The 1,153,433-nt window shown below is 41.9% G+C and overlaps 4 protein-coding genes across 15 annotated transcripts; 1 reads left to right on the plus strand and 3 right to left on the minus strand.

Moving 5' to 3' along the window:
• Positions 1 to 98,953: 98,953 nt before the first annotated feature.
• Positions 98,954 to 639,842, minus strand: FSTL4 (follistatin like 4). 10 transcript variants are annotated; one of them, XM_042850015.2, is made up of 17 exons: positions 639,810 to 639,842; positions 573,737 to 573,784; positions 563,637 to 563,772; positions 534,788 to 534,821; positions 434,120 to 434,368; positions 323,117 to 323,307; positions 313,839 to 313,959; positions 184,459 to 184,625; positions 146,854 to 146,974; positions 130,221 to 130,382; positions 129,133 to 129,267; positions 127,449 to 127,475; positions 122,265 to 122,383; positions 112,206 to 112,355; positions 111,462 to 111,569; positions 108,689 to 108,798; positions 98,954 to 102,399 (listed from the first exon to the last, which is right to left on the minus strand). In XM_042850015.2, exons 3-17 carry the CDS (start codon positions 563,760 to 563,762, stop codon positions 101,697 to 101,699), a joined length of 2,523 nt encoding a protein of 840 aa, XP_042705949.2. In that variant the 5' UTR covers positions 563,763 to 563,772; positions 573,737 to 573,784; positions 639,810 to 639,842; the 3' UTR covers positions 98,954 to 101,696. The 10 variants fall into 10 exon arrangements, with proteins under 10 accessions (XP_042705949.2, XP_065412012.1, XP_065412008.1 ...); XM_065555940.1 differs by lacking the exon at positions 639,810 to 639,842 and adding an exon at positions 589,664 to 589,752; XM_065555936.1 differs by lacking the exons at positions 573,737 to 573,784; positions 639,810 to 639,842 and adding an exon at positions 589,664 to 589,722.
• Positions 639,843 to 690,725: 50,883 nt separating this feature from the next.
• LOC135973190 (uncharacterized) lies at positions 690,726 to 693,450 on the plus strand. The gene is made up of 2 exons (XM_065554999.1): positions 690,726 to 691,703; positions 692,698 to 693,450. The coding sequence occupies exons 1-2, from the start codon at positions 691,127 to 691,129 to the stop codon at positions 693,171 to 693,173; spliced, it is 1,053 nt and encodes a 350-aa protein (XP_065411071.1). The 5' UTR covers positions 690,726 to 691,126; the 3' UTR covers positions 693,174 to 693,450.
• A 301,554-nt stretch (positions 693,451 to 995,004) lies between these two features.
• Positions 995,005 to 1,012,523, minus strand: C8H5orf15 (chromosome 8 C5orf15 homolog). The gene is made up of 3 exons (XM_005297882.5): positions 1,012,163 to 1,012,523; positions 998,913 to 999,481; positions 995,005 to 997,406 (listed from the first exon to the last, which is right to left on the minus strand). The coding sequence occupies exons 1-3, from the start codon at positions 1,012,284 to 1,012,286 to the stop codon at positions 997,275 to 997,277; spliced, it is 825 nt and encodes a 274-aa protein (XP_005297939.2). The 5' UTR covers positions 1,012,287 to 1,012,523; the 3' UTR covers positions 995,005 to 997,274.
• Positions 1,012,524 to 1,015,159: 2,636 nt separating this feature from the next.
• On the minus strand, positions 1,015,160 to 1,041,321 carry VDAC1 (voltage dependent anion channel 1). Of its 3 annotated transcripts, none has more exons than XM_005297879.5 (9): positions 1,040,957 to 1,041,321; positions 1,032,157 to 1,032,226; positions 1,031,154 to 1,031,203; positions 1,027,237 to 1,027,389; positions 1,027,089 to 1,027,141; positions 1,020,960 to 1,021,187; positions 1,017,888 to 1,018,038; positions 1,017,250 to 1,017,307; positions 1,015,160 to 1,016,095 (listed from the first exon to the last, which is right to left on the minus strand). In XM_005297879.5, the coding sequence occupies exons 2-9, from the start codon at positions 1,032,221 to 1,032,223 to the stop codon at positions 1,016,004 to 1,016,006; spliced, it is 852 nt and encodes a 283-aa protein (XP_005297936.1). In that variant the 5' UTR covers positions 1,032,224 to 1,032,226; positions 1,040,957 to 1,041,321; the 3' UTR covers positions 1,015,160 to 1,016,003. The 3 variants fall into 3 exon arrangements, with proteins under 3 accessions (XP_005297936.1, XP_005297937.1, XP_065411072.1); XM_005297880.5 differs by having other exon boundaries at positions 1,040,888 to 1,040,992; XM_065555000.1 differs by lacking the exon at positions 1,040,957 to 1,041,321 and adding an exon at positions 1,035,971 to 1,035,975 and having other exon boundaries at positions 1,032,157 to 1,032,227.
• Between the last annotated feature and the right edge of the window lie 112,112 nt (positions 1,041,322 to 1,153,433).

Here is a 1,153,433-nt window from a genome sequence, read left to right on the forward strand (position 1 = left end):
CTCTGGGCTCTTTAAGTTTGATTACCCTGTAAAGTTATTTTCCATTCTAATTTTACAGAGATGATTTTTACCTTTTTCTTTAATTAAAAGCCTTCTTTTTAAGAACCTGATTGATTTTCCCTGTTTTTTAGATCCAAGGGGGTTGGATCTTGATCCACCAGGAGTTGGTGGGAGAAAGGAGGGGGGATGGTTAATTTCTCCTTGTTTTAAAATCCAAGGGGTTTGGATCTGTATTCACCAGGGAATTGGTGAAGAGTCTCTCAAGGCTACCCAGGGAAGGGAATTAACACATTGGGAGTGGTGGCAGCGGACCAGATCTAAGCTGGTAGTTAAGCTTAGAAGTTTTCATGCAGGACCCCACATCTGTACCCTAAAGTTCAGAGTGGGGAAGCAGCCTTGACAGTATACGTAACAAAAGGTGGTCATAATGAAACATTTTGCGTGTGTGATGTGACATTTCTTTGGCCTGTCCAGGATGGAGCTGATCATTCCTTTTTCCCATCGTTTTCTTCTGTTTCCAGCATGAGGGCTGCCCTCCTGCATCCCGATTGCCTGGTTACTAGGTGACTAATCTATCCTCTTGAATAATGATGAAATGGTGCAATGGCATAAGAGAAAATATATCCTTTGAAATATTCCCCTGAGTACATGCATTCAGGGGATTGTGTTTAATGTATGTACTATTAAAAAACCTTTATTTTTCACTTCTCCTTTTTTACCAGGGATGCAAAAGTTTGAGAAACTCTGCTTTTGAGCACAAAATGCCTTGTAACTGAATGACCAGCTAGAAAACTACCATTTAATTAGTCATGAACCTGTTATATGTATTCATTTAACAATTGCTGCTTAGGGGTTTGAGAACACAAATCGCCTTAATAAATCCAGGGAACACTTCATTTATGTTTCACCTTTGGCCGGTGGTCTAGTAAATTATATCCTCAAATTATACCCCAGAATGTCTCCAAATTATTAATGACTTTTACTTTCCAAGAGTGTGGTTCTTGTGAAAACATCTCTTCACTTCGACTGTTAGGAGGAAAAAATGAGAGCGCCAATAATGCTGACAATAGAAGCAGCCACATAAAGGTTAGAGGGACAGTGAGAGGCTGTCAGAAATAATGTATGATGTTATTAATATGAAAACTTTGAGATCAAAATAGGGCTCACCCTTCCTGATCATTGGGTTAGAAGGAGGAAGTGAGGGAGCAGTGATTCTGACTTCCAGAAGAACATCATTTGCTAAGTAATAGCCAAGTAATTCATCTTTTTTTTGCCTCTGTTTTCACGAACAAGGTCAGCTCCCAGACTGCTGCACTGGGCAGTACAGCATGGGGAGAAGGTGACCAACCCTCTGTGGAGAAAGAAGTGGTTCAGGACTATTTAGAAAAACTGGACGTGCACAAGTCCATGGGGCCGGATGCGCTGCATCCGAGGGTGCTAAAGGAGTTGGCGGGTGAGATTGCAGAGCCATTAGCCATTATTTTTGAAAACTCATGGCGATCGGGGGAGGTCCCAGATGACTGGAAAAAGGCTAATGTAGTGCCCATCTTTAAAAAAGGGAAGAAGGAGGATCCGGGGAACTACAGGCCAGTCAGCCTCACCTCAGTCCCTGGAAAAATCATGGAGCAGGTCCTCAAGGAATCAATTATGAAACATTTAGAGGAGAGGAAAGTGATCAGGAACAGCCAGCATGGATTCACCAAGGGGAAGTCGTGCCTGACTAACCTAATTGCCTTCTATGATGAGATAACTGGCTCTGTGGATGAGGGGAAAGCAGTGGATGTGTTATTCCTTGACTTTAGCAAAGCTTTTGATACGGTCTCCCACAGTATTCTTGCCGCCAAGTTAAAGACGTATGGGCTGGATGAATGGACTGTAAGGTGGATAGAAAGCTGGCTAGATCGTCGGGCTCAACGGGTAGTGATCAATGGCTCCATGTCTAGTTGGCAGCCGGTTTCAAGCGGAGTGCCCCAAGGGTCGGTCCTGGGGCCGGTTTTGTTTAATATCTTTATTAATGATCTGGAGGATGGTGTGGACTGCACTCTCAGCAAGTTTGCAGATGACACTAAACTAGGAGGCGTGGTAGATACACTAGAGGGTAGGGATCGGATACAGAGGGACCTAGACAAATTAGAAGATTGGGCCAAAAAAAACCTGATGAGGTTCAACAAGGACAAGTGCAGAGTCCTGCACTTAGGACGGAAGAATCCCATGCACTGCTACAGACTAGGGACCGAATGGCTAGGTAGCAGTTCTGCAGAAAAGGTCCTAGGGGTCACAGTGGACGAGAAGCTGGATATGAGTCAACAGTGTGCTCTTGTTGCCAAGAAGGCTATTGGCATTTTGGGCTGTATAAGTAGGGGCATTGCCAGCAGATCGAGGGACGTGATCGTTCCCCTTTATTCGACATTGGTGAGGCCTCATCTGGAATACTGTGTCCAGTTTTGGGCCCCACACTACAAGAAGGATGTGGAAAAATTGGAAAGAGTCCAGCGGAGGGCAACAAAAATGATTAGGGGTCTGGAGCACATGACTTATGAGGAGAGGCTGAGGGAACTGGGATTGTTTAGTCTCCAGAAGAGAAGAATGAGGGGGGATTTGATAGCAGCCTTCAACTACCTGAAGGGGGGTTCCAAAGAGGATGGAGCTCGGCTGTTCTCAGTGGTGGCAGACGACAGAACAAGGAGCAATGGTCTCAAGTTGCAGTGGGGGAGGTCCAGGTTGGATATCAGGAAAAACTATTTCACTAGGAGGGTGGTGAAACACTGGAATGCGTTACCTAGGGAGGTGGTGGAGTCTCCTTCCTTGGAGGTTTTTAAGGCCCGGCTTGACAAAGCCCTGGCTGGGATGATTTAGTTGGGAATTGGTCCTGCTTTGAGCAGGGGGTTGGACTAGATGACCTCTTGAGGTCCCTTCCAACTCTGATATTCTATGATTCTATGATTCTATGATCTTCCAGAGAGCAGAGGGGAGCGGAGAATGGAAGACAGCAATACCAATATCCCAATAAAACGTAGCATTTATATAGTATATCGTATGCATAGGTCTCCAACAGCTTTACAAAGGTCTGTGGTGGTGTATCCCCATTTTACAGACTGGAAAATGGAGGTACAGAACTGGTAAATGGCTGCCAAAGACTATGTGGTAAGACAATGACAAAACTGGGAATAGAATCTAGATTTTGACTCCCAGTCAGGTGTCCTATTCACTGAGCCACTCTGCCTCTGAATGCTCCAAAGAACTCAGATAGCCACACAGTATGGATTTAATTAATTATAAATTCATCATGTTTTCATGTTCACAATATTCTACTTACATATTTATTTAAATATTTGACTTGTCTGTTTCAGCTGTATGATCCCAACCAAGTAGCTGAACCACACAGGAGCTGTGAAGTGTAATTTCCAGCTCAAATGTGTAAATCTGTTTGGAAAACAGGCAGCTCATAGAAATTTTCATAGAACAAACATTCAATGCCTTTAGAATGTGTTGCTTTTAAATCAAGGGAAAGCTGTTTGACAGTTGTAGCTATTCTTATAGTTTGTGAATTATCCACACAGGAAAGCTGTAGTTTCCATGTCTTCATTCTAAATAATTTACCAGGTTGGTATATGGGTTGCTCAAAAAGTTTCACCAATAGATATTCTTTTAAGTATCAAATGGACATATTGGCTACATGCCATGCTTCTGTTCCCTAATTGGATGCGCATAGCTCTTAGAAACAGATTTCTGCTGCAAATATTGTTAATTATAAATGTCTCTTCATTAATATTCTGCAATTATTGCAATTATTGCTTAAACTTTGTTTTTTTCCATGCTCATTTCTGCCAGGAAACTTGTTTGCTAGAATATTCCCAGAAAATAAAGACTAAAGGGGTGTGAATACAGTGAAAGTGAAATAGTTTAAAACATGTGGTGGATTCTCAGTCTCTTCATTGATGGTTCCAAAGTCCTGGTCAGAAATCTGGGAGTTGAGGATACTCAGCACTTTGCAGGATTAGGCTCTAGTCTGGTATTGGGTACTGTGTGGGGAACTGCTGCTTTAAAAAGCAACATTTGTTCTCTTGTGGAACGCTGTATCGCCCAGGCTGGCCTCCTATATTTGAGAGCTGGGTCCCAACATTACCGCAGTCAGTGTGTTTCCCTGAGTTCAAGGACTGTTTCTGGATAGCATCACTAGGGCTAAGGAGGTGGACCTGTGATCCTGCCCATCCTGCGTACTGGCCGGGAGAGGGGAGAACATGCTGCAGCCCATGTTGGGATATAGGGATAGCTAAGCTCTCTTGCATTCCTGGGAGGCCTAGAAGGCATGTTGCACAGTGCCTGCTGGCTGCCTGCTCTGGTGGTGCACTTCTGTCCTCTCCCAAATTGTGGACTAAATGCCATCTGGTCCTAGGACTTCAGAATGAATAAAGGGGGTGAATCACAAGCCATTGTGCTAATCCTGTAATTTTTAGGCTGTTCCATTTTGGATCTGTAATGATTAATCAGTTTCAAGGAAAGTTAAGAAAGGTTCCTGGGTTTTTGTGTGTTACTGTGGGAGTGCATAAAAAGCACTTATGTAAAAATGTATTTGGTGTAACGTATGTACTGGCTTGTTCAGACTTTTTTAAAGCAAGGTATAACTGCACCACTGTAAAGGAAAATAAGGCAGTGCAAATGTAAATCTTTCTCCTTGATTTTTGTCTTAAGTGTAATCATAGGTTCCTTTGACTGGCCAGATTTTATTCCTGTAATCTTACTCTCACTGCCATGGCAACATTTGTGGTGAGCACTGAGTTTATTCACTTCCATTACTGATAGGTGGGAAGGTTTTTGACAACGTTTCTGACAGGAAAAACACTTAATACTACAATACAGACTCATCACATGGTCATTGTAGCTCTTCTGTATTCTCTGCTCTGCTCATCTGTTTGAATAGTTGCCTCCCCTCTCTGTAGGATTCCCATTCCCTTTCTTTTCAGCTACATCTAAATTATTAGTTACATGCTGTTTTTATGATTATGGAGCTACAAAATCTGCTAGGAATTATGCTTCCAGAAATGAGATGGAGTTTCTTATCCTGAGGAGTCTAGGGAATAATTATTTTAATATTTGGAGTTTTATGCAGATAATATATCAACATCAAATGTGTACATGCATGTACCACTTTCTTCCCCACCCTCTTCATTATCAGGGAGAATTCACTTTCTCTCTTGGGTATTTTCCAAGCTTAGTAATTGATTAACTTTCTTTCTCAGCACCATGCAATAGTTCTTCGTCAGCTCAACTCATGTCTGAAATGCACAAAATGAGCTGAAGGATTTTCTGTGACTTGTGGCTAGGATGTCCTTTTAATCAATGGAAATCTATTAGTATTTAGTTCCAAGAAGCCCCCACTCCTCCATAACTGTGAACCTTTTTTGGACAAGGAGGAAAAATAATGGTCCATAGGTTCATATGGTATACGCTGCACAAGTAAACATTATTCATTGTTTTATGGCTCTTGTTCAAAATGTTATTGCTTCTTTTCTTTAGAGACATCCAAACCTCCTAACATATGAATTGAACTTCCAAGTACCTTTGCTTTGAGCACTTTGTGTCAATAAAGTATGTTTGACAGTGATGTACTTAAAAAGTAAGGATGAAATGTCAATGTAGTGAGGCAGAGTGGCCTCCCTCCCCACTGGAGAGTGAGGGAGCACTTCAATCTCCTTGGTGGGCAGAGCTGAACCTGCCCTGCCCCCTCACTGAAAGTACCAGGACGGGGCAGGAAGGTTCAAAGAAAGGCTCTGCAGCTCAGTTGGGTTGGAGCCAGCAGAGGAGACAGACGCCTCTGCCCTGCTGTGGCACCTGGGAGCTGAATCTGTGCTCTGCCACACCCCGCTCCTGGAGGAGTCAGACCCTGACGAGGAGTTGCTGGGACCAGGGCCGGCTCCAGGCACCAGCCGAGCAAGCTGGAGCTTGGGGCAGCAGATTGAACAAGGCGGCATTCCGCCTAATCCTAGGGCGGCCCGGCCGCTTTTTTTTTTGTTCCGCTCCGGCTGCCCTGTAGGGAGCGGCGGCGCGGAGGACGGGAGCGCCCTGCAGCAAGCCCGGCAGGGCAGTCCTCGTCCTTCCCTCCCCGCTGACCGGAGCGGAGCCCTCCTGGCAGGCGGCGCGCGGTGGGAGGGGCCGCATGGCAGCACCCCGCTGTAGCCCTGACCGCCCCCCTTCTCTCTCTCTTCCCAGCCCGCCCCCCCCCTACCCCCCCGCTAGCCGGTCCCCCTGCACCCGCTCTCCGGCACACAGATCACTGGGGTTTTTGGGGGTTTTTTTTGCTTTGCCATTCTGGCCGCCCCGTTTTATTTTATTTTTTTTTCTTTCTTGGGGCGGCCAAAAAGCCAGAGCCGGCCCTGGCTGGGACTACCGTTAGCTTTATACCTAGAATAGCTCAAGGACCAGTGACACCAGAGGTACCAAACCCCGGGGAGGTAGGAAGCAGCCCAGGGGCTGCCGATGACTGTCTGGCTACAGGGCTGACTGCTTCTTGGTCAGTGCATTGGGCTGGATCCCCACCGACCCAGTGGCAGACAACTCTGCCACTGTTAGGGCTCTAGGCTGGGACACAGTGCAGTTGGGTGGGCCCGTGTCCCCCGGCCAGCCCAACCCCGAGGTGGCCGACTCCCCACTTTAGGCCAGGAGGCCTGTGCTCCTTGACCACCCCTTCCAGCATCCTATAGTGCCTGTTGGGTGATCAATCCTTTTGGAGCCTCTAGACTGTGTGGGTGCTCATCCCAATCTGAACCCCAAAACTGTGTATGTTTGCTGGCTGCCTTTGCTTACCAGCTGAGGCTAAAGCCTGCTCCCTGCTCTGCCCCGCCCAAAGGGCTAGCTATTGACTGGGTTTGTTTGCTGGCTGCCTTAGGCCCGGAGGCTTAGGCTACAGCCTGTTATCAGCCCGGCCCTGCTAGGGCCCCAACCTGTTAATTGGTGTCAGCCCCAGCTGAGAGGCTGGGGGCTAAAGACTACATCGGGTGCTGCCCTGCCCACGGGTAGGGACAGAATCCCCAGACTACTGTGGTGTGTTTGCCTCTGTTAGACAGGCCCAGACCCATACACTGGCTATGGCTCAGCCCCGCTGGCGCGGTCTGAGCCCAAAGACTACTGTCCCAGACAACGAGGCAGAGTGGCCTCCCTCCCCACTGGACAGCGAGGGACCACTACAGTCAAATTCAGAAATAACCATATCCCTCATCAAAGGCTCTTAAGCAAAGGAAGCTGTCATGGGATAAGAGGAAAGGTTCTCTCATGGATTGGTAAATGGTTAAAAAATAGGAAAAGAAGGGTCGGACTACATGGTCAGATTTCAGAATGGAGAGAGATAAATAGTGGTGTCCCCGAGGGGTCTGTAGTGGGACCAGTTCAATTCAACATATTCATAAATGATTTGGAAAAAGGGGTAAACAGTGAGGTGGCAAAATTTGCAGATGATACAAACTACTCAAGATAGTTAAGTCACAAGCAGACTGCGAAGAGTTACAAAGGGATCTTGCAAAACTGGGTGTGTGGGCAACAAAATGGCAGATGAAATTCAATGTTGATAAATGCAAAGCAATGCACATTGGAAAACATAATCCCAACTATACATATAAAATGATGGGGTCTAAATTAGCTGTTACCACTCAAGAAAGAGATCTTGGAGTCATTGTGGATAGTTCTCTGAAATCATCCACTCAATGTGCAGTGGCAGTTAAAAAAACGAATAGAATGTTAGGAATCATTAAGAAAGGGATAGATAAGATGACAGAAAATATCATATTGCCTCTATATAAATCCATGGTATGCACACATCTTGAATACTGCGTGCAGATGTGGTTGCCCCATCTCAAAAAAGATATATTGGAATTGTAAAAGGTTCAGAAAAGGGCAAAAAAAATGATAGGGGTAGGAACGGCTGCCATATGAGGAGAGATTAGTAAGACTGGGACTTTTCAGCTTGGAAAAGAGATGGCTAAGGGGTGATATGATTGAGGTCTATAAAATCATGACTGGTTTGGAGAAAGTAAATAAGGAAGTGTTATTTACTCCTTCTCATAACATAAGAACTAGGGGTCACCAAATGAAATTAATAGGCAGTAGGTTTAAAACAAACAAAAGGAATTATTTTTTTCACACAACGCACAGTCAACCTGTGGAACTCCCTGCCAGAGGATGTTGTGAAGGCCAAGACTATAACAGGGTTCAAAAAAGAACTAGATAAATTCATGGAGGATAGGTTCATCAATGGCTATTAGCCAGGATGGGCACAAATTGTGTCCCTAGCCTCTGTTTGCCAGAAGCTGAGAATGGGTAACAGGGAATAGAGCACTTGATGATTACCTGTTCTGTTCATTCCCTCTGGGGCACCTGGCATTGGCCACCATTGGAAGACAGGATACTGGGCTAGATGGACCTTTGGTCTGACCCAGTATGGCCATTCTTATGTCCCTGTCCATGGCTTATACAGAGTACAAGAGAGAATTCTGCCATGTAACCAAAATACCTAGCATCCTCTACAATGTGAGAATGTAATGACTAAAATGTGAAGAGAAACGGAAGATTACATTAAATTTTCTTAAGGGAAATCTACTTGGTGCATTTTTGAAGTGTTGTTTGTTTACTGTGACATTATAACATCAAAATGCTACCACCTACTGATACACTAATGGAAAATAGACAAGCTGCCTTGTGTGGTGCAAATATTCATTGTGTGGTAATTCTAAAAAAAACAAAAACAAAAACAAACAAACAACAGAAACTCTTCTAATAGCAGAAATGCCAGTGTACTTTCAGCTTGCCTTATAATTTAAGATTAAAGGAAGACTCCTAAGGAAATTCATTTATTAATGTCTTTATCCTTGAGGACCACAGTTTGAGGTCCTTGGGTTTGACTTGAAATTGAGAACTAACCTAATTTGGTGATTAGTTTCGTACTGAAATCAACTATTGTTGTTTTTGTATTGTGGGAGCTTTTAGGGGTGGAGCCCCAGTCAGAGATCAAACTCCTCAGGGCTAGGCTTTGTACACACACAAGAAAAAGGTGTGTCCTGCCCCCAAAAGCTTATCATCTATCAGGGGGTAGCCGTGTTAGTCTGTATCTACAAAAACAACAAGGAGTCTGGTGGCACCTTAAAGACTAACAGATTTATTTGGGCATAAGCTTTCGTGAGTAAAAACCTCACTTCTTCGGATGCATCCGAAGAAGTGAGGTTTTTACTCACGAAAGCTTATGCCCAAATAAATCTGTTAGTCTTTAAGGTGCCACCAGACTCCTTGTTGTTCTTATCATCTAAGTAACTGCATCCTTTCATTTTGCCTCATGTCACTCCCATACTGTAGATACGTGTGTCTTAGTGTTTTTTACCTTACACTCAGTCCTTTAGTCAATCAGCCTTTACTGAAATGTGACACAACAAGCTATAAAAGTCTCTATTCCTTTGGTATATTCTAACAATACTTTCATCTGGTGCTTCTATTCTATAGTGCTTTGATGGACTCTGGTGTACCAGTATGTTTATTAACTGAGTGTTTAGCACTCTGGTTTATCTTCATTATTGTATTGCTAAAGGTCTCTGGACTTATGATAATTATATTGCAATTCATTTAGGCTCCTAACCACAAAAGTACTTAGGTGCCTAATGCCCTGGCTCCACTGTGATCCACAAAACACCTGTGAGTGCTGTAGGTGCCTAAACTTACTTGATGCCTATGTTTTCAGGGTAAAAGTTCCCTTGGCCCCTAAGTTTCTGCCTCGGTGCATGTGCACTGCTGCTTCATGCTAGGTGTCTGGATGCCTATATCCTGCTTAAGCCCTAGAGCGATCCACAAACTTAAGTGCTTTGTGGATCTGGGCTTAAAGCCAGGAAATTATCATGGGCAAGATGATAACTTCACTGATTTGGGGGAAGTCCAGAATAACTCCATTGCCGACAATGCAGTTACGACAGATTTACGCCAGATGTTATATTTCAATTCAATTGGGGCCTCATCCAACCACAGCTTTGTTGGCTAGATTGCCAGCCATCTACCTTAAGCTAACTAAGGCTCTGATCCTGCAAAGATTTATGAAGCTGACTTCAGTGGGACTGTTCACAGTGCATAAATTTGGGCACCGACTTAAATTTTTGCAGGATCGAGGCCAATGACTTTCCAAGTGTGTTCTGCTGCATACCTGTATTCTTTCAGGGGCATACACAGCAAATGTGGGCCTCTATTTCAGATATTCTGGTTGCTAATAAGTGAATTAAAAATGTTCAGAGCTTAATTATTGGTAAAATGATAAAAAGAGACCCAATTCTTCACATTGCACAATGTAAACAAGGGTTTTTTCTTTTCTTTTTGAGTTTTTGTCAAAGGCCTGGTTAATGTCACTGCAGTTAGAAATCATCTTTTAGGCTCAATCCTTCCTGAAAGGTGTGTGTTTCTGTGTACTCTGGCCATTCATAACTGTGCTTCTTCATGCTGTGCCACTTCCATAAGATTCCATACTCAGCTATGTTCTCTCACTGAACAGCTGTGAGCGGGAGTCTGGTTCATTGTAAAATTAATTGGGAGCATGTATTATCAGGTTGGATCGATTCACTGCTGTTAGCACATTACCGCCTTTGGAAAAGGAATAAGACTGCATTTGAAAAGAGCGGAGAAGAGATGGGAGCCCAATTTTATAATAGTACAAAGTAAGCAAACAATGGTGCAATCATTCTGACTAAATCAATGAAGCAGGATGTTGTACCAGGAGGTGGGAGCACAGTACATAGAGCTGGAGGATCTGCTGCTAAAGGGATGTAAGGGGTGTATTAAAGCCCTGGGGTTTAGTTCTGCCTCAGGGTTGCAGTGGTGACTACGGAGTGACTCTGCAACAGCTCCATGGTTGGGGACTGGGCGTAGGGGAGATAATTCCTTGCCCTAGTGCTCAACCCAGCTATTCAGAGTGGGCCCCGGGAAGTCAACTTTGCTTGAGGGCACAACAGTTTAATTAGAATTAGTTTAAGAAATGCAACTAAGGCATGTACAGTCACATCCCCGAGCATAATTCTCATTTTGCATGTATATTTTTTAAAATCTCAGTCCCTATAGAATGCTTTAGGCTTGGAATGCTGTTGCATATGCTAAGTGCACCAGACCCGAAGAAAAAATAATGAGGAGTCCTTGTGGCACCTTAGAGACTAAAAATGTTAGTCTCTAAGGTGCCACAAGAACGCCTCGTTATTTTTGCTGATACAGACTAACACGGCTACCACTCTGAAACCTGAGACCTGAAGAAGAGCTCTATGGAAGCTTGAAAGCATGTCTCTCTCACCAACAGAAGTTGGTTCAATGAAAGATATTGCCTCACCCACCTTGTAACTTAGTTTACAGTTAGTTTCACAATAAGTAGTCTTCTTTCTTATGGCAAGAGAGCGGATTAGCAACATTCAAATAACCAAGTCTAGGTTAGTGAGCCAGTGAATAGTGTCAGATGTGTCATAGCGGAAAGCTGAGATGCCACTGGCAAATGATCAAAGCAGGCACTGATTTACAATGTGGTCCATAGTTTGTGACTGGTGCTCACGGTCACATTGTGCATTGTCTGCCATCTTCTGGAGGTATAAAAGAAGCCAGCATCTGCCATGCAATGTTCTCAAATGGTCCAGTGTGGACTATTGTTTCCTGAGTAATTTGAAGCCTGGACGTTCTTCTGTGGGGTTGGCATTCAAGTATTTGTGTGAGACATTAGCATTATCCCAGTATTCTTTCCATTGTGCCTCAGGATTGAATGCGAGCGTTAGCCTGATTCCAGAAAGGCTTGTGAGATTTCAGGCACGTCTTTGGAAAGTTCTGTAGGTGCTCATGAATTGTTAAAGTTTAAGTTGGCCCTAGTTCAATTCTGCTAATGAGCTGTATGAATGCGCAGGGCCGGCTCCAGGGTTTTGACCGCCCCAAGCAGCCAAAAAAAAAAAAAAAAAAGCCACGATCGCAATTGCGGCGGCAATTCGGCGGGCCGTCCTTTGCTCCCAGCGGGAGTGAAGGACCGTCCGCCGAATTGCCGCCGAAAACCTGGACGTGCCGCCCCTCTCCGGAGCGGCCGCCCCAAGCACCTGCTTGCCAGGCTGGTGCCTGGAGCCGGCCCTGTGAATGTGTCTCTGGATTTGGGGTGGTTGTTCGTAAGCCATGGTGGGAAACCACTGAATGGGTGTTGATATTAATGTTCCAGGTATGATTCTCCTTGCAGCAGCAAATTGCATAGCTACAGATTCACTGAGGCAAGGTGGCAATTTTCATGTGGTGCTCCTGTTACATGTTATTGATTAACACAATAAATAATCAAAAGTCTACCAGACATTGATTTGTCAATGTGAAATTTGTTAAGAGTCCTAGTCTGAGACAGTGTGGACAAACCATAGGACCAACTCTGTGTGTATATCAACTTAATGTGGAAGATTTGTCACATGTTAAGTGTGACTGTCTTTCAAGAGTTTTCAAGGTGAACAACCTTGACATTGCTGCTCTGGTTTTATACAAAATTTATGGCTATGAATGTGTTGTCATCATGCATGACACAATGCACACCAGGCACAGTCTTACAGATATCTCAGTCCTGGAGGAATCCAGGACCATGGGAGTCTCTTCACAATAAATGAGACCAGGCAAAACTGGTGCCTAATGGATCAACCCTCTGTAGATGATCTGCACTGAATACACAGGTGCTCATATAATTTGGCATGCCTTCAAAGTGTCCATAAATTGCAGTGTGCAGCTGTAGTAGGTACACAATAACTTAGTAAGAGCTCTGAAACCACATTGGGTTATGCTATGTTTGTACTTAGGGCCAAATCTTGGTCCTATTCAATCAATGACAAAAGGGCTGCCCCGAGAGGGAGGGAAGGGGGTAAGTGGGGCAATTTGCCCCAGGGCCCAGGCCCCGCAGGGGCCCCGTGAGCCCTGGTCCGGCGGCCGTCCAGGTCTTCGGTGGCATTTCGGCGGCGGGGGGCCCTTCAGTGCTGCCAAAGACGCAGAGCGACTGAAGGGCCCCCCGCCGCCGAAATGCCGCTGAAGACCCGGACCGCTGCCGGGTGAGTACAGGCGCCGCAGCTCCCCCACTTTGCCCCAGGCCCCACTGGGCGGCCCTGAATAACAAAAACATCCACATGAAGTACAATTGGACCAGGATTTAGCCTTTATTGTGTGCGTGTGTGTGCATGTGTGTGTGTGTGTCTGTGTGAGAGAGAGAGCAAGAGAGCTGTGTGCAAAGAGATCCTCATGAACCTAAGGATCTGCCCACATAGATTTCTTTGCAGGATCAGGCCATAGTTTTGATACATCTATGAGAAGCTTAAGGATCATCTGCTCATCATTACTTACTTTATTTTGTCTAAACTGAATTCTATCACCAATTGGCCAAATGTAAAATTGTTGCAGGTTTGCAGAGGAGGTAAGTATTATTTCTGACATACATACAAATTCAGACTAAGCTCCAGGAAGTGAGAGGAGGAGAGAAAAAAGCAAAACCCTAGCAGGAATGGTACGGCTTACCAATGAAGCAATCAATTTATCAGGAGCAAATGCAAACCCATTGTGACTCATGTTTATAGTGGTGAGAAGAACAAAGTCCCAAAGCTGCTCCTTCCAAAACCATGTCTGCTTAATTCAGTTACTTTATAACTTTAGATTATATAGATTTTTTTCTGTCATTGGTGTTTGTTTAGGGGAGTGCAGAGAAACTGAGCAGTGCCGTGTGTGAAGAGACTGACGCTCCTAACTGATGGAATACATTTAGGAAGGAGGAAGACAAATAGACAAAAACAGTCTAGGCTAAAGAGAGGGCAGGAAATAGAGAAAAATCAGTGTGATTAGAATAAGTAACAAAGAGGTACCTCTGAGAACAGCATTTCAAGATGATGGGTAAGCACAGGCACAAAGAAATAGTAAAGTTTGAGGAGAATAGAATACAACTATCTCTGGAGGAGCATTACAGCTGCTTTCCAAACATCTTGCCCAGCATAGTCTGTGAACTGGGCCCAGTACCTCCAGGTCCTCCCACTGTGGCAGTGCAGCTCTGCATTATCCCTTTATCAGGGGAGAGGGCTCTATTAGATATCTGGTATATAAGTCCCATATCACAGAATCATAGAGAAAAGATCTGTTAGCTTATTTTGTCCATTGCTTTGCCAGCCACTGTGTTGTGGACCAGGATTTAGGTGGTCAGACCTAGAGATCAGGGCAGTGGTACTCAGGCCTAGTGGTTGGAGCTGGGAAGTCAGCGTTGGAGACCGAGTCAGGTGTCAAGTCAAGGGTCAGAGTCAGTCAGTCAGCCAGCGGTAGGGAGCAGGAACCGGGAACGAGGCAGTGCTCAGGAGCGAAATGAGAAGTCAGGGTCTGATGTAGCATTCAGACAAGGATTCACCTAGCTGCTCAGATAACTTTCTGTGCCTCTTTCTGGTTTAAATAGAGTGTCTGAGCCAATCAGAGAGGCTAGACATCTCTTCCAATCAGGAACTTTGTGGGCAGCGCCTGTGGTGAGTTTGGGTCCACCAGCCAACCCACCCTGCTGGTACCAGTGAGCTGTCAAGTAGTGGTTGTGGTCTGAGGACTGCCTAGGGACCAGGGTTTGATGTGATCCCTCACATGCTGTGGGATTCTCTCTCAGTGGTTAAGTGTGGTTTTTCCACAGTTTAACAGCGAAAACTTCCTGACAGTATAATCTGGCATTCAGCCTGAATTTTTGCTTTTAACAATTTCATCCCTTTAAAGCTAATACCATCTCATACCACCTTAAATTATTTTCCTCTGTGGTGTTTAAACCCTTCAGATGCTAGAAGGGGTTATTGTGTCTCCTACTCCCCTGTGTCCTATAATTGTCATTCAGCCAAGCTCTACATATTTCAACCTATTAAAAATGTTCTCCCTGTGTTCTAAGTTTGGAACTATATTGGTCAAATGAGTCAGACACATAAAGAAGAAGTTTTTAAAAGACAGGTTGATCTTCAGGGTCTTTCCAAGACTGGAGAATATGAACAAAGCATCTAAGTTTTCAGTGGGCAAACTGTGTTAGGACAGCCATCTGCACTTGACCCTTGGAGCACCACTAACAGCTTTTTCTTTTCTTTTCTTTTCTTTTCTTTTCTTTTCTTTTCTTTCTTTTCTTTTCTTTCAACACTAGAACTTTATATGATATTGCAACACATCTAGTCACCTACACTGTGATAAAAGACCACAGCTGGCCCAGGTCAGCTGACTCGAGTTCATGGGATTCAGGCTGCCGGGGTAAAAAATTGCAGAGTACACACTGGGTTTCAGATATAGAGGTTTTTAGAGTCCGGCTACAGCCCAAGTCTATTTCCACTGTACGTTTTAGCCCCGCAGCCTGAGCCCTGCGAGCCTAAGTCAACTGATACGGGCTCTGAGACGTGGGGCTGCTGTTTTTTTAATCACAGTGTAGACATACCCCAAGTGACCAGTACCACAACTCTGCGCTTCACACTTCTGCTGACAGTAGCTAACAGTGAGATAATAGCTGAGTGACTTTCAGCTTCCATTATTCTGCATAGGTTTTAGGGCCACAGAAAACAACAGAGGTGTCTCCTACAGAAATGCCCAGCCTTCTTAGCTATCCACAATAATAGCCAAATAAATCTGGAACAAAGTTTGGATACAATGGCCTGCAATCTTTTTGGTTTATGTGGCTTGATGTATGTGATGTGTGTTGTACCAGTTCTGTGTTAGGTCACCATATTTTTTTTCTTGGAGAAACAGATGCCAATGTGCTGCACTCTTTCCACAAATAAATAAATGTAATTCAGCAACATCCACCTCAGGCTTTGCAGATTAAGCATTACTGCTTGCTTTAAAACAGACAGGCAAACATGGTGCAATGTGTTTTTAATTCTCTTTGGTGTTAAGATTGCATTTTTCTGTAGCAAGTGGATCAGGTTGAAATACATGTAATGTTATGTCTAAACTTAAACTCTGAAGGTACAATATGGCCATCTGCTCTCCCCATCCCTCTTCAGATACTGCTGTCACAGTCTACAAAACAGTCTTCTGTTTCCCCACTTTAAAAAAAAAATTAAAAAAAAATCACTTTATTTAAGACTCAAGTCCAATATGAATATGGACTCCATTCATCGTTGGGTCACTGGGTTAAATGAATCTTAAATTAGAAGCAGTGTTGCGTGGTGGATTGATCACAGGAATGGAAGTCAGGAGAGCAGAGTTGGTTCTTGGCTTTGCCATTGACTGTCTTTGTGACCTTGAGCAAGTCACTTCACCTCTCTGTGCCTCTGTTTTCCCTCCTGCCCTTTGTCTGTCTTGTCTATTTAGGTTAGAAGCTCCTTGGAACAGGGATTGTCTGTCTGTCAAATACATGTTAGTACAGAACCTAGCACAGTGGGGCCATGATCTTGATTGGGGATGATTGGTGCTCCTATAATAACAAACTTTGCAGCCCCTGATGGCAATTTGGTGATGGGAAATGATTTGGTGGCTCAGTCCAACTGTTAGTGAAGAGGTGTCCAGATCCTAAAAACACCAATCACACACACACACACACACACCTGCCAGTAATTTTTGTTGACAGCAAAGACGCCAAAGTCTGAATGGTCACAAAGACTGACCTATCCTCTAGTCCTTGGTGGGGGTGGGGTCCCTCTGGGTCAGGCTTATGGCACGTTGATGGAGAGGTGTGGGGAAGCTTGCATGCTTCATGGAATAAATAGCAGGCCTGTACATCCAGCAGTTTCCCCAGTCATTAAAAAAATCATTTTAGAAATGAATGGCCCAAGTCTCCCATGGCCAAGAAGGCTTCCGCCTCATTCTGGGAAGGTTCGAACAAAGGGCTAAAATAAGTGATCTGTGTCTTTCTCTAATACCTTGCAGTTAAAAACTACATATCCCCCTCGTCTCCCTGTCCATGGGGTAAACAGGCTGATTAAAAGCGTTCTGCCACCCAAAACTTCTTTTTAGGTTTGTTTGTTTGTTTTTTAATGGAGCATTAAGTACCCTTTGGAATCAATCAACAGGTCGTAAAATTTAGCAGATGTTGCACCCAAGTCACTTGAGAGAGATTCACATCAATACTGGAAGGATGCGCTTTCTGGAGTAATGCTATGTTGTGAGTTCATACACTTGATATCTTGCACTGGGGCTTATGAGAGAGGCACCCTTATTTATTTATTTATTTATTTTAATCACTTTTGCTCGGTGTGGCATCTGCACTGTTCTCTTCCCAAATGTAATGTTTCTTCTTGGAGGAACAGAAGCAAATATTTATCTTTTGCAAAAATGTATATGAAGCTTTCTGTCTAAAATAAAACCCCCAAATGCTGATCTTTTAAAAGCCTTCTGTTCTATATACAAATGTTGAGAATATTGTATGATGTTTGAATTTTCTTTGATGTAAAGCTTTTGTGTTAGCAAGTGAATCAGTTTGATAGACATTTTAATACTGTATTTCAAACATAAACTATGAAAGGCAGGAAATTGTTATGTTTTCTCAAATATTCATCTTGCCAGCAGACAACCTCCCCTTCCCCCCCGGGCAGCTAGGTGGTGGTTTTGTGTATGAGAGAGAATATATACTGAACGCAAAAAAAAACGTATTCCGTGCTCTAAACCTAACATATAGGGGAAAAATTTATCCCTCGTGCAACTTCATTGATTCAGATGGAGGAATAGAAAGGATGCATGTGGCCCATAATTCCACATATGGTTAACATACGAAAGTCTGGAGCATATTGACTGAGATTACGTTTTTCTAGTTAATTGTGATCAGACTTGATTGGAGCCTTCAATCTGAGAACAGTGTTGCAAGCATTTAGAAGATTGTGTGAAAACATAGGTATGTGTTGTTCTTACGCACACAAAAATAATGGTTGTGGTGTATTGAAAACTGTGTTAAAATTACAAATTATCACTTTAAGGGGCTTCCTGGTCCTGCTTGCAGGTTAGGGGGCCCTGCAGGGAAGCATGCAATATGGGCCTCAAACAGGCAGCTTGTAAAGAGCCATCCTATAGCAAGATGGGATGAGTTGTGCCTCTCTGCCTTCAGGGAGCAGCCTGCTTCGGCTCTCTTTGTTTTTGGTTCTTGTGTATCAAGGGTTTGGAGTTTCAGAAATAAAGTAGTGTCATGTTGCAACCTTCCAAAAACATTAAAAACATAAAATACTCTAACTTCTCTGTGTGTATGCTGTGAACATAACAATAGTTAAGGAGGAAGTAATGGTTTTCTGCCTTTTTAAATTATTCTTCAAAGCATCCTGGAAGTGGGGAACAAGCAAACAAATATAAGTCAATTACTGCCTTTGTAGCTGACTGTGTTTTATGGTAATGGATGGGAGAGAGGAGGTGTTTTCAATCCAGAGTCAAAGGATCCCATCAGGGAAAACATAACCTTTGAGCATGGTGAGCGAACCTTTAAACATTTTTATCCACTGCATACTAGCCAAAGCATGTACTGTAAAGAGAGTGTTCACCGATGGCAGTTCTGCCAGGTCAGGAATATCCTTTGAGAATAAAAAAGACAAAGTACTGGATTTTTTTTTTCTGATCCTTTCAATAGGTTTGTAAGAATGAACGACCTTACCTTTGTCTCTTTTGGTGTTTATGGTGTTAACGCCCTTTGTATTTTGTGAAGGCTATTATATAAAGGAACTGAATTGTGTGTATCCAAGCAGAGGTGTTCTTCTGGTACTCCAATGTGGACAAGGGCACAGGTCTGCAGCAAGGATTGGGGTAAATCCTCTATATATTTTGGGCCTATGTCACTTCACAGAGCAGCAGCTGCACCCCCATAGTGGGTAAATAAGCCATCTGAATGGGGATCTGTGTTAGATTCTAAATCAATATATAGTGTTGAGGCTGTAGAACATTTTATGATATGAGTAGAGAGGAGGAGAAGTAATCAGAACCTCCTATCCTTTAAATGCTGGGGCGGGGAAAGGGATTGGATTCAAACCTCTGCATCTAAACCCAGTTTGGTTTTGGTTCCAGCTCAGAGCTGTTTTTTGGCTCCCATTAGGATGTGGAAAGTGGAAATCTCCTGAGTTCAGAAGAACAGAATCTGGTATTTTTAATCCTGACCTTTCCCCTGGTTCTGCCTCAAACCTTTATTCCAAACAAAAATCTGACCTAGATCCAGAGCCAAACTTCATTGGCTCAGCCCATCTGTAAATCTAGCAGTGTCCTCTTGTGAGAAGTGTGCAGTGAAGCTATGATGGGGGAGAACTTGAGGAAAACCTGCTTGGCAAGCAAACCTACTTACCTAAATAAAATAAAATGACTACAAATTGATGAAGCATATGCATCTGGGTGATTAATGGAGCCAGTGGGGAAAGTGCTGTTTTCTGTGTTTTTTTGTACTCCCTTCTCCTCTCTTCTTCATCTCTAGTTATATTGCTAATATATCACATCTGGCTCTCATTGCCCCCTGCCCAAAAATGATATTCAGCACAAAATCAAGACTCGCTAATTCATTTTCACTGAGTTGAGAAGTTTCAGTCAGAAGTTGCAGAGAAATCCCGTCCCCATCCCTCTGAACTAAAATAAACGGTTAAATCTGACTTGTGCAAGCCAAGAAGTGGCAGTGTGCTTGGTGGGGTCAGGATAAGAAAGGTCATGAGGAGGGGACTGCCAGGGCATGGAATACCATCCAAAGAACTTGTTGGAAGCTCTGCTGAAGTGGCTGTAAAGGCAGGGTGGCTGCAGAACTTACAACATTCACAGGGGAGAAGGAGGACACACATGATCCTTGTCAGGGATGCTGTGCTAAGAATAATGGAAGGAACGTTCTCCAAGGGACAGGCAGAAAATTAGATGGAGTTGTCTTCCTGGAAGACAAGACAAGACAAGACAAGATACGACTGAGATTGGATCTGAAGTCAGCGGGCAAGGCTCCATTGATGATGGTGCATTATTGGCACTAGTGTCTTTGCTTCGCATGATATCTCACAGATTATAGACAACTTCAGGGACCTTGGAAGAGTGCTGAAGGAGAGGAATGTCTAAGTAATCTTCTTGGAGATCTGTCCTGTTCCGTGAGTGAAGAGATACAGAAGGTGGAAGATTCTGGAAGTGAACCACTGGCTAGGTAAGCGGTGTAAGGTAAAGGGTTTGGTTCTGTGCAACATTTAGTCCACCTTCTATGGGGAGTGGAGCTGTATAATTTGGATAGGCTCCATCTCAGTAGAACAGGAACTGTTCTCAGGCTATCCTAGTCAGGAGGTTGTTAAACTAACAACAAAATGGGGGGGGGGCGGAAGGGGGGGAACAAATGAGTACTCATTTAACACAAAATCAAGACGTTGAGAACAAAATTTAATCAAGGCACCAAGGGAGATGAAGACAAGAAATTCTTTAATTGCCTATATACCAATGCTAAGAGATTGAATTTATGCTAATAAATTAGCCATTTCAGTTCCTCTTGTTTAATTATTCAAACTGGTTGATATAACTGAAAGGAAGATTAGCACAATTGGAATGTTAAAATCACTGGTTATAACCTATTTAGAAAGGCGAGGTGGCACTCTCAAAAATGTCATTACCTATTTTTAGGTTACTGACAGTTCAGAAGTAAAAGTTCTTGAGTGCTTGTGGATCAACTATTCTAACAGATAAAGCACGATATGGGATACCAGTTGGTGTCTGCTATAAAACGCCAAATCACACTAGAGAAGAGGTTGATCGACTCCTTAACTACCTATAATGTATAGGGGGATAAAAGCTCCATTATCATGGGGGACATCAATCTGTGTGACATACTGGAAGTTTCACGCTGTCAGTACTAAAACATGGTAGGAATTTCTAAAAAAAAAGTCTAGATGACAATTTCCTAACTCAAGAAGTGTTGCATCCAGCATGGGAAAATTCTGCATTAGATTTTGTCTCAACAGCACTGATCACAGGATTAAAAATTAGCTTATGTGATCATGACTTGATCATATTTGTTATGTGCAAACATCAGAAAGTCCAAACCAGTTAAATAAATATAATATAATATAAACTAAAACATATAAAATATATACTTGGTGCTTTAAAAGGGCCAGTTTCACAAAGATGAAAACAACTGTCAGACAAATCAGCAGGGCAAAAGCACTTAAACAAAAAATATGAATGATAATTGGGAACTGTCTAAGAACATTTTACTAGATGACCAAAAAGCCACAATTGAGAAAGAAGGCTACGCTGATTAAAAAACAGCCTGGCTTAAAGAAGAAGAGAAGGCAGTTATACTATATTATCAAACATTCAGGGGAGTCATGGCAGGGCCCGGGCCAGCCCTCATGGGGGGCAGGGAGAGACACCAAGCGCCACTCGGCCCCCCAGCTCCAGCTCCAGCTCCGCCCTCAGCCCCAGCTGCAGTTCCGTCCATGGCTTGGCCCCTGCCTCCCAGCCCTGACCACGGTTCAGCTCTGCTCTCGGCTCCAGCTGAGGCACCGCTACCGGCCACAGCACCAGCCGCAGCTCTGGCTCCTGGCTCCGGCCATGGCCCAGGCCTGCCCACAGCTCTGGCTTCCGCCCCACTCCTGGCCTAGGCTCCCACCCACAGCTCCAGGGGAGGTGCAGACAGATTCTATTATAGGTAAAGGATGTGGGGCACGTTTGGGGACTACTGATATAATGTATAGAAATGGGGTGCAGGAGGGAAGTTGATAGGAATAAATATATATAAGACGCTAGGAATTATAAGGGAAGCAGGACACGAGGAGAAATCTATGGCCAGTAGCGTTTATGACAATAAGGAGTTTAAGTATATGGGAACAAAAGGAACCTAAACAATGGTATTGGTTCACTACTAGATGGAAATTATAGAATTATCAATAATAATGCAGAAAAAGGAGAAGTGATCAATAAGGAGAAGTGATCAATAAATGTATCTGTTCTGTATTTGGGGAAAAAGCTAGATGTATTAATCTCATATGATAATGATAAACTATTTTCTATTTCAACAGTAATTGAGGAATTTAAAAGGTAGCTTCTAAAGTTAGACCAAGAGGTCAGATAACTTGCATCCAAGACATTTAAAAGAGCTGGTTGAGGAGCTCTCTGAACCGTTAATGTTGATTTTCAATAAGTCTGGGGAAATTCCAGAGGACTAAAAAAAAAAAGCTAATGTTGTGCCAATATTTACAAAGGGTAGAAGAGGATGATCTGGCATCAATCAGCCTGACATCAGTCCCAGGAATAATAATTGAACAGCTAATATGGAACTTGATTAATAAAGAATGAAAGGAGAGTAATATAATTAATATTGGTCAATATGAATTTATGGACAGTAGATCTTGTCAGACTAATTTAACATCTTTTTTTTTTTTTGAGATAGATTACAAGTTTGGTTGATAAAGGAAATAGTGTTGGTGTAAGAGACTTCTGTAAGGCATTTGACTTGGTAACAAGGAATTTTGCTTAAGAAACTAGAACAATACAAAATCAACATGGCACACGTTAAATGCTTTAAAAACTGGCTAACTGATACGTCTCAATATAATTGTAAATGTGAAATCATCATTGAGCGGGTCCTGCAGAGATCAGTTATTGGCCCTATTCTCTGTAACATTTTTAATGGTGACTTGCAAGAAAACGAAATTATTGATAAAATGTGCAAATGACATAGATTGGGGGAGTGGTAAATAATGGAGAGCTCATGTCACTGATCCAGAGCAATCGGATCTCTTGATAAACTGGGTACTAGTAAACAAAATAATTTAATGAATGGAGATATCCTATCTCCTAGAACTGGAAGGGACCTTGAAATGCCCCCTGCCTTCACTAGCAGGACCAAGAACTGATTTTGCCCCAGATCCCCAAGTGGCCCCCTCAAGGATTGAACTCACAACCCTGGGTTTAGCAGGCCAATGCTCAAACCACTGAGCTATCCCTCCCACCCAGCCAAAAGATTGTTTTAATACGGCAAAATGTAAAGTCATATGTCTAGGAACAAAGAATGTAGACCATAGTTACAGGCTGGGGGATTTTATCCAGGGAAGCAGTGACTTGAAAATAACTTGGGTGTCACAGTGAATAATCAGCTGAAGATGAGCTCCCAGTATGGTGCTGTGGCCAAAAGGGCTCGTGTGATCTTTGTATGTATAAACAGGAATATCGACTAGGAAGATTATATTTAGAGGCAGTTGAAAGTTTTCTACTAGGAAGTTTTCCTTTGGAAAATGCTGATTTGATGAAATGTGAATGTTTTAGTGGAAATGAGGCAGGCAGAAAGGCCGCTGGCGTGCCCGGCTCCTTGGATGTGCCTGCCTGGCTTCCATGTTGTCTGGACTGCCCAACTCTCCATTGGCCCACCAGGTGGGCTCCCTAGGTGGCCAGCTCCCTGGGTTGTCCACTTCCCTGGCAGCCTGGCCAGATTTCCTGGGTGCAGCTTGGCTGCTTGCCAGGCAGGCTGTCCAGCTCCCTGGGGAGCGGGCCCAGAAATGTTAAAATTTTTGTTTCAGTTCTTCAAAATTTAAAGTGAGGTTTTTTTTTGAAAATTATTTTCTGTGGACTATTTCACATTTCCAATTGTTTTGCTCCAGTTTGGAATGAAGATGTTTTCTGCAGGACTGAAATTCTGTTTCCCACACAGCTTTAGTAATATTACCAACATCTTGGGTGCTGGTGCGACAGTTAGTGGAATACTGTGTCCTGTTCTGGTGTCCACAATTCAAAAACAATGTTGAAAAACTGGAGAGCGTTCAGAGAAGAGCCATAAGAATGACTGGATTAATACTAAACACGCCTTATAGCAAGAGACTGAAGGTACAATTCATTTTGCTTATCAAAGAGATGGTTAAGGGATGACGACGACATTTCACATGGTGAGCAGAAATTTGATAGCAGAGAGCACTTCAGTCTAGCACACAATGGATAACAAGATCCAATGGCTGGAAGTTGAAGCTGGACAAATGTAGACTAGAAATTAGGTGGATGCTTTTTTATATGGAGGGTAATTGACAATTTGTACAATTTACTTCTCCATCGCTGGAAATTTCAAAAGGAAGATTAGCTCTTTTTCTAATCTTTTTCTACTGGACATGACCCAGTAATAAATTCAGAGAAGTCCTAAGCCCTCTGTTATGCAGGAGGTCAGACCAGATGATCACAATGGTCCATTGGCCTTAAAATCTATGAATCAGACATATTCCAATAATAGAAGGCTCATGCAATAAGGAGAGACTGCTAGGCCTGTTTTTATTTTGGGTGCAAGGGGCAGTCGCTGAGAGTGAGCTAATACTAGAGAGAAAGTGACAGTGCAGATACAAACACTCTTCTTGAGACATTTAATGCAGGCACATTTGACAATTGGACAAGAGAAATAAGATGGAAGGAATCTGAAGAGTGTGTTCTAATGCTGTTGTATATTTAATTTATTTTAATTATTTAATCCTTTAGGGACAAATTCTGACCTCAGATCCACCAGTAATTGACTTCAGTTGATTACACCATTGGAACTGAGAGCAGATGCAGAGAGTAGACTTGCTCATGCTGAAGAATAGAGTCTTGGAGTGCATTCAGACTCCAGATCCACAATGTTCTGGGTATGATGGATGACGCACAAGCACACGCCGCTCCTGTCTGGATAGGCAGGATATATTTTACCTTTGTATTCTAGTAGTGACAATACTGATGATAGGCAAGAATATCTGCAGTGATGTTTTACCAGTGGTCCAGAAAGTTCCCAAAGCAGTATTTGCATTCCCCAGTCATTTCAGGAAAACATCTGACCATGTACACAGTGGTTCTCAAACTAGGGCCCACGCTTGTTCAGGGAAAGCCCCTGGTGGGCCAGGCCAGTTTGTTTACCTGCCATGTCCGCAGGTTCAGCCGATTGCGGCTCCCACTGGCTGCAGTTCACTGCTCCAGGCCAATGGGGGCTGTAGGAAGGGCGGCCAGCACATCCCTTGGCCTGCGCCGCTTCCCGCCACCCCCATTAGCCTGGAGCAGCGAATTGCGGCCAGTGGGAGCCACGATCGGCCGAACCTGTGGACGTGGCAGGTAAACAAACTGGACTTTCCCTGAACGAGTGGTGGCCCTAGTTTGAGAACCACTGATGTAACAGATACCAGTCCATATATATTTCTATCAACATTGCTGAAGGGAAAGAGAGACATGACCATAATAATCTAATAAGGGTGACTGACAAACTACTTGGCTTGTCTTTCAAGGTGAAATCCTGGCCTTGTTGAAGCCTAGGAAAAAACTCCTATTGACTTCAGCAGGGCCAGGATTTTACTCAAAGTTTGTCAAATGTCAGGACTCCCTTGGCTGTATGATTGCCTACCGCATGAAGCATGGAGTTGGGGAGAAGACATTCTCTTGAGTTGTGCACTGTCCTCAGAACCTGTGGTTGAAGCTTGACCGTTGACAGGTAGGCTGTTGACAGGGGAAGTGTAAACTGATATAATCTTGCACATGTGCATATTGTACCGTATGTACAGTGATGGCACCTGAAATGCCTAGAGTCCCTGCAGCAGACAATGCATTGCAATATAATCCCTTGCAGCATTCTGCAGGTTGTTCAAATCCTAAAAGAGAGACAAGGTGGGTGAGGTAATATCTTTTATTGGACCAACTTCTGTTGGTAAGAGAGACAAGCTTTCAAGCCACACAGAGCTGTTCTTCCCCAGACCTGAAAAAGAAGAGCTCGGTGTGGCCTGGGAGCTTGTCTCTCTCACCAACAGAAGTTGGTCCAATAAAAGATATTACCTCACTCATCTTGTCTCTCTAATATCATGGGACTGACACGGCTACAACTACACTGTATACACATATCTTGTGTGACTAATCACTTTATAGGCTTGTGATAAATAAAGTGGGGGGGGATAGCTCCCTTTGATGGACACCCAGCCAGCCAGTTAGCTGTAAAATTCCTCTTGGTAGCTGTTCTTTACTTGATTTACCTGTAAAGGGTTAAAAAGTCCCCCAGGTAAAGAAAAAAAAAAGTGGGCACCTGACCAAAAGAGCCAACGGGAAGGTAGAACTTTTTAAAATGGGGAAAGAAACTTTCCCTTTTTCTGTTGGGCTCTGGGCTGGAGGGACGCGGAGCAGCAATGCTATAGGTAGGAATGCTGTGTAAGGTATGAAAAAGTATCTTCCATACTTAGAAGAAATTATTTAGATAGGAAATGTTTAGTTAGACACAATCAGGTTTATTTTTATTTTGGCTTGTGGACCTCCTCTGTGCTAACCCCTGATGCTTTTTGTTTGATTGTAACCTTTAAGCTGAACCCCCAAGAAAGCTAGTTTGGGTGCTTAATTTTTGGAGTTGCTCTTTTAAAATCTAGCAAAAGCCTAAGTCCCAGATGTATTTTCTTTTTTTTTCTTTTTTTTTGTTTTAATAAAATTTACCTTTTTTAAAGAACAGGATTGGATTTTTGGTGTCCTAAGAGATTTGTGCATGTTGTTTGATTAGCTGGTAGCACAGCTAATTTCCTTTGTTTTTCTTTCTCAGCTCTCCCCGGGGTGTGTGTGTGTGTGTGTAAAAGGACTTGAGGGGTACCCCACAGGGAGAAATTCCCAAGTGCTCCTTCCTGGGTCCAAGGGTGTTTTTTTTTTTTTTGCATTTGGGTGGTGGCAGCGTTTACCAAGCCTCGGTCCGAGAAAAGCTGTAACCTTAGGAGTTTAATACAAGCCTGGAGTGGCCAGTATTAGTTTTTAGAATCCTTGTGGGGCCCCACCTTCTGCACTAGACGTGCCAGAGTGGGGATTCAGCCCTGACAAGGCTATTCCCTAAAGAATGACAAACGCTGTTGGTGAATGAGCAAATTCCTGTTGGGGCAATATTCCTAGATGTTGGGCCATTGATTACACACCCAGAGCATTTTTTATTGTCTCATAAGCTCTACTTCTGATTTTTATTTCTGGCAACAGATGGCTGTTTGTCAAAGTCAAGAAGTTAATTGTTATAGTGCAGATAATTAGTAACACTATCGGAAAAACAGTAGATTTATGACCTAAACTTTCATTATCTTACTGTGGGAAGTACAAGGTACATCCTTAAATGGTTACAGTTGCAGGAAAAATATTGCATAGAAGCTGCTTGGTTATTCAAGTTGTAAATGGATGGATATTTATCTTTACAGTATGCTATTACTATAAAAAGCAGGACAAGTTAATGGCAAGAGGGCAAGGGTCACAGACAGGTCAAGATCCGGATAAATGGAAAGTTACTTGACTTCCATGTTCCTCAGTCACCTGTGCTAACTGGGTCAAATATGAGGAACTTTACTGAGCCATTACACACATTGAATCTATTTCCCCATGTTAAGTATTCTCACACCACTTGTCAAACTGTCTGTAATGGGCTATCTTGATTATTACTACAAAAGTTTTTTCTCTTAATTAATTAGCCTCTTAGAGTTGGTAGGACAACTCCCACCTTTTCATGCTCTCTGTATGTGTATATATATCTCCTCAATATATGTTCCATTCTATGCATCCAATGAAGTGGGCTGTAGCCCACGAAAGCTTATACTCAAATAAATTTGTTAGTCTCTAAGGTGCCACAAGTACTCCTGTTCTTTTTACTGAAAATGAAGATGTATTCTGGATAAAGAAATCAAAAATGTCAGAGTCCATATCAGAGGTTCCTAGGAAAAGAGAGCATGTATTTTCATGTGTGGTACGTTTCATAATGATTAATGTAAACTAATAACTTCCAGAAAAAATAGGTGGATATCCTGGGTGCTGTACAATACGCAGGAGGAATTACCTTTAAAGATAAGAGTGTGATTCTGTTTCCATGGCAATTCCCTTCTTGGTGTCTCTCCACTGAGACTGCCAACGTGGGGAGCTGGTCTTTGTGATGTGGATTCCTGTTCAACAGGAATTTCTCCAAGTCCATTTCACAGCTGTATGCTAACTGCTTTCCATCGCTGTTAGCCTGGTTGGATTAGAACTGGCAACCAATTGATGACAGGCTATGTATTGCATTATTGATCTCCTGAACCATCCATCCCCCTTCTCCAGTTATTGTAATGTAATAAAATAGGAAATGATATTAGGCTAAATTTTTGTGTCTAGCTTTGTCACAATGTGACTTCCTGAAAAGACAGCCAGATTTTTAAGAAGGTCTTTTAAAGACTTTGCTTCTAAAACAGAATGAGCCAAATTTATCCCTGGTTTAACTCCATTAACTTCCATTGAGTTACTCCACAGATGAATTTGGCTCATTCTCTTAGAAGCAACATTTTAAACAGGTTTCCTTTAAGCTACCAATTTAACTTTGCACTGCTAATCTAGCAATGTGATTACTGGGTCATTAGTAATGTATAGCATAAGCCACTTTTATTTAATATTTATAGATTGTTTTCTACCTCCGTTTGGCTCAAGCTAGGAGTTCACTTATAACTCTGTTTTCACTAATGCTTTGTTGCTGGGGGATTTGTGATGTACATAGTTTACCAATTTGCATTTGTATATAAGCCTTCCTAATGAATTGGACCCTTGAAATGCAGTACTACTTCTGCTTGTAAGACGCAATAGTAGAGAATCTTGAACTATACTTATTTAGTTTGCAATAAGTATCTAATTATTTCCCTTAAGAATATCTGTGAAGTGTCTGAGTGAGTCAAGAATCCCTTTTTGGAGGTGGGGGTGAAGTGTGCACATTTTCTGAACAGTATACCGTTGTTCAGGTTTTCTGCCCTGCATAATTTGAACATAGCGATCCAAATTTTTCCATGATGTAACTTTATACATGCCAGTAGGATTGGAAGATTGTGAATGTGAGAAATGGCAAATTTCTCATTCTTTTCCAAAACAACGGGGTCTTATACTGACTGGAGATTGACTAACAACCATTATTCCCTAAGTGACAAATTCATTATAGAAACAAGTATGAGAAACAGTCAAGGTCACAGATCTAGTCGAATGGCCCCTCTTGGGCACACAGACTACAGGAATGGTACAACCACCTCTCCACTGGTACTTTCTTAGTACAACTACCAACTCCTAAAACTCATATGCTGAGACTTCTAAAGCCACCTACAGGATTTAAACATCCAACGCCCATTACCACTAATGACTTTGAACATCTCAGCCATAGTATGTTTCTATACAGTGTGTGTAGCTATGCTGTACATATATAAAACATGGACATGTGTGTTAAGGGCTGTTATAAAGAGGACTGTGATCAATGTCTGCTGAAAGTAAGATAAGAAGTAATGGGCTTAATCTGCTGCAAGGGAGATTTAGGTTAGCTTTTGGGAAAAACTTTCTAACTATAAGGGTAGTATAAGCACTGGAATAGGCTTCCAAGGGAGGTTGTGGAATCCCCATCATTAGAGGTTTTTAAGAACAGGTTGTACAAACTCCTATCAGAATAGTCTAGCTATAATTGGTCCAAGCTGGACTTGATGACTTTTTGAGGTCCCTTCCAGTTCTGCATTTCTACGATTCTATGACATGCAGTCTTGATAATTACTTATTCCATGAAAAACCAGGATATTTGGAAGCAAAAAAATCTCATGCCCCAAAGTCTGATGTTTTGGTAAAATGTCTTTCAAAAGCAATTCACCTGTTCTTTTGTGAGTGATTTGTCTGGTAATAATTCCTTCTAGAATGGCATTTTATTTTGTGCTAAGGAAGTTCATGAAATCATCCGACATAATAAAGACCTACCAAGAGCAGAAATCACCAGTAAAATTTTCAAATACAGGAGTTTCCTCCTACCAGATATTTCATTTTATTATCAGTGCCTTTATCATGATGACTATCATAGACTATCTTTATAAGGGAGCCTTTATGGGCATTTTTCTGCTATCCCAGTGAAAGTGGGATATAATTGTAGTCTTGGAAATGCTGACTATATTAAAGGCCCTGGTAGATTTTTTTCAAATACAGCTGAAATAGTGAACCTAACAAGATTTTAAAAAGGTATTGGATATATACATAGATATTAAGAATATCCAGAATTGTCATAATTTCTGATGACAAATTTTGGAAGAGATATTAAACCTTGTGCTTCTGGATTTAAGCTAATTTGAACTATTATAGATAAGGATTAGACATATATGGGAGTTCTTATACTGCCCTGTGAAGTGCCTGGTTCTTGCCACTGTCAAAGACAGGACATTGGACCAGATGGACCTTGGGTCTGAGCCAGTCTGGCAATTCATATATCATATATATGGGAGTTCTTATACTGCCCTGTGAAGTGCCTGGTTCTTGCCACTGTCAAAGACAGGACATTGGACCAGATGGACCTTGGGTCTGAGCCAGTCTGGCAATTCATATATCATATATCCAGTATATAAAATATACTCAACCCCAACTGGCAGTAAAGCTGAGTTAGATGCTGAAGAATGGAATAGTGTCATATTTTGCCAAGGAAATATAATAATGGTCCTAGAGATGGTGGGAGAGATGTCCCAGACAGTCCAAAGTTACACCTTCACAATGTGGGGAAAATAAGATTAGTCCAAAACACTACTGGGTCACAGGCGATAAAGTGTTCATAGTGGCAGTCGCACCATATGATGTAGCACCCAGTGCTGTCTAGAAAGAGGGGGTTTGTATAGAGTATATGGAGAAGGAAAGGAAACTGATGACTTTAACTTCAGCTGTCATTAGGTCCAGGGTGTTTCCATGAGGGCTGTGACAGATCCTGAGGGGATGATGTTAAAGCGAGGCGCTGGGCCACCTGGATCACAGAGATTTTTTTATCTTTATTATAAAAGTGTCCTGATACCACATCCCTTGAAACATGTTTCCATTTCACTGATTCCAGCAATAAACATGCCATAGCAGTTATCCCTCTTACAGTGTATTTTTGAGGTTATTGTTTTGGCCTAAATGTATTTCTTTTGATTCTTTTCAGATGGCCTGCCAATCTAATTGAATTTTTTATGTCTATTTCTTTTGCCAATACCATGATGGAAGAACAGTTTTACGACTCCCTCCCATAAGCTTTTTGCTGCAAGTCCTGCACAGATGGTGATACGCGGGCCCCTGATTGTTAAAATTGATCTTTGCTCCTCTCCTTTCTGAAGTGGTCTGACTAATAGCACTGTAAAAATTGTATAAAAATTAAATATCTCCAACATGGTGCTTTCCTGCCTTTTAGGAATACAAAATTGGCTGTGTTGGGGAATACAGTCACTGTGTACACGGGAACTTATTTCCCAACCAGCAAAGAACAAAGCCGAATATTATCTTTGAGAAACTAAATTGTGCAGCAGCCCAGGAGCTAGATACGAAATGATTACACAGAGGACAGAAAAAATTACCTGGACGATGAATAGAGCAAAGCCGAACATACCTTCCTTACTGTGGTGATTGACGGCCGGGGCCCCAGAGTTTGAAGTTTTCTATTTATCTACAGAGCAGATGCAGCATAGGGAATGGTAGTACACGTTTCCACCATACCATCTACCCAAAGTGTCTCAGCAATGACCTGTGTACACCAGGGTCAGATGGTGGTTCAGTATTCATATCTAATCACTGCTTTAGCTCTCTTGTGACACTGCCACCCAGGGTGCCTATTAGTGCCACTAGAGATTTGGATACCTGTTCACTAGGTAAATGGATTGTTCTTATTTTATGTTCATTTTAGCTATGAAAGAGATAGGTATTATTACACAGACCCTGGAGCATTCACTATCATTCTGGGCCAGATTTGAAATGGTAACCTGTAGAGGTAAAAGGCTGTCATCTTTCATCAGTTCCCCAAACCATCCAGTCCTCTTGCTATCTGCGCCTTTGAACATTTGCATTAAGATCCAGATCGCAAATAACTGGTCTCAGAACAGCTTACGAAACAGGAATTTTAAATGTAGATGTGGAATGGAAAATGTGGCATTCTGGAACCTAGCTTATCTGAATGTGCAGTAAACACATCGCATGCTTTAAGCAGCTCCTAGCGCTCAAAAGGCCATGCCACAAAGCAAGTCAGGTGAATTTGTCCTAAATTGAAAATGCAGGCAGCCTTTCTGCCATCTTTCTTTCATAATGTGTTTTAATCAAGTCACACTGTGGAGAATTTGTATTCTTCACAGTTGATCCCAGCCAGGAATCTATAATCTGATTCTGATTTTTTTTTTTATAAATAGAAACAATTTAATGCTTTATACAAAAGTTGTGCTCATTCTGTAACTTGGATTTCATGTGAAATGTGTTTTCTATGCACGTCGACTGGAAGTGCTTAAATGAAAACTGCAGGAATGATTCAATTTGTATTATCATGATCACGCTGCATGTGTGTTAGTCATGATAATTTCTCAACACAAGCAAGCCAATTAATGAAGCATTTTCTCCTACTTTCTCCATAGCATAATCCCATTAGTTAAACATGGCACGCAAATAGAAGCAAGTCATATACACTGAGAAAAACAATTAGTGCAGCAGCCATTTTGATTGAAATAGAATAACCATGAAATAGGAGTCAAGTCCATAGTGATTTCTGACCTTCTGTTCTGACTGACCTGATGTTTATGCCCACAGTTTATTGTGGATGCAATAAATGTGAGTGTAAAAATGGAAGTCACATTGAGCTCCAGCTACCACTGAAGACTGGGCACTGACACAGGTGAAATCCAACGCAAACTGGCTAGGAAGTAAAAAAAAACAATTGTTTGATTCCTGGGGCAATAAATACATCAAAATATCGATGTAAAGATGCAGCTGAAAAATCTATTGGTAACAAACTGTTTATAGCGATCATAACTCGCAAAGGCCTGATCATTTAGTCATTGAAAGGGAATACATAAGCTGTTCAGGGAGGCAAAAGTTTTGATTCACTGGGGAGCATCCTAGCCTGAATCTTCCAACAGAGGGACATCATTTTTAAAATTAATTTCTTCTCTGCACATGCTACAGTGAGAAATAACATTTTCAGCATTACCTACGTACTATGTTCTGAGTGTATTTCCAAACAAGCATATAGGGAGTGATTGGTTTCAATCCCATTGTCATGAAGTTAGTCTCCCAAAGTGCATCCTATTGGTGTGACTGGGTCCTGGACTCACCAGCCTTGGGTCCTCAGTGTGGAGGAAGTTGACAGCATGGGTCCAGCTGTGGGACACTCAGTCCTCTGACTGAGTCCCATTGGAGTCCACCCCATCTGGGGCTTTCAAAGATCCAAAGGGAAAAGAAACACACGTGAACTAACACAAGCCTGTGTGATGTTATTGACATGAACTGTGACCGTATAGATCATTGTTGCAACCAAGGTCCTATAGTTGCACCAAATCGTGTACAAAGGACGTCAAGTAAGGTGTCCATGAAAAGATTGTAATTTGCTGGTTATGATTATGCTGTCTGTATGTGTGTATCATTTTTGTATTTGAAGTTATAAATATTGGCTATGTACTTGTATCTCAATGTGTTTGATTCTAAGTAGCATCAGTGAAGCATTGGTCAGCTTCTTGAGAAAGGATTATTCTGAGTAAGTGTCCAATCAAAAAACACATAAGTGACAATGGACCTTGGGAGACTCCAATCCACATCTGAGGAGCCTTCCTGGGAACGTTCAAGGTAGCATGCGAGCAATGGCTGCCGCCTGCAAACTGAGTCATGCATGGACATGTGACTTGCCCATGTGACTCCAAACTCCATCTTGCTGCTGTGATTTTCCACAGTAAGGACAAAGGGGTTTCCTTCCATATGGCAGAGGATATAAAAGGCCCTGGAAATCCCTCCATTTTATCTTCAATCCTGCTTCTGACCTCTGGAGGAACTGTGCTTAAAACTGAAGCTCTGAACAAAGGACTGAATGACCCATCCAAACTGGGATGTTTGTACTCCAGAGACTTGATTGGTTTAAATCAGCAGTAATCCCATCAAGCCTGAACTAAGAACTTTGCAATTGTAGTATGTATGTACTTGATTCCATTTAACCAATTTTAACTCTCAACTATATTTTTTTCTTTTTATTAATACACCTTTAGATTTTAGATTCTAAAGGATTGGCAACAGCATGATTTGTGGGTAAGATCTGATTTGTATATTGAACTGGGTCTGGGGGTTGGTCCTTTGGGATCGGAAGAACTTTTTTTCTTTTACTGGGGTATTGGTTTTCATAAACATTCATCCCCATAAGGAGTGGTGCTGGTGGTGATACTGGGAAACTGGAGTGTCTGAGGGAATTGCTTGTATGACTTCTGGTTAGCCAGTGGGGTAAAATCGAAGTCTTCTCTGTTTGGCTGGTTTGGTGTGCCTTAGTAGTGAAGAACCCCCAGCCTTGGGCTGTAACTGCCCTGCTCCACGCAATTTGTCCTGAATTGATACTCTCAGTAGTGTCCCTCCACAGGCGGTTTTGTTACAGCCTGCAGCAGGCCTCACTTCCTTCAAACAGCCTCTGTCAGGCTGTGGTCCTGGTCAGCATCCACAGGTGAGTCACCGGTAATAGCCCTGAAGTAACTGTTCTTCATGAGGTCCACCTTCCCCTTGGGAGTGGGGGCTCTGACAGGCAGCTGTCCTTCAAGCAGTTCCTGCTCTGAGTCTCCACTAAGCCCTCGCCAGGAACTACGACCTGAAGATCTATTCTCCTCTCAAGTCTGCCTACAGCTCTGAGCAGGGCTTCTCCTCTTTAGATCCTCACTTCAGGTCTGATGCTCCTTGCAGGGATCTTCAAACACAAAGCAGTACATTAACCCGTGCCTGGCCAATGTGGGGTTTGTACATCCCATCACACGTACATATAAGCATTGTCTTTGACTTTCTTTGACAAGCCAAAACCAGACTTGATTTAACGTGTCTCTGCTTTGGAGTTGGAGTGCAACTGCAGAAAATGAGGTAACCCGTTGTGACATTGTTGCTTGTACATCCAGTCTTTCAGTTTAAGAGGCATTTATCAGGCCTATGGAAACCATAAAGCTCACTGATATATTGCTGCTGAGCTGAAGGTCAGAAATTAAGGCTGAGGGATTAGGCATAGAAAAATTATGGTAAATAAAAGCAGCACTGACAGCAAGGGGAAATGAATCATTTCACAAAGCAGAGATTGCTTAAAACTCTTGCAAAGGACCCAGGGAGCAGAGACATGGAATTACAATGGGACTCATTTTATGCTAATTCAAAATTACAGTTCGAAGCCCTGGCAATTGCTGATAAGAATAAGATTAGCAAGAATCACTTCTACATGAATGCATTCAAAACAGGCGCAGAACAGCGAAAGGATGTAGGACACCAGTTCAAGCAACAGCCTTTTTTCATGTCAGTTACTCTGCTACATGATCTTTGGGCTTAGTGATTTAGTTTCAAACAGGGAACCAGTTTGTCTGGCATTTCACAGGCCTATCAGAATCCTATTCACTGGATAATACACAACCTTTAATATAAGCCAGTGGACAGTTTGGAAATGCATGTTTCAGAGAAATTACTTACGCCTAATTTTACCATCACTATTCCTGGATTTCTTAAGCAAAGGTTTATATGCGAAATATTTTCCTTTCATTCAACTGATAATTCCTGATGTGACTAGCTCATTTCATAGACCTTTGAGACTACATAGTAAATTTAGCAGCGTTAAGGTTATGCTTGGGCAGCAGATTTAAAAAAAATTAATTTCCAATGCCATGCCTGCAAAACGACTTGACTGTGAATGCAACAATTTTGCCTTTTCTGCAAGTTTCATGTTTTTATGGCTCCCAGTGGTTCAATGAATCTGGAGCTTTTGTATTAGTTTTGGAAATTTGATTCCCTGGGGAAAATTGCTAGTTTATCTCTATGTGTGACTTCTAATCCAAAATCCTAACAGAGAAGATAACATCCCAAGATTTTATATAATAGCCCCGCTTATTATATTTTGGGAGGTATTGTACTAAAAAGATTGTGGTAAAGATATAATACTTTTAAAATAATTATTTTGGATACAGTTTCTAATACTGTAGTCTTTTAATCCTGCTCTCTGGTTCCAGTCCACTCAGAACATTAAGGGATTTGATCCTGCCCTATGGATCACAATTTGCATCACTGCATAATTTTGTAAATCAACTACTGGGCTTGCAGACACACAGTACCTTAGGGTATGTCTACACTTGCAGAGTTTTTGCACTGTAAGTTTCACCACTGATAGGGAACCGGTGAACGTAAAGCGCTGGTTTGGTTACTCACTTAATTCCTCAGGTGTCAGAGAGTGTTTACATTAGCAGCACTTCCATCGCTGTTGAGAGCAGTGCTCTAGGGCAGCTATCCCACAGTGCAGCTGTCTCTCGATAGGTCTTGTGGGAAGGGGGGGAGGGGTGAGCGGAAGATATTCTGGGTCCCTGCTCAGTGCCTCGTGATGCATTGCTTCATGTCCCAGCAGCCCCGTTACTTCCTTGTTTCTTTCACGGCATTTTTTTAAGACACCCCTTGCTCACTGGCTGCTTTCCCCACCACAGGTACAAGCAGGAATGGATCCTGCACTGCTGTCCACTACTCTGATAGGTGTCACTTGCACATCGCGCGTGGCAGTGCAGCTGTTCTTAAACTTGCAAAGAGAACTGCAGTCAGAGACGCCGGATGAGCTGCCTGAAATGGAAATAAGCAACATTCGATTGCTTTTGGCATTAACTGAGGAGCTGAGCACTGTGGAATGGCGTTTTTGGGCTAGGGAAACTAGCTCAGAGTGGTGGGATCGTATCGTTATGCATGTCTGGGATGACTACCAGTGGCTTCAAAACTTTCGGATGCAGAAAGCCACCTTCATGGAACTGTGTGCTGAGCTTTCCCCAGACCTGTGTCACAAGGACACCAGACTGAGAGCTGCACTCACAGTAGAGAAGCGTGTGGCAATCTCATTGTGGAAGCTGGCGACTCCAGACAGCTACTGGTTGGTTGCGAACCAGTTTGGATGGGGAGATCGACCATTGGTGCTGTGGTAACTCAAGTGTGCAAGGCCATTAATTGCATCCTACTGTGCAAGACCGTGCCTCTTGGTAGCGTGAGTGACATTTTGGATGGCTTTGCAAAAATGGGCTTCCCTAACTGTGGTGGGGCGATAGATGGAACGCACAGCCCTATTGTTGCCCCGGCCCACTTTGGCACCAAGTACATAAATTGTAAGGGATACTTCTCCATGGTTTTGCAGGTGCTACTGGGTCACCGTGAATGTTTCACTGATATTAACGCTGGATGGTCTGGAAAGGTGCATGACGCACGTATCTTTAAAAACACTGGCCTGTACAGAAAGCTGCAAGCGAGGACTTTCTTTCCAGACCAGCGGATCACCGTTGAGGAAGTGGAAATGCCCATTGTGATTCTCAGAGACCCAGCTTACCCATTGATGCCATGCCATGGCTCATGAAGCCATACACTGGAAACCTAGATGTCAGTAAGGAACGTTTCAACAACAGGCTGAGTAGGTGCAGAATGGCCGTGGAATGTGCATTTGGACGTTTGAAAACGTGCTGGCGATGTTTGTACAGTAGACTGGAAATGAGTGAGGAAACGATTCCCATGGTTATTGCGGCATGCTGTACTTTACATAACATTTGTGAGGGGAAGGGCGAAAGGTTTACTCATACGTGGAGTGTGGAGGCCGAACGCCTGGCTGCTGAGTTTCAGCAACGTGTGGCAGTTAGGATCTGGGATGCTTTGAGGGAAAAGTTTGAAAATGAAAATCATTAAACTTTGCTGCCGTGCTTGGGAAAGGAAGTGTTAACAGCATGTGCTGTGCTACATGGTGGTTCTGTCTGTAATTTCAGTGAAGATGAAGTGCTAGTTGACTTGTAGCTGTGATGCCATGTACAGAAATGTGAACACACAAATAAAGTTTGCTTCTTTTTGAAAAATTTGTGCTTTTATTTTTTAAAAAAGAGAAAACACCACATACACACATATCCATCCTGAGTGATGGTGGGGAACGGGGGCGGGTCCCGTATACCTCACAGCTGTGTATAACTCCAGTTGTCGTTTGACAAGCTGTCTGGGGGTGTGGATTGTTGAGGAATGGAAAAATTTGCAGTGAGCCTCTAAGAATGTGCAGTGCGAGTTAGGGGAGTGCATGGGAAAGAATTCTGCATTTGCTGCAATGGGGGGCAGGCACGAATCAGGTCACTCTGCAGTGTAATGAGAGAATACAATGCATCTGTCTGATGCTCCAGAATGTTGATTAGCCTCTCCGTGGCTTCCCTATGGAAAGCATTATTCTCTTATTGGTCTCGGTTCTCGGCCCTCAACCTGCTTTATTCATTGTCAAAGCAAAACAACTTATCAGAGCTCTGTTCGCCTGCCTCTGCCTCAGTAGACAGTGGCCGCTCACACCGGCTAGACACTTCCAGAGCAGAGAAGGGGTCATAAGTGCAGGCAGCAATGGGCGCCACAGCTTCCTCAGCCCCCTCCTCTTCATCTATGACCTCTTCCTCCTGGCTAGGGCCACTTTCCACTGCCTCCAGACATGCAGAAGTATCCACTGGGCTTTTTGCAAGGGAGGTGGGGTCACCACTTAGGATTGAATCCAACTCACTGTAAAAACGGGTGCAGCACCAGACCGATGGTTTGCCCCCTTCACCTTGTGGTATGCGTTCCTCGGCTCCTTCAGCTTCGCTCTGCACTGCAGTGTGTCCCTGTTATGCCCCTTCTCCTGCAAGCTGCGTGCAATCTGCTTGTAGGTATTGAAATTCCTACGGCTGGAATGCAGCTGGCACTGCATACCATCTTCTCCCGAAACACTGATCAGGTCCAGTAGCTCAGCATTGCTCCAAGCAGGGGATCGTTTGCTATGTGGAGCAGCCATGGTCACCCGGTCAGATGAGCACTCGCAACAGGCAAGGGAGTTTCAAACTTCCCGGGGCTTTACGGGGGGAGGGGCAGAAATCCTTTTACCTGGCATCAGAGCAGTGGTTGTACTGGCCAGAGGGGTCACTTTTAGAACTGTGGGATATCCTCCGGAGGCCAAGAGGTGTTTACGCAGGAAGAACGTGTCTTTACTTTCACATCACTGCAAAAAGAACACCGGAAAGAACTGTACGCCTCTTGTGAAGGTGGTTTTCTTTTTGCGGTGAAACTTCTGAGTTTCACCGCAAAAAGTCATTAACAAGTGTAGACGCTCCCACGGTTTTTACGCAAAAAAGGGACATTTTGCACTTTAAATGGCAAGTGTAGACATGCCCTTATTCTCCCAGATTCATGACAATTTACACAGCATACAAGAAGGCAGGTATGATCCCTGAGCTGAACAGGAGTAGGCTGGACTCTGGGGGAAGAGAGATGGGGGTTCTCCCCTGAATAAGAATTAAAATTCTGGGTAAAGTTGTATTTGTTAATATGAATCCAATACAAAGCTGTGTGCAAAGTGAAAAGGTAACTTAGTTTCCCTGCAAAACTGCCTTTCTGGTCATTCAAAACATAGAAGGGTTGATCGTTCAGGCTTAGGTTGCTTCTCTTCAAAGTTCCCCAGTGACCTGTAAATTGGGGCAGGAATGTGGAGAAGAGCCTTCAGTCCCTCCTCCTTAGCTCTCTTCATCCTGGTAAGCATTTATTTTCTGTTTTGTTTTCCTTGGGGCTCTTTTTGTGGCCAGTCCAATCATGGAGGGAGCATGGACCATGGGGAGCATGGACCACGGCGTCGAAGAGCCACTTCTTTAAAAAAGTCCATAATTAAGTAATTATGGTTGTGGTTAAACATGCTCTGGTAGATAAGATGAAGCAGGATTTAATCTGATACCAGGTGGTGTCAATTCCAGGAAATACAAGGCTGTCTGTGCAATTATTTAATTATTTTAATGGATGGCCTTGGCCTGGGAGACCTTACTAAGGAACCTTAAAGTGGAGAAGTTTGGGGATAATAAACCCTGCAGGATTTGAATGGTGTCACCCTCATTTTGGTTCCAGGCCCTTTACTGAAGCTTTTGTTCTTAATAACGTGGTTTTCGTTATTACGGGGGGAGGGGCAGAAATCGTTTCATAGATTCCCAGGTTCTTCTAGTCTGATCTCCTGTATCACACGGACCATAGAACATCCTTAATATAATTCCTCTGATCTTGATTTAAAAACTGTCATTGAAGGAGAATCAACCATGCTCCTTGGTAAATTGAACAAATGGTTAATTACCCTCACTGTTAAAAAATTATGCCTTATTTCCTCTCTGGGTGCTCCCCCAAGATACAGAATGTCACAACCGTATCAAAAGCTTTGCTACAGTCAAGGTATATCACATCCACTGCTTTCCCCATATCCACAGAGCCAGTTATTTCATCACAGAAGGCAATGAGGTTGGTCAGACATGACTTGCCCTTGGTGAATCCATGTTGACTGTTCCTGATCACCTTCCTCTCTTCCAAGTGGATTCCTTTAGGACCTGCTCCATGATTTTTCTGGGGACTGAGATGAGGCTGTAGTTCCCCGAATTCTCCTTCTTCCATTTTTTAAAAGATGGGCACTATATTTGCCTTTTTCCAATTGTCCATGAGTTTTCAAAGATAATGGCCAATGGCTCTGCAATCACATCAGCCAACTCCCTCAGCACCCTCGGATGCACTGCATCCGGCCGCATGGATTTGTGCATGTCCATCTTTTCTAAATTCAATGAGTGAATTTGCCAGTTTAGAAAATTAGTATTGCAGACTTGATAATCTTTGTTAATTTTTAATCCTTTCTGTTCATTAAGTTTTTTACCCTTAGATTAGCTTCATTTACTTTTTTGACATAAGGTTAAAATCTGTATATATTTTTAATGGGCATAATAATTATGTTCTCATCACAAAACAATGTGGCAATAAGGCGTAACTATTCAGCATGATCATCGCATGTGCAGCTATTAATTAGTGACTGGTTTTGAAAAAATTTCAGTAAATGTGGGAAGCATGTTAATAAGCCATTATGGTATGTGTTTGGGTCAAATAACGATGTTATGTCAAACAGTAGATTTATTGCTCCATTTTAATCATTTCAAAATAATTAAGAAGTGTGTGCAGACATGAACTACAAAACCATATATCTAAATTATGAACTGAATGAAGCATTTCCAGCAAAAATGAGAAGCAAAATACTTTTTTTCATAGTCATATGACAGGAACAAGTGAATTTATGGTTTCTAACACAAATGCCGTTTCATTTTTCATTTGTTTTTCCTCTGTTTGAAAGTTCCTGGTTTGGGGTGGGGGGAGCAAAACAAATCCAAACCACATGGACAAAACTTCAGTGGTCATTTCAAGGTATGGACAAGCTCTATAGGTTGTTGAGCTCCTATGTCTCTCATTTAAAGTCAATGGTCGTTGAAGGTGCTCTGTACCATGTTGGCGTGGGACTTAACTGAGTGTAGTATCCTTTGTGATACATGATGTTATAATATAATATATGGAGATATACCTGTCTCATAGAGCTGGAAGGGACCCTGAAAGGTCATTGAGTCCAGCCCCCTGCCTTCACTAGCAGGACCACATACTGATTTTGCCCCAGATTCCCTAAGTGGCCCCTTCAAGGATTGAACTCACAACCGTGGGTTTAGCAGGCCACTGCTTAAACCACTGAGCTATCCCTCCCCCCGATATCAAACCAAACCTACTGAAGTACCCTACTGCCCGTTTTCGGTTTTATACATGTATGATAGCAAAGGATTACTTGGTAATTACATTACAAGCTCTCTGAGCCACCCAGTCACTTAAAAATGAAATAATTTATTCTTCTGTTCTTATAATTCTGAAAAGGCCAAACTAAATATTATCAAAGAGAGAGGGAAAAATTCACCGCTGTAAATTCTGCTTAAAACATCTGGTGAAATAATGCAATGGCAATATTAGGAATCTGGGGGTGAAAATCTTATTTTTAGAATAAAAAATGTTGGGAGCAATGGGATTATGTGAAAGTTGATAATTTCATGCAGACTTTTGATCATTTCTCCGAAGAGCTGAAATAATTAAAATCCACTTGTAACTTGAATGAGCTGACAAGTATAATCAGTTGCACTTCAATGCATTTCCCATCATCTTGCTCCAGTCAGAATATACGCACATTTAAAAATAACAATGTTTACATAAACCCAGGGAGAAGAGGCTCTGGTAGAAGCAGGGGCTCAAAAAGCTCCTTTGTGGTCATGAGCTGCAACGCTTCACTCCTTCTACTAAAATGGGAGGCCTTTGCACTTCTATCTAGTGCCTTTCATCTGAGAATCAAATGATGCTTTAAAAAAGTGAACATTCCCCCCCATTTTACAAAGGGGAAAACTGAGGCACTGGGATGAAGTGACAGCATCAGTGTTACCAGGGCCGGCTCCAGGCACCAGGCAACCAAGCACGTGCTTGGGGCAGCACCTGGTAAGGGGAGGCCAATCTTGGGGTGGCGGGGGGCAACGCGGCGCGGCGCTCGGCGGGGGGGGGGGGGTTTCCGGCAGCGCGGTGCTCAGTGGGGGGTGTTTGGCAGTGCTCTGCGTGGGGGGGAGGGAGGAGGCTTCAGGAGTTCAGCGCTGCGTGGGGGGGGGCGGGGGTGTTTGGCAGCGGGGTGGGGGGTGTTTGGCAGTGCGGCGGGGAGGCGGGGGCTGTTTGGTGGCACGGCGCTCCGCGGGGGGCGGGGGTGTTCGGCAGTGCGGCGCTCCGCGGGGGGCGAGGGGTGTTCGGCAGCGCGGCGGGGGGTGGGGGCTGTTCAGCGGCGCTCTGCGCGGGGGGTTCAGCGGCACGGCACTCGGTGGAGGGGGAGGGGATGTTACAGCGGGGCGGTGCTTTTTTTTGCTGCTTGGGGCGGCAAAAAAGTTAGAGCCGGCCCTGAGTGTTACACAGCAAGTCAGGACACGTGTATTGTATCATTATTTTTTACTTGTATTGCTGTAGCACAGAGACCCCAGCCCCATTGTGCTAGGCACTGTGCAGCCATATAACAGAGAAAGTCCCTGTCCCAAACAACGTATAATGTAAGCGTAAGCTAACAGGTAGTTTAGAACAAGCAGAAAGAGGAGCACAAGGTACCCCTGAGATGTTGTAGTTCGCTGTTTTAACCATTATACAAAACTGTCTCAATAATATCTCTTGAGAAGCTCTGCTCTTGCTCAAAGAGGTTTGTGTGAGAATCCATGTGAAAACAAATCTTTTGAGATTCACCCACTGCTACTTATATCCGTTAGAGATAATAATTGCAGAAAGTTTCACATTCACTTCAATTCGCACGTTCAGTATTTTCCAGCTGTGTAGCTGAGAGATCTCTAGTTTTGTGCTTGTTAACGGATCAAAAGCCTGATACTCTTCTGTCACTGTTACTTAGTTTAACCTATTGGGGCTCTCCGGCTCTACATTTGAGGCTGAAAACCAGCATGGAGAATTCTTTGCAATCTGTGTTGTTGCAGCACTGAGGAGCTCATGCTGTGAATGCTACTTGGGGAGGAGAAAATAGACGGTATGTTCTATTGAGCTGAAGGAAGGTGTAGACTTTGTGAAGGCTATCTCCTTCAGTAGCAACACTAAACCCCTTTCAGGAAGGTTTGAATGGCAATGCATATCTCTCTTTTGAATGATTTCTTACTTTTCTAAGCTTTCTTTTTTTCCTGCTTACGTTCAGCTATATTTGGATGGTTGACTTCCATTTATTTTTGCACTGCTTACCCTTATCAGGTGCACATAAAAAGATCCATGTACTGCTGGGATACAGCACCCTCCATGATGTTGTCAAGAATGTCACACACTGGAAATCTAAGGCGTTGCCCTCTGAATAAAGCTTTACCATTTTGTAAATGCTTTGACTATTTGAATCCCAGTCAGTGCTCATGAACATTAAGCTTTTCTGGGAGGGTTGCACTTCGGGGGGGTCTCCTGCTCTTCCCCACAGGCTTCACTGCCACTTCTTTGGCTTTGCCCACGATTGCAATATTTGCTATTGCACTGGCAACGGGAAGTCCATCATAGTCAAGAGCCAGTCATTGATATCCATAATGAGAGTTCAGCACAGATCCTCTTGTTGTACTCCTCCAAAATTTGCTGTTCCAGGATGACTGTAACCTGACTGTATAGTGCACAGGAATCTTTAACTGGCTCCTCTTCGCTTTAATAGGGAGCTGACACTTCTGTCTTGAGCAGTACCAAGCATAAGAGTAGTAAGGAAAATTATGTGAAACATAGCTACATAGTGAGATCCTCTTGGTGTTCTCTCCAGGTTTAACTGTGCATATAGTTTACAAACCTCTTAGAAATGGTACAGGAAGAAGGAAAAACACACTGAATTGGAATTCCTAGGGACTAATATGGTTACATTATTAAGAGAAAGTCTAAAGTTCTATCGTTGGGAGAATGAATTCAACATCTCAGTAGTTTGCCAGTCTGAGGCCAGTTTGTGCCAAAAATATTGCAAACACCAAATTGTCAACCACTCAGTCTATAGCACTGAAAAGTGGGCTTTTTTCTTCTGTGGCAGGTACACTTAGATGTAAGGTGACTAGCTCTGTAGGAACCATTCTATTATAGGCTGTTAGGAATCAGAAATGAAACATTATAGGAAGGAAATTGTAACATGGCAGGCATAATGGCTTCTGAAAGCACTTTTATCCTTCCGAAGGCTTGAAGAATCATTTCCAATGGCTAAAGGACTGTTTTACTTAAAAAAAAAAAAAAAAAACACCACCTCCCAAATAATCCTTCAAACTGTTTCCATTTTAGGCAGGTTCAATGATGACTATAATCCCCATCAAGTGCTGACATTAAATATAAATAACAAAAATGAGGAATGAAATGTAAGTTTTGTTAAAAGATTTCTGGGAGGCAGTGGATGCCTGCCCCCTTCTAACATCCGGAATTAGGGTGTGACACAGACAACTTGAAATGCAGCTAGTCCTGATGGAATAAGCAGCTTGTTAAAACAATACCTCTGTTGAGATGAGTGTGTGCCAGTCTCCCTGTGTTATGTATAATGCCTTCTTAAATCCTTTGCAATAAGTCTTTGGGAGAGAATAAAGACATGAAATGGATCAAGTCTCATGTGTCAAATAGAGGCGTGCCATGATTGCTAGACCTTTTCAGGGGATAAATCCGCTGCATCAGTCTATGCTGATGCTACCTACAATGATAATCTTCTTTATAATGACTGAGCCAGGAATGAAACTCTGGCAGAAATGTACTTTTCTATACATGTGAACTAGAGTATGGATTCACAAAGCCATACAGACTGGCTATATGTTCGCTCTCTGTCCGTGCGCTGCCAGAGAACTCGGTGGGTCCTCCTGTCTGTGTACTGTCTCCAGAAGTGTTTGAGATACAAATACGTCCAGTCTAGTAAAATCTTATGAGATAAGGCTCTGGATACCTCAAAAGGGCAAGGGATATTTTATTTGCCAGGATTTTTAGTTGCAATGAATAAATAGTGCCATTTGATGATCCACATTTGAAATTTAGAAAGACGCAGTTCATATTGATAGGGTTAAAATCGGACATAACTTTTCCTTCCATCTTGTATATGATTTTAAAGCTCATTTAACTCGGGATATCAATTTCTCACAGCGAGTTCTTAATCCCCTGGAAATACCCTGTTGACTCATTGTTGCTGGCATAAAGACAGTTGGAAAGCTCAGTAGCTGTTGGTGGAATTGAGGTCAGGAAGGTATCTTCCACATGGAGCTGTTGAATGGCTCCAATGCAGCTACTGTAAATCCACTGTTCCTCCTCTCCGCCTGGGGGATATGCACAGCAGTGGGTTCGTTATTCTTTCCTGCCCTCCTTCCATGTGATAATGTGCAGGCAGATCACTGGAAGGTCAGCTGCTGTGTGCGCGAAGTTAGTGTTGGATTATGAAGACTTCCAAAAATTCTGCTATGGTGTCACTGATATTCAGACATGAATAAGTGGATTTACTTTACTTACTGCTTCAAATATTCCTTTAGATCACAAGTGAAATAGACTCACTGCTCTCCCAGTGGACGTTGGCACAACTCACAAAATGGCAACATCTGGCATACTTAATATTTGCTCAGAATGAAATATCAGAGGCCTTCCAGCAAAGCAGTGGAGGACATTGGCAAAGCTGTGTGTAGATCCAGGACTGTAATAATAGGGATCCAAGACTAAGATGCAAAGCTCGAGCTGTATGGGGAAGAATGCACATTACTTGCCTACATTGTGCCTGATTTCAGTCATTTCTACAAGCCCTGGGTTTTATGATAACCAAATTCTGCCCATTTTTCAAAAAAATACTGAGAATGTGGAAAGAAATTCAAAACCAAGCAACCAACTCTAACTCATCACTGTGTATACTGTAGATAGCACATGCTCTTGTTACGGACTGGCCACAACACCTTGTATATGTGTCCGGGGAAGGGGGTGTTTCAAAATCCTGGTCCCAATTTTGATGTTTGGGCTCCCTTTGGTTTGCCCAATTTTCGAAAATTCCTAATTTCTGCAGCTCTGGTTCATAGCGTTTTTGCTGACTTGACGGCAGTAGTTGTAGCAAACACACTATTTATTATGAGCGAGCAGTTTGTAATTGCTTTATATTTATTTTCAGTTCTCAAATTAAAACCATTTACGGGTTGGAACAGATGTTAAATTCAGGGCTCTTGTCAATTGTTGGTGCTGCACACATGCACAAAAAGATGTTTAAAACCAGAAGCCTGATTGAATTTTAAATACACCACTCACTCTGGTTGGATCCAAAATAACGGAAACTGTAAACATTGCTTGCAAGAAGAAACGAGTGAGTGACGGAGCTGAAGCGAGAACCCTGATTTTTTTAAAACTCAGGATTGTGTTAAAGGGACACTAAATAATGGCTAAACTAACTAATGCTAAATTATAGGAGAAATCCTCCAGCCAAATTTAATTCATGCTTTGCTGTATGTTAGTATTGTGCCAAACACACAGAGGTTAGTGGCTGTTACTTCAAAATGTTAGTAGAAAAGCTTTTAAAGATGGAAGATATATTATTTAAATGTCTGCTTCACATTTTATCCACAAGTTGCAGGAGGTTTCAACTTTTTTTGTGGGGGGATTGATAATTTATTAATTATATCCATTTTAGTTACAGAAGGTGAGTGTGCAAATTGGATACCACTGTTTGTGTTTGTACATTGCTACTTGGGTCGCTCCCAAGCATTGTGTGTTCACGAACCCCTGATTATGGGCCTGATTCAGCAAAGCATTTAAGCACGTGCTTATGCACGCTGCTTAATCAGGATTTAAGTCTCATTGAAGTCAATGGGGTTTAAGCACATGCTGAAAATTAAATATATGCTTAAGTGTTTGTCTTATAGGGCCTAGCACATTCTCATCAGGGAGTTGTGCATGCCCAACTTTAAAAATCTACTGCTGGTAATTTGTGTGTGTTGACTGTGATGAGCTTTCTCTCCTAGAGCAGTGGTTCCCAAACTTGTTCCGCCGCTTGTGCACGGAAAGCCCCTGGCGGGCCGGGCCAGTTTGTTTACCTGCCACGTCTGCATGTTCGGCCGATCGCGGCCCCCAGTGGCCATCATTCGCTGCTCCAGGTCAATGGGAGCTGCTGGAAGCAGCACGGGCCGAGGGACGTATTGGCCACCGCTTCCAGCAGCTCCCATTGGCCTGGAGCAGCGAACCACAGCCAGTGGGAGCAACGATTGGCTGAACCTGCAGACACGGCAGGTACACAAACCGGCCGGATCCACCCGGGGCTTTCCCGGCACAAGCATTGGAACAAGTTTGGGAACCACTGTCCTAGAGCATAACATGAAAACAAAGGTAATAATTGTTTTGATCTCTCAATGCTAGTACCTGTGTTATTGTTACAGGGTTAGCGGCACCTTGTGTCCTTCTAGTAGTCTCTCCGAGTGCAATCCCCCGCACTCCCTCCTTAAGAGTGTTTGGCTTCATTTGTCTCGAAGTGGAATTTTGCAATGCTCCTACTCTGAGACTGGGAGCTGGCTACAATACCCTATGCATCAGCCCTCATTGCCCTGAAAGGCTTGAGTGGGTTGGGTCATCTGCAGTTGTGTGGGAGCCAGTGCCCAGTGATATAGTGACCAAATAGCCTTCTTAAACCTAAGATCATTTTTATTTAGCTGTAGGAACAAAGCATTGGAAAAGAAAGATTTGAAAGCAGTCTGCACGCATGTCTGTCTGACCTAAGCGTCTTGCTGTGCCTGGTGGCAGCCTTGCGAGGCCTGGCTTCTCCAGACATCCCCAGTGGGATCCTGCACCTGGGCATCAGCATTACCAACTCTCACAGTTTAGGCTGGGGCGCGAGCCAGTCTCCCGATGAGGCAAAAAGTCCCAGCCCTCGGCCCAATCCTGCCATGCCAGTGATGGGGGAAACCCCTCTGATAGGCAAGTGGGGTAGGCAGCCAGCCTCTTTGGTCAGAGCAGCAAATCAAAACTTGCTCAGGAGGCAAGCAGAACTCTCCCGCTTCCCTTCAGGAGAGAGGACTTTTGGGATAGGGGAGAGAGAGCAGCTGACACTATTCTCACAGGAAGTGGGCAGAGCAGAAAGAGTCCAACAACTCAGGGTGGCCTTGCACCCCTTCCCCCTCCTGAGAACAATGGGTCAGTGTGCTCCCTGTTCCCCCTCCCCTCTGCCTCCCTGCAACATCCAGCCTAGCACAGGGGAGAGGGGGGTGGAGAACCTGTGGAGATTCCCTTCTTCCCCAGGAAGGGCAGGGGGAGAACAACACCCAGTTGCAGCTTTCTTGCCTTCCCTCACAGCTTAGGACAGGGTGATGAAGAATCCTGGAGCAGTGGGTTGGGAGTCTGGGGGCGGGGGGAGGGGCAGGGGTGGAGGGCACAGAATTAAATAGAATTTGGGGATTTGAGGAGAAGCTGGAAGCTCTACATCATCACGAAGCAGAGAGAGCTCCTGCACTGGGGGCTAAAATCGCCTTACTCTGTAAAGTTGGCAACACTCATTCGCATTCTCTGTGTCTTACTCACACATGCACAGAGAGAGAGAGAGAGAGTCTAGTTCTGGTGTCCACAATTCAAGGATACATTTGAGAGGGTTCAGAGAAGGGCCACAAAAATGATTAACGAATTAGAAAACCTGCCTTATACAAGTAGATTCAAAGAGCTCAATCTGTTTAGCTCAACAGAGAGAAGGTTAAGGGTGACCGATTACAGTCTATACATGGGGACAAATATTTAATAATGGGCTTTTCAGTCTAGCAGTGATCCAATGGCTGGAAGCTGAAGGTAGGCAAATTCAGAATAGAAATAAGGTGTTAATTTTTAACAGTGAGAGTAATTACCCACTGGAATATCTTACCAAGGGTTGTGGTAGATGCTCCATCACTGATAATTTTTAAATTAAGAATGGATGTTTTTCTGAAAGATCTGCTCTAGGAATTATTTTGGGGCCTGTATTATACCAGAAGTCAGACTAGATGATCCCACTGGTTGTTTCTGTGCTTGGAAACTATTCACACATTGGGAGGGGGAGTTCAAAAAAACACACCAAAACACACACTATTATCTTTTGGTTAAACTCTTGACATTGGCAATGCTATGGTCTGGTCTCTGCACCAATGCAGGAGCCTTTGAACCCTGACAGAGTTCTTTGTTCTTCTGCAGGTCTTGGCCATTCCTGGTCAAACTAGTTTAATAGGCTGGCTAGAGACTGGCATTGTCCCTTAATGACTCTTAAAGGCTTTTAATGATTGGTTATCTTGAGCCATCCTTCTCCTTCCTGCCAGTATTACAGACAGCCCCCTACTGAATTTAAATCAATACATTCAGACAGTAACCACCATCCCAATAATCAGGCTGACATACAGTATTCATGAATTATTACAGGGCAGCTCCATATAGGTCACAACCTGATGTGAGAAACCTTTGAAAGAAGCTTGCTCCTTTTTCTGGGATCCCTGTCTTGATGTATTTTGATGTGCTTGTTAGTAAAATACCAGTTATTTCAAGAAAATGGATATTATTAATTACTGAAGGGTGAGTGAAAATTATGAAGGAAGCTTGGTGTACAAGTGGTCAATCCCTTTGCAAGTTATTTGCATTTAAAACCATTAAAACCAAAAAACAATGTCACAGTCCCAGATTGCCAAATTTTATGGCAGGTTAACTCAGCAGCAGGCTGACTGTGGTGAAAAGGTCCATAGGTAAAACTTTCAGAAGCAACTATTTGACTGAGGCTTCTAAGTCTGATTTTTAACAGCCACGTAGAAGGCACGGCAACAGGCTAACTTCAGGGCCACCCAGAGGATTCAAGGGGCCTGGGGCAAAGCAATTTTGGGGACCCCATCCATAAAAAAAAGTTGCAATACTATAGAATACTATATTCTCGTGGGGGCCCCTGTGGCCCCAGGGCAAATTGCCCCACTTGTCCCCCCCATCCCTGGGCGGCCCTGGGAAAAATAAACATTTAAAAACTTTCCGCATCTCAGCATAAACCCAGTTTTGAGAGAACTTCTTTTCAAGTCACCTTTACCAAGTATCACTGGCTCTCAGCATCAGCTAGTGCTAAAAGACACTAAAGCTCATTAAAAGGGTTGGACAAATATTTTCCCTCAAAACTTTTTTTGGATCGAAAACAATGCCAAGTGCCCCAGAGGGTGTAAACCTAACAGGTAATGATCAAGTGATCTCTCTCCTGTCATCCAGCTCCACTCTCTGACAAACAGAGGCTAGGGACACCATTCCTTACCCATCCTGGCTAATAGCCATTAATGGACTTAACCTCCATGAATTTATCTGTTTCCTAGAGACTGGCTCCTTGGGTTCCCTCACAAACTGGAGATAGTTACTGTGGGTTTGTCCTTAGTATAGCTTATGTACATACTCCACGAACTGAGCATTTGAGCTTGTTCCAGAATCTGGGATGAGCCTATGTTGTGAAAACGGAAATGCTCAAAATAGCACATGCATGTGAATGGACACAGGGGGCTAAAATTAAATTAACCCGGGGGTCTCAAACTGGGGATCGGGACCCCTCAGGGGGTCACGAGGTTATTACTGGGGGTCGCGAGCTGTCAGCCTCCACCTCAAACCCTGGTTTGCTTCCAGCATTTATAATAGTGTTAAATATATAAAAAAGTGTTTTTAATTTATGAGGGGTGGGTCGCACTCAGAGGTTTGCTATGTGGAAGGGGTCACCAGTACAAAAGTTTGAGAACCACTGAATTAACCCCTCTGGAGCCTCGGGAAATGCAGGGGAGGGGGGGTCTCCCTTGGTAGGGTTGGGAAGGAGGTAGGTGGTGTATGATATTGCTCTTCTCATGTGATCCCTCCCCCATAGCTGTCTTGACTCTATCACTGTTAATCTAAAGTGGCTAATTTTAAATGAAGCTACCCTCCCTTGACATGAATCTCCCTATGGCACTGAAATTAAATGTAGACTACAATTTGGCATTTGAGACGTGAAAGGGATGGTAGCCCTAAGGGAAAAGATAACAGCTTGGCTCATTGTGTTAAATAGCTGTCTGCAAGCCTCAAACTGCTGAATGAGCTTTAGGGTAGGGAAGGCTGTGCCTCCCCAAACAGCCTAGCCCTGCCCTCTGTCTGACCCCCACCCACTTCCTGTCCCCCAACTACCCCCCTCAGAATCCCCGACCCATCCTGCTCCTTGTCCCCTCACCGCCCCCCTCAACCACCACCCCGGGATCCCACCCCTCACCAACCCCCCCCGTCTCCTGACTGCCCCGACCCCTATCCACTCCCCTGCTGAGTCCTGACAGACCCCCAGAACACCCACAATCTAACCCCCCATTCCCCGTCCCCTGACTGCCCCCCCCCAGCAGCGCTGTCCAGGGCCGCTCCTGGGTTACCACTGCCTCTCCCCTCTCTCGGAGCCTCAGCGCGCCGCGTCCAGGAGCTGCCCTGGCCCTGGCCCCTGGACAGCGCTGCAGCGGCATGGTTCTGGCGGGACTGGCACTCGCAGCCCCGCCCCCTTACCACGCTGCTCTGACTCAGTGGGAGGAGCTGAGGCCCCGCCGGAGCTACGCCGCTGCAGCGCTGTCCGGGGCCACTCCTGACGCGACGCGCTGAGGCGCCGGGGGATGGGAGAAGGCAGAGGTAGGGCTGGGGGCCCCTGTGGGGTCTGGGGCAAATTGTCCCATTTGCCCCCCCCAAGGCGGCCCTGGCTAACTTGCATGAAAAAGTTACGGGACTTAGACACTTAGGCCCATTGACTTTTTCACCCAAGTCAGCCCGCTGAAATGTTATGTGTAAAACACCTCTCCCTCCCCCCCAAGAAAGCCATGACTGTCAAAAACCTACTGCCTTAATGAGGGGTAATGTTTAATTTTTATGTACAGACTCATAACATGTGCATTTATTTGCAGAAGGAGGTAAAAAGCCAGATACAATTAGTGTGAAAAATGCTTTATGTTGACCATCCAACGATATCTTGTGTACTATATGGTCTTGTAGCACCTTATTGGTTTGAGCATGAGTCCAATGGAAAAAGAGTATTTCTAATGGTTATATTAGGGGACAGATACTCTATTTCCACCTCTGCCATGAACTTGCTGTGTGATCCTGGTTGAGTTCCATAACCTCTTGATTTTTTAGTTTCGCCACCTGTGAACTAGATCTGACATTAAGTTCCTATCTTACAGGGGCGTTAAGAGACTTAATTGTTTGTAGAACACTTTCAGGTTTTTGAATGTAAGTTGCTATTTTTTTAATAACCTGAATTTGGTGGATTTATTTTATAAAGTAAATTCAACTTTAAGAAAATGACCCAGATTGAAAATTTGAAATGTAGAGTTTAATGTCAGAGCAATTACAAATATTGAGTTGACATTGCTTTGGATTTTTTTGTTTAAGTTTAAGAGGGAAGGAATTTTTAAAGTAAGGTTGATTTTTTGGGGGCACTTCTTTACCTAACAAATGCCTTTTCTATAAAACCTGAAATGTTATGGCAATTAACGTAGACAAATGCCTTAGGGTAACAAAATTGTGCCGGACACTGTGGTTTGTACTTTGTGATGAAGCATTTTACTACACATGTACTTTTCTCAACTGCCCGATATACTATACAGATTTATACCGCTTGCTGTGTTCTTTTAAACCTGAAAACTCCCATTGAGACAATAGACTTTGATTGTATTGAGGGATCCTTGATAGGCTATTATTATAGTAAGTGCTACATTAAAATTCCCTATTAGTAATAGTATATTAAATAATTTACAAGAACACAACACTTCTTGGGCTCTCGTGGCTTATTATAGTCTTAATGCATGGATTAAAGGTCACTAATACTGCACATTGCGATATTGACATGATTGCTATGATGTAGTGGTTCAGTTCTATCATTGTAATGATGAATGGATGAAGTTTCCTGAAGAGTTATTAACTGGGTAGTGCCAAAGATTTTTTAATTGATTTAACTGATTGATTATTTAGACATTGATAAAATGCACTCCGTGCATAATCTGTGGTCCTCTGCCCAGAAATGAAACAATCCATCTAATTAAGGCGGTGTGTTTATTACAGGGCTTTCATGTCTAAAATCTGGACTTTTGTGGGTTTATTTACATAATGAGTCATGGGCTGGTCTCTTTCATCCAAGTCAGACTGCTGCTGAGTAGGATTCTGCCATAAACTATTCAGTTTTGCTCTAATGGAGTATGGGAGGGTGGCCTGAGGTTCTAAATATAGTTTTATTGCAAATGATAGCATAATTCCCTGCAATTAATGTGACCCAGCCAGTGACAATTTGCATTTTCCCCCCATAATTTGTGACACTTACATTCTTTGTCAGGACAAAGCCATGGCTTTTCTCATTGGAGTCAATTTAAATAGACTCCCTCCTCGGTCTGTTCTCTCTGAGAACCAGGTCTGTCCCAAATCCCCAAATACACACAGCCCCGACCTCTGGGAACAGAGAGAGAGGTAATTTGCACTTTCCTCAGGCTATTCAGAGCCTGAGGTTAAGTATACTACACACTTCTGCTGGCATAGCTTTGTCAGTCAGGGGTATGAAGAGGCGTGATTCCTGACTGACATAGCTATGCCAGCAGAAGTCCCTAGTATAGAGGCAGCTATACTGGCAATCCCAAGTACAATCCCATCCTAGGTACATGCTAGGGCTAGCCCAAGCCACTGCCTGTGCTGTTTCGGCCACACTGCCATTTTTAGTGCACTGGCTTGAACAGAGCTAGTGTGTATGTGTCTATCCGAACTGGGAATTATACCTCCCAGCTGTAGTGTAGACATAGCCTACGTGTTAGTGACTTTCCTTGTAACGCAAGGGGAGTTCGTGCAGCTTCATTCATATCATATTAAATAACTGGTTATGGTCGGGGGGTGGCGGGGTGTTGGATATAGATTCATAGATGTAAAGTCAGACGGCACCACCAGAACATCTAATCTGACCTGCTGCATGACACAAACCATAGAATTTCACCCAGTTACTCTTGATTTCAGCCCATTCATTTGTGTTTGATTAAAGCCTATCTAGTGTTGTGCACGTCAGAGTGATCTGACGTGATCTGTGTCCTTCCTCCACGTATAAGCAGTGACTGTGCCACTTCTGCAATGCTCCTACCACCTTTCCCCTTTCAATGTATTTCTAATATACTTTTCATTCCATGCCAGGCCGCATCAAAACGCTGAAAGACTCAGATACTGCGGGCAAGGCTTGCAATCATATCTAGTCATACAAAGGGTCTACCCCCCCTCTCCAGCAGCAGTCTCTGTGAAACAGGGGGTCTCTGTGAAACAGGGAATACAAACACTACACTAGATGAACCAGGCAAACAATTTTTTGTCACATAGACTTTGAAAAATGGGTGCTTTACCACAGAGCCAGCATTGTTCTCTCGTATAGTATAAAAAAAAGAAAAAAGGCAAAAACAGATGTTTGTTCTGCTTTCTACAGCTGGAAGGAAAAACACACTTGCTACCTATCCATCTTATTATTTACTGGATAATGCAAATCATGGGGAAAAACCCCCACCCCCCAAAGGAGAAGTTAGTGTTTTGAATACCTCAGTTCTCTTCATTTCCCCCCCCCAGCATCTGTGTTACCTAATAAAAAAGCAATAAGATGGACGGATGAGTTTTCATGGTTCTTTTTTCTTCAACAGACCGTGGGGGGCAACATCTGTTTCTTCCAAGCTTTTTTCCCCCGGTACAGGAAATTAAATACAAATTACTATGTTAAAGCGACGTAAGAAACTATCTTAATTAAAAATTAGAAAGTTCAGTCTTAAGGCTTCTCATTTCCAGCATTTAGGGACTGTTGAAAACCCCCTGTAATCATAACTCCAATGCATCTGAAGACTCCACGCATCGAAGATGTGGATTTTTACCCACGAAAGCTTATGCCCAAATGAATCTGTTAGTGTTTGTTTTCCGTATTGGTTTGAAGGTTTCACACTATAAGGTCCATTGCATAAGCATTCACAAAATTCTGGCCATTTAGGGCTGGTTTTATTAAGGAGTTAGTTGAAATGTTAGTAATTCCTGTATTTCTAGTGATATTTCTTGATGCACAGCAAACATACCCTCATGAATATGTTCTGTGCTGTTTTAAGCATAAAAGTCAATTTCCTATATAGAAATTCAGTATCTATCATCAAGACTACCTGTTTATTTCAAACAGTAGATAAATATTTACCTCTTTTCTCCCTGATGTATCTGATTTGCTAGAATTTAAAGTGGTGCCAAATACTGAGGACCAACTCCTCAGCTGCAGCTGAGGAAGGGAGACAACGATGCCTTTCAACTACAAATCCTGGAACATATATGCTTTAAGTTAAACCGGCTGCCAATGGCTCTATAGACCATAACAGCATGCAAGGCTAATTCATTAACATTAAAATGACAGCAAACGTAACGAAAACTTTCACCTAGCCAATTCCAGCTTAATTTCAAATAGAAGCGAACCTTTCAATTTGCCAATATTTCAAACACTAGAAAATCTTCCTTCTACCTAGTCCACCAGCTCTGCAGACTTAAACTAAGAGCAGCTTTACAAGATGAAACACAAGCCCAAATTCTTCTTTGCATTTGCCCTGCGTTGCACTTCAGGGCCAAAGCAGCTCTACAGTCCCTGTAGCCAACGACAGAGGCTTACTCTAGGGGCTGCTACACCACTGCCCTCTGTGTACCCATATCAGGGAACGTGACTAGAGATGGGGCAATATACGAGAGGGCTACTGATGGAGAGACCTTACAGAGATCTCAGAAGTGGTGAAATGTTCTGAAGGTCAAGATTCTACAAATCTCTCATAATTTTTTTGGGATCAGTAGAACCACTTGGAGATGGGTCACTACAAAAACTAATTTCCCCCTACTGTTACTCACACTTTCTTGTCAACTGTTTGAAATGGGCCACTCTGATTACATTGGCCTCATTACCACTACAAAAGTGATTTTTCCTCCCTAGATATTCTTCTGTTGAGACTAGCCCACTCCAACTTTAATTGAATTGTCTTGTTAGCACTGACCCCCCCGCTTAGTAAGGCAACTCTCATCTTTTCATGTACTGTGTATATATACCTGCCTACTGTATTTTCCACTCCATGCATCTGATGAAGTGGGTTTTAGCCCGTGAAAGCTTATGCCCAAATAAATTTGTTAGTCTCTAAGGTGCCACAAGTACTCCGCGTAGTTTTTACTTTGTAATCTCAATCCATGTGTTTTTACAGGAACATTTAAAATGTTAAAACAATGTTTTTCTACCTAAAAGGAAGCATGTGCTAGGCATTAGCAATAGGAGAATCCGGCCAAAGGTTAAACTGGTATAAGTGGGTGCTATTTTAATATATTGTTTCCATTCAAATTCTCCTCCCCTCCCATCTCAATTCTTCTGTTTTATGGTCTCTTTGTGTTTGTTTTTAATTCTGCTTACTCTTCCATTTCTCACCTTACCTTTTTTTGAGGGATTTTTCACTTTCTCTTCTGTGTTTGGCTCTCTCCTTTGTGGAACACAAACCTAAACATTTGAACTAATAGTTAGACAAGTTCAAGTTGAGCTTTCAAATAGGCAGTGTTGAAGTGAGGTCAAAATTAGGGGTAAACAAGTTTGTCCCTTCCCTGTAATCACATCAACCTTTCTTCTACCTAGTCCACCAGCTCTGCAGACATTACAGTGAGCTATGCTGCAAAATGGCAAACATGATATAACAGTTTTCTTTTAAAAAGAAGGAATGTTACGCTAATAAAATAATACCAAAAGGCTCTTATAAGAGGGATAAGGCAAAAATGCCACATTTATTGTAAATACAGAGAGAGAACAAGAAATCAGGATATGCAGTTCAATATTATTTCACTACTATTCCTTATTAATTTACACAAGTTCTGCAGAGTTGTTATAGTTACCACCTTGAGGTTGCTCATGGCAGAGTATTGGCCAGGTAGCCTGCACACGAGGTGGGGGGCAGCCGAGTCCTTGTCAGATGTGCATCCGATGCTCCTGGAGGGTGGTTGCAGAACCAGACTCAAAGTTTTCAGTCTTTAGAGTCTGTTTTTATAGGATTTTATTCCTATGCCAGTCTGTGGGAATTGCTTCTTCCTGCTGTTACTGCATTTGAAGTGTTAATCACTCACTGTTCTCACGTTTGAAATGATAAGTCCCTCATGCAGATGGCACAGCAGTGACGGCTCCATGATGGCTGTCAGGTGTTTATCTTGTTTTTTGATTCTTTCATTCTTGGGATCATTGGGTGGATTCCAGTTTGCCCTCCGGGGGTCATTTGGTTATCTCCACTTTGCGCATTGTTCGGCCAATCGAGACTGAAGTTGTAACTTTTAGGCTGGCACTTCCCTGACCATTCATTCTTTATCTAAATCAAGCATCCATTCACATACATCCTCTATTTTAACATACATTTATCACTATTTTTACTTCACTATCTTTTTTAACTTCTTACAATTCTCAGGATGTTGCAAATCTACTTAACCTTTAACATACATAGCAAACAAGTTAAAAGCTAGGAAGAGTGGAAAGCTGTGTTCTGTTTTGAAGAACAATTACCGTTGTTTTTGGTAAGCCTTATCACTCTTCAAGAACAGACTTTCTGTCTTAGGATGTGTTAACACAATTAGCAGTTTGGCCTTGCATGTTTCTTACAGAGAGGGAGAGACACAGAAATGAAAAAGCAAGAGGCCTGTTCTGTTACCAATATCTTGAAGTTTAAGCTGTGGGGAATTCAATCTTACCCCTTGTCGCTCTTGGCCTCAGCCTTGTTATACACATACACTGTATGGTTCTAATACAGAAATTCCCTGATATGGTCCAACAGGAACAGGTAAGACAAGACAAATGTAATACCTTGCCCAACAATGAAAAGACATGAAATGCTACTTGCAATCTTTACATGGTCATGGAATTTTGTCCTGATTTGCAGCAGTTCTGTATAGAGCTACTCCATTTTTATTTTAAAGTATGAGATACAACTTCTGTTAAATTCCATTTAACAGTTTGCAATCTTGATTCCTGTTCTGTCATATTAAAATAATAAATGTCCTACATATAGAGCATATTGTTAGTCACGGTGATGTTTAGGGCTCTCCACACCTGCTGAACAGAGAAATGCTTTAAAATTATTGCTTTAATAGAAACAAACATATGTAAAAACATACTCACACATGTACATAGCCACACACCACACTTCAGGCCTGATCCAAAAATCATTGAAAAAATAAATGGGGAACCTCCCATTGAGAGTCTTTAAATCAGAGCCTGAATGACTTTTAGTTTAAATTGAAGATGTCTTACTGAAGCAGTCACTTTGCAATGGTTGGTTCATAATTAAAGGGTAATTTTTAACAAAGAGTCCCTATTTATTTTTTGTTTATCTCATTGTGTTCTTTTTGTGGCATGGACCCATAGTGTTTCAATCTCTACACTGGTTAAAAAAAATCAGCACCAATGCATTTAAAAAGGTGTCATCAGGGAACAGAACATTATATTTCTGGATTAGAGGCAAATGGTCTGGAGTTTGTGGAAGCCATGCAGGCTGATAGCGAGCAAGTTATGCAACCAGAAGAAATGGCCCTGATTCAGCAAAGCACTTAAGGCCAGATTTTTAAATGTATTTAGGTGCATAATTGGATTTTCAAAAGCTCCTAGATGCTTACAATTCATTGATTTCAGTGGATGTTAGGTGCCAAGATGCTTTTGAAAATTCAACTAGTGCCTAATTTCCTTTAAAAATCTAGCCCTTAAGCATGTATCTAAGGTCCATTTAAGTCAATGGGACTTAAGTATGTGTTTGGGCTTTCTTAATTATACACCTTGAAGTTAAGCACATACTTAAGTGCTTTGTTAAATTGGAGCCTGAATAAGATAGCATTGTAATTATTTACAGGTTTCAGAGTAGCAGCCGTGTTAGTCTGTGTCCGCAAAAAGAAGAACAGGAGTACTTGTGGCACCTTAGAGACTAACAAATTTATTAGAGCATAAGCTTTCGTGAAGTGGGCTGTAGTCCACGAAAGCTTATGCTCTAATAAATTTGTTAGTCTCTAAGGTGCCACAAGTACTCCTGTTCTAATTATTTACAGAGTACCATAAGTGTGAACAGTGTGTTAGAGACAAACTTGCAATTTTTTTTGCTATTTTGTGACATACACCTCTACCCCGATATAACGCGACCCGATATAACACGAATTTGGATATAGCACGGTAAAGCAGCGCTCCGGGGGGGGGGGGAGGGGGGGAGAGAAGGGGGCACGCTCCGGCGGATCAAAGCAAGTTCGATATAACATGGTTTCACCTATAACACGGTAAGATTTTTTAGCTCCCGAGGACAGCGTTGCATCGGGGTAGAGGTGTATTTTCTTGTCTTACATATGTCTTTCCTGGCACTGAAATGTCATCTATACAAGTGCTGAATATTTTGTTCTGTTTCATTTCATTATAGGAGAAACTAGGGTGACCAAAAGAATTCTAGTCTCTTTTTGGTGATGGTTGTGTGTTCATTAGCATTTCCTTTATTCCACTTCTCATTTCATTTGCCCAGCCTGAAATTAATACTTGATAGTCATGTAAACCATTTTGCAATTGCACTTGTGAACTTCAAAAGTACAGTACCAGGCAATACAACAGATTTCAGTAGTGTTAGTTCAAAAGATATGATTCTATGGATGTTAATAAGGTCACACTTGCAATGGCAATCCACCTGACTGATGCTTTTTTGTGAGTTCTAGAGGGTTTATAAACACGTCTAAATTCAGTTCGAAAAAAGCAATTTTGTCACAATAATCTGATTTCACTCAACCATATGGCCTTATATCACTGGCATCCTTTTTTCCCTGGACAGTTTTTCCCTCTGCTTGCTATAGCAACTGCAGAATGTATTGCAAAGCTTGAAGTCTGCTCCTAGTAGGAGGAAGTGCCTTGGTCAATGATTTTCAGGGCCGGCTCCAGGCACCAGCTTAACAAGCAGGTGCTTGGGGCGGCCAAGGGAGAGGGGCGGCACCTGCGGCAATTCGGGGGCAGCAGGTCCCTCACTCCCTCTAGGAGCGAAGGACCTGCCGCTGAACTGCCGCTGTCAATGGTGGCTTTTTTTTTTTGCTTGGGGCGGCAGAAATGCTGGAGCCGGCCCTGATGATTTTGCACTACGAATAGGCATGGATCTATTGCATGAGTAAAGGACGCAAATATTTAAATAGCCATGACTCTCTGTTAATGTCTGTTTTCCTGAAGGTCATTGGGATAGTGGAGAATGAAGAACACTTCTGCAGTTTTGCTTTGTAACTTTCTCTCAAAAAAGGGACACAACCTGGTGCAATTTGCACTGTGAGTTAATTGGACCAGACATCCAAGTCTTAAGTAAATCATGCACCATAGCATTTGACACACTGTGTTCCTTCAATTAGTATGACTTATGCCATTATCTAGACAAAATGAAAGCTGTACCATGCTAATCAGGATATTAAAGTGACACTACTTAGCAAAAGGATGCATGGTAAACAAGATCCAGATAAAAATCTCAAGTCTGCAGAGTGTATATGGATTCATTTTTTAGCAAGTCTTGAGCATACTTCTGCTACCAGAACTGTAGGGTATATTTCAACTGATATCTGGCTTTTCCATCATATGCAGAGCTCCCACTGCTGCTGACACTGGGAGTTGTGCACACTTAGAACGCACAGAGTATGCAAGTCAAGATCTTCTGCATGGCTTGTGGGAGCAGAATTTTGCCCATATTTGTCTAGCACACCATTTCTGGGATTCCATCCAGGACCTTCAGCCTGTAGTTTTACAAATGGTCTCTGTGCTAGTTGATCTGGCTACAAGTCAGTAGAGTAGGCCAAAACCTGAGCTCAGCTCCATGTGTGCAAACCTATTGTTACAGAAGAAGTACTGATGTGACTGAGAACATAATTCAGCATGCTGATTACTATATATGTTAAAGGGTCAGTATTAAAATAGGTAGGCCTAAGCAGCTCTGATTTGGTTTGTGGACATGTATATGCTCTTATATTGTCTGAGCAAGATTCTTGTACCTTTCAGTATCTTGCAGCCTGTTTGAGATGGAGCAGGAAGGCAGAGGGCAGCCTGACCTGCCTAGGTATGCCTGAATCCACGATAATGAAAGCATCTATCATCCTCCTGAGTGTGAGTGCAGTAAAGTAAGTTCAGCCTTTTCCACAATAACTTTGATTTTGGGAAATAAGCACATTTTAGGGATCAGGAGAATGGCGAGACTAAAAATATCCTCTGTAGCATGTATGTTACATTTTGTCATTGGTAGGCTTAGAACTCTACATACAGAGATGTATAATTAGGATGTGCCCTTTAAAGTGCCATCTTCCCTTAATGTGGAATATGCCCTTAAATAGCCTCCTAGAAAGTCTTTCCAGCACTAAAGAAATTTTTTTCAACCAATTTGCAGAATATAGTAGAATACTCTGTGAACAGAGAGTAGTTTGGCTCCCTGACACTTGTCATTCCCGAATAGCCTAGAAGTTTTTAAAATCAACCGTTCAATCGTGGGAAGAAAGCATTTTCAGGAGGCAAATAATGAATCATTTATAACAGAGCTCCGCTGAGTATAGCACCAAAGTATATTAATCAGCTCTTTGCCCATACTGATATTTATCCTTCACTACTATAACTTTGAAGGTTTCTGTGGTTTGTGTCATACTTTCTTGAGGAGCATAGAGCTTTGGTCTAAGTGTACTAGGTACCTATAAGTAGACCTATAATATATTCATTATTATTATTACAGCCATTTACTGTCTGTCCATCAATGCAGAATGTGGGCAAACTACATATAATTCAGACTTAAGAGCAAATAACATATCCCAGTAGCAAGGGATTTTGATTGTATCTTACCTAGAGCACTGTACGGTTAGTATCTCCCAGTTAGCTATGTTTATTTACAATACCAATCGACTCTCTATCCTTAACATTTTCTTAGCATTATATTATGGAAACCGTAATAGCAACATAGCCACGATGAGTCACAGTTTGTGTGTGTGTGCTGGGAGTTGGTAAATAACTTGCCTGGATAGATTTTACAGCTTGTTGAAATTTGCCAGATCTAAGGTCTCTGAGAGCATTTTTTTCCCCCCTACAACCTTTGAACAAAATTGGTTTGGTTGATTATTATTTTGTTGAGTTCAACTCCTTCCTTCCCAAAGCCACTGTCCTCCCCAGAGGTTAGTGGCCAGAGATGACTTTTTGCATTGCTATAACTAAACTCTGAATTTATGCATTTGAAGTGAACATTTTGCAGATTGGAAGCATACAAGGTAGACTTGTTTTTTTGCATCTGTAGAGAAAAACCTAACAAAACCACTTAGGTGTCTTTGCTAATGTATCCAAAGAAGCGCCTACACAAAGCATCAGGATGATCAGAGACTTTTGTTGTCCCCACCTCCCCCCAACCCCCCAAATTATAGAAAGAAAAAGCCAGGACTGGAAAGAGTTGGTCGCCAAAATACTGTCGCCATGACTAACCTACAATTAACTATACGGCAGAAGCACCAGCAGAGAATACCATTATTAAATCATAGAAATATAGAACTGGAAGGGACCGCGAGAGGTCATCTAGTCCAGTCCCCTGCACTCATGGCAGAACTAAGTATTATCTAGACCATCCCTGACAGGTGTTTGTCCTATCTGCTCTTAAAAATCCCCAATGATGGAGATTCCACAACCTCCCCAGGCTATTTATTTCAGTGCTTAACCACCCTGATAGTTACGAAGTGTTTCCTAATGTCCAACCTAAACCGCCCTTGCTGCAATTTAAGCCCATGGTATCGATCATGATCATGGCTCTGTCCTAGTCTGGCTCTGTTTATTATCAGTGTAGACAGAATTCTGATCATCAAGATGTTCAGTTATTAGTTCTACCTTCTGTGACTTCTTCTCCAAATGGAGCCCTTGGAAACTAACCAACATCGTTCAGAGCTAATTCTAATGGAAAGTTATGGCGACCAGTGACATGGATCATATGTAAAAAGCAACAGAGGGTCCTGTGGTACCTTTGAGACTAACAGAAGTACTGGGAGCATAAGCTTTCGTGGGTAAGAACCTCACTTCTTCAGATGCAAGTGGAGAGTCTGACGTAGTAGATTAGTTTATAGTAAAAATGTGACTCTGGCATAAATATCATCATGATGCCTTCCGTGCTATTCTTTCTGCTCTGAGGGACAATTAGATTTCTGTTACTGTTCACATGCACAGTGGCATTCCTGCATTCATTTTTGTTTTGTTTGTTTTGCTATCAGTTGCTACAAATATGTTCAGCCTGTCAGTGGCAATAATAACACCCATCCTCTGAAAATCAGGCCCCTCTTAGGTATCCCATGTCAAGCACCAAAACAATGAAGGCATCTAAAATCACTACTCACTTTCTGGACCTTAGTGTGTTGGCACCATCTTCTTGGCACTTAACTGTAGCTCTTCCTATTGGCCAGCAGCCAATATGTTTGCTTTTGGATATAATAGGTGGCACACTTTGAGAACCTGCAACCTGTACACCTTTAGGATGGTGCAGCCTGCTTTCCTTCAGTGACCCCAGTCTGCTCCTTATGCCAAGAAGGAGGCACAGTTATGACTGTCTCTTTTCTGTCTTTCCTTGCCTAACCCACTAGAAGTGCATGAAGGGAGCATTCCACCATATTCCTGGGCACAGGAAATGCAGATTACCCTATTCTTTGTATGGGATGTCCCATGGAGAAAACTCTGCTGAATTTGTTGCAGAAGTTGGTAGGTGCATGCTATTTGTAGTACTGGGCCCACTAAGCCCAAGCTACAGAGCGGGAGTGGGGTCACCATCACCCGTGCCAATGCCCGCATGTAGGTTTCGACCTGGGGTGAGGCGGCCACGCCTCCTGGTTAGGCGGGGAGAGGAGGGGAAGAAGGGGCCCCAGCTGCCCTTGATGGTAGGGAAGGTTGTGGCGGCAGTGGTGGGCAGAGGTGCTGTGGGCGTTGGTGATGGGGTGGCAGCCATGACCAGCTGGGCATACTCTCTGGCGGCTGAGGAACGAGCAACCCCCGAGCTGGTGGAAGGGGGAGCTGCGACCGATGGCAGGTTTGCAGCAGTAGAGGCCATTGCTGCAGAGGAAGCCTTCTGGGTGGGGCTCTTGCCCTTTTTCTCTCCTGCCCCTTTCTGTTGACGGTGGGCCGGGTGTGGGCGCTCCATTGCTGGTGATAGGTTTGGCAGTGGAGTCCCTTGCTGTGCCTGCTGCTGATGCCCCATTGGCGGGGCGGGGGTGTGGTACCGCCGGCAGCATTGGTGGTGGCAACTGTAGGGGCAGATGGGGGAAAGCTGGGGTGGGGCAACAATGGTGGCTGGGTCCCTGGGCAGAACAGGACAGGAGAGGCAGGTAACAAACAATAAGGGTGAAGCCCTGGGTGGGGAGGGGAATCAGGTAACAGTCAGTGCAGAGGAGACAGGGGAGGCATGTAAATGTGTGTGGAGGGGGTGCGGAGGGGGGCACCGAGCACTGCAAGGAGAAGGGGGCCATTGAGACTGGAGTTGAGGGTTGCAAACCACACGTGGATGGGAAGTGCCTGGTGGACAAGCAGGGGGACGAGGAGCAGGGCCGGCTCAATGCAAACTGAGCGGAAGTCCAAGGGGGTACATGCACCCAGGCCCTCTTGTGAAAGAGTCTGTGCTGAAACAGTCCCAGAGAAGGTGAGAGGAGGGAGGCAGGCAGTCCAGCAAGCAGATGGTCTTCCGTGGCAGGAAGCGGTGGAGGGGGCGGGTGGATGGAATGGGTGAGGGCCCCACCCAACAACAGCAGCTTTGTTCTCCTGAAGGAACAGGTGTAGCAGCAATGGCAAGCCCCACCCAGAGAGGCACTGGTGTGTAGGAATGAGGGAGGGGATAACTGGCAGAGAGAGAATAATTGGTGGTTGAATGCTGTCCTGGAGAATTCAGTTCTATCCCTGCCTCTGCCATAGCGTTCCAGAGTAATGCTAATTCAGTGACTTACAACCAAACTTTTCACAGTTGGTCACTATATGTGTGGTCATATGTTCTGGCTGCCCAATTTGAGACGCTGAGTCTGATTTGCAGAGGTCCCGAGCACTCTCAGCTGCAACTACGGGAGCAGAGTTTTGAACATATAAAGTGCTATATAGTGGTAAGTATTCTGAAAAATTGGATCCTAGGAGTCTTAAATTACAATTAGTGTATACTTATGACCTTAATCTTTGTGTCTGTTCCCCATCTATAAAATGGGGATAATAACATCCTCTTGAGCTCACAGAGGTGTACTCAGAATAAATCAGTGAATGTTTCTAAAGCACTCAGATACTATAGAAATATATGCCAGAGAAAAATCCATGAGGAAATTAATAATTCAGTTTTTGGAACAGGGATTGAATACTGTGCAGTAAATCAGGTCTGGGGCCACGCATTCAACAACAAGGAGAAAACTAAATATTGAATTCCTGCTCATTAAGCGAGCACTGTCCATTCAGTGCCTGGAAGGAGGCAGAAGTCCTGTACAAAAAATAGCATGTGATCATGTAAGTAAAGACTGTATCATAATGCAAATGAACAAAGGGGTGGGGGGGTATCACATTAAGGTAGCACAGGTAATCTAGATTCTGGCATTCCCTGACTTTCCTAACTTTTCCTGCTTGACTTTGTATCCTTAATATTCTTTTTAATGCACTTTTTGTATGCAATTATATTCACATTATTGTGAGTAGCACTGATCCAACTTTCATGGTCTGTTTTATAGTTTTCATTTAAATGTTCTTATCATTGGACTGGGATGAATACAAGAATAGTAGAGCACAAGTTGGTTCTCATGTTTTCTTATAGACTGCAGAATATAAATCTTGAAAAATGTGCTTTGAATGGGAAAGGATACAACTTAATGATACACTTACTCTAGCTGCTGCCTGGGCATTCAGTGAATTGTAATGCATATTGCAAACTCTCAATTGTGACAGATGTTTCTCTGTGCTTATAAAGTAATTTCATTGCATCAACTGCAGTAAATGCCTGTAAGCAGTTTGGTTCCCTAGTTAAAATTATCTAATTGTTATCTGATTTAATAGAAAGAATCTTGAGTCCTCAAAATTACAGTCTGCCAAAAATTACACATATATATTATAACAATAATATTGCAAGCCAGCATGGTAAAATTATTTTCTGAGCTCTGAATAGCTATAGGATATATAGGAAACTTTTATAGATATCATATATATCTATCCAAAGAAAATTACTTGAATGGGCATACTTCTCTTTCAGCCTTTCAATTCCCATCTTCTCTCAATCAGCATAGTATCACCAGGCAAACCTCTGCGAACAAGAGTTTGAGAACCACTTCCCTCACGCCATTTCCCTTACTTCTTCCACAGTACAGCACAAGGTTAGAAAAGAAGAGAATCTGATTTTATTTGCTAGAAAATCTCTATCACACAGGGGGAGATAGAAAGAACTCTCGTTTCATTGTAATGCTGGTGCATATTTTTTTATCCTGTTACAGTCTCACTCACAGTAACAAATTACATTGCTCTACAGCCAAAATGCTTCTGAAATAAATGTAGTCAAACTTTACTAATTCTGGGTCACTGAGAACGAAAATGATGCTTAAAATTGTTGATTGGCTCTAGTTTTCAAGATATGCTATTGGGTCAGTATATACGACCCTTGACTTGGGAATGGCGGAGGATAAGTGAGTTATAAAGGGAAGGGATCTCAATTTAAACCAGAAATGACTAAAATATATCTTTGACTGGATCTATGAATAAATCTATGACTGGGTTTGGACAGTACTTGCTTTTGAGGCAAAACAATGAATGATGCAATCTGAAGCTGGTATTGTGTGATACATGATATGAATTGCATCATGTTATTCCTAGAAGTCATGGATGATGCAATCATAACGAAGCTTACATCACTCTGCTGAACAAATTGCCCTATATCAGCTCTAGAAATCATATAGTGTTGTGCTTTCTTATTTGTCAGTGTTTGATTTTGCAAAGGGACACATTTCTGTTTAACCAAAGTGAGCAGAGATGCCTCGTACTTGTGTGAACAGTGCAGATAACTTCTGCTATGTTTGTGGTGAAGTGACTTTTGCATCACAAAAGCGCAGTATAACCACTATGGTTAAGAAAGCCTATCACCTTTATTTTGGCTGCAAAATTGGAGATCAGGACAAGAGGTGGGCCCTACACATATGCTGCAACACTTGTGTAACAAATCTTCACCAGTGGTTGAACAGGAAAGGAAATCTATGCCTTTTGCAGTGTCAATGATTTGGAGAGAGCCAACAGATCATACCAGCAATTGTTACTTCTGCATGGTGCCTCCAGTTGGGAAAGGTGTGTCAAAGAAGAAAAAGTGGACTGTGCATTATCCAAACATTCCATCAGCTATACGCCCAGTACCCTACGGAGAAGGACTGCCGGTTCCTGATGCACCAGAATCATTCTCACTTGAGTCAGACGAGGAAGAGGAAGAAGATGAAACTTCTGGTCCTGAACCATCAATGTCACAGGACCCACATTTTCTCCTCCTCCTCTGAACCACACCTCATAACACAAGGTGAACTGAATGACCTTGTCAGGGATTTGGAACTACCCAAGAGTAAGGCAGAGCTGTTGGGCTCCAGACTACAGCAGTGAAATCTCCTGGCAGGTGATGTTAGGGTTTCCATGTTCCGTGACCGTCAAAAGGATCTTGTCCCATTCTTCTTCATGGAAGGTGATCTTGTAGCCTGCAACAACATCGATGCTGTGATGGCAGCCCTCAACATCGTTCACGATCCAGATGAGTGGAGACAGTTCATTGATTCATTGAAGACGAGTCTTAAAGCTGTTTTACTGCATAATGGCAATGTTTTGCCATCAATTCCAGTTGATCATGCAGTCCACATGAAGGAAACCTATGACAACATGAAACAACTTTTGAGGTGCATAAACTATGACCAACATCAGTGGCAGCTTTGTGGCGATTTGAAGGTTGTTGCTCTCTTGCTTGGTCTGCAGACTGGATACACAAAGTACTGCTGTTTTCTCTGCAAATGGGATAGTCGTGCAAGAGATTCCCACTACATCAAGAAAGATTGGCCACTCAGACAGTCATTGGAGCCTGGGAGGAAAAGTGTTCAGCATCCCCCACTTGTTGAATCAAGGAAGATTTTGTTACCACCCTTACACATCAAGCTGGGTCTGATGAAGAACTTTGTCAAGGCCATTGACAAAACACAAGCAGCTTTCAAGTACCGCTGTGGAAAATTTCCAAGGTTAAGTGAAGCTAAGATAAAGGAAGGTGTCTTTGTTGGTCCTCAGATTCGTGAACTTCTTCGAGATGATGCATTTGACCATGCACTGCGTGGCAAGGAAAAGACAGCACGAAAAGCCTTCCAATTAGTGGCAATAAATTTTCTCTGAAACAACAAGGCAGACAACTACAGGTTGTTGGTGGAAAACCTCCTCAACGCATACAAAAGCCTTGGTTGCAACATGTCACTAAAGATACATTTTTTGCACTCTCATCTAGATTTTTTTCCACCGAACTGCGGAGCAGTGAGCGACGAGCACGGCGAGCGATTTCACCAGGACATTGCAACAATGGAGAAACGCTATCAGGGCAAATGGAGCCCATCAATGCTTGCAGACTATTGCTGGACAGTGACAAGAGATGCTCCATTTAATGAATACAAGAGACAAGCCAAGAAGCGCCGAGTAGACACTGAATAGGACTAAACTATGTACATAATAGTTTTTTGCCTTTTGTTTCATAATAAATTTTATTTATATAACTCTTTTGCTGATTTTTAAAGTGTTACATAAACAGGACAGGTGAAATATTATCATGTAAAGCAACCATAAACACATGAAAAGACCTAGGTTTACAATTTATGATTAAAACTCTACTATCTACACAATATACATAGACATAAAATGTAAAAACTTAAATATCTTAGAAACAGTAGCCAATCAGTTGTTTTAATTGTCATATTTGAATTCAGCACATCAAAATACATAATAAATAGTACATTTTATCTCTGAAGCAGACGACTTCTCAAAAATTGTAGACCAGTGTTACTTATGCTAGTGTCATTCATTTCCCCCATAGACCTTTTAACTCCCAAATCAGCATGTAGCAGGTTGCAAATGGTATTTGAAAAGGAAAATCACAGGCATTCTGTGGATGTCATCCAAATAAAGCAGCATGGATTACTGGCAGAAATCAAATTGGAACACATGGAAAGATCCCACTGAAAGTTTCCGTACACAGTCAACATATGGTAGCCTTGCCACAGGAGTCAGGATTTCCCATTTGACAAACTGCAGACCATCATCAAGGGGTTAAATTTAAATTGAGTCTTCTATAAAAACTAATAGTAGGGGAAAGGCAGGAGCAGGAAAGCTGAATTTCTCACAACATTCTAGCAGAGTTGGGCAAGAGACCCTCTATTGCCAGGCACCTTATCCTGGGTTTTGCTACTTAATGGTATAGGGCTGCATATTGTCTTCAGAGAGCCGCTCTGCACTGCAGAAATTATGTGGAAAACAGCCCGGCAGAAATCATTTCAGCCGTGAATGAGTTCCCCTTTGAACTTTTAATTGTGCAGTATTCTAAGCCTCTTCTTTCCACTTCATAGCGATTCTTTGCAATTCTGTGTTTTAGAAGCTGGTTGTGTATGTAGGCTGTATCTCATTGAAATAAATACATGGTATTAATGATATTTTTTAGTGTATTCCACCTTTTAATGGCCAGAAGTCCTCCTCTCCCAGATGGAGTGGTGCCATTTTGCTGGATATAGAGAGGCTACCGCAGACATACATTGTGTGCTCTATTGTCATTGAGTGTGCTTACATTCGTTCTTTCTTATTTTGGTCTCTCTGTGTATAAGTCATTCTGACTGAAAGTATATGGTTGGTTTTGCATAATGGAGAAATATTGTAGTATCTACCTACTGAGATCATGTTAGTGTATTCTAGATCATGTGTTCATGGGAAAAACAGTGCTTTGCCACAGTTTAGTCTAAATAAAATATATGAATAGGTTATTTGTTTTGTGGAAGCCTTGTAGTAGTGTCTTCACAGCATCATCTGCACATAGCTTAGTAAATATGTTTAGGCTTAGTGGTCAGAGTAGGGGGCTAGGAGTCAGGATTTCTGTATTCCCTTGTCCCTTGCTCTGTCACCAACTTGCTTTGTGTCCTTGGCCATGTTCATTATCCCCTGCCTCGGTTTCCCCATCTGAAAACCCATCTGTGTAGAGCACTTTCAGAACTATTATTTAAAAGTGGTATATAAGTATTCAGTATTAGGAGCCAGAGTCAGGATACAATATGATCTCTCATAATCCCAACATGTAAAACATAAATTTTACTTATATAGCATTCACAGGCAAACTAAGTCTACTTTTGTTCCATATGGGATGTGAACATTTGATTAATTACTCAGAAGGAAAAACACCTTTTATCTGTAAGATTTTATGGATTCAAAGTGCTTAGGGAAGATAGGATCCAGAGGTCACATAGGCCTTTCTTGGATAAAGATAAAATAATGGGCAATAACTGATTTTTTTGAGGGGTGGGAGGTGGGGGCTGTCTGTAACCCTGTGTATGTCTGTAGAGGATACTGCACATTGGAACTTTCAGAATATGCCCAATATTGGACTTAACAGCAAACATTTTTTTCAGAAATATAAGGTCAGAAATGTTTAGAAAGATGTATGCTAATTATCTGGCATTCCCTTTGTTAACATGTTTGCAGGCAAAGCATTATAAATAGCATTGATAATATCACCTCACAAGCACCATATCTTGTTTGTTATAACAGAAAATGGCAGGGATGTAAAAATTGGAGGTTTTTATTAACAAGGTTAGTAAAATCTTCCTTTGAGCTTAGATTAAATCACTTTGAAGTGCAAAACTTTTCTTTGCAATATTTTGCTTCAAGACAGTGACTTAGAATGGAATTCCCAAGATGTACATGTGTTAGTTATGAAAACACTTTTATAAGGTCTCTAAGTTTTAGTACAGCATCTTGCTTGCATTTGGCATAGCAAATATAGCTGTGGAAGTTTTATAGGGCTGGGCTTTTTAAAATATCATCTTGTAATTGATAACTGCTTAATGTTTTAGTCATAAATTTACTGAATTCATTTTGAAAAGCTTCTTTTCCCAGACAGCAGAAGAGAATACAATGATAAACTAACCTAGGTCAAAGAGAAAAAATAATTTTAAATGAATCTAAACATCTAATTTATCTGGATTTCTAATGAATTGAAAAGTCTAAGTTGCTAAAGACAACAGTATTGTAAATCCTATTTATCTTTACTAAGATTTCCTTATTTCTTCCAACTCTTTCTTCTGCACTCATACATCAAGTCAATGTAGTGTGACTTGCTCTACCAAAGTGGAACCAAAGGTCAAGGTTTTCAATCTCAGGGTACCCTCGGGGACACCTTTTTGTGTAACACCTGACTGATTCAAAAATGGAATTCTAGTTACCCAATCTATCAAGGCATGGAATAGTCTAATGTTCAATCTTGGTGGGGGGAGGGGAGTTCATAGTGTACAATGGCAGAATAAACACAGCAAATTATGTTACTCCATGGATGATTTTGGCCCACCGTGACTATTTTCATTAGTATCTATTACCTTCTGACACTTTGTAATAACAAATGTATAAAATTGTTTTACAGTTGAATAATACTCACTTGGCTAAGACCTTTCAGAACACATTCATATTTATCGTAATGCATTATATTAACTCCTCTGCCAAATGACAGTGTAATGTAAAACCTCAGTGAATTGTTTTGGTTGACCTTTTTATACTCAGCTGTACTGGTTTTGAGGTCTTCCCAGTTAGAAGTGGTTGACCTTGCAAACAATCTTGGGAAGAATAGGATGTAGTGGTGGGTCTTTGAACAAAGGCCTCATTTATGTTTGTTTGCTGCTGTTTGAATGAAGTACAAGGGCTAAAACACGTGTGAGATTGACTGACTACGAAATGCCAATTAAAGAGGTTGCAAGTGACAAAATGTGCCGGTAAACAGAGGAAATGACAAAGGACACTTACCAATCTATTTGCTGTGTTGGTCTGTGTGACAGGTTTCCAGAATGGAGATACCCATGTAACAGTTCATATCCCTCCCCCTCCCCCACTCCCCGAGCCCCATTTTACTTTGTTGCCATATTTAGGAACCCTTATCTCTTAATCTTTAATAATTTTTTTGGGAAGCAAAGATCCTTTTTTCCTTATTAGTTACATAGAGAGATAAAATGGGTCTTAAACAAGTTTTTCCAACTCTTGAACTCTCTCTAACATGTTTGTGCCATAGTAGGAACTATGAAGTGGACTGCAAAGTGATAGAACAGGGGGCCTTCTTTTTATTAGCCAAACTGTGAATCTGAAGGCCCCAAAATAAACCCTCCAACAGAGATCTGTTATGCTGACTACCCTTACACAGAGCAGTACAGGCCCAGGCCTAAGCAAGACTGAACAACACAGTTCTCTGCCAAACTCGGTCAAGGGTAATGGCCAGAGGAGGGGGGAGGAAAAACAAAGAACTATGCTAAACAAAAACTGCTTTAGTAATATAATAACCGCAAGTTTATGAAATACATTAAGAAATTGCTTTTGCAAAGAGCTGATCACTCTTGCAGTTGCAGCTATCTGCAAACTTTCCAATTCCAGCTATCTGCAAAATTAGCCAATCATAGATCTGCTTTAGGCATCCCATGGTAACCCCCTTAACTCTTAACCATAAAACCCTGGAAAATAACATGTACCTTGCTGAGAAATGTACCCAAAAAATGGTGCAAAGTACCACCCCTGGGGAAAACCACCAAGCGCCCCCATACCCAAATAAAACACCCAATTCTCAGAAAATAATAAGGAAGGTGCCGGGAAGAGGGGACTGACCCCAACCCCAATTTCTTAACTCATGACGTATTGTTTGTACTTTGCTTGCGGTTTAATGAAATAAAAGCCACCTGCGAGCGGTCCTCGGCGTGTCAGTCTTTGGACTGCACCCCAGTGCACTGGTATGTATGTCAAAAAAACTGGCCTCAGGCTTGAGTCTGTAAACTAAAATCAATGCGTGGGTGTCTTTGACCACGACACCATTATCAAAGCTGAGATAATACTGGAGTTTCTCCACCTTCTATCTGGATTGTGTCTGCGTGTAGACATCCAGTTTTACAGTGCCCAGCACATTGGGGCCCAACCTGATTGTGGCTTTTAGGAGCTTCTGTAATATAAATATTTAATACTAATAATAATTAATAGTATTTGTAGTAGTAGTACCAACAAACACTTGTGTGTAAGTACACACGCATGCAAGAAAATCATGGAGTTGCAGCATTGGCCAACTGAAGTTACCTGCTTTAATTGTTATTACCTATAGGATCTCTTTTGGGGACTGGTATTTCAGGGAATAACAGCCACTGGATCACAAATATCTAATCTAGCTGTGGTTCTGGGTACACATTTGTATTTGGCTCAACGATGGTCTAATTTTTCTACAGTAACTTGCCCTGGTTCAAATAGCAGAAGTGACTCAGAACAGAATAGTTCTATTTGCTTTGCCTTTGCACATAGTCTAATGTAATGTACTGCAAGTAGCAGACAGGCAGAGGATGATTATGCTCATATACTGTATAACAACATGGACCCTTCTACTTTGAAAGTAGTTAGGGCATTATGTCAGCTACTAAAAGGCTGTTCGGGTGGATGCAATGCTTGAGCAGAAAATGCTAAGGTATCTGACTCAGGATGAATGCTTCCTCAACTCAAGGGCATTTTGTTGAAGTTCACCAGCTTCAGAAGACTGTAACCCACTGAATGCTAGGAACAAGCCAATGGAAACTATTGGCTTATCCAAACAAGATGATGGGTCTACAGAGTGAATAACCTCACATATTATCACATAGACATAGAGGGTGAAATCCTGGCCCCACTGAAGTCCATTACAGTCGGTCAGGATTCCATTCATGGTGTTATTCACAGCTGTTGCAGATCTCATGGCATGAATGGGCCAGAGAGACTGAACTGCCCTCTGTCCACTAAGCATAGCACGAGGCTACTTTGTGTGGCAGTGAGGGGAATCTAGCCTGGCCACTGCCTGTGCTGGAATGGCCATGCAGATATAAATGATAGGCATATACTGAAATTTAGCTTCCAGTAGATATTTACCCAGTTAATTGGCTTTGGCCCAATAGTAAGGTAAGACACACAGTACACTTCTGCCAATGCAGAAGAGTTCACTCTTCATGGTTGTCAATCCACCATGTTTCATATAAATTAAATGCCGACAAAAACAATTCTAACAGCTCTTGGCATCAGACAAAGCTTGAGATGTTCCACCATTTCCCACAGCAAACTGAAGAATGAATTCTCATCCTATTCCCATAGATCACTCTTATTTCTCTGCACTTTTCTTTTTTTCTATATAAAAGGTACTGGGTTCATTCCCAACATTGGCCAGGAGAAACACTTTTATGGAAAATAAATCTCCCAAGAGTAGGTGTCTGCGGTGATTTTTTTTTTCATCCTCTTTCTGCTAGGAGGAGAGACAAAGGCAAACACTGCATGTATTCATGTTCTTGTTGGGCTACTTCTGACAGACACAGTCATGTTCAATTCTGAAGCATTAAATTTGTCTTAGCACTTGGCTATGAGATTTCTGAGGAAGTGTGGAATGAGTGGTAACCTGAACACATGTTGTAAGAAATTCAGAAAAGCAGAACATCAGAGAAGCTAAATAGAATGTAGCATATTGGAAGCAATGTGCTCTAGTGCATACCTTTCATCCTTGCCTTTTGAATGTGCTTTTAGAACAATGATGTTCCCCTAAGCTGTGTCCTTTTGGTTCAGTAGGCTTCATCGCATGAGAGAGAGCAAGCCAGATATGAAAGGGCAGCAGAAGAAAGGGAGGGGAAATAAATAGCAAACCTGTATCTCTGGTGATAGTTTAAAAAAAATAGAAAGGAAATCTGTATTTGGTGAAAGAGAAAACAGGACGCACTATAAACATTGCAGAATTTAATTATTGCACATGTGCACATTCTGTATGTGAAGTGACTATGATTGTGTCGGCTGCTATGGTAACTGAATGGACAAATGGCTAGTTATACCTTTGGCTAATGATCCTTGTCCTGGTGCACCCCCTTAAATTTTACTCATCCGTCCCCGAAACAAGCTTCATTGGCCCAACAGGTGCTCAGCCTTCCAGACCTGCTCATCAGGGCGAAATCATGAGCCAGATAATGCTTTGCTGCCATAAAAAGAGAGCAAGAGAGAGTTGCCCTTAGGACAGTCCCTGTATCTTCTACCATTGGTTTTCACATATCTCATGTGTCTTAAATAATCCCTGCCCTACTCCCTCCTCCAGTGTGTAATTTCAGCCTAAAACTGATTTATCAGTTTAAGACCCTTGGAAGGACACACCCCATCTGGCCTTCAGACTAAAAAATTATGGCAGCAACATTCAGAACCAGAGAAAACAAAAAACCAAGCGAGTCTGTTAATTGAGTGCTCCCTTCTTCTTAGCAACAGAGGGTCCTGTGGCACCTTTAAGACTAACAGAAGTATTGGGAGCATAAGCATATTGGGAGCATAAGACGTATTGGGAGCATATGCATCTGAAGAAGTGAGGTTCTTACCCACGAAAGCTTATGCTCCCCAATACTTCTGTTAGTCTTAAAGGTGCCACAGGACCCTCTGTTGCTTTTTACAGATTCAGACTAACACGGCTACCCCTCTGATACTTCTTCTTAGCGTATGCGCAATGTGGCTCAGGTGGCACGTGACTAGGATTCATCACCGAATTTGGTCCACTGGTTGGATCAGTTGCTTCCCCAGCTTGGGCCGGGTACTGATGGGGTGTGCGACGTGAATGCTGATACATGCCCCCATTCAGTGCTCCCAAAACAGAAGGAAGGAAACAACTGCTGGTAATGGAATGACAGTGTCCAAGAGGTAACATAACTTTACAGTATCCCTGACAACCAAAACACGGCTGCAGCTTATGCAGGGGTGCAAAGAGATGACAGGCCCAGCCTTGTGTTCATCCTCTTAGCTAAAGAAGGTGCTCTTCACTGGGCTGGGCAATCAATGTCCTCATGCAGAGTTACCAGTGCCGCCCAGTCAGTCCACCTGCTTTGGTAACTTGGGAGTTGTGACTGATTGGATTGGTAACTGGGAACCGCTTCCGTTTCTCCCATGTATCCCTAGGCAAGTGTCCTAATGTAGGAAGAAAGAAAGTTGGAGAGGGTAGTTGCTCATTAGTTTTGCTAGCTCTGGGAGTTTTCTACAGGGTCCCAATAGTGACAGTACACACATGTATGAGACATCCATCTTCTGCCTAAAAAACAACAGGGTTTGTTGTTCAGCTCTCTCATCACAGAATTCTTTTACTTCACAGAATGTTCACAATGAACATCGTTTTAGACCAGAGGAAAGCACAGATGATTAACTAAAAGAACCCACCCAATGAGGCAAGCTAAATCAATTATTTTTTCCACCCTGTGGATCTCCTGGGTAAACAGGTAGGGCCAGTTTTCTCACCAGCGATGCAAAAACTTTTGGATTAATCAGAAAGCCACGTTTGTGAATATTCATTAGAGGACAGACAAGTTTAAAAAAAGCTGTTTAGTTAGAGCTATGTGTAGTAGCAAAGTGAAAGCCCTAAAACTCATCGAACTCATATAATGCTCATAAAACATCTTAAGAAAGCCTTGAGTATTAAACTTTTCTTTTTACCCATTAATTAAAGTGTTGCAATTCTGAACTTTCTATTTATGAGAGCGCTCTACGTGCTACTTCACTCCACTGCCCAGAAGAGGCTGGGCTATCCAGCAGAAGGGACACGGTCATTATCTAAGAGTGAGAGAGCAATTTGCATCACACTTGAGTGGAAATTTACCTGGCTCACTGTAATTAGCTTTAATGGGAATTAAACATGTAAATCCCCATACATAGGAATGAGGATATTAATGATTGGATTATAAATACTTAGAATAATCATCAAAGGGATGGTTCCCACCCTTAGGGTTGCCAACTTTCTAATTACAAAAAAAAAAAAATGAACACCCTTGCCTCTCCTTCTGCCCTGCACCTTCAGTGAGGCCCCACATGCCCTGGCCCTTCTACAAGGCCCCGCCTCTGCTCACTCCATCGCCCCATCCTCGCTTGTTTTTACCGGTCTGGGTCAGGGGGTTGGAGTGCAGGACAGGCTGAGGGCGCCGGCTGGGGGTGCGGGCTCTGGGGATAAGGAATTTGTTGTGCAGCAGGGGGCTCTGGCCGAGGAGTTTGGAGTGTGGGAGGGGACTCAAGGCTGGGGCAGAGAGTTGGGGTGTGTGTATGTGGGCTCTGAGAGGGAGCTTGGGTGTGGGAGGGGGCTCAGGGCTGCAGGCAGCCCCCGGGATGCACTGACATGTCTCTCCGGCTCCTAGATGGAGGGGTGGCCAGGGGGCTCCTACCCACAGGCTCCGCCCCTGCAGTGCCCATTGGTGGCTGGACATGCCTGCTACATCCCGGGAGCCGTGCAGAACACGGCTGGCAACCCATCCCCCACGAAAATGAGATTTCAAAAAATGATCTATTTTTCAAGGTTGCAAAAATCTATGCATTTTGTTGACCTTTTATACTTAGAAAACAGTTGTTTATTCCTATTATTTTTTAGTCCAGTAGCACTCGTGCCGGTGGGCTATAAACATAAAGGACAGTTGCTGTTCTGAAATGTTTACAGTCTACATAGAAAGCCATGTGAGGAAGAAAAGGCAGTAGTACACAAGCAGGGCAACTAGAGTGATGGGTGCCAATCGGCATATCAGTCCCATGAGTGTTGGTTTTGTTTTCAGTTTATTTATCAGCAAATGTCTATAGGAACCAAATGGAATTATCCTTGACATGTAGGTTTCCCCTTCACTGGAGTGTTGTTTGGCTTCTTTTTGCTTGATCCTGCTATCAATGGGAATGTGGTTAAAGAAGCAAAACTTTCCAGGGTGGACAAGGCCTAAGTTTGTGATCAAGCCAGCACTACCAGTCTTGTCCTGTAACTGCTAGTTGTTGCTTCCACTGAACACAAAAGCTCAGCTTAAGATCTCTCAAGAAATTGCAGAAGATCATAGAACATTTTACTCCTGACAGCAAGAATGAACTATAAATCCTCTGAAGATGCCATAGTCACTTTATTGAGTGTGCTGGAAACAAACCAGCTGTACTTAGGGACGGGTGACCTGGGATTTGTTGGCACTGAATTTTCCACACACAGAATTTGTTCGACCTTCCCACTCTTGCTGAGCAGATGTGAAAGTGACCGTAAATCTTGTTGACTCTCATTTCCATGTTGGTCTCAAGGCAGTCGGCGGCAGTTTGAACAATGTATGCTACACAACTAGCATCCATTAACTGTCGTCCTAGTTTCTCCTGCAATGTAGAGAATACATTATTCCCCCCGAGTGAGCATCTCTTCCACTGCTGTATTAGTACAATTGCTGCCTCATGAGCCTAATTTATTAGTCTGGGTGTGCTTTTCAACAATATTTACAGTGTGGTCTGCTCGTGCAGCTGTGGTTTTGCTCGCTGCAGATGATGACTCAGGGTTTGGTAAGATGACTTAAATCAACCTCCCATGGCTTAGTTCTTAATGGTTGGAAGCCTCAAAGTAAACACACATTTAACATATTCTATATCATCCCAGTCCTGATATGCTATGAAAGGCATGAGAGTGTGAGCAGCGCAATCCACCTCTGTGTTTAGGACCAGAAGTTCAGACGTTCCCAGCATTTTTGAATCAGTTTGGACATGCAGGGCATTGGAGGACAGCTCTGAATGTGTTTCACAATACAAGCAAAGTGAAAACACCAGCCACTTTAGCTGATGACAGTGCTTTTCACCGTGGGCCCAAAGCAATGGAAAAGTGTAGCTTCAGAGCTGTATGTGCATGTGTGTTTCCTCTCTCGAGGGTGGGGCTCGGGGAGTGAATGGCAAAAACAGTTTCTTCTCTCACTTTGTGCCTTATCCAAAGCCCATTGACCTCTGCGGCACTGTACCCACAGACACCAGAGGGCTTTGGATCAGTGGGAGGCCGTGAACATTGAGCTGTCTGCTTCTGTTTATAACCTGTCTTTCCTCCCTATTGAGTTCTATTGATAGAGTGGTGTGACGTATTGAAGAACTGAGTCCAAGATGTCCAGTGCATCCCTGCTGTAAGTTCATTGATTTCAGTGTGGTCACATGGGGCTTAATGTGACCTAGCGTGTTTGCTTTAAGTCACAAGTAGCTGTTCAAGGCTGAGGATGGAAACAATGCAATGGCCACGGCAAGATCATATGAAAGACAATGGGTTTACTGGCTTGATGTTCAGTCAAAACATGGAGCATGCATGAACGGAATGTGCTTGGAAACTTTACATACCCTTTCAGCTCTTGAGGTGAAGGGCAGGCTGCATTAGCAGGGCTGTGTGGAGGAGTTTGCAGTCTGGTCTGGGAATAACAGAGGCTTTCTATCTCCAAAGGCTATCCGACTGAATCTTTTCATTAGCATTCAGTTGAATTTATAAAGTATAAAAATACTAATTAAAAGTGGCCAGCTTGGCTATGCCATAAAGGGACCGTGGAAATGCTTCGAAGGCCCCCCTCTGCGGTACTGTTAAGGTCTAGTCCAACGCAGAACCTCTAGCAACATTTGCTGCAGTTAATATTGTTGACAAGCTAGGATGTCTGACACCTCACGTGTCATGTCTTAATTAAGTGGAATTTGTTTCGGCAAATAACGCTTGTCAAAAGTGTGTTTTGCCTTAGGACTACTTTACAGCTGCTATTAGAAAGTAAGATATTCAGCCATCTGTGTCTTGGTGTTGCCCCAGTTTCATGGAAAGACGCACTAATTTTCCCTAGACTAAAACCATAAAGATTTTAAAAAATAACAGTGCAGAAAGGGCAGAGTAAGTTTTAACTATGTGCAAGCAGTACTATGGCACACTGTGCCTGAGAAGCGCATGTATTGCTGAGCTCTAAACCAGATGTTTTTTCAAGAAATGCTCCTTTGAGGCTTGCTTAGGTTTCACTGCCAGACACAAGATGGCCCTGATCCTGTTGTGTAAGAAACTCAGAGGTTATGGATGGTTCTAAGCAGGTCAAACAAAGATGTAAAATTCATTTACACCCTAACCTCTCCTTTGGTGACTTAAAGCACCTCCTACTTCAGCCTTTTGTTCAGAGCGAGCCTGAAGGTGGAGTTTGGCCCTTAAAGTGTGGCAAGAGGAGTGCAAACCCCCAAAGGGTGAGTAGGTAACAGGTTACTTCTGCTCTGGAGAGCATATATATTATATATGGGGTACCTAGTGCCTTCAAAAGTAGAGTTCTCAGTAAAACTGCTTTGTTATTCTATTCATCATGCAATAAGAGTTAATTACCAAGGATGGCTAAGTAGGGCCATGGCCAGGGGAGATGTCCTGTGTTTCATGTGCCTGAGCATATTATTTGTAATTTAAGATGCATTTTGCTGTTAATTATTTCCTGTGCCATTTGCATTCTCGTAAACCACTGACCCCCTTCTTGGTTCTAGATTTCAGGATGGATGGCTTACATCAGTGTTTCTCAAACTGGGGTCGCTGCTTGTGTAGGGAAAGCCCCTGGCGGGCTGGGTTGGTTTGTTTACCTGCTCCGTCCGCAGGTCCGGGCGATTGCGGCTCCCACTGGCTGCGGTTCGCCGCTGCAGGCCAATGGGGGCTGCTGGAGTGGCGGCCAGTAAGTCCATTGGCCCGCGCCGCTTCCAGCAGCTCCCATTGGCCTGGAGCAGCTAACCGTGGTCAGCAGGAGCCATGATCGCCCGGACCTGTGGACGGGGCAGGTAAACAAACTGGCCCGGCCCGCCAGGGGCTTTCCCTACACAAGCAGCGACCCCAGTTTGAGAAACACTGGCTTACATGGACACCTGGTATCCACAGCTTCAAATGCAAGCAGAGTCAGCAATGTCCTTTGTTCTTCCAGGTCAGATATATTTGTCCATATCCTTGAAACTAAACTGATTTACACAAGTTGAGGATCTGGCCTGTTGCTTCAATATAGTGTCTTATGTGTATTTGTCTTTCAGAATATATCTTAAAAGCCAAGGATCTATCTGTTCCACACGGACATTAAAGAGCTTGTGGCTCTTCTGGTTCTTAGCGTAGAGATTTACGCAGAAGGGCATGACCAAAATTTCCCTACGTTCCCATTCTCATTGGATTGCCCACCTGGCTGCAGCATTCCACCCCAGAGGTGGTTGCATCCTAGCTAGGACACAATATAAAATATTATTATTATTATTATTATCTGCAGTGAACTCAAGAATCTTACTGAGGTATAATTAAAAGTGAGACAATAAAACAGGTAGCAAACACAATATTAGCTCTTGAAACCATTTCAGAATCTCGAAATACAAGTATGCAGCATTATAGCGTTGATGCTGAGTAGCAATTCATTAATCAAACTATTGGCCCAATACTGCTCTGTTAGGCCAGTATAAATTTGTAATGACTCAACTGAAGCCAGTGGTGTCACTCCAGGTTTATCTGGGTGGCTCTGGGAGCAGATATGTGTTTTAAAGGCTTCTCCCTACTTCGCCTCAAAAAGAATCTTTTGAGTCTGGTATTAGTTTCCTCTGTTTTCTATTTTAACTTTCCATTACACACATGTCATTTACTCTAGTTAACTATGGGCAGTCACCTCCATCTAACTCCCCCCGTGTGTTTTCCTCCTACAAAGTCTGCCTGCAAATCATTTGTTTTCATGGAATAGTTTTGCCGGGTATTGGAAATTGTGGAGGATAGTCAGCAGGAAGGGTATTCAGCCTTTTATTTTCTAAGCCCCACAGAGTTAGATAAAGTGAGGGAGTGAGAGACTGCCTTTTGCCCATTAGCTATTACCGGAGCTTAGTGGTGACATGGGATTACGAGAAACTTGCTGAAAAGACGACGGATTTCAGTGAAACGTTTGAGAGAACAATATTAAAGTGAGATTTGTAGAAATATACTTGATGAAAAATGATGCTCTCACAGTTAACTGCTTTGATGCAAGGAAATGTACCTGGGGAGGCATCATTCCTCTTCCATTATCCAGTGGGGGCCTCTTTCATTGGCTGCCGTAGGTCTTCCAGAGCAGACCGATTGACATTTCAAATGTCTGCCTCGCTTGGTGAGCTCAGGGCACACTGTACTTGCCATTATGTCTATAGACAAATAGGTTTGGGGAAGTGCTATTGAGTTCTTAATGTGAGTCTGACCCTGGAAAGACTGGAACGCGGAGGGAGCAGAAGTTATGAGACTGAGGAGCAGAGTTTTTGCATTTAGTGGTTGATGCAGCGTTGGGCTGGGAAACATTGTACAGTATGGAGGCACAATGCTGCCTGGTGTTCCTGTAACACCATCGGGGAACGTTAACCAGGTGCAACCCTTCAGCTCAAGGGATCAAGCATGCTCCAAGTGCCACTATGCAATGGGTAAGTGGGAACAAGTAGCATTTCCTCTTTCTCATCTCTGCAGAGCTACACAGAGACCAACCACAAGGGGGCACAAAGTTGCAGATGAGATGCCATTATTTTTTTCCTGCCCCATCTTCCCTTGCCTCAACACCCTTTTCTTATCCTCTCTTTTGCATGAATTATATCCCAATCCCTACTCTAATCCTCTCAGATGCTCCCGCCCCGTACTGTCTTTCTCTTGCGTCCTTCCACCTCTTTTCAGTTCTATTTTTAGACTCGTCTTTCCCCCAGCTTTCACCTTTAAAACCTTTAATCGAGTTTCTGTTGTTTTAAAAAAAGAGGGAAAGGCTGATTTTATGACTAAAGCCGAGGCGTGGGATTCAAGCAGTCTGTGTCCTAGTTCCTCTGACCTGGGCAATTCACCTAGCCTGCATGTGCGTCCAGTTTTCCTACATCCAAAATGAGGATACAGCAGTATTCTCATTTGCAAAATTGCAAACCTCAGGATAATATTTCCATGTGAATTGGAGGAACTTTCTTTTCTCTGATATGTTCCTAGTTTGTGGTACTGATGCGCTACTAAGTATAATTTCATTTTTAGCTCAAATTTTGTGGACTTGGACAATTTTTTTCACCTATTTTTCATGTTCATCTGAAGTTCAGGCATATCCATATTTCCAAGGAACTGTACAATAGGACATTAATGGAAAGGCTAATACAAGTTACACAGTTGGATGAGTGAATGTGAGTTTTATTTAAATTTGCCAATGGTTGGTGTTGCCACCTCGTGCTCTTTTATCATGAAACTTGTGATATTTGGTGGCTGTCTTGAAGCCCTAACTGGTAGAGGGATGTGATTAGGAGCATATCTTTAGTATGTTTGTTTTTTAAAAATAAGCATCTCGGCCTCATGGTTGCAGAGAAAAGCTGGAATATATGACCCAAGTACAGCTTGGAAAGCTCAGAAACCAGGAGGCAAAGAAAAAGAACCCAACTTTTTTTTTTCAAATTCTCATGACTTTTTTGGGGCCTGACCCATGATTTTTGGATGGTGATTCTGCTTCCTTATCGCAGCATACATTTATCAGACATGTTACTCATCTCTAGTTTTCAGTCTTGTCAGATGTCACCTACTGTAAAAGTGAGATGCTTCAACCTGGTGAAGTCTGAACTCAGGGATTTGAGCTTTATCAAATTTTTAAAAGGCCTGGAAAAGTGCTAGGCTGCTGTACCTGAAAATGAATCTGCACTTTGCTTTAGCCTTACAATTAGTATATCTAAGTCCTACACACCGGTAGAGAATCCAGGTTTTAAAATTTATTTCTACATGTTATACCTGAACATCAACTGAACCAGCTTAATAGTTTCCAATTATACATAGTTGTTTTATGTGGTCATAGACACAATCAATAGTTCAGTTCTAGTTGCATATGCATCCAAAGAAGTGGGCAGTAGCCCACGAAAGCTTATGCTCTAATAAATTTGTTAGTCTCTAAGGTGCCACAAGTACTCCTGTTCTTTTTGCGGATACAGACTAACACGGCTGCTACTCTGAAATCAGTTCTAGTTGCTGTTTCCTCCATTTATAGTTAATTTCCTACTTTGCATCCTTTTTAGGGAGTTTCAGAATGGATCATCACATTCCTCCCATTATTCAGGAATTTTTGTTTCAAATATTAATGATGATTATTTATTAAAAAATTGTCAGTGGTTTTAATAGTTGCAGATAACTGTTCTCTATCAGAAACTCCAATAAATGGGAACGAGGGAGTATGTGGGTTTTTTCTGACTCCACTGTTGAGTTCTTAGTTGTGTTTATACAGCTTATCATGGAGACAATTTTTTTATCCAGGCTAAAGATCTGTCTTCTATCAGTGCTTCTGCAATGTCTCCTTGTTTGTTGGCAGTTCAGAAAAAGCATTTATGGGTCACTGGATGTAGTGGCTTTTCTCCCCCAGTGTTTCTTTAAATACCAAAGTCAGGGGCACAAGGCAGGGATGTTTTAGCAGCCAGTTATTTTGGCCTGGCTAATTTAAACTTTTAAATATACCCTTCTACTTTGAAGGGAAGCTGCTTGCTTTTGCCTCCTTGAAATCTGGTAAGGGTGGTGGAGTAGAAAGACCAGGGTCTCTTCTGAGACTCTGCTTCTCAGCTCTCTGACATCCCCAGTAAGGTAACTTCAATGTTTGCCTGCAGTAAGAAATTCACTTACTATTAACACAATACTTTGCACTGTGAGCTTGGGGCCTATCTGCGGGCCTGAAATAATTTTTAACCCGAGGCTCCAATCAGGACCTTTGCTCTGACTGAGATGCATGTTCTCAAACAGAAAGACAGGGAGTAAGTGGACCAACTTTACTATGACAGACTGATGCATCTGCATCACTCACTAAGGATCAGAGTCTACCCTGATTTCTACCCTGCACAGTCCCATCAGCTGCAATAAGATTGCACCGGGCTTGCTGAGTTCTGCAGTGCTAATACACTAGAAATGGCTACCTTGGCTTTCACGCCTGCATGTATTAGGCTTTATACCCGTAAAAGAAATTGACAGGTGTCACTGACAGTTGACAGATACTATGCATGCCTAAGCTCTTTCCTAGGCCTTTCCACTAGACTGTCTCTAAGCCTGTAGTATTTGTCCAATCTAGATTCCCAAATGAGCTTACAAAAGGATCTCTGAAGATATGATGGGCCAAATTCTGCTCTTAGCTTGCAGTGGGAATTGCACTAGAGTAAACACGCTCAGAAATTGGCCTGCTATATCTATGAACCTCATAAATTTACCAGGAATGTCAGTACACTCCCTTCTTTACAGCACAGCCCCCCAGATCTCCCAAGCCAATGAGCCTTTTTGTTACCCTCTCTAGTTATGTTAGCTCAGCTTAATGTAAGAGACCAGATCCCGCAAACCCTAGGGCATGGAAGAATTCCCATTGCAGTCAAGTTCTTTGGCACTGGCACAGCCTCCTAGATTTTTGTAGAGAAGCATGAATATTTATGGCCCTGAATAATAAATGAGCTGTGAAGATCCAATCTAAATAAACGTCGGGGTTATAAAGTTGGTCATTTATGTATTATACATTTAAATACACATTCCCAAACAAATACCAGACTGCTACCCACCCATTCTGCCACCTTTACTCACATGGCCTAGCACCTTATTTATTGCCTCTCATTGACTTCAGTGGGACTGGTGGAGGAATAAGCTACAGTAACTCCTCGCTGAACGTTGTTGTTATGTTCCTGAAAAATGCGACTTTAAGAGAAACGATGTTAAGCGAATCCAATTTCCCCATAAGAATTAATGTAACTGAGGGGGTTAGGTTCCAGGGAATTTTTTTTCACCAGACAAAAGACTATATTATATATACACACACACACACACACACACACACACACACACACACACACACACACACACACACACACACTATAAGTTTTAAACAACCAATTTAATACTGGTACACAGTGATAATGATTGTGACGCCTGGTTGAGGTAGAGGAGTCACAGGGTGGGATATTTCCCAGGGAATGCCTTACTTCTAAATGAACTAGCAATTGACTGAGCCCTCAAGGGTTAACTCACACAACACTCTACAAGGCAGCAGGAAAGGAGGGAGGGCAGAGACCCGCACCCTGTGTGTGAGAGAAAAAATGCACATTTCCCCTTTAAGTAGCTGACCCCAGGCTTATGTACACTGTCTTGTTAATTAAATCAGCTTGCTGAGACCTGAGATGGCAGCTACTGCCTAGAACAGGGGTCGGCCACCTTTCAGAAGTGGTGTGCTGAGTCTTCATTTATTCCCTCAAATTTATGGTTTCGTGTGCCAGTAATACATTTTAACGTTTTTTAGAAGGTCTCTTTCTGTAAGGCTATAATATATAACTAAACTATTATTGTATGTAAAGTAAATAAGGTTTTTAAAATGTCTAAGAAGCTTCATTTAAAATTAAATTAAAAATGCAGAGCCCCCGGACCAGTGGCCAGGACCCGGGCAGTGTGAGTGCCACTGAAAATCAGCTCGTGTGCCGCCTTTGGCACGCATGCCATAGGTTGCCTACCCCTGGCCTAGCAGCTCCCTCCCTCCATCGTGTGTCCCCCTGCTCTATGGAAGATGGGGTAAGCGGGGTGCAGGAGTGGGGGGGGGGAAGGAGGAGACACCCTGACATTAGCCTCTCTTTTCCCCCCTCCCATACAGCAAGCAGGAGTCTCTGGGAGCAGCTCCAAGGCAGAAGGCAGGAGCAGCACATGGCAGTGGGGGGAGGGACAGCTGCTGCACAGGGAACTTAGGGGAGTGGGGAGCTGCCAGTCCACCCTGGTTCCAGCCACCCACCAGCTAACTCCAGCTAATGGGCTGCTCTTCCTGCAAGCAGTGGACAAAACAGACAGCTGCCAAAGGACGTTCACAACTTTAAACAAATGTGTTCTCTAATTGATCAGCAACTTAACATTGAAACAACGTTAACCAGGACGACTTTAAGTGAGGAGTTCTTGTACTATGCCTCTACCCCGATATAACGCGACCCGATATAATACGAATTCGGGTGGGGCGGGGCCGTGCGCTCCAGCGGATCAAAGCAAGTTCGCTATAACGCGGTTTCACCTATAACGTGTAAGATTTTTTGGCTCCCAAGGACAGCGTTATATCGGGGTAGAGGCCTATTACTTAGGACCCTTATTCACGTGTAGGAGACATCGTAGTTAAAAAGAAACTGAGTTCTGATTCAGAGTTTACACCAATGAGATTGCATGGGCTGTGCTGGTGCTGGTAACATGAAATGAAGGTTGGGGGAGGGCGAAAAGTGAAACTCTGTGCTGTTAACTTCTAAATGAACATTTTGTCTTCAACAAAGAAGTTCAAGACAAATACTAAAAATATAAGCACAATATCCTTGGGGGGGAAATTTTCCTTCCTGCATGCTGGTTTACAAAAATTGCTTTGGATTGCTTCTGTGACCTTCCTTCTATTTTTAATGAAGTAGAAAGAGAAACATTGATTAAAATCTTTTATACAATAGTGTGTGTGGGGAACTTTGCTATTTCAAAGAGGAATAGCCGACTTCTGTATTTAAATTAGTGATCTATCAGCAGCTTTGTTGCTGGTCCCCCGCCATTCCCACCCCCCTCGCACTCTCACACAACCAGGCTTAAGGGCACAACAAAAACCAGTTTGATCTCTCTCACTCTGTAAACCTTTCAAATATATATTGCTTTGTCCGTCTTACTAATAGTAAGGCATTCAATCGCAAATAGGGTTTTTTCCTCCATTTGAATTATAGAGGTATATTAGTTCCTTTGATTTAGGCCTGCAACACCGATGATCAAGTATACAAGAGGAACAGAGTGACTCAGGGGATTGGCAATAGGTTATTATTATTCATACTATTTGTATTACAGTGGTGTCTTGAGCAGGGCCGGCTCTAACTTTTTTGCCACCCCAAGCAGCAAAAAAAAGCGCCGCCCCGCCGTAACACCCCCCCCACCGAGTGCCACGCCGCCGAACAACCGCCGCCCCCCGCCGTGCTGCTGAACACCCCCGCCCTGCTGCTGACCCCCCCCCACACGGAGTGCCGTCGAACATCCCCCACCGAGCGGTGCGCCGCCGAACAGCCCCGCCCCCTGCATAGTGCCTCGCCGCCAAAACCCCCACCGAGCGCCATGGAATACCTCCGCCCCCCCCCGCCAAGTGCTGCACTGCTGAAGCTCCCCGCGCGAGCACCGCCAAACACCCCCCACCGAGCGCCGCGCCACCGAACACCCTCCGCCGAGCGCCGCGCCGCCGGAACCCCCCCCGCGCCGCGCTGCCCCCCGCCACCCTAAGATTGGCCGCCCCTTACCAGGTGCCGCCCCAAGCACATGCTTGGTTGCCTGGTGCCTGGAGCCGGCCCTTGTCTTGAGGCGCCAATCAAAATTAGGGTCCATTGTGCCAGGCACTGTACCAACATATAGTGAGAGAGAGAGTCCCTGCCCCAAAGAACTTAGTCTAAATAGACAGGCCAGACAAACGGTGGGAGGAGCAACAGATGCACTGAGAGGGGAAGTGCCTTGCCTGAGGTCACACACAAAGTCATCAGAGAACCAGGAGCAGCGCCTGGGTCTCCCGAGTCCCATATGCCCTTTCCACTGGACCACACGGGCTCCGGTTTTAATTGGGCCCAGGTTGGAAGTGACACTCCATGAAACAGCTGGGTTTGCTGGTGTCTGTCTAGTTTCTAGTGCACCTGGCCACCTCAGCAAACACCACCATGACCACTCTTGGCAGTTGATCAGTCAGGAGTCAATGCAGGCGATGACGTCATGACACAGTTGTTATTATGGTTTATGCTGTTCTAGCTAATGTGCACATTCAGGGTTTGGCTCAAATTATTTGTTGACAGGTACATTTAATAAATTGAAAAACAAATAAGATATTCCAGTATATGAAATGACAATACATTAAATGGGTCTGTCACATATTTTAGGTAGAGTTTTATACAAAATCTTTAGGGCCAAATTGTGACTGGTTCGTGCAGGGGGGATGGTGCAAGGAGCTTCCCCACCAAAGCATCACACACAAGGGGCAGGGAAAATTGCATCTCCTGAGCCCAGGAATGTGCAGTAACTGCTGCCTTCCTGCTTCCCATAGCGGTAGGCATGGAGGCACAGAAAGGAGATGTGGCCGTGAGCAGAAAGGAGATATGGCCCGGCCTCCTTCCTGGCGTGTGGAGTAAGCTGGGTGCGCCGGGGTGGCAGTAGGGAAGCAGGCTGTACCAGCGTAAAGGTGTACAGCTGGCATATTTTCTAAGCCAAACTCCCTTCCCCCCCCAGAGCCCAGTTACGGGGCCCCACTGACACAAATACCACCCCCTGCCCCCTGAGAGCCCCACTGTAGGGCCCCTCCGTGTCCAGATGCCTACCGCATTCCCCACTCCATACCCCAGGGATCTAGAGGGAGAAACAGCCTGATGCTCGGTCCCAGGCTGCGCGCCGCCCTCTCCTTCCCTCAGGGCATGCTGGGAACTCTAGCTCCCTCCCCTTCCCCTCAGCAGTGTCTTCTATGTGCAAGCTGGACTCGGCCGGGTCCACCAGCCCTTAGTAGTGGCTAGAAGTACTGCAGCCCATTTCTGTGCGGGGAAGGAAATTCTGCATGCACAACATTAATTTCCGCCCAATGCTGCATTGTGCAGTGGCACAGAATTCCCCCAGGAGTAATTTGCAAAAGAGGGGGCTAAGGAAATTCAGCATCAACTCCTATTGAAAATCCCAGTCTTAAGCAAAAACTGTTTGTTTGTTTTTTGTTTGTCTTAAATGGCCCCCATTTACTGGCATTGCTGAATGGCTGGAGTGAATGAAGTATCACTGTACACCCTTGATCATAGCTGAAGGCCGCTCAAACTACCGCTATCCAGGGTGTGTTAGTTCTGAAACTAAATACGGCAGATTATAAGGCTGTTGGGCACTTTGTTCACCAGTACTATTTTTTTTTTGTTTGCTTTAAAAAGAGTGAGTGGGAGGCCTTACATACATCCAATGGAAAAGTGTGTATGCCAGGATGGGAATTCCTGAAAAGAAACAGGGATAAAACTGAGCATGTCAAAGTAAGTTTTTACAAGCTTTATTGTAAAAAAAAAAAATCCTCCGCAAAAGAGCTTTTGCGAGTACAATAATTTATAGATAGCTTTTGTGGCTCATGTTCTTATAGACCAAGTGTTAATGCAAATACATTGTGCCATTGTTACTCTATAATACATCAAAGTAAACACAAATTTATTTCAAATGTCACAAACTGTTACTGTGTTGGTACAAATCGCTCTCCACTAAAGTTGATGTATTAAAAATAATGTATATTTATTTTATAAATAAATAAGGGAAAAGGTCACATGTATAGTCATTACAAGCAGGAGGCTTTTTGAGGGAAAAAATGACCATTTTACATTGTTTGTGTGTCACTGCTTAAAATGACAGTCTGCCTTGAGACACACTAGCAATCTTGTTCATCTCTGTATGTGCGGATGGTGGCAGGGTATTCCCTATATAGACCAGAGGTGCTGGGTGTTACAGGACTAACTGGATCACAGAAGTTAAAATGTGAGTTGAATGAGCAAAGGGAGGGAAACCAGCTTAAGAAAAAAAATAAAAAAAAACAGCTAAAGTCCTCTGAGTTGTACAATGGATCCTGTGATCTTTATAGGGTTTTGTCTGTACAATGAATTCACAATCCCTGATTTACAGAGAGAGACTTTTTTCTGGGGTTAAAAGAGAGATTGATTATAAAATCAATGGCGGGACAAAATGAGCCGCCACTGGAAATGCTTTCTTGAGGCAAAGTGAAAAAAATTCAACATTTGAACTATCCAATGAGCCCTAGTGGTGGGTTTAATTTAGGCGACATTATTTTGCTCAAGCTGTGCTGTACCTTCTCTCCAGCTGCCTCACAAGGACACATGGCAGCCTGTCCTTGAGCTCATCTCACACACTCCAAATTAAAGTCATGGACACAAGGAAGTCTTGGCATTACTTTCCATTTTCATAACTGTTTGCTGACGTGGCTGCAGCAGTGGGAATTTCCCAAGAGCTTTGTGATGCTATTTCTAGACTTGTGTTTAATGGAAAACTTAATGGACACTTTGAAATCCAGGATGAAGAATGAACCCAAATGGCAGTAAGATCGAGTGCTTCAAAGACATTGCTTTGGCAAGCAGTCAAATACGGTTCTATTAAAATGCAAATGAGTGTTCAAAATGAACCTATTGCCTTCTGCCCTCTTTGATTTGAACCTTGGCTACCAGAGAAATTCTGACTGAGATTTTTCAAAGCCAACTAATAGATTTAGCCACACAACTCCCATTCATTTCAGTCCCCTACTTGGCTTTGAAAATCTCAACCCAGTGCTCCCTCACATTATATGGAGTCAGAGTCTATTGACCATCAGGTTATTGTGAAGTCCTATCTATTTAATCTTTTGCTGATGATGGTGAATAAGAGGCAGTTGATTCCTAAGAGTGGGTAAACTTCTTGCCTCGGTAGGAGTCTCATTAGTTTATTTGTTATCAATTAGGTATTCTAATTACATGTTTCCATGTGCCCCCCCCCAGACTCTAATGCACACATCTTCAAACTATGAAAGTAAAATAAAAAACCCATGGGAAACAACTCATTGATAATTCTGTTCCTCTACTCCCATGTTATGGTCCTGCCCACCTCCCTTCTGAGGTTGAGTGCTGTTCCCTCTCCTTGTCTTTCTTTGTTGTCAACTTTTCTGTATAGCTTGGGTAGCTCTCCAACTGGAGAGAAGGGAAAGGACTGCCAGGAGGCAATATAGTTTAGCACTGCATCTCTCAAAGCCTTTGCCTCCTTGCTTATCAGTGCCATAATACCAAATAATCTGAATGCCTCATGAGAACAAATTTTGAATTACAGAAATATAATAACCCTCAGATATAGCTTTGTTTATTAATTATTTGGGACACTGTGCATGTAACACAAATTATTCTCTTTCTTTCAAAGAGATAAATGGCCTATATTTTTAAAACAAACTTCTCCCACCTAGTTTTTTTTATTAGATTTTGGAGGACAATGAAGGTGTTTTCAGGCTAGAGTAAATCAGTTTTACTGAGTTACAAGATGGGTTGAAGCACACGTTCTATACGGAAACTGCGTGTAATTAAATAGCATCACTAGTGTGTAATTAAATTGCAGTTATTTCTTTTTGAGTTGTCCCTTCCACAGGAGACTATTTGGCCTTCTAATCCAGCAGTCTATCTTTAATAGTGGTCAATTCCTTGTGCTTTAATAAGATAGAACCACAGTGCTCTGCTGTGTAGCAGCAAACACCTAAGGAAGGTGGGGAAGAAAGAGGGTGAAGTTACACTGAGGTGTTGCAGTGAGATACTGAACTCTCTAGAAATTTTGGGCATGTTTTCTGATGTATGGGCTTGAGCCAAAGACCAGTGAAGTGAAGGATAATCTTTGCATCAACTTCAATAGGCTTTGCGTCTGGTCCTATATTATTATTACGAAAGAATATGTTTTTTCAGTTGCTATTTTCTTTATTATTTAAAAAGTTCTGCTTCTGTGGAGATGGGAAACTCTTGGGACATCTATGGCTGAAAAGCCATCCTGATTCAGCAGTGAAGGCAGCAATCAGATATTAACAAAAAACACATTTAACAAATGGGAACATAGAGGACATAGATAGAAATCCATATACATTAGAAGCTACGAAGTGTAGAAAATTGTTAAGAGAATTGAACGATATCAAGGAAAAATACACTGCTGGAAGGGCTAAGGACAATAAAAAGGAGTTTTTAAACTGCATTAGGAACAAAAGAAATTCTGCTATTGGTATAGGCCCTTAACTCAATGGAAATAGTAACATTGTTAATAATGATGCAAAAAAGGCAGAAGAGTTAACTAAATATTTCTGTTCTGTATTTGGAAAGAAGCAGGATGCTCTACTTACATCACACGAGGATGATTAATTCCTTTGCAGTACAATTATAATCTAGGTGGATGTTAAACAACATCTATGAGGGATAAACATTTCTATATCAGCAAGCCCAGATAACTTGCTCTCAAGAATCCTGACAGTTACCGGAGGAGCTCTCTAGGCCCCTAGTGTTAAATTTTAATAAACCTTAGAATACTGGAAAAATTCAAGAAGGCAGGAAGAGTGCTGATGTTGTGCCAATATTGAAAAAAGGGGAAGCAGGATGACTCCTGTCAGCAATCTTGTGCAAAATAATTGAAAAGCTAATACAGGGTTCAATTAATAAAGAATTAAAGGATAGGAATATAATTAATGCTAGTCAACATGGTTTTATGGGAAATACTTTACTTAGCAAACTTATCTGTTCATTTTTTGAACAGATTACAAGTTTGGTTGATAAAGATAATGCTGTACCTATAATATATTTTGCCTTTTTAAAGACATGTTATGTAGTAGGGCATGACATTCTGATTAAAAAATTAGCACTCGAAAATACCAATAAAGCACATGTTAAATGGATTACGTATTGGCTAACTGACATCTCTAAAAGCAGTTGTCATTGGGAGTCCTCATCTAAAGGAGTTGTTTCTAGGCAGCACCATTGGGATTGGTAGCAGGTCCAATTCTGTTCAATGTTTTCATCAATGATCTGGAAGTAAATATAAAATCACTGCTGATTAAAATTTGCAGCTAATGCAAAGATTAGCAGAGTGGTAAATGATAATGAAGATGGGTATCATACCAAGTGAGCCAGATCATGCTGTAAAATGGTCCCATTAAAACAAAATGTGTTTTAATACAGCCAACTATAAAGTTATGCATCTAGGAACAAGGAATGCAGGCATGCCTACAGAATGGGAGACTGTATCTTGCAAGCAGTGACTCTGAAAAGGATTTAGGGGGTTAGAGTAGACAATGTGATGCTGTGGCAAAGACGGCTAATTTGATTTTTAGATGCATAAATAGGGGCGTAGTGAGTTGGAGCAAGGAGCTTGACATTTACCTCTGTATCTGGCATTGGTGAGACTGATCTTCGAATACTGCGTACAGCACTGTTGTCCACATGTCAAAAAGGATGAATGGGAGGTGGTGCAGAAGAGAGTCACAGAAATGATTCATTTTTCTTTGTCAGAAAAAAATAGTGAGCGGCGACGTAAGTACCTTCACGGGGGAGGAAAATACTGGGTACTAAATCTAGTGGGGAAAGGCATAACAACCACCAAAGGTTAGGCTGATCCAGACACATTCAAATTACTCGCAGGTTATTTTTTTTTTTAAACAGTGAGGGTGATGCCCCATTGGAATAAACTACCAAGGGACTCTTTGCATCTTCAAATCAAAGCATATTCCTTTCTAGATGATATGCTTTAGCCAAACCCAAGTTATTGGGCTTAGTAGCGGAGTAACAGGATGAAATTTAATGGCTGTGCTTCACAGGAGGTCAAGCTAGCTGATCTAATGGTACCTTCTGGTCTTAAACTTATAAATCTTGTAACACCGTGAAAGGTAAAGTTGAGACTTACCCACCATATGGTGAACTGACCAAAAAGTTGCGTCATTAGATTTCAAATGGTGATGGGCAAAAAGTAATCAGTTATCTCGGGGATATGCATGATTGAAACGAAGAAGGTTGTTGAACACTAATGTGAAGAAACTGTCTTTGACGCTATGTAACATAAGCTATAGGCCTGAATCAGTGCCCCACTTCTAAACAGATGTGTGAAAGCTCAAGCTGAACTTTTCCAAACTTCATAGTGTTCAGATCTATGTATAAATTCAAGCTCTGAACGCCAATCTGAACAAGGAGCTGGTGTTTGAGTCCATCTTTACTTAAAATGCACATGGTCTGAAAGTGGTAGATGCCAGAGAAGTAAATTTAAAATAAACCCCTTAGGAGAATCCTGATTGGCTGGGTTGGTGGTTCCTAATAAAAGGCATGAGGTGGAGGGAATATGAGGGTATAAAATGTTAGACCTCTCGCTCTTAAATGCTATGCTCACTTGTCATAAAGATGGCGAGACCATAAAGAATATTATCTGTACATATACAGACACTTTATACCATTTCTTTAAGCTATGTTTTGTTCTTCTGAATAAAACCAATATCTGAAATATGTTAACTGCATGGTCTCAATTCTACTCTTTAGGTACCTTTCAAAGGTACCATAGTGCATTCATTACAAATGATCAGTTACTTTTCATTTGCTTGGACAAACAGGAGAGTATTTGACTTACAGTCCACCCTAGCTCCTCTTGTTTTAAGTTTCAGCGTAGCTAGAAACGGCACAGCTCTAGTATATAGCTGGGTAGCCACTGGGGGTTCAGACAGTGATATGGGCATGAATAGACATTAAGTTCAGACTACAGGGATGGAAGCCTGTGGTAATCCAGAAACATTCATTTGACTTGCTCTTCTGAAAATGCCAGTACTCTAACCTTTGTAAACTTGGAGTAGCTTGTTTGACTAAGTGAGTGCTGTTTTTACTTGTTTGACAAAGTTCCTCCTCTATCGTGGTGGGTCCTGCACTTATTGGTGGATGTTCTTGCCTCAGAGATTCACCATGTGGGTTGGGGAACAGCCCAGAGACCTTCCCCTCTGGAAGAACCCACAGTCCAAGTCAATTGGGAGGTTTGGGGGGAACCTGGGCCCGCCCTCTACTCCAGGTTCCAGCCCAGGGCCCTGTGGACTGCAGCTGTCTATAGTGCCTCCTGTAACAGCTGCATGACAACTACAACTCCCTGGGCTACTTCCCGATGGCCTCCTCCAAACACCTTCCCTATTCTCACCTCAGGCCCTTCCTCCTGGTGTCTGATAACGCTTGTGCTCCTCAGTCCTCCAGCAGCGCTCCCGCTCCGCTCCTTGCACCCAGCTCCTCATACTCACACCACAAACTGAAGTGAGCTCCTTTTTAAAGCCCAGGTGCCCTGATTAGCCTGCCTTAATTGAGTCTAGCAGCTTCTTCTTAATTGACTCCAGGTGTCCTAATTAGCCTGCCTGCCTTAACTGGTTCTAGCAGGTTCCTGATTACTCTAGTGCAGCCCCTTCTCTGGTCACTCAGGGAACAGAAAACTACTCATCCAGTGACCAGTATATTTGCCCTCTACCAGACGCCTGTACCCCACTGGTCTGGGTCTGTCACACTTGCTATAGTCATCTGCTTTCCCAGCCTCTTTTGTGTTTATGGGCTTTATCTGATGATTTCAGGCAAGTGTCAAAGACATACACCTCTACCCCGATACAACACTGTCCTCGGGAGCCAAAAAATCTTACCGCGTTATAAGTAAAACTACGTTATATCGAACTTGCTTTGATCCGCCGGAGTCCGCAGCCCTGCCCCTCCCGGAGTGCTGCTTTACCGCGTTATATCCGAATTTGTGTTATATTGGGTCGCGTTATATCGGGGTAGAGGTGTACACTATGTAATACAAAAAGTTATATGCTGAAGTTAATAATTAAGCTAGCTTCAAGGCCAAGGCAGTGGCAGTCTGTGTGACAGAATTATCTCAGTGAGAGAGATTTTTTTAATAGCATTTTTGAGCTGGTTTGAAAATGGAAAATAAATTTGCAAACTTTTTTTTGCAAGTATTATTTTTTTCTGTTTTCCAGTATTGTCAACCCTAACATTCAAAAATCAAGTGTCAGCCCCTACTTGGTGCCAAATTCTGAGATGGGCTTAAAGATTTAAAAATAAGTTCAAAAAAAGCCATTTTTAGGAATTTATTTGACTTTATGGTGCACTCAGGTCAAGTTTTCAAGATCTTCTCTGCAACTATGAGGGCTAGAAACTTTCATTTAAAACAAAAAGTAAGTTGAGCTTCTCATCTCATCACTGGTTTCAGTTAGCCTGGGCTCTAGTTAAAGGACCAAATGTCCGGGGACTTGTACACAAATCACAAGAGTCATTAACACTGGTGTTTGGAGGAAATTTTGAAAAATTTCCAGCTGGCTTGATTGGGGTTTGCCCTTTCTGGGCAATGCATTTCTGTGAACAGGGTGCAAGTGATGCTTGGATAGGACAGCAGTGTAGCCTTTGATATCTGGCAAAGATACACTGGTATGGTTAAGGAAATAGTTCACACCTGCACTGAATGTAAGGTCCACCTACTTTGAGCAGGTGAAGATGGGATTTTAATATTTCAGACCTCTATCAAAAAATGTATCAGACTAACTGACTTGCACTGATTTCTTTTTATTCACAGGTGCTAGCGAGTAGATGATGGCTGTTACATAGTAAAAAGAACGGCACACACTTTATTTAGAGGGATCATTCATTGGCAAGGCTATGGCCATTCACTTCAATTAGCAACAGTTTTCTAGCGCAGTCCCCAAAGATGTAACACCATCTTGATTTCTTAGGCACAGGCAGGGCTTCAGATAAGTCCCCCTCTTTATTTTGGATTTTGCCTGTTTCCTACAAAATGTAAACGTGTACAAAATTCACCAGTAGGCCAGTTTTAAGCCTCTTCTTCACTAATCCCTGATCTCTCTCTATTTTTCTAAACAAAATCTTGATGTTAAAAAATGTTGTTGCAAACAGTCAAAGTCTCCACTGGCCTTTCCTTTCCCCGTGGTTTTGTTACAGTCCATCGGATAGGAAATAATGTTTAGCTGCAGCATTGTTTACTGGGACTATTTAAGCCAACATTTTTCTTTTTAGGCATTTATATCATGTTTGCTACTGTAATATCTGAGCACCATATCATTCCTTAAAGAAATGCACAGGTTCTTCTTTCCCCAGCTGCAGAGATTTTTTACTGGTTTTGTTTTTGTTCGGTCATGGTTCAGAATGCTAACAGCAGCAGCAAAAATGTCCCTGTACCAAGGGGACTGGGCTAGGCAATGGAGCTGCTGAATGATAATTGTGGCTGACTCAGACAAGTATGACACAGAGGTAGTTGTGTATGTGTGTGCATCCCAGAATAAGTATTTCAAGCAGCAGCATCAGGCTCTAGCGACGTAGGAGCACCAGGGAAAAGACAGAACATTTCTTTACTCCATCAAGCTGCACCCTTGTTGAGTAACCATATAGATGTTACCATGTACATCTTCCCAACCTCCTCCCTACTATCTTGTTAACCCCTTGTAAGATCATGTCTGATATTAGCATGTGAGCTCATTAGGGAACACACATCATGGTCTTTTTACCTGTATTGTGAGGCACCCAGCAGACTTTTGAGCACTGTAAGAAATAATTATAATGATATAAAGAAGGTGAAGAGTTCCAGTGTAGATTTACTGCTCAGTGACCCAAGATTTTCCAACACCCCCACTTCTATTAAAAGGAATTTTCTGACTCAGTTTAGTGAACAGACGTGGAAGCCTCCTGCCGCCACATTTTCATTGTTACCCGTAACAAAGTGCAAGTGCGCACCCACCCTAGATTTGAGCAATGTCCGTGGATATTTAGTTGATTTATGAAGTGCAGAGGTTACAAAAATCTCAGTGATAACAGGCGATTCACAGTTTCTGGTTCTAAATGTTAGTACTCCTGCTCTTTTTTTCTTTTTTTTAGCTTCTACTGTTTCAAAACCAGCAATATGCCCAAGTCTTGGACTGAAGAGCTAGCACTGATAAATAAGAGGCCTTCCATATTTAGAAAATGAAAAAGAAAGGGGAAAAATTACTGATTAGAACAGCAATGATATTTCTTTTGTATTACCATTTAATCTAAGCAGTGAATGATCAGGGAGTAGATTCTTACTGAAATCAGTGACTATTGTCTGTGATCCCAGTGTCCATCAAATAGAACGCCGAAGTGATACATGAGCATATTAAAGTAACTAATTATTTGCTAATCCAATTTAAATTCATTTCAGTTAATCATTGTGATTAGTAATTCATTAGCCAGGAAAAAATGTGAAGTGGTGAAGCAATTGCTACTTACATACCAAAGAAATGAAAAAGAAACTGCAATCAAGGAGATTTAATATGCTTGCAATCAAAGGCAAACACAAGTTAAACCTTTCTGGTACAGAGAAAAGGGTGATCTTTGTGGCATAAGAAAAAAAATCCAGAATAACAAATGTGCAGCACTTTAATGTTAGATTGACCATGATTGGAACTGTTCACAAGTAGCGTGGACAATCTAAATTGTACTTCATTGTCTAAGTCAGTATGATATAACCATTAGGATAATTTAGAAAACACATCACCAAAACTTGGGCTGCGGAAGGAAAAATGGGAGCATCTTTGGAAGGTAAAAGTGGGAGTTTGAGTGACCTCTAGTTCAATATTTTGAGACAAACTGAAAGACGTGAGGGCCATTACACATCCTTCACAGCCTGTATACACCAGTTGTAAGAATATTTACCTGAACAGATATTTACATTTTTTTAAAATATTCTTAAAAAAGTAATATTTGCTTGATCTATGACACAATGAACTTCTCTACAAGAAAACGTACAATAGGCATAATAAAATATTCAAGAAGTCATAAAAGATAACACTAGCGCAGTGGTCTGGCCTACTAAAAGACGTTTAGGATGAGTGCAATGTATGGATACAGCTTTGTTCTAGAAAGGAGTTGTGCATATTTAAAAGTACTTACAAAGTTGATCTCCTCCTTTCCTTACACGTGTATGTTTCCTCACTAGATGAGTAGAGAACCATGAGCACCAGGCATTTCTAAATGAAGGGATGTCCATGTTTTAATGATGGGATAATGTCTTCTAACCTTTATGGCTCTTAAGAGAAAATATGTAGGTTTCATCCTATCGATGTTAAAGGGCAATTTAAAGGATTTCATATCTAATGAATTCATAGGATTCATTGCCTTTTTTCCGTCTGTCCAAACAGATTTATACTAATCATTAGAGAACTAAGATGGTTGTAAAGTACTTGATGTCTACAGTCAGCCTAAAAGCTAATGCTTAAAGCAATGTTATCAGTGTTACTCTGTGTCCTTCCAACTTAAAATCCTTTTTTATGAGGAGGGTGACAAACATTTATGTTAGAAAATAGTTACTGCACCTTTAAGTATCACCGTATATATTCAACAACTGCTTTCGTATAAACTTTGGGCAGTCAAGGTCATGCTAGAGCATAGTTGTACTTTCATGTAATTCAAAAGGCCAACTGCTATGATGTAAAGATGCCGTCCCTAGAAAAGGGAGTTTGCACTAATATCAAGATAACATTTTCAAAGCAGTGTGTGGGATTTAGCTGCTCATTTCTTACTGTTTTTAATAGTACTTGTCTGGCTTGCACCACTTTGAAAAGTTACCCATAACTACACTTGTCCTGATTATTTCATGATGTTGAACACTGAAAGCTACTAAATGGAACTGGAGAAAAGCTTTTTATATGTCTATAAAAGTGCAAATGGATGTTTATTTTTATGGGAAATCAACTTAACTTTCTCACTGCCAGCTGTTGCATTCTGGGGTAATTTATATGGTTTTTACATGAATCTCATTGTTCATAACTAAATGGTAATTGAAGATAAAGAAGTGTAATATAAATGGGAGGAAAAAGGCAACACAAAAATAATCTTTTCCAGACTCTTTGACGAGAGACATGTAAATTAAGACTACAATTATAATGGGTGAATGCTTTGTTAAAAATACGTTACTGAAACTGGTGGAGATGGAGTTGGATATGTAGCCATTGTTTTATGAAGAACCAAGTCACTTCAGTGTTGGTAAATTGCTAATGAGGGAAATGAATAATTTCTAGAAACGTTTCTGCCTACATTGGGAACAAGCCCGGCTATTATGCTATCTGGCAGGCAGGAAATGATTTTTCACACTATGTCCTATCTGACTTGAGTCACACGGTACTGAAGGAAGAGTGCTTTATCTCCTGATAGAATAGATTCTGCATATCTGACTACCAGTGTTTTCTGGTTTTCAAAGTCACCTTCCCATCCCCAATTTTTCCACTAAGAAGTTTCTCAAATACAATCAGACGATGTTCTTTATACACCCTGGAAGAGGTGATACTACTGCATTCCTTTTGGTATTCCAATAGCAAAAGAGAGAAAAGAAAAAAAAGAAAAAAAAAAAGAGAGAACTGACCGTAGATACTTCTGTCATGTTTGGGTCTGAAATTACATCAAAGAATTCTTCTAACACCATCCCTCAAAGGAAACGGATCATTTTCCATTAAATTTCTCACCTAGATGTCTGCATTTTGAAAACTGCTCTCTGTGATTTATTTTTCTTATTACAAAGGTCAGTTTTAAATGTGATTTACTGCTTACGTGTTTAGGCAATGTTAAGGGTAGTATAACCAGGGCCCTACAGTCAGAAGTACAGGTGATTTGAAGTTAGATTGGCTGAAAGAAAACTGATGACTTCAACATAACTTAGAGACTCATCAGTACTGAAACTCAGAAGCTGTTTTGTTCTACAGAATCATCAAGTTATGCAGCTTATTCAATACCTCGGTGGAGAAATGATTCTCTTTCCAGGTATACATTCTTTTCATAAGCCAAGCAGTAAATCATACTTCCAAAAAATATCCCAACACAACCCAATTTCTATTAGCAGAGCATACCTTATACTATAAAACTTGCAAGTAGACCAGTGTTGCACCATGAAGCTTATACAGTTTTTTCCCCCAGTGTAAAAATATACAATGCTACTGCCTATTTGTTGCAGTGTAAGGTCCAATCAGCACTTGTCTGCTGCAGGCTCTACTTTTGTGCCCTTTCATACTTCTCCAACCCAGACCACCGTGTTACCCCTCCTGATACCTGAAACCTCACAGTGTAATGTGTTTTGTCTCCCATTAATAACAAACAGTGAATTCTTAGCTGGTGTAATAAGATACTGTCCAAATAATCCACTGTCTTTCATAATTCTGTTGTAGCTGCTCCAGGGCCAGTCTTTGGACATGATAGGCTCCTTTAAATTCTTCAGTACATTCATTTTCCCCGTTGACAGCTCTACAAAAAGCACATCTGTTTGCAAATGTGACGTAGCATATATATAGTACTGATTGCCTTCAGTGAAAGAGGGTTGAAATGTCAGATCAGATACATGTACATTTGTTTGTAAGTCATAAATCAACTTGATTTCCCCTTGGACGGTTATTGCCTGGACTTTAATCCTGCCACTGTCTTCAGCTGCACTGACCAAATAGCGTCCATCAGGGGAAATATAGGGCGTACCCGATATGTCACTGTTAGGGCCAATCACAGAATCTGTAACACTGTCAATAATGAGCTGGGGAGATGCTATTATTGATGTATTTTTTTTACATTGGACAAAGAAGTAGCCACCCAAATGGGTATAAGCCATGCTCTGTGGTTTGCAGCCATAGTTTCTGAAGCTGATAGTCTTGATGTGGGTCACAGTTTCCAGGTCAATTTTGTGAACTGCAGATTTCGATTTGTTAAAGATGAAACCAAACCTGAAATATAAAACATGACACTGGCATCATCTCTGGAGCTGTGGCAACATGCTTGAGAGAATCCTGAAATCAGCAGAACTCGCAGACTCCAGTTGTTTTCTATTGTGCGTAATAATGTTCACTTTTCTCTATGAAACCACTAACCGCTAATTCTTCTGTTATGTGCTAAAAAAAAAAACCCTTAACATGTCATTCCGATCTAGGGACATGACCCCATAAGCCATTATACATGCAAGAATTCCTGGCTCGCATGAACGGTCCCATCAACACCAGTAATGGACCATGGGAACAGTGTGCAGGATTGGGCACTTTATGTGTTATGCTTGAGTTACAAATTCTTCCGGTGCGATATAATTCAATGTGTATTTCAGATGTTTTATAGCTCCAAATCACAACTCCTTAACTAAAACTTATTTTGGACCTAATCCTAAAGAGGGGAGAGGATGCAAAGAAAACGTCAAGGCATCTTTGTGCCTGTTGATTTTGGGCCAGTCCCTTAGCGTACGTTAGAGCCATCTGAGAGGAGCTCTAATTTACAGGTGCTGCCATGGTCCCAGGGGACCATTATGGCAGCTGGGGCTGCTGCGGTGCACGCAGTCTGTGCCATGCCCTCACACCATCTGCTGGGAGGATGGGTGGCTTAGGAACTTATTGGTGGATCCCCTCAAAACAGCACCACTGCAGTGGAAATTGGGGGTCTTTGTTTTCAGTTTTGAGAGAACAGAAAATAAAATGAATACCAAATAAAATGTTCTATAAAAGCAACAAGCTGCAGTGCATTTGACCTTTGTTGACCAGAGGAAAAGGTCAGCAAGACCCAGGCAATGTTTCTACTTAATTTGAAAGGAAGACAGTAAAAACGGCACCTTTTGCGTTCCCTAGGATGCCGATATTCACTTGCGCGAGTGAAAATTAATTTTACATGGAATATCTTTTCATCCATTCAATACAGAAAGAAGGAAATTAAGTGAGATGTTTGGCTGGTCTTTGAAAGATTATGAAATGTGACAAGAGACTTGTTTTCACACAGTTAAAATATATATTTTGCTTCAATCAGTGGGTTTATTTCTTTAAGCTTAAGCAGCATGTCAGTGAGACACTCAGCAGTGATTTCACTGCTGAAGAATTAGCCAATGTACTGTATGATCCCTTGAAAAATCACTGAGCTTAGCCTTAAATTTTCCCATTATGCTCAGATCCTTTAGAAACGTCACTTAAAACAGCTTCAGGAAAGATTAACATGGCACTAGGTGTGGAGGAAATAGAAGATGACACTAGTGTTTCTCCGGAATGAGCACGCTTGGACTACTCTTAAAAAAAAAAAAGCCTTTCTTTACAGCATTTCTTTCAAGACTCCCTTAATACTTGGCCAAGTGCGTGACTAAGAGAAAACCCAGGCTTTTATCATAAACTTTAATTTGAAAAAGTGGGTCAGACTGTGCATTATGTGCACAGAGCTGCTGAAGAAGTTCTATGCCTGTGTGAGATCTGTGCTCTGAAATCTCAGTGAAAAAACCTGCTCTTAGTATTCTTTTAATGGACAGCCAACGAGTCTGTAGGGCAGCCTGGGAACTAACCCCGCCTCCAAAAGAGATGTTACTCACTCTGGGCACTACCTGTAGTTCTTCAAAGATGTGCTCCTCATAGGGGCTCCACTTCGGGTGCATGTGCACCCCATGTGCCTTTAATTGGAAATTTTTATTATCAATGTCTGTTCAGCCCACACGTGAGGATATCAGCAGCATGTGTGATACCCTCGCACATGCTGCTGATAGCCTCACGCCTTGCACTGAGGCTATATCAGGTTGCATGGGCAAACTGCCCCTCAGTTCCTTTTTCACCACTGAGCCTCAGAAGGAAACTCCAAAGCAGGGGAAGGAAGGTGGGTAATGGAGCAGTATTTCCATAACAAGGAGGGAACTTCAGACTCGTGTCCAGCACAGAGGAAAAAAGTGCATTGTCAGCTGTTGCATCGGCTCTAGAGGCATTGACAAAGGCATATGTACTGAAGACCTTGTAGCAGCTCTTCAGCTCTCACATACTGGACATTTTTAAGTAGAGCCATAGATGTATGTAGATTGTGACCTCATCAAGCAAATGGCGAGAACCCTTCAATAGTGGTATGAAAAGCTCTATAGGCATCCAAATGAACCTTGAGAGAAATAAGTAATAGTCCTGTTTCCTTTAGCTACAGCATATATTCCAGAACAACCAGACATAAGGCAAATTTGCGGGTAGCATTTTGGAATTCACCACAGTGACTAAACGTTCTCCATTTTTGAAGGTAAGAATTTCTGGATCTTTCCTATTTTTTAAATAGTATCTGTTGTAACTCTGCAGAACAGACTGACTCTAACCTTGCACATCATTGAGGAGCCATGCCTTTAGGTGTAGAATGCTCACATTGGGAACGCAGCAGACCACTGGCATCCTGGGAGAGGAGCTGAAGAGGGATTAGAAGATATATCGCTGGACAAAGAGCAAGGGGAAACCATGCCTACCTTGACCATGTTGGGGCTATTAGGATAACTCTTTTGTTCACCACTTTGAGAATCAGAGGCATCGCGGGAACCACATAAAACAGCTTCATCCAAGTGAGGAGGAAGTTGTCCCCCCCCAAGGAATTGAGACCTAACTCCCCCCAATTAACAGAATACACCTCTACCCCGATATAACGCTGTCCTCGGGAGCCAAAAAATCTTACCGCGTTATAGGTGAAACCGCGTTATATCGAACTTGTTTTGATCCACCGGAGTGCGCAGACCCTCCCCCTGGAGCGCTGCTTTACTGCCTTATATCTGAATTCGTGTATCGGGTCATGTTATATCGGGGTAGAGGTGTAGTTGGCATTTTTTGTTCGTAGCGGTGGTGAAGAGATCAACTTCTGAAAATCCCCAAGTCTGAACTACACCAGCAATAACTTGGGAATCCAACTCCCCTTTCTAGTCTTGGGAAAAAACACCTGCTAAGAGTGTTGACTGTGATATTTTGCCTGCCTGGGAAATAGGTTGTTGAAATTCTTATGGTATGTTTTATGCTCCAATTCCATAACCTTCATGCTTAGGTGCAGAGGGAAGGAGATCTCACTTCTTCCTGCCAATTGATATAGAATATGCAAGCAGCATTGTCTGTCATGACTTTGGTAGACCTGTCTGAGGAGAGGCAGAAAATGAAGGGAGAAATTTCTGACCGCTCTGACTCTAACAGGTTGATATGGAGGGCTGTTTCTTGGGGTGACCATCTGGGGGTGGTATCAGAGTGAACATGTATTGTTAGAGCATTGAGGTGCGCCCCCCATTCTGACAGAGATGCATCCGTGGTTATGGTTAATGAACCTTCCACCAGTCCAGGTAGCAATTAACCTATTGAGGAACTGACACTGGTTTGGCAAGAAAGCTGATCTGAGCCACCCCTAGAAACAGCGAAGGCATAATCTTGCATGTTCAGTCACAAAAATGCAAGCTGCTATGTGATCTAGAACTTTGTAGGGTTGCCAACCCTCCCAGTTTGGCCAGGAGTCTCCTGAAATAATCTCAATCTCCCGGAGGATACTGAAGACAATCCGGGAGATTTTAGGCCGCTAAAAGTCTGGCGGCACAGTGGGGCTAAGGCAGGCTCCCTATTTGCTCTGGCTCCGCGCTGTTCCCAGAAACGGCCAGCATGTCCCTGCGGCCACTAGGCAAAGGTGCGGCCAGGGGGTCTCCGTGCGCTGCCCCCGACTCTGCTGCTTCCATCAGTCGGGAACGGGGAACCGTGGCCAATGGGAGCTGTGGGGGCAGTGCCAGGAGGCAGGAGCAGCACACAGAGCTGCCTGGCTGCCCCTGAGCCTAGAGCCACTGCCGGACATGCCGCCACTTCCGAGAGCCATCCAAGGTAAGCACCGCCAGGCCAGAGCCTGCACTCCTCACCCCTTCCTGCACCACAACCTCCTGCCCTGAGCGCCCTCTTGCACCCAAACTCCCTCCCAGAGCCTGCACCCCAACCCCCTCCCATACCCAACTCCCTGCACCCCAACCCCCTGCCCCAGCCCTGAGCCCCCTCCCCTGCCCTAGCTGTGAGCCCCCTCCTGCACCCAAACTCCCTCCCTGAGCCTGCACTCCCTCCTGCACCCCAACCCTCTGTCCTGGGCTCAGCCTGGAGCCCCCTCCCACAGCCAAACTCCCTCCCAGAGCCCACCCCTCCTCCCACACTCCAACCCTTTGCCCCAGCCCTGAGCCCCCTCACAATCCCAAACTCCCTCCCGGAGCCTGCACCCCAATCCCCTGCCCTAGACTCAGCCCGGAGCCCCCACCCACACCCCCTCCTGCACCTCAACTCCCTGCCCCAGCCTGGTGAAAGTGAGTGAGGGTGAGGGAGAGCGAGTGATGGAGGGGGGGCAGGGCCTTGGGGAAGGGGTGGGCCAGGGCAAGGGTGTTTGGGTTTGTGCGATTAGACAGTTGGCAACCCTACCTAGAAGTTGAAGACTGTTTCTGACTGAAGTCTGGGGGCTCCCTTGAATAATTCTAACACAGTATGACAGCGTCATGATGTCCATGGGAAGGAAGGCCCTGGATGCCAAGGATGCAAAGGGGCCTAGAGTTGCCTCGGGACTGATGGGGAGGTCTCCTGACCTGTCTCCAAAGTGAGGCAAAGAGAGCACTCCATCATTAATAGTCACAGCTTGATTTCCTGGTCCTTCCATGGCTTGGATTTGAGGGCTAAACAAGACGTTACACTTAAGTGGGACATGTGACTCTCCCAGGCAACAAACACATGTAAAGTGTCCGTTGCTGACCGGGATAGCCTCTTTACACACAAGGCAACATTTAAACCCCGGTGAACCGGGCATGCCCTATGCAGGGAGGCTTTCCCCAGAGGAAATAACAGTCTTTCAGTAACCACTAACTAACTACTGCTACTTACTAACAAACTACGTAAAAAGAACTCAGCAAGCAGCCGAGGCAAGCCCGATGCGGCTGCACTAAGCGTTGTTTCAGGCCGACGCAGGAACTGAGGGCAGTTCGCTTGCACAGCCTGATATAGCCTCAGGGTGAGACACGCAGGTATCAGCAGCATGTGCTTGGGCCAAATGGACACTGCTAATGAAAATCTCCAATCAAAGGTGCGTGGGGCACATGCACATCTGACATGGACCATCCATAAGGACACTACTTGAAGAACGGCTAGATATTTATCTGAATTAACAGCCAGTGGAACGTGTCAAATTACTGTTTGTTTCAGCGAGCCGAACTATTTACATTGGGTCAAAGCCTGCACATAGGCACACCAATGTCACTGATAGTGTGGCAGTCATCAGTAGAGCCCCAATCCAGCAACTAACTTTAAGTTAAGCACGTGTTTAAGTGCTTTGTTGGACTGGGGTCTAAAAAGCAGAATATGGCACACAACTAGCGTAACTGAGCTATATTGGCTACATAACATGATTAGTAGTTGTGCTATAACATGGTAGCAGTATAGTCAATTACTATGTATTGATTTCAACAGTTAACATGTAGTGGTCACATTAGGCAATAACGCATATTCTTTTGAGTTACGTTTGTTAGCTAAATTGTAATTCCCTTGGAAATAATTGTAATCACAATACACGGCACTCTTTTTTTTTTTTTTTAAATGCATGCACCATTTGTGCAGTCGCTGTTACCGCACACACGTCACATATCTCAGCATGCAAATGGTCAGTTATGTATTCAACAGCCAAACTTTAGAGGAGAATAAATTTTTTACCACTCAGCTCAATATGTGTACCGAGTCCTTCGGGGCTTGTACTGGGATGGTTAGCCCATGCTAAAGCCTGTGCTGTCATGCGTTTGCTAGCTACTGTTACAAACAGTACAAGTAGGCTGACCAGACAGCAAGTGTGAAAAATCAGGACAGGGGGTGGAGGGTAATAGGAGCCTATATAAGAAAAAGCCCCAAATATCAGGACTGTCCCTATAAAATCGGGACATCTGGTCACCCTAAGTACAAGCACACCTTAATCTGCAGTGTAGTCATACCCTCAGCGGCACACTTTGAATCTTAGATGTCTTATAGTATGGCTTTGTGGTTAAAGCATGAGCCTGAACCTCAGGTTTCTATTCCTGGCTCTACACAGACTTGCTGAATAATTTGGGGCAATTTGCTTATCCTGTTCTTCTTACCTCAGTTTCCACATCAGGAAAATGGGGAAAATAATTCTTAACCACATCACACATTCATTAATGTTTGTATAGTACTTTAAGCCAATTAGACAGAAGGTTCCTAGAAGCACAAAGCATGATGACGACGAGTCATTAGGACCATTCCTTACCTAATGTGATTAATAATAAGATTTGTAGGTGGTATGAAAAAATCATCCACATCTTCAAATGGCGTGCGGATGATATGCTGATTTTCCCCTGCACTTGCCTCTGATATTACCTACAATAAATAAACAAAATATTGAGCATAGGGAAAACAAGAAGGAAGAGAGAAGTAAATACAGGTTACATAACTGCGTTACACCAAAAAGATATTTGCCTTGCCTTGAATCCAGGAGATTCAAATTGATTCATACTTTCAAAATAGCGTTTGGAGTAGCTGCCTTGAAAAATAGTGTTAATAAAATGGCATTTGAAGATTGACATTTGTAAGGTAAGTGTACAACTCTCTCTGCTTTCATAAGATGATGTTCATAGCAGTAGACAAAGCAATCATGCACAAGTTGAAATAGTGTGACAACACTAAACCTACAATAATGTATTCCAAACTGTTTAAAGTAAACATTTATTTCATATGTATTAAACTCACTTAAATGCACAATGATAATTCACTGGCTTGAATGATCTAACGCTAACTCACAGCAATTAATTATCACTTTGAAGGAGCAGAAACGTTCACCCATCTAGTGCACCATGTAAAATACATGGAAGAGCAGAGAAAGGCACTCTCTCGAAATGCTGTCCTTCAGAACAAAGCAAACCTTCTGCTGCCATGGAAACTCTGATTTATCATCTCCCTTATAACCCCAGAAAAATGAGGAGGTAGAAATTTTCAATAATTAAAATATTAAATACAGAAATTGTTTACTGGGACTGTTTTGGTTCAAGAAGATTTAGGTCAATTCATTAGAAATTTTTGCTAATGTGACATGCTAACAGGAGTTCTTTTGAATTTATGGCTAAATAATTAATTACAGGATGTGCTACAATCTTAAAAGGTTTAGTTCAAACATTCTGGTCATGCCATTTCGATTTCTTCCAATTAAATTGTTTGAGAAAAATGCCAATTTTTGCAGAGTGCTTTCATGAAGCCAGAAACAGTATTGTACATTTGCTTTCCCATAAACTAGTAACAACAAAACAATAGCAGTCCCTTAATAGACTGCATAGTTTTGTTTGATAAACCCTTGATTTCTGAAGAGGGAGAAAATTAAGGTCAAGCTGTACAGCTGAATTTCTTTCTTTTCTTTTTTTTTATTACAGAGCTGTGGGAAACCATTAACGTTCTTTTTAGGGTGGGGGAGTGGGGTGGAACCTCATCAAATTTGACACTGCAAACTTTTTTTGTGGGGGGGAGAGAGGGAGAGATCAGAAAAACAAAAGGTAGACTGCTGCTGATGTTAATCTAATGCTATCCATGTGTATCTGCACTTCACAAGATAACAGAAAGGACCATCCGAGAACTGTAGCCCTATAACAAGTTTCCAGCTGTGCAGTTGGTGTTGTCGTGTTAATAATCACAAGTCTGTGCCATCTTTCCTTTAATTACAGAAACCTCTCACAGCTGGATGGAAGCTATTAAGTTGGAATGGGTAAAGGGACTCCATTTTGTCTTCCTGTATCTTGTCCAGGAACCTATGCTAGTCATCAGGGAAGTTAGCGGAGATTGCTTCAGAAACTTCTGTTTAGTTGCTGCTGTTCTGTTGCCAGAGGTTACAACAGTGTGGGATTCATGAGTTATTTAGCAGGGCCCAGGTGGTTTGTAAAATATGTATGGCAATACGGCACCTGCTGTATAATACCCTGGCAACTGCTGTAAAGAAGGTGATCATTTATGGGCAAACGTCTGGCCTGAATAGTTTAACTGGGCACTTAGCTGCTGTGCAGGGCAACAAGGAGAAGATCCTCCCACTCTCAAGCGCCAACATAAGGGCTGGAGTAGACTCAAGATATTTGGGTGCCTAACTGCCTCTTCAGGCATCTAATGCCAACATTTGGTGCCACTGACATTTTCAGACCCACTGTCTAGCTGCTATCTAACCCTGTAGGCATCAAAGTATCTGCTGGTGGGCCCACGTCACTGCTTGGAGCCCGCACTCAAAGAGTTCTGAAGGAACTATAAAACTACAGTACAGTGTATTTGTATATATAGTGCCTTTTCCACACAATACCACATAATGCTTTGCATTCTTATCTCGTCCTCCTTTACGGTGGAGATGCATGCATCCTGTGCTGGTGCAGCGCTAAGTGCAGGGCTAACTCTGCACCTCTTCTAGGGCTGGTTTGGCACAGATCAGAGCTGTCTGAGGGCCGTCCAGCCCAGATAAAATGATCCCTATGGCCTGGGATCAAAGGGAATACCCAGGGTGTAGGAATGTCGGTGGCACTGTTGTCCTCCCCAAACTTGCTCCCTGCTCCAAGGGATCCTGCTATATGGGTCATGAGCTGGCTGAGTTGGTTCTGTGCCTGCTGTCGAGACCACCTAGACCAAAGGGGGTCCTTTACAACTGCCTTACAACCACTTTGTGCCAGCGCTGTTTTAAAGGAGGCTCTGAACAGGTAGCAAAAATCACTATGAGCTTTGTTTGTTTGTATTTTTCTCAGTTACCCCAGTCTTCCTGCATGCATTTGTGGCATTTGGCTCTGTCATCAGTCTTAAAAACAAAATGGACGATGGTAACAACACACTCCCACTACTGGTTTACAACATATTCTCTGCTTTATGCCTGACAGTGGCTCAAAAACAGATTAAACTGTAAGAGAAGTGGGGGAGAAATAATGCACAATGACAATGCAAAAATTCAAGACAGACAGTGTTATCAGTAGCCAATGGTGCTGCTAAAAGAAAGAGAGGGTAAAATGTTAACTTTACACAACACTTACCTGCAGTGTTGGATGGGACTTCCGCATGTTCCCCCAGCTAAGGACCCAGACTTGGTCATGTGATTTATCATAATGTAATTTGGCTGGTAGAGGGTCAACATCCACAGACTTCAAAGAAACAAATATTTGTATTCATATTTAGTCAAGTGAAGATGGCTTACAAACATTATTTATGTTAACATTTGTTTACAAAGATAACTGTGAACGTTCCTGTGGAATCCATTATCCACCTGCTACTCCCTCCTCCCCCCACTTTAGGGAGATGGAGGCACAGAGTTGTGTAATTAGCTGAAAAAAAAAATCACACTGTGAGTCAGTGACAGAGCCAGAAATAGAAATTAGGTAGCCCGATTCCAGTCCCCTGATCTGGCTAAGCAGACAACACTCCATCTCACACCACAACTTCCATCTACAGGGGCCAATTTCTGCTAGCGTTACACCTGGGCAATCTGGTTATAACTGAGGTCACAAACTGACCCAGTAAGTGTAGGTGAGAAATACTTTCTAGGTAGCTGCAAACGTGACTGCAGATGTCTTCCTAGGACTATGAGAATCATGCCATCAAGCCGTTTTTTTGAGAATGAGGTTATAGCATGGCAAATGACGCAGTATACCCCAATGAGTGAAAATAGTATATCTGTCCAACACATGAGCTAGGTTACAGGTTCACTGGGTAGGGACCTAATTCTTTAGCATATCAAAGCCTCTTTGCCATCCTGAATAAATAGCTCGCCTGGTAAGTACCTGCATGACTTTCTGTGTCTGGATATCAATGATCATTAGTCTGTTCTGCTTGGGCTGTGTCACATAAATATATTTGTCTCGGACATTGACAGCTGAAGCCCAGAGGCAGGACTGCACAGGTCCACCTTCAACTTTAGGACAGATCTCTTCCTGAAAGAGAAAATAATAGGTTTAATTTGTGCAAGTTAGGGGCCATGCTCTAAGCAGCCTGCACTTTAGCCTGGAATCATAGAACAAAAAAATCTGTGGGGACTATCGTATGCCTAAATTATTTCCCCCCTCCCACTTTTTACCTGGAAAACATGCAATAATTATTGTATTAGGTAGCACACTGTAGTCTGGATCTATCCCAGTGAGATTAAGCAACTGGAGCTCGCTGCAAGCTCCCATTTATATTCAAATAACCACAATGCTGCATAGAACAGAATCTTTTGAAGCATCCCCTGGTACAAGAGGACTTATAGTGCTGTCAACATTTATTAGCAATATAAATCTCATTTTGGGTTTAAAACACAGTGATTTATGTTTTAATGAAATTATTGCACTGCATTGTTCCTATAGCCTTCATTCTCAGTTTTAGGAAATCTTGCTCTCAGGTCCTTGTGCATTTAGAGTAGCAGCAGAAGAGTCCAATAATCTCCTTAACTCCAACCTGGAAACATCTTTATAAAAGTATTATATAGTGTGGGCTCGATCTTGTTGACCTTATTCACATCTGGGTCGTTTGTTGAAGCCTATGGGACTACACATCATTAGAGCCAGCAGGATTTGTCCTTTGCTATATTTTCTGTAATGCTGCTTCTCCTTTTTGGTGATAGCTTTCTCTTCAAAGGCTTTCTTTCCCATCTTGTACATTATGATTGCTGACCGGTAAGTTATTCTAACAGTAATGGTACTTTTCAATTGGTATCTTTCAGGGTGCCTAACAAAGTACAATATTGTTTAGTTGGTGTTCTAAAGCTTGGAGGGCCAAATTCTTGTTGAGTTCTGCGCTACTTTGTGGGTGCACAAAGGCTGGAAATCAGCTAGATCTAGCCTGCTGAGAAGTCCTTTGGTTTGGTGAACAGAGCTTGTGCATCTTGGTCCTGGCATAGAAGTAGGTTGGAGCTGGAGATGGAGTGCATCGGGCCTTGGCTATCCTCAGGTGGCATGTGGTCCTTTGTGCACAGAGCTTTGAGAGTGAACCAGAAGGCAGAGCAAACACCACGATGTATTCTGTTTTTAAAATATCTCACAACTTTTAGGCCACTCTCATGATCTTTGAGTGCTGACTCATGATTTTCATACGTGGCGGCTGGCAATCTTCGGTAGCAAACATGCAGCTTGAGACTCAGGAAGCTACAAATCTCCATGACAAACTCTTCCTTCCCCATTGCTCCCACTTTTGCATCAAATGGAAACTTGGCACAGCAGAAAATCTGGGTCCAAGTGAACTGTCTAAGGTCCCTGTGACGTTGCACCCCATAATGCTTTATGGAAATATCCTTAGAATGTATATATGACATAACTGGAATATGTTTTATGCTACATATGCCATGTAACATATCTCTGTAAAGGTTATGATCTACTAAATATATTCATCCTATTTGTATGCATGTATCCTTTTTGTATTCAAAGTTATGAATATTGGCTGTGTACTTGTTTGATTTTAAGTAACCTTAGTAAGGCATTTGGGCAGCTTCTTTAGAAAGGAATTTGCAAGTAAAGTGCCCAGTCAAGAAACACTTAACGGACAATGGATCTTGGAAGGCTCCAATCCATATAAGAAGTCTACTTGAGGAAGTTCAAGGTAGCATGTGAGCAATGGCTGCTACCTGTAAGTTCTGAGTCATGCATGGTCATGTGACTTGCCCATGTGACTCCAAAACGCCATCTTGTAGCTAGGATTCTAGCTGTCCACCCACAAGAGAAAGTCTATTTAAACCCCTGGGAGACCCCTCCATTTCATCTTCAGCTGGCTCAAGAGATAGCCTCTCCACCCCAAAGGATACCTGAAAGAAACTGGGACAAAGGACAGTAACTACAGAGGGTGTGAGTGACTGCTGGACCTAGACTAGTCTGTAAAAGAGGCTTATTAGAACATCGCTGAGGGTGAGATTTTATCTGTATTCAGCTTCTTACTGTATTAGGCATAGGCTTGCGTGTTTTATTTTATTTTCCTTGGTAATTCACTTTGTTCTGTCTGTTATCACTTGGAACCACTTAAATCCTACTTTTTGTATTTAATACAATCACTTTTTACTTATTAATTAACCCAGAGTATGTATTAATACCTGGGAGGAAGGGGTGGGGGCAAACAGCTGTGCATATCTCGCTATCAGTGTTATAGAGGGCGAACAATTTATGAGTTTACCCTGTATAAGCTTTATACAGGGTAAAACGGATTTACTTGAGGTTTGGACCCTAGTGGGAGTTGGGTATCTGAGTGTTAGAGACAGGAACACTTCTTAAGCTGCTTTCAGTTAAGCCTGCAGTTTGTGGGGTGTGGTTCAGACCTGGGTCTGCGTTTGTAGCTGGCAAGTGTGTCTGGCACAACCAGGCAGGGTTCTGGAGTCCCAAGCTGGCAGAGAAGGCAGGGGCAGGAGTAATCTTGGCACATCAGTTGGCAGCCCCAAAGGGGTTTCTGTGATAATAAAATATAATAATATATGGAGATATACCTATCTTATAGAACTGGAAGGGACCCTGAAAGGTCATCAAGTCCAGCCCCCTGCCTTCACTAGCAGGACCACGAACTGATTTTGCCCCAGATCCCTAAGTGGCCCCCTCAAGGACTGAACTTACAACCCTTGGTTTAGTAGGCCAATGCTCAAACCACTGAGATATCCCTCCCCCAACCCATCACAGTCCCACAGCAAGTCAGTGAGAGAGGTGGAAACAGAACCAAGGTCTCTAGACTCCCAGTGTGGTGTATTCTCCACTGGGCCATGCTATGTATCTTAAACAATAGTCTTCCTTAGCTGACATTAAGTAGAAGTGACTAGCATGTGAGAGGATATAAGAGCAGCACAAATAATAGTTTTAAGAAATGAACTAAAAATAACCTTGGGCCTGAGCCTACAACCATTGAGGCCCACTGCAAAACTTCCTTTAGCTTCAATGAGAGCAGTATAGTACCCTGCATTTGTATTACAGGTAAGGCTGTGAGTCTGTCACAGAGATCACGAAAGTGACGGATTCTGTGACTTTCCGGGACCTCCATGGCTTCTGCAGCCAGCAGGTGTGACTGACCCCAGGGCTGCCCAAACAGCTCAGATGGCCCCGGCGACTGACCCCAGGGCTGCCTGAGCAGCTTGGGTGGCCCTGGGGCCAGCTGCAGTGGCCCCCCTCCCCGCAACAATGGTGGTCCCGGGCTGCCCCCTGCCAGCAGCCGCGGCGGCAGTCCCAGACCGGCCGGGCTGCCCCTCCCCCGCAACAGCGGAAGCAGTGGTCCCGGGCTGCCCCTGACCAGCAGCAGTGGGAACAGTCCCAGGCTGGCAGGCTGCCCCCCACCAGTAGCAGCAGCGGTGGTCCTGGGCCGCCCCGCACCAGCAGCCTCCCCCCCACCACACAAACACCAGCGGGTTCACCAGATCCCCCCTCTAGAGCAGCAGCTGTGCCCCCAGAGCCTCCCAGATCACCCAAGATTTAGTCAGGGGTAGACAGTACAAGTCATGGACAGGTCATGGGGCCTGAATTTTTGTTGATTGCCCGTGACCTGTCCATGACTGACTAAAAATACCCATGACTAAATCTTAGCCTTCATTATGGGTCATCCTAATGGGTGAACTTGCAAAAGTTCACCTGCTAACTAGCCATTAATTCCTTTTGTTTCTTATTGGCTACTTTATTTGAATGCATAGTTGTGGAGCAGATACAGGGCGTGGGGGGGAAATGAATGCATGCAGCTGCGGCTCTTAGGCCTTGTCTCTACATAAAAGTTGTACCACTTTAGCTCTCCCAGCACAGTGAACGTGATATCCCTGCTGTGGAGGCTGTTATGGCTTATTTCTGTACAAGAAGGGGAATGAATAAGCTATAAGCACTTTTCTATTGGTACAACTTCATCCATACTAGGGATTGTATCAATATAGTAAAAGAATCACACCCCTAGCACACATAGTTACACTGGTCCAGTCCAAAATCAGTCTGTAGACCAGGCCTAAGTTTTGAAGATAATGGTAGGGTTACCATACGTCCGGATTTCCCCGGACATGTCCTCCTTTTGTGTGCTAAAAATAGCGTCCGGGGGGAATTTGTAAAGCACTCACAATGTCCGGGATTAGCAGAGAGTGGCTGGGAGGGCTGCAGGGAAGTCCCGGGCTGGACTCAGGAGCAGCTGTAGAGGAGCCGGATCCGCCCTGCATTCTGAGCCAGCAGCTCCCTTGCAGCCCAGTCCAGCAACACTGTGCAGGGCCAGACCGGGTTTTGTTGTGCAGGGCCAGACCGGGTTTTGTTGTGCAGGGCCAGACCGGGTTTTGTTGTGCAGGGCCAGGGACCAGGTTTTGTTGTGCTGGGGAGCTCAGCCACGTGTCCGGCTCGGCTGCACAGAGCCCAACACTCTGTTCTGAGCAGCAGGGTAAGGAGGTCAGGGGGCAGGAAGGTTCTGGAGGGGGAGGTCAAGAAACGGGGGGGGCTTTTTGGGGGGAGTGGAGAAAGTTTTGGGCAGTCAGGGTACAGGTAGGGGGTAGGGTCCTGGGGGGCAGTTGGGGGGGGTCTTAGGAGGGGGCAGTTAGGGGACAAGGAGCGGGGGGGGTAGGGGGCTGGGAGTTCTGGGGGGGAGCTGTCAGGGGGCAGGAGTGGAGAGAGGGATCGGAGCAGTCAGGGGACAGGGAGCAGAGGGGTTTAGATGGGTTGGGAGTTCTGGGGGGGGCTGTCAGGGGGCAGGAGTGCGGAGAGGGATCGGAGCAGTCAGGGGACAGGGAGCAGAGGGGTTTAGCTGGGTTGGGAGTTCTGGGGGGGGCTGTCAGTGGGTGGGGAGTGGTTGGATGGGGCGTGGGAGTCCCAGGGGTCTGTCTGGGGGTGGGGGTGTGGATAAAGGTTGGGGCAGTCAGGGGACAAGAGGCAGGGAGGCTTAGATAGTCCTGGGGGGCAGTTAGGGGCAGGGGTCCCAGGAGGGGGTAGTCAGGGGACAAGGAACGGGGGGAGGGTTGGGAGGTCAGGGGGGGGCGGGAAGTGGGAGGGGCAGGGGCGGGGCTAGGGCGGGGCTCCTCCCGTCCTCTTTTTTGCTCGCTGAAATATGGTAACCCTAGATAATGGACCAGATTGTCTAGTGTGGCTGAGTTCTGCTTTATGCCTCCCACAGATCCTGGAGGCAGCCAGAGTCCAGTCTGGTTTCTGGTGTAAAGACTTGTCTACACAGAGAAAACCCCCACAGCACCTGGTGCACATTAGCTACTCTATACTAACTCCCTGTGCGGACACTTACTATGTGCTAAGAATGCCTTTGTGGGCATCAGCTTAGTGCAATTTGTATTAAACTAACCCCCACGAAGGCACTTTTAGTGCACAGTGGGTGTCCACATGGGGAACTAGTGTGAAGTTCTTAGTGCACTTTAAATTCATACCCTAGCTTACTGTGCACTAACTTCCCGTGTAGACAACTTCTAAGTTGGAGCAGCTCAGAGCACATTTAACTTAAACCTGTCTACAGGCCCAGCAACTTTGTGCTACCATAATGGTATAACTGAGCTGGAGCAGGGACCAGACTAATGCCCTCTGGGTCTAATGCAGCACTCACTTCAAATTTAACACATTCAGCCTTGCCCACACTAAGTCGTCTTTTATGCCAATCAGATAGCAAATGAAGCTGCTTCTGTTGTAAACTCACCAAAGGTTGCCTTCTTTGTACAACCATATCACTGTTTACTTTTTTCTTTGTATTATTTTTAACATTAGCTATGTAGTGTAAATCTAATTTATTTAGAACTATCTGAACCAGGGTCTACTCCTGCGCTCATTGAAGCCAATGGCAAAGGGCCCCAAGACTTCATTGGGAGGCGGATCAGGTCTTTAGCGGTTTCTCTAGAGATCAGACATATAGCACTGCTAAAAGTTCCTTTTAAACCCTCCACTGGTTTTCTTTAAGCGCCCTTCTTTCTTTGTTCTTTTCAAGCTGAATTTCCAGTATCACCTTTCCAATATTTACAGCTCTTCAGAAAAGAAACCCAGAAGTCTGTCTTTGAGTTGTAATGGCTGTAATAAGGTTTAATAATATGTCCACACAGGGTGCTCAAGGGTGAGGATCATAGTGTCGATTTATAAGATGATATATTAAAAGGCTCAAATGAAGGAAAAATATTAATCTGAGAGTATCAGAGGGGTAGCCGTGTTAGTCTGAATCTGTAAAAAGCAACAGCACTTGCATCTGAAGAAGTGAGGTTCTTACCCACGAAAGCTTATGCTCCCAATACTTCTGTTAGTCTTAAAGGTGCCACAGGACCCTCTGTTGCTTATTAATCTGAGAGTTATTTATATTTAAAAGATACTTATTTAACACAATGATGCCCTTTCTTCAATATGGTAAATAAACAAATGACAAATGGAACATTTCTGGCCATATTTCAGTACCTATATTTGAAGATATTTTATAGTTCAATATGATTATACAAGTGATGCCTTATTGTGCAATAGCATGACATGAATACTGAAAAAACTTAATTCAAGGCCTTAAAGGCATGTGATATCTTGCTATAGCACTTGCCGTGATGTGTGATCCAATACTAAAAGTTCACTGCCACTGGGACAGAATTTTCCTTTACCAGTTTTCTTTGAATTCATATAATATTGGATTTAAAAAAATCCCAGTGTTTGTAGAACATTTCAAATAGACAAATAGGGATCCCAAGTTGTCCTTATTTTCAATGGAACGTACACAGAATGTTCAGTAGAGGTGTAAATTTCTCCACATCACTATCCCCCACATGTTGCCACTGTATCTCAATTCTGACTTGGGGAGCCATTGCATGAAAAGCTTACATGCATGTGAATAAGGTAACTATAGTCAAACACTCTGTATTAATAACCCCCATGTCAGGATCAGAATATGCATTGTTTTTATTTTTAAAATCAGCCTTAGAAGCATAGGGATTGCCAGAAGGGATCAGATCTGAAGTGAAGACCAATTGCATATCTACCCTGCAGAAGAAGAGGTTACTCACTTTGTGCAGTAACGGCAGTTCTTAGAGATGTGTCCCCCTCTTGGTGCCCCACTTCAGGTGTGTGTTCCCCTTGATCAGAGATTTTCAGTTTGCTATGTCCGTTGGGCCTGTGCATGTGTCCTATGCATCCTTGTGCCAGATATCGAGGCTATAGGAGTGTGTGTATGAACCTTCCTCACTTCCTTATCCACCCAAACATTCCCTAAGGAACAGTCTGAAGCAGAGGGAAAGGAGGGAAGGTAGTGGAGCACCCATGAATACACATCTCAAAGAACTGCAGTTACTGCACAAAGTGAATAACCTCTTTTTCTTCTTCCAGTAGTGTCCCTATGGGTGCTCCACTTCAGGTGGACTTCTAAGCAGCATCCCTAGATGGAGAAGGGAGCTTCGGAATAGAGTCCAGAACTGAAGATAGTACTGCAGAACCAAGTGCTGCATCAGATCTGACAGCATGGATCAGGACATAATGTTTCAAAAACATAAGTACTGAAGCCCATGGTAGTGGCCCAACATTTTTCGGATATTGGTAGTCTTCAGTAATGCCGTAGATGTTGCCTGCAATCTGGTTGCAGACCAGAGATTCCCCAGACTCTTAATAAACCTACATGATACCAGATGAGGAAATACGGAGAATCTTTCTACTAGAAGATGAAAGGCTGATATTGCAGTCAGAAGGACCTTAACTGTACTAGTTGATAACCCAAATTTCTTTAGAGCCAACAGATAATCCAGGATGACTGAAAGGCAGCAACACCATCACCAATGGAAGAATCTACTTCATTTCTGCAGGTAAGTAGTGCAGGTTGACCTCTTTCTACTGTTCAGTAATACTTGTTGTACTTCCATAGAGCAGGAAGATTCTAACCCCATGAGCCATGACCTGAGGCAGAGAACCACTAGGTTGGGAAGAAACACATGACCTGCATCCTGTGACAGCAGATGAGGATTGGTTCTGAGCTTGAATGACAGCTGGACACACGGGTGAACAGGTAAAGGTACCAAGCTTGTCTTAGCCAGGTCAGCACTATTAGAATAACTCTGGCTCTGTCCTGCCTGATATTGTTTATCACCGTTAATATCAGTAACATTGGAGGAAACACATAGACCAGATAGTTCTTCCAAGATAGAAGAAAGGCATCGCCCAAGGAGTGGCGGCTTAGACCCTCTCTTGAGCAGAAAAGAGGACACTGCCTGTTCCTGGAGGTAGTGAAGCAATCCATCTCTGGAAGTCTTCATTTTAGGAATATGCTGGGGAGAACTTGGGTGTCTAGCTCCCATTTGTAGACCTGCGAGAGATGTCTGCTGAAGACATTGGCTGTGGTGTTCTGAATCCCTCAGAGATAGATCACTGAGATTCGGATCTGATGAGCTATGAACCAGTTCCATAGCTTCATGACTTCAGGGCCAAGAGAGGGAGATCTTCCTGCTCCCTGTTTGCTGATATAGAATGTGCAGGATACGTTGTTCGTCATGACCCTGATTGATTTGCCCCTTATGAGGGTAGGAAATGAAGGCAAGCCCTGACAGCCCTGAATGCCAACAGACTGATGTGGAGACTGCCTTGATTTGTGCAGGTACTGAGGCGATGCATCATTAAAGTCACTGATGGGGCTGGCTGACAGAAAGGAACATCTGCACAGATGTTGAGTTGGTTCTTCCACCAGCCTAAGGAGTTCCTCACTTGTAGAGGAACTGTCACCTATGTGTCCAAGGTGTTTCTGACTGGACAATAAATTGTTCTAAACCACCCCTGGAATTTCCTCATTAGCAGTCTGAGTTTAATCTCCCTGTTTTTCCTTCCCCTGGATTTGAAGGCCAGGCAGAAGTTGCACTTCTGGGAGATGTGGGACTCCTGCAAGGAATGAACACACTTAAGTGTGGCTGTCACTCACAGGTATAGTCTCTTGCAGGAGAGACAAAGTGTGAAACCTGGCAAGCCAGACATGCCCTACCAGGAAAAAATAAGTCTTCCCAAGAAGAAAAGGAGTAAAACAATCCTTTCACTATTTATCTAACTAACTATAAAAACTATCTAACAACTACAGAAATATTACAAAAGCCAAGGCATGCTCCAGGTAGACATGGTAGAGTTCTATCTCAGGCTGAGGTGGCTGAGAAGGAACTGATGGTGGTTCACCTGCGCACCCCTATATAACTTCGGCAATTGGCGTGAGGAGGCATAAGGCGCATGTGTGGGCTGAACAGACACTGCTAACTGAGCATCTCTGAACAAGGGCTGCACAGATGCACGTGGACCTGAAGTGGAGCACCCATAGGGCCTTGAAGAAGAACTGTATTGAACAAGTACTGTGGAAGTACCAACCCTTGCATAGATTTAGGCCCAAAGCTCAGTATTTCCTGGGTGCAGCTGTGACAGGGATTGCAAAACAGCTGGTTGTGGATCCCTGATTCCTGAGCCATATCTCAAGTGGTCATCTGCCAGCTAAGAATACACAGAACACAGTACTATTCCAGTTGCATGCCCTGTCCTGCCACCAACACTCCCTCACCACCTGCACCCGGAGGCTGTAGAATGGGGGAGGGGGCATAAAAGCCATTTACACCAGTATTACATTAGCAAGGGCCACAATGGGGCAGCCCTCAGCTGGGGAGACCTAGTTGCTTTGTGGCCCAGTTCTGATTTGGTAGCATTTTATATCCACTTGGCACAGTTGGAAATGACTACGCAAGGTGTTGGATACTGGCAAGCCAGGCCCAAGACACACTGTGATTCCAAGGCTAAACTTCCTTCACCTTTTGCATGGCCACAAATCCCCGCCTTGCACATCCTCAACTGGACACTTTGTTAATGTAACTTTTCCCTCTTACTGTATAGCCTCTTCACAAAATCTAGGGAGCACAAGCTGACAGATGACTTGGATACGTTATTACAAAAAATCAAAACAAAACAAAAACTTACATAACTTGTAAAAATCTTCTCACTGGGTTTGATATGTCTTCGGATCTCACATTCGTTTGGCTGAATGATTGTGATCCCATCATTGGAAAAGACATAAAACATATTTCCCACACTTAGGCCTTTAAGAAAAAAAAAACAAAGCGAAAGAAGCAGAATTTAAAACAACAAAACCACATTCATAGCATTCACACTTTTTATTTTTGGAAGAACAACAAAAAATCACTTTACATAAAAACTGGTAATTTGGATGCAGTTGGTGCATTCACAAAATCAAACTTCATGTCATAACGAGGGCTTCAAGGTGTGAGGAAGGAGGTACAGACACATTCAAAAACACATTGCTTTGGTGGCGGCAGTAACAAAGATAGGGAAATATCTTGAGGTCTTCCATGATTATATCTGTCTCAGAATTTGAATGTGTGTGACATTCTAACCTTGCCAAATCATGACTTTTTTCTTTTCCCATTTACACTGGAAATAGCTTGCTAACTGTTAGGCAACTGAGAAGGAACTGTCAGTTAAAAACACACAAACAAAATAACCCCTCAAAGTCACACAGTTACAATTAATTTGACCTTTTGCAATTTGCAAATTGTAAAGATGAATAAAAGCATTGCTTATTTCATGAAATACATTTAAAAAAATCCATCCTGTAGTCTAAAACCATCTGCATGAACCAAAAATAGCCACCAAAACAAATACATTTTTGAAATTTTGCAAACTGTAATTCACAAATGTGGAATATTTCAGCATTGCAATAGCAATAGCTATCAAAACTGGGGCATTCCAGGAGCTTTTGAAAAACTGGCTGCTTCTCAGTGAATTTCTGTTGTAAGATTATAATTTCACATTTCTGTTGAGCAGAAATGCCCTACAACATTGATAGTTTGATTCTTCTTCAGCTACATGCAAATGCAGTAAATTATATCTTATAAATGGGTTAGGGAATCTTTTCAAACACTATACTCCGAAAGATCCCAACACTCTTTAAATTTTTATACCACCTGCTAAATAAATTCTTCCGATGGCCTTTGTTATCTCAGATAATGTTGATAGTGTACTTATCTGCCAAACTTCCATGGCACTGGTGATATAGAATTTTGTTTTTAATAAAATTTGCTCCATAGAAAATAAGGTCCTGATCCTGCAAACACTTAGAAACATGATCAACTCCACACTATTGGGACTAGTTCTCCTTAGATTACCATCTATAAATCCTATTAGGAAGACTCACATCTAAAGCGTTACTCCACATGCGTTAAGTGCTTCCAGGATTGGCGCCTGAATCATCATAGGAGATTTTTACAGTAAGAACTACATATGATTGGGACTAACAGTTTTAGCAAATTTCATAAAATATTTGCTGTATTTATTTAAATGACATTTCAGCATGGGAGGGTGTTTCTTAAATCTAAACGATCTTGGTGTCAAATATCTGGCTTCAGAGTACAACTGCATGTAGAGAGACTTTTTAGCTTTGGCTATGTTTGTCGCTGCACTGAGAATCGGATGCTTTAAGATTAGCCTCTGAACCATACCACAGAAATACCCCAGTTAAGGCATCAAGCGGATACAGGAGCTGTGATCCTTAAAGGTGATGCCACAGTGAGGGATCATGCATTCTGAAAAAAGCATAAATATTGAATTTCCACTCAGGATCTACCTAAGGACTAAGTAGATTGGTAGGTGCTAAGGGCTAATTTTCCAGAAGTACATTACCAGGTTATTTTGCCCAGGCATTGTAACCAAAATCCACCCTCACTGCATGCACATAACTCCCTCTTATTTCAATGGGAACTGAGTGTATGTATCGGAGAGCAGAATTTGGCCCTTTGTGCAATGAGTGAATGAATTTGCATATTGTAAAATAAAAGTTTCATTTTAAAAAGTGAAAACAGTCATGCAATAAATTACGACAATTGTGATAGATGCCTGTTATTATCCTCATGCACATTATTCGTGTTATTTTATTTGATGATTTTGTTAAGAATATGAATGCACTTTTCAGCTTTTAGTAGCCCCTAATAGCAAAAACACTGCTTGATAATGCCTTCAGTTCTGTGCAGATTTGGAGTTACTCTTCAAATTTACTTCAGTTACCTGGCAATATTTTAACATGATGGTCCTGAATCTACTTCCACTAAAGTCAGTGTGAATTTTGTGTCTAACTTCAATGGAAGCAGGACCAGGCACTATTTAAAACATTAAGATGTTTGTTGAAGATAACACTCTTTTCAGGGTTTACAGGGTATTAAATTAAAATGCTCTTATGGTCGGCAATTTTCAATCCAGCTTTTTTAACACAAAAGTTACTTTTCACTAGTTAACCCTTGGAGTTTGACTGTCATATCAAAAACATGCACCTCAATCTTGACTGGCTTACACACAGTCATGGTCCAATCGGTATCACTAGGGCAATCCATGTAATGGTTTTCCTCATTCTAATCCAAATCGATTGAAGGATTTAAATAGCTAAAACTGGTAATACAAGGCTTTCATGCTTAAATTTATATACATATATAATTCTGATGATTATTTATTTGCGTGCTCTCCCTGTCCTCCCTTGGCCCAGACATAATGAAAACTATTCCAGCTTTGAAAATAGTGTGACGATTCATTCTGTATCTGAGCCACCCACTCTTCTGTCCACTATTTTCACTGTACAAGATACATGCACATAAAAGCATTAATTATTGCATATACTTTCAATTCTATGTGAAACTGGCCGAGCATGCTATGTGCGTTCATTTCCTGGGTTATAGTTGTGTATATGAAAACTTTTGAAAATATAGCCCTCTTTCAATGATCAACTGCAATTATTTAAACTCTGATTTAAAGCAAAAAAGCTTGCTTCATGCAGCACAACATACAGCAATTAACTCACATCATTAGTTTACTACAATATCTAATTTATTGTAATATGACAACATGAGAATTTGATCACCTTAATGGATTCAGCTGTACTCATCCTTTTGGTTAATAATGTTTATTAAATCACCAGCTTTAATTTTAACAGCAAGGAAAAATAAGTAAAATAAAATGTAAACAAACAAACAAAACAAAAAGCGCTCTCTCATCCAGCCTTTTCTCTTTGCCAAGTTTTCTCATACTAAATTGGCTCCTTTCTCTAGAATGAATTTGCAGATCAAATATTTTACAACTTAATTTCTAATATGTAGGCAAAGATTTATATAATCATATTCTAAACACACAGTTATTTCAGGAACATTGATAATAAATCTACTCTCACTAGCACTGTTTCTCCCTCTAAATGTTCAGAATTTAATTTAATTTAGAAATGTGCAGGTTTGATTCTGGTCAGTTTACAGTAACTACACTATATTTAGTAGAACTATTATTCAACTTTACATATTCCTTTAGTTCCTTTTCTGTCTGCTTATTCCATGTAAAATTTTCTCACCCCACCCCTTGAGGATCTTTAAGGTAGAACATGGGATACACAGTACATAAGCAACCATGCACCATTACATAGGTGACGCTTGACTGATTTAATTCAACAGCAATTTCCGATCTGAGCAAACTATACACTGGAATGGAGCAAATCTAAATGCCCACAGTGCAATTTACATGAAGCTCAGCAGTGGAGAAACAATCTCCATCATTGTGTATTACACAGTAGCTGGTGCTGAGTTGGGAATAGGGAAGAACTGTCTCAGGACAATCTGCTCAAGTCAGTGATCCTGCCACTTGTAATGACCCAAAACCTGCTGCTTTTACACATATGCCATCAGCACTACTGCAGAGAATGGGACAGTGGATACACTCTGGGTGTTCATATGCCAAGATGAAGAACTACAGGTCACTGAAAACTGTCACTTTCCTTATGCCTCTAAAATCCTCAGGGCAAAGCCAAAGCAAAACGAATAGCCCTAAGCCAAGTGATGCAATAAGAGCCTCTCTTTGCATAGTGTAGAGGACCAGGTGTGAAATGGTCCTTGTACTCTCAACTAGTAGGATGGAAATATATGCTTTGCCTGATGGCAGAAGGAAAGGATGCTTGTGCCAGATACATTAAGGAAATTGCTCAAGAACTATTTATTCACTGGTGAAGACTTGATCCATAATGCTAGTAGGTGTGGAAGATGCACAAGTTAAGCCTGCACCCAATCCAACACCAGCTTGTGACTGGACTTTAAAAAAAAACACCCAAAACAGTCATATCTTTTTAGTGGGTGTTTTACAATCCAGGGGCCAATTTTTCCAGTGGCTTGGAGGCACACATGCAAGACCCCAAAAGTGCCCAAATGTCCACATTTGTGCATGCAGTTGGATAATATATGCTTGTACATATGCAAGTGGATAAACTGTAAAATATCCAATTGGAGCACAACTGTTTAGATATTTTTGCATATTCATTTACTGCCATTGCATGTGCAAATCTAGATATCTTAATACCCATTTTTGCACATAATTACAGTATATGCACACACAAAATCAAATCAAATGTTGGCCACAAGTGTCTCCTGATGGAGTTTGAGTCCATTAGCTACTTAGGATGCTTTTTCTCTAATTTAGCCTTCACGTTACAGAAATTTTGACCTTGTGCAGGACACACTATAAATCTGATCGGATTAGAGTTCTTAATTGCCAATTAAAACAAGAAGAAATGAGGCATCCTGTGCCCCACATCTATTTAAAGGATTGGAGGGAGCAATAACTATTGTTTCACCCAACACATATGAACACAAGCAGTGTGTGTGTGGTTTACATAATAAACATTTGTACATACTCTTAAAGAACAGGCAAAGGACAGCATGATCCACATGTTTAAAAATGGAACTTATATTTATATCTACATTTGTTCATTTGCAGTAAATTGAGATCATAGTTGTTCTGGAAATTCTGTTAAGCTCTTGATATTTGCTAAGAATCTGACATTAAATTGCATTAGTGATTGTTTGTGCCAAATCAACAATTTCAAATATATCATGATCATCTATAATTTGATAGAAAAAAAATCTAAGGGAATATGTACAGGATTTACATCACGAAAGTGACATCTATTATGTGAAGGGTGGCTTTTGGACTGCTGGTCTGATATTTAATCTGAAAGCCGTGAGAGCTGATAAAGTTAGTGGCAAGTCAGTGGAGAATGGCCCATTATGGAATTATTGAAGCAGACAAGCACATTATCACTACAACAAAACAACTTTACTGCAGTACCTTCCTCTCGCCACAGTATGTTTGCAACTGCAGCATCAGAAAATTGGGAAAGCCAGAAAATAATCAAGAAAAGAAAAAAACATACAATGTCAAAATTTTCATTGTAGCAGTTAACTGAATTAACACTGTGATTTTAAGTGAATTGCTTAATTTGTAAAAACTTCATAGCATTCATCCAGGCAAAGTATTTAATTTGAATAAAACATCAGGAAAAAAAGACATTTCCAAAGTCAAACTTCTCCTTGTGGGAGAGTCCTGCAGTCCTTGCACTGGTAAAATTCCCATTACAATGAATGAGAGTTTTGCCTGTACCAAGACTGCAGGATCGAGCCTTGAGGTACAGAATATTCTCCTGAATGTAATTGTACAGTACAGACAGCGATTTCCCATACATTTTCATTAAGCAAATATAATATCTTTCTGAAGCCTAGAACAGACAGTTATACCAACTAAATGGTTTCCAGTATTTCCTCTGGAAATGTTACGCAACAATACTATATTTTCATTTAGGATTCAAACAACATCCTTAGGTATATTACTTAAATTTTGGTTTGTAATATTTCAAATTATTTCTCACCATAGTATAATTTCCCTTGCCCGAGGGTTCAAGTGAAAGTGACAGATATTTGCAAGAATACACAATTCTATTTAATGAACCAAGTATTGCCATGACTGTGTGTATCTATTGTTAACATCTAATTCAGAAAGTGGTGTATTTTTGGGAGGTGACCTAAGCAGCAGTATCCTGTTTACACATAGCCCTAAAATATCAACCCACGCATGTACCATCTGCAGAACATTTAGAAGCATCATATGCAGAAGCACTCTGGAAAGTTACTCCAAAGTGGCAACCAATCAACTCTTCAGAAGACAGTGGCTAAGATTTGGATGGCAAAATATTTGTCTTTGTTATAGAAAATAATTTTAATATTTTTAAAACTGTTTTGATTCTTTTCAATGTGATACAGGTACATTAAAAAATTCAAGCAATCTGAACTGATGACATCCCTTAAAGTTAAAATAGTTTCACAGATCACTATTCTAGGCATCCAATATTTGGCTATTTTGAGTATTATTTGTCTTGAAAAAGGAAAAGTCTGTACAAACAGAACAATGAAATTTCATTTTTAAAATCAGGCAGTCATTAGAAGAAATCTCTGGGTTGTATTCTTTTACATCCAAAAATATTAGCAAAGTAGAAAAGCTATCTATGCCCATAACTCAACACAACCCTAACACACAAAAGACCCTCAAGTCTTCTATCATACTTCATGTGATATCTTCTCAAACTAGAGCCCAGTTCTGTAATCACCAGGGCCGGCTCCAGGCACCAGCTGAGCAAGCTGGTGCTTGGGGCGGCGGATTGTTCGAGTCAGCATTCTGCCCGATCCTAGGGCGGCACGGCCGCTTTTTTTGTTCCGCTCTGGCCGTCCTCTTCCTTCCCTCTCTGCCGACCGGAGCGGAGCCCTCGCGGCAAGCGGCAGGAGGCGGCGCAGCAGGAGGGGCCGCGTGGCAGCGCCCCTGCTGTAGCCCTGGCTGCCCTCTTCTCTCTCTCTCTCCCGCCCGCACCATACACAGTGATTAAAACCAAAGAGGGGAAGTGGTAACTTCAGCTAAACCACATAGCATTAGAACCAAAATAAATAGTGGGTTCCTAAAAAGATAAAGGAAAAATTAAGCTTACGAGTCTTTCTGGCTGAATCTTCGATGAAGAGAGAAGATATGTCCTCATCCACTCCCACTTCATTTTTAGCAATGCATGTGTAGGCACCGGTGTCTTCATATCGAACACTACTGATATGAAGTTCACTTCCATTTGCTGCAACAAAGACATCCATAAACTGTTCCTCACTGCTGTAACATAGCTGTTCAAATGCCTTAGCTTCCTAAAGAGGCTTGTTATAGGCTTGCAAAGTTTTTATCTCTGAATATTTTCCATGTTTAAACTGAGATTTTGAGGAATTTGCGTATTGCTAGAGGATGAAAGTGTTTTCTTTTCCTAGTGTCAAATACAGACTTCCCACAAAGAAATAAAGTGAAATTCCACATCCAAACAGAATACAACATCTCACTTATTTGCCTCGAGTAAAAATTTGTAAAATTGCCTTTTTTTGGCACAAAATCATACAAATACTACACAATTTTTTTCATCAAATCAATGAAAACCTGATTTTTCACCATTTTAGTAGAGGATGTTAATGTTTTCTACACAATCCCACCTATTGTGTTGTTCTCCTATAATGCACTATCATTAAAAAAAAACCCTTTTAACTGTGCTAGGTGAGGTCTCGTTTCCTTATATTTGTATTGCAAGTACAATTTACACATGATCCTGCCCTCTGTTAGCTTTTGGAAATGAGGGTCTAAAATTAGCAATGAGAAATAATTTCATTTGCAGATGTTAATCTGAAAAGGGAGACACATGAGTCAGTATTCTCAGTAGATTTTCATCTCGTATAGTCATTGACATCTATACAAAATGAATGTACTATATTGCCTTTCTGATTGTTCCTGATTTAAACCATGAGCAAAACAGTGGAGTATCAGGTACATGGTGTTTTAATGGAATGCTGTTATCATTAATACCAAGCAACATTGTACTTTATGGAAAAATCACTGGAGAAAGAGATAGAAAAAAAGAACAGAGGTCATGGAACATAATTTTCATACTTTTGTGAAAGCAAAAGAAAAACATCTATTTTTAGGTGCAACATAAACCATTTAACTCCTTTTTTTAAACAGTACATAAATTTCCCAGAATTCTGTCCTTACCTAAGAGTGTTAGTTGTTTGGATAATTTTGGCATGATATCAATGCCATTTTTTAGCCAGGTAATTCTGGGATTAGGAATGCCTTCAGCGTGACATTTGAGACTTGCGGATACGCCAGGTTCCTGTGCCTGAGTTTCAGGATATACACGAATCACTGGTGGCACTGTGGAAATAAGAAATTGGTGACTTAAAACTAACTGGTCAATTGTCATCTCTCTTTGTGCTTTGTAATCCACTGACTTCGATCTCTGTTGTATAAAAAGCCTGATCCAAAGGATTGTGAAATAAACAACACTCTCTTTTCCATTGTAAACTAGAGTTAAGGTTACAGTGTAGAAAAATCATTACTGTATTCCGTTGACTGAATCAAAACAAAATGCTCCAAAATTAAATTCAGGAGGTTATCCTTGTATCTGATTTTGTAGTCAAATCACCTTTGATTTTGTTCATTAAGGCCTTAAACCAACTCCGACTGAAGTTATTGGAAAGACTCCCATCAGCTTCAATGGGAGTCGGATTGGGACATAAGGGGATTACTCATGTGCTTAAAGTTAAGCATGTGCTTAAATGCTTTGCTGGCTCAGGGCCTAACGATCTTGCTCTCTAATATAAACTGGAAACATTGCACTGAAATTGGTGGGAGCAGAACTGGATTCTCTGCCTGCACTTATTCAACAAAAGGCACCCAGCTATTCAATATTTTTAATGATTAAAAATGCATAACAATAAAATAGCTTAAATATTTACTACATATGTTTCTGAGCAAGTAGGATATGTATAAATTATTTATTTAGTTGGAAGATATCCAAAAATTGACAGTTTCTTGCAGGAAGCATTTGTGTACTGATTGGCAGAACTACTAATTATATTACAATTTCAAACAAGTTAATTGATTTTCAGTCATGTTGCGATCATTGCTCAATTCTACAAACCTTAATATTACCCATTAACCATTTTTTAAACTATCTACTCTGGTATGTTTAAATATTTTAAAATAATTCATAAGTGTTTTTAAGTTTGTTTTTATTCAGTGTACTATTCTTACTGTTACTATTTAAATACATTTCAATTTAATGCTTGTGAAAGTTGCCAGGGTAACAGAATTACAGAACTGAAGTCTTAAGTCCTCTACTTACAACAAATGAAAGCCATTTAAAATTATATATTTGCTCACCATTACCATACAATTTCCACAGATATCTCCTATTTTTGAATATAAAGAAATACTGTGGTATTTCATACACCACACTGTGTGAAAATTGTTGGCAAATAGTGACTTTTGAATGGAGACAATAGGTGAACCATGGATACCATTCATCTGGATTGTTCAACCAATGTACCTCAGTCCTGACTTAAAGAGGTGATTAATCAAAAACTGCAAAAATAACTGTAAAGATATTAGGTCCATTAAATCTTTGGTCTTTCAACTGAAATTCCCAATTTTAATTGTGATGGACCAGATATTCAAAGGTATTCAGGCATCTATAGATGCAGATAGACACCTACAGGGATTTTTGAAAGCACCTAAGCAGGTTAGGTGCTTAACTACCATTGAAATCAATGGTTGGGGTGTGTGTGTGTGTGTGTGTATGTGTCCATTAGGAACTGGACCAAGACCACTAACTTTTAGGTAGGCCACTGAAAAAAGTCAAAACTTTCATTCTCTGGTAACCTATGTCAGATTCACTCCAGCAGCCTAGAAGTGAAAGGTTCCATATCCCATTACCAACCTGTGGAGATAAGAGTCTTTGTAGTGTTTATGACTTCAGCAATTGTGAGTATAGCTTCAATAGCCTTATCAGAAAGCCACATAACAAGCACCACGAGTCTGTTACACTGCCAAAGGTAACACCCCCAGTTTACAGATCATGTTTTCTTACAGTGGGGAAAAGGAAAAGGTTTTTAAGGCTTGATCTTACACCTAAGATTTAGTTCCTGCAGCATAGCAAAGAACTAAGCCCCCTTCTCGCCAGATTTGAGAGAGTATTTCTTTGGAGGGGATGTGAAATTCTATTTTTACTGGTTATGTTTCAAAGTCTGAAGTAGCACTTGCAGTTGGGGTTGCAGAGAGCTCAGGGAAGAGCAAGAAGGGATGCTCATTTGGAAGAAACAGCATCTTCTCTTACCATTTACTAAAGGACACAGAACATAGGAAAACGCGAGGAGGTGAAAAGAACAGACCAGAAGATTGAAGGATAATAGCAGATGATGGTACAATATAATGTGTCCCAGAACAAGAATTCCCTTTCTCCCCCACATTCTCAGGAGGATAGAAAGTTGTAATGTGAAAAGGGAAATTTCTTCTATAAAGGGAAGAATATATTATCTGCCAACAGGAAACTGCATATACAGTAATTTAGATGAAGCAATCTAAACAGAGTCTGTGTAAAACCGTACAGTGTACAGTACCCATTGCCAGATTCCTGACACTAACACTCCCAAAGGGGTGTAAACTAGGAGATTTGGCAATGTTCAATGGCTGTTCTTAATCACAGAAGTGCACACTGCACCTTTTTCCAGAAAGCAAAAGTACTGGTATACAGGAATGCTGCTTGTATCTTCCCTGAGCATCCAGAATGCATAAGAGCACCATCACTAGGCCATTGCAGCTCTCGTCACAGTGCTCCAAAGAGAAACAAGACCAAGGTTTGTCCCTTAGTACTTTATTATATATAGTACTGCATGCCCTATAACAAACAATACTGTCAATCATAAGGGTTGGGCTATCAGTTTGGTATGGAGAAGAGCAGGATCAAGATTCTCTTACTCATGCTCACTGGTTTTTCTAGTCACATCTTGACAATACAGAGGAGATCAAACACAGACTGCCCCACATTTCATTATACTGAGTTGAATCAACAGAATGTTTGCAATCATCTCTCAAATAAGGGACATAAGATATTGGCGGTCGCTGGCTTGAAAATCAGTAGATGAAAATGTTCCAGTTCTCTGAGTCGGAGAATCTTGGGCATATCAGGTGCAAAGACTTGTGTATTTAACATTTCAAAAACGTGTCAAAATTAATTCATTGCTAATGCTCAGCTGTCGATAGAATTTGTAAGGCAGTAACCAATGAAATGGTCAAATTTCTGTCAGTTTTTCAGTTAGGAAATTTTGGGAATCAGTGAAGTAACAGTTTAAAGACGCACAATTCTGAAGAATGCATAGGCCCCGGGATGCTAAAAGTACCTTAATCTAACAGCTGGTATAGAAAGAAACGTTACCAAATGAACCTTATCTACAGCTTGCGAGGATGCTTGATATCTGTCTGGGGGTAGTTCTAGTAATTAAGTTCAACAACATGCTCCTTAAAGCTTCTTTTTGATGAGCATAACTAGTGAGAGAAGATTCCATTCTCTCTCCCTTGCCTACTGGGTACCTACAATAGGTATTGAGTTAGCATCTCTGGCTAATCTTTTGAATGGAGTCAGACATGACAGCAAGGCTTCAAGTCTGTTTTTATGGATTTGAAAAAGACTGTTCAAGTGACCTGAGGCAATGAAGAAAAAATCCACTGCAGAATTTACAACAAAGGACTGTCTTTAGAGTCTACCTATGCATTAGATATTTAGATTAGTTTTATTTCCTATTCATAAAAAAACACAATGCACCATTAGTGCCCTGTCATCCATGGCAATAAGTAACACAAACCACAAGTACTTTTAACCAGACTGACAAGCTTAGTTTCTGACCCTGCCAAGTCTACTAATCATAGTCTGTCTAGAGATATAAAAACCAGATTGATTAGATTTCATATTTCAAGAGAGCTGTGTGTAGAGGCTACTATAAAAAGCAAGCTTCGTTTTAGTCAATTAACATTAGAAGCGTGCAATTCCTAAACAAATGAATTTATTGGCATTTTGACTTCATCCTGCTCCCATTAAAGTCAATGGCAAATCTCCCATTGGCTTCAGTGCGTGCAAGATCAAGCCATAGGATAGGAAAGATACATATTTTATAATATATTATAAGTTATGATGGGTTTTTTTAGCCCATTTCCTGCTCAAATGGCCTTTTAACTTTTGACTGCTCAAAGGACACTGTTATGATAGGGATCTCCAAGCATGACTGATGATTTAAGATTTTATTTTGGCACGGCAATTGCTGGATTTTTTTTTTTGTTTACTGTGAAGCCTTAAGGTTAGATGAAGGCACTTAACAAAGCTGAGATTTACTGGTATCATCAGTAGGCTGCGAGCTGGAAACTCCTGAGCTCCCACCCCAGTCCTGATATCAATTCCTTCTGTAGCTTTCGACAAACCCTTTAAAGTTCTCTGATTCTATGTATTTCACACGTGGGGACACGATCACCTCACTGAACTTTTATGAAGACCTGGAGTGCAGTGTTTGTTTCATGGAGACACACAAAGGGTAACATTTTCAAAAGAGCCAAAGTGATTTAGGAGCTTAACTCCCATTTTCAAAAGCATTTATTGAGCCTAAGTCCCACTGACAGTCAATGGGATTTGTTTTAATTCCGAAGGGCTAGATTTTCTAAGGTATTTAGCCTCCATGCAGATAATTGCCTACTCGGACTTTCAAAAGCACCTGTTAACTGGCACTCAAGCATTTTGAAAATCCCACTAGGCACCAATCTTCTTTGTCAGGTGCCTAAATGCCTTTGAAAAGCTGCCCTTTAGTAGCCTGAGTTTCACTGAAAGTCAATGGGATTTAAGCTCTTTGTTACCTCACTTCTGAAAACAAGACTTTTGCTCCCAAGTCAGTTAAATGTTGAAAAAGTGAGCAAAGAAACACTGAAATACCTTTAAAAACCTGGGCTTAAGTCACTTTTGAAAATGTGACTTAGACTCCTATGTCATTGAGGTGCACAGGAACATTTTACCCTAAATCTAGTGGTGTTGTCTCAAGCAATCATTCTTTAACACGTTCATAGCACTTTATGAATATTATTTAGTTACCACTCACAAAAGCTGTGTAGATTAGTTACGTGTCATTGTACTGTATTGTACTACATCATTCTGGGATTGATCCAGTTCCCATTTAAGTTAACAACAAAACTCTCACTGATTTCAAGGGTATATGTTCAAGCCCTCTATGAACGGGGTACTAATTAACAAAGCAGAGGTTACTTGGAGCTCCCTATTTCTTCAAGTTGCTTACTTTGACTCAAGGCATTCACGTACTTTATTAGCAGCCTGAGACTAGACTAGATTTACATTGCCAAATGTAGCCACTAGGTATCCTAGGCACTGAATCAATGTACTATGCTAAAACTGGCTTAATTTGAAATTATGGCCTGCTGCACATCTTTCTCAGAATGGTTAATAAGGGAATCACATTACTCTCTCACCTTCAAAATAGAGAGCATCTACTCCTGCTTTCTCCCCACACCTTGCTTCCTCTGCCTCCATTTTAACTTTTATTGCCTTTCTCTTGTCTTATCATAATTCATTATACAGGCAAGTGATTATGTGCAACTGTCTTATGATACCCGGTAAACAACAGACTGCGCTTCTATTGTCCTTGCTACAAATTAGTACTGGCCAGGTAAGCACATTTGTTCTTAGACTTGCAGAGATATCAGCTTAAGACTTTGGAATATGTGGACTATAGTTTGCCATTTCCCTTTGTGAATATATATCTCCCAAATCATACTATGTCTACAGCCAAAGGCAACATAAAAATGCCATTACATTAAACAAAGTTGTAAAGGAACAGGACTCATGCAATAGAAAGATTAGGTAAATAGACTTGTCTGCAAAGGGCCTGATTCTGCCATCCTTACTCATGCCATCTTACATTGTGAGTAGACCCATTCAATTCTGTAGAAGAGCTCACAGGAATAAGGTGCAAGTCACTATGAATAAGGATGACCAAATCAAGCCCCAAAGCAATACATTGCTGCTACAGTATATGCATGCTTTAGTGATTATTTTAATTAATGGATTAATCATTCCTCAGATGTTTTAATTCTTTCAGTTCACAAATGAAAGGGATTTGCAGCCCTCTCTCTTTTCAGTTAAATGCCACATCACAAAACATTGCATTGTTCAAAACATGTCTCCACTTCTGGCAAATTCTCCTAGAGGAGCCTCATAATTGAGCTGAAGATCCAACTACCTATGGAAACTGTATTCAAGGAACACATTATTATGAGTTATGCTGATGTTTTCCAGAGCATAGGAACAAAGGAAAATTATTCTCTACACTCAGCGGTCTCTTGATTTGCAAACTATCAGTTTTTATAGCTGATTACAATTTTACAAGAGTCTTTATCCTCAGCAAATCTTTTTGTTAGAAATGATAAACTGCTTTTTCTCCCACTAAACTCAATGTATGCAGTACAGAATTTTCATGTGATTTCAGCAAATGGAAGAGAAAAAACATTTCCAAGTACTCTTCCTATCAAAGATATATTTGCAAGGACAATGTGGATGGATTTGTTTTCATTTTAGATCCTTGCACTATCTGTCTTTCAACACGTTCATTTCTTCATAAGACCTTAGGAACAAGCTAGTGTATGCATATTTGCTCTCTGCTTTTGCCACTGCTATACAAATCATGAGATTTAAATCTTAGTTTTGGTCTCAGCACACACACACACATCAGATCACATGTTACATATGCCACATAGCCCCTACATATGGTGTTGAGATTTTGTGGCAGGTGCCTTTATCCTTGTGGCATAAAGGAGGTTAGCTGACATAGTTTATCCAAGTCTACATATTCTTCCTTGGGGCTGGTCTACACTGGGGGGATCGACCTAAGATACACAACTTCAGCTACGGGAATAGTGTAGCTGAAGTCAACGTATCTTAGATCAACTTACCTCGCCTCCTCACGATGCGGGATCGATGGCCGTAGCTCCCCTGTCGACTCCGCTTCCACCTCTCGCCCTGGTGGAGTTCCGGAGTTGACTGGGAGAGTGTTCAGGGATCGATTTATCGCGTCTAGATAAATCAATCCCCGATAGATCAATTACTACCCGCCGATCCGGCGGGAAATGAAGACGTACCCTTGTACTAGCTTTCTTAGGCATACACATCAAAACTAGCATCAGACTTTATTTACATTTCTCTGTTAATAAACAATTTGACCATGTCATCCATGATATTTCTAAACATACAATCAAGTCCATATTCTTCTTCTTAGCATATGTGCAATGTGCCTCAGGTAGAATGTGACCAGGATTCATCACCAAATTTGGTCTGCTCGTTGGATCATTAGCTTCCTTGGTCTGGACCGTGTGCCAATGGGGAGTGCGATGTGAATGCTGATCCATGCCCCCCAAGTCATATTAATACTGCATATCTGGAAATGCTAACCCAGGGATCGGCAATCTTTGGTACGCGGCCCATCAGCGAACTCCGCTGGCAGGCCAGGACAGTTTGTTTACCTACAGCGTCCGCAGGTTCGGCCGATGGCAGCTCTCACAGGCCACGGTTCACCGTTCCAGGCCAATGGGGGCTGCAGGAAGTGGCAGCCAGCACATCCCTTGGCCCACGCCACTTCCCGCAGCCCCCATTGGCCTGGAATGGCAAACCGTGGTCAGTGGGAGCTGCGATCGGCCAAACTGCGGACACTGCAGGTAAACAAACGTCCTGGCCCGCCAGCGGATTTCCCTGATGGGCTGCGTGCCAAAGGTTGCCGATCCCTGTGCTAACCATATACCAGGCTTGATGTTCCCTATGAGAGGGGACTCACAATCTAAACTGGAAGTCAGGAAATGTGGGTTTCATTCCTGGCTCTGCCACTAGCTTTCTGTTTGACCCTGGGTAAGTCATTCAAGTTGTTTGTGCCCTGTTTCTGCCTACGTAAAATGGGGACAATGCTTACTACCTCACAGGTATGCATCTTCATTCATTAATGCCTGTGAAGTGCTCTGAGATCCTTGGGAATCACTTACAGAACTGCAAAGTTATGAAACTGTTAGCCTGCACTCAGGGGATGAGGTTAAGAAAAATGCAGATAAACCTTGCACTGAGGTCCCCAAGCCTCTGATTACAAGAAGACAAAGGCCCAAATCCACCGTGATCCTCAAAAGCCCTGTAGGGTGTCTCCTAACCCTGGAGTTGTCTACATTTCTGCTGTTAAAGTTCCTGAGGTACTTAGGGTTTTTGCCTCTGGGTATGTGCACTGCTGCCTTCGTTCTGACGGCTGAGGCCTAAGCCCCAGCAGGATCCTCAAAGTAGGTGATACTAGACATTGCCCTGCCTATCTCACCTGTGGGGCCTCACCCAATAGGTGTTCTCAGAGCATGCATAACTCCAGACAAAATGGGGTGATGATCAGGGCCGGTTCCAGGCACCAGCGAAGGAAGCAGGTGCTTGGGGCAGCCAAAGGAAAGGGGCAGCACGTCTGGGTCTTCGGTGGCAATTTGGCGGCGGGTCCATCTGTCCCGCCGCGTGAATTGCCAGCACAGAATGAAGCGGCGTGGCAGAGCTGCCACTGATCGTGGCTTTATCTCCCCCCCCCCTCCGCTTCGCCGCTTGGGGCAGCAAAAAAGCTGGAGCCACCCTGTGACGACGGTGGTGGTGTGTGTGTGTGTGTGGGGGGGGGGGGATAGAATAGGACTTAATCCAATGGTTAAGGCACTCAACCAGGATGTGGAACTAACTATGGGATATTCTGAAGTGGGCTTCTCTCACTCCTGTTGAAGCTGTTCCATTAATAAACAAACATGCACTGAGCCAGAGAGAGACGGAGACTGACTCATTAGTCCTGTGGCTAGGGCACCCACCAGGAAGGTAGGAAACCCAAACTGAACTCCTTTCTCCTCATCAGGAAGAGGGGGGAATTGAACTGGGGTGCCCGCATCCCAGGTGAGTGGCCTTACCACTGGAATAAAGGTTATAAGGAAGCCCTCCCCCCACTGCCTCTCCCCCTCCCCCCACCGCAACCAGCTAGTTTGTATGGAGTTAAGTATTGCCTCTGCTGCTCTTGCAAGACACAGCTTAGGCACCAGACTCCAGGAGAGGGTTCACTGCTCTGTATCTCAAGAGAAAATAGGCACTTCCCTCCAGCTCAAACTTAGGTACCTAATTCCTTAGGCATGGGGATGGGGTTTAGGAGGACACATCCCTCTCCTCAGCATTTGCTATTGGCTGTCTTAGGTTGCTCCCCATCTGAAGTGCTGGTTTTGGTGGATCCCATTCTTAGACAACTCTCTTTCCCCATGCCTAATCCAGGGTTCGTGGAGTCCACTGAGTGGCTAAGCCGCTAAAATCTGGATGCTGCAATGCTGAGCATTACAGCCCCTAAGTCCCTTTGTGGCTTTGTGCCAAGAACACTAACGTCTTTGAAGTATGGTAGGGTCAACAGTAACAACAAACATGCCTAACCGCATGCTACAAAGCCATAGAACCATTAATATATCTTACGGCTGAAGCTTCCTGTAATGGAAGTATATGCGTGGTGTGACATTAGAGGCAAAACAAAATTAGCTGACCTAATGAAGTAGAAAGCCAATCAAATAATTCAAAGAGAGGCTGGAGGAAACATGTTTTTCTTGCTTTTGCTCATATATATTCGGATAGAAAGGGAAACACTGTTACAATTAGCAGTAATGTGAAACTAAACCTATGTTTATTCTAAGATTCAAATGAGATTCTGGAAAGGATCTTTGTCTTCACACAGTGATATTCTCTCTGGAATGCAGCCACCTTCACTGTGACAAAAAGGGAAGTAGTGTGAACAGTTTATTAATGTGGTTGGATGAAATGAAACCTTTCCACAATGGATTTTCAATAAATGAGATTATCCTATAATACATTTAACCAACAGAGATCGGCCCCAAACTAAACCCTGCATGTGAACAACATTTAACTTTGGGAGATGTTTGGATCTGGCTTAGGATCTGAACTTCATGCCTATCTTTAACCTAATCAATATGGCATCACATGGCAATGTTACATTCCTAAAAGAGACAAAGGCGATTCCTGAAGTTAATCGGAAGATCAGTGTTTCTGGTTGGATGGAGTATATACCGGGGCCAAAGTCATTTCCTTGTATAAAATTAAGTGGAGGAAATGAATGGAGGAAACATGTTTTGAAAACTGGAACTGAGTGTGCTTATCATTGTGTACAGTTGTAACTATGCATTTAGAACTGTTGCATATATGTGCCAAAATGTGATGAGGGAGGTGATAAATCAACACATAATTAAATAGGAAAGCAATGACTGACTAACTGCAAAGAAAAGAAATAATACAAAAACTGGCCTGGCATGTTAATCGTGAAATGATTTAGAGTAGCAGAGCTGAACATAAGTTTGTTCTTTTCTTTGTTGCTTGCTGATATTTCCAAATGAGATCTGAAAGATGACATGCAGGCCTGTCAGATATACTAAATACCCCATGTGCCCTTGAAGAAACAACTTCATCCTCCCTGCTTCCATCCTGCTAACAGTATTACCGGCTGCTGATTCAGGCAGGTACTGAAGAGATTCCCACCTTTCTTTTCATTAGGATCCTTCAGAACCCTCTGCTTTTTCACAAAAATGTGCTGCTTTATCAATAATCCTAATCCAGACTAACAAAGACCAACCACATAGCACTATTACATTATATTTGCTTATTCAAACCCCATCAACCCAGAGCGTAAAGTAGAGGGCATTGCTTTTCCACTTAATTTAGCTTCAGCCAAAATACTGTTTAGGATGGTATCAATAATAGTCTTAGAAAATACCTTAAAAATGGTCATTAAACCTGGGGAGGATGAGGAACGTTTCTTCTTTGTCTACTTATAGTTAAATGTATCTTCACTGCTTAAATAAACCAGATGTGTTGTAAAGCATTCAGTTGCAATATACTGAGGCCAAATACATTGCAATGTTTCCTGTCCCTTTCTACCATGGTTTTCTCAAAAAGAATACACTTCATATTTCTGAGCTATTACCTCTTTGGTATACCGTCTGTAGGGGGTTGGGTTTTGTAATAGGAAAAAGGCCAGTGGCTCATATATTCCCTTAGGGCTGCATTGTGGTCATCAATAGAGTCGGTTGCAAAAATTCCAGATAAATATTTTTCTCATCGGAATTTGCTGATTTGTCAAAAATCAAAATGTTCCATGGGGACAGTTTAATTTTGATTAAGTTCTGATGGAACCCAGGTTGGGTTATGGCAGAAACTGGCCTGTCAGGCAGGTTTTCCTTCCAGCTTGTCTGCCTAAGTCTTTGGCAGCCTGTGGCTCCTTGGAAGCTCACACTTTCAGGCTCTGAGGGTCCCTGGGTCCCATGAGGGACTGCTCCAGACTCAAGGCCTTTCATGGAGAAATTCCAAGATTTGGGATTATTTTCCCAAACTGAGACAAAACCAAATTTCAGAATATTAAACTCTGTGGAATTATCTTTCTCTGCCTAACTCTAGTGCACTAGAGTTGTGGTAGGAGGGTGCAGGGAGCTACCATGAAGAGTTTAAGTCAGTGGTTTTCAAACTTTTTTTCTGGGGACCCAGTTGAAGAAAATTGTTGATGCCCGCAACTCATTGGAGCTGGGGATGAGAGATTTGGGGTGTGGGAGGGGCTCAGGGCTGGGGCAGAGGGTTGGGGTGCGGGGGTGGGGCTGGGAATGAGGGGTTCAGGGTGTGGGAGGGGGCTCTGGGCTGGGGAAGGGGGGTTGCATACAGGAGGGGGGTCAGGGCTCTGGACTAGGGCTGCAGCTCTGGGGTGAGGCTGGGGATAAGGGGCTTGGGGTGCATGGGGGCTCAGGACTGGGGCAGGGGATTGGGGCCTTACCTCTGGTGGCTCCCAGTCAGCGGCGCAGATGGGGTGCAGAGACAGGCTTCCCACCTGTCCTGGCACTGCAGACCACACTGCGCCCCGGAAGCGGCCAGCAGCGGGTCTGGCTCCTAGGCAGAGGTGTGCAAGCGGCTCCGCACAGCTCTCGCCCACAGGCACCGCCCCCCAGCTCCCATTGGCCAGGAACCAGCCAATGGGAGTGTAGAGCTGCTGCTCGGGGTGGGGCAGCGCGTGGAGCCCTGTAGCCCCCCTGCCTAGGAGCCAGACTCAATGCTGGCCACTTCCAGGGCACAGCGCGGTGTCAGAACAGGTAGGGACTACTAGTTTTTACTGGCTGGCCACCAGGGTCCCTGGGTGCTGAGTAAGGCAACTCAGTGCCTTGCATTCTGCAACCCAGTACTGGGTCGCGACCTGAAGTTTTAAAACCACTGGTTTAAGTAGGTACATATAAGACATTACTGTCATGTCTGACTGCTTCTAATATTCCCTCCAAAGGTGTGCAGTCATTCGGGTTGTGAGAGCAATCAAGATTCAAGCCTCCTACCTCCTACCCTCCGTGTTTCACTGCAAGCAGCAGCAGGTGTAGGGCAGTGGGAACCATGTGCTACCCTCTTCTGAAGCACTGCCGTTTCTGAATGCAGTACTCCTAAGCCATTCTGCCTGCAAGTACCCATGCAGGCAGAATGACTCATGGGATCTCAACTCAGCAGCTACAGTTCTGCTCCTGTCCTCTTCTTTGCTTCCCAGGGGAATTTCCAGAATTTCTCCCTAACTATTAAGTATAAAGACAAGAAATTCCTGAGAAGTAATGTGTCTTGGGACACCCACAATGTCTTCTGTTGGTGAAGCAGCATATTTCTGTCATCAGTTTTTGTTCCATTGCCCCAACATCAGTTGCTGGAACAAGTAATCACTCAAGTATAAAAGCAGAGTTTTAGTGATGTGGGAGAGTAGCCAAGCACATTAAGAACTACAACAAAGCAGTTTTGCAAAGCTCAAGAGCTCACATGGGAATACAGGACACTGCGTAAGACAAAGATTTCTACAGACTACAGTATTACTAGATCAAACTTGTGGTGACATGAGTGCACATGACTTTTATATTGGTATTTGGGGAGTGTACTTTACAACATTACAAGGCAAATGAAGAAGAAATGTTGTACTGTGAAGCCCTCCTTTCGATAAGAAAAACTTTGGAGCTAATCTGCAAAACTCTCCCCCCAGCACATTCATCCACAAATACCACACGTCCCTCCCAACAAGTTACATCTGAGAGACAATCTTGAGTATGCCTCTCATTGGAACCACTGACTGAAAAATCCCACTTCCTTTCATTGTCTTTGCACTTAGGTTTTAGTTTCAAAAGCCTTTGGGCCTTGAATTCTAAGTAATGACAAAGTCTACATTGTTGCCTGCCAACTAAACTCCATTCAAAGCTCATAATACATCATATAATGTACAAAAGATTAAGTTGCTAGTCTGCTTTTTCCTCAATTGCCAGTCATCTCACAAGTAACATTTTGAGAAGGGACACCTATTCTCACTGAAACACATACAATCTAGTTATCTTTATTCTAATACATTGCAAGTTACCATACCAAAAGATGAGAAATTATTGTCCATAAACATTAGGATAGATTCCAATCAAACGACCTGCAAGCTTCTTCCATTTGGTCTCCCCTGTGCATTGTATGATCTTGCAACAGAATTAACTGTCATTTGCAGGGGAAGGGAGGAAGAAAATAAAAAGCACCTAAGTCAATTAAACAATCTTTCAGAATGGGAGGAGTCCGGGCCTACATAAACCAGACCCAGCTCATTCTGAGGAGATGAAAGGAAGATGAGGCAACATTCTGGAAGACAGGGAAAAAACAGCTCCAGAAAAAGGCAGGTGAAGATACAAACAATGCTGGGAAAAAAGATAAACAAAGTGGTTGAGATAATATCTTTCACTGGACCAACTTCTGGTGGTAAGAGAAACACGCTTTCAAGCTACACAGAGCTCTTCTTCAGGTTTGGGAAAGGAACTTAAGGTGTCACAGCTAAATACAAGGTGCAACAGATAGTTTAGTATAAGAAGTTAGCACATATTCTAAGGGACCATTCAAGGTGAAGTGGCCTTTAACATCCTTGTAGTCATAGGAAAAAAAGGAGGGTTAGTGGATTACAGATGGTTGTAATAATCCATAAATCCAGTGTCTTTATTAAGACCATGCTCTGCTCCGGCGGCTCGGGGTCCGGAGGCAAGGGGGGCTGCCCGAAGCCGGTAGCGCTGGCGCAGGCAGCTCGGCTTTTAAAGTCTGAGAGGGGAGGAGTGGAGCAGCTCAGCTGGAGCCCGGGAAGGGAAGTGCCTGGCCGGCGGCTCGGGTTCCGGAGGCAGGGGGGGCTGCCCAAAGCTGGTAGCGCTCGGGCAGCTCGGCTCTGTTTAAGAGCCGGGCTGCCCGAGCGCTACCGGCTTCGGGCAGCCCCCATGCCTCCGGACCCTGCGCCGCTGGAGCCCGGGAGGGGAAGTGCCCAGCTGGGGGCGCAGGGTCCAGAGGCAAGGGGGCTGCCCGAAGCCCAAGTGCTACCGGCTTCACGGTTTGCCGGGCAGCCTCCAGACCCTGCGCCCCCGGCTGGGCGCTTCCCCTCCTGGGCTCCAGCTGCGCTGGGGAAGCGCCGGCCGGGGGCGCAGGGTCTGGGGGCTGCCCGGCAAACCGTGAAGCCGGGTAGTGCTGGGTCAGCCCTTTCCCCGTGGCTGGGAGTGGGAGGGAGAAGGAGGCGGAGTTAGGGCGGGAAGGGGCGGAGTTGGGGCGGGGCTAGGGGTGGGGAAATGGGCGGGGCCAGGGCCCATGGAGGGTCTTCTTTTTTTATTCATTAGATATGGTAACCCTAGGACCCACAGATCTTGAAAGGTGTGTTGGGGGGGGCGGTGATCACTGTAGCAGTGGAGATATGTTGCAGAAAAAGGTACTGAGCTTGAGGACAGCTGGATGCAAGCTGGGGCTTGCCTCCCCAGTAATCTGTAGACTTGCCATAGAGGCAAGAGAACTACCCTCCTCCCCAATCCCACTCTCCTATGTTGGTCAGGGTACCTTGGCCCACCAGATGGTAGCTTGGAGACAGACCTCCCTGAACTTATCCACAAAGCCCCTACTCTGATCATACTTACTTAAGTCCCCTGAGATCCTCACTTTAACTATGGCTTTAGTTGACTTGCATAAAAATTCCTATTTATTATTTCATTTTGCCTTAACCTCCATCTACTGATCTGTCTGTATTTTTCTATCCTTAGCCGCTCTCAGGCTATGTCTCTTTTTGAATGTCTGGAAAGTGCATAGCTCATTAAGGATGCTCCTATAAACATAATTTGTTCTGTGACAAAATATTTCCATAAAACTAAAGCCCTTAAAATATCAGACACACAAGTATTCATTCAGGCCGAGTGGTGTAAACACCGCTATATTTTGCAAAGAATTTGATTCTCTGGCCAAATTAATCCATTGGCTGAAGCCAGAGTATATCGGTCCGTGCACTAACAATGATCATTTACGCCAGTGCCAAGAGAATATGAAACATTATCAAATCCAGACAGTAGCAGTAACATCCACTTTGCACATCGGGGAAGTAACATCCACATTTGGAAATGATGGCACTGGGGGAAGGCTCTGGAAAATCAGGCCCAGAGTGTTTAAACAAATTGCTACATTGCTTGAGTGGGGGAGCTAAGGGCCTTTTAAAGGATGTCCATATGTGGCGCCAAAGTCTGAATCTGTTACTCAAGTTGAATATACCTTACTCGCTGTGTAGTCCGAATGAAGTCAGTGAGCCAGATCCACCAGTAACATCCATCAGCCACACAGTTGCCTTAAAGGAACCGCCGAGGATTAGCCAGTAGTGCAGAGCTGACTCTTTCTCTCCTCCTACCTCCAGGTATGGGACAGTTAAGGCCAAGGAGGAATTGGGGCCGAATGCCCTTATTCTGTTTTAAACTACGCTGGGGGCCATTTCAGCCACTAGCCTGGACTGGCTTGGGAAAGCAAAAAGGTGATTCACAAGTGAATATAAGCTCTTCACTGCTGGAGATCTACTCCACAACACTCTGAGAAGTAAGGTGCTATTACACCAGAGTAAGGCTATCAGAATCTGTCTCTATGTGATCACCCAGAACGATGGTTACAGTTGTTCAATAGTTCCTCTTCACTGTGGAATCCAATGAGCCAGATTCTTAGCTGGTGTAAAATGGCCTCAGTGGAACTATGCTGATTTTCACCAGCTGATAGTCTGACCCATACCAAATAAGTGGCCTTAAAAGTATTGTGCTATCATGCTATATTTATTTAAACATTGCAAACTATTTAATACATCATGAATCAGTCTCTGAAATATGCAACAAAGAGTCCTGTGGCACCTGATAGACCAACAGCTGTATTGGAGCATAAGCTTTCGTGGGTGAATACCCACTTCGTCAGACACATGTGGTGGGTATTCACCCACGAAAGCTTATGCTCCAATACATCTGTTAGTCTATAAGGTGCCACAGGACTCTTTGGTGCTTTTTACAGATCCAGACTGACACGGCTACCCCCTTGATCTCTGAAATATGAAATTAGTGATTTGAAGTAATACTCCTACTGATAAAAATAGTCATTTGTCCACACTATGATGTGAAGCACTACAGCTTATTACAAGAAAATACTGTGGTATACTACCAAACATTTTTTTGTTTTATAATGGCTGATATGCCTACTAAAGCCTAATGAACTCTACTAATACTAACTTTATTTTGTTTACCTGCGTAGCACAGTACGATGATGTGAGTGTGCAAACCAATAGTTGTTTTTTTTACAGAGAAAATTCAGCATGCTCCATTTCATAACTTTGTGAGAACAAGATTAATATTCAGCATTGCTTACAGGAATGTTTTCAGTGGATTGTCATATATGCCATTTACTAACCATTCACCTGAAGGATGTGGGTCTGATATAACTCTTCATAGCCGTAGGCATGACAGGTGTAATTGCCCATGTGAATAGTTGTTACCTTGGTGATGTAGAGGGAATCATCTTCTCCAAAATCCTATAGGTAACCAAAGACAAGAAAGAGGTCTTATTTAGCAAACTTATTTTAAACATCACACAAAACTAGGCTATCTTTTTCAGCTTGTTTTGATAGGCTCTCAACTTGGCAACACAGCTTGAATTTTCAGTAGTAAGTTTTTGGAATTCATAAATCAGCATGTGGGAGGAAATGAGTGACAATTTAAGAGTAAGGTGATGCAACTAAAGTAATTCAATTGAGTGTGAACTTTTTGTTCGGTGTTAAAAAGATGCTTGTAAAAAGATGACAATCTCCAGCCATCTATCAGTGATTTATAGTGGAATTATTTTCTGTATCGTTTATTTTTTAAATATTCTCTAATAAAATTTAAATCTGTCTGCTAAGATTATAGAGCAAGCTCTAACTTCTGGGTGAGTTAAAGACTGTTTGGATCTATGCTGATTGCTAACACAGTGCATCTTGACCTAGAGTCTTGATGAGAAAGAACTGAAACTATTTGTCAGTTATCTATAAAACACCTTATGTCAAAAGATTTTAAAAACAACTTAGTTAGGAGTTAAGGAGAAAAAGAGCATTTCTTTCAAAAATGTTTTGATTTTTTAAAATTGGTTATGTGCCTTTTTCCCTAGCTCTCATCTGCAGTAGCTTTACTTATATTTTCTCCATGTGTAAGTTAAAATGAAAGTTATTCCAGAGAATTCTCATGACTTTGTTGCTAGGTTTGGGTATCTGGATATTTTGCCCTTGTGCTCTGCTTATCAAGTTATTGCAAGTGATCCCAAACAGGACTATACTGGGGAATAATATACACAGTAGCTTCTTTTCTCTTTTCATTAGCATTCAGACTTCTGCTGCTCTAAAATGTTTATACTTTTATGCAAAACCCAGAAGGAAACACTTAAAAAACATAGTTAATTAGCCCAAAGAATGATTTTTCCTTAATTAGCTCAAAGCATGAAGCATGCTAAATGAAATCCTTTGCAGACTTTCACTGAAGAAGTACAGTATAATTTCATGCGATGTAATAAGAGGAATACAAAATAAATACAACAGGATGAATAATAAACAGGCATGCAAAATTACTCCACTGGTCAAAACCCAAGAACGTTTGACCAAACTCCAAGTGTGGATGGAGGAAGGAAAGCCGCATATGCAATATGCACTGGGAAAATCCCTACAGGAAGTTTTATTGGTTATGCCATCCTTTTTAAATACACCCTTTCAGAATAAAATGCAATCCATCTGGTTTGTTTGATATGATCTTGAAAACATACACAATTTAGTTATGGGGCCAAATTCTGAGTTACATGCATCAAACCCTCATAAGTGAGAATGGTGGAAATCTGTGTAGGTCAAAATGTGTGTCTTTGTTCAGGACAAGTAGAGAGAGTTTCCATAGGGATGAGACAGATATATCCACTGCTGCCCCCAATCCACATGCCTAGAGATGCTGAGGGACGCTAAGGACGTGCAGTCAGCAGACTTTACCCCTGAGCAAGCTCTTTATCCAGATCTTTCCAGCCACAGTTATTGGGCAGGAGGGCTCTATCATCTCCCACTGCAGGACTGCCAACCCCAAGTGTTTCAAAAATTGAGTCAGGCCCTCCCACCTTCCTCCAATCATGAGACTGGTTTTAAAATAATGAGATTTATGTTGTCTTCTGGTTTATGTGTCTTTTTTTTTTTTTGTCTTCTAGTTTCTGAGTCACTAAGGTTCCCTTGCTTCATGTTATAAAAATTTTTCTCTGCAACCATGAGGGTTAGAAACTGACTTTATTAAAATATGGAAGCTGAGATTCTCATTCAATCTCTTGATTCCAGCAGCTGGGGCTTAAAGAAAAACATTGCTAACTGACTCTTTTTAATCTCTGTCCCTGAACACCAGGCATCAATGAGGGTATACTATCAATCCAGGGCAGACCATGAGTGGGTAGAAAAGGTGGCCCTGGAGCTCTGTTAAGTTTTGAACATGTTACAAGATGGAATAAGGAAGTGCCTGAAGCATGAGTGGAGCTTGCCAGTGGGACTAACATGCCCCTTCGTCCCAGATCATGTGCTTTGATGCCTACAAACTCACAGGTGGCAGAAATAACTGTTGTTTCTGCTAGCATGAACTTAGCACATAAACTACAGTTTTGCCAATGCACCTTTACGAAGTTGTGTGTTCCCTTCAATTTTTTGTCTGCCTATTCAAACATCTACTCAGAATTTGGCCCTAAGGGTGAAATCCAAGCCCCAGTGAAGTCAATGAGAGTTTTGCCATTGACTGTAATGGTGTCAGAATTTCACCCCAAGTTTAAAACGTATAGCCTGATCTATTGGAAATAGCTAATGGAAAGTTAGGGCCTGAACTTGCAAATGCTACTAAGCATAGTGCATTGATCATTCCCACTGAAATCAATCACTCTTCTATCATAAATCTGTATTCAGGGGAAAATGTCCATCTAACAATATAACCTGCAAGATGCAACTCAGCACATTGTATTGCATGCATGGCCGGCTCTGGCTTTTTTGCCACCCTAGATCCTCCATGAATCTATCTAGCTCCATTTTGAACCCTGTTATAGTATTGGCCTCCACAACACCCTCTGGCAAGGAGTTCCAGAGGTTGACAGTGCATTGCAAGGAAAAAATACTTTCTTGTGTTTGTTTTAAACCTTCTACCTATTAATTTCATTTGGTGGCCCCTTGTTCTTGTATTATGAGAAGGAGTAAATAACACTTCCTTATTTACTTTCTTTAAACCACTCATGATTTTATAGATCTCTATTATATCCCCTCTTAGTCGCCTCTTTTCCAAGCTGAAAAGTCCCAGTTTTATTAATCTCTTCTCATACGGAAGCCGTTCTATACTCCTAATCATTTTTGTTGCCTTTTTCTGAACCTTTTCCAATTCCAATATATCTCTTTTGAGATGGGGCGACCACATCTTCATGCAGTATTCAAGGTGTGGGCGTACCAGGGATTTATATAGAGGCAATATGATATTTTCTGTCTTGTTATCTATCCCTTTCTTGATTCCCAATGTTCTGTTCACTTTTTTGAGTGCTGCTACACATTGAGTGGATGATTTCAGAGAACTATCCACAATGACTCCAAGATCTCTTTCTTAAGTGGTAACAGCTAATTTAGACCCCATCACTGTATATGTATAGTTAGGATTATGTTTTCCAATGTGCATTACTTTGCATTTATCAACATTAAATTTCATCTGCCATTTTGTTGCCCAGTCACCCAGTTTTGTGAGATCCTTTTGTAGCTCTTCGCAGTCTGCCTGGGACTTAATTTATCATCTGCAAATTTTGTCACCTCACTGTTTATCCCTTTTTCCAGATCGTTTATAAATATGTTAAATAGGACTGGGCCTAGTACAGATCCCTGGGGGACACCACTATTTACCTCTCTCCATTCTGAAAACTGACCATTATTCCGACCCTTTGTTTCCTATCTTTTAACCAGTTACCAATCCATGAGAGAACCTTCCCTCTTATTCCATGCCTGCTTATTTTGCTTAAGAGCCTTTGGTGAGGGGCCTTGTCAAGGGCTTTTTGAAAATCTAAATACACTATATCCACTGGATCTCCTTTGTCCGCATGCTTGTTGACCCCTCAAAGAATTCTAGTAGATTGGTGGGGCATGATTTCCCTTTACAAAAACCATGTTGACTATTTCCCAACAAATTATGTTCATCTGTGTGTCTGACAATTTTGTTCTTTACAATAGTTTCAACCAACTTGCCCGGTACTGAAGTGAGGCTTACTGGCCTGTAGTTGCCAGGGTCACCTCTGGAGCCCTTTTTAAAAATTGGTGTCACATTAGCTATTCTCCAGTCATTTGGTACAGAAGCTGATTTAAATGATAGGTTACAGATGACAGTTAGTAGTCCTGAAATTTCACATTTGAGTTCCTTCAGAACTCTTGGGTGAATACCATCAGGCCCTGGAGACTTATTACTGTTAAGTTTATCAATTTGTTCAAAAACCTCCTCTAACAATACCTCAATTTGGGACAGTTCCTCAGATCTGTCACCCAAAAAGAATGGCTCAGGTTTGGGAATCTCCCTCACATCCTCAACAGTGAAGACCGATGCAAAGAATTCATTTAGTTTCTCCGCAATGGCCTTATCGTCTTTGAGTGCTCCTTTAGCATCTCAATCGTCCAGTGGCCCCACTGGTTGTTTAGCATGCTTTCTGCTTCTGATGTATTTTAAAAAATTTTTGCTATTACTTTTGGAGTCTTTGGCTAGCTGTTCTTAAAATTCTTTTTTGGTCTTTCTAATTATATTTTCTACACTTCATTTGCCAGAGTTTATGCTCTTTTCTAGTTTCCTCATTAGGATTTATCTTCCACTTTTGAAAGGATGCCTTTTTGACTCTCACTGCTGCTTTTACTTTGTTGTTTAACCACAGTGGCTCTTCTTTGGTTCTCTTACAATGTTTTTTATTTTGGGGTAAACATTTAAGTTGAGCCTCTATTATGGTGTCTTTAAAAAGTTTCCACACAGCTTGCAGGAATTTTACTTTTGGTACTGTACCTTTTAATTTCTGTTACACAAAAATGAGGAGGTTTGTGAAGTTCCCCTTTCTGAAATTAAATGCTACAGTGTTGGGCCGCTGTGGAGTTTTCCCCACCACAGGGATGTTAAATTTAATTATATTATGGTCACTATTACAAAGCGGTCTGGCTATATTCACCTCTTGGACCTGATCCTGTGCTCCACTTAGGACTAAATCAAGAATTGCCTCTCCTCTTGTGAATCTCCAAGAAGCAGTCATTTAAGGTGTCAAGAAACTTTATCTCAGCATCCCTTCCTGAGGTGATATGTACCCAGTCAATATGGGGATAATTTAAATCCCCCATTATTATTATTATTATTATTATTGAGTTTTTTATTTTAATAGCCTCTCATCTCCCTGAGCATTTCAGAGTCACTAACAGCATTCTGGTCAGGTGGTCTGTAATACATCCCTACTGCTATATTCTTATTTTTCAAGCATGGAATTACTATCCATAGAGATTCTATAGTACAATTTAGTTCATTTAAGATTTTTACTTCATTTGATTCTATGCTTTCCTTCACATATAGTGCCACTCCCCACCAGCATGACCTGTTCTGTCCTTCTGATATATTTTGTACCCTGGTATTACTGTATCCCATTGATTATCCTCATTCCACCAGGTTTCTGTGATGCCTATTATATCAATATCGTCATTTAATACTAGGCACTCTAGTTCACCCATTTTATTATTTAGACTTCTAGCATTGGTATATAAGCATTTTAAAAACTTGTCATTTTTTTTGTTGTCCCCTATTGCATGACATAATTGAATGGGACATTTTTTCATTTGACAGTTTCTGATCAGATCCTCCCTGTATTTTATCATTTTCCATCCTCTCCTCCTTATTAGGACATAGGGAATCTCCATTTATAGAGCCTCCCCTAAGGGATGTCCAAATCACATGCTCCTCCGCATCTGTCGGCTTTCCCCCAGCCCTTAGTTTAAAAACTGTACTACGAACTTTTTAATTTTAAGTGCCAGCAATCTGGTTCCATTTTGGTTTAGCTGGAGCCCATCCTTCCTGTATAGGCTCCCCCTTTCCCAAAAGCTTCCCCAGTTCCTAATAAATCTAAACCCCTCTTCCCCACACCATCGTCTCATCCACGCATTGAGACCCTGCAGTTCTGCCTGTCTAACTGGCCCTGCACGTGGAACTGGAAGCATTTCAGAGATGCTACTATGGAGGTCCTGGACTTCAATCTCTTACCTAGCAGCCTAAATTTGGCCTCCAGGACCTCTCTCCTATCCTTCCCCATGTAGTTGGTACCTACATGTACCACAACCACCAGCTCCTCCCCAGCATTACATATGAGCCTATCTAGATGTCTTGAGAGAAGCTCTCCCACCAACATAGTGCTGTCCACACCAGCCCTTACGTTGGTGTAACTTATGTCACTCAGGGGGCTCAGCATAAGTTATACTGATGTACGCTGTAGGGTAGACATAACCTTTGTTAAACAATGTGCTGAGACCTTTTAAGGTAAAGGGCAAACCCAAGACACAGATCTAAAGGACAGAAGTAAATCTATATAAAATAGATTCAAATTCCTCCTCTGAATCTGGCAGAAAGAAGATTTGAATCCACATCTGTTACCTCTCCCCAGTGAGTGCCCAAACCACCAGGCTTATGAGTCATTCTTTCTCTTGTTGGCGCAATGAATATTCATGTATTTATATAAGGTAGACCGGCTTCAACAGAAGCGACTGACAGATAGCTGCCTCAAAATAGACTATAGCCAAGTGGTTTGGGCACTCCCCTGAGAAGGGGGAGATCTGAGTTCAAGTCCTTGCTCCAGAGTGGGAATTCAAACCTATGTCCCCTGAATCACAGGCAAGTATCTTAACCATTGGGGTAAAGGTTATAAGGACATACTGAAATACATACACCAAATATTTTCTGTTTTTTTAGATTGATTTTTTTCGGATGTGCCAGCAACCATTCACTCAGCTCTAGGTGGCAACCATGTTAATAAATAAATAAATAAATAAAAAAATTGCACCAGATAAGCAAACTGCATATTATACAGGATATTTAACATTTTTGAAAGCTAATCCTAGATGCAGCTCAGATGGAGTTTCGGTCAATAAAAGTAAGGTGGCTACTTTTATGGAATGATTTATATGGAGTTATAGAAAAACAAAACAATAAAATCTTTCTTTCAAGTGATGCTTCCTTATAGACATTGCTGAATAACGTTTGAAACGCTTGGTTGGTGCTCTGTAATTGTCTTTTTATGGATGATATATTTTCTCTGATGCATACAAATGTATTAGTACAAGCAAAGATTCTTCCAAAAACAAACAGATGCAAGATTATACTATTATTCCTCTCCTCTAATATATTGTTCCTCTAAAGAAAAGCTTTTTCTTAAAAGCATGGTTTTGACTTTTAAAAGCTATTTACTAATTCTTAATAAAGAAGTTTATCAAATATGATTGAGATAATACCATATTTTAATGTCAAACATAGAGGGGTAATATTTGCAGTGTGTAGGCAGTTATGGATATATAGTAAATCCCCATGACTGAAGATAAGAGCATTATTCAGGATGACCGATATCAAAACCTGGGATTATTACAGTCTCTCCCAATGCTGTATATTGTCTACAGAAAGAATATTGTATTTTTGTAACATTAATCACTGTTTTTTCCTTTTTTGCATCTTATGGTTTTCTCTGTTTTTCCCTATGGACCAGATCAGTTAGTACATCAGGGTTTTACATTTACATATACACATTGTAACAAACTGGGAAATATCTGTACTGTTTATGAATATGATGCATACCTCTGTTTGATGGGTTATTTGCTATAGAGTTAGACCAAAAGGGCTTGTTAAAAGAACAAAGGAAGAAAGATAAAATAATGGCCTCAATAACGAGCATGCCAACAAACACTCTAACCCAATAGCAGGCTTACAGCCATGAAGAGGTGACTCCTGAACCCCAAACCTGGTGACTACAGCATTTTGCCAAGGCTGAGAAGAGAGAGATCAAGGGAAATAAGCCATTGCAGGACCCCAGGCCTAGAAAAGGGAAGGCGTTTGGGTGAACTAAGAAAGGCTGCCCAGGGACTGTCAGTGAGAGTTAGGGTGACCACCTGTCCTGAATTGGGCGGGACAGTCCTGAAATGCAGAGTTCAAGTCCCAGTCCCAAGCTGAATGACTCCAGATTTCCTGTGGCGCCTCTCCACACCTGCCTGAGGCTCTTCCTGTTGTGGGGGGGCTGAGGTGGGTCTTATTCCCCCCCACCCCCGTGCCACAAGGCTCCTCCCCCTGGTTCTCCTCTCCCCCTGGGGCCCCACCCCTAGTTAGGCCAGAAGCCGAAGCTGGGCAGTACTAAGAGCCACTAAGGGAACCTGGGCTGCTATGGGGAGCCCTGGATGGTGTGCCCTGGGGGGGTGGGGACACAGGTCAGGGGCTGCTCTTGGGGGTGGTGGTGGGGGGACCCAACCCCCTGCCTAGGGTAGGTGGAGGATCCAGGGCTCTGCACAGAGGGACAGGTCGCTGGGTGGCTCTTACCACAGCCTGGCTCTGGGAGTGGCCAAGGAGTGGGACCTTAGGGGGAAGAGGAGGAGTAGGGGCAAAGCCTCAGGGGGAGGAGGGGGTTGGGGGCTCCAGGGGAAAGAGAAGCGAGGGGGCAGGGGGTCTTGCATGTGTCCTGCTTTTGCCTTTTGAAAAGGTGGTCTCTTTAGTTGAGAGCACGCAGCTCACAAGGCAACACACAGACCGAGAACATGCTGCGAGCAGGACAGTCTGCTTCTCCCAGCCAGACATGGAGTTTGGCTGACCTGAGGGGAACTTATAGAAGCTGTTAGGAAAGATTAAAGTGTAACTAAGACCCATGTATATAGACCTCTTATTGTTTTTACCCTTTGCTCTGTGTGCTTTGTACCTTTTGGGAGAATGAATAAATAATGCTTTGCTTTGAAAAGACATTTTCTGAGTTGCTTTAATCAGCTCACAGGTCCCCAAAGTGAAAGGGCTTACATGTGCCTAACACAGGTGGGCCTGTTGTGTTAACATGGTTGAGAAATAGAGGAACCTCTTCCCAGAGAGACAGTCTAAGTGTCTGGACTGCATGGTTCCAGCGGCAAGGTACAGGAAGCCAAGCACCTAAGGGGGTCTAAGGTGCCATTTGCCTAGAACTTTGATTGGGTGGGTGGGTGCGTGCATGCATATGCCTATCTCAGAAGAACATTATGTAGGTTGAGAAGTCAAGCACTGAAAGTTAGGTAATGGCAGAATTAAGGTTGCCTTTGTATCTGGTACAATCTAATAATCTCATTACAAAACAACTGTTAAATGTTTTAGTAAAAATCCTTGTTTTTCAGCAGGTTCATGACTGATAAGTTCAAGCAGTGACAGATGGCAAACTGTCTTATTCTACAGCCTGTATCACTTTTTCCCTCTTTGAAATAAAAAACACTGTACTTGCTTGTCAGTATCATTTACATTTTGCAGTTACCCTTCAAAAAAAGGATTGATAATTCACTCTCTGGATACATTCAAACGTTGCAAAAATTAAAAGGAAGTGTTTTAAACTGATCAGAGCCTGGTATTCTATTTAGCAATCTTAAAGTCATTACCATACACAGTCAATTTTAAAACAAAACTACTCTAGACAAATGACACGTCTTTTCTGCATTCCATTTCCCTTCATCTGTACTGATTACCAAGGTACTGGTCTTGATAAACAAAAGTTTTTGCATGTTTATTTATCCTACTCCTCCTTCCCAATACATTCATTGACATCACGATCTGCTAAGGCTCTGAGACACCACACTCAAAGATGTGTAAAATGTTGTTTGTAAATCCAGCTCACATTTTGCCTCAGGTGAAACAATTTCATTCACTATCCAATATGTGATTGTAATGTCACAAGTCCTGTACTGCTACATAAGTGAATGAAGCTGAGAGAAAGGGAATGAGTAGCAAACTTTGACTCATTGGGTTCAATTCCCAGTGTGACCCAGCTTTCTGCTTGTGCCCCTAAGAGCAGGTGGAAGGTTAAAAGGAGGCACTGATGTTTTTCTGGCTTCCAATCCTGGAGGGCAATTTGGCCAGGGCCGGCTCCAGGCACCAGCCCAGCAAGCAGGTGCTTGGGGCGGCCAAGGGGAAGGGGCTGCACATTGGGCTGTTCGGCGGCAATTTGGCAGCGGGTCCCACTCGGAGGGAAGCACCTGGCGCTGAATTCCCGCCGAAGAAGAAAGCGGCATGGTGGAGCTGCCGCCAGAGTGCCGCCGATCGCAATTGCGATCGCGTTTTTTTTTTTTTTTCCCCCGCTGCTTGGGGCGGCAAAAACCCTGGAGCCAGTCCTGAGTTTGGCTCACAGTGCCTATTAGAATAGGCTCATGGCTACTTAACGTGTGTGTACCTCTGCCACTGAGGTGAGAGGACTGGGTGGCATAGAACTAGCTACACCGGGGTAAGCAACCTATGGCACGTGTGCCAAAGTTGGCACACGAACTGATTTTCAGTGGCACTCACACTGCTCAGGCCCTGGCCAGCAGTCCGGGGGGCTCTTCATTTTCATTTAATTTTAAATGAAGCTACTTAAACATGTTAAAAAACCTTATTTACTTTACATACAACAATAGTTTACTTATATATTATAGACTTATAGAAAGAAACCTTCTAAAAACATTAAAATGTTTTACTGGCACTCAAAACCTTAAATTAGAGTGAATAAATGAAGACTCGGCACACCCCTTCTGAAAGGTTGCCGACCCCTGAGCTACACCAACTCTGTGTCACCCAAGAAAGCTTGTACAGTACACAAGGGGCAGTGCCCAGCTGCCCTTCTAGGGCAGGTTTGAGGTCCCTTTGCCCTGCCAGAGTGATGCAAAGGGCAATTAGCATATGTTAAGATCTTGTGTATTTTATAGAATGATTTGTAATTGTTTAAGCAAAAATAAAAGAAGAAATAATGGAAAAACTACAGCTCGGTGCCATGAGTGAAAGCATTCTTTCTGTGCAGGGGGCTAAGGGCCAGCACCAGCTAATTTTTAATTTTCAAAGATAAACTTGTGCAATCCCATGTGTCTAGTTTGCTGAACAAATACTCTGAGTATGGACAAACGGTAAGCAGGTAGAAGCTAACAGCTAATCTGCCTGCACATTCATAATATCATGTGCAAATAAAATATTTGACCATATTTGAAAACCAGACTACAATGTACTAGTGACAACCATTAAACACACTCAATCAGGCAGTGTAGCATTTGGCCCTAAGACAGTGACACATACTTAAGCAGATCTGACATGGCATTCAGCAGAGGGTCGTAGTAGTCTTTTTCACACACACACAAGTGGTAGTCTCTTTCTCTCTCTCTCTCTCTCTCTCTCACACACACACACACATTGTGTGAACAGACCAAAAATGTACATCAAGTACTATTATAATTATTTATTGAACAGTATTAGTGCTCCATGTGCTGAACAAAGCAAACACAAACTCCTGGTTCTTTCACCCAGGTCTCTCATTTTGAGACATATCACTAATTTAATCACAGCTGCCTCAGTTCCACATATTTAATGTCCCCTTGCTTTCATTACTGAAAATTATTTACATTAGAAATAAGCAACAGAGGGTCCTGTGGCACTTCTTCAGATGCATCTGAAGAAGTGAGGTTCTTACCCACGAAAGCTTATGCTCCCAATACTTCTGTTAGTCTTAAAGGTGCCACAGGACCCTCTGTTGCTTTTTACAGATTCAGACTAACACGGCTACCCCTCTGATATTAGAAATAAAGAATCCTACAGCTGTGGTTACTGAGTTATTTACACTAAAGAAATGAATCCTACAGCACTTTTCAGATTATCCTGCATGAATAATAATAGTAATGTACAGCTGGAAGGGAGCTTGAGAAGTCATGAAGTCCAACCTTTGCACTGGGGCACAGCCAAGTAAACCTAGAGTAGAGCATCCCTCACAGGTATTTGTCCAACCTGTTCTTAAAAACCTCCAGAAATGGGGATTCCACAACCTCCCTTGGAAGCCTGTTCCAGGGCTTAATTAGAATTTTTTTCCTAATACCTAATTTAAATCTCCCTGGCTGCAGATTAATCCTCTTGTCCTTCATAATCTTTGTATGGCCTTCATTTGGGATCCTTCTCAAACACTGTGCACCCCTAGATGTGGGCTTTGGCAGGGTGAGAGGGATGCCTTTACCAAACTATTCTGTCACAGCCTTTAGGCCAGGGGTCGGAAAAGTTCGGCACGCGGCTCGCCAGGGTAAGCACCTTGGCGGGCCGGGCCAGTTTTATTTACCTGCAGACGCGGCAGGTTCGGCCGATCGTGGCCCCCACTGGCTGCGGGGGCTGACTGTGCTGACCGCGGCTTCTCGCCGCCCCCATTGGCCCACGACGGCGAACCGCAGCCAGTGGGGGCCGCGATTGGCCAAACCTGCTGCGCCAGCAGGTAAATAAAACTGGCCCGGCCCGCCAGGGTGCTTACCCTGGCGAGCCGTGTGCCGAACGTTGCCGACCCCTGCTTTAGGCATACCATATTATGATCTAACCTCACAGCAGAGAAGAATTTTATGCACATCTTTCTTTAATGGGTTGTTGCTGAAATACTTCATGGGAAAACTGTATTAAAGATGGACTTGAATGCGGTATGGGTGATCACTTGGACATATTTAGTTCTTTCCTCTGTCACTAAGTCTTAGCAAAAGGAACCACTGAGATTCTCCTTTAGAAAAGGGTGAGAATGGATGATGGGCCTCACATTGGGGATATCCACTGTGTAGGCCACTGTCCTGCTCAAACTTCCTGTGTGACAGGGCAGGTGTGATGGGCCATAAGAGAGGGGCCAGAAAGATCCATTGCTACATAGTGCATCATGTGAGACCTCCCTGAGTGGTGAGCACTTTTAGTGGAATATAGGGCTACTTCAGCATTTTGGAATGGCTCTGCAGACTCAAGGGGAGCATCCTTCTGCCTTCCTCCTACATATTTGACCAAGGCCTGGCCTGGAGCTAGCGGTTAGGCTAAGATAACAAGGACGCAGAGGGAACTCCAAGTTACAAATGCAGTTATGGCCGTTAATTCTGAACACTCCCAAGTTTAGTCTTCGCTGGTTTGGCCGATTGTAAAGATTTGTACACCTTCCATCAGGGTTTGAATTTTAAATCAACCCAAACTTCAGAGGAGATCAGTTCTGAGGGTTTGGTTTGGGCCCAACTCTATTTATAATATTTATGTCTGAAAACATCTGGATCATCTAAAAATGCTTCTGCCTGCTGCCTTGCGTACCTAGTGAAAACATGGTGTGCCCCACACACCTCCCATTGTGCTGACCCAGAGTTTGAAATCCTACTTATCCTTGATTTTAACTAGCATCAGCTTCCCACCGCTGATAAACACCTGTCTAAAGGGTGACTGAAGAGGCCCTGTGGATTTCTAATTTGATGATGATAAAGAGCTACCAATGCCAGGAATTACCAGCAGCTGTCAAAGGGCTGATCTCAAGACCTAGCAACACATACAACCTCAGCTAATGATATTCTTGTCATTTTAGTCTATCAGAACTTATATGATATGAAGCATCCTATATAAAAGCAACAACAAAGCATCACCATTTGAGCTGTTAAATGCATTTCATAGACTGGATGGGACATGATCTCCTGTCCACTGTCTCTCTAGAACCGAGTTTTTTCAAACCAAATGATTATAGCATCTCAGGGCTGATTTTATGCCTCGCTATGTAATGTATTTCTCACTAAAGGTAAAGAAACAATGCCAGTATTTATTGATGACCACTACTGTGATTAAAATTTGGTTAATTCTTTTTTTTTTCTTTTGTATTCTGAAAATCTTGCTTGATCCTCGGAGTCCCAGAAATAGCCAACTGATAATGTTTAAAACAAAATGTACCCAGGCATTTAATGAGATTATAATTACAATGCAAACTCTACAACGCCTATCACTTTGAAAATAATTTCTCCACACTAACCAAATGTGTCTCATCTTTTTTACAATAGATTCATGAGTGATTCATATGAAAACTAAATTAGTCATGGACTCTTAAATCACTTTCATTCGCCCTTTTAATAATTCATTTCCAGAGACAAGCTGAGAACTTATGCTTCATTAGAATTATTTGTTCTTGGTTTTAAACATGCTTATTGTGACAGATATGGCAATTTCCTACAATATCTTTGAGAGATCTTACTATATTAGCTTTATGTATCATTGTGAGCCAGGGACTGAATGTAATTCCATGGGGGAGGGTGACCACAGCCCTCCAGGGACTAAGAACAATGAGGGATGATTAGGCAAATTCACTCTGGTTGTAACATCTCCAGAGAGGTCTCACTACATGGAGAGGCTCATAGACAAACACCTGTCAGGGGCAGTGTGATCCAGCAAATGGACAGAACCCTCTGTCCCAGGCCGCTGGGGGGCAATCCTTCCAGAAGTGCTGGAAAGACTGATACCTACCAGAGCCTGAGGTTGGATTTGGCAGGGGTGATCTGATAAGCTTATTAGCATGCATATGGTTTCTTTCCTTATTTTTAATATGTTTTCTCTGTCATGCTTTAACCCTAAGAATAAATATGCTTGCTTAGAAACAGCTGTATGGTCATTCATAACTGCAGGCAATTACATAGTTCATAGCCTTTGAAGAGTAAGCAAAGTGCAGACGCAGGCCTGTTTAGGCAGTCTGGCTTACTGGGAATAGGTGTAGACAGGGGACTGTGCAGCCTTGAAAAACCCCATGCAGGAGGGAGAGACACATGGGTCTCTACCCGAGAGAGGAGCTAGGATGGGTGCCCTTGGTGGATCACGGAGCGGGAATACAGGTGCATTTGCCCTGAACTGTGACACTTATCATTTCAATAATTTAAATGGGGTTAAATTCAGCCTTTAACAAATGCAAAAAAGCTACTGCAAAGGCAGCCTGATGGAGAATTTAGTTTTTCTCTTTCTATTATTGTACTAAAAAGTATTTAGTACAACATAAGAGTCTGCTGGTTGGCCCACAGGACATTTTTTTTCTGTTAGAAACATATGGAAAGGAGGCATTTTCTGGAGCTTCTTTATTATGCTGTAGATAATAACTGACTTCTACATGCTCCCTGAATTTCATACATATTCAAAGTCAATACTATAATAATATCATGGAGCAGACTTCCTGATGAGTTACCTCAGAATGAAGGTGTTACCATATCAATAGTCTTAAGATGTTGTAATGCCCGGTGGCAGAGGGCAGGCGAGGGGGTGTTCCAGAGCAGAAGTCAAGGGTGAGCAAGTGGTCAGGTAGCTGGCAGGTCAATCCGTATCAGAGGCAGTCTGGGGCAATGGTCAGAATTCTCACAGGAGTGAGTAGCCGGAAGATCCAATCCAAGGGGCCCAGTCAGTGGCCGGGGGAGGCGAGGTCGGGCAAGCCGGCAAGTCAGCAGGGTAAGGCGGACTAGGCAGCAACCAGTAGGCACTTATCTGTTGCTTGGAGAGCTTCCTCTTCCTGTTAGGGCCTTTATATAATCCAGACACCCAGTGAGAGTGCTGCCTATCCATCCATCAGGGGCCTGAGGTGTGGCTGCTGTGGGCCTGTAGACCTTTAGCACTAAGGCTGTGTGTCAGGATCAGCAGTTCTGTGCATCTCCGTGACACAGTGACTAAGGATGCCCCCAAAGGACCTGGCAGGACTGGATTCAATGCTGGGGTCCTGACAGATGCCTTTAATAGTTCACTATATCAGGAACTCCAGAAGAAAGCAAATCACCAGTCCCAGATGATGCACTTGGCCAGTTGTGCAATGGTATATCATGGGAGGAGATTTCTTTGTGACTCCAAGCAATAATCATCTTATACTCTGAACCATAAGAATTTACAGTCCTTGACCTTTTTATTCAAGCTACTGTAACTATCTTTGTTCATTTGTGTGTGAAATCATTGGAGTCCAATGATCTCAACAGGTCAGGATTTCAACCTAAGATCGAATCAATTTTTTAATCTTAATATTCTATTTGCCCCAACACCTTGCAGCAGTGAGTTGCCTCAGATAATTTCTTTCTCTCTTTTAATTTTAGGAGATCGCTGTTGTGTTCATGGCTCTGTTTCTCTGGTATGTTGTGAAGCTTTAATACGTAATGTTTTCAGATTAATTCAGATTCTCAGATGGAATGTGCTGTAAAAAACCAAACGTGCATGCATTTTGTATACTTACTTGTTTTTACACACACACACGCACACACACACACACACACACACACACACACACACACACATAGAGTGTGTATCTGATCCATCTATACCGGGATTACATCTGACATTCCAAATATCTCGGAAACTTCAAACACATGCCATCTGTTTTTTAAACAAACTACAGGCGTAATAGTCTCTTCTTCCTCCCCAAATGTGGACTTTTTCTGCCCAAAAATTACATAGATTTGATGTTAAGGACAGGCAATTTCCTGTCATTCAATCCTGCAGGTTTAAAGTCTGATATATTGTGACTCTTCTTGGTGAAAAATGTGAGCATTCCAGATTTAGCAGCAAGTATCGTATAGCCCACTGGAAAGTGGCACTCTTCCTATTTCAATGGCATAAAGCTCTTGGGTGAAATCCTGGCCCTATTAAAGTCAGTGTCAAACTCCAATTAACTTCAATAGGCCCAGATTTTCACCCCTTGTTTCTAGCCCAGATAGGTCATGACATCAGATCCTTCTAGATATTCTATCCCCCTACTTTATCTACCATCTGCCTAGCTAATCTAAGTGTCCACATAGCTCTATGTATTTCTAAAATGCTTATTAGTCATTTATTGTAACCTATATTTTATTACTTTGTTTGTACTGACACACTGAGCTATTTTCTCTGTAATGAATACTGGGATAATTATTTAAAAATGTGTATACAGAAAAGTCTCATGAAGAAGGGAGGGAAGAGCAATCCTAATTCACTACAAAGTTTCTGCTAACACATTCTGCTCCCTGGTTGCACCTTTTGGGAATTACGATCAAATTATTAACGTCTAGATTGTAAAAGGGTTTGGAACAAACAAAGTATTGCTCTTATTTCCTGTAATCAGACAATTCCTAATAATAGTTGTGATGGGAGGACTATGGATGGCAAATGTTCAGGGATAGCAGCAGGAAAAAAGATTTAACGTCTGCCCACTAGTGCATTTGAAAAGAGAAAAATGTAAGTCTCCTGAATAATATAAACAGTTCAGACCTCCTGGAATTGTGATGTTTCAGACTATGCAGAGATAAACCTTCATCAAGTTTACCTTGTCTCAAAGATATATATTTGTTTACCTAATGTAGTCTGGAAAAAGAACATTACTGCTGCACAACATATTCAAACAACGTGACTCACCACCTAAAAGTGCAAAACCCACAGATTCTGTTAGCTGAAATCATTAATTCAAATTGGTATTTGCTCTCCTTGTCTACACTACACATTGTGAACTTTATTCTGACATTTTATACTGACATGTACACACACCTCCCTGCCTCCCCAGCTTTGGAACTGAGGTCTCCCCACTAAGTTGACTCCAAGTTGCTCCTCATGGGGATGGCAGAGTTTGCCTCTTATCCTAAGGAACAAACTTTTTGTTCACCTTCCAGAACCTATAGATTTCAATGGATGTGTCTGAGACACAGTGCCATGCTTGAAGAAACCCTTTGCCTTCCCCCTAGCTCCATGGTCCACTGTCCCCCTATTTTTCTTCCCTTTAAAGGAGGGGTGTGTGTGTGTGGGGGGTCTTCACTGCAGAGAGAGCTTTATTACCTTTTCTGAGTAATCTCAGGACTATAGAGGGGTAGATGCACATCACACCATGGGCCTGGCCCCATGGGCTACTTACTTAGACTGTAGGCTCTTTGAGATAGGGAATATCATTTTGTGTCCCATTTGTACAGCACCTAGCAGAATGGGGCCCTGGTCAATGATTGGGCTTTTCAGGTGCTACCTCAATTCAAATAATAATATTAATTAATAGCTACCCCCATGCAATTACTGGACTCCACAGAGAACTCCAAAGGACAGAGACAGTGAATGTGGCCGATCCCTATGCCTTTCCATGCAGGACACGGGAGATCCATGCCTAAAGGAGACCTTCTGCAAATGGATTCAGGAGACAGGGATTTTCCCCCCGTGACTATATCAGAGCATTCTTGTAAGAAGAATTAGACAGTATTCAGTTACAAGAAGGCTGTTCCAGCCTTTAATATTACTACTTCTATTAAATGCCGATGTGCCTATTGAAAGGTAGGGGAACTGCCTGAACCAGTGATGCAATTTAGGTGCCTTTCATTTAGGCTCAGCTCTCATCATGAGAGCTTCTGGAGCCTCTTCTGGAACAGCTGGGGTTCTAATCCTTTGAAATAATTCCAGCACTGGGTTAAACACCTTCGGGGCTAACCTGTATCTTGTTTTGCATAGACGCATGAAGTGGGGATGAGAATGGAAGGCAAGTTCTCCCCTGCCTTGCAGCACTTCAAAGGGTGAGGCACTTCTTAGCCAGGGAGAACAGAAACCCAAAAGGCGAAAGGGGAGTTAAGACATGTGCCTGTTACCACTCAACAATGACCAGCAGGAGGCGCTGAAGAGGGGAGCTTGACCTGCCCTCTTTCAAAGCAGCAGACACACTCCCAGAGACATTCTAAATCAGGGGTGGGCGAACTATGGCCTGTGGGCCAGATCCGGCCTGTCAGGGCTTTGGATCTGGCCCGCAGGATAGCCACCTCTGTGGCACCGTGGGCCCACGCTGCTCCCGGAAGTGGCCGGCATCATGTCCTTGTGGCCCCTGGGGGAAGATGGGGGGCAGAGGGCTCCAAGCGCTGCCCTCGCCTCCAGGTACTGCCCCCGCTAATGGGAGGTTCAGGGGAGCCCGCACCCCCAACCCCTCCTGTACCCCTGCACCCTCCTGCACCCCAACCCCCTGCTGCACCCCATACCCCTCCTGCACCCCAACCCCCTGCCTGAGCCCCCTCCCACACTCCGCACCCCTCCCTGCACCCCTGCCCTGAGCCCTCTCCTGCACTCTGCACCCCCTCCTCTGCCCCAACCCTTTGCCCTGAGCCCCTTCCTGCACTCCGCATGCCCTCCCACACCCCCCACCCCAACCCCCAGCCCTACATTCATGGCCCTGTATGCAATTTCCCCACCCAGATGTGGCCCTTGGGCCAAAAAGTTTGCCCACCCCTGTTCTAAATAAATAATAAAGCCCCAGATTGTACTGTTCATGGTAAAGACAGAGGATGGTTCAAAACCCCTTATTGATCTAAATTTTCATCATACATGTTGATGTGTTACTGAGAACAAAACAGCCTTACATTCTAAAACTGTGTGCTTCAAAGGACAAAACGAACAGCCAGATGTTTCTCATGTTGGTATTTTTGTGGTTGCACTAACAACCTATTTAATTTTAGCTTCTGAACCAGAACAGAAATATTCCAATGAAGGCACCAAATAGATACAAGATCTGTGAACCTTATTATGATGCCAGGACAAGAGATTATGTATCCTGAAAACATCATAAATATCAATTTTCCATTTAACCTTCACCATCCAGGGCCTAGAAGGACCTAAGTCACTTGCTAGGTATTGTATGACCAATTGCAATTTCTTAATCTTTGACTTTAAAGAAAAAAGCTTCTCTCAAACTGTACAACATCCCATAATTTCCTCACATCACTTGATTACTGTATAATCTAAGATGGCATGAGAGCTTGATCATTTTAATGGCCTGTTCCATCAGCCAGGATGTTCAGAAGGGTTACTCACATGTGACCTTTTTATTAGTTAACAATGGAAACTACATTAAGGACAAACAGGACTATTCCTCCTTCCTACAGCCTGCTCCTATGAGAAGTTTAACTTAATTATCATATGGGCTGTTAACTCTAGAATGGATTTCAAAATCACACATTTAAGATGGATTTTTAAGAGCAGATTTATTATATATATCCTAAGGGGGTCTATGGATGGATCCGGAATCAGCCAAATTAAGGTGGATGTGCATGGGGGACGGATCTTGCAAAATAGAGGGATATGCATGGATGTGGGAGGAGAAAACACATATCTGAAGTACGATTTCCCATCCTTGTCATCAGCAGCTGACTCAAGTGCAGATCTTTAGTTACTCCAGCAACAGAGTGTGAGCAACTAGTTACGTGGGAAGCAGTTCCTATGCACTTGCAACAAGGAATCCAGGTTTTGCCATAAGGAGGCCTGCCCATGCTTACTGCTGGCCAGCAATCACTGCACTCACTCTGGCTCCTTTTAGCCTAATATGTACCAGTACACCAACTTGGGGACAGCGCAGCATGAAGGTAGCCACGTTGTGTGAAGTATTGCTTAGGATTCAGACTGAGTAGGGTATACAACTGTAGTGATGCACAAAACTCCTGTGGGGACTGATGCACGAGTAGTCCCTAAATATGGGTTTTTTTCGGACACATACAAAACCAGAACTTACAAAGTCAATACAAGTTCCTTAAACATTGAACATTTATTCTGCAAAAGGTACCAAGTGTAACTCCAGATAGTTTTCAGGATCTGCCCTCTCAGGACTCAACCTGCAGTCTTAATTCAGACAAAAATCCTACTGACTCCTTGGGATCCATTCAAACTTCCAGTAAAGTCCATGGAAATAATCCCAATGACTGCAGTTGGATTGTGCTCTTGCTTAGAAATCCACAGATGTATGAGATGCTGCAATTAATTTTTTTAACTTTCCTTTAGCCAGTTCACCAAAAAATAGTGACCAATTCATCAAAAAATATGATTGGCTTCTACACTGTTCAGAAGGTGAAATTGAGGGAAAGTCTGAAGCCAGGTAAAATTGGGAATTTGTCCGTGTCAGGACTGAGATCCCCACTTTGAACTTTAGGGTACAAATGTAGGGGCCTGCATAAAAACTTCTAAGCTTAATTACCAGCTTAGCTCTGGTTCGGCTGCCACCATTTTCAATGGATTCCCTCCCTGGGAAACCTTGAAAAACCTTCACCAAATCCCTGGTGAAAACAAATCCAACCCCTTGGATTTAAAACAAGGGGAAATTAACCATTCCCCTCCTTCCTCCCACCAACTCCTGGTGAATCAAGATCCAAAACCCCTTTGGATCTAAAACAAGGAAAAAATCAATCAGGTTCTTAAAAAGAAGGTTTTTAATTAAAGAAAAAGGTAAAAATCATCTCTGTAAAATCAGTATGGAAATCAACCTTACAGGGTAATCAAACTTAAAGAGCTCAGAGGACTCCCCTCTAGTCTCAGGTTCAAAGTACAGCAAACAAAGAGAAACACTCTAGTAAAAGGTACATTTACAAGTTGAGAAAACAAAGGAAAACTAACACGCCTTGCCTGGCTATTTACTTACAAGTTTGAAATAGGAGAGACTTGCTTAGAAAGATGTGGAGAACCTGGATTGATGTCTGGTCCCTCTCATTCCCGGAGAACGAACACACTCCCAAAACAAAGAACACAAACAAAAGCCTTCCCCCCCCCAAGATTTGAAAGTATCTTGTCCCCTTATTGGTCCTTTAGGTCAGATGCCAGCCAGGTACCTGAGCTTCTTAACCCTTTACAGGGAAAAGGATTTTGGAGTCTCTGGCCAGGAGGGATTTATAGTACTGTACACAGGACAGCTATTACCCTTCCCTTTATAGTTATGACACGCCCCCCAAATCACAGATAGTGTTGGATGTTCGGTTCCACACTGGCTGTGATTTCTTCCTGGAGTTCTAGGAGAAAACAGAGTTAATAAGACACATGTACCTTTAGACATACTACTGATTATATAAAAACTAACAATATGTTTCATTCCAAGAACAATTGTTAACCAGTTAACTCTGGGAAACTTTCCCGGGAAAGTGCATCAGACACTTTGTTAGAAGCTCCCGAAATGTGTTGTATTTCAAAATCAAAATCTTGGAGAGCTAAACTCCACCGAAGAAGTTTTTTGTTATTTCCCTTGGCGGTATGAAGCCACTGTAGCGCAGCATGGTCTGTTTGTAGTTGGAAACGCCGTCCCCAAACATATGGGCGTAGCTTTTCCAGCGCGTACACAATGGCGTAGCATTCCTTTTCACTGATTGACCAATGGCTTTCCCTCTCAGACAGTTTCTTACTGAGAAACACGACAGGATGGAATTCTTGATCCGGTCCTTCCTGCATTAAAACTGCTCCCACGCCTCGCTCGGACGCATCTGTGGTTACTAGGAACGGTTTGTCAAAGTCTGGGGCCCTTAGCACAGGGTCAGACATGAGTGTTGCCTTAAGCTGGTTAAAGGCCTTTTGACACTTATCAGTCCACTGAACTGCATTTGGCTGTTTCTTTCTGGTTAGGTCTGTCAGCGGGGCGGCGATTTGGCTGTAGTGGGGTACAAATCGCCTATAATATCCAGCCAACCCTAAGAAGGATTGGACCTGTTTCTTAGACTTTGGAACCGGCCACTTTTGGATAGCATCCACTTTGGCCTGTAGGGGATTTATAGTTCCTTGACCCACCTGGTGCCCCAGGTAAGTCACTCTGTTTTGGCCTATTTGACACTTTTTAGCCTTAACAGTTAGTCCTGCCTGCTGGATGCGCTCGAAAACTTTTTCCAGGTGCTCCATGTGCTCTGCCCATGAATCAGAAAAAATGGCCACATCATCGAGGTAGGCAACTGCAGATTCTCCCAATCCCGCTAGGAGACCATCTACAAGTCTTTGGAAGGTGGCGGGTGCATTTCGCAACCCGAAAGGAAGTACATTGAATTCATACACCCCTGCCTGGGTGACGAAGGCTGACCTTTCCTTAGTGGGTTCATCTAGTGGTACTTGCCAGTACCCCTTGGTTAAGTCCAAAGTAGAGATGAATTGGGCATGTCCCAATTTCTCCAATAGCTCATCTGTGCGTGGCATTGGATAGTTGTCAGGACGAGTTACAGCATTTAGCTTACGGTAGTCCACGCAAAAGCGTATTTCCCCATCTGGTTTGGGAACTAGAACCACTGGAGATGCCCATGCACTCTTAGAGGGGCGGATTATACCCATCTGTAGCATGTCCTGGATCTCCCTTTGTATAGCCGTTTTGGCATGAGGTGACTCCCGGTAGGGTGGGGTTCTAATAGGGTGAGCATTACCTGTGTCAATGGAGTGGTATGCCCGTTCGGTCCATCCTGGAGTGGCTGAGAAAATTGGTGCAAAGCTTGTGCACAGCTCCTTGATCTGCTGTCGCTGCAGACGTCCAAGGGTCGTGGAGAGGTTCACCTCTTCCACGCCACCATCCTTTTTTCCTTCATAGTAGACACCTTCAGGCCACTCCGCATCATCTGTTTCCTGGGCTGTAAACTGGCAAACGTTTAATTCTCTGGAATAAAAGGGCTTAAGAGAATTAACATGGTATACCTTAGGCTTTATGTTGGAGGTGGGGGAGGCTATGAGATAGTTAACAGCTCCTAGGCGCTCCTGGACCGTGAATGGTCCTTCCCACGACGCTTCCATTTTATGGGCCTGGAGCGCCTTTAAGACCATGACTTGGTCTCCTACCTTGAAGGACCGTTCTCTGGAATGTTTATCATACCAGGCCTTTTGCTCTTCCTGAGCATCCTTTAGGTTTTCTTTAGCAAGGGCCAAAGAATGTCGGAGGGTGTTTTGTAGGTTGCTTACAAAGTCTAGAATGTTTGTTCCTGGAGAAGGCGTAAACCCCTCCCATTGCTGCTTCACCAACTGTAATGGCCCCTTAACCTCACGGCCATACACAAGTTCAAATGGTGAAAACCCTAAACTGGGATGTGGTACAGCCCTGTAGGCAAAAAGCAACTGCTGCAACACGAGGTCCCAATCATTGGAGTGTTCATTTACAAATTTACGTATCATGGCCCCCAAAGTTCCATTAAACCTCTCCACCAGGCCATTGGTTTCATGGTGGTAAGGGGTGGCAACCAAGTGATTCACCCCATGAGCTTCCCACAGGTTTTCCATGGTTCCTGCCAGGAAGTTAGTTCCCGAATCTGTAAGGATGTCGGAGGGCCAACCTACCCTGGCAAAAATGTCTGTTAATGCCTGGCACACACTTTTAGCCCTGGTGTTGCTTAAGGGTACTGCTTCCGGCCATCGGGTAGCAAAATCCATGAAAGTCAGTACGTACTGCTTTCCTCTGGGTGTCTTCTTTGGGAAAGGACCCAGAATATCTACAGCTACGCGCTGAAATGGGACCTCAATTATGGGTAGTGGCTGGAGAGGGGCTTTAACCTGGCCTTGGGGCTTTCCCACTCGTTGGCACACCTCACAAGACCGGACATATTTAGCAACGTCCTTGCCCATTCCCTCCCAGTGGAAGGACTTCCCCAACCGGTCTTTGGTTCTGTTCACCCCAGAATGGCCACTGGGATGATCATGGGCTAAGCTCAAGAGCTTTACCCGATACTTAGTGGGAACTACCAACTGTCTTTGAGGATGCCAGTCTTCCTGGTGCCCACCAGAAATAGTCTCCTTGTATAAAAGTCCTTGTTCTACAACAAACCGGGATCGGTTAGAAGAGCTGAGAGGCGGTGGGGTGCTCCGCGCCGCCGCCCAAGCTTTCTGAAGGCTGTCATCTGCTTCCTGCTCGGCCTGGAACTGTTCCCTTGATGCTGGAGACATCAGTTCCTCCTTGGACTGTGGACTGGGGCTTGGTCCCTCTGGAAGCGATGCAGGTGCTGGGGCTGTTTCCATTGACTGTGAACTGCTGTCCGCTGGAGCACTATGTGGTAACTCAGGCTCTGGCTGAGCCTCTTGGGTAGGGTTATCTGCTGCTTCTGCCAATTCAGGCTCGCTGGTGCCCTCTGGCGTTGGAGTTGTAGACGGGTTTGCAAGCGCTGGACTCAGGGCTGGCAATGGTTCTGGTGCTGGTTGCGTTGCCAGTTCCGGTTCTGGGACTGGCTTTGGCTGGGTCTCTGGGATTGGATCCACTACGGCTGTTGCAGTCGTTGGCAGGGGATCCAGTTCCACCACCTTTGTCTGGGTCTCCGGTAACACAGACGGGGCCCTGGTGGACGGCTCAGGAACAGGGATGGGGGTGAAAGCTTGCTTAGCCTGGCTGCAGGTGACTATTCCCACCCTCTTGGCTACCTTCACATGGTTGGCCAAGTCTTCTCCCAGCAGCATGGGAATGGGATAATTGTCATAGACTGCAAAAGTCCACATTCCTGACCAGCCCTTGTACTGGACATGCAACGTGGCTGTAGGTAAGGTTACAGATTGTGACACGAAGGGTTGAATTGTCACTGTAGCCTCTGGGTTGATGAGTTTGGGGTCCACTAGGGATTGGTGGATAGTTGACACTTGAGCCCCAGTGTCCCTCCAAGCGGTAACCTTCTTTCCGCCCACTCTCAAGGTTTCCCTTCGCTCCGAGGGTATGAGAGAGGCATCTGGGTTTGGGGATCTTTGGTGTGATTGGGGTGTAATGAACTGTAATCGGTTGGGGTTCTTGGGGCAGTGAGCCTTTATATGTCCCAGTTCATTACATTTAAAACATCGCCCTGCTAAGGTATCACTGGGACGATGTTGGTTGGTGGATACTGCTGTGGTGGGGTGAGAAGGCGTCTGGTGTTTCCCTTGGGATGTGGGTGGGGCCTTGGGTTGTCCCCGGTGGTAAGGTTTTGTTTCGGCTTGCCCCTTCTGATATTCGCTCCAACTGCTACTAGTTTTTTTCTTTTCTGCCACCTCCACCCATTGGGCTCCAATCTCCCCCGCCTCAGTTACAGTTTTGGGCTTCCTATCTAGGATGTACCTTTCTATTTCCTCAGGAACACCCTCTAAAAACTGCTCCATTTTTACTAGGGAAAGCAGATCTTCCAGAGATTGAACATTTGCTCCTGATACCCAGGCATCACAATTTTTGTCAATGTGGTAGGCATGACGGGTAAATGACACATCGGGTTTCCACTTTAGGGCTCTGAACCGCCGACGGGCATGCTCGGGTGTTAGCCCCATTCTGAGTCTGGCCTTGTTTTTAAAAAGTTCATAACTGTTCATGTGTTCCTTAGGCATTTCAGCCGCCACCTCTGCTAAGGGTCCACTGAGCTGCGGCCTCAGCTCTACCATGTACTGGTCTGTAGCGATGCTGTATCCAAGGCAGGCCCTTTCAAAATTTTCTAAGAAGGCCTCAGTATCATCGCCTGCCTTGTAGATGGGGAATTTTCTGGGATGGGAAGTGGTACCTGGAGGGGGGTTGTTAGCATTGGCTGGTGCATCCTGCTTAGCTTTTGCCACTTCCAGTTCATGCTTCCTTTCTTTTTCTCTCTCCTCCATCTCTTTTTCTTTCAGCTCCATAGTTCTCTTGTGAGCCTCCTCTTTGGCTTTTTCCAGCTCCATCTCTCTTTCATGGGCCTCCTTTTTGGCTTTTTCTTCTCTTTCTTTTAGCTCCATCTCTCTCCTGTGGGCCTCCTCTTTGGCTTTCTCCTCTCTGTCTCTCAGCTCTATCTCTCTCTTGTGGGCCTCCTCTTTGGCTTTTTCTTCTTTGGTAGTCATTTTCCTGTTTTCTTGTGCTGGGTCACCCCCTTTGCAGTTGACAAACTGGGAAGCTCTCAGCTCTGGCTGCTGCAGAGTTAACAGTAACTTTCTAACTAGCTACTCCCGAGGATGTAAAAAGAAAAAAAAACAATTCAGCTTGTAAATACCTTTTACCAGTCATTTGCTAATTGAACCCTTCTCTTAACAAAGGACCTGTAAAAAAAACTTAACACCTCTGCCTTCAGGCAAGGAGAGATAAGATATGCATCTATCTACTTCCAGCTCGGCTTTCCAAGCAGCTAGAAGGAAAAAAAAAATCTCACTGGCTTTTGGGTTTAAAATGATCCCACCGCTATTCACCATGTCAGGACTGAGATCCCCACTTTGAACTTTAGGGTACAAATGTAGGGGCCTGCATAAAAACTTCTAAGCTTAATTACCAGCTTAGCTCTGGTTCGGCTGCCACCATTTTCAATGGATTCCCTCCCTGGGAAACCTTGAAAAACCTTCACCAAATCCCTGGTGAAAACAAATCCAACCCCTTGGATTTAAAACAAGGGGAAATTAACCATTCCCCTCCTTCCTCCCACCAACTCCTGGTGAATCAAGATCCAAAACCCCTTTGGATCTAAAACAAGGAAAAAATCAATCAGGTTCTTAAAAAGAAGGTTTTTAATTAAAGAAAAAGGTAAAAATCATCTCTGTAAAATCAGTATGGAAATCAACCTTACAGGGTAATCAAACTTAAAGAGCTCAGAGGACTCCCCTCTAGTCTCAGGTTCAAAGTACAGCAAACAAAGAGAAACACTCTAGTAAAAGGTACATTTACAAGTTGAGAAAACAAAGGAAAACTAACACGCCTTGCCTGGCTATTTACTTACAAGTTTGAAATAGGAGAGACTTGCTTAGAAAGATGTGGAGAACCTGGATTGATGTCTGGTCCCTCTCATTCCCGGAGAACGAACACACTCCCAAAACAAAGAACACAAACAAAAGCCTTCCCCCCCCCAAGATTTGAAAGTATCTTGTCCCCTAATTGGTCCTTTAGGTCAGATGCCAGCCAGGTACCTGAGCTTCTTAACCCTTTACAGGGAAAAGGATTTTGGAGTCTCTGGCCAGGAGGGATTTATAGTACTGTACACAGGACAGCTATTACCCTTCCCTTTATAGTTATGACAGTCCGACTCAGTAGTTTGCTATTCTGGCAGAGGAAAGAGTTTTCTGTAGTTGGAATGCTGGGAGACCAGGTGCCAACTCTTGCCAAGCACTGACAAATTCATTGCTGAAAACCAGTCTGTTTCACATACGTCAGAGGCGAGGAACTTATGGCCCGTGGGCCGGATCTGGCCCATTGCTTAATTTCATCTGGCAAGTCTTGGCACCCCCCTGTTGGGCTGGAGCCATGAGTGCTGGCTTGCCCTGCTGCGGGCGGGAAGCCCCAAGCCTCCACGCCCGCCATCCCACCATGGGACTGCAGCCGCGAGTGCCACTCACCCTGCCGTGGGGGGAAGCCCCGAGGTTCCCCCCGCCCCCACAGGTGAGTTGAACATTTTATATTTTTCTCTCTCAACCCTCCCCCCCAAATTAAGTTGCTTTTTACTTGTGTGTGGCCCGCAATTGATTTTTTACATGGGTCAATGGCCCGTGATAGAAAAAAGGTTCTCCACCCCTGATGTATGTGTTACTACAATTAAGATGGCTATTATCATAGAATCATAGAATATCGGGGTTGGAAGGGACCTCAGGAGGTCATCTAGTCCAATCCCCTGCTCAAAGCAGGACCAATTCCCAACTAAACCATCCCAGCCAGGGCTTTGTCAAGCCTGACCTTAAAAACCTCTAAGGAAGGAGATTCCACCACCTCCCTAGGTAACCCATTCCAGTGCTTCACCACCCTCCTAGTGAAAAAGTTTTTCCTAATATCCAACCTAAACCTCCCCTACTGCAACTTGAGACCATTACTCCTTGTTCTGTCATCAGGTACCACTGAGAACAGTCTAGATCCATCCTCTTTGGAACCCCCTTTCAGGCAGTTGAAAGCAGCTATCAAATCCCCCCTCACTCTTCTCTTCTACAGACTAAACAATCCCAGTTCCCTCAGCCTCTCCTCATAAGTCATGTGCTCCAGCCCCCTAACCATTTTTGTTGCCCTCCGCTGGACTCTTTCCAATTTTTCCACATCCTTCTTGTAATGTGGGGCCCAAAACTGGACACAGTACTCCAGATGAGGCCTCACCAATGTCGAATAGAGGGGAATGATCACGTCCCTCGATCTGCTGGCAATGCTTATAACAATGTGTTTACTCTTTGTGAAATCCTTGTAAATTAATGCATGTATTAATCTCAACTGTACTACCTTTATCACATGCTATAAAGTCATATTTAAGTTTTTGCTTTATGACTGTAAAAAAATGTTTGCTCTGAAACTGTGAACCCAGTCAGGAGGGATCTTCTTCCAATCATCAAGAAGCCTATCAAAACCAAATAGGCCTTTGTGGGACATAACAATACACAGATGGAGCTACAAAACAGAAGCACAGATCCCCAGGATCAACATGGTCAGCCTAGGGTGACCAGATGTCCCAATTTTATAGGGACAGTCCTGATATTTGGGGCTTTGTCTGATATACGCACCTATTACCCCCATCCCGATTTTTCACACTTGCTGTCTGGTTACCCTAGTTCAGTGGTTCTCAAACTTTTGCAGTGGTGACCCCTTTCACATAGCAAGCCCCTGAGTGCGATCCCTCCTTATAAATTAAAAACACTTTTTTATATATTTAACACCATTATAAATGCTGGAGGCAAAGCGGGGTTTGGGGTGGAGGCTGACAGCTTGTGACCCCCAATGTAATAACCTCGTGACCCCGAGGGGTCCCAACCCCCACTTTGAGAACCACTGCCCTAGTTAGCCCTGAAAGACATTCAGAGCTGATAGAGGACTACAAGTCTGTCACCTTTTAAAACCGTAGATTGCAACTCGTTTATGCATATATGCTTACTGCTTTAACTTTGGAATAACTCTTTAGTTAGCCTATTACAGGATTGGCTACAAGCATTGTCTTTGGTGAGAAATCTAAAGTACAAATTGACCTGGGGTATAGGACTGGTTTTCTTAGGACTGGGAGCAACCTGAGTATTTTGAGATCTTTGGTGTATAACAACCGACTGTCACTAAGTTGAGCTTGCCTGGGTGGCAAGATAGACTGGAACGTCCAAGGAGAGTGTCTGTGACTCCATGGTAAGACTGTTATAGTGCTTCAGAAGTTCACCTTTGTTACTAGGTTGGTAAAATCTAATTATTGAGGTCTCTGCCATGCTTCTTGACAATCTGTCCTGAGGGTTGGCACTCCCAGTTGTGAACCACTCCAGACAGCATGACAGTAGCTAAATGATGGTTTTCAATCTGCAAAAGCTTGCCTTTTTTGTTTTCATCAAGAAGGTAAGAACTAAAATATTTTATTTCATTGTGAAGCAGTGGAAATGTGATTTCTTTTTGCTGGTTTTGCTGGCAGTGTGACTCTGACTATTTTTTAATCCGTTCAGTGCTGTGCTTTGCTCAGAACTGATGTTTCTTTAAATGGGATTATTATTAAACCCTATTCACAGGTGATGAGCATGATCGCCTGTGTTAGTCATATCACATGGCAGCATGTAATCGGAAGTGTCTTGAGTTTCTGAAGCGAAGTACTGTACCGTCTCATGATTGAATCATTAGGTGCAAACACTGACCATCATTTTTAAAACTGGGTGACTAAAATTGGGCATATATTTAAGCACCTAAAATCATGCCACTTATTTATGTGCCAAATTGTAGATTTAGGTGCCTTAGTGTAGGTGAAAATATATGTCTCTGTTCTCAAAATTGTAGTGAAAGGTATGAGAGCTGAAGAAAGTTTGGAGAAAAGATCAGTTGTCTAATAGATGTTACATAAAAATAATATTGTATATAAAAGTCTTTGAGGCTTCTGGGTCTTCTCAACATGAACTGTTTGACCAAGTACCACTGTAGCTATTCTAATATCTGTTTTACGGGGAGGGTGGCTAGAGGCTGTACTGAAGGTCCACAAATTGGATCTCTGAAGAGCTATTTTGCAAGTGACTAACCAGTGAGCTGGCTGCAGCTCAACTCAGACAAGATGGAGGTGATGCTGGTGGAAAAGGGGAAACAAAGAATTGTTCTCTCTTTTGAGAGTGGTGCCTTCCCTTTGTGAAGGGGCTTCTCAGTCTTCTCAATAGCTACTGGATCTCCAGGTACCAGTATTTTTTTCACTTTGCCTGCCCAAGAGATTGAAGACTTTCCTTTCTGATCCAGACTTCATAACAACTACAGTGGTACCTGGCACTCCAGTAGCTAGCAGGAATCCAAAAATTCCCAGACTGATAACCTTCTTGAGGAAGTTTAAACTACTGCAGTACACTCTATATGGGGCTACTGCTGAAGACAACTTAGAAAGTGCACTTATTTGTTACCTCTTATTTGTCTCCTTTCTAAGGTAAACAATCCCAATCTTTTAATCTCTCTTCACATGAGAGTTATTTTCCATTATATTCCTCACTCTGCTCTAAACCTGCTCATACTCTGTAATCTCTGTTCTGAGGTGAAGTGACCAGTACCGCACATAGTACTCAAGATGAGAGAATGCCATCAGTTTATATAATAGCCTTATAATCTCACACCTTTTCAGGGTAAGAAAATCAAAAAGAGTGAAAAGTGTTGAATAAAGCTTTTTTTTTTCTTTTAAGAAAAATTCCAATTAATAAAAATAAAAAAGCATAATGCTAGAGTGAATGTGTAGAATTGCTAGTGGACAGCTCTATAAAAGGGGAAAACTGGAGACACAATGGAGAATTTAGCCCTTCTGTACTTGTCACAAGATAAATGAATTGATACACACAGGCTACAGAAGTAAGCAAATTATATTCTGCATTTTGTTAACTCCTGGGAGCATACTCTTTAAGGGAAATTATTGATTTTTCATCAAACAAGTAGAAAGATGAGCCATAAATTAGCTACTAAGTACTCCTGCTTCCATGCATTTAATTCCCTTGTGTGTCTTCAACAAGGAAGCAATTGACTTTTGGGGTTTGCGTTTGTCTCTAATCAAATCTTTAGACAGCACGTAACTTTCATTCTATCCAGCATCAGCATCAAACCTATATCTTAATAATATGTAATAAAAAAAACCCATATTTTTGGACTAATGACCTAAATGGAGATTTAAATGAAACTGTACAGATTAATGTGAAATGTGTAATGGAAGGCAGAGATGAATTTATGTATTAGCTACTATGAAACTCTTGGCAAGCCAACCATTTCTTGTTTTCTTGGATTCTGCAGTCCAATTGTTATGGTTAAATTGTAAGCCCAATTGTTCACATATCTTTTGTTTCCATATTTCTGGAGGAGGCACTCAGTTATTTTATAAATTTAGATAAATTCCAACATCTCTGGTGAAACATATGAGTTTAAAACCATTCTACGTGCCAGTTCTTTACACAGACCAATATGAAACAGCTCTGCAGATATTATAAATGCAGTGGGATCTATAATTTGATTTATTATATTTTGGACTTAGGAGTGGTTTCCTAATTAAATATATTAGCAAATGCTCCAATTGTTCTTGGAGAGCAAAATGATACACTTTAGAAAGAAAACAATTTAATCATTTAACTCTTTATAATTAGATAACCCGTTATCACTAGCTAAAGCATCTACATCTCAACTAAGGGTCAAATATAAAAAATAAATTTTCTTTGCAAGAAAACTGATGTGGCTTCTTTTACTTCATAGTCACAAAGGCTCTCCTTATGATTAAATATTAGTTTGGTGTTTAAGGCAATCCTAAATATTTTCATGGGGGGAAAAAAACATTTAATTACATGTGTCATTAGGATGGCATTTTATAATAGCGATGTGACTGAATTCATTAACGGAGCTCTTAATAGATCAGACAAGACAAATTATTATTGTGCTACTCATGAAAGCTTCTCCTTAAATAAGCAGCGAAAAGTGATTAATATTTTGTTGCCAATCAAAATGTCTCAAAAATATTATAAAGAAAAAAGGCATATAAATAACAAGGTTTTTTAATCTTCTAGTTTTAGTGTCTATGTAAATTCAGGATTAATCCAGTCTTTTGTTGTCCGTCTTTGTCAATTCCTATTTTAATTTAGATCATATTTCTGTCTTCTCACAGTACATTTATCAAGAGGCTGAACAGAGCAGTAAAATACAGCTAAATCACTTAGTCGTAGAGTATTCCTAGTTCTGTTCCACAGCTTGCTGGAAGGATTCTGATTACCACTCCCGGTCGGGTTTATATCTTGATCTGGTTTCCTGTATAACCATTAGCGTTTAGAGGAGGGAGAGTCTAATTGAAGTATAATATGTGGGTTTTTCTGAGTGCATGAAGATCCAGTAGGTTTGTGTGTGATTGCAACTGTGCCAGAAGCAGGGAGGATTTCCCTGAAGTTAAAAAGGTACAATTAATCTCCTGCTGCACTTCCAATTAGCCAAATTGCTAACCTTATTGTGAAAAGCAGAAATGCAATTGAGTTTCTGCTTGAGGCGTACTAAAAGAAAAAACTGAAGTAATTTAATTAACCGACTTCAAGTATATTAAGAAGCATACTGTCTTTGCTTTCTTTCCCCCAATGCCTTTAAATAGAACATTGAATAATGTGAATTTCAGTACTCACAAGAGACACTGCAAAGCATCACAGTCAACCTTTAAATTATCTAATGTAGCTTATATCCAACTGGAGCAATGGTGCACAAATCTCGGAGTTGACAACCACATTGCAAACCTGAATGGCAAAAATTACTAGCCTTTCCAGTCCCATGTGCTCAGTCACCCAAGAAATGCCTATGCATACATACCAAGATGCAACATCATCATGTCAAATGCAACTTCATGTTGCTTGGGATACAATGTTGTGAGATTGTGACAAAAGGGAATGACCTTGGAAAGTGGTGTCAATGCCAATATACCATGTTTTTGATCCACGGCACTGAGGAGGTAAGGAAGTGATGCTTAATTCTGGAATCACCTGCAGAGACTGGTGCCTCATTTTCAGAACTGAGTAGCACTGACACACTGCTGCTTCATATATTCACATCCCAGTTCCCTACCTGAAGAATGGGTTGAGAAAGACAATTGTATGGACATGAGATTCCCCCACTCTGAGGATGCTGATTTAATGATGTTTAGAGAGGGCGTGAGACATGCAGTCAGTTTCCGTAGATGTTCCCTACACTTAGACCATAGTTACTGAGAGGTATCTAGTGGGTAAATTATGACTTTCTAGTGGCAACCACTGTATTCATCCCTCAAATCTCCTCCTCCTGAGCAATGCATAAAACACACAGCCTCTCCCCACCTGCTAGATGATGTATGTGAACCCACAGAGTCCTTTAGATTATTTTGATAAAGGGCTGGAGGGGAAAGATCGTAATTCCAAAACCTACTGTGTGACATCACTAACAACAAGAAGGAATAATACAGATGCCTGTGGAGTGTAAGTAGTAGTAAAAGTCTTTGGAGATTAGTTACAGGAAAAGATGTCAAGGTGTTTCATGGCTGCAAAAGCTGTTTACTGTAATACCATGTGTTAGATGACAAGATAGTAAACTGTGATGTGAAACATTAAAATGGAAAAACAGATATTGCTTCTCCTCCATGTAAGTCTTTGCAAGTGCCATTTTGATAAACTTTCCAGTGATATCCCCTTAGAAAGAGGCCTAGCCAGCATGAATAACTGAGAGCAGAGACAGGTTTAAAAAGGGAATGATTGGCTGAGGTCAGGTCCAAAGTGAATACTACTCAAAGGAGTGATGAGATTGTGCAGAAATGATTCCATTTACGCATTAGGACATATTTCCTCTTAACATTCAAATACAAGTCTTGTTTCTAATCAACTAACCAATACCAGGCACAGCTGTAAATCATGTAAACCAGAGTCCACTTGTTCCAATGCAAAATTTATGTGATTTTAAAAAGGAATAAAAGTGTACTTGATTTTGAAAGTTTTCTCTTAAAAATTCTAATATAACAAAAAAGTTAGATATGATCTGAAACCTCAAACCAAGCACCTTCTAATTTAAAATAGGGTTACCATATTTCCACAATCAAAAGAGAGGACACTGGAGGAGGGGGAAGCCCCGCCCCCACCCCACCCCACCCCACCCCATCCACTCACTCCCACTTCCCACCCCCTGACTGCCCCCCTCAGAACCCCAACCCCCCCTGCTTCTTGTCCCCTGACTGCCCCCTGCTGAGAACCCCCCACCCTAACTGCCCCCCCAGGACCCTGTCTGTCCCCTGACTGCCCGACCCTTATCCACTCGCATGGGTGGCAGGGTTGTAGAAATTTTGGTGATGCCCAGAGCCCACCCTCCGCACCTGCCTAAGGCTCTGGGAGGAGGGTCGGGTGGGGGGAGGAGGTCTGGGGTGCAGGTCCTGGGCTGGGGATTAGGGTGCAGGAGGGGTGCAGGGTGCAGGCTCTGGGATAGAGTTTGGGTGCTGGGTGCAGGCTCCGGGCTGGGGCAGGGGGTGGGTGTGCAGGAGGGGGCGAGGGGTGCAGGCTCTGGGATGGAGTTTGGGGGTGGGAGGCAGTGCAAAGGGAGGGGGTGCAGGCTTTGGGAGAGAGTTTGAGGGCAGGAGGGGGTGTGTGGGAAGGGGGAGGGGGTTTGGGAGGGAGTTTGGGGATAGGAGGGGATGCAGGGGTGAGGGCTGTGGGTCTGAGGATGAGGGGTTCATGATGCAGGAGGGGGCTCAGGGATGGAGCAGAGGATTAGGGTGTGGGGGGATGAGGGCTCTGGCTGGGGCTGGGGATGAGGGGTTCATGATGCAGGAGGAGGCTCAGGGATGGAGCAGAGGATTAGGGTGCGGGGGGATGAGGGCTCTGGCTGAGGGGTTTGGGGCGTTGGAGAGGCTCGGGGCTAGGGTGGAAGGGCAGGGTAAGGGCAGCCTGTCTTTCCATTAGTGGATGGGGGACGCTAGGACCCGGGGGCAGCAGACAGCAGTTGCTGCTGGCTCTGGCAGTACAAGCAGGCAAAGGAGAAGCAGGCAGGGAGGTGGGGTCCCGCGGGGGGGGGGGTGGCAGGTGGAGGCCGGGAACCCATCCAACCCTCCCCCACTCCCTGACTGCCCCTCCCCCCCGGACTCCCCTTACCATTCTGGCTCCACGTGTAGGCAAAACACGCTGCCCGGTGGGTCGGTTTGTGTGTTACACAGGGCTGCAGACAGAGGGAGGGGAAAGCAGGAGAGGGCTCTGGCTGCTGGAGGCCAATGGGACGGCTCAATTAGCCCAGCTGCCCAATCAGCAGCCGCACTTTGCATGGAAGGGAGGGAGGGAGGCGAGGGAGAAAAAACCCCCAGACATTTTAACCTTGTTACCAATTCCTCTCGGACGGCTATTTAGAGACGCAAAAGCCGGACATGTCCGGGGAAATACGGACGGATGGTAACCCTATTTAAAAGTATGTTGGAATTTAAATTCCTGGACTTTGGTTTTGGTTCCAGGTCACAAAAGGGGCCTCCAGTGTGGATGTGGACAGTATCTCCTAAGAACAGTATCTCCTGATCTCATGGATTTCCCCTATTTTTAGCTGAAATCTTGTAAAAACCTACTTTTGAGTGTGAAGATTCAAAACAGTTAAACCTGAACCCTAGCCCTACTTTAACCTTGAGCTTGACCACCAAATCCTGGCTTAAACCTAATCCAGAGCTGGATACTAAAACAGTCTTCTCAGACCATATCTAGTGAAAATTATAGCCAAAAAAGTCTGTTCCTGGACTCCTGATTAACATGATGCTGACTGACTTGTGATTAGCTAAACTAAACATTTTGGTGAGATATGCAGCCTTCACCACCTACAAATAACAAACCTAGTCTGGACCAGAAAGAGTCTAATTCCAGAAGAATATCTGTACCAAATAGTAAACACATAGTTATTTGTTAACAAAACCACACAATGCATTTTATGTCATGTCACTTTCCTGCTATAATTTTGAAAGCCACAATCCTGCACTTAGTATCTTGGCAAGATTCCATGCAATTGTACTGCCAATGACCCAGAAGTGGTTATTCACATCATACCGTTGAAGGATATTTATAAGAAATCAGGTCAGGTATACTGGCTTCTGGCTAGCTTTGCTACCCTGCCTGTCTTCATTAAAGTTCCTCTACATTCCTATGTTAATATTATAGCAATATGTTGCTGGTTTCAAGTTGCATTTCAATATCATGTTCCAGATGGCAACAAGAATTACACTTGAAAAGGGTAGCATTGGCTTTGATGGAAAGAACAGAATGTTTAGAAAGGTGAACATAGCCAATTTGTGCTTGCAATAAAATAGTTTTTTGGGAAAAAAGATTCCCTGCATCGAGGACACAGGTGCACGCATGCACACACACAAAATTTTCATACAGTGGCAAAGAAAAATGCAATACCAAGGTGCAGTGTTCACTTATATCCCGTACTTTGTAGTTTTCATTTTTTAATGCAGACAGTAAAACAATGGCTTCTCTACATTTCAGCAATCCAGATTCCACAACAATTTAGTGGGATATAATACTGTATATATCAGCTCTTAACCTAAATTAATAAATATTAGACTTAACAAGAGCTGAAAAAAAATATAAATCAACTAATATTGTTCTGTAATTAAAATAAACCTGATTTACTGCGTATTTTAATGCTGAAAGAAAAGAAATAGGCACCATATTTTCTGCACACTATTTCCCATCCTCTCTAAAATGAAATGTTATTAATGATATGAATAAGCTTTTAACATTATTCAAGTCTTTTCTTTAATATAGTCTATAACTCGCCAAGTTAATGTAAAAAAGCACAAAGAAAGAAAGCAGCTAGCCCAAGTATTCATAATTAGGCATCAACATAGGGCAGTAGGATGAGTTAATAGATACACAGGTTCCTTCCTGGATGGGCATTGTCATGCCCTATAGAATGAGCTGAAACTTCAAACTTCCCAACAACCAACCAGTAGCTCATGAAAGGTTTAGCCCTGATCATCCCAAAATATAAGTGGAGAGTGGGAGAAAAGGGGGTAAAATGTATATTATTTTACTGGATGTATAGGAGAGATTTCAGTCAACTACAGACTTGTGGTTTCTCATGATAGATAAATATGTTTCTCCTCACTGGGAATAAGATGGCTGGGAGATTCATGGCTTATGTAGCCAGTTTGCCCATGATTTTTAGGGTTGGCACCCATGGGCCCTCGGTCTCACTGGACTGTCATGAACCATGAGGGATGAAATGTTGGTGGTAGGTGTTATTGTACTACGTTACCCATGCTCCAGCTGTTTACTTTGTCTGACTCAGTTTCCTTTTCCTCCCTAGTCATAGTCCATACTGAAACAAAATATCCATCTTCCAATATTCCATTATAATAAAACAGATCACTTAAAGGTATCATCTTTTAAATGAACAGTCATACGCAATCCACTAGAAAGCAAATTCAAATCACAATTCAAAACTTACGTTGATATCTTCCAAATCTAAGAAGTTCAGTATGATTCCATTGCGTTTCCAGATAATTGGGGGCTTAAGAGTTCCATGGATGGCACAGGTCAATACAGCGCTCAGTCCAACTGTTACTGTGGTAACGCTAATCTTCTGTTCCTCTGGAAGCGTGAGTTGAACCACCTCTGGAAAAAGGAAGGGAAAAAAGGGAGAAATTATCAATACCGAAACGAAGCCATTATTTTCCCATTGATTCTTTGGGAAGATTTCAGCTTTGACAAAGATATACACAGTAAAAAGGATCAGCCTAAGCAACAAACCAAAATAGGATACATTGCAATGAAATCTTCTATTATAACTAGCTCATGCTCTTTGGATGTCAGACAGCTTCCTTGCTAATTTAAGAAGAGCAGTGATATCAGACATGCTCATTTCCGCCACAAAGAAGCAGAATTAAAATTACATATACTGCATCAACAACATATTTTAACTGCATTTTTGAGTAAACCTATCTGGTTTGAATGTTTAAAGTAAAATATGGAGGCTACCAGTAAGAAAAAAATCAACATTTGCCAAATATTACGTGGCATGTGAGGTACCACTTTTTTCCTCTATTAAGAAATTGCAACATCTTTCCTATATTTTAAATTTAAAATTTTAATTAATTTTGATTTGCACCTACATCTAAAATACATGCCTAGTTCAGGCTCTAGGCCTAATATTTCTTTAAAACCAAAGAATGTCATACTGTTTTCCTGGCCAATGGTTATAAAGATGTGTTCGCATCTTTTGCCATATATGGCTGTATGTATAGGTAAGACATTTGATGTCAGAATTACTGCCAATGCAGATAGCAAGCAGCAGGGCAATCAAGCTGCTCTGTCATCAAAACCACAACCTTCACAATTTTATCTTTCCTATGTTTTTTTTCTCCTTGGCCCTATTCACAAGGCTCCTACAAGAAAAACTTGAAGCTATGTCGCATTTGAATGCTCAAAACTGGGCTTTCAAGTTAATAACCCATTAAGATGAATATGGAAAGTTCAACATCACTTTTGGTGCTATATTGCTTCAGTCTCTGGCTGCAGAACAAACAAGACAGCAGTGAATTGATTTAGAGAGCCCCTACATCTATGGAATTCAGACATCTTCTATTCCTGTGGATTTCTATTGCTTAATAGTTGCTGTATAATGCTAACTGACAGGCAGCTGCCATGAGAGAAACAGCAAAACAAGATTTTTATTTTAAGCACAAACAGTGACATTATGGAAATAAAAACTCGCGAAGAAACAGCAGGAGTCTCATCACGATTAAATAACGAGAGTTATCAGAACTGGAATTTGATTCAGATAACAGCACTTCCCCCTTAGTGCTGTCACTTCTCTGGAGACAATTTCAGGAGTATGGAAACATTAAGTACTTTTCTTCATTTTGATAGCGATGGGGATGCTTTAAGTGAGACTGTTAAAATGGGTACACCAGACATATGACATGGGCCTGTCACTAGGCAGTTGAGTGGCCATGAAAAACCAGCAACAATATTACAGCCACGCGTTACTGTGGTTCCAGACAATCTGGAATTTGTAAGGAAGACAATAGCAGGAAAATACCCGCTTCGCCTAGGGCAGATTAGCTTTTGTCAGAAACTCTGAATCACTGGATCATTTGATTGCATGCCCTCTGCTGTCTGAGGGTCTTTCTCCTTTATTCGTATCCACAGAAATTAACTAGCTGGTGTGAGACAAAGATCAAAGGAACTGATACTGCCTAGGCCACACATTTTAGGAAAAACTTACTTTGACCAATGACCAAGTTGGAATATGAAATGCTGGAGTGGGCCAATTTATTTTCCCCCAACCCTTAATTTTAATTGGCAACATAAACATCTATCCCACTTTCCCTTTCCAATTAGCTAAATGGACCCAAGTGCAGAGGGCCAGCACAGGTCATCGAATAGAATTAAATGAAACATAAGTGATGCATATGCCCTCTTCTGGACCTCTGAAGAGAGATGAACTTCATCTAATCTGAACACTCATTTGTTCACACAACCATATTGACTGATGGCCTAGAAAAATACAGGGAAGACATGGTTGTGATTTCCCCTACTTGTGAAAATCTTTATAAGGAAAATCTTTTGCACTGCTTGTATTAAAGATGCAATGTTCTCCTTTACCTTGACTTATGCCATATGCAATGTGCTAAATTAAAAGGAAAACAGCATCTATTGTTGCAACCTATGTATGAACATGAAGACTATTTTCCACATCTTTTAATTTCTTTTGACTTTTTCATTTGCATTGGCTCCTTTTGAGAAATTAACTTGGTGACTTTTCTGGTTTAGTGGGTTTTCTCCCTCTGGTTGTATTGGGAAGACTAAAAGGATTTACTTCATATGCTCCCACTGCTTGTCAATCTATCAAATGATTGTGAACATTTGTGTGCAAAGGCCTTTCATGTGGCTGGCATGTGGCATGAAACAATCATCAGCATCAAAGTAGACAGGCAGCTCAGAAAAGATGACTGCTGCATCCTTCTTATCCATATTCCCCCCAACTAAGTCACAAGGTAATTAGTGCCTAATGTGCTGCAAATTGTGTCCACTACTGGAGGTCTTAGGCTGATTCAGGACTGTAAAAAAATCAATATAACATTCCCTGTGCAGTGTGCAAGAGATCAGACCTTCTCCCACTTCATATTCCTAGGGCTACTTTAGAAAGACCACAAATTGTGGGCTAGAAAAAGTAGCTATAAAAATTACACAGTAACTCCTCACTTTAAGTCATCCCGGTTAACGTTGTTTCGTTGTTACGTTACTGATCAATTAGGGAACATGCTCATTTAAAGTTGTGCAATGCTCCACTCTTACTTGTTTGGCTGCTTGCTTTCTCCACAGCTAGCAGCCTCCTTTTGGCCCCCTCCTCCCTCTAGCGCCTCCCACTCGCCGGCAGACCCCGGGGATCAGTGCCTTCCCCCTCCTCCTCCTCCTCCCCCTCCTGCCCACGGCAATCATCTGGCTTGCGGCGTTTTGGGGGGAGGAGCGAAGACTCGGCGCACAGGCTCCCCCTCCTTGCCCTGCCTCCCTAATACCACAAACCAGCTGATTGCCCTGGGCAGGAGGCGGGGGGCGGGGGGAAGGATGGGGAAGGCTGCGGGCCGAGTCCTCGCTCCTCTCCCCTCCCTCCTGCCCCCTGAACACTGCAAGCCAGCTGATTTGCAGCATTTAGAAGGGGGGGAGGAAGGGGGAGGAGTGAGGACGCAGCGTGGGAAGTAAAGGGGGAGGAGGTGGGGGGGAGAAGAGGCAGGTCAAGGGTGGGGGCTTGGGAGAAGGAGGGGAGTAGGCGGGCTGAGGGTTGAGCCCGCCCACCCCCGCCCCTGGTGCTTGCAGAGTAGGGGAAGCTGCCGCTGCTGCACAAGGTGCTTCTCCTAGCCTACAGCACCTTCAGCCTCCTTGCCTGCCTCATCTCCAGTGCCAGTGGGCTGTGCCTGTGTGGGGTAAGGCAGGGGCACCTCCCAACTATAGTACTGTACTGTATGTACAGTATGTTTGTAAACACACAGAATGTGCACACTATTCCCTCCCCCACCCCCCCCTGCGTAGTATTCAATTGCTTATTTAAAATGTATATAATGCCTTTTGTCTGGCAAAAAATTTTTTCCCTGGAACCTAACCCCCCATTTACATTAATTCTTATGGGGAAATTGGATTCGCTTAACATCGTTTCACTTAAAGTCGCATTTTTCAGGAACATAACTACAACGTTAAGTGAGGAGTTACTGTATTAGGCTGAATTATTATTGTTATTTTCATTATGATAGCACCTAGAGACCTCAACCGGGATCAGGGCCTCATTGTGCTAGGTTCTGTACAGATACATAGTAAGCAAACAATAAATAAGTAGAGCAAAGTAGGTAAGAAAAGAGATACAAGTTCCTGCCCCCAAGCAGGAGAGAGAAAGAGTAAGAGGAGAAACAGAGTTACAGACAGGTGGAGTGACTTGCCCAATGTCACACAGTAGGTCAGTGGCAGAGCTAGGAATAGACCTCCTGAGTGAGTCCCATTTCAGATGAGTTCCCTACCCGCTAGATCACATTGCTTCTAAACTCCTTTTGTCCTTGTTCATGCAAAACTCCAACTGATGTCATCATCTTAGGTGCAATACGTAGCCATAGTTACTAATTATGACACCATATTCTATCATCATTTCCTCACTTTCTGACCTGAGAATGCATACTAGTTACATGTTTTAGTATTGTAGCTGTTTTTGCATAAAATACAGAGTTCCTTTTTATGAATACAGTATTCTGAATGTACTTGACAGGATAACAACGGTTAATTAATATAATATGTAGCATGCAGTACGGCTAATCGGGACCATCTTCCTTTAAAGAGAAATGAAATAGAGGATCATTCACTAGAGAATTGGGTTTTATTTCTTATTACATTTTTTCCTTTATCTCATGCGCTGTTTTTCACACTGCATTAAATTCTACAGAACACTCCTAAAACCTATCAACACCCTCTTCAGCAGGATTTTGTTTGAGTGATTTGCTGCAATAAAAATTAGATTTCTTTGCAAATTATAGCCAAACAGGCTTTAGTTTTGCATGTTAGAAGTGCACTAGTGGAAAACAGATCTACTTTCTAGTAAAGGAGAAAACTGAATAATTGCCATACTTTAGTAAAATAATATCCATGAGGTCACTTTGAGATTACAACACATAATAAGTACAGATCAATTGAAAAACAAAAACACAAATCCATTTTTGTTTTCTCCCCGAGTATGTTACGTTCTAAATACTTTTATATTAAAACAGTTATAATTATTTATCACGCCCTTAGTCATTGCTTTACCAAAGATCTTTGTCATTATCCAAGATAAGCTTATACAACCACGTTTATTCAGATGCAGCCCTACGTTAAATGGACATAATCAACTTAAAACCCACACTTCTCTGTTGATGTATCTGTTTTTAGCTATTGCTGTTACAAGCAACAAATGGAGTAGAGAGAAAAATTGCCATTTGTTTGTTTGTTGATTTTGTATATTTGACAATACTTTGAGTATACTCAGCTTTACTGTATCCCCTGCTTAGGCACTGATCCAGCAAAGCACTTAAGCTGACAATTATCTTTAAGAAAGGGAGGAGTCCCAGTGAGTATTCATGTCCACAGGACTATTCATATGCCTAAAGTTAAGCATGTGCTTAACTTAGCTTTGTTGGAACAGGGCAATAGTGAGTTTCCCATGTTATTTGTGGATCTTTCACACAACTGCCGAGGAGAAGAAAGACTTAAAACGATAGGAACGTATGATTGTAATCCCACACAAAGTAGATGAAGGGTCTGTGTGCCCTCTAAAATTGGTTTCTGTTCTCTCTTAAATCACTGGAATTAGTTAATACAGTGCCAGTAAATCAGTGCAGATTAATTTTGACTTGCCTTTTGTTTTAATTGGGTAATTTGTATTCAAAGCAAGAGTAGGATTGTTGCATATAATCATTTTGAGCTGTGATTTCTATTTGCATGGTTTTCAGTGAAACTCCTGTGCATTCTGGGAAATCTGGGCACTTTCAGCACATAACCAGTATGTTTCACCACTCTTCTTTGCCAGAGATATAATAGGTTTCAGAGTGGTAGCCATGATAGTTATAATAATCTCTCTAAAAGGCTGTAAGAAATAAGGAGAATTGGCACAAAAAGGAGGTAAAAGGCTTTAATAGTTGAGGAGAATAGTTTATGTAGGGTTACCATTCGTCCGGATTCCCCCGGACATGTCCGGCTTTTTAAGCTAAAAATAGCGCCCGGGGGGAATTTGTAAATGTCCGGACTTCCCCCCCATGCAGAGCACGCGCGGCTAACAGTGCTGCCGGCCGGCCGGTGTCACTTACTTGGGGCTCCGACACTCAGCCAGAGAGGGCTCCTCCTCCTCCCTCCCTGCATCGCAGATCGGCTCCGGCAGTTTGGAGCTCCTCCCCCCGCTGCTCCTCCCCTGCCAGCCAGCCTGCCGGGATGAACAGCTCAGGCAGTTCCTGAGCAAGCTCACCAGACATTAGGTGAAGAAAGGCCAACAACAAGGGGGCCAGGGGGCAGGAGAAGGGGCAGGGAGGTTTTGGAGGGGGCAGTCAAGAGACGGGGGGGGGGAGATCGGGAGATCGGGGGGGGGGCTTTCTGGGGGTGTGGATAAGGTTTTGGGCAATCAGGGTACAGGTAGGGGGTAGGGTCCTGGGGGGCAGTTGGGGGGGGGTCTTAGGAAGGGGCAGTTAGGGGATAAGGAACAGGGAGGCTTAGGTAGGGGGTGGGGTTCTGGAGGGCAGTTAGGAGCAGGGGTCCCAGGAGGGGGCAGTCAGGGGACAAGGGGGGGGTTGGGAGTTCTGGGGGGGGGCTGTCAGGGGGCAGGAGTGGGGAGAGGGATCGGAGCTGTCAGAGGATAGGGAGCAGAGGGGTTTAGATGGGTCGGGAGTTCTGGGTGGGGGCTGTCGGGGTGGGGAGTGGTTGGATGAGGCATGGGAGTCCCAGGGGTCTGTCTGGGGGTGGGGGTGTGGATAAGGGTTGGGGCAATCAGGGTACAGGTAGGGGGTAGAGTCCTAGGGAGCCAGTTAGGATGGCGGGAGGGTCTCAGGAGGGGGCAGTCAGGGGACAAGAGGCAGGGAGGCTTAGGTAGGGGGTGGAGTTCTGGGGGGCAGTTAGGGGAAGGGGTCCCAGGAGGGGGCAGGCAGGGGACAAGGAGTGGGGGGAGGATTGGGAGTTCTGAGGGGGGGGAGTGGGAGGGGCAGGGGCGGGGCTAGGGCAGGACAGGGGCGGGGCTAGGGCAGGACAGGGGCGGGGCTCCTCCCGTCCTCTTTTTTGATTGCTGGATTATGGTAACCCTAGTTTATGTCTACTTAAGTCACAGGCATTAAAAAAACAACAACAACAAAACTCAGCACCAATTGCATTGCTGTAAGAAGAACAGATTGAAAATTCAGCCTACATACAAGATAGGATGTTGTGATAGGATGACCTGCCAGTTGACACCCAAAGTCTAGGATCCATTGCGGGCAATACAATGCAGCAAAGATGGGCCGTCATTACTTTTTAGATTTACCTTTAGTACTTAACTAATGAAACCTGAGCTATTGGAGTGGCTCTGGATATTGATGTGGGTTTGGAAATACACTGGGTGTCTTAACAGATCAATACATTAAAAAGGAAGATAATTTTTTTTTCTTTAACGGAGTAAGCCAAAGTATACAGTGTGGGTCCATTTCCAAAATATTCTAGTTAGTAGACAGTGGTATTCTAGATGTTTAGTATTAGAGAAAAATCAACAACTGCTTTAAGTATTGATACATCAGTACAAACATTTTTTTTTAAAATTCCATGAGTGCTTTTTAAAAAAACTACACTTCCCCAATTTTAAAAATCTGAAACCTGTTACATCTATGTATAAATAAGTGACTCAAACAGCAATAGCTTTTCTTTAGCATAATCTCTTCTATAAATTCCCCATGTTAAGTTCTGAAGTGATCCCATTATTTTTCAAAACTATTACAAGACTAGGGATTTTCAACATGCTTGAAGAAAAGGAAATTGAAACCGTTTGAAGAGTGCCTATTTCTATAGCACAGAAATGAACTCTGCCCAGTAAGGGCCAATTCTCAAATGGAGTTAGGCCAGCAGAGAAGTTAGCCCCAAGATTGAGCAATTGTGTGCATGCTATAAAGCATAAATATTAGTACAGGGTGTTTGGTTTACAATGACATTGTAGGAAGGAGAGAGAGAAGAGATGCGTACACTGAGGAAAGAGGGAGGAAATGGGGCATAGTAAGATGGAACAGAGAGTGAGGTTGGCAGCAGCAGAATGAAAAAAAGTGGAGCAAAAAGCATATTGGGGCGAGAAAGTGTGTCCTAAGTTCAAAGTGAAGCAAGCAGAGTCTACTGTTCATTGCCAGTGCCTGGGGGTCATGAACGTGTGCTGCTTCCAGGAAGAAGTTCTTTGCTCCCTGGGGCTGGCTCAGCATCTCTCAGGTTCCTGTTTTCTTCCCAGTTGTTTGTAAATATGGTCCAGACTTTTAAATCTGGTTCCAGGCTGCCCAAAACTGCTTGTTTGCGGGGGTATTCATTTTTCAGAAATGGTATGGAGTGGCTTCTAGAAGTCAACTGTACAGTACTGCCAACTCCAAGCATTGAAAAAACCACGAGTCTGCTCCCCCAAAATCACAAGACTGGTTTAAATATCATGAGATTTTATATAGACAATACATATTAGAGATGTTTTATTTGCCTTCTGGTTTTTGAGCCTTTGGGGGGGGGCAGTTGGATCAGATTTTCAAGCTTTTCTCTACAACAATGGAAATACCATGAGGCTTGTGGTAAAATTGTTAGTGCTTGCAACACTAGAAGGGCAAAATAAATCCCCAAATTACTACAAAATATGCCTTGGAGTGGGAGGACCCACTGTAGCTCAGCAGTTGGTGTCTTTGTGTGCTCACACTCCACTTGTAAGACATAAAAAATTCCTTACAAATACAGATCCCGATCTGACATATTTCTAAAATATGCTATCTTGTTAAGTTATTTATTATTATTAATATCAAGATACCTTTTCACATTTTTTCTCTATCCCTTCTCCTCTCTCCTATTTTATTTCTTAGATTGTTAAACAGGAGTTGTATTGACTTACACATCAAGCTATGCATGCTAATGTGAGCAGGTATTACTTGTTGTGCTGTTTTATCATGGAAATCTTTCCTCTGCTGTCATTTGCAGCCCGCCAAAGGCAATCATAATTTCACAATGAAGACATGTATAATTGAGGTCATTATAGGGAGCAACCTGGAATGAGCATCTATAGAGCAAAACTCATTGATTTAGCATGGTTTAGACATAATTTACATAGTAAATGTGGCTTGCCAGCCCTCCTTTTCTCATGTGACAGTCTATACAGAAGTTGATTCTATATTTCAAAAATACTTTGTATCTTTAATTAGATCTTTTCAGTTTAAACCCTGTAAATAAATTGTTACTGCCTTTCATCATTGTTACATTTGTTCACAGATACCTTTTCAGTGCTTAGAAAAATGAAATAATCCACTTTATTGCTTAAGCTCTGTTTAAAGGACAAACCAATTTTTATCCTATAAGTGTTCTTAATTAAGATAGGACAAGGGAAAACTTAATTCTCACCTGAATGTAGGGATGGATGAACTGTTTTCTATGAGATAAGAATCAAATATAAACCTTCACCCAAAACCTCAGAATGAGTTAGAACAAAAACATGTATTTTGGGATGGTGATGGAACAATTGTTTGTGCAGCCCACAGGTGTATGCCATTGTTACTCCTGTCCTGGGGGAGTTTAACATGTACTTCACGGGACACAAAGTTATGCCTCTATGTACTTCACCAGTACCAGAAAGTCTGTTCACTACCTTAGGGCCTGATACTGCATCCCGGAACTCCATGAACATTTTGCCATTGACTTCAATGGGAGCAGAATCTGGTCTTCTCTGTCTGAACAAGGCTCAGTTTAACAGCTACTGTCAGAAGGGAATACTAACCCAAGAAAACAAGAACATTAGCTGGGGAACGGGCAGGAGATGCTGAAAATTATAGTAAGCCTTTTAACATGATTTTTCATTTTCACGTGACTTCAATGGAATTAGTCTCTGTTTCCACAGAGTTACCCAAGGGAAAAAAATGGCCCTTAGTTACATCTGGGCTGAATTTGGCTCATGGACTTAAAGATGGCAGTGGGATGCCTGACTAGGAAGAGCTGCCTGAGGGTAATTGTAAACATGAGACTGAAGAAGAGGAAAAGGATGAATCTACTGCCTAGAGAGGCATTGGGTGAGATGCTGAGGGAAGATGTGGTTATCTAATTAGACAATGTAGAGGAAGAGGAGAAGATAACCAAGGACAGATTCCTGTGTGTATCTGCATGATGTGCTCTAGAGACAATAACTATAACTGACATAATATCTAGGGTACTTGGAATATATATTTGATTTTGTTCCCTGCCCCAGTGGACAGACCATGTCACTGTGATGAGAAAAACTTTCACACATGATCAGTTTTACCTTAGAAATTATTTGCATGGCTTCATAAAGCTGTAGAACAGACACTTTAACACTATAGATTACAAGGAACATGGCCTTGCTGTCACAGGTTCTGCAGGTTATTGAGGGTCAACAAACCAATCTTATGTAGAGGTGTTTTATCACCTCCTCAGCTGTAGACATGTCCAGAGTCAATGGAGTATCATTCATCAAACAAAAACAAACAAAACATTTCCTGAATAACAGCCTGGAAACACAGAAAAACCAGCCTTGCTATTCTTAATTAATTGGCCTCTCAGAGTTGGTAAGACAACTCCCACCTGTTTATGCTCTCTGTATGTGTGTATATATATCTCCTCAATATATGTTCCATTCTATATGCATCCGAAGAAGTGGGCTGTAGTCCACGAAAGCTTATGCTCTAATAAATTTGTTAGTCTCTAAGGTGCCACAAGTACTCCTGTTCTTCTTTTTGCGGATACAGACTAACACGGCTGCTACTCTGAAACTTGCTATTGAAGATCACCATGGGCCTGTTTTGCTTTCTCTTTCCCCCTCCATCAATATCAGGTAAAGGACGAGCTGAAATCAGGATTCGCCAAAAAGTTGCCTTATGGAAAAACAAGAGTACTGAGCATCCATAATCCCCATTCTGACTGGGGGGGGGGGGGAAGGAACCTCAATAAGCCACTATATCTTCAAAAATAGGTGCCACTAACTGAGAGGATATCTGGCTAGGGAATCTGCACTAAATCAGTGCATCTCTAAGTCAGCCTCTACTAGTGGGGCTCCTATGTTTTCCGCTAGAGGAATCCTTGAGGGGGGAAAGCAGTTCAAACACTACCACCCTCCCCCAGCAAAATTCCCTCTTTGGTTTAGCTGCCCCATCTGGCATTAGGAGTTATTGTTCCCACCCTTCTGGGGCAGCCAGGGAGAATCAAGTCCCTTAGCAACGATCAACCACTGTCTATTTTATTGCAACGATACATTTTCAGAGTTTGATTTCTATGGAAAGAAAATGCAGCAATGCAGTATTCAGATAAGGCTTGTAAGCTGAATTAATATATATAATAAAATGATTTCTATAGCCAAGTGAAAATATACACACCTCAGCTTTATTTTGTAACTGCAATAATTCAAATTATTAATGTAATTTATAAATCCTCAGTACCTTGGGTATGCTACCTCAAGGAGTATTTTATTGTAAATCCTCCATTAAATTAGTAATGCTATTTTCAGAGTCATAAAAAGGCATAACCATATTTCTAGAGGTATGAAAGAATTTAGTACCTTAAACCTTTTCTGTCATTACTCATGAAGTCCACGAGCTATGCCTCTCTACGATAGCTTTCTAATCTTGTACTGAAAATATAAAATGTATCCTGATGTGGCATTCAAAATATGAGTGGGGACATAATCACCATTTTACAGAAGTGATTCTATGTACTGTTATTCTTAGAGAAGACAACTCCTTCTCTCACGCCAATCAAGTTTGGACAATTCCTCACAGTCCAGATGATAATGTATTTTATATTAGACAAAATATGAGAATGGGGAAATTTTAAAAAAATAAACTGAACATTAAAACCCCATTTAACTGTTCTTCAGTAACTGACATAATAGAGGAACCTCACTTGCCCATCCATCGTGATGTGTATTAAAGTCAATTATATGGACAACAACAATAACCAGAGTTATAGCGCTTAGTACAAACAAAGAGTTTTGAAAGGGATAAAATCCTCGTGCTTCAGAGTTTAAATCAAATTCTACCTATGAGGGATACAGATGAGCTTTGATGGGGCAGATTATCCCATAATTGCCTACTATCCGATTTTTGCACCTTCCTCTGAAACAGCTGGTGCTGCCCATTGTCAGAGGCAGGAAACTGGACAAGCTGGACCACAGTCTGAGACAGTATGACAAGCCCTATATTTATTTTCATGTTCCTGATTTTTATGCTTACTGGCAGATTAACAATATTCCAACTAGTGAACATGGATATCTAGAAGAGCAGTGAAAGAGGAAAGTGAAGAAGAATCACAACAAAGGTGATGAGAGGTCCCTCAACACATATTCCCATTAGCTTCAATGTGTGTTAGATTCAGAGATTTTCAGGCCAGAAGGGACCATTCATTTCAAAGGACATTGAGGCACCTAACTCCCTTGGGAGTTAGGCACCTAAATATCTTCGAGGTTCTGGGTTTGAATAACTACTTAGATATTTATACACTTTCTTAATCATATACAAATTCCTTTAAAACCATATTTTACCATTTGAATTTGGACTGAGACACTTTATAACTCTCCAGTTATTCACATAGTATATACATTTGTAGATATCAATTATATTAAAGTTTAACGAAGCAAACATTCTGTACACACATTTTTTTTGAAAGCTAGGTTCCCTTTTCTGTTAAAGGAATAAGCATAACGTATTTTCTATTGTAAAATCCTATCCATCCATGTTACTAATCAGAGGGAAAATATTAAGTGTATGCAGGGAGAGATCATTCATTCATTCTTGAAAGTACATGAATAAATATAAGTTGTTCACTGCTTACTTATCTAATCTCCTAAGGGTGATAAGTGAGGGATTCGTTATGTAAATAGGTGTAAGTAGACTATTTTAGAGAATAGTTTACATAAATATATTTGTTTTTATATTAAATTCCTCTTTACCGCAGATTCGAAGAGTGATGTTGATATGATTAATTTTTGATGAAACGTTCCCATGTTGTGTCAACGGTTCCCTGCATAGACTATAATGTCCTTACATTTTTCTAGTCAATTTATTAATTTAAAAGGTAAAATTGCTAATGGACTAATGGCTTCTCCTAATTACTTCTAACAGTCCTCATGCCATTAAAACACTTGACTCACATTTTTTGCCCATTTTAGTAAAAAAAAAAAAAAGCAGAGACATACTGTAATTTCCAACTCTGTCCTGCTCATAGAATAACATGGAGAAAGTAATTTTAAAGCTATTCTTTGAACCCAAAACCAGGGGATTTATTTCTAAGTTTTGACATTGATGAATGAGTGTTTAGTTGCTCTCCTCCAATTAATGTCAATGACAGTTGCACTCCTAAATCTTTGAATATTATTTTGGTAATGTAGAGGATTAACGTTAATGCTTTCTCTGTGTTCTTAATTCACCATGTTCTACCAGAATATTGTTGTAGGAGTCTGTTATCTGTATATGATGTTATCTACAACTGTGTAAACTGCACGATCTCAAATAAGTCCCTTCAAGAACCAGCAACAGGCCGTATTACTTTAAGCCTGTGGCTGCAATCATAGCAAATATTATTAGACACATAAATGTATCTGTGTTATCTCCTGATACTGGGAGTCTAAATGTAAGTCATTGATTTCGGTATAATCCATGTATTTCAGATACTGTGCTGCACAATAGGAAAGTGTACTAAAAAGAAATATGAAAACCTATTATACAGTTGCTAATTTTAAACCTTAGAATTTTCACTGTAATATTTTTGCTTTGAATTCAATATTTTCATGGTTCTTACAATGACATTAGCCTTGTCTCTGAGTCTAGGACAGTAAACTGAACATGCACAGAAAGTCAGCTGCAAAACTTGCTTATTAGCTTTCCCATAAACTGTTTTCCAACCCATTCTTGCCTTTCCAGTTAAAAGCCGGTACTGTAAAATATACAGCAACAAAATAAAATGAGTAGTTTCAATTGTCCCTGTGCTTCTGTAACTCTAGAATAGCTTAGTTCAAATATATACACTTGAAACATCCACTGGCTTTAAAGCTTCTACTAGTCTTTCAGATATGCCCTATCTTTAAAATGGGAATGGAATTCAATTAGCATGGGCAGTCTTTCAAACTAATGGAACTTTTTAAGGGCAATCACTGTATATATTTGAACTATGTTGTTTTTGAGTTATAGAAGCACCGAAAACATCTGAAACTACTAAACTTTTTTTAAAAACTCCTGTAAGTTACAGTGGCTGAACAGATTTATACCTGATTTGAGGCTGGGGGGGGGGGGGGGGGGAAATAGCTTCTGGTGTAGGACTTGGCATGCCAAGTTCTCCATGGAGTGAATTTTTATGGCTGCTCTGTAAACCCCTAGGGTTTATCGTGGAAACATTGACAGACCATTAACTATAGCAGCACTTGTGGGAATTGCTATAATATGTAAGTAAATTACTTTGAAAATAGAGACAAGTCAGGCCATAGGGTATTGGGGGTTCAGAAAGCTTTCAGAAATAGTTTAAAACTACTCAGATTTCACAAATAGCTCTATCAAAATGCTTCGATCCGATGCCCTCCATTCCAATTTATGTTGTGACTTCTGAAAGGTTGCATCATGCAAGTAAAATAATGCATGTATGCAGAATAAAGAGTACTAATAAATGATCCATGATGTTTCTAAGATTGCTGGAAAAATTCCAGGCATTTACGTTTATATTTACACACTGCTTTCAGCATCTCTCAGCATACAATGTTAGTAAATAACCAATCCGGGATATCATATCTTTTGTGTTTGTAAATGAGCATTACTAATATTATTCCTGGAACTTTCACTGCTGTTTCCAGGGTAAATTGTGAATTTAGCCTTGATGCTTACGCTGGGTTTCGCATCCTTTCTGAGTGTAACCATGCTTAGGATACTTAGTAAATACGTAAAAAGCAACAAAGAGTCCTGTGCAGGGCTGCCCAGACCGGGGGGGGGGGGGGGGGGGGGGAGGGAGGGGGCAAGTGGGGCAATTTGCCCCAGGCCCTGGGCCCTGCAGGGGTCCCCACAAGAGTTTTTCGGGGCCCCTGGAGCGGGGTCCTTCACTTGCTCTGGGGGCTCTGGAAAACTCTTGTGGGGTCCGGGCCCCCAGAGCTAGTTCCGCTCTGGGTCTTCGGTGGCAATTCGGTGGTGGGGGGTCCTTCCGCTCCAGGACCCACCGCTGAAGTGCCCTGAAGACCCACGGCGGGGGGTCCTTCCGCCCCAGGACCCGCCGCCGCCGCCGAAGACCCCAGGCCCCCTGAATCCTCTGGGCAGCCCTGGTCCTGTGGCACTTTATAGACTAACAGATGTATTGGAGCATAAGCTTTTTTGGGTGAATACCCACTTCATCAGACCCACTTTGTCATGCGTCTGTCGAAGTGGGTATTCACCCACGAAAGCTTATGCTCCAATACATTTGTTAGTCTATAAGGTGCCACAGGACTCTCTGTTGCTTTTTACAGATCCAGACTAACACGGCTACCCCTGATACTTAATAAATACTGTGCTTCAGCTCTCTCCATGCCCACGCTGACCAAAGGCAAAGCTTGAGCTCTTTCATCATTCTCCTATATGCTTGAACTTCTACTCAAGTTGTTACCCACATCAGATTCTGCCCTCACTGAAGTCAGTATTTAGTTTCTCTCTAAGGCACTACTCAGTGATTGTCCCCACTAACCGTTTCCAAGGCCCCAGTCTAGGTGATTAAAATAAAAACAGATTTTCTTGGAAAATTACAGGTATGTACAGAAAAAATAGAAAGTAAATGATAACTGAACACAAACACATATAGCTAGATACTTATGAAATGCACCCTGGGCAGGCATAGAGCTTGCATTACAATATATAGAAATATTACCTACAGAAGTGCAACAAAATCTCTCATTTTAAAGGCTCTCAGAGTCTCAGTCTGCCATATGTCTCTAGGAAGCAGCTCTCTCCATGTCCCATGGTGCAGTTCATTTTATAATCTTCCCCTTGGCTGACAAGTGTTTAATCAAAATTAACATATGGTGTTAAGTTATATCCCTGGATCTGGACCAGAATGATACAAATGGTTTGAATTCAGTTTGGATGGCTACATATCTGCCACTGTCATCAAAACAAAAATCATTTGATGTTATCTGAACAAAATGGGTATAGATCTGCATACATTTGCATTAAATTTACATAAATCTGCATAGTGTGGCCTGGGCTCATGCTTTAGAGGAGGGAAGAGAAAGACACACACATAGATGGTAGTTGAAGGATTGGAGTGGCAAAATTGAAAGCACTGAGGTAGAATGAGGCAAGATGGGAGAAGAGATTAGATGTTTTGTAGGTGACTAGAAATAAATTTACTAGAGGGCCATTATAGCCTCTCCACTCTGTCTTGCTTTTGCTCTTTCCATCCCATCCTCTACCTCTCTGTCTCATGCCATTTCCAATCCCCTCCTACCTTTCTCACTCTTTTTCTCCCTCCACCACTTCACTTTCTGTCCTTCCAACATTTCACTCTCTCTCTCCAACCCTCCCCCCAGCATTCATCTCTCTAATTACCTGTTACCTTCACTGAGCACTAAGTTCTCCACCCACCTCCCAGACATGTAGTTTGGGGCAGCAGAACTTCACATTCCCTCCCAGACACTAGTGGGAGCCGCAGCTGATTTAAAGCATAACTGCTATACGTTCCTGTGACTATGGTCCCAGCTCCTGGAATATAGTGATCATGAATCTCAGTTTTCAGTTAAAGAAAAAGTGTCAAGCTAACATTGTTGCAAAGAAAATCTTGAAAATGTGATGTCTGTCTGAGTCTGCAGAGAGCCTGAAACAATAGCTAAGAGAGGTGTGAATTGCTCCATAAATATCAATGAGGTATTAATGCCAATTCTCCACTCTGGGGGGGCCCTGTAAACACCACTTCAGCAGGGGACTGTGTGTGGCAAGAGAAGAGTGTGTGTGGCCTCTGCACACATCCAACTGATACACTTGGTTGTTGGGGTAAGTACCAGGGGCTCCCCTTCCTGCTGCCACCCCATTTCTCCAGGTGGGAAAGGGAGACCCTGTAGTCAGGATTTGGGGGAGAATATGGCGACTTCCCTTTCTCTCTTTAGGAAGAAGGGTCTCCTGCCATTGCTACTTCAAGTGGCGGACAGGAGTGGGCATCTCAATTTTGGATGTCCACTTTTGCTAATGTATTTTCCTGTTTCCAAACATACATGAGTACTTAGATAGTATTTTCCTTAAGCACTCATTAAGTGGTAGTTGAAGGATTGGAGGGGGAGGGATAGCTCAGTGGTTTGAGCATTGGCCTGCTAAACCCAGGGTTGTGAGTGAGTTCAATCCTTGAGGGGGCCACTTAGGGATCTGGGGCAAAAATCAGTACTTGGTCCTGCTAGTGAAGGCAGGGGCTGGACTTGATGACCTTTCAAGGTCCCTTCCAGTTCTAGGAGATAGGATATCTCCATTTATTTATTTATTATAAACATTGCTTTCATAGATTTTATAGGCTTTTGTTTAAATAATAACTCCAACAAAACAGGCCAAAGGCAAGTCTGGGACCTCCCTAGCCAGTTAGACTCCAAGTTACTGCACAGCAACAGTACAGTTTTATTCAGATAACACACATCTTGCATATTTTAAGAACATATTGGTTCATAATATCATAACTTATGCATCAGCTATTTCACACATGATCTTACCATGTTCTAAACCCAACCTGTATCTTAACAAAAACTCAGAAGAAAGCAAAAATACACAGACAAAATAAGAGTAATATTACAAAGAAATATATTACAAAACAAAACAAAATACTGGAGTCAACTGAAACAAACGAAAAAAGAATAGTAATCCCCCCAAAAGCCGCATGATTCATTTTATCAGCACATCTATTGTTGTGACCAGGTTTTCTTGTGGTTAAATCCTTTAAAATTAGAACCCCTGCAGTTAAGAACCTTTTAACAATACCACATAAACCGAACAGATAATTCATCAGAGCTCATATTTGATTCTTGGCAGGCACTGACAGCTTTTTACAAAATTTTGAATCAGCATTTCAAAGACACATGGCTCGGAGTTTCAGTGGGTTTAATCTCCACAGGGAGTTCTAGTACTGACAAGCAAATTCTTGGAAGGGACCAATGGGTAAATGGTAAGTACAGGTTTTATGTAGCTAGTGAGGCAGTTTATCCCACCGGAGTGGAAATCTCTACAGAGAATGTTTCAAAGATCAGGGGAGGGAGGTTAGATGAAAAGAAATCACATTGTAGTCTTTGTGTGATAGATGATTGTTGTGAGTATACCCTCAAAATGGCGGTGTTGTCAACACCCATGATTTATTCATAAATGTCATATGTTTTTTTTTTTTCTTTAAAGCCCTAGCTCCTGGAGTCATGATTACATGAGAATTTCAGCTTTCATTTTAAAGACGTTTTCCAGCCTCCCAGGCTGCAGAAAAAGGCTGACAAGCATGAACCTAAAGGTTGAAAAAACAGAAGGAAAATAAAAAGACCCAAACATGTTTTTTTTAAATCTTATGATTTTTAAGTCAATCTCACTATTTTTGAACAGTTGGCATTTAGAAATACAGAAATGTCTCTAAAGATTACACTGCTAGAAAGTTTTAGTTGAAGCTATACTTACACAGATCGAAAATAAATATTATGGGCCAAATTGTGCATGTGCATTTTGTAAGCGCATGGGATTTGCATGTGCATATCTAAGAGAAAAAAAAACATGGTCTTTTTAAAAGAAGAGTTGTAGTGGAGAAGAGAGAATAAATGATACTTAAAGCCATCTCAAATTTAATTCATATAATAGCTTTTGGACAATGTGCTTATGGCTTTACCATAATTGCAATAGTTGCACTATCCACTGGGAGAAGATTGATTTAAATTGGAGATATGGTTGTGACTCCAACAGCTTTCCTCTGATAACTCTGATTTTCACCATCTTAAACAAAACCACTTCCTTTCCATCTCAATTTATCTTGTGTTGCTTCTAGCCAGAGAATAATTTATAGAGTACGGTAGGTTCTAAATTCTGAGGTTATGAATTTTGCCAAAATCTGGCAGTATTTATAAACTTCTTGTAAGGTCTGGTGGAATTTAGAAGTTCTGCCAACATAAAGCTGCACTAGCGGAGTTTCAAAACTATGTCAAATGACCCATCTGAATTCAAAGAGTTTATAATTTTCATTAGCTGAAGAGGAAAGCTATATACTCTGCTGGTGCAGCTGGCAGGGTTTGTATATTCCATCAGTAGAACCAATCAGGTTCAAGAAGATTACAAAATGCTGCCAGTAAAATGTTGGATCCAAATCTGGTATTTCATTGAATGTTAGAAATTGTCTTTATACCACAAATATACCTAGAACATTAGAAGAAAATGAGTGGGAATAATTTGCAGCAAGTTTTTGCATGCCAATGTTTAAAAAAAAACTCTCTTTAAAAACCTATAAGGGAATTCCCAGACCAAAATATTGCAGTTAAGCTTGTAATAGTGAGTAGACATGAATGTACTAAAATCACTAATTATGAAAAACCAGATATTTTAAAGCCTGGAAATTTGTATGTTTGGCTCTAATTCTGGACCTGTATTAATGTTGATCCTTGACCTGTCTACCTACATCTGCATGACCCCAATCACTATCGAGCCACAACCTTCATAACAAATCCAGATTTACAATATGGAGCACAAAACCACTATGCCTTGAATACAGGAAAGACAAAGAATCAGAGCCACTGATGTTACCACAATATGGAAGTCATATGCTTTTGACTAAATTTCATACTGAAAATACCTAAAACAATCATATAAATGTATAATACACCCATTATATGTGAGACCCATTAGTACATAGAGTTTCCTACACTGCAACTCCCCATTGATAGTAAAAAAAAACCCTGTTAACATCTGATTTCTTATCCCTCTATATATCATCTACTTCATGGGTTATCAGTAGGGTTGCCAACTTTCTAATCGCACAAAACCGAACACCCTTGCCCCTTCCCCGAGTCCCCGCCCCTGGCTCGCTCCATCCCCCCTCCCTCCGTCGCTCGCTCTCCCCCACTCACTCACTTTCACCAGGCTGGAGCAGAGGGTTGAGGTGTGGAAGAGGGCTCTGGGGCAGGGGGATGGAGTGCAGGGGGGTATGCATTCTGTGCTGGGGGGTGTGGGTTTTGGGGTGGGGCCAGAAATGCAGGGTTCAGGGTGCAGGAGGGGGCTCTGGGCTGGGGCAGAGGGTTGGGGTGCATGGGAGGTGCAGGATCCAGCTGGGGGTGTGGGCTCTGGGGTGGGGGTGCAGGAGGGGACTCTGGGCTGGGACAGAAGGTTGCGTGCAGGGGAGGTGTGGGCTTCAGCTGGGGGTGTGAGCTCTGGGGTGGGGCCTGGGATGAAGGGTTTGGGATGCAGGAGGCAGGTCAGGGCTGGGGCAGGGTGTGTGGGAGGGGTTGAAGAGTGCGGGCTTCAGGAGGGAGTTTGCATTTGGGAGGGGACTCCGGGCTGGGGCAGGAGGTTGGGGTGTGGGAGTGGGGTCCCGACGGTGCTTACCGTGGCTCCTGGAAGCGGCCTCCGCATCCCTGCGGCCCCTACGTGGAAGCGCGGCCAGGGGGCTCCGTGTGCTGGCCTTGGGTCTGCAGGCGCCACCTCCACAGCTCCCATTGGTTGCAGTTCCCAGCCAATGGGAGCTGCTTAGCTGGCACTTGGTGGAGGCAGCACGCGGAACCTCCCTGGCTGCCTGCACGCCTAGAGGCCACAGGGACGCAGTGGTTGGTTTCAGGAGCTGCGTGGAGCTAGGGCAGACAGGGAGCTGCTCCACCGACCGGACTTTTAACGGCCCGGTCAGCTGTGTGGACTGGAGCTCCCAGGGTCCCTTTTGACCAGGCATTCCAGTTGAAAACCGGACACCTGGCAACCCTAGTTGTCAGAGATCTACAAAAGTTCAAATCCTTATATAGTCTGCTACTTAGTAATGACCATTACAAGCTTCTGCTACATGAGCTAATGGAGTAAAACCTACAACAGTAACAACAATGAACCCCATTACTTTTACCATTTCTCCTTCACTCATCTCCAGCATTGATTAAAAAGTTGGTTATAGAGAGAAGTTTCTAGGCAGTCACACATCTCTCCTCCACCCCACCAAAAATAACTAAAGCAGGTGGAAACACAGGTACTTTCAGAGCCCTAGCATTATACTGAAAAATGTTACAGTGGGTTTTCTTATGTATTTGTAAGACATAAAGGAATAAGAAACCCCTATGTTAGGTAGATGATAATTCATTCCACATGCAGCCTTAGGAAGGAAGATAAGTCATAAGCCCTGGTGTGTTCACTGGTAAATTCTCAAAGCTGAGGTTGAGTGATTAAGGCACCTAGTTTAGAACTTGGGAATCTTGGGCTCAAGTCCCCTCTCCAGCTAAGACTTTAGGCCAAAACACAACTGCAGTTGCAGCTAGCAAGGGATGTGAAGGGTAACAAGAAGGGTTTCTACAGGTATGTTAGCAACAAGAAAAAGGTCAGGGAAAGTGTGGGACCCTTAATGAATGGGGGAGGCAACCTAGTGGCAGATGATGTGGAAAAAGCTGAAGTACTCAATGCTTTTTTTGCCTTGGTCTTCACAGACAAAGTCAGTTCCCACACTGCTGTCCTGGGCAACACAGTATGGGAAGCAAGTGAGCAGCACTCAGTGGTGAAAGAACAGATTAAGGACTATTTAGAAAAGCTGGACATGCACAAGTCCATGGGTCCAGATCTAATGCATCCGAGGGTGCTGAGGAAATTGGCTGATGTGATTGCAGAGCTTTTGGCCATTACCTTTGAAAACTCGTGGTGATCGGGGAAGGTCCCGGATGATTGGAAAAAAGCAAATATAGTGCCCATCTTTAAAAAAGGGAAGAAGGAGAACCTGGGGAACTACAGACCAGTCAGCCTCACCTCAGTCCCTGGAAAAATCATGGAGCAGATCCTCAAGGAAACCATTTTGAAGCACTTGGAGGAGAGGAAGGTGATCAGGAACAGTCAACATGGATTCACCAAGGGCAAATCATGCCTGAACAACAAGATTGCCTTCTATGGTGAGATAACTGGCTCTGTGGATATGGGGAAAGCGGTGGATGTGATATATCTTGACTTTAGCAAAGCTTTTGATACGGTCTTCCACAGTATTCTTGCCAGCAAGTAAAAAAGTCTGGATTGGATGAATGGATTATAAAGTGGACAGAAAGCTGGCTAGATTGTCGCGCTCAACGGGTAGCGATCAATGGCTAGTTGGCAGCCAGTATCAAGCAGAGTGCCACAGCCCAGAGGTCGGTCTTGGGGCTGGTTTTGTTCAACATCTTAATTAATGATGTGGATGATGGGATTAATTGCACCCTCAGCAAGTTCGCGGATGACACTAAAGTTGGGGGGAGAGGTAGATACGCTGGAGGTTAGGGATAGGGTCCAGAGTGACCTACAAAAATTGGAGGATTGGGCAAAAAGAAATCTGATGAGGTTCAGCAAGGACAAGTGCAGAGTCCTGTACTTAGGAAGGAAGAATCCCATGTACCGCTACAGGCTGGGGACCGACTGGCTAAGCAGCAGTTCTGCAGAAAAGAACCTCGGGATTACAGTGGATGAGAAGCTGGATATGAGTTAGCAGTGTGCCCTTGTTGCCAAGAAGGCTCACAGCATATTGGGCTGCATTAGTAGGAGCATTGCCAGCAGATCGAGGGAAGTGATTATTCCCCTCTGGCACTGGTGAGGCCACATATGGAGTATTGTGTTTTGGGCCCCCCACGACAGAAAGGATGTGGACAAATTGGAGAGAGTCCACGGGGGGCAACAAAAATTATCAGGGGGCTTGGGCAAATGACTTACAAGGAGACGCTGAGGGAACTGAGCTTGTTTAGTCTGCAGAAGAGAAGAGTGAGGGGGGATTTGATAGCAGCCTTCAACTACCTGAAGGGGGGTTCCAAAGAGGATGGAGCTCAGCTGCTCTCAGTGATGGCAGATGACAGAACAAGGAGCAATGGTCTCAAGTCTCAAGGGGGAGGTCTAGGTTGGATATTAGGAAAAACTATTTCACTAGAAGGGTGATGAAGCACTGAAATGGGTCACCTAGGGAGGTGGTGGAATCTCCATCCTTAGAGGTTTTTAAGGCCCGGCTTGACAAAGCCCTGGCTGGGATGATTTAGTTTGTTTTGGTTCTGGTTTGAGCAGGGGGTTGGACTAGATGACCTCCTGAGGTCTCTTCCAACCCTAATCTTCTATGATTCTAAGTCACTTAACCTCAGTTCCCCATCTGTAAAATGGGGATAATAGGACTCCTCTGCCTCACAGGAGTACTGTGGTGATACATACATTTAAAAAGATGGCTCAGATACTAAACTCAGCTAAGGTGATAAGATAGTTCAGGTATCTCAGTAATGGGGGCCATATAAGTACCTAAGGTAGACAGAAACCACGTCACTAAATTTTAGCTTATGCGGATTCCCATTAAAGACCATAAGGTTTTCACAGATAAAACCAAGAGTCACATTGAAATTTAATTATGTAGAAATGCTTTTAAGGGGAGATTCCAGGCAACTGATTTGAGAAACTTGAGCTTCAGGTATTTGAAGAAGATAAAGTTTTAAACAGCACATCCTCAAAAATAATAGGAAAAGCAGATAATCTAGTATATCATATTAAAAGATATGTTAGAAACCAAAATGTGCAACCAGTAAAATACTATTCATTCAGTGATATATGCATACAACCTGACGTAAGTTTCTTGAGATTAATAAAACCTTGTAGCAAAATGATTTACTAAAGCCACCATGGATTTCTTTTATATTACACACACACAAATTACATTAAAAGAACACTATTAAGGTTGCAAAGTCAAAAACTCCAAAGTTAGGAAATGCCAGAATTACAGTTGCCTTTGCAACATTAATTCAGCCCCTTTGTGAGTATGCATTGTGATAGGGTCTTTAATTACATGATCAAATATTCTTTGCACATTAATTTTGCATAGGACCCCTGCCTTATACAATGCACAGAATGGATGATGCACATTTAAGGAGCAGCTATTCAATATTTTTTTTTCTCACTGTTGTTCAATGCATTGCCTCATGTTCTATTCACTGCATGCTATTCAATCCCTACTCTGAAAATAGAATTATCATTTTCCTCATGGGCTTTTCTATGGTGCTTATCTATATAGTTTCTGGGTGCTTTGCGAATATTAATTAATTTATTTTCACAACATCTCTGTGTAGTGAGGGGGTGGTATTATCCTCATTTTACAGAGGGAAACAGAGTTAGAGTGTTTGAAGTCAAAAGTGTCTATTACGCTTGGGCATCAAATCTGAGATGCCTAGGACCTGATTTTTCAGAATACTTAGAATTATATGACACTTTATATGTTCGAATCACAGCTCCCAATGACTTCAATTGCATCTGTAAGTGCTCAGAACCAGGTTCTCAGGTCAGGCACCCAGAGAATGAGGCACACACAATTAGTGAAAAGTTTGGTTTAAGTGACTTGACTAGCATCAGATAAGAACACTGTGGCACAGGCAGAAACCGAATACAATTATTCAAGGTAGCAGGCGTCCTTGCCAATCCCAGTATCTCCAATTGGCTCGCAGTCTCCCTCCTATTCCCACTCCCAATCTTCTCCCACCTTTGGCCTCCAGCCTTCTGTCCCTTGGCTCTTTGTCCCAATACACTCCCCTCAACTCCTGCACGGTCCTTCTCCCCTGTGCATTCGAGTCAGGCAGCTTCCTCCTCCATGTTACGTGGGCACCCGATACATTATGCTCTCATATGATTTGATCAAAAATGAAACATTCAACAAAAGCCATTAAAAATCAACATTTGCCAATTGCTACTTTACAGTTAGTACACATACACTGCACGTTACACATATTTTAAAGCCAGAAGGGACCATCTAGGCAGCCTTCCTCCAGAAGAAAGGCCACGGGACTTCACCCAGTAACTCCTGCATCGAACCCAACAACTTGTGATTGAGCTAGAGCATATCTTTTAGAAAGACATTCAATCTAAACACATCACATCATGGAGAATCTACCATATCCTTGGTAATCTGTTTCAAAGGTTAATCCACACTATTAAAAATTCTATCTGGCACTGTTCCCAATTAGAAACCTCACTGCTAAAAAGGTATCTCCATGTTTAATTTTTCTAGCTTCAACTTCCAGCACCTGCATCTTGTCATCTATTTGTACGTGAGATTAAATAGCTTTGCAGTTTCAGATGTTTCCTCCCTATATAAGTCCTTACAGATAATGATACAGAGATTTCTCCTGTTCTAATTCAAGGAGAAAGTATAGGTCCCTCAGTTACCTCACGGTATGGTAACTGATGACAAATGTTGACATTTAGGGTGATCACTGTACATACATGTATTGTTTACATTTAATGACAGAAAATTAAAACCAACTAAATAAAATGCACATCCGATTAATACAATTACATGCATATTATACATTAAATAATCAGTTATTGCTAAGTCTATGTTTTGGCATGGACATTTTAGTAAATTTCACAGCAGAGGTACGGGAAAAATATATAATGGAAAAGTCACCAAACAATGGGGTATGGAGGGGATGGAGAGTGAGTCCACTCTGCACTCACCTCACAGAGGTGGCTCCTGTCCTGTGGGGCTGGGTCCAGCTCCACACTCCAGCGGTTGCAATCTTGCACGTGGGGTCGCAGCTCCACTCAGGTTTGCCCTGTCTGACCCTCCATAGATGGAGGCAGAAAATCAGATGGACCAAACCTGAGTGGTTTTGTAACCCAATAAACTAGGTCGCAGTGCCCCTCAGTTTCATGGACTTTATTTAAATTCCACGATTTCCATGACAAAATCAGAGCCCTAGTTAATTGCCAATTTAGTCTGGAACATATTTTTAGAGATAATTTTTATATTAATTTACTGAAGCTGGGGACACACTGAGTGGATGGCCAAACAAATGAAAGCTGGTTTAACACTGAATTATTTACCAGTATAGTACCATATGCAAAATGTCACAAAGAATAATAATATTAATCAAATCAAGAGTCTAGCAGCAATTGTTTCATCACATAAATATTTTCATCCAGATGGTTTGTTTTTTTCAAGAAACCATTTTCAATCTTAATGTGGAGAAAAAACAAATAGTAAATACTTGAAGTGTGATTCTTTTCTGAAAGATTAAAGTAAAAATGTCATATTATAAATCAACAGATCAGCCCCTATGAGAATTCTGAACTTTATTTGCTGATAAACAAATTTTGTAAGGCTTTACAGGTTCATTAGCCCTGCAGAGCCACCATAGCAATAGGAAAGTGAGTTGGATTCATTTCCAGGTAATGCATCAACTGAATTATTAACTAAGTTGAGACGGCTACTGTTGGCAATGGGCAGTCTAGAAAGAACTCAGCTTGACATTCAGGTTGCAGACAGAATCTCAGATCCTGGCAGTCAGGGGGCAAAAATCTTTTACTTGTAAACTGGGCTCATTGAGGCCGCGATCCCTGCAACTAATTACACATATGCTTAATTTTATGCATAAAGTTAAACATGTGAACAAATGTTTGCAGGTTTGGAGCCTTGATCTGTAAGTCATTGAAAGAGAATAAATATGGAGGATTAGATCCTGGCCCCATTGAAGTCAATGGAATTTTTAACACTGACTTTAACTGGGCCTGGATTTCACCCTCAGTCTCTTCTGGTCTTACAAAATTAATGACTTGGATAAAGGAGTAGAGAGTATGCTTATAAAATCTGTGGATGACTCCATGCTGGGAGGGCTTGCAAGCACTTTGGAGGACAGGGTTAGAATTCCAGATGACCATGACAAACTGGAGAATTGGTCTGAAATCAGCAAGATGCAATTCAATAAAGATAAGTGCAAAGTACTGCACTTAGGAAGAAAAAAATCAAATGCACAACTACAAAATGGGGGGAAACTGGCTAGGTCGTGGTACTGCTGATAAGGATCTGGAAGTTATTGTGGATCACAAATTGTATATGAGTCAACAATCTGATGCAGTTACAAAAAAGGCTAATATTATTCTGGGGTGTATTAACCTAAGAGATGGGAGGTATTTATCCTGCTGTACTCTGCACTGGTGAGGCCTCAGCTAGAATATTGTGTCCAGTTCCAGGCTCCACATTTCAAGAAAGATATGGACAAATAAGAGAGAGTCCAGAGGAGAGCAATAAAAATGATAAAAGGTTTAAAAAACCTGACCTATGAGAAAAGGTTAAAAAAACTTGGGCATGTGTAGTCTTGAAAAAAGAAGGCTGAGAGGGGGAACTTGGCAGGGCTGGCTCCAGTTTTTTTGCTGCCCCAAGCGGCCAAATAAATAAATACATAAATAAAAAAGAAGGAAAAGCCAATTGAGCTCCCGCCGAAGTGCCACCAAAGAGGAAGAGACGGACTGCAGGACCCACTACCGAATTGCCGCCGAATTCCAAAGTGGAGCGGTAGAGCAGCCGCTGAAGTGCGACCGAAGACCAAGACGTGTGGCCCCAATACCGGACGGAGTGCTGCCCCTTTCTATTGGCCACCCCAGGCACCTGATTCCTTTACTGGTGCCTGGAGCCGGCACAGTCTTCAAATATGTTAAGGGCTATTATAAAGGGGACAATCATCAATTATTTTCCATGTCCACTGAAGGTAGGACAAGAAATAATGGGCTTAATCTGAAGCCAGGGAGATTTAGGTAAGATATTAGGAAAACTTTCTACTATAAGGATAGTTAAGAACTAAATAGGCTTCCAAGGGAGGTTGTGGAATCCCCATCATAGGAGGTTTTTAAGAACTGGTTAGACAAACCTGTCAGGGATGGTCTAGATATCCCTGGTCCTGCCTGAGCACAGGGTTCTGGACAATATGACTTCTCAAGGTCCCTTACTTTTCAGAGAATTACCTTTTAAAAAGTTAACTGCTTCAGAGACTGTGCTTGAAATACAAACTTCAGCGGAAAGAAAGTCCAGAGGTGGGTTATTTTTTTCCAAGAAAATAGTTTTCCTCTGAAATGGGACTCTCTCAAGAAACGGAGAACCAGAGACACAAAAATCTTGATGCCTACAGAAGTAATACATACACCCATATTTTCTCTCTCTCTCTCACACACACACATATCATACTACTTTCTGTGTGCAATTTGCATTCTTTGACATTTTAATTTTTAAATATAACTTTCATATGTCAGTTTTGCTTCAAACTGCAACTCAGGTACTGAAAGTGTATTATATTCAATGTCTCTGCAATGCTAAACCTTTTGTAATTCCATTTCACTTTCCTTTTCTTACCAAACCATTTTCAGATTGACTTTTACAAAGCTATCCAAATTGTCTATAGTTTACATGGTCACATAGATTATGGAAATCTGTTTGAATAAACTTATGAATTCAATGAGAGTATTGTAAAAGAGTTGCATAATGAAGTGAAGAGATAGTCTAGACACAGTATTGATAAAAGGTCTGCACAGAAGACAGAATATTTTTCTCACACTTGCAAGTTTCCCTTTTGAGACACTTTCTTTTGTATCATAGAAGAAAATCAGCAGCTTTATAAATGCTTTTTAAGTTCTACAGAAGATAATTATTCCTTTGGTAGGAATATTTTTTGTTTGTTTGTTTAAGTTATAAAAAAGAAAGCTATACGTACAACGAGAAGACATTCTTTCTTGATACCATGGAATTCTTCAGGATATAACTTCAACAAATTGAGAAGTAATCTATTATTTCACAGTGGTTCTCAACCTTTTCACCATCACACTCACACTTTTATCTTCACATGACAACATTCAAATACATCAGCTACCAATGAAACAGCAGGAAGGATAAACCATTATACAAGCTTTGCCATGATATGCTTCAATGAGATGGGGGAGCTTGCTTCTGGGCACAGAACTTATCCAACTGGGCAAAGATTTACCCACATTGAAACTGGAGACTGATCTGTGAGTCTTCAAAGGGAGGTCCCTGGGGAACATGATGGAGGAAACAGGGGCTCAAGAGGAATGCCTCTTCTTTCAATCTATCCTCTGCCCTCCCCTTGGGTCAATCCTCCCAGCTTGTTTCCCCTTGAACGTCAGCCCCCTTAACCTATTCCTCCATTCTCCCACCTTCCAATCATCTGTCATGCCATTACTTACTGAGAGCCCCTGTCATCCCAATTCCTTCCCTCTCACCTCTCTGCTAACAAGAATCAGAATCTGCTACCACAACCTGCACCTCCTCCTCTTCCTTAGGAATCTGTATGCGGACTGGTCACCAGGAGAGTGAGGTGAGTCAGGGTGGCACTGAGAGGGGAGGAGCAGTGCTTAGTGCTGGTGCCTCAGTGACTCCACTGAAGAGACTTGATGCATTGCAAGGTGCATGAAAGACTAGCTGCATCTGGATAAGAATCTTACCAGAAAAGCATGTTTTTGAGATTGCAAATAAAACAAGCAGAGTTGCAGCCCCACAGTTTCAGAGTCGAGTTTCCATCTGGAAATATAGTTGGAGAATCAATACCTCCCAGATTACAAAATTTATGTTGATTGGCCAGGTATGTTAAACCATTTCATAGATTTATTATCCTGAATTAAAGAATTGGTCTTTGTGAAGAGGACAGTTCACTAGAAGTTTCACTTTCAATTTCCTAAAGACAATACAGTCTTTTTTTAAAGCTTTGTGCTCGCTTTCCCGGAGAAACACATGTAGCGCCAAATTGTGAAAAAAATGTGGAGCATGAGTAAAGAAACCCCCATCCCACCACTCTGGGAGAAGAGCCACAACACAGTAACACTTAGAACTGAAGCGTTCTCCCCTGAAGAGGGGAGGGGAAGGGCAGGGCCGGCGCTTCCACTAGGCGACCCTAGGCGGTCACCTAGGGCGGCAGGATTTGGGGGGCAGCATTTTGCCATCCTCGGCGGAAATTTGGTGGTAGGGGATCCTTCCGCTCCTGGTCTTCGGTGGAAATTCGGAGGCAGGTCCTTCACTCGCTCCGGGACCCGCTGCCGAAGTGCCCCGAAGACACGGAGCGGAAGGACCCCTGCCGCCTAATGCTCAGAGGAGGAGCGCTGCCGCCTAGGGCGGCAAAAACCCTGGCGCCGCGATACGCCCAGGATCAGATGGCAGGTCAGAACTCCACTCCTCCTGACTCCCAGTCCTGTGACCTACCCACAAGACCACATTGCTTTCTGGTTTGTTCTGAGCCACAATACTACTAAGTGGCAACAGAAGGCATTTGTTTGACATAGATACACACACATTCTGAAATGCAGTTGTTGTATCTGTATTTAGTAGCTTTGTTTAAATGATTGCTTCACAACATGCTATAGCTATCAAAAGTAAGATTACCCTTCTGAGAGACACAAATGACAGGCACATTTATATAAAAATTAGTACGCAACAACAAGCCATAATTCTGTACAGAGCATAAGCATTTATGGCTCAATTGCTTCTGACTGCAGCTTGACGACATAATGCTCATGTACTAGGAAAACCCCCACAGATAACTGTATTTGCTCTACATCATCAAACTATATCTACTGAACACAACTTTAGCATAAAAGTTAAAAGCATTTCCATATAAAACTTGCAACCCAACATTCAATATTAATAATATCCATAGTCAGTTTGTAAACGCCAGCATATATTATCTATTGCTTAAACGATAGCTTTGAGAATGAAAAGGCTTTTCAGAAACCTAACATGACACTGATTCACTAAGGCATAATACATAACTGTAGGGCACCCACTGACAAGCTTTCTGCAAGCTTTGATGCATACTCCTTTGTGATTCATAGCCATTCAAAGCAATCTCAAATCCTATATTTTTAATTGGCTCAACTATTCATTATTATTAATTCGTGTAAATAACTAATAGTGATTTATTGAGACATTATTTAAGCAATTCTAACACTGCAGTTGTAGTACTAGAGTTAAGTTTTGCAAAGCTTTTGTTCAGATATTACGTAAAGCTGGGCCTCATTATTATTATTATTATTATTATTATTATAGCATCTAGAGCAGTGTTTCCCAAACTAGGGATGCCACTTGTTTGGGAAAGCCCCTGGCGGGTTGGGCCGGTTTGTTTACCTGCCGTGTCTGCAGGTCTGGCCAATCGCGGCTCCCACTGGCCGCGGTTCTCTGCTCCAGGCCAATGGGAGCTGCTGGAAGTGGTGCGGGCCGAGGGACATACTGGCCACCACTTCCAGCAGCTCCCATTGGCCTGGAGCAGAGAACCACGGCCAGTGGGAGCCGCAATCGGCCGGACCTGCGGACACGGCAGGTAAACAAACCGGCCCGGCCCGCCAGGGGCTTTCCCTAAACTTGCGGCATCCCAAGTTTGGGAAACACTGATCTAGAGGACCCAATCAAGATCAGAACTTCATTATGCTAGGCTCTGTACAAACACACAGTAAGTTACAGTTCCTGCCCTGAAGAGTTGCAATCTACACAGAAAAAACAGACCAAACGGGGGGATGGGAAACAGAGGTATTGTGAAATGACTTGCTGAGCCAGTAGAACAACCCAGGATTCCTGACTCCCACTTAAGTGCCTAGACATGGCCTCCCATCTCCTGAATTTTATTGCAGAAACCAGAAGCAGCATCTGTATGATCTGTGCTGTAAACTTACAGATACAAGGCAGTCACTAGTGCCATTTATACGTAACTGTATGACACTAGCATATTCTTCTAAAGAAGCTTGACTGTGTTTCCCAAGATCTTACATTTTTAAAAAGCCCTGGGAGGATGCACACTTGCTTCTTGGTCTTTTGAGACAAAGCATATTTCTATTTACAAACGCTATCGACAAAGAAGATGTTTTCCCCCCTGATAAAATAAAAAACTCTGAGTACATTTCTCCAAGTCTGTGGGGTACTCATTCACATTGCTATACTGTGGTACATGATACTCACCATATGGTAGGGGCGGCAATTGTGATAATTCCATGCACTGCTTGTTTTTACCATTTCCTTCAAGCTCCATCAGCCGGTAGCCTCCCTGATTTTTGCATACTGGAAATATGGCCTGTCTTTTTGCCATTGATCACTCTTTGAGCTTCTCATTGAAAGACTTTGTATTTGGCCCTTGTGTGGTTGCTCAGGAATGGGAGAGTGGGCAAGCAAGCAGATCCCTTCTACTCCCCGTGCTTCCAGAATGCAGGGATCACTCACTACTGCTCCCTACTACTGTGAGCAGCACGGCCATAACTCCCATCACCAGAGTGCAGCCTGCACACTAGTGGAGCAATCCATTTGCTAGCCTCATGTCTGTAATGAGCAGCACGGGGATTCTATGTCTCTGATGCACAATCTCTCCAGTGCTTCTCCTCAGGTGATGTGCTTCCACTCCGCCCTCTGCATTGAGCTGTGACTTAAAAAACACAGTCTAGCCCTTAAATGATGACTGGCTCTAAGAAAATAGAGAGACTGGCAATTTTATAGCATCATATAACCAAACAACCCCCAAAAACTTATCTGTTTATACTACCTGATTGTACAGATGACCTGCAATTATGGGCTGAATTTTTGAATACGGGTCTACAAAATTGTGCTCATGCTGTCATATGCACCTATGTTATGCACTTATTTTTTCAGTGTACATGCAATTCTTGGCTATCAGACAGCTAGGTAGGCATGGGTGTAAGCAAATAACCAACATGCACATTCATGCTGGGTATCTCTTCACATAACAAATTTATTTAATTATCAACAGAGAGTCCTGTGGCACCTTTAAGACTAACAGATGTATTGGAGCATAAGCTTTCATGGGTGAATGCCCACTTCGTCGGATGCATGCCACAGGACTCTCTGTTGCTTTTTACAGATCCAGACTAACACGGCTACCCCTCTGTTATTTAATTATGTGGCTTTTTCAAAAGTTGGTCTCTGGGTGCACCAAATCTTATAAATAAATCAATAACTAATCATGAATTCTCTTCATTCCAGATGCATATAAGGAGTAACAAAAATAAAAACAAACTCAACAACACACTCCCTTTCACCCATTCCTAATCCATTTCCTTTCAATGCATGGGAAAGTAGTCTGCCTGAAGGTCAACAGATTCCATCTCTGTCTGAGAAAGTGGGAACGTAAGTTGCAAAGGTGAGACTTCTTAGCTGAAAATGACCTTTGTGGGTAAACAAGGAGCTGTCAGCTTAAGAGCTTCCACCTATCTGTCAAAATATCAGGTAGAGAGGACCCAAACCACTTACCTGCATGTAACTGTAGGCTTACAATTGTGTGCATTTATATTTGAAAATCTGGACCCATACAGACAGGAAGAAGTTTACCCACCACTGGGGTGCACCTACAACCTTGGTGAAATACATCAAATGTCCAACAGCATACAACAACCCTACACAACAGAGGAGGAAGTGAAGAATTTAGGTAGATTGAATATGATATAATTACAGAAACTGGAATTTTGCCAGGACACCAAGGTTAACAACATCCCTATTTTGCAAAATAGTGCCATGGAATCTTTAATGACGACAAATGGTCAGGAAGTTGATTTCAATTGTCCTTTGAAAGACGGCACTGTCAGCAACAAAATGCCATCTAACAACTTGCTGGAATTCAATGCTTTTTCAGAGGGTTGTGACTGACTCACCAACTTTGACTGACTCACTAGCTTTCTTCTAGTTTTCTTCTAGAGGTTTCCTATTCAAGAACTGATCTATCTACCCATCACCACAGTATCTGAGCACCTCACAAACATTAGCAAATTTCTCCTCACAACATCCCTGTGAGGCAGGGATGTAATATAATCTCCCTTTCACACATGGGAACTGAGGTACAAAAAAGAAGAAGTCATAAGTGATTTGCCCAAAGTCACACAGGACGTCTGCAGCAGAGCGAGAACTGAATCCAAATCTCCTGAGCCCCAGACTCATGCCTTACAAGACCATTTCTCCAGCTTGACCCTGGTTAGTTTATAATCCTGTTGTGACATGCTTCACCAGGTGATGATGTTACACAGAGTCTTGAAAGTTCTTTTTCTTAATGTGCAAGCAAGTTTTGACTCTTGGGAGGTGCTGTGTTGTTAACTTTGGGTTATACTAGGTTTTGCATAGAGGCAGATTTGGGAAAGAGAAGTTGCTTTGGGAGTAGCCAGAGAGCTTGCTCACTCCCTTCAGGACAAGGACTGAGAGGTCAAATACAGAGCAAACACTTTGTGGAAAGTGTTTACCTATCATTTTTCTGCATGAGTTCATTTCAGAGAGTCGTGATTGTGTCATTTCACCCACATCATTATTATTGGGGTATTTAATGCACTGGATGAAGTGCACCACATGTTGTGACAGGTATGTGTAGAACCTATGTATTGCGGAAGGTGTATTGTGCAGGGTGTTGATTGTTGTAGCAGTAGAGATACATCTGCAGGTTTTCCATTGGTTGTCATGGCAGAGTATGATACCACTTTGAGTTGCTGGTCCTGGTCTATGGGGAGCTTGCTTCTGATGACGAGCTTACGGAGGCTGGGGGGTTGTTTGAAGGCCAGAAGATGGAGTTTGGGAAAGACTCCTTTCAGGAAGTGGTCCCTATCGAGTATGGGTTGGAATTGTTTAATGATATCCCGTAGGGGTCCCAGTGTATGGTGGGTAGGTTACAACTAGGAACGTGTGGTTGGAAGGTGTGGGGCAGTTTCTCTTGGGGTATTTGTGTGGTCCATTGCATGCTGCGATAGGCTTCTCTGGTGGAATGTCCTCATTTGGTGAAGGTGGTTTTAAGTGTGTTGAAGTGTGTACCCCAGTCTCTCTCCTCAGAGCATATTATGTGGTATCTGAGTGCTTGGCTGCAGATAACAAATTTCTTGTGTGTTTGGGGTGGTTACTGAATCCATGAAGGTAAGCATGATGATCCGTGGGTTTATTGTATATAGTAGTCTGTAGGGTTCCATCGCTGAAGCTGATCATGGGGCCCAGGAAGTTGCTGCTGGTGTAGGAGTGTTCTAGAGGTAGTTTGATGGATGGGTGGTGGTGGTTCAAGTTGTGGTGGAAATCTCTGTGGGAGTTTAGGTTATCAGTCCAGAGAATGAAAATATCATCATGTGTCTCAGATATTTTACACCAAAAACTGATACAATGACAAAAACACCATATCACTGATGGGCAAGCACTTTTCACAAAATGATTTCTCCATATTTGACTTCTCAGCCCACTTCCTCAAAGGAAACCTGCATAACACCTTCAAAAGATGAGTGTGGGAGTTTAAATTCAAAACTTTGTCAAACATTAAAAATCATGGACTTACTAAAGACACTGGATTTATGGGTCATTACAACAATCTATTACCTACTAACCCTCCTTTGTCCTATCTCTACAGAGGTGTTAGCTGCCCACTTCACCTTGAATGGTTTTAAACATGTTAATGCCTCCTGCTAAACCATTTGTTCCACCTCATCTATAACTGTGACATTTTGAGATCTTGTCTATACTTAAATTGCTGCAGCCACACAGCTGCGCTGCTGTAGTGCTTCAGTGAAGCCACTACATAAACCGATGGGAGAGTTTCTTCCATTGATGTAGGTAATCCACCTTCCCAAGAGGCGGTAGCTAGGTTGACAGGAGATTTCTTCCATTGACCTAATGCTGTCTACAACAAGGGTTAGGTTTGTTTAACTGCATTGTCCAGGGGGTGTGGATTTTTCACATCCCCGAGCGACGTAGTTATACCAACTTAATTTCCTGGTATAGACCAGGCCTATGTACCTTTCCCAGATCTGAAGAAGAGCTCTGTGTAAGCTTGAAAGCATGTCTCTTTCACCAATAAAAGATATTATCTCACCAACCTCGTGATGAGGTCACAGTTTGAGTTCAAGGCACTTTACCTTTATACTAACATACAAGTGTTGAACTAACAGCTTAACATCACAAGAAATATTATCTAAATACTTCTTGCATCATCATGCTGTTATACTGTAAATCCATCACTAAAGCAGCTATTACTGGAATATTTTGATCCTTTCCTGGCTTTCCCTGGGATCTGAAGCCTCTTCAGATAATAAAATAGGCAGTGCTATCTCACCATACTGTTTCCTTTAGGAATAGAAGCAATGAACCACATCCTCTGTAATACTAACATCTCTCCTGGCTTCTTACATTTCTACTTGAGCAATAAGTAACAATCTCCCGGCCCGTTTCTGAATGAAGAAGCAATATTCTTGTTGTAGAATTCCAACCCACACGGGTGTATTCTGGTAGATGAAGCTGAATATTTCTGACCTATGAAGGCTCCTTGCCAAAGTAGAGACTAAGAGCTACATTGACTCCTGACTGTCTAGATCCATACGAAGTTCCCTTTCAATCTCTTCAACATGTCATCTTCAACCACATTTATCATCAAGCACTGTGCATAGATAGGAAACACAACAGACTTACTCTGGATACATCATTTATTGCCACTTGTTATTGATGACCTTTCATAATTCCTCTTTGCTCTACCACTCATGACTTATGAGGTCATCAATAAATCTAGGAAATGAATGGAGTACCCAGAGTCAGCCTATTGTATATCCTCATGTAGACTGCCTTTTTATTATCAACCTCAAATAATTTATCTTCTGGTATCTTGTTTTTCAGTAGAATAATAGATACAAACACGGGGGCACATAAGAGATAGCTCAAACAGTTTCAGCTCATTTTAGGTTTCATTGAACCAAATTGGTATTCAGAGGTTTGTGGATAAGAGTTTAAAATATATTAGGAAGAAGAAGTTACTCCCTTGTGCAGGACCTGTGGTTCTTTGGGATGTGTGTCCCTATGGGTGCTCCACTTCAGGTGTGCATACGCCCCTCGAGCCCTTGATTGTAGACTTACTATTATCAATGTCCGTTCAGTCTGAGCATGTGCTGTATACAACCTTGTGCCACTCTCTGAGGGCATAAGGGCTGTGCGGGCAAACAGCCCTCAGTTCCTTCTCTATCTGAATTTCCGGCAAAGAATGGTCTGAAGCAGAGGGGAAGAAGGGCTGATAGTACAGCTCACATAGGGACCCTACTCGAAGAAGCAGCAGCAAAAATTATTGGGCCATCGGGTGAAAAGTGAATCAAATGCCCCTTAAGTTCTACTGCTACCAAAATTCTGCAACTCCACTTAGGATCTCACCATTTGCACTGAGGGAACCCTTTGCTCTGTAATAAATGAAACAATAAGATTGCTGGATGTTATGAGCATTCTTGGAAGTAGGTTTGCCCTAGAAATGACAACAAAATATAAAATGTAAATCAGTACAAGTATCCAGAGCAGGTTTTTGAGAGCTACACGCAGAAAGTGCTATTTTATCCTTGGTCCAGAATTGTTATACATAAGGTACAGATAATGACCCTTTAAAAACACCAGGTTGGCAAAATTTCTCTAAAAGTTAAGTCCTTCTTTAAAAAATCATTTTTGTCTTTGACCGATCAGTAAAACAATGGTCTGAAATGCCAGAAGATTTAAATCACATGGTAGAATAATCCTGAAGATAATACTTAAATTTTTCAGTTGTTTTTGTCTCAGAAATCACTGTCTCCCAATATGCTTTAATGACCAGTTTTAAAGGTCATATTAGTCTTTATTTTTCATATTTATTTCTCCCCCGCCAAATTCTTCAGTTCAGCAGGGATTTTTTGCCACCAAGAAAACTGATGTGAAACAATACTCACTAAGGATCCTTCATTTTACAGTTTGTGAAACGATGACAAATATTTGGTCATCATTCTAGCTGTCAGTCAGCCTTTCCATTCCAAATCCCAATTTGGAGCGGTCCTGCTATCTACTGCTATTAGATATGTATGCACAACTTGAAGTCAGGCAGAATTTGGTTCTTTGTTTTTATATTATAAAAATATTTAATTTCATACTCTAAAAATACATTGCAAATCAGGTAAGATATTTTTATGTAAAAACGACAAATTATTTAGTTTTCAAAATCCAGAGGCAGAGTAAATAATGAGGAAAAATGGACCCATTTTCAAGACATTTTGGATTTTATAAGTGATTTGAGTTGCAAAAGGCTGATCAATGTAGACAAATGTAAAATAATTAGTCTCTGAGCAAAGAACCTGTCTGGTGCTAACTACAACAACCATGCAACATACTGATCAGGATTTGATTTGTTTTTGTAGAAGCCTTTGAAACCATCATATCTCAATGCACAGCAACAAGAAAGAAAAGTAAACTGATACTATTACTGACTGAACAGAATGCAAAAGAACAGGTTGACTCTTGCTTCAGCAAAAGGCACTTGGGTAGATCTTCACTGGGAATATTACATCACTGTAGTATAGGAAATCTATTGCCTTGGTGAAGGTGCAGAGTGGGGAAACAAAGAAGACCCAAAGAATAAAGATTTGAAATGATGAGGAAAGTTTAAAGGACATAACTTAATTCTCATAAAGAAGAGGGAAGGTCAACGTTACCTAATAAAAGTTTTCAAAAGCGTAAAAAGGTTGGAGAACTGTGATGATATTGGTATACTGTCACATAAGTAAGGGATAAAAATATCCCAAAGTTATTTAATAATCCAAGGAAACATGGACTGAGCTGGGAGCTCAGGTAGAACAACTTCAAACAAAGAAAAAGAAACCTTTGGAGTATGTTTTTGAGAAATGTAAGTAAAGCAACAACAACAACAACAAAAAAGAGCCAGGAAACACCACCACTTGTTTCTAAGGAGTATGCTAAGAATGAGAGCTGTGTGAATAATGGATTTTTTGTTTCATTGGCAATTTGGAAATATAAATTAAAAAAAAGGTTTTGGATCACACCAAAACCAATTTTTTTAAAAAATTTTCTGCAAATCGGAAAGTTGAAAATAATTTAGTTTAGGGTCATCTGAAACATTTGTTTGGCCCAAAAGTAAATGCTTTGTTTTGATTTTGAGCTTTGAAAAATGTTTTTAAATGTTTTAAAATGTATTTTGAAGGAAATTTCTAAACAAAGTCATTTTGAACTGAAAAATCGAAATGTTCCCGTTTGAAAATGTCAAAAGGGAATGTTTTGACTTTTGGGGAAATTTTTTTTTGTTTGCTTTTGGAACAAACAGTTCAGTGAAATCAATGTGAACTTGCAAAACATTTTGGTGTCATCAAATCTGCATTGTTTGCCAAAAAAATATTTGGCCAAAAAATGTACCCAGTTATAGTAGGATTAGAAACGTGGTCTATACCTAAGATAGATAATTAATGATCAATATGTGTTCTATATTGGCTTCTGTTTGTGAAGATGCCTGAAATTCCCCATAACTTGATGGCACAATTTCTGTTGTTTTTTAATTTTTAAATTTAGAATGGCCATCACTGGAAACCTAATAGGCATATGATGGACTTATGATGATGAATGAACCTGGCTGAAGGGTAGGAAGCTCACAAACTGTAACTTTGACGGGTTTATTCAGCAAAGCTCCCAACTCTGACAAGCATTTTGCAGCAGCTCCACAGTAATTACATTTCTGAAGCTCGTGAGGCCCTGGGTGGTCTGCGGATAAGTATGTTTAAACCATATATTGGAGGGATTTGTGCTGAATGAACAACTAAACCAAATCCATCCTCTCTGAACTGAAACAGCTAGAAAATCAATCCACTAACCCTTTTTGTTATGAAACAATTAATAATGCTTTGTTGCTTATATGGCACATACGAGGATCTGAAAGCATTACACAAACATTTACTAAGACTCCAAACATTTCTGCCCCCATTTTACAGATGGATAAAACTGAGGCCAAACAATTTCTGTTTTGGTTAATAAAAAAGGTTAAATACTGAAATAAATGGTATTGTGAAATTGTGTTTACTTCATTGCACCAAAGCATAGCAATTCAGAGCAAAGAACAGCGTGGACTTGTGTCAATATTGGGAGAGGATCTCCTTACAGGCACAATCACCCTATTTAACCTTACTGTGCTAGGGTTACTGCAGCTTGTATGTTCCCTATCATAGGGATCCTAGAAGAATGGGTTATCTAATATACTATACATGCATCAGCGATGAAAAGAAGTGATGAAAAGACGTTACCACACACTTGGCATCAAGCAAAGATGATTGCCATTTGTAAGCTGGACAAGGACCCCTACAACGTGTTACGTTACTGCCCAAAATTCTTGCTGTCAGTGTGTTTCAAGGTGTTTGAGCATTTGATCCTCCAACGAATCACTCTGGATTTGGATGATGTCTTGCAGGTCGAGCAGGCAAGGTTCAGGAAAGACTGCAGCACCTGTGATCAAGTCCTGGCCTTGACCACCTTTATGAAAATGGTTTTCAACTAAATCTGAAGACTGGAGCTGTCTTCTTGGATTTGACCACCACTTATGACATGGTTTGGCACAGAGACCTTTTGTTCAAACTCTCTCGAGTTGGCTCATATTGGGGGGTTGAAGTAGTAGAACTCTTTCTCCAAAACAGGTGGTTTAGCGTACACATGGGCAACCACTGTATCTCTTGGAAGTATCAGATCAATGGCCTTCTTCAAGGCTCAGTTCTTTCACTGATACTCTTCAATGTGAACACTCGATCCTTCTCAGAATTTGATGAGGTCTTGAATGATATGAAGTTCATGGCAGACTATTGTAATCGATGGTGCCTGCCACTGAGCTTTTCCAAGACGGTTGCTAGTGTATTTCATTTGCATAATGCAAGTGCAAGCCATTAATTAAATGCTTTCTTCAACAGCCAACGTCTGCAGCATGATCCAAACCCAGGTTACCTCAGTGTGACATTAGATAGGTCATTAATGTACTGCAACTACTTGAAGAAGATAGCAGCCAAAGTCAGCACTCGGAACAACCTACTCAGAAAACTGGCTGGTTCAACCTGGGGTTTGAGCACCCAGATGCTTAGAACATCAGCCCTTGCCCTCTGCTATTCAACAGCAGAGTACTGTGCTACTGCCTGGTGTCACTCATCTCACAAAAGGCTGGTCGATGTAGAGATTAACAAAGCTGTGTGTATTGTTCCTGGGACTCCATTGCCATGGCTGCCAATACGTAGTAACATAACACCGCCTCATATTCACTGTGAGACGGCCTCTGTCATGCTGCTGGCCAAGATCCATGAGAACAGCAACCTGCCTTTGTACACAGATCTCTTCAACCACCCGCCAGCTTGTCTGTCTTCTAGACACCCTTTATGGTCATTTATGGCACCACAGGTCATGATGGTGGAATCTGCTTGGCGGACGAAGTGGTCAGCGGTGACCATTGTCAATCACTCTCTCTCCTCACTGACCCAACCATCTGTCCACCAGGTTTTGATCTGCCAAGGTACCTGTGGTCATCATTGAACTGGTTTTGAACAGGACAGGGCAACTGTGTGGCCAATCTCTTTAAATGGGGCTTTTCTAATGATCTGCAGCTGTGGTCAACTTCAGACTTTGGCTAATCTACACTAGCACTTTTATCGGTAAAACTTTTGTCAGTCAGGGGTCTGAAAAAACACCCCCCTCCCCCCCGACTGATAAAAGTTTCACCAACAAAATTGCCAGTGTGGACAATGCTATGTCGGCAGGAGAGCATCTCCTGCCAACAAAGCTACCACCACTCGTTGGGGGTGGTTTAATCATGCCAGCCCTCTCCCATTAGCATAGAGTGGCTATACAGTAGACCTTACAGCAGCATTGCTGCATTTGCACAGCAGAGCCGCTGTAAGGTTCGTAGTGTAGTCAGAGCCTATGTTGCCTATCCTCAAAGAGGGCCCACTGACGTATTTCAATGGCGGTCTAAAGGCTCTCCACCTGGCTGATGATGATGCCATCAAATGGCTGGGCGCACTGCGCATAGGCTGAGAGAATGATGAAAGAAATGCAGAGGCCTCTTGGATCACTGCATGCTTAAATTTGCATTTCTCTCAGGTGTAAAAATGAGGTGTATGACCTTGTAGAGCCTCTAAAAATAGGCCGTTCTGTGCGCAATCATTTCATGTTCCAGATGTGCTCTGTTATAGCCCCCTAACAGGCAAAGCCTTTACTTTGCTGCTATTACTTTCACCTCCTTGTTATGTGAATCAGCAACTTTTGAATCAATGCCTCCTTTCAAGCACTGACAGGAGGACTGGGGTCTAGAAAAGCTGATTTGCAGAGTGTGTAACCTGCAGAGCAGTTTATTGGCAGCAGGGTAGCAGATTTTTACAATCTTTTACAGTTGAATGGGGAAAACTCAATGCCATTAACTGTCATAATCAAGTATAGTTATTTGCTTTGAACATTTTTTAAAATAAGCCTGTCATTGAGACAAATGCCTTGTTATTGGTAGGAATTTCCCAACTGAAGGATTGAAAAACTAAATCATTAGCCACCTCTTAAAGCCTTTTAACCAAGCTTTACCCCATCATGGTAATTGCCATCTTCTGCAGGTGTGTTTTCGTGTGCATTTGGGTTGCTGAGCTGATACCATCCCTCCTGATTCCACAGACCCATATAAATAGGTTTATATTCACATTGTTTCCTACTTGATGTTGATTGAAGCAGTTTTCATCATATACAGGGTTTACAGTTTGGTTCAATGGCTCTCAGTACCCCCACTATGCAAATTGTTCCAGCACCCCTGCTTCTTGTGCCATTCATAAGAACGGCCATACTGGGTCAGACCAATGGTCCATCTAGCCCAGTATCCTGTCTTCCAACAGTGACCAATGCCAAGTGCTTCCATCCCCTGTTGTCCTCTCCCAGTTTCTGGCAGTCAGAGGCTAAGGGCACCCAGGGCATGAGGTTGCATTCATTTTTAGTTATACTTACAGCTAAGGAAGAGCTCAAATTATCTGGGGGAAAATAGGGGTTCCTCCATATAATGTATAGACACATACATTATTGACCACCCTAACATAGCAGGAAATCACTATTTTGTAGAGATTGGTTCAAAGGCATTTTTTTCGTTGATGTCATGCAAAACCCACCACCACTGCATCGTGTTTTGTAATATTTTATTATTATTTACAATATACCAAAAGAGTGATCAGCACTGTCTAAACAAATGGAAGAAGACAACCTCTGAGCTAAGGCGGCTATGGTCTAAATGTGTGTGAAGGGTTGGGCACAGGCCGTGACATAGCTGCATTGATATTCTGTAACTGAAAGCCGTTCTATCCATAAAAAGCCCTGGTGAAGGGAAATAACCATTTATATTAGCCTAAAGAACACAATGTGTTATCCTCTCCTAATGTGGATGATAACTCATACAACACTGTAATCATGGTTTCATAACAAAGTATCGGTGGGTTAATATTTCTCTTGCCTTGGATACCAATAAATATTGCTGAAAGGGATTATTAGTAGGATTATATGTTTGATGGTATCTTTCCTCAGGACATTTAAATATTTTAAAGTTTTCTATTATTAAGTTCTGATTCATGTCCTGTGAGGTCTGATTTCAATCTGAAATTGCTGGTCAAAGTTTTAACAAAGAGTTAGGTCCCTCTGTGCCCCTCGACCATTAATAGCATTTGGAGCAACCAATAATAGACTTGCACTTGAAATGACCTTCGCAGAGTGAGGTCTACTGAAATAACTGGTTTTCCAAGGTTCTTCTTGAAATAAGAGAAATATATCTTCTATAATGTAATTTAAGAACTACTAGGCTGATGGCAGTTTTGATTTTATTGATATTAGTTTAGTGAGTACTGTATATTGTAAAACTGATAGAGTGGGGAATGACTTCACTACATATCAAATTTGATGGAGCTGGTAGCTTACTGCAAACATAAGCATGGGAGCTATCACCTAAAGAAGTACTCTGTATTTCTTTGTGTGGTTTTTTTTAATGTTTCATTTTCAGAATAACCTAAAACAGTGGCCCTGAAAACAATAAAATATGCTTGTGTAATGCTGCCATTTATGTGCAGTTACACTTCATTATCCCTATACTCTAACACGGTGGCTCAGAAAGAAGAACATGAACATTTTCTGAGTGATTTAACAGGATGCTTTAATGATGTATTGAAAACGAACATTGACCCTATGTAATAGGTGCCAAACTGACACTTGAAAGCGCTCCATCCATTTCAGTCAGACAGACTATCTTTCTTAAATCACTGGTGTGTCATTTTTATGATGCAGATCCATCTATTGAAGCTATGGGCCTGTGAAATGTCATAAAAAAAAGACAATAAGAAAAAATAAAATTAAGTTGCAGGTGGCGTGCATTAGCATTTCAAAAACGTTCCATTGTATTACACTATTATTCCCTCTCTGTCAAGGGGCAACAAGATTCAATTCTCACCTTAAAGAGTCTGTGCTGCTGAATGTATTAACTCAGTGTGTGAGGAACACTTGGTGCCAGCTGAAGGGCATTTTACAATAATGGTAAAATATATTTAGGACTAAATTTGATAGGACACTAGGGCTGGCCTCCTCCTCAAATGACAAACCCATGATTGCTTCTTTTCTTCTTTGTTATGTTGTGTAGCTTCCAGGCTTTTGACAAAATTAATGTTTTCAAAGTTTCTACCCGCAGGAAAAGATGGAAATAAAACACACCGAGGCAAGGGAGTTAATTGTAACCCTAAAACGCCAGAGTCTTTCACTGCCCAGTTGGCAAGGTTCACATAAGTATTTATGTGGTGCATACTAAAGCACATTCCATTGTGGAAAAAACACAAAAGTGGCTCCCTTAGCTTATTTCCAACTCCATGGCCACTAAATGGAGGTGAAATTGTAAAGGGTCTTAAATCGCCTGAAATCACCACAAGGCAGAGAAACCTCCTGTGCAGGAGATTGCGGTTTTGGAATACTATTTAAGGGCATATGTGAGACTCTTAGCAGCACTATAATTAAAAATTTAATTATTCATTATGATTTCCTGGAGGGAAGCAGGTCAGCAGCTCAATGGTAAGAATCCTTCAGATGTTCCTATTTGCTATGTGTAATGGAATCATTTGAGAGAAACTAGTCACACCAGTGAGTTTTTAGAGTTAGAGACCCTCAAAATGACTAATAGAAATACATAAATAATTCAACAGACCTGGATATTTATATCTATCTATCTTTGGTACTTATATGGCCCTCATTGCCATAGTATCTGAGTGCCTACTGATCTGTAATGGATTTATCCTCACACCTCTGTGAGGTTAAGTGGGCGGAAGTACTGTTATCCTGCTTGTACAGATGGAGAACTGACACACACAGCAGCTAAGTGACTTACCCAGGTTCACACAGGAAGTCTGTGCCAGAGCAGGGACTTGAACCCAGGTTTCCCAAGTATACTTAAATAAAATTCACTCTTAGAAACTACTCTACGTCAAATACATAGGCTAAAAATTCCAAAGCCACCTCAGGGAATTAGGAGTCCAAATCCTTTAAGTGGCTTTGCAAATCTCAGCCATAATTGTCATGAATGGTGGACTAAAGTTGTTGTTTTTTTTCTTTTGGTCCTACTAAAACCTTCATATTTCTCCACATCATTGTAGATTCTATACATGGCACTGATCTGACAGAAAACAATTTGTAGAAGTATTTTAGATTCTGCACTCCTCTTGTCCTTCCTCTGTCTCCTCCTTCTAGCTCCTGCTCCCAACTCCTCAGGCTCCTATCCCCCACCCTGACATCTCTTGAATCTTACCTTGAATTTCTTATCCCACTTCTTCCACCTCTGAACTCTCTGCATTCAAATCAAGCAACTTCCTCTTCCTCTATACTGCCTGGTTGTCAGCAGGGAAAGCATTGACCATGCAAAAGTGACAATCTCACGCCCTTAATTCTGGTGCTAGGCACCATGGTGGCCCCCAGCTAACGAAAAAAGAGCAATCATAGGGAAAATCCTGCTCAGTCTTTGCATGTTTAATTGCTCAGTGAAAATGGTGCATGTACAATCCAGCCACCTGTAGGAGCTGTGAGGGACTGAAACATGCTCAGTGCAGACAGAATCTCTAGAGAATTTAGCTGTCAAACTCTAACAACCTATTGGGCATAGAGGAAATGAGTTTTTTCAAAGACTCATAGCTTGGCCACATTTGGGTGAATTTTCACAGGGATGACTAAAAGTGATACCAATGTGACTCCCTTGCCAAACTGCAATTCCCTGCTCGAAAGCAAGAGGGCACTAGAGCTTCTCAGTGAAACTGTTGTAAGAACTTTTTTAACCCAGGCAAAACAATGTATTTTTTCCTAATCTTATTTCTGGAAACAGATGAACCATTTTAGCTGAAATTTTCAAAAAAAAAAAAAAAAAGATTCAGGCAAACACTTGGCATGGAAAAGTTCAGGTTGAAATGTTTAAGTCTAGCAGTTATAAGCAACTGACAACAGGGTCTTATAATGAAAAGTGCTGATCAACCTTAGCTACATATGTTGGGCACTATTGCTACATAAATAACAACATAGTACAGAATATTTTTAGAAAGATTGATACACATACACTTACACACTACAGGGAGAGCTTGTAGTGACCCTAGATTTTGGTTGCCTAACAACCTTCCATTACTAAGGTTTCTTGGAACATTTTTTTTTTTGGAGACGCTCTCACACCACCATTATTTGCATCAAGCCTTTGATATCTGGCTGTAGGAATCACCTCAGGCTATGGAACTGCCTTTTCTTTGTCCCGACAAAATTCCATTAAAATTTAGCTCAGATACCGAGTTTTAAAAGTTGCTATTTCCTTTCTCTCACGTGTTCCTCAGGAAAAATGCCGGCAGACTGCCAAAGTCACTAAACATTCTCAGGCTGGGCTCATGTCATTCCCCAAGCAGCAGGAGCACACCTGGCACCGGAGACACCTGGGAGCTGCCTAAGCTCTATAGTGAGGGGGAGGGAGGGAGGAAAGGGAGCCAGGCTGGGATCCCTCCAACCTGAGGAGGGAACCGCGGCCAATGGGAGCTGCGGGGATGGCTCCTGTGCGGGGGGGGAGGGTGGCATGTCGGTGTGCTAAGCTGCCTGGCCTCACCTCTGCCTAGGAACCGGAGGGACATGCCAGCCGCTTCCCAGGAACCACCTGAGGTAAGCGCCATCTGAAGCCCACACCCCTCATCCACAGGCAGAGTCCTCACCTCCTCCCGCACTCCAACCACTGCCCCAGCCCAGTGAAAATGAGTGAGTGAGTGGTGGTGGGGGAGAGCAAGCGACGGAGGGACCGGGTATGGAGTGAACAGGGACGGAGCCTCGGAGAAGGGGCAGGGAAGAGGCGGGGCCTCATGGAGGGTCAGGGCAAGCGTGGGGCAAGGGTGTTTGGTTTTGTGCGATTAGAAAGTTGGCAACCCTAATCCCCACCCTTTCTGGAAAAAACAACCTCTGCCTGCTGCCATTTTACTCCTTTTAACTGGAGTAGTACAGTAGTCTGTGCCTCAGTGCTGAAGGTTCAGGTTTCAAAGCTTGCGGATGTTGGGGGGAGGGGGAGTTGTACAAAATAATCTTTGTTTTTCTTCACCATAAATCTGGCATTTCTTAACTTCTGAGTGCTTGACTTTGCAACCTCAATAACATTATTTGAACAGTTTTTGTGTGTAATATGTATGTAAGTGTGTGCATGTATATATGCATGCACAAACCCCAACACAGATACTTTCCAAGGGCAAATCCACGGGAAATATTTTTCTTTGAAAAATCGTATACTTTTGCCAGTAACTGATTTGGAAGCGATTCACTCCTACAGTAATGAATGTGCAAAATTGCGGTACAAGGTAAAATGTATTGTAACAGTTTATTATTTCATGCAGTTTACATTATGGCTGCATTTTATCACTTGGTTCAAAGGCAGCTGACTTTTCCTTTGGTAGGCATACACCTAAGGGGATTCTGGCTATATTACTTTCCCCTGTGACAGGTAGCAAATGTCTACAGCCAGCAGTTTTGTTCTTGGAATAGGTTTGCATTTCAGTGGGTTCCAGAGTATGCATTGTACAGTGATAAATAAATCCTAACCCAGCTATATCAGTTAGAAATCAGTTAAGGCATATTACATTTTCTAATAGATTGTGGCCGTATGGGCTGGTTTTGTTCAGTTGGGGCTTCTCACTTTGGGGGTTGTATACCTCAGGGGTTCACAAAAGCTGTCAGGTGGCTGCAAGCACCCTGCCTATTCTATACTGCTAAATGGAGGAAGATCTCAGCTAGATCCGTGCTATGTAGAAGAGGGAGAAGGGGCCAGTACAGAAAAGGGTTGAGATCCACTGTACTGTGTTATTTGTAGGGCAGAGCTAGAATTTGCATTTGTTTATGGATATTCTAATCAATGCATAATTAAGCTCTATTAGTTTATGTTTATATTCTGCTCCTACTAAAGTCAGTTGCAAAACTCCTGTTGTAATAAATGGGGAAATGATTTGGCTCCTATTCTAGTCTATGAGGAAACATTTGACTCCTCGGGCCATATTTAATCCTCATTTATACCCATGTGTATAGAGTCAAGTTCAAGGTCTTGTCTTTTTAGTTCAGGTGCTCAATGGCCCGAGGCCAGGATATCTAAAAGAGCTGAAAGATTCAGCAAGATGTCTGCGATCAGCAACCGACTGTGCTTCTCTGGCACAACGGAACTTTCTACCATAAGAGTGAAACTTAGCTGCGTGGGGGACTGAGCTTTCTTAGGGACCAGCCAGAGACCATGAAACCAACTCCCCCAGGAATTAAGGACCATCACAAACCTCACCACCTTTCGCTCCAAGTGCAAGGTGGACTTCTCCAACTTGCCTTCTCTGACATAAGAGAAGCAGCATGTAATTTAAAGAAAACAAAAACAAAGACCCTATCAGAACAAGACATGGCACTGTACATACGATTCTCCCTTCGGGGAGAGGATCAGAAAAAGAACAAACCACAGAGATAGATGCAGTGTTGCTGTAGTCATGTCAGTCCCAGGACATTAGAGAGACAAGGTGGGGGAGGCAATAAATTTTATTGAATCAACTTCTGTTGGTGAGAGAGCAAGCTTTTGAGCTGCTACATAGCGCTCTTCTTCAAGACCTGAAGGACAGCTCTTTGCAGCTCAAAAGCTTGTCTCTCTTACTTACAGAAGTTGGTCCAATAAAAAATATTACCTCCCCCACCTTGTCTTTTACAGTGAGAGATGTCATTCACGCTGCTTAATTTATGACTGAAAGGCATCAGACACTATGGTGATGAGGGCAGTGTAAGAACCTATACAGAATATGTTCACAATAGAAAAAATCCCCCACCCCCTTCCATTCTAGCAGGCAGTATGAAAATATACAAACTCTTTTTAAAAAAAGAAAAATCCAACAAGCCAGCACAATCACAAACCCTAAAATACAGGCATTTTCAAATATTTCCTGATCATTTGGATAGCAAATACTTTACCTGCAATTAATTAATGTAGTGGCATGGGCATGAAATTACATGTGGTATAAAGAGGTGTGGGAAGAGCCTGTTTAGGCAATTCATCAAATCTCTAGGTCAAACAAAAGACATTTATTTCACACTGCCAGAGCATAATATTAGCATACACAATATGTCAGGAACGGCCCTATTCTCAAAGCAGGTATCCTTCTCTTTTTTTCCTAGCCATTACAGAATGTTTAGCAATACAGTTTTAACAAGTATAGTTAGATTGCAGCTAGTATACTGATAGATAATTGGCCAATACTTCATATATAATATTACTATTAATAATTATGTATTTACAGTATTCAAAAGTGCCGGTCATCTGAGGATCTCAAAGCTCTTTACAATCATTAGTCTTCCCAATATTTCTGTGAGGTATAATCTTCAAGTGTTATGCCCCTTTTACAAATGAAAGCATAAAGATATTAAGAGACTTGCTCAAGGTCATAAAGCTAGTTAGTGGCCGAGCTGAAAACAGAACCAAAGAGACCTGAGTCCCGGTCTTGTGACCTGATCACTACATCAGCCTCCCTCCATCCCACTTCCACTTGTAGGATCATTCCAGTGTAGGACATTCAGAGTAAAACTACCCCTCCAAAGAACAGAAAAAAGTAAATCTAATATTTGTACCTCTCTATACTGTTGATCCATTGTGCACCTGTACCAAATGCATAAATAATTGTACTAGAAGATGAATGCAAAAGATGATATACTTTATAATCACATTTACTATAACCTCCAGTATTACTGGTGTTGAAAAGAACTAGTTAACACTATATAGTAGTGAATAGACTTCACTCACATGTAAGGGCAGAGCCTTACGTTAGTGTGCAGTGTTAAACAACAGCTAGTTACTTGCCCATTTACCAAAATCAATTTCAGATTAACCTATATACCATGCATCCCTTTACCTGGTGCTATGTTTAATCATTTAATTTTATTAGAATTTTAAATATATTTGAATCATCTTAAATATTCTTATTATTGCAATATATTGCTGGAATGTTAGATTGCATTTTAATTTTAAAAATATCATCCACAGATAATTTATTCCGTGTTCATTCTACTGTAGTCTTTTTGGCATTTTCACGTAATAATATAACTCATTTGATTACTCCAGGAATGCCTAAATTATAAGAACATAAGAATAGCCATGCTGTGTCAGTCCAATGGTCCGTCTAGCCCAGTATCCTGTCTTCTGACAGTGGCTGGTGTCAGATGCTTCAAAGGGAAAGAACAGAACAGGGCAATTATTGAGTGATCCATCCCCTACTGTTTGGCTCTGGCTTCTGGCAGTTGGAGGTTTAGCATGCGATTGGTTCCCTGAACTTCTTGGCTAATAGCCATTGATGGACCTGTCCTCCATGAACTTATCTAATTCTTTTTTGAACCCAGTTATATTTTGGCCTTCACAACATCCCCTGGCAATGAATTCCACAGGTTCACTGTGCATTGTGTGAAGAAGTATTTCCTTTTGTTTTAAACCTTCTGCCTATTAATTTCATTGGGTGACCCTTGGTTCTTGTGTTATGTAAAGGGTTAAATAACACTTCCTTATTCACTTTTGCCACACCATTCATTATTTTATAGACCTCTATCATATGCAAAGAATTCATTTAGTTTATCCAAAATAGCCTCGTCTTCCTTGAGTGCTTCTTTAGCATCTTGGTCATCCAGTGGTCCCATTGATTGTTCTGATGTACTTTTAAAAAATTGTGGTCAGTTTTTGTGTCTTTTGCTAGTTGTTCTTCAAATTATTTATTGCTTTTATTAAAAGCAATTTAAATCCTATTCATTTTGGCCAGTCACTCATTTGTGAGGCCTTGGACGAGTCAGTTAGGCCAAGATTTTAAAAAGTAGCCAGTGATGTTGGGTTCCCAATTGTAAACACCTTACAGGGGCCTGATTTTCAGAAGGTGGGCACTCCGCACTTTCTGAAAATGAGGCCCCTTAAATGGATCCCAAAAATTCAGGCACCCAAAATTACTAGTCATTTTTTTAAACCTTAGACTTCTCCTCTTTGCGCTCGGTTTCTCTCTCAGTAAAATTACAATAACGTATACAGCAAGTGCCCTTAAAAAGTTCCTTTCATTTGTTTAACATTAGGTAAGGTATGAATAGGTACTCCCTCTATTTAGAACAAGGAAACTACTAGTCCCTCTAATTCCTTACTGTAGTGACCCTTACTATATTTACTTTCCTGTGTTGTTGAGGGGATAATTTGGTGGTAAGGTGTTTTGAAAACATACGGAGGACAGAGTTACACAGATGGTATTTATATAGAGAAATGTGAAAAAAAAATCTCGCTGTGAATAACCAATCAGCTAAACATCACATATGTGCAGGTTTAAAAAAAAAAATCAAAAGTTTTTTTTCCCATTTACGCTTCATCTTTTTCATGGAAACAAAAGTTAATTTTCACAGGTGAGAGACTGACGTTTTAATACATTTGAACCCCCAAAATTCCAGGTCGGATAGAACTTCCAAGATCTGTACACAGAAGGGACCCATCTTTGCACATATCTCTTCATTCCGCATAGAAGAGTGGGGTTTCAGTTACTTATATGGTAGCATCCTTCCTTTGACCGGAGAGAAGGGTGGAGAGAGGAAGGGTAGCCAGGAAATGTGGGGATGTGGTTGTCAGCAGGTGCCCTATCAGCCGGCACTGGATTAAGGCACAGGACTGTAGCCAATACCTAGGGACGCCAGCTCCTGCAGACGCATGGTTACAGCAGAATCTCAGTTTTCATTTTTTTAAAAAGTCAGTTTCTAGCCTTCAGGGGTGCAAAGAAATGTTTGAAAAAGTGAACCCAGGGCAATTGATCCTGTATTGTCTGTCTGTGTCTGCAGAGAGCCTGAAACAATAGCTCTGAGAGGAGTGATTGTCATGAATCTCAGTGAAGTGTTGACTTCAGGACCCTGCTCGGGGACACACTACAAACACCACCCAAAGAGCTCTATGTATGTCAGGAGGAGGAACTTGCAGTGGACCCCTCCTGCATAAACCCAAGCAGATATCCCCCAGTTGCTGGGAGTACTGGGGGATGCCCTGTTGACATACTTGGCTATCCACAGGGAAGAGGGGACTCCTGCCACTGCTCATGGGGAGAGAAGGTGCTCTCTGCTCTTGCCCTGCCTCTTTAGTAGAGGAAGAGGTTCCCCGACAGTGCTGCTTCAAGTAGGGTTCATGGTCATGGTGCAAAGATGGGGCCCACATCATAGTGCACTTAGGGTCCCAGACTCTCTTAAATCCAGCCTTGCGGCAATGTGGCTTCATTGCTGTGCTCTACTGATTCTTCTAAAACATTTCCTACCCATGAGTCACAGGGATGAGGTCAGCAAGGTCAACAGCACATCACTCACACTGCACAAGTGTTCTCCTCTGAAATGTGTCTGTGAAAAGCCTTTTCAGAGCAGAATCACATTGTATAGAGTTCATAGGCAGATGCCTAGTGAACAAAACTCTCATACCTGGCTAGGCACTGAAATACCAGTGAGAATGGGTACAGGAATGGTAGAGAGGTAGAAAAAGACATAGGGGAAGATTTTCAAAGGAACAAATTGGAGTTATTTGCCCAACTCCATTGACTTTCAGTGGGATCTGGGTACTCAACAACAAAATTCTGTGCTGACTTAGAATGAGGTGTGGTGCAATTCAGTGCTAACTTTCGCTTAGCGAATACTGGAAATTCATATATTTTAAAACAAAGAATACCCACATCAGAATACAAGGGGGGGATTTTCAAAGGCACAAGGGCGCTGACTTATATCTTATCCAGAACAAGGAGCAGTGATCTCAAGTTGCAGTGGGGGACATCTAGGTTGGATATTAGGAAAAACTATTTCACTAGGAGGGTGGTGAAGTACTGCAATGGGTTACCTAGAGAGGTGGTGGAATCTCCATCCTTAGAGGTTTTTAAGGCCTGGCTTGACAAAGCCCTGGCTGGGATGATTTAGTTGGGGTTGGTCCTGCTTTGAGCAGGGGGTTGGACTAGATGACCTCCTGAGGTCTCTTCCAACCCTAATATTCTATGATTCTAGGGATAATTGGCACAGCCCAGCTTGTTCCAGAAGGGAGTCTGTAAATTCCCACACATCTCAGCTGAGGAGCAAACTTAGGCCAGGTCTATACTAGAAAATGCTGCTATAGATATCCCAGCAAATCCTGCAGTACACACAGCTTATACTGGCAGAAATGTGCTTTTTCTGGTACAGTTTAATCAAAGCTATATCAGCAATGCAAGAATTATGTCTACACTAGGGCTTTGGCTGGTATAAAAATGTTTTTAAAAAATCACTCCCCCAACTGACATTATTATACCGCTAAAAGTTTCTAGCATAAATCTTGGCTTAGAGTGAAGCTGCAGTGGAATTGATAATAATTACATTCTGCTTTACAAAGCTGTGAAGAAAACATTCAACAAATGCCTGCCATGGAGGATAACATTTTAAATATCAGGCAGTTTTCGGCTACCGCCTGTTTCCTTTAAACCATAGGCAAAGCTGGTCTGATAGTGTTGTGTAAATGACAGATCATTCTGCAGAGGCTGGGTAACTACAGTATCTAGTTGTGAGCATTCTGATTCATGCCATGGTATTAAATCAATAGGGTATTGCTGCTAAACAACTGTTTATTCCACTGTGGTGGTAGAAACATTTGGTATAATTTCTGCTGACAGCAGAAAATTAGTTACATATTTTTTCCATTTTGTAGTTTATGGGTCCACAAAAGGTGGTTGTGTCACTACTGCTATCTAATGAAGGGAATATAGCTAAGAGTCAACCACATGTACAAATGTCTTTTTTTTTATTCTAGGTGTCACATTTTGTTTTAATTTTCTATCCCACTTTACACATTGCAGATAAGTGGGACAGCTGACCAAAGAAATCACAATCAAACTACAAATGCAGTGGCTCGCTTATTGTGTTGGGAGTATATAACTCTAGTGCTATGGGATCTGCATTGTTTGCCTGCTGATTTCCAGGCAGAGATTAAGGCATTGTCTATGACTTATAAGCCGTAAATAGCCGACACTGCCCTACCCTGGGACCACCTCTTTCTCCATCACTATGCTGCCACCTCTGTGGTCTGCAGGGACACTTGAGCTGGACCCCCTGTGAGAGCTCCAGGATTCTGGAACTTGCTCTCCTCCCTTGAGCTGGAATAGCCTGAAATTTGTGACTTTCTTGGAATGCTGCAGAAGACATCCGTTTGAGAGGGGGGATTGCAAGGGCTGAGGGTATGCTTCCCAGAATGCCAAAAAGGCAGAAAGGAGTTTCTGTAGGTGGATAGATGTCTGAATGCTGATTGAATTGATTATTCTAATACTGCTGAGATTTAAATTGCATTGTTAACAGTATGTTAGTTATGGCTCTGGATAGGCGTCATTTTAGTTCCACAAACATCTATGGAAATGTTTAAGGGCCTAATCATTCCTCTTCACCATTTCTACTCAGAACACCAGTTAAGCCCACAGGTACTGGAACTAGGGGTGCTACCGCACCCCCGCCTTGAATCATTAAATCATAGGACTGGAAGGGGCCTTGAAAGGTCATCTAGTCTAGTCCCCTGCACTCATGGCAGGACTAAGTATTATCTAGACCATCCCTGACAGGTGTTTGTCTAACCTGTTCTTAAATATCTCCAATGATGGAGATTCCACAACCTCCCTAGGCAATTTATTCCAGTGCTTAACCACCCTGACAGTTACGAAGTGTTTCCTAATGTCTAACCTACACCTCATTTGCTGCAATTTAATTCTACTGCTTCTTGTCCTATCGTCAGAGGTTAAGAACAATAATTCCCCCCCCCCTCCTTGTAACAATCTTTTATGTACTTGAAAACTATTATGTCCCCTCTCAGTTTTCTCTTCTCCAGAATAAACAAACCCAATTTTTTCAATCTTCCCTCATAGGTCATGTTTTCTAGACCTTTAATAATTTTTGTTGCTCTTCTCCGGACTTTCTCCAATTTGTCCACATCCTTCCTGAAATGTGGCACCCAGAACTGGACACAATATTCCAGTTGAGACCTAATCAGCACAGAGTAGAGTAGAATTACTACTTCTTATGTCTTGTTTACAACTCTCCTGCTAACACGTCCCAGAATGATGTTTGCTTTTTTTGCAACAGTGTTACACGGTTGACTCATATTTAGCTTGTGACCCCTATGACCCCAGATCCCTTTCCTCAGTACTCCTTCCTAGGCAGTCATTTCCCATTTTGTATGTGTGCAACTGATTGTTCCTTCCTAAGAGGAGTACTTTTCATTTGTCCTTATTGAATTTCATCCTATTTACTTCAGACCATTTCTCCAGTTTGTCCAGAACATTTTGAATTTTAATCCTATCCTCCAAAGTATTGCAACCCTTCGCAGCTTGGTATTAGCCGCAAACTTTATAAGTGTACTCTCTATGCCATTATCTAAATCATTGATGAAGATATTGAACAGAACCAGACCCAGGACTGATCCCTGCGGGACCCCCACTCGTTATGCCCTCCAGCATGACTGTGAACCACTGATAACTACTCTCTGGGAACAGTTTTCCAATCAGTTATGTACCCACCATATAGTAGCTCAATCTATGTTGCATTTCCCTAGTTTGTTTATGAGGGCATGTGAGACAGTATCAAAAGCTTTACTAAAGTCACGATATACCACATCTACTGCTTTCCCCCCTATCCATAAGGCTTGTTACCCTGTGAAAGAAAGCTATCAGGTTGGTTTGACATGATTTGTACTTGACAATCCATGCTGACTCTTACTTATCACCTTCTTATCTTCTAGATGCTTGCAAATTGATTGCTTAATTATTTGCTCCATTATCTTTCCGGGTACAGAAGTTAAGCTGAGGGGTCTGTAATTCCCTGGGTTGTCCTTATTTCCCTTTTTAATATTTTGGCACTATATTTACCCTTTTCCAGTCTTCTGGAATCTCTCCCGTCTTCTAGGATTTTTCAAAGATAATCGCTAATGGCTCAGATAGCCCCTCAGTCAGCTCCTTGAGTATTCTAGGATGCATTTTATCAGTCCCTGGTGACTGGAAGACATCTAACTTGTCTAAGTAATTTTTAACTTGTTCTTTCCCTATTTTAACCTCTCATCCTACCTCATTTTCACTGGCATTCACTACGTTAGACGTCCATTTCCACATTTTTGTTATTTCCCCCTCATTGAGTAATGGGCCTACCCTGTCCTTGGTCTTGCTCTTGCTTCTAAAGTATCCATATGAGGTGAGATTAATAAGACTGGGACTTTTCAGCTTGGAAAAGATGCGACTAAGGGGGGAGATGATAGAGGTTTATAAAATCATGAGTGGTATAGAGAAAGTAAATAAGGAAGTGTTATTTACTCCTTCTCATAAATACAGGAACAAGGGGCCACCAAATGAAATTAATAGGTAGCAGGTTTAAAACAAATATAAGAAAGTATTTTTTTATGCAACGCATTGTCAACCTCTGGAACTCTTGCCAGAGGATGCTGTGAAGGCCAATACTATAATGGGGTTCAAAAGGGAGCTAGATAAATTCATGGAAGATAGCCACCACTGGACCTATTAGCCAGTATGGGCAGAATGGTGTCCCTAGCCTCTGTTTGCCGGAAGCTGGGATTGGGTGACAGGCATGGATCACTTTATGATAATCTGTCTGTTAATTCCCTTTGGGGCATCTGCCATTGGCCACTGTCAGAGGACAGAATACTGGGCTTGATGGACCTTTGGTCTGACCCAGTATGGCCGTTCTTATGTTCTCTAGCTAATTCAATCTAGTTTTGTGCCTTGGCCTTTCTAATTTTGACCCTACATACTTGTGTTATTTGTTTATATTCATCCTTTGTAATTTGACCTCGTTTCCACTTTTTGTAGGACTTTTTTTGATTTTTAGATAACTGAAGATCTCCTGGTTAAGCAGGGTGTCTCTTGCCATATTTCCTAGCTTTCCTATGCAGTGGGATAGTTTGCTCTTGTGCCCTTAATAATGTCGCTTTGAAAAATTGCCAACTGTCTTCAATTGTTTTTCCCTGTAGACTTGATTCCCATGGGATCTTACTTACCAACTCCCTGAGTTTGCTAAAGTCTGCCTTCTTGAAATCCATTACCTGTATTTTGCTGTTCTCCCTGCTACCATTCTTTTGAATCATGAACTCTATCATTTCATGATCACTTTCACCCAAGTTGCCTTCCACTTTCAGATTCCTCCCTATTTGTTAAAATCAAATCTAGAACAGCCTCCCCCCCCCCCAAATAGCTTCCTCCACCTTCTGAAATAAAAAATGGTTTCCAATACATTCCAAGAACGTGCTGGATAATCTGTGCCCTGCTGTGTTATTTTCCTAACAGATGTCTGAGTAGTTGAAATCCCCCATCACCACCAAGTCCTGTGCTTTGGATGATTTTGTTAGTTGTTTAAAAAGAGACTCATCCACCACTTCTTCCAGGTTAGGTGGTCTGTAGTAGACCCCTACCAAGACATCACCCCCTTTTTTTTTTACCCCTTTTATCCTTACCCAAAGACTTTCAACAAGTCTCTCTCCTATTTCCACCTCAACCGCAATCCATTATATACAGGGTTTACAGTTTGGCTCAATGGCTCTCAGCTACCCCACTATAAAAATTGTTCCAGTACCCTGGGTTAAGACCACATATTCTATTCTATATAAGGTCTTATCCCATGCTCATCATGACAGTATCTAAGCACCTATGTTTCATTAAGCAAATGACTAACATCAGTCACACGTTTGTTCTCTCATACTCTCCCCTGGGTGACTGAGTGAGAAGTGTGTGTAAGGAATGTTTTGTTTTGGATTTTTTTTTTATTTTAACCACATGCTTAACTGCTGTCTTGAATAGGGATGGATTTAAGCACAGGCTTTAATGCTTTTCTGAATCAGGACCTAAGGCCATTTTCTTTCATTGTGCCCCAAAAACTCCTTTTTAAAAAATAGTTGTTGAAACTTCTGAAACAAACTCCTGAAAGACTCTAACACAACATTTTCCCTCTTTTCTAAAGCTAGAACTTCACACTTCCTCCTATGCAGGGATATTAGCACTGCTGGGGCTTCACCCAATGAAACAAAATGGTTTGGCAGTGAGCCAAACAACTGCACTGAACACCTCTCTATGCATGCATTAAGCCCCAGGGCACGCTTGCAATGCATTAAACCACAAGACACGCATGCAATGAGAAACTGCATCAAGCACAAGATGCACTGGCAATGAGGCACATTCCCTTATTAATATTCTCACTCTTCACAACAACAGAACAGAAAATATTCTAGTGCTTAAATAGCTGTACATAAGTTGTGTGAGGTGTGTGGAAATCAAATAAATGAAGCATGCTGGTTCCAATTAATAAGTGACTGACACAATGCTATGAGCTAAATTTTGGCTAGTCGTTTGTAGATGTGCTGAGGCGGGGACAGGAAGGAGGCAAGAAATGTCTCTTCACCCAGCCCAGTACCTAGGGGAGTGCTTCCTGAGTGTCATGTATCTGCACCCTCTAAGGGGGCTAGAGGTGTGGTAGGGGTGAGGCCACCCTCCTACATCATTCCTAATAGCTGCAAAAAAGACACTAAGGATACTTCACACTGCTCCTTTATGGGCCAGGGTCACTGCCCCCAAACCTCTGATCTATTCTGCCTGCAGTTGCAAGGCACAGGCAGATTGTCTCAAATCACCTCATCTTGCCCTCTACAGCTGCACACTCATAAAAGCAATCCAGAGATACTGATAATGGTAAACACAGAAAGGTTCAGTGTAAAGATGTTTAGAGACAAGGGGTCAAATCTGAAAACGCATGCATGTATTTTGGTGTGAGCCAGCCAGTCAGGTTTGCCAGTACCCTGGAGCAATCATTCTTATCTTGGTTCGCGCACATGCGCCATGTGTGTAAGCAAATCCTAACCTACATGTATGCATCAGTATATTTACATGCCTATTTACATATTTACAGGTAGCCACACATATACTACTCCTAGGGGAATTTCTGTGCCAAAAAATTAAAAATTCTGCGCACAATATTTTAAAGTTCTGCAATTTTATTTGTTAAAAATAACACAATATAATCATGCCAGTTTCAATAAGTTTGGTAATTTATTTCAAAATACCTCTCCGCAGTTATGTCTCTAGCATGACAGACAACAAAAAAGATTCCCCCTGGAGTCAAGTGTTAAAGAAACTCCTATGCCAACCCAGCTCTTGTTTCTCTGTTGTGTCGGGTGTCTCAGTCTGGGTCTGTCACACGTGCCAGCTGGGCACATCTTGGGGGAAAACTCTGCCCCTTCAATCTCTTAGTTGACGCTTTTTAGCCCTGCCCCTGTAGGGTTACCATATTTCAAGTTCCCAAATAGAGGACACTGCCAGGGGGGTGGGGAGGGGGAAGGGAAGCTGGGGGGATACAGTTGGGGGGCTGCTGGATGGTGTATTTGGGAGGTGCTGGAGTGGTGTGTGTGTGCACTGGGAGAAGGTATTTGGGGGGGTGATGGAAGAGGTATTTGGGGGTGCTGGAGGTGTGTGTGTGTGTACTGGGATGTGGTATTTGTGGGGTGCTGGAGGGGGTTACACAGCTCCCCCCCAGCATAGACACCTGCACCTCTTGTCCCCCAGAGCCCAGCCACGGGTAACCCCCTGACCCAAACACCCACCCCCCCTTCCCTATCAGAGCTCAGCCACAGGCTTCCAGGGGGGCGCTATGTATTTTGCCGCTCCAAGCATGGCAGTCAGGCAGCTTTTGGTAGTGCACCTGCGGGCGGTCCGCTGGTCCTGCGGATTCGGCGGCATGCCTGCGGGAGGTCCGCCGGTCCCGCGCCTTTGGCGTACCTGCCGCCAAACTGCGGCCGAAACCGCGGGACCAGCGGACCTCCCGCAGGCATGCCGCCGAAGGCAACCTGACTGCCACCCTCACGGCGATCGGCAGGCCACCCCCCCCAGCTTGCCACCCCAGGGACGCGCTTGGTGCGCTGGTGCCTGGAGCCGCACCTGCAGGCTCCACTCCATACAGCTTCGTTACTGTCCCACCGGGCAGAGACGACCGCTGACAGTGGGGGAGGGGGGAGCACAATTTAAAGGTTCGGCCACCCCCAGAACAGCTCGAGTCATGCCCTCCCCCGGCTAGGCTTCCCCGCTTACTCTCAGTCTCCCCTCTCAGAAAGCAGCGGCCCCTCCCTGCAGCTCCCAGCTGTTGCTCCTGCCTCTCTGCTATGACAGGTGCTGCGCAGGGAGAGGGCCTGGCCACACCATATGACTGAGCAGGGCCGGAAAAACCCAGGAATCACAGCCCACTTGCAACTCCCATGCAGGTGCACTGTGAGCTGCATTCTGCTGGGTCCAGTGACCCCTAGCAGTGGCCAGCAATTCTGGAGCGCCAATTCTGCGAGAAAAAGTGAAAACCTGTGCAGAACATTAATTCCGTGCAAATTCTGCATCGTGTAGTGGTGCAGAATTCACCCAGGAGTATGATATGCATCCTCCATTTTGGAATATGGGCATTTGAAAACTTGGCCCAAACTTTTTAGCTATAGCAATGGCAAAGCACGCCACTTCACCTTCTTCAGTGTGACTGCCTAATGCAATGAGATATTATACTGCCACCAAAAAGCTGTAAACCTTCCATTGACCTGGTGGGGGTGGGAATTTACTTTCTGGTATCATATAAAGGATATATATATATCCTTTACATACAAAACTTCAGGGGGATACTATTTAGTGTAAATAATCTTAAATACTCAGTGCATGTTTTAATGTTTTCTGCACTTTTCTTAAGGTCTGATTGACTGCTCATGTGGCCTTTTTGTGCTCTCTGATCATTATTTCAAAGAAATGATATACTGGAGGAATATTGCCTGGTACCAAAAATGAAGAACAAAAAAAGGCAGACCATTCCCCATCCACCCCTGGATAACATTGATGAATCAAATCAAGTGTATAAAGAAAACTTGGCACTTTGTGCTCAGTATCACCTTCAACATGTGGTCACTGATTCATAGGTCTGTGAGACCCATGCACCCAGTGCAGAAGCTCACCACAATGTGTGAGAATACGATGTACAATTACTTAGATGTCTTTTGCAGCGTGAAACTGTTTGCACAGCTTACATTTCAGGATAAATATTTTAAGTGATGAAACATTCTTCATTATGACAATTTGTGCCAAGATATTTTTTAAAAAGTATTTTAATGAGTTTTCTTTAGCGTGGCTCTTGCAGGTGTCAAGAGAGAGCCACATGGATTTATCATAAAAGCATTATTTCTGTTGGTATTTTTTTAAACAGAAGGTTAACTAGCTCCTTTCAATGTTGCAGTGTCTGAGGGTTGATAGATTTCTTAGCTGCTTTCTAATTAGAGGCAGATAATCATGGTGACAGTGATAAATGTTATTGCACATAGTAAATTTAATATTACAAATACCACAGTCTGATTTTTACTGCATTGTCAGAGCTCTTTGGATCAAACACAAATTAGGACGGCAGGTTTTTAAACATTTCTTTGTAAAAACCTATAAAAAACCACCCAAGGTTATTTCAAGGGATACCAATCTAATTAGCAGGCTGCTGCTTAAGTGTAGCATCTAACTTTCTGGTAATGGATCTCACATATGGTTTAAACTTTCAGTCTGTTCTGGTATCAGTACATGTAAACCGGGAATTCAGCATTATTAATGCAATGCAAGATCTATTGGCTATTACTGTTTTATTATAGTTTATTTTAGTTTGTGTGAATTCAGAGAAATACCAAAAACAGAGGAAATATTGGGCATTCTTTGGTATGTAAATAAATGGTCTCTGTAGTTTTTTTTTCAATTGCACAAACAAACAGGAGGGCTTTATACAGAAATGAATGCATAATTTCATAAATTAAAGAATGGCACTGATACAATGTATTTGCATTTCACTTGCCATACGGAAATGGTTTGGCACAACTCTATAGGCTCCATCACCTAAAAATATTGTAAGACAATTACTTTCCTATATGACCTGATTGCCCCTCACCCTTAAGTGGGTAGACAAAGGAGACGGCACAATATGCTTTTACTCGCCTTGTGTTCACCTCACAAAGGTCAGGGACAATTGAAATCTGTGCTAGCAGAAGCATTGGGACTTCTCTCTCCGTTTACGCCAGATGCAAATTGACCCCTCGTTGATGGGGTAATGCTCCAGCCCTCTAACACCACCAGCCCACAGACCTGACCAACCACACTAGGGAAACAGCTTGCACCATCCTTTGCACAATGCAGACTTCCTGAAGCATAACATCTTCTGGAGCTTCCCTTGGAAGTTGCAGCTCCACACCATTCCTCTGATAAAGGCCATTGTCTGGCCCCCCACAAGCTCACAGGTGGTGCTATATGTTCACTGTTAATAAATCATTCCAATTTCCTTTTCTCTTTACTTTTGTATGGATAAATTACATGGCCATTACCTTAAGCACGGGCCTAGAAATGCAGCACTCCCTACACACAAACCCAAAGACAGCCATGTTCAGGGGCAGGGTGCCAGGCTCACACATTCAGGAGAAGACTGGCTACATGAACAATGAGAAAAAATAAACCAAACTCCCAAGTCTGCAGGAGAAAAGCTGCTGAGGGGCAAGGAGTGTGGGAAGGTTATGGTCTCCTGGTGAGTACATGATTGCAGTATTGGTGGGAGACTAGCTAAATAGGTGAAGCTCCTTTAGCGTGATACCCAGCATCCAGGAGACACTATGGCTGAGAAGAAGCATTTAACATCTCCCTAATTTTGCAGCTGATCCTGCAATGAGCTCCAGATGGACAGACCCCTGCACCAATGTCTACAGATTTCACTAGGGTTCTGTGCAGGTTCCAGGATCCATCAGCATGGAGCAATGAGGCCATAGTTTGCTGTACTTTCTCTATGTTTCCATCTTTCTATATATAACACTCACAACATGCACACAAATATATATTATAAAATATGAACAAAATTTTTTGCTCATTAAACACATGTAATCAGACTTTTCATATTATTATTCTGCCTAAGTTCCTACTTCAAGTTTGGGCAGCTTGTATGATATTAAAACACAAAGCTTCACAGAATTTAGTGATTAATGTCTGCACTTTAGAGGCACAAATGTTCACTTTATTAATATAATTATTAAATTATACCAGTGCTCTGATCAAGGGAACGATTTATCTCTTTACATAGGATATGCTACTAGGTCATGTACTAGTCCACTGAGAAGACAGAGGAAAGTTTGCTCAGGTTTCCCTTAGATTTTACAGATGCTAAACGCAATTTCAATTTCATAGAACTTTGAGCAGTTAATTTCCTGTGTTCATAACTTCCATCTGTGTTAGCAGCAGACCCTTGAAAATGTCTAATGAAGGATTAATAGAAAAACCACATAAAATCTTAATGCTAATTTCCTTCCTCACTGTAGTTATATTATTAATGTCACACTTCTTGGAAAAGATCACACATGCTTCTTTAATGGACAAGCAATAAAATAATTAAATTAAAGGAGCAGATCTGTATGTGGCTCTGATATATTCGGGTGCCCTATTTTTCATAATCTGTTAATTTAAACCGTGATTGTTTCATCCAAATGACAAACACAAACCTCCTGGAGATTAACAATATTTGATAGGTACCACTTTTAAGTTACTAAAGAACTATCACAAACAGATGTTACATGTAACTTGAAATTTAAGGCAAAAATGATACTGCAGCAGCTGTATGTAACATCTACAGAAAATGTGAAGAACATTGCAACGTTGTGTAAATACCATGACTCAGATGACTATACACGTATAGCTTGTGTAAATATACACTGCGTTTCTAACTGGAAATTTCATAATTTACTCCAAGTACAGGACAAATACAATTACTTTCTGAACACCGGCTGTACATTTTCTATTAAATAATATAAAGATAAAACTGTATCTATTTAAAAATGTCAATAGTCAATTATATTAAATATTAAACTGGAAGGTTTTGTTTCCTCAGTAAAGGCACTGAGTATGTGCAGTGTTATTTCTGTCTAAAGATCTGTCTCAGGGGAATAAAAAGAACTCCTCTGGTTCTTTCAAAAATTAATCCTACTGTTGGGCTGAACAAGAAATCAGATGGCTTGAAAAGTATACAGTGCCCCTAGTGGCTGTACACATATGACACCTCCAACTGGTCATCACTGTATAAAATCCATTCATATTGTAAGCAGGGATGGTAGTGCTGCCTATTATTAAGGTTGCCCAACATTTTCAATTATAAGACTCTGTTTTCAGTTGCTTATAACTTTGCCCAATCTTTAATCACTGGGGCTGAAATTTTGCCTATCGGGTATCTGCTTCAGACAGAATTTCGTGGAAAATTTCAGAAAAACAGTTCAGCCATTTCTGAGATTGAGGGTAGGGAAAAATACATTATTTTGCCTATTAAAACAATTCTGATTACCTTTTTCTTTGAAAAACTCTTACTGCCCCCAGGCTTTGAAATAGGTACTTGCAATTGCCAGGGTGGGTGGGGAAGGGGACTGGCCTTTGTACTGGGGATATGACTTTTGCTGTCCCTGTGAAAATCCATCCAATTTTGACCAAGTTATAAGCCTTCAAAAATCTCATCTACCTCTTGTGGTGGTCCACAAAGAGAACGGCATCCTACTACTGCTGTCATTTATTCTGTTAGCTTAAGTGGCAGAGCTGTGTGTGGTGGATCTAAAAGTTCCAATTCTGCTGATAATCCATGTGGGTATCAATATGATGCAACATGATATAATTTCTGGGGTTTTTTTCAGTTTGCTTCTTTAAAAACCCAAGAAATTACACACACACACACACACACACACACACACACACACACACACGTTAAAATAACATTATTTAGGTTGCAAAGTCAAGCACTTGACAGGTAAGAAATGCCAAAATAAAAATTGCTTGTGCAAACTTAATTCTTACATATATGTTATGATAGTCTTTAATTACATGATCATATGCTATTTTTTCCACATAGCCCCTGCCTCATTCAGTGGAGAAGATGGAGCTGCTCTGGGGATGAATCAGTATTGAGGAATAAGGAAGACTCTTATCCGTAGGACCCTTACTTCATTTGTTGCAGAAATTGGAAGGTGTGCTGTATATGAGGCAGAGGACGGTAGGAAGAGAAAAAAAGATGGTCTCATTGTTAAAGCAGTTGACTGTTGTCCTGGAGAACTGGATTCTATCTCTGCTTCTGCCATAGACTTCCTATGTGATGCTACTCAAGTCACATAAACCATACTTTTCACAGGTATTCACTGTTTCTTATTTTCTGGGTTCCTGCCTTGAGATTCTGGAGTCTGATGTACAGAACTGCTGAGCACTCACAGCTATAAGGGAAGTCACCAGGAATAACATCTTAGAAGCAAAGTTTCTATTATTAAACTTAGATTAAATATTCCACTTTTTATCTGAGGAAAATTATCTTAATTCCGCCTTTCTTGCACAGGCATAAACTGCTGGAAAAAGTCAGGCTGCACCTTTAATCGACGGTATTGCACTTGCATAAACAGTTTATTGGAAACTGTTAAAAAAATTGTTTTTGATCTCTGCAGTGAGCTTCCATTTTTAGTCTCTGTGTATATTCTTCTGTTAATTTAATTCATTCGCTTTAGCAAAAAATTTCTTGTAGTGATCCTACCTGTGTTACAGTGATCAAATCCATATTATTATATTGCTTTAAATACTCAGCAGTTATACTGTTCTACAGAGGACCTGAGACTGATTGCAATACACTAGTACAAATCAGGAATAGGTCAAGTGAAGTCAATGGAGATACGTTGGGACTGAAGCCAAATTAAGTTCAGAATCAGGCCCATCATGGTTTATTTTTGGTAGTTTAGTATTTATAACAGTGGCATCTTAACTCCCCCCCCCACACACACACACACTGAATCCCCTTTTATGCCATTAATGGAGGTGACCTTTCTAGTGCATTCATTCGGCAGTCTTATTGGCTTATTCTCTCTAGTACAATAAATACATTTAAAACACTATTTCATGGTTAGTTGTACAGCGTCCCATATGAAATCAATAGCATTTAGAAATGAACTAAGTAATGCAATCTGTAACAATGAACACAATCTGAACTTGCCAAAAAGCACACACAATTATTAGAATTATAGTTTGTATTTAAAGATCTAGCAAATTTCCCAGTTAAATTATGCACATATAAAACATAGCATAAGTATTGTTACACCTTAGGCACAGAACACAGTCAGTGCAAATACAGGCACACAGCTTTTACTTATGAATACAGCTGCAGAGTGATTACGTGGCAAGAAAGCTAATGTAATTAAAAATAATGCAATATAAAGTAGTGTGGAAATTTAATATTTTATGCTGTCTCTTTCCCTTGGTTTACTTGAAATGTGTTTTTTTCCTGGTCCAGGTGACAACAGTATTGCAAATAAACCAGAATACATAACCACAGTGTTTCATTAATGGGGTAATGCAGAAATATTGTTCCTGGACTGTTAATACTGTTGAAACAATCTTTCTATGTTGTTAACATGGGTATTCCATTAAAAATTTCCTGACTGTATTAACAATTTCAGGATTGTCTGTGGGTTCTTTTTGAGGCTAATGTATATGTGCATTTACCATACAAACCCTGGCAAAGTGATTCCCACACACAAGACTCTTCTTCAGAATTTCCTTATAACGTAAAGATTAAATTTTGCTTAGCTTGGTTAAAGAAATAGGGTCAGATAGAGCAGGGCACTGTCGGCCTAGCCTACACTTAAAAGTTTTACCAGTATAATGATATGGGTTTGGAGTGTGATTTTTTTTACTGAAATAGTTATATTGGTATAACCAATAGTGTGGATGCAGTTATACTGGTTATAAGGGTGATTTACACTGGTATAGCTTATTCCTCCTTCCCAAACCAGCATAAACTATCGGGTACCGGATAGAAGTACTTTTATACTCTTGTAACTGCATCCACATGAGGGAGCGGGGTTGCTGCTTTCACTATAAAGGTATAGTCACAGTGGCAAAACTTTCTAGTGCAGACAAGGTCAAAGAGTGAAGACCCAATCATGTAACTTTTACTCTTTTCTTCGGACACTTTCATGTCAATGAGAGTTTTTCTTGAGTGCAAAATTCAGGACTGGGCCCTTGATTTTCCCTATTTTCTCTTTTTGGTCAACAAAATATAAAATAATTTGGGCCATAAATTCCTTGCGGAGATTGTCCTCCATTGACCTTTCAGAGGACTGGGATTTCCTTCCCTCTGGAGAGGCAGCATCCAGACCTGGAGAGTTCCAGGAAATTTATGGGAGACAACAGCTATCATTGGAAGCCCTATACCTCACATAGTGCCTCTGGCCATTGGTGATTCTTCCAACTTTCTGCCACGGTGGCTTCCACACACAGTCCCACACACCCTGACCCCTCCATTTGCTCCCTACCCACGGACTCCGTACCACATAAGGCGCATCAGGGGTACGGGGAAGGGTAGATGCTGACACTGAGGTGTCTGATCCCTATTTCCATGCAGAGGAAGGGTTCTCCATGAATAGAACATGGTGAAAATGAACCATGCCTCTGGGACTAGAAAGAGCACAGCTTTGCAAAAGCCATGGTAATTTGGATGCAGAAACACATTTTTGGATCTTGATTTATCCAAATGAAGGGAAGATATTTTTTGTTTTTCAAATTTTAAACCAATGTTACTGTGTGTAAACCTTGCTGGAGCCCTAGGCATAACTAGCAGTCTGAACCAGGGGCTATGAACCTGTGTAGGTCTGGCCTGGGCAGAAGAGGAAGACACCAGGTATTGGCTAACCAAGTAAGCATATTCCTGACCAGAGAGGATAGTATAAAAAACCCAACAAAGATCTCTCAAGTATCAACATAAATGCATTCCTAAGAGATGGTACAGGAACACGCTGACCCCTCCTAAGGTAAGGATGGATAACAGGGTGTTTTGTTTGAACTAGCAGGTGCAGGGAGAAGGGTGGTAACTAGGAATATCTGGAGTGTAATACATAACTTGTTTGTATCAATGTAAAAAAGGAGAAGTCATAGGAGGGGCAACTTTGTACTTGTAGAGGGACCACATTCTGGAGTGCTAACTGAGAGGCACCATTGTTGCGGGCATACATGTAATAGTGTGCCCGTAGCTCCTATGGGGTGTGAGTACCGTGCTTTGTCGACAATAAACCTGGCTGAGCGCCTTCGACAGTGAACCGAGCTTGTGATCTTTCTTATGAATAATATTGAGGTCTGCTGAATGAACACGCTGCACTGTCTGAGAGTGCAGCTGGCATCACCACTCCGAGAACAGCAACACTGGCAGCAGTAACAATGCGGCAGCATCAGCATCCCACAGCACTAGCAACACTGGACACTACTAGTTAGCAATTTTTAAAGACTAGTGCCAAAGTGCAATGTGCATTAATTACGTAATTATTGGGAGTTATTACAGTAATGCAAGAGTAAGTTACGGTGTGATTACCACACTTTCCAATGAAGCAACTATGCCAGATTTTCAGATTCCACTGAAGTCAATGGTGGTATGTCAGTAGAAAATCTGGCCCAGGATATTGAAATTTTGTCATTAACACTACTAATACCAAGGGCCACTTCTGTGCTGACTTGCACTGCTGCAATCCTATTGATTCCAGTGTAGTTGCTTTGGAGGGGAATGGGCTGATCCTGCTCCCAGTGTAGTCAATGGCTCTCAAAGACAGTGACAGAAGGATCGGGGTCTAAATTAGGCACTAATTTAGATTTACAAATCAAGGATCTCTTAGATAATAACAAATTTAAACCCACTATTTAGTTATGATTCTGTAAAATACTTTGATGAGAGTTTTGCCTGAAAAGGGACATCAGGATTGGGTCCCTTAATTTAGTGACATGACTGAAAGCTCAATGAAATCATCAGAGCTTTCTCACAGTTCCCAGGTCATCATCACAGTTTCCCTTTACTAAATCCCCTCTCTTTAAATGCACAAGAAGGAAGTTTTCTCTTACCAGTTCCCAATACTGCAATGGAGCCAATTCTACCCTCAGATTATTCTTTATTACTCACAGGTATGCACAGTGCTTTACAACCCCTGGGCACTACCTGGGTCCAAGACCATGAATTTATAATCTCATTTGGCTAAATCCAGCACATACATTTAAAGCATCAGTCACAACAGCAGGAGCAGACAGGATCACAGGAAACCATCAATCATACCAGGCAAGCCTAAAATAGTGGGCCATAAAGGGAGATTTGAAGAAGGAGATGGAGAATTCTGAGCATATGTGGGGGTGAAAGAAATTTCAGACAAAGGTGTGCTGCTCCACTGACTCCAAAGTGAACATCCAAGGTTAGGATTCTATTTGTCTGTTAAAATGAGAAGCACAGCATGCAGCTAAGAGCAGAACTTCCCAGGCAGGGACACCAAGGGCAGCATGAATGGCCAAGATAGAACATCATACTAAAAATTAAGGGGAATGATAGGTCTTATTTGAGGTTTATGAAATCCATCTCTACAAAGAGGACTTAAAGATGAAGCAAAAGATGGTTTTGAATTCTTATGGGAAGTCTGAGTTTTATAACAGCAACCGGGTGAAGGAAGGACTGCAGTTTGTAAGGAGGGCTTAGTGAGCCAGAAGGGAGCAGAAGAAGAAATCATTATTTCCATTAATAAAAAGAAAGTTATGTTGAGGATATTTCACAAATAATAGGAGCTCTATGTTATGCTGGGAAAATTGAGATTTGGATCCAGATTCAAAATTTACAAATTCAGATGGGTTGGGGACCCCCAGGTGTTGTTCAGTCCATTAGAGTGATATGAAGTTAGGGGTCTGATGTCCGATTTGGTCCAATCTGGACCATTGTCTAGTTGGTAGAAAACTTCCACAAACTTTTTTTCATACCGAATTTGATATTTATTTCATGATAGTTTTCTAAAATTATAGAAATTTGGTGCATTTGATATCAATGTTACTTGCTAAAAATGTTACGACCTGTTCAGATAAACCAGGTCAGCTTCTTTGTACTTCCCCATACTGAACCTTTGGAGGTTCACCGGTGAATAGGGATAAAACATTTTTTAGGAGTAGCTTATAAAGCAACAGCTTTCTACAAAAGTTTTTTCATGTGTTTTGCAGGGGAAAAACAGACTGCAAGTTGATTAGAAATGAGTGAGCAAAGGTTACAACAACATTATCAATGTATATAAATGCTATTCAATAAAAATCATAGAAAGCGTTTGTTAAAATTCCAAGCTATCCCAGGTCTGTCACTGACCTGCTGTGTGGCCTTGAGCAAATCATCTCATCTCTCTGTGCCTTTAGCCTTGTCTGCTATAAAAACAAGTTAGCGTTTTACCTTGGGATACTGAACGAATGTGAGCTATCCAGAGGTGAAAACACAGTGAAAACAAGGCCTTTTTGTTTTACTTAGGTAAACTAAGGCTAGGTCTACACTACCCGCCTGAATCGGCGGGTAGAAATCGACCTCTCAGGGATCGATTTATCGCGTCCCAACGGGACGCGACAATCGATCCCCGAATCGGCGCTCTTACTCCACCAGCGGAGGTGGGAGTAAGCGCCGCCGACAGAAAGCCGCAGAAGTCGATTTTGCCGCCGTCCTCACAGCGGGGTAAGTCGGCTGCGATACGTCGAATTCAGCTACGCTATTCACGTAGCTGAATTTGCGTATCTTAAATCGACTCCCCCCTGTAGTGTAGATGTACCCTAAGTGACGTTAACCCCAGGCAGTTGTATAATACTGACACCTTGTCTAGTTTACCTAAGCAAAACTGAAGTGTCTTGTCTTCACAGTGTTTTTACCTTAGGATAGCTCATGCACATTAGCTACTCTGGGGTAAAAAAAATGCACTTTTTTTAGCAGCAAAGACAAGGCCTTTCATTTCCCTCTCATCTTGTCTGTTTCATTTACTTGGATAGTAAGATCTTTGGGCAGGGACTGTCTCTCACTATGGTGCTCCTCTGGCATGTGCCTAGTTTTACACATCATTAGCAGTCACAATGATACCAATGGGAAGGTTCAAGGTGTGTAAAGTTAAACACGTGCATAAGCCTTTGCAGGATGTGTCAGTGTCTAGTGCAACGGGACCCCCAATCTCATTTGGAACCTCTGGGCACCACCAAAGCAGAAATAATTAATAATCATAATGGATGCAATCACCTTTTTTGTTAAGTGATATAATTGAATGGGATCATGATCTGTGTCAAAAGCTGTGAATATTTTAGTCAGTATGTGTAAAATTGCTATTGTTTTTTCCCTTATATTAAGAGTTGCTGGAGATTTTCTAGCATTGTTTCTCTTTGACTTGACAATAAGGAGAAAAAAAGCTTATTGTACGACTTATTACACGTGCTGTGTGTGAATATATCTTTATGTATCTATATTATAGTGAATTAATTAAATTGTAAATTAAATAATAAATTACTTGTAGGTTTTCCCATAAGTTTCATACTATAAGAATTACTTGCAGGTCTGAACATGTTCAGAGGTATTTCAAACTCTTTCAGAGTCTATCTGATAAAAACGCAAAAAATAAAATAAAAAAACCATTACCAATCAGCACACCCTAGCTGAATGACAAATGACAATAAACATGCCTTCTGTACTATCACACTACCATTAAAGACTTCACATTTATACCCTAAATATTACTAGCACTTAAAACCTACATTCTCAACATATTAGGGAAAGCTTTTCAATTAAATTGCAGGCTTTCTAGTAATTTTTTGTGTGTGATATTCTCAGATAGGTTTGCCTTGCGTACATGGGATGTAAGCACAAGAAAACAGAGCAAGCTTTAAATTACAGACGTGCATGTCATACCAATGATGAATCAGTGCAAGGCATAAATAGCCACAGAAAAAAAATGCTTAAAGTTGTACTCTGACAAAGTTGAATCATTAAGAGCCAGATTGTTTCCCAAAACCCCTGGGAAGTGATTAGAGAGGCTAGGAAATTTTGTAAGGTTCACCTTGTGGTATTTAATTCAGATTGTTCCCTCACAGGGAAAGACTGGAGAGGGAGTGAATCTTCGAAGGAGGTGGGGGTGCAGTCTCTCAACCTTGTGCAGTCACCATCTGAAGGAAAAGGGGGAAGAGAACCTATAGCTCTGCAGAGAGTTAGGAGCTTTGACTTCCCTCCTGTCTCAGCACCATATGCTGTACACATCTCTGTGGCACTTCAAGCAGCTTTAGCTCAGGTATGAATATCTGGGTGGACATCAACCAGCTTTGAGGGGTGGAATGTTCCTATTCCTACATATGGCGTCGACTCAAACCTTATAGGGTCTTCCATTGTATCAAACCAGATGGGTTGAAAAAGACTGACATCTGCTGTTTTGTTTGAATTTCCAGAAAGTGTATTTGGAAATTGAAACAGAGGACATACATCTGTATGTCTTTGTGCGTTTCTGATAATGCATTAAATTTCACTCCAATGACTTCATCCTTCTTTCACTTGCCATGTAGCTGTTGTGGATTGTTTACAGAGAAATGAGGATAAATGATAAACTCACTTCAGATGAGTAAGAGGTACAGTCACAGAATGTATGGAAAACTTGACTCTGCTATTTTGTGATGACCTTTATCCCTGACTGATACAGAAGCATCATTACAGTTGGGATTGTTCATAAAGTATGGGGGGTTTATTTCAAATGATCCAGTCTCATTTCAGTGATGTACACATGAGTATGTCAATTCCTCTAGGGATGCAGTATGATTTCGATGATAGTATGTTCCCTTAAATAGAGATTCCAAAGAAACAATTTCCATTATTTTCATTTCTGCAGAATTGGTAACGTATGTTTTATTCTTGTGATGTGAATCATTCAGCTGAGTTGGTGCATGTTACTGACTGGAGAATCAGAGAAGAAAAACAAAATATGTATCATCCATCTTATCCATTGCTATGAAGGTACTCTATTTCCATGATCTCAGACACCTATAGTTGGTGAAACAACTCCAATTTTGAAGCAGAAAAATAAAAACAAAATGAAAATAAAATTCTATTTTGAACCACTTATCTGTATTTTAATAAAACAGATTTTTTTTAAATGTTAGCTACAACTCATTGTATGTGTTATTTATGTACCACTATATACAGTACACATTGACTTAAATATGGGGTATCTCGCTTATTGTGGTATTAACTGGGTAAATATTTTGTCTAATTTGACCTTTTCAGTAATGGCTGACACCATCTCAGAGTGCCATATCATTTCTGCAGTCAGGTTTGGTTTTGGGCTCAACTGATGTTAGGTAATTAGAAATATGAAGGCTAGTCTCAGCTTTCCTTTAAAAAAAAACAGAAAACATAAGTCCACTCATTTAAACACTTAACTTTAGGTGCCTAACTTTAGGTTCTCAAGCTTGAAAATTTTGGCCTATTTTTTTCCTTGCAGATATAATCTTGGAAGGGTAAATCAACCATAATGAAGAGGGATGAGAATTTGTCCATGTGATTTTTCCTAAAGACCATGGAGTATTTATAGTCCCCTTTCGAAATGTCCACAAAACCTGGAACCACAACCTTGCAATATTGAGAGGGGGGAAATGCAAGACAAGTTTGCAGCTGTGTGGTGCACTATTACCTGAACTACTGCTGACAGTGCCACCAAAAGCCTCCTCCCATCTGCTCGGAGATAATCTGTCTTGTCTTGTCTTCTGAGTTGATGTGGTCATTGGCCACAGGAAAGGATACCTTGAGAGCTAATGGACTGCATGTGCTCAAAGCTGGAAATCCCTGTGCTCTAATTCCAGTTTTACTCTACATCTCTCTGTGGTTGCAGTCAAGACACTGAACTTCTCTGTCTCAATATCTCTATGTGTAACAAGAAGGCAAGACTTACCTACCTATCTCACAGTATGAGGTTGTGAGGATGTTAATTAGGGACAGACTAACACCCATAACTCCATTTAAAGTAAATGAGAAAAGTGGGTGCTTGACTTCTCTGAAAATCAGATGTTTTGTGACTGGATCATATGACCACAGTGCTGAAATTCACCAGAATTCACATAAAATCACCTAGTTAGTGGGGCTCAGGCTGCCCTGAGATCCCCTGTTATCTGGATAACTGTCCTGTGGAAAACTTTCCTATATGTTGGCAACCAGTCACAGTGCCAGCAGCTGGGTGCCTCTTCCTCATCAGCAGAAAGCTGGTAATGCCATGAAGATCTACTTTCCTCCCTCTTCAGATAAAATGATTCAGGTAAGCAAAGAATCGTCTCAGTGATCTTCACAAAAGTCTGGTGCTACCACTGTATAATGGCTTGAGCACAATGGAAAGAAGAAAATTTGGAGAGGAGACAAAAAATTGTTCTGCAGGTCCATTCGAAGTCGCGCAGGTTCTGCCTTCCTCCCCCAGCCAAGACACTTGTATTGCCTTGAACATTACAGCTTCTGTCAATGCTGACTGACCATACAAGTGACAGGATTATTGGACATGATGCCTGGAAAAAGTAACACTTTTGGAAATGACCTGAACATACAGCAGCTCAGTGTTCTGCTCAGAGTTCCAAAGTAGGCAGGTACCAAGTGAGTACCTTTTTTCACTTCTCCCACTGCAGATTGAGAGCTTTGTCACTGACTTACACGGGCAGTTCCATTAGCAGGATTAAAAAAGTCAGTTATAAATTTTACCCAAATGTTTAGACATGATATCCATGACCTTTATGACAGGTAATTTTGCTTTAAAGGACTTCAAGGAAAGACCTTATAAATCAACTTGCTTTTTCTTTTTAAATGTAAAACTATCAGCTCTAGGTGATCCTGGTTCAGTAAAGGTGACTTAAATTATCTTTCTTTACTATATATTTTAGAACAGGGTAGGAACCACAGGTTGAAAAGTGGATGAGGAATTTTCTGGTACATGAAACTGTCAGTGGAATAGTCAAGGCTTGTGCTTCCACTTGGCCAATTTCTATTAATCATGAAAGGATATCTGAAACAACTAGGCCTGTAATATGCTTCTATCAAGCATTTGTTCCTGTTTGATCCTATACGCATAAATAAAAACAAAGATGTGAATGCATTTTTACAACATTCACATTTTTTATTTTCTCAGTATCCAACAAAGAATTCCAATTTCGCTTTTTAGTCTGTGGAATAAAAAACCTCTGAACACCAAGATTTCACATTTTAAGACTTAACCATGCCCGACTACATGCAGGGACCAATACCTGTAATATTGCTGATGACAATCTCAAGATTTGTACTCCCAGGACCTACATTTGGTCTGCAAATTCAATCAGTTCAGCAGTGTTCTTACATCTACAGCTACAGGCCTGGCTCAAAGTGTAATAGTGCAGTACGTGTTCATATTAAGGTCCCAAATCAGCAAGGTACTTGAGCATGTGCCTAACTTTCAGGATGCAAATAATCCTGTTCACTTTAATGGGATTACTTTCATGCTTAAATCACCTGTTTGAATACCTAGCTGAATGGGGTCTAAATCACACAGTGTAGTGTACTGTAGGCCAGACTGCGTCTGAGCCTCACTCAGGTGTACAGGAGAGGGGCAGGAAGAAGCCTACACCAGGGTCAATCAAAACTGCAGTCCCTTCATCACCCACAAGGAGTGCTAGTCCTGCTCCCTCTGAGCATTCCTGGGGACTTGTATTGCCTCCAAGGGATTGGGGAGGATCAGGGCATACAGATGAGTGAAGCAAATTCTCGCCAGTAGGAAAACCAATGAAAAAAATCATGGGGTTGATTTTTGCAGATGGAGACACCTGACTACATGTGAAGCATCTTGCACAATTCAAAATGGACATTAAACATGGACATTAAGAAGAGAATATTTTCCTACATCTCTATTTGCTTGAGCTCACTATGGAGAATTGTGCTATTTGGTTCAATATCACAATGATTTGCCCTTGTGACAATTGCCTATAGTTATTAAGGACACACACACAGGGAACTGCATAAGTCAGCCTGCTCATATGTTGCAGATCTTATGCTGTTCACTTTTGTGTTAGTGAATTTGCAAAAAGGGACATGTTTGGACAAAAAAATTAATGGAATTAGTAAAACCCTGAAATTCTTCATTAGCTATGGCTTTCTCAAGTGGATTTGGATTTAACTGTGGACAAGTATTATTGTTGGATTTTAATTTACTCCTTTGAGATGTTGACGACTCTGGCTATATGTGATTTAAAAAAGTTTCTCACTCTTAATCTGCTAGAACTGGAAATGTGTGCATGGGATTTTGTCTGTCTTTATTCACTGGAGAATCATAAACCCAGAATTACCTGGTGTTGGTTCTATTTCAAGTTTGATTAGTTATGCACATGGGGCCAGATTTTCAAAGGCATTCAGGTGCCTAAAAATGCAAGCAGATACATACTGGGATTTTTCAAAAGCACCCAAACAGATTAGGCACCTAATTCCCATTGAAATCAATAGGATTTAGGTGCCTAGGCACCTTTGAAAATCCCAATAGGTGCCTATCTGCATTTTTAGGCAATTAAATACCTTTGAAAACCTGGCCCATAATGTCCAAGATTCGCCATTCAATAATGGTCTTTAGGACTAGCAGCCTAAGATCTTGGCGTTTCATCAGCATTGATTGTTCTTCAAAATGTTATGCATATTTAGTAAGATGGACAAAAATGGGTTAAAAAAGCAGGACTGTAATTAGTGCTTATAGCAGGGAGCACAGAGAAAAGAAACCCTATCCATTAAAAAGGAGCCTTCTGAAAAGTAAGGGCAGAAGACCAAGTTTGTCAGTAACAATAAAACTGTGTATTTGTATTCAAAAGAAAAGCATTCATTATGAAAGAACCTTCTTCAACTGCTGGTAATCCTTTTTACTTTTCTTTAAAGGTTGATTTGCATAACAAATGCAGAATGGTGTTTAATTGGAGTTGATGAAGTAACAATTGTGAACTAAGTTGCGAAAAGCTTGTTTTAAATGTTGCACTTTTAACATATGGATTATAACACAAACTGCAGGATTCTATAAACTGCCTTAGGCTTTGCAGAGCTCCATATGCTCGATCAGTAATTATACTAGGCCTAGAATGTTTATCATGCCAAACTCTTGCACTGGAAGAATAATAGAAGCCTTCAGTTAGCATAAAATTGCCAAAAGCAAATTTATACGGATTCCATTTTCACAAGACTGCTGTTGTTGGTGGTGAAGATATCATTCAAGCCACCTGCGCAGAACCATTTTTACAAAGGATTCAGAGCTTCGATATTCACCTTTTGACTTGCCAGGAGTATATTCATGGTATGGTGCAGTGAAATGTTGGAATTGTACTGCATGACCGATGTCAATTAAAAACAAAGCTTGTTGAACCAAAAAGTTTTGCAAATAATGAAGCATACTCAAAATGCAGATGCATTTTCTGTGGTTTGTACTAATAATGTGCAAGTGCTGGGGTGGGGGTAGCTAAATTATGTAAAAGAAGATAATTGGATATTGAACCTTTCTGCCATCCGAACTTTATGGAAAATGTAATACAAATTAGACCATGCAAGAAGCAAAGAGTGCTCAACAACCGGAGAGCCGTCCTCCTCCTCCTCCTCCATGCTCAATCACCACAAAACAGCTTACAGAGTATCAAATATTAAATTCATTGATTACTTTAAGTTCCAGACAGATGTTTAATATTTAAATTAACAGAGACGGACTGGCAGGGAATGGATCAGGTATTACTTGATTGTGATTCAGCTCTATTGCCAAGGCAGGAAGGAGAAAAGAAACTAAGAACTATAAGAAGGGGAGATGCTAAAAGAAGACTAATATAAGAAAAAGGTAACTGCACTGTGGACTTTCTCACTCTAACCAATCAACCTCATAACCCACCAATTAAAAATCAAACTATACCATAGAGAACATGAGGAGGGTTCTTATTTAAGATATGCTAGGTAGCAGTGAGTGATGTCCTGGAATACTGGAGAAGGCCTAACGTGCTGCCCATCTTTAAAAAGGGTGAAAGGGAGGAGCCAGAGAACTATAGACCAGTCAGCCTGACTGCGATACCTGGGAAGCTACAAGAGCAATGTATAAAACATTCTATTTGTGAATACCTGGAGGATGAAGGGGCAGCAGCCAGCATGGATTTATTAAGAACAAATCATGCCAAACCAGGTTGATTTCCTTCTTGAACAGGGTAACTGGTTTGGTGGATGGGGGAAGGCAGCGGACGTAATATACCTTGACTTTAGCAAGGCTTTTGACACAGTCCTGCCTGACATTCTGATAAATAAAAAACGTGGGGCTCAGCAGAACTACTATTAAGTGGATATTTAGTTGTTTAAACAACCACTAACAATGAGTAACTATTAATGGAATGATGTCAGACTGGAAGGGGGTTTCAAATTGGGTTCCACAGCATAGTTCTTGGTCCAGTGTTATTTAACATCTTTATTAACAACCTGCATATAGGTATAGAAAACATACTGATCAAATTTGCAGATGACACAATGCAGGGGGAGGAGTACAAACACTTAGGAGGATATAGCTACAGTTCCAAGGGATCTTGATAAATTGGAAAACTGGGCTATAGGCAATAAAATTTAATTCAAGAAAGATGAATGCAAGGTGCTACGCTTAGGGAAGAAAAATGAAATGAGGAATAACTGACTTGGAATTTGGGAGTAGTGGTGGGTCGCAACCTCAACATACGTCAACAGTGTGATGCTGTTGCAAAAAAAGCAAATGCAATGTTAGGTTGCATTAACAGAGGCGTTGCATGCAAGTCACGGGAGGTACTGCTCTAATCGGTGCTGGTTAGGCCTCGGCTGGAGTATTGTGTCCAATTTTGGTCACCACTGTATAGAAAGGATGTAGAGAAACTGTAAAGGATCCAGAGGTGAGTGACAAAGATGATCAAAGGGATGGAAGGCAAGCCATATGAGCACAGGCCGAAGGAACTGGGTATGTTTAGTTTGGAAAAGAGGAGATTAAGGGGGGCCTGATAGCAGTCTTCAAATACTTGAAAGGCTGCCATAAGAAGATGGAGAAAAGTTGTTCTGTCTTACCACAGAGAACAGTACAAGATGCAATGGACTCAAAGTACAACATAGGAAGATTTTTCCTGAGATTTAATCTAAATTGGCTAACTGTAAGAACAGCAGGACAATGGAGCAGACTGCCTAGGGAGGTTGTGGAAACTCCTTCAATGGATAGCCATCTGTCTTGGATGGGTTAAAAATGACAAATCCTGCATCTTGGCAGGGGGTTAGACTAGATGACTCTTGCAGTCCCTTCTAACCCTATGATTCTATGCCCTAAAAGGATGTTTCACACTGCTGGGGAGTTCTCTATGAAGGCCAAGTTTATACAGTTGCTAACCACAGTTTCAGAAATGGTGTTGAATGTGGTATGTCCTTGGCTTCATTTGCAGTCAAATCACAGTCAGCACTGGTACAGTTGCATCTCTTGGTAACACACCTTGCTGGCAACATACAATTTTGCTAAAGTAGACAAGGCTGAAGAAAATGTTAGCGTGTTTTTTGAAATTCTTCAAGTGCTATAAATGGTTATTTCGATTAGTGAAAACCCAAACCTCATGTAGTAGAAGCAGCATGACAGAAATAACTGCATACATTCGATTCCATCTCAGATTCAATTAATTGCTCAAGCAACATATTCCTGCCTTTCCATAATAATGACAATTCTGTCAATTACCACCTAACGCCAGCATAGTATGTTTTAAAAACAGATCAGTACTTGGTGCATCTTCTTTTTCTGCTACATGAAAAGATGGCTTGCAACATGATATGGAACACAAGATCAATTCAAAACCCCCCTAAGGCATTTCATGGCAAATGAGAATGAGTTACATTGTAATAATTGATACCACATATTTAAATACAGAAATTAAACAGTGAAACCTGTTTTCTGGGTGAATGCTAACTAACATTTTTGCTCTACATAATTTCATTTGACATTCATAGAATAAGTGAAAATGTAATTGGAAAACCTGAAATGAATTTAAGTTAATAAGCACTGGAACAATGTTTTCCCAAAATTTTTGCATCTCTCTTGAGATAAAATAAATGCAAGGGGTTCTATAGCATGTGTGCTGCCCTAGAATGAATTGCCAGTAACAAAAATGTTTTATATTACAGCATGCACAGTAATCAGCAAGGCTAGGATAAAAAGAGGATAACAGCTTGTAATCCATACTTGGCAAGTAGTAAATTCATGCAACCTTTTGTTGCAAGGTCCACAGCTTTAACTTATAAAACAATAACACTACCTGACACCTACAGAGAGTGGTTTTGTGCAGTTATTTAATTTACATTATATATATACACATTACATTATATATATATATACACAAACATTCATTACATTAATACAGATATTGCCCACATTCATCACAGATACTATACTTAAATCTTCTACAAAAATATTGGAACATTCATTTCCCAATGTAGTACATGGTCAGTTAAAAACTTGTAATGATGAAGTAGTAAATTAAGTAACAGCACCAAAAAAACCACAACCCCATTCTGTGTAGCTGACTGCTGCAATTGTTTTATACATTAAATGTTGTGGACCTTGCAACTAAAGTTTGTCTGATACACATAACTATGGACTTGGTGGTTATTGTGATGTGTCTGGCTTTATGGAACCCATGAGTTAATCCAAGCTGGGTATCCAGGAAGTCAGCACTGATTTCCATTCAATTGCCTGGTGCTTGGATGGACAGTACAGTGAATCGACTGCTGACAGTCTGCCTCTGACCCACCTGCATTAAGAAATCTGGCCAGAGGACAGGAGCCCTCTCAGAGGTCTTTGGGAAGGAACTCTTAAACAAAGTACGTTTGAAGATAAAAGACAGTCTCTGACCAGGGCTAGCTCTAACTTTTTTGCCGCCCCAAGCAGCAAAAAAAAGCACCGCCCCGCCGTAACACCCCCCACCCACCGAGTGCCGCGACGCCGAAACCCTCCCCCGCCGAGTGCCACGCCGCCGAACAACCGCCGCCCCCTGCCGCGCTGCCAAACACACCCCGCCCCGCTGCTGAACCCCCCCACGTGGAGTGCCGCCGAACAGCCCCTGCCGCACACCCCTCGCCCCCCACCGAGTGCCGCACTGCCGAACATCCCCTGCCCCCCGCGGAGTGCCGCGCCGCCGAAACCCCCGCCGAGCGCCATGGAACTCCTCCGCCCCCCGCCGAGCGCTGCACTGCTGAAGCCCCCCGCGCGAGCACCGCCAAACACCCCCCGCTGAGCGCCGCGCCACCGAACACCCTCTGCCGAGCGCTGCGCCGCCAGAACCCCCCCGTGCCGCGCTGCTCCCGGCCACCCCAAGATTGGCCGCCCCTTACCAGGTGCCACCCCAAGCACGTGCTTGGTTGCCTGGTGCCTGGAGCTGGCCCTGTCTCTGACCTGAGGGAGCCACCCACTGAGTGGGGAAGTCAGACTAACAGAGATGCAGATGTTGCAGAATGTTTGGGGATGCCCAGGTCAAGTGGGACCTACTTAAACGGGCAAGGAAAGGCTAAGTTTAAGTTAGACGATGTTCATTAAGTCTTTTGGCTTTTTAAGCCTTTTCTCTCTCTCTATCGGTTCTGTTCCTATGGATTAACAAAAAGTACTTGTTTCAAAGAAGCTGTCCTTAGTTATTGCAATTTCATACAGGTCATTAGCTCCCGAAATCTATAGAAGAGACAAACCTAGTTGGGCCAGCTGATGTGATACAGTTGGTAAGCAGGGGATATAAACTGGATCACCAGACTACAGTAAGCGGGGTGAATCACAGAGTTCCAGTCAGAGAAGCGCTGGTGTAGGCCTGTCACTTGGAAATGATTCCCGTGGAGAAACAGAGCAGGGGCAAAGTTGCAGCTCATCCTTGAACCATCATGCCCAATATGTCTAGAAATGGGATTCAATCTATATAGGTGTGATTTCTAATCAAGGCATATGTGTTGTGTCCAAGAGATACAAAATTTATAACAAGAGTCAGTCAATCACAATGTAATCCATTAACAGAGGTATCTATAAAATGATTGCATGTTTGTATTCTGCTAGAGTTGCCCACAACTGAATCTTGCTCAGTGAAGTGGTTTCTCCCTGGTTTGTACTGGCAGAAAAGGTGAAGTCAAACTGACTTCAAACAAAAAAGGCTTTAAATTTTACTACAAAACTGCTTTCTTCAACCTGGGACCCAGCTCTGCAGCCCTAATTCATGTGATTATCCCTTTGTAAACACTGGATATAACTGGAAATTACTAGGGCGGTCAAGCAATTACAAAAATAATCATGATTAATCGCATCATTAAAAAATTAATATGATTAATCGCACTGTTAAACAATAATAGAATACCATTTAAATATTTTTGATGTTTTCTACATTTTCAAAAATATTGACTTCAACAACACAGAATAGTGTACAGTGCTCACTTTATATTTATTTTTTACAAATATTTGCACTATAAAATGCTAAAAATGGTATTTTTTCAATTCCCCCATAACAAGTACTGTAGTGCAATCTCTTTATCATGAAAGTTGAACGTACAAATGTAGAATTATGTACAAAAATAACTGCATTCAAAAACAAAACAATGTAAAATTGTAGAACCTACAAGTCCACTCAGTCCTACTTCTTGTTCAGCCAATTGCTCAGACAAAAAAGTGTGTTCACCTTTGCTGGAGATAATCTGCCCACTTCTTGTTTACAATGTCACCTGAAAGTCAGAACAGGCATTTGCATGGTACTGTGGTAGCCGGCGTCGCAAGATATTTACGTGCCAGACGCGCTAAAGATTCATATGTCCCTTCATGCTTCAACCACCATTTCAGAGGACATGTGTCCATGCTGATGACAGGCTCTGCTCGATAACGATCCAAAGCAGTGCGGACCGACACATGTTCATTTTCATTATCTTAGTGAGATGCCACCAGCAGAAGGTTGATTTTCTTTTTTGGTGGTTCGGGTTCTGCAGTTTCCGCATCAGAGTGTTGCTGTTTTAAGACTTCTGAAAGCATACTCCACACCTCGTCCCTCTCAGATTTTGGAAGGCACTTCAGATTCTTAAACCTGGGGTTGGGTGCTGTAGCTATCTTTAGAAATCTAACATTGGTACCTTCTTTGTGTTTTGTCAAATCTGCAGCAAAAGTGTTCTTTAAATGAACAACATGTGCTGGGTCATCCTCTGAGACTGCTATAACATGAAATATATGGCAGAATGAGGGTAAAAGAGCAGGGGATATACAATTCTCCCCCAAGGAGTTCAATTACAAATTTAGTTGACGCATTATTTTTTAACTAGCACCATCAGCATGGAAGCATGTCCTCTGGAATGGTGGCTGAAGCATGAAGGGACATACAAATGTATAGCATATCTGGCACGTAAATACCTTGCAATGCTGGCTACAAAAGTGCCAGGCAAATGCCTGTTCCCACTTTCTGGTGACATTGTAAATAAGAAGAGGGCATTATGTCCTGTAAATGTAAACAAACTTGTTTGTCTGAGCAATTGGCTGAACAAGAAGTAGCACTGAGTGGACTTGTAGGCTCTAAAGTTTTAAATTGTTTTGTTTTTGAGTGGAGTTGTGTAACAAAAAAAATCTACATTTGTAAGTTGTACTTTCATGACAAAGATTGCACTACAGTACTTGTATGAGGTGAATTGAAAAATACTATTTCTTTTGTTTATAATTTTTACTGTGTAAATATTTATAATAAAAATATATACTTTGATTTCAGTTACAACATGGAATACACTATATATATGAAAATGTAGAAAAATATCCATAATATTTAATAAATTTCAATTGCTGTTCTATTGTTTAATGGTGCGATTCATCACAATTTATTATTTTAATCGCGATTAATTTTTTTGAGTTAATCATGTGAGTTAACTGGGATTGACAGCCCTAAATTATATTTGCAATTGTGGATAGTGGGACTAATTGCATAACTAAGGATGATTCACATGAGTGTGAGTAAGTTGGAAGATGGAGTTTCTTGTTTTGAAATTTGCCTTGAGCTACTAGGTTATGTTGTCTGCTAACCTCTGTTCTTCAACTATAGGGAGTATAGGTATTTTACTTCAAGAGTTTGACCTGAATTTCAGATTTTTGGGAGGGGTCTCAGGCCCTGAGGACTGCCGTCAAAATCTCAGGACTTGCAGCAATGCTGCTGCTTCAGGTGTCTCAGGGCGTCTCTATGCAACTGGAAGGTGCAATTCCCAGCTCAGATTGACATACACATGCTAGCTCTGCTCAAACTAGCTCACTAAAAATAGCAGTGAGGAAGCAGCTCAGGCTGGCCACCTGAGTACAACCCAGTCCAAGATCCTAGGTGCGTACTCAGGCGGCCAGCCCAAGCTGTTGACCGTGTTGACGCAGCCATGCTGCTATTGTTAGAGAACTAGCTCAAGCACAGCTAGTGCACGTATGTCTATCTGAGCTGGGTATTACAGCTCCCAGCTGCTGTGTAGACATCTCTCAGATATCATGGCCACCGACATTACAACCATGAAAGTTATGATGAATGGACTGAAGGGAGAAACTGAGAGTCTAGACCAGGGGTTGGCAACCTTTCAGAAGTGGTGTGCCGAGTCTTCATTTATTCACTCTAATTTAAGGTTTGGCATGCCAGTAATACATTTTAACGTTTTTAGAAGGTCTCTTTCTATAAGTCTACAATATATAGCTAAACTATTGTTGTATGTAAAGTAAATAAGGTTTTTAAAATGCGTAAGAAGCTTCATTTAAAATTAAATTAAAATGCAGAGCCCCCCCCGGACTGGTGGCCAGGACCCGGGCAGTGTGAGTGCCACTGAAAATCAGCTCGTGTGCCGCCTTCGGCACGCATGCCATAGGTTGCCTACCTCTGGTCTAGACAGACTAAAAAGACATCTCCAGGGTTCTTGAATCCCACTATTGTCCAGATTCCCCTACAATAATGAATATTATTTTTCTCATTTCATAAAAATAATATTTGATGTCTGCTTCCCCTTGAAACAGTGCCAGGAGGGGGAGAAAGAAATCAGGCAATTTCTGATTGTAGGCAGGAACAAGGGAGCTTTCTTTACAGTGCCCCTGGTAACTTTGAATTTCTGACTGAGTCCTCAATCACGAGATGCACTTCTTTACTACAGTGCTTTCCACTTGTACAGGTGTGGGATGGAGCAGAGGGTAGCTTAGTAAGCATGTATTTCCTGCCTGCTGGATCTAGAGTCAGTTCTACACCCTGATACTGTGTGATGTTAAGATGCTGAACTGTCAACAGGTATTCAAACTTGCAAATTTCTGAGAGCGAGAATTGTTATTCACCTCTAGGCAAGCACCATTTCTAGCTGAATGCCTGCTGCTAGACATCTGAAAAGGACGAAACTCTATTGTGCTTTACATTCCGTCTCTTCATTGCTTTGTATAGGGCCACTATAAGATTGAAGACATTGCAACACAATTTAACATATTCCAAACAATACAAGAAGCCACATTTAGAAGAAGCAAGGCATGGGTTAGTCTCAAAATACCCTGAACAATATCTACTTCTCAAACTTATTTATCCTGCTTACGATTACATTTCTTTATCTCCAGCACAGCATTGTATTAGATGGTACTACATTACTTTTATGTAAAATATTTACTGCAAACATCACATATTGTTTACTTCAATATTGCCTTTCACTGAACCCCAGCCTTTTGTTAAGTTTTGTAGTGTGTGTTCAAGGCCTTTGAGATCACTCAGCTTTAAAACAGTTTCTATTGATCTAGTCAATAAAAGGAATTAACAGTCCCCTGAAAGTTAGGTAATTTGTTTTAAACCCTAAACACTATACAGTTGTGGTGTTTCATCTAATAGCTTTGTACCGAATTTTCTTCCAGTGTAAATAAGTAGTAACACTTTTGAAGAAAACAGATTCACACCAATATAAAACTGGTGTAAGACAGGAGAAAGAGGAATTGACAGCAGTTGAACCTCATCAAACTGTGTGAAATGTGCTAAAAATGCCTTCTGGAGGGCTGGTGGCAGTGTACCACATTTGAAGTTCACAAATTCAAAAAAGGCACGATTTGTCGCTTGTCGTGAAACATGAATCACTATTTTCTCAACAGATGGAGTGAGAATAATCACACGTTACCTCTCAGGCAAATTCTCATCAATTACCTGGATTTTGAATTTTTAGTTAACATGTAATTGCCAAAGATTGCTCCCCTCCGAGTTGTTGCTACAATGCATTAAAAAAGTCTGGAATTATTGCAGAGTGAAATATCATAAGCAGGTTGTTTTTGAAAGAGAGTGGACATCTGATTCTGGCTTTGTCTTCACTAGGAAAAAAGGTGTAGTTTAACGCTAGTTAATATCTGTTAAAATCTTAGTGGAGAAAAGCAGGTTGTTGTTTTAATATGTGTTAGCTAGTTAGAGGGTTCAACCTTTTTTCCTAGTGTTGGCATGACCTTTATGAAAGGATTTAGGGACACAGTTTGATTTCAATTATGGCAGTGTAAAGCCAGAGAACCCCAGTCAGAATTTATCTACATCTGGTCCTTAATCTCCTACCAAGGCTCCCAGAGAATCACTATATGTATATATATGAGTTTCAATACCCAGGTGGTAACCCAAAGCCAAATCCTGGCCCCTGTTCAGACCCCCATAAAATGTGAGAGCGTAGTATCAGACCCATCAGTATCAAAATAGGTGTGAATTACTCTGATTTTACACTCATTCAAGGACTAATCTATATAAGTGCACTGCACTCAATTCATAGGCAATGCACAAATTACATCATTATTTAGGTTCCTCACGATTTTGGCCCATGGGTTTCTAATTCAAATTCAGAATACATTACGTACTACATCAACACCGAGCATGCTTCCAGCCTGTGGCCTCATTAATAATTAATATTATGGTTTCTATTTTATTTGAGTCAGTCAAATTCAGATAACAATACATGTCAATCTGTTTCTTTATGTTTGACATGTGATGTTCCAGGCTTCGCACCTGATTTTGATCTCTCTTACACCAGTGACTCTATTAATATCAATAGAGTTACACTGGTGTTTGTAAGTCAGATCAGACTCAAACACCTTCTCACTAAAAATTCACTGACCTTTGAGACGAGGATGATTCCGTTGGGTAGGACACAATGTATAAAAAGAGAAGATACAAACCCATATCTTCCTTTTGGCCCTTTAGACTTTGTATGATAGGAATGAGAGATGACCAACTCAGGAGAGCAAACAGTAAAGGTCAAGCTCAGGGCTAATGGACTTATTGGTGTGCAGGCAATTTTGAAAAATAATAATAAAAAAAAGTTCCAGGTCAGATTAAAAATGAAAATTTTTGAAATTTTCAATGCACCAGAAAGTTTAAAAAAATCATTTAGGGTCAATGAAAGTTTCATTTGACCTGAAATGAAACATTTTGTTTCAATTTCAAACATTTTAAAATATTTTGGAATATTTTAAAATAAAATTAAAGGAAATTTTAAAAATGAATTTTTTTCAAACAAAATTTTTTGAAATTTTCATTTGAAAATATCAAAACAAAACATTTCAATTGTTTCTGAATTTTTATAAACAGATAATTTGGCTAAATTGACAAGAATTGGCAAAACATTTGAGTGTCACTGAATCTTCCCTCCCCCCCCCCCCGATCAAATATTTGGTCAAAAAAGTTCACCTAGCTTATTCAAGATACATATACAGATTAAATGAAAAGGCATTTATGTAAAATGTATGATTGTTCTCAGTTTTAAATGAAACACACACTATATAGGTGACATACAAGATTGTGTTGTGCCTTCATGTTTTGTTAATATGACAATTTCTCTAATATGTTAAACATAAAGGAAAACTTCTTCTGCTTTAGGGTTATAATTGGATTTTAAAATATCTGGACTAAATCAATTATGTGATTAAAGCTACAAGTCCCTTCCTGTAGAGAGAAGTGTTCTGGTGAGCATGGCTAACATGTTTAGTGATTCAGTTTCTTCTAGATTCAATAAACAATAACCTAAAGGGTAAAATCCCTGCTGCTGAAAGGTGACAATAGTAATTGTATTTATTAAAGATACAGTAGAAGCAATGTATTCGTATTCATCAGGAGCTAGATGAAATATGCTAACAGGTTTAGAATTTATTATTTTTTGTTGATACCAGGAGTATTATTTTAATTCCTTTTTGTAGTAAGTTGTAAAATGACCCTTCTGTTGATAATAATGTGCTGCTGTGCATAATAGATGTTATTTTGATTGCAGGAGAATGACTTGGATAGGCCAGATTTAAAGCTGACAGACTGAAAAAACAAGGGTTTCTATTTAGATAATCCCATTCAAGTCCGGGGTTTTATTTATTTATTGACTTATTTGTCTAATAATATTTTGATATACTTTAGTATATTAATAGTGATGGAATACTACATCTCCTCCTTTCCCTTAAAATAAAATGAGAACAACCCAGAGCCCTACCCCAAGGAGAACATTCTATAACCTAAAAAAGGAGGAGAGCCGGAAACCCCAGAAAGTCAGCTATTGCCAACCTATTTGAGATGGAAGGTACTCAGATACTCCAGTGTTACACAAAAGTCTTAGATTGCTGGAAAGACTCAGAGCTGGGAGATTTTATAGCAAATTATCTTTTAGACAAATGACATTTTTTTTGTTCACAAATTGTTGGCAAAAAGATCATTGTTTTCTCACATATATTCATTTGTTGAAGTTATCCAGTGAATCATTTTTGGCATATAGATTGTTCACAAGGAGATTATTGTGTCTACTGGATATCTGAAATTAGAAAGGTGCTGGTCAGTTTTGATGGAACACGTAAGTTGATCCCCTCATTGAAAATGGATCAAATCTACTATGACTGACACTGGTATAAATCCAGATCAACTCTAGTAGAGTTACTCTGAATTTACAATGGTATAAATGAGAGCAGATTATAACCAAATATCTTCATACTTTCTTGCACGTGAATTACTCTTCTGTATAACTAATTTGTCTGACCTAAATGGTAAGGAAACAAAAGATAGCTGGGATTTTATTTTTTTTTAAATATGTTGTAAAGCAGGGTGCATTCTTCTGGTTCTGTAAATAATAGGCAACAAGAAGTTTTTTTTAACTATTCTTCTCACCTCTAAGTAGAATGGAAATTTTTTTTAACATCACAGTTCTTGAGCAAGGATTGTTTTCCTGAAGTGATTTAAAAAGAAATAAACATCCTTCTTTTAAAGAAACTAATATAGTTCTTGGAAATTGGCATTTTACTTTTTTACTCAATATTTCTGAACACCTGGAAGTTATTAGGTATAATAATCATCTCTTCTTTGCCTTCAGCCTACATTTCTCCTCGGGGTTCTCATGAAACATTTTTTAATCCAATAAAAGGAAAATCTTATTCAAAAAGTATTGATTCTAGATACCTTTTAATCTTTCTCACTTAGACACTCTTTTGACTGTAGATAGATGGCTGCGCATACAGCTCCAGTGTCTATGCAACCTAACCGCATATTCTAAACTGGACATTGCTAACCATTACCTTTTTATTTTTACAAGAAGAAACACACTTGGCTTAAATGTCACCCTCATAAAGATATGTGTACAGCAATGTGTCATAGAAATGGCAGTATTTCAAAAGAGATAAATATTGACAGTGTGAGTTGTGAATAAGAGCAGAAGTCCATTCTGCCACGTTAGTAAAGATTGTGATGCTGTAAATGACAAAGAGGTCCTGTGTATCAGTGCTTCTGGAAAGCCAAGACATGGCTTTCCTTTAACTAACACCAGTCTTAACTCCATTGGGTTCAGTGGATGAGAGGAGAAGATATAAAACTAAGGTCTTGACTACTTGTAGTTATTAAAGATCCCAGGGCACTTCCACAAGTGTTAGGGCCAAATTCCAGTTTGGGTAATTGTAGTCTACTTTAAAATAATGTCTTATATAATTTAATTGGATACTATGTAATGGGTTATTTATAGCCTTTGGAAGTTCTTACTTCTGGAATAAGAATAGACAGACAGAGTAATCTGACCTTAGCTGTTTATATACTTAGGACCCATCTGAAAGTTTTCCCTTTAAATGTATGTTATTAAAATAATTGATAAGGTGATGGTATTTTTATAGTGATTATCAGTCTTAGGCAATGTTGCCTCTAATTTTTTCCAACCATGTGCGGAATAAATTCTGTTATGTGCACCGACCGAGGTGTGTACGGATGTGCGCCACCAGTAGCAACAAAAAACCTGGATATAATATATATTTTTTAAAAGTTACCATAGGGATAATTACTCCAGCCAGGACAGGTTAGGCATTTTAGAACTCACTACTCAAATAATAAATTTAAGTGTAAGAGAAAAAAATTATGAAATGCATAGACCAGTCAAAACACTAAAATAACACACTTGGAAGGAATAAAATTACAGAGAATATATGTGCATTGCAGGAAATATCAAGAACTAACAACAACAATAATAAAACAAATACGTGTTGGGAGGTGAGTGTGAAAGAGACAGAGTGTATGTGTGTAACCCAGAGACAGTGTGTGTGTGTGTGTGTGTGTGTGTGTGTGAGTGAGAGAGAGACACGGACTGTGAGCTGGCTGCTGGAGAAATCTCAAAAACAATGCACCGTGTCTTTAAGAAAGGCACTCAGTCACTCACCATTCACCACAGAAACTCTGAGTCCTGAGCCAGGCTATGTCCCCTCTCCCCTGCTCTGCGGAGATGGGGTACAGGGGTAGGGGGACATCAGCTTCCTCCTACCCCCACCCCCGCACAGCCAGCAGGAGGGTCCCATTGCAGGATGGAGCAATGCGGGGGGGGCGGGGCACCTGAACACATGCTGCCAGCTGTGCTCTGCTAATCAGCTGGGCAGCATTTGAATCTCTCCTGGGCGGCCACCCAAGCGCACAGCTTACAGGGAACACAGGTTTTAGGGTTTTATATTGCTGCCTGTCACCAGGGTTGGTTCTGGCTTTTTTGCCACCCCAAGCAAAAAAAGCAACTGCGGAGGGGCCGGAGCGGTGAAGCAAAATAAATAAATAAATAAATACACCTGTGGGGTGGCCAGAGCGGCAAAGCACACACACACACACACACACACACACACACACACACACACACCGGCGGGGAGGCCGGAGCAACAAAGCAGGAAGGAAAAAAAAAACCTGCAGGGCAGCCGGAGCCAGGGTGCAGGGGGACTCCCTGTGCTGCAGATGTGCAGCGGAGTGCGCACCCGGTCTAGCGGGGGGGATGGGGAGGGAGCGGGGGGGAGAGAGACAAGGGGGGCGGCCAGGGCTTCAGCGGGGCCCCTCCCACCTCACTGCCTGCCGAGAGGGCTCTGTGCCGCTCCGGTCAGCTGGGAGGGAAGGACACGGGCTGCCCTGCCGAGTTTGCTGCAGGGCGCTCCCCTCCTCCGCGCCGCCGCCCCCTACAGGGCGGCCAAAGTGGCAAACCAAAAAAAAAAAGAAAAAAAAAAGGGCAGCCAGAATGCTGCCCCTTGAAATCTGCCACCCCAAGCACGAGCTTGCTCGGCTGGTGCCTGGAGCCGGCCCTGCCTGTCACTGTAGTATTTGAGCACCTTTGACAATTACAAAATCCCTGGTGGACTTCATAATGAACTTACTAAAATTACAGTATGATTTGACATTTTATTTCAACTCAGACCCTTAAAAAAACACCATCTAATCACCTCTCCCACATTGTAATTTTTATTTGACTTTCTTTTTTTTAAACAATGCAAACACTGGGAAAAAAGCTTACTGTGTCTGAAGTCTGATCTTACATCACCAAAGCCAAAGGGAGTTTTGCCACTGACTTCAATGACAGCAGAATCAAGCCCTTGGGGATCAATCAAATCAGCAATGGGGCATAACCACAAAGGCCAGAAATGGAGGTAGATGGAATCCAAAAGGTTAATGGAGAGAAGTGAGTAAGTATTGACAATGTGACACTGGAAATCAGTTAGCAAAAGGAGGAAAACCCTGAGAGAAGCCACGCTTCATCATCATATTACACAGCTGCAATGGGGGTTTTCCATCTATTGCTAAAGCCGGATGCAGCAGGCCTGCTTCTGCTCTCTCTTATGCCAGTTTTACACTAATGTAGCTCCACTGACTTCAAGTGACACAATTGACTTCAATTATGTTTTTCCTGATTTACACTGTTATAATCACAAGCAAACTCGGGCCCAATGATTTTGTGAACAAAGCACAGGGCAACGGGAGCAACAACAAATAGTAGGAGGCTACGTCTGAGAAAGGTGAAATCAATCCAGGAATGGCCAGGGACGGAGGCCATATGTATTCCTGCCTCCATCCTCAAGGGATTACCATTCCCAATCTCTGTGGGTGGGTGCAAGGACAGCTCCCCAGGACTGCAGGAGAGAGCTAATCTTAATATGGGCACCCTCTGATTGGTGGTTTGTTCTCCCTAAGCTCTCGGACTGAATGTCCTGGGGGGAGCTGGGTGGAAAGAAGGCAAGCTAGGGCCGCAAGAGTAGAGGAGATTGACTGGGGCACGTAGACAGAGAGAGAGAAAGAGGGAAGTATAGGGAATAACAAGACTGTACCACACTTCACAGCTAACATTTTGCTTTTGTGTTGTTTGTCTGACTAGCTTATCTATTGAGATTCCTTCGGGGCAGGAAACTGTCTCCTCCTAAGCCATTTTGCATAGCACCTAGCATAATTTGGGCACCATCACAATGTCAGCATAATACGACTATAAAGGGACCATCCTCTTCTATTCATAGAATGGGTCTGCTTTATTTCCTGATGTGCAAAGTACACCTTTGTGTATATAGTAGCCACCTATGGTACTAACGAACATGCAACGTATGAGTGGCCTTCATCGGAGCAAAATAAATCAGGTGCACTGTATCCATGGCTACATCTAGCTTCATAATGTGCTCATGCAGCAAAAGTCACACAGAGACCATTCCATAAGCCAGCCACTTTCATGGAGCAGTGCAAACACAATGGCACTTAATGGGCAATCATACTTCCAAGAGATCAATAATAGCAACGTAACCCAAAGCAAAGGGTGTCAGAGCTAGTGCAGTGAAGGCAGTGCTATGAAAGAGTTAATTGAGGAGGATAGGGGGAGTAATTTAATCAGATACTGTAGTTTGTGTAATATAAACAATTACCTTTGCTTTCCTTTCCTCTTCTCCACAACCCCAGCTAAGAGAATTTAGACCAATTACAACATCAATTAATTGCACCAGCATGAATATTGCCCTTCCATCTCAATCATATGCCTCAGGTAGCAGTTTGCTCTAAAATCACTGCACCACCCTTGACAAAGTCAACAAGATGTGAACAATACAGCCAAACAGAAAAGTGAAAGGAAGATTCTTAGAGCAGCCGAGATTTTAAAAAGGAGGATTGTGAATATGGAAGTGTAATTATAAAACTAAAACAGTAACAATGAAACAAACTGCTAATTGCACCCAGTGGGGTATATAATGCAACCTGTGGGATTCCCAAACCATTGGGTCTGGGTATTTTTGCCCTGCCTCTTGCGGTTTCTAAATAGCTGCAAATACTATCTAAGTGAACCATGAAAGCTGAATCCATCATAGAGTCAGAGTCCTAGAGTTGAAGGGACCACAAGATCATCCAGTCTGGCCTCTTGTATAACACAGGCCACAACACCCGCCAACGCTCACACGCTAAACCCAGCCACCAAAATTAGACCAAAGCATTACAGCCGACGGTCCTTTGAGAGGCGCAACAACATAAACTTGGTAAATGCCTGTGTAGGCCAACAAGTAGCTTGTTATTTGTTCTTTTAACTTGGCATCTCTTCTAGGATCCGTGATGGATGATCTGGCAAAAGAATCCTGACTAAATCTCTGAACACTGGTTATATTCTTAGTGCCAGCAATGCACTTCCCATACTCTACCTCTGACTCGTTTGTCTTTGCAGCACTCCTTGGAAGGAGAAGGTAATGTTCTCTTCCTGCTAAATACTGCTGGCTCATCTGCTGCTGGCTCAGAAGGGACTCTGTGCAGCATATGAACTATAGAGAAGGGGGTGAGGGTGGGCAGTAGGGTCTGCCTGTGGGGATTGGAGAGGCAGCAGTAGGGACAGGTCTGAAAACTGTTCCATGAATCAGTTCCAAACCTAAATTTTGCCTCCTTAGTTTTAAAGTCTTCACTGACTTCCATTAATCTAGCATAAAATTCCCAGGCTTAACAAACAAGAATGTATTTTGTTTTATTAAGAGACCTATCTATCTTGCTTGATGGGCAGATTCCACAAAGTTCAGTGTGCCCTACTAGATTATTTAAAGGGATACCATCAATTTAATAATCACACAAATAGTCTCATTTTTATCTACTATTGTTATAGGTAATGCCTAAGGCCAATCTAACTCAAAGAGAATAGGGAAAATATTTCCCAATGTATTTTTAGTTTCTTTGTGCATTTGACAAGATTTTGCGTACGGCCAGTTTCATTATTTCACCTGTATAATTCCCCCCACCCTACCCATTTGTGTATGTGTGGCGGGGGTGGGGGAGGGGAAGAATATACTTTTTAAAAAAATTCAAGCAATGGATCATAAAACCACTTGGGGGCAAGAGTCCTACTTGAAACTACTTTTAACTTCATTTAGCTTATTGTTTTAAAGAGAATAATTTCACGTCAATGGCACCTCTTTAACCTGCTCATTTAAACTTCATATCAAACACCACAAACAGCAAATGGGAATAACTAGGACGTAGTCCTGCTACTCAAGAAAGCCAGGACAAAAGTGAACCTCTGCAATTGCCTTCGGGATCCAGGAAAAGTTCATACTTTAAGTCTAAATTTCAGTTCACACTTTAAAGCCTTTTCTACACAAAGCAAAATGGAAACATGTAGTAATTATTGTACTATATAAATGCATTACAAATTAAGGACCCATTCAGTCAAAATTCCCATTGACTTCAAAGGGTGAAAGACTGATTCCTAATTGTAGTATATTAATATTATTGATTCCTATTATGGTAGTGCCCAAAGTCCCCAATTTGGATAGGAGTCCAAGGGTTCTATGCATTACACAAACATATCAAGAGACAGCTTCTGCCCTTAGGAGCCGACAGTCTAAAAAAGCATACGCCATGAAATCGAGAAAGGCTCACTTAATCTGGCGGGAAGAAAGTTTGATTTTGTTTGCTCTGATTATTCTGCTGTAGTTTTTGATGAGAGAGGAAAAGATGGGAAATGGATCTTGAAAACAAAGTATTTACCTTCAATTGCATTTGTATTCAAATGGAGTAAAGATAAATTCCATATTCTGTCCTAATATGCTGCCATTTGCCTGCATATGCAGTATATTGAAGCCTACAGAAAGCTTTTAATCCCTCCAAGAAAAAAGTCAAGATGAAAAATGAGTACTCTAAACAAATCTTCAGCAGTCAATTTGTTAAGCAACCATGCAAGTTCCTTGTGTTTGAAGCAACTGAGCAATACCAACAAGATTTGTGTACTACTGCAAAAGCTGCATGAGAATTAATTATTTTATATTATAGCATATGAATGTAAGGATAGCAAACGAATGAAACAGAATTGTATTTTAGTATTTGGCCAATGAAAAGCAGTTCAGGCTATTGGTTGCTCTAAATGAAGAAAGCATTTAAAGTCTAATCAATCAAAAAGCTTCTCACCTTGCTCACACAACGATTTAACCTCTTCAAAACTGAAGGCTGGGTGATAAGCAAAGCAAGGATGAATGGTTTGAAATGGAGTCCTGAAGTGACATGCATAGGCCTGTTTGCATGAATTATATGCATTGCAAACACTTTGCGCCTGGAATACAAATAAAAGCTCCAACAAGCATAAATAAATCAGGTTTTTTCCTTTCTCATTTTCCACCATTGTACCCAGACAATGTACTCCATTGCGGCAATACAGTCACGCCAGGCCAGACTCTGATCTCAATTTCATCAGTGAAAATCCTGAGTAAGTCCCCTGAAGTCAAGTGTTTACACCATTCTAACTGAGGGCAGAATCCAGTGCTGAATATATGGCTGTAAAACTAAGAAAAATTATTTTTCGAGAGATTTATGGAGCTTACAGTTTGACAAGATTTCCTTTTTAACGTGACTGAATTGCACAATAATGTGTTTAAGGATGCAGAATGCATAGAAGTCTATTTATAAGAAGCCTTTCATAAAAGTGTTTCATAAAAATGCACTTAAATGATCAGTAAATGTTCTGTAATTAACTAGTAATGTTCTGTGAGGTGGTACAAAAAGCAGTTCATGGTATAAACCATTGGGCAGCAATCTCTTTGGCAACTAAATACCGTAAGCTCAATAATTGATTAATATAAACAAATACAAGTAGAAAGAACTAAAGATTTACTAATTCTCCTTGGCTAGATCAACCAGTCCCCCTTGGTTTTCTACAGATAAGTCTTTCTTTCACTACAGCTAGGGTCCTATATCTGTCTCTGTCTCTTTTAAGACTTAGGCCTAGTCTACACTCACAAGTTACGTTGACATAGCTATGGCGCTCCAGGATATGAAAAATCCACACCCATGAGCACTACAGTTAAACTGACCTAACCGCCAGTGCAGATGTGGCTAGAATTTCATTGACCTAGCTACTGCAACAGAAAACACCCTGTCCCCTTCTGTCACTGTGAGAAGCATCTGCACTATGGCACAACAATAGCATAGCTAAAGCACTGCACTGCAGCTGTGCCACTGTAGTGCCCAAAGGGTAGACATGGTCTTAGGGTCTCATTTAGTCCTAACGTAAGTGAGGGCAACCCCCACTGACTTCCATTAGAGTTGTACCTTTATATCAAGGCTATATTTTGTGACTCTCGTTGCTGCTTCCAGGGAGCATACTACACCTCCCGTTTTGATTTGCTTTAAAAGCCCCTCTGTATTTGGCTACTTGAAGTATTCTTCATCTTTCTCTTTTTCACCCATTTCCTGTTCTCTTTCTCCATTTCCAAATCATGTTTCTCTTTTGTGCTTTAATACTTCCATGACTATATTAGTTTCTAATTCTAGTTCCCAACTCCAGACCCTTTCCATCTAGGGCCCTCTTTTTGGGCCAAATAGCTGACTTCAGTGAAGCTACACCAATTTACACCAGCTGACGTTTTGGCCCTCTGCTTCTGTAAAATGTTTTATCTAAGACCAGGTCTACACTAAAAAGTTAGGTCCACCCAATTTCGTCACTCAGGGATTTGAAAAATCCACCCCCCGTGTGACATAGTTAATCCAACCTAACTCCCAACATAGACAGTGCTAGTTACCACCTCTCGAGGATGTGGCTTAATTACAGTGACAGGAAAATCCCTCCCATTGCTGTAGCGAGTATCTACAACTGAAGTGCTACTGAGGTGCAGCTGCAGTGCTTCTAGTGAAGAAATAGCCTTATTTCCAAGCCCAAAAATGATGATCTGAAACCTCAGAAGTGTGAATACCAGATGCACACATGGGAGAACAATAAACCTCTCAAAATACAGATAAAAATGATTAACAGTTAAATATGCTAGCCAGATAGTGGACTAAACTGCCTGGAACAACCTTGCAGTGTTGTTAAAATAAGTGTTAAGTAGCAAATGGCACACAGCTTCTCATATGTGTGGTAACTTGGGTTCCTGTACGTGAGCATTCCTATTCCCAAACTGCCTGCACAAAACCTCTCTGTTATGATTTTCTGTTTCTTGCAAGGTGAAAGGCAAGGGAAAAAAACAACATAGATTTTACAGCAGCAGCTGGGGTTGGTGATATAAAGGAACATTGTCTCTCTTAAAACACTTTTTCCACAAGGGAATCCACCTCTATAATTTCAGATTCATTGATTTAATGACAAAGCCTTGGTGCTTTGACCAAACTGCATTTCTCTTTTCATAGTTTCATACAGTCTGTTGTTTTTCTAGGTGCCATTGAGGCTGGATAATAGTTCCCTTCAAGAGTGTCCCTTTAAGTTTTTGCAATCTGAAAGCTCTGGACATAGTCGGATGAGAACTGGTTAAAGGGGACTGTGCTGAAGAATGAACTGTTGGACTGGAGGGGAGTTACAAATGGAGTTCGTCAAGGATTGGTCTTCAAAACAACGCTAGTCAATATTTTTATTAATGACCTTGGCGCAAAAAGTAGGAGTGTGCTAATGACATTTGCTGAGAACACAAAGTTGGGAGGTATTGTCAATAAAGAGAAGGTTAGGAATATTACACAGGAAAATTTGCATAATCTTGAAGGCTGGAGTAACAGAAATAGGATGAAATTCAGTAGTACAAAGTACTAGGCATGCATGTAGGGTCAAATCATAAGAGTTTCTGCTTTAAACTGAGGGCTTTATCAGTTGGAAGTGGCGGAGCAGAAAGACCTGTGTGTGTTGGTCAATCACAGGATGACAATGACCTACCAATATGATGCGGCTGTGAAAAGGGCAAGTGTGATCCTTGGATGTATCAGGCAAGCATTTCCAGCAGAGGAAGACAAGTGTTAATGCCAATGTTACAAGGCACTGGTAAGACCTCATTTGGAATGCTGCATACAATTTTGCTCCCCCATGTTCAAGAAAGATGAATTCAGACTGGAAAAGGTGGGGAGAAGAGCTTCTAGGATGATCAGGGAAATGTAGATTCTATCTTATGAAAGGACATTGGAAGCACTTGGTTTGTTTAGCCTACTGTAACAAACCCTGAAAGGGGATATGATTGATCTCAATAAATACATCTGGGGGTAAACAGCAGAGGGTGAAGAGTTATTTAAGCTCAAGGACAATGCTGGCTCGAAAACAAATGGGTATAAATTGACTATGAATATTAGCCTGGATATTAGAAGATAGTGTCTAACCATCAGAGGGGTGAGGCTCTGGAACAGCCTCCCAATAAGAATAGTGGTGGGAAACAACTTACTAGTTTTAAGAGAGAACTGGAAACATTTATGAATGGGACTGTCTGATGGGGGATGGGGATTGGCAGCCCTGAGGGTCCCTTCAAGTTTATGTTTTGTGCTTCAAGGCTTCAGACGGTCACCTGAAGGGGTCAGGAAGGGTTTTTTTCCCCTCCTTCCTCTAAAGCTTAAGAGATGGCCACAGCTGAAGATGAGACACTGGAAAGGGCCAGGGCTCTGATTTGGCACCAAGCATTCTCTCTTTCAGGTGCTTACCTGGCTGGGTCTTGCCCACATGCTGAAAGTCTAACGGATCGTTATGTGGAGTATTTCCCACCAGGTCACATTGGCAGTGACCTGAGGATGTTTTCACCTTCCTCTGTAGTGTGGGGGTGCAGGTCACTTGCCAGGATTATGTGGGTCTCTCTCATTTAATCATTTCTCTGTCATCGAAGGGGCCTCGGGTACTGGTGCACCTCGGTTCCTCCTGTTCTCTGTGGCACATAATAATTGTGTCTCCTGTGGGCTGTAACACTTTTGTCTAATTTCGGGGTTTGGGGTGCAGGTGCTGGGTGTTAGTGATTTACAGGAGGTCAGACTAGATGTTCTGGTGGCCCCTTCTGTCCTTATATTTTATGACAAGAAGGGCAGAATGCAGGCTGGGAACATAGGCCTCAATTAACCTCTCCTTTCCCGGTGTTGTTTTTCTCCTCCTTGGCCAGTCATCTCCTGTTTTCTCTCACTACCTTTACATTAGGTCTAGACATAAGAGGAGAATAATTAATTTATTCCAAAATCATCATAAATGCCACTTCATAGTAGGCCATTGGTGGTTAGTCAGCATCTTTGTAATATCTTTAACCCACCAGGAGAGTCCTCAAACCAGATTATGTTATTCATCATAAACCCCACATTCTCCATCACCACGGAAATGTTCTTTTAAGGTATATGTGGGAAATCATTAGTCTGTTTATGGAGATGTTGGGAGGAAAAGGATCTTATCATCTGGAATGTATTTTCAAAAATTGTATGACTTTCCTTTGGCAATTTGCAATTCAATCATCAGAGGGAGGAATTCACATCTCCTATTTCTTACAGATGAGCTTCTTGAGATGAAAACATTAATAGGATAACAATTATTTGCTGGGATAAAATATATTGGATTTGAGATTTATCATCTATATCTATCTTGCACTCAGCTCAGAAAAGCAAATATTTGTACAATGCAATGCTAGTCTGATAACTGAGGGTTCTGATGACCACGGGAGCAGGGCTATTGCCTTTTCCACAGTGAATGCCTTCTATACAGCTCCTCTGTCTCCCCTCCTATCTGCTTTCTAGCTTGCTGGTCTTGCCTGCTCCTCCTTCGTCCATTAGAACCATCACTGCAATGTGCAGATGTTTGAAACTGCAAGTCACAATGGCCTTAGGGTGACCAGACAGCAAGTGTGAAAAATTGGGGGGGGGAGGGGAGAAATAGGTGCCTTTATAAGACAAAGCTCCAAATATCAGGATTGTACCTATAAAATCAGGACACCCTAATGGCCTCTAGAACCCCTCTCAGCCTTCCTAAATTGAGAAGACAGATTCTGAATTTGCCACACTTCAGAAGCAGAGGAAAAAAGTAGATACATCACACAAATAAAGATGCAAACCTCTTTATGCTCAGAATTCACTTCATCTTATTCTCTCCTCGTTAGAAAGAAATGGTGGGTGAGGTAATATTTTTTTTTTTGGACCAACTTCTGTTGGAGGGAGAGACTAGCTTTGGAACTTAGGGAGAAGAGCTCTGTATGTCTCTCTAATATCCTGGGACCATCTCTCCTTTTCAGGCGGCTGCCCTTGTGAAGCTGGACAGCACAAGCAGCTCCTCTGGCCATCAGGCCCTCTTCTTATGTAGAAGTTTTTGGATGGCACCTGACACTTTTGAGTTATCAGCAACCTTCTATATTAATAAAGTATCAATTATTGTGTTTCAATTATCTTATAATTATACTTCAATTTTAATGATCTAATTTACAAAAAGTGTCCTAGCATTGCCTTAGGATTTTTACAAACCACAGAAAACTATATAAATGAAATAATCTGCTGTTTTGCCAACATTAAATAAATAAACAAACAAACCAACCAGCCAGATCACAGGGTTTGTGATGCAGAATGCAACCCTATACGTCAGTGTTTCTCAAACTTCGGTCTGCGAGGGTATGCCAGGGGGTCCACAGGCCCCCTTATCAACTCCTCCCCCTCCCTCATGCATGCCAGGGAACACAGCTGTTCCTCAGCATGCAGGTGGTGCTGGGAAGGAGGGAAAAAAGAGAGCGCTTGGGGAGGGTGTGGAAAGAGGCGGGGAAGAGGAGAGGCTGGGGTGGAGCCAGGGCGCTTCCACTAGGCGACCCTAGGCAGTCGCCTAGGGGGCAGGATTTGGGGGGGGCAGCATTTTGCTGTCCTCGGCGGCAATTCGGCGGCGGGGGTCCTTCTGCTCCGCATCTTCAGGGCGCTTCGGCAGCGCGTCCTTCACTCGCTCCGGGACCCGCCGCCGCCGAAGCGCCCCAAAGACACGGAATGGAAGGACCCCCGCCGCCGAATGCTCTGAGGAGGAGCGCTGCTGCCTAGGGCGGCAAAAACCTTGGCACTGCTCCTCGGTGGAGTGGGGGCAGGGAGAGGTGGGGTGGGGCCTTGGGAGAAAGGGGTGGAGTGGGGGCAGGGCCTGGGGCTGAGTGGAGAGCTTGGGAATCTGTGGCAAAATTTTAAAACAAAATGGGGGCCCTCGGGTTACTAAAGTTTGAGAATTGTTGCTATAAGCCTTACCGGAAAGGCAGATTAGGTCATGGCTAGACGTCACAGTGATGATGGGTTGTACAGGGTTTAAGTCAGGGCAGACTTTGGTCCTCTGCAACTTTGGTTTCTTTCACTCTTTTTATGGCAAAGATGTGTGTACTTCAGTACCTTGCTTTACTGGTCTGGTTGTGCCACTGTTGGATTTATATAACACAAATACCATTCTCCTCAATCTAATGTGTCATGCTGCTCCCAGTTTGGAATCTGCTCTTCAGTATAACAACAGAGTCATCCTGGCATTAAAGTTACTCTAGTTCTTCTGCGTGTTACTCCAGGGTGATCCTTTCACCCTGTAGTTGTTACATTTCAGACAATGATGAATATTGGCTGGTGGCAGTGATTTTACTGCACCCCAGGCTAAAATAACAAGCACATCAGGTGGTGACGAGCAAGCCACAACCGTAAGGTCACCCTTCTGGGGAAAAGTCATCCTGTGATATTCAAAAGTTTCCAGTTGAACTAGAAGAAGATGGGCTTTTTTGGAGAGGAGAAAAAAAAATGAGATGCATGCTATGAAAAAACTTTTGCAGCATTAAGCAACAATTTCAGTGTAATGGAATCTGCACATTGTCAGTGGTAACAATCAACATTTCAGAATCTCTTGGCATAAAGGGAACAACCTGAATCAGGCAGACAAAGTCTTGCCGAATCATGCTGAAAGCTATCAGGTCCCTTCAGGCACCATCGTTGCTACAGCTCTAGAGGGACCTTAATAGCCACACATGCTGACACCGGCTGCAGGAAGTGACTCTTGAAAGAAGGAAGGTAAATAGGGAGTCTCACTCAGCCCTAAGAAGCAGAAAACTGACTAGTGATAAGCAGAGTTTCCAGGAGAAGCAAGAGAAGCTTATTTGCTGCAGGGAGCTACTCTGAGGTCTGTGCACCAAAACAAAACATTTATATTCACAGACACTATGTCTGCTAGCCGTCTGCTGCAAAGCAAAATAAAATAAGGAGGGGGGGGGGAAGTCAGCGGAAATCTAAGAGGAAGAGAATTCTGTTTAACTTTTTCTGGCAAGCTGTTCAGAATTCAGCCAGTTCTTTGTACTTTATCTGGCACTTTAATTTCTAATTGCTGTTTTATTGAAGAGTGGAACCAATTTATTCACATAAAATTTATTAGAAAATTGAAAAGAAAAAGTTGGTCAAATAAACTTTACTAATATGTACATTTCAAATAGACAGAAAAACAGGAGACTGACTGGTTAAAGACTATTGTAAAAGAGATAAAGATAACTCTAAGACCCTGATTTGGGAAAGCATTTAGGAAAGCACATAAGCATACGTTTAACTTTAAGTATGGACTTAAGTGCCTTTGGTTCTGAAGCGCATGTTTAAAGGTTTTCCTAAACAGGGATCTGATTAAGCACAGGCTGAAGTATTTTCTCTAATTGCAGCCTAAGTCACCTATTCAAATTTAGAGCTGGTTGGATGCTGTGACCAACAGTCCTCACCTTCTGATGGCAGTTTGGTGGCACAATGGATTGATATCAGTTCAGTTCCTAGTGGACAGGTGTCAATATCACAACAACCACTACTGCATTTGGAACCCTCATTGGCAATCTTAGCAGTGGAGAAAGACTAAATGGATGTAGCGAATAACCAAGCCATTCATTTTGAGAAGTAGCCCCTGCAGATCAGGGAGGTGGCACAAGGCTCGGGCAATGCAGAGAGGCTAGCACTAGCGTGTAAATAAAGAGAGGACTTCATTTATTGGAAATTTCAGCTAAGCATCATTCATGAGCCCTAAATCTACTTAAAAATATAAAGGATGAATCCTGTTTAAGTAAATACTAAAGGAAAGCTATTAATTTCTTCACCGCATGTAGGGAAGTAAATACAAGCAGCAAAGTGTGAACGGGAGGATGAGAAACAACAAATTTCTCATGGGTAATAAAAGAAAAGATTTCAAGGCATAATTTACAGACAATTTTGAAAATAAAATATATTAATAGGAAAAATCTTAGGAAATATATTTTTGTACACCGTTATTTCAAACATTCCTCAGAAACTCATTTTAATATGTCTGGCTCTTAAGCAAAATCTAACTCATTAAATAAACTTCTTTGGCTGGGGAGAGGGTTTTCAAATCCAATAAAATTTCCTGTCAATCTGATTTAACTAAAAAACAGAAGTTTTAAAAGGTTGTATGATTAAAATGTATTTTTGTTCAAAATCTATGTTTGAAATACCTATTATTTTAAGTTATCCATGGTTCTCTCCCTGGATTTGTAAAAAACTATGGATCAAATTCTGCTCCATTTCACCAGGGTTAATCCAGAGTAACTGGACTTCAGTGGAGCTACTCTCGATTAACACTTGTGTAATCAAGATTAGAATTTCACCCTTGGTCTACATACCATCTGGGGCCAGGTATTTCAATTCCTCCAAATACATCTCCAGTTTCAATAGTACTAGACCTGTTACATATTTAATGGGTAATTGCAGAAGAGCTGATCTGAGCCTGGATAAGGACATTAAGTGACTATCATATGAAATCAATGTCTGTTCCTGAATTTACTGAAGAACAGAAGCAGAGAAAATGGACAGGAACTGTGTTCTCTGTCCATCAGATGATTCAGAAGCCTACATTGATAACCCTCTTTCTTCCTCTTAATCAGACCAAGCTCTGGAGCACATGATTCTCAGCTACAAATCCTATGGGCCATTTCCATGCCCCCTGGTTCTATTTGATATCAGGAACCAATGAACCTTCTTATCAAGTCTAGTAACCCTACTTATTCTTGTGTTACAATCTTATGGTGGTTGTACTTTCCCTTTTTTAGTATTAATGCATTTCTTTCGGCTGGTACTGCTGGAGATGAGACAGGAACAGCAGACATAATTCAGAGTGTCATGCCTGAAAAAGTAGGAGATAGCAAGTCTGTTGAGCTGTGAGAATGGAGAGACTTTGCCTAACAGATTTGAAATGACTGACATTCCATAGTACCCTGGATTTCTTCCTGTTGTTGGTACTTCCTGCAATGCACATATATTCTCTGTAATTTTATTCTTTTAGTTTTTTATCTTGTCTATGCGTTTCATAATTTTATTTCTCTCCTACACTTAAATTTAATTCTTTAAGTAGTGAGTTATAAAAAAAACCTTAATCACATATGTTAAAATTATGTTTTTAGTGAAAAACAATTGACTAAAATAGAATAGATAATGGCAGTAACACAGAGTGTGTCTGTTAGATAAAGTAAGCAGATTTTATTTATCTCTACTAAAGATAATGTACAAAGTATCAAATGTGTGTTTCTAATATCTGTTAAAGCTCCAGAACTGATACCTCAAGGCTTGGGATTGGGAATATATTGCTGTATTATCTCCTGATTTGTTCTAAATTTACATATAAACTTTAAACATAGCTTTAATTGGAGTTTGTACATTTTTTTTCTCTTTAGAATGCTCCTGTCAGCAAATTCCTAAGTTATTATCTGCAAAAACCCTAGAGTTTTCAGGTGCCCAAATAGTCCCTGGAATCATGGTTAAAGTTTCCTCCCACCTCCCAAAAACTGAAATAATGCCCTGGGTGAGCCAGGAGTTGCCAGAGGGCTGCAGGAGGTCCGTGAGCTCTGGCAAAAGGCAGCTCCTGTGTGACAGTGTGAAGCCCACCTTGAGCCTCATGCTAAGCACCAGGCACCACAAGCCACAACAGAAGTGCAGAAGTCAGGTGGCAATCTACTGCTGCTGGCAGTGGCGTTGCCTTCAGAGCTGGGCGCCGAACCAGCACCCGCCAGTAGGGCTGCCAACTTTCTAATCGCACAACACTGAACACCCTAGCCCCACCCCTTCTGAGGCCCCACCCCCTTTCTCGCCTCTTCCCTGAGGCCCCGCCCCCCACTCACTACATTCCCCCTTCCTCAGTGGCTCGCTCTCCCTCCCTCACTTTCACTGGGCTGGGGCAGGGGCTTGGGGTGTGGGAGGGGGTGAGGGCTCCGGCTGGGGGTGTGGGCTTTGCGGTGGGGCCAGAAATGAGAGGTTCAGGGTGTGGGAGGGGGCTCTGGACTGGGGCAGGGATTTGGGGTGCAGGAGGGGGCTCCAGGCTGGGGGGGTGGGGCCAAGGGATTTGGAATGTGGGAGGGGGCTGTGGGTTGATGGGTATGGGGTGCAGGAGGTGCTCCAGGCTGGGGGTGGAGCCGAGGGATTCGGAGTGCAGAACAGTGCTGCGGGTTGAGGGAGAGGATTGGAGTGTAGAAGGGGGTATGGGCTATGGGCTGGGGGTGCAGGCTCTGGGCTGGGGCCAGGGATGAGGGGCATAGGGTTGGGGTATGGGCTTACCTCCGGTGGTTCCCGGTCACCGGCACAGCAGGGGTGCTAATGCAGGCTTCCTGCCTGTCCTGGCACCATGGACCGCGCTGCATCCTGGAAGCGGCCAGCAGCAGGTCCGGCTCCTAGGCGAAGGCAGCTCTGCACTCTGCTCTCGCTTGCTTCCCGGCCAATGGGAGCGCGGAGCTGGTTTTTGGGGTGGGGGCAGCACGCGCAGCCCCGTGGAACCCCTGCCAAGAGCCAGACCTGCTGGCTGCTTCTGGGGCACAGCACAGTGTCAGAATAGGTAGGGACTAGCCTGCTTTAGCCGGGTAGCACCACCGACTAGACTTTTAATGGTAAATATAAACACAGCCTCCCCGGGAAGGCACAAGACACTCTGCCATGCACAGCACTCCCAGCCTAAACCAGGGTGTGGCCCATGCATCCCAGATGAGGCACAATGAGGGGACTCTACCTCTCCCCACAGCGAGTGGTCCCTGGGTGTCTTCCTTCCCTCCCGCAGCGCAGCGCAGCAGCTGCACTCTGGCTCTGCCCATGCAAGTGAATGGGGCGCTGGCCACGTCCCTCCCTTTCTCTCCCTGGCACGGGGCGGAGGCAGTGGAGCAGCTGAGATTGGGAAGGGGCTGGGACAGTCTCAGCAGCCACCCTGCCCAGCCGTGGCTCAAAGCTCCCCCAGGCGGGTTGACTCGGAAGTTCACCCTGCTCCAGCCCCACACGCTGGTTGGCCCACCAGGAGCCTGGCCACACATGCCTTGTATGTATTAACCTTTAACCCACTTTTAACTTTTAGGTGGCCTTAGAACACTGTCATCCCTACGCATGTGCCCATCTGGAAATTCAGCCCTGGTTCTGCCTGGCCCGTGGGCAGAGCATAAGGGTTGGGTAGAATACAGCACTTAGATTGCAAGCTCCAAAAGGCAGGGACCTTTTCAGGACCAGTCTCAGTGCTTCCATAAACAATTCAATAAAACCTTAGACAACAATGACACAGGGCCACATTCTGCCTGGACTTCACATGAGTGCGCAGTGATGGTGGGCAGGTCCCTGCACAGCCTGTGTAAAGGCCAAACAGAGCTGTAGACCCTTTGCTCTGGAGAGTGCAGGGGCTGCCGCCTGCTCCTATCCCATTCCTCTAAGGCAGGGGTAGGCAACCTATGGCACGCGTGCCGAAGGCGGCACGCGAGATGATTTTCAGTGGCACTCCCACTGCCCGGGTCCTGGCCACCGGTCCAGGGGGCTCTGCATTTTAATTTAATTTTAAATGAAGCTTCTTAAATATTTTAAAAACCTTATTTACTTTACATACAACAATAGTTTCGTTATATATTACAGACTTATAGAAAGAGATCTTCTAAAAACGTTAAAATGTGTTACCGGCACGCAAAACCTTAAATTAGAGTGAATAAATGAAGAGTCGGCACACCACTTCTGAAAGGTTGCCGACCCCTGCTCTAAGGGAACTATGGTGCTCCAAAGGGGCCAGAGAGAGGCGGGACAATAGCTCTGACCATCCCACACCATCAGCAAGTAGAGTTGGGCACCAGCGCCAAGGGAGTATGGTGCTCCCCTAAAGGGTGAAATAGTGGGTGGATCACCTTTCTGCATGCAGGATCTGCAGGAGGCTTTTTGCCTCTCTAAGTCAGAATGTCTTCTGGTGCTTCCTGGGATGGGCATGGAACAACTGGGAACTTAATCGGCCAAATGGGAGTACTGGAACTTGTGCTGCTCTTCTACCCGGCGGGTAGGGTTGAAGAGCAGGGAGCTGTGCAGGGGGAATATGGAGGTGGAGAGGTAAGAGTGAGTGAGTGCTTGCAGAACCAATTCCATGGCTGCAATGCCCATTCCTGGCATGGGGGAGCTAGACCTACTTCATTTACTAGGTCTTTCTAGTCTTTATATTTTCCTAACTCTTACACTGGTAATTCTTTTATCCAGTGTTTTAATTGCATACCTTGATTTTCAAACAGCCATTGTGTGTGCTTGCTGGAGATTAATGAACAAAAAATATGGTATTAGTTTCTCTGTAAGAAGACAGTTGTCAAACCTGGGAAAATACAAGATTCATTATATCTAAAATACAAGAACATCCAGATGTAAGTTAAGATGGGCCAGAGAAAGCATTCAGACATTTCCACAGGCATGATACTCCGTGTGCCGCTGCCCAGATACACATTCAACTGGTCATTTTTATGTTCAGTTATTGCAACTGTGCATGCACTGACAGTGTTGCAGGTTGGCTTGCACCCACAAATGAGTACACAATTCTCCAACAAATTGGCTGCATGTATCTAAGATGTTAGCCTTATTACATGCCACAGGACACCAAGCAACAAAGTATTTCAATTGTCCTATAGTTTTATCACATAAGCACTGGCAAATACCTTTCCTTCAGTCTCTGATTTTATTAAGAGTGTCATAGAAATTTCTGTCCGTTCCAGCTGAGGAATAAGGAGAGAAATTTCTATGACAGTTTTGGCGACCACGAAGGGACTTCTCCAGCTCGGAACCACTCTGGGGCTCCTCCCTCAAGAAGGACCAGCACGCACTGAGGTGAGTTTACCTTGGGTTGTATTGTCTTGGGAGTTGGCCCCCGGCGGGGGCGATAAGGAGGACTCAGAGATGGACCACAAGCAACGAGACAGATCGCATTGGAAGAGGCCTCATCAGTAGACAGGTAAATTGTCTCTGTTTTATGTTATGTGTACACGGGGGTCTTAGACCCGACGGTTTCCTTGGAACAGCCTCAGTGAAATTACTGGGACATCCGTCTGGCAGTTAAACACTTTTAGAGTGCCAGCCCAGTATAAAAACAAGTTTCGGATTACAGGAGATTACCCAGGCAGGAAAAGAGGCTGACTGGATAGGCTGGGTGGTCTCCCCAGGACATAAAGGAAACCGTCCTGACTCCAGGGTTTTGTTCTCGGTAACACTGCGAATGGTGGAGAACTGAAGCAGGGAATTTAGGAGTCAGTTAGACCTGACATGGGAAATTGTCAGGCGAAATTCGATGCCGGCACACTTCTGGGATGTGTTCTCAGGAATTGGGGAAGACTCGGAGGTTCACCTCAAAACCTTGAGAACCATCCTGGAAGATTTAAGACCAGAACAAATGAATTATTTGTATTTGTTTTATAGCGCTGCTCCAACTTGCAAAGATAAAGAGTGCACTCTCGTGTTACAACAAACTAAATCTCCTCCTTACCAGCAGTGTAGAGTAGAGGAAGATGATTATAGGTCTGTTCCCCCACCAGTTGCGTCCCCTCAACCCCTTCCCTTTCAGGTAAATCAGGTGGTCCCAGGGACCACCTCTGCACCGGTGTAGGATCTGCCTCTAACCCTATCCTGACCCCGAGCCACATTGTATCCTGATCTGCCAGTGGCCTATAATACCTGAAGCCACGTTTGCAGGTGAAGTCTGCCCAACTCCTCGACCGGCTCATGGGGTTAGTCTCCCGAGTGTGTTCCTGGAGACGTCAATTTCAAATTAATTAAACAAGAAGGACAGGACTCTCCGGTACTCCAATTGCCCTTAAGACAGTACCCTATTCCTACCGGAGAGGGTCAGGTTGTTGACCGCTATGTCCGCATTCCTTTCTCTATCAGTGACCTATTGAATTGGAAGATTACCACCCCAAAGGTCAGGGATGACCCAGAATCTGTACATAGGACATTGAAAGAAAGGAAACAAGTGCTCAGTCGAGCTCAGGCGTCTATAGGTGATTTACCCCCACCGCCACCAGGACGGAATGCCCTGACACCAGAAGATGTAACTGGGGGAGATCCTAACTGAGATTACAACAATGCTAGAGAACAATATAAATTAATTCCATCTAAAATTACAGTCTTTAAAGAGGTTAAGATGGCTGGGCAGAGAACTACTAATTGGAGTAAAGTAACTTCTGTCCATCAAGGCCCAGAGGAACACCCCTCAGACTATTATGAAAGACTGATGAAAGCTACTAGGTTGTTTGGGGGTCTAGATCCTGAAGCAGAGGCAAATATGCCAGTGATAAGAGGATTGTATTGTTTAAAGACCAGGCTGCGAAAGATATAAGGTGGAGATTAAAGGATGTGGAAGGATTTGCAGGGATGCCTCTCTCTCTCAGATAGTGGCTACTGCCACCAGAGTGTTTAATGGGTGAGAAGCCCGATGAAAGGCTGAGAGGGTGAAGGAAGAAAAAAGGGAAATATAAGAATGTTGGTGGCTGTATTAAAAGGAGTAGAGCCTGATGTCGGCAGAGGCTGAGGAAGAAGACTTTTAATTTGTTATTACTGTCATCAAGAAGGGCACATGAAGAGAGATTGTAGACTGAGAGCCCAGGGACAACTTAAACCTCCTCAAGGTGTTAATAAGGGCCAAGGTCCAGCTTGGACACCGCCTAATCAACCCTTCCAGGGGGTAATGCAGAATCGGGGACTTTATGACCGATGGGATGAAGGGGGTTCCATGTTGTTATGTTGCCCAGTGTTTTCCTTATCCCGCAATGATCCCCTAGTTCCTTTGATGATTGGAGGAAAATAGTATGATTGCTTATTAGACACAGGAGCAACCCTTTCCACCCTAACTGATGTGGATCTTCTTAAGAGTGGCAAAATTGAACGTGTTATGGGAATTGAAGGAAATCCTTTTTGTTGTCAGATTTCCAAACCTTTAAGCATACACATAGGGCCCCTGTCTGAGGAACACGCCTTCGTACTTACCCAAGGACCAACCAGTTTATTGGGACACGATTTGCTGTGCAAACTCCGGGCTATTACTCACTGCTCTAACCAAGGCATTCTTTTCAGCCTGCCAAATGACTCTGTCATTCCCTTGATGGCTCTAATGAATCCCGAAACTCCTTCAAATTTAGTAATACTCCCCAGGGAATTGGAAAATGCTGTCCCACCTTGGGTATGGGGAACAAAAAACACTGATGTGGGATTACTAAAGTCAGCTGAGCCAGTTCGGATACGTGTTAGGACAGACATAGACCCCCCTCGCATTCCCCAATACCCTCTCCCATGAGAGGCAATAGAGGGACTGACTCCCTTAATTGAGTCATTTTTAGGGGGTCATCCCAGATATCATGGGGGCGTCTCCCTCAGGGGTATGTGGAATCCCCCGCTATATTTTCAGCTGTCTTGCATAAAGATTTACAAGATGTAATTCTCCCAGGACAGTCCACGTTGCTTTTGTATGTGGATGATCTTTTATTATGCTCAGAAACACAAGAGATTAATGAGCAGGACTTGATAGAGTTTTTATGTGCCTTAGCAATGAAAGACACAAGATGTCACCCTCAAAGATTCAATCTTGCTCACAGGAGGTGAAATATTTAGGGCACATACTAAAACCAGGAAAGAGAAGCCTTGCTCAGGAAAGAATAAGTGCCATTTTAAAAGTACCCCAGCCCAAGACAAAGAGACAGTTAAGGGGGTTCTTCGGCATGACAGGATTCTGTAGGTCCTGGAGTCCTGGGTATAGGGAAATGTCAAAACCACTAGTGCAGATGACCACTAAGGATGAACCTGACCCAGTGAAATGGACTAAAGATGCTACCAAATCCTTTGAGAGCATTAAGACAGCCCTTGCATCGGCACCTGCCTTGGGATTCCCGGATTATAGGAAACCTTTTACCTTATTTGTTTATGAAAGGGCGGGGGTGGCCTCTGTTGTTCTTACGCAAGCGTTAGGATCACAGCAATACTGGATTCTGTTGCAAGAGAAGCAGTAGAATGTTAAAGCCCTAGCTGCTGCAGCTTTGTTAGTTGAGAAAGCTCAAGAGTTAGTACAGGGACATCACCTAGTGGTAAAAGTTCCACATGCTGTTACTCTCCTTCTAAATTAACGAAATACCCAACCTTGCACTAATGAAAGATTGACTAGAGGATCAGTGCATGGTGTAGACCTTGCCTGGACTGAAACTTAAATTCCCTCGAAAGGGAACCCCTAAATAGGGTCCCCAGCGCGGGAGCGACGCTTGTTGGCCAACCGGCAAGGCCAACCCGAAGTAGATGACTACAGGGCAGCCAAGGCCCTAAACGACTGATATCAGAATTTTCGATGGATATAGAAGATTGGACTGTATTATTTGGATTAACGTTTATTGCTCTTTTTTCTTTTATTTGTTGGTATTTTAACCTATTGTGAGAATGTTTCCTGTGTTGATTTTGTTGTTTTTCCCTTCCCTTTCTTATGGGTATAATAATTTCATTAAATTTAGCCATGTGGTGAGGAATAGAATCCCAGAATGGAAAAATGACTCATGCTGGGTGTGCACCTTGGTGCCTCCCGATGCGGAATGAGAACTTTCTTTCCTTCTTATCCCTTTGACGACTGCAAATATTACTCATTCAAAGGTGTATAAAGCAACAGAGGGTCCTGTGGCACCTTTGAGACTAACAGAAGTATTGGGAGCATAAGCTTTCATGGTGAGGTTCTTACCCACTTAAGTGAGGTTCTTACCCACGAAAGCTTATGCTCCCAATACTTCTGTTAGTCTCAAAGGTGCCACAGGACCCTCTGTTGCTTTTTACAGATTCAGACTAAAACAGCTACCCCTCTGATACTCAAAGGTGTATGTTACTCCCCATTGGACAACTCATACCTGGCAACAAGAAGGTATAAGCCCTAACTCCGGGTATTTGTTAACCTTCAAGGTGCAGGGTGAGTGGTGTCTCCTGGGAAATGGGCTAGGTCTGTTTTTAGGGAACAGTACTTGCAAATACTATGTGGGCCCGGGGGGTGATGGAGAGTGGGTCACTCCCCACTTACACCACTGACGACATTAACCACAAGGGTGTCTGCTATGAAAGCTGCACTATGGTATGGGAAAACTCCGATGGAACAATGTCTGTATGCGGGCAAAAATGTAGAGACGGAGACATCTCCTCGAAGCACAGGCCTATTGGGCTTATGGGACATTATACATCCCTGTTACAAAAAGTGTTGGGAGTGACATGGGATACTCTTCCCGGCCCTGTTCCAGCAGGGTTCGGTTCTTACTGGGTGTATGGGAATAAAGCCTATCATACCCTTCCAGTAAACTTCTCAGGTTCTTGTTATCTTGTCTGGTTGTTACCCCCACTCGTATTGTGAAACAATTACATAAAGGCAAGATTAGAAATGTAAGGGACACTAGCAAACCTCAAGCTGAAGAGGATGCAGCCCTTGAACCAATGACATGGACAACATTACCTAATAATCACAGACTTAGAAGAAGGGTATTAAGACTCCAGGGTATTTTATAAATTATGGCTAATGAAACTGCTACCATAATTACAAAACAAGCCACTAAGCTTAAGCAACTTAGACAGTTAGCTTTACAAAATCGTAGGGCTTTAGATATTCTTTTAGCAGCTCAAGGAGGGACTTGTGCCCTTATAGGCCAAGAGTGTTGTGTATTTGTAAATGACACATATAAAGATACCTTTGACAGAGCAGTCCACTTAAGAGACATCGTCCGAGACAGGTCTGATGAAGGTAGCTGAACACATGATTGGTTTGATGGTTTATTTTCCTGGTTCCCTTCCTTAACAGGCTGGTTAAAGGGACTCCTGAAAGGAGGTGTTATGATTTTACTGATGATTGTGGTTTTTGTGTGTGTTTAAACTGTCCATGTGAATAATGTCTAAATGTGGTAAGGCAACTAGCAAATCAAAGGGGATATTTCTCTCTTTACAAGAAAGACGGGTTTTGGCAAAGGCGGGAAACCATGCCAGATGCTGATATTCTGACCCCTACATATTTGCTGTAACACTCCTACTGCTGTGAAAAGTGTGATCATGACCCATATAATGGGCTTATGATCAAAGGGGGGAAATTGATATAAAATTATTCTGCTTAACTGCCAGGGGGCAAATTTGTCATGTACACATGGAAGATATACAGCACAGCTATGTCTTAACTCAGGAAGTTCCTTCAAGAGGAAATGTAGCCAAACTCCAAACCTGGAGACAATGGACCTTTCTGTGCCTGTGTCCTGCAGATAGCTAACTGCTTAGTTTGCAAAATAAGCAAGGAGGAGGGAGCAAGTAGATGGACAATAAGGGGTCATAAGAGGGGCAGCTACATGTAACTTGCTAATTATGTATGGTAATGATGGCAAATTTTGGCCAATCATAAAGCAATAGATTATCATAGTCAACTGCATATAATGCTTTGGTGTACGTGTTTTCTTTGTTCTTGCTGATTTATGAGCTCAAACCCAATTGCAATTGAAATAAACGGATCGCCCCTCCCGGGGCTCCTTGCTTGGCTAGCTGTGTCTGTCTCTCCTTATTCCTCAGCTGGAACGGACAGAAATTTCTATGACAAGAGTATGTGAAAGGGCTGTGCTAATGGAGACAGATTAAATAAATAGAACCATGATAATAATATTAAAGCTGGGCAAGCACTAGGAGTGCTTTGTTTCCACTCAGATTGCTACAGGCTCAGTACATAGCTCCTGAATTTTCATGGCAGAAGTGATTTTCTTTTACCACCAAGCAAAGGGCTTTTTAGATCAATAGCCTTGGGAAGATGAGCAGAATACAAAAGGAAGACATTTGTGCAGCTCAATCTTTAAAATTCTAACTCGCAATTGCCATAAAAAATGAAGCTGTAATGGGATATATTAAAAAAAAAATTCTTTGGTGTAGAGAGAAGCCTAAAGTCAGGTCAAGGGTAACAGAGTAACAAGCCATTTACACACATGCACACCCCCCATACCAAGAGTCTGTGAATAAGACACATGTCCCTAGCACATTTTTCTTTTACTTCTTTGAATATGATGGGGACAGGTGATGTCTGATTGGAAATTTAACAGATTGTCTTTGTTTTAGCCATGATGTAACCTGGGCTGTAAATGAATTTTCACCAGTCACAGGAGCTTAGATGTGGCGCTCCATTTAGGATTCACAGTGGAGTGGGACCAAACACCTAAGGTTTGGGTGGAGGTGGTCACAGGGAAGGAATCTGAGGGGGACCATGTTCTCCCCTCAGCTACAAAGAAGTGGTGGCAATAGCATAACTGAGCTAGGGAATCAGACCTTGGGTCCAGATCAGTGGAGCAAACTTCCAGAAGAGGTCAGATGAATCCGGAGTCTAATCACCCACCTTCTGCCCCTTTGAGAAAGTTTTTCCAGTTAATTGTATTCACAGCCACAGCTCTGCACTCCTCCCTCTGTATAACCCCGTTAAATTAGGGGGCAGGAAAGGCTTGTAGAATCAGATGCTTTCTTGAAACTCTGAAAGTATATTTTTAGGATTGCAGAACTAGTTCAAGTTCTCAATCCTTTGTATTTTGCAATTTAAAGCTTATCTCATCTCACTGGTGATTTCATTCATACACAGACACAGACACACACACACAATTGAAACAAGGATCTATTTTGATGTTTGCGGATGAAGAAGTTTTCACTCTCACCCTCTTTGCTCTTCTTTGCACAATAATTTTATTATTGTTATTCCCCCTGCCCCACTCTCTACTCCATTTCACCCTGTTTCATCATTCCTTCCTCTCCAGGTTTATTTCTCTCTAGAAATCGTTTGGATGTTTTAATGCCAAGAGATGAAAACTGCTTCATACTTGTGCCATGCTTCAAATTGCCATGAAGAAGGAGGCTGTTCCTAATGCTTGTCAGTATTCAGGCGTGTATCTAAGGCCTTTTATAACGAATAATTCAGGTTTGTGTGACAAACTGAATGACAGCTAAAAGATGCTTCTGCTTTTGTGGCTGACACATGGCAAATATGCAATGTTGTAGCCGTGATGGTCTCAGGATATTAGAAAGAGACTGGGTGGGCAGGGTAATATATTTTAGTATATCAGATTTGTGACCTCAGCTTACTAGGCAGATGAAAAATTCTCTTTAAGGATCAAGTTTCTATTACACAAGAACATAAGAATGGCTGTACCGGGTCAGACCAAAGGTCCATCTAGCCCAGTATCCTGTCTGCCGACAGTGGCCAATGCCAGGTGCCCCAGAGGGAGTGGACCAACAGGCAATGATCAAGTGATCTCTCTCCTGCCATCCATTTCCATCCTCTGACAAACAGAGGCTACGGACACCATTCCTTACCCATCCTGGCTAATAGCCATTAATGGACTTAACCACCATGAATTTATCCAGTTCTCTTTTAAACGCTGTTATAGTCCTAGCCTTCACAACCTCCTCAGGTAAGGAGTTCCACAAGTTGACTGCGCGCTGCGTGAAGAAGAACTTCCTTGTATTTGTTTTAAACCTGCTGCCTATTAATTTCATTTGGTGACCCCTAGTTCTTGTATTACGGGAATAAGTAAATAACTTTTCCTTATCCCCTTTCTCCACACCACTCATGATTTTATATACCTCTATCATATCCCCCCTTAGTCTCCTCTTTTCCAAGCTGAAGAGTCCTAGCCTCTTTAATCTCTCCTCATATGGGACCCATTCCAAATTAATTAATGTTGCATGGATATCAGTCCGTTGATTACAGGATGTGAATATGGCTTAAAATCGGAGCTGCTGTGACTATTTGTCAGTGTGCATGAATATAACAAAAATACAGCTGATGTATTTTATACTGCAGCTAGAAATACACAACAGGATTTCAGCATAGCTTCAGAAATGTGGCAGTAAACACTGCAGGAGACATTTCTTTCTACACGTTGCTCATCACTTTCCCTTTGAAGCTGTGAACATTGGGAGTCAAGAGGACACGTTTAAAAATGACATTACAGACACTACACTTTTTGTTTGCTGTGCCTCTCCTTCTCCATGGGAACCATGTAACAGCCCCCTCTCCCTGGGAACTGCTGCCTGTCTGGGGCAGAAAGTGACTCATCGAGGGGAGCAGGTGACTCAAGCCTGGGGTGGCGGTAAGACCCGGCTTGCTCTATCCCTGGAGTAGGGTGACCAGATAACAAGTGTGAAAAATCGGGACAGAGGGTGGGGGGTAATAGGCACCTATGTAAGAAAAAGCACCAAATATTGGGACTTTCCGTATAAAATTGGAACATCTGGTCACCCTACCCTGGAGGAGCCCACAGTTGTGCGACGTGGACTGGGCTCCTCCTTGCCTTCCCTTCCCCTTGTGTAGAGCTTTGTGTCCTGGAGGCTCTGGAGGGGTTTAAAACATGCAGGGCTGTGGCTAGCTGGGTGCCCAGGGCAGGGCAGCAGCAAGGAGAGTACAGGGGGTCCCTAGCACTCAGGGACAGGGAGAGCAACACAACAGGTTGCTGTCGTGGTGGGCCTGTGCCCCTTCTCCAACAGCTGTGGACTCCCTGTGAGCTCTCCCCACCGCTGCCCTGGCCTGGCCACCCAGCCAGCTGCAGCCCCACATCTCCCTGATAGGCTCATTGTGCCTCAGTTTGAAAACCAATGCGTACAGCAAAAGCTGCTCTTGGGGCCAAATCCCGGTGTCATCACAAAGCCTGAGAAGCCATACAGTTTGCCAAGGTGTTCTGGGAGAGAAATCCTCCTCTGCAGGCCAGAGAGTGGAGCAGCTACTGCAGCTTTATTGCTCCAGTCTCCATTGCAGCCATGGGATTGGTTCTGCAGTCACTCACTCACTCTTCCCTCTCCACCTCCATATTCCCCTGCACAGCTCCCTGCTAGTCAACCCTACCCGCCAGGTAGAACAGCAGCACAAGTTCCAGTACAGCTCCTATAAAATTATTAAATGAGATAAAAGGTGCAGAAGAAAGAAAACACATGAAAAGATGGTGGCAAAGAAATAAAGTAGAGAAGGTATTCTCATCAGTACTTAATACACCAAAACCCAAGATGACCCACTTGGGCAAACATTCCTTCTGTCCAAAATGCTTTGGTATGCATGTTGCCATTTTATCCATCTAAGCAGTATATAAAATTGTACACCTCCCATATATTTATTATTTCTAAGAACCCTTAGTGGAAAAGCAGGTTTCTTAAAACAGGCCCCCCTCCACCATTTTTATGCACAGTATCCAAAGATGCTTTTACAGGGTACATTAATCATGTGTCACATTTGTCCTCTCAAAATCCTTAGCAAAAATTTTAGAAAACTCAAACATTTTAGGGTCTGAATTTTAGAAACAGTCTCTGCTTTTGCAGAAAGAAAATTGTGCTAGCAAATAATTGTGCCTATAATTTTGCACTCATGGCTAATGCACAGGGCCGGCTCCAGGCACCAGCCGAGCAAGCTTGTGCTTGGGCGGCAGATTCTATGGGGCGGCATTCCACACAATCCTAGGGCGGCACGGCCGCTTTTTTTGGTTTGTTTTGTTGTTTGTTTTGTTCGCCGATCCAGCCACCCTGTAGGGGGCGGTGGCGCGGAGGAGGGGAGTGCCCTGCTGAGAGCGGGCTGCGCGCTCCATCTGCCCGAGCCAGTGCCAGGTCTGTAGCAAGCCCGGCAGGGCAGCCCGCATCCTTCCCTCCCCGCCGACCGGAGCAGCGCCCTCCGGGCAGGGGGTACAGCGGTTGGGGCCGCGTGGTGACCGCCCCGCTGAAGCCCTGGCCGCCCCCCTTCTTTCTCTCCCCCCACTCTCTCCTCCTCTCCCCCGCTAGCCAGGGCACGTCTGCAGCGCAGGGAGTGCCCCTGCACCCTGGCTCCGGCCGCCCTGCAGGTTTCTTTTTTTTCCCTCTGCTTTGCTGCTCCGACCGCGCCACTGGTGTTTGTTGGTTTTTTTTGCTTAGGGCAGCAAAAAAGCCAGAGCCGGCCCTGCTAATGCAAATTATAACAGACCTCTTGCTATTTGAATATGCAAGTACAAATGTCTATTTAGGGTTAGATCTAGATCCTATCATATGAGCCCACAAGTAACTGTGTTTACATGTAAATTTACTGACGCAATTTTGCATCCATAAGTAACTGAAAATACTATTTGCATGTGCAAAATTTATTCAATGAACTCTGCTGGTATGCATCAAATAATTATTTGGGATATAGCGTTCAGCCAGTTTTATCCGCCAGAGAATCACCCATACACGTTTATAAATATTTAGATATTCCAATCTTGCAAGAGTGTATGAAGACATTTGATTATGTCACCTTTGAAACACTTATTTTACTCCACACTGGAAATTCTTACATCTAAAAACAGAGATAAACAAATCAATGTCCCCTGAAGAGCATTTTAAAATTACCAATGCACTGTACTTTAATGAGTTTTCTTTGCAATTTGTACACAATAGATTTCCAATACCAACTTGTAATTAGTTCATTTTCTCCAATCATTATGTATTAAGTCCATTAACATTTTCCAGCTGGTATCTTTTGAAATGAAAGGTATTTGGAAAAATTATTATGCTCTTGCAGTTGACATATAAATGCATTGGCACGAGTGTGCAACTGATATTGTTGAGTAAGAGAAAACAGTCAAACTGATACAGAGCATCAAAGTTTGTTCTTACATCGAAGTTTCTGGCTTTGACTGCAAATTTTGTCCAAAGTTTTTTGACCCCACGAATCTTTAAAAAATTAAAATAAATAAAATTTACCAAGTCTAAAAACTTCTCGGTGATCCTATACAACAGTTACTTCATGAGATTCCCTGTTCATCCACAGACAAATCATGTTGTCACAATGTATAAGATTTGTATTGATCTAATTTGCGTGTACAAGCTCAGAATGTGAAAGGATTCCCAAATTTTGCCCAAGGAGTCCCAAATTTTGCCATTCCATTGGCAAACGCAGCACTTTACACTGAACATAATTTTGCTTAGGGCATAAAATTCCCTAATTTTGCTTGAGTGCAATAGTTTGCTTTTTTTAAAAGAGAAACGTAATTAGATTTGCAGCAAAAATGCTTTCATATTGCAAAGTGGAAGATTTTTCTCCACTGTGAAAATGCCTTTTCCTTTCACAAAACAGCACAATTATTGAGAATATGCAATGTGTTACAACAAAACCACACGTTCACAGCTTTGCTGAAGCAGTGAGTAGCACGTTACACATTACTGGAACACAGCAAGATATTTTTCATTCCCAACACAAAAAACTTTACAATTTTACATTTAGGATAGTTTCACTAAAATGCAAAAATTTAAACTGTTTGCCAGAATGTGTTGCTGTTATGCCAGCAGGCAAAAGTTCAGTTTTTTAAGGGCAAATTACTTTTCATGTGCATTCAACTCTACCCTACATTCTATGCAGCAAAAGACACCAAAAGCCTAGTGCAAATCCCTTTTACAGGATCTGGGAGGATTTACACACCAAATATTGTATTTAGACTGGAGAAAACCCACAAATCCAAATGCTTGTAGGACTCGTAATGTGCATGGACTGGTAGGAGATGCTCTGGCTACTCCACTGGATGGAGACCCACTGACTAATAGGATGAACACACAAACAGCTCTGGAGGAAATAGGGAGAAAAGGCTTTGTGGGGAGACAGAGCCCTGGGTTGACAACACTGGGGGACAAAGAATACAGATATGTAAAAGACACAGATCACTGGCTAAATGAGGGTACAGCTCCAGAGACAGAGCCCAGGGGCAGCAGGGGAAGAGACACACTGCTGGAAGGGACCCAGAGCTCTGGGGTTTATGGGAAGATAAAAGGTAGGGGCAATGCTGGTTCCCTCCACACACGTGAGAGTGTGTACACTCATTTTTGTGGTGGATGAACAAGTGCCTTCCTGCACCCACTACACAACAATGGAATGCAAAATGTGACTCGCTCGGTGTGAGCATAAGGAGTGCAGGATCAAGCCCACTACAGTATTTCCAATTACTTTCTTACTTTATGCTTCCCAGGGCTTCCAAAAATGTTGCCGCAGTGACTGGAAAATACTCAGCTAGTAAATGGTGTGAACTATCACTGTACATAGATATTATGATGTATGGAAGGGAGATCAAATAAGTGCATTTTCAAAAAGAAAATAGCAGTGAAATCAAAACACTTTTGTGCATCTAGCATTTTGCGAGAATTTCTTAAGTTCAAACTTGTTTGCCGAACTTTTTTTTTATTTTTGGTAAAAAACAGAACGTATAGGACTGTTCTGCTAAATTGCTTTAATTCACTCTTCTGGGAGTTACAGAATAAACAGTATCTTCAAACAACCCAGCTACACATTTGATTGTTTGAGGCAAACGGGGCTCAAAGGTAGTTGCCTCGGTCAATTTGAGGGAAACTTCATTTCTTCCCTGGGTGCCTAGCATCCTCCTCTACTACCGCTTCAATCTGATCTGGGAGGCTGGAATTCCCTTGCTTGCTACAGCATGTTTGAAGTGAAGATACTGCATAGCTCACAGGAGAAACGAGTCAATGTTGGAAAGCTAATGAATTATTTCCCACTTCGTACGGATATCTGCAGCCCCATGGAAGAAGACCACATAGCAAGGAAATAACAGCCTACGGGGCAGACCATGGAACGTAAACTGTAAATATTTTAGGACTACGATGATTTGATCCTGCAGATATAACAGCTACAATATTATGGCTTAAGAGGAGCACACCTAAAGCAAGATGCCTTATCTCAAAATACAGTTGGCCAATGTAATTAAGCAGACTTATCCAATCTTACTAAAGTATAGGGTGACCAGATGAGAGGAAGAAAATATCAGGACACATGGGGGGGGGAGGGGGGGAGTGCTGCCGGCGGAGGGGAAAAAAAAAAAGCCGAGTGCTGCCGGCGGAGCAAAATATCAGGACAAATTGTGTCCTGACTAGGGTGACCAGATGTCCCGATTTTATAGGGACAGTCCCGATTTTTGGGTGTTTTTCTTATATAGGCTCCTATTACCCCCCACCCCTTGTCCCGATTTTTCACATTTGCTGTCTGGTCACCCTAGTCCTGACCAAAGATCGGAACAAACATCTAAATATCGGGACGGTCACCCTACCAAAAAGTATCAAAAACCCCACAACATCCCACTGACCAGCAGCACAGATGGGTATAAACTTCATCTAAAAATGTAATTTAGACTTGCTATTTTTACATTAGAAAGCCATGCGCCTCATGTGTTCAAGGATATATGTATTTAAATAGGGGCATGTGTGCCACAGAGTATATGTATAACTTTTCTTTAGAAATGTGAGTCTCAGAGAGCTGGTAGGAAGAAATCGCACAGGAGAAAAAAAATCTAAGGGAAAAAGGAGTTCAGGAGAGCTGGCAGTTTTCAAAGAGACAGTATTAAAGTCATAACCACAAACTATTCCAGCACAAAGGAAAGATATGAAGACTGGTAAGATGTCAATATGGTTGCATATAGAGAGGAGCTTTCTAATGACCTGAAAGTCAGAAAGGAATCCTACAAGAAGGGGAAACATGGACAAAGTGCTAAGGATGAATAAAAGAAGAATAGCACAAGTGTAGGTCCACTCCTGAGCAGGGAAGAAGAGCTTACCATGGATGACACCAAGAAGGCTGAAGTGTTTAATGCCTATTTTGCTTCATTCTTCACTAAAAAGGTTAAGTGTGACCAGATATTAACCCAATTAAGAATAGTAAGCGGGAAGGAACACAAACCAAAATAGGGAAAGAACGGGTTAAAGAATATTTAGATAAGTTAGCTGTATTCAAGGTGACCGGATCTATTGAACTTCACCCTTGGGTACTTACGAAACTAGCTGAAGCGAATCTCAGAACCATTAGTGATTAGCTTCAAGAACTCATGGAGGACAGGTGAGATCCCAAACGACTGGAGAAGGGCAAACATAGTACCTATCTTTAAAAAGGGGAACCAAAGATGACCCAGGAAATTAGAGACCACTCAGTGTAACTTTAATAGCTGGAAAGATATGGAAATTATTATACAGCAATTTGTAAGCACCTAGAGGATAATACAGTTATAAAGGAATAGACAACATGGATTTGTCAAGAACAAATCATACCAGACCAACAATTTCCTTTGTTGACAAGGTTACTGGCCTAGTGGATAGGCAGGAAGCAGCGGTCTTGATATAAATTGATTTTAGTATGGCTTTTGGTAGACCACATGACATTCTCAAAAGCAAAGTAGGGAAATGTGGTTTAGATTAAATTACTATAAGGCAGGTGCATAATGGGTTGAAAAACCATACTCAGAGTAGTTATCAATGGTTCACTGTCAAATTGGTAGGATGTATCTAGTAGGCTCCTGCAGGGGACCGTGCTGGGTCCGCGATTATTCAATATTTTCATTAACGATTTGGATAATGGGTGCAGACAGGGTTGCCAATTTCAGTTGGATGTATTCCTGGAGGTTTCATCACATGACATTAATCTTTAATTAAAGATTAATCTTTAATTCCTGGAGACTCCAGGACAATCCTGGAGGCTTGGCAACCCTAGTTGGAGAGTACGCTTATAAAATTTGCAGATGACATCAAGCGAGAGGGATCACAAGTACTTTGGAGGACAGGTTTAGAATTCAAAATGACTGATAAAGTGGAGGATTGGTCTGAAATTCAGAAGATGAAATTCAATAGAAACAAGTGCAAAGTACTACAGAAAGAAGAAAAAAAAAATCAAATGCACAACTACAAAATAGGGATTAACTGGCTAGGAAGTCCCTTCCTTCACTTGCCCCAATCAGCATTCTTTTGGGGGTTTGTTCCCTCTTAGTCAAGTTGCACCTCTGTATTTATCTTTTCCACTAGTTAGAGAACATCTAAGTACCTTTGTGACTTATGGAAAGATCTTTCTTACAGAATCTGCCTGGGAAATCAGACCTATGCTCAAAAAATTCTGCTTTAAACTTAGCATTCTTAAGGATTTAACTGGAGGATTCTTGGAAAAGGCTAAAAAAAAAAAAAGTAGAAACCATTCTGCATGCACACACAATATTTTGTTTTCCCCTCTGCCATGCAGTTTTATTTTCTTACCAGGGATATTTAAATAAAAATAGGAGAGGATAGTTTCACTAGTGTAAATCTGGAGCAATTCAGTGACATTACTCTGGATTTACACCGGTTTACTTAACATTAGGAACTGGTCCAGGATCTTCGCTTACAGAAATTAATTTGCCCTTGTTCCTTATTCTCCCATTTAAAGGAGCTACAGCCACTCAAGCTGGGAATATACAAGAAACTCAGGTCCAAATGCATGGTCTGACCACATCTACAGAGACCATGTGGCTACCAGATTTCCCTCCCCTAAGGCTGCAGGCTGCAGCTAAATCATGCTGCCAATGCCTCCCCTTCCCACCCCCAGTTGCTTTTTCTTCACATCTCACAGGGAGTTCCTTAATGCAGCTCTAACCAGCATTACCCTTCACAACTATTTGCCATGGAGTTTAATTTTCTTCCCACAGGTAGCATTCCTACATAGAATGGCTGTTCCCTAGTTTTGCCTTTCCCAGGATTCTGATATAACCAGAGACCCCCAATGACGTGGTGTTATGTGGATGAGCTTCTAATTGGGCTTAAGCATCCCATTTAGGCGTGTACTCCCCTCTCATGCTAATTGTATGGCCCTTTTTTGCTCTTCTACTCCTTTTAAGATCAATACAGTATTGATGCTTCTTATACTGTTAGACAACAGACAAACCTACAGTGCAGGGCCTAAATAAATTCCATTGCTCGAGCGTGTAATTCAAAAGTAGCTAACATTTTCCTTTAACATTTTATTAAGACTTTAATAAGGCTTTAAAGAGGGCTTTACAAACATTATCTATAGAAGCCTCACAACACACCTGGGAAGGAAAGAGGGAAGTATGATTATCTCTGTTTTACAGGCCCGGATGCTTTTAGTGACTTGCCCAAGGCCATACAAGGAGTCTGTGGCAGACCTAAAAGTAGAAGTCTCTCGGCCCATTAAGTCACTCAGTCTCCCTTGTGCATTTTTAATACACATTGGGGATGTGTGAAGAATTAGAGTTTTAGGACTGAATTAGAACCAGAAAGGACAGGAAAAAACCTTTCAAAACTGATTTTCAAAACAAAGCATGGGAATGAGAGAGTGAGAAACATTTAGACAGGAGGGTTCCTATTTGTTCCCCCTTTTTTTCCTGCTCTACTGCCACTAGATTGTATTTTATAATCCCAGCTACTATCATCGGTCTGATCCTGTCTGCAATTTGTTCTTTGTTCATTCTCCTGCAATGATTTGTTCCTCCCAAACTACAGCTGTGCATTTAATGTAGATGTACTTAGAGATATATGTATCTCTCGCTGTAAAGTGTTGTTTATAAGTAAAATGTTTTCTAGAACAACAAGAATAATCAATGCATTGATTGAAAACCAAGTATTTCACTTTTTTTCTTTTGAAGAGTATTCATTCAAAGAATGAATGAATAAGGACTGGGAATGGCTGAGCCATTACAAACATTGACTCTCTCTCCCCTTGTAAGTACTCTCACACTTATTATCAAACTGTCTGTACTGGGCTAGCTTGATTATCACTTCAAAAGTTTTTTTTTTTTCTCTTAATTAATTGGCCTCTCAGAGTTGGTAAGACAACTCCCACCTGTTTATGCTCTCTGTATGTGTGTATATATATCTCCTCAATATATGTTCCATTCTATATGCATCCGAAGAAGTGGGCTGTAGTCCACGAAAGCTTATGCTCTAATAAATTTGTTAGTCTCTAAGGTGCCACAAGTACTCCTGTTCTTTTTATTCATTCAAAGTTTTTTTTCCTAGATCAGAGCATCTCAAAACCTCACTATTCAGGTACTAGAAAAAGTACTATATAGCAGGCTTTCCTAGGGCTCCACTTTGACAATGCCCAATGACAAGTATAGGGCACAGAAGGCAACCTTTGAGAGCCGTAAGTGCTTTGAGATTTGGAAATTATCTTGTCATAATTTCTGACCTGATCTAGTGACATATTCATACTTATCGAGCAACTTCAATCAAAAGCTCTCTTAAGCTGGTGTGACCTACCAGCAATAGTGGAACTGTTTTAGGATAGTCAAAGCAGTCTCCAAAGGGCTGTTTTTTGCTTTCCTATAATCTAATGAAATGCAAAGCCAAGCTGTCAAAAATGAATGTCAGTTTGAAAAATTAATGAGCAATGAGCTATAATTTAACAGGATTTCTATCTCACTGTTAATAATCTCTTATTAACTAAAGCAATATTGACAAGATAAGGCAATTTTGACTGAATACATGTTTTCCTGGTCTTTGTCATATTTGTATTACTAATTGACCTGTCCACATTGATGATATAATCTAGAGCTAGAGTTTTCCAGACAGTTTTGCATCTGCCAGCCTACTACTCTCTCATTAGGGAATGACAAAGGTAAGGCCAGCAATCACATACTTAATTTTAATGACCTCCAGTCTGACATAGTTCCAGAAGATCTACCCAAAAAAAATCACTCCTCTGGGCATGTTCAACATCCTACTCAGCTGAGTAACATGCTTGCCAAATTACTAGACTGTTTCCATGCTTATTAATTTGATGTTTTCTCTGCTCTAATTCTTACAACAGTTAGGCCTATAACTACTTGTTATTCATGTATTGAGTTTTATGCAGCTGTATAGAAAGTAAGAAGCAGACAAACACGTAAAACAACCAAGCTAGCACCTTACCAGTGTTCTTCATATTTCCTGGGATGTGGACATGTTGAAATAATCAAGTTACAACTGAGATTTTTTTTCACTATGTCTCTTGAGCCTGGATGTCTGATAAGGTTCAATAATCAGAGATTGGAAGACACCCACAATTTGCTCTTCTTGCAAGACCCATCAGGAAAACAGTTATACTGCTTGACATGTTATTTATGTATGATCAGGAAGAATTTAAATATTAAGCGTTTTTCTCCCTTGCTAACAGCTATTTAGAGCAATTTACATGAATGCAAACAAACTCAGAGGGATTGTACTCAGTGGATTAATTAAAAGGACAAAGTATCTTTCAGAAGAGCAGAATAAAATGATTCATTTAGAGACAGTGAGATATCCATTTTGCCTATAATCCAAAAGTGAGAGTTAATTCAACACTTGTATGTAAATAGTTTATTTAAAACATCTGTTAAATTAGTACCTATTAGATACTAGTAACTTGAAACCGAACCATTCCACTTCTCAGGAAAGATAAGTTATGCAATTACTTTGGTGCATTCATTTACAACTGATCAGCATATCATAATGTTAAAAATGCTTTCTGGACAGTAATGGGGGGGAGGATTGGAGAGAGAGAAAGCTACCAAGCAAGCATGAGAGAGGCAGACTGACAGCTTTGTAGCTCTTACAGAAAAGCCATGGGAATTTTAAAAATGAACTATGATTTCAAAAGCAGCAAAAGAGTGGCACATTGGAGAGTTCAGCTCTTCAAATCATCAAGGTCATCTTTGTACCTCCCTTGGATTAGATCACTGTACAGGTATATGGTGTGTTGGGACAAATTTAACGTAACAATTTTGAGGAAGGGTAAATTAGATTCAGACTTTATGATGTCATTGAATTCTGATCATTAGATTTCACAGTCTGTTGAACAGCCATCTTTGCAAGCCTATTGCTATCATTCAAAAGTGATTGACTTAACTCACGCGGATCTGAGCAAGAGAGATACCAATGCACTGGGTCAAATCTATGAAAAATATGGAGGATGTTGTACCTTTAAAAGCAGCACTTTGACTTGGATTACTGACATTCTGGCTCATAATGAAATGATTAACACAAAGTTCAGACATGCGAAGATTACAAAACCAAACTATGCACCTAAGACAACTATGTGAAGAGCAAACATTTTTGAAATGCATTCTATAAGAGCATATTACTAAAATACATTTCCCAGGAAAAGTTGTACTTTGACCAGGATTTTTTCTTTACGCACAAAAGCTACAAAGTTTCTACAGATACATAAACCATTCCACTTTCTAATTAAGGATGCTGACAAACCATTAACCTCTCCTAATAAAAGCAGGTTATTTGGGGAAATCCAAAATGGAGAATAAAGTCATAAAATGGGCTAATTTTGATGTTTGGACGGAGAATATTTTTTTCCATAGCAAGTTCTCTTGAAATATCTTAAAGAAAACCAAGAAGCAACACTACAGACATTTTTGAATGCTTATCAATTACTGACTGTTCTCACACTTGTCTGATTTTCATTACCTATTTAAAATTCACTGAACCACAAATCCATTCCAAGCAATATTAGAATTTAGCTTAGGGTTCCTGTGACTTTGAAAACCCATTGATCCAGATATGCTCCCAAGTAACTGCATGTCAAGTCTTTATAGCTGGGTTAATTCACTTTATAGTTTTCTTAATGTACAAGGTTTTATGTTTTATTACATATCTATTATTTTCAGCATGGAGCGATGAATTAAATGCATATGTAGTTTAAAACAGGTCCAAGGTGCCAGCTGGGACTAATTTTAGAGCACTTTAAAAATTATTATCCCAAACCTTTTTTAATTTAAAACTTGAAATGAACATAACAAAAGCCACTCACTTTAGAAAAGATGAAAATCTGTGGAAGCAGCAATTCTAAGGTGATTCCATTTGCCTTATTACTCTAGATGGACAAATAATACTGAAAATTAGCATGCTGTTTCAGGATATGTCAAGTGACTCAGAACCCACTTCTCCCACTCTTACTTATGATGAGCATAAAACTTTATTCCACAAGTAATCATTGGGACCATTCATGGAGCAAGGTACTATGTTTAATGGGAGTAAAGGGGGGCAGTATTGAGATTTTACTTTGCAGTTCTGTAGTTTGTAAAGAGGAATAAGAGGCAGAAGCACTCACTGAAATACTTTTTATCTTACAAATGTTAAATTGACAAGGTCAGAATCCTGTTGGAAATGCCACTAATTTCAGTAGCGTTACCTACAGGCTTAAAGTTGTGCATATACAGATGTATCTTGCTAAAATCAGGCCCATAATATCTACACTTCAGAGGGAGGGCATGAGACTTCATTAATGTTTGTAAAGCCTTTAACATACTCAGATAAACCAACTTTGTAGAAGCACAAAAAGTATTATTTTTGGTAGAAATCAGAATAGTGAGCTTTGAAGTACCAATACATGATTCATAATAGATATTGTTAATTACTCAAAGAAGTATCCATAAAACTTACAAACCCCAGGCAATAATTGGTAACTCAAGAGCTTAAAGTTGCACACTGCTTAGGTACCTTGCTGAATCAGAGCCAGTATGCATGTTGCAAATCGTTAAACAGGTACAGAGATTGTCCCAAGATCACACAGCAATTCATCGTCAAAGAGGGAAATAAAATGTTTTGAATCCAGGCAGAAGATGCAGGGAAAAAAACCTTACTTTTCTCACCCCTAAAATAACAGCTATTCTCACTCTGTGGTAGCCAGGTGTCATGAAAAAAATTCTTGAGAAAATTCAGTGGTAAACACTACAAGCATAGTACCTTGTGGCTTCCTAGAGACGACATACATGTTCTACTTACACTTCCAATAATCCAACAATATCTTTTCAATGCCATTAACAATCAACAAAGCCAACAAAATAATCCATTGCCTGTATCTCTTTATCAAATCCATAAAGTTCAGTTATTTCCTGATAAGCACATCTTACCTTAAGGAAACAACCCCCCCGCAGATGCTGACCCCTTCCTCCTCCTGTATACACATACCATGGAAAGTTCAAAATGAAAATAACTATTTCACACACACATTTCTGGAGACAAAATATTCATGTAACACCTGGACTGTAAGCCACATTTTGTCATTGCAAAGGGGGGGGGGGGGGGGGAAAGCATCATGACTTACGGAATGCAGTATAGAGTTCTTGCAGGGTTAAGTAACCATCATTGTTGTAATCATCAAATCGGAGAAGATCTTCCAGCGTGCAATCCAAGAAATCATCTTCTAGAGCTTCTTTCTCCATTAGCTGTGGGAACAGAAAGTTATACGAATAGTGAGTTGTGACACATTGTAATTTTGAAAGAAAATTTACCATTTCAACAAAGAAAAATGATATGCTCCAAAAACTGAGAATGGCATAAATTTAATATAAAGGGATCCTATCAGACATAGTGCACGTCACAATTAGCAAGGGGTTTAAACTTGACAAGTATTAAAAACCATTATCTTGAAATCAATGCAGGTATTTTTATTTTTCTGTTTTTCATCCTTACAGTCCTATCTGAATTTTTTTGTAGCCATCTTTTGTAATTTATGAGGCAACTGGTTGTGAATTGACTGTTGAGGCATCTAAGATGTCAGCCATTCCTCGGCAGCATGGGTGTAGAACAGGGCTCATCATAATTGTAGCTTTTTTCTTAGCAGTCTAACTCTTGCACCCAGGTATTCCAGCAGGTGAAGTGAGTTAATTTGTTACTGAAGACTCCATGGAATGCAAGATACAAGGGTAATATTTTAGAATAATACCTGCCCTCTGATAAACATGTTTCGAATAGTTGCATCTGTCACAGAAGATGTTATTTCTTTGCTATTTACAGTATATTAGTGTAGGGGGCTAAAGCACAGGTAGCACATTGCTTTGGCCACTTCTAGTTTATTGCTGCATGAATAGAAATAGGGGCTAAATTTTTCTGACGTGCTCAATTCACTTACAAGCTTAAGTCTCATTTTCAAAAGCACCTAGTCATGGGAGATTTTCAAAGTCAGTGGCAGTCAGGCACTAAACTACCCTCTGTTCCTTTGACAATCTCCCCTTATATCACTAAGGGGAAAATTTTCAAAAGTAATTTCTGCATGTTGGACCTTAAGTCCAGTTGACTCTCCTGTGTGCCTAAGGGTATGTCTACACAGGGATAAAAGCCCTGCAGCAGAGCCATGGCTGACCCAGGCCAGGTACATGGGGCTCAGGCTGCAGGAATAAAAGTGGCTGTGTAGACATTTGGGCTTGAGTCTGAGCTCTGGGACTATCCACCCTCGCAGGGTCCCAGAGCTCAGGCTCCAGCGTGAGCCCTGAAGTCCACACAGTGATTTTTCAGCCCTGCAACCTGAGGTCTGAGAGTCCAAGTCAGCTGACCCAGGCCAGCTGATGGGTTTTTTTTGAATCCCTGTATAGATGTACCCCCTGCTCCTAAGTGATTCAGGCACTTTTGAAAATTTTACCAAAGAAACTTATACACTCAACTGCCAATTCTGAGCCCCTTGAAATCAATGGGGACAGAATCAGGCTACAGGAAATAATCATTTGCAACCTGGGGGACTCAGAGGAGGAGGAGAATTTCGACCCCAACACTGCATCTTTATCTCTGTACAGATGCATTAAAGTCATTGTGCCTCTGCAGGGCATCTGCTTGCAGGATCAGGTCCTTGGAAAGATTTTTGTTTGTTAATACATTTGGTTAGTATTTGGGGGGTTAGCCGAAGAAATGAAGCCCACAAATGCTAACTCATGTCAATGTAATATCACCATCTCAGTATATTAATAAAAAGGAATTAAATGTCATAAATTGAACTTATATGATTTATATCACGAAGTAAGGGCTTGAGTAAATTGTCAGCCTTGTTGATTATGATGTCAGAGTTGTTCCTGAGGCTGTGGATGGCGTTGTGTACTGCACAACAACTCTAACATCATAATCAAAAAGGCTGACAACGGAGGTGCTGTCGTCACCATGAATAGGTTGGAATGTGAACAAGAGGCTGCTAGGCAGCTCTCTACCACCACATTCTACAGGCCATTACCCTCTGATCCCACTGAGGGTTACCAAAAGAAACTACACCATTTGCTCAAGAAACTCCCTGAAAAAGCACAGGAACAAATCTGCACAGACACACCCCTAGAACCCTGCCCAGGGGTATTTTATCTGCTACCCAAGATCCATAAACCTGGAAATTCTGGACGCCCCATCTCAGGTATTGGCACCCTGACAGCAGGATTGTCTGGCTATGTAGACTCTCTCCTCAGGCCCTACGCTACCAGCACTCCTAGCTATCTTCGAGACACCACTGACTTCCTGAGGAAACTACAATCCATTAGTGATCTTCCAGCAAATGCCATCCTGGCCACTATGGATGTAGAAGCCCTCTACACCAACATTCCACACAAAGATGGACTACAAGCTATCAGGAACAGTATCCCTGATAATGTCACGGCAAACTTGGTGGCTGAACTTTGTGACTTTGTCCTCACCCACAACTATTTCACATTTGGGGACAATGTATACCTTCAAGTTAGCAGCACTGCTATGGGTACCCACATGGCCCTACAGTATGACAACATTTTTATGGCTGACTTAGAACAACGCTTCCTCATCTCTCGTCCTCTTACGTTCCTACTCTACTTGTGCTACATTGATGACATCTTCATCATCTGGACCCATGGAAAAGAAGCCCTTGAGGAATTCTACCATGATTTCAACAATTTCTATCCCACCATTAACCTCAGCCTGGACCAGTCCACACAAGAGATCCACTTCCTGGACACAACACTGCCAATAAGCGATGGTCACATAAACACCACCTTATACCGGAAAACTACTGACGCTATACTTACCTACATGCCTCCAGCTTTCATCCAGACCACATCACACGATCCATTGTCTACAGCCAAGCTCTAAGATACAACTGTGTTTGCTCCAACCCCTCAGACAGAGAAACACCTACAAGATCTCTATCAAGGATTCTTAAAACTATAATACCCATCTGCTGAAGTGAAGAAACAGGTTGACAAAGCCAGAAGAATACCCAGAAGTCACCTACTCCAGGAAAGGCCCAACAAAGAAAGTAACAGAACGCCACTAGCCGTCACCTTCAGCCCCCAACTAAAACCTCTCCAGTGCATCATCAAGAATCTACAACCTATCCTGAAGGCCGATCCTTCACTCTCACAGATCTTGTGAGACAGGCCAGTCCTCGCTTACAGACACCCCCCCAACCTGAAGCAAAAACTCACCAGCAACCATACACCACACAACAAAAACACGAACCCAGGAACCTATACTTGCAACAAAGCCTGTTGCCAACTCTATCCACATATCTATTCAAGGGACACAAACATAGGACCTAATCACATCAGACACACCATCAGAGGCTCATTCACCTGCACATCTACCAATGTGATATATGCCATCATGGGCCAGCAATGCCCCTCTGTCATGTACATTGGCCAAACTGGACAGTCTCTACGCAAAATAAATGGACACAAATCAGACATCAAGAATGATAACATTCAAAAACCAGTCGGAGAACACTTTAACCTCCCCAGTCACTCAATTACAGACCTAAAAGTCGCAATTCTCCATCAAAAAAACCTTCAAAAACAGACTCCAATGAGAAACTGCAGAATTGGAATTAATTTGCAGACTGGACACCATTAAATTAGGATTGAATAAAGACTGGGAGTGGATGGGTCATTACACAAAGTAAAAACTATTTCCCCATGCTAATTTTTTCCCCTACTGTTACTCACACCTTCTTGTCAACTGTTGGAAATGGGCCATCCTGATTATCATTACAAAAGGGTTTTTTTCTCCTGCTGATAACAGCCCACCTGAATTGATTAGTCTCATTAGAGTTGGTATAGCAACACCCATTTTTTCATGTTCTCTGTGTATATATAGATCTTCCTACTGTATTTTCCACTGCATGCATCCAATGAAGTGGGATTTAGCCCATGAAAGCTTATGCCCAAATAAATTTGTTAGTCTCTAAGGTGCCACAAGTACTCATTATTCTTTTTGCTGATACAGACTAACACGGCTACCACTCTGAAACCTGTTACCTTATGAGAGGAGACTTAAAGAGCTTGGCTTATTTAGCCTAACAAAATGAAGGATGAGGGGAGATATGATTGCTCTCTATAAATACCTCAGAGATAAAAGGTCGGGGAGGGAGAATAGTTATGTAAATTAAGGGACAATGTTGGCACAAAGCCAATAGATAAAACAGGCAATCAATACATTTAGGCAGATCTGTGACTGCTAGTAGCAAATATCCCCAATGGCTGGTGATGGGACGCTAGAAGGGGAGGGCTGTCAGTCACTACAGAGAATTCTGGGTGTAACTGATCACCATATTTGAGGTCAGGAAAGAATATTCACCCAGATCAGATTGGCAGAGACCTTGGGGTTTTTTGCCTTCCTCTGCAGCATGGACACAGATCACTTGCTGGTTTGAACTAGAGTAGATAGCAGATTGTGTGTAACTGGGAGTCTTTAAATCAAAGGTGGGGAACCTCTTGTATCAGGGGACATTGACCCAACAACAGCAAAATCATCAATGGCAGGCCACACACGTTCAACTCACCTGCCTGGCGGGGCACAGAGGCTCAGGGCTTCCCGCCCATGGCAGAGCAAGCCAGTGCTCACCGCTCCAGCCCGACAGGCACCATCTCATCCTGCTGCTGGGGGAAGCCCTGAGTCTCCGCTTCCACTTCCCACCCGGCAGGTGAGTTGAATGTATATTTACACACTATACATTTATTTCTCAACATAGGTTTTACCTCTAACAGCTGTTTCTTTAGAATATATATAAACCCTTTTCGCATTCCATTCTATATATGGACAGAGCTTTAGCAAACACTTAATTTTTATTCTGAATCTTTTAATTAAGGATAATGTAAACGATTGGATCATTCAATTTATAAAAGAGTATAAATAAAACTGTTGAAATGTAGAATATTCAGGGCAGAAAAATCTTTAAGACTTTCTTTTATTTACAATTTTAGTCTTGACCTTATTGTATTAAAGGCAATTTGAAGTAATAATGCTAAAAAAATGACCCTTCACCTAGCAAGTAAAAAAGTTCAATAAAAGTGAGATCAACCATAACTTCAGAGCTAAATCTTTTAAAGATAGAAATGTCCCTGTCTTCTTTTGTATTGAAAATGTATTAACTTTTCATCTGACTGACAAGTTTTTACTAGCTCCTTTGATTTCATGTCAGAAGGAAAAAAAACAAGCCATGTTAGCTGCAATGTATTCAGTAGATTTATGAAAATGACTTTAAAATATATTAGAGTTTTAAATGGCAATAACATTCCAGTTACCACAGTTGTTAATAGCTTTGTACATCCACAACTCTGAAGTTTGTGATATTTCACAGTAATGGGCTCAGAAGGAAACTTCAGTAAGGTCGTTCCACTGACTATGGCTGGAGTCAGATTAGGCCCTAAAAGGAGAAATGTGACCATACTTCTTTTTTTTATTTCCAAGGATCTTTTCTCACTGAACAAGAATTGTTTGATTTGAATTTAAATAAACAAACTGGCAAACTATTCTCTCTCCTCTTAGAGCTAGTTTCTGTCGAGCCCTTACATGAGTGAATGGTGGGAGTGTGATGGAATAAGGAGCCATCCCCCTTGTGGAGTTTATATAAGAGACTTGAACTACAATGCACAGGTAATGCTCCTCAGGGATGCGTAATGCTCCAAAGTGGGAGTGGATGAGAAGAGAGTAGATGGAGGTGGTGGGGGTGGATGACCAGTGGAGCTGGCTGGAGGCTCTAGGAGTTATATGCTGCACTCCTCAAAAAGGGTGCATCCCTGCCACACTGCGGGGCTCTGGGAGGCATTCTGTCTCCACTGCTCCTCATGGGACAGTGCTGCTGCATACTGCCCCCAGAGAAGGGCTATGCCTAAATGCTACAATGTGGCCTATAATAATGACAATCAACTTAACAAACGAGTCTGTTTTTTATAGCAGTGCCTCTCCCTTGCCTCTCCGCCATAGCAGGTGAGATTGTGATTCCCTACTGCCTATTTTTCTTTTTAAATAAATGAAAGGAAATGAGAAGTAACAACTTATGTGCTGGTCGACGGAAAATGCAATCACAGTATCTCCCATGGCACCACATTTATTTTATTTACCTCTTCTGATTTGCAGCAAAGCTCTGGTCTTCGGAGATTTCTGATTTAAAACTCTTACAAATTAAAAGACCCAACTCAGATCAAACACCAATCTACATAGCAAATCAGGCAAATTAGTAGAGATCACAAAGCAGAGAAATTTAAATATATCCCTCCCTAAGAAATCTCTTAAAGTGTCTGGGAAAGAAACTGGCCATGTAGTATACCCTGCAAGTCAGCAATGGCGTGAGAGTTAAAAAATAATTTTAAAAGCATTGTTACAATGCAAGGAGTCCATTTCAGCACCAGACTTCCACTACCAGTACTCTAGATCTTTTCTCCCTTGCTTCATCTGTTGCCGGTCATTTGTAAACAATAGTGAGGGGTGAAGATAATGGGCAAGAGGATGCCTAGGCACCACTGTAACTGATCCGTGAGGACCAAAGATTAATATAAGGCCTGGTCTTTATTGAAAAAGATTTATTGGCATAATTCTGTCAGTTAAGGGTGTGATTTTTTTTAACAGACATAGTTATGCTAGTAAAAGTTTATATGCAATGCAATTATACCAGTGTAACTTATTTCACTTCACTGAAAGAATAAGCTATTCTGGTATAAAGCTGTTTATACCAATATACAGTTTTATCTATGCTGAACTAAAGGTTGGATTGCAGCTTGGATAGGCATACTATGTAAATTATAGCTAGGATGGCTATGTCTAAAATAGCCACAAAGATATAGCAGCACCAGGTTCAGAATGGGCTGTTTTAGCCCACCCGGAACCTTGGATCCATACTCATATTGTCAGCCTGTGCCTAGGGGTTATTTTGGAGCTAGATTAAAGCTAGCACAGTTACGCCAAGCCGAGCTGTGGTCACACTTCCAGTTGCAGTGTGGATGAATACATACTAGGGTTACCATACGTCCGTTTTTTCCCGGACATGTCCGGCTTTTCGGCAATCAAACCCCCGTCCGGGGGGAATTGCCAAAAAGCCGAACATGTCTGGGAAAATGCCGGTCGGGCACTTCCCCTCCCGCGGCTGCTCTGCTCCTGCCCTGACTCTTCCGCTCTGTTTAAGAGCCGAGCTGCCCGAGCGCTATGGGCTTCAGGCAGCCCCCTTGCCTCCGGACCTCAGCCGCCGGCCGGGCACTTCCCCTCCCGGGCTCCGGCGGCGCAGGGTCCGGAGGCATGGGGGCTGCCCGAAGCCAGTAGCGCTCGGACAGCTTGGCTCTTAAACAGAGCCGAAGAGTCAGGGGAGGAGCAGAGCCGCCGCGGCCAGAGGCTCTGCTCCTCCCCTGACTCTTCGGCTCTGTTTAAGAGCCGAGCGCTACGGACTTCGGGCAGCCCCCGTGCCTCCGGACCCAGAAGAGTGAGAACCAGAGATGCTTATCTAGAGCAAAATGATAAAATGCTAACTTTTGCAACTGAAGTGGCTTCCTAAGAGCCATTTGCTTCTAATTATTCTCATGTAAAGCATAATAGAATAGTAAATATATATATATACAGATAATTAATTACAAACATTCTGAGTTTGTTTCCCTAATTTTAAAATTCTCCTGTGGTTTTAATTAGGTGAGCTGAGACAAATGTGTTAAGAGACCTGTGGAACTGCTATTGTTTTCTGAAGCTCGCTCTCCTAAGGGCTTTTTCGAACTCACTTCTGCCCACTGCCTATGGCTATCATTTAACACTATGATGCACTCAAATCCAACTTTACATCAGAGAATTCTTCTTCTTTAACAATTCTTCTGAAGATGCTCACTTTTCATTCAGAATGCAACTATTTTCTCTTGGAACACTTTTCTAACACTGGATCTCCTAAAATCCCAACCCTAGTTTTTTCAACAGGGCAATGCCCTGCTAAGAGTCTATGAACACACAAACAACTTTCCTTTCCTTTTCCTGGGGGTAGCAGCAATGTCCCTGAAATGGGCTGCTCTAAGGATACAAACGCAACTGCTCCAGTGTCTATGACAAGTGACCAATAATCACATCCACACCCCCATGAGTGCAGATTTCTGACTGGGGACTCCCACTAGCATCCTCTGTCTGCCACTCCTGCATCGCAGCAGGACTTGAGACTTGGAGACAAACTGCCTGCCTGCAGTGGGGTTAAGTGGGAGGGGTTTATGCATTGGCCAATCCCACTCTCTCATCCAGGCCAGCCAAATGACTAACTGGTACAGAAATCTGCAGCAAGCAGGGTCCCTGGCTTGGATGCAGCTATTTGACCCATAGCTAGGAGCTAATTTTTCACGTTGAGAAGTTATATTTCTCTGTGTCAAAGGATAGCCATCTTCACCATTTAATCTATGGCTGGGACTATTTATCCATAGCTAAGATATGGTAGGTGAGCGCTAGGGCACATCCATACACTGTGGGCCGACATACTACACCTCTGGGGCCCAGGCTGTTCCGAGATGCTTCACACATTTAGCCTGTGATGGTGTTCCAGTACAGAGTATGTGCTGTAGCTAATGTTGTGTGTTGTGTATTGAGATTGCCTTCCTCTTCTTGCTTCGTACCCAGCAAGCTTTGGCGAAAGAAACAGAGTATATAAATCCTTCTTGCTGATACATTGGGTACCACAGTCAGGACTCTCTCAGAACCTCCATTCTGGCACCTGCTGGAAACTGATTGTACCTTGAGTACACATGGAAATCAGTTCAACGCTCAGTGCTCCATGTTTGGTTAACTTTACCAATTAGATTAATTCAAACAGCACAGCATGTTGGTAATTAAAGATTATTGTTTTTCCAGACTCTGCATCTTCTCTCATTTTATTATGTTCCATAATCAACACTTCAGTAACTGCAAAGGGATGTGGGGGGAACAAAGCTGTTCCAATATTTTAAACTTACTGTAACACTAATACAGTGTTTGGAAGGCGGGGGGAGGGACAAGGTTCATTTTCTAATTTAAATCCATTTTTAAATGCAAATTAAGTCTATATTTGTCAGCTAGCTGGAAGAATTTCAAAGAATGAATGTAAATAGTGAGGGATTTATTTTTGGAAGGGATGGTGAGAGGCCTGGATAAACTGCCATATTTCTCTTTGTAAAGGATCCTAAACTGCTTGACAAAATGCCTCGGTCTCCCAAGGGAGGCGGGGAAAAGACCTTTTATATACTACAGTAGAATTTCCTTCCTTCACCTAATGTTAGACAGACAGTTACACGCAACTATTCTCACAAGAATTTGGCTGTGTTATATTCAATTTACACGTAGAATGAAAAATGCAATCCATTTCATAATTCAATTTTCATTGAGCGATAAACCCACCTGAGCCAGTTCAGAGCTGCTGAGGTGTCCGTCACTGTTTATATCCAAGTACTTAAACATGTCCTCAACTAACAAGCGCTTCTGGGATGTTCTGTCCTCTACAGGGCTGCTCAGCTGGCTGTGGTGATGAGCTTGAAGGTCCAGGAGTATGCTTTTAAGACGGCTGTAGTCTGCCATTGTGCAAGTGTCACCTAAAAGATAAGACTGTATTACTGGACCATGTATTTTTACCTTGATCTGTGTAAAGGACTGAACTTCTAAAGGGAAAAGTAAGGCACAATCAAAGACAGCCTGTCTGTGCAGATGTTCAGATGCTATGCTTTAAGGAGATCCTATAGTCATTCCCTGTTGTAATAGCTAGCATTTTTAATAAATCCAACCTTCAAGGAAGCTCTTAAACATGTTCCCGTACAGATTACAAAGCTCTGGTTAGCAGCTACATTACACCTAATAATCTCCACCCATATTAAATTATATTCCTACTATATATTCCTTAACAACACTTATAAAATAAATACAGACAGCCAATGATAAGGAAAAATAAATTCTAGCAAGTCTGAGTTTTCAAAGCTTAAGTGCCACTCTAGAGCCCTGTACCAGGTGAAAGGTGGCATTGCCCTGACTAAAAACTGTAAGGCTTTTTGACAAATGAGGCATGAAACACACAGTGACACTAAGTATTTTATCTCACTGGCAACGTGCTACAAAAAGAGAGAACTTTACATCCATCACAAGCTGATAAATTGGCCACCAGGAAAATAATAGAGGGTGACAACCTTAAAGACCTAAATGCAGCTGGGGTTCATGGCATTGATTGTATCTATCACCCTGCATGGGACTGAAGCAGAAAGTGCTTGTGCTAACCCCTGAGATACTATCCAGTCCAGGGCCAGATTTTGCTTCCTGTAAAAACAGTGGCCTCAATGCAATTATTCTGGAGTGACATTGGTGTATTTGAGCAAAGAATAAGACTCAATGTTTATGACCTAGAAATTCCTACTGAGACAGCATTGTAAAAGCATGAAAGACAGTTCTCCAACGACTTCCCTCGGTGAGAGCTTGGAGGGCATCTTACTCTGATTTAAGAGGCTTACGCCTGAGGCTCTTACTCAGTTTAATTCTTGACATCAGCTTTTAAAAAACTTTAATTTAAGGCCCATTATTGTCCTTTTTGGGGTCTGTTCTTAGCACAGGCAGGAATTGCTTAGGTAGATCTGGGGCATATCAAGACAATAACCCAAAGAAAATCTTCTTCCATAGAGAAGAGGCTCTTTCAGGGACAGATTTTCCATTCTCTTTGTTGCTGGATTGCATTGTTTGGTTGGTCACTTTGATGGGAGAATAAGACAGGAGGGAATCAGGAGCATTTCCCTCTGTCCCACTCAAACCAAAACTGGATTATTACAAGGTGGGATGTATTTCTTTGACAGCAGACACATCCACTCAGAATATTTTTTGGCACATCTGTGCTCAGAGCCTCTAAAAATACCTTGCATCTGAAGAAGTGAGGTTCTTACCCACGAAAGCTTATGCTCCCAATACTTCTGTTAGTCTTAAAGGTGCCACAGGACCCTCTGTTGCTTTTTACAGATTCAGACTAACACGGCTACCCCTCTGATACTCTAAAAAATACCATGATTCTACTAGATGTAAGGCATACAGACAGGACCTAGCTTCATTGCTTCAGGTGGCATTTTCTAATCAGTGTCCTAGCAAGATCCATGCTGAGACTAATATCAACAAGACACTTCGGATGTCTCTTCCCCTTCTGTCAGCCCCCTACATTTTCTGAAGGCCTCTCTCTCCCCCCCCCCCCCCATGGATATAGACCACTCCAGAGCCTGTCATCAAAATTCCTGCAGTGACCAGAAGGACTGCTGGAGAGCGATACAAAAAATTCCCTCTCCTTTTTGTTATCGCCACAGAGCTCCTGGCCCTTCGTCCTTTTAATCTAGGAACAAGTGATTGAACTTTCATACTCCTTGTTGTGCTAATATTGGGTTGCCAATTTTCTCTTTTGTCTATTTATATTTCTGTACTTTTTCCAACATCATGTCAATTGTTTCCCATTCTGAGTGAGACACCCAGATCTCTGTTTCTTTCTGTCACACGTTTAGTTAGAGAAAAATCAGCTGCCTTACTCATTGTAATCAAACAGTTTTGCTATCCTGATACCTTTTTGGCTTTGTCTACTGCAATCGTATTTCCCCCCCCTCATCTGAGAGTTGTTTTCTCTCCAGTGTTTCAGATGTATACTGTATCATAATGCATGTGCATAAGAGGGCAGAGTTAAGGTTGCATGGGAAATGTAAATGTTGGTGTTACCTAACATATGAGTGCTTTGCATATTCAAATATAATTTCTGTATGTAATTAATTATAACGACTCTTTATTCTTCTATAGTGCCTTTCATTCAGAGATATCAAACTGTTTAAACAAATATTCATTAATGAGCTTCGCAATGTCCTTGCGAGGCAGGGAAGTGTTCCCATTCTTATCTTACCATGGGGGCACACAGAAGTTAAGGGACAGCTGCTACGCACATTGAATTCCATGAGCCCTTTACCATTGACTCTCATGGAGCTCGCAGGCTAAAAATAGTAGCGTAGCTGCAGTAGCATGGGCAATGGCAGGATGTACAACCCCCTGCCTGAGCCCCGTAGGTACGTACGTGGGGCAGCTAACCCATCCTTCTGCTGCCTCTGCTACTGTAGCTATTTTTAGCATGCCAGCTCTATAAGAGTGTGTCTACACGAGCAGGGACTCACCCCCTAAGCTCATCACGGAGATGTAGCCTGACAGTGAGTCAGTGGCAGAACTCTTGAATCCCGTCCCTGTGCTCGAACCGTGCTTCTTTCCAATTTATTAATCTTAACCTTGATAAACTTTCTGGCCTAGACGTAATCACCCTCGACTGACTTGGAATCTGGCAACAGATCATGGAGCCATTACACACCTATTTGCAAAATTAATTTGCTGTGGCACAGTGCCATGAATGCTGCGACTTGAGCCGAAAAGAGAACAGCTCCATATATAAAGAAAAGTTATCATGTGTCAATGCAATCAAATATATCAAATGTGAAAAGAATGGGCACATTGTACCAATGTGCCAGTCTTATAACAGGAGCTTGCTCTGAACATGTTGCCAGATGAAGCAGAGCAGACATTTACAGGGAATGAGTGTTTGAACACAAACACCATGGGGACTGGCATATCTTGCCTTTGGAACACTTTGGAGCTAATTGGATGCTTCATTTGTTGTATAAATACCACTAAGCAATTAAACTCCTGAATAACTGGGTTGCTGGAAGGGATCTGCTGGGCAGAGAGCTCACTTCACAACCTCACCACCTATCAACGCAATGTAATTTTTTACACTTCCGAATGCGTTCTCTATCCCAAGGAAGTCTCAACCTGCTGCCATGGGCTATTAGAGCATGTTTTGAAAGGATGCTTGTGCCTACGCATACCCAGCAACCACCACACATCCACATGGTGCCTCTGCCAATTATTTGGGTGAATTGCTAGGCAGGTATAAAAATCAGAACTGCATGTGTGGCCAAGGTGTGGGTATGCACACATTTCAGTGGCACACACAGCATTAGGATTTTGTAAAGGGCTTTCTATCTGCCACCCACTCCTCCCTCAGAGTCCAAGCAGTTTTAAGTGGCATCCCATCACTATTTTTCCTGTATATACTACAACAGGGGTTCTCAAACTGGGGGTCGGGACCCCTCAGGGGGTCGCAAGGTTATTACATGGGGGGTCACAAGCTGTCACCCACCACCACAAACCCCACTTTGCCTCCAGCATTTATAATGGTATTACATATATTTAAAAGTGTTTTTAATGTATAAGGGGGGTCGCACTCAGAGGCTTGCTGTGTGAAAGGGGTCACCAGTACAAAAGTCTGAGAACCCCTGTACTACAAGGAAGTAGATGGAAACCTGACAACTCATCGCACCGCGCCTCATCCATTGAAAAGCCCATCCTCGACAACATGGTGTTTGCATCCTAAAGTAAGGTGTACTACGGAGATTTGAGCACACACAGGCTTTGAAACTGTGGCCCTTAAATTGCAGCACAAATCAGTCCCAAAACACAAAACAAACCACAGTGGAGACCAAAGATGGACAAAGTCAGCAACAGCCACTAACAGCAACTTCCAGAGTCTTTGCAAATCCTATCATATCCGGCAAAATGCATTTAGCATCATGTTGCTTTTACTTCCACTCCTGCTGCGGCTATGTCCAGCGTGGGGAACTGTCCAGCAAAGGTCTACCCTAACAGTATTATGGTGTCATGCTACTGAATATAAACCAAAGAGAACCAATATTATTGAACATCATAGTTGCATTATCCTTTCCTCCAGTTTAAAAGAGCACAAACTGATCACTAGGATAAGAACAAACACCACCACCACCACCGGCATTTAGAATCACAAGCAGCGGAATGAGTAGCAAACTGCACAATCATTGGGAAAAGGGGGAAATTATAGCCATTTTAACTAAAGGAATTGGGGCAAATTCCTATCCTAACAAAACTGTAGCATCTTTGATATTGACACCTAAGAAACAGAACTGCATTTTTAAGGTCTCGCCCACTTAGCTATTATTATTTCTTCTATAATGAAGAATTTAGTATTACATTTTCATAGTTTATATCACCGTTACAGGGCAAACTAATTTAGACCCCTTGTATTGCCACTTGAGAACACCACTTTGGAGACAGGGGTGAATTAAATTCACCCCTCTCTGGGCATGAATCATGTGGTTCAGCCGCTCTGGAATAGGATCTCTGGCTGGCCAGCGCCCCATTTCCCAAATGTGTGAATGCAACAGGCCCTACTGGGTTTAGCAATTGGGTTGCCAAGGTTCTAATTGCACAAAACCACACACCCTTGCCCTGCCCCCTTCCTTGAGGCCCTGCCCCCGCTCACTCCATCCCTCCTTCTCTTGCTCTACCCCACCCTCACTCACTTTCCTTGGGCTGGGGGTTGGGATGCGGGAGGCGGTGAGATCTCCGGCCAGGGGTGAAGACTCCAGGGTGGGGCCATGAATTTGGGGTTCCGGATGCAGGAAGGGGGCTCTGGGCTGCGGCCAAGGGGTTCAGAGTGTGGGAGGGGGCTCTGGGCTGGGGCAAGGGTGAGAGAGGAGGTGCAGGAGGGGGTTCAGGGCTGGGGCAGGGGGTTGGGGTGCTGGAGGGGATTCCAACTTGGGGCAGGGGGCTCGGGGAGGGGGATCCAGCTGGGGTGGCGCTTATCTCAGGCAGCTCCTGGAAGTGGCCGGTATGTTTGGCTCCTAGGAAGAGGGGCAGGGGACTCTGTGCGCTGCCCATGCCTGCAGGCATTGTCCCCACAGCTCCCATTGGCCACAGTTCCTGGCCAATGGGAGCTGTGGAGCCGGCACTTGAGGTGGGGGCAGCGTGCGGAGCTCCCTGGTCGACCTTGTGCCTAGGGGCCAGACATGCTGGCTGCTTCTGGGAGCCACGCAGAGCCAGGGAACCTGCCTTAGCCCCACTGTGCCACCGACCAGATTTTAGCGACCCTGGGCGTTCCAGTCGAAAACCGGATGCCTAGCAACCCTGTTTGGCAACAGTAAGAGCCCCTTCAGAAGCCTGTGACAATAGAAATTTGTGGTGACACGGACCCTGGCAGCAGCTTCACAATGAAGCATTATTTATTCATTCACCCACAGGAACAAGGCATGCAGAGCGAAGGTGTAGAAGACATACTCATTGTTGTGCCCCTCATGGCTGCCCATGGCAGCCCCCATGTGTCTGTTGCCCCCTTGCTGGCAGCAGCTCAGGCCACCCGGTGCTTTGTCTCTTCCTGTGAGTCAGCCCTCTGACCAGGTCGCTTACAGCCTCACCCCTTCAAGGGTAATAAAAAGTTCAACCAAAAATCTAAAATGTATTGAATTTATACCAGGCCTTCAAGCCTGGTCTCAGCTCAGTAATCCCTGCCCCTTTATTCCCAAGGCTTATACCTCCCTTCTTGGAGGGGTTGGTAAAACCCAGGCCCATCCTCTCCTCTGGGTTCCAGCCCAGAACCACTGTATTAAGCAGCTGAGCTCTGCTTCTTGTGATCCCTCGCTACTCCCTTGGGCTGCTCCTACCTTTGCCTGTTTGCAGGAGTCTTTCGCAGAGCTGTGCTCTCTCATCCTCTCTCCCTGGAGCTCTGTCTTCTCCTGCAGTTTCCTCCCAAGTCTAATGCAGAAGGGTTTCCCTCAGCCTCTCTAGCAGCCAAACCTCTCTGCCTGAGTGGCAGCCTTTTATCTCAGCTTTTGTTAATCAGCCACTTAGGGTGTGCAATTAAATACTGCAATTAAAAACCTGTGGCTAGCCCATGTCAGCTGATGCAGGCTCCCAGAGATAGGGCTGTTTAACTGCAGTGTAGACTCTGGGCTCCTGCCTGAGCTCTGGGATGCTCCCACCTTGTAGGGTCCCACAGCCCAGACTTCAGCCCGAACCCAGAAGTCTACATTGCAGTTAAACAGCCCCCCGGCCCCACAGACTCGAGTCAGCTGGCATGAGCCACCTGCAGGTGACCCCATACAATGTAGACATATCCTGAGTGGCAGCTGGAGAAGTAACTGATCCGTCTGTTGATCCCTTCCTGGCTGCTGAAGTGAGGGGGTCATTCCATTCCATCACAAAATGGTAAAAACAATAACCGTTTATTGCATACTTTCTCTCACCTAACTCAAACATTTCTTGAAGGCTTTGGTACATTTAATCTAGCCCAGTCATGCCCATCTCTGGGTTGGGATAAGCAGACTCTCCTTCTCAAGGCATGCTCTCTGGCTTCTGCCCTGGGCAGTAGGGCTTGGGCTTTGGCTTCCGACTTGCTGGGCCCAGGGCCAATACCAGCCTTGGTGACCCCATTCAAATGGGGTTGCGACCCACTTTGGGATCCTGACCCTCAGTTTGAGACCCCCTGCTCTAATGGTTTATTCTTATTCTTTGATCCTAGGCATAACCTTAGGGAAAGTAAACAGTTCTTAGGCTGGATGGAGCCAGGTGTGGGGCTTCCCCAATAAACAGCTTTTCTATTGTTTCCTCAAGGATTCTTCTCTGTGTCATTGTTTTGCTTTTCCTGCTTGGTTGCTTTAACAGCCCAATTTGGTCTAACTCCACAGCCAGTAACCATCATAAACAGAAACACAGAGGCATGCACCATATGGATGAAAAATGATACAGACATTTCCCAATTCTCCATTACATGTAAAGACACGATAAAGAATGGTTATTAAAGCACATGAGCAATATGAGGCTCCTATCCTCACATACACAGATACAACACCCATTGTAGTCCAGGGCAGTTCACATTAGCCTGTAGGAGTCGCTCCTAAGGAACTGAAGTTAGAACTGGACCCAAGGAGTCCATATTTTAATATTTTATTAAAATTAGAGATCAGTTTGAAGCAAACAACCCCAAATGTTGTGGATTTTCTAAATCCAAACTTCAATCCAGGTCCATTTTGCAAATAGCCCTTATCTTTATAACTGGCCAAATCAAAGCCCTGGATTCAAACTCCTCTGAGCTCAGGATCTCCAAAATCCAGACTCGGATCCACATTTTGCAGTTTGAGCCCATCTCTAATTAAAATGCTATTTCCACTGTTCTCCATGGACCAAACTCCTCCCTGGTGTGACTAAACCGAGTTTCACCAGGCAAGACTTTGCACCCATACACTCAGTGGAGTGCCAAGGAAGGGATGATATAGTGTTGCCTTACTTCCTTCATGTGGCAAATAAATGTCAAGGGCAGCTAGGTTAGCAATGTTAAAGCATCTTTCATTTCCTTACTCTACAAGGGAGTGTCCTTTCGTCTTTTGTCCTTACTCAGGTTGCTAGCAATCTGTATTGGAGGCGGCTGTATATAGGCCTTGCTAGGGACAGCTTCTAAATTTTTATCATTTCTCCCTCCCTCCACCCTGTTGTCAATGACACTTATAATCTTCTTACATTGTGCCTGAAATCCAGTAGCTTTATCTACTAAATTCTCTCTCTTCAGGTTTTTGGTAGTACTATTCGTTTGTGTGTGTTTACTATTCTTTCCGATATTAAAATCATGGCTGTTAAACAAAAAAGAATCACAGAAATATTTATGCCCTCTCACTTATTCCAATTCTTGTCTCCACTTAAGTGCCCTCCAGCAATTTCCTTTTCAACATGAACTCATCATTAGCAGTTTCTCTCATCTCGGAATATTCTCATTGGTAGGTCTTGCTAAAAGCTATCTCATGGCTTGTTAGTAGCTACTGGGGACTTGGATTCCTTTTGTAATTGGAAATCAGTTTAGATATTCGAGACTGACAGGATTTATGTTTTCAATGGCTTCGCTTTCAGGGGTTGGCCTCCGGGCCTTTAAAACATGGGGAAATTCCACTGTTTGTCCAAGCTGGGTTTTGAGGGAGTTGTCTCCACCTGTTGTTTAAGAACTCCAGAAATGCAGAAGGTACTAGAGAGTTTAGGTACTTACATGGCCCCCATTACTGCAGTATGTCAGTCTCACAATCTGTAATGCATTTATCCTCACCACATCCCTGTGAGATAGGGCAGTGCTATTATCTCCATTTTACAGATGAGGAACTGACAGAGAGAGATTAAGTGACTTGCCTAAGGTCACACAGGAAGCATGTGGCTAAGCAGGGAGTTGAACCCAGGTCATCCTTCCTTTCTGATACTCTACATCCTAGCATGTGGTTGTAGCTGGGTAGTTACCCGCTCCTGCCATGAGGGGTTTAAAACAGCCCTGGAGGAGGGCAAGATGGAAGGGCAAGATGCCTGGGCTGATTGGGAGGAAGAAGACTCAGCTGGCCCTATAAAGGCTTGAGCCAGGAGCTCAAGCAGACAGAGTCTCAGAGAGAGAAGGGCCTGCCTGCAGGGGGTGCTCCAGGCTGGAAATTGAGCTAATTCCCTGAGAGACGAGCAGGAGGCGCCGCAGGGGTGAGTCCGCACCCTTACAGTGGTATATGGCACAACTGTATGCAACTCACCCATCTACAACTCTTCTGCAAGCTCTTTGGATTCATGTCTCGCTCTCTCAAGTCAGTGGGGAAATGCAGACCTGGTGCAAGTCCACTGACATCAACAGAGTTGTGTCCACTCGTGCCAGCTTTGAATTTGGCAGAAAAAAATTTCACAAAATATTTTTTTGGCCACAGGTGCTTCTCAACCGTGTTTTGCCATTTTCAATTATTCGGCGCATTTGCAGAACATGTTGGGAGTATGGTGCTGTCGCTGTTTTCTTATTATTTCTCCTCTCTTCACTGTAACTTGGAAGAAGTTATTACTTCAGTAGGCTCTGCCAGTCCTGATTTCATGGCCTGTTTATTGAATCTATTCAGGAGTTGCTCTGAGCTTCATTTAGCTCTGCAAGAACCTTGAGCAAAAAGCCTCATTTTAGTTTGACCTTGTGATGGGGTATATAACCTGCGTACTGGGATAGAAGGGGTTAGGAGCCATGATGGCTCCACCCCACAGCACTTGCAGATCCTGTTTCAGCAGGAGGTGGAGTTTAAAAGAAAGCAGACAACTCAGGAGAGGAGGGAGGGTGGTGGTGAGCAGATAGGATCAGGCAGTGGCCTTATCCGGAGAGCTCATGTAGAGGCAGAGGGAATCTTTGTTGCAAGGAAGAGGGATCCACAAGCAGCAGCTACTCCAGACAAGCTTGTCCTTAAGGATTAAGGAGCCCTTCACTCTGTTTTTTCTTGAATTGTTTATGAGACTGTGACCATGCCCTGGACTGGGAAAGTAAGTGGTAGGATGTGGCCAGGAAGGCAACCTTGGAGCACTCATGGGTGCTTGATATTGCAGCCACTCATAGGGCCCTAGGTCAGAGCCTGATAGAGAGGATGGGCCACGTTCGGAGGCATTACCCTCCCCCGCTCACCTTGAGATAAGAGGGATAAAGATATTGTAAGTGCTGAAGTAAGGGTGCGAGGCCTTTGGGGCTCCTGGGTTGGGCTGGAAACTCATTTTTGGGGGCCACTGGACTTCTGTACTTTGTTGGACTCTGTTACCCTGGAAAGGGGTGGACTTCAGCAGTGACTTGGACAGAGGGCTGAATCCTGTCTACTGCAAGAGAGACCACTACTGCACCACAGCAACCACCAGCAGGGGATGCTGGAGATCGGGGTGACTTGTGCCCCAAGGATCTAACCATTAGGAAGTGCCACTCTACACCCCGCCCATCACAGACCTTAAGTTCTTATCAAGCTTACTCCTGGTAAACATGCTGTCACTGCCGACATCCTGAATGCTGAGGACAGTCAAATCACGAACTACAGTTCAGAAGGAACATTTTCACTCCACCCTCTGCTACGGTGTGCAGCTGGGAAAAATTGACACTTCCGAATTACTTATTTAAGAGCATCAATTATTATTTACCTTAAAAACTGACTCCTTTAAAATATGTGCTTGATTCAAAAAATTCCAAAAGATTTTGGACGACTTGGATTCAGATGTGAACTTTGCCACTTAGGCTATTCTGGTTCAGCCCATTACTGAAATAGTCCTATGTGAGCACCTCTGAAATTTGTGACTCTGTCCTGCTTCTAAATATTACCTAACAGGAGAGCTTTGTGAAGCAATTCATACACTATATATGCATATACTACAACTAAGGACTGACTGCTAAGACTGAAAGCTGTTCGGGGAGAAAAGTCAGTGGAACCAGCTTGATACTCAGACACTCAAAAGGCATATGGATCACTAAATCAACTGACGGTATTAAGAAAAATTATTTAAGCATCAGTAATGGCTATAAATTATCATTGCTTTAAGTCATTTCCCTGAGAGACATTCCGATTAAACATTAAGTAAAGTGTACACTATTAGCTTTAGCATCACAGAAAAGGAGAGGAGGAGAATGTAAATTCGGTCCCGATGGAGCATGCATAAGGGGCTAATTTTTAATATTATTACTGAACACAAGAGAAGAGGACAGGACAAAAGAGAAAGTTGATCAAACCATCTGAGCCCCAAAGGAGCGCTTCAAATGCTTTGCTTTTTTTCAAATACAGGAAGCGGGAATAAGACTGACTGAGTACTTTTCACTTTCTAAATTAATGTTGTGTTTGAAAAGTTACCAGCTTGATAGCCAAACCAGAGCCTGAAATACTCCCATTATCCACTGCAGAGGTACAGCAGTACCTCAAACTTCCCCCACACCTTGTTTTTAATCTGATTAGCTGAAATTTTGAAACAAACAGTCATTTTGAATAGGAAAACTGGAATTTTTCCTTTCAAAAATGTTGAAACAAAACCTTTGAATGGTTTTGAAAAAAATTCAAAACTTTTTTTAGTCAAGAAATTCATTGAAACCCACCCTGTTCATAAACAGTTTCAGTCTCAGTGAACTGACATTTTTCAACAAAAAATTCCTGACCAACTCTAAAGGGGAAGCACCTACAGGCTGCAGGAAGTCTGCTCAGATTAGTTGATGGGGGTATGCCCGCCTTTTATCAAAGAAGCTCATAAAACAGAGGTACTTCTGGCATCCCAAAACACCTCAATTCACAGACAGTGGTGGTGGCCAGAAACACTTTTTTCCAATTGGCCTCTGGCCAGGAGCTTGTGACCTCTTCTCTGAAGCAAATCTTGTCACTGTTATCCAGGTCTTTGTGACCTCCAGTGCAATTCAAGACATGGAGTTTGATGTATAAAACCTTGCTTGGTTTAGGTATTGGCTACCTTAGCAATCATTTCTCTCTCATGAGAACAGATAAGAACAGCTGAGGCATATCTGCTATCAGCCCCTAGGTTTGAACTTTGGCAGACTGGAGGCAAGATATTTTTGGTCAAGACCCCCTCACACCTCTGTGATTTTGCTTCCCTGATGGTTTGTCAAAGAATTCATTGTTCATCTATTTACTCAGGCTTCTGTTTGAACAGGTGGGATACTGAGATGGTGTTGGCCTTGTTCACAATATGTTTCCTTGATATATTTGTACACTAAGCTAGAGACGTAATGATGGGTATGTTATAAATTGTAAGATACATAAAAATAAAATCATAAACATATTTCACAAAGTCTCACAATAGCCACAGTTTATCTACACGGATAGTCACCAATTCAGTTCTGTCCTAAGGCCGTAGTCCTACAAAGACATTTGCATAAATCTACACACAAGTAGCCCCAAAGACTTCAATCATACTAGTTGTACATTCTTAATTCTTTGCAGGATTGGAGCCGAAGATGTGAAGGTGTAGGAGGGTTTAGAAAACCTGACCTCTGGGAACAGTTAAGAAAATGGGGCATGTTTAGTCTTGAGAAAAGAAGACTTGGTAGGAGGGGTTTGATAACAGTCTTCAAATATGGTAAAGGCTGATATAAAGAGGACTATGATCAACTGTTCTCCATGTCTGCTGAAGGTAGGACAAGAAGCAATGGGTTTAATCTGCAGGAAGGGAGATGTAGATTAGATATTAGGAAAAACTTTCTACCTATAAGAGTAGTTAAGCCCTGGAATAGGCTTCCAAGCAAGGTTGTGGAATCCCCATTCTTGGAAGTTTCTAAGAACAGGTTGAACAAACACCTCTCAGGATGGTCTAGGTTTATTTGCCCTGCCTCAGCACAAAGGGTTCGACCTAATGACTTCTCAAGGTCCCTTCCAGCCCTACATTTCCATGACTTTATGGAAGACTCTGCATCTTATTTATGGGGACTGTTTTTCAAGAGACCTGAGTACCCACAACCCCATCTAAAGTAAATGAGATCTACTAGTACTCAGCACTTGTAAATATCTGACCTTTGTAATCTTCCACTATTGTAACTCATTCTCCCATATCCTCTATCCTTTCCATTTGTAAAGTCTAATTTGGCCTTGATGCTACAGTCCCTTATATACGTGACTAACTTCACACACTGATAGTCCCACTGACCTCATGGGACTACTCACCTGTATAAAGTCACTCACGTGCCTGTTTGGAGGACCGGGGAGTTGTACTGTAACCTAATCAGAGCTATTTGTTTATAAGACACCAAGTATACCTATGGCACTGCATTATAGGGGGAGCTGGTAATAACTCCTATCTTTAGACTGACTAATACTTTCCCTTATAAAGGATTCTTGAGTCCTTTTAGACTCATAGATTTTAAGGTCAGAAGGGACCATTGTGATCATCTAGTCTGATCTCCTGCACATTGCAAGCCACAGAACCTCATCCACTCCTGAAATAGACCCCTAACCTCTGCCTGAGTTACTGAAGTCCACAAATCACAGTTTAAAAACTTCAAGTTACAGAGAATTCTCCATTTACACTAGTTTAAACCTGCAAGTGACCTGTACCCCATGCTGCAGAGGAAGGTGAAAACCCCCAGGGTCTTGGCCAAGCTGACCCAGGGAAACATTCCTTCCCGAACCCAAATACGGCGATCTGTTAGATCCTGAGCATGTGGGCAAGACCTGCCAGGCAGATACCTGGGGGGGAAATTTCTGTAGTAACTAGAGCCCTCCCCATCTAGTGTCCCATCTCTAGCAGATGGGGATTTTTGTTACTGGCAGTTGCCGATGAGCTACATGCCATTGTAGGCAGTTCCATCATACCATCCCCTCCATAAACTTATCAAGCTCAGTCTTGAAGCTAGTTAGGTTTTTTGCCCCTACCACTCCCCTTGGAAGGCTGTTCCAGAACGTCACTCCTCTGATAAACTCTCACACCTGCATTTTTTGCAGCAGCCCCTTGTTATTTAGCCGGGGAAGTGCCTTTTCTTTATCCCAAGAAATTCCATTCAGCTTTTGTTGTAAAAAATACTATTTTCCTTCTCTCATGTCCATTTCTCAAGAAAACTTTGTTCGTCCATACACCAGAACAATAACTAAACACACCAATATTCTCCGACTAGACACATGTCACTATCCAAGCAGCAGCAGCAGCTGCAGAGATTGTACTGCGAACACCTGGGAGCAACCAGAGCAGCTGTAGGAGGAGTAGGGTGGAAGGGAGTTGGGGTGGGGTGTCCTCATTCCTAGACCTCCCACTGGGGGAGGTCACCTGGGGCAGGAATCAGGCTGGGCTCCTGTCCCCAAATATTCCCCCTGTGCTTCCCAAACTCTGCACCTGGCCACAGCATCTCTTTCCCCCCTGTCTTTGAGGGCAGCATGTGGAGCTACCGCTTCCTTTGTAAGAGACAGCTTGGCCAGGTTCCCACACAACCAAGTGTATGGCCCCAGAAACCCATCCCCCCAAATGGGGCTGGGGCTCCTTCAACCTTCATTCAGATCCCTTGTGCATTATGATGCTATCTCTAAATATATGATCACGCACTACCTGTTCCCACAGAACTCTGACATTATTCAGCACTCAGCAGGAGGAGGCAGAATAAAGGCTGTCCCATAAATCTGGGATTTTCTTTTTTACTTTGTAACCTAAACACTGTTCTCTTAACATAGTTTTTTTTAAATACACAAATAAATACACTTAATAATAAAACCATAATAAAAGATTCCATGTGCTCCAACTCAGACTGACCATAATCTTTATTAAAAAAAAAAAAAAGTCACCTTCCTCATTTAGGTAAATTTTCTGTAGCATCCATGTCGCTTCTAAATATTGCTGCTCATAAAATGCAGAGGTAATGTCATTTGGTAGTAATTCTTTGTACAATACCTTAAGCTTTCCCCATGGATAGCTTGCATGTTTTTTTCTTCCATGGTACAAGATACCATGGAGGAAGAAATGCCTTTGTTTCCCTTATACTGCTGGAGATCAGTCTGTTTACCTTCTGTGAGCTGTGCATGCTGCTCACAAGGACCCTAAAAGAAATTGCTTATGACTTTCAAATAAATCCCACGCAAGGTGAATCCCCTCCTGTGAACTTTGGATAAAACCTTGGCATATTTGCCAAGTTCAAAGACTGGGATTTCTGGCAAAAGTTTAGATAAACAATCTAAATACCTACTTATACTCCAGGAACATTCTGAAATGACACTTCCACCCCCAATCCCAGCCGTCTCCCTGCAGCCTATGCTGACGTTGCATTCCTTGGGATGAAGCCAAAAGCGAGTCAACACAGTGTAAAATAATCATAACATAGAGAAGTCTTTGATTTCTCTCTTCCTTTCTATGGGAGATCTCTGAAAAAACAAGTCATTTTTATCTGTTTAAAGCACCCACAAAGCCTCTGATGCCTAGCCATCTTTAGAATTAGGAAAACCAAAAAAACAATAAAAAAAACTAAACAGAGTATTAAGCTCTGATTGCAAAAATGCTGCAAATAACACCTGTCACATTTACATGTTCCGTTCACTCAGAGCTATTCTGTTTTTTGCTATGTTTTTGTAGCAGCTGCACAATTCATTCTGTTTATAACTTCTGCATGCTTTGGCAGATAAAATATTGATCAGCCTGCCAAGAAACATAGAGTGTGATTCTATTTTCATGTCAGAACTTGGTAATGAAGTACATTTATCAAGCCAATCCTCTATGTGAAAGGTCAGTGGTGAATGTGGCTAAATTGTGATGACACCTCATTAATCTAGCTTCCACAATAATTGCCCCCTTTTGAAAACGGTAGTCCAGGTTTCTCTGAATTGTAGCAAATTATTACAGTGGGATCCAAAACCAGTCCTCAATTCATTTTTAAGTAAAGGCAGATAACAAGGAAATAACAACTTTGGCGACAAAACATCCCTCAAAGGAATGTTACTAAAATAAAAACAAGGAGGGTAATGAAAGGCTGTCTTTGATGGAAAAATCGAATCTTGCTGCTAAAATATTATTCCGCAAAGGGCATTATAATGTGGCGCTTTTGAGAAATTTCCATGCAGCTTTAAATATGAAGAATGATTTGATTCATAAATTCCAAGGCCAGAAGGGACTGTGACCATCTATTATGACCTCCTGTATAACACAGGCCATAGAACTTCCCGAAAATAATTCCTAGAGCAGATCTTTTAGAAGAACATCCAATCCTGATTCTGAAATTCCCAGTGATGTAGAATCCACCATGACCCCTGATAAATCAGCCCAATGGTTAATTAACCTCACTATTACTTGCAGTCTGAAGTTGTCTAGCTTCTGCTTCCAGACTTGATAATGTTATACTTTCTCTGCTAGACTGAAGAGCCCATTATCAAATATTTGTTCCCCTATAGGTACTTATAGACTGTAATGAAGTCACCCCTTAACCTTCTTGTTAAGATGAACAAATTGAGCTCCTTGAGTCTACCACTATATAGCAAGTTTTCTAATTCTTTAATTGATGGCTAACCCTCTGAACCCTTAGGTGTTCTCTGAATCCTTTTATCAACACCTTTCTTGAATTGTGTACATCAGCTCTGGACACAGTATTCCAGCAGTAGTCACAACAGTGCCAAACACAAAGGTAAATAACTGTTCTATTCTTACGCAAGATTCCCCTGTTTATGCATCCAAAGATCTCATGAGCTCTTTTGGCCACAGCATCACACTGGGAGCTCATGTTCAGGTGATTATCCCATCATAACCCCCCAATCTTTTTCAGAATCACTGCTGTCACAGTTCAGGGCAACTGCACATGTATTTCCCCTCAGGGTCATGCAACAGCATCCACTTTCAGGCTTCCAGCTCTCCAGCTGTTGCCTTTCTGAGTGGAGACCCACGTCTCGCTCCCTTCTGTCTGGGGTATTTCCAGGCTGTATGGTTCCTGCCTTCACTGTGTTTTTCCCAGCACAGACAGGCTACCCAAAGAGACCTGCTTTCTCTTCACAGATGGTTAACAGCGGTAATTGCTACAGCAGGGATCAGCAACCTTTGGCACATGGTCCCCTAGGGTAAGCCCCCTGGCGGGCTGGGCTGGTTTGTTTACCTGCCGCATCCGCAGGTTCGGACGATCACAGTTCCCACTGGCTGCGGTTCACTGCTCCAAGCCAATGGGGGCTGCGGGAAGTGGCGGGGGCTGAGGGTGGTTTCAAAGATACATGCAGTGCCACAGTAACACATACACAATTCCATTTTAATATTCCTAGATGCATTCATTTAGTTGTATTAAAACACTTATTGTTTGCTTGCACCCAGCTAACCAAGTGATCCAGATTGATCTGTATCAGTGACCAGGGCCGGCTCCAGGCACCAGCCGAACAAGCTGGTGCTTGGGGCGGCAGCTTGTAGGAGGCAGCATTCCACCCAATCCTAGGGCGGCACGGCTGCTTTTTTGTTTGTTTGTTGTGCCGCTCCGACTGCCCTGTAGGAGGCAGTGGCGTGGAGGACGGGAGCGCCCTGCAGCAAGCCCGGCAGGGCAGTCCGCGTCCTTCCCTCCCAGACGACTGGAGTGGCGCAGAGCCCTACCGGCAGGCGGCACACACTGGTCGGGGCCGTGTGGTAGCGCCCCCCTGAAGCCCTGGCCGCACCCCTTCTCTCTCTCTCCCCCACGATCCCTCCCCCAACCCCCTGCTAGCCGGGGCACGTCTGCAGCGCAGGGAGTCCCCCTGTACCTGGCTCCGGCCACGCTGCAGTTTTGTTTTTGTTTTTTTTGCTTTGCTGTTCTCGCCGCCCCTGTTTTTTTTTTTTGCTTGGGGTGGTCAAAAAGCCAGAGCCGGCCCTGTCAGTGACCCGTCCTCTTTATTATTTACCACTCTCCTAATCTTTGTGTCACCTGCAAACTTCATCAGTCATGATTTTATGTCTTCTTGCAGGTCATTGATAAAAATGTTAAATAGCATAGGACCAAGAACTGATCTCCGCTGGATCCCACTGGAAACCCAACTGCTCAGTGATGATTCACCTTTACAATTACTGTTGAGACCTATTGGTTAGCCAGTTTTTAATCCATTTAATGTATGCCATGTTAATTTTATATATATTTCTTGTTTTTTAATCAAAATGTCAAGCGGTACCAAGTGAGTTCCAAAATGACCCATGTGCCGCTCCAATGCTTAACTTGAATTTAGTGGGGCTAGTCACAATCTGTGAATTTAAGCATGTGCATAAGTATTTACAGGATCAGTCCCCTAAATTAGTACAGGCTGCTGGATCCATTCTAATTTTTATCCACAGAAATAAGATATCCATTATAGATAGTTGCCAGAAGCAGATGCCATCAAAGTCAATGGCAAAATTTTCAGTCTTGTCAGGATCCCAACTAAGAAAGTGAAAAGGTGCCTGATGATTCAATTAAGAAAAGTACAAAGATGAACAAACTTTTTTTGAACCTCAGAAAACACAGGAGATGGTCTCCTGGAAATATGTGCTAATTTTTATTTTATCCAAATCAATTTACCCATCCCTACTTGTAGTAACAACATATGCATAATTTGGGCCAGGAATCAGCCCTGGCACCTCTAGGCTGGCAGTTCACAGTCCCAGCACCTCGGGACTTGCTGTGTCAGTTATGAAAGTAAAAAAATTGCTTGAGCCCCGGCCCATAATTGCTTAAGCCCCGACACCTCTTTCATTACAAATTAAGCACTGTATGCAACCATTTGAAGCGGCAACTCACACAACTTTACACCCTTCTCCTAACCCGTGCTGCAATCTACCTTTAAGTATTTGCACTTTAGTAGCTAATCCTAATTCAGTCCAGATTCTTTTGTTGCCTGAAGCTGGTGCGCTAGAATTTCATGATTGGGAATCGCATTAGGAGCTGTCTACCTCCAGCTAGCATGGTGAATTACGCATGATTATTTATCCGCATGCTCAGCTGTAAAGCAATTGAGCGTGCTGTATGTGGCACAGCTGCAGTCAGATATTTGCCCTTAACTGCAGTATTGTGCTAGTGAAGCGACTCTGACCTCAGCTATTCCAATGGGTGAAGCATAACAACAATATTTGAAGATTCTACAGAAGGTGAACTCCAGTGGCACTAATTTTCAGGGCAACCCTTCCCCACCACCGAATGTGGTAATAAAGAGTTGTTCGGAGAATGTCATTTCTAACTAAGAAGGCAATGGGGCTGTCATTTCGTTGTCAGTTACTTTAGACTGCATTGGCTGCCTGTCAGGCTGCAGAACCACAGCTCTTATGGTAATTTCCTAGCTTGAGGAGCAAATACGCTGCAGAAGAAAACAACACTAAGAATAGCTTTGTTTTCTTTTCATTTTATAAGCGGGGCACAAAAAGAAGTGGTTTTTGCAAACTAGTCTTTCAATGGATAAAATCAAAGATATTTGAAGAAGGGCCCAATCTCGTCAGTTGTTCTGTTCAGATTTTGTCCAGTATTTTGGCAATTTATGCTGCAATGAGGAAAAAAAATGCATTTTTTCTACAAAGATGGAATTTTGAAATTTTCTATTCTTGTATCCTCACATGTCACTAGCTTTACCTACTAGGCTAATCCGGAGTGAAACACACTTCTGTAAGCAGGCTAAGGTGACATACTGTAGGCTGTTATATTGTTTCTTTTATAAATCATATTAAAATTTGATTATCTGATGGAAAGGAAATGTCATCGACCTGAGGCAGGAAGCATTAACAAAATTCCTAATTACAATTTTACAGAATCTGAATTTAAGAAACATTCTAAATTTCCTTGCCATTTATGGCCAAATTGCCAATGGGCCATCTGAGTGCATAAAAGAAATCAGTATTATTTGCATGCCTATGATTGTAAAAATTTGGCCCCTTAAGCATTAGGCTGTGGAATCTGACTAACCCGCTTACACGAACTCTTTAGACTAAGAATACACTGACCTCAGTTTTTATATTGCCAATGTCTGACTCTACCAGTGTACATGTTAGGGAGAGGAAAATAAGGGATGATTTGGGGGAGTGGGGTCTCATAAATACCTATTCTCCACATACAAATGCCCTACAACTCTCTTTCTACCATCTCCTTTTTTTAAATTATTTACTCTTTTTTACATGGTCAGATGGGTGTATCCTTTCTTCTCCCTCACTGCCTCTGTGTAGTCAGGAGGGAAAGCTAAACAACCCTTAAAGGGGTCAGCAAAAAATAACTTGATCAGCACTCCACTGGGGACATCTAGCAAAGCACCAATATACAGCAGACTCTAGAGTCCTGTGGTAAATTCAGAGGTATCTTACAAAGTGGAGGACCTCTATGAATTCTGAGCCTTCCTCAGCTGTGGGATTTGCAGGTTCTAAACACTGCCTCTGGGGAAACTGGTTTAGAAAAAATAAGAAGTGACCCAAACCTCACTCTAAGCCAGGGGTTGGCAATGTTTGGCACGCGGCTCACCAGGGTAAGCACCCTGGCGGGCCAGGCCAGCTTATTTACCTGCTGACGCGGCAGATTCGGCTGATCGCGGCCCCCACTGGCCGCGGTTCGCCGTCCCGGGCCAATGGGGGCGGCAGGAAGCCGTGGCCAGCACATCCCTCGCCCGCGCCGCTTCTCGCCGCCCCCATTGGCCCGGGACGGCGAACCGCGGCCAGTGGGGGCTGCGATCGGCTGAACCTACCGCGTCAGCAGGTAAATAAACTGGCCTGGCCCACCAGAGTGCTTACCCTGGTGAGCCGCGTGCCGAACGTTGCCAACCCCTGGCCTAAGCAAACCAACCATTCAACACTTCGACTACTTCAGATAAATACTTCCCACACCAGATCAGTGACCAGTTCTGCTTCAGCACAGATACCACGGCTGGTTGTCTACAAAATCAATCAGAGGCTTTGAAAAGTCCTTACTGACATTGATGGACTCTCTTTCGTTCTTGTGTGTTATGCTGCTTTTCTGGATGCAGAGCTATGTATTGTATTCTGGTTATGGCTCAGCCAGAGAAGCGCTGGAGCACATTCAAACCCTCTGAAACCTTGCAATGAACTTTGGGTCAAGAAGATCCAAAAATGTAATGATAAGTATTTACATCATATTCTATAGTTAATTATTGAGGTTGCAGTTTAACTGAACACCTGGCCTTTGCATGCATAAAACGATCAATAGAACAAGCTCCCTCATAGCACTCTGTCCTATTCCTCAAGCACTTGAAAAAGGATACACATTATTACTTTCTTATGGAATTTTAGGACAGTGATAATCCATGCCCCTTCCCACAAAATCAAACAAACAAATTATTGTGAAATAAAGGCTCCAAATCCAAATCCTATAGAGTGATGACAAGAGTTATTGGTTTGGCAGTACGCACACTACAGGGGAGTTAATTGTAAAGCGCACCGTGTAATGCATTAATTGGACAGGATAGACTCTGCTGGCAAGCACTAAAAGCTCCCTAGTGGCCACTAACATAGCACTGATTCAAACAGCATTACAGTAATGTGCACTAGGGAACTCTTAGTGCATGCCAGCAGGGTCTACCCAGGCCAGTTTGTGCGCAACACACTGGTGCACTTTAGAATTCATACCCCTCAAGTGCGCACTGCCAGGCCACGTGGACAAGCCCACAGTTACTGTAAAATACAGGACATTGTTTTACAATAACTATTTTGTAGGCAACTTCACTGCAACATTTCTACAATGTCCAACAACATGGCAAATAACCCAACACACTGCTGCTGAAATCAAATAAAGCCAATGACAATGATCTCTACCATCCATACATAGTGCAAGTTTAAGGTCCTACATTGGACATTTAAGTAGTATTTGGTTAATTTTAAAATGCTCCCATTGCAGTATGTTATCTGGCAGTCTACTATACAAACCATTAATCCCCTCAGAGTCTAAGTACCTATTTTACTCCTGGTTTGAATTTACGTTAGCTGTAACTTTACCAGAGTTACACTTAAGAGGACTGGATGTTTAACATAATGTAAATTCATGAACAGTAGCGATCTTCAGCTGCTACTACTAGAAAAATGCAAGTAACAAATAAATATCAAAACTAACTGGCCATTCTTAAAGATATTTTTCAGTTAATGCGATATCCATATTTTTCAGATAGCCATATTTTTTTTGTAAAGCCGCAGAAGAGTGCACACTGAATAAATCAGGGAAATAGAACAGAATGTATACTATAGAGTGGCTGCCATTAAGCACTGGATATTTACAACTTGAAAGAGTTAAATTTACCTCAGCGGTAGTGGTTTCATTTTATCACCAACAAAAGGAACCCATCCATTGCTCTGGGAGCTTTTAAAATACATTCAAATTCACAATGTTAAAATATAAATTCATTTCAACAAATAAATAGACTCTACCCCTAGCTGTAACATCATAAACTTAAGTTTTCGCTATATCCCTCCATCTGCCTCATCTACAAATGTCCAAGAAAAGAGATGAGCTTTTCAGCTTTCATGGAAAGTTAATGAATCAGGACTTTGGTTTACCAAGGGGAAAAGGGAATTTTAGAATTTATTACGGCGAACGCTCTGTAAGTAGAATTGAGGGTGCAGAGGTGTGGAATGTTTGAAGTAGTCCCAGGGGATATGGGTTTCTGGGCAGCGTGCAGGTGAGAAGATGCATAACAAATGCAATTTATCACACTCCCATCACCACCACATCGGTGTGTCACAGACTTATAGATTTTAAGGCCAGAAAGGACGATGACGATTACGATACCTAGTCTGACCTCCCATATATCACCAAATGATTTCTGCATCAGTCCCATGACTTCTGGTTGAGCTACAGCATATCTTCTAAAATGATATCCAGTTTTGATATCCAGCTGACAGAGAATCCTCCAGATTCCTAGGTAAATTGTTCAAATGGTTAATTACTCTCACCATTAAAAATGTGTGTCTGATTTTGTGTTTTACTTTGTCTAGTTTCAGCTTCCAGCCCTTGCTATGCATTTCTCTATTAGATAAAAGAACCCTCTACTACCAGAAATCTTCTTCCCATGCAGGTTCTTGTAGACCATGATCAAGTCACCTCTTGGCTGTGTCTTGTATAAACTAAATATATTCACTGTATCTCCCACTGTATGGCAGGTTTTCCAGACCTTGAATCATTCTTGTTATTTTTTCAAACCCTTTCACTTTGTCAACCATTCTTTTTTTTTTTAAATATGGATAGGAGAATTGGACACAGTATTCCAGTAATGTTTTCAGGAATGCAATCAAATCTTTCAAGTTCTATGCAACATCCCCCTGCTTACACATCCACGGATTGTTTTAGCTTTCTTAGCCACTGCATCGCACTTTGAGCTCATGTTCAAATAGATTCCACCGTGATCCCCAATTCATTTTCGAGTCACTGCTTTCCAAAATACAGCATCTGTCTATATATTAGAGTTAGTCCAATACTGCTAAAACAAAGTTCATTCAAATTCCATATGGATGTCCGTACAGCTTAATATTCATTACATGCAATTATTCGCAGTTTTTGTTAACACTAATATTTGGGAAATGACTGTTCTCTCTCCATCAGCATTCACACACAAACAAGGGTACTCCTACTAACTACAGTACAAGCTTTTTTATCCAGCATGTTGGGGCATTGGGAGGTGCCGGTAAGTGAAAAATTCTGGTTAACTAACAGGGAGGGAGTTTGGGTGCAGGCTCTGGGAAGGAGTTTGGATGTGGGAGGGGCTCGGGAGGGGTTTCGGGATGCCGGATCTGGGGGACAATCATCTCAGGCAGCTCCCCCCAAGCAGCAACCTGTCTCTGCTGTTCCTAGGTGGGGGCATAGCTAGGCGGCTCTGTGCACTGCCCTCACCCTGCCCCACCCCAAGTGCTGGCTCCGCAGCTCCCATTGGCCGGGAACTGTGGCCAAGGGGAGTTGAGGGGGTGGTGCCTGCAGGCAGAGACAGCGCACAGAGCCGCCTAACCGCACCTCCACCTAGGAACAGCAAAGACAGGTCCCCTGCCCCAAGCCCCCTCCCGCACCCCAACCCTGCACCCCAATCCCCAGCTCCGCACCCCTCATGGTCTTTCCTCTGCCTAGGAGCAGCAGGGACATGTCGCCGCTTCCAGGGAGCCATGCGGAGCCAGGTAGGGAGCGTGCCAGCCCCATGCCAACTGGACTATAAACCGGACTTTCTATGAAGATTAGAAATGCCGGTTTATAGAGCTTTCCAGTTGGTACAGGGCCGGATAACACAGTTTTTACTGTACTTGTTATTCACTATCTGCCTTTTATTAATTATGCTCCTGTTAAAAATCATCTCCGTTATGCAATCAGAGAGATGACCTTATACCATGTGATTTAGATGCCCAATCTCACCCCGTGAATATAGAATACCAGATAGTCAAAGTGAACAGTTCATGAATGATCCTTAGGCTTAGAATTGTTCATCCAAGCTAGTGAGCAAATACTTGTGAATAACAAATACAACAATGGAAATCACGACTGGTTTACAAATGATTCACAAACAGATAAAAGGGCAACATTCACTGCTTAATTTATTCAGAATAACTAATTTGAGCAGCCCTCCTATCTATTCATTCCTCGATCCACATTCGCACAAAAACAAGAGCTTAAATACACATACTCACATACACAATTTTGTGACTGTTATGCACTCTCCAAATGACACCTTCTCTTTAGATAGCATTGTTTCTTGATGTAACAACCATTAAGCTAAATTTGTCATACTGCTTCCTAAGACATAAAGAGCAGGGGGAAGGGGAGAGCAAATGGGCTTTACACAGCTGTTTTTAACAATGACAGGAAAATGAGCTTAAAGAATGTCTAATTACTTAAGATCCCAACCCAAAACAAATTCACAGCATAACGAATTGATTCAATTATTGAGAAACGGTATGGTGAAATAGCTGGGGAAGACTGTGCTTCTTGCAGAGGTTTCTCAACAAAAGAATTGAGCACACTTGCTGCTGTAATGAGCACAGCAGCATTTGCATAGCAACTATTTCCAGGTAATGGTATCACCATGAAAGTCTTTGATCACCATGGATTGGCTATCAGGAGTCCGCGTCAGCCTCCCTGGGAAACCCAGGAGTGGTGTGAATGGACTTCAGAAGGAGCAGAGTTGTTATTATTACTATTTATTATTTATTTATGGTGGTGCATGCTATGGGCACTTTCCCAACACTCCATAAGAACAGCCTCTTAGTGTTTCCTTGTGCTCCCCCATCTGTCTCCACCTGTTTGTCTCTTGTCTTTATATATGTAGATTTGGGGCAGGGAATGTCTTTTTGTTGTGTGTTTGTACCAGGCACAATGTGACTGTGACCTCTAGGCAATATGAAAAATAAATAATAACGAGGCACAAACCATCTAAATACAGACAGGCAAGCAAGCAGAGAGAGATTATGGGAGAGAACACATCATCAATAGGCAAATTATATACATCTGATGTCTTTCTGTAAAGGGGCTAGGCACAATTGCAGTCCGGTGCTCTCCAGGAAGCAAGGACAGCTCTAATCCTTATTAAGTGTTAGATACCCCAAAATCAGCAGACAGGAGGTATGGCAATAAGCCAGACAATACAGCCCACAAAGGCTGTACAGCAAGCTGAATCCTCCTAAGGGGTGGCCAGTGTGTTCTCCCTGAATGACAGCGAGCCCAACAGAGCATGTATTTCTCTGAGGTGCAATGTCTTCCAGACAGACCTCCCCCACCATAGGAAAAGTGACTGTGCACCACTCCAATGTGGGCCTATTGCCTCTAGACAATATGAAAAATAAATAAATCTGCACGGCAAGACTCCTTGTATGTTTTGTACACGGGTGCATTCTTAAAAACTCTTTTGGGCCTCTTGGGAAAACTTTTAAACACACTTTCTAGAATCAAGTACTCTTGAAATATATTTTCTCTACATATTTTCTCATGTTTTTATTACTGGGGCAGCTGCATGGGAACAAAACATTGTTTTTCATGGGGTAAATCCTTCCGACTTCCAGTGGTGGTACTAACGTCCCTGAACGTGGTGGAGTTAGTGGAGTTTTGTTGAATTGGGATTGAACAAGAGAGCGAGTACGGGCAGGTGAATTACATTCTTCATGGAGGATCTTTCCATGGGTGCTTGCTGGTGCACTGACAGTTGCCTCTGCAGCAGAGGAGGGCAGGACACATGGGGGGGCTTGTTAGAGCTCTGAGGAGGAGTACTGCTGTGCTCTATTGATGCAACACTGTTCACAGCTTATTTACTTAGGAATGAGGATGTACCCTTAAGAAAAGAAGGATGGTTTTGTGGTTAAGGCATTGAATTGGAACTCAGGAGACCTGGATGCAGTGCTTGACTCTGTCCCTTAATTTACTTTGTACTTTATTTCCTCATCTGTAAAATGAGGATAATGAGCCTTCCTTTCTCCCATTATTTGCCTGTCTTGTCTATTTACTCTGTGTATGTATAGCACCTGGCACAATAGGGAACTGGCTTCAGTTAATCTCCATGGGCTACCATAACACAAATGATCATAATAAATAAGGAAGCTCAGGAGAGCCTATCTGGTCCTTATATCTGTGATTAGTTGAACTGAGTGGTATAAGATGTGATTGTAAGCAAAAGATTAAGGCTTCAGGTGAAGGGGGAGATAAACAGCAGAAGCAGATGGACTCTAAGGTTACATCTACACTACATCTGGGATCGATGCTCTGAGATCAATCCACCAGCGGTCGATTTAGCGGGTCTAGTGAAGACCCGCTAAATCGACAGCAGATCGCTCTCCAGTCGACCCCTGTACGCTACCCCCAACGAGAAGAGTAAGATAAGTCGACGGGAGGGTTTCTCCCGTCGACCGCCCTGGAATATAGACTCCATGGTAACTTGACCTAAGGTACATCGACTCCAGCTATGTTATTCACATAGGCTACGTCTATACTACGGGGGGGGATCGATTTCAGATACGCAAATTCAGCTACGGGAATAGCGTAGCTGAATTCGACGTATCTGATCCGACTTACCCCGCTGTGAGGACGGCGGCAAATCGACCGCCGCGACTCCCCCATCGATGGTGCTTACTCCTACCTGGGCTGGTGGAGTACACGCGTCGATTCGGGGATCGATTATTGCGTCCCAACGAGACACGATAAATCAATCCCCGAGAGATCGATTTCTACCTGCCGATCCGGGCGGGTAGTGAAGACAAGCCCATAGCTGGAATTGCATAGCGTAGGTCGACTTACCGCGGTAGTGTATACAGAGCCTAAGTTAAAAACCAAATATCCCTTTCTGTTGCAAATGTGCTTAGAAATCAAGGACAAGGAAAGAACAAAAATCAAGAAAAGAACATATATGTAATCAAAATTGTTTCTAAATCAAATGCTTTCTGTTATTTTGAGGGGAGGGAATAGACGGTCTGGGAGCCTGGGACAGAAACACCTAGGAAGTTCTGTGTTTGTCAACCTGTGGATCCATATTTGATCAACAACCTGCGAAATCTTGTGCCTGGCAATGTACATAAATTTAAAAAAAAAGTCTATGACATTCATTTGCTGTATTAAATTAAACCGGATTGCATTCAGTGAGCCAAATTAATCCTTCGCATAACTACATTGACTTCAGTGGCGTACACCAGGGATGAATTGGATCAACTAGCTTGTTTTCTGACAGTACCTTTTTATTGTACCCCACCATTTGCAACTTCAATTCTAAGAGAAAAAATCTCATCACAACCCGCAGTCTAAGTATCCTGTAATTTAAATTAGCAAAACCACACAGACCTTTGTTAGATAAATGCTATGTTTGCTCTGTATGTCTGCTTCAGTTGATGATGCTATACAATCTGCTGTTTGACATTTTACAGTCCTCTATCTTAGTCCTATTATCGAAAGCAAAATTGGCTGGATTCCTTTGAGAGGTATCCATTGCTCACTTTCTTATGGCTGACTGGTACATCTATCATATAGTTCTAGATAGCAAATGTAATATTTGAAAACTTTAATAAATGTTAAAGCCCTCTGGCATTAAGACACATTTTACTGATATTACTGTGCTCTTAAAAATATATTTAACTTTCCTAACAATTCACCAGCTTTCTATTTTTAGAATCAGCTATTCACTATCATTTTGTATTGACTCCTATGAATCATGCTTGTTAATAAAGATGCTTGTCTCTTTGATCTTGTTTGTTTGTTTGTACTATCATAAAACCAGTGAATTCCTATGCAGGGAAAATTTGTCCAGTAATGTTAATAAAGACCTGGATTGCCCCATCCTATGGAAACATCCATGAGAGAGGGGTTGGATGGTGAACTCAGCAAGGATCCACTCATGGAGTTTGAGTTGGATCATTCTGTGGGTGCGTATGGTTAGCTTCCTGCTAGCCCCTCCATATAAACCCTAGTGCTTCTTCCCACAGAACCCAGGGTCTTCTGTGCCAGCTCTAGGACTTCGTGGTCCTCACTCTGGCTTCCTATTGGACTGCCCTGTTAGGAAATCCCTAGCCAGCAGCTACCCCAGACCTCCCTAGTCTGCCCAGCATGGAGGGATTGTGGATGAGTTTACACTGCCCCAGGCAGTATAGACTCTTCTCAGGTTTTCCATGAAGATAAAGGTAATCCCCCAAGCCTATCACCAGTACTACCCATGAAGTGTGGATCCCTAACTCAGCAGGGAGGTCCAGGCTGGGGAAGAGGTTATTAGTTCTGTGGAGGATTCTGATTGCTGACCTCTCCCTCTACATGGGAAGGTTTGTGAGGAGGTTTAATATGGAAGTGCCCTTCCTCACTGGCCAGATGATTTATCCCATAGTCATTTCGGTTTATCCATCATTGCAGCAACAGAGATCTGCATCGTTCTTTCAGATTTAGAATTAGAGATGAGCAAGCGATTTCAGAAAGAAACAACACTTCCCCCTCGCAAGCGGCATCTCCCTGAACCATCACCTGTTTTTACAGCTGAACCTTTTAGAAAGTTCTGAACCAGATGGTTAATTGTTTCACCCCCAATCACTTTTTATTGGGGTGGCCCCTTTCCTGCTGTGCCTGGGTGCAGAACAGAAAACAGGAAAGAGTAGAGTTCCTGGGATATTTCCAGTCAGACTAAAAACAGAAAGCTTCAGAAATCTCACAAGGAAGCCTGCTCTGGAGATATCCTTCCAAATCTTGCAGGCCAAATCTTGTAATAAAACATTCAAGATTTTAGGCACTTCCCGAAACTGCTCCCAGGCAATGAAATTTGTGCTATTCACGCGTTAAGTAATAAGGCACAATAGGATTATTGTAAGTATGATTATTTATTATTTGTCAAGGACATGTATAATGGCCTAATAATGACATGCTGTGGCTGTTGTTCAGGAAGTTGTTATTAGACCTCCAAGACATCTCATTATTAGGGCATAATGTACAGCCTAGAGGGCATTATTGCCATTTTAAAATGTTAACATCTAAAGAAAAAAACCAAGCAAGAGGAGGAAACAGTACTTCTAGGCTGAAGACATTTTAAAAGAGAAATAAGGAACTTTAAATGGGAACTTTTTAATTGGTGCTGAAGGTTACATCTGATAATCTAGTAATATTTTGAAGGGAAAAATTTACAAAACATGAGTGATTCATTCTCTCAAGCTGTATGAATCGGAAACTGCTCATTTTTAATAATCTGACAGTTTGTTAACATTAGGGCCACTTTTTCACACCCTTAATTGTGTTACACAGTATCTTCCTCCAGGAGTGGTGAAATCAAAAAATCAGCAGGGCCCCTTGTGCAGAAAGGTGCTGCTCACGATGAATGAAAGCATCACAATTTGCCTTTAAGTTACTGATGTGCAATGGTTGCCTGAAATAATTAAGGGGTTAAAACTCTGACCCCCACCCTCTGTGGTCAGGATTCAGCCTTGGCAGTAGAACCCCAGCTCTTCCAATTCCCACTCACTAACTTTGCCACTAAACCATGTGGCTTCTTTTCAACATAACACAGGCCCTGGTCTTGCCTAAAAATATGCAACTGCAGGTTTGGAACCTTGAAAACTGCAATGTAACAGGAAGAAAAATACACTTTTTTTTTTACCAGCTATCCCTGAAAACACAAAAGCATTCTCGCTTTTCTCTCAAGGCAACAATGATGCTTGCTTGCTTTTTAAAGATCCAAAATATGAAGGGGAAAAATAATGAATTAGGAGACAGTGATTAAATAAAGGGTTATAAGTACAATATATCTTTTGGACTGAATTCTCAGTGGAAATCTTCCATTCCTTTTTTGGGATGTGCTTCTCTTAAACTGTGTAATGATAGATGATGAATGGGACAGTCATCCAAGCACTACAGGTTCTTTGCTGCTGACAAGGCAAATAACCTTGGAGTGGCTCAGGGTACCAATTCTGAGGTTGATCAGCTTGAGGCCTGTCAAGGTAACAATATCGCAAAATTGAGAAGTCGGCAGTGGGATTTTTCATTATATGCTGCTGTTAAAGTACAAAGCGAAGCTTCTGAATGTAGAACGAAGGGGGGAAATGTTTTTCCTTATCTTTTCAGTGCTAAGAGTGGCAGATATTCTAGGGTAACATGTGAATAAAAATCCAATACCTGGATGTTAATTCATGTGTGCGCCACACTGAACTCTGGTGGTGGAATTAACATAATTCAGGGGCCAGTCTGCAAGTGCAACAAGAGTAGAGGGTGGTGACAGAGGCACTCAGCACCTTACCAGATCAGGCCATAGAAGAGTTTGGTAAGTCTGTTCATATTGTCCCTACTCTTTTGTTGTATGCAAGCTCAGGTTCAGTTAAAAGAAGTTGTTTATGGCTATACATCTTCTGGAGAAAAAAAAAAACTTTTCCCATGAGATTTCCATAACTTTTTGCTGCTGATCTGGCCAGGTATACTGTAAAAAGACTTTCCCGTAGCAAATTGGCACTTATACTTCTTATTTCAGCCAGAACTCTGAAATTCAGAAGTGTGGAAAGTGATAAATGATGAAGGAGGAGGGGAGCACATGGCATAACTATCAAGCAGTAACTCTCCAGTGTTAACAGACTCTTTGACCTGGGGGATGAGTACGGTTTCTTGAAAGCAAGTGGGAAGTGAGATTAAAAAGAAGGAATCCCAGTGGACTCTTCGAAAGTAAGTCAGTCATTTATACAACTTCCCCCATAACATATTTGCCATCTAACCCATCTCCTCCCCAAATGGTACCAAAAACAAACAGGAAGACCTGATTATAGCAATTAATTCAGTCTGGTTAGTTTCAGACACAAGAAAATTTTAAAATCATATTCCCTATTCCATATTCATAATTCTCTTTGTTTCAAGCACATGGAATATAGTCAAGTGTTTAGATACAATACAAGCTACATGCCCCTTTGATGGATCAACAGACATATATTTCCTTATGCTTATGGTATCCACGGTGCTTTTGTGGCTTTAAGAGAATGAATAGCATCTTCAGGATGTGGGAGCAGACAGTGGGAGAAGGCAGATAGTTTGAGGTTAGACAGATAGTTCTCGAGTTAAGATGCTCTGTATATATGTTACCTCTGTATCTAATAAACACTGTTGTTAAGTTACTAGCAATGAATTATTATTAAAACTAGTGGATTACTTGAATATAAAACAATGAAGTATCTATATATAGCCAGGAAGGTTTGATCCTATTCATGATTTACAGGCCAATTTCCTTCACATATAGATCATCAAAACCCAAAGTAGCTGTGTATAAACAGTACACGACATAAATGAAACCCCCAAAGGGGATAAATCTCTGAGGTTTATTGCAGTTGGGAGATTAGAATTCAATATTGCAGAATGAAAAGATGTTAAAATGTGCAGATTTTGTTTTTCTTCATTCAAATGGGAGGTCTGGTGCTGGCAAGTCTGGTGTAACACATTTACTGGCATGGATTATATTTGTTGTTGGCGCATAAGAAAGAAGTGATATATATTTTCAACTCACTCAGAATTCCCCCAAGTCAGAAAGTCCAGAGAGACTCTCTCTTCTGCAACACTTGAGAAATTGTTTATGATTAATCCATAATAAAGTAGATACAAAAAGACTGAATTTCAGTGTTCCATTCATGGGAAGGAATGATGTCATAAGCAACAAAGAGTCCTGTGGCACCTTATAGACTAACAGACGTATTGGAGCATAAGCTTTCGTGACGAGACTAACACGGCTACCCCTCTGAATGATGTCATAGTTAATTCTCAAACTGTCCTCTTTATAGTTGTGAAGCATAAACACACATGGCCAGGGTAATTAATTATGTTGTGCTGCAAGTTAGCTGAGCTTTATGGAAAGTGACTTCTCTGGTATTAGTAACTTGATCTTTGCTCTTATGATGGGTGCATTGAAAAAGTGACCTAATTAAAGCTTTATATAGGAAAAGTCCTTCGAACACAGCAGGTTCTCTAAGATAACAGGGCATGCTGATAACATGTCTGCCTCCATAGCAAAAAGTTATTCTAATTATCTTGTAAATTTAGTAAAACTTGTTACATTTGTAAACAAGAATGAACATTAATCAGACAGCCAGATCAGTGTGTACATGGAGATGTAATATGCATGTTTCTCTTCTTGCTGAAGACAGCGTTGTAACTAGTAAGGATAAAGTACAACAATTGGTTGTAGGAAAAGGAATGGCTGCTGCTGCTGCTATGGAAATCAGTGGCACAAATCCTAACTGAAAGCAAGATCAGGTCCTAAATGTTATAAGGTTTCTCTCAGGTACCTCCTAGTGCCGCAGTTCTCAAACTTTAGCAACCCAAGGACCCCCAGTTTGGGTGCAGGAGGGGGCTCAGGGCTGGGGCAGGGGGGTGGGGTGCGGGAGGGAGTTTGGGTGCAGGAGGGGATGTGGGGTCAGGCTCTGGGAAGGAGTTTGGGTGTGGGCCCTGGGCTGGGGCAGGAGGTTGGGGTGCAGGAGGGGATGAGGGGGCGCTTACCTCAGGTGGCTCCCAAAAGCGACTGGCACATCCCTCTGTCAGCGGCTCCTAGGTGGGGGACCAGGAGGTCTCTGACCACAGGCACCGCCCCCGCAGCTCCCATTGGCCACAGTTCCCGGCCAATGGGAGCTGCAGAGTTGGTGCTCGGGCCAGGGGCAGTGCATGGAGACCCCCTTCCCCCACTCCTGGGCTGCAGGGATGTGCTGGCCGCTTCTGAGAGTGGTGTGGACAGTTGTTCCCCGGCGTGAAGGAGGCGCTGGGAGGGAGGGGAAGGAGTTGACGCAGCGAGTGGGGAGGAGTTGATTAGCACCCACGGACCTCATGGAGTACTCAGGGACCCCTGGGGTCCATGGACCCGAGTTTGAGAAACACTGTCCTAGTGTAGTATAAATCCAAACTACCATTAGAAGAGTGCTGCTCCTGACATTTTCACCAGGAAGTGCTGATGTGCAAAATAATATTACAAAAATAAATTAAACCGTTTAAAGCTCACAAAAAGTAAAAGAAAGAAGAGGTCAATTCAATTGTGGATCCAAATATCAGGTTAGGGCTTATTTTATCTAGATCATATTAGCAAGTAATGGAGTTGATTTGTACATACATTGCCTATGGTTGTTCCTCTTCCCCTAATCTCTGCCTATTGTCTATTTGTAGATTGACAAGAGCGCTGTGTAAATTCAAAAGCTTGTCTCTCTCACCAAGAGAGAGAGAGAGAGAGAGAGAGAGAGAATAAAAGATATTACCTCAACCACCTTGTCTCTTTAATATCCTGGGATCAACACAGCTACAACAGCACTGCATATCTTTAGATTGTGAGCTTGTTCTTGAATGGTTTGAGAGTATGTAGCACACAGTGGGTGCAACAATTCTGCTCTGTCAGTTTAATTATATTTGCCCTTTCAAGCAGTGAAAGATTTCTGAACCATTTTTTCCCCCATGGCACAGCACAACTACAGATCATGGCACTAATTCTGATCGCTCTCTAGTTTCATACTGGTATAACTCCATTGACTTTAATGGAGTTACTCCTGACTCATATCAGAGTAAATAAGATTCGAATCAGGCCCCATATTTCTCAATTCAATGTGTTTTTAAAACTCTATTTTTCCTACAATTAAAAAATAATCAAATGCATTTTCTAAATTTAATTTTTTGAACACGTAAAATCAAATACTGTCATTTCTTCATCACGTGCTGGAATGCTCCTCTCTTTAAGAAGACAGTAGAGAACATCAGACCATCATTATATAGGTTTATCTGTATCCACATAAACAGAATTAAAAAAAAAATTAACTGATCCTTTTGTTTGCTAATTTGGTCCTTGATAAACAGTGAACAGTCATATTAACCCAACTAAGCTTCCAAACTGAAGTTTAGCCAAGCAAATAAAATACACTCTTGATTTTTTTTGTTAATATACCAGCCAAATATCTGAAAACATTTTAAACTGATAATATAACATTTTATGCTTCACATGCTAGGTTTTGTAATATCACAAAACATTTTGAGTTACAGTCAGTCAAGTAGAAAACGTGTATGGCTGTCAGATAAATATATTGAGAGCTATGAAAAAATTCGATCACTATTTAATGGAATGTAACATCCTGTCATCCCAAAGATACCAACCTACACCCATTAGCTTCATTCATGTTTCAGACTTTTAAAGTGACCCATGAAAACAAATAAACATTAGTATACAGAACTTGTGAAGTGACGGCATGCATGAGTCAGATTTACAGTAACAGTGAAACAATACGATGCTCTTTTTAAAAGAAAAACAACTAAGAGCATTTGGATCAGTTTAAATGGATGCAGAATGCCAAAGGCCATTCAAAGGTGAAATATGAAATGCATGGATGGAAACCTTAGAATTACTTTTCTACTATTTGGTTTTATAAAATCATTGTGCCCATCATTTCTACTTCACGTGCAGTATGTTTGTGTAAAATACAGTGCATGCTGACCCACTAACCAAAATATCCAATGCTCAGCATAGACTATTGTCTGTTTTAAAAATCCTTGCCACCGATTGTACATATTTTGCCTACAGTAGCAAAAGAACTAAGACTATAATCTGTAATGAGCAATTTATTTGGCTTATTTTGTCTCCCCCTCTTCCCTCCCCCAGTCAAAAGTTGTCACGGAATTCTCTAGTTTGTTATTCAATATAACTTGCAAATTTTGTAAGTATATAACTCTGGTCTGCAGATCATAAAACAAAAGTTAATTGTTGAAAACAGCTTTTGTATGTGAATACATATTAGTGGACAGCTTTCCCCACTATTTGCTCAGCTATAGTTATCAGGATGTTTCCTTTATTTTGTGAGCTTTATGGCATATCATGTCATGAATTTGTTTTAAGAGATATTCAAAATGATACAAGAATGATGATAAAATGTGCACTCCATTGATTGCTTGTCAAAATACAGATCTCATACTGCCATTCATTAACTCTCACTAGAAACAAATTAAATTTCCTTGTCAAATGGAGTGAGATCTGCAGGTTCTGTCAGGTTAAAAAGTGCCTAGGAATTTATCTTCAGATCTTAGCCTAAAAACAAAAACCACAAATCTGTATCATAAGATGGAAGAAACTGACCGTACAATCAATTTGTTTTTCAAGTTAACTCCCGCAAAAGACACACTAAAATCAATAGTGGATCTTGCAATTTCCTGTATCTCTATATTGGGCTGTACCTAAATCCTGGAGCAAAATATCCTTGAGGTTTGGGATGTCTGAAGCCCAGATCCAGATCTGCATTTTGTGGCTTGGGCCTATCGTTAATATTAGCACTTTTTAACTGCTGCTAAAAGCTTTATCGCACTTCACCACCCTATTACCTGATGCGGTTATAGGTGGTCATGAATATGGCTCATCAATTATTCCCTCCAAATGTGTGTGTATTTTAATAGGGAAGTAAGATACCACTCTCTGTAGTGATCCCTCTGTAAATTTTGCCGCAATAATGAATTGATTGAATGAGGTTATTCTTCCTGTCAAGGCTACTTCCCCACTTTGAACTTTAGGGTACAAATGTGGGGGCCTGCATGAAAACTTCTAAGCTTAACTACCAGCTTAGATCTGGTCCACTGCCACCATCCCAAAGTTAATTCCCTTCCCTGGGTAGCCTTGAGAGACCTTCACCAATTCCCTGGTGAATACAGATCCAAACCCCTTGGATCTTAAAACAAGGAGAAATTAACCATCCCCCCTCCTTCCTCCCACCAACTCCTGGTGGATCAAGATCCAACCCCCTTGGATCTAAAAAACAGGGAAAATCAATCAGGTTCTTAAAAAGAAGGCTTTTAATTAAAGAAAAAGGTAAACATCATCTCTGTAAAATCAGGATGGAAAATAACGTTACAGGGTAATCAAACTTAAAGAACTCAGAGGACCCCCCTCTAGCCTTAGGTTCAAAGTACAGCAAACAGAGATAAACACTCTAGCAAAAGGTACATTTACAAGTTGAGAAAACAAAGATAAACTAACACGCCTTGCCTGGCTGTTTACTTACAAGTTTGAAATATGAGAGACTTGTTCAGAAAGATTTGGAGAACCTGGATTGATGTCTGGTCCCTCTCAGTCCTAAGAGGAACAACTTCACAAACAAAAGCCTCCCCCCCACCCCCCCAAGATTTGAAAGTATCTTGTCCCCTTATTGGTCCTTTGGGTCAGGTGTCAGCCAGGTTACCTGAGCTTCTTAACCCTTTACAGGGAAAATGATTTTGGAGTCTCTGGCCAGGAGGGATTTTATAGTACTGTACACAGGAGAGCTGTTACCCTTCCCTTTATAGTTATGACACTTCCCTTGGGAAACCGTAACAACTAACGCCTCTTAGACTTGCATGCAAAATTCCCCCCCCTCCCCAAATTGTGTTGATGGGGCACTGTACAATAGCTAGTATTTTTTTCTGATGTGATTGCAATGAGAATATCTTGCAGCTACCACTGTCAAAAATGTGAGTATAATATGCAATAAACAGCTGCACTAGATGTGAAGTTGGAAAATCTACTAACCTCCTGTATTGATGAAAGATCACTGTCCCCGTTTGAATCTTTAATGACCAAGCTTGTTTCAAAGACACACAGCTCACCCACAGTGGTTCACGTCAGGGGACCAGATCACAGAATTCCTGTCCAATACTTCTTAGAAGTATTGGTTATGTGAACCATCAGTTCATATTTGGCAACATCAATAAATTTATGAGCCTAAACTTTTCTGGATATGATAGTACATTGTTCACTCCTGATCAGCTCAGCAGTGTGCATGTATGTATCTATGTCTACACATACACGATCATGCTGTATGTTAGCAAATGGCCATGCTAAAGGGGAGATTCTCAGTTGTCCCCCGGCATAGATCGTAAGAGCCACAAGCTCCCTTAAATTATACCCGCCAGTTATTGAGTTCCTGACTGGCTGGAACCAACAACTGGAAGTCTGTTGTGCACAAGAAAAACTGTCGTTGCAAAGCAGACTCCTCAGATCTGAAGAAAATCAGAGTATAAAAAATAAAAAATCTTAGGTATGGTGATACATTACAAGCTTGTGAATATCAGCTTCCTCTAGTATTGTAAGAGGTCAGAGCACAAACGTAATGCTCATTTTCCCTATGACAGAAAGGCACGTAAGGAGGTAGCCAACAGAGTTATCAAAAGATCTTCCATGCCTGTTTTGCAATTATTTTTCAATATATTCCTTTTCCTTGCCGTCCGCATTCTATGGAGCCCTCCAGCTGGCTATGGGCAGGCATCTGTTTCCTTTTTCAGCCCAACTTTATATGTAGCCACATTAACTCTTTTATAGAAAGGTGGTTATATTGTCACCTCTGTAGCTTTAAATCCTATCACAGGGTGATTTATTGCAACACAGAGTCAAGCAATATATCTTCTCTGCAAAACTGCTCACATTTGACATTCATTATATTAGTGTGAAGCAGAAAGCAGTTTCTTTTTATTAAAATATATAATTGAAGCTCCCTCCCCCCAATATATTATTGCTAAAAATCACTGTGTTGGCTTAGATTATGAATTTTTACTACTTTAACTTGAATCAAAAAGCATCTTCTTTGGCTACTTAGTGCACTCAGATATCCATCAGCTGTTAAAAATATCTTGAAAGTCAACAGGAACTGAGTCATATCTGCAACCAATTTGGACACATGATTTTTTAAAAATGTTATTAAACTAAATTAAAATCAGTGTTTTGAAATGATAGTTTAAGTATCTTAACATTTGATAGAAATAATGGAATATATAGGTATCTTTCTTTAGGTTAGATGTATTCATACACCAGTTAGCTACATCTATGCATGCCTACCAAAATTACAGTGATTATAGCTCTTAAACGACTTAATAGAGCTAATGAATAAAAAAAAACAGAACTAAAACTAAATATAAATTTAAGTACTTTGTAGGCTAGACACCCAGATTGTCAAATGGTGACACAGGGGATACATTTGAATACCCATTCAACTTGGGAAATCATCTTTTTTCTCTCTAAAGATTAGCAACCTGGATCTGACATGCTACATACTGTATTTCTGTTAAATCTATAGGATATGGCATTCCTGTTTGGTGCAATTATCTTACCTTTCTAGCCTGTAAAATTAACCCCCGAAGCATGTAGTTTTTAGAGCTGTGCTTGTTATTAGACACTAAGTCTACTTACACAGTACTCAAACTTCATGAGCAAAACTCTCATTGACATTATACTGAGGGTGATATAAGGATTTAGATTTTCTGGGACAGTGCCTGACAGTATTATCATGCTCTTTTCTAAATCTCCAGTGAATGCCAAGTTAAATTCCTCTTCTATGACTTACCTCACATATTGTTTTTCTAGTTTCAATAAACAATATGACATACTCAACTGTAACAAGGACGTGTTGCTCTCCCAAAACACGTCCACTCATGCTTGACTTACAAGTCAAGGAGCATAATGCATTGCCTATGTCATAGGTTCTGAATGACAATGGCATCTATCTTCATGGCCAGTCAAGCCCTTTTTAATCCTTGGGAATAACTCCAAAGTACCCTGATATTTAATTCTTCCTTCTATGTCATTTTCAGAGGTTCTGTATTGTGACAACCCACCCTTAGGTTGAAGGGGGCTGAATAGAACTCACTAATACTGCTCTCACAGTCAACCAGAGAAAGCTACTTGAGGGAAGTTTGCAAAGTGATGGCCTCCCCTTGGAGACAGGTTTCAGAGTGGTAGCTGTGTTAGTCTGTATCAGCAAAAACAATGAGTCCTCGTGGCACCTTGGAGACTAACAAATTTATTTGGGCATAAGCTTTCGTGAGCTAAAACCCACTTCATCAGATGCATGGAGTGGAACATACAGTAGGGAGGTATAAATCTTTTCATATGCTGTGTATTTATACTCCCTACTGTATGTTCCACTCCATGCATCTGCTGAAGTGGGTTTTAGCCACAAAAAAGCTTATGCCCAAATAAATTTGTTAGTCTCTAAGGTGCCACGAAGACTCCTCATTGTTTTTCCCCTTGGAGAGTGAACATACTACATCTTCAGTACCCAAAGACAGTGCTAATATGGAGAGCCTGGAATGAATCTGGGACTCTCCCTAAGGCAGCATCATACCTGCTCAGTGGGCAACACAACTCTAAAACCTAGCACAATTTTTTTTTAAGACAGACAGACATAGGGCCAGATTATAAACCCTGTGCTCACCTGGAGTATTACCTTATTTCTCAAATAGTCCCATTGATTTCAATAAGGCAGTTGAGCAGTAAGGTACTATACTCAAGGTGAATATGGGGTTCATAATCTGTCCCATAGAGACTATTCCTACAGATATTATAATATGACAATAGTATATTACCTCCTTGACCACTGTTTACTTTTGGTCAAACCTCCTCCCCACCCCATCTCAAAAAGAATACATGTAGCAGAAATAACAAAGGTTCTGAGAAGGACAACAACGATGATTAGAAGTTTAGAAAGGTTTCCATAAATCACCAGGGTCTTAAAAATATTAGGACTATTTAGTTTGGAGCTGAGATGAGCAAGAGGGTACATGAAACTGGTATATGAAATAATGAATGGGATTGATAGTGTCAGTTGGACACTCTTACAGTCCCCTTTCCCATAACACTGGGAAAACAAGGACAATGAAATTGAAAGGTGACACGTTTAAAATTGACCAAGGGAAATAATTATGCCTCATGCAGGGGAGAAAAGAAAGTAAGCTGTGGAACTCACTGTTATAAAGTATTATTTAAAAATAGAGCGTGACAGGGATTGTAAAAGAATTAGACATTTACACAGAGTCTAAGTCTATTATTCACAGTTACAGTAGCTACAATAAAATGTATAAGGGAAGTTAACTCTCCTGTTTCAGGATATAAGTCAACCACTAGCTGCTCATATAGACATAGTTTTGCATAATTATTCTTTGGAGTTTTACACCTTGCTTCTGGCACTGGTCACAGCTGGAAACAGAACACTAGGGTAAGATGCATTATTGATTTGGTCCATTATGGCCATTCCTGTGTTCTTATGTAATGTCTTACCAATTGACTGCTAGGGCAGAACATTTTACATCTACCAGAGAACTGCAGAAGGAATTTTATTGAAACAAAGCAAGTTTACAATGATGTAATCCACACATAAGGAAAGAATTAGGATCTCTCTCTAATTCTGCACAATTATTTGGAAATCAATATTCAGTTTATTCAAAGCCATATAATAATCTACAGATGCCATTCCTGAACTCTGTACACGGTATATCCCACAAGGATAAATATCTTGTATATTTATAAGGGTCACCACACCAAGGTAGCTCAGAAGATTAAGAGCAGAAATGGCATCTGAAATAAGCATACAGGCTCAGCTTGGGGAGTTAATGCGCAAATACTGTGGAGCTCAGTGCTTGCTCTCTGGCACTCAGTTGGATAATACTGTGCTCTTATGTTGTTAAATGCTTTACACACAAACCTAGTTGATGTACAACTGAATCAAACTATGAGAATAACAACAGGAGCTATGAGACCAACAACCACCAAGTGGCTAATAGTCCCTCCTTCTAACATCCCACCTCCTAACATCAGGTGTTACATTGCAGCAAAGAACCCTCTTGACAAAATTCAGGAGATACCACACCTGCCACTTTTCAAAGATATATGGGAAGCACCTTGCCAGCGACTCATCAGCAGAAGACAAATCTGAACTAAATTACTGACCATCTCTGCGGTGGATGCTACCACATTATGGCGAATAGAATGGGAACAAGCTGCTCCCTCTCTAGGAAACTCCTTCCTTGTTATTCAGCCTGATGAGAAACTGCCTGGCTTCAAGCGGCCATGCAATCTCTAGTGAAAGCTCAAATGTTTCAGATGCAGGGTGGTGAGGTGTACAGCATATGGTCACATCTAGGGACTCAGGAACAGCCCTCTGTGTAACTATGGTGCAGTTGAGGACACTGCGCAGCTACTGAATGTCTGCTCATCTCATGCTGGTCTATCAGGAGGACTTTCCAGACTCCACACTGCTGATCCGGAGACTAGGAACGGCTAAAATGTGTGATGCCTGCTTAAGCCTTTTTGACATTTTCCCCATTTTTGCCTTACACGTCTCTGTTTTATCTCCCTCCTGTACATTTTATATTTGGTACTTTTTTCCATCTTTGTTGTACCACTTGTGCATTTGCTAATAATAGTAGCATATCCTTGACACCTTCTAGGAAATATATTCACTGTAGCGTTGTAACAGTGTTGAAAGGAAATGTCATCTTTTTTTCCCAGTCAGGAACAAAATATATATGGTGATAGAAATGTGGACTAGACGATGATTCTTCCCACATCTGTTCTTTTAATAAAATAAATCAATATTGATATCAATAATTTACTAAAGTAACTTTTTAAAATAGCTTCCTGTTTCCCTGCCAGAGTTCTCTTTATCCTGAAGAAGCCCTGGGGATCCCTCCGATTTTTTCCCTTTTCCCATGGTTCACAAGAAGCAGCATCACACTTGCTATCAGTCTGATCTAAAAAGGACTAAAAGGGCCTGCTTTTGGAGTGTGTGTGGGTCACTACCGAGCCATACAGGATAGGGTTACCATACATCCGTTTTTTCCCGGACATGTCTGGCTTTTCGGCAATCAAACCCCCGTCCGGGGGGAATTCCCAAAAAGCCGAACGTGTCCGGGAAAATGCCGGCCGGGCACTTCCCCTCCCGCGGCCGGAGGCTCTGCTCTTCCCCTGACACTTCAGCTCTGTTTAAGAGCCGAGCTGCCCGAGCGCTATGGGCTTCAGTCAGCCCCCTTGCCTCCAGACCCCAGCCGCCGGCTGGGCACTTCCCCTCCCGGGCTCCGGCGGCACAGGGTCCGGAGGCATGGGGGCTGCCCGAAGCCGGTAGTGCTTGGGCAGCTCGGCTCTTAAACAGAGCCGAAGAGTCAGGGGAGGAGCAGAGCCTCCAGCCGCGGCGGCTCTGCTCCTCCCCTGACTGTTCGGCTCTGTTGAAGAGCCGAGCACTACGGGCTTTGGGCAGCCCCCATGCCTCCGGACCCGGCGCCGCCGGAGCCCGGGAGGGGAAGTGCCCGGCCGGGGGTGCAGGGTCTGGAGGCATAGGGGCTGCCTGAAGCCCAAGTGCTACCAGCTTCACGGTTTGCTGGGCAGCCTCCAGACCCTGCGCCCCGGGCTGGGCGCTTCCCCTCCCGGGCTCCAACTGCGCTGGGGAAGCACCGGCCGGGGGCGCAGGGTCTGGGGGCTGCCCGGCAAACCGTGAAGCCGGTAGTGCTCGGGCAGCCCTTTTCACGTGGCTGGGAGTGGGAGGGAAGAGGGGGCAGAGTTAGGGCGGGGTTGGGGCGGGGCTGAGGGTGGGAAATGGGCGGGGCCAGGGCCCCGTGGAGGGTCCTCTTTTTTTATTTGTTAAATATGGTAACCCTAATACAGGAGACCTCCCTCCTCTCAGCTGGTGAGCTCATTGCCTCTGCTGAACTAACAGGAATGCTGACAGCCAGGGAAGCAAAGCTCCAGAACTTGGAAAAGTTTATTTTGACTTCTGAGCAATACTCAGAACACAACAAGATAACAAATGGCAATAGCCCCAATATACTGAGAAACAGCAAGGTGCCGAAACTCGGAGATTCAGGCAACTGGAGGGAGTGGGGGGGGTATAAAATGAACTCAACGCAGTTACTCCAATTTACATAAGCTGAACATCTAATCACTTGTGTCTGAATAGTAGTAACTAAGTGTTTCATGCTAGGGACGCATAAACAAGTACTTCTGCTGGCAACATCCTTAATTTGATAATGACTAGTATTACCAAATAAATAATGCACTTGCTAGTACTGCTCTCTTAGATTACTGACCTGTGGAGAAGAAAGGCCTGGAAAATGAAGCCCTGCTTAAGCAGTCTTGGCTTCTGACAGCAGTAGATAATGCACATTAATGGGGCTAATCTAAGATGTCAGCTGACGCTCATATGGGGGATAGAAACATTGAAGCAATCTGTTACTGATCTGTCCCCCTCCCCAAGGGGCAACATTGCTGGAGAAATATTAAGGTAAGTGAAAGTTCTGACAGGTATGGTAGGCCAGAGGGAAAAAAAGGTAACAAAAGAGATTATTGACCAAGATTTGCAACAGAGGGCAAAAAAGCAATAGAAAGTAAGATGTCCCCTGTGAGCTTTTGTCCAACAGCAGCAGGCCAGGAAATATAAAAAGCACTATGACCAACACTAAGTGTTCAGGCACAGGAAGGATATGAATGTTATTTTTATATGGCTGCCATAAAATCATGCACATCATTCCTTGGAAATTTTTTAGTAAATCTACAATAAGGGACATATTTGTAAAACATGGCCTCTGTTTTTGTGTCCACCAGGTGCAAGTAACTGGACCACAGTTATTTGTGTGTGCAGTTAATGTCACTTGTTATTGCACCCAAAGATCAGATACTAAAATGTCAAAGTTGCTTTCATGGCACCCACAATTAGATCTCCAGGCATGAAAGTGGAAGCCTGGCTAAGGCTTATGTATCACACACAATAAACTAAACAATAGGTGTGTGAAATTGGGGAGAGAAGGGGAATATTTAAAGGGAAGTTAAGTTTTCCACTCTTTTTGAAACCACAAAAAAAAGTTACATTTTTTTATTTCCGCTTTGGGTAACGATCCCAGGTTGGTTCTCAGATTTTGGTGATGATAGAGCTCTTAATAGCGTAAAAAATATTCATAGCTGGTGGACAAAATGAGATGTTAAAAATGAACAAGAAAATGCTGAAAGAAAACCTGAAAGGCATTCAGTAAAATCTTAATTAATATGAAGAGCTTAAGGCCTGAAAGAAACTATAAATCCAAGCTGTATAGATCTCTGATTAAGGTTTACCTTGTTATGTTCTGCAGGAGATTGGAAACACTTGTAGTCTGGAAATACATTAGTAAGATGATAACAAGGCTTCGTTACCAAAGATAAAACAGTAAATAATTCAATTTAGCGACCAAATCGGAGGTGCAAAATCCACCCTGAGAGTGACGTGGAAAATGGAAATGAATGCACCTTATTGAGGCGAGAGTTGCAGTTTCAAACTCTGGTGAGCAAAGCTTTAGCCTGTAAGCTTCCCAGCTCAGCAGGCTCACAATCCATTACAGCTTTAAAGTGCCTCTTAGCGAGGCTTGACTGATAAATGCTTAACAAGGGGCATGTCACCTTTCTCTCTGTCCTGGTCCTGTGTTTGTGCAACAAATATTTCCATTTAACCCCGATTGTGGGTCACTCTCGATAGGAGCCCTGCCCTGTAGCAGACAAGCTGAGGAAGAGCAAGGTTAAGAAACAAATTAAACAAAAGCAGGGAAACCTTGCAAATGACTCAAAGGGAATTTGAAGCAGCCTGAACGAAGCTGCTAAACCGGAAGGCAATGGCCAGAACTAGATGGATGCATACTGATCTCGCAGAAAAAAATATGTGGCTAGATCCTCCTCTTTGTGTGTGACAAAGTTCAGAAGGGAAGAACACATCCACATCTCCCGCTGCATCTGACCTGCCACATTGCCTCCTCTGGGCGGTGGGGACATGACCCTTTCTATCACACAGAGACTGAGGCTCTGTGGGGCTGTGTGGGAACAAACAGCAAAATATGCAAAGGCCAGAACCCGTGATGGCCAGACCTGGGCCCTACCCACCCCTCCTTTGTGCACTGAGACATGCTTCAAGTTCATCCAGCCTTCCCCAGTTGCCTTGCCCAGGGTGATGGGAAAAAGCTGTGGAGGGGGTGCTACTGATGAGCTTGTTGGTGGTAAAGCATCATCATTCCCAAGGGACTTCAAAGAAAACATATTCATTTGCATGCTATTCTTCTGATCCTTCCATCTTGCTCTTTGACCACAGCCCCTTAGTCATAAGCCCTTCTGTAATGGCAGGAAAAGGAAGGAGATGTGGGTACATAATTAAAACCCTTTACATTTAAACCCCCCACCTCACCCTATCCCACCCTCCTACAGGGGACTGGGCCGTTACTCTCTCCTCCAATAGCACAAGCTAAAATGGCTCAAGGTTTGAGTGAGAAAAGACTAACACTACATTGATACTATATTGACCAGTGAGTAAGTCAAAAACACCAAGCATTATCCAAAGGTGCATATACACTGCCCTGTGATACTCATGTAACTCTGCCGTGTAGAGAAGAGCAGGAAATGCTGAGAGAGAGTAGAGTCTCTCACTTCAAGGCTGAGTAGGGGTGTGTGTGTGTGTGTGTGTGTGTGTGTGTGTGTGTGTGTGTGTGTGTGTGTGTGTGTGCGCGTCCTACATTAAGCCACATTCTGCCAGGGATGACAGCCCCCTAAGAATATATTTTTATCTGGTAACCCTGTGCATATATCATCCCTATGTCTCAGAAAACTAAGGATTCTGTATCCAAACCAACTACTGCTTTGTGTTTGTCTTATCTGGGGGTGTCACCATTCATGACAACGTATATAGGAAAACATGGGCCGGGGGGGGAAAGGGGGCGCTAAAATCCAGTGTACTTGTGAGAGAGACCAACAAAAAGAAGAAAGCCCCTCAATAGACTGCTTTCAAAGGCTCCTAATGTCAAAATGACCCCTGAAAGTGAGCGCAGAGAAGAGGAGCATTGACCAAGCAAAAAAGGATGAATGCCATGAAAGAAATGTGAGAATCACCAATAATTATATACATCAGATATTGACTTATTCACGAGAGCCCATTGTTTCCTCTCAGGACTAACAAAACAGGCCTTAGGTTTCTTGACTACGACCAGCAGTTTTCCTGAGCTACCCCAGCTTTACTCCTAATGAGCATGACTGAGACAGCAGACTTGGGTCAACCATACATAAGCTTATGGAACTTGCATTGGCATTTGTTAAGTCTGCGCGCACACACACACACATTATATGCAGTGTAGAGATGTGCTGAAGTATGTATTAATGGGCCGACACACAGGGAAGTCATCACATCTTCTGCACGTGAACAGCAGGAGTCAGAGGTGGATGTATACAAGCTTTGATTTGGCCAACTCTGCTATAAATTTAAAACAAGTTACCACCTAAAGGCAACTCATCCTGGCAACAGGAAAAGGGAAGAGGCAACAGCTGCAGTGAGCTGTCGCTGTCCTGACCCTCTTTTTATACTCAAATCCAGACAAGCCTAACTTTCCAAGGCCTTATTAGTGTCCTTCAGTCCATACCAACAGTCCAAGGCCCAATGAACTGCCAGCTTTCTGCAATTATCCAATGCACAGTATATAACCCCATATACACAAAATACAACATATGATGTCAACACTATGCATGCAATCACCAGCCTATAAGAGAGGAGAGTGGGGTTTCTAGCAGCAAGGGTGGAACAGGAAATGGCCGGCTTCTGCCTAGTGTCTCTTTTTATGGGAGTAGCCTGCAAGAAGTGCTGGGATTGGCCAATAGCAACCTCCTCATAGAGGGGCGGCTGCTATTGGCTGTTAGGCACCACTGTCCCACTCCAGGTGTGCGCACCATCTTCCAAGCCCCCTTCCCCTCCCCACTCCACCCCTGAAATTTCAGCACCAGCAAACCTTTGCAGATATTGGAAATTCTTCTCCAATATAGTCCAGTTTCCAGCAGCTGCCATACATATTTGGATTAGAGACTTTGAAGATAGTGAGTTAAAAGGACAGTGGGGGTGTTGTTTGAAAGTCCAAAAGTTTTATAACTTTGTTCTGAGCACACAGCAGGAGACCAAGACCTAAAAGTTTTCGTCTTTAGAATTAGATCCCTTCTGACTTCCTTTAGGCACATATATAGAGGGCAGAGTATCAGTTAAACAGTCAGATCCATTCAATTATTCACCCCTAAAGGCTCCAGATAACTTTTAAACAATTCATAAGTCCTACACCACTGAGTAACACAATAAAAGGAGCATTTAAAAAAAGGAGTTAATGTGATTAATCTCCCCTTATACTCCTGGGATTCTGGAGAGAGGAGAGCATAGTGAGGAGTTGACCTGAAGCAATGCAACAGAATACAAAATGCATGGTATCAAATTAGAAAAAGCTAAAGTTTCCAGCCAGGAAAGATGGCTATTGAGTCTTTCTTCATTTATATATATTTGGGGGGGGGGGGGGGGTTCCTTCTTTCTCTCTAAAAGGCACTGACTTGCAGTATCTCCTCTCTATGCTGGATGTGCCATCCTGTCACCCTGCCACTTCAGCTACAATTAGGGTTGCCAGGTGTCCGTTTTTTGACCACAATGCCCAGTTGAAAAGGAACACTAGTGGCTCCGGGCCGCTAAAAGTCCAGCTGGCAGTGCAGTGGGGCTAAGGCAGGCTCCCTGCCTGCCCTGGCTATGCGCAGCTCCCGGAAGCAGCAGGCAAGTCCGGCTCATCCTCGACCCCACACCAGAGTCTCACCCCCTCCCGCACCCCAACTCCTGCCCCAGCCCAGTGAAAATGAGTGCGTGAGCGAGGGTGGGGGACAGTGATCAACCGAGCGAGGCCTCAGAGAAGGGGTAGGGAAGGGTGGAGCCTTAGGGAAGGGGCAGGGCTGGGGCGGGGCCAGACTGTTTGGTTTTCTGCAATCAGAAAGTTGGCAACCCTAGCTACAATCATAAACCAGACGAGGTCAATGACTAAGGCACATCTTTTCCTGCATGAGCTGTCAGATACTGTTAGCTAAGCTCAGTCCTTAATACCTAGAGTTTTTATCAGTTGTACAGATTGCAGTGCAACTGCAAACCCACCTAACCAAGGCCTACTTTAGCTGAATAAGATTAATTTTGACCCAGCTATTCTAAACACTCATCTCTTCCCATCTCTAGGTGCAAGAGTGTCTGATACTTTTACACATCAAAAACTCACATGATATTGAACAGCAAGAAAAAATGAATTAAAATGGGGTGCACATTTTTTGAAAGACACATCATATGATTCTCCTTTTATCTATCTTTAGTATTCACATTCAATGCACTGTTGGGTGACCAGACAGCAAATATGAAAAATCAGGACAGGAGGTGGAGGGTAATAGGTGCCTAAATAAGACAAAGCCCCAAATATCGGGACTGTCCCTATAAAATCGGGACATCTGGTCACCCTAACGCACTGCAGGACAAATGCCTCTTCAGCAAAACTGTAGATTTTCCAGACCTCAAGAGCATTGAGGGTGTATTACCCGTCTGTCTGAATGCTAGGTTTTATCATTGTCTCCTTTATTAAAAAAAAAACAAAAAAAACAAGATATAAGACACACCGAATCTATATCTTAGGAGCTGTGCCAGACTAAATACATTATATGATTAAGTATCATAACAAACCTAATAGCGCTGGTCAAAAATATGTGAAAGAAAGGTGTTTTTCTCCCCTCTTATTGAAAAATACCTTTTTTTGTGAAAAAAATTGTGCCCATTTTATATTTTAATTATTTTCATATCAAAATGTTATTGACAATATAATCAAAACAGTTAAAGCAATTTATCAAGTTTTATTAAACAAAAAGCTATAGGCATTTTGATAATATTTTCGTTCAAAATTTCAAAAACAAATATTGAAAAGATTTCACAAAAATGTTTAAAAACGGTCCATCTCAAACACTTTGAAATGAAAACAACTTTGAAATTTCCTCCTCCTTTTTTTTTTTCTTTTTGAAAAACAGGTATCAGTTTTCAACAGCTCTATTTACTAACCAGGAATTTCTCAGGTGTTCCCATCCTGCACACCTTGGTCACTAGACACTTAACAATGACAACAGTACAGGTCTCCTGCTTCTAGAGCACAGACGTCTACTTTAGCTAAAGGAGACTGTCCATTAGCTGTTAGCAATATAGGGCCTATGAGGACATTCAGTAGAGGACAATGTTACATATGCACAATAGGCAGATAATCACAAAATCTTATCTAGAGGTGACCAGCTCAAAATTGAAACTTTCACACACATTGTTATTTGTCTTTCTAATACTTTGGCTTTTCAGATAGTATAGTCAATAAAAACAACCTATTGTCATTCTAGTCTTATGATGTCATTCACTATCCACAGATATTAATGGATTTAACTTAAGAACATATTCTCCTCCTTGATTCTACAAACAGCTCTCTCCCTGACAGTAACTTGTTCCACATGCATATCACAGGGACAAAAATATCATTTGTGCCCTTTTCATTTTCATAGCCCTTTATTAAATTAGACCTAGGAGCCAGGGAACAACTTGTTTCATTTTGGAATATGCTGAATAATGCAGTATTTGATCTGACACAGACATAGAATATGCCTTTTAAATAGGACAGCAGGTGAGAAATACTTGTTGATTTTAATCTCTCTCTTGAAACACATAGGAACAGACACATATTACTAAAGGGCTATCAAGACTTATATTGAGTCCCATTAAGAATATAAGTGGCCACTGGATGTCACAATTTCTATATAAAATATAACAGAAAAGACTTTTTTTGGTAGTAAAACAAATAATGATCCTCAATGACATTAGTACTTCAGAAGACATAGGTACAATGCTTTGGAACATTGTCTTCACTATGTTATCTATAGCTAAAAAAATCATAAAATGTATGTTACTGTGTGAATTCCAATAATAAATGTTTATTATGATTGTGTCCTATACCACAATTCATCGAACCAGTGGCGGATTAATAATTTTGCCGCCCCTATGCCGGGAAATAATTGCTGCCCTGGCCCCGCCCCGACTCCGCCCTTTCCCCGCCCCCATTCCAACCCCCTCCCCAAAGTCCCCGCCCCAACTCCGCCCCCTCCCTTCCCCTATTGGATCCCTTCCCCAAATCCCCGCCCCCGTCCGCGCCTCTTCCCCCAGCGCGCGGCATTCCCCCTCCTCCCCCCTCCCTCCCTGCCCCGCAAAACAGCTGTTTCGCGGCGCAAGCGCTGGGAGGGGAGAGAGAAACAGGACGCGGCGGGCACGCTTGCAGAGGAGGCGGAGGTGAGCTGGAGCAGGGGGGTGGGGCGCGGAAGGGAGCTTCCGCCCCTGCAAATTTGCCGCCCTAGGCCTAGGCCATAATATGGCGCTGCATCCAACACTTCCACACCCCCCAAGATGTTCTATCAACTTTTCAAATAGACATTCAAACAAGATATAGACTCATAGCACTGAAACTAAGCCACCTCTTGGGGGGAAATATGGCAGCTGTTTCATGGCACACAGCAACACTACACAACAAATGAAAAATAATAAATATCTGACTGAAGTGACAAGAAATTTCAAATTAGCAGAATGTAATTACCCAGTTGGGATCTAGCAAGAGCTTTCTTAATTTATCCTTTAAAAAAACGTATCAGAGCAAGGGTCATAATGAGGGGAAACAATCCTGGTGTTGTAAGTTCCATTAAGAGAATTTACTGAGATTCAGATAGCTCATATTTATGGAAATTGAAAACTAAGTCCACAAAACCTGCAAAAAATGATGAATGAGCTTAACTTTATACACTAAGAGTTAGTCCCATTGACATCAATGGGATTACCAACGGGATATGCAGAGTACCTTAAGTTAAGCATGTACAGAAATTTTTGCAGGACTGGGATCTAAGGGATGTATTGTACTGTTAATTTTCATGCTTAAATTCAGGAGCCAAATTTCCCCATTAGGATTGCCATGCTGCACTCTCTGGCTTCCATGAAGCCAGATTATATGCATCGACAGACAAAAATTTGGTTGCTACATTTTCATTATTGACATATAGAAACATACTCAAATTTCTATCACATAAAATATACTAAAACATATGCCACTCATCTTCCATATGCAGTGTCACAGTGGGTATGCAATCTGTTGGTCTGAGCATCTGATCTATTTTTACCTCTATTTTGCTCAGACTGAAAAATATTCAGTGCACAAGCCGAACATTGCCGCTTGCATATCTGTCAGGGAAATGTATTTTATGGACAGTTTAAGACATGCCATGAAATGAATTGCTGGTAGAATTTCTCTGAAAGCAATCGTAGATGTAGGGACTATGTGCCATATACACCTACTGATAACTGGTCTTATTTCTCACAAACGGAGGAGAGCTCTGCCACCAGTGGCAATGATTAAGAACAGTTATTGTTTAGGAATCCACTGATTGTCTGCACAGCTTGTTCAGTGCACTGGTTCAACATTGTGGTAAGGCATTTTCACACCAGTGTTTTCTGAGACATCAGAAGGAAAAAATGTTTAAGAGGGCAATCATACATGCTCAAAAGTAGCAATCAGTGGATTCCCAAACAGTGACAGCTCCTAAACATTGCTGTCTGTATCAAAGATTTAGCCATAATATCAAACGAGTACCATAAAATATTTGAAAATCTTAAAAAGAGAGCAAAAAATGTGGCAATTGCCTTATAGCACCAGTATTTTTCTTCTGATCAGAGGATTTTCTATTACTGATCAACCGTTCCAAGAATGTCCATTCCCTCCAATTCTACTCTTGCTTAGGTGACGTGTATCTTGTCAATTGATACTGTGGATTTAACAAAGGCTGTTTTTGGCTAAATCTACACACCAATTGGTGAAACTTAGTTATAAAAACGAAGCAGCTCTACATAACAAAAAATTGTTTGCATCATTGTTTCAGCATGCGGTCTGTCTTTGTATTAACTTCTGGAGCAAAGTAAGGGACTCAGGCATTTTCTACACTTTTTGGCTGAAATGTGCTAGCCTGCATGTTTTCCTTGATATTCCAGTGTAGAGTTTGGTTTGCACAGTCATCAAAAAGAAATCCTTGCCCTCCATGGTTAGGGAAACACTGCTACAATCATACTAGCAGCGGCTGTTTGTAGACCTCATTGCTGTCAGCACAACAGCAGCCATAGTGTGGACAGAACCTTTGTGTTGTTAATGGCTGACTCATTACCTAGAATTCACTCCCAGCTCTTCAAAGGTCAGGGAGCAGCAGCTATTGTACCCTCCGAGCTAGCCCTGGGAGTAACAGAATGGTCAGGGGATCTCCACAGCTGCAGAGCACCAGTACACCCAAACTTCTCTGCAGAGCAGGGCTCCAGGGATTCGAATCTATGGGCACTTCAAATCTTACCCCACTCTGTCTAGCACTTTCTGCATCTCCATCTCCGGAGATGGAAGAAAAATGACTTGATTAAGATTCTCCAGTGCTAGTCGTGATTCTCTGAGGCATACCACATTGTTATATTTGCTGTATTCTCTCTTTACTCCAGTCAATTGCTTGTTTTCTTATTTGTGTACAGTGGGGAAAACATTTGCATGAAAGAGCCTCAGTCAGATTTAAAAGGAGAGGAGAAGGGGAGCGACATGCGAGAGTCCCAGTTAGTGTAATTGCTACTGTTTAAACTGCAACACTGAAAAGAGCAAGGTTTAATATTAGAGATGGTGCAGCACTGAAACCAATCAGCTGACTGCTTTCCACCACCCCGCATGTCTTATTTTAACTGAATTTTGAACATGGTTTTCAACTACACAAGGTTGAACTTTGATTTGCCCAAACCGAACCCACTGAACAATGATTTGCAAAAATAAACAAGATCCCTCCTAGTGTTGGCCATCTCCACTGTACATTATTTCTCTCTATTTCTGTTCGGACATGGATATTTCACTAATCTGTGTTAAAATCTGGTTACAGTCCAGTCAATCATCTTCAGAGTCAGACTGCCCTCCTGCAAGGACTTTATTTTACTAAGCCAGCACAGTCTAGTTGCAAACCTCAGCAGTTACACTGTAATTCCACACAGAGGAAAATTGTTTGGGCAATTGTTTGAGTTCCAGACTTCATCCTGCAGGAGATATTTTACAGTGGCAACGGGTTATCTCAGATAACTGAACAAGAACTGCTGTGCTGTCTGTGATGTATGTACAATGAACTCCTAGAATCCATAAAAGTGACAGACATTAGATGGAATGAACTACTAGGCCTTCTCAAGTTGTTTCTGTGTTATGAATGCATCTTTGGCTACTTCATAAATGGGACTGGTCTGAAAATAAAGATTTATCTGTTAATACAAATGGGTTTTTCACAACCATAGTGGTTAAATGCTACTACCTGGAGAACGTTTACATTTGTGTGTTTAATACACACGTGTATATATATTACACACACATGCATCTGTGTATATAGAGAGATATATACATATACACACAAACATATATATGTATGCGTATGTTCATATTTATTTCTATTCAACAGGCGTGTGCACACACACTTTCACATATATTTATTGCAGCATATATAGTGAAGGGATAAACAAGTAAGGTTTTATCCCACCCTCAAATACGCAAAAGCATTTATCAGAGGGGCAAAAAAATTACCCTAACTTCAATAGGCATTGTATCAGGCCCTAAAGTGTAGACATTATTGCTGCTAAAAATATATGTTTAAATGTACAACAAACATTTGAATCACCGTGATGATTTACTGTTGTTCCTGAGCTCAGACACCCATGCCCGAGTGGGTTAAGAAGTTGTAATTATTTCTCAGGTATCCAAAATAAAAATGTTATTCGTGTATCCTCAGCCCCTGTTCTCCATAGGTTTCAATCCAGCTGTTTAAAATATAGGATTGTAAATGGCATCCATGATTCCTGGAAGGAATCTACTTCATGTTTTGGTGCCATCAGTTCTGGTGTTACCATTGCTGGCACTACATGATGATGCCTAGAAAAAACAGCTTGTGCTGTGAATATATTAAAAGTGTCATGCACCATTAATAAATGGCAATAACACTTTATTTGAGACAGGACAACTTGAGCCTAAGTTGCTTGTCTGTATCAATAAGGAAGAATTGATGAAGATGGTGCCATATGCCAGCTTCCCTTACTGAGAAGTAATTTCACAATCATTAGTCTGTAGTAATGCATGAGCTGCGGAAGCTGATCAACGTTTCTTCCAAAACTTGAAAATTACCTATCAATTTTCACTAGCATGAACCCAATGCTGTAAAATTGGGCTCATGACTTTGACATTGACAGGAGAACACTGTTTCTGTATTGCTTCAGCTTTAGCTGGTGAACAAAAGGGAAAAGCCAAACAGGAACACTGCAGTGCATTGCCAGAAAGAAAAATGAATGTCCATAGCCAATAGCTTGACAAGCTCTAAGGGAGTTGTTCTTCATCTTGACTGTTCCTTACAGGGCCACATTTTCACTCAGTATGCCTCCTTCCCTAACTCACAATTGCATGAGAGAACTTCAAAAACTATGGCCACTTTTACAGCTCAGAAAAGCATCCAGATGTTTGGATGCCGATTTATACCAGTTATGTATGACTAGTTAGAGTGGAGATCTCATGAGACCAGGATATTGTGTGAGATTTCAGGTACTGATAGCTGGAAAAAAAAATCACAAAAGTAGCCTCTCTTGGGATTTTCATTAGGGTTGCCAGGCATCGGGTTTTCTACCAGAATGCCCTGTCAAAAAGGGACCCTGGTTGCTCTGGTCAGCACTGCTGACCAGGCAGTTAAAAGTCTGGTTGGCGGTGCAGCGGGGCTAAGGCAGGCTCCCTACTCTGGCTCTGCGTGGCTTCCAGAAGCACCTGGCATGTCCCTACAGCCCCCAAGTGGAGGGGCAATCAGGGAAGTTCTGTGTGCTGCCCCTGCCCTCCAGCACTGACTCTAGAATCATAGAATATCGGGGTTGGAAGGGACCTCAGGAGATCATCTAGTCCAACCCCCTGCTCAAAGCAGGACCAATCCCCAGATTTTTAGCCTAGTTCCCTAAATGGCCCCTTCAAGAATTGAACTCATAACCCTGGGTTTAGCAGGCCAATGCTCAAACCACTGAACTATCCCTCCCCCTAGGGTGACCAAATGTCCCGATTTTATAGGGGCAGTCCGATATTTGGGGATTTTTCGTATATAGGTGCCTATTACCCCCCACATTCTGTCCCGATTTTTCATACTTGCTATCTGGTCACCCTAGCCGGCTCTGCAGATCCCATTGGATGGGAATCGTGACCAAGGGAGCTGCAGAAGCGGTGCCTGCTGGCCCCTGGGCCTAGAAGCTGGATGTGCCGGCCACTTCTGGGAGCCTGCCTTAGCCCTGCTGTGCCGCCGACCGGGAGCCGCTTGAGATAAGCACCACCCAGCTCGACCCCACACTCCAAATCCCCTCCTTCACCCCAACTCTCTGCCCCAGCCAGGAGCCCCCTCCCACATCCGGAACCCCTCATTTTTGGCCCACCCCGGAGCCCACGCCCCCAGATGGAGCCCACACCCCCTCCCACACGCCAACCTCCTGCCCCAGACCATGGAAGTGAGTGAGGATGGTGGAGAGCGAGCGATGGAGGGAGGGGGGAGTGAGTGAGTGGGGATGGGGCCTCAGAGAAGGGGCAGGGCAGGGGTGTTTGGTTTTGTGGAATTAGAAAGTTGGCAACCCTAATTTTCATGCCTCGTTTTGTGTAAAAACCCTAAAATTTCACTAATATATGAATTCATCTTTAAAATGTAGTTATTGTAAGCAAGCAGGCAAGCAACAGAGAACCCTTTCTTTACCTCTCATCCCATATGTTGCACAAGAAACAAGACATGCTCCCTTGGCTGAGCTTGTCAGCTAGCTCACAAGAACTCCCAACAATCTGCAGCTAAGCTCAAGGTTTTCCTCCATATGTTAGTCATCCTCGCTCATGCTTTTCTTAGAAGCTCTGCAGAGAGGCCAACCTTCTCTGAAATGCAGCTGAACATTCTCTGTTCCTTGCTCAGCACAGACAAACTTTACTGGCAAGGAGCTCTACTTCCTGCTGGGGAATCTCAGCTTTTCCTTAAGTCACAGATTTGATTTCCTACGGGTTGTGAGTCTCCAGTTCCCACAGAGCAGCACTGGTCTCTTGATCGATAGCTTTTTGAAAAGCTTTTTCTCAAATCTCATTTGAACATCTTGGGCTGTTCTTTGTCTTTTCTTAAAGCTTGCCCGAATCTGAAGATACTTTTCTCTTCACAACCTACATTACTTTGGGGTACCTATTCTATTTTACAATTTAGGACTGAGCTATGCCAAACACCTTGTGGCATATTCTCATGTCAATGCCTTTGACATTTGCAAGTGGATTGATGCTCATAGCAGTTACGAGTGTAAATAATGACAGGTTTCAGAGTAGCAGCCGTGTTAGTCTGTATCCGCAAAAAGAAGAACAGGAGTACTTGTGGCACCTTAGAGACTAACAAATAAATAAAGTGTAAATAAAATACGCTGAAATGACACATTAACTCATCAGGAGCAGTTGGAGTAAATCTGAACACTCATTACTCTGCAGTTGAAATTAGTTTTGTATTCCTGCGTCAGAACAAGTCCTGGTTAGTTTTTGCATGAGAGACTCCTCAGTGAAATCCCAGGATGCTGCAAGAACTGGTGATGGTAATTTAGTTGGTTCTCTCCCTTCTGCCTCTCAGATAAGATAGAAAAGATAGGGTCTCACTGCTTCAGATCATTACAAATCCACTGGGACTATCATGCAGGATGTAACCCCGCTGTCTAAGACAAATTCCACTTTGGGTAATAACCACATTTTGCCTACCAAATTCAGCTTGATGTTTCAATTGGATGCACTATTGATCTTTATTCATATGCAAAATGGTTATATAATTTTGTTTTGTGCTCTGAATGTTCCATTCCAGAGGCAGTTGTATTTTAGTAGTAGCTGAAGTAATTTCGGCATACAGTTTCTGAATATTACGGCAGTCTAGAAATTCAGGCATTTTGTAATTGTAAGGTATTAACAACAAGACATTTGTATACGTGCCTATCCATATATGAGCTCTACCGACATCTCATTTATTTCAGATAAACCAGATGTTCATCCTTTTAGTTAGCAAGTGTATAAAAAGATGTTTCAGAATAAACAGAAAAAAAATAATTCGTAAGCATTTCCCCTATGATTGCAGAGATGGTGTCCACTAGAAGCTATCTGCAAAAGGGAATTCTGCTCGTTTTAAGGAGGGTACTGATTATCAACAGAAGTAAGGAATGTTCAGTATATAATAACCCTATTTTGTCAAGTTGTACGATAGCCTAAGGGAGTAATGGTCAATTTTTCAAAAGTTGGCTCCTGATTTGTATCTGGGTGTATATCTGTTGCATGCACAAATCATATAACTGAGTGTAAAAGTACCCATTTGTGCATACAATTATCTGACTTTTGTAGAAAAATACCTGCTTCTTAATACAGTAACTATGCCCACACTTTTGAGGGGGCACAATTTAAACAGTTATTTTCTAATGTTAACCCTGAGATCTTTATCTTGTTTTAATCCTGTCCCTTCTCTCCAAAAAGAAAAAAAGTAAACGAAAAGTAACTACAAAAATAAGAATGTTTCAAGATTTGCAATAATATTAATAAATACATAAAATAATAATAATTTGTATTGTGCTAGTGCCTGGAAGTCCAATTCAGAGATTAAGAACCCTATTGTTCTAGGTGTTGAACAGATAACATGAAGTGTCAATACAGTTCCTTCTCCAAAGAGTTTACAATCCTGTTTATAACAAAAGACAACAGGTGAACAAAACAGACAGACTGGGATGGGTGGGAAGTGAAGGACAAAGTAACAGTGAAATGTGCAAGTTTTGCATGGTAAGTAATAGTCAGAACTCACCACCTGTCTAGCCAATCTGCTAAATTCTTGCCACCTGCTTAGCAATGTCATGCTTTTCTAATTTATACCCGGTATACAGCAGTTTGAAAACTGGTTTATAATCTCTTACATTAAATCCAAGCTGCATACTGTCATACCTTATGCTACTTTATACTAAAGTAGTTTCCAAAAACACGAATGGCAATTATTTTCAAATGTTTCACAGTTTATTCAAGCTGAGAATTGCTTCTTTCCTTATAAAAATTCAGACTCTGGGCTGAGAAAAGTGTTGTTTTCCTTAAAGACACATTTTTTCAGAAGTTTTAAATCTTACTTTTAAGGTGTTTTTAAACATTGTCATGTTAATATGCTTTTGCTTAAATAAATGAGGTTTTCATGTGTTGAGTCTTAAATTTACTGTTATGTTCAGAGTATTTCTTTGTGACAACAGGGAAAGGTATTTATAAATCAAAAGTTATTGATCTTATTAATAACAGACATGGGTTTTTATTGGCTGCAGGGGATTTAATACTATATTGAAATTCTGAGTGTCATTACTTCACCTGAATTCAATCTCTAGGCATTAAATTCTCCTAAATATCCCTGTTTAGTCAAGGATAAAAACCTTGTCTTGCAGTAATAAATAACTGCAGCGTGGCTGTGAAAAGCCCCAAATCACATCTTCTTATTGATCAGTACTGGGCTGCTTTAATTTAATAATTTGTATGCTAATTTACAGAATTCATTGAGATTGGCATTTTCATTACATAAATTCATCAAAATTTTTCATCTGAGGAAAAAAATATTACACTGAATATCTTACAGTAAAGTTCTATTCACTGAAAATTATTAAACAAAAAAATAGAGAAGTGTAGCTATATATATATAATCCTAGAAACATGTAGCCACTGTATGGATAACAGATTAGATTTGAGTCGTAGGTGTAAGTGGTAAAATAGAAGTAGGCTCACACCACAGGGATATAGGACTAATAAGTATGTATCAAAGATACGTGTGCATTAGTTATTAAGATAAGGCTGTAATGCAAGGCCTACAGGCCTACAAGATCATAGCATGGTCATAAAAGGCCTCAGGTCTCAAAGAGATTGGCATGACTAGTTGACAGAGAGATAACCCTGTGCCAGTAAAGTATAAGATTACAGAAAAAGATGTGTTAAGTGCTGATGTTCCGGAAACTCTGCAGGAATAGACTGGAAAATATGCCGCAAAGTGCCAGTTAATACACAAGACCCCAGATAGTACACTTTGGGGGTTTCTGTAATAATTTCAAATTGCTATGGTAACTCATTGATGTAGACATCAATGAGAATAAGGGGAACTAAGGAGGTAGCCTATGAGAAATGGGGCACCCTAAAATTCATGGGAATCCAATTGCAAATAAGGAAAAAGGAGTTGACGCTCTCATGCATAGGAGTGTGAGTATATTACTTGCGGTTACTCATCCTCGTGTGCTCCTAGAGTCTCCAAACCTAAGGATATTTCTAATGGTGGTTCTCACCCTGCTAATACCGATACTGTAGCACAAATCACTGTGGTTTAAGATACCATTGATAATACCAGCCTATCGATATTATAAAAGGCTACAGAAGACATGTAAAACACATCAAGGTCCTACAGAAGTAACTGAAATATAAAATCTTTCTAAATCCACATGTAGCCCCAGGTGCTTTTCTCCCACATCTGAAAAAATCTAGCGCTCCCAGAATGTACTATATTCTAGAGCTTCTTTCCAATTTAGGCAGGATTCAAAGTAGGAAGTCATATGCAATCCAGGAAATCTTCAGACACATTACAGGATGTTGCACAGCCCTATACAAATTAATTTTGCCAACTGCATCTGCAACAATTTGCAAAAGACCGAAGAAGAAGAGAAGATGGCACTGATACAGAACACCAATGAGGTAGGTATTCGGTCTGGTGTAAAGCAGTGCTGGAAATGAGAAGAACATATGTAGCCATTACAACTCAATATCAGGTTCTCAGACTATTAACACTAATTCATGCTAGACTAGTCAGTCTCATTGTCACAGCGGGTGACACTAGGGTCAGTCTCATCGTCACAGTCATAGGACAATAGCAGTCTAGCACTACTAAATATACTTTATCCCATGGGAACCTGCAGGAGCCACCACAATTCCTTTGACAAAGAAACCAGGCTGGGGTATTATTTTCTAACACACACTCTGCCCCAGCTTGCTTCAGATCATACATTTCTCTTCTGCATACAGTGTCATTAAGTTGTGGAATGTGAAATTACCTATTTTGTGAAGCTGGCAGGAAGGAACATGGTAACTGCAATCAAATGCAGCAAGGGATTTTATGAATGGTTTGCTGGAAAACCTCATTCAGGTTCACAAATCAGCTCTGCAATATCCCTAATTCCTGTCTCCACAGATGGGTGATTTATTGATCACCATTTCATGCAGTCTCATTTGTCTAGAATCAGCCACTCAAACTCAGGCTGCAACTGACTCTAGTGCTGCTCTTTCATGTCAGATAACTGTTCAGTTAGGGAGAGTGGGTAACTCATGCGATCCCCTTGTACTCAGAAATAAGTGCCAGTTGTACCTGTTCTCTTGGACTAACCTTTGTCATATTTGCTAACCAAGCAATTTATTTAATTTGTTTTTGCAACTGAAGAGGTGAGGGATTGATTTACCATCTCAACTATGATCAAGTACTCCACCAGGCTATCTAGAAGACTATCTGCTCCTTCCCTCAATTATCATTTGAACAAGAGAGATTGAAAATAGCGCTCATATTTCCTGCATCAGTTTAAATAACTAATGATTGCTGACTTCTGGAGTTGTACCACCTGGTGACAATGGCTAAAGAGACTTATTTGTTAGACTTAATATCTACGGCAGGGGTGGCCAACCTGTGGCTCCGGAGCCACATGCGGTTCTTCAGAAGTTAATATGCGGCTCCTTGCATAGGTGCCGACTCCGGGGCTGGAGCTACAGGCGCCAACTTTCCAATGTGCCAGTGGTGCTCACTGCTCAACCCCTGGCTCTGCCCCAGGTCCTGACCCCACTCCACCCCTTCCCCCAAGACTCCTGCCCCTTCCCCAGAGTCTGCCGTGCCCTCGCTCCTCCCCCTTTTCCCCCAGAGCCTCCTGCATGCTGTGAAACAGCTGAATGTGGCGGGCGGGAGGCATGGGGAGGGAGGCGCTAATCTGCAAGGCTGCCGGCGGGCGGAAGGCACTGGGGGTGGGAGTAGGGGAGCTGATGGGGAGGCTGCTGACATATTACTGTGACTCTTTGGCAATGTACATTGGTAAATTCTGGCTATTTCTCAGGCTCAGGTTGGCCACCCCGATCTACAGCTATGTCTACACTTAACCTGCTACACCACTGTGGCACTTCAGTGTAGCCACTTGCTACAGTGGTGGAACAGATTCTCCCTGTAGTTAATCCACCTCCCCAAGAGGTGGTAGCTAGGTTGACAGAACTCTTCTGTCAACCTAGCACTGTCTACACCAGGGGTTAGGGCAGCTTAACTACATTGCTCAGTGGTGTGGATTTGTCACACTCCTGAGCAATGCAGTTAAGTCAACTAAACTTTTTAGTGGAGACCTGGCCTATGTATTTTAGGGTTTTATACTGCTTTTATACTTGTGTTTTAGGGTTTTATATAGGGTGGCAGCATTGTAAGTGTCATTTTTGTATTGGAAAGACTTTTTTGAAGAGTATACAGTTAACACATTTGCAAAGCCAGGTTTTACAGCAGACTGGTTTGTGACATTTAGAAATAACAATCCGCATTCCTGAATGCCCCACCTTAATGACAGGGAGGAAGAGAGAAACTAATCTAGAGAAAAAGTGTCTAGAGGGGCACTTTTACAGGGTAAAAGGTTTGCGTGTATCTGAGTGTCCACACACGTGTTTGTCTTTGTTTTACCAGTCTCCTGGTCACAGATAATTCTCAGCAGACACTTCAACAATCTGATTTTTAAATAAATATTTTCTTCTTCTTCTTCTTCTTCTAAGCTTCTCATCCTTTCCACACTCTGTCTTAATCATTAATCTCTTGTCAGCCAGTTCTTTCACTCTTGTTATAAGTGACAATATCTTTTCCTAATTGGTTAATTTGGGGAGGAGGAGAAAGGAGATAGATAGGTGAATTGCTGAGTTCTTTCCCCACACATGATGTGACTAGTCTTCTGAGGTTTGCAACCTGCCTTTACACTAAGCTATTCCTTTGATGGAAAACACACAAATAAAGACTGTGTAATCAGACTAGTTAATCAAGCCATAGTAAAGAACTTGGTAGCAGCTAATTAAAATACCCAGTTAATCATAACTTCGTCAGCACCTGCTAAAAGTGAGCCAGTAAAGCACATGCTTTTGAAGGCAATATGGAATGAAAATAAGACAAAAATATGATTTTATCTCTGAGAACCAGTGTTCAGAAATCAAAACAAAATGGTGAAATTGTTTATTTAGCTTCTTCTATTTTCACTGAGTGTGACTTCTAGACTTTCAATTCCATGGATTAGTCAGAGCCCAGAGCCCACACAGAGACAGGTATGGTCTTGTCGTCGCTTACTAATATCTGAGAGCAGTTTTACTCCTCATCACTATCGGTCCGGAGAGTTTCATTTTTATTCTCAAAACTCTTTTTACCCTGAAAATGAAAATGCTTCCTTTGAAGAGGAGGCAGCCTTTGTGCCGCCCATTGCCACAACACGCCTGCAAATCATGAAAGACTCTTGGAAGAGCAGAGCAAAACAGAGCCAATGTAACTGTTATTAAAGCCTTATTCCCTCCTGACACTGGAGGGAAGATGACAGCGCATAATGTTGCCAACCATGACTTGGGTCTGCAGCAAAGCACTCTCAGAGCAACTTTCAAGTATGAGTCAGAGCCTGCATGCAGGGAATATACAGCAGCTTCTGACCCTGGTATGACAAAAGCGGTTTTCTGATTCCCAGAACAAGGGTTATGCATACAGCAAGAGTTATTACCATTAGAGGTTGTGATACAGCCAACCTTATGGTTGTAGGTGAAATAATTAACTGTTACTGCATCAATGTTACAGCTCACCCTCTGCATTAGCATTACTCCAGTGCTAACCTCATCACATTGATCCTTGCCCATGACACCTTATAAGGCTCTGTTTATGTGTTCTGCTATTAAATTACATTGATAGCAGATTAGCAACTGTGCCTTCCATACAAAACTATGAATTCCAAGATTCAGAGAGCTGAATTCTTTTCTCCCTCCAGCACTTCTTACAATCATTGGTGTAATTCAATTGACTTTAATGCAGTTATTCCTGACTCGCACTAGTGGAGGTGAGAGGACAATCAGGCTTAGTATACTATACACATGCTAGAGTTGCCAGGGATCCTGTCAGATCTACTGATCGGACACCCTAAGTCCAGTTACTGCAGGCAGGGGAGACAGGGAGGTGCCAGGTCATCAGCCGCACCATCCCCTACTCAACCGGGGATGCCCCCTATCCATGTTGGGCGATTGCAGCTCCCAGCCACAACTCCACAGGTGAGTTCGACCTTACCCAGGGGAGGGGGAGAGGGAAGAAGGAGGGGGGAAAAGCAGCGAGTGACAGGCTGGAGGGAGGAAAGAGGATAAAATGGGGGCGGGGCCTTGGGGGAAGAGGCGGGGCAGAGGCAAGGCTTCTGGGGGAAGAGGCGGGGCAGAGGTGGGGCCTCAGGGGAAAGAGGCTGGAAATGAGAAGTGCTGGAAATGAGAAGAAGGGGTAGGGGAAGTTCTGGCACTTCCGCTGGAGTGTCTGGTTTTTAAATATTACAAATCTGGCAACCCTATACACATCATGGGGGCCTCACTTGCCTTTAGCAGTTATCTGGAATTAAGTAACTTTTTCTTTAAAAAAATATGCCATGCAGAACCTGCATCCCCTCCTACACTGCTAGCTGTGATGTAGCTTGCTCAGGAGCTTAAGGAGATCACTGTGTAACCCATGCCACCCCCCAAAAAAAGAAAAGTATAAAGGGGTGTGTTTGGGGGAAGCGTCACAAAAAAGTTGCATCTGGCAACAGGCACCAGATGTAGACTGAGCCTGTATCTATGGGGTGGGGTGGGCAGCATAAAAGATGAGAAAATTGGGGTAGCAAGTTGACTGGGGCACTCAGAAGAGGAAGGATATTGGAGTGGGCAGGAAGAAAAAAGAAGCAACTAAGAAGCTGAGTGACTCTTATTACCTTGGCCACTCTGCTACTGTGCTGTGTGTGTGTCTTGCCCATTGATATTGTGAATCTGCAAGCTCTCTGGCGCAGGGAATGGGTCTTAGGTGCTATGACCACAGACAGTAACACACTGTGGATGCTAGCAAGTTATTAATATATAATTTATTACTAATATTAGCAGATTGGAAGGAAGTGAGTAAATTACAAGATTTCAATCTGGCAGCATTAAACTAGCGGGTGTGTTGGGTTTCTTTATATGCTGGTTGCTTTTGTATCTGGGCCCCAAAAGTGTATCTCTTGGACAAAATACTACTTACTCTATCTGCCTCCTGCAATGGGATTTTACATTGTTTGCATCATTCACCACCTGCAGTAGCAATTCCAAAATGTGACCTCTCTTTTTTGGAAAATTTATATTAACATAAACATTTCAAACGGGCCCAGATCAAAATCCCTGTACCCAAAGAACCCTGAAATGTGTGGAAATCTGGATCTGGATCCATGCCTACCCCTAATTAAAACTACGGAAACCATCTCTTTGGCCACGAAGAGACAATCAAGAGCGGGTGAAGGCTTTGTGTAAATTAGTTTTCTTCCCTGTTCGACAAGTCTCCTGATTTTAAAATGGACGTTTCCCTCTCTGATTCTTCCTCTGCTTCTACATGACTTCCAATGGCCACAGGGGATTTTTGTTCAAGTTCATCCAGCTCTGATGAAATGGCATGGACTCCTGTGATCTCCACTCAGCTGTCTGTCGCGGGCTGGTAAAACAGTCTCTTATTGTTTCTTTTTAAAGTCTTGATTGTTTTTCCTTCCAGAGAGAATCCAATTGAGGACAATATCCCCCTCTCAACAAGGTACATTTTAATATTTCTTGAAGGGCATTGAAATATATTTTGATCTCAGTTACACCACTGTAAATTCAGACTTACTCCATTGACTTAAAAGATAGTTTTAGGTTTTTCAGGAATGATTGGTGCATATCACTGAGGCAGGAAAGTATGTCATTAGAACACACCTTTGTGTTTTGTAGTTTACTGGCAGGATGTGAGGAAATAAGTGTTCACAGAACAGTAGGTGAGCGACCTACTACTACTGTTAGCTAAAGGCCATTTTTACTACCCTTACTCATCCCGAGTAACATTTATTCATCTGAAAACTTCCACAATACAATTTGAAGTCAATGGGACAAGTCACAGAAAAAAGAGCTTAAAGATCGCAGAATCCATCCCTATGGTAGTTCCTTTGGCTTACATGATGGAGGACACATGTTTCTGGAGCTTGAGGACCAAGTTTCTAGTCCCAGCTCTCCTTCTGTGTGTGTGATTTATGTACCAATTATGGGTGTGGGTCTGCAGTCCATGAAACTGCTGCAGCGTGACCAGTTAGGGAGGTCTGACACGAGCTGTGGCAAGGGAGGTCAGTATCTGAGATTCATACAGCCAGTGCTGTGGAACTGTAGGGTCAGTTAGGTTCCTCTTGTGTTGTGCCATGGAAGACTATGAAATCCGTGAGAGCTGTACTCATGAGGTTGGAATTTAAACTGGGTTCACTCTCTGTAATGCTGAGCAATGCTTAATCATTGAGTTCATACAGTTGTATAGTCAAAGACTGACAGCTGTTCCGGTACTGATGAAAGTGTATGTGCAATATTAAGCTGTTCCCAAGTGAGTACTCCTAATAATAAGAAAAAATCACTGCACTAGGAAAAGACCAAATTAATGAGGTTTAAGAGTTTAAATTGCCAGACTTTGCTCAGTTCTGAAATTCAAGGCTTTACACAACATTTAAGGACCCAGAAAATCCACTGCTTTAGCCTTTTGTCTGAACAAATTGGGTAATTATTGTGCCTGAGACATCAATTATACAATAATGTGGAAGTCTCTGTATTTGGATCTAGAGTAGCAGCCGTGTTAGTCTGTATCCGCAAAAAGAAGAACAGGAGTACTTGTGGCACCTTAGAGACTAACAAATTTATTAGAACATAAGCTTTCGTGGACTACAGCCCACTTCTTCGGATGCATCCGAAGAAGTGGGCTGTAGTCCACGAAAGCTTATGCTCTAATAAATTTGTTAGTCTCTAAGGTGCCACAAGTACTCCTGTTCTTCTTTTTATTTGGATCTAGACGATCTTCCTCAAAAACGGTAAATGCCGGAAGGGAGATCCTCTTCCTAATAAAGGCCTCATCTTGCAAAGTAAACTGGAGTGGGATTTGGGACCCTTAGCACTTTGCAGGATTGGGCCCCAAACTTGTGCTTAAAAAGGGATGTTTGGAAGGACACATTTTATTGGATGATCAATATATACAAAAACTTAAATCAGAGTCCAAAAGACATGTCAATTTCCCTAGCTATTTTACAATAACTAAATCTATTTTTCCAATAATTTGTTCTGCTCCTCTTATTGATCTATAACACTCAATAGACAATTGTAAAATGACTATTTTCATAGGTTGTTGGTGCCAATTTCGGTGTAATGCTAAAAATACAACTGTCCCTAGGTTGATATACACCTGCTTGTGTCATCTGTTATCCTTGTGACCTCATATCATTGCTATTTATTCAAATTTAGGAAGACTTGTTCATATCAAGACATAAAGGCATGGGAAAGTCGGCTGGTTCTAGCTGTTATATTTGCTAAATTAATAAGTAGGATCTTTACTGATCATAGGTGACATCTACAGTGGAGCTTGCATTTTACTGATCAGATATGTCTCTGCAAGATGCCAACAGAAATATATAGGATGCCAATAAAATGCTAGGTAATTCATTTAATTGCTTAGCGTCTGTGCTTTGTAATAGGTTATTCTGTGTTTTTATTTAAGCTCTGAAAAATACCAATTGGGGGCATTATATCAACGGGAAAAAAATAGGGGTGGGATTTTTACAAAAATTGCAGGGATTACCTAATTCTGCTCTAACTGATGGCAATTGGAGTTTTACTCGGCCAACACTGAACATTTTGAAATCCCACCCTAGAACTCCAAGCTTAATAAAAAAAGCTAACATGCTTCTTGGAAATGTATATTATTATTATTATTATTATTAATATAATTTTTTATCAACTACATTTTTGGAGTTTGATAAGATTTCTCTCTCTCCTCTCCCACCTCCCCAATATATTTCCATGTGCAAAAAAGCCCCATGGTATATTTTTTCCACTTCTTCCCCTAGCTGTGCCTACACCAAGTGTTCTACTGAAGGCAGTTTGGCTCATTTACTCAGTGACAGCAGTTGCACTATCCTGTTGCTGCAGGGAGTATGTAAACTCCCTGGCATTCAGAAGGCACTTGGAGCATGTAGTCTGCCCATCCACAAGTCAGATTTAATAATGCTTTCATATTCACAACTGGAGAAGGGAAACTGGCTGCAGACCAGGAAGGTGGTGTCTCTCACCCTGTTGCTGCTGTCTGAGTTTATTATTTGACTATAAATGTCCTAGATTATAATCATCCTTCCTGCTTATCTGTGATTATGTGTGATGTACAGAACATAAGACTCAGTAATATCTTGTGTACATGGAGGAATACTTATGATGAGCAGCTTGGCATACCTGCTACTGTGGCTAAAGATGCTGTTCTGTATTGTGCATATATTTCTTTATCCAAACCCCTGTTTTGTTTTGTTTTTATTTTGTGTGGTGACAGTTGCATCAACAGTGATTCTGATCTCTGGGTCCTAACAGCCTAAACACCTTTCTACATAGCCCCTTGTCCTCTTGTTGAATGCAGAGCTGGGGGGGGGGGGATATTGCATTTGATTTGCTGCAGTTCTCATGGGTTGAGTTAGGGATCTGCCCAGGTCAGACAATTCACCTCACAGGTGACTGGTGTGACAGATATTGCAACCCTATGTGATATCTTTGGGGACCACTGTATTAAATTTATGAATGATTTATGTATGACTGCATTCCACTGTATGTGGGAGGGAGAGTTACCGGAGCTCCTCCAGGAACAGAAAACCATGGGTGGAGATTAAGGCAAGGCGTCGAAACCATAAACAACCCCAGAGAGATACGTTTGCATACACTGGTTGAAGTTGGGTTTTCCAGAGGTCATGAAATGAAGAAAGGGCTTTTGGAATAAATGGAGGAGTGTAAACAAACTGCTGGTCTTCCTTTGATTCAACAAACTGACAGAATCTTGGTTCCTAGGGGGCCCCCAAACTTTGCTGAAGGATTGGAAAGACTGCCACCTGTGCTGGGGTTGGGGGTGGCCTCTGATAAGTGTTTTGTCAGTGTGCAGGGCCGCCCAGAGGCGGGGGCAAGTGGGGCAATTTGCCCCAGGCCCCGGGACCCACAGGGGCTCTGCGAGCCCTGGCTGAGAATCCCTTGCCTGGGATTTTTACTCACGCGGCAGCGCTCTGGGTCTTCGGCGGCACTTTGGTGGTGGGCTCTTCATTTGCTCCGGGTCTTTGGCGGCACTTCGGCGGCGGGTCCTTCCGTGCTGCTGAAGACCTGGAGCGAGTGAAGGACCCGCCGCCGCACTGCCACCGAAGACTCGGCGCGCCCCCTGGTGAGTACAAGTGCCACAGTGGGTGGCGCCTTTTTTTAATGTCCGCTCCCCTGAAATTGCTTTGCCCCTGGCCCCCTGATTCCTCTGGGCGGCCCTGTCAGGGTGTAGGAATTTTTTTCCCCCTCTGTACTGCTTTTTTTTTTGCCATATGAATAAATGTGCTTACTGAGAAAAAGCTATGTGGTACCTTGTAACTGTTGGCAATACATTGTCCATAGACCTGAGAGAGAATCCAGTACACAGAGGTTGGTCATTAGGTAGTCTGATTTGCTGGGGATATCAAAGTGTATGTCAGGAAGCTTAAAACTCCTGGTCAGAAGAGAGTGAGACAAGGGTCTCTGCCCAGAGAGAGATGATGACTGAAGACCTGACTGAAGTGGACCATGGCAATGTTCCCTCTAATTTTTTCCATCCATGTGCGGAATGAATTTTGTTATGTGCACCAAATTATCAAGGTAGTGTGTGGATGTGCGCCACCAGGAGAAACAAAAAACCTAGATATAATATATATTTTTAAAAAGTCACTATAGGGTGAAATTACTCCAGCAAGGACAGGTTAGGCATTTTAGAACTCACTACCCAAAGAATTAAATTTAAGCATAAGAGAGAAATAAAAATTATGAAATGCATAGACAAGATAAAAAACCAAAATAGCATACTTTGAAAGAATAAAATTACAGAGAATATATGTGCATTGCAGAAGTAACAACAACAACACAAGTATGCGTTGGGAGGTGAGTGTGTGACACAGTGTGTGTGTGTGTGTGTGTGTGTGTGTGTGTGTGTGTGTGTGTGTGTGTGTGTGTGTGTGTGTGAGAGAGAGAGAGAGAGAGAGAGAGAGAGAGAGAGAGAGACAGCCATGCTCTCTTTAAGTAGATTGGCACTCACCAGTCTGAAGCCTGCTTGTTCAGATACAGTAGCAGCCACCAGCAAGCTCTGTCCCACTTTTGAGCCCTGTTGTGTGTCTTCCTCCCCTCCCCCCACTCTGCAGAGATGGGGTACATGGGTAGGGCGATGCAGGGAGAGGGGTACACCTCCCCCCAACTCTGCACAGCAAGCAGAAGGCTTTCGGGGTATTGAAATCTTTCCAGGACAAATTGTCCCAGACAATCCACTGTCCTCTGCCTGGTCTGTGCCAGGTCCCCAGGGCTAGTAGGGGAACTTGCCCTCTACTCCAAGTTCAAGCTCAGGGGCCCTCCATTTAGCAGGCAAGACCTGCATTGCTATCCATTGCTGCTATTTCCCTGAGCCTTCTCCTACTTTTCTGGCTTTCCCTTCTCTGGGTTTGCCAGCCTCCCAACTCCCTCCTCTCAGGGAGTAAACATGAACTACCCTCTGTTGTCCTCAACACACCTCTGTCCTCCCAGGGAGTGACAGCAGCCTGCCTTCCTGTAGCCAACTTCTGTTGCCACGTCCTGGGCTTTATACAGCCCCCTCCCCGTTCCTGCCCAGCTGAGCCACATTTAATCAACTCCTGCTCCCTGGATCCTCCTCCAGGTGCAAACTGGGGAGTTAATTGGCCCACTTAGCCCCTTAAGGTCTTCTGTGGGATGACACCCCATCACAGTGCCCAGCGGGTCAATGGATGAGAGTAAGGGGAGGAAATGTAAGAATATAATATGAAAAAGAGAAAAGGGCAAAACAGGCTGAACAAACATACAAATAAATGAAAACAAATGTCACATTCCATAGCAAACATAGTCTTGGCTAATAATGAAGTTGTATGTTCTCAACAAAAACTAATCTTCCTGCAGTCTTTTGACAGATCAGGCTCTTTATTGCACCAGGTTGTTTTCTAACATTTTAGTATACCATTAATTTTGTGAAATGATATTAATGCGCCAGAACTAAACACGTTCACATTTACTGAGATTTGTTTTCTGAAATGTCAGAGTTCCTTTTGCACATTGCAGGGGAAGATTGCTGGCTAGATGCTCCTTCTTTCCTCTGAACCACTTCTCTCTTTCTGCTAATACCAGAAAGAGCTACCTCAAGGCAGAACTTCTTTCTTTTTTCTCTACATGTAGTTTGGTAGCACCCATAAAGAGAGAGGCACTATCCACCTACATAAAGGAAACCAGAGCACTTGCCCTATGGAGCTTACATTCTTTTCTCTGCTGTATTTTTGGACTAATGCTGAGCAAGAAATAAGTACTGCATACTTGAAGCAGTGGAGGACCCACCACTCTGTTCCGTCACATAGTCTTGTGAATTTGACCTTCCAGGGAGGTCACAAACACATTTCAGAGGGACACAAACAATGTCCCTCTCCTTACAGCTACATGGGAGGAGGTTTTCAAACTTTTTTCTGATGTAACATGAGGCCATGGTATGGAAAAGGTTGAGAACCACTGATCTAGACAGATCGTCATGTACAGGCAACCAGAGAGAAGTTCCACATTTTACTGAGCAATTAGGCTCTTTTAAAAAGTGATGGGGATTGTACAAATGCAATGGAATACTGTGGTACTAGGTGAGAAGTTTGAAAAGCAATAAGGAGTCGTTCTCAGAGGCAGAACTCTCATTGATTTACCGGGATACAGGATTATGCATGGATGCAGAGCCCTCATGACTAGGGAAGAAGGAAGTGTGTAAGCAATTCTATACAGCAGAGAGAAAAGATTAAGCAGCAAAAGTAAACAGATGGCTGGGCTTGAATTTATATCAAACGTTAAACTATAAAGTAAGAAAGAGACAAAAATCAGAAATGAGGGAGAAATTAAAAGTGCCATTATTAAGCAGACTGCAAAGAATAATTTTTAAGACATCTGCACATTAATGTAAAATGCCAAACAACTGCTATAGGGAAATTGGACACAGGTTGAAAGGGGGGCTATTTATCTATATTAAAGGCAAAATCAAAATGAGGATCATGGAAGTTAAAATAGTGTATGTAATCTGAAGAATTTACTATTACAAGATACTACTGAAACGAAGAACTTAGTAGGATTCAAAAAAGGATGAGACACTTAGAGGAAGAGCTTCTGCAATTACTTTAGAAAGGATAAACACTCATAAGCCTTCAGTTTTCAGGATAGAAACAAACCTCTCACTGCCTAGGGTTAAGAAGAAAAATTCCCTGCAGGTATATTATATAATCATCCATTGTGAGCTTTATATCTCCTCTAGTATTCTGCACTGTCAGGATACTGAACCAAATTGATCATTGGCTTAGCTGGGTATAACAATTCTTATGTTCCCATGTCTTCAGATCAAGTAACAAGAGGGTAAAAGCTGACACCTAGCAAGGGACATAAAAGGCAATAAGAAGAGGTGCACAGGAGAAACTTTGACAAATTGGAGACTGGTCTAAATTCAATGTGATGAAATTCAATAAGGACAAGTGCAAAGCACTACACTTAGAAAGGAAAAAAATCAAAAGCAGAACTACAAAACTGGGAATAACTGGCTAGGCAGTAGCACTACAGAAAAGGATCATGGAGTTATAGTAGATCACAAATTGAATATGAGCCAGCAATTGGTTATAGTTGTGAAGAAGGCTGGGCTATCCCTTAGCCATGGGAGATAACTGTCTCACTCTACTTGGCACTGGTGAGGCATCAGCGAGAGCAGCGTGTCCAGTTTTGGGTGCCACACTTTCAGAAAAATGTGGACAAGACTGGAGAGAATCCAGAGGAGAACAACAAAAAGGGTAGTAAACATGACCTGTGAGGAAATGTTAAAAAAAACCTGGGCATGTTTAGTTTTGAGAAAAGAAGACTGAGGGCGAGGACTGATAACAGTCTTCAAATACCAGGCTGATATAAAGAAGACAGTGATCAATTGTTCCCCATGTCCATTGACGGTAGGACAAGATGTAATGGGTTTAGTCTGCAGCAAGGCAGATTATTAGGAAGCACTGGAACGGGCTTCCAAGGGAGGTTGTGGAATCCTCCTCATTGGAGGTTTTTAAGAACAAGTTAGACAAACACCTGTCAGGATAGATCTAGGTGTACTTGATCCAGATGTCCCAATTTTATAGGGACAGTCCTGATTTTGGGGTCATTAACTTATATAAGCACCTATTACCCCTCACTCCCATCCTGATTTTTCACATTTGCTGTCTGGTCACCCTAACTTGATCCTCAGTGCAGGGACCTGTACTACATGACCTCTTATGGTCCCTTCTAGCCCTGCATTTCTATGATTCTATGATTTAAAAATATATATATATTAAAAGCCACTGAGTGAAACAAGACATGAAATTATAATGAAAATGTAGGGGCCAGATCCTCAGCTGGAATAAATCATTGATGCTATACGTAGTTCGGTGTTCACTATCTTCTTGTGACCCCAGTTGTGCCTAACTGGGGAATTTACACCAGCTGAGGCTCTGGCCATTTATAAAATTGTCAAGGACAAGACGGACGACACTTGTGAACAGTCAACAAAGCAAGTCATCATGACGAGGGGGTCTGTTTGCAGTTCCTTTTTTAAATTGGGTTTCTACTGCAGCAGAAACTCTTTTTGAGCTAAGCATTGGTATTTTATGTTCATAAGAGTCTCAAAAGGAAAATTTGTTTGCTACTTCTCCATCTCTCATTTTTATGGAGACTTTTAGATAAGTAAATAAAACAGTACAGATGATATTCCATTACAGATTACATTCACTCATCATGACAGTAAATATATGTAATAAAACAGACTAATAAAGCGTCATTTAATCACTTCTCAATTATTGATCTCCTTCAAGCTTACAGCCTCAAAAGGGGACAGGAAGATATATTAAGTAGCCAAAGATTCTGTTCATCATTCCAGAGCATATGCTCGGATTATGCAACAAGATCAAAAATCAGTTAGCCATATGTCTGTACAGCTTTCCTTCCATGAATAAAGTCTTAGGGTACGTCTATACTTACCGGCTGGTTCGGCGGCAAGCAATCGATCTTCTGGGATCGATTTATCGCGTCTTGTCTAGATGCGATAAATCGATCCCGGAAGTGCTCGCCGTCGACACCGGTAATCCTGCTCTGCGAGAGGAGTAGGCGGAGTCGATGGGGGAGCCTGCCTGCCGCATGTGGACCCGTGGTAAGTACCTTTAAGTTTGAACTAAGGTACTTCGACTTCGGTGAATAACGTAGCTGAAGTTGCGTATCTTAGTTCGAACTGGGGGCTTAGGGTGGACCAGCCCTTAGTCAACTGGAAAACAAATGACTTGCATGAGAAGAAACACACACAAAAACCAACCTCCTTTTGGATCACTGCCATTATATGCTGCCAACTGTTATCACTTTAAACAAGTGACAGACCCCAACTTTACACAGATGCTGCAAAAATCCCACCACACCAGAATGTGGCTCTATTTTAGATTCAACTCCTCAAAAGAAGCCAGTCTCTTTGGCAGTTTGAAAGTTTCCTTTTCAATGGGGGTATTTTATACGCTGCATTGCCTATGTCCAAATCTTCTCTTGCAAATGAAAATGAAGCTTTTAAACTTTAAAATAGCTGAAGGTACTAGCTACATCTGAGGAGTCCAAAAGTGCAGACTGCCACCTGCTCACATTTTTAGAACAATACCAAAGTAACTTGTATTCTGATTTTGATCCACTCATTATGTAAAGTAAAATCTAACTGAAAGTCATTGTGGGACCACAAAAGGTCATCACTTTGTCTTTCCATTCCATGCCAGCAAATCTAAAGCCAAAGTCTCATGGGCTTCAGAGAGGGTATGAATTTTTCATCTTAGCTGCCGTTTACCGCAACTAGTGTGCAGTTCAGCAAGATCCTTTGCCAGTTTGTTGGAGTTTTTTAGCTATTGAAAGTAGGAAAAACATATCTAGAGTGCAGCACATGACATAATAGATAACATCTACTCGCCACTGTTCTCCAGTGACCCTGAGACTGTACTCTGGTAAGCAGATCTAAGCTACAGACACAACTGAGGGCTGATTTTCAAAAAGACTCAGCATCTTAGATGGATTTTTCTATTTGCAGGATATTCAACAATTTTTTTCTGTTCCCAAACAGAACTCCCACCCTCAACTAATTTCTCATGAAATGAAATTCCAAAAAATTTGTTTCAAGTCAATCATAACTTTTTGTTTAGATACAGTCAAAACATTTCATTCCTATTTAGAACTTTTAAAACTTTTTATTTAATATAAAAATCTATGAATTTAATTCTGATAAGAAAAATTGAAACGTTCCATTCCACAAATGTCAAGTGTCATCATTATTGAAACACTTATTTTTTTCAGAACAAAAAAAACATCAAGGCATTTTTTGTTGAAAAACCGTTTTGATGAAAATTTTCCAGCCAGCTATCATACTGACCATTTAAAAATCTGGTCCCAGATGTCTCTTGAAAATAAGTGGCGGCAAATGATAAAGTAAACTATTAACTTGTTTCTGAAAATAAACCTGCAAGGAATGGATCTGCTTAACTTTTTTCCTGATCTCATCTCAAGCAGCTTTGCATAAAGATTTAAAATCATGAACAAACCCACTTCTAAGTCCATTCACACCCTCTGGGGACCAAACCTGCTGGCCCTGTCTTCCCCTCACCCCACTGAGACAGTGTTTGTGGTTTCCAATTTTTGTTCGATTACTTTAGCAGCATGAGAATAGAGGAAGATTAAAGTAAAATGACAGAAAAACCATCTTCTAACTTAGAACTTATTCACAATTTCCTGTCTAATTAATTTCAACTCCATTCTAGTGACATTTCTCACATCTTGAGAGGGCAACAAGCCCATGTACAGCCTTTTGCATGTTGGTGGTGGGGGGAAGGGTCTGATGCTCACTGTTGTATGGAACAAATGGGAAAGTAATGGAAAGCTCATACACTGGTTGGTATGGTGCCGTATCCATGACTTCCATGCTGCCTAAGCATAAACTTCAGATTCCAAGCAGCTAATCAAATTTCACTAAATCTGTCCAGTTTTCTGTGGTGCATCAGAAACCTGCAGATGATCATGCGTTTCGGCAGCCAACCTGCCTGTCATTTTGTTAATACAGTCTACAGACCGTAGCATTTTCAATAAAGAAGCAAAAAACATTGCTCACTGACCTGCCTTTCCAGTGACAGGAAGATGATTTCAGCTAAACTGTGCCACAGAAGAGAAAAAGAATAGCTGTCTTAAATAACTGAGATATTAACATATACAAACACGACCCTCCATAGAGAGGTTTAGAAGAACTAACTGCTCTAACTACAGGATATAAATTGAAAGAACTTGTTGGATCCAGTTTTAGAACATTTTATTTGCTATAAATATCTAGTAAAGCCTGTCAGTTTCTTTAGTTCAAGGCACTTCCTCCCATAAAGTGGGTCAGAATTTGCCTCCATTACAGAACCTTCCCATCATTTACGCTGGTTGTCAAGGGGCCATGCCTGTAACAGCCCCGATAAGAAAACTGGAACAGCAAAATTCCTCATTTTTCCTTCCCTTTGGTGTATTTTCCCTTCCCATGCTTCACATAGAACTTCTGTTATGTAAATACAATGATGTGGCTTCCCTTATAGTCTCTTTCCGTGTCAATACTGACAGGCAGACACAAAGATCCAGAAATATTCCTCTTTTCCACCTTCGTCTTCTGCAAGTACCCTATGCAACAGTTCCCCTTCACTTCCCACTGGCAGGTTCATTAATTACCTTCATTGAGGAATTAAATTAAGTTCCTTGTTTGTTCAACATAAAGTGCTTGGTTCTTCTGTCATACATTTCTATAGCAGTTAGGCTATCTCAATCTAATTCCCAGTGGGCATCTGAACACACAATAAACTCACTGTACAAATGAGCCTAATGGGTCATCTTTTGTCCGTGGAGATCCAGACCTGGACTAGAAATGATACACCAGTCAGGAGTAAAGTGAAGTAGAACTTTGAAGTAACTCACACACAATTGTCTGCGCTGTGTTTTGCTTTAGCTGGAGCTATCAGACCCTCACTTTTAGGAGTTCTAAAATTTACCAAACTTACTGAAAACTTAAAGAAATGATCATTTAGAAAAGAACTGTTTTTCATTCATTTAAGTGACTTCTTTACATTTTGTTGCCAAAACAAAGAAAGATATTTGCTGCAGGGCAAAATTTTCATAAGCAACTGTGACAATCCTGGTCTAGATGGGGCATGAGGGGGATGGGGAGGGAGAACAGAAAGTTTACCCCCCCCCCCCCCCCCCGCCCACAAATAAGCAGTTAAAAAATCAAGAGATTGTACCATAAAATGTATAGAGTAAGGTCTATTGGGAAAGCTTATAATGTTCTAAATTCGATAATCATTATGAGATATGTACACAGGCTATGGTTATGGATTTGTGTATAGATAGAACTGTGCTCATAAACTTTGGCTCCACCTCTCAGCAGGGAGGTGAGCCATCAAATGGAGATGCACCTCCAAAGCCAGGTGCTTATGAAAAACCTGACTCAAGTCATGATCCATTGTACAACCCAAGAAAAGACAAATGATGGGTTAATTAGAGTTAATGAAAAGACACTGAAACAACTGGGAATTTCCCCCACTCTGAATAACTATGAGTCACAATCCAGGAGAGGGAGGAAAAGAAAGAAGAAAAGCCTTTTAAAAAGGAGACTTGAAACTGAAGTTTTCATTCAGAAACTGAGGGACAGCCTCTAAGTGGGAAGCTGTCTGTGAAACCATGGATCCACCCTACAGTTAGGGGTATGCAGGGAAACTATTCAAAGGCAATAGGTAACTTGTATTAGAAAAGGGATGTTTATCTAATATAGAAGTGTAAAGCCCGAGGTTGCATCTTTGTGTGTATTTTCTGTGTGACTTGGGGTACGTTTACACTACCCGTCGGATCGGCAGGTAGTGATTGATCAATCGGGGATTGATTTATCGCGTCTACTGTAGACGCGATAAATCGATCCTCAATTGCTCTGCCGTCGACTCCTGTACTCCACCGCAGCGAAGAGACGGAAGCGGAGTCGATGGGGGAGCGGTGGCAATCGACCCCACGCTGTTAGGACACGAGGTAAGTCGACCTAAGATACGTCGACTTCAGCTACGCTATTCTCGTAGCTGAAGTTGCGTATCTTAGGTCGATCCCCCTCCCAGTGTAGACCAGGCCTTGTATGTGTTTGCTTCTCTTATTATTTCATCTTTGAATCTGTGTTGTCTATTAAACAAATGTTTTGTTTATTATTACACAGATAGGTCCATGGTGTGCAAACTGTGCGGAGTGTGGGCCAAAGTCAGCTGAGAAGTGTGTGTGGGGGGGATTCTCATGTCATGGCAGATTTGGGGGTGGTGGTGGATGTATATCAGTACAGGAAGCCATGGCTTTGGCGCTAATTTTGCTGTGCTGTAATGATCCACATGGCAATGTTAAGTTGCCAGTTGACAAGTGATATGTGGGAGCTATGTGTCCAAACAAGTGAGCAGATAAGTGCCAGTGAAGAGGTCCATAGAATTTGTGTATCAGCTCTGCAGGTTGTCCTAGTCAGTTTCTAGACGAGATTGACACACAACTTTATTTTATCATGACTATTTTTCCAGGTGCTAGTACTATGTGGGCTTCGGTCTAATGTTTTGGGCTGGGATTGTGTCTTATCTACTGATCACAGAAGTCCACATGCAGTTCCACCCTAGTCATTTGATTATTTAGATGGAATGATGACATGACAGTCTTGGTGTGGTTTGCTTTTAGCTGACAATACAAGAAATATTCTTCCATTGTTTAAAGTCCGTGGTTAGGATTTATTCTATGACAGGTAAATCCTGTGCCTGTTTAGTGCAACATTATTAGCATAGACAAATTTCTGAGATGAGGTTCTGGGAAGGTTGCTGGTATAAATGTTGAAAAGGTTCAGTATTGGGACTGGTCCCTGTGGTAGGCCATCACTGAGAGTTTATGACCTTCTGACCTAGTCACCAAGGAAAATGTGAAATCTATGCTCCTAAGAGATGGTTGAAAAAAATAATTAGGCTTCTAAATCCCTTAGGTGCTTTTGTAAAGTTTGGTCAGTCATCTATTTTCCATGGAAATGTGCACTGAAAACTCTTTGCTTTATGTCTAGGCTACTGGTACTACAAACGGGCCCATTCCAAGTAAGTTTCACCATTTAATGCATTTTGTGAGCCTGTGGTACTCTTTAAACTGAAAACTGTACAGGGCAGAGGCTGTCTCTTACATATGTTTAGACAGTGCCCAGCACAATGGGCCCATGAGACACTACCATAATACATAACGATAATAATAATTTCTAAGAAAATATACTTCTGGCAGTTCTTATTTTAGCAAAGCTGCTTTTAGATAACGTTCAGTAGTTGCAATAGTATCCCTACCTCCCTTTATAGGATGTACATGTATTTGAGGTTTTACGCAGTATTTCATGCTTTTCCTCTCTTTTCTTTTATAGTCACCTACAGTACTAGCCCAGGAGTGGGGAGTGACACAACTGAATCCTCCGCTGCAGATCTGCAATGCCCAGTAGGACAGAGTTGATCAAAAAGCACCCTTTTGAAGTACCTCTCCTTGAAGGGATAACTGTACCCTATTGCCTGCACTAGGATCTGAAACTCTCACTGTCTGCCCAGTAACCCACAGAACTGAACCACAGCCACAGGCTTCACACATTCAAATACACTTTTAAAATCTTTCATACAAAGAGGCTGCACTCAATTCCCCGGCACAGGGAGTCCCTTGGTTAACTGGGTGTCCAAGATACCTTGCACTATTTTTAAAATGCTTGCTCTACGCTATTTTTAGAGCATATTTACCATACTAAAGTACCATATCTATTTTCAGAGTGTTTTATGACCATCTGGAAGAAATCATCACTCTATCAAATAAACGAAGGTTTTCTTATGTAAATGTAACTTACTGGTGAGTGCAGTTTACGGGTCACCATCTCTGCCCAGTCCACAGAGGATATGAGTTTGCTGCAATGAAAACTAGAGTGAATTGATTCTTTAGCTCAACCTGTAGCAGTACATGATTTTAGCTCTGGAGGTTCCCAGGTCAATCCCTGGTGTATCGGCCAAGATGGAAACCATAACACTAATCTCTTACTGAACACAATAGACATTCCTCAATTCCTCTCCTCCAGCCTATCAGGACATTTATATAGGAGACAGATTCATTAATTGCAGCTAGATTTAAAAAGCAGAACACTAAGGCCTTGTGAGTTAAATAGTTTCAAACCAGGAAAGAGTTAACTTACAGCCATGAAATTTAGTGTCAGAGAATAAAAAATGGACAGACATAAATAAGGGTTTTCTAGGGAATAGCCCTTAATATGAATCTGGAAGCCAAAAGAAAATACTAGCTATCACACCCTCTTTATTATATGATTCCTTATGATCTATACAGAGCAAAGCAAATAATTTGAATTGTAATGAATAATTTATTTGGTGATTTTTTTTTTCTGCTTACACATTCTCCACAAATGCTGAGTTAGCAGATTTATTGGTTATTCAGAATTAGTCACTAAATTATACACATGAAGCTAACTGGGAAAGAAAATGCCATCCCTACTCAGATTGACCTGTAGTTTGTTCATGAGCAGTTTGGTGTGAGTATAAAATATTCAAAATGTGAGCGGTTTTGACAGGTCACATAGCATGTGTCTTCTCCCAGAAGAACTCAGACTCAGGTTTCCCAGCAAGTATTTGAGACTACAAATCTGAATCTAGTTTTCTGCAAGTATTCGGCAAAATTTTCTTAAAATTGGCTGTTTCAGCAACATTCCTGCCTGTAAACTCATTTACTAAAATATTCATGAATAGCAAACTAAACAGCTGAAGTGCCTTCATATAAAAATAAAATCAAATATCCACTAAAATGTTTTGTTATATTTGTCTCACTCTAGATTTATTAGAAGAATTTACAATAAATGCCTCAAGTTCATATTGCAACTTTCACTTGAGACTCTCAAAACCTGCACAACAGCCTTGCAAAGTGAGGTAGATGAGAGTGCTGTTATACCCATCCTACAGATGAGGAATCTGAGGCAACTGAGGAATGAGACAACTGGCTTTTCAAGGTCACAAAGCAAGTCGGTAGCTGACTGGAATAGAACCCAACCCCCTGTCTATTTGTATCAGTGCAGCCAGATTGTAAAGTCTTTGGGGCATGGACCAACTTTTTGTTTTGTGTTGAAAGAGAACCTAACACTATGGGGTCCTGGTCCACAACTGGAACTCAGAGGCACTAACACAATGCAAATAAATACATACGTACATGCATATATACACACACCAATGCCAATCATCAGTGTAAAGTGCTTTGCAGTGGGGCAATATAGGGCTTGCAATGATCCTGTTAACCATAGCAGGGTTCCATGTTGGTGCATGGGTCTGTCTGTAAAGCGCTCAATGCAGCATCGGGACAATAATCCTTGCTCCTACCACAAGCATATAATGTATTTGACGAGCATGTGTGTTAGAAGTGGGTAATGCTGTTTGTAAGTGAAACTGTTCTCTGAGCTTGGATATATTCTGGATGCAGTGATGTTTATTTCTCTGTGCTTTGCAATACCTTTATCATAGCTCTCTGAAGAAAGATAAATAAATAAAGCTCCGTCGATACCTCTCAATTATTTTTCTATGTAATCATATTTTTTAAAAATAAAATTTCTATCATTATTCCCAAACAACAGCTGCCTTCACTAAATCTGATAAACTAAACCATTTGGGTGGCAGAAGAAATGAAAGGAAGGATAAATAAATACACAAATAAATAAATTTAGCAACTAAGGTCCTGAATACATGATTACAGTTATTATGAAAAATAAGATGGCAAGTTGAATCTTTGTTTAGCTCAGCAGGATGTTTTCAATTAAAATAAGCCCAACTCAAAGGGAAGAGCCTATTTTCAACATTTAGTTTGGATTGGCTGTCATGATAGTCTCTCTACTTGAATGATACATTTTATAGAACTGTAAACTAGTAAATTTGTCATTCTTCTTTGTAAAGAGTATCTTCTGCATCTGAAGAGAACTCCAAGATGAAAGATCATAACAATGATATAGTCCCTTTTTCCTCATTTCCACATTTTTATCATCATGTTTTCCCTTCAGCAAAATTACTAGAAAATCCCGGAACCCATAAATTGTGGATTTTGCAATATTCACATACCTCTCGACATTCTTTTCCCAGTGGCAGAATTGTGGGGGTTTGCCAGTCCTGTTATGTGAGTGAATGTACAGCAGTTACATTGTTTTTCAAAATCCACTTCTCTGAACTCACATCCACCTTTTATCTGCCCCTTCACGTAGTCCCTCCAATTTTGCCCCACTCTCTATTTTGTCCTATAACTCTCCATAGCTGGGTGTCACTCTCTCCCCTTTGTTCTTCTCCTTTTCTCTCTAAAGGAGAAGGGTGGCCTTGTGGCTGAAGCACAGGACTACGAGTCTGAAAACATGGGGTGAAGTCCTGACTCCACTGAAGTCAATTTTTGCCATTAACTCTCATGGGATCAGTACATCACTCCTAGGTTCTGTACCCTACCTGTCACAGAACTCTTGAGACCTCATTAGGTAAGTCACTTAGGGCTAGACTGGGGCTGTAGATCTGCCTAGTAGGAGATGTAAAATGAATTGCCCCAGTGGGAACTCGAGGAGGCATGGTGATTAACTCAGGCACAGTGCTAGTGGGAGCACAGGACACCCAATCTCTGCTACAGGACACAGCATGGGCTTCTATTGCACCAACTCCACCCACTGATGTCTGGAAGGGGAGGAAGGAGCATAGCCCTGCCTCTTCCCCTCCCCCCCCCCTCCGAGAAAGTAGCACTTCCTCCAGCAGTCCTTGCACCAAGGATTGAGAATTCTCGTCTCCCCTCGGGCTTCTCACCCCAGCTCGCAGCTGGGTCCAAAGCCGCCCTGACTTCTTGCCCTGGCTCCCAGCTCCTGCTGTGAAATTGACAAGACAGCTGATGTAAGTAACACAATGTCTACACAGACACTGTGTCACCCTAACTACACAGACATAAGCCTTATGCCTCTCGTGGAGGTGGTTATTATGTGGGTGTAGTAGGGCACTTACATCAGTGGGAGGAAGGCTGTAGTGTAGACACTGACATAATTAGGTTGACATAAGCTGCCTTATGTCGACCTAATTGTGTAGTGTAGACCAGCCCTCGATTTCCAGATCTGTAAAATGAGGATTACTATTTCCCTGCTACTGAGTACTATTGTGAGGCTGACTTCATTAATCTTTATAAATCACTGTGGAAAATATTAGTAAAAGCCATGTGTTCACTCCTACCTGGCAATCTTTCCTTCTTTCTTTCATTTATGATTGATGCTCACTCAATTAGTGTTAACGGAATGTATAGGCATGCTTTACAGCCGAATAGACCACACAGTGAGATGATAACGATAGTTTCCATGTAGATGTGCTAATTCATATAAAGTAGCCAGTCAACCAGTATCCACTGTCTGCAGCTGTGTTACTGTAAATTGCATACTCATCATCTCAATTGACTCCTGATGCCTGGGTCTTCAGATGAGTTCATCCCCTAATTTCAGCTGTGCATTCAGCTGCAATGCATTGTGTTAGAACACTACATTCCTACTGTGATCCTAGATTCCTACTGTGCTATCAGTATGCAACCACCATAATAGCTATACTTTTAACAAACCATTCAATTTTAGATTGAAATTCCCCACACTCCCTCAGCCTTTTAGCAAGAAAAGTGTCTACTAAAAGCGAGTTTTGAATTGCTATCAGGTAGTCCACATCTACCGATCACTCATTAGTTGAATGTGTCAAGTTTTAATGTGCTTCGGTGAAGTTTCATTTTTTAAAGAGGAAATATTCAGGCAGATAACCAAGTACTTAATAGACCTCAAACTAGAATACAGCTTCAAAACAAAATGCAAAAAAGCAACCTAGTAATTGCAAAGGATTTTATCAGCACATCACACTTTAAGGCTCCTGCTGCGTGCTGATTTTAAATAGTATTCCTCTGACTTTTTGACACCTCCTATAGGAATCATTCCTCTGAATGCACACTAGCAAAAAATGTTCGTTAAATCATACAACAGACAGTCAGGAGCTGAAATGAACTCTGATGGAAGTTGTATCTTTTTATTTTTCCTGTAGCCACTTAATTGAATTGGCAGCATTGAGTCTTTTAGTATTCCCCAGTATTTAGAATTTCAATTTACTCCATGGATTTTTACACTGAGCATCCAATAAAAATTAGCATTTGTGCAGAATGGGTTTTAATCAACTATTCTCAAATGTCAGACCTTCTTATCTTTAAAGCATTTCTAAATCTCCTGGCCTCTGAGCCTCCCTCAGTTCTAAAATGTATTCCATGTATTCAGTTTCTCTCCTTCAGTTTCCAGTATCCTTTATCATGGTCTAATCAGATTAATCTTTGATGCTCAGCTCTATCTTTTAATCTTCTCAGTTTTCTTTTTAAAGTGATCTCTCTGTGTCTCCCAGGGTTCATTAAGCTATTAAGATTTTCTACAGCATCCATTTCATAGATCAAGATATTGTTATGTGGAGCGCTACCTGTCAGAGCACTGGTTTAGCACACACAAGGTTATTTGTGCAGGCCTTAATTAAATTAGTAAATATTACCTGAAATCTGTTTGTGGAATTTTACAGTGACCGAAGAAGTAAAACCCCTTGGGTTTCCCAAGGGGTTTGAAGAAATGAGTGCAGGGGTGTGCATACTCATATCTTTCCACAGGCTTCCCATACCAAGGAAAAGCTCATTTCTAGAGAATATCCCTTCCTTTACTGAATATTTGAAAGAATGTTGCTAGTTTTGTCCAACATTTGTCCAACAAAGGTTTAAGGGCAAATGTTCAACTTTCTTGACATTTTTACAGCAATGTGGGAAAGCATTTGATTGGCAAAGCATTTAATGTATTGAATGGATAGGACTATGTTCTCACAATGCATATGTGAAAGTGTCGTTAGTTTCAATGGGAACTAGGTGCACATGACGTGGAAAAAATGTAGCCCATTGGGTGTACATCCTTTACTACAGAACATATTATTAGGAACATAGAAGAAGAGTAAGATAACATCCACTTAACACCTACTGGACTTGAATCAACACAGCTGCAAGACTGGGAATCCCACCTCAGAGGGCTACATAAATTCAAAGTCTACTGAACCTTCTAAATTATGTACTCCTGGTTACTCTCTATTTAATCCAACATGAAAGCTGTCTATATTTGTCACTGAGCAGGTTCCCCATTCCCTCTGCACTACAGGTGTTAGTGCTTTAGGAAATGTAAGAAAAAAGGAGTGCTCTCCTTGTATAGAAGGAAGTTCAAGGAGGATAGGTACATCAGTGGCTATTAGTCAGGATGGGCAGGGATGGTGTCTCCAGCCTCCGTTTGCCAGAAGCTGGGAATGGACGACGATGGACCAATTGATGATTATCCATTCTGTTCATTCCCTCTGGGGCACCTGGCATTGGCCACTGTCAGAAGATAGGATACTGGGATAGATAGACCATTGGTCTCACCCAGTATGGCCGTTCTTATGTAATGAAGTGTACAGATAACAGGGAAGGAAAGGAAACATCAGAATAACATCTGGAATTGTTGGTGCATGAATATTAATAATGTTGGTGCTGAAATGGTTCTATTTCCAGGAGTTACTTTAGGCTTGTTGATATTGCCTCCTTTACCCCTTGCACATCCATTTTCTCTCACCAACACCATTACTATCCCCATATTCTTCTGAAACCTAGTTAATATTTTTTCTTTTTTTTTGTTACCCCTGCTTAAATCTCCAAATAGTGCAGAATTACTGTAGTTTAGTTTTCCCCATTTTCTATTCATGATCATCTGCTTCTGAACAGGACTTTCCACCTGAAGCTTGTTGGCTTATAAATGCACAGAACTACCTGTAATAAACCATATTTGGACTTTGGACCTTGCTGGAGTCCATCAGCAAGGTTTTTAGTTCCCTCTCTTACTAAAATATATTGAATCTTGCCAGTGGTTGTATTTCAAGTGGTGAAGGATTGAGGAGCCAATGGGTCTGTACATATGATATGCTACAGACATTTCAAGTAATATTTGCTTGATGCTATAATATTACCAGGGTTGCGTCGGTCTTGGGACAGATCTTCAGTTGTTAAAAACTGTCATAGCTCCACTAAAGCAATGGAGCTATGACAATTTACATCAGCTGAAGATCTGCCCAAAGATTGGTACCACAGCTGAAATAGCAAAGGGTAAAGGAGAAGTTTTGTCAACCTCATAAAAAGTTCTGGTTCAATCTGATTCATGTTTTGTGCAGAAGTTTGAGTGGTTCTTATTTTATCTGAGCCAGCTTGTCCATCCTTAATACATATATCACATGCCTTGGGATGTATAGTGGAACGAACGTTTTTCATTCTCAAGGTGATTTGAAACAGGGACTTTCCTAGAATTTCCTCCCTTTTGTAGGTTTCAAAGAACTTGGGAAATGACTATTCTGTTTGTGTTTTATTGCTATACAGAATGATAGAACATTAGGTCCTGATTCAGAAAGGTACTGAGGCATGACTTTAAGTGTGTCAGTTATTCCATTAATTTGAACTCACCTGCTTGAAGTCAGGCACATGCTTAAGTACTTTTCTGATTCAGAACCTTAGTTAGGAAAAAGAAAGATATTGGAGGTTGGTGATTTAAAACATTATTTCTCATCTGTTCTCTGGCGCTGAATTCAATTTGGTGTGATACTCCAGATGGCATAGGAAGTATTGGAAAAAGAGGCCCAATGTAGTTTCACATTTATTCTGCCAAGTTTGAAATGGAACTCAGTGAGATAGTCTTACATTATTGAGCTTTGTCAAATATCACTTAATTAGCTCTACTCTGATACTGAAGATTTAACGTAATATAAACTAGCAAACCCTTGGAAATCAGTATTTTAAAATAAATTCAAATATATATATATAGTTTGAGAAAGGTGCTATAGTTGCATTCAACTGCATAGTTATTTGCCTGATCTATTGCAATTGTGGCCAGGCAATTTAGCTTTCAGACATGGAATAAACAAATAATTTAGTATAGCTAATCTTTCCCTTACATTCTACTAAAATTAATTCTCGGCTACTGATGGAAGGTCTCACAATTTGGAAAATGTACCTGCTTGGTGTTTGCTGAACAAATGCAGAAGTAATCTTTCTAAATGGCAAAATGGTCAGCTGCTCAAAACAGTCCATGGGAATTACCTGGTGTGCACTACGCAGAAAACCAGGTTTTGACTACACCTTTAGCCTGAGCTACTAATTTTATTCCCTGACATATTACTGGCAGTCTGTTTTTATTCCCCTGGCATGGAATTTTGTGTTTTCAAAGAGATTTTTTGATCACAGATGTTTGTACACCGATTCAAGCCTTTCCAACTGTAGGCAAGGTCAATTTTGTACTGAAATATAGAGGAGGTCTCTAAGTGATATTGGAGTACAATTAGCTAACATCACAAATTCTAACTTTCAACGTTACATTTACACTTAAAACTCTTGTATGGGCAGGCACAATGGTGAGCCCACTGATATACCAACATCAATTTACATTCATTTACATATTTTATAAACACACACACACACACACAGCAGTTTCATATTTCTGTAAGCTGAAGGTACTTGGGAATTACTGAACGAGAATGATTTTTGTTTCATATAAAAGCTTTTAAAGCTGTGGCCTCAGGTTTTCCAGGTAAAATTTTTCTCCGCAATGAATTGCAAACATCTAAGTGAGGGCTTGATTCTACAACCTGTACTCCTATTGAAGTTAGTCAAGCACAATCAGGTACATTGCTGTGTGGTAGCATTTCTACCCACAATTCATTATGGGTAACGAGAAGGGGTGTTGAGCATTGTTCATACCGAGGAGCTGACCCTGGAAGAAGCTGTGAATGTCACTTTTGGGGTTTGAATCGACAAAGACAAGGCAAAGCAATTCAGGAACGTATCATCTCAGCCATCTTGCCATCAGCAGGGAGAAAGGCCCTGCCCACAAAACACAGTAGGGTCACAACATCACAAATGATATCAGCAAACCAGAAGAGCCAAACTGGATTGATCAGATCAGAGTTTCTTCAATAAGCTACAGGACAGAAGTGGGCAACAAGTTGCCTGAGTTGTCATATTTCGAATCAGTGCAGAGAAGAATGCACTGGAGAAAAAGCAGGTGTCAAATGCTTTCCTGAATACACTAAACACACATCTCCGAGAGGCCTAAACTTAATGGATGACAGGAGGGTGCTGTATGTAGCTATGCCTCTGGAGGGAGATGCCATTCTGTTTTCTATGTACCACTGAGGATTTTGCAGTCAGTTCCAGGCCAGACTGCAAACCAGTTACCATTGTTTGTTAGGCTCAGTTACTGTGTTCTCTCTTCCATGGAGACTTTCCTTCTTTCTTTCTTTGTCCTTGCCCCCCAACCCCACAGCAAAAAAGAACAAAACAAACAAAACAAAAACAAAACATTTTCTAGCTGGAAATCTAAATATTGTGCTCTCTCTGCCACTAAGATAAAAAGCCCATAACATTTATTTACTTTTAACTTTTGATGCTCTTAACGTAAATCAATTCACTCTCTCTTGAATTTCTATCTTGAAATACTGCCTGATGCAATTCCAGACTGAAGCACTTAAAAAGAGAGTGTTCCAATAATGGCACATTACTGCACTGTGTGTATTGCCATTTGAAGTCTTTCAAAGTACTGTAAACACTTCAATTAAGAAGTAATTGAGTTTCTCATCTTTACAAGTGAAAGGTTTTTGTTTTTTTTTTAAATTATTACATTATTTTACATGTTTATGCTATGTTCCTGGTGGTTTGGCTGAAGAATTCTACAGCAGTGATTGTTCTAGCCTGTGGCCCATATAAGGTGACCAGACAGCAAGTGTGAAAAATCGGGACTGGGGTGAGGGGTAATAGGATCCTATATAAGAAAAAGACTCAAAAATTGGGACTGTCCCTATAAAATTGGGACATTTGGTCACCCTAGGCCCATGTTGCTTCTTCAGGTCCCTCCAAAATATACAGCACACACTTAGCATCGAGAGTCAATTATCTCACTCTGTTCATTTTGATGTGATACCTGGAAGTACATTACAGCACTGGAAATGGTCATTTTTCTGGCACTCGATTGTTCGTTTCTTAATTACCACCCCACGGAAGTGTAATAATGTCCAACTCTGTCTCATTGGTAAGTTAGTGTATGATTTTGTTGTAGCTAAGGGATCATTCCTCTAAATCTCTAAAGTTGCCATCAGTGGCAGTTGCAAATATTAAGACAGTATTGGAATAATGTTTAGACCCTTCATTGCTTATCCAATGCATAGTGGGTACTGGAATCCATTTAATGTGGAACCAACACTAGAATTAGCTGCTATTTTATGCTAAATGATAAACCACATAGATAAGAGAAACCTGCTTCTCCATTCTGGCTTGAAATATCTAGCATATCTTGTTCTGCTGCCCAGGCATATTCTGACAGTAGTGAAGGAGTTACAGCAATCTATGTGGGATGGCTGGCACATGACTGTTTGAGAATCATACCTATCCTGCTTACAGCCAAAATGGGTACTCCAGCCCTGAGTTTTTTACTACTCCCTAGTCGGCCCCTATGGGGAGGGCTCATTCTTTAGTTAGGGTCAGAGTGTGGACCCAGGCTTCTCCAGCCTATAGGGCAGTGTTTCTCAAAGTCGGGTCGCCGCTTGTGTAGGGAAAGCCCCTGGCGGGCCGGGCCGATTTGTTTACCTGCCTCATCCGCAGGTCCAGCCAATCGCGGCTCCCACTGGCCGTGATTCGCTGCTCCAGGCCAATGGGAGTTGCTGAAAGCGGCACGGGCTGAGGGACGTACTGGCCGCCACTTCCAGCAACTCCCATTGGCCTGCAGCGGCGAACCACGGCCAGTGGGAGCCGCGATTGGCCAGACCTGCGGACGGGGCAGGTAAACAAACCAGCCCGGCCCACCAGGGGCTTTCCCTACACAAGCAGCAACCCCAGTTTGAGAAACACTGCATAGGGCAAGACACCTTATTACTGCCTCACAGTGGATTTCCTGTCTCAAACTGCCTACTAGGAAAGACACACTTTAAGTATGTGGCATTCTCGCAGCCAGCATGATTTTCTAAAGGGGGATTTGGATTTATCTGCACGTTCAAAACATGAAAATGAAATCTATAAACTCTGTTTTCATATACAAAGCAAAGCATAGCAAAAAATGAACTAGATATAAAGAAGCAATTTATAAAGTTACCTAACAAATAATTAGTCTTTGGAATGATGGAGAGTATCTGGTACCCTGATTCAATCAATCAGCCCACTAGCAAATGCAGTAAAGTTAACATTTAAAAAAAAAAATTTCACACCATAGTTGGGGCCCATTATGTTTTACAGCTTAGTTATTTAAGGTCACTATGTCAGAATGAATATGTTCTTTTTTATTGTAATAATTTCCCTTTATTGCCAGGAATGCTACTATCGCTTTTCTACCTGTATAGAAGAATCTCAATAAGTAGACACACAGAGATATTATAGCTTTGACTTTAAACAATATATCCCTTTGGCCATTTCCTCATCTGCTTTTGGACACTCAGTTCCCATCATCCCTGAGCATGGATATTTGGATGTTGGTAAATCACTCTGGTTTCTTAATCATTCATATGTAAGCAAGCACTGGGTGGGAACATAGGTTTGGGAACTGGAAACAGATACAACTAAAATAAATTACCCATGCCACGATATCTTGAGAATGGGCTCCAAATGTAGTAAAAAACTGAAAGCTGTTAGCAAATTGTGGTATTATTCCCTACTGGAAAATATGAGGGGGAACAGTTACATATCAGTTAGTAAATGTGTGGAATTCTAGTCAAATAACTTTTTTCTTCAGACATCTCTTCTGTGTAATTGAGAGACTCCTCTGACTATTTTCAGAAGACAGAAAGGAATTTATTCTAATAGCACTTCTAAGAGTACTGGACAAATAGGCCAGTTTCACTATGGGAGGTTTTTTGCCTTCTTCTGAAGTATTAGGTAGCATTGTCCCTGCCAAAGGTGGGGCAACAGGCTAGATGAACTGCTGTGATCTGACATGATGTAGGAACGCATGTCATGTGTCAATTTGCATGAGACAATAAAAATCAGGAAAATTGCAATGAACTTGAATGCCACTAAGCTGCTTTCAATGAACATCTGCAATGGGATTAAGACAACTGGTAACAATGAAAGTCCGATGTTGTACTGCTAGTGACATTTATGAATGTGACAGATTTTGGACATGTTTCAAACAATGATTCCTCAGCTTCTGTATATGGGCTCTTTTCATGCTATCTCAGGTGGCTTTCATAAATCTGAATTTCAAATGCAGAGTTTTATAGACTAAAATGTGGTTCCATTGGGGAAATTGAAATTCATATCACTATGACAAGGTTGGCCTTTCACTCTAATTGTGCTCCGAGGGATAGTTGTTCTATGGAAAAGCAGCGCTTGTCAGGAACTGCTGCTTATTGATACTACTGTACCTCTAGATTAACATCAAGTTTTGCATACAATGAATATGATTATTTACTTTGGAATTCATCTTTTGAAAAGCATTTGAATACAAAAGTCAACAGCAGTTCTCCTCCACCACCTCTAATGAACGGAGACAATGACCCAGCAGGTTTTGAAAGCTTGTTATGTTGGTATTGTACCTTTGTCACTGGCAATAAATTTCATGTGAAATGTTCAGCATCATTAATTGATTTATGGGTTTTGGTCATATAAATAATTTAACACTCACTTGGCAACTGTTTTGTTGAAAATTAATAACTTGTTTGTAAGTTATTATTCCATAATAGGAAACAGGTATTACTGTAGATACGGTTTAAATATTGAAGATGAATCTGAATCAGTCCAAATATCTCTGTTTTGGGGGAGATCTGGATCCAGATTCTAATCCTAACATTGTGAATGACCATGGCATAATGGCAAAATCCTTGATCTAAACATACCTCAGCATTAGGAAAATTCAAACCCCAAATCTTGAATTTTGTAGCTAGACCCAACTCTATTGAACACATCATTAGCAATGTATTGTAACAACATTTGAGACATCATTTAGCTTCCTGCGTTCTTGAGGAATTTGAGTTCTAGATTTCCTGATTCCTTTGCCAGAAGTAATGACATCACAATCACAGGCCAATAAGGCTGAAAGAATAATTTTGCTCTAAACCCATTATCACACCTTTGTAATTTTCCTTCTGGTTGGCATTTCTGAAGTTTATTCTCAATCCAGATGTGAACTGTTTTGGAACATTTTAATAAAATTATTTGTGCATTAAGTCATGCCAGAATGAAAAAACAACAGTTTTCTTCAGTGTCCCCTATCTAACGATCTCTAATTACTGTATAAACAATGAATTAAGCCTCACAATTCAAGTACCATTGGTAAATATCATTAACTCCATTTTACACATGGGGAAACTGCAACACAAACAGTGAAAACTGACTTACATAAATTCACACAGGCAAATAGAATTTAGATGGTGGTCACCATTAAAGAGTCAGTATTTACTAACATAGATTATTCTGTAGTTTCTGAGATACTGCAGTGTGACCACAGGATGGTTACACTGAGAATGCCGCACTCAGGGCAGACTGCAAGAAATAGGGCAGAGAATCGCAAAATGCTGGTGGGTTTTTTTATAATTAAATTCACTAAGCCATAACAAAAGAGCTTCTGCAGTACCACATTAGTAACCTAATTCACTATATGTGAGTTTCTTCTAATCCCAAAGGATCAGCCACTTATACCCAGGTCAATATGTATCTCAGGTCTTACCCAAATATCTCTGTCAGCCAGTCCTTAGTAAACAAACTAAAGATTTATTAATAAAAGAAAAGAATAGAGTTAAAATGGTTAATAGAGCATATACATACAAATGATTGCAAAGTCTTTATATCTGTTTTGTAGCAGTGACGGAATAGACTGCTGGCTTGCAAAAATCTGATAGCTTCCAAAAGATTGGAATGTCCTCAGTACATAGTTCAATATACTCCTTTTAGTTATAAATCCACAGTCCAAAGAATTAGAGCAGGAAAGAGGCAAAATGGAGATATCTCAGGTATCTTTTATATCCTCTGCCACGTGCATGGCAATTTACTGTCCCAAACAAAGCCCACAGCACCTGTGTATGGAAAGTTACTGGCCCAAGATGGAGTCTAGGATCACATGAGCATATCACATGTCCTTACATGCTTTACTGACTCACAGGGGAGTGGCCATTGGCTCCTTGTCCTTGTTTTATGAGGCATCCCCTGAGGAAGACCTCAGGATCCCCTCAGGCATCCCCTCAGGGATGAGATTCTTCAATGGCCCATTGTGAGAGCTGAGTGTCCTTAATGGGCCATCAATACATAGCTGTCTAGCCCTGATGTAAATCTGTCTAGGGGGCGTCACCCAGGAATACAACACATGTGTAAGATACAAGTACTTAGCCAATATTCATAAATTCAGGTACAAAGATGATACATGTATATAAACAGGATAATCATACTTAGCAATTCATAACTTTTCTATTGATACCGTATATGACATACATTGTACAACATTTATGGAATTTGTGTGATAGTGGTAACAATAGTGATATAAATGGTCACCTTTCTGATACACAGCATCACATGCAGCCTTCCCTGTACAAAGAATAGGAAATAGCTTTTGACTGTTAGCAGTTGTCATCAAGAACTAACTTTTCAATAATAAACCCTGTATATGCCTTTCCAAAGGATTCGATTTACCGATGATCTGAAAAATGCCAACATTCTAAAGATTGAGTAAGGACTGGGAGCAAAAGATTTTACATTTTTTAAAAGAATTCAGCAGAGGTCCAGACAACAGTTTGCCTATGTCAATGAATGTTCACAACCATCAAAAAGAGCATGTACTCTGGCCTCCAAAAATAAGTAGTATCAACAGTATGCAGAACGTACAGTACCCTAAGAAATCCTCTAGTATAGCCTGGTTTAATGTCAGGCCTGGTCTACACTGGCGAGGGTGGGGGAGCCAAGTCGGTCTAAGTTACGCAACTTCAGCTAAGAAAATAGTGTAGCTGAAGTCGACGTACTTAGATCCACTTACCGCGTCTTCATTGCAGTAGGTCGACTTCTGGCACTCCCCCATCGACTCCACCTACACTTCTCGCTCCAGTGGAGTACTGGAGTCAACGGGAGAGCGCTCCGTGGTCAATTTATCGTGTCTTCACTAGACGCAATAAATCGACCCCCGCTGGATCAATCGCTCCAGAGGTAAATGTAGACATGCTCTTAGTCACAAACATTTCCTTTAGGCAGGAAAGTAACAAGAATTCATTTACACTAGGCAAGAAAATGCCAATGTGGGATATATCCATGCATGTCATACAGGAGTACAGTAGGGTCAGACACTTAAGGGAATTCTTGAAACTGTATATTTCTTTAGAATAATCCAACCACACTTTCCTTTCTCCAGCACTACCAGATGAATACAAGAATGGGCTTTTTTTTTGTCTTGTCTACCTGGTTAGAAATTGTATGCATTGTTGTTGTAGCCATGTCGGTCCCAGGATATTAGAGAAGCAAGGTAGGTGAGGTAATATATTTTATTGGACCAACTTCTGTTGGTGAGAGAGACTTTCGAGCTTACACAGAACTCTTCTTCAGGTCTGGGAAATGTACTCAGTGTCACAGCTAACTACAAAATGGAACAGAACGTTTAGCATAAGTAGTTAATACATATTTCAATGGACCATTCAGTCCCCATCCTCAAAGGAAACCTGCAGAACACTTTCAAAAGACGAGGCGGGGAGCTTAAATTCATAACTTTGCCAGACACTAAAAATCATGGGCTGAATAGAGACAGTGGATTTATGGCTCATTGCAACAATCTACGACTCACTAACACACATTTACACACATTTACACACACACACACACACACACACACACACACACACACACATCACGCAGCTATCTCCCTTACCTTCCCCCGCCATGACTGGAGGGGCGTTAACTGGCTACTTCACCTTGAATGGTCCCTTGAAATATGTGTTAACTACTTACACTAACCAATCTGTTGCACCTTGTATTTAGCTGTTTTCCAGACCTGAAGAAGAGTTCTATGTAAGCTCAAAAGCTTGTCTTCTCACCAACAGAAGTTGGTCCAATAAAATATATTACCTCACCCAACCTTTCTGGTTAGAAATTGGCATGCAAGACCTCAGTTTGCAGTCAGTTGTTATTATCTGATGGTTGTTTGGTGGCTGATATGCAATGAGCGGTCTCAGTCCATTTCCCAAAGGCTGCAATACTTCAAAATCAGCACCACACGTTGGGGGGGGACCCAAAAAACCATACCATAGTAGGATACTAATTGCTCCCGTGACAAACTCTGCAGAGAAATAAGGGACTGATGAGATAGAAAGACTGTACTCTCTATGGCATTGAGGACACGCAGTGCTTTCCAGGACATTCTCTGTGCTTCCCAAGATCGGATCTTTTATGCACTGCTCTTCGTTTCCATTTTCTAATGTATGGGGAAGCCAGAAGTTAATTTTTCTTTGTGTATTGTGGCTAATATTACCCAAATATGAAACTGAAAGACTAGCACCCCATTAGATAACGAGAGAGCAGTACAAATGTTTTTATAGGAACACCAACTGGTAAGTGTAAGCCACATCCTGGCACCTTTTCCCACATCCTTTGCTTTTAATTTCCCACCTCTTTTGCTTTTATTTTCCCACCTCCCTCTGCTTTCATTTCATTTCTCATCTCAAGTGTTAATGCTAGGGATCAAAATAAGCTTCATTCTCACCTCTCAGCTTAAGTGAAAGGAATGCATTTCAGATGTTCCAACGCTGGTGTTTGAGTGGGATGAGTTTATGTTACCCTAAGGAATAATTAACAGCATCATGTAGCTCTGCCCTAAACAATCACTGAGCTGCTGCTCCAGTTTATAAAAGCGGAAGCTATCTCATGCTTTCTCAATCTCCTACCATGTCATAAAAATTTAGAGTGAACTTTTCTTTTCAGATGTAAATGGCTCTTTAAAGCCCTGTTGTGTGTTTCAGTAACTATATAAACAGCAATGATACCCTCCCTTATGCTCATACATAATAGTGAACTGCCAAACTGAGTTTAATGCCTAGTTTGCTCAGAAGCAAGGTTGACAGATTGCATATTTCATAAATCGTGGGCTTACGTGACCCCAGTTCAACCAATCTCCTTTAAATTATAAGAGAGAAAGGACTCAGAATGAAAAATCCTGAGGTTTCCTTCTTTTAACTGTTGGCTCTGCTGCAGAGACATCCCTTAATTATTTTGTACGCTGGCTGATGCACAATGTGATAACACTAGGACCAATTCTGCCAGGTGTTACGCATCTATTGCAAACTTCCACTCCTGTTGTCTTTATGGATACTATGGTCACAGGCCCTCTAAAATCAAGACTGACAAGGATTCACAGATAGATACTTATATAAGATGAGATGAAACAGCTAAAATAGAAAGGAGTCCAAGAGTTAGGTCCACAGACGCGTATCAAGGATCCTGTTCATGAATGACGTACACCCCATTTAAAAGCAAACTTTATGCAACTTCATAGAACAGCTCACATACTATATCAAGTATCAGAGGGTAGCCGTGTTAGTCTGTATCCACAAAAACAACAAGGAGTCCGGTGGCACCTTAAAGACTAACGGATTTATTTGGGCATAAGCTTTTGTGGGTAAAAAAACGAAGAAGTGAAGTTTTTTACCCACAAAAGCTTATGCCCAAATAAATCCGTTAGTCTTTAAGGTGCCACCGGACTCCTTGTTGTTCACATACGGTAATTCACCCACTGCCGCACTCCCCAAACACCACTGCCTTGAGATGGAGTTTTAAAAGCACAAGGAATGCAGGATGGGGACCATTTAGCTAAAATCACTTTTTTTCCCCACCAGTTTCATCCGTGGTGCAATTTTTCATTTTCCATTATAGCTTTACTGACCATATCTGAAATCTATCATCACATACAAGATTAGTCTGTGGCTGGCTGGATGCCAGTTCACTGCAATGTACATTTGGATTTCTTAGTGATGAACAGCATACAGACACCACACTTCTAGCTGGTTCCACTGAAGAGATGTCTTTACAATTAGCCTGAATAGTTTAACTTCCCTGGGTGTCTATGAACATAATTCTCTATTGAAGAGATAGAGATATCCTATCAGCCTGTAAATTATATCAAATATTTGCTTCATTAACAATTATCCTTTTAGGAGGCGGGGGAGGGGGAAAGAGGTTCACTTGGAGTCTTCATTAGCTGTTTTTCCAATGTAATTGGATACTTTTCCTTCTTTTATCCACTGTCCGCCTGTACTGTATCTGATGAAGTCCTTTGATTCCAGTTCCTTTTGCACCAGTGGGGTTGCCATTATAGGATGTAATGTTCCCAGACAAAGGTTTCAGTAGTGGTAATGTGCATTAGACTCTAATCAGATGCTTTTGTTCTTTTATGATTCATCTTTGTTAGTCCAATTTGCATATGCTGTTGCGCTCTGTGGGGACTTCATCTATGTTGTTTCTTTTGATTTTCTTCCCTAGGTTCATATTTTCTATTCTATTGGGGATTGTTACCTACTTTTAACTTTGAACGTGCAGGGCCTGATTCTTATGCAAGTCAAGTAATATCTTACTAGTTAAATAGTCCTACTGATTTCCGTTATAAGGGACTGCCTGACATGAGTAAGGGTATGTCATCACTACCAGCCGGATCGGCGGGCAGCAATTGATCCACTGGGGATCGATTTATCGCGTCTACTCTAGACGTGATAAATCGACCCCCAAGCGCTCTCCCGTTGACTCCTGTACTCCAGCTCCGCGAGAGGCACAGGCAGAGTCGATGGGGGAGCGGCAGCAGTCAACTCACCGTGGTGAAGACACCACAATAAATCAATCTAAGTACCTCGACTTCAGCTACGTTATTCACCTAGCTAAAGTTGCATAACTTATATCTATCCCCCTCTCTCCCCCGTCCCCCTGTGTAGACCTGAGCTAAGAGTGGAAGAATTGAGGAAGTATTTATTATTTAAATACTGAGTATGTTACAGAAGTCAAATAATTATGTTACTTGCAGAAAAAAATTGGCAAGAGATATTTGAGTCTGCATTTTTTTTTTTTTTTTTTGCAATGGAGACAATTTGTCCTCCTCTGTGAACTGATAAAATGATGTGCACTGGGGGTTTATTCAAGGACTTTTAAAAACTGAAAACCATCTGTCTGAGTTATTGTGTTAAATGGGGATGTGAAGGATTAATCTACAAGAGGTGTCAAGGGGCATTCTCCCTAGAAAAACATTATATGTTTATTCCGATTCATCTCTGTTGTTTTTATTGTTAACATTTAAAAATGGATATAAAAACATAAATACGTAAAAGAAAATTCATGAAAATAACTAATTAAATAAAAATATTTAAAGAGCAAAAATATTAGTACTTTAATATGAAAGGACAAGTCTAGAATCCTAATATAACCTTTCCAATAAGGGACGATGGGGAAAGGGGAAGAGAGGGACAGCTATTCTGGACACAGTTTCTCTATTGAAAAGGGAAATATTTTCCTTGTACAAGATGAAATCCTAACTCCCCTGATGTCAGTGGGTGTTTTGCCACTGACTTCAATGCAGCCAGGATTTTATTCAGAGCAATTTAAGGCTATATTACACACCCTTGGTGGCAGCGTGTAGTATGCATATAACTACACACAGCCGTGAAAAGCAGGCTTGTCCATGCTGCAGTGTGTAGCGACATATGTCAGTGAAAGGGGAGAGAGGAGGCAGCGGGGAATGACTGACACCCGCGCCAGAGTCTTTCCTTGCAGCGGGGAAGGGCTCCAACAGCAGGCAGGCAGCAGGACACTACTCCACTAAAAAATACAGTTTAGACAGGGAGGCAAGGCTTGGGAAAGTAGAGCATGCAATCGCATACATACCCTGCCCTTCAGGTTTGGCTTTACTCTACTCACCTGAGCTGTGTCTCAACACTACCACAGCTATTTGTACCTGTGCTAGGGTAGCTATGTGTTCTATATACTGCCATAGGATGAATCAAGTCTTCAGAGAGGAAGACGGACAGCTGCATTTACAGTAAAGAATCTTCTTCATCAACACCTCGAAAAGGTCTATTAACTAATTCTAGAATCGGATACAGGAGGAAATAGCCTCAGCTGAAGCTACACCAATTTACACCAAGTCAGAATACGGTCCAAGAACTATTTCTATTTCTTGGGAACCAACCTCCTGATCACCCCTTAGGACAGGGGTTCTCACGACAAATTTTTGGTGGCCTCAAAGTGCGGCCATCAACTCTTGGTGGTGGCGGCACGGAGAAATTTTTCCTAAAATACTTAATTAAATTTAGGAAAAACAAATAAATATGCACATACCTATGTCCAAATCATTCTAATTTATTGAATCTTTTTGCAGACTCAATAATAAAAATAATGTAGTTGTCTCTATTGTTTACTGAACCTAAACAGAATAGAAACACAAATAAGGTGCTCTGCAGGTTCTTGTCTCTTTTGTTGTTGTTTCTTTTACTTCTTTGGTTGCTTTTTTTAAAAGACTTGCTAGCTAGTAAGTCTGCTGCTGTGAAAAGTGATATTAACAAACATACAAACATACACATAGCAAACTTTCACATCAGCAGACTTACTCAGTCCTGGCAAGCCCAGGGACAAATTAAGCCTTGGATGGGGAGGTTGGTAGGGGTAGTGGGGAAAAACATGACAGGCTGGTGGAGGCAGCATAGAGTCAGGGGTGATGGGGGTGGGAGCCTCGCAGCTGGGGGTTGGAGTCCGGTGGCCAGAGCTTACTGCCTGCCACCCAGGGCTGGAGCCTGACCCCACTGTCCGCAGGAAGGTGGGGAACTCACTAGCTGCCTGCTCCTCCAGCATTTATGTCTCCAGAAGGGGGGGCGGTGTTCAACCCATGCTGGTGGCCCTGTGGGAGGGACCACTTCTTTGCCCCCTGTCCCGCATCACTGCCCAGGAGGCTGTGGCCACAAGAAAAGCCACTGCTGGCTGCATGTGGCCCATTTGAGAAACGCCGCCTTAGGAGTTTCTAGTATGCACCCTGAATAGCTAGAGAGTCAATCCCAAAAAGATGAAGTCAGGAGAGGGTTCCCAGTTGAAGGGTTGGGGAGCAGAAGTTCTTTAGTTTTGCTGGTATTTAAAGAGAAAGCAGGAGAGAGAAGCAGCTGTACAGTGTCCATATATATATATATATATATATATATATATATATATAAAATATTTCTATATTTCAGTATAGTAAAATTACACTTAAAAGATGTATTTGCTATTGACAGAGCTGGTATGTATATATATATATATATATACAGTGACTTTACACTATAGCGTGTCAGATTTAATTTGTACTACTGTATGCATTCAATGCCACTAGCTTGACCAAATTCTTGACCGTTCCATTACATACACACTGTACTATGCTGATTTCCTTATCCATATTTTGATTCCATCCAGTCTATACCACATCTCTAATTTTATTTTTCTGACAGCAATTTCCATATATATATATATATATATATACATACCAGCTCTGTCAATAGCAAATAAATCTTTTAAGTGTAGTTTTACTATACTAAAATATAGAAATACTACTAGTTATTGTAGCTATCTAGTTTTACAATCCTAGAAATCCCTTAGATAGATGTGCTGGATACTGATAAGATCATTATTAAGAAGGCAATCCTACATTGTGAAGATCTAAGCCTCTTTCTAAATGGGATTAATCACATGCTTGCCACTAGTTCTCAATATGTTTTAGCTCCACTGGAGGCATCTGAACAAGTAATATTGTAAATTTAAAGTGGCAAATACTAACTGTCAGCCGGGACAGCTGTCATTGGAACACACATACAGTGATTTTTCCAGCTGGACAGCTACATAGTGTGAAACCAAATAGATTTCCTGGAAGTTTGTAAACCATTAAACAGAGCTAGTTCATATGTATTGAATTCAATCAAATATATGAACATCCTCTCAGAAATGTTTCAGAATGCTGAAGCCCCAAAACAAGCTGCTTCTAAGAGTGCAAGGTACAGAAACCAGCAAATAAGATACAGTCCTAAAAATAACACCATTTGGGACTGAATCAGTCTTATACAACGCCAGCTGAAAGACACATTTGTGTGATTCGTGAACTGCCTGTGTGTGCTTTTTAATCATAGGCTTTGTAGCTCACCTGCACTCAAACACTAAGATTTCTATCAGCCTACAAAGATAATCTTGAGCTTTTCATAATTAGAAAGAAACCTTCATAGTGTTGCAGAATGGAGAGAGATTAAGATCAGAGAGGTTGCAGATGGAAAAGTCCTATTAAGCTATCCAATCCACACTCTCTCTCAATAAAGAATTGTTCATGGTAGAACAGTATATTTTCTAGAACTGTGTCCAGTCCCATTTTAACTCTGAACCTACTGTATTGTTTCTCCAACATCCTTGATTAAATAGATTCTTCCAAAGCACTGAGGCATACTTATGTAAAGGCACGACATCCATTTTCTTTCACCCGCCCAGAGTCCCAGGATAAAGAGCATATATTGGTAAGTAGTCTGTATCATCATTTTGAAAATAGGGAACCCAGAAGCAACTATCTTCTATGCCCATTGAAGAGGCTATATAGAATTCCACACTGATTTTGTGCTAAATCCTGACCTTAGGCTCATGCATATGCTTCTCACTGATTTCATCTAAGCGCAAAATTTGGCAAAAGTTATGAGGATGCAAATTGCTGCCAGACCTTTGCTGCAAAATAAAATTATATACTAATGTAAAGGCACAACATCTATTTAGCTTATTGAAAAAATATTACCGACATTTTGGAGGGGGATGGGAGGATGAGAGAGAGAGAAAACAGGATTGGAATAAGAATATTTGAGTTTGTTCATGAGCCCATACATCTCCAATTTTCCAGTTAAATTGTTGTCAGATAAAATAAAATTAGAGATGTGGTATAGACTGGACGGAATCAAAATATGGATAAGGAAATCAGCATAGTACAGTGCGTATGTAATGGAACGGTCAAGAATTTGGTCAAGCTAGTGGCATTGAATGCATACAATAGTACAAATTAAATCTGACACGCTATAGTGTAAAGTCACTGCAAATCCCAGCAAGAAAAGCTGAGCTTTGTATAAAATGCAGTATAATAGGATGAAGGGGGTATGTCAGAATCTGACAAAAGTATACGCGAAGAATGAAGCAGGGAAAGTCAATGCCGCTCTTCATTCTGTAACATAGGTTCGACTGACAGAGGAGCATTTCAAGACTGTTGATCTTGCAAAAAATAAATAAAAAACCCATGAAAAGGCAACAACATATCTCTAACTGGAAGAAAAATCTTCTAATGTGGGTACATTGCAAGGAAAGTAAATTGTTACCAAGTGTTTGAAGAAAGTCATAAATTAGGGGAGAAAATAGAAAGGAATTACAGCAAGAGGAATAGTGTATGCATAGTATTTGTCACACAAAAATAGTGAGAGACAAATGAGTGAAGACACTAAGTGGGTGTAAAGGAAAAGAAGAAAAGAAAAATGAACCGAAGTGGAAATAAAAGAACTTCTGCTATGGGAAAACAAAGTAAGGATGGCAATTCACTGTGCTAAAAAATTATTTTGCTGTGTTGCCAAAGTGTGTCTGTGCATCTACTTAAATAGAAAAGTCATAGACCAAAAGAGCATTTCAAATAAGTGGAACAGCTGTGATGGTGAATGGGGATATTTTTGATTGTCCATAATTAGTATTTTTTTCTAAAAGGCAAAGGAATTTCATCCTTGTATATTTTATTGCCCAATTACAATCACTAAGCAGTTAGTGTCACAGTTTCAGGGCAACTGCACCTGCATCCCATGGTTCACCAAGGATACCTGCCTTAGACTTCTGGCTTTCAGCCATTACCTTTCTTGGGCAGACACCCTGTCATAACTATAAAGGGAAGGGTAACAGCTCTCCTGTGTACAGTACTATAAAATCCCTCCTGGCCAGAGACTCCAAAATCCTTTTCCCTGTAAAGGGTTAAGAAGATCAGGTAACCTGGCTGACACCTGACCCAAAGGACCAATAAGAGGACAAGATACTTTCAAATCTTGGGGGGAGGGGAAGGCTTTTGTTTGTGCTCTTTGTTTGGGAAGTTGTTCGCTCTTGGGACTGAGAGGGACCAGACATCAATCCAGGTTCTCCAAATCTTTCTGAACAAGTCTCTCATATTTCAAACTTGTAAGTAAACAGCCAGGCAAGGCATGTTAGTTTATCTTTGTTTTCTCAACTTGTAAATGTACCTTTTGCTAGAGTGTTTATCTCTGTTTGCTGTAACTTTGAACCTAAGGCTAGAAGGGGGTCCTCTGAGCTCTTTAAGTTTGATTATCCTGTAAAGTTATTTTTCCATCCTGATTTTACAGAGATGATTTTTACCTTTTTCTTTAATTAAAAGCCTTCTTTTTAAGAACCTGATTGATTTTTCCTTGTGTTTAGATCCAAGGGGGTTGGATCTTGATCCACCAGGAGTTGGTGGGAGGAAGGAGGGGGGATGGTTAATTTCTCCTTGTTTTAAGATCCAAGGGGTTTGGATCTCTATTCACCAGGGAATTGGTAAAGAGTCTCTCAAGGCTACCCAGGGAAGGGAATTAGCTTTGGGATGGTGGCAGCGGACCAGATCTAAGCTGGTAGTTAAGCTTAGAAGTTTTCATGCAGGCCCCCACATTTGTACCCTAAAATTCAGAGTGGGGAAGCAGCCTTGACACACCCATGTTTCACTCACTCCTAACCAGGGATTTTAAGGCTGCGTAGCTCACGCCCTTACACTGTGATATCCCCAGCAAGCCAGACTGCCTAAAAAGCCCAGGGCCTGCACTTTGCTTTCTCTCCAAGGGCTATGAACAGCGTATTGCCCATAGTTATAAGTTACCACACAGCTCCTTCCAAGCAAGCACATTTATTCTATTTGTACAACTGTACTATTAGTTAGAAAAGCATTAGAGTCCCACTGGCCCCTCTGGAGATCAGGAAGGTGAATTGTCATCCAGAGTTTGCGTTCAGATTAAGTCTGTGGGGATCCAACTTCCTGTTGGGGAGCAGAATCGCCCTTCTCCAGTTCTCCATTAGCCTGTGCCTAACTTCCACTTTATTCTTCCAGTATTTCCCTAGAACTCATCTTTGAGCATTCTAGGATCTCATGTAGGTGTCTGTCAAGCTGGATCATCTCTTGGGCGTCAGACTGCTGCTCAATTCCGATATTGCATATAACGTACTCCATGATGCCTTATGGTAAGGTCTTACAAAAACAAAATTTTGATGTATCCTGAACATTTTTACTGATATAATTTACTGGTTGTCCACGCTCTCCACTCATTGAGCAAGTCTGTTTGCCAACCAACCAGATTACTGTCAGATAATTTGGTCCACCTACAGTGGACTGAAACTACTTAAGTACTAACTTAACTGCCATCTGCTGGTGCTATTAAATGTTGTGATACTGGGACTCAGGAGCCAATACTGGGAAAAAGGGAAACAAAATATAAATTCACTAGGATTAATCTTAAATCATCTTCCATGGATTTCCTGACATGAATGCCTCCCGGGATGATTAATTCTTCTCCATGAAGGCTTAGTGGAAAGCCATCAAACCCTTATTCCCTAGAAAGAAGTGGGGTATCCTTTAATTTTTTCACCGGAAAAAAAAAAGGCATAAATATAAGTTATGAGAGAAATCTCTGCCTAGGAAACTAACTGCTTTGCATAAGAAATAAAATGACCCAATGAGAACGGCACAGGCTTTCATAGAGACTGGTAGTAAGAAAAAATGCTGGGATGAAGGCAGAGTTAGCTTAGGACGTTAAATATCCTTTATTTTCCCATTGTCCAGATTCCATCCCAGTTTTGCATTCATCATCCTAGTAACTATAATAGTACAGAATAAACAGCCAATGATGTAATATGAATCAATCAATCTGTCCTTATCCAATGCTATCCCTAAAAGCAGCACATCTGAGCACGTCACAGATCAAGAACAGAAACAAATTTTTTAAAAAGCAAAATAAAAATAAACAAAACGAAGAAACCAACATCGTAGACACTATCTTTGTTATCTTTTAGTAAGTGTAGACCTTGCTCAGACATTGAAATGTGGTTGATCTGTAGTTATGTGTAAAGGCCATCAAGTCTGACATTTAGATAATTGGATAAACTGGCAGACCATAAGGATTCAATCTATAGTGTTATCCAGATACTGCTACTTGGGGATTTTAATCTTAATTGAAGAAGCCAACAGGGAAAAGCACCTTGAAGAAGTCCTCTCGTCAACATAATATTACTCAAATAATTAAAGTATCTACTTATGTTGATTATAGAAAACAAATAGAGAGTCCTTGCAGACTGACTGAGATAAACTTCATCTCTAGTTCAAACAGACCAGTTTGCACTTTCAGGCTCTGTTCTCCAACCACCGAGACGTAGCAGTGCAAACAGCTACATCTATTATTCCAGTATATACATTTATCAGCCTAATAGTTATTATTATTAATATTATTGTGATCGTAGACCGGCGCAATCTATATGAGGGCTGAAGGAGCGATCGATCAAGGTGATCATGCTGAATATTATTGTGCTAGGTGCTGTGGAAACACACATTAAGAGACAGTCCATGCTCCAAAAATCGTACAGGCCAAACAGATAAGACAGATAAAGGGTGGATTAATGGAAGCATTATTATTCCTGGTTTACAGATAGAAAACCAAAGCATAGAGGGATTAGGGGTGTGACTGCATTGCAATCAGAGGTGTGACTGCAGCACATGTAGACATACTCACGCTAGCTGTGATCTAGCTAGTCCAAGGGAAGCCACAGCAGAATGGGCAACAGCACAGCCTATACAAACCCACCCAGGACCCTGAGTATGTATGTACTCGAATGACTAGCCCATGATGCTGCAGCTTCCCTGCTATTAGGTATGTCTGCACAGCAATCACTGGTTTGATTGCTTTTTGTGGAGACATACCACAACTAGTTTTAATCTAGCTAGCCCAGCGGTGAAGCCATGGCAGCATGGGTTTCAATGCAGGCTGTACAAGCCCGCCTGGAACCCTGGGTAATTACCCAGCTAGCCCATGCTGAAGCCTGCACTGTCACAGCTTCACTTACTATTGGTGCTCAAGCTAGCTAGATCAAAGCTTGGGTAAGTCAACAACATGCTGCAGTCACGCCTCCGATTGCTGGGTAGGGATACCCTTGCCAAGGTTACCTGGGAATAGAACCCAGGTCTTCTGCATCTCAGTCCAGTGTTTTAACTATAAGAGTATCCTTCCTCTAATAGACACATGGTAAGTGGCTCTTTATACATTTTGACTGGAGTATTTTATTTCCCAATATCTGCAAAATTAATTTTTTTTTCTTGTCTTGTTTTTTGCCCAGGCGTGGGAGTTTTTTCACATAATTCCTATTTGCTGAAGAGTGACTCTAACCATTGCTCCATTGCTGAAAGTTTGAGGGTTTATTGAAACCGAAACACAAAACTACTCCTTTCTGACATAATTTCATGGTGTATTCAGAAAACCATTCACGCATGACACTGTATCATTAGATATAATGCCGCCATTGCAAGGACACCGATTACTGAAATAAGACCTCATTTTCTTCAACAGTATATACAATTAAGAACGAATACAAAACTGGTTCAACAACATAATTTTAAAAGGGCAGACTATATGCAAGTGTGAAAAAAAAATTCCAACAACTTTCTAATGAGGAGGGAGAGTACAAGGCCTAATTTTCAAAGCTGCTGCGCACTTGCAGCGGCATTGACTTCAACTGAATTTGTCAGGGTTTAGCACTTTGGGAAATAGCTCACTAGCTCACTTGTTGAACCTGCTCTTTTTTAGAAAGTGAAGATCCACTCTGGTACTCAGTCTGGAAAAGACAATATCTCTTATCTTATAACTGGCTATGTTGTATGTGGAACTAGAGCACAGGGAATGGATATTCATCTCAAGGACAAAGTATGTAACTTGTAAATTACTTTGGCTCCCACTAATACGTTATTGAGGGAAAATGCCATAGATCAATTCATTCCAGTACTATATTTAATTAAATAAGGATCAGCATAAACTCCATGAGTAGAAACATTCGATTACTCTTCTAGGGCAAAATGAGATATCAGCATGTTGCCCTGTTTCCTGTATTTCCAAAGATATATCAATAAAAATGAAGCTTTCATAAACTAATGTGTATACGCAAAGTAGTTTGTGAATGGTTTGTTTTCTGCAAAAAAACAGAATCAACAATATTTATAGAAATAGACCTAGGCAGATTCAAAAAGTTTATAAAACAAAGGCATTCCACTGACCCACATATATTTTATTCTTGTATATGTGCCTTAAGACTCTCCCTTTTCATGCTTAGTATTTTTAAACGTTGATTCTGAGGCTAATTAGCATCTAATGACAATGTATCACATTTGAAAGATGGGCGTGGCAGCCATTTCTCCCTCATTAAAGATGGAAGGATGGCCCAGTGATTAGGGCAGGGTACAATTCCCTGCTCTGCCACAGAATTCCTATGTGACCTCAGCAAGTCACTTAGTCTCTCTGTGTCTCAGTTTCTTTCCCTTCTCTAAAACAGGAGTAATAGCACTTCCCTAACTCACAGAAGGATTGTGAGGGCAAAGACATTAAATATTATGAGGCATTCAGATACTATGGTAATGACGGTCATAGAATTGCCAAAAATAGACATATTTCTGCCATTGAATCCAACTTTTTTCAAAAATACCCTTACAAACACTTATCAATAAACAAGGGGTGATGAATAGTTCTGCAGACATTCAAATACTTCTGAATATCAAGTGTCCAGTGATCTAAAGATAAAGGAATTGTTCTCATACTTGACCACTGTGACAGACGCAGACCAGTGAGGTACAGGAGTCTAGTAGAGGGCAAATATACTGGTTACCGGATGAGTAGTTTTCTGTTCCCTGAGTGACCAGAGCAGGGGCTGCACTAGAGTAATCAGGAACCTGCTAGAACCAGTTAAGGCAGGCAGGCTAATTAGGACACATGGAGCCAATTAAGAAGAAGCTGCTAGAATCAATTAAGGCAGGCTAATCAGGGCACCTGGGTTTTAAAAGGAGCTCACTTCAGTTTGTGGTGTGTGTGTGTGTGAGGAGCTGGGAGCAAGAGGTGCAAGGAGCTGAGAGGGTGTGCTGCTGTAGGACTGAGGAGCACAAGTGTTATCAGACACCAGGAGGAAGGTCTCACCACATGGTCCTGTGGTGAGAATAAGGAAGGTGTTTGGAGGAGGCCATGGGGAAGTAGCCCAGGGAGTTGTAGCTGTCATGCAGCTGTTACAGGAGACACTATAGACAGCTGCAGTCCACAGGGCCCTGGGCTGGAACCCAGAGTAGAGGGTGGGCCTGGGTTCCCCCCAAACCTCCCAATTGACCTGGACTGTGGGTTCTTCCAGAGGGGAAGGTCTCTGGGCTGTTCCCCAACCCACATGGTGAATCTCTGAGGCAAGAAAATCCGCCAATAAGCGCAGGACCCACCAAGATAGAGGAGGAACTTTGTCACACCACCTAACTACCACTGGGAAATCTGGAACACCCCACTCATACCTTTCTTCTGGTACCCGGAGCTACATTTGATAAATGTAATTTTCAGATACACTTTATATTCAGTAGTCTGTACGGCATGTCACATTGGATTGGAAATAATCTGTGACCGCTCCCAGTACATTGTGTTATATCACATGGCTTCTGCTACTGCAAGCTCTCTTGATTTGTGACCTTGTGGTACATTACCTAAGAAAATATGCTTTAAAAATCATGGAGCACAGCTCCCTTCAAGATCCGGCCCATTGATAATAACGGACATGTGTTTGGAAGGAATTGGCTGTAGTTATGAACAAAATAGTTGAGTATTTATATTTCCTGTTTGCAACTAGACTTTCATTTAACATCTTTATAATTTAATGATGGTCGTGTTTAAAGGCTGATCAGGGTCAGACCTTATTGTGAGAGCTGTTGTAGAAACAGGGAGCAAAAGAAAGCTGACAGACAGCTTATCATCCAAACTCTTGATCCTACAAATGAATCTGTGTGGGGGTATCCTTTGTGCCTGTGTGAAGTCTCATTCACTTCAATGGGGCTCCACATGGGCAAAATGGGTCCAACAATGCAGAACTGATTGCAGGATGGGGGTCTAATGTATGAAACAGAAATACCCATATTGTTCAGTTATCTGTATCTACAGTATGAGTTATTACAGAGCAGCTAAATCTTTACTTTAAACCCATTCTAATCCTTATGATAATCATGCTGCAATGACCAATATAATAATCTCCCTAAAATTCAGGCATATCAGATAGAAGGTAACAGAGGAATTAACAAAAGAAGAGAGAACTTGGCAAAGACTAGTTGTAGAAAGGGTTTTCTAATGCCATCTGACCTTCATGAATCAGATATATGTAAGCAGCAGTGTGAGTTATACCTCTAAACCGCTCCCTCTTTTCTCAGATTAGTTGCTGACACCAACTCTAAGTCTTTGCTGATGTAAACTGTTATAGATCCATTGACATGAATGGAGTTGTGCCAATTTGCACAAGCAGAGAATTTGGTCCACTTAATTTTCTTTCTCCTTGTACAAGGAATGCTGTTTGGATGACTCATGATGATATTGGGGAGGCTAGATATAATCCCTGATATGGAAGGCAAATTCTAAAAGAGACATTTATAGTTGTGCTCTGACAACAGTTTCCTAGTTGGTAGGTAGCTTTCTGTCTGAAAAGGCAATTCTGTTTCCTACATTCTGGTTCTCACAATGTTTCTGTCTTGAAAATTTCACAGGTTAAGGAGTGGAGAAGTACAGTTTCCAAAAGAGAGAGTGTACAGCAAATTTAAATAAACACAGAAGAGACTACACCATTAAAATTATTTTAGAGCAATGCAAAGCTGATTGGATACACAGACCCAAAGTCAGAGCTGTTGTAAGCAGGTACAAAACCATTAGGACTGGAGTCTGCCTACAAAATCTTATTAGAATTCCTGATTTCTCTCAATTCAATTTCCCCCAATTTTTATGCTATCCCATAATTCTTAATGAGAGTTATACATTCCAGGTAGAGCTGAAATTGTGAGGTACTATAGGTACTCATTATGAACTGTCCCTGTTGTAAATCGAAAGTAACACCTTTCAAGTCAATGGAGTCATGCTGGTATAAAACTAGTGTGAGATAGAATGAGGTCCTTAGTCCACATAATTTGCTTTTGAACTGGTCCAAATGAATTCAGAGGTTAACTTGTATTAGACATGAATCAAAATTTTCAGAAGTGGCCACTTGTTCCAAGTGCCTCAACTTCTGGATGCCCAACTTGAGACACACTGGTCCTGATTTTTAGAAGTCCCGAATACCCGCAGCTTGATGTAATAGACCATTTGAAAGACATTTGCAGCAATTATCCTGCAGAAACTGTTTCTTCACAGTAATTATCTAGAGGTAGGTTCTCTGATCTCTGTCAATTAACCAGTTTCCAAAAACTTCAATGATATCTAAAGGAATGCCAATGAATCTGGCTGAGTGTAAAGAAAAGAAAAACACTTTTTTTCACGAGCACCGCGTGTATTCCCTGCTGCAATGCTCAATACCAAGGTCACTTCTAATTGAACTGGGAAGAAAGAAAAAATAGAAATCACAGAGATGATGAAGGACAATCCTAAGTGGGGGTGGGGGGAGTCCTCTGGAGGACAGTTCCATTTATGTTAACTTTAACTCTTACCACTAATTCTGGTAGAATCCAGATTTTAATTGCTTAAGTGAATTGTTCACGACCTGCATTTTGGCTATGTCAGATTTTTCTGCAGGGGACATACATTTATTCAGCCATGTAGCTGTTCCAAGACTGGCATCACTGCTTCTGCCACTGTCAGAACAGGCAACATTTGTGAATAGTGGTGTGTGCATTATAATTTCTAGGGTGACTTTGTCTGTGGGAGCATCTCACTCCAGGATGCCTTAGCCTTAGGACATACTTCATTTTTTTATTGGGCAAGTGTATTTGAGTTAAATTGACCTGCTAATTATTCCTCCCATCTTGTCAAGTCTTGGTCATGACAGTTTTAGCCTATTATTTCTCATATATACACTCACTATATCCCCCCATCCCTCTCATCTCATCCCAGTATTTCTTCCTCTCATTGCTGGCACAACACCAGTGATCCAAATGGCATAGAAAATAATTAACTGGATGTATAGCCAAATATCATCAATACAATTCTTTCTTGATTGTTGCCGAACCATCCCTCGCACATCCACAAATCCTCTAATTCTCACCTACTGTGCAATCCATTGCCAAAGCCCCAATAACATGGGACCAATACACTGTAAGTTTCCCCATTCAGTTATACGAGAAAATTATGACTTTCTGTTCCTCTCACAGAGCACTTACGACTGCCACAACAACCCTTATGTAACAAAGTGTACTATTTTTAAGGTGTTTGTCTTGTTCAAAGCCTTACAAAACAAATGCCATAGTAAAATGTTATTGCATTGGAAATTATTAAGTTCCTACTGACTACAATGCATACAACGTATACAATGATGTTAATTATTTACCAGTCTGATTTCATTCTGGTATTTCATTCCAATGCTCATGGATTTAACAGCTTCATAAAGTGTTGTGCTGGAATAAATCATCCTTCAAAAATGTATCTCTTAGAAATAATATGTAGCACACAGTCATTTATCATGATTGAGGTAAGATGGACAATGGAAACTCTATAGCTTTATATATATATATAATGATATCCTACCTTTGAAGAAACAGTCTTTGCTGTGGATAATGTAGATTTTCTTCCTCTGCAAGCATGAGGCTCGGTGGAGTTCACAGTGATTTTCATAAAATTTGCCATCAGATCCACATATTGGCATATAACTAGGTTTGCAGTCTTCTAGGCATTTGCATTCAGGCTGATTAGTCTCCTTGTTAACAACACACTTACTGCCCCGGCCACAGTACTTTTTTTCACATGATGCATGTAGGCCATCTTGCCCATAAAGCACTGAAAAAGTAGAAAGTTTAAACATTAACTATATTTGCTTAACGGGATTTAATTGGTCTTTTGTTTTAGTGTATACATTGCAAGCTTAGTGGATATAAGGATTCCAAGGATACATGGGCATCCTATGGACAATATTGCAACTGTGATATGGAGAGTATCTTCATACATAGGCTAGCAGTTCTACAGCCCCCATTCAGCAATGCATTAAAGTGCATGCTTAAGTGGTTTGCTGAATAGTGATGGGCATAAGAATGTGCTTAAACATAAGCATATGCTTTGCTGAACCATGGTCTTCAGTGACTAAATACCTACACTATGTTCATTCTGCAGTTCTGATGTGGTATTTTAAGACTTTGTTGGGATTATATCCTTCCTCCCCAATTTAAACACTGAAAAAAGCAATGTCTATTGACCTGTATAAGCATCAATGACCAAACTAGATGCGGATCTCTTTTTCTGGTAAAACTAACGGTTCTTGAATTCAAAGAAGTCTACTCAGGTGTCTCTCATCTGACAATGGCAGAACCCACAGCGGCTAGCAATGACACAATTAAGACTCTGAGAGCTGATGACAATTGAACAAAGAAAGAAAAAAATGTGTCGGACTGACCCGTAGCAGGGGTCAAAGATTAATCATTTTTGTATAGGGTGGAATTAATCATGTTAATGTACAAGCGTAACTTTGTGGCTGATGCTTTCGTTCACATTGGCTGTACCATATATTGGGGTTCGTTAGTTCTTTAACTTCATTCTTGCATTTTGCATTACTTAGTTATATGCAGGATAGATACCTATTGCTGGACCTCTTATAAACGTATTAAATAGATATCAATAAATAACTCACTCTACAGAAACAAAACAACAGATATTTATTAAGTATTGGTTAATCCATTGCTTTTATTTCATTTTTATATCATAATAAATATCATAATAAACAAATCACTCAGACTCTAACCATACAAACCTCCATTTAGCACCCCATGTACTATGGGCCAGACACACTGATATCCTTACCTAGGTTGGCTAGCAGCTTCCTACATGGGTGACATTTTCAAAAGTGCTCAAGGTTGATCTAACTCTGCTCCCAGTGAAGTCAATGATAAAATTCCCATTGATTCAATGGGAGCAAAGTTAGGCCAATGCAGAGAGCTTTTGAAATTTCTCCCCTGCAAGGAGTCTCATTAGAGTCAATGGAATTACTAATGGAGTTAAGCGCTTCCCAATATGAGTGAGGCCATCAGCATCCGGCCCTATGTAAATATAACAATAAATAATGTCTAGTTTTTAGGTATTAGCACAATATGATGAACTGAACATTACTTGAATTTTCTATTGTTTGATATTATAATCCTAGGAGATTTAATTCTAGACTGCACCTAAAATTTCTGCACTGAACGGCTTACAACAGACCTATTATTACTATAATTTATAGAGGACAGGGTATTTTGAAATAAGCCACTGTACAAAGAATAATAACTAGCATTACACTCAATTATGAGTTTTGGAAAATTAGAAGATCACTGTGCTGCATTAATTGTAATAAGCATAAAGTTGAGAATTACAAAGGGATGTTGCAGAAAGAATAATTAAAACATGAAGGTAATTTGGTCACCAACATTTTACTGCAAGCTTTAATTAATCTCCCTTGTTGCCCATTTATGATTTCCCAATGCTACATGATAGAAAATGCAACAGTGTTAAAAGCAAGACCTCCGGATCCACTGCAAACACCAAGGGGTTAAAAATAGTTGTACAAAATGCAAGTCAAAGTTTCCACATGTAACAAAACCCATTTTTGCTTCTTGTTAAGTTTTTGTTTTTATCACTGTAAATTCGAAAGGAAAAGAATCTGTTATTGGAGGATTAACTATTTGACTCAATAACTCATTAAAATTCCTGCACCTTGGCAGGCTAAGAAATATTGACTTTTTCTTGACCCGTAATAAACTAGAAGGTCAAAAGTGTCTCTGAGCAGTTTAAAAAGTACAGTCCCTCAGAGGGATATCTGAATATCCTCTATTCACTTCACTAATTGTTCAGCATATCTCTTCAAACTATCCACAGCAATACACATATTGTGACCTCTACATGACCTACTGTCAAGGTCATCTATAATTACAGTATCTATTGTACATTTGTCAGAACAAAGGTCTCGATGTTTGAGTGAAGAAACCCTGTTAAGCAACTATAATAATGCAAGTTTGACTCGTTCAACAGAATGTGGCACACTAGGAAATGCATGTCAACATTTGCTGGTGCTGTTTAAGATAAAATATTTATTTTAGATTACATTTTTTGTGTTTTGTTTGTTTGTTTTTTATTCTGGTAAGATAATTGACCTCCCACTCCTTCTGCAAAAATCAGAACTAAATTAGATCAGTTTCTATGCTTTCTTCTTAGACCCCAGATATCCTACAGTGTGACCACCCACACAGAGTCATGGACATTCTTTTGTAGGATGGAAAAGGTTGAGTTCCTGCAAACCCTGGTTGCTCGCTTAAGACTGTAACCTGTCCTGGATTGTGTGGATGTGCTGAGTTGTGGAGGGGATTTTAGTAATCTTAAACTATCCACCCCTAAACACACACACACACACACACCTATCCTTCAGCTAGGCCGGATTTCTAACTAGTACACAAAGCAGAGCTAAGTATCAGAGGGGTAGCCGTGTTAGTCTGGATCTGTAAAAAGCAACAAAGAGTCCTGTGGCATCTTATAGACTAACAGATGTAACAGCTTATGCTCCAATACATCTGTTAGTCTATAAGGTGCCACAGGACTCTTTGTTGCCTTAAAGCAGAGCTAGTTACTTTGCTCTCTGGCATATATTCTGCAGTATGTTGCTAACACTAGCCGGGAGCTGCATGCTGCCCTTCTGGAAGGAAAAGCACACTGTCAACCTTTGGAACTCATTGCGGGGAATGTTGTGAAGGCCAAAACTATAACAGGGTTCAAACAACAATTAGATTATTTCATGGAGGATAGGGCTATCAATGGCTATTAGCCAAGATGGTCAGGGATACAATCCCATGCTCTGATTCTGCCTAGCCTCTGTTTGCCAGAAGCTGGGAGTGGATGACAGGGTATGGATCACTCGATGACTGCCTGTTTTGTTCATTTTCTCTGAAGTATCTGACATTGGCCACTGTCAGAAGACAGGATACTGGATCATTGGTCTGACCCAATAAGGTCATTCTTATGTTTTTATGAGTAGGAGGATCTCAGTCATACAAGAGGAATCCTCACAGAAGTCATCAATTGTGGCACTGGAACAATGGTCCTGGTGGCACAAAACTTGTCCTTGTTTCAGCTGTGATATTTTCTCTCCTGTATTTATTTATAATTGGGACATGAATATTTATTTGCATTATAGTAGAATACAGAGACCCCAATTGGGAGCAGGGAGTGACTATGGTAGGCAGTGTAGAAACATAAGGGAAGACAAGGTCCATGCCCCAAAGACCTTACAATGGAGTGCCAAAGTTTGGTCACAGGGAAAACTTTTACATACAATTTAGTTAAATCCTTGCAAAAAGTGCTGCAAAATGGAAATCCTGAAGCAACCTTCAGTGTAGCAGCGCTTGATACTGTCATGATTTTACTTTGGTTACCTTTGTAAATGGCTGCAAATTAAGTATTTAGTTAATGACTGATGCCACTGGGACATTTCCCCACTTAGGAAATAATGCACCAGAACTTCAACTGTATAAGTCGGCATAGTGCTATTGACGTCAATGATCTGCATTGATTTATACCAGCTAAAGACTAAAGCAAATTTAACATCATGCTAATATTTGTGTGTTTGCCATTCCTAGCGGTTAACTTAACTGAAAGATTATCTAACTGAAGGGTCCACATTGGGAAGCTACTGTAGTGCCCCAGACTGTGTGATGCATCCCAATTCAGACCCTTTAGCACATGGATTTTAAAGATAAAGGCTTAAGATACACTGAGCAGTCCAGAAGCCACATGGAGGATTTTAAAAGACATTCTTAATTAATTAGCAGCTAAGGCATGTAAAAGTGCCCCATTAAACTTCTGACCTTGGTCATCCAGTGTAAAATCTTTCTGAAGTCTCAGAATCACAGAATCATAGGATTGGAAGGGACCTCGAGAGGTCATCTAGTCCAGTCACCTACACTCTTGGCAGGACTAAGTATTATCTAGTTCTAGACCATTCCTCACAGATGTTTGCCTACCACTTCTCTTGCTATCTCTTGTGATGGCTATGTAGAACACACCTCATAATTACCCAAAGAGCATTCAATTGTAAGTAAACATAGAATTTCCATGGCTTCTCAGCTAAGATCTGTGCTGTAGTAGGGCCAGATAATGCTGGAATGGCATACTGGCTCTTTTGCCACATGGAGGACACCATTTTGTTCTCAAAATGGCATTCTTCATACAGCATGACCTCGCATGCAAGGTCACACTACATGTAGGATGACATTTGGTAAAGCGAAATGGTGTCCTCTGCACAGCATGACGTGTGCAAGGTCATGCTGGCAGAGTTATTCCAGTAGTTGCCCCTTCAGGACTACACCATTGGTTAAAACACTGAACTTCCTTGCTTTTGAGACAAGAATGAAAACAGGGATGTAGTTCACTAATTAAACATGAACCTCCCCTCAATATTTTTCTTTCATGTTATGAAAGCTGAATGAATTTCCCACTCCTACAAGGATTATAAAACACAATAATGGAAAAGGTAATCAAGTGAAACTACCAGCTAACTGCTTGCAGTATTTATGAGCCCCACAGCACTGCATGAAAAAGATATAATTCGTTTAATTTATTAGTCATAAAGAAAGTCATTTACCTAGGTTAAAAAATGATCATCTTGTAAAACAAGCCACTTTTCAACACTAATTAAATTTACCAAACATGGCCAGAGCCTAAGTAGTTATATTATATTAAAGTTAGTATGACGAGAAGCGGAACTTCATTTGTCTCCATCAATGACAAGATTCTGTTCCTCAGAATTTTGGCTGGAAACGTCAGAATTTTGGGATTCTGGTTGAAAAACAAAGCCCAGATGTGGTTGGTCAGACAGCTGCAGTTCAGGAACTGTGTCAAGTCCCTTAACAGGGTTTTGTTTATTTCAAAATAAAAATTTAAAGGCAAAATGAAGATGTAATTCCTATCCTCAGACTTATGAGGCTATGCATCCTCTAATCACTGATTAATTCATGAAGTTCGAGGCCCTTTCTGCCTTTTATACATTGCTGAAGATATTACAAAGTACAGTCAACTTTTCATAATTTTCCCATCCCTAAAGCCTATTCCTTACTTTGGCAAAACTCCCAAGGAGTTCAATTCAAAATTAGCTTGAATAAGGAGCAATATAATAAACTGGGCATCATCATCACACCCAGCGTTAAAGTCACAGCAAAAAAATAGATACATTATATCAGGCTTCTGACCAATTGTAATTCTGCAATTCTGCACTTGTAAATTGCAAAAACGTAAATTATCATGTTTGCATAAATAAGAAGATGGCAAATTCTTTGAGATGAACACTGGGCTAATTAATATCCATAGACACACTTTTGGAAATTGTTAACTAGTCCTAATTTACAATGCAGGAAACAAAGCCACAAATCGCACAGCAAGTCGCTGTCAGAATCAAGATTAGATACTTCCTGGTCCTCAGTTTTCTCTTATTTAAAAGAGGAACTATCGTATACTCCTGCTTCATAGGCAGTGATAGGAACTCAGTGATGTTTGCAAAATGTTATATGATTTTAAGGTATTTTTATTGTACCTGCATGAAAATCAAATCCTCAGAACTGCAGAAACTACTACAGTAATTTCTTATGAACCAACCTGGTTTGTCCTTTAGATCTCATGGAATAACAACATTCATTCGGCCACTGCTGAATTATGTGCCTGCATCATTTCTGATTGGAATATATAGACGAGGTGGATCATTTTTTTCTTTTTTTAAGCAAACACACAGAAGCCCAACGCAGCAGAAATGATCTGATAACAATTTAGATGTGGAAGATCCACATACTGAGCTGTGCCTAAGCATGGAAAATTTACACCCAGAAAGAATTCATTTGAGAAAACATAAGCAACCTTAATTGCAGTGGTTTTCTACTACTAGAATATACTAGAGAAAGGAGGGAAAGGAAAAAAATATATAACCTCTACTAAATAAAAAACCTGCAGTAAATCAACTGTTAATGTATTACTTCACTGCAGTTTCAAGTTCAGATTTTTTTGTGCATCTTGGTTGCTACCTGCAATAATCACGTACGATCCAGTCCTGCAAAAATATGATTCCCATCTCTATTAGACATTAATTTTTTGGGAAGAATACAGACTGTAGATACATTTGTTGCTTGGAACTCCCCATACACTTGACTTAACATAATTTATTTCGCTTGTGCTGATAGTAAAACTGCAAATACCACAGCATGGGACCTTCCACCTTCTCTGACTAGCACATATTTAACATATGTTCATAGGATAATCACGCTTTGAAGTAATATAATTTCAGACATATGCAAATAGCACTGGCTCCTATTCAGCTAACAAATATGTGTATCCAGTCTTATCGTTGCAGTAAAACTAGTGTAAAGCGATGGGCAAAAATTCACTAACAATCTGCATAACTCTTTAAGGAAATCTCTTTTTTTGCATTGCATGCCTATTATGAAAATGGAGCAGCAGCAAAAGGAAATTCACCTCAGAAAAAACTACTTGGTGTTGACTGAATCATTACCAACACAACCATTATTTCTGTTGCTAGTCTTTGCTGTTCTGATTTCTTTCTTTCTTTTTTTTTTATCAAGATGGTGACTCATCCTGGAAGAAAAATATAGAAAATGGGACATATGCTTCAAGCTATTTTGCTAATGATGCAACCTGCTAAAGTTTAAGTTTGCTCATGACATTTGGCACTACTGTTCTATTGAAAAGATTAACAGGTTTTATTATAACTACAAGGACTGCCCACTCTTTCAGGTAATAAGGAGGTTTGGAGGTCATGTGCATTATTCACAAGCACTATCTAGGGAGAGAAATACACACTTCTCACTCACTATTCCAAAGAAAAGAAATACAGTAGCCTCAGAGGAAAAAGACAGAAAATTATCATCCACTACATTAATCTAGAGGCCCTATCGGAAAGCGAAGATACTGCATCTAAATGATGACACGGAAATATTGTTCAAAAAGCCATAAAAGATAAAACTATAATTGTTTCAGTTATAATGCACATTCACATACATATAAACAGACACAGACTCTCTCTTTCTATATCTTTATACACTGGCACCTCTCCAGATAGCTACATTTCTTTTGAGTGCCAAAGCCATGGATGGGTAATGCAAGTCATTCCAAAAGAGTGCCAACAGAATTTTATACCAAACTGCACTATTTTACTTTCTGAGGATGCCACATATTAAATTAAAAACCAAACACTTCCAAAATTACCTCACTATTTTAGAGATTTTTTTTTTATTTACACTCTTGTTAATATATCACTGCATATTATACAAGGTACATTAGTTAGAACGATTCCAACTGAAAAAGCCTCGGATGGAGACGAAAATGATTAGGCACAACTTAGAAGTTTCTAAAACTGATCAAAAATAGCTCTTCTATATGTAAGAATGTTGTGGTTTTCAGATCCAATCTTTCAGACTTTCCAGGCCTACAAACAAATACTGTCTCCCAATGGAAAAGTAGGACTTTCTCCACTCCAGTGGTATAAAGCTTATACTTCTAGGTCCTGTCTTTGGACATTAAACCTGCCACCAGTGCAGAAAGAAGCAGTCTCTCTGCTGTGCCCCCATATATAGTGTTTTGCAAAAATGCCAGATTGGAGTGGAAGGAGGAAACATTTCTCTGGCAGATTTTTTACTTAACAGCAGCTGTTTGAAATTGTTCAGTTGTTAATCATGTTTGAATAAGTCCTGGCAGGGATGGAGTGGACTATGACCAGACCCTACACTACTGAAGCTGATGGGAATTTTGCTATTGATTTTTATGGTGCAGAATCAAGCCTCTCGTGGGCAAAATTGAGGGGAGCCAGTTCAAGGTGTCTGCTAAATCTAACTTATCGACTCAAGATACCACCACGTTCTACATGGAGAAGATGACAAAAATCAAGAATAGCAAATAAAGCTGGCAGCCATGAAAGCAATATTTAGCTACACTGTCATAAAGTGGATGCAGCAATATGAATCAGTGAAGGCAACAGCTGCTGATAGAAGAAGAGATGAAACAAGCTTTGGATTGACACAGCTGAAACCTATAAAATAAGGACAAATCAGTAACAGAGGAAAAAGTCCCCATAATCAGTATGCTTCTATGGAAAAAAAGACAATTTTGCATTTGTAACCAAAGGGCAGGATATAATCTGTTCCTATAAAATGTCCAATTTGAACCTGATCAGTCCTTTAAGAGGATTTCCAGAGTATAGCTTTGAAGATACAGATATGAATTCACTGAACCAAGTGCAATTCTCCTCCCCACTCTCCACACATATCAGTGGATTCCAGTTATGGACAACCAGAATAACTGTTAGAGGATGGACTCTTTCCTAACGATGTATAATCCTCAGAATCATATCAAAGAAACTGGTAGTAGCAGGGGAAAGTATAAAATTGCTACAAGAAATGGCAAACCTATCTTGAAAGGTGCACTGAGGGAACTGCTTAATTTGTGTGAGTATTCTAAGTATTTATCCATATAAAATTTCAGTTGTTGGCATTCAGCAACTCTAAAAATTAGGCCAGAGGCACCCAAAGTTAGAGAACACTTATGAAATTGTGGGCTTTAAAACTTTTCTGTGTCAATTTTTGCATCTTAAAATGGGGATTAATACAATTTCCCTACCTGACAGGACTATGAGAAGGATTATAGATGACATTGTGAAAAGGCTTTGAAAATCTCAAGTGCTATACTGTGTTATTATGAGTATAATTTGGACTAAGTTTTGCCTAATTTCAAACCCACTCAAACACTATGGGATCAAACATTTGGTGCTAACACACATTATTGGCATGGTGTTATATTTATGAGAATATGAAACAAGAAACAGAGGGCATGGATACCAACAACTCAAAAGAGCAAATAATGTAAATTATACCTGGAGATAATTGCAGAAGAAAAATGTAAACCTGTGTTTGAAAATCTGGCCAAAACATCCATGTCATTAATGTGTGACAGTCACGCTTTTGGGGCCATTCTCTTCTCTTTAGCGAGAAAAACCTGAAGCAGATTAGTCATCAAGACTTACTGGCTTATTTAGAGGATTATATATCATAGGTACTTAATAGTGAATGTAATTTTATTATATTATTACAGTGCACCAAATACAGTTTAAAGGTTAAATTATGTTTGGCTGCTGTGTCATTGGGATTCATATTGATCCAAGGACAGAATTTGGCCCTGGGTTTGGTGACTGGAAATGTCATGAAGGAGATGACAAAATCCCTTTGAAAAAAATCACAGAAGTAATGAGACACATTACTTTACTCTACAGTTACATCCCCATCATCCATAGAAGGCCTTTTTTTAAAAAACTTAATTTATTCCAAGGTACCCAAATTTAAAGCTTAGTGAACAACTCAATGGGCCAATGCAGGAGTTAATGTGCATATCTTTCTGTTATGTTTAGGTCTTTACTATCATAGTGCTTCAAAATAGTGTGAAGCACACAGAAGCAAAGAAACTCTCCAGTATCTGAACTGGTAGGATCTGGATTACAGTAACTGTGGGAAACAGAACCATTAGAGTTCAATACCCTACACACTTCTGAAAGAAAGATATGAAATCCTCATGGGACTTTGCTCAAGGTTGGTCATGCTGCATTTAATTTCTTCCATCAGCCCTTCTCACTGCCCTGACCTTCAATCTTACTTTCAGGACCATCCTTCCTTTCCTCTTGTTTTCAGTTGTCTTTTGTCCTTTGACCACTGCAATGAGTGCTTGCACTCTATGGGCTATTGTAAAAGATTTGAGCGATCAATAGTTCATGGTCATGTATCCACCTGCTACTCCTTAAGTGAAATTCCTGTGACAGAGTGTATGAAAAGGTTGGAAAGTGATAAAGCAATAATTAGAGAGGACTTGTCTCTTTTCATAGTGATTTCTTCAACTATATTTCCACTGCAAAGAGCAGAAGCGAGTTGGAAAGATTAATTCTGTCTGATTATTTATCTTTACTTGTTGATGCTTTTCTACTAAACTTTAATTTTGATGCCAACATTGGTGGGTTTGGTGTAAATTATCCACATAAAAGTTTCCCTTCCCCTCTTAATATTTTCCAGAACCATATTTGAAGACTTTTTTCAAGTCTTGATTGACCATTGCATTGGTCACACTTTCCACTTCCTCCTATATCTCATAGGCATAGAGTCATAGACTTTAAGGTCAGAAGGAACCATTATGATCGTCTATTTATTTCTCTAAGGAAGCTAACTTTCTTTCTCTATAAATTGCCTTCTTTCTTTATAAATTGCTGTGATTCCATATACCTCCACATATAGCTTTTCTCCCCTTCCCTGGAATAAGACAGAGTTCTCGCTTCACACTTTGTTTCAACAACTGGCTCAATAATACTTGTTTGAAGTGGTAGAAATAGATCTGACTTAGAACACCAGATCTAAGCTTCCGTGGCTTTTGAAGAAGTTCAGATCCAGATCATTTCTCTCTTTCTATTGGTTCCCATTAGAACAGCAAATCCAAATACGCCTGAACTTCGGAAGAGTTTGGATTGAGTCTGTGTTTGAAATCCATGGCTCAGGCCTATTTCTGCTTGGAGAAGGATCAAAGCAATAGCCATCAGTATGTTGCACCACACTGCAGCAAAAGGTGAACCTACCAACAGCCATCACTGTATGATCCCTATGTGTAAACAACTCATTTACTGTGAAAATTATTTTTTCTATTGTATTAGCAGCCATGGTTCAGAAACTACAAAAGCTAAACTCTGATATGAGGAAGGACCTTACAGTCTCGAAATCGCACGGTCTCTGATTTTGGTCATCCACTGCCCAATTTTGTAGTAAACTCATTTATAGGAGAAAAATTACTTTTCTCATTTATTTTATACATATTTCACCCTGACACATGCATAAACCAGATGGCACTGCATATTGGATAGATTGATTTTTCAATTTCCTGATTATTCATTTTCTCACTCAGTACATCAATTTATAAGACTCCACATAGAACCAAAATAGCTCATCAGCGTATTTGTCCCAGAAATGAAAACATATCTGAATTTAATTTATTTTATTATTTTTTGGTTGCAGGATGAGTAGGTAAACAGATATCTTTAATGAATACCCATTTGGCCTCTTATTACATTATTCTCAAATGCTGCTCTTGGGGAAAAAAGATAGATCCTCACTCATCCCGAGCTATGCTATTGCTCTGTGAGGTCTAAATGATGTGATTAATTATAGAGTTATAGACTTCATGATCGTGAATCCTGTGTCAGCATTTCCAATATCAACTCCTTATTTTAGGTTTTGTGGTCTGCAACTGTGTCTTGGCATCAAACGTTTCATTCTTGGAACAATATTTTAAGTGCTCTCGGGGCAGGCCATACAAGTACAAAATGAGTGGCACTGCTAGCTTTCACACAATGCTCTCCCTGGTGAAGAAGGAAAGAGACTGGCATCGTGACCTGGGCATCTCCTTACTAACAAATTACAATAAATACTATAGCTTTCTTCATTTAATTATCCCGTAAAATTCATTAAATTATCCTCTATTCAGTGGGAATAGAGCATGCACGGTAATTTTTGGGAATGAAAAACAACTTAACTGCACAAACAAGAAAGGACAAAGGTTTAAAACCTGAACATTCACATGACTCTCACAAATACATACACATCTCCCTGCTCCTATATTTTTGGGTGGTCTCAAGAGAGAACAAGGATGGCCTCTTTTACAAGAGTCACTCCAAATTAGATTAAATTTCAGGTCGTGTGTCTAGGGAGACTAAACCAATAGTTTTAAATCCCAGCAAATAATTAACAAAACCCATTAAGGAAATGTTCCACTTAGTTTATTATGCATCCTATGAATAGCTAAAGATAGATAATGGTGCTAAAAAGATAGATTAGGCATATACAAAGTTTTATTAAGAGTCTATTTGTGAGCTTCAATATGTTTGGGTGTAAAAGTTGCCAGTTTCAGAAAATAAATGGGAAGAAAATAAATAAATAAAGCTATTTAGCTATAAAGGGTTTGTATTAGTGCAGGTATTTCAGGTGTGTGTGTGGGAGCCTACTGCTCAAAGTATACTGCATGTTTGACTCACTAGTGCATTACTTGATTGAAGAGGCATATTCAGAAATGGGATTAGTATCATTCCTATATCACATCCAAATCAGCATAAACTTCTTGCTGAAAACTGTTGAGGTTGCACAGTCTTTTCAGATTTTTTTCCCCCAAGAAATTTCATTTATGTTTTCTTGCCTAGATGTTGTATAGCCTCATACATTATAAGCAAAAGAGCCTTACCGTATAATAGAAGTGTGAGGCAGGAGCCAAGCAGTTCCATTACAGGGGGAATTACAATCATGTAACTAGGAATGAGGATGTATTACATCTGTGTGGGACATAGAAGGAAGGACATTTTTATAAATCAATCTTGAGCTGTTACTCAAGAAGGAAAATAACTAGTGGCGGTACCTATTCACCAACTCAGTGTTATTTGCCTGCCAGTGTACATTCCCTAACCTCACCCTTAATTAATCATTTTATTCCAGTCAGTAAGATTGCAGTATGCAAATGAATTGAGGGGAAAAGTAGACAGATGACAGAAGGGTGGCGGTCCATATCTACTACTTGACCATCATTTGTGATGTTGAGAGGGCTGCAATGGGGGGATAAAAGAGGAGGAAGAGAGAAACAGAAAGAGAGGAGAAGGAGAAGAGAGAGTTTCTTAGCCACCATGGTAGTACAGACAGACCACTAGCTCTTTCAGACCATTAGCTCTGTCCAAATAGACCACTAGCTCTTTCATTACAATTGTGGGCCTATGACAGAAGAAGTCTATATCTCCTCTACTTTCTTTTCCCTCCAATAATTTGATTTTGTCAACCTTCAAAATTCAGCAGTTAAGAGTCTAACGTAGTTAAATGTTCAACTGTCTCTCTAAAAGGAATCACTGGGCCAAATTTATCACTGATGTAAAGAGGCGCCTCAAAAAGGAGTTCCAATAACTTACGGAGGAACAGGAAAAATGTCTCAGCAGGGACAGCCTACCAAGGGACTGTAGGAGTGAGCCTACGTGCAAAAATATCGGGCTGGGCCACCAACGAAATTTAAATTTAATGGGAGGCCAGGGAGTTCTTACAGCACTGCCTGAGACATAAAATAACATTCCAAATGAGATTGCTGCATCATGACCTCATTGTATACATTATTGTTTGTGTGTGATTGCGACTTGAACATCTGAGGGAGAAGGGCAAGGAAGATGGAGAGTGTGGATTGGGAGCTATTGCTTCACTGATTTACAAATAATAAACTACTGCAATTCATGCTAAATATTTAATTATTTGAAGACCTTCCCCATTTTCTAAGCCCAAAAGGAACCCTTCATAGATCTCTTCTTTTGGGATTAGAGAATTTCCAAAATGAGGAGGCACGAGACCAGGAAACCAGGAATTCCTTTAAAAGCAATAAGGACAAAAGATTTCTTTAATTTTTTATTGCTTTTGATACATATTTTAGAGCCCTTCTGAAATTAGGGAAGTAAAGGAAACCATGTGAGCCCAGTCAGTATATAAAGAGCTCTATCGAGTGAAGAAAATTGAAAACCAATTTCATTTAAAATAACAATAAAAGAGAAACAGGCTGAATTAGAAGAAAACATTTGCAAAGAGAAGGAAAGTCACATAAGTATGTATGTGCAGATATTTAGAACAGTGAAAGGTGTCCTAAGCAAAGATTGGATGCTTAGTAGAAGTGGCTTTTAACTAAAAGGTTGAACAAAATTGTATTGAAAACTGCATAGGGATCTTTTTAAGTCATTGCTAACCAGATGTACAACGGTGCCTCCAAGTTAGACGCACCCCTTTTCAAATTGAACTACCTGATTTTATGGAAACCTATTAAATACATGACACACAGTTAAAAAGTTCATGGAATGAATGTTGTTTTGGACACTCCTAATGTTCTTAAAGGTATGAGATTGGAGCGGCCAGAAGCTTTTATTTCAGTTTTGACCAATATGAGTGAGCATTCAATATACCCTGATTTGAGACCAAAGCGAAACGCTGTCAAGCTGCAATACAATTAACAAGGGCATTTATACTCCTCCCTTTGATTCCTCTCATATCTTTACTGAAGCTCTTTCCAGGGCTAGTGAACTTATAAAGAAACATTATTTTCAGAATAAAACCATCTAGCTCTGTTGCTCATCACGCTGATTTTACAAACTCCCAGAGCTGCATTTTGTATGGTCACCTAACTACAATAGAAAATGGTTTCAGAGTAGCAGCCGTGTTAGTCTGTATCCGCAAAAAGAACAGGAGTACTTGTGGCACCTTAGAGACTAACAAATTTATTAGAGCATAAGCTTTCGTGGACTACAGCCCACTTCTTCAGATGCATACAGAGTGGAATAAATATTGAGGAGATATATATACACACATACAGAGAGCATAAACAGGTGGGAGTTGTCTTACCAACTCTGAGAGGCGAATCAACAAAGGATTGAATAAGGACTGGGAATGGCTGAGCCATTACAAACACTGAATCTATCTCCCCTTGTAAGTATTCTCACACTTCTTATCAAACTGTCTGTACTGGGCTATCTTGATTACCACTTCAAAAGTTATTTTTCTCTTACTTAATTGGCCTCTCAGAGTTGGTAAGACAACTCCCACCTGTTTATGCTCTCTGTATGTGTGTATATATAGCTCCTCAATATCTATTCCATTCTATATGCATCCGAAGAAGTGGGCTGTAGTCCACAAAAGCTTATGCTCTAATAAATTTGTTAGTCTCTAAGGTGCCACAAGTACTCCTTTTCTTTTTACAATAGAAAATGTTACTCCAGCACTATTATATGCCCTATGCATTTCAATGTGGTCCTCTTTGTCACTGTCTAACACATTTGGGGGCTTTTGTTATTTCACAGGGTCCTTTAGACAAACCGTTGACATTTTGACCTTTCTACTGGATGTGTCTCAAAGCTAACAGCCTCTATGCTAATAGTTGCCTTTTACAGCTTCTTCCCTGGGGCATTACAGCTAATCATCTCCTCTTCCTAACGTATTGCACTCTCTCCTCATGAGAGGAAATTATTCTGATTCTCTCATGGAAGATTTCTTTCTTTTTTCAAGGTACTGTCTAGTGGTCCCTAGAGATCTAACAGTTAAGTACAGGACTCCTGCTTCTGAATATCAACTGTTGAGCTCTCTTGATTGCTCTTGTGGATGCGTAGGGACAAAGTTCAAGGCTGGCAGAGAGGCTGAGAACATGGCCATCCTAGTAAAAGAACATCTGGTTGATTCTAGTGAGATTTCTCTGTAAGCTTGAACTGTCCAGTTCTGGGGTTTCTGAAAAATTCTGATAACTTCTCTCCATCATACATTGGCTCACATTTTATCAAGCCTCTGAACTTTCTGGATTTGGCCAGAACCAGAGGTGGAAATGTGGGGACATTGAGAAGCCTTTAAAATATACTACCCTGGCAAAAACAGAATGTGTAACACCACTTAAACAAGCAAAACAGCAGCAATAACTCTCCACCCATGTTTCTTCTCCCCACTCCTCACATACACATACTTCTCAGTGCACAGGGAAATGGAGAGAATTAAAACGACTGCTGTTAGATAACGAGACTTTTTCTTTTTGTTCATAGCAAATATGTATTTGCCTGATGGAACAGTTCCAAGTTGTTAAAAGATAAATGCATTTTTTCAAAACCTCCTGAAAAGTAATTTTTAAAAATGGTGGGGGTAAAAGAACCCTTAAGGTTTAAAAAACATTCCTGTGGTTACATAAAGTGACAAAATGCTGAAACTGAAAGTTAACACTGACACACCATCCTTAGCTCCTGCTGCTTTCCTTTTGTTCCGGTTTTACTCACAGTCATAGGAGCTGGGGATAAAATGACAGCCTAAATTCTGAATGTCACGGCTCTGTCAAGTTTTGTTACACTCTTAATGCTCTTTTAAACCTAGTCTTTGGGGTTTATAATCCTCTTCACGATGTAGAAAATTGAGGGGAGGTTGAGATGGACAGAACTTGCCTACTGTAATAATTCAGCGTGTATTTTATAAAAATCAAGCATAAGTAGACTTCAGTGGTGCTACTCCAACTTACATCAGCTGAGGGTATGGTCCAATTTGTATGAAAATAACATTAGACGGGCAAGAAAATGCTAAGCTAAGGTTACCTCATGACTGTTCCTCTGTCTAGTCCTATATCACTAAGGCTACCTTTATGTCATAGAAGTCATGGAATCCGTGATTTCCAGAAACCTCCTTGACATTTTCTGCTTCAGCCACTGGGGCTGCAGGACTGGAGCTGGCAGCCAGCGGGGCCCTGCAGGTTTCCAGCGACTGGGGACAGCCTCGCAGGGAGGTAGGGGGAGAGAACCTTACAACTCCAAGCCACCACGGTGGCAGGAGAAACCATGGAGCCAGAGAAGCAAAAGTCACAGACAGGTCACGGCTTCCATGAATTTTTGTTTATTGCCCGTGACCTGTCCGTGACTTACTAAAAATAACCATGACAAAATCTTAGCCTTATACATCACTTATCTAATAGTGAACTGTAATACTGTAGTGCAAATGATGGAAAATGAAAGTTCATCCACACACTTATTCCGTGATGGTGAAATACCTAGTTATATGTGTTGTTGGAGTGGATAGATGGAGGACCTCCCTTTTTTTGCATAGCCATCCCTCCCCACTGCCACAAAGTGACAGCTAGAGTAAAGAGGGAATATGGTCTGGAGGTTAAAACACCACACTGGGAGTCATGAGGTGTGGGTTCTACTCCCAGTTCTGCCATTGACTTGCTATGTGACTGTGAACAGAACTCCTTTGTGCCTTAGTTTCTTACTGTAAAATGAAGATATCAATACATGTTTATGCCCCAGTGGGTATTGGGAGACTAAATGCATTAATGTTAGTAAAGCACAGAGATCCTAACTTGCAAGGCAATATAGATAGAGCAATTATATATGTATGCAGCACTCTCCCTTTCAAAATGCTGTATACAACAGAGTAAAAAACCATATGATAAAAACCATAATAAGGCACCACGTCCCTTACAATATAAATATATTAAATCAAATGGGGGGGGGAATACAATTTAAAAAGGGAGCAAAAAGAATTGGGATAAAAGGTTAGGAATAAACAAACATCATCAATCATCGTAAAAACATTTCTGTGGGGGAAAAAAAGCTTTATAGTGATTTTTAAGTGAAGGGACAAATGAAATAAAATGGATTTCAGGACAGGGAATGTTTCACACAAACTGAACGACAGCAACTTTGTACTCACCAGATGAATTGAGACACAAAGGAGAAAAGCCTAAAGAGCACATCATGCATATATAGATACCCATAAGTAGAAGGCTCAAAGAGTAAGTCTCAAAGGGCCAACACCATTACGGGCTTTAAACAACAAAACAAGAGTCACAAATTCTAGTCAACCCCAACATAAGGAATGCTGTGTGAGGATAACATGAGCACAAAAATGCAAACATCTATGTTCTGCATTCTGAACAAGCACCAAGCAACTGAGCAGTCCTACCAAGAGAGTGAGTTACAATAACTGAGCTTCATGCTGCTTTTGCAAGATTGTGATGGTGCAGCCGACGCACATTGCAGAATTGAAAAATAACACTGTTCTACTATGTCCAACCAATGGCATTCCATGGAAAAGGCAGGGTCAAAAGAGGAGTAAAGATTCTTAGAATGCCTCCCTCCCTTTCGCCCCCTCATAAGGAATAAACAAGGAAGAATGAGACATCTAAATGACTTTTACATCCCAACAGTGACAAAAATTGCTAAGCCTTGGTATTATTGCGGGTGCTTTCCCAAGTATTAACACTATTCCTCTTTCCTTTAAGCAGATTATCAGAACTGCTAGTTGGTGTGAAGATCAATGAGGACAGCTTTTAAGATTACAGCTGTTGCTGGGCTGTCAATTTATGCATTTTTCTTACTCTCTCTCTCTCTCACTTGGCAACTTTATTTATTGTGACAAAAAAACATCAGAAGGAACTATGTAGCAACCAGACCAAATTTTCTGTTAATATGCAAACTTTAAAGTTGAACAAAAATTAGCAACAAATGAGCAAAGTGTGGACAGGGTTTTATATTTAAGATTTAAAGCTGGAACTCATCAGATTTCTTATTAACTTGCAGTTCAAACTAATTCCTTTGTGGCGCACAAAAATTGAACAAATCTATTTATTTTAAAATTAAGGGACAATGCAAGTATCTACTCAATTTGTCTTTTCCTGTCAATGCCATTACAGTTCACCACATTGGGTCAGAGCATTCGATTTCCAGGGAACATGGGGGGGAAATAAGTGCCGATGACTCAGATAGTGGCAAATGTAAGAGGGATGAGTGCCCAAGGCTGTGTCTGTACAGATGCCTGAAGCACAAAGTGTGTGTTAGTATTTGTGGTAAACTTCTTTGACCTGCAATATTTGCTAGTCTTTTGTGGTTGTTATTGTTTAAGCCATGGTTTCCCCATGATCAGGATCAAAGACATAATATGGGAGGACAGATACCAGAACATGCTGTAAAAAATGTGCATTAATTTTAAATGATAAAGATGGTTTTCAGCCTCGCTAAAATGAAATGACAGCAGTTACTCCATAGTTAAGGTAGCAATTGAGTTTCCGTTGTCAGCCCAGTTTTGCTGTCTCCATCTCTCTCCTGCCCATCTCCCATCCCCCCAAAATAACTGGTCTTAAAACAGGTGGGTTATATCTAGGGATGAGGTAGAATGTTTGCTGCAAAACTTGAGTGAATGAAAGAAGGGGTTCTGAAAGACAACAACCTAACAACAGAGTTGTTAAACGAAGTTCCCAAATTCTACAGAACTCACTGAGGGGTGGGGATCAGAAAGTAGAAGAGAGATTTATCCAGTTTACTGGACTCTACTAGCTGAGATCTAGTTGACAGGACCAAAAGTTCTTATTGATTAACATGAAATTACAAAAATCATTAACATTTTCCTCAGGTACATCACCAGAGAATGTAGCTCTGGCAATCTAAATACAGGAGACAAAGAATTTCTATAGAGTTAAGATTTTATTTATAAAAAATAAACAAAGGGTAGAATTTTAAAAAATTCTAAAACTCCTGTTGACTTCAATGGGATCAGAGTTATGCCACTCTGAGCACTTTTGAAATTCCCTCCCTGAGGCTAGGTCTACACTACCTGCCTGAATCGGCGGGTAGAAATCGATCGCTCGGGGATCGAATTATCGTGTCTCGTCGGGATGCGACAATCGATCCCCGAATCGACGCTCTTACTCCACCAGCAGAGGTGGGAGTAAGCGTCGTCGACGGGGAGCCGCAGAGGTTGATTTTGCCGCCATCCTCACAGCGGGGTAAGTTGGCTCCGATAGGTCAAATTCAGCTATGCTATTCGCGTAGCTGAATTTGCGTATCTTAAATCGACCCCCTCCCTCCCGTAGTGAAGACCTGCCCTAAGTCTCTAGTCCTTTTCCCTGCAGGAAGAGAGCTCAAAGTGTAACCTTGTCTCTAGGGAGGCTTGTTAATGGGGAAAAAAGGTTAATGAGGGGAGGGGTCCTGCTCTGGCAGACTTCAGGAGATCTACAAGAAGGCCCCTTTACCTCATCCCGCCTAAGCCCCCACTCTTCCATCCAGGCCCTCACAGGTCCATAGGAAGGGAGCCAGGCTACCTTTAAAACACTTTAAAACACATTTACTTGTTGCAAGATTTTTCAGATTAAAAAGCTCAAACTAAGTTGTTGGTTTTTTAAACAGAAGCACTTGCTGTCAGTCAAACCACAAATCAGGATCATATATTGCCCTCCACCCAGGCGGGTGTGGTGTGAGGTGTGTAATCCTCATTGACACCAATGGAGCTGAGTGTGCAGAATGAGGACACTATGTGGATCAGGGAGTGCAATTCGTAGGTGTTCCAGATAGTTGCAGAAATGAAGTGAACTGGTTTATATTAGTTAGCTGCTCTTAGAAACAGTCACAGAGCCGCACAGCAGTCTGTTTTTGAATAAGGAAAAACAGATCAAAACCCAAGTTAAATGTGTGACTAGAAAGAAAAATATCCTCAAACTGGGGAGGCAGGAGCGGGGGTTGGGTGCCACAGCGTAAAAGTTACCGAGAGCTTTGGGTTGAAAGAACCCCGGGTAACAATACAGGTGCTGCTGTCTCTGATGCACTTGGTAACAGAGAAGCAGTTTTGAAGCATGAGGAGTAAAATCGACTAAAATGATGACAGTTAAATATTCCGATCTAAAACAAATACATAGTTGTGAAAGAAACACAAACTTCCAGTCTGCAGGCTTCAGCACAATTCTACTTCATGTGTGTAAGTCACATGACAAGTGCCTAAATGTCTTTGAAGACAGAAAATGAGATATGGCAAAGAAAGCTGCTGATGCTAAACTTGTACTGCATCGTCCAAAGGGAGCGCACCGAAAAGTTCATGCAAGGGACAGACCAGAATGCATTAATTCTCAATTAGATCATAGTATACAACAAAGCACAGGACATTAGCATCAGATTCGTTCACCCAAGGAGTAAGTGGTTCATTTCACTTCAGAGAAGTCTAAACTAATGAAATGTCATGGGGACTAAAAGACTCTACTTTCCTGCCTGCACTGATTTGGAGCTGTATGCTCTGCTACTTGTTCTGACCTGCTCATGCTGGTTTTTTTTCTGAACAGACAGATGTACTGTAGGGGATATTGCTTCACTTGTATTTTCTGCTAAATAACTTTCTAGGGACAACATTCAGTATACAAACGTATAGAACTAGAGACGCACTGTAGGAGATATAATCCATTGGATCACTCTCACTGTTGCCTCCTAACGTTAATCTGTCTCTATCCATTGGCAGAAGGGTCACACTGTTACAACTTACTCCTTGCAGGATTTCACCAGAGCCTAAGTTTGGTGACCTTAAGGGCATGCTGCAAGGTTTGTAAACTCAAGCTTTTGAAAGCTTATTCCCTTGGTTCACATTGGGGATTGATATGAGCAGCATGCATGTGTACGGGACGGGGATTGCCCCTCACTAGACTTTAAAATGAAAGATTACACGTTTTAATGGGGTCTTACTGAGGGGTAGAATTTTCAAAAGTGCCTGAGTGACGTAGGAGCCCCAGTTGCAGTGAAAAATCAATAGACCCGTACTCATAAGTGACTTTGGCACTTTTCAAAATCCCACCTGGGGTCAAATATATGTTTTTAGATACATAAAATTAATCCTCGTATTTCCTACGTAGACCCTGAAATACAGTGGAGACTCCACCTACATTACTTATGGCCTTTGCTAATTAAAACTTCAGAGACACATTGATGGAGAATATATACAACAACAGAAGGAGGATTTTTGTATGATACATTTTAAACAGGTTTCAGAGTAGCAGCCGTGTTAGTCTGTATCTGCAAAAAGAAGAACAGGAGTACTTGTGGCACCTTAGAGACTAACAAATTTATTAGAGCATAAGCTTTCGTGGACTACAGCCCACTTCTTCGGATGCATTTTAAACAGTCTACTGTAAACGAAAAGAGCAGCAAGGATGCAAAGGGAGCTTTCTCTGTGCCCCCTATTTTGTGATAGTAGTGGAGAATATAAACATTGCTGAATAACTGCGCCACTAGAGTTAGTTGAATTATTTATTGTAAATAATATACATTGTGAATTCTGCTCTTTATTCTGTTCATGAATCATTCATGAACCAATCCAGATTTCTACAGCTGTATCGGTTATTCATAAAGTTTCATCTAATAGTATAATAGACAAATTTTAGCCTGTGAGCTGTTCATAAACTGTTCACTTTGACTTTTTTTGAAGTGTGATTTTTCACCTCAGTCACATGGTATTGCAGCTGCTCTTTGATTGCATGACTAAAGCCTTTTAAAAACATAAGAACACTGAATGATGAATAACTCACAGTTGGTACAATTTTTAGATGAATAATCATTTGTGCTAATCTTTGTGAAAATATCAGGCTTCATAAAAATTTTTCACAATTACCTATTAACCTTGACAAATTGGAGAATTGGTCTGAAATCAACAGGATGGAAGTCAATAAAGACAAGTGCAAAGTACTACAATTAGTCCCAGCTACAAGAGATTAGCTCTTTGAAACCTTCTCCATTCAATCTGTCTTGAAGCAGTTCCTCAGAAATTCCCCAGCTAATCAAATCTTTTTCTATAACATCTATCCATCTAGTTTTGGGTCTTCCAACCCTTCTTTTACCCTTCACTTCTAAGTTTAACTCCCTTTCCTATGGATTCCCCAAACTTTTCTATATTTGGTATCATGTTCTCACTTTCCCTAATTCATTTGTTCTGAACGTGATCCATCCTTGTAACTCCAAGCATCCATCTTAACATTTTTATTTCCACCATATTCAAGATCTGCTCCTGTCTCTTCCTCAGTGCCTGGCTTTGGGAGTGATACAAAAATGCAGGCCAAATTACAGTCTTGTAGACCTTCAATTTGATGGGTATTCTCCTATTGCAGTTCACTCCATTTAGTCCATGCTTTTCCTGTTCTGATTATAAGTACATCATTGAGTTCACCATTACCCTGTACTATTGAATCCAGGTACTTAACCTTGTGTACCTGTTGTAGTGGCTGGCCCCTCAGTCTCATTGTCATCCTGCAAGATATCATCAAATCTGCAAACTATGTACTCTCTTTTATCTTTGCTGAGTTTCACGCCATTTCTTTCAAGAATGCACCTCCATCTTTCTAACTCGTCTTCCACTTCTTCGTTGGTCTTCCCCACAAGCAGTACATCATCTTCAAAAAGCATGTAACAGGGTGCCACTCTCTGGATGTTTTCTCTAAGTGCATTGAGCAACAATATGAATTAAAAGGGGACTTTGTTCTGAGCTATAATGTACTCCAGCTCATACTAGAAATGTTTCAGTTTCTCCACATGACCTTCTAGCTGTGGTTACAGCACCCTCATACGTTTCCTGGAGGAGTCTGCAGGTGTCTGTTTCATTCATTCTCATACACTACCAAGTGACTTTTCTCAGAACACGGTCATAAGCCTTCTCAAGATCAATGAATACTATGTGCAGGGTTTTCCTCTTCTATCTATATTGTTACACCAGCAATCTCAATGCAAAGATAGCATCCATTGTTGAATTGTCCGGCATGAATCCACACTGATTCTCACCGATCTTTACTTGTCTTTGTAGTCTTCTATCAATAACTTCCTCTCAAATCTTCATCATGTGGCTATGAGTTTAATGCCACAGCAGTTATCTTGTATGGCTCCTTTTCTTTTAAATATTGATACTAGTGTGCTTTCTCCAGGTATCAAGCATTTTTTCAGGCCTAATGATTAAATTAAGCAGTTGTGTCAATATGTTCATGCCTATTTGCCCCAGGTACTTCCATTCTTCTGCTGGTGTGATATTCAGAAAAACTTCCTAACTGTAAAGGATACAAGGATATTTAAGAACTGGAATAGTCTTCCAAGGAAGATAGTGGAAACCCCATTACTGGAGATCTTTAAGAACAGGTTAGGCAAACACCTGTCAGGAATAGTCTAGGTATACCTGGTCCTGCCTCAGTGCAGAGGCTGGATTACATGACCTCTCAAGATCCCTTCCTGCCCTACGTTTCTATGATTCTATTCCAGTATTCATGGCTCAAAAAAACCAGTAGTCAATTGAATTCATTGCTTTCATATGTGAAAAATATCCAAGAATCATTTAACTTCCTTGCGTTTTATTTTATGATTTTATGAGAAAACTTTCAAATGAGTACCTCTCTCTCAAGTTACAAGGTCCATGGCAGGTCTGCAATGGATAACATTTTGGAAGCAGAGATCAGCTCAAAGAATATTGTTGCAGATTAACACCATCCAAGTATAAAGTACGAGGAGTACTTGTGGCACCTTAGAGACTAACAAATTTATTTGGGCAGACTAACACAGCTACCACTCTGAAACCTATTACCATCCAAGTATAAAACTCGGGTAAAAAAATCTGATCCTTTAATTATCCATTTTTTAAAAATTACATGCTCCATTTCCTAATTAAGAGATCCCATTTTCTTCTAAAGGCTCGTCTACATGGGAAGTTAAGCCGAATTAACTAAAGGTGTTAATTTAAAGTGCATTAATTCTCTTTGTGGGACATTCTCATTCAGAAGCAAAAGTGGCCTTAGTTCACTGTAGCTTCAATTAATGTGCTTTAACTAATGCACTCATAAAACTCGTACCTGTAGTTAATTCAGCTGAATTCTCCTGAAGGTCCCCATGTAGGCATGCCCTAAAAGTCTAATTGCCGTAGTGGCTCATGAATGCAGCTCTATCACTTCCTTTGCAATTATTCTTTCTTGCCAGTCATCTGGAGTTACCTCTAAAACAGAAAAAGTACTGGGTTTGTCCCAGAGACTTCAATGTACCTTCAGTATAGGGACCAAGGGAGTGCAATATACCCAAAGTGTATGCAGAATCACCGGCCCCTAGCACTGAAAAATCATGAGTGCTTGGATTATGAGATTAAAAAATCTTGATTTTTTTTGGCCTAAAGTAATAAATAGGAGGTTCTTTATTTACCTTATGGCTTTTGAGCCTGGAGGGTGCACTATGGTTATATTTTAAAGGTTTTCTCCACAACCACAAGGGTTAGAAACTCTCTTTTATGAAAGCTGAGAGCCTCACATATTTAGAACACCCCATAAAAATATCAACTATCCCAAGACTCATGATAAAATATCAAGTGCACGTGTGTGTGTACACATGCACATGCATACGGTTACATACCACAGATGGAACCATCAAGGGATGCTGTTGGGATCAATGATTCTTACTTGAGTCCTGGGGCAAAAAAAAAAAAAAAAATCTTGTGCAGTGGATGTAGAGGAGCAGCAACCATTGCTCCAGAGCATAATTTTGAATAAAAGTTACAGAGATGGGCAACTTACAGTATGGTTATGAATTCTATCAGAAAATGACACAGCCCATTTAAATGGACAACATGAGGAAGAGGCAAATTTCACCTGTTTCTTGAATCTCATCAAGATGGCTTATTAAAAGAGCAACTGCAGTCAGAACAGTGACTATATATAACTGATACGGTGCAGTTCCACATTGTCTCACTCTTTTCCTTTAGCAAATGCATCCAGTTGGCAAATCAAATGAAGATTTTTCTAACAGGCAGCTTTGCAAACTCAACATGAGAGCTGAAAATGAAGCTGGGTTCTTTCTTCCTGTGCTCATTACCAGTAATAAACATGCTGTAATTTGGTATTAGATAATAATTTTGTTAATACGTACTAAGCAGAATGGAATCCGGATAGTTCCCCACAGCTAATTTGGTTTCAAAAGGAGCTTGATTTGTTAATAAAAAAAAGAAGATATGTGTCAAAAACTCACCGAAATCAAGGCATTGTGGAAGAACTTTTCATTTTTACATAGTCACTTTTATGGCTTTAACTACACTTTAACCTCACCAGCACTTCATAATGATTAGCTCCCAGTTAGCATAGCACCTAGAAGACTGCCAACAGAATTATGCACAGCATCATTCTAGTTTTGTCTTGGATGCTTAGGTTAGATGGAATTATTTTGGGGCAACTCCTGCAGTGGTGATAATTGTTGGGTACAGTATTTTAAAGTATAAATGACAACCTGAAAAACTGAAACATGAAAGGAACATAAGATTTGTCATACTGAATCAGTACCATACAGTACCAAATCCAGTCCTGTCTCCCACTATGGACAATACATGATGTTTTAGAACAAAGTGAAAAATTCACACACACTCTCCCAAAAGTCCCTTGCCAATTGTGGGATTCCTCCCTGAATCCAAACCTATCAGTTTAGTCCCTGATCATGATCTCTTCCTGCATATATTAAATGGTATTCTGGCCCTAACATTGTACAACTCTTTCTAAAAACCACCTATATAGTATTAGAACTTACTGTGTCATCCTGCTGGTATGGAATATGCCATGCAGCTTCAGCATTGAATGTAAATACATATCATTAGTGCTGATTTTTCCTGAACATAGTTAATCTCCTTTGATCTTTGAATTAGCCCTACCACTTTGTTTAAATTCCAGTAATGGCTTCCACTGATTGATTGTGACCAAACCACAGCTAATATTTTGCTGGGTTTAAAAATACTACGACACTGATAGACTAGCAGCAAAGCACTTTCAAATGCTCACAAGGAAAGAAACATATGTGCTTTTCTTCCTTTTGATGCCAGGATGCCTTGAATATTAGTGCAGAGCTCGCTGACTTTGCAGTAGATTGGCAAAATGTGCCTTTTGAGATGGATTAGACACCTCAGCTTCACTTTGTCTATTAATTAATCTCAGCAGACACCCGTTGCTTTGTATATTACAGGCACGAGGGATTATCCCACAATATAATCCCAAATCTTCTAAGTGTAGACAGGCTGATTTATACTACACTACTGTGGTAGTGTTTTGTGTAACAGGGTACAAGTGCATAGTGATAAACATTAGCCTGCTGTGCAAAGGGTGCAGTGGGAGGAGATGGATGATGCTGGTCATATGCACAGTGCAAGAACTTTCCTACTGGTGCTACACTGATGATTATGGGCAGGGAGTAAAGTAGGGGAGGATGAAGGAATGTCCTGCTGATGACACATTACTGCTCTTTTGCAAAGGAACAGTGCACTCTGGGCTAACAAAGTGCTACAGACTGTGGCATACATTTTACCTAGCCGGGGGCCTGACTTTTGCGGCTGTGAAATACGAGCCCTGGTTTTAGTGCTCTCCTGACACTTGGCAGAGATCCAGTCATGCTACCTGGAGGAAGGGGTTCTTTTCCCAGAGTGTAGCAGGGGACAAGACTTGGCCCTGAGTAAACACAGTTATCAGTGGGGATGGGTGAACTGCCAGGGTAAGAACCATCATTCTCTATAAAATCTTTGTCCAAAGTCAAAGTTAATTCAGGGGGTTGTTTACTAAAATCATTTACAAAAGTACCCATCACTGAAATGACACCTGGGAGAAGGGAGAGGAGGAAGGACATCAAAATAATATTATTGTTTAGAGATAATTCACAGGCTCAGTGACTATCTACATCAATGCCCACTACCAGTTTTCAGCCTACAACTCCTGCATATAAGGTAACAACTGGAAACAGGGAGCTAAGTGTGCATGAAAAAAGTTGACCCAAACAGGACAGATTTCCCCCCCTGAGTTTAGAAAACTACCAGTGATTTTTGGCAGCGGTCTTGAGTGCCTCGCATTCTCCACACTAGCTGCTAAACTATTTTCAACAGCAGTTCAGCAGGGCCCATTGTGACAAATATTGTCAGCAATGGGTCTGTTTTCTAGTGTAGAAGAGGCCTGAGAACAAACTCTTGGACAACGGTGTGATGCAGTAGGGAGCGGGGTGGATTGACCTGGGAATGTCATCTAGTTTTACTGGGACTGTCTGCATTGGGGATGGGATAGCAGGGGATGACTTTATTTGAGGGACGCTACCTGAGCCTGTATCCTGAGCCAAGAGGGGGGTGGGGCCAGGTGACACCTTTGCCCGAGAAACTGGACAAAGGGAGAGGAGGAGCCAGGGGGGAGGGGAGTGAGTCAGCTGGAGGGGGTTTTTCAGTTTTGAGCTGGCTGGGAAGAGGCAGGGAACCCCAAGCTCCTTGCCCCCAGAGGGACCCGGCTGAGGGGTCCTGGTTGTACCTACAAGCCCTGCTTGGGACTGTGTTCCTGTCGTCTATTAAACCTTCTGTTTTACTGGCTGGCTGAGAGTCACGGTGAATCGCATGAAGTGAGGGTGCAGGGCCCTGACTCCCCCACACTCTGTGACAAACGGCCCAACCAATGATAAGATTCTGTCCTTTTGGGTTCAGAATGAACCTTGAAAGAGCCCGAAAGGACAACCCAGCTGATATAAATTGTTTTGGAAGGATATAGGATAGGATTTTCAACAGAGCTCCAAGCTGGCCTAGCTGCAGTCAATGAGACTTTTATCATTCAGTGGGAGCAGAGTTAGGCCAATACTAAGTGCTTTTCAAAGTCCTATGCATAGCCTTTTATAAAGTGAAAGAATCTGGCAAGTACCTTAATCCCAGGTTTCCAAATGCTTGGATACACCATTTGTTTTTCTCAGCCATTTGCATCCACATTCAGTCCAGAACCAGAAGTTCATATGAAAGCCTGCCCAATTTGCAGATTTAAAAGAACAAGACAAGGCCCCATCTTGTAAACCCCTCTTCATACAAGGAGTCCTATTGGCTTCAATGGGGTTCCTTGCATTGATAAGGATTACGATATTCCAATGAGAACGTGTCTGCAGAATTGCGCCCAGATGTATGGATAAGCATCAAGTCAGAAGTTTGAGTCTTTAGTCTTCACTCAGTGCTAATGACAGTACTATGGTATAGCATTTATTCTTCTAATAAGAATACTTGTAAGAATACTGCGTAGACTTTCTGTCCTTCATCAGTTAAGACTGAGCCGATCACAACACGTCTTCCAATCTTCTCTGCTAATACTACTCTGCTAATTTAACAGGGCCTAAACTTGCTCCCATTAAAGTCAATGGGAATTTTGCCATTGACGTTAACAACAGAATAGATTCACCTTGTTAACACACCTGACTGTATTGCATTCTATGAATTATAATCCAATAAAGCAAACTCTAAACACATTAGTGTTCTACCAAAAACAACAATAGCCAGGAAAATTAAAATTAAAGAAGATAATCCATTCTTACCTCAGACAAGGGAGCTTTTTTATTAATTGTTTTTGTTGTTGATTTTGGTTTTTTTACAAACCATCCTAAGTTAAACACAAAAGTGTGAGCCTTGAATTTTTATTACCTGGCTATGATTTATTTATGTCAAAATCTCAATGCTAGTTAAACAAAAGGGTTGTTAATGCATTTAACGTACTTGAATGTTAAAAGAACAACATTTTCAAAAGAGAAAAGGAAAAGAAAAATCCCAAATAAACAAAAACCCTGCAGCTTCTCATGAGGTTATAAAATACATAACATTTACCTAAGAGACCAGATAGCTCCATGTTTGTGTTATAGTCCCTCCATTTAATATGTCTCTAAGCAGATCTGTAATGTATTGCACCCACTGAAAAAAAGTTTTATAGTTGAATTATTTCACAGACTTTTGTTTATCTGACAGGTCATAATGGGTTAAATAGACATTCTGATCTCTTATATTTTTATAAGTGGATCTGGACTAGTATATCCCAAATATATTCTACTGGAACATATCTAAATGTGCCTGATGTCTAAAATAGTAATGTATATACATTATTAAGGAAAATTACAATTTGAAAAAAAATTACTTAAAAAAATCATAGTCAATTTAAAAAAAAGTTAATCAGGCCACATTATAAATAAACATTTACAAATATATGCATTTTTAAATGTACCAGGATTAATAAGCATCTAAAACCACATGCTAAATGATCTATCAATTGTGCTATAAACATGCATGGTATTTTCCAGAAAAAAATGCTAAGCCCTTATGTGAAGAAGCTTACTACATAAGGACCTATCAGTTTTACGTAGATCCAATTGTAGGGATCATTGGGACTACTCACATCTGTAAGTCACTGTAACAATACACAATGTTAAGCATGTGCATAAGTCCTTAAAATACCAGGCCTAAACTGCAGATCTTATGACTGGAAGGGACCCTTGCCTCCCCAAGGATATCAGTGATGTCAGTAGAGCGCCGTCTGGGCTCAAGGGTCTGCCCAGGTGGATCTGATTACAGAGTTGGAGCATGAGATGTCCATGCTGCAGAGGTTTATTTACTGCTATGTGTGCATATTTTTAGTTCTTTTTTAAAAAAATATTAAAAGATGGAAGAGTATCCAAAATGAAAGGCAAAGCAGAGCTGTGCAAAATATTTACCTCGAACCTCAAAATCACTTCCCAAATCCAAGATTCATGTATTCAGTGCACGTTTCCCTGCCCATCCTCACAAAAGCTTGCCAAGCAGCGGCTGAGGTTGTTTACACAGCTAGTGAACTTCCCTTATTCCAACCAGTCTCCCTTGCTCCTTAAAACATCCAACTCCTCCTCACTAGAAGCCCCAGTGCACGCCAACCCTAAGACATCTGAGAGAAGAGAAGGGTGGTCGCAGGGGCTAGGATAGGGGGCCCAGATGTTTTTGGGGGTGGTGAAAGAGAATTAATCTCCACCTCACGACATGAACTCTGCACGATTTGCACAGCCCTAATACAAATTCTTGACAGCTTCCCTGAAATCCCATTCTACTAAATTGCGTTCCTTCCTCAAGTGAACTTTTCCATAGTACCTTCTCCCCACCCCCTCACTGCTCTCTTCCTGCATCCAATTATTTCCCGCCTGAAACTCTCTGCTATCTCTACATTATCCCCAACTTTTGCCTGAGATCTCCCAACATCAAGCACTTTGAATGATATCAGCAATGATAGACTTCATCCAATTACCCATTGTGAGCAGTTTGTACTTTACTCCTACAGATCAGCTAATGCATTGAAAAAAGTCAGTAATATTTTATTAAAGTGATAATGCCTGAGGAGCTATTGAAATCAATACACTATGGAGTAGAACTTACCATTTATTTTTAAATTATAACCCTTTATTTCAGTGGCAAGTTTGTAACATTTCAAATAAATCTTTACTATTGAAAAATGTTTGTACTGTAAATATCGGATACAAACATCACAGACTTTTGCACAATACTAATACATGTTATTAACATGAATGGGGATAGCTTTACTAACCCTTGTGCAGAAAATTCAAGCATGATAATAGTATTGAAACGTAATATTTATATATCACTATAAATGTTCTACACGCTTTACAAACATTCGCTAATTAATACATTTTAAAATAGGTACTAATTCAATAAACAGTAACCACAAAGTAGCATAAATATGATATATGTGTTGATTTGTTTTTGCAGAAAGCATATGCCATCTGTATAGTATATTAAAAATGTATTAAATGTGTTTACTGTTACTTTAAGGAAAGGATATATTGAGTAAAATCCTGTCTCCACTGAACTCAGTGGCAGAACTTCCATTGACTTCAATGTAGCTAGGATTTCACTCGTTGCCTTTTGATTGTCCTCACATAATTCCCATTTGTATTGTGAGGAGTCATATGCATACACTGAAGGATCAATTGACACTACTGACTTCAGAACAAAGATTCTTGGTTTCTAATGGCAAATCAGGACTTGGGCTCATACCTGATGTTGCTGACACAGGAGTGCAATACCCACCAGATCTGTTGCTTATTGCAAATGAACCAGAACGCCAACCCTCTTGAGGGCCACCCAACCCTACCTGTGAATGTAGACACACAATGTTCCAGTTTCCTTTACTTATCTCCATATTCACGTAGCATTCTAGATATGCACAGCATATTCTGACATCTAACCTACCTGTCAGCAGTTGTACAATAAGCTATGTTTCAAACCATTGCAAATCATTTTGAAACTACTCTGTAAATGGGCGATCAGTGCTAAGTAACAACCTTGACCAGGGATTGGCAACCTTTGGCATGCGGCCCATCAGGGAACTCCGCTGGCGGGCCAGGATGGTTTGTTTACCTGCAGCATCCACAGGTTCGGCCGATCGCCGCTCCCACTGGCCATGGTTCGCCGTTCCAGGCCAATGGGGGCTGCGGAAAGTGGTGGCCAGCACATCCCTCGGCCCACACCACTTCCCACAGCTCTCATTGGCCTGGAACGGTGAACTGCGGCCAGTGGGAGCTGCGATCGGCCGAACCTGCAGACGCTGCAGGTAAACAAACCGTCCCGGCCCGCCAGTGGATTGGCCAAAGGTTGCCAATCCCTGACCTAGACTCTATCAGGTTACTTCAGGGAAAGCTGAGTTTAGACTTTTGAAAACACGATATCAGTACACAATCAAAGTTATTTATTGCTACACTTCTGTGTGCTAGCCAGCATGGGAGCACATTTAGTTAATTAAGTGCATGACTTTACTTTATAAAAACAGATCTTGACTGGCATTAGTGTTGACTTAAACTTGCAAGGACACTGTACAAAATACCTTCATTAAAAATATGTTGCATTGTTTTTAAGCATAAGGGAATTCTGAAAGCAGTCATTCTGTTTCCTCTATAGAGTGTTGGTCTCTCAGGGAAGAAAACTATTCTGGCTCTCAAAAGTACATCTATGTGAGACACAGAGTTCATGTTTCTGAACCGTGCTGTCCTTTCTAATTCTAGCCTGGAAGTTTTCTGCACAGACCTAGCAGCAAAGTGTTTTTTTCTCCTTCAGAGGAAATAACCACACTAACCAAAAATAACTTGGGAGCTTCAGATGTAAAAGCTGCCTTAATGGTTAGGATACAAGTTATATGGTCATAGCGCAAATTACATTATGCATCCCCTGACTGCACACACTGAGATTATGACTGCTCACTGCACTCAACACACGGATGGTCACAAGGGAACACTAAAAGCAAATTCTGGCCCTGTCTATCATCCATAATTCAAGAGAAATCAGGGTTAAAAAAAGTGCATGAGCAATCGACATAATTTATATGCTGCCATTGGGAGAGTTGGCAGTCTCCCGCATCATAAAGTTTAAATAACGGTAGTTTTAACACCAGATGTACCCACAGCTGTCCTGAATGTAACACCATTAGCTCCATTACTGCATGAAGTAATACTTTTCTTAGTTCAGTATCCCCAGGAAAACATCACACCTGTCAGCCTTACTTCACAAACAGCTGACTTAATGCAAGATTTTACCAGTAACTTTTCAAAACTAATCAGTCAAATACAGACAAAAGGAAGTACTTATAAAGAAAAAAAACCTTGAAAAGATTTATGATACAATGGTTAGAAAGGATGCTACATGTAAAATTAAAGGGGAAAAAGGGAAGGAAAGAGCACTGGGCATCTTTGATAAAAAATATTACAAGATAGTCTTCTATGGATGGCACACAACTTTGGAGAGGATCTCCATTTACATGAGCCCTTTTTGATTTTTGTTCATCTGGACATTGTCTCCTGAGAGGGGCCATTTCCCTGCCCCCACTCCCCCCACCAATTTCTTCAGACATGACATTACTCAAAAGATGGTCAAATGAATTCAAACAGGAAGAATGAAGGTGATCATTGATTTGTTTAATCTAAATTAGCTATAGGAACAATGCTTCAGTTTCAAAGTCTGGCTGAAACCATAGATGGTTAGGTCCACAGATGTTTAGAAGAGCATTTTTTCCCACCCAAAATCTGAGAATTTTAAGCAAAACTTTTAACACTGAAAAAGTAAAACTTGCCATTAAATGGAATTCTTTGGACAGAACTTTTCCAGATGGAAAAGAATTGGAAGTAGAACTACAGGAGGCAACATTTACAAGGGATTGTAAATTAGCCTTTAGTAAAGCATTCTTCACCTTTACTATCCCACTGAATTGACCCTGGAAAAACTATATACACAACCTCAAGGAGGAAAAATGCAGCTGATATGATACATGGATGTGGAATCAAATTTATGCTTATACAGCAAACAGTCACCAAGGCAGGCCTACTTTCTGACATTCTGAAAATGGCTGTTGCTGTTGATCTGAACCCTGGCTTTGGAAAGAACCATGGATCTTGCCATCCTCAAGATGCCAAGCAAATCCTGGAGGTCTTGAGTGCCCTCAACTCCCATTGCAGTTGTTGGGTGTTGATGAGAATTGTCGTCCCCATCAACTGCTCAGCACCTTGCAAACTTGTGCCTCATCTGTTTTGGAAAGAAAGAGTACACCCTCTAGAAAATGGTAGCTATAGATGTCAGGATGCCTTCACATTGTTAATTTGTCAGTTCCACATTTGAACAGGTAATGCTGCATTATTGGATTCTCCCTTCACTCACCCCCTTTGGTTTTTTGCTGTTATTGGGGGGGTGGGGTTTAAACTCCGCTTAATTGGGATGTGCAGCTAAGTTGTATAAAGCATAATGTGCACTGTGAGAATACCACTATGAACTAATGTCAGAAAATTAATCCTTAAATCAAGAAGTCAACATTCTACATTCTATGTACAGAGATACAAAACCTCTATGACATAAGCAAGGCAAGATGTTTCCTTTGACTTATTTTTGAACACTAGGACTGATGAACACATTGCAACAAAGAAAGGATACTTTATTTTCTCTGGTTCAGATAACAAGCGACAGCAGCAAGTAAAACAAACAAACAAACAAACAAACAAACAAACAAACCCAAAAGCTCAGGTATTCTAGGATCATAAGGCAGTTTGTACAATGGGAACTGATAATGAAAAGTAGTCGTTTGCTTCTCTCTTGTGTAACACCGACAGACCCCCAGTCGTCGGCTTGGAGGATGCAGCGTCTAAACAAACTGCTATCTTGGTTGCTCAGGTATACACAGGATATCACTTGTGAATAACATAGACATTAAAAATATGGTTGTGAGGAACCCTTATTTTAACATAACCACACAAACTCTCAGTGTCAAGTGCTTCAGGTAGAATTTACAAGTTATATTTTCCTACAACATCGGGGGCGGGGGGATCAGCAAAGAAGAGGGAATAGAATTTAAGTTCATTTGTGATTTATCTCTCCCCTTCCAATAGCGAGAGAAGAATTTAAATCAGGTCTCTCCATAGTCTGCCTACACACCTGAAGCCATATACACAAAGAGGCGAACATTTTTCCTTTCATGTTTAATGGACACTATCCTCGGCTGTCAAAATCTTTTTTGGCTCTTGGCCTGCAAGAACTGAAAAAGAAGCAAGAGGCAGATGAATTACTGAGTCAACTCATGACTCACTGGAAAGAACACTGGACAAAACAGACTAAGTAAGAAACCTCTGTAAAACCATATTGGGCAGTTTCCAGGCATCTTACCATAAACCAAGTTTTGTTGTGAAAGGGGTCCAGTCTAGCTATTCCTGCATCACTGCAACAGGAAATCCTTGACAGACTGCATGAAGGACACCAAGGCATTACAAAATGCGGGGAGAGTGCTAAACAGTCTGTTTGGTGGCCTGGGCTGAACAAACGGCAACTGAAAGTTGAGAAATTATATATTCATGCTCACATGAGAACCAGTCCATCAGAACAGTTACTACCATCTGCTCTACCAGATAGATCATGGCAGAAAGTCAGGATTGATCTTTTCTGTCTAGATAACACAACCAATATTTTGGTGACTGATTATTTCTCAAGATTAACTGAAGTTGTCAGGCAGCTCAACACAACATCAAGTACAGCTGTGGAGAGGATAAAACCTTTCTTTGTCCATTTCGGGATTCCATAGCAAATCATCTCTGACAGTGATCCTCAAGTTTCCTACAAAACCTTTAAGAGATTTGCAGATAACTATGGTTTCACTCAGGTCATATCCAGTCCACTGATCCTTCAAAATAAATGATGAAGCAGAATGTACAGTAAAGACAATAAAACAACTTCTTTCAAAATCCTCAGAGCCTCATCTTTCCCTGTTGGAATACCAATCAACACTTCTAGCAAATGAATTCAGCTCTGCAGAACTGTTGATGGGAAGGTAGTGGAGGTGCACTATCCAACCATCCCTTCCAGAATAGATCATTGTTGGCTTCCCGAGACCACAGGAGAAGGAAGATCAATATAAAAAGTCATCAGAAAAGGGACTTTGGCAGGTGCCATAGAGTCAAATCCTTGGGAGTACTGAATCCAGGAAGTCACGTTTGGGTGAGAGATTCTCAAGAAAAGTGGACAGTGACAGGACACCTTGATCCTACTTGGTTAGTGTGCCAGCAGGAATCATCCATCAGAACCAGTGTCATCTTGTGTCACCAGGTAGCTCTCCAGTTCACCATGATCACTACCAAGAGACTGAACCTGTGAACAACACCCCATCTGCCCACATAAAACTCCCACCGGTCCTACTGCCCCTCTCTCTGCAAGGACAGATCTAGTAAAATAAAAACACCCTCCTGCATTCCTGGCAGATTACATAAAATCTTGAGAATTCAAGAAAGTCAGAGACTAGTCGCCAAATATCTTAGAAGGGCAGAATAAAACCCTGACACAAGACCAAAGGTTCAGGCAGTCTACCCAGTCCTTCATGGCGCTGTTTATTCATGTTAATATTTTATTCTTGTTGTATGTTGTTGTTTAATATAAAATTTGGATAAAGGTTTTACTACCCTTCCCCTTTCAGAAAGGGATGTGGTGTCAGTTGTGAATGTTTAGAACTACCTCTAGGGGGCATAGAGCAAGGAGGTAAGGGTCTGCGTAAATGGAATAAAGTCAGTCTTGCATTCACTCCAGCCATGGTGTGCTGGGTCTCTGTAATCTCTACACCTGCTGGGGGATTTTTTCACTACTGGCCCAGAGGAAAGAGTCCCACATAGTAAGTCACCAGGAGTCCTTGAAGTACTTTGATTCCCCTTGCATATCTCCCTTCCAAGTATTGACTAGCCTTAACCATACTTAGCTTATTACATCTGACATGATCACAGCTCAAGGTGGCATAGCTGTAGGTATTCCTCTAGCAAGACTTGTTCTATGGATGAGTCATTTAACACAAACCTGTCTCAGTTTCATTTTCAATTTTTTTCTATTTGAGGAGATGTGGGGGCACAGAAAGGAGAATAAGCATTATCTGTCCATTCCAAAAGTTTCACATCCTCTTTCCTACCCCCTTCCTACTTCCCTCTTATGCCTTTAAAATATCACATACAATCCCCCCCTTCACAAATATGGTGTCACGGTTCAGGTGAAAGTTGCACCTGTGATTTCTCTCCAGGGGTACTCTTTCCAAGTGACAACACTTCCTCCAGAGTGGAACCCACAGTTCATCCCACTTTAGACTGGATCACCAAGCTACAAAACTTTCTGTTTTGCTAACTGTAATCTCATAGCTATGGGGCCCTCTCAAGTCAGACTCCTCAGGTGACAGGTCTCACTACCTTGACCTCTCTCTGGGTGGAACCACATACAGGTCTACTGTCTCAGTCCAACTGCTGTCTGCATACAGCCCCCAGACTACTGGGGGAAATAAACAACAAAACCCCCCACCATCTCTCTCTAGAGGCTGTTTAGTGTCCTTTTGATCTTGTCCCCTCAGCTTTGGAAAACCGACTGTGTAATTCTGGCTGGTGTCTGGAAATATCATCTTCCCAGTTAATGTTCTAGCCTTTGTTCCCTGAACACCCTTGTCATTATTTATCCAAAGATGTCTTATCTCTAGCTATTGTTTAGTTTCCTGCTTATTCTTCGTAACAACCCCCTTTTGGGGTAACTCCCTATACTCAGATGGAATAAGATCAAGCAGATAAATCAATGCACATATAATATTCCCCATACTCCACACATGGATGCAACTAGATCATATGAAAGAAATGTGTTTCCCCCCTATCCTTACTGAAACAAAATGTTAAACTAAATGAAGCATGACAAAGGATGGAATATAGCCCTTTGGAAATGTCAAATTCACAGTTTTGTGACCCATAATGTTTAGAGGCAATAAAAAGTCAATCATAAATGCTTAGTGATGACATATGGTGCCTGCAGGATGCTTTATTAACTAAATGAGATGCATTTCTCTTTCTGGTCCATGTAGAGATTTCTTGAAGATTTGAAGTATTTTCTCCTCCCGGTGGGTACATAACTCCAATTAAGGACTTGAGTGCCGCTTCATTGGACGGAGTGCTGCTTCACATACCTGGTACAGAAGACAAGACACGTATGGGGTCCTGCCCTGTGTACCGCATTCACTTTGAACATCAGTATTCCAAAACGAATGCTATAGTAGAATTCAGTAGCAAAGGGGATAATAGCACTAATGATAGCTGGGCATTCGAGTCAAAGGGAGAATGCAATGCCACGTCTCTATTATAATCAGCGTGCCTCTATACTTTACAGTACCCAAAGCTGTGATTCTTCAGATTACACGAAGTCAAACTATCCACTTGTTCAAAAGGACAGCACAATAAAACTATCATTTTTTCTGCTAATGAATAACTTGCAAGATTGAAATAAAGATACACTCTCCAGCAGCTAAGAGGTTCTGCACAAGAAAAAGGTTTATCTGATGTCCTCAAAGAGCTGATACTGGTAAAAGCTTCAATGTTAACAGAGGGACAGAAAGGCTGATTTTGATGTTTTTGCTTTTTGTACTCAAATTATTTTAAAAATTTTCAACATTGGGCTAATTGAAACCAAATTCCCTCTCTCTTCCTCATACACACACACACATCTCCAACGAATTCCTATGCACTTGATACCTAGTGCAACTAGTAAAATTCCAAATGGGCTGATGTCAAGTCTCCCAAAAGTTGGGTGATGTACAGTTACCTAGAAACACAGGAACATTTGAGGGTGATTTTGGACAGCAGTATCCATAAAATGAAGTTCTCTCTCCTTCCAGGGAACCAGGGCTTTGACTGGCCACCAACCATCCAGATACTACAGAACCATAGCAAGAACAGCCTATCTTCTGACTCACTGGCATCCCCTCCAGTATTTCTGGGCACTATTGTAACATTCCCACTCTTTTCTTCAGAAATACATATTTCATTGTATGAGTGGCAGAAATCATATATGGAGTATTTATATCGCACAGAGATGTTGATAACTAAGCATTTTGTAAGAAGCTGGTTATTTATTATATCCCTTGGTCAGCTGTGAATAATGCATTAAGCAGAATTTCATTACAGAAGTATATTTTCCCAGGGTACAAAATAGAGAGAAGCCCCCAGGAGTCTTATTCACCAGGTGAGTAATAATTAAAACATATAATAAAATAGCTTGTAAAATTATTTCCCCACTCAACAAGGAAGAAAAGTAATTGATATTTTGGTCTATTTTTGAGGCAGTTAAGTCATTTAAGAGCAACAACCTTCATTCTAATTTGAATGAAAGAGTTGTAGGCTGATTTGCAAATTTAATGTAACTTATTGGGGCTGTGACATGCTACCATTTTTTTTTGCTTTTTGACTACCCATATACAAAATCAGTTATTTTCTTGAATGCTTATGAATTTGATCCTGGGTGAAACTTTGTCCTTGTTGACAGTAAATATTGCAAAAATCAGTGGCAGAGAAAAATTATTCCTTTTCTCCAGGCATTCCCCCCTTCCCCAAACACACACACATTTTGGAATAAAAATTGATGGGGTTTTGTGGGTTTTGTTTTTAGATGAACTAAATTGCAGACTTCCACCCACAGAAACTGCCTTTCATTTTCCTGTAAAGATTTTGAAATGAAAATGGAATAGATATGCAACAAATATTTCATGTGGACTTAGTAGTATTAGGACTGAGATGAAAAAAAAATCAGCAATATTATTTAAGGCCATGGGCTAGATTGACTAAAGCTGGCACAAGGAAATGTTTATTAAACATTCCATCAGCAGCCGGGATCCTTCTACCCTAGCTATTATTGTATTTCATCGGGGTTTCTGCGGGGGAAGGGCAGCTTTAAGTTGCATCATGCCTCCATAGGAATCAGTGTCCCCTCTAGTGTTCCTGGCCACACTTACCTTCATCAACTGCCTACACTCTCTTTGGACTAGCATTGTGCTGCACCGTAGTGGATGCAAGGATCGTATCACTTTTCACCACCAAATCCTCCTCCTCGTGTCTTCCCATTGCTGGCACCTCCTCCAAGGTCTACACTAAAAGAAACCTACAGAGACCTAGGGGTGCATCGGGGCCAACATATTTTGCAATTAGTAAATGTGTTTTGGTTGCAAGTGTGAGGTGGTGTTAGCATGTTGGTGAGAGAGAGTGAGGTCCATCCACCCTTTGTCAAAAGTTAATGAATACCGAGGAGGCAATCCATCTGACTAGTAAACCTGATTTTTTTTTTTCAAACCGTTTGCTAGCCTAGGCACACTAGTCAAACTCTGAGGAGAAGTGTAACACTGTTAGGACAGCATTAAATGGTAATCATAAAAGTATCATGGGATGTCTGGGAGATGCTGGAGGGTAGCATCAATCATTCCTACTTTCAGTGGCAGAAAGTGTCAGGGACAGTGGCGGAGGCCTTCTGAAAAGTTTTAATTAAGCAAAATATTTGTGAAATAAAGGTGCTACTCAACTTGAGTAAGGGTCTAAGAATCTGGACCTTAATGGCTATTGCACAGTACTGACAAGTAAGAGTACCCTCAAAATACCTTTCCTCTATAATAGCGGTTTTCAAACTTCATTGCACCATGACACCCCCCCCCCTTCTGACAAAATTACTACATGACCCCAGGAGGGGGGCAGGTGGAGACCATGCCCTGCCACCCCAGGTGGAGATGGAGTTCAGACTTCAGCTTCAGCCCCGGATCCCAGCAAGTCTAATGTTGGCCCTGGCGACCCCATTAAAATGGGATCGCAACCCACTTTGGGGTCCTAACCCACAGTTGGAGAACAGCTGCTGTACAAGAATTACTGAAGGTACAATCCTGAGCCCACTGAAATCAAGGAGAATTTTGCTATTAATTACAGAGAGAGCAGAAACAGGCCCTAATGTATTTATTCCCTTCCAGTCTGTCAAGTCATAGATAAACTCACTCCATCTACAAAAGGGAACTTAACTGAGTTGCAATAAATAAAATAAATAAATAAATAAAAATCTGTGTTACTTGTTTTGTTTTTCACCTGTCTGGCTGCACATTAATGCTGTGTCAGACACTATCAGTGTCAGTGTTTGCTGGAACTGTAGCACTTTCTGAATGAAAAAAGAAAAGAAATGAAAGCCACAAGGAAAATGAAAATTATTAATTACCCTGGACATTCTCTAACTGAATTCCCCCCACCCCCAACTCCCCTCGGCTGCTGGCACACAGTGAGCAATGCAGCTGCCTTTATAGTGACACAGATGTGCATTTCTGGTACATTCTGTTCCTGTCCGATCAGATTTGTTATATAGTCTGTTTTTAGTTTTCTTTTTGTCTGGGTAGTGTTTTTTTGGAAGTAGGAATGGGAAGATCATTCACCACATTGAGGGATTACCCCTGTCCCACTGGCCACATTCAGCAGACTTCTTCTTCCTATATAAGATGTTCAAATGTTCCAGACTATTCTCACTTGTAGTCTATTACTCTCTGTCATAGTTGGATATTTTCCCTTACCCTACAGTTGGGAACTCTTGCTTGTTTGTCACCAGTTCCAGAGGTACAGCTGGAAGGAGACAAGCTCTTTAGTCTCCGTTAGCGATAACAGATCTTTTCATGGTATTTTCTTTGGATAAGGGAGAAGAAGTAGACAATGGATCATGCAGTGAGATGAAGCCTGTGACTGACAACTCCGCTCCTCTGGCGCAATGGAACTCTACGATAAGGGTAAAGGCTGTCTGTGAGGAGACACAATGTTCTTGTGGGGACGATCCAAAACTGTGGAATAATTTCCTCTAGGAAACTTCACCACCTTCTGCAAATGCAAGGCGTGTTTCTTTGGCCTTGCCTTCGCTAACAGCTCCCATTGGCCAGGAACGGCGAACCACGGACACCGGGAGCTGCAGACCATCAATGTAAACAAACTGTCTTGCAGCCCGCCAGCGGATTACCCTGACGGGCCACGTGTGGGCCGCTGGTTGCCCACCACTGATCTAAAGAGTCACAACACCTTTAAAGCTGCTAGGACTCAGAAGCTAAGCATCAATATATGTTGGACACACACAACACTTCATTTGCATCTGAAATGTGAGCAAAGAAACTGACAAATTCTAATACAGTGCTACTTACCCCTTACAATTCAGCTTGTGTCAGTCATGCAAATTTAAAAGGTGACCAAAGATGAATAGGCAACAGGATTTATGCTACTCTGAGTACACAATTTATATTTAATCATATCTTCATTATGCTTTGCAATTTATGTGCTAAAGCAAGTCATCAAGATGCAAGAATATTTTCAGGTTTGGATGCCATCATCATCAAACATTGCAGTACTGACAAATCCTAGCAATCAAATATCAGGCATCAGATCCCAAAAAATCATGAGATTGTCCTACAATCATGTTTCTTTTTTTTTTTTTAATAATTCAATTTGGGGTTCTTTTTAATTTCTTCCTAGGATTTGAGGGTTAATGTTAACATTTAGGGTTAATCTTTTCGATCTTCTCTCATCAACCATGAAGATTAGAAACTTACATTTTTTTTAATGAATGCCAAAATTTTCATGACTTCCAGATGGGGCTTTAAGAAGACCCCAAATATCAGAAGAGTTGGCAGTACTGCACTGGGTGATGTATCTCTAAACTCTTCCCTGAAAACCAAGATAGAGCACCAAAATTAAGATATTTCTACTTGCATCGGAAGATTGTTCAAATAAGTAGTATTGGTAGATGATACTCAAATTGCTTCTCTAGACATAGCATGTACCTCCAAAGTTACTCAGTAGATTAATACCATCTACACTAATAAATCTACACTTTTTAACATTACTAAGATTTTTACAGGGAAGATGGAAAGTCTCTATCACTCTTTCTGACACAAAGGTCTGAACTTTATAAAAATCAAGGATACTTCCATCAGACACCTTCTACAGACTTAATACAATCAGTTATATGACTGCCATTGGGCAGAACATGGAAATAAACACGTATTCCCCACTAAAGGATTTTATTAAGAAGTTCAGTGACAGAGGGCACTTAGCAGACATTGAAGATAAAAGATAGATGTGAAATTTAGTTACATTATTTTGTAGTCACAAGAAAAATGGAAGGATAATGGCAGTAAATCAGAAATAAATCAAATTATCTTTACACTTTTTTCCAGAACAAAATCTTAAATAGATTTCATTAGACTTCACAAAGTTGGTACAACCAACTACAGTAAATGCTGAAGATGCCAAGCAGCAGCTAATCTGTGCAACACGCAGGGCCGGCTCTACCATTTTTGCCACCCCAAGCAACAAAAAACAACCGAACTGCCAAAGCGCGAAAAAACCCACAAAAAACATGCTTGGAGTGTACCACCCCAAGAATAGACGGAATGCTGCCCCTTAGCATGTGCCGCCCCAGGCACGTGCTTCCTCTGCTGGTGCCTGGAGCCGGCCCTGGTGATTTTTCTTGCAATGAATTAAAAATATAAAGAAGCAGTTTATTCTAGTAATTAATATAGAGATATACATGGCTTCAAAATCTGCATACTAGAATTGGTAGATGAATTATATCTGCCAATGGACACCAGAAATATCTGTTTGTAGCAAAACATATATTATCCAGAAAATGGACATCTAGAACACTTCAGAATGGTCAAAACCACCTGTAACGGAGAAAATAACATTACATGGGCAACAAAAGAGAGGAAAATATACTATAATTTACATAAAGTAAGTTCTTATACAAGATGTCCTTGCTAAAACCAGCATCATCACATTTATGGCCCAATGTTGCTCTAACTGCTTCCACTGAAGTCACAGGAAGTTTTACCATTCATTTCAATGGGAACAGAATTAAGCCAATGCTGAGAACATACATGTGAAAATCCCACCCTACATTTTGTAGCTAACAGATACAGATCTAATACCCTTGTGCCGGACCATATATTAAAACAAAAAAAAAAAAAGTCAAAACAAGTGAACATATGTTTAACACACAAAATGCAGATTACTCAACAGAATAATGTGGTATTTGGAGATCAAATTCTTACAATCAGACTTTTGGTCCATTTCTTATATTTGACTAGATGGTCCAATTTCTTTCCCTCCGCCCAGCGAGAGTTTTTGTCAGAACAATTTTATCCTGAAATTTATCTGGTTATAAAAAAAAATGAATTATATGGAGGGATTTTTAAAAAAATAGTTTTGGAAACTTTTGATTTAATTTTTTAACAAAAAAACACAGCTAGCTGAGCCTGAAATCATTGTCTTTTCTGATTTTGAATCCTTGCTCCAAGAAGGAAGCAGATTATCAAAAAAGGGGTTGTATATCAGAGGCCTTGCCACTTTGGTTTCCTTTCGCCGGAAAGCCCACATTTTATGTTTGGAATCAAAATGTCAAGGCATTCAAGGGCACTTTAATTTTTTTTCCTGATCCCCAAATTTTAATATTAATGTTTTAAATTTAAAATTAAATGTTTAAAATTAATGTTTAAGATTTAATTTTAATATTAAGTGTTTATCCTCCACCCATAACCTCCCCATTTTATTCTTAATCATTGTGGGAGTGCCTGGAAGAGCAAATTGGTATGATAGGTCTTCAGTTCCCAAATGGCTCATTTAAATATTTTGGGAGATTTTAACGCTTCAATAGGTCCTCCTTCAAACTCATTATTAGGGGAAGAAAATATTAAGATTTTTTAACTTCCCCCTTGAAACTCTAGAGATCAGGTGGTTAGCCATTAAATTAAAGGCTTTAATAGATAAATTTAATCTGATATCTGTAAATGGAAGACATGGGGCGGGTTAGAGAAGGACATTGTACATATATTTCATTAACTCGATGAAATTCCAGGAAACGATGTCCCTCTACCAGGATTTCTCCGTACTTTCAATACTTTCTCGCCCAGATAGTGACCATCAACCTCTCTCTAGAATTATGAATGATGTGCTCTTTTTAGAGACCGTTTTATTACCATGGGTGAGGATGTCTTTATTACCCCTTTTGCAGCAATGTGGTTGTAAAAGACAAAAATGGACCACAGCCATTTGTGACAAATTATCTAGGAGATTGGTGGATTTTGATGTTAGATTTCTCAGAGATGTAATTATTAAATCTGAGAATTCCTCTCAAATTTGTGAATGATATAAGTTGCTGGTAAAGTCCTTACAGCATTTGTCTCTAAACAAATTGATTTTGGTTTTAATTATTCCAAAAAATGCTTTCAAAGATGAGCGCACTCAGATTGATGTGGACTGTGTGAAGGAAAATGTCTGCTGTGGTGTGTACATCTTATAGGGTAAGATGCAATTTTATTTCAGAATTTAGTAGCTGCCAGAAGATATAAAGGTTTATCATAAAAACAAGAATATCTTAGATCCTTGCGGAAGGATTTTGAAGCAGCAGATAGAGATAAAAATTCTTCCATGTTTTGGAAGATGGTGACCTCGGGCTTTGGTGGATATACTCCAGTTGAGGAGCCCCATATTAAGGATGAAGTCTGGATAGCACATTTTGGCCAGATCTTTAACTATTCCCTCCAACCATTTTTTTATATACTTCTCCCATAATTGATGCAATGACAAATCCTCTCTCTGATTTACCACTTTGGCCTTCAGTAACTGACACTGAAGTCCAGTCATTTAATTTAGCCCAACAGGAAAAAAGCTCCAAGGGAAGATATTCTACCCACTGAAGTTTTCCAGGAGACTCTTGATAGGGGGTATCTAGTCTTGGCTTTTATGGTCATTAATCGTACTGGATGGATTTTGTCTGGCTCTAAGTCTAGTATTATAGCTCCTATTTTTTTTTAAAAGGGGGCAGAAAGAATCCTGCATTATACAGACCTACAGTAGAACCTCTGAGTTACGAACACCTCGGGAATGGAGGTTGTGCGTAACTTTGAAATGTTCGTAACCCTGAACAAAATGTTATGGTTGTTCTTTCAAAAGTTTACAACTGAACATTGACTTAATGCAGCTTTAAAACTTTACTATGCAGAAGAAAAATGCTGCTTTTAACCATCTTAATATAAATGAGACAAGCACAGAAAAAGTTTCCTTACCTTGTCAAATCTTTTTTTTAAACGTTCCCTTTTTTTTAGTAGTTTACATTTAACACAGTTCTGTATTTTTTTTTTTAATTATTTTGGTCTCTGCTGCTACCTGATTGCATACTTCCAGATCCAAATGAGGTGTGTGGTTGACAGATCAGTTTGTATCTCTGGTGTTCGTAACTCTGAGGTTCTACTGTATTAGTCTGTTTGATGAGGCAGGGAAAATTAATTCCAGTTTTTCACTATCTAAATTTGAAATATGGGCTTTAGAGGCTAATTTACTACATGAAGAGCAGTCTGGCTTTAGGGCTGATAGGGCCACAATATCAGAAAAATCTCACAGAACCAGTGTACTGCCTGAGAATAACCTCCTGGCTTCCCACTAAACATGACAATTGCTAGTATAGTGTTATAAGTGTGCAGAGCACGTCACAGAGTGTGCTTCCCAGCTCGGGTAGACAGACACATTCTATATCTGCATAAGCTACAGTGCTAAATATAGCAGCAGAACCAGAGGTAGCAGAGACAGTGGCTCTAGCTAGCTGCCTGACTACACAGCCAAGCATTTAGGAGGGTTTATATTCAGCTGCTAGCCTAGCTACATTGCTATTTTTAACTTGCTAGCTTGAGCAGAGCTAGTGTGGGTATGTCTACATCAGCTGGGGATCACACCCCTAGCACCATGTGTAGACATTGTCTTACAGTCCCTTGTTCTTTCTGGGTAAATCCATACTAGAGAATTCGAAGTATGTACAGATTAACTAAGAACAGATAGGTTAACTTGTGCAGCTGAAGGAGATAGGCCAATTATTTGCATTTACCACTTGTAATTTACCACTAGGCTTCAGGTACACTCCTCTGTGGAACCTATGAAGTTCCAACAGAAGCAGTAGCATTAACACCACTTGTAAATTACCAGTGCCTAAGTAATTTGGACAACTGGGAATACATTTAACAATGTTTAAGTTTTAATCAATTCCTTCTCCGGAGCATTGTAGTACAATAGCATTGCAATTAGTTTGCAGACTGACTATCAAAGCCCTACATGTGAGCTAGACTCTTACAGGATTTAAACCAGTCTTTTTTTGTGGGGGATTGTTTACTTCTCAACATTTGGGAGTCTCTCTCAATATGCTGCTTTTCTATCTGAACCTAGTTAAAAATGGTTTGAATACCTTAAGGGGCTTTAATCTATTTTCCCAAATATATTGCTCTTGTTTGAAACATTTAAAAGTTTAACTAATTGTTTTTGCTCCTGGCAAGTCTCAGGTGAAGGTAGCTTTTCTGAGATTGTATAATAGCACACTGAAATAATTGTGTCTCCTTATTATTTACGTGATCGATTTATGGAATAACAAACAAACAACTGGAAATTATAGTCCTGACTAGATCAAGGAGCCTGGCAATAACAAATGACAAAATATACCTGGAGTGGTTTGTGTAGGATCCTGAGATGGAATTACAACCTCACTATGACAGATGCTATTTAAGTTTTTTATATATATATATAACACAAACATGATACCTTTTTTTATCATGCAATCTTTCCCCTACTTCTGAGATCATCATTTCTGGTCTGAAGAATGAGAGCCCCAAATCTGTCTCTAAGGATGAATCTTCCATCTCAGTACCTATAAATACTACAGAAAAAACAATAGCTAATGTAGGAGGGGGGGATAAGATGGACAACTGGAGTCATTCATCCAGGTTAAGTAGGTCAATGGGAGAGATAACTACCCTCCAGGAAGGGAAGAATAGCATAGTGGGAGACACACTCAAGGAAGTTGTGGCCTGATGTTGTCGTGCATCCTCAACCTAGGAGTCAAGAGCTAGCAAAGGCAAAATAACAGAAGGCCCTAGGCTGTAAAATGCTGATTCAGATCATGATTTCTCCAGTTTGGGGACGTTTGTATTCAGAAATTTGGTAGTGGCTCAGCCTTTTACTTTTTCCAAATACTCTAGAAACATTAGCTAAATACTCCTGGGATATGAGGCAGGTATTGCAAATGCTGTCACCATTTTTAGAAGACCTAAGAAGACTTAGAGGAGTTTCCCAAGCAACCAAATACCCAAACTCAGCTAAACATCCAAACCATTTAAGTTTTCCTGTTGCAACTTCTAAAGTATTGTATTGGATTCTGCAATACAAAGATGAAGGGGGAGGAAACATACCTTGTTAAATGATACTTCTATTTTAAACAAGTGTTCTCAATCACTTATTCATATCTCACAAACATCTTACTAAAATAAGTTTAATACACAGTGGATTCATGGCATAGTGATGTATTTGGAACCTGTAGTGTTTGAATATAATAGGAACTATTGTATACAAATTAAGCTCCCATATGCTCCACAGTATTTTCATAGCACAGAATTCATAAGTTTTCTCCCTGGTTAAGCAGACAGCAGGGTATTAATGTTCATAAATGAGTTGAAATTACTTATTTGAGAAAATGGATTATTATACATAATTTTCTATTGATTCTCTAGCACTCAGCTACTTTCTAAAGAGACGTGGTTTTGATTTACACTTCTCACCTATCCAATGACAGAGAACCCCAATGATTGCATCAGTTCGACATTGCTGGGTCCTAAAATGCTGGGTAAATGGTTCAGATTAATTTTTGTTGGCAAAGAGAGGTGCAAATTGCATCCACAAGGCCCACTGCATTTTGTGTTTTTCTTGAAGGTCAGAGAAATCCCTCATGTGGGATAGCAGATGCAGCCACTCTGCCCCAGGAAGTACTCCAGGGAACTTCTATAGAAGCTTTGCCAGCAGAGACTATACACTGAATCAGCCCATTCCCAAAATATGCTGGCTATCTCCCTTCCTCAACCAATGTTCCTACTTTCTGGATGGATCAGGCCTCCTACAAAACCCTCTAAATGTCAGGACTTTTTGCCACAGTTTACGTTAGCAAAAGCTAACAGGTGTAAATCAGGCGTGTCTCTATCATCACAGAGTTCGTGACTGTGTTATAGATGTGAAAACCTCTGGAAAAGCAAAATGTCAATCAATCTTTCCCATTTATTCATATTTACTGTCCATTGGCTAAGACCTCTATTAATAGAGAACATTGGTCTACCTTTTATCTGACTTTATAGTAAAAAAAAAAAGAGCTGCATGCAGACAAAAGCAAAAGACAGTGAGATCCATATTTGTTTTCCCTTAAAGGATCCCAGAGGTTTCCTTTCTGTCTATTTTGGCTTCAATTTGATTCAGCCTCTAATAACCTATTAGCATGAAAGTGACAATCAAGTCAACACAGGCTTAGAAACCTTTTTGTTTAAAGATACAATTTCCTTTCATATTGCTGAGGTACAATTCACAGCAAAGCAGACAAGGATGAAAAAAATCTTTGAAGTGCTCTAGAATGTATCAAAATGTTTGAATGCTTTTCAAAGTGAAGCTTGGATTTTTTTCAGAGCATATTTAATACACTCTCTACCCCCAATTAGACACACCAATGTATTTCTTGAGGCATAACTAAAATTAATAAAACCTTGGCTAGAACTTCTTTACGGTGGGAACTGTGCTTTTTCCGCACTCTCTCTTTGTCCATGCCTTTTGTTTTCCTACACATCTATTCCTATCTTAGGTACCATGGGTGAAATTCTGGCTCCACTGGTCAATGGGCGTTATATCATTGTCTTCAATGGGGCCAGTATGCCAACACAGGTACCTTTCTCTTCCTGGACCTATTTCTGTTCTCCAGCCATCTGTGCCTCACCTCAAGTTATTGACTCAGCATTTCCAGGCCATTGCCATTCCTCATATCACTGCTCGACATCCTTTTCTCCTCTCACCTGGATGCTGTTATCTATCCATGATGGCAGGAGATACTTCCTGTTGTGCTCTGTGAACCACCATAAATTGGAGCTGTGTGAACCTCCTCTTGTGCTAGCATTTCAGTACAATATGGTTAGGAATCCTTATTACTTTGGTGTTGCTACTAATGCTTACCAGAATTATATTCACAAATCCTATTATAAGGTCTGTTCAGTGATATGTTTTGACCTTATGGAATCTGAATGAGTTTAAAAAAAAACAACAACTTTAAAATGTTCCACAAACCTTGAAGGATATGAGTTTTCCTGGTTTGCAAAATGATCAGGTTATAGCGCTGTAACTTACTCATTAACGCTGCAATTCTCAGGAGGCAAATGTTTGACTAATTTCAGAAATAAAGCCATTGTAAACTGTTTCCACACAATTATTTGGGAGCGGCAGCAGCATTTAATGGCATTTTTTCCAATGGACACAGATTCTCTCCCAGTGTGAGCCACTTACGATACATAGGAGACAGGTAGCCCCTGACCTTGAACATTTTTGTAGACTCCAATTCTCTCCGTGAAGCATTTGCTGAAATGTTAATAGGGCTGATTGAATTGCGGCTGTCAGTGCCAGCTTCTGTGAAATAGAGCGTTCTTCAAAATTTTATGTCTACTCCTATGTTTATGTTCAGAAGTCCACCCTTCACTTTCTGGGGGTTCTGATTTTTGTAAAGAATACAGATAGAAGTTTACCCATAGAACTGACCACCGTATTCTCAGATACTGCAGCATCTCTCACATTGAGGGCATTGCTTCAATTACCATTTCATGCTTCAATTACCAAAAATGTTCCTTACTCTCAGGCTTGTATGATTTCAATAGCAAATGACAGTCCAGACAAATATCAATACAGGGACACCAGTGCTATACATTTCTTTCTGAATGTTCAGAATGGAACTTGCTATTGGAGGAGATAGTTGGCTAGCCAACTACAAAAGCAGTTTCTCCTCCCTTGGTGTTCACACCTCAACTGCTAGAAGAGGGCCTCATCCTCCCTGATTGAACTAACCTTGTTATCTCTAGACTGATTCTTGCCTGCATATTTATACCTGCCTCTGGAAATTTCCACTACATGCGTTTGATGAAGTGGGTATTCACCCACGAAAGCTTATGCTCCAATATGTCTGTTAGTCTATAAGGTGCCACAGGACTCTTTGTCGCTTTTTAGAGATAATTTTAGACTCTCAAAAATTATGTTTTTCCTTTGATTGCCATGAAACAAAAAAGCAATTACGTCTTTCATGGATTTAATTAATTCAAGTGGAGTTGACTTGCATATTCAGTGTAGGGGCTTTTCTTTTAATCATATGTATTAATGTAGCCAGCAGGCCACTTTTTAGCTTTCTAGACAATAACATCTGCAACTTGACTGTCTATGATGCTCACACACACACACACACAGTTCATTCTATAAATATCTCAAGTAGATGTTTGAATCTCTGACTTTATTAATGAGCAAGAGAGTGTTCTGCATGTCAGCCTGTCTGTTTATTTAGCAAGCTGACACTGTTTCGGATGGAGAAGGAAAATTCTGTACTTATTGTAATGTGCCTAGAATAAATTATACATTTTCAGGAAATGATACCATTCCCTTTCAGCTGTTAGAATGCATTTTGAATATCATGCACTCGCAACTTTAATAATAATTTCTTCAGTAGTTCTCTTTTTAAAGATTCTATTTAGATCCCAGGGCTCAAGTAAATACACAGTTTATCATTCCTCTTATCAACAGTGACTGAGTTCATCCACTGAGTTGCTTCATCAGTTTCCTTTATGACTTTCATCAGATCAAGTCTAGCTTTTAATTTTTCATGAAGAACAAAATTGCACCTTTTTACATGGATGGATAACTGGGGTAATTTACTTATCTACATTAAAACTGTGTTTACCTAGCAACAAACCACTGATCCTTTCAAGCCTCACATGATAGATGTGAATTAACTTAAAAAAGATGCATTCACTTAAAAAAAAAAAAAAGCCATGGTTGCTTTTCCCTCCCCCACAAACACATTTTCTTAACACAGTATTTGAGATGGGTCTGGCATTTTATATACTGTATGATTTATGAAGCACACTTCTTATTTTCCACAGTGCACATTCATGTGTAGTTGGAGGTCTAAGTGAAGACACTGATCACCACAGCTAGGTGAAACTTTTTTGTTTCATGCAGATTTCATGGTGCAACTGAATACTTTCAGTTACGGTGAACGAATGCAAAAGAGTTCCATGCAGTGTCTCAGATTCATCATAAGCTATTCAGGACAGGTACTAGGTCCTTCCTCTACATCCACACAGTATCAAACACATTTTGGATGCTACTTTCAGTCTTTACATGAAGACTAAATGTCTTTCTAAAAGATATGCTCTAGTTCAACCATAAATTATCAGTCATGACAGCATTCACTTACGAAATTGGAAAGAATAATGCCCTGCATTTGCATTAGGTGAAATTCCATGACATAGGGGTTATGTAGACTAGATTATCATAGTCATCCCATCTCACCTTATAAATGTATTTATTTTAAATTGGAGATTTTCTATGCAGACAATAACAAATATGTGATAGGAGCAGCTATCTTAAGGTATATTGAAAGTAGCCTATTCATATTGTGCAAATCCACACATTACACAGTGCTATTGTTTCAGCTTTTCATAATGCAGAGAGAGAGAGAGAGAGCAGGTGGTTCATTAAGGAACTAAATCTTGGATGCTTGACACCGCATCGGGATTGCAAAAACAACCTTTGGGCAAGTAAGAGAGAGCAAAGTACATCTGGGGAGGGGAAGTGGAGGTCTAGTCATTGTATAATCAGATCAAGGGAACAGAAAGAGAGAGATTGGATAGACAGAAAAAGGAAGGATGGGGCTACTGTGTTAAAAATACTGTGTCACAGCAACAGTACAGATAGCAGGAAGGGCTGGTCATGATTGAAACCCTAGGCACAAACTGAAGGTCGCTTGCCCCTCCTGTTACGTGCTTTGCCATGACTATACTCTATTTTTAGCATGCTAGCTCAATCAGAGCTACCGTGGGTAGGTCTCCTCGACCTAGAATTTACATCTCCAGCTCGAAGTATAGACATACCCTTTACCGAGCCCACTACATCAAGCCTGATGCCAATCTTACAAGGACTGCCTGAAACTGGAGATGGACCCAAGCTGCAAAGTTCTGCTCTGGAACTAAATTAACCCCAAGATTGGAGGGAGCTGTCTAGTGATATTTTAGTTCATTCCTATCTCTATATGATACAGTTGGGCATACTCCTGTGCCTATGCAGGGTCCCATTTAAATCACTGTAGAACAGGGATCTCTTCATGATGAACCAGATGCAGGATAAAGGCCCAAATGTCTGATTTACAGTTTCTTTTCCCATCACAAAGGGCACCTCAAGGAAGCAGTTTTTAATACTCACTATTTTTATACTTAAAAACTGTGTTCTTCACATTGTAATTTTTTTCTATATGGTTTTGTCCTGTAATTTATCACCAGACTTTTCCTAAATTGAAAACTGACACTTACTAACTTGGAATTCATGACCCTGATATTTCCCCAAGAATGATAATTCTTACTATCTATTTTGCACTTACATTTTTATTAGGTTTTTTGATAAAGTGAACATAAAATATCATCCTGTTTCTTATGAACTTAAAGTTATATTTTGAACAATAGAATGAGCAGCAGAAAGAGCAGCTTTATTGGTTAAAAATGAAATTTACAAGATTATTTGGATGATACTATTTATTGCACAGCAAAGTAAGATTGATAACACAAGCTCTGTAGACCTCACAGGTTCTCCCATCATTCATGCACTGGTCTGGCTTTGAAAAGAAATGTCATAGCTGCTTTTGTGTGTATTGAGAGGACAGTGGTGGATTTAAGAGGCAGCATTATCAGTAAATTCCAACTTGTTCTCCCATGCAGGTAAAATAAACAAAGGGAACCAAGGTAGGTAGGTACAGTAAGGGTATGGGAGGGGGGAGGGAAGGGGACGACTGAGACCTAGAATGGGTCATGATGACTTGCCCTGAGAGTCCCAAAACAGGGGCTGGTGGTGAGATAGTTGGCTTATGTGATGGCGGGCATGTTGTATGTGAATGGGTCACAGTGGCAGGGCCGCCCAGAGGATTCAGGGGGCCCAGGGCAAAGCAATTTCGGGGACCCCTTCCATAAAAAAAGTTGCAAAACTATAGAATACTATATTCTCATGGGGGCCCCTTTGGGGCCCAGGGCCTGGGGCAAATTGCCCCACTGGGACCCCTCTGCCCCACCCCCCCGGGCAGCCCTGCACAGTGGTGCATAAGTGGATGTTTGTATTCAAGGTAAGTAAGGAGAGTTAGGGCTGAACTTTATGGATTACTCAAAACATTGTCTGGGCTACTGGGGTTTGCTAGTCACATCCTACCAGGGCCGGCTCCAGGCACCAGCTTAACAAGCCAAGGGAGAGGGGCGGCACCTGCGGCAATTCGGGGGCGGCAGGAATTCTGGGAGGGAAGGACCTGCTGCTGAACTGCCGCCGCAGCTTTTTTTTTTTTTTTTTTTTTTTTTTTGCTTGGGGCGGCAGAAATGCTGGAGCCGGCCCTGCATCCTACAGTCACTTGAGCTGGACAAGCCCCCCAAAATGGGTAAAGAAAGAATTCTTTGCGTCTCTGATAACAATTCATGGAGAAGGGCATAGGGTCTGTATCTTCTCACCTACAGCGGCCAGCATTTCCAAGATACCTAGCTTCTCCTCCTATCCACCTACCTCTTGTATGCCTCCTTTAGTTATGGCAGATCTCTTCCTTCCTCCCAACAAACCTTGTTGGGCTTCCCAGTGTTCTCTTGCCCACACAGCACTTATTTTCAAATCCACCCAGACGACAGGAAATGCTAGTGCACAAATGTAATACTTCATTATTAGCTTTTGCAGTGTTTCCAAATTTACCATCTAGGGTCTGATTATGGGGAGAAAATACGCCGTGCCTTTGAGTTATTGAAGACAGACTGGAGCATCCATTCAGCAAAGTACGTAAGCACACACTTCATTTCCAACACCTGAGTAGTCCCATAGAAGTCAGTAGGACTACTCGTGTGCTTAAAGTTAAGTACGTGCTTTAGTGCTTTGCTGACTCAGGGTCTGTATGATTTTATTAGGGCCTGATCAGGCAGCCTTTATTATGGAAGGAGTCCCATGTATTATACAACAAAAAAGCATGTTTAGATTCTGTAGAGAATCTTAGTTTGAAACACAGTTGCTAGGGAAAGGATGGAACCCTTATTAACCCATCAACTAATCAATTTAAACTATTTTCTCAAGGTGGCCAGAAAACTCAAATTAAATTCCAATTCTGATACCTTTATGTAGCAAACCCTCTCACAGTAAACATGATGGAGACTGTTCTGACACTGCTTTGTGAGGATTTTCTCAAGCAAAACATTACTCCACATTTGTGCAGACCTGACATATCTGAACAGGTTATACCAAGTTCTACAGGGACCTATGATGCAATATATCCCCAATCCTATAGGCCAGGGGTGGCCAACCTGTGGCTCCGGAGCCACATGAGACTATTCAGAAGTTAATAGGTGGCTCCTTGTATAGGCACCGACTCCAGGGCTGGAGCTACAGGGGGCACTCACTGCTCAACCCCTGGCTCTGCCACAAGCCCTGCCCCCACTCCACCCCTTCTCAACCCCTCCCCTGAGCCTGCAGTGCCCTCGCTCCTCCCCCCACCCCCACACAGAGCCTCCTGCATGCCACAAAACAGCTGATCAGGAGGTGAGGGAGGGAGAAGGAGGTGCTGATCGGTGGGACTGCCGGTGGATGGGAGGAAAGGGGGGGAATGATAGGGGGCTGCTGACGTATTACTGTGGCTCTTTGGCAATGTACATTGGTAAATTCTGGCTCCTTCTCAGGCTCAGGTTGGTCATCCCTGCTATAGGGTGTTAAGATCAGGGCCGGCTCCAGGCACCAGCTTGGCAAGCAGGTGCTTGGGGCCGCCACTCCGGAGAGGAGCGGCAGGTCCAACTATTCAGCGGCAATTCAGCGGACGGTCCCTTACTCCCGCTCGGAGCGAAGTACCTTCCACCAAATTGCCACCGCAGATCACGATCGTGGCTTTTTCTATTTTTTTTTGGGGGGGGGGGCTGCTTGGGGTGGCCAAAACCCTGGAGCCGGCCCTGGTTAAGATGAAACCAATAGGGGTTGAAAACTCTTTAGCATGTCTCAGGAAGCACTTAGCCCCTTTCTAGGATCCAGAAATTTTACAATGAAACAGGAGAAGGCATGTGGAATAACATTAGCAGATATGGCTGAATTACAAAGTCCATTTTGACACTTACTAGGAGGAGCAGAAATAGACTAGAAATGGCACGTGGAAAAATTTCACTTATGTTCAGGCTTTTCTCTGCACCACCACCACAAGTGGAGTATTTGACATCTGTGACAATTCAGTCATCAGTCCTTCAAATGCAAATTGTATTTTCAGTTAACAGCGTTGTTTGTAGCAGCTGATTTTATATTTATGGAATGTATTCCTTACTGGAAATGTTTTCATTGCAAGTGAAAAGCGCTGCAATCTTGACTGAAAGCTTAAGCAAATATATTGTGACACTCAGGACATCCTTGAATCAATTTGAAGGCATTCACTGAGGTATTGAATCATATTTCAAAAGGACATAGCTACAGATGCATTTTAGGAACTTAACAATTCTGACTGCCCCAATACATTTTGCTTTCATTGGCAATGTCATGATGTTTACAACATTCCTACTCAGTTTAATTAACTATCTCCCATCGTATTATTCGAATCGCCCTTTATTTAGAGATCAGTACACATCATAAACAGTTGAATGTAGTTATATGATGATGATTAGTTTTGATATAACCTCACTCTGGAATATATTTTACAGCCTCCTGTTTTACAAATGATTGAGCATAACAACTCTAATATTACAAGTCAAATAAACTTAATTTATTTCTGAGTCTTTTTATGAACCCTCATTTTTAAAAATGATCATCAGGCCACTATATAAAAGCAAAACTTAAAAAGTTAAACAATTTTTAAATAAAAAAACAACAACACATAAAACAGGCAATTAAGGCTAGATTATAAAGAAGTCCCACCATACTCTGTGCAATTACTGACACAAATGGGCGCATTATTTGCATGCACCGTGATTGCAACTGTACTTGCCAGTCAGGATACTGTGTGTATAACCACACAGAGCCAGAATGTAGCTGGTCCTTATGTGAATGAAAGAGGGCACATGGAGCAGTTGTGAAGTATCGCTTTATGAGGCCTGCTGTCTGGGTAGCACAGAGGACTGCTCCCTCCCTACCGCCCAGTGACAATCAAAAGGGCAGAAATGGGATGGAGGTATGGTCACGGCCTTGTTTCCCCTTCTGCATTGGCCTATGGAGTTCGAGTGGCATCTGAAAGGGTGGGACAGGTAGGCACAGAAATTAGGAAAGTTACTGCATGTCTAACTTTTGAAAAAAATCTTGCCCAAAAATACGGAGAAGGGCAGGGAGGCAGGATGGGAGCATAATATTAATACAAATAAATCCATGAAATGTCAGTGGAAATAAATCTGGAAAGAATTTATGAACTAATACAATGCCCTGAACTTACCCCAGTTTATTACAACTCAGCTCATCTGATGCTCGCATGGCACTGTGCTATAACATTATTGGAGACTATACTGGAGGGATTATTATATTATTTTTTCTACTTACTGCTAACCTATCTAGCAGCAGTGACTGACAACTAGTGTGTGTGTGTGTGTGTGTCTGTGTCTGTGTATGTGTGTGCACGCGTGCTGTGAAGCCACTATTTTCAGCAATATCTTCATATTGCTTCCATTAGACACTCCCATTAGACAATATGCTCCCACAATAACCTCCCATTAGACACTCACTGCACAAGCAGTGTTAAAGTTATCCATTTAAAATATTCTTGATTTAAGAGCTTAAAAGAAAAAACAATTACAGATGACCCCCTATTGACTTAAAAATTACTCCCCACTACAAATAGAAAATTGTTGTATCACTTCACATTTTGTATGAACTCTTAAATACTCAACTGTTGAATGATTTAAAGTGATTTGGGTTGCAGGTATGCTCCTCACATGAAGATATAAAAATACTGCAATGCTCCAAAGTGTAAAAGAACACTATAAAATACATTTGATTGAAAGATTAATCAGAAATGCTAGGAGGTACCTGTAAAATCTTTCTGTGCTTGGTTTGAGTAATTGGTAATAGGAGGGAGCCTTTCACTGGTGGTTTATTGTCTCCAATCTGGCCCAGGCTGCCAGTAACCAAAAGATGTCACACTCTGACAGCAGTTCAAAGGCTTATGTAAAATTATCTCACTCTGCAGCCTGGTGGAAAAGGATTCACAGCACAGCATAATTGTCATAATTATTCCCTTTGTTGGGAATCTGCACAGAGAAGAGAGGGATTAAGTTGCCTTTGTAGTCCCTCCAGGTGCTAGATCCTGCAAGTTGCTAAGTTCCTGGCCAGACCCTTAATTTTCAGCCCACGAGTAGTCTCACTGAAATCATATGGGGCTACTCATACTAGAAATACGTGCTCAAACTACTCATACCTGCTCAACCATTTCCAGGATTGGGACCCAAGTCTGTAAACTCAGTGGGCCTGATCTAAGGCCTACTGAAGACAGTGGCAGTCTATTGTCTTTGGTCCAGGCCTAAGATGTGGTTCTAGATGCATAAGCAGATCAAACCTCTAAAGCCACTGAGGGGTTCATCCATCACTACCTGCCCTAAGGATAGTGCAAATATTGGTGTTACGCAGCTGGAATCCAAGCTTTCCATTTGTCATATTTAAAGCAGTGACAAAGCAGAAATGAAGGGTCTTTGCATCTCAAGGCCCTGTAGAGAATTTGGATCACTTTCCTAAATTTTCAAAATTGCATTGGTTTATTACTAGTGGAGTTAAACATTTGAGGGAAAAGATTTCAGTGTAAATCAGTTCAACTTGATTTATTAATGAATTCTACCTATAGAGTTTATCCTTGTAAAATAATTAAATTTTACAAATCTACCAAAAGACTCGATTTTGCCTGTATATTGCTTGCAGGGAGATCATTAATATCTTATGACACTAACATCATAGGTCAGATTGAGAACATCCTGTAAATTTTGCAAGCATTACCATATCTATCCAACGATATATACTGAGGTTATCACGTGTAATAGTCTAGGAGGTGTCTTTTATATACTCACAATGCTCAAATTATGTATAGTGGAGTTTTTTTATGTCAATAGTCTATTTCTACATTTGAGGCTGTAGTTTCTGATGAAGAAAGGCAATAAAACCAAACAAAAATCCTATTAAGAAAAAAAAGACTTTACAGAGAATGACATCCTCATTTTTCTGGTCTAACAGGCTTTTGTGGCAGCTCCATCTGCTAGAATCCAGCCAGTGTGTGATCTTCTTGGACTAAACCTTTCCTCACTCAAGCTCACGAGCACCCACTTATGCCACATTTCAAGATTTACAAAGTTTCACTTTCTGACTCGAAATGCCAAGCCCCATCAGTATATAATCGAATCCAGTCTTTCATTACAGCCCCACTTGTAAAGCTGAACCTGAATCTGATGTAGTCCAGGGGCCAGCCCACCAAACAGTTCTCTAGTTGGCGGAGCTCAAGGGAACATTTATACACCCATGATGTTTATAGAACATATGCAGAATGCTTCCCTATACAGACACTAAGGCATTGATATTTCATACCAAATGCCAACATATTAGAAAATGGTCTTTTCCTAAATCTCCTTGGTTTTGCTCCGGCAAGTGTCCCCTTTCTTTACTATAAATGTCCTTTTCCTTACCGAATTCTACAAGACTCAGGGTAAAATTTTCCAAGTTTTCCTGCCTATGTAAGTCAACAAGACTTAGTCTCCTAAGTGCCAAGGTGGGATGGCTCTTAAGTCATTTAGGCACTTTTGAAAATGTTACCTACTGTCTATGTTACTTGGAGAGCACAGTGCCTTACTAAAATGTGATGAGCTGCTGAGGTTATTTTTACTCTTAGAAGCCCAGCATAGCACTTGCAGCCAGGGGAGGGATGGCAAATGTTGATTTAAGCTACCTTTGCACCCTCCCAATCCTAGGCTGCTCTAGGAGTTGGAGAGGACCCTGGCCTAACTTAGGCAGTCCCAGAGCCCTGTATAATTTATGACAGCCTCCTCAGGGCTACTATATGTTCCTCAGCATTGCACAGAACCTTCACAGAACATGGTGCTGGAGCTCTGCCCTGACATGCTTCTCCCCTCCCTACTCTTCCGTCCCAAAGCATGCCCCCCCCGCCATGCCAGGGCTTGTGAGGTGGTTCTTGGGAGACAGCCTTATATCTCTCTTCCATAGTATCTTCACTGTGAGACGCCTCCCCATGAAAGTTACCAGGCTTTTAGGGCCCCTTTACATTGTGTTAAAGGTCCACTGCAGGGGTGGGGATCTCGCCATAGGTCTCTGTGAAACAATCTCATCAAACCTTAAAAACCCTCTTGAATTTCACTGAAAATCTTATTTTAATCCTCAGCAGAGGCTGGTCAGACACGCCCAGGGATAAACCCTCCATTTAACTAAGATCCTTTAGAGAAGGAGGTGCTGTCAGGACAGAGGAGTATGCTTATCCCGGAACAAGTTTACCCTTCTCACTCCTCCACCCATGTGCAAGTCTCCTCTGCTCCAGCCCCAAGAGGTAGAAAGGAAGTGTAAGACTCCAAGAGCTGGTAATATTCTTAAAGCATCCTTTTGAAAAAGCTTTTGTTGTGCGTAATGGACCTGATTCTCCTCTTGTGTATAGCAATGTAAAAATTCACTTCAATGGAGTTCCTCCTAATTTTCACCAGGGTAAGTGAGAGGAAAATCAGACCATGGAGTTTCAAAGGAGGGAAATGGTGTTAAAACAACAGAAGTATAATCTCATTGTGGACAGGAAAGCTCTGTGCAAGTGCCATCTGTCCAAAGAAACAAACAAGAACACAAAACATGTACCTAATGTGATTTAAAAGCATTATGCACAGATCTAATTTAAATATGCTTGGCTGGCCACAGCTTGAGTCATTGCTGGCTTGGTTGTGGTGCTTGTACTCCCTGCTCTGCTAGCCGGGATGGCTGACTTCAGAGCAGACTTATAAGTTATAAATATAGATGACTGGCTTGGGCTGGAAAGAAACCCGGATGAACTTTCTCTCACCATGAACCCAAGCATTCTTCAGATAAGGTTTCCCTACTGCTTCCACGTCTGCCTTTTATTCTCTTGTTCTGCTCCCACTGAAGTCCCAACCGACTTCCTACCCTGAATCCAAGCTCCTACTCAACTCAACCACTGACACATTGCTCCCCTATCATTGGCAGCTCCTACTTACACAGTCCCACTATTGGTTCCCACTGCAAGCTCCCACCCCAGAAAACTCCCAACCCCTCCTTCCCATTTCCATTCTCCTCATTTAATCATATCCTTGCCCTCTAATCCTAATCAGAGTGCCAAGAAGCATGGAGTGAGGCCTAGTATACTGACAGCAGGAGCTATCAAACTGGGGTGACTGAGTGGGAAGGTGGAACCAAAGAAGAAGAGAGGAACAGCCACTGGAGGCCTCTGTGAGGCAGTTAGCTTTCAATAAGCATCCAGGTTATTTCTCCACATCTTTACAGGGTTTGCCCATTTCCCTTATAAAAACACTGTTTTGCTGATAGAGATTAATGATTCCATGGCAGTGGTGTTTTGAGTATCTACAATGAATGCTGGAGCCCTAAAATTAGTCCTGGCCTGCAGGGTAAATTCCACTGAGTAACCCAAGGTTCTTATTAGAAAAGGCACTGACTTCCTGACAGACAGGTGGAATTTTCAACCTCCAGGATGATAAAGGCCTACTTTTCACACATCATACACGCATGCATGGTTTGATTTCCTCACTGTCATACTGGGAGCCTGCCAGAGCCATCAGCTTGCTTCACGCTAGCCAGTCCATGCTCCTCCCTGTGCTGGGAGACTGGCAGGGAATTTCAAAGACTCTTCTATGAAAATGGATCATTAGATATTTATTTACTATTGCATTTCATTCTTAAAATACGTCATTCATGCAAAGCCATTTTATTTTATCAGTGAGTTTTCAAAGTCAGTGTGGTTGTCCCCAAATTATTTATCTGAGTCGGTGCCAGTAAGTACCCTATGCAACAGTTGATGACTGGAAAAGCTGCACCCACTTTCTTAGCTTTTGCAAGGTATTTTAAAGGACAGCACAACATTGAGGAAAATGAAGCAAAACCAAAGGGTTGCAGAATAAATTTTAGATGAACATATTTATATACACATTTGCAAAAATACACCATGGAAAACAGCAAACAGCAAACAGCAGTAACTAATTCCACTAAATCCTCAGAGAAGAGGAAGATTTTTCAAACACAGTAATGGAAAAGCAATTCCCACATGACCTGCCAGATGCAATCATCTTGTTTGAAGATATATAATTCTATACGTTAAATGCATCAGTCCACTTTCAAGATTAGTAATAATGATTTTACATTTTAATAGAGCCTTTCATCCCTGAGAAGTTCTAAAGGGCTTTACAAACTTAAGCAGATACATACCAGGACCACTGCAGCTACCTCTGGGGTGAAACTCAGGAGTTGTTTAACAGCTACATATATTGCAAACTACATATTATGGATTGAATAATGGCTGTCCCATAATGAGTACACTGGAGGGAGGCAGAAAAGAGGGTGCAAGGAACCCTGTTTTCTGTCCCTGCAACAGCTGTCCCCAGTCCTTAAGACATAATGGGCCTGCACATCCTGAGCACAAGGGGGGAATGGTATGTCCCACAAAACAGCACCACTACTTGCTGAGGGATTAAAACTTGGTTCTTCACATTTAGGCTGGAAAGGCCTAGAATCTTAGTAAGATTGACTAGCTGCATGATTTAGACTTTCCATCCACAACAGAGAATGTACTGGGATGAAATTCAGCCCTGTAATGAAGGCCCATGCAAGATTCCACATGAGGGAAAGCATGGGGGAGCCATAGGTGGAAAGGTCTCATACAGGAACTAGATGCCTTGGGAAGTGGTGATGGGGGGAAAAAGTGCCTGTGTTTATGCACAGATTTAGTGGTCTTTACATCCTGCTGGAGACTGTTGCTGTAGCTAGGTTACAGTCTGGACTGTCTGGGGGGTGGGAGGGGGTCACCCTTGCTCTGAGTTGGAGTTGGTGATGGGAATTTTATAACTCTAGGCATTTCATTGGCATAAAGCCTGATATCTCAAAGATAAAGTGAATTTTTCCCTCAGGGCTTAAATGGTGTGGAGGTTTTTGCATGGGCTTTGCATCAGCACTCAGGTAAACTTCATCCAAAATGAGATATATTAGAAATTACACAATCATTTTTAATATTGGCAGATAAAAGAAAATGTGCTGTTTTTAGCAATCAGGAAATCAAGATTCCACTATCCTTTATTGAATGTAAATCCAATACCTTTGGTATGATATTTTGGGACTTGGCAGTGCTATGGATAAGAATGATTCTCCCCAAACAAAATTTGTTTCATTATTTTGAAAAGGGGGAAAAAAGATTGTAATTAGAGGATAAGGATTAGCCAAAAGAAGTAACTTTACAGTCTTTTGGGGCTTGTCTACACTTACCGGGGGAATCAGAGAGCGGTGATCGATACGTCGGCAGTCGATTTAGCAGGTCTAGTAAAGACCCGCTAAATCGACTGCCGATCGCTCTCCTGTACGCCATCGGATCAAGAAGAGTAGGAGTCATCGATGGGAGAGCGTTTCCCATTGATATGCATAGTGTGGACCACGTGGTAAATAGATTTAACCTATGTCGATTTGAGATACACTATTCATGTAACTCAAATTGCATAGCTTAGATTGAATGTCCCCTGTAGTGCAGACAAGGCCTAAGATAAGATCATATTTCAGTGTATGATAAGCTTGTAAAGGTAAATAATCCTCAGGTCTTTGCTCAGTATTTATGGATGGGATCGTAATATTGAATGTTGAGAGGGAAAATATTGCAGTTAGCACATGAACATGTGGACCATTGTGCTTAAACACTTGAGTAAGGAGGACAGAAAGCTCCTTCTGAAACAGACTCTGGCCCCACACACTCATCGCTATCCTATTGCTTACAAAAGTCATATAGGGTCCAACTCTGCCAGCCTTTTGTGGAGTAGCACCTTGTTTGATTTCAATGGGACCACGCACAGTAAGTTGCAACGTTCCAGAGAGAAGGAGGGTAGAATCACATCAATGCTTCCATGAAAGGACAGCTCTAAAAGCTCTGAATCTGATCTTGCTTCCTTTGAAGTAAATCGAAGTTTTGCCATGTACTTCAATGAGAGCAGAATTTGGCCCTCAAACAGGGCTGTTATTGGATCACCCCAGCCAGGAACTTTAAGTAGGAAGGGTTCCTATTTCTGACCCCGTTCTTACAGCTCACTCACCACCATGGTATGCAAGTAGGTTTTTGATGTTAATATATTATCCATCCATGAACACTGACCCAAGTGACTATTGTCTGAGGAATTGTTCTCTTCTGTCTGATCCTCAAATGTAAGTTACAAGCATAACCTTCCTCCTTCGCTCTCAAGTATAGTCCTTGGGCTTTTTCACAAGCAATCCTAGCTGGGAGCAAAGAAAGCTTTTAGGAGAACAGGGCACTTTTAGAGGCTTTTAAATCATAAATAGCAACCAGAAAGTAATGATAAAATAGACAAAGGTTTGCAAATCCCTATTTTGAGTTATAGAATAAAACACTCAAAGATAGAAGATGAGTGAAAGAGGGAGACTTTCCACGGGCTTTAATGGGTTTGGAGTCAGGCCCACCATTATTTAAGGTCAAATTCGTGGAGAAAATCTTTGTGCACACGCTCCATGCTTGGGTGAATTTCACCAGTATTTAAGCTAAAATTGATCATGAACAAAAGGAACCGTAATAAATAATGTGACTGACATATGTATTTCAAACACAAGTAGGGTTTCAGTATAAGTGTTTTGCACCTATTATTTTTTCTGTGATTAAAGATGAACTGAAACCACAAAGCTTGGATCCTGATTCATATACACCTCTACCCCGATATAACGCAACCCGGTATAACATGAATTCGGATGTAATGCGGTAAAGCGGTGCTCCTGGGGCGCGGGGCTGCGCCCTCCGGTGGATTGCAGCAAGTTCGCTATAACGCGGTTTTACCTATAACGCGGTAAGATTTTTTGGCTCCCAAGGACAGCGTTATATTGAGGTAGAGGTGTACTCCAAAGGTCAGGGGCATCTAGATGCAGAGTTTGGATGATCTATGGGTGGTTCGGCCCATTTGCAGATATTTAGATCTGGATTTGGATTTCAGGCACCCCTCCCCCCAAGTTCAGGGGGTTTGGGATCCAATCTATTTATTCAGATCCATTCCTAGTCCTTCTACACCTTTAAGGAACTGCTGAAACAGAATCACATCATATGCTTCATGATTTAACTGCATGTCTACAATACAGTCAGAGGGCTAAATATGGTTCACGGACACTCTCTCCCTGTGACACAGTAGTATAAAGCTGATCAATGACAGGTTGTTAATGCCGGTGAATTCAAACCAGACACTTCTTTGTTTTTAAAATGAAAAATTACTGAAAGACAATGAAGCTTTACGTAAAAATCAGTTTAGTTGTAATACCAATAAATAGTAATAGTTACAATTGAAGAATTAAACGTATCCATAAAAATAGGACATCATTTAACTAATTTGACCATTAAGTTTAGGAATACCAATACCACATTTAAGAGATGGAGCATATGGGAAGACAGGAAATTACAGTGCTTTTCAGTCTGTCACCACACACAAACCAGCAAAGCAAAAAAACTATAAGATCGAACACTAGCTATGGTACAATACTCTAGAAAGAATAAGTTGCTGTTTACACCCAGATAGCAGCTATCAAAACAGCACCAGGGCAGTTTCAAGAGAAGATCTAAGCAAGATATAGGAGAGAAAGGCAAACCAGGAGAAGTTATTTCAGGTAGAATTTTAAGGGCTATAGAAAGGGAAATTGGTTTGTGTGTTGTTCCTAAACAAGTCTGTGCAAACTCTGGAAAAGGTTGCCCCACAGAATGGTATTGTGAAACTCTGGCTCTTAAGATGAGTTAGCATATAAATCAAATGCCCTGAAAACAAGCAGCTTCTTCTATTCTATCTGGGGATACACAAGCAAAAATTATGAAGTTGTATATTTTAAATGGATGCCCGTATACTTTAAATCTTAGGCATTTTTTTAAAAATGCATATCATGTGCAGCTTGTAGGCTCCTGGCACGTTGTCAATTTGGCCCTTTTTGCAAAATTTGGGGACCTTTGCTTTAACTGAATCCACTGATACAGACTCCATCAAGCATTGAACAGCAATATTGTTCTTGCTGTCAGGCTGGCATTTCAGTAAGAGAAAAGGGCAAACTAACACAAACAGCTATTCCATTACACCACATCACAGATGCATGGGTTTGCCTCTAATCTAGGCAAAGAATATCCATTTACAATTGTTGTCCATAAAATCTTTCCAATGTTGCCTTTGCAATATACTGAAATATATAATATGGCCTGAACTTCCCTATATTTAATAAAGGGGATACCTGATGAAATACTGAAGTAACATTATTTAGTTACCTCAGGCAACTGAGAATTTTTTTTAAAGGAAGATCATTGTAAATCTTGCAATCATACATCTAGCTCAGTGCAGAGGGCTGCCTTCCCCAGAGAGAGGTATACAAAGCTATTTTGCAGAGTTGTATACCCACCATAAGTCACAGAGAAAAGTCATATAAAGTTGGTACACACGACTGGAATTCTTTCAAAAAAAATTCAATACAGCTAAAAAGAAAAGTTGTTTTGACTTTGTTTATAGAAGGACTGTGTTGTCAATGTTCATCTTCAGCAATATTTGGCCATGTTCCTTAAATGTGGCCATAGGCATGAGGAAATATTTGACACTAGTGTTATTTCAAATGTTCACCATGACTCTCAGAGAGCAAGACGATCTACAAGACCTGGTACTTCATTCTTAATACTCATTAACATTAAATGGGGCTTGAGGTCACATTTCTCAGGGCAGAGGGGGGAAACTTTGCCTAGCAAGATTGGTCATATAATAACTAATGGTGGATAAGCAGGTTTAATTAAAGTAACAACCAACCTCAACTAAACATTTTAAAGAATAAAGTTCAGGTAACTTCTCCCCACCTCCACCCCCATATACAGGGCCGGCTCTAGGCACCAGCGTTCCAAGCATGTACTTGGGATGGCCCTTTTCAAGGGGCGGCATTCCAGCTCTTTGGAGGCGGCACTTTTCAAAGGGCGGCACTCAAACCTTTTTTGTGCTTCAGTGGCGGCACTCCGGCTTTTTTTTTTTTTTTTTGCTTGGGGCGGCAAAAAACCTGGAACCGGCCCTGCCCATATACAATGGATGTGCTTTAAAAAGTTTATTTTGGTTCTAGAGACATTACCACCTCTATTAATATTCCCCATTTTAGGTATAAGGACTCTCTCTGAAGCTTGCAATATCACAACAACTGGAATGGACTTTTAAAGAGTATTCACTGTATATCGCTCTCATTCTTGCATATTATTTTGTTGCTCTTCTGACCAGGAGGTCAACAGAATGTTGGGTCACTAGTTTGATGATGTTAGTCCCACTTAACAGGGTGGACTGCATGAAGGTCATCATCTTCCACACCAACTTGTGGATAGACAACTAAATCAGACTACATGAACTGTAAAATCAGCACCTCTACTGTGGCTTTCTGTATTAGCAAACATCGAGTGTCCAGCTATCCATCGAGATATACCCACAGCACGAGAACTTAAACACGCAGAAGACTAGACAGAACTTGTCATCTGGCAGGTTATGGATAACATATCCCAACAATGCCTGAAATCACAAAAACCACTATGGACCACATGTGACCACCTCATATCTCTGGATCTGGCCAGGGAATGGCAAAGTGTCTGGACCTCATCTACCATTCCAAACAATCACATTATTACTGACCTGACAAGCCACCCTCCCGGTTTCGACCTGCCATGCAGACTTTGGACCACATTGAACTGCATCTGAACAAACAATGGATGATGTGGCTATTTGATGTACAAGTGGAAAGTCAAAGACCTTCTTTCATGCGACTGCAGTGAGAACATCCAAACCATTGAACACATCATAATGCAGTTCCCCAAATATGGATTCAAAGGTGAAGTGGATGAGATCGATGTCACAGAGAAGTCCTTGAAATGGCTTATGGACCTACAACTGCATCTATAGAATGTTACTATGCAGATGCAATACGTGTGTATGAGAGAGAATTCTCTTGTATAGTTCTGCACTACCTGCTTCCAGAAGTTGACTCTGACATGGAAGGAGACCTAGTGGCTAAGAGTCTGAAATATGTCTAATAATAGACTGTGAAGTCACTTGTCATATACACATTGTATTGTCCTCTCCTCTTCCTTCTTGCATTGCATTTTACATAATGTTTCCAAGTCCATTGAACTTTCAACAAACAATACAGAAGTTCTTGGCTAGATTTATTGTAACTAGTATTAACTACAGATTAACAGGTTCAGACTCTACAGCTGGGATCACAGTAGATCCTCCAGGAATGAGATGTTGTATTTAACAGAGAGAAAAGCTAAGCATAGTAATTCTTTAGGGATATTTAAGGTTATTGTTTTACTAAAAAGCAAGAAGGGAAACAGTGTGGATCTCTTCTTGGCCATCATTTCCATTGGGCCTGAGGGTACCGACAGAAGTTGCAGCAGGATTTACGTGCATTAGTTCACGCTGCTGGCTAGAAATTAGATTAGCTCTTATTTGATTTTTCCCTACCTCCTGGTGTCCATCTCATTCTTCTGTGGATGTTTCAAAGCTCACTGTGGAGTCCTGGAAGTACAGATATTTTAGGAAACAAGCGTATATCACACCGGCTGTGTGATATACTCTTCAAGTCTTCAAATCAAATGTTATGCTCTAGTCAAACACAAGTTATTAGGCTCAACACAGGAGTAACTGGGGTAACTGGATGAAATTTAATGGTCTGTGTTATACTGGAGGTCAGACTAGATGATCTAATGCTCCCTTCTGAGCTTAAAATCTATGAATCAGTGGGAGCTTTGCCTCATTAAGGACTGTAGGAGTTGTTCCATGATAAGGAGCGAGACAGAAATGCTGGTCAGTAGTCTGAAAAGCAGTTTTGTGCATCTTTTGAAAGCACATATTGCTAAACTGAGCTGTGAGTAGGACAACCATTCATCTCAAAGGCATCTGTGAGAGATTAGCATCCATTTATTGTGGCCACTAGGTACAAACAATTCTGCAAGCATTGCTGGCATTGTTCCACTGAAAGTCAATGAACATATGCTGATTCACACCAGCTGAGGATTTGGCCCAAATACGACACGTCAGAACATTGCTTTAAAATGAAGGACGACTGAAGCCCAGTTTTCTGTGCTAAAAGTCCCCAACTAACCAAGCTTTTAACTTATCCTTGTTTAAGCACTCTTTCAGGGGTCAACTACTTCTTGATATTCCTGGCAGGAATGTAATGAAAAATAGTCCACCTTTCCCCTGTTGTTGTACCCCACTGCTTTCCCTTCTGTCCCTGGCTGAATCACAATTCAAATTATTTACTCTTCCAAAATAAACTCAGCATAATGCAGTGGCCACAGCACTAGCTGGGAAGTCTTTTGTTTTTACAACTTTGCCAGCAAATTGCCCAGTCTTTTAGGCAGATAAGTCAGGACACAAAAACCTCTCGGGTATTCCTTTCCAGAGTGCTGTAGCCTCTAGCTGGGGACTGACATCACATATTATCAGTGTTAGAAAGGCTACCAACATCTGCAGTAGCATCTTGATGAAAAGCCTCCATATTTCTTATGAATGTCAAATTGTTTTCCATTCTCAGTGGTCAGACTTGGCCCTGTATGTTCACCTTTAAGAATGTCAGTTGATCTACCTTCTCAGTATTCAGAGTTCTTCATTACTTAGCAACATTCTCTGGTGCCCTGACACTGCACGTAGAATAAGCATTGGAAACAGAACTGCTTAAATAACTATTACCCAGGAAGCATCCAGCGAGTGGCAATTCCTCCAGAAACCAATCTATGCAGCTGGGCTCATCAGTCAGTCCCCCACTTCCATGAATATCAAATTTAACCACAATTAAATACATAAGATGGGTTTTGTTTTTTAATAACCTGCAATTGGCTTTATTCTCAAGACCATCGCACCTTCCACATTTTCTACTTTCCAAATTATGAAAATCTGCTGCATCCTGACCCTTTTACATGCCCTTTCATGTCCTCCCTCCTTAGCATTAGCTAGGAACAAGTTTGGCTCCAATAAATAAATGTGCTCTACATTTCCCCTTCACCCCTGCTCTTCATCTGAATGGATGCAACTCAATCTCCATTTTCCTTTAACCAGAGAATCCAGCGCCATCAGACAGAAACAGCTTTGAAACAATTTTGAAAACTTCCTTTAAAAAATATTCTGTCATGAAGTCCTCCATTATGTTAATTTAGATTTTTCTTGTTTTACTTCTGTCACTTTATCCTCTGATTTGGCCTTCGTTTAAGTGCCAGTCTTTATAACTATTTCACACTGAACTCTGCTGGCTGTCCTGGATACATTAGGAAGTACTAAGTGAAATTAATAAAAGAAGCTATCATTGCATCTAGTAACAAAGGGCTTGTCTACACTGCCAAATTCTGTTGACAAAACTTATGTCGACACCCAAAAGTTGACAAAACAAAAATCGCCAAAGGGTGTTCACACTTGCTCCCTCTGTCAACAGATCATGTCCACATTGGGGACACCATCATCGACAGGGTGAGCAATGCACCATGGGTATGTATCCCATAGTGCCGTGTTGTGGAAAGGAAGAGCTGATCGCTGCGTATCTCGGATTCTCTCCGAGTTCTCCCACAGCCCTCTCAGCTGCCGAGAGCAGCATCATGAGTAGCTCTGTGAGCTCTCCGTGCTGAGGAATGGCAAAGCAGCACCGAAGACTGTTCCCCTCCCCCTGCAGCAGCAGTCTGCCTGCTGCTGTAGGAGCATGACAATGATTTACTCTTTGTTTGTTCCCCAAACGGAGCAGCACACTCACCTGTCAGATACTTCCCAGAGCTTTGAAAGGGGAGGGGTGCATGCCTTCAGGGCTGCAGAGATCAAAACAATGAGCAGAGCAATCAGGGCAGGCATTGTGGGATACTGGCGCAAGCCAGTTCTGTGGACAAAACAATCAGCAGTGCCTGCAATGGCTCTTTGTCGACAATAAAGGGAGGTGAAAAGACAGACTCTCAGAGGGGTGGACGTTTTTTGTCGCCAAAACTGGGCATTTTTCGCGACAAAAGTCCCATTGTAGTGTGTACGCTCTTGCTGTTTTGTCGCCAAAAGGCAGTTTTTGGCAACAAAACTTGGTAGTGTAGACAAGGCCTAATTTCAAACAGAGCTGTGAAATTTTACCATTAAATATTTGATCTCACAGGTTAAATACCGAACACTTAAGGCTCACTGTTATTTATATGAGTATATTCTACGTAGCACTCTTGCTAAAGAAAGCTAGCTATTTTTAAAAATGCATTAAAGCATGAAAGAGAAAAAAGATTAAAAATAATGCTCTAAAGGCCATAAGTAGCTGCATGCCTTCCACCCTCATATTGACCGACCTATAAAATGTTTCAAAAATGTTTAAGTGGTTTAGGAGCCAAAGTACCATTGGCTATCAGACTTCGGCTTCTAAATTACTTTGTGAAATAGGACACAGGCTAAATGATTTTGGTGGCTTTGAAAAATATACCTTATATTTGCAATATTCATACCATATATATGTATTCATTTGAAAAGTTCTAAAGCGGCAAGTAAAAAAACCATAATGTCCTAATCTTGCCACTTAACTGAGAAAAATCTCAGTGCTCTTAATCTTATACTTTTATGATCTAGTGCAAAAAGAGTAGGCGGATTGGTAATTGAAATAACTTGTATCTAGTTATCTCTTGTGAGATACAGGAAATTCCCATTAGTTGAGAATTGTATCATGTGAGAAGAAGTTGGTTCTTGGTTCTAATCCTGAATGTGTCACAATAGGACCTTGGCCAAGACATTTAACCTCTCTCTCAGTCTTCTGATGTGAAAAATGGGGATAATTTGTCTCTACCTCAGTGAATTTAATCTCCCCACACAAACCCCTCATGTTTGTAAAGCACTTTGAGATCCTTAGAAGAAAGGTGCTCTATAAATGTCTTCCACCCTTTTTTTAGTGCCACTTGGTAAGAATGGAACCTCAGCCTTCTCTTCAAGTTTATCTAGATAATGCTCAGCTGAGCTACATATTATTTCAGCTACTTCAAGACATTTTAGAAATGTTCACTAGGTTAAAGTCCACATCTCTTAGTGGATCAGACATTGCCTTTAAAAAACTCCCACCTATCGTTAACATCAATTCCTAGGCAGAGATGCATTTGCAATATTTGCTCAAAGCTCATCTTTACAACAATTTATTTAATCGAGCAGATTCTATTATTAGACCAGCTAACTCCAACCTCTGCTATAATAAAGACTATGGAAGTGTTCAGGAAGATTAATTTTCTCAGCAGAAGGAAACAGACTCATCCTTCAGTCCAGGTGGTATCACCTGCTCCAATCTCCAGGCAGACCAAGTGCCAGGATTTGGGGTCTCTATGGGAACTGCCTGCATGGCAGTGCACACAGGAGGCATTTAAGGGTGGGCCGGGGAAGAGGATCCATCAGTGTGGATTCTCCAGTCCTTCACTCCATGGTGGGCACTTCAGTAGTTTCTACCAAATAGCGCAATATATATAGCTTGTTTAACACATTAATTTTTACATTCAGGAGCATGCCTATTAAGATTGTAAGCAGTTTGGGACGGCGACCATATTTATTCAGTGCCTCGCACAATGGAGCCCTGATCTGGGATTTCCAAAGCCATGCAACTAAATAAGAACAGTTTCAACTGCAGATTTTAAAAACGTTTTGACACATCATTGTTTAAAGGCACTAGTTTTAAAGATTCCTCGCTGAAAGAGTTGAGAAATCCTCCTCAGCCCTTTTTAAAATCGGACTGGCTTGAACCTCTTGGGACATTTTTCTATCCCTGACCTCTGCATTGTCCATTGTGGTGAATGGTGAGGCATGATTTTTTGATTTTTGTTTTGACCCAAACTGCAACAACTGGTAGGGCAAATAAATGATCAGCTGTACACTCTGGTTTTGGTTTAATTTGGTCCACCGTCAAATTATGCTAATACTGAGCATTCAAAAATAGGATGACCATCTTTATCCAGTGGGATTAGACTGAAAGATTAGACCCATTTTGGAATCTATGGAATTTATAAATCCAGGGTGGGATATTGACAACTGCCTAAGGGATCTAGGCACCAAACGCCCGTTGAAAGTCAACTTCCTTCGGCACTTTAAAAAATTCTGTCCCCAGTGACACAATCTGAAATTGAGCGACCAAGGCCTCCCAGTTCTTTAGGGTCCTATGTTACTCACTATTTTAACCAGGGGGTCTCAACTCTCCAGATGAGAGGCATGTTAAATTATTGAGCTTCTTAAAAAGTCACTCAGCAGCATAAACAGCAGCATGGTGGTGAGACAGAGAAAAAGAGGAAATGTGACTTTTTTAAGGTATTTATAATCGACAGGCCATTTTACACTCTGTACAATTAGTCCCAATCCCGAATACAGATGATTTTCCTATGTAGCTATGGAATTCAAACCATACTTGCCACACTTCTCCATTACCTACAGAGCATTGGTTATAGATTGTTCAGGATGAGAAAGACATAGCTGGACATCATCTGTGCATTCTTGATTTCTATACTCAGTATGTTCCTTATTACCCCGTCCCAACGGTCAAAGGGCTTATGTCAGGGGTGGGCAAACTTTTTGGCCTGAGGGCCACATCAGGGAATAGAAATTGTATGGCGGGCCATGAATGCTCACAAAATTGGGGCTGGGGTGCAGAAGTGGGTGAGGGCTCTGGTTGGGGGTGCGGGCTCTCAGGTGGGGCTGGGGATGAGGAGTTTGGGGTGTAGAAGGGTGCTCTGGGCTGGGACTGAAGGGTTCGGAGGGGGTGTAGGTTCCGGCTGGGATGTGGGCTCTGGGGTGGGGCTGGGGATGAGAGGTTTGGGGTCCAGGAGAGTGCTCCATGCTGGGATCGAGGGGTTTGGAGAGCAGGAGGGGCATCAGGGCTGGGGAAGGGATGTGGGGAGAGGCTCAGGGGTGCAGGCTCCGAGCAGCGCTTACGTCAAGCAGCTCCTGGAAGCAGTGCACGTCCCTTCTCCTGCTCCTAGGCGTGGAGTGGCCTGCAACCCTCGGAGCAGCCCCTGACCCAGCTGCCCAGCAGGAGCTCATGGGTCGGCTTAAAACGACTCGCGGGCCGGATCCGGCCTGCAGTTTGCCCACCCCTGGCTTAAGTGATATATCAAAAAGAAAAGCTGAGAGAACGGGGCCCGTCACCTCCCTCTTCTAGTGTTAACATTGTAAAATAGTAAAAGTTTAAAAAAAAATGCTCTGGAAATCTAATTCTGAGTAGAGTTTGAAAGAAGAACTCCCACTCATCCTGATCAAAAGTCTTGGCTGCATGCTTCAAGATTAACTGCAGTTAGGCCCTTCAACTGAGCCGTGTGAAATCACATTCATCACCCCCTAGCATTATCTGGTCCATGAAAACTTAGTAAGAATCAGCTTCATCATAACCAGATCTAGGTAGTTAGCTAGCACTTTGGTCAATATTTTAAAATCAGCATTTACAAAATACCCTACTATTATGAAAAGTTCTAAAATGTCCACATTAAGCCATGACACATACTGTGGTACTGGGGAACTATGAGGCAATTGGGTCCTGGGGTATTCACAGAGGTATAAAAGTTTGACAAGCCATATTGATTTATATAGCTTAAGGGATCAGTTTGATGATTATTTCCCTGAGATATTTCTCATAAGAATCAATTTTGCTTCTGAGATTGGAAGTGCTGGTAGTACCAGAGGAGTAGATGGAGAACTACAGACTGCAACAAGAACTTAAATAGTTGCTTCTACTATGTTAACAGACGTGGATGTTTCCTGTCAGTGTTTTCATCACATTTTATAGCTATTAAATGCTGACTCATTTATTACATTTCTGACATTTAAAAAAACAAGCAAAGCTCAAATAATGGGGCTGCCAACTCCTACCTGTTTCTTTCCTAGCCCAAAATGGATTCATTACCTGTTGACCATGTCCTGTGAATTGTTCCAAATTATCAAAGGGAAGTGCCTTCTTGCATATGGTGTCACAGGATGGTTGTTAACAGCAGAGTTGGATGAGATTCCATTCCTGACTTCCCATTGCTTGAATGATTTCCTCCTTGTTAATGGGATTCCTTGTAACTGTTCTGGGACCCAATTTATTGGGGAGTAGGTCATCTTCATTGGAACACAACCTTATTACAATTGGAAAGGGTTGCAATTTTAAGTCTCAAACCTAGGAGTATAGCACTGATGAGAGGTTGGGCTCAAAATGTTAGGTGATGAAAGGTCAGAAAGCTAAACTGCATGCTGTTTCTGCTTGTGGGAGCTGATGGCTCTTCTTGAAGATTTTTTTTTTCCATCTATACATTATATTTCTTTGTGATTTCGAGGACACAAAATTCCCAAACAGTACTGCTCCCACTGATGCATCTACTTACATCCTCCCTGTAAAAGTTACCTATTCACCATCATTGGTGCTGGAATTAGGGGTGCTGGTGGTGCTGCTGCACCCCCTGGCTTGAAGTGATTTCCATTATATACAGTTTACAGTTTGGTTCAATGGCTCTCAGCACCTCCACTATACAAATTGTTCCAATACCCCTGTTCACCATAAGATTGTATTGCCTAAGGAATTAGTTGATCTGCACACTGAACATACTCTGCTAAAATTAATTTGCACATTTCCTGGATTTGTTATTTAATGGACAAACTGCCTATTATGAAAAGAATTACAATTACAATGAAATCAATTGGTTGGATTCGGGTAAGGGAGGCCATGATGTGGCCAGAGGTTTATACCAGGTTGAAAGATATGTAAATATTATGAAAATACAGTTTAAACAGATAGCACTATCAGAATAACAACACTCATCATACCTTCATCCCAATGGGACATACACCTCTACCTCAATAGAACGCTGTCTTCGGGAGCCAAAAAAATCTTACCGCATTATAGGTGAAACCGTGTTATATCGAACTTGCTTTGATCCGCCGGAGTGCGCAGCCCCGCCCCCCCAGATCACTGCTTTACCGCGTTATATCCGAATTTGTGTTATATCGGGTCGTGTTATATCGGGGTAGAGGTGTATTTATTCCCCACAAGGATATGGCTGGAAAACTGGATATGAAGTATGAAATACTCCCATCAGAATTAATTCCTATAGTTAGGGCAAGAAACAAGTGTAGAATTGTTGCTATAAAGAAAGTTAACTGCTCTTTGAAATATTTATAGAACTGTATGAGCTGGCAGGTCAAGACACAGCCTTACCACATTCATCATGTCTAAGAGTGGAGAGCTAGGATCTGCAATAGTAACCTCATCTGCTGATAAAGAGATTGTTGTCTGAAAATTCTGCTGCTTGGGTCCTAATTTAGAATAGCCTAATTCGCTCAGCATGAGATTGAACGTTGTGTAAAATAATATCTTTGGGCAGATTTTATATATATTATATATATGGATTGAATGTGGTGATCAAGAATAGCCTATACACCTGTAGATTCATGTACAGTGCAAATATATGTAATAAAAATAATATAAAGTGAGCACTGTACACTTTGTATTTTGCGTTGTAATTGAAATCAATATATTTGAAAATGTAGAAAAACGTAATAAATTTCAATTGGGATTCTATTGCTTAACAGTGCGATTAAAACTGCGATTAATCACGATCCATTTTTTAATTGCGATTAATTTTCTTTTTAGTTAATTGCGTGAGTTAACTGTGATTAATCGACAACCCTGGTTTGAAGAAAATGAGCAGTATCCTTGTTGCACAGCCACCCCCACTTCTTTCTATATGGCTGTTTCGCTTTCCTAGCCACAACCAACAGCTCACTTCTTGTTCCTCCTCTTTTTGTGTGTCCCAAGGCAAGCAAATGGCTTCCAGCATTTCTATTCTGCTAGCCCAGAACCTGGGAGCTTCCTGAATCAGAGTACACCCCCTACTCAACCACAATCTCACCATTTGTTTTTTTTTCTGGTTTCAACTGGGAATGCTGGTGTGGGGAACGTGGGGAAAAAACAGTATCTGCCCCCCCCCAATAGTTACAAACATGACATTTAAATGTGTTGTCGTTTGTATTACAACCAATCCAGCATCCCATTGTGATAGGCACTTTAAAAAAACACTTTTCCCTGCCTTGAAAAATATACAATCTTGTGACACTGGCTTCATTTCCTAAAGGCACCCACAAAGCAAAACGCAGCATGAATTATGTCTTCAGTACCACTAGCACTGATGAGATCCATAATCTCTCTCGTATCATCGATAAAGAGGCTATTTTATTCCTTGCAATCTCATTTCATTTTACTCCAAGGCAAAGACACTTCCCACAGCTGTCCCTAACATTTCCACCCAACCTACACTTATTCAGAACTGGTGGCACTGTATCTTCTCTATTTAATTCATGGCTGAGCCACACGGATGTGGTAACATTAGTGAAAAAACAAGAACCCACCCCAAATTCTAAAACTGCTATGTTCTTCTGGAGAGGCATTGGACTGGCACTCAGAGATCTGAATGCAACACCCAGCCCTGCCACAGACTTTTATGGGAACTTAGCTGAGTGGCTTACAGCCAGAGCTGCATCTCTTTTGAAAATCCCCCTGCTGGTGGGTGCTGAGTACTTTTGAAAATCTGGCTCGATAGCAGGGTTTCCCAAATGGTGGCTCCCAGCAAGACTGCCACATCCAGGGCCAGACTACCTTTCACCCTGCAGTGGTGGCTCCTGTTCTGTGGCGGCGATGGGCCCACCTCCTCATTCCAGATGTGATGACCTGGCCCATGGCATTTCAAAGCCACTCAGGAGGGTCAGTTGGGCCAAACCTGAATGGCGCTGCAACCCTGAATGCCAGATTGCGATGCCACTCACTCAAATTTGGCCTGGCCATCCTGCTGTCATGACGGAGGAGCAGCCGCACCAAACCTGAATGGCACTGTGACCCTGTGCAAGCAGGGAGTTGGGCCCAGTCCCACAGGATAGGAGCCACCGCTGAAGGGGGAGGCATCACCTCAGCACTGAGCTGGGATTTGAGTTGTGGTGCAGAAGCAGAGGGTACATGTAGGTGAATTGCAGAAAAGAAAAGAGAAAATGCACACCCATGAAATGGGCTGGGCCTATTGGAAAGAGCGCCATTACAAAAACGGATGCATCCTGTATTACTGGCCAATGCACTACAAAGCATGAGGAGGGTGTCTATGTGCCTGCAACAGACTCTCAGCACACACTTGTCCTCTGGCCGTATATCCCATTGCCTTCAGTGAATGACTGTGCCACAGAAACACAATCTAACCTTTTACGGGCATTGGGCAATGAACAAAAGGCTTCATTAAGCATTTATTTGCACAAAACATTCGACCTTCCTTTACTAAATACATTTTAAAGGAGGTTTACATTTAGAGACAGAGTCTGCAGCTCAACTAAAAAATGACCCCACGAGACTAAGAGCTATAGACACAGGTTGGGGCTCCAACCCTGAAGAGGGGAATTTTAAGGAGATTTATTTAAAAAAAAATTGTGTAAAAATTAAAAGCATAAAACAAGTGCAAAATAAAACCTTTTGCTCATTTCCAAGGAGATAATAAAAAGTGGCTGGATATTGGATACTAAAGGGACTCTCTCTAGAGCTATCCTTCTCCATGGCTCTGATTAAACCTTCAACAAAGGTCAGACAGTACCAAAAAAAAAAAAAAAAAAAAAAAAGGCTCTTGTGTTTTGAACTAGTTACCTGAAAGAAACTGCTTTGAGAATAGTCCCATTGGCCCTAGGGAATACACTGAAAGAACGAACAATAAGGTTTATTAAAGTAAGATCCAAGACCTATTGCTTGAAACACAAAAAAAGTTAAATAAGTAGAAACTCAGAAGAGGAGAGCATGGCATTAGAACATTTAGTCAAGTTTCAGTTCCCTGCATGAAAAGGTAAATTATCAAGTAAATTGCACTGCATTAGCATCCTTTGTTGTGGTTCCATTGTCAAATAAATGAGATAAAATGCATTTCAATTAGCTCATTTCCACCATTAATCATTGTGATATCTGATGCTGAAATAATCCTTTTACCTTTTTTGTTAGGGGAAAAAACCCAAAATTGGATTCTAGGAAGTTACTGAATGGCTACTTGGTAACATTGGGAATGAGGCTCTTACATAAAATTTGTGTGAACGTAATCAAAGCCATTGAATCATTAACAAAATAGCAACATTTACTAACAGGGAAATATGTTTTGAGCTTAAATAAAATGTGTATGCCAAAATGGGTGCTGGGTGACATTTAAGTGTCATACACACACGACACACCACTAGACAAGTCTTGTTACTATTTCATTTGCATGATTTAGATAAGGTTGGAATGGGCAAAGTACTAGAAAATGCCACGTGTAGGAAACAATATTGAATTGGCAAGAAGATGAATGACTCAACAGGTCTTTTCTATCTCTTTCTTTTATGAGTCTTTAAGCCTATTCTAGGAGAGTATGGGCTCAGTTTTCTAGAAATGTAACTACATTGACTTAAATGATCTCCTGATTTACACCAGGGTTAAGAGGAGAATCAGACCCCATAGTTCTATGCTTGCAGTCTACCCTTTGTATAGGGACTGAATTTAAGACTATGGATTAATACCCTGACTGACTACAGTACTTGACTCCCTATTTTCAGAGCGAACTGCAAAACGTGTGTGCGCCCGTGTGTGTATATAAAAGAAAGAAGAACTCTTTCAGCTATTTCAACATTGCTGGTGTCGAATGGGGCACACGATAAACTGACAGACAATGAGATCTCCTGTCTAGCAGGTCTGTCCATGGTCTCATCAAGATTGGCTAAACCATTTGACGATTCCTAAGATACTGGTTTAAAACATTTTTCTACACATCCCTTCTCTTTTTCTCTCATGCATGCACATTAAATAAAAAATAAAACACCCTCTCCCCCCCATAAACTAATAATGTAATTGCTCCTGCATGCATGGAAGGAAGGAAAAAATGAGACAGAAGATTAAGTATTTTTTCTCTTTTTAAAAGACTAAAAAGAGCTTAGGTAGGAATGCTTGAAAGAGAATGGGGATATCTAATCAGGCAGATAGAAGCCATGTATTGCTTAGCTCTAGCAAACAAACAATTACCAATGAATATAGTTCCTGGTACAGTGAATTACACTGCCTGATATTGAAGGAATCAGCATGGACCTATTCTGATGTGATGTGTAGTGAGTTAATGTCAAACAGTGTGAAGAGACATTTCCGTTATGCTCCATGTTCATACCAAACTCTTTGAAGTCCACAAAGGCATGATGGCTTTTCAACATGTCTCCATAATGTCTGGAGGCAGACTTTTGTTAAGAAAATTTGCAGTGGTATTTACATCCAGCCAAGACCAAGACGTACTAGGACTTTATTGAGAATGCCCATTTTAAGGAGGCCTCCAACCTAGATTTTACTTGCCATAAAACAAGAAGACCAATTTAGGCCTGCACCCAGAACACATTTACTGAAGCATTTTGCAGCCCTACGTAGCCACCTCCTCTCCCACCATGATAGCGACTACCCCACTTTTATTGTATTCATTTCCGACAGCATTTTCACCTAGCCCTTAACATGACCTAAGCTATTATGTGCGCCACGAAAATTGTCATGACCAGTTGCATCTAAAGTATCTATAAACTCAGTAAAATCTTTCAGCTCTTTTAACATTGCTGGTGTTGAATGGGGCACACAATAAACTGACAGACAATGAGATCTGCTGTCTAACAGGTCTGTCCATGGTCTCATCAAGTCATCAAGATTGGCTAAACCATTTGACTATTCCTAAGATACTGGTTTAAATTTTTTTTCTACAGCTACAGACTCCAACCATTGAATTTTCATCCTGGAGTGTGTAGGGGACTTGGGCGTCACTTCAAAGGGTACGTCTTCACTACCCACTGAATCAGTGGGTAGCAATCGATCTATCGGGGATCGATTTATCGTGCCTCATCTAGACACGATAAATTGATCCCCGAACGCGCTACCCGTTGACTCCAGAACTCCACCAGGGCGAGAGGCGGAAGTGGAGTCAACGGGGGAGCCGCAGCCATCGATCCCGCGCCGTGAGGACGGGAGGTAAGTCGATCTAAGATATGTCAACTTCAGCTATGCATCTTAGATCAATCCCCCCCCAAGTGTTTTTGAAGACGATCATCTCTTCTGGCAGTGTAATGAAGACAGAACTGATATTTTTAATGTCAGTCTTTCCTCCATATACAATATAACAACATTCAAGTCTTGCACTGAGCATGCTAGGTGCATGCTGTCAATATTCTCTCACACTCAGGGTGCGGCGTTGTCCATCCCATACACACAGTATTGCATCTTCTCTAATTGCAACTCCTATGAATTGCTGTTTTTCTTCATGAACCTTTTTGGCACTGATTCATCTCTCATCTGCACTGATGCCAATACAGAGTTGGACAGGTCGATAAGAACACAGAAACCACATAATGCTGCATCCAATTTTTAGCTTCAGTGACTCTATTCCCAGAGAAGAAAATTTGCCAGTGCTGCCTCTGCTAAAAGGTGACAATGAACCAACAGTGTTTAGTGGGTAATAAGGAAAAGATGAAAACCAAATAAAACCGTAATAATTTAGGGGAGAAATAAATAAGGAAACATGAAAGAATATGGGAAATATAAAAGCATGACCACAGGAAAGTCAAGAGGTATGATAAAAACAAGTATGTAACTTCTAAACAGAATGGAAAAACAAATGCATCATGACAGGAAGAAAATATGTTTTTATTAATAATGCAAATATAAGAAAGCAGACTTTAAAGGACAATTTTTGGGAAAAAAAAAATATATATATACACACACACACATACACTCTACACACCACTATATAAACATCATAAATATACTACAAAGAAAGAAATAAGAACAAAATAATATATGTAAATAATGTAAATGCTGAAAATGAATAAAGTAGTCCAAATAAACTGTAAATTAACCCCCAAAAATTACATACTGCTTAAACGAAACAAAATGTTCAAATATATTAAGTAAGCTTAAAGTAAATATATTCCCATAGGAATCCACCCTTAGGGGTTGACTGGGATGGGAAGCAGGGGACAATGTACAGTATTTCTCACTTTGCAGTTGAAACGAGAAGTTAATTGAAATCTTGTAAGCAGCAGCATTTTGTGAGATTTCCTGTTCAATTGTGCAGACAAAAAAGATTTGAAGACAAATCCAGGTTTCAGGGGACTTCACCTGGGGCTTTGTGTTATTATCTGATGGCCTCAGTGAAATCAGTCAGAGGTCTTCCCATAGGTTTCCATATCACAACAAAGCACTAGAATTGGTAACCTCAGTGGCAATCTCAGTAGAGGGGTCAAGTACTGAATGTGCATAGAGGTTGGACTCCCCTCTAGAGAAGTGTTTTTTTCAGATTATAATATTGACAGAGCAGGGTGAGGAAGCTCACGCTGCCACACCCCACGCTGTGCAGTGAAGGAATTCAGCATCTTGGGCCATCAATCCAGGGTCACTTTTCACAAACACCCATTTCAATGTGGCAAAATTTATTAGCTACTGAGATTTCCCAACCTGAGTCCAATAGTTTTATACTTAATTGGAAGGCGTTGCTGTCTCCAGATCCAATCCTTGGGACACGTTAATGTGTGGCCACATACAACATCCCTTATCCATGGCCCACTTTGCCAGCCAAATAGCTGCAGCAGAGATCAGTGGAAGGAAAGTAAGTTTTTCCTCTTCTAAGCAGAGCAGCAGGCACCTTGTGGGGACAGACAGTGAGTGGTGAGACCCTCCAGCTAGGAGGAAGACAAAGAAAGTGAAGGAACTGGTGCTGCTACCTGACAATTTTCATGACTTCTCTAAATATATGCAACACCTCCTCTCCCTATCCCAGCTGCTTAGCAAAACAATCAGATATAAGAATGCTACTCTGCACTGCATTAATGCGCAAAGGCTCTGGAGTTCTATAGTACTCATCCAACAACCTCTTTAAATATTATAAACAAGTGGAATGGTTTAGGTAAACAACAGTAGGGTTGTGACAAACAAGGAAACACTTATGGAAAGTTATTACGTTTGTATTATTTATCTGAGAGACTTGAACAGCTCCAGAGCAGCCAATGAGATCTACTGACTAAATACATATTTATAAAAGCTTTAGAAACCTGTTTTATTTACTCAGTGGACCAAAATGGCTTATTCAGATCTATTCTGGTCTATTGAGTACAGTAAATGTGTATTTAGGCACATAATAAAAATCCTTATGAAATTTCTTTGAAAAGTAATTACATTTCCATACGTGCAGTACATTTTTCTTTTCCAAATACCAAAAACAACTGGACCATTTTACAGACTCCTAACTTATTATTAATATATATACACACACAAGCGTTAATTACTGAGCTGGGACATTGTTTGCAAACACATAGCCTGGAGTGAACATTTACAAATGAAGCAGAAACCCCCTGAAAAATAAGGGTTTATAACAGAAAATCTGACACAGTCTAAGCTCTGGAACCATAAACACGCTGCTGTACCAGTAATCATGTAACTGTATGACCCCCCAAACCACAGACACCAGTGATTCTTGAGAGCTGTGTTGATGGGATAAGATAACAGAACTGGTGCTGAGTACTGCAGACTGTGGGCTAGATCCTTAGCTGGTGTAAAATCAGTGTGGTTCCATAGACTCCAAAAGATCTATGCCAAAAGAGACAACTGAGGATCTAGCCTTGAGTTTTATTATTTGATCCAAAGCGTAATATATTTCTCTTTTGGACTAGGATGAAGTAGATTAAAATGATACACCAATATGGTGCTTTGTTTCCTGGCTGCTGGGCCTGGGGAGATTTTCCAGAGCCTTGTAGTTTTTTATTTATTTATTTTGTTTAAGATAAAACTTTCTCTTACATGATGAACGGTCCCCTTACCATCTCCAGGCATTGCCAGCTCTTCATCCTGCCACAATTCTTCAAAAGCTCTCCTGAAAAACTTAAATCTGGATGCACAAAATGATGCCATGTCTACACTACAGGCGCTACAGTGCCAAAGCTATGCCATTGTAATCCCGTAGGATAGACACAGACTACAGTGATGGAAGGTTTTTTCCTGTCACCGTAGGAATTCCATCTCCCCAAGTGGCGGTAGCTTGGTCAACAGAACTTATTTAATAGTGACGAGGGAGGCCCTCTTCCTGTCCGGCCCCGCTGGCTGTTTTGTGTGAGCTTGTCTCAGGGGCCCAATCTGGTAGGCATGCCAGAGGCCTATCTTCCCCCTAGTTTGTGAATTGCCCTGGGGCTTTGGCAGGAGACAAGTGTTCAAGCACCTAGAGGGAGACAGCAGGGCTCATGCTCAGAGGCAGAAACACAGAATCATAGAATATCAGGGTTGGAAGGGACCTCAGGAGGTCATCTAGTCCAACCACCTGCTCAAAGCAGGACCAATTCCCAACTAAATCATCCCAGCCAGGGCTTTGTCAAGCCGGGCCTTAAAAACCTCCAAGGAAGGAGATTCCACCACCTCCCTAGGTAACCCATTCCAGTGCTTCACCACCCTCCTAGTGAAATAGTGTTTCCTAAAATCCAACCTAGACCTCCCCCACTGAAACTTGAGACCATTGCTCCTTGTTCTGTCATCTGCCACCACTGAGAACAGCCGAGCTCCATCCTCTTTGGAACCCCCCTTCAGGTAGTTGAAAGCAGCTATCAAATCCCCCCTCATTCTTCTCTTCTGGAGACTAAACATCCCAGTTCCCTCAGCCTCTCCTCATAAGTCATGTGCTCCAGACCCCTAATCATTTTTGTTGCCCTCCGCTGGACTCTTTCCAATTTTTCCACATCCTTCTTGTAGTGTGGGACCCAAAACTGGACACAGTACTCCAGATGAGGCCTCACCAATGTTGAATAAAGGGGAAGGATCATGTTCCTCGATCTGCTGGCAATGCCCCTACTTATACAGCCCAAAATGCCGTTAGCCTTCTTGGCAACAAGAGCACACTGTTGACTCATATCCAGCTTCTCGTCCACTGTGACCCCTAGGTCCTTTTCTGGAGAACTGCTACCTAGCCATTCGGTCCCTAGTCTGTAGCAGTGCATGGGATTCTTCCGTCCTAAGTGCAGGACTCTGCACTTGTCCTTGTTGAACCTCATCTGGTTTTTTTTGGCCCAATCCTCTAATTTGTCTAGGTCCCTCTGTATCTGATCCCTACCCTCCAGTGTATCTACCACGCCTCCCAGTTTAGTGTCATCTGCAAACTTGCTGAGAGTGCAGTCCACACCATCCTCCAGATCATTAATAAAGATATTAAACAAAACCGGTCCCAGGACCGACCCTTGGGGCACTCCGCTTGAAACCAGCTGCCAACTAGACATGGAGCCATTGATCACTACCCGTTGAACCCGATGATCTAGCCAGTTTTCTATCCACCTTACAGTCCATTCATCCAGCCCATACTTCTTTAACTTGGCAGCAAGACTACTGTGGGAGACCGTATCAAAAGCTTTGCTAAAGTCAAGGAATAACACATCCACTGCTTTCCCCTCATCCACAAAGCCAGTTACCTCATCATAAAAGGCAATTAGGTTAGTCAGGCACGACTTCCCCTTGGTGAATCCATGCTGACTGTTCCTGATCACTTTCCTCTCCTCTAAGTGTTTCATAATTGATTCCTTGAGGACCTGCTCCATGATTTTTCTAGGGACTGAGGTGAGGCTGACTGGCCTTTAGTTCCCCAGATCCCCCTTCTTCCCTTTTTTAAAGATGGGCACTACATTAGCCTTTTATTGCAAAAACTTAGGCACCGAGTGAGTTTAGGAGTTCAGCACGAGTTTGGACGGCACAGGCCTTAGGCATCTAACTCCTTTTGTGCATCCAGGCCTTAGTGTAATCAGCACTCCATTCCCAGGTCTGCACATGCAGAATCTCCTATTTTCTAGTAGCCCTAGATAGTACATCCTTCATGACATGACATATAGTAGAGCTGGCATCTTTCAATAAATGCCCTGAAGATGACACTGAAATACAAATTTAAAAAAAGTAGCGTTTACTTTTGATACTTAATGTAGGTCTTCCTCCAAGGAAGTGCTCTATGCACGATAGGAGGTGGGGTATTCTGTGTTAATGCTGACAGTTCCACGACTGTGGCCAGATCCTCTGGTGCATTAGTGAAGGCTTGGGCTAGTATGGTCGAACAAGTTTCCCTAATGTTGGTTTACCCAGCCAGAGGAAGATCTCCCCTGCCTATGGGGCTCTTCTGATGTTATAGACCCACTGTAGTGGTTCCTATGCCACCTCTCCATGGAGAGTAAAGGAAGCATGGCCAGGAGAAAAGTGTGGTCAGGATTTCCCAGTGCTCTGACAATCCCTAAGTGCTCAATTGATCCATTGGGTCCATAAATTAGAGCAGCTTTCAGTGCTTTACAAGTGTTTGCTACATTATCACCACCTTTGCACTCATGCAAGTCACTCCAGATATGTAACCACGGGGGTTCCACTGGGGCACTGTGCAGCCACATCGAACCAAATGCAGGATTGGGGCCAAAAAGCTCACTTTATCCAAGATGATTATTAAACACACAGTAGATAGGAGCAGTATAATTTCTCTATTTTAGTGTTGTTGTATGTGAGTGTCAGTTGCAGCTCAGAAAACATTAACCCAATTGAGCTCCCTCCGGGTTAAAACGTCAATTGAAGACAGAAATGGCATTTTACATTAAAATGAAATTGGTCCTTGGCAACCTACAACGTAAGGCCCTTTTAAAAAAAAAGCAGCAAATAAGTCTACAATTGAAAATATAACCTATGATTGTGTAGCAGAGAGACTGTTGGGGCCGGGCAGGGAGTGGGCGGGTAAAACATGAGTCCGAAAATCTGTGACAGAGCCTATAAACTATCCTAGTTATAGAGTTTTTTGTCGCCTAAGTCTGGGTAATTCATTTTACTAATTTCAGGAGGATGCTGGATAACCTGGTTTGCTGGTGAGTATTTACACACTCTACTCCATGCAGACCATCAGAAATAGCTGTTGTCAGTTTTCATTTAACTCTTAGAATGAGGGTAGGTTCTAGACCGACAGTCAGATATGTTTAGTATACTTCAATAAGGCTGCTCAAATCAATTTGCACCTTGCAGAAGCACCTGCCCACAAAGCAGGTGTTGTACTGGAGATCTCAGTCACCTATGCCAAGGTTTGCATCACAGCAAGACATTTAAGCAGGTTTACATGGTAGAGGAGAGAAAAGGAATTTTTCATATGGATAGCAATGCACCAGCTGGGATAATCAAAAACAGATGCCTTCAAGTCTGGCTCTCTCCTTGCATTTTAACCTGGCTATTGATAACAGAGAAGATACTTGAGCCAACAGCTCTTCACCTGCAAGCAGGTCATTCTATTTTAACTACTTCCTCTTCCTTCAACTCAGGCTGGGAGAGAGCCTGAGTGCCGAGCCTCAGGGCACATTGTAATCCTGTCCTTTTCTACCCAGACCCTGAGAACTGGGCTGAATGGGGAGTGGTTCAAGTTTTGTGGGGAAGGATGGAGGGATTTTTGTGCTGACATTGTGGACAAATGTGTATGTTTTATATAGTGAATTGTTCTTAACCCAGAGCCCTGAAGGGTTTCATTTTATAAATTAAAACAACAACATGAATTGCTCCACTGCTGAGTGTTAGGGTTTCTTTAATACTGTAGTGTCTTGGAGAAGTAAAACCAGGCAGGCACACCAACACAGGTAGAGGGCTAATGTTCTTTATTTGAGAAGCTCCAGCCATCTGATCCTGACAACTTATACACCCGACTGACCTCCAGCAGGTGCTGGAATTCTCAGGCTACTTTCTACAGGTCACTGTCCTACCCCAGTACTGTACAAACCCCTAAAGGGTTAATATGCACTCTTATAACGGTTCCCTATTCTCACAAAAACTGCTGTCACTAGGACAACATAAGAACAGTCATACTGGGTCGGACCAAAGGTCCATCTAGCCCAGTATCCTGTCTTTCAACAGTGGCCAATGCCAGATGCCTCAGAGGGAATGAACAGGTAATCAAGTGATCCATTCCCTGTCGCTCATTCCCAGCTTCTGGCAAACAGAGGCTAGGGACACCATCCCTGCCCATCCTGGCTAATAGCCATTGATGGACCTATCCGCCATGAATTTATCTAATTCTTTTTTGAATCCTGTTATAGTCTTCTCCTTCACAAGATCCTCTGGGAAGGAGTTCCACAGGTTGACTGTGTGTTCTGTGAAGAAATACTTCCATTTGTTTGTTTTAAACCTGCTGCCTATTAATTTCATTTGGCAACCCCTAGTTTTTGTATTCCTTATTTACTTTCTCCACACCAGTCATGATTTTATAGACCTCTATCATATCCCCCCTTAGTCATCTTTTTTCCAAGCTGTAAAGTCCCAGTCTTATTAATCTCTCCTCATATGGAAGCTGTTCCATACCCCTAATCATTTTTGTTGCCCTTTTCTGAACCGTTTACAATTCCAATATGTCTTTTTTGAGATGGGGCGACCACATCTGCATGCAGTATTCAAGATGTGAACGTACCATGGATTTATATAGAGACAATATGATATTTTCAGTCGATTATCTATCCCTTTCATAATGATTCCCAACATTCTGTTCGATTTTTTGACAGCCGCTGCAAATTGAGTGGATGTTTTCAGAGAACTATCAACAATGACTCTGAGATCTTTTTCTTGAGTGGTAACAGCTAATTTAGACCCCATCATTTTATATGTATAGTTGGGATTATGTTTTTCAATGTGCATTACTTTGCATTTATCAACATTGAATTTCATCTGCCATTTTGTTGCCCAATCACCTAGTTTTGTGAGATCCTTTTGTAACTCTTTGCAGTCTGCCTGGGACTTAACTATCTTGAGTAGTTTTGTATCATCTGCAAATTTTGCCACCTCACTGTATACCCCTTTTTCCAGATCACTTATGAATATGTTGACTAGGACTGGTCCCAGTACAGACAACTCTCAAGACCTTCCTCACTGGGCTTCCTCCTCCTCCTAGGATCTCATCAAAAAACAATTTGCCCCCTATTCATTTGAAATATTGTCAAGGACATTTGCTTTTCAAACATTTTAATGGGCGGCTGAGATTTGGAGTCACTTCAAAATCAGACGTCCTGGATTCTTTGTGGCTTCTTGTTCCTTAAAGAAGTTGCTTATTTCCCCTCTTTCACCCCAAGATGTCTGTAAAACAACCCAGAATGGTAGGTAGGATGTATTTTCCTCCGGGGTCTGCATTTTCTCCTTTGTACCATCAATCCAAAGTCCTTCCAGCAGTTACTTCATTTCTTCCTTGTTTATATTTGCCACAAGAACTTCAATTGTATACTGAGCCTCTGAATGTTTTAACACCTTCTCACTCTTCACATCTATAAATCCATCAGTTATTTCACATGCCTTTGGAAGTTCTCTCTCAAGCACTTCCTGGAACTCCCTGCAGTCTTAAATCTGCAATCTTGCAACATCTGCCGACTTCTTGAATTAGGCTTCCAATTTGCTCTTTACGGCACCACTTTGTTTAAAAGAACAATGCATATACTGCAGCAGAACTGCAATTTGTCATTTTGGACTTGCAACTTCAAGTGGAGCCAACAGATTTCTGAGCCTGCGATTCCATTTCTGATATTGCGGAGCAACTGCAGCATCTATGGATAGCAAATGCTGGGAATGTCTGCAGTGCAAATGCCAGGCAGCTTTGTTTGACTGTTAGAAGGTGAAGCTGACAAACCACAAACAGCTCAGACATCAGACTAACCTCCAGCATGTTCAGGTTAGGATGTGGTGACCTAAAAGGGATATATCTTTAAAAACATCACCTGCATTTTGCCAGTCAGCCTCTGGATTTCACTAGGCTGCCCAAAAGAATGTCAGTCCCCATGTAGCTGGAAACGTTTTTATTTTTAGGATCCCTTTCAACTGTAGGTTTTCACCAGAGAAAAAGTGTGATTTCTGAAGCTGCTATTATTGAATATTATGTTCACTTAGCAAGATCCTTCTTGGAGACAAGGCTACTCTCCTCCAGAGACAATGAAAGGAGCTGAAGAGAAAAGAAACACATTTGTTTACATGTTCAATCTGTGTTTCTCATTTTCACTGGGTGACAGGAAGCTTGGTATAGCAGCTAATCGTGCCAGGGAAGAAACCTGTATGATGGGGGTGTTTTTATTCAGCTGCCAGTACAGTTCATTCTGTATTCAAATGGAAACATTCTGCTGCTTTCAGCCACATCCAAACCGAAGAGAAAGTAATTTCCAGCAACTGAAAATCTATACATTAAACTGTAAGAAGCTTTATCACACGACAAGGAACATTTTTTATTTGGCCTCTTCTAATTTGTCCCCAAAATCCAGTGCTTAATTTGTGCCAGGGCTTGGCAGTTCATAGTCCCAGCACCTCTGGGCTTGCTGCATCAGTTATGAATGTAAAAAAATTGCTTGAGCCCCGGCACCTCTTTCATTACAAATTAAGCGCTGTCAAAATCTCTCAGCTCTCTTGCACTGTTGGTGCATATTCCCTGCCCTCTAGGGAGTCAAGGACCGACTGCTAATTAGGCTTGGCTACATGCCCCATTCTAATACTTGGTTTGCTTGTAGCAGCTACCTTGTGTCTTGGGTTTCAAAACCTCCTCGAACAGCATCTAGGGGGTTCATCTAACTCATGACACTAGCAAAGTTACATATCTGAATACTGTATAATGAAGGTTAACAGCCATGGAAAGTTACCCATTCCCTCCACCCCAACCAGACATTTTCCAAACGTGGTAAATTATCAGTTATTTGTGAATTTAGTTCAGGGAACAACCTCTTGGTATTTCTACCAATAAATCCAGCTTTTCTGAAGGAGTTGGATATATTTCATAATTATTTTATTGTAACCACTGGAAATGCTGGAGCAGACTACGAAAGGATTTCGATTTTCAGAGTGTGAAAAATAGTTTGAGAGCCAAACATTACTGTACTACTGGAGTTAGCATTGCTTATATTAGAAAATGGCACGTAAACTATTTGAATTCACTGAAACTGACCACTCTGGTACATTTCTGGCTGGCTCATCCTTGTCCAGAATTCCAAGTCTATGCACATATCAGAAGCAACTAAAGAATGATCTGCCTAAAATCAGCTGTATTGTCTGTTTAATACTGCACCTGACACTGGCTAATGAATTGATTCTTCTTCTATTCCCCCCCAACCCCCAGGCTGTTTTAATTTTAAGCCAAGAAATATGTCAAGTGATAATTAACTCTCACTACAGACAGGTTTGTACAAAAGTAATTAACTTCACCATTTCTTCACATTGGGAAGATCCTGACTCCAGAAAGAGTGTAAGATTGTCTTTGACAGCTGCTAGAAGAGTTGTCTTTACCTTCATTAATTTCCATCCATTCCCCCACACCACCACCTCAAAGCTAATTACTCCATTGCATCATACTTTGCAAGGGTATTGCACATGAAGGAGGAAGTGGAAATACCATTTTGAGTATTATAATTTTACAGCACTGGTCTATTTTTTTTTTAATGTGAGCCTCACTTTTGCTTATTATTGTGACCTCGTCCAATTCCCCTTCTCCTGGCAATCAGATTGCAATTTTGTGACAATATATGCCCTGAAAACATCCAGCGATGATAAAAATTCATATGAAATGATAAAACAGCTGGAGATGTATAGTGATGAGAATTCTTGCTTCAAGCAAAGAGAGAATGATTGTTAAAATTAGTAAAATAAGCAATGTACATGGCAATTTCTCCTCCTTATGACCTTGCAAAAGATAGGCATTTTTGTTTAAAAGTTTTGAAGTTTGGCTACCGTTTAGGTTTTTTAAAAGCCGTTTGCTGCCATGGAATATGGTTTCCAGAGCTGGCCCGAGACAGTGAAACAATCCAAAAAATCCAGCTCTTGGGATAACCTCCAGCCCTTTGGCCATCAAGACTAAGCGCTTGATCCAAAGGCCACTAAAGGCAATAGAATGACTCCCATTGCTTGTAATGGGTCTTGGATCAGGCCCTGGGGATATTTTGTGGCCCTTTGAAATGTGCAGGGAAGGAAGGAATGGCAATTATTTACATTGTTTTTAAATTCTTGAGCCAATTGCGCATCTAGGGCATTAGGAATTGCTATCAAGTGATAGGGAATTAAATGTTATTGAAGTTCTGGGGCCAAGTCACTGCTGGTGCAAACTGGGGCAGCTCCACAGACTTCAATGAAGCAATGCACATTTACACCAGCTGAGGATCTGGTTCATTATGTTATCACAGTGGGGAAATCATTGAAATAAACACTGTACAACTACTGAACAAGATGAGAACAACTCAGTTAAACACTTTTATTTTAAAATCAATGCAATATAAATAATGCAAAACTGCAAACTACCATGGAGCTGTTCATAATGAACCCCTTTTAAGCAGGGTTTTAACATTTTTAATGCAGATCCAGTAGTCAAAATTGTGATTTTTATGGTAGTTTGTTGTTATTAGTCTGTGAATAAGTCTTGACATGCATCTCATTTAGTAGAGTTGTTTGGACAAAAAGTGGAAGAAATCAGTTTGATTATTTCTTGGGTGGATGATTTAAAAAGCATTTTTGACACTAATTTGTTGAATGGATGAATATAAGCAACATTAAAACAAATTAAGAGGATGACTAAATTCTTTGGGCTAGATCCTGAGCTGGTGTGTAAATTGGTGGAGCTCCATTAGCTTCAATGGAGCTTTGACAATTTACATATGCTGAAGATCTGGCCCTTTAGGCTTAATATAATTAACCATACTCTTAGGCATACACACATTTTATAATCATCACACAGTTTCAACATTAAGGCATTTATCCTTCAAGGTGCTGAATGCCTCCACTCCCATGAAGTCCCGGGGAGTGGGTGGGAGGGGGAGGGCATTCAGAACCTCCAGTGGTTATGCAGCATCTCAGGATTGGGCCCTAAGTACTTGTGAAAACCATTAAAGGGTATAATAATAAATCAACTGGTTGAGTGGAAGTTGATCAGGACAAATCTTCAGGCTTTAATATGGCTAAATCATGCCCGGTCTAACCTACTGGAACTCTCTATAGACCTTTACCAAAATAGTAGATACATTAGAACTGGTGGGTGTGATTTATTCATCCGTGCTCATTACATAGTGAGAGCTCATTGACATTTAAAGGTAAAACTGCCCACCCTTAAGTCAAATGCTCCTTCTCTTCATTTGGAAATGGTTCCTTGGAAACAGTCAATAGACATTTTCACAGGTCAGATGAAATGCCTCTTTTCCGGTCTACTTATGTGAGCCCATTTCTGATTCTACCCCACTGTCTACCCAACTTTCTCTGTTACCCTTTTAGTCTGCTGCATCATTTAGTTTGCTCTCTTTCTCTCTGAGCTCAGGATTCCTTCTCCCATTTGCAATGCCTACAGTTCCTCTTTGTATTCTTCCTGAGCTGTTGCTTTCCCTCACCTCACCTCTCTGCCTACTCATTTGTTCTCTTGTCCCAGTTGTTCTCTGGCAATATTTCACTCTTTTACGCAGTACAGCAGATTTCAAAGTCAAATTTATTTTAAAAATGTATTACGTTTCCCTTTACAGACTGTAGTGAGCACAAAGGAACTTGCAAGGAAGCTAACAATTTAAACTTATTAAGGACATTAGTAAGTTTCACTTTGAAGTCTGCTGCTCAGACAGCAAAACAGAATGGATGTGTGGCCTAGGTCAGACATTGATCACACTGCATCTGGCTCAGTGAAGATGTCTATGCAATTCACTTTGAATAGGATGCTGGGATGTATTAAGCAGGGGATAGAGAACAATACAGAAAATGAGAATTATGGGACTCAAAAGTGCATCCTCATTTCAAGTATTGCACACAGTTTTGGTTATACAATCATACAAAGTAGACTAGAAATAGAAAACGTCTGGAGAAGAGCAATTGATAGTTTTTTAAAGGTAAGCGGCAAAGGGCTTCTTTATGAAAGGAAATTTAAATTATTAGGATTATTTATTCTACAAAGGAGAAGAGAGGGTTACATAAAAAAGACTAATAGGGCATAAACTAGTCAGTCTGTTCCAACTTTTCCCTTAAAATGAAATCTAGGGGACATTCAGCAAAAAAAGGCAATATGTCAAATTATGCCCTAATTCACCCCATGTGCCTTTTCTGAAATCCAGCCCTCCAAATTTGGTTCAGTGCCCCATATTCTGATTTCTATTACATGAGTGCAACTCCCATGGAAATCAAAGCGAGTTGCACTCATATAATAGAGAAAATAATAGCTTAATGTGTTTAAAATTGAGAATGTGGAAATATTTATTCAGCATCTAAACAACTTCTAGAATTTCCTTTTTTTCAGTTCACAGATCATTTTTATTCAAAATGTAGTAAAATTCAAATAATGGTTAGACACATGAATAAAAATTAATCTGCAATTACATTAACTAGAATTAAGATGGAAATAAATGTCCACACTTTAGGGTATAAAACAATCAGCAGCTGTGGTCAGGAAGGAATTGCCCCTCCATAGCAATTAGGACCTGATCCAGTGCCCACTACAATCAACGGAAATACATCCATTGACTTCAATGGGCGTTGGAGCCGGGTCTTAATTCCCCTTTGGTGCCAGCCTGGAGAAGTCCTCATATACAGGGAACTCACAGACTGTCCGTTTAACTAGAACTTCTACAGCTACACAAGGAATGCTTTTTTGTATCTACTTTCCTCCACCTACTCTCATGCACTTGTGCAAGGATGGCAGGGCTGCCCAGAGGGGGGCGCAAGTGGGGCAATTTGCCCCAGGCCCTGGGCCCCACAGGGCCCCCCACGAGAATATAGTATTCTATAGTATTGCAACTTTTTTTTATGGACAGGGCCACCAAAATTGTTTTGCCCCGGGCCCCCTGAATCCTCTGGGCAGCCCTGAAGGATGGGCACAATTAACCCTTTGACGTTTGTAGAAAAGTTTTCAGTAAGTCTGGTCAAAATATTTCCATCAGAACTGTTTTTCAACAACCGTCAAAATGGAATACATTTTTAGTCACAAAAATTGTCTGCTTTCCACAGAAAATGTAATTTTTTAGTTAAGAAATGGAACCCCAGAGAGCCAAGAAAAAATTCCACCAAAAACTATTTGGAAATGTCAAAAAGTTTGCTTTGCATTATGGAACTAAATCAAAATTTCATTTCAGTTCAAAATAAACAATGTCCTTCTGAGCAACCACGGTGCCTCCCCAGAGTTGTCATTCACCTTCCCATGCCCCATTTTCCTCTATGGGGTTGGCTCCCCAGATGGACTACATCTCACATGATGCATCATGCTATTTGACTCCCATCACAGAGGCTCAATGGAACAGGAGAACGTGGTGGAATTTTCCAAACATAAATTCAGTTTTCAGCCCAAAATTTTCAGTTTTAATTTTTTTGTCAAAAAGTTGAAATTTTCCACAGGACATTTTTTTTCCCCAGGCAGCTCTAGTTTTGAGATCCTCAGATAAAAGCCATTGTGTCAGTGCAAATGGTCATTATACGACAGACCTAAATCTCAAATTGGATCATCCTATCTCTTAATACAGACGTATAATAAATATTTCTGCCTTGCACAGAAACCATATTCTTTTAACACTCTTCATGTCCTGTTCTAATGCCATTTTTCCTCATTGTTTTACAAACGGCATTACAGGACAAATGGTTTTATTCAGGAACAGCTTAAGGGATTTTTAGGAAAGGAAGACACTGAATAACATATGTGGAAGCACTGAATAAAAATGTCCAAAGAGTTTAGAAAATCCTCTCTCATTTTTCTGTGATCAGATATATATCATCTACCATGCTTGGTAACATTCAATTCTTGACTTCTGTGCTGTTTGTAATTCTACAAACATACTTTGATTACAGATAGGCTGAATTACCCCAGAACTGGAGAATCACTTTACATAGACTGTTTGTATCGCAGGCCGACATTCTAGGCAATTCATATTGACAGATCTTATTCATGGCACTGAGACTGGCTTGGAGAAAATGAATGTGATGCAACAAAACATGCTTGTGACTGGAAATACTTATTGGGCTTGATTCTAGACTGCCATGCTCCTCATGTAACTATTTACACTTGTGTAAAGTGGGCATAAAACACTACCATAGTTATTTAGGAGCATTTTACACCTACTTTGCCCAGTGTAAATGACCACACAAGATGCAAGGCAGTGGTGAATCAGACTTATTGTTATTGGCCATGTCAATTTTACTTAAGAGAACTGTAGATAATATTAACTGATATTCGGGGAGATTTCCAAAGGGGGACCCCCAAAAACACTTAAATAACTTAGGAGCCTAAGGGTAGGTCTATACTTACCTCCGGGTCCGGTGGTAAGCAATCAATCTACTGGGATCGATTTATCGCGTCTTGTCTAGACGCGATAAATCGATCCCGGATCGATCCCAGAAGTGCTCGCCGTCTACGCCGGTACTCCTGCTCGGCAAGAGGAGTATGCGGCATCGACGGGGGAGCCTGCCTGGCACGTCTGGACCCGCGGTAAGTTCGAACTAAGGTACTTCGACTTCAGCTACGTTATTCACATAGCTGAAGTTGCGTATCTTAGTTCGAAGTGGGGGGTTAGTGTGGACCAGGCCTTTGTCCCACACTTTTCTAAGTGATTTGAGCCTAAATCTCAATGATTTTCAATGAGATTACATCTCCTAAATCCCTTTTGAAAATGGGTCCTAAATTACTTAGGGCCAGATTTTTAAAGGTATTCCGGCAGCAAGTATGATTTTTCAAAAGCACCAATGCACCTAACACTCTTTGAAATCAGTGGGAATTAGGGCCTAGATGCTTTTGAAAATACCACTCCATGCCTAAATACCTTTAAAAGTCTGGCCCATAGGCAATTTTGAAAGTTTTGCTCATGGCCTTTATTTTCATAGGCACAGAACTGAATTATTAGATTGTTAGACATCTAGCAGCTAATATCTGCATCCTCAATAAACTATGGGCATAAAACTGTGGTTCGGCTATTTTCAGTAGTAAAACTGCTCCAGAAAAAAAAAGAAAAGAAAAAAGAAAAAACAGAAAATGGTTGAACCTTATACCTTGTTGGCCTGAATTTAAAAAAGAATCACAGTAATTAATATGTGGTTTTATAAGGGGTTAATTTCAAATCACATAACCTCACATTACTTGAGGGGATCTCATATTCAGCATTGACTCAAAACTGTCAGTCAAGAGAACAGACAGCTTTGTTTGGGCCACAGCATACCTTCTTTGGCAGGTTTTTATATCAATATGGATAAATAGCAACAGAACTGGAAATGTGGTTATACTTGATACCCAATGTGTTGTGAGGTAATATGAGTTATATGAATAAACATCTTCAACCGTCTGAAAGAGTTATGTAAAACCTCCATCTGCCTAAGAGATCTCAATGTCAAGTCTGAAATTTTCAAAAGTAATCAGTGTTGGCCTAATTCTGGTCTCACTTAAATCAATGGTAAAACTCTCATTGACTTCAGCAGAAGCAGAGTTAGGCCCATGGTGTGCACTTTTGAAAATTCCTACCTAAGTAATTTCAACCACCTACAATTTATGGGTATCTGACATAACTTGATATCTTGATTTTTTTTTAAAGGAGCGATACACTTTTTAGCAAGTTAACTCTTGAGTGCCAGCTACTGTCAAGGCAGATACATGCACCTCAGCCAATCAGATTTTTCCTTTAACAATGGTCATATAACAAAAATACATAACATCTCCTCTCTACTGTTTCAGTTTGACCTACTTTCTTGGGAACCTACAGAACTCCTTCTTATACAAACCTATTGCAAAGAAAAACAAATGCTCAATATCTGCCCAGATGGCAACATACATTTTAAATTGACCTTTTATTATCCAAGATACAATAAAACCCAGGATGGTTTACAGCCTGCTTCTCAGAATTCTGTATGTCTGGAGCAATAAAGGAAGCTACCAGAATGAAATTAGGGAATTTATTAATCTGTTTAATGAATGACTGTTACCCACTTCACATTATACCAAAACAGATTAGGCAGGTGACTGAGAGATCCAGAAAACATCTGCTAAACAAAATCAAAATTAATGATAAACAGAATGAGTTCTTTGATAGCTGATTTTCCTCCATCTGTCTATAACAATAAAAGAGCTGCTAGAGACAGCTGCCAATTAGTTGCTAATTCAAAAACAGTTTTAGGAAGTGGGATCTGAGCTCAAGTAGCAGTACACTGGCATGACTCTTTTATTTAACATTTATGTACCTTTGAACAAACTTTCTAATTGCTATAGCTGTTATTACCCATTTGGTATTACCCTCTTCCTTCTTTCCTGGAGTCTATAGCCACTGGCTGTATCCCCGCAATTGTGAATGCATGTTAAAAAAATCTAGTGATTATCAGTCAGTACCTCCTGATGGCATTCACCCTTTCCTTTTTAAGCCCTAACGGTCTTTATTCACAAAGCAATCATGTAATTGTCTGTGACATCTTGTTGACGTCTGGAGAGGCAGCTGACAAGAATTTATTTAAACTGGCCACTCACTGCATCCATTGTGGGTCCCCCTCTCACTGCCAGTTCAGGTAAAATGCTGGTTTTAAAAACACCTGTATAGATGGACTTTAGCAATTACAATAAGTAACCTGCTCACAGACCTAATACTCTCCTGTGTGCCATTTAGTATCACACTTTTGCCCAAATCCTGAACCAAAGAGAGAGAAATTGTATTTGTGGCAGTACAGGGAAGTCAGAGCATCACATGTTCCATCTTTACTTCTAACCTTCCTCATCCCAACCTTATAATTTTCTCTTTCCCTCTTATACAATTGGGCCACCTCCCTAGGCGATGTTTGCAAAACATCCTTCTCTTTTACTGTTCCAAAACCCCACTAAACTATCAGGTACCTTTATGTGTTGCTTCCAACTAGTTGGCTCATGGGGAATATTCTAGCATGACGATTTGGGTAAAAAAAACCAAAAAAAAAAAAAACACTATATGCAATATCTTTTTGAGAAATACATTAAAATGGCAACTTACATGAGCAACAAGGATAACAGGATTTTCAATTTCATTTCAGTAAAATATAATGGGATTTATTCATAGAATGTAAAGTACCTTTAATTGAATAGATAAAAAGCATTACAGACAGCTACCTTGTATATACGTGGTACCTTTGTGCCAGCTCATGGGAAGATGGATATTTACTTGTCCTAATTATTCATAAAGATGATGTCCACAACAAGCTGGGGATCAATGCCCACCTCTGTTATTTTCAAGGCTGCCTTAGTGGGAGTATCTCAAACACTGACATTTCCTTCCTGCAATGGAAATTCTCAGAGCACCGACTGCAGTGGATTTGGGCCAAGTAATTCTTTTTTCTCCCTAGCAGATTTCAATGTGTGAGCCTGAATCCCCTAGTCAGCTAGTGTGTTTTTAAGTGACATTAGGAGGAAAGAAAAAAAAAACCCATCTCACACATCCCCAAGACTCTGTCATGCTACTTTGCATTGAATTATTTTTCCATGAAAACATCTGGAGGTGGGTTTTCATTAGCGTTACCATATTTAAAAAATAAAAAAAGAGGACCCTCCACGGGCCCTAGCCCCGCCCCTTTCCCACCCCGGCCCCGCTCCAACTCCACCCTTTCCCCGCCCCTTCCCCAAAGTCCCCGCCCTAACTCCCCCTCCTCCCTCCCAGCCACGCGAAAATGGCTGCCCGAGTGCTACCGGTTTGCCGGGCAGCCTCCAGACCCTGCGGCCCCGGTTGGCGCTTCCCCAGCACAGCTGGAGCCCGGGAGGGGAAGCGCCCAGCCGGGGGCGCAGAGTCTGGAGGCTGCCCGGCAAACCATGAAGCCTGTAGCACTCGGGCTTCGGGCAGCCCCTATGCCTCCGGACCCTGCGCCCCCAGCCGGGCACTTCTCCTCCCCGGCTCCAGCTGCTCTGCTCCTCCCCAGACTCAGACTTCGGCTCTGTTTAAGAGCCAAGCTGCCCGAGCCAGCGCTAGCGGCTTTGGGCAGCCCCTGTGCCTCCGGACCCCAGCCGCCGGCCGGGCACTTCTCCTCCCCGGCTCCAGCTGCTCTGCTCCGGCGGCGCAGGTCCGGAGGCACGGGGGCTGCCCGAAGCCGGTAGCGCTGGCTCGGGCAGCTTGGCTCTTAAACAGAGCCGAAGTCTGAGTCCGGGGAGGAGCAGAGCAGCCGCGGGAGAGGAAGTGCCCGGCCGATATTTTTCCCGGACATGTTCGGCTTTTTGGCAATTCCCCCCAGACGGGGGTTTGATTGCCGAAAAGCCGGACGTGTCCGGGAAAAACCGGACTTATGGTAACCCTAGTTTTCATAAAATCTGAAAGATAAATGTTATGAAGCAAGCTCTTGAAAATTTGCACAACGGTAGCCTCTTTCAAGTTTGTAGGTTCACGTTTGTTTCAACATGTTACCTCAAGATCAATCAACAGTGACAAACAAATTGTGTGTGGGGGGGGGAAACCCTATATTTTTCCTACCTTTTCTTCTTGTGCCTTCAAAGCTTCTGGATTCCTACAAGGAAAAAGAGAATTTTTTTGTTTTGACGTATACAGGAATAATTCATAGGTAGCATAAACACAGACCCACTAAAACATAGACCCTGTCAGAGTAAAGTGCTTATGAGGCTCTAAGCAATAACCAAAAAGCTACAACTTCAAGTACTTAATGGATCAGTAGGTTATCCATCAGAGTCATCATTTTTGATCAATTATAGTGAAAAAGCATAAAACCTTAATTCAAATCAATATTTTTTTCCCTTTGGGGTTACAAGATTGCAGATCAAAGGGATTTTGTTATATTAACTATTTTGGTTTTACTTGTAAAACAGATACCAATCCTGTACAGACTTATGTGCTTAGTTTTGAGGAAGTGAATAGGCCCAGATGAATTGATGGCATTACTCATGTTTATAAGTAAGGATGTGATTAAGTCTTTACAGGATCAGTGCTGTCGACAGCATCCTTGCAAAAACATTCATTACCGCCATTTCTAGTAAAGCTAGCTTTCTTATTTTAATTTGATGTATACACAACAGTCACCAAGAGACCTACCAGACTATATGCCATCTCTTGAATCTCAACCATAAGTAGGTGTGTAACAGACCATCTAATTTAAAGCTGAGCTAATAATTCATGACTACACACAAACATATTTTCATGAAAATTTCCAAATAAAATACCACCTCTGACAACCAATATCTGAGACTGAGGAACTGGGGAAGATGCTGAGAGAAACACAAGCTACATCCTTTATTTACACTGAGTAGGACTTACATGACTTTATTAATAGCCCCACTGACCACAATGGCACTGCCCGCCTGAGTAAGGGTTGCAGAATCAGGCTTATTGATTGTAACCTTAAAACACAAATAAAGCCAACTTGCAGTGAGCCAGGCAGGTCTCTGCATGTTCTAATATGGTGATTTATCACTTAGACTAACAATATTGGTGTTTGAGACAGCAAAGATTAGTATCAGATGTTGACTACCACCAACTTGGAAGCTAAGATCCCAGTCCTTGCTTTGTTGCACCTACTTGGGCAGTAAAATTCTTTTTTGATGATCCACCCTCAGATTTTGAGAGCTAGTTCTCCTCCCTCTTGCATCTGCTGCTGAGCTCTTGGTTGTATAGATGCACTGTACATCTGAGTTCCTTGATCCTCTGACATAGGCTCAAAGTCCTCTGTTTTTACAGATGGTGGCCTCTTTAACCTCATTTCATTCCCTTAGCACCACTGTTTGCATAAGTTTATTTATCTAAGTGTGGAAATAAGCAAAGTTTACTTCTTTTCTTCCTCAGAGTGAAGTAGCCTCTGGCCTCCCTATATAACAAGAGAGTCATGCTTTTATAATGCTTATTCTGTTTTCATATGGACTTTATTGTTTTCATTTTTAAAGTACAGTGATCTACATTTAGACAAAACAAAGTAAAATATAGCACCACATAGCTAATGCCATGTTCACATATACCTACAACCAGATGCAGGCAGAGAACTCCTGCTATATGGTAAGATACCAAGACAGCGCACTCTAAAAGCAAAAAGATGTTGAAACGGAGAGGAAAAACAACCGAAAAACAGGGTATCAGAGTGATGATAGGTGACAGTACCTACGAAGTTAAATCAAGACTTAAGATGTAGTAGACAACATTATTAACTACCTCAAACTAGTTAGCAGGAAAATGTAGTATTGGATCGAGTTATATTATATAATGAAGTGGTACTATATTAGTCACATATTAGGTACATACAACTTTCTACTGTAGATGATAGTGTCTTGTCTTCATCTATCTTAAGGGCCTAAGAGTTCCAAGTTGAGGTGGTTGGAAATTTTCTGACAAAACCAAGTTTTTTTGAAAAATGCTGATTTGTTGAACCAGAAATTTCTTGTGACAGTCAGTCAGGTTTGACAAACTTGCTGAGTCATGGACAGAATTCCCTGACAGATCAACAGCAGGGAGCCTTGCTGTGCAGGCTACTCCAGGTCTGGGGACCCTGGGACATAGGGACCACAGTGCCAGATTAGCTAGCCACTCAGACTGAACCCAAGTCCTGAGTTTCAGCCAGCTCTAGTTCCATATTTGCTTATCAACTTAGTGAGAGAAGGTCCCTTCTAGTCGGCCCAAATTTCTCCATCCTCTGTAGAGAATTAAACCATTGCATTCACAGAACAGGCACGGTGAAACCCAGCTTGACTTGGAAATGGGTGACACAACCAATATGTCCTGCCTACTCTGTGCAAAGCAATTGTTACCATTAACATCTATGGATATGTATAGCCAGGAACAATTCTTGCCAGGTGTCTGGCTGCTGTGTAAACATACCCCAAGTGACAGAGGCTCCTTGGCAAAGGATCATTGGAAACAACTCTCACTTCAGACCTGACAAACTCGTCTTGCAGAATATTTATCTATAAAGAGTAACATTAAGGTATCTACAGAAGGCACATAACTTGTCAAGACTCAATCATTGCAAGAAGCCTGGATAGATAATATATAAGGAATAACATATTAAAGTTGAACATATGCTTTATGGACTTGGAGTAAAAATTAGTCACCAGGGTAATGTGTGTTGGAGATGGCCTATTCAAGCAACAGGAGTTATTACCCCTCCCTAGTCAGCTGCTGATGTAATACAAGGTTCTATTGTCTAGCTTTGCTACACCATGAACTGTCAATGGAAAACCATCAAAGAAACTTGTAAATAATCAAAACCACTTGGAGGTGAAAAGGAACATAATAGCAGGCAGGAGATTGCCTTGGCTATGAACAAAGGCAAAAGGTTGTTTCAGTATAACAGAGTGTAGAGAAAGGAAACCTCTTAAGGAGCTGGGGGGGGGGCGGGGGGGAGCTCATGAATGTTTGGATCTTGGTCCTTGTGAAACCAGTTAGTTCTGCAACAGACTGAACTTGGGGAGGGGGGGGATTACTTTATTATAAAGGAAAGGAGACTATTGATAAGTGTACACTTAACATTTGCATTTTATTATTTTGTTTTGTGTTGTAACAATTTTCCTCCATCACTTCTCTCTTATTTCTAGTTCAATCTTCATTCTTTATTATACAACCCTACTTTTGTTTCATTAAAAGTGCTCACAAATGCTGTGTGGTTTACAGAAGTGGTGGTTTAAGGTAAAACAGATAAATTGGGGTGTGGTGCTGACAGATCAGCTAAGATCAGAGCCCAGAGCTCTGAATACTATGGCTGTCTTGGCCAGGCGGTCACTATGAGGATCATTCTGCCATGATCTTGTTTCAGCTTGAGAATGACTGAGGATCAGAAGCACTGGTGGATGTCCATACAAATAGGTTTTTGTCCCACAGAAACAGGAAAGCATTGGATATTGATCCATGGCTGTGACCTACCCTGGAATAGAAATGGAGACACTTTGAGTTACCAACAGATCCGCTAGTGGAAAAATCTCTATGTGGAACACTGAAGCTAAAATGACTGTGTTGAGGAGGTATTGAGGATGATATTTCATCCTCATGGTAACCAGAGCGTAGAGACCCAAAGATTTCTAAACCACTTGAGTTCTTCTGCATGTGCAAAGCCTCATCTGTTTTAGCTGAGCACAAGGATAGGTTCTCAATTGTGTGTCACACCTCCAAAGGAATCCCCGAGGACTACAACCAGGACGAACAGTGCATAATTACTGCCTATGCCATGGCTGCAGAATCTGTTGTGTCCAAGGAGGCCTGCCGAACTGATTGAGAGAAGAGGCAGGAACAAGGCACTGAAATCTGTTCTTTTGGAACCTTCCGGCAGTTTATTCCCAAATTGAGAGACTGCCTCCCAGTTAGAATAGTCATATCTTGACAACAGTGCATGATGACTGGCAATATGGAGCTGTAAGTTTGCTGCAGAATAAATCTTTCTGCCAAAAAGATGGTGGCATCTTTTTCTTTAGGGTAGCCTTAGCTTAGTTTCCCTCCTTCACAGCAGCCACAACTAGGCGAACTCAGCTAGGATGTAAGTAAAACAGCGCAAACCCCTGGGATGGATCCTGGTATTAACATTCCATTCATTTGGAATGGAGGAAGGGGTTTGCCACAATGCTTTGATGGGATGCATAATGGCATCATTTTTAGGCAGGGCGACCTTTCCTGCCGCAGCAGGATGGAGAATCTCAATCAGCTTTTGGGTATTCTCCTCCACTAGCTCCATCTGAATGCCAAAAGCAGCTTTCATTCTCCAGAGAAGCTCTTGGTACATCTTAAAGTAATCAAGTACCGGGGAGGATGCCTCTGGTATCTGAGCCTCGTCAGCTGATGAGGATGCATTAAGAGGAGGCAAGGAAACAGTGCTCCTAAGGGTGGTCCTGTGGAATCAGGGTAGGGTCAAATCTTGTACTTGACACACCATAGGCTGATCAGTACAGGATCTCGGTACCATCAGAAGAAGGCTCCCTCACAGGGGATCTGGTTGCACAAGATAGCAGCGTGGTTTATCTGGATGCTAGGGGCATCCAATAGGGCAAAATGAAGTGGCTGATATAATACTGAGGCCCAGGCATGTCTGGCCCAAACATCCCAATCCCTGGCGGTACTCTTCTCAAACCTACACAGAATGGGACTGCAAGAAAGCTCTGGACTTTTGGTATCGTGAGACTCAAGAGTCTACCTCGGAGTCCAAATCCTACACCCTAGACTTCAAAGAGCTGACCCCTTATGTTTCCGAGGCCAGGATTGTTCTGAAGTCCCAATAACGGGGGATCTTCTTCAGCTCCTATCTGCAGGCAAGCTTGGGAAGCACTCCAGGAAGGAGTCATCAAAGAGCTTCCCTTGGATGACCAAAGGGGGGTTCCAACATTGGTCCATGGGCAGTCTCCATCAGGATGTAGCAGAGGTGCTCCTTCCTCAGCTTCTTCACCATGGGTCTGGAAGCTGTGAAAAATTTAACATCTGTCTCTAATATGGCCTCACCTAAGCTCTTGAGACAGCACAAATGAGGGTCATTGATAGGCACAGGCTTCCTGCACCTAAGCAAGGTTTGAAACCCTGGTACCATGGCATATGCTCCCCTAGGTGAGGCCCATCTGACTGGGGAAAGAAAAAAAATTAATAACATTTTTTAAACGAAATAAGAAATAAAGACACAAAAAGGAAAAAATATCAAATGTCAAATGATGAAAAATGAGTATCACTAGGAAGCAACCAAATAGTGAAAAGTTTGTTCACAGGGAACACAAACGTTCTGACCACACACAGTAATAAGGAACTGAAGGAGGTGGGGCAGCTCCACCCTTTATTACTGTGGCTTCAGAGCAGGAGCAGCTCAGATGTGGACAGGGCTGTCCCTATACGTATTATGAGGGAAAACTCTCCAGCACCAGTGCACAGGCGTGCACACACACCTACAGTGGAATGGACATATGCAAGCACTCGAAGAAGAACTTCTAGTTTAAATCCTTGGAACTTTGATTAAAGCTGTGACTATCTGAGACTATTGAGACCACTCTAGTTACCAATGCAAACACAGCTCTCTGTTGTTACCTTGTCCTCTGTCCTATGTGTCTATTTTTTCCCCTCTCTCTAGTACTTAGGTAATATATGATAATAAGATCTCTGTGGTAGGGGAAGTCCTTGTGTTATTTGTTTGTATAATGCCTAGTACAATGGGCCCTAATTCCTGATTAAGGTTCTTAGGGATACCATAATAGAAATAACAAAATAATGATGTATCCCTCCTTTGGGGAATATTGTCCATATACATCCAAGGATTAGATTTTTATCAGTAAATGTTGGTAAACAGAGATTTCACTCTATGCACACAAAACAATGAAAAAAATATTTCCCTCTATAAACATCAAAATTTACAGACAGGCAATGTAAGAAAAATACTGCTTGAGATCTTACAGAGGAAAATCCAGTGATTTAGACTTGATTTAGGCTTGTTACAAATGCACTAGGGAATGAATAGTACATTTTTTAAAAAGGTATGATTTGTTGATTTCTAGGTATTTACTTTGTTAATATCACGTCCAAGTATACAATTTGAGTTTTTAACCATTTATAAAGCTTAACTTTTTAAATCTCACTGTATACTGTCATTAAATAATTGTTTCACCCTCCCATAATTTCACAACTGTGAAAATTTAGAGAGAAACCTAAAAAAGTGCTTAAAAATAAACATTGATATTATCTGTCAAAACTATAAAAAACAAAAAACAAATTCTGCCAAGCCTGATTAGCCAACATTCAAGTTAGACAGACTTCAAAAACAACTGAGTATACGAAGGACTTGCAACTATTAAAGCTTCTAATCCCAAATCCTTTTTATTCCCCCACCCCAGGCAAATGTTGCACTGAACCTTATGGGAAATTTGTTCAAACGAAGGCTACAGGATTATAGGTTTGTGTGCAATATATTCATTGGTATGTGACAATTCCTTCAGTGACACCTTCTTCCTCTTCTGGCAGTGACACCCCTTGAAGTATAGGTTCCAACCTGAACAGATGCCATAGAGTTGTAGAATCTTGGCCAGGTTCCTTAAATAATAATCCTCAATGAGGCTAAAGGACTGGTTGGAAAATTCAAGTGCACTGTTAGAAACAGATTATCCTTATTAACTAGAGTGAAGGGAAATGTAAGTCAGACTAAGAGTTGGCCAGGCTCATCTAACTCCAGGCCAAAGTAGAAAAAACAGCTATGTTTGGATATTTCCTTATAATATTAATATATAATTCTCAACAGATACAACCTGTGTGATCTAGAGGGATGTCTAAAATGGCAGCCAGGAATAGGATAAGAGACTTTTTAAGCATTTATTCTGCTTATACAGGGAAGTTCTGAAATACGTAGACTGTTATACTCCCAGAGGCCTCGCAGTGCTTTTCCCAATATTGCTGTTTGAGAGATGAGGCACAAGGTAGAGAGATCTCAGATATAGGAATGTACCATTCAGTTTGTGTACATATAGTATGTGCAAAAATGAAAAGCACTTTTAACTTTACCCTGGAGCCCCGCCTTTTAACAAGTTGTTTGAATTCTTCATAGTTTAAAGGTTTAGTGACTGTAATAGTAATAGAACCATTACGTTGATCAAAATAAAATGAAGACATGAAACATTTAAAAAAGTCAATTCCCTTTCGCCCACTTTTTTTGGTATATCAGTAAAAACAAAAACATAGGCTCTGTGAAATTTACATGGAAGCTCCTTTTCTTCTTGTAACATATTGGCCCTTTAAACTACAACTCTGATTAAACCTAATATTAAACACAAACAAAATGCAGGTGAAAACGTGTGGTGGAAAAGTAATAGGAAAATGTGATATCAGACTTCAATCCAGCATTCCTTGTTAACTACTAGAACAAGAGTGCTTTATGCTTTTAAAAAGCTTGAGTTAAATCATCTCTTTCTATAGAGAAACCTCAACACCAGAAAAACTAAGACAAAATTGAGCCTGGTTAATACTGTGGAAGAGCAGACTCAAGATTTAGAAACCTACATAGAAAACTTTATTAGAGGGAATGTTCAGTGAGGTAGGGCTTGGACAGAGGCCACAGGCTTTTGCCATTGCTGAATGGGGAGAGAGGCTTTGGAAGGTTTTCAGTGTGTGTATTGGTGAAGCCACAGTGGGGCCAGCACTCAAGTTTATCTTATTTGCTTGCTGGATGTGTCCCAGCAAAATGTAAATGGAGACTGTGAAGCTGACAGGCAGGTGCCAGCCCATGTGAAATTCTCAGGACAATTCAGTGGCATGTGAGTATCAACAGAGATGTAGATGGTATTGTTTTCATCTGCCTGTATCCCGTAGTTTGCTATTACATTACTAGTACATTATGTATACCCTGTAATTAAATAACCCTAGATTAAAGGTGTGTTAATGAAAAGTGTACTCTGGTGTTAGAACTTTGTGAAAATTAATGGAATATTACTTGTATTGTTCTCACTTATCTATTGCTATGAAATGGTGGGTATTTGAATTAGGTATATCTCTGTAGTTAAATTACTCATCAAAGAAGATGCTAGCTTCAAAGCAAGGGCCATTGAGTTCACAATGGAAATTCACAGACTCATTCTGCATTCCTTGTGCACAGCCAACAAAGGAAGGCCCATGCGGTTACAGACGCGGTCAGCTAGCTTTCTGTGTGACAGAGATATAAAAGGTGGATTTCAAAGAAAGATCCTTCATCTTTGAACTGCTTGGACACTGACAGGGAACCATTCCAGATGCTAGGCAGAGATCCCCCAAGTTACTCTCGGTGACCCTGAGAGACATTTGGAAAACTAGCAGATTACTACATCTCAGCTATCATTTTGTACTTGCAAACTTTGACTCACGTTTTAATGTATTTTACTTGCTTTAACCTCTCAATAACGAATTTCTTTTTCTTAGCGAACACATCTTTAGTTAGTTTACTAAAGAACTGGCTACCAGTGATGTTTTTGGTGTAAAATCCAGAGTACCAATTGATTTGGGACAAGTGACTGATCCTTTGGGAATTGGGAGTAACCTGAGGTGGTGTAATTTTTGGTTGTAATAACCTTTTATCACAAAGTTCAATTTGTCTGGGTGACAAGATTGGCTGAAGCGTATAGGGGACTGTCTGTGACTGGTATAGTGATCCAGGAATTCACATTTGTTACTGGCTTAGTGAAATCTAATGATAGAACATACCACCAGTTTGGGGTGTCTGTCCTTGTTTTCTAACAGTCTGCCCTGAGATATAACTGAGAATGCCTGAGCCTCTCCAGACAGCATGACAAAGACAAACACACTTCCTTTATAAAGCATATTAACATCTATGGATGAAAAGCCCTATATAAGAGGTAAGTATCATTATATAATAGATTATTAAATCTCATTAGGACAGATCACCAATAAAGCTGGTTTAAATGGTTGAAAGCCTTGTACCTGTTGCTTCCAGAGGTAGAGAATTAGAGCAGACATATTCTAATCTCAGTTACTCTAGAGTAAATCCAGAGAAGGTCCACAAAGTCAGATGTGTCACAAAGATGTAACTGAGATCAGACCTTAGGTGTTCAACCACCTCCTTATTAAAAAAGCACTTCACCTCTCTTTAAAGCATTTATTATTCTTCCTCTTAAGTAAAAGCACAATGAAGTCTGATAATATACTAGTGCAGAACCAAACTACTTTGACAGAAATGACACTAAAGTACTTGAATGCATAGCCTGAGGAAGAATAATTTTCCACAGAAGCTGTAAAGCAGATGGTTACAAATGAGCCTTATTTCATGGGCATCGTTTAATGACTGCAAATTTCTTTAACTAAAAATGTAATTTTATCACAGCATAAATCATATGTTTTGAAGAGGGGAATTCGTTTCAGATTTTTCATTCACTCTACCAAACCTTTACATGAATGTGGCTTGCAAATCATTTTAAATACCATTTATCTAATACAACACAACAGCTTTAGTCATCAAGGTTAACTTTTAGCACCTATTATCTTCTTTTTAATGATAGTTAATTGAACTAACTTAAAATAAAAAAAATGCAGTTCTGTAAATGTCTAATTTAACTGTGTCTTTGAACTGCATAATCATTGTTTATGCTGAAATCAATGTAATATGTATCATTATTCACAAGGCATTTATCTATTGGAGGGCTGCCCTTCTGGAGGACTAACCAATCTTATGACTTGAAAGTAGATGTAGTGTCAGCAAGTGTGAATCACTATTACTACCTGAGATGGAAAAAATATAATGGAAATCAGATATTTCTTCAGATCGCTTTTTCCCCCCCGGCTACAACAACACAGCTTTATTTTGCCTGAGCCACTGTATAACACAGCCTCACTTCAAACACCTGGATGAACATACATACAATTTGACAACATTTTTGCACAAACAACTTTTCTGCTGCTATAAAAAGATCGTCTCCAGCTGCCACGCTAAGAGACAATGGCTGTAACAGTGAACTATGGCTTTTGCCAATAAACTTGAGTGCACCTCTACCTTGATATAACGCTGTCCTCGGGAGCCAAAAAATCTTACCGTGTTATAGGTGAAACTGCGTTATATCGAACTTGCTTTGATCCACCGGAGTGCGCAGCCCCGCCCCCCTGCTTTACTGCGTTATATCCGAATTTCTGTTATATCAGGTCGCGTTATATTAGGGTAGAGGTATATTTTGAAATGGACTATCAGATTTCCTTGAGAGAAAAAACAATTCTAGACAGAATGTATTCCTTTATAGTGACCTAGGCAAATACTCTCCAGAGTGACAGAGAAAATAGCTATATAACATGATGCATATACAGTCTGATGCATGATGGCAATGTGGCATAAAGGTTTTATTGATGCACTTTGGGGATGGATTGAGTAGCAAAACCAAGTGAGAATTATGCTGGTTAACCTAGATGAATGCAAATGAAGCCTTTGTACAACAAAATTATATTAAAAATACATATTTGTAGTGTGCATGTGTGTGCAGTGAAATAATACACACACTGTATATCAATATATCTCCACACACACAATTTGGCCTAACACTACAAGTCGCTGTTCTGTGCAGACCAGGGTGTGCAAATTTCTTTTGCAAGTGGAAGCTGTGTGTATGGATGCAGTATGGTCAAGAATTTGGCACCGACCTCAGTATTGAGCAGAAATAATTTTTAAGACACTGTGCATCAGCTCCCTTACTCAAAAGGGCACAAGATAAAAAGGGGCAAGAGTGAATGTCTCTATGACAGAACCTAACTATGGTCCTCTGTGATGTTATCTGATTAAAATATGACCAAGTACATCATTGTTGCTACCACTGTTATATAATTGCAACAAATCTTGTACAAAGCATGCCAAGTAAGGTGTCTATGGAAAGGTTATGATTTGCTGAATATGATTATGCTATTTGTATGCATGTATCATTTTTGCATCTGAAGTTATGAATATTAACTACGTACCTGTATTTCAAATGTTTGCTCCTGTGGTAACACCAAGGTATTTAGCCTGCACATCTTAAAGGGACTATTCAAGTTAAATGGCTCATCAAGGAACACTTAACTCACTATGGACCATGGGAGACGCCTATCTACACTTAATGGACTTTCCCGTGGTGGCCTCTACTATGACTAAGCGAAGCATGCATGGACATGTGACTTGCCCATGTGACTCCAAACACCATCTTGTTCCCTGTAATTTTCCACAGTGAGAACAATGGGTTTCCCTTCACTTGGCAGAAGCTATAAAAGACCCTGGAAACATCTCCATTTTGCCTCTTTCCTGCTCAAATCTCTGGATTATGAATTTATACTAATGGGAGCATTCTAACCAAGGGACTGAGGACCTTCCACTGATTTGGAAGCAACCAGAGACTTAACAAGCCAGCAGTTTATTCCATCACTGCTATGAGCACGATCCAAGAACTTTGCATTTATTGTATTTATTTTATTCCGTTAACCAATTTTAACTCTCACCTTTTTTCCCTTTCTTTTTATAAATAAATCTTTAATTTTAGATATTAAAAGATAGGCAACAGCGTGATTATTGGGAAAGATCCGAGTTGTATATTGGGTATATGGCTGGTCCTTTGTGATCAAAAGAACCCTTCTATATGATGAAACTGGTTTTAAATATCCACTCATCATTAAGTCTAGTGTTCTTGGTGGTGATACAACAGGGGTTCTCAAACTGGGGGTCAGCCTCCACCCCAAACCTCGCTTCACCTCCAGCATTTATAATAGAGTTAAAAAATATTTAAAGTGTTTTTAATTTATCAAGGGATGGGTCGCATTCAGAGGCTTGCTGTGTGAAACAGGTCACTAGTACAAAAGTTTGAGAACCATGGATACAAGGATTGGAATAACTCAGGAAACTGCTTTTCTGACTTTGTGTTGGCCACTGTGGTGAAACAGAAGTTTACTTTTGTTGTTGGTTTGGTATATCTTATGGGAGAATAACTACGAGTTTTGGGGTCTGTCTGCCCTATTTCTCAGCACTTTATCCTGAATTTGGTATTCTCAGTTGTGACCCATAGAGGCAAGGTGACAATCCTTCATAAACAAATGAGGTTCTCAGCTAAACATTCCCTTCAAACCTTTTTCCTGCAAACAAAGCAACACTCAATAATACAGGATTGGGTTTCTTCATGATCCCTTGTCCTTCACTTAACAACAGTAAAAACAGTGCCTTGTAGGTTTCAGCATGGCTCATATAGACCTGGCCTAGACTCTGGGTGAAAATTCAGTTCATTAGACCACTCTGAATCCCAAGTTGTGCTGTGTTCACTGTGCTAGGTGGATTCAAGCTAGCTGGGGTGTGTGTTGGGGGGGAGGGGGAAAGGGACTATATGGACATACCTAGTTTGTGAAACTAGTGAGATTAGGGTCACTGCAACTGTCCACCATTTGTTACTCATGATGTCCCTAAGTGAATGACAGGTAGTGCTGACCCCCTCCCACAAAAAAAGAATTCAGTCTTTGGTAGACCCATATAAGACTTCAATTATATGTTGAAAGTAAGTCTTTGGTTCTTCAATATTTCTTGCTTTGCTTATATATCCCTGTGGTATATTCCAGTCTCTGTACTGCAATTTCAAAATCTAAATGCATTTTACCAGAAGTAATATAGGAAAACAAGCACAAAGGTAGAATAAATATCAGCCTTTGTGTTAATGTCACATAAAATTAGCCTTGTACATGTCAGGTTAACGTTATTAAACAAGTGTTAATTAGTAATTGACCATTTCAACTTGTTATGGCTGTTAATCTGCGCACAAGTTACACTAAGAGACCAGCAAAAACAAACACACACACATGCACACCTCCCAGCAAAATAAATTAAAAACTAATTAACATTTTGATTTGGAAGGTAATCAGTGGTCTATCATACTGAATAAGTAATCTACCTGCCCTGGATTGTCCTAACTGTTAGCAATTGATGATCTAATTCCAGTGCCTCATGGGAATTCTTTCTTAACATGTCTAAATTTTCCTCTACACCCAGGGAATAACTAAGTGAAATAAACCATTGTATGTGGAACTGCTTACCTACATAAAAAAATGACTTCAGTGTCATCCCGGATAGATCGTTTGGAAACAAAGCTAATTCAACACTCAGTCTACTGGTGAACATAATGGACCCAGGCACATTTAGAGTAGAGATGGGCCCAAATAACAAAGTTAAAATACAACTGCAAATTTTCCAGAAATTCAGTTCTGGGGGTTTGGTTTGGTGTTTTAGAAAGATAAGGTCTAGCACCAAAGCAGGGCACACTCATTAACAGCTTGTAAAGAGTTAATAAATATATATATATTATATATAAAAACAAACTATCTATTATTAATTAATTGTTATATATATTTTACACACACACACACACACACTTACAGAAATGAGCTGTATGTGTATATACATAGAACTGTTCTACATGATTACAAGCAGCCTATTCACCCAGAGTCTATCATAATTGATAATCATTTATTAACCTTTCCTAAGCTATTTATTAAAAAGCACCTTTTATATTAAAGTGCAACTCAAAAATCTATTAATACAATGTTAAAGTTACTCATGCTTAAAAAAAAAATCACAAAAGGTCAAGAAATTGTGTTATCTAAATGGAATCAGACAACTTTTTAAACAAATTTGTATTTGGTTTTTGGCCCTTCTCCTAACTTCTATCTATCTTTCCTTAAACTGTGAGCCCCTCCAGGCTGGGACCAAGTCTTCTTGAATGCCTAGAAAGGGCCTTGAAAGAACAGGCAGGGATTGGTATTGCAGATAATATTTTCTATTTTTTAAATGAATATGAAGCAATTACATTAAGGAATCATTTGCAAAGTAATACATTTCAATTATGACATTTTGCTATGGTAAAGCCACTAAGTCCCCAAACCATGGCAGCAAATGCACCCTTTTAGCAAAGGTAACAGACAGTGGGAACAATGCACTACATAATGCATTGGTTGAGAATTATAGATCAGTGTAACGTACTTCTGTTTTTACAATGATAGGGTCAGAGTTCCCTTCAAAGAGTAAAAAGCAACAGAGGGTCCTGTGGCACCTTTAAGACTAACAGAAGTATTGGGAGCATAAGCTTTTGTGGGTAAGAACCTCACTTCTTCAGATGCAAGTAATGGAAATTTCCAGAGGCAGGTATAAATCAGTATGGATTTAATTTCCATTACTTGCATCTGAAGAAGTGAGGTTCTTACCCACGAAAGCTTATGCTCCCAATACTTCCGTTAGTCTTAAAGGTGCCACAGGACCCTCTGTTGCTTTTTACAGATTCAGACTACCCCTCTGATACTTCAAAGAGTAGTTAATGGATTCAGCTCAAAAGTCAAATAGTGAGCACGAAATCCTGGCCCCAGTGAAGTCAATTGGGGCAGAACTTCACCCTAAGGGTATATTTATGGGGGTGGGGGGAGTTCTTATCTCCGGTGAGCCAAATCAGGTTATAGAAGTGAAGACAATGCATCTTGAGTTTTAACTTAGGTTTAAATTGAGCTGCTAACCCAAATTCAAATTCAAGTTGCATTGTCTTCACTGCTATTTCAACCCGAGTTAAGAATACTGAGTTGTTGGGGTTTTTTTTGTTTATTTGTTTGTCTTTGTGGGGTAGGAGATGTATTTGCACACACAGTGGACATATTCTTAGAATATAAGGTTTGATGCTGAGCACACACAAATATCACTGGTTTCAATGGGAGATGCAGGTTCTCAGAAGCTCTGGAAATAATCAGATCATAGATTTCTCCCATTTGAGACCCAGAAATTGAGGCACCCAAAAATAAATCAGTGGCCATTTGTGAAAATTTGGCTGGATGTATTCGTCCTTTTTCACCTTCCCCCATTTTAAAGTTTATGTTATTTAAATTCAATGTTTAAAGTGAAAACCTGCTTTGATTTGGTCTGGAACCTCAGCAGAGTTCGTTTGTTTGTTTTTTTCCAATTGGATTTTGGTGGATGGCATTTTTATTTTTAGAACTGGCACTGTTTTGATGGAAGCACATTGAAAACAATGTGTCAGAACCACCTGTTGCTATTCAGAAGCATTACACTAATGGACACTTTTCTCAGTGCTATAAAACATTCCTGCTGACAGCAATAATTCTGCTACACAGACAAAAGCAAATAACGCTATTACTCCTATAAGCTTTTGCTCACTGCAACAACCTATTGAAATGTGTACTGTTTTCCGTGACAGTCCTGGGGGACAAGGCAGGTGAGGTAATATCTTTTATTGGACCAATTTCTGTTGGTGAGAGAGACAAGCTTTTAGGCCGCACACCCCTTCTCCTACACAGCTCAGTTTAACTCAACAAGATACAGGGATAAATTCAGCATTAGTGCCATCTCCCATTACTTTGATCCTAAATAGCAGACAATAAGCAGTCATCTTTTCAGTGCATTTTACATCTAGGAAGCTCCTTTAAAAAACGAAGTTTCTAAAAACTGAACAACACAGGTGCCTCTTTCATTGGAGTAGGCTGCTTACTCTAGCTGTTTTGAATTGCAGCTCCCAAAGCCAGTCTCCTGCGTTGTCCCAACCCTGCAATATATAATGGGCCATATTCTCTGCAGGCACCTCTCCATGCCATCCTCTGTTTCCATGGAGCTAAGTTGTATTTCCAAGCTTCTTAAGAGAAAGGACAATAAGATTGGAGGTTGTGTGGGTTCACTAGGATGGGAATGGTGCAAGGATAGGTGTGTACACTGGGCACAGCAGCAATGCTCCATGCTTATGCTAGGAGGAGCTCTCGGAGGCATAACGCCTCCTGGATCTTCTGCAGAGCAGTATGGCTTTGCACTGCCCTATCACAAGCAAGAGGCCTGAAAGGCCTAGTAGAGCCCTGATGTTTCAGTTGATTGCCTACAGCTGGTTGGCTTTGCAACATTTGTGTATCTTTAATTTGTAACTTTGATTTAAAACTTTAGGATTTTTATTGTTTACAGTTACAAACTTACTGCAGAGGCGCCAACTTCATGGATGCTCTGGGGCTGGAGCACCCATGGGGAAAAAAAAATCGTGGGTGCTCAGCACCCACCAGCAGCCACCCACCAATCAGCTGTTTGGCAGGCCCCACCAATCAGCTCCTCCCCCTCCAGTGCCTCCCGCCCACCACTGATCAGCTGTTTAGTGGCGGGCGGAAGGTGCTGGGGGAAGGGGGAAGAGCAGGGGCAGGAAGAGGTCCAGCGAGGGTGGAGCCTTGGGGGAAGGGGCGGAGTAGGAGTGAGGCCTCGGGGCCAAACTGGGGTGGAGCACTCCCAGGGAAAGCTAAAAGTCAGCGCCAGTGGCTTACTGTATTTCATGAAAGATGCTAATGAAACACAAAACATTCCCTCACTATCTTCTGAGCCAGGCTGGGAGGGCAGGGGAGGAAATATTCACTATTGTTTGAGGAAGCTGGGTTTCAGCATAGAAGTTAGGACAAATTTTAAATTGCCCTTTCTGGTATAAACATTCAGAGACGCTTTGATGGTTCAAATCATATAGTGTCATCTGTTCACCATACGGTATCTAATTGAGATAACTGCTGCATCTCTGATTTTACTCACTACTGTTTCTAGAATTCAGATAATAAACCCAGGTATAGCTCAATAAATCTCTACACCATCACAGGAAAGCTCATTGGAAGCTTGCGTTAGGATACATCTGCATTTTTACAGTTCCTTTCTCATCTAAAACTCCTCTTCTTGATGATACAAAAATCTTGATACACTAACGGGAGATTTCCCCATCCCCTTCACACGTTTCCATAAATATGCTATGGACACAGGCTTTACATTTCAGAAATAAATAGGCACCATTTCACCTGCTAAGGTTAAATGGTTTATCAACAGGGATATCAGAAAGTGTACTCCTCCATCACATAACTGTCTGAACTAGGTAAGTGAGGGGAATTTTATTTTCAACATACATTTTAATCTGATTTTAAAACTCTCCTATAAGAATCTACCTGCATTTTCCAACCCAGATGCGATTTTTCACAGCCACTTGACTATGACACTACTGGAACTAAGCAACATTCGATTCCTGCCAATGTCAGTTTGTGCTGCAGCTCAGCATGGGGGCAAGAGCGTCCAAAAGCTAGCTACTTTAGTTAGAGCATTAATATTACAAACGTTCAGGGTCATTAGAATCCAAGCAATCTCTAATGCAGCTGCAGTACAGGCACGTTCCTGTATTCAGTTGGTGGGCCAAGTTGCTATCGACAAAAGCCCCTAGTGGACTGAACATTGCAACATCCTGCGTGGACAGAACACTTAGACATTGCAACAATCTGCATGTGTTATCAAAAATAAACAGAAACAAGGCAACTGCAGTATTACAACTTGATTTTAGATCTACAAGAATACTTGATGTGCACCAACTGAGCATGTATCCCATCGACTTTACTGTTGACTTTGCTCATTTCCATTGACTTCAATGGTTTAGGTTCTGTGCATTGTCAATATAAATTGAGACGTGATAAATAATGGGAAGATGAAACCATTGTCTTGTTTCAAGCAATTGAATATTTGCATTTTCTACCCTTCCACCCATATGAATGCTCTGCAGGCTGTATGAGTATATCAGGCTCTATAGGTGTTTGGTTTTGAGGGAGGAAGGACAGAGTTCATAGCACTTTGATACATAGCTACCTGATCTGCAGACATAGTCTAGACTTGTTGAGCAGAAGTTTGCTTGCCATCTCCAAATAATTAGTACAACATAATTGTTTTAATTATTAGGATTATCTAGAGCGAGCACACGTACAATTTACTGAAGATAACAGTATGAAAAAGCAGGGTCCATAGTAAAAAAAAAAAAAAAATTACACTTGAATTGCTCCACCAGAAACATTAGGCTTAATTATGCCCAATTCATGCTGAATGAGCAGTAAAGCGAGAGAGAGAGAAATCTGGCCCATTTTGTTTAAAATCAAGTTTGATTCTCTCATTCCCTTGCTAAAGGTTTTCATCAAGTTACTTGCAACAACAAAAAAAGAGCATGACATATGCATGACAGAGAATGCATTACTGATATTAATTCTTAATGTAAATGAAAAGCTATTAGGTCTACTGCTGCCTATAAAAATGAATGATATATTATGCCAGTCCTACTTTAAGCTCATGTGCTGAACAATGGAGAAAGCCTTTATCAACAAATCTTCAGAGCTGAAAAACAACAACAAAATCTATGAAGTACCTAGAAAGCTTGTTACCTACAGCTGAGAAAGATCAGATCTCCCCCCCCCCCCCCCCGGCTTTCCGGGGTGAGTGGAAAGCATTCTGAGCTACCTACTGAAGTTTCCTGAACTGAAGTTAAAGATAAGGAAAAAACTGTTTGGATGAGGGAACACAGGTGAATGCATTCAAAAACACTCCAATGTAAATTCAGTTGTGTACTTCTGAGACTCAAAGTCAAGGGAGAAACAAAACATAAAATAGATCCAAGGGATGAAGATGCAAACTTGGAATGAAAAGCACACTCACCATATTGTACATACCTTACGTGCACATGTGCACGCGCACACACACACACACACACACACACACACACACACACACACACACACAGGGTATATTGTGCAAACTCACTTTTTTCATTCAGAACTTAGCTGTTCCTCGGGGTTCTCCTGTAGGATCAATCCCCACATGTCATCTGCTATAAAGAGAGTTTCTCAACCCTTAGAAGTAGAGCTAGCCATAAAACCTGGTTCCTTCTCCTCCACATAGAATTTCAAAACACAAAATTCAAATTCAAATGTTCTGACACAAAGGTGGTGAAAAAAATGAGTAACATTTTAGTATCAAACTGAATTTTCATCTTTGTTTTCCTTGGGGGAGGGGGGAGATGGAGGAAACCAAATCATCTAACTGAAAACTGAAAACCCAAAACAAGGAGGGGGGAAAAGCAAAAGTTCAATTTTCAAATTTTAATTTAAGTCTTGAAACTTCCTATTAAAATAATTAAAAAAAAAAACAATTAAAAGTGACATCTTCCTGCAAAATAATTTTCTTTTTTTTTGGTTGAAAAATGTCAACTAGCTCAACACAGAGCCTTTCCCTTGTGTAATATAAAAAAGGATTTAACTAGCATATTCTAAAACTGTATAAACAAGGTAAGTTGTTGTTTAGAATGGGCTAGCTAGCTATTTGAGTGGAAAACGAAGGAGGAACTTGGTCTTCTCTTTCACCAGCACTATCTACATTAGAGGTTTAGAATGGGTTAGTTAAAACATACCAACACGCTCTTATAAGCAAAAATCCTTTTAACCTAGTCTAGAAATATACTTATTCTCCTTATCTGGCACTAATTAAGACCAGATTAGGCTCTCTTATTCTTGCACCTGACACTGCACCAAACACTATTGAAAAGCACCTAAACATTTCTACTGACCTTATTTTTTCTATATGGTTAACATAAGAACCAAACAATCTGAACCTTCACACAACCCACCAGGTGAACTCAAACTTCACCTTTGTTATTCCAGACAGCTTGCAAGGCTTCCTCTCCCTTGATTTTTTCTTGGCTCTGGGTTTGTAGGTTACAAAAATGCAATATCAGAAATCCCATAAGCAAGCTATTTTCCCCCTCTCACACACAACAGAGGTCTTGATATTTCAGCTCAGTATTAGCTTTAAGTGCACCTCAGGGCCAAAGCAAACCAAACAATCTTCTTGTGGTTATGCCACAAGACCAAGATTCAAAAGACCTGAGTTCCATTCACTTTGGCCTACATTTTCACAAGTGTTCACAGATTCGATGTACTTTCTATTCCTTGGCCTCAAAGTACCTAATAAGTATCAACTGATTTACTCCTCAAATCTTCTGTGATGCAGGAAGCATGCTTCCTAGATAAGGAATCTGAGGCAAAGAGAGATAAATCCTACATTTTTCAAGTGTCCACTAATTTTTGGCACCTCACTTTATGGGTGTCCAACCTGTGGCAAAAGGGTCTTCAATTTTCAAAGGTGCTGAACACTCCCACTGAAGTCAACAAGAGCAGAATCTGGCCCTCCAAACTCTGAGATAGTGGGTCACCCTTCATCCCTTTTGTAAATCTACTGGGCCAGATTATGATCTCAAATTCACCATTATAATTTTATTTAGATTTAAATAATAAAAATGTCTATAACAAAGACTAAGTGGCCTGACTGTTACAATATACTACTACCCCTAGCAGCTTTAAAAAGCAAATATTCAGACAAAAATGGCAACTCAACCGGACCAACTAGGGTTACCATACGTCCGGATTTCCCCGGACATGTCCGGCTTTTTGGTGCTCAAATCCCCATCCGGGGGGAATTTCCAAAGAGCCGGACATGTCCGGGGAAATAGGGAGGCATAAGCCAGGGTCCGCCCAGCATGATCCGCCGGGTCCGCAGCGCAGCCCAGCTGCCCCAGCTACAATGCTCAGGTGGGGCTCGGGCTTCCCTCTTGGGCAGGGACCCCCCCGGCCACTGGGGGACCCTTCCTGGGGCCCCGTTGCCCCGCGCAGCTCGGAACCCGGCGCCGCAGGAGCTGTTTCCCGCGGGTACAGACAGGCCGGGGAATGTGCGTGGCGGCAGGAAGGAAGCTGCGGCCGGGGCTGCAGGGACCCGCGCTGCCAAGCGTCTGAAGCAGGCAGAGGCTGCTGGGTGAGCGGGGGAGCAGGGCAGGCAGGGGCATCGGGGCTGCAGGGGCAGGGCAGGCGGGGGGGTGCAGAGGCTGCAGGGCGAGTGGGGAGCAGGGGTCTCAGAGGCTGCAGGGGCGGGGGTGCAGGGGCAGGGCAGGCGGGGGGCACAGACGCTGCAGGGGCAGGGGGGTGCAGGGGCTGCAGGGGCTGCAGGGCGAGTGGGGAGCAGGGGTCACAGAGGCTGCAGGGCGAGTGGGGAGCAGGGAAGCACTTAGCAACCCCCAACCAAGATCAGAGCGGGAGGGAGGAGGGGAATGCAGGGTGCTCAGAGGAGGGGGCAGAGTTGGGGCAGGAGCTTTGGGGAAGGGGTGGGGCTGGGGCGGAGTTGGGGTGGGGCCGGGGGTGGGGAAGGGGCGGTGTTGGGGCGGGGCCAGGCCCCCGTGGAGTGTCCTCTTTTCTCAGTGTTGAAATATGGTAACCCTAAGCTACACCCACCCAGTGTCATTTTGGGAACATATCCTCACCCCTCTCCAAAAACACTATCAATTAGATAGCTCTTGCAGCATAAGCTTAAGGTCACAAAACTAGAGCTGTTTGAGACCCAGGTGAGGAAGTTGTCATGGGATCCTCATAGAGAACACTCTGTCAGCAGCCCCTTATCTTTTATAAGGAGACTCCAGAGTAACAATAAAATTCTGCGGGTGCTGAAGGTTCTCGGCACCTTGCAAGATCAGACTCTTCATGGAGATGAAAGCAATAAAGGCATCACTTTACACAGGCTGATGTTATATTGGACTACGCTGAATTTCGCATACAATTGCCAGCTTCACATGACCATGCCACACCAGGATGGTGGCAACATACATATACAGTATTGGTCAGGTTAGCTTTGCCAATAGGATCCAGTCTAAATCTTCAGCAAATGGCATTCATTTGGGTTTGTCTTTTTGAATTTGGGCCCTGAAATAAGTGATGACAAGATCATGTGTTAATTGTAATATAAATACAAAACCAACGTTCAAAATGTCTTTGCCACTTTTTTTGCAGACACAATTGAAGTTTACGAATGATAGCAGTAAACAACTAATTGGCAACAAATGCCTCTAATTCATTAAAAGCCGAGCCTTGGAAAGGCTCAATATCCAAAAAAAGTAAGTGTTATTGTTTTATATTTTGAACCAATGCAAGTGAATGGAAGGGACCATCTTGCAGCTAGTGATGATAAATTTAAAGCACTACAATTTTAATATTAAAAACCCTAATGTCTATTATTCTGTTTTGGAGTAGGGTTTGGTTGTTGGTTTTTTGGTTTTTTTTGATTGGCTGGGGTTTTGATATATATAATCTGCCCCAAAATCACAAACACACAGTGGGGGCTACTTATTCAAAGATTTATATTTAAATGAAAATAGTTCTGTTTTTGTCACTCATATGTAGGAAATTAAATGGTTTTCCTTTTTATAGTATAAAAAAATCTTATGCATGTAGGTGAATTTCACCCTTTTTAAGAGAGCCAGCACAGGTCTATGTACCACCTTCAGGTCCTTTTGGGATAATTTCTCCCTTTACTTTTGGCCCTCTACAAAGGGGTGAATTACACTCAGCCATAACAGTGCAATACTCATTGGATTTTGAAACACTGGAAGGATATCACAAAAAGTGAAATAGGCCTCTATGTTGTTTAAAATAGCAAGCTAGGATCTTCATCTGAAAGAGCAGGCACAATGACCTTTCGACCCTATAGGTAATTTGAAATCTCCAACACAAGCAATCAAGACTCCTAGACATGACCGGAGGCAAAAACCATTATGAGTGCAATGTTGGTTCCAGATGGACAATTCACTCTGCCTACTTGTGTCATCGAAGTCTGGTGTGCACATATAACTATTTATGGTTGTGATGAAGACTTATGTGACATTTGTTGCCTTCTGAAATTTTAAGTGACTCAGATGCCATGCAAACAGTAAGTAATAAACAAGGCAAATGATTGGTGCTCTGGTAAGCGGACGCCTGCCAAATGCCAGCAAAGAGAAAATCATGGCATCATTTAAGATGTATGGCAGTTCTGTTTATGAGTATGAAATGTTTTCTTTAATGCCACAGTTTAAATGGCAGAATAGCTATGAATGGCAGTTATATTCTCTAGCTATGTAAATAAATAGGTATCCAGGATACAAGGTGATGCAAATATTGTAAAAGCCATCCACATGAGTGATCAAGGAAGTTGGATTCCTTAGATGATAGATTGCCACCTCCTTTTATTTACAGCTTTAAAAACTTAGTTATTATGTCCACACTCGAATCCCTCATTCACAGTTAGTAGCATCTTACTCCACAGGTAAACTCATGCACTTCAATGAAATCACTGATTGAGTAAGGTACTCCTCAGTATGAGCAACAGTATCCGAATCTAGGAGTATGGGGGAGGGGAAAAAAAATCACTCCAGTCTGCACGAGACTTTTCAGTTCACTTAAATCATTACACATAGCATAAATGGTGTGTAGAGCCTTATGAGTCCTCTGCACCAAGGTAAATTTCACCTGAGGGATTATTCATCATCGCCAACAGCATGTCATTATTTGCTCTCAGTGGCTTTTATTTGAGTAGCTCAAAGTACTTTGCATTTTACAGATGTGGCAAAAGTAAGCCAAAAAGATTAAATGACTTCCCCAAGGTCACACAGCCATTCAGTGGCATAGCCAAGAACAGAACCCAGAAGTCCTGTCAATAAATCTTCTATGCTAATCACTAGACATTATGAGCAATCAATGGCATTTAAATATTTCCTTTATCCATTAAACAAAAAGCCACAAGCAATACCTGTAATGGTACAAGAATATTTTCCATTTTTACATTGACAAAGGATGATAATATTGTCCAGGGCTATTTGCCAGCAATGTACCACAAAACATAATACAACATTTCCATTTGATATGCAGTGATGCATGTTCTTTTGTTTGAGGAACTCCCATTAGCAGATGGAAATTCTGCATGTAGATTCAGAATTAGTATTCTTATTCAGTAAAGAGATGCAGTGATAATCTCGTCAGCACCAAAGATCAAAGGGAAGATGTCTGGCCATTACTTGAAGGAATATGGCAAAAAACTTTTCATACCACACATTAGCAATGTGTATAAAACCTGCCTTTCACTGACATAATTACTTTCACTTAATTCCCCTCTTTGAGCAACATCTACATTTAATGCTAAATAAAACATAGCTCTTCCCTTTTAAAACCCCTACATTGATGGTGGGAATATTGGGTGTTTTTTTGACCCACTGGGAAAACTATAATTTCATCTGAGCTAAATTTACAGGCATAGGTGCTGATCTTGCAGGGACTAACTTACTCATGTGAGTAGTCCCATTGGCTTCCAAACTCCTTCAAAATTTCTGGGCAGGCTTTTACTGGAGTCTTGGGTGCTAAACTCCCCATAAGACTTTCGTTCTGGGTTTGATTTTAAAAATAAGCCTATTTTCTCGTTCCAGTTTGGGTTTGACTAACGTATCAGGAAATAGTTGTTCTTGCAAGATTTCAGCGAAGATGGTAGACAACTCATATTATCCAATCTAGTGATATTTCCATCATTCAAGGTAATGAAACCATAGTGCTAGCCCTGATCAGTCTCATACTCAAGCTCTAGTTTAAGGGCAATCCAAAGCTGAAGGACACCTCCTGAACCCATTACTAGTTCTGATGTCTAATCATCTTTGGATCTGTCTGTAGGGCTGGTTGGAATCTAAAGCAACAGGGGGAAGCCAGCTAAACCTAGGTTTAGCAGCATTTGTGGCATATGGTTCTGGCAACAGGAGCCCGAATGGCTTTTTTGGATAGATAATTTAAGGAGGTGTCTCAACTCTGAACTAGTTTAGAGCAGAAAAATATACTTCCATTTTTCATCTCAATAAAGTTGTGGCCTTTTCTGGCATTCTGAACTAAAGCACATCATCAAGACCTCAGGAGCTAAAGCAGTGTAGAGAATATTGTACCACCAAAGACAACAATTAAATTCCCATTCTTAGATAAGCCAAACTTCAAAGATGTTATACATTGGCTCAGATGTGATCTGCAGCCTCTAAGGAATATTAGAACTTGGAAAGTGGTTGTTATTTTGGGATGCTGAAAAATTTAAGATGAAATCCTGGCCCCATTGAAGTCAATGGCAAAACTCTCTAATTTCTATAGGGTTGAGATTTCACACTTAAGCTTCATAACATCCCAGATTGATTGTGTGTGTTTTTAAGCCTGCAAATGTTTAAATTCCATATGTTATGATTTAATCTTAAATAACTCACCATTTTTGCTGTATGTGAAAACAACCTAAATGTTAAGAGCTCAGTTGTTCAATGTTGATTTTTTAGTAATACCTCCCTATTAACATGACAGAATTTGTCAGCAGCTTCCTTGTGACTAGAGCTGGTAAAAAAAAGTTGACAAATCTTTCTCTCTCAAAAAAGGTCATTTCACCAAAACCTTAATATTTCATGGGAAAACATACCTGTTTTGATTAAAATGTTTCTCAGGTCCAGGATGGAATTCCAGGTCTGAACAAGAGAGACCAGAATAGCTGATAGCCCAATAGTCAGGACATATGCAGCGAATATGGGAAACCCACGTTCTAGCCCCTGCTCTGCCTGATTTGGAGCGGTGATTGAATTGTGCTATTCTAGGGTATCAATGTCTTATGGGGATAGTTATGCAATTTTCTAAAGGTCTTGGTTTTACTCCACGTTGGAACAAAAACAAATTTTGAAACCTCAAAACTGTGTGTAAAATGGAATTGTTTTCCGGACAGCCTTACTGGAGACTGAAACTGAAGACATTATAATTTTCTTAGGTATGTGGATTTCAGACAGTTGCCTTTTTATGTCAATGGGGTAAAAGAGCAGCTATTAGGGATTTTCCCAACTTCTGGGATTCCAGAATCTCATCTAATGTTTAAGTCTTACTTTGTCCACAAAACCCACCCCTGCTAAACTCTTTTAGTGAGTGTTCTAAGAGAGAAACTTCCTCTAAAAGACTCAATGTATTTTCCTCCTGTGTCCTGGCCATGTTGACTCTTTTTGATCGCATGCAGGGAAAAGTGAATTCTCTAAACTCCAACGGAAGTTCATGGGAGTAGAGGGCACCCGGAACCTTGCAAGAGCTTCTAGACACTTTGTAGAATCAGGCTATTAAAGACTGAGCTTCTGAAGAATTGTGGCTCGCTGGATCATGTACCTTGCTGAGCACTCAGCTGGTGCTTAATAAATAATAATAATAATGTGTTTTAAAAATAAGTTATGGTATTAGTTTTAATTCATTATGCAGCCACAGGCACTTAGACCCAATAAATGTGTATGCATATTGTTACTATTCTAATTAAAGTACTACTCAAAGAAGAAATATGATTTCATTTTCTCAAGAAGGTCCTATACTTTTAAGGAAAGGGATTGCTGAGCATCAGGAAAACACACACTGCCATGATAATATAGATTTAGATTTCTTGGACATAAGGGTGAATACATATCACACATGAAGGGCACAGTCTATAGCCGCAAATCTTGCTTGTGCTTTATAAATTCAAAACACAAACACAAGAAGTTCTACTATAGACCAGCAAGAAATAGATTCAGGAATTTGAACATAAATTAAGCAATACATTTTTGATTCAGTAAACTGGCGCCTATGTAGATCAGAGCAAACACTTGTAAAGGTGGGGGACCCTTACTGGGTCCCTTACCCTTGTTTTGATATATTTTGAACTAAACTCTCTACAAAATTAACTTGAGATCATTTGACCTGTGAAATAGCCCTTTTCTTATTCTAAGAAAATTAACTTTAAAATGTAATTTTAGTTAGTTACAGCTTAGGAATTTTGCCATTTATCATTCCATGGTTTGAATGTCTTCTAGTAGAATTACAGCAATTATATATAAGTCAGAAACCATTTGTTTGATAATTAATAAACACATCTTATGAACAAACCACCACCATGACAAAGCAACTGACTGTCACGGGTTCTAAATCCATGAACTATGAGAAACTACAAGGTTTCCATTTCTAGAACAGTAAAGTTGCTGATGTTATAGGACAGGAAATAAAACCGAAGTTAAACAGAAGCAAATATAACCAAGAGAGAATAGGAACTTCCCAAATAGTTTTTGTTGTGATAAACAGTGGCATGAACAAGCTGTACTTTCTGAAAGGGTGAAATGCCTTTATTCTGAAAGAAATTAAAAGAGAATGGCAGGCTATTTCACAATTCCATTGACTGTCTGGAATAGAGTTGCATGTAATTTGTTTTCAAATTCCTATTGGTATTCTCTTCCTCACTGTACAAACAGTATTGCTTGTTGAACAAGCCTTCTGTGCTGCTACTTTTTTATTTAATCTGCATTTATAAATGTTATACCCCTTGAAGCTATTTCAACTACAGCCTTTGTACATAAAAACATTTCAATATTTTAATAATATTCACACTTCTTATAAATCTTTTACAAATCTTTAAACAAATACATCAGGAGCTTAGATCTTTTCACCCTGAGCCAAATCAAGTAATTGGGGTAATAACTTTATGGTTTTAGAGCAAGATCAAATGAATGAATGTCTTTCAAGTATTTTAATATAAAAATATAAAACTATGATACTAAATCATTTGATTAATGAATTTCACTCCTAGGAGTAACATTCTTTTAGAAAGTCAAATTTCTAATAAGCATGTACTTCATGAAGAATGGCACAACGGTTTCTAAATCCAAAAAGCATGCAAGATACAATTAGTTATCTTTAAAAAGAAAGCAAAAGCAATTTGAAACAAAAGACATGAGAGTGGATCTTAAAGAACACGTGCTAAATTCATTTAACATTACAAGCACTAGTATCCTGCATAGGGCTCGAAAGCAGAAAAATAGATGGCATGATGTGGGTGGGGGTGTAGAGGCAGGAGAGCTGAAAGCAGTAACAGATTTTTGTTGCTCTAAAAATCACGGAAAGAGTGCCTGTGAGCACGAGAGACAGAGTGCCAACCTTTGCAGTGTCATCACCAACTCGGTCAGAATTGATTTTTTTGAAGTGATCCAGCAGTGAATAATAAGTGTACTTATAGTATATCTTGAGAAACATATCGTGTAAACCATCTTATTGAGAGATGAACATGCGCACACACAGAGAAAAACCAAACATTCTTAAATATAAAAATGCCTTGCTGGCTGTTCCTTCATAAAAATACTTTAAATGGCTAATATTTGGTACAGAATCTGTGATTTAACAATTAACATGCCTCAAGTATGCCATTAAACAACTGCTTCAAGAGTCTGCCAATTTGAAAAAAAAGTCACTCATTTTGAAAACAAGGCAATTCGTTAGAAAATTCATGATAAATAGGAAGTAAAAATATAATAAAATAAAAAAAGAGTTTCATCATTCTCATTGTACTTTTAAAAAATGTTCAGTAATGTTCTTGTTCTCCCCATAAGTTTGGTCTGGGCCTCATTATTTAAAAATAAGTTTAAAAAATGAGCTTCCTAGATATTTACATGCCTATTATGATGAACAAATTCACATCAAGAACTCTGATAAGGACACAGTTTGAATATTTTTACCTTGAAATACTGATGCAGAATGCTATTCAGAGTTTATAGAGAGTCTCTGTTTAATCATTGCAAAGAAAGCCAACATTTTAACTTCAGCAATGAAAACACAGATTCAGTTACTTGCACAGTTCCCAGAAGCCTAGTGCCTGTCGGTTTAAGAGTGCATTGCAATTATATAATAATGAATGAGAAGTCATGCCTTGTGATCAAATAACACACTCTAAAGTTACTCTGTTGACTGTATGCAGTCTTAGTAATAGTAAGCAATGATGAACTATTATACCTTTAGAAATCCTTTCCATTTTCCCATATTACATCACAAGCCTCAGGTTTGGGGAATATCATGAAATGTGGGAAGGTTCTGAGTGAGGATCTTGGCAAGCCACTTGAAAATAACTGTGGATTAGCATCCCCTTTTGTAAAATGAGAATACCAATTTCTAAGATTTTAGATCCTCAGGTGACTGTCCATATATAGGGTAGGGACAAGGTCTGTGTGTTTGTATAACACTTGGACACTTTGAACACTTCTGTAATATACTAAGAAAAGAAACTACAGGTGGGGAGAAGTGAAGCCTTCTGTTTTATAGAACATATAGCTCACCATTAGTATTGTCATTGTCCCCCTCAGCAAGTATTTATCTTCACCATGTGACCCTCGCTGCTTTTCCCATACCACATTGAAAAAGCTGAAAGCAGCATTAGAGAGAACATGAAATGACAGCTGATTCACAGTACCTTTTGTTGCAATCTCCCTGCATCCGCATAAAGCCTTCTGATCCTGTCCGATTCCATCCACCCACAAGTGACGGACAGGAAGACCTCAAGCAACACCAGAAGTGACCAAAAGCTTCTTGATTTCATTATTTCAAGTCTGTTGAGAACAAGATGACAACTATCAAACCATCATGTGAAAAAAAACTACAGAAACAAAAAACAACCCCTCCCCCCTAATGCAGCTTGGAGATTCAGTAGTTCAGCTGAAATTTCACCTAATTTATGGCAGCTATACATTTAAAAATTACTTGTGGAACTATTTACACTCACACAGCATACATAATGGAATAATGGGTTCCTATGGGTACACGGGCCAAGTTATGTGCATTTTCCCTTGAAAAATGCTCCTTTATTTTAGTTATTTGATGTACAACTGAATGAAGGAGACCTAGAAAAGAAGAGGGTGGTAGAAAAGAGACCCCAAGGAAAGCTGAGGAAGTGGTGGATGAATTGAATAAAAGAAGATGGTCAACAGATGGATCTTAGTGCCACCTTGGACAGACAAAGATGGTGGAGGTTGCATGATGACCCAAACCCCAGTTAATGGGATAAAGAGAAGAGGATGGTTTATCCCTGCCCTTCATGTGTTGCTCATCTTCACAGGCCTTGATTCTACAAGCTGCTCCACATGGGAGGAGCTCTGTGCCTATGCAGAACAGGAGCTGTCCTTGTGTGTACAGGAAGGGCCTATCCCATTACAGCCTCTACAGGAATACATAGTGTGATGTGACACTCCATATTCTTTATAGAAATATGCTTATGATATGAATAGGGCATAACTAAGATATATTGTATACAATATGGCTCATGTAAGATATCATTGGAAAGATTGTGATTTACTGAATGTGATTATCCAATTTGGATGCATGTATCATTTCTGTATCTGGAGTTAGGAATGTTGACTATATAACAATTACAACTGTGGTTACACTTGGAGATGCCCACCAGACAGTAAGCAATCAGCCTTAATGAGCCATTAGGAAAAAGACAATGAGTCTTCAAAGATCTGGATCCCCCATCTTCCAGGAGTTCCTTCCCGTGGACATTGCAAATAAAATTGGTTTCATGGTTGCTTTGACATTGCAAGGTCAGGTGATAATGTTGCCTGATAAAAAGTACCACCTTGGACACCGTTAGTACTTTCCCACTGGAAACAAAGACTTCCCACTTTATGTAAATTCTATTTAAGGCTGGGGAGTAAGGCAAACAGGTCTCTTCTCCATTGCCTTCCTGCCCAAGAAGGAAGACTGCTGAAAGTACCTGAAGATTCAAAGGAACTGAACTGAGGGAAAGGCAAGGGCTAAGTCCAGACGAAGGCAGGAGTCTAGTCTGTAAAGAGAAATAACTGGAACTCTAAGCTACAGAAACTCTGCAACTTGCCTAAAACACTTATAGTGAGAAATTACATTTTGTAACCTATTTCTTGAGTGTATTAAGCCTAGTTTGTGTGTTTTGTTTTATTTGCTCAGTAATCTGCTTTGTTCTGTTTGTTATCCCTTATAATCACTTAAAATCTACCTTTTATAGTTAAGAAAACGTGTTAGTAGTTTATTCCAAAACCCAGTTTGTGCAATTCATATCTGGGGAGTGGGGAGGGTAAGCTGTGCATCTCTCTCTCCACATTGAGGGAGAGGATAAATTTTGATGAGCTTGCACTGTGCAGATCTTTCTATACAACACAAGACAATATTATTTTGGGTTTACTCCCCAAAGGGGGTGTGCACATGAGTTCTGGGTGAATCCTCTCACACAGAGCTGACTTCAGTCTGTGTCTGCAGCTGGGTGTGGCCTTACCTGGGTGTGTGCTATAGAAGGCTTGAGAGACTGGCACAGCTAGGACAAGGTGAGGAAAACCAGCCTGGTGGAATGGGCGGAACCAGTGGGACCCTAGCATATCGGGTGGCATCCTGGACAGGGGGGGTGGGGAGGGGTAAGAGGGGGAGAGTCCAACCCGTCACACATGGAACAACAAAGTTTATAATATAGTGAAGAAAAGGAGGGAATTGTCTTGAGAGCCTTAAAGACTTAGACACCTCTATGTCTTTAAAAATCTGGACCTATTTGCCCAATGCTGCACTGTGTAAGTCCCACTGAAATTCATACAATTTATATAGAATAAAACATATATTAAAAGGAAATTCAAAGGGACTTAGGCTCCGAAGTCAGCTAGGTCTTGCAATGCTGAATGGAGCAATGCCTAAGAACATTTAAAAAAAAAATCTAGGCCTTAGAACAAAAGTCTTGTTGACAGTCCATAGGACATGTGCTCCCATGTCTTAGGTGCTTCTAAAAAATCCCACCAGAGATCTATACTCAGTTCAGTTCTCTAAGGCCTCACGATGGTTGACTGCAAAGGTGTCTACAGAAAATATCCCTATTTGCCTCCTACTGTTTGCTATGCACATCTGACTTCAGCAGATACACATTTCCCATACCATCTGGGGCTGAGATCATAGACTAAGTAGGATTGGGCTGAACAATTCTTGGATGGAGGAGGCGTTAAGAAAAGCCTAGGAAACTGCAGAAAGTGATATTGGAGATACAGGAAGTGGCATTTCCCATCTGTGCAAGAACTGAACCAATTAGTCTGCAGAGGAAGACCCCAGCTCCTGTGTGGACCCCCCAATGTTTTCACTGGGACTCTTCATTGGTATAGGGAGTCAATCTACACAGATCTAGTTGCAGGATCAGGGTCTTAATGTATTTTACATGCATCTGCACTGAGTTAATAAGTTAATAAAGAGTTCTACTTCTTAAAGAGAGCTTATGAGATTATTTACCAAGCTATGGCCCAGATCACTTCGTCCTGTGGCAGTATCCCAGGAAGGAGAGACAACCCTTCCAAGATTTCCTCACAGCAGATCCTCCAAAATCATTCCATCTGGCGGACCGTGAAATGGCAGCAGTTCTGTTTTCACTCCAGGCATGTGCCTTAGAGTTGGCTTTGAAACCCTTCCCACCTCCCAGGCTTCCTCCCAACTCTTGAGCAGCAGCATTTAATTGGCAGTACACTGCCAGGGACTCCAAAAGGTGCCTGCCCCATTAAAGGAGGAATTTCTGTCTGGACAAGGGCGCCAGGCAAAAAGGTAAACAGTCCAGGGTGGCATTACTGTTTGCCTGGTTTTCAGGTTGGGCTTGACAGGGAATGATACATGTTCCACCATCTTCCTGAGTTTGGTTTTGTTCCAATCTTAAATTCAAATAAAAATAAATAAATAAAAGTCTCCTCAAAGCATGAGGAGGTGAAACTGCCAATTATTCCTTGTTTTGCATTAAAAAAAAAAACCCACAACGCTGCAATATTGTGGTTCAGGGGAAAGCTAGACTAGATTCTATAGAAAGATGCAAGCATACTGGTTATGGTAGGACTGAACACCATACATTATCAAGTTACATGGCAGTCACCAAATTAAGCCCAGGAGTAAATAGAAGTGACCGTATTGAAGTCAATAGAGTTACACCAGGGTAAATAGGGCCCTTGAAAGATAGTAAGTCAGTGATACAAAAATGTTGTAAAACAAGTAAAGGACTATAACTGGTCCTGATCTAACATCATGGATTTCAAAGCTTATGCCCATGTACACCAGGGCAGAATTTGGTCTTAGATATTTTGTCTGCCCGCATGTGTACTGTCAATAAAACAAACACCAATTACAGTTGCTCTACACACTCATCAGCGCACTTAAGTCCTCACTATTCCTCAATACTATTCTAAACACCATCAATTGAAAGAGATCAGGGTGAAATCGGAATTTATTAGGCTTTCTAAATTTTAATTAGAAACTCTCAGATGTAATGCTATTAGAGCCATAAATAAATGTGTAATAAACCAAAGCCACTATATCAATAAGCTACAAATATATTATATTCTAAACCACTCTGGTACCGCAGTCCTATTTCTTACGTTTTTATAGAGGCATTTTGTATCATTTGTTGATACAATCACAACAAATAGAACAATTTCATTTTGCAATTCTGGAGATTTCTGACATATCTGCAGTTTGAAGTTATGACTCCAGAGCTCAAACATCAAAGAACTAGCCGTGCCCAGTTAGAATTGGTAACTAACTGCATGGAAACCATGATGTTAAGTTGTTCGGATTAGGTGAGAATAGCTGCATACAACATTAAAACTACCAGCACAACAATTGCCTTCCAATAACACCAATAGAGTTTAATGTGATTTGAACAACTTGTATCTTTCTCAATTCAATTTATAGCAACACTGCCTGGCAATATTTTAATTAGTTTTACTCATAATACTGACATTTATATTAATACACAGTATAGATCTGTGCGTGCTCTGGGTTAGTTCATTCAGATGCCAGAAATACAAATATGGGCCAAGTTCTGTGATCCTTAATTGAGCAAAAATTCCCATTTTATCATAAATCCCAGATGCTAGGAATTTTTGGAGGAGCTCAGCAGCATAGTCTTGCACGGAGTTGCTTCAGTTAAGGGTTGAGATAGTTAAATAAGAGCGGCCCTGCTCCTTGCAGAATCTGGCTCTTAATTCTCAAACACTGCATCTTAAATGGCTGTATAATGCTCAATGAAATTTAAAATTAAATTATGATCATTGAATTCAGTAGGAAGACATCCATTGGTTGCAATGGGCTTTGGATCAGGCCCATCATTGGCGATGTGCCACCAGTTTTTTCTCCTAATTTGGGAGACAAATATATAAAACATAAGCCCACATGGGCAGTCCTTCTCCATGCAAGTCTTTCAGTCTGGACTTGCCTAGGCAAGATGATCTGTATAAAAAGAACAACTACTGAACAAAGTGCTTGGCTGAACGCTAGAAATCTCTTGAGAGCTAAGAAAAATCTGTCACACACCTACTCTTCATAACCTATGTGCAAACAAGGGGAAAACGATTCCAATATATTAGATAATTTATAATTAAACTCTCAGTAAATCTAATTTTGTTTTAAGAATGGATGAATTGGGGGGGGCACATTCATGCTTGATATATCTGCACTAGCTACAGTACAATTACATCTGGGATAAGTTTGGCCTAATAATTTAAGTTGAAGATGCAACATGAAACCTATATAAACATCTCATTTAAGGTTCCTTCCCCCAAACTGAGCAAGATTTTAAAATGTTTACTCCTGGAAAAAGCAACAGAGGGTCCTGTGGCACCTTTAAGACTAACAGAAGTATTGGGAGCATAAGCTTTCGTGGGTAAGAACCTCTTGCATCTGAAGAAGTGAGGTTCTTACCCACGAAAGCTTATGCTCCCAATACTTCTGTTAGTCTTAAAGGTGCCACAGGACCCTCTGTTGCTTTTTACAGATTCAGACTAACACGGCTACCCCTCTGATACTTGATACTCCTGGACAGTAGTTCTTTACCGCATGAGTACTTACAAAGCATAAGGGTGGCAGAAATCTGGCATAATTAAAAGAAAAACCACTCTAAAGAATCCCTTATTTGGATAGTGCCTGGCACAATTGGGCCCCTGAATCATGACAGGGTCCCAGATGTGCTGCTATAATACAAATAAGAACTTAAGAATGACCTTTCTTAATGCAGCTGCTTTCAGGTTTTTAAGCTGAGTCTCATTCTAAAGATATAGAAAGATGAGAACTATTGTAAGATACTAATCTTTTTTCAGCCAAACCTACATTAGAAAGAAAGAGTTGTATCTTAGCTTCCTAAAATTATGACGGTTATTATAAGAGAAAATGTTAGGGCCAAATAATTAGGTGTCATAACTTGGTTCCATTTACAGCAGCTGAGAATCTGGCCCTTAGCTCCTTCGGTATAAGATTCAAGTTTGATTTATTATATAATTAGTGAGTGTTTCTGTGACCTGTAAAATCATTTTGATACCCATCATTTTTGTAAAATGCTACTAAATCTAAGAAAGTAGTCATGAAAAATCATTCTAAGGTAATCTTTCAGCAAACCATAATGACGTTAAAATTACATTTCCAATTAATTATCTACACTATCTCTGATTAATACTTCAATTTTGATGAATGAGATGCCTAAATGGTACCAAGTTCAATATGTAAAATTGTGACACACATCCTAGTTAAGACAGGGAGCATTTGTACAAATTTTAAATAACTGAATACTCTGTTGAGAGCTGTTCCGATTGCTGTCTAAAGCTCATTCTTGCAAGGTACTATATGCTACTGGAGAGATTCTGAAAACCTCAAGTCCTTTTGACATCAACAGGAGTGAAGGACATTCAGGAGTCCCTCAGTATCTTGCAGGACTGGACCTTCCCTTTGCATCTTCAACTGTTGGATCACCTCTGATGTGATCTTTCCACAAGGTTTAGTCCCATGGTTTGTTTTGTGGTTATGCTCAGGAAAGTGTTTTTCCACCATATCACTTCATTACCCCCACATGACTGACTAGATAAGGGTCAATAATCCTGGAAAGCTGTTTGCACAATCCATAAATAAGACTTTTAAAGGGCGAGGTGGGAGAGGAGCCAGATATTTTATTAACTCAGCATTCTTCAATGTCAGTTGCAGGGTAAGTGGTGGTAAATCATGAATGCAAAGATCACAGGTTCAAGGTCATCCTCATCTGGAGAAGTGATGTGCAATTCTACTGTTATTTTGGGTGGGAAAGTGGCCCCTTTTCTGAACACACAGTCCCTCTTCTCTTTGTATGCTGCATTATACAGATGTTGACCTTGGTTAAGGGCAATAGACTATGGCCCAAGGTTTAAGAAAGTTCCTGAGAGTCAACTTTGAGCAGTATTGCTTCTCATTGACCCAGTTGTGTTGATTCAAGATTGGTGACATCTTTTTAGTTGGTTGACCACATTTGATCCCGTCACCATTTTTTTTTAATATCTAAACTTTTAACCAAAAGCCTTCTCACTCTGGTTGGTTCCTCTACCACAGTGGTTCTCAAATTTTTGTACTAGTGACCCCTTTCACATAGCAGCCTCTGAGTGCAACCCACCTTATAACTTAAAAACACTTTTTAAATATATTTAACACCATTAGAAATGCTGGAGGCAAAGTGGGACTTGGAGTGGAGGCTGACAGCTCACGACCTGCCATGTAATAACCTTGTGACCCCAACCCTGAGTTTGAGAACACCTGCTCTACCATTTATCAGTTTAACTATCTATAAAAATTCACTCACTGTCACACAGAGAGAGCTTGAAAGAGCTAAAACTGAGTATGTTTAACTTTAACACGCGCCCAGACTAGCAGGTAGCTACTGTTTTCTCCACCTTAAGGTTTGGGGGAGGGGGAGTTGTGCTTTTCTATTACTCCCATTTACCTTTTCAAATTGTATGCTTTTCAGGGCAGAGACTGGGGTCTTACTCTATGTTTGGAAAACACCTAGCACATTTTGAGTGCTACCGTGAGCTAAATAACCCAGATCTATAGGAAGATAACAGGTTTGTAAATACACACACACACAGGCAAATTACATGCATGCACACACACTCAACCAGCCATTCCCAGTACTAATTACATTTATCTAAAGGGGAAAACTTGATTTGTATGCATATCTCCGCGTTCATCTTCCTGGCTTCTCTGAAGATAATCATTAATATCCCCTTTAGTATGGTAGGGAGCAGTGTCTCTTTCGAGCTATGGGGCAATTTCCCATCTACACTACGCTCTGATGATAGTTTTCTACCCTTAAATTTGTGCTCCGGTTGGAAGGAGCTGAATCCCGTGTAGGAAATGTGGAGTTGGAGTTGGAGGGGAGGGGCGGGGAGAGACCTGGTTGTCACAAATTCTTCGAGTGGGCACGGGTGGATTTTAGTAAATTCCAAGTTTTTTAAAAGAACCATTTTGTTACAATGGTAAAAGGCAGAACAACCACCGAGGCGACACCTAGGGGCCAAATCCCGCGAAAAGACGCAGCTGCAGGGAAAATGTCAGGACCACAGCCCGCGGACAGCTCCTGTCCTCAGAAAAGCCCGAAGGGCGGCTGTGTTTTCTCTTCAACCCACCCGTCCCTAACACCATCAGATCTATTTCGTGAAGATCAAGAGGTGTCGCGGGAGATCTATGGTCGTTCAGCTATTTCGCACATGGATTTTTGCAGGGAACGGAACAAGCTCACACTCCCATTTTCCGTTTCAAAACCCAAACGCAGCCTTCCTGGATTCTTGCTCAGCAAAGGAGAGGTTTTAAAAAAAGAATCCGAGCCCTGGCAAGTGGGTCATATTTCTTTTGCGTTGCAGCCTGAATGAGATGGGAAATACTTCAGAACAACCCAGGACTCCCTCCCGCGAGTCCCCCCTCGCGTGCCACGTTACATTTGGAGACACGACCCTAAAGAATGCTGTGAACTAAACCATCACACAAACACTAAACGCCCCCGCCCCCAGCCTGATCGCATCTAATAACCAAGGAGAAATATTCCCAAACTAGGTAAATAAACACACACACACGTATAAATACACTTTCAGGAGCCCAGAGGAAGATCTCCCTCCGATGTCAGCTTTCTATACAGTTCAGTGCTGTGGAATTCAGCCTGCCTCTGGCTTCCCATAATTAAGCTAACTCCTTGCCTTAAAGTATCGCTGATTATCTCAAAAGCAAGACAGCGTCTGAAACCAAATCCCCTGCCAAAAAGGTAAAAAAAAAAGGGGGGGGGAGGTTGGTGTGGACGGGAAGGAGGAACAAGTGACAAAAAAAACAACCCCAACCACTCTCCAATAATTTCAGGAGTCCATTGCCAAGTAACTCAAGAGAGACCGGATTAGAAGGTACTGAGTTTTGTGTGTGTGTGTGTGTGTGTGTGTGTGTGTGTGTGTGTGTGTGTGTGTGTGTGTGTGTGTGTGTGTGTGTAAATGTATGCAGGAGGCTGGGTTGTTTGTGGGGCGCGGAGGAGGGGGAGAACGTGGACGTGTACGGCCAAGATTTCCTAGCTCCTTGCTCAGCCCCCAGAACGAAAGAGGAAGGGTGCTAGGACAGCTCTCAGAGTTGGAAACGTTATTTGAGAACGCAGTTTTAGAGTGTCTCTAGCCAGCCAGCTGTTCTAACTACTGCGTATAGATGCGTTCAGTGGGGAAACCGACCCAGGCAGCTTTCTCCGAGCCCGACTAGCTTGCGGCGAGAGGATCCCACGATTAATTTTGCCTCGCTCCACAAACGGCAAGGCAACCGGGCTGCCGCCTGGTCCGTCCCCTGCTCCCTGGGGCCCTGACAAAAAGTCTTGCTGCTAACCCCAGGTTTCCATCAGGGTCAGCTGACTAGATGAAGAGGGTGAGCCGAGCGCCCTGAGCCCTAGAGGAGAGCCAGGCAGCGAGGGAGGAAAGAGAGAAGGGGACAGAGCAATTCCGTTTCTCTAGGATATGGTTAGAACCGGCTCTTTTTCGAGCTGGCTATGTTTGACGGCCCCCTTGCATCGGAGGCTCAAACACGGTTCCCTGCTCCTCTCCGATTCGCTGCCTCTGCAGTTACTTGTAAGACAGTCGAACTTGTAAGCACGAGCAGGAGCAAGGGCAGACCCATGGGAAGATGCAGGATAAGCAGCTTTTGCAAAAAATGAACTGTCAGATGCCATAACGGCTGCTCATCCCTCTCTCCCCATAGCTTCTGGGGCTCATTCCCCTAAGCCCTGCGAGCGTACGATGCACATACCAAGAAATGCTCCGCGGAGAACCGGAGAGAGATAGCAAGCCTGGGACTGCACCCCCACCTCCAGAGACTGCCCTGGGCTTCGGGGTCCAGGGTCCGGTGCACGGGGGTTACAGTATTGCACCTCCAAAGCTGCTCCTCCTTCCCCTTACTGCCTCTCCCTCCCGCCCCCCAACCACATCCCTTACGCTGCATTCCGGAGCAGAAATTGCTCCGTGCAACCAAGGCTACCAGCCGCTAAGTTAATGTTGCAAACTCTGCCAGTCATCATTAGGGACCCTGAATTAACACCACAGCGATCAGCAAGCCCCCTGCGAGCCTACATCTGGCTGGACACTGGAAGGAACAGGAAATCCTTTTAAAACCCCACAACACTGATACATTAACCTTCCTGGGGGGCGAGGGTATACTGCTCATGCATCTCCCTCCCCTCCCGCACAGCCCCATGGAATCAGAGGCTTCTAGCATGTCACTTACCTGTAGTATTCCCGTGGCTGAGTGAGCACAGTTTAAAGCCTGTAGCAGCTGGAAGAAGAAGAAGAAAAGGATGTCAGAGTTTTGGTGTGTTTGGGTTTTTTTTTTTAAATCTCCTTATGGGGAGGAAGGATACAGAAGTCTGCAGGAGCGTTTGTGGGGGAGAGGGAAGGAAATCATGAAAGGCTGGAGCCTGAAGGAGGGAAAACCAAGGGGGAGTAAACGAAAGACCGGGGAAAAAAAATCGAAAAAAAAAAAATCACAACACAATCTTGGCGCTGGTGTCAGTCGCAATCCAGGAGCTAGGAGGTGTAAATGCTGAATCCTGCCCTATTTCTGCTGCTTGGACCAGAGCTGCCTGACGTCACCCAATCATTTGCATATTCTACCCAATAGCGGACACCTGTGCGGGCTCAGGAGCGGGGCTGGGAGCCGGGGAGGAGCGAGTCCCGCACGCCGCCAGGCGGGCGCTCCCTCTCCAGGAGAGCCAGGTAGGGCGGGTGGGAGGGGAGGGAGAGGGGTCAGAGAGCCGCAGCCCGAGCCAGACAGAGGATCCGTCAGCAGCACTTTCGGAGCAGAATGCCGAGTGACAATCCGCTTTTATGCAGGGCTGGGTAAAGCTACAGCCAGCCCCACATCCAATGTGACTGAAGGGCAGGACTAGGAACCAGGGGCTTTTTCCTAGCTCCAGTTCACTTTGACCTTGACCCAGGTGCTGCGCCCCATTGTGACTCAGTTTCCCTACCTGTACAATGGGGATGATACCACCCTCCTCGTGGTATAGTCAAGCTTAATTCGTTACTGTTTCTAACCCACATTGGCATTGGCCGATAGCAGGTGCTTTTAATAACCTTCTCCTCTTCACTAGGAGCATTTGTCACTTTGCCTTTCAGTTCCACCGCCTATCAACTGGAAAGTCATAGTATTCAGACAAGCGTATTGACAATCGGCACGATTTTCCATTGCTCTGCATCTTGTGACCATTTACATCGGGCCAAATGCTTGTAAAGGAGCTATTGAACTCGGAATACAGCCTGTCACACCCACTTTGCTCTGGTGTAAACGACTGTGAATCAGGCCGATTGAGATCACAGTAGGTGACTTTTTAATTTTTAGCGTTCATAGCTGAAGAGATCACTCAAGACAATAGCTCCAGGGCGAGCAGAGGTTAGCTCCCAGGCTCGGAGTCACTGCTCTCATACTCAGCTGATCAGTAGGGGACTCTCTGGCCTTTGAGTGGCTCAGCCGGAGTAATGAGGATCGCTGTAAGGGCTTACAATGGCAGACAAGAAGCACGAGTCAAGTAAATGAATACCGAGGGAAGAAATGCATTACAAGACTGAAACTTTTGTCTTCTCTGCAGCCGATGTCCCTTCTGCTGAACTTCAGTTTTCAAATCTCATTTAAGTGATGGGGCAACCCCCCAAGGGATGGAGGTGATGCTAGGTTGTTATTAGGCTCCACATAGTTTAGAATCACACTGACTGTGGCTGCTGTATGTGGAGTCATTATTCCTCTATCCAGAAAGGTGCCAAAGTAGGTCCCCATTGACACTGCTGCAGACGAAAAAAAAACAAAACAAAAACAAAAACCACCCCAACACAAAACAGATTTTAAAATCTCCAGGAGGAGCTAGAATACCAACTTGGAGGGATTATGAAGACCAGCAGCTGCATTGCTTAATGAGGACTGGGACTCCCTGACAGAAAGCAGAAGGAACTGCTCTAATTCCTAAAGAAAAAGAAATAGAAGATGTATTGCAAAAAATCATACCTGCTGAAAAATCCTCTGAGAAATGGGTTACTACTAAAGATGTTTGTGTTTAATTTGGGGAGGACTTTTACACTGACATTATCCTTCGTCAAATTTGAAAAGCAGCTGTAAAATAGGGCACACTATATGTTTTGCAGCAGCAAAAGCTGAGTTTGGGCACAATTATTATTATTGGGATAGGAATGAAAGTTCTGATGCATTTGCATCTCAAGAATGTTCAGACTTGAGCTGGACCATTGCATTTTGACACAAGCATTGAAGTCACATGGCATGTCTTAGGGATCCTTCATTGAATGACACTACTTCATATGCTCAGCAGAGGCAGCAGAAACTATTTTAAACTGTTCCCAAAGGCTTGAGGAGGAAGGGGAAGTGTTATACCTTCAAATGTCACCAGATGGAGAGAGAAGTCAAGTGGCCTATCTCCCTCAAGATAACACCTGATCAGGGTAGGTGGGGAAAGATACTATTACAGGGCTCAGAAGAGGATTGGTTGGTCATGGAGGTTCTGCGGGGCCTGATGTGGAGACCCTATAGAAAATGGACCAGAGATACAAAATCTAGATCAGCTTCAAAGTTCACAGGTGTTCAGGTCTCTATATCGTCTCCAAGCCAGGCTAACCTTTTTTTGTATGCATGTAACTTAATATGAAAATCTTGGTTTCTCAAACCTTGGACTAATTCTTTCCTGAACCTTGGACACATTACCCCACCATTGGATGCATCCAAATAGTCTCTCATTCTCTTCGCCACAACTCTCATTTGATTCAAGAGAAAAACAGTAAATACACAAGTTTTGAGATTGATCAAAATTGTTCTGTCTGAACTGTCTAAAATTGGATTTAACTAAACAAAATTTCACAAAAAGTATCTGCTTTTTATAGAAAATGTTGATGTTGAAAAATTGAATGCCCCCAAAACAATTTTTCAGCTGAAAACAAAAATAGTGTTATTGTGAAAGGTCACCACGATGCCTCATGGGAGTTGTTCGGGCGACTCATGCTCCCATTTTCCTGTATGTGCCAAACTCCTGAGCTATACTTCGTCTCCCTTGATACACTAGAGCAGGGGTTGGCAAACTTTCAGGAGTGGTGTGCCAAGTCTTCATTTATTCACTAATTTAAGGTTTCGCGTGCCAGTAATACATTTTCATGTTTTTAGAAGGTCTCTTTCTATAAGTCTACAATATTTAACTAAACTATTGTTGTATGTAAAGTAAATAAGGTTTTTAAAATGCCTAAAAAGCTTCCTTTAAAATTAAATTAAAATGCAGTTTCCCGGACCAGTGGCCAGGACCTGGGCAGTGTGAGTGCCACTGAAAATCAGCTCGCGTGCCGCCTTTGGTTGCCTACCCCTGCACTAGAGCCATGGAAGTTCCATGGTGGGCCACCTCCTCTCACCAAAAAGGGAAACCCTGGTGCCTCATCAGTGATTTAGTCTGAGCAGGGGGCCAAGCCAATAGAGTAGAATGTGAGCAAGAGGCACCTGAACTATAACTCCCATTATGCACTGCACCAACATTTCACAGTGAAACTACTTCAGTTTCTCACCTAAAACTCAAATCTGGAACACTGGACAGAGCCCTCTGTGGGGTCAGAAGTTGTGAATGATGGAGGGGCTGGTATAGGAATTGAGCAGACCTGGGACAGGAAGTCAGTGCTCACAAGCTGGGGATTGATGGCACCCCTCCACAGAGTTTACTAGGAGACTGGCAACACAGAGGAGATGACCTTTTCACAGAGCCCCTGACCATAGTGAGGTAGCCCCCATTAAACAGCTGTCCTGGGGAGCCGAAGGGGAATTTTGAGACCTGGGGAATGTCATATGGATGACCATGGCTTCTTGCAGCTCCAGCTGTGGGTTTTGGCATGCAATTACTGTTTATTGCATAGGTGGGAACACACTGTCCACTAACACGCAATAGAATGATGAAGGTAAATTCTGTCAGGACTGCTTTCTGCATCCACAGATGTTTCAATGGGATAGGACTGTATTTACATAATAGCAATGTGCCAAGGGGAGCAAGTGCCATGCAGGATATGGATTCCCTTCCATATTAGCAATAGTGAGTGCACCAAGTGCAGCTTTCCAGGGAAAAGCAGAGACGTTAACACAATGCTGCACAATATTCAAGCACCGACTCGAATGTCCTTTTAAACACACACAAATATAAATTGACTCACACCAAATTCACTCATTAACGATTGAAAATAATCAGGACCATACAATTTCCTATCATCTGGAAAGCTACATACCCCAGAAAAAGGCCAATATTTTCAGGCTTAACTCCACATTTAGGCACCTAAATGTGTGGTCATCTTTTCAAAGGCAGTGAGCACCCCCGGTTCCTACTATTTTCATGGCAGACCAGCGTGCTCGGCATCTCTGAACATTTTTCACTAAGTATTTTGTACCTTTCTGTATTTATTTTACCACCTTTTTAAAATAAAATTTTAATAATTTTTTTTTAAATTTTAAACTACTGTCTAGCACGCTTCTCTGTCCCCCAGAAGCCCTCCTCCTCTGATCAGTTAATGAGCTGACATCTTCCCCTGCTTACCTTTACACTATATTGGGAATAGAAAGTTTGTAGTTAAGCTACAGCAACTGGCACTGTGTGACTGAGATGTATTCTAAGATCTCCATTGGATAATGTGGCACTTTTTGAAAGGTGTGATATGTAGTGTCATCTTTGAAGCTCTGATGTGCCACAAGATACTCTTTACTGGTTCACACAGCTTACATGTGCTGGCAACAAAAATGACTTTCAGAGATGGGGTGGGAAAAATAAACCACTGTCACCGTTGGTGATGAAGAATGGATATATTCTTAATATTTAGGAATGGATGAGTTTGAAGCAATTCAATACATCAACTATTTTTAACTGGGAATGAAAGGGGCCCAAAAAATGTTATTAAAGAAGAAAATGGTGATTGCAGAAAGCAGAAAAGAAAAATGGATTATTTTAGGTCAGACACAGGGAATGGGGAATTTCCTGATGCAGAGAAAAAGAAGCAAGGCACTGCAGTTCCTTGTCAGACAAGGACTGGACAGTGATCTGTAACGCTGAACTGAAACCAGCTCATTTGAAATGAGAAAAGTCTTTTCTTCAGGCTCAAAGTGTGTTGGAAACTAAAAAGCCAAATGAAAGTTCTTTGGAAACTCAGAAGACGAAGCAGCGAGGTAGTATAGCTTTATAAAATAAATATGAGTAAATACAGTGAGAGTAAGAAGAGGGAAAGAAAGATTAGTCATGGAGGAAGCCACAGAAGTTCAGGCTTTATCTATATTCACTTAAATCTGAATACATTTGCATGTTTTTAAAAAGAAGGCTCCAAAACCAGTTTCCCCATCTCCCAGGCTTCAGATCCTTGCACTGGAATTTAGGATCACATTTTTAAATATAGCAGGCCTGAATCTCATTTCACTAAGGCCACTTTATATTACACCGGCAGTGCTCCTAAATAAGAAGGGAGGGGGAAGAGATAAAATAATCTTATCTGAAAATTTAGGTTTAAATTATAGCAAGTAATTTCCTTTAGTATCCAAAATCCTACGCCTGAGGTAATTTGAACCCAGGTCTGTTATGGAGCAATTTATTTGCTATACTACCAGGAAGCTGGAAGTGTAACATGACAGAGGGATTTATGATTGTCATTTTTAATGACTAGAACCAAGAGCCTGAATCAATACTGATTAAAAGGAGAAACTCAGAACTACATTCAAACAAAACTAGACATGCATTAAACAAATACAAATGTGACAAGAGACATGATTCAATTATTAGGAGTCTGTCTTTTAATTTCTTATTAAGATGACAGCATCTCTCTTTGCCCACATACATTTAGTTAAGCCTTTTCGCTTTGACAGTGCATAAAATTATCCATGCTAACTCTATATCTCTTACTTGTATGTCAACTTGAAATTTGTCATCTTTTCATTATCCTCTTGGTCACAAACTAATAGGAAGGAACAAGCTTAATAGCAGCTTCAAACCTCTAGGGATTTGTCAGTCTTGTGTACATATGCCAGTACAATTAGCATTTATAGTCACTTAAGCCTGTGGCACACAAGCTCACACACTTAGGGCCAGGTCCTGGGGTGCTGCTGAAATGCACAGAGTACTGGTCAATGGGTGCAAAGGTGGTTTAAAGTTAATGGTTGTACTCTTCTGACCAACTCACTACTCTGAGCAGGGCCAGTTCCCCCAACTTCAATTAGAATGCAACAGTTAGATGTAGCCAAAATACAGTCCAAGACAGAAAGGGCATAAAGACATTCTGGCCACACCCTTCCCCTCCCCGCAGTTATGCTGGCAGCAAGGAGTATGTGTCATATACAAGCCCTTACTAATGTACTCTACACCACTGCTGCTGACACTGGAATGATCCACCCTCAGATGGTTAAAATGGCTTCAGAGCCAGTGGCGTGGCTCAGAGTACCCACCGTGTCCTAGGAAATCTAGCCCAATATTTCATTGCCACAAGTTAGTAAATTATCACACATTTGATGAAGATACTACGCCACTGGATTCCAGTTACTTTGAATGACCTGGTGGTGCTATACTGTCTAACAGCAATTACAATGCTTCATTCTTGCTTTGATAGCTGTAAGCCCCCCCCCCCCCCCCCAAAAAAAAAAAAAGGTAACAGATGTTTTATACCAAAGAAAATACTAAATGTAGAAACACTGGCTTGATTCATTTCACAGCTGTAGTCTTTTTTGATTTGTTCGTAATTTTCTACACTACTGCTTCCAATTTGATACTGTCTGGACCTTGGATGACAATAAGAATGGGATAACAGATGATGAGCTCAAAATACTGAACACAATCATACTCACCCTACATGTACCTACAATCAATATGTCACTTTGAGGAAGAAACCATCAGCCACTGGGAAAAGTTTGGAATATAAAATGTCACAGCACCCAAGATATATTTCTTATGTACTTAGAAGCTGTCAGTACAGGTAGCTTGTTGCTGTGTAGGAGACACAGGATAATGGTTCATAATAAATAGTCTCAAATAGGGGAATTAAAACCAATATGGCATATACCGTACATTTTTCGGCAACTCCCTCCACAACAAACATACACAGAGCCAAGTTCAATGCTACTGTAGTGTGAACAGATGCTATTCTCATTGATTGGACTCGTGTCAATAGGAGTGGCACCTGCTTCACTCAGGTCAGATTTGGCTCTAGATTTATGAACCACCTTCTTCCCCCAGAGGCAGGGGAGAGACTGCCATTGGAATCCGTGGAAATTATGCATATACAGACAGGAACATAATTAGGCCTCTAAGTACTCAGAAAAATAAAATTAACTATGTAGTTTTCTCAACTCAGTTGCTTTCATAATTAAAGCTAAGTCATAGACAAGAATTCAGTGCATACACATAAGCACATCCAAGTCTTTCCCCTTGGTCTCATAAAGGGAAAAATCCAGAAACTTTCACATATTTTAAACCAGATTGTTTATTATATATTACAGTAATTTTCAGGAAGCCTAATCCAGGGTCAGGATTCCATTGTCTGTATCCCAAATGGTTAAAAGTCCCGAGATCAGACAGGATGCAACAGACAAAGGTTTGCAAGTAGGTGAGAACATGTAATACTAAAATAGAGTTTAGTAGAAATAATAGAGGTCTCAACAGGCCACTAGCATAACATATCTCAGTCAGCATGAATTCAAGCTCAAACAATATATGTGAGCAAGGATGAATGTGCTGTGTACTTTTTGTATTGTCCCTACCGTGAGATGGCTGGAGGGAAGCCTGGAAGGATGTGTACATGCATGGAGGTCGCAGCGCTTCAAGAAAAAAAAAATGAAACAAGGTCTAAATGAGACTCTAGAGCAGCAGAAAGGCAAAACCTTACAAAGTAGCAGTGAGGACAGGATAACTTGACTCGCAGAGATCAAGTGATTTAGTGCAGGTCTTCTGCCATTTACAATTTTTAAAAGGTTAAAGGTGCAATTTTTGTAATACCTGAAAATTAAAGGGCCAGCTACTCCTTCTTGGAAATGATAGTTTCTTTCCTGGAAGAGTTATCAGTCCATTACCAGCCAGCTGGAGCCCATCCACACACAAATAATTGGCTATTGATGTACAGTAATGCTGAAAAATTATTATTTTTGTTTATTGCTACAGAAAGTTGTCCTTTCTGTATAGCATTTAAAGTAATTATAAATGGTTATTGAAAAATAAATAAGGAAAGAGACGTTTCTCAGATGGATTAAGATATATTCCTGAAATAGATTTTAAAATCACAAAGATGTGGCAAAAAGTCACTGGCATTGGCTGTATTGTGCACACAGGTCCATAGGAGAGACCTCTTTCACTCTGTTTAGAAGTTAAATTATAACTCCATTATACATAGTCTCCTCTGTATTAAAAGGCCTGGAACATAGATCTTAATATCTTCCAGCAGATATTAAGTGTTAAATTTGAAGGAGATCGCCTCCTCCTCGTCTCTGAATGAATAAGAAGGGAGAAAAAGAGACATTCTTGGCTCCCAATTCTCAGTGTCAGCTACCAGGGAGTACAGAAGAGGAGCTATGCCAATTTTGCTACAACTGCTCTCTACTGGGACTAAAGCTTCTAGCACTCCCAGTGATTGCAGGGATGAAGAAAGGCTCTTCCAACACTCTCAGGAGAGGAAATTTTTTGTCAGTACTCCTCCTTTTCCAGTATATTAAAAAAAGGCAAACCCTAAGCCTTCCTTTTTTTTTCCTTCTCCACTGTAAGAGGTTCGTGTACATATATGAATGTGTAAAATTGGTTAATATGGAGTCCAACTTGCAAAGATAAGGGTTACAAGACTGTACGTGCAAACTTGAATCTTTTAATGCATACATACACTGTTCTTATTTGAACACATGGGAAAGGTCATTATTTTTACTTATTGCCCCTAAGGAAGAAAATAATTCACACTGAAAGTTCACTAGCTGGTCCTTTGTGTTGCCATCACTGCATTCCAGCTCTTGAGTAGACTAGACATTTCCCTGTGCCTCCCCATGCACAATTTTTTTTAAAACGCTCTTGTGCACTCAACCTGCATGCACATCTACACAATGTAGACCCCTGCCTTACAGATTTGTTCACACAAATCCAGAGACTGATCCTGCAAGCTGCTGAGCATTTCCTGCAAGGTACAAAGGGTCTGCAACTTCCATTGGCTTCAGAGAGATGCTACAGTGACTAGCATGCCACAAACACCAAAGACAGATAGATGACACATTGCAGGATCGAGCCCACAATTTGTACGCTTTGTACAAACAATGTGTGTGTGTGCGCGCGCATACACAATCACAGCTGTTCACAAAACGGTCACCAGCTAAACATCACAGATGAGCAATGATGAACAGAACAGAGGACCTTTTGCTTCATAATGCTGCCCGCTACCCAACTGAGCTAAAGAGAGTCTCTGCTATGAATAACGTCAAAGCTGAGGCCTGGTCCACACTAACCCCCCACTTTGGACTAAGGTATGCAAATTCAGCTATGTTAATAATGTAGCTGAATTCGAAGTACCTTAGTCCCAACTTACCGCAGGTCCAGACGTTGCAGGCAGGCTCCCCCGTCAATGCTGCGTACTCCTCTCGCTGAGCTGGAGTACCGGCGTCGACGGCGAGCACTTCCGGGATCGATCCGGGATTGATTTATCGCGTCTAGACAAGACGCGATAAATCGATCCCAGAAGATCGATTGCTTACATCCGGACCAGGAAGTAAGTATAGACGTACCCCAGTTTCCTATGAGCAGCCACTTGACCATACTGCTAAATAAATTCTTAAGCTGGTCTGATTCCAGCCAGCAGAGGGTGATGGGACACAAACACTACTTACAATAGGCAGGAAGAGAGAAAAAGGACAACATTGAAGGAATGGAGTAAGTGGGAAAGAAGTTGATCATGATGTCAGAGCAACTTTATGGAGATTTTTTTAAAGCCCTGGTGTGAAGGGGAATGCTCACAGCCAGTGCCGCTTGGTGGTCAGGTGGACCGGCCTCCCAGGCATTCCACTTCTCACTACTGCTCCACCCTGCCATGTCTGTCCTCTCAGTGACTCAGTCCTCCTGCCAGGTCACATTTGCAAGTCCACCCATTTCAGGGTGTATATATAAAGGATCCAATAATGAGCAAGTCTTCAGGATCAAGTGAGGGGTTCATGGCTTCTCCCTTGGGTCAGAGCCCCTTGGACTGGACCTTGTATCTTCCGGGTCTTCCATCAATCAGGTTCCCTGCCAAGGGACAGGCTTTCATAGTTGTCCCTCTGTAGGGACTGGTAGGGAAGTCCAGGCCCACTCTCTCCACTAGGCTCCAAGCCAGAGCCCAGTGGTAGACAGCTTAGCCCTGCACACTGGAGCGCTATGTGGTTGCCTCCCTGAATCACTTCCTATAAATGCCCTCTCCTCCCACAAGGTTAAGTAAAGAACTGAACATAAAAGTAAAGACTTCAAGACTTATTGTTCCGCAGACAAGTTACATTCAATGGATCAACTCCCAGTCCCACTAAAATCAGTGGTAAAGCTCCCCTTGAATTCAATGCAACCAAATCTTAGCCCAGCAGATTCATCTTAAGCGTTACTTCATTTTCATATCTTAGACACCACATATTGTTTTTACAGACCCTTCACAATGTATGATAACCAGACGACGTAGCAAAATAACATTACTGGTATTTTCCGTTTCCTCCAGCATCATCATTACCATCAAAAGCAGCTTCTTCCTTAATAAACAGTACTGCCCTGCCACAATGATTGGAGTGGTATTGTTGTATAGCTAATCCAGGCAAGAAGGGTCAGGATGATGGCTATCTATCTATATGCCAAGTGCTATATCCTGCCTTCATTCTGTGTATGTTATTCACTGAAGTTAATGGAAGGTTCACATGAAATCTTATTGCAAAACATAGCTTCATATCGTCATATTACATGCAAACATAGAAAGAAAATCTATCACAGTGGATGGAAAAGAATTAGAAGTCATTTAAAATTACAGTACATTAACCTGGATAGATTGACACTTGCTATTCTATACCAGGAAGGAGACAAAGAAAATATTCAAGCTTTGGAGAGTCTTAGAATAAATACTATGATCCTTCTCTAATTAAATCACATAAATACCTTTCACTGCCAGCTGTGACATGTACAGTAGAAACATGAGCATAACCAAGCAAAAGCTAAAAGTTGGTTTTAATCACAAGACTTCTGTGACATTACACCCCATATTCTTCATAGAAATATGGTTATGATATGAATATAGCCTAACTAAGTTATATTTTATACAAGATGGGTCTTGTAAGGTATCATTGGAAAGGTTATGATCTACTGAATGTGATTATCCAATTTGTATGCACGTATCATTTCTGTATCTGAAGTTAGGAATATTGGCTATGTAACAATTACAACTGTGATTATACTTGGAGATGCCCACCAGGCAATAAGTGATCAGCCTTGATGGGTCTTTAGAAAAAGACAATGAGTCTTTAAAGATGTGGATCTCCCATCTTCCTGGAGTTCCTTCCTGTGGACATTGCAAATAAACCTAGTTTCATAGTTGCTTTGATACTGCAAGGTCAGGTGATAAGATCACCTGATACAAAATACCACCTTGGACACTTCTGGTCCTTTTCCTCTGTAGGGGAATGGGGAATCAAAGAAAGGTTCCCCGCCTTGGGTAAATCCTTTAAAGGCTAGGGAGGGGGTTAATCCCAACTTTCCTCCATTGCCTACCCAAGAAGAAAGGCTGCTGAAAGTACCTGAGGGGAAAGGCAGGGACGAGTCCAGACTGAGACAGGGGTCCAGTCTGTAAGAAGAGATAACTGGAAGCTACAGAAACACTGTATCCTGCTTAATTCAACATTTAGGGTGAGAAATTACATTTTGTAACCTGTTTCTTTAGTGAATCAAGCTTAGTTTGCGTGTTTTGTTTTATTTGCTTAGTAATCTGCTTTGTTCTGTTCGATATCCCTTATAATCACTTAAAATCAGTCTTCTGTCATTGTCAAACTTATTACTTGTTTATAACATAACCCAGTTTGTGCAATCCATATCTGGAGGGGATGACAAGAAGCTGTGCATCTCTCTCTTCACCTTGAGGGAGAGGGTGAATTTTTATGAGCTTGCGCTGCGCAGATTTTTCTATAAAGCTCAAGACAATATACCTTTGGGTCTGCACTCCAAAGGAGGTGGGCACCTGAGTGCTGAGGCAAGTCCCTTAAGCTGAGTCTTCCGAGAGCTTATCTCAGTGTCTGCGTCTTTTTGCAGCTAGGTGTGGTCCTGCCTGTGTGTGCGCTAGAGGAGGCTTAAGAGCCTGGCTCAGCAAGGCGGGGTAAAGGGGCCCAGGCTGGCGGAACAGGTGGGCTCAGTGGCATCCCAGTACATCAGGTGGCACTTTAAAGGAGAGGCAACCTGTAACAACTGCTCTTAGCCAATCATGAGCTAGTATTTTCCTCTTGTATGAAATATCATTGAAATCAATGTACCTCCAAGTGACCCAGCATTAAAACATCAGGACTACATCCCACACTACAAACCTTTAGTGACATTAGATCCATACATAACTATTAATACTAGTATTTATGTAATGCTTTTCCCTCAGTAGAGCTCAAAGTACTTCACAAGGGAAGCAAACACCATTATCACATTTGGGGAAACTGAGGCAAGGGGAGATCAAGTAACTTGCCCAAGGTCACCCAGACCCAGTAGGTCAGTGACAGGGCCAGGAATAGAATACAGATCTCCCAAAACCTAAGTCCAGTGGTCTAACCACTAGACAACACTGTCAAAGTCATTTTCTGAGAAGAAGTTAAAGATTATTGGATATTGCATGTAGTATAAATTCAATTACTTGATTGATAATCTAATGACTACTGTACGCTAACACGTTTTTATCATTTAAGATGTGAATTCGGTTTTCATAACATCGCTGGAGATTTAAAATATGCAATATAGACACACAAGTTTTAATGTGGAAACTGAGTTCTGTTTCTCATTCTGGCATTTTTTACTGTCACCTTCAGTTATATCTACAGTTTCCAAGGTCATAATCTCACAGATGTGGTTGCTACTGTTACTGCAGTTCCTTAGGCCACTGTCTTCCCAAGACTTCGACTCTTCTTACAGCTTTCCGGGTCAAACATTCTCACTGTCTATTTTTGCTTAGCCTGAGGTGCACAGATCAGACCCTCTCCTACATTGCTGCTACTACAACAGATTCCTCAAGTCAGCCTCTTCCACAGTTTAACGGTACTTTTTCCTCAGAGCATATTCCCCTTCCATGGATGCATTATGATATTGCCATTAGCTATATGATCACATACTATTTCTCAAATAGAGAGTCATGAGGAAGTCATCTAACTTAGCCGCATACTCATGCACAACATAGGCTTTTAGCTGCCGTTAGTGAGGATGACAACTTAGCTGGCCTAAATATACTAGCAGATGTTCACTTTTGTTTCTATCCCAGGCCTGAACCAAGAATGTAGATATGCAAGTTATATTGTTGCCCTTTCTTATGACACCAATGTCATCCCTCCGCTGAGTGTTAGCAGATGACTGTGGTGTCTCAGGTTGGTTTCTCAGGGGAGGAGAAATCAGTGACAGTGTCTGGGTATATTCAAAGTATAACAGGATATATTTACACCTGAACCGTGGTGATCAAGGGGCAATCCCTTCTCCCAGAAATATCAGCTCAACACCAATGCTCAGTTCCCAGGAAGCAACTCTGTCTCAAGAATTGACTCTAGTCAGAGCCCAACAGAGACAGCAAACTCACCTACCACTTACAAAACTCCCCCTCTCCCCAAGCTACCTCTACACAATACATTGTATACCCCAAACTAGCACCACCACAGCATATCTTCCCAAGAGTCAAAGCTCTCTTGCATGTTAAGAAAAACTACTGGTGAGACTATATGTAGCAGCTCCAGCTGGTGACACCAGCCCTAATATATCTATTGAACCTGTTAGGACCTCAACATTTCGTGTACAATTTAAAGTGAATGTTTGAAGTTGAAAGGAAGGGAGTTCTTATTTTTTCATCTTAACTAGCTTGCTCATTCTCACTAAGCCATCATTAACTCAGCATCACTCAAGTCATTTAATACTTTGCCTCTTTCTTCTACAACAGCAAAAAGAAGGTACACTCTTTTTGGCTTAACCCTTGTATCTTTAAGTGCCTGTGGCACGATAAACATCCCCATTGATAGTACAAAATAACTCACTAGGAGCAGATCAGGGATATACTCCCTAAGGGTAGATTGTACAGCCCTTTCTCTTGCCCATAGTTCCACTGAAGTAAATGGAATTGTGATGTGGGTGCTCACCATTTGTGCGTACGTGTTGTACAACTGGGCCCTGAGTAAGCCATAGCCATGAATTTCATTAACTTTGATGGGTAATTTATTTCTGAGTGTTGCAATGCAGTCCCTTAGGGACTAGCAGCCAATACTAGTAGAGGCAGATTAGCACACTGACATGTCATTTGGTTCAGTGGACAGGAGGAATAGCTATTGCTCTTTTTAGCTCGGATTACTTGGAGTAGAAGGCGGAGAGGTATAGCATGGACTACAGGTGCAGCTGGTGCTGCCTTGGCCTCGCCAGTTTTTTATATATACTTAATGCACCTCATCATCAGTTGTTCCCCTCTACTTTTAAACTGGAGGGACCAGCCCAAGGGGGCTTTTTGGTGGGCTGCCTACCTCCTTTTCTCCCTTTGGCTTGTAATCCTACCACCTGGGTACTCACTCAGAACTTCACAGTTTCAATGTGCTCAGATTCAAGGGTTCGGGTCAAACCCATAGTTAGTTTTCAGACAATATGCTTGTCTGAAAATATAAATAGAGGTGTCCTTATTGGCCTCCCCCATGACTCCTAGTGAGTATGCTGTATACATCAAGCCAATAGCACATAAGTAAGGGGAAGATTTTGTCATGGCTATTTTTAGTAAAAGTCATGGGCAGATCATGCACAATAACCAAAAATTCATGGAAGCCCGTGACCTGTCCATGACTTTTACTAAAGATATCCCTGACAAAATGGGGAGGGAGGAGGGTCCAGCACCTGCAACAGCTGAGAGTTCCGGGATCCCCCGCTGCCTGCCAGGGGGGTCTCCCCCACCCATGGCAGCTGGGCAGCTGTGTGTAGAGGGGTCTCCCCACCACCCGCAGCAGCTGGGAGCTGCGGGGGGAGGAAGGAGGTGCCTGCGGCATCTGGGAGCTGCCCCTGGGTGAAGCAGGAAATGTCACGGAGGTCTCTGGAACGGATTCCGTGACCTCTGTGACATAATCATAGCTTTACACATAAAGCTCCACCCTCTGTGAAGCTACACCCTCCAGATGTATCTTTCTGAATGGGACTTGTCTGGAAATTGTTTGAAAAGGAAATAGCTTCTTTCAAATTTCCTGATTACTAGTAAATGTATAGCCAGAGGCAGCCTTAAGATATTTATGGCCACAAACAAGAGTGGAGGCTACAGCTCCAGTTGGAAGTGGCACTCAGACTCTGAGGTTGGTTCTTCTCTGGTGGGTCTGCTGTCAGGGAGAGGGGGCAGGTGGTCAGATTTTTCTTTACTAGTCCTGCTGCCATTGGCGGTTTGATACAGAAAGCAAATCACCGCCACCCAGGCAGCTAGAGAGAAAACCCATGTCTGCAGCTAGAGAGAAAACCCATGTCCACCAGTGAATTGCACAGCCCATCTAAGATGAAATGCCCTCAACAAGGATAGTTGGGGTTTAGGGCAGCCATGTGTAGCATTTAATTACACTTTTGTATTTGGACTCAAACAAAATCAAGTATAAGGCTAATGGGCAGCTATTTGCTGTGTAGTACTGTAGTTCTTACAAGATCTTGTTGCAGATTATATATTACAGTCCCATAAATTCACTATGAACACTTAACATAAGTGCCTAAATCATTGCCATTTATATATCTCCACAATCTTCTTCATCTCCTAAACTGACTGAAGAATACCAGAGGTACGGGGCGGGAGGAGACACACCCACAAGACAAAGCTCTTCAGGCTATAATTATTACAGATAACCGGCAAAATGAAAACGGCACCTTGCTCCTCGGCAGGTCAAGTCAAGCCAAACAAACAATATTTTTTTTCAAAGCAAGGGTACATATGCACAGAGAAAAGAAGTTAGGCTTACCTGGGCCTACCCATTTGGGCTTGCTTCTGATTCAGGAATAGCCTCCATTTCCCTCCTGAGCCTCTTTCTCCACTCAATTCTCTTTTGAAGGAGCCAGGTACTGCTTTCCCCACAGCTGACCTCACTCCACTCCCTTGCAGTCCCCACAATAAGGACAGACAGCTGTGGCCCTTTTAGTTTGAGATAGGTTAACCCCTTCCTCACTGCCCCAGAGATAAGGAACAGGACTTTCAAAATTGTTATCTAAAATTAGGCTTTGGATGCCACATACCAGCTTTCATTGAATCACTTTGACAATGCAACCGCTTCTTTAGGTACATAAAGATGGAGTTAGGAGACTAATTCAAGCACCCAGTCTTTAAAATTTTAGCCAGGAGTATACACACCAGCATTGTCATTTCTTAAATCATAAGAGCAGCATTCCTCACTGGACTGTTTCTAAAATTTTACATTCTATGAACTTTCTAGATTGCCACAGAGATAGGACAACTACCCCTGACCTAGACAGAAACCACGTACATTGCTGTGTCTGATGGTTCATTTTGAGCTGCTGTTTTTATCACTACCAGTACAGCAATGGTTTCTACAAACCAACAAGAATTGACAAGTAGTTTGTATTTTGAAAAGGTCTGTGGAATTTCCTTCTCAAGCTAAAGGGCTGAACATGCCCTTCCCTGTGAAAATAATACTTATCAACTACTTATGCTTTAAGCACATTTTGACAGACAGTTTAGCTCAGAGTAGTCCAGATTTTCATCTCTGCCTGGTAATTTCTCTTTGTGAAATAGATTTGAGTAAAACTCAAATTTGAGTAAAACTCCTGTTACAGTTCAATGGGAGTTTTGCTTGAGTAAATACTGAATAAGGACATCAAGATTTGGGCAATATTTAGCTGACTCACCTGAAGTAAACTTTTTACTTAATTTGATTTCAAGTAGTGACTTTGTTAGCAAAAGTCTGATGTACCAGGATATATTAGCATAGTTGGGAGTAAGCAGGAAGAGGAGGGGGATCAGACTGACAAATACATTTATGAATAAATGTATTGACTTTACTGTTATCTGTGGGGTTATTATACGTTGTCTAAATACAAACAACCACAGAGTATTCACAAGTGTTAGTACAAATGAGTATTCACAAATTCATACCAGACATATGCTATTCATTATTCTCCTGATTAAAAGTTACAGTCATCCAGAAACAACGCTATGTAACTTGGGTGACCAATCACAGGCCATGATAAACAAATAGCAAATTGTTGCAGTGAAAAAGTTGTGAAAAACTCATAGGCTGAAAATTATTCAACTAATACAGTGAATAGTTATTAATAGCAAATACAATCATACAGGCTGGGGATTGCTCACAAATGATTCACAAACAAACAAAAAAGGTACATTTGCAATTATTATCCACAATTAATAAAGTGACCTGGTATAAACCATGTGTTCTCAACCCCGACATTTTCACAAACAACAAATCTGATCGCACAAGTGAATGTCAAGTTTAGTCACTCCATTATTTTATAGCCATATTACAGAAGAGACTCTTTACTCATGAGTTGCATCTTATCTAACATTATTCAGAGCTTTGCTAGAATATGAAATGACTTCTCTGTATTTTGATAAACAACCTCATTGTTCCTGTTGCAAACGAATCCAATCTTTAAATGAAATTCATTGTCATGTCCTTTTCTGAGCAGGAAAGCTATTCAGATCCCAAAATGGTTTGAACCTCGACCACAGCACTTCTTTGTATATCCGATCCAAACACAATTCATTTCTCTTCGGAAGCTTTGTCAGTGTCTGGGCTCTGAGCTTAGTTTTGAATAAACTGGCGATAACACAGTCGTTACAGCTCTCCAGAAAACGACACTAACTCTGTCAAGTTTTTTTTTTTATTAGGTTGGATAGGTCTTTTATTTTAGCAAGGGCTTTTTATTACCTGGGATAGCTTTGAACCAGTTCTGATGTGGATGAGTGAAGCCCAAAAGATCCAACTTTCTATCTAAAGCTACTCATTTATTTTTAACCACGATCTCTTGATTAGTGATAGTTTTTTGTTTTTACTGACATTGCACAGCACACTACCCAGTAAGTCAGAGCACACAAACATATCCAGGCCTTTCACAATTGCTTCCATGTGGTTGGACACCATGTATTAGCTGTCAGGTAGAAGAGCATTCAGAATTTTGGAATGAAAATAGATACATGTAGGAGTCTTTACTGGCGTCACAATTTTCATGTCCATCACCACTCATAAAAAGCAGCATCTGTAGGTTTTTCCTGGGTTATTTGTAAAGCTATTTTATTTTGCATGATACAACAACTTCATGTGTTAACTAGTAATGGGTAAAGACTCGGTTCAGACAACACCCAGAAGTTTGGGGCCACTGACTAGTGATTTTGAGTCCCTGAATTTTTGAATGTGCAACTTGAGACACCTGAAAGGTCATCTGATTTTTAGAAACAGCTAAGCATCTGCCTCTTTAAATCAAGCTCCTTTCAAATCTCTTCCCCCAAAATGGAGACATCAATAATTACTAATCATTTTTACAAATCTTGGCCTGGTGCTTAGCTAATCTGGTCCTTTTTCAGCAGGAAATATCATGAAAAGGCGATCTTATGAGATTGTAGACACTTCCATCCATCATTTAGGCCATATATACACGAAAAGCAGCCTTGCTTATGGTAATTTAGCATTGCTCCTTTCATCTGTAAGCAATTGGTCCTGATCTCACTAACAACAGTACACATCAGAACGAATACCATTGAAGGGAACAGAGTATGCTTGTGTAAGTGAGATCAGACTCAAACCCTGGAAGTGAAGAGACACGAGAAACTGAAAAGTAATTAATGAAAGCTAACTGAAAATCTTCAAACCTGAAAAATGGTTTATTTCAAGTTCTGGACAAATGTTCAAGGTAATTTGTATTTCATCTAAACCAGTTCAGCCATATCTAGTATTACTGAAGTTAAATAACACTTCTTATTTACATTGCTTGCAAGCAAGTGACATTTTATAAATATGACCTGAGCACTCAAGAAATTCCATCTGATTGCATCATTAGGAATCCCTTACCCAGAAAGAAAAATACAAAAATTTTGGCTATCCAACAAAATATCTGTTTAAGGTAACATGGGGGTTAGCTCAGGTATCAGTGTACTTCTGCAATTCAAACTTAAATGCTTGAACCCAATTCTGCAAGCTGCTCTGTACAGCTGGAGCCCCGCACCTGTAAAGAACTTCAGGTAGAGAGGTCTACCTATGTGCATCAGTGTGTAGAATCAAGGCCTTATATTTTGCTAGTAAGTTTTGTGAAACTGTGCTGTTAAGTAAATCATAAACCAGCAAGACAAAGTCACTTGCCTTGTTAGATGCCTATTATCTGAGTCTCCATTTCCCTTTTGGCATCAAACCATGACCTTGATGAATTATAAGTAGAATTAAATTCTCATGATTCTATGTCCCATTATGCTATCCAATACTTCTTTTGAAATCTGCAAGGAGCTGGTGTTCTGCACCATTACATGAATTCTAATGTTGCGCTGGGATCTGTTGGCATTTTAGTCTCATGTAAATTGGTACATCCAATTCAAAAGCCTTGTGGTTAAAAGGGATCTTTGCAATCACAGGAGCTTTTTCCTCAACTGTGCTTCTTAAAAATCCATTTACAAAACTGCAGTGGCTTTCATATGCTGTGAGTTTTCTAGTCCTTCTAATGCAGAAAATCTGATTTTATATTCAACATAATTTCCCCATTATTTGTCTTTAAAACACTTTGAGCAGTCGCCACATTCTGAAGGTCTGAATGTTATTTTTAGGCATTTATTCTACATCTATCTTCCCTCCTCCATTGTAGCGGTAAATTTCTTCTCTTCTGAACCAATGACTATAATCACTCGTAACAGGGCTGAACAGTGGTATTTAGTCACAGCCCAGCATCTGGAAGGATGCAGAGCTCCGCCGCTCCAGGGGAAGCTCTGCAAGGCATTCTACCTCAAGGAGGCACAGTAGCTCCAAAAGCAACACAGCCACTCTGGTGTAGGGAATGAGGAAGAATAAGCTGCAGCCCTTTAAACAGCAAAGCACATTCCTCCCCACGCAACTGGTAAATTCTGCTGCTGGCTCCCACATGCGAAAGGCTTCGCTGTGGTTCTATCTCCTGCCTCCTTTCCAGCAAATTGCTTCCAGTGTTGTAGCGCTCAAAAGCACAGGGGCTGTGATTGTGGGAAATCCTTATGCAGTATATGGAAGGTGGGGAATACTATCCTAACGCCCTCTAACATCCCTGTATGGCCATGTATTGTTAACCTGTGACTGTAAGATGCCATTCACTTTAGGCTCATATAGTGCCTAGATCAAGGGAGCCCTAATCTGGTTAGCCTCAAGATACTGGAATACAAATGTTAAATAACAACAGATAGACAAGGTGGTTAAAGGTAATAGCTTTTATTGGGACAACTTCAGCTGGTGGGAAGGACAAGCTTTCAAGCTACACAGAGCTCTTCCTCAGGTCTGGAGAAGGTATCCAGAGTGTATGAGCTAAATACAAAGTGGTGCAGGTTTGTTAAGCATAAGGGGTTCGCATGTACTGTAGGAGACCACTTAAAATGAAGTGAAAAATTAATGGTTAGCAGGCAGATGGCTGTGTTATAAGTTGTTGTAAAGAGCCATAAAACCAGTATCTCTGCTACGTCCATGGTTTTTAGGGTCCAGCAGAGTTAGGAATGCAAGTTTCCGGGCACATCTTTAGAAGATTACGCAGGTTTCCTTTGAAGATGAGGACTGAGAGATGAGATATGCAGTGATTGCTTTGTGAAGTATTCATCCATAGGTGATATGCTGAGTGACAGGTTGGGACCCCTGGGATGTCACCTGAGGTGCTGAAGATATCACTGAGTCCACCTTTTCCTGTCAGCCTGGGCCCCCTGGAACCTTGTCTCGCTGAGCCAGGCTCTTAAGCCTCCTCCAGCAAAGCATACGGGCAGGGTCATCCCCAGCTGCAGAAGATACAGACACTGAGATCAGCTCTCGGAGGACTCAGCTTAAAGGACTTACTACAGCACTCAGATATTCACCCCCCCTTGGGGTACAAACCCAAAGTTATATGAAGATCGCCTCCTCCCTCGATGTGGAGGAAGGTATGAACAGCTTCCCACCCCCCTCCCCAGTTAGAAATTACATAAACTGGGTTATATTATAAACAAGATAATTTTATTAACTACAAAAAGGCATATTTTAAGTGGATAGAGAGGCAGCAAACAGAGCAAAGCAGATTACTAAGAAAATTATACAAAACACGCAAACTAAGCTAGATTCATTACAGAAACTAGTTACAAAGAATAATTCCTCACCCTAGATATTGGTTCAGGTAGCGTCCTTCACAGGCCAGAGGTGTCCTTTCTAGCCCGGGTCCAGCAGTTTCCCACCACCCTTTCAGTTAGAGTGCTTTTGTTCCCAGATGTTTTCAAGTATCTCTTTGGGGTGGGGAGCAGAGGTAAAACACGCTGAAGACAATCATTGTTTTCCTCCTCCACCTTATATAGAATTTTCACCTTATATAGAATCCTTTGTCTGATTCCCCACCCCTCGATGGAAAAGTACATCAGACCAAGGAATTGGTTAGTATCAGGTGACCAAATCTCCTGACTCTGTCATCCATGAGTCAGCAGCATTACGGAACGTCCACAGGAAAGCCAAGCCTTTTCACAGTCCATTGTACTAGTTGATGGGCCATTAGCCGTTTCTGACTTTTCCATTGTAGTCCCTGAAGTGTCAGCAGTGGGAGTGACCCAAAGTAGCAAATATGAAATACAGATACACAGGTCAATATTCCTAACTTCAGATACAAAAATGATACATGCATACAAATGGGATAATCACATTCAGTAAATCATAATCTTTCTAATGATACCTTACATGAGCCATCTTGCATAAAGTATATCTCAGTTATAGCATATTCATATTATAAGCATATTTTCATAAAGCATATGGAATGCCACGTCACATGCTGTTTATGCCTTTTATCATTTTTTCCTGTGAGAGTTCATGTGAGAGCACAGGAAGCATCAGGTTTCACCCACATAGTGGTGGTTGTGGCATTTGTTGCCCTGGATGAGGTACACTACATGTTATGATAGGCATGGGTAGGACCCAGGGATCTTGAAACTAATGACATACCTGAGATACCTGCTCTCAAAGGAAATCTACATAACACCTTCAAAAGATGAGTCTGGAAACTTAAAATGATAAATCTGCTGGACACTAAAAACTATGAACTTAACAGAGACACTAGTTTTATGGCTCATTACAACTTATAACACATCCTAATGCCTGCAAGCCTTTAAATGCCCGCCTCATTTTTAGTGGTCTCCTACAGTATGTATGAACTCCTTATGTTTAACAATGTGTCCCACCTTGTATTTAGCTCAGGCACTCTGGCTACCTTCTCTAGACCTAAGGAAGAGCTCCATGTCGCTCAAAAACTTGTCTTTTTCACCAATAGAAGATGTTACCTTGTGAAATGCTGAGACAGATAAAAGATTGCAGATCTTCTGCAAGTAGCCCACAAAAGATGGATAAAGTAAGTGTGGAGGAATGGGTTCCATTGCTGAAAATCAGATTCATATAGTGAAAAGCACCTAACATGACATTATCGGAATTTTTCTGTGAGGTCCTACAGCTCTTCCTAGTCATCTCTAATAACTTTGTCAATACAAGCCTTAACATCTGTATGTTGTTCCTCCATTGCTCCTTTACATGATATTATTATTATTTGTATTCTAGTAGTGCCTAAGGGTATGCCCACATTGCAATTAAAGGTTTCAGAGCCTGAACATCACATATCTATTCAAGTGACATCATCATAGGACCTAATCACATCAGCCATACCATCAGGGGCTCGTTCACCTGCACATCTACCAATGTGATATATGCCATCATGTGCCAGCAATGCCCCTCTGCCATGTACATTGGCCAAACCGGACAGTCTCTACGCAAAAGAATTAATGGACACAAATCTGACATCAGGAATCAAAATACTCAAAAACCAGTGGGAGAACACTTTAACCTGTCTGGTCATTCAGTGACAGACCTGCGGGTGGCTATATTACAACAGAAAAACTTCAAAAACAGACTCCAAAGAGAGACTGCTGAGCTAGAATTGATATGCAAACTAGACACAATCAACTCCGGTTTGAATAAGGACTGGGAATGGCTGAGCCATTACAAACATTGACTCTATCTCCCCTTGTAAGTACTCTCACACTTATTATCAAACTGTCTGTACTGGGCTAGCTTGATTACCACTTCAAAAGTTTTTTTTCTCTTAATTAATTGGCCTCTCAGAGTTGGTAAGACAACTCCCACCTGTTTATGCTCTCTGTATGTGTGTATATATATCTCCTCAATATATGTTCCATTCTATATGCATCCGAAGAAGTGGGCTGTAGTCCACGAAAGCTTATGCTCTAATAAATTTGTTAGTCTCTAAGGTCTGGTCTATACTACCCGCCTGAATCGGCGGGTAGAAATCGACCTCTCGGGGATCGATTTATCGCGTCCCGACGGGACGCGACAATCGATCCCCGAATCGGCGCTCTAACTCCACCAGCGGAGGTGGTAGTAAGCGCCGCCGACAAAAAGCGGCAGAAGTCGATTTTGCTGCCGTCCTCACAACGGGGTAAGTCGGCTGCAATACGTCGAATTCAGCTACGCTATTCACGTAGCTGAATTTGCGTATCTTAAATCGACTCCCCGCTGTAGTGTAGATGTACCCTAAGGTGCCACAAGTATTCCTGTTCTTCTTATTGCAATTAAACACACCCCTGGCTGGCCTGGAGCAGCTGATTTGGGCTCATGGGCTGTAAAACTACAGGGACCCCTTCCCCCTATCACAGGGTTCCAGAGCTCAGACTCCAACCTGAGCCTGAACATCCACACTGCAATTTTACAGCCCAACAAGCCCAAGTCAGCTGACCCAGGCCAGCCATGGGTGTTTAATTGCAGTGTAGACATACCCTAAGAGCCCCAGTCACGGACCAGGGTCTCACCTCGCTGGGTGCTGTGCAAATGCAGAACAAAAAAGGAGATCTCTGTCCCAGCGCTCACAATTTAAGTATAAGACAAGAGACAACCATTGGAGGCAGACTGATGGGGTAGTACAAGGAAACAATGAGACAACATTGGTCAGCATGATAGACAGACTTTCTGTACAGTCAGATATGTCCACATTTTTACAACCAGTCTTTTGGCTATGCTCACAATACAATGATTTGTTTTTAACTGAGACTTAAGATCAGCCACCTAACACTGAATTACAAGAAGTCTGGTAGACACCAAGGTACAAATGAGTGTCTCCCATTTTGGCTAACGTTAGTTATTTTTTCTGAAGGAAGCTAATATTGCACACAAAGCACATGATAAAATGTCTTTAACGGTCCTATTAAAGCTAGCCTAGTTTTAAATCAAAGTCAAACAAAACACTGAATATACTTTAAATCAAGGTCATCCTGATAAGACGGGTCTGAACTATCACAAACTGCTATCATGTCCATTATGCTGGCAGTGAGATCAGTATTCATTTACATGCTCTTTCCACTCTGAAATTCTCTATTTTCCAGTCTGCTGTCTACACCTTCCTTCACAGCTCCACATGTTCATCTTCTTTTCCTTTCCCTTCGATAATAGAATCATAGAAATGTACAACTGAAAGGGACCTTGACTGGTTATCTAGTCCAGCCTCCTGCACTGAGGCAGGACTAAGGATTATTTAAACCATCTCTGACAGTTTGTCTAACCTGTTCTTAAAATCCTCCAACAATGGAGATTCCACCCCTCCCTAGGTAATTTGTTACAGTGCTTAACTAACCTGACAATCAGAGGGGTAGCCGTGTTAGTCTGAATCTGTAAAAAGCAACAGAGGGTCCTGTGGCACCTTTGAGACTAACAGAAGTATTGGGAGCATAAGCTTTTGTGGGTAAGAACCTCACTTCTTCAGATGCAAGACTTGCATCTGAAGAAGTGAGGTTCTTACCCACGAAAGCTTATGCTCCCAATACTTCTGTTAGTCTCAAAGGTGCCACAGGACCCTCTGTTGCTTTTAACCTGACAATGTTTTTTCTAACATCTAACCTACATTTCCCTTGCCACAATTTAAGTCCATTGCTTCATGTCCTGTCCTCAGTAGATAAGAACAACAATTTATCACTGTCCTCTTTATAACAATCTTTTACGTACTTGAAGACTGCTATATCCCCCATCAGTCTTCTCTTCTCCAGACTACACAAACCTAGTTTTTCCAGTCTTTCCTCATAGGTCAACAACTATGCTCTTCTGGAATAATGGAACTTTCTACAATAAGGATAGGATACAGAGCTTTCTCAAGGGCTGGTCCAAGGCTGTGGAATGAACTCCCATAACCTTGCCGTATCTAACATGAACATATAGCTCTCTGTGTGTGTGTGCACGTGCGTACGCTTCCCCCCACCCCCAAAGCAAAGCACTTCACTACACACAATTCTCCCCCTGAGGAGAGGATAAAAAAAATGAGCGTGTAACAGATGATAGTCACATAGCTTAATGCACTTCTGGTAGGAGCTCAGATTCTAGAGTGATGCGTGCGGTATAAGAATCTATTCAAAATAGATTTTTTGGGGATACCCTCCCACTGTGAATTAATTATAACAAACTGAAATATTAATAAAATAATATTCATGGAGTATCTGGTTTGTGGTGTTAAACCTTCCCGTGCATTTCCAGTGTGCAGTCTGATGGACAGTCAATATGAACAGGAATTTTCATAGCAAATTCATACATAGCTACAAAAATGGAATCCTCTCATTCAGGTTAAACAATATGTTTTGTTTCAAACTGATTGAAAAAAAATATCAAGGTTATTCTGTACCTAACAAAAAAATCTTTTATTAATTAGTGCTCTTTCTAGCTCTCAGTTCTTCCCAAAGACTCTTTAAAGGGGGGTTGTCTTTGTTTCTTTTTTCTACAGGAAATTTCTCTGCATTATTAAAGTCCTTTAGTAATCTAAAGCTTTAAAGTTAAAACACATTCTGAAAATCCTTAAAGTTCTTCATTTTACATAAGTGCTGGGAATATAAAGAACATTTGAATTGGACACAAAGTACAGTTTCTTTATAAGCTCAGATGTTCAAAAGATACATTATTCTGCTAACCTTTAAAGTTCAAACTGAAAAGACAAATGTGTTTAATGCTTGAATCAATTCAGAAATTTCCAGGTAATTGAAGTCTAACTAGGAATGTTATTTGATAATATTAAATCCTTTTATATTAATTACTCTGATTTGCAAATCAAACAAAACTCAGATCTTAAAGTGACTGATTTCATATTTAGCCCTTTTAAATTACAGTTATCCCCTCCCTCCCCCCCAATTAGGCTGCTGTGTTTGGCTTTTAGTGATTTTGTTTATTATTTGTACTGGGATTTTTATGTTGCTGCAGCACCCAGCGCTCTTTAATCAAGAGATGAGAAGGGTCACTGTATAAATAAAATAAGCATTCAAAATATTGCTAATTTAACTATTATTTGGGGGAAAAAAGTGTAGATTTAGCGGTCTCTGATTCTGACCCTGCAATCGGATCCTCATAGGCAGACTACTTCCCATACATGGAATCCCATTAACATCAGTGGGAATCCACGTACAGGCTGGGGTCAGCTTAACATGAATCTGATTGCAGGAGTGGTGGTGAAGCATGAGTCACAGTCTAGTACCACATAGCTACAACCTTTATGCACCACTAGCATTTCAAACCATATTCTTGTTCCTCACTCCATGTATCTGCTGCAACATGGGTTACATTTCTCCAGTGTGAAAGATGCGGGTAGAAAGACGCATGATCACAGATGCTGTTCTATAGGACTCACTCCTGCAAGATGCTAAGGGGAGGAGTACTGCTTGAGAGATGCTGAGCATCTTCCCTCCCCCTTGATCATAAAGGGGTAGGGGAGAATCAGCAGTTTGCAGGATCTGGCCCTCAATCGGAAATATCAGTGACCTCAGGATATCCTCATGTGTTAGCATTTAAATTGCAAGTTTTAGAAGTTTCTATTTTCATTATGGACTTTGTTGCCAAGATTATGCAGCTAGACCACATTATACTGTGGAATGATTAATTCTTTTGGGGTCATTTAAAGTTACATCTTGAAGGATGGGGTCTTTAGTACTAGTATCTCCTCTAGAGCTTACTGTTAGGGAGGCAATAAAGGCTAGTGCTGGTAACTGATTTGAAAATAGGCAGGTTCTGATTTTAGGCTCTGGTCATAGGAGGCCTTTTGAAGTTCAATCCAGTTCAAAGCAGAGAAGAGCAGAAAAAATAAATCTTTCACATAGATTATGAAAAATAAAAATGGAACATAATGTCTGTTACGGCCAAAGTTACACTGCAATACTTTCAAAATGGCAGGTGACCTTCTATACTCCTGTGGGGCCAGATTCTGATACCCATACTCGCAGTGAATAGTACACTACTCTGAGATTAAATTAATATTTCCATGGGATTGCTCATAGAATAAGGTCCTATACAACGCGAGTAAAAATTGCAGAATCTGCCCCATGGTCATTAAATATGGGTTATGCCCAGCAAGGGGGCATCTTGGAATCAGTTCTCAGGTTTATCAAAGCTGATTATTATTTAAAATAGAGGCAAAAGCCCTGGGTCGTGGGTGGAGTGGAACATAGATGCAGCTGTGGATGACTTCTGGGTGTGTGATTATTGACGACTGTTGGCATACAATTGCTTCATGAATTCTAACAAACCTCACATAGTTATTTAAAGAGAACAAATGGCCCTAAATGTCAGATCTCTTTTCCTTCCCTTCTATAGCTACATGGAGATATTGCTGAATACTAATTATTCTTTTAAAATATTTTATTTTATTACCTTTCAATAATATAGTCTAAGCTAAAGGTAAAAATAAATACACAATGAATGCCCAGGTTTGACAAATCAATTATGTAAAAATATACTGTATTCGTATGTCCGATACTTTAAAAATGTTTATTCACTGTACATATGGTGTATTACTAATTCAATGGAAAAGAAGAGGAAGAGGAAGAGAAAGAGAAAATAAGAGGCCAGAAAGACAACGAAGATTTACACGCTTATTTAACTTCCCACTTGTGAATAGTTCAGTTGCCAGCGAAAGTTAACCACATGCAGAAGAGTTTGCAGGATCAGGGTTTATGTTACTTATATATTCACAAAATGGGTCCCAAATACAGCATGATATTCAGTCCAGCCATCTAATCTATGCAGGCAGACCCTCACAGGGAAAGGTCTTGTTTACTTGAATGCCATGCGGGTCACTAAATGGACAATTGAGAGAATTGTATATGTAATTAATAGGCATTGTGGACATGACTGCTTCAGATCAGGCTCACACTCGTCTTGAAATTTGTATGGGTTTTTTTTTTGGCAAAAAATCTTCTGCTGTTCGTAGATATAGATATAGATCTTTTAACTGGATTACCAATTACTTAAATATTTTTATTTTAACTATCATACATTTTATAAATATTCCATGCTTTTAAAAAAACATTTTTTCCTCTGATTACATGCATCCTAATTCTGCTTTCACAAAAGTTAATGCCAAAATTCCCCCTGATGTCACGAAGAAGCAGGATTGATCTATTTCTGAAGTAAAAAACAAGCAAGGCAAAAGCTTAATTTCTTATGCCCTAAAATGTGGGCCACCATACTGCTTCCGTGGGGCTGTTACTCTCCCTGCAGCACATGTGGATAAGGAATGGGCAGACAGGGTTGTGGAGCCTTAGCGCCACAAAGCATTGTTAGACCAGGTGAGCCAGCATGCCAAAGGAAGTAATCTGCACCAGGTATAGATCATCTTCCCTTGCTTCTTCCCTTAAAGCAAATAAGGGTATGTTTATACTTACCCGCTGGTTCGGTGGCAAGCAATCGATCTTCTGGGATCTAGAAAGACGCGATAAATCGATCCCGGAAGTGCTCGCCGTCGACGCCGGTAATCCTGCTCCGCGAGAGGAGTAGGCGCAGTCGACGGGGGAGCCTGCCTGCCGCATGTGGACCCGCGGTAAGTACCTTTAAGTTTGAACTAAGATACTTCGACTTCAGCTACGTTATTCATGTAGCTGAAGTTGCGTATCTTACAGGGCCGGCTCTGGCTTTTTTGCCTGGGGTGGCAAAAAAGCCTCCCGCCGCCCCCCCCCGCCCAGCGCAGAAGGGGAGGGCGGTGAGCCCGGCCGCGGGCAGCTCTCCCCAACCGGCTGGAGTGCAGGGGGGAGGGCGGCGAGCCCGCCGCGGCTACACTGGCGGCCGGAGCCCCGGGAGGAGGGCGGAGTGCCCGCCGCGGCTCTGCTCTCCCTAGCAGCCAGAGCACCGGGGGGAGGGTGGAGAGCCCGGCCGGGGCTCTGCTCTCCCCAGCGGCCAGAGCGCCGGGGGAGGGCGGCGACCCTGCTGCGGCTCCACTCTCCCCGGTGGCCGGAGTGCTGCGGGGAGGGCAGCGAGCCCACTGTGGCCCCGCTCTCCCCGGTGGCCGGAGCACCGCACCGCCCCCCTCCAGGTGCCGCCCCAAGCACAAGTGGGCTGGTGCCTGGAGCCGGCCCTAGTATCTTAGTTCAAACTGGGGGCTTAGTGTGGACCAGCCCTAAGTCACCACCTAATTTCTGGTCTGCTCCCTGGGCAGAACAACTATGCTCCTAGCTTGAGGTCTGTGGTAAAGCAAATGATCCTATAAAACCGTCATGTCTTTGACGCTGATCCTGTAAAGGGAACCATGTGGACATAAAAGTCCACTCGTGTAAGATCTCTTTCAAAGAACAATGTACAATGAGCATGCCAGGCTGCCCTTTTAGCTCCATAGAAAAAGTCCTATGTTCAGGCAGCTGAATATTGTGAGCTCATTTATGAAATTAACTGATCAGGCTGTTGTGAGTGTCATATAATCATAGACTCATAGAATATTAGTGTTGGAAGAGACCTCAGGAGGTCATCTAGTCCAATCCCCTGCTCACTGATTGATAAAATGTATAATTTATAAACTCCTGGTTTTGGCATCTTGTCTTTAAAAATATAAACGCCACTGCACAATCAAATACTGCTACTCAGATGCCAACTTACTTCTAGTAGCAGGAGAGAGGCAAAAGGGGGAGCAGGTAGTTATGTGTCTCATTAGCATGGAAATATGCCTAAACCTGTACCTCCTCCAATATAGCCATTCTTCTCCCATGCCCCACTCTTTTTCTTTGTAAGTAAGGGAGCAGAAAGGCCGGGAGATTGAGATTTGCACCACCCAATGCCGAGGACTATGCCCACTGATGAACCTTCCCATACATAACCTCAACTTGCCCCTGCACTGGCACACAACAGCCTTGTGCACCTCTCTGTCTGGCACAATATACAGGTTCTTGCGGGATCAAGACACACACACATACAGGGTATGAATAACTATTTATCACTGACTTTCAGTCCCCTTGCACTAGTACAAATGTATATAATACAGCCAACAGAAAAGGCAAATTAGCAAAACAAATTTTACCAGTGACACTAACTTTTAGGATTTCATAGGATTTTGAATCGTTGCTCTAATAAATTAGTGTGGGCACTGGAAGGTCTAGTATTATGTCTGTGAAGTTTATCTGGCACAAATTATTCCAGTTCTAACGTTTTGTCCTTTTCCTTTTTAGTTCAAGATAGTCACAATCCATTACTTCATCATTAGCCTCAGACCCTAGGGCCTGATCCAAAGCTCATTGATGACAGTGACAGCTTTTAGTTTGGGTTCAGTGGGCTTGGGATCAGGCCCCAAAGCCTGTAATAAGCTGCAGCAAACTAACTTCTTAAACCTGAACTCTGCTTACTTCAAAGAGTTATGGGCAGAGTCAGTATGCCGGGGGTTATGATGGCTCTCAAATCCTGCACTATGCTAAAAACTGCTGCAGGCTTTAAAAGGAAAGCTGCTTTTCACGGGGAAACAGAATTTCATCACCCATTAAGTATACTAAAGGCTTTAAAACATTTCATTTTAAAGACAATATCACCCTGAGGTATACTAAGAACTTTTTCATCAGGTCATCCACCACAAGGATCCTTTAAAAGTCTGTTGAGTTTCTGGGATTTTTAAGGATTTTCCAATTATGCCAAAAAACAATAAAATACCACAACAGACAAGTCTCTTAAAAGGATTAAGATTGCATTTAGAGGCTTGGTGTTTCTGTCTCAGGGACACTGAGCTTTTAAGCATTTCTAGACAGTGCTCTAAACATTTAGAGATGGAGCTATTTACATCAGGATGGTGCTTTTTGTGGTTTGAAAATCTTGGAAGTCCACTTTTCTCTCTAGTAGGCACGACTAATGTACTCTTAAAAACAAAACATCACAAATGTGCACATGAAGCACATAATCCAAGGTGTAAAAATCTGTGAGAGGAGAAATTATGCTAATGAGTATTGGACATCTATGATTATATAAAAAACAGTCCCAGACTGGCTTGTGTTCCACAACAGAAATAGACAGCAACTGGAAGAGGTCTGAAAGGAAATAATAAAGATATTTACTCCATTTCAGAAGACGATTACAAATCCTTGGTGAAAAGGCTATAGCCTGTCCTCACCTGGCACCTACTGGCTATGGTTCGGGCCACCTGCTGTAGATTATCATGGTATTGTATGTGATAGAAATCAGTGCAACAGGAAGAGAGTAAGTTTCCTGGTAAAAACCCATGATGAATCTGCAACCTTTTATCCCAGAAATAATATGGAACTTACCAATAGTGAAGAATGCGTCTCTGAGTTGACTGAACATTAGACATATAGCTCATTGGGCCCCAAGATTCTCCATCCTCATATTATTCCCTGTGCCCAAAAGGCCCCTATTCATCATACTTGTGCTGAAAGCTTGCTACATGCTCTGGTATTCTTGTCCCTCTCCAACAAAGCCTCAAGGCACAATTACCTGACTTCAGGGTTGTTTTTTGTCATGGGGTAAGCCCCTAGCCTTTTCTACCCAAAATCCAGCATCAGGTTTCATCCATTCTCAGCTAAATACTTCTCACAGAGGAGATGGCTCCTCTCTCCAGTGCCAGTCTCACTTATTTGCAGGAGCACCTCTAACTCCAGTTGCAAGGCCAAATACACTCTTCTGTTGGGTCCAGCAGCCAATCTTGCTTTCAAATTTAGCAGCAGTTGTGTTTAAGCCAAGAGCAAACTATGGTAACTTGAAATACCAGAGCAGGCATAGTATCTCCCAGCCTAGCAGGTGAAAGATTGAGGTAGGGGAGAGTTAAACTAATTTTCTTAGATTCACCCTATTTCTTTACCCCCCTATTTTATTATTTTCTTAGATGCACCTATTTCTTTACAAGCTATAGATCAACGACTGATAGAGGTACCTTAAAACCAGCACTTCCTCTATGCATAGCTCACTGAAAAAGGAAATCTTGATGAAATAAAGGCACTCTTTAAAAAAACCTCTTACTCTGACAGTCCATCATACATTTACCACCACGGAACACCAAAAAGTCCTGGTTTCATATCAATCTCCGAAGTGCTTATGATTTATTTCTCAGAATTGCCAGTATGTACCCCTACCAGAAGGAAACAGTGATTCAGCAGGCCTTTGAAGATAAAAAGAAAAAAATATTTTGCGGGGGGGAAAAAACCCAAGTCTGTAACTGTAATTGTTAATGTAATTGCACTTGACCTTCTGCATGTTTCTTTCTGAGGTCGACTGACTATTTTTAGACTGGATTTGATCGGTCTCCATTCAGATTTGAGAGGGGAAAACACACTCTGCAGAATTTAAAACACTGTATTCTAGGCTACCATATAAGATCATACCATATAGACCTTCATTTTCTCCCAGCTCCTCACTGGACCTCCTTTGGTGGCAAGGAGGCTAACTATTATTGTATGCCCACCAACAGTAGTTCGAACAGGGAAGCACACTTTGTGCAACGTGTGATGCATACAGAGCCATTAATAGACAGGACCTGTGAAGCTAAATTCGATTGACACGAACAATCCAGCATTCAAAATGATTTGTCACTGACAGGAAGGCAAATGTAGGGAGGGCAAAGGTGACTAGGGCAAGTTCACCAGCATTACATTTTGTGGTACATAACATCTTAGATACATTCAGTGCTGTGTCTAACAGTGTTTCAGCAGCTTGTAACATCTGTTTGCAGCCCTTCCAAGGCCAAAGGTATTTTAGAAAAGAAAAACAAAGCATAGCCCTCATATATCAGGATGTGAGGGACAGAGGCTATGGAAGCAACGGCATTCTCATGCTGGAATGTTTTTTTCTGAGTAGCTTCACGTGATATGGCCTTTTACCATAAATCCAGTACATCTAACATCCTGCACTGCTACCAAAAAACAAATTCCACTACTGAATGCTTTCGGGAAATGCAGTAAAGTAGTCATGGTCTGATCCACAGAGGTGCTGAGCACCCCCAATTCCCCCTGAAGTTGAAGTTGCAGGTCCAGCATCTTGTGGGACAGCCTGAAACAGGAGGTCTGATTCTCTTCTTGCTTATACGAGTGTAAATCAGGAGTAACTCACTGAAGTCACCAGAGTTACAGCAATGTAAAACTGGTGAGAGCAACAAAGCCAATAGCTCTATGATGTGAGCTGGTCCATGTGCATATGAAAGGCTATTAAGTGAGTATGCGAGGAGATTTGGGTTCAGGCATCACCTTTAGGGGGAGAGAGACAACTCTACATTTCATTTTTACTCTACCTGGGCTCTGCAGTGTCTGTGCTTTCCTAGAGTCTAATTAGGACACAAATTAAAGCCAGCTGAGTAAAGCTCAATCCATATGAGACAGAGGGGATTTTAGAGGGTTAGGAGAAAGATCTTGTGTATTGGGCAGGTTTCTTGAACCCATTATGTGGCTCCTGCAGAAGCCACACTAAATCCCTTCAAATCAAAACAGCAGAATTTCTCCCCACTCTAGAAAACAATCCACAATTCATTAATGAGCTGCTACCGCCTCCTGTAGACCATTTATCTTCATTATTGCATAAAGCCTATAATGAAGAAAAAACATAAAATGCCAACAACAATAGACGTTCTTATTTTTAAAAAAATCCATCCCAAGACCTGCAATATTGCCAACATGAACTGGAACGAGGACAAATTCCTTAACTGTTTAGTGTTGAAAGACAGGGTAAGTAATATTTTGCTAATTGTCTACCTGTTTAGCTAATCTAACATAATCAGCCTCGATTAGGTTTTGATTTCACAGTGCTTGTGTACGCCTTTTGGTTAATTTGTGGACCATACAGAAAAATCCTTTTTATCATATCTTTCCTGCTCCAAGGCTGACAGGTAACAGAGGATAGATAGAAGAAGATTAACTGTACGGGAATTAAAAGGATAATTAAGCTCAGCATTTGGGAAAGGTCTTGTTTTGGGCTTCATTCAAATCTCTAGATTAAAAATGAGTGTAAGCAAGAGGTATCCAGGAGAAATATTCAAATGCAAGGTATTATGCAGATTCTTATTTTACAAAACTGTATAATGCATGACAGATACCCATTTTCTCTTATTAGGAACAAAAGTTTCATTTGTGCTTTAAAGATCTCAGGGCATCAGTTCTTAAGACAATACTTCAGTGTTTTTAAAAGAGCATGTTTAAAATGAGTGTAACAAGAGATAATTGTTTGTACATCTCTCACAACTATCAGAGATGGGTTATTTTGTGCCCAATGACATGTTATGATTGTTTTGGGCAGAATCTGCTTGGAAATATGTGTACTTATGGAGGGAGCAGAGGAAGGCAAGATGTAATTAAGGGTTAAAATGTGATCTCTGGAACCTTAAAAATCCCCCTTTATGAGAATGACTTCTTGCCACATACATCTTATACCACTGAATAACACAGAGTTACAGCAAATTAAATACACTTCCTGCAGTACAGGTAGAATTGTTAAGTTCCAGAACTGTACACGTTTTGCAATAAATGCAAATGGAGGTCTGGATGGCTCAGTGGATTTGTAAAAGGTTGCAGAATTCACAGCCTTCACCTTGAAGTCATCAGTTCAAATTTAGACTGATAGAAATTACATTGTCACTATGTGATACCTCATGTGACAAGAACTGGCAGTCTCACACATTCTAGCGAATGTGTGTCCAGATCCCAGAAATCACATGAACAAAACAGAGAGGCCACAGACTGGTGTTATAGCTCCTTGAGTTGATCACTATAAGGCACATTTTCCAATAATATAATCATTCTCATGGCTTTTCTCTGAACCCTCTCCAAATTATCAACATGCTTCTTGAACTGTGGAACACTAGAACTGGAGACAGTATTCCTGTAGTGGTCGCACTAGTGCCAGATAGAGAGGCAATATAACATCCCTACTCCTACTTGAGATTCCCGTTCACACATGCATCAACCCTTCTGACCACAGCATCGCATTAGGAACCCACGTTCAGCTGATTATGCACCATGACACTCAGCCTGCTTCCCAGGCTAGCATCCCCCATGCTACAGGCATGGCCTGCATTCTTGGATACTAGATGTAGGACATTAGATTTGGCTGTATTAACACACATCATTTGCTTGCACCCAGCTTACAAAGGCATCCAGATTGCTCTGTAACAGTGACTTGTCCTCTTCATTATTTACCACTCCCCGAGTTTTTGTGTCATCCACAAACTATCAGTCATGGTTTTCTTCTGAGTCACTGAAAAAAAAAAGTTCAAAAATATAGGGCCAAGAACTGATCCCTGTGGGACCCCACTAGAAACACAACTGCTTGATGATTCCTTCTTTACAATTACATTTCGAGACCCATAAGTTTGCCAGTTTTTAATCCATTTTATGTGCGCCATGTTGATTTTGTATCATTCTAGTTTCTTAATAAAAATACTGTGCAGTACTAAGTCAAACGCATTACAGAAGTCTAAGAATATTACATCAACAAGATTACCTTTATCAACTAAATTTGTAATCGCATCAAACATAGATATTTAGTTAGTTTGACGGGACCTATTTTCCATATAGCCATGTTGATTGGCATTAAGTATATTACCCCCTTTAATTCTTTATTAAATGAATCCCCTCTCAGACATTCCATTATTTTGATTAGGATCAATGTCAGGTTGGCAGGCCTATAATTACCCAGGTCATCCTGTTTACCCTCTTAAAATATTGGCACAACATCAGCTTTCTTCCAGTCCTCTGGAACTTCCTCAGTGTTCCAAGACTTATTGAAAAACTCTCCCTCCTAGGTCAGGGGACAGATAAGCTGTGGTGAGAAAGAAACCTGAAGTGATCCTATGGGTGCTATACCTGTTTTGCTAATAAGCAGATAACTGGTCTCTAGGGCAGTAAAATTCATCCACATTTTTAAAAAATGCCGGTTAATGTCTAAAATATTTTGTTTTTTCTTGTAAGCTATAAGAAAAAAGTTGTAAAAAGTTTGGACATCAGTGTGGAAAGACACTCATAGAAGGATAAAAAGTATAATGAATCCCAAACTGGAAAGTGAAGTCAAAAGAAAATGGTAGGCAGAGCAACAAGTTAGTGCAGCAGCAGCATCACTAGGTTACAGACCTCAACACAATACTAAGGCTGTAGGGCACAACTGCTTAAGAAATAAAATATCCACCTAGATGTTGTTAGCAACTGGTGTTCTTCAGTTTATAACTAATGTCCTTTTGCCATCCAAACATGGTGAGACATATATACCACAATGGAGTAAGTAGAACAGCAGGATACACCATGTCTCCGTTATAATATAATAGTTGTAGAAATTGGTGCTTCAAAAAGCCCAGTGCAAGTTGGAGACAAACAGAAAAGCATACTAAGTACTTCTTTCAAAGCTGAGTGTTCTATCCATTGGAATCAAGAGGAAAGAATTTCCATCTGAGTTATTGGAACTTTTTGCTTGTTCACAGGGACATGGCCAACTCTGTGCGGAGAACTCAAAGGCACCCACTGAACTGGGAGATAGTAACTGATGGGATCCATTAATGACTTTTCCGATATAAACTTGGACAAAAAGTTTAACATATTGCCTTCTGGTAAAAATCCAAATCTAGACACTTGTTAAAATATCCACTTTATCCAAACAAGATCAGACCACATGTTAAAACATATGGAGCCTGGTTACTCCGTCTCAGCTGCCACTGAAAAAGTCGCATAGAGCCCGTCACTTTGAAATCAATAGGCAATCAACTGTCAGCTACCAAAGTAGATTCTTACAATTGCATAATTTGGTCTGCAGAATGTATCTCCCACTATTTAATTACATTTTATGTTAGGTTTTTAGTGGAACTGGGTGCATAATAAACAAAAAAAAATCTGCAAATATTCATCCAAATTTTGAAATGAATTATTTTTGGCCACATTTGTGCCCTCTTTGTGTTTGGTTTCTCAGAACAATCAAGCAACGGAACTGTATTGACTTAAATGTTTGTAGAAACTGAATTTCAAAGTCACACATATGATAATAATGGGAATCATAAATGTAAATCTGCATGAACAAATATTTAAGTCTGAATTGCTTGTAAGGTTAGGAACCTGAAATGCCATGTGACTTCTCAGACCATTCACAACTAATAATATTCATAGAATAGCATAACAGAAATGAAAACAAAATAATTAATTCAACAATAAATAAGAGGATATCGTGGTCTCTTAGTGGATATTCTAGGAGCAGAAAAGTGGATGATTTCAGAAAATATATTGCAGGTTGCAAATTATTCCCTCAGCTTAATATTTTTTAGTTAAATCTAAAGTTTACCATTGCTTCATATATCTTTAATATACATACTGAATGTGTGAGTAAAGCCAACAAAGTTGTGCTTAAAAACCTGAACTTTCTCTCTGATTGCCCTGTTTGATTGTGGTACATCATACAGTACACCTCTACCTCGATATAATGAGACCCGATATAACATGAATTCGGATACAACGCAGTAAAGCAGCGCTCCGGGGGGGGGGGGGGGGGGGGAGGGCAGGGCTGCACACTCCGGTGGATCAAAGCAAGTTAGATACAACATGGTTTCACATATAACGCAGTAAGATTTTTTTGGCTCCCGAGGACAGCGTTATATCGAGGTAGAGGTGTACAAAAAAAAAAAATGTGTGTGGAGCAAATGAGACTTGATGAACCAAAGTAAAGCAAATCATCATGACACATGATTTATATCATGAAGGGGTGTATAGGTTGATTTTGTGCAAAATTTGGGGAGATAATTCATGTAAAGAAGAAATTGAATATAATTGAGGAATGAATAATTTAACAATAACCTGGGGATCTTTAAATTATTAACCTTTTTACATTTTATTTTTATGGTGCAGGATACCTGCATCTTACTTTTTTGAGAAAATTCCATCTTTTTTCTCAGCTAAATCCTTGTTCCGCTTCCACTGACCCTATGGGTGAAGTTCTTCCCTTCGGTGAGTGAGAATGGCATCCCTTCTAGTCAACGAGAGTTGCCCGCATACATCTGTGATACTTTGGGGGTTAAACCCAGACCAGTAAGAGATTGTGTCAGTGCCTGCCCTGTGACTCGGAGAGCCTTAAATGCTATGCTGCTGTGACTCACAGCCCTGACACCTACAAGCATGCCGGTCATATTCTGGCTTCCACTGTCCTGTTACTTTTTGCAGGGTGACTCCAACATCCTCCCAGGCCTTAATTTCCCCCAAACTGTCTGTAGCGTCCCAGCCCTCTCCTTGAACATTTAAAGAAGTTAAATTTGTTATTCCCTTAAACAAATAGTACCCAGCAGCTTGTTACTTTAACTGGTGTTAGCAAACACTATGTTTTAATCAAAGCACTGAGCTGGTTTATAGTAAAAGTAAGACAAGTTTATTAAATAAAAAGTCATGTGTTTAAGTGATATCAAGTATAAGGAATGAGGATAGAAATGGTTACAAACAAACAAAAAGTAAAATACACTTCTAAGACTAAAACTTAATTTCAGCGAGTTACAATCTTTGCCTAAGCAGGTTTCCCTCCTATGGTCAGTGCCACAGAGAGTACAGCCCCTGTGGTTGAATGATCCAACATTCTGCAATTTCAGGAGCTCTGGCCCCTGCCTGGTACTGAAGTTAGGCTTACCGGCCTGTAATTGCCAAGATCGCCTCTGGATTTGTGGATTTACTGTACATACATCATGCAAGAATAGGAATGATCAGTGAGTTCTTAATTTTCCCAAAAAATATATTATATGCCACCTTTTGGGTGCATTTCATGACAACAGTGTGCCAACTGGTGTCGGGGTGCTCTTAGAGACGCAACATCTAAGGGCAGCATTTATCCTGGATGTAGCAATCACGTTGACTGAATTATGTCCTGTATTTTCATTTAAATCAGACGCATGTATTTTATGCACTAAGATGAGCTGTACAATGAGAGCATAAGGTTAGAATAATGAATGCCTTTAAAGGAAATTATTTTGTTAGGTCAGGAAAAAGTGTTTATTTCCATGGCTACTCAGAAACTGTAAATTACCATAATACAGTCCTTTATTTAGAAAGAAGTTGTTAGGTTTGCAGTCTGCAGTGGAATGTCTCATGAGAAACCAGTAACTTCAAAGAACAGTTTTCAAAATGGAACTAAATCGATGGAACTGCACATGACAGCAACTCAGCATTAGTGAGTCTGGTCCATACAACATCCTTATTCAGACATATTCTTTATATTCCCCACACACACACACAAAAAAAAGCTAGAGAAATATTTGTTAAATTCTAGGACTCCCAGCAGTCCACAAAATCTTCCTGCTCATCATCTCCCTTTTTTGTTTATGTACAAGACCATCATTCATATAAAGAGAATTACTAGACTTCGGACCCCTGCCCCCTCCAGCAGATCTTATTATTGCTTATTAGGTTACTGGAAGCCTCCTGGATTATCAACACGGAGTTTCCAATTAGTAAACCATTATTTATTGGCTGCACATTTCATGGCACCCACTGTATCTCTAACGGAAGGCTCTTCCATCGAGGGCTCGTTGGAGAAAACAAATGTCAAACTGTGATGTTGGAAAGAATGATAGTTGATCTTTGTAATGAATAATGCAGAGTATGAACTCACTTGGGCTACTCTAGATGACGATTAATATGGATTTGGATTTGGATTCCCCCCCATGCCCCAAGGCTAATGCTGATCCAGCCATAGGTATTATGCATTGTATGTAACGCTGAAACGTACTTCCAGGTTTTTTAATTTTCTACACAAGCAAATCATGCTGATGGCTTCTTGGTTTTGATGGTTGTGTTTTTCTAGGATACTTTAAAAAAAAAAAAAAAAAAAAAGCTGAAGTCCTAGGATTATATTTCTGCAGCCCTTAAACGAAGACTCCAAATTCATTAAAACAGACCATGACAACAGCAGCACCACTTCAGAGACTGTAGATATGGTGAGAACAAACTGATTACAGGGTGATTATTACAGACTGTTTTATGCTATCTTCCAAGTAAAAGAAGCTCTCCTCTTGCCCCTTAATTTAGTAAGCAGTAGTCCTACAACATATGGGCTACATCTGTCTGAACATACCAGAGGTGCCTATTTGTTCTCTTCTCCTAGTTAGCAAGTCATTGCTTGTGCTTCCCAGTGCTGTTTGCTAGGGTGTCTGGATTAACCTGAAAGCTATCAGATCTCATAACTGCTGCTTTCCTTTTTCTAAACATAGTCACTAAATAAAAATGTAACCAGTTTTAAACATATCTTAAGGAAATCAAAACACCATCAATGACAAAGTCATTAGAAGTTTGAAGGGTAGTTTGAGCTGTCAGACTTTCACTAGGTTATATATTTTAAAAGCATTCACTTACTCAAAGATAAATTGGATGTATCAATAAGAAAATTATTCTTGCTGGGATTGTATTTTGATGACTAACAAAGAACTAAAGTAAACAGAGTTAGCCCTACTAGCATAGTTACACATGACCTCTGGAGCACTTCCCTGAACAGAGCATTCCACCTTTCCTCAAATAAACCCATACGTGAGTAAAGTTACTCAGAAAATCTTGCAAGTCAAGAGTTAAAGTTAAAAGTTAGACGTTTCAAACTCTTCTTTCCATAGCAGAATGGAGTAGGGGAAAGATGTGTGTTCATCATGAATTTATCAGATAGAAGGGATCTTGGAGATCATTCCAATAAATTCCTGACCATATCTGAAGGTCTCTTCCTAACATAATGGGGCAGGGGATGTCACACACACAATGGATACATTGGTGAAGCCATAGAAGGAACATTACAGGTGTTTAGTTTCTACTCAAAGCTCTGTAGAGTCCTAAATGGAGCCTGCTGCAGAAGATAGCTGCTGGCTGGCTCCATTTCTTTCTAAGTCTGCAGCACTGGATGCCTGGTGTAGGTAGGGAGAGGTGTCCCTAGACTTTAGTAAAGATTATCTCCATGCTCCTACATCTTGTACCTCCTCTTCTATGGATTTAGGACCCTTAGTCCCATGGTTCACATGCCTTTGCTCTCCTCATGGCTTCAAATCACCAGATTGATAGGACTGTAAAGCAGACCGGTCCCATGGCACTTGGTTTCTGTATGGAAATAGATAGTTCATTAATCCGTCACATCTCATATTTATGTTGGTTACAATCACGTGTGAAGGCCACACCAGGGATTTAATTGGGGAACCTCCACAGCCAAAAGCACTTGTCTCTACAGCGTGAGATAAAGAGCCAGGCTCTATAGCTAAAACCTGTAACATCCTCTGTGGCTCAGGCACAGAGGGGTACCCACAACACACTGACCAAAGGGTCATGCACTTTTTTATTTATTATTTGCTGCATACATGAGCATAAATACATTATCCTGGCGGACATGCTTAATCACCTACATTATTTTAAGAAAAATACGATTGTTGTTTCAACATACGAGATTGGTCATGCCCCTTTTTATGTTACTATGATTAGAACTCCTACGAGGAATTCTTCCTTTCATCTCAACCTTGTTGTGTTATAATACTGATCTCCATTTAAAAATCAGATAAATCTTTGGTTCTCCTTTCACTAGATAGGTAACAGTTCCATAAAATTCTAATACTCAGAAAAAACGAGAAAATACTTTTCCCACAGTAGACTGTTGCCCTGGCCAACATCCCATTGAAGCCAATGAGAATTTTGACTGCAAGTGATGGAGCCCATTGGGAACATTTCTGAGATATCCATCTGTTTGGTCTGCAATAGGCTGTGCCAGCAACCCGCTCATCTCAGTATTTAGCTTGAATTTTATAATTTCTCTGTACATACTGCTGAATGGATCCAAATCTCAGGTAATTTTGTGTATCACTCAAAAATACAAAATCCAATCTCAAAGCAGGGACAACCCAAATTAGTCATTTTAAATGCTGAGCATCCTTTGCAAGGAACAAAAGAACCAAAGCAGCCCATGATTAAAATATATTGAAAAGCTGTTATTGAGTGATGCATCTATCTAATGAGTTTGAAAAGGAGACACTATGTAGCTTGACCTATCTAGTGCTCACTTCAGGCATTTAATCTAAATGGCCATTTCAGAGTTGTAAAGAATCCAATGCAGTGCAACAGCCTTTGATGACAAAAAACACAGAGATACAAGGTAATCTTTGCAGTTTAACAATGTAGATAAATATATATATTTATATTTCCCAAAGATCCATGAGGCACAGGTGCTTCGGACAACAAAGGAATAATGCAACGCAGCTTCTCAACAATGCATTTTTATTTCTTACGTTGAGGTATTGATTCATTGCTGGGGCTTATTCTCTACCAACTTATCAAATCCCTTTTTGTAAATGGTCTGTATTCAATAAGGAAACAACACTAAAGTTAGTGGGTAAAAAAGTAAGAGCATTTATGAGACTAGAATTCAAATTGCCTCCTTGTTCCCATTAGTTCTTTCAGAATACGAAATCTGAACACTCTCATGGCTTGTTTCTATTGTCTGTCATCTCCAATGAGGTTTTTTTAAAGCAACCAAGGAAAACACACCTATTACCTTCAAATAATAACTAACTGTTTCAGGGGACTTTAGCTTGTCAATGTCATAATGTCTTGTTTGGTGGACCCACACTTCTCAGTTGTAGCTTGATGGAGGCTGTCACAAGGTGGTGATCACTGCCAACATCTGCACCTCTTCTCACTTGCACATCTGTCAGTGAGTGTCACCATTTGCCATTGATCATGATACAGTCAATCTGGTTCTTATCTCCGCCATTTGGAGAACATTATGTCAGCTTGTGGATTTCACAATGTTCAAATAGGATTCCGCTGATGACTAGGGCATTCATATTACAGAAATCAACAAGCCTCTCTCCATTTTCATTCATGGTGCCACACCCATGTCTTCCCATTGCTCTGTTGTTGTTTGTGTTGTCCTTACCGACCTTGGCATTCAGGTCTCCCATGACGATAGAGAGAGTACCATGCCACAACCTAACTCCACCTGTAGTGTAAGGTAGAATTTCTCCTTTACTTCTTCATCACAGTCATTTGTTGGAGCATAGCACTGAATCAGGGCGATATTATTATGTTTCCCTTTCAGTCTGGCTCTCATAAGTCTGCTGCTGATGGATTTCCATTCAAGCAGGGAATGCTCCACTCCCTTCTTCAAAAGGATGGCAATACCCTCATGGTATTGTCCATCATCCCATCGAGAAAACAGCAAAGTTTCTCCCGAGGCTGTTGTTAATCTTCCTGATCCCGTCTATCTGCTCTCGCTGACACCCAGGATGTATAAGCTGTAGCGTCTCATCTCTGCTGTGACCTAAGCTAATTCCCCGTTTCGTACCTCGTCCAACGCATGTTACCTCTAATTAAATTGTGCACAATTCACAGCAGGGATTTGGAGCTACCCAAGCACTATGTTGGGTTAAGGAGTGATGCAAAGCCCAGTGAAATCAATGGGACCCTTTCAGCTGATTTCAATGGACTTTGGATCGGTTTTTACTAAGTGAACACCCAAATGCAAGTAGAACAGAAGTGACATGCTGAGATCCATTATGCAGATTCATAATTCAGGAGTTTTAGAGAGCCTGGAATACAATACTAGTACCAGTAATACTTCAGTGTTTGGAAACCACTAGCATATGGTATGTGAGACTCTCCAAGAGGGTTCAGCTATTACTACCCACCTACCACAATGAATCTTTGGTTACTAAAAACTAGAATTGCTTGTTTAAATAAAACAACATGTACTATTTATTTAAACCACACAAGTTCAGGCTTATCTCCAAGCAGCTGCTTATAGAAATTTCCTTATTTCATTTCCCATTGCCAACATTTCACGTACCTTCCAGCTCTTTGACATTAACACAGCAACCAAAGATGGTTGTTAAGCAAAGTTTAATGGGGGAAAGGTCCAAAATTATAATATAAAATGTCCTCGTTTGGCATTTTAAAGTAGAAAGTACTCTAGCATCCCTGAAGATTATTATGGGGCTGCAGTCTCCAAATAAGATCAACTAATGGGTTAAATTTATAGCATTCACCATTGTTGTCATGAACATGTTGTCATGATTGTCATGAACAGGAATCAATGCTGTTAATCAATGTTAAAACCTTGGAAACAAGAATTAGGTATTTTAATATCTCCTGCTCCTTGTGAATTATACTCTTATGCTGTCCTATACTGACCTTTTCAATACAATACAATTTGACTAGTTGCATTCCACCTCTCTGCCTGCTTACAGCCTCTGAGAGCCAAGGGTAAAGAGTGAAATGGATCAACCAGTTGAAATACAGGACATTTAAAAGGTATTTCTTATATTTCAGGGAAACTTCCTTTTTGGGATTGGACAAGATTACTCTGCTCAATCCATTCCCTCACGTGAGAAATAAAGAAAGAAGGGAAATATTTTTTCTTTTTCCAACAATAATATTAATTCATATAAAGTCAATGGGAGTTGAAGGTGTCAAACACCACCAAGGATTGAGCATTGCCTGTGGAATTCGGACTTATATTAACATGCCCATTTTTGAAAATAAGGGCCACAGAATTAAATAAATACAGTAACAGAATTATATAGTAATATACAGTCCATAATAGAATTGCAGAATAGGAAAGGGAGAGAGAACATTCTAAGTACGGATAAGGGAGAAAAGTTTGGTTTTCAGTGGCATGTCAGTTTCTAAACATTATATACACATGGGCCAAACTCTCCTTTCATTCACACCACTGTAAATCTGGAGTAATGCCAGCGGGATCTTCCAGATGTACACCCGCCTCAGAGCAGTTGTCGTTGTTTGAATTTTACACACCATCTAAACATGTACACATTCAGGCTGCATATAAATAGAGGAAATTTGCATGGATGACCATTGAGGGGCCTGATAATACAGGGCCTGATCCAAAGCCCATTTAAGACAATGGGAGTCTTTCACAATACATTCCGAACAAAGCTCTAGAGCAAGGATAGGGAACCCTTGGCACGCAGCTCACCAGGGTGAGCCCCCTGGCAGGCCGGAATGGTTTGTTTACCTGCCGCGTCCGCAGGTTCGGCCGATCGCAGCTCCCACCGGCCGCGGTTTGCCGCTCCAGGCCAATGGGGGCTGCGGGAAGCGGCACAGGCCGAGGGATGTGCTGGCCGCCACTTCATGCAGCCCCCATTGGTCTGGAGCGGTGAACCGCAGCCAGTGGGAGCCGCGATCGGCCAAACCTGCGGACGCGGCAGGTAAACAAACCAGCCGGGCCCGCCAGGGTGCTTACCCTGGCAAGCTGCGTGCCAAAGGTTGCCTATCCCTGCTCTAGAGACTTTGGAGGGGCTGGCATCCTGTCCAAGAAGCCCCCCCTCCCCATCACCACTGTAGGAACCACAGCCCTGCACAGACTCTGATGTTCAGAAAACTATGTAGGGCTTCTTTTCTCTCCCCTCCACACTCCCTCAGCCCAGGATCCTGGATAGAGGAGGAGGGATATGGGGGAACGAGAAAAACAGGGGAAGACAAGTATCAATGAACAGACCAGATTGGCTGTAGGGAATGGGCAGATTGGGGAGAAATGACTTAGAACAGCAGGCAAGAATAATGTATATACACTGAAAATTGAATAAGTAAGTTTTGATTTTACAATAAAAAAGGAGTTTGCTAGCTCCTGGAACTCTGGACGGAGCCTCTGGGGAGTCCTACTCTATGGACTACACAACAATGGCTATCAAAGCCTTCTGACATCATTTCCCAGCATGCTTGGAGTCAGGGGTGGGAATACCCTGACTCAGAGACAAAGAGAGTAAAGTTTAAGTTTTTGAGCTTTGAGTGTGGGAGCTGAGAGAGATGCAAAACCGCAGAGGGCGTCTGAATCATTCACCACACCTCAGGGAAGGGGTTACATAAGATTGCCTAGGTAGAGAAATAGTTGGGTGTAGGCTACTCTATTTTAAAAAAGGAATCCATTATGATGTGTGCCAGCCATCATCTTGATCACTTTGCCTATATGTTGCATTCTGTTGTTCTTCCCTTTGTCTTTCTTTAGACTGGAAGATCTTTAGGCACAGGCTGTGTCTTCTTTGAGCCTGTACAGCAACTGGCACAATGGGTCTTTGATCCTGATTGGGATCTTTAAGTAGTACCCTGGTACAAATGATAATAGGAAAAATCAATACTCCATCTTCAGTTGTGGGATTGCTCCTTCAGTTTTTGTCCTGTCCTCCTCAATGCTGATATTTTCCATTCTTTTCTTTTTCTTCATACAAACATTTCCAGTCTGGCATAATTTTCCTAATTGCACATTGAAGGATCACCTGCTTAAGAGGTCCATATTCATTACTATAAAAAACAATACGCTTGCCAAATCATTAAGAAGCAGTCTGGCTAATAATAATGATCAGTATTTGGCTATAAATACATCTCAGTATGCTTAATTCAGTGTCCTACTCAAATACCAAAGATGGAGAATTTAAATTTTAAACACACATTACTTGAACATAGTATTATTGCATTGGTCTTACTACAGTCTTTAAAGGGCAGTAATTTCATGCTAAAGCACGTTGACTTTCTGATAATCTCTTCATGCACAAAAGCAATTCTGAGTATTGTACATTGTTAAATGCTGTAATCTACCTAAACATACAATGAATGACCAAAAATGTAATGGGATTCAGAAGTCCATACCAGAAAAGTGATCGTGATTGGAAAGGCTGTTTAAGTGTGATTAGGCAGTTATGCAATAAGGACTTACAAGAGATATATAGGAAGAGGCACATTCTGTCCACTTCTCTATGGCCAAAACCCAGTAGCAACGTGCTGCAGAATCAGGCTTCACTGGTGCAATCCACATGATGTAATTTGGGAGCGATGATAAGGATTGGTGGGGTAGGAGGTCTGGGGAACAGTGGGATCTCCCACTATAGGAATCCACTGGCTATCATCCCCACACAGCCTGAACTGAGGAGCAGTGAGGGGCTACCGTACCCAATGTAGTTCCAATACTCTCATTAATGCAAGATTGGGCTCCCTATCCTGCTCATCCATTTTTACCATGAACAACATTCCACACACTCATTTTAGAGATGTAGAAACCAGTGTTCACAGTAATTAAGTGATGTGTCCTTGGTTCAGCATCAGAACTAGCATTAAGATCAAGGACTTTTGATTCCCAGTCTTATGACCAATAGTTCAGTGCCTCTCCCTGGGAAAGACTCTTACCCATCTGTACTGTAATCATATTTAAGTTGTAAATGAGGCTCTCAATATCCATAGCTACAGGTAGGTAAATGTTATTACGCAGTTTTGTAAAGAGAGGCCAGTGACCTCAATGATAAGGAAATACAGTAGATATGTGTCATCAATTCAAGGTCTAGATCTGTCTGGGAGAATATAATACTTTACATTTAATTGTGCATTCTATCAAAGCCTCTCAAAGTGTTTTACAAACATCAATTAATTAAAACACAAAATAACCCTGTGACAAGTATTATTATCCCAATTTTACAAACGGGGAAAATGAGTCACGGACAGATTAAGTGTGTGATAATGGGCAACACAAGTATTCACGTCAACTATATTTGCAACCCCTTTGTGTTTATGTCTGGTGTGAATTCAAGTTTGTGATCTTTACTAGCATGAATACATGGGAACTGCAAATTTTAAGTTTGCCTATTCAGCACAAGTCATTTTCAAAAATCCATATATTTTCAGACTGTAGGTTGCATGATTTGGAATTTGCACCATTTTCATTAGTTTCAGAGTCAGCCAATCAGGAAACAGACACAAAACCAAGTGGCCAATACAGATGAAATATTTAAGTTTTAGGATTGAATATTTTGCAATGAACTGCTCACAAGCAAGTCATATAGGAAAAATTAGTTTGCACTGAAGTTAATTCTGAATAACTAATGTTAGGAAGCCTTACAATTTACTTTTGAACATTTTTCAAACAGAAAAAAAAGGCCAAAATTCAGCAAATAACTAATCTGTTATGATTTTTTGCTCTACTCTCAATAAAACCCAGATATCAGTGATCCAGAGCTCACTGAAGTAAATATAAATGCTTCGTCTGATTTGGCCCTCTTTGCTTTAACCACAAAAGTATTTCATCTCCCTGGGCACAGTCCTGCATTCCTTACTTAAGCAATACTCCCATTCACAGCACAGGATGCAGATGGAAAAACATTAGCATTGTATCCTGCCTTTTTGGATAAACTTACATTTATATACAACATTTTTAAAACGCTCTTTTTTTTTTTTTTTTAAATCCTGGACCGTCTCTGAGGACACTCAAGAAGAGGCAAGAGAATTCTTTCAAGATCTGGAAATACATACCTCACAATAGAGAGTGGCTCAGGTGAAAGAAACACGTGCAGTGGCAATATGTAAATGAGCACTCCCAACACGGCTTTGTAGAACTGAAGTGCTGAAGGGAGATCCCATTAAAGAGGGAAAAAATAAAGAGCAGGATCATGAACTCTGTCAGTTCAGTGGGACGGTCCATGTATGACATGGAGGAGCTCAGGGATAAGTGTACTAACCTCTGTGGAACAAAGCAACTGGAATGTGACTATCATGGTAATATAACCTTGTTATAATTGCTCACTGGTGTTGCATAGATTGTTATAGAAGAAATCTGTAGTAATGTGTTCTCACTGTGATTTGAAAGCTTGTAAGTGTTTTGTTCCCTCTAACACTGATATGAGGCTATAACCCACAGCCTAGAAAAACTAAGAAGTTTACAAACCCATCTGAAAGCCCAAATCAATAATACAAGTCAAAAATGAGATTGATCATTGTTGAAGGAGATCCCTTCTTACATGATAAATTTAAATAATTAATGTTAAAAGAGTGATTAGCTCCTCCCAGTCTCATCACACTGAAGTTGATCAATTGATGTAATTAAAGATGCAAATGTAAGGGATATTTTTAGTTAGTCATAGGTACTGCCTCATTGCTAGAAGTCATTTTCTTCCTGCTTTGAAGAAGCTCCTGGCTCCCCTGTGATTTAGAATACCGACAGAAATAAAGGAATTATAGAGGTTTGGCCTTGATATACAAGCCTATTAAAATCCCTGAGGTGAGACACTGAGCTAAAGACTACTCTTCCAAAACAGGCTGCACAGGACCATTAAGCAGTGCAGTAATAGCTTGGAATAGGTTCCTGTAGTACAGGATGAAGCTGTAGTAGGTGTGCTGGAAAGAACTGCTCTATTATAGAAGGTTGAATAAAACATGGGACACGGCAGGCATTTCAAGATGTTGAAGTATTGGCGTTGTGACTGACTATGTATCAATCATTCCTTACCTAAGAGATTAGAACATAATGAAAGTTAGGAAACAACGAAGTCTGAAGGAGTTTGTTTGTCCAAATAGATCCTTTTATGGTTGATGGTCAAACAAGGGAAAGAACCAAATGGATCACTGCAGAGGATCTATCTAGCAACATTCAACGTATAATATTAATATTACTAAAACAACACCCCCTTAATATCTTGTGCAAGCTACCCAATATTGAGTGGGGTACGCACTAGTGCCAGTACGCAGAGCTTTGACTACGCCCCTACAAACACACCAGACAGTAGATCTGAGCCAGCACAGAGGAGGAAATAATCTGTGCCAAGGATAGAAGTGATATGGTTCCTTAACTTCCTTCCCCAAGGCGGCAAGGGAGCATGGCAGAAAACAGAGTTGAGAGTGTGACTCTCCAAGTCCTAATTTGGCTTCTCGTCAAGGCACACCATAATTACAAGCCACAATCTGTTCTAACCCATGATTGAACTGAATCCCTTGAACGTTAATGCACGTGGTAAGTTTTCTTCATATGAGTAGTCCCCCTGAAGAAAACAGGACTACTCAGATAAGTAGAGATAAGCATGTGTGTAAGTTTTTGCAGCATCTACATTTAAAGCAAGTACATCTGGTAACTTGAGAGAAAAGTCAAGGGAATCACATTGTAAGTATTTAACGTTTTGGAATAACTGTATATTATGACCACTCCCAAAGCTAAATCTAGTCAAAATGCTGTGTGATTGATCACCAGAGTCACATGGTATTCTTCCTGTTCCCTCATTCGACAACTGAAACTTTTAAAACAGGAGAGTGATTAATGAGAAATAGTGAACAATGTGCTTCAGATTTGGATTTTCAAATGAATTAAAATTTGGGCTCACATTTATGAAACGTATGAGTTATTGCCCAATAATAACCCACTAACAACAGCAAATCATTCACCATATTTTTGCAGTAGATGATCAACCTTTTCCACCATGTTGGCCCCTTACATATGAGCCCCTTTCGGTATGTTTTTTAGCATATCATAGCCTCTTTTGTCAGGTCTTTTTTTCATTAACAATTACCATATAATAAACTATTTTATTGGTTTTGCTTACCACATGTATTTCTGAAAACAAAAACAATAAATGGCAGTAAAAGACAATAAAATATACAACACTGGTTTTTTATTACAAACAAGCCAATACCGTACACTGCAGCATATTTTGCAGCTCAATGCACCAGACTTACTGTCCAGGTGACTGTTCCCTGCTGTAAATTGCAGGGCTATGGCTCTTTTCCACCACACTCTAAAACTTCTTTCAGCTGATGTGCCCTAAAACAAGTCTAGTCCTTGGCCAAATTTACGGGAAGGATAAAGGTTGGCAGTTTTATGCAGAGGCATTTTTTAACTTTGCTTGCCATGCTGGAAGCACACTCAGACTTTGCACTGGAAAGAAGCAGCTTTAACCACTCCACATAGTCCTTGCAGAAACTACTCTGTGCTTTCTAAAATAAATTAGAGTAGATTAGATTGATCATAATGGATCATATTACGGTAGAAACCTGATCCATTATGTGGACTGTTTGCTAACTTGAAGAATATGAAATAAGAATTCTGCAGTTATCTGGACAATTGTTATTTCAAAGCATTGGAAAGCAAAAAAAAAAAAAAAAAAGAGTCCTAGGTTTGCTCTGAACGGTATTTAGAAGCCAATGAAGTTGCACTGACCTTTAATACTCATTGTCTTTGGTCATTCCCCAGTATTTTACATCCAGAAAGTTACCCATTTGGTTTTGAAATCTGAACACAGCTGTTGGAGTACCCAGAGATAGGGGTTCTAGTGCGGCTGCACTAGATGTACATCCCTCTATACCACCTTTTACACAGGCCAATTTGTTGAAATATGCTTCTTTAAAGGGAGGAAGTGTCCTCTGGTGGTTGGAGGGGTGGCTGAGTCTCTGGATTCTTGGGTTCTGTTACTGATTCAGTGTGTGATTTTTGTCCAGTCACTGATCATTTCTGGACCTCAGATTCCCCATATGTGAAATATGTATAGTAATACTTACCTACACACCAACCAGTGTTGTGAGGCCCCATTCATTAATAATTATAATGTAATTGGAGGCCCTATATGCTACATAACTATAATATGCCAAGTATTGTATTTATTATTTTATACTTCATCTACACACATGGTTATTTCCTGAAATAGTCTTCAGTTCTGTGCACTGCAAATGAAGTGGCAACAGATTGCTGGAATAATTTCACACCCAAGAGAAGACAGGTTCTCTTAATACATCTCTAATCTTTTCAGCAACACTCTGGGCCAAAGAGATATGTCCTATCTATTCTCTGACAAATACATTGTCGTAACAAATTTAAAACAACCCTTCTTGGGTGCCTCCCTACCACAAGATTCAAGCTGAGATGACCAATTTACATGAGTAAAATCAGTATTACAATCTAGGTAAGAGGAACCCCTCTACACATCCTAGCTATGTCACATCAACATTTACATCTCAGCACATTTCAAGCAATGTAGCTGGTTCTAATTATATCTTTTCTTGTTCACTATCTTAAAAATTAGAAGCCATACAATATTTCCTCATAAAGGTAGTAATGTAGCTTCCGGAAAAAATGACAAATTGCATTCCCCTGTGAGCTGACAAAAGCAATTTCTTTCACTGTTGTCTGTGACATACTCTGTGAAGCAAAGAACTAGCTTCAATTTTTCCCTCTGCACCATGCTGAAATTCACTTCCTCCTATATAGCTGCAGTGTATTGTGAACACAAACACTTATCCACAAGTCACAGGATTAAGATCAACAATCCATTTTACACAGGCCATCAAAGGGCCTTCAAGCAATATGACATTATCTCACTGTCTATCTGGCCATTTGCCAGAGTCAGCATAGTGCACTTTTTGGAAGAGACAAGACCAAGTCACAAAGTCCATGTGTGGATCTGAACATCTCCAAAGTCTGGGGTTATGGTTTAGGCCCACCTTTGTTTTCTGAAACTTGGTTATCCAGGGATTAGCTTATTTTTGTTAGTCAATGCCAGGTTTACATCTTGTTCAACTCCCCCCCCCCCCCCCCACTGGATGAGTTTGCTATGCTCATTTATTTAATATATTTAAATTTGTACTCCACAATAAAAAGGGGCACTTATCCAGTGCTCCAGGGGCCCTGGCCATGAATTACTAACATAGAAATAATATGAAGCAGGCAGCAGAACACGTAACTCTCACTCCACCCACAAGAGATCAGCTCCCTCAAACCCCACCCTAACAGCAATCTGCCCAAACAGATGCACTTTACAGAGAGTCCTGAACTGTTCCAGAGCTGAAGGCCCCTCATGTAGACTGCTGTACTGCCAGTCCCCTCTTTTTTTAATTGAGGGGGAGTCCAGCTCGAACACCTCTGCCAATCACAACTATGGCAGTACAGTGCGGGGAGAAATGGGGGTCTCTCAGGTAGGAAGGTTCCAAGACATTTGGGGGGTTTATAGGTCAAAATAAACACCTTAAATTCAATCCAGAAATAATAAGGGAGCCCGTAGAAATCACAGAGCACCAGTGACAGGTGCTGCCACTGAGAAGCACTGCTGAATACCAGCCAATCCTCACAGTGCCACGATTACGCAGCAGGGTATCCTCGCTGCACAGCTCTTTACAAAACTTCAAGTAAAGTACTGAGAGTTCTGTCAATAAGTGGAGAAATTCTCAAGGGCAAAAGTGTCACTGAAGTCAACTTAAATCAAACGAGTGATAACTCCATCGGGAGAAGAGGAGACATCAGTCACCAGTGTGCTTGCTTAATATGCCCTGTTTTGGGATATTGTTTCAGTCAGTCACTCTCTTCATCTGCATAGCAGCCAGGAAGATGAACTCTTAGCAGATTAAAGCTATGGACCATTGAAAACAGTCTCTAACAAGAATATTTAACAAGTATCTTTAAGGCTGATGATTTATCACTTGTGCCCTTTTTATACAGATACCTGGTTAAAAGTATCAGATTAATAGTGCTGGAAATAGGAGACTAAAACTCTACATCCCCAGAACAGGCAGAGCATCAAACTTCAATTATGCAACATCCCACCCAAATATGCCTCACTCAAGTCTAGAGGGGCAACTTTCATCAGTGAAAGGGTCGTTCCTTTTCCACGCTCTTTTGATGATTGGCCTTTTCCCCCCCCCTTCTAATTTTTCATTTGTGCAACAAATAGTACTTAGCTTTTCTATAGCCCTTTTAATCCATATATTTCACAGTATTTTGGCATCACATCCCCATTTTCCAGATGGGGAAACCCAGGCACAGAGCTATGACATGACTTGCCCAAAGTTAGTTGAGTCGTCTGTAGCAGAGCCAGAAATAGAACTTACGTCGCCTGAGCCAGTTCCCTATTCCCTAGACCATACTGCCTCCAAAGGTAAGGACAAAACCAAATAGATAAGAGAAAAAAACATTTTTCTGGCCCTGTAACCTTGCTCCCTTCAAGTCTATTCCGAATGCTGGTGCTAAAAGCATCTCCTTGGCTCGTCACTCTGATCATGTCGAACTCCTCTTTGAGTCCTTCCCTGGCTCCTGCTTCATCTCCACATCAAATACAAGCATACTTCTAGTCTTCACCTTCATGGAGAAAAAAATCCTTCAGAAAATCTCAAAAGCCCCTATTTTATCCTCCTTCAAATCCCTCCTACGACTCGCTTCTTCTGTAGCGCCTACAAAACCCAGACTTGACCATAGCTGGGCAGGTGACAAGATTTGACTGATCCTGTCCTTTCTTTCCTTTTTCTTTCCTTTACCCCTATTAAAAAATGTAATCTGTGTAACTAAAATGGCTAAGTAGATTCATTTGTTCATACAGTGCATTGCACATTCATTATCCCTCTCCTGTTTATCTCTTTAGATCATAAGCCTTGCAGGTCAGGAATTATCTCTTTTTTATGTTTGTACCTGCACATTGGAGTCCCAATCCTGACTCATAATAATTAATATGAAGAATGAATACAATATGAAGAATGAATAATAATAATGAAGAATTGTAGCGGGGCAGTCACTCTGCTCCTGCCAGGAAGGGGGTAAAGGCAGGAGGTAGGCTGGGTAAGGAGGCAGCCCAGCTCTGGCCACACCCAATCAGGCCACAGCTGGCCCTGATATAAGGGCTAAGGATAGAGTTGAGTGAGTCTCACTCCAGCCTTGGAGTGGGAAGGACCTAGCTGCCTGGGAGCACAGGGTACCTGACACAGAGCAGTGCTGCGGAAGGGCAAGAGGAGCTGGGGAGCTCCAGTCTGGCAACTCCCCAGGCTGAGGCCTTGTTAAAGGCCTAAGGAGGCACTGGGGCTGCAGAGGTGCAGCCGGGGATGGGCAGAGGCAGCTGGTCCAACCCTCTTGCTAATGATGAATGGCCATGACAGACTGAAGTTTTCCTTAGAGAAAGGGGACTAGATGACGACTGGCGGTAGCCACTGAGGCAAGGTGGGCATAGGGGGAGGGGGTTTCCCTTGGAAGGGAGACCCAGACTGTGGGGGCTCTGCAGTGGGTAGCACCCCAAGGGAAAAGAGCACCGGGGGTCCGGGAGGGGGTTTCTTTATTTTTTTTCACTGAAGTAGCCCGTAATTTAGGATGATTTGACAGAGTCTTGGAAGTAACTACAATGACTGTTTTTGATAAAAAGCAAGAAATGGGGCTGACATTTAATCTTATTTCATTTCCTAGCATGACAGTATTTGTCGCCTGCACAACTTCAGGTGTGTACCCAAGTGAGGTTAATTTAGTTAAGTTGGTTCTGTTGACTCTAGGAAAGTTTAGGGTCATCGGTTTTAGAGTGTGGGGACCAATCACCAAGTTTTGTGTTTGGCAGCTCAGAGTTTTCAGATTGTTTAGGTCACAAGGTACAAATAAATATCTTTTACATCTTTTTAAAATTCTGCATGAATTTTAATTTAAATGTATAGTTCATTACATTCCTACTTACATGGGATGTAAGTCATTCATGGAGAGGACCCTTTAGAAAGGAAAATTAAAGCAAAAACTCTCATTACACAGTACAGTGAAAATGAAAGTCTTTCTAGTGCTGAATAATGATTTAGAAGCATCTACCACCTTTATTTATCCTGTACCTTTCCTCCTGGATATACCTCTGATTCACTTTCATTCATGAGCTCCTCCAGAAATTTAACAGCTACTGAATTTGACTTGAAGATCAAATAATCATCATAATAAATATTGAGGTATCATCAAAGTACAAGACAGAAAACCACCTAGGGCGACAGTGGCTCTTTTAAAGCCAGAACTGATGTCTCAAGAGCAACACCAGTTTTCCAGACCGGGTGGTTCACTTGTTCCTTTTCGTCCCACCTTTCTGATTTGATTTTATACCTATTACTAGCTGCCTACTGCTTCATAACTACAGCATCTTCCCTCATAGACACCTGTGCAGCCCTGTAAAAGTGAAGTAGAATTAAATCTAATGTCCCTAAGTCTGTACCCAGCAGTAGCTTTGTAAACCCAGAGTAGCTCAATTCATTCAATGGAGTTACACTCACTTCGGCTGAAGAGACCATTTTTACTACCAGCAGAAATACTACTGATTTTTTTATTGATAGATAAGATCTTCATTTTTCCTGTGATATTGTGATTCTCCTCCCCTCCTTGGTCTATTTCTCTCATCCTATACTTCTTTCTCCCCTCTGTCCCCCTCTTCTTCTCCCTTTGTTTTCTCTTTGCTTCACTCCTACTTAACTTTATACTGTGGGGGATCCCAAGGGTGTCTGTACTTGTTCTGAGTTAGGAAAGATCTTCACCCACTATTATAAATCAGCTTAGTGTACATGTCAATTTTGCCTCCCCATTTTCAGATTCACCGCCCTCCTCTGCATTTAACTTTCCCCTTTTCTTTTCTCTATATTTGTGCATCCACGTTTTCTTACTCACACGCACTTTTCTCAGGCGAATAGAAAAGTAACAGAGAGAAGACATGCATCAGATTCTGTATGAGCTTTAAGATGCTAACATTCAGCACATTAATAATACTTGTGAGTGCGCAGTAGGATGGCATCTAAGTCTCTCAGCCTGTCATTTGAGCGTGAAACACCTATGCAGACACCTTTCCCAGTTTAGACAAGCTGGGAGGGAGGATGCCTTCAATTCCATATTTCCATGCAGACCAAAAGCGTCAGATCATTACATATTGCTAATGAACATCTTAACCTTTCTCTTAACACCAAACAGAGGGGAAAGGACATTACCATGCTGGCCACTCCGCACCACATTAACGCTTTAATAATACTTTGTATTATATGAAAGCAAATTTTTCTTTGTCTTGCATTAAATGATAATTGATATTAATGTCGGATTCATATCTCTGAGGAAGTGTCAATGAAAAAGAACAAGAGTGAGACTGGCGATATAATTTACACAGACTGCAATAAGGCTGTTAAAACAGCATGGCTGGTGAAATAATCAATTGGACTAGGAACTGTCCAAGGAACAGAGGCCTGGATGTGATGGTACAAGGTAAAAGATGAGCAAGGAGTTCAAAAACAATTGGGGGGTTGCAGAGATTAATAGAGAGGTAGGGCAGATTTTTCATGCTCACTTGATGGCCTCAGAAAGGTAATATGCATTAAGGTCTGAACATTTGCAGACGATGGACGATGCAGAAAGTGAGAACAAGCAGATTTACTTGATACCACTGAGAGAGGGGAACTAATGGAGGGATTCAGTGAGAAGGGGTGATGTGGTCATATTGCAAGGTGAACGTTGTGCATTTTGTGTGAACTGAATAAGTGGAGCTGTGTATTAGGATATCCAGAGAGGAGGCTTCAGTTATCAGGATGAGAAACAAGGAGGGCCTGGATGACAGTTGTAGTTGCATGGGCAGAGAGAAAAGACCAGATCTAATAAACATGATTATGAAGGAAGAAGCAGCAAGAATTGGACATAGGGAGGATGTGAGGGGGAGGAAACAAGGGGAGCTGAAGGCAGGTTGCAGGTCTGAGTAACTACGTGGTGGGGTCATCAATAGTCACAGAGAAGTCAGTGCTAGGGAGGGGTTAAGAGGAAAGATGGGGAGTTCAATTTTAGCCAGGATAAATGTAATCTGACAGTGCGACATCCTAGATGATGTTTCTAAGAAACAGGCTGAGATGTGAGGTTGAATGGAGGGAGATAGGTTAGGAGTGGCAAGGTAGATTTGCAAGTTGAAATCACAGAGATGGTAGCTGAATCCAGAGGTAGCCCAGATGCATGGGTTTTAGACACCAGGGTGACAGACAAATAAAAATTAAGGACATAATGTAGCCCAGGGGCAGGCAACCTATGGCACACGGCGGCACGCAAGCTGACTTTCAGTGGCACTCCCACTGCCCGGGTCCTGGCTACCGGTCCGGGGGGCTCTGCATTTTAATTTAATTTTAAATGAAGCTTCTTAAACATTTTAAAACCCTTATTTACTTTACATACAACAATAGTTTAGTTATATATTATAGACTTACAGAAAGAGACCTTCTAAAAACATTAAAATGTATTACTGGCACACAAAACCTTAAATTAGAGTGAATAAATGAAGACTCGGCACACCACTTCTGAAAGGTTGCCGACCCCTGATGTAGCCACACAATTGTTAGTACCTTGTAATGGAAGCTGTGCTTTAGTGGTACGAAAGAACTAAGGAGCAAGGTCCTTCTGCCATTTATACAAGGAAGACTGGGATCTGAGGCGGTAGAGACAGACAGAATCTCTGCTCTAAAGAAAAGGTCCCAGTTTATCCCCATTTTTCTAGTAGTTGGATAATGAGTAGCTACCAAAGGAAGAGGATGGTACACTAAAGACACATCCGACTGAATAAGGACCAGAAGAAACTCTGTAGCTTGCAATCAGCAGGTCAGTGACATGATCACCCAAACTCAAAAGGGTCTTACCTATTCTTTCCAGTAGAAGGCGACAGTGCAGACACACTAGGGGAGGATAAACACACACACACACACACACCGAGTGTATTGTTATACTGATAGTGAACCATACTGCCTGTGTGCTTTCCCAAGCTTGTAATGAGACTGGCAGGTCACTGGATCAGCCTGATGCCTAAGGGTTAATGCTCTGCACATGACAAATCTATGCTCAATTCCCAAATCCTGACTCTCACTCCTAGGGCCAGAAGAGGATGGGGTCGCTGTGGAGCCAGTGCCTGCGGAAGCCCTTAGAAGACAATGAGCATGGTAGAATTCAAAAAGTCTTAATGTAAGCTGTCCTAATTTATTAACAAGAGACTGATAATATCTGACAAATGACTGGAGATAAATTGTTAAGCAAAATGCAAATATGCCAGCAGCAGAAATGGAAAATTATAATAAAAGCGTTTATGACTGCAGGAAAATTCAAAGCTAATTTGTCCATTCAACTAAACCTTCAGTGTCATTGTGTTAGCTATGTCAGAATGTTACATCAGTTAACATTCTAATTAGATCATTGTGGAGTGGTGTACATTGTAGATATTAGCTTAGATAGGGTAAAGAAACTGCACAGGTTAGAAGGCTGGTGTCTAGTTCCTGCTGGGCAATGTTGATTTAGACTGTCTCTTCCTTTAATGGACCCATCTTCTCTCCCATGCCCAATGGGAAACTTATATACTATACATCAACTCATCTCTTTGGCACTAAACAGCTAATACAGCTGATGTGGATATGATTTGCTCATTGCACATCTGTGACTCTAGAATTGCATCTGTAATATTCTTACTTTCAGCTATTATAGTTCAGATTTAAAGCCCTGTATCCCTCATGTAGACATGTGCAAAGGATACACAAGGCATGATCAGAAGTTAAATCCTAAAGTCAGTAGAAATAGGTTACAATATTTTAGCTGCTTTCTCCCACAAAGCTCTTCACCGTATCTAATCATTTCATTTTCAAGGTAAGATCAAATTGATATGGGCCTAAGATTTGTGACAGACTTTTTGGAATAATTTGCACTTATGGACAAATCTTAGCCCGTCCTTTGAGGGTGAGGAGAGCCCTCTTTTAACAGAACTAGTGTGTTTCCACTGAGCAAAGAGTGGGGAAAGGATTTGAAAAGGCTTAGGGGAGCAGTGACCAGCAATAGTTCTGCTGAGTCACTTGTTGTCTAATTACCAGAGCATCTAAGCCATCGAGAGAGACTTTAAAGTATAGGAACAGTTAAACTTCATCAGTTACCAATAAAATGTGATCAAATATACAGCACACTACCGTTCATTGTTCAATGCTCAGCACACCTTCAATCAATCCTGTCAGTATAGCTTAGGAACTTCATGTTCATGAGCAAACTCTTAAGCAGACTCACAATTAAGAGAATGGATATTTAGAGACCCATCCTCAGCTTGTGTAAATCAGCACCGTCCGTGGAGCTACCCTAGTTTACACCAGCTGAAGATGTAGCCCGAAATCTCTATTCTCTTAAATGTTATGCTTGTCAAAGTGGATCTCCCCTTTTGTGAGTAGCCCAGACAAAGCATAGCTTTATTAATGACCACCAAGGAACATTATTTAAATATCGATAAAGTCTTATTAATGTTCTTTGAGGCCCAAACTCTCTTAAGATAAAGAGGCTGGAGCAATTATTTCAAGAATTAAGCTTGAACAATTATCAATTGCAATACATACTATTTCTTTTCTCCTCTAAGGGTACGTCTACACTTACCTCCGGGTCCGGCGGCAGGCAATCGATGTTCTGGGATCGATCCCGGAAGTGCTCGCCGCCGACGCCGGTACTCCAGCTCGGCGAGAGGAGTACGCGGCATCGACGGGGGAGCCTCCCTGCCGCGTCTGGACCCGCGGTAAGTTCGGACTAAGGTACTTCGAATTTGCGTACCTTAGTCCGAAGTGGGAGGTTAGTGGGGACCAGGCCTAAGTCAGAATGGCAGTTCCCTCCAGATACAGGTATCTTACCCTCATGGATAGAGACAAGGAACATCACGCCTACCCCAAATAACATGTAGCCTCTTGCTGAGCAGGGAACAGGCAGGAGAGAGTACAAACTAGAGCAACAATATTAAAAAAAAGAGGGCAAAAAATTGTAAATACAGAAAGGAAAAGACAGATGAGAATGGTAAAGAGAAGAGGGAACAGAGGCAGAAAGGGAGAGGAAAGAGATTGGATTGAAAAACAGAATAGTGGCAACTGTGCTGAGACATGGCACAAAGGGGCCAAAGAAGGGAGGTGTCCACCCATCCACCAAGCCATCACAAGAGAGATATCAAAGGCAAGGATTAGGAACCACTGCATTGTACCTTTTATGGCTCTTCACAAGGTTCATGGACACAAATTGTGAATAGAATACTCAGGGCTAATTATTTAGCTTTGATTCAGGTTTGTAGCTAAATATATTTAATTGAGACAGAAGCCTTAGTAATAAATAATGACGCAGAAGGAGTTGAGAAATTAGAAATTCAGCACACATCCTTTCATAAACAGCCTAACTAAAAATAAGTGTCTCTTTCACACACGCACGAGGGTATTTTGTATTCATTTTCATTAGACATATGATGAAAAGTATGATCCATTTTACAGAGAATGAAAGTACCATTCCACCTTGCTCTGTAGAAGTTATTTGGACTGGCTGGGATGAGGAGAGCTGCTTACAGACCATGCTAAAGCATATTATGTTTTCCAATTGGGATACTAAAACACTGTCTTATTATACAGAATTTGCCAATGTTATCTGAGATATCACAATTATTCCTTCGTCTAGGTGACAAGAAACCTTGAGGTATCTCCTATACCACTAGAGCTGGATGAACTATTTCAGAAGATATTATCCATTGCATTTAGCCCGTTTCTATGTTTGTGAATTGTCTGCAGAGAGGTGACAATTTCCACACATTAATTCCTCAGCCATCAAGAGAGACTTTAAAGTATAGGAACAGTTAACTTCATCAGTCAAGATTTGTTGATGAAAGTTTTACATGAACGTATTTCAGTCTATAGGTTGCTCACAAACTCTTTGCTGAGAGCATTGCTTCAAGTCTTTCATATTTACAACTGTAAAGTTAACCTGCATGGATTGGACAGAGAGGTAACATGGTGGGGTTTTGTTCCCCAATTAGATGAGGAGACATTACACCAGCTGAGAATTTCCAGAGCTCAGCAGTACTCCATCTACAACCTAGTTCCAGCCAGGCCCAAATACAGGCCCTTTGCTGGGGGCTCTGTCATTCAGTGTTTCCTCATGCTGGGGGAATTCTTAGATGGCTCAATTTGCCAGCTGTGTGGCTCCTTTGTGTTGCTGTGGTGATCAAGAACTGGCTCAGGATCACTAAGCAGCAGCTACAGCAAGGCTGCCATTTTAGTGAGAAGCTGAAGAGCTGGCCAATAAAAGTAGCGAAGACTCAGACTTTCCCTCTCCACTTAAATGTTCCTCGTTTTCCTCAGTCATTTCAACATATTAAATAATCCCTTCTGCTCATTATAGGGGGTGGGTGGGTGTATGTATAAGTGTGAAAAAATGCCATACAAAATTGCTTTTGCTGTCTTATAAATCGGCTGAGAGAACTGCTAACCTGATGGGCTACAGTAGCTGAGAAGTATGTTGTAAAAGCTTTATATTCAAATGAGGAAACAGTAAAATATTACACAAGCTGTTTGCTTGCAGTTCATGTAAACGAAAGAGAGCTTGAGCTAACCTTTGCAGATGAGAAAACAGAGAATAAATAGATCATCATCCCCTGAAGAAAGTGTTCTGCCAGCTATGGTGGATTTATGAATTCACATTGAGGAACATCTCTATATGGGGCTGAACTGTCTAGTCGTTTTAAAGATAAATATTACAGATGAGTGAATAATTCACTCATACAAATGTCTGGAAAAAAAACTAAATGGAGTGTGAGTACAGGTGATGTGAAATTGTAATGGTTATTCCAAGCCATATTTGCAAATAAATTTTTCTAGTATTCACTCAGCCCTTCTCAGTAGGCACAGAAACCTTTTAAATCACCCAAAATGGGAACAGGTGTGATTCTCCCAATGTTAGCATTCATATTGGAAAAAGTTTGTTAATTTGGTCATCATTATGAATATAGAGCATAGTGCAGCATATGGGAGCTGATACTGATCTTCCTAGAGGTAAATTAATCACTATATTCCCCATAACACCTTCAATGTCAACCCCTTTTTTACAATCACAATGCAATATACATTGGTTTATAATTCAGGCAAAAAAGGGTATCTGTAACAGGGCTGTTACACTGCCAAGAACTCTGCGCATTGTTTCTTCAAAAGGCAAGAAATTTTGCAGTTGACTCAAGTGTTAAAATCCTTTTGTACATAAACAGATTAACTTCATAAAAAAGGGGATTATTCAATTTATCATATAATCCCTTCTGTTCATTATAGCATCGCTGGGTATCTGTGTGTAGAAAAGTGTGCCCATTCATGATTGAACACAGACATAAGAACATAATCAGTTACTAAGATAAATAGGTAAAAGGCCATGAAACTCTTGCATACAAAGAGGAGGCCCAGTTTTAAGGTTCAATATTAAACATTAAAAGTTAACATTTACGTTTTCCTCCTGGCTCCCTCTCTTACTGCAGTTCCCTTCTTAGTATATGCACAACGTGCCTCAGGTGGCACGTGACCAGGATTCATCAATGAATTTGGTCCGCTGGTTGGATCATTAGCTTCCGTGGGCTGGGCACTGATGGGGAAAGTGACATGAACGCTTATCCATGCCCCAGACTGTAGCTCCCTACCAAAGCTAGAAACAATTTCTAGATCTTAGGAGTGAAAGAGTAACCTCAATCCTTCATCCTTAGAATTGTCTGTTCATTTTCAGGTATCCTCTGAAATGCTGATATCCTCTTCATGTCTTGTTCCCACCTTTGCCAGCATAGTAACTGAATTGAGAAATGTTATCAGAGTAAATACTGGTGTGTAGTGGCACTGAAGACCAAGAGGAGGAAGCACCATTGTCCTTAATAATTTCATTCTCCTTCAGTTTGATCCCATCCCCTAGCCTCTCCTGTTATGGACTATAAGTCAGGCCCTATTCTGATCAGATCTCAGAAGACTCCCAAACCTCAGTATGGGTTTGATCCCATGAGTTTTACCATTGACTTCAACGGGAGCAGGGACAAACTCAGTAAGCCTTTCTAGCAGCTACCTGTATTTTTATCTCAATCAGAAAAGATGACATGCCAACAAAAGCAAGCCTTGTTCACGACGTAGATCTGCCTTAGCTCTTAGATCCCATTACAAATAGCCACACTCCCACAGAAGTAATTGAAATATTCTACCATAACATAGCACAAATTCTATCAAAAGAAAATGAATCGGGGAAATCGCACAGGGTTTTACTAATTCTCTCTCTCCAAAAATGGAATCATTTTTAGTATGTGATCTATGCATTGATGAATGCTTGCAGCTGGCCCATTAGCAAAGCTCTGCTGGAAATGTCACATTTTATTTTGCCAGCCTCGTTACTTGTTCTTTTCTGTACCATTTGAATTTGTCTTTGCTCTAATTCAAGGCGGAAAGCTCTGAATCAAACTTAGCATTCACTAAGGAATGTTTCCAAGGCAGACCTTGGTAAATATACAGTGTCTCAACTCCTCTCCAACAGCTGTAACCTTTTCAGTTTGAAGTGCTGGCCTTTGATGGCCTCCACTGTTCTTACTCATCGCAATGATCCTTCTGAGGCCTTCTATATGCTAATATCATCAACGGCACTTTTGCAACACCTCCCCCACTATAAGCACAGGTGGTCTTTGCTGTCCTCAATATATACTGAATGCTGAATAAAAATATTTCACTTTCAGTCATGCCAATAAAAGTTACATAGCTACAAATATTTAAATATAATTCTCAACCTTCTCGGTCAGAAGAGAACAGAGATTTACTGAACATTAATGTCTGATTTAGCCAATTTTCCTAAAATTGTATGCCCATATTTTGCATGTTTACTCAAGATAATTAAATCGTTTGCATCTGGTATGCGGGTGCGTATGCACGCGCAAGATCTTAGACATCTGAGCATCAAGTTTTGCTTGCCCCAAACTCACACATGTACAATTTAACAATAATTTGGGGCTGGGGTCTCTATGAAAATTGGCCTATCATGTGCTTTGTCCTGTGTGCAAATATCGGCTGTGACAGTCAGGTTGTGGCCTTGGAAAATTCACTTAACCTGAATGTAGCCCTGATCCAGAACTTTATGAAGTCAATGGAGACTCCCATCGATTCCGTGGACATTGGATCAGACCCTAAATGTCTATCTCACAATCTATAAAATGGGAGTATTGTTATATACGTACATGTAGTGTATAGGAATTGAGTTGTATCTCTTTAAGTGGTGTGTGAGCCCTCTGAAGATCAGGCTAGGGTGACCAGATGTCCCAATTTTATAGAAACAGTCCCAATATTTGGGGCTTTTTTTTTTTTTTAATATGGGCTCCTATTACCCCCCACCCCATCCCAATTTTTCACACTTGCTATGTGGTCAACCTAGATCAGGCTTAGGCAAGCCCAAGTGCAACCTTAAATTATGTCCCATAAACATCATCACTCGTGTCTGATTTATAGTCTTAGTATGAACTGCGTTCCCATAGGCCAATAGAAAATGTGTAACTCTGTGCTCTAAACTACTGTTACCTAGAGCCATAGCATGAATCGCTTATTTCAATCCCTGGGTAAATCTTTCCATCAACCCATTTGTGGCAGGCTGGCAAGGAACTGATGTGACAGGTTTGATACCATTTCTTTAGACTAACAATATAAACTCTCTGGATGTGAATTGAGTTCCATTGCACTTACAATCTGCTCAAGAATGCCTATTCTGGAAAACAACCGGCTTAACTCCTCCATTATTTGAATTCACACAGAATACTTCTGAATATCTACATCAATCAAAAATAGACATCCCCATAAATGGTCCATCATAGCTTATATGGATTCATTTGTCACTCCCAAGGATGCAAAGAAGCATTCTCAGGTATGCATTGCATTTGCTGACAACCATGATACTGTTTTGCCAGTTCCTCTATCTGTCTAACAACCCATAGCCACCACACAGAACTCCTAGCCAGAACTTTCATTTTTATAATTCCCAAATGACACCTCATGTAATTTTTGGAGAACACATGAGCTTTGTAGGAATAACCATCCTAGCTCCACACACAGGCAACTTTGACACTCACTTAACTGCTCTTTTTCAGCAAAGAAAGCTCAAAACAGTTGTTTGTGTGCAGGGGGGAGCATCCATTTAATGCATCATTTTAGTCAGCACTAGATGATTTTTAGTTTTGAATTGTATCATGACATTTGTAACTGGCCAGAGTTCAATTTGTGCCACATATAACATTTCAATGGTCTCTGGTTCCCCTTCAGTATCTTTACCTGCTACATCCAATGGCAAACGAGTCAAGCAATCCACATTCACATATTGGTTGGTACTTTTGAATTTAATATAATAGTGAGCACTGAAGAATATCACCTACCTCTGTAATCATGCTGCAACCATATCTGGGACTCCTTTCTTTGAGTTAAGGAATGAAACTAGAGGTTGATGATCTGCAGCCAGAGTTAATGGTTTCCCATAAAGAGATTAAGGATTTTTTTTTAACTCTCCAGAATAAGCTCAGAGCTTCTCTATCAATTTGAGAATAGTTATGTTTCACAGAATAGGAGATCTGGAAGCAAAGCAATGTGTCTTTTAATGCCATTTTCCATCACATGTGAAATTATGGTTCCTATTCCATATCAGGAAGTGTCACAAGCAAATGTTATAGAATCACAGGGCTGGAATATAGATATAGGGCAGAATGGGACCTTGAGAGGTCACCTAGTCCATCCCCCCCATGCAGAGGCAGGACCAAGTATTCTTAGACCATCCCTTACAGGTGGGTCCAACCTGTTCTTAAAAACCTCCAGTGACGGGGATTTCTCCCTGGGTAACCTGTTCCAGTACTTAACTCCTTCTTTGGCTATCCCTCGATGCGAGGATGATATTTTTGCCAAGGGGAGACATTGGTAAGTTTTTAAGTAGCTGAGGAGCCCAATTCTTGCCCCGCAGATTTTTTCCCCTAATATCTAACCTCCTTTGCTACAAATTAAGCTGATTACTTCTTGGCCTATGTTCAAAGGACATGGAAACACTTGATCACCGTCCTCTTTATAGCATTCTTTAACGTATTTGAAAACCTACCAGATACACCTCCCCTCCCCCAATGCAGTCCTCTTTTCTCAACACTAAACTTGCACAGTTTTTTTAATGTTTCCTCATAGGTCAGGTTTTCTAAACCATTTATCATTTTTGTTGCTCCTCTGGACTCTCTCCAGTTTGTCCACATCTTCCTTAAAATGTGGTGCCCAAACTGAACGCAATATTTCAGCTGAGAGCTCACACATGCTGAGTGGAGTGGAACAATGAATACACCCCAGAGTAGTATTTGCCTTTTTCACAACTGCATCATATTGTTACTTATATTCAATTTGTGATTCACTATAACGCCAAGCTCCATTCAGTAGGACTACTTTCTGGGTATCCAAGTTAGGCTGACTGGTCTATAATTTCCTGGGTCCTCTTTGTTCCCCTCTTTAAAGATAAGTATTATGTTTGCCCTTCTCAGTCCTCTGGGACTTCACCCATCCTCCATGAGGAGACAAAAATGCATTGGTGTAAGAACCCCTTTGGATGCAATACACTTCTGGGCCTCATCAAAAGTCCTGGTATGTTGCGTGGATCAACATCATTTGTTCATTGTGTCCATTTAGAGGATGTGTCACAGGTTGGCTGGCCCTTTAAGACAAGTTGGGCTGAGCCCCACCTGTGCAGATTAGATACTCCCCACCACCATCTGGTCCTGATCAACAAGGTGATTTATTTAAAAGGGCTAGAAAACTCAGATTGAGAGAGGAATCACAAAAAATGGTCAGGCTTCTGTGGGAGGCCCTGAGTGATGTTCTGCAGGAGATTGTGAGGGGAATCAGGGAAGGAGCCTGGGAGTCAGGACTCCATCTCAGAACCATAGAGAGACTGAAGGTAACCAAGAAGAGACTGGGAACCAAGCCAGAAGCTCAAGTGGGATGAAAGTACTTTTGGTTTTGTTGGGACTTTTGTTGCTCTGAAAGAGGATTGAACTCAGTGACCCAGCCAGAGGCCCTAGCCCCAAGAATGTGGGGAGAGACAGAAAATCATGGGAGGAGGAAATTGAGGCAGTGTGCCTGCAGCATCACACTGAGCCAGCAGAGGGTGCTACAGAGGAGGCACACCCTATGACAGGATGTAACACTGTTGGTATGTTAAGCAAGAAACTATGGTAATAGCTGACCATCCCCAGAAAGGAACATAATTACAAAATACTTTGTGGTTGGGGTGCTTTAAGATAGCTTCAACCTTGTCTTGTGGCTTATGCAAAACTTTATCAGCAATAATGCCACAATCGATAACTGGAAAAATTCAGATTTTAATTTGTTTGCTCCAAGACCATATCCAGGTGTCCTCACAAGTATCTTTTGGAAGTTCTCAGGGAGCTCTTCATCGCTACCTCCCATGACCAGTATATTGTCCAAGTAACACTGACTGCCAGGAATACACTTTAATACCTGTGCCATAGCTGTGGACTCATTTCCATACGATACTGTGAATTTGCCAAAATATAACTGGGTTAAAAAAATTAGATAAGTTCATGGAGGAAAGGTCCATCAATGGCTATTAGCAAATATCGTCACGGATGCAAACCCATGCTACGGGTGGCCCTAAACCTCCAACTACTAGAAGCAGGGTCTGGACGGCAGAGAATGAATGACTGGATAATTGCCCTGTTCTGTTCATTCCCTCTGAAGCATCTGGTACTGGCCACTGTTGGAAGACAGGATACTGGGCTAGGTGGACCACGATAGCCATTTTTATGGCTCACTGCCAATTAGCAGGTATGGATGCTACTCCACACATTTGCCTGCTATATTGTAATAAGCTCATGTCTGTTAATTGTGAGGTTCTTCTTGTCATTCTGCTCAGTCTCCATTTATAGGTAGGGCTTCAGCAAAGCTGATGTTGCAGAAACATTTATTTTAACTTAATTCATTAATGTTCGTAAAGTGCTGGGAAGATGGAAAGAGCATATAATCCTTCAGAATATTAATATTATGGCTTCAAATACTAAACAATATTATTGGATACAATTGTTGTCCTGTAGATATCAGTGGGACTCTATTATAGGCATTTAGAGCCAAATTCTGCCTTTAGATTAAATTACTTGACCAATATTTGGCCATATAGTAACAGAATTTGGCCCTACATGATTTTATTTGTTGTCCTCGACTGCAAAGTTATCATCTCACCAAGGGATTTTTTTAAAATCACTTTTGCCAACATTGCTTTTTTTGTAATTACAAATTTCATTCACGCTCTAAAAATGCACAGCAGCTATTTTCTCCAAGAATTGTATTAAGAAACAGACTGTTTTGCCACCTCTCTACCAGGTCACTAAGTGTGTCAGCCAATGAGAATCTCAGCATAAACAAACTATTTATTATGGTTGCTGGAGCTGGAAGCCTGTCACTGGTCACAGCTCAGCATTTTTCTAACTGTCAGAGCCAAGATTCTGCATCTTGGCCCTATCCAGATGGCCTAGAAAATGCTATCTAAAGCGCCATTTTGCTCTTATTTTATTGGCCGTGATAGCTGTGTAGCCACTGAAAATCCAGCTAACTACTTCTTCCTTCACGAATAGTTAAAGGCTGAGCAGAAACTTGCATAAAACCAGGCAACACTTCATACAACTCCCATTTCAAACTAAGCTCATCTTGCACTAACATCAGATGAGGAAATCCAACCTTCCACCCAATCAAGACTTCACATCAATTAAGTGAACAGCAGGGTTAGCACATTTCTTAATTATAATTACAAACACACTGTAGTTTTTCTAGTGATGAAAGCTCATCCCATCTCATCAGGTTAAATCATCTTTGGGTTTTTTGATGAACTAAGTAAATGCAATGGGATGTCAGCAGCACCTCATGCTGCTTTATATAAGATGCAATGCTGGTAGTATATTTGGGGCTTTTGGTCTCTAGGCTGGAAATACATAGGCGTAATGCACATAGCCAAGAGTTAATGCTCCAGGGCAGATTAGCAATAGTGTCACTCTCTTATAGAATTCTTTCCTTGTTCTCTTTAAGAGTCTGACACCAGTTTCAGGGCAACTGCTTGTCAGGCTCTTCCAGCCTCAGGCTACGGTGATGAGTTTACAGCTGGGGGCAGGGAGGGAGGGGGAGAGAGAGAGAGGGGTCAGGCTAGAAAGAAGTACTTGCTAGCAACAGTAGCCAGGAAAAAAGTACTATAAGGCCCTACAGCTCTAGCCTATAAATAAGAAACCTGCAACCGAGGGCGGCTGAAAAGCGATATGATTAATCTGAGACATTCATCTCATCTCAGTCAACTGCATTAAAAATGTAACACTGTCAAGAGACTTCATATACTTTAATACCACAGTTTGTAGCCTATGAAAATCTTAGACAGCAACAAACACTCCACACCTCAAATTTATTTCTAAATTTGTTTATCCTGATATACAGGTGATATCCATACACTGTTCAGCACACTAAAAGTGTCCATCGGATAAATTCAACTGTCAGTTACTTTCAGTACTTACCAATAATATTCTGACAAGGTGAATATAATCATTAGGACATGTATTTTAGGGGTATATTTTCTCATCTCTGTGTGGAGGATTTTCCCCTTGTCTTCCATTAGTACAAATCGGGAGCTATGTGAATACACCAATGTAGCAACTCCAAACAACCCCTTTTGATATATATCCCATTACAATCAAGAGTATCTCAAAGAGAATCTATATTACAATTCTAGTGCTTGGTTAAAAAAAAAAGTGCAATGACTGTTAAACATAATGAAAAGTAACTACTTTGTGTGTGGCGTGGTGGTTTCTTACACTTTAATAAACTTTGATAATATTGTCTATTTCAATTTTAGCTTTCAAAGTATTACAGGAACCTACTCCACATGAAAGGCCAATTTGAGCCTTAATCTGTGAAAGTCAGTGGAGTTATACTAGGGATGAATTTGGCCAGTTGAGCTAACTATCAACAACATTAGACCATTTTAAGAGGTGTAATGGGACTCCTCCTATGTGTGTAATCTTTTCAACCAAGGTCCATTGGGATTTCTTCTATGCTTGCAAGACACTGGCTAATCCTGTGGGATCATGTTTCTGTCTAATGATTGGTCCACATAGAAAATAAAATCTTACCTGTTATGGTACAGAGAATTAAGAATTATTCCATTCGCTCAAGAGGTTGGGCTGGTGCTTTTGGTACCAAAGGTCAAGAGTTTTATCCCTATTGAGGAATGTAGCATCTGTAGGATTGAAGCAATGGAGCTATTACAAAATGGTACTCCCAATAAAATCTTGTGGCCATAGAATGTTTCAGAATTTCATCTAATACAGAATATGTAATACACTGGCTAAGTATGTATGACCCTGTTTCCCTGTAGTGAGTAATTCACACAGATGACTAGGGCCTCCCACTTAGTCACAGTTAGTAGAGTCACTACTTTCGTTCAAGTGCTAGAGGCCAAAGAATCATTATCAAATTACTATTATGGGAGAGAGTATGAAAATATGATTTTGTAATGCTAGCAGGGATATGGCTATGCTAATACCTCTATTACATTTCTGAGTATACCTAGTAAGAAGTAGGGATGGAATTTACAGAGGCACTCAGCATCAACCTAACAGAGTTCCCAGTGAGGTTAGTTTATTTCCTGTACAAGCACTAGTCTGATCAATGACGAGCACTTTTGAAAATTCCACCCTCGATGTTTCCAGAAGCCAGAGCAGACTCAGATTACGCTGAATGCTTGTGCAGTTAATCAAATTTTTCCTCTTCTCTCCTGAGGACCCCCAGATCCGAGTGCTTACTGAAAGATTAAAACATTTTGCATTTTGAGCCTGACCCCACACCCCTGCACAGCCAATGAAACCTTTGCCATTGACTTCAATGAAAGTCTTCCGTCTATCCCAGCTGATAACCAGGGTCCATGTATATTTGTGTAACCACAGATTCATTGTATATTGATGGTTTTAGAAATATTTCTAGGTGAGCATGAAAACTAGAAGATATGCAAGCAGCAAGTGGGCATAAAAACAACAAGGAATCTGGTGGCACCTTAAAGACTAACAGATGTATTTGGGCATAAGCTTTCGTGGGTAAAAAACCTCACTTCGGTTTTTTACCCACAAAAGCTTATGCCCAAATACATCTGTTAGTCTTTAAGGTGCCACTAGACTCCTTGTTGTTTTTGTGGATATAGACTAACACGCTACCTCCTGACACTGGGCATAAAAAGGCTCTCAAACTATGATTAAAGAGTGAGCACTGTTTGTAGAGGCATTTTGCCCACTTTTTAACAGCTACATAATGTCTCTTTTTCTCCCTTACCTAAACTTTTTTAGAAAAGCAATCCCTCAAGTTCTTAAACTGAGATGTTAGGATCTGACACAGCATTCACTCGTATCCTGGTTGTATCAGTCACATTGTGTTTTCTGTGCTGTGACTAAATGCTACATGACTGATATCAGACTGATGGGATTAGACAATAAAAATTAGATCTTTTCCTTGAAACCATGATTGAAACCTAGGGTGAGGGTCGTATGTTTGCTTTTTAAGGAAAAAGCACTATATAAAGAAGATAGAAAGGGAACCACAGTTGAAAGCCCACATTCAAACTCTTTCTAATTTTAATGACACTTCAGTCTGAATCCAGATGCAAATTTAATCATTTGGGACAATTTCTTTTGGAAACAAGAATATTTAATCCAGCTCTAACCCATCATCTACAGATCAATATATTCTATCTACAACTGTAGAATGCAATTTACCATCTGAGCTTGACGCACCTGTTTTGATACCCAAGTCAATATTCTTAAACAGGTTCCCTAGGAAAATTAACTACTATCTGTCCGACAACTCGAAGTCTGAATGTTTATTTCCAGCAATGCCACTAAATATCAACATCCTAAAGATCTTGTCCTTAGTAAAATAGAAGAGGAAGGAATAAAAAAACTGCAGTGCAGATGTGAGGCAGAGTTTTTCCTGAATAGTTTTTCACAGGGCATAACAGTGGCCCCACAGTATGCCAACATTTTTATGGCTGACTTAGAACAACGGTTCCTCAGCTCTCATCCCCTAATGCCCCTACTCTACTTGCGCTACATTGATGACATCTTCATCATCTGGACCCATGGAAAAGAAGCCCTTGAGGAATTCTACCATGATTCCAACAATTTCCATCCCACCATCAACCTCAGCCTGGACCAGTCCACACAAGAGATCCACTTCCTGGACACTACAATGCTAATAACTGATGGTCACATAAACATCATTCTATACCAGAAACCTACTGACCACTATACTTACCTATATGCCTCCAGCTTTCATCCAGACCACACCACACGATCCATTGTCTACAGCCAAGCTCTAAGATACAACCGCATTTGCTCCAACCCCTCAGACAGAGACAAACACCTACATGATTCCTATCAAGCATTCTTACAACTACAATACCCACCTGCTGAAGTGAAGAAACAGTTTGACAGAGCCAGAAGAGTACCCAGAAGTCACCTACTACAGGACAGGCCCAACAAAGAAAGTGACAGAATGCCACTACCCATCACCTTCAGCCCCCAACTAAAAGCTCTCCAGCGCATCATGAAGGATCTACAACCTATCCTGAAGGATGATCCCACACTCTCACAGATCTTGGGAGACAGGACAGTCCTCGCATACAGACAGCCCCCCAACCTGAAGCAAATACTCACCAGCAACCACACACCACACAACAAAAACACTAACCCAGGAACCTATCCTTGCAACAAAGCCCGTTGCCAACTCTGTCCACATATCTATTCAGGGACACCATCATAGAAGCTAAACACATCAGTCACACTATCAGAGGCTCGTTCACCTGTGCATCTACCAATATATGCCATCACCTGCCAGCAATGCCCCTCTGCCCTGTACATTGGCCAAACCAGACAGTCTCTACACAAAAGAATAAATGGACACAAATCAGACATCAAGAATTATAACATTCAAAAACCAGTCGGAAAACACTTCAACCTCCCTGGTCACTTGATTACAGACCTCAAAGTCACAATACTCCAAGAAAAAAAATTCAAAAACAGACTCTAACGAGAAGCTGCAGAATTGGAATTAATTTTCAAACTGGACACCATTAAATTTGGCTTGAATAAAGACTGAGTGGATGGGTCATTACACAAAGTAAAACCTATTTCCCTATGCTAATTTCCCCCCCTACTGTTACTCATACCTTGTCAACTGTTGGAAATGGGCCATCCTGATTATCACTACAAAAGTTTTTTTTCTCCTGCTGATAATAGCCCACCTTAAATGATTACTCTCATTATAATTAGTTTGGCAATACCTCTACGTATATATATCTTTCTACTGTATTTTCTACTGCATGTATCCGATGAAGTGGGTTTTAGCCCCGAAATTTGTTAGTCTCTAAGCTGTCACAATTATTCCTCGTTCTTATTCCCAAGCTTGTTTCTTAACTGTCAAGTGAATATAAATTGTCCCAGTACAATGGACCGCACAGTAAGTGCTTAGGCAAATTACCCCATCTACAGATGCTGGAGGCATTGTGCCTCAGTACAGCATAATGCCTCCAGGAGAAAGGAGAGATGCAGCTTCTGCACTGCCATGGGATTGGGTGCAGAATGCAACCTCCACCAGCATGGAGCCAACTCTGCTTTCTGGTGCAGGGGCAAAGGTACAATCAGAAACTGGTTCCCACTGGAGAACCTACTGCTGATAGAAGTGCTAGAATCAAACACACCTTGCACAGCAAGTGTTACCATTGCTACTGGCCCTTAAGTGGATGCTTAAGGAAAGGAAATTCTCAGCTCCTCATGCCCTGCAGGAGCAATTCAGAATATGGCCCTTATGCTCTGTAGAGCCATTTGAAGTTGAAGTGTCAAATAAGCGCTATTATTAATAATAATAATGCAATTAAATTGATTCATTTTGCAGTGATCTGTTTAAAGGAAGTGACTGGGATGTCATTGAATCATGCTGTCCAAAGACAATTGAACCAGGCCAGGCCACGTTGAGTAATTTAGCTTACTAGACCTCTTTTTGTTTAGTGGATAATGCTAAACTAAGTTTATTGAATAACTGGGTTCAAATCTGAGAACTCTGAAAAGTCAGCATAAGCATCTTGTACTTAATAAACCAAGGCTGTCCACAGGGACCAGGTCATAAAGAGGTCATCTACTGCTAGCTTTCAAGATATTATAGGTCAGCCCTTCCTAGAATTAAAAAAAAAATGGGTTAATTGTTTGTAACACAGAACACAATTTTTCAATCTATAAACTGGATAGATTTACCACAATCCTTGATCAGCAGCAGTAATGGGTGGTTCAGTGATCAACAGGTGCTGCTTTATATTGATGGCAACTGCAGTTAAAATCATTTATGATTGGATTAGATCTGATGGTTGATTAGAGTGAAATTTTTTTATATACTCTATTGGTTGAAGTTTTAGGAATAAATAATATATTAGTAGGAGTCATAACAGGTCCATAAACTACTCAGAAATGGGGTGGGGAGAGCTAATATTATTCACAATAAATAATCCAACAAACTCTGTCTTTCAGAATATGTCTAGACTGCAAAAAATGGTGTATTTTGAACTCCAGTTAGCTAACTTTAATTAGCTAGCAATGAAGATACAGTTTTTAACTCAGTTTAGCAGCTCAAGTTAAATCCCGTAGGGGAGCTGGGGTTTAACTTGAGCTGTTAACCCAAATCAAAAGCCCAGTTGTCATGTCTTCATTGATACTTTAACCAAGGTAAGAACACTGGGGAAGGAGGGTTGTTTGCTTTGCAGTGAAGTCATACCCAAAGTACCTGATTGATCCCACAGGTCAGAGAACTAGACCCTGGGTGAAAGGAAAGAGGCTCACGTCCATGATGTCTCGTCACAATGAAGTGAATTTAATGCAAGAGATTGCCCCCAAAAGTGGGGGTGCAGGTGAAATTTTGTAACAGTAAGTACCGATTTTACTATCTGGCTCTAGTGGTTTTCCCCAATATAATCCCACCCACATTCCTTGATACAGGCCTCACAGCACAGTTATCCTCTGGTAAGTGTTCTGAATACACAGTATACCCAGCAGGTGCTGAACAACACCAGATCCTTGAGAGAGAGAGAGCCCCTCCAAATGGCCACAACAGTTCTAGGTGTCTGACAAAACAAAAGCCTAAATTTATCATGTTCATTGTTGTCTGTCATCTTCTTACATTTTATTTGCCACTAGATCTAAGCAGATTCCAAACTAAAGGTATTTAAACATTAAGAACAGAGTTGCTTCAATTAATCTATATACAAACAATTATGCTTACATACAATGGCCACAATTTTCACACAAGTGCTTAAAGCTAGATCCCTGAACCCATATTTACACATCTAAAGCAGCAGTCTTATTTTCAGAGGTGCTGAGCACCTATAACTCTCCTGAAATCAATGGGCTATGTTTACTAAGGGGCTTAAATCTAGATTTAGATGCCTAACTTTTGGCACCCAGGCCAAGAATTTCAAAAACGATTGGAGATATTGGGTGCCGCAATTTCTAAGTGTCCTGCTTGAGAAGCCTTAAAGGTAGCTGACTTTTAGAGCGGATCAATGTACTTTCTTTTTAGCACTTTCTGTAAATCTGGTTTTTTAAGGGACAGAAAAATTGAGGCACAAAAACCGCAAGTCACTTCTGAAAATTTTGTCCCATAATCTTTCTGCCCTTATATTTAACCACCGGGGACCTTTGTTTGCTAGAGTCCATCTGTTTCTACTGCTTATCCCCCACTCAAAGTCATAATCACAATGGGTACTGCAGAAACACCTTCTTCTTCTAGCCTTTAGTCCTATCTATAGGTTCAGCTCTTCAAGTTCTTTTCTCCATTCCAGTCTGTCTTGAAGTATTTCCTCAGAAACTCCACAGCTAATCAGATCCTTTTATATGACATCCCTCCATCTAGTTTTGGGTGTTTCAACCCTTCTCTTATCCTCCACTTCCAAGTGAACACCCTGTATCCTATATCTTATTATGATCTTCTTCCACATCCGTAAACCATCTAGGCCTAGGTTCTATCAGATTTTCTATTATTGGTATAACTCTTAAGAAACAAAGAGCCTGTTTTCATGCAAATTTCCTGTAATACCCAAGGCTGAGGAGAGAGCTATACAAAAAATACTGTGCATGAAAGCCTGTTCAAAACATAATTGTGTCTAAATACATCTTTGAAACTTTTCCACTATGAACACCTTCTTTTTTCCTGTTGTACATTTCTCCATTGTCTTTAATAAAGCTCTTTGTAAGCCTCTGAGGTTGGGGAGCTTTTTAACAACTTACGCCTGAGGGCATTCTGCAACAAAAAATTAAAAATTCTGCAAGTTTTATTTGTCAATGGCACACAGGCCATTGGCTGCACAAAGGTAGGAGATCACCCTGCAGCCCCCCCATCCCCGGACCATGGACTCAGCGGTGAGGCTGCACCCAACCCTGACACAGCGCAAGGCCTGGGCCTGCCCCAAAAACACCCTGAGGCCCAGCCCCTCTGCACCAGGTGTGGGGCAGGCAGGCTCAACCAGGCAGGATCCAAGTGTGGAGGGGCTCAGTGTGGGGAGATCCAGGTGTGGGGTGAGAGGGTTCTGTGTGGGACAATCTGGGTGCAGGCAGCTCAGTGGGGGGATTAGGTGTGGGGGGATCTGGATGCAGGGAGGCTCGTGAGGGGCGGGTCCAAGTGCAGGGGCAATGGTACTCTGCAGGGGCTTTCAGGTGAAGGTGGTTGGGGCTCAGCAGAGGGGTCCAGGTGTGAGGGTCTCAATGGGGGAGCAGGTCTGGGTATAGCCAGTTGGGGTCAGTGGTACGGGGGTCTGGATGTGGGGGCTTAGGGTGGTGCAGAGGGTGGAGCACTGGGGGGGTTGAGTGCAGGGAGCTCAGTGGGGGGTGCTCTGGGTGCAGGAGTGGGGGTCCAAAGGCACAGAGCCTGGGTACAGTGGGACTCCAGATGCAGGGGTTGAGGTTCAGTGGAGTGGGGTTCGGGTATGGAGGGCTAAGGGAGTTTTGGATGTACCCGGTGAGGCTTGGCAGGGGTGTCTAGGTATGGGAGGTCCAGATTCATAGCGGTTGGGTGGATGGGGGAGCAGCTCCCCATACAGTGATTCCTCATGACACACACAGCTGAGGAGCAATGGGGGCAGGAAGCAGAGGAGGATGCTGAACTTCCGGCAGCTGGGGGAGGTTTCTGGGGGTTGGTCTGAAATGGAAGCCCCGTCCTCTCCTGCCTCCAGCCCAGCCAGGACTAGCAGCTGATTCTGGCTCAGGGTAGGAGCCACTGGCTGGGGTGTCCCCAGCCCCACAGTGATTTACCTCTCAGCCGGCTGCTCCGGGTGCCTGAAACGATGTACCTGCACTGCCAGGGAGTGGTGTCTTGCAGCTTTCCTTTGCTTCCCGGTCAGAAAGTCATTTTTCTGGGGGGGGGGGGGGGGGGAAGCAAAAAAAAAATCGGTGGGAGACATGAATTCTGCGCACAAAATTCCCCCAGGAGTAACAGCTGCTACAACAACAACAAACAACCACCTGCCTTTTCACTGCTAGGCAGGTGTTTCTAACCATTTGCAGCCTTCACAAACAATTTAGTTTTGTAAGATCTCCATGCCACCTCATCGCTGGTCATGTTTAATATTGATATTACATATGCTCTACGGACACCAAAATTGCACTTTAATGAGGAAGACTTCTGAATTAGTGAAAGGAAACAAATTAGGTTAGGGTATCTTTAAACAACTGAGGCAATGCCATTTTTCTCTTTTTTTTCCACAGAAACATTAAAATAATAAAATGAGAAATGACTTGGGAGGGGGTTGGAAATCACCATTTACCTTGTGGTCTTTAGAAGCTAAAAACTAAATTACTGTAATTGGCAGTTTATTAACAGGAAAATTATGCTAAATAGCTTCATGTTGCTGTCAGGAATTATATTCAGTAAGCTATGAAGATGGGCCCCTTAGTGTAACATTTGCATTTGCTCATTTAGGAAGAACAATGGTAATAGATGAGTGAAGCATGTACAAATTATATACCAAAGAACATTTGCATGGCTGTAAAAAGGATATCTTGATACCAGCATGATTAAGCCTTTTGTTCATTAAGCTACAGTATCTACTTAAGGAGGGAGAAGGAGGGAAAAAACACACAGTAACTTTATTTAGAGGCATATAAAAAATGAACTCTAGTCCAAACCACTCAGATTTCAAGCAGGACTAGACTATAATGGCAGTGATCATTTTATATTTATTATGCTGCACCAGTACCGGTTTTCCTCATTTTGGATGGAGACTGAAGATGCGATAACAACATGCTCATATCCCACATCAAACTGTGGATATTCCTTTCCCAAAACATTCCCACGCCCTCCCGCTGTTCTCTAACTTCGGGAAGGAAGGTGTGGGGGGCATAGTATATCCACACAGATAGGAGGCAGTGCAATGAGCAAAATGGTCTTGTTATTGGGTTCTCATGACTTCATGCTGGCAGTCTTTATTTGATTCTCTTCTCCCTCTTTCTGTTAGTTGTTTTCATTACCTCTCCTGTCTCTTTTGTATTTGACATTTCACAAAGGAAGGCTGACTTTAAATATCACCCGTACCTGTAAGCTGCAGGGAAGACCATAGTAAAGCAGAAGAAAACTGGGTCATTTTAATGTCCTGATGAAAACCAGCAGGGACAGCGCATTAAGCAACATGGACCGCCTCTGTAAAACCAGGACACAATGTCCTCCTACTCTCTACCTGTACATAACTGTCTATTTTACCAGGAGTCTCTGAAGCATAGAATAAAGAGAGTTCAAATAAGTTATTTAGTAACTCTTGAATTCAACTGGTCTGAGGAGAAAATTGTTTCTTTAAATACATTGCTATCAGGATTTGAAAAGTCGCTGGAGTTAGCATCATTCCTACCTGTGCTATTTTTCTGGGAATTAGTGACACACAGAACTACTATTTGGTTGATTTGAATTCATTCATGAAGATGGTCTAAGGGAAAATGGCTTTGGGGGATGAAATGGCAAAACTACACCTTCTGGGAAAAAATCATGAATTAGCCTTGGTGGCAATTTCCCATTCTGATCTCCTCTTACATTAGCAAGTAGTCCTACTGGGCCAGATCCTCCAATGATGTAAATCATGTAGCTCCACTGACTTCAATGGAGCTATGCTAATTTACACCATCCCAGTATTCAATGGGAGTATCTCCATGAGTAAGGGCTATAGGGCCAGACTTTTATTCCAAACACCTTTCCATAATATGAGGAAGTCTAGCTGTCAGAGATTATATTTACAGAATACTTCAGGTGAGAGCTCTTCTTGCCCAACAATGCTAATCACCTGTTCACACAGACAGAGGTATGCAATTATTTGGGTAGGTTAAAACTCCCTAGCAAGTCCATCAAAATCATTTACAGTTTCTGATATGATACTATCCCTTTGATGACTCACAATGAGGAAATGTATATTCAACACATTTATATAAGGAATAGTGGTGTTTTATTTGGCTTGAGCATATAATAATTCAATTTATTGAAGCCACTTAGCTTAAGTAGATTGCTCTCTGGCAGTATTCTACCTCCATATAATACAAGATGGGTGCAAGACACCTTTACTGTTTGTATGAGGTCATTTATATCTAAGTCTTTAGCACATGCGTTGCTGGTACAGAGATCAGTAATGTCATTTCAGGACCATGAATTCAATGGGAGTTTGCCACTGGCACCAATCGGAGCAGGAGAAGGCTTTAATCTCATTGCTCATACTGTTTTGTGGCTCAAGAAAGAGAATGTTTTGTGCATTTACATGAATTAGGCATTATGAGCAGGGTCACTGCAACATAGGTGAATTTTGTAGACTGGGAAAATATTGTACAATGTCAGCAAGAGGTGTATCATTCAGTATATTTCAACATTCTTACCATGTTCTCCAACTATGGAAATTTTGCTACCTATAGTTCTGCCGTGCAGGGGTCAGTATCATTTTGATGAGATTTAGCAGAATGAATGCAGACTAGTCGAGTCTCAGAACTAAAACTCAGTGCATTATTTACAATGAAAAACAAATCCAACAAATTCTTTGCTTGCAGATATCCAGGAGCAAATCACAGTTACCGCAAAATAAGTCATTTGATTAACATTTTTGACTCTATAACTGACTGGAAATAAATCTTCGGAAGTGCTCTCTACTTCCTATTCAGCTTAAGTTGGGTCATTGGTTTGATTGGCCAGACAAATCACATGGTCTTTATTATATTTCCTTTCCCTGATTGAATCAGTGCACAAAACATTTCTAGTGCTAATACTTCCATGTAAAAAATTTAAAATTTCTTTCCATGAACTTTAGTTCAGCATCTGATGTCACCAACGGCAGGCAGATGCTATTCTTTGAAGCCTATCAGAAATTTCTTTCAAGGTAGGCATGCCAAATATATACTGTATGCAAAGATTTTACTGTTGCTTTTGTGAAACATTTCATGAGAGAATGAACCACATATGTCAGAAAAACTTCAAAAACAGACTCCAACGAGAGACTGCTGAGCTGGAATTGATATGCAAACTAGACACAATCAACTCAGGATTGAATAAGGACTGGGAATGGCTGAGCCATTACAAACATTGAATCTATCTCCCCTTGTAAGTATTCTCACACTTCTTATCAAACTGTCTGTACTGGGCTAGCTTGATTATCACTTCAAAAGTTTTTTTTCTCTTACTGAATTGGCCTCTCAGAGTTGGTAAGACAACTCCCACCTGTTTATGCTCTCTGTATGTGTGTATATAGATCTCCTCAATATTTATTCCACTCTGTATGCATCCGAAGAAGTGGGCTGTAGTCCACGAAAGCTTATGCTCTAATAAATTTGTTAGTCTCTAAGGTGCCACAAGTACTCCTGTTCTTTTTACGGATACAGACTAACACGGCTGCTACTATGAAACCTGTCACATATGTCTGATACTAGTCACCTCAATTAATGCACTACTGGAAGGAGCCCAGATATTACAGTTATGAAGGCAGGATAGGAATCTATATAGAATATAATAGAATCTATATTTTCTAGTAAAAAAAATCCTTAAAATGTCCTTTGTTTTACATTTAAGATCTAAATCCACATAGATACCTGTGTAGCATCAGTACACTTCGGGCTTTAGTCAGAACCATACACCTGGAACAGATTTACTTTCCCCTCCATGCCAACTGGGTCGGGGGTAGTGATGTCAAGGCTCCGTCCACCCACTAGCTAGCTGCATAGGAAGGAGCGTAGTGGCCCTACAGAGGCTACTCTTCCTCCCACACTATGACCCGCCATGTGGGGCAACCTCTTTCTTACCCCCCAAATTGCCCTGCAGAGGTGCGTAACACAGGTCACAACTGTGCCTGTAATAACTAACCACACAGTAACAATTTGAAACAATGACAACAACTTGGTCACTACTCTATTACGAGCACAGTCCAACACCCATTGAAGATAATGGGAGTCTTTCCATTGATTTCAGTGGGCATTAGATTAGGCTCTATATGCAGGTTTAAAACAAATAAAAGGAAGTTCTTCTTCACACAGCGCACAGTCAACTTGTGGAACTCCTTACCTGAGGAGGTTGCGAAGGCTAGGACTATAACAGCGTTTAAAAGAGAACTGGATAAATTCATGGAGGTTAGGTCCATTAATGGCTATTAGCCACAATGAGTAAGGAATGGTGTCCCTAGACTGTTTGACAGAGGGTGGAGATGGATGGCAGGAGAGAGATCACTTGATCATTACCTGTTAGGTTTACTCCCTCAGGGACACCTGGCATTGGCCACTGTCGGTAGACAGGATACTGGGCTAGATGGACCTTTGGTCTGACCCAGTACGGCCGTTCTTATGTTATGTTCTAATACTGCTCTCATCTGAAGTCCCTTCTATTTCCTTAACACAATGCATTACCTGGAAGTGTTGGAGAAGTGCCTCGCTCCAGTTTAAGCCAGCTCCAATGACCCCAGAACGTAATTCTTTGTTGCAAAGCATAGGCTGTAAAAGAGGAGTTCAATGACCAACTTTAATGGGGAAATAGTCTCCAGACTTGGAGAAGGGAAGACTGCACAGAGGGGAAGACTGTTGAACAGTAACCAGAGCTCTTTTAAAAGCTGAAAAGCAAATCAAATTTTGAATACTGAAGATGAAAAAGTTTAAATATTCCCCACTCGCCTGGTTTACTGGACTGAAATGGAAAGAAAAAAAGGCCTATCTGTTACATACATGACAGATAAAACACTCTGCTCTGTGAAAACTCTTCCATTTACCCAAGTCCCAGAACTTCCCTTGTTAATTAATATTTTTAATTACTGTAGAGCTGGAAATTAAAATCAGTACTGTATCTATTTGACAAATATATATTCCATACAGATCTCAGCCACCATACTATTATTTTGAATCACCTTTTGGATTGGAAGATTATGTTACAATCAAAACTTGTTTGTTTGGGTTTTATATTGAATTTGCCCCTGCAAACAGCCAGCAGATGCAGCATTTATGTCTTCAAAATAGGACATAAGTGAGATTTAAGTGATGCACAGGCTTGTGCTGGGCCTCTCCATAGGGGTGAACTTCACCCTCAGACCCCCCCCCTTTTCTGTCAGTGCCCCCCATGCCCCAGAGAGCGCAGGGGCTTCCCCTCTGCACCCCTTTTTTCTACTGGTGCTTCTGCTAGGAGCCTTGTCTTATAACAGGCTTAATCAAAAGTGATACAAGCTACAAAAGTGAGATCTTGGAAGAGCGATGCCGTTTTCATAATGTAATAAAAATACTGTAATGATAAATAATTAATAAATCGTGTGTAATAAGCATGACATAAAAACAAATTTTTTATTTCCAAGATCACTGCTTTATAATTTATGCTGAGATAAGGGAGAAAATCCCTGGAAATATTCATTTTTAGGAGGGGATTCACGAGACTTGACATTTTAGTGAAAGGGGTTTGCGGGTTATTAAAGTTTGGGAACCACTGGCCTAGAGCAATGGTTCTCATCCTATTTACTATTGTGGGCCGCATATGCAGCTCTCTGTGTGTTATGTGGGCCGCATCCACACAATATTTCTACTATCTGTATGGCCCTGAGGATGTCACATGGGCCGCAACGGTGTGCTGATTGGGCTGCAAGTAGCCCACAGGTTGAGAACCACTGGCCTAGAGTTTCTTGCTACAGCAGCTTCATAATAGCTAAGCATGAGGATGCTGACCCATTTCCCCCCTCCCCTCAGTGACCAAAAAAAAGGGGGTATTATTTATGTCCACACCTGCAAGAAAAGCTCTCTTTTACCTGAACCAGGCAGAGCTGGAGAGGAGCGTGGCTACTTATCCCTCCCACCCTGGAGGGCAGGAGACACAGAACCTAGTGGGGTAATGCAACTAGCAAATAGGCTACAGGAGGGGTCTGGTTTCCTAGGAGCTATGTTGAGGATGTCGGGGTATGGGCACCTCTATAGAAGCTAATGGCATTACACAGCTGTTAGAAGCTAACCTTCAGTTGTTACAGCCGCTGGGAGCTTCCATGGGTGTGGGGGTTTGGAGGTGGTAAAAATGGAAACCCAGCTTGGGCTCAAGTTTGGGAGACAGGCAATAGTCAAGCGGGGCAGACCCCTCACCAGAGGGTGGGAGCACTTAATTGGGGTGGGGGAAGAGATTGCAGAGCACCTTACAACTCCCCCAACATTAGGGAATGTGAATTTGTGGGATAAAATTGCTTCCCCCAAGGCAGCGGTGGAGCAACAGAGTACTAAGGGTGCCCCAGTGGTCAATCACGCATATGGTTATGCTGGGGTAGATGATCTGATGGGAGTTCACCTTCTTAGTAGCACTAAGGATAACATTTTGAGAGGGGAATATATAGACATAGTATCACTGTGCACAGGGAGATGCTGACAGACAGTAAGCCTGGGCAATGAAATGCTCAAGCAGCCAAGGGTGACTAGAACATGGGGAAATTGGGAAGCCGCCTTCCTTCTCTATGCAGGCTTTATTGCAGAGGTTTATGCAGAAAGAAGCCCAACATTATTCAAATATATGGATATAATCAGGTAGGCATAAGATATGCTTGGTTTCACTATGACAAGCAGTTTAGATTGAGGGCAGCAACACAAACCAGAAGCTGGTGGGATAACCACATCATATGCTGTGGTTAGAGTAGGTGGCACCGCAGAGGGCTGGTTTTCATGTTGACCGCAATCTGCTCATTCCACAGTAAGCCCACCAGGGGCCAAAGGCTCATAACGACATTTGCTGGGCATTTAACGAAAGCAGGGTTGTTTTCATAGCAGCTGCAAATTTAGGCACGTTCGTGGAATGTGCTCTGGGGCCCATACAGCCCACGATTTGCACTGCAGTCGGGGGAAGGGTGCAGTATGGAAACAGAATAGGGTAAGTCAGGTGCCGCCCGCATACCCATGGGGGCAGGAGCAGAGTATGGGGGCCACCGCACAGGAGGGTGGGGGGCGAGCTGAAAATGGAGGGGCTGGACAAAAGCGCCATCTCCACTTAAGCTGGAGGTGTTAAGGGTTCTCCTTTGCGATTACCCTAACAAGATAGATGGGGCATATTAGTGGAATGGGTTTACTGTGGGGTTTAGGAACCCCTTTACGGGGGAAAGAAGTCATGTGATGTCCAAAACTTTGAAATCCTTAGTGGGAATGAGTCATATTGTAAGGGAAAAGATTACACAAGAATTAAAGGAGAATAGAGTAGCAAGGCCATTCAATTGCTTACCTACATAGAACTTCCAGGTTTCTCTCCTAAGCTTGGTCCCTAACAAGTCTCCAGGCAAATATCACTTAATTGAGCACCTTTCATAGCCATGGGGTAGGTCAGTTAGTGATGGAATAGATCTGGCCTTGTGTTCCATGCACAATTCTTCCATTGATGAGGTTGTGCGCATAGTTGGGTCTTGTGGCCCCGGGGCGCTTATGGTCAAGTGCGATATCAAGTCTGTTTTTCATGCACTTGCGGAACATCCCTCTGACTTTAACCTTTTGGGGTTCTTCTCCGAATGACCATTTTATACACTGGAAGAGGCAATCGGTGATATCAACCTTGAGGAGGTCAAAGACAGATCAAGGAAGCCGGGGTGAATCCATTATTTTACAGGAGGCTGGTGAGTCCAGGGTCTGCCCTGCGGAGCTGTTAGGACACACGTGGCAATAAGGTCAGGGAGCGATGGGCCCCTCTTAATTCATGGTGAGGGCACTCCCATCACCATGAATCAAACATACCAGATTGTTACCATTTTAAGATGGGGACTGACAAGATTGGGACTTCCAACACATGATTTTGGTTCCCACTCATTCAGGATACAGGCGGCAACACCAGAAGCTAATGTCTGGGGGCTAATGCAAATTCAACCGATTGGGTGTTGGCGTTCTGAAGCATACAGAACATACGTGAGACCCCAGGTGGGGAATCAATGTTAATTTTCCTTTGTGTTTGCATTACAGATGCTGGCAGATGGGCCACGCAGATGGTGGTGTAGCTCTGCAGGAACAGTATTGTTTACTGCAGGGGTTCTCAAACTGAGGGTTGGGACCCCTCAGGGGCTCATGAGGTTATTATATGGGGGGTCCCGAGCGGTCAGCCTCCACCCCAAACTCTGCTTTGCCTCCAGCATTAATAATGGTGTTAAATATATAAAAACATGTTTTTAATTTATAAGGGGGGGGTCATACTCAGAGGCTTGCTATTTGAAAGGGGTTACCAGTACAAAAGTTTAAGAACCACTGGTTTACTGGGAGCTCAGGCAGGCTTCCAGATTGTCTGGTGGTTCACAGCTGGGCTTTGATGATGAAGCAGCCCTGATCTAACTTGGGAGGAGGGGCATGTTATGGGACCAGCTGATGTCCCTTCTGTACAGCGTTATGGCCCATGAGCAGGCACCAGATATGACTGTGATTCCCCTGGGGATAATGATTTAGGAATGTATAAAGCGGTGGACTTACTCCGCAGAGATAAGAGGGACTGGGGGCAGATCCGGCAACTTTTTCCAGGAGTAAAAATGATTTGGTCGGATATGTTTCAATGCACGGTGTGTCAGGAAGTGGTGAAGCCCCCTCAACTTCACATACCTCCTCATCTTGTTAATAGGGAGGTGGCCAAATTCACCAGTGGCATACATGGGTTCGTAATTTCTCATCCAAAATAGCATACGAGGCACCAGAGTTATTTAGGGAACCTGGGTTGGACCTGTCAGACTTGGGAGCTGACATGTCTTTGGCTGATATAAAAGGAGGCATTAGAAGATGTCTGGGAACCCAGCTAGGTATGGGAGGAGGCAGCGAAACTAATTGCTGGTGCCTGTTTGTGGCAGATGTCCAGTGCAGATACTCCATAGGGAAGAAATATGGGGATCGATAAAATGGACTGGTAAAGGATTTAAAGGAGGTATTCTTTAAAGGAGTGGAAACCCAGGGGGGATGGGGTTGGACTCCTGGTATGGCAGGGAATCAACCCACCTTTTACAGTCCCCCTTAACCCTCATTCAAGAGGGGCGGGGTAATGAGGTCCCAGCAGCAGGTTGGTTGGGGACGAGGATGGGTTGAGGGGAAAGGCTGACAGCAGCCATCCTGGGTATATGTAAATGATCATGGAATTACCTGCACTGTACAATTTTATCTGCCAGATACTCTCGACATTTAGGAATAAATTTGTGACCTAATTAAACCACATCCAGTATCGCCTGTCCTCCTTCTGACATAACCAGATACTGCAGTGTGGTCTAACAGTAAAAAGTTAGAAAATCTCTGTCCTTAAGATTCAGACACCGCCAGCCACACACCTCCACTGAGCCACAGCTTAGATTTATGCAGCCTCATATTGGCATGTGGGTGGCACAGTTGTAAAACATAAAGAGAAACAAACATGAATAGCTGCAAATATTGATGTACTTTTTCAGGACTATAAATCTGAACAGTAACTTGTTCCTGTATCTTGGAAGCTTTGCAGCCGTTTTGCCAGCAGCCTTTTCCTATGAGCCAGAACACAACGAGCATTTTTGTTTGATTTGTGACATTACCATCCAAGGTTACAGAAATGTAAAAAATATATATATATATTCTGAAATGATTAAGAATTTAACCTTGCCTTTAATTTTACATGGTGTCAGCGAGGGAGACTTAAAAGCAATAAACAAACTTGTTTCTGCAATAGAATCAAATAGGAACCATAAACAATACAGTCACACCGTGCTAAACTGAAGCTTGGCGGGTGGACAGCAGCAACATTTGTTCAATAAAACTCATTTATATGTAAAAGATTGAATAAAATATCTAATTATTATGCAGACATAACAAATTATATAAATAAAAAGAGATGGACTCTATGGGTGAGATGTTTTATATTATGCATGCAATTATAATGGTACAAGGGTGTTAGCTGCATGTGCAATCTAGCTCTAAACTGCCAGAGGAGTGACGTGAATTGTGGCATTATCAATATAAATGTTGACATTTTAATAGCTTTCTATAATAGGCTAATTGCTGCTAGACCCACTCATTATTTACTATTTGTCTTTCTGCTGAGATATAAAACCAATGTCCTGACTACTGATAAAATCTAAATATTCAAAGACACTTTTTGAAAGACTAATGGTATGTTAACCTGGACATCTTAGTCAAAATTCAGCTTGGGTAGGTATATTTCTGCCAACCTAAAATTCTCCCTGTAGATTTAATTTGAAGATGTTATTCTTCATTCCTGCACTATACTGATGGGCAAAGTTATTGTACACTCCTAGGCCTTGTCTTCCCTAGGAAAAACATGTATTTTAGCTCATTCACCCCTAGAACTAACCCAACATGTTCCCCAAGGAACAAATGTTGGGGGGGGGGCACCCAGATTAGCCTTTACAAAGATGTTAACTACCATGTGGAAATCAATTAATTAACATCAGTTAACTTGAGGTAAAAAAAATATCTTGTGAATACAAGCCCTCAAACAACATTAAACAAGGACTTAAAATTAGCTGGATGAGACTCCTGGGCTGGGGAGTGAAATGCTATTCTAGGGGGCCGCACATGATCACATAAGAGAAGAGTTTTCTTTCTTACTTTCTTTTATTTTCTTCAGGCTTTCCATAAAGTCCCACTGATCAGAAATGAACAGGGGCAGAAAAAGTCAGTTGTTGTCTGCAAAATTCTCTCTCTCTTGCCCTATAGTTTAAAGTTAACAGAAACATGCCAAATGCATATAGACATGAATCCAAGATAATTATGTCTTAGTCTACATCTACACTACAAGCTACGGATGTTATTCCCAGCTCGCACATACATATTCACACTAGACCACAAAAAATAGCATAGCTGTGGGTAGCATGGACAGCAGCAGCCGCCCCAAGTACATTCCCAGGTGGTTTAGGAGCATTTGTACTCAGAGCGGTTAGTCCGTGCCACCACTGCCCATGCTACCATGGCTACGCTACTATTTTTAGTGTGTTAGCTCAGAGGAGAGCTAGTGTGAGCATGTGTACGTGAGCCAGGAATCACACCTCTAGCTCATAGTGGAGATGTATCCTTAAAGAGAGAGGTTCTGGTCATACAGTTCAGATCTGGTACCAAATCTCCCTAATTTGGGTGGGGTTGGGAATATGGGATTTCGCATAAGACTACGATTAAAAAAAAGTGGGTCATATCCTCAGTAGGTGTTCATTAGAGTAACTCTCTTGGATTCAAAGGAGCTACACTGATTTACATAATCAGAGGATCTGGCCAAGGAAGTTCTGCAAATTTTGAACATGGATCCATGGTCAGATTTTTAACTCACCAAAAGGTCAGTGGATTTTGGATATGAGGTTTTGGTTCATCTCATCTTTAGTTTAACTACAAAGCCATTTTTCCCCCACATTATTTTGCTATTTGTGAGATAATAATTGTAAAGTGGCTAGTTACAAATATGGCTCATTACTTTGGGTGGAGAAACAAGCTGAGCTGCAGGAAGTAAACCATTAAGAAACAGAGATCCTGTTTACAGACAACGTCCCAGGTAGGAGACAATTACAGACCAAATTTATGTCAGAGAATTGTCTGAAATGGAATCCTTTCCACTGTTTCACATCCGACACTACTGGCCCAACAATAAGGAGAATTGTTTCAAAATAGAATCCTTTTCTTTGCACATCAGACACAAGCAGCCCATCAATATTTCCAACACTGCTGCATACTTACTAAAATCCCCTTTGTAACCCACACTTAGGAAAGAATTTGACATGTGAGTTTTACCGTAATCCAGATGGACTGGCAGTGCCAAACACAGAAGGAGCCATCTAGAACCCACGTGTTTCATTTTATATTTGCAAGCTACCCAATAAGAGTCAGATTCTTGGGATCCCCCAAGATGGGATCCCCCATTTTTGCTAGAGAGAGAGATGTATTTTCCCAAAAGCTCCTTATTTATGGTAGTTTATAAAAAGTTTCTCCATCCACTCACCAGCCCCTAAAAAAGAGAGTTAATGTTTCCCCTGAACTGTGTGCTAAATTTAGCCTAAAATAGATGCATGCAGCCAATACTACCTGCTGCAATGTAAAAATAACTGTATTTTTCTAATTATAGCCTCCTCTATGGAGCTTCCCATTTTAATCTGCTTTAAGTAACAGATCTGTTCTCAGCAGTTCCTTTAGTGTGGCTGTTGATCTTTCAAAGAACTTGGTTCTGTCTCACAAGCCAGTTGGTGACTGAATCTACAAAAGAAGGTGAAGGACAGATGGGGAAAAATTAACCAAACTTCAACTCTCAAGAAAGCTTCTGTTTAAGTTTGGAATAACGATTCAGGTCTGTTTGTGTTTTATACAAAGTGGTCCGCCATCTCCAGGTTAACAGCTGCGGAGGGGCAAATAGCTTATTTCTGGCTTTCACACAAAAATATTTAGAGTTCTGTGCTAAATAGTGTAGATCGGGAAACAGATGAAAGAGACAATTAAAATAAAGGTCATGTTAACCTGAAAAACCAAACATCACCCAGCAGATCAGATTTGTCCCATATCCTCACTTTGTGCCAAGATTTGTAAACATAAAATGCCATGACTATGACTATGGGATGTCACCAAGGGATGCCAATATTCAAAGAAGAATGAATATAAAATACTAAAGGTTAAAGTAACACTCTAGTGACAAAGTTAATTAAGATAGACTAAAACCATAGTATTCTCAGCCCATTGTAGGCTTGCACGTACAAGAATAGGCCAAGTACCAAAAAAACCCCAAAACAACACACCACCACTAACTCAGGACTTAATTCTATCCTCACCTATACGGATGTGTGCTGCTACACATAGTATCCTGAACAATTGGTTATTGAGCTTCTGCTACAACAGTTCCTTTGCTGCTACCTTACCAGACATTTGTGTTTAGAATTCAGCCCAGTGGCCTACCAAAAATGGGTCTCTCTATGGAAGTATTGCTGCACATGAAGCCTGACCACTATGATCTGGAGCCTACACAAGCCTGGGAGTTTTTGCTGACAGACAAATGAACCAAAATGCAGTGCTTTTCCCATTCAAGGTAATAAACTACAGGGGTATTGTCAGTCACAATCTGAGAGCCTTCCTTGATGTACTGTATGTTTATATGGTTAACTGAGTCCTTACTAGTCATTATTGTGGACCACCTTCCTTATGGTATATTTTGGCAAAGAAAAAGGCATGCCTGCCTGTTTAGTCACAAACCCAGGATTCAGATCTGTGCGCAAAAAGCTAAGTGGATATTATTATCTCCTTAATCGAGATTAGGCACAACAACAACTGAGCCAAGAAGCGTCATGGAGACTTTTCATGAGTAGCACGGAGCTCCATGTTTCTGCTGAGCCCTAGGATAGAAAGCATCAGAAACTGGACTTCCCCACTAACCCTGTATGAAAGATACACAGGCCATATAAGAGCGGCACAACAGCTAAGGATTTAAACTTTTGATCTCTTTTCACATAAATTATGCACCATTTAGCTGCTTATTTAATATTTATGAGGCTTGAGTTTTAAGCTGTTGGTACAATGAGTTGATTTTGTTGGCTCTATTTGCTTTTTAACTTGAAAGAGAAAAAGTAAAATTCCTAGGCACTAATGGCTGAAATGAGAGCCTGCCTTATTAGATTAACTGTGGCCCAAGAGTCGGGGGACTGAGAGGGGAGAGAGAGAGAAATAAAACGATTCACATTAAAAATTTCATAATGACTTCCTGCTCAGTTATCTGAATAATAGTTTGAGTCATAATTAGCCAGGCCTTTCACCGCTTTAAGGGGCAAAGATTTCTATCCACAGCACACCTAAAAATTTGCATTTTAATGGGCAAAAGATGTATATCAGTAATAGCACTGATTGATGCTCTCTTATCGCTGGTAATAATGCAAAATATAGCTGAGGAGAGTAACGGTGCATCAGGATCGATCCATAAAGAACAAATGGTGGCCAAACGATGTCAAACCTAAATGTCATTGTATTGACACGTTTGTAAATAACTTTACAAAGCTCACGCTACAGGTTAAGACAAAAACATATTGATGCCATGAACACATGGAGTAGCCAGTTAATTGTAGTAGATTAAGGGTTCAATTGTTCTTCTGCACTTATATGAGGAAAAGATAAATATAAATGTGACTATCTACACATGGAATAGATTATACATGAAGAATAAAGTTTCCCAAACTCATCATATCATCCATTTCCGAGAAGCACACCATCAGACTTTGAATTGCTTTGCACAGCACATCAGCTGTGCTGTAAATCAGACAGCATTGTGTTCTGTTCCTTAGCATCACTGTTCACCCTAATTCAATAGTCTCAAACAAAACTTGTAACTATAAGAGGATATTTTTTTAAAGGGCCAGGGTATTGTGAACGGGGTGTTTTCACTTTTTGGGGGGAAGGTACATTAAACTCATCGTGACCAGCATTTAGCTCTTGGTTTGTATGGTGTCTAACCAAGTGGGTTAGCAAAATAAAGGCAGGTAACAATGGACTAATTGTCAATATTTCCATAGTGTTCACTCAGCCATTGCAGATGTTTCAGCTGCATTCATGCTAACTAGAATGACCCTTAGAGGTCACAGTCCTATGCCACCTAATGGACTGGATAACAACTGCAATTTGTTTGGTAAATTAAGAATGACTATCTTAATAAAAGTTTAATCTTTCCTTCCCCACCATCCACCTAAGATAGCAGAGGCAATTGCTTAAAACAAAACAAAAGCCCCCCACACCACCACCACACGGAGACAAAACAACAACTAAAGCAATCAAAACAAAGCACTGGAATAAAAACAGGACAGATTAAATAAGACACTACTAAGGACTTCCTCTTTCCAAAAAATAGGCATGACAATTAGCAACTAACATGCGTTAATAGGTTTGCTTGTGGCTATAATTACTGTTTAATTCTCCATGCCAAGAAGAGTTTGTTGACAGTAGACGTGACTACTGGAAGTGAGCCACTGGTAGTTTGTATGGGGAAATATAAATGGCATTCATGACATTATAAATAGTTAATTGTCCCAAACCATAGATTAATATCAATATTTCAGGAATAAAAGAATTCCCAAAGAATGTTATGTTCCAGCTTGAAGCTTGTTTACCACAAGCCTACAGAAGCGAATTCTTTTTCATTCTCCACTGACACAAGTGAAGGGGACAGGAAATGGCAGCTACACGTGAAGACACGAAATTCTGCAATGGGTTGTGGAGGCCTTTTGACTCAAACAGCTGCATTCCCACATGACACATGTCCCTAACAAAAAAGAATTAGAGAAAACACCACTTTTTACTCTTTAAGCATCAACAAAAAATATTTAGTTTAGGATGATAGGATTAAGAATGAATTAAGTTGTTGAAACTGTCACTCCATCCCTAGAAAAAACCTGGAGAATTGAATAGTTTATTTTTTTTTTTTGCCTTGTTTTCTGACAGCCTCCCTCTGCTTTTAGGAAATAACGTTCAATTTTAACTCTACCTAATTTTAAAGTATATACATGAAATGGTATGATGAAGACACAGAGTCTGCATAATGTTTTCTCTTGTTTTGAAATTACATTGAGTCCATGGAGCAAATTCATTCCTAGAGTAAACACACGCAATTCTCATTGACTGTAAGGGGATTTGCTCCAGTTTATGCCAAGGATTACTTTGGCCCCATGTCTTCTATTGTGTTCCATACAACACCAAGCACACTGTTGGCACTCAACAATTGGTAATGCATATAGCAATTATAAGAATGGGGTCAGATACTCAAGTTCTTACTCAGTTCTTGATGAGGCAAAATGCTCAGAGTATGTAATTTCTTTATCAGAAAGTGTTGACCATTTGAATCCCTTTAATCAAAAGACCCACCATTTCCTCTCACCAGGGCCAGCTCCAGGCACCAGCTTGGCAAGCAGGTGCTTGGGGCGGCCACTCCGGAGAGGGGCGGCTATTCTGCGGACGGTCCCTCACTCCAGCTCCGAGCGAAGGACCGTCCGCCGAATTGCCGCTGCAGATCGTGATCGCGGCTTTTGTTTTTGTTTTTTTTGGCTGCTTGGGGCCGCCAAAACCCTGGAGCCAGCCCTGTCTCTCACCAGCAATTAGTAACTTCTCCAAAGGAGCTTGGATACCTCTTACTGACAAACCTGGGACCATATATTCGTTGCGGCCAATTATTAAAACACATTGTCTTGTGTACACAAAAATCCTTAATTCAAAACAAATTGACATTTTGCAGCAACTTTCCATTCTTATCTGGTTATAATCATCCGTCAACTATGAGATTAATTCCTATTGGCAGTAGTGTTGAGGTGTATAAATGTAGTGGGGAAACAGCAACACTATTCTTGAAAATTAAATTCACATTTGAGGCTGTACTAGCTAGATGTGGCCTGCCTGCTCCACCACTGTAGAATTGTTTCTTAGTTTACAATGTTTACAAGTTCCTGTGTTGGCTCAGTTCAGTGCAAACATGAACCATGACGATTACCATCAATTAGAAAATTTAAATTTGCCATTAGTGAACATTCAAACAAAAAACTTGCCTTTCAATGAGTATTTGAGCTACAAAGCTCAGATGTCTGAGGAATTTGAACACAGAAAGGACCATGAACATGAGTAAACCAAAATTTCAAATTCAAGTGGTAAGTGGGACACTTCCAGGATTTAGCTTTCATTATGTCTATGAGTGTCCAGACATGTGATAGAATGTCATGTTGTATTTGCAATTAGTACTGAATAGTAGAAAAACTATTTTCATTTCTCTCTCAACAAGGATGATAAAGATCAGATATGATCACATTAAAACAATCCCAGTCACTGGCTTTCTTTTCACACACCAGTCAGCCCTTCCATTTGTACTATGGCTGTTCATAGTTTTATAGTGATTGAAGTAATGCAATTACATTATATGGAAAATCCATATCAAACAGTGCCATCTCCATCTGCTTTTGACAGACAAATTTATAAACTCTCTGGTAATCAATAAGCACATGTAGACTGGCTGTTTAATTTCTCTTGGTTTTGCCATCAAAAATTTGCTAGTGAAAAATAGAACTTTCCATTCCTCCTAAATGTAGACCCTGCTTTATTGATAGCCTGGTGGCCACCTCTCTAGCTCCTTACTGCATTATAACTGAGATTAGGAAGGAAACACATGTATGTCATACCCTGTTGAAATCATTCAGTCAAACTCCTACACTGTGGGGCTGATTCTCTTCTCACTTATGCCATTGTAAATCAAGGGCTTCACACCAGTGTGAAATTAGTGTAAGTCAGAGAAGAATATGGCCACCAGATGATTTCAGTCATGCTTTTTTTCATCCAGGTACATCTGACTCTACAAAGGGATGCTGAAAGGGTTTTGAATGAAATCAACTCTAACAGGAAGGTAACAGATTTCCTTATATCTGATCAAAATTTGGTGCATCACCAAAAGGGAAGGAAAAAAGACTTTAGAATGAGATAAAATAAGTAATTGAACTTTATGCTCTGCTACTGTTGAGCCCACAGTGGGAGCTCAAGTTACTGTAATTTACAAATCTTATTCCCTGACCTTTTCTGACATCACCAATGCTGCTGTCACACAAAGAGTGTATTAAATGGAGCAGAAGTCATGTTGGTTTGTGTGAAAATCATAAGGGAAAAACATCAGTGTTTGCCATATACACAACAGAAGAAAAATATTTATTTCAAAGATCTCAAAGGGCAACCCACACAACAGAGAAAAAAATCATCAAAAACCTATCTTCACAAAATACATTCCAACATAAATACAAACCCACTGATATTGTCTGAACATATTCAAAGCCTAACACAGGAAAGATAAACCATTAATGGCAAATAAAAATGTGCAGTAAAAAGTTCTCAGGGACTTTTCCTCCCACCCCACTAAGCTGCTATGAACCATAGTTTGGACATAGGAGCAAAAATAGAGTGTTGGTATTAATGTGTACATGTAACATGTCCCCCTCTAGTGATCCACATATGAGGATGAGAGCCTACTACTGCTAATGGAGTTACCCCTTTAGTTGTGTTGGCAGAGGCCCATGTTTTTAAGAAGATGGTCCTAGGTTCAAACCCCACTGATGATCCATGGGAAGGGGAAGGGTTTATTTCACCAGTGGTTATCTACGGCAAGGTATGCAGAAAAGAATGATCTAAGCTGTCACATGATCTACTGCTAGCTTGAGGACCACAGAAGAGGTTAGGAAACAGGAGGGAGGTTTTCAGAAATACAAATGGAGTGTAATTACAAGTTATGCCTTTGAATATCTCAACTGGGTGCCTAATATGATGCGCCCATGTCCAAATTTAGGTTTCTAAATAAATGCTGAGTGAACATCCAGCAGCTCCCATTGACTTTATTGGAACTGCCCTGATTTATACTAGCTGAGAGCCTGGCCCCATTTTTCTTTGTTTCCAAGATTGATTATATTTAAAACATGTTTTAGCTACTGGGAAGCCTGTGGTACATATCAGAGACTGGAGAAGCAACTGGGATGTGCAAGATCCCTACATATGGTACAATGAACACCATTAAAAAGATGTTTCCCCAATTATCTCCAATTGTACACAGAGGGGGAAACTGTCGTTCAAATACTACCATGTGGAAACCGTTAGCGAGGAATGCTTTTTTAATGGCCATCACTGCACATGTCCTGGATTGTATTTATTTTTTCAACAGAATTTTCTCTTTGCCCATCCCTGCTTTTTTTCCTCAGTTTCCTCTTTTTAACTCTACCTACCTTCTCCATTTTTCACACATTTTTCTTGCTTTGCAATTCAACTTTCAAGCCCACATTATGCAACTGATCTTGAAATTAGATAAAACAAATTTATTTTCTACTTTGGGAAAAAAGCAAAAATTATATAATTGGTTCTAGCACTGCATAGTTCTATAAGTGGGGTTAGTTTTCCACATCCTTAAGGTATATCTGAGCTTTGCACAGAATCAGACAAGCTGAACATTAGCCACTGAATACCAACCTTCCTCCAGTCACAACTTCAGGTCAACTCCATTGAAGAGAATACAAAAACCCATTAACGGTTATGGGGATGGAGCTCTGAGCATTTTGAATATAAATGGAGATGTTACACAAAGTTCACAGACAGAAAGCTTTTGTCCAACATAGAAAAGTAGCAGGTTTACAGCAGGAACATCAATCCTATGTATAAATAAAGGCTCCCAGCGGTTTATACAGACCAGCTTGATACTGGTAAGTGTAGTGAGAGGCAGACTCTCCAATTTATTTGATTTTTACTTTTATTTTAGCGTTTGTTTTGGTTAAGTTCGTATATGATATTGCATACCAGCTCTGATTATGGATGTGCTGCAACTTATTGGGCCTGATTTTTTAAAATGTTGAGGCATACAATTGCACATGTACAATGATCATAAATGCAAATCAGGCAGCAGAGTATGCAGATAGACAGCTCTGAATATCTGCATGGCAATAACTTAGTTGCAGTAACTGCACGTGCATTTAAGATAAGCATTTTGCACACAGAGAGCTGTATTACCACAGGGAAAAATACAAGAAAAATCCAGGTGTATAATTTTATTTATGGATTCCTTCTTCCACCATATTGAAATCCCTCCAAGGGATGGACCATAACTTCCTGTGTAATCATGTCTCCACTCATGACCATGGCCTACACTGACAGCTACATTCCACCAGAACAATGCATTGAGAACATGACCTATGAAGGAAGGCTGAAAGAATTGGGTTTGTTTAGTTTGGAAAAGAGAAGACTGAGAGGGGACATGATAGCAGTTTTCAGGTATTTAAAAGGGTGTCATAAGGAGGAGGGAGAAAACTTGTTCACCTTAGCCTCTAAGGATAGAACTAGAAGCAATGGGCTTAAACTGCAGCAAGGGAGGTCTAGGTTGGACATTAGGAAAAAGTTCCTAACTGTCAGGGTGGTTAAACACTGGAATAAATTGCCTAGGGAGGTTGTGGAATCTCCATCTCTTGAGATATTTAAGAGTAGGTTAGATAAATGTCTATCAGGGATGGTCTAGATGGTATTTGGTCCTGCCATGCGGGCAGGGGACTGGACTCGATGACCTCTCGAGGTCCCTTCCAGTCCTAGAATCTATGAATCTATGAATCTACAAACACCGGTGCCAACTCTGTCCACATATCTATTCAAGGGACACCAGGAATCATAACATTCACAACAAACACAAACTGCACAGCAAGAAGTCATTCTCTTCTGATATCTATTTTTCCAGTAATAAGATCAGCATATCATGTTAACACAGAATTATCCACTTGAACCTGGAGTTACCATGCTGTTTAGCATGTCTACAAGAGCTACTCGTAGTGAGCACATTTGAATGGGGCTATTAGAAAAGCACTTTGAAGTTCTGTCCATTCTGAGCAGAGCTTTTGCTAATGACATTTTTCAGTATTGACTTTCAACCTTGGCAACACAGCTATAATCTTCTATCCGGGAGAAATCAAAGCTTTGGATCTCAAACCTATACAGTTTGTACCAAACCCTTAGTTGCCAGAAGAAAGAAGCAAAAAAAATCACCTCTTTTCTCCTTTTTATTGTACTTATGCCCAACAAAATTGAAAAAGTAGATGGCAGCCGGTAAAGTTACATTTGTTTGAAACAGAGTGACACAAAGCATCTTGTGAAGGAGAAAAAAATAATCCCAAGGGTTGTAGAAATGTTTCTAGAAACAAACAGAAAAGTAAGATAATCTTTAAAAATTTGAGTGTTTTAAGAACACAGATCAGTTTCTGTGGTAACATTTTAACTTTAGAGAACAGGTAAGGCAAACACTAATAGATTGCACTACTCTGGCCTACTCTGTCATGTTAAAACATTACTATAGAAATTGATCTGTGTACTTGTAGGGGATAGATGGAAAACTAAGGTTTGGGATTGTTTCCAATTTTGCTAACATGGGTTTACCCAAGCGGAATTTGGATTCCAGTTTGAAATTGTACAAGAAGAATGGAAAAATATTCCGATTTTTACACTTTTCTCATCATTTGCAAAGATGAGTGGAATTTTAGGCATCAGATTTTGAGGTTGTGAGAATGAGATGGCCTGTGTGAAAGCAGAACTTTGTATGAAAAACGCAGAACCCAGGTTATCTTGCTTGTATTAAACTCACCTCTTCTTGTTAATGAGATTTTCAAGCCATTCGCCATTCAATTTGAGTTTATAAGGCAATAAACAGTCTCTTTATCCCCTCTCTTTAACCCCTGGGCTGAGGACCACTTAAGTCCTCCTTAACCCTTTACTCTTCCGTCTGTCCTCCTTAACCCTGACAGTCATTCCTAAGTCTGGTGAAAGGATGATAAATAAGCATACAGCCATACATATTGCAAGGGACCCCAGTTAAGGTCAAAACACCTGATGATCGAACATCAAAAGGTTCACTTGGGATAAACACCTACAAGTCTGGATACTTTTCAGAACCTTAGCCCAACTATCCATCTCTCCAGTGGCCAATACTGTTCAGCAAATTTCATCAAAACTCATATGTCTCATATGAACCACTGCTTCCATTTGCATTGGGCAGTCTCTCTCCTGATATTTTGACTCTACTGATTCTGATCCCCATGGAAACCCACATGTTGTGCACAAATGAAGTATTTTTGTTTGTTTTTTAAATAAATAAACTGGGCTTTTATGGAAAAAGTTTGTGTCAACTAAAGTGGATTGTGGAGGCTCCATGGTTAATTCTCAAATGGTCACCCTTCTCCTAACTACTGCAAAAACAAGGCCAGTAAAAGTAGGAAAGCTTTTGCTCTGTCATATTAGAAAACAAACAAACAAAAAAAACCTGGAGGTGAAATACTCAGTGTGGAGACATAGGGTCAAAGAAAATAATCCTTTTGAGTGTATTTCTGATCCATTAAAAATTAAGCGCAGGTGTTCATTACTAAAATTAATTGCCCAAGAAAGAAAATGCCAGCAGGAAGTAGCTAGGAATTAAAAAATAAGATGCTTGTTGGTATTTTTTAAATTTTTACATCATCTCTGGCAAAGCTTTGGAATATTTAACCTAACTTTCTCTTGATTAGCATTTTAGAAACAAAATGGGTATTTTTCTATCTAGATTGCATTTATGCTTCAAAATGCAATAATTGGCTTGTTTGCTGTCTGGGGTAATGAAATAAAGTAACTGTATTTGTGGAGGACTGGTGGCTTTATGGTAATGACATATGGGGTCTTTTATTTTTAGGTCACAAGTTGGAACTGGCCCCTGTTGATAGTGAACGAAAGTCATTGATACTACAAGGATTTTTGGTGGCCAATATGAAATGGGTCTTTAGTTTCAGTCCTGTTCTAGTGATTTTCCACATCACAAAACCTGTACACAAAGAGGGGAATTTCAAGGTCCACAACTTGCTACTGTGACAGACCCAGACCAGTGGGGTACAGGAGTCTGGTAGAGGGCAAATATACTGGTCACTGGATGAGTAGTTTTCTGTTCCCTGAGTGACCAGAGCAGGGGCTGCACTAGAGTAATCAGGAACCTGCTAGAACCAGTTAAGGCAGGCAGGCTAATCAGGGCACCTGGGCTTTAAAAAGGAGCTCACGTCAGTTTGTGGTGTGAGTGTGAGGAGCTGGGAGCAAGAGGCGCAAGGAGCTGAGAGGGTGTGCTGCTGGAGGACTGAGGAGCACAAGCATTATCAGACACCAGGAGGAAAGTCCTGTGGTGAGACTAAGGAAGGTGTTTGGAGGAGGCCATGGGGAAGTAGCCCAGGGAGTTGTAGCGGTCATGCAGCTGTTACAGGAGGCACTATAGACAGCTGCAGTCCACAGGGCCCTGGGCTGGAACCTGGCGTAGAGGGCGGGCCCGGTTCCCCCCAAACCTCCCAATTGACCTGGACTGTGGGTTCTTCCAGAGGGGAAAGTCTCTGGGCTGTTCCCCAATCCACATGGTGAATCTCTGAGGCAAGAAAATCTGCCAATAAGCGCAGGACCCACCAAGATAGAGGAGGAACTTTGTCACACTACTCAAACGAAGTCATTGGGCTTGTAACTGGTATATATGAAGGCAGAATTTGGTACAGGATCTCTAATAATACACATAAAAGGTCATCACTAAAATGCAGGCCTCCACTCCTGAATTTGGCTGGCAATTCCAGATGATCGGTGAGCGTGAAAGGGCAGGAAGAACATTTTATTCAAGTAAGCAGATGCTTTCCTTTCAGAAGTAAAGCTTTCACATAAGACAACTCCATTTTTGTCTTCTTTTGGTTAAAATGAAGTGATAGAACAGATAGGGCTTCCAACACCTGTAGCAGAATCATGGCGAAGTACAGCCAGGAAAAGTTTTTGGGAACTCATCATTTCTTCTACTTTCTTAAAAAGCAACACCACAGCATCACTCATTATAAGTACCCAAAATATAGGCTTTTATGCTTTTACCATAGGTACAGTGAAAGCCATCACAGAGGAGGTAAGCTATGTATTTCAATGTCAATGTACATTTGATATATCCCTTCACTTATAACAAAGCTATACAAAGCTTTCTTCCTTGCAAATGTACGCTTCAGAAATTAACACTACTTTTTTTTGTTTTGTTATCTAGGACAATTGTAGATGACTTGAATTTAATTGCACAGTTGTTAAAGTGAGTTTTGGAGTACATCTTATGGTGAAAATTAAATCTTTTCATCACCCAGCCATATTGAATAGCTAAGATTGCCAGTACTAGTCATTAAAGACACAGATGCTTTCAAGTTTGATTGGGGAGTTGTAGCAAATAGCTCAAATTTCAGTGGCATATGGGGGAAAAAAGTAGCAAAGCTGAGCATAACTAAGCAGGAATTGTTTGCTGTCTGGAAGCTGTCATTTGAAAAGAGCATTAGAACATTTTGGAAGAAACAAACAACAGGCAATATAATGGTGTTTTCTTTCTTCAACATCCAAAATTCATGAGACATATCATCTAATTTACCCAAAATGATTCTGTTAAAAGCTAATCAAAACCACTGTGGTGTTTCAGTATTTCACCTAGACTTATTTTTCTAGTTATTTTCCATTTCTTCAATGTCAAACCACTCCAAAAAACTCAGCATGAAGCAGCAACATCCAGTGGACTGGGACTGAGACGACCTGAATTCTGTTTCTGGCTCTATCACTGACCTGCTTAGTGACCATCTCTCTATGCCTCAGTTTCCTCGTTTGTAAAATAGAGATATTGATATTTATCTTCCTCTGGAAAATGCTTTGACAACACTATGTGGGTGAAATTCACCCATGTGTACGTGGTCAGTGCAAGATCTATGCACAAAGTCCTTCTTATGCCTTCAACCTAGCACTTAAAGGCTTTGGCAAGCCCTCAGCACATGTATGAATTTCACCCTTAATGATTTAAATATTATAATATAATCCCATGTTGCCTTCAAGAAGTGAATCGGTGATTTAATACAACCTTTAAAAAGAATCCTTGCTATTGCTTTCTCGTCCCTCTGTGCTCTGCCTAGTCTGTAAGGTCTTCAGGCTTCAAGCTGTCTGGATTCTGTACAGCACCAAGCACATTGCCAGCACTTAAAATACATTAAAAAATTAATTTAGTACTCATGAAAGGTACCGGATTAACAGCCTGCAGACCAAAGTCTTCTATTTATACCCAAAACAGACATAGCACAGGAACAACCAGGCAAGCTTTCCAACAATGCACTGTGGGAATGTGCCTCAATCCTGAGCTGATATAAGAAGTTAAATCAAACTTCATGTCCGTAACAAGGGATTCTGCTTACATTAAACAAATTTCATTTTGCGGCTTGGCTGATCAAAAGAAAAGCAGACAAACAAACAAAAAGCACAGTTGTTTTAGCTATTAGAAAATTGAGTTTGCCAGGATTGCCAATCCCAAGGGTTCTAAAATCATGAGTCAGGCCTCCCAAAAAAATCACCAGATTGACATCAGAATCATGAGACGGTTTTAAAATAATACATTTGGGTTATTTTTATTTGCATTTCAGAGTAAACTCACTTTATATTTTCAAACTGTTCTCCGCAACCATGATAATTAGTAACTTAACCCTCCTCCCCCCCCTTTCATTTTTTTTTAAATGAAAGCTGAGATATTAATACAGTCTGGAGTTCAGTAACAGGCCTGGCATGAAAATATAAAAAAAAAAAAACCACAAGACTCACAATAAAATCATGGCATTTAGCAGCACTGAGTCGTTTCTAACACATTAGTCATTGAAATCATATTCTAACACAGAGAAATTCTTCTTACTGGACACACTCTCTTCGTATGCGCATCAAACCTCAATGCACTCATAACTGTGTGGAGTCTTTCCCTTATCTGGGATTCAGTCAGTGCATTTTTTTTTAACCTAAGGATTATATATTTTTATTTTCTTTTAATCCTCTGTATCTTTCTTTATGGATTTTTCTATTGAGCAAAAATAGAACACTTTAAACTAAAAAAAAAATAAAAATAAAAAGGTTAGCAAATCATTAACAAAATGAAAACCGCAATTTAGTCTATTTCCCTGCCTTACCATGCATTTTTGAATGGTGCTTGTGTGATTGGTTTTTTTTTTTTTTTTTTTTTAATGTCCCAGGATGCCCAGGCAAGCTGCTTTGCTCTCCAACTGCCACCGTTCCTGAGTCTGAACATGAATGACCATGTAGGGTCTCAGAAGAGTTAGCCATTGAGAACCTGCCACAGCAAATACATTCACTCTCTGGGCCCAATCCTGCTCCTGATTAAGAGAAATTCAAGATAACTGTTGACATCAATGGAGATCCTTTGGCCTTTATTTTACATCCTCCACTGGGACATATTTTTTTTCCACTAAGCAAGACAAAGTAGGCAGGAGGAGCAGTTTTGCTCGTGGTGAAATAAAAACAAGAGAAAATGAACAGCTGAAAAGTGACTATTCTTGCATTTTATTAGCCACAGTGGAAAACAATATCTACTGGTATTGATAGGATCCTCATCACCGTAGCCTTTGAGCACCTCACAATCATCAATGGATTTTATCCGTACAAGTCCCCCATGAGGAAGGAAGTATCATCTCCATTTTATAGATGGAAAACTGAGGCATGAGGGATTTTCTAAAGTCACACAAGAATTTTGTGGCTGAGCGAGGAATTTAACCAGTGATCTATCTACTAACCCATTCTCTCATCTCTAGAGGATCCAGGCAGGGCCGCCCAGAGGATTCAGGGGGCCTGGGGCAAAGCAATTTTGGGGGTCCCTTCCATAAAAAAAAGTTGCAATACTATAAAATACTATATTCTCATGGGGGCCCCTGAGGGGGTGTCACCACCTCTAGGCAGCCCTGGATCCAGGCCCCACCATTGTCATCTAGACTCCTTCTACCACTGAAGTTATAGGAGGCATTCCATTCCAGTGGACCTTCAGACAGACTGAAACTTCTGGCTTTGTTCCAGAATATGAATAAAATTAATAAACATTGATTGTGCTGAGATTCAAAGTGAAAGAAGTTTTACTAGGAAACACATTCCAAAAATCATATGTAAAAGGTATGAGACAATTAAATTTAACATTGATACTCCTGGCTCCCTGATAACCTTTAAGACTGATTGCAATCATTGTTCTCCCTTCTAACAGACTTTTTTGCCTAACAGGAAGAGGAAATATTGGAGATTACAAGAGCCCACAAAGATCTCTGTAAAGTCCAACTCTGCTCTTCTCTCTGATCTTGGTGAGCAGCTAGTTTTTGAGGCCAAGTTACTTAATTACTGCCAAGTGTTCCAAAACACAAAAATCCCAGCACAGAACCTTTATCGTTTATAGAGACTTGAGTCAGAATGAGAGAGAAATTCATAGGAAAAACATGGTCACTTTGTCAGGCACCCTTCTCAGCCATCTGATTTTCTGTTAGCTGCTTTAGACTCTGCTTTTCAAAAATGATAGAACATAATCAGATTTAGAGAGCCTGTTCCTTAATTATACATATGTTTAACCTGCACTGCACTTTCATTTGGAAAACTGCTATTATCTTTTAGCGTTTGTTACATATATAATAATTTGACTCAGTTAGGGTTATTGCCCATTAATTTAGCTCTCCCATTGCCTTGGAAAGCATCTATGATATCCCACCTTACTTGCTCAGGATTTCTAAACTCTAGTAAAGACTCAGTCTAAATGGAGTCCTGCCAACAGGCAGCAGTAAGATGCTAAGATCTGTGTAGTTTTCTATTTTGTCACATGTTTATATTGTATATGTTACAGGGGAAATCCAGCCACAGGAAGTGGGTGGGGTTTCACTCCACAGTAGTTTTATTGTATATTATTTTACCTTACCAAGTTGAATTGGCATAAAGAGAATAACTCTTATGCTGATTTTATGAAGGATTTTAACTAAACATAATAGTGCATGTAATCATGTAGAAAGAAATGCATATTAAATAAATATTACATTTACTGGTGCGTCTTAATCCCATGCCATAACAAGTTCATTCTATGAGCAGTTTTCTAACTGCCCTAAAAAGAAAAAAAGGCAATTAAATTTAAAAAGTAGAGTAATACAAGTTCTCAATCTAGGGGGATTTCAGTGGGCCAGAGTCCAATACAAACTAATGAACAAATGAACTGGAGCAAATTCTAAAAACACACTCTGAATTTGGTTGAACCAAGAGAAATGTGGAAACCTGGGAATTTTATTGATGCAGTTCAGAACTTCTTCATGACACACATTTTGTCCATAGTTAACTGTTCATGCGCTCAAGCAATGACAGTCAATTTCAAACACCAAACCTCTGGGCTAGAAATCTTCTAATGTTCCCACCAGAAAATTTAGCATCAGGACAATTTGTGCTGAGGTGTTGTTGCTGTCTTTTGTTTCTGTTCTGGCTGGCTGGGAGACTTTGGAGATAAGTCACTTAGCCCAAAGTTTTCAAACTTGGATGCGTAAAGTTAGCAGCCCCCATTCCCTGTGTGCGCTTAATACCTCTGAAAATCAGGACACTGATTTAGGTGCCTAAATATCAATTTATGTGCCTCACTTTAAACTCCAAAGTTTGAAAATTTTTGACTTACTTTGTGTGTGGCAGTTTAATCATCTGTTACCTGGATATAATATTAACCTACCTTACAGGTGTGTTAGAGAGACAAGGTGGATGAGGTAATATCTTTTACTGGACCAGCTTCTGTTGGTGAGAGACATAAGCTTTCAAGCTACACAGAGCTCTTCCTCAGGTCTGAGAAACATACTAAAAGGATACAGATAAATACAAGATCAAACATATAGTTTAGCATTAGAAGTTAGCACATATTAGAAGGGATCATTCAAGGAGAAGTGGCCCATTAACAGCCCTGTAGTCCTAGGACAAAAAGGAGGGTTAGAGGGTTATGGATTATTATAAGAAGCCGTAAATCCAGTGTCTTTATTAAGTCCATGATTGGTAATGTCTAGCAAAGTTATGAATTTAAGCTCCCACATTTGTCTTTTAAAAGTGTTGTGCAGGTTTCCTTTGAGGATAAGGACTGATCGATCAGATATGGAGTGATCTCTCTGGGAAAAGTGTTCACCCAGAGGTGACATGTTTTTGTCTTTTATTATTTTCCTATGCAAGTTCATTCAAGAGCGTAGTGACTATCTGGTTTCACCAACATAGTGGTTATGGGGGCATTTAGTGAACTGGATGAGGTTCACCACATGTTGTGATAGGCATGTGTATGACACATGGATCCTGAAAGGTGTGTTGTGTGATCATTGTAGCAGTGGAGATATATCTGCAGGTCTTGTATCTGTTGTTCAGATGGGGTCTGGTGCTGCTTTGAGTTGGTGGCTCCTGGTCTGTGGGGAGCTTGCCTCTGCTGATGAGCTTGGAGAGGTTGGGGGGTTATTTGAAGGCCAGAAGAGGGCATTCAGGAAACATTTCTTTTAGGATGGGGTCCCCATCAAGTGTGGGTTGTAGTTGTTTGAGGATACCCCACATGGGTTCCAGCATGGGGTGGTAGGTGACAAGAAGGGCATTTGGTCATAGGGGGTTTATTTCTCTATGGAAGCAGTCTCTCTCAGGGCATTAGTCCTCAATCTCCAAGGAAACCTGGACCACCCGGCAAATCTTTCATTGAATTGGATTCTTATCCAGGTCTGAGCTTCTTGCACCTACTGGGGGGAGGGGAGGAACTCCTTAATCCTATATGTATATTAAAGCTGCTTCTCAGAAACTCTAGCTTCCCTCAGTGACCTTATTCCAGTAGAGGACCAACACAGTGAAGTCCTGCTGTACCATGTCCCTCCCTGCCAGCAGTCTACCACCAATATGCCACTTCCTCTATGCCAGAGGCGGTGAAAGGGTTGCCTTTCTCAGTCTCATGGCAGCAGAGTGCTACTCTACACAGAGGAAATTCTCCGGTGGCCAGCTCTGACCAATTTCCATGCACTATGTACTGCTTGAGCATGCAGTGCAAAATGGACTTAGTAGACTGGAAAATGCAACCCACTGACTCAGCAGGAACAGGATTGGGTCTGTTTCACTATGCACTGCTGTCAGACTTCTCTCAGGGAGGTCAAATGCGCATCGTGGTGCCCCATTTAGGCAGAGTGTTTTAGAGATGTGCAAAACATTTTGATCAATGAGAAACCAACCCATTGCTCTCTCTGATGTGGGAACTATCTGTGAGATAGGGCTAGCAAATAGAATTAGACGATTTGACCTTCATACACAAAACCCAGCCAGTTCCCAAATAAAGAAGCAGCCGGTATTCCAAGTGCAGCCCTGATTTTCCCTTTTCAGTGCATCTGCCTGGGTGTGTATTTTTTTCTTTTGCGCATATTTGCTGCTTGAACGCTCTCATCGCTGTTCGACTTGTGGCACTGATAGCTACCCATAAACCCCAGCAATACATCTTCCTCCTCTCTGCTTTCCGAATATCCCTGGTGTCTGTCTCAGTATTTCTTGAAATAAACCATTCCAGTTTAAAACCAAGTCTTTCCTCTGTGTCTCACCTTTTTACCGAAGAGCATGAAATGGCTTATTCCTTCCCTATATTCTTCTCCCTAATAACCCTATGTAATGGCGGGCACTCACCCCTGGAGCACCCCATGGCAGCCTGATGCAGAAACACAGCAGCATCCCTGTCTCAGTTTCCCTTAGTGTGCTTTCAGTAAGTCCAATGATGCCTGCATACAATGAACAATGCCCCTGAAGAGATCTAGTTTATTTAATCACCACCAAATGTGGTGTGCAAAAAAGCAGAAGGAGATGGCTTGAAGTCCCCAGGCTTCTCCACTGCCTGGAGCTCTGCAGTCTCTCCCCTGCTAACTCAGGGTATCTCCCAGGTTTCCTTGCCTGGAGAACTTTCTCTCTGTGTGTTCCGGGAGCTGTTCCTCTCTCCAGCAGCCTCTGCTCGCTAGGGAGACACCTTTTGGATAGCTTCCTACTCAGCTCTCCGGAGGACTTCACTTCCCAGAAGCATCTTCTCTGTGTTCTGAACCCCTGCCTGAGCCTTCATAACCCTATATAAGGCTCAGGTGTTCCTTAACTAATTAACTACCACGCAGGTACTTATCCAATTTACTGTCAGGTAAAGCTTTGAAACACCGGTCCAGTTGACTATGCACAAATTTCAATGTTTTTTTTTAATAAACTTATCTGAAAATATCCAGAGTCTGGAAATCATGAGGGACTTTTTTTTCTTGGGAGGTATTATTATTTTTTTTTTTTTTTTTGCTTGGCCGGCAGCACTCGGCTTTTTTTTTTTGTTTTGTTTTTTTGTTTCTCCCCCCCCACCCCACCCTGTGTCCCGATATTTTCTTCCTCTCATCTGGTCACCCTATACAGTTCTCAGGATATAATTAAAGATGACTACAAAGAGTTTGGGTGCTCAATTTTTTGTTCTAGAATAGAGGATGTCTTGTACCAACAAAAATGGCCCAGTTAATTCCTTTCTCTTCCCACCTCAAAATAACGAATGTCAAAGAATAAATCAACTGTGTTGCAAAGGCTTTTTGTAAGAATTCTGAGGCAAAAACAAAAAACCTCTTTTATGAACTTGAAAAATGACTTCTAGTTTTCAGTTATTAGAAACATCACTATGTGAAGACATTTAAACTGATCATTTAAATTGAACAGCTTAATATTCATGTTGTTACATTTTAGAAACACCAGTTCTTGTGCAATTTTGTACTCAAGCATTGTTCAAGCATTTGAAATGAATCTCAACACTTTGATTTTTATTCCATCCACGTATAGTAGATTTTTATCTAAGGGTACAATTTGGAGACCATAGCAAAATAAATTCAGCAGATTTTTTTTCTGTGAATATACAAAAACAAAATACTATTACTGAGCAATCCTTTCATTTAACTTTGATTTTCTTACCTACCTCCTCACCCAACAGAGAAAATTATGTTGTTAGAGAGGAAATTTAGGCCTATTTTGCTTTCTCTTTTCTGGTAATTGGACATCAATATTTGATGCCACTATATAAAGTAGATTAAAACAACAACAACAACAACCCCTCTAGTATTCCTGAAATTATTCAGACCTCAGGCCTTGAGAAAGTACCAATATGGAATTCTGTGACCCAAAATAAAATGTTTTAACCTCACTGTGCTTAGTGAACTTCGGAGGCCCCCATTCCAGCTCAGAAAAAGGAAGCAAGAATCTGTTGGGTTTTTTTAACCAGTATTAAACCCTCATCAATTTGTTTCCTTTAATTAGTTTCTCATAGCACTCCAATTGGTCAAGGACACCGGCAGGCTTCAGCATCTGGGATTCATGCTGTGTTTTCTGAAGAGTAAGAGTAAATGGAAGGAGGTGTTGACATTGCATAAGACGCATGGTATTTCTCTACAGACCTAATGGATTAATGGAAAAAACTTCATAACTATCAGGCTAGTTAAGCACTGGAATAAATTGCCTGGGGAAGTTGTAGAATCTCCACCATTGGAGATTTTTAAGAGCAGGTTAGACAAACACCTATCAGGGATGGTGTGGGTAATACTTAGTCCTGCCATGAGTGCAGGGGACTGGAGTAGATGACCTTTTGAGGTCCCTTCCAGTCCTATGATTCTAGGATATCATTCTATAATTATTACTGTAACCCTTCTGCCAGGTGGAGCCCGCAGCAACAAGGACTGGGTTCAGTATCTAGGGGTTCTTTTTCACCAATACAACCAGCTTGAGCCCCCACCCAATGACCTGGGACAATTACACACCATGCCCGGGGTGCCTCCAAGAGGCAATACTTCCCCTCTTGGGAGCACAGAGTCTGAGTATAGCAAAAACTGTTAATAAAAGGAGGGAAGTAACTCAGCATTAATTTGGGAAAACACTGCAACTAGGTCTCAAACATAAACCATGAGCAAAAGACCAACCCTCAAGTAAGTTGGGCAGTGTCCTTTTCCCCTCAGATTCTTAAGTCCAGCAACCCAAAAGTGCCTTTAACAGACTCATCTTTTCTCTGCACCCCACTCACAGTTGCTGTCCTTGGCCAGAACAGTCCCAGAGTTCAGAGGTTCATCTGCAGAGTTCACCTCTCACCCTGGGTGGAAGGGGGGGATAAGGAGGCACCTTACACACTCCACTGCTTGGGCACTCGCTCGCTGCCCCACCGGCCGATTGCTGCACCTCTCTGCGGGGCTCTGCTCTGGCCTGCTCCGCCAGCCGTGCTTCTCCGCCCGCCCCTCTGCTGGCCACCACTTAACACAACTCTCAGGGATTTCAGCTGTTAGTGGGGGAGCCTCACTGCTAGTGCACACTGAGCAGTCTCTTGCAATAGAGACACTGTCCCAAAGTAGGTCTAATACTTAGACCTAGGTATCTGATTTTAGCTCTGCAGTCTGTAACAAGACTCTCAATTGAGTCTAAATTAACTCTTTTATTATACCATGAAGAAAGAAAGGGTCAAATGGTGTCTAGGACCCTTAAACACCACAAGGTAAAGTACCTGTCCCCAGCCTCTCTCAACTCATTGGGCTTTGGAACCCATGTCCCCTGCCTAGTGAGTGCCATTCAGTTGAGGGTGAGTCCCTCCATCAGGGTATGCCAGATACAGTTCTGCTGCCCTTGATTCACACAACAAGGATAACAACCTTTTATTACGCCTGCCCCAATAACAAGGAGATCGGGGATCCAACACCAGCTAAAAATGATCATTTGGGCAAGTAATCCCATCATGCGGAGCACCTAGGCAGGGCGGGTGTGCCCATGCAAACAAGATCAGCTCCCGAAGTCCTTTTTCACATCTCACCCCTAGATGTCAGGGGAGAGCTCATTCAGACTCTGCTTACATCACACTGGAACAAATGAAAGCTAAACTTCATAGTGTGAGGCTGCTGGTGGCAATAAGGTACAGAAGAGGGCAAGGATCTGTTTAATTTTTAAAAAATAATAGACTTGATAAATCCTTTAAAACAGATCATGGCCCAAATTCACTCCTGATGCAAAATGGTACCGCTTGATATGCACAGATTTATGGTAAAAGGTGAATTTGACCAAATGGGATATTTATCTCAGATGAAAACCTGTCCAGGTGAATAGGTGTTTATTATTTTATTTTATGTATTGTATAGCCCTGACAATTATGGTCACATGTATCTCTCAATGTCAAAACCCCAGCTCCCTATGAGGTGATACAGTACATTGACATAATGAGCCAAGTATTCAAAATGTAGCCACTTGCCAAGAGCAGTTAAAATTCAGCCTCAGGAGCTCTAAAAATAATCAGCATGAAGGTGATGATTATACAAGTGACAAAGATACTGCAACTCTCAGAGTCCTCCTCTGAAAGGGAGGGTCATGCAACAAGGACATCCTGCAGTCCTTAGTCACAATGGAGGAGGTAAAGGCTGAGGTGGTACAGGCGGTGACCTCTGAATTTCCATCCCTTGGAAGGCTTTGCAGAGTTGAGGGTTGCTATCTTTTTGCAACGAATGACAAAAACAGTAAAGTAATGCACACTTTAAATAGCTATTTTTAATGTTAAGAACTTAGCACATATGTAGGGCCTGAGCCAGTGAGGCCAACAGAAAGACTCCCATTAATTCAATGGGCTTGTTGCTTAGCATTATTATTGAATGGTGCTTATTACACACTACTTTACATAAAAAGAAAATTTCAGTATTGTCATTAGTGGGTTAGAAGTAGAGATAAAGATGGAGCACTTCAGTCTTCCTATTCTTCTCCTCCTAGTTCCTATCTCTTTTCTCCCAAGGGTTCTCCTCATCTCTCCCCATAGCTCCTCCACTCTTATTAATTGAGAAGCCATAAGGTAGCTAATAAAGTAACAGGGAAACCTGCTTTTATCAATGTTAGATCACCTGCCCCCTCTTCAGTGCAGCTCACAGGACTTCCTGTCACTGACAAATGGAAAGTCATTTTATCTTGAACTACAGACAAATGCCAGGAGAGGCAGCAGTAAGAAAGTGGAATTTGATTTTCACATTCTATTCAGCTGTCTTTCAGGGGAGCGGGCACTTCCTCTTTATCACACGGGCAGGAAGCAATTACAGCTGATGGTATAAATATGAAACTAGCACCTGGCTAGAGTGATTAGTGCTGTTAGCAAGAGGTGGTGAAGGGAATAGTGGCTACTTAAAGGTGTTATGAAAAGAGTTGCAACAGACTAATGAGAGGGAAACATTTCGATGAACCAAAACTAGTTTTTGACACCCCAAAAAATTTAGTTACACTTTGATTTTAATTTTGATGCCTCCTGCCACTTCCTGGTTTAGGTTGGGACACAACAGGGAACACTAAAATTAACCAGAGACACATTGTTCTTATGGTATTTCATATCTAGACATATGGGAAATCTCTGAGAAAGCCTGACCTTGCTATATTTTCAGCCTAATCACCAGAACGAGCTTCCTCAGCAATATCTGGAAAGACCTGAGGTAAAACACAGATGCCTGTGCAAATCAACTCTCTGAAACCTCTTGATCTTTCATGCTACAGTTTCTTTTTAGACCACATCTACAATCATTAGTAAACTTAATAAAGGAACATGGTGATTTTGGCAATTGCAAGTATACTTAACATTTTATCCTAGCTCTTTTTCATCCTGTCCCTTCCAACAGTCATTACACATTTATTAAGTGGCTCCTACAACTGACTCTTCTCACTTCTAAAAATGACTAGATCATCAGCATAGAACATATATCTAGGTTCAGTCCCTCTTTCCTTATCTTTCCTGACAAACCACTCTCCTTCACAGTTTTATCTGTATAATTGATGAACCACCCATGACATAATTTATAACCCTGTCTAGCAACCTTGTAAGCTGCACACCAGTCATTTCAGAATTGCACTCTCAACTCTCCTTGCTTGCAGCACTAGCCGGGTCCTATAAAATATTTTTTTTCCTAAGCCATCTAAAACAATCTACTGGACTATACAAAACTGCAGCAGCACAATTAAGAATATAAAGTTATAATTAATATTTCAGACAATGGAGGAATGTGTAGAACACTATTAAAACTGGGGTTAGGAGAACAATATCTGAAATCGGAATTTTCTCGAGCACAGATCATCCCCTTGCTGCTTTTATATGTTTGGAGGGAATTAAAGTCTGGTGGGTCTGAGGAAAAAGGAATGGGGAGAGGAGAATGCTACCTCTGCACAATCATTCCTCATTTACTCTAAGTCCATGGTTCCCCTCCTGGGTGTCCTATGGGAAAAGTTATCTTCAGCTAGGTCAGTGGGGTGGGGTGGAAGGGAGTGGGTACAGCCACTCTCCATGGCATTTCTCAACACTGCTGGGAAACATAGAAGATACTGGAACAAATAATTTTAAAAATCAACTTGTAAGCACCTGGAGGACAATAGGGTTATAAGGAATGGCCAACATTGATTTGTCAAGAACAAATCATGTCAAACCAACCTAATTTTCTTTTTTGACAGGGTTAGTGAATAGTGGGAAGCAATGTTTGTGATATAAAATTGATTTACTAAGGCTTTTGACGGTCCCACATGACATTCTCATAAGCAAATTGGGGGAAACGTGGTCTAGATGAAATTACTAGAAGGGCACAAAACTGGTTGAAAGACCATACTCAGAGTACTTCTCACTGGTTCACTATCAGACTGGGAAGGCATATCTAGTGGGTTTCCACAGGGGTCAATCCTAGGTCTAATTATTCAATATTTTCATTAATGACTTGGATAATGGAGTAGAGACTATGATTATAAAATCTGTGGATGACACCAAGCTGGGCAGGGTTGCAAGCACTTTGGAGGACAGGATTAGAATTCAAAAAGGCCTTGAACAATTGGGGAACTGGTCTGAATTCAGCAGGATGAAATGCAATAGAGACAAGTGCAAAGTACTTCACTTAGGAAGGAAAAATCAAATGCACAACTACAAAATAGGGAATAAATGGCTAGGTGGTGGTAGTAGTGCATAAAAGGACATGGGGATTATAGTGCATCACAAATTGGATATGAGTCAACAATGTGATGCAGCTGCGAAAAAGTCTAATATTCTGGAATATATTAACTGGAGTGTTGTATGTAAGATATTGGAGATAATTGCCTCGCTCTACCTCAGGGGTCAGCAACCTTTGGCAACCATTCGCTGGGAATGGCGAACCGTGGCCACTGGGAGCTGCGGGAGGCCGTGCCTGCGGACAGTCAACATAAACAAACTGTCTCGCGGCCCACCAGTGGATTACCCTGATGGACTGCGGGCCGAGGGTTGCTGACCCCTCCTCTACCTGGAGCTGGTACCTCAGCTGGAGTACCATGTCCAATTCTGGATGCCACACTTTAGGGAAGATGTGAACAAAATGGAGAGAGTCCGAGGAAAGGGGGCAACAAAAATGATAAAGCTTTAGAAAACCTCACCTATGAGGAAAGGTTAAAAAAAACTGGGCATGTTTAGTCTTGAGAAAAGAAGACTGAGGATGGACTAGATAACAGTCTTCATATATGTTAAGGGCTGCTAGAAAGAGGACTGCAATCAATTGTTCACCATGTCCACTGAAGGTAGGACAAGTAGTAATGGACTTAATCTGCAGCAAGAGAGATTTAGGTTAAACATTAGGAAAAAACCTTCAAACTATAATGGTAATTAAGCTCTAGAATAGGCTTCCAAGGAGGTTGTGGAATCCCCATCAATGGAGATTTTTTAAAAACAGGTCACCTGTCAGGGATGGCCTAGATTTACTTGGTCCTGACACAGCACAAGTGGTTGGAATTGATGATTTCCTGAGGTCCCTTCCAGCCCTACATTTCTATGATAATATGCATCCCCACCAGAGGGACAGAATGAGAGCACCAAAGGAACATGGATCCCATTTGAGCAATGCTGTCATGGAGGGGCTGGCAAGCATAAAACAGTGCTTCAACATGGCTAGCTATGACCAGAGACAGATTTAAAGATATCTGCAGATCTAGGGGAAGGCGTCCTTCCCCACTCCACAGGTGTGGTATAAAGCCTGCCTATAAGCTTTTTTTTAAAAAAAAGGCAGAAACTCCATGAACACGACACAGTTTCCAGTGCCAAAGGTTGTGAAAACGTAGCTAAGGGATGATCTAGCCCCTATTCTGTACATTTCATCACATCATTTTCATCCTGAACTTCTGATGTTCAGATTAGTGTAGTTCACTTTCACCTAGTCAAGAATTATCAGACTCTCTCTTCTATGGAGTAGTACTGAATACATAAATTTCCTCCCAGTTTCATTCAAATTATTTTATTAGGAATGTTTTTCTGCCATAGTAGACAGGATCCTAGTACAATGAGATATATTCTTTTAATTATTGCATCTCTTGCAATTCAGCAGAGAGTTTCAGTGGGACATCACCATGACCTGCAGACATGAAGCAATCTGTATCGCTCCAGCTGTAAATGCATCAAAAATGTCCCCTGCCATTTCCCAAAGTTCTAAAAGACAAAAGCTTAGAACTGTTCAGTAAAAGAAATCTTATCTCATAGGCAATGCCACTGTTCCATTTCTCAGAAATATAGAGGGGTCTTTTATTTTTCTCAAAGGGTCTTTCATGTTCTTATACTTTATTTTACAACATTTGCAACACCCCCCATCCTCTTCTCCTCCCCACACTATGTCGAATGTCCAAAGATAATGCTGAAAAGGACCAACAAACTGAAAATCTAATAAGTCTTTATGCTTTTCTTCTTCATTTTTCAATAGCTAAGAAACTGTAGTCAGAAGACCATGAAAACTTCTAAAAATAGGAGTGTGATCTGATTTATCACCAAGTTATACTGGAAAATACATTGATAAAACAGCCCCTGCTTCTATTTTTAGTAGTCATTCATCAAAACATGCATGAATGAGTACACATCTTTTCTACTTAGTGGCCCCAGGCATGTAGGTTTTGGTATATACACCACCACCCTGCTATCTAGACTTCCATTACAAGCTTAGAGGGATGTATACAAGATCCAAAGAAAGGGATGGAGAAAGCTCAGATAGAATAGTTTGCAGATGTGTCATGTACAATAAATGGTGATTAGAGATGCAGTAATAGATCCACAATAATTACCAAGAGCCTCATTGCTCAACCCCTTTGTCCACATGCACTGGGATGCTTATGGAGGATTCTTCCCTCTGAACCCACATGAAACCTCTACTGAACAAGTTTATTATTTGGATAATAATAAACCAGCACACCAGGATGAGGATTTGCCCCCTTGTAAATAACCTGCTACTATGTGGTGTTGATTTTGCAATTGCATGGTCAACACCATGTGTTGGAAGAGACATGTCCAAACTCCTTACATGCAACTCAAAAGAATGAATTGCATTTATGTTTCCACAAGCTCCAGAATCACAACATGGATGTATCCCTCGCTGCTCACCACTTCATCTGTTCTAAACAGTTTCATTCTTTTGCTACTGGCTCAATGTATGGGTTCCTTAGGCCTGGTCTACACTAGGCGTTTATGTCGAAGTTAGCGCCGTTACATCGAATTAACCCTGCACCCGTCCACACTGCGATGCTATTTAGTTCGACATAGAGGTCTCTTTAATTCGACTTCTGTACTCCTCCCCGACGAGGGGAGTAGCGCCAAATTCGACATGGCCATGTCGAATTAGGCTAGGTGTGGATGGAAATCGACGCTAATAGCTCCGGGAGCTATCCCACAATGCACCACTCTGTTGACGCTCTGGACAGCAGTGCGAGCTCGTATGCTCTGACCAGCCACACAGGAAAAGCCCCGGGAAAATTTGAATTGGAATTCCTTTTCCTGTCTGGCCAGTTTGAATCTCATTTCCTGTCTGGACATCGTGGCGAGCACAGCAGCACTGGCAACGATGCAGAGCTCTCTAGCAGTGATGGCCGTGCAGTCTGTGAATAGAAAGAGGGCCCCAGCATGGACTGATCGTGAAGTCTTGGATCTCATCGCTGTGTGGGGCGATGAGTCCGTGCTTTCTGAGCTGCGATCCAAAAGACGGAATGCAAAGATCTACGAGAAGATCTCTAAAGACATGGCAGAGAGAGGATACAGCCGGGATGCAACGCAGTGCCGCGTGAAAATCAAGGACCTGAGACAAGGCTACCAGAAGACCAAAGAGGCAAACGGACGTTCCGGATCCCATCCCCAGACATCCCGTTTCTACGAGGCACTGCATTCCATCCTCGGTGCGGCCGCCACCACTACCCCACCAGTGACCGTGGACTCTGAGGATGGGGTAGTGTCCACGGCCGGTTCCTCAGACATGTTAGGGGACGTGGAAGATGAGGAAGGAGATGAGGAGGGCGAGGCAGTCGGCAGCGCTCACAACGCTGATTTCCCCGACAGCCAGGATCTCTTCATCACCCTTACAGAGATCCCCTACGAAGCGTCCCCAGCCGTTACCCCGGACACAGAATCTGGTGAAGGATCAGCCAGTAAGTGTTGTAAACATCTAAACATTTATTTTTAACAAAACAGGAATATTAACAATTAAAAGAATGGGTTGTTCATGATTAGTGTGCCCTATGCTCTTAACGGTTTAGTCACGGGCAGTGCAAGTTTTGAAAAAAAATCTAGCAATGTCCGGTTTTCAGTGATTGTCCTGCACAAGCCACTCTACTGTTTATTCCCTGCTACTGCAGCTACAGTAAAATGTGGTCTATATGTCCGGGGATAGAGCAGTAGTCCTCCTGGGATATCTCCACGAAGCTCTCCTGGAGGTAACTTGAAAGCCGTTCCATGAGGTTCCTGGGGAGAGCGGCCTTATTGGGTCCTCCGAAGTACGAGACGTTGCCGCGCCACGAGACTATCACGTACTCGGGAATCATTGCTCTGCATAGCAGGGCGGCATACGGCCCTGGTCTTTGGAGGCTTTCCCGGAGCATTCTCTGTCTGTCGCTCTCAGAGATCCTCATCAGGGTGATGTCGCCCATGGTGACCTGCTTTTAATTAGGTAGGGGAATGTTAGTGTTGGGACTGCTTTCCCGTTCCTTGACAGAACTGTAACCGCTGGTTTTTAGCCACGCGGTGGAGGCGGGAGAGGGGCAGCCGAAAGGGATCGTTCCCGGGGACAGCCGCGAGGGGGTGGGACAGGGGCAGAGTTCCCGCTTGCCGGATTGCTGGCTGCAGGAACTGACATAGCTTTAAATGTGAAATGAGGGCAGTGGTAATCTAAAAGTTTTAAACTGCCACAAGTGTACGGCTTACCATGTCTGCCTGCAACAGAAATTCCGTTGTGCTGCCCCGCTTCTCAAATGTGCTGTGCAAGACCCCAGGCACTGAATGCGAAGGCCGAAAATTCGACCTTGTGCTGAGTGCGCATGTGATAGGTGCTGTGCATGGTCTTGTTCACAGAGAAAGACTATGTTCTTTGTTCACAACTACATTTTTCTTTCTGAGGAATTCACTCCCTTTTTCCCATTTCCACAGCCCCATCTGCGACTGTCTCACAACCTAGCCTGGAATCACACTCCCAGAGGCTAGCGCGGATTAGGCGTAGGAAGAGGAGGACACGGGAGGACATGTTCTCTGAGCTTATGTCCTGTTCCCAAGCCCAGGCAGCACAGCAGACCCAGTGGCGGGAGAACTTGACCCGAATGCACCAAGCCAACATGGATCGGGAGGAGAGGTGGCAGCAGGAAGACCAGCAGGCGACTCAAACGCTGCTTGGACTACTGAGGGAGCAAACGGACACGCTCCGGCGCCTTGTGGATGTTCTGCAGGAACGGAGGCAGGAGGACAGAGCCCCGCTGCAGTCCATCTCTTACCGCCCTCCCCTGCCACCAAGTCCCATACCCACCTCACCCAAAGTGCAAAGAAGGAGAGGCGGCAGAGTCCCTGCTAAGTCTCACTCCACCCCTGCAGAGAGCTCTAGTAGCAGAAGGCTCTCATTTCCCAAAATTTGAAAAGTTCTTTCCTTCCCGCCTGACACAAGCCCCCGTCCAAGTTTCACCTCCCAATGCCATGTGTAGTTGATAATAAAAAATACGTTTCTGTAAACTACTGTTTCAATCATGTTCTTTTGGAGGAGGATGGGAAAGGGGGTTGGTAATTGGACAGGACAGTCACCTTTGGCAGGGTACATAGTCGGGGGCAGGCACAGCAGCAGGGCACATACACAGTGCAGTGATGCAGTGACTAGTTACCCTGGTTAGTCTGGGAGGTTGTTTTCATGTTATGTGGTGGGGGGTGGGTTGCTCTGTGACTTTGTGGCAGGGGAGGGCAGTTACAGATCTTAAGCGGCGGTCCTTAGGCAGGATCACAGAGCCACACAGCAGGGGATCTGTAACCGTCTTCCCCCTGCCACAAAGTCACATAGACCCCCCCATACACACAGTCCCGATCAGGAGGGGTGACAGGCTCCGTTGAAACAACCATCCCACCGCAGCGGAGCCTGTCAATCCTTGAGTTTAGAAGCTGCATTCGCGTCACTACACTACACCCGCTCCGCACCACAGTCTGCGTCCCAGTTTTAAAAAATTCCCGCGAAAACAGTATTAAAGAAAACGGTGTGCTTTAACAAAGTTGAACTATTTTTATTTCGCAACGTGTGTTGGAAGGGGGGTGAAGGGGGTATGTAACTGGATAGGATAGTCAACATTACCTGGGTAAAGAAACGGGGGCAGGTTCAGCTTCTCAGTACACAAACTTTAAAGTCACAGGTTACCCTGCTCACTGAGGAACTTTGCTTTCAAAGCCTCCCGGATGCACAGCGCTTCCCGCTGGTCTCGTCTAATCGCCCGGCTGTCTGGCTGTGAGTAATCAGCAGCCAGGCTATTTTCCTCAACCTCCCACCCCGCCATAAAGGTCTCCCCCTTGCTCTCACAGAGATTGTGGAGCACACAGCAAGCTGCTATAACAATGGGGATATTGGTTTCGCTGAGATCACAGCGAGTCAGTAAGCTTCTCCATCTCCCCTTGAGACGGCCAAAAGCACACTCCACCACCATTCTGCACTTGCTCAGCCGGTAGTTGAAGAGTTCTTTTTCAGTGTCCAGGGCGCCAGTATAGGGCTTCATGAGCCAGGGCATTAGCGGGTAGGCTGGGTCCCCGAGGATGACTATAGGCATCTCCACATCCCCAACAGTTATTTTGTGGTCCGGGAAGTAAATACCTTGTTGCAGCCGTCTAAACAGACCAGAGTTCCTGAAAACACGAGCGTCATGAACCTTGCCCGGCCATCCCACGTAGATGTTGGTAAAACGTCCCCTGTGGTCCACCAGTGCTTGCAGCACCATGGAAAAGTAGCCCTTTCGGTTAATGTACTGGGTGGCCTGGTGGTCCGGTGCCAGGATAGGGATGTGAGTTCCATCTATGGCCCCACCGCAGTTTGGGAATCCCATCGCTGCGAAGCCATCTATGATCGCCTCCACGTTTCCCAGGGTCACTACATTTGGCAGCAGTACATCAACGATTGCCTTGGCTACTTGCATCACAACAACCCCCACGGTAGATTTGCCCACCCCAAACTGGTTCGCGACTGACCGGTAGCTGTCTGGCGTTGCAAGCTTCCACAGGGCTATGGCCACTCGCTTCTGTACATTCAGTGCAGCTCGCAACCGGGTGTCACTGCGCTTCAGGGCAGGGGACAGCAACCCACAAAGTTCAAGGAAAGTTCCCTTCCGCATGCGAAAGTTTCGCAGCCACTGGGATTCATCCCAGACCTGCAGCACTATGCGGTCCCACCACTCAGTGCTTGTTTCCCGTGCCCAGAATCGCCGTTCCACGGCATCAACATGACCCATTGCCACCGCGATGTCCTCGGTACTGGGTCCCCTGCTTTCTGACAGGTCCGTGCTACTCTCAGACTTCAGGACATCACCGCGGTGCCGTAGCCTCCTTGCCTGACTTTTCTGCATCTGCCTCAGGGAAACCTGTATGATAAGCTGCAAGGCGTTGAGAGCGGCCACAACTGCAGCGATGGTCGCAGCGTGCTCCATGCTCGCAGTGCTGTGGCATCCGCGCTGTCAATGACTGGAAAAGTGCGCGAAATGATTTCCCGCCGGCGCTTTCAGGGAGGGAGGGCAGGAGTGATGGACGGATGACGACAGTTACCCAAAAGCACCCTCGACACATTTTGTTACCCAGAAGGCATTGCCGGCTACACCCAGAATTCCAATGGGCAGAGGGGACTGCGGGAACTGTGGGATAGCTGACCACAGTGCACCGCTTCGAATGTCGACGCTTTCACCATTAGTGTGGACGCACAAAGTCGAATTACTGTCCTTAGTGTGGACACACACGTTCGAATTTGCAATATCGATTACAAAAATTCGATGCAAGTAAAATCGAACTACTCTCGTAGTGTAGACAAGGCCTTAGAGACTTACGCCTACCACCATTAAACACTATGGAAGTTCTGCCATTGAATTCCATGGGTGGGAAGCTAGAGTTTTGACATCTGATAAAGTTTTCTGCTGTTTTTAAGCCACTATATTTCACAATTCTGCCATTTTTTTAAAAAGAAGACACCATGTTCAAGTGAATATTGAAGTCAACGGAAAACCTCATATTGATATCAACGGGCTTTGGATCAGACTCTACAGCGAACCACCTTCTATGGTTATATCTGGTGCCACAGATTCAGCAACCACATACAGTACCTCCTTTCACAGCTCTAAAGCAGAAATCTTACTTGCTTGACATAATTTAAAATTTTTAATGTAGCCACTTAACTAGTTTATAATCTGAATTCTGAAATGTCCCCATCTTCTCTTGCAGATTATTGGGATGAATTTTTTCCCCTTTTTTGTCAAAAAATGTGTGTTCAGATTCAGTTAAATAAAAAAATCAAAACTGGCTAACATCTTCTAGTTATCAATCTCATTTATATTGGCATGAAGACTTAAAAGTTAATTTAAAGGGGTAAATTAAAGAGGAAAAGGCAGGACATTTATATGTAGGTGTCCTCCTTGTTTCACATCAAAACATGACCCCTGTGGTGTTGGTCACATGAAAAAACCATTACCTAGTCATGATGAATGTGTCCAAGTTACTTGAATAAGCAAGGGCACAGGGGATCAGAATGGAAAACTTCTTACTTAATAATTTTCCTTTCTGCTTGTGGTGTGTCCCACAATTCTGATACATATGGGCTATTTCCCTCTTCTCTGCATTTTCTGAAGGTGGTTCAAATCTACAGCACAGTCAATGCTAGCCATGCCCCCTTCTCCAGCTTGCTGCCAGATGATTCATTCCAAAGATGTGTAAAACCTCCTAGAAAAGGATTAGTAACAATAGCTTTGATCCCAGTTAACTGTGTACAGTAGGCCACTGCCTACTTGGTAGCTATCCAAATAAAATGCTGACCCTCAGTTGTGAAGCCATCCAGGGTGGATAGAATTACGGGAGATGCTGCTAGCAGAAAAGATATTATCAGGTAAGAAATTTTCTATTCTGCAGCTTAGAGTCTCCCACAATTCTGATACTGTACGTATGGGAAGTAATGAGCAGGGAACAGGAATAGGGAGAGATAGGACAATGAACAGAATGAGAAAGGAAAGACCTCCTTTGAGGATTGCTCAAATGGCAAGGTTAGGACTGGACCACCACCTACAGCACCTTCCTACCAAAGGAGGCCTCTGCAGAAGACAAAGCCCACTTTATAGTGTTTGATAAAGATGTTAGCCGATGACCATGTAGCTGCTCTGCATAGCTCTGTGATGGAAGCACACCCTTTGTCAACCCACAAAGTCATCATGGATATTGTGGAATGCACCTTGATTCCTGGAACAGGAACGCCAAATGCCTTGTATGCCTCAAGAATGTATAGTCTGACCCATCAAGCATGATGTTAGAAGCTCAAAGGGATGGTGGTTAGGGCTTTCTATACCAGTGGCAGGTCCCACTTTAGGAAGATAAGTCTGCTCACTAGTCTGGCCAGTCTGACTGCTCTGAGAACTTGGATACCTAAAGATTCTCTGCCAAGGTATCCAAGGATCCCGAGAATAATACAGAACTTAGGGCTGACACCTGGAACACTATGGTGTTGGCCTGAATCCCCTTATCGACACCTTCTTGAAGGAAGTCTAGAATAACCGGAATCCCAGAATCTCTTGGATTTGTGTTGCATTTCTGACACTATGAACTAAGTGTGGTCCAGATGGAAGAGTAGGCTTTTAGCATGGAAACACTCCTGGATGCCAGCAGAGTCCTGATGACTTTGGAAGAGAAGCTAAGTGCAGTTAATGCTTCCCTTTCAATAGCCAGGCTGTCAGTTGAACACTGTCCGAGTCTGGACAGAAGAATGGGCCTTAGTAAAGGATGTCTGGTCTCAGCAGTAGCTATAATGGTGGTTCCCTGTTCGGGTCTATCAGATCAGAAAACCAGGGTCTCCTTGGTTAGTATGGATTTAGCACTATCACCTTTGCTTCTTCTTGTCTTATCTTTTGGATCATCTTTCCTAGGAGGTGAAAGAGCAGGAATAAGTATAACAGCCATCTGGTGTGCCAGAGCATCTGTACCCCTGGACTGGGGTCTGCTTCCCTGGTGAAGGATTTTGGTCATTTTGAATTCTTGCCATTGGCAAAAAGGTTAACTGAGGAGAGACTGAACTTCTACAATATCAGAGTGTAGTCTTCATTCAGGTACCATTCTTATTGTGAATGTTGAGACAGTCTACCTTTTGGTTCATCTCTCATTTTAAATGTATTGCCTTTAGGGAAGAGAGTCTCCTTTCTGCCCACTCCATTATCGCTATTGTGTCTTCATGTAGAGTTATACTCCTTGTTCCCTCTTGCTTGTTTTTATATGCCACGGTGGTCATGTTGTCTGACTGGACCATGACATGATTGCCCTCTAGGTAGCTCTGGAATCTTAGTAGAATTAGTTTGACAGCTCTGAGCTCTAAGAGATTGATGCTGCGGTTCTTTTCCCATGAGTTCCAGATAGCTTGCACTGTTCTGGATCCCAGATGTGCTCCCTATCCCATTAGGCTGGAGTCAGTTGTGAGAACCTGACGGTCTGGGATTCATATGGGAAAACCCATGAGGATGTTCTCTGGGACTATCCACCATCTTAGGAAATCCAGCAGCTGGTTCAGGATACAGCACCTTCATTAACTCTGGGAAATGATCCCATACCTTTAGAAGAAAGGCCTGAAGATGACCTCATCCACAGGGTGACCCCTATGCACAAGACTAGAAGGCCTAGTCGCTGGAAACATTGAGTTATTGTTGGCCTTAAACACTCACCCAGCATGGGCATCAAATCCTGCATCTTCTGGAATCTGTCTAGTGATGAGCAAATTTTTGCCACCGAAGTATCTATCTCTGCTCCCAGGTGAATTATCTTTTTTGAGGGAATCAAGAAGCCTTTTGTTGTTTAATACAAAGCCATGCGCTTGTAAGAGATCATGAGTCTGGACTTTAACATTGTGTGCTGTGGCCTGGGTTGAACTCTGATCATAATATTGCCCAGAAAGGGATACAGGTGACTAATCTGAGCTCTGGGTCTGGCTATGTTTATCACCAGTATCTTTGTAAAGACCCTGGGGGCCAACAGGAGACTGAATGGGAGTGTTAGATACTGGTAGTGATCTATGCTTCACACAAACCTCAGCACTCTGTGGTGGCCTGGGCACATGGCAATGTGGAGAGATGTGTATACCAGATCCACAGAGTTTAGAAAGTCCCCCTGGGACAGGGATGTCACCACTGAAGCAAGGGTATCCATTCAGAATTTCTTTTTCTTCATTTAGTAGAAATGCTTGAGGTCAAGGATGGCTCTGACTCTCCTGGTGCAATTCTGAAGAAGAACATGAAGCAAAACCCTGCAAACCATTCTTCTGAGGGAACTCCTTCTATTGCTCCTATGTCCAGGAGATGAGGAGATCTCATTCCAGACCATTTTGTGTTTGGTGCGGCCACTGGAGATGGTGGACTGGATGAAAAAGGAATGGGGTAGAGCCCTTAGCTCAAGGGAATATCCCTGACTCATTCTCTCTCTCACCCACTTGTCTCCTGAAAAGCAGGAGATTCTGCCTCCTAAGATCTGGGTGGAAGCACATTTGCTCGTTGCCATAGTGGGCTCTTAGAGGCAGTGAAGCCACCTTTTGACTTTCCATCTGATCCCCGGTTCCAGGGTTGCCAGGATACCTGTTGTCTTTCCTCTGACACTTTTGTGAGGAAAATAAACGAGAGGAGTGTTTCTGTCTATTAGTAGGTTTGTAGTCCTGCCTTAGAGCACTGAGTGGGGAGGGGAGGGCCTGTTTCAATTTGGCAGTGCTTTCTGCTACTATCTTATCCAGTTTTTTCCCCAAATAGAAGAGATTGTGAATTTAGGAGCACAGGAGTTGTTTGGAATGAGCATTCATCTTCCAGGGACAAAGTTAGATGGGGCCCCTGGCTCTGGCTCAAAATCTCATTGCTTCCACTGAGGGATCCGCACCGAATGCTGTTGCTATGGATATTTTCTGAAGAGTAGACTGGAAGTCAAGGTAGATAATGTCCTTCAGGGCCTTAAGGTCCTCCATCCAGGACACTGTAGCTCTTGCAAAGCATGTAGCTGCCAGAGATGTTCTGAGCGTGGCTGAGGAAGCTTCAAAATCCCATCTGAGGAAAGCTTCCATCTTCCTATCTAGTGGATCTGTGGGAAAGAAATCCCTTTCTGATGAGATAACCATATCTTTTGCTAAAGATGCCATTGTAGCATCGACCTTTAAAGTAACAATCTACTTGCATGCCTGTGCATCTGTTTACCCTTGTCAGCAGTTTCCCACTCCTCTCTGATCACATCCTCAAAGGATGGGTGCAGGCGAATCGTTGCCTCTGGGATGGATTTGGAAGGAAGGTAGGTGTTTGTTTTGAGGCTTGTCCTCAAGAGCCTGTTCAGCTTGGATTTAGACTGTGGATACAACCTTTTTGCACATAGTTTCAACCTCTCAAGCAGAAGAAACCTTTCTTGTGTTTTTTTTTCCCCATGTCCTGCTCAGAATCAGAGTCTAGCACTTTCCATCCTCAGTAGGAGAGGTCAGAGGACCTCCTAGGCTTTCTGTATTTTTTCTTTTCCTTTTTACTCTTTTTGGCTTGCTTTGCAAGCGTTGCTGCCTGGCTGTGGCCAGCACATGGTCTTTTGCAGCTCATCTTATGCAGAGCCTTGAGCCCTCTAGAAATTTCTCCCTCAGAGTCCTCCCCCTTCAGGGTCCCATTCCCCCAGGAGATGGGGTCTTATTGCCAGAGTTCCCTGACTTGCTGGGGAGAGGAGGGGGGCTAGATATGAGCCCTGCTTCTCTTCCCAAATAATTTAGGGCCCATTTTAGGACTTGGGGCAAGGAGATCAAGTGCACTTCAGGGTCTTATCTTTCTAGTCCTATGGGACCCTGGGACTTACCCCCAGGCCATCCGGATGAAGTCCTCCTCATCCTTACATCCTCTCCCTGTTCTGCTGTGTCTCCTGGTTGGGGTTCTTCTATGTTGGAATCACAGTTTCTTGGGGCATTAGGGGACTCAACATGCCTGTCCAACTCAGAGCACTGCACCCTAGTAGTACCAGGGTTGGCTAGCTAAGAACAGGCAGAAAGAGCATAATTCACCCTCCGAAGTGCCTCTAAAAGCTGCCTCACAGATGGAGCACCATTTGGACTTAGTGATGTCTGTTCTGCCATTCCTGAGTATGTGTATGGGGGAGGCGGTACCCAATCTACTATGGTCTGATTTTCAGAAGTGCTGAGTACTCGCTACTACCATGGAAGTCCATAAGAGTCATAGGTGCTCAGCAACTCTGAAATCATGTCCCTTTGCACTAGACGTGCGATATACATACTTGTCATATGACCTTATGCAAATTGTCTCACTTTTCGGTGCCTGAATTGACCCATCTGTAAAATGTGCATAATAATAATACAGAATTGTTTTGAGACTTAACTAGTGCTGGTGCAGCTCTGAAATTCTTGGATGAAAGGGGCTATATTAGTGTGTAATTGTGTGTAATTCAGTGGTACAACAAATGGGATATTAAAAGTACAGTCAAAAGTTATCTGACTAAAATGTGTAGCAAACATGGAAGAAATATGAAGAGATCAAGACGAATGAAAGCGGGGGAAAATGGGAGAGAAAATAACATGCAAAATGTAAGCGCCAGAGAAGGAAAGAAAGTTTAAAAAACAAAACCAATTAGGAGGTTAATAAAAGGTCAGTATAAAAATGAAAGCAATGATAAGATTAGAGCATTACTGAGGAAATTCAATGATAGTAGCCATTTAAGAAAAAAAGAGAGTGTAAAACATTGAAAATAAGATTGCAATGAAGTTTAAGAGTGAAAATTACAGAGTGAAAAGAATGTCTGGGAATGATGAAATGAAATACTTAAGTTGGTACAGACACGGAAATCCAATAAAAAAATAAATGTGCAGAGGCATTCTCTATAGCAGGCAGTGGGAGCTGCAGAGAGTGGTTTACAGGCTAGTCAAGTACAACAGGAAAATCGGTGCTTCATTTGTTTTCTCTTGAAACCTTTTGCCCTGTAAATGGGTCACGATTAAATTCAGACTTTTCACAGGTTTTAGAGTTACGTGTATCATGGCAGTTTGGTAACCAGCCGTTTGGCAACCTTTAATCTGCATGTTCTGAGAGCATATAAGAGAGAAGCTTGGGGAAAATTATTTCTGTATGCAACCTAACTGCCACAGTTTTATTAAACTCTGTAGATCCATGAAAACAGATCTAACAGGCTTTCCAAAGGGCCATACTTGGAACAACGCACTGGAATCTCCTTTAGCTATTTAATTTAATCAGCTTTAGAGATACTGCTTCAATTCCCTCTGCTGCTGGATCAACTGAGGGATGAGGAACAAGAAGGTAATTGAATCTTCACTTGCCTATTTCAGTGTCCAAAAGGCAAAACTACTAGAAGCATAAGAGGTCACCAGCTTCTTAATATAAGAAGACTGGGGGAAAAGCTTGAAGCAAAGGTTTTGAAGAAGACGCTGAACTGAATTGTTAGTTCAGCTATGGTAGAAGAGAGAGAGAATAGAAAAAAAATGGTGCAAAATAGATGACACTCCCAGCTGATCAGGAAGGGGTTTATGCCTAGCACACCAAAAGACCTATTTCTTCCTTTTATAAAGATGATGCTAATACCAGCATCTGCCTAGGTTATTAGAGGTGGGAGCGGTCACACCGCCTATAGTTAAGGTTACCCAACACGTCCCATGATAAAATTCTGTTTACAAATGCTTATAAAACTTTCCAAAATTGAACCACTTGGGCTAAAATTTTCCATAGCATATGTTTGCCTCAGGCTGAATTTTTTTTTAGAAAGTTTCAGCAAAAACAGTTCAGCCCTTTCCAAGAAAGAGATTAGGGGAAAATATGTTATTTTGCCCATATTAAAAACATTTTTTTACAACTGTTTAATCAAGAAGCTCTACCAGCTCCATGCTTTGACCAGAGATTGCCCTAGTGTCAGGCATGTGCCTTTTAGTGCACTTGTGAAAAAATGGCCTAATTTAGCCAAGGTAGCCTTTGGCAATTTTCAGTTCCCGCATGCTCAGCAGAGTTGGTTTTTTTGTTTGTTGGTTTTGTTTTTGAGTTTGTTAGCTACATTCTCTGTAGATTCCATCTGCACTGAGCATGCTCCATCCTGGGGCAGCAGCAGCGGAGGAGGACTATCCCAGCAATAGCTGCTTCCAGCTGGCTGGGTCTACTGTGGCATTGAGAACCAGAATAAAGAGCAGGGAAACTATTTTCAATTATCCCTATGTGCCGGGCTCCTATGCTGCCTGGCTCCCTCTTTCTCCAGGGTCCCAGACTCCCAGCTCCTTGGCAACCTTCCTGGCAGAGAGCTTGGGAGCCAGGCCAGGGCTGCCAGACTCCGAGATTCTGTGGCCAATTCTTTCCCCGGGGTCCTGGCCTAGGAGGTAACTGGGAAGCTTGCCAGCTGGAAAGCCGATAGGAGGCTCAGCACCACACACAAGATTGGGCCCTAGATTTGGAACAAAGCAAAAATCCTATTTACACAAGAACAGTACACACTATTTAAACAGGTAACACAAATGCTCCCACTTCAGAAGGTGCCTAAAACCATTTCCATGCAGCAGAAAAGAAAATTAATTCTGACAACCGAATACCCTGAAGCATTTATTACAGAGATTTTTTTTTTCCAAATCTAAATAGGATTTTCCTGGTCATTTGATGCATTCTATTGATTATAATGATTGTCCTCACAAGGGCTGCAACGGCAAAACTGCACTGTTACTAAATAGGATAAATACCATATTTACAAAGCGAGAAATCAATAGGCCTTTGCTTCCCTTCAGTGGCCTTCTTGGTGCCTAGTAATTTTTAATGGCTTTTTGTCGTTATTCTTAAATGTATGGAAAGAACATATTACCTAAAACAACATTAAGGGTGTTCTTGTCACTCTATTTTCTCTTCAGGAAGCCTTCATTTCCTTTATATAAAAGGCTGAGAACCTTCATTTCCCCTAATTCACCCTCCCTCCCCTTGGCCCTGTAACGACATCCTGCTGACTTGAGAAGGAATGAATAGGATTCCCCTTGAACTTGGCCCGTCCTTTTCTTCAGGGCCTGACCATGCTGGTTCCACAGCCCTGTCAGCTTGTATAGCAGGAAATCAGAAAGGAGATGTAAAGGTACCAGGAGAGCCTAGAACGGCCCAACGCCTATAACTGGGGCCAGATTTTCCAAAGGGCTAAGATCTGAGGCACCAAACTAAGTGGCCAAATTTTCAAAAAAACACTGTACATCAGCTCCTCAGTAACCCTCACCCAAAAGAGTAAATTATAAACACAGGGTCATAAAATAAATGTTTACGCCAGTCAGGAGATGGTTTCATTAGTAAGGCCCTAAACCATTGCTTGTTTAAGAGACTTTAGCACCCCCCCCCTTCCTAGGAATGGCATTGGCAACCTCAGACAGAAATGGACTCACTACCTCTCTGTTTAACTTTACTAGTCATAATCGTAAAGATCCAAATCCCAGATCCTAAGATGGGTCCTTAGATTCCCCCAGCACCACAAAGAGCAAAAAAAAACCCAAACTCAAACACAGCAATCACTGCACATCCCGAGACTGACCAGTCGCCATGAAGCAGCCAGACTCATCTAACTAGGACTGATCGTGACTATGAGGTGAAGACATCATCACCTACAATGTGAAAGATCTGATACCAATGCCAAGCAAAACCATGCCTATCATGGTTTAAGAGGTAGTTAGCTGCATCAGCGGGTGACAGTGATGACTTTCCTGAGGAGATTGAACCCAGTAACATGCATGCCATAGCTCAGCTGGTCATAACACGGCTTTAAGCGGTTGTCACCATCTATTTTACTCCATGCTGTAAAACTATATGTACTTCTGCTAATGCAAATATCTCATGTTGTATGAATACCAAAGAACTTCACATGCCACTACCAATACACAATGCTTACCCTCCATTATTAGAACTTGAAACATGAAAATATATATTTTAGATTCTCATTTGCATTCAAATCAATGCAAAAAAAATCACATTTATAGCTGGACAAAATAGTTTTCCTTGAGACATGCTATGGAAGAACAGACAGAGGAAGCAGGAGGGAAAATTCAGTTGGAATTTGAATGCTGGGGGAGAGGGAGGGAAAGAGAAAAAGAGTGTGTGTGAGTGACTGAGTGTCCGTCCACCCACCCGCCCATATGGTATGTTACAAAAGAGGAAGTGTGTTGTTATTTATATTACTATAGACCTATAAGAATTTAAATGTTTCTTTAAAAATAAGGACATTGTGTATTACTTAAAATCATACGTCTTTGTTTAGCATTCATGGAAGCTTTAAATGCAGGGTGCCTTCAAAACAAGGGCAGTTCCTATTAAATTTAATTACATTCTCCTTCAGCCTGAGCACTAAAGGAGCATGGTAGAGATATGGTTACTAACTGAGCATAACTTCTAAATTAAGACAGAGTACATGGTAATTTTATTTGCTGGACCCCAATCTGATGTTTCTCATTGAATCTCATTTTATAGATTAGATGGGAATTATACAAATAATTCCGACTTCCTTTACTTGAGGTTACTTTGGGAAAAACCCAATCCTCAAGGTGCATGTAGGGAGTTCTCATTGTCTTCTACTGATCAAACAACAAAATATGGCTCTTTATGTCTGCAAATCAACTGCAGCAAGGTCAAGGTTTGAATATTCTCTGGGTTATTCATTCATTTTTAAATAAAAGAAGGTATCAGCTTAAGTAGAAGCATGTTTATATTTTTCAGAAATAATGATGACTTTCCCCATTCATTTGATTTTACAACAGAACTGGATTTGCTGTTCCTAAAACTGTTGCATAAGAGCTGCTACAATTCATGCCAGAGGTGATTGCTCTTCAGTGGTAGACAATGTGATGTTTTCCATCTACAGATTGTAAATTTGTTGTTAGTTTGCCAAGTGCTTTGGAATTCTTGATAAGAAAAGTCATTATATAAATGTAAGAGCAGCCTCATTCAGCCAAAAAAATGATCAGCTTGTGTAAAAATTGAATACACACACACACAGATAAAAACCGGTGTGATGGAAGGGGGTCCAAGACTGTGGATTAAACCCCAGCCCCACTGAAGTCAATGACAAAATGCCCAGGATTTCACCCTCTCTCTACTAACCAGGTTCATATATCACATGCATCACCCTACTATCTTCCAGAATTGCATTACACAAAGTGACTATCATTCTCATTTCTTCTGCCAGGGTGAAAATTGGGTGTTTATTTTTTAACTGGCTTCCACAGAGTTGTGCCCATTTAAACCAGCTGCATGGTTATCCTCTTAGTTCTTCATTTTTGTATTTATTGTGGCTGAATGACAACTGTCAGATTTATTGAAAAACTTCTACTACACCAACTGTGTATTTTATAGCACCAAAAAAATGGGCTCAAATCCTCCAGTCCTTATACTAGGCAAATGCTCAGAATCTGCTTTTTAGAAGTCAAGAACATATCACAACATGCAAAAATATGCTTGCAATTGCATATATAATTTGTTCATGCAGGTGTCACAAATGTGCACAAAATTGGGGAAACGCATGTGCTAACGGACAATGAAATAGCTACCTGTCCATTTGCAGTTGCATGTACCTAGTTTGCCAGCCAAGTTACTGTAACTGGAAGCACAGATTATAGATGCAATTCCATCTTCATTTTTGTGAGTGGGCTTTGACCATTTGAAACACCAGACACCCACAAAAAGTTTTGCCGAAGGAAGGACTGAAAACTTGACCCAGATAACATGGTTGGTGCCTAGATAAATGTGAGTACTATTTATATTTACATGTCTAATATGCTGCTCAATAACCAAACATTCCAGGCAGTAACCACAGACAGATTATAACCATATGCCTAAATCTCAGAGTAATGGGGAAAGAAATCGTGCTGCAGCATAGCCACCCAGAGGACAAAATCCACAACTGCCACTCATTACACTCTTACAGAGTGAGGAGAGAGAGAGAGAGAGAGAGAGAGTGCTTAATCACAAGACTTCTCAAACAGAGATTTTTATATGGGAAGGAAGGATTATTCACAGAGAGCAGTAGAAGTTGCCCTTGCTCAGTGTCCACGGCTGATGGAGCGAACAGAGCAAGGAAGTAAAACAAAACGTCCAGCAATGTCAGAACAAAAACAAGTGTTGTTTCTTTTTTACGCAGGACAAAACTGCTACCCTCATCACAACTCCCCCTGCACCCCAGAAAGTTTTCCAAGATTTGTTTTTCCAGTTTGTTTTATCACCATCACAAAGGAAAATAATGCAAAAGCAAAAAATGTGGACATGTCTGTTTTAATTCTGCAGAAGGAAATATTTCATTTTAATGATCATTCATACTGAATTATTATATATTTGTTTCTGACAGCACCCTGTGTGTGCGAGGTGCTTTACAAAACACAAAGACATGGTCCTTGCCCTAAAGAGCTTAGTCTTTACAGAACTGCTGTTAGCTACATGCCATTGGCTGTTAGCTACATACCATTGGCATGACTGATTTTTTATAAAATGATGCCCAAGGACGATGGCTATTTTTGTGCAGGTGCATCAGCCCATAGTTTCATATATCCAGACACTGGAGGTCAAATCAGAAATGTTCAGCACCAAAAGGCACATTCCTCTGTCACTTGAGAGAAAAAAGAATGCTTTCAGTAGAAATAGGCCACTGTAATCACTGGGGCCAACCGCTAGAAGGAGACGTGATTCATGCAGGAAGCTAGCTTACAGATCAGTGGTTTTCAACCTTTTTTCATGCGCGGACCCCTAAAAAATTTCAGATGGAGGTGTGGACCCCTTTAGAAATCTTAGACATAGCCTGTGGACCCCTGTTATAGATGAAACACTGGAAACCAGGGGAATGCCAATGCATATGGAGAGATGCCTGTCTAGCCATGTGCATTTATGACACAAATATGAACCAGCCTGTGGCCCTCATTTTAAGAAAATCAGACCCTGGAGGGTCTTTTCTGTGTCCTTTCCATGTCACTGGTGCCTTCCCCTCCACTGGAAAAAACATAGTTCTTTCTACCTTTTTCTGGCTTTCAAATTTTAATTTGTATTCATATTACTCACTCTTGCAGTTTTCATCACAGCAACCTCTTTCCCATGCCTCTTTCCCAGCAGTGAGTCAAAAATGGAGTTCATCCCCTCCTGCTGCTTATAAATCTTTTTCCTAGAATACCTCAAATAACCATGATAATTCACTACTCCCAATTAGAGTTATGGTAGATCAAGACGGGGAAAGAAATAAAAAGCTGGTGTAGCTCACTAGGGTACCAAAAACAACCTGAATAGTGGATTTATGGGGTAATGTAAGTCTATGGCTCACACGGTAATAGCATCTTTCACAGTGCACTGAAGACACTTTTTGGGGAGTTTTTCTTTAAATGCAAAGCTACATACATAGTTTAGTTCTAGAACAATAACTTGTTCACTTAAAGTGTACTGCAAAACCATTAATGACATCAAATGTTCTGTTGAACAAGTCAATATTTTTTTAAAGTAGAATCTAAAAATACATATTGGTGAAATGCATGCAACAGCCCTGCATTTCCAAGCACAACAGTTGTAAGAGCTCATACTAATTTTCCAGTTCATGCACCTAAAAAGCAAGCAGCAAGGTCCTGTTCAGGAAAGATGAACCTTTCCAGTTTATAGTGGCCTGTCATTAATAGCATCATTAATTTAAGCAATGTTGAGGTGAATTTATTTATATCTACCTTTATTCATCCATAGCATCACTGATAGCTTCACAGCCCACTATCTCCATTACATCCAAACACAGCAAACCATGGAGGTTACAGGATAGCACACAGCTATCAGGGGTACAGAGAATGAGGGACATGTGTGTCAGAGAGAAGGAGTCTATGCAAGGAACACTGGGAGAGACAGTGATTTGACTGCCATGTCAAAGAGAGGTTTGAGATACATTGGTTGGGCAGGGAAGCTTGCCCTACCTGCTGGCTGTGATATACCCATTCTATATTTTAGTTTCTAGTTTAGTTAATCTGGCACCTTTCGTTCATGCTAAATTAATTTGAATGTAAAAAGACGCCATTTTATTTCTTTGCCCCTTTTACAAACAACATCCTTGAGGGACCATGTTACCTATGTTTAATCATTTACCTGTACTTAAGATTATGGAACCTTATACAGAACAAGAAAAAATAAAACTTGACACAGTATATTGAACACATGGTATCGTCTCTCTGCTACGCAGTAGCAGATATTGGGACCTTGCAGGTTGGTTTCCCATTGAGGAGAAAACAATGACACAGAGATGAGGTATTTCTTAGTGCAACTTGTTTATTCACACTATATACACCAGTCTTTGAACAGAGGTGTTTACAAATGGTGCACAGGCAATCCTCCATTACAGAAGTCTCAGCCCAAACACCAGTGCCCAGGTCACCGGAAGCAATTCTGCACCAAGAGTGGACTCTAGTTACAAATATGAAGGCAGAGAGCAAACGGTTTTTCACAGCTCCTCCCAAACAATCTACATTACAAAACTAACAACACTGCTTCAAAGGCTGTATGCTGCTCACACGCTAACAAAAAGAACTTGTTAGACTATGTGTAACAGTGCCAACTGGTGACTCCCATCATAACAGCCTGTTTTGTTACCCTGATCCATACATTCTATGTCATGCAATGAAGTCTATAAATCAATAGGAGTTGCAGAGTGCTGTGCACACAAATTTTGTTGTCTAAATAGGAGCTGTTGGCTTTTTATCTGTGTTATAAGTACTGTGAAATAAGTGAGCCAGATAAGACAATTCTTATATCGTACTTACCTGCAGGAGCAATACATCAGATGTTGCTATGAAGTTTCCATGCTATTGGATTGCTGCTTACTGTCTCTAAATTAAAGTTATGTAATGTGAAACAATATCCAATTACACTAGTTAGCCATTCTGTTGTAGTCATATTTTATTTGCTGTTATAAAACAATCATATTCCATTAAGAAATGTGCTGACACAGTTGTTATTCTGGAGAGATTAGTTTCTGAATGTGTATAATGAAATGTATGTCTTGTCGGGTAGTTTATACTATATCCGTGTTAAATATTATGTTAATGCTGATGTTTTGCCATTTATGAAAAATAGAAACAGCCAATAACAAAACCCACCAAGAACTAAATCAGGTTAAAACTCCCTGGAGAATGTTCAGCTGCAGGGAGTAATGTAATGATATGAAGTCTCACCAGTAGTTCACTACTTTAAATCTACGTGGGGTACAATTTTCAAAAGCACTTAAGTGACTTAGCACCCTAAGCCTCATTTTCAAAAGTGACATAGGCTCTGAGGAGCCTACATGCCATAGAAAGACAATGAGATGAAGGCTCCTATAGAGATTCACAGGAGTTTGGTTTCTTTCGCTTGACATTTAAAAGCAGAAGTGTAGAAACCACACCATGATGTTGCTCTGCAGCAGAGTGACCGTGGTTTTTCAAATGATAAAATCAATTGCAAATATGCAAATATGAACAGGACATCGTTTTCAACCAAAATAACTGGTGAATGGTGAGCTGTAACTGACACTAGTTCCCTTAAGAGCCCTAGTATTATTAATTCTCCTTGATGCAGGGAGTGCTTCACCATTCACTATTCCACAGCCACATGACAACTTCCAATGAGATGATGAAGGGCAACTACACAGTCCTCTGTATCAATACTATCAGTTACCGTGAGACATGATGTTCAGTTATTTCAGCACATGCCGCCTTAACGTTAATGTACATGGTCAATGTTACTGAATTTGACAAGTTACAGAACAAGGCAACATTGTCAGAGGAAATACATTTTGAGCAGATGTATTGTGTAAGATCACCAAGATAAACTGGAGAATTATTAGACCCAGCACAAAAGTTCTCCTGATGTCAGATATGCAGTGTGTATCCGTGAGCTTTGTTGTAATTTACCACTGAGCAGCTGAAATCCCCTTACTCCTTTAGCGTATGAAGCATGCAAATTGTCCTTCCAGGGAAAATACCATACAAACTGTAATGTGTGAGGACAGACTGAGAGCTTTTGTATAGTTTGGTATGATTCTTTGTATTTATAGATGGATTAAAATCCACAGATCTTTAAATGTGTGCATGCAGTTGTCTATACAATAAAAGTAACTGTATGTAGTAATTGTGCATGCAAATGACCAGTTAGACATCCAACTAGTCACTTATTAGTGCAATTAGCACTATTTTCTTTGAAACCACATTAACCGCATGCAAAATTTGTAGAAATTGCAGTGCATTTTTGCACACCATTTAAAAAGATGCATTCCTATAAACATGGTGCTCTTTATTAACTCTTTCTAGGGTACCTTTATAGGCTTTTTATTGCTTAGTGCTCTCAACATGTTCTTTCAAATCTCATGCAGGTTAGCAAGATAACGCATTCCCTTGAGAAATTTCTGCTTTATTGAGTTCAGCAGGGTTACTTTGTCTCACTAATGACAATTCCCAAACATTGCTTCTATTTTACTTGAGAAATGGAGATTTTTCATCTAACAAAGAACTGGCTTTAAACACTGATTAAACAGAGAAGGAAAATTTGCATTAGTATTAAGCATTTATATTTACTGTGGTTCCTAGAGGCTTCAATCAGGTTGGAGCCTCAGCCTGCTATGAACTGAACAAACATATCTGAGGTACCAGGTGAGAGCCATGAGGCTGTTTGTACATTTTGGGGCATCATTATATGGAAAGCCCCAGAAAGGCTGGATTCTTGTACAAATTAAACAGATATTCATTGCATAGGATAGGGTGAATATCTGAACCAGAGGCAATGTAAGGGAAATTTTCAAAGGCATAAATGGGAATTAGGCAGCAGTGTCCAACTCCTATTGCTTGAGAATTGGGAGCCGAAAGGCCCTATGGGCCTTTCAAACCAACCTGGTAATTTTATAGTAGTGATAGAAATAGAATGTGGTATATACTGACTATCATACATAAAGGGGGGCATTTTCCAAGTGATTTAAGAGCACAAGTCCCCTGGATTTCCCTATCTACATATCCATCCGCACTCTGAAGGCCACAAGGGAGAGACAAAGGGAGAAGATCCAAAATGAGGGCTTTGGGGGGAAAATAACAGTAGTAGAAACTTCACAGAATTTGGGATTAGTGGCCTAAATTTTCAGAAGTAACTGTCAAAAACAGTTTCACCGTGGATCACTACAGGGCCTGATTATCAGAAAATGCTGAGCACGCTCTCTCTCTCTCTCTCTCTCTCTCTCTATATATATATATATATATATATATATATAAATCAGACCACTTACAGGTGTTATAAGTTCAGCACCCACAGTAATTAGTCACTTTTAACACTTCAGGCTATTGTCTATAATCTTAGCTTCAAACACTGGTTGCCATTAGCTCCCAGTAATTAAAGTAAAATGCTACACTATACTCACAGAAGTAGATTTGGCTCTAAAATGAGGGTCTGCTCTCCAAAGAGGGGAACTGAGTGGCATGTTGATCATATATACACTAATATTACAAAACTGGTAAGATTTGGTATTGTGTAGAACACACAGTGTGACATAAATTACAGCACAGCTAAATTATGTTGGCATGTTATTATGAAGACGGTGCTGGCTAGCTGATAGAGCACTGGCTTGGACCTGACTTCTATTCCCCAGCTCTCCCACTGGCCAGCTGGGTGATTTGGGGTAAGTCACCTCTGTGCCTCAGACTGCCTATCTGTAAAATTGGGAGTAATGATATTTACCTCCTTTTGGAATGCACTTTCAGATCTCATTAGAATTTCCCACTCCATAATACCTGGTCAGATAGAATTTAAAGTTGCTGGGTTGTTGTTGTTGAATGATTTCAGCACAAAATATACCCTGTTTATAGGTGGCCAGATTGCATTGCCTGGCTACTCTGTTCACATGCAAGGTGGGTGTGGGTGCAAGGAGCCTTCTCCTCCAGCTTCACCACCCAAAGGATAGCTCCTGAACACAGAGACCACTCCCTGCTAGTGACCCTGTCAGTACTGGTCACATTCCCCTACACCTAGGAGCTCCTTTTCCTGGAGCAGCGCAGTCTTCCAACCTTCCCCCAACCCTTCCCGTAACACGGGCCAGCACCTAGCAAGCACATCCTGCTCCTTAATGAAGTACTGAGTTTTGCTCAACCTTTATTTGTTAATAAACAATAAAGACCAGAGTGTGGGGAACATGCTGCCTACGTAGTGCTATTTAAACCAAAACTTAGGAGCATGCTTCTGTGAACATCTGTCTCATTAATAATAAATATGGAAAAAATATATTTTTATGTGAGCTCTCAGGCCTCCCTGATGCGATGCCATCCACTGCCCTAATCTCACCAAACTTCATCTCTTTTTAATTTGTTCTGCTTTATGTGAAACTCCCATCCTGAAGGCCTGAGCTCGGAGACAGCCCCTTTTCTAACTCCTCTCTTACTCAGCAGCAGCCACAGAACCAGTGACACATGAAACAGCAGACACTGTGCCAAAATGGAAGGTGACAAGCAACAGTGGCAGCTGAAGTGTGGGCAAGGGAAACAGCAATAAGTGGAAACAAACATGGCAGTAATTGGAAAGAGAATACACCAAGGACAGAGGAATACGCCAAATACCAATGAAGACACACAAATCGAAAGACAAAACAAAAACAAAGTGACCTACGAAGATAACAACGGTATATTAACTGGCTTAGATTGAAATGCAATTAAAAGACAAGAAGAAAACGCAGGCAGGGAGGGAGGAAACCTAAATAAAATCAGCTAAACACCTAACCAGGTAAGAACTAACAGTGGGATCAGGCAACAGTGGGATCAGGCAACATAGATAAGGATCCCAGACAGCTTTGGTGTTCTTAGGGATTGTTGAGTAAAGCTTGAATTTGGGCCCCTTTCTAATAAGAACTGAAATTAACTCCATCTTCCTCTCCTAAGATATTACCCTTTTGCAAAAGCCTGATGGAAATAAGTAAAACAAAAATAAATCTCATAGCAATCTGTTATTGTATGTAGTGTATGTACAGTATAGCAAAAATGGGTCACATTTAAATTGATTTTTTTAATTTACTTTTTATTGATTTTTCAGATACAGTTTTGGTGACTGCATCAGTAACATTAAAATAAAAAGGGAAATGGAATGCAAGAAGGAAGGGCAATTGATTTCTTCTATTAGAAAATCTTATAGGATATATTCTTCTCTGCAGAAGTGGGTTACATTCTTCCCTCATGTAAGCAAAGCAAGAGCTACATCCGTTTACACCAAACGTTAGCATGTCCCTTTGTGTTTAACAGCATGAATAGACACATGCAAATCATACCAGTTACAATTCTAGAAATATAACCAGCTCAACAGTTGCTAATCAGTTCATTGATTCATGCTCACCCTGTAAGACAAATTCAGTCTGACAGTCCATGATAAGAGAAAGCTTTTTAGTTAACTAACCTTGACAAAGGGATGTGGATGGCTTATAGGAATGCTGGCCAACCAATGAGTCATAGCCACCTTCAAGCATCTCCTCTGGGAAATCCCAATTAGTCCTTTGCTCAATGATTTCCTTTTCAGAGAAGTCTGAACGGTTTTAGAAATGACTGTAAAACTAATGGAAAATCCAAGAGACAGGGTGACTTAATGAGAGCATTCTAGAAATGAAGAGCCAGGGACAGATTCCCTGTTACAAGAGGGTACAGAACTATTACGAGAAAATGGTAGTGTGAACTCCTGCGTAAAGCTACTTCGGAAATTTAGACCCCATCATTTTATATGTATAGTTGGGATTATGTTTTCCAATGTGCATTACTTTGCATTTATCAACACTGAATTTCAACTGCCATTTTGTTGCCCAGTCAGCCAGTTTTGTGAGACCCTTTTGTAGCTCTTTGCAGTCTATATTCCTATTTCAAGGCTGTTTTATTTCAGTTTAATATTGCCACCAAGGCAACAGTGTGAAGGGATTATGGTCACAAAAGAACCATTTTATTTACCACTTTAACTTGAACACAGCATCCCTCTGCTCCAAAATATTATGTGTGCAAGGGAGTTTTAGGAGTTAGTTGCAAAGCTCCAGATGGACTACAATATGGCCTGATAGCATGTCTTTCAGAGGTATTCAAGGTGGACCACAGCAGGTCTTTCAAATTTTGATGGCCTGGAAGAGACTGAGGTAGGTGAGGGCTGGAAAATAAAGCACCAGCTATTGCCCCGAGTTTCTATTTCTCCTGCTGCCCAGGTCAGCCAATGTCAGTGTTCAACAGGGCATACTGGCCCCCTGTCACTGCTCTGTTACAGTTAGAGCACAGAACCAAGGCATGGCATGGGCTGCAGTTCTCAAGAGTCTCCATGGACAACAAGAAGCTACAGCAAATAATAGTCTATATTAGGAAAAATTGGCCCCTTTGGGGCATCCAACTCTTCTTTTATAGCCATGTGGTTTGGCCAGGACAAATTACCTACAAAAGGAACACATTTTCCAATTCACAAAGAAAAAAATGCCAAACATACAATTTGAAAACACAAGAGAACTAATCAGTTGAAACAAAGGGCTAAATCTTCCCAAGGGTGAAACTTAAAAACTTCCAGGCAATGTGTATAGATTATATGAGTCCAGGCTGACAGATACTATGAAAAATAGCTATTTTCCTTTTTATAGTAATTTTACTCAAGTACAGTGGTCACCAATTCGAGGCATGTGTCTTATCTCACTTACACCGGTGCAAATTAGGAGAAACTCTGTTGACGTCAATGAAATTACACCAATGCACATCTAGTAGAAGTAAGAGGAGCTCAGTGCCTTGGTGAGGAAAAAAGAGATGAAGAGGACCGGTGCTCTTTTTGGACAGGAAAGAGGACACTTTTACAATATCCTGTTAAGACATGGACAGAACTGCCATGTTAATGATGACTTCAAATGCCCACACTCTCCATCTCATGATATTTCATTACTACATCACACAGTATCATGAACTAAATCAGACATTAAAGCTTTGTCATCTGAATAAGTGGGGAAAGAAATTCTAGGTCCAGTAATAATATTTTTATGGGGAAAACATTTTTGAATGTTATATACCTGTCTATATATAATAGTTTCATTATTTGTTTCCATAATTTTCTCATTTTCATATTGTTCATTAAATACATCTGCATCGAGAATTAGGTGCCATTCTTATTTCCAACTGCAAGAGATTTTGATGCTTCAGGTGTTAATTCCATGGGATGTCATATTTCTTTTGAGTCTGACAGTAGCAGATATGATTTATTTTAATGGCCACAATTAAAGGTTTCATGGGCTAAAGCCGAGACCAGATCTCTTTATAATAATTCTTTAGGCTACTGCATAATTTATGGCCCTTATGCACTTTTCATGATCTAATTTACCTTCCTCTTAAAATATTTTGTAACTGTGTCCCATTTATAATGATATATATCCCATTATAAAAACATACCCAATACTTTGCTACCAAAACAGCATTTTGTGTGTATAAACCAAGATGCATTACTACAAGCCAGAATTATTCCCAGACACTCGCTGATATACAGAACATAATGGAATTATGTGCAATTTGGTATATACTGTCAAAAATATAAATGCAGTGAGAATTTAATAGCAGAGCTGCAAAGAATGCTTCATAAGAGATGCAAACTTCTCCAAACAATATTCAGCAACAGGGTAAAACCTTGTGAGGTGAAGGGAAGAACTGGCATAGAACAAACTTTAAAAATAAATAAATAAGTAAAAGAAGAAATGTGATCTTATATTTTGTTATGTCTAACACAGAGACTTCATCAGCAATGTACATCATCAAGATTGCCCCAGGACATGAGGGAATGAAAAAGCCAAAAATGGGGAAAGATTGCAGCTTTACTGAAGGCAAGATTCACTAAAAATAGTCACATTAACGAAGACAAACTCTCCTATATAACTGAGGTCACCACCAAACCTGCTTCTAACAACGAAACAAAGTGCTCTCTGCAGACTCCCACAACTCAGGTGATTGCTATTCATGTTTATATGATTTAACCACCTCCACGTTCAAATAGAATTCTCCTGACCTCCAATGGACTTCCTTGGCTACACTCCTACCATGCTATATAGAGCATGGAAATAACTAATGAAGTTTAAAGATGTGCTGCATTCCTACAGCGCCATGGGAGTGACCAGCACATCTTTTCTTTCCTAATTCACGCCTTCCCCTACAGAAACTTCTCTGTAGCCTTCTGACCATTTGAAATCTACTCCTAGTTTTCCTCCAGAAATGCTGCTGTGCCAGATGATTCTCTAGCACATTAATGTATTATAACAAATACTGGGTGGCTTATGCCATAATTCAGTAACATAGCCCTTATTTGGGCAACATTATTTTCTGTGGTTTGACTATGTCTGCATTTATATATACACAAATAGGGTGTGGGAGTGTGAGGCTCACTCACCGCAGCGGCACCTCCTGCTGGCCGTCATGGGGATTAGCTCTGCTAGCTGGTACGCTCTCTCCAGGTGGTTCCTCAGTCCAAGTTCCGCAGCACCCTCTTCGTGACTCGGCCCTCCGGCCATGTCACCATCTTTATTTATTTAATTTCTTCCCAATAAATTTGTGTTTTTATGGCAGTGCTACCTACCATCGGTTCAGAATATTCCATCCCTCCTCATGATCCCTGAAACACCTTGCTCACTTGAATTTACAAAAGCTGGGTGTAAATCCAACAACCTCATTCAAAGGCATAACTTTTGCTATTACCTTTTTTGGTATTAACAGAACATTGTATAACAGCAATTTAGGGAGACATACTGACAAACTGAAACCCAGAGTGGTGTTTGGATAGCCAGCCCCTGCTATGGCATCTTTTGGATGCTAAGAGCCACATCTCTGCATATTCCAGACTCATATGCCATACTTAGCAATATGTATCCACTCTGCAACTGTGCCACCAAATAGTGCTGAAGTTCGGTGTAACCCAACATTTGCTGGCACCTTGGTTCCTCTTACAAAAGAATACTTTACACCTCAGTTTAAAATGTATCTTGATTTCTGTATGATTACTGAACACAAGACAGCATATTGCTTTTGGCAATGATAAAATCAGACTGTCATTCTGACTGTAGATTGAGTACAGCTCATATGTGTGTTACCTTTTAAGTCCATTCTAACCAAACTGTAGCACAAATAAAGATGAATACTATCTCTTTCAAAGCTAGCACAAAAACACTACTCAGTCTTTCAGGAACTGAACAATGCTTATCACCATTGCATGGCAATCTTTTAAGCTTATAAATACTTTTATTATTTCTAGATTTCATTTAAGATTTTTGTTAAATCCTTTCTTTGAAATTTTTCATTTTAAACTGCCTATCAGTGTAAGATTTGTAACAATTCCTAACAGAGAAACTACTTGCAATGCACAGATCCAGTATCAATTTACAGGAGCTCGAAAGCAGTTGACTATATATATGTATAAAATTTGACAAGAGCTTTGGTTTGCTGTGCAACCGGAAAAAAAGTTAAGCCACTGAAAATTACTTAAAAGCTTAAATTCACCATCCTTCTAAGCATCAAAAAATCAGTTTGAAATATATTGTATATTCATTTCAAACTTCTTAAATAAGTAAGTAATCTGTACTCTAATACGGTGGAAGGTATAACTGATCTGTCCTCTCAGGTCACTATTCAATTCTGGTTCTTAACATAGGCAAACTGCTGATATTCTTTTACATGCAAGATCTAGGGAAAAAATGTTTGTTGTCTGTTATTGTCAGTTTCTGCTTTTTCCATGTATTGTTAGATTTTTGGATTATAACTTTGGATTTTCACAAATATCAGAAAGCAGAAGGAAAGCAAATGGTCTAACCATTAAGATGACTGGATCTGGGCTGCATTCACATCATGATGTGAAATCCACCCAGTGCACAAAGTCCACATTCTATTTAAGTCTCCTTTAAACTCTATTTTGAATGCTCAGTCTGCACTTGGGCTTTATGCTGGCCCTCTGCACTGGGTGCTGTGTGTGTCTTTCCCAAAATATGCAGGAGAGAAAGCAAGCACCCACTTTAAAATGCACCTCCGTGAAGGTACTGGACAGTTTGGGTCAAATGTTCCTCTAAGTTACCAAAAGTACATTGAGAGTAATTCCACTGAAGTCATTTCATATTTACACCAGTTTAACTGAGGGCAAAACTTTGCCCTTTGATTTCTCTTGTGTAACAAGTTACTCATCTGAATTTCAGACCTCTTGTATTATTGTTTTTACAGCCTTCCTCATTTTTAAGATTTGTTGTTTTTTTTATTGATTTTCATAAAGAAACACAGTGAAAAATACAAAAAGGTAAATGACTTATGGCTTGTATATGGTTCCAAATGTCGCACACTTCACAGCATTTCCAATAGAACTATAGAATTTCACAATTTTACTGCTTGTCAAAGCTGCAAGACGAGACAGAACAAAACCAGACAATACTACATAGACTTTACATGTTAGGGCAGGGGTGAAGGCCTTTTTCACTGGTATCACATTGGTAGTTTGTTTTGTGTAACCTGAAAAATGTACATATTCTGGTCTAGATTCTCAGATTGGCCAGAGCTGTCCTTGGCACACTTGAGATGTGGACAAAGGTGGCATCACACCACTTTCCTATCTTTCCCTCTGCCCAGTCCTGGGGATGACCTAAAACCAGTTGGACCCCTGACAGAATTAGAACCATTCTGAGTTCTGCTGGCTGCTCACGTCCAGGACACCACTTTGCCAAGGGGCTCAGGAACAGATGGCACAGATTCAGTGATGCTGACTTTGCGCCATGGAAGGATTCCCCTACACAGGATGTTTAACCCAGTTTTCAGTCCTCTTTGCCCCATCAAAAAGTGGTGGAAAAGGAATGGAGCAGGGCCATGGATCTGGCTGACTGAATTTTCAAATGTATTAGAGTTCACTAATCCAAACCAGAACAAATAGTGACTCTCTCTGTCTGAGGCAGATAGCATACTTTTGGGTACTAGATAAATAAACAACAACCACCAACAAAATTCAAGCCCATGATTGCAAAGTTCCTTGCTAACCAAGCCTGAAGTATTAGCATTTAAAGTATCCTTTGATCTCAATATATGGTCTTGGCAACTGGATCACGGCTTTAGATTTTTCAGTTTGTATCATTCTCTTTAAAAATGTGACCCCCATCCCCTCTAAGAAGTTTGAATCTGGGTACTTTTGAATAATCTTCAAAATACATTTTCTGGAAAAATACATGCAGAGAGACCTAATTTGCTCATTCACAATGATTTTGAGGTCCCCCCCCCCATTCTTATTTGAAATATATCGATTATTGCACAGGCCAACTCTAGCACATTTTTACTAAGACAAAATTCACATTTGATAGGTCTGTTATTATTTATTATTATTCCTATCCAATTCAAGTTTTGCTTAAGTGAGGGCTGAATGATTTAGCACAGCATTTTTGTTATGGTCAGTTTCACTGTGTCTAAAAAAATATCTGCAAAATTACAACAGTCTAAAGCATTTCTACAGTATTTCACAGTCTAAGATAAAAAGTCTCATTTCTAAACTTTCAAAATGCTGTGTGAAGCATTTTGTCCATTTACAATTAATGGAAGTATATTTTAATGAAAAGGACAATGTGAATGCATCCTTATTTTCTCAATAAAAATAATTACAAGATCTAAGTAAAACAATAGTAACCTCACTTGAGGTTAAGAGCGTAACTAGGGTCACCTCAATTTTGAATTAAATTTCCAATTTATGTGTATGTCTTAGAATATGAAATGTATCAGAAACCCATCAGGAGGCAAATGTTAAAAAAAAAAAAAGATTCACAAGTTATATTAAATTAGATGTCCATAAATGTACAGTCCTAAATGATCCAAGAGCCCAAGATAGCAATTTACTTTTTATTTGCTCATAAACATTAATGGGAAAAAGCCTAAAGAATAAAAAGGAAAAGCAAAATGTCACTTGAAAGCAAAAGGTGCTATAAAATGCTTCTTCAAGTAATACTGCTTTCAGGATAGAAAGTTCAACTAATCTTTACTAGAGTTTAGATGGAGCAAGGATTGCAGGAATGGGGCCATGACGTGTTTGTTGGTTTATCTTAAGAACTGAATGGAAAGACTGAACATTCCATTCAACTGGACCTCTCGCCTCTTCTATAGTGCCTAATCATGCTCCCACCGCAGTCAGTGCCAAAACTCCTCATGATCAGATGGAGTAAATAGGCATAGCTCCATTGGGAGCATCTCACAGACTTCAATGCAAGAGAGAGAGAGACTGGGCCATTAATGAAATCAGAGATGTCCTTAGCTGCTTTGTGCTCACTTTTTCGCCCCTCCTCCCCCCTTGCTGGTACTAAATATATTTTCCACTTTCATCGACAGTTCAGAGTAAATACAGTCAAATAGATCATGCCACAATGGCTCCCCAACTAGAGACATCTGCCATTCACTCAAAGGCATAACTAATAGGGAAGCCAAGGACAGCTGGGAAATTCAGAAAGAACAGCATCACAACTAATATTATTAATCGTGATCCTGATCCTGTGAGGTGCTGAGCATCCTAAATTCCCATTGCCACTGGACATCAAGGGAACTCAGCACCTTGTAGGACTGGACCTCATTGTTACGGCAGGCTACCTGGTGACTGAGGGAAACGGAACTTAATTTAGTGGCAAATTCTAAGACCATTTGTGACATCATCCTTGGAAATGCAACATAATCAGTTTGGTCCCTCCCTGAACATATTCTTGACTTGACTGGTATTTGAGTCTTTTGTTAAATGTGGATTTTGCACATTTCATGGGGATGAAAAAGATTCAGATCTACGTCTCTGGTGTGATTTTGATACTGGCTGAGACTTTCACCAAAAGGCCCCTCATGTTCTTTCAGTCTCCTGGAAATTGAAAGTGCCAGGGCTTTGATCTCAGACAGATATTTCTGACTTCTTCAAAACTGCTTCTGGTGCCTCCTCCTTATCTGACTGCAAGCAGTGCACCTTTTTATCAGCTGAATGCTTACTGAAGTCTCCTATGGCTCCTTACAAACTACATTTCAGCTTTTCTGCTAGGGAGCTGGAACCCTAAGGAAATGTTATACTGATCCATAAGAGTACAAGCTGATTATCCATGTCTGAATTATATTCTTACACAGTAATCTGTTGGGTTGTTTTTTTGTTTGTTTGTTTTTGTTTTTAAAGGCAAAAAATTGTGGCAGTTCAATTTTCAAATCATTTTAACACAAAAGTGTGTACACCTATTACACTTACAAATTTGTGTTTTCAAATGGATGCTGGATGCACAAATTAGGGGCTTGTGGAATTATCTACTTATTTGCAAGTGCATGTTCCTGATTTGCAAAGGTAAACTTTGCCTTTCTGCATGTGAAGGCGGCAGGGTGCATTGCATACTCATTAATGTGCAAGCACTATTTATGCAAGCCTTTCAAAATCTGACCCACAAAATTACAGTTTATAATTACATTTATATTCTACTTTTCTTGTTCATTTACTGATTTCTTTTCCTGCAAAGAAATTGAGTTGCTGAGATTATTTTCACTCCTTGTGTTTTGTTATTTTCTTTGAACGACACATTTTCTTCTATTGGGATTTGGGAAGAATAGCCTAGGAATTTTATCTCTTGTAAGAAATCAAACAGAGTGGAGAAAAAATATCAAGGATCTTCAGGGGAAATTTGTCTACTATAGCTGAAAAAATGTTTAAGAACAGTTTATTGACATGGAAAGACTACATTGGTGACAAGGCCATTGTTTGCATGGAATAGACTATTTGCAACTTCTGCGTAACGTCTAGGGCCATCAAAAACTTGTGAGCCAAGCTCTCTCTTTTTAAAGTGAATTTAGCACTTTAAAAGGGTAATAGACTGCATGACTTGTAAGAGGAATACTTCTTGGCATAGAACAATTATGAGTCAGGCAGTAGGCAATCCTTAATCCTGGCCCTGTATACTCTGAGCCATGAAACGGAGTAGGATTTTCAATGTGTAATCGACTTACGAGCACAAATGACATTGCTTGCCCACCTCAACATAAGGAAGCACATTTAACCTTGAGTGGTCAGTGTGAATGGGACAAAATGTTAGAATTAGAGATGGTTCCAAGCTGTAAATTGCAGATCTAAATCCACATGTAGATTTCAACATTCCCAAATGTCAGTGCTGTTTGGACCTAGCGTGTCAGTGCAGTCCACTATAGGGAGACGGGTCCCATTTGAATTTGAAATGTGACATTCTGAACAGCCCTCTGCCCCAAGATTTCAGGATTGTTTTGATATTGGTGTCCATTTCTACTTACCATTACCACCATGTTTTTAAAAGTTTCCTATTCTAATAGTAGCAACTCAAATTTTGGTGAAATTCTACATGAGACTGACTTATTATTTTATTTCTTGCGGGTGGCTGCAGCTTCCCTGCTGTCGGGTAAAGGAAAAACCATATAGCACAGGCATTCTAGTCCCAGAAAAACAAAAATCAAACAAAACCACTCATTGAGTAAAAACATTTATCCTTAAGCTGAATGAAAATTATCCTCTGAACTGACACCTGCACCCCTCTAACTCACCCTAGGGCCTTCAGCTAACATTAAACCTCCTTTATCTGTTTATGCATTTATATGTCCCTCATCACTATGATATCTGAACACTTCCATCCAACCTATACGAATTGGGGTTCTCTGGTTTGCAACAACTGTTTGGCTCAAGCACTTAGATGCGCTAAGAAACATTAACAAACATGAAATAAATATTTAATGTTTTGTGTTCAGTAATAACCCATTACTGATAATTAGCTGTCTCTTGATTGCCTTTTTTTTTTTGCTAATGTATAATCTAGGCCATGATCCCCTGCTCTCCCTACAGTCTTCCCAATCTTCCCTCACAAATGCTCTCTGTTCCCACTCTTGATTCCATGCCTTTTGGCTCATTGCCACTTACAAGTGGTATAACCACTCAGGCCTGATCCTAGATGGTGCTGAGCGTTTTCTGAGAGGTGCTGTAAGTACACTTGGCACCTTTTTGATGATCTTCAACACTGTGCCCAATTAGGTCTTTCCTGTGCACAAAGCACCTCCCATCTCTGCATTCAAATCTTTCCTTCAGACCAACTTAAATGGAACTAGTTGAAATGAAAGGTACTACTTAGTCTGAGTAAAGGTAGTAGAATCGGGCCCTATAGTATTTTATCGTCATACAACATACCACAAGAATGGCCTTTTTTTAAGTGTTTTCCAGCATTTGCTTCCAGCCCCAAATGAGAGCAGGAAGTGCAGAGGAGCACGAACATTTTTATAAGCATTTAAGTAACAAACTTTTCCAAACTTCCGGAAGGGTTCATGTTTTGGCCTGGGCTCAGTTGTTCTTACTTGATTCCAACAGACCTTTTGGGCAAGGTGAGGAGACAGAACAAGAACACATGTTTATATACAGGAGAGGCTAACACAAAAACTAGACTATTGATCACAGAAATTTTAATTATCTTGATATTGATGGAAGTAACCTTTCTGGAATCGGTAAAAAAAGCATTTTCTAAAAGATGGCTCTTTTTTTTTTTTCTGGAGACAAACCATTAATGCAGGACGCTGACCTATAAAAAAAGATTAATTCTACAACCATTGAAACCAATGTAGAGCCTGCCACTGAAACTTCAGTGGGGATTGGATTGGGCCCTAAATGCTGTAATGTATACACAGCATGGGCACCTTATTTCAGGCCATTCTCTCGCCACAGTAGACAGCAGCAGACACTTCAAACATAGAGGCCAGCAGCTTCTGCTTTAACGTAGCATTTATAAGGAAATTATATTTTCAGAACACAGTATTTATGGTCTTGTTATGTATGGCTTGCTCAACTTTTACACATTGATATTTTAGGTATTTTATAGAAAATGTCATCATTATGAAAGACATGGTAGAACTCTAGCTGTCTTCTGAATTAATCCATCATTTGACAGAGATCCGCTGTTGATCATTTAAAACTGTCACACATGCAGCACTTGCCAGAAGGATAGCCTTTTTTTCAGGCTAAATAAAGTCACTTTCTACTTTATGTAGAGTAACTCTGAGCATGAAGGGTCAAATTCATTCCTGTGAAGAGAGCAGGGCTGGCTCCAGGGTTTTTGCCGCCCCAAGCAGCAAAAAAAAAAAAAAAAAAAAAAAAAAAAAAAAAAAAAAAAAAAAAGCCACGATCACGATCTGCAGCACTTCGGAGGCAGCTTCAGTCTTCAGTGGGAATTCGGTGGCTGGTGATTCGCTCTGAGAGGGACTGAGGGACCCGCCTCCGAAGAACCGCCCCTCTCCATTGGCCACCCCAAGCACCTGCTTGCTGGGCTGTTGCCTGGAGCCGGCCCTGGAAGAGAGCCAACACAAGGCCTATGCGCCACTTATGTCCTTAGAATACAGCATTTTGAAGACATAAGTAGTGAATAAGCCTTGTACTGACACATGGCACAGAAGCAAATTTCACCCCCAATGATAAATTTGGCTACCACCACCTCCTGGGAAAGTTCTGTGATGGTTATCATCTGCTGTAGTACCCATTCTTGTATTTAATGCATCACAGTGTGAATTCTGGCAGAGGTAAGGGGTGAGGTTAAATAGCCGCTACAGCCTGGTATTCACTTTGTTTTGTGCCCATATAAAGACATCCTGTTACTATAATGACCAATAAAAAGTATCTTGTTAACCAATGTCTCACCCAAGATCATTGCTGAATCTTGAACAAACCACATTGAAAATTTTCCTCTAGAATTCAAAAATAGCTATTTACTCTCTTTGATACAGTGTTCAGGGAAAATAGGGACCTCCAGACTCCTAAAAATAACACTGGGTTACGGTGTTAAAGCAATAGTTATTTTCTATTGATGACCAATTTAGACATGATCCCATACTTCATTCAGAGGCAAAGTCTTATGGTCTCTAATAGAAGTTTTTACCTGCATCAGAGGTGTATCACCAGAAGTGAGACAATTCAGGGAAAATGCAGTCTACCAAGCTGAGGACTTACACAGGGATTTCACATTCAATATTTTTTTCCAGCATTAATTAACAACGGTCTGACCTGCTATAGCAACTCCTATGTTCCTACAATAACCGAAATGCTAAGCATTCACGTACAGCTCCTTGATTCTAAGTTAATGGATTCTCAAGTCTTTATGAATTTTTTCCATCTATTATCTAACTGCTGAAAAAAAGCTCTTTCCCCTTGTATTTTTGAAAAAAAAAATACATTATAGACAGGGGAAAGCCATAAGGGAATGGTGAGAAGTTATATTTGAATGGGGAAAGGTGTAGGAGCTGTCAGCAGCATTGTAAAACAATCATTGGATCTTAAATGCTAAATGTCATAGTAATAACGGATAATAAAATGTTCTTTTAGGTTTCTCAGTGGTCTAAATTTTAGCTAATCTAGTTTGGTTTCAATAGCCTTAAAAATAGAAACTTAGAATAGGACCCAGAATCAGCAACATATTAAATGGTAACATTTGTGTATTTGCATAGCTCGATGGAGAGTGACAGTTACATTTAGACAGCTCTCTTCAGTCAAACATCCCCAACTGATTATAACAAGAATCACTTGAACTATCACTGAAATGTAGTCAGGGCTTCCTCTTGTGCATGGTTGACTTCCACCCAAAAGTTCAGGAGAGAAAATGACCACTGGCTTATCCAAATAGGACTATAAAGGAATTTTAAAAAGCATGAGAACACAACCAGGACACCAGGGCTAACATCCCCATACAGGACATTACTAAATGTGGATCATAAGATCTGTCATCTGTATTAGTTATTTCTAAAGCACCCATTATCCTACAATATATAGACCCAAACCTGCAAATATGTTCACGTTTAGCTTTACATGTGAATAGTCCCACTGAGTTTAATGGGGCTGCTCATATATGTAAAGTTAGGCACATGTTTATGTGCTTGCAGGATCAGTGCATATATACCAAGGTACGAATGTGTTGCTAGGAGTTGCCTAGTGAAACTGCTGTACGTTTGTAAGGTGGATGTGGTGACAGAGCTAACAATTGCATTATTTCCTAGTTTCACCATCTTATACTGCCTTGCTTTTGTGGATATGGCAGCATTTTGATCTGTGACCAATTTTTCACATATCTACAAAGCTTCACAAATTTATTTTGTTCATGAGAGTTCACAAAGCATGGATTTCACACATCTCTACTGATGCAGAGGAGAGAAAGTGAGGAGAGACGGGACCAGCTGGCTTTGAAAAGTGGCGCTAAAAATAGTTTTGTGGGGTGTTCGTTCATGTTTGCTGTTGCCCAATGATACCAAGGCAAGTTTATGTGGAAGAATGTGTTTTTTCTCTCAGCCTGTAACCTCAACCTGAAAAACAAGAGTTAAGCTGGGTTCTTTCTGACATGTACATCAATAAAGATTTTACTAGATAAACTCTGCCCACAGTTACAACTGTTTTTCTCCAAAGGGGTCACACAGGTGTAACTCTGAGAAGACTTTAGCCCAGCAGTTGGAATGTAGTTAACAATTCTGTTGGAGCATGAGCCAAATTGAATCCATCTCTCTCTCTCTCTCTCTCTCTCTCACTCTCTGAAATAGCTGTGTTGGCTCTTCAAGGCTCTCAGTAGTAAAACCAAACATTTTAGTCAATAACAAAGCAAATATGACTGAATATACATGGGAAGACGACTAGATGAGGAAGAAGCCACCATATTTATGAAGTCACTTCTTAGAGCAGAACCATGTTTCATCAGCAAAGAGTGAAGCTGAATGCAGGTTAAGTTGTGCAAATGGAACTTAATTAGATTCTGTGCTCTATTCTGTCCATGCGGCCCTTTGCTTCCAACCCAACCGCTCACTGTGACATGTATGGCAATTTCCTGCAATACCCTCAACAAACCTTACAAGTAAAACCTCAATGAATTAAATTTCTGTATCTAAGTAGTTCCTTGTATTATATATTATCCTGGGACTTTATGTAACATCTCTAGCAAGGAGACCTGACTAATGTAAACTCTGGAAAGTTTTATAAGCTTCAAAGGACAGGTTAAACAATGTGAACTTTTTAAGTTAAGGAAATCTCTAGCAGGAGGTATATGCAAATATAAACCCTCTGGTTATGACAGAATTCAGCCTTTTGAAGCTTTGTCCTAAGGATGGGGACCTTTGTCTGAGGATTACCCTGTTACAAGAGGACACATCAAAAACCCAAATGGTATAAATAAATTAACTCATCAGATTCATGCGGTGCTTGTTCCAAGCCAAGGCAGCTGTGAACTTGTAACCACAGAGAAACACCCTCGTGGGATTGGAAGGACTGATCACTTGCCAGAGCCCTGGTAGGAGTTGGAATGATCTCTGTTAAGCTTATTAGCATGTGTGCACATTCTTTTGTCATTTTAATGTTTTCTCTGTAATGCTTTTACCTTAAAAATAAATGTGCTTGCTTAGAATACCTTGTGGTAACTTAACTGTGGGTAATTACACTGTTTATAGCCTCTGAGGAGAAAGCAAAACAGGCCTACTTAGGCAGTCTGACTTGCTAGGGAATTCATAGAGTAGGCAGGGAACTGTGCAGCCTGGAGATACGCTGGTCAGGAGGGAGAGAGACGTGGCTCTTCACCCAAGAGAGGTGACAGCTGATGAGCTGGAAGCCTGAGAGTGGGTGCCCTCGGGTGGACCAGAGAGCAGGAATACAGGTTCAGTTGCCCTGATCTGTGACACTCAGATGCCCTGTTTTCCTGTTGTCCCCACAATAACAAACTGTCCAAGGAAAAATGGCCCTCTGACTCCAGTTCCACTGATCATGATACATCTTCCCTATTTTACAAACATTTTAATACAAACATTAAAAAAAAAAAGGAAACATCAAGTATCCCGCACACCTATGGTACTATATAAACAACAGTCCATGCACATTTATATAATAATGTGAGGACTGAACGTTTTATTGTTATACCATGTGATTGCTCCTTTTTCTTTATAAGAAAGATTTATGTTCATTGTACCCTGTATCTCCTTCTGCCCAATTCTCAGTATTCAGACTACGGTATGTTAGCAACAACATTCATAACTACACTGAAAATAGAGATAATACCGGACCAACATATACATTATACACAAGCTCTTGGATCCAAAAGGTCACTTCTTTGGGTACAAACTGAAAGCTCCTGTAATACTGGAATTTATCTACCAGGTCCACCCAGTCCCTTCTTCTGGAAGATGTGAATACAAATACCCAAACGGCCCAGATCATAACCCTGGAGCAGTTCCAAGTATAATAAAGCCCATTTTGCTCTTTCAGGGTTTTGACAAATATTAAAGTAAATTCTCTTCCTGCTGACTGCTAAGTGGAAGGGTCAGAGGCATAGGAAGTAGTGCAGAGAGTGCCATGTGCCTTTGAGGCTCGGGTTATGCACCAATAGTGCAGCAGAGCAGTCAAAGCTCTGCCCTGACTCTTCTCTGCTTCCAGGCGTACACAGTTATGAGAGAGGATGTGGTTCTTCTGAAAGAGGCCAGCACCTCTGAATCCTTAAGCAGGAATTGCCCTGGCTCCTCTGATGGTTCTCTGTAGAGAAACTCCTCTATTGCTTCTAATAGGTCATAGCTGGTGTAACTTATGCTCCAGGATGGAAGGTTTGTGTGGGTCTCACTGAATTGGAGGACACCTATGCCTTCTCTCATCCTGGTCATACACCAGGTCCCCCTTCAATTTTCCTATTTCTCACCCTCCCTTTCCCCACCACAGCACCACTGACCACCTGATCCCCCACTGAACTCACATACCCTGCCTTGTACACCAAACAACCTACTACCCATCTGGTCAGACTTCCAAGTCTCCTCCTAGCATCCCCTTCCCCTTCTGTCTATACTTTTGATCCCACAACCAGCTCCCCTACCAGCATGCAATCCACCCCATCAGCAACAGCTGCCTGATTCCTGATCCCTCCTGGCTCAGTGCCATTTCTCTCTGTTCCCACTAGACTGAATATGCCTCTTTCTCCTTCTGTTTCTCCCAGTCAATTACCAGTTTGCTTCCTTTGACAGTTCTTCTTTACCACGTGCTGCATGAGGTCTGACTGCACAGACCTTAGGGTGACCAGACAGCAAATGTGAAAAATCAGGACGGGGTGGGGCATAATAGGAGCCTATATAAGAAAGAGACCTGAAAATCAGGACTATCCCTATAAAATCGGGACATCTGATCACCCTAATTGACCTGGTCCTCCTGGATTTCCAGGCTTTCTACAGGCCTCCCGACTAGCTCCCTGAAATTAACTAAGTTTCCACCCCTTGGTTGTTCCAACCCTCCCAGTTCACCACACAAAGGCCAGTTTCTCCCATTTGAAAGGTGCTGTACCACCCTTTCCTTTCTCCACAGCCCTTCCCAAAGGATGTGTCAGCCTAGGGCATGTATATGATAGGGCTCTCTGATTCCAGGCAACTTGTTCACTAGGGCACAATTTCTGCAAGGAGGAGGAGCACATGGAGAAAATTCTACATCTCGTCCAGACAGGGGTTTCTATGGGTTTGCTCCATAGACAAGCATTTTGTCCAAAGACAGATCTTTGCAAACATGAGAAATTGATAGCACTGATAGGGTTCAGGAAATTAAAGGGCTTTTTTTAAAAAAAAGGTATGGAAAAGCAAACATTTCTTGTAACAAAGTGTACATGGAATTTGAGCAGAGGTAAACAGAGTCCTGGGCAAATATCTCAGAACTAACACTGTGTGGTCTTTGAAACATCTAAACCTGAACTGATTGTTTCTTTAGTAAAGCCTGAAATGAGCAAAATGTAATGAAGTTGCAGTACTTGAGGACTGTGAACTTAAATCAACTGCACCAGCTCATATGGGGGGAAAATTCATGGCAGGCCCAACTAACTATATTCTGGACCAAAGACAACCCTGTGCTCTTCATTCCATTTGTCATAGCAATGGAAGCATAGCAAGTATATGGGGACACTTACACATAACCAGTTTAACATAATGTCAGTATCAGAAAGGTACATACTGTTGTTGGGCTGGCTGTATTTTAATACCAAATATCTGTTCTGTTATGTCATGCTATAAAAAGTCAGTAAAATGAGTCAGGTAAGACCAGAATAATTCATACCACTGGAACTAACATCTGAGTAAAGCAGATGAAGGTTAAATGGCTGTTTTTAATTAGTTCAAAACTGTATTGATCTCCATTGGCAGTTCTATTCATTAGGTATTTGGAAGACATCATATTATAATGCTGATGCAGAGTTAAATCTTTGAACATGACCAAGCTGCACTGTACTGACACAAAACCACATGCTTAATCTTGGCTCTCCAGATGTACAATTATTTATCTACCAGACTACTAATAAGGAAAAACTCAGTAAAATTAAATAGACAATAATAACTTTTTTTTTTGCTTGAGGCAGCAAAAATCCTAGAGCCGGCCCTGGCCAAACCCAATGCTGGCCTCACCAGGAACAACAACAACAGAACTGAAGGAGGGACACACTTCGGTTTCTGCTATTCCACACAGGTACATGCCCTGCCCTTGCTGCTAAAGGAAATAACAAGCCAGTCGACAAAGCCCCCGGTCAATGATGCACCTTTCACACTGATTTCAACAGGACTGTTCTAATTAAGGAACAATCTGCTGCATTTTTGTCCTGGGTTAATCAAAAGCACCAAGGCATCATGCTCTCCCCTTGGCCTACCCCTGCAATAAGGAGATTCTCAGATGGAATGGTGCATATTGAAAAATGCTCCTTGAACATTTGACATTTCTGCTAAGTTGCCTTAATGGATTTGGAAGCCTGAAACTCCCTAAAAGGTTGCCTTCGCAGGAAATTAACTCACTGAACAAAACAATAAAGGGGTGGAAGATTTTTTTTTCCCCAAACACTGATAAAGTGTTTTGTTTTTTCTGTTTATTAATTTTTTTCTTTCAGGTTAAAACTAAATATATTTTCCTTTAATTTCAAATACATGATTTCACGAGGACCAACCATGAATTTTACACATCTTACTCTAACTGCGCTGGTGGTGGGAGAGAAAGAAGTGCTGGAGTCAAATTCATCCCAAGAACTTGGTGAGCAAAGGACAGCTCAGCAGGAGAAAGGGGAAATACATTGCACCCAGCTGTAATATATAAATCTTCAGCACAATAGCCTGGCTACGTCACCACAACACTCACTCTATCATTATTGATTTTGATAAGAAAATGAAAACTGCTATATTTAAAGTGACAAACATTCCTAGTTCTTCTAGTCCTATAAGTCAAACTAAATGTCTCTGTCCACTTTGTTCACTGCACCTGTATCACTGCTCACGTTTTTCTTAGCTGCCTTCAATTTTTTCTCTCTTTACTTTGTTTCTTTTCCCCAATGTGGGACAGAAAGAAGAGACAGCCCAAAAGCAACAGCATCTATACCTGTGAAATTAATTAGGAATTTCTAGTCTCCCATATAGACCACCTCAGAGCCCAGCTGTGGCATTAAACAGTTCTGCAGGATGGCATAATTATTAAAATCTGATTTTTATATTATTCCCCAGGCACCCACTTTTACCATCTTGCTTTGGACAATAAACAAAATCTGTAGAATTAAATTAAGCCGAGTGTTCTCAAAACACCACCTATCCCCATCACCTCTCCCTTCAAACAGCTATGGGTCTTGATCTCTGATTACACAGGGTTTTTTTTAGAACAGCTAAACCACTGGAACATATTTTCCAAGCATTATTTGAAAGCAATTTTAGAAGATCACTCACATGTGTAATCAAAAACTTAGTGTAATAATAAGGCCAGTAACACAGATACTAAGTTGACATACAGTGCAATTTCCTAGTTATATGCATCAAATACAGTCTAGACAGAATATTAAAGGAGAACGCTTATTTTTAAATATCCTAGACATAAGTGGTAAAATTGGCCCAGTTTATAAGCTACACTTAGAATATAATTACTTAGCGCGTTTAACCCTCTGTGCCCATTTTATCATTTTTTTACATCACAGGGGAAGATAATGCAGAGAAACAGGACTCTTTTCCACAAAAATGCAGCTATCAAGTTCATGTGCACTTTCCTTCCCCACTTCTGACTCCGCTGAGAAAAAGCAGTTCCAGTAAGGACTTGCTAAAGACACTAAACAATAATTTTTAAAAATACCATCTTACCATGACTAATGTTTTACCAGAGTTGAGGGACAGACTAATTTGAATCTTTAGGTATAACTCTGTGTGGGGTTTAGCAAACTCATTATATCAGCAGGAGCAGAGCAGCTAGAAATGAAGACAGCACTTGGAACATGTAGGGATTAATAGCCACGGTTTCCCCATATGCATCACTTGAACATGCAAACGGAGTAACTGAACAGACAAAGGATAGGTATGAACTTGTGTATGTGCACAAATATGAAAATGTTTAATGCTGAACAGCCAGATTGTGAACCCCTGGCTTCCACTGGTGAGCAGTTACTCACACTTAGGGTACGTCTACAGTGCAATCAGACCCCCGTGACTGGTCTGTGCCAGCTCACTCGGGCTCACAGGGCTTGGGCTACAGGGCTGTTTAATTGCAGTGTAGACTTCCAGACGCAGGTTGGACCTCAAGCTCTAGGACCCTGTGAGGTGGAAGGGTCCCAGAGCTCTGGCTGCAGCCTGATCCCAGATTTCTACACTACAGTTAAATAGCCCCGCGAGCCTGAGTCAATTGGCACAGGCCAACTGTGGGTTTTTAACTGCAATGCAGACACACCCTTAAAAGGATAAACACCTGTCCTTGATGGATCAGAAATAGCAATTTCTCTTACAATTAGGTATGAAAATCTAGGCAGGGAGCCTTTTCCATGTGTAATACATTTTTTAATACCCGTGTATTTTCCTATGCAAAAAGTGATTCCCAAAAGTGACCCTGAAGGAGGCATGGAAAAGTGTTTGCACAAGCAGCTTTTTGACTCTACCAAGCTAACATTCCATATGCGCAAATATTGGTAATGTCTTTTGGTGTCCGAGTCAAACTCAGCACTGCCGTAAGAAGAGGTACCTCACTGTCACCAACAGAATTATGTGCCCACTTACACCAGCAGTAAATTTGGCTCGCTGGCTGACACTGCTGTTTGTCCCTACACAGCTCTGAAAGACAGAGAAACTAGCTCCATGTTCTGACTGGATTGCCAATAAAATTACACTCTTCTTATACACTCTGGTTCCCTGTTCTGTATGAATAAGCATTTTGCTTTGTTTGAAGGCAGAAGATGCATCTGATTCTTATTGGTTGATGAAACTCTTTGAACAGCTCTTTACCCCAAAATTATGTTTGCTCATGAGCATCTAAACTCCAGTAATAACTACCATGAACCATGCATGAGGAATACAAGAGCCACTCAACATTTATAGAGGCCTTGTAAAGTGCACTCTATGAACTAATGTGGTTCCCCATATCATCTCTGCAATAACTCTGGCATCATGAATACTCCTGACCGATTTCATTTACAGAAGTTCTATTTCATTATACCTGTTAGTATTTTGATAAACAAATATTACTCATCAGTGGCCTCACATAGAAAGCCTTATTTCTAAGGCATTACAAATAGGGTCAGAGCACCCTTTGTATTGTGTAGCATTTACCAAAAATGAGAAGCTAGCCATACCTTCTCAAGGTCTGATCCTATAAGATTCTGAGTGCGCCCAGATGGGTGCTGGGGAATCCTCATCCCTCTTGAACATAAGCAGGAGTAAGAGAGATCAGCATCCTGTAAGAGATACTCTGAGCACTGCAAGATTGGGCTCTAGTAACTGGCAAAGCAATCAAGGAAAAATTACATTAGAAGAATTCATAACGATTTGCCTTTCCATAGCACATTTTGTCTGGTATTCTAAAATTGCTTTGCAAAGGTAGGTAACTATTATTCTTCTTAATTTACAGATGGGGGACATAGAGGAATATAGACATTATATTACTCCCTTTAGGTCACACAGCACGCTGGTTCCCATTCCCGGACTCTAACCACTAGTTTCACTGTTTCCCAATTTATCAAATTAATTAAAAATAAAAATAGTAGAAACTTCAATTTTCAGGAACTATTGAATTTCAGTTATGATGTACAGTCCCCAAAACATGTTCCTGCCATTCAAATGCAAGTAGCCCTGTTTTAGTCAATGAAATAGAGCAAGGAATAGTAAGGATTGGACTCTTACTTTTTAGTTATAATGATCACATAAGTATTTAAGTACCTGGGCATGACAGAGTTCATCTAAGATAGAAAGATCAGATTCTCTAATGCAGTGACTAGCTGAGCAGGTATTCAGTAAAAGGACACAAAAAGGAGTTACATGTTAAATGACATACTGAAAAGAAAACCTGCAATGGTGCTCTAAGTGGAATAGCTGGTTTCAGGGAAATTGAACGTTATTTCACATTAAATGTACCAAGGGACGTTTCCAGTACTGGGAAACTAAGCCTTTAGTCCATGTCCTGATAAGTCAGAACAAATGAACTGGAAACAGACATGACTGTCGTCATCTTGTCATAAAAGCAATTCAGGTTTGGCAGCAAGCGTGGGAAAATGGGGAACAAGGTAAAAATCTCACAGCTGCAATCCCAGATGTTAAGGGACCTTAGTGTGAGAGTGGCTCAGTATAAAAACCAAAGACAAAAGTTAAACTGTACTGTACCAAGTTGAATACTTCAAGATGACTTTGCAAATGTTGATGGTGAAACAGTATGAAGACTACTTCCTGTAATAACTCTCAACCCCCAGAAGATGAGAGAAGAAAATCAGTCTTGTAGTTAAGGCACCTGACTGGTTCTTGAGTGATCGGGGTTCAATTCCCAGCTATTCTGCCAGCTTCCTGTGTGACCTTGGGCAAATTGTTTATTCTTTCAGTGCCTCATCTCTAAAATTCGGATAATACGACTTCCTTTCTCCCACCTGTTTGTCTGGTCTATTTAGCATTTTAAGCTCTTCGAGGCAAGAGCTCTCTCTTACAATGTGTTTATTCAGTGCATAGTACACTGGAACCCCTCTCTGGGATGTAATATCTATAATAAATAATAATACATAGATATATGTAACAGATGTGGGCATCATAAACGTTACACAGCTTGTCTCTCTCACCAACAGAAGTTGGTCCAATAAACAATATTACCTCACCCACCTTGTCTCTATAATATATTGGGACCGACACGGCTATAATACTGCATAATGCAACACTGTTCTACTGACACTGTAAGAAAAGTTTACAGTGATATTCCTTATTGCGTCCAATTTGAGAGAGCATTTATTTGTGCATGCAAAATCCTGCATATGCCCGCATGGTTACAAAGCTTGCCTGCAGAAATATGATGGTTTATATGCTTAAGCAGATGGGCTCAATTTCTGCAGATGCAGCTAAGGAGGTCATCTGAAAATTTAGGCCTTCAAACAACTTTAACTTGAAGGTCTACATTTTCAAGAGGTGTCACAACCCAGGTCCTAAATTAGCATGAGCAACCCTGCTTACTAGTGATCACCAAATCCAACCTGGGCATGAAAATGCTGTTGTGAGATCAAACTTGGAAACTGCTTTGGAAGATTTCAGCATGAACAAGAAATAGTGCAAGTCAAAAGAAGTCAAAAGAAAAGTCTGTTTTTATGCATTAGTGCCACTGGCAGTTTTTGTTTTAATAAAAAAAAAAAAAAATCAACCTAGCACAGATCATTGATGCAGAAATGTGTAGGTAAAGGTCAACGCAAATACAAAATAGACATCTCTTAATATCATTTGATGTGAAAAAAATACCGATGGTTCTCTCTTTTGATTTCAGAGATCAAGATGATTACAAAGCATGCCAATTTTTGATGCCAGAAAATTAAAGGAAAAAGACAGTTCTATTTGGAAAAGGATGACAGAGAAACAGTAGATAATGAGGAGATGTGGCCAAAAACCACGATAGACGTAGATCGTGTAAAGACTGATAAGATCACTTAAGACCTACAATAATAGATGCCAGAGACAGTCCACCGCTTACACAGTAAACAACAGAATAATGATGGATTGGCTATGTCAGTATAACCCAAGTGAAAATGTGATTGTGAGGGGTGTGATGACAGTTCTGGGTTTCAAGCAATTGTTTTCTTTAGGATTTTGTTTTTATTACTCATAGTTTTAGAGATGTACTAGGCAGGTAGAGACAAAAGGCCATAAAAGGGGGAAGTTAAAAACAAAAGGATTATAAGGCCACATTAAAAGAATGCTGAGGAGTGCAGCTACGAGAAAAACTTAACAGCATTCTTGGTGTTATTAGGACACTTACAAAGGTAAGTCTCTTGCATTCTCAGAGGCTATTTCTATTGGGTATTAGATGTAGTATCTAAATCATCCATGGCAGAGAGAAGAAACAAGACAACATACAGCCTATTGGCTCCCTCAATAAACAGGTAACTTTGAGTCTGGGGCTATCTGAACAGTCGTCTTCTTAGCATATGCGCAACGTGCCTCAAGTGGCCCTTTACCAGGATTCATCACCAAATCTGATCTGCTGGTTGGATCACTAGCTTCCCTGGCTTGGGGAGTGCAACATGAATGCTGATCCATGCCCCTCACCTGAACAGTTACTAAATTGTTTAATTCTGTCCTTTGGAGCTAGTGAATAATATGCAGTTAACAAGTTATTTGGTGAATTTAGCCTTTAGGGGAACATGGCAGGAACCTTCACATTGGAGTCCTCCATTAATCCCCCAGGATGGGGAGCACCAATCCTGCAAACTTGGCCATTGGCTCTCTAACAATCTTATAGGTAAATATAGAAGGAATCTTTGCCCCCTAAGAATGATGATTACGAACATTTTAATCCTCCAAGAGGCCCTTTCCACCAATTACTCTCAATTAGAGATGAGGGGTTATCGTACTGCAGCTACTATTCATCAATAGTTCGGAATTTGCGCTTATATGAAACTTAGACTTAAGTTTCAAGTACTTGGACAATCTGAGGAAGGCAACATTGCCTGGCACTACCTACCTGTAAATCTCATGAATGTTTACTACCCCTCTTTTGAACAGTGGCAACATCCTCCACTCCCTTTTTTCCATATCTTGCAGTGGTGTGCAGAGACTTCAGCTCACCTTACATGAATGCCAGCCATGCCACTGACTCTGCTGATGGTGGAATGCTTCTTGATTGAGCAAGTGCTCTCAATCTATCCTGGCTTTATGACCCCAAGCAGTTTCATACTTTCTACTTAAGCCTGTTGGGATACTGAGTCATCATCAGATCTTGTTTTCACCTCTGGGGATGCTCCACTTTCCATCTCTCAGCATACACTTGGAAATTTCCCACACTTTCACCATCACTGCTTTAACAGTGATAGCAGGGCTAGAGATCGTAGTGGCTGAAATATACCCGTACAAGAGATGGAAATTTCAGTGTGCCAACTGGGATTGCTTCAGAGAAGAACAGACAGACTCCTCGGAGTCATGGTTTGTGGCTGATGAGATGAACTTGGCTTACAAGGTCTTCTATGAGACTTTGTTAAGCATGGCTAAAAAGTCGATTCCACATGCTAGGGCATATATCTCCTGCTAGGATGATGTCTGTGACAACCGCGATCAAAAAGTCAGACAGTCTGCCTCTCCTGAGGGGACTAAACAAGCCACTAATAATGTTAATGGAATGTCCTAGTGTTAAGAAACAGGAAAGATGGCACAAATGTGTTAAAAGCCTGGACTTCACATACTGAAGCCATAGGACTTGGGACCTCCATCACCTTCAGGCAGAGAAGCCTAGATACCCTACCCATCTCAGTAAATGCTGTGGCAGCCCACCTTGTGGCAAACAGCTAACAAGTAATGACAGAGCTCACAATCAGAAGATATTGACTGCTCTCAGAAAGATTTGGTCAGCCTCCTCAGACAACTCCAGCTCATCCCAACCATTCAGTAGGGAAGAACTGGAATCAGTGATTTCTTTCTTAAACAAGGGTCCCAGGCTTGACAACATTGATGTGGAGTTCCTGCATCACATGAGCTCATCCTGTTGTGACTTTCTGCTAAGACTCTATCATGCTTCTCTGGAACGCTGTACAGTTTCAAAGATCACACAAAGGTCACACATAGTGACATGTCTTAAGCCTGGAAGGAAGGCTGATGATCCAAAGAACTATTGCCCAATTGCTCTGATCAGCATCACATTTAAACTGCTTGAGAGAAAAACTGATACTTAAACGACTGTTGCCCTTAATCGGCCCACAATTACCTCATTACCAGACAGGGTTCCAACCAAGCCATAGTGCTGAGGATCAAGTGATTTGACTGGCATCTTGTATTGAAGATGCCTGTGAGGCAGGACAGAAGGTTGTCACTGTTTTTGTTGACCTTTCGTCAGCATACGACATAGTTTGGCACTATGAACTAGTCCTAAAATTATATTCCATGGTCCCAGATAGGAAACTTGTAGAGATCTTTATGCAGATGATTTCTAACAGCAGCAATTATCAAGTGTGGAGATGGTTAAAGTCACCCATGTCATATGAACAACAGACTTCCCCAGGGATCTGTACTCACTCCAATGCTTACACACACACACACACACACACACACACAGCTGACCTGCCATGTACCCCGGAAACTAAGTTTGTATATGTGGATGACATCTGTTGGGCAATAGCCAGAAGGAGCTTTAAGGAGCTCAAGTCCTTCTTGTTGTCTGACCTTGATACCTCAGCCAAGTACTTTTTCAAGTGACAACAAATTAAACACACTAAAGACTGTCATCTTGTTTCCATCTCACAAATCTATTAGCTCATTGACAGTTGCAGGTTTTTCTGAACAATCAGCCAATCATTTTTTAACCATATCCTACTTATTTGGGGATAAAGCTTGATTGTTCTCTGTCCTTAGATAACACATTGGGAAGACACAATGTAAGAGCCAGTTGAGAGTCGTACTCCTCTGCAGGCTTGCCAGCAAGCCATTGGGTGCTAGAGCAGCAACCTCATGGACATCTGCCAATGCCCTAATTATTTCCCCAGCTGAATATTAATCTGCACGTGGTGCTCCAAATTGTTATTGAGGTAAGTTAGACTGAGCAATTAACTTGGCCTTTCATATCACTGGTATGACCTGGACAACTCCAGTCTCCAACCTTCTGGTGCTGGCTGCAGTTGCTCCCCCAGCAATGAGGGATAAAGGCAGAGCCCTGGACACACTACTGCATAGAGTCAACTATTGAGATAGTTTACTTCACAATTTCATCTCAAGCCACATGGTAAAGTCAAGGCACCCCTTTTCTGAAATGATTTCACTTCTCAGACAGTACATCAGACACAACCTTTCTAAGGAACCATAGCAACCAATGGCGTGGGACTATATCTGGGCTTGATGGCGCATTTCTTGGCTGATTGACAACTTAGATCTGCACTCCTAATCTCTCTGGGTCAGCTCTCCTGCCCTTCAGATCAACCATATGAACCCAAAGATCCTTCTTCATTACAACAGGATACCTTATTGTCATGGGTAGTTTAACTTACATCATTACAATTGGGGTTTCTTGAGTTCCCAGGCTAATTACTGAGAACAGACATGTATTTATGGAAGGAGAAGAAACCGATGCCCTGGACTCCAGCTACTCTTGGGATGCAATCCGAGATCCACTGAAGTCAATGACAAAACTCCCATTAACTTCAATAGAGCCAGAATTTCATCCTTGATTGCAATCTTGGAAATCAAACTCTATATGTAGGGGCCCTTGTATGTGATAGTTGTCATTGTTACTTACATTTAATGTTTATATGCCAATAATTTCTTCACTGTAAACTGGTCCACAAACTAAAATTTCTAAATAATTACCTGTTTACTATACACTGTATACTGTTTACTATACACTATTGTCCCCACATATAAAGAATGCACATATTTATCTTCCACAATGGTGTTTTGCAAACAAAACTAGCCAAAAAAAGAAAAAACACAAATATTACTCTGAAAATAGCTATAACCTCTAAATAGAATGTTTAATCCATTTGATAATTCACCTGGATAAGAGTCAGAAATTTCATTTCATGATACACCTCTACCCCAATATAACGCGACCTGATATAACACAAATTCGGATATAACGCGGTAAAGCAGTGCTCAGCAGGGGTGGGGCTGCGCACTCCGGCGGATCAAAGCAAGTTCGATATAACGCGGTTTCACCTATAATGCGGTAAGATTTTTTGGTTCCCGAGGACAGCGTTATATCGGGGTAGAGGTGTATATGATAAAGCATCTCCAATTCAGACAGGAAAATCAATTCTCAGATGACAAATGCGTGTCTAACTGAGTTAGACACACATTTGCAGCTTTTTACAAATAAAAGAGAAAATGACAATTCCTAACCTGGGAAAACTTATTCATTATAAAATTAATCTCCTGCAAAAACTCAAGAGTCATCATAACCCACTGCAGAGCGCCTCTATTTTTGAATAAAAGACCCCACAGCCCATGTAGAGCCCCATGAAAGTCAGTGAGACTCCCTGTGGGTGCAAGGGTCTGCCCATCAAATCCAATTACAGGATCGGTGCTCTAGTTTGAATTATTGTGCATATTGTTTCCCAAACCTATGAAATAGTGTATGGCCTCCCGTAACAAAAAGAAATACCATCTCCGGATTTCTTCTCTATCTGCATTCTTTCCTAGTTTGCTTTCTATACTCAGATACAGAAATTCATACCTCAGTGCATTCTGTAATCTCTCTCTCTACACCTCTTTGTGGAAGGTTTCAGGGGAGACACCAGATGCACTATGCAGGCAGGGGTGATCCACATAAAATGAAATGGGAATACCTGGAAGATGTACATAAAGCTGATTCTCCCTTTTTATTGTATTAGATTAACAAGTTAGACAAGACTGGCTTTTCATAGGAAAATCTGTTCATGTGGTCTTTTGTTATATATAATTATTGGCTACAAACATGTTCAGTTAGTGTGATCCTTCACAGTAGCATGCACTTGAATGATCAGCTATCATACCAGAGCGTTTCAATCTTCCTATCACCATCACAGAGGATTAATCTCACCATGATTACACACTCTGCTAACAGCTGTCTCTTTTCAAATGGGGAGGTTCTGAAATGTTGGCTTTCTGGGTACATGTGGGCATTAATGGAAAATATCTGCTTTCAATGGGTAACCAAACCTGTAAATTAATCCACTCAAAGAATAATAATAAAAAATTAAATCAATCATCATAAGAACTTGTACTTATGCCAAACAGCACTTTTCATCCTAAAATTTCAAAGCACATTATAAACATTAATTCACCCATTGATGTAATTTTATCTTCATTTTGTAGATGGGGAAATAGAGGCACAGAGAGATTTCACAGCTTGATTTTCAGAGGTCCCCTCAAGTTGCCATTATTATTTTAATTGGGCCCACTATGTTTAAGTGTCCTCTGCACTTTCATTAAGGTCACCTAAGTTCAGTTCCCAGTCCCCTGCTCTCCGAAATGGCAGAGGTTTAGAGTGATGCACAGCTGTTGTATTCAGTGCTTGTCAGGAAAGAAAAACCAATGTTCTGTTCAACAGCCACTCCCACTCCCCCAGATAATGAAGGAGATGCACTGATGGACACTGACAGGATGGTAGCCAGGGTCTCGATGCCGCAAACAATCATAGACTCATAGACTTTAAGGTCAGAAGGGACCATTATGATCATCTGGTCTGACCCCCTGCATGCTGCAGGCCACAAAGCCATCCCTACCCTTTCCCTTGACTCTGCTGTTGAAGTCCCCAAATCCTGTGGCTTAGAGACTTCAAGTGGCAGAGAACCCTCCTGCTAGTGATCCCCGCCCCATGCTGCGGAGGAAGGCGAAAAACCTCCAGGGCCTCTGCCAATCTACCCTGGAGGAAAATTCCTTCCCGACCCCAAATATGGCGATCAGTAAAACCCCGAGCATGTAGGCAAGAGTCTCCAGCCTGACCCTCGTTAGCCATTATACTATTTACCTGCCATGGCACGGTATTCCTTTGGCTAAAATCATGTTATTCCATTAAACCATTCCCTCCATAAACTTATCTAACTTAATCTTAAAACCAGACAGGTCCTTCGCCCCCACCATTTCCCTCAGAAGGCTGTTCCAATATTTCACCCCTCTGACGGTCAGAAACCTTCGTCTAATTTCAAGCCTAAACTTCCCCATGGCCAGTTTATATCCATTTGTTCTCGTGTCCACATTAGTACTAAGCTGGAATAATCATGCACGTGCTTAACTTTTACTTGCTTAAGTAGCCCCCATTCACTAACTGCTAGGGCATGTTTTCACTGCACAATTAGCCCAAGTGATTGGCACTTGGGTCTGAGCACCCAGTTTAGCCTAGACTCCGTGCAAGTGTTCCCACAGCAAAGCCCTACCCACTTTGTCGTGTCCTCACTGTTTCTACATGCATCAGGGTGTGCCAGGAGGCATAACTCATGGTTCTTTGTGCCAAAACACTCTAGGACTCTCTTACAGCCCATTGTGCCAATTGCAGTAGATCCTGTCTGGCCTTCAGATAGAAGGGCATTAGAGGACGATTAGCACTCAGATGATTTTGCTTGAGTCTTCACCACACACTAGGCAGATTCTAGACCATGTTAAAGCAGAGCCTGGGATTTAACTTATCCCTCCAGCCAAACCAGCTTGCCCTGGCTTAAAGTAAATCTAAACCTGGTCAGAAGTTCTTCAGTGTGGACGGTACCGGAGCTTGGGCTAAACCCCGGGTGAGAGCCCAAGTTAACTGTGTAGCAAAGACATACACCTAAAGTTACGTAGGTGCATGAGTGTGCCTGGCGAGTAGCTAGAGTAAAGGTGGAGGATGAGAACATTGCAATCCAGCACCTATACAGGCTGTGTGTGCTGGGGTTCCACCTCTGAGAAATTCTGTTGACTTCTGTGCAGGTGCCCGGCAGCCACTCTGGAAAGTTGGCTCCCCATGTATGTCCTGGAGCCCACAGCCAGCTACTGTAAAATAAAAACACCATCCTATTTCACTGCTGTAAAAGCAACCAAAGATTGAATCGTGACTTTTATGTCTCAACCCAATTTTTAATGCTAAAATTATGCCTGGCTATTGGCTTTAACAGCACTTACCTGTGCTATTACTAACATTTACTTTTCATTTAAGGAAGTAATTGTTTGTTTAGTGGAACATCTCAATCATTTTAAGATAAAACATGAAAAGGTTGGAGGATTTCCTCTGCTTTGAGATCTTTAGGAGTAAGGCAAGGAGCTTCAGCATGATTTTTCCTCATTGTTATTTTAAAACATCACCTGTCCATTTCCCTGACATTTCTTCCTCATGTTCTGCACATTCTAGCCATTTCAAGCTGAATCCAGCCAAAGCTGAGTCATAGAATCATAGAATATCAGGGTTGGAAGGGACCTCAGGAGGTCATCTAGTCCAATCCCCTGCTCAAAGCAGGACCAATCCCCCACTAAATCATCCCAGCCAGGGCTTTGTCAAGCCGGGCCTTAAAAACCTCCAAGGAAGGAGACTCCACCACCTCCCTAGATAATGCATTCCAGTGCTTCACCACCCTCCTAGTGAAACAGTGTTTCCTAATATCCAACCTAGACCTCCCCCACTGCAACTTGAGACCATTGCTCCTTGTTCTGTCATCTGCCACCACTGAGAACAGCCGAGCTCCATCCTCTTTGGAACCCCCCTTCAGGTAGTTGAAGGCTGCTATCAAATCCCCCCTCATTCTTCTCTTCTGGAGACTAAACAATCCCAATTCCCTCAGCCTCTCCTCATAAGTCATGTGCTCCAGACCCCTAATCATTTTTGTTGCCCTCCACTGGACTCTTTCCAATTTTTCCACATCCTTCTTGTAGTGTGGGGCCCAAAACTGGACACAGTACTCCAGATGAGGCCTCACCAATGTCGAATAAAGGGGAACGATCACGTTCCTCGATCTGCTGGCAATGCCCCTACTTATACAGCCCAAAAACTAAAAACTTGCAGTGAGAACTTGAACTTTTTTCTTCTGTTCTGAAGTGTAAAAACTGAACATAAAAATACTGTTTTCTAATTTCTGGACAAATTAATGATGTGAAGGTAGAGTCTTTGACTTAAGGAGTATTCACTCCTGATCAGAATAAGAAAAACAGAGCTGGAACAAACTTTTCAAACATTACACTGAAAACATGAAATTCTTGTGCACTCTAACAGTGCCTCATTAACCCACTATCGATTTGCTTTCAAGACACACCAAACTTGGCCAGAGCAACGGACACAGCAGAAACTCAATACAAACAATCATCTTCTAAGGAATATAATGAGTCCAATGATAAAGCCATTTTAACAGCTGAGACTGGGAAAATTACATTGCCGTCATAAATAAGGGCAGCTAGCAATGGGTCAAATTCTACCATTAGTTAAGGTGGTGTAAATCCGGACTAGCACTGTTGAAGTTATATTGCGGAAATTATGTTTTGAGTCAGTTAAAACTTCACATCTATTGTATGCTTTTCTCCCCCTTCTGATAGTTTAAATTATAAAGTGACCTTGAAGCTAATATGATTTTTTCCCATACAGCTGACAAACCTGAAGACCAATATTTCTCCTTCAAAAACAACAATGAACACACAAGAGCAAATGCTGAAACTCTTACTCAGCGCAAGATGGTTGAGAACAGCCCAGGTTAGGGCAGCATGGCACCACATCACGCCAGATGGAGCCCAAAGAACTCATCTGCTTCAGAGAATGAATTCCTCCCCGTGTTCCCCAGAGCCCAGGGCAAATGTGTACATAACGACAGCTCTTTATGGGGTCCAACCTGCACTCCCCTATGCACCTGTCCTGTTCTGCAGGCTGGTGTGTAAGAGGGACAGAGCCAAAGGCCTCACAAATGTTCATCCAGCCCTATTTTTCCTGCCCTGGTTGGGCACTATACACCCCCACAGCAAGGACAAAATTGTGGCTGAACTGACCTGACTACAGGGACTGCAATTCTATTTGGCCTTTATACAGCCCTTAATGAAGTCTTTAGGCCTTCCTCCGATCATTACACACTTGTGAAAGAGCCAAGTAGAATGCGTCCCTGACTTTTCATTCAGTCTAAGGCTAAGGCAATGGGAATTTGCCTAAGTATGTACCAAACATAAAGTAAGGACGGACCTCAGGGTTTGAACCATTATCAGACACATCCTTTACACCATATTTAAATTAAAGTAAGAGCCAGGATTCCCACTCGCAGAAGAATACAAAAAGGTTTTGTTTTTTTTGACTGTCTGCATTGTGGTTGAAAATCCACATAGGGATTGCCAGAGCTTATTAGCTGGCTTTAATAGTTGTATTAATAAATCCTCTAAATTAATTGTGTAGTGACAAAATTAATTACACTCAAATGTATATTTCTCTACAAACATGATAAAGAATTTACGAAGAGATATGCTGCTGTCTGGGAGTGTAAAACGAACATTCATCCACTAATACATATCCAGCTGTAACACACAATTAAATTGATGACTGTAGGGATAACGTACAGGGATAAGGTAAGAGATTATGGGAAAATACTCACCGGCTGAATTACCCAAGGAAATATTGGAGGAATATTAAATTAGGGTCAGATCCTTCAAGGTGCTAACAGCCTCATCGCTTGCCAGAGAGCAAGAGTCAATTGGAATAGAGAGTGTTCAGCACTTTGCAGTATATGGCATTAAATCTGCCTTATTATTTGTATTGGTGTAGCATCTAGGAGCCCTAGCCACGGTCCAGGACGCCATTGTGTTAGGTGCTGTACAAATACAGATCAAAAAGATGGCTCCTGCCCCAAAGAGCTTACAATCTAGGTGTAAGACAAGAGACAACAGATGGATACAGATAGATGGGAGTACAAGGAAACAATGAGATCATATTGGTCAGCATATAGACGGTGTTCTCAGTACCACAGCAGCCTAATCATGGTCACTTTTTTAAGCATCATGGCAAAGGAGAGTTCTAAGGAGGGATTTGAAGGATAATGAAGAAGTGGCTTTGGAGACATTTACAAGAAGTTCCTCCCAAGTGTAGGGGGCAGAAAGCACAAAGGTGCTTGTTTGAAAACTTTACAAGTGGGCAATGGAGGCTGGAATCATGGGCTGATCAGAGGCATAAATCAATCTCGCAATAGTGAATGAGAACTGATAGGTAGACTTATAGACTTTAAGGTCAGAAGAGACCACCATCATCATCTAGTCTGACTTCCTGCACATTGTAGGCCACAGAACTGCACCCACCCACTCCTGTAATAGACCCATAACCTCTGGCTGAGTTAGCGAAGTCCTCAAACCATAAGTTAAAGACTTCAAGTTCCAGAGAACCCACCATTTACTCTAGTTTAAAACCTGCAAGTGATCCATGCCCCATGCAGCAGAGGAAAGCAAAAAAGCCCCAGAGTGTCTGCCAATTTGACCTGGGGGGAAATTCCTTACCAATCTCAAATACAGCAATTAATTAGACCCTGAGCATGTTGGCAAGACCCACCAGCCAGATCCCTGAGAAAGAATTTTCTGTAGTAACTCAGAGCCCTCCCCATCTATGTCCGTAGGAAGGGTGGGGATAGGCCATGAAGAGCCTCGAAAGTGAAGACATGGAAGTTGAAGTAATTGAGACATAAGATGAGCGCCTGGACGAGGGAGTTGTAGCCGTGTGGATGGATAGGAAAGGCTGTATCTTAGATTATACAGAAAGAATCTGCAAGAGTTAGGGTTTGTCTACAGGAACATTTAGTTTGTGGCAAGCTGGGATCTGAATCTACCCTCACTAGCCTCTTTGAAACAGGACTAGACCAAAGAGCATTAACAAAAACTGTTAAATGTGCATGAGTAAGGCCCAAATGCCCAGCTAGAGCAAGGCTGCCTAGTGCACTCTGGCTTGCCTCAAACCAGATGGTTGTGTAGGCAAGCCCTTAGACATACCCTGAATGTGAGAGAGGTCCAAGTCAAACATGACACCCAACTATCTGATCTAACACACTAACCATTTTTTCAGCTGGTCTTACAATCAGCTTCCAAACATCAACCCCAATTCACCAGGGTAAAAAACTTTGGTGTGACAGGCAAGGATCCTTGGTCAACTCTTGCTCCTCATCTTTATTGGCCCCATCCACCTCCTAAAGCTGTCTCCTTGGCCCAGGACCACCATTCCATGGTCTACCTGTCTGCTGGGCTCAGCACCACCACTCCGGCTCCCAGGGGATGAGCCCTTACTCTCCCCTCACACAAATACAGATTTTGGTTTGCTTGTTGGCCCCGGGTGGTGACAAAGCTCTTTAAGGAAGCACCAGGCTTCCTGAAATGCTTACAACTAATGAGCCTGTAGGAGGCAAAGCTATGGGGGAGTTCCAGGATGAGTAGCTACCCCTTTGCAGCAGCCACGCCTCTTTTCCAGGTCCTCCGGAGAGCTGACTTCCGCAAGTGCTACAAACTTCACACATGGCCCAACCCAGGGCCTAGTGAAGGCAAGAGATAGAGTAACCTTGATTTCAACAGAAGCTGGATTAGGTTCATAGACGGGGCGGGGGAAGGATTATATTGTATGCAGCCCTACATAGCCTGCCACTTTGTTCAGTTATCTCCATCCTAAATAAGAGACTAATCCTGCAAATACTTACAACTGAGTGAGTCTCTTGACCACACATTTTACCCTTCCAGAAAATTATGCACACAGAATACACAACCTCACAAAAAAACTAGCAAAGATTTTTCAAAAACAATAACCTAATGTTAAGCGTCTAAATCCATTCATTAGCTCTTAAATAAGTGATCTCATTTCAAGAGTACTGAGCATCCTATCAGTGGGAGATGTAAGGATCTCATCACCTTAAAAACAATAGGTCTCTTAGTTTGGAGCCTAAATATGGATTTAGGAGATTAATTTTGGCTTTTGTTTTTGAAGATATTGGTTCAGAAGGCTTACGAGGACCCATGTGTGGAATTTCCTTTATAGGATCACTGTATTTATGACACACGTGACAAAACTCAAGATTTTAACTCTTTATTGGATTATTTTATCCCTAATATTGACAAACATACATCTATACAGTAACTCCTCACTTAACGTCCTCCCGCTTAACGTTGTTTCAAAGTTACGTCGCTGCTCAATTAGGGAACATGCTCATTTAAAGTTGTGCAATGCTCCCTTATAACATCGTTTGGCTGCCTGCTCTGTCCACTGCTTGTAAGATTCTGTGGAAGAACAGCGACTTTTCAAGGGAGCAATGCACAAGTTCCTCTTCTCTGCCTCCTCCCCCTCTCTCCCAGCACTTTCCTGCCGCCAAACAGCTATTTGGCAGCGCTTAGGACTTTCTGGGAGGGAGGGACAGGGGGAAGCGGGGGAGCAGGGAAGCACTGCGTCTCCACTCCTCCCCTCCCTCCCAGAAAATGTTTTGCGGCGCTTAGGACTTTCTGGGGCAGGGGGAAGGAGCGGGAATGCAGCATGCTCCGGAGAGGAGGTGGAGTGGGGGTGGGAAGAGGTGGGCCTGGAGCATTGCCCGGCAGTCGGCGTCTGTTCTTCTCCAAGGAAGCTGCCGCTGCTGCGGCGAAGGTGCTTCCTAGCATCCTTGCCTACAGCGGGCCGCGCCTGTGTGAGGTAAGCCAGGGACACTTCCAAACCACAGTACAGTACAGTACTGCACAGTATATAATGTCTTTTGTCTGCCCCCCAAAAAATGTCCTTGGAACCTACCCCCCCTCCGCATTTACATTAAATCTTATGGGAAAATTGGATTCGTTTAATATCATTTCATTTAAAGTTGCATTTTTCAGGAACATAACTACAACATTAAGTGAGGAGTTACTGTACACACGAGAGGTGAAGGGTAGGAGGTGAGGTATGAAGTAGCAGCCCTGGTTGTCATGGCTATCACTTCTGAATGTAATGGTATTGCACTGAATTTATATGCTCTCGGTGTGTGTTATATTTGTGTGGTTTCTATATGTGCTGAACTTCAAAGCAACTTTCTTAAAATTTAAAATCTAAAACTAGAATGAGCTTGCTGGCATATCGGCAAAACCTACTTCTGAGTAAGTATCCTATAAATTGTCAGTTCTGAGCATTTTGAAATGATCAAAGACCCTCAAAAGATGTGTAAAATGGAAATGCTGACAAACTTTTTACTCAGGCAGCTTGAACAGAGCTGCTATAACGATAGAAAGCTATTGATTGTCACTACTGTTCTATTCAATTGACTAGGTCCTGCAAATCTCAGATAACACTCATGTCATTAGTAGTCTGTATTGTGCACTATGTGGCTATAACTGATTACAGTGCTATCACTGTTTTGATTGTCTGATAGTACAAGTGTTGGGGAGCTTTGCTATTGATTTGTAGATAAAAAATATTTTGGTACCTTGAGAACTGTCAGTGAAATTCTTTGGCCAGAAAAGAGCATTGTACTTTAATGTTAGGTCATTTGGTAATTAAGTTAAATTAATTTATAAGTAACTTTTGGGTGAGAGTGGTGAGGTCACTCAGTGGGTTACTGCACAAGCTTTTCACTACCAAACACCAGATTTCAAACTGCAGTTTATTAAGGTAGAAGAGTCTAGTGATTTCATTTTCTAGGGGTGAAATTTACCTCTGTGAAGAGGTCTAATACAAGGCCTATGCCCCACTTAAGTCCCGCTTAAGGCGTTGATTAAGGATTAAGATATTGGTTTGTAAATTAAAAATATAATCTACAAATCAATAGCTTAATCCTTAATCAACGGTTTAAGCGGGATGTAAGTGGTGCATACAGGTGAGCAGCAGACACCAGCAATTTGGTCAATTTAATGTACCCTCTCTACACACATACACAAAATACATAATTTGAAAGCTTATTATGTCTATTTTAAGTAGAGGTATAATGTGGAACTGCCCTGGGGTGCCATTATCATAGAAACAGGGATAAACAATGACACCATCAACAGATTAAAATGGCCACTTTGAAATAGTTGCATTCATTTCTGCTAGTTTAATGACTATGTATTATTTCTAGACAAAGTTGAATTTCTTTGTGACTTCAAAACATCACAACAACAATCTAAAGAGTAAAACAAAATCTAATAATATATTTGTACAGGTATCATTGAAATATAGTGGTGGCAACGACATTTCTAGTCGTCAACATTCTCATTATCTTGTTCATCAGTGTGATCTCTGTTGCAAACGTATGGGTTACCACAGTCTTCATTGCTTTGGCAGGTGCACAGTTCTGTGCAGGGTAGGTTGTTCTGACTATAGACAAAGTTGTTTGTGTAGCGACCCCTACTGGTACAGTCACAAATAAGATCTTGCCTCAGATCCATTTGGTCTTTGAAGAATACAAGTAGTAGTTCATCATCCACATTTTTCCAAACATGTTGCAATGGTGATCCAATATCTGTGTGCATGAAGAGATCCAAATCTTTGTTTGCCAAGATGCTCTTTTGGCATGCTCTTCAAAACTGTCCTCATGTAATAGGTATTTGGCCAGTGACTTGCTCTTTTTTGATGGCTAGATTGAGGTGCAAACAATTTAGGTCTCTGTGGGTCTTTTATTTTCTCTCTCGCTCTAGTCGTACACTACTGCTACCAACTTCCTTGCTTCAGAAATGGCAGCTTGTCCGTAACTCTCCCCCAATTTGGCAAGATCGCTGAATCAGTAAGCTCTCTTTGTTTTGACAATAAACAATTTTTTTTCTCAATACCAAACAGGGATGACACAGAGTCATATCCTGTTAATGCATGTAAAGCAGGAAGTATATTGCAGAAGTCAGAGTGAGTTAGTCACAAATTGCATGCACAGATATGAAGTGACACACTTCAGTTTTGCGGGTAATGGTGCCTGTTTCAATCCACATGTTATCTGCGTATTCTTTTTTGCACAGTAGTAAACAGGGAAAGACCAAAACATCTGTATCAGCTGACTTAATTACCATGATTCCTTTGACACTAAGAAACCCAAAAGCCATATTGGCACATACAACATGCAGAAGTATCCTCGTGTCTGCTTCCCCTTGAGTACTGTACAAGTCTTGAACTTTTTCGGCACCTCTACTGGTGATGAACTTCACCATTGGAAAAGCCTCCAGCAAGAAGAAGTATTTATGTTGGGGGTGATCCTACACACTCAGGTGCATTCTGAACCATATATGAACAGTGGAATTTTACAAGTGACTGTTTGCTGGAAGTCACATTTAAAAACATTTTCCATGGAAGTACAGGGCATCCACCCATCACCTGATATTTCTTGCATCCAACCTTAGATCATGTCCAGCACTTTCTGAAGTTTTCAGTTACTGTTGTCATATCTGTCAAACAATTTGATTATAGAATTAGCTTTGTCAAATGCTTTTAGGATCCATCTCAAGTACTCAACAGCCAATTCACTGAATGTGTGGAATTCGTCGCCAGCCATCACTTGTATGACAGCAATGACATCTCATGTAATCTGTGGTGTCTTTGCTGCATGCTCTGAACTCATGGATTCTTTCAGTTTGAGCTTCCACCTGATGCCCTAATTCAGCTTTCTTTGTTCTTCTCATTGTTCTATCAGCATGGAGAAGGCATATAGCCAAGATCCTTTGAATGACTAAGGACAGCTGCCATTGAAACATTTTCTAAGATTCTGAGGCTTTCCCTTTGGCTACTTCAGACTGAAGGATTGAAGCAGTGTTATACAAAAACCACTTGTTCGTTTGACAGCTGTTCATCAGGCTCACAGAAGATCATCCATGAAACATTTGGATGACTTTAATTCCTGCTTCAGATTACTAGCAGCTTGGATAGAATCAGCTAATGTTATTGTGTTGCATAGAACAATGGTAGTCTTGCCTTGTCCATGCTGTGCATGGAATGAAATGCAGAACAATAGTGTTTTACTAATCTTGCCTGTAATTTGCTACTGGAATAGCTTACAGTTTCTACATCTTTGTAGCAGCTTGGACAGGAAAAGAGCCTTTTTGCTGTAAATAAGATCATTGTCTATCCCTTCAATCAGCTAATAAAAGGCAATGTCACAAGGTGACTTCATTGTTTCAGTGTAACTAGATGGTTTTGTTCTAAGATTTGTTTTACTCAAGTAGGAAGAAAGGCATGTTGAGTAATAAACTGCATTCTTAGCAATCAAGTCTTCCACAGATATTTTGCGCAACATGTAATCATCTCCGCTTTGACGTGCTGCCTCCCTTAGACTGGTTGCTCTCTCAAATCCTTTTATTTCATGAAGTTTCTTGTCTTTCCTGTGTGTTTATCTCCAGCAAACATTGCAACAGGACCAATCACTGAAGGACATGTTTGCTCTGGTGACTTTTAATACATCGTCCTTTGGTAGCTTTGACCAATAAACACCACATTAAGGTGTTGAAAGTAATGTAAACAGTAAAACTGGTAGTCATAGTCATGTTGCAGTGTTTCTGGAACTGTGCAAAAGATGACACTCATCTTGGGTACCATTGTTTAACCTCGCCTACAGGCTCACTTGACAGCTCCATATCATACATCATCCAAATGTACATAAAATGAGCTTTCAAATGATGTATGATGTGGGATGTGTAGGGTGAGTATATTAAACATCAAAAATATGGCCCTTTTTGGAGAATTACTGCACGCCTAGTAGGCCTATTACCCTATGTGCCAAATTCATTCTTGGGGTAAGGAATAATTCTGGTTATTCCAGGGATAAATTTGGCCTTGCTTGGCCATATCATGAAAATCACCATAGATTTTGGCCCAATTAAGCATTTTGTTCTTAAAAGCATCTCAGGACAATCACAGCAGGGCTGCGGAGTAGGTCAGGATGGAAGTAACTGATGCAAGTAAGCCTAACTAGTTGATTAATTTTTAATTTTTAATTTTTAATTACAGCAATAGAAAGGATTTGCTCAACACTAATCCAGTTTTGCATTAAAATGATGGAATATCACATAAGGTGAAATATCCTGTATATACTCAGAGCTGCAGTCTAGGCAGAACATTGTATCATAATTGACTGTCATTCATTTCGAATGCTATAATTTTCTTATGATGCAACCTAAAATAATTTCTAACGTCTTATAACAATGAATGTTAGCGATTAACTCTGGGTCAAATCCAGTCATCGGCAAACTTGACTAAGCACAAAGAATATACCAAAGGCCTGCTCCTGTGACTGTTACCCACACAGTTAGATCCTTTATTTATTGAGACCCATTTGGCAAAACTCCCTGCTGGTGTTACTACACTGACACCAATGCTTTTCTTCGACCCCATTCTTCTCTTTTGGTTTTCTTCACTGACAATCTGGGGATTTGGAGCCAGAAGGCTCCTCGGTTCTAATCCCAACTCTCACACTGGCTCTCTGTGTGGCCCTTTTGCTAGTAATTTAAATTTTCTGGTCCTCTCTATGTTGTAAGGAGTTCCAACATGTATCTGCTCTAAATCAAATGTAAACGTCGTTTGGCGGGTACAGAAAGAGCCAAACAGTTTTCCAAAAGTGTGATCAAGATTAGGTTCTAGCTACAGGTTTGAATATCTCTTTTGAAGACTGTTTTGAACCTGACTTGGCCCTCGGTGCACTGGCAGCCAAAACAGTCAAAAACTGCAGGAAGGAACCTTGCTCGAACAATATATTCAAACTGCTTTCAAACACAACTCTTACTCTCTCTAGTGTAGACCTGGGCTCTGTGTCCCAGATTTACCCACCTGCAACATGGGGATAACACAAGAATGTCAAAAGAATTAATGCTAAATGTTTAAACAGATTGCTCCATACCAGTAAGCACTGTGTATTATTATCCATAATATTAATGCTAACAAATCTCTTTCCCTGGGGAGACCACCTTTGGATTTAACCTTTCTGAAGAAGCCAAATCTCTCTCTTGTTCTTTTAGCAGCCAAACTCCAGGACATACAAGCAAGTTTTTCAAATTCTGAAAACATATCACTGTATCACAATTGCAGTGGAGAAGTTATGACTTTAAAGGAGCTGCTGGTGTGTGCAGATGATTTTTGTCAGGTTGCCAAAAAAGTTTCTTGAAAGCGTTCCTTTTATGCTTACAGCACAGATTCTTCAAGAGAAAATATGCATCCAAAATACAATGAGCCAAAAGACTTACTAAATATAAGGGAGGTCAAGGGGAAGGGCACACTGGCAACCCTAAGGATGGGTTGTCTCCAGGATATAGAATATTAGCTGGGATATTATGAATCCCTTGATTTGGATCAATTACCTGTCTCTAAAATGTGCATGCCAAAGTATGTGTCCTTTTTTAAATTGAAGGCAAAGGACCGCAAAGCAGTGGTGAAGGTTGGACATTCATTAATAGGAGAAAATCCCTATTCTCTGATCCAGTTTAAGATACTTTCTTCAAAGAAGAAAACTAACTCCTATTGTCCCATGTCAGCAATTGAAGATTTGGGTCATTCATAACAGCCTGCGATTTTCCATTGTGAAGTTGTAAGGATATAAGAAAGCAAGCAAAGTTGTGCTTTCTCAAAGGCAGATTTGTAGAGTTTCTGAAATCAAAGTGTACTGCAACAGCTGGATACAATAATATTAAGAAATACTACAAACCTAATGGTAATTCTTGCTACTTTCCATAATAAAGTACAGTTTTGGTTAAAAAAGTTGTAAAATTTCCAGTTTACACCCCTTCCTTGATCTAACATTTTCTTTTTAGTGTGCTAATGTTTTGTTTTTATGACTATTGCAGTGGAATGGCTTGACACAAGTTAATTTCATAATGATTGGATGATCTCCTACAAATTCATCTGATTTTTTTAATAACTGCTATGACCCTCCATTTCCTGATGAAACAACGGTCTATTTCTAGAACATTTAATATACTTAAAAATTTTCCGGAGCAGATTCTCTTGTTGTGTGATACAGTTGCTTTGCACTGCACCAAAGGTATCATCTGGCCCAAAGACTGGTTCAACCAATAAATGGAGAATCACCCCAGTGTAAGAGTATTTCTCCAGAAACAGCGAGATTCTTAAGCCACTTCTCCTCCCTGCTTTTAACAATGCTATATTAAAACTTGCAAAGATTAAATTTTGTATCCATTTTTACCTTCCTTTGAGGTAAGGGACATCTGTTACATCTATTTCCCTCCTCCTAAATGCAACAAAAGAAGCTTATCTTAAACTGATAACTTTTGGACCTTGAAAACCTACCATGCATTAAAAATAGCATTTTAAGAAGTCCTGAGGGAGCTCAGCTTATTAAAACAAAAACTATGCCTCAAACATGAAAACCTCTGAATACAGGTGGTCTCACCATCTATTCTCTCAAAGTCCTATACCTTTTAAGCCAGAAAAACCTTTAATTCAGACAACCCCACGGGACATTATATAGTTAAAATGTTCCAACCACCCCTTGCAAAAAAAAAAAAAAAAAAAATCAGAATACAAAGGCAGTTAAATATCCCATTATATCACCAAAAGCCACACAAAAGCCATATCTGTTGGCTCCTGCTTTTATTGTAAAAAGACTTTTCTCTCTGGGAACCCCCTACCCTTCACTTACAGAACCTCTGCCAAAGGTTTAAAACAAATTAAAGGGAATTGAGCACTTTAGAGTGATTCCCTGCTTCTCTTATGTCAGGAATAGACAAACTAGAAAGTACGTTCTCTCTCGCCCCCCATCACCCTCCTCTTTCTTTTTAAAAACTTTTTCTCCCTTAACTAATGTGTCTCTCACAAATACATTGGCCCAATTTTTTGCCCTGTGTAAGTGCCTGTAACTCTGACTTCTACATAAGGGCTGAAATTGGCCTCCTGTGAATAGCAAACAGGCCAACTGGTTTGGCTAAAATTCAAACCTTGACCAAAACTTTTGATAGATCTAGTCTTTTTCAGAAGTTCATATATACTATTAATATATGCTGTTTTTATTTTTTTCATAATTCCTATCTCCCCTCTACCTGATGCAGAACTAAAAGTAGTATGAGATAGGTCTAGCCTGAAAAGAGAAGTTCCAGAAGTCTTATGATCGATTTCCAGTTTATTTCAAGTTTTACCTTCCCTCTAGTATTTTTTGTTGTGGGTTTTTTTCCCCCCCATAACTACCTAGGAGAGGTGTGCTGTTACTGGGACCTCAAATCTGGCCCAGAGCCTAGATCTCAGTGAAGAAGGAGAACAGATGGGGAGTAAGGAGACACAACTAATGACACAAAAATCACAAGGGGTTCTTAAATATGAGGCATTTATTAAACAAAAGAACTACAGCTACAGACGCAAGCAAACAAGCTGCCCTACAGCGCCTATTCCAGTTTTGCATCTCATTTTTTAAACCAGGAACCAGACCCTGACTGAAATGTTAGACAGCACACAGAGATATCGAGGGCACATTTGCTTAAGTGAAACAAAGTCATTTTTTCAAAAAGGATTTAGGATCTTAAGAGCCTACATCCCACTGAAAGTCAATGAGAGATGCATCTAAGAGCCCAACAGAGCATCTTCACTACATATCCTTCACTCAGATTAGCTAACATGTGGTAACTAACACAAGGTAAAATCCTAATGAAGACAAGGCAGTCCATAGTTTTCACATGAATTTGCAAGTCAAGGTAAAGACTATGGAGAGTTTACTTCCACCTGCTAACACGTTAAAACTGCAAACTGCCTTGTGTTCAATAGGATTTTGTCTCACATTGGTAATCATGTGTTAGCTCAAATGAGTTAATAGTGCACAGGGCTGGATTACCCAATAGGCAGACTAAGCACGTGCTTAGGGCACCAGCAAAGCAGGGGGCACCAAAAAAGATTTTTTTTTTTTTTTGGAAAAAATTTGATATTTGATATTTTAAAAAAAAAGTATTGAAGTAGTCATCATGGGAAAAATCAGAACTTTATTAGACTTCCTTATACTCCACTACACAACAGGGTCTGTGTACTGTTTTGTTTGCAAACTTTTTGCATATAAACCTTCAACATCCTGGTTTGCTGCAGATGGACTTAGTGACTGGCGGAATACTGTTTTAATTGAACAACATGAAAATAGCACTACTCACAGAGATTCAATGTTGACATATTTAAATCGAAGACAGGGATTTGGATTGACACAAAAATTGGAAGAACAAATTAAAGGGGAGCGTGAATACTGGCAACATGTCTTGCAGCGTGTTATAGCTGTTATTCAAACATTAGCTGAACATGGTCTGCCTTTCTGGGGATCAAATGACACATTTGGATCATTGCAGAATGGAAATTTCTTGGGATTGTTGGAGCTTGTGGCTCACTTTGACCCATTTTTAGCAGGCCATATCTCAAAATATGGGAATGGTGGCAAAGGTAACCCATCATACTTATCCAAGACAATATGTGATGAACTCAGTGGTTTGAGCATTGGCTTGCTAAACCAAGGGTTGTGAGTTCAATCCTTGAGGGGGCCATTTAGGGATCTGGGGCAAAAATCTGTCTGGGGATAAGTCCTGCTTTGAGCAGGGGGTTGGACTAGATGACCTACTGAGGTCCCGTCCAACCCTGATATTCTATGATTCTATGATTCATTGGTCTAATGAGTGACAAAGTTCGTTCAGCTATTGTGGATGAAATAAGTACTGTGGGGTACTTCAGTTTATCTGCAAAAAGAAGAACAGGAGTAATTGTGGCACCTTAGAGACTAACAAATTTATTAGAGCATAAGCTTTCGTGGACTACAGCCCACTTCTGTAGTCCACGAAAGCTTATGCTCTAATAAATGTGTTAGTCTCTAAGGTGCCACAAGTACTCCTGTTCTTCTTTTTGCGGATACAGACTAACACGGCTGCTACTCTGAAACCTGTCAGTTTATCTGTCGACTCTACACCTGATCTTTCACATATTGATCAATTGAGTATTGTACTAAGATATGTGTCTCCCACAGATAGAAAACCAGTTGAACGATTTATTTGAAAAGCCACACTGGTGAAGAAATGGCAAATCAAGTACTGCATTATCTGTGCCAAGTTTGCAAAGCAGATTTCTCTAAGTGCAGAGGTCAATCTTATGACAATGCTGCCAACATGTCAGGGCATTATCAAGGAATTCAGAAGCAGCATGGGCAATGATCGTGTGTTGAAATCTCTTCCTAATACTTGCTGGGAGGCACATCCAGTGGAAACAAGTGCAATTCTGGTGTCCTACTCAAAGATTGTGGATGCATTAGAAAGCATAGCTGAAGACCAATCACAAAAGGGAGAAACTATACGAGAGGCAGAAAACATTGCAAACAAGATGCAAGAACTAGTTTGTATTCATGTTGACCATGTGGAATGAAATTTTACAACACTTTTACCACACAAGTCAAGCTCTCCAAGAAAAATAATTGGATTTGAAAACATGTGCAGACCTCTCTCAATCATAGCAGACCACTTACACACTTTGAGGAATGATTTCGAAAGATTTGAAGGCATATCAAAAGATATCTTGCCTGATACTAACTACAAAGAAGCCCAGTCCCGCAAGCGAATCAGGAAAAAACAAGCAAATGATAGCAGTGCAACAGAAACAGCATTGAATCCTAGAGACAAATTTTGTGTATCTACTTACTACGCTATAATTGATACACTTGAAGCTCATATGAAGAGGAGAGGTGAAGTGTACAAAGAAGTATCAAGTAGATTTTCTTTTCTAAACGATATAGACTTATCTGACGAACAATATTCACAACGTTCTCAAAAGCTAGTTGACTCATACCCTGTTGACTTGAACATGAATCTCTGTGAAGAAGTAGGTCAGTCCACTGTTATATGCACGCAAAGTTTAATAAAACAGGAAAAATGAAATTCAGTCACATTGATCTTCATGACACAATATTGAAAGATAGAATGCAATGTGTATTTCCAAATGTAGATATCGCACTACGTATTTTTCTAACATTGATGATTACTAACTGCTCTGCAGAACGCTCTTTTTCTCAGCTGAAAAAAATAAAAAACCCTCAGAGAACAACATGCCAAGACAGACTTGATTCACTTTCCCTATTGTGTATGGAAGCGGACATGCTTCGTTGAGTCAGCTTCAATGAACTTATCCAGAATTTTGCAATCAGAAAATCTAGAAAGAAGCTATTTTAATTTCAGCATACATGTAAGTTTTGTGTCTTTTCGAAAAATAAAATTTTATTTTAAGGTATAGTATTGTTTTTATTTTGAATTACTTATGAAGGGGTACCATAATCTTTTCAGTGCTTAGGGCCTCGAAAGGTCTTAATCCAGCCCTAGTGAAGACAAGGGCCAAGTCACTTTTGAAAATGGGACTTGGGCATATTGAATCGTTTCCCTCTAGTGGCTAAATAATACACTGCACATAAGCATGAGGATCATGTCTCCTATAATGCTATGTATATTCATCTGCCCTGATTAAGCCAAGGGTGGTTGTTTAAAACACACACACCCATCCCTACCAGTTATTCCCATACAAAGAAAATAGTTTGCAGAAAGAGTCTTGCCTAAAACTGTTCACAGCCAGAATACAGGCATATTGCAGAGTTGCTCTTACAATGCATGTGTGCTCTTTTGAGGCAGTAGTAGCACAAATGAGGGTCAATCCATCCTCATCATCATAGCCACTCATTATACTCCACACCCGAACATACCCATTTTATGAACTTCATACCCTCATATCTCAATGTCTGTACTTTGACCCATCAACCTCTTACCCCCAATCGGGGATATTGCAGATTATGTATTCCTTATGCCACCCAATCTTAAACCATACTTTGCACCCTCGATAATCTGTACGTTATTCCCTGATAACCAGAAACTTCTATGCTTAAACTCTTCACTTCTTTTTTTTTTTTAACATCATCTTAATAAAATTTCCTCCTGGCTTTTGTGGCTATCAAGGACAGTGAACAATCAGTATTGATAACACCATGGGAAATTACACAAAAAAATGCTTTACTATGTATTTCCAGTTAGTTGCCATTTGAAGCACATTCTTCCCCAAAAAGTCCTCGTTCAAAAAGTCCCTCATAGTTAAACTGAGCATACTCTGTGATATTACAGCTGTGCTGTCAAACTGCATTTCCCTCAAATTTTTTCTGCTTCATTCTTGACCTGAGTTTCACCAAGAACACTGTTTTAAATTAGATCCCATGAGAAACATCAGGGTAAATTCCTAGTTTCATGATGTTTATAGAAGTTGCTGCTGTTTGTACATCATTATAGCTATGTTTGAGGGATTGAAAACTGTGCCAATTGCAGGTTTTGTGTAGTTTATTTACCAACCACACAAGAAACATAAGGGTAAATGTACAGCCGGCATAAGCCAACTACATTGACTTAAACAAAGTGGTACTTTCTTATTCCAGCATGTATTTAGTCTATTGGACTTAGAGATTTAGAAGTCATTAGATATTTGGGGTCTCATTCTCCATTGTGTCACATTGGTTTTATACCAGTTTAACACCATACACTGATGTAGGGGCTTGCAGAATCATGTCCTTAACGTCCCTTCATATTTAATGCCCTACTTAATTTTGAACATGTCTCATTATGACAATATTTTACATCATTTTAGGAAGAAAAAGGCAGGAATAAGTCTTTTCCACAATTCTGTATTTCAATCATTTCATTTTATTTTCATCAGTTCTGAGGGATCAGAATGTGAAAGGATGCAATTTCAGGCTTGTACAGTGCATATAAGCATCAAAAGTGAGAACAGGGAAACACAAATCCTGCATTAATGAGAGCACTGCTGCACAGAACTGGTCAGGAATTTTTCAACATTTTTTTTTGTTAGCTATACCAGCAAAGCTTTTAGAATGTTGTCTAGGCCATAGTCTTTTTCTCTTGATACAGATGGCATCCAGTTCCATTTACTGTATCCGCTTTGCTATTACAAAGTTTCTGATGCTAAAGAAAGATTCAGAACATTGCAGCCATTCAGCTTCAAAATATGTTGTCCGAAATAAGACCTACAATAATGTATTTGGCACAAGAAACTTCCCAGTGTTTTTCATTGTTAGCATTTTGGGCATCAAGGATATCTTTCCCTCAAAGATTCCAGACTAATCCTAGTAAGAGAAAATATATTCCTTCAGTCCAAGGACAGAAAACATCCTTGATTTCCAAAGCAGATCTGTCCCTTTAATTCTGCATAAATAAGGCACCATCTAAGGTCCATTCCCTGCATTCTATCTCCAATAACTGATGGAATCATTAAGGTTAAGGTATGCCTCTTCTTACAATCTCAAAACCATTTCAGTTTAAGAGGCTCGGTGGCACTTCACATTAATTGTTCACTTAACCTTTTAAGACCCCAATTTAAATGGTGTTTTCAGCCTCTGGTCAACAATCTGAACAACATGGAGGTAGCAGTCCTTAGTAAAACAAAAGCAATGGTTTTGACTCATCAGAGAGTGTTTATATTCAAAGAAAATTGCACTAATAGATTCACTTATTCACTCAAAAACAACCCTGGACCTTTCAAGCATGCAGTTAAAATCTGTGTCATATTATATGGAGAAAAAAAACCGGTGCATTTTACATCTCCTTTGGCTGATTATGGCACTGAAATTTATGAAACAGTCAAGATTCATGAATATTTTCCTGGCTTCCCAGCAGGTGTCTGAATCATATTATCCTGGGAATAGTGACAAAGCAAAGTCATGCACTTATAATATATGAATCTGTTTTTTCTTTATTTGACCAGCTCTAATTAGAACACTAATCCATCAGACTTTTTTTCAAGCACTGAAAATTTACCCTCAAGATTTATCAGTCTAGTGACCCCTAATCATTTAAGGAATTTAAGCACATGATACCTATCACAGAGAATTTTCAGGAAAAAATAGATCTTTTTGGTCACAAAAAAAAATCAGCTATTAATTATATTCCCTTACATAATTATTTATCTATGTATCAGGTAAAGATTTATGCTAGTTTTAAAAAGAATTTTTGGAACTAACTGTCAATATGGCATCTTCATAGCTGTGCCAGTAGCTCTCAGCAAGAGCAGCTATTTACTGAGATAGGCAATGCAGTTTGATAATGAATTTTGAGGCATGAAGAGCTAGATTTTCAAAGATATTAAGGCACATAAATACGCAGATAAGTATGTAGTGAGATTTTCAAAAGCACCTAATCTGCTTCAGTGCCTGTCTTCCATTAAAATCAGTAGGAGTTATGAACCTAAGCAGGTTAGATGCTTTTGAAATCCAGCCAGGTATCCATCTGCATATGAAAATGCCTAAATACCTTTGAATAACTAGCCCCAAGTATAACTTAGCATTTGAAAGGATGAGAAAAGCAGGGGACTTTCAGGGTTTCATAAGATGAATTCAGTTTGCTGGGGTGTGTAGCGGTATTAGGTTTTGTTTTATACATGGTAATTTGAACAGTAGACTAGCTAGAGTAACAGCAAAGACCCCTACACACCTTGCAAAGAGAATGACGGGGAGATAAAAACTAACTCACTGTTCTAAGGGATTTACTGGATACTGTTAGCCTGATTTCTAGCTTTCAAAGCACCCCTTTCTATGGACTGGGCACAGGGCTTTTATTTTATTAAATCATCAGCTGTAGTAATCCAAAAGCCAAACAAACAAAATAAATCCTTAATCTACTCTCCTATTACAAGCCTCACATTTTTTTTCCCAGGAAGTTTTGAAATTTGAGTCCACAGAGAGGGCACTGTGATATAGTGCTGATGGCAGCGTCTGGCTACATCTCACAGTGAATTTTATAGCACATTTCTCTGTGCCGCTTACAATCTTTTGTCAAAGCAGTAGACAAGCATTTAATTTCATTATATCATAATGCACTTTGATCATTTTAATGTGACAAAGGGTTTTGATTTAGGGGCTAGATCTCATTAACAGCCAGGCAAAGCCATTGAATATTAGTTTGGCAAACAGGAAAAATAGAGCAAGAAACAGAAAGAAAAAAAAAGAAGAAGAGAACCTACCCCTTTCTTTGGATCCTACTTCTAAAGGTGATATAATAGCCATCGGATTGAGCTGGAGGGGCATGGCATTGCTGGCACTTCTCTTCGATTTTGTGGGTGAATTTACTGTTTGTGACTTGGACACAAGTTGAAAAACTTTGGCCTAAGTGCAGGCATTGAAAATCCTTCCCTCAGCGAACATTGGCTTAAGCTAGATGTAGCATGAGATGGTGCTGTGGCACTCAGCATATAGGTACCAGGTCAGCAAGGTACTTAAAATATGCCGAACTTGAAGCACAAGTAGTGCTTCGGTACCCTAAGCACTTTACTCTTACTCAACTATTTGCTTCTATTACATCTCACAGCAATAGGCACTACAGGTTAATCATTTAGGCCTCTCTAATATTCCCACATTGCAGGTAGTAACAAGTTTGGGGGGGAGGGGAGAAGCAGAGCTATTGCTCCCCCTCCCATAAAAATGGGTGGGAAGTGGGTTGACAAGAGTGTGAAGTACACAGAATCTTGGCTCCTCCCACCTACACTCCAGTCAGTGTCTCTGCGTCAGTGAGCTGATGAAGTAACCGCATCAAATGTAAGGCTTGTACAGATTATTTCCCCAGCGCTCACACCCCTGGAGCAGGAGGAACAAGGAAACAGACTGTGACTTGATCTACTCCTGGGGCAGCACAAAGCCATATGGTGAAGCCATGATTTAGCTCTTAAAAATATTTTTTAGTAAAAGTATCCAGACCTAAATAGAGGCTTCTGGGTCAACAGAATTACAGCTTTCTAAGATCAGAAATGCAAGACAGCCTGGGCGAATCAATGCACTGGTAAATACAAGAGAGGCAAGGCAGATGTTACACTTCTCTTTAATCTGACTTCTATTGTTAGCTTGGTCTCTATTGTCTAGCAATTTGAACTGGTCAGAATGTCAGAACCAGTGCCCCAACTTCAAGGCAGTATTACTGTTTGTCAGATGCAGTGTCTGCATGTCACGAACAAAGAAAACTAAAAGGAGTTGCATATTAGATGGCGGCACGGCCCAAGCTGATCCAATAGGGGTAAATGTCTTTCACCCAGAGAGCTCTCCTTTAAGACTGTCACGAAGTTTTGAACCATACTCCAAACACCAAAAGTTCAAGTTTGCTTGGATGTGGATTTCTTAAATAAAACCCTAATTAAGAAAAATCTAACAAAGGCTTTAGATACAAATCGATTTTGGTAAGGCACCAGGACCTCAGGAACACAAACTAGAGAACAGCCTGTTTGCCATGTAACACTGAGCACTCAGCATAACGATCTTTTCCCAACAAATCTGCCTGTCTGCCATATTTCTTATCACTTATCAGCCCAGTTCCCTTGCATCTGCAGCACGCTAACGTGCTGTGTGCCATTTCTTGATCTGGGCCTCCACATCCTGTCACCCGCTACCATCAATATCAGCGAGCCCGCCTTCTAAACAGAAGTGTTGCCAATGTGGCACCAGATTACGATCTCCCACATGGAAATACAGATCTAAAGTGTTCTCATAACAAAGTGCTGCAGGCTATAGCATTGTCTTTTCCCTCCACCACCCAAGCTGCCAGAAGCTAAGCACACATCATGTAACAAGAGAGACATTTTTTTAAAACATAAGAGTGTAAAAGCAACTAGTGATGGTCAGTAATAGCCACTCCAAAGTCACTCCAAAGAATTAGAAGGGGGGGGGGGAAAGAGTCTCTATTCCTGCAGCATCTAGGAGTGCATTTAAGCATATCGACTAGAAACATCAGCAGCAGCTGCAAAAACTGTTAGTACCTCTGCATCATTTATGAGTGCAACGGAGAATATTAGTTTATTAGCTCAGGCCCTTTTTCCAGTAGCCTAGACAGAAGCCATAGTATCACAGCAAAGCCAAGCTGTGGGTACATATTTATAAGAAAAATGTCTCCATGTAGACTGATCTGAGAAGGTCAGATAGGACTAGTGTTTTAGAAACTGAAAAGTCACCAATGGGAGCCACCTTTGATTTTTTTTAAACGGTTACATACCAGGGTGGTAGCTGCTGTTCTTTGAGATGCGTTGCGCATGTCCGTTCCACTTCAAGTGTCTACACGCCAGTGCACCAAAAACAGATATTTTTCCCGTAGCAGTACCCGTTTGGGCAGTGCATGTGCCCTCTGCATACCTGTACTGCCATCCAAAGGCATAACAGGCAGAACCACCCTGACCCCCTCTCAGTTCCTTGACATCAGAAATCCAAATTTTCTGTCTGATATAAAGGGGAAGGAGGATAGAACAACAATTAGCAAACAGGTATGTAATCCTTTATTTCTTCATTTGCTTGCAACATTTATTCCACTTCAAGTGACTCACAAGCAGGATGAGATGGGGGTAGTATTGGAGTCTACATAAACAAGGATCAAACACAACTCTCTCACATCTAGCATGATCTCTTGCAGCTTGGGAGAGAGCATAATCAGTAATGAAGGTACATTCCTACTCTTTGCACTAAGAGCGTTAATAAAAATATCAAATAAGGTTGATCCCAAAACTGATCCTTGAGAAACCACGCTAGTGAACTCCCTCCAGTCCGATAGATCACCTTTCAGCACAACCAGTTCCTTCTCTTCAGCCAGTTCCTTACCCACCGTACAATTCTTTCACTAATCCCCATCTTCTCCAATTTAACTAATAGCTTCCCATGTGGTATTGTGTCAAATGCTTTACTGAAGCTCAAGTATATTAGATCTACTGTATTTCCCTTACCTAAAAAATGAATTTTCTTCTTTGAGAAGGTAAATCAGGTCAGTCTGGCACAATCTACCTTTGGTAACTCATGTTGCATTAATCTCCTTTTCCTTTTACCTTCATGAATTTAATTTTTTCTTTCCTTCACGGTTTGTTCTAAAGCTTTGAATACTATTGAGGTCAGACTAACAAGCCTGTAATCAGTTCATTTTTTTCCCCTTTCTGAAATATAGGTACAACGTTAGCTATTCTCCAGTCACACAGTACTACACCTGAACAGATAGATTTATTAAAAGTCCTTGCTAGCATACTAGCAATTTGTTTGTGACGAGATTCGCTTTGATTATTAGCTCTTTGCAGCAGAGTCTTTGAACCATCTTTTTGTTCTGTGTTTGTACAATGTCTAGCTCAGTGGGGCCCTGATCCATGACTGAGGCTACTGTAATGCAAATAAATACATACATACATCACTTTAAAGATAAGCTGCCACATTCCTCACTAACTTCAATTTCCAAATGTATTTAAGATCTAGCTCCATATAGAACACATTGCAGTAGTCTAGCCTTGAGGTGACAAAAACGTGGATAACAGCAGTGATATATGAACTGGGAAGAAATGGCTAGTCTCCTGGTCAGATAAACAAAAAAGGCAGTCTTTGGGTATTGCTGGAAACTGATTGTCCAACCATGACTGGGCATTATGCTTTATGCTATGCATAATTTTAAGTCATTACCTATAAAAAGAATATTCAAAATCTGCAATTCTTGACAGTTTAATGTTCACTCTGTTATTGTATTTTACAATTATTTGCCTTATACTGGTTTCTCATCCAGCTTAATTGTTATCATTAATCACAGTGCCCAAAACTGTGCTAGCACGTCGTTCTTTTCATGAACTATTGTGTGCAGGCAGCGTTCTGCTCATCCAGTCCTTTCAAACAAATCTAGAAAATGTTCATAATTTTGTCATTTATGCTCTAACCTCTGCTTTCTACCTTGCAGGAAGAGACTAAATAGGGTTGAAGAGAAATGTATTGTTCCAGTTGCTTGACAAAGGCATGGGTTGTGACTACTGCACAATTAAGAAACATTTTTACTTTTTATTTCATTTGCTTTTCTCTAATATTCCCTTTTACACTGAGTACCAAAGAGATACAATACTTGCACCCATTCCCAGTCAACGATGTGGTCATTATATCGTTTTTCATGTAACGTGCTGATGGGGTAACCTTAAATACTCCTAAGTACCCTACAAATCATGTTCCCATATAAACATCTTACTGTCATTTGGGGAACATATCAGTCACTGAATGACTCTGGATCGGATTGTGGCCTTGCCTAATTCAAATGCCCATAGAGGATAGGGTGAATAAAATCCTACCCCATTCTCCATGTGTGGCTGCATTAGAGCTCCCCATGTCCATGGGGAAGAGAGCAGGGATGCGAGCCTGATATTCACCCATAGCAGGTGGGCAGATGGGAGACAGAAAAGACACGCCAGCCAGCAGAGCTGAGCTGGTAGAAGGGTTGAGTGTATTCTCCACCTTTTAAAGAATGGAATAAATTATTTCTCCATGGAAGCAAAAGTGGAAACTGAGAAGAAACAATATCTTCCTAGAGCTCCTCCTGGGGTGGCCCAGCTATGCACCACTCCTTACGCAGAGCACTGACAACGACTCAATAATGTATCCCTTTGTAGTTAACAGCAAATTCTTGGCTCTCTGGGAAGGTGTTAGCACAGGGACAAGCATGGGATCTTTATACACAAGCTTTTTGCAGGAGAGGCCAAATTCATCCCTGGTGTAACTGCAGGGAAGTGGAGTGAATTGCACTAGAGATTAATTTGGCTCCTGTGCTGAGGATATACATTTTCAGCTCTATCCACTGCCATTCGCTTTGTAGCTTAAATGTCTTCAGCAGCAACCCAAGAGACCAGCAAAACTCAGTAAGCTGGGAGAGCTGAATCTTTAACTAAATGTCAAACAAAACTGCCCCGGAACCTTTGGGGACTCTTTAGATTAGTTGCTAAAGACAAGGTGTCACCTGTTGGAGGTGGCCTTTAGCGAAGGTTTCATTTTACTGAGGGTATCATTTAGGTTACAATCTCCTCATTGCAGGGAGCACCGTCTATTTGTCTGTAAAGCTTCAGGCACACCTGTGGCACTATATAAATAATACATGTATTTATTTAAATGTAGTGTCTCTAAGATGAGCTAAAAATTGCCTTGTGTTTGTAATCAGTTTTCATCCTGCTATAGACAATTGATGGAATGTTTCCACCAACAGCATGCCATGGGCCAGATCTTCAGCTGGTATAAATCAGCAAGTCAACTGAGAGATACCAATTTACACCACCTAAGCATGTGATCATAAATCTGGATCCAGTGCTAGTCTTCCCTCTGATTCACAAGCCAAGGAAAGAGACTCATGCATACCTCTGATATGCTGCCTCACATCGTAAGGGTTGCTGTAATTCTCATCATCCCGGACTCAGAACTACTTGCAGTCATGATGATTTTTGTAAGCTAAGAAGTTTTAAGGATGGAAGAGGCAAGCATCATTTCAGCTGAAATTGAGGTTTTAACCATCAGTAGAACGGATACAAAGGTATTATATGCATTTAACTTATACTGATATCTACTACACCACACACAGAAATAGTCGTCAATATTAGGCAAAAAACATAAAATAGAATTCTAAGGCCAAAAAGAGTCCCCTTTCCCATTTTCATTTGGGGAGTGCAAATTTAACAGAAAATCTGAATCTCTGCCCACATCTTAAAAATAGGACAATACACATAAACACCCATGTGTAGGAGGGTATACACATAAAATAAAGTAAGAATAATAATACAGGTCCTGCTGTTGTACATGTATGTGCCATCATCTAGTCAGCAATTTGTAATTTTTATTCATATTTAAAATGTAGAACATGTTAACATGGCCCAGCTGGTAGCATCTTGCCTCAGGAAACACATGAGAATGCAGTCTGTCCTCCTTCTATCATCTTCAAATCTTCACCTTCTGTAGCCTCTATAATTCATCCAGCAAGTTCACTAGTCCTCATCGTTTTTTCACTAGGTTAGGAGAACTGGTTCAGAAACTCCCACAACTCAAACTTTCATCCATTTTTAGATTTAAACTTAAACTGAACTTTCAAAGTGTTTGAAAGGATCATTTACAATTTCTTGGTTTAGTTCATCATTGCTACACTTACACAGAAATGAATTTGCAAAACGGCCAAAAAAAAAAAAAGGCTGTTGTGACTAAAATCAGAAGTGAAAGGTCTGAAAATGTCATTAAAAAGCCTATGATCATAACATTTCAGCCTGATTCTGCATACTCAAAAGGCAGAGAAGAGTCAGAACCAATCCAAATTTGAACTCTCAGGGCTAAACCATCATGACACTGAGACCAGCGAAAGAGTCCAGGGAGACCTTTCCTCCTCCAATAGAGCCACAAATTGGTTACTAGTGATCCAGGTGTGCTAGTGTGCAAGCCAATCAATGCTGACTGTAGGACTCCAAGCCACAAAGGGAACATGTTGGGGCAAAGAAAGACACACCTCCCTTCCCCCAGTAACTAAGAGTGCTCCCCTGACCATACACTTGCATTGTGCCTCCACTAAAGAAGGGGTCTGTTCAGGTGGATGTGTTCATGATCAAGGCCCCAACTCTCCTACTGGTCTCTGGCTCATAGAGCCATAAAAGTGTCTTAAACTGTTGGAGGTTTTATTGCATTGAATAGGAACATTTTTCTTGCCAGTGTTCAGTTTGCAAGCCTTCTTTCAGCTGCTGTACTGCTCCATTTTTAACACCTGGGTAGAGTTATGCAAAGTTACCCATGTCCATCTGATTCTCATGTGTATGTTAACACTGACATTTCTGTAAGTTTTCATATATTTGACCCAAAACAAAAATTTGGCAAGTCCATGAATAAGCAACATTGTTTCCCATTGAAAATGGCAAATTCCAACCATCCCCAGGCAATATAAAAGCTTCTTTTTTTTTTAATGCCTTTTTCTAAGGAAAATTTTACCATTTTGACAGCAGAAAAAGAAATTCCCTTATCGGATAATGTGTTTCTGCTTCCAACCCATCCTCTGGTGTTTGTTTCAAGCCAGAAGTTTTAGAGACAAGCAAAAAATATTTCATTTTTTCATTAACCTGCACAATGAGGATTTTTGCCAGTGGTTTGAATGTTTTCATTCAGTTTGACTTCTGACCAGAGAGCTTTTTCTGCTTTCCTCCAGTATGTTTCAATCATAAATCTTGTCCATCAAAAGTGATGGTGGGAAGCCACTTCCTTATAAAATGTAATTTAATTCCTATTGTCTATGGGACCTGGAACTGACAAAAATTTGCACCAGAAATTCAGCAAAAGACTTATTAAAAGAGAAGACCGGTAAGCAAGATACAGCCCTTCATAACAGCCTAGACTTATTTTTTACAGAGAATGTTATTCATAAAATTGATACACGTGACAAACAAGAAGAGGGAGAGAGGACCAAGTCATTGTACTGAAAAACTTGATCTGATAAAAAAAATGAAAACCCTATAAAATTGTTAAAAACCTAACAGGTCACTAGAGCTTTTTGCTGGAGCAAGTCCTCTACATCCAATAGCGCTCTAATGGCATTAGAAAATGAAAGGAGGAGTTTTAATGCTCCCTAAATTTCTTTTCCTTCTAGTTTTACAAGGGATGATGTGGCAATCTAATTATATTGTGTTGTGAACTGATATGTCCTGCAAGTAAAGGTAAAGGAGGCTTCTTTTTTATTGCTCTGTTATGCAATTGTTGCTACTTTTTATATCTGTTTCAGTTTTGGTGCAGTAACTTGGTATTGTAACTTAGCCTAATGTTTTCCTTTACTGTTCATTGCTCCATGCTGAAAAAATAAGCTGTACAAACAGAAACACATTACCCAGACAATAAATGAACAAGGCCATTTCTTTATGTCTAGCTCCCTCATACAGTATGCATGCAAGAGAGTCTACAGAGAGTTGCTAGGACCGAATTCCTACTCCCTTAAAAAGGAAGTTACATAATGGATAAGGCTACCCTCGGAGATAACTAAACCATACTGATGGCTTTTGGGATTGCACAACAGGCACCTCATTCTTTGAGACGCCACAGATGAAGCAAGTTACTACTCAAACCCTATCCTTTCATGTAAAAGCTCACCCTTTGCCCTTTTCAATTATGTATGGCCATGTATTTAAAATAGCTTCCGCTGTCACTATGATTTAACAATCAGGTTTATCTTAAAAGATCACTTGTTTTCAGAACCAACATGGTCTGTCTAACCAGCTAAATAGGTATATAGTTTTGAGAGCTCAGGATTTTTTTATTTATTTACCCAGAGCCTATCACCTGAATCTCTCTCTAATCATTTCAAGGCTATTCGGAAGGTAGTCCTTGAATAATTTTTAGCTTAGCATAAAAAATTGCCTAATTGTTATTCATTTGACTTGGCAGCTATGACGCACTGAAGTGACCTTTGCTTCTCCGTTAATTATAAATAGTTTTATGTATTGGATAAATTGAACTGAATTAGCTCAGTTTTAAGCTCCTATCAATAATTTAAATAGCTATTTCAAACAAATGAAAAATAAAACAACCGTGTGTGGAAAACGTAGACTTTGGAGCTTAACCTGCGACAATTTGTTGATTTAGTAGTAAAGCCGGAATTTAATAATAAAGCTAAATGCCTACAGGTTTTATTTTTTTCCTGTACACTAAGGTCTGCACACTTGCTGTGGAGCATAAAGAATTTACAGGTCTGGTCCCCTCACAGTATGGCAGCCCATTAACTGCAGCTGTCAGAGACATCTGCCTGGCCTGATTACTGTCAAAGCCAAGCGGAAATAACATTGTATTCAGCCCCTGCCTCAGCACTCCTTTCCTCTGCACTGAACTGTCATCAAGTGATTGTACTTCTACTAGGATACACTTAAAACAAAGCCCAGGAACTATTTATATTCTTAGGTGATTGAGGTCACATTTAGGTGACATGTATATATGAGGGTAACAATAAATCCAGCCTTAAAGGAACCATGTGTCTTACTTTCTGCTATTAAATATAAGCCAGAATTACTTTGGGGTGCAAAGTCAGCTACAGAATGTTATAACCTAAGCTCTATTCATAAAAAAAAAAATACATACAGCATAAGGTCAGGTTTTGTTCTGTGATTTTTTTCTTTTTTTAAGACTCTGGAGAGCAGATCCTACATAAAAACTTCAGAAAGAAAATTGCAGTATCTGTTTTAGGCAGGAGTGTACAGCAAAGGGATGAAGCTAGCCGAGCACTGATTTATCTATGTAATTCAATTATAGGCATGAAGAAACCCCTTTTATGTGCAAATAATTTACAAGGTTCAGCGATGGAAAAATTTGTCATCATAGATCACACTATTGGCCTGGGAAGTCCAGTAGCCTATGGCAATGGTCTATACCTGATGCTTCAGAGGAAGGTGAAAAAACCCATAAAGCATCTAGCCAATTGTGCAATGATGTCTATGGGACTAGGGGGAAATGGGAAATTCTTTTCTGAGCCCTGTGGGTCTTTGCTGATCTATGTAGTTACATAAATACTGATAAAAGTGTCACATATTTTATGCTCTCACCAAAATCTTGACTACGATGTTGCTTAGAAAGGAGGGAACTGACACAATCAGTCACTCACACATACATATTTAAAAGGCTGCCATGATACATTGATGTGCATCTACTTTAAAGTGTCAGAGGATCTTTTTAAGTATTTATATCTCAGGCAATTCTGAGCAGAGAGATTCCTACCACCTCGAAGATATTGCTGCTGTAACTATTAATTTGAAAAGGCAAAGGTGATGTACTCCTTATGGAAGCAGCCACACCAAGAAATATCAACTTCAAACCAGTGATGCCACCTCTGGATACTGATTGGCTAGAGCTATAACACACCCAAATCAAATCAAATCAAATAAATTAATTAATGGAGATATCCTTGTGACAGGTTGGATCACAGAAACCCCCTTGGGAGCTGCCACCCAATGTGCCAAGACTACCCCTGCTTCTGTTTTCCCTGCCAGCTCAGGACTCCAGCACCCTGTCTTGCTGAACCTGACACTCCCGTCTGGCTCCAGACACAGATCCAGGGTCTGAATCACTTGTCCCAAAGCTGCAAGTTTACCTGAAAACAGCTCACAGTAGTGTGCTTGTCTTTAGCACTCAGATGCCCAACTCCCAATGGGGTCTAAACCCAGATAAATCCGTTTTACCCTGCATAAAGCTTATGCAGGGCAAACTCATAAATTGTTCGCCCTCTATAACACTGATAGAGAGAGATGCACAGCTGTTTGCTCCCCCAGGTATTAATACATACTCTGAGTAAATTACTAAATAGAAAGTGATTTTATTAAATACAGACAGTAGGATTTAAGTGGTTCAAAGTAGTAACAGACAGAACAAAGCAAGTCACCAAGCAAAATAAAATAAAATGCGCAAATCTATGCCTAATTAAACTGAATACAGATAATCTCACCCTCAGAGATGCTTCAGTAAGTTTTTTCTCAGACTGGACACCTTCCAGGCCTGGGCACAATTCTTTCCCCTGGTACAGCTCTTGTTGCAGCTCAGGTGGTAGCTAGGGGATTCTTCATGATGGCTCCTCTCGCTCTCTGTTCTCTTCCCCCCTTTATATATCTTTTGCATAAGGCGGGAACTCTTTGTCTCTCTGGGTTTCCACCCCCCCTCACTGGAAAAGCACCAGGTTAAAGATGGATTCCAGTTCAGGTGACATGATCACATGTCACTGCAAGACTTCATTACTCACTTGCCAGCACACACATATACAGGAAGACTCACAGGTAAATACAGCCATCTGCAGACAATGGGAGTCATCAAGATTCCAAACCATCATTAATGGTCCACACTTTACACAATTACAATAGGCCCTCAGAGTTACATTTTATATTTCTAGTTTTAGATACAAGAGTGGTACATTCATACAAATCAGATGATCATACTCAGTAGCTTATAAGCTTTGTAATGATACCTTACAAGAGACCTTTTGCATGAAGCATATCCCAGTTACGTTACATTCACTTATTACCGTATTTTCTCTAAAACTATCTCAGTTACATTATATTGACTTATTATCAAGTTTTTATAAAACCATATAGACTGCACAACGTCACAATCCTATCTCCTAGAACTAGAAGGGACCTTGAAAGGTCATCGAGTCCAGCCCCCTGCCTTCACTAGCAGGACCAAGTACTGATTTTGCCCCAGATCCCTAAGTGGCCCCCTCAAGGATTGAACTCAGAACCCTAGGTTTAGCAGGCCAATGCTCAAACCACTGAGCTACCCCTCCCCCATACTGGAGTATGACAGTACAGTACTTTAGGAATGACCATGCATCACCAAACTGTCCGTCAGTGGGGATGAAAGCAGTATGTGCACCCAGGAGTATTTTTATACTCATATCAGACAGTAAATGCATGCTGTCACATTATGCATTTTAAAACCTCAGAGGTAGTTATTTCAACGACCAAACTAAACAAGATAGAAATAAGGCAAGTTTAGCCCTTCCTAGGATTCATAAATCCACACTTGGGAGCTTTAAGGAGGTAAATTACCAGTCAACAAAGTTATATGATGGAACAGGGCAGCTATTGTGTTTTTAAATAGCTATGATACCATTCTCATTTTCATATCTTAACCTGTTGGGTAGTGTTGCTATGCAGAGCTGAATTGCTGCTACATTCCACCACAGAGGCAGTTGGATTTCCATAGTAGGTGAAGCAAATTCCTTTCTCTTTCTCAAACAGCCAAACACCCTGTTTACTCATACTTTGTACTTCAGCTATCTCATTTGATGCCTGCATTGGTTAGGATAGATAGGGAGGAGATACAGCCAAGGCTGTCTTCAGGATGCTAATGAACCCAGCAGCTTGTCTTCATTTCTACTAACACAGCCAATGCTACTGAATTCTCTACCCAGTATAGAACACAGACTGAGCATAGAGGAAGAAAAATTAGTTAAGAATGGATCTGGATAAGTCTAAAATGATACTGGTAGGTTGAGGAAGTCAACTAGAAGATGAGTACCTGCCATTTGTGATATATGTGGCAATATGGGAGACTGGTTTGATTTCCAGATGCTGCTAGATGATTAGATAACAGCAGTAACAAGGATATTATTTTTCTATCTCTGTGTAGACAGAATATTGGGCATTTTTTCTGGATGTGGATGAAGCTATTATAATCCATGCTTTTGTCCCTTGAGATTAGATTATCTCGAAGCATTCTGCATGGAGCTTCTCCTTGAAGCTAGTACAGAACCGGGTAGTTTATTTGTTAAATGACATGTGCCAGACACACACAACACTAATCTCCATGATCTGCCCTGGCTGACTACTGAATAGAGAGCATCCTCCATGTGGGGCCTTCAGCTTGATCAAAACAACCCAGATTTCTTGACCTTTCAGACACACTGCAAAGCCCATTTATTTTCAGAGGTTTGGAGGTAAGGGGAAGCTCAGTGAGAATTTCTCATCCACGTGACAAGATTGGGTACTATTTTATTTATTAAATGTATGGCTTATTTCTGGTGAGGATAAACTGCTGGATTTGTGGACAGCTTTAAAGGACTGTATTTTTAATTCTTCTCAAAAATTGTGGATAGGCACTTTTTCTCCTTGTAATAGAGATAGAAATAAACAAAAATTATTTAATTCCCTATCTATGTCCACATGTAAATTTCACACTACATCAATTAAACTATGTCTAAGTCCTCCATTTGCAGATGAAATCATGCATTTAAATGTCTGCATGGTCAACATTGTGGTCACAATTGTATTCATAACTGAGGGTTATATCATTAAGGTAATATTTGGAACTCTTGAATATGAATGTCAATGGATTTCAATCTTCACCCTCTAGCTCTTCCACAGGTCAGAGAGAGGCTGGAGTTGGCTGGTCCTTTCTCTACCAGTTCCTCTGACACAGGAAAGTTTGATCACAATCTCGTTTTGTTTGTTTTTAATTACTAAGGCAGCTTACTGAAAATATAAACCAATGATGCATAGACTCACCTGCTTACCCTGGATATGGTATGTGCTAAATAAAGTGTAACAGTGTTCAAGGTCAGACCTTCCTAGAAGGGAAGCATTATCGATTTAGAAGAGTCAACATTACAGGCTCTGTGGTCAAACTGAATTGAAAGCATTAACACCGATAACTACTGAGCGTCCTTATATCTGTATTCAATAACCTCTGATCTTGGTCAGTGCTGGTAGAAATATCATATCCCCCCTATCTTTCATGTAATTCTTATTCTTTGACAATTAATTCTCTTGGATTTTGAGGAACTAGAATATATTATCACTCAATGGTCCTTTCTTTATCCAGTTAAAGATACATTCAGAATCCTAAATATACCATGTCAAATAAGTTAAGAAATACAATACAAACAGCACTGTAATGTGTAATCAATTTAAGTAATAAGAAGAACAGGAGTACTTGTGGCACCTTAGAGACTAACAAATTTATTAGTTAATAAATTAACTATATTATATAATATATTAAATATATTAGTTAATTTATTAATACATTTGTTAGTCTCTAAGGTGCCACAAGTACTCCTGTTCTTCTTTTTGCGGATACAGACTAACACGGCTGCTACTCTGAAATTTAAGTAATGTAACTGGTTGCATTCAACAGCAAAAAACTTTCTTTGGTCATCAGATATCTGGTTTTTAGAACCTGACCAAAAATAATAATCAGGTTATTTTTAACAAAAATTATTCTCCTAACGATCTGTCATACCAAAATGACATGGACTTAATCCAAAATGCAATCCAATTAAACAGATATGCCCCTTCTCAAAGTGAACATTTTTTGTTTCTGAACATCAGGAGAGACAGAGCTAGAGTAGACAAGGCCCTTGTCAGAAGGCAACTCACAGATGCCCAAAAATAAATCAAAATCAGCAAGTGTAAAGATCAGTAAAATGGACGTGAGACATTAAGAAATGGACAGATACCCAAGATATAACTTTTGCTAGCAAAGAGAGGATTGAAAAAAAGATACAAGTTTTAGTTAAATCAGAGTGAAACTTGGAAACAAGAGGAAGAATCCTTCTAGCCTGTTAGCTTTGTCTCTATCACGTTCTATTCACAGTCTGAAAATGTATGTAAATACGCATGCCCCACTAGGGCTTGCCTACACAAGGAAATGTAGTCATTCCACACGTGGTCCAGCGTGTCTTGGGTAAATGAAATAACCATTCAGACTTGTTTTAAAGACTTCTTATCTCTTGTTCTCTCCCCTATTTAGAAAGAAACACACACACACACACACACACACACACACACACCTCTGATTATGTTTTGAAAAGAATAGTATGAATGAGGTACCACCCTGGTTATTTCACAGGCACAACACATGTGGATTCCAAGGGCTTGTCTACACTACAGGCATTACAACAGCACAACCATGGCACTGCAGATGTGCCGCTGTAGCGCCATAGTGTAGATACTTGCTACTGCCACAGAAGGAGTTTTTCTGTCGCTATAGTGAATTTAACCCTTCTAAAGGTGGTAGTTAGGTGGATGGAAGAATTCTTCTGTCAACCTAGCAGTGGTTATACCAGGTTTTAGGTCACCTTTACTATGACTCTTGGGAATGGGAATGTTTACACACCTCAGAGTGACATCGCTAAGTTGACCTATGTTTTAGGTGCAGATCAGGCCCAACAGAAGTACCTCCAGGGGTGCTGGAACAATTTTTGAGGGGGCGCTGAGAGCCATTGAACCAAACTGTAAACTCTGTATATAATGGAAATCACTTCAAGACAGGGCACCTATGAGTAACTCCAAAGTAGTATATGGCCTTACACTTCATCTATGCAACATTTTCTAGGGAACCACCTACCCACCCACACTAATTCAATACTCTCCCCTCTCACAAATAAATCAATCCCACCACTCTCCGCTCTTTGGTTCAGTAACTTTCAAACCACCATGCTTCCTCCCCCCCAGTCCTCACTGAGGCTTCTCCAGGTGGCTCCTATCCCTAACAGCTGCTCCTCATATCTGTAAGCAAGTTGTCCTTCAGTGTCCAACTTGTGGAGAGTGCTGTGGGCTGGATAGTCAGTTGGGGTATGGGTTCCCTTTGGTTCCTGAGGTGGGGAGGTTCCCCTAAGATCAGAGATTTGGGTACAGGATCAAGAAGCTGATGTAGAAGGATTAGAAACAGAGAAAGAAGATCTCCCCGACCTGGTGAGTGAGGTCTTTCCAGTACCAGCTCTTCAGATTCCAGTCTGGGGCTGGACATGCAGGCACTAGAATAGAGAGAGGCAGGCTACAGAATTCCCACTCAGTGCAGCAAAAGCTTAGCCCTGTCTCCTATCCCAGGCTACTGGAGTGGCTGAAAGGCTCAGATGCTATGGGATCGCATACACATCTCTCACGCACTCCTAGAGGCATTGGCAAGGGCACAACAACAGAGCTCCCTTTTCAGCAGTTGATTGTTTTGTAGAGGCATTGGGTGAACCCTGAATAGGGTGAACCTATTAAACAGAGCTGACCTTAGCATTTTTAGGCAGGTCACAAAACAATTGTTTGCTTCCTCGCAACAACAACAAAAACCTATAATTATCACATTACTATGCAAAGGCCAGGTTAAGGATTTTGGGAGGAGGGTTAATGAGATTCTTTAGCATACCCCAAACTTAACTTGAATAAAAATTATGTGTAGCATGGAGGGGGAGTGAGGAAGAGGAGTCTTAAGATCCTTGAGCCTCCAGCTGAAAAAAGGAAAACCTAGATGCTTCTCTCTTTCAGTCTTGGCAACCAACTTGTATAAGTTTACATCAAGCAGGCTCTCTTTGCAAGGAAGTCCATCTGGTTTTTAAAATAAACAATAAAAGCTGAGATTTTCCTTTGCTAACCCAAAGGCCAGTTATCAAGAAGTTCACAGAAGCCCCACCTCCATTTCTCCAGCATCTAGCACACAGATAACTGATTCTACCTGAAGATAAACATGAGGTTCCAAATGCATTTGTTTACCACATTTACTGTTCATCAAAGTATATCATATATTCCATTCATCACTTGATTGCAGAGAAAAAATACTGGCTTGATAAAATAAAAAAACGACGCAAACATGTAAATTGATAAAAAGGACTTAATTAAACAAAGAGTCTTTTGAAGTTGAGACTCAATTTATCTTGACAAAGTAGGATCAGAACTAGTATAAACAAAGCACATCCTCTGTGTATACTACATGCCTCCAAATATGGTTGTAGGTAAGATTTAGGATAGTGGTCTTTTTAGAGCAATTGCCTGATTAAGTGTGGCAAAAAGCAGAGATACTGGACAAGATGGACCAATGCTGATCCATATGGCAATCCCTTTGTTTTTCCTCATTAATATTATATGGTTTATTTCAATCCCAGAGACTACAGAGCATGGCAGCATTTATCCAGACTGTTTGACACAATCTATAATTCAAGCATATTCTAATAATCTCTGATGCATTCAAACATTTGTCAGTCTGTAGTTAGAATTTGGGAAAGTCCCAACTTTGTCACTGATTCATTGCGTGAATCATCTCAAAGGGATGTTTTGAGGCTTAATCAACATGTGTAGGATGCCACAGGATCACGCACATGTACATTTTGAGATCTTCAGACAAAAGGTGCAATGTAAATGCAACGCATTCATACTTATATTATTTTCACCGACCAAATTGATTAATAGATTGTGACACTCCCATCCATAATGCATTCACTGTGCACGCAGAAGCGGTCACGTTTTAGGGGAAAGAACACGATGGGAACCTGAAAGCAAAAATTTTGTTACGCCAAAACCAGAAAAGGCTAAATGCAAGATCCCTGTTGCTTAGCAATAGAACACAGGCAGGCAGTTAACGTTTGTGTGTTCATGAGGTGGTGACATTTACCCACTCAATCAAGCTGTACAAATTAGCATAGGTGGCAACGTACGCAGCTCTCATCTCAAAAGAACAAGGCCAGTCTTGTCCCCAAGCTACCTTAAACTAGGGCACAAATGCTGTTGTCAGGGCAGGTTGTAATGGACTGCAGAGCCTGCATTTGCAAGAGGCCCAGGAAAGGAAGGGCCACCATCAGAAGGCAGAGTTGTGTGTTTGCTCATGCTACTACTCCTCCCCAACCCATATGGAGTGTTAATGGAGCACCCCGCTCTGCCTGGTGTGGAGAGGAATGGCAGGTGGAAACACACACGCTGCAGGAGGAGAAGCAGCCCTGGCCCCCAGGAGGAACCCAGGAGAAGCCCTGCCACCTCCTCACCCAGCCTGTGGGGGAAGGAGAGAAGTTCCCAGCCTCCATAGACAGAGGAATCTGCACAATGAGTGGGTGCTGAGGAGGAGGGAGACTGGGTGTCCGGGTGTGAGGCACAAACTCATTTCGCTCAGACCAAAGAGCCATCAGATTGTAACAACTTTCCATCACTATCAACCTAGGCTGAATTCAAAGACTGCATTACATTTTTCTAATCCACAAACCATCCAGTCCTGAGTAGAGTGTTTTTCTTGCTGTTGAACAAAATCTTTGTTGCTTTTAAGGGTTTTTAATACTCTCTCACCACCTCACAAAGGAAAAGGAATATTATATCACTCTATAACACTAACTATTGGGAAATATTTGTGATGGGTTCCCCCCGGAGTGCCACTTGGAACTGGGGTACCACTGAGCCCACCTGACCCACCAGCCTGGGTTCCCTTCTCACTGTACTGCTGAGACAAGCCTTCCCCTAGGCTTCAGAGTGCACTTTACCAGCACACACACAGGTAGGGACACACTCCGCTGCAGCTTTACACACAGACACTGAGATCAACTAAGGTACTCAACTGCAAACCTCCTTCTGGAGTGCAAACCCAAAATTATACCATTTTGCACTGCACAGAGAACTGTACAGCATACGCTCATGAAAATTGCCCCCTCCTTCAATGTGGAGAGAGATATGCAACAGCTTTCTGCCCCTGCCCCCTTCCCCCCCCCCCCCATTATGAATTGCACACATTGGGTTTCAGACAAAACAAAAACAAGTTTATTAACCAGAAAAGGTAGATTTAACATTATTCTAAGGGATAGCAAACAGATCAAAGTGGATTACCTAGCAAATGAAACAAACACACAAGCTAAGCTTATTATACTAAAGAAACTGGTTATAACTAGCAAATTCTCACCCTAAATGTTTTAGGTAGATTGCAGAGGTTCATGAAGGCAAGCTGCTCTTGCTTGCAGCTTAAAACTTCAGGTATTTCTTTCACAGGCCAGACCCTCTCTAGCCCGGGTTCAGTCCTTTCTTCCCCAGTTCAGTCTTAGGTGTTTACAGCAGTCATCTTGGGCGGGGAGACAATGAAGAACCAACCATGTTGAAATCACTTCCCTGCCTTAAATAGCTTTTGCATGTGGCAGAAACCCTTTGTTTCCAAACTTAGTTCCCATGCCAGTCAGTGGAAAACACTGGTATTCCAAGATGGATTCCAGTACCAGGTGACTTGATCACATGACCCTGCAGCCATAACTCAAAGGCTGGTTGCAACCTCTTCAGGAAGACTCCCACTCAGGAAGGTGGGAGATTAGCATCTTTTAAAACCTATTGTTCTCCCTAATAGTTCATTGACTTGTTCCAAGCTAGCCCTAGACTGACTACATTCTGTCTAGTGAGGGCTCCCCATGTGTAAACACAATTTGTAGTACAGATCCATAGTCAATATTCCTAACTTCAGATACAGAAATGATACATACATACAAATAGGATAATCCTATTTAGTAAATCAGTCTTTCCAATGATATCCCACATGAGCTATCTTGCATAAAATACATTATGATTATGTCACAATCTTATCATAATATTACGATTAAAAATATGGGAAGCAGTGTCACAATAGTGATATTTTCAATTATGTTAAATCTTATCAGTATGTATCCTTGTACACCTTGTCTATATGTTACTTAGGTGTAAGAACCATAATGAAGTACACAATCTCATGCAAACATTCCTTACGGGAGAGAGATATTCCAAGTATTTGTTGTCAGGAAATATTCACTAACTAAAGAATAAAAATAACATTTTTTAAAAATATGTCAACAGTATCTGTAGGAGGATCTACTACTATAGACTTTTTTATTGCAGGTGTCTATTTATTTTTAAGCAAACCTGGTCTTCAAGAATAAAATTGTCCTTTGTAGTAACTAAGGCCCCAAAATTATGAGTTGTTACTATTTAAGAACTGCCCACATATCAAGGCCTTTAAGAAAAAAAAATAGAATACAGGGCTCAGACAATAAAAACCCAAGGTCTAATGGCTAATTTTTTCAATAGATTGAGGAAACAGAGTTGCTGCAGGCTTTCACAGGAATGTACTACTCAGAGCCGGCTCCGGTCACCACTCAGCAAGCAGACAGACTGCTGCTGTTAGGGCCCCGGGCTGGGACACAGTGGAGTGGGTGGGCCTGTGTCCCCCCTGCCACCCCACCCCAGGTGGCAGTCTCTCCTCCTCCCCTACCCTCACACCAATGCTCAGCCCCTGCACCAAAGGGCCTGAGCTCCCTAACTGTTTGTTGGCCAAGCCCCTGCCTGAGGGCCTGAGCCCCCTAAACTAACTGTATGTTTGCTCAGCCCCTGCCTGAAGGCCTGAGCCCTGAACTCACTGTTTGTTGGCTCAGCCCCTGCCTGAGGGCCTGAGCCCGGGACTACTGATTGCTCGCGACCCCGCCCCGACTTAGGGCTTGGACCTGTGAGACTGATCTGTTCCCCAGCCTCGTGGAGTGAGGCGGCCTGGCTCCCACTCGGCCCTGCGAGGGACGAGCCCCACCCCGGACGTCTACAGACCACTTTCTGAAACTAAGTACCTAATTAATGAAGAAGTGTGCATGCTTGTGTATCTGTTTTAAAGAGAGTCACTGTTAAAGAGTGTGTTTTACTTTTATAACAGGTTCCAATTAAGATTGTTGTAAAGTAGCTTTAAAACTGAAGAAGTTACTGTTAACTAAGATGTAGAACACTACATGTGTCTACCATGGTTAATGGTTTCACACTGCTTTCAAGTTCTAGGTGTATATAAATATAAAATGAGACCAAGTTTTTTGAACTACACTCAGTCTGTATGGTCTGTCAGTAATAACTGTAGTTTGTTAGATAGTTAGGACTGTTAGGCTAATATTCATTATGAAATAGGTAACAAGGATTGACTACTATAGAGCCATTGGCAAGGAGACCTTGGTAAACTGGCATGTAGGTGACTGACCCAATTGTTTTGTGATCCAGCTTTGGATTGTTTTTCCTCTGCTGTGTAAGCAGCACCAGAGCTGATAACCTGATAAATTGGCACAAGTTAGGCTCCATTCTCAGAGACCCAGTCAAAAATCTAAACAAAGTCACCGTCCATGGATAGTGATTGAACATATTTTCTATTGTTGTTACAAGATCAGCGTCTGAAAACCTGAATGATTATAGCAACAAATTTTCTAGTTTGTTAGCCAAATCATATAGTCCAACATTATTTTTGTCTTCTCATATTGTATACTATTTGCTGTTTTTATGAATAGTTAATAAAATTGAACATTAAATCTAATTCTCAAGTCCTTTTCTTTAGTTAAGCAATCAAAATTAAAATTACCATAAGAAAGCAGGTATGGGTAGTCAGTTACTCAGTAAAGCTTTGCTTTGTTTTATACCCTAGCTTTCTGTGTCTTCAGGGTTTTTAATTTAAAAATGGGTGCCAGATTTCCAGAAGCTTCAATTTGGAGCAGAGCATGTGTTATGTGTATAATATAGTTCCTAGCTAATTTCTCCTTGTTGAAAATTAACTGGTCCTGTAGACTTCAGAGCTCCCTATAGGAAATCTGAGTGCCGCTTTATTGTAACTCTGTTAGTTTTGAAACCCAGCTGAACTAAGCTCACAAGCTTTTTTGTTTTTAGTTTTTATTAATATTGTGTTTTTATTCATTTATTTATTTATTTACTGGAGCTTATAAGCATAATTTACGGTTGACAAAGTCCAGTGTTTTCTGGGATTTACATTGCAACACAAGGAATTACACAGCATCAACACATGGGAAAACACTTGGCTTGCCAAGTTAAACACTTCCTTGTATGATTTTGTAAATTTTTTTTCCCCGATAAGAACTTGCAGCCATTATTGTTAGATTCTATATCAAGTGAGTATATTGAAACTGTTCTCTTTTAGGCTTAGCTCAGTCAATTTGCATAAGTATCTTGGTGCACAAAGTGATTTTTTATAAAAGCCTGTTCATATGGTCGCTACCATATTCCTTTAGTTATAGAGAGGTATAGGGCCTGATTCTGATCTCACCTATACTAATGTAAATTTGGGAGTAACTGTTGAAGTGAATGGAGTTACACTGGTACAAAACCACTATAAGTATGATCAGAACCAGGTCTGTAAACCACAGTTATCGGAGTACGTGCACTACACCTGGTCATTTTTGATATCAGGGTTTATTCTTGATATATACACCATGTAAGCAAAAGGAAGCCTCTTTGATAAGAAGAGCATAATTCCTTTAGAAAATTCTTCCTCTTATTTTTTCAAAAGAATAGTGTAAAGTGCAATTTCTTATGGGAACCAGCTATGATATTTCTCATTTTCCCATAATCTGCAAACTTTATTGTTCAGTTTATTCCTTTACTATTAGCTACATTTGAGTTGAACACTAACCTGGGTTGGAATCTAAACCTTTTTAGTGTATGCTGGTTTGTCTGGTTACTTGCTAGTGAAATTGATTTTGAAAATAAAGAGGATGCAGATAGAAAACTGCATGCAAAATGAATTTCCCAAACAAATCTGGAATTGAAGAATGTGGTAATATTATTTTAACTCTATAGTTAACTATTTTAACTCTATATTTAACTAATTGTTCTTTATTCCAACATCCCAGACTTTTTTCCTCTAAAATTCCTGCAGTTTAACTTCCCCTCAGTTCAGTTAACTGCCACCTACTGTTGTACCCAAGAACTGCACCAGTTTTTTAAAAAATTATGAATGTCTATACCTCACTGTGACGTTGTGCAGTCTATATGGTTTTATAAAAATATGATAAGCGAATATAATGTAACTGGAATATGCTTCATGCAAAAGGTCTCTTGTAAGGTATCATTACAAAGCTTATAATCTACTGAGTGTGATCATCCGATTTGTATAAATGTACCACTCTTGTATCTAAAACTAGAAATATGAAATATAACTCTGAGGGCCTATTGTAATTATGCAAAGTGTGGGCCATTAATAGTGGTTTGGAATCTTGATGACTCCCATTAACCAGGACCATTGTCTGCAGATGGCTGTGTTTACCTGTTAGTCTTCCTGCATATGTGTGTGCTGGCAAGTGGGTAATGAAGTCTTGCAGTGACATGTGATCATGTCACCTGACCTGGAATCCATCTTTAACCTGGATGCTTTTCCAGTTGCGGGGGGGGGGGGGGGGGAGGGGTTGAAACCCAGAGGGACAAAGGGTTCCCGCCTTATGCAAAAGATATATAAAGGGGTGGAAGAGAACAGTGGGAGAGGAGCCATCATGAAGAATCCCCTAGCTATCACCTGAGCTGGAACAAGAGCTGTACCAGGGGAAAGAATTGTGCCCAGGCCTGGAAGGTGTCTAGTCTGAGAAAAAAACTTACTGAAGCATCTCTGAGGGTGAGATTATCGGTGTTCAGTTTGATTAGACATAGATTTGCGCATTTTATTTTATTTTGCTTGGTGACTTACTTTGTTCTGTCTGTTACTACTTGGAACCACTTTAATCCTACTATCTGTATTTAATAAAATCACTTTCTACTTAGTAATTAACTCAGAGTATGTATTAATACCTGGGGGAGCAAACAGCTGTGCATCTCTCTCTATCAGTGTTATAGAGGGCGAACAATTTATGAGTTTACCCTGTATACGCTTTATACAGGGTAAGACGGATTTATTTGGGTTTAGACCCCTGTGGGAGTTGGGTATCTGAGTGCTAGAGACAAGCACACTTCTGTGAGCTGTTTTCAGGTAAACTTGCAGCTTTGGGGCAAGCGATTCAGACCCTGGGTCTGTGTTGAAGCAGACGGGAGTGTCTGGCTCAGCAAGACAGGGTGCTGGAGTCCTGAGCTGGCAGGGAAAATAGGAGCAGGGGTAGTCTTGGTACATCAGGTGGCAGCTCTCAAGGGGGTTTCTGTGATCCAACCCATCACACTCACTTATGAAGCGACCATCACTACAGCATCTTATAGGGTGACCAGACAGCAAATGTGAAAAATTGGGACGGGGGGCGGGGGGGATATTAGGAGCCTACATAAGAAAGACCCAAAAATGGGGACTGTCCCTATAAAATCGGGACATCTGGTCACCCTAGCATCTGAGCACCTTACAAATGTTGAATTTATCCTCACATCATCATTAGGAGGTTAGGAACTGAGGCACAGAGAGATTAAGTGACTTGCCAAAAGTAACACAGGATGTGTATACCACACAGCGGGGAATTTATCCCATTTCTCAAGTCCTAGACTAGTACCTTAACTATGTGACCATCCTAAAAGAAGAAAATATGATGCACTTAATGCCTTCAGAAAATTGACTCTAATTACCTTCAGCCAAAAAGAAGGTGGAAGGAGCCCCATAGCTTGGATAAGTACGCAGCAATGCAGCAAAGCAATTTGCATCACAGAATAGGCTCTCATTCTGCTGAACAGTGCTTTATAGAGAACCATGTGAGTAGCCGCCAAAAGGTACATAAGCATACACAAATGGGGCAGAAATATAGATCAGCGGCATCTATGATTAGCACCCTTACAGCAATTCCCATTGGTTTTTGCTCAGGCAATCTCATCTCAGACACATCCTGTGATATGTAAAGCTTAAAAGAGGTCCATTGACTTCAATGGACGTTGGCGCATGACCTATGGCAGCCCTAATCTCCATTACTAGTGTAATGTATGGAACACATGTGCCCCCTCAACTTCCTTCATAGCCTAACTTGTGATTTTTGTAGATTTCTCACAGATGACTGGCTTCGTGCTCTTTCAAGTCATTGCTTTGTGACATGACATATATTGTACCGCAGACATTTTCTTGCACTATAGTCTTGGAAACATTTTTGGAACTAAGTTCTGGTTCTTTGCTTCTTCCTATTCTAGGGGAACATGACCCTACATGTTTAAGACAAACTTGTGTTCAGCAGTTACAACAGTTTAGCTTTAAGACAAAAGAAGACTACAGATAAATCAAAATTTGTTGATACTTAGACTAGAAAGAGGTCCCTGTTCTTTCAACTAAGTCCTACTCTCCCTTTGTAAGCATCATCGTGTAATCTGTGTTACAAAAATGGGGGCTCATCTCTGTTTCACATCTCATCCAAAAATCATTTTTTGGTGAATTGGAGATTGTTGCAAATATGCTAGACAGCCAGGGTATTTCCTTTAAAGCTTCCTTTCCCTGTGGCTTCTTGAATCATATCACACTTTTAGCTGATTTCTTTGTCACAATGATAAAAATACAAGTGTCACTTACTTTAGATTTCACTAATTTTTCCACTTGCAAATGTCAGCTTTTCTGATGTCTGCAAATTTCAGCTAGCATCTCTCTTGATTTTGAGAGTGAACTACTGTAGCACACCATGCCCATTGATAAGACTTTCAGAGTAAATACTATGGTTGTGTAACTTCTTCTAAGGAGAGAAAACATGCCAGACCATCAACTGGTGTTAACTGACATCGTTGCATTGATTTAAATTTCTGCCAGTTTACATCAGCTGAGAATCTGGTCCATAGAGTTTAAAAGTGAAGTTAATTTTGGAATGCCTTCTTCATAAAGCATAAAGGCACCTGACAAAGCTTTGTCTGAGGTCAGCCAGATAGTGCACTGGTTACCGTATTAATTAAGCCATTGAATATTAACAACAAATTAACACAACCTTTGAATAAGAACCAACATTTTTCACCTGCAGGTGAATTTAATTAATTCACTGTATATATATTTTCCTATCAGCAGCAATATGACAGACAGGATTTTTATAAGATTTTATTTACCCCATGTGCAGCTTCTAGTAACCTTGAGCTTTCCCTTCTAATCTTATTTCTAATATCTAAAAGCTCACTGACTACATTTTTAAAGGACACAGTTCACAATCATAGCTATATCTTATCGATGTCCTCAAATAGAAAGATTAGTTTAAATATTATACAATCATTTCAAGATTCGTTTTAAATTCCTAAGGCCAACTTTCTCTTTTTTTAAAAATAAGTCCTAAAACCCCTGAACAGAAAACGTCTGTCTTTAGAGAGAAGAATCAAGTCCTGTCAGAATTCCTGCCCAAAAACCTGCTTTTGTTCCCTTTAAGTTCCAGCAATCACTATGATAATTTTGTTGTGTTTCCAATCTAGTATTGTGTTGTTCAATAAAGAACAGACAATTGACTGTTTGGGGGGCATTGTAATAGCCTTTGTGTGTGTGTTTACTTGGGAAGAAATGCTGTTATAGTTTCTTCAGGGAATCAATATCTTCCACTGCATATGCACTGCCCTGTTCGGGATGCTGATTGTATGGAGAGAAAGGAAATTTATTGCATTGTAAATGTAGGCAGAAGGTGGTAGGTAAGCTGTAATTAAAGTTTTGCTGATAATAAAAAATGAAGGAAATAAGCAGACTCCATAGTCAGTAAATGTTAGCACTGCTGCACAATCACACCATTCTGCAGATGAAACTGCAGCATTGTGCTCTTTTTCTGCACAATTAGCCTAAAGCAGCATGGCTTACATATAGCACCCAAAAATGCTAGCACCCTGCATGCACTTTGAAAATGCTTAAACATCTCCATCCTTCAAGCACTTAAGATTCTTAATCTTTTAAATCTTAAACGTCTAGTAAAAAGTAAATAACTATACTGCATGCTTTTTAAAGATAAAATCAGATGCAAACTACCTTTGGATGGTCAGAATTATATAACTGGTACACTTTGTATTTTTGCTTTTAAGAGGGATGCTCAATGTAAAGGCTAGCAGTTGGCAAGTTACCTTAATAAAAAGTCAGTGAACCATCTTGCAAGGGTTTGTCTGGCAGGCAACCGTAATACAGGACTTGAGATGGACACCTATATTACTTTGCATTTATCAACATTGAACATCATTTGCCATCATGTTGCCCATTCATGTTAAATCCCTCGAAAGTCCTCAGTCCTCTATGGATTTGACTTACCTAAGTAACTGTCTCATCTGCATATTTTGCTACCTCACTGTTCACCCCCCACTTCCTACAGTAGAGCAACTGGTAGCAAAAGAAGTTGGTAAAACGGTGGAGGAGGGTTGCCAAAGAAAGGATGAAATAATCACTGCAACCAGATCAGTGTCCTCAGATATCCACATGGTTTAGTGGTGACCAAGACTTTTATGAAACAAGCTTTTAAGGAAAATTGTCGCAGCCATGGAGGACTTTTAAAAGTAGACTGGGCACTAGGCACAATCCTGTACAGTACTGGGGTAGGTGTGGACTAGTTAACCGAATCCAATAGGGTTTTCCATCTCTAACTTCTATGATTCAAAAAGTGAAATTCAGAAAGCTGGGTGGTGGTGGGAAATCAGGGCTTCGAACTGGAAGAGAAGGGAAGCATGGCCAGCAGCGAACATCCAGAATTCCTGGGAGAACATTTGACAGCAAAACAATATTTCCTGGAAGTGTGGACAGGAAAATTATTTTCATCAAGCAGCTGGTAGTTTTAGTAGTAGTGAGAGCTGCAAAAGAAAAGAACGGAAGGATGGAGGAAGAGCACCCTTATCCCAGACTCCGAGACAGAAGATAATGTCAGAGCTAAAGCATTTGAATGATAGTTATTGACAAAAAAAATGGGAGAGGAAATTCCAGCCATTAAGAAATTGTCACTTTAGTCATAAGCTTCCCATTGCAGCACTACCTGAGATGACTGCTTCTCCCGCGTAGCATTACAGGTGAAGCACAAAGATTCTTAGGCCTGGCCTACACTAAAAAGTTAGGTTGACATAAGCTGCATTAGGAGAAAATGTCACCTCCCCATCACTCCCCCTCTATGCCCACAGAAAGCCTTGAATGCGCTAAACCCAGTTGGGGGAAGGAGGGTTGGAAGCCTGCCCAACGGGTCTACACCCATTGCACACTCCAGAACGCAGTTCTACAGGGGTTCCTTCAGACCCAACATGGCAGTGGTTTGGACTCAAGAAGTCATCAAATCCAGCCCAATGAGCTTAGGCAGAACTAAGTAAACTCAGGGCCGGTGCAAGGATGTTTCGCGCCCTAGGCGAAACTTCCACCTTGCGCCCTCCCCCCTCCCCAAACCCTGCAGCAGCTCCCCGACCCCCCCACCCTGAGGCGCCCCCCCGCGGCAGCTCCCCACCCGCCCTCCGCCCTGAGGCGCCTCCCCCGTGGCAGCTCCCCCCTCCCCTGCCCGGGGAGCCGTGCGGCAGCTCCCTACCCCAGCTCACCTCTGCTCTGCTCCCTCCCTGAGCGCGCTGTCGCCGCTCCACTTCTCCCGCCTCTCAGGCTTGCGGCGCCAATCAGCTGTTTGGCGCCACAAGCCTGGGAGGGAGAGAAGCAGAATGGGGCAGCGTGCTCAGGAAAGGAGGCGGAGCAGAAGTGAGCTGGGGCGGGGAGTTCCCCTGCGTGCCGCCCCCCCCCCTTACTTGCTGCAGGCGGCCCTCCCCGCGCCCCCCCTGCCCCAGCTCCCTCCGCCTAAATGCCGACGACAACCAAGAGCCACTGAAGAAAATGCCGCCCCCCCAAATGGTAGCGCCCTAGGCGACCGCCTAGGTCACCTAATAGATTGCACTGGCCCTGAGTAAACTTAACCCATCCCTGACAGGAATGTTTGTCTAACCTGTTCTTATAAACCTCCAATGATGGGAATTCCTCAACCTCTCTGGGAAGCCTATTACAGAGCTTAACTATTATTATAGTTAGAAAGTTTTTCCTAATATCTAGTCTAAATTTCCCTTGCTGCAAATTAAGCCATTCTCCTACCTTCAGTGGTCATGGAGAACAATTGATCACAGTCATCTTTATAACAGCCCTCAACATATTTGAAGACTTATCGGGTCCCCCTTTTCAGGTTTTTTTTCCTCAAGATAAACATGTCCAGTTTTTTTAACCTTTCCTCATAGGTCAGGTTTTCTAAATCTATCATCATTTTTGTTGCTCTCCTCTGGACTCTCCAGTTTGTCCATATCTCTCTTGAAGTGTGGCACCCGGAATTGGATACAATACTGCAGCTGAAGCCTCACTAGTGCTGAGAAAACCAGGACAATTACCTCCTGCATCTTAGGTCTGACACTCCTGTTAATACACCACAACCTAATAAGTCTTTTTTTTTTTTTGGCAACTGCATCACAGAGTTGATTCTCATTCAATTTGTGATCCACTATAATCCCCAGATCCTTTTCATCAGCACTACCACCTTTTATTGGTGCTTATTAAGAACCATGTCTCTTCACACAACAGTTTTCAAAACAAAAAACAGGGCCAGGTGCACTAGATACATTTTTCAGTGTTCACACAGCTCCTTATTTAGAATTCATGGAGTGCTGAAAGTGTATATCGCTCTTTACAAAGAACATGACAGACAGGGTCCCTGTCCTGAGAAGCTTACAATCCAACCAGCAAATGAACAGATCTATATCAAATTTGGGAACATATTTTGCTAAGATGTTAAAAAAAATCACAATGAACAAAATTAATATTAAGTCTTCTTTCTAAGGGTTTTTCTACACAGCCCTGCAATTCAGACTACAGGGCTGTGAATTGCAGCACACACAAACGTGCTGCACTATAAATCCCAGTGCAAAGTGAAAGGTACCTAGTTCAAATTCACTTATTCCCAGAGGAGTACATTAATACAATTAGGTACCTTTTCATTTATATACATAGCATCCACACAGGAGAGTTATAGCGCAGCACACCAATTCACACCTCCATAATCTGAGTCCAAACTGCAGGCCCATGTAGACATAGCCTAAATGTAAATCAGACAGAAAACTAGAACGCAAGTATTTAGTATTCACAGCAGCCCTATCCACACTTAAAATAGAAAAGAGCTAAAATTAGCCCCAGGAAAACAGAGACAGAAATAAATGAACTGAGTCACCAAAAACACAAATGTCAATAGCATTTGACAACTGCAGAAACACAAAATCTAGATTAAAAGAGAACGGTGTATAAATGAGGCCTGGTTATAGAAGAGAATTCAGTGTGTAACAAGTTGACCATCAAGTTGATAGAAAGCGGTTAAGGGCTAGATTCTCACTTGAGGGACGTCGACACATCTATGTTGCTGATTTCCATTAATCTAAACATGGGCGGCACGTGGCTCCAGCATTTGGGGAGGCTGGAGCAGTGCGGGCAGGGCCACAGGGGAAGAGCGGCAGCATGGCCTCGGGGCGGAGCGCAGGCAGGGCCACAGCCCAGGAGTCTGCGCTCTCAAAGGGGGGGGGGGGGTCTGTGGCTGTTCGGGAGGCTTAGCCTCCCCTGGCCTATTATACCTGCCGCCCTTGGCCCTATCCCAACTTAGAGCAGTTGAGGGTCTGGTGCTTTAAATCTAAAATCCTGGCTCCCAGAAGAGCATTGTTCCAAACAGTGGGCGACTATTACAAAGACAGAAGGGAAAAAAAAAAAAACCCTGCTCCCTGGTGGCAACAATGAAACATTAAACTTTTGTCCTTTTGGTTTCTTTCTGTTCCTTTCATGCCTTCCTTCATCTTTGCAGGGTCGTTTCTGTCCTCATACCACCTTTGGGATTGCTCACCACTGAGTATCCAATAAAAACATAGCTGAGCCATTAAATCTATCCCCAGTTAACCCAAAGTCTTTTATTAAAGAAATTTTCCACAAGGGATAAATAGTGTCTCGTTTTCTGATTCTCAGCAGTCTCCTGTCACTCTACACTTATTAAAACTGTTGCTAATATACTGCTCCCAGTTAGCAACTAAAATAGTTCAGTTATTCCTATTAATTCGCCAATAAAACAGTCTCGTGGTGCAATAAAAAGGGTTTTGTCACTTATTTGTTTTACTGATCTGACCGAAAAGTTTTCCAAGTTTCCCTCTGCATATTATCATTAAATACTTTATAACGTGGGTGGGTATAAATGTGATTTTAAAATAGGCATCTAATCGTGTTACAGATGTTACCAGAATCCCCCCAGAAATCTCGTAATGATTGATGGTACAGCTTTTTAAAGTTTCTTTCTTTTTAAATGAAAGTCTGCCAGATGTAGTGACAACCTCAGAAAGAAAGACAGAAAGACAGAAAGAACGAACGAACGAACTGCATTCTTGGGTCAAGCCAGAGCAACTCATAACTGTCCATCCAGAGAAGCAAATAGCCCTGCAGCAGGTGAAATGGCCTTGTTGTGAGGTTTGTATGTCAAGAGACACAGAGCCCAAATAATACAGTGTTAGAGAAACAGATAGCGACAAGAAGTTCGAAGGTCCTGCATTACTTTACTATTAGACACAGATGTAACCACAGTGCACTAAAGATAAATAATAAAATCAGGCTTTTAGGCAGAATCTCGGGTATTTTGTCCCTCTTGAGGGGAAAAATACCCTCTTTCCCAACAAAATTTTCAGGACCTCCAAACATCTAGAGCCAGCCAACCCCTGAGAGTCCCAATTTATATCACATCCCTTCTGGTTCTATAATGTAACTTTCAAAAACTAGCCCTGCTGGAAAGTGTTGATCATCATTTTATTCATTCATTACAGTAACTGAGCCACTGCATCTCTTTATCAGTAAACAGCGAGGCAACACTATACCACAGATTATAATAGAAAGTAAACATCCTACCCAATGGAAACTGTGGGAGGATTTGCAGGCAGAAAGGATGTAATTACTAAATTTGAATTTGGACACCAGGGCTCAGTTCTCTCCCACAGGCTGCAAGTCATTCTCTTTGAAGCTAGAAGTAGTTACTTATATCCAGCAGCAGAGAGATCCAGCCCTATGCAAAGACATGCAAAACCACCATGCAACGTTTAATGGTCACAGGTGTCCTGGGACCTTGATTTTTGTGTTCCATTCAAAAGACACTTCCAGGTGCCCAGTGATCCCTAGCATCATGTTCAGAAACAGGTTCAACACTCAGGGTTTGTCTACACTCAGAGGTGTGACTGCAACACAGGTAGACGTACCTGAGTCTGCTGGCTTGAACAACAGCAATGCAGCCATGGCAGCGTGAATGGCAAAACAGATGGTTCAAACCCGCCTGGGACTCTATGTATGTACTCAAGCTGCTATCCTTGCTGTCATGGCTTCAATGCTATTGCTATTCAAGCTAGCTACATCAAAGCTAGCTTAGATATATCTACCCATGCTGCACTCATAGCTCTGATCTTAGCATAGACATAGCCTAAGATGCAACAGCATCACTTACTGAATCACCAACACCAATTTTTGCAGCACTTTCTTTACTGCTGCTCTTCCCTAGTAATTTGGCCTGATCCTGCTCAGGTTGAGAAACTTGATGTAACTCCACCATAAGGACAAAGTATTCACAGTAGGCAGCAATGCCAAAAATCTCCACATATAGTATGAATTCCACAGTATTACGGATTCTGAGCCAAAAGCCAAAACGATAAAGTGGGGTTTCGAAATCAAGGGAGCTATGCCAATGTACATCAGTTGAGGATCTGGCCCAGAATTTTTAAACAAGTTAATTTTTATTACACACAGGTCATTAGGTAATAGAAGTGGTTGTGTGTCTAGGCAACACTGTCCTGAATGGAAAGAATTTATCCGACCAGCTACATGTTGAATAATTTCCTACGCTAGCTCCTTTTCCCTCACTGGGAAGAAACCTGTCATTCTGGATCCTAAAGTCACATGAAATCTGCATCCAATGTGAATCGCTGTGCTGTATATATCATCATGAGTTGTTACAAAGAGTATCATTGTGCTTTGACTTTGCTGTGTGTTTACTCAATATCTGTAGCAGTAAAAATGCTTTTCACGGGAGAGCCACTGAATTAATATGAGCAGATTTATTGTGCATTCTTTATCATATTTCACGTACTCTGGACTCAAAAACTCGAACACAAATATTAGGAAAACAGATTCTGACAGAAAGGTGGTGAGAAGCCCCATAAATATCCCAATGCCTCTGTACATGAGGAACCCACTGACCATGTAAAAATGGGTGTATGTGTAGATATGTGTACCTACCTTCAGAGGTAATGCCCAGAATAAGGCATCATTTCTAGAACTACAGCCTGTGGAGACTTGTGGGAGTAAAAAAGCGGACACTCAGGTTCTACAAAAAAATGACGACAACCCCTAGTTCCACAGCAATGGAACAGCAGTATGAGGCGGTGGTTGGTTGGCTTGCAGCTATTACACATCTTCATATCTCTAGCTTCTGAAGAACATGACAAATAAGGGCGCTATTGCCACACTGGAAAGGGGCTATTTATACCAGACACAACAACATTAAAACAAATAAGAATTAGAACCACAAAACATTCCCTGCCCTGCCCTCTTCCCAAACACACACACACACACACACACACACACACACACACAGGAACAAAAACAAAACAAATCCCTACATATTTGTATGGAGTTAAAAATTCCCTGATATTTATTACAGGATTTGTCATTCCCCTCCCACCCCTTTTAAAATGAATTTTCCCATTTTAATTCCTGATCCTTTTTCCCTTTTGACAGCATCATTTCAGAGCGGGAAGCAGAAAACAAAAATAAAATATGTTCCTCTAAACCAGCGATCGTTCTACCCTATCAGTAGATTTTGTTTTAGAGAGGCTATCAGATGTTATTCATTGATCTGCTTAAATACCAACCAGATCTTTTCTCCCAATGACGAGTAAATACAGAATGTGAGAGAGACAGGGTGTTTTTTCCCCCCTCTTTTGGGGCCTGATTCTAAGTCCATTGAAGTAAATGGAAGTCTTTCCACTGATTTCAATAGACTTTGGCTGAGGTTCTAAATGAATTAATTTATGCTAAATGAAAGCCAAGCTATATAATGACATTGCTTTAACAACTTTGTCCAAAAGATGGCACTGCGGATGACACCATCCTGAGCCAGACTTGCTGTAACAATAAAAGGTTACTCCTACTATTGTGAGGGGCCTTGCAGTCATTAGTCTCTGAAATTGCTTTCCGTGGTGTAAGAAGAGACATAACAACTGGCTAATTTAATCAAAGTGTTTAGGTTCATTGAGCCAGAGAGGCAAGGATAATAGCAATGGATTCTGGAAAAATTCTAAGTCACTCAAACATCATGGGCTTGAAGTTTTCTTAATGGAATCAGCCATTTTCAGGTTGGGTTCATTTCCTCCCCCTCTCCACAGCCATTCAGGTGGACCATGGAACAGAGAGCATGCAGGCTGCAGAGGCAGTGACACTGGCACCAAAAATGCTGGGAGCGAATGCAGCTGAGCTGTTGTATAGTATTTATAGGGATACCAATCTCTAACTGGTACCTATGAACAGCTGCCATTCCTGATCTCATTGAAATCAATGGAAGTTTTACCAAAGGTCTGAATGGAGACAGGGACATCATTTGATTCCAGATAGAAACAAAGTATCAGGGAAGAGAGAAGCCTGATGGCAGAAAGAATGACATCTCTAAGCAAGCCTGCCCAGCGGAGGTCACAAATACATATACACACAAACATGTCCATTCAAGCCAATTCATCCACAAAAACGGTACAAAATTCAACAATTATTACAACACACTAGATTGTACCAAAACAATCAATAACATGATGCAATATGATTTGCACCATTCATTCAACAACCTGCTGGAGAAAAAAATATAAATAGTAACAGACCAGATTGTTTATAAGAGTTCCATAATGCTAAAGTGAAAAAAAAAATCCATTTATAAGAGCAAGTCTGTAACAGCACTCAAGGTTGAACTGACAGGTTACACATTACCTTAAAGGTGAACTGAAATGTTAAAAGCTGTTGAAAGTACAAGTAATTAAAAATAAGTACATCACTTCTGCCCTCACTTACACCACTGTAAATCTGGAGTAACCACAATGACACCTGCTATGTACTGGCCATGTACTGTTAGAAAATATTAAAACTAATTTTTTTTAAATCAGTTTTTATCCACTGACCTTTAAACAAGCAGTAGTCATTACTTGCAAATTCATACTTTAAAATGTTTTATAGCTTTTATAATTGACTATTTTATTTGCATACAATTTTGGTTCAGAATAAAAGGTGCTGTTTTAACAGTACAGCAAGTCATTGTGCTGATGGCAATAATTGTTTTGCTTACCCTGACAGTGGTACTTTCAGGTTCACACAGCTGCCAAAAGCTTCTGTTCCTAGGTCTCCAAGGAAGCCAGAGCTCAGCCTAACCATGGCAAAACAACATTTCCCTGTGATAAGCCAGGATGCCAGCTGCTCTAAAGGAATGACCATCAGACATGATATCAGCATGAGTTCTCTCTCAATTCCAGGATCCTGTAATGAGGAAAAAAAAAAAACGGACTACTTGACTTGGTAGTATAGTTGAGAAAGCTCCAATTACAGGATCCCTTTATATTGAAGATGTACAATGCACTATTTAGATTTTAAAAGAAAAAATGATTTTATCAAAGAATAAAAAAATTAACTACTTTTTATTTAAATTAAATACAGAGTTTTTTTAATAAACCTATTGAAATTAAATTAGAAATTAACTTATGTTAAGGCCTAGACTTATTAAAAACTATTACAATAATTTATATTAAATACAAAAATATTAAGCAGTAAATGTATGTTGCCAAGCTTTAAAGAAAGTAAAACCATAGTCACCAGCTAAGTTTTTGGAACCAGATTTTGTGCTAAACCAACTTTTGAAAGCAATAGTTTGTTGTTGTTGTTGCGGGGAGGAGAAGTGGGGGGCAGAAAGAATATTTTCTTCATTTCGTTTTATTCAACTAGCTCAGTTCAGTGATTAGTTAATCCAAAATTAAGAAATCAATGGGAGTTGAAAAAAGCAGGAAAGCTTTTCTTCTTCTTCCAATCTATGAATAAAAACTCGGTATGAGAAAATGAGATCTACTACTTTTAAAATCTTTAAAGACATGGTGACCAGAAAAAAAAGAATCTGTTCAATTCATTAATTACAGATCATACTTCCTTTGTTAAATAAATTAGTTAGTTTGAAATGCAAAACATGCATTGATAAACTTCGTTTTTCCTTCTATAGCCAGCACATTTAAGGTAGTTTTATTTAATAAGAAAAAAATTAAATGCTGTTTTTTTAATTGAATTTCCATCCAAATAGGGCTTGACAAAAATCACAAGCAAAAAAAAAAGAAAAAAGAAATACATCATTCACCATTTTCTAACATAACAGAAAATCTAAAAATTAAGAATCTGCATAAATGTAAGTTAAGCTATATAATTGCTTAAATGTGTATAGATATATAGTGTATGCTCCCAGCTAGTAAAAAGAAGCACCAAATTTAGTGCAAAGGCTATATTTAGTTGCAAATCAACATGTTTTAATGTTTAGTTACTTAGGAAAATAACTAAAAAGTAGAAATGCAAAGTATGATTAAAATTAACTATTTAAAATCATGATTTCCTGCTTGCTAATTTAAATCCCAATTAAAATTGGCTACTTAAATCAATATACTCTGCTACAGGGCAAAATTCGCATTTATATATACACGCCAGAGTGGCATAAAGGAGCCTAGTGTTCAGGCCAACAGTGACGTAATCAGGCCAAAAGACTATTAAATGTTTCTAATGCTGGAGGAGTATAACAGCACGGGTTTCTTCTGAATCTCGTTCGTCTTCCAAGATGCAGCACTTCAGAAACTGAAGCTGAACTACTCTGGACCAAAAGATCATTGGGGTAGTAGTAGAAGTACAAAGCAGAAAGGCTGAAGCTCCCTCCCCAATTAAAAAAAACAAAAACAAAAAAAACCACAACTGCCACCCTTCTATGTGTTCATGTCTTTGTAAGGAAAGGTTTCAGAGTAGCAGCCGTGTTAGTCTGTATCCGCAAAAAGAACAGGAGTACTTGTGGCACCTTAGAGACTAACAAATTTATTAGAGCATAAGGTTTCGTGGACTACAGCCCACTTCTTCACAGACTAACACGGCTGCTAGTCTGAAACCTGTCATTATGCAAGGCACTGCATTTAATCGTATGGAGTGGAAATCCATCAACCTCATGAAAAAACTCGTACTTATGCATCCGAAGAAGTGGGCTGTAGTCCACGAAAGCTTATGCTCTAATAAATTTGTTAGTCTCTAAGGTGCCACAAGTACTCCTGTTCTTTTTGTAAGGAAAGCAAGTCTGCAGTCTCAGATGTGCCAGGATCCTCAAAACTAAAATGATTGAAGGCTGAAACTCTCTAATCAAGAGAATTTTGGGGGTCTATTGTAGCACCATACAGGGATTAAAGGACTTAGCTAATATTTTTAAATGGATTTTATTTCTCACAAGAGCTGGAGCTGCCACTGGTTTGCTGCTTTGGAATGCATTGGTGAAGAAATAGTTCCCAGCTCTGGAAAAAGCTGGATATGAAAGCAGGAAACATCAAGGTGTTCCCCTATTAATTCAGTGACCATTAACATACAAGGGTGTGGGGGGCCCAGGTCAGGGTCAAGTACAATTGGCCAGAGATGGAAAATGTAACCTTTGAGGAATGACAACTGAGGTTATGTGGATGAATGATAATGTGAAAGGTTTGAATTATTCATGTGTGATTCAAGGTAAAATAATTTAACCTGATAATATCTCACTTGTTGTGGTATCTTGCTGGCCTAAGGAATTTTAACTCAAAGAACAAGAGCTGAATACAGTGTGGGTTTCAGATGTTAATTTGTTTGGGGGCATTTCAAATCAAAGCATAATCTCATGGGCGTTTTAAGAGTATAACACAAGCAATATAAGCTCGCTGGCCTCCCTTCAATCCTCCACCCTTTTCCCCCACTTATTTGAACACGTACATGTTTTATTTTGTTGCTATTCTTAATTTCAAGATGCCTTTTTACCTAGAAATTTAGGAATTCTTTAGACACAAAGCCAAAACTCACTGTACTACTGGATATTTGTGGAAATAATCTTAGCATTATGGAACTATAAGAAGAAATGTGGTCTGTTACTGTTGGTACTCTTTCTTCTCCAGGTTGTCGAATGAGTGGTGCAAATCATATTGTACCAAAACAATAAAAACATGGTGCAAGCTGTTGTGTTGCAATTACAGAATTTTGTACCCTGTTGTGGATGAATTGGCTTCAACTGACATGTTTGTGTATATATGTGTTTGTGACCACAGCTGGCAGTTTCCAGGTGTTTATTTCACCCAGCTCTTTATAAAAACAACCCAAGTAGTTTAGAAAATTAGAATTACATTGTTACAGTGTATAGCATTCTCTAATGTTGAGTCCATTCACAACATTCACTTTAATTTTCAAGTGAACTTGTTTCTTGTGACAGATTTCCAATTCAACAGCCCTTAGGAAGGAAGCCCTTCATTTTTTCCACAGACCTGGTACAGTCAGGACAGCAACTTAATTTATTTTTAACTGCATTATAACATGTTGATACCAATTCCATTTTCACACATAGCCCTTAAAATGAAATAGAAATGACAATGTACTGACACCAATGTTGTCACGGAGGGCGTCAAAAACTTTGCTTCCTGTCACTGGGCTGTAGATTAACCTTGCATGACAAATTAGCATCATAAATATCCGACAAATGCTGTATACAGACCTGTTATCTAAACCGGGCATTCTCATACTTAGAGAGAGAATACTGCTTCAGCTATTGTGCATAACAGGGGCTTTCACTAACCTGTTGTAACAATACCTTGCAGTTTTATTGGGGGGAGGGGGTTTACCTATAGCTCTCCCAATTCTTTACAAAGGTGGGTAAGCTGCAGTCTTATCCTGAAGTAAATTTGACTCAGTCAAACTGGTATTTATACAGAAACTGTGTATGAGCAATCCCCATAGAAACAAATAACACAAGTATGTAGGGACAAAATTAGAAAGGCCAAGGCACAAAACGAGATCAAACTAGCTAGAGAAATAAAGGGTAACAAGAAAGCATCCCACAAATACATTAGAAGCAAGAGGAAGACCAAGGACAGGGTAGGCCTGTTACTCAAGGGGGTTGGGGGTGGGAAATAACAGACAATGTGGAAATGGCAGAGGTGGTTAATGACTTCTTTGTTTCAGTTTTCACCAAGAAGGTTGGTGGCGATCGGACGTCTAACGTAGTGAATGCCAGTGAAAATTAGGTAGGAACAGAAGAGGCTAAAATAGGGATAAGAACAGGTTAAAAATTACTTGGACAAATTAGATGCCTTCTAGTCACCAGGGCCTGATGAAATGCATCCTAGAATACTCAAGGAGCTGACTGAGGAGATATCTGAGCCATTAGCAATTATCTTTGAGAAGTCATGGAAGATGGGAGAGATTCCAGAAGACTGGAAAAGGGCAAATATAGTGCCCATCTATAAAAAGGGAAATAAGGACAACCCAGGGAATGACAGACCTGTCAGCTTAACTTCTGTACCCAGAGAGATAATGGAACAAATAATTAAGCAATCAATTTGCAACATCTAGAAGATAATAAGGTGATAAGTAACAGTCAGCATGGATTTGTCAAAAACAAATGATGTCAAACCAAACTGATAGCTTTCTTTGATAGGGTAACAAGTCTTGTGCATAGGGGGAGAAGCGGTAGACGTAGTATATCTTGACTTTATTAAAGCTTTTGATACTGTCTCACATGACCTTCTCATAAACAAACTAGGGAAATCCAACCTAGATGGAGCTACTATAAGGTGGGTCAAAACTGGTTGGAAAACTGTTCCCAGAGAGTAGTTATCAGTGGTTCACAGTCATGCTGGAAGGGCATAACGAGTTGGGTCCCGCAGGAATCAGTTCTGGGTCCAGTTCTGTTCAATATCTTCAACAATGATTTAAATAATGGCATATAGATTACACTTATAAAGTTTGCGGATGATACCAATCTGGGAGAGGTTGCAAGTGCTTTGGAAGATAGGATTAAAATTCAAAATGATCTGGACAAACTGAAGAAATGGTCTGTAGTAAATAGGATGAAATTCAATAAGGACAAATGCAAAGTACTCCTCTTAGGAAGGAACAATCAGTTGCACACGTACAAAATGGGAAATGACTGCCTAGGAAGGAGTACTGCAGAAAGGGATCTGGGGGTCATCGTGGACCACAAGCTAAATATGAGTCAATAGTGTAACGCTGTTGCAAAAAAAGCCAACGTCATTCTGGGATGTATTAGCAGGAGTGTTGTAAGCAAAACATGAGAAATAATTCTTCCGCTCCACTCTGCTCTGCTTAGGTCTCAACTGGAGCATTGTGTCAAGTTCTGGGTGCCACATTTCAGGAAGGATGTGGACAAATTGGAGAGAGTCTGGAGAAGAGCAACAAAAATGATTAAAAGTCTAGAAAACATGACCTATGAGGGAAGACTGAAAAAATTGGGTTTGTTTAGTCTGGAAAAGAGAAGACAGAGGGGACAGGATAACAGTTTTCAAGTATATAAAAGGTTGTTACAAGGAGGAGGAAGAAAAATTGTTTTTCTAAACCTCTGAGGTAGGACACGAAGCAATGGGCTTAAATTGCAGCAAGGGAGGTTTAGGTTGGACATTAAGAAAGACTTCCTAACTGTCAGGATGGTCAAGTACTGGAATAAATTGCCTAGGGAGGTTATGGAATTTCCATCACTGGAGATTTTTAAGAGCAAGTTAGACAAACACCTGTCAGGAATGGTCTAGATAATTAGTCCAGCCACGAGTGCAGGGGACTGGAGTATATGACCTCTCGAGGTCCCTTCCAGTTCTATGATTCTACGTTCAAATGCAACTGCTGCACAAGCAAGCACTGAAAACCAGGGATAACTTGTCTGTGGTTTCTTTTTTTCCCTTTTGAACTTCACATCACCTTAGATGCTTTATCACTGTGCTGCATAATGGCAATGTGTCTCTCTCTCTTGAAAAGAACGGCTGGGTTCATTTAAAGCTTCTAATGCTCTGTATAAAGTACTGTACTGTGCATCCATGTGGAAGGCCAATTTTCATTAATCAAATATTCAGAAAAGTCAGGCTTTTCCTTACAATAAAACCACACAGAAATCAAAGCCTCAGCTAAAAAAGCACAAAATAAAGCGTCGACATGTGACAACATGTAAACCTCAGGGCTTCACCGCATAACGGACATCTCTGAGCAGCCCTGTGGATGCTCTCCGTCACACCCCTTGTATTCCAAATGAGGTTAAATGTTAAGGGATACCTCCACCTGTCTAATAAATTCTTATTGCCCCTGCCTTTCAAGGATCCCAAAGTACTTCTACAAAAGAATAACTAGGCCTCAGCCCTGTGTGAAGTATGTCCAGAATGGGCTCAGTGAGCCAGTGGCAGCTACCCCCTTCTTTTCCCCATCCCTCTTTTTAGCCCATCCCCCATTCTGCCCCTTTGAGACCATGCTCTGTTCTCCCACCTCCCTCCCTTAGCCCCCCCATTCAGCCCCTTCTCTCCCTGCCCCCATTCCAATCTCCACACACCCCAACTCCTCCCAGCTCCACTCTAGCCTGGCGACTACATGAGATCAAAAAGGGGCAAGGTGGCCTGACTCCCTATAGCCAGCCACCACAGTGGCCCCCAATGCCTGGAGTGCTTGCCCACAGGCCAGTTGAATCTACAAGAATCCAATTGGGCCGCAAGCATCTATGAAAGGGCTGCCAACTATGTCAGTGTCAGGCGAGACATCTGACACTTGGTAGCTCTGCACTGAGCTGAAAAGCTACCTTGTATTGTTTGTGTATATTGTTTAAGTTTACTGCTTGTAAATTGCCTAGTGGGTTTGCAGCCAGTGACTGTTACCAGACTGGGACTAAAACAGAATCTCTTCACTAAAACCCTAAACTTAGAGCAATGCTGCATTCATACCAGAGCCTCCAGGGAACCTCTCTCTCTTATTGTGCCACCCCTTGTTTTGTCACTGGACAGCTTTTGTGTTTAACCATGTAATGCAGGTTCCTACCTCAACAACTCTGGTCAAACTCATTTTCCAGCAATGGAAAGGGACATGGGGAATGGGATTCCTAAAAGCTGTCAGAACGAATATCAAAATAATGGACGAAACACTACATGTCTCAGTACTGGCCAATGGCTGGAGTCCCTCCAAGTCCTTGCTATCCACTTCCCAAAATAAGTCATTTTCCAAAAGAGAAGGATCTAACCAAATTCTAAATAATTTTATGCAATACTGCAGAAAAGTGGACACTGAAAAATTATCTGACTGGGAGCTTAGCAACAGAAAACCATAAATCTTCTTGGCAGTTGTATAGTTTTATTGCTAGGTGGTGCTTATGGGAGCAGCTGTTAACTAACGGATGCGTAAGTTTGGCACAGTGGCTTTTAGATTCTGAAATCAGTAGTAGGTGCGATGACTATTGATTTGACTGCAGTGTTGTATTTACAATCTTTTCTCAAGTGAGACAGAGGGGCAGACTGAAAGGCAGTCACTCCCAAAAGTCAATCTGGGGCCCAGTGAAGGAGTTATGAGTGGGGTGCCATGTGAGTACAAATGAGAAATAACTGGCGGCAAGAACACTCAGATTATATATTGTTAATTAAATATGCAGTAAACACAAGGACATGAGAAAAATAGGAAATTAATTCACCGTCTATACAGTACATGAAACTAATGGATGTTTTTGAGTCTGAGAAATATATGGAGCAGGAAACTTTTCCAGATCCTACAAAACTCAATTAGGCAGGACAATTGGCAAATCTGAATAAATGGAAATTAAAGAATGTGAGGTGCCTGGTGACATTGCCTTTCTCTCATACCACACACACACACACACACACACACACACACACACACACACACACACACACACACACAAGGCCTTCGAAAGATTTTATTGAACATACTAGGCCCATATTCTCAACTGGTGTAATCTGGTCAAGTTCCACTGAAGTCGAAGAAGCTATGCCAGTTTACAGCAGCCGACGTGCGTACCTTTAGCTTTCAAAATCAATTTGTTTATAAACTAATCCTCATAAGATAAAAGAGCCACTTTAAAGCGTTTAAATGACTTTATAGGCTGAGTCCCCACTCCATTACTAGCTCAAGCTTGAGCAGAACTGGTGGGCCAGCTACCTAAAATTTAAAGCCCCATTTATCTCGAGTTAGAGATCTTTAGGTGTGGATGGGAGTCAGGTTAGAGTCCACACTTGAATTATATGTCGAGCTATGAATGCAGTATAGACATAATAGTCATCCCACAGACATAACCCATATAAGAATGAGCAGGACTGTTAATCAGAGTCACTCTAGAGTAAAAGTGTACAAAACCAATGAGAGAGAGACTAAGATCTTTGATCTGAGCAACTACCTCCTAGATTACATACCTTCACCCTGCACCCTAAATCAGCAGGTTTTCCACAAATCTAAACAGATGAAGTTATAGAGCAGGGGTCGGTAACCTTTCAGGAGTGGTTTGCCAAGTCTTCATTTAGTCACTCTAATTTAAGGTTTGGTGTGCAGGTAATACATTTTAACATTTTTAGACCACCTCTTTCTATAAGTCTATAATATATAACTAAACTATTGTTGTATGTAAAGTAAATAAGGTTTTTAAAATATTTAAGAAGCTTCATGTAAAATTAAATTAAAATGCAGAGCCCCCCTGGATCGGTGGCCAGGATCAGGATAGTGTGAGTGCCACTGAAAATCAGCTCACGTGCCAACTTCGGCACGCATGCCATAGGTTGCCTACCCCTGCTATAGAGCAAAATCCGGGTTTAACTATGGCTAACTTTTGGGCCCATTACAATAAAAGGTTCGGCAGCTCAGACGTAATTCAAAGAGATTAGGTGTAATTATTTTCAGTATCAATACGGAAATACCCCACAGTTACCGACCGCTACAACTTTCAAAGACTAAAACTCTACCTGTGTCTGTCAAGTTAATGGACTTGCTAACTACCCATACAAAAAACAAAACAAAACAGTAAGTCTCCCTATAGACTATGTATAACAAATTTTGAACTGGCTAAAAAATTTTGTTTTGAGTGTTTGGATTAATAATGCTATTATCACTACTCAGATTGTTATGGATTTCTGCCATTGCAAAGTTCCTACCATTGAGATTCCAATTCTGCAACCCTTTTTCTTTAAAACATAAAAGAGCAAAGGCAGACAAGAAATATTCCTGAAGCCAGATTAATTTTATTTTTTGGGAGGCAGGAGGCTTATGACATTTACAATGATAGTGATGAGAGCTAGTTGAGAATTTTCTGTGTAAGCATTTTTGTTGGAAAATGTTGATTCATCAAAACAAACTGTGGAAAAGAGTCGGTTTCAACAAATCTCTCAATTTGAGAATTTTTAGAAAAAGTTTAGAAATTGTTGAAACATTCAGTTGTGACATTTTCAAAATGAAAGGTTTCATTTTTTGCTCTAAACTTTATTTCAAAATTTCAGTCCATTTATATTTTAAAAAGTTTTAAAAATTGAAAAGGCCAAAATTGAAACAAGAGGTATCATCTGACCCAATCTGAATTTTTTTCAGAATCATGAAAATTTGAGATTTTGACTTGGAATGGGAAAAATATTTTGAAATCTTGAAAACTCACAGATGAAAAAAAGCCATTTCTGACCCAGCTCTAATAATTATGTACATTGGACGGGGATTTTTTTCTTAAAAGGAGTGGGGGGGAGGAAATTATGTTTTCTACTCTACAATGAAAATAGGTTGCTCATACAGAACTAGATTTCATTCCTCCTCCCCAAATATTTCATGCAAGAGCACATTGGGCTCAAAACCTGCAATGTAGTGAGCACTCTGGCCCTGATACAACTTCAGCACATGCTCAAATTTTAGCATGTGAGGAGTCCCATTACTCACTACATTCCTGACCTAATCCTAGAGAGCGTTCCCCCCAACCCCACCACATGGTGGTCCAGGGAGACCAATGGAACTCATTGCTGGCAAAATTATTTGCCAAACTGCATTCAGAATCAGGTTGTTGAGATGCATTGATGACAAGATACCTTCCATCATTTTCTACTGACTGGTTTACCTGCTGACCTGCTTCTGAGAAATACCACCACTTTAAGCATTGCCTGACTGCAAAATAGAATTTACAGTTACATATGCTTTTAAACAAGTTTAATAGAATCCTTGAATAACTAGGGTCAACAATGATATTAGATTAAAGATTCTGCTCCTTTAAATTACATAGTAGAAACACTATTAATCTGCAACAAAGAGGCCAAAACCAACATTATTCATGTCAAGCCTGCTGAGAGTTTATTTTTGATTGGTAGTACTATCAGTCAAAACTGTATTACCTGTTTATATGTTTTTAATTCAGACCTGAAGAGCATTATTTGGAAAACACCTGTGAAGGAATACAGATTATTTGGTTGTAAAGTCAACTCCCAAGACAATTCTAATGGAAAAACAAAATGAAATTAGCTGTATATGTATATAGCCTGCAGACCATTTCTATGGAAAGCAAGAGTATCTTGCACACAATAGCTATTTGTCCACTCCAAAATGTAATTTACAAAACACATCTAAAGTGAAATATTGCATCCCAGTGAGCTAAAACACTGTATAATGCATTTTATTTTAAAGAAATAGTAAGCAAGCCATTTACAAGTAAACTAGTAAGTGATGGTAGACAAATTAAGCATTTCTAGGCTTTGATACAAAAATCACCACTTTTATGGTATATGATAATTTCTCCATTGTTGTTGTAAAGATATGAAAATACAAGGGATCACATTTACCACTGGCAAAAGCAGACATCTGGAAAACCTATTCATTGTTGAAATTTAGTATTTGCAACCAGTTAGGGACCTGATGTGTCTTGTTTTCCAGATGGGTGCTTCAAGATGCTGATGTCCCAATTGAGCAAAGCCCTTAAGCACTAAACTCTAAACTCCACTACGTCTCAGCAGGGCTGGATTTTGTTATGGCCCTTCTCATAACTCCTGATCACACAGTAACCAGCCTGAATTCTGTTGGACAGATTTCCAAAAACACTCTGCTTCCAGTATCACCCATTGTTGGCAATTATAGATGCTAGGTACTGAGCAATTTGAAGATCTACACTTTCAATTAGGTGCTTACATAGGATCCAAGAATTTTTGAAAACCTGTCCCATTCAGAAAGCAGGGCATAAATTGTCAGAGTATTTTCAGGAGATTCTGTATTTTAGATTAAAAAAAAAAAAAGTAAGACCCGGGAAAAGCTAAGATGAACACAAGAAGGGCGTTTTGGTATCAGAAAATCTGTACCTCACTTGAGGTTTAATTCTTTCCCCTCTTTCCCGAAGTGAGGTCACTGACAAGTTTCATTTGAGATTGAGGTTTTGATATGGGCTTTCTATTGGTTTTCTAATGTGAAGGAAAGGCATGTTATCCTTGTTTTTAATAAATGCATAGTCACAGCTCAAAACCTGGCTAAAAAACATCAAACCACCTTTTGAAAAACTGAAAATCACATAAATCAGAATAAGAAGTTTTTCCCCTAATACAGCTTAGCATCCTTGCCAGCTTCCATTATGCTTTAACATATGATTCAAACAGAAGGTTAATAATAAATGTCCATCATAATCATTTGACTTTATTAGCGTTATCTTAAAAACACACATGCTGTACATTTAGAATGAGGATTATTACACAGAAGCCTGTACCATGGCATTTACTGTTTGTCTTCTCCCCGCTCCACTTTTTATTGTTATTCAAACAGAAAACAGATAGTGAAAGAGAGTAATACAAATGCTAGCTGTATACTGCCATCAAACACAGCTCTAGAAAATAAAGCAGAAGAGTAACCAAAGCCTTTCTAAAGTATTTTCTGCTTGTTTTTGAAAGTATAAAAAAAGACAAGGTATGAAATTAAAGAAAAAAAAAAAAAAAAGTTCTCCAGCTCATCTTAGTATTAGCCCAAGTCTAGCCAGCTGTCTTTGAATAAGAAAAATGTCCTTCCGGACCAGAAGTGTGATGACTGGCATGAAGAAAAGATCCCAGCCCTGAAGAGCTTACTGTATCCAACACACTTCTGAATGGCAGGGGAAAAGCTAACAGTGTAATAAGGTTGTGTACTGTTTAGTTTAGAGGACTAGATGCCAGGACTCTTAGGTTGTAAAAGAGCCTGTCTTGGCCACTAACTCTGTGCAGCCTTCCAATAATTGACATTAGAACCCAATTCAACGTTATTAAACGAGAGGAGAGTTTTGCCATTTACTTCAGCGGCTGCAGGAGCAGTCCTTTAGGCATCTAATTCTGCAAACTATTACTCAAGGAAACAATCTTTTCTCACAGCTGAAGTTCCATCAAACTCAATGGGATTATTCTGATGAATAGTTCTGACATTGCTCAGGGGTGTAAAGGTTTGCAGAATGGCTTCTGTGTTCCTCTCAATATCCATCCACCACAATTCCAATAGCACATTAAAGTAGTCCTCTGAAATCAACAGGACTTATTGTGTACTACTTAACATGAGTAAAAGGGGGGCCAAGTTTGGCCTTTGGAGAACCATTTGGGACTACCAGGATTTGTGTTAAGGGACGGGGTACAATATGTAAAGTTTTACTGCAATACATGCTACATGCATATTTTCAGCAACAAATCTCAGCAGCTGTTGCACAGGAGGCAAAATGTTTCACAACCCTGAGCAATTAGATAGACCTAATTTTTAGATGTAGACGAAGCCTCAGTGTCCCTCTTCTCCTATGAATTAACCCAGCCTCAGAATCCAGGGTTTTTAATATTGGTCTAAAAGCTATTAAAACCTTTTACCTACAATATGAATAGAAAAGTTTGAACAGATGGAGCCACCAGCTAGAAGTTAGATTTATTTTCCCACATAACATACAGCTGGACATGAACATAGTTCCATTAACTTTTCATCAGAGAATGTCAGGTGCAAAATTAGACTCAAGTCCATGACTTTTACCTTTAGTGCATGAAATAAGTCTTCATCCATAGATGTCCTTTTATTGTGGGGAGGAAGTTTGGTTAAATAAAAGTAGTATTTTCTCTGCTTCCCCCCACCAACGGTAATAATTTTAGATCAGAAAAACAAAACATGCAGGCCAACCAGACAACACCTTTAAAAATGGAAACACATACATTCTTTAAATAAAAAAGTTTTTAAAAAGGAATCTCCAACGTTAGTCTGATTCCTGTTACTAGATCTGTACTGTAAAGAGTCAATCACTTTCATATTGTACAAGAACAACGAGCGGTTAACACCAGCCTAATCCGACTCTTCTAGGAGAGTGCTGGGCCTTTGATGCCTCACATTTCACACAACCCCTTACCCTTTGATTTCTGTGATGCCTCTGAATAGCTCCTCCTCTATCACTAAGGCCTAGTCTACATTACAATGTTTAACTGATGTAATCCGTCTCGTGTTGACCTAGTGGTGCACATGTGTATGCTTAAATCTGTCTCCCACTGATGCAAGTGCCCCACTACAGCAATGCAGTCACATCACCTCTCTGAGCGGTACTGAGCCACAGTCAATGTACGGAGGTTGACGCAGCACCAGTGTACACACTGCGTTACTGATGTCAGCCATAAGTACTCTCCAGCAGCTGTCCTGCAATGCCTGTCACTGGCTGCTCTGGTCACAACTGTGAACTCCACTGCCTAGAAGTCATGGAGATTGTAGGCCCCTTCCCGTTTAAAGCATTATGAATTTTTGAAATGCCTTCTCCTGGTTGTCCAGAGTGGTGAGCACGCCTACCAGCTCTCCACTGCTGTGTGCTACTGCCAATCTCAGCATGTCAGCTACATGCTCCAGGCATGTTCCGACTTGGAGTAGATAGGTATAGCCCTGCACAGATACACAATCTATATCCACGGATGTGAGTATCCGTGGATACCCACGGAGCTGCAGGGCTCTAGCGACAACGAGCAAGACCAGCAGGGCCATGGCTTGTGACCGGGCCAGGAACCATAGTGGTGAAAGCAGCAGCATGAAAGCTCGCAGAAGTTATCGCCCAGCCCGGGCAGTTCCTCCGGCACGGCTGTACCACCCCCAGCCCTGCCCACTGGGGTGGGCACCTGGCTCACTGTCAGCAGTCCTAGATTACGCTACTATATGCAAGTGGCTTGCATGCTCCCGGACTGGAGTCCCTTCCATGCACTGCTTGGGCATGTAGAGAGCTGTGTAGGGTGCATACCCACAGAGTTCAGGTATGTCTTTACTCTCCTGAACAGAGCATCACCATCTACACTGCTGCACCCCCCTCCCCCAGCATGGGCATAAACATATACTGTATGTGCTCTATGCACACCCATTAAGGAGTGTGCACTGTAGGGTGACCAGATGTCCTGATTTTATAGGGACAGTCCCAATATTTGGGGCTTTTTTTAAGTATGGGCTCCTATTACCCCTCACCCCCGTCCCGATTTTTCACACTTGCTATCTGGTCACCCTAGTGTAGTGTAAACATACCCTAGGAGTTACTTTAGAGAGTCTCCTTCAGCTCTTGTGATAGGAGCCTGTTTTTACAATGGAGAGGGATCCAAGGTTGATGTGTTCTATCACTTATAGGATTCTGAACATCTGTGGTGTGCAGTCCACTGAAGTCTGAATACCGAGAAGCTTGTGGATTTGTTTCAATATAAACCCAGGTGAACAGGGATTCTTAAAGGAATCCGCTGGCTGAAGGTCCCTGGTGATCCAATGTTCCATGGTTTAAAATAGCTAAATTGTACCCCACAGAGCCATCATTTGGGAAAGGTGAGGGAGGAATTCTTTGCTCTCTAAGCAGATTCCACTTTATTTGGCATGCTTAGAATGTCACGCAACAGACATTTGTTAAAATCTCAAATGTCTGATCTGTGTTTTCTCAATATTTGCCCGCATATGCACTTTGAAAGACTGGAATCTCATGAAACACATTGTTCACGTGAGCTTTTTCAAGTTTTTAAATTATTCTGTGTGATTATAATTTCCACTCCCACTGAAACCTCTATGATCACTACTGAGGCCTCGTCTACTGGCATAGTTTAAAGGGCAAAACACCCTAGTCATGGACACAGTTATGCCACTATAAAAGTGTTTATCTTGGAATAAAACTTAACTTTGGCAAAACAAAATAAGCTATATTGATATAAAGCATCTTATACCAGTATAAGTGCATCTACAGAACAATGTCAGTTTAAAAAAAAAAAACCCTGACAGTTACGCTGCTGACACTTTAAGCGTAGACCAGATCTGAATAGCCCTAATATTCTGAGGACCAGTCCCTGGTCAAGAGATAGCACGGGAGATAGTAAAATGTATGGACTAAAGATGGACCCTTGATGTGAATCTAAACTTTATTCAAGATAAAGAGTATTCAGGTCTGGTTTTTTTCTTGTCCCCATCTACACCTTGCAAGCACAAAAAGCATTTGGGATACACAGATAACTGTGGGTTGGAAAGAAAATATCAGTATTTTACGCAGGCAGGTGCCCAGACAGAAATAACTCGACTTTAGTACAAACGTCTGGCACACCTTTAAGCAACATAGCACCTCCAAGACAAAGCAGGTAAACCAGGGTATTCTTGCAAAAGAAACTTCCAACTTTCTAATTAAGGACTTTGATATAGACTCTTTCTGTGGAGCTGGGCAACTGCTTTATCTCAATTTTATCAAATTTTATAAATTTGTTAGTCTCTAAGGTGCCACTAGTACTCCTGTTCTTCTTTTTGCTTTATCTCATTTTCCTCACTTGTAAAAAAAAGACCACCACCACCACCACACCTATCACAGGCATGCTGTAAGGACTAATTAACTGCCTGTATAACACTTTAAAGACAAAAAATTACAACATAAATGCTACTCGCCCACATCATTCCATGTATTGATCAAAAAGCTGATTCACCCCAATATTATTTTTTCGGTAATAAATAGTCTTAGCCTAAGTCTCCACAATAACTAAACTCCTCTAAATGTACATGGTTTGTTTTACTGGATATTAACGCAAGACAAAGGGGCAAAAAATAGTGATCGCTACTTATGTATATGGCTAATAAAATGGATTTTTTTTATATTCACACAGTGTATACTGAAGGCTTTGATTATCCAGAGGATTAGTTTTTTCAATAAACACTCATATGTCATACTCAAAATACATATTCTTCACATCTTGCATGTCCTATAAAAGGAGCAAAAAGGTTACGCTGTCCTCTTCCACAGTTAACAGCAGAAAATAAACATGGGTCATTCCATTTCTTATAATTCTTCTCTCCTTACCTGTTTTGTTAAATAAGCCCTCCTCAGGTGCTCCAGCCTAGTGGTCCTGGGGTCTATTTGAGCAAGCTGCATGTACACCAACTAGCCTTCCTATTCATCACAGTCTGGCATGAAGTCTCTTGATAGTTTCTATTCATTTGTCCATAGACTCAGAAGACGTGAAAAGTCTGAAAGGGAGATCGGGAAAGGTTAATTGGTTTCATTGACCATCTGTTTGTGCTGTGAATAAATGCTGAGAATAATGTGTAATAAATGGCATCTACAAGGATTAAATAAATCAATTCCAGGGATTAGAAGTAACCTATAGATTGTGTTAATGGAGCAGGAGTCTATGTAACAAAATCAGTCTTACTGAGATGTAAAGCCTTAGACCTGTGGGGGATACCAGAGCAAGGTTTCCCAGGAAGCCTGAAGGTGAAGTGGGAAAATAAAACAACTAGAGATATCCAATCAAAATTTGAGCAAATACTTGGAGGATTACAAAAGGAGGACACAGACTAGACCCTCGTCATTGAAAAAATAACAGCAAATGTGTAATCGCTTTGGCTTTCTTGTTTTCTCTTGTTACACTCCACTTCCCTGTAGCACTTGGAAGTTCCTGCACTGAAAGGATCTATTTTATGTACTTTTAATACCAGTACTTTGTCCCTCGCTAGTGCCTTCCATTCAAGGCTCTCAAAGCATTTAAGTACTTCATTGAATCTGGCCTCACACTGCCATGAAGTAGGTGAATCGAGATCACACGTTGCTGGGAACACAACTTCAGTCTTCTTACCAGTCCTGTGCTTTAACCGCTAGAGCATGGATAAAATTTTCAAAAGCACTGACATGATTTAGGAGCCTGCTTTCCATTTTCAGGAGTGATTCAGGCACACAGGTACCTAAACTTTACTGAAAGCCAATGAGATCTGGGCTCCTAAGGGCCAGATTTTGAAGATACTTAGGTGCCTTCAGATGCAGATAGACACCTAGTTGGATTTTGAAAAGCATCTCGGTGTCTAACTCCCACTGATTTCTATGGGAGTTAGGCACCTAAATACCTTTGCGGATCTGCACCTACAGGCTTAAGTCACTTTTGAAAGTGGGACTTAGGCCCTTATCAAAAATTTTACCCCACACTTCCTCTCCCTCTTCGGTTCATCTAAAATCTTCCAAGTCCCAGTTTAGAAATGTGGCTCCTTTAAAGATTAATAACTTGCAGCTTCATACATATATCCGGCATTTTCCAAAAATTCCCAACCCGCTCCAAGGCCAATCCATTTTCACAAGAGGGGAAAGGAAAGGAATGTGCAGACCTGCCCTAAATTGCTAATCTCTTTCTGCTCCTTCCCCTTTCTTTCTTAAAACTATACCAGCTGTTCTGAAGAAATCTGGCACTATACAGCAATGCAGCTGAAGATAATACAAGTTATAATCAATTACCTGTTACAGCAAATTGATCACATTAAGTAACTACTGTATTTTAATGCATCCTTATTACCACCTTTGATTTAATTTTTGTTAATGGGATCATGAGGAATTGCTGACAAACATTTGAATTATGTATTAATAAGTGCTTGGTGGTCCACTTTCCCCGCTGCCCCTCTACCCCCCCCCCCCTTTCAAAAATGGCCCAATGCCATCAAGGTGGCTGAAAACTACTACGTTAGAATAAAAGATGTGGAATGAAGATGCAGAACAAGAAGGTCACAGTTTAAGCTGGAAAGTGATGGTGCAGCTCCCCAGCTGCATAAGGGGGGAATCTGTAGCTAACCTAGCAAGGTGCGCTTTGGAGTTATTTTTCTTTATGTAACTGTGATTTATTATAAATTATTACAATTATTAATTATTTCTACTGTGGTAGTGCCTGCAAGCCCTGGTCATGGATCAAAGCCTATTGTGCTAGGCACTGTACACACACATTAAGAAGCTGGTACCTGTCCCCAGAAGCTTACAATCTAACCATTAGGTGTGCATTAAACCAATGAGTGAAACTGAACCATTCTATAGAGGGTACCGCAGTACCCACCATGGGAGGAAGGACTGGAGGTCTCTAGTTGAAAGATCATTTTTAAAGCACCTTTGAATTACCATACTGGATCAGACCAGTTGTCCATCTAATTCAGTATATTGTCTCTGACAGTACCAGAATCAAACATAACAGAAAGAAAGATACAACATAGTGGACAACAATGAATTAACCTGCCCATAGATTAAGTTTAATTCTAACCTCCATCAGAGGCAATTTTCCACCTTTTGGTTGTAGAAATAAAGCCATATTGTCTTGTGTATAGCGTTCTCCTGATATGTGGCCATTGGAGAAATCTGACAAACTCTCTGGGCGATTTTTTAACAATAAAGCAGAGGCGTACTTGCCCTGTGCTTGTGTTTGCAGAATATTAACATGCCTGGCCACCCCCGATAAGCATAGCCACAAAGTCTGGTCGCAGATAGCTTCCGGAAAAGAAAGCTTTGGAACCGATATATTGAACAGAAATTGAATTATTTTAAATTCGGTCTCAAAATAAGCATTAGAGATGTCCTTAGGCATATGCAGCATATATAGCTGCATGGGGCACCCAAAAATTTGGGGCACCCCTGGGTCTTAGTGTCCCACCTCTTCCTATCCCTGTTCTGACCCTTCCTGCAGGCTCCCACCACAGCTGGCTGCTGCAGCCTGGTGAGTCTTCCTCCAGAGGGGATCTAGTACTTAAAAGTGAAAAAGCCTCCAGCATGCCCCTCTGCCATGTACACTGGCCAAACCGGACAGTCTCTACGCAAAAGAATTAATGGACACAAATCTGACATCAGGAATCATAATACTCAAAAACCAGTGGGAGAACACTTTAACCTGTCTGGTCATTCAATGACAGACCTGCGGGTGGCTATATTACAACAGAAAAACTTCAAAAACAGACTCCCAACGAGAGACTGCTGAGCTGGAATTGATATGCAAACTAGACACAATCAACAAAGGATTGAATAAGGACTGGGAATGGCTGAGCCATTACAAACATTGAAGCTATCTCCCCTTGTAAGTATTCTCACTCTTCTTATCAAACTGTCTGTACTGGGCTATCTTGATTATCACTTCAAAAGTTTTTTTTTTTCTCTCTTACTTAATTGGTCTCTCAGAATTGGTAAGACAACTCCCACCTGTTTATGCTCTCTGTATGTGTGTATATATATCTCCTCAATATTTATTCCACTCTGTATGCATCCGAAGAATTGGGCTATAGTCCACGAAAGCTTATGCTCTAATAAATTTGTTAGTCTCTAAGGTGCCACAAGTACTCCTGTTCTTTTTGCGGATACAGACTAACACGGCTGCTACTCTGAAAACTGTTAAGGAGCCATTCAAGTGGTAATGAAGCCTTTTAACAGGCATTTGCCAACCCCCAGGTATATAGTGTCAGTTTCTGAATTTACTGACAAGAACAGTTGTGCATTACTCTAATATTTACTCACAACATGTTAGTCTATGGGACCTTAGTTTAAAATTTGCTTTAAAAATATTAGTGCGTTGCTGAAGATTATAAAATCACATCGCTAAAAAATCCTTGCATAGATTTTTAGATGCACGATCAGAGTATTCATCTTTAGCCTTAAATGCTTGGATCTTCAGACATATAGGCCTTGGCTACACTTGGGAATTCACAGCGATGGCCCTGATAAGCCTGATCCTGCGGTCACTGAAGTCAATGTGAAACTCCACTGGCTTCAATGGGAGCTGGCTCAGACTCAGATAGTTGTTGGATGTTTGTTAAATCATGCTTTCCACCATGTGTACATGGGGTGCTATAAAAAACTCCCTAATAACTGTGACACCACAGTATTTCCTACTCTAACTATATTAGAATACCAAAGGTACTACACATACAGCAGTAACTGGCAACCATTGGACCTGTGACTTTAAAATATAACAAGGGAAAATTCAGCACAATAGGGTGCATCATGGCAAAAATATATTTCTTTCCACTTTTGCTTCCTCAGGGTTTACATCCACACCAGGTGGCAGCGGTCCTAAACTGAAGTATTATTCATATAGAAGTGATGTCAAAAAGGGGGAAAAATATCAAATATACAGATTAGCAGAAAGAACGTGAACAAAAAACATTTAAGAAAGAAACCCTCTGGGGAAGAAAGAAGAAAGTTCCTACTGATCGCATTCACATTAGAGAGCTTTCAGGTCTATTATTTTAGTTGAACTTCCCTAGAGAATTCAGATAGACCAGGACATTCTATAGAGATGAATGGACTGGCAGAGCTTCAGATGAGTTACAATAGGTCATAAAATGTGGCCAATTTTCTTGTAATAGATTGTCTCTACATATATCCAGTGGCACTCAGAACCACCTCAATGAAAGCCTGATTCCTCTGAATTTCATTTTCAAAATCATAAAAATTGTTCCAAAGAAATAATATTTTTATATGAATCAAGAACAATTATTCATGTCAGAGTAAATTTGTTACTCAGACTTCATCGGCAGATTTCAGGCATTGTACATGCCATGTGCAATATCTTGCTTAAAATACACCTTATTGAGACAGTAGTGATGATTGATTGGCGATCCCTCGATTCAAGGATGATCTCTACCACGGATTTACATATGGGTCCCTGAGATGACTTAGGAGTCCGATCCTGGAACCGCAAATCCGCCCTCAGTAGGTACAGACATTTTGTGGCAGGCCAGTGGCCTGCTGGGAGACACTTATTTCCTTCTTCTTCTCTCTTTTCAGCTTAGAGGGCAAGGCACTTCTCCTTGAAGCGGTCTACTGCTTGATGGAGGATATGGTGCCATTGGGATCAGTTGGTGGCTTGCTCTTCCCCTTAAGATACACTTTCAGTGTGGCTTTGTAGCGTTTCCTCTGACCATCCCGGGATCTCTGACTATGGGTGAGCTGAGAGTAGAGGACTTGTTTTGGGAGGCAAGAGTCTGGCATCCGCACACAATGTCCAGCCCAGTAAAGTTGGTGCAATGAGGATCTTTGCTTCAATGCTGGGGACATTGACTTCAGTGAGGATGCTGGTGTTAGTGCAGCGATCTTGCCACTTGACGCACAGGATCTTCCGGAGGCATCGTTGGTGATACCTCTCCAAACTCTTCAGGTGTTGTCAATAGGTCATCCAGGTTTTGCATCCACAGAGCAGTGTAAGAATAACAATTGTCTTCTAGACCTGAATCTTGGTGTCCCGCCGTAGGTCACGATCCATGAAAATTGCGTCGGAGCAATTTCCCAAAGGAAGCACTTGTGCACCAGATCCTGTGCTGGATCTTACTGTAGATTTTGCATTTTGATAAAGTTGGCCTCCGAGGTAGAAGAAGTGCTCAACTGTCTCCAAAGTCTGACCCTCCGTAGTGATTTGTGGTGGGTCATGTGCAAGGCCTGAAGCAGGCTGATGGAGCACTTTAGTCTTCTGAATATTGAGTGAGAGTCCTAGGCTTCAGTAAGCTTGTGCAAGAAAATCCAGTATGGACTGACAGTCATTCTCAGTGTGCACAAGGATGACACAATCATCAGCGTACTGAAGATCAGTAATGGATGCCCTGAAGACTTTTTAATCTTCGATGTCTCCGCTCGAAGTCTAGAGCCACCCATCCTTTCTATACTGGATGTCAACTCCACTGGGGAGGTGATCTTTAACGAGGACCAAAATGACTGCTAAATAGATGGAAAACAGGGTTGGAGCAATAGCATATCCTTGCTTAACCCCAGTTTTGATGATGAAAGGTTCCAATTCAAGACCATTACAGAAAATCGTGGTAGACATCCGATCATGGAGAAGCCTTCGGACCTTAATAAATTTTGGAGGGCAGCCAAATCTGGCCAGCACCTTCCACAGAACTTCACAATTGACAGAGTCAAAGGCCTTTGTCAAATCAATGAAAGCCATGTACAGGTCCTGATTTTGCTCCCGAGACTTTTCCTGGATTTGGCAGGCAACAAAGATCATGTCGGTTGTCCCAAGAGACAGTAATATAGGATATACAGAATGTCTAAGCTTGGAAGGATTCAATTTTTGTCAGGAAATGTTGATTTCACTGAACTCACAAACCCACACAAAATATTTCCATCTATAATCATCAAAATTTACAGAGAGGCAAAAGTAAGAAAAATGCTGCTTGAGAACTTCAAGTTTAATTTAAGGATATTTACTTTGTATATTTTGGACATGTGATGTTGACAATTTGTGTTTAAACAGTTATAAAGCTTAACTTTTTAACTCTGTGTCTACTGTCATTAAATAATTGTCCACTCCCACTCACCCGCATTGTCTGACCCCCTGATAATATCCCACCACTTTGAAAATTTAAATGAAAAGTGGAAAAATGCTTTTAAAAAAAAATCAATATCATCCAACAAATTTATAAAAAATAAAAATCTAATTCTGCCAAGCCTAAGTATGTCTTATGTATGTGTCTTTGAAAGAGAGATGAGAGTTTGGAGGAATGAACTGTTCATTCAGATAAAACAAAAATTAACAAATCTTTGCCCCATCCTTGAGCCCAACCCTGCCCAAAACTTCTCTGAAGTTTGAAAAAGTTTGCTAATTTAAAAAAAACAAACAAAAAACTGTAACTGATGCATAGCATTATAAATGGTCTGAACATGAAGAACAAACCCTGATACATACAGAAAACATCTCTTTGTAAACTTAACATCAATTGATGGAGAAGTGTGTCCAAAGTGGGGGGGGGGGGGGAGAGAGAGAAGAGAAAGAGAGGGAGAAGGTCATCTTCTGTTTTTGACACTTTAAAAAACTTCAAGTTTGAATCAACCCACTGCTCAAGAGCAGTTGGTAGAAAAGCCAGAACAGACATGCTCTTCCTCTGGCCACAAGTAGTTTCATGGGAACAGAAAGTTCCAAAAAATTTCAACTCAGAAATATTGAATTGTTTTGACATCTTTGATCAAAATGAAAAGTTTCAACATTCCCAAACCTAAATATTTCATTTCTACCTGGTTTGAGATTAATCTGTGTCCCCACTGAGCTGCTGGAGAGCTTCATGGTATTTGTAGTTCAGGTGTCTCATGTCCCCATTCTCCTCTATGGGTTGGGTTCTGGGTCTGGACTACATGTCCCATGAGGCCCTATGGCAGGTCAACTGGCAGGAATACTGCAGTACATCATGGGAGATGTAGTCCACCCAGGCAGTCTGGCCCACAAAAGAAAATGTAAGCATGAGGCACCCAAACTACAACTCCCATAAGGTACTGTCGCCACTCAGGCAGACACAACTCAATGTCAAACTGACCCAAGACAAAATGTTTCAAATTTGTTTCCAAAAAAAAACAAAATGTTTTGATGTGAGTCAACATAACATTAAATAAAAGTTTGGCAAAAATCAACATTTTTCCCCCAAAAAAATTTTTAGTTTTGCAGTGATTGCATTTTACATCCAAAAGGTATTTCCACAGGAAATTCCCAATCAGCTATAGCAGAGGTCTCAAACAGTGGTCTGCGAACTCCATTCAGGTGGTCCGCGGATAGTTCCCTCAACGGTGCGCGCCTGGGCGGCTGCACACAAGAAAATGAAGGGCCACCCACCTAATTAATGGAGCCACACAGGAGAGGAGAAGACGCACATGTAAAGTGAGGTGGTGGCCTTGGCAGGAATAGAGGGTAGCTGGGAGGGGGCAGTGGGGTGAAAAGAATGGGTGGAGGGAATTTGGGAAATGCAGGGCTGCGGCAGCCAGAGAAAGAAGCAACTTTCCCTAGCTCCAGGGCTGCGGCTGCCAGGGAGATACGGCCCTCCTTTCCAGCCTCAACGCTGTGGCTGCTGTGGCAGTGAATACCCCCCTCCTTCCCAGCCCCAGCTCGGGGGTTGCTGCAGTGGGGGATAGAGGGAGAGACCCTCCCCCGCCTTCCCAGCCCAGTTCGGAGGCTGCCACGGCAGGGAGGGGGGGGGAGACCCCCCCCTTCCCAGCCCAGCTCAGAGGCTGCCGCAGCAGGGGAGGGCCCCCTCCTTCCCAGCCCCACCTCAGGGGCTGCCGCAGCAGGGGAGAGAGGGCACATCCATTGCATTAGAAAGGTCAGACTACTGAGCTATAGAAAACACCATCTTGTAGGGTAAGGGTAAAAAATATAAACATTATTTCAGTAGAACCCCATTTATCTGAGCTGATAGCAGCTCAGGCTGCATTAATGATTGGAATATAGTTGCAGAAAAATCTCTGGTTATCAAAAAAATTAGCAGGCATAAATAGAATTCTTAAGTGTTTATACTGTTGCAGCAATTTTTTCTTAAATAGGTGCTCTCTGGCTTTTCCAAATTACCACAATTTATAAAGGTCCGTTATTACTTTTGCATGATTTTCCATGTCTTGTCCACAACTCAACCGCAATTATTTGACAATCATCCCGCAATTCAACTAGGGCCTCAGTCTACACCAATATAAGAACATGGAGAGAGAGATTTTTTAAAAGGAAAATATGACAGAAAATTGTGCTTTTGTGGCCACTTGTCTTTGTAATAATACACAATGAGACTTAACATCTTCAAAGCACTTTGTAAACACTGCACTACATGAGGTAAGTACATTTTTATCCTCACTTTACAGACATGAAAACTAATATGAAGCAGCAAGGATAAAATGACATGTTCCGAGAGCTGTTACTAAAACTCAGAAGTAGAAATGAGCGAATAGCTGAGTTTTTGGTTCGATGACCAAAAGTAAAAAAATTGTTTAATAGAATCACAGAAATATAGGACTAGAAGGGACCTTGAGAAGTCATCAAGTCCAGCCCCCGGGCTGAGGCAAGATAAGTAAACTTAAACCATCCCTATGTGTTTGTCTATCCTGTTCTTAAAAACCTTCAATGATGGGCATTCCACGACTTTCCTCGAAAGCCTATTCCATAGTTTTTTAATTACACTTATAATTCAAAAATTATTCTTAATATCTAACCTAAAATCTCACTTACTGCAGATTAACCCAATTACTTCTTGTCCTACCTTCAGTTGATCATAGTCCTCTTTATAACAGCCCTCAACATTTTTGAAGACCGTTATCAGCCCCCTCCCCCTTCTTTTCTCAAGACTTTAAGCCCAAGTTTTTTTTAATCTTTTCTCATAGTTCAGGTTTTCTAAACTTTTTTTTTTGGCTCTTCTCTAGCTACACTCGAGTTTGTCTACATCTTTCCTGAAGAATGGTGCCCAGAATTGGACACACTATCCTAGCTTAGGCCTCACCAGTGCTGAGTAAAATGAGACAGTTACCTCCTGTGTCTTACATACAGCCCTCCTGTTACTACAGCCAAAATGATATTAGCCTTTTTTGCAACTGCATCACAACAAACAAAATGTTTCATTCGACCCAAAACTTTTTTCCACTTCATTGTTTTCATGTGTTTTGGTACCCCTTTTTTAAACAGTAAGCTAATATCCAAAACAAAATATTGTTTCAAAATAAAAAGTCAAAATGTTTTGTTCTGACCACTTCAAAATGGAACGATTTTACTTTTTCAAAAATTTTCATCTTTTTTCAGATGAAACTATTTGCAAATAGTTTCAGTGCCCCCAGAACTGCCCCTTTTGGGGGGGAGGGGGAAACAAGACAAGCTTACTATTAATTGAAAAAACAGTATTAGCCCAGCTCTACTCAGAAGTTTCTGGCTTTCAGTCCTGTGATCAGAACACTAGGTCTAATGTCTCTTTCATTGTATTTACACACTTTAGAAAAAAAAAAAACACATATACAGGTAAGAATGTGTGATCTGCAGTTGCTTTACTGGACATGAAAATAACTACCAATGCAATAAGACCCTAGGTCCCGATGCTGGCTCCAAATCAGTTCTGACTTCCACCACTAATACGAAGAACAAATCAGTTTCAGAATAACAATTCTGAAAAGAACAAGCTCAGTTCAGCAAATCCAAAATGTTTCATTAATGGAGACTTATTTTTCCTGGTTTTTCCTTCCCCTTTCATTCCTGTGCCTTCCAGAGTGCCTCACTTAAGAGCAACATCACAAGTAGGGCCTCATCTCACCAGAGTCTAGCAACTCTCACTGGTAACCAGCAACCTGTGTGAAAACAGTACTACAAGGTCACTCAAATGATTTTTCCTTCAAGATTTTCTACCCACTTCGCTACAGGCAGCCTATCTGATAAATGATTCCTTCAACTGAAGCATCAGGGCTCAAGTACCCACTACAGGGAGCTTAGAGCCCATGACTTTCCCACCCTCGTTTCTAGGAGTTCAAAATTAAGTTCTATATAAATCAGTCACTTCAGAATAACCTTGTGTGGAGGGCAATACCATCCCCGCCAAGTCCAAAAACCCACCATATCCTCCAACACATATATAGAAGCACCTCACTTACTGATATTTTAGGATACTTAAACTCTGGACACTGATGCTACCAGAGCTATTGGGAAGGAATTATTCCAGCAGTGGTTCTAACCTTTGAATACTACTGCATTTTGCAATAGTATTCAGCACATGGCTGAATAGGATCTCAGTTAGGACAATCCCTGGAACTCCAGTCCTTAGAGGGCCCATGTGAATGAAGGGTCAGATTTAAAATGCATAATGAATTGCCTGCATAAGACTGGAACCCAATCATGCACTCATCGAAATCCATGGGAGTTTTTGCCATCATTTCCACTGGGAACAGGAGCTGGTCTTTGCTCTTTGCTATTCCAAGAGCTCCCTAAAATGCCTCGCTGTACGTCATCTTAATAAAATCCTACTACGGTACCACCATCATGGTTTTATCCCAAATCCCACAAAGTTAAACTGAAAGATACAACATACACTAGCAAATTCTCTAGCTGTATGTGACATTACAGATAATCTACTGAAAATGTTGTCAGGATACATCCATGTTCCTCCTGCTGCTCTAAAGGGATGAAAGAAAAGTACATAACCAAAGACGATAGCATTTTGCAATAGTATTCAGCACATGGCTGAATAGGATCTCAGTTAGGACAATCCCTGGAACTCCAGTCCTTAGAGGGCCCATGTGAATGAAGGGTCAGATTTAAAATGCATAATGAATTGCCTGCATAAGACTGGAACCCAATCATGCACTCATCGAAATCCATGGGAGTTTTTGCCATCATTTCCACTGGGAACAGGAGCTGGTCTTTGCTCTTTGCTATTCCAAGAGCTCCCTAAAATGCCTCGCTGTACGTCATCTTAATAAAATCCTACTACGGTACCACCATCATGGTTTTATCCCAAATCCCACAAAGTTAAACTGAAAGATACAACATACACTAGCAGATTCTCTAGCTGTATGTGACATTACAGATAATCTACTGAAAATGTTGTCAGGATACATCCATGTTCCTCCTGCTGCTCTAAAGGGATGAAAGAAAAGTACATAACCAAAGACGATAGCATTTTTCTCATGGTGAACTGAAATAAATAAATAGTGATGGGACACACTGAATCTGAGCTCACTTTAAAATAGATGCAGTGGGATTTTTTTTTTTTAACCCAGAGTCGCTTGGAAAGAAAAATAATTCCTGATTAACCAATTCTGGGGAGTTCTTTGGCATCATTTGAATATGAGATTACTGGGGGATTTATTTAATTAATTTTGGTGCGTCCTTTTTTTTTTTTTTTTTTTTTTTTTAAACAGATTTTAACCTTCAGATTCTAGATGAAGACAGCTAGACTTCAACTTACGTCCCCCACATCCCAGATAAGCATCCTAACTACTGGGTTATTCGGGGGTAGAGTCTCATATTTCTTTGTAAAAAGGTCTCAATTTTGTTCCAACATGAAAACAAATTCTGAAACCAACATTTCATTAACTGGAATTTTTGTTTTTCCAGCCAGCCCTCGTGTTTCTTAAGATTGGATAGGGACATATTAATGAATGTGGTAGAACTGCTCTCTTTCCATATTGCAGCTAGTAGAATGATCTGGCAGTACAATGTGTTCACATCTGTCAAGTAAAAAATTCTTTAGAACAAATGTGAAGGACAAAGCCTTTGAGAAAATGCTGTGATAATTCTTCATGTTCAATGGGTTCATACACTAGTATTCTACTTTATTATACCACTATATTAGGGACACTCTAAGGTATTACCATCTGTGCTTGACCTAGTAATTTGAACCATTCACAACACCATTATTAAATGGTAGGAGTCCTCTTTTATAAGACAGAAGGGCAGCCAGGCAGTTTATATAGAATAAAAATCCTCACGTGATCAGAGGACCTTTCCACTTTGAATCACCACATTTAACATTATGGATGTGACTGCTGGCTTGCCCCCTTCGACTGACATCTGGTTTATTACTTTTGCTTGAGAATCCACATCTCTTTTCTTATCTGATCTCCTTCAATTCTCCGAAACCAAGAGAGCAGCACTCCATATTTTAACATTGGCTATGAGCCCAAAATAGCAAGATCAATGAGACTTCATTTTATGGATGCCATTTTTCTTTAGTCCCTTTGGCTGGATGAACTCTTTGTGGGTTATACTGTTCCCAAATACAAGGCCTCTTCGTGTAGATAAGATACTTTTGCTGACTATCAGACACATCAAATCCCTGCTCTGGTGCCCCCTCAATTTGCACCATATTTAATGAAAGGTGTGAGGAATAAAGAATTCAGTCAAACTCCTAGTACTTAATTCCTATGGGGTGCAAAGCTCATGCACATTGTAGTTCAGGGAAAGGTGAAGATGGTGGCTCTAGGCTAGATTTCTACCTCCCCCAATCCTGGGTCTAGACTGCACTCACCCCAGTATAACTTAAAATAGCCACAAGTCTGCTCTAAATTATGCCAACTGGAACAGGCTGTTGGGGACCATTCACCAGCTCCGACCATCTGGCATTAAGTGCACTTGGTCTCTGCCCCTCACCATACCATCATGCCCCCTCCTCAACCCAGAAAGCCTCTCTTACACAGAGTGAGCGGCAGATGGTTTTACACCATCATAGATTCCCCAGTTTCCCCTTTAGGGCAGCTCTAAGGCTCCTTTCCACTGGAAGAATGGCACAAAGGAGAGACATCATGGGCCAGGGATCTGGCCCACAATAAAGATATGTCTAAAATATTTAATAGCAGACAGAAGTATGAAATACGCCAATAAGGTTGGAAGCAATATGATTTTGTCTGTGCATGCACTTATGCAGCTACAGCTAATTCATGGGCTGTACAGATACATTCATATGTACTAAATACATCTAGTGATGTAAAGCAATGGGATCCACTGGCATGAGGTTTTATCCCTGTGTGGAGGGAGACCCTTCTGCTCTCTAACAAATCCAGTTGCAGGATCAGTATCTAAGTTTGTACAAGAAACACTTCCCTGTCAGGAACATAAGTGTTCCTCTGTGCAGACAACAGCATCATTTTGGATAGAAAAATGTAGGCTCATTGCATTTTATTTGTTTTCAGGGACTGAAACAGCTTCAAGGTTACTGGGTTACTCAAATCTCAGGATCAATATGGGGTTAAATCCATCCTTCTTGAAACTACTAATGATTGGGGTAGTTGATGCTTTTAAAGAAATAAAGACAAACAATAGCTGCCTACACCTTTCAATTTTCCATAAATGACTAAACTCTGATTGAAAAGTACAGGCTAAATTGGGTTCTCTGGAGATGGATTCTTAACAGTAGTGCCTGTATCTGTATGATTCTGTTATGTCATGTGTAGGAAGCATTATTTAAGCAAACAGTACAAGCAGAGCTTCTGAAATAATTTCTTCTAATGAATCCTCAATCCATGTAAAACAAAAAGACTCATTCTACCCACAGCATCGCATTGTTAAATGTGTTTTTGTGTACAAACAATGAAATTTTTTTTTTAATCTTTGTCTCCCACTGCAAAGTGATTTTGTACATCCTTTTGAGATGCATCAAAACCTGTGAAAAGATGGAGGTTTTTCTATTCTATGTATTATTAAATATAACAGTCAGCCCTCTAGAATTCATCATTGATTGAGATAGATGAAGCTATTTAAAAAAAAAACACACCTAATGAAGTCTCTTTGGAGCCTCTGAAACTCCACAGTAAAGATAAATGAGAAACAATTTCTTGATAGCCATTATTTTAAATTACAGATATCAGGCCTGATGCTGTTTTCAAGGTTTATTGAATCTTTATAGAATATCAACTTCTACATTCCACATGTAATTGAAACCCGAGATTAGTGTTTTTCTCTTGTGTCACATTTAAAATGCAAAGAAGAGCGCCTCTGTCACACTGTTACTTCCCAGGAGACTGATCACTATCACAGCGGATTTGATGCTCTAGCTGCAATATGCTGTGTACATCAGTGGGGCCATACAATGGGATAACTTCACCTATGGACATGTAGTTTATTTGCCTGAGGATCAGGCAAGCGTTTCAATAGCTCCAGGCTAACAGTGACATGTCCCTTGTGGATTAATTTCTATTTGGACTAGCATTAGGGCTGTTTAGATTAATCAACGTTGCCAACCCCCAAGCATTCAAATATCATGGGTCAGGCCCTCACAAATTATGAGATCAGTTTAAAAATCACCAGATTTTAAAAATAAATACATTTGTGGTTCTTTCTGATTTCTTGGTCTTTAAGCCTTTAGGGTGCCCTAAATTCACATTTTCGGGCTTTTCTCCACAGCCATGAGAGCTAGAAACTTACTGAAAGCAGAGATTCACAGTGTTACAACCTGGCCCAGCAGACCACTGTATGGTCACCAGTCTGTTGAAAGTGGCCCCAACTGCTAGGTCACACTTGCTTCCAAATCAAATTGGAGTCTAGTCACAGTTTCTACCTCTGGGTCTATAGGGCATCTTATTTGATCCCCTCCCTTGGGACAATGCAACCCAGGTACCCTAGATGCCAAAAACAGATCTGAGACTTCCCGAATCAGACCTCTGTAACTTACACGCACTCCCCTCCCCCAGAGCTCCACCTACTCTGTGAGCTCTCTGGGTTCCTAGTTTAACCATGTTGGGGACTGCATTGCAGGAAAGCAAGGCACACAGATTTAGCTAAAGAGGTTTTTTTAACCACAGACATTTTACTCAGGGGTGAAAGTAACTTAAGGGATCTACCAGTACGCAGGGCAGCTGGGATCCTGAGCGGCGGAGGGGGCGGGGAGGAGTGGCGCTCAACCGGAAGGGGCGAGGCCTCCGGCAGAAGTCAGCTCCCCCAGTCAGCCCTTCAGCATGGCCCAGCAGCTATTTAAAGGGCCCGGGGCGCCCGGCCGCCACTAGCGCTACCCCGGGACTCCAGCAGCAATTTAAAAGGCCAGAGCCCTGGGCTCTTTAAATAGCTGCCAGAGCCCCGGGGCTCCCGGCCACTGCCAGTAGGGTCAGCTGTATGCTGGCTCTTACCGGTATGCCGTACCGTACCAGCTTACTTTCGCCTCTGATTTTACTCTTAAGGCATTCAAGCGTTCGAGATCTTTGAAAACAACAAGAGCCCTGAGACCCACCTTCCCCATGTCCGATCTCACTCCTCCTGTAAGTCTGCCGTTTGTGAGCATTTCAGGCTGGGCAGAGTCCCTCCTGTCCTCTTTCTCCCACAAGTCCTCCTAACGTGTGTTGATGGTCGGGATTTCAGTAACTCAGCCAGAGGTTGTAGGTCTATTACAGGTAGAGCCGGTGCAACCATTTAGGCGACCTAAGCAGTCGCCTAGGACACTAGGATTTGGGGGGTGCCATTTTCTTCGGCAGCGACCACGGCGGCCGGATCTTCGGCCGCCCAGGTCACTGCCGGCATTTAGGTGGAGGGAGCTGGGGCAGTGGAGCGCGGAGCGGGCTGCCTGCAGCAAGGGAACTCCCTGCCCCGCCTCCTCCCCGAGTACCCCCCCTGCGGCAGCCACGGCATGCTCAGGGAGGAGGTGGAGCAGGGGTGAGTTGCTTCACTTCTCCTGCCTCCCAGGCTTGCGGCGCCAATCAGCTTAGGCGCCGCAAGTCTAGGAGGCGGGAGAAGTGAAGCAGTGACGGCGTGCTCGGGGAGGAGGCGGGGCAGGAGTGAGCTGTCGCAGGAGGGGTACCTCAGGGTGGGGGGGGGTGGGGGGGAAGCTGCCGCGGAGTGCGTGCCTCAGGGTGTGGAGCTACCGCAGGGGGGGTGCCTCAGGGCGGAGGGGGGCGCAAGGTGGAAGTTTCGCCTAGGGCGCGAAACATCCTTCCACCGGCCCTTATTACAGGAGTAAGAGGATGAGGTTCTGTGGCCTGCAACGTGCAGGAGGTCAAACTAGATGATCAGGATAGCTCCTTCTGACCTTAAAATCTATGAGAAGGTAGTACAGCAGCTTGCCCTCAGGCAAGCTGAGATGTGTTCAACACAATACCAAAGGGAGTCTGTAATTTGGCACAGACATATCCCACTGTCACTCTCAGCTCCAGCTGCACATTCTTTTCTTTTTTTTTAAATGGCAGTACATAGACTCATGATAAAAAAAATAATCACTAGAGCTGGCAACACTTGTGTGCTGCAGGTAAAGGTTTTCTCTTGCTTCATCATGACATTGCCTCAATGGTGTGGTTTCTCCATGACTGTCTAATGCTGCCAGGGGCCATTTCAGTTGACAGAATGCCTCAATTTGTAGCACTGTCACTTCGGGACCAAGAGGTGAGTGTTTCAGGTATCATACAAAACTTGAGCCCAAACCTTATGCTACTTGGAATTTCAGCAAAGTATAGTGATTTTTTTAAGTGGATAACAGACCTGTCCAACATTCCCTCTCTTAGGAAAGCAGCTACTAACATCCACACAGAGTACTGCATAGCACATAAATGCTACCAGAGTAATTAACTCCTCCTGGCCTTTCTACAATGCACTACTCCTTTAAGAAGACCACTGAAAATGCTAATATACACAACCAGACCCCTTACCAGCTTATGGAGCTGAAATTCCAGAGAGTGTCATGAATATCATATGGGAGTCTGAAGGCGGACAACTCTAAGAGAGCTCCTGTATGAATAAACGATGCCTTATGGTTATCCCAACCCAACCCACTATCAGCCTGTACAAGTCCAGTGCTTGTTTCCAAGTAGGAAGCTAGCTGAATCATTGCCTGTCCTCTGAGAGGCTAATGGTAAACAGTGTACTCTAGGGATCTTGCTGGGCAGATCACTTAATCTCTGCACTTTAGTTTCTCCATCTAAAGCACAGAGATTATATTTACACACCTCTGTCAGGCCCACATAAAAGTTGCTACGTAAGTGGGATGTTACTGAAGCCACTGCAGTCCCAGCGTACAACTGACGATGCTGGAGAGTTCTGAGATACTTTGTATAGTGCCATTCACATCCCTGGGTGACTCACTCCTCAGGCCACATTGCCACAGTTGTGATCATAGAATCATAGAATATCAGGGTAGGAAGGGACCTCAGGAGGTCATCTAGTCCAACCCCCTGTTCAAAGCAGGACCAATTCCCAACTAAATCATCCCAGCCAGGGTTTTGTCAAGCCTGACTTTAAAAACCTCTAAGGAAGGAGATTCCACCACCTCCCTAGGTAACCCATTCTAGTGCTTCAGTGCGAGTGCTCAATCTGAAGTGAAATATCATGAGTCAGTCCTCTAAAAAAACCCATGATATTCGTTTTTTTAAAAAAAGGCTCATGATTTTAGAAGTTCATTTGCCTTCTGGTTTGTGAGCATTTACGGTACTCTTGGGACAGGTGTTCAAGCTTCTCTCCACAACCAGAATTTTTTTTTCCTGGGGGGGGGCGGGAAGCACGTACATGAAGCCAAGATTCTCACATGACTCTTGACTCCAGCAGCACGGACTTCACAAAAAAATACCTTCCTTCCAGCCTCTTTATGCCAGATAAAAGAGACCAAAAAAAAGGTAGGGTTGCCAGCGTCCTGTTTTCGACCGGAATCCCGGTCAAAATAGGGTTGCCAACTTTCTACTCGCACAAAACCGAACACCCCTGCCCCGCCCCCTGCCATGCCCCTCCTTTGAGGTCCCACCCATGCCTCACCCCTTCTGAGGCCCTGCCCCAGATCACTCCACTCCACCCCACCCCCGCATCACTCACTCTCCCCACCCTCACTCACTTTCACTAGGCTAGCCCAGGGGGCTGGGTGCAGGAGGGGGTGAGGGCTCCGGGGTGGGGCCAGGGATGAGGGATTTGGGGTGCGGGAGGGGGCTCTGGGATGGAACCGAGGGGTTCGGAGGGTGGGAGGGGGATCAGGGCTGGGGCAGGGGGTTGGGGCACGAGAGGGCAAGTGAGGGCTCTGGGAGGGGGTGCAGGCTCTGGGGTGCAGCTGGGGATGAAGGGGTTGGGGTGCAGGAAAGTGCTCCGGGCTGGGACCGAGGGGGTTCAGAGGGCTGGGGCTGGGAGTTGGGGCCTGGGAGGGGGTCAGGGTGCAGGCTCTGGGTGGCTCGTACCAGAAGCAGTGGCATTTCCCCCATCTGGCTCCTATGCACAGGCACGGCCAGGCGGCTCTGCATGGTGCCCCATCCACGGGAGCCGCCCCTGCAGCTCCCATTGGCTGTGGTTCCCAGCCAATGGGAGCTGCAGGGGTGGTGCCTGGGGTGGGGGAAGTGGGTAGAGCCTCCTGGCTACCCTTATGCATAGGAGCCGGAGAAGGAACATGCCAGCTGCTTCCCGGGAGCTGTGCTATGCGGAAGCTAGCAGGGAGCCTGTCTTAGCCCTGCTGTGCAGCGCCACCAACTGGACAGTCAACAGTGCTGACTGGAGCCACCAAGATCCCTTTTCAACCAGGTGATCTGGTCAAAAAACAGACACCTGGTCACCCTAGGTCAAAAAGGGACCCTAGGGACTCCAGTCAGCACCACTGACCGGGCCTTTAAAAGTCCGGTCGGCAGCACAGCAGGGCTAAGGCAGGCTCTCTGCCTGCCCTGGCTCCGTGTGGCTCCCCAAAGCTGCAGGCATGTCTGACTCCTAGGCGCAGAAGCCAGGGAGGCTCCGCACGCCACTCAAAACAATCTGTCATCTTGGTGCCATTACCTTCTGCTTGCCAGCACTCAATGGGGTCAAGCGGGATGGAAATGAGCCCAAACCAAAACCTTGAACATAGGGACAAACCCCACCCCTACACACACACACACGGAATCTGAAGTCTGAACTAAATCAGAAACCCTGCTTAGAGCGGATTTTGAGGTAGGGTTGGAGGGAGTAAAAGAAAAGTGATATTGCAAAATCCAGATTTTATGTTTCAGGCCCATTTCTAAAAGGGAGCCATGGTTCACAGAAATGATTTCTATAGAGTTTTGCAATAGGACTATCCCCTGGCTACCCCTTGTGCCACAAATCCATCACAACTCCTCCTAGCAGATGGCACTGTTTATATTACTTTGATTCTTTCTGCATTGTACTTTACTGAAACCCAGGGACATATAAAATCCATGCACTCAGTTGTGGTGCATTCATGCTTGATTTCTCCATATGCCTGTGTATCTGAAAGATTTCATTTACTCATCCATCCTGCATCACGTTCAGTAGTTTTAGACTTAAACAAAGTCTTTTATACCAACCTATTGTCAAGTAATTTAATCCCAAAGCATTTAGTGATATCTTTAAAGGCAATGCACGTGTGCGTGCATTAGATGGTATGAACGTCTCATCAATAGAAAAACCATTATGGGTAAATTGCAGGGCTACTTTAATAAAATTGTTGTGGTAAAGTGGTTTTGTATAATGTGAACACTCACATAAAGACCAAGTGGGATTTGGATTAATATGGCAATTTTACAATCATGGAGAAAATCTAAATTGTCTGCGTTTCAGCAATAATCTTGTATCACTGAACTGGTTAATGTGGGTTTTTTTTTTTTTTTTAAAATCCAAATAAATGTGAGTTTGCAAACTGATGCAAATTAACTAGGCCTGACTTTTAAAGATATATAAACACACACACGCTGTATATAGGTATATGGATGGAAGCAGCAAGCTCCACTCATCTCCACTGAAGGTAAAATAAATAAATAAATAAATAAATAAATAAAGTGCTCCCAGTTGCACCTGTGTTGAATCAACTGAGCATGTCAATGGAGATGCTCTAAACTATATAAGAGAAAATCAAGTGCTCCTACAGAAGGGACCCATTGACCTTATGTAATTACACTAAGCTTCAGATGCACTTAGGGGCACTTTACCAGAAGTGCACTTATCCAATTTTTTCTGTAGTTTTAAATTCGTATAATCATAGGATTTTTCCAACTTTTCTCCAGTGACCTGATCTGGAAAATCACCGGAGTGCAACGTGTGAAGACGATGGGTGTATTTACCAGAGTAAATACTATACTCATTAGTAAGGTCTTGACTCGGCAACATTCTTATACACGTACCTAACTTAAAGGATGAGAGTAGGCTAGTGTTGCTAAGTATCCAGTTTTTTACCGGAACACCTGGTCAAAAAGGTACCTTGGCGGCTCTGGTCAGCACCACTGATCAATCCATTAAAGGTCCGGTTGGCAGCGCAGCAGGGCTAAGGCAGGCTCCCGGAAGCAGCTGCATGTCCTCCCTCCGGCTCCTATGCGTAGGAGCAGCCATGGGGTTGCACATGCTGCCCCTACCCAAAGGGCTGGCTTCACATCTATCGTTGGCCAGGAAACGCAGCCAATGGGAGCTGCAGGGGTGGCACCTGCAAATGGGGCAGCACACAGAGCCACCTGACCATGCCTCCGTGTAGGAGCCAGAGGGGGAACATGCCGCTGCTTCCCCAAACTGCTTAAGATAAGTGCCGCCCGGACCCTGCACCCCTGACCCCCTCCCGCCCCAGCCCTAATCCTCCTCTCACCCTCCAAAACACTCAGTCCCAGCCCTGAGCACCCTTCTGCACCCCAACCCCCTCATCCCCAGCCCCACCCCAGAGCCCATACCCCCAGCCAGAGCCCTCACACACACCTGCATCCCAAATGCCTCAGTCCCGGCCTAGAGTACCCTCCCACACCCTAAACCCCTCATCCCCAGCCCAGAGCCCTCACCCCCCCATGCCCCAACCCACAGCCTCTCCCACACCCTGAGCCCCTCATTTCTGGCCCCACCCCAGAACCTGCACCCCCGGCCCAGAGCCCATAACTCCTCCCACACCCCAACCCCGTGTCTCAGCCTGGAGCCCCCTTCCATACTCCAAACCCCTCAGCTCCACCCTGAGTCCCTTCCTGCACCCTAAACCCCTCATTCCTGTCCCTACGCCAGAGCCCGCACCCTGAGCCGGAGCCCTCACCCCCTCCTGCATCTGAACCCACTGCCACAACCTGGAACCCCCTCCCAAATCCTGAACTACTAATTACTGGCTGCACCCTCCTCTGGAGCCCTCACCCCCCTCCCACACCCCAACCCCCTGAGCTAGCCCGATGAAAATGAGCGAGTGAATGAGGGTGGGGAGAACGAGCGACAGAGGGTTGAGATGGACTGAGTGGGGGTTGGGGCCAGGGTGTTTGGTTTTGTGTGAGTAGAAAGTTGGCAACCCTAGAGTAGTCCCACTGAAATCAATGAAGTAGACGTCTAAGTTTTGGCAGGACTGCACCCTATGAGACTTCTGTTTCATTGCAACCAATTAGAAAGAGAATCATGGAAATTAGAGATACCAAAGACCTATTTTATCATCTGATCCCAATTACTGCCTCCACAGAATTATTTCCAGGTGTCTAGTGTTTTTTCCTAACTCGTTCAAAGTGGATACAGCCTAAGAATTTCTAAACTCCGAAGGGTGGGGGGGGGGGACTTTATTGTATTTTATTGAATTAATGTATTGTATTTTTTAATGAAATGAAAGATGTGGTGACATTTTGAAGCCTACACTGAAGCTTCTAGGATGTTCCTGAGTAGATTTTCCAGAGCACCCTAACCCACCCTAACCCTCCCATCCAAAACTCCTACTCCTGCGCTTACTTTTAAAACGGAGAGTAATCCCATTGACTTCAAAGCACATGCTGAGCCTAAGGGCCTGATCCAATGCATACTGAAATTGGTAGAAAGCTTCCCATTGACTTCAGTCAGCTTTAGATCAGAACCTAAGTACAGTATACTAACATGGAAACGATGTCCTAAAGCGCTTACAATTTAACTGGATTAAATTGGCCACACCAAAGGAAAACCAGACATTAGAAACAGCAAGTTAAAAACAGCCCATTAGATATCACGATCAAATCATAAAACATTGAGTCCCGTTACAGCATCTCCAGAGTCCCAGCTGGTTGATATTAAGTCACGAATGGATCTAATAGCCCATTTAAAAAAACTACAGACAACAACTATAACGTATATGGTTTACTCCTGAACTATTTTGGAACCAAGTACATAGAATGGGGGGGGGGGAGGAGAATAGATCCTTTGAAGTAGGACCTTTGGAATATCCTTCCCCTTGAAAATATTTTGCAACTGCAGTCCTCTTGAAAACTGGAGCACTCTAGAGGCAAATGATAAGGGGCCAGATTCTCAATGGGTATAAACCAGTGTCACCTCCAGGGCCGGCTTTAGGCCGATTCCCCTGATTCCCTGGAATCGGGCCCCGCGCCGAAGAGGGCCCCGTGCCTTACTCACCCGGTGGCAGTCCGCTCCAGGTCTTTGGCGGCACTTCAGTGGCGGGGGGTCCGCTCCGGTGCCGCAGAAGACGCAGAGCAGACCCCCTGCTGCCCAAGTGCCGCCGAAGACCCGGACCGCCGCCAAGTATTCGAATCGGGCCCCACGAGTCCTAAAGCCGGCCCTGGTCACCTCACTTAATTCAGGAGAGTGCACTGATTTCAGATATGACCCTTTGGGCACAATTCTCCTTACCCTTTATCTGGTGTCAATCAGGAGTAAACTCCATAGACATCAGCGGGATTATACTAGTTTTACTCAGGGTAAGTAAGAGGAGAATCAGGCTCTTGCTCTTCAGAAGGAGCATTATGAATTATGAGACAGAGACAAGTCATTCCCAGCACGGATAGCTTAGCGTGATCCAGAACCTTTCCTTATTTCCTCTTTCAATCTGAACAGGACTCCAAAACACTAGTTTGCTGCTGACCTTGGCTTCTGTCAATTGATGCACTCATCTTCCTTGTGAAGTTACTTCACCACTTTCACTGTTGCACGGCTAGTTACTTTCCCAAAGCAGGGCCCTAAGATACTCAAGTTGTGTCATTTTTGGAAATAATGGTGTCTCACTAGATCTTTACAGGTGATGCATCATTGCTAATCAACCCACAGCCAGCCTCCTGCGGCTCTTTTGAAAGCGATTGCCCTGCTCATTCATTACAAAGTCAAGTTAATTCAAGCAATCTTCCTGATCCATGGCCTTGCACACCCAATTGCGTTATTTCATGTGATATGATATTTCTCTGTAATAATGACCTCACCCTTTGAAGATTCAGATAAAGGACATGAAGACATTTTTGGTAATTAGTGTAATAGCAAGAAGAAGAACAGGAGGACTTGTGGCACCTTAGAGACTAACAAATTTATTAGAGCATAAGCTTTCGTGGACTAAGAAGTGGGCTATAGTCCACGAAAGCTTATGCTCTAATAAATTTGTTAGTCTCTAAGGTGCCACAAGTCCTCCTGTTCTTCTTTTTGCGGATACAGACTAACACGGCTGCTACTCTGAAACCTTTCATTATGTAATAGCAAGATTCAACCACCCCTCTCTGTAGCAGAAATGACCGATGCTACTCAAGCAATATAATCTGTCACTCTACAGCAGTTGAGGGCTAATCAGCATTTCCATTCAAATCCCTTTTCCTGAAATGGCTTCATTCTTAGATGTAAAAATGTTGACTGATTTTTTTTTCCTTTTGGAATATTACCTAGTTCCTGAAGCAGGGAATGGGAAACAAATGTTTCTGGGATATAATTTCAGTTCAGATGCTCACTCTTTGGGTACATCTACACTACAGGGGGGAGTCGATTTAAGATACGCAAATTCAGCTACGTGAATAGCGTAGCTGAATTCGATGTATCGCAGCCGACTTACCCTGCTGTGAGGACGGCGGCAAAATCGACTTCTGCGGCTTTCTGTCGACGACGCTTACTCCCACCTCCGCTGGTGGAGTAAGAGCGTCGATTCGGGCTTTCAGTGGGCCTTGTGCACCTAGTCACTTAAAAATCCCACCCTATGCCTCTAAAACAGTGGTTCTTAACCTTTACTGCAGCCTGCACCCCTTTGGTTCTCAAAATATGTTCTCGCACCCCTTATCAAAAATCGTTGAAGTAGGTCAGTTCTTTAAACCTAGATTTTTTTTTGTTTGTATATTACAGTAATCGTTAAAAAATGTATAATGTTAATAAATACATAGGTTTGATTAAACAAGTTGTACTTACGTGCCTGTGCTTAATTTGCATTTTCGATGATTTACCTTCCTAAAAAAAAAAAAAATCTGACATGTCTCGTATCCCCAGAAAGGGCATCTCGCACCCCCAGGGGGTGTGTGCACCCCAAGTTAAGAACCACTGCTCTAAAGTATATGGTTTAAATTAACAAAAGCCAAAAAAATCTGAATTAGTTCTAAAAAATATGGCCAGAAATTAAACACAACCACCACCACCTTCATGTACAGAAAAAAGAGCTGTGTGTCAATGCTCAAAGCTTCATCCTGCAAGATATTTTGGTTTAGCCAGTGATATCACCAACTGAATCTCCAATCTCTAATACCTACAACAGCCTAGGCTTTATTATTTTAAATATTAACTAGGGTCCTGATCCTGTCATTGACAGTGGGAAGAGTACTGTACCTGCAGAACAGAACTCCACTACAGTCAGTAGGACTCTGGGCAGGAGCTTTTGTTCACCCATGTGCAGGACTGTGGTTTAGGTCTTAACATGATTCCCTAAGATTCAACAGGATCACAGCCTAAAGGGATATGGCAGCAATCCACAAAGTACTTTCATGTGCCTAAGCACTGTAGCTGTTTTAATCCTCTAATTCACAGGCTTCAGATCAATGGTCCAGGTCTCACGTGCCTCATTTATGCCCCAATGAGTAAACTGAGAAACTCAAATCTCTTGCTAATTTAAACTTACCTTTTAAACTTATGTTCTGGTTTATGAGTCAAAAACAGCCAGCAGCCAGAAAAATCCATTACAAACTTTCTGGTAATTGACAGCAGCACTGTAGAGGGATTCATACAATTCTTAAGGACATTTTGTAGCTGAAATTTTGAAGTAAATTCCTCTCATCTCCCTCTTCTACCACCAGCTTCTTGGTTGCCTTTTCCTCCTGGAAAGAAACTCCACATGAACACATCACTAAGTCCATTATTCCCTAGTGTAAATACTTTTTCAAATCATTCTTTTCACGCAGTGGTATCTGTTGGTTTCCACGATGCCTTTATTCAGACAATTCCTCCCTTACAACGTGCATCTTGAGAGGCAATGAGGAAGACGTTACCATCTTCAGTCTCTTACCACTGTAGGTTAGAACTGTTTGAAAATGGACATTTCTGGATATAAAGTAGCCATTTTCCACTAAAAAAACCCACTCTACCTTTTGATGGAAAATTTCCAAACAACAACAAAAATACAGTTTCATTGAAAATCCAAATATTTTTCTAACATTTTCATTGCCAGAAACCAAACTATTTTGATTAAACTCAAAAGTTCTGCAGATATTTTTTTAAATGAAAATGAAAAATAAATGGTCATATTTTTAACAGTAAAAAACCAAAACATTTCCTGACCAGCTCTAATAGAGTCCCATTGTGGGCCACAGTGAGAGTTATTTCAATGATAAGTACATTACCAAACTACTATATTAGGGTTACCATACGTCCGTTTTTTCCCGGACATGTCCGGCTTTTTGGTAATCAAACCCCCGTCCGGGGGGAATTGCCAAAAAGCCGAACATGTCCGGGAAAATGCCGGCCGGGCACTTCCCCTCCCGCGGCTGCTCTGCTCCTCCCCTGACTCTTCGGCTCTGTTTAAGAGCCGAGCTGCCCGAGCGCTATGGGCTTCAGGCAGCCCCCTTGCCTCCGGACCCCAGCCACCGGCCGGGCACTTCCCCTCCCGGGCTCCGGTGGCACAGGGTCCGGAGGCATGGGGGCTGCCCGAAGCCGGTAGCGCTCGGGCAGCTCGGCTCTTAAACAGAGCCGAAGAGTCAGGGGAGGAGCAGAGCCTCCGGCCGCGGTGGCTCTGCTCCTCCCCGACTCTTCGGCTCTGTTTAAGAGCCGGGCTGCCTGAGTGCTACCGGCTTCGGGCAGCCCCCATGCCTCCGGACCATGCGCCGCCAGAGCCCGGGAGGGGAAGTGCCCGGCTGGGGGCGCAGGGTTCGGAGGCAAGGGGGCTGCCCGAAGCCCAAGCGCTACCGGCTTCACGGTTTGCCAGGCAGCCTCCAGACCCTGCGTCCCCGGCTGGGCGCTTCCCCTCCCGGGCTCCAGCTGCGCTGGAGAAGCGCCGGCCGGGGGCGCACAGTCTGGGGGCTGCCCGGCAAACCGGCAGCGCTCGGGCAGCCCTTTCCGCATGGCTGGGAGTGGGGGGGAGGAGGGGGCGGAGTTAGGGCGGGGAAGGGGCGGAGTTGGGGTGGGACTGGGGTGGGGAAATGGGCGGGGCTAGGGCCAGTGGAGGGTCCTCTTTTTTTATTTATTAGATATGGTAACCCTAATGTCAGCTCTCTGTTTTGCAAGTTCCGAACTCCCGGCCCCTGCTCATTCATTTACTCACTTAAAGCCAGCTACAAACTGTTTGCTTTGCTCTGTGGTACGAGCTTTGAAACTGGCACTTCTGCATTCCTGCAGCCGGTCACAACAATGGAGAGGATTGGCCACTTGACAAGGTGATTAGTACAGCGCTGCAAGCGTTTACACTCAGACCCGTGAGTCGTAGCCACTGCACTGCAGCTGTTATTCCTCTCGGAGACGTGGAGTACCTGCAGCGGGGTAACCAGGGAAATACAGCACTGTAAGTGCCCTGCCAGTGTGGACGGGGAGTGAGTTACAGCGCTGTAACTTGCAAGTGTAGCCAAGGCCAGAGATAAGTGATATGAATCTGTAAATAATTCCTCTCCCACCCACCATTTCTTGTTTGGCCAATTACAACATCAGGTTTGCATGCGAAGGGGCAGGAGTTGGGGGAAGAGGGAAAAAGAAAACAGCTAGTGAAAATAGATTTATATCTAAGCTAGCTACTAAAGGATACTTGTAGGCATGTGCTAGAATTACAAAGAACTTTGCCCAGGTGTACTATTGAAAACATTCTCTCTAAAACGAAGTAGGCAAGTAGAGATAATTCAAGAAATCTCTTAGGAATTCTCAGTCTAACTTTTCTTTTGTAAATTACAAAGGACACCATGGCTAATAAGATAAAGACCTGTGGGGGTGCACTTTAAGAACGGGGGGGGGGAGGAGGAAATGAATGAGTGATGGCTAGCATGAAGAGCAGCCCTGTTTGCGCTTCACCACCAAAAGGCAGCTAGTTACTGCAGAATACTGCCTACATTTAGAGGTTCTTGTCCTAACACCGTGAGCCCAGTTCCCATTAATTTCGATGGGAGTTTCACACATGCTGTAGCAGCTGCCAGTCCGAGTTTTAAAAGTCCATGTGTCCTGCAGGATCTGTATTCCACTGCATAACACAGTTCCTGTAAAAAGAAAAAAAATACTCCTTTTTCTCACCAGACAGGTAGCAATCTCCTGATAATAGCACCATTGAAACAAGACAAACTAGAGACCAGCACCCATAAATTCCTCCCACGTTTTAACAGCAAACTATAAAATACTATTCCAGACCTCCAGATTTTGTGACTGTCCAAAAAAGCACAATGCTTTTAAAACTGAACTAGGAAATATATTTCAAAAGATAGGAATTCAAGTGAATTAGGTCATAATGCCATAATTCTTAAATATACCAATAAGGATAATTTTACCTATTTGATAGCTGTAGTTACTGAAAACACATATTTTATTACAAACAGCATGATTCGCTGCATATCCCATCTGCCCCACCCCCAACACAAATTCCCATGTTTAGAGTCTTCTGATAGGACAGAACACAGCTTTGTTTTCCCAAACATTTGCTTGAGACACATTGCTGGGGAAGCGTTTTAGGTCTTTGAGACAAGCCTGGCTATTCTGTCAGCTACCTCTGAATTTATCCTTTTTACTGGGGTGGTTGCAAATTAGTGGTATGTCCTTTTCACAGCCACCAATGGGCATAAGTTAAAAATGCCCTGCTTTAAGTCAACATGAGTGCTTAACAAAGCAAAGTAAGCACGTGATGTTATTGTTATAGTCTTTTTTTCCCTCCTTTCTCTGAATTAGTCATACACCTTCCCAGGTTCTAATTTAATAATAGCCAACTGTCTCCTCTCTTGTCCCAGACCTCCTTCCCTGGACCTAGACATCTTTGTAGAGCCAGTCTAGAGTGGGGGGTGCAGTCCTCCAGCTGTAAGTCTTAGGGAGGCAGTTCCTTCCCCTTGTGGGCAGAACAGCAGTCCAGAATAAGGCAAACAAAAGAATTCTGAAGCCCACAAAACACTCCAGGCTCACCCTGCTGTAATCCGCCAGGCAAAATGGCAAACAGTCTCTGTGAAAGGGCTCTGGGCTCCTAATCACGGTGTGTCTGAGGGGCGCACAGGTGGAGCGCCCTGGGCTCCAAGAAGGAGAAAGAAAGATAATCCCTCTACCTCTTCAGGGGGTCCAGGCTTCTCAGCAGCTTTCCTGGTAAGCAGATCCTGCTCTGTGGGGCTAGGGAGGCTCTGTGTTCTAGCTCTGCTTTCCTCTGAGTGCAACCCTTGCATTGGACTTGCATTCTCCCACACACACACACACACTTTTTTTTTTTTAAGAAACCCACCCCACTCCAGACTTTCACAGGTGCACTGGATTGGGACAGATTGTGCCCAGAGGATCTCTCTAACCCCTTCCTGACTGAGGTAGGAACTTGCCCCACCACACCACCCAGTAAACATATCTGGTCATCATTCTGGACAGCTCAACAAAAACCTCTGCAAAATGTACAGCAGTCATCAAAAACAGAAAAAATGGTTAGAAGGAATAAGAAATATCAAACTATAGCACTGAAAAAATATTGTGAGGACATTGTGTAACCCAGTGATGTACCCTCATCTGGAATACTGTCTTCAGTTCTGGTTAGCTCATCTCTGAGATGATCTAGCAGAATGAGATGGGTTTCTGAGACTGCCAACAAAAATGATTAGAGGTATGTACATGAGGAGAGACTGAAAGAAACTTTAGTTTAGAGAAGTGAGCTGGGTAAATGGGAACATAACAGAGATAGACAATATTGAATGATACACCCTCTCATAATACCAGAATAAGGGGACATTAAATGAAACTGGAAGGGAATCAATTTAGAGATGATAAAAGGAAATGCGTCTCTACCTTTATATGGTTCACAATCGATCTGTGGAACTCATTGCCACAAGATACCACTATGGCCAAAAGCTTAGTAGGATTAGTGAAAGATTAAACATTTATATGGAACATGATGACCTCCACAGCTATATTTGACAACATACACATATTTTACAAGGATATAAACCCTCATGGTTCAAGGCAGAAACCAATCACCACTTTGTGGCATGTTATTCCACAACTGTATAGTGCAGGGGTGGCCAATCTGTGGCTTCGGAGCCACATGCGGCTCCTTGTATAGGCACCCACTCTGGGGCTGGAGCTACAGGCACCAACTTCCCAATGTGCCGGGGGGTGCTCACTGCTCTACCCCTGGCTCTGCCACAAACCCTGCCCCACTCCACCCCTTCCCCCCCCTCCCCTGAGCCTGCCATGCCCTCGCTCCTCCCCTTCCCCCCCCCCCCCCCCAGAGCCTCCTGCACGCCACAGAACAGCTGATGGGAAGGGAAGGGGAGGCGCTAATTGGCAGGGCTGCTGGTGGGCAGGAGGCATTGGGAGCCGGGGTGGGGGGGAGCTGAAGAGGGGGCTGCTGACATATTACTGTGGCTCTTTGGCAATGTATATTGGTAAATTCTGGCTCCTTCTCAGACTCAGGTTGGCCACCCCTGATATAGTAGGTGGTTTCTAGAACATCCCTCTGAAAACACTGGTACTGACCATATTACACTAGAAAGACCACTGGTTTGATCCAGTATGGCAAATTCTATTGTCCTATGTGTAACTCATCAAATTATGTCTAAAATTAGACTGAGCTCTTTGGAAAAGAGACTAAAACCAAAATTTTCAGAAGTGGGTGCCTAATGTTAGGAACCCAAGACCATATTTTGGCACCTCAATAGAAAAACTACTTTTCCATGAACACTGACCATTGACTTCAAACACATCTGCTTTATTTCATGGGGGGTGCCAGACACAGTCAACTACTGTAGTTCATTTGTTAAAAACGATTCTGCTGCCATTCCTTGACCACAAGATTAATCTCCCTCCCCCGACTCTGCACAAAGACCTGTATCTCTCTGCTTCTGTCTACAGTCGATATCTCCTGGTGTCCCTCACCCCCGCACCCCATTCAGAACGGACACTCTTCCAATTAAGACTGTCTTGATGTTATTTTGATCTCCTCCTGCAAACAGCTTTGACCCCTGACTCTGCTACCCACACCATGTCTGCAACATCCTTCCTGACCCTGTGCACGCCCATTTGCTTCCTAAAAAGGAAATTATGAGGAGGACTTTGATCAGCTTGCTTTCCAAAGCGGATTTTCACCCCCATTCTTCCCTAAATCCCCCAAAGTTTTCCCTTGACACCACTTTAGTAAGAAGAACTGGAACTAGCATGAAGCATACAGCATGTAATAAGCGGGGGGGGGAGGGATAGCTCAGTGGTTTGAGCATTGGCCTATTAAACCCAAGGTTATGAGTTCAATCCTTGAGGGGGCCACTTAGAGGTCTGGGGCAAAATCAGTACTTCATCCTGCTAGTGAATGCAGGGGGCTGGACTTGATGACCTGTCAGGGTCCCTTCCAGTTCTATGAGATAGGTATATCTCCACATATTATATTATTATAAGTTTCTCTCATTATCTACACCTTTGTACGTCATCCTTCCTTTCCCCCACTCCTAGCTATTCATTGTTTATTGGCTTTCCTTGCAGATTTATGTCTAATTTAAATTATAAAATCATCAAGACAAGTGGACTATAATTTTTTAAATATAAAGTGCTATGCACAGCTAAAGTGCTGTATAAGGAAAATACATAATTAAAAATACTAATTAATGTCATCCTCTCTGGTAAGAGGGAAGCCAGATAGATACCGTTTCTTTATCTGCACAATTATAGTCTGTTATGCTCATTAGATTAATCTTCAAGCACAGATACTACTACAGCTATTATAACACACTGAAAAGTACAGGTTCAACTTCAGTTTATACACTACTGCTTCACCCTAAAACACTAAGTCCCACTTAGTCAATCTAATCCACTATGAGAACTTTAAAGGTTTAATATTGTTATTTGCTTTCCTTTCCTCTTGCAGCAATGACACGATCAACAATTAGTTAACTCTATCTATAAAATAAACAATACATTTTATTGGGAATTAAAAAAAAAGGAAATTAGTCGATTTCTACACACTTTTTTAACATGCTGTAGTACTCAAAACAGACATACTGGGCTTGATTATATATCAGGCTATGTCTACACTACCCTGCCTATGTCAGTATAGCTATGCTGGAAAACCAGCTTGTGTAGACGCAGCATACACTGAAAGAAGGAGGTTGTCCACAAGTGTAGGAACACCACTTCCCCAAACTGCGTTAGCTATGTTGACAGAACCACTCCTCACACTCCTGACCAACATAGTTATGCCCATATAAGTTTTTAGTACAGTCCAAACCTGTGTTTTGGAGATGTAATTCCAGAGTAGCAACGTTTAAGGCCTTGTCTGCATTAGAAAATTGTACCATTGTAACTGTACTGATTTAGTTAAAGCAGTACAATCCTCCTAGTGTGGACGCAGTTATATTAATACAAAGATGTTACATACTAGTATAGTCATTCCTGTACAGGAAGGGGAATAAGTATACCAGTATAAGTTAGTTATACTGGTATAAATGTGTCTACACTCAGGGTATTGCTGTTATAACTATTTTTTTTTAAATAAACTAAATCACACATTTAACATATGCTTGGTCTACACTAGCAAAACATTGTCGTAGGGGAAAATGGGAACATTGCATCAGCATCCCATGATGCACTGTCCTGTAAAGCCAACCCCCCGCCCAATCCCACTGCTTCTACTCAATAAAGAACATTTATTTCTCAAATCCATTTGCTTTAACAAACATAAGTAAAGAGGAAGAACAGAAAAAAAGGTAGCCTTGGGGAAAAGGGGTTGTAAAGTTGGAACGGGAGAAACATTTTCAGTTGTGTAACATAACACCGCTTTCTAGACCATCTGCAGTTCAACCAGATGCCTCAATGTGTCTGTTTGGTCCCTCATAATCATAGAATCTTCTCAGACAGTGAAATCCTCCATGCTTTCAGCTCTGTGTCAGCCGTCCCGGAGCCGCTCATTATCTCAACGACCATGTCCTCCCGCATTCTCTTTTGTTTCCTTCTAATCAGCGAAAGTCTGCTTTCAGGTGTTGATGACACGCCGAAGGACACATTTCCAGCTGTCTGTCATGCAAAAAAAGAAAGGGACCATTGTACATGCATAAAATGTTTCCATAGCAAGGCTTTTTTCGTTAAAAAAAAAAAAAAAAAAAAAAAAAAAAAAACCTTATTACACTAGGTGCAAGCCATAACATAATCAGAATACGTAACCGTTAACTGCACCATTTTGCTGTTCCAGCCATGGTGAGTAGGCCCTCCCCCGAGTCATGGGTGACCACACTTTTAATGAAGTTTATGGCAGGCTCATGTTGGGAGCAGAGGTAGCTAGTCAAACAATCGCCTCTCTCCATAGCACCACGGGAAGCTGTTTACAAACGGGGCGGAGATGGGGCGGGGGAAACGTTTTCACTCCCAAATTGTGGAATCTCTCATGTGGGGCCCCAGTCCACTATCAGCCACTTAAACTACTTGCCGACCCATGCCGAGCACAGTAAAGGTACGTTAGCGGCCGCACGGTTTGGTGATCCAGAACGTGGAGGGTTGGGGTGGGTCTACATGCTCTTTTTTTTTTCCCCCTTCTAAGAGCACTTTTAATGAGAACTTCCCCCGTTTCCCCTAGGCGACTCTATGTGATATCAGTCTCCTGAGGGTAACAGAGGTGGAAAGGAAGGAGATGCTGCAAGGCTCTCTGAATAGACCTGCTTATGCTGGTCCTTATGCTGCTATCCCATGTACCACAATGATGCCAGCAGAATTAATTCAGGAGTCGCGTGGGAACGTGTCCTACCATGGTGGAAGAAATAAGACTGCCCTGCCCAGAAACCTTCTGCAAAGGATTACAGAGTACATCCATGAAAGTTTCCTAGAGATATCCAGGGAGGATTCCCTGGGTATCCCAGTCCACATAAACAGTCTTTTCCGGGGGCCACCCTCTGTGTAGCTGGAGCAGCCTCTTGTAAGCAGAGAGCCACAGCACCTCGCTTTTTCTTCACAGTAAACAAGCAATACCACCAAATGTGTGTGCCTGCTAAAGTTTAACTGGACTTTGATTGTAACTGTATACTCACCAGAGGTGCCTTCCCTGGCATCACGGTCGGCCACCATGATGTCCTGTGACTCACAGGGCTCCTGGGTTAAAAATATTTCCTGGCTCTCTGAGAGAGTGGATCCACCACTCGCCTGTCTCCCATTCTCCTCCTCATCCACCATATAGTCCTCTGTGTTGTCTCTAGACTCTCACACCTGTGAGGTGTCCACGTTGCTTGTGGGGGTACCTGTAGGGTCACCCCTGAGAATCACACACAGCTCATTGTAGAACCGGATTTATAAAGTAAGCTTGCCATTTGTGTAGGCTTGAAATGTTTGTGTGTTTTAATTGTATTTCGCTTATGTAAAACAAAGTATAATTTAAGAACTGCTGTCAGCGATTTGTTGCAAACTGGCCACTTGTCGTTTTGCTTAAAATCATTTAAACCATATGCTATTGCGGTTTGAATGCTCTTTAACTTGCAATAAGGGATGTGTCTCAGGGATTGTGTGTTTTGTTTAGGATTTTTAGGATCCACAGTATTAGGGATTATTAGTTACACATTAATAAAAGATGCTTTGTTTTGGAAAGAATACTGGCTATGTCAATTACTTTATCGGAAGGTTATATCCATGTCCTATAGTGTTTTCCTTAACAACCAGAAACTTTTACCTCAGGAAGAACAGACCAAGCGGGCAAGAGGCAGGTTATTATAGCAGCATCCCAAAATCCAATTTTTGGTCTAATGCTACCATATTTAGGAATCAGATCAGATAGGACCCTTTTCTTAGAGAGATGACATTACTAACAGGTCCCCTGCCATTCATCCTGTTTATTTCTCACAGAGCCAAAGTTTTCAGTCATCTGTTCTGACGTTTAGATTAGCGTCAGTTTGCAATGGGAGTAATGCAATGTAGAGGAACACCAAAAAATCCCAATAAACAAATTGTATCCCGAACGAATGGGTTGTAGATGCCAATGGATCATTACGACTGCGAAAGACAACAACATGTGCATTATTTGGATTTTGTATATTTTTTCCGTGTACATGAAAAATCACTCTAGTTCCATTATTAATGCACTTCTGTTTCATTTGTCAAGACTTTCACAAAAGTGAGATCAAAAAGAAAACCTCCAGCTTTTTTATGATAATGTTGGTAAATCTGCGCCATGGAAGATTAGGCTGTATGTTGTGCTTCTTTCAAACAAATCCCTCCCCATCATTTCAGATTATTTTAAATGAAAATGTGGGGGGAAATGAGCTATTTAGAGCATTAGTAAACAAACAAAGACCTAAAAAAGAAGAACAGGAGGACTTGTGGCACCTTAGAGACTAACAAATTTATTAGAGCATAAGCTTTCGTGGACTACAGCCCACTTCTTCGGATGCATATAGAATGGAACATATATTGAGGAGATATATATACACACATACAGAGAGCATAAACAGGTGGGAGTTGTCTTACCACCTCTGAGAGGCCAATTAATTAAGAGAAAAAAAAACTTTTGAAGTGATAATCAAGCTAGCCGAGTACAGACAGACAGTTAGATAACAAGTGTGAGAATACTTACAAGGGGAGATAGATTTAATGTTTGTAATGGCTCAACCATTCCCAGTCCTTATTTAAACCGGAGTTGATTGTGTCTAGTTTGCATATCAATTCTAGCTCAGCAGTTTCTCGTTGGAGTCTGTTTTTGAAGTTTTTCTGTTGTAATATAGCCACCCGCAGGTCTGTCACTGAATGACCAGACAGGTTAAAGTGTTCTCCCACTGGTTTTTGAGTATTTTGATTCCTGATGTCAGATTTGTGTCCATTAATTCTTTTGCGTAGAGACTGTCCGGTTTGGCCAATGTACATGGCAGAGGGGCATTGCTGGCACATGATGGCATATATCACATTGGTAGATGTGCAGGTGAACGAGCCCCTGATGGTATGGCTGATGTGATTAGGTCCTATGATGATGTCACTGGAATAGATATGTGGACAGAGTTGACATCGGGGTTTGTTACAAGGATAGGTTCCTGGGTTAGTGGTTTTGTTCAGTGATGTGTGGTTGCTGGTGAGTATTTGCTTTAGGTTGGGGGGTTGTCTGTAAGCGAGGACAGGTCTGTCTCCCAAGATCTGTGAGAGTAAAGGATCATCTTTCAGGATAGGTTGTAGATCTCTGATGATGCGCTGGACATCATACCAAAAGGACTAAAGGTAAAAAATCCATTACAATCTACATATCACACAGACTATGCTGAGAGACTGTGTCACACACTCTCAAAGAAACTGCGAAATCACCTGATCAGCATCCTATACAGCAAACAGGGAAAGATTAAGAATGAGCTCTCAGAACTGGATACTCTCATAAGAAACCAACCTTCCACACAAACTTCCTCATGGATAGACTTTACAAAAACTAGACAAGCCATTTACAAGACAAACTTTGCCTCTCTACAAAGGAAAAAGGACACTAAACTATCTAAACTGCTACATGCCACAAGCAGCCACAACAGTAGTTCCCTTAACCCACCCAGCAATATTGTTAATCTTTCCAGCTATACTCTTAGCCCAGCAGAAGAGTCTGTCCTATCTCGGGGCCTCTCCTTTTGTCCCTCCAGACCCATGAATATGATACAGTTCTGCGGTGACCTAGAATCCTACTTTCGACGTCTCCGACTCAAAGAATATTTCCAACATACCTCTGAACAACATACTAACCCACAGAATCCTCCCTACCAGCACTACAAAAAAAAGGATTCTGCGTGGACTCCTCCGGACGGTCGAAACAACAGACTGGATTTCTACATAGAGTGCTTCCGTCGACGTGCAAAGGCTGAAATTGTGGAAAAGCAACATCACTTGCCACATAACCTCAGCCATGCAGAACACAACGCCATCTACAGCCTCAGAAACAACCCTGACATCATAATCAAAAAGGCTGACAAAGGAGGCGCTGTCGTCATCATGAATAAATTGGAATATGACCAGGAGGCTGCTAGACAGCTTTCTAACACCACATTCTACAGGCCATTATCCTCTGATCCCACTGAGGATTACCTAAAGAAACTACACCATCTGCTAAAAAAACTCCCTGACAAAGCACAGGAACAAATCTGTACAGACACATGCCTAGAACCCCGACCAGGGGTATTCTATTTGCTACCCAAGATCCATAAACCTGGATATCCTGGACGCCCCATCATCTCAGGCATTGGCACCCTAACATCAGGCTTGTCTGGTTATGTAGACTCTCTCCTCAGACCCTACGCTACCAGCACTCCCAGCTATCTTCGAGACACCACTGACTTCCTGAGGAAACTACAATCCATCGGTGATCTTCCAGAAAACACCATCCTGGCCACTATGGACGTAGAAGCCCTCTACACCAATATTCCACATAAAGATGGACTACAAGCTATCAGGAACAGTATCCCTGATAATGTCACAGCTAACCTGGTGGCTGAACTTTGTGATTTTGTCCTCACCCACAACTATTTCACATTTGGGGACAATATATACCTTCAAGTCAGCGGCACTGCTATGGGTACCCGCATGGCCCCACAATATGCCAACATTTTTATGGCTGACTTAGAACAACGCTTCCTTAGCTCTCGTCCCCTAACGCCCCTACTCTACTTGCGCTACATTGATGACATCTTCATCATCTGGACCCATGGAAAAGAAGCCCTTGAGGAATTTCACCATGATTTCAATAATTTCCATCCCACCATCAACCTCAGCCTAGATCAATCCACACAAGCGGTCCATTTCCTGGACACTACTGTGCTAATAAGCGATGGTCACATAAATACCACCCTATACCGGAAACCTACTGACCGCTACACTTACCTACATGCCTCCAGCTTCCATCCAGGACACACCACACGATCCATTGTCTACAGCCAAGCTCTAAGATATAACCGCATTTGCTCCAATCCCTCGGATAGAGACAAGCACCTACAAGATCTCTATCAAGCATTCTTAAAACTACAATACCCACCTGCTGAAGTGAAAAAACAGATTGACAGAGCCAGACGAGTACCCAGAAGTCACCTCCTACAAGACAGGCCCAACAAAGAAAATAACAGAACACCACTAGCTGTCACCTTCAGCCCCCAACTAAAACCTCTCCAGCGCATCATCAGAGATCTACAACCTATCCTGAAAGATGATCCTTTACTCTCACAGATCTTGGGAGACAGACCTGTCCTCGCTTACAGACAACCCCCCAACCTAAAGCAAATACTCACCAGCAACCACACATCACTGAACAAAACCACTAACCCAGGAACCTATCCTTGTAACAAACCCCGATGTCAACTCTGTCCACATATCTATTCCAGTGACATCATCATAGGACCTAATCACATCAGCCATACCATCAGGGGCTCGTTCACCTGCACATCTACCAATGTGATATATGCCATCATGTGCCAGCAATGCCCCTCTGCCATGTACATTGGCCAAACCGGACAGTCTCTACGCAAAAGAATTAATGGACACAAATCTGACATCAGGAATCAAAATACTCAAAAACCAGTGGGAGAACACTTTAACCTGTCTGGTCATTCAGTGACAGACCTGCGGGTGGCTATATTACAACAGAAAAACTTCAAAAACAGACTCCAACGAGAAACTGCTGAGCTAGAATTGATATGCAAACTAGACACAATCAACTCCGGTTTAAATAAGGACTGGGAATGGTTGAGCCATTACAAACATTAAATCTATCTCCCCTTGTAAGTATTCTCACACTTGTTATCTAACTGTCTGTCTGTACTCGGCTAGCTTGATTATCACTTCAAAAGTTTTTTTTTTTTTTTTTTTTTTTCTCTTAATTAATTGGCCTCTCAGAGGTGGTAAGACAACTCCCACCTGTTTATGCTCTCTGTATGTGTGTATATATATCTCCTCAATATATGTTCCATTCTATATGCATCCGAAGAAGTGGGCTGTAGTCCACGAAAGCTTATGCTCTAATAAATTTGTTAGTCTCTAAGGTGCCACAAGTCCTCCTGTTCTTCTTTTTGCGGATACAGACTAACACGGCTGCTACTCTGAAACAAAGACCTCTTACTACTGAACCTTTATCCTCAATTTATGCAGCTTTTAGATTTTGCTTTAAATGAAAATTAAAGTCCCTTTAGCCTTCCAAGTTTGCTGCGGGTGCTTTTAACACTTTTGCTCATTCATACAAACCATTTATTTTCCATTCCCATTTTTGTTTTCAATTGGAGAAAAAAAAAATATTTTTATCACTTATTTATTTAGGGTTTTGGTAAATTGATTTTTCCCATATATGGAGAGTTCACAGCCAGAAATATTAATATAGATTAACCTCATCTATTGGTTTGTTTGAGTTTCCAAATTCTCCCTATACTTATAAAACTCTTTCACAAAACCGCTCAAATTACAGATGTTTGTACAGTGCCTAGCCCAGGGGTCGGCAACCTTTCAGAGGTGGTGTGCCAGTTTTCATTTATTCTCTCTAATTTAATGTTTCGTGTGCCAGTAATACATTTTAACATTTTTAAAAGGTCTCTTTCTAAGCAGTGGGGGAGGTCCAGGTTGGATATTAGGAAACACTATTTCACTAGGAGGGTGGTGAAGCACTGGAATGCGTTACCTAGGGAGGTGGTGGAGTCTCCTTCCTTGGAGGTTTTTAAGGCCCGGCTTGACAAAGCCCTGGCTGGGATGATTTAGTTGGGAATTGGTCCTGCTTTGAGCAGCGGGTTGGACTAGATGACCTCTTGAGGTCCCTTCCAACCCTGATATTCTATGATTCTATGATTCTAAGCCTATAATATATAACTAAACTATGTAAACTATGTTGTATGTAAAGTAAATAAGGTTTTTAAAATATTTAAGAATTAAAATTAAAATGCAGAACCCCCCGGACTTGTGGCCAGGAAAATCAGCTCGCATGCCGCCTTTGGCACGCATGCCATAGGTTGCCTACCCCTGGCCTAGCCCAATGCAGGCCCGATCCTGGGCCTCTAGGCACTACGGTAATAGAAAAAAAAATAAGTACACAGAGGGACAGAAAGGGTGACTTGCCACACATAACAGAGCCAGAATTCGGGCACAGGAGCTCTTGGCTGCCTGTCCTATATTCACACTTCAGAACCACACTGCCTCTTTTGAACAGTTTATTAAGTACCATTCCCTACAGTAAGATCAAAGGGCTTGTCTAGATGGCACAGCAACATGCAGAAGAGAGGTGTGATTTCTAAAGCACCCCAACATGCTGTGCACCAACTGGCCCATGTAGACCCTGCTGGCAGCAGGGCCGGCTCCAGGGTTTTGGCCGCCCCAAGCAGCCAAAAAAAAAAAAAAAAAAAAAAAGCCGTGATTGTGATCTGTGGCGGCAATTCAGCAGGAAGTCCTTCGCTCCGAGCGGGAGTGAGGGACAGTCTGCCGAATTGCTGCCGAATAGCTGGAGGTGCCGCCCCTCCCCGGAGTGGCCTCCCCAAGCACCTGCTTGCCAGGCTGGTGCCTGGAGCCGGCCCTGGCTGGCACACTCTAAAAAGTTCCCTAGCGTGTGCTAACGTATTACTGATTCAAACAGCACTCCAGTAATGGGCACTTGGGAACTTTCAGTGCATGCCAGCAGGGTCTACACAGACCAGTTAGTGGGCAAAAATGTCAGAAGCCCTGACATGCAATTTCTGTTCTACTAGTCCTCATTCCCTCCCTTTGAATCACTGTTTTTGCCTTTAGGGGAGGTTACAGCTTGCTCTCCTTTTACCAGCAGCTGTATGGATCACCACAAGTAGGATCTTTAGTTCTACTTCAAATCCAACACCCATTGGATAGACTCCCATTGACTTCAGTCATTGGATGGGTCCTTACTTGAGCGAAAACTCAACATATTCTGTACTTAAAATTTCATGAGTGTTGAGGCTTAAACTGGAATCAAACAACAGATCTGCATGAAACTGGTTACATTTTGGCACTGACTTTTAAATTAACAAAATTCATGAATATCCTTGGAATATTGTATGCACTTTTGTCCCCCAAACAAAGGCCAGTTTCCTCTAATATTACCCAAACGTATACCTGGTGTCATGTAACATTCTACGTGTGGCCCTTAAATTCCTTGAAATAAACCAGTGAACAGCATCTTGTGAGTTTGTCCTCAGGATGACTGAATTCTGTGGGGAAAAAACAACCCCTCCAGGGCATTCAGCATTTATTTGATTAGCGCTTGGACAATAGTTAAAAATAAAATATTAAAACACATTCCCAGAAGATTATTATTAATACTGAAAAATATAGACACCTATTAAGGGATATGGCTCCAGTTCAGGAAACTATCCCTATTCAGGACAGCACTTAAGCACATTTAATTTTGAGCATGTACTTAAGTGCTTTCCTGAATAGGAATGGCCTTTAGCATATGCTTAATTGCTTCCTTGAATTGGGACTTAGTGTTTGTTTAGGGTGACCAGATGTCCTGATTTTATAGGAACAATCCCGATTTTTGTGTCTTTTTTTTAAATATAGGCTCCCATTACCCTCCACCCACATCCCGATTTTTCACATTTGCTGTCTGGTCACCCTATGTTTGTTAGAATTATCAGGAGATATGCACCCAAATCACTGCATCAGGATGCAAATGCTCTACACCTCTCTGGCTTAAATTCTTCCCCCTAAATTATACAATGTCCAGAAAGACAAAAGTAGTGCACAAAGTATTTTGCAAAATTGTAAATCACCGTAAAAACTCCTGTGTGCTTTTGCCCTATTAAAGAATTTGTCTCTTCCTTCTTTTTAATAGAGTAATTCATCAATCTATTCCTTTAAAAAGTAACTAATACAGATAGATTAGATAGTGAGACTTGATACATAAAGAATAATAGTCCATTATTAATAATAAGTTTCCAATATATTATGATTTTATATGATTGATTAGAAAGTCCATTGTTTTACTCTAACACCTTTTTTAAAGGCTTCTCAATATCAGTTCAAGATTAAAAAGTTAAAGGAAGCTTAATCATCAGTTTTAAATGCAACTCTGAGTAGTATTAGATTCTGGAACACTTGAAATTGTTGAAGATACTTTATACACCACCATGTTTAGCATCACTATGTCCCAATTGTCTAATCTATTGAAAAACCTTCCCCAAAATAGTGCAGAAAACAAGTAAAGGATCAGATCCTCAGGTGAAACTTGATCCAGCTGCCACTGAAATCAGATTATCTTCACCATTGTCTACAATGGGAACTGGCTCAGATCTCTGATCTATGTCAGCATAGCTCCATTGACTTCAGTAGAGCTACACCAGCAAAGGATCCGGCCTATAGACATTACAAGGGCATACGATTTTAGCTCATTCTGTATCTCCAGCTAGTATTCCCTTTACAACATAGAAACATCTGTGCATTAAACAGCAACAGCTATGAAATATGAAGGGTGCACTGCAAACAATTTGGAAAAAAGGATTTAAGGAAGAGCAGAAAGCAGGCAGCTATAAAATAAGGCAGTTAGCATGTGAGGTTGTACTAGATACTGAACATATGAACCACATACGTATCTGCAGACTTATGTGATAGCATCTACCTGTGGATATAGGTCAATAAAAAAAATTGCTAGGCCAAATTCAACCCTGGTGTAACTCCAAGGTCAATAAAATTACACCCATTCTGAGGTGAGACTAAGCAAATGTAAACTATAACAAAAACCTTTCAACTAAGCCATCTTAGACTCCCTTAAACATCACCTCTAAATGTGATTATTACTTCTGTTGCAACTGGTAATTCAGAGGGATAACGATATTAAACTCTGTATGTAACGCCGACAGACCCCAGTCATCGGCAGGCAGGATCTAACCTGGAATCTCTGGAGCTTAGTGCATGAGCCTCTACTGAATGAGCTAAAAGTCAACTGGCTATTAGCTAAGGCAGTAGAGCAAACTCATTAATCTCTCTCTCTAAGGCTAGGTCTACACTACCCGCCTGAATCGGCGGGTAGAAATCGACCTCTCGGGGATCGATTTATCGCGTCCCATCGGGACGCGACAATCGATCCCCGAATCGACGCTCTTACTCCACCAGCGGAGGTGGGAGTAAGCGCCGTCGACAGGAAGCCGCAGAAGTTGATTTTGCCGCCGTCCTCACAGCGGGGTATGTCGGCTGCGATACGTCGAATTCAGCTACGCTATTCACGTAGCTGAATTTGCGTATCTTAAATCGACTCCCCCCTGTAGTGTAGATGTACCCTAAGTGGTCTCGGTGCCACTAGATGGGACAAAGCACCACACCCAGGTGGTGTGTGGGTTACATGCACATGAGTTATTTCACCCTGAATAGGATCAACTCAACAATGCACTGCAATAAAACTGCTAGGCCTGATCCAAAGCCTAATGAAGTCAAAGGGAATCTTCCCAACAGACTTCAGATCAGACCCTACATAATAGGGTAATATACATGTATATACATTGCCATTTATTCTCAGATAAACCACTTCTACCATTCACCCTTCCCATCACCTTCATCCTTCTATCCAGTACAGGAAGTGACAATGCTCCCTAGTGACCCTCCACTCACTACAGAGTTCCATTTGTATCTTCTAATGACACATGATCTCATCAGCTGGCAGTAATCTGACAATGTCCTTTGGCCAAAATTCAAATGAGCAGTTTGTTTAGTTCCCCCCTATTCAATCCATTCTGGGAGGTGAGCCTGCAGTAAGTTGCAAGATGATAGGAAATAGATCTTCTTGATTGCCAGGTAGCTGCACACCCATACATACCACTCAAGGCCATTCTAGAAAATGAGTTCATGTTTCAAGTTATGAAATTAATATAGTTGCAATAGAATAAGCTATTTCCTTGTTTATTGTCTTCCACATCAGTTCTATTGCCAGAGGCCTGTCATCTTAACAACACTGAGAAAATTAACTTGGAAGAATTTAAAGTAGCACACAGTTTGGTTGTTGGGGCCCAGTAAAGGATCTTTTTCCCCTGAGCTGCAACAATGTGACTGTGACACAAGAGTAAATACAGGCTGAGAGCACAAGGAATCTGGGCTGTTTCCACTAATTAAGACTGTTTCCTTATACTAGTCTATGCATTCTTGGCTACAGACTACCTTATTCATGACTTATGTGCATTAAAGCAAGGAAATCTGGAAGTAATACAGAACTGAATAGCGAAGTCAGAGGGAAGGGGGACACACCCTTTTTCAGAAGGACACGAGTTACATCTTCTCTATTACAACCTTTGCAAGATGATGATAATTCGGCCAATGTGCCCTTCTCAATAACAAAAGAGACCAAAGCTACTGCTTAGCACTAGAGCTTTTCAGAAGTTTTCTGTCAGAATAATTTTTCAATGGAAAATGCAGTTTCTGCCAAATTGAATTTTTCCTTGGGAAAATTCCAACGTTGATGACTTTTTTTTATTTTTCTGTGAGGAAAACAAAAACAAATATGTTTCAGGTTGGTTTGACCTGACTTGAAATATTTTTATTTGAACTGACCTGAAACATTTCATTTTGAGGCAGGTCAACATTAAACTATATTTCCCCATTCTGGCATATTACCTCATGAGAAAGGCATGTTGCCTCCATTCTCTCTTATGGGCCAGGATCTCTGGTGAGACCACATCTCCCACAATGCAATGCTGTCCCTTCTCATTGCATGCTGTGCTGCATCATGGGAAAGGTAGTCTGGCCAGGGAGCCCAACCGAAGTGGAAAGCTCTTGTCCATCCAGCTGTTCTCTGGTACCGCGCCTTGCTCCATCCCATGTGCCAGAGGAAGCGGTGCTGGTCAGCACTCCTCCTAGAAGAGTGGCCGTCTCCCTGAGCCCTGGAATGGTTCCAATTAGTTTTATGGGACCTCTTCCTTGCCATACTAAAAGAAGGCAAATGACTCCTTTGCCTCTTGGGGAAAACACCAGATCCCGACCACAGACCAGCATCACTTGCCAGATCCAAAAGGCAACTGGTGATCAGCCAAGGGCCTTGGTACCAAAGTGGGCCTCATGGCCTACTCCAGAAGGTGCTACTTCAATCAAAAGTCTCTCACCACCTGAGTCCTCTTGGTGAATGACTTGCAAATGGAACCCCTCTCTTGAATGTGTCCCTTTCTAAAACCCTCCAAGCACCTCATGTGGCGGATACTGTTGGGGATAGCCACCCAACATGACAGATAATGCTTGAACCCTGCTGAGGGCATCACACAGGGTAGCCAACTACTCTATCAACACTAAACTAACCCAAAACCTCTAGGTGCTGCTACTATCATAGACAAAAAGAGTTCCCAGGAAACAAAAGAAAGAGAGAGAAAGTGTATGTGTAAAGTGAAGACCACACAGAACTCCAACTCTAGCCATGGATGGCGAGAAGGAATGGAGGAGGTCTGGGCGGGGTCGCCCTTATATGGCTGGGGGAGGTTACGGTTGCAAAGTGTGGTTACTGCCTCTATGGTCCTGTTAGGCAAAGTTCTCTGGCAAAGTTGCATAGGACACACACACTCACATGGAATACACGGGTGCATCTACTCAAAGAAGAACACAATATTTTCCCAGCCTTTACAGACCAATGAGAGTAGTGTGGCTCTTACCACCCCGCTAAGAAAATAACACATGGCTGCTTTATCCATTCCTTCTTTTATGTAGCTCTGAACACAGAATAGCCAAGTTCTAGTATCAGGACCTAGATTTTTTTTAATTCTGTTTCAGGCCTAATTCACGGATGCAAAACAAGAAAGCACATATGTTGGTCTCATGTTCAACTGGCATCTGCACTTCTCTAGCAATTATATCTTGTACATTAAGTAATTTGCACAATATTATTGATGTCATCACTCGAGCAACTGCAGATGCCACATTAAAATTTTGTGGCGTGTGGCAAAAAAAAAAAAAGACCAACTTTCATGCATAATAAATATGGCCAGTTACCTTATGAAGAATGTAAGGATTTTATTTTAAACTGGGGATGAGTAACACAATGCCAACAGCAAATCCTCAGTGAAGGCAAGACATGTAAAAATATCTTAAACAGGCAAACAAACATGAATCCAAGTTTTGTTTCTTAAGCTCTGTGATATAAGCAGGACACATTCAAATGCATCAGTCCTTTCAACTATTCCAGTAGTTTCCAGGTATTTTAGTACTTCAGACATTGCTGCCCCAAGTGTCAAAGGCAAATACTTCCATTTTTGTTTCATGACATTTATGTCACTGCACAATTTAAATTTATTGACAAATCCATTCTGCAGCTCAGTTCTAAAAAGTGATAAAAATATGCCTTTGGTTTCTTTCCGACTGTACAAACTCACAGAATAGCTGCCAGTAACTAACGCAGAGGAAGCTTCATCATTTTTGTTTCTACAGGTTGCCCATATTTATTTATTTAGAGATTTGAAGGACATCATCAAAACTATCTGTGAGCACATACACAGAAATTTAAAAATAGTGGTCCAGATTCCGCCACGGTGTAACAATTCACTTCTATGGGTTTACCCAGGGGATGAATATGGCCCACTATGAAGAAGTTATTACATATCCATCCAAAAAGACCCCACCTCAGAATAAATCTCAATACATTTCCCACAATCCTACCTCCTCAGACAAAAGCCTGAATGAATAGATTAGCCTTAAACCTTGGCAGGCCTTTCCCTACAAACCCCTCCATCCCCATCCCGAGCTACCTTAGTGGTCAACTTGTTACATATAGTGTTGACAACTTAGGCCTTGGCTACACTTACCCACTAGTTCGGCGGCTGGCAATCGAACTTCTGGGTTCGACTTATCGCGTCTAGTCTGGACGCGATAAGTCGAACCCGGAAGTGCTCGCCGTCGACTGCGGTACTCCAGCTCGGCGAGAGGAGTACCGCGGAGTCGACGGGGGAGCCTGCCTGCCGAGTGCGGACCAAGGTAAGTTCGAACTAAGGTACTTCGAACTTCAGCTACGTTATTCACGTAGCTGAAGTTGCGTACCTTAGTTCGAATTAGGGGGGTAGTGTAGACCAAGCCTTAGTCATTTTCCAACTAGATCTAGTTGTTTTAAAAAATTTCTAGTCAGAAAAAGATTCCATTTAGTTGGCGGCTGGAAATTTGAATTGAAATCCAAACATTAACAAAACACTTTAAAAGCATATATATGAAAAAAAATACTTGTACTTGAAAAAGCATAATAGGTTTGAAAAATATAAATAAAAACTAGCTTCCTCACAGGGCTATGCTTGTTATGAAATGTCAGTGCATTCGTTTCAGGAATGTTGGCAGACCTAATAATTTCAAATTATGATTTATAAACAACAACAAATCATCACATTCAAATGCTGATGTTTATTGGTGTTTTATGGTGTTTAAAATGTAGGGCCAAGAGTTAGTGCCAAATCGCCTTGCCAACGAAAACTTATAAAAAGGTACAGCCCACCTTTGCCCTCATGGTCTCACCCCTCAGTTCTCACCCCCCTGTAAATTCAAACACCCCCTCTAATTTCAATTCCTGAGGAAAACACTTCACCTTGGTCTTGAAAGACGACAAAATCTGGATCAGCGCAGCAAATTCCACATCCAACAGCTCTTCACTAAGACTGCCTTGCCTCCAGTCTGCAGACAAAATAGGAGTGTTAGCAAAAGCACCTCAACTGACCTACACTATCACATTTATCTACAGTTGCAATGGCATAGGGAGAAGGAGAAAGCCCCATGGGATGGCCGAGACCCACAACATTTGCAACTGAAGTGAAACATATGCACTCTATGGAATATATAGAAACCTACAATGGCATACAGAAATGTATGGAAAGGAAAATAAAAATAGTAATTACTTGCATAACAACACACCTGTAAGATAAATACATCATCCCCATTTCAGAGATGGGGAATTGAGTCAGAAGGCCAAACACAGAGGTGATCTAGAGGCCAAATTACATGCTGGCAAGTCAATGTAAATCAATGTTAGGTGTGACATGGTATAAATTTACATACCCGGGGTCAAAAGAGAACAACAACAGGACAAAGTAACAGAAAGCATCCCTACACCTTCCTGCTGCATTGCCTGACCTTCCACCCCTTCCACATATAAGTTAGTCTGAGTATAAGCAAGCCTGACAGACATATTACTTATATCGTTATTTCTTCTGTATTTGTTTGGCCCAAAGAGTTAAGCAAGTAGCCCAAGAGGAAATCTGTGTCAAAGCTGAGAACACACCCCCCATATGCCAAGCTGGTGATGTATAAGGGCCATAAACAACCTGAAAGGGGCTGGGGAAGAATTGCCTTCATGTAATGCCGACAGACCCCAGTTGTTGGCAGGCGGGATCGAACCTGGGACCTCTGGAGCCAAGTGCATGAGCCTCCACTGCATGAGCTAAAAGCCACATGGGCCTTAGCTAAGTCTCAGTCTCTCTCTCTCTCTCCTCCCCACCCCTCACTAGATGGGACCGAACACCACACCCAGGAGGTGTGTGGGTTACATACTTCCCCTAGCCGAGGAAGCGCATTCCAAGTTTCAGAGACTTCCCAGTTATCATCCCAGATTGGCCCCCACTTGTAACCCTGACAGACCCCGGTCGTCGTCAGGTAGGATTGAACTGGGGATCTCTGGAGCTAAGTGCATGAGCCTCCACTGCATGAGCTAAAAGCCATGGTGGTGGGAAGGGGGGAGAAGAGAGAGAGAGAAGTCTGCTACAGCCTTAGCACTCTCTCTCTCTCTCTCTCTCATATATGTAACACCACACCCAGGAGGTGAGAGAGTTACATTAGCACAAACCATGTATTGAACTGCAGGTGGTGGCTTTATGATAGCACCTTGCCCTGGGACCATGCTGGAAGTGGGGCAGTGGTGGGAGGCGGCAGGGGCAGGCTAATAGGACATGCCACTATAGACATTCTGGCTTGCACTGCAACCCACAGGCAAGGCTGATGTGACTAGGAGCAGCCACCTTCCTTGACCGATGCACCAGGGACCGCCAGAGCCAGAACACGGAATGCTACTACTTGTCTTAAAGTTCTCTATATGGTGCTGTAACAGATTCACATCCTTGGCAGATCAGACACAGAAGGGGACTGGTAACACACACATGTTACACATTAACACTTTTCTTATCAATAGTTATGGGCTGATATGCACTTACTGGCTTCAACCACTTTTAGTTGGATGTACTAAAACTACTTCAAGAAGAGCCAGTATCTCTCAATATTTCCCAGCCACTAGAACCACTGACGTACTACAAATTTCATACGAATGCCTACCTTAAGGAGGCCTATTTATCCAACTTATGTCTGCCTAAGATCCAGGTAAGCAATGAATGAGGATGGAGGAAGCTTACTTTTGTCTTCGTCATACTGCCCCAACTCCCAAGCCCCTTTGCAAAAGAGACAGTAGTAAACAGATACAGGCTCAAATCAGAAGAAGAATATAATGTTGTACAGCTGCTGACAAACACAACTAATGGACAACAAGACACCAAAATACTCCATTGAGGCACAAAGTCTTCATACATTCAAAGCGCAGCTGAATAGCTAATTCTACCAAAACATCCATATAACTGTCGTTTTACATTCTTAGCAAGGCCGAGAGAGCTATTAGCCAAATGTTCAATAGTTCTGCAATGAAAACAAATGGTACTCTATGAACTCTCAAGGGTGATGGAACTAGGTTTACATTTTTGATTACACTCCTTTTCCTTATGGCTAGGACATATGGCCTTTGCTGAATATATACTGGAGTCTCATCCAAAAACAGTTCTGGCCTCTAGTAACTTCAGTGCATCATTCAAGTCTTAATGTCTTTTCAAGGTTTTGAGAACCTCCTCCTTTCCAAGGTTTGTGTCCCAGGATTTTCAGCCCCAATAATTACATGTTGCACTAGCCAATAACCTGCACCGCCTGTTACTCTCAGTAATGCAATTTATACATTCACTACTAAACAATACTGTGATTTAGCAACCCCACACAGTTTTTGAAGGCTACATTATTTTGATTTGACAAGGATAAAATGAAACATTACATTAATTTTAAATTACGTTAAATCTATACAGGTGGGATAAAGTGGATCAGAGGTCACCATTTAGCACACAATGATTACAGTCACAGAAATCATTTCATTTTCTCCCAGTAAGAGCAGCAGATGCACATAAGAACAGCCATACTGGACCAAGGGTCCAATCGAGCCCAGTATCCTGTCTTCTGACAGTGGACAATGCCAGATGCTTCAATTGGAACAAACAGAAGAGAGTAGTTTTGAGAGTGATCCATCCCATGTTGTCCAGTCCCAGCTTCTGGCCGCTGGAGGTTTAGGGAGACCCAGAGCACGGGATTGCATCTGTGACCATCTTGGCTAATAGCCACTGATGGACCTATCCTCCATGAATTTATCTATTTTTTTTAACTCAATTATACCTTTGGCCTTCACAACATCCCCTGGCAATGAGTTCCACAGGTTGACTGTGCATCGTGTGAAGTATTTCCTTATGATTGTTTTTAACGTGCTGTCTATTAATCTCAGCAGAGGACTCCTAGTTGTGATATGTGAAGGTGTAAAGAGCACTACCCTATTCACTTTCTCCATACCAGTTATGATTTTATGGACCTCGTCATATTCCCCCCCCTCCCCTTAGTTCTCTCTTTTCTGTGCTGAGAAGTCCAAGTCTTTGTAGTCTCTTCTCACATGGAAGCTATTCCATACCCTAATCATTTTGTTGCACTTCTCTTCACCTTCTCAAATTCTAATATCTTTTCTGAGATGGGGTGACCAGAACTGAAGGCACCCAGAGGCACGCTCAGTCTTTTGTAGACAGGTCCCTGTCCACAAGAGCTAAGAATGTAGGTAGACAAGGGGATCTCAAACTGTGGGTCACAGTCATCATAAAAGTTTACAACAGATCCAGAAGGGTTACAGCCTCTCCATCTTTCTTTATGGCTAGCTGGGAAGAGGTACCAGAAATGTTTTCTGTTTTAGCAGAGTCACAGTACAGAAGAGTTTCAGAACCACAGTACTGGAGTATACAAGACAAATGACAAAGAAAGGAGGGATTAGGAAAGAGATACAGCGCAAGGGAATGTGTTACAATGATTGTCTTTTATGTACTCTGTTTCTACAGTGTCTAGCACAGTGGAGCCCCAATCATAAATGTGGCTTCTGGACACTAACATAACAAAAATAAAATATTCTTCTTTGCATATGTTTTTTAATCCTTGGGGTTTTTTTTTTTCCTGTTTAACACCTTTTCAGTTCCTTAACCCTAACTTATATTCAGTTCTTGGGAAAGGGGGCTTAACTCCTGCCTGTTTACCTTCCCTAGCCCCAAACCTGTCGTTATTTGGCTATTTCCCCTTTTAAACCATTTGTTCAGGGTGCACTAATGTCCATGGATTTAGAAGTGGGACTGGGTGTCATGAAACCTGAGTTCCACTCTTGGTTCTAAAACTCACATGCTGTGTAATTTTTGCCAAATCACTTACACCAAATTTTTTCCAAAATATCCATAAGTTTTTGATTCCTCCAAGGGCTTCATCCCTAGGCAGGTGGCTGTAACCCTGGGTGATGGGGCTCAGGCTTTGACCCTTGGCAGTGCGGCTCAGGCTTTGGACCCAGGTGGTGGGGCTTCCAGCCAGCCTAATGCCAGCCCTGGAGACCCCATTAAAAAATGGGATCACGGCCCACTTTGTGGTCCCAACCCACAGTTTGAGAACCGCTGCTATACACAAACGCAAGTACAATATTCATATTCCAGTTGGTTTATTTTATAAATTATATGGCAAAAATGAGAAACCAAGCAATTTTTCAGGAGCATGCTGTGACACTTTTGTATTTTTAGGTCTGATTTTGTAAGCAAGTAGTTTAAGTCAGGTGAAACTTGGGGGGTACACAAGACCAAATCAGACCCCTGAAAGGGGTACAGTAGTCTGGAAAGATTGAGAGCCACTGATCTAGAACATCATGCACAGATGCAAGCATTAAAAAGGCTATATATTGATTTGTAAGACCTTATTCACTGGTTTATATTCAAAAGCACATAAGCCACCTCTTCATTTTTTTCCTGTTTACCATACGAATGTCTGACCATAAGAAACTGATAGACGATCAGTACTTAAGACATGCAGCATTTGATTACTTAGTGCAATTTACTGAATACAAGAAGTCCATTTGGGAATTACCTTGAGCTTGAGGGATATCGGGTTACATTCTCAGAAGGGTGGAAGTGCTTTGACTTGTAGTAATTACTGATTACTGGTGGGCTGGTTCTTCGTGGATAACGGTCATTGCAATACAACCATTATGCCTGCTGCTTCGCTTGCTCAATTCTGTCCTCTTCTCTCGCTTCCATTCCCTCCACCCTCCAACAAACACCTTACTTCTCCTAATAGTACCTATTTTGCTCCCCTCAAACAGTAATGGAAACTTACTATTTGCATATCCTATGGTCAGGCATTGTCAGCACTTCCCTGCTCTCAGCTGTGTGTTACCCGTTTCAAGGAGGCTTGTCAGCGTGACACTCGTCAGCATACTCATTAATCTGAGCAAGCCAGCACGAGGGAGGGCCAGTCCAGAGCAATGAATCCAGGAAGCAAGAGGCTGCCAAGTCACTTAAGATGACCCTATTCATGTACCATATTACAGATCTTTTTTCATAGGACTCAAAGAGTGGAGGAAGAAACGTCAAAATTGTCTAACTGGCTTGGCCCTGACTTGCCCTCGCTAACTCTGAGCCAAACTGGAATCGCTCAGCTTGAAAAGGTCTCATTGTTTTTCATTGTGCCTGTGTATGCTGAAGGGATCAATATTCCTTGCTTGAATGAGGAATAAATTAAATATAAACAATGGGCCCTAGTCATGAAATTGTTTAATAATTGCTATTTGATATGCGTAGCTCCATCAAATGCTATCAGGGAAACCAGAACTGTCAGACTGAGAACCATTTACCTCACACAACTCATCCCACTAAATTCAGTAGCTTTGCACACCAATATGAGCAACAAGTTACCAATCCAGTTCTAATAAGGAGAGAAATTTTTAAGGCTAGCACCAATGGGATGCAGAAAAGGAACCATTAGGCTAAATATTAGGGAAACTTCTTATTGGGGAGAGCTATTAGACCAAAAGGAATTTGTGGAAGCCCCATTGCATTTACAGGGTAGCTGTAATAGGCGGCTACTCTAATAAATCTTTTCTACCTGTAACATTGCTGATTGACCCCATCGTACTGCCTCACACAAGGATTGTTGTATTGGTCAATCCAATTACAATATACATTAGTATGGATGGTTAGCATTTTACTTAATTCCATCATTTTTTGCACTATTGTAGAATATAAAAATAATGGCAACACTGTGCAATTCTATCAACATTACAGCCATAAATTCCATAGATACTGTAAATTACTATCAGGCACTTTAAAAATAAACAGTACTTTATGGAACAACAGAGCACCAGCATAACATACAATGGTGCAATTGTTTCTTTTAAATGTCCATAAGGTTTTTTGGCTCTCAATAAAACAGCAGATAGTTCAAATACAGCAAAATACATCTAAAAGCATGCCGGCCATCTCTAAACTGCGGGTCAATCTAACTGACATTTATACACGCATTAGGCTACAATATTTCAAATAAGCAAAACATCTACTGGAGTGGACAGTTTAGGAGATGAATGTACATGTCGATATCTTGTGCATTAACTGACCATACTCTTTCAAAATGCAATGTGATATATACCCAGACGGCCTTACTGTTCATCCATTATTTCATTCTGCTGGTTGCAGCATTTTGTTCAGATATTTGTCTCTAGTCCCATTCTTGTCTGATGAGTAGAGAGGGATGCAGGGAGAGGTTGTGTGTTTGTAAATACTGGTATGCGCCCTTACAGAGTTGGGTGAATAGTTTTTGACAGAACAGTTCTTCCCATCGGAAAATTAAGTTGTTAAAAACTAAACATTTTGCAGGACTGTGGCTGATTAAGTTTGACAGGAGAAAGTCCGTGATTCATTTCAACTTTGTTTCATTTTGATCAGGTTTATTTAGATTTTATTTCAAATAATTGTTTCAACTATTATATTAATTTTAATGTTTGATATTTATAATATTGAAACGTCTCAAAAACGAAACATTTTACTTATCAAAACTAGACGTTGACATTATGAAAAAGAAACAATTTGACATGGAAATTTTTTGGACTCTTCATGCTACTGGAAAGCCAGACTTTTCATTTTCATTTGGAATGAAAACAAGCTTCAAATAGTTAAGACCAAAGCAGACTGCGAAGAACTTCAAAAAGATCTCACAAAACTAAGTGATTGGGCAACAAAATGGCAAATGAAATGTAATGTGGATAAATGTAAAGTAATGCACATTGGAAAAAATAACCCCAACTATACATACGATATGATGGGGGCTAATTTAGCTACAACTAATCAGGAAAGAGACCTTGGAGTCATCATGGATAGTTCTCTGAAGATGTCCACGCAGTGTGCAGCAGCAGTCAAAAAAGCAAACAGGATATTAGGAATCATTAAAAAAGGGATAGAGAATAAAGTGGAGAATATTTTATTGCCCTTATATAAATCCATGGTACACCCACATCTTGAATACTGCATACAGATGGGGTCTCCTCATCTCAAAAAAAGATATACTGGCATTAGAAAAGGTTCAGAGAAGGGCAACTAAAATGATTAGGGGTTTGGAATGGGTCCCATATGAAGAGAGATTAAAGAGGCTAGGACTTTTCAGCTTGGAAAAGAGGAGACTAAGGGGGAATATGATAGAGGTATATAAAACCACAAGGGGTGTGGAGAAAGTGAATAAGGAAAAGTTATTTACTTGTTCCCATAATATAAGAACTAGGGGCCACCAAAGGAAATTAGTGGGCAGCAGGTTTACAACAAATAAAAGGAAGTTCTTCTTCACACAGCACACAGTCAGCCTGTGGAACTCCTTGCCTGAGGAGGTTGTGAAGGCTAGAACTATAACAGGGTTTAAGAGAGAACTAGATAAATTCATGGAGGTTAAGTCCATTAATAGCTATTAGCCAGGATGGGTAAGGAATGGTGTCCCTAGCCTCGTTTGTCAGAGGTGGAGATGGATGGCAGGCGAGAGATCACTTGATCATTACCTGTTAGGTTCACTCCCTCTGGGGCACCTGGCATTGGCCACTGTCGGCAGATAAGATGCTGGGCTGGATGGACCCTTGGTCTGACCCAGTATGGTCATTCCTACGTTCAGGATGTTGGAATTGCCCACAGAACGGAAACCAGAAGTTTCAACTGCTCTATTCCCTTATAGGAAAGGCCTCTAGTCCTAATTCATAATGAAGTAATTAGGAAACAGAAAGAAACCGTCATTAATGATGCTTTGCATTCATTTGGCATCTTTGAGTAATCAAAGGAATTCATAAACATTCAGCAATTAAGCTTTACAGCATCTCAGAGGAAGTAAGTAAGTACTGTCAGCCCCATTTTGCACATGGAGAAGTTGAGGCAGAGAGAGAGAGAGAGATTAAAGGCTTAGTTTTGAGAGATACTTAGCACTGAAGCAGTTCCCATTGACTCAGTTGGAGTTCTGGGTGCTCCATCCTTCTGAAAAATCAAGCCTTACATGACTTCTATGGTAAGGGACAGGCAGTCTGTGGAAAGCCAGGAATAGAAACCACATCTCCTAACTTTCATAACCAGCTTAACTCCACTTAAGTCAGCAGGCTTACATCAGCAATTAATTGGTGTCTGTCAAAACCCTAACCTTATTGTAAATACATAAACTGGCTCCAGCCATGTCCTTACTCTTGGTCCAAAATGGCCTCAATACTAACCCTAGTCGGTGGGCCAAATGTGGCGTAATTGTGTTAAAACTGTGATCACTTTAAATTCTCAGGGTTTTTTCTGGTCCTGCTTGCAGGCTAGGAGGCTCTGTAAAGAAGCGTGCGATCAGAATCGGTTCTGCAGACAGTCTATAGCAAGGTCAGGTGAGCTGCACCTCTACGTTTTAAGGAGCAGCCTGCTTTGTGTCTCTGTGAGTTCTTGTGTGTTCTTGTTCTAAATTCTAAGAAAAGATAGTTTTACATTTCATCCTTCCTGCAAGAGCATCTATGTTTTTAATCTAACTTTTGTGTGTATGCTATGACCGTAACACCACAAAACTGCCCTAATCCCTAATCTAAATCTATAATCACAAATTAAACCCAATCTGAATAATACCCTTGACCCAAAAGTCTTGTATTAGGACCAAGCCTTTCTAATACATATTTTGTGAGCCAGTGTGTAGCACAACTGCGTATCATTCATGTACTTTTCCATTACTAACATAAAAAAAAAAACCTCAACTTCAGAGTTCCTCTGGTTTATTAAAACATTTTGCAGTTGAAATGCTTCCTATGCAAGCTTCTGAATTAGTGATTAGTGATTGGACAAGGGGCTGGGGTTGTGTCAGATTTTGTTAAACTTTGATGGAATGATTCGCTGTAGGGCAAGTCAGTGCTGGAGACTTTGGGCCTTACTGTCACAAAAAGGAAATCTACAATTATATTAATAACATGGAGGCAACTTTCACTAGACCGGTTTGTTAATAAAATGTCAAACCCTGACCACGTGGTACTATTTACAGGAATACGGGGAGTGGGAGTGATAGTAAAGGGTGGACTCCTGAAGGAGGAAGTGAGACTTAGGTCTACTTACTCCGGTAGTGAAGACAAGTCCAAAGTTACGCTATTCCAGCTACGTGAATAACGTAGTTGGAGATGATGTAGCTTAGGTCGACTTACTCCAGTGTCTTTACTGAGCTGCATCGATGGGAGATGCTCTCTGGTCGACTTCCCTTACTCTTCTCGGAGAGGTGGAGTACCGGGGGTCCACTGGAAAGCGATCTGCTGGCAATTTAGCGGGTCTTCGCTAGACCCACTAAATTGACCCCTGCTGCATCTATTGCAGCAGCGTCAATCTCCCCATAGTGAAGACCAGCCCTTTGAGTCTGTACAAGAGCAACACAGGTGCTCAGGATTTCATTTTCCCTCTCTAGCCTCCAAGAGGCACCAGACTGCAGAAGTCCTGGGGATTCTGTGCCATGGCAAGGGCACCAGGCAGGATTTGGTAACTGGTGAAAGGAATAGTGTACGTTGGGTTTTTCCCCCTAGTTCTGGTAAAAGCCAAGATAAAAATTAAATATATAAAACCATAGCTCAAGCTGAACCACCTTTGTTAGGGGATTTTAAATTATGAGGAGGAAGGAAGGAAAAATTAGCTTTCAGAAACATTTCTTAGAAACCCATGCTAAGTCTACTGGGCATATACAGTAAGTAGCTAATAAAGATTTCACTCAGACTGGATAGCAAATGAACAGTTTGGTACTGAAAAGTTCTAAGAAGAGTCTATGTTCTGTGACCAAGTTCCTCCTCTGCCTTGGTGGGTCCTGCGCTTTTTGGCAGAATTGCTCACCTCAGAAGTTCACGGCAGCCCTCAGTTTGGCTGCTTCTGATAGAGGCTCAAACCTGAGGCTCACTCAGCTAACCTCATCACAGGCCAGCATGGGGGAAATGGAGAACAATCCCTGCAGTCTCCGTGTCCCACCTAGTGGGTCGGGGACAGGCTAGATCCCTTTCCAAATTAGATCTTCCCCTCTGGTGTTTCTCACAGACCAGGTCAACGCCTCCTGTGGCCGATCAGGAGTTGGGGAGATGGTGGGAACTCAGGCCCGCCCTCTAGACTGGGTTCCAGCCCAGGACCCTGTGGATAGCAGCTGTCTACAACATCTCCTGTATCAGCTGCGTGACAGCTACAACTCCCTGGGCTACTTCCCCATGGCCTCCCCCCAGCACCTTCTTTAGCCTCACTGCAGGATCTTCCTCCAGAAGCCTGATCACACTTGTATTCATCAGCCCTCCAGCAGCACACCTTCTCACTCCCTGCTCCTTGCGCACCCCCTCACTAACGGATGGGAGGTCCTTTTTAAACCAGGTGTCCTGGTTAGCCTGCCTGCCATAATTGATTCTAGTAAGTTCTTAATTGGCTCCAGGTGTCTTAGTTAGCTTGCCTGTCTTAATTGGTTCCAGCAAGTTCCTGATTGCTCTAGGGCAGCCCCTGCTCTGGTCACTCAGGGAACAGAAAACTATTCATCCAGTGGCCAGTATTTTTGCCTTCTACCAGACTCCTGTACCCCACTGGTCTGGGTCTGTCACATTTCCTTACTTAGAGAACCCTTTTAGATTGGTCACTTACTTTATTTTGTTTTATATAAAGACAGATTCACCAAGACTCCAGACACACCCTCGAAGGGATAATCCAAAACTTGTGAGTTGAGTAGCTAAAACTAACAAAATTTATAAAGTGAATGCATTAATGACCTAATGCACTAGAAAGCTTGATTTGTAATGTGGTATATAAATAACAGATAGCAAAAAACCATTAAAACTGGTCACATTTATGGATTAGTCCATAAAAACTCTTTAATGTATCCAATATTCTCAAATATATAGAAAGAGCAACATCAATCAACAAACTGATGTATTCACGCTATTATGCTTTTGGAGTTTCACTGACTGCATCTTCAAGCTTTGCTTTCACAGTTTACATCATCACAGAAACTTTTATAGTGTGATAATTCCTCATAATAAAGTGCATTCTTAACCCATTTTGTATTTTCAGATTACTTAATGCTAAAACATTTTCAAATGCTTTTTATAATGGCGGCATAATCAAGCACCAATTACACTGAGCATACCACATGAGAACACGCCAGCAGACAGTGTGGACAGACAACTTTAGAGAATATACTGTCTCTAGGGCCTGCTATGCTCTTTTTGCACCATTCTGGAAGCAAAGAAGAAACAGAAAGTGGCTCATGTCCCCTTCTGTGAGCAAATAATCAAGGGGCATAGAGAACACAGCTGATTCCTCCACCACAACCCTGTAGTCCCCTGGCATAGATGGTGAAGGAGAAAAAGTGTGGCTGGGATGCCTTATATTTCGGCTACTCCTGTCTAGCAAAAGGCCCCTTGGGAGCCAAATCCAGCTAGTGTAGTTTAAAGCAGCCTGCTGTAAACTATACTGAGGCCAGGTGAGGCACAGATCTGGTCCCAGAATCAGAGCGCTGCAATCAACTCTCTTGCCACCAGGCACAGTTAAGAGTCTGGCCTTTCCTTTTCACTTTGAATTGGTAAAGTTCCCAAGAACTTTCCAGAATATTAGAGCAAGCTGGGAAACAAAAATTTCCAATCCCAGGAACAAGGCTGATATTTTGAAAAAAAAAATTTTTTTTTAAATTGTTCTGATTTGGAACCAAAAGCCAAGATTTCAAAATTTCCCAAGAGACAAACATTCCACAAAGAAGTGATTCTGGATCCCTGAAAATTTTCATTTCAACTTTGTTTTGATTATCTAATTTCAAGTTTTATATTATATTAAAATGTTCAATATATCTCCATATTATATTAACATTTTAATAAAAAAGAAGATGAAACAAAGGGATAAAGTCAAAACAAAAAATTGTAATGTAGTCAAAACTAATCTCCCCCCCCCCCCATGAAAAATTGACTAGTTTCCATTAAACATTTTAATTAAATTGCATTTTTTGACGGAAAACTGCTCGGTTGAAAAATTTTCCAATCAGCTCTACAGGATAGGAGAACAGAATCAAGCTATGTATGAACAAGATTAGCTATATTTACAATAGGGAGGTGTCACTAACTGGTAATCTCTCCCACAACAAAGACATTTTTAATGTGTGAGTAATGTACTTTCACATCTGGGAAATGACAAATAGGCAGAGCTGGAACTATCTCACATATATACTCTATGCGCACAGTATATCTATGTATGTTGGAATACTTTGCATGGTTCTCTGCACATTTGAACAAACACTTTGACATAAATATATAAGATCATCTGCTCTGTTCAATTCCTTCTTCAGTGCCAGAATGATATTATGTAAGTAATAAAGAAGTATGGGTGAAGACTCATTATTGTTCCATGGTTTTAAGTCATTCAACCGGAAAAAAATTACTACTAATTTAACACATTGCACATGCTTTCCCATTGATGGAAGCACACCAAACTCTACTTGCAGGGCCAATTTTTCTTCTGATCACCCATTACACAGGAGAGAAATCTTTAGATACCAATTAAGTATTTCTGCTGTAAATAGTGGGTCTTATAAATGTTCTAGATGAAGGATAGAAAGCTTTTTGACTTCTGGTCTATTCTATTACCTGTTAAGACAGCTTCACAATCAATAGTTCTGAAATCCGGAAAAACAACTGCCAGGAGAAACTTTGTACCTTAGTTTTTAGAGATCAGACAGACACTCTCTTTTACATTCCTTAAGTTGTTGTTTGTTAAAACAAGCATCTGCATACCCATCTGTAGGGTATGTAAATTCACACAATTAATATTCCCCATAATCTTACTGCAACAATTTTTCTTCAAGAGTATATTCATTTTCAAGAAACAGCTTGTACTGAAAACACTTTTACATTTTATTATTCCTAAATGCTTAACTACCATAATGAATGCTTGATTAATAAATAACTAACTATCTAGTGCAGCTACTTTAAACTTCACAATTTACATGCAATTCTCTCTCCTGGTGAGTACTGCTCTCTTTAAAACAGTTGCATGGGATGACAAAAGATCAAAAATAAGTAAAACAGGTTTAGTTCACATTGTCCCATAAGCAAAAGTTTGATATAGCCAAGCTAATTAAATGTTGTGCAAAGCTACAAAGTTTATAGGCCCTATTTAATACTGGAATTGGGTACAAAATCTTAATGTGCTCATGTGGACAATCTTCTGACTTGAAAATCTTTGCTGGACAAATTCATTTCATAGGTTTCTTACAAAGCAGCAGCAAATTAATAACACGGTAAAGAGGTCTTCAACTCAGTCCACAAAAAAAGCATGTCTACAATATCTTGCATCAACATAAAGGCCATTAGCACTTGGAATCAATCTCCAAACAACAGTTTCTTTTTAAGTTCTGATGCTTTTTTATTATTAAAAAAGGGGTTTCACCTTCCTTGCTTTGCTAAGAATTCCATGAAGAATCGGATCTGCTTCAAATCAGCCATCAACTACAAAATGACAGTTAGGTTCCTCTTATGTTTGGTTTCAAATGAGGATAGTTTCCATCACTAGTTAGGAAAAGTTCTCTCACACAGTTATAACAGTTTATGGCAACTCACAAGTTTACATTCTGAGATTTAGATGAAGGAAAAGCCAATATCACCTGGACAGCCCTATATAGCTGCACTTTTTTTGCCCCCCTCCTCCCCAAGTCCATTTTGGAAGCAGAAGCGGTTATGACTTAGATGAGCTGAGAAGACTGATCCCAGCTATGTGCATAATAGGCTAGATTTGACCACAGTTATGGATATGGGGATCACTAATACCAGATATTAATGTAAAGCTCCTTGCCAGCCTTTTAGGAACTTGTTTGATGAAGTACTATTAATAATTTCTTGGAAGATGGTAGCAAATTTATTTCTCTCTCTTCAGCCTCTAACACAGTTGCTGATCCATATAGTAACTTCTCAGGTTCTTCTCTGGTTTTGAGGTTTTTCAGCATATGGCTTTGTAGAAAGGCATAATCGCATTCTATAACAAAAGACTCAATCATGCCAACTGAGTAGCCCTTCTGCCAACCCTTCCCAGAACATGAGTCAGGGCTCCAAAAATCAGGAAACTATTAAAAAGAAATACACCTCTACCCTGATATAACGCGACCCGATATACCACGAATTCTGATATAACGCGGTAAAGCAGTGCTTCAGGGGGGCAGGGCTGCTCATTCCGGCAGATCAAAACAAGTTCGATATAATGCAGTTTCACCTATAACGCAGTAAGAGTTTTTGGCTCCCGAGGACAGCATTAGGTAGGGGTGTGTGTGTGTGTGTGTGTGTGTGTGTGTGTGTGTGTGCTCTTTGCCAGTGTTAGGTTCTCTTTATTTCCCTTCTAGGTCCTTTGGGTCATACTCTCTCCACATTTTCCAGCTGCTTGTTTGCAACCATGAGGGCTAGTAACTTACTTTTAAAAATGAAAACTGATATTCCCATGTAATCTCTTAATTCCTACAGCTGGAATTTAAAGAAAATCAACGGTCGCAAAAGCTAGCAACACTGGATTAGTGTCTTTAGAAACTTCTCACAATCATCAGCACTATGCTCCACAGTAAGAGTTTACAGGAATGAGTGTTAAGGCCCTACTGCAACAAAGTCTTACACACATGCTTAACTTTCCACACTGCGAGTAGCACCATTCAAATCAGCAGCACTACAAACAGCGCATAAAGTTAAGCTTGGATGCATAAATCTGCAGGATCAACGCCAAAAACTTCAAAACCATTATAATTACAATTCACTGCAAATCTCTCTTTATTTTTTAAACTTTGTTGCTGATGGTATGTGTGCCATAACCAGCAGGTACCTACATACTGAAGTGGCAGTAATCTTGGACCTCAAGTCAAAGTCGTCTAAGGTTCACTGTGGAGATGCTTCCTCTCTTTAGTCATGATCTCGAGGAGAAAAATATACCTTCTAGGAGTAACTTAAGACTTCTGCTAGGTGCAAGTGAACGGGCGTTAGCACCAGTGGGAGCCCTTACATAGACAAGGGCCTGGCATCTTTGCCTACTGAGGCATTCTACCTAAAAAGTCATGGTTCAGGCATGTTGATAGGTAGTATGGAGGAAGCTTGCACTGCTGCTACTGATCCTGTAAATTTAGGTCTTCGTTTTGTAGGGCAGACATTCCAATACATTTCACCACCACTAAAGTCACTCAAGATTAAAAATTTGTAAGCAGTAAATTCAAAAGGAAGAGCATGTTTAATGGTTTGGCAAAACCTTCAGACACTGATGAATTTGGTCTGCAAGAAGGCTCCCAAAAGCGATAACCTGAGTCAAGCAAGTTAGCATTAGCACGGGTAGGGATTCTCTCTTGAAATTCTTTAGTGGAGAGCAGGCTTAAAGAAGAACAACAAGGGGCTATGTCATCCCAAAGTCACGGCTGGGAGTACAACAGAAACAGAGAAACTTCCCATATGGTTTGAACATTCTAGGGGACTGAGGAGGGGTGCTGAGTTTACTGCTCGTATAACTCTCTGGAAGAAATGTTCAGCTTGAGACTTTTGTCAAAGTGGATTGGTAATTGTGATAAGTGCCACTTGGAACTGGGGTACCACTGAGCTCACCTGACCCACCAGCTGGGTTGCCTTAACACTGTACCGCTGAGGCAAGCCAGACAAGCCCTCTCTCAGGCTTTAGACTGCACTTTACCAGCACACACACAGGTAGGGACACACCCAGATGCAGCGATATACACACAGATGCGGAGCTCAGCTCTGTATGGGAAGGCTCAACTAAAGAATTGCCCAATATTCTAGTGCACACACCCCTCTAGAGGATAAACCCAAAATTGTGCTGTCTTACGCTGCACAGAGAACTATACAGCGTAAGCTCGTTGAAATTCGCCCCCTCCATCAATGTGGAGAGGGGCATGCACAGCTTTCTGTCCAAAGTTGTAATTTCCACATACACTGGTTTAGACAAGACAAGACAAAAACAAAACAAGTTTAAAATCTATCTTTTGTAGTTAAGTGATAAGGTTCAGCAAACAGATCAAAGCAGATTACCTAGCAAATTAAAACAAAACGCAAGCTAAACTTAATATATCTAAAGAAACCGGTTACAAGTAGCAAATTCTCACCCTAAATGTTGTTTTAGTCTTCAATAATCTCTGTGATCTGTCTATCTGCATTGGCCTACATCTTAAAACTTCAGATATTCCATTCAGACTAGACCTCCTTCTAGCTTGGGCTCTGTCTTTCCACCTCGTTCAGTCTTTGTCTCTTCGATGCTCACAGCAGTCATCTTGGATGGGGATTCAGTGAAGAATGAACCAAGATTAGGTCATGCCCCTGCCTTAAATAGGTTTTACATATGACAGGAATCTTGTGTCTTCCAGTGTCCCTTCTAATTTTTCCCACCCATATGTGGAATGAATTTTGTTATGTGCACCAATATGAAGGTGATATATCACATACCACCTCTATATTGGTGCACATAAAATTAATGGGGGGGGTGCAAAAGGTTTGGAGTGTGGGAGGGGCTCAGGCTGGGGCAGAGGATTGAGTGGGGGGTGGGGGAAGGGCTCCGGTTGGGGGAAGGGCTCTGGGGTGGATGAGGTGTTTGAGGTGCAGGAGGGCTGCTCTGGGGCTACGGCGGGGAGAGAGGACTCCTGCTAGCTCTCTCTCCCCGCAGAAGCACCTGGGCTGGAATGGGGGGGAAGACGCCCCTTCCCTGGCCCCAGTAGGTACAGGCCGGGGCCGGGCCACCCCAGATGCTCCTGGGGATGAGCCGCAGCAGAGTTGGGGATGGCAGAGGGGCGCCCTGGCCAGTCTGGGCTGCCTTGGCTGCAGCAGGTTGGGGACTAGGCTAGGTTGGGGCTGGGGGAGAGGTGCCCCTCCCTCAGCCAGTCCCCGGCCGTGGCAGGTCCCTGGCGGGCAAGTTCCCTGAGCGCCCGCGCAGTGCTAAATAGGCTGCTGCATGACTACATGGCTTACAGGGAACTTAGGTTCCCACCCCCCAGTCAGTGGAAAAGTACTAGTATGATTCATGGAGTCCAGTATCAGGTGACTTGCTCACATGACCTTGTAGCCATAACTCAAAGGCTGTTTGCAGCATCCCCAAGGCGGCTTTCCAGGAAGGTGGGGGATTAGCATCTTCGAAGACCTATTGTTTTCCCTAATGGCCCTTCCAACCAGCAATCTAGACTGATTGTATTCTGTCTAGTGGGTGTTCCCCAGGTGTAAGCACATTGGTAATACTTGCAAATATTCTTAACTTCAGATACAAATATGATACATGCATACAAATAGGATATTCATATTCCATAAATCATAACCTTTCCAATGATCTCACGTGACCAGTCTTGCAAAAAATATATCTTAGTTATGCCATAATCATATTATAACACTATCTCTGAAGAATATGGGGCATAATACCACAGTGACCATTTGGATTAACCCAGAATCCGGCACTAAAACCCTACCCAGAAAGGGTAACTGGCACTTTCATTTAACTCTCCTCCCCCTTCTCCCCCCTTCCCCATCATTCTGCTCCTCGCCCTGTGACAATGCCCCTTCAATCTTTTTTGGCAGCCTCAGCAGATGTACAAACACTGGAGTGCGTCGAACTGTTTGGCAATGAAACATTTCATGAGAACTTGCGGACATCAACATTTTCCATTTTTGAACATTTTTTCCATGATTGAATTTTTTTTAAAGTGTCTCATTTATCACAAACCCAGTTTTCAGTAAAAGAAAAGAAAAACTTCAGTCATTTCAAAAATTGAGACAAATTGCAAAAAAATTTTTGCAAAAAATGGAAAAAGGGTCCCTTTAGAACCTTGTGAAATGGAAACCACTTCAGAACTCAGGTTTCAGAGTAGCAGCCGTGTCAGTCTGTATCCGCAAAAAGAACAGGAGTCCTTGTGGCACCTTAGAGACTAACAAATTTATTAGAGCATAAGCTTTCGTGGGCTACAGCCCACTTCTTCGGATGCATATATTCACTTCAGAACTATTTTTAAAATCATTGCGCTATTTTTCAACAATCTACTGCTTAGCATCTATTTTTGCTTAACTAATATTTAGTACCATTTTAGCTTCTGTGATGTAGAAAACGGTCTCCCACTTGCGTCAGACAACTAGTAATTTTACATAGCTACTAACACACACATGCAGTGTTCAGTCACTGCTGATGTAGGCCTGCTTTGAACCAATGGCCTAGAGACAAACTTCCGAATCCAAACACATAATTTCCACTTCATCTAGCCTCTAGAAAACGTTGACATACTGCAGCACGCTTTAGCATTGTGTTTTTAAGCAGCCAGCAATTAGTCTCACAAATGAGGGGTCAGATTTATAAAGGTATTTAGGTGCCTAAAGATACAGATAGGCATCTAATAGAATTTACTAAAGCATATAAGGCTTTGTCTACACTTGCAGCGACACTTAGCTACAGGCTGCAGTGAAAGGCAGGTTGCGCCCACAGTGAGGTGAAAAGGCTCTGGCAAGGAGAAGGCAACGCAGAAAAACTCAAGCAACAGGGAGCTGACAGATCCTTTCCCTGCTGCCTCTCCCATGCCAGACCTTCCCCCACCCCACACACACACACCAGAGCCTTTCATTGCAACAGGGAAAGACACTTGCAGAGGGACGCTACACTGCTAAAAATAGCAGTGTGGATGTGGGAGGCACTGCTTAAGCATGAAGAGAGCCACACAAGAATATCCTAAGATTCTAGCGTATCTGTACTCTACTTGCCTAAGCAGTGTCCTCCCATCTTCACTGGTATTTATACACATGCTAGCTGGGTGTGCGGTGTCTGTACTCTACATGCCAATGGAAGTGTAGACCTACACTAAGTGAGTGAGGCGTGTAACCCCCACTGTCAGACAGGTGCCTACACATGCAGATGCCTAGCTACTTTTCCAAATCAGACCCTAGAATTAGTATAAAGCCATGGATCGCCAGTAAAGAAGACAGAGAAAAGGGTGATTTTAAAAACGGGGGGGGGGGGGGAGGGGAAGAGTAGTTTTTACAAATATCTTTATACTTTAAGGCACCTTTTCAAGGTTAAAAAAAGCACCCTACAGTCCCATATGTAGGTAATGCAATTTCAATCAGTGTTTAATATTAGAGACTACTATTCATTTTACATAGACGAGAGTGCAAAACTAAGGTGTCTGGATATTTAATTGAGATTATACTTAATTATAAGATTAACAATCCCCTAAAGTGACATGACGAAGCAGTACCCATAAATGAGATACAGGTTTGATAGGGCTGTAAGATCATAAAGCATGATAATGATATAAATGTGAATAAAAAGAAACTGACATGTGACACTTTTTGAATGAGAAATGGATTAAATAAATGTTTGTGAAGATCTGAAAACTTTTCAAAGATATAGTAAAGTATGAACCAGGAATACAAAATTAAATTAATCCTAGAAATCTATAACCCAGAAAGGGGAAAACTAATCAAATGTGTGAAGGTTCTCTTTTTGGGAGCAATGTTAGTTGCATATAGAGTTGACCAAGGTAAACTATAAACAATTTGGTTTGTTATCTGGTGCTATTCTGTATGAATTATACAAAAAAATTCAATCACATCTTGTGTGTGTGCGCAATATCTTGGGAATTTTGTCTAAAGGAAACATACTTTATCTATTTGCCAAGTGCTTTCAGTAAATTCTTTTAATACACCCTAGTGCCAAGATTTGCAAATTGTAATCAAGATCTAGCGTGTTCTTTCTTTTGTTTATTTCTTCTGCTGCTATATAAACACTGAGGAAGCCACATGGGATGCTAAAATAGCCCTTCTGTGTGAGGGCTTCATAAAGTCTTAGTAATAAAGACATATTTCTCTAGGGGTCAAATCCCAGTCCCACTGAAGACAATGGAGTTTTACCATTAACTTCAGCTGAGCCATGATTTGGCCTTTAAATGAAAAGCTGTTACTACTGACTGCAGATTTCATGTAAGTAACATTACTGTTAGATTTGGTGCCCAAATAAGTTAATTTCATACAAAAATCCCTTCCAAGAGGCATAATTTCCAAGATGCTTCTAAATATTTTTCATTCTTGCTTAACACAGTTTTTCCTAACATTAAGGATTCAGTTAATTAAGACAAATTATTCAGACTACTCTCGCCTCTTTCAATGTTCCCATATCTGAAGTCTGGTCACATACTGTAGGACTCTGTTAAAGAATTAGCTGTTCTTTCAGAGTGCAACATCTGCAGATCTTAATCCTGATGAATCAGATGAGGAGGAGCATATATTCCATACCAATACATAGGGATTTTGCCATGTAACTCTCGTTAATGCCAGTGGAAGAATCAAGACTCAATCTAAGTCCCCTATTCAAGAAAGCACTTAAGCACATGCTTAATTTTAAAGCAACAGGATTCAGTTGCTGAGTCAGGAAAGGCATTTAAGCATGTGCTTAAGTGCATGGTACCAAAGTATACCATAAATCAATTTAATACTGCCTAATTACCTACGACTTCTTTTAACCAACATGGGTTTTTCGGGTACACCATTTCCCATGCCCATAGACGTTACATCTGACATTGGCAAGCTCATGAAAACAGATTTCAGTGATTCTCAACTTATTTACCTTTGTGAGCCACATATGCAGCTGTCTGTGTGTTATGTGGGCTGCATCGACGCAATATATACACTACCTGTACAGCCCTGAGGAGGTCACACGGGCCACAGCTACGTGCGGACTGGGCTGCAAGCAACCCGCGGGCCACACATTGAGAACTACTGGACTAGATTCATAGATTTTAAGGCCAAATGGGAGCAGGATGAGAACCTCATCTGACCTCCATCATGACACAACCCATAGAATTTAACCCAATGTTCTCCGTTTCAATGCACCTGCTAGGATTCTCTCAATTGACAACTTTTCTATGCTCAATCTAGGAGAGACTTTATGGTTCAATCCTACAAGGTGCTGAGCACTCTGACCCCAATCCAAAGCACTTAAGTAATGTGTAATTCCACTGAAGTCAGTGGGATGATGCACACGCTTCAAATAGGTGCGTGCTTAAATGGTTTGATGGATCGGAGCCAGAGTGCTCCGCGCCTTGCAGATCTGAGCCCGTAAAATAGAAATTTAACAAAGTTTTAAAAGAATCTTTGTTATAGTGGAATAAATCGACTTACCCAACAGTGGGAGGCAAGTAACTAAAGCATTTGTTTAGTTTCTTTTATTGCTGCTACACTGTAAATAAGATGTAAAATTCCTATGAATGGCCATGCCAGAACCCAAATGGCATTAGACAGGACATTTTTTCAACCTCAATTCCCCAAGAATTTTTGCTGTTAGAAAATAAATAAAACTAGACTCTAAATGTGACAGGTTGCCCCCCCATTTCAGGGTGCCACCTGATGTACTGGGGTTTCACTAAGCCTGCCTGCTCCACTAACCTGGGCGCCCATTCTGTTTTGCTGAATCAGGCTCTCTGGCAGCACACATGCAGGTAGGGACGCACCAGCAGTAAAATCACAGAGTCTGCAAGCAGCTCTCTATGGGAAGATTCAGCTAGGAAATTGCCCAGCACTCAAGTGCAGCTCCCCTCTGGAAAGTACACCCAAAATAACATTGTCTTGCGCTGTAGAGAAATCTATACAACGGAAGCTCATAAATCCACCCCCTCTCCCTCAATGTGGAGGAAGATGTGCACAACTTCTCCCCACACACACAAGTTATAAATTGCACAAACTAGGTTTTATAATAAACAAAAATAAGTTTAACTACAAAAGGCAGATTTTAAGTGAAAAGGGATAGCAAATAGAACAAAGCAGATTACTAAGCAAATAAAACAAAACACACATACTAAGCTTAAGATCTTAAAGAGACTGGTTTCAAGAAGGAATTTCTCACCGTAATGTTGCTTTGGGACACGATGCAGAAATTCTTGAACGTTAGCTACCCTGCTTGCAGCTTAAATCTTCAGACACCCTATTCACAGACCAGACCTCTTTTCCAGCCTGGGTTCAGCTCTTCCCCTGTGTCTTGTTTTCCTCAGATCTTTCCCGCTGTCATCCTGGGTGGGGATTCAGTGAAGAGTCAACATCCTCCCCAGCCTTAAATAGAATTTACATACGGCAGGAATCTTTTGTTTCCCAGTCTTGACCTCCCCCTCCTTTTAGTGGAAAAATCACTAGAAGTCCAAGATGGTGTTTAGTACCAGGTGACAGGACCACCTGACCTTGTAGTGGCAAAGCAACATCTCAGCTTTTCAGTAAGGAGAGCAATTAGTATATCCAAAGTCTTATTGTTTCATCCTAATGGCCCAACAAGACTGATGGCCTGCTGTCTGGTGGATGTTTCCCATGTACACACACAGTTGTAATTGTTACATAGTCAATATTCCTAACTTTAGATACAGAAATAAAACATGCATACAAATTGGAAAAATCACATTTAGTAAATCATAACCTTTCCAATGATATCTCACATGACCCGTCTTGCATAAAACATCTTAGTTATGCCATATTCATATCATAACAATATTTCTATGAAGAATACGGAGTGTAACGTCACACTAAACACAGCAAAACAACTACCTCTAAATTTTAGGATTATATGCTAGTGAGTCTATGGCTTGCAAATGTTTTCTCAGTTGATTAAAAAAATAAAAATAAAGGGAGATTTGGATCTGTCCGTTTTGCGGTCTATGTGCCTTCTGCAAGTTGTGAAAATGCTCAGTGCTGGATTGACATGACCTGTTTTACCTCCAATTGTTTCATCTTTTGTATGTAAGCACATTCTGTACCACTGATATAGTTACACTGCTGTTGATTAATGAAAATTAGATGGAATAAACAGTGCTGCAAGTGTCATCCAGATTTTCATAATGGTATTCTTCCAGTTTCACTTACAACTCTTAGCTTCAAAGTAGTGACTTCAATGGGACTATTTGCATGTGCAACATCAGAAGGATTCAGACCCGAATCCCCTGCCCCATCACTACTGCTGTTGAATACAGAAAGCAAACAAGGAAAAAAAATAGGATTTGGAAGTTTCTAGTCTGGAAGCGAGGCAGCTCAAAGAGACCAACAGAAGCAGCCAACTGTTTAAACAAAAGATGAATTTGTCTCCTCAAATAAAGCTGCTTTACTCTTTCACGCAGGATACACCTTTTGGTGTAATGTGCCCTTTGGGGTTACAATGATGGGCTAGCCAATTATTCAGAAGGAAAAGGAAATTGATTAATGGATCATTTTTGGTGCACTCTGCACTTTTGAATCATAAATTCCACAGAAAACCAGGTAAATGGAGCATAACTTATTAATGAACAGAGTCCTAAATATCAAATGTTCTGCTGTGAATCATCAGCTGGAAATGTAAAGCCTTCATATCACACTAGTTCTATCATGCTGCAGTGATTTAGGAATGTACAAACTCTGTCGTCTAGTATTGCAAGATAATCTGTAAAACAACATACTGGTTTTATTTAAAGCGCAGTAGAGCTCCAATGAAGAGTCAGCCAGACCTTCAAACTTTGACCTTCAAAGAAGGTGAGCTTACAGCCCTCACCTTGCTTTGTAAGCCTGAAAGCACCATTAAGCTTGTGATGTATTGCAAGACTTACTAAAGACACATACACACACTAAATCTCGCCACAAAGCCAGTGGAAATTCAAACTGCTCCTAGTGAGGGATCCAATAAAGCCACTGAGCTGTAAAGTAACTTTGGAACGAGGTCCCTGTGTGCTCCATAATTTCTGCTCTATGGTTGCTGTGGGAAAGGGATGATCTGACGGCCCCAGACTTTGCGTGCACTGAAGAAGTACAGATTAAGCCCTGAAGCACCAGTTAATTGACTTTTTTGAGTGCATCTAAAAAAAGTGAGGAAGAGAAAATGGTGGACCATGAAGTGAACCTCCAAATTGCTCTGACATGTACTTTCTATTTCCAGGAATATTTAGAAAGAGGAAAAAAGGAGAAGAAGGGCATAAGAAAAATGTGAGCAACATATACTTATATGCTTTTTAAGCATATGAAAGAGGGAGAGCCGGCATGCCCATATGAGTTATTCTTCACTTAATATTCCCCCATCCCCATTTTCTGTTCTTGTTGCTACCACTGTTATATAATTGCAATGAATCTTATACAAACTGTGTCAACAGAAAGGGTTAAGCGGCTCACAGGCTAAATGACTCAGAGCCAACCTTTAGAGACAGGTTAGAAAAGTATGTGAATGGTAGATAGGCTAGAACTTTGAAATGCAAGCCTATATGATTAGAAATTAGAGGTGATACTAACTATGTGTGTGTACTCATGTCGTTAGATGTTAACAATGTAGTCAAACAGTCCCTGTCTATGCTGTATTCTGTGAATTCAGAAATCAAAAGGACATTTTAACATTTAAATTAACTGTAAACATAGTAATCTCACTATATTCATCTCTCTTTAAAATGTATAGCAAATCACCTGCTAATGGTGAGAAAACAGGCAATTGCCTTATGTTAATCCATGTCACTAATTACAGGTGATGCTTAGGAAACAGGTCTACTTCAAAGTCTCCATGATTGCCTATTGTTCGCCTAAGGACTTCAAACTGTCAAGAGAAGGCCTAGAACTGTATACAAACCCCTTGGGTCTTGATCCTTTTCATCTCAGGTCTGCTTCATGCTGGGGAAGCTTAATCCATAAGGCTGAGATCTCCAGTCCTGATCTGGATCACCCTGAATATGAACATTGGACTACAGCACATGGGCTAATTCTGAAAGAACTCTTTGCAACTACAAAGCTCACCATCCCTACTATGAATCTGATCTCAGAACTGTACCCAGGTCTGTAGGTATATTGATCTTTTAACCAGTACTCTCTTCTTTTTTAAAAATTTTTAGTTAAGTTAATAAGAATTGGCTGTAAGTGTGTATTTGGGTAAAATCTGGAATATTCATTAACTTGGGAGGTAATCTGTCTGATCTTTTGGGATTGGTAGAACTTTTTTATATGATGAATAAGATTTTCAGTAATCCTCATCATATTTGACTTGAGTGTCTGGGTGGAGGCTTGAGGCTGGGTTACTTTAAGAGAACTATGTTCTTGGCTTCTGCGTAACCAGTAAGGTATTACAGAAGCTGTTTTGTGCTGGTTTGGTAAATCTAAGTATGAAATATCCACCAGCTTTGGGGATTGTCTGCCCCATTCTTTGCAGTTCACCCTGAGTGACCTCAGTGCGGCTCCCCTGGGACTCTGGTCACAGCCTATATGAGTTAGCCTATTCTTCACTTAATATTCCCCCATTTTCTGTTGACCACCAACACCCCTGTTTCTCGCCTGTTTCCCTCCCTCAACCTACCACCAGGTTCCCCTCACTGACTCAAAGGGCCTAGCATGTCCCTCCCAACTGTTTACTTCCAATAGCTGTAAGAACTTTTACTGACTTTGCATTTCCTGAAGCGCTCTCTTGTTTTTTAATATTGGATTCTTTGATGGAGGAATCAGTAGCAGATCAGACTAGTTGTCCATCTGGTCTGGCACCCTGTTTCTGACCAGCACCAAAAGCTTCAGAGGAAGGCACCACAATCTATGTAATAAACAATTATAGAATTATGGAATAACCTGGGTAAAGGGGAAGTTTCCTTTTAGACTCAAGTACTTAGTGGTTGGTTTTTGCCTCAAAACATTAAGCTTTAGTCAAGATAAAAATATATACAAAGTAACTATAGATGCTCTCATGGTCTATATTCTTCTTTCCTCCTCTCGTGAATCTTGTTAAGCACTGAGACACAATGATATCTTGTGGCAGAGAATTCTATGGGTGAATTGTACACCGTGTAGGTTTCCTTATCAGTTTTAAATGATTGCCTTTCATCTCCACTGACTCCCCTTTCTTTTTATGTTATTGAGAGGATAAATAAAAGTGTTCAATTTACTGTCTCAATACCATTCATTATGGTACGTACTTTATCACATCCCCTTTCAGTCCCATTGATTTCAATGGGAGTTAGATGCCTAAATATCTTTGAGGATCTGGGTCCTCCTCTCTAAATAATCCTAAATCAAGCTCTTACCTGAGATTTCCATATTTCCACTTGTAACAATAACCCTAGAGATCGTCTGGTAGTCTTATTTTCCCCTCTGCATTTCTTAATGTTTCAATAAGCCTGTTCAGATCCTCCAAGCCCAACTTTCAACAGTAAATGAGAAATTAGAAAATAAACAATATACACTGACAATTGTCTGATCCCCATGCCAAACACAAAACTCATCATCCTGCTTTATATAGCTGTAAGGATCCATGGGACTAGAACCCAGGTTTGTGGAGCCCGGGGAAGCTGATGTTCCCATGTTGCCACTGGGAAGCCACACAGTGCCATGTACAAGGAGCACTGAGGAGATTAGGAACCTCAGAAAGCACTGACCTAACGTCCCAGAGTGACAGCACCCTGCAGCCCTCTGATTGGACCACGCATACCATCTAAGCCTGGAGGGTGCCCCAGGAAGTCGTCGGGCAACCACACAAGACTTTCAGCTTGCTGCAGCTTCAGACGTCACCTCACCTGCCAACCCCCACCAGCGGCCTGACTTCAACCCTGACTCCTACCTACTGATTTTAGCTCTCAACTCTTCTGACCCCAGCTTGCTGACCACCATGTCATGGCCATACCTTGATTCCATAGCTCCAGCCAAGCAGTAAGCTCAGGTCCAAATGCCTATACCCTTGTCCCTTACAATATCCTCTTATAAACCAAATGTGGGGCACCAACACACTGCCCTCCTATCTTCTGGGTGAGATACAATTCATGAAACACTGAGCATCTTCTGGGACTATCAAGTAGGGCAAAACCTACAGACAGATGGCAACAGCCAGTCTGAAAAAGACCAGCAGCAAAATCTTTGCCTCGCTGAAGTTTCCCATTGTCGTTAATGGGAAGTTTCAGGTTGCAATATTATTTTTAAGTTCTGTCCAACTCAGAACTTGACTTTGTCCTCTTCAGCTAGGATAGAGCTATCCAGTCTACCTCCTAGGACGTAAAAAATATATAGAATATAAAAAGCTTGATTGGAATAAATATTAAAATGTATCTGGGGAAGACCAGTACTGGAAACTATGAAGTCAACTATAATTATCATCAACTGTTCAACACTTTTCTATTTCATTTGTCTATTTTTATCGGACACGGATTCAACATGTATCTTCCTGTGGCTGTCGTCACTGACAAGTGCTCCTAGTGTTGAGTATGTTTAACCTAGAGGATTTAAGAGCTCCCTTAGATTATGCAGTGGTGTTATTTAGTTATCTATGATCAATTAGCTAAGTAAGATTTGCTAGTTAATCAGTATTTGTGGTGACCAAGGTATTTCCTGCAAGGAAGCACTCTAGGGACTAGTGCAAGCATTGCAGTTACCATACCTATTGCTTTTAGATAAAATATGCAACTGTTTTGGTACCACCATTCTACCTCTGCTCCTCACGTCATCCAGCAGAACAGTGACAGGGAGGCAAGTAGGGATAGTTTATGTAACTTAATAGTGTGGAACAGTCCATCTTTCTCAGCAAAAGAGCAGTTGGGCAAATTCCCCACATCTCCAAAGTCAAATAAAAATTCACTAGCCGTTGAAAATATTTGGGGAGTGCAGGAAAAATATTCACGGTTCTAATTATGTAGATGGTCTAACAAAAGAAACAATTCTACTAGTCACGTTCCCCAGTAGTCACCTGCCTAGTAGCGGCATTTTCAGGCAGATCTGCTCAAGTACATGTCTTGAACAAAGAAGAAAACTGCTCCCACCCATCTGCCTTTGGTACATTTTAAATTATTTTGTGAACCTTGTCTACCTCCACAGCTTTCTTCTAAAATTAATGCACTGGTCAAGTGCTATGAATAACCTTGTCAGTGGAAGCCAATTTCTTTATTGTCACAAACATCATTAATTTTTTTTGTGCGCACGCGCATGCTTAGAATAATGGCTTTTCTACAAACCAAATGGGAAAATGTGTTAATGTATTTCCATGGGCGAAGCTTGAGAACATTGTAAATTACCTTGCTTAATGGACTTTGGAATTTAGTTATCCATTTGAAAACTTCAGACCGTCAGCAGGACCAAATCAAATGGTTTAGTCCTCAGAAAGTGAACACAATTTTACAGCTCTTTGGATGTAATTATTTACGACTGTTCAATGTTATAAAACAAATGTCCTTTGGAATAAGGGCTTACAGAAAGTCCACTGTCATTTCCTTTGATAAATCACAGATACCACTACTCACTTTAAGTAAAACCTTATTCTGCGAGCAGTCCCAATGATTTCAACAAACAAAAACTGCTCAAGAGGACTGGTGGTGTGAAGGGGGAGCCTGGCCCTAAAGTAATGCTGCAATGTAAATACTTCCTTCCTAGGGGTGTGGGTTTTTCCCCAATGTAGTTAAATCCACCTCTCCAAGAGGTGATAGCTAGGTCAAGAGGGTAGTTAGCTGTAGCTACACCAAGGGTTAGGTTGACCAAACTACAGGCTCACGGTGCAAAATTTCACATCTTTAAGCACTGTAGCTAGGTTGATTTAATTTTTTAAGAGTAGACCAGGCTTCACACTAAAAATTTGGTGAAATTTTGAGCAATACTGTTAAAAACCAACTTTGATATTTCTTTTATACCAGGTAACTTCCTTCCAGGCCTCCAAAACGTGCATTACATCTCCCAGAACCAAGGCACATACACAAGTTCTCATTCTGAGAGCACTGATTTCCTCTATTGTACAAATCAAGCGGTTCAGCGACCATGCTGATTTCAGTGTTTTTCGAGACTACATTTTCATCCTCAACCCACAATCTTACATCCCCATTTTTATACAGGCAACTGACAATCTTTGCAAAAAGGGGGGTACACCAATGTTACAGACACATAGGCATACACTGGTTCCCAACTGTAACCCACTGGTTAGTGGGTTTTACATGTACCCCCTTTGTGCCCAATCAACAGAGGATGAGAGTCTGTTGGGGCCCCACTCAAGATCCTAGATCTTTAGCTCAACCTGTAGAGACTCATGCTTTCAGCACTGGAAGTGCCCCTGGTTCACATGGTATCTTGAAAGGATTAACTATGTATACCCACCTTGGAGGCAAATGGACCTGGAATTTTTGCCTTGACAAGCTTTCATATTAATTCATTTACTGGAAATAAGATTAGTCCAACCCTAAAGTGTTTTCAAAATTTGGTTAAAATAGGACCATAGGAATGGCCATACTGGATCAAATTAGCTTAGCTGTCCTAGCCCAGTATCTTGTCAATACCAAATGCGTCAGAGGAAGGCAAAAAAACCCACTGCAGTAGGCCATTAGAAATGGGATGTATCCTCCCAACTCCCACTACGTAAAGGTTGGCGAGGCCATGAAAGCATGATTGTTTATAACCCTGCCTGAATTCTTGGGTTTGTTTGTTTGTTTTAAATTATTGTAATGTTAGATGTTCTCATTATTAGAAATAATTATCCAACCCTTTTTGAATCTTGTTACATTTTTCGTGTCAATGACATCTTGTGACAATGAGTTCCGCAGACTATTTGCTTATCTTACAGGCAGGCAGGTACGCATCCACCAGTACAATAACATTGATTTACAAAAAAGCTATACTGTGGACTAACGTCTTTCAGGGCATTATGAAAAGTATAAAACATGGTTAGAGTGCAGAGGTTTCAAGACTGACTATTGTGCATGCACAGAACTATATATATTTACACACACGTATATATTCATACGTAATAAAACAGGTAGCCACAGCATTTATTTTAGCTGGTAACCTGGAAGCCGCAGCATCATGAAGAGCAACATAATGAAAATATCTATTGTTTTGTTGTTGGTGGGTTTTTTTTGTTTTTGTTTTTTTAACACCGGTGTAACCACCACTCAGTGGGTTTTGTTGTTATTCAACTGAAATAAAAATCACTTCTGGGATGAGATCCTGTGAGCCAGATTTCAGCTGGGAACTCAAACGCTTGCAAAGCAGCGTTTATAAATGGAAGTGTTAACACAACTTTAAATATAGTGTCATCAGAAACAGTTCTATGGAAGCAAGTCACATAGCAAGATATTGGATTTGTCACATGACTGGGAGCTATTAGGCGCTCTACAGACTGCTTTCATGTTGTTTGTGTTATCGCTCTCCAGTTTGAACAGTGGTGTTTGTTTGTGGACTATGCTGGGATTAGCCCTTTTTATCTTCCCATGCTTTGTTTCCCAAATGTAGATTTTATTGGCCTGTATTTGTTTCAATGCATCAGAAACTGTGTTGTTTTGATCCATTTCTGCATTGGTCATACCTGAACACCCACCCTCAGGAGGAACATTTGTGTTCAAACACGTGTGTCCCCCCCATCAGCAGGGTGGAATGGGAACACTTATAATTGCCCATCCAAGTCTGAAATATTCTGATGTCCCAAGCCCATCTGATCATTAGGGCATGAGATGTCTTCACAAGCACAGAGTGAAGAAAAGAATGAGCTATTCCTGAGGATGGTTTCTAATCTATTTAATTTCTTCTTTACTTAGCCGGGTTAGATCAGGCTTTTTTGGGGGGGAGGGTGGAGGTGGAAGCGGAAGTGAGGGGGGGGGCGCTTAGCCTGACTTCGTTTGTCCATGCACAGCACATACTGCAGTGGAATTTACTCCACTTACAAATCTTTAACAGGTGGCTGTTTGTTTTTGTTTTAAGTCAATTAACCTCAGTTGCTGCAACTAACTAGGGTGCACAAATGGCCACAGGCCGTGCTTAACAACTAGTTCAATAGGCTGTTTAACGCCTTTGCACACATGTCGCTCTGCACAGCTGGTGCCCTGATGTTAAAAAACAGGCTCTAAACCCTAGTTTAGCAGCAATCAAAAACTACACTAAGGCCTTGGCTACACTTACCAGCTAGTTCGACGGCTGGAAATCGAAGTTCTGGGTTCGACTTATCGCGTCTAGTCTGGACGCGATAAGTCGAACCCGGAAGTGCTTGCCGTCGACTGCGGTACTCCAGCTTGGCGAGAGGAGTACCGCGGAGTCGACGGGGGAGCCTGCCTGCCGAGTGTGGACCGAGGTAAGTTCGAACTAAGGTACTTCGACTTCAGCTACGTTATTCACGTAGCTGAAGTTGCGTACCTTAGTTCGAATTAGGGGGGTAGTGTAGACCAAGCCTAAGTGAAGGGTGACTATGGAGACTATGCCATTGTTCAAGACAGTGTATAGCTTAAAGCAGGGAAGGAGTTCATTAGGGAATGCAGCCAAAGAATCTGGAATGCAATACGCCATTAAGAGCCTCTAGATTGATGCTTTACCTCTCCAAGGAAGGATCTGACCATGCCTCAGTTTACCCACTGGTAGGTAGTTTAACCTCAGCTTCTCACTGTGGAAAGTTGCACCTGAAATGTCCACCCATACCAGAGTGACACTCCAAATAAAAAGAACCCAGCCCTTCGTCAGCCACGGCTCCTTCTCTAAGGTCTAAGAGACCATCCACCCTTGATTTCCAATGTTCATAAAGTACTGAGCTTCCCTGGGCCACAGCCCTCTTTCTAGGGTCTATGCAACCTCCTCCCCCATGCTTTGCCTTAGGCTCCAGCACAGAGGCCCTATACATGGAAGCAGCTGTCCATGAAAAACTTAAACCATCTCCTGCTTCACTTTTCCCCACAGGTCTGGTTCTATGCTCGCCTGCCTCTCCCCCCAACCCCTCCCAAAGCATTCTCTACAGCTAGCTCTCTCTCTCACACACACACACACACACACACACACACACACACACACACACACACACAAAGGGAGCCTATTTATAACCTGCATCTCTTTTCCCAGCATGCCTTGCTGTCAGCCTACAGTTCACATCAGTCCCTCTGTTAACAATAAGCCCTAGAATGCTGGACCAGTACAGTAACAAGATGGTGCTAAGCCTACGCCTTCCCTTGAAGTGGCACCATACCCCATTACACAGCCTTTTTGTCCATGTCAGGGTACATACTTGGAATTCCATATACTAATGAGAACAGTGACAGCTGACACTCAAAATAAAGAGAATAGTAACACAATATTTAAATAGTTCCTTTCATCGGAGGATCAGAAAGTGCTATAAGAAGCTATTTAGCAATGGAAAATTGAGGCACATATATTGAGGAAAAGATTGTGACCAGTTCTACACGTGTAATGCCGACAGACCCCGGACATCGGCAGCGGGGGATCAACTCTGGAGCTTAGTGCATGAACCTCTACTGGATGAGCTAAAAGCCATATGACTGTTAGCTAAGGCTGTAGAACAAACTCATTAATCTCTCTAAGTGGTCTCGGTGCCACTAGATGGGACAGAGCACCACACCCAGGAAGTGTGTGTTACATACATGTGGGTACAGGATGAGGATTAAGAGGTTTTCCCGCCACCTGCACACCTGTAACAGCAGCAATCACAAACTTTGCACTCCGAGCCACTGCCTGTCCCAGAGCAGGGACAAAGGAGAGCACGTACAGAACCCTTCCAAATAGCGTAAGGAGCTCCTCCAGGCCCTGAAGTTCTGAGACCATTACGGCAGTCATTATTCCTCAAGCTAACACAAACATTTTGTGCATCGTGGGTGGGATTTTCCAAAGCGCTCTGTTAGGTGTTAACCTAACTCTGTGCCCACTCCAGGCAAAGGTCAAACGCCTACTGACTTCTGTGGGAGCAGAGCTAGAAGAATGCCGAGTGCTTGTTAAAATCCCACCCTTAAAAAAGAAATTGGGGGTGGAGTCTCGGCAAAATCACGAGCAGGGAGAGAAGCGTTAGGCTGTAAACCACACTGAAAAGACAAAGCTCCGTGGCAATGAAGAAATCTAGAGAGAGAAGCTTGTTGATGAAAACCCAAAACTCACAAGTCTAGTCAGAGCAGCCACTCTTATGTGAAAGTTCCATTAACAATACAAGTCAGTCATGTGACCCATCCGGGTCTGTTCACTTATTGTATCACTCTAAAATTTGTATCCTATAATGTTTTCTGCTTTGCACTGGCTAAGTTCTTTACTGAATACATTAATGGTCACTGCTTCCATAGCTGCCTTTAACAAACCCTTCAAATATCAGCTAACCTCAGTGCATATAAATTGCCTGTGAATTGCCTTAATAGTCTGGTCCTTAGTTTGTAAGTTTCCACTGATGCCCCTCTTTGTGAACCTGTCACTTTTTCAAACTGTATGGTCTGATGACATTGCTTATAGGTGGTGACAATCCTACAGCCTCCGAAAAATTAGGTTCTTCTAATTCTCCAGTGACATTCCTGAGTTGGGTGATATATGAAGGCAACAGCTCAGGGAGAAAGAGAAACAACAGTATTGGAACAAGGAACAAACTCAATATCCTTAGTCCTCAGTGCATCTCTTAGCCTTATCATCAAAATTACATACCTACAGTTGCATGTAAAAAATGTGCTGATTTGCACCTGCCAACTATTCTGATTGGATATGTCCACCTGGTCACTTGCATGAGCCATTACTATGCTTATATCAATCATGGTAATTGCATGTGCAAATTATTCACAATGCTTTTTACATGCATAATTGAGAATGTGCAGAAAAACCTATCTCCTAATTTTACAAAGTTGACTGATCAGTTTGTCCTAACTCCAACACAAATGGGGGGGGGAAGCAGGACGAGTGGCCTAATGGTTGTAAGCGTAACTTGTACACAGTATTTTTCAGCAACGGTTACAGGGCATGTAGGATAAACTATGAAGTATGGAGAAAAAAAATGAGTTCATAGAAATGGTTAAAAGAGTACTGAGCCACTGGGACAGAGTAAGAGGCGATCAACGAAGATGAGAGGTGGGCAGGCAAACAAGTGAATGAGATTAGTCTGCTTGACAGTGAACAGGTTCTTTACAATGAAGAATCTGATGTTTGTATTGTAGAAAGAACCACAAGAATACAAATCCAGATAAAGATATCCAGAAGCAAAAACAAAAAATGAAAGGAAGGGGGAGAAGAAAATGAAATATAGTGTCTCAACGTATAGTTAATGTTAGTAGCAAAATATGGAGACAACCAAGGGGCCAATCCTGTGCCACTGAAATTGATGAGAATAAAATAATCAAATCATAGAAATGTAGGACTGGAAGATACCTCAGCAGGTCATCTAATCCAGCTCCTGCACACAGGCAAGACTATCTAGACCCTCCCTGACACGTTTGTCTAACCTGCTCTTAAAAACCTCCAAATGATGTAAATTCTACAACCTCCCTAGATAATTTGTTCCAGTGCTTAACTACCCTGACAAGTTTTTCCTAATGTCTACCCTAAATCTCCCTTGCTGTAATTTAAGCCCATTACTTCTTGTCCTGTCCTCAGTGGTTAAAGAGAATAATTTATCACCCTTCTCTTTATAATAATCTTTTATGTACTTGAAGACTTATTCCCCCCTTCCCAGTTATCTCTTCTCTCAACTACGCAAATACAGATTTTCCAGTCTTTCCTCATTGGTCATGTTTTCTAGATCTTTAATCATTTTTGTTGCTCTCCTCTGGACTTTCTCCAATTTGTTCACATCTTTCCCAAAGTCTGGTGCGCAGAACTAGACACAGTACTCCAGCTGAGGCCCTATCAGTGCCGACTAGTGTGGAAGAATTACTTCTCATTTCCTGCTCACAAACACTCTCGTTAATACATCCCAGAACAATGTTTGGGATTTTGGGGGTCCCGCCCACAACAATATTACAGTGTTGACTCATTTAATTTGTGATCCACCATAAACCCCAGATCCTTTTCTGCAGTATTCCTTCCTAGGCAGTCATTTCCCATTTGGTATTTGGGCAATTGATTATTCCTTCTTAAGTGTAGTACTTTGCATTTGTCCTTATGGAATTTCATCCTGTTGGAGAACATTTCTCCAGTTTGTTAATATCAGATTGAATTCTAATCCTGTCCTCAAAAGCATGTGACAAAACCTCCCAGTTTGGGATAGTCCATAAACTTTATAAGTGTACTGTCTAGGCCATTATCTAAGGCCTTGGCTACACTTACCCGCAAGTTCGACGGCTGGAAATCGAACTTCTGGGTTCGACTTATCGCGTCTAGTCTGGACGCGATAAGTCGAACCCGGAAGTGCTCGCCGTCGACTGCGGTACTCCAGCTCGCCGAGAGGAGTACCGCGAAGTCGACGGGGGAGCCTGCCTGCCGAGTGTGGACCAAGGTAAGTTTGAACTAATTCGAACTAAGGTACTTCGAACTTCAGCTACGTTATTCACGTAGCTGAAGTTGCGTACCTTAGTTCGAATTAGGGGGGGTAGTGTAGACCAAGCCTAAATCACTTAAGATATCGAACAGAACCAAACCCAGAACCGAACTGACCCCACTTGATATGCCCTTCCAGCTTGACTGAACCACTGATAATACACTGAGTATGATTTTTTTCCCCACCAGTTGTGCATCACCTGATAGGTTCATCTAGGCTGCATTTCCCTAGTTTGCTTATGAGGTAGTCATGCAAGACAGTATCAGAAGCCGGTTTCCCTTGTCTTTAATGGGAGCAGGATCACATCCTTTGCTTATACAGAAAGAAGTTCCTCCCTGAAGTAACATTCCACAATTAAGATTGCCATCTGCAAGGATGGGACCAAACGTATGGGTTGCTACTGGCCTGTTGGGTGAACTTAGACATGTCACTTCACTTCTCTGTGCCTCAATTTCCTCATTGGTAAAATGGTGATAATGTTTACCTCCTTTGTAAAGCACTTTGAGATCTAATGGTGAAAAATGTTATGCAAGAGCTAAGTATTATTACAGCTTACACTTGTTGCATTTGGGACTACTTCTTTAGAGCACTGTATTCCTCCCCTCTCCCCCAGCCCCCCCCCAAGACTGGTTTGTCAAGTAGTAGTCTGTGTCTTGAGAGACGTCATTAGTCAAACTGGTCCATAAATCCCTCTTAGTCATCTTTTTGCTTCAATGGCACACAATTAGGATTTAATGCTGGCAATGTAAAGCACAGATCATCCCTCCTCTTCTCTGCCGTCCACACTACCCCTTGAACAATGACAAATAACCAATCCTAATAATTATCTTTCAGCTGAAACTGTGCAGTGACTAAGATTTTTTTTAAATCATGTCTGTGTTAATATTAGTCTGCAGGGAAGAATATCATGTTGATGTCATATGGGATACAAATTTCTAGTTTCCATTTGTTTCCATTTTCCGTGTCCAGCTTCGAAGCTTTAACCTGGAATACAAGCCAATGCTCTGATCCTTTCGGGATGGCGTCAAAATCCAGACCGCAGCCTGGACGTGACTTTTACAATCTCAGTAATGGACTGAATTGACACCAAAATGCAAGCATCGCTCCACTTTGGATTTGGGACAAACTCTGGACCCAAACACAGACCCAAAATCTGGATGATATTATGGCCTGTCTAAACTGAATGAATTTCTATTACATGCACGACCCGATCCTCAGCAGGTATAATTTTCAAATATTCAGAAATACGTCCAAGTTTCAATATATTTCCCAAATAAAAAACACTTGTGAATCTTTTTCCCTGCTTTATCTTCTCAACTTTAGCCTGAACATAACTTCATGGGGCCTGATTCTGGTTTCTCACAAGAATAAACTCTCCACTGAAGTCTATGAAGTTACATTTATGTAAGAGAGACTAAGATCAGGCCCATGGGATTCAATGTAATTAAGAGTCTGGAAAAGAGATAGAAAACAATTCTCAAATAACTCATCTAAGGGCTGGTTTACACCAAAAAGTTACAGCAGTTTAGCTACACATCTCAACATTGTGAAAAATCCACACCCAAGAGATATAGTCAAGCCAATTTAACCCCCGGGGTGGACAGCGCTAGGCCTCTCTGAGAGGTGGATTACTTACAGCAACGGGAGATCCCCTCCTGCACCCGTAGTAAATGTCTACACTGAAGCACTACATGCACCACTGCAGTTGTGCCATTTTAGCATGAAGTGTAGACATAGTCCAAGCTGCATCAGCTGGAGAGAGAGTTGCAGGTTTTCTTTCACAGAATTCCATCCTTAAAGCTCTCCAGCAGGATAACAAAGGACATTTTGTGCACCCAACGAAACACCATGCAAGAAGCTTCATTTTATCAAAATGGATATTCAATGGGCTGATTATATCCTGGGGCACGCCACTCTTTCTAGAGACTTAAGAAAAATGTCTTTTCTAAGGACATGTCTACAATACAGGCATGTGGACACACCGCCATAGATATGCTGTTGTAGCACCATAATGCGGATGCTTTCTACAGCAACAGAAGAAGTTTCCCATCGCTGCAGGAACTTCAGTACCCCAAGCAATGGTATTTTGTCAACTTAGCTGCATCTACACTACCACTTTTGTCAGTCAGGGGTATGAAAAAACACCCGACCAACATAAGTTTCACCAGCAAAAGTGCTGGTGTGGACAGCGCTATGTTGGCAGGAGATGCTCTCCTACCAACATAGATAACGCTGCCCGTTGAGGTGGCAGGACAGCTCTCTCCCACCAGCATAGAGCAGCTACACAGGAGACCTTACAGCGGTACAGCTGTGCTGTTATAAGGTCTGTAGTGTAGAGAAAGCCTAAGAGATTAGGCTCGCATAGCTACAGAGCGAAGAGGTGTGAACTTTTCATACCTCTGACCGCATTAGCTATGTTGACCTAACTTAAGTGTAGACCAGGCCTAATTAAGCCCCATTTTGTGATCACATGCAGCACACATGGGACATATGGAGGAACTGAAATGAAAGATTTTGCCTGCCCCACAAAAAGGTAAAGAAAAAAAAACACATTCCATGTACAACTGACAATGACACTGTCAATATCACTCAGGTCCACATTTTTCAAAGGTATTTAGACATTGCTGTGCTAAGCCTTGTCATGCCTAACTAATTTAGGAGCCTAGATCTCATTTTCAAAAAGGAGTCATTTTCAAAGTCAATAGAATTTAGGGTCCTAAGCACCTAAATCTCTTTTAAAAATGAGATACCGTCTCCTAAATCAGTTAGACGTTGCAATGCTGAGCGCAGCAATGCCTAAATATCTTTAAAGATCTGAACCTCAGTGCATAATAATTTTCGAAAATGCTTTGAGGACAAGTAATCCTTATGTAAATGTCACCCCCGAGGTCAATAAGAAAAGTTTGGCAATTGGCCACTCACTGTATGAGAGAGATTATAGGTTCAACTGATCTTGATGACACAGCAATTCAGTCACCTGACTTAGAACAATATGTCAGTCTCCATTTTTTTTTTTTCTGTTTTAGATTTGCACATTGGTGACATTAACATTTTGGGTCAGAATCTACTCAGATTAGAATTAGGTCCACAGTATGAGTGCCTTACTTCTGCAATGCAGAAGAGGTGATACCTGCTATACTAATTTCTGAAGTATAAATACCTGAGTTGCAAGCCTCTAACCAGTTGGATTTCTTTCAGCCTCAATTCAATTGTTTCGATACACAATGGGAAGAGAAATTTGAAGGGATATACAATTCTTTGGCAAGATTCCAGTCAGACTAGAAGGTTCAGTTCTGCTCAGAACAGAATAAAAGAGGTTTTCAGTGCCTAAAAAAAGATAAGATAAGTGAAAGTGAGAGTTGTGAAGAGGTGAAACAATCAATCCAGGTAGCCTAGATATCTTGAAGAAATTAACCTCTCCCCTGCTGTTTATAATACAGAAGATTGAAATTACCACCCATGATGGGTTTGTGTTTGTTTGTTTTGGGGGAGGGGAGGGAGTAACTAATCTACCAGAACATGGCATTTAAACAGCTCTAAAACACCCATTAAAAATCAGGTCCCATGTTAAGGGTAACTGTTAATTTTTTTTTCTTAACAGAACACCAAGATCAAAGACTTAAAATATGAGCCTAACTTTGGGCTCCGGATATGTAGGTTCCTAAACGAGTGACCTGAATTTCATAGGTGCTGAAGTAACCTGCAGCTCCCCCTGACTTCAATGGGAACTGCGTCGTGCTCGACACTTGGACCCCAGTTCTGCACTCAGAAATCATTGGGGTTTCATGCAGGCACAGGGATCTATTTCCCTGAGCAACTCCCAGTGCAAGACTGTGATCTCGTTAAAGGGCAAGTCTACCCTAGATTGCTACACTGGCGCAGCTGCACCACTGTAGCGCATCTGGTGAAGAGCACTCTCCCGTCGGCATAATTACTCCACCTCCACGAGAGGCGGAAGCTATTTCGGCAGGAGAACATCTCCCGCTGACATAGCACCCATGTGGGCAGCACTTAGGTCGCTGTAACTTGTGTCGCTCGTGGGGGGCGGAAGGGGTGTCTCTTTCACACCCCTGAGCCACAGATGTTAGATCGACTTAAACAGTCATGTAGACCTGCCCTTAGGAATTTAAATATAGATGTAGAAGCCTTATCTTAGGCTCTTATATTTTTTAGATCTTGGTCCCAACTATTTGAATCCTTATGAAATAAAGTCTTACCAACAATGCTACATCCATTCTGCGTAAGTCACTGATAAATACACCTGTTAGCATAGGTTTTTAAAAGCCTACCCCATCTCATCCCTGATATCAGAAGAATTACTTTTGGTTGTATGGTTTAGATCAGAGAATACTGGACAGTGGATAGGCAGGTGATATGCTGAGGCCACTGCCTCTCATGCTAACCATTAGTTTGTCATGGTTTTCTTGTGTGCTCCCATCTTTAGCTCTATGGCCACCTGTTGTCTCTTGTCTTATACTTAGATTGTAATCTCTTTGGGGCAGGGACCATCTTGAAATTCTGTGTTTGAACAGTACCTAGCAACATGGGGACCCGGTCAATGACTTGGGGCTAGTAGGTATTACTACAATACAATTCAGATTTTCTTTTGTTTTCATGTTACAGTTACAGATTTGATGCCAGTTTAAAGCTATTTGATGGCTTTTTTCCTCCTCTGATTTTATTAGCACCAAATTACTGTGTCCCATTTTGATCTAAAAACTGTTATTTCTTTTCTTGTTTCATCCTTCATATATGTATTTGCCCATGCAGCATGGAAATCCAGTCACCAAAGTCATGAGTAAATGTCATTGCTGTAAATATTCTAAAAGGGTATCTTTAAAAAAAAAAAAAAAAAAGTAAATGAATGACACTAAATAAACCCTGACAAACCCAGCATTGTTTCTCTCAATCCATTTATCATCAGGAATATACTGTATTTACAATTATAAACATTTGTTCATGCTTTACTAAAGTAATTAAAAGCTGCATGATTGTATTTGGGTACAGATACTTAGAATAGAAATGCTTTTGAATTTGTGTAGTCTATATTCAAAGGTATTTACATTTGATTCTAGACTCACTTGTTTTACAACAGTATAACTTCACAGAGCTCAGTTGAGTTATTCCTGATCTAAGTCAGTGTAAATCAGAATTAGGCCCTAATGCCTCAGTTTCCCTATCTCTGAAATGGATCTAACATGGGTATGAACACCTATGTGTTGTGAAGCATACTTAAGATTGCTAAAGCAATTTGATTTACTGATTAATGGTAGTATATAAATATTATTAAGCCACACGCACAAACCCAAAAGGAAAGCCCTCTCTCTTTCTTGCTCGCTCCCTTTCCTTCCATTCCACATGTCACAGGGTTGTACCGCTCCTTAAAGCCCACCAGTTCCTGCTACTCAGAAGGAATTAACCTGAAGCATTAAGACAAATGAAATGACCAGTAGAAATCACAGACTAGAGAGCAGAGCAACCATCATCATCTTGGGAAGATACAAGGAGATGGAGCCATGCCTCTGTAAATGCTTTTTTCCATTTAGCTTATGTCATAGATGTCTAGGATGACCAGACAGTGAATGTGAACAATCGGGACAGGGGTGGGAGGTAATAGGAGCCTATATAAGAAAAAGACCCCAAAATTGGGACTGTCCCTATAAAATCGGTGCATCTGGTCATCCTATAGATGTCACAGTTTGAATTCAGGAAAGTTTATCTGAAGCTAACATTTGCTCAGATTCCACTCCCTCCCCTTTCACAAAACACTCTCATTCCAGAACTGTTTGGATGGGAGATTTACCAGACCAGCTGCTGCTTTTGTAGCAGTCAGTAAGGAATACAGAGATCTCCTTGTTAGGAGAGAGAAGCCTGTACTAGAACCCCAGATCCAATCACCCGCGGAAAGTGCGAAGATTCAAAATCCAGAATAGAACCTGGGATCTGAATTTCATAGCTGTGGCATCTCTCTTAGGGTTACCATATTTAGTGCCTCCGAAAGGAGGACACTCCACGGGGCCATGGCCCCGGCCCCGCCCCCGCCCCAACTCCGCCCCCTCCCCTGCTTCCCGCGAACATTTGAGTCGCAGGAAGCCTGAAGCAGGTAAGGGGGGGGGGTGTGGGGGGAGGAGGCGCAGCCCACCCCCGGCCCCCGGCACCACAGGTCCCCAGCCCGGCCCCCGGCCCGTCCCTCAAGCCCCCGGCCCGGCCCGGCACCGCCGGTCGAGCCCCTGAGCCCCCGGCCCGGCACCGCCGGCCCGGCCCGCGGGCCCCCAAGCCCCCGGCCCGGCACCGCCGGCCCGGCACCGCCGGCAGAGCCCCCGAGCCCCCGGCCCGGCCCCCCGAGCCCCCGGCCCGGCCCCGCTCCGCCGGCCCGGCACCGCATGTCCGATTTTCCCGGACATGTCCGTTTTTTTGGGATTTCCCCCCAGACGGGGATTTGGAGCCCAAAAAGCTGGACATGGTCCGGGAAAATCCGGACGTATGGTAACCCTAATCTCTCTAGTTACGCAGTATCATTAGCTGCACAACCAGCAATTATAGTGATTATCTTGGCAACAGAGAGAAAGCTTAGAGTTCTGATTTGAACACAGCAGGCTGATTGCCCACTGCCTTACATCTGGAGAAGTAATTTAATGCTACCATTCTGAGAGGTTAGCCATTTACAACAGCTTTGCACCAATGTAAACGGCTGTACAAAGAAGTGGGAGAATCAGGCCCACGGATTCTGTTTTGTAACAAACAAGCAAGTTCAGTGACCGACAGACACTCAGCGTCTCAATGGATTTCACTCTGAAACATATTGATCTCAGCAGCACTGCATTGTGCTGCTGCTCCCTTGGACAGAAGGAACACAAGTGCATTTCCAAGTTACATATTGCAAGATATAGTGCCCTGTGGCACCAAACCACTGACCCTTTGAGCTAAGTGGTGCCCTACCAGCAGGAGTCTGATATCCTCGGAGCATGAAAGGATCACTTGTCTTCATTGCATCCCCCTAGTCTCTGGATTGCAGCATAGTATGTTGACGGTTCAACCTTTATGAAAACACGACGACACTGACAGTCAGACAAACTACATGCTAGGCCGTCTGTTCATTCAGACATAGCTGCTATTTCAGAAACACTGTCATTTTGTGGGAGGTGAAAGAATTACACTTTGCTAAAAATTCCCCACTGTTACTACCACCTTTTCAACAGCACTGGAAACCTTCAAGATATTAGCTGCTGCAAGCATCTGCAGCACCATGGCACCTAAGTCTGCTCAGAGGAAGTCTAATGAACACAATGCTGAAAAAGCCAACAGCAGCCTGACCATGCCAGGGCTCCCAGCATTCTTAAAATCAGCGCATGCAGCAGTGGGAAAGTTCTGCTGGATTTCTCAAGTATAGACAGGGCCTATGTTTGCAGGTAGAAGACACACACTTTGGTTCTGTACCAGGTTCACAGAGTATTGACCTTCAATATGCCCAACTGCCTTTTGTGGTTTTCAAAGTCTCCCTCAGTATCTAAGGAAAACAGGAGACGGACATTAAAATTAGCAGGGCCGCCCAGAGGATTCAGGGGGCCTGGGAGACCCGGCACTTTGGCGGCGGGTCCCAGGGCGGAAGGATCCCCCGCCGCAGGTCTTCAGGGCACTTCGGCGGCAGGTCCCAGAGCGGAAGGACCCCCCACCGCCGAATTGCCACCGAAGACCCGGAGCGGAAGAAGCTCCAGGGGCCCGGGCTCCGCAAGACTTTTCCGGGGCCCCCGGAGCGAGTGAAGGACCCCGCTCCAGGGCCCCCAAAAAACTCTCGTGGAGGCCCCTGTGGGGCCCGGGGCAAATTGCCCCACTTGCCCTCCCCCGGGCGGCCCTGAAAATTAGAGGCTCTTTGGCTTGCAGAAAATCTGATCCTAAGCAGGTGCCAAAGGAGTTTTTTATCCTCCTCATTCTACACTTCTCCAAACCTCCTTGCTGTATCCATACGAAAGGATTATACACATTTCTAAATGTTATGCTCTACATAGCCACACTTTCCTGTGATAGGCAGGCAGACCCCAGAACGTACAGCATGGGTTTAGATCTCAAAAGACTGGATTAAAAAAAAAGATTGGGAGTAATCCCAGTAATTAAAGATGAGCACATTTAACCATCTACTGGAGATTTGCATTTTTAAATTAAACAAACTGATGTCAGGGAAAGTCTTTGTAACGTACTAAGACCTCTCTCAGGTCTTTTATATTCTAAGAGAAGTTCAGATACTTGCTAAACTGCTTTGACTACCAGGAATGCGTGTCCATGACTACTGGAATGTTGCAATATCTACTGATGAGGATGTACCTTCACGCCCTTTGTTTTCAGAGGCTAAGCACATTCCAAGTGTCACTCGTGGACAGGGTTTAGGAAGAGGCTTCCCCTATGAACAGTTATTCCATAAAATTTTCCATTGCAGGAATTTGCCCTTCCCCCCCTCCTCCCCCCCCCCCCCCCCCGTTTCTTCTGACTTGTACCTGGTACTAGCTGCTGTGAGACACACTGGAGGGAACACAGCCCCGATGCAGTATGGCAATTATGGGATGGAACACCTGATGCTTGCTTTAAAAATAAAATACAGTTGTGGTCTGAAAGTTTGATGAGACTCTGCACAGGATGAATACCAAGAGACATGTAGCCTCCTTGGGCTAAGCAGCTCAATAATCTTTTCCTACAAGGTCTGCTCTGATCTTTCCTCTCTGTTATTGCCAGGAATGATGTGGGGGCTTTCTTCCACTCGCTCCAGAAGTCCCAGACAATTGTCAGATGCCCATTGAGGCCTCAGTTACGCATTGTATTGTGCCTGGACGCCTTCTGTATCCTGCCTGCCTCAAAGTCTTCTCCCCTTTTCCCTCAGCCCCTTCTGTACCGCTTCTCAGCTTTCCTTGGTGGAAACCCCTCCACCAGGTGTTCTCATCCCTTGTCTCCTCTCAGACACGGGACCAGGGCCGGCTTTAGGCCAATTCCACCAATTCCCCTGAATCGGGCCCCGCGCCTAAGAGGGCCCCGCACCCAGTGGCAGGGCTGCCGGGGTGGGGGCAAGTGGCCGAGAATCCCTTCCCTGGCTAGAGGCTCCTTTTTAATTTTTACTCACCCGGCGACACTCCCAAGTCTTCGGCGGCACTTCAGCGGCGGGTCCTTCACTCGCTCCGGGTCTTCGGCAGCACTTCGGCAGCAGGTCCTTCAGTGCCGTCGAAGACCCGGAGCGAGTGAAGGACCCACCGCCGAAGACTAGGAGCGCCGCCCGGTGAGTACAAGCCCCACGTGTTTTTTTTTATGTTTTTTTTTTTTTTAGTCATCCCTGCCGGGGCCCCGTCGAAACTGTTCGAATTGGGCCCCACACTTCCTAAAGCCGGCCCTGCACGGGACCAGCAGATCACCCGCCGAAGGCTGCCTGACTGCCGTGCTTGGGGCGGCAAAAAACAGAGCCGCCCCTGTCCCCTCTACACAGAGCCAAGAAAGCTAGACTTACCCAGGTCGTTTCTATCCCAGCATTCCTTGCTGCCCCAACTCCTATGCTAATGTATGATTTGGAATAAGAGATCAATCAAAGTGTCTGTAATATCAGGGGCTCAGTCAAGAACCTCAGTAAAGTCTATAGAGAAGTGGAAGCTTCTGTCTGTTATACTACTACTTAACTTCCATTTAGGAGTTTATATAACATGGCTGGGTTTTTTCAAAGCCTTCAGCACCCAGCAACTCTCACTGCAGAGAACAGGCACTGCTGGGTGCTGAGCTTGTTTACAGATTTGGCCCACTACTGAGACAATAACAACACTCAACTCTACCAGTATAGATTGCCATCAAACCTACGCTACATAGATCTTCAAGGGGAGCTTTCTGCTTCCTTTAGAGTTAAAGCTGCAGAACCATTTTAGTACCATTTCAGTTGGGGGGGAGGGATAACTCAGTGGTTTGAGCATTGGCCTGCTAAACCCAGGGTTGTGAGTTCAATCCTTGAGGGGGGCCACTTGGGGATCTGGGGCAAAATCAGTACTTGGTCCTGCTAGTGAAGGGAGGGGGCTGGACTCAATGACCTTTCAAGGTCCCTTCCAGTTCTAGGAGATGGGATATCTCCATTAATTATATATTACAACTCTCTATTCTAGTCACTCAGAACTTTAGGAAAATTCCACATTTCAGAGTGATATTTCTACCTGTGAGGTCTCCCTAAGGTAGATTTTTTGGGAAGTTTGAAGTAAATATTAGAAGGCATGAAAGTCTACACAGTATAATACAGAATGCAACCTAAGCCTCTGCAACAGTTTCTGAGATCCTAAATTCCAATGTACTGACTTCTTTATATGTAAAATCTGTCATATTTCTGCACTCATGCCATATATTTCCACAGGTTTGTTCCCCAAATATATCCATAACTGTTAAGCTCCCCTCTAATCATAGAAATTACTTCAACCCTTGACCGTTTGAGTAAATTGTTTATATTTGCAAGGCTGGTGACACCATAAAATAAGACAATTATGTTGTTTTTGAAGGATGAGAACAGATTTGCAGTCAACTAGGCCTTGTTTCAATAAGTGGAATTCTCTTCTTGTATATGGTTAACTGAAAGTGGCTCTGTTAAATAAAGGTCTCCCTTGAAATGAAATCAAGTGATCTTCCCCTCCCCCGATGCTGAAAAGAGCCCAATTAAAATAAATGGCTACTCACAAAATACATAGACTTCAATACATCCATATTTGCATAAACCCGTATCTTTTAATAGCTATCACCTTTCAATGTGATCAGTGTTGGCAACCCATGATTTTGTCATGGGTCTCATGATTGTTTTCCTTAAAGCCCCAGCTCCTAGAGTGAACGTGATGATTTCAGCCTTCATTCTTAAAGAAAAAGTAAGTTTCTAGCACTCATGGCTGTGGAGAAAGCTTTCAAATGTGATCCCAGTGCACTCTAAAGGCTCAAAAAGCAGAAGGCAAATTAAAAAGAATACCAAATCTATTATTTTTACATAATCTCGTGATTTTTGAACATTTTGGGGCTGGCGATACTGTGTAATACAAATTGCCTGGAAGTACTTTTTCCTTTTCTTTTAGCAGAAATAAAAAGTCATGACACTCTGTTTTCAGGTGAATCAAGTGAAATGCTTAATTATGAACATTTGCAAATATAATCCTTTCAACTTGAATGTGGGCATGGGGAAAATGAGAGGAGCCTGAATAAAGATTTCAAGTACAAAGTGTATGTATTAAATGTATTGGGCCAGATTCTCATTTACAACAAGGCCCTTTAAAGTACTCTGGTGTTGTAAAGAGACCTTAAATAGGTGCAACTTTAAGGGCCCGTCCCATAGCCAAGGGCAGATTCCTAGCTGGTGTAACTTATGATAGCTCCAATCCCTCTCTGGGAGGCATGAGCAGATCCTAGTGCAAGCTTGGGCCATAAAGAGCTCACAAGATACAGAACTAAATTTACTCATAAAACAGGACTTTAAAAGAGCTTAAGATGCTCCACTGCAGGTTGAAAGCCACTATATTGGCCAACAGCTCCCACTGAAATCAACGGGAGTGTGCAACGTATTAGGACCACAGGAAAGATGGTTGCCGATTTTGCTTTTATTCGCTTTTTTCATTTTAAGAGGAATTTTGATTAATTTTTTTAAAATCAAACCTGCTGATTGCTCTCGAGGTGAAGCCCTTTGTTTGCTATTACCACATCTGGATCTATGGCAATGAATGCACACGGAATTATTCTGACTTCAGGTTGAGAACAAGCAACATGAATTCTCTTGAAAACAAGAGATCCTGTTTTCATGACATTGCCCCTTGTAACCAGAAACAAACAAACAAAAAATCGCAATAAAAGCAGAACTGCGGCGGCATAGAATATGAACAGCTTTCAAACATGAGCCGTCAGCAGGTCTTTGATGCCCTGACTCAAACACATGCAAACTTTACACATACCAGTAGCCTCAAGTGAGAACTTTGCTAGGTCAAGACCCAAGTCTTCAAAATATGTCAGCCATTTTTTCTGAACTAAAGAATGGAAATAGCAATTTGGGCCAGATTTTCAAAGGTATTTAGGTGCCTACAAAATAGGCACCTAGCACTCTTGAAAATCCCACTAGGTGCTTTTTGGCATCTTTAGCTGCCTAAATACCTGTGGATATCTGGCCTTTTGTCCTTCAGCTTTATTTTCTGGGTGAAATCACTAATTACAGCATCCCACTGGAAGGAGGCAGCTTCAGGAGGAAAAAAAGCATCAGAATAGAAATGAATAGTCACAAGGGATTCTGCAATTAGCGAGGGGCTAGAGATTTGTATGAAAAATAAAATATGCGGGAGTGTAGAAAACGCTGAACAGAATTTAAAATCAAAAACAAAAAGCACCTGAAAGCCATCTGAACATTTCCATAGATTCTGAGGCCAGAAGGGGCCATTAAATCATCAAGTGTGATTTCCTGTGTAACCCAAGCCATGGTACCTCAGTTGGACTTAAGCATGTACTAAAGGGTTTTGCTGAGTCAGGGCCTATCAGTTTGCAGAGAACTTTAATTACTAGTAGAATCCTTTCTTGGCTTCAGAGGCACACCTGGCTTCAGAAAACAGAAGGCACATGAGATAAATACTGTACAACTTGTGGTTTGTTTTAGTTCAGTACATTTGCTAACAACCTGATGAGGATGGTCAAAACATTTTGATGCACTGTTATGCAAGTTTGGAGGAAATTTACCATACAATAATTACACACTTGGTTAACTTTTAGGGAGAAACTTCATTTCTTTGTTAAGAAAAGAAAGAATGCAATTACTACTTTGACACTAAATAATTTATCCTACAATGTGGTATTTCTTTCCTTTTATCAGTTTAATGCTTCCAAATTATTTATCTCATTTATCTGCATGTTTGTTTTTGAAGGGAAACATTTTGTGCCTTCAAGCCACTTTATTCATTAGTTCTTTAGAATTTGTGTCCTATTTCATTATGTTACATTCTTTACAGTTAATTTGCATCTTTTTTCCTGTAGTGACAAAAAGTTAGCAGCAAAAAATATGACTGTAAATATTAATACAGGGCAAGTGATAATCATCCAATCCAAGGAAGAATTTTTATAACGATTACCTTAATCTAAAACAGATAATTACAAAGCAAACCCTGCATCCCCTCAGAATTCTAAGTCAGGCAATCACAAAAAGATATTTCTAGATGATACAGTATTAAATTTTGTTTACCCAGTCATCTAACATCTGTCAAAAATCAAAGTGACTTCATCTGCGCCTCAGCAGCTATTAAATAGAAGAAGCCGTTGAACTTTAAGGCTGTGACACTCACCCACAACAGCCATGGAAAACAACACTAGGGTTGACGCTATCCTTCATGGTTGGCACATGAGGTACAAAAACAGTGTAGAAGTCGGGGGCAGGATGGAGCGACTGAAGAACAGAGTGTCAGGCTTCACTTCATATGTCCTGCCATCTGTCACGGTGTCCTAACCTCAGCATTATTTACATAAAACAGGTTTGTTTTCCCTTCCATTTTTTAAAAAGGCATGGTGGAGATGTTTTCGTGTCTACTTAAAAACTGACTCAGAGAAACCCTACAGCACTGCCAGTCTTCTGGGTAAATACCACTACTTCCTAGGCCCACAGTTTCATTTTACACATGTTCACTATTTCAGCCTAATCATTATGGGACAGCTTTTGAATCTGTACCATATTGACCAAATGCCACAGGCCAGCCAAACTGCATTTACTCCAGAATGGCAGTTTGGCAGGAGAGGTATCTCTAAGCCATTGTTCCCCCAATCCTACGGCTGACAGGACCCAAACATAACTTAAAAGCAACCTAAGGGCCGATATAAATTATGCCAGCAAAAGTGATTCTAGGCAGCATTTTGCTGGCTGGGGATTGTCACAGCACCCACACGCTTCCACCTCAGCCCAGACCTAGAACCCTCACCATGTGGGCCTGGCAAAGCAGGTGGCATAAATAGGGGCAGCTTTTCACCACTCCTACAACATTAGGGGATTTTCCAATTGCCCGGCATGGCAGGTTTTTTACTGCTTTGTGCTGTCTGGACAGAGCATAGCAACTGAACTGAGTGCAGAGTATGCGGCCATGTATGTATTTAGATCAGTTTTTCTGAGGTGCATCATCATCCCAGGGTTTAAAGGGGAGCAAGTTTTATCCAGGTTAAAAAGAAAAGGGAGAATGTCCCTCATGGGACACCAAGTATTCTCCCAGTGTTATGCTGGAGGGGCTCTGAGAGGGAGCAGGAATTTCAGGAGCCTCTTGTTCAAAATCCTCCATGAAACTGAAGGAGGGTTGAAGTGATTCTCCTAACTCACTCTTCTCTGGCTGCTACTTGACCATCTCTGCTAGAATCTCCATTTTGCCACAGAATTTAGGCCCAGCTTGTCACACAGTATATAGGGCCTAATATACAGAGGCCTGAAAGGGGGAAGGGGCGGAGAATCACTATATGAACTGGTATATTCACCCTGTTAGCACCAACTAGGAAAGCCCAGTCCAGTCCTGCAGTTCCCAGATATTCAATTCTTCACACTTGCTGTGCTTTAAGAAATCTTGCAATTTTAAACCAAGATGTCCATTCGGAGCCTCTTCACTGAATATCTATTCTCTCCTATCCATCATAACAGCACTTAGATCTGCTGCACGCACATGAAATAAGTCCATCAAAAGGGCTTAACCCTCAAAAATAACTAACACTTTCCTTTATGCCTCTTATCTGAAATTCTTAATCTGACTATCCCACTTGAATTTATTGGTACAGATTCACCATTGCACTGTGACTGCTTTGCTGCTGCCATCATAGATTGGGTACCAATTGCACTTCTTAGTATATGCACAATGTGCCTCAGGTGGCACATGACCAGGACTCATCACTAAATTTGGTCAACTGGTTGGATCATTAGCAGCCCCAGCTCAGGCTGGGCACTGATGGGGAGTGCAACGTGAATGCTGATTTATGTCCCCGCCAGTTGCGCTGACCCATTGCCCCATTTGCAGCTGTCTTAAGTTACAGTGGTCCTCAGAAGGACCAAGATGCCGCACTAGCATCATGGGAGAGCAAAGGGGAGCTTTAAACCACAGATACTGCTTACACCACCTGTACTTTGGGCCTGATTCACTACTTTGCTGTGCCAATTTTACAGCAAAAAAATCAATGGTTTTACATTGGCATAAAAATGGAGTAATGCAGTGTGAATCAGGGCCTTTGCTCATAGGTGAGAATCTAATCCATTAGATGTTCCAGTGTCACTATCATTCTGCATCATGGACATAATCTGAGCTTCATATTGCTATGTGCTTAATCCAGTAGGGATTTTTAGGCCCTGTTCCTGAAATCCTTATTAGAAAACAAAACACCTGCTGCATTTCACCTGAGCAAAGACTTAAGACTAGTCCCTACTTCAGCAAGGAAGTAAATCAAGTAGGTGAAGTGCCAAACAAGTGTGGCTAAAAGTCTTCTAGAATGTACCTATGTAAAATTAGGTGTAGATGAATAGGAAGTATTCCAGTGCCAGTAGAGTAAATCTTTAGTGTTTATAATTATGGTTTGCTGCATGGGAAGAGAGGTCACTGTATATACATATTTCATCATACACGTCATACCTGTATAGAGTCTCATAAAACAGAAGAAAAATTAATAGCCTGTATAGATGCAGAGCCAAATTTTAGTCTGTTACTAAATCTGGAGTAACATTACCTTTAATGGATAGCAGGAGGAGGATGGTGCAGTGTTAGGGCACCAGCTGAGAATGTAGGAGAACTAGATTCAAGTTCCTGCTCCACCACAGACTTGCTGTGTGACCTTGGGCAAATCACTTAGCCTCTCTGTGCTTCAGCTCCCATCTATAAAATGGGGAAACTAGCACCTCCCTACTCCAAATGCCCGGGATGCTTAGAGGATAAATACATTAAAGATTGTGAGGTCTCCGCTACTACAGTAATGGGGGGCTTATAATTACCTAAAATAGGTATCTGCACTAGTGTCAGAACTGGGCTCTGCAGCTATACAATTATTCACTTGTTTCCATGTTATACTGGCAGCAATATATTGAACAATATATTATAATTAGGCACATGAGTAGTCCCACTGAAGTGTAAGCTGAGTGCGTGCTTAAGTGTTTTTCTATGTCAGGACTAGAGTGCTCAGGACCTTGCAGGATCAGAACACTGGCAAATAAAGATGTTCTCCTCAGTAGAGGCCTTTTTCTGCGGGATGCTGAAGTCCAAGATAATTTCACCATTGACTTTAAAAGGGGAGCTGTAACACTTTCCTGCGTATGCACCATCCTTTTAGAATGCCACTTTACAAGTGCAGAAATCCATTTAAACAAGATTTGCAACATTCATGGCTTTCTATAAATTTCATCCTCTTCCCCCCACCTTCTTACAAGCTTCCTGATATTGCTTTATGCAGCGGCCTGTGATGGTAGCGGGGGAAAGTGGTATTGATCCTACCAAACTGGCAAAAAAAAAAAAAGGCCTGCTGTTCTCTGCTGATTGTACAGCTTCACAGGGTGTGAAAAAACACTACAGTGCTGGCCAAATTGGTATGATAGGCATCTCCCATTAGACAAGTACTTACAAGTTTAAAGGGACAGATTGATAGCCATATGGGAAAAGCTAATGTTAGGAAATTAGAATAAGGAAGTGCCAAGTAATGAACCGTTTGCAGCTGCAGACTTCACACTACCCAAGGGTAAGATCATTTTCACATCCTTCACCTACTTGAGGAAAAGGCACCAACAAAGGGAACATTTACAGAAGTATAAATACACAGCATGCGTGCTGCATACGCTGCATTCCTTTGGTGATTATTGTCTGGCGCACACAACCTGCCCAAAAGGCTGCTACTTAGCCCAGTTTTCACTGGCTTAAGCCAAAACTCTTCTGAATGGAGGCCAGCTGCTGGTAAGCAGTAGTAGCTTTACTGAATTGCTTTTAGTTCATAAAACTCTTTGGAAATAAAAAGCAAGCGAACTTCCTTGGATCCTATTCAATCTCCAAAAATAAAGCTTCTCCCTCTCCTTGAGAATTAATAGGCCAAATTCTGTTCACTGGTGTAAATCCAGAGTGACACCTTTATACCCAGTTAAATTTGGCTGGATTTTGCAGCAATGTATCAGAGCAGAGAGAAAAAAATTAAGAACAGAGTTTTGTCCCAATATGTCCATAATTCGTATTGATTATCTTCATTTTACAGATGGGGAAACTGACCCGAAGAGGCTACATGACTTGCCTATAGCTACACAGGGAGTCAGTGTCAGACTTAGAGCGAAGAGTCATACTATGAATTTAACTCCTAGTCCTGGATTATTCCTCTAGGTCATGCTGCTTTAAATACGGTTATTCAGGAAGCATATGAATTAGACTTTAAGGGTACGTCTTCACTATCCGCCGGATCGGCAGGTAGTAATCGATCTATCGGGGATCGATTTATCACATCTCGTCTAGACTCCGGAACTCCACCAGGGCGAGAGGCGGAAGCGGAGTCGACGGGGGAGCTGCGGCCGTCGATCCCACGCCATGAGGACGCGAGGTAAGTCGATCTAAGATATGTCATTTCAGTTAGGCTATTCTCATAGCAGAAGTTGCGTATCTTAGATCGATCCCTCCTCCCACCCCAAAGTGTAGACCAGCCCTAATAGACACACACTGATGTCAGAAGCAACAAGTACCTGTAACAGCAAAAGAGAAATACCCAACTGCCAGAAATAGATTTTTAACAACATCCTAGTTTTTAAAAGTGAAATGTATTAATTCCCCTTTGGTAATCAGGACAAGGCCAATACCTTAGTGCAGGGATCAGCACCCTTTCAGAAATGGTGTGCCGAGTCTTCATTTATCCTGTTCTTCATTTATTCACTCTAATTTAAGGTTTCGCATGCCAGTAATACATGTTAACGTTTTTAGAAGGTCTCTTTCTATAAGTCTATAATATATAATCAAACTACTGTTGTATGTAAAGTAAATAAGGTTGTTAAAATGTTTAGGAAGCTTCATTTAAAATTAAATTAAAATGCAGAGCCCCCCGGACCGGTAGCCAGGACCCGGGCAGTGTGAGTGCCACTGAAAATCAGCTTGCATGCCGCCTTCGGCACCACATGCCATAGGTTGCCTACCCCTCCCTTAGTGTTTCAGAACGTTAAAATCGAAATAATCCAAGATCAGGTAATCTCACCTGAACTCATTTAAGAAATGCTAGAGGAAGAGAAGATTTATTTATTTATTTTACTCACCAATGGTGAGTATGGTGTCGTACAGGGTGAATAGCCCATGCACTTAGTTTAAGGATTAAACGATATGAACCATCAATATTCTGCAAACAGTTCTAATGTTTGTGATGAAAACATTATCTTTTTAAAAGAGAGAGATCATGAAATTCTACACTTTATTTCTTTATCAACATAACATGCCTTCAAAGGAGAATGTATTTAGAACCACTAGAGGTTTTCAATACTTAGGGCTAAATTCTCAGCAGTTGTAAGCAAGTATATTCCCATGTAAGGTGATGTAAATGGACACAGCTCCATCTAGAGAGGATTTGGCCCTCATAGTGTTGACAAGTTGTCAGTAACAGTCAAACCCACCAGTATATTTGTATCACAGAGGGATCATTAGTAATTGCCCGGCAAAAAGTTTCTGATGAGTGAACGATAAAAGCAAACGTGACAATAGTAAATCAGGATTTATTTATAGCTATGTAACACCAATGTTATCATTTTTACAAAGTGACTTTGAAGGAACTTTTTAAAGGGGATATTGAGAACACTTTCCCATTCTGCTTACAAACAACCATAACCATTATTGATAGCACTTTTGAAATGGCAGGTACAGAGAAACAGAGATTGTTTTATGGCATCATATTTTTCTGGTGTTTAAGGAGGCACTGCTCATTTACAATCTGAAGCAAAGTGATTTATGTACTTTAAGAGAGCTTACTACAATTAAATGTTTTAGGCATTTCATTTTTACAACGTACCTTGTTCCAATGTAATCAATGTGCTTTTTTTCTTGGGCTGTGATAGAAATGCAGTTTGTGTTTATAGCAAAATCAATATAAGAATTAATGGGTGCCAAAGAAAGCAGATTGTAGAAAAGTGGGGAGAGGTTGTAAGCTTTCTGTTGCCATATTGATTCCATTAGCATTAGTTTGCCCAAGGGTATGCATATTTTTATTTGATAAGCAAAAGATAGACCTCATCTTTTGCCAAAGACACAATGGGTCAGGTTCATCCCTGGTAGAACTCTACTGAAGTCCATAGGATTAAACTAAGAATGGATTTGGGCCAAGGGAGAGATTTGAAACTCAAAAGTTCTTTATAAAGAACATGCACCAAACATAAAATGGTCATAAAAGTGTGCGCTCTGACTTATTATATACTGCTGTACACCAGAGAGGACATTGTGGGCTATGGTAATATTTTAAACTGCTGGAATGTGTGTTTTCTAATTTACGGAAAAAATTAACAAAAAACAACTGCTTTCAAATTTGCTTTCTGGTAGAGAAAAAGCTACTTTTAAAAAAAAAGATATATGCCACTAATATTTCCTATTAAAGAGACATTCAGAGAGTAACTAGCAAGCTATGAACAGCGCATCCTGAAGATAAATTTTGGCTGACCATTACCTCTTTTCTTTCCTGTCTCCCACTTTTATGGCTCTCTCGATACCTTTACTTGAATTATGTGCCAGATATTCCCTCCTCTAATCATTTCCAGGGTTCTCTATTCTAATGTAGAGTCAAGTGATCCTCAAAGTCAATGTACACAGCCAGGTCCCCTCAGAGGTCCAGAGAGGCCTGTGCCACTTTCAGCTTTTGAGGCCCATAGCCATAATAAAAATAAAAAATGACAACACATGAAAACAAAATAAGGCACCAAAAAAACAAGTTGCGAAACTTATCAAATGCCAAAAAAATTAACAAATGTCTAAATTTGAGGCCCAGGCCAAATGGCCCTCCTGGCCCCGCCTCTGATTGGCCCGGTACACGGCTAAAAATAATGCTCTTGTAAAAGGAAAGGGTTGGAAAGGTTTCACATTTCCCTGGGCTTTCTAGGTCGTATTCCTGTGAAATTCTACAAGGAAGACAGAATTTTTTTGTAATCCAGACCAATGTCATGCGACAGACTCAGAAAAGAAAGATCAATCTCTTGCCAGCCTTCCCGTGCAGGTCTCTTACTACAAAAGGATCTCCAAGCAAGAGACCTTTTTGCTTCCAGAGTAAGTCTCCTTTTCATTCCTGTTCCTACCAGTGACCACTAAGGGTATGTCTACACTTCAAGCTGGGGCTGCGATTCCCAGTGTGTGAAGAAACACTCACGAACTAAAAAAATAGTATAGCCACAATAGTGCAAGCAGAGGGGCTAGCCACAATGAGTACATACTTGGGGTGGTTAGCCCCACCCAGCACTCATGCTGCCATGGTTATGTTCTATTTTTAGCACACTAGCTCCATCAGAGCTAACACAAGGATGTCTCCTCCAGCTGCGAATCACATCCCCAGCTTGAAAGGTAGACATACAATTACACCACCAGCACTTAAGGTAACTGGTTGCCTCCCCTCCCACTTCAGGGTGCCACCTGATGAACTGGGTTTTCCACTGAGCCTGTCTGTTCAACCAGCCTGGGCTCCCTCCCCCTGTCCCGTTGCACTCACGCAGGTAGGGACACACCCAGCTGCAGAATGACACCAATACTGAAATCAGTGCTGCATGGGAAGGCTTTCAGCTAGGGAATTGCCCCGCACTCAGGTGCACACACCCCCTGGAGTGTAAACCCAAAATGGTATTGTCTTCCACAGCACAGAAAACTGTACAGCGTAAGCTCATGAAATTCGCTCCATCCCTCAATGTGGAGGAAGGTATGCACAGCCTTTTGCCCCACCAGTTATGAATTGCACAAACTGGGTTTTAGAAAACAAAACAAGTTTATTAACTACAAAAGAATAAATTTTCAGTGATTATAAGGGATGGCAAAAAGATCAAAGCAGATTACTGAGTAAATAAAACAACACACAAACTAAACTTAATACACTAAATTAACTGGTTAATAGTAGCACATGCTCATCCTAAATGTTGTTTTATGCAGGTTGCAGAGTTTCTTGAAGGTAAACTGCACTGCTTGCATCTTAAAACTCCAGGTATTCCTTTCACAGGCTAGATCTTTCTCGCCTGGGCTCAGCCCCACGCACCCTCCCTCTCCCCCCGCCCCAAACTTAGTTTCTTAAAGTGTTTTCAGCAATCTTTCTTCTTGGGTGGGGAGGCAGTGGAGGAGAACCAAGATTAACTCACTTCCCAGCCTTAAGCAGGATTTGCATAAGGCAGGAATCCTTTGTTTCTCAGATTGACCCCCAAACCCTCTTAATGGAAAAACACTAGAAGTCCAAAATGGTGTCCAGTACCAGGTGACATGATCACCTGACCCTGCAGTGTCAAAGCAGCATCCCAGGAAACTTCTCAGCAACGCGGGAGATTAGCATCTTCAAAGTCCTATTGTCCTTCCTAATGGCCCATCCGGGCAGATTACATTTGGGGAACGCCCACAAGTCTGTAACAATTACAACCGTGTTTGCATACTTAGCCAATATTCCTAATGTCAGATACAGAAATGATACACGCATACAAATAGGATAATCATATTCAGTAAGTCATAACCTCTCCAATGATACCGCACATGAACCATCTTGCATAACACATCTTAGCTATTCATATAATATTTCTAAGAAGAATATGGGGCGTAATGTCACAGTAATCACTAGCTTTCTCAATCTCCTAGTCTCCCCCTACCACCCTCAGCTCCCAAATCCTCTAAGCCAAAGATGTAGGGGTAGCGTGCAGCCACTTTTGGTACAAACACACAATCACACATGAACCTGCTCATCCATGCATGGATACCTGTATTTGCCTACATAAAAGCCTGCTCCCCAACACATCTGTACACCTCAAGTGAACAACTAATAGAACGAATGGGAAACTGACCCAAAGATGTTCAAAGGATGCAGCAAGTCAGATTTAGCTAACATGTTAGCAGATGCATTCGCCAAGTGTCCACTCAGGGTTGATTGGTATTTAGCGCATTGACTAATGTGACTATTCCTTACTCCGTACCAACAAATTGCAATAATGAGCTGTCATTCTTGGAAGCATCTATCAGAACTCTTGATTTGAATACCAAATTAGATGCATCTGTTTCTTTTGCTACGTTACTTTCCAAAGCTATGACCCAATAAAGCAATTACTGTTCAGTGCAGAATTTAGATCCCCTCCACAGCTAACAATAAAGCATTTGGGTGCCTATAGCATCTGTTACTATCCTTATCTTTTTTCCCCATTGGCAAGAGTCGTCTTTGTTTTCACAACCATTGACTGTTAATAATAGAGCCCAGGAACCAAGGCCAAGAATAGTCAAGTCACAATGTACATGTTCTCTAAATTATCAGGAGGCCTTTTACGAGGTATCTTTTGTTTGTTCTATTATTTGCAGTCTGACATTTATTCCTCTGAGAGAAATATTTAGAGCTAAAGAATCTAATTATATTTTATTTCAAAACAAATTGTTGATAGAAACTTGATGAGTCAGTAATTAGATAACTATTTCACAGTGCACATTCCATTATTATTGCCATATTTAATGATTGTTTATTTCAAGAGCGCCTCCTGCACGGTGACTATCCCAGCACTAAGTAAAATAAAATAATAATAGATTATACAATTGGTAAGGTTCACAACTGCTGTAGTATTTGAAGTAATGTATGCAATAGAGACATTTCCATTCAGATTTAGAGGAATTAGATGCCAAGCATGAAAACCGTGGCCCCACTGAAGTCAGGGCAAAACTCATGGACTTCACGTTTTAAATAAAATCAGATCCTTACAAGTGATCATTAATGTAAATAAACTAATGTTATTAACTCTATCCTGACATTCTCAGAGATGCTAAAATAAAAGTTCCTATCCCTATGCTGTAGGCACCATGGACATTGCTTAAAAATACATCCTAAGTGCAACAGAAAAGTCTAATATAACTCACCATCAGTAGACCAGGCAATTTATATAAACACTATTCCTTTCCCCTTACAATTGCCACACACTTGCAAGAATGAGATTATACAGATCCTACTGATGGGTGGAGAAGGTGTACCTTAGCCAGCTGGTTATGCTTCCGGGAGCATGCATAACAAAGCAAGGGCTGCCATACCCTTTGAAATGGTTTCCCCCCCTGCATAGCTCAGCTCCGTTGACCACTGCAGAAAGGGCTGGACCCATGGCCCCATGGTTACCCAACCTCCCCTTGGTATCTAGTGCTGCTATTCTAGAACTGCCCAATAATATTGCCCTTTATTTAGTACATGATTCAATGAACTTCTGTGAGACCATTCTGAAAAGCAAGTGCAAACAAGTTCCAAAGGTTTGGAATTTTCTATTCTGGTTTTCCATTTTCTTCTTTAACAAAATTAAAAAGCTAAATGTTACATTTAGCTACCTTGTCCATCTGTTCAGTCACTTGTTTGCAGCAAATATTTTGGATGTTTCATGACTATTTAAATAGTTGTATGCAGAGTTGTTGTAGCCATGGTTGGTCCCAAGATATTAGACAGACAAGGTGGGTGAGGTAATTATCTTTCTGTCTGTCATGAACAGAAGTTGGGCCAATAAAAGATAATTACCTCATCCACCTTGTCTGTTAAAAGAGTGGCAGATTACTCATTTGTATTTCTACTGTATAAAAAAAAGTTTTAAATCCATTTTAAGTTACTAAGTTTTTAAAATGCCAACCGTATTGTCTACAGTAGTCACTTAACTAGAGATTTCCATTCTGAGAGAAAAAAAGAGAAGAGAATGTTACTCACCTTGCAGTAACTGAGGTTCTTCAAGATGTGTGTCCCTGTGGGAGCTCTTCGGTAGCAGTGCCTGGTCAGGACCCATGGACTCAGTTGCTGTCTCGTTAGAGTCTGCCTGAGCGCGTGCGTCCCACACTCCCCTCAGTTCCTTCTCTAATGTGGAGATGTCGGAATAGTACTCCAAAGTAGAGGGGAGGAGGGCAGGGAGTGGAGCACCCACAGGCATACACATCTCGAAGAACCTCAATTACTGCAAGGTGAGTAACCTGCTCTTCTTTGAATGCTGTCCCTGTGGGTGCTCCACTCCAGGTGAATGTGAAGAAGTACCCACTATGGCTGGTGGGACTTTAGAGTTGCAGCAGGGATGACTGTAGACAGTACTGTGTGGCCTACTATGGTGTCTGCCATGGTATTCTGTGTGATAGCATAATGTTTGGCAAATGTGTGTTCAGATGTCCACGTGGCTGCCTTACAGATATCAGTGATAGGTACATTATGGAGGAAGGTAATGGATGTTGACATAGCTCGAGTAGAATGAGTTCTGATACCACATTCAGAATGCCCAACCACCCGAGGGTAACAGTATCTGATGCAGTCAGAGATCCACCTGGAAAGGCATTGCTTAGAGATAGCCACATCCTTCGATCTCTCAGTAGTGGAGACAAATGGCTGCGGAGACTTACAAAATGGTTTAATCCCGTCTAGATAAAAGGCGATTACCCGTCTGATGTCGAGGTTATGTAAAGCCACTTGGTGCGGAGTCTCATGAGGTTTGGGATAGAATGCAGGTAAGTATATTGGTTGGTTAAGGTGGAAGGTGACACCACCTTAGGGAGAAATTTAGGGTGGGGTCGCAAGGTAACTATATTTAGAGAAGGTTGTGTAGGAATGGTAGGCTATCAGGGCATTTATTCCTCCTACTCTCCTTGCTGATGTTATGGCAGCCAAGAAAGCTACCTTCATAGACATGTGGAGAAGAGATGAGGTATCTAAGCGCTCAAAGGAAGGTTTCATAAGACTGCGAAGAACTAGATTGAGATTCCAGGCAGCTACCAATGGATAAATCTCAGGGTAGAGATTTTGCAGGCCCTTGAGAAAGCATTTTATTGTGGGGTGGGCAAAGAGTGAATATCCGTCCAGCAAATCATGGAAGGTGGTGAGGGCCGCGAAATGTACTCTGATGGAGCTGAGCGAGAGCCCATCCTGTTTTAGTTTCAAAAGGTAGTCTAGGATGTTAGGGAAGGTCACGGTATGGGATGTCAAGCATTTATGGAAGCACCACACGGAGAAGCGTTTCCACTTTTGCAGGTAAGTAAGTCTTATGAGTGGAGTCTCTTCTACTATGCAGGAAGACATACCAGACTTGCTCAGAACTGGCTGGTTCATGGGTCTGGAACCGTGAAGGAACCACACCGTCAGGTGGAGTTTCTGGAGCTGCGGATGAAGAAGTTGGCCGTTGTCCTGAGAAAGCAGATCTGGTCTGTTGGGGAGAGTCCGTGGAGGATGGATGGACATGCGGCGCAGGTAAGGATACTATGTCTATCTTGGCCAAGCCAGGGCAATAAGTATGAACCGGGCCTTGTTGTCTCTGATCTTGTGTAGAACCCTGCGTATCAGAGGGATCAGTAGAAAGGCGTACATGAGGGAGTTGTTCCAGGGGATGAGGAACACATCTCCTAGGGATGCAGTCCCAAATCCCACTCTGGAGCAAAATAGGTGGCATTTGCGAATCTGGGTTGTGGCACAGAGGTCTATTGACTGAGTGCCCCGGTGGGAGAAGAGCTTTTCATAGTATCGTGGTATGTAATTCCCATTCGTGTTCTTCAGAGAAGTGTCTGCTGAGTGTGTCGGTGGTAGTGTTGACACATCTGAGTAGGTATGAAGCAGTAATTTCTATGTGGTGTTGTATGCACCAATTCCATAACTGGATGGCCTCCACGCATAGGGAGTGCAATTGTGCTCCCCCATCTGTTGATGTAAAACATACATGCTATATTGTCCGTTAGGACCCAGATAGATTTGTTCTTTATGAGAGGGAGAAAGTGAAGGTAGGCATGTCTCACTGCTCTGAGCTCTAGGAGATTTATGTGCAGACACATCTCTGGCAGGGACCAGAGGCCCTGTGCCGTGTGTCCCCCCAGGTGCGCTCCCCAACCGATCAGAGAAGTGTCCATGGTGAGCATGAGTGCTGGGGAGTGTTGCTGAAAGGGAACGCCCATGTAGAGGTTCTCTGGTCTTGTCCACCATTGTAGGGAAGCTAGTACATTCGCTGGAAGAGTTAGCATCATGCAGAAGCTGTGTCTGCTGGGTTTGTAGTTGGAGTTGAGCAAACCCTGAAGACATCTCATGTGCAGACTGGTGTACTTGACTACAAAGGTGGTGGCCGCCATGTAGCCAAGGAGCTGTAGGCAAATTCTTGCCTGTATCCTGGGACGAACGGAGAGCGTGCGTATGAGATGTGTAATAGTGAGGAATCTGTTGTGTGGGAGTGAGGCTTTGGTTCGAATTGAGTCCAGGTGAGTGCCGATGAACTCGATCTGCTGTGTAGGTGTCAGGGTGGATTTTATTGGAAGTTTATTTGCAGACCTAAGCTGTCAAAGAGGGAGATGGCGAAATGGGTAGCTTGTAATGGCTGCCTTTGATGAGGCAATCCTCCAGATAGGGGAAAGTATGATCCCGTCTCTGCGGAGGTGGGCCACGACTACAGCTAGGGTCTTGGAGAATATTCTCGGTGCTGTGGAGAGTCTGAAAGGGAGTACCCTGCATTGGAAATGGTCGTGCCCAAGTGTGAATCGCAGGAAGCATCTGTGGGCTGGATGAATGGATATGTGAAAACAGGCATCCTGTAGGTCAAGGGCTGTGAACCAGTCCCCTTGTTTCAACGCGGGTATTAATTATTATTAAGTGTGACCATCTTGAATTTCTGTACACGTACGAATTTGTTCAGTCAACGTAGGTCTAGTATAGGCCTCCATCCTCCGCTCCTCTTTTGGGTCAGTAAGCAGTGGGAGATGTTCCTTTTCCTCGATGTTGTGTCGGCACAGGTTCCACTGCATCTAGCTGTAGATGATGATCCACTTCTATGCGAAGTAGGTGCTTGTGGGAGGGGTCCTTGAAGAGGGATGGGGAAGGGTAGAAGGGTAGGATATAAAAGGGATGGAATAACCAGACTGAACTATTTCCAGGACCCAGCGGTCCTGTGTGATCTGCTGCCAGGCATGGTGGAAAACCTGGAGGTGGTGGCCAAATGGGCGGTGGAGTCAAGGGGTGGTCGTGCAGACCCTTGACCAATGCTTCAAAATTGTTGTTTGTTTCCTGATGGGTGGAAGGTAGCTGGTTGCGCCTGGTTTTGTCTGCGCCTAGGAGATCTAGTGCGATTCATGGCTATATCATATAGTCTGGGCTGGGGCTGGTGATATTGTCGTGTGCGTGGCCTCTGATAAAGTTGATACCAGGATGTCTCCTGGGAAGGGATGGGTAGATGCCCAGGGTGCGCAGGGTTGCTCTAGCATCTTTCATAGTTTGAAGGACAAACTTTTTTGGGGGGGCGGGGGGGAGAAAGCTTATCTTTATCAATGGGGAGGTCCTCTGCTTTGGTTTGCAGGTCTTTGGGGATACCGGATGCAGACAGCCAGGAAGATCGGTGCATAACCACCGCAGTTGTGGTAGTGCAGGCTGCTGTGTCCGCCATGTCCAGAGATGCTTGTAGGGCCATTCTGGAGACCAATTGGCCCTCGACAAGGACTGACTTAAAGTCTGCTCTCCTGTCCTCCGGGATATGGGAGGTAAAAATCAAAGCGTTTAATGTAATTGTCAAAGTCATAGCTTGCAAGTAGGGTGCAATTCTGAATTACAAAGTGGAGTAGGTATAGACCTTGCGGCCCAAGAGGTCAAGGCATTTGAGGTCCTTGTCTTGCGGGGTGGGCTAGTAGTGTGGCTGTTTCGTCCCGTGTGTTGCTGCATCCACTACAAGAGAATTTGGTTGTGGATGGGAAAATAAGAAAGTCTACGTCCTTAGCAGGAACATAATATTTACATTCAGCCTTTTTGCAAGTTGGTGGGATAGAGGCTGGGGTCTGCCAGAGGGTGTCAGCTGGTTCTAGGAGTGCATCATTTATGGAGAGTGCGATCTTTGAGGGCACAGAGTGTTGGAGGATTTTGAGGAGTCTGTGTTGTGTCTCCTGGACCTCCTCCAAAGAGATGTCCTGGCTGAGTGCCACCCTCTTGAAATTGTTTAAAGTCATCCACATTCTGTGGAGGCAGAGGCATGAGAGATCTCTCTGGAACTGATGGAGAGTTAGGAGTCGGTGAATCAGGGTATGGTCAATAGCCCACCTCTTTGGAGGGGGAAGTTCAGGCGCACAAGAAGTAGACGGAGCTGGGGATAGAGGCGCAGAACAAGCTTGTGGTCTGGGGGAAGAATCATGAGGACAAGTGGCAGCAGGAGGTGGCCAAGGGTACTACTGAAGCCAGGGCTTGTGAGCTGTGATCTGAGGTGCAAATGGTTCCGGTGGAGGAGGAGAGGCAGGTGGGGAGAACTCCACCTGCTGCTGCATATCAGGCTCGCTGTCAGTGAAGGTAGCCAGGTCAGGTGGGGAGAGCAGCTGGTCTGAGGGTATGTCTACACTACGGGATTAATCTGAATTTACAGAATTTGAATTTTGGAAACAGATTGTATAAAGTCAAATGTATGTGGCCACACTAAGCACATTAATTCGGGGGTGTGCATTCATGTACCGGGGCTAGCGTCGATTTCCAGAGCGTTGCACTGTGGGTAGTTATCCCATAGCTATCCCATAGTTCCCACAGTCTCCCCCACCCATTGGAATTCTGGGTTGAGATCCCAGTGCCTGATGGGGCAAAAAACATTGTTGCAGGTGGCTCTGGGTACAGCCTCATCCCTCCATCCATGAAAGCAATGGCAGACAACCGTTTCACGCCTTTTTTCCCTGAGTGAACACTGCAGACGCCATACCACGGCAAGCAGGAGCCTGCTCAGCTCAAGACAGCAGTCATGAACATTGTAAACACCTCGCCCATTCTCGTGCAGTTTATGCTGAACCAGAACCAGAAAAAGGAGGCAAGGAGGAGGCGGCGGCGACGGCAGCACAGCAACGAGAGTGATGAGGACATGGACATGGACATAGAATTCTCTCAAACCGCGGGCCCCGGCGCTTTGAGCTCATGTTGTTAATGGAGCAGGTTCTAGCTGTGGAATGCCGATTCTGGGCCCAGGAAACAAGCACAGACTGGTGGGACCGCGTAGTGTTGCGGGTGTGGGACGATTCCCAGTGGCTGCGAAACTTTCGCATGCGTAAGGGCACTTTCATGGAACTTTGTGACTTGCTTCCCCCTGCCCTGACACGCCAGAATACCAAGATAAGAGCAGCCCTTACAGTTGAGAAGCGAGTGGCGATAGCCCTGTGGAAGCTTGCAACGCCAGACAGCTACCCATGAGTCGGGAATCAATTTGGAGTGGGCAAATCTACTGTGGGGGCTGCTGTGATGCAAGTAGCCAAAGCAATCACTGAGCTGCTGCTACCAAAGGTAGTGACTCTGGGAAACGTGCAGGTCACAGTGAATGGCTTTGCTGCAATGGGATTCCCTAACAGTGACGGGGCGATAGATGGAACCCATATCCGTATCTTGGCACCGGAGCACCAGGGTATCCAGTACATAAACCGCAAGGGGTACTTTTCAATGGTGCTGCAAGCACTGGTGGATCACAAGGGACATTTCACCAACATCAATGTGGGCTGGCCAGGAAGGGTTCATGACGCTCGCGTCTTCAGAAACACTACTCTGTTTAAATGGCTGCAGTAAGGGACTTACTTCCCGGACCAGAAAATAACCGTTGGAGATGTTGAAATGCCTATAGTTATCCTTGGGGACCCAGGCTACCCCTTAATGCCATGGCTCATGAAGCCGTACATAGGCAGCCTGGACAGGAGTCAGGAGCTGTTCAGCTACAGGCTGAGCAAGTGCAGAATGGTGGTAGAATGTGCATTTGGACATTTAAAAGGTCGCTGGTGCACGTTACTGACTCGCTCAGACCTCAGCCAAACCAATATTCCCATTCTTATTGTGGAGCACACAGCAAGCAGCAATCTCTGTGAAAATAAGGGGGAGACCTTTATGGCAGGGTGGGAGGCTGAGGCAAATCGCCTGGCTGCTGATTACGTGCAGCCAGACACCAGGGCGATTAGAACATCACACCAGGAAGCGCTGCCCATCAGAGAAGCTTTGAAAACCAGTTTCATGACTGGCCAGGCTACCGTGTGAAAGTTCTGTTTGTTTCTCCTTGATGAAAACCCGCCCCCTTTATTGACTCATTCTCTCTAAGCAACCCACCCTCCCCCTTCGATCACAGCTTGCTTTCAAAGGAAATAAAGTCATTAACATTTAAAAATCATTTATTCTTTATTAATTCATTATAAAAAGAGGGAGAGAACTGAGAAGGTAGCCCGGGTGGGGTTTGGGAGGAGGATCAGAGGGAAGGAAAAGGCCACTAAAAAAAGGTTAAAATAATGACAGCCTTTTGCTTGGGCTGTCCACTGGGGTGGAATGGGAGGGTGCACAGAGCCTCCCATTCCCCCCCGCGTTCTTACACATCTGTGTGAGGAGGCTATGGAACATGGTGAAGGGGGAGGGTGGTTATACAAGGCTGTAGCGGCACTCTGTGATCCTGCTGCCGTTCCTGAAGCTCCACCAGATGCCGGAGCATGTCTGTTTGCTCACGCAGCAGCCCCAGCATTGCATCCTGCCTCCTCTGATCTTCCTGCCACCACCTCTCATCTCGAGCGTCTCTCCTCTCCTCACGTTGGTCCCTCATGTCCTCACGTTCACTGGCATCTTTCCTGTATTTTGATACCGTGTCTATCCACTCATTCAGATGAGCTCTTTCATTGAGGGTCGATTATATGATTTCAGAGAACGTGTCGTCTCCTGTCCTTTTTTTTCCCTCCACCTTATCTGAGATAGCCTTTGGGACGGAGGAAGGAGGCTTGAAAAATTTGCAGCTGTTGGAGGGAGGGGAAAAAAAGGATACATTTTACAGAACAATGCTTATACTCTTTCATGGTGAACAACACTATTCACATTACATAGCACATGTTATTTCAGTGCAAGGTCGCATTTTGCATCTTAATATTGAGTGCCTGTGGCTTTGGTGTTAGAGATCACAGACGCAGGTCCGGGCAACAGAATTCGGCTTGCATGCGGCCATGGTAAGCCGTTGTCTTTTGGCTTCTGCGCCCTCCTTTCCCACATACCAAGCAAAGCCCGTTGAGTGCTGCAGTTTTCCTGTTAACCTGCAGCAGCAGAAAACTAACCCCCCACCATCCAATTCTCTGGGATGATCACTTTATCCCTCCCCACACCACATGGCTGGTATCAAGGAAGATCCCTGCTAGCCAAACGCGAAAAGCTTAGCGCCAATTACTCACACACACACCCCAGCTTGGCTAACTACAGGGAAGGATTTCTTTTCAACCACAGGCTAACAGCCCAGTAGGAATAGTCACCTCTGTCCCCTTAATTAAATTCCCGTATTTCAACCAGGTTACCATGAGCGATATCACTCTCCTGAGGATTACACAGTGAGATAAAGAACGGATGTTGCTTGAATGCCAGCCAACACCGGGACCATACGCTGCCAGGCTTTGTCATGCAATGATACCAAATTACTTGCTACTAGAATGGCATGGTCAAGTGTCCTACCATGGAGGAAGGAATAAGGCTGCACCACCCAGAAACCTTGTGGAAAGGCTTTTGGAGTACCTCCAGGAGAGCTTCATGGAGATGTCCCTGGAGGATTTCCGCTCCATCCCCAGACACGTTAACAGACTTTTCCAGTAGCTGTACTGGCCACGAATGCATCCCAAGTCCTCAGGACAAATTAATCATTAAAAAACACTTGCTTTTAAACCATGTTTTGTATTTTAAAAGGTAAACTCACCTGAGGTCCCTTCCATGGGGTCTTGGATACTGCCTTGGGAGGATACTTCACTCAGGCTGAGAAAAAGATCCTGGCTGTTGGGGAGAACGGAGTGCTGTGTGCTCTCCACAAGCTCGTCCTCCTCCTCCTCCTGCTCCTCCTCCCAGTCTGCAGAATCCTCAGGTGTAGCTGATGAGATTAGCCCCTCCTCGGAATCCACGGTCAGAGGTGGGGTAGTGGTGGCAGCCCCCCCTAGAATTGCATGCAGCTCAGCGTAGAAGCGGCATGTCTGAGGCTCTGACCCGGAGCGACCGTTTGCCTCCTTGGTTTTTTGATAGGCTTGTCTGAGCTCCTTAACTTTCACGAGGCACTGATCTGAGTCCCTGTTGTGTCCTCTCTCCATCATGCCCTTAGAGATTTTTTCAAAAGTTTTGGCATTTCGTCTTTTGGAATGTAGTTCTGCTAGCACTGAAACCTCTCCCCATATAGCGATCAGATCCAGTACCTCCCATACAGTCCATACTGGTGCTCTTTTTCAATTCTCGGACTGCATGGTTACCTGTGCTGATGAGCTCTGCATGGTCACTTGTGCTCTCCACACTGGGCAAACAGGAAATGAAATTCAAAAGTTTGCGGGGCTTTTCCTGTCTACCTGGCCAGTGCATCTGAGTCCAAATTGCTGTCCAGAGCAGTCACAATGGTGCACTGTGGGATAGCTCCCGGAGGCCAATACCTTCAAATTGTGGCCATACTAACCCTAATTCGAAATGGCAATACCGATTTCAGCGCTACTCCCCTCGTCAGGGAGGAGTACAGATATCGATATTAAGAGCCCTTTATATTGAAATAAAGGGCTTCGTTGTGTGGATGGGTGCAGGGTTAATTCAATTTAACGCTGCTAAATTCGAATTAAACTCACAGTGTAGACCAGGCCAAAGAACGAGCACTGTGTCAAGGAACAGAGTCAGGCTCAGGGGCCACCGAAATGTCATCCTGACTTAAGAATTGCTGCTGCTGCTCCCTGGGCTGTGATCCTGCTGAGCATGATCTGTGCTCAGAAGCATGCACTGACTTCTGTTTTGCTTTCCCAAGTGCCGCTGGCCATTTGTAGGCGCCCTGCGGGAGGTCCGCTGCCGCTGGAGTGGCAGGCAGACTCGGTGCCGACATTCTTGTTGGCACCGGGGCAGAACAAGCTGTCAGCAGCGGGTCTATTTTTGGTGCCAAGGGGACCAGTGCTGAGGAGACCTTCCCAGTACAAGAAGTCAGGTCTCTGCCTCTGTGCTCCACAGGAGCCGTGGCTGAGGTGCTGGGAAGGTCAAAGGCGCCTGCCTTCGGCGCTGTCAGCACTGAGGGTAAGGATCTCGCAGGAGACCCTTTACCCTTTTGAAAGTCTCTGGATGGAGACAGTTGGGCTTCCTGCCTCTTTGCATGAGAGGGTGAAGCCGCACCCCTGATCAGTTCGGACCTGGCCGGGGAGTGTGAGGGAGAGGGTTTGCTATTGCCCGTCTCCATCGGCGGCTGTAGGGATTTCTCCATCAGGAGCATTTTCAGCCGCAGGGCCCTGTCACGACGAGCCCTGGTTTTGAGGCTGGTACAATGGACACACTTGGCAGGGACGTGTGTCTCACCAAGGCACTTCACACAGTGTGAGTGTCCATCGGACCGTGGTATAGACTCTTGACAGGAAGTACATTTCTTAAATCCTGAAGACCCTGGCATTATTGCACTAGGAATGCCAGGGGAGCGTGTCTCAACGGGAGACGAACTTGAGGGGGAAAAAGTGTTTTTTTGTGTGTGTGTTTTTTTAAACTAAGTAACTATTCTAAAGGAAGGGAAATAATTGGGATGTTTCTAACTATTTCTGTCTTTGTACTTGTTTCCTTCAGAGACCAGGGAAGATGATAGCCCTGCCCCGAGTCCCAAAGGAACTGAGGGGATGGTGCGGGACACGCGCGCTCAAGCATACTCTAACGAGACCGCGAGACAGCAGCTGAGCACTTGTGTCCCGACCAGGCACTGCTACTGAAGATCTCCGATCAACGGCACCGGGACGCACCGTCACTTGGAGTGGAGCACCCACAGGGACAGCACTCAAAGAAGAATATAAAATTACATTCATATACTGAGACAGAACATAATTTGAGTTTATATAGTGATTCCATAATAAAGGCTGTAATGTGTAATTGAATAGGCTGGGGCTCAAGTATTTATCAATAGGCACCAGTCTCCTATAAGAGTGTCTGGAAGACTAAAAATGAGTTATAAGCATTGTTTTGCACTAGCATTTGTAACACATCCTACTGCCTGTTAACTTAAAATGAAGCGGGCAATTAAGAGTTGTCTCCTACAGCACTCCTTGTGCTTAATAATCTGTCCCAACTTGTATTTAGCTCAGTCTGGTTTCCTTGCCCAGACCTGAAAAAGCTCTGTGAAGCTCAAAAGTCTGGCCCTTCCACCAGTAGAAGTTGGTCCAACAAAAGATACTACCTCACCTACCTTGTCTCTCTCAAAACCCCTATTATGCATTTAGCCATGACCCCTCAAGCTATGTAATGAGATCGCTCCTGGTGCACTGGTCCATAATCTATCCTTTACTGTTTGAAGAAAGAGCCTGAGTATTGAAGGGTAACTTGAAAGGTCTCATCTGAACATTCTTCTAAATAATATAATTTATAATACCTGCAACACTGGGCTGCACTGTTAACGAGCAACCTTCTAACGCAAAGGAAAGACTGCTGTCAATATGAAACCAATGCTATATTTTAGTCATACAAATATTCTTCCAGCTGAGCACATGGAGAATAGCATTTTCTGAAGCATAGAGTAGCCACACCACTTCTTCTGGCTTTGCAAATGTACACCAGATAGGCTTAAAATGTAACTGTAGATGTTCATTTTTAAGACAAAAACGTTCACAGACTTCATCAAAACCCCTGTGATTAACAATTCATGACTATGTTGCTTTCCCCTGTCATTACAATAAATAAATACATAAATAAAATGTATGCCATGAAATGAATTTAGAGGAAGATTACCTCTGGTCATTACAGCTATTTAAATATGCAGGATTTTGTTCCCAGACTTCCATTTCCTTAAAGAAAACTGTCAGCTAATAACAAAAAGCAGTCCGTTTGTGTCTGTAACTGTAGTGTAAACTAGGCTTTAAGATGTATGTATATAAATCGCTCCAATAATTTTAGATTGCTCTGTACTAGACATACTCAAAAGAGAATATCGTATTTCATTTTTAATTAAAAATATTTTTCACTGCAGACCAAGAGAAGGGAAAGCAACATAAAAGTAATCGAGACTTCACATTTCATGTGTCAGGAAAGCTTTTTAATTCATTCATGTGCCAAATAAGTACACATAACAAGATCCGGAAAAAATTAGGTCTTCACAACAACTATATCATCAAAAGCAAGGATGAGTGAATTGGGCTTGGATAAAATAGGAACCAATTTATGCTGAAACTGAATCCCACCTTCAAAATGCTGCATCTCTGTCCAGGCCTGCAACTCACTAAAGCCAGCCATACTTTATTTATTGAATATAACACAGGGCTTTACCTTACATACATTTCTCCATGCATTTCACAAAATCGCACACACGAGCAAGCAGCTGTTTTTAACCTTGTTGTGACACTGCACACCATATTCTTCAGTGATATATTATGATGCATTTTGTAAAAGATAAGTCATGTGAGGTATCATTGGAAAAGTTAGGATAATTATATTCCGCAAATCATATTTGTATGCACGTATCACTTTGGTATCTGAAGTTATAAATACTGACTATGTATCTGTACTTCAATTGTACCTACATCTGGGTAACCCCCCTTAGACAAGATGCTTTCAGTCTAGATAGTTGGTTGGAAGGGCCTATTCAGGGCAATGAGACATTAGAGAAAACAATAGGCCTTAGGAGACGCTTAACGTCCACCTGGTGAGCCTTCCTGAGAATACTCCAGAGAGCCTGTAAGTAATGGCTGCTATGACTCTACAAGGACATGTGACCAGGCCACATGACTCTGGACTCCATCTTGGGAGGTCAGTATTTTTTCCACAATCTGGTCTGGGAACCAAGTTTTGAAACAAAGGGTTCCCACCATATGCTAATGCTATACAAGGCAGGGAGTGACATCATCGGTGGTTCTTCACTCCCCACACAAGGGGACTCCTGGAAACAACTGAGGAACAAAGACTGAACTGGGGGAAAAAGTGCTGGACCCAGGCTAAAGGGATTTCTAGCCTGAGTATGGAAGACCTGGGGATTCCAAGCTGCAAAGCAAGTATACCTTGTACCTTAAGAATCTGCAGCCTGCTTGTACTAGCTCTCAGGGTGAGAAACTGCTAATTCATATTCAGTCTAACTAGTACATTAAGCTTAGTGTGCGTTTTTGTTTATTTGCTAGGTAATCTGCTTTGATCTGTTAGCTATCACTTTATAATCACTTAAAATCTACCTTTTGTAGTCAATAAATTTATTTTATGTTTTAATCTAAACCCGTGAGTTAGGAGTGAAGTGTGGGGGAATCTTAGCTCAGAGGGGCTGTTGCATATTCCTCTCCACACTGGGGGGAGGGGCACAAACTTCATGAGCTCGCGCTGTGCAGTTCCCTCTGCAGTGCAAGATGGTATAATTTGGGGTTTATGCTCCAGGGGAAGTGCATTCCTGGGACCAGAGAGTTACCTTGGCTTTAGCCTTTCTACAGTTGGTTCACAAGCAGTGGCTAGTCAGAGAGCCTGCATGTGAACTGCAGCTGGGTGCGTCCCTACCTGTGTAGATGCTGGTGGAAGTATAAGACCAGGAGCGTCTGCAGCTTGTCACAGCAGCACAGTGTGAGAAGGAGTCCAGGTTGGTGGGTCAGAGGGATCAGTGGTACCCCAGTTCCAGGTGGTGCCCCGGGGGGGAACCCGTCACACTTGTATTCAGCAATTAATGCCCGGGGGTGGGATCAAGCCATACAAGTATGCTTCATTAGAGTTTAACAAAGTATTTTGTAGTAACCTCTCTGTGAACTGCCTGTATTTCTAATCTTCTGTGTTTTGAACTGACCGTAAGAGAGGATTCCCTGCTTATGAAGAAGCATTGGAGGGACAAATCTGGAGCCTGACTATAGGCCAGACTCGCAGCACAAAGGAGTCATTAACCATCTTAAATGTTACCAAGGGATTCCACCTGCATTTGGGGAATCTCTGCATGATGAAGAGCTAACTTAAGGATTCCATGCCACCCCAGTCCTTGCCTCCTGGTGTAGGGAACATTCCTCAGAGGAAGGGACTTGAGCCAGAGCGCCCTTCCATTACAGCAGTCCTAAGATGATGGAAAAGCCACTAATAGCCACGGAGAGATGGGCACAATACAGGAACAACCTTGAGACTGTTCTCATTTGCACACAGGGCAGACTCAACCATTGGCTAGGCCAGAATCAGGGAACATAAGAGATGTCAAAAAGCTACTTTTGCCACCAACCATCAGCCCATAGCTTGGCTGGAGGAGAAAATCTGGGCCGAAATACTCTCCGAACAGATATCACATCGGCAGATCCCACCCTGCCTCATCAATAGAATGTTCTTTTTTAAAAAACTTACATTGCAAAGCTTGCTGTAATAGAAAGGTGCCTGCCTGTGCAGTAAAGCCTCCTCAACTCTAAAGGTAATTCTTTGGTATATTGCTATGCAAACTTTGAAAACACCGGACCGAATGGTGCAGAAATAAATTATTAGCTTTATGAGATCTGAAAAAAAAAAAACCTCAGAGCACTGTCTTGGAATATTGAATTTGCCCATTACTGCAGCTTAATGGAGCACTTTCAAGCCCAAACAATTCCATTCTGAAGACTCTTAATGGCCTTCTGAAGAAGATCAGAATACTAGCACAAACTCCCAGCCCCACTGCACTTCTCCTCTGCTGTATCTTTTCAGTCAGTCCAGGGAGAAAAGCTACCAAAAATAAAGCATGATACAATTGTTACAGGTATCTTAAAATCTTAACAGCTAAAACAGGTTTCAAAAGCTGAATATGTAGAAAAGGAGTGTTACTGTACTGTATCCAGTATATTAAATAATTAAAAAGGCATCTAGTTTCCTTATTGCTGTCACCTGTTGGTTTCAAACACAAGCATAAATCTGAAATATGTATTAAAATCAGCCTGACTCTCAACTCCAATCTGATCATGCCTGGTTTGTGGGTATTTGGAATTCAAACACAAAAAGTGATAAAGCCTCACACTTAATGTGCTTGGTCTCATAACTACAGAGAAGTTGTTACGGTAAATACAAAACCAATGTGGCCTGACATTCTGGCAAGAGATAGAAAACCAAGAGACATAAAATGCATGAGTTATTTTTGCATTAGGTACCAAACTGGGTTCCACTTTAACCACATAATTACCTTCGGCTGACAGGAAAAAACATTGGTATGAAAATTAATAACATCTTCAATGTGGATATGGTCCTGAAGGCATTGATACACTGCCTCATACATCAGTGCAAGTGGACTGGAAACAATGAAATAATTCTACCTTATGAGTGGATGCAAAGATATTAGACTTTAGCTGAGGATTTATTATGGAATGTAACCGTCATTACTTTGTATAAAAAAAGCAGATGATACTTACTATAGCATATCCATTTTCTTCTTTCATCCCTGTGCATTTTATCTTTACATGAACAGAGAACAAAGGGGTTCACAGTTGGTGGAAACTTAAGCCAGTCCTCACCAGCCACATGCAAGTCTGCCAATCACAAACCAAACTCTTGAGAGTTCAGGTTTGACAGCCTTAACACCAAGGTGTGATAACATGTGTGGCCAGATATCATTACACTGCAATGCCAGAGGGAAGGGTGGTCTTGTAGCTAAAGCAACAGACTGGGAACCAGCACAATCTAGGTTCCCTTCACAGCTCTGCCACAAGCTTCCCATGTGACTTTAAGGAAGCTACATCATCTTTCTGTGTCTCCATTCTCCATCTGTGCAACAAGGACAGTTTTGTTCTTCTTCTGACAAATGGATGCATATGTCTAGGACCTTGACAGTCAACTTCCCTGTGGAGGGGAAATCAGGGACGCAGATGGCTATATGCAAAGTGTAACTTGTTATATATATACATACACATATACACACACACACACCCGTTGTGAAACAGAGGAAGTCAAACTGAATGCAGGCAATCCCTTCACTCAGCCCCGCATCAATTCCTGGTTACCAGAGAGCAAGAGGAGACTCCAACCAGATACCAATACAGCTCTCCTGCTGCTCACACAACTCCACCAAATCTTGGATAACAAAGCTAACAGCAGCCCACTTCCAGACTGAACATGTAAATGAAAACATCCAGGAACAAAGGACATAGCCCATACTTACACAATGGGGGACTATCCTGGGAAGCAGTGACTCGGGAAAAGATTTGGCGGATAATCAGCTGAACAGGAGCTCCTATTGCGAAAGCGTGGCCAGAAGAGCTAATACAATCCTTGGATATACGAACAGGGGAATCTCGAGGAGAATTAGAGAGGTTATTTTACCTCTCTATCTGGCACTGGTGCAACCACTGCTGGGGTGATGGGTCAAGTTCTGGTGCTCACAATTCAGGAAGGATGTTAATAAATTGGAGTGGGTTCAGAGAAGAGCCACAAGAATGATTGAAGGATTAGAAAGCATGCCTTATAGTGAGACTCAAGGAGCTCAATCTATTTTAGCTTAAAGAAAAGGTTAAGCAGAGACTGTAAGTACCTAATGGGAAACAAATATTTAATGAGCTCTTCAGTCTAGCAGAGGAAGGTATAACACAATCCATTGACTGGAAGTTGAAGCTAGACAAATTCAGATTGGAAATAAGATGTAAATTGTTAACAGTGAGGGTGGTTAACCTTTGAAACAAGTTACATGGGATTAGGGTGGATTCTCCACCACTGACCATTTTTAGATTAAGACTGAATGTTTTTCTAAAAGATACACTCTCCAAATTATTTTGGAGACGTTTTATAGCCTGTGATATACAGGAGATCAAACTGATGAGAGTGAACCCTTCTGGCCATGGAATTTATGAACATTTGCTCAAAAATCGAGGGGAAAAAAAACTAGCAGACTTGCATGTAACAATGCCACTTACTGACACCTGCCATAACTACATGTCCTTCTCCCCAGATCAGTCTTAGGTATTTCCAGCAGTCTTCCTGGGTGGAGATTCAGTGAAGAAACAGCAACTGTGATTAACTCACTCTCCAGCCTTAAACAGAATTTACATATGGCGGGAATCTTTTGTTTCCCAGTCTGACCCTCCCCACCCCCTCTTAATGGAAAAAACACAAATCCCAAAATGGGGGCCTAGTACCAGGTGACACAATCACCTGCCCTGTAGTGTCAAAGCAGCAACCCAGGAAGCTTCTCAGGAAGGCGGGAAATTAGTATCTTCAAAGTCTTATTGTTCATCCTAATGGCCCATTCAGGCGGATTGCCTACTGTCTAGTGGGCATTTCCCAGAAGCAAACATTTTTGCAATCGATACAGAGCTTATATTCGTAACTTCAGATACAGCAATGATACATGCATACAAAGAGGATAATCGTATTCGGTAAAGCATAACCTTTCCAATGATACCTCACAAGGCCCATCTTGCTTCAAATACAACTTAGTTATACCATATTCAAATAAGCATATTTCTATAAAGAATACGGGCATGATGTGACACATGCCACGAAACTTCCCAACTTTACTCAGTGTGGGGGACGGGACAGTTCTTATGGTCACCAGAGAAGCTCCTCAGCCAATGTAAAGTGCTACTGAACAACTAGCTGAAATGATGCCATGTCCAAAATGCAATAACTTGGATCCTACAGAGAAAAACCACATGTCAATTCTTCCTTTGATCAACAGAGTTTTGCTTTCTACAACACAAACTCAGTGCCAGCTCCTAGTCTTTAATTCATAAGAGTTAAACAGCAATCACATGGACAAATGTCCTTAACTTAAATAAATAACGACTTTCAACACAAGTAAATTTACGACCTTCCAACTAGCTACTCTGAGCAAACAAACTCCATAGTATGCTGGCATTTGAACACGTTGGCTGGCCTTCAGTTTTAACCTAGTTCGTTCCCTGCTAAAAATAAGTCTATAAATTTGAGGCCATGTCCAAAGAGAGAATTATAGTAGTAACATTGAAGCCTAGTTTCAGAAACTTCTCCCCACTAGGGAATAAGTGGCCTCATTTAAATAGCATTGAACAATAGAGAATTGGAAGTGGGAGGTTCTCAGTGTTTGTTTTTTTTAAAGATTTGTTTAATTTAAACTCATTGATCATTTTACCTATACTTACATGTCCCCAGGCCCCAGTCCTGCAAGCAGCTCTACAGAGGTGGACCCTTGCACCCAAATACAGCCTGTGGAAGTGAATGGGGTGCAGGCATCTACCTATGAAAATCCAATTGCAGGACTGGAATCTTTAGTTATTTAGTTTTCGCCCGAGTGTCATTGAATTAGGGTGAGTGTGTGAAAATTCATTGAATTTTATACCTTAAGCATGTAAATTAGGGTAGGATTGTGGTGATTGCACGCATTTAAAAGTGAAACTGACTGGCGTGAAGAGAGTCAGGTGGAAACACCTTGTACAAGACATCAGAGAGACTAATTGTGCCGTGTTTTATCTCCCAAAATAAGAAAGGGTGGCAGAATCTGGCCCCCAGTTTGGTGTCAGATGTATCATACACAAAAATTAACTTTACGTAGACCTGCATGTTAACTTTGCAGCTTCCACTTCCTGCTGATATTTGTAAACGGTAATTCTACCCTAGTATTTTAGATCAGATTTACAAGCTCTGCTCTGTCAGATTTAAAGCCTTCCCCTGGTGGAGGACATTCAGCAAGCACAGCGACGTCTAGATGGATTTTTTTTTTTTTTTTAAAGCTTTTGGATCAGGAGCAATGGAAATAAAGGCTTCTTTGTGAACCCTTCGGAACATTGCTCTTACTCATGAAATATAGGGAACAGCAGTTGAATCAAACGGATCTCAGATTTTCAGCTCCACTGTTGGCCTCTCAGACCAACACTCATTGGAAGCTTTCCTCTAGCTTTCATGGACTGACAACTTCAAGCGAGCAAAGAGCTGCTTATTCTAGGTGACAAAATGCATTTAAATATAATAATGGAATTAGTTTTATTGAATAGCCAGTTAAAAGATTCGTCCTCATTTGTAAGTCAATTTCTTCGCCCCCCCCCCGCCGCTTGTCAGATTTCCTGAAAGAACAAAGATTTTACATCTTATTTACATACCCAGGGTGAGACTTTCCCACTGGTATTGCTGGGTCTACATTTTGGGGGTTTAAAAACACCACAAGGTTTCCTCTGCCAAATGAAGTCATTCAATGCAGCTTAGCTGCATAAATCTTCAAAGGAACAATGGGAAGGAAGTTAAAGGCATTCATGGTATGTGCAGTGCAGTGTTTCCCTGCTTTCAGCTTGTGCTGCACAGAAGCCTTTTTAATTCAACTCACAGGGATTGGTCCACTAAACTGCTTGTGCGGGAGTGTAGTTGTCCATGAAGGTGAGGTGAGTCCATGTGAGCTTCTGGGGGCGGGGGGGGGCGGAGGGAAGAGCCCTAACCTCTCCTTTTCCAGACATGTTTCTGAAATGCCCGATTCCTATACACTGAATCCACTTCTGCAGCACAGCACTGTCCGAACAGGTTAGAACTGCCCAGGGCTTAATTTGTGCCAAGGCTGAGTCTCCGCACCTCTAGGCTTGGCAGTTTAGCCCCAGCAAAAAAAAAAAATTGCTTGAGCCCCAGCACCCCTTTCATTACAAATCAAGCACTGGAACTACCATTTAAAATGCATCAGCTGCTTCACTTTAAGATTACAAGCCGAATAGTGACTTTAAAAAAAATAGATGTGAGTCACTCCATTGATGAAAAGAGGTGTTAAAGCACACTGAGTAAAGGAAGAAAAGCAACAGGGACTGAAAGAGCATGCACCACAAAGAGCCACCCCCTCCTCCCTCCCAGGACAAGTCAGCGCACACACACAAACTCATCACAATTTGCACTGCACAAATCTAAAGACAGGCTGCAAAGCAGGATCTCCACCCCCGTTGGTCAATGAAGGAGGCACAAATCTAAACCATTGCACAGGAGCCTTGGTGGAGGCGGCAGCAGCCGGGGCCGGGGCTCAATATCTAGGGGTTCCTTTTCAACAATACAACACACAGAACCGGCTCGAGCACCCACCCAATAACCTGGGAAAATTACACCCCACCCCGGGCATAGGCGCGGACTCTGTGGGTGCTCCGGGCCTTGAGCACCCACAAGGAAAAAATTGGGTGCTCAGCACCCACCAGCAGCTCCCTGCCCCTCAGCCCCGCTCACCTCCACTTCCTCCCCTGAGCACGCCACGTGCCCGCTTTTCCCCCTTGCTCTCAGCGCATGTGCTGCAAAACAGCTGTTTCGTGCGGCTGGGGGGGGGGGGGGGAAGCAGGGGGAACGCGGCGCGCTGGGGGAAGAGGCGGGGCCGGGGCACAAATCTGGGGAAGGGGTCCAATAGGGGCAGGGAGGGGGTGGGAACTTTGGAGAAGGGGCTGGAATGGGGGCAGGGCAGGAAAAGGGTGGGGTTGGGGCAGGGCCAGGGGAGCACGAGCACCCACCGGCACCAGGGAAAGTTGGCAGCTATGCCCCTGGGTGCTTGTGAGAGGCAATCTTCCCCACTCGCAAGCACAGAGTCTGAGGGTAGAAAAGAAACTTTTAATGAAAGAAGAGAAGTCACCCAACATTAATTAGGGAAAATGCCACAAGAAGGATCCATAAAAATAAAATGGAACAGGACATCCACCCCACAGTTCATGGGGCAGAGTCTTCTGCCTCATATTCATGAATTCTACAACCAACGGTTCCTTTTCTGTGCCCCTCTCTGCTCCCTCACCATACCCCATTCACAGTGGTTGTCCTTGGTCACTGAGGACCCAAGGTTCAGACGTGCATCTGTGTGAGTTCACCTCCCACCTGGGGAAGAAGGTACCTTGCTTGCTCTGCCATCTGGGCCCCCGCCGGCCGCTAATTCCACATCCGTCCTCGCCGGCCGCATGTCCATCAGACACCTTCTGCTGCCACTTGTCTCTCTACTGTGATCGCTGCAGGTCAGTCATAGTGATTTTCTGCCCAGCCTGCTGAGAGCTAACACACTACACCACCACAAGTGATTTCACCTCTTATTGAGTACTTCAAGCAACAAAAGGCTCCTGATGAAGCCTATTTTACTATCTTTGAACAATAGGGAGGAACAGGTTAAACTAGACCAGGGACCCACAGGGAGAGTTCACACCTCCTGGCTGGGACACCCATCCCCACCCCTCTCTACTTCCACAGGCGGTCTGGCATTCGAGTCCCTGGCTTAACAAGGTCCTTTCAGCTGAGGGGGACCTCATTTGGAGAGGTTAAGTACAGTTCTGCTTCCCTTTACTCAAAAACAACAACATTGATAACGTTTCACTACCCCTGCATGCAGTACTAAAGTGATTCATAACCCAACACCAGCCGAAGTTGATCACTTGGAGCTACACAGCTCCTGTCTGCTAGATACCTATGCAGAGTAGGTGTGTTCATGTAAATACAGTTTGTTCCTGAAGTCTCTCTCCCTCCCCAAGTAGCTGTCAGGGGAGAGTTCATTCAGACCCGCTTACACTTGTAATGTACAAGAGTCTTTGGGTTGGAACAGGAGAAAATATTCTCTAAAAAATATGAAAAATAGCATGTTGAGAGAATTAAGCCTTATAAACGTACATACAAATTTCTTAAACTTTTATGGGACTGGAAGTAGTGGGTTGGGAATTATAGGTTAAATATATCCTGGGTATAAAAACACCAACATACCCTATATTGAGCCCCAGATCTACCAAAACTTTGTGCCCCTTTAAAAAAAAAAAAAAAAAAAAGTCTTCAACCATCTCAAAGGGTACTCCTCCCATGCTAGGTAAGTCACAGTCATCACTATTTGTGCTATAGTAGTACCTAGAGGCCCCAACTAAGACCAGGTCCCCATTTCATCATTAGGTGCTGTACAACGCACATAAGATTATTTTGTTGCCTCAAACAACTTACACTCTAGACAGACTAAGCTGACAAAGAGCAGCAGTATTATCCCTATTTTGCAAATGGGGAACCGAGGTGCACGGAGTCACTTGATTCTCATCTGCTGCTTCCCCTTCTTTCATTTGGGTCACATGATATGGCCAGAGGGGTTGAGAGAAAACACACGTTTACAGAGAAAATTTTTGAAGCCCGAGAGTATCCTCTGAGCCAACTTCTCTCCCAGCCTTTACTCCCCAATTTTCACATTTTTGGGGAAACGGTGACAAAAATTAAATTGAAAAAAAATCAGAAACATGGGCTGGGTCCTTCGCTGTGAAGGAACTACTTACATGGCACTGCCAGACTAACCTACCCCAGTGCCATCTTAACCAGCCCACCACAGAGGAACAGTAATTCCCTGTTAGCATACAGCCAACGTAGGAGCTCTTACACTGCACTACCTTCCAGTTACCAGTATAACAAAGAAACATGGAGACAAGACGGGAGGCAAAAAGAGGGTGGCCAGACACTCCTGCATTATGCTAGCACTCTGATATGGTTTTGGCCCCCAAGAGGGCCATTCACAGCCTGATACAAGTTAGAACAGCTGCAAACTGCTCCAACTCAATTTGTGGAGACCAGGTCCAGACAGAGCAACACTGGAGTTCCTAGAACATAAAATGAGCTTTCATCTATCATTACTTTTCCCAACCAGGGTTCCGCACAATTTGGCCATTGCTGAGGATCTCTCTCTGTGCATCTTCAGCTTTAGGTGAATCCAGATCGGTGGTTCTCAACTGGGCCCCCCCGAGCAGGTTTCAGGTGGTCTGCCAAGCAGGGCCAGCATTAGATTTGCTGTAGCCCAGTGCAGAAAGCTGAAGCCCCACCACATGGGGCTGAAGCCTGGAGTTCCAAGCCCTGCCATCTAGGGCTGAAACCAAAGCCTCAGCAACTTAGCTTCACAGGGCCCTGGGCAATTGTCCTGCTTGCTACCCTCCCCCTCCCCCAACACTGGCCCTGTCTTTTATATGCAGAAACACAGTTGTTGTGGCATAGGTGGGCTATGGAGTTTTTATAGCATGTTGGAGGGCGGGGGGCTCAGAAAGAGAAAGGTTGAGAACCCCTGATCTAGAGAACGGAAACCCATTCTCAAAGGGCATCTTGCTTGTGGCCTGCTTAGTCTCACCAGGAGAACCCACAGACACCAAACAAATCTGGATATTTGGATGCTATCCAGAGGGCCCGGAGATTGTACAAAAGCCTGAGCTGAGGCAAGCCTGGTTAAAAGGCACCATAAACCCAGAATTACATCTCCTCCCCATGTGAGAGCCTGGCTGCCTGCTACTCACTGTTGCTTTGTAGGCCCCCTCCAGCCATGAACCTCAGGTCCTTAAGCATCCTTGAGTGCTGGCATACTGGTCCCAACTGTTGCTCCTTCCATCCATCCCTCCCTCTGGTTGTGCTTCGTGTGCTTCCTTTTCAACACGAGCCCAACAAATAGCAACTGAATCTGAAGCGCAGTCTGGGACAGCAAGTTTTCAGTGTGACCCGTGTCTGAAACCCACTTTCTGAGCCTAGCTAGTTAGAATTGAAGTGGGTTTGCAGGGGGAGGAGGGAGGAGAAAGAAATTAACTGGAGATAGAGGCATAACTAAATGGTGTGTAAAAACTAAATCACTGCAGCACAGCCTCAGTGCCCAGTCCAAGTCTGGGCATTATCAGCATTTACCACACAACAAGCCATTGACTCATAAGCGGTATGACAGTTAACTGCTTTCCTGACAATAATAAATCTATTCCGCCACAATTTTGTATTAATTAGGAAAAAAGGCTGCATTTGTAGCATGTCAAAATGGCTCATCTACCAGCTAATGTGAAATGTTTCATTCAGCTTGAGAAATTAATTTGTTAATCATGTATCAAGGTCATAACACATGGGCAGTTTCACTATCCATTTAGGCATTTCATTTGTGACTGTGCAAGTTGGGAGCTCATACACCGTATCTTTATCTCCTGCACGTGAACAAGAGACGCAAATAAACTTTTGATCCATAATGGGGGGGGGGGCTGAGAGAGACACAGTGGAAACAAGCGCTCTCTGTACAGACGCTGTTCTATACCTTCTCTCCACAGGCTGCTTCAACACTGTTCCCATTCCTGTCACCTGAAGCACCTCCAGCAGCAGCAAATACTTTGCCAGCCCTCAAAGTCCCAGCTGCATGCAGCTGGCTGAGTGGTTTGCAGCTTTGCTGTACATCCCATACAGCAGATCTCTTTGCTTCCCATTCTACCTAACCCCCTCCTCATTGCCTACAGCCCAAGAATGTTCACACCCCCAGCTGTGTCACCCCTATCCAATTACCACCTCCACCCATCACCAAACATTCCCACCCCAAGCTCCTATCCCTGAATACAAACAGCACAGAATTCTGGAATACAGAAACCCCTCATCCAGTCCCCCAATCAGGTAAGGCTCAGGGCCATCCTACTGCTAAATTTTTGTTCCCTATTGCACCTTCACTACTGTTTTGTCCCATCTTGATTGAATGAGTTCAGTATCTTCCTTTCCAATTTTGACAATCTTTAAATTATGCCCTTAAAATAAACCTCACAATCAGCAATATACAAATTATAATTTCCTTCTCGCCATGCTTCCAACTATTATCTTAATCAAAGCAATCATGCAACTTCACATATTGCCCCTCATTATCCAATTCGTGCCCTGTGTATATTATATTTTCCTTATCGGATGGCATATCAAATGATAAAACAGAGCCTCAGTACTAATGCAAAACTTAATGGCAATTCCCCAAAAAAGTTAGTGTCAGACATAACAGTTTTTCCCCCCAAAAGTGTCAATCCTGTGGTATAGCGTGAGACCTTTGAAATCTAGGGCGATATTACCCATAAGAGATTGCTTCCTTTACAGCTAGTATTTTCAACCCTTTATTTTAGGAACAAACAGTCTCATCTAGAATACACATTTAGGAAACAAAGTAAGAAATCATTTGTTCATCTCCTGTTAGCACGGAGACCTGGAAAGAAAGAAAGCCACAGTAGGAGATAAGGTGGTAGTTCTGTATACGCAGTACTCCAGTTAAACTCATCTTCAAAAAGCAGCTCTCTCCAGGCCAAACTGATTTTAAATACGTGAAATGGGCACAATTTGCCTTTTCTAATGTTTGGAAGGTTGCAGGAGGAATAAATTCTTCCTACTCCTGTGATGATCACTTCCTTATTTGCAAGGCAGCAACATTTCAGGCTGTCCCCGCACTCCCTCTAACACCAGAGAGGCGTTCTGCTCATGATAAGGCCAACCACCTCGCTGATTTGACCACCATGAGTCTGTATCTAATTAGTAAGCTTGCAACATCCACAAGATGGAAAAGCAGCATTGCAGTTGAACACCAAGAACTAGACACTATTTTCAAAAGCAAGTAACTTGATTAAAATGACAAAGTCTTCTTCTGGCTTCCAGGAGTCATACACTGTTGCCAGCAATAATTCTGTACACCATGTCACTGAAAGAATATTTATAAAATGGAAAATTTCACATTTGTATGCTCTGAATCAACCTGCCTGCTCTCCTAGTATTCTGCCCCAATCTATGCATTATTAATAAGCAACATTAATTTCCAGTTTTCAGTTAGCTAATTTGTTCATGATTCCAAACAACTTACTGAATTATTCATGTGATATTTTAACTGTAGTTAGATAAGCCTGTTAGCCATCATTCATTTAAATGAATGATCTTTCTCACATATAAAGGTGCAAAAGGAGAACACCTCAGCAGGTGAAGTTACCCCTCTGCATTTTACATACAAGATCTTGTATTTGCTAACACAAAGCCACCTGGAATGCTGTTTCAAAAGGTAAAATACAGAAATCTTTTTTGACTATGGCAAGGTTAACGGGATGTGGAATCCGTCAGTTACTAGCTTTGATTGTTTAGTGTTAAACGGTGCACACACCTTGTGCTGGCCAGTTGCACAGAGGTTAATTTCACCCCAAATGAAGGTGGTCTGAAGTCTCAGCTTAATTTCCTAACCCAATGTTTCCCAAACGTGGGACGCCGCTTGTGCAGGGAAAGCCCCTGGCGGGCTGGCCGGTTTATTTACCTGCCGTGTCTGCAGTCCAGCTAATCGTGGCTCCCATTGGCCGCAGTTCTCTGCTCCAGGCCAATGGGAGCTGCTGGAAGCGGTGTGGGCTGAGGGACATACCGGCCGCCGCTTCCCACCGCCCCCATTGGCCTGGAGCAGTGAACCGCAGCCAATGGTAGCCGCAATCGGCCGAACCTGCAGACACGGCAGGTAAATAAACCGGCCCGGCCCGCCAGGGGCTTTCCCTACACAAGCGGCGTCCCAAATTTGGGAAACACTGTCCTAACCCAATCACCAATTCTCTACCTGATGCCAAAATAACGACCTCGTTAGTTTCACTAAAAATCTGTTACAATTTGATCCGTTTGCCAGAAACTGGGAAAGTGCAACAGGGGATGGATCACTTGATGATTATATGTTCTGTTCATTCCCTCTGAAACACCTGGCATTGGCCACTGTTGGAAGACAGGATACTGGGCTAGATGGACCAATGCTCTGATGCAGTATGGCTGTTATGTTCTTACAATGGCGATAGTAACTGCTACGGAAAGCTACTGTATCCTGTCCATATCTTCCTGTTCAGTGTATAGAGGAATGCTTAATTCTTTAGACATCTAGGAAGTAGGACCAATCATAAAATATCAAAGGGCACTGATGTGTTACATTATTTCAGATCTCTAGATGCTACACAAAAATTGTGCTGGGCACTGTACAAGACACTCAGGGAGACAGTCCCTGCTCCAAGAGCATACAATCTAAATAGAAAATACAAAGGTTGGGAAGGGAAACAAAGGCACAGAGGAAAAGTGAGATGCCAGAGGTCATCTAGTGGGTCAGTGGCAGAATAGGGAATAAACCCAGCTCTCCTGACTCCTACTCCAGTGCCCTATCCTAACCACTCTCCCCTCCCCGTATTTTTATAGACCAAGTGAACAGAGATTTTTCTCCAGTTCAGGAAAGGATTCAACTGAAGAAGTGTTCAATCTAGCACTGATGAATCAGTCATTTGAGCTAGAAGGGCCTTCTAGTCCACCCCCAAATGACAAAGTACATTTGCCAAGAGGATTGAATCTGGATTAGGATGACCATATCTATCCCATTTTGGCTGGGGCAGTCCCTTCTTTAAGCCCTGTCCTGGCCGTGTGGTTTGGTGGTTTTTTGGGGGGGGGGGGGGGGAACGAGGAAAAACTGGGATGCGACCCCTAGCAGGGCACAGAGGAACATGCAGGGGGGAGAGGGCAAATGGAAACGTCAACCCTTCACGGGAGGGAGGGCTTAGAAGAGCGGCTCGGGCCGGGCCAGCCCCTCGCAGGCAGGTAGCAGGGGTCTTGGGCCAGCCCCGCATGCAGGTGGAACTACTTTAATATAAAAACTCCTGGCTCCCAACCACATACTTGCTCTACTTCACTACCTTGGGCTGTTGCCCTGGATTTGAGGGGTATGTATACCCCAGAATACGATCAAGCTAATTGCAACCATATGATGTGCATTCAGCCATCCTGAAATAAACCACCACATAATTAAGGGTTAATTTGGAGACAGGCTTTCAGAAGCAAGGTCAAAATTAACTACACAGTTTCTGCTAATCAGAATGGGAGGAGGGGACAAACAAGTAAACAACTAAAACTGAAAACCGTGGTGGTTGGAAAACCGAGTCTAGATGCTTCTGATATTAAAAGTTTATTGAAAGTTAGAAAAAGTGATACAGTAGAGGTCATTAGGACACGTGTTTTGTAGAAGTTACTTATAAAAGATTAGCTAATAGAGTGTACTTTGGAGCAGTCCTCTGAAGACATCTTGAGGGACTTTTTCCTGACACCCTTTCTCCCCGATGGGTGAGCAACTGGTCACTGCAAACCTGCTGTTAATTACTCAGTGCCATTAAGTAAATATCTGGGAGGTTCTAAACCTAGTGCTTATGTTTGTGTGTGTGGGTAAATCTAATAAACTGCAGTGTTAAACAAGAGCATGCCGACTTGCATTCAATTCTTGATCAGACAGAATTGCCAAGTTCCTGTTGATTTATTCTTACACCGCCTGGAGTGAAACAGTTAAGTTGCCCCTGGTGGGGAGTTCTGAAAACCCCAGGTAAAAGGGCCACAATTCCTAGGCACCTTGTCTCTTGGATTACAACAAGATTCAATTTAAAAAAGGATTTTTTTTCTTTTTTTTTTAAAAACAAGAAAGGGGGTAGGAAAAACATCCCACCACCCACTACTTTGTGACCTAACTTGCAGTAAATTAAAAAAGGTCCAAATTCTTTCCTCATGCACAGTGCACCTGGCTTCCATTGACTGTCTAATGACCCTTTGACTACTTAGAGGTGGTAGGACACATTTAAAAGTGGAATACGTGAATCTGAATATCGTCACTTTACAAATCACTTATGGCTGGAGTTAACAGAATTTAAACTCACTTGACCTTTGCATTAATGATGTGGCCTTGATAAGTTTGCCATCCTTTAACCAGGTGGACTCAACTATAAATGATTTACAGTAGTCTAAAAGAAGAGATAAAACTTTCAGGTGGCTGCTATTGATCTGAATTTAGAAAGTTTCCTTCCAAGACTGAAGCTTTTTTTACTGCCTAAAGAATCTTAATACAAATCCTTTCATGAGAACTAACTATACAATCCTGTTGCCAGAAGCAAGAAGAATTCCACTCTGATGCATCCATAGCATAACAATGGAAAAAACATCTGGTTTTCGTCAATAATTGTAGATGCCTGCCTAGCTTTTTAGATCACTGCATATACAATTGTGCCCCAAGAAGTACACATTTGTATGCACACAATTACCATCACTACATTTCGATCTAATGGTCATTTGTACTTGTAGTTACCACCACTGCAGTATGTTTTTTCAAAGTCTCACATATCCTATAAATTCTTGCCAATTTGTTGATCTTAGGCCATTTCCTGTATAGAAAGTTATATAATGTCTTGCTGCTTAGTATATTATAAGTAGTCCCTGTCCTCCCCCCCCGCCCCGCACTTTTGCATGCAGACTCCCCCCACCCCCTTGATCTTAGTCAAAGTTGCACACACGAGCACTATAAGGTCACGGGGTGCAGTTTTCATCTGTTTCAGGATCTGCGCTGTTGCACCTAGCAATGTGTGTCTCAGATACAGTGAGGTTTCAGTTGGCATTAATTATTCTCCTGGTAATATTGAAAATTTTGCTTCTAAGAAACACTTTCACTGAAGTGTGAGGATATTTTTGAATTACACACCTAGACAAGTTCTGCTTTTTTCCCCTTCTGGGGTCTGCTTACTTGAAAGTGTTCATGTTAATCTATGACAACGGTTCTCAAACACCTCTTCAAGAAGCATTCTATTCAGCATATCTTTTTTGGGTACAGAGTTGACCATACTGCTTCCTATACAAATAAGCAAAGGTCACTTAGATACTCGCATATTAAAACTTACTGAACTCCCAAATAGGATACACCAAGATCTTAGCACACCCAGGAAATAGCCACTTAAAGTGCTTCCTATGCTTAAGCATGCATAAGATGAGCTACTGGACATTTCTTCCTGTAATTAATGCTCTAAAATGTTTAGTGCTTATATTGTGCTTTTCATGCATAGATTTATTAAGGTTAATTCTGTGTTAACCCTAACATTCATCCACCAATGACAACGTGAATGAGAGATGTGTTTGTTTCTTTAAATTAAGACATTTTTGCAGCACTCCCATCCTTTTGATTTGTATTACACAGGAGCTGAGTTTGCAAGGCCAATTCCCATTGACATCAACAAGAGCTGACAGCACTAAGAACTTCTCAAGGTTGGGCCCCATTTCTGCATTGTATGGTCCATTTTAGAATGTATGTTCTTTGGGACCAGGAGTGCATCTCTTTGCTGTGTACGTGCCCACCACACCGATGGCTCTATTTTAGTGTGGGACTTTCAAAAGCACTCCAGGGTGGAGTAACTGTTCCCATTGAAATCAGTGATAAATGGAGGCATCCTTCTAGCACCACTTGGCTAGAAAAGGAAGGTTGTTGCCAGGGTGATCCTCTGTAACCATCACTATTGGCTTTGATCACTATGCTTTGTCTCTCTTGAGGACAGCCAAATTTTTCCATGGGTTCTCAAATCAGCTACACTGAAAATGAAGAGGTCTTACAAAGAGCAGTGTGCAGACAATTCCTCTGAACCAGTTATCTAGCACCGATATTCGTTTAAAATAAAAAAAATAAAAACATCAAACTCAACAGTAAGTGACACATCTAAGATGTGTATCATTTCTACCTTTCAGCTCTCGGCAAGCCATGTAAGAGAACATCCTTACACCGACAACCAGATTCCCACAAGGACATGTTATTGCAAATTGGCAACAGACTTCTGTGGAAGAAGCATGAGACGGTTGTTTTCGTCACAGCATGACAGTCAAACTGTAAATACATAGGAAGCCTAATTTTTGAAAGAGTGAAAAAAAATTATAAAATGCATTTTTTGTTTATATCACTGGTGAAAATGGTTACTCAAGGATTGCGGTAGGTGGAGACATCCAACTGAGCAACATTAGTAAAAATATCCAGAGTTAACATATTTAATAAGAAAAGTTTTGGAAGTAATATCAAACTTTATGCTTCATGGCTTAAGCTGATCTATAACTATTAGAGATGAGGATGAGACCTGGTGGGAGAAGAGGAGGCAGCGGATTATCCCACATCTGTCTCCTGTGGGGTGTCAGATGTACATGTAAGAACATCTGCTACTAGTTGCTGTCAGAGACAGGATACTGGACTAGGTGAACCCTGGATGTGACCCAGTCTGGCAATTCCTATGTTGCTAATGTTTATGCCCATACACTTTACTCAATCCATACACAGAACAATGGCAGTGGGAGGTCCTTTAATATTAACCTTAAGAAGCAGGTTTAAAAGTAAATGTTAATATGTAACAGCACTTTCTGCATTTCCCACCAAATAAATATATAGTTACTCAGGTGGTTGGTTTTTTTGTTTTGTTTTAAATGTTCTCTCTTGCATTCAGAGCAAAACAAGTATTTCAGTCTAGATGTGTTGTTTCAGATTATGGAAAGAATAACAAACAAAAAAAAGTGTCTCCATAAAAGAGAGGGAGCCTGTAAGTAACTAACATTCTGCATCCGAATTGAACACAAAATGGCAGCTGCCTCATTGCTGGGAGACTCATCTAGAAAAAAAAAAGTTACATTGTTACATACAGTACAGGTGTAAACAAAGCTTACATTACATTGATGGTGTCAATATTTTTCATTAGTAGACTGGAAAAAGCTAGAAAAGAACTTCAGTGATATAGGAATCAATCACCTTAGAAAAGGACCTTTCTAATGGTGGAGTTTTGCCCTGACTCTCACTCTACAAAATGAAGAGAGGCAGAATTTCACCTTTACTTGGCCCACCAATAATGTTAGTCAGCTTGGAAATGGGAGTGAGAACCAATACCAGAATAATGGGGAATAGAGGAGACTCGTTATAGCAACAGCACTAACAAAACGCTTACGCATTCAGTCTAATCTTTCTTAGCAACCCATATTCCCACTTCATTATTTCTGTACTTCCTTGTATGCCATTTCTTCTGGCCCGGAGACAAAGCAAATAGGAGTGGAAGGCGAAAAGAATCTGTCCTCCTTTGCATTCTGTTGCTTTCTCTCTGCTTCCCCTTTTGGTCTTTAACTCTCCAGCTATTTCAGTTCCCTTCCTCCCAGCCCCAGGAGATGACCTCAGAATTGCAACATCATTTTTGACCTTGTCCTCTATTTCAATGTATATTTTATCCACCCATTGTTTTTAACCTTCCCTTGTGATTATTCATGAAAATGCATGACTTAGCTCACTCTTAGGTCCTCATCGTGTAGGCAATCCTAAGTGTTCGCTTCACTCCAGCAACATTGAAGGGAGAAGAATTACACAGGAGCTACAGAGTGAGCTGGCAACGTTAAATTCCATGGTGCCCTAGGAATGGCCAAATAAAAGTGTCAGGATGAAAGGACTAAGAACAGCAGTGCGCAAATGCCTCTCAGCCAAAGGAGTGGCTAGTGCAAAGGGCTGAACTGGAGCCCAGAGGGCTGCATCAAAATTACATAAAATGGAGTCACTTGCAGTCACTCTCACCTTCTATCCAGAGATGTGGCCTGGGGGGTCCACTCGTCCATGCATGCAGATCAAGATGGGGCAACACATGTTGCTACCTATAGTCTCCCTGGCCCATATTCCCTATTGGGTGTAGGAAAGCCTCTGGCCACATTTTAAAATCCAGTGTCCTGCAAGCTACACTTTGGTCACCCCTAATTAAAGGGCAAAACCAGTCCACTTCTTTGGAGGTGCAGAGGGCACTCTGGTGCTGAAGCGCCTGCATAGGGGAGCAGCAGGAATGAAGGGCTAAACAGGGGCTCCCCACTGCTCCTCTGGGGCTCCTCGTACAGCTGTGCACAGGGTGACAGTTGGGAAGGCAGCAAAGATGGAGTACCTGCCATATTCGGATCCTCTAGTCTTCTCAGTGGATCATAGCCTAGGGCCATAGAGGTTATTCTAGCCATTAAAGGATGAAGTACACAGTAGCTTCACTTCCACTTTACAGTCAGGGGAATAGATTCCCCCCTCCCCTTCTTCCTGATAAATATCCCTCCTTATAAGCAGTTAAAAGTGATTGCTGCTTTTCTTGCTTTACAAGTGCTTTCTAAACAATACTTCTAAAATTACCTTGCGTTGATGTGCTTGTTAGCATCGGACTTATTTTAAAGGAAAATTTACAGCCATTTTGTTTAGCTCAGCAGTGTGAAAGTTCATACAGTTGGAACTCGGGAACATCTCTCACCAGCACACAGTGATATGTATATGAAATGAGCATTTTTAATTACAAATGGCATTTATTTTTCTTCTGAGCCGGATAGTGCCATTGCCAGCGGGGACTAATTTATTCAAAATGCAGTATCATCGAGATGAATACTGACAACGTGTCCCTGTGTCAGAGTTCCAAAACCAGTTTCCAACCAGCTACAAAATTTCTTTCATGACCAGTAGACACACTAAAGCTAAATCCTGCATTTCTTAAGCAGCCAGACCCCCTGCTGACTCTCACAGGACTCCTGAAGTGTGCAAGGAATGCAGGATCAGGGCCTTAACGTTTAATATGTAAACCAAAAAGTCTTAATTACCAAACCAACATGGGTTCCGGTTTATACAATTTGACACTGAGCTCTCATACAGGTAAAAATCACAAGTGACAATTTTTAGCAAGATGGCTGCCACCAGCAGTAGGCCCCATTCCCAATATGTCAAATTTAATTAGACACGATCATGTCAAAGACTGTCCACAGATTATTCCTAATATGAAGTGATTCTTACCCCTTTGAATTCTCAGACTGCTGGTCTGAGCAAGACAGGCAGTTCTTACTTCTAAAGAGCATTGAAACAGAGGCGGCGGAATTCATCAAGGGCTGGAGTGATCCCTAGGCACAAATATCCTGTCATCTCAAAGCCTCAATTAGCTGATTAAATTTAGCTTAAATTAGCTAGTTTTTGCTGTCCTAGAATGAGCATCACTGGAGAAGTGTAGTTTTATTGTTCACCACTTGATAACAAATTGAGCCTGGGATCTCCTTGAAGCTTGGCTAAACAGACGGGTAGATCATCAAGTCACTAGTGTAACTCCAGGTCAGTAAGAAGCCAGTGGACCCTCAGACTCTTGCACTAGGAAGTAAAACATTTTGAGATTGAAGCAAATTTGTTTGGAACAACAAAGCTGCAAAGGGTCACGACTCCCTGGCTGCAGAACTGGTGTGGTTTCACTGCATGAGAGCTGGGATAGTCAGGGAGTACACAGACCTCCTAAGCAGCATTGAATCTTAGCTCCATGGGAGCTGTCCTCTGCCCCGTTATCCCTACCAACTCACAAGCATGGGGCCAAAGGATTCACTGTGTTGTGGATCCTTCTGTCTCACCTAGCTGCTTCCTCCTTTCATTCAGCACATTTTCAGGGGGAGGAGAGATTGCACAGGACAGTAGCCAGTTTCATCTCTCAGGCCTTGCTCACATGGCTAAGGTGATGGTTGCAGCATGAGGCCACATTCTGCTGTTTCCCTACTGCACATCATTATGCATCACTGAGCGTGGGTTGCAGCCCAGAACAACATTGCACCCAGAATAGGAAGTGTTACTTTAACACTAGACATCAATACTTCACCTACAACACAACAAAACTGCATTGCAAATTCCATCCGGGAATGTATTTGGATCCCCATTACATAAAGCCCTTTTAGAAGTTAATGAAATCAGCCATCACAGAGGCTGGGCTTGTTGAAAATATTTTTGATGGTGCCCTCAGGTCTCATTTCACCATGCACTCTAGCTTGTACCTTGGATCTATGGAGACTAATGCTGGACAGAGCTATAATATTTTAACAAATCTGAGGGCACCCAGGTCTTCTGAAGGACCATAATGTACAGCATAAGATGGATGAACCTCACATCATCCCATCCCAAGATTTCTGGTCCTTCTCACTTAAGCTGAAAAATCTGTTCGAGGTTAGTAATATAGAACATATGACACACAGTTGAGTTATTCTACTACCTGCTACAAGGAAGTATTGACTTTTCTGGGCTAGATCCCCAGATGGCGTAGATAAGCTTAGCTCCCCTGCCTTCAAGAGAACTATGCTGATTTACACCCAGAGTATCCGACTAAAAAACTTCACGCTGACTTTGATACACAAGGGTTGAATTTGGTCCAATCTCATTTCCCGACTATCAGTGAAATACCTTTGCGGTGAGCAACCTACAAGAGACCCTTTGCTCCCGTTTACCTCACCTACGAAAGAAAGATCGTGCAACGCATTCTCTTCCAACTAAACACATCACAGAGATGCAGTAAGCATCTTTGTTTCCTCATTGAAATGATGCACCATCACTTACTTAAATGATACTACAACAACAGCAAAGTCTAGATGATATTCAAATACAACTCCCATCCTCATTCCCTACACCAGAGACAATGAGAGGGCAGATTCTTAGTGGCTGTAAATCAGACTCGCTCTCCATGGCAGCCCTTTAACGCGGCAGTGCTAGGAGAGACCTCTCCCAGTGCTCTTAAAAAAAAAAAAAGCAACCTCCAAGAGGGGAATGGCTCCCAGGGCTGATGCACTGCCTAGACTGGCACTTTGCAGCGCTGAAACCTGCAGCACTCGGGGTGTTTTTTCACACCCCCGAGCGAGAAAGTTGCAGCGCTGTAAAGTATCAGTATAGACAAGCCCTTAGATGTTCTCAGCAGTCATCTTGGGTGGGGATTCAGTGAAGAATGAGCCCTGATTAACTCACTTCTCTGCCTTAAATAGGATTTAAATATGGCAGGAATCCTTTGTCTCTCAGTGTGATCCCCCCCTCCAAGAGGAAAAAATACTGTTAGTCCAAGATGGACTCCAGTACCAGGTGGCTGGATCACATGAACCTGCAGCATCAAAGCAGCCATGCATAAAAGGCCATTTGAAGCATCCCAGGAAGCTTCCCAGAAGGTTGTCGATGAGCATCTTCAAAGTCCTATTGTTCTCCCTAATAGCAAAGCCAGGCTGATTACATTCTGTCAGGTGGGCGTTCCCCAGGTGCAAACACTTTTGTAATTGATACATAGTCAATATTCCTAACTTCAGATACAAAAATGATACATGCATACAAATAGGATAATCATATTCAGTAAATCATAACCTTTCCAAGGATACCTCACATGATCCATCTTGCATAAAAACATCTCTTAGTTATGCCATACTCATAACAATATCTCTATGAAGAATATGGGGCATAGTATCACAAGAAGATTCAAGTTTTTGTGAATTCACCCAGTATTAACTGGGATGCAATTTGCAATTCCTTTGCACGTTGAACCTCTCCTCCCAAAGGAGATCCATCTCTCACTGCAATTTTACTATAATTCGATATTCAACAACAACAACGTTATTTCTTTCCTCCACTACAAAAGACTGGGTGTTTTTCTCCTTGCTTTGATTTCCATTTCCCATTCAGCTATTAGAAGAAACCCATTAATCAATACTATGGCTTCTCCCTCTGAAAACCTTTAACATTTAAAAGCTTCTGACTGAAATATAACATATTAATAGGAACAATGATTGCACAGCCCTCTGATGACCTTCCATAGGCTGAAAATTGCTTATTTTGCTAAATTTATTTGCCTCCCATTTATCAGTCAAAATCTAAGGTAGTTTTAAAGGCCATAAACCAAACATTGAGTGGAATACGATTAAAGAATATGGAAATAAATTACAAACTCAATGTTATTCCTTCCTGTGACTTAGCAGCGGAAGCACAGATGAACTACAGGAACTTGATTAACATCTTATGTTCTCCTACTTCCAGAGGGCATCTGAAGCCCTGTTTATTCACAGTGGGTGGCTTTGTGCGCACTGAAGAAAAAAAGAAAAAGAAAAAAAAAAAGATTATGCAAGGTAAACTCCGGGTCACAATGAAACTAAACACAGGCTATACACTTCCCTTGGAGGGGAAAACTCTGCCCTTGGTGACCAGCCTCCATTTATTAAAGGAAGTTTAAAGCTGTGCCATAAAGTTACTTCCCATTCTATAAATGGCTTCTGTTTCAGAACACTGCAGTCCTAACGAGGCATAGTTCCCACACCACCTTGCACTCCAAGCCTCCAAAATAATTAACAGGGCACTAAGCTGCTATAAGGCTGCAGGCTTCACATTGAACCGACTGAAGGTTACAAGAAAATGAAGTGAGTCTAAATTTTCTATCTGGAAAAGCGAGGTAAAGGTGACTTTTCACTTACAGCTTCAGGGCATGTTGATGAAATTTGGTTAAGGCAAAATAATTGGGTTCAGATAAACCATTTATCATAATAAATAATTCAATCACAAGCGCCAGTCAGCAGCAGTGTTACTTGATGTACTGCCTAGCTTCAAACTACAGAGAAAGTGAAGAGATACCAATAGGCTAGTAACCACCTACAGTTGCCCAAATGCCACCAGCTGTTTACAAACATAAGCCAGTAACACCCACAAGTTTTACTATTACCACATTTTTAGTGGGCAGATTTAGGGATAGATTATGGACCCTTTACAGTAACTCAAATCAGTAGCTCCCTGGGGGTTATAAGCCATGTGGGATTTTCCTTCACAAGCAACACTCCCACAAGACAAAGGATTCATAGACCATGGTAACAGACAACTGCTAGTGTCACAGTGCCAAGCTGGGATTCAATCCCACACACCTAAGGAGTTTTTGCTCAAGTAAAGGATTCAAGAACAGGCGATCAGACAAAGCCACATCTGGGAGAAGAAGGGCATGCCAGAGCCCTGGAGCTTGAAAAGGAATGTCCCAAACCTACCTGCTGTCCACTCCCCTCCGTGAAGGCATTAAATACAAGGGGGAAAATGATGTTTCAAGTGACCTCATGACAGCCTCCTACATGTTGTTTTCTTTAATAATGAACAAAGCAACCGACCCCTTTCATAAATGGTCTTGCTTCTGACTCAGTCATGTTGCTGGTTTCAGATCTAAAGACTCTGGGAAACGTTGAGAAAATTGTGTGAATGGGTGCAATTCCAGTGACGTCAATGGAGTGCACCCATTTATACCAGCTCTGACTTTAGCCTCTTTCCTGGATGCAGCCCAGTCATAATAAGATGACATACGAACTGATATCCCAAGCAAACGAACTTCTGACTTGTTCAGATTGTTTCCCTCTCACTGATCACTAGACTGTAGAATAGAAACTCAGTAGCTATGGGCTCATTGTGCTTTTGAGGCTCTGGTCCCTGTTCAGGATGGTGCTGCACGACCCCATCAGGAGATTTGGAAGGTAGGAAGATCCCAAATTTTCTACCCCAAGGCTCTGTTTCCTCTCCGTCCCTCATGTGGGACAGCTAGCAGCACAGGCTGAAAACAAACCTCGTACTCAGTGGAGAGCCACAGTAGGTCTGTGCCTGGCCTTTGTGCACAGGTACAAAGAGGAGAGGAGGCTGCAAAGTATCTGTCACAATATGGTCCTGTTTGTGTATCTATTACCTGGGAGTTCTAGCAAGTGGGTCACAAGGGAGAGAAAAAAACATCCAGCCATGCATGGAAGATGTACCTCCATGGGTGGCACCCTGAACTTCAGTCACAGAGGGAGACCCTGTGGCTAGAAGGCATGCTAAAAATAAATGGCATACGACATTGGCTATATTTTTTTTTAAAGTGACCTATTCAGAATTGGATATTAATTCACCAATTTAATCCAAATAATTTTAGATGATCTGAAGCATCAGAGGACTATGTAATCACTGGTGAATTTCCTCTACGTTATTAGACTAATTGTTTTGCCCTCAGGCATCTGCACACATGCACAGCCACACACATTAACATATATACTCTCCTTCAGAGACAAGACACCAGGGCTAGAAGCACAGTGCGATTTCAGCTTGATAATATCAATCTTGTTGCCCCGGGACGTTTCTCCGCAATACAGAACTACCACAGAAATTAGCAAAAACAGCAGGGTCTATGCAAGAGCAGCTCAAGATTAGCCTAGCAGGGGCACTGCAGGTTAGTACGGATGTAGTGGAAGACCTGTGTGTGGGATTTTTGCACAGTGCCTCACTCCACAATGACCAGCTGCAACTACTGCTGTGGGTCCCTCATTTTTACAAATGTTAAATTAACCAACAAGATTGTGTGAGAGAGACAGAACACACACACACACACACACACACACACCCCTGTATATTCACTATTGATTTATAAAGTACCATTCATAGATAACAGGGTGCTGTGTAAGCTTAATAAACAAGGCAGCAAACCGCGAAGACAAAAGTAACTGGCAAACATTTGTTAGACTGACCTTAATACTACTAAAGGATTCACCAATATAGATGATGAATGGGAGATCAATCCACAGCCAGCAGAGCCCTAGATAACACACAGGTATATAAATGGCAAAGTGCACATTCACAGGACACCCATGTAATACCCAGAAATATACCCATATATGGCACACCCTCACTACTCCGGGAAATACACACACAGTGCAAGACTCTGACCTCATTTACACTGGTGTAAACCTCTAGTAATGCTACTGACCTCAGTGGAGTTACTCTGGATTTACACCAGCGTCCATGGAATCAAAATACAATACGTGGAGCGTACAAGAAATCCAATCTTAAAAAAAAAAAAAAAAAAAAAAAAAGGTAGCAGGACTTGAGACGGACTTTGAAATTCCAGTTCTAATCTCCTTTTTTCCATTTATAAAAATACATTGCCACATGCTTCTACTCAACTGTTTTAAATTCAGGACAGTTTTTGGGACAGCGCTCTACAGATAATCCCGGTTTAGGACAGGGGTGGGCAAATTACAGCCCGCGAGTCGGATCCAGCCCCTTAGGGCTTTGGATCCGGCCTGCGGGATTGCCCCCAGTGACGCCGCGAGCCCTGCGCCACTCTGCAGAAGTGGCCGGCACCACTTCCCTGCAGCACCCGGGCGGCGGGGGGAGGGGGGAAAACAGAAGGCTCTGTGCGTTGCCCTTGCCTCCAGGCACTGCCCCCTGCAGCTCCCATTGGCCGCAGTTCCCCGTTCCTGGCCAATGGGAGCTTCGGGGGAGGTACCTGGAGGCGTGGCAAGGGCAGCACACATGGAGCCCTCCGCCCCCGCCCCCCTTCTTCCCCAGGGGCCACAGTGCTTCCTGGAGCAGCGCAGCAGGGGGCCAGGGCAGACATGCAGGGGTCCTGCCCTGCCCTGCCTCAGTGCACGCCGCTGCCACCACAGAGCCGCTTTAGGTAAGTGGCACCAGGCTGGAGCCTGAACCCCTCCTGCACCCTGCCCCCCAACTCCCTGCCTTAAGCCCCCTGCGTGCACCTCACACCCCTCCTGCACCCTAACCCCCTGCCCTGAGCCCCCGCTACACCCTGCACCCCAACCCCCTGCTGAGCTCCCTTCCGCAGTCTGCATCCCTCCTGCACCCCTACCCTGAGCCCCCTCCTGCACCCCAACCCTGAGCCCCCTCATACACCCCATATCCCTCCTCTGCCCCAATCCCTTGCCCTGAGCCCCTTCCTGCACACCACACCCCCCCACACACACACACTCTGCACTCCCGCACACACCCCAACCCCCTGCCCCAGTCCTGCATACAATTTCCCCACCCAGATGTGGCCCTCGGCCCAAAAAGTTTGCCCACCCCTGGTTTAGGAAAACTATTACGGGGGGGAAAAAGAAAAGTTATCGGGCCAGTGATTTCAATACAGTTTCATAGACATAAATCTAGACTAACTCACTAGTGAATCAGCACCATCACTTCTAAGTTATTTCAGCAACTTTTCTAAGTCCAATTTGCTTCTGCTTCGTAATGTGGGCTGAAAGCCTGAGGTTATGGAGCTTTTCCTTTTAAATGCACTTATCCCCTGAGCTAGGAATCTTTTGGCAAAAGGTATTTTTAAATAAGGTTCAAATGAAGGAATAGACAAACAACATTTGGCTATTAGTAATAGAGATATAGCAATAAAAACCAAGTGAAATTGAAAGAAAATGTAGCCATTCTGTGTTCTAGGATGAAAAAGCTATTCCTTTAATGCTTACATTTGCCAGCAGTTAGATCATATTTTCCTAGAATATATCATAAAGTAAAGAAAAATGCATCCAACTTTCAAGTTATGAACTGCATCTAATTTACTATGATGCATTCTAGTTTAGGGCGACCAATCACATATGCAGGCAAGCTCCTAGGGTGTTCATTATGATATCTCATTTCTTTCAAGAAATTATTTGCCTGAATGTGTTTCAGATGCTACTTTAGGGCCTGATCTCGTGACCTGCTGAGTCCCCTCCACTCCCCACCACTCTCAGCACCTCATAGGATTGAGCTCTCTCCCTCCCCACCCCCCCAGGCCCTCTGACTAATAGAAAGTAGACTCCCACCCCATCTCAACCCCCTGCACAGATAAAAATTACATGTATTGATCTCCTATTTTTGTGTGTAACTAAATACTGAATGCACAGAAAAATAGCTTGTGCCCATTTCAGTCAATGGGGGAAGCGTCCTCTGATTTCAGTGGGAGGGGGAATATATGTCCAAGGTAAGTAAATCTTTGATAAATTTCTGCAGCTCCCATTCATAGAACCACATACACACATGCACCGGAAGGCAAATATGCCCCTCAGAGTCTGGCTTATTCCCACAGAATTGCTCTGTATCTGAGGTTTAATCACTCACTGGTGTCAGGACCCGGTCTGACTTTTCTGAACCAAATGAGAACCTAGATCTTCAACTCTCCAACCTTGAACAATAGGGACTCAGAATCAAATCAGACATATGGTTCCAACATCCTGTTAGAGCCGCCTATGAAATCCTTCATCTTCAAACACACACATTCAGATCTAACAGCAACAGGCTCCATTGTCTGAGCCAAAGTAGAATCTCAGTTAGGTTCCACTTACATTAGCACTTACAGAGCCAAATGCCTTCCTCAGTTACAACCATGTGGTGGCAAATTGGCCCATATGCTCTTTGAAGGCTTTGAGCTACTAGTGAGAGGTACCATTCCACAAGGATCACCGCAAAGGTGCCATGATGCTCTGCCCAATGCAACGCCGGCACCCTTCGACTTTAATCCCAACAAGCAGATCTCAGCAGACGGATCTTGAGCCCACATGAGCAGTTTGCTGAATCGTGGCCCTTAAATTGCAGGCGGTCAGACAGTTTAATGAGGTCAGATTCACCAATGGCAGTTTTCAGCGAAAGAAACACATTGGGTGTCAGTCTGCTAGACTGTGCGAACTCAGAACCACACGTGTGTTCCAGAAACAGGAATCCATTAGGCCGGTGGATAAAACATAACTGTAGTGTACTTGATCATTTGCCTGCTTAGCATTAAACTGACTGCCACCTCAACTAAAAATAAACTAGAACTAAATATATGAGCTTCCAGAGCAAGAGACCACCTACACTGCAGCTGAGATTTTTCGAGCCCCAATTCTCAGTAGAAATTAAGAAATCTGGTGAGATAAAACATTTACAGCCAGGCTCTAGCACCCTAATAGCTCAGGTGGTAGGAGAAAACAATGAAAGGCCTTTAATACATCTGTACTAGTGAGATCTGCATTGATCTAAATGTTCCATTTAAAAAAAAAAAAATCTTCCTAGGAGATTTGCAATCTGATCAAGAGGGAGAGTAAAACAGAAATTTGGCAGCTTAAAGAGATTCTCTCCAAAGCTCATGACTTCCGTTTAATAACAGTAAGCTACTGGCAATGCATTTGGATCCCAATCGTCTCTATCCCAATTGTCTCATTAAAGATTTTGTACAAGTTTGGAGAATCAGCTTTCGTGCATGTTACAGCTAATTGCCTTACTCTTCTAATGTGCAACAGCCCTGACTGAAGTACGGCCTCCCACTAGTGCCAGGCAGGGATTCGCTAATTGGCAAGAAAAACAAGATTTTCTTGAAAGAATATTACGTAGCTAAATTAAAGGGAAGATCTACGTCAAAGAGAAGAGCACGATTTTCTTCCTAGCGAGGCTCCAGCTTTGTGCACTGGTTATTCCCAAGGTCAGACAGCCTCTTCTTGTTAGGCCTGAGGCATGGCAATTTTTTAAAACTGGACACATCCAAATACATAATCAAGTTTGGTTTATGCGGACTTTTAAGGTCCAAAGGAAAATTTGCTTGGTTACTTTTATCTGATACTGGAAGAGTAACCCAAGGACCATTGAATGGCTAAATACTGTCCAGCTAGAGAAAGAACCATACACCCATCATGGCTATCAGTCTATGGACTACTGATGTCATTTGCCAGCTCCTTTTGTTTTAACCAATAAGCTAGCAATATGCAAAAATCATTGTGATGGTAGCAGATGAAGGAGAGAGAGAGGTGATTTATCTTGGATGTCCCAATGCCACTACTCAGCAATGAACTATCCATTGGGCATTCGCAGCAGAAGGGACAGAAAATGGGAAGGAAGGAGGAAATGGTGGGAAAGATGAGAGATTAAGGTGCAGCAGGAAGAGAAAACGGATCTCTGAAGTTAAAAGTTTGAGCTGGTGAAATTGTCATAGGCATAAGACAGTCAGCGACACTAAGCGATATTTCTGCTGGCAGCTTGGCAGACTGAAGCTGTGAAGATGCCCATAAAGCATTGCTGTTCCTGTACAGCAGGGACTGATACAGGTTCTCATTTCCAGGAAAGTCTTCACTGGGATAGAGTTTCAGTCTGATGCATTATAGATGCTAACAGCTATTACTTCTACCTGCAGCCTGAATACATTTTCTTTAAACAAGTGTTTGCCTTAAAATTAATCGCATGATTATTCCCCCTAGTCACCAAAGGCAGCTGAAATGATGAGTTTGAGTGGCAACAGCAAAAAGAGGAGGTTGCCACTCAAACAGTACTGTAGGGTGCCCTTCCCTGGTGTGATTCTCACTCTCCCTGGCTTAGCCCTGAGGTGCAAGGTTATCAGGAAGATCTTTGTAACTGAGAGAAGGTTTAAGGCAATGAAACAAGCTGCCAAGAGAGGTTATGGTGGGTGTGATGTTATCGGATTAAAATATAACCATATAGATCATTGTTGCAACCACTTATGTTTGCAACAAATCTTGTACAAAGGTTGTCAAGTGAGGTGTCTATGCAAAGGTTAGGATTATGCTATCTGTATGCATGTATCAATTTTGTATTTGAAGTTATAAGTATTGGCTCTATACTTGTATTTCAAATGTTTGCTCCTGGGGTAATGCCTACAAGGTATTTAGCCTGCACATTTTGAAGGGACTATTCAAATTAAGTGGCTCTTCAAGAAACACTTAACTGACAATGGACCATGGGAGACGCCCATCTACACTGAATGGAATGTCCTGCAAACATTCCATCTGAACTATAGGAAATGGCTTCCTGCAAGGACTAGGCAAAATGCATGGACATGTGACTTGTCTATGGGATTCCAACCACCATCTTGTTACTGTATTTTTCCCACAGTAAGAACAATGGGTTTCCCTCCACATAGCAGAAGATAAAAAAGGCCCAGGAAACTCCTCCATTTGGCGTCTTTCCTGTTCAAACCTCTGGAATATGGACTTATACTAATGGGAACATTCCAACCAATGGACTGAGGACCTTCCAATGATTTGGAAGCAGCCAGAGACTTGACTTAAGACAGCAGTTTAAACCATCACTGCTACAAGCCTAAACCACAAACTTTGCAATTACTGTATGTATTTGATTCCTTTAACCAATTTTAACTCACCTTTCTTTCTTTTTATGAATAAACCTTTAGATTTTAGATACTAAAGGATTAGCATCAGTGTGATTTTTGGGTAAGATCTAAGTTATATATTGACCTGGGTGTGTGGCTGGTCCTTTGGGATCAGAACCACCTTTTATTTGAAGAGATTGGTTTTAAAGAACCACTCATCTCTAAGTCTATTGTTTTCAGTGGTAATACAAGGACTGGAATGCCTAAGGAAACTGCTTTTAATGACTTCTTGTTAGCCAGTGTGGTGAAGCAGAAGTTTACTTTTGTTGCTGACTTGATATATCCTATGGAGGATTCATCACCAGACTTGGGGTGTATCTGCCCTATTTCTCAGCCGTTTGTCCTAAATTTGGCACTCTCAGTTGTGGCCCACGAAGGCACGGTTACCGTGGGATCTCCAGTGGTAGAAATAATTGAGTATGGGCTAGACCGTCACCTGTTCTGGATGGGCTAGGAGCAAGTTCTCTGTTCCCCAGCTTACCCATTTTACAGAGGAGTAGAATACTACTGTGAGGCTGCATTAATGTCTGCAAAAAACCCCACCCACTTTAAAACCATCAAGTGAAACGCTCCCTCCGGGAACAAACAAGATTATTAGTCACAGGTGGGAACTAGAAACATACCCTTTGGCCAAACTGGGCAGCACACCTCTCAGTTGTCCCTCTTTGCCTTTAGAGTCCTATTTGCCCATGTCTTAGATGGCATCTGGTTTTCATTACTATAAATTGACCCCGGGCACATTATTTATTGTCTGTAAGGTCAGGTTCATAGCCTATATGCGATTAAAATTAGCCAGATTTAATTTTACGTCTGTTTCCCACAGGCATCGGATTCAGAGGTCTGAACCCAAGAACTATGTCACCCAATACAAAGGGAAAGAAACGTTCTGTAAGGTGATGGGATAGTTTATTGTCCCAGCGTAGCAACTATTCAGTATTGGCACAAATTCATTTTATACTGATTGAGTGATAGTCTGCAAGATCTCACAGGCTAGCATGTAAAAGCCACGGAATATACTTGTTTGTATCTTCACAAACCCTTCTATTGACCCACATCCCTTACAGAGAGCCAGCGCCACAAAGGAACACATGGAAACAGAGCTCCCAATTTGTACCAAGCTCACCTCTTTGAGTCAGACAAAGGAATATCAAATGACAAACAGGTGGAAAAAAAACATTAAATAAATATATGGAGATATACCTATCTCACAGAACTGGAAGGAACCCTGAAAGGTCATTGAGTCCAGCCCCCTGCCTTCACTAGCAGGACCAAGTACTGATTTTGCCCCAGATCCTAAGTGGCTTCCCTCAAGGATTGAACTCACAACCCTGGGTTTAGCAGGCCAATGCTCAAACTACTGAGTTATCCCTCCCCCTCAAACTATAGACACCAATCAGAGTTCTGGCACTAAAACCTGCTGAGAGCAAATGCAACCAAAAAAAAAAAATGCATAGCTTGATTGCATCAGAAGGAACCAAGATAGTGTCTCAGCTCCAGACCTATCCTGTAACATTTGAAAGACATGACTATGCCCTTCAAGTTTTACAATGGATGCCAAAATTTGCCACTGTTTCATTATGATCTTATTTCAAAGTAGCAGCCGTGTTAGTCTGTATCCGCAAAAAGAACAGGGGTACTTGTGGCACCTTAGAGACTTGTTAGTTCTTATTATGATCTTAGTAACTTTATGAGATCAGGGGATGTGTGAGGGAACAAACAGAATGGAGAATTTGTTTTATTTCAGCTACGTGCCTGTAACAAGTCAGCTCTATTATGTCCCAGGGCTTTCTCTTTGGCTTCCCTAATCTCAGTGCCATTGCATAGCCTCAAGCTGGCTCTAAATCCAACTGCCCAGTGACACTTTCCTATTTAAATCTCTGCTTTTTATTGGTTTCATTTTTTTAAACGATTGAATTTACATTAATTCCAATAGCTATAGTAAAATGGCTAAGTGAGTCACTCTCACCATCTCTCAATGACACTAGGAAATTCCCTCTGACTTTTCTTCACATTCCCTGAGTTCGGGTTGATCATAAAAAGTCTCAGTTTAGGTCGGTCACAAGTTTTGGAACTGGAGACTGTTCAGGTTTCACAGTCTGAATAGGTTCTATTCAAGGCCAGGGAGAGTGGAGACAGAGGGTTCTCTTCTTCCATTACAACGAGTGCTGGCTTGATACTTCCAGATACTTCACAGTAAAAAGTCTGCTAGGAGCAAAGACATTGCTGCTCAAGCCGCCTCCCATCCGTCCTCTGCCAAAGTGGCCCAAGAGATGGCCCCAAAGCAGCCAGAGTGTGTGAGGCAGACCAAGGCTGCATAGCTAACCGATGTGCTGCATCAGCTCCTGAGAAGCCCTAAGGGGAAGCACTTCCTATGCAATGTTGTTGGATTTTAAGCTGCATTTACCATGTCAGATGAACTCCAAGGAGAGGGTGGCAGCAGTACGGTAGGGTGCCCTTCCCTGGTGTGACTCTCACTCTCCCTGGCTTAGCCCTGAGGTGCAAGGATGAGTAATTTCAAACCCCTATATCCACAGAGGTAAATCTGGCTCAATATCTATCTTAGGGTTTTATACCGTCTCCCAGTCACTGTAGTATTTGAGCATCTTCCTGTAAAATCAGTAGCAATAGCAAAGTCCTTAGTGGACTTTATGGAGTCTCTGGCACTTTGGGGGGGGGGGGGAAGGAGAAGGGATTATTAGGGTGGGAGGGTTGATAAAGAAGGGGTATCACTGTTGCAAGTATCATTCTTACAGTGGAAAGGCTTTTTCAAGGATATAGGACAGGGTCTCCAGTGATCCGATCATTTAAAACAACTGGTCTCAAACAGTTCTCTCTGAAGATGATGTGCTCACCATTTTCATTCATAAGGGAAGTCGAGTTCAGCCCAGAGCTGCGTTAGGATGGTATGGGAGATAACAATGACTCCTGTCCACTAGGAACTGGACTGATTTAAAAAGAGTCACTGTTACCTTTAGGCTAAAAAAATGAGGACTAGATCTACAGGATTCTGTAACCAGATTTCCTAGCTTTTATAAGGGCAAGTGAGATGTTTAGGACTTGATTCATCATTGCCCTGCATCTTGCACAGATGTTCACACCAGTACAAAATGAACATGAAATGTTCCCATTTCAGCTTTGTAGCCACACACGGAGCAATGGTACATTCCACTGTTAAGAGTTCCTTTAACTGCTTTTTAATGTTTAAGTACGGAGTAGCTGTTTTCGTTTAGTTTTTGGATAGCGTGGCTAGTGGAAATCCATTACTACACATGGGTATGATTAAAGTGATTGGTTTTCCATGGCAACATTACCCATCTATAATCTTGTTTCTTAGAGAGATTTGAGCAAGTGTATTAGTAATCTCCTCTAATAATATACCATTGGGAATTACTCTGCCCTTTAAGCTCAAACTCAGAGGCAATAAGTGACAGATGTCATGGCTTTCAGATAATTACATATTTTGTGGGTGCAACAGATAGGGAGTTTCTAAGAGAAATAATGGTAGGCATTAGCTCTTAACATTTAGACACTATGATAATTCCATTATCAACAAAAGGGTCAATCCAGCCCCATGAACATTAAAGAATCTGGAGATAAGCAGCACTTCACTCAAAAGACTATAAGAGCTCCTCATCTGGTGTAAATAAGAGTAGTTCCACTGAAGTGAGTGGGGGCTATGCCAATTTATAGCAGCCGAGGAACTGGCCCTGTATCCTCACCCATTGTTTTCTACTGAAAGTGCAAAGAGACTGAACTTTGTGATTCTTGTGACAGATGTGAAAATCAGACCCTTTTGGACACTGCTGCTGCTGTGCTGCCACAACTCCCCCAATCTCCCTTGGGAGTTGTAGGTGGTTGAGCATTTTTGAAAACAGCATGTAGAAAAACTAAAATTATTCATTCCCAAACTGGGTCTTTTAACCTTTGCTGTTTTATGAAGACTGGACACGATGGTCACTTCCTACACCTCTGCCTGAATACGTAGAGATTCACTTTGCAACCCCTGCTATGTTTCCACTCTTGCAGCAGTGCAAGCCCAAAGGTGCATCTTTCGGGGAAGAGGAATGCACTAAGAATTGACATTGGAAAGATACTATACTCAATTTGGAGTCACTGATTGGATGTTTTTAAGGAATCTCTCTCCATATTTTGTAATCTTTACCTGTAAATGTAGATGGTTTTTGTATTGAACTTATATATAACTAAGTCATTGGGTTGATCAGATATTCCTTAATGATGCTCTTCTGGGCAGGAAATGTATATTATTCTAGGTATATTACACTGTAGAAAGTCTGGGAAATTTATTTGAAGGCTCTTCTCCTTTGGCAGCTATTGCAGATACCCATGCCGGTCATGAGGTGGTTTGCTTCTTCTCATGACTCAGCCTTTCAGGGGGCCACACTCACTCCCATCCCTTCTAGGGTAACAGAAAGTTCTGGCCAACAAATAGTCAAATGACCTTGTGTCAGGCCTTCAGCCCCTGAGTTTAGGACCAGGGGAGTCCTTACATCCTTATCTCAGAGCTTCCAATAGCCCTTACCCCGGATATCAGAGGGTTTCATGTCACCTTCTTCTGTGACTTTAGAAAAACCTAGGCCTCCCTCTACTGTTGGTTCTAGTCCAGGGATCCTGTAGTGAACAGCCAAGGTTTGCTTCCCCCAGACTCCTTATTGCTCCCCCAGATGTCTTCCTAGCTTGGCTGTCTCTAGGCCCTTTTCTCCAGCCTCCTCCCAGGCTAACTCTTGTTTGGAACAAAACACCTCTTAGGGCTTTCTCCCTGGAAATCCAGTTCCTGCCCTTTTACCAAGGTTCGTCACAGGAGCTCACTCCATCCTGTGGCTTCTCAGTGTCCCTCCTGCCCTATAGTCAGCATTCCCCTCCCAGGAAAGGATCCTACAGCCTTCCCCAGCCCCTGAAGTCTTTCCTTAATTTTAGCCACCCAGCTCCTCCTCATCCTTAAATGAGCCTGACACATCCTGAAGTTGCCACCAGGTGACTTAACTGAGCTCCCCCTTAACCCTTTCAGTGTCAGTGGGGGGGGATAGACACACCATCACAATAAGTCATCAAAATCCATTTAAAATTACAGCTATTGCGTCTAAGCCAAATTCCACCACGCTTGACATAAAAAACAAAACAATACAAACTGCCAACTACATACAGAAATCAAATGCAGTGACAGCATGATTTGCTGCAGTATTTTCAACAACTAGATGGCAACAATGGTGATTACAAGTTAACACAACCTCTCTCATGTAACCCTTTCAGGGCTAGTCTCCATTTGTACTGCACCCAGCACAATGGGGCTCCAATTCCAATTTTGGCAATACTATAATAAAAATATTTACTACTAATAGTTGTGAAGAGAATGCATATTACCACTGTGGAAACACAGATGGAATATTTATTTTTCTATGGTTTGCCTAATGTTTAAAACCCAGCAGAGGGGCTCAAGTGCTTGACCCAGATCCTCAAAAGGTATTTTTATTTTGACAGAAATTAGGAGCCTAAATACCTTGGAGGATCTGGGTCCTTATGATTGCTGCTTTCCATGGAATAGCTGATGTGCTACCAAGAGCGTAAGAAAACAAACCAGCTCTGCTGGCAATGAGCTAAGATAAACTCAACCAAATTGAGGTTTTTTCCTACAGTCTCTGGGACACATCCCGAGTTTCATTTCATGCATTTTCCACATGTCCCATTTAAGTCATTTTATTACCAATAACGACGGTGTTCGTGGGTGCTGGAATCTGCCACTTGACTACCTCTGGTTTAGAAATTGCTACAACTAGAAAAGGCACCCAACGTACACTGTGAAATGTGCATCTAAGATAACTGCCTTTTCTCTCCTTCAGAAGTATGAAATAAGTCAGGTGTGATGTCCAATTTTACTGAAAAGTCATCTCATCTGACCCTCGGGCTTCAAGATCAATTGTAACTCTCAGTTCTCACAGGAAGTCATCAGAAATTTCTATAAACATTTTGTTGGGGGGGGGGGGGAGAAGAGTGTCACTTTCAAAGCAGGTCTGAGTTAAAAAAAACAAAACAGGTTTCATAAAAATGCAGCAGGTTATGTGAAAAAGTTATTAGTTTCTTGAAAAGCCTTATAAATATTTGCAAAAATTAAAAGCTTCCACTATATAATCAACACTAGTAAAACTTTATCCTTTCTGTGAAGGTGCAAAGAGTTAGGAAATTTTAATCACAGGATGCATATGGTAATTTTCTTTAGAAGAATACAGACATATTGTCGATATTATGGGGTTTTACTGCTGAATTGTTGTATGGGAGTCTAGGTTCATGTTGACTTGTAAAAATACAGATATGAAGAATACAGACAGATTACTAAAGAAGTCCAATACAGTCATAAGCATGTATTGTACTGTCAATTAATGGGCCCGGGGCGCAAGCCTGAAAACCTGCACAAGTACTTCCATCAAGGATGTGCAGAATAGGCTTATATTACAATTGGCACAGAAACAACCGCAGGAATTTCCACAGGTTGGTATCAGAGAAAATGTGTCACTGTCATGTTGCAAGAGTCCCATTAAAGCATTCACACATCACAGGGGAAACTACTGCATAACTCCCGCCCCCCGTACTTTCCTTTTCCAGAGCTTTAATAATTTCTTATATTTATAAAATATGCTAGTTATTTAAAAATGGAGACAAAGTCTTCATATGTAAGCCTTAAAATGCAGTAAAATAATTAAACCCGTAAACAAAGCAGGCTTCATTTACACACCTTTATCGTCTTTCAAATGACAAAGTTATTGAAGGATGATTTTAAAAAAAAAAGTTCAGTAATGATCAGCACGACCACTTTGCACTGGCATAGTGTCTTTCCATCTGCAGCATGCTGTATAAACAGAGCACCAGAATTTCCCTTATGCCAAAAGCCACTTAGCAGTGCAGAGGGGAAATGCAGGGTAGCAGCACTAGGCATCTGTCACAGGGTACTCCACTCACCACTTGGCTGGTGCCTCCTCCTGGGTGCTCTGGGGATTAGCTGATGAGGTAGATGCTGTCACTCTGATCTGTAGCCTCTCTCTCGCTCCAGGAACCACAGCCTACCAGCCAGGTCACTCAGTGCTTCCCCTCTTCCAGGGTATAGTCCTTCAAAGTCTCGGTCACTCCCACAGTGACCCTGACGGTCTTCCCGTTCATCGTCCTGGCCATGCCACTTTCCCAGTGGCATGTAGGGAAACCTGGGCCCATCTTCTACTCTGGCTTCCAGCCCAAGGACTTTACAACATACAGCCAAGGAGGGTTCAGTTCCCAACCTTGCTGCTTATTCCCAGGGCTACTTCCTACCCCAGCCACCCGCCATTCTGAGTTTGCCAGCCTCTACTCCCTCCTCCCAGAGAGCAACTATAGGCTATTTGTTTCTATAGCCCCCAAAAGACACCTCTATTCTGCCAGGAAACAATTGCAGACTGTCTCCCTACAGCACCCTTCCTGAGCCCAGCTTTATAGAAGCCCTGCCTGTTCCCACACAGGTGAGCTTCCCCTAATTAGGGCTTTCCTTTCAGCCTAATAGGTTAATTGGCCCATCTGGCCTCCATTAACCCCAGGGCAAGCACAGGATAGACACCCCATGACAGCATCAATTTGATTCCAAGGGCCAGTCTGCATGACCCCAGCACAAGTCACCACTATACGCTAGCTGAAAATCAGTGAGTACAGCTGTGCCCCTCCCCCACCCTCAACACAGAACCTGCTCCAAGATCCAAACCAGCAGCTTCATCCAGTGGAGATATCCCTCCCACCCCACCAAAGGGATTCTCAGCTGGCAAGCTATAGTCGATCCATTCCTTTGTGCCTACTTAGATCAGATGGTGGAGATGCACGGGACAGGAAAGAGGGGAAGGTTACCTGCTCCGGGGGGAATTCTGCACCACTCCGCATGCACAGAATTCATGTCCCCCACAGATGTCTTTGCTTCCCTGCAGAAAAGTGACGGACAGGGAATGAAAGGGAAGCTGCATGTTTCAGGCACCCAGAACAGCCGGCAGAGGGGTAAATCACCACAGGCCTGGAGACACCCCAGCCAGTGGCTCCTATCCTGATCCAGGATCAGCTGCTAGTCCCAGCTGGGCTGGAAGCAGAAGAGGATGGGACTTCCTCTTCCCCTGCAAGGAGTGGCTGGGGCTGTGTTAGACCCACCCCCAGAAACCTCCCCCAGCAGCAGCAAGGTCATCCTCCCTCCCCCTCCCCCCGCCGCTTCCTGTCCCCATCACTTCTCAGCTTCAGGGTGGAGGGGGTCACTGTATGGGAGCTGCTCCCACATCCTCCCAACCCCGTACATCCGGACCTTCCATACCCAGACACCCCTGTCAAGTCTCACCCCATGCACCCAGAACCCCCCTAGCACTACATACACAAAACCCCATCCCACTGAACCTCAACCCCTGCATCTGGAGACCCCATGCACCCAGACCACACCCACTGAGCTCCCTGCACTCAACCCCCCACCCTGACTAGTCCCACCCGCCCGCATCACCCTAAGCCCCCATATCCAGACACTCATGCCACTGACCCCGAACTAGCTGCACCCAGACTCCCACCCCACCAAGCCCCACTCCCCTAGTATCCAGAGTCCCCCACTGAGACCCCCACACCCAGATCCCTCCACTGAGCCCCAACCACCATCACCTGGAAGCCCCTGCAGAGTCACATGGCCCCTCCACTGGAACCCCCCCAATGAGCCTCTGTGCATCCAGAGCTCCCACACCTAGACCCCCCCCCCCCACTGAGCTGCCTGCACCCAGATTGTCCCACACAGAACCCTCTCACCCCACACCTGGATTCCCCCACACTGAGCCCCTTCATACTTGGATCAGGCTTGAGACTGCCTGCCCCACACCTGGTGCACCTGGCACAGAGGGACAGGGCCCAGGCCGTTTCTGGGGCAGGCCCAGGCCTTGTGCTGTGTCAGGGTCGGGTGCAGCCTCATCCCTGAGTCCATGTTCTGGGGATGGGAAGGCTGCAGGGTGATCTCCCACATTTGTACAGCCAGTGGCCTGTGCTCCCCACTGCCATGCTTGCAGAATTTTAAAATATTGCACACAGAATTTTTAATTTTTGGTGCAGAATTCCCTCAGGAGTAGAGGTTTTTTCATTTACAGGCCTGCAGAATATATTCTTCCCAGTCACTGATCAGAAGCAACTAGAAGCTAAAACACTCCCATCCCGTCTTTCCCCGAGCACAAAAATGCAAGGGAAGAGGATAGGGTTACCACATTTCCACAATCAAAAAAGAGGACGGGGGGGCGGGAGCCCTGTTCTAGCCCTGCCCTGCCCCCATCCCCTCCCTCCCACTTCCCACCCCCTGACTGCCCCCCTCAGAACCCACAAGCCCCCCCCCCGCTCCTTGTCCCCTGACTGCCCCCTCCTGGGACCTCTGCCACTAACTGCCCCCTAGGACCCCACCCCCTATTTATGTACAGGCGTGACTACCTGCCCTTTCCTGGTTACTATACGCGGCCAGTCCGCATCCACATCCAGTAGTTAAAATAAATAAATAAACTAATGATTTAAATTGGAATTTCATCCATTAATAAGTATTTATTATATAGTTAAAACCATTCTATTGAAGGGCAGATATTAAATAACACTAAATATGTTAATGTTCAAAACAATATTAAAAATTTGAAAATTTAGAGCATGGAAACCAAAATAGCTAAAATTTAGTTTTGGCAAGATACACGGAATGGAAACTCCGGGATCTTTACCTGTCACTGAATATAGCCATCATACCAATAGTGGAATATAAAACAAGTCTACATATACTCTCCTTAAAATTTTTACTTCTGTCCATTCCCAATAATTGTAACAAATCATTATTACCTTCACTCCACTTGCCACGTGCCCCAAGCACAAAACCAAAGAAGTGGATATTTTTACCTCCCGTTAAGTTTTTAATTTCTTCCTCTAACTCAAGATAATAAGCCACCTTCTCACTGTGGGCTTGTTCCAAACTTCCGGCATTATCCTCCCATCGCACTGTAACATCAACCACCACTGCTGTATCTCCTTTTATAAATATAATATCCGGCTTTCTTAACTCACCCTTACTATTTCTCAAATGGGGCTCTATCATTGCCTTCCACCCTAATTTACCAACCTTATCCACAACTGCAGACACTACTCTATTATGCCTTTTTATCCTAGCATTCTTAGTCTTATAACATTGTCCTGAGATATGGGGAACAGTCTCCCGCACTTTACCGCACCATCTACAAAGAGCATTCACACCTCCTCTTCCTCTTGCTAATGTCTCCCTAGTAGGATAAATATTTGCCCTAAGCTGCAATGCTGCGATATACGCTGACGATTTAACTTTACTAGAGTTTCTAAAAATCGAATTACTAATTAAATCATTTTTAAAATATTTTATCCCTATTCCCTGACATCTCAGTTCCGACCATCTTAAAAATTCCTCTTCCCTCCATTTCTTGGGATGAGATGTTACTGCACTAAATGACAATATTTTATCCACAAGATTTTCTCCTGCATATAGATAAGATAGGTCCATTCAATCATCTCTCGAGACAATATGTCTCCTCCATTTACGAATTAACATATTTGGGATTTGCACACTAAACTTAGTGAGAGCTAAACCACCATCCCTACCTCTAGAATAAAATATCCCATCTGTGGTACACTGAGGTAAATGTAAAATCTCTTTAACTATTTTTCTAACTAACACATCAAGATCGTCTAAAAGATTAAAAGGGGGTTCTATTAAAAGAAGATTATAAAATAGCTTCGGTAAGATGTATGTCTGTAAAATTAATATTTTTTGGGCCGGTTTTAATGGGGCCTTAATTAAATTCTCACTCCAATCTTTCAATTTTTCTTTAAGTACCGGTCCCCCTACACCTATCCAGGGATCTATTCTAGCCCCTAAATATTTTTCAAAATCCCCTGGTTGAACATATTCAATCTTCTCTGACCCTATCTGCCAATTATCCTTAGGATTAACTACATAGGTTTTATGTTTAGTTAAAATATGAAAGCCTTTCGTTTTCTTCACATTAACAGAGAGATTAGTATTTTTACAAAACTCCTCTAAGATACCCAAATTTTTGATCATTCCTTTATATGAGCTACTTAAAATTGCCACATCATCGGCAAAAGCCAATGACGTGACACTATTACCCTTAACATAAAAACCACTTCCTTCTACTTCTAATCTAGTTAAAAGGGGATCCATAGCAATATTAAACAAAATTGGGGACAACGGGTCACCCTGCTTGACCCCCCTCCTAATTAAAATAGACTCAGTAGCTTCATCACCCACCCATACCCTAGTTGTGCAATTATCATAAAGGTCCCTAATAATATCTATAAAATGTTCATCTATACCAAATCTTCTCAACCCGGCTATTATATGTCCGTGTCCCACAGAATCAAATGCTTTAGCCAAATCTACGAACACTATTGCAATTTCATTCCCATTTCGTTTAGCCCCTTTAATCAAATTATCTAATATAGCAATATTTTCCTCACACCCAGGGGCGGATATAAACCCTTTTTGTCTACTACATATCTTAACTGTTTCCACCAGTCTTTTTGCTAATATTTTGGTATAGATTCTAATCCAAACTGACCCAATTGTCAATGGTCTCCAAGATGTTAACTTCTTCATTTCCTCCTCATCTTGTGTCTTTGGTATTAAAATCGTTCTATTTTTCTTAAATTCATCTGGTACCTGTCTATTTAGAAACCATATATTAAAAATTTTTGTAAGTATTAAGGAGTCTAAATTAAAAATATCCCACAAATTGCTCACTTTTACTTTATCTGGGCCAGGAGCACTATCTTTTCTTATTTCTGTTAAAGCTATTCTAATCTCATCCACAGAGATCGGACTCATTAATATATCATTATCCGCATTCTCTGTGGATGATGGCCACCCTATCATATTACCATGTCCAATTGTTCCCAAAATATTTACATAGTATTCCTCAATTTCTTTCATAGGGATAGCACACTTAGCCTTATCTGGCTCTCCCATTATAATGCGAGTCAATCTTCTTCTATCCTTATCAAATAATTGTTGATAGAATTTATACTTAGCTTTCTTTGTAGCATATCTCCTAATTGCATTAAATTGCTTCCTTCTCCCCTCCTTTCTAATCTTCCCTTTTCCTTTATTCTTCAACTCTATTTGACTTTCATTTCTAGGGTCCTGTCCCTCTACTAATGAATAACATAATTTTTCCAACATTGCCCATCCGAGAGCTTTTGTTAAATCCTCCTTTAATAATCCTTCAATTTCCCCTAAACTATTTATTATTTCTCTTCCCTCCCTACTTTGTTTTCCCCGTTTACATATTTTCTCCACTAAATCCACTTCTGGATGTCCTTTTAGTGGGAAAATCCTCTCTCTTGGGGGCGGAATTTCTAATATATTTACTCTAATGTCCTCTACCTCAGTCACTTCCTCCCTATCTCCTGTTACCACTAACTTCTTCTTTGCTAATTCTCGTCTTTTATCTGATATTTGTTTATTCGTTTTGGTCCTCATCTCGCTCTCAATACATTTATTTATATTCCTTTTCCCAATATATTTCCTTTCCAACTGTATAAGCTGCGCAACCTCATCTTTAGTCCATATACGAGATCTAGTCGATCCCTCTTTGATCTTACTTTTAGCAGCCATATCTTCTTTTCTTTGCTCATTCCTCACAGCAGGGTGTCTATGTCTACAGTGTTGGCTCAATCCAGATCTAGTATGAAAACCAAGCCCACAGACCGAGCACGTATGGCTCTTCATTGGGGTATCCGCCTTCTTGGGTATGCACTTGGGGTAGTGGCAAGCTATATTATGATATTGAGAAGATTTTCCACATTTACTACATACAACTCGTATGGCTTTACTTTTATGAACCACATTAATGTGTTTGGCCCATTTACCAAATGTTGGTAATATCTGGGGACATATTGGACAATTAAAACTATCAACGGGATACTCTAAATAAAAAACCCCATCCTTCCACGAACTACTTTCTAATATATTTATATTACTACCAATACTGTTAAGATCCTTATTACGATCCCTATTAAAATCAGTACTTGATTCCCTAACATATGGATCATCAAATGTACTTAAATACTTAAAATCTGGATTAAAACTGTCCATAGTTAAATCATTAAAAGTGTCCCTTGTAAAAACCATCGGTAAGATAGATAAAATCTCCTCACCATGATCATCACAAACATTCTCCTCTACCTCCTCTCCATGCTCCACTGGGAGGACTTGATTCTCACTCTCATTCTCATGAGACTTCATTATAGTCCACACCATTTTATCCATTGGTCCAGCGACCCTGATCACACCCCTAATATATTTAACACTGTCAGCCGGGGCATCAAAGCCAACAGCGGGGGCGTTATTAACCCGGTCCAGCGCCAATCCGGTATAAAAATATAAATTACTTTTTTCCATAGCTAAAAGATTTACCCTTCTCAGGGGGAAACTAACCCTTTCCAGGGGGAAACTAACCCGTACCTGGGGGAAACTTACCCTTTCCAGGGGGAAACTAACCCGTGCCTGGGGGAAACTAACCCGTGCCTGGGGGAAACTAACCCTTACCAGGGGGAGTCAACCCGTACCTGGGGGAGGCTACCCTTACCAGGGGGGCATCCATGTGGCACCATATGGGGCTGCCCAACCCCATCCCACACCCCACTAAATGTGGGATGTGGGTTCGTCCTCCGCAATCCGCCTGGCTATCCAAGCCAGTTACCGACTCTCACCACGAGGAGGTAGCGGTTGGACTTGCAATCCAGAGGCTTTTCCAGAAGCCTCCCTGCTTCTTGTCCCCTGACTGCCCCCTCCTGAGAACTGCCCACCCTACCTGCCCCCCTAGGACCCTACCTGTCCCCTGACTGCCCCGACCCTTATCCACACCCCCACCCCATATTCACACCCCTGCCCCCAGACAGACCCCTGGGACTCCCATGCCCTATCCAACTGCTCCCCACCCCCTGACAGGACCCCCAGAACTCCTGACCCATCCAACCCCCTCTGCTCCCTTTCTGCCTCGACCCCTCTCCACATTGCCCCCTGATAGCCCCCCCAGAACCCCTGACCCATCTAACCCCCCCTGCTCCCTGTCCCTGCCTGCCTCGACCCCTCTCCACACCCCTGCCCCCCTGACAGCCCCCCCCCCCAGAACTCCCGACCCATCCAACCAACCCCCCCCCCCCGATTCCCTGTCCCCTGACGGCCCCCCTTCTTCAACTCCCCGGCCCCCTTACCATGCCGCTCGGCTTAGAGCAGGTGCCTTCCCCCCCCCGCCCCCCGAGCGCTGCCGGGCAGTGTGCTGAGGCTGTGGAGGAGGGGGGAAGCCGGGAAGGGGCCCTGTCAGCCGCTTTTTCCTCTTTAAATAGCCGACCGGGGGAAATCCCAGACATTTTTAGAAATCCCCCCCGGACGGCTATTTAAAGAGCGGAAAGCCGGACATGTCCGTGGAAATCCGGATGTATGGTAGCCCTAGAAGAGGAGGGCATGGGATTGACACTAATAATGCCTGGTGCTTAATTTTACTTGTGCCTACCTATCGCCTTCATTCACACCTGCACAGGAACCCAGCTACCTTGTGCATCCTGCTCTGTACTACGCAGAGACTTGAAGAACCAAGGCCTTCGCAAGTCTCAGTTCATCCCCACAGCAGTACATAATAAACAGCATCTGAAATACCAGCTAATACTCCAAACCCCAGTGGAAATGGCTCAGAAGCTGCATTTCCAACACAAGGAAAACTGGAGAGAATGTGGATGAGGTGATATCTTTTATTGGACCAACTTCTGTTGTACGCGCTGTGTAAGTTTGAAAGCTTGTCACTCTCATCAACAGAAGTTGGTCCAATAAAAGATTACCCCATCCACCAGGTTTCTCTAACATCCTGGGACCAACATGGCAACAACAACACTGCGTACAAGAAAAACTAACAGTTCCATAATCCTTCAGGACAGAGAAGCTACTAAAAATGCTGTAGTTCATCCATAAGAGCTGCAAATTTAGTGCTCACTCTGGCTTTGGAGTCATCCAGGTCAGAGCCTACAAAGACACTCTCAAGCTCTTTGGAAAAGCTTGTCTGGTGAAGCCTAAATACTCACAAGCCCAAACTTTCACATGTGCATTGTGTATGCAGGCGCTAACATATCAACTCCTGCCTAGAATACTAATGGCTTTAACTGCACAAAGAAATGTTCCCTATTTACAAGCCAAACACAGCCAGCCTTGTCCTTCAGCCAACTGAGACAAGGTGGGTGAGGAAATATCTTTCGTTGGACCAACTTCTGTCACACAGTAGCTCAAAAACTTGTCTCTCACCAACAGAAGTTGCTCCAATAAAAGCTATTTCTTCACCCACCTTGTCTCTCTAATATCCTGGGACCAACATGGCTACAACACTGCATACAACTTTAGTCAGCTGGTCATTTTAAAGATACACTTTGCAGAAATCTCCCTGAACTGAAGAGCAGGAATTAACCGCTAGCGAAAATGTGGCTTCTTTTCCCTCCTTTCATAACAAACAACAGCTCCTCACCCATGACCCTCACATATATTCCCTTCCCCACAACGGGCAGGGCATTAGCAAACCAACAAACAGCAATGGGGCAGGGGGGAGGAAAGGGATGGTGCATGAGCTTGCAAACCAGAATACAGAGAAAGGCCATTCATACTGCATTCACCACAGGAACCAAACAGCCAGGCCTAGCCTCTAATTTTATGTACCCCCTTTTATCCTTTCAGAGAAGGAAAATGTTCCTCCTCCCTTGACTCCACTCTCAATGCAGTCCTCTGTAGCTATTGCTGGAAACAGTCCCAGTAGTTTGTGTAAAGTGAGGAGAGGGGAACAGAGGGGAGAGCGGGATGCCCAAGTAAGGGTAAAATCAGTCTGGCCCTTCATAACTTTCTGCCCCATACATTTATCCATCTGAAACACTGAGCCTACTTCATCCCCCTGTTCAGCTCCATTGAAGTCCATGCAATCAGTGGGGTTTCAGCAAGTATAAATGTTTATCCTATAGTACTAGATTCGGATACACTTACTCATGTCCAATAGCACCTGAACTCCTCATGCAGTCTTTCTGAGGTGAAGTAAGGTACTACCAAACTTGAGTAGAAGAAACTGCCCCATTGTCTTAATGGCCCCAGTCCTGCAAATGAACCTCCCACCCAACAAAGATCCATTAACTTCAATAGAGAGTTGTGGGATTTGTTGCAGCACAGGGGGCCTCATTGGAGGGAGTCTTATTATGGTTGCCATGTGATGTCTCATCTGTCTAGGTATTTGGTACTAAAGTATGTAGATTAATCTATAGTTTATCCCAAAGACACCTAATCCTGCTATATCACTCTCCAGCAACATTCACTTTACATTCTAATTCTGCGGCTTGGCCCTATGCTCCTGTCACCTATTGTCCAAGTTCTAATGTATGAGTTTTCTGAGGCAGAGATTATCTGTGTGTTATTTGTTTGCTAGTACAACAGAGCCCTAATGGGGTTCTTAGGCATTACTGCAATAAAGAGTGAACTGGAAGCTTTACAAGAACTTTAACACAAAGAAACCCCAAAGAACAGGTCATTATTGTTGTGTGCATTTCTAAAGCGAAGTTTAATACAGCACTTGGAAATCAGGTAGTCTGAGTGAAGGCACAGCCCTTTTATTTGATGCAGGGGCACTCCATGAGACCAAGTCTGCTAGGACTTCTGGAGATACCTAGTTCACACTGAGTATACTCAGATACTTAATACACATATTAGAATAGTCATAAGTCACCATTTTAATGTCACTCCAAAGCTATCGACATGCGACCTAGCCTGGCACATCTTGATGGGTCCAAATGATCTGAAAAATGTGTTTATTTTTAATAAACAAAATCAGCTCCCCTTGAATCTTCCCACCATTCTGCCTTCTACGCTGCATTATTGGATAGGTGAGTGTAAGAGTGGGAAACGTGGAAGTCAAGCAGGAGGCATGGAGGACTGGATAATGGGCATTTTCTTTTGATTCTTACAGTTCTGATGAACGCAATTGATTTCCTAACAAAAGTTAATCTTTGGAAAGGAGCCATGTTAGTGTTCCTGTCAATTTAGTGGGTGTTTTTTAAATTCTTTTGCATACATCTTGAAAGGGAACAGTATCCAGAACTTTGACATGCTTCAGATAAATATATTAGACTGCTTTGAACTTTAACAAAGCTCCCCTTTGAAGACTTAGTGTTTGGAATTACAATTGATTTTAAAACAGAAGAAAAGTAGTACGGTAAACATGGGGAAAAAAAGAATCTCCAATAGGTTTGCTTTGGACATTCTGAGATTAAGGATCCATGCTTCTAAAAACAGGATATGTAAAGAGACCCTTACAGCTCTCTTGTTTGCCATAACTGACTATAACATCTGCACTGTGCCATAAAGCCCTTAGGAAAGTTCAGCTAGTCACACAGCATTAGAGAGATAGAGAGAAATATGTATACTTCAAGTTTGTGACTGGAGCAAGTGGAGCAAATTAACAGGTCCTAGGAGAGCTATGTTAAATGAGCATGTGTCCTCTATGATAGGTTGTGGTGTACGGCTCCTGTCCCTCAGAAAACGTTGGCTTAGTCTCACACTATCCAACTTGCTCACAAGACAACACACATTTTGAAATCTACATGCAAAAAAAGTGCGTGTGGTCACTTGGGAGCCTCTGCTAAACTGTATGTAACAACGTCAGGGGTCTTCTGCTGATCTTCTCTGGGGGCAAGTGTTGGAACCCTGCAATGAAAGCTGATGGGCTCCTGATGACTTGATGCAATGGGGTTCATTAGTTGCAACATGAGAGCATCTGTGTAGAGAAGTTCTAGTCCGAACAGTCCAAAAGAAGGAACCATAAAAGCAGCCAAGCCTGGGGGAGGAGACTCCTGTTATATTATAAACAAAGTCAAACCTCAAGAAGATTATTAGTTGTGTCCCTGTACAGCATAATGGGCTGCATTTCGTAGTAAGCCAAAAAAAAACCCATCTATTCCTATGGTACAATTGGTAACAAACCTGATAACAGCCCTGGACGAGTAGGCATTGTACCGGTTTGTATTCACGGGGCTGACGGAGAGGGGTTTGTTTTAATTGTTTATCTGACAATAGAAACAAATAGACACAGTCTATGTCACAAGCTAGATCACAGTGAGGCAAAGGAGGGAGTAGAGGTTGAATAGGAGTGGAAGAAAAAGGTTGACAATCGTTAGATCACCTGGTTACTCAGTAGAAGACATGGATGTAGCTCTCTGCTGCTATCAAATTGCAGTTTTTTGTTCAACCTTTTTTAAAATTTGTAATTTCTCCGAAGTGACGAGTCAAGGGTGAATGTGCAGGAAGCATTTGAATAAGCCGTCAGATTTTAAGAGAAAATGCTTATGGACATTAACGAAGGCCCCAAAAGATCCACAGTGGCTCTCGTCTGTGTTTATTACACGCTACAGCCATTTCAGTCTGTTACAACTGGGGAGGGGAGGGCGGAGAATGAAATTTGAGATATAGAGTTTGGTTAATTCATTTTCATGCCACCAAGGTTTACCTCTCTGAACTTGGGGGAGGAGGGGTGCGCTCCTGCACAGCACTGGGACTCCCCTGCAACTTCAAAGTTCTCTAGCCTGACACTACCTCTCTTCAGCCCTTAGACACTTCCATGCAATTACTGCATTTTTGTGCTTAATTGAAAGGACGTGTGGTTAGTCACGTAATTAGACAAGCAAATTATATACAAATATAAAATAACCACTGTTCAGACACCCAGATCAATAAAGAAGGGGGGGGGGGGAGAGAGACATTGATTAGATATTAGCAGAACAAACTAACTAGTCCACTAACCAATAATTTTGATAGTCTAAATCTATATTTACTAGAATATCCAGCAATCTCAAAAAGCTGTCAGGTAATAATAATCATATAACCCCATAATTAGCAACAGTTTCTCATTGCATTTATTGCTCTATCATGCAGTAATATTTAGAGAGCTCTGTAGCTTCATATTTCAATTTTTCTTGAACACACAGTAATAGAAATATACATGTTGCTGAGAAAGCAGGTTTGTTTTCCCAGGGGTAAGGCAGGATATATTCTGAAATCAGATAAGGTTAATGTGCTCACTAATAGAACAGGAAAGCCTATTTTTAGTTGTATAAACCTAAATATTAAGACTCCAAGTTGGACTGTTTTCCTTACATTATATAACTTTGCAGAATCATGAGCTCTAACCGGCAGGGCTTTGCACAGTGCACAGAAAGATGGGAAGGTCATTGTGTTTGGGAGCAGGCTATGAATGGGCATATGTCAGTTAACTGCAAGGCAGGGTCCTTTGCCCTAAGTGGTAGCGAGGGGCAACTGTTGTGTAATGGTGCACTTGCAGAGGTCAGATGGGCCAACTTCCATCTTGGAACAGAGCTGTGGAGTATAGAGGATGAGTTGCAGGGAGCAGTAGGCTCTGGGTTCTCTTGGACTAGAGTTATGTAATCCTTAAATATGAGCTTTTGTTTTAACATGATGAACAAAATACTCTACATTAGCCTCTTTGCCCATGCCCCCTTACCTACAACTACACTGGATACAAAAGGGAGAAGAGTGTGGACAGAGAATAACAATCAGGCTTTAAATGCTAATGAAACACTTTGCTTCACATTTCTTCCCTCTAGGTTCTCATTTTTTAGCCAGCATCTCCTCCTGTACCGAACCAGGTTGAGGAGGAAGGCTGAGGATCCCTGCCTGGCTTTTCTCCATAATCATTCTAAGCCATCTGCTCTCTCAGCACCCATGAATCCAGGGAGATCTGCAGGCCAGAGCCATCTGCCTGGAGACCCTCTGCTTCTGCACCAGCTCTAAAGCCCCACTCACATCTGTCTGTCCATCCACCCCTTTACCCCCAGGCCGCAGAATTCAGGCTTGATACCAGGGACTTTCCCTAAAGGTCAATCTTCACCTCATGGCTAAGTTGGGAGTCCAGCATCATACTAGAGCCTTACATTGGCAAAAATAATTCTTGATACACAACTAATACATCTCTGTAACGGGGTCAGCAACCACCTCTCTCAAGCACCCCCTTTCTCTGGGGGATAGTGCCTGCAAACAATTCTTTTTCATGGGGCAGCACCCACCTCTTGTGGATGGCCCCATTTTCTTATTTGGGTGAGCCTGCTTTTGTTTTTTTGTCATACATTGGGATGGCACTCACCACTTGTGAGAGCCCCCCCTCAGCAGGTCTTCAGCAGCTCAGCCCTCCGGCCAAGCCCCGCACACACACACTGTCTCTCCCCCGCCCCCCCGAGGTACACAGTACAAGTTCTTACCTCGGCCTGGTATGGGGACATAGATCTAACACTTCTCCCAGAGGCACTGCCTTCAACTACCCAGCTGGGGCCCATCTTGGTACCTTAGAACCTTGCTGGCCTGGCTAGGTTCTATGCTCAGTCCCCCTGGGCTTCAGCCTGCCCGCACTGACCTTCTGCTGGTCCTGCTGCTCTTCCTGCCAGCCAGGCACCTGGTCTTCACTCCTCCAGCTCCACAAAGCAACTGAACTCCCTGCTTGTCTTATATAGGGCCTTTCTGGCCCCTGATTGGCTGTTCCTCTGCAGCTACTTTAGGCTGCCTAGAGGACTTCTCACTGCTCTTATTCTGGGGTGGAATAAGGCAAGGCTGCAAGGCCTCCAGCAGGGGGCCTTTGGACCTACTCCACCCTACCACAATCTCCAAGACGTATTATGTAGTGTCAACCCATGTCAGTCACTTGAGTGTTATGGTGGAGCTCCAAGAATCCTTCATCCACTTTTGAACCATCAAATTGTTCACATATTAAAAAAGGTGATTTGTTTAAAAAAAAAGCACCAATTATTCATAACTGCACTAATGGGGGGCCTGAACCAAAACCTCCCACGCTTGGAAGACTAAGATTTGAAGGGCAGGAACTGCTGTACTTCATATCCATTTAGCACAATTGGGATCCAGCTTGTAGCCACTATTCTTCTAAAGTCCGAGTAATAAGGTCAAAGGTAGGGTCCAGATGGGGGTCCCAGAGGAATCATGGGAGTAGATGGGCCAGTCAGAATTCTAAGAACAGTTCCCACCCAAAGAGTTTGCAATCTAAGTAACGGGGAATGCGAGGCAAAGCTCTTCATTTCCTGTAGGTGGTAAGGAACCTCCACAAGCTGTGCAGGAGAGAACAGGACGCGGATCAGAAGTGTCCAGTAAGAACTACAGCATTGGGTTTCATCCACACCAGTTCTATTCCAACTGCTCAGAGGCCCACAGTTTGTGTGCGCACTCAGCTGAATATTTGTATCTCAGTCAACACCTCAGTGCAAATCCAGGCATTCAAGAGTGATCAAAGCTGATTATGAGACAGTCAAACTTTTTTTGGGGGGGGGGGAGGGGGGGGTAATTCAGTTAGCAATACTGCTCATTTCCTAAGCAAACAATCCAAAACAAAGGCATATGCTTTATGGGATCACACAGTATGTCTTACAATGTCAACTTTTATCTACGGGCTCCCAGTGCTCGATTTAAACTTACTTTGTTCCTCTTCCTCTTACTTATTTTACCATCTCTCTGTTCAGTGTGGTCACACTGCCCCCTGCTGGATATTCGTAGGATTGGTGGAAGCACAGTTCTAGAAAGTGTGCTTTTAAAATAGAATTTCTCATTTTAACAAAGTAGGCATTATTTTTCCTCCTGGCCATTACTCAAAAGTTTTTCTTCATGAATGGCAGTTTCACAGCAGTAGAAAGGTAGCTTCTTCACACTTACAAATGGCTGCTTGTGTTAAATCTTCAAATTGCCTGTCTCATTTAATTCCTTTTTATAAGATGTGGTCTTCACGGGTTTTGTTTTGTTTTAAATGTATCTAATTATTTGCCCATGGGGCCACCAGTGTGGGTGAAGTTAATACTTGTGAGTAGTGCCAAAGGAGATGGAAGCCTCCTGTCTACCCACAGAATAGGTACAGCCTGGGCACCAGCAGTAGAAGTTTCACAACTGTCACATCAGTGAGACTCAACTCTACCCAAGGGAGTTGCCTCAATGGGTGAAAAGATAGATAAGCCTCCATGGGATGGACAAAGCTACAACCACACTGCATAGTCTCCATGGTTCATTTATTCCCTGGCCACCTCTTGCTGACCCTAACAGACCATTCTCCAAATATAGTCCACAGAGTGCATAATGCCTAACTCACCCCCTTCCTAGGATTGATCTTTGTTAAAACAAAGGAAATCAACAGTAACCTAATACAATGGTCAGCTCAAACCGCCCCACCTTTAACTGGTCCTAGAGTTCTTCCCTCAGGAGATCCTCTCTTCCACACAGCCACACTCAGGTCCTAGGTGGGGCAAGAACCCACCTAACTCTTTTAAACAGGACCACCAACTGCTAACCAGATGAAGAGAGGGTAGGTCAGACAAACACTTCCAGGCTGTTGCAATCTCTTTCGCTGCTAACTGAACAAATGTGATATGGAATAGACAAGGCACAAATGATAAACATGGAATCCTACAATGCTGTTTTCAGAGTAGAGCTGCACTTTCAGCTACCATGGTCCAAGTGACACTTCAGATATCTTATGCAGCCAAGGAAAAGCAAGAAGCACTGGAGGACTAAGAGCTTGATTAAATGTTAGAAACATACACACAAGTGAATAGTCACTTTCATTTTAATCCAAATTGTTCAAGTGATTGTTGCAACAAACACTTTTGCCACAAGCCACACAATGTGCAGGAGTATTATGCTGTCCCCTTTGCTGGAGATGCATGTTTCATTTGCACATCCAACTGGCATATCACAGGAAACAATCTCTGGCACCCAAAGTGATGCAGGGACCACAGGCACACCACCACAATCCAGGAATTAGGAAAAGAAGCTCATCTTTCCATTGCTGCTGTTCAGAAAAAAAAAAAAAAAAAAAAAAAGATCACCTACACAAGTGCCCTAATGCAAGGGGAGGCCCTGACAGCCTTCAAGTGGGATTCTCAAAGTACACAGGGAATGCCTATCTTGCCAGCAGGGCCTCCAATTCTGTAGGTGTGGTATAAGCATACCGACAGGATCAGGCCCCTCTGGACAGCTCACCTAAGAGCTGCTACCTGTCAGACCATGCAGCAGGAGAGCCAGATCCAAGCTAGAAAGGGTACATCTGCACTGCAACTGGGAGCGTGCTTCCCAGTCCGAGTAGAAAGCCAGGCACTAGCTCTGCTCATGCGAGCGTGCTAAAAATAGCAGCGTAGAGTGGGATAGCAATGGCAGTAACTCGAGCTAGCTGCTTGCATACAAACCTGCCCAGACACCCCGGATACATGCTGGGATGAGCCACCACTCAGCCACACTGCTATTTTTAGTGAACTAACTCAAGCAGAGCTAGCATGTGCCTGTCTACCCAAGATGGAAAACACACTCCTGGCTGCAGCGTAGATGTATCCCAGGAGGTAGAGAGGCAGCAAAGCACCCACACAAAAGACAGCCAGGGCATGAGTAGGGTGGGAATCCATAGACAAAATACATCTGAGAGAGTCCTGGTAGCCGGGACTTGAAGCCAGAATCCCCACATCCCAGCTGAGTGCCCCAACACAGAGCTATAAAGTCTCACTCCTATCTCCTCCCTTCCCCTCCCCTCTGAATATTTCTGGAGCTCCTCCCCTGAAGTGTGACATAAGCACCCTTCTTTTACTTTCCTCTGTGCTTGTCATCATCAATATTTGGAGTGGCTTCTCCCCTCTCCTCAGACAGGTCACGGTTCCTTTTCTTGGCAGGTGGTGCCTCCACTCAAATTAATTCCTCCCTTTGCCAGATACATGAACAACATCACTGCTAGCTGGCAAGGAACGTAAAGCCCAGTACACATAATACAGGAAACAAAACAAACCCGAGCAATAAATAAATAAATAAATAAATAAGCAAGCAAGCCCACTCCACAAACAACAGCATTGAAGAGAGGTGAACGTTATTGGGAAGAAGAAACTAGGATCTGGGGAAGGAAAGGGTTAAGTAATAATTTATAAGAATTAATAAACTAATTCCTTACCTCCTGACACCCTCAAACTCTTCCAACCTCAGCTTCCTCCCTGGCACCTTCCCGAGGTTGCACGTTCTGAGACAGAGTATTGCAGCACTGAGGCACTAGCCACATAAACAAAAGTCACCTTACTACTTCTTCGCTGCTGGCTGGGGCAGGGTCCTCGGCTGACTCCAGCCAGGCTTGCTGGTTTTTCTGGTCGGGAATCCTCCTGAGGTCTCGACTGACTCTCGGTAGCCAGTACCAGGTCCCAGCTCTCTCTACATCCTGATCACTGCAGCACTAGAGCAGCAGAGTCTCAGAGTACAGCGAACTCTCTTAAACTGCTCTGAGGTACAACAACACACACCCCCAGGACACGCTGGATGGTCCTGAGCCCATAAAACTGGACAGCAGGCAGTGTGTACTGAGCACCCTCCTGGTGCACCTTTTAACTTTTAGCCCAGTAGTGATAGCATTCACACAGGATGTGGAAGAAGGTTCAATTCTCCTCTCTGCCTAAGGTGGAGAAGGGATTTGAACCATGCCCTAACAATCGAGCTGTCGAGTATTCTCATCAGGCAGCTCTGCCTCCGTCTCTCCTTTTGGAGCTCTTCCATTGCGTCTACCAACATCAACAGCTCTTTGGGGCCAAAAGAGAGTGATTCTACAGGCTAGTGGTTAAGGCACTCAGCTGGGAGAGGGAAGACCCAGATCCCAGTCCCCCTGGTCAATGCATTTTTTTTTTAAACAAATAAATAGAGTGGAAAAGTTTCAACAGGAGAGATTGAGGAAGACATAACCCAGTGGTTAAAACATCATCATGGGAGGGGGAAGACCCAAGTTCAAATCTCTTTTCCAGAGAAGGAAAATGAACCTGGGTCTCCCATATGCAGCAGGATGTCGCTAGCATCCCCGCCTCATAGAATATCAGGGTTGGAAGGGACCTCAGGAGGTCATCTAGTCCAATCCCCTGCTCAAAGCAGGACCAATCCCCAACTAAATCATCCCAGCCAGGGCTTTGTCAAGCTTGACCTTAAAAACCTCTAAGGAAGGCGATTCCACCACCTCCCTAGGTAACCCATTCCAGTGCTTCACCATCCTCCTAGTGAAAAAGCTTTTTCTAATATCCAACCTAAGCCTCCCCCACTGCAACTTGAGACTATTGCTCCTTGTTCTGTCATCTGGTACCACTGAGAACAGTCTAGATCCATCCTCTTTGGAACCCTCTTTCAGGTAGTTGAAAGCAGCTATCAAATCCCCCCTCATTCTTCTCTTCTGCAGAAGAAACAATCCCAGTTCCCTCAGCCTTTCCTCATAAGTCATGTACGCCAGCCCCCTAATCATTTTTGTTGCCCTCCACTGGACTCTTTCCAATTTTTCCACATCCTTCTTGTATTGTGGGGCCCAAAACTGGACACAGTACTCCAGATGAGGCCTCACCAATGTCAAATACAAAGGAACAATCACGTCTCTCGATCTGCTGGCAATGCCCCTACTTATACAGCCCAAAATGCCATTAGCCTTCTTGGCAACAAGGGCACACTGTCAACTCATATCCAGCTTCTCGTCCACTGTAACCCCTAGGTCCTTTTCTGCTGAACTGCTGCCTAGCCATTCGGTCCCTAGCCTGTAGCAGTCATGGGATTCTTCTGTCCTAAGTGCAGGACTCTGCACTTGTCCTTGTTGAACCTCATCAGATTTCTTTCGGCCCAATCCTCTAATTTGTCTAGGGCCCTCTGTATGCGGGTTTACGTTTCCTCGGTGCACACCTACCAGCTCAGGCCCCACATGCAAGAGAGGTGGAAGAATACCGAGTCGGAGGATCCTGCTGGGGCTTAGGCATAAGACTGGCATCTGGGTGCCTAGAGTGAGGCAGTTGTACACACGCTCACTGGCAGATTTTTAAGTGCCTACTGCATTAGGTGGCAGCTGAGCAGGGGTCGGAGGATCTCATTGGCACATACATGTTGAACTCAGGCATTTAAGTCCTTTTGTAGATTTAGCCTTAGACACTTCTGAAATTGTACCCAGCACCACCATTTTATAAATGGGGAAACTAATGCACAAGGAGCTTAACTCATTTGTCCTGAGACATACAGCAGGTAAGTGGCAGAGGCAAAAATGGAGCCCAAAGAAGTCCTGACAATTCTCCTGCTGTAGCAACTAGCCAACACTACTTCTCCATTTGAAATGGAGTTTAAAGCAATGGTGGGCAACCTAAAGCCCACCAGGTAATCACTGGTGGGCCACAAGACAGTTTGTTTACATTGACTGACTGTAGGCACAGCCGCCCACAACGCCCAGTGGCCGCGGTTTGCCGTTCCCAGCCAATGGGAGCTGCAGGAAGCAGCGTGAGCCACAGAGATGCGCTGGCTGCTGTTTCCCGCAGCTCCCATTGGTCGGGAACAGCAAACCACGGCCACCGGGAACTGTGGGTGGCCGTGCCTGCAGACAGTCAATGTAAACAAACTGCCTTGTGGCCCACCAGCAGCTTTCCCTGATGGGCTGCAGGTTGCTCACCGTTGGTTTAAAGGCTATTACTGTTAAAGAATATCCACAATACTTGTAATTCCATGCTCCTAGCAGAATTAGTTGACCAACCCAGGAAAGTAAAAAAAATATTCCCCTAGTTACGTGAATTCAAAACAATATCTTATCTTCAGTACACCCGTGCATCTGAATTAAAATACTTTTCCTATTAATTTCCATAAATGGCCAATAATATGCATTTCAGCATTGTTTACAGAATTGTTATAAAGTTTGCTGATTAGATCAGGTTTCGATTTAATCTATAATAAATTAAACCATGATTGCTCCCCCATCAGAATAACATGACCTTGGTATATTAATTTTAATAAAGATAAGAAATTGCCAAGATAAGTAATTTTCAGTGTTAATAATTTAATAAGGCAATAGACCTTGTAATTAAAAATAAGTTTAAGGAGGCTAAGTGATTTTGATAATGATTTAAGGACCAATTACAGAAAAGATCTCATTCTCTCCTTCCTAATTAAATATTGGGAACAGCGCAAAGCAGATCTGAAGTTAACCATTTTTATTATATTGAGGGCATTCACATACTATATTTATATCAGAAAAGTTTGACAGAAAAATGATATAATGGGATCCTTAAATGATTTTTTTACAAGACAAAAAGAATGTCCTCTAAAGGTGGCTCCAACTTCTGCTGCTTTGTAATAGCCCAGTAGGAGAATTACAGTAGCAAGAGTTGCCAGAGTATATTAGTCTTCCAGATGCTCCCTTCTCTCTCTCAGGGACTTATGGAGATCCAGACTATACCAGCATCACGAGTCAAGGATTTCACCCACACTAGCAATACAAAAGCATGATCTCAGCGCAGGCCCGAGTTTGACTCTTCAGCAGTAAGCAAAGCTTGATATTGAGATTGCATTTGTATGATGGTTGTTAATATACTAAATGCTAGTAACTAAAAGAAATCTCTTTAAGATGAAGTGGGATTTGTGGGGAAACTCAACTCACCCATACATCAGTACTTTTAAGAACTGAAGCTGACAAGCTGTAATTGGGGATTAAAACTGGTGTCCCTAAAGGGCAATAAGGGAGCTTTAAAGCCTGGTCTAAAAAGCACCTGGAGAACCCAGGCTGTGAAACCCTGTAATTGTTGTATTTCAGGTTTTAGTTCTAGTAAGCTATCTTATAAACCTACATGGTAGCAAAATCTGGTTCTCAGCATCATGGCCACATTGCCAAGAGTATCTGCAGCACCATCTATCCATTTGTAAGACTCCCATGCAGGGGTTAAAACACAGCTCACCCTCCTCTGCTAAATGCAGAGGGTGAATTCTCCCTGAATTGGGGAAGCAACACCACCTCTTCTTCCCCCACCCCACCATTATATCTGAGCCTTTAAAGTGTTCATGGATTTATATTTACCACACCTCTCAAAGGCAGGAAAGTATGTATGCCCTGGTTTTAAAAATATGAAATTGAGGCACAGAGTTAAGGAGCAAAATTTTCAGAAGTGGCCACTAATTCACTGATAGAAATTGAGGTCTGGGTTCTCAATACGAGATGCCTTCACAGTCTTTAGTGGGAGCTTCTGAAAATCATGCCCAATGTGCCTCAGTTGGGCACCAAAAATTGGATGCACTTTTGAAAATGTTGAGCTATGTTCTGTCCAGCTTGGCCTACAACTTGTCCAATGTCACTCAAGAAATCTACTGGAAATTGACCCCAGATCTCTAGGGCCACAAATTAATCTTTCTTCCCCAAAGTCTGTCTCCCTCTAACCATTTTTGTTATCTTTTATCTTATTTGAAGCATTACTTTTTTTAAATCTTACTGCAAATGAGTTTTCTATAACTCAACCCATCCAACTCAGATAAACCATTCTCTTTTCACCCTGCATGCAGCTGAGCAGAAGCCAAGGACAGGTGACTGAGCCGAACAACATGCAATGGTACTAAATGAAAATTAAACTACAAATATTTTAAAAGATCTGATTTCCTACAAGTGAAATGTATCATTTGTTTAAACTCTCCTATTCATTATTTCTTTCCTCATTTCATAGATCAAATCACGCACGAGAACCTTCCTAAATAGAGCTTTAACTCTTAATAAGAAAACTCTTCAGGAATTCTATTCCTTGTATCAGAATACTGAGGGAAGTCATAATTCATCTTAATAGCAGAAAGTTTCCTTTCTCCAGGGGAAGAATTCATCAAGACTTCTCCTGTAGGTAAGATTTTTGACATAAATTTGCTTGTTTCTTCCTCTACCATTTGATCTCAGTACTTTATGAATATTTGATTGTCTGTTACTAAATTTCTAACTGGCAAATTCAATTAAAAACAGAAAGCAACAGTTCGATCCTGCTTACCTGGTCAGCAAATAGTTCCTTTATTACACAATGGATGAAATACGCACTACTTTTGTGGTGGTGAGTTGGATTACATGAAATTTTTCGTCCTTTGTTGGAGCTATGTTATCAAGCCATCAACTTAAGAGGCAAACACCAGACAGGTGTGACCAATTAAAGTAACAGTCCAGATAATATTGCAAGTGACAGAGAAAATTCCTTAATGTGCAGAGGTCTTCTGTCTACATTACAGATCTTTTTTCTCTACAAAGATGTATGTTTTGTCTTTTTACAGAATGAGGATAAGAAAAGCACTGCAACAAGTACTGCAGAAGGTACAGCCATGGTCTATCTTTGAAGTTGAAGTTAATAGAAATTGTCATCTCAAAGTTTCTTTTTATTCAGTACCTCTGCCCCTTTCCCACTTCTGCCTCTGCCCTTATACACAGTTACAATCAGATAGAATATTCCTGGTGACATTCTTTTTTGGAATTCACTCTTCCAAAGCCCGGGTTTTGGGACACAGACCAACACAGTTGGTGCCAGTTATTAACGGTCAGTTGGGAAGTGCAAGTGATAGCAATCCATTAACTGGCTTGTAATTTGTAGGATACCAATATTACCTGATCATAATTGGAATGGGTTTTTGTAATGCTTAACAGCCACACAAACAAGGGAGAGCTTTCTGCCAGACTTCAACAGTTGTCTAATCTTATATTTTCAAACCCCTCTCTAGGGACAGCAGGCTAAAGCATTTGTCAATTTTATGACTATTCAGCCCTGGCAGATAATGCATTAAAATTCTGAAAATGAACGTCGCTAATGATTGCCCAACATAAAACCCAACGGTATATGTTAATTAAAGAACTTCAAGGATTTCACATCCATGTTAATTTCTTGTGAATTTAAAACATACAAATAAGTATCCCTTAAGTACCATATATAGGAGCCTTATTTAAAATTTGAATATTTGCATAAAACAGTTTAAACAAGATGAAAATTGTGTATTACAGGCTAAACTATATTAAAGGAAAGGAGCAGCACCTTTTGTCAATACAGATTCCCATCTCTGCGTTAGGAGAGCCAGCCTGGTTGCTCACAGAATGGTGGGGGTGGGTATGTGCTCACGTGTGTCAATTTGGGTGTCAACCTTTGTTATAGATACTTTGTAAGCTAATGTACTTTGTCAACTGCATAGTGCTGGGATGGGGGTTATGTTTGTGTATCGAGTTTAAGATGTCAAAGTCAGCCAGCTCAAGACTTCACACACCCCTCATCCCCCGACTTTAGAGGATCAATACATTCAAGATTATGCTGTTTCTAATTTCAGGCATATACTTTCAAGAGAATTTTCAGAGGTGAAGACTGCAGACTCGATACCTTTTTAAAAGAAAATTTATGAATATGAGCGCTCCAGTCACAAACTTAGATTAAAACAAGGGACAGCTAGAGAGTAGTAAGATTACAGTGATAATACTTGTCCCTCAGAGTTAAAATACAAGACCAATAAAAAAAACTGAATTCTTAAATAAACTTTCAGAAATAATTTTAGTAATCCCCAATGATGTGAAAGCTAGGGAACATGACATGTTTTTTTCCCCATGAACCATTCCTTTCCCATACAGTACACACACAAACTCTATGTAGGATATGAACAAAGGTTGCATACGTATCTAACCACAAAAGCAAGATAGAGCATCTAACGGTACATACATTATACTCTTCCACCCAGGCACACACATCCCTCACCACTGCAACACTCACCGACAACACACAATTTTACCCTTTCCTGCATAGGGATGCCAGCTTTCTGGAACCCCCTTCCCCAAACTTGCAGGCACAATATACCGATTCAGCTCCCCCACCTACTCTCCATTCAAGGGCAGGGGGGCGGAAAGCACACTGAAGGACTTGTGTAGTTTTTTTGTTGTTGTTTTTTGTTTTTTTTAAGTGTATCTCACATAATCTGAGGGGTAGACCTGTTTGATATCAGCCAGGAGTTAAATCAAAGGAGGCTGTTAAGGGAGAAACCAAAGGAAATTAAACAATGGCAAAAATAAGAGGCATCTTCAAAGAAGCGACAGGGACAGCCATGGATTAAGTATCAGCTACCTAGCTGGCTCCATTGAGGCTAGAATGGTTTACTCTTCCCAAGGTGAAGCCTAGAATCAATGGGGTTCCCAAACCTTAAAAATGGGGGCATCAGGAAGGAGGATGGGTGAGTTAGTTGTCAGCCAACAGAGGGATACCAAAACTGACTGAGAATATGGCCACACTACAGAGACTACACTGGCCTAAGTCCCATGCTATAGACAGAGTTTACACCTATAGAACGGGTTGTTCTGTAGGAACACCACCTCCAGGAGCAACAGCAGCTAGGCCGACAAGCAGTCTCCCACAGACTTACTTGTATCTACACTAGGGATTAGGCTGGCAGAGCTACGTCACTCAGGGGTGAAGGTTTTTCAAACCCGAGCGACGTGGCATGTCAACCTAAATGTTGAGTGTAGCCCAGGTCTGAGATCAAGCCGGCTTGGGCACAGCATGTTCTCTCCCCCAACACAGAGATGAGAAGAAACTGGACCAAACTGAGCTACAGCTAGAGAGGCTTAATGGGAACAGGACTCTTGTGTTAACCCATTTTCCTAAATGCTGTGTTCCTTTTGGCAATAAAATGCTACGTTGTTCTAATGATGCTCTTTTTGAGTCACTTGAAATGCAGACCCCCAAAGCGAATGGGCTTACTGGTGCCAAATGGAGTTTAGCCTGTCCTGTTAACGTTCTGGGAAAAAAGGAGGGCTGCAGCCCAGAGATCCAGTTTAACAGTAGGTGGACCACATAGTTCCTCGGAGAGTGAAGGAAGCCAAGCCTGTTACATGACGGACTGAAAAGGAGTCTAAGGTGCAGTTTACACTGGAACGATGACACAGATGCACACATATTTGATCCTTCACACTTGAACCATCTTTGATGAATCAGTTACCCCAAAGACATTGTAAATCTTGGTCTGTCAGCTAACCACAGTGCATAAGAATTCATTTAGGACGACTACCAACTTTTTTGTTTAATTAACAAACCACCCCAGAGAACCCACCAAACTCACTTTCTGTGCAAATTTTTGGCTTTCAAAGTGTAGTTCTTAAGCCAGAAGGGAAGGAATAATCATGAAGCTCAAACTGTTTTGGGGAGGGGGAAGGGGAAACTACTTGTAATTAATAGAACTTTGAAATTGACCAAATTTTCTTGTAAGTCATTAGAAGATTCAAGTTTTACTGAATTTGTGTGCTGAACATTTGGGACAGATAAGCTACATTTTGTACATAAAACAGACAGGACACTTGTACTTTAAATGCAAAACCAAAAAACAATCACAATGACTGTCGCAAAATGACGAAGGCACATTTTTGGGGAAAAAAATAGATAGTATTGTCATAACTGTTATAGTTTTAATCATTTACATTTCAAGACACCATTCTTAGTCTCTTAAGAATAAGATATGGCTGGTTAGTTTGCCATCTCATTTTCCCCAGAAAGCATTTGCTACAATACAGGCAAAGAATGCATATCTTGTAATAGGATATTGTTTTTTCAGCCCTTCTGAGTGGGGAATAATTCTAGCAGGCCTAATTAAAGCTATGGTTTATCAGTAAAGGTGAGAACTGTACTTCACAGAACTGAGGATGACTCAAATGGAAAGAGAAAGTAATGCATCCATGAACTCCACAAACAAAACAAAAATAGATGTATTTTGTTACTGTTTCAATACAAATTTAACATATCAGTGTTGTTATGGCTTGGACACTTTCTCTCCCTCCCCCCATATTCTGAAAACTATAGTTAAGGTGGGTTTAAAAATAACGCACTTGACAATTTTTCTAATTTGTTATTCTTACACATTTCTACTGGGAAAAAAATAATGATACTACACAAGGTGACACTTATTGAAAACCTGACTCCACAAGACTTGGTTGAGATGAATGGCAGCTGAGGTGCTGGAAAGTGCAAGTGTCACACATACCATGCCTATATAATCATATAAAGGATTCCATATGGAATGAATCCACACATAATGAATGGCAAAAACAGTTGTTTTGAGTGCCAAAAGATAGTTTGCAATGCTTTGTTCAACCCTAAACAGAAGATAAATTATTCACTGTCACTGGAATATGCTACTTAACATGAACATGTTCAAACTGATCAAGTTATTATAAAAACAGAAACTTATATTCTTCCCAATTAATTATTCAAAATATTACGTGAAACAAGTCCAAATATGATAAAAATTACTGCAAGAAAATAGTTCTGGCATATTGTTTAGGCTTCACTTTCTTATGGTTATCAAAAGAAAGCATGTAACTGTAGGAATTTACTATTTATGAACTATTTCACCCATAACATATGCCATCACAACTCTTCTCATGCGAACATCTGTAAAGTTTTGAAAAAAGTCAAAACTTTACATTACCACTTGTATACCAAGTCATTAATTGTGGTTCTTAGTCACCATTATTTAGATATTTATCAGCTCTGAACATTAAATCACACAATGTACAAAAAGGAAAAACTATGAAATTGTATATTTTACATCTCATGGAAAAACAAATAGCTGAACTACATAGGACAAGGTAAAAAAACAAACATACCAATAACTTGCTGTACACCTAATTCACATGTAAGATTAATTCTCTCAAAATTAAATCAAGGTGCAGTGTTGTCCATAGATCATGGCAACCCATACACTTTTAATTTCTACCCCACCTGCCAATTACTTGTGTTTAGGATAATATCAAAAACAATCACTCTTACATTCCCAGACTTAACATGTTTGTAGTATACAAGAAACCACATGATTGCACACCATAACTGCCTTAAAATTCAGGGGAAATTTTTGTTGCACTTGCCTGCTAGGTATATTTTTATTTTATAAATAATTACACTATGAAGCTTATTTCCAATTCACTAATCTTAAAAGATAGATGAAGTTTCCATAAGCATAGTTACAGAGTAAATCTTGGGTAATCAAGAAACAGCAATACTGTCATACAAACCTGGGATATTCCAAAGAAATGTAAGGTATAACTTGATTTCAAGTCATGCTTGGTACATAATTATTGTAAAATACTTTACTGAATGAAGCATCTAGAGAAGAATATCAGCATAAAGCTTGTCACATAAGGTAGCGTAACGTGAGAAGAGTCTGAGTTAGCCAAAAGATATCTAGAAGAAAGTTTTGGAGCACTAAGCAATCTATACATGGAAAAAATATTTTTAAACCGTGTAAGATAGCAGGATTTATGAGCTATATTAATGATTTGCAGAAAAAGACAATGTGATTCAGTGATGGCAGACTCAATTTATCGGATCTAAGATGTTTTATGCCCACATTTTTATATTAGCCCTGTTGGCATTGCTCTAGACAGAAGGAAAGAATGCACAAAATAAAATGAAATAAAGGAAAAAAACAAGTGAAATACATTGTTTAAATCTAGTTTCTGTACATGTGATTTGAAACTTGACTGTCGACAAAGAATTTAATGCTAATAATACATGCCCTTTGTTTTACATGAGCTTTAATCTCAAACCCATCCAGGCAAGAGACACCTCTCATTTCAGTACAAACTCTTTATGGCAGACACTGCACAACATTATATAAAAAGTCAGGCAAAGAAAATGACTAATTCAGCAAATTGATGCTTTTAAAAAATGTAATCATTGGTTATCTTCAGTGAAGGCATTGCTTCATTAACATTTTGATCTAAACGATGATATTCCACTGTTCTCGAGCAAAGACCATCACGCCACCTTCGGCTCTGGACCAATAAGAAGATCTGGAAGAAATCACAACCAATTTTGATACAGATGAAATGACAATGTGGTGCAAATGTTTCACTTTTGTCAGCTAATATAACAGCTACATTTGTAATCACAGTGTCCCATCCAGAGCTACCAGCATGACAGTTGCTAGCTAAAATTCACAGTGCTATCTGTACTCGCCACATATTCCTCCCCATAACTAATCCACTCATTGCTAACCCACCTCTTGTCCACACCAAGACTTCTCCCACCATTTGGCTAGAACAGGTACAGCTCCATAATGGCCATAGCATTAGTATTAACAGCATTCAAGTTTTCAGCAAAGTCAGTGTTAGGTAATGTTGGTAAAAACCTTTGGCTGATATACCCTGGAATTTACACTGTTGTTGCCAGTGGGAGAATACGGAAAAGATTCTGTAGTTTCAGCACTAGAGTATTTTCTGCTGCTACTCTCCAGCAATGAAGGAGCATGAAGTGGCAACCCAACCCAAGTCTGCGTACTCTCAGCATCAAGCAGTAGTTATGGGAGTTGTGAAGACAAAAATCCCCATGTCTCTGTGCTGACACAGGAGAAAACCAAGATGAAAATTTTCAACAGCACCTAGCAATTTAGTCCTTGATCCAAGTCCTATTTCCAAACATGTCATAGGCACTTCCGAAAATTTTACTTATACTCAGCAATGCAGTTGCTTTTAGCATAATATGGTGTTATAAGTTAGCCATGTTAGTTTCAGATCCAATAAAACAGAAGGCCAAATAATCAAAGTTAGCTAAAGGGATAAAGAAAAAGAGCGGGGAAAGAGAAACATATTTAAACTTCTTGGAGCATTACATTAAGAAAATGCACACAAGTTTGAAATAAAATGTAGGCTGTCATGTAATATCTTTAGATTCTGAAATAAGATAACACTGATTAGACTGGAGAAAAATATTTCAATGGTGGTCTGATTGCATCATCTATTATCTACAGTCAGAGATATTTGTTAGAACTGCAAACAAAAGTAACCCAACATGCTAATTATCAAGTTGTGATGGGGCAAGGGTTAAATCCTAGGCATATCTACAATTCAAAGATGGTCTCAAATTGTAAGCATTATCACTATCTCAGGAACATTCTCACTTTACTGAAGATTAAATTTTCCTTAAATTGAGGTTTATAATCCTGTGCAGACCCAAAATTAGTTCATCAATCACCTTCATTCAACTTTCCCTTGATCTTATTTCTAGAAACCATATATTCCATCATAGCATATTACTGAACGGATTGATTCCTGATGTTATCATTTAATTGATTTTTCCCAACCTAAAATGCTTGTGGTTCTAAATTAGCTTGCTTTTTTGTACAGATATTAATGATCTGCATATTAAGATCACAAAACAGAATACCATTTGTAAGTGTACTTAGACCTTAGCATAACTAAGTAGTTTTTATAAAAAAAAAGTTGTTCAAGGTTTCAAAGCAAAAATTACTTTGAAATATTAAAGTGGAATTTTTCATCTCGCTTTCATAGTATACCTACCTTTCTCTTATTATGATATGTGATATAAACAACAGCTACTAAGAAGGCAATAATAACCAGGTGGAAAAAGAAATGGGTGTCTTCTTCCAATCCTGCGACAGAGTCCTTTATCTTGGCATCAAGAGATTTCATGTGCTCATTATAACTGTCAAAGCTATCAGTCTCCTCATCTTCCAGCAAATTTGGGTCTGTATTATATCTGGAATTGGGCATCACCTCATAAGGGCCATAGTCATCACGCCCATCAGGCTCCATAGTTTCTTTTGCTGTTGGTGGTGAACTATTCAGTATGTCTTTGAAGTCTGTTAGGAGATCCTCTTCCTCAATTTTAGTATCTTCAGAAGCATCCACATCCATTTGTGAAATGGGGCTAACAGATGTGGAATGAGTTGTAACAGATGTGGCTGGGTCATCCTTCACAATAGCTGATCCAAGCGTGACAATATTATCGACTTTAAGAGTTGCAGAGGATTGTTTTTTTGTTGTAGTTATCAAAGTGGGCAGACTGGGTGTTGAAATCTGAGATGTATTTAACACTTCACTGTCATTTTTAGTAGCATCTGCAGTAGCTGGGGGAAGGGAGAAAAGACATTTATTCTATGTTTGTTATTGTTCTTTAGATTTGTGTACAAACATACTCACTAAGTCTCTTGACTTATTTTACAAGGAAGTCATACCACAATGGACTAGGTCCATTTTGGAGTGCAACGGTTTTATGGATTTTAAAGTCAGAATATACAATTCTGCCAGTTCACAACTGAGAAAAATGGAACAGGGATCATAAAGCATGCTACACTAGTATGTTAAACTGTTTAGTGACTTGAAATATAGGTTTTGGTTACTATGCATTGTTTTACAATAGTAAAAGATCTCATTGTGGCGTTGACAAGTCTTGCAACGTATAAACCCCAAGATTTAAAGAGATATTACTCTAAAAATGTCAGACCCCTGTAAGTAAAGTTCATTATATTTTCAAATACCATATTCACACCTTTTCTGAAGAACTTCTTCTAGTATATTTATAAGTGGATGGAGTTGATTAGTGCAAAAACCCGACAGGCAGATAAAATTTCCCAATCTACCATAGCACACACAAGTGTTAGCAAAGAAGAGATAGATGCATTTACAAATTCATTCTGCACTGGTATTTAGAATAGAAGATCTCAATATTAAATTAAATTTTAAAAAAGTCTCATATTTACTTCCACAGAACCAAAACTCAAGTCTATCAACCTCAGAAACCACTTTTCACCTTTAAGTGAAAAATGGATTTAGTTTCAATAACTCATTTTAAAAGACCCACATGAATGAAGAGAAACCAGGAACTTGAAAGCTTAGCTTGACACTTCACCTGCAGATCAAACTGTTTTCTTTCCACTTCGCCCACCAATCTAAGTTACTGAACTATCAGCACTAACCTTTGATTGTCCTTATTTTCAGTGTGTGTCATGATATTGAAGGTGATATGCAAAGCAACAAAGTGCCTTGTATTCTTATGGTGTCAATGTTGGGTTTAAAAAAAAGGCCACCCTACAGAAACATCAGAGTTTTTGAGACTTGCCCCACCTACCTAGAAGATAGTAGTAATCTTTGGAGAACCTGGAATATGACATTAAAGCTTGAGGATGAAACCTAAGGTGCATGTGGCATCCCATTCCCACTCACCTAGGGGCCAGGAAAACTGCAACTCAGGTTTCAACCTGCACCTGTAGTGTTATTTTCCTGCTCCTCTAAGACTGCAAAACTCCTCACTCCCTAGGGTGTTGCTTGAAGAGATTCTTAGGAGGGGAGAATTTGCATTCCACTCACACCCAGATACTTCCTAGGAAACCCACTTCACATGTACTGTTCCAAAAAGCCCTTTGAAGTTCCTAATAACTTCCAGAGTAATCTTGTCTTCCTGCTAAAGAAGTTCCATACAATTTCACAGTAGAACATAAAAATTTGAATTTTTAATACAATTAACCCCAAAAGATAATAAACTAATTCAATAAGGTTTAACTTAATTCAATACAAATTAATTCAGGATATTGCACAAAATGGTCAATATGTCACACCACTGTCTTCCACCAGAAGTATATAAATTAGCACAAATCAAGAACACCACTAACTTACTCCATAAAGAAATGATATATCTGTTTAAACCATGAACACTATCTGGAAGGTCAGCAAAAATGATGAAAAAGATTGCACTTATAGAAGAAATGAAGAATTAATCTATTAATAAATGTAATTTACAGCCAAGAAATCACAATTCACCTCAAAATTACAGCTTTTACAGGGCCCCCGTTTCCCACTTCATCAATGTTTTCCAGTGAAAAAGGAAAATTTGTTTTCATCTGAGAATTTCCTTTCTTGAATTCCTCACGTCCCACGATCACAAAAGTGGGTTTTTCCACACTCTCGTAAGTGATCAGGGGGAAAAAACGACCCCTTGTCCTGGCTAGGACATGTAACTGCATCTTCTGCACCTTTCCCAGAAGGATCTCAAGAAAGTGGTAACAAAAAAAATGCAGATACCTGCGATGATACATGTGGATACAAATATGGAGGTATACCTCTTTCAGTCCTTTTGATGAGGAAATCCCAACAGAATAAGGCAGGTATCAGAATCATGGAAGAGACCTCAAGAAGTCAAATCCGGCCCCTGCGCCAATACAGGACTAAACAAACCTGGAACACCCCAACAGGGGTTTGTCCAATCTATTCTTAAAAACCTCCAATGATGGGGGTTCTACAACCTCACCTTGGAAGCCTATTCCAGAGCTTAACTACCCTTATTAGTTTCCCTAATAGCTAATCTAAATCTCCCTTACTGCAGATTAGCCCATTACTTTTTGTCCAACTTCAGTGGACATGGAGAACAGCTGATCACAGTTCTCTTTATAACAGCACTTAACATATTCGAAAACTTATCTCGTCCCCTCTCAGTCTTCTTTGCCCAAGATTACACTTTTTAAGAAAAACCTTAGCTTATAATTCAGATTTTTTTTTTAACCACATTTTATCATTTTTGTTGCCCTCCCCTGGACTCTCTAATTTGTCTAAATCTTTCCTAAAGTGTGGCGCTCAGAACAGGTCAGAGTACTCCAGTTGAGGCCTCACTACTGCAAACAAGAGTGGACAATTACCTCCCATGTCTTACATACAAGACTCCTGTAGTATTACAGAATACTTAGCGGAAAGCACCTTGGTGCAGGGACTGTCCATCTCTTTGTTTTATTTTTATATCATGCTTAGCACAATGGGGTCCTGGTCCATTGCTAGGACCTCTGGTAATACACATAAATAAAATAAATAAATAAATAAATAAATAATGAAAATATCCCCAGCTTTCTCCGACACATTTAAATTCTCAGAGTTACTGAGAAGCCTAGCAAGACAGAAAAGCCACACAATTGTGCTAGGTTGCAGGTATGATGAACACAGTACATTTCTTAGACTTGGCCTTCCCTTTTTTTCCTCTTTGTTGCGATCTTTCACCCAGGTGGCAGATGGAGGAAGGAAGAATACCTAAGCCCAAAGTACCTCAAACCCAAAGTCCCAAAAAGAGAAATCTGGGAAAGACTCAGAAGGGGCTGTCCTGTTCTCTGGGTAGAACAAAGGTCTGGCCTACCTCCAATCATCCAAACAAGAAGAGAAGCCCACTATTAAGACTGTGAGATAGAAAGGGAGCAAGAAATTATTTTCACCGCTTGCAAGTAGCTCTGAAGCTATGTATAAGCAGCACAAGCGCTAAAGGACACTGTGAATGCTTACAAGGCTTAAAACGATCAAGAACCCAAATTGAAAAGACCAGAGCATTGATTTTTTCCAGAGTCTGACCCATTTAACAAAATAATCAGCACTCTGATATTATCATCTGACTTTATAGAATTATTGGTGTCCCAGCTAAACATTCTAAACAGGCACTGGGTTTGTGTGATGTGCACACTATGCCTACACCCTGCAAATGTGCTCAACTGCCAAGACAATGAAATTAGTCTAGGAAAAAACGTTGCTTTGCCTGCTTTATGACTGGTGGTTAAAAGGTCTTTACTCACCAAACTATGAATTCACTAACAATGTTAAAGGGCAGAGGTCACATGACTATATATAAGCACACAGAAAACTGATACAGAAGTTATATTTTAAGAGGTGATTAAGACGTTTTTCTTTAATTCCACTTTCAGCAGTTTTACTGTTCAATATTTTTGTGTGTTTGCAATGGAAGTGTTTAGCAGGTTTACAACGTAGTACTAAAAACCACCTACCAAGCCATTTAACAAAGTAGCAAATTTCACAGCATTTATTCGTAGTATATTTTTCTTCGTTAATGATTGTGCTGTTCAAGGCATGGCACATGAAATAAGGTTGACTGACTTATAATGATCTAATTTTTACTCCACATTAAAATGTTAAAGTGCCTGTGACGTTGTGCAGTCTATATGGTTTTATAAAAACTTGATAATAAGTCAATATAATGTAACTGAGCTGGTTTTAGAGAAAATACGGTAATAAGTGAATGTAACGTAACTGGGATATGCTTCATGCAAAAGGTCTCTTGTAAGGTATCATTACAAAGCTTATAATCTACTGAGTATGATCATCTGATTTGTATAAATGTACCACTCTTGTAGCTAAAACTAGAAATATAAAATGTAACTCTGAGGGCCTATTGTAATTGTGTAAAGTGTGGACCATTAATGATGGTTTGGAATCTTGATGACTCCCATTGTCTGCAGATGGCTGTATTTACCTGTGAGTCTTCCTGTATAAGTGTGTGTGCTGGCAAACGAGTAATGAAGTCTTGCAGTGACATGTGATCATGTCACCTGAACTGGAATCCATCTTTAACCTGGTGCTTTTCCAGTGAGGGGGGGTGGAAACCCAGAGAGACAAAGAGTTCCCGCCTTATGCAAAAGATATATAAAGGGGGGAAGAGAAGAGAGGGGGAGAGAAGCCATCATGAAGAATCCCCTAGCTACCACCTGAGCTGCAACAAGAGCTGTACCAGGGGAAAGAATTGTGCCCAGGCCTGGAAGGTGTCCAGTCTGAGAAAAACTTACTGAAACATCTCTGAGGGTGAGATTATCTGTATTTAGTTTGATTAGGCATAGATTTGCGCATTTTATTTTATTTTGCTTGGTGACTTACTTTGTTCTGTCTGTTACTACTTTGAACCACTTAAATCCTACTGTCTGTATTTAATAAAATCACTTTTTATTTAGTAATTTACTCAGAGTATGTATTAATACCTGGGGGAGCAAACAACTGTGCATATCTCTCTATCAGTGTTATAGAGGGCGAACAATTTATGAGTTTGCCCTGCATAAGCTTTATGCAGGGCAAAACGGATTTATTTGGGTTTAGACCCCATTGGGAGTTGGGCATCTGAGTGCTAAAGACAAGCGCACTACTGCGAGCTGTTTTCAGGTAAACTTGCAGCTTTGGGACAGGAGATTCAGACCCTGGGTCTGTGTCTGGAGCCAGACAGGAGTGTCTGGCTCAGCAAGACAGGGTGCTGGAGTCCTGAGCTGGCAGGGAAAACAGAAGCAGGGGTAGTCTTTGCACATCTGGTGGCAGCTCCCAAGGGGGTTTCTGTGATCCAACCCGTCACAGTGCCTTTCTTGAAAGCTGCAATAAACTGCATTTATCTGTGCTCTGAGTTTTAGAGAAACTATTATGAAAAATTCTGTCAAAAGACTTCCTTGGCATGTGACAATAACTTTCAGTTGCTACAGAGGATAACTTAGCGCAATTTTTTAGCATGTCAGCAAAACTTCACTACTCACTAGATTTTAAACCAAGTACAACTAATAAAATTACTCTATATATTTCACATCAAAACTAATCAGTCTGACAATATCAGCAGTAGACTTTACTTTTTAAAAGGTTTCATTTCTACTGCAGAAATCTTAATACTCCGATTCACCTGTATTAGCATACCCTTACAGTGTCCAGGATCACAATTATGTAACAAGTATATAGATTACACTAAAAACACACACACACACACACACACTTAAAAGTGGAACATAGGAACTGCAAGATTGGATCAGAGCCACGATCGAGTCCAGTATCCTCTGTCGTAGTAGTCAGTACCAAATGCTTCAGAGGAAGGCATAAGAACTCTGCGGATGCAGATATCAGATAAACCTGGACCCCACATTTGGTCTCAAATTGATCTCTAATAGTTAGAGATTTTAAGCCTGTGTGTTTCAGGGCATAAGCCAAATTCATAAGAATATTTATATTATTAGAGTTTGGAAGACTTATTGTTTAGAATAAACAAAGTTGGCAGCGTTTCTACATTCTGTATGAAAAAAAAAAAACCCAATACATTTCAAACCAGAACCTTGGATTCAAAGTGATTTTGGGTGGGGTTTTTATAGTTAAAAAAAAAAATTGAGTGACCTAGAAGCACAAGTCTCAGTGAAAGTCAATGGAACTCATACTCCAGAGTGAAATATTTTTGGTGAATATTAAATTCACTGAAAAATGCATTTTTCAGAACACTGAAACTATTTGTGATTTCGGGTAGAATTCAGCAGTTTCTGAAATGCAGAACCATTTCATTTTGACAATTTCAAAACAAAACATTTTGAAGTTTCATTCTGAAATGAAGTTTTCTTTTGAAATGTATCTAACCAAAAAAGGGTGAAAAACACCAAAAAGAGACCCCAAAAAATTATTTCAGGTGTAACTAAATATTTGCTCTGACGCTACACAAAATGAGGGAAGAGGGCAAGTTTAGTTTTGGTTTGAAACGAACCAAAATTTTGGAATTTTTCCATTTGCCGCTCCCCCCCCCCACCAAAAAAACCCTGAAAAAATCCACTATTTATTCAGCTCTACCACTTAGGGCAGAGGTGGGCAAACTATGGCCTGCAGGCCACACCCTCCTGCCTAGCGCCTGAGCTCCTGGTCCGGGAGGCTAGCCCCCCCGGCCCCTCCCTCGCTGTTCCTCCTCCCCCGCAGCCTCAGCTCACTGAGCCGCAGGTGCAATGCTCTGGGCGGCAGGGCTGCTAGCTCTTGCCAGGCCGCGGCTCTGCAGCTGCGCTGCCTGACCCAGTGCTCTGTGCTGCACGGTGGCGTAGCTGATTCAAGCTGGGCGGCGCGGCTGCCTATCGTAGTGCTCTGGGCGGCGCAGCTGTAGCGCCGCCAGCCACCGGTGCTCCAGACAGCGCAGTAAGGGAGAGGGTGGGGCTGGATAGAGGGCAGGGGCGTTCGGGGTGGTGGTCAGGGGCGGGGGTGTGGATAGGGGTCAGGGCAGTCAGAGGGCAGGAAACAGGGAGTTGAATGGGGGTAGGGGTCCCGGGGGGACAGTCAGGAAAGAGAGGTGGGGTTGGATGGGGTGGTAGGGGGCAGTTAGGGGCAGGGATTCCAGGGGCGGTCGGGGAGAAGGGGTGGTTGGATGGTGCAGGGGTCCTGGAGGGGGCAGTCAGGGGCAGGGATTCCAGGGACGGTCAGGGAGAACGGGTGGTTGGATGGGGGCAGGGGTCCCGGGAGGGCAGTCAGGAAGGAGAGGAGGGGTTGGATGGGGCAACGGGGGGCAGTCAGGGGCAGGGGGGGTCCATGGGCAGTCAGGGGACAGGGAACGGGGGGGTTAGGTGGGGGGCCATCAGGGGGTGAGAAGCGGGGGGGGGGGGGGTCGGATAGCGAGCGGGGGCTGGGCCATACCTGGCTGTTTGGGGAGGCAGTCTCCCCTAACCAGCCCTCCATACAATTTTGGAAACTCGATATGGCCCTCAGGCCAAAAAATTTGCCCGCCCCTGACTTAGGGCCTTGTCTAAACTAAAAAGCGTTTGCCAATATACTGGCAAACCCTCAGAGCAGAGACAAAATCCTTCAGATGGTAAAAGTTTTTTGCCATCCCCCCAAATAAGCTATACAACGTGAAGTCCTGGATTGAGATGCATCTGATTACACAAAATCCCATTTCACTCTGTAAGGAAAAAAAAAAAAGCTCATAATGGCTAATAGGCCTAAATGTGCAAGATAATCCAAGTTCTCAACACCTTGTAGGATCAGACCATAAAACTGCTCATGTTTATGGCACTTTACCTCTAGCACAAAACATTAGGAGACTGCTTAAAAAATAAAGTCACATTATGTACTGCAGTTTGAAAAATCATTTCGCATGCCAAAAATCACATAGGAATGTATTTTCTAAAACAGTGCCATTATTTATGGTTATTTAATAATTTATTAGTTCTTTGGCATGTTGGAAAATTACAAACTTTGGCACCTAAAATATCTAGCCACTTTTTGTCAGATTACTTATCAATAACATGTCATACAGACGGTAGAATGAATCAAGTTACTCACAGACCCATGTACATTTATAAAGGACTAAAGCTGAACAAACTACTCTTTGTTTATATGGCAAACTTTTCCAACATGAAATAGGCTTTAACCAATTGTAAAAACAAAAAACCCTCAACTAACCAAAGTTGAGCTAGATATCATGGAGCCTTCTAGCTCCTAAAATAAAGGTAAGTCACAAACAATCTAGTCTTGACTACAGAGGTACCATTTACCAAATATAAGGAAACTATTTCTTTAAATTATTACCTTTGCTACTAGTGATGGAATTTTACATAAATTTTAGAATTTTTTTTAGTTTTTACTTGCAGAAAAAATAAATGCTTGGTTGGTGATGCCAAGATGAGCATCCCCCATGTCTAAAGCTACAGTTCTGCCAGGAAATCCATCAATGCCCTATTTCTGTAACTGATGGCATTAAACATGAAAGACTTTCGGTGTGGACAGTGAATGCCTCAAAAAAAATCATTACACTTAAAGGCTTCAATAGAGAGCCAACAGATCACAAGAAAGAAGTCAATACACAGAGCCACTAAATTTCTCCCACATTATTCCATCAGAACAGATGATTCATTCAACCAAGACTTATACCATATGATAAGTTTACAGTAAGATCAAATGGTGTGTTATTGAGACATTCACACAGGTCACACACTGAGACAAAGTCTGACAAGGAAGTCAGTATAGCCACTGAAAATTCCTTACCTTTTTGTAAGCAGACAGCACAATACACATTATATGAAGAAATTGGAAAAGAGGAAATATGGCTTACTGTGCAAGGCATTTCCTTTTAGATCTGTTTGTATATTCTTTTAAAGGAGATATTTAAAGAGACACCATCAACTTGAAATCTAGTCAATAAAAACAAATACAATAAAAATAATTCCTCCTCCTTATGACAGATATTGAAACCCCATGCAACATCTTTGGGAACCATGTTTATTAAGTTTATACATCTCAAGGAGAAGAGCGTCGACACAGCTCGACCAGGAACTAAAACCAGTGGGGGGGTATTTAAGGCGAATCACTTAAGACAGGTTATAACCGCCTCTAGAGAGGTACCACCCCTTCGGAAGCCATCAGGAAAATCTTTTGATCTAAATGGCTGGATTTAAACTGACTCAGGGCCTTCTTTCTGAACCTCCAAATAGGCAAGACCTTTTAGCCAATGGAGGCCCTGACCCTTGCAGAAGGGCTGGAAAGAGTTTGGCCTACCAGGGCCTCATATGACTGAGCAGTGACATCTGGTAAACTTTTAGAATGCATATAGGAACTTTTATTGTTTTTATATTTGTTTTCTCTTTAATTCTTTTACCTTAAGAATAAAGATCTTTGCTTACAAAGAGCAAGGTGCCTTGTAACTGCTAGCAATACCTTGTTCATAGCCTTCAGAGAGAAAACAAAGCACTGGTGTTGGCCTTTAGGCAGACTAGCTTGCTGGGGATATTGCTGTATAAGGCGAGGAGCTCCACAGCCTTAAAACCCCAGGCAAGAGGGAGACAGACACAGGTCTCCACCCAAGAGAGGTGATGGCTGGGAGCCTAATTTATTTGCTGCCACTACACGTGGAATGGTATTTAAAGTCAGAGACACGAATATATGTGAGTGCGGTGAGGTGCAAACCATGAAGCACTGGCTTGCTTGCTGACTCTTTGGGGAGACCTGGATGGAGGACCTTGCTGCAGTGACAGAAAGAACCATCACTTGTGCACGGGTCTGGAAAAACATCTAGTTCGTGAAAAAGAGCACGAGAAAACAAAGTCGTCAAAGGTAAAAAAAATTTCAGGACCTGGGCCATGTCTTCATGCGTTTGCACAACACCTAACATGAGGAGGCCCTACATATAAATTGAAGTTTATCACTTTACATTTGAGACATTTGTAAGACAAATTTATTCGTTTGTATTTTCACCTCAAAATATACCTTTTTAGCTCACTGCATGAGAGAAGCTTATAAAAGTCTGCTTCTCAACTGAATTTATATGGGTGGATCCTGCACTGAAGTCAATAGGGCTGAATTGACTTGGATGAAAAAATTATGAAAGAGTTGCAAAAAATTAATTTTATCCAGTTTCCTATTTGTAGTTACTGGTCACAGGATATGCTGGACAGCTAACACTGGGAAGTGACCTCACCAGATAGAGTAGGATTTTGATGCACCCTGAGGTAATTGCTAAAACAAATGAAATGCAAATATAGCAGAAGTTAGTTTTCCCTTTGAACTATCCAGTTTTGTACATCCTCGCATTTTTAAAAATGCGCAAAAAATGAGAGGTTTTGAAAATGAAATCTTCCTAAAGCCTACATATATGCAGAAGACAAGAAGTTCTTATTAACCAGAAATTATATTTACAAAAATGGACCTCCCTTTCAGAAATAAAACTATCCAGCAGTTACTACTATGTATGGTATAAAGCATTTGACTTTTAAGAACTCAAGTCATACTATTTGTGGATGATTTAGAAAATAGAGTTCTTCCCCCCCCCCCCCCCAAGCTATTTTACATCAGTAAAACAGGTAAATTAAGGAATAACAAAGTTTAAAATTCTTGTTAAACATACATCATTCAATTGGCCATATATCTTTGAGCTGTGAACTCAGAGTCACACCTGGTCAGCTCTTTAAAAGGAAACTTAATCAAAGAAAACCCAGTTATTGTTAAAAGTGGCGCTGAGTCAGAAAGCATAAATCTTCTTTCTGTGTCTATGCTGATCACTGAATGGATGCCACAAAACAATCCTAGGGAGTACTTATAGCCAGAAATAGTCAGAATTTCAGTTTTATGTTTCCCTGAAAGATGGCACTTTTCCCAGAAGTCGGGATTTAACACCGAAGTCATAGCCTATTTACAAATGTAAATTATATTTTCCCAAAATGTATCTTGTAGTTTTGACTGGATAAAGTATTGTTCACCTTGTCTTGTACTGTTACATAGCATTGTCATGCAATGTCATATGCTAGTAGCTTTAACCTAGAGGTGGTTGCACTTCAGGGATTGGTTTGATGATCCATATTTATATAATCTGAGGTTCATACTGCCCCTTAACCTTCAGCATGTACTTTTATCCAAAAGTCTCAGTCATTTTTATAATCAAATATAATCATGATTATTTGCATGGTTTCACACTGTGCACAGCCTGGTGCAATCAGCAAAGCACCATGTAAACAGTATGTTCATATATCTCCAGGAATATTTAACTTTTTAAAAATATTGTAAAGGCATACTTTGTGCATAGGACAATGCTGTTAAATAAAGCAGTCTGTCAGCATTCCATATTCACTGGAATGCACAACATTAAAAGCAACAAAGACAGATTAAAACTAGATGTTGCTGAAGAGAAACAAGGTGAGAAATATCTAATGTATCAGCTGGTGGGAGTGACCCATATATTTACCAAGGACGGGGGGGGGGGGGTGGCGGGAGGAGGGGAAGGGTGTCCTCCATTAGTTGGAGCAGAGAAGAGCAACAAAAATGATTAAAGGTCTAGAAAACATGACCTATGAGGGAAAATTGAAAAAATTGGGTTTGTTTAGTCTGGAAAAGAGAAGACTGAGAGGGGACATGATAACAGTTTTCAAGTACATAAAAGGCTGTTACAAGGAGAAGGGAGAAGAACTGTTCTTCTTAACCTCAGAGGATAGGACAAGAAGCAATGGTCTTAAACTATGGCAAGAGCAGTTTAGGTTGGACATTAGGAAAAACTTCCTAATTGTCAAGATGGTTAAACACTGGATTAAGTTGCATAGGGAGGCTGTCGAATCTCCATCATTGGAGATTTTTAAGAGCAGATTAGACAAACACCCGTCAGGGATGGTCTAAATCAGTGTTTCTCAAACTGGGATCGCCGCTTGTGTAGGGAAAGCCTCTGGCGGGCCGGGCCGGTTTGTTTACCTACCCCATCCGACCGATCGCGGCTCCCGCTGGCCGCGGTTTGCCGCTGCAGGCCAACGGAAGCTGCTAGAAGCAGCACGGGCCGAGGGACGTACTGGCCGCCGCTTCTAGCGGCTCCCATTGGCCTGCAGCGGTGAACTGCGGCCAGTGGGAACCGCAATCGGTCGGACCTGCGGACGGGGCAGGTAAACAAACCGCTACAGCCATGCTGCTAAAAGGCGCGCAAAAACGTCCACCCCCAACAAACAGAAGCGGCTTTGTTGGCAGGAGAGTGCTCCTGCCGACAAAGCGCTGTTCAGACCAGCACTTTGTGTCAGTAAAACTTTCGTCATTGGGTAGGGGTGGGTGTTTTTTTTAACACCCCTGAACGACAAAAGTTTTGCAGATGAAGTGCCAGTGTAGACAACGCCATACTGTAGAAAATCTTAAGTCTGCTCGTAAAGTTAATTGTTTGAGATTCCTGTCATCAACACCTCTCACTAGCCGGGACATAGCAACAGGAATCCTCCTAATTTTAATCAGGTAGGAGTTCACAGCACACAGCTTCCTGGGTTCTTCGCCATTCATGAGGATACTGAAATAGAAGGGTACCTGCTGCAGATTTCCAAACTTCTGAACTCAAAAATGCTAAATTAAAGCCCTGCGAGGAAGGAAAGCAGGAAACGCAGAACTGGCCTACCACGGGATGTGGAGGAAAAACTTCTCATTAAATCACACTTGAGTAAAATAAATGGAGTGTCTCCCCGCTTTAAACATTTTCCCAATAACGGAACAGGGCCCCCACCCCCACCCACCGACAACGCTGTCTCCTCCCTAGCCCTCGACAGGTGTCCCCGCTTCACCCCGAGCCCTTCTCTTACCTCTGGTGAGGTGGCTTCCCGAGGGCCTGTTTATCCACCGCAGCCCTCCCAGGCGCCTTCTTCTGACCCTCACTCTTCCGACCCCGGCGCCCCTCCCTGCCCAGGTTTCCCCCATTCACCCCGGCCCCGCAGCCCAGGCAGCGCCTCCCCAGTCCCTTCCGCGGCCGGGGCCGGAGCGCCCCCCGCACTCACCATTGGTCGCCAGGCCGCAGGCCGGCAAGGCCAGGCCAGCAAGCAGCAGGAGGAGGGAAAGGGTCCGGCCCGGCGGGGACGCCTCTCTCACCGCTGCCCGTATCCTCTCCCTGGCAGCGGCCATCTTTGCGGACAGGGTGGGGTGATGGGTTCGGAATCGGAACTCGGACGTGGCTAGGTCCCGCCTATCGTTGCTAGGCTGTGAGGTTCCGCGACGATGACGTGTCCCCTCTTCCACCCCTAGGCGCTCTCAGAACTCCTCGCCCCGCCACCGTAACAGAGAAAAGGAAGGGACAGCGCATGCGCGCCGTAAGGAGCCTTACTGCGCACGCGGCGTAGAAGGCTCCGCATACGCTTGTTTGAGGGGGCGGGAACTTCCGGGAAGACTCCACGGCGGCCGCTAGAGCTGGACTTCTAGTGCATGCGCCAGACAGGGCGGGTTCTGTGTGGCGGTGCTTGGGCCGTTTATAAGGCTACGGCCGGTGTAGCCCCACAAAATGCTCCCGCTCCCGTTTTGCTACTTTGGGTGTACTGAGCATGCTCAGTAACCTTCTTGTAGCCACTGCCCTCTCTCTGCCCTCTCTCTGCCCTTACTTCTGCTAACGATTTGCTACCTCCTCTTTGGGGGGGTTTAAAAGGATTAAGGGGGGCAAATCGCAGCGGGGGGGCTGTCAGGGTCTGAGCAGGGGGCAGAATTTTCTACCACAACCCCATCCCTCCCGTTTTGCAACCATCCCCCCAGAGGAAGCAGACCGGGAGTGTTTTCCACCACAACCCCATCCCTCCCGTTTTGCAACCATCCCCCCCCCCCCCCCCCCCAGAGGAAGCAGACCGGGAGTGTTTACCAAACTGCTACGCTGCGTGGCAGAAACCGCTCCCAGTAGCAAAAGGGGAGGGGAGCACTTTGTGGGGCTACACCGGCGGCGCGCGGCCCCCCCCCCCCCCGTGAGGAAGTTTGTTGCGGGGCTAAGCAGCACTGCCCCCAGGGGCCCCCGGGTTTTAGTGGCTGCTCCCTGCCTGGCCTGACTCAGGTGACTCTTTTTTAAGGAAAAAGGAGACACGGCGTGGGGCTAGTCTGAGCTTCCCCCCGCCCGGGCCAAATTGTTCTCCCGAACCCCTCCCCCTGCATGGGGCTGGCCCACGGCACTCGCCCCCCCCACACACACACACACACGTTGCTCCACACCCCACTTTTTTGACAAAAATGGTCATTTGTCCCGTTTGCTCCTGTCCACTGATCAAGTTGGCAAAAGCAAACGAGGGACATGCTCACTTTTGCCCAAAAAAAGTCAGGACGGGGGGGACAGGGCTTAAAGAAGGGGCTGTCCTGGCCAAAACTGGACAGATGGTCACCCTCGGCCTCATGCTCCATGACTCACATGAAAATGTAAATGCCAGAACAAGGGACAGTTGCCAACTTTCCAGTGGTAAATAAGCACCCTGACTTTCATCATAAGCCCAAAATCAAGCTAATCCCTGAAAACCCCAACGGTCTGTGACTAGATTCCCCTGGCCTGCAGTCTGAGACAGTGGTGTGCACCCCTGACTCTCTCCCCTGCTTGCCGAGAGCCAATCAAAAAAGAGAAGTGAGCCAACAAGCAACTCACAAGCCAATTAAGCCAAAAACAAGCCCAATTTCTGCTGGGGTTTTTTCTGTGGGTTTGGCCTGTAAGGAAGGTGGCAGTGTCCCAGAGCAGCTGGGGCAGAGTTCAGTGTGGCCTGGAAAAAGGAGAGGCTGAGGCACTGCCTTGCCCTTCCCTTTGCCAAGCGGGCTGAGCTGCACAGAGGAGCGGCTGCCTAAGCAATAAAACTGCTCCCAGGTGGAAAGTTAAGCACGCAGATAAGTGACCAACATCAGGGCCTAATTTTGCATTGCACCTTTCGCAACCTCTAGCTGCACCCCTAGGTGATAGATTTGTAGAGTTAAAAAGCAGCAGACATACGTGAGGCACTGCAGGCAACGGACGAGACAGATGTTTTCATTTGAGATCTAAAAATATGCTACATTTGCAGAATCTGAAACCTTTTTCTTGCTAAGGCCCCCCTCAATATGTTATAAAAACTCCATGGCCCACGGGTGGGGGACCCTTGGGCATAGGCATAGTTTTACTTCTATTTTGGGGGCTGGCAGGGCTCGAGCTAGCTCCGTACCTCAGGGTCCAGAGAGGAAGCACCACCTCCACCCCCTGACTCACTCAGGGGGCCACCCAACCTGTCTGGACTGTGGGGGGAACGCAACCAAAAAAATATAACTCGAAAGGGGGAACTCAGTTCAAAAAGTATGAAAACCACTCAAGGTGCAAGGAAGACATAGCTAGGTGCTGTGTGCAAGCAGAGGAGTATCTCAGGGTGCAAGCAGGGGATAGCTAGGAGCTGTGTACAGGCAGGGGGGCTCCCGGTGCAGCTCCCAGCTTCAGCCCCCGCACTGGTCCTGGCGTGGGAGGAGGGGGGAGGTTTGCCAGCTTCAGCCTCGCAATGCTCCCAGCTTCGGGGGGTTGGAGAGGTGCCAGTGTAGTGGCACAAACTGCTGTGCTACACCAGCTTCAGCCCTGCACCACTCCCAGCTTATAAATGGAGAACCACAAGAAATGTACACCTCTAACCCGATATAACGCTGTCCTTGGGAGCCAAAAAAATCTTACCGGGTTATAGGTGAAACCACGTTATATCGAACGTGCTTTGATCCGCCGGAGTGTGCAGCCCTGCCCCCCCCCCGGAGCACTGCTTTACCGCGTTATGTTCGAATTCGTGTTATATCGGGTCACGTTATATTGGGATAGAGGTGTACTAAATTCTTAAATATTTGCTGTCTTATGGAAAAGACTGAATTACAATGATCTTTTCTGAATGAGTTATTCTAAATTTTTAAGTCTCCCAAATAATTTATTCATCACGTACAAAGATACAAGTTAGAAAAAAATAACAGCAAGAAAATACGATGATGCAGGACCATTTTGTACAAAGCGAGAGGAATTAATATAAAGACAAAGTAAAAGGTGAAGTTTCAATATTTTATTCAAGTTGGGTTTTTTGTTTATTTCATTTTAAGTAGTGTCAAGTACAGCATTTTGGGGTCTAGTTCCACACAAAATGGAAGACTAAAAATGTTCCCATTAAATTGCTAAAAAAAGTGGTAATAAAACAAAAGTCCATTTTAAATTCAGAGCGATGCCACTATGTGATGACAGTTACAAAGACTCTTCCCTGCTTATGGCTCTGTCTTACAAGCTTTTCCATATTTAGTGCAAGGGAAAGGAACCACAACACAAAACAAGTATTATTGACTGAGTCACATCAAACCTTCTCCATACCAAAATTATACAAGGTGAACAATCTAAAGCACTCTGAAGCTGTAGGTATCAGATAACTAAATAAGACAAACAGTTAATGGAATATCTGTCTAAAAATATCCTTTTTTTCCTGATAGTTTTGCACACTCCATCATGGACTGAAACTCTGATAAGTTAATATCCAAAATTTATGCTTCATGAATTAAGAGTTCACTATGGTGGATTGCAATTCTCAGTCACGGTTTCTATATCACACTTTTCTGTCCTTATATAGCCATTACTCTGGAACAGGTAATCAGTACCTTCATCATATCCCTTGTGAAGTTGTAATTAGCAGCTGTGATGGGCAACAAGCCTGGAATTAGGTTTTTTTAAAATGTTTTCTTCTCAAAAGAACAACACTTTAAAGCTTAGCTGTCTTTAACCAGGTTTAACATGACTGATACACAACAATACTTGCACCCCAGACATAAAACATTGAAAGGTTCACTAAATTCTGAAGGTAGCTATGCTGTAAAGTATTTTCAAATTAGTGATTGTACAATCTCTTTTTATGCTTCAAATTCCAATCCTAGACCAAGTTTGTGTCCACCCGCATTGACATTCTTGCCATCCAACAAAGCCGACAACGTAAGTTTGATACCTGCGTAAAAGAACAAAGAGGGAGAAGGTAAAACCTGGAAAAGAGGTACCACATAAAATATGGTGTGTATATTTTGCTTCTTTGAATTATTGGCCCGTTATGGTAATTTAATTTGGTTGTATGGGGTTGACTATTCGTGTAAAGATTGTTTTTTTAAAATAACTTGTAGAATGCCTAAAGCAGTGGATGCATTTCTATCAAAAGAAATAATAATGAACAACAACATAGGGCTAAATTCTGCTATGTTTACTCATCTGGGTGGTACATTACTCTGAGGGCTTGTCTACACTACGCAGCTTTTAGTGACAAGGCTGTGTTGACAGCTAAAAGTCAGTGTGTGTGAACGCTCTCTATCAGTATTTTGTCGGCACTTTTGCCGATAAAATACTTCCAGCCCCGCGAGCGACATAAGCTTTGCCGGCAGGAGAATGCTCCTGCCGATAAAGCCGCGTTCACACTGCCACTTGTGTCGGCAAAACTTTTGTCTTTCGCGGGGAGGGCTTTTTTAAGTACCCGTGAAAGACAAAACTTTTGGCGACAACTTTTGGCAGTGTAGACAAGACCTGAGTCATTCTATTGATTTCAGTGGGACTAATGGCAGAGAAAGGTATTATTTAATGTGAGTGTGAATGACAGAATCAAGACTATTATGTCTACCCAACTTCCTAAAGCACATTTAGGTCTATGGATGAATAGTGCAAAATGCAAAAGTTATAAAAATTTGTATGAATCTGGTATTCTGACAGCAGCATCATTGTGCTTCAATAATTCTGTGATCAGCAGCACTGAAGTTCTCCTCTCTAGGCCAGTGGAACTCAAGCGTGTCATGCTTTGAATCAGAAGAGAGGCTTACAATAGGAGAGCTTCCAGTGACTATGAATGCACTTGCTAAATCAGGACTTTACATGTACAAAAGGCCTGTTTGTGTTTCTAACCGGTCATTTGAGGTGCTGCATGCTTCTGGCAAACCTGCTCCTCATTGAATGTCAAAAACTTTTAAAAAAAATCCAGTCCTAAAAGGGTCATTTCTTGAGTTGGCAAGTAGGACAACAATGTTATAAAACCAAATCACTTTTCCACATGAAAATCTCTTTGCTGCTTAAAGACTAAAATGTATCTTTCTCAAATTCTGAATTCTTTCTGTCTACACTTACCTGGCTTCAAAGTTTGAGTGTATCCTAAACCAATCAGACTGGAGTTGTTCACTTTGGCCTGAAAAAACAAAAAAACACAGTCATTTTAATAATCTGGTATATTTCTTCAAAGTCTTTGCTGTTTAAAAGGTAAGTGGCTTTGTTTAAAAAGTTAAACTATTTCAGATTCCAAATCATGAACATAATATGAACCAAATTTTGCCACTACTTACATCTATGCAACTCCACTAAATACTTCCAATATATAAAGATGTTTTTGTTAACCAACTTAGTAACTATTGTAATGAGTCATGAATACCAGAGAATACTCTCTTCCACTTCACCTAGGTCCATTCTTATATGCCAGTCTACTGGTAAGACAGCACTCTGTGCTACTTTTCAGAAAGTGTAGGTAATAGTGATCTCAGACTGTCTGACTGATGGACAGCAGGCAAAATACAGAGAATGGGTCAAATTCATCCCATGGAATTACATCAAGGATGTATTTGACCCACTAAATCCAAAACAAATATTACAAAGTTTAGAGCTTTCTAGTATTACAGGCAGTGCGGGTAACAACACTTATAGTTGAGATTACTCAATTTCCATTATAAGAATCTGTTTTCCATTGCTTATAATGGCACCTGTACAGTACTCACAGAGAAAGATGCATCAGGGTCAATCTGATATTTGGCTGCTATTCCAAAGCGAGTGTTGCTATTTCCAGCTGTCCAAGAGAGATTGACAGCAGTTTCCAATTTATCATTCACCTTCTGATAAATGGAGCCTCCAAATTCTGTGCCATCATTCCTGTAATGAGCAGATTAATTTTAAATTGCACAGGAAACTTTAGGTTCTTCATCAGGATGCAGGTAAGTAAAAGCTTCATTAATAACTCATTTAATAACTTTGTAGCAACTATATAGAATGGAAACAATTGGCCAGATTGATTTTGAGAAGTCACGCAACACTGAATTTCATGAATTGCTTATCATATTTCAATAAACCCATCCATGACCAAAAGAGGAGCCAGGAGAAAAACAGAAATGGGCTCATAACTGATGGTTTCCAATTTCCCCTCCTCAGTGGTTGAAATCTTTTCAGCAAACTGGATCCATCAGGCTTGTTTTTATCTAAGAAACCTGTTTCCCTAACACACCTTTTTTAGTGCTCGTGGAAGTGGCTACAATGACAGTCCTGCTGACTGAACCTCCTGTTTATGCACCGAACAGGTATAACACTAGCAGCGTAATTTCCTCCTGCTGCCTCATCAACATGCCTTTGCACAGACATGGAAGTACCATCTCTAAGGGTAAAATGACAGTTCAGTTTCCAAGTCCATGCAATCCTTGCCCTCCATCCTGCGAATGCATATTAGTGCCATTTGCAGTAGTAGCAGTTTTGTATTGTAGACACTTCTATATTAAAAGCTTATTTTCATTTCATTGAGCTACCAGATGGTAAGAACTTTCAATTAATACTAGCCTGGCTTAAACTAGCTACATAAGAGGTAAAAAGGCTCCAAATTTCATTTACCAAATTTATGAACCCTCTTGGCAAGAGTGGGGTTTTTAAAATAGCAAATAATTTTTACTGACACTGCTCATGGTAAAAACTGTGTCTGGCTTTTGCATTTTCAGTATAGCTCATTCTGCTGAAAGAGGGTGCAAATATATTGCCCAGAACAGGTAGCACATAGGAGTTTATGAACCACCTGAACTCCTTTGCAAATAAGAGATCTCTGATCATTTCTGATCAGGGTCTTAAAAAAAAATGGATTATTGCAGTTGATTTTTAAGTAAATAAGGCATTCTGGGATGAAAAAAAATAGATGGACTTGGAGTCCTTACAACCTGTATAAATCCGATGCAGCGTTTATGGAAAATATGAATGCCTATTTTGCAAATTTAAGGAATAGCATCAGCCTTTTAAATTGTCAGAACGATTGTTCCAGGCAAGCACTAAAATACTTCATATACAACTGAAGCTCATGTACAGTCAACTCATCACTGACTATATTTGTCACACAGGAAAGGGAGGAATTAAAAAGCACTGATTAGAATTGGATATACAAGCAGACTTTGTGCAAGCTTCCTACACAGCTCTATCTGGATCTGCAACAGCAGGAGTCTGAGCTGTACTCACAAAAGCTAGGGAAGTCATATTTAAGGTGGAAATTCTGTCTTGCCCTACCTAATACCTAGAGACCATAATTAATATATAAGCATGTTATTTTATATCACCATTTTGAAAATACTGAAATATCCACACAGAACATGGCATTCTAGGAATGGAGTTCCAGCTATAAATCAATTTCTTGGATGTTGTGGATTACGTCAGGCCCTTGGTTTTATTCTGGTGTGGATTTTTGTTTAAATTTCTTAAAAATACAATTTTAAAACCCCCTACATAAAACAAAGTGCCATCAACTTACCATGGGGTCCAAGGCTTCTTCAAACCTGAAATCATGTCAAAGGACCTATTAACCCACTAGTACCAGGAGTTAACATTTTTGCCTTGCAAATATTACATATAGTTTTTGGGGTATTAGAGATTGATAATACCAAATGCAAAATAAAAATCCTCTGGTGAGTAATTGCTAACTAAGAAATAAATTTCCAGGGGCCAAAAAAGGGCAGTGGAGTCTGAGGTATTGTTTAGAAATTCCTTCCAGCTGTTGCCTTCATTAAAAAAAAAAAATCTGTATTTTATAGTAATGGCCCCAAACACAATGTTTTGGACTACTACAGACTACTGTAGTTGAAAGCCATTGTAAGTGTTTGATGGGATAGCTCATAACTTTTGATAATCTGTAGGGACCAATGCATACACTTCGGATCCGAAGTGTATTTGCGATTTGCCAGTCATTCCTTCTGGACTACATGGATTCAACTGTTCTTTAAGGCAATTTGAGCTTCCTAAATCATATCTTGCAGAACCCCGGGAAAACTGAACAGAAGCAGGTTTGAATAAGCAGCTCCTAGAAGGCAGAACAGTTGTTCAAGTTCCAAATGGGAATGGCTTGCAATAGCCCTGCTACATACAAAATGATTGTTATCAGAAAAGGGTGAGGACAGAACTGAAGGTTTTAATTAAATGTTGTCCTCTTTTTTCCATTTGTGCAGAAATGACAAGTGCTTGTGTAGATGGATTATTAGGAATTCCAATTCTGAAACATCCCAGGGTTACGGCTATATGAAGTTTGATTAAACTCCCTTGCTCTTGTGTTTCATTTCCTTTTGTTTCTGTTCTTGTACATTGTTTGTTTTCTCTCTTGGGCCAAACCATTAGTCTCTATTCCAATTTACCTTGCATAAATGGAGTAGTAGCTTTTATTTTCTCCTGCATGAAGAAAGTGTGTATAATTGAATACGTTTGCTTCTTTTATTTTTCCAATAAAAATCTGTTACAAAGTTGTACAGTTGAATGCCAAGCCAATCAATCGCTCACAATCTGTTCTTATTCCCTCCAAAATTGAATGAGTGCTAAAGGTTCCCTCAGTCTCCCATGCCCTCACCCACATACATCAAACAAAGGGCCAGTGCAAAACAGCATCTGAAGTCTTTAAGCAGATCTCTCTCCAATTTCTGGAGGTTCCTACTGAGCCTTCTCAGTAAGTGAAGAGTCCATGCCAACTCCATCATTCTCCCTCTTATTAATTTTGACAACCTCTCCACTTCGTTACTAAACCACGGAGCAATATACATTAATGCTCATTTGCTGGTACTTACACATTAGTGTGAAGCTGGAATTCATCAGTCTTATAACCAACAGCAAAGTTGCTCTGGGTTACTCTGGATTTAGTCGTCTCAAAAGTCATTTGGTAACCTGATAACCAACCCTCATAGCCGAACACAAAGGCTCCACGTATTGAAGGTCCAGCAATATCAAAATCCATGTCACAGCCAAGGTTGATGTGTTCCCGTTTATATCCTGTCTTAATTTTAGCATTTTTTTTCCTGAAGGAAGGGGGGGGGGGAAAGAGAAGAAAAGGGTAGAGATGGGGTGGCAACAAAGTTTTATGACAAAATCATTCATACATAGTGATTTTATCAATCCATTGTTACGTTTAACAAAACATAACGATGCCAGAAGACAAAGTACACATACCCAGAGATCCATCCTTTAAATTTGTTTCACGCTGTATATATAACTGCAAATAAATTATGTGCACATGAAGCAATAAAATAAAATAAAAAACCGTTTGGAATACTGAGCCTCAGATGCAGATCTTGAAACTAAATTACAGTATTTGAAAGTTGCAATACAAAAAGCATGAAACAAACCTAGTATGTACTGAATTTTTTTGCAATTAAAGACTGCGTTATCTAGGATCCTACCTAATTGCTTTGTAAACTGGTGTAGGTGAGAGAGAAGATGACTTTGCAGTTTTTATTTGAATATAATTTTAAAAGCTTGTTCCACTGATAGCTCCTAAATGCCTAAAACTGGAAACTTCTGGGAAAACATGAAGCAGAAAGGTTGCTTACTCAAGTTTCATATGCAGACTGCTGTAAATCAACTCAAGTCCTGTTCTGGGTTCTAAATAGGTGGGAACTGTGTCAAGAAAAATCCATTGTTAACCACACAGTAACAGACAGCTCCACCATATCTTACTAACTACAGCCCCAATTCAGCAAAATACTGAATCTTGTCCCTAAACTTTAAGTAGCCTTTAACTGGACTACTCATGTGCTCAATGGTACACAGGTGCTTCAGTACCTTCCTGAATCAGGTCCTAAGGCAGAAAGTGTTCACTTTTCCCTACCTTTCTCCTCCCAGAAATATTATTCAACTCTATGGCATTAACAGCAGTTATAATCCCATTTGACAGTGTGTTCACTTTCCAAGATCAATTTCTATAAGATTACAGTTTGACTAAATTGTGCATTTGGAGGTTCCCTTACAATCATATTATGATTTGATTATTAAATATCAAAAGTTGTTCATCCCATGTTAATTCTTTGCAATTAAAGACTGATTTATATATGATCCTACCTAATTGCTTTGTAACTTGGTATAGATGAGGAAGAAGATTACTTTGCATTAGACAATTTTTAATTGAATATAATGTTAAAAGACTGTTTCATTGATATCGCCTGACTACCTAAGACTGGAAAATTTCTGAGAAAAACAGGAAGTAAAAAGTTTGTTAATCAAGTGACATATGCAGACTGCTGGTTGCCTAACGAACACTTCAATTCAGTATAATGGGTTTCCTTTCATGCAACCCAAGGAGGAAGGGCTTTTCCTATCACACATCTAGTCTTTCTGTATACAAGTATTAATTTAGGGCATTCATTCTCTTGAAATACTCTGTACCTACTTAATTAAGCTATCACCCATTAAAAATAACCAATGCCCTACTGGCCATCCTGTTCAATTTCTATTAGCAACGATGCATTATCCACAATCCACATAACAGTAAGAGAAGGACACTTCTAATGACTAATGATCACTTGTGGCCTTGGCAGCTACCACATATCCCTCTGCCTTGATTATCAGATATTTACATCAATAGCATTTTGGTCTCCAAAAATAATACAAGATATAAAGAATCACAAATTTTCAGACGTTCAAGTAATCAAACTCCCTGTCTCCTCCCACCTCATAGCTATTCCCATTATTGTACAACCACCCTGAGCTATTGCAAACATTTTTAATTTGAACATTTCCATTAAACATGAAAATTGGAGGGAGGGGGGAAAGTGTAGCTGTTCCATTAGTAATCTCTCAGGAGAGGTCAGCAGGGCATTGCAATAAGGAGCTGCTGGCAACTGAAAGAGTACTTTCCAGTCTTGCCCCAATATTACTCACAGAAAGATCTCCTTTTCCATAAACTAGGAGTAGCAGAAATTTTTGAGCCAGTCTTTAGAAACAAATGCTCTACCACCCTTCTTTCACAGTGACTATTAACACTTCAACTTACTGCTGCTTTGCGGAGCCTTCACACCACAGAGGTCTTCACCCCACAGAGCCATCGGTGTAGCAAATAAGTCTAGTTTTTCAATGGATTAAGTAAAACTCTGACGAAGTTGGAGGAATTTGGGTCTTGTGGCAGCTATGCATCAATCTGTGCATTTCTAGTGCTGACATCATGTGCTAAATGCATTAAGCACCAAATGCAAATTGAAGAATGCATAATCGTAGTCCACAAAGCACCTCTTCTCCATCACTCCTTGATTTAGTCACTGTTACTTAGCTTTTCTTTCTTTGCATTTAAAAGAAATTATGCTGTGTCATTCTTCCACACCCATTACTGAAGGAGGCTTGCACAAACAGGGTGGGTCTTGCATCACGATCTGAAAATAGGCTCAAGTTCATTAGATCTTCTGTGGCAAGTAGTTCTTTAGTGGGTTCTCTTCCAAGACCAACACTGCCCCTGGAAAGTTTCATCTTGTGCTCTCTTAACTCAGTGGGTGACAGAGGGAGAGGTGTTCTCTCAGCTAGGCCCTAATCAGTTAAGGGTTTTAAAGACTAGTACCAGGACCTAGCACATTAGAATAGAAAGCCAAAAAGTGTGCTGAGCCCTCTTATACTGTCCTTGTATCTTTCAATATGGAATTACACTTATAGACAGACCAGCTGCCTGGAATCACTTGCTCCTTGCTAGTCTTGTCCAATGCATAATATTTCTCTTACACTTCCTTAGGTTTGTTTACATTAAGGGAGCAGATTCTCATTACCTGGTAGACTCTCACTCCAGAATTTTTGACTGTCATTTTTAAGATCTTTTCTTTCCTTTGAACTTACAAGTTCATTCCATCAACAACATTACATTTTGGGAAAATTGTATCACAAAGTTTCTTCTGCCACTTTACTTGGTCACTTCCCAGAGTCGTTCCAAACATATGGTTCGATCTAATTGAAATTTCAAAGTAATGCTCTATTTCAGCTGGGGGGGAAAAAAGTCTTTCACTTTAATGGTTTCAAACTTGCCTGTATTACACTTTTACAGTGATTGCACCCTTCCTTTTACTCTCAGGAGCTTCTAAACTTTGCATTGTTCAGCTGATGTTCTCTCCTGATGTCATCTCTTCTGCAGCAGCGTAGGAGGTGGAAGTCAAAAAGACTGTCAGCAGCACTCAGCATTGGCCTACCTCTGCTTCCACTGAAGTCAATAGTAGTAAAACTCACAATGACTGCAGTGGCACAGGCCAACACTAAGCACGTCTGAAATTCCCATTCGTGGTTAATAGGTTCATCCAGGAAGGAAGGGAAAGCAAAAGATGTGTCAAACTCATGTCTGGTGTAATTCTACTGAATTCAATGGAGTCACACCTGATTCTGGCCCAGTTTATTCAGATAATTTTTAATGGCCCTCTACAGAGGAATCCCCATTTCAATTATAAGGCAGATGGTATAATATCTGGGGAGCTGTTGTGAGATAACAGCTCAGCTATAATTTCCCATTCATATGTGATTATTTTTAAAATCCAATGATGTAATAATTCATTTTCAACAAAACTTCAGATTATTATTAGGGCTGTCAAGCGATTAAAAAAATTAATCGCGATTAATCGCACTATTAAAGAATAGAATATCATTTATTTAAATGTTTTTGGATTTTTCTACGTTTTCAAATATATGGATTTCAATTACCATACAGAATACAAAACGTACAGTGCTCACTTTGTATTATTTTATTACAAATATTTGCACAGTAAAAAAACAAAGAAATCGTATTTTTCAATTCACCTAATACAAATATAGTGCAATCTCTCTAACATGAAAGTTGAACTTACAAATGTAGAATTATGTACAAAAATATAACTCACTCAAAAATAAATCATTGTAAAACTTTAGAACCTACAAGTCCACTCAGTCCTACATCTTGTTCCCCGCTTCTTGTATACGTCACCTGAAAGTGACAACAGGTGTTTGCATGGCACTGTTGTAGCCGGCATCGCAAAATATTTACGTGCCAGATGCGCTAAAGATTCATATATCTCTTCATACTTCAACCACCCTTCCAGAGGACATGCGTCCGTGCAGATGATGGAGTCTGCTCAATAGCGATCCAAAGCAGTGCAGACCAATCGATATTCATTTTCATCATCTGAATCAGATGCCACCAGCAGAAGGTTGATTTTCTTTTTTGGTGGTTCAGTTCTGTAGTTTCCGCATCGAGTGTTGCTCTTTTAAGACTTCTGAAAACATCTCTACACCTCATCCCTCTCAAATTTTGGAAGGCACTTCAGATTCTTAAACCTGGGGTCAAGTGCTGTAGCTATCTTTAGAAATCTCACATTGGTACCTTCTTTGAGTTTTGTCAGATCTGCAGTGAAAGTGTTCTTAGAACGAACAACATATGCTGGGTCATCGTCTGAGACTGCTATAACATGAAATATATGGCAGAATGTGGGTAAAACAGAGTAGGGGACATACAATTCGCCCCCAAGGAGTTCAGTCACAAATTTAATTAACACATTCTTTTTTTAACGAGCGTCAACAGCATAGAAGCATGTCCTCTGGAATGATGGCCGAAGCACGAAAGAGCATACGAAGGTTTTAGCATATCTGGTACTAAAATACCTTGCAATGATGGCTACAAAAGTGCCATGCGAACGGCTGTTCTCACTTTAAGGTTACATTGTAAATAAGAAGCGGGCAGCATTATGGCCCGTAAATGTAAACAAACGTATTTGTCTTAGTGATTGACTAAACAAGAAGTAGGACTGAGTGGACTTGTAGGCTCTGAAGTTTTACATTACACTCAAAAAAGAAAAACACAGTTATGTAACAAAACAAAAAAATCTATATTTGTAAGCTGCACTTTCATGAAGGAGATTGCACTACAGTACCTATATGAGGTGAACTGAAAAATACTATTTCTTTGTTTATCATTTATACCGTGCAAATATTTATAATAAAAATAATAATAATGTAAAGTGAGTACTATACACTTTGTATTCTGTTTTGTAATTGAAATCAACATATTTGAAAATGTAGAAAAACATCCAAAAATAAAATAAATTTCAATTGGTATTCTATTGTTTAACAGTGTGATTAATCGCAATTCATTTTTTAATCACGATTAATTTTTCTTAATCGCGTGAGTTAACTGCGATTAATTGACAGCCCTACTTTTTATGCTTTAAAACTAAAACTGAATATACTATCTGCACATGAGATAGCAAGCAATTTGAAATTAGAATATGAGGTCTGCAACTTGGGGTGAAATGGTCACTGTGATTACTGCCTGGTCACTTGCAGTGCCATGTGCTACTTTCAGAGGCAAATCTGCATGATATTCTCAATCATCACAACATTTGTTTGTGTGTGGGAAGGAAATCAATGGGGGTGGAGGGGAAATCAACCAACATCTAGTCTTACAGCTGCCTAATCCTCCTGGCCCATATAATATGTCACTGTCCAATCACACCAACCAAAACATTCATCCAATCCCAAACATGGTTACAGCCTGCAAGAATTTAGGCTTTACATCCAGCTTGAAAGAAGAACCCAATTACTGAACTGAGTTATTGGAGCAATCAGCCAAATAGCTTGCAGTGCTCATTAATCTCCGCACTTCAGCTGATTTGTTTAGGGTCTGGTAGCCAAGTGAACATTTTAAGATATGAACTGCATTAAGTCACAATGACCAAAACAAAACTGTTTCACCGGACACCAGTTTTGACTATAATTTTCAAATTATTGTACTTAATCCTTTGCTACTTATAAATTATGTCAAAAAAGGAATTTTCAATTCCAAGGTTTAGTAAGATGTGACAGGATTTGATTGCTCGGGGCATACCTGCTAGCTGTTCTTATTCTTCAGTTTACAGGGAGTTAAAGAATAAACCAGTGTTCAGGAAATAAAAACAAGCAAAATATCCCTTTTTGTCGTCACTTCTTACCCAGTGTTAGGAGAGAACGAGGAGTCAAAGGTCAGCTTCAGTCCATGTGCAAGCTGAACAGAAAAGAAATTCACCAGTTGCATTTATAATTAAAAAGGAGACTGTGATAAGTGAATTGGTAAACTGTGACTTGTGAGCGAAGAGTTACCTGATCTTCAAGAGTAATCTCTGTGCCTAGTGTGTTGTCGGTGTTCCACTTCTCCGTGAACGTCAAGCCATATTCCCCCCATTTGTATTTTGTTTCCAAACTGCCAGTAACTTTGCTTGTCTCTGAGTTTGCTGAACCTGAGCTTGTAAATTCCTAAAGTAAAGCAAAATAAATAAATAAAGATGCAGAATGTACTAATTAGGGGGCGTATTCAGCATCACAATGCTTTCTCAAATGCTTTTTCTATATTTGTTTCCTTGTCATTAATATAAGCACACACTTGCCCTGACAAAACTGCAAAATAAGAATGCTGCACATTTAAGGAATGCACTGGTGATGCGTGTGTGAATAATTTTCTCTGCTGACATAACACAAAATAAGACACTATTTCAAGTGTTACTATGCACAATAATGCCTGTGAAATAAAATAATTACTCTCTCAAGTCTTCAACTACATCTTTCCTCAGGTATTTCAATCAGCTCAATTAAGCAATCAAACAACAATTAATGATTATTTTGTAGCATAAGCCAAATGAGAAAAATTCTTCAGACATTTTGGGGGGGGGTGGGGTGAAATCACATTTCAAAAGTTCTGACAGTGGGGAAGAGATGTTGCAAATCACAGCAGCAGCCAACTGTGTACACACTTTATTTTAAAACAAGTGGCTGACAATGCTGCCAAACGGCATTCAGACATAGGTTCCCAGAGAGCAGTGGCTCAATCCTGAACACTTTACTAAGAGCCAACTCAAAGTCTGCAGGGAAAAAAACACAGTCAAACCAGCAGCCTTTGCAAGCTGAAGTTCATGCAGTTTCTACTCATCCTATTCAGCTGGGTAGAGAGGGAAAGACAATCCCCTCATCATCAAGTGGGCAGGGGGCCTGGCCTAAAAAATGCACCGACAGTAGGAACACAGAGCACTCCCAGGGACCCTTAAGTGATAGGGAAAACTGCATTTTTTTAAAGGATGGACTGGGAAAAGGGGTACTCCCTGGGACGTCCCTTAGCGGGGATACTAGGAGGGAGGGAGTGTGAGATAAAGCTGGAGGGGTGTGAACAGAGCTAGTCTAATCTTAGGGGGGGAAATTCATGAACATTTTCACAAAATGTTATTCTTTTTTTGGTGGGGCGGGGGGAGATGAAGTGGCAAATCATCAGATCAAAAAAAGTCATGGGAATTTCAACTAGTGCTGGGGGCATGTATGCGATCCTGGGGTGTGTGAGAAAGAAAGATGAATAAAATTCCAGAGGGGTTTAGGAAGCACTATTACTCTGGCTTCTGGCTCCTGTTTTTATTGAAGTCCATCACACACACTCATACTCTCTACAGATTACACATCACGATGCAGTTTACGTAAGAACAGAAGAGCTGCCATCCTGGGTCAGACCATGGTCCAATCTTGCCCAGTATCCTGTCTGCAATAGTGGCCCATACCAGAACTTCAGGGAGAACACACAGAGCAGGGCAATTGTAGAGTGGTCCATCGGTCTTCCAGACCTAACTTCTGGTAGTCAGAGGTTTAGAGTCATCCTGAGTATGGGGTTGCGTCCCTGGCCATCTTGGCTAATAGCAGTTGATGGACTCCATGAACTTACCCAGTTCTTTTATGAACCCAGTTATACTTTTGGACATCACAACATCCCATGGCAATGAGTTCCACAGATTAATTGTGCATTGTCTGAAAAAGTACTCTCTGTTGTTTGTATTAACCCTTTGCTGATTAATTTCACCAGGCAACTCCTGGTTTTTGTATTGTGTGAAAGGGTAAATAACACTTCTCTGTTCACTTTTTCCACACCATTCAAGATTTTATAGACCTCTTTCATATCCCCCCCTTAGTTGTCTCTTTTCTAAGCTGAACAGCCCTAATCATTTCCTCACATGGAAGCTATTCTATACCCTCAATCATCTTTGTTGCCCTTTTCTGAACCTTTTCCAGTTCCACTATATCCTCTGGAAGATGGGGCGACCAGAATTGGACACAGTATTCAAGGGGTGGGCATAAAATGGATTTACATAGTGGTATTATGGTATTTTCTGTCTTACTTTCTATCCCTTTCCTAATAGTCCATAACATACTGTTAGCCTTTTTGACCCCTGCTGCAGGGTGTCAGGGAGGCTAGCCCCCCGCTCCGCCGCTTCCTCCCGCCACACCCTCCCCCACAGCTAGAGCCTCGAGACACCCCACACACACACACCTGGAGGAGCCCTAAACATCCCACCTCTGGGCTTGATGAGCTCCACGCTGGCCAGAGGCCCAAGTGTCTCCCCCCCCCAACCTCAGCTAAAGCCTCAAGCCCCCCCTTGGCCAGAGCCCCGAGACCATCCCACACAGAGAAGCCCCAGGCCAATCAAAGCCCCAAGCCCTCATTCCTCCTGCCAGGAGGTACCACCACACACACACACACACACACACACACACACACACACACACACACACACCCCTGCTCAGAGGAGCCCTGGGCCAGCCACAGCTGAACCTCCCCTCCCCAGACCCCAAGCTGCTGTGGGGAAAAGCTCTCACTAAGACGCTTTTGATATGCCCTATGCAGGTTCCGGGGCAGCTGAGGAGGCAGAATTTGCTACTCAACTTCCTGGGTACCGCAGTAATCTCTCTGGAGTCCAGGGATATTACTAATGAACCCAGAAAGCTGAATAGCACATACCACTTTTTCAGCCGCCCCAGAACTTGCCTGGGGCATAATAAAGCAAAAACTTCCCCCGCCAAACCCGCAACCAGGGTTCCAGCGGCTGCAGCAGTGCCAGTGGAGACTCCCATACGTGGCAGGGCTCTTTCACGGTCTATAACGAACCCCTGGCTATAACGAACAAATGGTGTGGATCCTGACGTGTTCGTTATAGCAAGGTTGTACTGTACTTTGCACTTATCAACCTTGAATGGCATCTACCATTTTGTTGCCCAGTCTCACAGTTTTGTGAGAAATCCTATGTAACTCCGTGCAGTCTGCTTTGGACTTAACTATCTTGAATAATTTTGTATCATCTGCAAACTTTACCATTCCCACCTACCCATGGCTACTTAGTTCCCTTAGGAGCCTTTGGTAAGGGACATTGTCAAAGGCTTTCTGAAAATCCACGACACTATATCCACTGGATCACCCTTTTCCACGTGCTTGCTGACTCCCTCAAAGAATTTTAATAGATTGGTGAGGCATGATTTCTCTTTACAAAAGCCATGCTGATTCTTCCCCAACAAATCATGTTTCTCTGTGTGTCTGACAATTCTGTTCTTCCCTATAGTTTCTACCAATTTGCCTGGCATTGAAACGAGGTTTACCGGCTTGTAATTGCCAGGATCTCTTCTGGAGCCCTTTCTCCAGAATTCTCTTATAGAAAGATGGTGCATTGTTAGGGTGACCAGATAGCAAGTGTGAAAAATCGGGACGGGGGTGGAGAGGTGGGGTAATAGGAGCCCATATAAAAAAAAGCCCCAAATATCAGGACTGTCCCTATAAAATCAGGACATCTGGTCACTCTATGCATTGTACTATGCAATGTTCTTTCGCAAATATTATGCCATATACAAGTCTATTCACCAAAACTGCACCTGCTAAGAGGGAGGAATTTTTAAAAATGGCAATCAGAGTGGAAATGATAATTTTTTTCCTACTTGCTAAAATTTCAAGTTTAAGTCATTTTGTAATTTAACTGCTCTCATAAAATGCAAGGTATAACTAGTATTTTATACAAGTGATGCATAGTACCGCAAATGAACACATCTACTATGTCATACATACCTCATTACTGAAAGATAAACGCAAAACATAGTATAGCCACATTATAATACAATCCAGCATGTAAAAGGTGTGAAATTCATATTTTTCCACTTTTAGAAATGGGGACATAATAAACATATAGTTGATAGATACTAATGTTTTCTCTTTCCAAACTCACCAGTCCATTTTCAGATTTTGTCTTCAAATCAAGTTTTATTAATCCAAATCCTAAAAAATGGCAAAAAAACCCCAAGAATTTTACATATTAGTTTGAAACAGCAACATACAGAAACAGCATTTCTCTGTTATCTCTTACAGCTCCCAGCTCCATCGCCTTTGAACAATCTAAGAAAATAGGATTTATACAAGAGTCGACAGCTGCTCCTATTACTTGTTTGCCAGGACAGATTTTGCCATTTATCTTCATATTAGATAGCACCTTCCTACACTAGTCCTAGTGATTTCAGTGGTGCTACTTACACAATGCTAGATTGGAATACTTCTACTATGGTACTACTGAGGAGTACCTGGCTCCACAAGTAACTCTATTGACTTCAGTGATACCATGCTTAGAGTAAGGTAATGTTCGACATGAGTAAGGGGATTGTAATCTGGCCCATAAAAAGGTACTATACACCAGTTTCCTTCAAAACAGAGAGCACGCTAAGGGAGACATTGATGATCTTCAACCACAGGAGAAGTAGCTCCCCTCTGGTCTTTACCAGCCAGGACGGACAGCACTCTAAATCTCAGCTTGTGCAATGCAGTTCCTCCAATACCCTGGAATTCAGCCTGAACCCAAATATTATCATCTGCAAAATAACTTCAAAGGTCTTCATCACAGAAGGCACTCAAATTAGCAGTCAAGCTGTCAACGGCTCAAAACAAATCTGATTAAGACTGGGTGGAAATTTCAGCTGAGATTTTTAAATTGGTTCTCACGGTTTCAGCTAGTTATTAGGTTTTGCAATAGGTCTACTGGTCGACCAGTTCCTGGGACTACTGGTTCTCCATTAATAACCTAGAGACCAGAGTAGCAGAAACCAGGTAATGGGGTCTAATAGAATGTACTGAAATTTCTAGTAGGGAAGAGAGTAAAATCTTAGGAAAACAGCTTCAGGAGTTAGTTATTCAGTAAAAAAATATATATATATATATATTTTCCTCCTGGTATTATTTACCATAGCCCTTGGTGAAAACATCTCTGGCAGATTTTCCTAGATCAGCGTAAGCAGGTGGAACAGCCATTTTCTGCAAAAACAACAACAGAGATTACAATATTTAGATTCTAGCTGATAATTTAAGCAAAACTCCCACAGTACGGCCACTCTCCTTTTTCCAACCATCAGCTCTCAATTAGCTATAGAGCTGGATAAAGTATCTGCAGCAATATTGACATTTTCTTTATTGGCCAGTATTAGTCACTGAGGCATATATGCCATGTTGAATCAGAAACAGTCTGCAAAACAAATACAAAAAGGATAGTAAAATGTGAAGAAACTTTCTGTGCCTTTAAAGGCAGTTAAATGCTGATGCTTTTACAAGAAGAACTGCATGGTTTACTTCCTGTTTTTTGTTCTCATTAAAGTTTCTCTATATGTTCGTTACTTCCATTAATCAAGGTGAGTATCACAATCAATCGGGACTGTGAGCAATCCAGGTTTAATTCAGAACATGCCTAACCTCTATAGTCAATTGCACCAAAATCCCTCTAACTCCGAGGATCTGATTCCAAGCACAGAGTAAGGTAAGCTCCTCTGTTACACAGTCCAGCAGGATACAATTTATGCCAGCAAAATCTATGAGTGGCTATTCTTCACCCTAAACTTTCTTTTACTTGGGTATCACTGCTACTACTGGATCAGATTTTTAAACCTCCTTAGACATGGATCCCTCCGTTCCTTTCTGTTGCCCAGTGGGGAGAAAAACTGAATTCACTGTGCAGAACTGGAATTGAAGAGATTGCATAGAGGGTAGAGTGGCTATATACAATGCACCCAAACAGGCAGCCATTGGCTACCCCTCCATACTAACTAGATACAAAATCCGAGCACCATGCAAACGCTGAGGCATGGCCTGCCCAGATGAGGGAGAATGGAGCTTGGGAGAGGTGACTGTGTGAGATGCTTTGTTTGGCATGGATATCCTGCGAACCACAAGCTTTGGCCCAGATTTTCAAACAGCTCTTCAGGTTGTATGCGCTCAGCAGAACTTGCCCCCTGCTGGTTCAATACCTGCCAGCAAGAAAGAAGGATTCATCACATTTCCCCTCACTCCCCACACCCACAGAGGTTTGTAGGATATGCCATGCCAGGGGGAAAGAAAACTCCCCCCCCCCCCGCCTTTTTTTTTTTTTAAACACCAAGATACGAAGCTGTGACCCTGACATGTTTTGTTTTGTTTTTTGAAAGGGACAATCAAAGTCAGCAGACCTGAAGTTTTACAGACCTTCTTCCCTCATACAGAAGTTCACTATTCCTCACACATTACAATTTAAAAACCACAAAATTGATGATTTCTCCCTGCCTATCAATACCAGACATTGCAGTGGGATTTCATATTCCTAAAATCCTTCTTGGTTTTGTGTATTAATGACATAATTCCAGTAAAGGAGAGTGCAAATGTGATAGAGGGAATTTTCTACCAGGAATAACCAATCCTGACTCAATACCACAAGAGCTGTGCAATGCCAGAAAACAATGCGTTAATGTAAGACCTTAAGACACCAATCACATGCACACAAGAGGGTGCTGCTTCTACTCTTTTTTTTGCTTCAGACTTGGATGCAATTTGTTTCCACATGAACTTCGCTACCCATTAATACCTGGCAGGCACTTTTAAACAGCCACTTAAAGCCTCAAGCATTCACTTCAACACGTTGTTGCCTGCCAAGATAGGATCTTGCTTTTACATAAGTGAAGAATCCCTTTCCTAAAGTGTACAAAACAGACGTGGTAGCTAAATCAAATTGAACTGTCTTCTCAGAATGCACATAAAGTAGTATATAAGGGAGCATAACAGACATATTAAGATGCAGACTCAGTTACCCAGACTACATTGTATCTGGATGTATCAAAAGACCCTTAGAGAGACAAAGTGGGTAAGGTAATAGCATTTATTGGACCAACTTCTGTTGGTGAGAGAGACAAACTTTCAAGTTCTCCCACCAACAAAAGTTGGTCCAATCAAAGATATTACCTCACCCACCTTCTCTCTCTAATATCCTGGGACCAACACAGTTACAATAACATACATCAGAAAACCCTTGCAATTTATTAGTCGGATGCATCACAAAGTATCTGAGGAACGATAGGCTGACATCAAGCAGCTAAATGGTTAATAAAAAGTTCAGGCCATATTCCAAAAGATTTGAAGCTGCTTACAACATTAGGGCTGAATTTTGCGCTTTTTTTGTGCCAGCATGAAAGCCGGGATTTAATTCCACTCCCTACAGTGGAAACCATTTTAAAAAGTTGATCAGATGTGATTTGGGGGGGGAACAGCCTACAAATCTGTTGATGCTTCTACAGTACTTTTAAAAAAAAAATCCTCTGCTCTGCAGACCATCAATTTTAAAAACATAGCACAACTATGGCCCTCAGTGCACAGATCACTTCACAGAAAATAGAGTCAAGGTAGGCCCAGCAACTCCAGAATCCTGGACATATTGAGAGGATTCAGAATCAGGACCACTTACAGTTTAGACAATGCCACTTTCCAGTCATAGCAGCCAAATCTCACTAGAATTAAGTGAGGGGTAGTTCCAAAACACCAAGCAGCATCAATTCACAGTATTAAAAATTCCTACATTTGAAAAGCAGGTAAGTATTGCTGTGAAGGGCAACTCAACTGCTGTCATTCTATAGAAGCCCTAATTGCTCTCAGTACAAGGAGCATTTTAGAGATCATATGCATTTCCAATACACACTTATGATCACATTGATTCAGTTGGTTTTCCTAAAATCAAAATTTTATACTAACTTGTTTTCACCAAGACTGTGTGCCAATATTATTGTGTTATTTATATATTCTTAATAATTCTCCTGTATAAAATTCCAGTGTCCCAAACTCTGCTCTCACTTACACTTGTGTAACGCCACTAACGGCAATGCAGTGACTCTTACGCAAATGTAACAGAACGGAGGCAGGCCCCGGGATTCAGTTCTAAGATATTATCCCCAGCAAGCTATCAGCAGGGAGAGTCAGTCATGCTTGTGTGATGAATCAGCTGTGACATGCTGATCCAATGCAGCAGTTGTCTGTGGTTCTAGGGCAGTGACAGATGCTTAGTCTCCTCTTATGCAATCACTATAATTAAGAAATAATATAATAATGCTAAATCCATGTCCATTGTAAATCTATTTGTAAGGCAGATCATTTAAGTAACATAGAAAGAGGTGTCTAAAATGAGTGAAAAACCGTTCTGTGTATAAGTTGGTAGTTAACCTTATTGTTGTCAGTGACAAAGAAAAAATAATTATTTCTGTTCACATCAGCTGGTCAACAGAGGCCTACTGTATTACAGGAGAAAAACAAATCCATCACATCATATAAGACTGCAGCATGCTTAACCAGAATAAAGGGCCAGGGACTAAGGACATACCGAGCTAAGGTGACCAGATGTCCCGATTTTATAGGGACAGTCCCGATTTTTGGGTCTTTTTCTCATAGAGGCTCCTAATACCCCTCACCCCCGTCCCGATTTTTCACATTTGCTGTCTGGTCACCCTATACCGAGCGCATGTCTAAGGCCAGGTCTACACTAACCCCCTAATTCGAACTAAGGTACGGAACTTCAGCTACGTGAATAACGTAGCTGAAGTTCGAAGTACCTTAGTTCGAACTTACCTTGGTCCACACATGGCAGGCAGGCTCCCCCGTCGACTCCGCGGTACTCCTCTCGCCAAGCTGGAGTACCGCAGTCGACGGCGAGCACTTCCGGGTTCGACTTATCGCGTCCAGACCGGACGCGATAAGTCGAACCCAGAAGTTCGATTGCTCGCCGCCGAACTACCGGGTAAGTGTAGCCAAGGCTTTAGTCTTTCACCTCTGGAATTCCAGGAGGTGAACTCAGACTAGGTCATAAGTGAAACTGAATACGCTGGTCTTATCCCTGCCCTGCTGTGTGTATAGACCATAAAACTACCACATGACTCAATCCCTGTTCATAAAAGGCCAAGTCTTAAATAGTAGGAAATACTGGAAGTCATTGAGGCACTGACAGAGCTACATGGGGAAACTTTGAACAGACTGCTTGTCTCACAGTAGAGCTACTAACGTAAGCACTGAATTCAGAATTGTAAAGAGAAAAAATGGGAAGCTTCCTTTAGAGTGTGCAGCAGCTTCTACTTATTGCAGACAACAGGGGCCAAATTCAGCCCTAGTTAAGAAAACTCTACTGAAGTCAACAGAGTTCCACCTGGGCTAAATCTAGCTCTAAATGTTTCCAAATATTGAGAGGTTGGCAAGTTTCCATTGTATAACACAATTTTGGGGTCCTGTGTCAGCAGTTACCCAACTACATGCAAACAATCATTTATTTACCTGAGTGTCATACAAAGTGTCATTTATTTTTTTTACCCAATAATTTTAAATACATCTGTTTGCTAGCAGCCTCCCTTCCCACAGTAAGGCTGAAACAATATAATTAATAATGATACTACCTAGCTATTACATTGAGATCTACTGGTGAAGAGAACTAAGTGCTTTACAAAGGAGGCCAGTATCATTATCCCCATTTTCACACAGATGGGGAAACTGAGGCACAGAGAGGCAAAGTGATTTACCAAAGAACACCCAGCAGGCCAGTGGCAGTTCTGGGAACAGAACCCAGATCTCCTGATCCCAGTCCAGCGCTCTATCCATCAGCCAACATGCCTCTCCTATGATACTGGAACTTTCCCTGCATAGACTCTTGGCTTTTCCTTTAGTTCTTTAATATTTCTATGGTGGAAAATATACCACAAATTTAAAATAAGAAGGAAAAAACCCAGGCAGGACCAAAATTAGTGGGAATCTATGAGTAAGGATGTCGTGATTTAGACCTCAGTTCAGGCTAATTTTCACTTATAAACTTGAACATATGCAACAATTCTTGAAAATGGTGATCCCTATTGAATTTGAAAGGATTTTCAGTTTACCATTTCCACTATTTCCTTTATAGCATCTTAAAGGCAGACTTTGTGCCATGATATAAGCCAACGATATGTTCCACTGAACTATTTGTACAAACCACAGTGACATACTATCACAAATTATGAGACAAACGACAATCTCCCTGCATAAGAGGGAAGGCAAATCAAGGAGTCATCCCTTACAGTCCACAAACCTAAGAAATTTGATTCATTTTTAAAATAGTTGCTAGAAAGTTACAACTTGAAACAATGCTCTGGATTCTTTGGCCAAGAGATTTAATTTACAAATTAAAAATAATTTTAAAAAAGCATGAGGGATGGTGGATTTGTATTACAGAATTACAAAAACGATGGTCCTAAAAATAACGAAAACAAACCAGACTTCGGTGTCTCAAAAAACTACTCGCAGTTGAAAAAATAAACTAAGCCTGCCCAGGCTTTGTTTTAAAATAAGTTTAAGAGCCTAATACAAAGCCCATTCAAGTCAGGATTGCAATCAGCTTTGGATCAGGGCAAAGATTTATGCACATGCTTAACTTTAAACACAAGTCAGCCTAAAGCACATGTGTTAGTCTTTGCAGGACCTGGGCCTAAGTGCACATATTTATGAATACTCTGAACTATGGATCAATAGGAAACCAAAGTCCAAATTTTGCCCCAACTTGTAAGTCCACTTAAATCAATGTATCATAAGGACTCAAATATAAGTCCAAAGCCTGCAAGCTGTTCCACACAGGCAGACCACTAAGCCCTTGCAGTGTCAAACTATCTAAGGTACTTACTTATATGGCACCCATTACCATAGTATCTGAGCAATACACTTGTGAGGCAGGGAGGTACATTTAACAGATAGGGAACAGAGGCACAGAATTTAGGTGACTTGCCGAAGGTCACACAGGAAGTCTGTGGCAGAGCAGGGACTTGACCCTCAGTCCCACATTGAGTTCATGGAACTGTGTGCAACATAAGGGCCCTAGTCTTAGTTTATTGAGCAAATATTGCACATTTTAAACCCTCTCAAACTAGTTACATTATCATCCAAATAAGTAATTGTTTAGTTCTTAAATACTGATGTAGTTAACATACTCTAGTGATTAATCAAACAATACGCATTTTAAAAAACCCCTTAGCACATATTTACAAGAACAGTTCAATGATCTTTGTGTTTAGGGAATTAAAGAAAGAGAGGGGAGTCTGATCTGAGTACATGGGTGTAAATACAACTTTTAATTAAGACAGTTTTATTATTATTTGCAAAGTTTAAGATACTAATTAAACAAAACAAAAAACAACACAGGATACAATTCTGCCCTCCCCGCTGTGGCCAATAAAGTTAAAAAGGCTGTGAAAGCCGAACAAGTCCCAAGGATCCTATTTGTTAAAATAAAATCCCAAACCATACATTAACAACTGTTCATGCAAATACATGTTTAGGAAGCAGTGAGCAATAATGTGATCATTGGCAGCCAGGATGGGAACAGAATTAGGACAGTTAATTAGTTGGCCAGTAAAATCTATGAGTTGCCACAATTATATCACCAAAGCAGTGCAAGCTTACCAGGTACAGAGAGCACAGTAGGCACGGGTAAAGCACTGAAGAGGGGCCAGAGCACTTCCTAAACTTTCTGGGCTGTATTATATCCTCTATTACAGGGATTCCCAAACTTGGTTTGCGGCTTGTTCAGGGTAAGCCCCTGGCAGGCCGCAAGACGCTTTGTTTATCTCAGCAGCCGCAAGTCCCAGTGGCCACAGTTCACCATTCCTGGCCAATGGGAGCTGCAGGAAGCAGTGGCCCGGCCCGCGCCGCTTCCCGTAGCTCCCTTTGCCTGGGAACCGCCGCCACTGGGAGCTGCGAGCGACTGTACTTGCGGACACTCAGGTAAACAAAGCATCTCGCGGCACGCCAGAGGCTTAGCCTGAACAAACTGAGAACCAAGTTTGGGAACCCCTGCTCTATTACATCAGTGCACCCTCAAATCAATGGGCCTGACCAGTTAAAAATGAGGGCAATATTTGGTCCTCCAGGGTATTTTTGTTTGCTAGTTCCTTTCACACTGTAGAAAAGCATTTACTATATTTAATCTTAAATCAATTTTCTCTCTGTTTTTCATCTGCCATGTTCTCAAAATATGTATGTTTGGGCTTTGCAATCTCGCTGCTTAGATTCTGCTGACACCATCCTGCAGGGAAGTCACAGTACTGACTTGGGGACATCACTCATGTTGCCATACCCAATTCACACTCCACTGCTCAATCAGACAAAAGTTGAGGCTGGATGTGGGGGAAGAAACAGGAGTACAGAAAAGGATGGACCAAATAAATCACTTGTTGTGTAAAGCTGGAGCAGGTGTTGTATTTTAAAAACAGTTTTCACAGTGTGAAAGTCCTTCTTCAAAGAGATTCTGACACAATTCATACCAGGGAATGACAGAATTTTCATTTCTGACCCTCAAAAGGCAATCTGGAATGCAACACAGAATCAGAACAGTTTTCGTTGGTATCATTATCACTGCTCTTTCGAAATAGCCTGACTAACTCAACAGCATGGACCCAGTCTACTCCAATTTTATTTTAACTAATGGCCAAAGACAGAAAGGACATGGAGATAGAGCTACTTCATACCACCAGCTATAGTTCTTCCAGGTCACAGCTGTGACAGGACAGGGTGGGGAAACTTTTGTGGCTACTGCACAAGGCTGAGCCTTTTCTGAGGATAAAGGAATTCAGTCCCTAGCATTCTCAAACTGGCCCACGGCTCCAGTATTAAAATACAATTAAAAATATAAATAACTTTTTTTTTTTAATTACAAGTATTTGGGGGGTTGGAGTTTGTGTGTGTGTTTTTAAAGATCTCATGCTGAATGTTCCTAACTTCTGGAACTCCACTAAGCCCCATCATTTATTCACACTTTCCACAAGAATAAGGAAGATAATGGGCTGGTTAAAATAAGGTACATTACTGGCAATCAAAGATTCGGTGCTGAGTCATGCTATCATACAAGACAGCCATATAGGACATTCACGAGAGGGGGGGGAAGGATACTGGAAGTATTAGAGCCCAAAATCCAATCAAGAACAGTTATAAACGCAGTATAGCGAATGAACAACAGTAAAATCTTGCTAATGCAGAAGTTACAATTTGTAGGCCCTATATTTATATTCCTAGCATCCTGGCTGTGAAAATAATGTATATATTGAATCAGCTAGCACAGCCCCGCACTGAGATGTAACCAGCTCGAGTCTAGTTATTCGCCAGGAAGCAGACTTACATCTTCTTGTTGGGCCCTGTACAATGATAATGCATTGAGGTAAATCACAGTGCTGAGCATGCCTTCCCCTCCCCAGAGAGAAGGTCACCTACAGCCTACCTCTCCTGGAGGTACGGGGTGGAGAAGGAAGCGGCAGCTACCATCCTGCAAACCCCTCCCTGTCTGACTCTGAGCCGGCTGGCGGCGGGCGGGCCCCCGGGTCCCGGCTGGCAAACCGATGGCGCTGCCTAAAATAGGTGCCCACTCCCCATGCTTTGTGCCGCATGAATGCACCACCCCCGAAGGTAACTGGGGGGCCCCGGCTCCGTCCTTTGGGATCCGGGCAGCTGGTGCATGGGTCAGGCTCCGCTCCAGGGAGCCCCTCCCGACCTCCGCGGGTGCAGGCAGCCGCAAGGGCCTGGCTTTCCAATGCCCATTGCGCGACCGATGGCACCAGGCCCTGCCCCATCCCCCCTGCAGGCTGCAACGGCGGCCGCCGCCGCCTCCCTCGCCAGCCTCCGCCCGGTTACCTCTGCAGCCCCGCCGCGGGACCAGCGGCCTGCCCGGGGCACGGGAGGAGGCTCGGCCCACGCGCTTACCTTGCTCGCCGGGCTCTGCGGCGGCTGCAGCGGGGCTGAGTGACAGCTGGGGGAGGGAGCGGGGCGGACCTTGCCTGGCAGGCGCCCGGCCTAGGGAGAGACCGCGAGAGCAGCTCCGCCACTCCCTGACGGCCGGGAGACGTGACTGCGGGCTGGGCTGGGCAGGGCAGGCTCGCCCCGGCGGTGGGTGCGGAGCTCTTGCAGGGCGTGACAAGCAACGGGAGGCTCATCGGCTCTCCGGGAGCATCCCCGTGGTTTAAGCCGGTGCTGGGCAGAGTCCCAGGGAGGGCACCGCTGGGCACAGCCCTGCCCTCGCAGCGTGCGGGGAGGATTGTTCCCAGAAGGCTCATCCACCTCTACCTTCTGGGAGGCCTCGAGGGCATGCTAGCGCCTCGCCACGGGTGCTGGAACTGGGTTTCCATCATATACAGGGTTTTACAGTTTGGTTCAATGGCTCTCAGCACCCCCTGTTCTTGTCTCATTAAAGGGGTGGGGGGGAACGGTCAAATATGGACCTAATAAAACCCGTGTCCTTTGTAGTTCTAGTGGCAACAGGGTGTGTGTTTGTTACGGCTTCTATTTTTTACTGAAGAAACATCCGCTTGCCCTGTCTGCTACCCAGCCGGGGTATCCTGGTGCTGTGGGTAGAACCAGAAAGTGAAACGCTTTCTTTTATTGACTACAGCACTGTACCCAATGTAGAGGAAAATATGCTCCCTGCCCCCAAGGACTTTACAATCGAAGGCCTTGATCCAGCATACGTAACTTCACTTCAGTCTGATGAAGTGGGCATTCACCCACGAAAGCTTATGCTCCAATACTTCTGTTAGTCTTAAAGGTGCCACAGGACCCTCTGTTGCTTTTTACAGATTCAGACTAACACAGCTACCCCTCTGATACTTCACTCCAGTAGTAGTCCCTGAAGTTGGTGGGGTTACTCATGGAAATAAAGCTTTTCACGTGCTGAAGTGTGTGCAGCATGGGAGTCAGCACTACACTTGACAGAGAGGTTGTGCTCGATCAGACATGGAAGATAAAGTTAGAAGCTGCGTTTTGTATGGACTCGGGCAATGTGTGTGTAGGGAGACCCACTATGCTGAGGTTGAAAGGGAACAGGGAAAAGAGTTAACAGTGACCCCTGATGAGGTGGGTGATGGTGTCAACAGTGGCAGAGACGCTTTCAGAGGAATAATAAGTTCATTATTGGCCACGTCAAATGAAAGATGATAGCCAGCCATCCATGAGGAGCTGTCAGACAGGCTGAAATGCAGGACTGCATGGAGGGAGACAAGCAATGTGCCAGATAACCACTGTGGTGGGGAGAACGGGGGGCAAAGCCCAAAGTCATACAGTCAGAATCACTGCGTTTTACATTGTTAACCATTTCCAGCAAACTCATGAATGAGAACCAGTGGTATATTTGGACTGATTGAGCCCTGGGTGAAATTCACAAGGCTGAGGACAATGCATCCTTTTCAAAAAGCCCTCAGCTGAGGAACTCCCTGCTATTAGAGACCAGCATCACCCAAGTCTTGCTTCCTTCAGGGCAAGACGTAGGTGCTGGAAGTAGGCATAGGTGCTGGAACTGAGGGTGCTGCCGCATTCCCTGCCTTGAAGTAGTTTCCATTAAATACAGGGTTTACAGTTTGGTTCAATGGCTCTCAGCACCCACACTAAAAAAATTGTTCCAGCACCCCATGGGCAAGAGGTACTGGCTGTCCAATACCAGTCACTGCAGGATAGCCTAGCAGCCTTACCCCTTCAAGTACAAAACATGATAATCCCACCTAAGAAAGGGGTGCTGATTTTGGTACTGTTACTATTTCTGGCCCGAGCCATTTGCCAGTATTTGGGACCTTGCATTAAGAGGAGAAATTCATGATACAGTCAGGTTATTTCTTTGATGCAGTCTTGTTTATTTACAAAGAATGTACACAAAGTACCATTTCCCTGAATACAGTAGGAGCAAACAACAGGAGATAGTTTCCTTGCTCACAATCCCAAGCCTCCCTTTGTAGCCAGCACTCTGCCCAAAATACTCTCTCTTGCTTTCCCTTAGGGCCACACTACAAGTGCTTCTCTTGCTGTCTCCTGGTTTTTCTGCTGCTCTCTGCCTGCTTCTCATTGAGATGTACAGCACTGTATTGGAACTCTGGGAGCTCACTTTCACCCCTTTCTCCCTTGTATTTACTAGATCCACTGGTTCTTGTTTTGCAACTTTAGTTCCCTTTTCTAATACTTACTATTTATCAGAAACATTTAAGTAAATGAACAGGAATCCATTCCCACTTCCCACCCCAAGAACCTTAGCAGCTAAAATTCCTCTGAGAACCTGGGTTTTAAAGCAGGTCTCAACCACTGTCCATCTTCCTTTTCCTCAAAAGCTGCTGGAGGTAAGACAACTTGCTTACTGCAAACCAGATGCCTAAAACCATTTGTCTTATTTGTGCCACATCTTTAAAGGGAATTTCCACAGAATGAATTCATAGGACGCCTTTCCTGGCATTTATTACGCAATTATTAGCCACAATGAAATCCAGACTAATTATTACCTCATCCACTGTCTCGCTATCCGGAGTTCTTGCTCAAATTACAGAAGTCCAAGTTTCAAACACAATTGCCACCATTTTTGGATGGGTGAAAATTCCCCAGTCACTGTCTCCTTTGGAGACCAAAGAGGTGCTTTAGTTTTAGATCCCCTCTTACCTAGAATTTTGCTAGAAGAGATTTAAGGAGCTAAAAAATCACCTTGAGAAAGAAATCAAAGGGTCACAGACCACAGTGGAAGAAGTCAGTCACTTGGACGAGGAATTGGGCCAGCCAGAAACAGGACATTTAGAACAGTTTTCTACCCCATTCTCAGCCTGCGTATTATACCTACATGACATTCTGGTGCATGCACAAATGGTTTGTGATAAGATTCAGGCTGCCAATCTGAAATCGAACCCAAAGAACTGTGAGTTGTTCCAAAAAGAGGCAATCTACCTTGGGCTGGCTGGAAAGGCAGGCTTGGAAGTGTGAGCAAGGAAATTGCCTCCTGTCATTTGATACTACTGCATTCAGTGAAACAGGACTTTGTGTGAATTCTTTGTAAATAAATAGGATTGTGTCAAAGAAATACCTGACACTATCACCAGTTTCTCCTCCTATTGGAAACAATCTGCAAGACCCCAAATATTGGCAAAGTGCTCAGGTCAAAAGGAGTAATTTTTGATGGACATCGTGGCCCGCTCAAATAGAAAAATGCTATTCTCATTCGCCATTGTAGATCGTGCCTAGATATTAGTATGATGGGTGCATTATAAAGATTAGATTAGATTAGATTAGATTAGATTAGATTAGATTAGATTAGATTAGAGGTAAATTTACTTAAAATGTGGCACACCAGAGTTCTCAGACCTTGCCAAACTGCTTGACATACAAACCAAAAATGTGGGCTGAGTAACAAAGCATGAAACCAGCTGAAATTGGTTTTGGATTTCATTACAAAAACTTTTGGATTTCATTAAAAAGAACGTTAGGAAAGGGGGAAGAGTAAAAGAGAGACTGTGGATAAATATCGCTGTTAGGACTAGCCTCCTTCAATTCCCCCATCAATGAGTGCAGGATTATATATTATTATTATTTTTATTATTCAAAGTAAAATTTTGGTTTTTTTAAATGCCTGTGGATGGGAGATAAGTGACAGCCACTCACTGTTTTTACTGATCACAGCTACTGTTGCCACAGTACTAGGTTTGCCTACTAACAGGAGCAACTCAGTTTGGAAGCTGTGCACAATACACACTACCAAATTAAAGCCTCAGCCCTGTAAACTGATTTGCATGGATGGACCTTAGTGTTCATGCATAGCGATGGGGCCAGTTGTTCTAAAACCAGAGCCTTTGTATTAATGTTCCAAGCTGACAGTTACTTAGAATCATAGAATCATGGGACTGTTAAGGAGACCCCGTCCTAATAGCACCCACTATCATCAGATAAAGAAACAGATCTTAAGATGGTTAAAGAAATCTTAGGCCTGGTCTACACTAGGAGGTTATGTCGAATTTAGCAGCGTTAAATCGAATTAACCCTGCAGCCGTCCACACAACGAAGCTATTTAGTTTGACAGAGAGGTCTCTTAAATTTGATTTCTGTACTCCTCCCCAACGAGGGGAGTAGCGCTAAATTCGACATGGCCATGTCGAATTAGGGTAGGTATGGATGGAAATCGACGCTAATAGCTCCGGGAGCTATCCCACAGTGCACCACTCTGTTGACGCTCTGGACAGCAGTCCGAGCTCGGATGCTCTGACCAGCCACACAGGAAAAAGCCCCGGGGAAAATTTGAATTCCTTTTCCTGTCTGGGCAGTTTGAATCTCATTTCCTGTTTGGACATCGTGGCGAGCTCAGCAGCACTGGCAACGATGCAGAGTTCTCCAGCAGAGGTGACCATGCAATCTCAGAATAGAAAGAGGGCCCCAGCATGGACTGATCGGGAAGTCTTGGATCTGATCGCTGTGTGGGGCGATGAGTACGTGCTTTCGGAGCTGCGATCGAAAAGACGGAATGCAAAGATCTACGAGAAGATCTCAAAAGCCATGACAGAGAGAGGGTACAGCCGGGATGCAACGCAGTGCCGCGTGAAAATCAAGGAGCTAAGACAAGCGTACCAGAAGACCAAAGAGTCAAACGGACGCTCCGGATCCCAGCCCCAGACATACCGTTTCTACGAGGCACTGCATTCCATTCTAGGTGCGGCCGCCACCACTACCCCACCACTGACCGTGGACTCTGAGGATGGGATATTGTTGACGGCCGCTTCCTCGGAGATGTTAGCAGACGGGGAAGATGAGGAAGGTGAGGAGGAGGAGGAGGCAGTCGACAGCGCTTACAACGCTGATTTCCCAGACAGCCAGGATCTCTTCATCACCCTCATAGAGATCCCCTACCAACCATTCCCAGGCGTTAACCCAGACCCTGAATCAGGGGAAGGATCAGTCGGTAAGTGTTTTAAACATGTAATCATTTATTTTGAACAGAACAGGAATATTAACAATGGGTTTTTCATGATTTGTTTGCCCTAGGCGCTTAACGTTTTAGTCCTTGGCAGTGCAACTACTGCAAAAGAATCTAACAATGTCCGGTTTATCATGATTAGTTTGCCCTAGGCGCTCTACTTTTTAGTCCTTGCCAGTGCAGCTACTGGAAAAGAAGGTCTATATGTCCGGGGATAGAGCTGAAATCCTCATGGGACATCTCCATGAAGCTCACCCGGAGGTAATTGGAAAGCCTTTGCATGAGGTCCTTGGGGAGAGCGGCCTTATTGTGTCCTCCGTGGTAGGAAACTTTTCTTCGCCAGGCTATCATCAAGTACTCTGGGATCATTGCCTTGCAGAGCATGGCGGCATACGGCCCTGGTTTTTGCTGGCTTTCACGCAGCATGCATTCTTTCTCGGTCTCAGAAATTCTCAGCAGAGTGATGTCGCTCATGGTGACCTGCTTAGAATTAGGGGAATGTTACTATTGGGACTTCTTGCCTGTTCCTTTACAGAACTGTCACCGGCGGTTTACAGCCACGCGGTGGAGGCGGGAGAGGGGCAGCATACAGGGATCTTTCCCGGGGACAGCCGCGAGGAGGTGGGACAGGGGCAGAGTTCATGCTTGCCGGATTGCCGGCAGCAGGAACTGGCCAACGATAGGATGATTGCTTTGAACGTGAAAGGAGGGCACTGCTATAATTTAAGTTTTAAGCAGCCAAAAGTCTACGGCTACCATGTCAGCCTGCTACCCGAATTCCGCTGTCCTGCCCCGCTTGTCTGATCTCCACTGTAAGACCCCAGGCACTGAATGCGAAGGCCGAAAATTCGACCTTGTCCTGAGTGCGCATGTGATAGGCGCTGTGCATGGTCTTGTTCACAGAGAAAGACTATGTTCATTGTTCACAAAAAATTATCTTTGTGAGGAATTCACTCCCTTTTTCCCATCCCACAGCTGCGAATGTCTCCCGACCTACGCTGGCATCCCCCTCGCAGAGGCTGGCGCAGATTAGGCGGAGAAAGAAAAGGACACGGGACGACATGTTCTCAGAACTTATGGGCTGCTCCCGAGCCGATGCGGCCCAGCAGACCCAGTGGAGGGAGAACATGTCGCAATACCAGCGAGCACACAGCGAACGGGAGGAGAGGTGGCGGCAGGAAGACCAGCAGGTGACTCAAACGCTGCTTGGACTAATGAGGGAGCAAACGGACGCGCTCCGGCACCTTGTGGATGTTCTGCAGGACCGGAGGCAGGAGGACAGAGCCCCGCTGCAGTCTATCTCTAACCGCCCTCCCCCGCCACAAACTCCCATACCCCCCTCACCCAAAGTCCCAAGAAGGAGGGGCGGCAGGGACCGTGAAAACTGTCACTCCACCCCTGCAGACTGCTCAAGTACCAGAAGGCTCTCATTCCCAAAAGTTTGATAAGTCCTTTCCTTCCCGCCTCACCCAAGCCCCCGTCCCAGTTTCATCCCCTAACTGTGTAGTTGCTAATAAAAGATACGTTTCTGTTAATTACTGTTTCCATCATGTTCTTTTAGGGGAGAGTGTGTTTGAAGGGGGAGAAGGGGGTTGGAAATTGGAGAGGACAGTCACCTTTACCAGGGTACAGACACGGGGGCAGGTTCAGCAGAAGGTCACACACACATTACAGTCACTAGGCACCCTGGTCAGTCTGGGAGGTGGTTTTCATGTTCTGGGGGGGGGGGGCATGTGACTTTGTGGCAGGGGAGGGCGGATAGAGATCTTATGCAGCGGTCCTTATCCTGGATCACAGAGCCACGCAGCAGGGGATCTGTAACCGTCCACCCCCGCCACAAAGTCATATAGCCCCCACACACAGATTCCCGAAAAGGAGGGGTGGCAGGCTCCGTTGAAACAACCAGTCCACCACTGCGGACCACTCTAGGAGCAGGAGCCTGTCATTCCTCGAGTTTAGAAGCGTTCTTTCCATCACTACGCCCACTCCCCACCACAGTCTGCGTCCCAGTTTCAACACTTTACCGCGAAATCCGTAATAAAGAAAACGGTGTTCATTAACAAAGTTCCATTTATTTTATTTTTAAACGTGTGTTGGAAGGGGGGGGTATGTAGCTGGAGAGGATAGTCAACAGTAAGTGGGTAAAGAAACGGGGGCAGGTTCAGCTTCTCTTTAAACAAACTTAATAGTCAGAGGTTACCCTGCTTACTGAGGAACCTAGCTTTCAAAGCCTCCCGGATGCACAGCGCGTCCCGCTGGGCTCTTCTAATCGCACGGCTGTCTGGCTGGGCGTAATCAGCAGCCAGGCTATTCGCCTCAACCTCCCTCCTCGCCATAAAGGTCTCCCCCTTGCTCTCACACAGATTGTGGAGCACACAGCAAGCTGCAATAACAATGGGGATATTGGTTTCGCTGAGATCAGAGCAAGTCAGTAAGCTTCTCCATTTCCCCTTGAGACTTCCAAAAGCACACTCCACCACCATTCTGCACTTGCTCAGCCGGTAGTTGAAGAGTTCTTTTTCAGTGTCCAGGGCGCCTGTATAGGGCTTCATGAGCCAGGGCATTAACGGGTAGGCTGGGTCTCCGAGGATCACTATAGGCATCTCCACATCCCCAACAGTTATTTTCTGGTCCGGGAAGTAAATACCTTGCTGCAGCCATCTAAACAGACCAGAGTTCCTGAAAACACGAGCGTCATGAACCTTGCCCGGCCATCCTATGTTGATGTTTGTAAAACGTCCCCTATGGTCCACCAGTGCTTGCAGCACCATTGAAAAGTAGCCCTTTTGGTTAATGTACTGGCTGGCCTAGTGGTCAGGTCCCAGGATAGGGATGTGAGTTCCATCTATAGCCCAACCGCAGTTTGGGAATCCCATCGCGGCGAAGCCATCTATGATGACCTGGACGTTTCCAAGGGTCACTAACTTTAACAGCAGTAGCTCAACGATTGTGTTGGCTACTTGCATCACAGCAACCCCCACGGTAGATTTGCTGACGCCAAAGTGATTTGCGACTGACCAGTAGCTGTCTGGCGTTGCAAGCTTCCAGAGGGCTATGGCCACTCGCTTCTGGACAGTCAGGGCTGCTCGCATCCGGGTGTCCTTGTGCTTCAGGGCAGGGGACAGCAACTCACAAAGTTCCAGGACAGTTCCCTTCCACATACGAAAGTTTCGCAGCCACTGTGATTCATCCCAGACCTGCAGCACTATGCGGTCCCACCAGTCCGTGCTTGTTGCCCAGGCCCAGAATCGCCGTTCCACAGCATCAACATGACCCATTGCCACCATGATGTTCACGGCGCGGGGTCCCGTGCTTTGTGAGAGGTCTGTGCCACTCTCAGACTTCATGTCCTCACCATGCTGCCATAGCCTCCTCGCCCGATTTCTCAGCATCTGCCTCTGGAAAAGGTGGATAATAAGGTGCGAGATGTTGACAACGGCCATAACTGCAGCGATGGTCGCAGGGGGCTCCATGCTCGCAGTGCTGTGGCGTCCGCGCTGTCACTCACCAGAAAAGTGCGCGAACTGACTGCCCGCTGGCGCTTTCAGGGAGGGAGGGCGGGAGTGACGGTTGGATGATGACAGTTACCCAAAAACACCTTCGACACATTTTTTTCCCCAGCAGGCATTGGGGGCTCGACCCAGAATTCCAATGGGCAGCGGGGACTGTGGGAACTGTGGGATAGCTGCCCACAGTGCACCGCTTCCAATGTCGATGCTTGCCCCGTTAGTGTGGACTCACAAAGTCGAATTACTGTCCTTAGTGTGGATACACATGTTCGACTTTGTAATATCGATTCCACATATTCGATTTAAGTACAATCGAACTACTCTCGTAGTGTAGACATACCCTTAGTTTGATAGCAGTCTGTCTGGCAAGAAACCACTTATCAATAATTGTGGTTGTGAAATCCTCATTTCTTTATTATTTTGTTATTATGGTCCCCACTTCCCTATTGTTTGTCTGTATGATCTCTGTCTGGTTCTGTGATTGTTTCTGTCTGTTACATAATTAATTTTGATAGGTGTAAATTAATGAAGGTGGTGGGGTATGATTGATTAGAGAATTTTGTTACAATATGTTATGATTGGTTAGTAAAAATTTAGTAAAATAATTGGTTAAGGAATAGCTAAGCAGGACTCAAGTTTCACTATATAAACTGGGGTCCAAGAAGGAGACCAGGAGAAGGAACAGAAGAATAAGGAAAGACCTGGAAGAAGAAGTCACCTCCAAGACACAGGCTAAGATCAGAGCTGTTAAGAATCCTCTGCATGGCCGTGATGTGCAGCAACCAGAATCCAGACGACACTGACCTTGTCTGGCCAACAGGGAAAGTTCACCTGCCTGATCAGGATTGGTGAGCATAGCATTGTGTGCTTAGCATGTGTATTCTGCTTGGGAATTGTCAATAAATAGAGGATAAGAATATTACTGTGTAAGGCTCTGTGAAGGAGCAGAGAGACAGCTGCCAGGCACAGCAGGGGTTAAAGAAAACCTGTGGGTTCAGCTAGCCCCGCCCCATTATACCTGCAGCCAGTGCCAGGCCTGGAAAAGGGAAAAAAGAAGGGCGCCTGGCTCAGTCAGGAGTTGACTGGCAAAGAGGCAGGAGTGCTCTGTGTGTCTGCCTGAAGGCACAAATGCAACCTGTCTGCCAAGGCAGACACTGGAAGCAAGTAAGTCTTCCCTGCCAAGGGGAATCTACCGCCACGCCCCAACTGTGGGGAAACTGGACTACCGGGGCCACACCCCAAACTAAAGAATTTACATAGGGAGCAGCTGAGACAACGGGTCCTGAGTTTGTCCAGATCCTGCCCCCTGGGGGAAGAGAGTGGGTGTTGCGGCATCACCCTTACACCATGATGGAGGCCATTCAGCTCATGGAGAACTACCTAGCCTCCAAGTCCCCCTGGGGATGACAACCTCTTTGGGGTTGGCTGGAACCAACAGTCCGACACCCTAGAAGGATGAAACCACCCAGGGACCCCTGGATCGTGAGGAACGTCGGCCTCCACGCCCCCACCAGAACTCCGGAGGGCTAGAGGATCCAGAGGCGCCAGGGCCCCCCATCCAGAGGCCCAGAGCTGGTTACTCACCCCGCAGTTCAGGAGACCACAGTCCATCAGCGGCCCAGCCAGGGCCCTTGCTCAGCCCAGAGCTCGGGGACGCCCGTCGCGACCCGACCACTCATGTACCCAGGCAGGAAACCCCATGTGCTACCCAAGAGCAAGACTGGGGTTTCACATGTGGCCGTTCTGGGCACCGGTCCAGAGACTGCCCGTTCATGGAATGTAGCTTTGGGAAGATCTGGACTCCGCAGGCACGAGCACACCCGGGGGATCCAGCAAACCTGACCATCCTGCTGCAGGTAAATGGGAAAGAAGTGATGGGACTCGTAGATTCAGGGTGTGCCCAGACCAGGCTACGAAGTAGAGTAGTGCCTAATCCTAGCCCAACTCAGGGCACCATCATGTTGCAGTGTGTGCATGCGGATGTGAGGACCTACCCCCACACGGAAGTGACTTTAACAATAGGGAAATGTGAAGAGCCCCTAATGGTCAGTCTCGGCCCGACACTGGTCTACCCGGTTACTGGGACTATTTTGGAGAATTGTTAGTGGACCTGGTGGGGCCCCCGTCCAACAGTCAAGGACCCTACCTTCGGCCACAGCCGGCCTGAAGCGGCGACCCTTGTGGGTGAGAGGGAGGTTGCTGACCCTGGTGAAGGGGCATCAGAGGCCTCAGTGCCAACTTGGGCCCACCAGAACCCCTCCCAGCCAGGAGGGGAACTCACCCGTTTACCTGAATCAGAGATCCTGACTTGCCTCTCTGACTTTGTGGAGGAGCAACAGACTGACGACACCCTGAGCTGGGCATACACTCAAGTGGCAGTGGTGAATGGGGAGACTGTCGAACCCCGCCAAGCAGGATGGTTCCCACACTTTCAGATTCAAGGTGACCATCTGTACTGCACAGAGAAAGATCAACCAAGTGAAGAGGTTCGACATCAACTCTTGGTGCCCTGGCCTCACCAGAAAGAAGTTATGTGGCTTGCCCATGCCATACCCGTGGCTGGGCACCTTGGAAGGGAAAAGACATTGGCCAGGATTTTAGGTCGGTTCTTTTGGCCAGGGATCTACTGAGATGTGGCCAATTTCTGTGCCTCATGCCCAGAGTGTCAGCTCACAGCCAGCTGAGAGAACCCCGTTGGGCCCCCTCCCACTTGTAGGTGTACCCGTTGAGCGGATTGGAGTCGACATAGTCGGCCCTCTTGAGAAGAGCGCTGCTGGATACCAGTTCATCCTTGTGGTGATGGACTATGCGACCCGGTACCCCGAAGCAGTGCCGTTACGCTCCATGAACACCAAGAGGGTGGCGATGGAACTTATGAACATCTTCGCCCAAGTCGGGGTGCCCTGGGAAATCTTGACAGATCAAGGGACAAACTTTATGTCCCAAACGTTCATACAGCTCTGCTGTCTACTCAAGATCAAGACCTTACGAAGTTTGTATACCATCTCCAAATGGACGGCCTGGTAGAGCGCTTTAACCAAACCCTAAAAATAATGCTCCAAAGGTTCATCCTGATGGATGTCCGACATTGGGACCAGCTGCTCCCACCTCTCTTGTTTGCGGTCCGAGAAGTACCACAGTCTTCCACTGGTTTCTCACCAGTTGAGCTTTTATATGGGAGGCAACCCTGGTGGATTTTAGACCTGGTTCGAGAAATGTGGGAGGAGCAACCATCCCGAGCTGACAACATGGTACAGTATGTGCTAAACCTGCGGAAGAAATTGAGGCCCTAGGTTCATTTGCCAGGGAGACCCTCCTACATGGCCAGGATACACAAGAAGCGGCTAAATAAATGGGCACACCTCCGGGAGTTTCAGCCCGGTGACCGGGTGCTGTTGTTTTTGCCCAGTTTGGCGTTGAAGCTCCTTGCCCGCTGGCAATGACCATACGAGGTGATCCAGCGTGTGGAGCAGGTGAACTATGAAATCAAGCAACTTGACAAACGTAAGGTACAACAGATCTACCACCACGGTTAAAACCGTGGAAAGCTCAGGAAGACTTACTAATAGCACCCTACCCATCAAAGCCCAAACTAGACCTGCAGGCCATGGAGACCTCAAACCCCGGGATGACCATGATTGAGGATAATCTTAACCCTGAGCAGAGAGGCCAGGCACAAGAACTCATCACCGCCTTCTCTTCCCTTTTCTCAACCCAACCAGGGCGGACTCACCTGATAGCTCATCATATTCAGACAGAGTCAGGCGTTAAGGTCAGAGAAAACCCCCAGCCCCTTCCCCAGAAGCTTAGAGAGACCATGAAAGAGGAACTCCACTTGATGCTCGCATTAGGGGTGATTGAGGAGTCAGTCATTCAGCGACTGGAAAAGTCCCGTGGTACTGGTCCTTAAGCCCGATGGAAGCACCATAGACTTTCCATAGACTTTCACAAGGTCAATGCAGTATCGAAGTTCAATGCCTACCCAATGCCTCAGATTGATGAACTGCTCGACCGGCTGGGAAAGGTGGAATACATCACCACTTTAGATTTAATGAAGGGCTATTGGCAGATCCCCCTCACACCTGAGTCCAGGTAAAAAACCGCTTTCTCCACCCCCTTCGGGCTTTTCCAGTTCCAGACCATGCCCTTCGGCTTGCATGGGGTCCCGGCCACATTTCAGCGGCTAATGGACCGAATTCTCCGCCCCCATAATGAATATGCAGCCACATACTTAGATGATATGGTGATCTATAGTCGCAACTGGCAGCACCATTTGAAACATGTGACCGCGGTCCTACGTCCCTCAAGGAGGCCAGCCTGACAGTGAACCCCACCAAATGTCACATTGGGAAGCATGAGACCACCTACCTCGGGTACACATTGGGAAAAGGTATAATCCGACCCTTGATTAGCAAAGTCCAGGCCCTCCAGCTTTGCCCCATGCCGTCCTCAAAGAAGCAGGTATGTCGATTCCTGGGACTAGCTGGATATTACCGCTGCTTTATCCCGGGATTCCTCTCCATTGCAGCCCCCCTTTCTGATCTCCTCAAGAACGAGAATCATAAAAGGATCCAGTGGACCACAGCCTGTGAGAAGGCATTTCAAATTCTGAAGGCCCAGCTCTCTCAGGAACCTGTCTTGAACAGCTCTGACTTCGCCGAGGAGTTTTTATTGCAAACAGATGCCTCAGACGGGGGCCTAGGAGTGGTTCTATCGCAGGTAGTAGGGGGCAACAAACACCCCATCCTGTATATTAGCAGGAAACTGTTCCCGCAAGAGAAGGCATATTCTGTAATCGAAAAAGAAGCCCTGGCAGTAAAATGGGCCATGGACTCACTCCGTTATTATCTTTTGGGCACGCATTTCACCTTAGTTACCGACCGTGCCCCCTTCCACTGGCTTCATGCCATGAAGGACACAAACCCCCGAATCATGAGATGGTACCTCTCCTTCCAGCCTTTCTCCTTCCGCATCCAGGAGAGCCCATCTGAATGCAGGAGAGCCCATCTGAATGCGGACTTCTTTTCATGAGATAGTGGAGGACAGTTGGGGGGGGCGGGCAGACCCCAAATGGGGTTATGGGGGAGGATGTGTGAAGGAGCGGAGAGATGGCTGCCAGGCACAGCAGGGGTTAAAACAAACCTGTGGGTTCAGCTAGCCCCGCCCCATTATACCTGCAGCCAACGCCAGGCCTGGAAAAGGGAGAAAAGAAGGGCGTCTGGCTCAGTCACGGGTTGATTGGCAAAGAGGCAGGAGCGCTCTTTGTGTCTGCCTGAAGGCACAGAGGCAACCTGCCTGCCAACACAGACACTGGAAGCAAGTAATTCTTCCCCTGCCAAGGGCAATCTACTGCCAAGCCCCAACTGTGGGGAAACTGGACTACCAGGCTCACACCCCAAACTAAAAGACTTACATACGCAGCAGCTCAGATAATAGTGAGCCTCCACCCCCTAATGGCTGGGAGCAAGATCCATCTCCCCAGTCTAGGGGGGGGGGGGCTGAGTGGCCCAGGACTCTGAGCCAGGACCTGAGGGAAAGGAGGGCAGGTCCCCCTCTCCAGCCCCTAAACAACCATCTAGCCAGTAGGCTGCCTGGCCACTGAAGGCCCTATCACAGGTTCTTTCACTGGTAAAAGGTCCTGCAAACCTGCAGAAAATTACACTCTGAGCCCTAGGAATTGGGTAAGGGTGGGTGTTCCTAGAGCAGGGGTGGGAAAACTACGACCCGCGGGCCAGATCTGGCCCACAAGCTGTTTTAAGCTGGCCCCTGAGCCGCACCAAGTGTCTCAGCCCCGCTCCGGCCAGGGAGCAGGGTTGGGGCCACACCACATGGCTCGGCCCCACTCAGGGGGGCGCTGGGTCGGGGCCACACCCCTGAGCCTCCCTCGCAACACCCCAACACCCTGCCCCAGCTCTGATCCCCCTCCCACTCTCTAAACCCCTTGATCCCAGCCTGGAGCCCCTCCTGCACCCCAAACCTCTCATCCCCAGCCCCACCCCAGACCCTGCACCCTCAGCCAGGATCCAAACCCTTTCCCGCATCCTTGCCCCAGCTCTGATCCCCCTCCCGCCCTCCAAACCCCTCAGTCCCAGCCAGAGCACCATCCTAAACCCCAAACTCCTCATCCCCAGCCCCACCCCAGAGCCCACACCCCCTCCCGCACTTCACCCCAATTTTGTGAGCATTCATGGCCCTCCATACAATTTCTATTCCCCGATGTGGTCCTCGGGCCAAAAAGTTTGCCCACCCCTGCTCTAGAGTGTATGAGTTACAGATAGTTTTGTGTGGGTGACAGTACAGGGCAGAAAACCAGTTGTTGTGATTCAGGGTGGGGAGGATAGTTGCTAAGGTGACCACAGGAATCTAATGTATCTGATGTATTTGTTGAGATCACGGAGGTCAACGGTAGCTCTCATCCGTCCCTTGGCCTTGGGGACCAGGAACTACTCGGAGTAGAATCCCTGACCCCGATGATGCACATGGACCTCCTCTACAGCCCTCAAAGCCAGCAGAGACTGAACCCATTCGAGGATGAGAACTACACTGTAAAATAACTTGATACTCTACTTCCATAACATGCATCCACCAAAAGGTGGCAGCAAATCTCTCACTATCTTCACTAGATAGTTGCATCATTCTTTTCAAAGGGAATAAACACAGTGAACTGCAGCTTATCCTAATAAATGCTGGCTGAACTGAAGGATTGCACCGTCTACTATCACAGGACAAAAATCTATGCTTGCAGCTCTGGTTGAAATGGAGGAGGCTCATAAAAAATAACCAGTGAGCTGTAAATGGCAGGTCCTTCATTTATTTAAGCTGTCTACAGTTGGGATAATGTTGCATCTCCGTTTATTTTGTCATTGACACAAGTGAGGCTGGAGTAGCAGGGAATCCCTGCTTGTCACAAATAATCCAGATACAAGGTCCGTCTGCCTCGTCATTGCTGTCAGACACTTCAGCTCTTGACTTCTGACAGGCTTGTTTAGTATTACAGCTTTTACTGGACGTTTTCCTTGAGTGGTAAATCTGGAACGGATTTACCATTTATGGAAGTTAGTATGGCAGCTGAGGAGTTATTTTTAAACTCTCTATTGTATCACTGAGAGATGCACCTTTTCAGTTATGAGCCTGATTATGGATCTATTTACACCAGTATAAATCAGCAGTAACTCAGCTGAAGTCAATGGAGCTACATTCGTGGCATAAGTAAAATCAGATTCCGGCCATATCGGACTGAGTCTCTTCTGCATTACATTTTGACTCTCATGCAGATTTGGCAGCATTTTACACTTGTTATGCACAGGAGTCAGTAATGACACAAGATGTAAGGTGGTGAGGAATCAGGCCCTACCTATTATAAATTCTGCTGCTGATTCAAATCTGATTAAAACTGTTTCGTTAACCCAACTCTCTCCAGTAGTATATAACTAGTGTATGCAAAAAAATGTTAATCTCACACCCACACCCATCCTCCCTGTAGACTTATTCCTCCTACTTGTTGCATCTGGTTTTAAACAGATTGTAAATTCTTTGGGGCAGGGACTGACTCTCACTCTGTTTGTACAACAACTAGCACATGGAATCCCTGATCTACTTGGGCTCTCTGGACAGTCCTGTAATAGAAATAATAATAAGCATGTCCTCCAGGCCTTAAACTAGGAATGTTTTCTCATTCTGTAATATTGATGGGAGTTACATGGATGCAGCAGAAGAAGGCATTCTTGAGCAGGGCTGGATCACGTAATGGATATTCACAGATCAGGCCCTGAGCATTTAAAGGCATTCATGTCATTTTAATTCTGTCGCTAACATTTCCCTTCTGCTGACCGACAGATGAGTTTCATTACACACTGTGATGTCATTACTGGGATCAAGAAGGATTTAAGTCTGGCTGGTATCTGGGCCTTTGTCCCAGTTAATCAGAGCATTAATCTTGTCTGGCAGGGGTTCTCTATGAATTGTGTGGTGATAGCATTTCCAGACTAAGGCAATAGTTCACCCTGCAGGTTCCTCCCCGTAAAATGAGACCGTTTTCTGTTTCACACAAGGCAGTATAGATAAGATCAACGGGCTTGCAGCAGAAACAGGTGTTATAACTGTGGGTTCTCTATCATGTCTGCATTTGTAATATATATGCTATAAAATCCTAAGGCTCAATCCTGAAAAGTGGATCTCCTACAAGCACCTGCCATGAGCCTCTCAGCCACTGACAGGATCAAACCTCTTACCCCAAGGGGAGATGAGTAGTACAATTAGTGTGAGCCTGTAAACTATGTTATAGGAGGTCAATAAACTCTGCATCTCCAAAGTTTTGGACACAGTTGTTTGGGTACTGGCCAGTCTTATAGCATCGTAGTGACAATGAGGTTCACAATTTCAGCACTGCCCTACCCTCTGGTTTTGCTTACTAACTTTTGCACATGCAGCTGATTGTTCCCACAGAGCCGGCTGCACATGCAATACACCTCTACCTCGATATAACGCTGTCCTCGGGAGCCAAAAAATCTTACTGCGTTATAGGTGAAACCGCATTATATCGAACTTGCTTTGATCCGGGGCGCAGCCCCGCCCCTCCAGAGCACTGCTTTACCGCGTTATATCCAAATTCGTATTATATCGGGTCACATTATATCGGGGAAGAGGTGTACCTGCATTTGCACAGGCAGTCACCTAACCACCTCATATGTGTGCACAAATGGTTGTCTGAACACACAAAATGGGTGTGTACCTGTCCTAGCAGGTACAAGCAGTTATGTTCTTTATGCTGCTCCATGGAAACCAAAAGAAACCCATTTACATCAGTTGCAGTAGAGGTTTGGTGGTCAATTATGCTCTTGCAGATGCCAAGTAAAGGTATTAGTGCTGTTTGTCTGTCACTACAGCATTTATGTATCTCTTGCAGTTCTTATACATGCCCTGGCACCACGGTACATGATCAGCAGGCATTTAGGATCTTCATTTGGTCTGTAAAACAAATATTATTTTATGTATATAAAAGCAAGAGCCATAGTCATCACCCAGCAGCAAGGCATCTGGGCGCCGGCTATCAATTAAAGCAATCAACGGAATATAACTGCGTGTTAACAAAGAAAAAAAAATATTTAAAAGGTCAGTTCAAAACCTGGCAAACAAATAAGACTTATCGCTGCAGGCAATGAATTTTCAGTCATTTAAAATTAAATTATCAAGTTTGGGTCATCTCCAGCAAATACTTAAGAACATGAGTAAACTCATAGAAGTCAGGTCCCAGGGGATTACTTCTGTAGGGAAAGTTACTCAGGTGCTTCAGTGTTTGCAAGATCAGGTGTAGGGATATTAAAGAAGGTACTAACAGTGATTCCCCCAAGTGACAGTGACCCCCTCATAATTTGTCCCCCACACTTTAAAATCCAACAGTTTCACCAAGTACAAAAATTTCTTGGGTCTTCTGTTAAAACTTGTAAGCTACTGTCTGTAGAAACCATTGATTGTATCTATCCTGTGAAAGATACTTTATTACTATGTAAAACTTACAAACAAGTTAATTGTCTTTGTTCTTGAAGTAATTGATACAATGTAAACAAACACTTTAAACTGTTAAGTGACTTTCACTACCCCTACCCTCTGTGATTAAAGGGCCGGGAGTCTCAAATGAATTAGCACACACCCCAAAAGTGGTGGAGACAGTAAATTAAAATATGGTTAAGATACGGAATGTATGCTGATGAATGCTTGATATACATGAATGGTTAGGGAGGTGCCAGCCTAGAAAGGGAGTATCCATCGGCCGAAGAATGTGTCAAGTGGATGACCAGAAACCCCCGGAGGGTAAACTGGGGTCCACCCCATTACCTGGAAGGATGAGAAACACAAACTTTGGACAGTTTGGAGCCACCAGGAATGTGTCCAGGAATGTGCCATCTGCTGATTGAGTCAGCAACAGCAGAATGAAACAGCTCCCATAGACTAACATAGGAATTAATTCCTATAAGAATGGACTCTCAAGACTGATGACTTTGAGTCTCTGGTTCTGCTGCCAGCCTCCAGGAACATCAGGTGCACCTGACACAGACTCGGCTCTATCCTCATGACCAAGATACCTGGCCAGTAACTTGGCATGAGCAACTTCTAGGCTGGTAACTATAACACCTATACAAAACTTGAATGAATGATTGTGTGAATGAATCTCTCTCTATATATATATATGTGTGTGTGTGTATAAGGAATAAGTAGTGATAGGAATAAGTAGTCAAACAATGTTGTTTACTTTTATCTTTTGCTTTATCATTATATTTACAATAAATGTGGCATCTTTGCCTTATCCCTCTTAATAAGATCCTGCTGGTTTTTATTCTATTGGTATAACATTTGTCCTTACATACCAACTGTGAAACATGTGGAGATATAGTGTGAGCCGGATTCTGCCTTCAGTGATACATGCACAACTCCAAGTTGGGAATGCAAAGGCTCAAAACTGCAGTTGGCAAAACAACATACCCAATTCCAAAAGAAATTAAGGAAAAATTTTTTATAGCATCACCTATCCTATTTTATTGATTTTGGCAGCGGGGGAACGGGGACAGAAAGCCAAAAACAGAAACAAAAGGAAAATGTAATAAAAGCGAAACTATCAATCCTCTTTTGATCTAAGAAAATAACACAGAAATTGACCTGGTAATATTTTATCTCTCCTCCTCCCCCCTTTCCTCCACCCACCACCACATCAGGTTATGTTTTGATTTCCTGTAACTGGCAACGATCAAAGTCAAGATTGTTTCTGTCACTGTATATTTTCCTTTTCACTCTGAACAAAAGCTGTAAAGGCCGCAACACTATCTCCCTTGTCTGTCCTGGACCAGTAATCTACTTCAAACAGAGCTGTTTAGAGGAGAGCAAACTCCTGTAGTTTCTGTAATCTCATCCTCACATTGCAAAGGCAAAGGCATGCTACTTTAGGGAAGTGGGAGAAGAATGTGGTAGGTATCCTGCAGCCTTGGAGGCAGGATATCAAAACGCATATAATGGCCTCTAAGACTTTAATTATTTTGGAAGGGTCTGGATTTTAATATATCAGGCAAGGAGATGGCTGTTTAGAGTTGTTGTCTGTTTGATGATGGGCTCTGGACAATATTAGAGTCCATGGGGAACTCAGTGAGGGAGTGATGACTGACATTGGAAGGAATTTGGGGTGGTATTGTAGTGTGATGTGATTGCAGGTACAAGAGAAACCTTCAAAGAATACACCAAGAGGAAGAGATGAATATATGTCAGGTGGGCTGCTGAATTCCAGGTTTGATTGCTCAATGGATATCTTTTGTTGGTTCCAATGAAGAAGACTGGAGGGGAGGTAGAATGAAAAATCAACATCTGGTTGACTCACAAAAGCATGTCATGGACCCTTATCTTAGCCAAAGGATCGCCACAGGTGCATTAGTAGTGTTACCTTCTTGGAGAACCCTTCATACAGTGTGCCCCAATGCTGACCGATGGTCCCCAGGATATTGGCCTCACGTGATTCTTTAGATGTGATGACATTTAGGTGTGAAAGGAAAGAATATGTCCTTTTGAGTAGAAAAGAACAAACGTGTTCGCTTGCTCCAGGACAAATCGCAGGTTTTATTGCCATTGACACTGAAGAAACTCAATAAGCCTGACGGGATCAAGGAACAAGATGAGCCACACAATGGTACAGAATTAAGAGGGGATGCTATTTCACTTTCATCAGACAATATTTTGTATTTCTGTAACACCATTCATCTGAGGATCTCTAAGCACTTTAAAAACAAAGAATTGTGAAGTAGGTGAGTCACAAACTTATTCTTATAGGTGGTTAAACTGAGGCACAAAAAATTAATAGAGTGATTTTTCCCAGGTAGTGAACTACTGGAGCTCCCAGCAATTTCAGGGGTCAGCATTTTTGGAAGACAGGTCATGGTTGACTTACACAGCAAAGCTAATGCCAGTGCCAGGACCAGAACCCAGGAGTTCTCTCAGTCTCTCTGTCTTTTAGACCACACTTTCTCTCACACAATACCATGACAGCTTGTTGGACTATAGATCTTGCTGGTGTAGTTGCTGTGAGCTAATAGAGATTAGTGGCCCACCAATTTACAGGACCCTTTCTATTGTTAGAATTCATCCTGTACTGAACATTTTCTTTAGAAGAAAAAGTTGAAGCCAAGCACTTCTAACACACTCCACTTCTGAAGGAAATTCAGCTCTGTTAATCTCCCTGAAAAATGCAGAACCAATGGCAAAGTTTTCCCAACCACTAATTTTTTTAAGTGTACATGACTATTGTATCTTACAAAGGGGATTATAGAAACAGAAAAGGTATGGTATGCATGGCAAACGGATAAGTATATATTAAGCAGGAGATCATTTGTAGGCTATTAAATTCAGAGAGTTATTTTTTAAAGGAAGTAGGAGTATTCATTTGGCAGATAGATCCACCACACCGTGGTTAGGCGTGCAACACAATATCATAGAATCATAGAACTGGAAGGGACCTTGAGAGGTCATCTAGTCCAGTCCTCTGCACTCGTGGCAGGACAAAGTATTATCTAGACCATCCCTGACAGGTGTTTGTCTAACCTGCTCTTTAAAATTTCCAATGATAGAGATTCCACAACCTCCCTAGGCAATTTATTCCAGTGCTTAACCACCCTGACAGTTAGGAAGTTTTTCCTAATGTCCAACCTAAACCTCTCTTGCTGCAATTTAAGCCCATTGCTTCTTGTCCTATCCTCAGAGGTTAAGAAAAACATTTTTTCTTCCTCTGGTTAATAGCATCGCAATATAACACTCTGTTTACTGCAGCTACTTGTTTAGGGCTAGATTCTGTTACGTATTCTCACATAAAAGTACCTTTAATTGAAATGGAGAGGGCAACTCATGGGGCAAAGATGGCAGTAACTGGCCTCTGGGTGACAGAGTTTTCTACAACCACTAGCTAATGAAGATGTGTAGATTATACCCCTGAGAACTAGGCTCTAGGTGACATCTCAGATCTCTCCATGAAATATGCTTTCAGTAGAAAGAGAAATCAGTGATGTGAGGTGGGATAGGTTTCACTTTAGCCACCTCTTACATCCTCATCCTTGAACTAGTGAAACAGCCCGAGATAGATTTTGGAGTGGGTGAAAGAAATATTGGCAAATGTGGAAGTCATGTTTGCGATGTAAGTGCACCTCACTGGAAGCATCTCTGCAGAGATGAACATGTGCTTTTCATATTTCTCCAACACATTCCAATGACTATTACTTCAAAGACTTATAATAATGGCTGGGAGTCACTAAATAAGCCTCTAATATACTGTCAGTTGTTTTTAGGCAAGAATTTACTCTTTGAAAGACTGGATATTTCTGAAGAAAAAAAATGGTTTGAAAGAAAGAGACTCCCTTCAATGGATTAGCAATGTAAAGCCTACTATGAGTGATGTGCAATTGTTCCCCAGTCTGGGCTGGCCTCATCTTTCTGGCACAGGGAGATGTGATGTGTGCCAATGAGCTGTAGTTACCAGAGATAACTTGCGGGAAAATCTGAGCACAGCCCCATCTTTGATAGAGAAGGAAGAAGTACCTGGTGTAGACCTCGGTCTGTTTCCTGAAAACTGCCTTCCTCCTGAAACACACGTTTGCATATATTATACCAGAGCTATCAACTGCAGCAAAATCTTTGGGCACAGTCAGATGATCTGTAGCAAACACCACTTTTGTGACATGTAGTTTAATAAGATTTACAGATGGTCAGTGGACAGATTCACTCACTCCCTGTTACCCAGACAAATCCCAGTTTATCATACTTTGCAAGTCCCCAGTCCTCAATTATGTCTCCATTATTCTTGTTGGAAGTAGTATGTACTATCATTGTTTTAGCTATAATGCCACAAGGGATATAAAAAGTTACTGGAAAAACATCATATGTGCTGTCCATATTAGCATCTCCTGCACCTTAACCTACAGGATTTGAACCATCAGTCCTTTCCATTAAAATAAAATAACACAGTATTGTACAGTAGGGACCATTAGATCTAATCTGACCTCCATAGCATTTCACCCTGTTACGCTGTATTGAGCCCAATAACTTTTTTGGCTAGAGCATATCTTCTAGAAAGGCATCCAGTCTTGATCTGAAGACTTCAAGAGACAGAGAATCCATCCCTGGACAGACAGTTTGTTCCAATAGTTACTCACCATCACTGTTCAAAATTTGTGGCTTTAACAGAATGGCTTTAACTTTCAACCATTGGCTTTTGTCATGCCTTTCCCCTAGGCTGGAGCCCCTTAATCTGAGTTGGTTACAACTAAAGATGAGTGAAATTTGTCAAATTATTTATTATTCATTTTTTTGTCCATGAATTATCCATGAACAGATTTAAGAATGTTAGAAGGTACTTGTCATGCAAAATTATTCACGAATTCACTCAATGATTAATTCTTGGGCTGCAGAGCATTTAAACTGTGAACACTGAACTATTCAATTCACAACTCTTGCTATGTTGGTTAATTACGTGGCATGTTTCTGTTCCCTGACTGGCTAATTTTTAGTTGTAGAAATTATTCACTCTCAATTGAATATTAAATTATAAAACTGGCAATTCTCAGTCTTCCTTAGCAAAAAAAAATTAGAATTGAATATGCAATACAAAAAAAATTAACTTTTAGCAAATGTGCAAGACTTGAGCTAAAATTTTGCTTTGTGTGTGTATTTTCACAAGTAAAGCTTCAGCACTTGAATGTTGCTGGAAGCAAATACAAAATAATAGAAATGTAGGGCTGGAAGGGACCTCGAGAGGTCATCTAGTCCTTACCTCTGCGCTGAGGCAGGGCCAAATATCCCTAGACCATCCCTGACAGGTGTTTGTCTAACTTGTTTTTTAAAACCTCCAGTGATGGGGGATTCCACAACCACTCTTGGAAGCCTATTTCAGAGCTTAACTACCCTTATAGTGAGAAAGTTTTTCCTAATGTCCAACCTAACTCTCCCTTGTTGCAGATTAAGCCTATTGCCTCTTGTCTTTCTTGTCCTACCTTTGGTGGACACGGAGAACAATTGATCACTATTCTCTTTATAGCAGCCCTTAACATACTGGAAGGCTCAAGACTAAAACTAACCAGTTGGTTTTTTTAAAACTTTTCCTCGTAAGTCAGGTTTCCTAAACCTTTTATCTTTTTTTGTTGCTCTCCTCTGGATTCTCTCCAATTTGTCAACATCTTTCTTAAAGTGTGGCACCCAAAACTGGTCCCAGTGCTCCAGCTGAAGCCTCACCAGTGCCAAGTTAAGCTGGACAATTACCTCCCGGGTATTATGTATGACAATCCTGTTAATATACCCCAGAATTATATTAGCCTTTTTGGCAACTGCCTCACATTTTTGGCTCATCTTCAGTGTGTGATCCATTATAACTCCCCAGATCCTTTTTTGCAGTAGTACTGCCTAGCCAGTTATTCCCCATGTTGTAGTTATGCATTTGATTTTTCTTCCTAAGTGTAGCAGTACTTAGCACTTGTCTTTAGTGAATTTCATCCTATTGATTTCAGAGCAATTCTTCAATTTGCCAAGGTCATTTTGAATTCAAGTCCTATCCTCTACAGTGTTTGCAACCCTCCCTTGGTGTCATCTGCAAATTGTATAAGCATACTCTTCACTCCATTATCCAAGTCAGTAATGGAAATGTTGAATAGTGCCAGACGCAGGACAAATTCCTGAGAGACTCCACTAGTTATGTCCCCCCAACTAGACAGCAAACCATTGATAATTACTCTCTGAGTATGCTCTTTCAGCCAGTTATGCACCCACCTTATTACAGTTCCATCTAGACCATATTTCCCTAGTTTGCTTATGAGACTGTCATATGGAACATTGTCAAAAGCCTTACTAAAATCAAGATATATCACATCTTCACCTGCTCCCATCTACTAGGCCAGTAACCCTGTCAAAGAAGGAAATTATGTTGGTCTGGCATGATTTGTCTTGACAAAATTATGTTGGCTATTACTTATAACCCTATTATCCTCTAAGTCCTTACAAACTGATTGTTTAATAATTTGTTCCAGTGTCTTTCCAGGTATCTATGTTAGGCTGACTACTCTTTAATTCCCTGGGTTCTCTGTGTTCCTCTTTTTAAAGATAGGTACTACATTTACTCTTCTCCAATCCTCCATGTCTTCTGGAAGATAATCGCTAACAGTTCCAAGATTGGTGCAGCTAGTTCTTTAAATACCCTATGTTAAATTTCATCAGGCCCTGCTGACTTGAATACATCTAACTTATCTGAATATTCTTTCCCTATTCTGGCTTGTGATCCTTCCCCCTTGTTGTTAATATTAATTGTGTTAAGCATCTGGTCACACTTAACATTTTTAGTGAAGATTGAAGCAAAATGAGCATTAACACACTCAGCCTTCCAGAAGTCATCCGTTATTAGCTCTCCTTCCCTGCTAAGTAGGGGACCTACACTTTCCTTCATCTTTCTCTTGCTCCTAATGTATTTATAGAATCTCTTATTGCCTTTTATGTCCCTTGCTAGGTGTACCTTATTTTGTGCCTCAGAATTTCTGAATTTGCCCCTACATGTTTGTGCTTTTTTTTTTTTTTTTTTTTTTTGGTACTAATCCTTAGCAATTTGTCCATGTTTCCACTTTTTAAATTTTCAGGTAATTAAAGAGCTCTCCTGAATTCCTTTTTTCCTTAGATTTCTCTTCCTGGGGGACCTTACTTACCAGTTCTCTGAGTTTCTTAAAGTGTGCTTTTTTGAAGTCCATTGTTCTTATTCTGCTGCTTGAGTGTGTCATATGTATCACAAAAATGTTAAAATCAAAATGATTTAAAATTCAAACAAGTATTTTTTTTTTTAAATCTGCTATTTGTTCCTATCTGGTTACAATATATATTGTAATGTAATCTAGTCATATTAAGCCAGACTGACTGAATAATCTCATATATAAAGACAAAAATATAATGTTGGTAAAAGAGCCCATCTGGTCATTAACTGCAGTGTTTATTCTGTGCATATTAAAGCCAAATAGAATACTTGAGATGTAATTTAAATTGAGTGGATTATGTGAACCCAGCTTCAGCTTTAAATGGGGTATTGGAATTTTAGTATGTAATTAAGCAGGACACATTTTAAGCTGTGATTCTTTAAGTGTGTGGTAAATGGCCCCAGTCATTAGCATGGCTTCATGGCCAATGGAAAAGTGATTAATTCTGCTCCTTTTTCAACTGTAAAAAGAACCCCAACATGATATTATTCATCTTTAAAACCACACTTTCAGAGTCTGGCTTTGAGATACACTTGCTAAGTTTAGAATTTGCAAGGGTGAAATCACTAGAGAGAAAAAAAATACATTCAATTGCTTTCTATAGCATTTTTTTCCAGTTCCAACACTAGGTGGGAGTTCTCTGCAGTTTGATCAGCTTGACCTCAGCACTACATGAGCTTTTCTGTTTCAGTTCAGCCTGCTCTATGAGTTCAAGTTCTGCTCTAAACTCTAAAACCTCTGCAGTTAGCTCCCGGTCCCTTTTTCTGATCACATGGCACACACAAAAGCCTGGTAGAAAGAGTCACGGGTTTAGCACTTGGGTCACTTGTTTCTTTTGGAAAATATGTTCAGCCTTCGTAAATCCTGCTTGGAGTCTTTTTGTTCTGTCTGTACAGCGCCTAACACAATGGGGTCTTGGTCCATAACTGGGGCTGCCAGGTGCTATGGTAATACAAAAAAGTGACACACAGGGAGTGACCACAAAAAAAATGAAATGATTGCTGTACATCTACACAGCACCAGTCCTCCCAAAGCACTTCACAACTATAAACACACAACACACTGAAACATAGCCACCTCAGTAGTGAAGAATGGTAGCCAAGCGGTGCACAGCAAGGACAATAAGAACATTGTGGCCCCTGGGGCTAAATCCTGCTCTTACAAGAAGCGCCCCGAGATCTCTAATGCCTCCACACAGTAGGCCCTCATTAGTTACAGAAAGATGTTTAAATCAATTCTTGCCTCTTCCCCCTCTCCCTTCCAGCCTCCCTCTTATTGAGAATAAGGGAGGTGATTATTATGGCCTTCCCTAGCATGCATTGCTATCTAGTCTCCCCTTGAAAACAACACCCCACAGAGTTCCCTGGTTTGGGGCTCAGCCAAGATCAGGGCCATGTCTGGCCTGTAGCCTCCTTTAAAGGGCTTGACATTAGACAAGGGTTTCTAACCATCAGAGGAGTGATGTTCTGGAACAGCCTTCCAAGGGGAGCAGTGGGGGGCAAAAACCTAACTGGTTTCAAGACTGAGCTTGATCAGTTTATGGAGGGGATGGTATGATAGCTTGCCTATAATGGCAGTTGGCCCATCTGTGACTGCTAGCAGCAAATAACCCCAACTGCCAGAGATGGAACACTAGATGGGGAGGGCTCTGAGTTACTACAGATAATTCTTTTCCAGGTGTCTGGCTGGTGGGTCTCATCCACATGCTCAGGGTCTAACTGATCACCACATTTGGGGTTGGGATGGAATTTTTCCCCAGTCAGGTTGGCAGAGACCCTGGGGGCGGGGGCTTCACCTTCTTCTGCAGCATGGGGCACGGGGTTAGTTGTTGGTATGAACTAGAGTAAATGGTGGATTCTCTGTAACCGGAAGTCTTTAAATCATGATTTGAGAACTTCAGTAACTCAGCCAGAGGTTATGGGTCTATTGCAGGAGTGGGTGGGTAAGGTTCTGTGGCCTGCAATGAGCAGGAGGTCAGACTAGATGATCACAATGGTCCCTTCTGGCCGATGAGTCTCTGAGAATGTCCTGCATCAAATACCCAGCCAGGGGCCTACATGATGTATTTACATGGCCCACACACATTTTCAGATTTTGCTGAATCTAAGTTTTTGTTTTTTAAGACAGTTTCTAGCCCTCTTGTTTACAAAGAAAAGCTCCAAATGTGAATCAGCTGTTGTTTTCCTGAGTTTGCAGGCAGCTGCAACCATGACTCTATGGTGTACTATTTGCTAATCCCCATTCTCATTGGAATAAGAAGAACAGGAGTACTTGTGGCACCTTAGAGACTAACAAATTTATTAGAGCATAAACTTTCGTGGACTACAGCCCACTTCTTCGGATGCATACAGAATGGAACATATATTGAGGAGATCTATATACACACATACAGAGAGCATAAACAGGTGGGAGTTGTCTTACCAACTCTGAGAGGCCAATTAATTAAGAGACAAAAAACTTTTGAAGTGATTCACTAGTATAAGTATAAGTATAAGTGGGAGGTCTACTGTGGACTGAGGATGGCATGCAGTCCTAGATTTACGCCCAAATCTAGGAACTATAATTAAAAATGGAATCCACCCTGCTGGGACTGGACCTTTCATAGAGAGCATACAGCCTTTGCCAGTGCCCCTCTATCTAGCTAAGGTGCTCATATAGCTTGTTACTATAGTATCTGAATATCTTACAATCTTTACCGTGTTTATCCTCACAATGTCCCTGAGAGAGAGAAAAAAACCATTCTGTTTTACAGATGGGGAGCTGAGACACTAAGGGACTTCTTCGAGGTCACATGGGAAGTCTGTGATAGAGGAGGAATTTGAACCCACATCTCCCAATGGCTAGGGCACTGGACCATCCTGCCTCACTTCCTGGGGCTTATCCATTCACCACTCCTTGTTTCCCTGCCCTTAATTGCCTTTGTTGTTTCTCCTGCCACATTATTCAACGGGCAATTTTCCCTCGATTTTCAATAAAGTTTTGGATATCACCTAACATAGGCACCGACTCCTATGCACCCACCGGCAGCTCCCTGCCCCAGCTCACCTCCGCCACCACTCCGCCTCCTCCCGCGTGCACTGCCGCGTCCTGCTTCTCTCCCCTCCCTCCCAGTGCTTCTGCCACGAAACAACTGTTTCGCGCAGCAAGCCTACGAGGAACGGGGCAGGAGGGGGGAACACGGCGCACTTGGGGGAGGAGGCGGGGCCAGGGATTTGGGGAGGGGTCCAATAGGGGCAGGGAGGGGTGGAGTTAGGGCGGGTACTTTGGCACAGGGGTGGAGTCGGGGTGGGGCGTGAGCTCCCACCGGCACAGAAAATAGTTGGCGCCTGTGTCACCTAAGATCTCAATGTCATGAGTTGTTAATACCCTCCATATAGATCATACATAGGCAAAGCAAATAGGATTCTTCGGGTAGGTTTGCCAGTATTATTTTACAAGGACTAATGCAGCTAGCAGAACTGATTCATTTCTAAAAATACGTTTTGCTTAAAAAGAATACATTCATTCTTCTGCTCCATTATATTCTTTAATCACCTTCGAGTCCAATTCTTCTGGGTGTAAAAGGAATATACAATGCAAGATGTTCCAGGTCCTTAAGGACTAAGATAAAAATTTTGCTATGGTTGCTAAGATAACACAACTTTAATTACTACTAGATAGTCATCAATTTTCACTATGGTGCCAGTACAGCAGTACTGAGAGATGGTAAAGATGTATTAGATTGTTGAATCTCCCTGCAAAGGTAAAATATAATTTCCCCATATTCATAGATTCCAAGGGCAGAAGGGACTATTGTGATCTAATCTGACCTCCTATGCAAAACAGGTCATAGAACTTCCCCAAAATATTCCTGGAGTATATATTTTAGAAAAACATCCAATCTTGATTTTAAAATGGTCAGTGATGGAGAATCCACTATAACCCTTGATAAGTTGCTCCATTGGTTAATTACTCTCACTTAAAAATGTACATCATATTTCCAGTCTGAATTTCTCTAGCTTCAATTTACAGCCATTGGATCGTGTTATACCTTTCTCTGCTAAATACAGAGGTTTCTAACATTATACATATTACATTAAGAGAATTTTCCACACCAGTTGCCCTTCCCAAATCAGCTACAGCCCAACCCATGGAGGGGCTTCTGTATTTTGGAAAAGGGGAGGCATATGCCCCAAGATCCACAGTTCCTGGTTCCCGTCCACTTAAATTACTGCAGGGAAGCAAAGAGCCCAGAGTATAGTATCTCAGCCTGTGGATTCGACCAGCAGTAGGTGTCATTGTACAGGATTTTTTTATTGATTTGATTTTTTTATTTTATTTTTACATTCTGCAACACAGCAGCTTTCTGTTCAAAGAACTCCAAATATTATGACTGGGCAAACAAAGCCTTAGGTAACTGTTACAAGAAGCATGAGGATGTAATGTTAGGAGCTAAGGGTGAACGATTTATAGAGTCAGCAGATCGCAAGGAGAAAATACCTTTTCATTGCTCTTAGGACAACCCTTGGCATCAATTAAAGCTAGGTATCAAGTGTGTACGTAGTCTCATACTACGTACGAATGTGAAGGCTGCATTAGCAAAAGACAAATCACTGTTTGCAACTGAAGCCATGGATTGTTCCATGAAAGCTGTATTTGTTCTCCAAGAAGAGGACAGACTACGGCTAAGCTGTGAAAAAAATAGTGCTCTGAGGTGCACATATCGCTCAATTCAAGAAAGCATGTCCATATGCCGCTGTGAAGGTCTGTCCCCACTTCCACTGTAAGCCCCTTAGGAGGCAGGGGTTTTACAAGACAGCTGTGAAAATGCACCATTCTTGGCTGGAAGTCACATAACAGACCATCACTTAGTGGAATAGGAATGCAATTGAGAAATGTTACCTAGAGTTAGTGATGGGGATTGCTGGGACCTATTGTTTATCTGGGGATGAAACCCTTTTGATATTGTATAACATTAAGAGACTGGAGGGATGCTGCAGGATGAAACTCAGAACTAGCCAAGATCAGGCAGAAGCTCAGGTTCCTGTTTGCTGTTTAAGTAAAGAATAAAGGCAAACGCCAGGATGGGAGGTGAGTTGTGAAGGGCAACTTTAAGATACAGACTTTCCTCTCGGCTGGGGGACGGATCCGTGGCAGCGTGGAAACATGGCTAAGTCATTGGCAGGGGTTCAGTCCATGCAAGGTACATTGGGACAGGATTTGGTTGGCTTTGTCACCTCATGTTTACTGACACCTCCACTAGTCTCTGGAAAGTATCAGAGACTTCCAAAAATGGTGAATTTTTTTTCATTCTGACTTTCAGAAGAAAAAGGAGGAATTCAATGCTTAGCACTGACAGCAGATTCCAAATAAATGTAAATACATGGGCAGCAGGGAATAGTCAGTCTCCCTCTCTCTCTCTCTTTTTATTTTTTTATTAAATAATTACTACAAAGATGTGGCAGAAGCTAACTAAAAAATCAGAGGATTTGAAGTTCCTATATATTTTAGCTCTTTAATTCATTAATAGTGGTTGGCACTAGCAATATCTATTTTCTTTGATCTTAATGTTTTCCGTCATTAAATGATAGATATTCACAACCCTCACAACCCTCCTCAGAGGCATTCTCTCAGTTTTGTGAAACTCAGGCAGAGAGGCTAAGGCCAACATTTTCCAGAGACCCCGGTGCCCCTCTGCATTAGGGTTCTGCCCCCCAGAAGTAACCCACACGCTGGGTCTCCCCCTCTCTGGGGAACCCCAACCCTCTAAACCCACCCTGCCTCAGGGGCTACTGCCAGTTCTCATCTAGCCCCCGCTCACTGGGGCAGACTGCAGTCTCTAAACCACTCATCATCAGCAAGGGGGGTAGGGACCTGCTGCCTTTGTCTATCTCTGGGCTGCCCCTCTGCAGACCTAGTACCTTTCTTAGGCCGTTTTCAAGGCCTGCAGCCTGGAGCTCCCTCTGCCCTTCCCCAGCACTGCTCCACCTCAGGTACCCCTCTTTTCAGCCTCTGGCCCTCAGCCCTCTGATAGGGCCACTGTGGCCTGATTGGGGCGTGGCCCCAGCTGTGGCTGCTTCCCCAATCAGCCTAGTTTTTCCCCACCACAGCCCTCTCCAGGGCTGCTTTAACCCCTTCAGGGCCAGAGCGGGGTGACCACCTCGCTACCGTGCCCTTTTGGTGCTGCCGGCAGAGGAATCTCTCGCACCTCTGCTGCTGCCTACAAATATCACAAGCAGCAGCTTAACATATACTGCTCTACCTCATCCGACATAGAGCTCTCCTACATAAGCAACAAAGCGTGTGACCCTCTACTATTCAGTTCCACAAGCCCTGAATTTGGTCGATTGTCTTAAGAGGGTTTTCTAGATATCAGTGGGCCTTCTTAGATCTCAGTAATTGCTCCAATATGAAGCTGCAATTCATAGATACAAAGTCACTGCTTGTGTATGCCATCTGGTGGTTCATGGTAGATTTCACAGTACACGCCAAAAATCATTCTTTCCTCTGAAACTAATTTTTCCACTGTGTCTATTTGGAAAAGGGCAAATATAGTGCCCATCTATAAAAAGGGAAATAAGGACAACCCGGAGAATTACAGACCAGTCAGTATAACTTCTGTACCCAGAAAGATAGCAAATAATTAAGCAATCAATTTGCAAACACCTCCTAGAAGATAATAAGGTGATAAATAACAGTCAGCATGGATTTGTCAAGAACAAATCATGTCAGACCAACCAGATAGCTTTCTTTGACAGGGTAACAAGACTTGTGGATAGAGGGGAAGCAGTAGATGTGCTATATCTTGACTTTAGTAAGGTTTTTGATACTCTTTCGCATGACCTTCTCATAAACAAACTAGGGAAATACAACCTAGATGGAGCTACTATAAGATAGGTGCATAAATGGTTGGAAAATCATTTCCAGAAAGTAGTTGTCAGTGGTTCACAGTCATGCTGTAAGGGCATTATGAGTGGGGTCCCGCTGGGATAAGTTCTGGGTCCGGTTCTGTTCAATATCTTCATCAATGATTTAGATAATGGCAGAGAAAGTACACTTATAAAGTTTGCAGACAATACCAAGCTGGGAGGGGTTGCAAGTGCAGAGGAATCGCATCTTACGCGGGGGTTAGGTTCTGAAGTCAGCACTTAAGGCGAAAATCGCGTATAGTCAAACACTCATTGAGTGGAATGGCGGGCAGAATCGCCCTCACTACAGGTACAGTATTTAAATTGTTATTTTTCTCTTTTTTGTTTTGTTTTGCAGAGCGCGTATTGTTAAGATCACGTACGTTGAATTCGCCTATTATGCGACTCCACTGTGCTTTGGAGGATAGGATTAAAATTCAAAATGATCTGGACAAACTGGAGAAATGGTCTGAATTAAATAGGATGAAATTCAATAAGGACAAATGCAAAGTAGTCCACTTAGGAAGGAACAATCAGTTGCACACATACAAAATGGGAAATGATGGCCTAGGAAGGAGTAATGCGGAAAGGAATCTGGGAGCATAGTGGATCACAAGCTATATACGAGTCAACAGTGTAACGCTGTTGCAGAAAAAAGCTAACATCATTCTGGGATGTATTAGCAGGAGTATTGTAAGCAAGACACAAGAAGTAATTCTTCCGCTCTACTCCACACTGATTAGGCCTCAATTGGAGTATTGTGTCCAGTTCTTTCAGGAAAGATGTGGACAAATTGGAGAAAGTCCAGAGAAGAGCAACAAAAATTATTAAAGGTCTAGAACAGGGGTGGGCAAACTTTTTGGGCCCGAGGGCCACATCTGGGTGGGGAAATTGTATGCAGGGCTGGGGCAGGGGGTTGGGGTGCGTGACGGAGTGCAGGGTGTGGGAGGGGATGCGGTGTGCAGGAAGGGGCTCAGGGCAAGGGATTGGGGCAGAGGAGGGGTGCGGGGTATATGAGGGGGCTCGGGGAAGGGGTGCGGACTGCGGGAGGGGGCTCAGGGCAGGGGGTTGGGGTGCAAGAGGGGGTTCAGGGCAGGGGGTTGGGGTGCACAAAGGGTGTGGGATGCACGAGGGGGCTCAGGGCAGGCGGCTGGGGTGCACAAGGGGTTCAGGCTCCGGCCCGGTGCCGCTTACCTAAAGTGGCTCCGGGGTGGCAGCGGCACGCACCGGGGCTAGGGCAGGCTCCCTGCATGCCTGCCCTGGCCCCACGCTGCGCCACTCCAGGAAGTGCTGCGGCCCCGGGGGGGAAGGGGGAGGCAGAGAGCTCTGCGTGCGCTGCCCTTGCCGCACCTCCAGGTACCTCCCCGAAGCTCCCATTGGCCGCGGGTTCCCCATTCCCAGCCAATGGGAGCTGCAGGGGGTGGTGCCTGGAGGCAAGGGCAACACACGGAGCCCTCTGCCCCCCCGCCCGGGGGCAGCAGGGAAGTGGAGCCGGCCACTTCTGAGATCAGTGCGGGGCCCGCGGTGCCACGGGGTGCAATCCCATGGGCCGGATCCAAAGCCCTGAGGGGCCAGATCCAGCCCACAGGCCGTAGTTTGCCCACCCCTGGTCTAGAAAACATGACCCATGTGGGAAGATTGAAATAGTTGGGTTTGTTTAGTCTGGAGAAGAGAAGACTGAGAGGGGACATGATCACAGTTTCAAGTACATAAAAGGTTGTTACTAGGACCAGGGAGAAAAATTATTCTTCTTAACCTCTGAGGATAGGACAAGACGCAATTGGGCTTAAATTGCAGCAAGGGAGGTGTAGGTTGGACATTAGGAAAAACTTCCTAACTGTCAGAGTGGTTAAGCACTGGAATAAATTGCCTAAGGAGGTGGTGGAATCTCCATCATTGGGGATTTTTTAAGGTTGGACAAATACCTGTCAGGGATGGTCTAGGTAATATTTAGTCCTGCCTTGTGTGAAGGAGACTGGACTAGATGAACTCTTGAGGTCCGTTCCAGTTCTATGATTATTTGCTATTTCAAAAGCTCTCTTGTAACAAAGTTGTTTAAGAGAAATCAGTGCAAGTGATTCTTTAGCTACACAGCTGAAATTAAATGTAGCATATTTAGAAAGTTGTTTAAAAGATAGAAGATATTGGATGATCATAAATCCTTTCTCTGCCTTTCAAAACTGCTGGATATTGAGGAGAAGGTAAAGCAAATACATAGCAAGAAAATTACAAGGAGACCGGTGGCACCTTAAAGACTAACAGATTTATTTGGGCATAAGCTTTTGTGGGTAAAAAACCTCACTTCTTCAGATGCATGAAGTGTAAGAAGTGAGGTTTTTTATGCCCAAATAAATCTGTTAGTCTTTAAGGTGCCACCGGACTCCTTGTTGTTTTGGAGGATACAGACTAACACGGCTTCCCCCTGATACTTGACAGCAAGAAAATTGTTACCAATGGGCAAATTTGATCACCAGCATCCTAGAAAGGTTGTAATTCTGCAAAGGCAGAAGTCGCTCAATAGACTAAGGACAATATTTTCAAAAATCTTATAGTCATCGTAAGGATGGTTTCATATTTGAAGGAAATGTCCATTTCCTGCGAAACATGCCAGATGAATAGCCATTGATGTCCATTTTTTCCTTGGAATAGATACTGAATCAGCAGGGCCAGCTTTTCTACTCTGTTCTGAAAGAGCTTGTTTTAACTAGAAAGTTAGTTTGTGTTAGAACTCAACCTTGAGGGAACGTGTTACTAACATGATGTTGAACAGGAGGATGTTGAAATGTAGACAGGGACAAGCTGTATTTAACATTCTGTCAGATGGCGAAGTTAAATATATAGTTCTATGCAATAGAAATGCACCAGACAGAAGCAGCTATGTGGCTATTATAAAGTGTGTAAGTTACTGTGCTAATATTCATGTAATAGCCCCGGTCTGCCATCTAGTGGCAGTAATATTTAATGCCTTTTGTATCTTCATACAGTGGGGCCAGAAATAGCCGAAGCTGTTTGTGATAGCAAAAAATAGATGCCTTTGGCTTGGGGTGATGCTGCAGAACTATGAGAGAAAGCTCATTCAGTCAAGCTACCTGCATTCTGCACTCGGTTATTCCCAGTTCACTCCAGTCTGTCTGCAATTTAAGTAATCCCCTCCAGCCAATGCTGCAACCCCCATGGGATTTACTTGGGGTTGGAGAATGTCCCCTGCATGACTTTCAGGAGGAAGAGAGAGGGCTGTCTTTGGTCTGGCCTGCTGAACAAGCTAAACCAGGGGTCGGCAACGTTTGGCACACGGCTCGCCAGGGTAAGCACCCTGGCGGGCCGGGACAGTTTATTTACCTGCTGACGCGGCAGGTTCGGCCGTCCCGGGCCAAAGTGGGAAGCGGTGCAGGAGAGGGATGTGCTGTTCCCTTCCCTCTCCCTCATTTTTTGTCCCATTTTTTACCACCTTAAGTATTGTTATTGTTCAAAAAGGAAATTAAAAATTCCTCATATTGTAGTGGGCAAGCTTCTGCTGAAATAATTGTTCCTGTCCGTAAATGAATGAGCTGCACTTGTTTTCAAAAAAGATTCTGAAATGTTGTAGAACAGGGAATCCAGTTGCTCCATCCTGCAATATACATCCTACATGCTTAATCAGTCTTTGCTCTCAGCAGTTCCAGGACAGAGATTCCCAAATTGATCTGTAGACCAATGGTGACATACTGGTGATCACAGAGCTGTCTGTGGACCACAGGGTGTGTCTCCACCTCATTTCCAGCTGCTGCATCACATTAAACGCAATTAAACCCTCCCCCCAATATTAAATTTCCAGGCAAACTCTTGTTGTAGGTGCCACAGAGACATTAAATGACGTGGAATTGGAAGAGAGGTGATCTGCACAATTGCAAATGGGAAGGCAGATGATTTTCAACTTGTGAAACAGGTTGTTTTTAGAAGTGGGTGAAAGTTTAAGTGTTCCATAATATTTGAATTTTTAATGAATTCTCTTCAGCCACCCAGTTTACTAACAAAAACGTTCACACAAAAACAAGTTTTGAAGTGGACGTTAGTATTCACTCCAGAAGGAAAGTACTTTCAAGCTCATCCAATTAGAGCACTGTAACAGGGTCAGCTTACCTCTCCCAATCACAGCCACGCCTTGGTTACCCTCTTCTGAGCCTCAGTTTCCCTCCTGATGACTGTCTCCCCTTAGCAGGTAAACAACGCAGTTCCCCACTCTCCTGGAAGAGTCCCTTAATTTAGCCCCCCAGGCAAACATAAGAGCCCATCCCTTCCAATGGAACAAAGAGTTCAAAACAATCCTAAACAAAAATAAATAAATAAATCCTACCACCACTCTTCACCTGCAGGGTTTCGTGTCTCAGTTGTCCTTCATCCTCCCAAGCCGAACAGTCTCTTGCCCAGGGTCCTCCGGCCTTGTGTTCCCTACTCAATGCAGGGAAAAAGAAGAAATTTCCTCCTTCCTTCTACGGGAGCATCAGCCTAGGATTCCTCAATAGAAACAGATGCAGACACCAAACTTCAAAGCTACACCACTCTTCTTATCCCAAATAGAGCTGGGAGCCATTTTTTGGCCAAAATTTTCTGTAAAAAAAAACCAAACAAACCACACACACAAAAAAACCCACCCCCAAAACATTTCATTTTGACATTGTCAAAACAATGTTTCATTTGAAAGTTTCCTTTAATTTTATTTAAAAAAAACCCCCAAAACATTACATACGGTCAAAGTCAAAACATTTCATCTAAGCAAAACAATTTTTGGACTTTTCAATGCACCAAAGATTTAACAAAAATTCATTTTCAATTCAACCCCAAACATTTTTTTTCCATTTTTCAGAATTGCTAGCAAACCAAATCCAAAACTAGGCACCTCTTATTCACACAGCAATAATCCCACACCATTTCCTTTCCTGCTTTTAGCACAGGTCTAAATCGTCATTGCTCAATGCAGAGCTCATAAGGAGCCTTTTACTATTCAGAACCATTGGCCCTCCCCAAGCTTCTTTCTCCTTGATCCTTCACAAGCTTCCTCCCAACTCTTGGGCTCTCTATTCCAGCCTCCTGTTTCAAGGCCTCTGAATTAAAAACCCATTGCTTTCAGCTGACCCCCATCTCCCTTGTAGTATAGCCAAAAAGACAGCTGTTTTATATCCCTTCTCCTTTCCCAACATGCACTGCTCCCAAGACTACAACTCCTATCACCTGCCCCAACTACATCCCCCAGAATAGCCTTGAGCTGCACTGAACCAAGACTGGGCCATGCCAGGTATGGAGCTTCCCTTAAAGAACCAGCACCATATGACTGGCACAAAAATGATTTATCTGACCCACCAAGCCATACAGTTTGAATTTGGAATTGATGTGACCATTCTGTAGAGGGCATAAATGATACTAGAAATATCAGACAACAAATTTATTCAGTGAAGTCACAGTCCCCTTAGGGACTACTTTAAACAGAATAGAAGGCTAAATGCATAGAATAAAGTGTTTCTCTAGGACCTGTGGGTTCTAGGTGTTTTGTGTGTGTGTGTATAGATGTATGGGACGGAGAAGCGGGGTGGGGATATACCTCAAAAAAATCCCAGTCAGACCAGTCCCTAATGCCAGGAAACAAAGTATGGATGACACAACTTCTTAAAATTGCAAGAATGAACATTTTAAAAATAAGTGAATCAATTTTATTCTGGAGCCATTATCCAGGGGCTGAGCATGAACACAGATCAAAGGCTTGAGGCTGTATAGGACTCAGAAGGGTGAAGTTACAGCACTAGAAAGAATGAAAACTAATGGCAGACATTCTAATTACCATTTTAATTACTAGAAGTTGGGTCTGAGGGCACAGACCAAAGGCAATCCCTGAACATGATTTGAAGGAGGATGTATTAAGGTTCATTCATGGAAAATGGAAATGGCTGTGCCAACATTATTAGCATAGTGTTTGCAATTAGTATGCATAACCGGACATGTGGAAGTTCCCATCTGGACAATGCAGTGGGGGTGGGTTCTATTAAGCAGAGAGACTCTGATACAAAGATTATTTGGAGTCTTTGCGATTTCCTACTGCAGATGTTCTCAAGACAATTGTTGCTGTCTTAAGCTGCAGTGGTGTGGGGAGGAGAAGCAATGCACCTGTTGCTAGGCATTGGCAAAGTGATGCTTCCTCATGAGCTCATTAAAAAATTAATGGGGTTAGTGCCATGTTCCAGCCCAACCAGTTTAAAAACAAACAGAACACATGATCAGAGAGAACGGAGGGGGACTGATCCTGCCCCAGCAAAGTCAATGGGAGTTTTGCCATCGACTGCAATGGGGAAGGGACAGGCTCAGAGATGGATAGATGAGAGAAGGGAGAGACCCTGTGCAGTGAATTAAATCACCATCAAATGCTGGGGAAATTCAGAATCAGAACTGACAGTGTCTGAGGTCCATATCTAATCAGATACCAATACATTTGGGGTGGCTGCATTGCATTACTTATAAGTGATGAAACTGTGCGTTAGCTATGCAGGTTATCTTCAAAGAAAGCCAATTACGCTGAAGTGATTGAGACTAGACCCCAGTGACGTGCTCCTTTAAACTTTAAAAATTATTAAAGCTAAGCGACACAATCTCTTTAAGTGTCTACACAGTCAACCTTCAGGCCAGGCAAGTTTACATATCCATAATTACTCTGTTTCATCCTTCAATTTACCCTTTCCTTACTGCAGGATACTTTCAGCCTCAGCTACTAATCATCCTATACAGCAATTATAAGTGACTGAGATTAAAATGGATATTTTTGTGCATGAGGCTGTAGACCTATTATATCATGAATTGTTTATTAAAAAGCACATGGCAAGTGAAAAAGAATGGGTCACCATTTACAATTCAGAATACATTTCCAAAGACTCTGGATACAGTAGTCACTGAATTCCTTCATTCTTCGGAGGAAATTTACCCCCTCAAAACACACACAGACTCTTCAACTGCTTTGAATGTGAAAATGTGCTGATCAAATAATAATTCCTCATTAAATCAGTTCAGAACAGAGAGTTTGGTTAAATATTTGCTATGGACACAGTTTTTCTTTAATGCAAGAAAAAAGACCCATTTCCCTGTTACAAATGGGAGACTATGTGGTTAAAGCACACGCTAGTCAAAGGCCCAAACATACTGCAGAGATATCAGATTTGTTATACCAGAGATCAGAGTAGCTTCTCTTTATTTGCCAGCAACAGCTAATGCTTCAACGGGGGCGAAACAAAAATCTCATGATGCACTTGCGTACATGGTGGTGAGGTGAGAATTCCTGCCAGATCCTTGCAACTATGAGTCAATGTCAAAACTCCAATTGATTTCAGTGGAGGACAATTTGTTTCTTAGATTGTAAAACTAAAAATACATTATAAATTTGGCCATAAAATTATCCAAGCCTTTTAAAACTACAGCCACTGTATTTTTCTCTGTGTTCTCCTGTGGCCATAAATCCCACAGATTAACGACTTTGTACACCCTGGGAAGAAGTCTTCTCTTTGTTCTCTCAGTTTACATACATTCCACTGAATGCCTTGTTCTCATATCATGGGACAGGATGAAAAGAAAGGACCCCAGGATGTACTGAAGCTCCAGGAAGCTTAATAAGTAGTATCTGTGGACAGTGAGAAGCATTCCTGAGCACACGGAGGGTTTTGAGAGCAACGCATCCACAAAGAGAATGACTCATGGGATGACTGTGGGATAAAGATGCAATGTTGATGTTTCATGAACCAAAGCCTACTGCATTTGCTCTTCCACATGCTTCAGCACAATCTCACCAGGTCACTATGGCTTGCTGGGTGGTCTTTTGCCCCAATTCCCTGATTTTCAAGGCATCATCATTCTTATGGCCTTAGTTCTATGTTACCTATACAGTATCATAAATCCTTTCATGCTTTGGAGCTCCACATAAACACACCCAACTCATCTCTTGGTTCATGCCCGTGAAATTACTTTTCTGCTGCTGCCTTCTTCCTCAGTCAGATGTCCATATTAAGAGGCATGACAGACCATGGACGGTCACAAAGAGAGCAGGACACAGCCGCAAGGAGGGGTTCTGAGTACACAGTGGTAGGGCAAACCTGGTCATAGGTGGGATAGAAATAGGTAGGATCTTGCATGTCTTAATTTGTATTCAGGTTCCCAAAATCTTGTTCTGCCTGCCATAGTCTTCTCCTTGTGCTGTTATTTCTTACTGGATTCAGACCTTCTCACACTCAGAGGCTTCTGGCTCCAAGTACAAGAGCACTCCCCTTTCTACCTAACATAATTATTAAACAGTCAATCTGTAAGCATCTAGAAGATAAGAGCGAGATAAGTAACAGCCAACATGGATTTGTCAAGGACAAATCATGCCAAACCAACCTAATTTCCTTCTTTGACAGGGTAACCAGCCTAATGGATGGGGGGTGGAGCAGTAGACATGATATATCATGTCTTTAGTAAGGCTTTTGATGCCGTCTCACATGACATTTTCATAAGCAACCTAGGAAACTATGGTCTAGAAGAAATTCCTATAAAGTGGGTGCACAATTGGTTGAAAAAAAACATACTAAAAAAACCATACTTATAAATGGTTTGCTATCAAGCTTGGAGAATGCAAGACCCACAGAAGTCTGCTCTGGGTCTGGTACTATTCAATATTTTCATTGATGACTTGGATGATGGAGTAGAGAGTACACTTATGAAATTTGAGGATGACACCAAGCTGGGAGTGGGGTGGGGACAGCAAGCACTTTGGAGGACTGGATTAGAATTCAAAAAGATCTTGATAAATTCAAGTATTTGTCTGAAATCAAGAAGAAGAAATTCAATAAAGACAAGTGCAAAGTACCATACTTAGGAAGGAAAGATCAAATGCACAAGCATAAAATGGGGAATAACTGGGTAGGCAGCGGTATTCCAGAAAAGGATCTGGGGATTATAGTGGATCACAAATGAATATGAGTCAACAGTGTGATGCTCTTGTGAAAAAGACAAATGTCATTCTGGAGATGTATTAACAGGAGTATCATATGTAAGATAAGGAGGTAATTGTTCCACTCTACTTGGCACTGGTGAGGCCTCAGCTGTAGTGCTGTGTCCAGTTTTGGGCACCAAACTTTAAGAAAGATATTGGCAAATTGGAGGGAGTTCAGAGGAGAGCAACAACAAGCAGAGGTTTAGGAAACCTGACATGAGAAAAGGTTAAAATAATTGGTCGTGTTTAGGCTGGAGAAGAGAAGGCAGAGGGGAAACATGGGAAGTCTTCAAATATGTAAAAGGTTGTTATGAAGAGGACAGTGATCAGTTGTTCTCCATGTCCACCAAGGGTAGGACAAGAAACCATCAGCTTAGTTTGCAGGAAGGGAGAAATAAGTTAGATATTAAGAAAAACTTTCTAACTATAAGGATACTGAAGCACCAAAACAGATTACCTAGGAAGGTTGTGAAATCCATGTCACAGGTGATTTTTAAGAACAGGTTAGATAGATAAGCATCTATCAGGGATGGGCTAGCTAAACTTATTTCCACCTTAGCACAGGGGGATGGACTATATGATCTCTAGAGGTCTCTTCCAGCCGTACATTTCTATGGTTTCTGTAAGGGAGTACTCTGAGAGATGCTCCATTCCCCCTTCCACTACAGTACGTGCACTGGATAGCATCATTTAGGGCCTAACCCAAACTCCATGGGAGCCTTGACTTCAGTAGGCTTTGGATCAGTCCCTTAGGACTTTCTCTTCATTTAAGTTCTGGTTCTGAAGCACCTCTCCCCACCTAACCTCTCTACCCAGGCCCCCATATGACTCTTTGCCCCTCATCTCCGAGCCCACCTAGCACACAGCTCCAGCACCTGGCCTGCAGAAGCATATGCTAAGCATTCCCCTTCTTCTTCTCACTGCTGTTGCTCTCTGACCTGTCTGGATGCCTGGCCAAAATCACCATGTAATCAGTGCATCCCAGGCTCAGACCTTTCAGACTTATTGGCTGACAGCCTCGCTTGGGGCACCAGAAATGCCCCCGACGCTTTACAGATCACATCACTTCTGTAACTTCTGAGGAAATATGCAGGACATTGCTGTTAAATGAAGCCTTTAAAGCTCAAGTAGGTCACAAGAAAGAGAACACAGTGTTTTCCCCCACCCATTAGAAAAAAAGGGCTTTTTATGTGGAGAAGGCACACACAGTTAATTAGCAGTTACAGGAGTCGTGTGACAAGCATGCTACTCAGGAATTTTCATGTCAAACAACATGGATGATTTACTATCAAGTTTGGGGAGCGCATGGTCATAAGATAAAAAGGCTGAAAGCTACTAGTTTTGCAGCAAGGAGTTTAAAATTTTCAAACAAAATGAAAAATAGGTCACTTTATAAGACAGTTGCTCAACAAAGCTTGTCATCAAGAAAATTTTAAATAACAAAATTATGGAAATGTCGTTATAGTTTCATTGTCAATATCAGGTAGTTCCAGAAACTGTGTAAAATAATTGACTAGAAAGCCAACCTTATTTCAGCCCATAGCTGTTGCATTATTTATGATTTTTAAGCCACATTGAGCTTGTGAGGTTTTCAACTGACTGAATCCTGAATTCAGGTCCAGGTGGGCAGACCTTTGTGCCCATACAGACCCACACGGATGTTGGTGGAACTAGTCCATGTGAATCTGATTGTAGGATCATGGCTCATGTGTGATTAAGTTGGGTCCAATTTTACAGTCCTCGATAAAAAATATGCCTTTAAAAAAAAAAGTGAATTGGCACAATCACAATATTTGCTTGTGCTTCTACCTTCCCTTGGGGTCGAGGTGGGCTCTTGTTTGGATCTTCGCCAAAATTCAAGGGTGTTTGGGTCCAAAGAGTTTGTTCAGTCTATTGAAGAGAGAAATGGATCAGCTGCAAATTTTAGATACTGACCCAAATTTCTGCAAAATTAGGCCATAGTCTTGCAAAGACTTACATAGATACTTAACTTTACACAATTGAGATCAGTGGGACTAGCATTAAAAATGTTGCTCCTCTGAAATAAAAAATAAAATAAAATAAATAAAGAACTTGCTTTCTTCCACCCTTGGTCTGCCTCATCTATTGAGATTGTAAGCGCTTTGAAGCAGGGACTGTCTCTTACCAACTGTATATACTGTGTCTAGCAAAGGAAGGCCATGATTGTAATCAGGGTCTCTCAGCATTATTGTAATGCAAATAATAATAATACTCAGATGTTTAATGTTAAGTATGTCTGTAAGTCTTTGGAGCATTGGAGTCTGAGATGATTAAATGCTGTCTGCATCCGGGCTCTTGGTGTAAGTCCATTTCTACTTGACAGATTAACAGAAATCACTTGTTTTAATTCACCACCATTAAAAACCTTTAGTAAGGTAGCTTTGTCTAGACGCCACTGTGGCGTCCCATGCGGAGCGGATAAAGCACACGACCAATGTGGTTGCAAGCTGAATCTGAATCCTGTTTATTACAAGCTTTCTTTTATAGTTTTTCTTAACATTACATAACACAATTAGGCTATAATCACACATCTACGGATTGGACAAGAAGGAGAATCATGTGTTTATCACATGTATAGCCCCACACCGATTGGTTCAACCGTTCCTTACATAAGGCCATGATTTATTACCTTGTTTACCTCATTTTATATAATCCCTAGACCACCAGGGGGCCTTACATAAGGCCATGAGCCATTGCCTGGCAAGTGTCCCATCATGACCCTTTTCTCCTCATGGAACTTTCCATTAGGTTGGCGTAAGGATGATACATTCCCACACCTCCCCCCTTTTTCTTAAATAAGGAACTTTTTAAGAAACGTAATATTACGTAAATGCCCACGAAAACCATTGGGGTGTAAATAAGGATAGCCAATAAGACATGTTTTAAAGGGATCTGATGGGGTGGCCATGGACAAGCAAAAAGGGCTTTTTGGCCAGTTTGGTTTGCCCAGGTGACCCAAACATTTTGTTGTGGGTTAACAAAAGGTACAGAGTTTGGACATACAAAGACCCCTGCTCCTATAATAAGGAGTCCGAACAAACATGTTTAGGCTGTGACAAACAACAAGTGCAGGTCGTTGTTTGGCTCCTGCGTGGTGGCGTTAGGAGCATGTCCGCAATTTTAACAGAATCATAGGGGCACATGGCCTGTCCCACAAAGATTTGCTTAATCAGGGATTGCACATAGGGATTGTGCAAGCCGTACGACATAATGGATTTTTGCGCCTCTTTAACGAGCTTCCAATTCAATGGAGCCCAGTGCCGTTGGTCCGGATGACGCGGGTCCGTCACGACCGGGAAGGCGCTGGGGAGGAACTGACCTTTTATGTGGGCTTTTTTAATTAAACCAAACCATTTACGTGCCGGATTCGGTGGGCCAGGTCTGCCGCCCGTACCCGGATCACTGTTTGGCACTACGGGCGAGGGGGCACCCGAGGAGTACGCAGGGTTTGTTGTAACGAAAGGATTTGAGGACGGGGCCACCAACGGACGGCCAGGTAGCGTGCGGCGAGGCGGCTTTGGCGGCGGCACGCCAGGGTGTAGCGGATGGCCTGCACATCCTGTCAAGCAGTCCCACATGCCGCAAGCACAAGCTTTAGCCTGGCCCGGGGGGGGGCCCCGGATGCGTTCGTTTGATAGTCCAATGTAGGCGGGCCCCCTTTCAGGGCTCGGAGCAGGTGAGACTGCGGGGGTGCCTTTTCGGCAATGTGTGACACGCGACTCAAAAGTTCCTGTAGTGTAAGGCCTTGCTTATACATTTCAGCTCTAAACTTCTGGTCCGAATTTAAAACCTCCATTGGAGATTCGGTGTCGGGGGGTAACGGAATATCACAAGGGTCAAGTTCCAGTGCCGGAGCCGACAGCGCGAGCGGAATAAAGGTGTTCTTACCTCCAAAAAATTTTCGCGCTTCTATGGGCAGGACAGTCGGCGGCTCCGTCGGTACGGGCGACTTAGGCTGAGAGGTCACCCTTTTTTGAAAAAGGTCATTTATCGCCGACTGCACCTTAGCTTCGGCTGTGAGGGTCTCAATCAATTTTTTAGATTTGCACCAAATCTGGCTCAAGGAGACAGCCTCTTTGTTGCCGTGGGCAACCGATTTCCATAGTTCAGAGCCGATGCTTTTCCAGACTGCTTTATCAAAGACAGTATCAGGAGTAACAAAAAACCCGCGTCTCTGCCCCCATTTCAACAAACGGGACAACGCGTCAGAGGGAAGCTTCTCTCCCCGCTTTTCAGCGATGCATAATAAAAAATCATGCACCATCTCCTCCTCTGCAGACAAAGCAGAGTCCATTTTATCAAATGCAGCCGCTCACCTGTGAGCTCATGAACGTCTCTCTCGGACGACCAGGAGCCGGTATCCTCCGGTACCTCCTGCCGCGGCTGCCACCTCCGCCTTTTCTCACCGAACGCTTCAGTCGGCTGCCTCGATGTCCAAGCCGAATCACGTGGGGGTCACCATTTGTGGCGTCCCATGCGGAGCGGATAAAGCACATGACCAATGTGGTTGCAAGCTGAATCTGAATCCTGTTTATTACAAGCTTTCTTTTATAGTTTTTCTTAACATTACATAACACAATTAGGCTATAATCACACATCTATGGATTGGACAAGAAGGAGAATCATGTGTTTATCACAAGTATAGCCCCACACCGATTGGTTCAACCGTTCCTTACATAAACAATTACCTTGTTTACCTCATCTTATATAATCCCTAGACCACTAGGGGGCCTTACATAAGGCCATGATTTATTACCTTGTTTACCTCATTTTATATAATCCCTAGACCACCAGGGGGCCTTACATAAGGCCATGAGCCATTGCCTGGCAAGTGTCCCATCATGACCCTTTTCTCCTCATGGAACTTTCCATTAGGTTGGCGTAAGGATGATACATTCCCACACGCCACAGAAGGCATCTACAGGTCTCACTATAGGACACTATAGTCTCCTTTAGGGACACCTATAGAGAGAGACCAGCTAGTATGCAGCAGTGAGGGCTAAATGCTATACTGACTTTACATCTTCAGAATTCAGCCCTGTGTGTGTAATAATAAACATATGGATTATCTCAGTTAAATTATGATAGATGAAATCTTGGCTCCACTGAAGTCAATAGCAAAACTCTTATCAACCTCATTGGAGCCAGAATTTCACCCAGCGTTTATTTATGTTGGTTCTTCTCTTGCTTTTTGGATTACAGGGTTAATCTTACTTTCTTGGATTAGTTGCCATGGTATCTGAAAATAGATGTTCCAGCCTTTTAGAAGGACAGCTAGGTAGTGGTGAGGTACTGTACGATGGTTGTTATGTGTTATGTGTGGTTAAAATTACAAACACAGGCACGGGCTAAAACAAAATATTTGAAAAGCCATGACAGCCAGATTTCCCTGCTAAAAACTGGCATACTGCTGAGTGACTATGGTGGGTGGTTCCAGTACTCAGGTTTTAAGGCCAGAAGGAACCATTAAGTTCATCCAGTCTGACTTCCTGCATAACACAGGCTAGAGAATTTGAACTAATGATTGCTGCATTGAGCCCAATAACTTGTGATTGAACTAGAGTATGGGCTTGATCCTGCTCCCATTCAGGAAAGCGCCCATTGACGTGAACTGTGAAAGACCAAGCCCATATCTTTTAGGACAATTTCTGATCCCCTTAGCTATGGTCTACCAGACATCTACCTACTCAGGCTATGCCTAAGGCCACCCTGATTCTTCCTCTCATCTTTCTCAGTCAGGTAATTAGACTGTGCTGTGCTGAACAAACAGTGAAGTGGTAAAGGAGGGAAGCAGGAAAAAACAGGCCACAGAAACGGCTTTGGAGCACTGGGAAGTCATGCCATTGACCAGTACCCTCTGCAAGTGGTGAGAAAGAAAGACAGTGTCCTGGAAGGAGAGGAAAAAATTGCAACAAACACTGAGTCTAACAACAAAGTTCATTCCATGAGTCACATCGGTTTTGCAAAAACACACCTATCTTCAATATTTTCCCATTATATTGAGCTCAGTGGTGGCCTGTGTAAGGTGCTACACATGTCAATGGAAGTTTCTCCATGGTTCGTGGGTTGTACGTGACCCATAGTATGCAAACCATCCTTTTCTCTGGAGCAATTACACTACAGTATACGTTAGTAACATTATTCCAATATTTCAGGCTTTATGGGCAGACAGGCTAATATTCGCCATCAGCGTTTTATAAGGGTTCTTCCTGTGGCACACATGCGTAGCACAGGAGAGAAGTTTATTTTAAGGATTACTCTGATGGCTGTAAAATAAATTCCATGACAATAGTTAAAACGCAGTAAGTTATTTCTTACGTTAACAGAAACACACTTTGTGGTTGTTTAAACATTCTGCTTGGCGTCTTCCTGAAGCACTTGACCTATATCATCCTCCCACTCTTGATTCAGCTTCTGTAGATTCAAACTAACTTTTGAAGGGAGCAATCCATTTTAACGTGTTCAGTTGTAGTGGTGAGGCTCTAACGAGGCGGTGGGAGGAAAACTCACTGGCTGAGCCCATTTTCAGTTTGTAAAATCTACCATATGCCTTATTTAGGCAGCAAATTGAATTCCTCTCTTTGAGCCAGGTCCTCAGCTGGTGTAAATCAGTATAGGCCTATTGAAGTTGAGCTACCCCCAATTTGCATCTGCTGAGGATCTAGCCATTTCATTTTATTGATGTTTTTTGCTACCCATTCTTTTTGAGTAAATCTCTGACGGCTTTGTCCCCACCATGACTCTAGGAAAAGGAACAAATTCCCCAGGAATTCCAGGCTGGGGAATAGCCAAGCCATTTATGGACCTCTTTCCACATATAAAGTGGTGTTAAGGAGCCTGATTCTGTGGTACTTGTGTAGCCAAAACTCCTTGTGATTCAGAGGCCCAAGGCTGCTCATTTAAAATGTAGAAATGAGAACACTTGCTGGTTTAAGGGCTGCCCCTGAATTACTTGCACCTCCAAAACAACCTTTCCCAGCTGTCCAATGACCTAAGCAATGCACGATTTCCAGTCCCTTTTATGGCAAACTTTGAGAAAGAACGGCCACAATCTATAGATTCACTAGAAATACCTGAAAACAACTTTTATTAAATAATTTCACTAAAGAGAAACCCCAGAGGACGAGAGGGGAGTGTAAGTGTTTTGAAAACTTGGGATTCCTTCAGAAGGTTGTGAAAATGTCACACCACCCCAAGCTTTCTTCCCTCCCAACCCCAACTGATACCCAATTGACAAAATCTGTATAATACTTCTGGAAACAGGGAATGAGGTGTCATTCACCCCTGTGCTGAGGCTTAGGTGGCACTTACATGGCGTTGGCTCTCTCCGGAGAGGTGAGTTTCCCTCATTATGTCCAGGAAATAAAATGCATAATGGATTTTCCATAAAGTGTATTACAAGAACAAACTAATCCATAAAAGATTATGGGCCACATCCTGAGCTGGAGTGAACTGGTCTAGCTGCATTATAAATTAATAAATAATAATAAATTAATGGAGATATCCCACCTCCTAGAACTGGAAGGGACCTTGAAAGGTCATTGAGTCCAGCCCCCTGTCTTCACTAGCAGGACCAAGTACTGATTTTGCCCCAGATCCCTAAGTGGCCCCCTCAAGGATTGAACTCACAACCCTGGGTTTAGCAGGCCAATGCTCAAACCACTGAGCTATCCCTCCCCCGTTTGACTCCAACAGAGCTCTGTTGATTTATACCAGCTGAGGATCTGGCCATTTGTGCTAAAGTTCTCTAATATATTCTAAGAGGCGCCTGAACCAAATACCTTGTCCCTTTCCCCATACCAACAGATCTGTGTAATAAGGAAGCACTTCAAGGATGAAGAGTGATATGCATTTGAGTCACGTGTCCCAAGGAGTCGTTCCATTGCCCTTCTCTGATTCATCACCATTCCAGTCGGGAAAGCTCAGGACCAAAAGTCAGGAGATCCGGGCGGTATTCCTGTCCCTGCTGCTGATTTGCTGCATGACCTCTGGTAAGTCGCCCAGCCTCTCTGTGATTCAGGTATCCTAATTGTAAAATTGAGATAGTTATTGGCTGCACCTCACAAGAGTGCTATGAGGCATAATGCATTAAGGTGAAATGCTTTTAAAATTCCTCAGACGGAGGAGTTTTAGAAGTACAGAGAATCACTACTCTGATAAATATACATACTGTGTTTTAATCTTTGTAGAGTTCATCTGACCAGGGTAAAAGCTATATTTGATTAGATTCTTTCCCATAGACCGTAATCAAGATTCCACCATCCACCTCCGAATGGACCGCAGCATGTCTCCTCCATCTCCTGATCCTCCGATTTCTGCTTGCTTGTCACCTGATGCCAAGAGTTCAGGATCAGATATTCAGAGAAGACACAAGAGTGTTCAAATACGAGTGATAGATGTGGGTATCAGATACCCAACTGAGTGGCTCAAGACTTTGCTATGCTCCTCTATGCTGGATGCTCTTTGTTATTATCATCTTCTGTCATCGTTTTTATCAACAACTGGTCCTCAGCAAAATATGTGATCTCGCCATTCCCAGATCTAATTTCCACATATATTGGACATGCTAACTGGGCTTTTAAAGCCTCTGGAAGTCAGCAGCCTCATGCTGTTAATACTGTGGTCCATCCAGTGGTTTTTACCCCGATACAAGTAGGCATTTAATTGACATCAATAGTAGCTGAGCCCTTAAATAGCTATTTAACATTATCAAAGTGCCACCTTAGTTCATCAGTTAAACCTCCCAATCCTCCTGCCATGTATGTAAGGAAGCATCAATCCCTGTTTTACATATGGCGACGGAGAGATTAAGTGACTTGTGCAAGGCCAGACGGTGTATCAGTGGCAAAGCCAGGATTAGCTCCTTTGGGAGCTAGCCAGAGAAAAGGTGTGGCTAGGGCAGCTGAGAAATGCACTAATTCAACATTGCCCTACACAGCCTCCAGCAGCAAGGCACCTATGGAGGCACAACTACAATTTAAAGCTACCCGCTTATGGGAAAACTCTCAGGGAGGGCTCTGGTGCCAATCTTATCTGCCTTTCCTGTCATATACAGCTTCCCTCACTGCTACAGGGCAGCAAACTATACTCCCTTACACCAGCAAATCAAGCTTGTGGTGTCCAAGAAAACCTGTTTTGATTGTAGCAGATTTGCTAAACACCCCCTGAAAATTTTGTTTGCAACCAACTTCTGTAAGAATCCCACACTCACCGTTTAGCTGCTTCTAGACGAGTGGGGTTGTGGCACTAGAGATTGGATCATTTCATAATTTTCCCTCCAGCTGCCTCCAGAATCTGTCACTGAGCAACCCAAACAAGGATGTCATGGAAATGACATAGCCAGTACACAAACCATAAAGTGTCATCATTAAATAATGAAAGGACTAATTTCATGAGAACACATAGTATGCAGCATAATTTTCCTTAGCCCCTGCCATATCTTCCAGGTCAATCATTGGGCGCCGTTTCCTGTTCATTATTGGTACCCTGCATTTATACCGGACTTTGACCATATATGTCCCAGTTCTGACTGTCCCATCATCTGACATTACCTGTGAAGAAAAGGTAACGCTTTAGTGGCACAGATTGTAAAAGGCAGAGCAGTAACCAGATAAGCAGCACAGCATGACAAGATGTTGGGTTCTTCATTCTTGATTAACGTGCATCTTTGTGTGACAGGAAAACGGATGATGAGGGAAGCACATAACACACTTTATTACCAACCTAAGCTGCTGTCATCATACTCCTGTCCTGATGGGCATGCTGAGCTGGGGGGAAGTAGCTGAGCAATATAACATGTAGTTGTATAGCATGTAAAAACAGGATTCCAGATTTAGCCTTGCAGCATATGTGCCAGGCTTAAAAAAAGATGAGTCAGCATTTCTATTCGAAATTGGCCATTTTAATTTAGCTCAAAATAGAGGCTAAGGAGTGCACGGTGCTGACACACATATGGCTATGGTGTCCTCAGAGAGGCCGTACCAGGCCCATCACATCACTTTCAATTTTGAAAATATGTTTTAAAACATGTTTTTCCTTACTAAATTCTGTGTGATCCTCCAGACATGCAAACACAGAATGAATGAGCGTAGGCACATATCTCAGCATTCTCATACTGTCACCGATTTCAAACCATTACTGTATATAAAATGCCTTTAATTAGCCATATTTTACCAATAACTTCAGTGGGGGCAGGAACATGCCCATAATACTAACACCCTCAGGGTACTCTGAGAGTACTATTGGGGCAGGGACCATCTTTTTGTTGTCTGTTTGTGCAGCACCTAGCACAGTGGGGTCCTGGTGCATGACTGGGATGCCTAGGCACTATGATCATATGAATAATAACTAATAGTTATCCCTATTTTATAACCTGGAGAAGCAAAGGCATGCAGGATGGAAATTTCAAAAGCACTTAAGTTGCTCAGGAGTTAAGTCAGTGACTGTCAGTGACTTTTGAAGCCAGTGGGACTGAGGCACTTTTGAAAATTTTACTCAGAATGAATAAGTGAATTGGCCAAGGTCATACAGAAGATCTGTGCTAGAGCTGGGTTTAGAATTTAGGCTTTCCTGGTTCCCCATCGAATGTTCTTTCCACTAAGGCATGTTCTTTCCTACATGCCATAGACCTATATAAACCCCACATACAGTCACACCTTCCTCTCCTGCTGCCTGGCTGAAAAGGACACAATGAAAACACTGTAAAAGGAAAGATTTTGTTTGGTAAGATATTAATAGGGTATATTACTGAAATATAGATTCAAGCAGATTATTTTTAAATCAACTGATCAATGCTCCGAATTTGTCAAGGAATCTAGAACGTGATATTCAACAAATCACAGAGCCACTGTTTTCTGTTTTGTTTTCCCTATTAGCTTGATGGAGACTGGAAACGTCTGCTAAAACAGACACTAAAATTAGTATCTACTGGTAGATTCTTTCAGAGATCCCCAAGGTTCTGTGGTGATTATGTGCATAGTGGCCATGCAGCTAGTCTGATTCTTACCTATATGTTCATTAAAGCATGTAAGTACAGCTGTTTCATGGATAAAACATGAGTGGATTTTTCTTGTCGCTCTAAACCACTTAACCAAATGAGCACTTTTCACAGGCATCCTTAAAACAATGACACTTAGGCAGTGGCATGCCATCAGTGTATGCAAGGAATGCATCACATGCCCCTGGACTAGCTGTACCTGAAGGACAATTTAGTCTGGTCCCCGAATGTGCAAACAAAATGGTGTCCCCCGTACAGCGTGGCCTCGCATGCACTGTATGTGCATTGTCACACTGCATGGGGGAAACCATTTTGCTTGCAAATGTAAAATTCCATGCCTGACTAAAAATATCAGGCGTGCCAATGCACTTAGGCAGTTTTTTGTTTTGTTTTGTTTTGTTTTTACTAAGACCCCCCCCTCCCATTAAACTCGTTGAGATCCCTTCTTTGATGGCTTTCCTATTATTGCTGCTTACTGTGATGCGTGTGTGTAAAAGGAACCTTTTTATAGATAGATAGATAGATAGATAGATAGATAGATAGATAGATAGATAGATAGATAGATAGATAGATAGACACAAATTCCTTTGTGGTTATCACATAAATGCTTTTATTTCACAAAACCCAGTATATATTTCAAGTCAGACTGGGCCAAACTCATACCTGAAGTAAGCCCTCTGATGCCCGGGGATCAAAAAATCACAACAGTTATAAGTGTAAAAGGCTTATTGGTTCCTCCCATCCATCTCCCTCTGCCAATGCAGAATTGCTCCATCACACATTTTCTAGTACTTTGTCCAATCTAGTTTTTAAAAGGTCCAAGTAATGGTCCAAAGTCTAGTTCTCTCAGATCACTATTCCATGGGCTAACACATCTCACTGTCAAGATTTCCTGATATTCTACCAAAGTTTTCCATTTCTTAATTTCATCCCATTACTCATAATTACATCCCACTAAATTGCTCCTAACTGTATCCCACTAAATAATGTGTTTACATTCCTGATGCTAAACCTCTTCAAGCATTGTTAGACTATGGCTAGGTCTACACTACGGGGAGGGGAGGTGGTGGTGGGGGAGTCAACCTAAGATACGCAACTTCAGCTACACAAATAGCATAGCTGAAGTTGCGTATTTTAGGTCGACTTACCTGGCTGGGAGGACGGCAGCGAGTTGACCGCTGCCGCTCCCCCGCCGACTCTGCTTCCGCCTCTCACTGCGGTGGAGTTCCGGAGTCGATGGCAGAGTGATCAGAGATCGATTTTATCGCATCTACACTAGATGCAATAAATCGATCCCCGATAGATCGATCGCTACCCGCCGATCCAGCGGGTAGTGAAGACGTGCCCTATGTCCCACCTTAATTGTTACTTAGTCAAGCTAGCCCTATTTAGCTGTTTTAAACTTTCCTCCTCAGTTAGTACCTCTGAATATTTTATGCCCACTAATTAGTCAATATTTTTCTGATAATTCCCAGAACAGAACACAGCTACACCTAGAATATTGATGATTAATTTTCTACTTTATGTAATGATGTGAGGTACTATTAAAATGTTACTTCCACTTGTCTGGATAACCAGCATAGCCTTCTAGTGACTCGACCACTCAAGGGCAATGTGATGGTTCCAAAATCACGGACAAAATCCTTGTAGCACACGTCAATGTAAATGATAAACTAGAAGACAGTAGACAGACACAGTAGACAGATCATATTTTATACTGATTCCTGTATTATAGCAAACCCCGGAGATTTACTTCTTGTTTCAGATTCCCCTGGAAAGTTTTGGGTCTGTCATTTACTGTGCTGGTTCTTGTGTGTCATCAGTTATGTTCACCCACACAACTTTGCTGCTGGATGTCATTGCTGCTTATTTTGTAACTACCAGGGTGTTCTGGTGGTACCATACTTTGGCTAACAATCAAGTAAGTCACTGCTATGTATACTAATAAATATTGTTACTTACAAGAGGATGAAAAGAAAAATATTAGAAATGAATTATGGAAAACTCCATTCGTTATACAGTATGACTTCTTGCTAAAATTACAAAGAATTCCCACACCAATATGATATTAAAATGCATATCAAATAAGTTTAAAATGAGTTGACATGTACAATAATATATTTCCAATCATACAATTCCTTCTTAATAAGGTATTTTAGTTCTCAATAGGGCAATGTTTCATTGGATCATATTCAGTGTTAACTGGTTTGTTTCAAGAAGTAACGTGTTGCAATGTGTGCTTGTTGCATGATTTGAGACATTCATTAAACATCAACTAATATATCTGGGATCTAATCCAAAATCCACTGAAGTCAATGGGAATCTCCCAGCCCCTAGTGAGCAAATGCAATAGTTCTATTTAATTTCAGGAACTAACAGGTGTTTCTTCTCATTAGCGTCTGAAGATCCCATCTCCTCACAACTACCTTTCCAAGGTCTGGTGGTTCAGGATCTTTGTGTTCTTTGAGGAAAGTGTCATGGGAACCATTCCACTGTCCTACTCATGGCCAGTTTCCTGCCCAATACGTCAAGACTAAAGGCAGCAGTAAAGGGACCGGCTAGATTGTATGGAGTCTTATGCCAAAACTGATTTTGTAAGAACGTAAGACATGGACATAACATTGTTAAAAGGGTATATTTCCATATTGCCTATTTAATTTTAATTGCAAAAAACAAAATTCCACTTGCTTGAACCTTTTTCCATGTGATTTCCAGGATTTCCGGCTGGATTCCTTTACAAAGAGGATACAGTTCTTCTTTTAGGAGTTGTATTACAATTCTCCTTGTGTGTCATGTTCTGCCCATAACACTGTATGTTTCCTCACAGGAGAAAAACAAATGGACGTGTCCGCTTAGGAATAAGATCAGGACTCTGCCAAAGCCATATTCAAAGCTATTCTTCCTACACATGTCCAACTTGAGACTGGATTCAGACCATATTCCATGCAATTGTATCCACTTATGCCAGGTCTGAACTTGTTGCTCAGTGTCAAAGCAGCTGCTTCAGCAATGACAGCTGCTAGTTGGAAAGAGAGGGAGCAATAGCTCGGAGCAGCAGTGCAGACTCACAGAAGGAAGAAAATACGAATAGTGTAGTGATTGTGTAGGCAAATGCAGCAGCCATGCGTCTACTGACACAGAGACATAGAATCTGAGTTTCCTGATGGCCAGGACACAGCTTATGGCAAAGTCCTATGTAACGGATTAAACCAATGGAGTGCTATAGAAGTGTAATACGGTTTTATAGAAATTACTCTAAACCCCTAAAGGATTTAATGATATCCTGTTCTGAACTGCCCTACAGAAATTCTGTATCAGGGAAATAATTCTCTATTCAATTCTGTCATGGTTCAAAAACTTATGGATGTTATAATTTTCTATTAAATTCTACAATTCCTCCCATGCTGGGATGTCAGAGACACAGTCTGGACCTTTGAACCATATATCAGCACTTGGCCAAGGCCCTGGATGCTTTTCTTCATTTAATCTTAAAGGCTCAATAACAATTCTTCCTGCTCACTTTGAGTTATATTCACCAATATGCAGAGAGTCAGCACAAGGCTTGAGCATCACTTAAATCTCACTTAAACCCTCGAAATAAGGGTTGTGCTCTGGGCTTCTGCACAGGGAAGAATTTCACCCTGACAAAGTAACACCAATTGCTAAAGCGAAACATTCAACTGATCTCATAGATCAGTAAAAGAGCTGGGCGACTACTGCAAAAAATCCAAGACTATTCATTTGCATCTTTAAACAAATTTGCTTTGGCTGGGAATCGCAGCCATTCGTATTTGCTTTCCACAAATATTCTGGGCTGGAGTTTTCAAATGAATCTAAGGGAGTTGGTTAGGCACCCACATCCCATTAAACTCTCCATAGAAATTGGGTTCCTAATTGCATTAGGCCCCTGTGAAATTACCTGTCTTAATGAACAAATTCGCTAGTAGGAATATTGGCTGAAACAGGAAATATTTCAGAATATTAGTGACAAGCAAATTTTGGTCTCATCATCCTGAATATTAACATTGGAATTTTGTTCCTGAGAGTTCGGGTCATCCAATCAGGAAAGAGAAATATACCATGTGACCTACAGTGTTCAATGGAAACAGGTCACATTTTCGATCTCAGACTTTTGCAATGAACTGCTCACAGATGAGCTAACAACTAGGAATTAGCCACAGAAAAGATTTACTGAATAGTTCTGAATAATTAACATGTTCAAGAAAATCAGTAGGGGCTGAACTGTGGCCCTGGCTACACATCGGCACTGGGCATAGGGGCATGCAAGGCATCCGTTATGCTCCTACAACAGCTACTCACATCAACAGTGAGAGGGGACACAGGCGCTGAAACTTTGGGTCTCCCCCCACACACACACACACAAAACGCTCCACAGCTATGTCGCCGCCACACCAACGAGCATCCCTGGCACCAGCTATAGACCCTGAACAGCATAGCATGCACCTTCTCTGGAGCAGCAGGACCAACAGGAAGACTGACGCCCTGAGTTCAAGTCTTCCTCATGGGCTGCTCCTGGGGCAACACAGCAATGGCTCATGGCAAAGCCATGACTGATTCCTCTGACTAGAAAAACTGCAAACAGCAAAAAGGGTGAAAATTCAGTGCATAAAGTATTCGTTGCAAACTGTCAGCCCAGGTCTAATCAAAGCCTTGACCAACACTGACTCAATCGAGATTGCCTTAAATCTGATAGGAAAAAAATAAGGAGAGATATAGCCAGTCTTGGAAATGATTCATTCGTTCAGCAAATCATTCTACGAAATGCTGTGGGGAATAGAATATCACAGGGATATTACAAGATAGAGATTCACACCATTTTGTCACATCAACAGACATAAGTCTGCAGGATTCTTCAGAGGAAAGATGACCAAAAATAAAAACCCAGATGACCAACACTTTTTAATGTCAAGCAGCCTGTTTTTGGTTTATTTTCCCTTCAAGATGCTCACCATCCTTTAGGAGAAGCTCTCTCAAAACAGGATAAGGAAGAACTTTTGACTGATTTTTTTTATATGGATCTTCGAAAAAACACTCTATTAGAAGAAGTTCTGATTTGTTTTTTCATTCTCCATCCTAATTAGTTCTATAAGAAACCCTTATGCACAACATTTTTATATGGCACAGGAGTGATGGGTTAAATTCTGCCATCTTTGCTCACATGAGTTAGTACCTTAACTCCACGAGCTATCCCATGGAAATCAAGGCAACGGCATCCCTCAGTGTGAGTAAGGATGGAAGAACCTGGCCTTATATTAGAAAGCATTGTATAGTTATAAAACCCTCAGGCAAAAACAATCTATCGTGGATTTATATCTTCTCTCTAAATTGTTGCCTTTCAGAGACTATATATACTTTTCCCCATATTCGTCAGATGATTTTGATTGTGTAACAGATTTATTGCCTGTGTTAAATTTTACAAACAAAATACACCTCTACCCTGCTATAACGCGACCCGATATAACACGAATTTGGATATAAGGTGGTAAACCAGCGCTCGGGGGGGGGGGGGGCAGGGCTGCGCACTCCGGCAGATCAAAGAAAGTTCAATATAATGCGTTTTCACCTATAACATGGTAAGATTTTTTGGCTCCTGAGGACAGCGTTATATTGAGGTAGAGGTGCATGAGAAAATCTTGTAGACATGAAGATTTGAATCAAGTACTTCTTTGGGGAGGGAAAAAAAGGAGCATTTCTTCTTTTGGAAGAAACTATTTGCCTCTGTGGCTAAAGCAGTGATGTCAAAAGGTGGTAAAATGTTTTCTCATCAAACATATTTCTTGCTGTTTTGTAATTTACTATCCCACTGTGTTTCTGATATTAACAATGGTTTATCAGTTGTAGTTTAGCCCTTGGCCCAACATAGCTTAATAATGTTAAACTAGGCATTAGGCATGAAGAAAGAGCCTGATTGGCTGATGAAAGTTCCAACTGTATGAGGAACCAACATAACTGCATGCTGCAAGTTAGGTCTCAGTTACCAAAACAATCGTTGTATACAAGTAAATCATGCTTAATGCGCTCCCAAAAGTAAAGTCATACTAGACTAGATGTCCTCATTGCCCAGGTGTCTGAAGGTTCTTGGCTTTCAACTTCAGCACCCACTCATCCGCATGTTTATTGCTTGTTCATAATACACCTTTTGCCATACGATCAGGATAGCAGGAACATCACGTTAGCATTAAACTGAGTCTTCCCAGTACAACATATTGCTTTGGACACAAAGGTTTTTTAAAACAAAACAAACTATGGTGTACATAAAATGTTTTGTCCTTATGGATCTCAGCTGTCTAATCTGTTCTTTCAGTAACTGCAGATTTCTTTTTGTTTGCACACTGTAAAATTTTCCCCAGAATTTTTATTTTACACGGACGACGATGAACAAAAATAGGTGAATAAAAAAGGCTACTAAAACACTGATGCATATGAATCTATTAATTTTATATAGGAGTTCTCACTGTGCAATTTGTGCGTTTCTAGCTTTCGGAGAAGTGTGCCATGATTCTGTGGTAATAATATGTCAACTGAAACCAAGCCAAACCCCCTGAACTTCCTTTCATAAATGATATAAAAACAGATTCTAGAGAGCACCTGTGTAAAATATTATACTTCTTTGGAACATTTTCATGCATTTATTTTGTCATGGGGGGGGATTAAATAATTTAAATTCCACAGATGGATACAGCACACTGGTTCTTACTTCAGTCAGAAGAATTGGAAACTTGGAGGCAGATGTCAGAGTAGATCTCCAATTAATCTTTCAGACATGTCAACAGTCCTGGTAAGTGGCTTTTTTCCCATGCAATACATAATGCTTATGATGTTATGCCTAAAAGCTTGTCCATTGCAAAAGACTGCCCAAAGCCTGCACATATTGCTAGGAGACATCGAGCTGTTGGTTAGGAAAAATTGGCTGCTGGAGGTGCTGTGTGGGAGGAGATGTAAAACTAAGGTCCTTGTGGTCAGTAAAGTCCTCAAGACCCTTTTCAGAAGAGTTAACCACAGTATCCTGGCCAATGGGGTAATTACATTCTGGCTTTACATTCTCTGTGCAGTGTCAACAGAAGTAATCTTCACTTCCGGTTCTAAAATGCCACATACCCATGCTGTGCACTGTTAAATAGTTGCCTTACTTCATCCTGCACTTCAGTGGTGACTGAAGTCACTTGTGTATATAGTGTGCATTTCAGCTGGATACATATGTGAGCTCTTTGGGCTTCTCTGTGGTGAAAAGTTCTATATACAAGTAATAGCAATAGAAAGTAATGAGGAGCTGCTTAATATATTTCAAGTTATTTAATATAAACACCGTGCTCCAAACTCAACCCTGGCTTTCACCCAGGCAACCTCAGACTAGAATTTGGCCTCAAAGAACAAAGCTCTTAGTGCAGATTAATACTTTTCTAGTGCTCTGTGTATATGTGCTTTTTCCTTCAACCTTTTCAGCATTAAGAGCCCTCACTATGTAGCTAAGATTCTACTTCTTAATAATCAGAACAGAACATGTTATATATTTTAATCCCCAATACACAGAATGTAGGTCTGTTAAATAGAGTCACTTTCTTTTTTTTTTAAAAGCACGTCAATAAAAGGAAAATGAAAGGTAAATTCTACCTTTGAAGCTGAGATTTCTGGGCCATCAATGTTGTTAAGAAACACATTCCTCTCAAACACCATGGCAACATAGTGAAAATGCCCTCCTTATTTCACAAGGACTATGTGCTTGTTCTCGCTCTGTCTCCAGCTGATTGACTGCACATTACATATTTTCCCAGCTTGATATGGCCTATTCTGTCCTTCCTCTACTTTGAGATAAGTAGACATATAGGGTGAAATCCTGACCCTGTTAAAGTCAATGGAAGGTTTGCCATTGACTTCAGTGAGCCAAGATTTCAACCATATACTTCAAAACCTATGCTGTTCCAGAATGATGAAAGGTTAATTAGGGCTAAAATGTTCACTTAATAAATGTGTTAGTCTCTAAGGTGCCACAAGTACTCCTGTTCTTTTTGCGGATACAGACTAACTCGGCTGCTACTCTGAAAAATGTTCACTTAGATACTCTCACGCACACCTGCCATTGAAGTTAATGGGAACCCCATGCATGTATCTGCGGAAAGATTTTGGCATTAAGTGTTTTGAAAAGTTCTTAGGACCAGCTTATATTTTACTGAACCAAGTCCTGGCCCCATGGAAATCAATTACAAAACTCTCATATCAAGGGTGTGTTTTGGTTTTTTTTCCAGAATCTTAGCATTCTTTATTTTTCTCCAGTGGAATCTTATCAAGTTTTTCAGAATGTTAACATCACGAAAAGCAAGGGTCTCTGCCATATGCACATGAAGTTTTGAAATGTGCACATTTAAGTGAACATGACTATCAGCGTATTATGTATGCTCATGCATTTATTAGTACTTATTTATGCAAATTTATTTTAAAATAGCAACAGGTGCTCTTCATCTGCCATGGGCCCCATCCCACAAATCCAAACACATAACGTAGTATAAAGGATTGGCCACGGGTAAGACTTTTCATCAGGGAACACCACCCACAGCTGAGGTCAAATTTTCAATGGAGCTCAGTGCCCACAAAGGCACCCAAATCACTGGCCTAAACCTGGAGCTGGCCCTGAACCCTTTTGGAAATCTAGCGCTAAATATCTAGCAATTCCCTCTGCCCCAACTTTCACCTTCACGTCATCCTCAGTCGCTCGGGTAAATAGATGGATTTTTCACTGGGCCCTGAAGGTTAACTAATTAGAGTTCTGGGGGCCAAGCTGTACAGAGTGCAAGTTCCGCGCCAGGGGAATATAGGAGCTTCCCCAATTAGAAATAGAAATAAAATAAATCAAAAAACGAGGTGTAGCAACAAACAAATATCCCCACCACCACCAGAAAAAAAGTTAAATGTTAAATGGGAATGTTAAAGTTTTTGGATGAGCAAGTCTTGAGGATATGACTATAGAGTATTTGCGTGGGGTGTATGTGTGTGTGTACGTACATATATACACAGAGAGAACAATAGGACTGGTGGGTGGACAGGGAGGATGTATATGAACATCTAGAATAATTTCTCTTTTCTAAAATAAGTTTCAAATGGAATTAAGTCAGCCACGGCACTAATTAGTCAGTGGTAGCAAAGCGCTCTGGAGGAAACATAGGAGATGCGTTGTGACTGATTTCTCATTAGATAAACCCCCAACCAGTCCACTGAAAATAAAAACAGTCAGTGCCCTCTTTGTTCCAGTCCTATTTCTCTGGTGATCTTTCACACACTGCAATGCAGAAAAACTGTCTCAAAGAGGCAATTTGTTTTCCATTTCGCTATGCTTCATTACTTCTGAGCTCCAGCCAGGGCTACTAAAAAAAAATCAGTTAGCTCAATTGGTCCGAAAGCGGTTTTCTTTTTCCCTTCTTTGTGAAAGTTACACTCTAGTTTTTCAGATGTGGTTACCTTTGCTTTTCTGAGAATGGTCCCTTGTTTGCTTTCTCTCTCCTGTTTACAGAGCACTAGGTTACTGGGGGTGTAGATTGATATAGTACAGTATATTTATGATAAAAATAGAAACCTGGGAAACTAGAGAAAGTGGTCCTTGCATTCTTATTACCACAGCTCTCAACATATGGCTCAGGTGGGATTTAAGTGGCATCTAGGCCTCAAGCTGGCCCTCTGCAGGGGGGTAAATTTCACTCTGGATGAGGAACAGGAGTACTTGTGGCACCTTAGAGACTAACAAATTTATTAGAGCATAAGCTTTCGTGGACTACAGCCCACTTCTTATGCATCCGAAAAAGTGGGCTGTAGTCCACGAAAGCTTATGCTCTAATAAATTTGTTAGTCTCTAAGGTGCCACAAGTACTCCTGTTCTTTTTGCGGATACAGACTAACACGGCTGCTACTCTGAACTCTGGATGAGGTATCAGGAGCCCCAATCCTGCAATGACTGGCAGGCACGTCCCTCATTGTAGGCAAGGGAGAGTTGTGCACCAGGAGGCTTTGTAGGAGCAGACCCTGCACTGGTATTCTTGACGGAGTCAGCACGGCAAAGTGAAAATCTGCTTTTTCCTGCAAGATGCTGAGCCCCTCCTTGACAGACTGATTACCTGCCCCTGCCATTAAGATGCTCAGATACTTTGGGGATGGGAGCCATAGAAGTATTTTAACAGAGTAAAGCCAAGAGGCCAGAAGCTGCATTATATTTTCTGTACAGCCCCTTCTGCATTGAGAACTCACACGCACACAAGCCAGTGCACATACAAAGACACGCATGGCAGTTGTGCAGGTCAGAGGAGTAGTGGGGAGTGAAAACAGAATATGGGGAGCAGTAACTCCACTGCACAGCACCTGCAGAAGATTATCTTCCACTAGCAGAAGGCTCCATGTGTCAGTAGAAGGCTGTGGAGCCCTCCTCTGGCATGATCCTTTGGAGATTGCAGAGAGCTGCTCAGGAATTGATACTGTGTCAAGCACAATTAACCATTCCTCAGAGACTCCAGCATTACCTCTCTGTCTTGGTGCTAATGGCTCCCCATTACAGTAGCACCAGAGCACCTTGAAAACAGCTTATTTGCTGGTTTGTGTGTGACTGAGGGACAGCTAAATCGAAGACATGAAAGTTTGCATTTGCAATATAATGGCTGTTCATGCTGGTTCTGGGGATGCTCAGGCTACAAGCTACTAGTGATGGGCAACCAAAGAAAACTCAAACTAAAGCTATAAATAGGAAGAAAATGTCTAAAAGTTGCAATATTATGTTAAGTGGGTGGGACCTGTATTGCTGAAAATCATTTCTGGGAAGTCCACAAAACCCAGATACATTGCCACAAACCTTGGACTGCTCATTATCCCTTCATGGCCTTGGAGTGAGAACATTATTTCTTTGAATAATGGATCTATTAGTCATTTTCCTGTCTGGGAAACAAACCCTTTAAAGGTGAGACATCTCCACATGTTGCCTCCATTTCTTGCGTGGGGCGCATGTGAGAACAGATCAACCGCCCCAGTGGGAAATCACCTTACAAACAGCTAAAGGATGTTGAAGGCCTGGGAGAGGCACAGGAGGCAGAGGGGTTGGATCCAGTATAAACGCAGCTTGTTTGGGGTTTTTTAATATTAAACAGAAAAAGCTGCTCATTGGGCAGGAAGATGGAATGTTCCCTACCAGAGGGAATGGCGGAGTGATCTAATCACCAGGCTGGGATAACCTAGATACCTGGGGTTAACTCACTTTCATCTTTCCAAAAAATATAATTTAGGGCTGATGTCTTTTGACAAAAGATCAGTCTATGCCACCTTTGCATTGCTGCTTCCTAACTGCAGCAAAGGGAAATCCTATTGGATAGAGCTCCAGGTGCAAACAAATTTTCAGCACTTGTAACAAGTAAAACTCAGTAACTGTCCAGCACTGATAGGTGAGGAAACAGAGTGATCACTGGGGAAACGCAATAGGAAGATAATTCAGCAGCTAACCCTGAAGACCAATAGTAAGATGCCACTACATAAGGGCATCTACCCACCACTCCTTGTAGGCCCAAAAGAGAAGCAGACCTAGAATAGAAGTACCATCACAAAGCTAAAATGTTCAGAAAATGTTTTGCATTTCTTGTTTGTTATATAAGGCAGGAGTGTTAGATTAATAGATTTTAAAGCTATAACAGACTCATATGTTCCTCTAATCTGACCTATTGTGTGAACACAGGCCATAGAATTTCATCCAGTAATTTCTTCATCAAAACCATAATTTCAAATTAAACTACATGTGTTTCCTTGTGCCAGGACAGATGATTTTATAAACCAGAGTGCCTTATGTAACAGGTAATTATTCCAACAGCACACCAGAGGTGTGTGCATAAAAGCCATTACTGTGGAGCTGTATGAATTTAAATACTTTCCCTGGACTGTTTTCACAATTTACAACCCTTTAAAGCTCAGGCAGCTTGTAATAGCTATGTTTCAAGCTTGGAAGTACCACTCTTCACGTGAAGGTTTCGGCATCACTTTAACTGTCCAGTAACTAATGCTGAATTACAGTTAAGTTCTCTTGTGAAAGGAGATTTACTTAAAAATCAACAGAATTTTATTAGCATCTATGCTACTAACTCAGAGATTGGGCACACAAATGGTTACGTTGATTTGTTTGCTGCACAGAGGTTTCTAATATATGTTTTCCCATAATTATTTTATTAGAGCCGTTTGAGAAAGACAAGTCAGGCTATCTATCAGCTTTCCTGAACTCAAAGAGTTGTGCTGGAACTGAATTCTAATGATATATTTCCTTGCTGGCAGCGGGAAATGTTGTGAATCAAAAGACAACAGATCTTATTATAGAACAAAAGACAAATCTAAATGCTGCACTACAAAAAATTCAAGTTTTCAACAAATTGGCAGCAGAGACGGGATTTTCCATTGGCATCTAGTAGTCTTTGTCACGACAGATCAAATAATGATGGATAAAAATAAAAGCTGAGTTACATTTGGCTGTCTGTCTTGTGACCCTAGTTCTCTTATCTAAACACCAGCTAAACATGAGAAAGAGCTTAGCTTGAAAGAAAACGACAATACCCAGATTCCTAAATAATCCATATGCATGATGTGACCTGCTGTTTATACCCTTTTGAAGCTGTAGATTACAGTTGTGCTAGCTCTCAGCTTGCCATGGTGAAACACTGAGCATCACTGAAGTGATGAATCATAATTACTATACAGCAGACAACAAATCCACGTTTCTGGTGATTTCTGTTCTTCTGAACAAAGCTGTAGCATTGAGGGAAGGAAGGGGGCTGTCAAACACCTACAGAATCAGTTAAAAGATGGACAAAAATGGGTGTAAGATGTACTTTCCCCAGGAGAGGAAGGTGAAAAAGTTACAGCAGTACTGATAAACAAGCCTAAGAATTAATGTGGAATAAATATCTGCAATTAGGTCTCAAGTCAACACCCACTTCCGTCAATGAAAAGACTCCCACTGACTTCAATGCATTCAGAGTCATGATTCGGCAACACTACACATCAGTGAAAATGCAGATCTTTGGAAATTCTGATGATATGCGCAAAGTTGGGGCCTTTTATCCCACTTCTTTTGAAGTCACTGGCAAAACTCTCATTAAACTCCAATAGGGCAAGATAGAGCCATTAATAAAATTGCAAAAAATCACGCCAGTTTAGCATCACCAGAATTATGGCAAATATTCATATGGAGTAGAATAAAGGTGCATTCCAGTAAGATGATTAGAGTGTAAAAGAAATGGCAAATGATGCAAATAGAAATCATATGATCCAAGACCTCTAGAAGTCAAACAGATCTCATCTACAGCTGTGTGAAATCTGGGGCAGGAGGGAGAATCTGCCAAACATCCATTATTTTAAATTTCAGATGATTTTGCAACCACAAAATTATATTATGGGTTTGGGGGTTTTTTGCCTGTTTGCTAACCTGTTTGCTAAAATGGAGTTTTTACATCAAGCCATACAAAAATCTGAAAATTTGGATATTTGCATTGCATATCTCCTTTGCTTAAAAATTGACCAAATTTTACTCAATTTCAGGCTAAATCTCATCTTTTTAATTTGAAAATACCCCATCTGTGAATGGAATAAAATCAGTGAATTTGGCCAAAGAAAGGACAGTTTTCAATTTCAAAATGAGATGTAAAATGTTGCTAATTTTGAGGGGTTTCAATTTCATTTTTTTAATTTATTTATTTGCACAGCTCTAATTTTACCCAAACCAATCAGATCTCTAACACAGAATTAGAAGTTTCCTCTCTCCTGCCATTATATCCCCCCCACACACACACACACACCAATAAAAATGAAAAGCTGTTAAAAATTTAGGACAGAAAGAGAAGTGCCAACATTCCTGTTAAATTGTTTTTAATCCTGAGTATTTCGAGTATGGCCAAAACAGAGGAGGTGCTTGAAAACTTGCAAGACAGCTGATCTTCTAAGATCTGCAGCCTGGTTTTCAGACCAAAGACATCTGAGCTTTTGGAAGCAAGTCTACCTTTAGACAGTGGACAGATTGTTTTGAAATGGATTGTATCCATAAATGGGGGAACAGAACAATTCCACTTACTCTTAGAAGCTCCCTCTAGAGGGGAAAGAAAGAGACCAAAAGAAAAACACATTTATGGAGATGAAACCATGCTAGTAGCAAAGGAAGTCCACATCAGAAACATCTAATCTGAATTGATTTTGTGGCTCTCTCTTAACTGCACTAGCATTTTTTTCCCACACCATTAACTGGAGCCCAAATATGCCCGTTGTCATATGCAGCCACCCACACACAGTCTTAACAAAAATGAATACAGCAAGGAAATTCTACTGAAAATCAGCCTACATCGCTTTGTATTTTAAAGCTGTTTTCTTTTTTTGTTAGCGTATTTCTGTTGTGTTCTCCTTTAAAAAAAAAAAACTAAAGCTATACCACAAGGTTGTTAAAGTCTGAGAACTAAGCAGCAATGTAAGACATATGGACTCCAAAGAAGTGGGTTTCTTGGCAACGTAAGACTTCTCAGAATTCCTTCCCCTGCTCATGTAGCAGTTTTTCAGCAGTTCAGAGACATCAAACGGTTGAACTGATTGCTAAGAGAAATACCTGACTACGGAATACTCTGCACTTCTGTATAATCTTTCATCTGAGGATCTCAAAACAGTTTTTAAAAATTAGTTAATTCATCCTCCTAACACCCTTGAGAAAAATATTATACCCATTTACAGATGGGTAAACTTAGGCACAGAAGGCCAAATTCTGTTCTCACACACGGCTATAAAGCCAGAGGAACTCCACTGAAGTGAATGGAGTAACTGATTTTACACCAGTGTAACTACAAGCAGCACTCAAGTGACTTACCTCAGGTCACATCAAACATCAGTGTCAGGTAGAGAAGCCCTGCCTCCCAGCTCCCTACTCTAGTGCAGAGATCACTAACTATTGGCTCTCTGGGCACCAATTCATTGTCTGAAATCAAACACTTTTAAACTACTATAATAACAAAAAATATTACAGTAAAATATTGCTACCTTGTACTTTGCTAATTTACCCATAACCCACATTAGTGTGGGTCTCTATCTTCCACTAGAGGCCAGTTCACAAAAGAGGATAAGAGTCTACTTCTGCCAGCGGCTAGAAGAGTTGTTCCTTTAGCTCAGGGATCTAAAACTCACATCACCAAGAGGGCCACATGAGGACTAGTACATTGGCCCGAGGGCTGCATCACTGAAACCTTTTCATACAACGATACAAAAGTGTAGTCAAAAATGAACAAAATTAAGAGTAATATAGTATGCTATTAAAAGTCAATGTATTAACTTTTTAAAAACTGTAACGCGAAGAGGCGTTTTAATAAAATATAAACGCTCAGTAATGTACCTCACTCAAGTGACAAAACACGCATTTACTTTTAGAATTACTTCAGTTAACCCCCCCAAACCCGCCCCCACTCCACCCCTTCCATGAGGCCCCGCCCATACCCTGCCCCTTCCCACCCCTTCCCTGCCCCCATTCCAACCCTTTCCCCAAAGTCCCTGCCTGAACTCCCCCCTCCCTGCCCCTATTCAAACCCCTTCCCCAAATCCCTGCCCCAGCCCCACCTTTTCTCCGCCTCCTCCCCTGAGCGTGCCATGTCCCCACTCCTCCCCCCTCCCTCTTGGAAAGTCCTAAGCACCGCCAAACAGCTGTTTGGTGGCGGGAAGCGCTGGGAGGTAGGCAGAGGAGCGGGGAGGCTGCACGCTCGGGGGGGGCAGGGGAGGAGGGGAGCTTGGCTGCTGGTGGAGTCAGTGCCTATGGTGGGCCCCTGTGGGCCGTGTGTTTGAGACCCTTGCTTCAGCTCAAGCTTTAAAGGCTCTTATTTTCAATGCTGAGGATCCTTGTTTCAATCCCTACTGATAACCCATGGTGGAGGGCGGTTACATGCACACAACCTGTACTTCCCCCCAAAAATATGGAGTCTCTGCCCAACTCTCGGCAAAAATGCAATAACAAAGGTCTCCTCTTACCACCACCTAATGGGGCAAATTCATTCCTGGTGTAGTTCTACAGTCTTCATTAGCAAAGAGCAACTATATACTTGCAGTCAAAATGACTTATTTTTAACATTAAAATCACAACATCAGAAAAAGAATAAGAGTATTGTCTCCAGGACAGCTCACACATTGAGTAAGCACCTTCTTGTAACAGTTTGCACCAAACAAAACAAAAAATGGCTGCCAGTCTCCTCTGAACCACAGATCTTTAGACGTGTCAAGGTGCAGTGCATGGAAACACTGTTATAACTGGTATAAAGCTACATACACCACTCCGCACTACGAAGTATTATCAGAAATAATCAAAACCAAATTGCAATGGTCATATAAATGAACAAAGTGCAATTTGGGATACTCACTCTTGATCAATAGTTTCCTCACATAGAACCTGCCCATGGTAAGCAAGGTACTGAGGCCCAGGTCTAAAAAGGTATTTAGGCACCTAATTCCCATTCATTTCAATGGGCCATGAAAGCACTGAGCACCTTGCAGGATCAAGGCCTCTTGCAATTCACAACCTTCACTCATTCACAAGAGGTCTCCCAGTCATTAGTGTGAATTAACAGTCTGTGCTTCGTATTTATTATTGACATTCATAGATTCATAGATTCTAGGACTGGAAGGGACCTTGAGAGGTCATCGAGTCCAGTCCCCTGCCCTCATGGCAGGACCAAATACTATCTAGACCATCCCTGATAGACATTTATCTAACCTACTCTTAAATATCTCCAGAGATGGAGATTCCACAACCTCCCTAGGCAATTTATTCCAGTGTTTAACCACCCTGACAGTTAGGAACTTTTTCCTAATGTCCAATCTAAACCTCCCTTGCTGCAGTTTAAGCCCATTCTTGTTCTATCCTTAGAGGCTAAGGTGAACAAGTTTTCTCCCTCCTCCTTATGACACCCTTTTAGATACCTGAAAACTGCTATCATGTCCCCTCTCAGTCTTCTCTTTTCCAAACTAAACAAACCCAATTCTTTCAGCCTTCCTTCATAGGTCATGTTCTCAAGACCTTTAATCATTCTTGTTGCTCTTCTCTGGACCCTCTACAATTTCTCCACATCTTTCTTGAAATGCGATGCCCAGAACTGGACACAATACTCCAGTTGAGGCCTAACCAATGCAAAGTAGAACGGAAGAATGACTTCTCATGTCTTGCTCACAACATACGTGTTAATGCATCCCAGAATCACGTTTGCTTTTTTTGCAACAGCATCACACTGTTGACTCATATTTAGCTTGTGGTCCACTATAACCCCTAGATCTCTTTCTGCCGTACTCCTTCCTAGACAGACGCTTCCCATTGTGTGTGTGTGAAACTGATTGTTCCTTCCTAAGTGGAGCACTTTGCATTTGTCTTTGTTAAACTTCATCCTGTTTACCTCAGACCATTTCTCCAATTTGTCCAGATCATTTTGAATTATGACCCTGTCCTCCAAAGCAGTTGCAATCCCTGCCAGTTTGGTATCATCATTGCAGAGGGCCTGAAGGTTCTCATCAGAATCAGGCCCCAAGTATGCCAGACGCTGCACAAACTCTTAGGAAGATGTAGTCTCTACCCAAAGAGTTCAAGTGCAAAGTGTCTTTGTAATCTCAGAGCGCTACTATCCACAATTACCTATGTTGGTTTGGAATAACCTGAGCACTTTATTATTGTAATCTGCTCTACATAGACAATAATTCTTTTCTGGGCATATAACTTTCATTTATGGAAACATAAAATCATTTAAATATTGCATCATGGAAACAGCTTGGTTCTGAAACCTAGCTGCATTTATTCCACTCCAAAGCAGATGTGCAATGTGAGATGACAAAGCAGAGACAAGGGACCACCAAACAAATGTTTCTACAAGTACAGCATTTATCTTAGTTTCATTAAAATAATCCACTGCATCCTGTCAGTGACTGCTATAAACTGTAACTGATTTCCATGTTTTCCCAGCTTTCTGGCACGGGAATACGTTATTGTAAAACATATGCAGACATTTCAGACTAATTAAAAGGATTTTATCTGGTTGAAATAATATTTTTAAAAGGCATTTCTTTGCCTGTGTGTTCTAATAGCAGCTTAGATTATTAAAACTGACAAATTTTTAAAATCAAATTTATATTTCACTGTTTATGCTTTTTGTTTATTTTTGCATTTCTCACAGTACAGTCAAGTTCATACTTGTTTACAGTCAGTTTCTAGTCAAGTTCATTTTCAGGTTCTCTAGCGTCTATGCATGAGGCAGGATGGCAGTAGTTAGGACGCTAGCCTAGGACTTGAGAGCATGTCTACCCGGGATAAAAGCCTGGCAGCCTGGCAACAACTGGCCTGGGTCAGCTGACTCAGGCTCACGGGGCTCTGGCTGCAAGGTTAGAAATTGCTGTGTAGATCAGAGGTTTTCAAACTGTAAGTCAGGCCCTCCTAGCAGAGCATGGAGGAACGTTGAGGGGGGCAAGCAGCGACACCAGCAGGGCCTGAGACAGCCCCCGTAACGGCCAGAGAGGGAGCGCCACCTCCACCCCTGACTCGCCTCAGCGAGCCACCCAGCCTGTGGATCAATGTCAACATCAGCCAGGGCCGGCCGATTTCTGCTCCCAGCAACCTCTGCGCCCAGCGCTGGCTCCACCCCAGAGACCATCGCATGTGTCCATTCATGGGTGGCGGATTAAGGCTCCCCTGGGAGAGGCTAGCTCCCTTTCCCGCCTCTTCCTCCCACGACCCAGCCCACACTCCACAGCCGCTCTGCCCCAGGCCCCGCCCCTCACCTGCTCGATCCCCCTCTCCTCCCCCCACCCCTACGAACCCACCTGCCCACTGCTCCCTCTGTCCCTCCTCTCCTCCACCCCCCTCCCTCCCGAGGCCCCTGCTGCTCACACTCTCCTTGTCCCTCCTCTCCTCCAACCCCTCCCCGGTGTGGGGGAGAGGAGTGATGTGGTGAGTGGTGGGTAGGGGGTCTTGCAGGGAGGGGGATGGAGGAGAGGAGGGACACAGGGAGCAGTGGGAGGGACTCATGGAGGTGGGAGAAGGAGAGGAGGGATGCAGTGAACTGGGTGGGGGTCTCGTGGGGGAAAGGGGTGGAGGAGAGGAGGGATGCAGGGTGGTGTGGGCTTCATGGGAGAGGGAGATGGAGGAGAGGAGGGACTCACCAGGCAGTGGTGGGGGAGTCTCGGGGAAGGGGCAGAGCAGGGAGGGGAAGAAGCAGAGCACAGGCAGGGCCACCACAGCCCAGGCCTCCGGCGACAGGTCAGTGGTGGCTGCGCCAGGTGAGGCTTAGCCTCCCTGGCCTATTATACCTGCTGCCCATGAGCCTGTTGCTGAGGAAGCCTTGACTGTGCCATTGATAAGTATCTGCTCTTTGAAACTCACAGGGTGTAGGTAATTTAACTAGAGTTGTGTGAAGGTCTAGGTTAGGTTTATGAGTGGGCGATCAAGCATACTTTTGCACGTGGCTAGTTTTGTCTGGGTTGGGGTGCAACCGAAAATTGTAATTCGAAGAGGAGGCTCAGCTCAGAAAGTTTGCAAACCACTGGGGTAGATGTTCAGGCTTGGGCTGGAGACCAATCTCTGGGAGCCTCCATCCTCGCAGGGTGCCAGAAGTCAGGTTCCAGCCTGAGCCTGAACAGCCACACAACAATTTTTCAGCCCTGGAGCCCAAGCCCCACAAGCCCAAGTCAGCTGACCCAGACCGGCCATGGGTTTTTTTGTCCCCATGTATACATACCCCAAGAGACCTAAATTCAATTCCGTGCTCAGCCATAGACTTCAAGTGTGACAAAAGAAGTTAGGCACCTAAATACCTTTCTGGGTCTGGGCCTTAACCTCTCTATGCCTCACTTCCCCAGCTGCTAAATGAGGACAATAGTACTTTCCTACTTAATCGGGTGCTGTGAGGCATAAATACATTAAAGATTGTGATGTGCTCAGATACTATGATGATGAGGGCCAGATAAGCACCTAAAAAAGAGAGTGTGTTTGGGTTGAAACACATGCTGCTACCAACGTCATACGAAACTAAAATATGTGAGAGAAAGAAGCTACTTTTAAACCCTTATGTATTCCACTAACACGACCGTGTACGTGCTGTTACAAAACAAAGTACATGAATTGTACCTTGTCACTACAGTGAAACGGCAGTTATTATATAGAATTTTGTGGTAAGTCATATATCAAAAAAAGTGTAAAGATACTGTATTCTCTGTACTGGAATATGAACTCAAACATTTGGCTCTGAATTTTGAATCCAAAACATTAAAGTTGTTTGAAATTAGAGAGATCTAATTCCTTGACCCTTAGAGAGATCTGAAGTCCTAATAACAAAACAATATAATGACAACACTGAGTACCTATATAAAGCCTTTTCTCCATAGATTGTAAAGCACTTACCAAAGGATGAATATCATCATCTGTTTTACTGAGTGAGAAACTGAGGCAGAGAGATTAAATGACTAACCACAGCACACATTCAGTCAACAGGAGAGTCAGGAATAGAACTCAGATCTCCTAAGTCGCAGTCCCATGCTTTACCTACTGCTGAAAAATAAAAACACAGTTTGTGATTCTAGTTCATTTTGTGCCGAACACACCAACCATCTGCACACAGAAAGCTGGTGTCTCTCCACCACATCCATTCCAGCCACATCTGACTATATGCTGCTGCTTACGACACCTAAGGCTTGTCTGCACAGGGAAATTGACCGGTATAACTGCCCATGTGGACACTCTATTCTAGACTAAAAGTGACTTTATTTTATATAGGAATAAAACACTGGTTTCTCTTCCAATTTTGGCTATTAAGGATTTCTGTGTTTTATACACTGGCATGAATAATGATGGGGTGGCACATGACTGCTGCATTTGATATTATGTGACATAGTATTAGACCCAGAAGCAAAAGATGCTCGTTTTGTCCAAGTGAAGTCTTTGACCATTCTGCACAGACACTATGAGCTAGTTTGTGACTGAAGCTGCATAGCTGTATGAGGAGCATATAAAAGGAAGCAAAGACTGCCTTGCATGGGATACCCACATGGTGGCTCCAGGTGTGTAGGAACAAACAGCTGGGTGTACCAACTACTCCCCTCATCACTGGAGCAGGTGCACTCTGGAGCAGCTCTGTAACCCTCTCAAATGCAGTTTTCAGCACATCAGAGCCAATACAGGGAATATCTTTGCAGCTGTCCTATACCAGCAGCACATTAATTCTCCCCCTCTCTACATGTTAGAGGGAAAAGCAAAGAGGTAACTGTGCATCTCAGAGGAATCAATCCCTCCAGGCATTGTTCCCGAGTAGGTGCAGCTACATGCAGCCCCACAGGCAGGGTTTGTGGCAAAGCTACAATCTAATCCAGGGAGATGCATCATACACTGTTATAGCCATAATACAAAACCAGAGTATGTGAGATAAAGAAGCTAGTGTCATTATATATGAAAAGACAGAGGATGCTCTTTTCCAAAAGGACCTGGTGATCTATAAATGTACCAGCTGGTTTCTTGTTGGTGAATTCCATCGTTGTACATGTGTAATTCTGAAAGTCAGCAAGCCCTTACAAATTAAGTGTCTTTCGTGATCATGTTAATTTTGAAAAATCAAACAAAAGCTCCTTAAAAGATCCATAGCAATTCTAGGGCAGAGTCTTGAAAACACCTGCCCTTACTACATTATAACACAATACTGTAGGGGGCTAAGGGGAGTGCGATTGAGAAACAGAAGCTTTCAGTTTTAAGTGGCTGTATAAAATCCAACCCAGGTCAGTGATGACCAAAGGTTCTTACCATCCGAAGGTTGTTTGCTGGCTGATGTGAAATGAGTTTGGGAGCCTCAGTTCAGTTCCTTGTTGGCAGTCACAACAGAGAAGTCAAAGACCAAGTGGGCTATGGGGCTCTAACATTCCTTCTCACCACAGTGGTCAGAATTGAGATGCACTGTTAAGGAAACACAGGAGGGGAAGATTGCACTGCTGTACCTGCTCTGCAATATGGTGTAGGTGCAGTAGATCTTACCACACATGCAGAGCTCCCACTGCTTAAATGACAGGTCTGCATGCAGAGGACATACGGGATTGAGCCCTGACAATTTAAACTCAGAATGACCCAGGTAAACCAGGAACCAAGAGGTTTTGGAATCAACTTTTAAAAGTAGTGAGGTTTTAAAGCTTTGCTCACAGTGGCAGGGAACACGTTTTGTTATACGCTCAGAGTCTAATAATTATATCCCTGTTGTGGTCTCCTGAAGGCTGGCAAACTGCTCCAAGCTTTGAGTGGGATTTCACATTTGCCTTGGCACGGTGCAAGGAATAAAAAAAAAGCCCTCCATAAATCTAAATGCACATGCTCATCAGAAATGTTATATAACATCTAGGTACTGGATCCACACAGCCCTCAGTGCATGTACCCAATTTGCATCAATGTGAACCCATTTACCTCAGGAGATGAATTTTCCCAATGGTATGAAGAAATCACAACTGCTATTTACAGCACTTAAAAGCCATGAAAAACATAGTTTTTCTATTCCATGGCTGAAATAAGGAACAACCACAATAATCTATCATCTAGGATCTGGTGAGTCTATATGTAACCATAAAAATACACGATGCAACTACAGTACATACAATTACTATTAGGGTGCCTATAGCCACAGTACATACATTTACTATGAAAGGACAGTTTATTATCCATATGACTTTAAGTAGTAATTGAATGTAGTTATATATACTTACAGAAATGCCCATAATGATCTTAGCATTTCACTGCAGTGGCAGTGATGCTGTAGTACTTACATGGAGACACCTCTCAAAACAGGAGTATCCACCATCCTGTTGGATGCCTCTTGGTATAAGAGTATACATGACCATACTACAACAGATCACTTGCTTCCCATTCCACAGGGGTCAATGCTATGTCTCTGGCCACACAGCCAGATTTGCAGGATCAGTGCTTGAGCACGAGAAATTCATATTGGCTTACTCCAGAATTTTTCCTGTATGTACTGCACTCTGCAGACTGAACTTCCAGTGATAAAGTGCATTTCGAGTCAGTGAACACACATGGATATGTAAGGCATGATGCAGATAGCAAACTCAGCCACATGGGCAGATGCAGCTTGTCAGTACTTTAATATTTATTGCTAATCTGAGTTGCTATCAAAGCAGAACTTAAAAGTGGCCCACCATCAAGGACCTGATTTAGCAAAGCACTTAAGCACATACTCATTTTAAGCATGTGATCAAAGCATGTTACATAAGTGCTTTGTTGAATCAGGGGGCGATAAGAAACTTGCTGATAACTGGAATTATTTGCCATTGATATTTCATTGGCTATTAGGAGTTAGAAATAAAATGCATCTTAGAAATGAAAGTGTTCCCTTTACTAAATTGCAAAGCATAGTAGAAGTGGTTATAATTGTTTGATACAGTAACTGATCACTTTCTTCTTACCATCTTCTTATTTAAGGGCATTTAGGATAGAAGCGCTTTGACGGATTGAGAATTGAAGATTCCTGTACATTTGTAGTTGGGGTGCTTAGAGCATGGTGAGTTAGTTTCACATCTCACATGGACTAGACTGATAAATAAATTGTACCATAGTTTTTACATGTTGATTTGAATGTTGTGGTTTAAATAATCAGAAATGTTTGAATCCTGGGTAAAATTGAAATAATTAAATTCCTTCCACAAGTGCAGTGACCCTGTAGCAAGGTTGGAAGTAAAGAGCAGCAGACAGTATGTTACCAGACTGGAACGTCGAATTTGTAAGACGGAATGTGCCTATTGGTCCATTAGGTTCAGTATACTTGAGGAGTCATGGAACGGTTTAAAAAAAATCCTGACACATTCAGTCTTTCATGCAATTCTGTTCACAGAGAAACAAATTTTTTCCTGACCCCTGCACGGATCAGCTGCTTATGCCCTGGATCATGTCAGTTCATTACCACTATTTTAGAATGTATCACTCAGTGTAATTATTATTACTAATCGTATTATCCAGCTGTTTTTAAAATCCAGCTACAGAATTTAACTTTATGGACATTTTACTGTAAGAAGTCTTTACCATATGTTCTGCCCCTTAATTATGCATGCCACAAAAGCATATTTTATAACGACATAAATACAAAGCAAGATGAAAGTAATGGAAATGCCTGTGTGTTCTTTTCACAATGCAGCTGTATTTGTGATGTTTTTCTCATCTGCCATAAGAAACAAATGATCCTCCAATATAGTAGGTTTCCTAATACAGTGAAGGTTTTCCATCATGAACATTGGTGGATGTCAAGAATGACGGGCTTATACATTTTCCCCATTCCTACAGGTGCTGAGAGGCTTAATTCATTTAATATCTGTAAATCACATTGAATCCTGGCATGTAAAGCGCTTAGAGCTGCAACATTTATTATATTATTAATCGTTATTATTAAAGACTGGGAATTTTGTATAGTAGTTAGAGCAGGTGGCTGTTAGCTAGGATTCCTACATTCTGTCCCCTGCTGTGACAATGACTCACAGTGTGACACTGGGCAAATCTCTTAACCCTATTGCAAAGTGTGTGTCGGAATATTTCCCTAGCTTCCTGAGATGCCATGAGAATTAATTAATGGTTGAGATCTTCCAAAGAAAGGTATTTTATAATTAGTAAATACAATTATTTATTGTATTTAAATTTCCAGTCTATCATACAAACTATATAGATAAACTGGAGTTGGGAAGTGGTGTCATACATACAAATTTGGGTGCATTTAATGTAGCAGCATGAAAGGATAGACAACAGATATTTTCCTGACCTTTCCCAAGCCAAGTACTATTTAAAGTGAGCCCTCTGCTCTATATTATCTATTTCCTGTATGAATGAATGGGTCTTTCTGGTGTGTGGTGGTTCAAAGCCAATGTGTCCGTTTCTACTGAAGCACCCAGAGGTTCACTTAAAACCACGTATTCAGCTCTTGTTAATGTCACAAATAAATGACGTATCAGAGAAAGTGTATTTTGTCCTGAAGAAATACAGGACTTCCACTGCTCGAGATTCTGAGCCTGCCTCTGAAGACTTGCTTTAAAAAAAAAAAAAAAAAAAAAAAAAAGTTGTTGACATTAGAGGAAAAACCAGGTTTCCTGTTTGAACTTTGACAGGTACTGGAAGATATGAGTAACGTCAAATCTTGGTCTGCTCTAAAGGCAGCCTGTGGTCAGGGGGTTCTCACATTTGTTGTGTAGAAGAGCTTTGAATTGTTTGCAGGTACCTCATAGAAGAAACTCAGAGATTCTTATCAAGATGTAGGGCTTGTTATGAAATATGTGCATTCGTGAACAGGCTCGAAGAGATCAAAACGGCTCCAGATGACATGCCTCTTATGCTGTAAAATGTGGTAGATGCTCCCGAGATACCTCTGAAAACATCACATGTCACAGTGTTGTCAAGTACACACACTGGCTACCTTTATTTCCATTTCATGCTGCATGGCAGCAAAAGGACCTTTGTATTTTTCCAGGCCAGTTCATTTTTGTAATAGTTTGAATCAAAACTTTATATCTTAGAGCTTTATAGAGCTACTCAGCAGGTCATTTGTGAAGTAAACTGAACCCTGGAGAAGATTTAATATGAATACTCGGTGTTGTCTGAACTGAAAGTGGAGCATTCCAGAGCTTCTGAAAATGATGGGTTGGACATAAAGCCTGGCAGACTTCAAATCCAGGAATATATAGGCTTCCCCAGACAGCACTGCCAATGCCAATTAATCAAGCCCACAACACCTCCTTCCATCCAAGTCCTGGCTTCCCATGAGTAGAGGGTGCCAATCCTGCCAAGTGCTGATATTGTTCATCTACTTACCTGTAGGCTGACACCTAGAAGCTCATTGTCACTTAGGACCGGATATAAAGACCACTGAAGTCAATGGGAGTCTTTGGTGCAGTCCCGTGTTGTTTAACCAAGGTCTCCAAAAGTGAAAGGCAAAAACATTTATCTAAGGTGCCACCTAGACCCCTTTCCCTGTCACAGCAGGATCCCCTAACTTCCATCATTTACTTCTGCTTTTACATATTTTGAACTCTCATTCTAGTCGACCACCCCTAATGCAGCATTATAGTACCTTTGTACATACAAGAGCCCTAAGTTTCAATTTTCTACACCTCTAATGCAAACCATATTTTCAAATATTCTACTAGGGAAAAGGCCTCCCAGAGCGCTGCTAAATCTAAGTCATACTGGGGGATATGTTTAGTTCATGTTTTCATATTACAACTTAATCTCTGAATATTTTAGTACATAACTTTTTTCTTAATACTCTTAGGTAGCATTAATTAAAGCAAAACTCTGAACTGCAGTCTGCAGATCTCTTAACCACACTCTGGACTCTGTCATATCCTGTGCTCATTCCACACACAAATTTCACTGACGCCAATAGCCGTTCTGCACAGAGTGTCAATGCAGAATAAGCATTTATCCACAAAGGAGAATTTTCCCTTAGACTAGATTAATAAATAATAATTTCTGTGAATACATTTATGCAAAGTAGACCTCAGGGTATTTTGTAAATTTCCTTACTCTTTTATGGATCCTACCTGTTAATTAATAATTATGTAGGTGCCCTCAATTTCAATGGAATTGAAAGTGCTCAGCATCTCACAGGGTCTGGTCCTACATGAACTCTCTGACAGACACCAGTGCACCTGGATGTGATTATGTACGTGACTATTCACAGTATTTACCTGAAACATACTGGACTGATGAGATGGCAGAGGTTAACTTATTTTAAAAAACCTTTGCTGTTCTGGAACTGCGACCCCTTCTGCACTAAACATTTACTGAGTTTCAAGATGCAGGCTCAAACACAGGCCCACCCCAGCTGTATTGCAGTTATAGAGAATAATGCAAAATAATAAAACAAAAAAATAATAATAATATATAAATAAAATATATAGTCTGTTTACATCTGTAACTGCTTTGCTTCATCTATTCCCATGCCCCTGTTGTATTTGTTTTCCATGATCATTAGTGTGATACAGCTATACTAGCATGAATGATAACAGAAAGCTGATTTTAATACTGGAATAGACATGGAAAGCATATGTTAAAGTTAGACCCCCTCCAACCACAGGATAGAAACAATACCGTGTGGTTTGAGTAGAAGTCATATCTAAACAACACAGTTTGAATTTTGGATTTGGAATAGCAAACCACAGATTAAATTAAATTTGAGCCTTTTTAAAGTGATTTCAAGCAACCAATAAATCTGAGAATAATCACAATCTGAGAATTTGTGAACATAAAAAAAAGTTGAAATTCATTGGATTATGAATTATGTATTATGAATTAGTCACTCACCTCTAATTATAACACAGTGTAGATGGAATCAAAGCACATTAAAAAAATCATATCCTTTCAAGCTATGAAATGGAAGAGAAAAATATATGTTTAGTTCTGATGTGACCCTTTTTATAAAAAAAAAATTCAGTGATTTTCATGATTTGTTCTTGTAAATTAAGTGAAGAAAATTATTAATTACCTTTTAAACAATTGAATAGATTTTGACAATTGGATTCTAATCAGATATTCTGGCACAGTTGACATAGAAATGTAATTTTAATGCAGTAATTTAAGACAAGGGTCTGATCCTTAAGTCCCTGTGAGTCACTGGGACTTAAGCACATGCTTGAAGTTAAGCATGTGCTTAAGTGCTTTCCTGGATCAGGACCATAAATTACAAAGAAAACAGAGAGAGTCTAATCATGCTCCCCTTGAAGTAATTAGGCTATTTACCATTTCAATGGAATCAGCATCAGACTGATACACATTTTCTAAAAGAACTAACACCAACATTAATAGAATTTTTTTTTAACTGAAATATAGTATAGAATGAAATTTCTCAATACAAAGATCAAGAAAACCCAATAGGATTATAACTAGAAGTAATAATCAGGGGGTAGCCATGTTAGTAGTATCCACAAAAACAAAAAGGAGTCTGGTGGCACCTTAAAGACTAACAGATTTATTTGGGCATAAGCTTTAGTTGGTGCATCTGAAGAAATGAGGTTTTTTACCCATGAAAACTTATGCCCAAATAAATCTGTTAGTCTTTAAGGTGCCATCGGACTCCTTGTTGTTTTTGTAGAAGTAATAATGAACACTTAAATGATATTGTGGTGAGGAATAACTTTTGCTCAGTTTATATACAGCTCTATAACATCATAAAACCTTTGGGTCCTGGGAACACAGTTTATTTAAATAAATCTTTGTGGTTTTTTAAAAACCAATACCTTCCCAAGCAAAACAGTTTAAAATAACTCATTAACTTTCACTGCTCCTTTGATTCCTTAATTATTAATGTGTAACTGTCCATTAAATTCAAAGTGCCATACGCTGCTTTGCTGTTACAACCATATTGATCTTGTTCTCTTTGCCAGAATGTGTTAACATAAAATAAGGCCAGGTGTTTTCTCTCTTTGTAGATTTTGAATATTAATGGACAATCAGACTAAGGATCAAACAACCAGGAGATGTGAACAAGTCTGATTAACACTGAGGCTCATCCACTTTAAACATATCACTAAACAGCATGCAGTTATCAAGCACTGTTTGTGTTGTCTTATATTCACAAATCATAATATAAAACAGTCATGCTTCCATTAATGAAGAAAAATGTGTTTAATTATTTTTTTATTATCTGCATTTTTAAAGTACTGCTAGAAAATATTATCATTCTTACTTAAATTTTAAAAATGTAAAGTAATATTGCTGCAAAGACTTTTCATTTTAACTTGAATTGCACTCTGGTACGGAGAAAGTTCAGAAAAGGCAAGAAAACTGTGTGCGCTCCCAAGAAAATCTTAAGTTATTATATCCATATTCTCCTTGGTAATATACATGTGGTGCAGATCTATTTCTAGAAAACCCACCACACCTGCTCTTAAATTCTAGCAATCAAATGCCACTGTACGTGACTCCAGTCCTACCAATGAACTCTACATAAATTTCATTTTTAACAGCAATATTGGCTGATTTCAAGGTCAATATATTATCAAATAACACTGCAAACACAGACTGAGAATCATAAAAATGTGGTTGCTTATTTAATTAAATATGTTTTTAACAAAGCAACTGATTTTCAAAGTATTAAAAAAAAATTTTTTTTTTAATTCTGTATATCCACAAACATGAAAGCAAACTACAGAAAAAAAAACTGTTGGTAATTTTCTGTAAGTTTCAAAAGATAGCAGGATATACACGCTGTTTTATGTTTCTATGTATAGCTATCTACTGGCAAGCGTACAGTGGAACAAAGATAGACATCTAGATATATTTTTACCTGCAGTAGACGTGTTTGCATGGAGATAGATTCATAATTAGATAAGTAGACAATGGAAACTTCTGAAATTTGTAGCTTTGGTGTGCATCAAGTCTCTATGTAGCACCTTTATTTCTTGAGTGAGAAATTCTCACACAGCAGTAGATATAGATATAGATTTATTAACTAAATGCATCTAATTATTGCTACTGTGAATTCACTGTTTGATATATCAGATTATATTTCTTAGTGGTTTGCTTTGTTAGATTCATTGCAATACAACTGAATTTATAAAAACGGAAATGAAATAAATATATTAAATTAAAACTTTTCTTTGGCATCAAGTGCTGGATTATTTAACAGATGAATCATGTCTGAATTAGCAAATGAGAAGATGGTGACAAAGTATAAAAAGCAAATCTTAGGCATAGTTAAAAGTAGCAAACTTTGAAAAGTGGCAAGCCTTGAAAAAATGTCACTCTAAAGTCTCTCTTTTTTTTTTTTTAAAGTAGTCATTCCTTTAATTTTTTTCATCATTTGTCATTACATTTTTTCACATTAAGCATTTAAAACCTGAAGTCACAAAATGAGATACTCCTGAGCACTCCTCTCTGTTATTTTTTTATTAATAATGTCCAGGGCACAGGTTTGTTAATCATCATCAACAGGAACTTTTTCAAATTAATCTAGGTCAACACAAAGGGAAGCAGAATCAAACCTCTTTCAAATCAGAGAAATGCAATGCCTAATAGATCACACAAAACACAAACCCACACACAACCTTTTATTTAGTTGTTGTCTCCCTCTGTTTTTGTTAACTTGCTGCTGTAGATCATTCTCGGGATACTTAAGTTTGTCAAGAGCTCTACCAATTGCCACTACACACTACTCCATGTTAATATAGTGGGAAGCCTTAGCGCCAGAAAAATTATTAAGAACCTGGAGAGGCAGATCCTTAGCTAGTATAAATTGTCCCACCTCCATTGACTTCAACTGAGCTGTGAAAATTCACACAAGTTGAAGATCTGAGGGCCTGATCCAAAGACCAATGAAATCAATAAGAGACCTTCCGTTGACTCCAATGGGCTTTATATCAGGCCTCTGTACTATTAAAAATAAAGAACCATCCAAATTTCTCCAGAAATCAGTCCTTTTTTTCCAACAAACTGAAAGCAACTTGTTTATTTTTTATTAAGCTTTCTTTTTCCCTACTCTAGCAGAACTTTAAGGCAGCAAAGATATTAAACAGAAATATTTAAGAGAATGTTCATTAATTTGTAATAGCTATGACACCGGATGTTTCAAAACTCAGGCTCTTTCTGGGAATCACAAGTGTTAAATATTTATTCCAGTGGTTATGTAATGCCAAAGAGAAAATGCTTTTCTTTGCAACTAAACTTACAAAAATTAATAAAGCAAAATAAATAAATCCAATGAAATCCAGACAATGGCTATGACTAATGTCAAAGATAGCACCTTTTTAAAGGGGTCTGGCAGCTCAAAGTCTTTTTCCACTTCCCACAGTCAATGTGGTTTCTGTTTTGACTATATTTACAGTACTCAAAGAGTTAAGTCATTTCATAAAGCAAAGCTCTGACAATAAAAGCTGATTGTATAAACAGAAAGTCAACATGGCATTGACTAGGAACCTCCACCACTGCTCCACACATACAAGTGGGCTGAGTGATAATAGACAACTCCACTCTCTAGCAAACCCCTCTGGCAGACACAAGCAGTCACATCCAGCCCTCCTTTACCAGGAGAAGAGCCAGCATGACACTGGATCCGTTAAAAAGGAGGAAGAAAAATAGGAGATTCCAGGGAGGTTGAAAAGCACCCTGAAAGTAAATGGGGCCCCAAATATTGCAATCTATCTGTTGGCTGGTGCAGAGAGTAGTGATAAGGATAGTCCAAGAGTCACCTGTATTACGCAGATCCTGTAGCATCATAGCACCATATGATTGGCATGGAGGGGCTACTCCAGCAAATTGAGTGGAGCAGCAGCTCTGAGCCATACAGGCTGAGGTGGATGGTGGATTTCTCTTCCCTAGCACCTCCAGATCCAACCCTGCTTCTGCCGAGAGTTTTAGTTTCACAATCAGTAGAATGTGGTAATACTGCTTCCCTACAGTCCCTCAAGGGTGTTGGGAAGCCTAATGAATGATATTGTAAAGTACTTTAAGATCCTCCGATGAAACACACTTGTATTGTTATTGTTTTACATGTGTATTCCATTAAAATTAATGGCCATTCATTGATGTTTGTCCTTTTCCAAAGCAGACACAAGTGAATATCGTATGCACCGAGCCCTGAAACCCTATCTTCTGACTTCCTCATCTGAGCTCTTGTTAAATATACTAATGCAGAGAAAGGAAAGTGAGACATCTCAGAACCTATAATTATAATTTTGTAGAAAAATTAAATGGGATTAAAATGTATTTATTAAGATAAGTACCCAAACACACAAACTCTTCCAATTGAAGCATCCAAACAACAATGATATAATAGCATAAGGTGCAAGAGGCAAATGCTATTAATGCCAAGTGCAATGCAAACTCCTAGTGGGTGGTAAGTGGCGGAATGTTTTAAATGGATTCCACTTATTCAGATTCCAATACATTAACACCAGGACCCCTCCTATAATTTAATACAGATTTCAACAGCTCTGGGACTGCAAATTTACTTGGATTTATGCTCTTTTTTTAAAAAAAGTCTTGCAAAAATTCTGTTTGCTCACTAGAGTAGGATTTTTGGTTTCTTTGGGGGTTGTTTTTTTGGGGGATGGAACATGGAAGTAAAACAGCATTTGTTTTTTTCTTATTACCATCATCATCTTCATGGGGGAGGTGAGGGGATATTGTGCCTTTGCAACAAAATTTCTGTGACAGTTTTGAAAGTCTATTTAGGCCTGGTCTACACTGGGGGGGGGGGGGGAATCAATCTAAGTTACGCAACTTCGTAGCTGAAGTCGACATACTTAGACCGATTTACCATGGTGTCTTCACCGCGGTGAGTCGACTGCTGCCTCTACCCCGTCAACTCTGCCTGTGCCTCTCATTGAGCTGGAGTACAGGAGTCGACGGAAGAGCGCTTGGGGGTCGATTTATCGCGTCGAGACTAGACGTGATAAATCGATCCCCGCTGGATCGATCGCTGCCCACCGATCCGGCCAGTAGCGAAGACATACTCTTAGAAGCTGTCGTATTTCTTGAGCAGTTAAGATAACTTTCTGATTTAGGGCCAGATTCTATATTCTTGGCAGCCCTCAAATGCTTACTGCCTCAATGGAAGATTTGGGAGTGCAAGGAGTACTGAATCAGATCCTTTGTTTGATCATAAAGCACTTACTGTATTTTATAACACTATGGTTCGTTTATTGCAAAAATGTGGTAAATTAATTGGGTGTGAAATTCACCCCAAGAAGCAATCAGCCCACGATCTTCTCCTAGGATGCAACATCCCTTTTCACTTCAGACATGAATTTGTTCTTATTGCTCATCTTTAAAGTCTGTGTTGTGCAAATATTTCCTTTTTATCCACACTAAAGGCTATTCATATCCCTTGAGTGCATGTGGCCTCTCACTGATGCTATTTCAGGGCTCTCTATGGCAGTACATTTCTTACTAATTTTAATGTTGATATTATCTTTTTTTCATACAACCTATCACAGGTCTGCTAAATGTCAGAAAAATCACAAATGCTGTGTCGAATCACCATGGAATTTCACATGCACATTCTAACACTAACACTTTAGTAGCTAAAAGTCCAGCACAAAAGTAGTAATGTTATCAAGTTCTGCAAAACAATCAAAACCATTTGAGTGTTTCTAAATACATGCTATTTTTGTCCCATGCTAACCATCCACTTTCCCCAACTTTGATCTTCTTCATGGAGGAGCTGCCGCTGGGGGGGCACCTCAGGGCAGAGGGGGGGAGCTGCCGCGGGGAAGGTGCCTCAGGATGGGGAGGGCAGGGAGCTGCCGCAGGGCTGCGGGGGGGCGCAAGGTGGAAGTTTCGCCTCGGGTGCGAAGCTTCCTTGCACTGGCCCTGGTTGTACATGTGTATGGTGTGAGATTTGTAACAACTTCTAGAAATACAAACTCTCCTAAACCCTTTGATGCCAATAATGGAAAGTGGAACTGCAGGTGTTGTGGTGTTCTAAGTTACTTACACGCCTCACTATTAATTAAATATAGGCAGAGATGAATGAAAATTTAAACAGAAGGGTTACATCACAACGTGTGAATTGATACAGCTCTGCATGTGTTTCTAGTCTAAGTGCACCTATTTACTGACCTCACTGAGCACTTTCTAAATAGCCAGAATGCTTTCAATTCTTTCTGTGCGAGGCAAATTCAGACTGAAGTAAACGGATTCAAACCCCTGGAAGTGTCAGGGCAAAATTTAGTAGGGTATGTTGTATATGTGATACATGGGATCTAAATTGCCTCAAAAATATTGGAAAGTGATGTAGGTTGCACCATCTTGGCATTCAGTGGGTATACGAAATTTCATTGCTGAGGTAATCAAGCACAACTCCACTGAACTACACTACCCACTGATGCCATGGGTGTATTTGGTCCCCATGGTTGTATATGATCACATTTTCTAAAACAGAGACAAGGCTTATGCACAGAAAAAGCATAGGCACAAAAAGGCACTCACACTTTCGCATACAGTTGTAATTATATGTGCAACTCAGGGTAATGTGCACACAAGGGGCTGGTCAGTCATTTAACTGGCCTTTTCCACATGCATTTTTGGCACACCCATACCTCTGGGCATTGAAAATTATGGTATGCCTTTCAACCAACACATGCAAAAGTCTCTGTTACTGAGTCCCACATATACTTAATGCAATTATCTAAACCCTGCTGCATGACTGAGGCTCATGTCTATAAATCTCCAGTCACCTAAGAACTTCACAGTTGTCATTCTGATTGCACACAGTGGCCACATGAAATTTCACAGAGACATCAGAAATAGCACTATGAGTTTCCTGCTGTAAAGCACAGGCACTTGCCACCTGCCCTCGCAGAGAATCTCTGTTGGCCTTTAGCACTTGTAACACACAACTGAGCAGTTCTAAATCCATCCAGTAGAGGGAAGTGTACTAGTTGGTGTATTACAATACATACTTTCCCAGGCAATGTTGTACACAGGGCCGGTGCTACCATTAAGGCAAACTAGGCAGTTGCCTAGGGTGTCAAGATTTGGGGGCGCCAAAAAGCGGTGCCCCCAATTTTTTTTTTTTACAGCGTTCCTGGGCTGGGCTGGGCTGCCGGCGGCGCGCTGACACGTGCGGCTCAGACTCCCTCTCTCAGCGCAGCAGCCGCTCCACTTCTCCCACCTCCCAGGCTTGCGGTGCCAATCAGCTGTTTGGCGCCGCAAGCCTGAGAGGGGAGGAGAATTAGAGTGGGGGCGGCGTGCTCGGGGAGGAGGCTGAGCAGAGCTGAGCTGGGGTGGGGAGCTGCCGCACGGCTCCCCCGGGGGGAGCTGCCGCGGGGGGGGGCACCTCAGGGCAGAGGGGGGGAGCTGCCGCGGGGAAGGTGCCTCAGGATGGGGGGGGCAGGGAGCTGCCGCAGGGCTGCGGGGGGGCGCAAGGTGGAAGTTTCGCCTCGGGTGCGAAGCTTCCTTGCACTGGCCCTGGTTGTACATGTGTATGTGTGAGATTTGTAACAACTTCTAGAAATACAAACTCTCCTAAACCCTTTGATGCCAATAATGGAAAGTGGAACTGCAGGTGTTGTGGTGTTCTAAGTTACTTACACGCCTCACTATTGAAACAAGCAATCAACATACAGCTATTAGATACTAAACAACATCCCAGGACACTGACACAGAAGGTGCTGTCCTCATATGACTTATCTTACTACTGATATAGTGCCATATGAAAACATGTGCAGCAAATGCTTACAATCAGGGCATGTGTTCCCATAAATGTAGAATAGACACACACACACACACACACACACACACACAAAGAGCAGTGCCATTATTTAACCAGAGCAAAAGAATAGCCTCTGATCAGCAATTCTCAAGACAGATCAACAGGAGGCACATCATGTCTGTCTGTCGGACACATAGAGGAAACTGTACCTACCCCATCACAATCAGCAATGGCACAAATGGGTGCCTTTATCTAATAAGAGCAAATGGACAACTGAAGAGCAGCAATTAGCGGGACAGAAAAAAGGGGCATAGCATGAATATTGTTTGCCTTGAGGAAGGAACACCTCAAGTGTGGGATAGCTAGTTTGTGATCTCCCATACACTAAAATTGTATGACACTTTCCAAAGACATTCAGAGTCACCAACACATGTGGGTGCCCTATACCTCAGTATTTTGATTGGAATTTCACAGCCATTGCTGCTGCAGTACTCAAGATGGCTGGCCCGTCACAACCACTGGCACAGAGAATATCTCCCTTATTCAGAGAAGAAAGAAAACTCACTCAACAAAAACCTTATGGTGGCGGAAAGGGTGGCCCTATGCTGCACTGGATTTTCAAAGGCTTTTTTTCCCCTTTAATTCTTCTGCGCTGTCCCTTCTTGCCCGTGTTCTCATAGCCCCTGTCCCTTTTTTTTTTTTTAATTGGAGGAGTTCTCTAACAGACCCACACATTATTGTAACCGATATTTTCCCACAGCCCTTGCCAGAAAAGCATTTTCCTGCCCTCTCCTCTTTTATCAACCCCCTTTGTTTAAATCATCATGTATTTTCCTCCTTGTCTGATGTTTTTAAACAGAGCTCATCTTCATGGGCCTGAGCCACAGCACATTCAAAGCAATGGAAGATTTTCCATTGCCTTCAAGGGCTTCTGAGCACACTCTCAATTCAAAAGTTTGCTGCCCCTTCTCACCTCCAAATCCCTTCCCCACAATGGCTCCCACCCACACACAGAAGCCAGTCTCTATGGGCTGGAAATCGCATGAGACAGCAGCTCTCAGGTTATTTCCAGTTCATGAAGGAGGAAGTGTCTTTTGGCCCCAGGGGTTACAGTAAGTCCCATTCTGAACTGGGAGTAAACACAATTCATTTATCAGCCAGAAAATAACCTCCAATTTGATCAGGCCAAGGCAGAACACAAGCCTGGAGAGGCTGGAGTCCATAGCCCAGTTTTCAACCTCCGAAAGTTTGAGAAGCTTTACAATTAGGTGTGCTACATTCAGCCACCCCTAGTACAACTGGGTATAGTTCAGGGTCTCTGAACATGTCAAGGTGAGCACTAAACCAAACCCAAGGCAACTGCAGGATTTTAAAATGCTTTAATGGTACAATTTTCTGCATATTTGTAAACTCCCTTTATTTAAGTTCATTTAGCAGCTAATCTTGTCCCCAAAGCCTTATGGCTGTGGAAGATCCTCTGGCAGTGAAACTGGTGCAACTCCACTGTGCAGAAGTAGATTTGCGGGAAAAGCATGCAAGAGGGGTGCATTTGAGCCCTGATGTATGGATCGTCACAGAGCACCTTTCACAGGGCTTGGCAATATGGAAACTGGGGGTGGGAGGCAGAAAAGATCCATTGACAAAGAGTCTCCTCTTTACATGGATTTCCATGGCACATTTAGGCTCACACCTTTTATTCCAACTCTATTCAGGCAAAAATCCCATTGAAGTCAATGACATTTTTGCCCCTCCTTCTCTCTGGGATTTGGCCCAGCTGCCCCTCCATCTGGCCAGCAGGGAAGGGGCTCTGCCGATAGGCTGCCCAGTTCCAGTCAGGGGCCATGGGGGAGGGGGGCCTGCTGAGTTCAGGTTCGCAAAACTGGGGGAAAGGGGAAGGTAATGACCCTTTGCCCTCTACCCCATTTCTGGCACCCAGGTATTAAATCCTCTTTGGGCTATTCTGTAATATTAGTTCCTTTTTTAAGGGAAAATCATTTCAATCATTCCTCCTCTTAGGACATATCCATCTGATTCTTCTCACAATTAATCTGCAAGAAGGAAAAAGTCCAAACCAGCTTCCTACAAGGCAGTGCACCCAAGAGCAAGAGTAGGAAATTACATGCCCTGAGCCAAATCCTTAGCTGGTGTAAATTGACATTGAAGTCAATGAGCGATATCGATTTACACCAGCAAAGGACCTGGCCATCCATTTCAGCCATAGTTTACCCCCTATTATTATTGTTAAAATTTTGCTGCATGCATAAGGAGTGATCAGTTTTCCTCTCTTAACTACATGTTGTTTACTTATAGATAATTTTTCATAAGGATTTATTGTTCAACTCTTTCTTTTTTTTCTTTCAAAGTCTGCTAACATTTAGAAGTGTGTTCAGCCCGCAAAGCATTTGAAATGTAATTCTATGGTGGTTTATTTTCAGAAATGAAATAGTCAGTGGTCACTATATTTTATTGCTAGTACTTAGTGGTTTTACAAGTTGTTTTCTGTTCTGTGTATTAGCATAAATTGTTTGCTATAAAAAGACTCCTAAACATATATTTCTGCAATCTTCCTGGCCCATCACAGCATGAAACCGTAAAGTTATATTAAACAGACACTGAGCAAAGTTTTAGGGCCAAAATGTACTTACTCTAAAAGTATTTTCCTTGCAGGATCTCCCTAAATACTTCTTTTTCCACACAGCACTGCAAGGTGTGCGCGCACACACACACACAAAAGGAGCACATCAAATTCACAACTTGACCTAAGAAACACATAGAAACCCACCTGTCATAAAAGCAGACGCCTCAAACCAGGTGAGGTGGACATTCTGAAAGGGGAGGGGCTAACCTTGAATAAGCAAACAATATCAATTCTTGAAGGCAAAATATATAATGATTTTAAAAAGTCAGCTACATCAATTATAGATGTGTATGGGCAGCTTTAGCTCCTGCTATCGGCTCCTATAGTGCAGAGATCTCACTGGCATCAGAAGCTTCTTTAAATAAAATCTCTAAAATGGTAGGCAAACGCAGCCTCTTTTCCTATATCATCATGCATGCATTCCTTCCTCTAGTATTTCTCTCCGACAAACATTTAATTATGGCCAGTAACCATGGGACAAACTCTACTACCCATTTGTGGTACAAAATGTCATTACAAGTTAGAGGAGGCGATATTCTCTTTTAGTTCATCTCTGGCTCTTCCACAGATATACCAACAGATAGGGCAACATACCAACTTGATCCACGTGCATGACTCCTACCAATATAATGGGACTTATACATGTGTACTGAGGACAGAGTAAGGCCCAGAGAATAACGTGCTGTTTGGGAGATCTTATTAAAAATGCTATTGATAAATGAGACGCAGTTCAAGCGGGGATATCTAGATAATGAAGGGCTTAGCGGTAATCGATGGAAGAGGGAAGATTAGAAGAACTGAATATATTTGTCTTAAACAAAAGGAAACAGCCCACGAATATCTGAAAGGTATCAACATTCCTGGGGGAAAGGAACTGTTCAGGGTGGGATTGGGTGGATAACTAGGAGCAATTATATGACATTCCATAAAGATAAATTTAAACTGAACCTGAGAAAAAGAGAATTACAGCAGAAAATTAGAATATAGAATAAATATTTGGTAGGGAGAACCCTTTGTGGTGCTGGCGGATGGTCTACGTGACCTACTAAATCTTTTCCAGTTCCAATATCTCTAATTCTATTTATATCTTACTATAGCATGGGACACAATGCAACATAGGGTCACACTGTCAATTTAAAGCTTTTGGGAGACTTCTTTTTGGAACTCCAGTGTAATATGGCAAAACTGATCCCTGCTGAGACTCCCTGAACTCCAGTGGAGTTTTGGCAAGGATCACTAAGGATCATGGGCGAAGTGCATCTTCTACCACAGGATAATGGTTTGGATGTTGAACATTATTTTCCTTATCTTGACCTATACAGATCTAGAGAGGGCCTCATGACATTTGCCCAGGGTACATAGTGACATCAGCAGCAAAGTAAATGTAGGCAGCAACGTTCAGAGAATCAAAAGTTGCCACATCAAAGACAGCAAAAAGAACAGACCATATTTATGAGATAATTGCTAGATTCTATACTCTGAAAAAAATAACCAGATCCCTGAATAATACACACCATTGCTGGCCGCTTGTCTGTTGCCAAGTACCGTTTAAAGGGTTCAGATGAAGTTCAGACTTGTACATTTCCTTTATATTGATGTGCTATAGCATTAGCCTTGGTTAAACTATAGTGTCACCTCTGTGAGATAAACAGAATGGTCTTGACTTGACCTACACTATGATAAAGATCAGAGTTCTCAGGACTTCCCTAAACCAACTGCAGACAGTTGGGCTCTCCCGGTGCTCTAAAAAAAAAAAAAACCCACCTCCACAAGGGGAATAGCTCCTAGCGCTGGTGCACTGTCTACACTGACACTTTACAGCAATGCTTGGGGTGGTGTTTTTTCACACCCCTGAGCGAGACAGTTTCAGCACTGTAAAGTACCAGTGTAGACAAGCCCAATGGATTTTCTATACTTTCTTAGTACTTCTCTTGGTAGTATTTAATGCAGATGATGCATACCTGTGCAGAACAGCATTAAGTAGTGTGCTCTAGCGTAGATCTCAATGCCCAATCTTAGAATTTCCTGGAAAGTGATATTTCACACTGTTGCAAATGAGCTATAAGAAAAATCATGTTGATGTAAAGAAATTTGTTTTATTTTACCTGTCATCCTATAAGAGGTAGAAAGAGACACAGGGAGACATATTTTTGAACAGCCTCTATTAATGTCCTCCTGTGTGCAAAAGCCCCAAATGGGCAAGCATAAACTGAGTCATTAAGGGTGCAATTTCCCTGTGTGCATGGGCAAAAGTCAGTGAGCATGTGCAAAGGTGACCACTCGGTAAACAATAGAACAATTTGAAAATATGGCCCAGTATGTCTGACTGGAAATCTTTATGCAAATGAGATTTGTATGAGGCCAGTACTCTATGAAGCTGTAGTCAGGAAGAACTAGAGGTTTAGGCTTTGAAAAAAATGTATAGCCATGTAGTGCCCATGATCTCTGTTCACAGCTCCTGTTCCTGTCAATGAGAGTTCCATAATGTAGTGAACCACCGCTGCATACATACAAACACCATAGTCATGAGCAGAATTTGAAACCAGGATCTTCCACACCAAAAGAACGCACCCTTATTGCTTAAGCTAAATTGGTTATTTCTAGCTGTTAAAAGAAGGCTGTTACAGATGCTAGAACCATCAGTAGGGGAAGTCACATTCACACACACTTGGGTAGTGTGCTACATATTCCTGCCATTAGACAAGCTCGTCCAGAACATCTGAGGTTCAATGGAATTCGAGTCCCATATAGGGTGCTATCTTGTAACAAGCCATGAGCGCATCTATCTAAATACCATGATCATCAGAGCAGAGCAAATCCAATGTATTAAGCCCCAGCCCCTACCACTTGAGCCCAAGAAGCAAGTCCATTAGCTGTCAATTATTAGCAGGATTTTATAATTCTAGAGGTCAGCCACTAGAGGGAGCCTTGGTCAGACACACAAAGCGATGCACTGCACCTTCAGGGACAGCTGAGTCTTTAAACATCAGTGAGTGACCATCACAAAACTAGGCTGGCCTTTAAAAGCTTCAAAGGGAAAGTCTGACCTGAATTTTACCTGCCATAGTGTGGAGTGATGATTTATAGGAGACTTGTCAAACATCTTTAATTTGATAGCCTGAATTTGGCGTGAGGTCATGGATGCGATGATGGTTCTAATCTAGAATCTGTCAGATGGGATTAACATAATCTTCATGATCTAAAGCTACCACAGATCTATGTACAAGAAGTGAAAAAGCAGTTAACTGGAAAGTAGAGGGTGGAAAATCTGATTGAATGACCAACTATAATACTAGGGTACCAAGTTCATGGAGGCTCGTTTCTATTCCCCACTGTGTTGATGTTCAAATTGGGAACTAGGCAAGTATGCATTTTAGGCACCTATTGCCAACATTTTCAAAACTGGCCGCCTACAGTTAAGGCAATGACATTTAGTCAGTCAATGGGATTTAGGCTCCTAAATGCCTCAATCCCATTTGAAAATGAATGAGGCCCCTAAATCAGTCAGGCGTTGCAACACTGAGCACAGCAATGCCTACATAACTTTAAAAATCTGGAGCCTTATCCCTAAACACTGACATACAGATTACAGCATGGGTAACTTTAATTTAGGTGCCCATGTTTAAAGGGTGGCCTTGCAAGCTGGAATTTCAAATCTGCCCAACTCCCATCAACAAGGTTTTTCAAACAAAAGCCCTTTTGAAAACCCCAGCCATAATCTTTATAGACTATTCTCCTGTTTAGAACCATCACTTATAACCATTAGGGATTCTTGTTAATATCTGTATTTAAGTTAAACTCTCTGCTCAAAATTATGAGCTAAATATTGGCCAGTTGAAATTTCTTTGTAGGTGATCTGTAAGTTAACTATATGATACGCTAGATCACTTTTGGAAATAATCATAGAATTTAATAGGAAAAGCAATAAAAAAAATTAGTGGACCCTGTCACTTGAACTTTTTCTTTATAAAGGACTTGGAACAAATTCAAAAAATGCTGGGCCAAATTCTCCCATCTGTTACATACACCATTTTACTGGGAGTTTTTCCTGTGTAACTAGAGCTGAATTCTGCCTAATATTCAGGTCCAGTTGAGATGATATTCATGCAAATAGATTTTTTCCCCTAAAATATATTGTTTCATTTATAAAATGTTTCCGTGCTAACCACCAATGTAATGTAGCAAAGACATTCTATAAGCTGTAATATTTCTTGTGTAGGCCTATTGTTTACATACATTCCATATAAAAAATAAGGGGGATCTTCGAAAGTTCTTGAGTGATGTAGGAGCACAAGTCTGTCTGAAAGTCAACTGGGTTCAAGTTAAACCTCTGGCTTCAATGGGAGTAGGAACAGGCCCTTAATGCTTTTGGAAATCCTGCCCTCTATAGATAAACAGTTCTGGCATTAGTACCTTGGACACAATTAGCAATTTAGCTAGCTTTGCAGTCATAACCACGCAACATATTCAGAACAATTCCTAACCATTTCACTTCACATTGATAATATGTAGCTATCAAATGATGCCTAGCTGAGGCTAATTAGTTACAATAATAAAGTAAGTGATAACTCACAGAGCTGCAATTGGTGAAAACTAAGAGTTCCCACTAGTTTAAATTCCTGTGTCTCAATAGAAAACACACTATTTTCTGCTCTATGGACAAACAGGTTGGACTAATTACCAAATATAATCATTATTTATGCTTTGCAGACATCAGAATTTGGTCTTTAAATGAATTTATAGGAGGGGGGGAAATCACAAAGATGAATAATCTCTTTAATTACATGTATAAAATTCTGAATGGAAGAAATTAGGAGAAACAAAGGAACAAAGGTAAGCTAATTATTCCTTGTCTTGCAGCTAATATATTTCTATGGTAACCACAGTGGTCTTAGAAGAAATTAAATGACTTTTTAAATCAAATCATCAGGAAAGTCACCCAGTAAAGCCACAAAACACCAATCTTCAAATAAGTCTAGAGATGATGAAGAAGGAAGGCATGCATTTTTCCAGCTGTTGGCCATTAGAGCTATGAAACAGCATTTTCATTAAAAACCACCAAGGGGATTCTTTCTTATATGCTTTGTGGGAGGGGTGTGTGGGTGGATGGAGGGGTGTTTGGGGGTGTGTGCATGCGTGAGCATGCATGTGTGAGAAAGAGACAAACTTCTTTTAGGTCCTTCACATACTGTATGTCAGTGTATAGCAAGGAAGCGTGTGTGTGTTGTCTGATGGGTTGATAATGACACTTTTGTTTTCAGCTTACCTGATGATTCTCGGGTACATGAAAAGCTCTTTTGTGTTCACACTTAAGTCCACGTAGCTCATCTTTTTGGGGGTGATTTTGAATAAATAATAGGACGGATGCCATGATTTCAAGTATGCAGTGTCCAAACTCTCTCTTCCAAAATATGGAGAAGCATGCCACATAGGCCAGAAAGAGGCATATGCTGGAAAGGGGTGGCGAGCATGCGGACAGAGGTGAACGGTCCAGCAAAGACCACGTTTCACACATTCTTGCCCTTAAAAGGTAGGAAATTAATCAAACCCATGCTTTATATAAGTTCAGCCAGCCCTCCGCCTGCTTTACATTGTTAAGCTTTAACTTAGGGGGTACATTGCCAGAGGAGTAATTCAACCAGAATGGTCTGTGAAGCAAGCACATTCTGGCTCTGTGGGAGGTTGACTCCTTCAGCCTTGCTGTGTAAGCACCACAGAGCGCAGTTAGCTGAGGAGAGCTCATGCAAATGCGCTCTTCTCTTCCCCTAGACCACAACACCACAATCAATGGTTTCCCACATCACATCCGTGGCCATACTGGCAGCTACAGATAAGGGAATTGACTTACCAGCTTTATATGAAGAGCCCCCAGTTTTTCAGTTAAAAGGAAATTGCCTGCGTTCGAGCATGGGGAACAAGACTAACATCTTTTAAAGTGGGACAGCATTTTTTTCCTCTCGCACCAAAGCTTTGGGCCTTGCATGGATCCTTTAGAGCTACAGTATGGCTGACTTACCCTCTTCCAGTCCTGTGATCGGCCAGGAGGAGCACCATAGACAACGCTAGACGCCATTTGTCATTTTCTCTCTACCAATAGTAGGATAACTTTTTAACAGCCACAGGGACTCGGTCATGAGCAGAAATCAACCTCAAGAACTTCTGTTCTGAAAATTCACCTCTCTAACATATTCACCCAATAGAAGGCAACATGGTTTCATGTATGAGTAGCCAGTATAAAACATCCTCAGCAACAGACAAGTAAACTAGGGTCAAACTCTGACCCTGGGCCTCTTAAAGTTCTTCCGGGTTGACTTTCACCTCTTAGGTGCTGTTATGTTGCCACATAATTTTTTTTAAGGGCACAAGACAGGTCACAACATGCAAAACTAGAGCAGAGCTACAGCAACCACTTTGATAAACTATGCACAAGAGTGATCCAGTGGATATAGTGTACTTGGACTTTCAGAAAGCCTTTGACAACGTCCCTCACCAAAGACACTTAAGCAAAGTAAGCTGTCATGGGATAAGAGGGAAGGTCCTCTCATGGTTAAAAGACAGGAAATAAAGGGTAGGACTAAATGGTCAGTTTTCAGAATGGAGAGACATAAATCGTGGTGTTCATCACGGATCTGTTCTGGGACCGGTGATGTTCAACTTTAGTTGACTGGACAACAAAATGGCTAATGCACATTGGAAAACGTAAACCCAATAATACATACAAAATGATGGGATCTAAATTAGTTGATCGTGGCTAGTTTTCTGACAACATCTGCTCAACGCGCACAAGCAGTCAAAAACGCTAACAGAATGTTAGGAACCATTAAGAAAGGGATAGATAAGACAGAAAATATAATGCCACTATATAAATCCATGGTATGCCCACACCTTGAACACTGCAAGCAGTTCTGGTCACGCCATCTCAAAAAAGATCTATTAGAACTGGAAAAGGTACAGAGAAGGGCAACAAAAATGATTAAGGGTATGGAAGAGCTTCCATATGAGGAAAGATTAAAAAGACTTTTTTAGCTTGGAAAGAGACGACTAAGGGGATCTGACAGAGGTCTATAAAATAGTGAATGGTGTGGAGAAAGTGAATAAGTAAATGGTGTGTGAAGGAGTAAATAACACGAGGATTCTGGGGTCACCCAATGAAAGTACACTTCTACCCCGATATAACGCAGCCCGATATAACACAAATTCGGCTATAACGCGGTAAAGCAGTGCTCCAGGGGGGCGGGACTGCGCACTCCGGTGGATCAAAGCAAGTTTGATATGTGGTTTCACCTATAACGCGGTAAGATTTTTTGGCTCCCGAGGACAGCGTTATATTGGGGTAGCGGTGTAATAGGCAGCAGGTTTAAAACAAACAAAAAGAAGTACTTCTTCACACAACGCACAGTCAACCTGTGGGACTTGTTGCCAGGGGATGTTGTGAAGGCCAAAACTATTACAGGGTTCAAAAAAGAATTAAATAAGTTCATAGAGTATAGATCCAACAATGGCAATTAACCAAGATGTCAGGGATGCAACCCCATGCTCCAGGTGGCCCTAAAGCTCCAACTACCACAAGCGGGGTCTGGACAGCAGGGAATGGATGACTTGATAATTACCCTGTTCTGTTCATTCCCTCTGAAGTGCCTGGCATTGGCTACAGTTGGAAGACAGGATACTGGGCTAGATGGACCATTGGTCTGACCCAGTATGGCCGTTCTTATGTTCTGATGGTATCTGCTCATTGTTTCCCAAGATTGGACATGAGCCTTTATTTGGCTATTTTGCACTGCTGGCGTCAGAGAATAGTTTATGCTTTTTCAAAAGGTTCTGATTTTAAATCCCCCAGGGGCAATGTAAATATGGCCTCCAGATGAAAAAATATGGACCAGAGTTATGACTGAGTCATTTGAAAAGAGCATGTGATGTAGATGATGGGGTCAAAGTATCCTGCTATAGGGAGAAATTCATACTGAAATGAAAAGTAGATACAATTTCAACAGGAAAATCTTTATGGGTGTGATCCAACCCCCACTGAAATTAATGAGTCTTCCGCTGACATCAGTGGGATCCTAATACAACATCTAGTCCTACAAGATACTGAGTGTGATCCACACACACACACACACACACACACACACACACACACACACACAGAGTTAGGAGCACTGAGCACCTCACAGGATTAGGAGAACAAAAAGGAAAGGAGATTTGGGTATATATTTACACTTGTCCATGGAAACGTATAATGCAACACAGAAAAGGTATTTTGTTGCAGTAGTAGATACCTACTTAGGTGTGATTCAGGTCTCTCTAATTCACTACCATGGTGCTAGTTTGTTAGGTCCCAATCCTGCATTCCTTCTGAACCCAAAACTCATTATGCCCATTCCTATTTTGTTCTGCGCCACTATAGGATCAAAAATACAAACAGCAGTGGTTCCAAATTAACTTCACCTGTACAAAAGCGTGGTATGAAAGAACGGACAGACAAATTTTTTTCACATATTGAAAACACACTTATGAAATCAAGCTTACCAATGCTCCCCCACTTGGAAAAAAAACAACAGCCCAATAAAAATGTCAGTACCCGTAATAAAACAATTTTATATGGGGCCTTTAATAGCATAGACAAAAGAGCTGAAAAATCCCATTGAAGTCAATTAACTCCTGATCCTGCAAATCACTTAAGCACATGCTTATCTTTAAGCAGATGAGTAGTAGTTGAATTAAATGGGACTACATACCTGCTTAACATTAAGCGTGAGCTTAAGTGTCTTGATGGATCCAGGCTTTAGTTCATCCCTCTGTCTGTATCAGATGGTTCCTTACCGTCTAGTCTACAGTGGGTCATTCTCAAATCTTTAATAGATCTCATTGTTTGATTATTTCACACTGCTGTATTATATTTCCTATATGTGTATTATTAATGTCTAAATAAGGTCTTGTAAAACCAACAGCTAGGCTTGCCCAACAATTGCATCGGAATAATAATATTTTGATTTTATAGGGCTAGTTCCTCAGCTGGTGCAAACAGCGGGGCTCCTTCCAGCTTAAGATTTTCATAAGAACACATTTGTTCTTTAAAAGAAATAAGGATTCTGGGTACCCATCAGAAATCTGAATTTGAATTGGCTTGTTTCTATCTGTCTATGTTAAAATTTTAAACCAGTGCTTTGGGATGAAGCTCTCAGTAGTTTGAGCACTGGCCTGATAAACCCAGGGTTATGAGTTCAATCCTTGAGGGGGCCACTTAGGGATCTGGGGCAAAAATCAGTACTTGGTCCTGCTAGTGAAGGCAGGGGGCTGGACCCGATGACCTTTCAGGGTCCCTTCCAGTTCTATGAGATAGGTATGTATATATCTGCACTTTAGGTTCCTTAGTCACAGAATTCTGAGTGATAAAAAGTCCATCACAAGTATGATTTCGTGCCTTAGCAGCACAGAGGCACTCCATAAGAAGAATAAATGGATGTGTGTGTTGTAAGCTGAAGACTGAGGCATGTTTTGCACACATGATGTCACTCTTGCAACTCACAAAGAACTAATTGCTCAGCTTGTATGCTGTTTGGGTTCACTTTGCAAATTATAGTTGTCTGCAGAGCTACAGTATGTCATCAGTAAACAGCAACGTTGTCTAAAGCATAATTAATATCTTTCTTTTAAAGTTGCTTATTTATCTTCTCTCCCTATGACAAATATGTTAATGATCTCTCCAAAACCTACAATTTGTCATTTTCAAAGATCCTGTCTGTCTGCCTGGGGCCAAATGCTTTAGATAAAATCACAAGCAGCCTGATCATCCTCCCATTGAAGGACATGGCAAAACTCCCATTGACTTAATGGAAGCAGGATCTAAAAATATACTTTGTGTAGCTTAAGTCAAGATAACAAACAAAGGGGAGAGATGGCCTTATGGTTTGCAGTAGCTGAAGCAAATTCAGGCTCAGGCTGCCCAGAGCAGCATAAGGTTCGTAAGCCAGGAGTTGTCAGTTAGGCACAGCCTGTGGGTTGCAAAGCTTGTGTTAGACCACAGAGCAATGCAAAGCCATTCTGTTGGCCTGTGCTTTTGACTAGGCCCTGGCCAAAAGGTATATTCTCAATTCAAAATGTGCTGCTTTAGCCACCTTATCTCCAGGTAAATAAAATGCTGGAAATGGGGTTGAAAATATGCCCATGTAAAAATAACCACAGCAATTGCTCCAAACTAGATGTGGTAGTTTGTACTATTACTGTCGACTACTGTGGCACCCTTTGACAGTGCATTTCTCCCACACAAAGGCACAAGAATATGAACAATTTCATGCATATGACTTTTTATACATATCTCTTTACAAATGACAGGAGGTTTACAACTAAAAGTACATTTACACTAAAACCAAAAATATGAGAGCCTATATTTAATTACCTATTTGTCTCTATTTTACTTTTTCATTTTCAGGAAAAAAAAAATCCCCTGATTAAATCATCTGCCATGAGGCAGAAAGCTCTCATAGCAAAGTAATACTATTTCCACTGCTGCATATCGCTGCTAAAGTCATATATTAATACAGGAATTCACTTTTCCAAGATCTGAACACCCAGGTAAGTCCCCATGCCACAACTGCTATGTTTTTGTGTGTTCCTAGCCTCCTCCTTTTGGCAAGGTGGACCACTTGGAATTCTTACCATATTACTAACAGGACAACAATTGCAGGTAAGAAACTTATAAATCTTTGTTTTGTATGTGCTGTTGTAGTGGCCCCCACGCTTCATTTTGCACTGCTCTTTCCCCCTCCTTTGTATAATTCCATTCTCTTTTTCCTATCACACCAGTGTGCTTCACGTAGGGCCCAATCCTGCATGGGGATGGCAGCCCAGGCACTGAGCACCCCTTTCGAGATTCACAGCACCTTTGGGACCGTGTCTGTGAACGCATGCTCACCAGCACAGTCCCTACTCAGATGGAGTAGTTAGAGAGTCAGAGTTAAAGGCCAAAAGGGATCACCAGATCTTTTAGTCTGACCTCCTGTCTTTCCCACTTCAATAGGACTCTACTTGAGGGTGAAATTCAACCCTGTGCAGAGGGCCAGTACAAGGATTATGCACCACTTCCTGTGAGATTTAACCCTCTGCATAGAGGTGAATTTCACCCTTAGGGAAGGCCTTTTCCCTCTACTACAGCTTTTTTATGCCACTGTGGCAGCATAAAGGGGACATCAGAGACCCAGATCCAGCCAGGAGAGATTTCCCCTGGCAGAGGATTACGCTGCCCTCCGAGGTCCATGACAGACTGGTGAGGCCAGGAGGGATATATCAGCAATGGCAAAGGGCAGGGCCATAATATATAGGACTAGGCATTCCAAGGGGTGCTGCCGCCCATAGGCGGCTGGGGACAGTTTGCCATAATTTAGGCAACCCTACAATCTAGCTAAGTCACTCCAGGGTCTGCAGCAACCCAAAATTGTGTAAGAACTACTCCTGCGATAAGGGTTTGGAAGATCAAGTCCTTACTCAGCCGGAAGAAAGATGGTCAGACCGTTCTGTAACCAGCCACCACCAGGGGGTGCAAAAGCAAAGTATCTTCACCTTACTTTGGAAGCTGTGATTTTCGACACAAGGAATGTCCTACCTGCCGAACAGTTCCCAAGAGGTCCCTGCTTCTCTACTGCACAGCCCAGTGCCTCTGGCCAGAGGCCATTACATCTTTAAAACAGCTGTCATGTCACATGGTTATGTACAGAATATAAACCCTGTATAGCTGCTGTGTGACAAGAAAAGTCAATTTGAGAAGTGTTTCATCTTTCTTTTTAATTTGATTTATATTGGTTTGTATTCCATCATGGTTTAATTGTCCTTCAGTTAAAATACCCTCTTGCACTCAGCATCTAATAAACATAACCCTTCTGCATTTAACAGACTGGTAAATTTCTAATAACTGCCAGGCTTTGTAGCAAGTCTGGGTTGCTTTAATTATTTTTTCTCCATTTTGTTCTTTTTTCCCCGCGTCGCTGCTAGAAGTGATGTAAGACCTAGCTGTTAGAGCACAGGATTAAGATGCAGAACTCCTGGGTTCTAATCCTGGCTCTACAATGAATTATGCCCTTTTAGGCAAGTTATGTAACCTCTCCTTGCTACAGCTTGCCCAGATGTTAAATGGGCATAGCAACAGCTATTTCACCTGGACAGCAAGGCCAATAAAGGCTTATTTAGTTAGTGCTCATAAATTATTCTGAGATCCTTGGAAAAGGGATACATATATGTAGGGCCCTACCAAATTCATGGCCATGAAAAACACATCACGGACCATGAAATCTGGTCTTGTGTGCTTTTACCCTATACGATACAGATTTCATGGCGGGGGGGGGGGAGCGTTTCTCAAATTAGGGATCCTGACCCAAAACAGAGTTGCAGGGGGGAGGGGTGTCACAAGGTTATTTTAAGGGGGCTCACGATATAACCACTTTTACTTCTGCACTGCCTTCAGAGCTGGGGAGCCTGAGAGTAGCGGTTATTGGTCAGGTGCCCAGTTCTGAAGGCAGTGTCCCGCCAACAGCATTGCAGAAGTAAGGGTGGCAATACCATACCATGCCACCCTTACTTCTGCGCTGCTACTAGCGGCGGCTCTGCCTTCAGAACTGGGCTTCTGGCCAGCAGCCGCCGCACTCCGGCTGCCCAGCTCTGAAAGCAGCGCTGCCACCAGCAGCAGCACAGAAGTAAGGGTAGCAATACCACAACCCCCCAACAATCACCTTGTGACTCCCCACCCTGCAACTCCTTTTTGGGTCAGGACTCCAACAATTACAACACTGTGAAATTTCAGATTTAAATAGCAGAAATGATTAAATTTATGATTTTTAAAATCCTATGACCATGAAATTGACCAAAATGGACCATGAATTTGGTAGGGCCCTGCATATATGCAACGTATGTTATTGATTTTGCAACCACATTATATTGTTTTAATGAGTCATGGTTCAAAATTACATTGTTAGGAGATTCACATTTCTTTTAATACCTTAGGACGGCGCATGGGATTTAACTTATCTCTCTAAGGGACATCGAGACCCTTGGATGGAAGGTATTTTAGCACTGTTGAGCATTATACATTATTGTCACAATAGAATGTAATTTGAAACTATATCTTTTTCAAAAATGGCAACATGGAAAGAGGCAGCATAGTCCAATATTTAGGTCAAAGGGGCTAGGTCCAAGAGATGTGGATTCTATTCCTGCTTCCACCACTGACTTGCTGTATAATCTTGGACAACCCATTCTATATGGGGACAGTGACAATTATTTATTTTTGTCAAGTGCTTTGAGATCTGTAGGTGAAAGAAGTAGATCACTGTAGAATATTATTATTACCATTTTTCTTTGATTTTTCAGCATGAGCTACTACTTACTATCAGCTACAGACTCCATTTCATATTAGAAACAGATAAGTAGGAATGAAAACCATACCTTTCAAGATATCACAGCACAGATGTAGTTTGAAGTAGTGGAAATGGATCCAAACCACACAGTTTGGATTCAGATCAGAAATTCCCCAAACCTCTGGGTTTTTCAGAGCCCAAGTTCTGGTTCAGCCCATTGGAGAGATGGTGTGGAGGGGGTGGTACATACCTAGTATGGATCCAAAATTCATCAAAGTCCAGCAGAGGTGTTTGTAACTGGGCATTTGGTTTGGTTCCATCTCTAGTATGAAGGTCTGCAACCACAGCTTAAGTAACTAAAGCAAATACCTTTCTATTCCTCCTCCATGCTCTATTGCAGATGCAGTGGTGGGGCCTAGGGAGAGGAAACAGATAAGGACTCATTGATGGGGATTCCTTATAACAATAATATTCAGTTTATCCCTGACTTAGTGTTTGATGGAACTGAGAAAAAAACTTGTTTGTTTTCACCTGACAACATTGTACATAACTGCTATTTCACCACTAGGCTGAAAAGTACTGGCATTTTATGCAGGGGAACTGTAGGTAGAAATCATTTATAATTCAAGAACAGTTATAAAATCCCAGAAGATCATGATCCCAGAGAAAAGGCTTACTTCTTATGTGAACTGACATCGCTCAGTGGACAGGCCACTAGACAGGAGACCTGAGTTCTATTCACAGAGCTACTGCTGTCTAACCCTAAGCAAGTCACTGAGGGCTGGATCCACTAAGGGATGTAGGTGTTTAAATCCAACATTTCAATGCCACTGAGATCCTCAAAACCTCCTGCTCAGCCGGTACTTAAGTTTCCACCTGTAAAGTTCTCCATGGCCAAAATGTGCAAAGCCATCTGTCCTGATGCTGCCTAGCTCATACCTCAGCCCCAGTGGGACTTTCAAACTAGATGTATTCTCACCCGCAGAGCTCAATCACAAAACACAGCTCAGGAGGTGCTGCCTCTGTTATACCCAATAACCAAGTGGTTAGGGCACTCACCTGCCACATGGGAGACCCAGGTTCAAGTCTCTCTGCTCTGCCTAATTTAGAGCAGGGCCTTGAATCAGGTATGCCACCTCCTCTTTAGAGCCTAGAGCACTGGGTTATTCTAAGACAGATCTCTCTCAATCTCTCCCATTGTATGTGTGCATCTATAGATAGAGATACAATTAAATATTCATTGGAGCAGGGACTGGTACCTCACTGTCCCCACTCCCAGGTGAGTGCCCTAACAACCAAGGTTTGTGCATCTAGCCCTTCCCGCTATGTGCCTCAGTTTTCTTATCTGGAAAAGGGAGCTCATTATATTTACCTTCCTTTGTACTGTAATATACATATACAACATAAAAATGGCTTTTGATACCTGTAGGTGGAAAGAGCAAAATATAATAATAATAATATATATTTCTATACAAAATGCACCTAACTTTGTGCTGCTCTTAAATGCTGGGTAAACTTGGCGAGGGCAGTGATGAGGTTTGCTTAGCAGCTTTTTTCACTTTTCTTTGACCGTTTATATGGAAGAATAGGAAATGACTAACAAACGAGCTGGAAATATTTAGTACATTTCACAAAGCTTGAAAACGAACTAGATAACCTGTGGATATTACAGCAATCCGCTTTGGTGCTTAGTTTCAGTTTAACAGAAAACTGAAGGGCAGTGCACTTCTTGCAACCGTTCATGATGTAGGTGGCAAACAAAATGCCAAGCAGAGTGCATTACAATTCAGCTCTCACTTCAAGTTAACACAAGCCGCAGGTGATCAGAACCTCTGAAAATCAGGCCTGGAGTTTTCAGATTAAAAATGAAGGAGCTTAGGTCCTGATCAGGGGCCGATGGGTAACACTATGTACCACCTCAAATAAAAAATATGCAGTTATGGGTATAGAACAACTATAGAGCCTGTTTTGATCTACAGAGACACTCAATTACTATCTGTACACAAATTACTGTTTTGCATTCTCCGTTTTCTGTGCTCACTCCTCAAACTTTAAAATAGCAGACCTGCAAAGTTTGGACCCAGACTAAGATTTTGTATCCTCCAAAGCTCAGAAATGGTTGGATTCAGAGGGGGGCCAGTCATGAGATAAAAATATAGGTTTGGGTCACAAAGAATCCCTCCAGCCTCCTGAAAGTGAAGGATAACCGACCTGGAGTTTAAGATCCAGCAGCTGATCCCTACAAAGCAGTTTTTCTTTCCTTATGGCTTTTGTCTCTTTTCATTTGGAAAAGCAACAAATTCACCACCTTGGAATTCTCAGGTCCTTTCAGCCCGATACAATGTCACATAAAATGGACTGTTAAGTAAAATCACCCATGTTAATTTTTGTTCGATTCAAAACATAGGAAGGTCAATCAGTCAATGTTATACAAATGAGAAAAACAAACTCGGTGACAGAGTGCAAATTGTGAGAGAGGATAAAATATTTCAGGCTTCATCGAGGATACGACAAACAACAGAAAGCAAAAATACCATTCCCATCTATCCAAACAGTGACCTGAGAGTGTAACCTTAACAGCTTGAGGAGAACAGCAAAGCGAGAAAACAAATCTAAACCCCTTTAAGGTCTCTAAACAACCACCACAAGATCTTGTCCATAGTGGCCAAGTCTTGTGCAGCTCCACGTGTGACATGTCATGCAAATCAACAAGCTAGTTTGCACACAGACATCAACTTCAGCTTATGACTATCCCTGCCCTGCGAGCTGGGGAAGGTAGGACATGGGAGTGCACAAAACAGGGCAGGTGGAAGGATGCTGGGAGATGCTGGTGACTGTCTGAGGGGTTGTGAGACTGATGAGATGCCTGGAGTTGCTGGGGGGGAGCGGTGGCTGCCTGTGGGTGCATGGGGATTGTTTGTGGGAGCTGCTGAGGTGGGTGATGGGGGAGCCTAGTGCAACTGTCGGTGTGTGGGAACCCTTCACCTCTTCCACCGCTGCTGCTGCCGCCACCACTACCACCTCCTCTCCTCACTGTTCATGCTTGGCTGTGAGCCAACAGAGAGGTGGAGCAGCAAGAGAAAACACCTGGCTGCCAGTTCAGCCAGCACTACAGCAGCCCCATGTGGCAGAAGGCTCAACAGCAAGCAAATGCCTTCAGCCTGCCCACAGCTCAGCTAGATGAGTGAGGGCCCAGTAGGGCCTTCAGGTGGGTGTTGCTGGAGCTGCCTGACACTTGGTAGCCCTGATTGTCTAGCCTGTCAACAACTGGCCACATAACTCACCACAGGCGCAACTCTGCCACACAAGCCCCACTCAAGCAGTAGGCTAGGGACTCAGGACCCAGCCCAAGTAGCCAAGAACACTCCCCAGTGCCTCTGGGACATCCATAGACCTACCCTCTAGAGGTTCTTCAGCCAGTGCCATCCACTGCCCCAACACACGACAGCCATTGCAGTGGGGCAGGGCAACTGCCCAATGGTGAATCCTCTGGTTCCACCTTCAGTCCACCCCGTTATGCCCACCCAACCTGCATACTACCACGCTTCATGCCACGCCAGGTTCGCACTCCTGCACAGGTACATCAAATCAAGCCCTCCCCACACACAGGGGGACTCACTCAGGTCCTAATGCAGAAGGATGTCCCTATCCATAGAGGCAAATTCACCTCTAAGGGCTTAAATGGTGCATGATGATGATGCTTTGTATGGTAGTAGAGACTAGGAGCCCCACTTGTGGATCAGGACCCCATTGTGGTAGGCTCTGGACAAACACAAAACAAAAACACAGTCCCTGCTCCAAAGAGCTTACAATCCAAGTATAAATCAAGAGAGAGCGTGTGGATATAGACAGACGGATGGGAGAGCACAGGGGAACAATGAGACAATATGAGTACACATGACAGGCAGTGGGGTCCCAGCATACCAGCAGCCTAAACATTCCCAAGTTTTTTTGTAGGCATCTCAGCAAAGGAAAATTATGCGTGAACTTTAAAGTTTTCATACATTTTAAAGCAAAATATTTGACAGTCCATTTCCCTATTACTTGCCAGCCAAGGCCTGTGTCTAGGATTCCAGGTTCGCCCTGAATAGCTGATGGCATCATACGGCCTAACCACATACTCATCATGAACAAGCACAGAGTTACGGCATAATATCAGTTAAAGAAAAGCCTGGACTTCATTTTACTATTACTTCTAAAGAAACTGTAAAATCTGCCAAGCCCAGACATATGGAATTACTGAACTAGCACTCACAGAAAGATGGGGCAGATTCTGGTCCAGCTGAAGCCAGTGAGAATATAGTCATGGACAATTCTCAACAATATTTGGGTCCAGAGATATATTACAGATATTTCAAGTGAAAAGAAAAGTGCTGATCTAAATTTAGAATAGGTCATGATACTTTCTTTCTGCATCACAACAGGCAGCAGCTATCCAGATCTAATTCTACTTGCATTTAACATTCTACTTGCATATATATATATGAGTGAGCAGGCAGTGCCCTCCACCTCACTCTCTCAGCACACACACACGAGAATGCAGAATGCACCCTCTTCCTGAAGTTTCCTTTATTGTTAATTTAAGTAAGAACAAAAACTAAGCCACCTCCTCCTGAGCTTGGCTTGGTCCCAGAGATGTTCCCTGCACCCCATCTCTGTCCCAGTGACCTCTCCGCAGAAGCCCATCCAACTCCTTTTATATTCAGGTTGGAGTTAATTAAAACTGCCTGCCACTCCAAGTCAGCAGAATTACTCTGCATCTGTTTGCCGGGTTTCAGTACCTGACAACATGATGATTCAACAAAGAGCCCCACACCCTTATGCAGTGTCCTAGATCCTGCTCCCTCTGAGAGCATAACCATATTTTGTACTGTAGTACAAAATATGAGAACATGCACTGAGGATGTTCACATAGCTAGCTTGGAAAACAGCAGAAGACTTAATGTCGTTCCAACCCCCAGCCTCTATTAACTATGCTCCTGACTTACCTTATAGAGAACTATATTGTGAGATAAGTCTTCCCTGATTAAGGGGCAAAGAATCAATGCAGAGTTAATGGAGAACCACAATCACCCTCCCAGTTCCCCTGTTGCTCCAGGGAAGGATTAAACTACACTGGGTCTACACTGGATGTGCCAGCAGTTACTCCACCAGAACCCCTGGAGCGTGGGTTCGGCACTATCTATTTCCCCTCTTCATCCTGCCCCCTCTTTCCCATCTGTGCTAGGGGCTTGGGATGTAACAGCCCCGCAGAGCTTGCTTCCGTTGACCCGCTTCTATCTATGATGCGGGTAACCGGCACCAGGACATAGGTGTGCAAACACCACTACACAAGCCAACCCCTAATTTGGCCCAGGGTATAAAAAGAAGATGCCCTTTCTCCGGCTTTGAAGTATGCTGTCTAGTAGCTGGTCAGCCCAGTTCTGCTTAAATGCCATTTGGTGAGGTTCGCGTTGGTGAATTCCATTCACTGTCCAAGGTTGTAGGCCTGGACAAAGCCATCATCAAAGGTAGACTGACACAGTGGTATAGTGGTAAAAAAAGAAGTGGGTAAACTAAACTAACTTCCATATTCCCTAAATCAGAAGTGGGAAACTCAGTTTACCCAACTTTACCACCAGCTAGACTACTGGACTTACACCTCCTCATTAAGCTGTGAAGTGCTTGTGTTGAGAGCCTTTCATGGTACAGAAAACCCCACAATAGTTGGTCACTTGTTGGCAGACTCAGCGGAGATACCAAGAGCTGAGTGGGGCATGAAGAATGAATTTACCTGGGACACAGCATGCTGAGGGAGGGGGGAGGGAATAAGGAAGCTACTACTGGTGCTGTACCCTCTCTGTGGCTAAACAGAAGACATCTGCCTCCAGTGATATCTACCAACATCTTTCACAAGCACTAAATTCACATGCACAAAAATATTCTCAAAATTTTTTTTTCTGATTTAGCGGGGGAGGGGGAGGGAGAATATTAGAGGCTAGACAGCTCTTAAACTCCAAATCTTGCTCCCAATGAACTCAGAGGGATCAGGGCTGGATTAACCTTTTGTGGGCCTGGCCCCAAACATATTTGTGGGCTCCCATGGAAGCAATGGAGCATGGCGCGGGGAGGTCAGTCCCCAGAGTGAGAGGTAATGGGGCATGGCATGGCAGGAGTGGCCCTGCTCCGCCCAGCGTGAAGGCACTGTTTACAAACTGGCAGTTGCCAGACGCCCGCCCAGCCCTGTGCTGACAGCATGCCCCTTCCCCTCAGGGCATGCTGGCAGCACGCAGCTCGGGCCATGCAGCCCCTGCACTCAACACCCCTCCCCCATGACCAGAGCTCCCCATGACCCACTATGCCCAGTGCCTCCCCAGGCCTCCCCCAACAAACGTAGAGCACCCTGCACAACACCACCCCTGCCCAGCACTCCCCTGCCCACAGCCCCATCACAACTGTCCGGCACCACAAACAGAGCCACACTCCCTGGTGCCCCAACATACACATCTTCCCTGCCCCCTCATAGCCCAGCACCCCCCACAGATCCCCCAAGAGACCCACTCCCCCACACCCTGCTTCCTGGCCACACTCACTGGTCCTGCTGGGAGGCAACTGTGGCGCGATCAGCCAGACCAGGGCCTGCCCCAGCCGGGCTCTCTCAAGACCCACTTGTCTGGAGGGACCAAGCTAAGCCCCCCTCCTCCCCGACACTGTCTCCCCCCCCCCACTGGCTGAGACAGGTCAGGCTTCTGCACCAGTCCCAGGCAGCTCAGCTCCAGGGAGGCAGGCGGGGCCCCACAGGTGGTTGGAAGCAGAGAGACTTCCTGGAGCCAGATGTGCACTGGGGTCTGGCCAGGGGGCAAAGAGGAGCAGGGGAGTAGGGCCAGGGGATGGAGAGGAGCCCTCGGCCAGACAGTGGGCAGGCCAAGAGGAGCAATTGGTGGACAAGAGGGAGCGGGGTCTCGGGGTGCAGTGCAAGCGGAGCAGGCTGGGACCCCTTCTGAGCATGGGCCCGGCTCCATGGAGCCACTGGCACCATTGTAAACCTGGCACTGACTGGATATTTGCCACTGACCTGAATGGGATGAGGATCTAGCCCAACATTAATATACAGATATGATCTGCAAGTCACAAGAGTCGTTTTAGCAGTTACTATTTACCCAAGTAAGCCGGGAGTGCCATACAAGGTATGTGCTGATTTGTCCAGGGGATGTACACACACACACACACACACACACAGTCTCTGCTCCTCATGGGTCAGCACAGTTCCACCTCAGAAAACTGACAGTGCATTGCCACTCAGTTCCGGAAGATTCCAAACCCCTCTGGGTTTTCCATGCTCACAGAGGAGACAGGGGGAGAATTTAGCCAAAAATACTGAATACGTATTTCCCAAAGGAGCTGCTTTGTTTGAATTCATATCTGTGTAGTTAAGGTGATGCTGTAAATTCCACTATATAGGAACTAAAAAGTATCATTTAACACTCATGAACTTTCATACTGAGCTGAGAGACAGGCTGCACTGAGATCATCATTTTGAAAAACAGCCACCCAAACCAATTTCCCCCCCTCATTTTCAGCAGTGTGGTCCAAATAGCTACAGTGCTGGAGTGGGAGCTAGGAGACCTGGGGCATATTCCCAGCTCAGCAACTGACCTTGTGAAAGTCACTTCAGCACTCTGGGCTTCATGTTTCCCATCTGTAAAATGAAGATAATGGTACTTACCCTTGGCTGCAAAGCACTTTGAGATCTAAGGGTAGAAATTGCTGGATGAGAGTACATGCTGTTCTATGGGGCAAAATAGCTTGACACTTGTGCTGAGGCTTTATACATCACCTTTCAGAGGGGAGTGCATCTTATGGGAGCTATATGTTAGGGCCTAATTTTGTGTTCCTTATTCAGACAAAATTCCCTTACCAATCACAGAGTCCTTCCCTGAATAAGAAGTGCTGGTTCATGCCCATAAGGAAGTATAATCTGACTACAGTTTAAATTCAGGAATATTATATTTTCTTCCCGATCTGCTTTCCTCGTTTCTTTTCTTTTTGTCTTTTCATGATGCTTGTGTGGAGGCTGGAAAACATGTTTAAAACCTTCTGAGCTTCTGTAAGACACATTTAAGGCCCTCTGTAATCTAGGTTTCATAATTGAGGGTTACAATTAAGCACATATAATGAGCTAGAAAGTTAAAGTTACTGAATGTTCAAAAAGAGAAATCTATTCCACTTAGATTCTAAACTACAGGGATTAATGGGCGTATAAGACAATAGGAAGCAGCTCCCTGCTTTAAGCAGACTGACACAGATGTTACAACAAATTTCTTCCTTAAACAAAGACCATTCAAATTGCTCCATATGCTTTCCAAATTATTTCCACTGCACAAGGAAGTCATTATATAGCTTATTTCACTGATTGCACTAAGTGCTGCACACTGAGACACAATCCTGAGACTTTCACTCCCACAAGTAATCCTTACTCGTCCAAGTAGTCCACTGGAGTGAATCTAGTTTCCTACTAAACAGAGGCAGCACCTGGTGAGTTACTTTCTTTTGTCTAGTTTGATTGCCATAAGTGTTTTCACTGAAACCATAAGTGTTTGCTGGCATTACTGCCTGACTTTACTGATGTCTGAAATCACATTGCCTGCTTCACTCTACTCATCATTTCAGCAAGCAAACAGAAACCATGAGTTCTCACTGTGCTACATTTTGTACAGTTGTAAGGAGGACAGAGATTTAGATCTGTTTACAGGAAACAGAAATTACATCAGTAGTGCAACCAGCCTAACTATCATTCTGGTAGGGTCAGTAGCACTTGGATTTTCCTCTGAGAATTCCCACCCAGGTGACACAAAGTGTTGCTGGTGGGGGGAAAAAAACACTCTTCCTTCTGAACTAGTATTGAACCAATACTCCAGCATGATGCTAAGGGACACAGCAAGGCTGGAGGTGCTGTCTCGCCAATGTTAAACCAAGGTCTTGACCGCATGTGGTCATTAATGACCTTACATCAAGATGAAAGGTGTTAACCTTGGTGTCCTGTCCAACTGCAAAGTGTTCAATCACATTCTGCCTCCCCAAGTAAACAATTCACTGTGGAGTTTCAGTTGGGTAATTTTGGTCTTCAATTGTTATAGATATAGTCTTGCTCTGTGAGCAGCTTAAGGTCTAATTCTGCTATC

This window comes from Chrysemys picta, chromosome 8 (genome assembly GCF_011386835.1).
Source record: "Chrysemys picta bellii isolate R12L10 chromosome 8, ASM1138683v2, whole genome shotgun sequence".
Lineage (NCBI taxonomy): Eukaryota > Metazoa > Chordata > Testudines > Emydidae > Chrysemys > Chrysemys picta.

What these genes read in the sequence shown, in the direction of transcription:
- C8H5orf15 (XM_005297882.5), bottom strand. Translation starts at nt 1,012,286, where the DNA reads ATGGCCGCTGCCAGGGAGAGGATACGGGCAGCGGTGAGAGAGGCGTCC. An exon ending in CTGCGGCCTGGCGACCAATG is followed by an intron (nt 999,482 to 1,012,162) that starts GTGAGTGCGGGG and finishes CCCTTCCCCCAG; the next exon opens with CTACTGCAGATGCTACTAAA. An exon ending in CATATCATAATAAGAGAAAG is followed by an intron (nt 997,407 to 998,912) that starts GTAGGTATACTA and finishes GATTTCTTCCAG; the next exon opens with ATCTTCTTATTGGTCCAGAG.
- LOC135973190 (XM_065554999.1), top strand. Translation starts at nt 691,127, where the DNA reads ATGCAGAGCTCTCTAGCAGTGATGGCCGTGCAGTCTGTGAATAGAAAG. An exon ending in ATCTGGTGAAGGATCAGCCA is followed by an intron (nt 691,704 to 692,697) that starts GTAAGTGTTGTA and finishes CCATTTCCACAG; the next exon opens with CCCCATCTGCGACTGTCTCA.
- FSTL4 (XM_065555936.1), bottom strand. An exon ending in AGTCCCATCCAACACTGCAG is followed by an intron (nt 108,799 to 111,461) that starts GTAAGTGTTGTG and finishes TATTTATTGTAG; the next exon opens with GTAATATCAGAGGCAAGTGC. An exon ending in CTTATTATTAATCACATTAG is followed by an intron (nt 102,400 to 108,688) that starts GTAAGGAATGGT and finishes TTTATATTTCAG; the next exon opens with GTTTGGTTTCATCTTTAACA.
- VDAC1 (XM_005297879.5), bottom strand. Translation starts at nt 1,032,223, where the DNA reads ATGGCTGTTCCACCTGCTTACGCTGATCTAGGAAAATCTGCCAGAGAT. An exon ending in CAAAATCTGAAAATGGACTG is followed by an intron (nt 1,027,390 to 1,031,153) that starts GTGAGTTTGGAA and finishes GCTTTACTTTAG; the next exon opens with GAATTTACAAGCTCAGGTTC. An exon ending in ACCCTGATGCATCTTTCTCT is followed by an intron (nt 1,017,308 to 1,017,887) that starts GTGAGTACTGTA and finishes TTGTTTTTTCAG; the next exon opens with GCCAAAGTGAACAACTCCAG.